The 951,699-nt window shown below is 46.1% G+C and overlaps 2 protein-coding genes across 3 annotated transcripts in view; both read right to left on the bottom strand.

Moving 5' to 3' along the window:
- Positions 1-187,888: 187,888 nt before the first annotated feature.
- NOSTRIN (nitric oxide synthase trafficking) lies at positions 187,889-742,683 on the bottom strand. Its single transcript, XM_069221364.1, has 18 exons — positions 742,639-742,683; positions 713,112-713,197; positions 679,147-679,230; positions 665,239-665,301; positions 664,017-664,098; positions 630,191-630,253; positions 548,576-548,674; positions 535,035-535,160; positions 419,724-419,822; positions 417,906-418,031; positions 383,451-383,559; positions 326,323-326,411; positions 311,892-312,017; positions 270,062-270,308; positions 262,107-262,154; positions 253,903-253,950; positions 199,056-199,139; positions 187,889-188,331 (listed from the first exon to the last, which is right to left on the bottom strand). The coding sequence occupies exons 1-18, from the start codon at positions 742,663-742,665 to the stop codon at positions 188,207-188,209; spliced, it is 1,731 nt and encodes a 576-aa protein (XP_069077465.1). The 5' UTR covers positions 742,666-742,683; the 3' UTR covers positions 187,889-188,206.
- A 184,474-nt stretch (positions 742,684-927,157) lies between these two features.
- The window catches only part of CERS6 (ceramide synthase 6), a 958,460-nt gene continuing 933,918 nt past the window's right edge, over positions 927,158-951,699 (bottom strand). Inside the window, exon 11 of one of the 2 annotated variants that reach the window (XM_069225278.1) lies at positions 927,158-931,972. In XM_069225278.1, the coding sequence (XP_069081379.1) occupies positions 931,814-931,972 (159 nt within the window). In that variant the 3' untranslated portion in view covers positions 927,158-931,813. The remainder of the gene's footprint in view (positions 931,973-951,699) is intronic. The other variant, XM_069225279.1, reaches the window with a different exon arrangement.

Raw genomic sequence — 951,699 nt, 5'->3', positions numbered from 1 at the left:
CACATGGAATTTAAGTCATTGATTATACTTGTATTAAAAGGTCCATACCACATCACTAGTCTACAGTGAATGAAGTTTATTATGGACTTTCAGTGCACCACTTCACAGTTAACTTGTTAGGGTTCCACACATTACAGTGCAATGTTTGTCACATATAGATCATCATTGTGACAGTAGGGGTAGCAGTCAAATCTCTGCTACATCAGAGGCTAACAGGAAAGAAGGAAGGGTCTAGGTGTCACAAGAGGGCTTGGAGTTTGTGAAAGAGGGAATAAGCAATGATCACATGTCGACTAGGAAACTCAGAGGGTTTTACTTTTATTCCATAAATGCCACTGCCATGCGTACCGGCTTTCTGCTAAATAAAGGGCCACAATAATAGTAGGGTGCACTAAAGGTCCAGTCCTAAAGGACTTGCACCTGGCATGCCAGTTTTGACATGGGGAATGGTCTCTAACCTCCAGGGTGCCCATGGATATTATAGAACAATGGCTGCTATCAGGCAAAATGGGTTTTGATGTGGGACAGTCTAAGTGGATAGGCTGACCCAGTACTGTGGTACCTGAGACCTGGCCAGGACGTCTTGATTCCCGGTATTTATTTAAGTAAGGTGGAGTAAGCAATCGTCAATAATAATAAACATGTGGTTTGATATTCATTGAGTAGAATAATGGTCAGCGATTACATACTAATTGTCATAACGTTTATTTTCAGGCAGTGAAAACAAATGAAAGACTCCATTTAATTGTGAGGTTGCAGAGAACTTAGACCAGCCAACACGTTTCACACCTCAATGGTGCGCAGCCCTCTGGCTAGACAGCAGGGACTGAATGGACTGTAAATAAGGAACGATGAAGACCACTCTCGCAAAAGTATTATGAAGGTCATTCATTATTAAACAATCATGAATATCTACTACCTGAAGATACGGTTACGATCACAAGGACAGACTAATATGGCTTACATACAATTCCTGTGAGAGCAGCAACGTTATTTGTGATCTACAAACTATTCTTAGCGTTGAAAAAGCCCAAGGCCTGCTTACCATTGAGGAACAAAACATATGTTGGCTGGTCTAAGTTCTCAGCTGCCTCGCAATTAAATACAGACTTTCATTTGTTTTCAACTGCATTAAAATGAATGTATGTGATGATTAGAACTTAATCTCTTACCACTATTTTACTAAAGGAATATCAAACCACATTATTATAATGATAATAATAATAAGTATTATTATTATTATTATTATTATTTGCCTACTCTACATTACCTAAATATATTTCATGATTGTGGGCATAGGGGTTTTGTCCTCATAGGTTAAGCAATCAATATTGCCAACAAGCCAATAGCAGTCAGTGTAACATTCAGCACTAATACTCCCCTCTTCCTTGATAACCCTAGCATATTGGAAATGTAATTGGATATAATGTACTTGTAATATGGCTGACAGGAAATCTGTCATGTTTGTGATGGAGTAACCTGTTCTACTTAGAGTGTGATTGCTGAACAGCTTTTACCAATGGAATTGCACCGCAGTCAAATCACGGATGAAGTCTTCTGCAGTAATGGTTCAAAAAGAATGGCATGAAGGAATATATTAGAGTAAGAAGTAAGAATTTGCAGTCAGGATTGAGGCAACAGTAGCAAACATTGTAGCAGTAAAGGAGGAAATTAAAAAAGAATGGTTAGTTGCTTGTGAGAACGGATGGATAGGTGAGTAGAGGGAAATGGCAAGTAAACACAGAACAAGGATAAAATGGAGGTTCTGAAGATTGATCATGTGAGAACCATGTAACCTCATGATTAGTCCTTTATGTGACCTTGGTCTGTAAGAGCTTTGGTAATGTTAAGAATAGGAACAAGTCACATGTAGCACATCAGATATCTCTGTTGAATGAAGTCAAAGGCTGTATAATCCACTCAATTTATTAACAAAATACACAAGTGGTTAATGTAACCGTGCTTTTTGGCTGCCTATAGCCAGTGTAGGCACCCTTGCATCACGTAGCAAGGGTGCCTCCATTGTAGGCAGGATTGTTTTCTGCAGAAAGGGGCACCTTCCTGCACACAAATAATCCTTAAAGGAGTTTCCTTCCTCTATGTGTGCTGCAGAATGCAGCACTCTTAGAATGAGGTAACAATGAGGAGAAATAGAGATGTTTCTCTTTGTTGCATCTCTGGTGGGGAGGCTTACAATTCTCATGCATTCCCTGGACTATCAGTGTTTGTAAATATGGGAATGTGTCAGAATCCATGGGTGGATGCGTCGGAAGACCCACGTTCCACCCATGGAATGCCTCTCTGCCACAGAGTAATGCAAGGCAGCGATTGGTGGCCTTGAGTGGCATGATAAATTTTACTTAGGTTTGTGTGGCTCCTGCGCCTCCTTAAATGATGCAAGGGTAACAAAAAAAACCTTGTTAAATTTGACCCTTAGTGTACCTTTCTTTTATCATAGCCTGGACACTTGCTGGCAGTTCAGTGCAAATCAGTCATAATGTACATGGCAGTCATGCAAGAATGGCATATATGCTGCATCATTAGTGGTGGCCTTGCAGCCTTAAATTGGGCCGCATCACCATTTTCAGTAGTGTCTGCAGTGCAAGCATGGTGTTCTCTAAGGGGAAATGGTAGAGCCTCTACTATCAGGAAGGCCTTCTTATCCCATCCTTCATAATATGATGGGACAATACAGACCCGCAAGAAGACATAGGAGGCCCATAAAATAGATCTTGCCTAGGGCTCTAGACATCTATAAGATTACCCAAATGGAATCTCTTCCTATATCCTGAGAGAACATGACTTGGCTGTGCCATTATGCATTCTAGAAGTGATATCAAAATGTGTTCGGCAACATTTATAATATGTGTTCAAATGCATTTCTGTTAACATGGTGCATTGAAAAGTTGTACTAATGAGGTGCTCTTGTAAGTAAAATTGTAGAAAACTATATGTATGTTCTACCATGACATTTATCGATTGGAAACCAATACATGTATACATTTACATTCAATGTATTGGGTTTATGACATCATAGTTGAATGTTATAATCTTATAGTTATTCATCATTTATTGTACTTATGAGAAGAAAAGCACATACAGTCAAATATTCGAATGTGCATTGAGCTTTATGTTCAGATGGCTGAAGTTAAGGCTTGAAATGTTTTTTCATGTTTAATCTTCAACGTGGAGTTTTCTTTGCATTGCATATTTCTCTATTGGCAGGTGCATCTGCACAAGTCTGCAGTTAATGAAGAGCTTATCGTTAGTCTAAGCTCACAGGGGTATTGGAGGGTATGTTGCCAAGGACGAGGAGCACTAACAAGAAGCTGTGAAGAAGAACTTCACTCCAGGTTCCTGGACACAGAAGGGGTCCAAGGTCATCCTGATGTTCGGTTCATGAGATGAAAGCCTAATGGAAACTGCAGATTCCAAAATCTGTACGGAAGATGGAAAGCTGCTGATAGTGATGTCAACTCTCAAACGTTCTGCAAGGTTTGAAAAGGTGTTTATTTAGTTAGATAAGCAGATTCCCTTTACCCTTTGACTAGAGCGGACCCTTATAGACTTAGCGAAGTACAGACCTTGTTGCTGCACTTTTGGCTGAAGTGGCTTTATGCTGTGCACATCTCTCTTCTGCAGAACCTTTACTGCGATTACTGTTATGCTGACACTTTTGACAAGGTTCTCAGCCCTGTACCTTTTGGAGAAATCTTACATTTCATCGTAGCTAGATTAGAATATTTATATTAAATTAGCTTTGAAATGGTTAGGCAAGAAGATTGTGATCTGGGCTCTGATCATCAAGTACTTTTCTTTTTCTTTTGTATTGCCACAGCTGAAATATTGGTATACCTTATGCTTTTACGATTTAACCTGATTAGACACTTCAAATCACCTTTTGTGATTTTGTACTTATACAGTATGTTTCTGAGACTCGTTTACATAAATCTAGTTCTGAATTTGTAATAAAACTTTGAACTTTAATTTCCACCGACAAGATGTGTAGCCAAATGGGATACACTGTAAATAGATTGCAATGTATTGCTGTGTTGCTCCTTACCCATCAGAACTCTTAAAAAGATTCATCTGAACTAGAAAACTACCAAATGAGCCAGATGATTTTTAATCATTTAAGATGTTGCAAACCTCACTGGCAATGTAGGCCACCAAATGGAAGAAACAGTGTCACCAAGACCATGTACCCTTCCTTCTTTGGCATGTATTTACCTTCTCACACTGATACCTCATGATTATTGTATGAAATGTCACAGTAAACTATTGAGACTCCCATTTCAACCCCTTGTCCTTTCCTCTCTATGTCCCACTAAATCAATCTTCCTTCTCCCCCTTAACCCCACACTCGTTCCTCACCCTTGTCAGGCATGATTAAGGTTCTCCCACTAAATCAGTCTTCTTTCTCCCCCATAACTCCACACACTTTCCCCACCTTTGTCAGGCATGATTAAGGTTCTCCCAGGTGCTCTTACTTTCGTGTAACAATGATCCACCTTAAAAAAGCTCAATGAGTACTAGGCTTCGAAAGGCTATATTAGGCTTCTGTTCCTGGAGATTACCTGTTTGATCATCAGGCGAGTAGTCACAAAAGCAGTGCTAGTGCAGCAAAGGCCATGCTATGAGTAGTAGACGATCCCCTTGGTGACCCTAAATGACATCAATGCATTCAGTTGCCCAGAAGAATTCAGGAAGAGTTTATTTTTGCTTATTGTAAACCAAAGAGCTCATTGGTTGGAATTCTGCAATTTCATTTGATGATAGCTGATCAATATCTATTTGGGACATTCATAGTGACAGAAAGGAGTTTCATTACAGAAAACATTTATATATTCTTACCCAATTCTGTCACAGAAGAATCCTGACCTCAGCAGTCAAAACATTAATCTACCAAGATAGCAGGAATGTTCCGTTCTGAAAACAACTGCTAAATTCTTTGATTGATCCTGATTATATCCCAGAGATTCTAGGCAGTGTGATTTGTTTTAGCATTTTGAGTCTCATCAGTAAATGAATGAGTAAATAATCAAATTTCAACTGACTCAGACACTGACAAGAAGGTTAGTAAATCAATTTAACAATTAAAAATGGCAATCACTATGTTTCCCGAAATGAAAAGCCAACATTCAGCATTTACTTCTTAGTAAATATTTATTGGGTTTTTACAAAGGTAACCTCTAGCCAGACCAACTGGTACAAAAAAGCAAGCAGTCAAGCAGGATTTCTAGGGTGTGGCTAATCACTTGTGAGGGCATCCAGGCGCTGTGAGCATAGCCGCTTCGGGGGCTCAGTTGAATAGCCAGGTCTTGTGTTCTTTCATGAATTCCAGAACAGAAGATTAAATCTGTACGTGAAGGGGGAGGCATTCCAGTATTTTACCGAGAGGCAGGAGAAGGTGCGTCCTCCACTATTGCTTGAACGGATGAGGTGGTTGTGAGTCAGGGAGAGGGAAGCAGAGTGCAGGGTTGGTGGAAGCTCATGAGGTGGTTAATGTGTGCAGGTTCTTGATTGTGAAGGGCTTTGTAGGTGTGGATGAGCATCTTAAATTAACATTTCTTCTGAATGGGGAGCCAGTAGAGCTTTTTCAGGTGGGGTTTGGGGTATATGTGTTTGAGGAGGTTGAGGATGAGTCTGGCTGCTAAAATTTGAAAGGTCTGTAGTCTCTTCAGGAGGTGTATGGAAATTCCTACATAGAGTGCATTGTCGTAGTACAGCAGGCTGGTGACTAGGGCTTGCGTGACGGTTCATCTGTGTTGACAGGGAGCCATTTGAAGGTCTTATGGAGCATGCGGAGAGTGAGGAAGCAGGCGGAAGAGACTGCATTGATCTGATGGTGAGCTTGCTGTCCAGGATGATCTCAAGATCACGAGCATAGTCTGTCGTAGTGTATGCGTATCCTAGTTCAGAAGGCCACCAGAAATTGTTCCATGGAGAGGTGTTGTTCCAAAGATCAGTGCTACCATTTTTTGCGTTGAGTTGTAGGAAGTTGTTTTTCATCCAATTTGTGGTGCCTATCATGCACCTGTGAAACTTAGCCCTCGTGGTGGAGGGGTCTTCAGATGGTGAGAGGTTGAGCTGGGTATCGTCTGCATACAAGATGTTGTTCATTCTGTAGGTTCTGACAATGTTGGCCAAGAGGGTCATGCAGTTGTTGAAGAGTGCAGGGCTGAGGGATGAACCTTGAGGGATGCCGCAGATGATGTTCTTGGCTTCTGTGGTAAAAGGTTGTAAGTGGATTCTCTGGGTTCTTCCGGTGAGGAAGGAGGCGATCCATTTGAGAACGTCTCCTTGGATTCCAATGTGTGATGAAGGCTCTTGATAAGGGTGTAGTGGGATATGGTGTTGAATACTGCTGACATGTTGAGGAGGATTACGGCCACCGTTTCTCCCTGGTCAAGGCGGGTTCTGATATTGTCAGTGGCAACGAGGAGGGTGGTTTCAGTGCGTCATATCAACAAACCTCTGTACAAACATGTCTCATGTTCTTCAGTGTGACACACCATCAACCATATCCTCATCCCTTGGGTTGATTTGTAAGATGAGTGTTATTCTCTAGTGCCTGGTCTGTTTATGTACAAATTAATGCTTACTATAATACATTAAACCATGTATACTGTTGTACTAGCGATAAACATGCACTACGCTTAGTCATGCTGCTGTAGTAATATGACTCAAGCTTATGAGTCAAGGAAAATACTTGATGTTTGGTAACGTGCACTTATGCTTAGTCATGCTGCTGTAATAATATGACTCATGCTTATTCCATGTTATTCTGTGGCAGCTATTCCCAATGACCCATATTGTGGTAAACAACACATTGAATACAGCTATAAATACCGCCAGGAAAACGTCAGTCAGCACTTGGCTTTGACTACCGGAGAGATCTGTTCTCTCTCTGGCCTCCCCTAGAGCCTTGGGGCCGCACCCAGCTACAGCAAGGATATCTGGCCCAACCTCCCCTGGAGCCTCTGCTCCTGGCCCAGCTACAGCAGGACCTCCCGCAGTCCATCAGTGTTGGATTCGGACTTCACACTACCATCCCTTCACTACCACATTCTCCACAGCATCCTGATTACCTGGTTTCTGCAGCTGCAGTTTTCCTTTGGTGGCAACTTCCACTCTTCAGCCCCTGCATCTTTCCTAATGGGCATCTCGAGTGGCTAATGTCAGTTCCTGCAAAAAACAACAAGAAAAAGGGCTAAGTACCGCAAGAAACGTTAATGTACTAGCTTTAGTCCAGAACAGTTTCAGTTACCAAATATTGCAGCAATTACAAGAAGCACACTTCTAACAACGTTAGAAAAGTAAGGCTTTAAAACTGTGGCAATCTATACAAGAAAACAAGGAGTTCCTCTTTCATGAACTTGGTTAAATGCAGCTGCGCTACACATGAAAATAATGTGTAGTGGCTGGTTATTTTGCGTTCACTGGTTCTTGGAGTGATGTAAACCGTGCTTGTACACAACAGTGAATTGAACTGATTTATTGAGAGAAGTGATTGCAGTAAGTGTGTTGCATATGAAAGATAATCTTTATTGGATATGTAAAATGTAAAACACAAAGCACAGGGTTGATATTAATCTATGTCTGTTTGTTCATACCCATAAAGTATCATAGAAGGCTCAGACCTACAAATGGACATCCCTAAACCCTGGCAGGAAGTCTATTGAATCCTTCTCTTTATTATTTTGTCCCATCCCCCATTCCCTCCTGGGGCAGTATGTGATGCAAGTTCTCATACTTGATTAGAGGCTGCGTCAGAAGTGAGTGGGGGTCCAGCATCACCTCTGCTGATAAGTGCTGCAGGTGAGTGCCCAACACAGTGCTGTGGTTGGTGCTGAATCCCGATTGGGAGAGTTGGTGGCTGATGGCCTTTTTGAGGACTTTTGTTGGGAAGGAGAAGGGGAAGAGAGACATGGGACTGTGGTTTTTGAGTTCGCTAGGGCCAACGGATGGTTTCTTAAGAAGGGGTTTGACTTCTGCATGTTTCCATTCTTCAGGGAAGGTGGCCATGGCTATGGATGACTTGAAGGTGATGGTGAGCTTGTTGCTGACCATCTAACCCTGAGGTTGAAAAAGTGGTGGGGAGAGGGGTACATAGCTGGACGGATTTCATAATGGCTGCCCTGCTTTGTCTGGTGAGCTGGTCCCAGGCAGTGAGCAGGTAGTCGTAGGTTGCATCATGGTTTGCATCCGTGGGGGTGAGGAAGGTGAACAAATCAGCAGGGGTGGGCTGAGGTTTGAAATTTTGTACATAGTCGAGATTTTTTCATAGAAGTCCTCCAGGGTGTCACAAAGGGGTGATAATGTTTTCAGTGGCTGAGGGGTTGGAGAACTCTCTGACTATGTTGAAGTTATTTGATATGGCTAGAGCATTTGACGCATCAGTTCAGATCCACCCCATAGGAGATGCATTATAGTTGATCCGTGCAGCTGTCAATGTGATGTCCTTGAACATAGATGCATCGGCGATCCGCATAGCAATGAAGGTCATGCATCATTGTTGAACTGAGTAGAGGGGAGTTGTGTCTGTTCTGACCAGCTCAACAACAATGATGCATGGATTTTACAGCTGCAACACTTTACGACTCATTCAAAGGATCCAGGGCTGGATTGGCACCACTTGGCAGGGTCGGACTTACTGCCTGCAAAGTCGGCGTGCTGTTGCGGGATGGAACAAAGTCTTTGATGTCCCTGAGACTTTAGGAGAACAGGAGGCAGGCCAGCAACCCCTTGGTGTCACTCTGGGTTTAGGTGAGATAGGTGTAGTCCTTCCTCAGAAGGCATACGGCAGCGGGGCAGCAGGGCAGCACAGCAGAATAGCTGTCTTCCAGATCAGCAGTCCAGAGTGGCAATTCATGTAGCAACACAGGAGTCCTTTATCCTAACAGAGATCTTCACAGGTCCACAAGTGTACTGATTTGGTAGGGTCAGAGGTCTAGTACTTATACCCAGTTGCACCTTTGATGTGGGGATGACTTCAGAGAAGGGTCTTTGAAGTGCACAGAGGTCCTTTCATCCTGCCATGGCTCCAGACTCACTGCAGGGGGTTAGGCAGTCCTTTGTGTGTGAGCCAGACACTGCCTATTAAGGTGTAAGTGTCAGCTTCTTCCTCCGATCCTGCCCAGGAGGACCCATCAACATGCAGATGGCCACTCAGTCACACCTACTCTTCCTTTAGGTTAGGCTGTCTAGAAAGAATGTAGGAAATTACCTGTCACCCCAGCCCAGATGTGCACTGGAGACAGGCTGCAGGCACATAGGGCAAGAAAATGGCAACTTTCTAAAAGGGGCATTTTCAAAATTGTAATAGTAAATCCAGCTATACCATTAAGGAGGCTTTATCATTACAATTCCATATGTCCCAAACTTGACAGGTCTACCGCTTCTCAATCAGGAATTACACTTATTAAATGTAATAAGGAATTCCCAATGTTAACCTATGAGCGAGGATGGCCTCACAGTAGTGAAAACAAATTTGCAAGTTTAATAGTATATGTCCTACCTTTTAATTACATAGCACCCTGCCCTATGTGATACCTAGAGCCTACCTTAGGGGTGACTTATATGTAATAAGAGGGTAGTTTAGGCTTGGCAAGAGGTTTAAAATGTCAAGTCGACATGGCAGTACTTGACCGTCACTGGCAGTGAAGATGGGTCTAAGCACGTGTCCTGGGAGTGTGTGGGGTTGGTGACTAATTGGGTAAGGCTAATGCTGTACAAGCTTATGAGGAGGTTGGCGGTGTTGGTGTTGTTAGGGTTGTTGAGGTGAAAATCAAGGTCTCCCAGGAAGATGTAATGCTTGAAGTCAATAGTGAGCAGGGCAATGAATTTGTGGATAGCTTCACAGGAAACTGGGGTGTGGTCCTGGAGGTCTGTAGGCAAGGTTGCCTCTGAAGGTAGTTTTTTTGTGGGTTTGGATTTTGAAACTGAGGTGTTCCATGATCAGGGTGGTGATGTTTGCGACAGTAGTGCAATGGATGATTTCTTTGTGGATGATGGCAATTCCACCTCTGTATTTTGTTGATGTGGTCCTGGTTTTCTATCTTGGAGCCAGCAGAAGTTGCTGTGATGTCAGGTGCGGATGCAGTTTTGATACAGGTCTCCGTGAGGAAGAAGAAGCTGGCGATGAGGGAGGTGATGGTTTCCCAGATCTCGGTGGCATGACTGCAAAGGGATCATGTGTTCAGCAGGATGCAGTGTAGCTGTTTTGAGGCAGTCATGGTAGACAGGATGCAGTGTAGCGGTTTTGAGGCAGTCATGGTAGACATGGTTGGTGTGGTGCTGGCTGTTCTGCATGCAAGTTTTCTGGTGTTGCAGAAAAAGAGACAGTGCCGGCATGAAAAAGATACTACTGTTGACTGAAGATAAGTTTGGGAGCAGTTTTTGTTGCATAGTCTGGAGTCCAGGGCTAGGAGTTCAGTGGCAGAGTAACTGTGTGCAGTGAGAGAGCCAGGGTTTATGACACTGGGCATAGTCCAGGCATGGGCAGACAGGCCTGTCTTTGGTGCACCAGTGTTGTGCCCGCTGCGGGCAATAGTTATGCGGCCATGCTGCGGCCTCCATTGAGTAGGTCCTGGGAGGTGGGTGGGGTGGGTGATGTGGCCAGAGGTGGGAAGCGAGAGGGAGAGAGGTGGAAAGGCAGGAAAAGCAAGCGACGAGCGGCTGGTGCAGGTAGCGAAAAACACCAAAAATGCAGAAATACAATAAGAATTCACACGAGATGCAATAAAAACATGAGGAAGTACAATGCGATACATGCCCTTTATAATATGGTGGGACAATTAAGAGAGGACTTAGAATTTTTATGATTAAGTGAACAGTATGGATTCACAAGACACCTGAGTAAATAGCAACAAGACAATGGAAAAATGCTGACAAAATGATTAATAGCGATTGTTACGATTAAACAAGCAGTATAATAGCAACAAGACAATAGCAAAACGCTAACAAAACAAATAACAGAGGAGATATTAGACAAGGCAAAGGCAAAAATGCTAACAGAACAAATAGGAGAAAGCAATTAATGAGACGGTATGGTGACACAAAATGGAGGCAGTAACGGCTAGGCAAAGTGGGCAAAAAAAACTCACAAGAGTCAAGGCATCAGAGGAAATGAGCGGGGGAGTTGGGAGACCTGCTGAGTGGGCAGCAAGGGGGAAGCTGGCATAGGGACCAAACAAAGTACTTGGCAAGGACAGTTACATGTTACCTGTGCAACACAGTGGGTCATTATTAACCATAATAGTGGGACACATGCTATTAAATATTAGCTGAAGCAAAATCAACAATAACGGGGAAACAAGATAAGGTATGTTTTTGTGGACACTTGAAAGGGCAGGTTAATTTACTAAGGTGGTGACTGTTCATATCTTGCTTAGAGTATGGCATCTCTTACTAAATGCTATGGTTTACTATACAGGTCACAAAATGAGTGGCCTACCCCATCAACTCTCATATCTTCTATGCTGGATCTAGCAACAATTGAGCACTCCCCATACACCCTAGAAAGTAACAAGGCGCCTCACTTTCTCTTTCAACTGTACACAGCAAATTCAAGGTGTTCTATTGTCTGATTTTGCTTCTAATGCCACAGGTTATGTGTCCCATATTGCACCTGAGGGGATCTCTCTGTTTCCTTAGTTTGTTGAGTGTACCTCTTCAGCACTGAACTTGTCTTCAAGTCTTCGAACCAGCTGACCATGACCTGGCACTGGGCAATTTCTAGCCCATGGTAATGTAATGCGTAAAATAGATGCTAAATGAACAAATTTGGTTACATATCTGTTCCTCTTTGACCTGCATTAAGCCTAGCAAACACAACTGGGACTCTGGGGCCATCAGTTTTCCCGTGAGTTCTGAGACTTCACCACCACCCTAGCCCAGTGTTGCTCTATCACATGGGATGACCACATCATGTGGTGAAAGTCCAATTCTGATTGAGTACATCTAGGACACTCCAACGGAGTGCCTGGAAATATTCAACTTACGTGTTTTGTAGTGAGGTAATTTTGGTCAAGATAATTAAACCAGGTATGTTTTAGTCTAGGATTCCTAGAGACACTTTTAACATATTCCTGTGGGACTGCATAAGCCAACATTATTATAACAACTACACTAGTTTTTATGTTTCGTGAACCCATATGAACTTCTCATGTTACAGCTCAATGCATAATGTTTGAAGATGGCTAAATGAAAACTTAATAACTAGCGAGATTTAGACATTTCTGTCATGAACAGTAGGGATTAAACCAACTTGGAAGCCACAGAAATGAGTACAATACAATTAAAGATGAAACCAAATGGGTAATTACATTTTTACAATTAGGGCTGTAATAAATTTCAAAAAGCAAATCTAGTTTTGGATATGGTACTTTGAAGTCTTCTTTGAAGCAATGTTACACAACTGTCAGACAGCACTTGGGAAGCCCAACTGCATTCAGAACCACATTTCTGTAATATATATCTTATAAATAGACTCCTGAATAGTCTACCGTTCTCGGCAAACAAATCACCTTAATCACTTGGTCCTCAACCTTGTGACTCTCACAGACCCCATTAAATCACAACTGGATTCCAAAGACTCCCCCAGCCATTTCTATGATTTCAACCTCATATAAACAAAAAGAATGCACTTCTGCGACATCATGTTTAAATATGAGAATGACTGCACACCAGTATAAGACCCTAGTGATAATCTCAAATAAATATGGTAATATGGTAATTATGTGAAACAAGGGCTCGCAGCAGAAGTGATGGGGAAGAAGTAATAACTGGATTAATTTTGTCCTTGGGCAGACACAGGTCAGCAATCAAGATTAGTATGGACAAAGGTGAAGAGCATGCAAGATCTTTGTGTCTAAAGGTGGCAAAGTCAGCAATTGCACAAGAGCTAGTAGACCGGCTGCTCATTATCCCAGAGTACCTGCTGCTTGCTGGTAAGTGGTATTCTGCCTGTGAAAGATTTTTGAGCTCTGCTGAAAAACACAAGCATGTCTTCTTGCCAATAAAATAAGTCTAGGTGCTTGGAGTTAACATTTAAAGCACTGGAGGGGAGAATGCGCATCCTGGAAGGGTCTTTTGGGTAGTCCACTAGAGTATACATTCATAGATGAATGGATGGTTAGAAAACTGGCTCTGTAAGCATACCAATGGGTAGGATTATTAAAAAAATCATAAGCAATTTAAAAGTGTTTTAGCTAGAACGACTCCTGCACGATGACTGCACATTTACACATGCGCCATCCTTAACCAACAATCAGGCTTTTGACTAAACTAAAAAGAGTATAAAAATGTGTATGATTTCCTTTTTAAACATATGCTCTTGGTTGTTTAGTACCTATATCAAATACAATGTTGAGATAATACAGCATGCTTCGAAGTAGGCATTATATTTACTTGATAATACTATTAGCTTATTGGGAGCAACCTTGATATACTTCTGTAGATCGAATTCGTGTGATTATTGACAGAAGATATTAGTTAGAGGTCATGTGGGGACCCGAAGCCACTGAATAGGCACAGTAGACCCCAGGGGCTAACAGACCACAGGTTGCGATCTGCTGGAACAGAATATGTCAGTGAGCAATTGTTTTTCTGGTAAGTCCTAAAACATGTTAAAGCATCATAAATATGTTGAGAAAGCTAGAAAACACCTAATTAAAACATTTCTGTGCTGTTAATTATGTATATATGTTTATTCTATATTTCAATCATTATACATTTGAAACTCTCATAGAAACAATACCTGAAATAATTTGATGCACTCAGGAAATCTACTACCTTTATTGATACAAGATAAACGTTAAATAAAGGGAGTTGTTGGATAAGTAGTGGACAAATACTTGCATTCATCATCATTCAACAATTGCCCTGCATGATATATTTACAATGTACCTAATGTATGAGATCTCTGCTTCAAGCTCATAATTCGATGGTGGCTTTAACTGGCTCTAGGCCCCCTGATCATACTCTGTAAAGTTCATAAAGACTACATTTCAATGATAACCGTGCTTGCTATGCCACCAGATTCAAGCTAGCCTGGCTGATGAAGGGTGATACCTTGATACTGGTCCCAGGATGCTTGTTTCTGGTCCAGGGAGGACCTGGCCTAGAAGTTCAAGCTGGACTGTTCCTATGGGGAACAGAGTCACAATTGATTTGCATACAGCTGGGTCCAAAGTGGAATAGCATGGCAAGCAACAAAACTGAGGATTAAACCCAGATCTGTGACTGGAGATGAATGTCTGATTTGTTCTGTGTTCTGTCCATCATCTGTTGTTTTGGCATTTGTCACCCTAAGTGGGAGGAGTATGCCCACACGTGGGTCCTGTGCTTGCTATGTCACCACATTCAAGCTAGCCTGGCTGATGAAGGGTGATACCTTAATACTGGTCCCAGGATGCTTGTTTATGGTCCAGGGAGGACAAGGCCTAGCAGTTCAGGCTGGACTGTTTCCATGGGGAACAGGGGCAAGACTGATTTGCATACAGCTGAGTCCAAACTGGAATGGCATGGCAAGCAAAACAACCCAGATCTGTGACTGGGGGTGAATGTTTGATTTGTTCTGCATTCCATCCAACATCTGTTGTTTTTGCACTCACTGATAACGGTCACATAGAAAGTTTGATGAGCTGGAGGATTTCAAACAGTATCTTGAACCACTGGACTTGAGGAACATGGACACACCAACCCGCCTGATACCTTGGACACTCTTGTTGGGCTTGACTCTTCACAGTCTCCAGCCACCAGGAATGGTCTTGAAGACCCCATGCTGGAACGTGAGAGACTGAATATGGTGCTGAAGAAATCGGGAGGGGAGACAAGAAGGATTCTCTGTGTCATGACCTTTGGGTCAGAAACAAGTCCTGGTCTTCCTGAAAGGTTTTATCTTCAACTTTTACTGGGGACAGAGACAAAGGTTCTGGTGATCTTTGAACAGACTGCAGACTGGGTAAGGCCTTTCCATGTACATTGGTTATGGGAGTCAAGCAGACAGATCATTTTTTGCAAGGGTGATAACTACATTGAGCCACACAATTCTGGCTACACATTTATTTAGACCAAGCCCTAGAGACATTATTTTCATATAACGTTGCTGCAAGTGCCGGGGGAGCAGGGAGAAAGCTCCCCCATTTAAAGAAGTTGAGACATAGTTGTTTTGTAGTTTCAGGTGTTCATTGAGTGTATTAAGTAGGGGGTTTATTGTTTCTGGTTTTGTATTTGTGTTGTCTTTCTCATTTTTAATTCTGCTGCACATCAGTAGCATTCTCTTAAGTCACATGCCCAGATCCCTGCTGGGTTGTACTATTGGTCCACGCCAATGCTCCTTGAACCCAGTGTTTAGTGCACAGTGGGTGGAGGGTCTTTTCATGTCTTTCACATATCACCCTTGACTTCACGGGCCAAATATACCTTTCCTTAGTTCTTTTTTTATACTGTAACACATGGATGATAACTAGACCCCATAACAATAGACATCTCTGCATACTTTCCTTTAGCATAAATGGCCTAGGTCACTATATAAAATGGAAGAAAGTCCTGCATTATTTGTTCACAAAATGCCTGACATTGCTCTCCTTCAGGAGACACACTTATCACCGCTAGAATCTGAAAATTGAAGACTGGGTAGGCATCAGTTTTAACTATGATCCGCAGCCAGACACCCCACCCTGCCACTCATGATCCTCGTGTTCTACTACAAAATAGGGGGTGGCCATTCTCATCCATAAAAATGCTGCAATGCGCTGTAAAGTGTACTTGGGTTACTTCAGTGGGATGCTATGTGTTTGCTATAAAAAAGACTAAGGAATTGATTATAGTGGTGAGCTTGATTTATGTGCTCAACACTGAAAGAGTCAGTTTCTATCCACACTTTTGACAGAATTTGCATAGCTAAGGGTAACAGTCGGGGTAGATTGGAATCTGGCATTGGACCGTTTTGTGGACAGAATAGGACTGATGCCATGTCAAGGACAACGGCCGGACAGACCCTTTTCATTTGACTCAGCCACGGGACAATGAATGCACCTTTGTGTCAAGCATACATGGGACATGTTAGTGAAATTATTATTTTCTTCTCAATCACAGTCTGTTGCCAGCACTACAGGACTACCAGATTCTAGAAGGAGGTATCTCAGATCATGCCTTGGCTTTAGTTAGACCATGTTGCTCATCCTGAAAATTATGGCATCTGAACATTTTTTATAATGCAAAATACCCCAAGATAAGAAGTATTTTACCGCTCTCCTTCACCAACACATAGATGATGATGAAGCTTCAGTGGCATCCCCCAGGTCTTATGAGTGGCAGGTAAGGGAGTCATAAGGGGGACGCTCGTGATAGATTCTGCCCTCCAAACCAACTAACACAAGACAAAAACATGGTTGGAGGTGGAGATACAAACCCTGATGAAAGAGTGTACTACACTTCCAACTCTACTTTTGCTATGTCAGGTTGAGAGGGCAAAGTCTGATCTCAGTACTCATTTCACTGCACAAGCAGAATATGCTTTACAGTAACTAAATTGGAGACCTAATGAATAGAGACAGAAGACAGGGAAATTACTGTCAGTGCAGCATTGTCAGAAGAAAGCCCAATTCACCATATCTGCAATCCGGACCAGGACTAGCTACCTTGCTACCCAACCGGTAGATATAGGCAATGTTTTTTTGTTTTTTTTGAGTTTATATAGCACTGATTCACAGAAAGACACCCCCAAAAAGAACTGGTATTCTTAGAGTGCACCTATTTGCCCGGTTTAACAAAGGAGGGCCATTAGTTGCCGGAGGAAGAGATAACGGAGGAGGAGGCAGCGGATGCCATTTCAAGTATGTCCGATAGTAAAGCTCCAGGAGAAAGTGACTTTTCAGCCAAGTTCTATAAGATTAAGAAACATATATTGATACAGCTAATGCATAAGATCTTTAAGGAAGCGGATGTAGAGGGTGGGCGTAGGCCAGAATACTATAAAGGCATTATCAGCCTTATCCTTAAACCTGATAAGGACTCACTGTATGTGCCAGTTATCACCCAATTTCATTACTTAATGCAACATAAAAATACTGACTAAAATACTGGGGACTTTCTGGCTAAAGTACAGTGGATGTATTCAAACCCCATTGATCATATAGTTCATGGGTAACTAATGTCACAAGTCTTTAATATCCATAGAGGGACACAACAACAATGCCCTTTATCCCCTCCACTATTTCTCATCACTCTGGAACCATTGGCTGAGATCATAAGACAAAATGTTCGTATTAAGAATGTTAATACCTGGGGGAGTAAGTTCAGATCCTGCTATGCGCTGATGATGTTTTGATAAACATTAGCGAACCAGATGCATCTATCCTGTCGCTCAATTTCATTATTGATTCCTTTTTGGTATCCTCTGCTACCATATCAACTGGGGAAAGAGTGAAGCCATGCCCGTTACTGACTGTTTTCAGCAAAGTACACTGAGTCTTTATGGTTTTGCATCCAAGTCCTCTTACTTGAAGTATCTAGGCTTCATGGTGAATAAGGGGTAGACCATGATGGGCAACTTACAACCCCTGCTTACTAAGCCTGGCTCTGATTTTTGGCAGTGATCCTCCCTTCAAATTATATTTTGGAGCTGAGTACAAATGGTCCGAAGAGCTTTGCTTTGAACACTCAATAAATGCATTAAAACGTTTATACAGTAGGCAGGAAGCATCAGCTGAAACCAATAGGACTGCATGGTGACACTTAAGTGGGAGCCTGCATCTTCCAGTATATACATATATTTAATATCTGGCATATCATTCTTAGCAATGAGGTTATATGGTTTCAGTCAATGACATTAACTGCCCGTCCTGGTTCTCCATAGAGAAGGCCTTGTTAACAGCCAAATCTCCGTTGGGTGTGGAATATTGTCAACCCCTATGACACTGACACCTGTCCCGCTTTGATGAAGGTGAAGGACAGACCTGGAGCGAGGCACCTACGGTGTTGGGACCGAATGACCAAATAAATGAGGATGCACCGCTGTGTTCTAAATCTAGTATTCGGGTTGGGTGCAGATGGTCTACTGGCAACATGGGACAGAGCGAGAGTTCAGACAGTAGGAGACCTTTATAGTGCTAATGGATCTCTCTTACTCTTTGAATCAGTATGCATACATCATGACCTCCCACGCTCCCAACATTGGCGATAGAACCAATTAAGATACTGCCTACGAGATGTACTCAGACGTGGCCATGTATTTGTCATGCACTCACCTGGTTCCAACTGCGGGGATGACACTGGAGTCTATGTTAGGCCCTCACTCCCAAGTGAAGAAAAGCTGGACCCAAGGATAATGCGCTTAATACCGGATGACTTCTAGAAAGGGGAAAGGGAGAAGTGACAAAATAATAAACAAGAACTAGTAGTACTGGCTTTGCTCTATGATGGTGCTACTCTGCTTAAGAGGATCATCACTTCTTGACTTTCTGAGTTAATCAAAGATGGGATTTGCGGATCAGTACTTTTGGGTATCATGAAAACACAATGCACTGGAAACAACGAAGAGGCAGTTACCACTGTTGTATACATTCTCTAAACAGTTTAAATACAATGCTTTCCATAGCCTTAAACATACAGGTTTCTTAAGTAATCATAACATGGGAACAGATGAGTCAGATACTCGAGTGGAATCTACTGAAACTCTCGAAGAACTTGAGGTACCACTCAGAGTTATGTGACTCCACGGAAAATTCAGAACATAGATTGTACATATTTTGGACTAAGTACATATTTTGAAACCAGACACATTCACAAGGAAATACAAGGAAATAGAAAACTAGGTTACTCTGAGCACATCATTTAGAAGTTAAACACTTTCAAAGTATGTTTGAGACCAGGTTACTCTTGGAAGTAGATTACATTCAGAATTACTTGAACTCGAAACAAGACCAGCTAGGACACAAGGTTGGGATACTGACTATCCCAACACTGTGCTATATGCATAAGTGAGACTGTGACTGTGTAAAGTCACATGAAACCGAATTGGTCTTGATACCAGGTTAGAGTTATCCTGACTCCCAGGATTACACTTCAAAACACAACCATACATGAGACAAGTTTTCTTCATGATGCAAGGTTAGAATTACTTGTACTTGCACAGTTGTGCAGGGAACATGGATTTGCGTTTAGAGGCTCTCCCAAGGCATTCTGGAAACAAGGTTACTTTTGATAGACAGGTTGGAGTCAAGGATACTCAAGATATACTAGAAAACAAGATAACACTTGGTTCAAGGCTGGAGCAGTAAACATTCCCAAGGTATGCTAGAAAACACAGAAAAACTTGGTTCAAGTCTTGAGTCTTAAACACCCTCAAGATATGCTAGAAAACAAGGTAACACTTGGTTCACGGCTGAAGTCATATGCACTCCTAATGTATGCTAGAAAACACAGTAACATTCAGTACATATATTGAAGGTATAGGTTGGTTCAAGAGACTGTCTCCGGTCCATGAACAACACCGTTTGGAAACCAAGACTTGGAGAAAGGGTCCAAAGGCAGAAGCAAGGAGATAACAGACATGCCTGGAGTGAATACTAAAAATGAGTATGCACTAGCCTGGGGGCAAGTGCTTAACCTGGGAACCCCTTTTTCGGGTGTTCAGAGGTAGCAGGGTGGTCTTTGCTAGAACTTAGAGAAGAGGTGGAATTGTAGCTCGTTGAGGGAGACACCGAAGGGGTCTCAGGAGTCAGGATCTCTGAGTCATCGAAAAGGACCTGGTTTCTGGAAGACTTGGCAGATGGTGCAGAAAGAAGGTTGTGCAGGAACAAAGCCAACAAGGTCCTGATGACTCAGGAGTCGAGGGCAGGCACAAAGCTTGCACTGAAGAGGAACAAGCAGATCCAAGTCACTCAACAGGTGAGTGCAGGGAAGCTGCTTGCCCAGGGCTTGACAGAAGCTTGTGTGAGTCCAGATAAAGGTATGAGGCCGTGATGCAAGTTTATACATGAAGGCAAGAGTGTTCCAGAAGGGCATGTGCCTCACATGGAGACTTCCACAGCTTTCTTATTAATCCCTCCTCTTTACAGATTGTTGATCCTTGGACCAGAATAGATATTGATCATTCTCAACTTTACAGGTCTATTCCTTGTAGATTTAACACTACTTGTACAATTAAGAGGACAAGCCTTTGGGAGACAATTCATTGTTCTTCAACATTCTGGGGGCTGAGCTGTAATTCTGAAGTTGTTTATAGCGTTAACACACACTTTGACAATTAAGATATCATTGAAGTTCCAACAGTGACTGCAGTATAAATTTACAATGACTAACTGCACTGTAAATTTGTAATTTGTTGCAAACATATCGGGGTGTTTTATCTCAATTTGTTATTACATTTAATGCATATTAAGATGAATTTCGAATCTGGAAAATATATGTATATAATTAAAAAACTTAACTGAGACGTGTATGACGTCATTTTAAAATGTAGAATGATTATCATAAGGAAAACTTTCACACTGCACAAGGTATAATCTATGCAAGGGGGTGTCCGGGCACTAGGGGGTTGTATAAGTGGCACAAAGAAATCTATGAGATTCTTTGCGCCATTTTAATCAGCATTTTTTGATGATAAGTGCAAGCATTAAACAAAGGCTCCCATTGATTACAATGGGCCTCTGGGTGCTTTGCAGGATTAGCGTCATATTTTTTACGTTAATCCTGCAAAGCACCAGACTAGCATAAACAATTATGATGCTAGTCACCCTAACTACTTCCATGGTGCGCTGTATTTTAAATACAGCGCTACAATGATGGTGTTAGGGGTGTGAAAGGGGTGCAAGAAAAGTGCTGCTGCACTATGTGCAGCACCACTTTTCATAAATCAGCCCCCATGTTTAATGTGTCTGTTCAACAATTTGTTTTGATTTTCAAAAATTTGCTACAGAAAAAACTGAAGGTCCATGATACACCGTGAGATATCTTTCAACAAGTGGCGGTCAATTCTTTGGTCTCATATTCAGGACTGGCAGGCTTTTACTGGTGATCCTAAAAGGGAAATATATCAGAGCATCTACCCTCAATTATACCCTCAATTAGGCAGATGGTCTGAGGAACTTTAACTTTGACCAACTGTCTAATATCTAACAGGCTGTCTGGTGCAGCAAGCATTAGCTCCACTTTCAGAAACATAGTAAGTCCCCTGACATTAAGTAGAGTGTGGAAACTACGAGTTTAGAGAACACAACAAAGGAGAGCAGAGGGAAATTTTAAGATCTCAACTATATCAATGAAACACACAAGTGAATACCTGGGTCTAAGTCAGAACCAAAGTAAAGGTAACCTAACTGAAAAGGGGTATTCCGTTTTTAAGGACTTATTCCCTCACCCACCATAGGTGGCATGCTTCGTCCTTCGGCAATCTCTGTGCAACGCCTGTCACAGTGCGGGCTACAACTCTTCTGCTCAGGAGGAGGAGGAGTGGATGTTTCCAGAGCTGTAATCGGTACCCTGTGATGAGCTACAGTGTGGTGAGGTGAGCAGAGGGTGTGACAAGTGATAACATGATGTGAGTGGTTAAAACTGGCTACAAGGTTCACCCATGGGTCCCAGATGGTGACAAATTTGAGCAAGTTTAATCCACTGCTGCAGGGTCCCTCATTTTTAATCCTGACCCAGGGGTGCGGGAATAAAGATATTTGCACACCCTGGGTAAAGAATATGGCAACATAAAAGAATATTGTAATATGCCGTGATGAAAACCAATAAATCATGCTGATCTGTTTGAAATGACCAAAAATCAACACAGAGAAATTTTGTATGTCACAACTTAGAAACTCTAAACATGTTTTAAAAAGTACTTGTCAAAAATCTAAACAAAATGCAAAAACCCTCTGTGATCACCAAAACATAGCAGCAAAGGAATGCCAAGAACAGCAATTTGGTATAGAATCATTATATTAGAACAGCAAATCTATCATAAATATATGCAGATAAATCAATAAGAATTACCGCTGTTCAACTTCTCTACAACATCACCAAGCACCAACTATACACAAAGGGAAAAAGTAGTACAAACCAGTTACCCAATTGTCTGCATATGTCTGAAAAATAATATCAAAGTGAAAAGTTGCCATTATGACAAGTAGTGAAACAGAACAAAATCATGCTAGTGCATTTTAAGTTATTAAAACATAGTGTAGTGTTTTTATACAATGTATATGTGTATTAACAGGATGTAAATAATGCATAAAGAATGTAACATATCTGCTTACAAACTGTTTACTTTAACAGTGGCTGAAGTAGGTTTTAATTGAAATGGTTGTTGATGCCTGCAGCCATCGTATTTTTGCACGTAGTCATCTCTTTACCTTTCCTCACTCTGCACACAGTGTAGGACTCTGAGCACTTTACTACTGCTAACCAGTGCTAAAGTGCATATATGCTCTCTGTGTAAATTGTATGGTTGATCGGTTTATCCATGACTGGCATATTTGATTTACTATTAAGTCCTTAATAAGGTGCACTAGAGGTGCCAGGGCCTGTAAATCAAATGCTACTAGTGGGCCTGCAGTACTGGTTGTGCCACCCACATAAGTAGCTCTGTAATCATGTCTGTAATCATGTCTCAGACCTGCCACTGTAGCGTCTGTGTGTGCAGTTTTAACTGTTAATTCGACTTGGCAAGTGTACCCACTTGCCAGGCCTAAACCTTCCCTTTTCTTACATGTCAGACACCCCTACGGTAGGCCCTAGGTAGCCCCAAGGACAGGGTTCAGTGTATGGTTAAGGTAGGACATATAGTGATGTGTTTTATACGTCCTAACAGTGAAATATTGTTAAATTTGTTTTTCACTGTTGCAAGGCCTGACCCTCTCATAGGTTAATATGGGGGCTGCATTTAAATCTGATTAAAGTGTAGCTTCCCTTTGGGAGCAGATGGATATGTGGAGTTTGGGGTCTCTGAGCTCACAATTTAAAAAATACATCTTTTTGTAAAGTTGATTTTAAGATTGTGTGTTTGAAAATGCCACTTTTAGAAAGTGAGCATTTTCTTGCTTATACCATTTCTGTGACTCTGCCTGTTTGTGGACTCCTTGTCTGGGTCAGTTTGACAGTTGGGCTGGTTGCACCTCACACTAGACAGTGACACATAGGGAGCTGGGGTTTAGTCTGCATTTCCTGATGAGCCATCTGTGCTATGAGGGAGGGGAGCAGTGGTCACTTACACCTGAAAGGGCTGTGCCTGTCCTCACACAATGCAGTCACCTACCCCCTGGTGAGTGTCTGGGACCTGGCCTGGGCAAGGCAGGATTTCACATTCCAAAGAGACTAGACTTTGAAGTAGGCCTACTTTAAGGGAGACATTGGGTATTAGAAGGGCACCCAAAACCACAGACTTTAGAAACCCTTCTGGAAACAAGAGGAACCTCTGCCTGGAGAAGAGCTGAGGAAGAAGAGCTGCCCTGCCTGTGACTGTGCTTTGTGGAGCTATCCTGCAGTTGCTGCTTCTGAGGGCAAAGACTGGACTTTGTGTGCCTTCCATCTTGAGAAGAAATGTCCAAGGGCTTGATCTAGAGCTTGCCTCCTGTTGTTTGAAGTCTCAGGGACAGCAAAGCCTTCTCTCTGCCAGCACCTGGAGTCTCCGGAGAGACTCCTACTCTGCCTTGTGGTGCCCATCCAGTTCCTGGGGCCCTGAAAGGAGAAGCTGACAGGCTAAAGACAAGGAAATCCACGCACAGAGCGCTGTGCAGGGAAAAGATCGACGTGACTCCTATCTGCGGCTGAAGAAACGATGTGCCGCCGGCTCCGCAGCTGAGAAATGACGCTCGCAGGGAACGCGACAGAAGAATCGACGCACGGTGCAGGAGAAACAATGCGCAGCATTGCTGATGGAGGCTGGAAGATCACAACCCATGCTGCGGGGTTTTTGGATCATCGTATGGCTGGATTCCCGACTCAAGTATCGCTGTGCGTGGAAAAACAACGCAAGGCCTGTCTGGACCCGAGAGTGCTGACTGGATCGACGCATTGCTCTCCTGTGGAGAGAAGAAACGACGCGCCCCGACCCAGCGAAAGGAGAAACGATGCACGGTCCCGCTCGTGAGTGGACTCAACGCAACGCAAGCCCTTTTTGACGTGCGCTCACCCGTGCAGGGTTATTTTTGACACGCCCAAGGTACTTTTTCATGCTGACAGCGTTAGTGTGTGTTTGAAACTACTTAAAGACTCTTTTTGAATTTTTATTGATAACTTGACTTCTGTATTGTGGATTTTTGTTGTTTAGGTCTTGATTTGTTTAGATAAATATTTCCTATTTTTCTAAACTGGTGTTGTGTCATTTTGTAGTGTTTTTACTGAGTTACTGTGTGTGTTGGTACAAATACTTTACACCTAGCACTCTGAAGTTAAGCCTACTGCTCTGCCAAGCTACCAAGGGGGTAAGCAGGGGTTAGTGGAGGTTGATTCTCTTTTACCCTGACTAGTGTGAGGGTCCATGCTTGAACAGGGATAACCTGACTGTCAACCAAAGACCGAATTTCTAACAATACTGTTTTGAAAACACAATGTCATTCTATCAATTTCAGTTTGAGGCTTTGTTTTAAAGCTTTGTCCCCATGCTGTATACACAGAGTGAATGCTTTCCCGAGATCTCGACTACTGTGGCCACAATGTGATTCTCAGAAGAACTTAACCTTGCTTTGGAGCAATATTTGAATTAAATATTTAGGTATTTCAGGAGCACCAGGGAACGGAGTTGCAGTATGTGAATTTGTGGGACAGTGCTTGATAAGGTGAATTTAGAAATTGATTGCTCTTGTTCTATTCTGATTTGGTTAAACGTGAGATCTTAATGTAATTGTATTCATGTGTAGGTTCCTTTCCATTTTTCTATATAAAAGACACTCTTTTCTGAGTATGTGGGGATCACTCTCACCTGATCTTTAGAAGTTGTCAGTTTGACCTCCGATTTATGACTTATTTACTTGAGCTCAATTATACTTCGTTCTGCTGTTTCATTCTTTGCATTTTTATACTGAGCTTCATGCTTTCATACGAGAACTATCTGACTCCTTGCTACTCATGTTGCTTTCTCTAATACCATAAATTTTCCAATAAACGTTCATGTTTTTTACATAATAATACTCATTCTTTATTGTCAAGCATAATGTGCTTCACATTTAATTCAGAAATGTTGGTGGCTATTGAAGTTATATTTTGACGAGATCCAGTTAAGGAGTGACCACATCATTAGCGATAAACACCACTTCACGTCTATCAGGAGTAACTTAATTTAACTTTAGAGAAAAGATCTATATCAGTAACTTAGAATAATCATGCATGTCACTATTGGGAAATCGTCCTATGAAAACTGCTAAAACAATACGTGTCGAAAATTCTATAAAATGCAAGAGCATTGTATTTGCATCCAAAATATATCTCAATTGAACGGTCTGACAGAAACAGCAAATAAAACATGCCATTATGTTAAAAGTACCTAGGTAATGTAATGTAAGATTTTAATACAGCACTAAATGTGTAACAATATATTAAAAATGAAATCAACTGCTGTTCAACTTCTGAATAGACAGGCCAAAATTAGAGCAGTCAAGGGACATAAATGGAAAGCACTCTAAAAATGCCCATCCTAGACCTGAAAAAGTGGTGCACAGTGGCTTAGCAAGTATACTATAGCCCCTAATTTAAACAAGGAAATTGGGTTCTTTTTGCCAAATTTAATTGATTAAAAACTGTATTAGTTTGGGGACCAGTAAGCTTCTCACACTTTTGGGATTCAGTACCTTGCACCTGTTGCATTATTGATAGCTATGCCTCTAATGGTGCAAACATGTCACAGTTCTCTAAATTTGAAGGAAACTGCACTGAGAGTAACATGCCTTACTGTCACAAGACCATCTTCGCTATGATCTGCACAATGCCTTTTAGGGCCCACCTCATGGTAGCTCCAATTCGGAATACCATAATGGTACTGAATATTAGAGTGACCAAGTGAGGGGAAGGGTGTGGGAAGGAAACTGCTGGGAGGGAGCTCTGAAAAGGAAATTATTAATACACAATCACAATAGTTGCAGTTAAAGATTTTGTATCCTTAGAAATTCAAGATATTCATCTCTCTTATATTAAACTCACTTCTTGTAAACACAGTATGATGAGTCTCACACCGTGTATTATCACTCAAAGGCAAGTGGTTGCAATCATCAGTTTTATCTGATAAGTTCGCAGACAAGAATCTCAATGATTTACTCAAGGCCTGAGTAGATATGTCTGTAGAATTTCTCCAAAGTTTGTATCCGTCTGTTTACTTTCCACTTATTGTACGTCGTACGCACTCAAACGCTAGGATTCTTTCTTAACATGTACTCAAATAGGAAGGCTTTTCAGCAGAAGAATTATTGGCCAGTCGCCAAGAATAACATGGAATATAGCAAATAAATGCGTACACAGCACAGTGGAGCACCAGAAACGAAAGGTCATACCGCACGGACCGCGACCTGCTGCGAATCTTGAAGAAATCGACTCTCTCTCTCTGCGGAGCTCGGAAGAACATCAGGAGCCACAAAAAAAGCTGCCACAAATCAGGCAGGAAATACTTGTGGTCAGAAATCGAGCAACAAATCTGAGAGAAGAGCCCTCCCAGAGTTAAACTCGGAAGCAAAAGGCCGCTGCAGGAACAGAAACACGAGTTCTGGCCACAAAGTATTCCTCTAAATAGAGCGACAAGCTCAGGGCAGGCCCCCTTGAGTAGGTTCAGACCCACCCACCGTGGCTGCTCTGAGGGGCAGCTGGGAAATGAACTCTCAGGCCAAAAGCTGTGAAGGAACAAATGTAATGTGCCCTGAACAGTGCTATACATCAGCTTCACATGTAACTTGTCACTTTCAGCAAATATTTAATGGCACCACATCATTACACATTGATGTACCACACACCAGACTCGCTAACTTCATATAACTATGTAGATAAAGCTGCATCGCAGCCACCAGTGTACAGAATGTGTATAATGGATTTTGTTACATAGGTGCAAGATAGGTAGGTGGGACTTTCAACTACAAGGGGCCACCCAAAGGAAGATGGTGCAGGGACAATCATGGGCAAACCGTGGGCCGGGCCATGGAATGCAAACTGCTAGGGCACTGACACTTACATGATATCACAAACACCCACTACTGCAACATTAGCCATGTGCATCTTCCAAAAACATTCACCTGCCTTGCACCTCTCTTTTTAAACTGTTCACACACCTCAGGACCAAAAAGTGCATAAAATACTATGATTGACGCATACATTTTTTGCTGATCACACACAGTTAAAAATTTACATTTATTTGAAACAGAACAGAATTTGCTCTCAAATTTAAAATCAAAACTATTGTCTTTTAACTCTTCCTTAAAAACTGTTAATTCTATTTCAAAATTACATATCATTTATAAAATGAGACCTATTTCACAAAGGTATCCTTGGACCAAAAGTCTACGTTTTGTCCAAAAGTCTAAGTTTAGACTCAAATTCTAACATTACTAATAGGAAAGTTAGACTTTTGGTCTAACTTTAGACTTTTGGTGGAAGCGTAGACCAAATATATAAACTTAGACCAAAACTCCAACTTTACTTGAGTAAAGTTAGTCTTTTAGTCTAAGTTTAGACCTTTGGTCTAAACTTTGACTTTTGGTCTAAGTTTACCTTTGTGAATCGTGCCTATGGTTTGCAGTTCTCGCATTTGGTACATATATTTGTTAAATCATTTTTGTTGGATAGTTCTTTACTCTTTTTGGTTACACTTAGCATGTTCAGGTTGAAGCTTACAGTTCATGCTACTTGGCTATTTAACCCCTTGCACACCATGGACGTAATGGTTATGTCCATGGCTGCGCCTGTGAGGCGCCGTGGACGTAACCATTACTTCCATTTCACAGTCCAAGGGGGAAGCGCTAGCGCTCCCCCCGAGGGCCGCTCCCCCCCAACCCTCCAGGTCAGGGCTGGAAGGGAAATCCCTTCCCCTTCCACCCCCATCCCCCATGACGTCAGAGCGCGATCGCGCGCAGACACAATGAAAGGGACCAAAGGTGCGTTGGAAGCTTCCAGCGCGTCTTCAGGAAAGGAGATAAGTTTTACCTCAGGGCGGGGGGGATCCCTCTGAAAGATGCATTGAGGGAAAGGAAAGGGTTTTCCTTTCCCCCAATGTCTCTTTGAGCATTCCTGCTGCCCGATGCGATCAGGCAGCAGGAATGCCTACTAGACACCAGGGAATTAGTGTGTGTGTGTGTGTTTTTATGGCATGGGAGACCGACCCTTGGGCAAGGGTCACTCTCCTTTGGGGGGCAATGTATTGTTCGCCATTGGGGCAGATTGGCCTTATTTTTAGGCCGATATGCCCCCAAGGGGGGCAGAAAGCCACTAGACACCAGGGTTGTTTTTTGTTGTTAGTTTTTTTGTGTTGGGGGGCGACCCCTTGGGCAAGGGTCGCCCCCAAGGGCCCAAAAGCACTATTGAGCAGTTCTGCCCCCCTTGGGGGCAGACTCCACTTACCACCAGGGATCATGTGTGTGTGCTTTGTGTGTGGAGGGGTGGCCCCTTGGACAAGGGTCACCCCCCCCAAAGGGGGCAATGTAATCTAGGCCATTTCTGCCTCCTTTGGGGGCAGATTGGCCTAGTTTTCGTAGGCCCTTCTGCCCAGGGGGAGCAGAAACCATGAAGATGCCCGGGATTTTTTTTGTTTTGGGGGGTGCCACCTTGTACAAAAGTCAAAAGGTCACCCTCAAGGGGCAAAAAGTACTATTGGGAAGTTTTTTAGGCCCTTCTGCCCCCAGGGTGGGGGGGCAGAAACCATGAAGATGCCAGGGATTTTTTTTTTTTTTTTTTTTTTTGCGTGTTGAGGGTGCCCCCTTGGGCAAGGGTCACCCCCAAGGGGCAAAAAGTACTACTGGGCAGTTCTATAGCGCCAGGGATCATGTGTGCGTGTGTGCTTTGTTTGGGTGGTGGCCCCTTGGGCAAGGGTCATCCCCCAAAAAGGGCAATGTAATCTAGGCCATTTCTGCTCCCCTTTGGGGCAGATTGGCCTAGTTTTTGTAGGCCCTTCTGACCCCAGAGGGGCGGAAACCATGAAGACGCCAGGGATTTTCTTTTTCCTTTTGTCTTTTTTTGGTTTTTTTTTGTGTGGGGTTGCCACCTTGGACAAGAGTCGTCCTCCAGAGGGGGCAATATACTCTATGGCATTTCCGTCCCCCCTTGGGGCAGATTGGCCTATTTATTTTAGGCCCATCTGCCCCCAAGCAGAGAACACTACACACAAGGGAAAATTTGAAAATGGTTAGTGGCCGGGTGTTTGTCAACTGGCGAAGTATTTGCATTTACGATAATATCAGTTTATTTCTTCTTTTTGTTCTAGTTTAAAGCTTTTGCTTCCTTTGCTGTAGCTTGTTACAGTTTTGGCAGTGGTTGTCCTGCGGTATGCTTAGTTGCATGTTTTAGGTAAGTAAATAAATTTACTCCAAAGGAGTATTGTTGCCATGCATGAATGGCATGTTTGTAGGTGGTGTACTGAATGCAGGATTGTGTGTGAAATTGTCCTTAGATTTATATACAATGATTATTTTGTTGTCTTATGTCTAATTTGCTTTTTTTTCTCTTTTTAGTGGGATATCATTGGTGATTGCTGTGACTGTGCAGAGTAGTTGAAGGTGAGTCAAGCTTTTTCAGGCAAGTAAGCGTTATCGTTTTTGAGTTTATAACTCTTAGAGATAAAGCTACACTTTGTTTGTTACATATCTTACACAGTGCGGGTTCTTGGTGGTGCATTTGTCCAGTTCATTTTTGTGGGAAGGATCATGGCTAGCCATAGGATGACCACTCAGCAGGTTGTTGGTGTGCTTTTTGAGTCGTCTTCTGACCATGATTATGAGATTGACTCTGCATCTTAGGCAAAGGAGGAAGTGCAAGATTCTGGAAGCGAATTTTCTGTCAGAGAGGAATCATCTGATGATGAAGCCACTCTCAGTGCTGATGAAGGGCCTATTTTAGAGGAGGACACTGAAGTGCCAATGGTGCAGGAGCCAGCGGCTGAACGGCTTCCCGTTGGAATACCTGACACGTGGGTTGCACCAAACATGGACCAGCCACAGTTGCCTGCATTTACTGGTTTCCCAGGGTGTTGAGTTAATACAGAAAACTTTTTGCCCGTCAACTTTTTTGAGTTGTTTATGGACAATATTTTTTGGGAGAGATTGTTGAGCAGATTAATTTGTATGCAGAGCAGTATTTGAGGGACAACGCTGCCAGACTTAGGCCATACTCTAGAGCTAGCCGGTAGATTCCCACAAATCTGGAAGAGTTGAAAAAGTTCTTGGGTTTAAGTTTTTTGATGGGGCTTATAGGGAAGCCATCACTTTCTTCATATTGGTCTACTAGTCCCTTGATGGCAACTTCTATATTTCCTGCCATCATGAGTCGTAACCAGTATGAGCTTCTTCTTCAGGTGTTGCATTTTGTAGATAATGCTTTAGCCTTGCCACAAGACCACCCTGATTCTGACTGGCTTTTTAAGATTAGACCTGTCCTTGATCACTTGGTAGATCTGTTTTCAGAAATCTATGTTCCAGGCAAATAAATATCTGTAGATGAGTCTTTGGTTCTGCTTAAGGGTCGTTTGGTTTTTAGGCATTCCTAGCAAGAGGGCATGGTATGGATTAAGATGTATTTGCTGTCTGAAAATAGTACAGGATATGTTTATAATTTCCAGGTCTACACTGGTAGGGATTCCAATATTGACCCCTCTTGTTGTCCACCTAAGTTTGGAGTTAGTGAGAAAATTGTGAGGGAACTTGGTAGACGACTGTTTAACAAAGGTCACCATTTATATGTAGAGTTCAGTTGTTCAAGGAGTTGTTCAGAGTGGCCACTGTTGCTTGTGGCACAATCCGCTCTACTGGGAAAGGCTATCCAAGAGAGTTTGTCTGTAAAAAACTTGAGAAGGGACAGTGCAGTGCTTTGTGGAATGATGAGCTGCTAGCTCTGAAATTTGTAGACAGGAGGGATGTGTACATGCTAACTACGATCCATGATGAGAGTACTTCACCTGTGGCTGTTTGGGGTCAAGTTGCTGAAGTGCGCAAACCTGTGTGCATTTTAGACTATAATAAGCACATGTGTGGTGTTGATAGAGTAGATCAGAGGTTGGAACCTTACACTGCTGCTCGTAAGTCTTATGTTTAGTATGAGAAATTAGCAGTTCAACTGTTCTACTTGGCAACTTTTAATGCTTTTGTTGTGTTCAAGGATAGTTCACTAGAGACAAGGATGACATTTGTGAAATTACAGGAGTCTATCATAGTGAGCCTTGTTGTTCTCGAACAGGCAAGAGTTCCTAGAGAAGCAGTGGTGGAGGATGTGGCTAGATTGAAAGATGCTGAGCACGTTCCTCCCACGGCCAAAAAAACTTTCCTGCTAAGAGATTTAGGGGGTCATTCTGACCCTGGCGGTCATTGACCGCCAGGGCCAACGACCGCGGGAGCACCGCCAACAGGCTGGCGGTGCTCCCAAGGGCATTCTGACCGCGGCGGTACAGCCGCGGTCAGAAACGGAAAACCGGCGGTGTACCGCCGGTTTTCCGCTGCCCTGGGGAATCCTCCATTGCGGCGCAGCTTGCTGCGCCGCCATGGGGAATCCGACCCCCATACCGCCATCCTGTTCCTGGCGGTTTTGGCCGCCAGGAACAGGATGGCGGTATGGGGTGTCGTGGGGCCCCTGGGGGCCCCTGCAGTGCCCATGCCAATGGCATGGGCACTGCAGGGGCCCCCGTAACAGGGCCCCACCGTGATTTTCAGTGTATGCCATGCAGACACTGAATATCGCGACGGGTGCAACTGCACCTGTCGCACCCCTTCCACTCCGCCGGCTCCATTCGGAGCCGGCATCCTCATGAAAGGGTGTTTCCCGCTGGGCTGGCGGGCAGCCTTCTGGCGGTCGCCCGCCAGCCCAGCGGGAAACCCAGAATACCCGCGGCGGTCTTTTGACCGCGCAGCGGTATTCTGGCGGCTCCCGCCGGCCCTGCGGTTACCGCGGCCGGCGGGAGTCAGAATGACCCCCTTAGAGTCTGTGCTCGAAGAGGTATCAGGAAAGAGACTAGGATGTACTGCCCTGATTGTCCTTCAAAGCCCGGGCTGTATGTGGGTGGCTGTTTCAGGAGCTACCACACACAGAAGAATTATTGGGAAATTACGTGAGCTTAAACTGCTGTTTTATATATGTTCAGTTTCCCGGTTGGCATTACTGTCATGTATTCAGGTCGAGCTTTTGTGTTTGTAGTTTTCTACTTATTTATAATTAGGGGTTTCTTTGTTGTTTAAAAAACAAAAAAAAGGGATGGCGGTGTGCGTGGGGTGGTGCTTGGCTCGCGGTGTGAGTGGGGTGGCGCTTGGCTGGGAGTGCGCGTGGGGTGGCACTTGGCTGGTGTGTGTGTGGGGTGGCACTTGGCTGGCGGTGTGCGTGAGGTGGTGCTTGGATGGCGGTGTGAGTGGGGTGGTGCTTGGCTAGTGGTGTGAGTGGGGTGGTGCTTGGCTGGCAGTGTGCGTGGGGTGGCGCTTGGCTGGCGGTGTGAGTGGGGTGGCGCTTGGCTGGTGGTGTGAGTGGGGTGGCGCTTGACTGGTGGTATGCGTGGGTTGGCGCTTGGCTGGCAGTTCCAGCCAAACACCAGTCCACACACTCATCAGCTGGTCTGATTGCTGTATCAGGCATGTGGGCGTATGAAAGTGATGGGCCCTTGAGTGGCGCTGTCTGTTGTTGCAAGTGTTGTAATGTGCTGGGCCCATGGCTGGCGACGTGAATGGTCTTGTGCATGTCATGTATGGAAGGTGTGTGAATGGACTGTAAAGCGTATGATCCCTTGTCGTGGCTTTACAGCTCAAGAGCTGTGAGTCATTGGTTCAGTTTTTTGGCCTTTCAGTTATTAACAGTGCATTTCATTTTTGTGAAATCTCTTGTTAATAAAATTTGATCTACTGAACCATCACTCACCCTTGTGCCAAATCCAACCAGTATGTGTGGTAAAAATGACAAATCCTGCTCCACTGTAATCAGGTGTCGCAGCACACCTGTGACACTCTAGGTGTCTCAGGTGGGACTCCAATGATGAAGCATGCCACCAACTTAGTTGGTGGGTGAGGGGTCTTACTAAAATAACCAAAGTGCATTTCTTTTCACAGTGTTAGTGTTTGGAACAACACATAAGTAGGTGGACATATCAAATTGATCTATTGCAAAACTACCTGTGTTTAGAGGGGGCACCTATGTTTTTGGTCCCGGGTGTGGCTTTCATCTAGGGAAACCTCCAAACCCAGAAATGTTATAAAAATAGACACCCCAAGGAGTCCAAGGAGGTGTGGCTTGCCTGGATCCCCCAACACTTTCTTATCCAGCCTCCTCTGCAAACCTCAAAATTTGCTTAAAAAAGCATATTTTCTTCACTTTTCTTTGTAGGATCACCGCTGCGGCACAAATTTCCTACCACCCAGAATTCCCCTCAGTCTACCAAGTAAAATGATACCTCACTTGTGTGGGTCCCCAAAGCAGAGTCAGCCTAAAAGATGTATAAAAGAAAAATATGTGCTTATCAAGACGCTGTGCTATCCCCTCAATCTCTATAGGTTTTTGCCATTTTTCTGTTGCAGGCACCTGGGCCAGCCACACAAGTGAGGTATCATTTTTAACAGGAGACTTGGGGAAACGCTGGGTGGAATGAAATTTGTGGCTCCTCTCAGATTCCAGGAGTTTCTGTCACCAAAATGAGAGGAAAAGTGTTTTTTTGCCCCAATTTTGAGGTTTGCAAAGGATTCTGGGTAACATAACCTGGTCAGAGCCCCAGAAGTCACTTCATCTTGGATTTCCCTAGGTGCCTAGTTTTAAAAAATGCACAGGTTTGCTAGGTTTTCCAAGGTGCTGGCTGAGCTAGAGGCCAAAATCCACAGCTAGGTACTTTGTAAAAAAACAGCTCTGTTTTCTTTGTGAAAATGTGATGTGTCCACGTTGTGTTTTGGGGCATTTCCTTTCGTGGGCGCTAGGCCTACCCACACAAGTGAGGTACCATTTTTATCGGGAGACTTGGGGGAACACTGGGTGGAAGGAAATTTGTGGCTCCTCTCAGATTCCAGAACTTTCTCTCACCGAAATGAGAGGAAAAGGTGTTTTTTTGGCCCAATTTTGAGGTTTGTAAAGGATTCTGGGTAACAGAACCTGGTTAGAGCCCCACAAGTCACCCCATTTGGATTCCCCTAGGTGTCTAGTTTTAAATAATGTGCAGGTTTGCTAGGTTTCCCCAGGTGCTGGCTGAGCTAGAGGCCAAAATCCAAGGCTAGGCACTTTGTACAAAAAACAGCTCTGTTTTCTTTGTGAAAATGTGATATGTCTGCGTTGTGTTTTGGGGCATTTCCTGTCGGGGGCGCTAGGCCTACCCACACAAGTGAGGTATCATTTTTATCGGGAGGCTTGGGGGAATGCTGGGTGGAAGGAAATTTGTGGCTCCTCTCAGATTCCAGAACTTTCTGTCACCGAAATGAGAGGAAAAGGTGTTTTTTTGGCCCAATTTTGAGATTTGCAAAGGATTCTGGGTAACAGAACCTGGTCAGAGCCCCACAAGTCACCCCATCTTGGATTCCCCTAGGTGTCAAGTTATAAAAAATGTGCAGGTTTGCCAGGTTTCCCCAGGTGCCGGCTGAACTAAAGGCCAAAATCCACAGCTAGGCACTTTGTAAAAAACAGCTCTGTTTTCTTTGTGAAAATGTGATGTGTCCACGTTGTGTTTTGGGGCATTTCCTTTCGTGGGTGCTAGGCCAACTCACACAAGTGAGGTGCCATGTTTATCGGGAGGATTGGGAGAACACACGGTGGAAGGAAAGTTGTGGCTCCTCTCAGATGCCAGAACTTTCTGTCACCAAAATGAGAGGAAAAGGTGTTTTTTTGGCCAAATCTTGACATTTTCAAACAATTCTGGGTAACAGCCCCTGGTCAGAGCCCCACAAGTCACCCCATCCTGGATTCCCCTAGGTGTCTTGTTTTAAAAAATGCACAGGTTTGCCAGGTTTCCCCAGGTGCCGACTGAGCTAGAGGCCAAAATCCCCAGCTAGGCACTTAGCAAAAAACAGCTATGTTTTCTTTGTGAAAATGTGATGTGTCCACGTTGTGTTATGGGGCATTCCCTTTCGCGGGCGCTAGGCCTACCCACACAACTGAGGTACCATTTTTATCGGGAGCCTTAGGGAAATGTTGGGTCAAAGGAGATTTGTGGCTCCTCTCAGATTCCAGAACTTTCTGTCACCAAAATGGGAGGAAAAAGTGTTTTTGTAGCGAAATTTTGAGGTTTGCAAAGGATTCTGGGTAACAGAACCTGGTCAGAGCCTCGCAAGTCACCCCATCTGGGATTCCCCTAGGTATCTAGTTTTAAAAAATACACAGGTTTGCTAGGTTTTCCTAGGTGGCGGTTGAGCTAGAGGCCACAATCTACAGCTAGGCACTTTCCAAAAAACATGTCAGATTTCAATGTAAAATTGTGATGTGCCATACTATGTTTCCTGTCACGAGCAGTAGGCCTAACCACGCAAGTGAGGTACCATTTTTATCGGGAGACTTGGGGGAAGATAGAATAGCAAAACAAGTGTTATTGCCTCTTGTCTTTCTCTACATTTTTTCCTTCCAAATGTAAGACAGTGTGTAAAAAAGATGTCTATTTGAGAAATGTCCTGTAATTCACATGGTAGTATGGGCATCCCGGAATTCAGAGATGTGCAAATAACGACTGCTTCTCAACACCTTATCTTGTGCCCATTTTGGAAATACAAAGGTTTTCTTGATACCTATATTTCACTTTTTATAATTCAGTAAATGAATTGCTGTACACCCGTTATAGAATGAAAACCCATTGCAAGGTGAAGCTCATTTATTGGCTGTGGGTACCTAGGGTTCTTGATGAACCTACAAGCCCAATATGTCCCCGCAACCAAAAGATTCCAGCAGACGTAACGGTATATTGCTTTAAAAAATCTGACATCACAGGAAAAAGTTACAGAGTAAAATTGAGAAAATGTTTTGTTTTTTCACCCCAATTTCAATATATGTTTATTTCAGCTGTTTTTTTATGTAGGAAACCCTTGTAGGATCTACACAAATGACCCCTTGCTCAATTCACAATTGTGTCTACTTTTCAGAAATGTTGAGCTCTCTGGGATCCAGCACTGGTTTCACACCCATTTCTGTCACTAAGTGGAAGGAGGCTGAAAGCACAAAAATAGTAAAAAATTGCATATGTCCCAGTAAAATGACAAAATCTTGTTGAAAAATTGGGTTTTCTGATTCAAGTCTGCCTGTTCCGGAAAGCTGGGAAGATGGTGATTTTAACACTCCAAACCCTTTGTTGATGCCATTTTCAGGGAAAACCCATGAGCCTTCTTCTGCAGCCCTTTATTTCCCATTTTGTTGAAAAAAAAAATGTTTTGTTGTATTTTGGCTAATTTCTTGGTCTCCTTTAGAGGACTGGGTACCTCTAGGATGCCTAGGATATTGGGAAAAAAGGACGGAAGGACGGAAATTGGATATGGGTAGGATATGCAGACAAAAAGCTATGAGGGCCTAAGCGCGATCTGCCCCTAATAGCCTAAAAAAGGCTTGGCACCTGAGGGGGAAAAGGCCTGGCAGCGAAGGGGTTAATGTGAGGTCACGTAGGGATAAATTCTGTCGTCGACCTTAATATCTGTATGGAAGTCATAGCAACATAAATATATCCTCTAGGAGTTTAAAATTCACTTCCTACTTTTGAACATACATTATCAACACATTGTTACTAGAGGAGAAGACCATATCAGTTTCTAAATTCACGAGAAGTTAACACTACAAAACTATGGACATGTCAGAAAAAATATATTTTTTATTAATTTGCTTACAAATTGTGACAGCACATAATCAATTTGTCAACAAAAATCATAGTCAGTGGCTCCCCAACTAATGATCTCAAACGTTTATCCCTCACACTCCTTAAAATATTTCAAAATATGATTATATATTGTGATGTAAATCTGAAACTAAAAACTGACATACTTTGTTGATGCTATGGTTGGAAAAAGTGAAACCCTATATCACCTATTTTTTGTGCAGTCAGAGAACTTTGGACAACACAACTTTGGGCCTTATTTAGTGGTTGGAGTGCAAGGTACTTTGTCACAGAAGTGACAGATGTCCTGTCACCATATTGCAAGTGACCTTTGGTCAATGGCACTTGTAAAAGACCGGACGGGATACCCTCCAAGTATGGTGGACCCAAATGGTGTGGACTCAAGTTATTCTGCAGCTAGTCATTTTAAGCAATTACATGATGGAAACAAAGGTATTCTTGATACAATATGATTAATAGTATCCCAAAGTCACCAATAGGTGTGAATAGAGCCCCAGGTCTGAGTTGCAGTGGATCTAAGAACATACTTGATTTGAACTCTTTAAAATCACACAGGCTTAGTGTGAAGAATTAAATGTCAGTACAACTATGAATCACTTGAGCAACTCCAAAACATGCAGCTCTCTGTCTGTGAAAGCAATCCTTTCCTCTGTTTTCCTGTCTGCATCTTTGCGAGCAGGGTAACAGAGGAAAATTCTGCTCACAGCAAGCAAGAGCTATTTGACAGCTCTCATTTGCTGGGGGCGGAGCAATTGCTCTGAAGTCAGAGGAACAGCAGTGTTCCATGGGTGGGCCCTCCAGGATGTAGCAGGAGCCAACCCTGCGGCCCCTGGTGAGGGTGGTGGTCCCCAGGGCCATTTTTGGCTCCGTGAGGGGGGCCACGCGGCCCTCCTCTAATGTTAAACAGCCCTAGCAGAGGTGGTGGTGCACAGGGCCAGGGCCCACAACAGACGTCCTTCATTCTTACAATTTAGCCCGGGGGAGGTGGCAGTCCCTGGGGCTGCACGGGGCCACGTGGCCCCCCTAATTTTAATATACTTGCCCCAGTAAGGTAGCAGTCCCCGGGGGCTGTGGGCGGCTGTGCCTCCCTCCACATATAATTCAAACAGTCCCATGGAGGTGGCAGTTCCCGGGGCACAGGGCAGTCACAGGACCCCCTTTATATAAACAAGGCATTTTGCCCCGTGAAGGTGGTGGGCCATGGGATGGGGGGAGCTGCGCGCCCCACCACAATCTATTGCATTTAAGTCCCAGGGAGGTTGCGGCTCCCTGGGTGTGACCTATGTAAATTAAGTCCCAGGGAGACCTAAGACGGGGGTGCCATGCACTCCCCTCCTTTTTTAACATACCCCCGGCCCCTGGACCACCCGGGGGCTTAATTTAAACAAGCACGGAAGACTGCATTTTTTTGTATTTTTTATTTTTGCAACTGATTCACAACCTGTACTTTTTTGACCTGGGGGGGTCCCTGTGAGGCCCCAACATCGGAGCTAAAGGGTCAAGGTGTCCCTAACCCGGCCCCTTTTCCTATTTTTTATCTTTTTTTCTGTGACTTGGCTGAAGCCGTGTCCCAACATGGCTGTCAACACTTACTTGTTGAAGTGTTGACAGCCAATCAAATCCCAGCACAAGATCAGTATGGTTTGCAGAGCCTTTGTGTCCCTATATATACAAATTTGTTTTTTCTTCAGTATTCCAAAAACTACTGAGCAGATTTACACCAAATAACAAAAAGGGCTCTTTCCAGAGAGCAACTGAAGTAAATGTCATATTTGTTTGGAAAATTTCATGAAGATTTATCAATTGATCAAAGAAACAAGCAACTAAAATGCTTTTTCTATAGAAACAATGCCCTAACTATAACTACCTAATGGCGACCACCACTAGATAATATATACTTGTTTGTGCACGTGTTTGTGTGTATGTGTGTGTGTATTTGCATATGTGTTTGTGTGTGTGCATTTGTGTGCACATATGTTTTCATTGAAAAAAAAACAGAGGGGACAAGGATGTTATGGTAAGGTCCAGAATCTACACACACAATGCTATAGAAATTCAAGAGTTATAGTTACGTAAGCTAACTATAATGTGGGCCCCCGGAAGACACTGCTTATAACCTCACATATTACATCACTCCTTTAATGGTCAGTGACATCACCTGTTTTTACTGTGAACTTTTATGTTTTTTTAATGGAATTTCAAAACTATAATATACCTGTAACATTTGTTTTTTGACTGAATGTTAGGGTGGCATGGTGAGCAAAAACAAAGATGGAGTTAACCCAGATCTGTGACTCGGGGTGAAGGTTTGGCAATGTTCAGCATTCCATCCACCATCTTTTTGTTTTCCTATAGTCGTTCTAAGTGGGAAGGGTATGCCCAGACATGGGTCCTGTGCTCACTGTACCACAGGATTCAAGCTAGCCTGGCTAATGAGGGGGTGATACATCAAAACCAGTCCTAGGATGATTGTTTCTGGACCAGGGAGGAGCGGGCCTGGCAGTTTGAACTGGACTGCTCCTGTTAGACCTGAGAGCTTTAGGGTGGTGCCCCCTAACTTTTTGCCTGCCTCCCTCCACTTTTTAAATACTGTTTTTGCTGGTTTTAAGACTCTGCACACTTTACCACTGCCAATCAGTGCTAAAGTGCATATGCTCTCTCCCTTTAAACATGGTATCATTGGATCATACCCAATTGGACTATTTAGTTTACTTATAAGTCCCTAGTAGAGTGCACTATGTGTGCCCAGGGCCTGTAGATGAAATGCTACTAGTGGGCCTGCAGCACTGATTGTGCCACCCACTTAAGAAGCCCCTTAACCTTGCACGGCCTGTGTGTGAAGTTTCACTGCCAATTCGATTTGGCATTTAAAAGTACTTGCCAAGCCTAAAACTCCCCCTTTTCTACATATAAGACACCCCTAAGGTATGCCCTATGTAACCCATAGAGCAGGGTGCAGTGTAGGCAAAAGGCAGGACATGTACCTATGTAGTTTACATGTCCTGGTAGTTTAAAACTCCTAAATTGGCTGACTGGTGAAGTTGGATTTAATATTACTATTTTAGAAATGCCACTTTTAGAAAGTGAGCATTTCTCTGCACTTAAATCTTTCTGTGTCTTACAATCCACGTCTGCCTGGGTTTAGTTGAGAGCTCCTTGTGCATCCACTCAGACACACCAAACACACAGGATACTCAGCCTCACATGCATACATCTGCATTTTGAATGGGTCTTCCTGGACTGGGAGGGCGGAGGGCCTGCTTTCATACAAAGGACTGCCACCCCCCTACTGGGACCCTGGCAGACAGGATTGAACTGAAAGGGGACCTGGAACACTTCTAAGCCACTCTTTGAAGTCTCCTTCACTTCAAAGGCACATTTGGGTATATAAACAGGGGCTCTGCGCCTACCAACTCAGACACTTCCTGGAGAAGAAACTTTCAACCAGAACCTGCATCCTGCCAAGAAGAACTGCCTGGCTGCCGAAAGGACTCACCAGACCGCTTCCTGTGAAGGACTGCTGCCTTGCTGTTGCCCTGATGCCTTGCTGCTCTCTGGCTGAGGTGAAGAAGTGCTCTCCAAGGGCTTGGATAGAGCTTGCCTCTTGTTCCCTGTAGTCTCAGGACCAAAAAGACTTCATCTCTTCAAGAAGGAATCCTTGTGCTGCAAAATTTGACGCACCGCCTGCCAGAAACGATGCAAAGCCTGCACCGCAGTGAAAATTTCACTGCATGCCGAACTGGAACGGTGCAGCCCGACTTCGCACCAAGAAGTTCGATGCAGCGGCATTTTAGCGACTGTAAATTCGACACACAGCCCACTGGATCGACGCAACGCCCACTGGATCGACGCAGCTCCTCTGACTTTGTCCTGCCAGTGCAGGCAATCCACACACTGTCCCCGGGGCGTCTGAAAACCCTGCAACCCGAAGAGTATCCAGGACCGGGCGCTGGAAAGCAACGCACAGCTGTCCCTGCTTGAAAACTAAACAATGCATCACCGTGTGCGGCCTGAGAAATCGACGCACACCCCTTTGTTTCCACGCTTCTCCTCCTCTGCGGTTCTTTACAGAGAATTTTCATGCAAACCAGGTACTTTGAGCCTGAAAGAGACTTTGGCCCTCATAACAACCCTGGCGGCCGGTGTTAAAGTGGCGGTAATACCGCCAACAGGCCAGCGGTAAAAAAAATGGAATCACGACCATGGCAGAAACCGCCAACACAGATAGCCACTTTAACACTCTGACCGCCACGGCGGTAGCAACAAACACCATGGCGGTAACCGCCAACAGACAGGTGGAAGACAATGTACCACCCACACTATTACAAGGCACTAATCCGCCAGCTTTTCTGGGGTGGTACCAACGCCATAAAAAGCACGGCGGAAACAGGAATTGGAAAGGAAACCACTGACCTCTCGACACACAAGGAAGAACTAGGATGCCATGTAGCCTGAATTGCAGATCCTACCCATGTTGCTGTATTTATTAATACACCACGAAGTGGAAAGAAGGCGGCGGCAGCAGCGAAGGTGAGTATTGTACCTAGCACACAGGGGAGGGGAGGAGGGAAAAGATAGTGACACTCACACGCAAAACACAACACCCCCACCATCCCCTCACAACAACACACACACACACATCTCCAATAACATCACAGATACAGCCTGTCACCCCCTGGAAGAACACAAGAACGAAACAAAATGAGTTTAACTAGTGTAATATTCGAACAATCAGATAGACCAAGAGAACAGCAAATAATCAGTATAGACAAATATTTACAGCAAGTACACAAGTCGGTACACTGTCCCATGAAATGTCCGTGGACCAGTGGTCCCAAAAAGCATGGGCGAAGCCAACACATGACGACGGCCTCAAAAATAAGAGAACACTGCAGGGGCATCAGGTCGAGAAAAAAACAGGCACCTCAGCAGGAAGGGCAGGGGTGCACCTCAGCTGGATGATGGTACGATGCCACTGCTCCACGAAGGGACTTCATTCCCACTGCCTGGTCCTGGGGAGTGCAAAGCCACAGTCGCTCAAGTCTCTCAAGTGGGTGGGTTGCCTGCTGCTTGGTCCTGGGGAGTGCAAAGCCACAGTCTCTCAAGTCTCTCAAGTGGGTGGCTTGCCCACTGCTTGATCCTAGGGAGTGCAAAACCACAGTCTCTCTAGTGGGTGGTTTGCCCACTGCTTGGTCTTGGGGAGTGCAAAGCCACTGTCTCTCCAGTCTCTCAAGTGGGTGGGTTGCCCACTGCTTGGTCCTGGGGAGTGCAAGGCCACAGTCTCCAAGTGAATGGCTTCTCCACTGGTTTTGGAGGGGGCTTTGTGCCCAGAGTGCTTCATCCTGCCAAGGACTGAGTTAGTGGATGCCTTTCTCCACTGATTCTGGAGGGGGCTTTGTGCCCAGAGTACTTCATCCTGCCAAGAGCTGGGTTAGTGGATGCCTTTTTCCACTGCTTCTGGAGGGGGCTTTGTGCCCAGAGTGCTTCATCCTGCCAAGGGCTGGGTTAGTGGAACGATCTCTCCACTTGTTCTGGAGGGGGCTTTGTTCCCAGAGTGCTTCATCCTGCCAAGGGCTGGGTTAGTGGATGCATCTCTCCACTTGTTCTGGAGGGGGCTTTGTGTCCAGAGTGCTTCATCCTGCCAAGGACTGGGTTAGTGGATGCATCTCTCCACTGGTTCTGGAGGGGGCTTTGTGTCCAGAGTGCTTCATCCTGCCAAGGACTGGGTTAGTGGATGCCTTTCTCCACCGGTTCTGGAGGGGTCTTTGTGTCCAGAGTGCTTCATCCTGCCAAGGACTGGGTTAGTGGATGCCTTTCTCCACCGGTTCTGGAGGGGTCTTTGTTTCCAGAGTGCTTAATCCTGCCAAGGACTGGGTTAGTGGATGCCTTTCTCCACTGGTTCTGGAGGATGCTTTGTGCCCAGAGTGATTCATCCTTCCAAGGACTGGATTAGTGGATGCATCTCTCCACTGGTTCTGGAGGGGGCTTTGTGCCTAGAGTGCTTCATCCTGCCAAGGACTGGTTTAGTGGATGCATCTCTTCACTGGTTCTGAAGGGGCTTTGTGCCCAGTGATGCTGCACCTGGGGTGTGACAGTTGACTTCGTCTCACCTGGGTGTCTCAGCCACGCAATGTACCTGGAAAAGGTAGCATGATACTCCATGGAGGCAGACCCACACTCCATCCTGCGGTGACTTAGGCTGCCAATTGCTGGTTCGTGTCAGTGCTGGAGGTGGTGTCTCAAGTGGCGTGTCCAGGGTCCAGGACGTCACCTGCAGACTCTGACGGCTGCACAGTGCAGATGGAGCTGACGTCAGACAGAGTGGCATTGGCTGTGCACGTGGCGATGCTGATGGTGGGGCAGGTGGCAGTGGCAACAGCGGAGATGCTGCCTGTGCTGGCCGTGTTGCAAGTGACTGTTGCAGTGGATGGAGACACCATACCGTCTCCGGCAGCCTCGGATGGCTGATCCTTGGGGAGGATGCTGCAGACTGTCATTGTGGCAGCGGCGCTGCAGGTGGCGGTGAGGGGGCAGTGCAGGTGGCGGTGCATGTGGTGGTGCAGGTGGTGGTGCAGGTAGCGGTCGGAGCGGCTGGGTGACTGTGTTGCATGTGGCTGCCATCCCTGATGATATAGTAGTCACCAGCCACTCACCAGGAGACATCGTGCCCAGAGGTGATGTTCCCTTTGGCTTGTGGCCCTTCCCCATCTTGACAGTTGCTGCAGGGACCTTGGCACTGTCCACTCAGTGTTTGGGTGAGGCCTTGCTGGTGGGGTGGTGTGACTGTCCCCTGCTGGAAGCCGGACCCTTTCTTGGCCTTTGCAGGAGGTGGAATAGGGTGGTCCTTCTTTTCTGTTGGTGGCACACCAGCAGCTCTGACGGGTGCCCCCTTAGACCGTACTGGAGTAGCAGGGACCACAGCGGCTGCAGATTTTGTGGCTGAGTTGCTGGGCTGGGATCTAGACATCCTGGCCGTAGTGGAAGAATGGGGGGGGAGGTGTAGGGAAGAGGTCAAAGTTAGCTCGGAAAAGTTTTTTTGACGCATTGGGATGGGAATATTAAGGGGGTGTGGGAGTGGAGGAAGAGGTAGTGGTTGTAGGAGGTGTACGTCTGCTGAGTTTGGGTGAAGGTGCACGGGTTCGGCGGCTGTTGTGAGGTAGATGGCTGTTGAGTGGGTGTGTACTTTAGGAGGAGGGCTGGGAGAGGACGCAGGGGACGTGTGAATGGTAGTGGGGGTGGTGATTGCAAGTGAGCGGTGTGTAGCGATGGGTGTGCTGGTGATCGAGGCAGTGGCTGGTGATGTAGTGCATGCAGGTGTGAGTGGAGACGAGACTGGGAGGGAGGTGGAGGAGGGGGACACAGTGGATGTTGGTGTGTCTGCATGGGGGTGGTGCTTGTTTGAGTGCCTGTGGGATGTGTGGTGCTTATGTTTGCCTGAGCCACTTTTGTGTGTTGGAGTGTGTGCATGCTGGTCTGATGGTGTGCTTGGGATAGGCTGAGGTAGAGGGGATTGGGTCTGGGTAGTGGAAGTTGGAGGGGGAGGTTGGACACAGTGACAATGGCTACCATCAGTGCTGAGGCCTGAAATGATCTCTGTTCGGCCGCCACACCAGAATGAATGCCTTCCAGGTATGCATTTGTTTGCTGCAAATGCCTCTCAACACCCTGGATGGCATTCAGAATGTTTGACTGCCCAACAGTGAGGGATCTCAGGGGGTCAATAGCCTCCTCACTGAGGGCAGCAGGGCTGACTGGGGCAGGGCCTGAGGTGCCTGGGGCGAAGGAGATGCCCACCCTCCTGGATGAGTGGGCCCGGGAAACACACTGAGGGGCTGCTGGGAGGGCGGTGCTGGTAGGGGGGGGTGGCGGCTGTACCTGTTGTTGGGGTGGGCACAAAGGTGTCCGCCACCGCAAGGGAGCCTCCATCAGAGGAGGAGTCGCTGTCGCTAGTGTTCCCTCCTGTCCCTGTCGTGGAGCTCCCCTCGCTCTCCGTCCCACTGGTGCCTTCAGACTCCGTGGGTTCACACTACTGGGCCATGTGGGAAGCAGCTCCCTCCGTCGCCGGTGCCTCTGCTCCTCCGCCAGATGATGCTAATGCACACAAGGACAGGGTGACAAAACAAGAAGAGGGGGGAAGACAGAGGACACACATGGTCAATGCCAGCAACACCACTACCGTTGGTGGACACAACACACAGGGCACAGCTCTATGCACTAGCAGTTAGTAGGAAATTCACCAGGCCATGGGGTAGTATGCCTAAATCCATTTCCTGCACACCTGGAACCCACAGGAGCCAACCTAGTTGTAGATGCCCACTAACACTATTGGGGTTAGAGTGCTTCAGAGCCTGCCCAACAAGGGACCTACCCTACCAAGTTCGCCTTGGCCTAGGGGAACCCACAGCCCACATCCCCCACCCAGACACTTTTGTGAAGCGCGCAGAGTCAGCTTAATGACACTGTACTCACCCCCTTGTGACTGCTCAGGATATGCCACTGCCAGGATCCGGACCATCAGTGGGGTCAATGTGCAACGGGCACCCCTTCCACATTGGGCACCCCGCCGTCTTTTTGCTCCAGCAGCGCAGGTCCTCCCATCTCATGCGGCAGTGGGTGCTCCGTCTATGATAGACACCCAGGGTCCGCACTTCCTTGGCGATGGCACGCCAAATACCCTTCTTCTGGTGGGCGCTGACCTAGAGGAAAGGTACAGGAGGAAAGGAAATTACTCACCCGTCCGGACCGTCATACTCATTGCTCACCAGTTCTCACCCATGCCCTCACGCATATACACTCACCATCCTCACATGCAGGCCTCAGCCACCTCCCCCCATGTATTGTCCATCCACACCACTCAAAACAGGCATTTCCCACGCATCATGCTCACAGTGTACTCACCTGTTTGTCTGTAGGACCATAGAGTAGTGTGTACTGGGGGAGAACCCCATCCACCAGTTTGTCCAACTCATCCGTGGTGAAGGCAGGGGCCCTTTCCCCAGACACTGTAGCCATTGATGCTTCCAGACTCAGGTCACAGCAGCACTTGCAGTGTAGGTCCTCTCCTGTTGAAGGTCAGGTATCAAGTGAGTGAACAGAGAGGAAATGGCAGTCACGTCTGCGGCAGTGCGTACCGCCTGTGTACATCGTCATTGGCTTCTGAAACCCATAGGGCCCAATGATAACCAATGCTAAATTACGCTGCGGTTTTCGACCGCCTACCGCGACGCTGCACAATGCCAGCACAGTTACCTCATTTCCACTTGTCCCTCCTTACAGGTCAGGCAGCTGCCATCTCAGGGGGGCACATGGCATGGCACCTAACTGCGTCACAGCACAATTTGGCAGATATAAGGACAAACTGGGCCACACATGGATTTACTCACATTACTGAAAACACACTTGTGCTACCTATGTGGTACATGACCCTCTGCTCACCATTCTCCTCCATAGGGCACATCCGCTGGGGCAGACCCCTTGTGGACCTGTCGACAATGCAAGACAGACACATCATTATCAATCCATGAACTGTGTGCCCAATTGGAGCCAGACCTGATGTTAGCTATCCGCCATCCCACAGGAATCCCCCTCTAGTGCAGGTCCTGTCAGTGCTCCATTTCCTGGCAAGTGGCTCCTTTCAAACTACAGTGGCCATGGCATCTGGGATGTCTCAGCCAATGTTTCCTAACGTGTTGACCAGAGTGTTGTCTGCCCTGCTGAAACACATGCGCAGCTACATCGTGTTCCCCCAGTTGGAGGATTTGCCCACAGTAAAAGCTGACTTTAATGCCCTGGGACATATCCCCAACATCATTGGTGCCATTGATGGTACACATGTGGCATTTGTCCCCCCCGCAGAAATGAACAAGTGTACAGAAATCGAAAAAGCTACCATTCTATGAATGTGCAGATGGTGTGTTTAGCGGACCAATACATCTCTCATGTGAATGCCAAGTATCCTGGCTCTGTGCATGACACTTACATTTTGAGGAATAGCAGTATCCCTTATGTGATGGGCCAACTCCGGAGGCACCGGGTGTGGCTAATAGGTGAGCCCAAGGTCCCCACACAGTATGAGTAGGTGTCTGGGTATGTGGTCGTCCCTTAAAGGTTAGTGTGTGTCTAACAGATATCCCTCAACATTTGCAGGTGACTCTGGTTACCCCAATCTCTCATGGCTACTGACCCCAGTGAGGAATGCCAGGACAAGGGCAGAGGAATGCTACAATGAGGCACCTGGGTGAACTAGGCGGATTATTGACAGGACGTTCGGCCTCCTGAATGCCAGATTCTGGTGCCTCCATCTAACAGGTGGCTTCCTATACTACTCACCGAAGAAGGCGTGCCAGATAATTGTGGCATGCTGCATGTTGCAAAACCTGGCATTGCGACTCCAGGTGCCTTTTCTGCAGGAGGATGGGCCTGATGATAGTCTTGTGGCAGCAGTGGAGCCTATTGACAGTGAGGAAGAGGAGGCAGAGGAAGAAGATATTGACAACCAAACGAACATCATCATGCAGTACTTCCAGTGACACACAGGTAAGAGACTGGCACTGCTCCTCTCATATCTGACTACTGTAGGATATTGTATAAGTCAACCTCTTAACCTGTGTCTATGGACACTGACAGTTCACTTTGGCTTTCCATTTCACAGATCTAGGTACCTCATTCTGCCTTCTGCTATATGTAATGCTGCCCAACAACTGTCATACATTGGTATGAGCAAATGAACATTTACATTGATATTTGTTGGTGATGTTGTAATTATACATTTGTGAAAGAACAGACTGACTCCAGATTGGTTTGTGATTCAAGGATGTTTATTTAAGGGCTAATGTGTATAGGGGTATGTGGAAGGGGCTGGGGTGATGGTGGAGGAAGGACCATAGTAGAGTCCAGTCTCTTGGTATCACAGGTGCATTTTCCAAGGGGGCATAGGAAGGGGAGTAATGGTAGTTCAAGGTGGACAGGGTGACATAGTGGGACAGAAGGGTGACAATCAGGAGAGTCATATTTCCTGGCGGGGGTCTTGGCAATGTTCTCTGTTTTCTGCCTGGATCGCATGTACCGTCTTCAGTCCTTCTGCAGGGGGTGGGGTGCTGGTGGGCTGTTGTTCCTGTGGTGGGGCTTCCTGTCCACTAGCACCAGCGGAGGTGGAAGGCTGTTCATCAGTTTGGCTAGTGTCAGGAGCCCTTTGTTGTGCCACTGCCTCCCTCAAAGACTTGCATATGTCAGCCAGCACCCCTGCAATGGTGACCAGGATGGTGTATATGTTGGAGAGGTCCTCCCTGATCCCCATGTATTGTCCCTCCTGCAGCCGCTGGGTCTCCTGAAACTTGGCCAGTACCGTGCCCATGGTCTCCTGGGAATGGTGGTATGATCCCATGATGTTTGAGAGTGCCTCGTGGAGAGTGGGTTCCCTTGGCCTGTCCTATCCCGTCACACAGCAGTCCTCCCAGCTTCCTGTACCTCTGTCCCATGAACCGTGTGCCCACTGCCACTGAAAACAGGTCCCTGATTTTCTTGGCTTAGTGGGTTGGCCTGGGGTCCCTGTGGTAGTGGACACACTGCTGATTGACTTGTCCTGGGGACAGTGCATGCGCCCGCTGGGTGGGTGCTGTGCTGGTGTTTCCTGAGGGGGGGGGGTGGGTGGTGGCTTGGGACTGTGGCAGGGGAACTGACTGTCTAGAGGTCCCTGATGGGCCAGGCTGGTCATCTTGATCCAGGTGTGCAGAGCTGCTGTCATCACTGTGGGCCTCTTCTGTGGGGGGACTGGATATTAATGGCACCTCCTGTCTGGTGACGTTGGGTAGGGGTCCTGTTGGGGGGTAAATGCATTGTTATTTTATCTGTGTGTGCCATCTTGTGAAATGGGTGTGTTTCTCTCTATCACTGTGCTTGCAATATCGCATTGGCCCTTGTGTGAGTGGTGATTGTGTGCCCTGGTGAGTCTCTCTCTTGGACATGCTTTGGTGATGGGTGTCCATGCATGTCTGTGATGGGTGTCCATGCATTGTATTTGCATGCAGGGCTTGCTTGTGGGAGTGGTGGGGCGTGATGGTGGGGTGTGTGGGAGATGCTGGAGTGATGGGAGCAAGGGTGAGGGTGGGAGTAAGTGATGGCATGCAGGTAGGGTGGGGGGATATAGTCGTAAAGATTTGACTTACCAGAGTCCAGTCCTCCTGCTACTCCTGGGAGGCCCTCAGGATGCATTATTGCCAAGACTTGCTCCTCCCATGTTGTTAGATGTGGGGGGGGGGTCTGCCGCCAGTCCTCTGTACGGCTACCTGGTTTCTGAATACCACGGAATGCACCTTCCCCATAGGTCGTTCCACCTCTTCCTGATGTCATCCTTTGTTCTTTGATGCTGTCCCACTGCGTTGACCCTGTTGACAATTCTCCGCCATAGCTCCATCTTCCTAGCAATGGAGGTCCTCTGCACCTGTGATCTGAATAACTGTGGCTCTGCCCCAGATGATTTCCTCCACCAGGACCCTAAGATCCACCTCTGAAAACCTGGGGTGTCTTTCAGGTGCCATGATATGGTGTGAGTGATGTGTGAGGTTATGGTAGATGTGATGTGTGGGGTGATGTGTTGGGGTGTGTGGTGTGTTGTTTGTGATTGGTGTATGAGTGATGGTGTTGTGTGCCTCTGGATGCTGGTGTGGTCTTTGCTTTTCTCTCTCTCTGCTTCTTCATAATTTTTCATTGTAAGGGGTTGTGGGTAATGTGGGTGTGTGTTTTATAGTGGTCTGAGTGTGTGGGTGTGGTGCGTGTATTTGTGTCAGGTGTGTGTATTTTGAATTGTCCAATTGGTTGTGTTTTGTAAGTGTGTGTGTATTTTGAGCGCGACGGGGTGTACCGCCAATGGGTTACCTTTTCTGAATGACCGCTACGTTGATTCATGGGTTGTGATACTGTGGATGTATTCCTGTTGGTGTGATGGTGTGGGATTTTGCCATCGCCAGTTTATTACTGACCTTTGGTGTGGCGGACTTGTGTGGGTGTCTGAATAGTGGCGGAATTTTCAGTGTGAGTCATAATACCTGTTGCGGATTTCCGCCGTGGACACAGTATGTTGGCAGCCATCGGCACGGCGGTCAGCGGGATTTACCACAAGGGTTGTAATGACGCCTTTGTTTGCTTTGAAAAGACTTAAGACACTTTATATCACTTTTCAGTGATATCTCTACATTTATTTATTGCATCTTTGATCATTTTGACCTGCATTTATCCAGATAAATATTATATATTTTTCTAAACACTACGTGGTGTATTGTTGTGGTGCTATATGGTGTTATTGTATGATTTATTGCACAAATACTTTACACTCCTAAGTTCAGCCTGACTGCTCAGTGCCAAGCTACCAGAGGGTGGGCACAGGATAATCTGGATTGTGTGTGACTTACCCTGACTAGAGTGAGGGTTCTTGCTCGAACAGGAAGTAACCTGACTGCCAACCAAAGACCCCATTTCTAACTTTGGTGATCAGCCGTGAGGATAGGACTTGTATTTGTGCAGTGACACACAGTAGCTAAGTATTTCACTACCTACCCACAGTTGAAGGTCAACTTGATTTTTATCTATTTTTTGCAATTTCGATGTTCCTGTCAATTTCTTGACCACAATCCTCACTCAACATGTCGCAGGCTGGGTCTTAAGCAGGAGATTTGGACCTGGCCCTGTTGGAGACATATACTGTCAAACAGCTGAAAGGGTTTTGCAGGTATGTGGGAGTACCCACCCAAGGTGCCTCCAGAAAGGAGGAATTCCAAATGGCGCCGAGGGCCTGGGCAGACGCTCATTCAGAGGAGGATGCTGAGGAGGAGGAGCCAGAAGACGGCTCCCCAGAGGATATTTTGCCATCAGTGGATGAAGTTACCACTGCAACTGTGCCCACTGCCAAACCAGGAAGCAGTGTCTCTGATCAAAGCCTGACCGCAGAGGAGAGAAGAGAGGAGAGAGAGTTTCAGATGGCAAGTCTAAAAATTGAGGCTCAACAGTAGGAAAGGAGAGCAGATAGAGAAGCCAAGCAAGCTGAGGCTGAAAGAGCAGCCAAACAGATTGAAGCTGAGAGAACTGATGCTGCAGCTGAGAAAGCCTTGGCTGAAAAAAACAACTTTTGTTGGTTCATGAACTGAGTCTCAAGGAGCTGGAGATCAAGGCGAGACAGTCTGAGTCCAGCAGTGATGATGGCAGCACACATGCAGGACCTGTTGGAGAGAAAAAGGTTTGTATACCCAAGAACGTGGTGCCAAGTTTTGTGGTGGGAGATGACATTTACAAGTGGCTGACTGCCTATGAAGTTGCACTAAGGGCCCATGGGAACTCTGAGGAATACTGGGGGGCAGCCTTGTGGTTTTATGTACCAGCAGTAGGGAGGGACACACTTCTTACACTAGCTCCACAGAATAGAAACAACTACTCACACATGAAAGCAGCTTTTCTGACCAAGTTTGGGCTAACCCCTGAGAGATACCGTCAGAGGTTCAGGGACAGCACCAAACTTTCAACACAAACTTGGGTAGATTGTTATGATTTATCCAATAAGGCACTGGATGGATGGGTGCGGGGCAGCAAAGTAGATTATTGCAAAGGGTTATATGACTTGATTCTGAGAGAGCATATGCTCAGTACTTCTTTTACAGAGTTGGGCCAGCACTTAGTAGATAACAAGCTGACTGATACCAGGAAGCTTGCTGAGGAGGAGTACCTCTGGGTTAGCACTAGAGTGTCCAAGAAGGCATCTGTGGGGACACAAACAAAGATGATCAGGATTCCCAACACAAGAAAGAGGGGGGAGAAAAACTTAAAAATTAGGAGTTCTCAAAAGGCCCCCAAAAGAATTCCCAAGGGGGGGTGGTAACTATTCCTCTTCTAGATTTAGGAAGAAGGCAGGATATTTTGATAGAACATTAGGGAAATTCATCCCCAAATGATTAGAGTGCTATCAGCATGGACACTCTAAGGGTGACTCCCAGTGATCCAAGAGAGCCCATTCCACCACTGGACAGACACCTGTGTTGGCTAGTGTAGCCCTTGGGGGGAGACAGTCCCAGTTAGATTTGGGAAGCAGGCAGAGGTTTCCCTAGTGTCCCTGGGAGAAAGAGAGAGGGTGCCTAAAGCCTACTTGCCAGAAAATACTTCAAAGTATAGTCCGTGGGTCACCATTGATGGGCAAAGGGTGAAGGCTCTGCGTGACACAGGAGCCAGTATGACTACTGTCAAGAGTCAGCTGGTGTCAGCAGAGCAGATAGTACCTAACACATTCCACCAGGGCATAGTCGCTGACAATTGTGAGAGTCACCTACCGGTGGCTCTGGTTCCCTTTGAGTGGGGGGGTGTCTCTGGTACTCTGAAAGTAGCTGTGAGTCCTGCCATGCCTGTAGATTGTCTGTTAGGCAATGATCTTGAGCATACTGCCTGGAAGGAGGTAGAGCTCTGATCCCACCTGGAGATGTTAGGTTTGCCTGAGTGGGTCTGCATGACCACAAGGTCCATGGCTGCCTGAGAAGGGAGTCAAGAGCGTGTGGAGCCTGGAACAATGGCCCAGACAGCTGTAAAGAGGAAGGGCAAGAGGCACGGGAAACCCACCTCAGATGTTCCCACGGTGATGGATGGGGCCCCTGAGCCAACTGGGGAGGACAAAACTGACCTGGTCAACCTACCTGAACTTGCTGGCTGGCAAGTAAAGAGTGGGCCAACCAGGGCAGTATTCTGCAAGGCACAGAAGGAGTGCCCCACCCTTGAGAGTCTGAGGCAACAGGCCACAGCCCAAGCAGCAGGTGACGCCTCTGGCACTCACCATATGTACTGGGAGAATGATCTCCTTTACAGTGAGCCTAAGGTTCCGGGCCCTGGGGCAGCACGTGTGCTGGTAGTCCCCCGGTGTTACCGACCCTCCCTACTGGGTCTGGCTCACGACATTCCCCTGGCAGGACATCTGGCCTAGACAAGACCTTTAACAGGCTTGTCACCCACTTCCATTGGCCCACAATGAGGTTAGCCTCAGATAATTTCTGCAGATCTTGTCCCACCTGCCAGGCTAGTGGGAAGACAGGGAAAAAGCTTAAAGCTCCCCTGCTCCCACTTCCCGTCATTGGCACCCCCTTTGAAAGGGTGGGCATCAACATTGTTGGTCCCTTGGACCCCAAAACTGCCTTGGGCAACAGGTTTATCCTGGTTTTGGTGGACCATGCCACCCGCTATCCAGAGGCAATCCCTCTGAGAATGGTGACGGCACTGGTGGTGACTACGGTCCTGCTGGGAATATTTACCCGTGTGGGATTCCCTAAGGAAGTTGTGTCTGACAGGGGCACAAACTTCATGTCTGCATACATGAAGTCCATGTGGGATGAGTGTGGGATGACCTACCGGTTTCCCACCCCTTATCATCCTCAATCCAATGGGTTTGTTGAGAGAAGACCCTGAAAGGCATGACTAGTGGCCTGACTAAAGCCATGAGACGTAAGTTGTTTGCTTACAGGGAGGTGCCCCAGAAAGGGGTGGGGTTCCGCCCCTTTGAGTTTCTGTATGGTCACCCCTTCAGGGGACCACTGAGCATAGTTAAAGAGGGCTGGGAGAAAGCTCCCAATACACCTCCCCAGGATGTGGTCAGCTTCATGCTGGCCCTCCGCAACTAAACCCAACACTTCTGGGAGCAAGTCAAGAGTAACCTCGAGGCCAGTCAACAGGTGATGAAGGAGTGGTATGACCGGAAGACCGCTCTGGTTGAGTTCTCTCCTGGAGACAAGGTTTGGGTGATAGAGCCAGTAAAGCCTAGGGCTCTCCAGGAGCGCTAGACTGGCCCATTTGAGATTAAGGAGCAAAATGGAGAGGCCACTTACCTAGTGCACCTCTAGATCCCTAGGCACCCCCTAAGGGTCCTCTCTTAAAACAGATTCAAACCTCACTTTGAGAGGTCTGTGGTCAGTATGCTCCTGGTCACAGATGAGGGCATGGAAGAGGAGAGTGAACCTCTCCCCGACCACCTAACTGCCAAAGAAGGTGACGGGTCAGTGGAGGGTGTCATTCTCTCTGACTCCCTGACTCTAGACCAGAGAGGAGACTGCTATGAGTTGTTAGAGCAGTTCTCTTCCCTGTTATCCCTTACTCCTGGACTTACCCATCCATGTGTCCATGATATTGACAAGGGAGACAGTCCCCCTGTGAAGAATAAAATGTACAGGTTGTCTGATAAGGTAAAAACCAGCATCAAGGATGAGGTCTCTAAGATGTCGACCTTAGGGATTATTGAGAAATCCAGTAGTTCCTGTGCCAGCCCTGTGGTGCTGGTTCCTAAGGCTGCTGCCCCGGGGCAAAGCCAGAATTCCGGTTCTGTGTGGACTACCGGGGTCTCAACTCAGTCACATGGACTGACGCTCACCCCATCCCCCGAGTTGATGAGCTCGTTGACAGGCTAGGCACTGCCACGTTCCTGAGTACTTTTCATAATACATCAGGGTACTGGAAGATCACCCTGGCTGAGGGGGCTAAAGAGAGAGCTGCATTTTCCACACCTGATGGCCATTACCAGTTCCAGGTGATGCCCTTTGGGTTGAAAAATGCCCCGCTACCTTCCAACCGTTGGTTAAAGGGGTCCTAGCTGGCAAGGATGCCTACTGCGCAGCCTACCTGGATGACATAGCTGTCTATAGTTCCAGCTGTGAGGAACACCTGCTCCACCTCAAGGAGGTGCTTCAGGTCCTGCAACAGGCAGGCTTGACCATCAAGGCTAGTAAGTGCCAGATTGTGCAGGGTTCCGTGGTGTACAGTTGGTGGTGGCAAGGTGCAGCCACTCCAGGCCAAGATTAAAACTATCAAGGCCTGGCAACCACCTAGAGCACAGACTGAAGTGAGAGCCTTTTTAGGCCTCACTGGATACTACCACAGATTTGTCAAGGGCTATGGTACCATTGGTACCATTGTGTCCCCCTTGACAGAACTTACTTCCAAAAAGCAACCTAGATTGGTGAATTGGACAGAGGCTTGTCAGAAAGCCTTTGATTCTCTGAAGGAAGACAGGTGCACGGCCCATGTTCAAGGCCCCTGACTCCCAGGAATTTATTGTGTATACAGATGCTTCAGAGCATGACATAGGGGCTGTTCTAGCACAGCTAAATGAGGAGGGCTCAGACCAACCAGTAGTCTTTATTAGCAGAAAACTATTACCACTGGAACAGAGGTGGAGTGATATTGAGAGAGAAACATTTGCTGTGGTCTGGGCACTGAGGAAGCTGAGACCATACCTGTTTGGGTCTCACTTCCGGGTTCAGACAGACCACAGGCCCCTCAAATGGCTCATGCAGATGAGGGGTGAGAATCCTAAACACTTGAGGTGGTCCATTCCCCTACAGGGAATGGACTTTACGATGGAGCATCGGCCGGGGATTGACCTCGCCAACGCTGATGGTCTCTCCAGATATTTCCTCCTTAGCAATGAGAGCTCCCAGGAGGTTGGGTAGCTCTCCCCACTTTCAGCTGGGGGGGACACATGTTAGACCTGACAGCCTTACGGTGGTCACCCCTAACTTTTTGCCTACCTCCCTCCACTTTTTAGATACTGTTTTTGCTGGTTTTAAGACTCTGCGCACTTTACCACTGCTAACCAGTTCTAAAGTGCATATGCTCTCTCCCTTTAAACATGGTATTATTGGACCATAGCCAATTGGACTATTTCATTTACTTATAAGTCCCTAGTAGAGTGCACTATGTGTGCCCAGGGCCTGTAGATGAAATGCTACTAGTGGGCCTGCAGCACTGATTGTGCCACCCACTAAGTAGCCCATTAACCATGTCTCAGGCCTGCCATTGCAAGGCATGTGTTTGCAGTTTCACTGCCAATTCGACTTGGCATTTAAAAGTACTTGCCAAGCCTAAAACTCACCTTTTTCTACATATAAGACACCCCTAAGGTATGCCCTAGGTAACCCATAGAGCAGGGTGCTGTGTAGGCAAAAGGCAGGACATGTACCTATGTGGTTTACATGTCCTGGTATAGTGTAAAACTCCTAAATTCATTTTAACACTGCTGTGAGGCCTACTCCCTTCATAGGTTAACATTGGGACTGCCCTCATACATTGTTTGAGTGGTAGCTGCTGAGTAGGAAGTAGGAAGGTCATATTAAAAATGGCCAGAATAGTGACATTAAATCCTGCTGACTGGTGAAGTTGGATTTAATATTACTATTTTAGAAATGCCACTTTTAGAAAGTGAGAATTTCTCTGCACTTAAAGCTTTCTTTGCCTTACAATCCATGCCTCGCTGGGTTTAGTTGACATCTCCTTGTGCATTCACTCAGACACACCCCAAACACAGGATACTCAGCCTCACTTGCAGACATCTGCATTTTGAATGGGTCTTCCTGGGCTGGGAGGGTGGAGGGCCTGCTCTCACATGAAGGACTGCCACACCCCCTACTGGGACCCTGGCATACAGGATTGAACTGAAAGGGGACCTGGAGCACTTGTAAGCCAATCTTTGAAGTCTCCCCCACTTCAAAGGCACATTTCGGTACATAAACAGGGCCTCTGCCCCTTCCAACTCAGACACTTCCTGGAGAAGGAACTTGTAACCTGCATCCTGCCAAGAAGAACTGCCTGGCTGCCCAAAGGACTCACCTGACTGCTTTCTGTGAAGGACTGCTACCTTGTTGTTGCCCTGCTGCCTTGCTGCTCTTTGGCTGAGGTGAAGCACTGCTCTCCAATGGTTTGGATAGATCTTGCCTCCTGTTCCTGCCTTTTTGGACCTGAAGCCTCAGGACCAAAATGAGGTCATCTCTTCAAGAAGGACTCCTTGTGCGGCTAAATTCGACACACAGCCTGCCAGAAACGACGCACAGCCTGCACGTCGAATCGGAACGACGCTGCCCGACTTCGTACCAAGAAGATCCAGGTAGCGACTGAAAATTTGACGAACGGCCCACTGGATTGACGCACAGCCAAGACAGAACGACGCAGCCTGACTTGCAGAGAGGAATTGACACAGTGCCTGGCCGCCTGCCGTACAGTAGAAAATTCAACGCAGCGTCTACCGGATCGATGCAGCTCCTGTGACTTCGTCCTGCCAGCACAGAAAATCCATGCACCGTCCCCGGGGTGTCTGAAAACCCCACAACTCGAAGAGGATACATGAACGGGCGCCGGAAATTGCCACACAGACGTCCCTGTGTGAACACTAAACTATGCATCGCCATGTGTGGCCCAAGAAATCAACGCACAGCCCTTTGTTTCCACGTTTCTCCTCCTCTGCAGTTCTTTGTGGAGATTTTTCATGCGAACCAGGTACTTTGTGCTTGAAAGAGACTTTGTTTGCTTTTAAAAGACTTAAGACACTTTATATCACTTTTCAGAGATATCTCCACATTTACTAATTGCATCTTTGATCGTTTTGACCTGCATTTATCCAGATAAATATTATGGATTTTTCTAAACATTGTGTGGTGTATTTTTGTGGTGCTATATGGTGTTATTGTATGATTCATTGCACAAATACGTTACACATTGCCTCCTAAGTTAAGCCTGACTGCTCAGTGCCAAGCTACCAGAGGGTGGGCACAGGATAATTTGGATTGTGTCTGACTTACCCTGACTAGAAGGAGGGTCCTTGCTTGGACAGGTGGTAACCTGACTGCCAACCAAATTCCCCATTTCTAACAGCTCGCATGGGGAGTAGGGTCAGGACTGATTTGGATATGGCAGGGTCCCAACTGGGGTGGCATGGTGAGCAAAAAAAGAACGGATTACACCCAGATGTTTGAGGTGGGTTGAATATTTGTAAGTGTTCAGCATTCCGTCCATCATCTTTTTGTGTTTCTTTTTTTGTCTGGAACACCCTGACAGTGTAATCTAATGGAACAACACTGGAAGAGCTAATTTGTAAGCCACCTCAAATACATGGTGCCATTCATCTGATTAAAAAAAAAAAAAATATGAATTAGTATTTTCATTTATAAAATTATAAATTAATTTAGACATTTTACAATGCATAACTTTACCAAGCAATACATCAGTGCATATTCCTTATTCTGTAATGCTATGTCATGATAAAAATTAACATTTCATTTTCCCTTTTCTACTGTTCTCAGCTTTATACTTGTACGTGATGAATAATGTACTGTATAAAAGTTATCCTCGAACAGTGGGAAACAAACAATTGTATAGACTCTATAAAAAACTCCAAAAGTGTACAGTATGTCACTGCCAATAATCAATATTGTGCATTGCACTCACTACACTTTTTTGAACAATCATTTTACCTATATTTGCTCTACTTATATAAAGAAACATTTGTTAAAAAAAAATCTTCATCATTAGAAGTACTACTAGATATATAAGTCTCATCAGCAAAGGCAAAATCTGATAAACACATCACCATTGGAAGGCCGCATGATATCATAAATCCTGATAATGCATCTACAATAACTAGAGTAGTCTAATTTTACAACTGGATTCTCCTTAGAATTTTGGTTCCAAAAAAAGGATATGAATTTGGTAACTTTCAAGGCAATCTTTGTCTGAATTTGAGGTTACTATCAATACAGCCTATCCACCCATTTCTACTTTTTAACCCCTACGGTGCCCTGGACGAGGTAATCTTGTCACCTCGTCCTACACCCGGGAACTGGGGGGAGCGCCAGCACTCCCTCCATGTGCTGAAAAGGCAGGGATGGAAGGGGAAGCCCTTCCCCTTCCAACTCCGATCCCCCCACCCCCCCCTGTGACGTCAGCGCGCATTGCGCGCTGACAATCACAGAGGGCCTCCTCCCATCTCCAGCGTGATCGAAAGAGAAATGCAAAGCATTTTTCTTTCGATCACGTGGGGGAGGCACAGAGAGGCTTCAAAGGGGAGGAAAGGAATTTCCTACCCCTTTGAAGTCTCTCTGAGCGTTTCAAAAGCCAGATTGCAAACATTTATTTTAGGCCATTACTGCCGCCCCTGGGGGCAGAAACCTCTAGGCGCCAGGGCAATTTTTTTTGTTTGTTTGTTTTTTTAGAGATGGGGAGCGACCCATTAGGCAAGGGACGCTCCCCTGGGGGACAAATTGTATTTAGACCATTTCTGACCCCCTTGGGGGCAGATCGGCCGATTTGAGATCAATCTGCCCCCAAGGGGGCAAAATCCATTAGGCACCGGGGATTTTTTTTTTTGCACCAATGTCACGCAAGGGTCGCGACCCCGTAGGCAAGGGTCGCTCCCAGGAAGGGGTTGGGGGGTGGGCGGGGCCAAATTTATTTTAGACCATTTCTGCCCCCCCTTCGGCCGGCTGAGCTAGAGGCCAACATCCAGAGGTAGGCACTTTGCAAAAAACACCTCTGTTTTGTGTGAAAAAATGTGATGTGTCCAAGTTGTGTTTTGGGCCATTTCCTTTCGTGGGCGCTAGGCCTACCCACACAAGTGAGGTACCATTTTTATCAGGAGACTTGGGGGAACACTGGGTGGAAGGAAATTTGTGGCTCCTCTCATATTCCAGAACTTTCTGTCACCGAAATGAGAGGAAAAAGTGTTTTTTTGGCCAAATTTTGATGTTTGCAAAGGATTCTGGGTAACAGAACCTGGTCAGAGCCCCACAAGTCACCCCATCTTGGTTTTCCCTAGGTTTCTGGTTTTCAAAAATGCACTGGTTTGCTAGGTTTCCCCAAGTGCCGGCTGAGCTAGAGGCCAAAATCCACAGGTAGGCACTGTTTTCTATGAAAAAATGTGATGTGTCCACGTTGTGTTTTGGGCAATTTCCTTTTGTGGGTGCTAGGCCTACCTACACAAGTGAGGTACCATTTTTATCGGGAGACTTGGGGGAACGCTGGGTGGAAGGAAATTTGTTGCTCCTCTCAGATTCCAGAACTTTCTGTCACCGAAATGAGAGGAAAAAGTGTTTTTTTGGCCAAATTCTGAGGTTTGCAAAGGATTCTGGGTAACAGAACCTGGTCAGAGCCCCACAAGTCACCCCATCTTGGATTCCCCTAGGTCTCTAGTTTTCAAAAATGCACAGGTTTGGGAGGTTTCCCTAGGAGCCAGCTGAGCTAGAGGCCACAATCTATAGGTAGGCACTTTGCAAAAAACACCTCTGTTTTCTGTCAAAAATTGTGATGTGTCTACGTTGTGTTTTGGGGTATTTCCTGTTGCGGGCGCTAGGCCTACCCACACAAGTGAGGTATCATTTTTATTGGGAGACTTGGGGGAACGCTGGGTGGAAGCAAATTTGTGGCTCCTCTCAGATTCCTGAACTTTCTGTTACCAAAATGTGAGGATAATGTTTTTTTAGCCAGATTTTGAGGTTTGCAAAGGATTGTGGGTAACAGAACCTGGTCAGAGCCCCACAAGTCACCCCATCTTGGATTCCCCTAGGTCTCTAGTTTTCAGAAATGCACAGGTTTGGTAGGTTACCCTAGGTGCCGGCTGAGCTAGAGGCCAAAATCTACAGGTAGGCACTTTGCAAAAAACACCTCTGTTTTCCTTAAAAAAAAATGTGATGTGTCCACATTGTGTTTTGGGGCATTTCCTGTCGCGGGCGCTAGGCCTACCCACACAAGTGAGGTATCGTGTTTATCGGGAGACTTGGGGGAACATAGAATAGCAAAACAAGTGTTATTGCCCCTTGTCTTTCTCTACATTTTTTCCTTCCAAATATAAGAGAGTGTGTAAAAAAGACGTCTATTTGAGAAATGCCCTGTAATTCACATGCTAGTATGGTCACCCCGGAATTCAGAGATGTGCAAATAACCACTGTCCCAAACACCTTATCTTGTGCCCATTTTGGAAATACAAAGGTGTTCTTGATAGCTATTTTTCACTCTTTATATTTCAGCAAATGAATTGCTGTATACCCGGTAAAGAATGAAAACAAACTGCAGGGTGCAGGTCATTTATTGGCTCTGGGTACCTAGGGTTCTTGATGAACCTACAAGCCCTATATATCCCCGCAACCAGAAGAGTCCAGCAGACGTAACCGTATATTGCGTTAAAAAATCTGACATTGCAGGAAAAAGTTACAGAGTAAAGGGTAGAGAAAAATTGCTGTTTTTTTCACCTCAATTTCAATATTTTTCTTTTTCAGTTGTTATTTTCTGTAGGAAACCCTTGTAGGATCTATGCAAATAACCCCTTGCTGAATTCAGAAGTTTGTCTACTTTTCAGAAATGGTTAGGTTTCTGGGATCCAGCATTGGTTTCATGCCCATTTCTGTCACTGACTGGAAGGAGGCTGAAAGCACAAAAAATAGTAAAAATGGGGTGTGTCCCAGTAAAATGCCAAATTTGTGTTGAGAAATTGGGTTTTCTGATTCAAGTCTGCCTGTTCCTAAAAGCTGGGAAGCTGGTGATTTTAGCACTGCAAACCCTTTGTGGATGCCATTTTCAGGTAAAAAACCACAAGCCTTCTTCTACAGCCACTTTTTCCCATTTCTTTGAAAAAATGAACTTTTCTCTGTATTTTGGCTACTTTCTTGGCCTCCTTCAGGGGACCACACAAAGTCTGTGTACCTCTAGAATCCCTAGGATGTTGGAAAAAAGGACGCACCCTACTCTGTGATGATGTTTCACTGATTGACACTCAGCCGTGGGCACTTCAAGGCTTAAAGCTGAAGTGCCCAGGTTCGAGGCAATGAGTGACACTTCCCCTCCTCACTGAGGGGAAAGGCATCAAGGTGCTTTGCTGAGCTGAGGAGGTCATGCCCACAGGAGATGTGACTTCCTCAGCCCAGCAACGTTCAGCTCAGACAGTCAGGAGCCTGTGTAAATACAGCACAGGTAGCTCCTAGCTGCCTGACCTGACAATGAAGAGTGTCTGGCAGGCTGACCTTTGCTCAGCCTAACAGACACTCTTCTTGAGGGGCAAAAGGGGAGGAGTTGTGGCCCCTCAGCCCTGAAGGATGGGCTACGGCTGAGTAGTTCTTCAAAAATGATTTCACCCAGGTAGGACATCATAATTTGTTCTTAGAACTGCTTGGATTCTCAAAAGGTACAAAAGCAAGCATTAAGTTTGAGACCATGCTCACCTCATCGATGATTTTGGTATTCCAGTTTGTTTTTCATGGTTCACAGGCAGCATCAAAAGGCAATGTGAAGTAATACTTTGACAATGTATCAAGCTAATCAAGTAGGTGCTGTAACCACACATGATAAATTTCAGTCTCTAATCTTCTGTAGAACAGTGGTAAGAAGTTGTATTAAGAAACCTTTACCAGGACCAGCTTGACCGCTGACATGCAACAGTATAGACCTAAATGTTTGGCATGTACACTGTTTGTTTTCATGAAGCAATCCATGTTCAACTGTAGCTTTCACTTTCATATATATTTCCATTTGCTCATCATTTATTTGTCCAGCTTAATCTGCCAAATCAATTGTTTTGTGCCTTATTTTCTGCATTGCAGTCTCCTCCTCTTTCACTGAAATAGCAACCTCATTTTGAATTATTGGCTGGCTAACTGGATCCTGGCTTTGAAGAACTGAACTTTGGCTGCTTTGTGAACTCTTTTTAGCTACCTCAGCAGCAATCGTATCTTCCTGTTCAATTTTGTCACTTAATATTTTCAAGTAGTTTGGGAATACTAAGGCCTCAATGATATTCATTGCAGCATTGAAAGAGTCTTCATAGCAGTCAAACTCTGCTAGTAATTCTAATTGAGGGTGTCAGGGTTTAAACAGCTACAAAAGTGACAAATACACTTTTCTTCTTTTTTCAGCAGTCTAGCAACTTAGTTTCTATGGTTGATTAAATTGCCTTCACTATGTCACACCAAACTCCCATTGCAACCAACAACAGCACATTTACTATCATCTACATTTTTTGCCATATTGTTTCTATAGGTGTAGTACTGGAGTATTTCATGAAGAAAAACATTTTCAAGATGTCCACTCCTTTTTGGATAGTAAGTGTCCAACATGCTTGTTTTTACAATGTCTCTACTATCTGGCTCAAATTCAGTAAGGTATTGAATTTCTGGAAAAATGTCAAAACTCTGTTTTAAGTTGATGCTAGGTCTAGAGTCACCCAATCAATTCCTCTCAACTTAGAAGATAAACTAGCTTAACACAAAGATCATAGCATTCAGAGGATCAAATGTCTCTATGCAAAAGGATCTTTAAACTGAAGCTATACAATTTCTTTGTTAGAGACTTTTCAGTAGAAATTACTTCCCGCACATCTTTCATTTCTGTCTTCTCAGATTTTGTTATGCATGAAGGTACATAACGAGCAACACCTATAGAGTTGCCTGCTACTAACTGAATAGCCATATTGGAATTCCACATTTTCAAAATGACAGGATTGTAGTCGATGATATAATTTGAATTCGGCTCACCTGAGGTTGTAGGTATTTTTGGATGATTTACAAGTAAGTGTACGTCTCATTGAAGACATAAAACTGTTCACTTTTCTATTTGAAACAAAAGGTCTTGGAAATCCAAATAACATTTTGTGTAAAATATTCCTTTTGCTCTATATTTGTACCAACTTTCCACATCTGTGAGACTGGAAAATCAGTACTTGCTGCTTTAGGATTTTTACCCCAGTGTCTTTTGCGAACGTACTGTTCTACAAAAGAATACACCGACTCAGCTGTATCCGTTCCTAATTTAGATTCATCTTTTATCCACAACAACATATGAATATGAGGAGAAAATCCTGCTTGATATTCCTTTTGCCAAAAGAAATCAGAAACTTCTCAAAAGGTGTTTGTTTATGCTGTTGTATTAATGAAGGACAACATAGCTTGAAGTATGTGGTTAAGGTACCTGCAAACATTTGCAGGATCTAAAGAACAAAGTTCTCCTGGTGTCTTCATTTCAGTGCCTTTAATGTTGGAGTTTGCTTCTCTCAGAAACTCATGTAAATCATCCCTTGCCTACTCTGCGCAACTCAGTGTTATAAACCAAGTAGGTGCACCTAAACTTTGCAACATACACTTGAGTTCACCATGAAGACAATACTAGTATTCATTGGTCCCACATTGGCAGGCCATCAAATTCATAAAACTGTACTCAAGCTTCTTATACTTGGCATGAATTTATTTCACAAATTCTTTTGCAGACATATTTTGTACTTAAATTCCTGTCTCGAGACTATGGTTAACAGCGTATGACAGTCCAGGCAACTCAATTTCAAATAACAGATGGAATATATATGGAATGCTTTGTCGAAAGGTAGGGTCCTCTAAATATAATATTTTTGACCTATACTCATCTGCAGGTAGTTGCAAAGGGTGGTTATCATACCATCTGCCTACTCCAGTTGGAAACAGTTGAGGAAAATATCAAGCTTCTAAATGTTTCTCCCACACTCTCATTGGAGCTCCTTTAGCTTGTTTCATGTGATACAGTTCAATGGTACTCTAATAAACTCTTTGGAATGCAGTGGATGGATACTGTAGTGTTCATTCATTTCTTCAGATCTACTTCCATCCACTTTTTCAAACTGTCCACTTGAAGGCAACATTTTTCCTTTCATGCAACTACTATGTTCGACAACATCTACATTTCCTTCTCTTTAAGATACAATGTAGCTTTCTTCAACTTATTCACATCCATTAGTTGTTGTCTTAGTTTTTTGTTTTTCGTGGCCACACCATTTCCTAGAATAGTAAGGGTTTCATCAAAATGTTTCTTTTGACACCCACAGTTTCAATATTGTGTTTAAAATCTAATGGTAAATAAACAACTCTACCTTTAAGCTGTTTCTGAAGCTCAGGGGGGGGGCAGCTTTCCAGGCATTGGTTTTATACAAACTATTGCTTGAAAAGTGGCTTTTTAAGTTTTTGGGTATCAGTATTCCTTCGTAAACATTCAGATGTCGACATTCCTCTCGAATTTCAACCATCTCCAACTTACTGTTATTGCTCTGACAGGTATTGTGTTGTCCTCTAGTTTGTCATAGCAATACTTACACATGATCTGGTATGTTGACAAATCAAAACTTTTCGCCAAAAATAAACACACTGCTAATTCTAGCTACTTTTCTCTGTTTTCCTGTTTAGTTTTCAAGAACACAACACCATTTCAAATTTGGCCTCTGTAGTGAGTGTGCCAACACCAAATATAAACATAGTTTGTTATTTCTCATCAAAGTTATCAGTACCAATATCTGTGTTTTGTTCCTCTACACCTGAACATACCGGCTTCTCATTTTGCCTGTACTCCACTGCAGGACCAAAGAAACTTAACTGAGGATCTTCACAAACATTTTCAACACCTGATACTGTACCATAGAAAAGTACTTTGTTCATTTCTCCTAAACACAATGCAGACTTTTTACCAAGTAAAGTCTTCTAACTAAATTTAAAAATTTTGAATGATGAACAATCATCATTGTAAAATGATGATAGACATTCCAGTGAGTGTTCTTGCAAATTAGAATATTTCCTGACCTTGCGTGGATCTAATGTCTGTACCATTTCAGTTTTCCTCTTCACAATTCTATCTGGAATTCAACGTAAAATCTCTTAATATACCATATAATATACTGTAGTCCTATTTATACACAGGGGGATATCTACACCTTCAACTATCTCTTCCTCTCATTTCTGGAAAATATTTTCTCTTTTGCAATGGGAGGCCAGTCTTTCACCCCAAAGCATTGCCCATTTGTTTCAAATGCATGCACTAATGTGGTATCTGGCAAGTAGCTTTCTTCATTAAAGTAAGCCTCAGTACTAGACATATGCTTCAATTCCCAAAATTACTTATTTAAGAAATCTTTTTTTTACTTTTATTGGCATACACAACCCTGTTTTTTCCAGTGTTCTCATTCTGTTTCGTATCAAAATAAATAGTTTGTGCTTGAGGACAAATTCTTTATCAACCACATCCTCAATATGTTGTTTTTGCTTCAGTGCTGCCCTGCTCCTCTTAGACTGCTGCATGTTTCATGCTAAATTCTAGATAACCCTACTTCTAAACATTTTCATTCATTTTTCTTAAAAAAAATTCTGTCTCCTTGTCAAACTACCTGTATATTACTGTCTTTGTTTGTGGTGTGTACATAACTGTTGTGTGGGTGTGTGAGTGGATGTGCAGTTGCCTCTGCCGCATTGTGACTGGGTGCCTATGTATCTGTTTAGATTTCTAAATAGATTTGTGAGTGGTTATATATGTAGGTGACTGGGTGTATAACTGGGTGTATGCTTGTCCAAGTGCCTGTTTACCTACCTGTCTGAGTGCTGGGTACATGAATGGCTGTGTAGGTGTGTGAGTGAGTGTAACAGTGCCTGTATAGGTCTATGAATGACTATATAAGTCGATCCATAGGTAAGTAAATGGATATGTGAATGCTTTTATTTTTTGTGTTTCTGAGTGTGTTAGTCACTGGCAATATGAATTGTGGGTACATAAGTGCTTTCCTGGGAGTGGTACTGGGTGTATGAGTGGCTGTATGACTGCTTTAGTGAGTACAAATTGCATAATATTATATTGCATACTATAACCAAGCACCCATTTCTAATTTCAAACACATTATTCAAAGAGGCTTTATAAATTAACTATATTTTCACTATACCATTTTCTCTTTTTCCTGGTCTCCAGCTTTTAAATAATGGCCTCATCTCCCTTCCCTTTCAGTTTCCTTTTTAAATTTTCTCTCAGCTTACATTCAGGTGTAATTTTTATATATAGTTTTTTTATATTAAACCCTAACTCACATATCAGTAAAATATCTTTGCAGTTCTACAACTGCTGTTCTCAAACTCCAAATCTCAAGTCCAAAATTTAGCAATGTTGTTCCACTCTCATACAAAAGTACCAATAATGGCTACCCTTCTAACTCTCCTCTCACTGATACTGCAGTACTTAGCAAATCACAGGCTTCTTTTCACATATTAACTTTTTTATACTACTTCTAAATGGTCAGTATTTTTTACAACTTTCTAAGTTTCCTGTAAAGAAGACCAATGTGGTAGTGTTTTTGGTGGATCCACAGATCTGCTGTGTCATTCATCACGCCCGTGTAAATATGCGTTAGATCTGCAGATCCACACCAAAGCCCTTAAAACAATTTAACAATCTGCTGTTAATGCTTTGTGTTTAGATTTTACCTAATAAAACACTCAATTAGAAGTCAAACATTCCTTAAGGAGCAATGTTGTACACCACTCTGCTGTCGAGTTTCACAATGTAGTCTCTTTTGTTACCTTCCCCCCCACACTGTTTTAGCTCTGTTTCCATAATAACCATGTTTGGAATGCTCGCTACTATCACGAGGCCGAAAGTTTAGAAGACTTTACATGAGCATCATACGAGCTTCAAAACAAACTGTAGCAGGTGTGGTTCACTGTTTGCAATTCCAAGCATATCCCAAAAAAAATAGTTTTTTTTTACAAATGTCAAAGCCAATCACAGAATTAGTTACTTTTTTTCTTAAAGTCGCTACCTCATTTTACTTCCCTGACCATCTCCACCATCCAAGCAAATGTATTATTTTATATTTTAGGTGCCGTGCTCTTTTTTAAGTGCCTTTCATTTCAAAACTGACCCATTCTGCTGCAGCTGTTTCCTGTGTGCTACTTCTACTTGTCTCCAAAATGGTAAGAGTGTGCATTGCTGGCTTTAGGTGTGTATTTGGGGCCAGAGGGAGTACTGGAAAGAGAGGCATTGGCAGGGACCTATATTTACCTAATGTACACATCACTTGGGTTGGCCAGAGAGGGTTAAAGTGGCATCAAATGCTGCCTTTGGTTGAAAGCACTGCAGAATGCCGACATCCAGACATCTTGATTTGCACTGTGATAGCAATGACCTAGGCACAGTTACTTGGGTAGGACTGGAAATCCTAATGAAGGATACCTTTAGTAGACTAATTACACTTTTTCCGCATGCTGCCTTGGTATTCTCCAACATTTGCTAAAGACAGAAGTGGCAGTGGCCAATTGAATTTTGGCTACAGATAGAGAAATCCAGGAAACACGTCAATACAACTGCTTCTACATTCCTCAAAGACTACAACATGGGTTCTATATACCACAATAACTTACACTTTGATATGGATGGAATACATCAAAAAGACAGAGTCCATTTCACGGACAGAGGCAACAGGGTGTTCGTTAACAACTTGAAAGACTGCATCCTCTTCCATGTGTAATAATCAGCTACACATCATAAACACAAAGGGTCTTTTCAAATCCAATCCTTTTCCAAAACACTAGTTCATTTTCTTTTTAAATCTATTTTTAAAATGTCTTCCTCAGATATGTGGATGTGTCGTGGATACCCAAACAAAAAGCACACCTTCAACATAAGAAAGCAACATGTTTTGCCTCTGTGAAAGACCCACTGATCCGTTCCCAGCCAAAACCATTCATTTAAAACAACAACTTATTCAATACAGTAGGGGTCCCCAGAGGTTGTATGGGTATGTGAGGGAGTGTGGAAGTGTCTGTGTGGGTGTGTGAGTGGCTATGTGAGTAGGGTGCATTGATCTGAGTGGGTGTGTGAGTGACTGTAGGGCTCTGTAAGTGGGTGTCTGAGTGGCTGTATGAGTTTTTGAGTGGGAGTGATTGAGATTGTGTGGGACAGTGAGTGGTTGTGTGGGTGCTTGTGTGGGTATGTGAGAGGGTATGTGAGTAGCGTTATGGGTCTGTCAGTGGGTATATGAGTGTGTGATTGGGGTTATGAGTGGGTGTCTGAGTAATTGTGTGTGTCAGTGGCTGTATGAGCTTGTTCGTGGGTGTGTGAGTAACTGTTTCAGTTTGTGAGTGGATGTATGGGTGTGTGAGGGAATGTGGAACTGTTTGTGTGGATTTGTGAGTGGCTTTTGTGAATGGGTGTATTGTCTGAGTGGGTGTGTGAGTGGCTGTGGGTGTCTGTGATGGGTATCTGAGTGCTTGTATGGGCTAGTGAATAGATGTGTGAGTGAATGTATGGGTCTCTGAGCGGGTGTGTGAGTGACTGCATGGGTCTGTGAGTGGGTGTGTGAATGGCTTTGTGGGTCTGTGAGTGAGTATGTGAGTGTGTGATTGGGTAGGTGAGTTGCTATCAGAGTAATTGCATGGGTGAGTGAGTGGGTGTGTGAGTGGTTGCATGGATATGTGAGTGTGTCAGTCACTGTGTGAGTTTGTTAGTGGGTATGTGAGTGGCTGTATGGGTGTGCGAATGGGTGTGTGAGTGGCTGTATAATGTGTGAGTGGGTTTGTGAATGGTGGTATGGGTCTATGAGTGGGTGTGTGAGTGTTTGCGTGACTAGGTGTGTAAGTGCTTGTATGGGTTTATGAGTGGGCGTGTGAGTGGCTGTATGGGTATGTGGATGGGTGTGTGAGTGGCTGTATGGGTGTGGGGGTGGCTTCATGGGTTTATGAGTGGGAGTGAGAGTGATTGTGTGGGACTGTGAGTGGATGTGTGAGTGCTTGTGTGGGTCTGCGAGTGGGTATGTTAGTAACTGTATGGGTGCCTGAGTGGGTGTGTGTGAGGCTGTAAGGGTATGTGAGTGGGTTTGTGAATGACTGTGTGGTCTTTGAGTGGGTATGTGAGTGGGTTTGTGTTAGAAATGGGGTCTTTGGTTGACAGTCAGGTTACCCCCTGTTCAAGCAAGGACCCTCACTCTAGTCAGGGTAAAAGAGAATCACCCTCAGCTAACCCCTGCTTACCCCCTTGGTAGCTTGACAGAGCAGTAGGCTTAACTTCAGAGTGCTAGGTGTAAAGTATTTGAACCAACACACACAGTAACTTTATGAAAAAACTACAAAATGATGCAACACCAGTTTAGAAAAATAGGAAATATTTATCTAAACAAAACAAGACCAAAATGACAAAAATCCGACACACAGTTTAAACTCAAAAATAGCACAAAATGCTTCAATGAGGTGTTACCACGGCATCGTGACGGAGTGGTTCTCAACAATCCGACACCAGCGGCACCGGACACGGAGTAGCGTAGACCCCCAGGTACAGTACCTTTGGTGAAGAGTGAACTTCAGCGGGGCTGCAGCGGTGTCAGGCCTGCGAAGGTCGTCGCGTTCCAGCGAAGATGACAGAGTCGGTTGCAGGCGTCCGCACCGGATTCAGCAGCGGCGTCGGTCCGGAGTCGTCCGGAGTTGATTTCCTTGAATTTCCACCAGCTTTCCTTTCAAGGGCCCAGGGACTGGATAGAGCACCACTTGTCAGAGCAGGAGTCTCTCCAGAGACTCCAGGTGCTGGCAGAGAGAAGTCTTTGCTGTCTCTGAGACTTCAAACAACAGGAGGCAAGTTCTAAATCAAGCCCTTGGAGATTTCTTCTCAAGATGGAAGGCACACAAATTCAGTCTTTGCCCTTTTACTCTGGCAGAAGCAGCAACTGCAGGATAGCTCCACAAACCACAGTCACAGGCAGGGCAGCTCTTCTTCCACAGCTCTTCAGCTCTTCTCAAGGCAGAGGTTCCTCTTGTTTCCAGAAGTGTTCTAAAGTCTGTCGTTTTGGGTGCCCTTCTTATACCCAATTTCTCCTTTGAAGTAGGCCCGCTTCAAAGCAAAGTCTCTTGTGAATGTGAAATCCTGCCTTGCCAAGCCAGGCCCCAGACACTTACCAGGGGATTGGAGACTGCATTGTGTGAGGGCAGGCACAGCCCTTTCAGGTATAAGTGACCCCTCCTTCCCTCCCTCCTTGCACAGATGGCTCATCAGGATATGCAGGCTACACCCCAGCTTCCTTTGTGTCACTGTCTAGTGTGAGGTGCAACCAGCCCAACTGTCAAACTGACCCAAACAGGGAATCCACAAACAGGCAGAGTCACAGAAATGGTATTAGCAAGAAACTGCTCACTTTCTAAAAGTGGCATTTTCAAACACACAATCTTAAAATCAACTTTGCTAAAAGATGTATTTTTAAATTGTGAGCTCAGAGACTCCAAACTCCACATGTCCATCCCCTCCCAAAGGGAATCTACACTTTAATCACATTTACAGGTAGCCCCATGTTAACCTATGAGGGCGACAGGCCTTGCAACAGTGAGAAACAAATTTAGCAATATTTCACTGTCAGCACATATAAAACACATTGCTATATGTCCTACCTTAACCATACACTGCACCCTGCCCTTGGGCTACCTAGGGCCTACCTTAGGGGTGTCTGACATGTAAGAAAATGGAAGGTTTAGGCCAGGCAAGTGGGTACACTTGGCAAGTCGATTTCACAGTTAAAACTGCACACACAGACACTGCAATGGCAGGTCTGAGACATGATTACAGAGCTACTTATGCGGGTGGCACAACCAGTGCTGCAGGCCCACTAGTAGCATTTGATTTACAGGACCTGGCACCTCTAGTGCACTTTACTAGGGACCTACTAGTAAATCAAATATGGCAATCATGGATAAACCAATTACAAACAATTTTACACAGAGAGCATATGCACTTTAGCAGTGGTTAGTAGTGGCAAAGTGCTCAGAGTTCAAAAGCCAAAAGCAACAGCTCAGAAAAAATAGGAGGCAGGAGGCAAAAAGACTGGGGATGTCCCTGCAAAAAGGGCCATTTCCAACAGTTTGTGAGTGGGTGAGTGGGTGACAGTTATTGTCTGGGTGTGTGAGCGGCAGTGTGGGTTTGTGAGTGGGTATGTGTGTCTGTCGGTATGTGAGTAGCTGTGTCTGTAGCTGCATGGGTGTGTGAGTGGGTGTGTAAGTGGTTGTATGTGTGTGAGTGTGTGAGTGGGTGTCTGTGTAACTGTGTGGGTCTGTCAGTGGTTGTGTGGGTCTGTGAGTGGGTGTGTGAATGGCTGTATGGGTGTGTGAGTGGGTATGTGAGTGAGTGTATGGGTCTGTGAGTGGGTGTGTTAGTGGCTGTGTTGGCCTGTGAGTGGTTATGTGAGTGTGTTTCTGATTGAGTGTTTGTGTAACTGTGTGGGTCTGTGTGTAAGTGGTTGTGTGGGTTTGTGAGTGGGTGTGTGAAGAGCTGTATGGGTGTATGAGTGATAATGTGAATGGCTGTTTGGGTCTGTAAGTGAATGTGTTAATGGTTGCGTGAGTCTGTGAGTGGGTATGTGGGCATGTCAGGGTGTTTGTGTGTGTCAGAGTGATTGTGTGGGTTTGTAAATGAGTGTGTCAGTGATGTTGTGGTCCTGTGAGTAGGTGTGTGAGTGGTTGTATGGTCTGTAAGTGGGTGTGTCAGTGGTTGTGTTGGTCAGTGAGTGAGTATGTGAGTGTATGCATGTGTGTGTGTCTGGGTATGTGAGTGGTTGTGTGGTCTGTGAGTGTGTGTCTGTATGGCTGTATGTGTCTCTGAGTAGGTATGTGAGTTTGTGTCTGAATACCTGTGTGGGTCTGTGACTGGTATGTGAGTGGTTGTGTGGGTCTGTGAGTTGTTGCATTAGTGGCTGTGCAGGTCTGTGGGACTGGGTATATAGCAGGCGTGTGAGTGGCTGTATTAGTGTGTGAGAAGTTGTGTAAGTGGCTGTATGGGTCTATGAGTGGGTGTGTGAGTGATTGTGTGGGTCTCTGAGTAGGTGTGTGAGTGGCTGTATGGGTGTGAGCTGGTGTGTGAGTGGCTGTATGGGTGTGTGAGTGGATGTATGGGTATGTTAGTGGGTATGTGAGTGATTGTGTAGATGTGTAAGTTGGTGTGTCAGTCATTTTGTGGGCCTGTCAGTGGGTGTGTGAGTGGCTGTTTTAGTCTGTGAGTGGGTGTGTTAGTGGTTACATGAGTCTGTGAGTGGATATGTGAGTGTTTGAGCGGGTTTGTGAGTGGGTGTCTGACTAATTCTGTAGGTGTGTGACTGGGAGTGTGAATGGTTGTGTGGTCTGTGAGTGAGTGTATTAGTGGCTGTGTGGGTCTGTGATTGGGCATGTGAAGGTGTGAGTTGATATGTGAGTGGATGAGTGAATAGGTATGTGAGTGGCTGTACGGGTCTGTGAGTGGGTGTGTGAATGGCTGTGTAGGTCTGTGAGTGGGTGAGTGTGTGAGTGGGCTTGTGAGTGTGTGTCCGAGTAATTTTGTGAGTCTGTGAGTGGGTGTGTGAATGGATGTGTGGGTCTGTGAGTGGCTACATGGATCTCTGAGTGGGTGTTGGAGTGGCTGTGTGTGTCTGAGTTTATGTACGAGTGGTTTTGTGGGTCTGTGATAGTGTGTGTAAGGGTGTGAATGGGTATGTGAGTGTGTAAATAGGTGTGGGTGTGTGAGTCGGTCTATGAGTATGTGTATGGGTGTGTGAGTGATTGTGTGGGTCTATGGTTGGGTGTGTTAGTGCCTGTATGTGAGTGGATGTTTGAGCGTGTAGGTCTGTGAGTGGTTGTGTCAGTGGCTATGTGGGTCCAGTAGTGGGTGTGTGAGTGTTTGTATAGTTGTGTGAGTGAGTATGTGAATGGCTGTATGGGTGTGTGAGCTGGTCTATGAGTGGCTGTATGGGTGTGTGAGTGGCTGCATGAGTGGCTGTATGGGTGTGTGAGTGGCTATATGGGTCTGTGAGTGTGTGTGAGTGATTGTGTGGGTGTGTCAGTGGTTTTGTGGGTTTGTGAGTGGGCTGTGTATGTGAGTGTGTTGGTCTGTGAGTGGGTGTATGTGTGGTTTTGTCAGTGGGTAAGTAGATGTGTGTGAGTGGCTGTATGGGTGTGTGAGTGGGCGACTGAGTGGCTGTGTGGGTATGTAAATTGGTATGTGAGTGGCTGCAGGGATGTGTGAGTTGGTCTGAGAGTGGTTGTGTGGGGATTTTAGTGAGTGTGTGAGTGGATATATGAGTGAGTGTATGTATTTTTGTAATTGTGCTTGGAATCCATGGGTCCTTTCTGGAGTTACACAGTGGTCCACACTGAGCGCTATGGTGGATCTGCGGATCCTTGCATGTGCAACAACATTGTTTTCACAAATTTGTCACTATGCAGGGTCCCTTACAGACTCCTCTATCACATCCATGGAGTCAGGGTACCTCTACCCTGACCCTTTCATTCAACTTCATATGTTACATGTGCTCCCCGGAACCAAGTTTAAATGAAGAAAATGGTGGCTGCAACTTTACTTTCAGGCTGTGGCCAGGTAATCTGGGCCTTGCTGTTGGTACCTGGGGTCAGATGTAGGTAAGTTTGGGATTGCGACTCGCAAAGCGACTCGCAATTTGCAAGTCACAATCCCATATGCAGAATGGTGTCCCCGTCACCATTTGCGAATCGCAAGGGGGTCGCAAAGACCCACCTCATTAATATTAATGAGATGGGTTGCAATTTGCGACCCCCTTGCGATTCCCTGCAGTCACAGGGATAGTGGCCTGCTGGAGACAGTAGACCACCATGTCTGTGACTGCTTTTTTAATAAAGCAGTTTTTTTTTGCATTGCAGCCCGTTTTCCTTAAAGGAAAACGAGTTGCAATACTCTCGGGAAAATGAAACCATAGACCATGCCTGCTCTGAAAAAATATTTTTGGCGACATTCACCAAGGGGAATCGCGTTCGCAGTCACAAAGCAATTCTGCATTGCGGTGCGACTCACAAATAGGAAGGGGAACACCCCTTCCTATTTGCGGGTCACATTCCCATTTTGTGCATCTTGATACCCGTTTTGCATGGCGCAAACTGCAAAATTTGCAGTTTGCGCCATGCAAAACGGTTCCTACATATGGCCCCTGGTCCACTGAGCCACTGTGGTGGATCTCCAGTGGAACAGCATCCCTAGATACATCTTTTTTTTTTTTATAACTCCAAAACTACTGAAAACTACTGAAAGTATTTAGACCGAATTACAAAAAGCACAAGATCTAGCTTTATGCCAAATTTGGTGGTTCAGGCTGTATTTTTTCTTTTTTTTGCTGTTGGTAAAGGAATAATGTTTAGGATAGAGGCAATAAACAGATTTTCATATTAACCATTGATTGTGTAGCCATGAAATAAAAATTAAGAGTGGATGAGGGATGGGGGAAGAGAAAACAGGGGTAAGATTCAACAACTGTCAACCACTCCAATCCCATAGCATTGATATATGATGTTTCAAAAGTTTCCATAAGAAGAAGTCCCCTTACCAATCAAGGTGATCAAAGTTCCTAGGTATTTAAGCGTTGTGCGGGGTTCCTTCTCTTGTCATGTAGTAACGTTGTCGCATGTGGCATCAGTGTATTGTATGGAGGTGTGTAGATCAATCAAGATTGTGTCCAGTGGGCTGAAATGAGGTATTTGAGAAGCCCCAAACTGCCCTCCCTGTGTAACGCTACAAGCTCGGCCTGGGCCCATGTACAGATGGAGTGAGACCAAACTTCAATTATCGGGAGTTCAGGGGACTTTCACCGATGAGTAATAAGGCGTCTTGCTAACAGGAATCCCAGGTCTAAAAAACATGTAGGGGTTCTATGTTTTTGTCCCTGTCATGAAGACCCGGGAGGCAGCATTCCCAGGTCTCCCTGTGCATACAGACGGATGCTGCATCACTCTGTGCAAATAGTGTTGTATGGAGGGGCAAGCCCATTTCATGTGCGGAGGTCGGCATCTACCTGACAACTTTGAAAGTATTGGTTAAATTTAGCTGGGGTCAAATACACTCTCTGCACAATGTAGTATTATATAAGATGAAATCTTGCATTTCAAGGCATTTGTTGGACTTGCTAACAGTGTAGCCCATTCTTTTTGCAGTTGTGTGAAAGCGCCTTTTTTGACATGGAAGCCCTCCACATTTTGCCTGGAAAATTATGTAGTTTCAAACTGTAAGTGCCCTGCGCCCCTACTTAACAGGTTCCTAGGGCCATATCTCTTTCCGCAAAACTGAACTATGTTTGGCACTTCAGCAACCCTTCTAAGTCCCTAGTAAATGGTACCGCTGGTACCTAGGTCATGGGTACTGAAGAGGGCCCCCTAGAGCTGCAGCACCAATAGTGCCACTCTGAGACCCCACACACCAGCCTTATGCAGACTGCCATTACAAGTGCATGACAAGGTGTATTCAAAAGTTGCAAACTCGACATGGCACTCACCACTAACACTGCATGCAATATTGGTAAGTCACCCCTCTGGCAGGCCTTATAGCCCTAAGGCAGGGTGCACTATAATGGATGTGAGTGCATATGTGTGCATGTGCAAATATGCCCCTCATGTGTCTTTGCTAAAACCTCACACATAGTAAGTGTACAGGAAAGCCATAGAAATTACATGTGCTGGACACTGGTCATTACAAATTCCCCAGTTACATGATGGCCTCTCTGAACACTGGTTGTTTGGTATCTAACAACTCAGAATAATAAAGCCACACTGATGCCATTGTTGGATTTATTATAAAATGTATCCATAGGCCACCTAAGAGGTGCCCCCTGCAAAACCTAACAGCCCTGGCACGTTTGCTGACTTGTCTTAGCCAGCCTGCCACCACAATACTGAAGTCTGGACTCCTGAGGTGATAGCCTCTGCTCTCAGCAGCCAGAACACAAAGGGGGTTATTCCAACGTTGGAGGAAGTGGTAATCTGTCCCAAAAGTGACGGTAAAGTGACGGATATACCACCAGCCGTATTACGAGTCCATTATATCCTATGGAACTCGTACTACGGCTGGTGGTAAATCCGTCACATTTTGGATGGATTACCACCTCCTCCAAAGTTGGAATAACCCCCAAAGCCTTTCCAGGATGGAGGTATTACACCTCCTCCCCCAGGCAGCCACCCTGCACCAGCCGTCAGCTTCCAAGGACTAGTGCCTTTGAAATATGACTCCCACCTCTGCTGCTAGCAGCAGATGGTTGCCCAATGGTTTTCCCCCCACTTTGAGTGGAAAAACCTGTTGGAAAACTTAGCCAGAGTAGGAGTAGTGGCCCCCCCATCAGCCTGCACCACCCCTCAGTGTGGCAGGCAAGGTCACCACTCCATTTAAATTTCCTCCATCTTGGATGGTAGGAAAATAGCCAATCAGGATTCGGAATGTGTTCCCTTCCCACAGGAAGTGGTCACTTAGTGGGTGTAGCCACCCTAAGATAGGTGGCCCATTGGCCACTACCAGGCACTCCCTCTAACACCCACTAAATGCAATATTTAGAGGGAATTCCTGGAACTACAGATCAGATTCGATGAACACAAGAATACCAAGAACAAAGAAGACCTGAGGCATGAGAACAGAAGTCCTGCTGCACAAAGAAAAAGGCGCCAAACCCTGTCTGCTGGTCATAGGACTTGACAATCGCCGCTGAGGTGTCACCTGGAAACCTGAAGGTCTCTACAAAACCCCAGAGCACCTCCAGCTTCTGAAAATCACCAATAACCTCCCACAGAGTGAATGTATTATTTTCGGGGAGCACGGAGCTGGGATAGATGTACCAGAGGGTGTTGTTCCTGAAACAAATTAATATATTTGTGGAACACCAGACCAATGTTATCCTCATTGGGCCCATCCTTCTGATTTGAGGAGGGCTCCTGCTTAGATTACCATATCATCAATTAATCATATGATATGTGTCTACATGATAGTGAGGATTGGGTTCTTCATTCATAGGTCCTGATGAATCGCGAATAGATCCTTACGACTACTAGAGCAAGAAACATATTGACCAGTCTTTGATAGGCAGTGTAGGGATTGCCAACACTTGACCTCTTGAGACAGTCCCTAGAGTAGGGGTACATGACAAACAACGAGTCATACTTGGAGGGGATTGGATCATTGTACTTAGCCTCCGGCCCCTTTTTTTAACCTTGACAGGGGCTCTATCTCCATAATAAAGGTCTGTCCTCTGATCACCCTAGTCAATTTTAACAGCTTTTTCACAAATCCCACATTCTTGCACTCAGCGTTGGCAATAATTTCTAAAAAATCTACAGCAAAGAGCCCCCTTGAGGTCTGTCAGGCATTGCAGTGCCGGCTGACGAGGAGCATAGCCCGATGATGAAGCATGTCACCAAAAGGTGAGTGAGGGCTCTTGTTCCGAGTACATATTGCTTGTAGGGATCAGCTGACTTATCCCTTAATTGATAGTGAGGATCCGCACTTCCAGTGGAACTGTGCATTCTTTTTTGTTTTGTCTATTACTTTCCTGAAACCTGCAAGCAAGGAACCAGTGAAGTCCAGTTCACTGACCGGCCACTGACTAACAAACTGGACCCACAGCACAACCAAAATCCACCCGACAGACCCAAAGGACAAAATCTATCAGTGTGCCAACTTTGGTGGCATTGTAACTTTTAGGGCCTGAGATGTACCATTGCCAAGGGTACTGGTCCCCCAATGTCAGACACCAAGAAGGAACGTCCACTCTGGATTTTCAAAAGCCCAGAAGCAACCACCAATGGAGGGACTTCAGGACACCCAAGAACCACCCCCCAGAGTGGCCCTGATGACATGCAATCTACCCGCCAAGTGAGCTGCTCCTGGCTCCAAGGACTCCCTGACGCATGACTCTTGGCTGATATATCTGGACTGCACCCCGCCTCCCTGGCCCTCTGAAATGCTAAACCAGCTGTGCTCTGGGGGTCTCTAATCCTTTGCAATTTCTACCTTCCAAGGGGACCCACAGGACTTACCTTATAAGTCCATCTGTGCAGTGTGTTTCCAAGTGGTCCCATTCTCCTTTGTGCACCAGCTCCAAGACTTTCAGCCACTGCTCTCGCTTTAACCGGGAACCACCCGAACTTCTCCAGCTGGCCCACAGGACATCTCAACGACCTTGATCTAGAAGTAGAAGGTGACACTTTTGAGAGCATTGCCTGATTTTATATGCATTTTTAAAGATTTTCCCTTTCATTCTCATGGTGCGTAATTACGCACAAAAACCATGTATTTTCTAAACTTTGAAACATTATACCAAAATAAGTAATTACCATTTATTGATGCTCTTGGTATTACCTATGTTAGAAAAATCTGAAGTACTTTTGTAAATTGGTCTCAAGTTATTCTTCCAAGTGTGTGTCCACATTTATTGATACCACGAGTACTATAAATGCGTAGCACATCTCCAAGGTAAGCCCGATTGCTCGCCCACACTACCAGAAAAACAGAGCATTAGGTGGTCTACTTTTTACCTCTGGATACATACCAAGGGTGTTGCTTGGACTTTCTGCACAGTGCATGTCTTTTTTGTACACTATATAGAGAGCCAGCCTCCTACCGCAGTTTCATGTTAAATCTGTCTCCAAATGTTGGCGAAGGGTTGTGAGTGACGTCACAGTGTGATTTTGCAACAAGGCTGACAGCCAGTGCATGATTTGCGCTGTACTCTTGTTAAAAGTCCCTATTGAAAATTGAATAGGGAGAATATGTTTTGGGATCCCTCCCCCCACTTTTCTCTGCCCTAGCTTGAAGAATTACTTTAAAACCATCACATGAATTGAGTGGCAAACTCGTTTTTAAAGTTTTGTGAAGATTCGTCACTCTGCGTCAAAGTCATCAGCAAAACAAAAAACACTTTTCCTATGGAAACTAGGCCCTAGCTATAATTATCTGCTAGTGGCCACTAGTAGGTAATATATATTTATATCTCAACCAATCTCAAATATGAGTATAATTCCAACCAACTAGGAATGACAGAGGCATTCCAAGAAAGATCTTGCACCAAGTTTTATTAATGAGTTTCAAAAACCTAATACAAAAAACATGACAGAAGCGGTTTCACTATTACCTTCCTCTGGCCCATGTTCTCGACATTCCTCACCATGCATCTGTTAGTCTGTCATTATGTGCCATACTTAAAAAACTAGACTTCACAGCACACAATGGTAGAGGGTGTACGGGAATTTTGAATGCCATTTTGTCATTCATATTGTTTTCTGCACCCGGAAAGTGTCAATATTGAGCTGTTGGAATTAAAATGCATACTGAAAGGTGCAAAAAATGTTTCAAAAAGTACCTGTGCTTCATTTCTCACTTGTACAGCATCTTCAATCTAAATGTTGAATTATGTCATGAGGAAAATCAACCTCACATGCATATCGGTCCATTCTGCTTGTTGCAACATTCTATTATAATGATATTTAGGGGCATATTTATACTCTGTCTGCGCCGAATGTGCCTCAAAAATTTTGAGGCACATTCAGCACAAACCGTGCCCCATATTTATACAATGATGCCCTACCCCGCGGATGTCAAAATCCCTCCTTGTGCATCATTTTCTGGATGCAGGAAACCACCTTGCATTAATGACATGCGAGGTAGGCGTTCCCATCCAAAAAATGACTTTAGGTAAGGCCTATTTATACTCCTGCGTCATTTTGATGCACAGGAGGGGGTGGGCCTTAAAAAACAGCGCACAGCCTGTTGGACACCCCCTGCCACCCCTGGCCACCCCTAGAGGACACCCAGGGATCGGGGACCCATCCCAGGTAGGTACAGGTATGTTGGGGTAAGTGTAATTATTTTATTTTTTTAAAGTGGCATATGGGGGCCTAATTTGGGCCCCCCTATATGCCACTGTGCCCAATGGTCATGCCCAGGAGACAGAAATTCCCTGGGCATGGCCAGTGGGCAAGGGGGCATGATACCTGTCTTTGCTAAAACAGGAGTCATTTCAATGGGGGTTGTGTGTCAAAAAATGGCGCAAGTCCGGTTTGAGCCATGATTTTTTACTCAAACCTGACTTGCACCATTTTGTGACACACAACCCACATTTTTCCCTACACCTGCGCTGCCTGGATTGAGTCTTTTTTTTTTACTCTGTCCAGCCCGCTGCCCTAGCTAACGTCAATCCTTAAATAAGGCGCCACCCCCGGCACGTAGGAATGGCGTTAGCCGCCAGTACATTTTTTTGACACAAACCAGCGCCAGCACTGGTTTGTGTCAAAAGCTATAAATATGGGCCTTAGTCTCTCATATATATGAATACCATTGTGTGCATCACACGTAATGTTTTAGTATGGCAATATCAGGTTGCTGAAGTTGAAAATAACATACAAAAAGGTGCAAATCAATACATTTAAAGTTTATGTGCTTCAGTTCTCACTTTCACAACATCTTAAGTTTAGATATTAATTTCTACCATGATGACAGTCAACCTCACATGTATGTTAATATATTGTGCATGTTGCAACATACTATCATAATGACACATAACCTCTCACGTGTCAATGCATTGTATGTATCACACCCAATATTGGTTAGTGACAACTGCACAATTTGATTCAATAGTACATAATAATATATGGAATTACTGAAAAACAAAGATTAAATGGATTAGGAGAAAAATCTACAAAACCAGTCAAAGTCAACAATTATAGTTATTTCAAGTAACTATAAAGTGTACCCTAAATTGGCTATATCTAGTGTGCTTCCTACGCACAGTGGTGTCATCAATGATTTTATTTCAGATGTTGTAGTAATGTTATCAATAATGTCATAGAACATGTCATGAGTAATATAATTTGGGAAGTATTTAGCATGGCAAGGGAGTGAGTTATGATTACTTTAGGGCACGAGGTATAGTAACTTGAGTAAACTATAACTGGTGAATTTCAGTGTTTTTGTTCAGTTGAAATGGTATGTTTTAACTGACATTTTCACTTAACTATAATGTTCCTCTAACCTTGGTTATTTTCATTGAATTTCTTAGGTTTTTTAAGTAGCATATCATGATAATTCCCAACTATAATGTCACTCTAAACCATTATTTATTCTGTGAATTTCAATGTTTTCAAAAGTAAAGTAAGATGTCAATTGCAGTGTGCGGCATGGAGATGACAGTAGGACCAGGCTCTGAGCCTTTGTCTGCGTGTGATGTTATGCACATGGCTTGGCCAAAGTTGGGTGTAGGGCCTGGCAGTAAGCCAAACCCCTATGGCCACCCACGGCTCACTATGTGATGTTACAATATACAGAGTGTCATTTTAAGTAAGGCAGACCTACTGACTTTGTCAAAGGGTCAGAACACCAAAATATAAAAGGTGACCCCATTGGCTTTATCAAGGATTTGACATTTTAGCATATGTAAAGCAGACCTAATCTCTTTATCAAAAAATAACCAATAATTATAATCAAATGTATATACTATAAACTCACTCATTGCAATATTTAATAAAGTGATGGTCATAAAAAATGGATATTTTTTTTTTTTTTAAATCAACATACCTTTGAGTCTTTCTTTTGACATTTTTAAGGCCATGAAATGCAGCAATAAAAACAATGACAAGAGGGCCCAGCACTCTAACTGAAGATTGATTTAAAAAAATGGTAAGCTCTCCTGGGGGAATGGATTTAGTGATCCAGGAGATGTTTATGTTGATGGGGGGATGCTGCACTGCATGCGGACCTGGACAGCATAAAAAAATGCATGGTGGTCCCCTCGTCCCTTCTAGCATCACCATTAAGATGCAAAAATATAATCAAAAAGCCCTTGCAGGGCATTAACTTGCACTCCTTGTCTGGAGCAGTGAATAATAAATGAGCAGCTCCTGCTATGAATTTATTATTCTGTTTTTTAATGTTTGTGGGTGCACACCCAGGGCACCTACAGCTTTTCAAATCTTGAGGGCCACAGGAGAAGTCTCCAAGGCCCCAGTGGCCGTGGTCAGCTACCTAGCCATCACCGCGTTGGGAACTGGTCATATGTTGTTTTTCTTTTCAAGTGGGTGCCTTGGAGCCTACCTGGGCCACACACATCTTTCTAAAGCTTGGTGCTGTGGGGGAGCCCCAGGTCTCCCTTGGCCCCTGCTAGTTCCCCAGCAACCACCGTGGTGGGAGCCAACCACTGGTTTCTTTTTTTTTTTTAAAGTGGGTGCCCTGGAGCCCACCTGTGGCACCCACTTCTTGCCAATGGCTGACGGCCATGAGGGGAGCCCTAGGCCTCCCACAGCTCAACCCACTGCATTAGTGGCAGGAGCTGGCAACATTCTTCTTTGCTCCTGCCTGTGCAGGAGCAGCTGATTTCACCACCTCTGACGGTGCGGGAGCAAAGTTGCGTTTTCTGCCCAGGGTAGTGTGGACAGGGTATGCCCAGACTCTTCCAGGCAGTAACCAGTAGTGTCCCGGGGATCCGGTCCTCAGGACACTGCTTAGATCAGGCCCCAGTTGATGAGGTTCATGGAGCCAATCTTGTTCTGGGCGAGGTGAGGTCTGACACTCCCTTCCCTAATAATGTTAACAGCCCCAGGGGATAGGGTCTCTGGGGTCTTCTGAGGCTCAGAGCGGGGGCTGTGAAATCAAATGTTAATTGAAATACCAGCCCGGGAGACCTTTTTGAGGCTTGGGGGGATGCATGCACCCTCCCTTTCATTTTTATCTCGACTCTAGCGGCCGTTTTCATCTCCCTACCTGTTAATTCCCACTGAACCTCCACTTTTAGAGCTGTACGAACCTGAAGTGCCTCCGCAGGATGAAACTTTCTTCCACGTCATGTAGCTGTTTTATGAATTAGCACTAAATTCTCAAAACATATGAATGGATTTACACCAAAATAAGCAAAGGTACACCTATGAGTAAAGTTCTAAGGCCCACATTTATACTTTTTTAGCGCCGTATTTGCGTCATTCTTTGACGCAAAAGCGGCGCAAACTTACAAAATACCATTGTATTTTGTAAGTTTGCGCCGATTTTGCGTCAAAAAGGGGCGCAAATGCGGCGCTAAAAAAGTATAAAAATGGGCCTAAAGGTGCAATTTCGCTCAGCGTTTCACGCTGTCCGCGACAGCAATGATTTCTTATGGAATATTTCTGCTCTCCCCATTTATATTTTTGCACCTGGATGGATGTTCACGAAACATGAAAAGCTGAAGCCACTTCTCCGTTCGAATGGAAAGTGTCATGCAGATCGATCCTTAAAAAACAGCTAAAATCACGTTTTATATGTTCACTTCATATACTGCAAATTAAAACAATAAAATATGATAATTATGTATTGTGATTTTGTTAATTTATACGAGTTAGGAACGGTAGGAAATATGCTGAAATTTAACAATCCACAAAAAGAAAGTAATACAAAATGATTACAACTTTTCTTGTAAAACACCTTCCTGAAAAGAGAAGTTTCTCCAAGCTATCAGATTAAAAAGCAATGCTCACTCAAGTTCAAAAGAGCACTGCACGCATTGGAGGAAATCAATCATTGTTTTAATGTATTGAATGCTAAATATATGGCATTATTTTTTCTAATGTTGCATTGAGGAATAATACTTTGAAACCCATGTTACACTCAGGAGTGCGCACAGATAGAGGCTGATGTGTGAAGGGAGAACAATAGGCATGGCTCACAAAAATAGACATAGTGCACTTGGAAAGGTGGCATCAATTTTCGTAGAGCACTATCATGCTAAGGTAATGGTGCCATTCAGTCTCTTGCTTGCAGTTAATAATTGGCCACCCGAGTTAGAATACTGTAACATTATAGGTTTTAAGTGGACAACAAATCATAAGTGCATCGCATGAACCTCGAAAGCACTTGTTGATCATACTTGAAACTGTAACAAAAAATTGCATAGTTTGGCTGAGAATCATCTACCAATGTCACAGTATAATGTGGCTCTGAGTATCAATTCTGAATCATCTTCAGAAGATGGATGAAATGGCTTACACAGCTGTATCTCAATGTCACAACCTAATCTAATAGCAGGGGAAGAACTGCTGACGGTGTTGATGGTATAATTAGTTTTTTTGACAGTGAAATAGTACAGATAAGAATAGACACTGCAGCATCTTACACAGTAGTAAGTTAAACAAGATCATGACATTGCTACATCTTTATAGGTGCTTCTTCCGAAATTGCAAAAGTATCGCCGTGCAAAACGCTCACAAACAAAATGGAATCTACTTCAAGTATAACGTAATACCGTAATCCAGTATTATTTTTGTTTGACTGATACCCTAAGAGCAACATGTAATAAGAACCTGCAGGTAAAATGCACCTTCTCATGTGTGGTCCTCCTTACATAAAGGATGCCCTGGTTGGGATTGCCTATTTAGGCAAGCAGCCATGGGCAGACTGGGGAACCAAAAGCAGCCCTGGTCAACATGTTCAAATCAACCCTTTCCCTTCATCTTCTTGTACAATCTCCCAGTTTCCATCCATCTATTCTCTCACTCTTCTTCTCACCTATCTCTCTTGTTGCTTTCTGTCTGCCTTCCGCCTCCCTCTTTCTTGAAGCCTTCCCCTCCCTGGTGCAATTAACCTTCTGGAACTGTGGAAAGTGACAGAGGCACCAGAAGCGGTCCTGGACATCGGAACCGACCTTCAGGGGTTCCAGCCCACTGACAGAAATGCCTGGTGGAATAAAGCCATGTCCAGTCCTGTGAGCAGCTGTCCCACCCACCGGGATCGCTTGTCACACCTGCCACAAAAAGGGTGGGCTTCCTGGTCTTTTTGGAGCTAGTATGGATGCTACACATTCATGTAGGTTTACCCACTACACAGATGGCTTTATTCATGCTGATGCTTCTTCGCGAGGGTCTACAAAGTCTCGGCCCTCTTTACCACTTTCAAGTGGCTGACCTGTATAGGGTATAAGTGGCAGTTTTGCACCACCTACTGCAAGCACACAGTTTACCATATGTGAATATTCCAACAAGAACAGCATGTATTTGAAAACGTATGAGCAGTGCTCAGTGTTTTACAAGTCTGATATCATTTGTTAACATCTGTTTTCTTTATACCTCAATACTACTTCTCTTCCACCACAGTATGTCATACTTAAGTATAGATAAATGTCCTTTCTTTTTAATCTTCCATGTTACACTGCCTTCATAGGGATGCATGGTCAGATTCCCTAACGTTTTGAGCCAGAATTGGAGCAAAAGCTTATTTACGATTCAATTTCAGACTTGTTTTGCACCGGAACCTGCCTAAAAGTAGCACAACAAAGTGCTCAGTGCTGCTTTGAATTACTTTGCATGAAGGTGGCGTTCCATGAGTGCTACATGGGCATTCCCTAGCAACCACTAATGGTTTTTGATGCTAAACCCAATATACTATTAATAGAGACAGAGCTTGGCAACAAAAAATAACAGCTATTTGATAGAGTCGTTTATAAGGAAAATGTATTTATTTCTCCAAATGTGTCCTACTTTGCATGTGTGCTGCACTGTACAGCGCACATCTAAAATGGGAAGAGTTAGTAAGTGTACTTTGTGCTGGAAGGGTACTCTTCCAGTAGGATAACTATGCCACGCATCACAAAAATACCTTTGCAATATGGTGCAGAGGTATATAGTTACCACTTGGCAGCCAGATTGAGTTGTGTGCCGGGGCCAGGGACAGAGCAGGACAGTGACATATCTTAGTAAATGTGATGCTGCCCTTCTTTCTCCCTCTCAGATGAAGCAGCACAACAACTTTGTTTGCTGAGCTGTGTTGTGTGACAACTTAGTAACACCAGTTGACAGATATTGCCTGTTAATTATATTGTCGGTCGACTGACTCAAGGACCTGCGAGAGACTGGACGAAGCATTATGAGCATTTTCATGAATATTTAACCTATCCTGGCTGGACATACAGGGTATTTACCATGTCTGCCTGTAACCAGTGCATTCCTGTAGTTTGCTTATCTTTCACTCCTTCGTGGATTATATAGATTATGTGGCATGTTTGCTTTTATCCAGTGAATGCAATTCACTTCTGCTATGTCACCCTGGTTGGCGTCTATAAAGTATGTACCCTGAGCTACTTTTAATGCATATGCGTGCCTTATCCTTCACTCCTCTTTTCCTTACATTCCTAGGGTCAAGGACTTACTTCAGGATTATAGCATCACTCTAGTGAATCACACACAATTTCAAAAAGCTTCTCACTCAGGCTTTTTTGCAACTTGACACTCTTACAACCAAGTACTCCTCCACCCAGTAAGCTGCATTCCATATGCTAATGAGGTACTCTAGATATGCAAGCACAGTACAATAAGATGTGAGTCATTTCCCTACAGATAAAATAAGTTTAACCAATGCAGAAGATGAGGCAAGATAACACAATTAAAGACCATAAAGCAGGGGTAGAAGAAAGGACGTCACGGCAGATAGGTGTAGCTGTGTAGAATCTTAATTGTATTGTCTATGTTCCAATAAAATAGAAAATAATTATCCACTTTAAAGCTGAACCCTTGATAGAGCTACCTAAAAGGTGTAGAAGAAGCAGTTGTTTGATACCATCTTGGATCAGTAATACCCAAAGGCACCACAAACTCTGTGCCATGCCTGACAAAGCCAGCTTTATGTATTGAATAAGGTTGATCACTTCCACACAGCTCTGCAGCTGAAACACAGATGCTATTTCCTACAACTTTGTTTAGAAGGAGGATCAGTGAGATTGTCAAAAATTGCTTGTCATTTGTATTCAGAGACATTTTCTTCTGTAAATTCTTGACAATGGCTGTTTTGAGTTCTAAAGGAACCATGCCTAAAGAAATGGAGATACTACTGTTTCTAAATTAAGAGAACATACCATATCATTTAATGTCATGAGAAGTTTTTATGGGTATCAGAAAGTGGATTGTTAATTGGTGTGGATGATAGTTCATCACTAGCCTTATTAGGTGCAGTAAAGGTTTCAGAAATGTAAACATTACCTCAATTTCTGGTAGCTGTGGCAGAGAGCAGGCAGGCTAAACTTAAGAAAACGTGGAAAGGATTTTGAAATACCAAAACAATTAAAATTACAAAACAATAAAAATAAACTCCAATTTATAAAAATAGAGAATAATGTATATTGAACAAAATGACACCAAAGCAACAAAAATCCAATACGGGGAACTGGAGAGAAAAGCTTTTAAATTTGTAAATACAATTGTGCCAAAAAGCTGTAAGCACCTACCCTGGGCATCTGAGGTGCGATTTAAGGCCAATCGCAATGGAGCATGCGTCAGATTCAGAAACCAGATTTGACCCAGTCATACATTTTACCTTCAGACTAATAGCCTGATTTAGATATTGGCACTAAGGATACTCCATTGCAACAGCAACAGAGTATCCTTACCACCAATATAATTGTCTGCATACATAATTTAGATGTGGGAGAACCAAAGTTTGGCAATGGAGGAAACTACTCTATGGTAAAACTTCTCTGACAGCCGAATGAAGTAAAGGCCATCAAAGAAATGGTTGTATGTCCGCCCATCCCATTTAGATGGGCGGACAAATATTCTGTTTTTTACTGCCTGTCACCACCAGGAAAACCCTGGCAGTAAGGGTCAGCAAAAACAAGTGTCCCACTCTCCATGGTAGATGACTCCCAGGATGAGGGGGTAGGTTTTTTTTTAGGTTCAAAATGAAAATCCGGCTTTAGGATTTTCTTTTTGAAAATAAAAAAATATGTGACTTAAAAAAGCATTGACAGTAGCTACTGTGATGGCGGTTCTTGCCAGTCCTTTAGAAATTATTATTGGCTTGGCAGTCATTTCTAAACTTAAAGAGTAACTTACTACATTGCCCTGATGTTATTTCCCCAATCCACCAACATATAAATTATGGACTTCAATATTTGTGCCCAAGGATGGTCCCTCACTGACAGAATTCTTTTGGTGCCTTTGCCTGGTGAAGATTTCTACATTTGGATATAGACACTTTTGTGGAGTTTGGATTCCTACAGTGGGGCAAGGGTGCAAGCTGTAGCTAAATAGGCCCCTACAAGGGCAGATACCTTTGCCACTAAATCTTCGTCACAGCAACAATTCATCTTTGTTGAATTCACTTATCAAGTTTGCTTCAGTCCTCCGGAGGTCTTTGGAGCCAAAATGTTTCAGATTCCCTGGTTTTTCAAGAGGTTAAGTGGAGTATGTTTTGACACAGTACTTATGAGTCAACATTCACTCCAGCAAAAGCCACCAACAGGGTTCAGTGCACATCCACTTGGAACTGCTCAGCCCGGCCCTTCAGGAAAAAGGGCTTCTTGCAGCATAGTGTGTCTCTGTAGCCTAAAAAGAGGTCAGCTAACTAAACCTTGGCATCTACTTCTTTAACCTGGGAACAATGGGGAGCATGCCCAGCCTTAAAGGTCTTCTCAAGGTCTCAACAGCAAGTGCAGTCTTTCTGCTGTCTCTCACAGGTCCAGTGGTATTCTGAACAGGTTTCCCAGGGGTGCTACATTTATGCCTGACCCTGCCCTGTGGGGATGGAGATGACTCCTGGCCCTTCCAAATAGGAAATAAGTTCTCAGGTGTTGGAAAGTGGATTATTAGTGAGGGCAGGTAAGTGCCTACACTTAGCAATAGGCCACGAATCTCCTCTTCGATCCAGTTAGGGATCTATAAATTAAACCCAGCTCAACCCTTGGTAGCTTGGCAACAAGCGACAAGGCTTAACTTATGCGACTAGTGTATAAAGCATTTAAAAATCACAAAACAGTAAATGAGTAAAACACAAAACACGATAAAAATCCACCACCAATTTATAAAAATAGATTATGGCCCTCATTACAACCCTGGCGGTCGGTGTTAAAGCGGCGATAATACTGCCAACAGGCCGGCGGAAAAAAATGGGATTACGACCACAGTGGAAACCGCCAACATAGACAGCCACTTTAACACTCCAACCGCCACGGCGGTACAAACAAACAGCGCAGCGGTAACCTCTAAACAGAAAGGCGGAAGACAATGTACTGCCCACCCTATCACAAGATGCCAGATACCTTTTCCAGGGCGGAACCAACGCGATCAAAAACACGGCGGAAACAGTCCACAGAAGGGGAAATCACTCACCTCTCCACACCCCACGAGGATCCAGGACGCCATGGAGCCAGAACTTTACATCCTGCCGGCGATCGTCTTCCTGCTCCTCCATCAGGAGCTCCAGAGATGGCGGCGACGACCACGGTGAGTACTGCACCTACAACACAGGGGAGGGGAGAGGGAAAAGAGAGTGACACACACACGCAACATGCAACACCCCCACCCACACCCTCACCCACAACACCATACACACAAATACATGCTCACCCCTCCCCCCTTCAATAACGCAAGGACAAAAGGAATTGATTTGAATGATTGTAATCAATAAAAATCGAGAACTCAAAACTCTAAATACAGTGTATACAATTATGTACATCAACTACACAAGTCCGGATAGTGCACCAATAATTGTCCATGGGCTACTGTGCCAAAAATGCATGGGCGAGGCCCACACTCGATACCTGACTCCAAACGAGAGAACACTGGAGGGGCATCAGATGGAAAATAAACAGGCACCTCGGGGGGGGAGGGGTGGCACCTCAGCCTGATGAATGCACAACGCCACTGCCCCACGAGGGGGCTCCATGCCCACTGCTTTATCCTGGGGAGTGCAAAGCCACAGTCTCTCAAGTCTTTCCAGTGGGTAGTTTGTCCACTGCTCTATCCTGGGCAGTCTCTCAAGTGGATGTGAATCTCCACTGGTTCTGGAGGGGGCCTGGTGCCCAGAGTGCTTCATCCTGCCAAGGACTGAGGTAGTGGATGTCTTTCTCCACTGGTTTTGGAGGGGGCTTGGTGCCCAGAGTGCTTCATCCTGCCAAGGACAGAGGTAGTGGATGTATCTCTCCACTGGTTCTGGAGGAGGCTTTGTGCCCAGAGTGCTTCATCCTGCCAAGGACAGAGGTAGTGGATGTATCTCTCCACTGGTTCTGGAGGGGGCTTTGTGCCCAGAGTGCTTCATCCTGCCAAGGACAGAGGTAGTGGATGTATCTCTCCACTGGTTCTGGAGGGGGCCTGGTGTCCAGAGTGCTTCATCCTACCAAGGACATAGATAGTGGATGTATCTTTCCACTGAAAGTGATGCATCATTGAAGCTGCCCAGGCTCCTGGAACTCACTACCAGCCTCGGACGACTGACCCCTGGGGATGGCAGCCATGTCTGCGGTGGTGCCACTGGCTCAGGATGTCGCGGGGCCACTGGCGGTGCTTGGGGCGGTGTCAGTCGCGGCGAAGCTTGCGGCGGGCTCTGTGGCAGCGGTGCTTGTGGTGGGCTCTGTGGGAGCGGTGCTGGCGGCGGGCTCTGTGGCAGCGGTGCTTGCGGCGGGCTCTGTGAGAGTGGTGCTGGCGGCGGGCTCTGTTGTGGGGGTGCTGGCGGCGGGCTCTGTGGCGGTGGTGCTGACGGCGGGCTTTGGGGCGGCGGTGCTGGCAGCGGGCTCAGTGACTGCGGTGCTGGTGGTGGGCTCAGTGACTGCGGTGCTGGTGGCGGGCTCAGTGACTGCAGTGCTGGTTGCGGGCTCAATGACAGCAGTGCTGGTGGCGGGCTCTGTGGCGGTGTAGATGGCGGTGCAGGTGGCGGTCTTCTCTGCTGTATAGGTTGGTGGCGACGTGGACAGAAGGTGTGACACTGGTCCCCCAGTCGGTGCCACCATGCCCTCTCCTGACCTGCCCTTCAGTTTCTGGCCTTTCCCCACCTTGGATGGTGGCACTGCTGTCTTGCCACTATCCCCTTTCGGTTTCCCTGAGCCCTTGGTGGCAGGTGTTTTCTGCTTCTCCCTCCGGGATGTGGGCAACTTTTTAAGTTTTGCAGGTGGCGGAATGTCCTTGCCCTCGCTCCGAGGCACACTGGCAGCCCTGATGGTTGGCGCACTCCAATAGCCCGCAGTTGTTGGCACCACTGTGCCTGGTGATGTGGTGGCTGAGGTGCCGGTTTGGGACCTGGAAAGCCTGGCCCTAGGGGACGGGAGGGGGGGGAGAGGTATAGGGAAGAGGTCAATATTAGCCAGGAAAAGTTATTTAGACACACTGGGACGGGTAGATGGAGGGGGTTTGGGAGTGGAGGAAGAGGTAGTGGTTGTAGGAGGTGTACGTCTGCTGAATTTGGGTGAAGGTGCATGGGCTAGAGGCTGTTGTGAGGTGGATGGCTGTTTGGTGGGTGTGTGCCTGCGTTTGTGTACTTTGGGAGGAGGGCTCACAGACACACTGGTAGAGGACACAGGGGATGTGTGAATGGTAGTGGGGGTGGTGAGTGCACGTGAGTGGTGCGTGGTGATGTGCGTGCTGGTGATGGAGGTGGTGCCTGAAGATGTAGTGCATGCAGGTGTGAGTGGAGACAAGACTGGGAGGGAGGAGGGAGACGTGGAGGAGGGGGACACAGTGGAGGCAGTGGATGTTGGTATGCATGGGTATGATGCTTGTGTGAGTGCCTGTGGGATGTGTGGTGCTTATGTTTGCCTGAGCCACTTTTGTGTGTTGAGGTGTGTGTATGCTGGTCTGATGGTGTACTTGGGATAGGCTAAGGTACAGGGGATTGGGTCTGGGTGGAGGAAGTTGGAGGGGGAGGCTGGGCACAGGGACAATGGCTGCCATCAGTGCTGAGGCCAGAGCCTGAAATGCTCTCTGTTGGGCTGCCTGACCAGAATGAATGTCCTCCTGGTATCCATTTGTTTGTTGCAAATGCCTCTCAACACCCTGGATGGCATTCACAATGGTAGACTGCCCAACAGTGAGGGGTCTCATGAGGTCAATAGCCTCCTCACTGAGGGCAGCAGGGCTGACTGGGGCAGGGTACTGAGGTGCCTGGGGCAAAGGAGATGCCCACCCTCCTGGGTGAGCGGGCACGGGTCACACGCTGAGGGGCTGCTGGGAGGGCGGTGCTGGTAGGGGGGGTGGCGGCTGTACTTGTAGATGCGGGGGCACAGAGGGGCCGCCACCGCAAGAGAGCTCCCATCAGAGGAGGAGTCGCTGTCGCTGCTGTCACCTCCTGTCCCCGCTGTGGAGCTCCCCTCGCCCTCCGTCCCACTGGTGGCTTCAGACTCCGTTGTTTCGCCCTCCAAGGCCAAGTGGAATGCAGCTCCCTCCTGCTCCGGTGCCACTGCTCCTCCACCAGATGATGCTATTGCACACAAGAACAGGGAGACCACAAAAAGCAGGAGGAAGACAGAAGAAAGACATGTTCAGTGCATGCAATACCACTACTGTTGGTGGTCACTACAGACACAGCAGACCTCAACACTACACCATGCACTAACAGTTCCTAGATTATTCACAAGGCCCTGGGGTACAAGGCCTATGCCTGGTTGCTGCACACATGGAAGTCACAGGAGCCTGACTAGGTGTAGATGGCTCTTACCACTGGTGGGGTTGGGGTGCCACATAGCCTGCCTCACAAGGGACCTTGCCTACCAACTTCGCCCTGGCCTAGGGGAAACCACTGTCCACCTTCCCCACCCAGACACCTCGTAATGCGCGCAGAGTCAGATGAATGTGTCTGTACCCACCCCCTTGTGGCTGCTGTGATGCCCTCAAGCGCCCATCCAACTCTGGATACGCCACAGCCAGGATATGGAACATCAGGGGGGTCATGATGCAACGGGCACCCCTCCCATCCCCAGCTGGGCCTCTGCCGTCTTCTTGCTCCAGCGGCGAATGTCCTCCCATCTTTTCCGGCAGTGGGTGCTTCGTCTGTGGTGGACCCCCAGAGTCCAGTCTTCCTTGGCGATGGCACGCTAAATATCCTTCTTCTGGTGGGCACTGACCTACATGAAATGTACAGGGGAAAAAGAGAAGTTATTAACAACTGCACCGTCGAAGTGATTGGCCCCCATCCCTACCCTTGCCATGTGGCACATGCATTCACCGTCTTTCATGCACGCAGCACTCTCCCCCATTCCTTCTTACATCCAGCCCTCTCCACACAGGCACAGCCCATACAGCATGCTCCCAGTGTACTTACCTGTTTGTCTGGGGGACCGTAGAGTAGCGTATACTGGAAGAGGACCCCATCCACGAGTTTCTCCAACTCCTCCGATGTAAAGGCAGGGGCCCTTTCCCCAGACACTCGAGCCATTGTCTCTTCCAGACCAAGGTCACAGCAGCACTTGCAGTGTAGGTCCTCTCCTGTCAAAGATCAGGTATCGAGTGATTGAAGTGATAGAAAATGGCAGTCACATCCACAGCGGTACGTACCGTCACTGCCAGCGTACATCGCCATTGGCTCCTGGGACCCATAGGGTCCAATGTTAACCAATACAGCATTGCGCCGCGGTCTTCGACCGCCTACCACGACGGTGTACAACACCAGCGCAGTTACCTCACATCCTATTGTCCCACTTTACGGGTCAGGCAGCCGCTACTCAACACACATACAGGCCACCTTTTGTGTATGATAGGTGTTCTGTGTAAACTGTGGGTACGTACCTCTGAGTTGTTTGACTATGTGATCGCTGTTGTCCTTCATAGGCACCGTCCGCTGGGACATGTGAGGAGATGGCGGCATCCTCTGGTGTACCGACCGTTGGTGGACCTGTCGACAATGGAGGAGCGACATTTGATTATCACCTACAGGCTTGCCCGTGCCACAATCCAGGAACTGTGTACCCAGTTGGAGCCAGACCTGATGTCAGCAATCCGCCATCCCACAGGAATCCCCCCTCAAGTGCAGGTGCTGTCAGTGCTCCATTTCCTTGCAAGTGGTTCCTTTCAGACAACAGCCAGCACAAGCCCCGTTGGGCCATGAAGGACTGCCAGCGCCAGCCCCGCTGGGCCATGAAGGACCGCCAGCAGCTGAGACCCTGCAATGGAGACCGCCATCTGAGGCACCGCTGAACAGGGCACCGCCATCTGAAGCACCGTTGAACAGGGCACCGCCATCTGAAGCACCGCTGAACAGGGCACCGCCATCTGACGCACCGCTGAACAGGGCACCGCCATCTGAAGCACTGCTAGCCCATGAGAGGCAGGGGCACTGACGGAACTGAGTCCGTCACGGGGTGAATGATGCAATCTGGGCACCATGCCCCCTCCAGAACCAGTGGAGACTGCCATCCACTACCTCTGTCCTTAACAGGATGAAGCACTCTGGGCACAAAGCCCCCTCCAGAACCAGTGGAGAAAGGCATCCACTACCTCTGTTCTTAACAGGATGAAGCACTCTGGGCACCATGCCCCCTCCAGAACCAGTGGAGACTGACATCCACTACCTCTGTCCTTAACAGGATGAAGCACTCTGGGCACCATGCCCCCTCCAGAACCAGTGGAGAGATCCATCCACTACCTCTGTCCTTAACAGGATGAAGCACTCTGGGCACCATGCCCCCTCCAGTACCAGTGGAGACTGTCATCCACTTGTGAGACTGTGGCTTTGCACTCCCCAGGATTGAACAGTGGGCAACCCACCCACTGTAGAGACTTGAGAGACTGTGGCTTTGCACTCCCCAGGATTGAACAGTGGGCAATCCACCCACTGGAGAGACTTGAGAGACTGTGGCTTTGCACTCCCCAGGATTGAACAGTGGGCAACCCACCCACTGTAGAGACTTGAGAGACTGTGGCTTTGCACTCCCCAGGATTGCACAGTGGGCATGTGGCCCCCTCGTGGATTTGGCGTCGTGCACTCAACCGGCTGAGGTGCCCCCCCTTTCCCTCCCCCTGAGGTGCCTGTTTTTTTGCTCTCTGATGCCCCTGCAGTGTTCTCTCCGTCATGGTCAGGGATCTTGTGTGGGCCTCGCCCATACCGTGTGGTCCCAGTGTTCCACGGACTATCTTAGTGCACTACCTGGACTACTATGCTTGGTATATATTTTGTACATGGAGTATATATAAATATTTCTGTCTACTTGTGTTTAATATATTACAATGGTTACACAAATTTTCTATTGTCTTTGCATTCTTCCGGGGGGTTTGGGGGGTGTTACTGTGATGTATAGATTTGCATTTGTGTGTGTTGTAGTGGGTGAGGGTGGGGGTGTTGCGTGTGTGTGTCCCTCTTTTTTGCCTCCCCCCTCCCCTGTGTCGTAGGTGCAGTACTCACCGTGGTCTTCGCCGCCGGCGTTCTTGCTCCTGGTAGAGGAGCAGGAAGACTATCGCAGGGAGAATTTGGAGTTCCGGGTCCATGGTGTCCTCGTTCCTCGTGGGGTGTGTAGAAGTGAGCGTTTTCCTTTCGAAATTCCTGTTTCTGCCGTGTTTTTATCCGCGGTGAATCCCCCCCCGGAAAAGGTGGCGGATTGGTAGGTTGTGATACTGTGGGTGGTACATTGTCTCCCGCCTGTCTGTTGGCGGTGACCGCTGCGCTGTTTGTTTGTACCGCCATGGTGGTCTGAGTTTTAAAGTGGCGGTTTCCGCCACGGTTGTAATTGCAATTTTTTTACCGCCGGCCTGTTGGCGGTTTTACCGCTGCTTTAACACCGTCCACCAGGGTTGTAATGACCACCACAGTCTGCATTGCGGTGAGAAAAGCACTGCACGCTAAACCAGAACAATGCAGCCCAACTTCGCAAGGAGAAGATTGAGGCAGCACCAGCGTAGCGACTGGAAATTCGATGCACGGCCCACTGGATCGACGCAAAGCCGAGCCAGAACGACAAGCCTGACTTCCTGAGAGGAATCAACGCAGCGCCTTCCGTGCAGTAGAAATTTCCACGCAAGCTCTGGATTTCAGTGCATCGTCCCTGGGGTGTCCGAAAACCCTGCAACCCGCAGGGGATCCCAGCCTATGCGTCGAAATCAACGCAAAGCCTGCCCTATGTGAAAACTCAGTGACGCATCACCTGTGTGCGCTGTAAAAATCGACGCACACCTCCCTGTTTTCCATGGATCTCCTCCTCTGCGGTCCCTTGTGGAGAATTTGAACGCAAACCAGGTACTTTTTTACAGTAATACTTCAACATATATCAATCAATCAATAGTTTATTCGGTCCAGGTTTGGACCATTTGAGAAATTAAAAAATAATCATACATACAGAAGGATAAAAACCATAGACCATCAGGTAAAAAGAGACATTAGCAATTAGTACACTGCTTATATAAAAAAAGGGTTCATAAAACTACATAAAAAGTTTCATAAATAATTAAGACAAGACTCTTAAAATAGTGTCTGGATCTTGCCCTATACAAGAAGCTAAATGCTAAAATAATACGAATCAATTGTTAAAAACATATAAACTATTCTAAGACGGATTCGTACATAAGATAAGACATAGAAACTACATACAATAGGTCCTGTTTACAAAAGTTAGAAGTCAATCAGTGGAAAATGGAGCCCTAAGTTAGTCAGTTCTCTTAAATAAGTTGATCAGATAAATTGCATCTTGCCATTTATAAAATTATATGCGCCAAGGGGCTTATGAGTCACTTCAATTGGGGTAACCCACTAGACAATTCTTCAACATATACTTATTGCATCTTGATTGTTTTGACCTGCATCTTATCAGATAAATATTATATATTTTTCTAAACACTGTGTGGTGTATTTTTGTGGTGTTCTACTGTGTTATTGCATGATTGATTGCACAAATACTTTACACATTGCCTTCTAAATTAAGCCTGACTGCTCAGTGCCAAGCTACCAGAGAGTGGGCACAGGATAATTTGGATTGTGTTTGACTTACCCTGACTAGAGTGAGGGTCCTTGCTTGGACAGGGGGTAACCTGACTGCCCATCAACGACCCCACTTCTAGCAGCAGCCCTCCCCATTCCTGCTTGCCCATCTGCTGATGTAGTTCTCCTCCCCCAGGCATATCCTTTGTGTTCAGCCAAGGCCACTTCACAGGCTGACAGAGGCTGGCCAATCAGAGAAGGGTACTACAGAGCTGAAGTTGGCAACTTTTCAGGTAGAATTTAAAACTATTTACCTGAACTAGTTATATTAAATCCAACAACTGTAAGTTGTGGAATTTATTATAACAATTAATTAATCTGATACCAAACTCAAGGTATCTGACACTTAAGGGGACTTTTTTAATTAAAATAAAGTCCCCCCACTTTAGCCTATGGAGGCCATTCACTACAGTGAGGAAAAAACACATTTGGATGTTTTACCTCACCAGGTCTAATCAAACTATTTTATAAGGTCCCTGCTTATAGTTACATGGCACCCAACCCTAGGGGCACATAGGGAACACCTTAGGGGTGATGTATATATAAAAATAAGGTAGTTTAAGACTTTCGAAGTGCTTTTAATTCCAAAGTCGAATTTGAATATAACTTTAAAAGCAGCCAGCAAGGCAGGCAGGCCTGCCTTTAAAATTACACTGGGCACCCCAGCAGGGCACCACCTATGCTGGAGTCCCTAAACCTACATGACCTACCATATAGTAGTGACTAATAGGTAGGTTGACATAGCCAATTATAATTAGTCTAATTTGCATACTCATTTTACACCGAGCACAGACCCTGGGACTGGTTAGCAGTACCCAGGGCACCATCAGAGTCAGAAAAACACCAGCAAAAAGTGAAATATGGGGGCAAAACGTTAGGGGGCCTCTGAAACAAGCCCTGTTTTCTCACATCAGCGTTAACCCTACTCACTTTTGCAGAGGTCCCTGTATGCCCTACTGCACACAATCCCACAGTGCCCCTTCCGGCCTAAATCCAAAGTGGTAAAAGCCTGCTCCCTTGTGCAGAGCCTGTATGCCAAACCCAAGGGTGTGGTCAGCGAAATGCGCAACCCCTCCTTTGTGATGACTTCAAGGCAGTTCTAGGGGCAGCTTCTCTCCCACTTGGATTGGTGCCTGCCTGCTTAGGGGAACAAAGAAGGTCTGTGTCCAGGAGTCAGATAACATTTGCCTGCCACAGGGTAGACCTCCTTGAAGTTAATAAAGTTCCTAGGCACAGCCCTGATGGACATCCTCCAGAGGAACAGAAGCACCTTCCCACAACCAAACCACTGTCCTGCTCTGAGATAAGTTTTCACACCTCATCAATGGGACTATTCAGCTGCCAGGTGACTATTGGAACATATGCAAATGAGCCTCCAGAGACGTTAGGCATAGAAAAAGTAATTTTCTAAAAGTACCTTCCCCAAAACACTTTTTCAAATCCAACATCACCAATTGGGCTTGTAATAAATATATCAAAAAGTCTAAGAAATACATTTGAAGGGGTTTCTAGCGAGAGTTAAATTTATTAAATATAATACTACATCCCAATACTTTCCTAAAGGACATCCAACACTGTCACAGTGAAAATAGCTTTTGGTGGCTTTTCGCAATGAGGACATACTTAACATTAAAAGTTTACATGTCCTACTTTTAAATACCATGGACCCTGTCTTATAGGCAGCATGGCCCACTAAGGGGTGACTTATTGTTATTATTACTATTATTTAAATTTAATTTTTTTAACTGGACAGCCAGGCTACAATGGTAGGCAAACTGGTATGTTTTACTTTCATTGTAGTGGGTGTGACAAGTGGTAGTGCAGTCCACTAGTGACATTTACCTTACAGTCCCTGGGTACATGTTGTACCATGGACAAGGGTGTTGCATTTACCACTTAGGAGTATAGTTCATTTCAGAATGTTTTAGGGTTCAGGGTCCAAGTGCACAGAGTGAAAAAGCCAGCAGCATCAGTCCAAAAACGTATGGAAGATCATTTACTAAAGGGTATTTTTCGATAATGGGCAAGACTAGTTGGTTGAATCTCTTACATTTTGTACAGCACCTGTAATGACTTGGAAAGAATTAAAAGGCTGCTGACAACCTTAATCATTAGATCATCTCTATTCTTATTGGCATTTCCGAAGAAGTACTCAAAGATGTTAGTCACCACTGTTTCAGCAAGTAGAGGGTGGGTACTGGGGAACAGACCAAGACCAGGGCTAGCAGTATTTAAAAGTGCCTTAGGGACTATACCTTGGAAATGGCTAAATTCAATCAATAATGTTTTTATTATTGTGGCCTTTGGCAGGTGGAGGGTCACCTTCCAGACAGGGTGATACTATAGAGGGCAGAAATCCTGTAGCTGTGAGTATTCAGAACCATAACTTATAGAAGAGGATTCCAGTGGCCTGTGTTCAGTGCAACTAAGCACATCAGTGAGAGGCGCACCCTTTACCTCAGGTGCAGAGAGAATACTGTAGGAAAGTCACTCTTTTTGGCATGGTTTTCCCCACCTTTTATCAATGTGCTTAGACTGTTTTCACTTGGATCCTGCTAACTAGGACCCCAGTGATTGTGCTCTCTCCTCTAAATTTGGTTTGCTTTGGTACCCTTTACACCCCATAAATATACTGGTGTACCCCTGTGAGTCCCTAAGATATGGTACTTAGGTACGCAGGGCATTGGTTCACCAGGTGTCACCCATAGACTGCAGCATTTTTTATGCCACCCATGGGAGCCCAGACAGACTGTGCTTGCAGGCCTGCTATTGCAGCCTGCATGAAATGGTGCATGCACCCTCTCACTGCTAGTCACTGCAAGAGGTCACTGTAAGTCACCCCTAAGGTATGCCCTCCTAGCCCAGAGGGCAGGGTGCAGGTTCCTGTGTGTGAGGGCACCCCTGCCTGAGCAGAGGTGCCCTACGAACTCCAGTTCCAATGGGCTGAACTTGTAAGTGTGGGGAACCCATTTTACCCATGTGCTGGCCACCTGCGGTCCAGCTACATAATGGTAATTCCGAAACCTAGGCATGTTTGGTATCAACCATGTCAGAAACATACCTCAATACTAATGCCAGTATTGGTGGCATGGTTCCATGCACTCTGGGGGCTCCTTTGTGGCCACCTCAGTACTGCTCTTGCCAGTCATTCAGGGTCTGTGTGCAGCCCACGCTACTGCAGCCCCTCAGACAGTTTTTTGCCCTCCTGCTACTTGACCAGCAGGGGAAGGTAGAACAAAGGATTTCCTGTGGACGAGGGAGGCAACACCCTCTCCCTTCAAAATAGGTGTAACAAGGCTAGGGAGGGGTAGCCTCCCCATGCCACCAGCTTGCTTTGAAGGGCACATTTGGTGCCCTCCTTGCATAATCCAGTTTGCACCCCCGGTCCCTGCTTTGGTGTGAAAGCACACAAAGGAAAGGGGCGCGACCACTCCCCTGTCCGTTACCACTCCAGGGGTGGTGCCCAGAGCTCCTCCAGGTGGCCACTTGATTCTGCCATCTTAAAAACAAGATGTGCTGAGGCCCCTGGAAGCATCTGGTTGGTCAGGACAGGTGACTGATGTTAGTGAATCACTCTGATAGGTGGCCACCCTGTGACCAAGCCCTCTGTTAGGGCTATTTAGGGACACCCTTGTGGGTGAGTCCCAAGATTCGGCATGCAAGACTCCAGCAAGACTTCTCTGCAATGACCTCTTCTGCTCCTGGCCACTGGAACCACTGCTGGACTTCACAGGAAGCAAACATTCCTTCCATCCCCCAGGAGACTTTGCCTTGCAACACTGTTTTACCTGCTCCTTCTAGCATTTGTAACATTTCCATGGCTATGCATCCTATGGGGTCAAAGGGACTTCAGGTGCACCAAAGAAGTAAGAAGGAATCTCCCTTGAAGTGAAGGAGTCACTCCCCTGCAACCGCAGGCACCTAAGACAACAAAGACCGACTACTGGGATCTTCTGCCATTCGGCTCCAGGAAAAATCTCCAAAACTTATGGTGGGTCTGATGGTCCCCTTGGTCTGAAAGGACCACCCTTGGTCCTCTCTACCTGCTGTCAAAATTTGGAGACGGTAAGCCCGTGCCTCTCCTTGCGGGACAGTACCTATGAGCACCATTACTCTTGCAACAACCAACACTTTTTGACTCTTGCTCCAAGGAATCTTCAGGCCCCAAGTAGCCCAGGCCTCCAGCACTTCATCCTTGCAAGGACAGTCTCCCCTCTGATGCTTCAGTGATGTGGGACTCCTCCCCAGGTGTGCTGACTGAGCCTCATTGTAAAGTACTGTGCCTACTGCCAGTGGGTTGCCTGTGGGGGCTGCAACTGCTCAGCTGGCTCTTCCAACTGCTGAGGATCAGCCCAGACTCCCTCCCAAGGGTCGAGTCCCCTGGAACTTGCAAGTCCTCTTCTTCACTACAAATCCTCTTTTGTCCGGATTTGCATTTACCAAGGCTTGTTGGTGGTCCTTCTGACCACTGACTCTTTGTGATTCAGCAACCGACCTAGGACATCATCTGCATGACTCCAAGGACCTCTCTGCACCTCCTGGCCTCCACAGCTGATCTTCATCGTCCCTCGTCGAGCTGGATCTTCATCCACAGAAGGGTGGGTAGTGGCTCCTGCCCTGTCTGGACACTCTTGTGTGGACTGGACTCTTTCCACTTCTTCTGCAGGTCCTCCTCTTTGGGAATCCACCAATGGGCTCCACCGGACTGGTCCTGGTCTTGTAATCTTCCTTTTCCAAGTCCCCATGGTAGTCTTTGAGATGACCAGGTAACTTACCTCTGCGCTCCTGGTTGCCACCTAGGCACTTACCTCTTGGGACGCTGAGTTCTCCCAGTTTCCTTCTAACTACTCCACATCCTTAAGTGTGGGACCTCACTTCGCATTCCACTATTTTAGTATATGGTTCGGCCCTCCCCTAGGGCCCTAGCTATTTCTTTAGCTATTTCTTACAAGTGCTTGTTGTTTCTTATGCTAATTCCTAACCATTACTGTGTGTGTGTGTGTGTGTGTCTGTGTGCATATATATATATATATATATATATATATATATATATATATATATATATATATATATATATATATGGCATGCACTTACCTCCAGTAGGGGGACTGAATATAAGTAATCTAGATCAGTGCTACTGTAATAAAGTACCTTTATTTTTGTAAAAGTGTGTGGATCATTTCAGGTGTGATAAGTTGCTATGTGACTGCTGTGGTATTGCAAGTGCCTTACACTCCTCCTAGATAAGTCTTGGCTGCTCACTACAGCTACCACTAGAGAGCCCTGGCTTCCTAGACACTGTCTCACCCACTGATAGGGGTTGTCTGGACCTGGTATAAGGTGCACACACATAGGTGTCCACCACACACCAGGCTATCCTCCTACAGATACTGTTGGTCAATGAAAGGAAATGTGGGCACCCCTCTAAGTCAAAACTGTATGTACCAGCCACTTCTAAGTCACATTCTCTGTTCATACCTAGGTCATTTTCCCAGTGGCTCAGTTTCAAACAGCAGGCCAGCACCCCCCATGGGACAGTCCTTCTGCCTTTCTGCTGCAGGTTGAGACCAGCTCAGCTGTGCTGCAGATCCTCCTGGCCCATAGCCAGGATCTCACTTTGAGACATCCTCTATATAGTTCTGTCATCTCAGACTTAGCTTTGCCTATGTCGATTACAGCAGCTCCTTTGCACATCAAGGCAGTCTATTTATTTATCTTCCAAACAGGATCAGCAGCCTTAGCATTCTACTTTGGTTCTAGGTTCAAGGGAAACAGAAAGAGTATGCCCTTTCATTGTATTCCCTTATCTGATGCTACAGAGTTTTCTTCGAAGTCCTAGCTTTCACATTCCCAGTTCACCATAACAGGAAGCATTTTAAAAGGCATGGCCCTGGGCTTCTAACACTGGAAAGCTGGTGAGGTTTCCATGAGTCACAGTGATGTGCACAGGAAAGTAAATAAAACAGATATCCCAGGGATTTCAGTGATAAACACATAGGGTAAGGAGGAACAACTATGGCGAACTGGACATATTAAAAAAGCACATCAGAAAACTCCTTCCCAGAAGTGCAGGTAAACTACCTGTACCACTGCATACAAATCAAACATTCCCATCCATCTAGTGAGGGAACAGAACAGTAACCATCTTCCACTGTTTAAATTTTGGGTGTACGCTCAATCAAGCAGCACTGTGTGCTGCGCTAGCAGAACAAAAAACAACAACATATATTGCATCTCCAATCTGCTTAAAGATGTTTCTAAAAGTCAGTATGACACAGCTGTGAACACCTGCAACTGACATCTGTGCAACCTGAATCACTGAAAGAAAAAAATGGGCAATTTGACGTGATTTACCAATTGAAATCCGTTGGAGGCTGGTTATTAGTAGAGGTGAGTACACACTTACCACTGGCAATAATGCCCCCAGACAATGTTAGGTCCAGCCAAGGCCTCAAAACATTAGGACCTGGCTAAACCCCTGGTATCTTTTTTTTTTTAAATTTATTTATTTATTTATTGTTTTATTCATTTAAACACAAACCCCAAAAAAACATACATTAATACAGCAGATCTCTCGACGAGAGGGTAAGGATATATGAGAGCCATTCCAAATCATATAACTACTGTGGTATCCCATATCGCAGACGTGTCTCTGCCAATATCTCTCTCTATATACTGATATCAAGGGATCCGTTCCAAAAAAAAAAACCTCCACATCGGAGGAGCGCAAAAGTCCGACACCCCAGAGTAGGGCAAGGACAGGCACACCCGATGGTATTAATCCAACATCGTCGAGCAGGGAGAACTGCAAAAAATAACAGTTGCTAAAAACCTCTAAAAACAGGCAGGTGGAGCAAACAGTCACATCGCTCAGGATTATCATACAACAAGGTAATTCGCATGATCCGGGGGGGTATGAAACGCGCAGATGGGAGACATCAGTCACACAGCAACCTCAGTCTGCGTCACCAGATATTCATTTAGAGGGGCCCAGATATCTTTGGGGCGGGATCCCTCTGGCATAAGTTCCCAGAATACTAACAGCTGATCATGACAAAAAGCAGTATCTCGCAACCAATCAGACCTACTGGGGGCTCTCCCCCGGCCCCAGCACATTGCGACTCTACGCTTAGCCAGCAGCATGAGGAGGCCCACCAAGCATCTATGCGGGCCCTGAACCTCGTCCATATATCCCAACAGCGCTATCTTAGGGGAGAGGGGGACCTCCACCTCTGTCATTTCAACAATCGACCGTCTTATCTCCTCCCAAAACTTATACACTTCCGCGCACTCCCATGCCAGGTGAAAGAAGCCTGTGTCCCGAGCCCCGCAGCGAGCGCAGCATGTATCCGCTAGCAGCCCCATGGAATATAGTTTCTTGGGCGTATAATATAGTCGGTGCAGAAACTTGAAATGCAGCAAGCGCAGTCTATAATTCGGGGACAGTGTCCTCATATGAGCACAACAGCTGCGCCACATTGCCTCCGGGATAGGCTCTCCCATGCAGTCCTAGAGGGCACCACAATACCACTCCCCTGCTCCTGCACAGCATTATACAGCTTAGTTATCAACTTAGAGGGGGATCTCGCGCTACAAAGTGCCTCCAGAGCACGAAACTCCGAGGAAGCATCCGGCTCTTCAAAAAAACGACCCGGAGAGCACAAAAACGCTGCAGCGGGGTGCCATCGCAGTCCGAGAGTGCATCATGAATATCCAACAGCCGGCCGTCCACTACCCAGTCTCCCAGCACCGTCAAGCCAGCGTCTCGTAGAAACCCGCGCACCCCTCCATCACGAAACATCTGGGCATCAGCCACTGCCATAACAGGCAGCGATGGAGCAAAGGGTGCAGGCATCCCAGCCCGCTGCATCAACGCTCTCCATGCTCCCGCCGTGCAGGAGACCGTGTCAACTCCTCTAGAACGGGGGGGAACCCGCCCGCCGAGCGCACATACCAAGCCGTCAGGCCAGACAGAATCACTCTCCGGTGCAAGGTGTGGCATATAACGGGTCGGATTCAGCCAATAGTACGCAAAATGCGCCTGTGCACAGTGATAATATAGCTCCAGGTCTGGGGCTGCCAATCCACCCCGCTCAAAAGGCAGCGTCAATTTCTCCCAAGCGATGCGGGACTGTCGCCCCGCCCACGCCAGCCGAACAAGCGCAGATCTCAGGCGCCGGAAATAGGCCTCAGTGAGTGGAAGAGGAAGATTCACGAATAAATACAAAAATTTAGGGAGTACCACCATCTTGGCAATAGCAATGCGACCAGTCAACGAAAGGGGCAAGGCTTCCCATACCTCCACCTTTTCCTCTAGCCATGTCAGCACCGTCCCATAATTAGCAAGCCGAAGTGATTCCGCGTCGCAGCACAGGTGTATGCCCAGATAACGCACCGGCCCATCTGCCCAAACCAAAGGGTATCGCGTGTCAAATCTCTCCACGCTAGGGGTTAGCGGCAGGATCATTGATTTCGACCAATTAATAGTGACCCCAGAAAAGTTCCCGAAGCGAACAATTTCATCTAATAAGATGTCTAATTTCTGCCCGGGGTTTCGCACGTATATCGCAATATCATCTGCATATAAAGAAATCAAGACAGGGCGTTGCCGGAACTGTAAGCCGCTATTACTATATTTCTGTTGCAGTCCCGCCGCCAGAGGCTCCATTGCAGCCACGAAGAGAAGCGGAGACAGCGGGCAGCCCTGTCGCGTACCCCGCGATACCAGGAATGGGGCCGATACACCTCCGTTAAGGCGCAACCTGGCAGTGGGCAGGGTATACAGCAACCTGATCCAGTTCACAAAACGCGCACTGAGACCCACTCGGTTCAGAAGTGCAAACATATATTCCCAAGCCAGGGAATCAAAGGCCTTAGCTGCATCGAGAAACACTGCAGCTACATCATTGTCTGTCTCTAATGATCCCAGCACCGCAAAGAAAGTGCGCAGATTATGGCTCGTGGATCTCCCAGGAATAAAGCCTGATTGATCCGGAAGCACCATTCTAGAGAGTAGTGGTTGTAGTCGAGTCGCTATCATTTTTGCAAGTATCTTGTTATCAATGTTTATCATGGAAAGTGGGCGATACGAATCGCATCGTGTTGGGTCCTTCCCAGGCTTCAACACAGTTATTATTAAAGCCTCCCAGAGGGAGGTCGGAAGTGACCCAGTCGCCAGAGACTCCTCATACACCTCCAGAAAATAGGGAGCAAGGATGTCCACATATTCTTTATAAAAAGCAGGGGTTAAACCGTCCGTGCCCGGAGACTTATCTCCGGGTAGGCTTTGAATCGCCGCCGCCACCTCCTCTACTGTGAACGGCATATCCAGATACATCCTGTGTGCCTCCTCAAACCATACTAGCAATATATTCTCAAAATACTTCTTCATATCTGCCTCCCTAAGACCCACCGGAGGCGCGTATAGCTGCGAGAAATATTTTGCAAATACCTGCATCACGCCTCCCGATCCGGTCACCCTGCCACCCTCAGTATCTATCACCTCCGTAACGTAATTACTGGCCCTGGGGCTGCGCAATAATCCCGCTAGTGTCCTCCCGGCTCTCTCTCCCTCGCCATACCTGCGAGCCTGTGCATGTCTCCCAAGGAAGCAAACCTCTCGTAGAGAGGCCTCCTCATATAGGGACACCAAACGCCTGATTTCGGCAAGTACCTCGCTTGACCATGTCGCCTCTAAGCGCCGTTCCAGATCACCAAGTCTCCTTTCTATATCAGCCATCTCCCGCCTTAAAGCTTTCACTATCCCATGCTGTTTTGCAAGACACACCCCACGGATAACCACTTTAAATGCCTCCCATACAGTGCCGGGGGAGTCCACCGAACCTCGATTCTCCTCAAAAAATAACCGAACAGCCTCCCGTACCTCCTCTCGGAAGATGTCGTCCCAGAGAGCACCGCTGGGCAGCCGCCACATCACCATCGGTTGTAGCTCACTAGGTATCGCCAGATCTAATAACACCGGTGAGTGGTCTGACAGCGTACGGGGAAGATGGTCTATTGTTCTAGTCCAAGCCTCCACATCTCTAGTGCCCAGCCATCGATCAATACGGGACCAACTGCTATGGAAGTAATTCAAGCAGGTGCCCTCACGCACTCCTATATGTCTCTGCCTCCATAGATCTACCAGCGCACCGCTATCCATTACTGCTGTCAGGGATCTTGCTGAAGAAGCATGTTGCATCCTAGCCGCACTCTCTCGGTCCAGCCAAGCATCCAGGATTACATTAAAATCACCGCCCCAGATCACGGCTCCAGCTCCCAGCGACTCCACTAGGCGCCATACCTCCAGGAAAAACCCCGGGTCATCCACATTCGGCCCATACACAGCCACTAACCGGCAAGCCCTGTCCAACAACACTCCACTCAGTATTACGTATCTGCCATTGGGGTCAGAAATAATTTCGCGCGTGCGCCACTGCAGCCCCTTACGGATAATGATTGCAACCCCACGAGCAAAACTAGAGTATGTAGAATAGTGAGCCTCCCCGACCCAGCCAGCTTTCAGCCTGCTAACTGTCGATGCCATCAAATGCGTTTCTTGTATCATACAGATGTCAATACCATGACGCTTAACATAAGCCATCACCAGCCGGGCCTTTCGGTTATCATTAAGTCCCCGCACATTCCATGTCAAGCATCTCACAGCAGAGGTAGCATCATCCCCCATCCAGAACCGCAGACATACAACACTGCACATGGACACAGCTCTCCACCTGCCGAGAACTTAACAAAAATGGAACCTGAAACATTCCCAAATTAGCCCCATCCTCCCACCACCCACCCAGGCCCCCCAATCGGACCCTCGTAGTGACCCACCCAACCAACCCTAAAGCCCACACTGCAAACATAAAACAGGTAGTGACCAGACTCATCCGTGGGGGCAGAAGCCTGCCAATCGACTCTCCACCCAGAAATTCTAGGGGAGAGGGGCCACGGGCAAGCAACATCTACACATCAGGGGCCAGATCACGGAGCGGACCCACACGCCCCCACAGCTTCAGACTTAATGGTGTCCCGCACATGACACTTAATCATTGTCACTGAGAGAGGCGTCCTCAGCGCCCACCCCCACCAGCCCCCCCGCCCCCGACTGCTTGGGTAGTCGTCTAGCGAACTTAGTTGCCTGCTTTGGATCCGAGAAGTACAGCACTTTGCCTTCATGCCGCACCCTCAGCTTAGCTGGGTATAACAGGGCAAACCCAACTCCAGCCTGGCTGAGCAGGCGCTTTGTCGGTAGGAAAGCCCGCCTCTGGGCCTGTACACCTGGGGTATAATCGGGAAAAAAGTTAATTTCGGAGTTCTTATATACTAGAGGTCTTTTCTCCCTAGCTAACCGGAGCACAGTATCTCGGTCCCTGTAATTCAATAGTCGTGCAATAATTGGATGTGGAGGAGTGCCAGGAGGAGGACGAGGGCCCAAGGAGCGATGTGCCCTCTCAATCACCAACAGCCGAGAGAGCTCGCCAGCAAACAACTCTTGTAACATATTCTGGACGAAGTCCTCCATGCGGCCCATGTCGGTTGCCTCCGGCAGCCCCACAATACGGATGCTGTTACGTCGGGACCGGGCCTCCAGGTCCTCATTTTTGTTTCGTATCACCTCCAGGAGACGCTCCATCTGCGCAATCTGTTCTCTATTACCACTGCGCGCATCCTCTATCTCAGATGTGCGAGTCTCCAGAGTTTCAAACCTGGCATCGTGGTCATCCACCCGGGCTCTGATGCGGTCAAGCCGCTCCGATACATGGTCCAGCTTAGCCTCTATACCTGCCAAGCTGGTCTTAAGTTCCATGAACATGGATCTCACAGACATCTCTGGGGACTCTCCTTCGGCGTCTGCCTCTCCAGGCTGGGAGGTGGGAGGGGCCCCGCGTTTTTCTCCTCCGGAGAAGGAGAGTTTAGCCTGTCGCTTATCTGCCTTGCCCATCTTGCAATATTTCATGGATAGTGCAACTAGCGCCAGTACAAATGCACCTAGCCAAGGCTGCGGGTCTCTGTCGCCGAAAATTCACCTGGCCGGCTACTTCGTTCTCCTCACCAGGCCACCAGTCGGCCCCCAGGCGTACCTAACAGTCTCTTCATCTCCCAGGTCAAATCCGTTTCCAATATATGGGTTCAACAAGTCCCACCAGCAGCAGGGAGTTTCACACAGCACAGGGGGAAAGGGGGAGGGGGGGCCAGCCGGGCACCAGATTTCAAAACCAGGATGTTTAAGCCCCACGAGCCAGGGGAGAACTGCCAAACCGAGGTCCCCCCAGGCCGTCCCTCCACCAGGCCCTGAATTCAGGCCCTCACCTTCACCCGTCTCAGCACGCTCAGAAAGCGCCTGTTATCGACCAGGCCCCACTCGCACCTGTCGGGGGCCCGGGAATCGGAAAGCCCGAGAGGACTCTCCGGTCGAGGGGCGGGAAAGGCCCAGGGGGGCGGCGTCCCCAGCCGCCGCACACACCAGATGCCAACAGCGAAAGAAAAGGGGGGGGGGAGCTGTGGTCCGAAGCGGCCGCCGATCAGGCTCCCCGGGCTTCCCGGAACTCCCGTCCCCTCTCCACCCGACCGGGAGCAGCCACAGCGTCTCTCCTCTCCGTGACACCGCAGGAGTCGGCGCGCGCGGGAGACCGCCGGCGCCAGGCCTCTCAGCAAGAATCTAGCTCCCGGGCGCCCACAGCAGCCAAACCCGGCTCACGCAGCGTCGTTGGGGTCCCCAGGAGGGAGTCTCAGGGGTCCGCTCCCTTCACCGCCGCCTGCAGGATAAGTTATATCGCATAAATTGCCCGGCCCCGGCAGAGCCTCACAATGTGACGGCCATCTTGCCCGGTGGCCAAGCCACGCCCCCAAACCCCTGGTATCTTAGCAACAAGCAGGTAGGCTTCACTTAGGAGATAGGTATGTAAAGCATTTAAAAACACCAATACAGTGAGCAAGGCACAACACACAATAAAATTCACAAAGCCATTCATAAACATAGTAAATATTTTTATCTTTAAAATGACACCAAGATGACAAAAATCCAATATAGGGAACTGGAGTTATGGATTTTTAAATATGAAATTAAAAAAAAAAAAAAAAAAAAAGTGCTTTCTAGTGCTTAGAAATCAAGAGCATCAGCCGGGATCATCTGGTCGTGCTTCACCAGGACAACGTCAAAGTTTGAGGCCAACCGCGATAGAGCCCTGCTCGGATTACCTGAGCAGGTGGCCTCAATCAAAATGTTATCTTCTGGAGCTGATCTCTTTCAATGTCGTGCAGTCCTCCTCAGCAAGCTGATTTTGATGCAACTTTGTCAGACTGCATTTCTGTGAGGCTACGGTCAAATCCTAGAAGTCTGGAGCTTTGGAACTTTCAGCAGGGTGAAACTGAAATCCTGGTCGGGTCATGGTTGAAGGTAGTCGGTATGACTCACAACAGCGAGTCAATTCACTTCTGGGGCTTTTTCTGAAACTTGCTCCAAACGTCTCCAAACTTCTGGAACTTCTTCCTGAAGTTCCTCTTGGGGGTTCAAAGTGTCCAAAACACAAATCCAATGGTCCAGAAGCACTGAGATGGTCCTTGGAAGTTTAGGAACACAATTTCCACAATGCACCTGGCCAAATCCTGAAAGGTCCACTAGACGCCACCCAGGCTGAGGAATTTTGTAATAGTTAGTGCAGGCAAGCTCTGTTCACCTGTTGGTTCCAGGGTGTCCACCTCTGGGTCCTTTCTGAAGCAAGGCAAAGTCCTTAGTGCTGTTGTTCCAGTGTGCAACAGGAGCAGTACTTCAGTGTCCAGTCTCTGGAGTTGCGAACCAGGATTCCAGCAGGCCAGTCCTTCTTCTCTTGTGGTTTCAGGCAGCTGATCTGAGTTGCAATGCACATCAGCCACTTTTATTCAATCATCTTGGGGGACAAGCAGGGGGACACCCTTGTCCAATGAGCTGCAGTGTGCCACCCAAAAGCATGACAGCTTCCTCCAGAGTATGGCTTTTTCTTGTCCCATAAAACACTGCACGTTCAAGAAACAATTTTCCTCAAGAGGAGCAAGGCCTGGATAAAACAACCTACTGGTGTGGCTAATTTCCATTAACACTCACCGTTTGGACATCTGCAAATTCCTTTCCGTGCCATGCTATCTATCTGTGGGACACAGGGTTAGAGGGCAGGCCTGGTTGGCATTCTTTTCTGCCCTGCTTCCTTTGATGCCCAGTTTGATTTATCCAGCCCCCTTCCTGGCCTGGCCTCTGCATCTCCAGTCCTCCCTCCCATCAGATAACCTCTGCTCAGTGCAGGCCACTTACCATCTCATAAAAGCAGCCTTGCTAATCCTTTTAAAGGCTGATAAGAGAGGCAACTAGCAGGCTGGGATTCGGCTTACAGAAAATAAAGTCTTAGAACGTATTTTCAGTATTAGTTATGATAAATTAGAACATTGGAATGCTGGAGGCTCCATTGAAAACAATGGAGTGCTGTGGGCTTTTACTGGCCGGTAAAAGCCTGCAGCGCCAACATTCCAATGTTCGCTTTGTTCACAGCAACAGCTGTGAACAAAGCCTCATGGAGCCCGAGGGGATTTAAATCCCCTCGGGCTCCGTGACATTTTTTTTTTTTAATAGAACATTCTGCCCTGTGTGACAGAATGTTCTAATAGCCTTAGAAACCGCCGTAGCGTGCTCTACCGGCTTTTAAAGTCCCTCTCCCTTGTTAAATGCCCTCGCCTTCAGCTCGGACATTTAACGCGGGGAGCGGGCCTTTAATAGCCGGTAGAGCACGCTACGGCGGGTTCTAAGGCTATATTAAAAACAGTGGCAAGTTGTTGGATTTATCATTACCAGTTTTGTGAGTCCTTTCTTGACACATTTAGCTCCCTCCCAGCAATACTTATGCGTATGGAAAATATTCCCATGTTAGCTTATGGATCTAAGTATCTGCAATGAGGAAAAATTAAAGTTGCTGTTTTTCCCTCATCTGGACAAATATAATGTTCCTGCGTATAGCTACATGGTACCCCACCCCTGGGGCATCTAGAGGAGACCTTAAGAGTGACCTATATGTAACAATAAAGTAGATTATCACTTTGGAAGTACCTTTAATGCCAAAGTCGAATTTGTACACATTTTACTTTTTAAAGACATTGTGCAAGGCAGGGCTGCTTTTAAAAATGACAGCAGGCAACACAACAGTACACACTCCAGTGCATGAAATCTACTGAGACTCTAAACTTCCCTGCCCTATATATATATACTAAGGATTTATAGGCAGTTTGAATTTCTCTTGCCCTATCATTTACTGGGGACTTGCAAGGGTCAGTCATTGCCAATTGTAAGTGTACCATATTACAATATACCTTTTATTCAGAGCAGTGGCCCTGGACCTGTTTAGCAGAGCCCAGGACACAGTCAGGGTCAGTTATCACTAGTATTAGTCAGCAACATTAGGGTGAACATGCTAAAAGAATGACTTTCTCACAAAATCCTTTTTATTGAAGGGGGGTTTGGTACAGCTACAGTATCTTTTGTGACTAGTTTTTGAGAAATATAAGAACATCTTAGTAGTAACCTTTGAAGTGTATATTAAGCGCACCTATTTGATGGCGGTGCAGGGAAACTCGGGCTAGATTCTCAAAATGCTTTCCACATACAAGGATAAGGTGTACACAAAGGCGGAAGAACAGGCGGTGGCATTTTGTTGGTGTGTAAGGGGTCATTTGTCATTTGCAAAAAATACACTCAAGTTAATTCTTTACTATGCTGGTGCACAAGCAGGTGCATATTTGATTTGCAAAGGGATGTGGTCAAAGTAAAAGGTATTTTGTTGGTGTGTAAGGGGTCAATTGTCATTTGCAAAAAATGAACTCAAGTTAATTCCTTACTATGCTGGTGCACAAGAAGGTGCATATTTGGGGCCGTATTTATACTTTTTAGCGCACAACTGCGCCAACGCAGTCGTGCGTCAAAAAATGTAACGCCGGCTAACGCCATTCCAAAGCACCATGCGGGCGCCGTATTTATAGAATGACGTTAGCCGGCGGAGCTGCCTGGTGTGCGTAAAAAAAAATGACTTACATCAGGCAGCGCCGGCGTAGGGGAAAATGGAGCTTGGGCGCCAAAAAATGGGGCAAGTCAGGCTGAGGCAAAATTTTCGCCACAACCCGATTAGCGCCATTTTTTTTTTACTCCCAACCCCCATTGAAATGACTCCTGTCTTAGCAAAGACAGGAGTCATGCCCCCTTGCCCAATAGCCATGCCCAGGGGACTTATGTCCCCTGGGCATGGTCATTGGGCATAGTGGCATGTAGGGGGGCACAAATCAGGCCCCCCTATGCCACAAAAAAAAAATACTTACCTGAACTTACCTTAAGTTCCCTGGGATGGGTCCCTCCATCCTTGGGCGTCCTCCTGGGGTGGGCAAGGGTGGCAGGGGGTGTCCCTGGGGGCATGGGAGGGCACCTCTGGGCTCCTTCCGAGCCCACAGGTCCCTTAACGCCTGCCCTGACCAGGCGTTAAAAAATGACGCTAAAACAGCTGGATGTCATTTTTTTTGACCCGCCCACTCTCGGGCGTCATTTTTGCCCGGGAGTGTAAATACGTTGCACATGCCTCGGAGTCATTTTTTAGACGGGAACGCCTACCTTGCATATCATTAACGCAAGGTAGGTGTCCACGCTAAAAAATGACGCAAACTCCAAGATCTTTGGCACTAGACGGGTCTAACGCCAAAGTATAAATATGGAGTTAGTTTTGCGTCGGAATTGCGTCAAAAAAAATGATGCAATTCCGGCGCAAACAGAGTATAAATATGCCCCTTGATTTGCAAAGGGATGTGGCTCCTTTTTGCCTAAACTGGTCTTGAGTTGCATCAGGTTTTACCTTCTGTAAGGTAAGACACAGTACAGAGGGGATAAATCTGTACTATGTACTAGGGTCCATATTTATAAAGCCTTTGTAGTGGCTTTGTATCCCGCAAGCCAACGCAAGCACAAGGTAAAGGCTTCAGAAATATTAAGAAAGTCATGAAAGGCATAATTTGGAGGAGGCTTGTGTAGCTTTATAAAGAAATGTATTGCAAAACAGCCACTTGCGCTGCGTTCCATTACATTACTACTTGGAAGGCATTCCAAGGGCGGAGTCTGGGTGTTCCCATGCATCCATCCATGGAGTTTGGACATTACCAGACTTACAAAGACTTGTAAATGTGGGCATGTATCAAAATGGTACACTTTCCCAAGTGAGGCACAACAAGGACAAATCTTGTTCTTTCCTCTTTCAGGTGTTCCTATAAGGATTTTTTTTATGCAGGAAAGTGTCCCTTCTGTAAGGTAAGACACAGTACAGAGGGGATAAATCTGTACTATGTACTAGGGTCCATATTTATAAAGCCTTTGTAGTGGCTTTGTATCCCGCAAGTCAACGCAAGCACAAGGTAAAGGCTTCAGAAATATTAAGAAAGTCATGAAAGGCATAATTTGGAGGAGGCTTGTGTAGCTTTATAAAGAAATGTATTGCAAAACAGCCACTTGCGCTGAGTTCCATTACATTACTACTTGGGTGGCATTCCATGGGAGGAGTCTGGGTGTTCCCATGCATTCATCCATGGAGTTTGGACATTCCCAGACTTACAAAGACTTGTAAATGTGGGCATGTATCAAAATGGTACACTTTCCCAAGTGAGGCACAACAAGGAGAAATCTTGTTCTTTCCTCTTTCAGGTGTTCTGCATTCTGCAGCACACATAAAAAAGTGAAAAATGCCTATAAGGATTGTTTTTATGCAGGAAAGTGTCCCTTACTGCGCAATAACAATTCTGCCTGTAACCTAGGCGCCCTTGCACTATGGTTCACTATGATGCAAGGGTGCCTGTGTTGGCGGTAGTATGTGAAAAGTGTGCCAGCATGAGGAGGAAGCGGAAATGCTCCCTATCCTTGTAAATATGGAGCATTTCTGCTCTCTCCCTTTCATGAAATGCAGCGCAGCTCTTTGCTTGCTGCCCTGCGTTGCTCGAAAGTTGAATAAATGTGCACTAGCCATGTAGTTCCTAAAGAATCACTGGTGGCATAGCCGATTTTATTTTTGCTTGTCTGCTAACTGGCTTCGGTAGTGAATGCAAGACTGATGGGTTTGTCCTATTTTCATTTTCCTTGTGACCGGAGCTTTGTAAATTAGATTTGATACTTTGCCTGCGATCCTGACCCTTGTGGTGACTTTGAACTTCACTCTGCGAACCTCTCACCAACATAACGTTATTCGCAGTAGTGTGGGTTGGAAGAAGGCTTGCTGTTCTTGGGTCTCCAATGTCGGATATTCATGGCTTTTCTGTGCTACCTGTGCTCCTTCCCCCGATTTCAGCTTGGAGTGAGGTTTTGACTTTATGTAGGAGCTTGGGGCATATGCACCAGAGGCCGTCCTGGGCCAAAGCCAGCCACAAAGAGTCTAGAGAGGACGGAGTTGGGAGACCCCTCTTACAACTATGTCCTGGACTAGTCAGACTGAAATATGTTTCATTTATTATCAACGTACTTGTATTGTTAGGTAATCATGCCACTTTCATTGATTTTAGCGGTTATCTTTGTAACGAATGAAAACATTGAAGTTGTGTGCAATTGAAAAAAAATTAACTCTGCCAAACAGAAAGCTGAAAAAGTTCACACCTCTCTTCTAACCATATGCAGCATTTGCCTTTCGTGACTATTACTAAACTAAGACCCAATCGCACTTTAGGAAGAGTAGGTATTTTTATTGAAGTGGGTGAAGGCCAGTGGATATTCTTCCAAACCCCTCCCTCTAAGTTGCAAAATGTATTGTTGAATTTACCAAAGCGTAGAGTAAACAATAGCTCTCCCGTTCACGTAGCTTAAAACTCGTTCCAGCGACACTAGTACAATAGCTTATTGGGGAATGGGGCAAAGGCACCGTCTAATAAGCAAGGGACCTGATCCCACAAGAGATAACTCGATTGATGTCACTATAAATATTGTTGAGAAAGGTACTTGTGTCAAACCATTAATTAGATAGTCAGATGGGTTTGGCATCCTAAAAATGTAGGTAACAGAATCCATCTCGGATATAGCATCCTTGAGTTTACAAGTCCCATGGATCCACAGCCCACCACGCTGGTAGCCAGGCATACCCTTAACAAGAGCAGTGATTCTGCCTCAGCACACTGCTTGCTCCAGGTAGTCTATATCTTAGGACAGGAGGTAAAAGTCTTGAGATTAAAGTTAGCAACATTGATTAATTTGATAACCGAAAGTAAATTATTACATAAAAATATGCATTAGAGGAAATATGCTAAAAAGTAGCTACATGATTGTTAGGCCTGGCTCATGGCAATAAGACTCATTCCTTGTGGTCAATATGGATAAACAATCAAATGGGAATTCACCACTATTCAATACAGTGCGCCTCTTTATAATGTTACAGCTCATCAACCTCAGAATTCCAAGACTTTTGTAAACCACCAGATCATTCATTCATCGTCCACTGATTCATTTATCTCTCGATATTATAGTGTGTGACAAATACATGTATTGGCCATGAGTGGAGATGGCAGTGACCAAATAGGACAATTCTGGAACACTGCCAATCGTTGTACCACTGTTCCAAACAATTGTGTTTGCACTATCCCGCATCCTGTACTACACATTACATTAACCAGTGTCCGTGGATGTTGCTATACTCTTTGAAGGTGCATCCCCCCCCCCCCCCCGAAGAGCAGGTCAAGCAGAGGCCCAAGACTCCTCCAGTAACAGGGTGACTTACTGACTCGGTTAGAAAAGGTGGTGCTATTCAAGAGGAAAGGCGGTGCGGAAGGTGAGAGGCCAAGGAACCGAAAAAGTGACTTACAGCAAGTAAAATATGTGAAGATTTTTTTTAGCAAAAGCTTATCAATTTTGGGCTCAGTTCCGAATCAACTACAGCGTGTGCTATTTAAATCGGAGCACTCCATATCACTGATCTAAACAAGGATAGGAAGCTCACACATTTGGACTTACGTTCCTGTCCTTGCAAAGAGCAGCAGTTTTCTAGTCGTTAGTACTGCAAAGGCAATTTCTGTGAGTCCCCAACTTCATTTAAAAACAAGGGAGAATAACTGTTCCTTGAGTGCTGTGGGTTGACTCACTTGCCCGAAAACTATCTTAGGTTTTCCTACTCAGCATTATGGCATGCCCTTTACAAATAAACCATTTCAATTGATACTTTGAGTAAGTTAAATGAGTTTCATGGGAAAGAATACCTCAGATGCCATCATATCTTTGATCTCCAGAAGACATGTCTGTGACGGAATCCTGACCTCTACTGACTGAGCACAATATTTGCTTCCACACTAAAAAGTCCTGCTAGGAGACAATTGCCTTACCTTTGTTAAGTCTGTAGCAGAAAACTCCCCAGCAGAGAATGTGGGCATTTAAATAATAGAATAAAAAAATTCAGGGACATAAGTACAGAGTACATTACAGCCAAACTACCATCAGAAGAGCATTAGGAACTTTGAAGGAGCTTGCACATATGAAGGAGCTTGCGCATACGATCATTCAATAACATGTGCCTAACAGGAGAGGCTTCAAGTAAATTAGTTGAGGATCATTTTGAAACATTCTTAGAATATATGCTCTGTATCACTGTTGAGATCTTTGAGGATGAGGGGATAGTGGAAAAATCGTGCCAAGTTCATTGTGCTGCTTCAGCTCCTACTATGATCAGTTCCCAGCTGCTTGATCTGCTACTGACTAATGTCTAGCCAGCTGCTAATGGCTGATTATTTTCGGATATTCCTGCCATAGCTACCATTACATAAGTCCTCAATTTGAAAAATACTAAGTGCCAGTGCTCAAAGGTTTGCTCAGAAGCCCACAGCCGGCGCAATTGAACGTCCTGCCAAATGCCAAGATGATAATCTTGATTACACTGAACCACCAACACACACTCTCTACCCCTTTATCTCATTATTGCAGATTTGTGCTGTCATGCCTTGTGCTTTTCCGTCTTTCTCTTTCTCCTTCTTTCCTCTGAGTGTGTTTTTCTCTCTCTTGCCCTGGGTCAAAGTCTCATGAGGAAAAATAAGCGCAGGGCCCACTAGGATGAGTGCAGGTGGGCCCAACCTACAAGTAAGCACTGCTTTATGTGAAATAACATCAAATGAAAGCTCAGGATACAGAGTGATCACAACTCTCTGATTTTATCTTCTTCCAGCCAATCAACGTCTCTAACCAGGTCTTGCAAGCCATCCAATTACTAAAGTCATACTGCTTAGTGGAGATGAATGATTGCAGTGAGTTGTTACATGCAATACAAGATGAAACAATAGAAGCCAAAATATCAGAGCTTTTTACTACCACTTTCTCAGATATATTAGCAGTGCTGACTTCTGACATGACCAAACCATTCTCTGAAAAGTCAACTTCCCTGTTCAGGGATATAATCAAAACAATGTTCTCATCAACTAAAGATAGGACAAAGGGCAGAGTGTCCCTAGTGCCCGACCTTAAAGATAATTATAAGACTCACTGTATCAAGAAAGAGAGTTTTCTGGGTTCAAAAAAGAGGAATGACTCAAACTGCATTATAAAACTGAGAAGAATGCGTGTGCCTATTGTCTTTAACATCAAAACGCCATGTAGGTAGTAAAGGGTTATTGAACTATTTTGTCCAATAGTGGTTGATATAGCTTGAGTAGAAGACACCATCCCGGCCCTAGGGGTGTGCAGAACTGGTGTGCTCTTTTCAATTGCGAATTATTTTACCTGTTTGGAGGTTAGCCCTCTCTATTGGTAGTGGATACAGAACGTAACTATTCTGTGACTTGCCCATCACTTCATAGTGCTTCTGCCTCACTGCTGCCCTGAGCCCCTAGCACACCCAATAATTCAGTTTTTTTCGCACATGCAATTGGATGCATTTTCTTTTTCCTTCCTGAGTGGGAGGCATTCTACAGATGTATCCTTCCAAGCAATAGACATCATTTGATATTGCTGCAGTATGCCTACGATGACCTACATTTGTCATCTTGTTTTAAGCTTCTGTACTGGCACGTACATATTTTAGGTTTAACATTATTATGCAGTACAGTTTATAATCTACTGCAAGGAGGTTTACTATGCAGGGCCTCCAGGCAATTCCGTCTGCACATGTGCACCTTTACGAGTTTGCAGCGGTGGTAGGGCGTATAGTTAGAGAGAGCAGGACCTTGCATCAGGCAAGTTTGCACAGCAACCCTGCTGTACACAACGCTTTGGATTGTTCATTGGAGGTTAGGTATTTGGGCTCTTTGGTGCATAGTGGGTTGGCCACATGCAATAAACCTCTGCTTCCCCAAAGGCTAAGTTTAGTGAAGGTTGGGCGAATGGTAGTTTGGCACAAGCTGGTTTTGGCCGAGTACCTATGTTCAGAGCAGACCCTGCAACCAACCTCTTTTTCACATGGACTAAGACTATACACAGAAGGCTTTGAGTACACGGAGAGTGGGGTTCATGGCCTGACCAAAGAGCAGTTCCTGCAGCCAGTTCCTACTGCTCTCATCCAAAGAGAAGTTGCAGCAGAGATTGGGTACAGAGTGTGTTGTCCCCACAAGAAAGTTAGCACAGGGACTGACTGAAGGGGGTAATTAGCAGTCGAGCAAATTAAAATATGGGAACTGGATACAGTATGTCATCAAGACTGCAAAAAAATACAATAGGGGCCAAATGTACGTAGCTTTTTTCTTGTCGCAAATGGCTGTTTGCGACAAGAAAAAAGCACTTCGGTGTGAACAAACCCTATTTTGTAATTCTGTAATCTATTTACCGAATCGCAAAATAGGTTTGTGAGTTGCAATTAGGAAGGGGCGTTCCCTTCCTAATTGTGAGTCGCAGTGCGATATATGATTGTACAATTGCAGTTACCACCAATTTCAAATTGGTGCTAACCCATTAGCAAACAGGAAGGGGCCCCCATGGGACCCCTTCCCCTTTGTGAATGGTAGCGGAAAAAGAAAATCAGAGCAGGCAGTGGTCCCACGGACCATTGCCTGTTCTGAAAAAATTAAAAGAAAACTTTTCATTTTTGTTTTTGAAATGCAGCCTGTTTTTCTTTAAGGAAAATGAGCTGCATTAAAAAAAAACTGCTTTATTTAAAAGCAGTCACAGACATGGTGGTCTGCTGTCCCCAGAAGGCCACCATCCCTGTGAGAGCAGCCATTCTCAATGGGGTAGTGTTAGAAATGGAGTCTTTGGTTGGTGGTCAGGTTACCCCCTGTCCAAGCAAGGACCCTCACTCGAGTCAGGGTAAGTCCAATCCAAATTATCCTGTGCCCACCCTCTGGTAGCTTGGCACTGAGCAGTCAGGCTTAACTTAGAAGACAATGTGTAAAGTATTTGTGCAATAAATCATACAATACTTCCAAATAGCACCACAAAAATACACCACAGTGTTTAGAAAAATATATAATATTTATCTGGTTAAATGCAGGTCAAAACGATCAAAGATGCAATAAGTAAATGTTGAGATATCACTAAAAACTGATATAAAGTGCCTTAAGTCTTTTCAAAGCAAACAAAGTCTCTTTCAAGCACAAAGCACCTGGTTTGCGTGAAAAATCTCCGCAAACCACCGCAGAGGAGGAGATGCGTGAAAACAAAGGGGTGTGCGTCGATTTCTCGGGCCACACACGGTGATGTGTCATTTAGTTTTCACGCTCAGTCGTCGGCACGGCAAGTGCTGTGTCTCTGGAAGTCGGGCTGGGTCATTCCAGCTGGGCTGTGCGTCGATCCAGTGGGCCGTGCATCAAATTTCCAGTTGAATTTCCAGTCATTACGCTAGCGCTGCGTCGATCTTCTCATTGCGAAGTTGGGCTGTGTCGTTCCGGTTCAGCGTGCATTAAATTTTCACCGCGGTGCAAGCTGTGCGTCGTTTCTTGCAGGATGTGCGTCAAATTTCGCCGCACAAGGAGTCCTTCTTGAAGAGATGAAGTCTTTTTGGTCCTGAGACTTCAGGGAACAGGAGGCAAGCTCTAACCAAGCCCTTGGAGAGCACTTCTTCACCTCAGCCAGAGAGCAGCAAGACAGCAGGGCAACAGCAAGGCAGCAGTCCTTCACAGGAAGCAGGTAGGTGAGTCCTTTGGGCAGCCAGGCAGTTCTTCTTGGCAGGATGCAGGTTCTGGTTACAAGTTTCTTCTCCAGGAAGTGGCTGTGAGGTAGGGTGTCTACCCCAAGAAGTGTCTACCTTGGTAGGGTCAGAGACCCTGCTTAAATACCCAGATGTGACTTTGAAGTGGGGGAGACTTTAAAAAGTGGCTTAGAAGTGCACAAGATCCCCTTTCAGTTCCATCCTGTTTGCCAGGGTCCCAGTAGGGGGTGTGCCACTCCTTTGTGTGAGGGCTGGCTACTGTCCTTTGACATGTAAATGTCAAGCCCTCCACCCTCCCAGCCCAGGAAGACCCATTCAAAATGCAGATGTATGCAAGTGAGGCTGAGTATCCTGTGTTTGGGATGTGTCTGAGTGAATGCACAAGGGAGCTGTCAACTAAACCTGGCCAGTGGATTGGTAGCCACAGACGGATTTAAGTGTAGAGAAATGCTCACTTTCTAAAACTAGCATTTCTACAAATAATACTTCACCAGTTAGCAGGATTTAGGATCACCATTCTGGCCATACTAAATATGACCTTCCTACTCCTTTCAGATCAGCAGCTACCACTCAAACAAAATATGACAGTAGCCCCAATGTTAGCCTGTGAAGGGAGCAGGCCTCATAGCAGTCTTAAAACAAATTTAGGAGTTTTACACTACTAGGACATATAGAACACACATGTTCATGTCCTGCCTTTTACCTACATAGCACCCTGCCCTATGGACTACCTAGGGCCTACCTTAGGGGTGACTTATATGTAGAAAAAGGGGAGTTTAAGGCTTGCCAAGTGCTTTTAAATGCCAAGTCGAAGTGGCAGTGAAACTGCCCACACAGGCACTGCAGAGGCAGGCCTGAGACATGGTTAAGGGGCTACTTATGTGGGTGGCACAACCAGTGCTGCAGGTCTATTAGTAACATTTAATCTACAGGCCCTGGGCAAATATAGTGCACTTTACCAGGGACTTATTAGTAAATTAAACAGTCCAATTGGGTATGATCCAATGTTACCATGTTTCAAGGAGAGAGCATATGCACTTTAGCACTGATTAGCAGTCCTAAAGCCAGCAAAAATAAGGTCAGAAGAAGAGAAGGAGGAAGGCAAAAAGTCTGGGGATGACGCTGCAGAAAGGCCACTTCCAACTGGTGGCAAATTGCAACTTACTGTAGTGCTTTCCTCTTATTTAGTTTCTAAGCACTAACATAACACAACAGAAATGCACTTCTGAGGTCAAAGAAGACTTTTATTGTTGTTATATGAATGACGAATTAGTAGCTTTCCAGTCCGCGTTAATCAAACAAAATATATCAGTTTGCAATATACACAGCAGGTTATATTTATAAGATATTGAATGCAAAGCAAAACAAATACTTCACCGTGTAGGAACTATTCACAGCTTCATCTTTCTAAGGTCTGCAAGCTGAGGACCCCTGTCAGCCGCGAGAAAGAGAGATTCATCTACCCACACGGGATTGCTGGCAGCCTGCGCCAAGCTCCAGCACGAGGTCCGGCAGATTCGAATCTGACTCTCTGCAGCCTGTTACATTCGTTACAAAGGTGTGCCCCCTCCCCTCAGACCTGGGAAACTGAGCAAGCCTTTTGGAGACTGGCCAGGTCTCCAAGACTACTCCTGTTCCCAAGCTCAAGGGAAGAGAAACAACGCCCATGTACTCTCTCTTATCAGGTCTAGTCTACTGTGAGAGCAAAACATCTTGGTTCATCTGGTGCAAAAACACAGCTTGGAAAAATACAGCTTGGATTCTCAACTGCAATGTCTAACTCCACGTTAAAGGCAATGGGCAGCTAACCTAAATATCAAATGCAATGTCATGTTAAAGGCAATAGGCAGCTAACCTAAATATCAAATGCAATGTCTAGTGTCATGTCAAAGCCAATAGGCATCTAAGCTGAATACAAAATGCAATGTCTTATATCATGTCAAAGCCCATAGGCAGCTGAGCTGAATATAAAATGCAATGTATAATATCATGTCAAAGCCAATAGGCAGCGGAGCTGAATACAAAATGCAATGTCTAATATCATGTCAAAGCCAATAGGCAGTTAAGCTGAATACAAAATGCAATATATAATATCATGTCAAAGCCAATAGGCAGAATATCTAATAGCATGTCAAAGTCAATAGGCAGCTAAACTGAATACATCATGTCAAAGTCAATAGGAATGCAATGTCAAAGCCAATAGGCGGCTAGACTGGATACAGCATGTCAAAGCCAATAGACAGAATACAGAATGTAATGGCTAATGCAATGTCAAAGCCCATAGGCGGCTAAACTGAATACAGAAAGCAATGGCTAATGCCATGTCAAAGCCAATAGGCAGAATACAGAATGTAATGACTAATGCAATGTCAAAGCCCATAGGCGGCTCAACTGAACAAAACATACCATGTGCTACTGGTGAACATTGAGCAACTAATATGCGCAGTGGTGAAACACAAAGTCATTGGTCAAAACAAACTTTATCAAATGGCAGGACATTCCGCCCTTTGACCAATGAATTTTTGTTTCACATATCTCATATTTCAAACAAACAAAAAAAAAAAATATCAGATCAAAGCAATCCCTGTAAAGCAATAGAAGTGAATTAACACATTGATCTCATAACCTTTCACATCAGATACATCTACATAGAAAAGACTGGGCAATTTTTTTTTTCTCTGAATGAGTCTCTAATTCAACAGTGTTAGCAATTTGATGTGGCATGAGTTCTGCTCATGTAAAGGTGCACGGTCCACCTGAAAGGTTTGCTGGAAGATAAGCAAAAGTCAGAGCTCCATACGAGAGGGAAAAAAAAAAAAAAAAAAAAAAATCACAGAACTGAAGGCGCAGTTTGCGCAAAATGGATCCATGGTGCTGGCACTTTACTCAGCCAGGTTCAGGTTGGGGATTCGGTCCCTTCCCCGACCCCACACGCACACACCGGAAGGGGGACCACACAGCGCACTCAGGGACAGTGGCGAAACGTGGTAGGATCTGCAAAAGAAACAAGTATGACTTTTCTTGCAAATAACATTTTTCATTTAAACTGCACCCTTCCTCTTTCTTTCCCTGTTTTATAATCAGCAGGACGTTTTTGGGGCCCTTTGTTATATTTTCTGCAGGTTCTGGAGGGTCACTTGGGTCTTCAACCCACACACCAGCACTGAGGTTTTTATCTGCTGCGCCACAGCTTCCCTTTTCTTGCACTGTCAGAAGGGCTGGGGCAGACTCCTTCTTTACCAAACCTCCATTCACTGCATTTTTGCCAATTTGGGCCATTCTGTCTCCAATTTGTTTGAATGAATCAGATTCTTTTCTAGGTATCAGCATAATTTCGATTTTTCCTTGGTAATTTGCAGCAATCACTCTCCCTAAAACCTGATCAACTTGCCATTTCTGTCCTGGTAACTTTCCTCTCCCCAACTGCTCTGTGACTGCTTGCTTGACAGATTGCTTTTGTGCGTGCTGCACAGTTTTTATCAAAACTAGGGGAATGTGCATCTCTCTCATCTCTGCCCACCTGTAAGTGGCTTTTTCTCTCAGTTGTTCACATTTCTGGGGCACCCACTTAGCCATCCCCACTAAGGCAGAATTCTGGGTGTACACTTCTCTCTCTGAATTTTTCTCATTAACATCTGCAAGGTAATTGAACCAGTTAGGTACAAGCCATGTGGCTAAAACATTATCAAAGAACCAAAAATCAATATAAAAATGACACATCTCACGTAGCTCTTGCTTTAAAATCTGACACACATTATACAACGCTGTTCCTTCTCCTGTGCCAGAAAGCAACATTTCGGTCAATGAATCATTAGTAAAACAAACATGCTTTTTATCTTCAGTAGACACGAATTCAAATGGTGCACACAACTTCATTGGTAACTCTTTTACCTGTGGTACTCTAGCCCTGTCTTGTAAGTACCAGATCCATTGTATGATTCTAGCTAGGGGCACTATTTTCTTCCCTTGTTCTTGAATTACATGTACATCAGTATTTCCTTCTTGCACTGCGCAGAAACCTAAAGTCTGCATTATTTCATTTGCCAAATCACAAGCGCGCAGCTGCATATAATTTTTCACAGTGACCATATACAAAAGTGTTAGGATTTCACTCAAATGAGAGCTATTCTTTTTCCAAAAATCAAACAAGCTAATGAAAGTCGGCTCTTGCTCTAAAATCTTTCGTTTTACTTGTGCATTTTGCAACGGTAACTCGTAAATCACATTCTGGTCTCTCTCGTCCCTGTTATCAGTTAAGGAATGCATTTTGGCTGCCAAAAACCCTGGCTCACACGAAAACTCAGTGCAGCTCGGAGCTGTCTTAACCCCCTCATTACTGGAATGGGACAAGAAAGATTCTTCAAAAACAGCCCTTTTATAACTTTCAGTCGGGCTAATTTGCTCACGTAAATTCCTATTTTCATGTTCCAACTTCCTACATTTCTCCTGCATTTCTCTGTAAGCAGATAAAGGTATCCAGACCTTTCTGTCATCATTACTTCCAAAAGACACGTTTTCTACATCAGGCATTTTAGCTACACATGCATTTTCTTCCGTAATTCCCCAAACAGAAAACAATTCACAGTTTTTCTTAGCACCATCAGGCAGTTTATCAACACATGCATCAGACATGGTCTGCCGTGCTACTGTGATTCTCCAAACAGAAAACAATTTCTGTAATTCTCCAAACAACAAAAACAATTACACTTTTAAAGTGTGCACTTAGAAATCTACTAACTCGTCAAACCCCTTCTTAATCACCTCTTAATGACCGACCCCACTTCTGGTACCAATTGTAGTGCTTTCCTCTTATTTAGTTTCTAAGCACTAACATAACACAACAGAAATGCACTTCTGAGGTCAAAGAAGACTTTTATTGTTGTTATATGAATGACGAATTAGTAGCTTTCCAGTCCGCGTTAATCAAACAAAATATATCAGTTTGCAATATACACAGCAGGTTATATTTATAAGATATTGAATGCAAAGCAAAACAAATACTTCACCGTGTAGGAACTATTCACAGCTTCATCTTTCTAAGGTCTGCAAGCTGAGGACCCCTGTCAGCCGCGAGAAAGAGAGATTCATCTACCCACACGGGATTGCTGGCAGCCTGCGCCAAGCTCCAGCACGAGGTCCGGCAGATTCGAATCTGACTCTCTGCAGCCTGTTACATTCGTTACAAAGGTGTGCCCCCTCCCCTCAGACCTGGGAAACTGAGCAAGCCTTTTGGAGACTGGCCAGGTCTCCAAGACTACTCCTGTTCCCAAGCTCAAGGGAAGAGAAACAACGCCCATGTACTCTCTCTTATCAGGTCTAGTCTACTGTGAGAGCAAAACATCTTGGTTCATCTGGTGCAAAAACACAGCTTGGAAAAATACAGCTTGGATTCTCAACTGCAATGTCTAACTCCACGTTAAAGGCAATGGGCAGCTAACCTAAATATCAAATGCAATGTCATGTTAAAGGCAATAGGCAGCTAACCTAAATATCAAATGCAATGTCTAGTGTCATGTCAAAGCCAATAGGCATCTAAGCTGAATACAAAATGCAATGTCTTATATCATGTCAAAGCCCATAGGCAGCTGAGCTGAATATAAAATGCAATGTATAATATCATGTCAAAGCCAATAGGCAGCGGAGCTGAATACAAAATGCAATGTCTAATATCATGTCAAAGCCAATAGGCAGTTAAGCTGAATACAAAATGCAATATCTAATATCATGTCAAAGCCAATAGGCAGAATATCTAATAGCATGTCAAAGTCAATAGGCAGCTAAACTGAATACATCATGTCAAAGTCAATAGGAATGCAATGTCAAAGCCAATAGGCGGCTAGACTGGATACAGCATGTCAAAGCCAATAGACAGAATACAGAATGTAATGGCTAATGCAATGTCAAAGCCCATAGGCGGCTAAACTGAATACAGAAAGCAATGGCTAATGCCATGTCAAAGCCAATAGGCAGAATACAGAATGTAATGACTAATGCAATGTCAAAGCCCATAGGCGGCTCAACTGAACAAAACATACCATGTGCTACTGGTGAACATTGAGCAACTAATATGCGCAGTGGTGAAACACAAAGTCATTGGTCAAAACAAACTTTATCAAATGGCAGGACACTTACATCATGAATATTTATGAGGTAGGTCATTTGCAACCCCATTAGGAATCGCAAACAGTGTGAAGTACACTGCTCTACATACGGTTTTGCGGCTCACAATTTGTGACTCGCAAATGAGTTGCAAATTGCCAGTAGCAAAACTGGGTCATACATCTGGCCCTAAATCACTAACAGATATTTGTTAAGGGTAAGTTACAGTTTAGTGAAACCTCGTAGGATACCCGAAGAAACACAGAGTTCAAGTGATTTTATTTTTTAAAACAAAATCTAGAAAATACTGAAATAAGAAAGTTATGATTAGCTCTGCAAACCATATCTTGCACCCAGTGAACTGTTCGTGACCTTACAGATGGCATCACAAATGATATCAGATATCCCCTCACCTTTCACATCATGGATGATGTTGAAACGGTATGCGATTTCTGGATCTTTCAGCAGTGTAGAAGAAGGTTCCATGTATAAATGTAAGGACATGGGATATATCATGGAACCTTGGAGAATGCTTTATTAGATAAGGTGTTTGATAGAGAGTTCAATGTTTATTCATTGACCAAGCAGGAGGTGACCCAATTAGAAGAGCACCCTTCTAAACCACGAGGCAGAGTTATTAACACTTTTCACCAGTTTGTGCAAAAAATGTGACACAAACTGGTACATAGTTTTGTACATGGAGTTAAATGCTGGAAAGCAGCTATAAAGTAATGCAGAGCCGTGCTTTTTTCAACTTTATGCTACTTTGTGTCAAAGGAGAGTACATGCATGGTACATGCAGATTTCTATGCACCCACCCTTAGACTTTGGCGCAAATCCCTGTCTACTAACATCGGTAAACAGTGATTTTCATTAAAAAATGACAGCTCCTCGAGACAGGTGTAATGTTGGGGAAAGGTTTTCTTTTCTCCAAGTCTTTCCAATTTTGAATGTGTGCTGTATTGTACAGCACACATACAAGGTGGAAACATGCTAAATTTTGTCAAAGCATAGCATTTTGTACTAAAAGGGTACTTTTCCTATACAAAATCTATGGTTGACATCAAACACACACCAGTGCAGTATGGTGCAAGAGTGTGTGTGTTGGTGCAAGGCAGCGTAAAGTGCCCCTGGGAGAGAGCAATAGTGCCATATCTCAGTAGAAATGGGCCTGTGCTGAATTTCCTTTAAAGAAATGCTTTACAGCACTGAGTTCCATGAAAACTTAGTAAATCTGTCCTTAGTTCTTTCTTAAGGAATTAAGGAGTGTAGAGTTATGTAACTTGCCACTTATGTAATCTGTGGATTAGAAGACTGGGGTTACTTGCATCTACTAAGGGAAATAAATCATGAACTATTTATGTAATGGCTGACTGTGCTGCCTGGAATCCTAAGTGACATTCATCATGTAAGTTGCTGTCCTTGATAAATTGTGCACAACTGTTGCAACACTGATTTCTAATACTTTTACTACTAAGACCCCTAAAATAATTGTTCATGTCCTCAGTGAAAATCACACATGATTAGGCCTGTTTGAAGGTGATCAGGATGCTTTCTTGATTTTATGGTGTTGATGCAGATATGCTAATTAGAAACTAGTAATGAATATTTATGTGTTTTGATTAACGAAAAAGTTATAGGGAAATTAATTGTAGAGAAAATAATGTGCACGTTTGAAAATGTGCCCACGGGATATGTCAGCCACTTATATGTAAGTTGTACGAAAATAACTAAAAATGTGTGAAATAATGAAAATATATATTAATAATGTAGTAATATGTCATAATGAGATGTATAACCTATGTTTTGCATTAATTTGTAGAATTAACTTAGCCGAAGCTGTGGCCTAGTTTTCCAGGCCTCATACAGTAGCTGATCTATTAGAACATGCTGGAAGAAAGCGACAATGCTAACCTGACCCTGAACCACCCCATGTTAAAGTTGCGCAGCTAGAATTTTCTGCAATGTACCGACGGACAGGAGATGATAAAGTCAATTTGATACAATTATGTGTAGAGTAGGCTAAATGTACTCTCCCAGGACGTGAACAATGAGAGCACTGACTGAAGAGGAACATACAACATTTTCGATACCTGAAGAGCCGGATGATGAAGACATTGTACGGTGGAACAATTCATGAACTGAGAAAGACGAAATCCTAGAACTCATAGATATGTAGAATAAAAAGTATTGGGTAACGTCATATATGGAAGACTAATGAACAAATTAGGAATTAGGGGGATGGACTGAAAAACTCTAATAAAAAGTCATGACAAGGGGCTAAAACAGCAGATGTGAGGGCAAATTTTAGATGCTTGGGCAAATTCGAGATGTGAGGGGAGAATTGATGACATCAGGAGACACGGTTCGAGATTCTGTCATTGGGCTCATGCTCTTGAGGGCCTGATGCGTTGCTGATCTATTGATGACCTGAAGATGAAGACTGACTTTGTTGCTGATCCATTCTGTGGAGAGGTAGCTATGATAATGTGTCTGATTAACTTTTTTGCCTTTTCTTCTAGGTACCAGGTATAGTTTTCTTCTAGCTAGATGTTTTCCAAATTCATGTTTTGTTTTCTAAATTGTTTTTGCATGAAGTCCCACATCCTGATGCTAATCTGGGTTAGGTAAGGTTTTCTATGGGTAATGTTGACAGTGACAAATGATTGATGGACAGATTGCTGAACTCTGCTATTAATGTTGATATATTATTCTTTGATGACTTATGTTGAAGCTTTTGAACACATGTTCTACCACGTTCTGATAGATTATGATATTGGTTGTCGCTATTAAACTAATCCGGAGCTGATTAAATAAAGTTTGAGTTAACCACATGCATTAGAATTGTAATCAATAGGGAAATAAAAATTGTTAAACGCTTCATCGAGTTGTGGTTATTCATGAATTATTGCTATATTTGTTTTTTGACTATTGATGCCAGTGGTCACTACTTGATTAGGTACTCCATGCGATACAAAAGGTTCATCAGCCTATACGTGTCCCCTTGTAGGTTTACTTATTAAGGACCAGGCGCGTTTGCAATGACAGGAAAGAAGGCTAGCCCTATGCATTAACCATTATTCACATCCTCCTGAGCAGCAATCAATAAATGCTCCGAAAAACAGAACACAAACCACATCACAATGCTACAGAACTCTGAAGTCCATGTAAATCTGCCTGTCTTTCATATTCTTCATCTTTTGTTAGCTGCATTTGAGCAGATAAGTATTACTATATATGGCTTATTTGATATGTAATGGATATTTTACAATTTGTGAATGTAAAATTTGAGTGTTCAGTTTAAACTGTACAACTCTTTCATTTGGAGGCTCGTGTTTGGGCTCTCCGTCATGATCTGTACACAGCTCCAATGCAGATGCAGGGGCATATTTATACTCCGTTTGCGCCGGAATTGCGTTGTTTTTTTTGACGCAATTTCGACGCAAAACTAACTCCATATTTATACTTTGGTGTTAGACGCGTCTAGCGCCAAAGTCCATGGAGTTTGCGTCATTTTTTAGCGTGGACACCTACTTTGCGTTAATTATATGCAAGGTAGGCGTTCCCGTCTAAAAAATTGACTCCGAGGCATGTGCGTCGGATTTATACTCCCGGGCAAAATTCACGCCCGGGAGTGGGCGGGTCAAAAATAATGACGTACGGACGCTTTTGCGCCGTTTTTTAGCGCCTGCAAAAGGCAGGCGTTAAGGGACCTGTGGGCTCGGAAGGAGCCCAGAGGTGCCATCCCATGCCCCCAGGGACACCCCCTGTCCCCCTTGCCCACCCCAGGAGGACACCCAAGAATGGAGGGACCCATCCCTGGAAACCTCAGGTAAGTTCAGGTAAGTATAATTTTTTTTCTTTTTTGGGTGGCATAGGGGGGCCTGATTTGTGCCCACCTACATGCCACTATGCCCAATGACCATGCCCAGGGGACATAAGTCCCCTGGGCATGGCCATTGGGCAAGGGGGCATGACTCCTGTCTTTGCTAAGACAGGAGTCATTTCTATGGGGGTTGGGAGTAAAACAAAACTGGCGCAAATCGGGTTGCGGCGCAAAATTTGCCTCAGCCTGACTTGCCCCATTTTTTGGCACCCAAGCTCCATTTTCCCCTACGCCGGCGCTGCCTGGTGTACGTCATTTTTTTTAACGCACACCAGCCGGCACCGGAGGCTAACGCCGGCTAACGTCATTCAATAAATACGGCGCCCGCATGGCGCTTCAGAATGGCGTTAGCCGGCGCTAATTTTTTTGACGCAAAACTGCGCTAGCGCAGTTTTGCGTCAAAAAGTATAAATATGGGCTGCAGTCTCTCATTGAAAACAAAGAAACTAGAGCGGGTTCTCACGTGCTCCATCATGATGGATGTGCCTGACGCATCACGTGAAACATAACTAGAGCTGGAGAACTTCGGTCGTCATAGAGGAAGATGTGCTGTGGTAGCATGCTTGTTTCGAAAGATTTTAGAGCTAGTTGCACGGAATACTAAGATACACATGAGCACTTCTTGAGCATTATGATCAGCTGCTCGATCTCCTAGCAAAGCGGAGTGCTGGCAGTTAGTTTGTTGGAGAGATCATTTTACGGAGTACGGTGGGAAGTTATTAATTTAAATAAAACAAATGAAAAAGAAATAAATGAATATATATATATATATATTTATATATATATATATATATATATATATATATATATATATATATATATAAAGAACATAATGCCTGAACAAGGGTCAGTGCAAGCCTTCAGGAGGATTGTCTCTCAAGAACTGCAACTACCAGTTAAAGAGACGTAAAGGAAGTCTTAAAGACAAAAAGAGCTGGAGGAACAAAGATGAGAAGGAGTATTTCTTAATCTTAGAAGGAGAAGGAGAGAAATCTGTATGGGTCCAGGTGGTAAATATGTGAAAAAAAGAAAGCATCTAACAGATGGCTTAGAGAAAGAAGTCCCTTGTGGCTCAAAGAAATTGCATGTCCTAAGCAACAACCAAGAAGTGTGGTATGGCACCACATTTAAGATAGACAAACTCTATGAGTTTGAGTAGACTGAGGAACGTCAGGACATAGACAAATATATATTGGATTTAAACTATTAGGATGGTCTGGATGAAGAGCTAGACGAGCATATGAAAAAAAGAATAAAAGAAAGAATATAGGGGGTCATTCTGACCCTGGCGGTCGGTGTTAAAGCGGCGGCCAATCCGCCAACAGGCAGGCGGTAAAAAAAATGGAATTCTGACCCTGGCGGGAACCGCCAACACAGCCCGCCACTTTAACACTCCGACCGCCACGGCGGTGCAAACAAACAGCGCAGCGGTCACCGCCAACAGACAGGCGGCAGACAATATACCTCCCCCCCTATCACGACCCACCAATCCGCCACCTTTTCCGGGGTGGGAGCCCCGCCGATAAAAACACGGCGGAAACAGACCACGAACGGGAAAACGCTCACCTTTATACACTCCACGAGCAATCTGGACAGCATGGAACCCGAATTAAACATCCTACCAGCGATTGTCTACCTGTTCCTCTACCAGGAGCACGAACGCAGCCGCAGGAGACAACGGTGAGTACTGCACCAACGACACAGGGGAGGGGGGAGGAGAAAAGGTAACGGGCACACACATACACGACACACTCACCCCCCCCCAAATCCCCACACACCAAAGCAGAGCAACAACTCAGATTTACACCCCCCAAACCCCCCGGAATAATTCAAAGACACAATAAAATGATCATTAAAATCAAAGTATATTAAAGCATATTTGAACTGAAGTGAAATATGAGATATTTAAAATAAGTAAATCACAACATGAACAATGTATACATAGTCCAAAAGTCCGGCACATATTGGGTACATGCCATTGTTCGTGGGCCAATGTGCATTAACACATGGGCAAAGCCCACACGAGACCCGATTCCATTGGAGAGAACACTGCTGGGGCATCAGATAATAAAACCACAGGCACCTCAGGGGGAAGGGAAGGGGGGGCACCTCAGCCACATGAGTCCACGACGCCAGATCCACGAGGGGCCTCCATGTCCACTGTACCATCCTGGGGAGTGCAAAGCCACAGTCTCTCAAGTCTCTACAGTGGGTGGCTTGCCCACTGTACCATCCTTGGGAGTGCAAAGCCAGAGTCCATCTGGTGGATTACAGACTCCACTGGTTATGGAGGAGGCATGGTGCCAGCGGTGCTTGAGATGAAGGGCCCAGCGGAGCGGTGCAGAGACGGCTGGCCCAGCGGAGCGGTGCTTGAGAGGAAGGGCCCAGCAGAGCGGTGCTTGAGATGAAGGGCCCAGCGGAGCGATGCTTGACTTGAAGGGCCCAGTGGAGCGGTGCAGAGACGGCGGGGCCCAGCGGAGCGGTGCTTGAGAGGAAGGGCCCAGCGGAGCGGTGCTTGACAGGAAGGGCCCAGCGGAGCGGTGCAGAGACGGCGGGGCCCTGTTCAGTGGTGCTTCTCACGGCGGGGCCCTGTTCAGCGGTGCTTCTCACGGCGGGGCCCTGTTCAGCGGTGCTTCTCACGGCGGGGCCCTGTTCAGCGGTGCTTCTCACGGCGGGGCCCTGTTCAGCGGTGCTTGTCTTGTGTTCCTAGGGAACCAGATCTGGGCAATCATTCCCGCTCAGTCGCGATCCGACCTATCGCTTGCGGGGCCCTCCTGTGCAGGACTCCTGGGCCCCTGGGTGTCCTCCGTGACACCCCAAATGGGGCTAGTGGGGCCCTCCTGGGCAGCTCACCTGCTGCCGGACTTGTCCGCCCTGCTGCCCTTGCCCCCCTTGGCGGAATCTCTGGGGCCCTTGCCTCCCTTTGTGGATGGGCCAGGTGACGGTGGAAGGGTGGTGTCCTTGGGGGCAGCCGTCTCAGGCCTGTCGCGCCGGCCCTTCCCTTTTTTGGTTCTTTTCCCAGGGGGTGGGCTGGCTGTCCCCTTGCTGCTGGCCGATGTTCCTGCCCTAGGAGCTGGTGGACTCCAATAGCCCTGAACGATGGTCCTAGTAGGTGCAGGGCTTGTGGTGGCTGAGGTGCTGTTTGGACTCTTACGAGATGGAGGGGGTGGGTCAGGTGATGCAAAGAGGTTAATTTTGGAGAGGAACAACTTTTTAGGAGCAATGGGAATGGTAGGTGCAGTGGGTATGGGAGTGGAGGGAGAGGATGTGGTTGTAGGAGAGTCAAGTGTGCTGTCTTTGGGTGCAGGTGCTTGTGCTGGAGGCTGTCGTGAGGTGGATGGCTGTTGGGTGGGTGACTGCCTGCGTTTGTGTGGTTTGGAAGAGGGGGTGACAGACACACTGGGAGAGGACACAGGGGACGTGTAAATGGCAGTGAGGGTGGTGTCTGCACGTGTGCGGAGTGTTCTGGTGGGTGTACTGGTGATGGACGTACTGGCTGATGGTGGTGTGCATGCAGGTGTGAGTGGAGACGTCACAGGGAGGGAGGAGGGAGACGAAGAGGAGGGGGACACAGAGAAGGCAGTGGCTGTTTGCATGTCTGCATGTGGATGTTGCTTGGGTGAATGCTTGTGTGATCTGTGGTGCTTATGTCTGGATGAGCTGCCCTTGGGTGTTGAGGTGTGTGCAGGCTGGTCTGTAGGTGTGTCTGGGATAGGCAGAGGAACAGGGGAGTGGGACTGGGTTGAGGAAGTTGGAGGGGGGAGGCTAAACACAGGGACAATTGCTGCCGTCAGTGCTGAGGCCAGAGCGTTGAACGATCGCTGATGGGCAGCCTGACCCGAACGAATGCCCTCCAGGTATGCATTGCTCCGATGCACCTCCCTTTCTACACCCTGGATGGCATTCAAAAGGGTAGACTGCCCAACAATGAGCATCTGGAGGAGGTCAATGATCTCCGCACTGAGGGCAGCAGGGGCAACTGGGGCAGGACCTGAGGTGCCAGGGGCGAAGGAGATGCCCGGCTTCCTGGCCGAGCGGGCACGGGGCGAACGCTGAGGGGCTGCTGGGAGGGCGGGGCTGGTGCGCTGGGTGGCGGCTGTACCTGTTGTTGCAGTGGACACGGGTGGTGCCGCCACCACAAGGGAGCCCCCTTCCGAGGACGTGTCGGCGTCGCTGACGTCTCCACGGGTCCCCGTTGTGGAGCCCCCCTCGCCCTCCGTCTCACTGGTGTACTCTGAGTCGGTTGCATGGCCCTCCGGGGCCATGTGAGATGCAGCTCCCTCGTGCGCGGATGCCACTTCTCCTCCGCCTGATGATGCTAATGCACACATGAACAGGAAAACCAAAAAAAGGGGGGGGAGATGAAAGAAAGACATGTTGAGTGCATGCATTGGCAGCACCGTTGGCGGAGAGGACAGACACAAAAGCCCCCTGCACTACGCCGCGCACTCGGGGTACACTACTCAATTATTGTGACTTGGCCTACAAGTCAATGGACGACAAATGCACACATAGGTGAGGCCCAACCATGGATATCTGTACTTAGCACCCTACAGAGGTGGGGGGCGGGGCACAGGGCCATGCCTAACGGAGAGGCCTAGCCTACAGAAACCGCCCTGGCCTAGAGATAGCCACAGCCCTCCTCCCCCACCCAGACACCTCCACTGTGCGCTAATATAGCAGATTGTGCTGATACTCACCCCCTTGTGTCTGCTGTGATGTCCTCATGCGCCCATCCAAATCGGGGTAGGCCACCGCCAGGATCCGGGACATCAGGGGGGTCAATTGCCGTGTGGCACCCCTCCTAGGTTGGGAGGCCATCCCCAGCAGAGCCTCGGCGGTCTTTATGCTCCCGCGGCAGATGTCCTCCCACCTCTTGCGGCAGTGGGTGCCCCGTCTGTTGTGGACCCCCAGGGCCCGGACGTCCTTGGCGATGGCACGCCAAATGTCGATCTTCTGATGGGCGCTGACCTATGTGACATGGACAGGATGGAACAAGAAATATCATCACTTTCCTGCATGGTCGATGTGAGAGGCCCCCCCTCCCCAACCTTGCCATGTGGCACATGCTCTCATCTGTCATGCGTTGCACTCCCCATTCGCACCCCTCCCCACCATCTTACACCCACCCCACTCAACATAGGCATAGCCCATACTATGTGCTCCCTGTGTACTTACCTGTTGGTCTGGAGGACCGTAGAGTAGCGCATACTGGGGGAGGACCCCATCCACAAGTTTCTCCAATTCCTCAGATGGAAAGGCAGGGGCCCTTTCCCCAGTCGCAGCAGCCATTGTATCTCCCAGACCGAGGTCACAGCAGCACTTGCAGTATAGGTCCTCTGCTGTGGATGATCAGGTCTCGAGTGATTAAGCAGTTCGAAAATGGCGGTCACGCCCGCAGCGGTGCGTAACGGGGCGGTGCGTACCGCGCCCGCCGGCGCCCATCGTCATTGGCTCCAGAGACCCATTGGGTTCAATGTTAACCAATGCTGCTTTGCGCCGCGGTCTTCGACCGCCTACCGCCACGGTGTGCCACGCCAGGGCATTGACCTCACATCCCATTGTCACACTTCACAGGTCAGGCAGCCGCCATTTCAAGGGCCCACATGGGTTAATTTCTACTGCGTTACACAGGCCTAGGCCTTGCATTGCCACTCATACAAGCCATTCAATGCATAGCGAATCGTGTTTTGTGCAAGCTGTGGTTACGTACCTGTGGGTTTCTTGACTCTGTGCTCCATGTTGTCCTTCCTAGGCACCGTCTGCTGGGACTTGCGAGGAGATGGAGGAATCCTCCCGTGTACAGACCGCTGGTGGACCTGTCGACAATGGAAGAACGACATGTCATACTGACATACAGACTTGACCGAGCCAGGCGATTTAGCTACAGTGAAGGGTGATTTCTATGCCCTTGGACATATCCCCAACATCATTGGTGCCATTGATGGGACCCATGTGGCTTTGGTTCCCCCCAGTGGAAGTGAGCAGGTGTACAGGAACAGAAAAAGTTATCATTCGATGAATGTCCAGGTGGTCTGTTTGGCTGACCAGTACATCTCCCATGTAAATGCCAAGTTCCCTGGGTCAGTGCATGACGCGTACATCATGCGAAATAGCAGCATCCCTTATGTAATGGAACAGCTACAGAGACACCGTGTGTGGGTAATAGGTGACTCTGGTGGCCCCAGCCTGTCGTGGCTACTTACCCCAGTGAGGAATCCCAGGACAAGGGCAGAGGAACGCTACAATGAGGCACATGGGCGGACTAGGAGGGTTATAGAAAGAACCTTCGGCCTCCTGAAGGCCAGGTTTAGGTGTCTGCATATGACAGGTGGATCCCTAATGTACTCACCAAAGAAGGTGTGCCATATCATCGTGGCCTGCTGTATGCTTCACAACCTGGCTTTGCGACGCCAGGTGCCTTTCCTGCAGGAGGATGGTCCAGATGGTGGTGTTGTAGCAGCTGTGGAGCCTGTGGAGAGTGAAGAGGAGGAAGACGACGGGGACGACACAGACAACAGGGACACAGTAATACAACAGTATTTTCAGTAGCACACAGGTACGAATCAACCATGCCATTTTACATTTACTTAAAGTCTCCTGCCTCTCTACTGTCTGAGTTCCCCCCCAGTTCCTGTTAACTGAGTTGTGACTTTCCCTTCCGTTTTCAGAGCTGTGGGCCCCACTGCGTGACCTCTGCTTTGTTTGCCATGGACTACAGCTGTGTGACAGTGGTATGTTGTCATCACAATGTAACTGAACATTTTGGCACTGTTATGTCTAATACATTTGTTCAAAATACAAGCAGACTCCAGATTTTTTTAGTGCAAGAAGTGATTTAATTCAAGTACTAAATTTAAGGAACATGATTGTCAAACGGGGATGGGTGATGGTGGAGTAATGTCCATGGCAGAGTCCAGTTCTCAGTCGCACAGGTGCATTGTCCATATGCCTGTGGAAGGATGGAGCAGGGGCAGTTCAAGGCTGGACAGGGAGACAATGTGGGACAGTGGGATGACATCAGGGGGTATCGTTTGCTGGCGGGGGTCTTGCAATCCTACTCTGTCTTCTTGTGAGATCTGAGGTTCCGCTTGCGGTATGGTTCTTCTTCTGCAGTAGGTGGGGTTCTGGTGGCCCGTTGCTGTGTGGGGGCCTCCTGTCCACTAGCGCCGGCGGAGGTGGTAGGCTGTTCCTGGTCCAGGCTAGTGACAGGGGCCCTTTGTGGTGCCACATGGTCCCGCAATGTGGTGACTATCTGGGTTAGGGCCACGACGATGGTCCCCATTGCGGAACTAATGTTCCTCAGTTCCTCTCTGAACCCCATGTACTGTTGCTCCTGCATGACCTGGATCTCCTGGAACCTGGCCAGTACCGTAGCCATCGTCTCCTGGGAGTGGTGGTATGCTCCCATGATGGAGGAGAGGGCCTCTTGGAGAGTCGGTTCCCTGGGCCTGTCCCCCCCTGTCGCACAGCAGCCCTCCCAGTTCCCCTGTTTCCCTGGGCCTCTGTCCCCTGGACGGTGTGCCCACTACCACTGCCCCCAGGTCCCTGTTGTTGTTGGGGTGGTGGGTCAACCTGGGTGCCCTGTAGTGGTGGACACACCGCTGATTGACGTGTCCTGGAGACAGAGGCATGGGCCCGCTGGGTGGGAGCTGTGCTGGTGTTCCCAGAGGGGGTTAGGTCTGGTGTAGCCTGTGGCTGTCTGTGGGGAACTGACTGTCCCGAGGTCCCCGATGGGCCGGGCTGGTCATCAGGGTCCAGGGAGAAAGAGCTGCTGTCATCACTGGGGGCCTCTTCTGGGGGTGGGATGGACATCTCTGGACCCTCCTGGGCGGTGTGCTGGCGTTCGGGTCCTGCAGGGGTATAAGAGTATGGTTGTTGCTTCTGTGTGTGGCATTTCGTGTAATGGGTGGGTGGCCGTGTCCCCCAGTGCTGGCATTCCCTTGTGGGGGCTTTTGTGACAGTGGCTTGTGGGGGTGATGGGTGTGTGCAGTGGGCATGCTTTGGGGATGGGTGTCCATGCTTTGGGGACGCACACAGGGCTAGGTTTTGGGATGGGTGGGATGTGATGGTGAGCCATTTGCAAGGAGTTGGTGTGATGGGGGTGAGGGTGGGGGTATGATTTGGCATGCAGGTGGGGTGGGGGGAATGAAGTAGTGGAGATTTGACTTACCAGAGTCCATTCCTCCGCCTACTCCTGCGAGGCCCTCAGGATGCAGGATATGCAAGACTTCCTCCTCCCATGATGTGAATTCTGGGGGAGTAGGTGGGGGTCCGCCGCCAGTCCGCTGTACCACGATGTTGTGCCTTGATACCATGGAACGCACCTTCCCCCGTAGGTGGTTCCACCGCTTCCTGATGTCGTCCCGATTGCGTGGATGCTGTCCCACAGCGTTGACCCTGTCCACTATTCTGCTCCATAGCTCCATCTTCCTGGCAATGGTGGTGTGCTGCACCTGTGCACGAAGAGTTGGGGCTCTACACAAACTATTTCCTTCACCATGACCCTGAGTTCTGCGTCAGAGAACCTGGGGTGTCTTTGGGGTGCCGTGGGGTGGTGTGGATGAGGTGAGGGGTGGTGTATGTGTTGTAGAGTGTGGTGAGTGTAGTGGTGTATGGTGTTTTGTGCGTGGAAATTGTGTGGGTGATGTTGTGATTTGCCTCTGTGTGATGGTGTACTCTATGCTGTGCTCTATCTCTCTCTGTCCTTCACTCGCAATTGTGGTCGTAGGGGTTTGTGGGTGATGTGGGTGTGTGTTTTATTGTTAATTGGGTGTGTGGGAGTGGTGTGTGTATGTGTCTCAGGTGTGTGTATTTTGAATTATTCAATGTGGTAGTGTTTTGTAAAGGTGTGTGTATTTTGACCGCGGCGGTGTGTACCGCCAATGGAATACCGCGGTTGAAAGACCGATGCGGGGATTTGTGGGTCGGAATGCCATGGGCGTATTTCTGTTGGCGTGACGGTGGAGGTTTGGTCATCGCCAGTTTCCCGCTGACCTTTGGTGTGGCGGACTTTTGTGGATGTCAGGTTTTTGGCGGGTTGCCAGTTGTGGGTCAGAATGACTGTGGCGGTTTCCCACGGGCGCGGCGGTGTTATGGCGGCCTTACGGCCGGCGGTAAGCGACTTTTACCGCCGAGGTCGGAATGACCCCCATAGTGTTGGACCCCATGGGCGAAATGGTGTTTGATCCTAGTGATATAAAACACTTTAGAAGTAAAGAATGTTGGCCCCCTGGACCATGTGACAGATTAAATTAATTTGTGGCTCAGAAGACCATTAGAGATCGAGGAAAAGAACATATTAAGGGCAGAATGTTCACGTTCCACTATTGATGAAAAGGTTACGATGACCCCTAATATAATCCTGCATTGATCATGTATTTATTTAACATGGGCAAAGACCTAAAGAAGAAGTTAGAGCGATCCCTTAAGTCATGCTAATATAAAGTCCTGGACATAGTTGGTCCTGTGGCTAGGATTTGTGTTCTAGTAGAGAAGGCGTACATTAAAGGGATGGATGTTAATATTCATCTGTTGTGGGTATGGTGCCAAAAGGTAATGCCAATGCTGGTTTGGTAGCTGAAAGGCGAAAACATATTCTGATGCAAATCAACCCTAAACTAGTGGACTTTTGTGTAAAGGACTCTGGTGATGTGGCAAAAGTGATGTTATTTGGTGAACGCATGGTAAAGAATATTGGTAAATATTGTCAGACCTTTATCAGTCTAGAAAAGGCTCAATATTCTATGAAGAGAGTGTTCTCAGGAAACAGTTTTTATGGATATGCGGGGAGGAGAGGACAACCTCCCAGCGAAATTTTCATAAGACCCACTTCTCGGGGATTCAAGGAAATAGTTACCAAGGAGGAAGCTATTATAAACAGCCATCAGGTTTTTATCCCCAAAGAGGAAGGGGAAATAGATCTAGATCTTGAGAGCCAGAGGTCAAGGCCAGAGCTCATCTACAGGCCAAGGTGAGTATGAGGACAGTTTTTGGTTCTACCCAAGAAGGGGCTGGTGGAAGACTAACATTTTTCACAGAACAATGGGAAGGAATCGCAGATGATCCATGGGTCACATCTACTGTAAGAGGTTATCTGATAGGATTGGATAGGGAACCATATCAAGAAAAGGAACCAAGAGGTTTACATTTTCAGAGATGTGTGGAGGAAATTGTAACAGAGGAAGTGGTTAAGATGTTGGCAAAAAAACACAATGGTAAAAATAGAGGGGAACAGGATAGGTTATGTCAGTACACTTTTTCTAGTGGGAAAGCAGGAGAAAAGGTGGAGACCTGTGATATATTTGAAAGGGTTAAACCAGTTTGCTACATATAGGCATTTCAACACGGAGGGAATCCATCTGCTAAGAGACATGTTGTTAGACAAAAACTGGATGGTCAAGTTGAATCTCAAGTATGCTTACTTCGCTATTCCAATTCATCTGGAGAAACAAAAGTTGTTGCAATTCAGATGGAAGGGTCAGTTTTACCAATTTCAAAGTCTTCTCTTCAGCCTATCCTTGGCCCCTTGGTGTTTTACAAAGATATTAAGACCAGTAGTAGGTTTTTTGAGAGAGAGGAGTATAAGAATAATTGTTTATCTGGATGATATCTTGATAATGAATCAATGTGGAGAAGAGTTGAAAAAACATCTGACAACGCTACGGGATTTACTAGTTGCTGGGTTCATAGTCAACATAGAGAAGCCTGTTTTCATTCCGATCCAGACTTTGGAATTTTTAGGTTTTATTGTGGATACATAAGTCTGTTGCAACTTCTGGAGAGGAAGATAGATAAAATAAAAGGGGAGACAAGGAAAGTAAGGAAGAAAGAGGATAAAAACCTAAGCATTTTAGCACAGATGATTGGACTTCTGTCATCATCATCAATTCGAGCAGTGTTCCACGGTCCCTTACATTACAGGGCTTTGCAGAGATTAAAGAGAGCTGATTTCACAAGAGCTTATGATGACAGAGTAGCAACGAATATGGAATCAAAGGATGAATTGAAATAATAGATGGAGAATTAGGAAGCATGGAATGGGCATGCAATATTTGGGAAAAGACCAGAATTTGTTCTGAAAACAGATGCAAGTATGTCATGATAAAGAGCATCCTGTTCGGATCAGGAGACAGGTGAGGGTGCTATGGCAAGTAAGAATGTTATGTCAGGAGGTAAGTTGGATGAGCTTATGAAAGCAGCGGACTGATGTAATAAGTGCACATTTAGGAAATTCTATTTTAGACCTATAGATAGTGTTTCCTGCTGCGCGTTAAGAAACTTTGAACATGTATAATGCTAGCTTACTGTCTTGCAATAAAATGTTGACTTTTAAAAATTTGCTGTAGAAAGAATCATAATTGATTAAATACAAGGATGTTACCATTATCCCACCACACCCTCCCAGACTACTTGGAGGAGGTTGGTTTGTTCAATATTGATCACATGAAGTAAAGAATATGAGTATTTGAATGTTAAAGTGATGTGCAGATTAAAAGGGAAGGAAAGCTTCACTTATGTCTACATTTTTTCTGATCAGTAAAGAAATAATGATACAAGAACATGAAAGAAGAGGATAGCTTAGAGAAAAGAAACAAAGGAGGATGAGCATGGAAGACTGGGAGATTTATGTGGACTTGAGAGTTCTGCTTCATTGTGATGTGGTTATGTTCTGTTGTTAGGAAATTTTCATGTAGTAAGTGTTGGGTGAGGTGAGAATTGGACACACACTGCAGTTAGGACATGCTGAAATGATAGTTCCACTTAAGAATTAAGTGATTCTAGATTCAGAGGTCAATGAGATGTTTGTTCCTACCATCTTGATCAAGAAAGAGGCAGGAGCTAGTTTGATGAAGTTCAGGTTTGCTGACGAAGGTGTTAACATCTTCCAGTTTGCAGAGTTTGGAATGCTATTGAAAGTACTGGTAGGCATCATTAAATGAAGGACACTGTGGTGGTGACATGTAAGTCGGAATTCATTTTTTAGGTAGAGAGTTTTTGTAAACTATGGCTAGTCCTCTCTTAGCCTTCTTACTAATGCAGTTTCTGATCAGAAGGAATCTGTGATAAAAAAACATCAAGAGTTAAGTCTGATACTCGACTGATAGAGGATTTGCTTGGTTGGAAATCTGACAGATGGATGAAAATGTTGTGAGAAGAGGTGGATTCAGCTTAGAATAAGGATGCACATGTTGGAGTTCGTTAATGAGAGAAGTAGTAGGGTGCATGTTAAAAGAGCAAAGGTAAGATTTAAGTGGGTGATTAAATATGGGGCTAGGATCTGAGGCACTGAAGATGATGCATAAAGAACAGTTGATGATAGAAAGAGAGGAGGGTTTGTGAGAAAGCATAAACGAGAAAGTTGGTGATTTGAGGATTCAGTGGAGTAAGAGGAACTGAAAGTCAGTGAAAATGCAATAAAAAAGGTAGAGGGAAGGAAAGGTACAACTCAAGAGCAGATATATTAGTGTTTAGAAGATATAGCACAGAGGCAGGCGTAGTTGGAAGAAGAATAGTGAAGGTTAGGTAGAAGAAGAACTGGGAGGTGCAGAAGGTGAGAGATGAGCAGAGTAAGGAATGAGATATACAATAGGCAGAAATCTATTAAACTTTGGATCCCCATAAAAGGCATGTGCATTAAGATTTCTGTTTGAATGCCTCGGTTTCAGCGCTTATTTATCTGCTACATATGGTATACCCAATGATTGGAGGTTGTAGTGTTGTAAGATGAGGAGGAGCAGGCCAGGGCTAGAAGGCTTAAGTGCTAGAAAGCCGGATTAATTTTCAGGTTTAGAATATTACAGCAACCTGGAAGCAGGGAATTTGAGCTTCCATGTGGTAATTTTATTCAATAAACTTGGATTTATAGAGCGGGACTAATAACTCAAGAGAGGCTAGGTTCTGTATCAGTCAAAAAGTCCTTTCTGAATTCTGGGAGAAAGGAGGCTGCTCGGAGGTGGAGAGGAAGGTCGTTCCAGGACTCGGTGGTGAAGTAGGAGAAGGGTTGTCCTCCACTGTAGCTTCGGTGCATGCAGGGAGTGTGTGCGAGGGTAAGGGGATGTAGAGTGCAGGTGTCTTTAAGGTTGGTGGAAGTTCAGGGGGTGGATAAATTATGCTGATCCTTGGTCATGGAAGACCTTGTCGGCATGTATCAGCATCTTGAATTGGCATCTAATCTGGATGGGGAGCCAGTGGAGGTTCCTGAGGGAGGGGGTGATGTGGGTCCTTTTCAGGCAGTCGGGGGTAGAGTGGAGTCGAGGATGACCACCAGGTGGCGTGCGTGGTCCGTGGGTTCCGGGGCTGTGCCTAGTGACCTGGCCCACCAAGAGTCGTCCCAGGCTGATGGGGTGGGTCCGAGCATGAGGACCTCTGTCTTGTCTGAGTTCAGCTTCAGTCTGCTGTCCTTCATCTAGTCAGCTACGGCCTTCATTCCTCGGTGGAGGTTAGCTTTGGCGGTGTGGGGATCTTCGGTGAGGGATATGATCAGCTGGGTGTCGTCGGCGTAGGAGATGATGTTGAGGTTGTGTTGTCTTGCGACGTGGGCGAGGGGGCCATGTAGATATTGAACAGTGTCGGGCTAAGGGAGGTTCCCTGTGGGACGCCGCAGATGATCTCTGTGGTTTTGGAGCAGAAGGGTGGGAGGCGGACGCTCTGGGTTCTGCCGGAGAGGAAGGATGTGGTCCAGGTCAGGGCCTTCTCTTGGATACCGGCGTCATGGAGGCGTGCTGATAGGGTGCGGTGGCAGACCGTGTCAAAGGCTGCTGATAGGTCCAGGAGGATGAGGGCGGCTGTTTCTCCTTTGTCCATCAGGGTCCGGCAGTCAGTCAGTGGCGGCGATGAGGGCGGTCTCGGTGCTGTGGTTACTGCTAAACCGGATTGGGAAGGGTCCAGGATGTTGTTGACTTCGAGGTAGCGGGTCAGCTGTTTGCTGACAATCTTCTCGGTCACTTTTGCCGGGAAAGGGAGCAGGGAGATGGGCCGGAAGTTCTTGAGGTCCTTGGGGTCCGCCTTAGGCTTCTTCAGAAGGGCGTTGATCTCGGCGTGCTTTCAGCTTTCTGGGAAGGTTACTGTCTCGAAGGAACAGTTGATTGTTTTCTGGAGGTGGGGCGCAATGGCGGCGCAGGCTTTGTTGAAGACGTGGTGAGGGCAGGGGTCCGATGAGGATCTGGAGTCGATGGAGTTCATGGTTTTGATGGTGTCTTAGTCGCTGACGCTGGACCAGGCGGTCAGGCGACTGGTGCGAGTGGTAGTCGCAGGGGTGGTGGACTCGGTGGTGGGTGCGGGGGGGTCAGGGTTGAAGCTGTCGTGGATGTCGGTGATCTTGAAAGTGGAAGAAGGTGGCCAGGGAGTCACACAGGTCTTGAGATGGCGGGATGTCGTTGGTGATGGAGCTGGGGTTGGAGTTCTTTCACGATGCTGAAGAGAGCTAGAGGAGGAGCTGGGTGTCTTCTGCCTTAGATATTACTTTAAGGCCATGAGTTCTGACAATGCCAGCCAGAGGCATCATGTGTGTGTTGAACTGGGTGAGGTTGAGGGATGAGCTTTGAGAGAGGGTTCAGATGGTGCTCTTGGGTTCCGACGTGAAGGGTGGTAGGTGGATTCTCTGGGTTTTTCCTGTGATGAAGGATGTGATCCATTTGAGGGTGTCTCCCTGGATCCTGATGTGGTGGATTCTCTTGATGAGTGTGTGTGGTGGGATATGGTATCAAACACACAGAGGTCGAGGAAGATCAGAGCTGCTGTTTCCTCCCATCCGGGAGGTGTCTGATGTTACCAGTGGCAGCGTTCAAGGCGGCTTCAGTGCTGTGGGAGGTGTCCAGCAGGTTGTTTCTCTCCAGGTGTTCGGTGAGAAGGCAGTTGATGGCCTTCTTGAGGAGCTTGCTGGCAAAGGGAGAAGAGAGATGGGGCAGTGGTTCTCGAGTTTGCTGGGGTCGGTGGAGAGTGTTTTGAGGAGAGGTCTGACCTCTGTGTGTTTTCAACTGTTGGGAAAACCAGCTGCGGTGATGGATGTGTTGAGAATGAAGGTGAGTTTGCTACTGATTACCTTGCTCCCGAGGTTGAAGAAGTGCTGGGGGCAGCGGTCTGTGGGTGTTCCAGAGTGGATGGATTTTGTGATGGCTGTGGTGCGCTGAGTGGTGCCCTGTTCCCAGGTGGTGAGCTGGTGGTTGTGGGTGGCGTCAGTTGATGTGAGGAGGTTATGGAGTCCGGTGGGTTGAGTTTGGAAGTTACTGTAGATGGTGGATATCTTGTTTTGGATTGTAGTCTGCCAAGGTGTTGCAGAGTTCCTAGGAAGGGGAGATCCTGTTCTCAGTGGCTGATGGGTAGGGGAACTCTTAGACTATGCTAAAGAGTTCCATGAAGTGGTTGGTGCTTTTTCCGATGTGGTCTGCCAGGGCATCTTTTTTCAGGTGTTTTAGGCTTTGGTTGTAAGTGTTCAGGGTTGACTTTAGGGTGGCTCAGCCTGTGGGGTCTCTGCTGGTGCGCCATCTTCTTTCTAGCGATTTGCAGTTGCATACCACCTGGCCTGCTTGGTGGATCTGCTAGTATTAGCTGGCTTGATGGGGGTGACTCTCTTGGTGCAGTTGGTGATCCAGGCAGAGAAGTTCTGGACGGCCTGTTTAAGGTATTGAGGGTTGTAGGTCAATCTGTTTGGAACTTTCAATTACTAGTGTAGCCAACTAATTTCTGCCTTATGTCCGCAGGAACTCAGCAGGAACTCAGCATACAGGAACCACTTGCAGTTGCATTTATAGATCAAGGTCATGATAGTTGTTTTGTAGTATGGCATGAACAGTAGCTGTTGGAAAATGGGCTATTGGTAAGGGCAGGTAGGTACCTACACTTAGCAATAGGCCACTAACCTCCACTAAGGTCCAGTTAGGTCTCAGTAAATTAACCACAGCTCAACCCTTGGTAGCTTGGCAACGAGCGTCAAGGCTTAACTTAGGAGACAGAGGGGGTCATTCTGACCCTGGCGGTCCATGACCGCCATGGCGGAGGGCGGCGGAAGCACCGCCAACAGGCTGGCGGTGCTTCCTGGGCTAAAGGGGAACCAGCAGTTTCCCGCCGGTTTTCCCCTGGCCCAGGGAATCCGCCATGGCGGCGCTGCTTGCAGCACCGCCATGGGGATTCCGACCCCCTTCCTGCCAGCCTGTTTCTGGCGGTGTCCACCGCCAGAACCAGGATGGCGGGAACGGGTGCCGTGGGGCCCCTGGGGGCCCCTGCACTGCCCATGCCACTGGCATGGGCAGTGCAGGGGCCCCCTAACAGGGCCCCACAAAGATTTTCACTGTCTGATTTGCAGACAGTGAAAATTGCGACGGGTGCCACTGCACCCGTCGCACCCCTGCAACTCCGCCGGCTCCATTCCGAGCCGGCTTCCACGTTGCAGGGGCTTTCCCGCTGGGCCGGCGGACGGCCTTTTGGCGGTCGCCCGCCGGCCCAGCGGGAAATTTGGAATGACCGCCGCGGTCTTTTGACCGCGGTGCGGTCATTCGGTGGTAACCGCATGGCGGGCGGCGACCGCCGCCCGCCGCGGTCAGAATGACTGCCTGAGTGTAAAGCATTCAAATATCACAAAACAGTAATTAAATAAAACACAGGAAACAGTTTAAAAATCCCAAACCAATTTATAACAATAGATTATATTTTTATCTTTAAAATGACACCAAAACGAATAAAATCAGATAAGGGGAACCGGAGATATGAATTTTTAAAGAATTATATTTTTTTAGCGCCTAGAAACAAAAAGCGCCAATCGGGTCATCTGGTTGCACCTCGACCGGGGCAAAGTCAAAGTTTTCAGGCCGACCGCGATGGAGCCCTGCTCGGCTACAGGCCGCGGGAGGCCTCGGTAAAAATGTTACCTTCACATTTAGGGGGTTATCACAACTTTGGAGGAGGTGTTAATCCGTCCCAAAAGTGACGGTAAAGTGACGGATATACCACCAGCCGTATTACGAGTTCCATAGGATAGAATGGACTCGTAATACGGCTGGTGGTATATCCGTCACTTTACCGTCACTTTTGGGACGGATTAACACCTCCTCCAAAGATGTAATAACCCCCTTAGTCTTTTTTTCGAAGATTTTCTTCAGCGGGACGAACCTGCCAGTCCAATCTGGCCTCCTGGAGCCCTTCTCCGGATACGCGATGCTGGAATCCTCGGTGGAGATTTTTACCTTCGGACTTAGTTGTTTTTTCGAGATGAAAATCCTTCGACCGGGGTAAACCTGGATCTTGATCCGACGTCCATGGAGCCCTTCTCGGACACGATGGCTGGGAGGTCCCGGTCAACTTTTTACCTTCGGACTTAGGCGGTCATTCTGACCGCGGCGGGCGGCGGTCGCCGCCCGCCATGCGGTTAACGGCGAATGACGGCGGTCATTCCAACTTTCCCGCTGGGCCGGCGGGCGACCGCCAAAAGGCCACCCGCCGGCCCAGCGGGAAAGCCCCTGCAACGAGGAAGCCGGCTCCGAATGGAGCCGGCGGAGTTGCAGGGGTGCGACGGGTGCAGTGGCACCCGTCGCAATTTTCACTGTCTGCAAAGCAGACAGTGAAAATCTTTGTGGGACCCTGTTAGGGGGCCCCTGCACTGCCCATGCCAGTGGCATGGGCAGTGCAGGAGCCCCCAGGGGCCCCACAGCACGCGTTCCCGCCATCCTGGTTCTGGCGGTGGACACTGCCAGAAACAGGCTGGCGGGAAGGGGGTCGGAATCCCCATGGAGGTGCTGCAAGCAGCGCCGCCATGGAGGATTCCCTGGGTCAGGGGAAAACCGGCGGGAAACCGCCGGTTCCCCTTTTCTAACCGCGGCTTTACCGCCGCGGTCAGAATAGCCCAGGAAGCCCGCCAGCCTGTTGGCGGTGCATCCGCCGCCCTCCGCCATGGCGGTCATGGACCGCCAGGGTCAGAATGACCCCCTTAGTCTCTTTTTCTGAGATTTTTCTTTACAGGGACGAACCAGCAAATCAGGCCGGGTCGCGGTTGAGGCAAGCCGGCTAGAGTTGCCGCAGCGGGTCGGTCCCTCTATGGAGCTTTTTTACAAAAATTCTCCAAACTTCTGGGGCTTCTCCCAGATGTCCTTTTAAGGTTCTTTTGGGGTCCACAGCTCACCCCAAGGGTCCAGAAGTTCTGTGATGGTCCTTGGGGGGGTGCGGACTACAACTCCCAGAATGCACCTGGCACAAACTCCTTTTTGGCCAGTGGACAGTGGTCAGCTGGTCGCTTTCTTCAGGAGTTGGTGCAGGGGACCCTGGATAGCAATTTTTCACCTGTAGCAAACAGGGAGTCCCTCCTTGAACCAGTTGAAGCCAGGCAAAGTCCTTCTTGTGGTGAAGCCCAAGTGTGCAGCTGGTGCAGTCCTTCTGAGTGCAGGTTCCAGGTGCAGGCCAGGGGTCCAGCAGGGCAGTCCTTCTTCTTCTGTTGTTCTTCCTTGTTGGATGTGGTTGGGAACTGAGGTGTGGGTGCAGGTCTGCCAGTTTTATCCTTGCTCCTGGTTGAAAAGCAGGGGGGTCCTGGTTCTCCAATCAGGTGCAGGGTCATTCCCCCTGTGATGAGCACTTCCTGGGAAGTGTGGCAAAAATCAATCCTAGGAGGCAACATTCTCTAAAAATCCATCATGGCTGAATCTGATTTTTGGAGGTTACATCTGGCTGCGCCCACCCACTGGTGTGGCTAAAAATCATAAACACACCCCTCTCCTGCCCTCTCCTAATCTAATCAAGGGGGCACCTAGTTGTCTGGGGTTGCAGGATGTGGGGGTGTTGCTGGTTGCTCCAAATGTCCTTCTCTGCCTTTGAAGACCAGTTTGGCAGCCCTCACCCTTCCTGCCTCACCATCTGCTGAGGGGAGATTCCCTCCCACAGGCACATTCCTTTGTGTGAAGCCAGGCCACTTCACACCTCATCAAGGCAGCTTGGCCAAGCTACTAGAGCTGGCCAATCAGAGCACAGCAGCAAAAACAATGCAGGGCTGAAATGGGCAACTTTTCAGGTAAAGTTTAAAACTCTTTACCTGAACAAGTTATTTTAAATCCAACAACTGGAAGTTGTGGGACTTAATACAACAATGAATTTGATACCAAACTCTTGGTATGCATCATTTAAGGAGACTTAAAAAATTAAAATAAAGTCTCCCCATTTTAGCCTATGAAGGCCATTTACTACAATGGAGGAAAAACGAATTTGGTTGTTTTTACCTCCCTAGGGCTTATGAAACTATTTTTATAAAGTCCCTGCTTATAGTTACATGGCACCCAGCCCTAGGGTCACATAGGGCACACCTTAGGGGTGACTTATATGTAAAAATAAGGTAGTTTAAGACTTTGGAACTACTTTTAATTCCAAAGTCGAATTTGCATATAACTTTAATTTAAAAGCAGCCAGCAAGGCAGGCCTGCCTTTAAAATGACACTGGGCACCTCCGCAGTGCACCTATGGGTGCACCACCTATGCTGGGGTCCCTAAACCTACATGCCCTACCATATACTAGGGACTTATAGGTAGGTTAACTTAGCCAATTATAATTAGCCTAATTTGCATATCCATTTTACACAGAGCACAGGCCCTGGGACTGGTTAGCAGTACCCAGGGCACCATCGGAGTCAGGAAAACACCAGCAAGAAGTGGAAAATGGGGGCAAAAAGTTAGGGGGCCTCTGCAATCAGCCCTGTTTTCTCACGCAAGCCCCCCCCCAGCCCACACGCCCAGGAGACTCAGCCCAACCCTGGGAGAGTCTTCCTGGCTTGTTAGGCGAGGAAGACAGTGAAGAAAACTGGCTGTCCCTTTGCAGGGCCTACTCTGCCTTACATCCTCCTGTCATGGTCACTCCCTCTGGGTAGTGAACCCACCCCAACAGTGAAAGGACCCATCTCCAACTGAAACTTCCCTCTAGGGGGGTCTTCCTCCTCTCTCTCTGCCAACTTGGGTAGTGAGGTGCCCACCTCCCCTACTCCTAACGTTGCTAGGGCAACACCTAGCTTACCCAAAGAGGTCACCCAACACTTGAGCAACCCCACCATGACCAATAGGTGGGGTTTTTTAGCGCCTAGAAACAAAAAGCGCCAATCGTGTCATCTGGTTGCACCTCGACTGGGGCAAAGTCAAAGGTTCAGGCCGACCGCGATGGAGCCCTGCTCGGCTACAGGCCGCGGGAGGTCTCTGTAAAAATGTTACCTTCACACTTAGGGAGTCATTCTGACCTCGGCGGTAAAAGGCGCTTACCGCCGGTCAGAAGACCGCCATAACACCGCCGCGGCCGCGGTAAACCGCCACGGTCATTCTGACCCGCAACTGGCAAACCGCCAAAAACCCGACATCAACAAAAGTCTGCGACACCAACGGCCAGCGGGAAAGTGGCGATGACCAAACCTCCACCGTCACGGCAACAGAAATACGCCCATTCCATTCCGACCCACGAATCCAAACGGCGGTCTTTCGACCGCGGTATTTCATTGGCGGTACACACCGCCGCGGTCAAAATACCCACACAGCTCCAAAACACTGCCACATTGGACAATTTCGAAATACACACACCTGATACACATACACACACCACCCCCACACACCCAATTCAATATAAAACACATACCCACATCACCCACAAACCCTTACGACCAAAAAAACGACAGAAAGCCAGAGACAGACAGCACTGCTTAGATAACACCATCACACAGAGGCAAACCACACCATCACCCACACAATATCCACGCACAAAACACCACACATCACCACACTCCCCACACTCTACAACACATACACCACCCCACACCTCATCCACACCACCCTATGGCACCCCAAAGACACCCCCGGTTTTCAGACGCCGAACTCCGGGTCATGGTGGAGGAAATAGTTCGGGTAGAGCCCCAGCTCTTCGGGACACAGGTGCAGCACACCACCATTGCCAGGAAGATGGAGCTATGGCAAAGGATAGTCGACAGGGTCAATGCAGTGGGACAGCATCCACGAAATCGGGATGACATCAGGAAGCGGTGGAACGACCTACGGGGGAAGGTGCGTTCCATGGTATCAAGGCACAACATCGCGGTGCAGAAGACTGGCGGCGGATCCCCACCTACTCCCCCAGAATTTACAGCATGGGAGGAGGAAGTCTTGCACATCCTGCATCCTGAAGGCCTCGCAGGAGTATCTGGAGGAATGGACTCTGGTAAGTCAAATCCTAACTACTTCATCCCCCCCGCCCCACCTGCATCCCAATTCATACTCCCACCCTCACCCCCACCCCCATCACACCTACTCCCTGCAAATGTCTCACCATCACAACCCACCCATCCCAACACCTAGCCCTGCATGCGTCCACAAAGCATGGACACCCATCACCAAAGCATGCCCACTGCACATACACATCTCCCCCACAAGCCACCCTCACAAAAGCCCCCACACAGGAATGCCAGCCCTGGGGTACACGGGCACCCACCCATTGCACGATATGGCACACACTGAAGCAATAACCATACCTCTATGCCCCTGCAGGACCCGAACGCCACCACACCGCCCAGGAGGGTCCAGAAATGTCCATCCCACCCCCAGAAGAGGCCACCAGTGATGACAGCAGCTCTGTCTCCCTGGACCCAGATGAACAGCCCGGCCCATCGGGGACCTCAGGACAGTCGGTTCCCCTCACACAGCCACTGGCCACAGCAGACCCAACCCCCTCTGGGAACACCAGCACAGCTCCCACCCAGCGGGCCCATGCTTCTGTCTCCAGGACACGTCAATCAGCGGTGTGTCCACCACTACAGGGCACCCAGGTTAACCCACCACCCCAACAACAACAGGGACCTGGGGGCAGTGGTAGTGGGCACACGGTCCAGGGGACAGAGGCCCAGGGAAACAGGGGAACTGGGAGGGCTGCTGTGCGACAGGGGGGGGACAGGCCCAGGGACCCCACTCTCCACGAAGCCCTCTCCTCCATCATGGGAGCATACCACCACTCCCAGGAGACGATGGCGGATGTACTGGCCAGGTTCCAGGAGATCCAGGTCATGCAGGAGCAACAGTACATGGGGTTCAGGGAAGAACTTCGAAGCATCAGTTCCGCAATGGTCACCATCGTAGGGGCACTCAACCAGATTGTCACCACATTGCGGGACCATGTGGCAACACAAAGGGCCCCTGTCACTAGCATGGACCAAGAACAGGCAACCACCTCCGCCGGCGCTAGTGGACAGGAGGCCCCCACACAACAACAGGCCACCAGAACCCAACCTCCTGCAGAAGAAGAACCAACCCGCAAGCGGGGACTGAGATCTCGTAAGAAGACAGAGTAGGATGCCAAGACCCCCGCCAGCAAAGGATACCCCCTGATGTCATCCCACTGTCCCACATTGTCACCCTGTCCAACCTTTAACTGCCCCTGCTCCACCTTCCACAGGCATATGGACAATGCACCTGTGAGACTGAAAAGCTGGACTCTGCCATGGACATTCCTCCACCATCACCCATCACCGATTTGCAACCATGTCTCCATTTCCTGCACTTTAATAAAAACACTTATTGCACAAAAATCATCTGGAGTCTGCCTGTATTGTGAACAAATGTATCAGACATAACGCTGCCAAAATGTCCAGTTACACAGTGATGAGAACATACCACTGTCACACAGCTGTAGTCCATGGGTTAACCAAGCAGAGGTCACGCAGTGGGGGCCACATCGCTGAAATTTAAAGGGAAAGTCACAAATCAGTTAACATACACTGGGGGAATAGGCCAGACAGTGGAGAGGCAGGAGACTGTAAGTAATCGTAAAATGCCGGTGTTGAATCTTACCTGTGTGTTATTGAAAATACTTTAGTATCACTCTGTCCCTGTTGTCTGTGTCGTCCCCGTCGTCTTCCTCCTCTTCACTCTCCACAGGTTCCACCGCTGCCACAACACCACCATCTGGACCATCCTCCTGCAGGAAAGGCACCTGTCGTTGCAAAGCCAGGTTGTGAAGCATACAGCAGGCCACGATGATATGACACACCTTCTTTGGTGTGTACATTAGGGATCCACCTGTCATATGCAGGCACCTAAACCTGGCCTTCAGGAGGCCGAAGGTCCGCTCGATCACCCTCCTACTACACCCATGGGCCTTATTGTACCGTTCCTCTGCCCTGGTCCTGGGATTCCTTACTGGGGTCAGTAGCCAGGACAGGTTGGGGTAACCAGAGTCACCTATTAGCCACACACTGTGTCTCTGTAGCTGTTCCATCACATAAGGGATGCTGCTATTTCGCATGATGTACGCATCATGCACTGACCCAGGGAACTTGGCATTTACATGGGAGATGTACTGGTCTGCCAAACAGACCACCTGGACATTCATCGAATGATAACTTTTTCTGTTCCTGTACACCTGTTCACTTCCTCTGGGGGGAACCAAGGCCACATGGGTCCAATCAATGGCACCAATGATGTTGGGAATATGTCCAAGGGCATAGAAATCACCCTTCACTGTAGCCAAATCGCCCACCTCAGGGAAAACAATGTAGCTCCGAATGTATTTCATCAGGGCAGACAACACTCTGGACAATACCTTAGAAAACATAGGCTGGGACATCCCTGATGAAATGGCCACTGTAGATTGAAATGACCCACTTGCCAAAAAATGGAGTACTGACAGAACCTGCACTAGAGGGGGGATCCCTGTGGGTTGGCGGATGGGTGACATCAGGTCTGGCTCCAGCTGGTCACACAGTTCCTGTATAGTGGCACGGTCAAGTCTGTATGTCTGTATGACATGTCTTTCTTCCATTGTCGACAGGTCCACTAGCGGTCTGTACACCGGAGGATTCCTCCATCTCCTCGCAAGTCCCAGCGGACGGTGCCTAGGAAGGACAACATGGAGCACAGAGTCAAGCAACCCACAGGTACGTTCACACAGCTTGCACCGTACACGATTCTCTATGCATTGAAAGGCTTGTATGAGTGGCAATGCAAGGCCTAGGCCTGTGTGACGCAGTAGAAATTAAGCCATGTGGGCCCTTGAAATGGCGGCTGCCTGACCTGTGAAGTGTGACAATGGGATGTGAGGTCAATGCGCTGGCGTGGCACACCGTGGCGGTAGGCGGTCGAAGACCGCGGTGCAAAGCCGCATTGGTTAACATTGAACCCTATGGGTTTCAGGAGCCAATGACGATGTGCGCCGTCGGTACGCACCGCCGCGGCCGTGACTGCCATTTTCTATCTGCTTAGTCACTCGAGACCTGATCATCCACAGGAGAGGACCTATACTGCAAGTGCTGCTGTGACCTCGGTCTGGAAGAGACAATGGCTGCTGCGACTGGGGAAAGGGCCCCTGCCTTCACTTCTGAAGAATTGGAAAAACTCGTGGATGGGGTCCTACCCCAGTATGCGCTACTCTACGGTCCTCCAGACCAACAGGTAAGTACCCCGGGACCATGTTTTGTGGCCTATGCCTGGGTTGAGTGGTGTGAATGAACGACGGTGCGGAGGGGAGCGAATGAGGCATGCATCAAACAACAGATGAGAGCATGTGCTACATGGCAAGGGTGGAGAGGGGGGCCACTCACATCGAGCATGCAGAAAATGTTGATATATTTCTTGTCTCTCCCTGTACGTGTCACATAGGTCAGCGCCCATCAGAAAATAGACATATGGCGTGCCATCGCCAAGGACGTCCGGACCCTGGGGGTCCACAACAGACGGGGCACCCACTGCCGCAAGAGGTGGGAGGACATCCGCCGCGGGAGCAGAAAGACCGCAGAGGTTCTGCTGAGGATGGCCTCCCAACGTAGGAGGGGTGCCAGTCGTCTATTGACCCCCCTAATGTCCCGGATCCTGGCGGTGGCCTACCCCGAATTGGATGGGTGCCTGAGGACATCACAGCAGACACAAGGGGGTGAGTACAAGCACCTTCTGCTATCTTAGCGCGCAGTGGAGGTGTCTGGGTGGGGGAGGAGGGATGTGGGTATCCCTAGGCCAGGGCAATTTCTGTAGGCTAGTCCCCTCCGTAAGGCATGGCCCTGTGCCCCCGACCCCCACCTCTGTAGGGTGCTAAGTACAGCTATCCATGGCCCTGGGTCACCTATGTGTGCATTTGTCGGCCATAGGCTTGTAGGCCAAGTCACAATAATTGAGTAGTGTACACTGAGTGCGCGGCGTAGTGCAGGGGGCTTCTGTGTCTGTCCTCTCCGCCAACGGTGTCGCCAATGCATGCACTCAACATGTCATCATTTCTCCCCCCCCCTTTTTTTTGGTCTTCCTGTTCATGTGTGCATTAGCATCATCAGGTGGAGGAGAAGTGGCATCGGAGCACGAGGGAGCTGCATCTCACATGGCCCCGGAGGACCATGCAACCGACTCCGAGTTCACCAGTGAGACGGAGGGCGAGGGGAGCTCCACAACGGGGACCCGTGGAGACGTCAGCGACACAGACACATCCTAGGAAGGGAGCTCCCTTGTGGTGGCGGCAACATCCGTGCCCACCGCTACAACAGGTACAGCCGCCACCCAGCGCACCAGCTCCGCCCTCCAAGCAGCCCCTCAGCGTTCGCCCCGTGCCCGCTCGGCCAGGAAGGCGGGCATCTCCTTCGCCCCAGGCACCTCAGGCCCTGCCCCAGTTACCCCTTCTGCCCTCAGTGAGGAGATCATTGACCTCCTCCAGACGCTCATTGTTGGGCAGTCTACCCTTTTGAATGCCATCCAGGGTGTAGAAAGGGAGGTGCACCGGAGCAATGCATACCTGGAGGGCATTGATTCGGGTCAGGCTGCCCATCAGCGATCGTTCAACTCTCTGGCCTCAGCACTGACGGCAGCCATTGTCCCTGTCTCCTGCCTCCCCCATCCAATTTCCTCATCCCAGTCCCACTCACCTGTTCCTCTGCCTATCCCAGCCACACCTACAGACCAGCCTGCACACACATCAACACCCAAGGGCAGCTCATCCAGACATAAGCACCACAGATCACATAAGCATTCACACATGCAACATCCACATGCAAACATGCAAACAGCCACTGCCTCCTCTGTGTCCCCCTCCTCTTCGTCTCCCTCCTCCCTCCCTGTGACGTCTCCACTCACACCTGCATGCACACCACCATCAGCCAGTACGTCCATCACCAGTACACCCACCAGAACACTCCGCACACGTGCAGACACCACCCTCACTGCCATTTACACGTCCCCTGTGTCCTCTCCCAGTGTGTCTGTCACCCCCTCTTCCAAACCACACAAACGCAGGCAGCCACCCACCCAACAGCCATCCACCTCACGACAGCCTCTGTCACAAGCACCTGCACCCAAAGACAGCACACTTGACTCTCCTACAACCACATCCTCTTCCTCCGCTCCCATACCCACTGCACCTACCCTTCCCACTGCTCCTAAAAAGTTTTTCCTCTCCAAAATTAACCTCTTTGCATCACCTGACCCACCCCCTCCATCTCGTAAGAGTCCAAACAGCACCTCAGCCACCACAAGCCCTGCACCTACAAGGACCATAGTCCAGGGCTATTGGAGTCCACCAGCTTCTAGGGCAGCAACATCGGCCAGCAGCAAGGGGACAGCCAGCCCACCCCCTGGGAAAAAAACTAAAAAAGGGAAGGGCTGGCACGAGAGGCCAGAGACGGCAGCCCCCAAAGGCACTACCCTAGCACCGTCACCTGGCACATCCACAAAGGGAGGCAAGGGCCCCAGAGAATCGGCGAAGGAAGGCAAGGGCAGCAGGGTGGACAAGTCCGGCAGCAGGCGAGCTGCCAAGGAGGGCCCCACCAGCCCCATTTCGGGTGTGAAGGAGGACACCCACAGGCCCAGGACTCCAGCACAGGAGGGCCCCGCAAGCGAAAGGTCGGATGGCGACTGAGCGGAAAATATTGGCCCGATCTGGTTCCCTGGAAACACATGTCAAGCACCGCTGAACAGGGCTCCGCCGTGACAAGCACCGCCGAACTGGGCCCCGCCGTGACAAGCACCGCTGAACAGGGCCCTTCAAGACAGGCACCGCTGAACAGGGCCACGCCGTGACAAGCACCGCTGAACAGGACCCTTCAAGACAAGCACCGCTGAACAGGGCCCCGCCGTGACAAGCACCGCTGAACAGGGCCCCGCCGTGACAAGCACCGCTGAACAGGGCCCTTCAAGACAAGCACCGCTGAACAGGGCCCCGCCGTGACAAGCACCGCCGAACAGGGCCCGCCGTGACAAGCACCACTGAACAGGGCCCTTCAAGACAAGCACCGCTGAACAGGGCCACGCCGTGACAAGCACCGCTGAACAGGACCCTTCAAGACAAGCACCGCTGAACAGGGCCCCGCCGTGACAAGCACCGCTGAACAGGGCCCCGCCGTGACAAGCACCGCTGAACAGGGCCCTTCAAGACAAGCACCGCTGAACAGGGCCCCGCCGTGACAAGCACCACCGAACAGGGCCCGCCGTGACAAGCACCACTGAACAGGGCCCTTCAAGACAAGCACCGCTGAACAGGGCCCCACCGTGACAAGCACCGCCGAACTGGGCCCCGCCGTGACAAGCACCGCTGAACAGGGCCCTTCAAGACAAGCACCGCTGAACAGGGCCCTTCCTGTCAAGCACCGCTCCGCTGGGCCCTTCCTGTCAAGCACCGCTCCGTTGGGCCCTTCATCTCAAGCACCGCTCCTCTGGGCCATTCCTGTCAAGCACCGCTCCGCTGGGCCCTTCCTGTCAAGCACCGCTCCGCTGGGCACCGCCGTCTCTGAACCGCTCCGCTGAGCCCTTCATCTCAAGCACCGCTCTGCTGGGCCCTTCCTGTCAAGCACCGCTCCGCTGGGCACCGCCGTCTCTGAACCGCTCCGCTGGGCCCTTCATCTCAAGCACCGCTCCGCTGGGCCCTTCCTGTCAAGCACCGCTCCGCTGGGCACCGCCGTCTCTGAACCGCTCCGCTGGGCCCTTCATCTCAAGCACCGCTCTGCTGGGCCCTTCCTGTCAAGCACCGCTCCGCTGGGCACCGCCGTCTCTGAACCGCTCCGCTGGGCCCTTCCTGTCAAGCACCGCTCCGCTGGGCACTGCCGTCTCTGAACCGCTCCGCTGGGCCCTTCATCTCAAGCACCGCTCCGCTGGGCCCTTCCTGTCAAGCACCGCTCAGCTGGGCTCTTCCTGTCAAGCACCGCTCCGCTGGGCCCTTCATCTCAAGCACCGCTCCGCTGGGCCCTTCCTGTCAAGCACCGCTCCGCTGGGCACCGCCGTCTCTGAACCGCTCCGCTGGGCCCTTCATCTCAAGCACCGCTCCGCTGGGCCCTTCCTGTCAAGCACCGCTCCGCTGGGCACCGCCGTCTCTGAACCGCTCCGTTGGGCCCTTCATCTCAAGCACCGCTCTGCTGGGCCCTTCCTGTCAAGCACCGCTCCGCTGGGCACCGCCGTCTCTGAACCGCTCCGCTGGGCCCTTCATCTCAAGCTCCGCTCCGCTGGGCCCTTCCTGTCAAGCACCGCTCAGCTGGGCCCTTCCTGTCAAGCACCGCTCCGCTGGGCCCTTCATCTCAAGCACCGCTCCGCTGGGCCCTTCCTGTCAAGCACCGCTCCGCTGGGCCCTTCCTGTCAAGCACCGCTCCGCTGGGCACCGCCATCTCTGAACCGCTCCGCTGGGCCCTTGATCTCAAGCACCGCTCCGCTGGGCCCTTCCTGTCAAGCACCGCTCCGCTGGGCACCGCCGTCTCTGAACCGCTCCGCTGGGCCCTTCATCTCAAGCACCACTCCGCTGGGCCCTTCCTGTCGAGCACCGCTCCGCTGGGCCCTTCCTGTCAAGCACCGTTCCGCTGGGCCCTTTATCTCAAGCACTGCTCCGCTGGGCCCTTCATCTCAAGCACTGCTCCGCTGGGCCCTTCCTGTCAAGCACCGCTCCGCTGGGCCCTTCCTGTCAAGCACCGCTCCGCTGGGCACCGCCTTCTCTGAACCGCTCCGCTGGCCCCTTCATCTCAAGCACCCCTCCGCTGGTCCCTTCCTGTCAAGCTCCGCTCCGCTGGGCACCGCCGTCTCAGAACCGCTCCGCTGGGCCCTTCCTGTCAAGCACCGCTCCTCTGGGCCCTTCCTGTCAAGCACCGCTCCGCTGGGCACCGCCGTCTCTGAACCGCTCCGCTGGGCCCTTCCTGTCAAGCACCGCTCCACTGGGCCCTTCCTGTCAAGCACCGCTCTGCTGGGCACCGCCGTCTCTGAACCGCTCCGCTGGGCCCTTCATCTGAAGCACCGCTCCGCTGGGCCCTTCCTGTCAACCACCTCTCCGCTGGGCACCGCCGTCTCTGAACCGCTCCGCTGGGCCCTTCATCTCAAGCACCGCTCCACTGGGCCCTTCCTGTCAAGCACCGCTCCGCTGGGCACCGCCGTCTCTGAACCGCTCCGCTGGGCCCTTCCTGTCAAGCACCGCTCCGCTGGGCCCTTCATCTCAAGCACCGCTGGCCCATTGGCAGGGCCGGATCTGTGTCGACCAGGACTTCACGAAGCACTCTGGGCACCATGCCTCCTCCAGAACCAGTGGAGTCTGTAATCCACTTGATGGACTGTGGCTTTGCACTCCCCAGGATGGATCAGTGGGCAACCCACCCACTGTAGAGACTTGAGAGACTGTGGCTTTGCACTCCCCAGGATGGTCCAGTGGGCAACCCACCCACTGTAGAGACTTGTGAGACTGTGGCTTTGCACTCCCCAGGATGGTACAGTGGGCAACCCACCCACTGTAGAGACTTGTGAGACTGTGGCTTTGCACTCCCCAGGATGGTACAGTGGGCAATCCACCCACTGTGGAGACTTGTGAGACTGTGGCTTTGCACTCCCCAGGATGGTACAGTGGGCATGGAGACCCCTCGTGGATCTGGCGTCGTGGACTCAACTGGCTGAGGTGCCCCCCCTTCCCTTCCCCCTGAGGTGCCTGTACTTTTACTATCTGATGCCCCTGCAGTGTTCTCTCCAATGGAATCGGGTCTCGTGTGTGGGCTTTGCCACACAAAGCCACAGTCCATCAGATGGATTACCGACTCCACTGTGATTGGAGGAGGCATGGTGCCCCGAGGGGTCCCTGAAGCCCTGCTCGACACTGAACCGGCTCTGTCAATGGGCCAGCGGTGCTTGACAGGAAGGGCCCAGCGGAGCGGTGCTTGAGATGAAGGGCCCAGCGGAGCGGTGCTTGAGACGGCGGGGCCCAGCGGAGCGGTGCTTGACAGGAAGGGCCCAGCGGAGCGATGCTTGAGATGAAGGGCCCAGCGGAGCGGTGCTTGAGATGAAGGGCCCAGTGGAGCGGTGCTTGAGACGGCGGGGCCCAGCGGAGCGGTGCTTGACAGGAAGGGCCCAGCGGAGCGGTGCTTGAGATGAAGGGCCCAGCGGAGCGTGCTTGAGATGAAGGGCCCAGCAGAGCGGTGCTTGAGATGGCGGGGCCAGTTCAGCGGTGCTTGCCCCGGTGGGGCCCTGTTCAGCGGTTCTTGGCCCGGCGGGGCCCGTTCAGCGGTTCTTGCCCCAGCGGGGCCCTGTTCAGCAGTGCTCCTCCCGGCGGGGCCCGTTCAGCGGTGCTTGGCCCGGCGGGCCCGTTCAGCGGTTCTTGCCATGGCGGGGCCCTGTTCAGCGGTGCTCCTCCCGGCGGGGCCCGTTCTGCGGTTCTTGCCCCAGCGGGGCCCGTTCAGCGGTTCTTGCCCCAGCGGGGCCCTGTTCAGCGGTGCTCCTCCCGGCGGGGCCCATTCAGCGGTTCTTGGCCAGGCGGGGCCCGTTCAGCGGTGCTCCTCCCGGCGGGGCTCGTTCAGCGGTTCTTGCCCCGGCAGGGCCCATTCAGCGGTTCTTGGCCCTGCGGGGCCTGTTCAGCGGTGCTCCTCCCGGCGGGGCCCGTTCAGCGGTTCTTGCCCCGGCAGGGCCCTGTTCAACGGTTCTTGGCCCGGCTGGGCCCGTTCAGCGGTTCTTGCCCCGGCGGGGCCCTGTTCAGCGGTTCTTCGTCCGGCGGGGCACGTTCAGCGGTTCTTGCCCCGGCGGGGCCCTGTTCAGCGGTTCTTGCCCCGGCGGGGCCCTGTTCAGCGGTTCTTGGCCCGGCGGGGCCCTGTTCAGCGGTTCTTGCCCCGGCGGGGCCCTGTTCAGCGTTTCTTGGCCCGGCGGGGCCGTTCAGCGGTTCTTGGCCCAGTGGGGCCCATTCAGCGGTGCTCCTCCCGGCGGGGCCCGTTCAATGGTTCTTGGCCCGGCGGGGCCCATTCAGCGGTGCTCCTCCCGGCGGGGCCCGTTCAGCGGTTCTTGCCCCGGCGGGGCCCTGTTCGGCGGTTCTTGGCCCGGCAGGGCCCGTTAAGCGATTCTTGGCCCGGCGGGGCCCGTTCAGCGGTTCTTGGCCCGGCGGGGCCCATTCAGCGGTGCTTGTCCTGTGTGTATAGGGAGCCAGACCTGGGAAAGACTTCCCGCTCATTCCCCATCCGAACTTCCGGTCGCGGCGCCCTCCTGTGATGGAGTCCTGGGCCCGTGGGTGTCGTCCGTCACACCCGGGATGGGGCTGGTGGGGACCTCCTGGGCAGCTCGCCTGATGCCTTACTTCTCCGCCCTGCTTCCCTTGCCCTCCTTCGCTGGAGCTCTGTGGCCCTTGCCTCCCTTGGATGATGTGGCAGGTGACAGGGCAAGGCTACTGTCCTTGGTGGCAGCCGTCTCAGGCTTGTCGCGCCGGGCCTTTTTCTTCTTTGTCCTCTTCCCGGGGGGGGGCTGGCTGTCCCCTTGCTGCTGGCCGATGTTCCTGCCCTAGGATCTGGTGGACTCCAATAGCCCTGCACTATGGTCACAGTAGATGCAGGGCTGGTGGTGGCTGAGGTGCTTTTTTTGCTCTTACCAGATGGAGGGGGTGGGTCAGTGATTGGAACGAGTTCAAGGTTGGAAAGGAAAAGGACTTGGGGAGGACAGGGAAAGGTAGGTGTAGTGGGTTTGGGAGTGGAGGAAGAGGATGTGGTTGTAGGAGAGTCAAGTGTGCTGTCTTTGGGTGCAGGTGCTTGTGACGGAGGCTGTCGTGAGGTGGATGGCTGTTGGGTGGGTGGCTGCCTGCGTTTGTGTGCTTTGGAAGAGGGGGTGACAGACACACTGGGAGAGGACACAGGGGACGTGTAAATGGCAGTGGGGGTGGTGACTGCACGTGTGCGGACTGTAATGGAGGGTGTGCTGGTGATGGAAGTACTGGCTGATGGTGGTGTGCATGCAGGTGTGAGTGGAGACGTCACAGGGAGGGAGGGGGGAGATGAGGAGGTGGGGGACACAGAGGTGGTAGTGACTGTTGGCATGTCTGCATCTGGATGTTGCTTGGGTGAATGCTTGTGGGATCTGTGGTGCTTATGTCTGGATGAGCTGCCCTTGGGTGTAGAGGTGTGTGCAGGCTGGTCTGATGGTGTGGATGGGATAGGCAGAGGAACAGGAGACTGGGACTGGGTGGAGGGAGTCAGAAGAGGGAGGCTGGAGACAGGGACAATGGCTGCCGTCAGTGCTGAGGCCAGAGCGTTGAACGATCGCTGATGGGCAGCCTGACCCGAATGAATGCCCTCCAGGTATGCATTGCTCCGATGCACCTCCCTTTCTACACCCTGGATGGCATTCAAGAGGGTAGACTGCCCAACAATGAGTGTCCTGAGGAGGTCAATGACCTCCTCACTGAGGGCAGCAGGGGTAACTGGGGCAGGGCCTGAGGTGCCTGGGGCGAAGGAGATGCCCGCCTTCCTGGGCGAGCAGGCACGGAGCGAAGGCTGAGGGGCTGCTGGGAGGGCGGGGCTGGTGCGCTGGGTGGCGGCTGTACCTGTTGTGGCGGTGGGCACGGATGTTGCCACCACCGCTAGGGAGATCCCTTCCGAGCACGTGTCGCTGTCGCTGACGTCTCCACGGGTCCCCGTTGTGGAGCTCCACTCGCCCTCCGTCTCACTGGTGTACTCGGAGTCTGTTGTATGGCCCTCCGGGGCCATGAGATGCAGCTCCCTCGTGCGCCGATGCCACTTCTCCTCCGCCTGATGATGCTAATGCACACATGAACAGGAAGACAGAAAAAAGGGGGGGGGGGAGAAATGAAGACAGGTTGAGTGCATGCATTGGCAACACCGTTGGCGGAGAGGACAGACACAGAAGCCCCCTGAACTAGGCCGCGCAATGGGGGTACACTACTCAGTTATTGTGACTAGGCCTACAGGTCTATGGACGACAAATGCACACATGGGTGAGGCCGGACCATGGATAGTTGTACTTGGCACCCTACAGAGGTGGGGGGCGGGGGCACAGAGCCGTGTCTAACGGAGGGGCCTAGCCTACAGAATGCGCCCTGGCCTGGAGATAGCCACAGCCCTCCTCCCCCACCCAGACACCTTCACTGCGCGCAAAGATAGCAGAATGTGCTGATACTCACCCCCTTGTGTCTGATGTGATGTCCTCACGCGCCCATCCAAATCGGGGTAGGCCACCGCCAGGATCCGGGACATCAGGGGGGTCAATTGGCGGCTGGCACCCCTCCTACGTTGGGAGGACCATCCCCAGCAGAGACTCGGCGGTCTTTCTGGTCCCGTGGCGGATGTCTTCCCACCTCTTTCGGCAGTGGGTGCCCCGTCTGTTGTGGACCCCCAGGGCCCGGACGTCCTTGGCGATGGCACGCCAAATATCGATCTTCTGATGGGCGCTGACCTATGTGACATGTACAGGGTGGTAAAGGAAATCGCATCAGTTTTCTGCCTGGTCAATGTGAGTGCCACCCCCCCCATCCCCAACCTTGCCATGTGGCACATGCTCTCATCTTTCGTGCGTTGCACTCCTCATTCGCTCCCCTCCCCACCATCTTACATACACCCCACTCAACACAGGCATAGCCCATTCAACGTGCACCCTGTGTACTAACCTGTTGGTCTGGAGGACCGTAGTGTAGCGCATACTGGGGGAGGGCCCCATCAACAAGTTTCTCCAATTCTTCGGAAGTGAAGGCAGGGGCCCTTTCCCCAGCAGCCATTGTATCTCCCAGACCGAGGTCACAGCAGCACTTGCAGTATAGGTCCTCTCCTGTGGATGATCAGGTCTCGAGTGATTAATCAGATAGAAAATGGCGGTCACGCCCGCGGCGTTGCGTACCGCGGTGGTGCGTACCGCGACCGCCGGCGCACATCGTCATTGGCTCCTGAGAGCCAGAGGGTTCAATGTTAACCAATGCTGCTTTGCGCCGCGGTCTTCGACCGCCTACCGCCACGGTGTGCCACGCCAGCGCAGTGACCTCACATCCCACTGTCACACTTCACAGGTCAGGCAGCCGCCATTTCAAGGGCCCACATGGCATGATTTCTACTGCGTCACACAGGCCTAGGCCTTGCATTGCCACTCATACAAGCCATTCAATGCATAGCGATTCGTGTATTGTGCAAGCTGTGTGAACGAACCTGTGGGTTGCTTGACTCTGTGCTCCATGTTGTCCTTCCTAGGCACCGTCCGCTGGGACTTGCAAGGAGAAGGATGAATCCTCCCGTGTACCGGCCGCTGGTGGACCTGTCGACAATGGAAGAACGACATATCATACTTACATACCGGCTTGACAGAGCAACCATACATGAACTATGTGCCCAGCTGGAGCCAGACCTGATGTCCCCCATCCGCCAACCCACAGGGATTCCCCCTCTGGTGCAGTACTCCATTTTTTGGCAAGTGGGTCTTTTCAGACAACAGTGGCCATGTCATCTGGGATGTCTCAGCCTATGTTTTCTAAGGTATTGTCCAGAGTGTTGTCTGCCCTGATGAAATACATGCGGAGCTACATTATTTTCCCTGAGGTGGGCGAATTGGCTACAGTGAAGGGTGATTTCTATGCCCTTGGACATATCCCCAACATCATTGGTGCCATTGATGGGACACATGTGGCTTTGGGTCCCCCCAGTGGAAGTGAGCAGGTGTACAGAAACAGAAAAAGTTATCATTCGATGAATGTCCAGGTGGTCTGTTAGGCTGACCAGTACATCTCCCATGTAAATGCCAAGTTCCCTGGGTCAGAGCATGATGCGTATGTCATGCGAAATAGCAGCATCCCTTATGTGATGGAACAGCTACAGAGACACCGTGTGTGGCTAATAGGTGACTCTGGTTACCCCAACCTGTCGCGGCTACTGACCCCAGTGAGGAATTCCCGGACCAGGGCAGAGGAACGGTACAATGAGGCCCATGGGCGAACTAGGAGGATCATAGAAAGGACCTTCGGGGTCCTGAAGGCCAGGTTTAGGTGCCTGCATATGACAGGGGGATCCCTCATGTACTCACCAAAGAAGGTGTGCCAGATCATCGTGGCCTGCTGTATGCTTCACAATCTTGCATTGCGACGCCAGGTGCCTTTTCTGCAGGAGGATGGTCCAGATGGTGGTGTTGTAGCAGCTGTGGAGCCTGTGGAGAGTGAAGAGGAGGAAGACGACGGGGACGACACAGACAACAGGGAGACAGTCATACAACAATATTTTCAGTAGCACCCAGGTAAGAATCAGCCACCCCATTTTACATTTACTGAAGGCCTCATGCGTCTCCACTGTCTGAGTTTCTCCCCAGTTCCTGTTAACTGATTTGTGACTTTCCCTTCCCTTTTCAGAGCTGTATGACCCACTGCCTGACATCAGCTTTGTTTGCCCATGGACTAAAGCTTATTGAGATTGGTATGTTGTCATCACAAAGTAACTGGACATTATTGCACCGTTATGTGTAATACATTTGTTGTAAATACAAGCAGACTCCTGTTTTTTTAAGTGCAATAAGTGATTTATTTTAAGTGCTACATATAGGTACATGATTGGGAAACGGTGATGGGTGGGGGTGGAGTAATGTCCATGGCAGAGTCCAGTTCTCAGTCGCACAGGTGCATTGTCCATATGCCTGGGGAAGGATGGAGCAGGGGCAGTTCAAAGTTGGACAGGGTGACAATGTGGGACAGTGGGATGACATCAGGGGGTATCTTAGGCTGGCGGGGGTCTTGCAATCCTACTCTGTCTTCTTGTGAGATCTCAGGTTCCGCTTGCGGGGTGGTTCTTCTTCTGCAGGAGGTGGGGTTCTGGTGGCCTGTCGTGTGGGGGCCTCCTGTCCACTAGCGCCGGCGGAGGTGGTAGGCTGTTCCTGGCCTGGGCTAGTGACAGGGGCCCTTTGGGGTGCCACATGGTCCTGCAATGTGATGACGATCTGGGTAAGGGTCACGACGATGGTCCCCATTGCGGAACCGATGTTCCTCAGTTCCTCCCTGAACCCCATGTACTGTTCCTCCTGAAGCTCCTGGATCTCCTGGAACCGGGCCAGTACCGTCGCCATCGTCTCCTGGGAGCGGTGGTATGCTCCCATGATGGAGGAGAGGGCCTCTTGGAGAGTGGGTTCCCGGGCCTGCCCCCCCCCCCTGTCGCACAGCAGCCCTCCCAGTTCCCCTGTGTTCCTGGGCCTCTGTCCCCTGGACGGTGTGCCCACTACCACTGCCCCCAGGTCCCTGTTGTTGTTGGGGTGGTGGGTCAACCTGGGTGCCCTGTAGTGGTGGACACACCGCTGATTGACGTGTCCTGGAGACAGAGGCATGGGCCTGCTGGGTGGGAGCTGTGCTGGTGTTCCCAGAGGGGGTTGGGTCTGGTGTAGCCTGTAGCTGTCTGTGGGGAACCGACTGTCCAGAGGTCCCCGATGGGCCGGGCTGGTCATCTGGCTCCAGGGAGACAGAGCTGCTGTCATCACTGGGGGCCTCTTCTGGGGGTGGGATGGACATCTCTGGACCCTCCGTGGCGGTGTGGTGGCGTTCGGGTCCTGCAGGGGTATAAAGGTATGGTTATTGCTTCTGTGTGTGGCATTTCGTGTGATGGGTGTGTGTCCGTGTACCCAAGTGCAGGCATTTCCTTGTGGATGCTTTTGTGAGGGTGGCCTGTGGGGGTGATGTGTGTGTGCAGTGGGCATGCTTTGGTGATGGGTGTCCATGCTTTGTGGTCGCATGCAGGGCTTGGTGTTGGGATGGGTGGGTTGTGATGGTGAGCCTTTTGCTAGGGGTTGGTGTGATGGGGAGGGGGTGAGGGTGGGGGTATGATTTGGCATGCAGGTGGGGTGGGGGATGGAAGCAGTAGTGAAGATTTGCCATACCAGAGTCCATTCCTCCACCTACTCCTGCGAGGCCCTCAGGATGCAGGATGTGCAAGACTTCCTCCTCCCACGCGGTAAATTCTGGGGGAGTAGGTGGGGGTCCACCGCCAGTCTTCTGCACCGCAATGTTGTGCCTTGATACCATGGAACGCACCTTCCCCCGTAGGTCGTTCCATCTCTTCCTGATGTCGTCCCGATTGCGTGGATGCTGTCCCACCGCGTTGACCCTGTCCACTATCCTTTGCCATAGCTCCATCTTCCTGGCAATTGTGGTGTGCTGCACCTGTGCCCCGAAGAGCTGGGCTCTACACGGACTATTTCCTCCACCATGACCCTGAGTTCTGCGTCACTGAACCTGGGGTGTCTTTGGGGTGCCATGGGGTGGTGTGGTTGAGGTGTAGGGTGGCGCTTGTGGTGATGAGTGTGGTGCGTGTGGTGGTGTGTGGTGTTTGGTGCGTGGATTCTGTGTGGGTGATGGTGTTGTGTGCCTCTGTGTTGTGGGATTGTCTATTCTGTGCTCTCTCTCTAGCCTTCGTCAATGATTCCGGGTCGTAGGGGCATGTGGGTGATGTGGGTGTGTGTTTTATATTGTGTTGGGTGTGTGGGAGTGGTGTTAGTATGTGTATCAGGTGTGTGTATTTCAAACTGACCAATGTGGCTGAGTTTTCTATGTGTGTGTGTATTTTGACCGCGGCGGTGTGTACCGCCAATGGAATACCGCGTTTGAAAGACCGCCGCGTGGATTTGTGGGTCGGAATGGTATGGGCGTATTTCTGTTGGCGTGACGGTGGAGGTTTGTTCATCGCCATTTTTTCGCTGACCTTTGGTGTGGCGGACTTTTGTGGATGTCGGGTTTTTGGCGGTTTGCCAGTTGCGGGTCAGAATGACCGTGGCGGTTTACCGCTGCCGCAGCGGTGTTATGGCGGTCTTTTGACCGGCGGTAAGCGCCTTTTACCGCCGAGGTCAGAATGACCGCCTTAGTCTCTTTTTCGGAGATTTTTCTTTACTGGGACGAACCAGCAAATCAGACCGGTTCGCGGTTGAGGCAAGCCGGCTAGAGTTGCCGCGGCGGGTCGGTCCCTCTATGGAGCTTTTTTACAAAAATTCTCCAAACTTCTGGGGCTTCTCCCAGATGTCCTTTTAAGGTTCTTTTGGGGTCCACAGCTCACCCCAAGGGTCCAGAAGTTCTGAAAGGGTCCTTGGGGGGGTGCGGACTACAACTCCCAGAATGCACCTGGCGCAAACTCCTTTTTGGCCACTGGACAGTGGTCAGCTGGTCGCTTTCTTCAGGAGTTGGTGCAGGGGACCCTGGATAGCAATTTTTCACCTGTAGCAAACAGGGAGTCCCTCCTTGAACCAGTTGAAGCCAGGCAAAGTCCTTCTTGTGGTGAAGCCCAAGTGTGCAGCTGGTTCAGTCCTTCTGAGTGCAGGTTCCAGGTGCAGGCCAGGGGTCCAGCAGGGCAGTCCTTCTTCTTCTGTTGTTCTTCCTTGTTGGATGTGGTAGGGAACTGAGGTGTGGGTGCAGGTCTGCCAGTTTTATCCTTGCTCCTGGGTGAAAAGCAGGAGGGTCCTGGTTCTCCAATCAGGTGCAGGGTCATTCCCCCTGTGATGAGCACTTCCTGGGAAGTATGGCAAAAATCAATCCCAGGAGGCAACATTCTCTAAAAATCCATCATGGCTGAATCTGATTTTTGGAGGTTACATCTGGCTGCGCCCACCCACTGGTGTGGCTAAAAATCATAAACACACCCCTCTCCTGCCCTCTCCTAATCTAATCAAGGGGGCACCTAGTTGTCTGGGGTTGCAGGATGTGGGGGTGTTGCTGGTTGCTCCAAATGTCCTTCTCTGCCTTTGAAGACCAGTTTGGCAGCCCTCCCCCTTCCTGCCTCACCATCTGCTGAGGGGAGATTCCCTCCCACAGGCACATTCCTTTGTGTGAAGCCAGGCCACTTCACACCTCATCAAGGCAGCTTGGCCAAGCTACTAGAGCTGGCCAATTAGAGCACAGCAGCAAAAACAATGCATGGCTGAAATGGGCAACTTTTCAGGTAAAGTTTAAAACTCTTTACCTGAACAAGTTATATTAAATCCAACAACTGGAAGTTGTGGGACTTAATACAACAATTAATTTGATACCAAACTCTTGGTATGCATCATTTAATGAGACTTAAAAAATTAAAATAAATTCTCCCCATTTTAGCCTATGAAGGCCATTTACTACAATGAGGGAAAAACGAATTTGGTTGTTTTTACCTCACCAGGGCTTATGAAACTATTTTTATAAAGTCCCTGCTTATAGTTACATGGCACCCAGCCCTAGGGGCACATAGGGCACACCTTAGGGGTGACTTATATGTAAAAATAAGGTAGTTTAAGACTTTGGAACTACTTTTAATTCCAAAGTCGAATTTGCATATAACTTTAATTTAAAAGCAGCCAGCAAGGCATGCCTGCCTTTAAAATTACACTGGGCACCTCAGCAGTGCACCTATGGGTGCACCACCTATGCTGTGGTCCCTAAACCTACATGCCCTACCCTATACTAGGGACTTATAGGTAGGTTAACTTAGCCAATTATAATTAGCCTAATTTGCATATCCATTTTACACAGAGCACAGGCCCTGGGACTGGTTAGCAGTACCCAGGGCACCATCATAGTCAGGAAAACACCAGCAAGAAGTGGAAAATGGGGGCAAAAAGTTAGGGGGCCTCTGCAATCAGCCCTGTTTTCTCACAGTAGCGAATTGAAAGATTGGCTCTTAGGAGATATCAGTATTGCTTAAATTATAAGGGTAACTTGTGTGAGGTAAAGAACACATCAAGTGCACTTGCAAGTTTGGTGACCAATCAGGAGTGATAGGACACTAGCTTTAAGGTAGGGTATTATTAACATTAAAATAGTGGGAGCTCTGTTTCCAAGAAAAGTGCAGCTTTCAATAAAAAATAGGTACGATTGAGAGGCCTACTCAGGGAATCAACTGCTAGAAACTATGATTCAATAAACAGCTTAACAAAAAACGGGATCCTCCCAGGAGTGACAGTCAACCACTCAAATGACAGATGCATCTTCCAGCAACAAGAATATGACCCTTGGATTCAAATCAAGAGCTATGGGAGCAGTGCACATGATGCAGCTTCCAACAGCCAGAATCTGAGGTCTGAAGTCCATTCAGGAGTGATGGTGTTGAAACCCACATATACAGGAACCTGGAACACAGTGGCATTTGTGTTGTTCATATAGTGCTGAGGAGGGAGTTGATTAGGTTGTATCAGAGGAAATCAACAACATCTGTTAGAACTGACAGCCTTAGGGTGGTCATCTCCCAACTTTTTGCCTGCCTCCCTCCACTTTTCTGACACTGTTTTTGCTGGTTTTACGACTCTGCTCACCTTATCACTGCTAACCAGCGCTCAAGTGCATATGTTCTCTACCTTAAACATAGTAACATTGGTTCATATTTGATTGGCATATTTGATTGGCATATTTGATCTACTTGTGTGTCCCTAGTAAAGAGCACTACATGTGCCGAGGGCCTATAGGTTGAATGCTACTAGTGGGCTTGCAGCACCAGTTGTGTCACCCACATAAGTAGCCCCTTAACCATGTCTCAGGCCTGTCATTGCAAGGCCTGTGTGTGCAGATTCACTGCCACTTCGACTTTGCATTTAAAAGTACTTGCCAAGCCTTAAACTCCCATTTTTTACATATAAGTCACCCCTAAGGAAGGCCCTAGGTTACCCATAGGGCAGGGAGCTATGTAGGTAAAAGGCAGGTCATGTACATTTGTGTCTTATATGTCCTGGTAGTGGAAAACTTCTGAATTTGTTTTCCACTACTGTGGGGCCTGCTCCTTTCATAGGATAACATTAGGGCTACCCTCATATACTGTTTGAGTGGTAGATTCTGATCAGAAAGGAGTAACCAGGTCATATTTAGTATCCCAGAATGGTAATACAAAATCCTACTTATTGGTGAGGTTGGATGTTATATTACTATTTTAGAAATGCCACAGCCTGTCTCCAATCCACGTCTGGGCTGGGCTGGTTGATCGCTCCCTTGTACATTTCACCCAGACAAACACAAACACAGGGTACTCAGTCACACCTGCACTCATCTGAATACTGAATGAGTCTTCCTGGGCTGGGAGGGTGGAGGGCCTGACACTCACAGTTCAAAGGCTAGTGGCCTGCCCTCACACAATGGACTGCCTAACTCCCTACTGGGACCCTGGCAGACAGACCTGTACTGAAAGGGGATCTTGTGCACTTCAAAACCACTCTTTAAAGTCTCCCCCACTTCAAAGGCATTTTTGGGTATATAAACTGGGTCCCTGACCCCACCAAATCAGACACTTCTGGACCTGAACCTGAAACCTATCAAGAGTAACTGCCTGACTGTCCAAAGGACTCATCTGGACTGCTTTGCTGTGAAGGACTGTTGTCCTGCTGTTGCCCTGCTGCCCTGCTGCCCTGCTGCCATCTGACGTTGATGAGAAGTGCTTTCCAAGGGCTTGAATTGAGCTTGCCTCCTGGTCTCTAAAGTTGCAAGGCCAAAAATACTTCATCTCTTTAAAGAAATTCCTTGTGCGCCTAAAATCGTCACATAACCTGCAAGAAACGACACACAACCTGCCCTACAATGAGAAAATCGCCACACAGCAGAACCCGAATGACGCAGCCCGACTTCCAGAGCGAAGAATGATGCAGCGCCTGCGTTGCGACTGGAAATTTGACACACGGCCCTATCGAGTCGACACACAGCCAAGCTGGAATGATGCAGCCCAACTTCCTGAGTGAAGAATTGATGTAGTGCCTGCTGTGGGAGAAACAATTTTATGCATCGCCTACCAGATCGACGCAATGCCTGTGACTTCTTCCCACACATACAGGATTTTCCCGGCATCGTCCCTGGGTGCCAAAAGACCCCCTCATCGCAGTGAGGACCCAAGACTGCGAGCCGGAAATCAATGCAAAGCCCCTTGCAGCGTGGAAAGAAACAACGCATCGTCTGTGCTGCAGCGGAAAATCTGATGCACACCATATTTTTTCATGCATCTCCTCCTCTGCAGTTTCCGTTTGTGGTAATTTTGACGCAAAGCAGGTTCTTTGTGCAAACAAGAGACAACTGTTGATTTCCAAGATTTAAGCCCCTTTTTAAACTTGCAAAAGTGATATCTCAACTTGTGCTTATTGAATATTTATTCTTTTGGCCTTAATTTACCCAGATAAATATCTTACACTTTTCTAAACCTCTGTGGTGTATTTTTGTGGTGTTTTCACTGTGTTACTGTACTGTATGATGTATTGCACAAATACTTTACACATTGCCTTCTAAGTTAAGCCTGACTACTCAGTGCCAAGCTATCACCGGGTGGGCACAGGATAATTTGGATTGTGTGTGATTTACCCTGACTAGGATTGTGGTCCTTACTTGGACAAGGGTGTATACCTCTGCCAACTAGAGACCCGATTTCTAACACCATCCAACCAGGCCTTTAACTCCTAGATGAAAACAAAAACAACTGGCTTATTTTTTAGGATGTGAAACACTAAGGATGTGCCCCAATGCACATGAAGGACTTACAGGTTGTTCATATTATTGAGTATACATAGAACTTTTGAAGTAGCTTGCTATCAAACCATTAGGTGGTGTTGTACCTACAGGACAATAATGGCAGAAATACTATGAATGAGAAGTGAAAGGGAGCTTTATCCCACTGTCATAATTTTGCAAAAGGAATGTCTCCTGTGTGGTAAACAGACATACACCACTACCCTGAGTGACGGGTATTCTGAATTTTTATTTGGCCTAGGTATGGCAATTATATAGCATGCATGCTTTTTTTTTTTCTTTTTTTTTTTTTTTTTTTTTCGTCCTCATAATTATCACCCATGCTTTGGTAGAGGAAAAATGGTACCGGACGGGGGAAACGTAACCCTTGGGTCGTCCCGTTTGGTCTACGTTTTATTATTCTCCCAATCGTATGCCATCAACCAGGATATACTATTTTCTATGAAACCTAGTCATAACCAAAGCATCGCCCAGTATTGGGTAAGGGGAGTACTAATCATTGGACTTAAGTTGCACGAGGAGGAGACCAGACAGCAAAACAGTAATATACTATTGGTAGACATTTTCCCAGTTCATCCAGAAGTTATCCCTTCTAGAAAGGGGACCTCGTTGTTCCATTATGCACATTCGATTTACAGATATTTGCCAATCCTTAGAACGGGGGGGAAAGGGGTCAACCCATTTACGACAAATTTCTCGTCTAGCCAAAAGTATTAATACAAACAACAGGTGCTCCTGATGTGCTGACAATTTTTGATAATTCATACCCTGTTCACTGACCCCAAACACCACCATAGAAAGATCCAATTTTACGTTCACATTAAATATTATCTTTAAAGTGTTTCCTATCTCCTCCCAATATTCCCACAACTTTGAACATTGCCAAAACATGTGTATATCGTTTGCCTTATCGTCACCACACCTCGGACAGTTTTTCTGAGTTTTCCCGATAGCTGTTAATCTGGCCGGCGTCCAGTAAACCCTATGAAGTGTGAACAAATGGTTTTTCTTCAACTCTGCCGGGCTGGTCGTGAACCACAACTCTGAGCAGGACCTATTCCATAAAGATTTCACATCTAGAGTTGGAAAGATCCCCCCCCACTTCGACAAGGGAAGGGATGTCCCATCCCTTGTTGCTTCCAACAGAGCATGGTACCACAGAGCAACTTCCTTATTAATGATTTTCTAGTTTAATTTCCCTTCCCATATATTCCTTCCTATTTCTCCTATTTGTTGCGATTTAACCCAACTAGCTATCTGAAGATACTTGAATTTGGAGACTGTGCCTCCAGTCCCTTCATAAAGTGTCGACCAGCTTAACAGTTCTGGTCCTTCCATTATCTGGCCCCATCTTACAATCCCACTCACTCTCAAAGGAATTGATAATTTATCAGTGAAGCATTCAGGAGTGCCAGGTGAATCCCAAATGGGGGAAGAGCTGCAAAAATAGGGTATCTCTAGCACCTTCCGAAAGTGCATCCAAATGTTGCATGCATGTCTGAGTGTCTTCAAGCGTACCTTCTTGAAGTACTTAGGATGGCCGAATTTATATAGAAAATGATCTGCTTTTTCCTCGAGGTGTGCCGTTAAGGCTTTCCACGCCGGATCATATTCTGACTTCTTATTCAATAGGTTTCTAATGTTTTTTAATTGAAATGCCAGATAATACTTGAAGAAATCTGGAGACGCAATGCCCCCCCACTCTTTTTTTTTACTCATCTTTTTCCACGAGATCCTTACTCCTTTAGAGGCCCATACAAACGAGGATAAATCCCCCTGTAGTTTTTTAAACCAGCAGTTCTTAAACTCTAGTGGAATAGTGTTGAATAAAAAGGTGAATTTTGGGAGAATACACATCTTCAAAATGTTGGATCTTCCAATTATGGAAAGAGGGAGAGCGGCCCACGTCTTTAGCAATTTTTTGGTTTCTCTGTATGTTATGTTAAAATTTAGTTTAGGTACCTCATTTAGATCATTTGTTAATCGTATACCCAAATATCTGATCTCTTGTTTGACTAAAGGAGAAGCATAAGTCAAATTCCAACACATTATTTCTGTCTTTTCTGTGTTTACGCTGTAACCAGAAAGTTTACCAAATTGCTCCATCAAAGTATTGAACGCTAGTAGGGTAGAACTAACATCCTTGGTGTATAGCATAAGATCATCCGCATATAATGCTACTTTTTTTTCCCAGTCCCCACTTTGAAATGGAGTAATTTCCTTACTTAACCTAAGAGAAATTGCCAGAGGCTCAATATATAAGTTAAAAAGCAAGGGAGACAATGGACATCCCTGTCGCGTACCCCGCCAAATCCTAAATTCTTGTGATAACTGGCCGTTGACCAGAATTCTCGCTGAGGGGCATCTATACAATTCCCTGACTGTCCTAACAAAAGGAAATCCCAAGCCTCCTTTTTCCAGCACTAACCTCAAAAAAGACCAATTGACCCGATCGAAGGCCTTTGCTGCGTCAAAAGTCAGGATCGCCAGAGGGGTCTTTTCTTGTTCCGCCAGATCTATTGCAGCAAATAACTCATGTGTTACATCCTGGAGATACCTCCCTTTCATAAAACCCTTTTGATCCGTATGAATCAGATTGCCTATGGCACTCCCTAATCTCCTGGCTAAAATCCCTGTATAAAGTTTGTAGTCGGCATTCAACAGGGAGATGGGTCTGTAAGATGCACAAGACATTGGGTCCTTACCTGGCTTTAAAACTAGACAAATTATAGCCTCTCTCCAGGATTTAGGCGTCTGAGCCCCCTCAACCAGCATAGAATTAAATAATTCTAATAAAAAAGGACTAATAACTTCCCCCAAGACCTTGTACAATTCATTAGGTAGATTGTCTGGACCAGCGGCCTTTCCTTTTTTTAACGCTTTTATGCCTTCAATAAGCTCAGCCTCATTTATTTTACAATTTAATAGGGTCTTTTCAGAATCTTCTAGAGCTGGAAGGTGTAGTTTTTCTAGAAAATCACTAATCGACTCGTCTGAATTAACCAGGCTTTCTGAGTATACGTCTTGGAAAAAAGATACAAATGCCCCCTCAATCTCTTCTTGCTCCACACAAATCGTATTGTCCGATTTGACTGCTGAAATATATCTTTTAGAGAGGTCTGACTTAACCTTCCATGCTAGTAGCTTACTGCAACCTTCTCCATATTCATGGTGAGCATATCGGCTAGCTTCCCATTTTAACTTACTGCGATTTTCCAAAAAAGCCTCTAGCTTAGTCCGAACATTAACCTCTTGGCATATCAAGTCCTCTAATAAATTGACCTTCTCTTCTGCTCGTGCTTTATGGATTGCAGCTTGCAAGGTTTTTAGAGATAATTCCATATCTCCCAATTTCTCTTTTTCTTCACGATGTTTGTATATTGCCAGGCTCATAAGTCTCCCTCTAATATAAGCCTTAAAGGCGTCCCAAACACACCATAAACTTGCCGTACCTTGGTTCAAAAGAAAGAAATCTCTTGTGTCTTTTTTTAATGCTTCTACTATAGAGTCGTCTAATAGTATAGCGCGATTAATTATACATCTAATACCTTTATTTACGACCCTGATATCCAAGTGTAATTTTACAGCTGAATGATCTGAGAGGTGAGCTGGATTGTGGGCTACCTTTCTGACCTCTGGGCATAAACTTTTATGTATTAAAAAAAAATCTATTCTAGATCTATGCCCATATTTTTTATTGTAAAATGTATATCTGTCTCCTTCGCCTCCTCTGCAGTGCCATATGTCTACCAATCCTAAATCTTGCATGGCTTGTTTCACCTGTGCCCTCATTTTAGGAGAGTTATCCGTACCTCGAGGGGTTGACTTATCGTGTACAGGGTCTAACAAAATGTTGAAGTCTCCGCCTAGTACCACTGGATATCTAGCTAGAAGTAAAATATTGAATAACTCTTGAAATGGTGTGGGATCATCTAGGTTAGGTCCATAATAGCCTGCCACCGTGACCCAATAACCACATACGCACAGTTCTACCACTACCCATCTCCCTCTAGGGTCAACTTGCACCGATCCTATCCTAAGCTTTATGGATTTTTTGATGAGAACTGCCACGCCTTTTATCACACTAGTTTGGGAGGAGCATACGCTAAGAGAAACCCAATTCAACCGTTTAACCCAGGTCTCCCACTCTGTTTGTTGGAGATGAGTTTCTTGCAATATGATAATCTCCTCTTCCGCCAATCTTAAATATTCAAAAATCTTCCTCCTCCTGCTTACCACTCTTAAACCATTCACATTCCAAGAAAGAAATTTCAATCTTAAATTCCCATACTTAGACATATCTGTCAGGAGAAAAGGAAAACGTCATAAGCACAGCGCACCCCCCTCCTAGGTAAACAACATATGAGGACTTTCTTATTTTTATCCTTTCAACCCACCTAACCCACCTAACCCAACCCAAACCCCCACACCCAGTGCCTTCCACCCCCTCCACCAACACCAACCCCAACTCCCACCCAAACCCAACCCCCCTACCCTGGGGAACCCTCCCTGATTCTACTAGGATAACCATCCTGTTATCCTAAATTCGAACTCCCCATCGGACGAGATACTTCCACTAGATCTTATTGTGACGCCTTAATCTGGTCTATAAATGCGCTAACCTCCCCCGGATCTCTCATGTTATACATTTTGTTCTTCCACATGATCCGGAGTGCTGCCGGAAACCTTAGCTGTACGGTAGCCCCAAGAGAACGAAGCTCACGCATACAATTTCCCAATTCCCACTGTCTATCTAACGTTGCTTTAGACAAGTCCGATCTTATCCTGAAGGCCCAATCCCCCTTGGAAAAAACACCAACTTTAAGGGCTTCAGACAGAATTTTTTCCTTGATAGAGTACGTATTGAAATTTATCAGAATCCTCCTGGGATTCTTCCTCCCGGGATTTTTCTTGAACGGGTCACGATGGACTCTTTGAATATCCTCTTCCAGGTTAAACCCTGCTGTATTTGGGATAACCTCTTTTATCAAAGCAATCACATAGCCCTTAATATCTTCCCCTTCCAATCCCTCAGGAACACCCAAAAGCCTGATATTATTTCTCCGCATGTTATTTTCCAAAATCTCTAGTTTGTCCTGTAACAACTTTTCTCCACGTTTTAATTGTGAAATATCCTCAGATTGAGCTGCCACCCGCTCCTCATGGGCCGCCACCACAGTCTCGAGTTTACCCATCCGATCTGTTAACAAAGTGATTTTATTTTCCAAAGCCTCACATACTTCCCGAATCCTTGTTTGGTTATTTTCTGATGTCTCAAATTTTTCCCTAATCTCTTTAGTAAGAGAGATTAGCAGGGCCTGTACGTCCATACCATAAGACATTGTACCTCTGAGAGGGTTGCTCTCCACTTCTAACAAAGCCGATAATTTAGAGGAATCCTCTCCCTGTCCATCTAGATCCTTGTCTAATGGATTTAGGGGCGACCGCCTAGCCAAACGCATAGCTAAATTTGACATTTCTAAATCATCTGAGGTTAGTTGACTATTTGCCATATCCTGCGATGGAAAGGTAGTAGTCCGAAAATATCTTGTGATCAGTGATTCACTCCTCCCCAGAAGTTCAGGTTGGCCTTCCCCCAAGAGAGGGATAGGAGGGCCCACAGATGACAAAATTTGATCAGTCCCCTTTAAAGAGACTTCGCCGTGAGTCTTATATCCAGGATTTGTAACTGCTACAGTCTCTGATGAATAAACCTGGGGCTTATCACTCACACCCAGGGGGCCGGGCTTACAAGTCCTTGCACCAACCAGGTTTTTAACCTCTGCCCGTGCAACCCTGGGGCGGCGTTTGATTGGAGACATGCACCGAGAGGCTCTGCTGGTATCACGTTCTCCTCCCACCTTATTCCTGTTCAAATTACTCCTAGTGGAAAGCCCCGGAGTCTCCGGTAAACTCCCACGAAGAGAACAGCGAGAGGTATAAGATCTCCCTCGTCGCACACCCCTCACTGCTTCAGCCCAAATACTGGAATTTAAAGCTTGATTCCAGGGGACCCCCTGACCACCTCTCGCCGAAGCAATTTCGCCCCCCTCCTTGTTCGCCGTGATTTTTAATTAAATCTCCCGACCTGGGGCGGGGAGATCAATATAAACAAGTACACTCCAATAGTAACGTATTCCGAGACTGGATTTTCTAGGATCCTTCCGAGTCCTTCAAATAGCTACTCCAAGCCCGATAGGCAAATGATGCCCAGTGATGCCCAACTCGGTCTAATTCAAGGAGTAGAAACAACGTTGGAATAACTCTTAAAGCAAAGAAACAATGCTCAAAGTTAATGATAAGAGAGTTTAACATCAAACCTCTGTGGGTGACAGAAGAAGTCTCAAAAAAAAAAAGAAAGGCTCACAAAAAAAAAAAAAAAAAATCCTATGCAGATTCAACCTGCGATTGTTTTTTAAAGATCCGATGTTCAGGTTAATTAACGATTTATGGTATTCCTACCAATCTGGATTTATCAGTGTGTATCTCTCACGCAGGGAGCTCTGTCAACCTCAACACCGAGAGAGAAAAAAAAAAAAAACGCCATCAACAGCTCTTCCCGGCAAGAGGGACGACTCACCCGGGGCGCCGGTCTAGGAGCCCTGCACAATCCCAGTCTCTCCCCTAGTCTCTTCCCCGGCGTCTCTCCTCCAAACCTCTTCCTCGTCACAACAAGGGGGCCCCTCTACGGCCGCGGTGATCCTCTCGCACGTCGATCCAACTGCGGGACTGCTCCGGCTCTCAGCGCGTCGTTTCCAGGTCAGGGGTCGCAGGTCGCGTCTCTCGTCCGATGGGAGTTCGCGGTCAGCGCTTCAACCGGCCGCCATGTTCCCCCATGACAACACCATAGCATGCATGCTTGCACTTAAACTATGAATAATATGATGTACCAGGTGTGCCTTCTACTCTGACATTGGACTACTACCCATGTACTACATTGCTGGTCTAAAGTGGTGGTGACAGCATATTGGTTTTTGTAGATTATTATACTTTTTCCTGGTTCAGTTGTATTGTAACGCCTACCAATCCCTGCAGTGTAAAGTTCCACTTACACATGACACCAAAACTCTTACGTTAAAATCCAGTGTGCATGTGGAGTGCGTGTGTGTGTAGGTATGTTTAATAGTAGGACAGTTATGGTGAGAGTATGGATGCTTGGACTGGTGGGATTCATTTTGGATTGCATTGGTTTGTAAGGGCACATAATGCAGATAGAAGTACAGCTTCCGGAAACAGTGGACTTGTATTGGATGCATTTCTAAGCTCAAGTAGGAAGCCCAGGTGCTGAAGGGTTAGAGGATGAAGTCAGGCAGCACTTAAAAATTCTATGAGGACTATTTAGCAGGGATTGCAGATTAGTCCTTCCACAATACTGCCATTTGATTGCTAGAACAAACAGTGATGAGTTAGCATATTTTGTTATCAGATGTAGTGACAAATTTTTAGACAGGGCCTACCATTTTGTCTTTCCATGAGTGTTACCTCAAGAAGGCTGATAAATGCTAGGTGCAGAGTCTTCACATTCCAAGGTGCTCATGTTTTGGTACTTACACTTGACGTCAATATCATCACTACCTGGTGGGAAAGCCATCACAATATGTTAAGGGTGTGTCTGTATTGTAGCCCGAAAAATTAAATTTAAAAGGGACCACCACAAACTGATTCCTGCATATTTGAAAGTGGAGCAGCATCTCTTGTCTGGAAAATCAACATAAACGCTGGACCCAAAGCATCCCAATTCATCCACAGAGTACTTGAAGAGACACCATGATCCAAGGCTAGTGTCCATCTGACAGGCAGTCTTCCTGAGCTGGTGGGGACATCGCCTCAAGTCTAGTCAACTTGTTTGAGTGCTGTCTGCCTAGTGCCTAAAAGCCTACCAGCCTGCTCAAAAAGGGAAGGAGTGTGCCTGACCCTACAGGAGAAGAAACTATCTAGAAAGAGAGGCCCATCTGTATTCCCAGAGAGTGGAACATTCAGAAGAGCACATTGTGAACAGAGTGATCCTATTCTGCTGCTGCCCCCAAAATGCTGTAAATCATTCAAACAATGCCACTGCAGTGGAGGACTCCAAGTGACCTGGATTCTGTGACTGTCAAGAACATGTGACTTTTGCCGAGGTCTGTTGTGCTGTTCTTTCTCAGCCGCAAGATCTAAAAGGTGGTACTGCTACCTGCATCATGATGGCTCAGGTTCTGACTCAGGAACACAAAGGACGCACCACCGATCTCTATGCTAAAGTACACCTCAATGAATAGTTAACACAACCCCTGAAGTGCAAGTCCAAGGGCCTGATTTAGAGTTCAGAAAATGGTATTTACTCCATCAAAGCGCTGGAGTAAAATAATCCGTTGCACTGACTGAGTACCTGCACCTCTCCAAATTAAGAGCAGACAACTCTTGTCACTGAAGGGCATAGCTGTTATATCACTTTCTGTCAATGAGTTAAAAGCTTGATGCTTGAAAAGCTGTAACAGTCATAACTGCTGTCCGTCAAACTTTTAACTTGTTTTTGGTTCGTCAAAAACGAAATCCCAAAGTGAGATTTTGTTTTTTGAAAAAACCAAAACGAATGACCCCAACATCAGAAGAGTTTTCTTCCATGACGTGGGGTCATTTGGTATGTCAGTGCTTGTTTCTTTCTCTTAAACTTGGCATTTTTTTCACTTTTTTACTTGCACTTTATATTACGTTTTCTTACTCATATCATATCTGAGTACTGCTATCAGGATATTTGAGATAATACTTGGCTGGACTAAGTGAATTACTAGGCACACAAAGTGAGGAGAATTTAGGGAACTTCATAATTTAATGTGAAGTTGGTAAAATTGGGCTGAGTCTGCCATAGTTTCAATTCTTTCACCAAATGCTTTTCAGTCTCGTGTTCCGCCCAGCACATATGGAAAATCAGGCTTCAGGGAATTGTGTTTCCCCACTTTGCGCTCAGCGAGAGCAGGAAATGACAATAGCCTCCATATTGCAGTACCTTCAGGCTCTTACCCGAAGTCGGAAATCTTGCCCTGGGACTTTCGAAAGAGCGAAAATAAGGCATAGAGCAGCACACATTAAACAAGTGACAGCTAAGTGGCAAGTCGGAGTAAAAGAGGGAAAAATGTCACTAAGGAAAGTGGCATTTTTATTCCAAAAATGTATTTTCATGATCTTCGGGAGGTTTAATGTTTGCAAAGCTGACCTAGTTTAAAAAATGTGCACAGTTGCATGGTCAAGTAATTCGCAATTTCATGCAGCACCAATAAGCATTGTTTTTAAATCTTAGAACAGTATTTGAAGTTTTTAGGTTTGACGTTAATCAAGACCTTCTGGCCCTCTTCCCCACCTGATTTTGGCCCCAGGGACTCCATCACAGGGGGCCCAGCCATATCATATATATTTTTTTTGTGGGGGGGGGGGTTGCCCTTCTCTTCTGGCCGGCCTTAACATATTTTTTTTGTTTGGGGAGGGATTTGTTTTACATATGAAATCTAGTAGACACTATGGCGGTCATTCTGACCGCGGCGGTCGGCGGTCGCCGCCCGTCAAGCGGTTCCCGCCGAAAGACCGCGGCGGCCATTCCGGCTTTCCCGCTGGGCCGGCGAGCGACCGCCAGAAGACCGCCGGCCGGCCCAGCGGGACAGCCCCTTCAACAATGAAGCCGGCTCGGAATGGAGCCGGCGGAGTTGAAGGGGTGCGACGGGTGCAGTGGCACCCGTCGCGACTTTCACTGTCTGCAAAGCAGACAGTGAAAATCTTTGTGGGGCCCTGTTAGGGGGCCCCTGCACTGCCCATGCCAGTGGCAAGGGCAGTGCAGGGGCCCCCAGGGGCCCCACGGCACCCGTTCCCGCCATCCTGGTTCTGGCGGTGGACACCGCCAGAAACAGGCTGGCGGGAAGGGGGTCGGAATCCCCATGGCGGTGCTGCAAACAGCGCCGCCATGGCGGGTTCCCTGGGACAGCGGGAAACCGGTGGGAAACCGCCGGCTCCCCTTTTCCGACCGCGGCTTTACCGCCGCGGTCAGAATCGCCCAGGAAGCACCGCCAGCCTGTTGCCGGTGCTTCCGCCGCACTCCGCCATGGCGGTCATGGACCTCCAAGGTCAGAATGACCCCCTATATATTGCTTTTTTACAGATCCTTGTATTTAAATATGCACAAACGGTTATGTTGAAATTGATAAAACTCCAGAATTGGAAAACTCTAGAATTTTCAAAGTTTGAAAAGGTGTTGGTTTTATCAGTCACAACTTTACACCATATACAATTGTTACATCGAACCTATCCTTTCAGTTGTTCAGGTAAACAACTGTTAGGTTCTATGATAATGTATTGCTGGGTGTCATTGGAGATGAGTACAGCCTTCAAGGTTTCTGTTTTTCGGAAAGTTAGTTAAGGTCTTTATCTACTCTAACAATATTGCAATATTTCTAATGAGTGTTACAAAGTTTAGTACAAGTATGGAAAAATAGTGTTTTATTGTATTCAAAGAGGTAGGTTTGATTAAACACTTGCTCTTTGTTCTTTGGTGCAGCATTAGATAGGCTAACAGAAGATAGATAGATATTTCTGTATTTCATATTGTTTGTGTTTCTCATTTATAAGAGCCGAATGAATAGTATTCTGAAACTATGTCAACATAGTGGTAGTACAGTCCTGAAGAAGAAGAAGTGAGTTTGTCCTGCTAGCTGACTTACTAAACAATTGCTAACGATTACTTAAATGACTGCCGATAAATTGAAAGAATGAATACATGGATTACGGATCTGATTTAAAGTGTTCAAAATAAACAAAGAAACTGAATTTGATGTACTTACAGCCACCAAAGATGTGATGAAATCCATATAACACCTCTGAATAAGCAGATGTTATATATAAACAGAAACATATATTCCTTTTTTATAAGTACTAAGACTAGAAACACATCATGATTACAGTATTTGACTGATTAATATGTGATAAAGCGATCTAGCTCCCTGTATGGAAATGCCTCTTTCTGCATGCTAGGCCCCAAAGTTTTGGACTAATGCTGCTGCTTTTTTCAACTCTAAGAGTGCCCTAAGGCCTGCTAACTAGACTTTAGTGCCAGTGTTCTAATCCATTACAAAAATGTATGTTGAATTGGCTAGCCCCAGTTGGTATCAGCTGGCTTACTTAGAAGTCCCTACTATATGGTACCAAGGTTACACAGGGAATGTAGGTTAGAGTGTCCACTCAGGGCTGCAGCACTGATTGTCCCATCCTGCATGTGACAAAGTACTAGGCATCTCATTTATGAGGAAATAGTGCAGTGCGGTGCCTCGAGCAATTTTGCTGTGCTGAGCTGCGTCATTTCCAAAACGCAGGAATGCACGTATTTACCAGAATACAGCACGTCCCTGTGTTTTCCCCTGCGCTGGCACTAAATCAGCTGCCTCCGCCAATGCAGCCACACTTGAGCCATGGTGCAAGGATGCCTGCGTTGTGGGGGTGATTGTTTACGTGTGGGAAGGGACACAGTCCTGCACAAAAACAATCATTAATGATGGTTCGCTCCTTCTATGTGTGCTGAAGAATGCAGCATACATAGAAAGAGCAAAAAATGAGGAGAAATAAAAGTATTTCTCCTCGTTGCACCACTCTACCGCTGCCCCTGGAGAGGCATTTGTTTTAGGTGGTGCCTCCGGTTTACGTTTCCTTGTAAATCCGGGGCAGTGTCAAAAAGCAATAAGTGTTGCATGGGTACACCCACAGTAATACTCATTGCATGCCCTTTTGCCACAGAAAACCTCTTCACAGAATCCCATATTTACAAGGCTGCATTAAGCCAAGAAAAGTGGGTTACCGTGGCCTTGCCAATATGGATGGGGACACAGCGCCACCAGAGTGTCACAATAGTGACGCTCCTGTGGCACAAGGGTCTTGTAAATGGGCCACAAATTGATTCCGCCTGCCACTGCAGCCTTGAAGAGCAGTTTTAAAACTCCTAGTTTGACTTTGCAGTTTAAACCAATGGCAAAGTCACCCATTCCCTGTACAATATACGGCTCCCCTGAGGAAGGCCCAGCGAGCCCTAAAACAAGAAGCTGTATATTATTAAGTGGGATATATACATTAATATGTCCTAACAGGAAAACTTCCAAATTGTTGTTTTTAGTGTGGAAAGGTTAATAGCCCCATTGGCTAGTACGGAATTACAGGCTAATAACTCAGCCCTGCTAACTTCTGAATGGGACCAATGAAATGGGTACTTCAAAATGTCAAATGAATTGTGGCATTAATCCCGACTTGATGCCCAATTTGAAATTAAAGGTTTTTTAAGGGCAACATTTAGAAAGTTGCCATTCTGTTGTCAAGTTTATCCTGTGGCCTTTCATAGTTGCTGGTCACCAGACAGCCTTCTGCCTTTCTTGGCAGGAGGATGAACATCTCCTAGGCTTGAGAACAATAGAGGCCTGCCACAGAGTGAGGTATTACCTCCTCCCTGCAGGAGGTCAAAGAGGGCGATGGCCCAAAGGGCAAGCTTCAAAGGAGAAGCTGCCTTTGATGGGCAAATGGCAATCATACTCGTGTAGGCCTGCCCCTTTGTTCAGGTAGACAGGCTGGTGGTGGTAGCAGAGAGGGGAACCCATTACCAAACTGTTTTTTCATGGGGATGTAGCCCACAGTTAGCCACACCTCTACCATGCTCCCAACAATTATGAAAGCATTCAGACATTTTGACAGTGGCCACATCAATGCACTCTGGGATTTCTAGATGTCACACAGACCCAGAAGTTGTCACAGGGCTGGAGAGATCCTGGTAGCCCATTGGCTAGTGACCACATCATCTCCCATGGCACTTTGTGGGCATAAATATGACACCCTTGGAACCTTGAATGTCGGATCACATCTGGACTAGAGAGAGGACTGAAGGACTGCTTTGCTGACAAATGGACCTGGCAAGAGAAGCTGCACCAACTGCTGGACTGCACCCACTTCCCCTTAGGCGAGCAAAAAAAAGCACTGCACCTATGGTGCCTGGCTTGAGGAAAAGTTCCTCCTGAGTCACAGACTGAAATAGTGATTCCAAGGGTCAGTCTACTGTCCCCCTATTCCAGCACTTTGGCCACAAAAGCTGAAGTTGCCCGTCCTGGCTAGAAAGTAGTCACTGGCAGGGAATCACCACTGACCACTGTCATGCAGCCAAGAAGACCTCCACTGTGTACTCAACAGTTGCATCTCTGTCTGCTAGACTCGGGAGATTGATACTAGCTTTCACCAAAGGATACTGCAAGACCCTCTGTGACCAGAGATTGGTAGATCAGCCACTGCTGGCCTTCTACTGGCTCAAAGATGACTTTGAGGGACTCAGTGCCCAGTGGCCAAAGTTACCCCACCTTAAACGCAGACTGAGAAATACCTCACAAAGACCCTGGTTGACTGCACAATGCTTTCAGCATCTTCCATCCTTCTGCATCCTCCAGGTAACTCTCCAAATACTCCTTATTGCCCCCTCCTGACCTTCTTCCTGTCAGAATTGGTCTACCAGTCTGGGCCGGAATAGCCAAACACAACTCTTTCAAACTTTTCAATAGTTTACCAACTTTACTGTTACCAATGCATGTTTGCCCTTTGGACTTAAAAACTGAGATTTACTTTTTACTTAGAAAATCTGTATCTCTAGAATGCTCTGGTTGACTTTGCTCATCTTGGTATCTCAAAAATCATAAAAAATAGAATGTGTTTTCATAAACTGGTATTGGTTTTCTTCTGTGTTGTGTGACTTTCGTATTTCATTGTTTGGTGCTTCTAAATGCTTTACACCAGTTTGTTTAACCTTGCCAAACTGACCCAAGATGGTTTTGTGAGTGTATTACAAAGTAAGGTCGCACAAAAATATCATGTAATACACCACCATCCATACACACACACCCATAGGACTATTATTGGAGAATTAAGGAGAAGTGAACTTAAAAGTATCACAAAGCCAAAAGGCTGTCAGCCAGCACCAGGCCTATTGAATTTTCCGCTGTTTGCCTTTTCGCCTAATAGCTTTTAGTTAATCTTATCCCGATGAACAATGGTGTTTCACATTGTTTCTCTTCATAAACTGTAAGAACATCTCAGAAGGTGTTGAATTGCTTCAATGTTTTTCTCATCAGGTGTATCATTCTGTATAATGTTGACACTTCTCTGAAAATGTACATTTTATATAAACATTTGCAAAAGCTTTTGTTGAAATTAAAAATACTTTTGAAAACATACATATCGCTTTGAATCGATTTTTTAGTGTTCTGATACAAAAGCAAAAAATGCTCCCACAATTCAATTCGCTACTACCACCAACATTTTAAAATGAATGTAAATTTGAATTTTTTATTGTCTGTTTTGTGTTCATGGATGGGTTGACGGCAAAGTAATGCAAAACTGCACAGTAATAAACATGTTTTAGGACTTTCAGATTTAGTTTCTATGACAAGAGCAGACAATGCGCTGCTAAAAACGGTCAACAGCACATTAGGAATCTATGATATAAACATCTGAAGTTTCAAGTGGACATTTAATAGAATAACCCAATTAATCAACCAGGCCGCAGTAATCGCACGATCCGGTGTTTTCTCTTTCAAGCATCATAAGAGCTTAATAAATGCTGTATGAATGTTTCTCTATATTTGCGATGAGTCGTCTTGGCACTTCTCTACGTAGGTAGAGGGGAAGTAACCCTCCTTCTCATTAGAAGTCCCATACCACCAGCCATTATCATTTTGTTGCTCCACAATCACAGAATCACCTGTTGAAAAAAACAAAAGGTGGGTTTACCAGAGAATTTGTGCTTTATGAAGAAATTAAAAGCAGTCTCAAAAGTTGTATCATAATAGGCCTTTCAGTGCTAGGCAGAGCCATGTGCCCGTATATGCATTTGCAGGTTGTAAAGAGAACTCAATTGACCCAATATTTTTCTAATTTAGGGATACATTTACATAGGTTTAGCGCCATGTTTGCATCACAAAAGAAACACAAATAGATGCAAAATCATTTTTTCCCCAGTTTACTTTCCAGCACAAAGCAAGTTTTGTGCTGGAAATTCACTTGAAAGTAGCACAAATACAACGGCGAGCACTGCCTTACGATACTGAGTGCCAAGGAGGCGTTCTATGGGTGGTGCATGGGCATTCCCATACAACAATTCATGGTTATTGATGCAAAACTCTATTAAAAAAGGTAGACAATGTTTTGCATCAACAAATAATGCTCTTTTGAAAATGGCGCTATTAGGGAGAAATGCTTTTATTACTCCTTCCTTTTCCAGGTTTGAATGTGTGATGCACTGTAAAGCACACATACAATGGAGGAAAAGTTGCCAAAGCATAATATTTTGCACTGGAAGGTTACCCTTTCAGTACGAAACATATACTAGACTCACACAATACTCTACTTCACTGTGGTACAAAGGTGTATGTTGTGTGTGTGTGTGGTGCCCAACAGCCTGATTGCGCGCAGGGGCTCGCGAAAGAGGAGGGGAGTGACATTACTTTAAAGATAAGATGCAGTCCTGCACTCTTCTCCTTAGGCGATGCAGCACTTTTGGCCATGCATTGGATGTAACTGTGCCCATTAGTGCTTTATTTTCAGATAGCAAAGCTCAGAAATAGAAAGATGCAAACATTGTACTTTGTTCCCAAACCCTACTATTGGAAAACAAATCACTATCTAATAGAAATATTAGATTACACAAATTCACTTTACACCCTCCTGGCGCATAGGACAGGTGCTCTACACTCTGCTATGCCAGAAAAGCCAATTGTGATAAGGCCCTCATGTTCTCGCACAGTTTTCATATGCCATAGCACAGTGGTAACTAAGAAACCCTGATTTGCAATTAACCTTGATACACCAATTATAACAACTGCTGGCATACTAACTTTCTATTTTCTTCATGAAATGGATGTTTTTTTCAAACTTAGCTGTATCTGTCAAATAGGATTTGCACCCTTTGTTGTAGAAAGAAGCTCCAAATAGTGCTGCATCAGTTTTGCAATTTTTCTATGAGCCAAATATTTTATTTGGGGGAAAATGCTATAGCTTTATCTATTGCAGAAGTAGTAAAACTGTTGCATATTGTATTTGCTGTCTTTTTAGTACATGTGCAAAATTGTATGTAATATGTAGTCTGGCGAGGAAATGGTCCCCATTAAAAAAAGTAAATGGTCCCCATTAAAAAAAGTTTATTATATCTACGTGTCGTCATAGGTTATTCCATTTTTGGTGTACAATCATCTCTTTGAGAACTTGGGTTTCTGGTTGTCAGAGTATACACCCTGTACAAGCAGAAACCACCAGTCAGGGCAAGCTAGATACACACTTAGAGAAAACATGTGCTTACCCTGTGTTAGCTTGACACACAGCAGTCAGGCTTATCTAAAGAGGCAATGTGCAACCTTTTTTTGTGCAACACACACACAAAACACACACACGCACCCACAGACACACACACACTGTAACAAAATGAAAATACCACCAAACAGGGCGAATAGAAGAATAGATTATACTTTTATGAGTAAAACAAGACCAAAATGACAAAAATCCAACCATTAGAGGCAGGGTTATGAATTTCTAAAGCATAAACTAACAAGCATTTACAATGCATCGGGTCTCGCGTCTGCTCATGTTAGAGCTGTTCGCATTGTATACTCCTAACCCGACTTTTCACCTATCGGGCAAAAGTGCATTTATGCACATAACCCGAAAAAGTTAAATCAAGTACGTAAAGCGCTCGCCTTCTGCCAAGCGAGATCGGGCTCGTAAATTAGAGGAAAAAAAGTCCATGAGCCCGATGGAAAACAGCGAGCCTCGCATGTTTTCTGTACTTGGTCGCTGCGCTGGAGGAGGGCTAGCCACCGGAAAAGGAATGCCATATGCGTGCCTTCGACTAATGAAAGCAAGCAGATTTTATCAGGGAAGCCCACCAACCAATAAAAAACACTGATGTGAAGTTGACAGGGCTCCAAGCCCTTTTATAAATACAAAAGAGTCTCCCTGCGAAACGCATGCGCGAGCGCATGCAACGCAGGCTCGACCCTACAAAGTAGTGCCTAGAAGTCAGTAGCGCTTAGAGATTACTTGAGGTTATGCTACACTGGGGTAAATACAAAGTTCAGGCCAACGACAATAGAGGGCAGGCCGACTACAGGACTCACACAGGGCCTACTGAAAAAGTACCTTGGATGGAAGACTAGATGCATGGAGCAGAAGAGGAGATACATCGCTGTAGATTTCAGAGATGTAGGTGATGCATCAGTTGTGAGCTGAGCAGCGTCCATGATGTGCAGAAGATCAGGCACTGATGGGCATCAAGCTGATGCTTCACTGTCGAACCGCTGTACTGGTGAAAACGCTTTCAGCACAAAGCAAAGCATCGCGCAAAGTTGGTAATGCGTCGGACTCAGGGGATGATGAGTCTTGCACTCAGCAATGCATGGTCCAAGGCTCAGGTAGCAGCAGCGATGTGTCGGTGTTGAATGGAAATGAGCCCGTTCCGATTGGCGCAACTTTGTAGATGCCTTGGTTTTCTCCAGTTGCAGCACAGATATTCACTTCCAATGGTCCAGGACTGGATTGGCACCATTGGCAGAGCATGACTCAAAGTAGACAGAGTCCATGAGCTGGCTGCATGGTGCAGGCAGTCTTTGATGTCCCTGAGACTGCAGAAGAACAGGGGGAAAGCCAACAAGCCCTTAGAGTCACTCTGGGTTCAGATGAGAAGGGTCCAGTCCTTGTCCTCAGCAGGGCAGAGATTATCAGGCAGCAGGGCAACTCATCAAAGCAGAAAGCGGTCCACCCAGGGCAGCAGTCCAGCTGAGTGCCAATCCTTGTAGCATAGCAGTCCTTACTCCTGGCAGAGGTTTTCACAGGTCCAGTAGTGTACTGAATTGGTAGGCAGCCTTGAGTTCATAGACAGAACCATCTCAGCATGACAGTTTCTACTTAACACAATACCCTGTTCTTACATCCAAATGTGCCTTTGCAGTAGGGGTGACGTCAAAGAAGGGCCTTTGAAGTAGACAGCAGTCCTTTCTAACAAGACCTGGCTCCAGACTATCAGCGGGGGTAAGCAGCGCTTTGTGTGGGGACAGGCACTACCTTCTCAGGTATGTTAGTTTCCCCTCCTCTCCCTACCCAGGGAGGGCTATCAGAATGCCAATGAATGCAGATGAGTTCTCTGTCACACCCACCCTTCCTGTGTTTGTGGCTGTCTAGAGGGAATGTACAAAGTGTAGTTGTCACCCAACCCAGACATGTATTGGAGACAGGCCGCAAGGCATGCACAGCAGTACAGGCAGAGAAATGCCCACTTTCTAAAAGTGGCATTTCTAAAATAGTAATGTTAAATCTAACTTTACCTTTGTTAAACCTTTTCAAAACTGAGTATAAGTACAGGGTATTTTTCCAGACAATTTGGAGACACCTTGGAACTGAAACTTACCTGTAACTGGACACAGAATGCTGCAGAAGGGACTCCCCAGGAACCGCCTTGGACTGCTGCTGCGCTGACCTGCAACCTGCCTGGTCACTTGGAGGTTGTTCCACCTGCCTGCATCCACCTTGTGCTGGCCTGCTCCTTGGTGCTCCATTTTGGTGTGTCCCCTAAGGGTGAGGTGCTGTGGCCCCTGAACCCTGCAACTGCTTGAAGCGCATGAGGAGAGCTTCTCTTTTTCTGATAAAGCACCTTGATAGCGCTTTCCATTTACACAGCTTAGTGCCCTGTGAGCGCCCTATTTTGTTGCTTAAAGTGCCTTGTGAAGCACTTCCGTCTACGTCTGGCACTTTGTAAAGCACTCTGTCACTGTCCGAATCACCGCTGCGACCCGTGCATTGTCAATTTGAAGGGCGCCGGAGATGCGTTGTCTCTGGGACCCCCGGGGCACCACTGAAGCTAAGAGAAGAGTGAGTGCACTCTTAGCGTGCCCCCGGGATGAAGCACACTCCGAGGAGCACCCCCAGGGCACAGGCAGGCTTCCACTTTGGTGCCTGATCACCGGTGTGGCCCTGGTGGGCTGCAGCTGACTCGCACACGAGACTGGGTGTGGGCGAATTAGCCCAGTGTTAGATTGTTATTCTGGAGACCACGGGCGGGGTGAAAGCCTCACTGGAGGCCCTCGCACTGCAAGGTCCCCTCTGTGACCCCTTATTGTTTGTTGAGGCTTTGCCCCCCCCCCCCCTTCGGATGGGCTGTGGTTGCTGGGGGTGGGATTCCCCAGTGAGAACAGCCCTCAGGAGGGGCCTGAAGTAAAAATCAGAGAGGGGTGCGTGTCTACCCCTCACCTCCCCAAAATCACCACAAGGCCCCCGTTTTAATGAGAGGAGCGCCGTGGGGGGGGGGGCTTGTTGTACTTTACTGCACTAGAGGTGCCATTTCTACCAAAAACAGGTACTTTTTAGGGACAATACCCTTTCCTGATGTTTCTCTTATGGACTTGCTGGAATTATTATGCTAACCTGTTTCTGGTATAATGTGACATATGTGTGCTGATGTTCCTTGTTATGGGTATTCTACGCTAATATGTTTTTATGACTTGCCATATGCTTTCTAATGTTCCTGGTATGGGCATTTATGATATTTTTATGACAAGTACATTTCTTTAGCAATGTGATTCCTGACTACTGCTTACGTTGCAGAATAATAAGTAACCAGTGTGTTATGTGTGACTACGGCTGTTTTCTGCAGTTCTGTAACATTCTGACAGCTGCTTGAGTAGCAGAGTATTACTGTGTTATTGTGTTTGGTCTAATTATGTTGAGTACAATACAGTTCATTTCTATATAACTTGGTGTTGTGTTTCCCTTGTGGTGGGGACAGTGTGTCATGTGTGTTGAGTATGTTGTGCAAACGCTTACATATTGCCTTACATGTTATCTTGCCCTGATTAGAGTGGGTGGGTTCTGCCTGGCATAGGTGCATGCCCTAGCTAACTAGAAACTCAATTTCTAACAACTACCGTTTCCGTTCATTTTCTCTTTAGCTTTTTAGTTCAGAAACTGCAAGTTTAGTTTATTGATTTTAGTGTCTTAGCAAAAATACTTTATTGTTTGAACATGACAGCCTCTACACTATGACCGTATTTAGGTTCTGTAAGCATGGTCTGGCCTGACAGTGCAGCTCCCACCAGAGAACAATGTGAGTATCACCAGGAGAGCTGCTTTGGCTCTGCCTATATATTGGGACCCATGAGTACATGTTTTGATCGGGAAGAAGTTGTGTGCTTCCCCACATGACACTAGTACTTGCCGCTGTGATAATTTTGTTTAGTTATGCAGCTGGCTGACTTTGGCACCTGACATTGTAATGCTCTAAAGGTGTCTTAGATAGCTAGTTTTTTTATAGTGTTTGTCTTTCTCTGGCAGCAGTATATATGGGAGTAGGGCAGTGAATAACCTACATGAATTTTTATGTCTGGCACGAAAGTGCAACTGTCTCCCAACCTTTTAATCTTCAGAAATATTACTCTACAGTTCTTTGCTTGCACAAAAATTACATATTCATTACTGTGCTATTTACTTGTAATTGTAATTGTATTTCTATTATGCTTACTACCCCTGATAGAGCGTTGCAGCACTGTACAGGAAGTAGCATACTACTCCAGACTCTAAGGTTAATGAGTAATGCAGAAGATATCTAATGGCTCACATTACCACACACCATTCCTTTAAAGTCAGACCTATTGGCATTGCCAATGTTTGTTTTTGGATGGGGAAGAAGTTCTATTTTGTTGGTTGGTTTGAGTTTTTACCGTCTGCCATGTTTTTGTAACAAGAGAAGAGACTTTATTGGAGTCTGCCGTCCACCTTTCTATTCATCATCTGTTCCGTATCTTCTTTGGGTACCCAGATTTGGAACAAAATGTACATGTCCACCGTTTTATTGCCCTTTCCCCCCATCGTCTCAAACAGCTATCTGAATTGAGGCAAGCAAAATGTATTTCCTTCTCTACAATCTGCAGTCCTCGCTACACTATTATTTTGTACATTCTTCTTATTATTATCAGTAATAGTATGATTAGTAGTAATAGTAGTGGTATAAATAGTGATGTTAGTTGTACTAGTGGGACTATTTTTTTATTGTTGTTATGAATATTGTTGTTTTTGTTGTGATTATTATTAATATTATCATTATTTTTGTTAGTAGTAGTGGTGTTGTTAGTATTAGTTACTTTGGAAATATTTTATTACTGATATTATTAACATTATTTTATTTAATTCTTCTTCTTCTTCTTCTTCTTCTTCTTCTTCTTATTATTATTATTATTGTTGTGATTCTTCTTATTATTATTAGTAGTACTAGCAGTAGTGATATTAGTAGTGTTCTTGGTAGTATTCATAGGATGGTACTAATGTTTTTATTATTGTTATTATTACTACTATTATTATTGTTCTCATAATTTATTATGATTGTTCATAGTGGTAGTAGTAGTAGTAGTAGTAGTAGTAGTAGTGGTTGTTGCAGTTGTGGTATTATTCCTAGAAGTGGCTCTATTGTTTTTATTACTGTTTCTCCTTCTTCCTCCTATTATCATTCTTATTGTTAATATCATCACCATGTTTTAGAGCTTTGTGTGATATATACACAGACACATCAAGAGCTTCAAGATGGCTAAGATAAGAATGGCTTAGATGTACAAGGCCTGAAGAAAGAGGTCACGGTTGGTGAAATTAAGTTTTGTGATTGAAGTTTCAGAGTGACAGGCCCAATAGTGTAAAACATACTCATTTGTTCTTAGTATCTTTTTTAATTGTAGAACGCAAAAGGTTTGGAAGTAGGAGAATCATGAGTACATAGCTGGTGATAAGTTCTTATGGAAGATGATCTGATTTCTGGTTTGCCTAGTAGATTAAAGTGAGAATTTTAAATGTAATCCTGATGGGGGAATCAGTCAATAACAACTTGGTTGGGATGAAGACATTTTTGTTTATGACAGAAGATCAATCAGCCATTCATCTTTTTATTATTTGCAGTTTGCTAAGCAGGTTGTGGGAAATGCCCTGCTAGATAGGGATGCAGTAATCAAGGCTACAATTCACCAAAGCCCTGTTGAGGAGCTGTGTGGCATTTGCTGTCACATCCATGGCTTTGTCATTCTAATTTTTACCTGTTGATATGTTAACAGACTCAAGGCAAAAACACTTTAGAAAGGATCATGAATTCCAAAGCATTTATGATGCGTCCAGAAAGGTACTAAACAGAAGTGTGCATGTGGGTAGTATGTAAGAATAGTGAAGACCAAAGTATTGTATTATCTTGTACCGTAAACTTTGAGAACCAAAATAATATTGTGAAGACAAGCCCATACAGATGAATAGATATTTTCATATCTACCTACCTTGAAAATATCTATCTCTATCTCTATATCTCTATATCTCTATATCTCTATATCTCTATCTCTATATCTCTATATCTCTATCTCTATCTCTATATCTCTATCTCTATATCTCTATATCTCTATATATATATCTATATATATATATCTATATCTATATCTATCTATATATATATATATATATATATATATATATATATATATATATATATATATATCCTAAAGATCTGCATTTGTTTTAAAACAAAATAGAAATTCGCTGAAAAGGCCAAAGGTTAAAGTAATGTTACAGTTAGATGAGATAAAAAGAATCTGTTTTTGTTTAATCAAAACCATAGGAATTCACTGAAAAAGAAAACTTTTAAGTGATGTTGTAGTCAGGTAAATATGTCAGTGACAACTGTAATGTTTTGAAATAAGAAAAAAACACAGAAATTCACCAGTTATAGTTAGTAGAGCTCACTGTAACTTGTGCCCACTCCATACACTGCTAATGAGCTCATGCCTTCCATTACTCATGACTTGCTCTTTTGACATCATTTGTGGAATCACTGATGATATCGTAAATGATGTCATTGATGACCATCATTGATAACATCACTGATGGCGACACTGTGGAAATCACCCAAGCTTCTTTTGTACATATTGCTCTATAAATAGGTATACAATTAGAGCTATGAAAGTGCAAAATATCTCAGATTAATATGAAGCACCATTACTGCTATCATACATACATCCCCTATAAATAAAGCAAGCTTGTGTTATGTGCAACTTTATACTTTATGGGTAGCTGAGTTAATTTTGACTGTGAACCACAGATGAAAGGGTAACTTATTTTACACACAGTGTGTTTAATCTGTATACAACTGTTTAGGGAAAACCAAGTTTCTCCAGATACTGAAGTCCTTTTACATAACTAATAACCTACTATGGGCAGTCTTTATCTGTATAAAGTCCCTGAGAGTCACTGAACCTACAGTGAGAAAAGAAGTGGATATAAATAGATAAGAGTGCACTGTTGACATTCTTTACTCTATGGAGAGAGTTTACTCTCTACCAATTTGTTTGCAGACAGTGGAACTCTCATGATAAATACATCACAAATTATTTTTTAAAGATTAACTACAAAGAACAGGGTACACTTTATGCAAAACATGTCCAAACAGTAACTATTCACTTAAAATACCCAAGATCATACTACCTTCATCCCTCATACTGGGTTGAAAACTTCACATATAGCCCATCTTCTGAAGCAAAACAAGCACCTGTACACAGGGTAGCACACAGTGTACTATGCTAAGTAGAAACTGTCATGCTGAGATGGATCTGTTTATTATCTCTAGGCTGCTTACAATACTTAGGGCCAAATTTACAAGACATTTGTGAATCAGCTGTGATGCGCCACTTTTCCTTTGCCCCCCGGTGCCCCACTAATGATACCATGTATGCGCAGTATTTACATTAGGGCATACCAAGACGCACGTTAGAACAATAGCTTCATAATTATGATACTTTGCAGGATTAGTGCCATAAATTTGAGCGCTAATCCTGCAAAGTATAAGGAGGCTCATTGAAGGTAATGGGCACGTCATTTTAACACCTGCTCTGAGCAGGCATTAAAAAGTATGCTACAAATGGCTCAGTGAAATGTTGTAAATTTCTCTGTGCCATTTTTACGGGCAACCCAGTGCTGGAGGACCCTCTTCATACATTATGCCTCGTGCAGAATGGCCTCCTTAACACCACAATAGAGTAAAAAAATGAGGCTAGTGTGGCGCTAAGAGGCACTATGGCCTTGTAAATCTGGTTATAGTTAACTTTTCTAAATATAACTGGTGAATATCTATGGTTATTGTTTAGTTCAAAACGTTAATGTCACTGACAAACTCATCTACTTATGATGTTACTTTAATCCTTTTAATCTTTGCTTTTTGACAAATCTTCATAAAACATTGAAAAAAGTGCTCTTTTCCTGCCCATTTTGTACATGGAAAGTGTCAGGGCAATCCTTTTTCCATGGACTTCTTTAGTCAGCAATACAGCAAAAACTGCTGAATGGAATTACACCAAATTTTGCAAGAAGCCTAATCTTAGTCTGGGAAGACATGCTTTTTTAAATTTGGCGTAAATCTGTTCAATAGTACATGAGATATTAGGAAGCACACATATCTGTATGTCTCAATTGTTGGGTTCAAGGGACTCTTGCAAGAGTCCCTTGAGCCCAATTCGAATAAATCAAGTGTTCTAATTGGCTAGGAGGCTTTCTTTTCTTGGGCCAATATGCTTCCACAGTTATCAGGCTCAGGAGTGAGCACTCTGATTGGCTGCCTGCAACATGAAGTAAAATGTTGCAGCAGCTATTACAGGACTTGGAGTCCTTTGGCTTGATTTAGAACTCAACGGACGAGTTACTCCATCACAACAGTGACATATATCTCTTCCGCTGAAATCTAAATCCCATTAAATCTGATAAGATTTAAATTTCAACAAATGGGATATAGGTCACCATTGTGATGGAGCTGTAAATCAGGCCCTTAGTCCCCTCTCCTGAGTTTAAAAAATAAAAAAACTATATAATGGGTTAGGGGAGGAAAACCCTGCCCTTCTAGCTCTTATAACTCTCTAGTAAGTATAACTCATGAAGTAACGTAACTATAACTCATGCTGTCACCATGAACAACCAATTACCCCGCTTATTATATCACTCATGACATGTTCTATAACATCATTGAAAGCATTAGCAACGTTTAAAATAATATCATTGATGACAAGGCTGTGCATGGCAGGGCACAAGTTATAGTTACCTAAGGCAGCTAGTTGTAATTACTAGCAATAACCATTACTGGTGACTTTGAGTGATTTTGTGGGTACATATATGTCAAGTTAAAACAATAAACTGTTACCTTCACAATATTTTGATGATTTATATTTTGTTCACAATATTCCAGTAGGACAATCTTTTGTTGATGATATTTCCATAGTATAAGTGGTGTCATAAATGGCCAAGTAAAAGCTTTAAAACACACACCAGATGAGTTGTATGCCACCTGACACAAAAATATTTAGTAATTCACCATAGTGAAAATCTTATTTGAAAGCAACATTAGCGACATTTTAACACATTTTGAAGAACATACTTTACCTTGTTTGAAACTAAGCTCATCTTCCCTTTGAGCTTGATATGTATACGCGGCTCTGCAGGAAAAATTCAAGAGAACCCTTTCTCCTAATGAAAAAAAACAGATTGAAACATTTACCACATTTTGTGAAGTACTCATTAAAACAAATATTTTGAGTATTGGTGAGGCAAAGAACAATGTTCAAGCAATAATTAAAGTCTGTGTAGTAAACATTTACATAGATATGGAAATGTATAGAAGCAGCCCAACAATCAATATCAATGACCACCTTTAAATAAATCAAGATAAATTTTGCTACATAGTTCCAAAATAAGAACAAATAAGTCACCTAGCGGATTGTTACAGTTTGGTGGAAGATGAGCACCACTGTGAATTAACTGATGACATTAGAAGCCCTGAAACATACTCTCATTTATATGTAGCTTCTCTGTAGCTTCTATGGTTGAGCGTCTCCCTGTCAACTCCTTTCTTCCTTATCCACACATTTGGAGGAATCTGGATGGAAGTTACTCCAAGTATATGTTATGATGGCTTGCATTTTACAAACTAGTCTGTGAAGCTCATAAGCATACAGGGGGGAGAGATGCAGACATATTAGCCATTTGCCTTTTAGGAGCAATAGTGTTGTGATGGTACTACACATGAATGAAAGACAAAACTATTTGAAGATTAATGAAGAACATATTACACGGTTGGTCAATGCCATGACCAGTTCCCTTGTACTGTTCAAGGTGACTGAAAAGAAGCCCTGTGGAACTTTAGGGTCTTTGATGTTTGGTTGAGTAAAACCTTTTGAAGGGAGGGTGAGAGAGAATACTTTTGATGCACAATTTATTCATTTTCTTTATGTTCACATATTTGAGGCTTGCTGTCCTAAATTGCATGAGTAGCTTGATAATTCCAAGTACCAACCCAACACTGAGTGGTTCTCTACACTGTTCCTAAAAAGATCAGCTACGTCAACTACTCCATTGACATTGGAGTTACTAAAGAGCCACATAAGGTTCAGCATGTGAACTATCTTTAACACTACCACACAAGTGAGGAGCTTGCAGACTTTGTATCTCTAAGCTATTAATAGAATGTTTGCAAACCTAATGTTGCCAAATCACTAACACCACAACAGGAAGCAAATAAAAAAGTAGCAATAGTTTTAAGGTTGCCTGCAATACATGGGATTAAATGCCTTAGAGATCATTTATTGACATGACTCTTTGATGGAGGTATATCAAACTTTGAGGTGCCAAACATACAAAGGGGCAATCACTCAGAAACGTGTGTACAAAGGGGAAATCTTTCAGAAACACGTAGAGCTCTCAGAGCAGACCACAAATGTCCCTGGAAAGGGGTAGCTGACAGGCAAACTGGGTGCTGGGCTACCACTTATGGCAGGCAACAAACCAAAAGAACTGGGGACACCTTCCCTTTTGCGAATGAGTTAGCACCCACTTCACATGGGTGCTAACTGCGAATTGCTTTGCGACCGCGTTCACAGTCACAAAGCAATTCTGCATCGTGGTGTGACTCGCAAATAGGAAGGGGAACACCCCTTCCTATCTGCGAGTCGCATTCCCATTTTGCGAGTCGGTAACGACTCACAAAATGGAAATGTGCATCGCAGTGCGCGTTTTGCATGGCGCAAAACAGTTCCTACATCTGGCCCCAAATCTCTAATTCGGCCTACCTGCAACCTTCTAAAAACCAGTAATAGCAGGCTACATCTTATTTTGACAAAGGAGACACAAAAGACAATAATGTGCACAAGTGACAGTCCTTTCAGCTTACAAAAGGGGCAAATGGGACATACTGCAGCAGGAAAGTGTGGTTGGAAACCTCCATGTGAGCACCACAGTTAATAGTTGCTAATAGTTGCTTGTTATTTAGGTGGGGTAATACAGACCAGGAGACATCATAGAATGTGGGTTAGCGGTTGGAATGGGGGCCTTGGGAGGTCCTTCAGTCCCTGAGCAGGGGCCTTTAGAGAGAGAGGGCTTCATGCGGGGGCAAAGTAGTCCACCTGCTGCACTGACTAGGAGTTTTTTTTTTACAAAGGTGTGCAATTTTCCTGCTGTGCGAGCTTTCAAAGTTTTAGAGAACTTTGCAAAGCTGTAAGTCAACTGACTTCACAACTTCACCTACCCGAAATTTTAACAAGGAACTAAATAGAGAAGCACCTCCTGGCTGCCAGTCAGTATAATCACAGTATGTTAAAATTGCATGATCATCTGTGAATGTGATGAAGTTGCCAACAGCTACGTGGTAGAACAGTAAGTTCACAGAGGCTTCACCGTATTTGGTGAAGGGACATAACTTATTTGGAATTTTAAATTGTGAAACACTCAGCCAACCTGGTCTGTAATCACCTGATTTCACACTAAAAACATGCTCACGACTACAACTCAGTACAAAATAGTCCCATCCTCATTGCATTTGCCCTTCTCCCTCATCTTTCTATCTCCCTGTGTTGCTGATCTGACCCAGTGGCTACTGCAACCAAAGAGTCTGTTCCTACAGTCCCTTTCCACTGACTGCAGTCCTTTCTGTATCGACCTGTACAACCTCTTCTTTTGTTTCACATTTAATATTTTTGCTACATTCAACTCAGCTGAGCCTTTCCTGGAATGTTATATAAAGGACTTGAAACATATACAGGGCCATATTACGACCTTTAAAGGCCCTATGCACTTAAAAGACTTCAAAATATAAATATTAATAAACCATGAAACAAAACTTACAGTAAGATGGAAAATAATGTTTATTTTTTATACTTCCACTTTATTTTTCTACTTTTTCTGATTGAAAAGTCTTTGATCAGATCCTCAAAACGAATCTTACATAACACATCTGCTTCTATACTTAATAGAGATAAAGCGTCCAGCCTGCCTTCTTGCACAGTTGTTCTGTTGAGATTTTCAACATTCTGCAACTGAGAAAATGAACGCTCAGTTGAGCAATTTGTGACCATTAATGTTAAAAATATACCAAAGCAAATACCTACATTTGGAAAAGCACACTCAATATTGTCTTCTACAATTATTTTTTAAAGTTCAGCATGACTACGTTTTGTTGCACTGAACTTATGATGCACATATGAGTGAAACTGCTGAAGCACAGCTGAGAAATTAATGTTCAAATCCTATGGGTAAGCATCAAATAGCTTTTGACAGCACTGAGAATACCTTTCAATTTCAGTAGATGATGAAGTGTCATTATGTGGGACATCATTCAGAAACTAAAATCTCTCATCTCAGTTTCAAGTTTCTCAACAATTGTTTCAAATGTGATGATACAAACTGTATCTCTGGCATTCAGATATACTTCTGGTGCAGCGTTTCCCTCATTAGGTATCTTCATTCAGATGCATTTGCTAGTTTGAGCTGCCTTGTAATCACAATCTGGTAGCTTTTCCTTTGTAGCTTCTTCATATCTTTCAAATTTTTCTCTTGAAGTGCACAGTTAGCCTGCTAATGATCCATTGAAATGTGTACATGTTTTTAACCGTGTTACAGTTACCAGATTCAGATTTTGCTGTATTCCCAAGATTAATGTATATCATTAACCTCTATTGTTACTATTTTATTATTTTCTATTATATATATATATATATATATATATATATATATATATATATATATATATATATATATATATATATATGTATATATATATATATAAATATATATATATATATATATAATTAAAGATCAAAGCCCATTCAAGAAGGGTCATCACAAGCATAATAAATATGAAACTATGAAACTGCAGGGGCACAGAAGATCGTAAAATCAAAAAGGGTAAACATGCTTTGGTAACAGTGTGCTGGTATCAGGTTTAAGATGGCTGCTGAAAAGTTCACTATTGCTTCGAACTTTGTGTAACAGTTTTGCAAAGTTGGCATACAAATGTGGGACTCCTATCTCATCCCATTAGCTGGTGCGGTGTCCAGCATCCTCACCAGAGATAGGGAAAGGAGTATTACGCTTTCTGAACATGCGATTGGATACATGTTTGGGATAAAGGTAAAAATGTTCATGATTGTTGTCATGAAGCTTCACTGGGGAGGAATGGCTGAGCGAGCAATTTGAAGTAGTAACCCATTTGCAAAAAAGGCAGAACACTGCCAGGCCGTATTATTGGTCATAATACGGTGGTCTACTGGTGTGGCGCTGCTGCCACACCTTACCGACATCCGCCAGCATGGCCACAGCCGGATTTTCACCATTCTTGTGGCGGAAATCTGGCTCTGGTCATGATATGGCAGATGGCTGGTAGCTGCGGCGATGGTCTTTTGGCAGCCGTCACCACGGCAGTAAGCGGTTTTTACCACAGATATCAAAATGAGGGCCAAAGTCTGCTCCCAGCAGGCAGGAGCTTTGAAAATGCTCCTGTCAGCTGGAAGCAGATTTTTTATCTATTTCCTTGTCCTCAGTTGCATGCAGGGAGCTGGCTGGTGCAACTGGGGCCTTGGGTCTCCTGTCTTGGTCCCACAGTGAGTGTACAGTGGGTGCCCTGAGTGGGCACCAGGGTACCCACCTTTAAGTAATGCAGGCGCAAGAGATGGGATTTCTGGGTGAAAACCGCTTGGAGGGGGAGGTCAGCAGACCTTCCCCATCATTTTAAGTAATGGCCCTGGGGTTTGGGGTTCCCAGGTCCTAATAAGGCTTGTGGAGGGGAGCCACATGGCCCCCTCCCCAACTCTGGGCCTGATGAGATTAGAGGATGGGGGCACATGTCCCCCTCCCCTTTAATAAAAAAAAAACAGCCATGGGAGATGGGGTCCTCAGGGCCTAATAAGACTCTAGGAGAAGGGCCACACCCCTCCCCTTTGGTCAAAAAAGGCCCTGGGGAAGACGGGACCCCAGGGCTTAATAAGGCTTGGGGAGGGGGTAAACACAGCCCCCCCTTGAACTAAAAAAAGCCCAGTGGGTGGGCTCCTCAGCGCCTAAAGAGACTCGGGGAGGGGGGGGTTGCACCATCCCTCCTTTTGTTTTGCAAGTTTCAACCCTGGGGTGGGCTCCCTGGGGCCTAATAAGGCTCAGGAAAGAGTGCCACTTGCCCTCCTTCCCCTTGAAAACACATAGGACACTAGGGGGTGGGGTCCCGGGAGCCTAATGTGGCTCGGGAGGGGGCCGCATGGTCTCCCTCCCCTTTAAATAGATATGGTGCTGGGGTCTACAGGGCATTTTAAAAGGTTGGAGAGTTGGGTCACTTGGGTCCTTTTGAAACTACATAGACCCCTGGGGCTAGGGGTTCCCAGGTCCTTTTCAAAGTTCAGGGAGGAGGTCTACTTGGCTCTCCTTCTTAAAAAACACAGACCTGAGGGGGGAAAGGTCCTTTAATCCTCCTCTCCTTTAACAAAAGACCCTGGTGGATGGGGTCCTCAGAGCATGAAAAGGCTCAGGGAGGTGGGCCACTTAGGCCCCCCTACCCTTTAAAAAACATAAGGCCCAGTGGGGGGTTGCTGTAGGAATTACAGGTCCCTGGGCACCTCTAGTGCACTTTACTAGGGACTTACTAGTAAATCAAATATGCCAATCCTGGAAAAGCCAATTACACATACAATTTACACAGGGAGCACTTGCACTTTAGTACTGGTCAGTAGTGGTAAAATGCCCAGAGTAACAAAACCAGCGAAAAAAGAGTCCAGCACACTGTAAAAACATGGGAAGCACAGGCAAAAAAGATAGGGGAGACCACGCCAAGGTTGCCAGGACTAACACACACACTATATATATATATATATATATATATATATATATATATATATAAATATATAAATCTTTTGGAGCCCCCGGAGACCACGGACCACAACTTCCCCGGGGCTTCATTAACATATTGGAGGGGGGGCTACGTGGACCCCCCTCCATAGGCTCTGCAGAGGCCCAGGAACCACCACCTCCCCGGGGCTCAATGTAAAATATTGGAGGGGAGGCAGCCCATACCCCCCTCCTTAACTCAGGAGGGCCCTGGGGACTACGATTTACCGGGGGCCAAAAATCAAATAAAAGGGGGAGGGGTACATGTAGCCCCCTCTCCTCCTGGGCTATTTATTGCACCAGGGACCACCTGCCTGTCAAAGTGAAAGGGGGGCATGTGGCACAAGTTATAGTCACTTTAGGGCAAGAGTTATAGTTATTTGAAATAACTCTAACTATAACAGCTGAATTTCTATGGTTTTGTGCGTGTAAATTCAGAACGTTATCATCCCTGTAACCTTTGTTTTTTTTCAGTGCATATATATATATATATATATATGTTACCTACTGGCGTTCACCAGATGTAGTTATAGTTATGTCTGCTTTTCCATAGATGGAGCGTTTTTTTGATTTGCTAATAACTTTGGCCCTGTTCCATTAATCGTCTCAAAAGTAAAAAAAAAATATATCCATCTCAACTCCTTCCTGGAAAGTTTCTCGCCGACCCATCAAGCGGAGGCTTAAAAGAATGATGGGGGACCCAAAAACATAAAATCCAGTGTATTTTCCCACAGACTTAATTAAACAAGGCTACAGTAAAAACTGCTGTACAGAATTACATCAAGTTCGGCAGGAAGCTAGATCTTGGTCTGCAGATTGATGTTTTGTAATTTCATGTAAATCTGTTCAGTAGTTACTGAGAAATTAAGGGTCAGTAATTATTCTATATTTGGAAGGTTTGGCTTGCAAGAGCCCTGGAAGAGTGTGATTTTAAAAATGGAGGCTTTTGATTGGTCAAGAGGACAGTTTTTCCTATGAGCCTTAATGCTCTTATGGGAGGAAGAGGCTTCCATCAGTCTTGTGAGAGCAACCACTCTGAAAGACTGGCTATTGGAATGTTAGAAATTCAATGGCAGCCATCACTGTTTACTGTGGTGAAAAATTGAAGGTGTTGTGGAAATGCAGTAACAAAACTTTAAAAGTGAACAGCAGGAAGGTATGCTGTATGCCTAAATTTAGAGAGGAGGAGTCTAAGGGAAAACTACTGTAAGGAGAATAAATATATATTGTTTTTATAAAATGTTTACAATCTTGGGGGACTTTTGTGGCATCACAAATAGTAAAAAAGCATAGGGGAGCTCTCAATAAACTACATTAGTAGGTATGCATATTGTAGTCCTTGTTTTTGAAAGATAGTGCATAAGAGATAAGTACTGCGATGAGATGATTGTTAATTCTTATTTTGTTTAAAATGTTATGATCCGGCAAGACATTTGCATGATAGTGAACAGTAGAAAGGAGTAGGTGATCTTTGAATACACTGTAGTATGCACACTTGCTACTGTGGGAAGTGTTACTAGAGATGCTGTTTATCAGAGTCTACAATTTACACTCATTAGCATGGTAAGAGTTGTGAGTACAGTATAGACTCTTCTCACACCCTACTATATACATTTGTCACCCAAGAGAGAGATCTCAGAGGAGAGGTCAATCTTCCTCCACATAACCTATTACACACGATCATCTGAGAGAGAGGTTCAAGGAGAGGCAAGTCCATGCACCGACCTTACTATGCCAACCCGTCATCTGAGACACAGGCCTGGCAGGGGAGGGTGGTCTATGTGCACACCCAAATAAGTAACACCCTTCATCTGAGAGAGACCACTGACAGGATAGAACAGTCTCTCTCTCTACACCATGCAGGTTTTTTCATAAATCTAAGTGATGTATTTTTCCCCACAATTATATCATGGATTGCATTTCAGCAAACTAAACACACTGTTACTCTCTGGTGTATATAAATTATAAATACTACATCAGGATATATTCAGTGTACATGCAAATTCCATTTTAAAGACTATGATCTCGAAACGGGCTCGAGAGAACAAACCAGGAAGCACTGCCCCCCATGGACTCCAACAAGTGACTTTGAGAAACATGTAGTTTTGTCGGTAACATATAATTATCATTTGGAAAAGCGATGAGTTCCAGGCCAAGAGGTTTATTTCCAACCTTAATGGAAATAATTATAATGTACAACTCATGAGGCATGTCAGCAAAATGACTACTCTGTTTTTGGATTTAGATGTGGTAGCCATTGATGGTCAGCTCAACACTAGTTTACACCGGAAGCCTACTGCTGGCAACAGTCTTCTATATGCCTTGCCAAATGCAACTGCAGTACCAAGAAATCTTATCAATCTGAAATGAAAAGGATAATTGGGAGATTCAGAGAGAGAGGTTACAGCAAAAAGATAATAGACTAGGCATGCAACAAGGTAGAGAAGATTTTCCATTCTAGTCTGCTTCATAAGGAATAGGGACACTGCACAGAGGGCTTTGAGAAAGTGAGATTCGTTACTACTTTCTTCAATTGCGCCTATCACATAAGAACATTTTAAAATATAATTGGCACATACTGAAAGCCGATGGAGTCCTTCAAAAATATTTTCATGACTCTGCTCAGATCCCTTTTCACAAAAGCAGATCACTAAGGGACTTTTTGAGCCACAGCATGATTACTTATTCTCCTAATAAACCTTGAACCACCGAGGGTTTCTTCTGCTGTATGAGGTGCAAAGCGTGTAGTTACAGCTCTAACTGCACCACAGTGAGGATACCCAGTAGCTCACATACTCATACCATTTAAGGGAACTATAATTGTTGTACTGAGTTCTGTGTTTACTGCCTCATTTGCCCATGTTACATACTCTACATTTTGGGACACATGGGAGCGATTAAGCATAATGATTCACAGTATCCGGTGGCCAGGCATTTCTCTGAAATCCATTTTCAAAATGAAAGACTGTTGAAATTTGTGGGTATTGATGCTGTAGCACTGGACATTGAAGAGGGCACAAGGGAACATAAACTGCGAGCCCTGGGATCCAGGTAAATACTTGATGTTGATATACTGAACCCAGTAAGCTTAAACTCAAGTGAAGAATTATCGATGCACTCAGGGTAAAAGTATTGTTTTGTTTTTCCATCCTTTTCAGCAAGATGTTAATTTGCTTATCTGTTGGAACTGTTTTTAAATCATGTTTTATTCTTTTCCATCACAGGTTGGTGTGTTGAATTGGTTTGAAGGGCACCGAAAGAGCACTGCATGAGGTAATCACCCCCCTTTTTTTAAACACTTACCGGTTTGTGGAGGACAATGGTGATGGTAACAACGGTATAGCATGCCCACTGGGGCATTATTAAAGTGAACACTCCTCTATATTTTAATATTTGGCATGTGCATGGTAACTCTGTCACTCAATACATCATTGGGGTCCTATATTAATATCACTGCATGCATACATTTTTGGAAACACATTTTTCCCCCATGAATAATTGCTGGGTAATTTAAACCATTCATAGCTGATATTGCATAAGGCTGTTGTTAGGTTTAACAATCATTTTGCTTTTGCTATTACATGTGAGGTCCATCTGTACTGTTTATACACTATTAGCGCAGCTCTTTGTGAAGCGCTACACACGCAAAAAGATAGCAGAGTATTATTATGTGATACATTGGGGTACAATACTGTGCCGAATATCTACATCTTGGGGTGCTCCATATGTATATACTCTACTTGTATTTGAACTGTGAACCAACAAACATGTGAGGGTGACATTTGGGGTTGCCTGTTTTTAGTAACAGGCAGTAATATGACTATCTATACTGCTGAGATATACATGATGCATATGATGACTTAAAGACTGTGGAGGCCGCCCTTAGTTTTCTAGCTAATTCATTAATTATGGTGTTAACCAATATGCAGTGCCTTACAAATTAGATGTTAATGATATAAATACACATATGTATATATATATATATATATATATATATATATAATAATTTTATGCTTTTCAAATATGACGGTTTGACCACTATTTCAAAGGGTGTTCACTTTTTGTCCTTCATTTGTGTTTGCACTATAGTACCATTGTCAGTTTCCGAACTCTACAGTGAACAAGGCTATGTCCAAAATGCATTGGACAAGGAGGTTCATGTTGGAGTAAATCAAACTGGCAGATTCTAACTCTGGAATGTCTGTTTCCTTTCTTCCTTTTATGTGGGGAATTTTGTTATTTTGTTTGTCTGTCTGTCTCCCTCTCTATACATATATCTTTGGTACCGTTAGACGAATCTTCGCGACAATTTCCAAGAAAGTGTGGCAGTGATTCTTGTTGTGCACAAATAGTTTTGGGGTGATCCCTCAAGCAGGGGCTGAGAAAAGCGGGGGCTCAAAAAAGTTGCATTTCCATTTGTAATTCCCATAGGATCTTTGAACACAACTAGAGCCCGAGCCACAGGACGGAATGACACCAAATTTAGAATAAAGCTAGCTTTCGGTGTGCCTTTGCTTATTTGGTACAAATGTGTTCAGTAGTTTTTGAGCTATTAAGGGGAAAATAAATGTGTATATTTCTGGCCGTAACAACTTAGCAAAAAAGACGAGCTCGTGCACGGAAATACACAGCTCTGATTGGCTCCCACCTCCTCCAGGGGCTACAAAAAAAGTGAAGGGGGTCTGTTTCGGACCCCTGCAGCCCTGGGGACCACCACCCCCCTTGGGCTATACTCATTGGAGGGGGGCTGTTTCCCCCCTTGAGGAACAAATAATGGCCCACTTCTGGGTTATAGCTGTTTGCTTTTGCTTGGTGGGAGCCAACAGCGCCCATCAAGCAAAAGCAAACAAAGTCCACTTTTCTAACAGCAGGAGCTGTGCTGAGTTTTCATCTGTCTTCCCGACATGCAAATATGCGTGCAGGGAAGACAGAAGAAAACATTGCTCCAACACGCAGGGACCGGCTATTTAAAGCAGCTCCCTGCTTCTGGGAGCAATGCCGGCTCCTGCAGGAGGTGAGGAGCGGCTAGGACTGCGGGGGCCTTTAGGCTTCCCCTGTGGTCCTGTCAACCTCTCTGTCTTCCTTCCCATAATGGAATGGAAGAGAGAGAGAGAGAGAGCGAGAGAGAAGAGAGAGAGAGAGAGAGAGAGAGAGAGAGAGAGAGAGAGAGAGAGAGTGAGATAGAGAGAGAGAGAGAGAGAGAGAGAGAGAGAGAGAGCGAGAGAGAGAGATTGTCATTGCAATGGTCTCTTCATGCAATGACTTCAAATAATAAGACCAGCAGGTTTGGTTCAAATGTTATGGTTACATTTGGATGCAGAGCAGAACAGAGTTACTGCTGGCCTAGTGGTCAAGTTCTTGTACTGTCTCTCACTAGGCTGAAGGTTAAAATCTGAGTAGCGCATGGCAGTGTGTTTATTTACTAATGTTTAGACCGTTAAACCTTCCTAGTAATGGAACATTCACATTTCTTTCCTTCCATAAGTGTGGGTTGCATGTCATAGGTATGTCTGGAAACAGTCAATTGAAGGAGTCACCTGTGGCCTAACGGTTAAGGTCACAGACCCTCACACTGATAGTTCTACTCCATGTGTGTCTGTGATTATTTTCCTCCTTTAATTTCTTTTAAACTTCAAAACTTTAAGGTTTATCCTGAAAGGTGAGCTCACTCATTTTAATTGATAAATACATTTGTCTTTTCAGTTTGTCCAGAAATATTTCATTCTAAGTACATCATCCATCAAAGCCTAAAATTCTCTCTATCTCGCTCCCTCTCGCTCTCCTTCTCTTTCTGTCTTGCAATCTCTTTCTCCCACTCACACACCCACTCAGACCATTATGCAGCCACTTACAGGCCCACTCACACACTCAGGTACCCACTCACAGACCCACTCAGGCCTCGTGCACCCACTGAGAGCCCTACTCAGACCCTCATGCACCCACTCACTGACCCATTCTGACACTCACACACCCACTCACAGACCCATTCAGACTCTCAGACACCCACTCACATATCCACTGACACCCTCATGAACCCACTCAAGGACCTGCACACACACTGATAAACTCACTAAGACACTGATGTATGCACTCACACACCCAGACAGATACTCTTACAGCCACTCTTATCCCCAGATACACATTGTCACATCTATTCTCAATCCCAGAGAGACAGGCTGTGGCCAAATCCCGCTGCACATGGCCAAAGGGCCTTGCAAGCAACCCCTGTCATACCCAGGTGAAGGTTGGGTGCTTATAGGGGTTGAGGCCAGGCACTGTGGCCAACCACCACTGCACACGCCCTTAACTATACATTAAACAAAATATAGAAACTAACTGAAAAAAACAAAGGTTACAGGGACGTTATAGTTAGGAAATAGAATTAAAAAACATTGAAATTCACTGAAAAAAACAAAGGTTACAAGGACATTATAGTTAGGCTCACATTTTAAATGTACAAAACCATAGAAATTCACCTGTTATAGTTAGAGGTACCTCAAGTAACTATAACTTGTGCCCTAAGGTAACTATAACTCGCACCCTCGCCATGCCGTGCACAGCTTTCTATTCAGTTACTTGGTTGCAAATATTACAGTGATAAGATGAAAGATGCCATAGAAGATGTTGTCAGTGTTATAATATGAGGAGTAATTAGCTGTGCATGACAAAGCTGCGAGTTATAGTTACCTTAGGGTACAAGTTATAGTTACTTGAAATAACTCTATAACTGTATCTGCTGAATTTCTGTGGCTTTGTACGATTAAATTCAGAACCTAACTATAACGTCCCTGTAACCTTTCTTTTTTTTCACTGAATTTATATTTTTTTAAGTGAGTGGAAACAGGCTGGCGGTAAATACCACCACATTTTGAGAATGCCGGGTTGGCTGCAGCCAACCCACCACTTCTCCACTCGTACCGCCATGGCGGTATCACCCACAAGGCCGGAGATGTCAATCTCCAGCCCGGTGGCCGGCATAGTACCGCCGGTGGCACTATGAGCCTGCCTACCACCATGGCAACGCCACGAAAACCATGGCAGTAGGCGCCTCCCCCACTCTCCAACACACACCTGACACCCCCCACCCCCTGCATCCAAAACCCCGCCCCCTCTGATCCTCACACCCCCACCCCCTCCGCTCCTCACACACACACCCCCACCCCTCCAATCCTCACACACACCCCCACCCCCTTCCGATCCTCACACACATCCCCCAACCCCTCAGATCCTCACACCTTCTTCCGCCCCCTCCGATCCTCACACTCCCCCGCTGTGGTTCTACATATTATGGTGCATAAAGCTAGGTAGTGATTTCTCAGAAAAGTAAGAAGATGTTGGATTGAGTTTTGAGAAAGGAGAAAAAGTGTTGCTGTTTGGGATATGTGTATTATTTGAAAAATTCAACCACACCTGCCACATTTGATTTAAAAGTAAGCATTGTGCTTTAAGAAACTGTTATGAACTTTTGATCTATTGGTCCACGAGGATGTTGAAAAGTACGTTACCATGGTAGCAGAGCTACAGGAGCATGGGGGGAAGAGCTAAAAAAAAAGACTAGATTTGACTTTGTAGCTGCAGTTCTGTTGGGAAAAAAAAATGTTTAAAAGTGTGTTTAGGTGTGAATACATTTTTTATTGAAATAGGAAAATATTTATGGGATTGTTTAGCAATAAATACAAAAAGATAATTTCACACTCCCTCGTGGATCAGCATAGCCACCTGTGGACTTAGACAGAGGGCCACGCTGACCTCTCCAGTGGATCAAAAACCAGTATTAACTTTTGAGGAGTGTTAGAAAGGGTTAACTATGAGATCCAGTCACAAGATGTGTTGCAAACATGAAATATGAAAGAGAGGTTCTGATTTGTGTTGTAATTGAGTAACCTTGAAAGCAAAGTTGAAAAGGTTGTCATTAATAGTTGCCTTGCATGAAAGTGGTGTACCATTCTTCTGCTTGGCTTTTGCACGTTTTCAGTGAGAATAAATTCTAACTGATACTCAGAGACAAATATTTAGACCAACAATCACTTTTAACAGGTATGTGTAGTAAAATGCATTTTAATTTAAAACGTGTTACTACAGGAATAATTTTATATGCGATAAATTAAAGAAGTAGCATGTTTTTAACAAGTAAAAAGGAATATAAATAATAGCTCTGTGGTAAGAATAAGGAAAGGTAGAACAATCAGCAAAGAAACATTACAGTTCCCTTTTAGCACACAAGAGTCCACCCTTAGGTAGGCCATGCAGTAGGCTACTTTGTTATCAAGAGATGAAACATGTACTTATCATTTTAACTGAACTATATGCGGCCTTGCAGAGCCTCATGCCCACATATCTATAAAATCTGACATATATACTGCAAGTCAGATTCCTATTAACAGAACAATAGAGGCACTGACACAGCCACTTAGAGGGCTGCTTATACATTGATGCATACACCCAGACAGCAATTATGTTTACTACATTAGAGCCAGTTGCACATGCAGTCACATACCCCTATACTCACCATATTTACTTTAACATCTAGTAGGACACCCATAGAGTTACTGATACAGTCAGTTATATATGTAACCAAATACTGACCACCTACTCACGCATCCACAGAAGTAGTCCTTTAAATGTGGTTCAGGCCTACTACTGGAGAACCTGGGTGTGCACTTTTACTGTCAGCTTGAGATGCCATTTGAAAAGGTTCTTGAGAAACTTTCATGTGTTCTTTTACTACACAAAACCAAGCACTCAGCTAGGATGTAGGTAGGCCATTCAGCAGTTTTTTTCTGATTAAAATATGAACCATGTTCTTATACGTTTCACTAAGTTAGATGTGCACTTGCAGCCTCTTATGCTCTCATATATATGAAGTGTCCAAACCATAGTGCAATGTTTAAATCTATTAACCAAAGGGTAGAGCAAGTGACACAGCCAGTCAGACACAGAGAGAGCCGCTTATACATTCATGCACACACCCAGGTAGCAGTTGTGTTTCCAAGAGTATTGAAGTCAGTTGCACTCACAGTTACATACCCCTGAACTCACCATGTTTATTTAAACATTTGGTGGGACACTGAAAGTGGTACTGGTACTCTCTGTCAGATATGTACCCACTTGATGCCACAATCAATCCACCCATCCAGACAAGTAGTCCCCTAAGCACAGCTCAGGTTGACTACTGATACACTCAGTGAGACATGTAGACAAATACTGACACAAGCTGCTCACACATGCACACAAGTACTCCATTAAATATGGCTCATGTAAATTACTGCAGAACCTGGGTCTGTGGTTTTACTGTCATTTCAACTTGCCATTAGAAAGGCTGCTTGTCAATTCTTAAACTGTTGTTTTACTACTGAAAGATGAGCACTCAGCTAGGCTGTAGGTAGGCCATAAATCAGGGTGCATTGTAGTTAAAAGATGAAACATGTCCTTCTAAGTTTCACTTAATTAGGTGTGCACTTGCAGACTCCTACGCTCACTTATATATGCAATGTCCCACCTACACTGTATTTCATATACCTATTAAGAAAAGGAGAGAGCAAGTGACACAGCCAGTCAGAAGCTGAGAGAGACACTTATACATTCATGCACACACCCAGACAGCACTTAGGTTTCCAGCAATATTGCAGTGGTTTCACACTCAGTTACATACCCCTGTAGTCACCATATTTATGTAAACATCCTTTAGGTCACTGAAAGAGGTACTGGTTCACTCTGTCAGATATGTACCCACGTGATGTCACAATCTATCCGCCCATCCAGACAAGTAGTCCCTTAAACACAGCTCAGGTCGACTATTACCTTACAGTCTACTTTTAGTACAAATGATTCACCTGTCTCCTAGACAATCAATGACGCACATGTACTGACAGGGCACACTGGCACACCTTATTAATTCTATTATGCAATTTAATACCAGTTTCTGTAGAGGTGAATGTATTTTTTATTTGATTTGCAGATATCCATTTGTACTGAAAAAAAAACTGAATGCCTGATAAGAGACGGAGAAAAAAAAGCAGAGGAAATTATAGCAGAAAATTCAAACTGACAGTAAAAAGAGAGATAGGGTGGAGAATATGGGCAAGAAAAAAAAAACAGCTGGTAAAAGCACTGAGGACTTTCTGAAAAAGGTATGCACAAAATTGCAGACTGAAAAACATTTGTCCAGTAAAAACAGGATTTGTAAATCAAATGATAAACAAGAATGGACTGCATACTTCTAAAAGTAGAAAAAGTAATAAGGAAACCCTTAATGTTTTGTGATTTTTAAATGCATTACATACACACTTGTCTCCTGAGTTAAGCCTCGTTGCTCTTTGCCAAGCTACCAAGGGTTGAGCTGGGTTTAATTTATTGAGACCTAACTGGACCTAAGTGGGGGTTAGTCGCCTATTGCTAAGTGTAAGTACTTACCTGTCCTTACCGATAATCCACTTTACAACAATGCTCTTATGGATAAAGGATGCACCAAAATGTGGAACTGATACTGATGAGTGTGCACCGTCTTTCCTAGAACAGCATGTTACCTGCGCCATCCCAGATGAGAATAATAACAAAACTCTATGACAGCAAGTTCTACACTTCCAAACACATAGATGTGGCAAGTATTGCAGCCGAAGATACGGACGTAAAGGAAAGTTTTACACAAGGTGTCATTTAAGATTTCCAAGGCCTACTAATGAACATCTTGAGTAAAATAATGTATTTCATTCTGTATCCAAACAGAAATGAGGTTGAATACCTAGCAATTTAATTTGATGAACTGGAAGGTGTAAAACAGATAGCAAGGTCTGTTGCGCGTTTCTTCCATACACGTTCGCAGAAAGCAGTTTCCAATATCTCTAGCAAATGCTGTGGCACTACATAAGTCTCACAGCTTAAGTGTAAATGCAGCATTTATTAACATTAGTAGCACCATATTCAAGGAAGATATGTCATATGTAGCATTATCATGGATCAGAACTTTGTCCAGTTTGTATCTGATAGAGTTTGATGACAGTAACATAAATGCTGATTCATGTTGTGTGATAGAGCATAACCACTTGAGAATCCTGTATGCTCCTCATTTAAGACAGTACCCAGTTTACAAAAAGTCAAGAATCCTACAGCAATAAGTATTTCAAAGGATCACAGTGACATACCTGAGAAAAAGTGGTAAAGAGAGAAGAAAGAAGTATTGGAGAAAAAAACTACTGCAAATACTGAAGAAATAGTTTGTTAGAAGTTCTCAAACCTCTCTGGAGTCAACAGCTGTACCAATGTAGGTCTCAATACACTATTCTCTTTACCACATCTGGTTAATGCAATGAAACAGAAAAGGGATAAAAGATTGTGCTCTGCGCCCTTTAGATTGGTAGAACGCTGGTGCAATGATAGAACAAAAACATATTCAGCATCTTTTATTAGAGATCTTACAGATCTGTGCACTAGATCTGTACACTTCACTCAAAACAAGCAAGAAGATGCACAACAATTCTTGATAGTCCTACTTGGTATTTTAGAACAAGAGGTGGTATCTGTTGATGACCTATTTGGACTAAGTAACTCATGGCAGAATGATTGTGAAAATAGTTCCTTTTCTTCAAACCAGAAATAGATTCAGAACGATGTATCTGCTTAACCCTACCAGACTGTAAAACTGACAGTTTTGAGAAATTGTTTGAAGGTGCATCACAGAATAATACCTGCAAAAAATGCAACTTAGATCATCTATCAACTTTGAATATTAGAAGAACTGGCAGGTATGTCATCCTAATGCTACAGCGATTCACTGAACATCGCTGAACTTGGAACTAAATTCAAAACAAAAATTACAAATATTAAAGCTGGGCAAATGTATATTCCTGGTAAAACATCTATCTGTATAGTTATTATTATTAAGCAGAGACTACCCTATAAACTACCAAATTCTTACCTTCTTATTTTTAACCTAAAATCTATGGAGGATTACTACTGAAAAATGAAATAGTACACTTCTGGGACATAAGGCATCATAAGGCCAACCAAGAGTGACGACTTCATTATGGATTCTAAATCTTGAAATTTTCTTTCTCATGCAAAGTGACAAAAGAGATAGCATTACGTTGGATAAGCAGATCACACACTACAAACCAGGACAAAGATCTTCTGAGGAGAAAAAGAAATGCTTGATAAACAGCTGGAACAATATGAAAAGAATTGCACCACGGTTATACTCTACTCCTGTTTTATGATAAGCATATTTAATGACATCATGCGACCTACCTCACACACCTCATAAGTCACCAAGAGATACTGAGACACCTAAGCAGACACTACTACATTCACTGATTCATTCTGACACTCTATTATACATGTACTCAGATACCCTAAGATACACTCAAGCAAGTATACTTATGTATTCACTGACTCACACACTCACTCATACATTCACTCACATACCCTAGGCCACACTCATACATATACATACACACCCGCAGACACTCTTATATGTTACCTGACACATTCAGACACTCTCGGATACACACACTGACATATCTGATCATACACCAATGCTTTCACTGACTCACTCAGAAACTCATTCATACATAGAATGAGAGACCCCAGGACACCGTCACACATATACTGACACGCCAAGCAAATACTCTGTCGCATTCACTGACACACTCACATATTCACTCGTATATACACTGACACACCATATTAGTCACATACATATACAGATGTATTCACTGATTCATTCAGTCACATACATATACTGATGTATTCACTGACTCACTCAGACACTCGCTCATACATACACTCACACACACTGGGATACACTCACACATCAGACACACACACCAACAGCCACACTGATATGTTATCTCACACACTCAGACACTCACTGATACATACACTGACACACCCAATCGCACACTGATGTATTCACTCACTCAGATAATCACTCATACATAGAATGAAACACCCCAGGACACACTCATAAATATAGTGTCACAGCCAAACAAATACTCTCTTGCATTTACTGACACACTCACAGATTCAGTCATACATACACTCACATACACTATGAGTCACATACATATACCGAGACACTCAAGCACACACTGCTGCATTCATTGACTCATTCACACACTCTCTTATACATGTACTCAGATACCCCAAGACACACTCATAGCTATACTGACACGCCAAGCAAGGAAACTGATGTATTCAATGAATCACTCATATATGCACTCACACACTCTGGGACACACTCATACATATACAGATACACCCACAGACACACATATAAAGACACAGCCAACCAAGTACAATAATGTCTCTGAGACACTCATGCAGACATACATTCACGCACCCTGGGACACACTAATACATATATTGACACATCAAACCACACTCTGATGCGCATAGTGACTCACTGAGACACTCAGTCATACATACACTCAGCCATCTTGGGAGTCACTCCTACACACATTGACACACTCAAGTATGCACTGATGTAATCACTGACTCATTCAGACACTAACTCATACATAGACTCAGGTAACCCAGAACTCAGTGATACTTATACTGACCCAGTCACCTAAATATTCTGATGCATTCACTGACACACTCACACATTCACTCATACATACACTGACACACCCCATGAGTCACTCATACATGTACTAAAACCTCCAACCACACATTGATGCATTCACTGACTCACTCACACAGTCACTCATATACAAACTAAGACACCCTGATACAGATTGATACATACACTAACACATCTACAGGCAGAGTTATTTATAGACCAAACACCATATAGACAAAAATACAGAGGAATAACAAAGACTTTGCCACAGCTCTTTGTTTGATTCAATGGTGGTTGTAAACCTTTTTTTATTTTATAAATAGTTTTTCATTTTTTTAGCTTCAAAAAATTATATTAAATATACATTAGAGAAAAAACTGCATTTTCAAAGCACAACAATGCTGTAGAAAAGTTAGTTCAAAAAATAAAATGTGAAAAAAACTAACAATGGTGCTTCTTTGCCTTCGCAAAAAATATCAGTGACATCCTTCTTCTTTGCAATGACAAGCTTGTGGCAAGTGGTGCAGTACGTAACCATTCCTCATTATTCAGTGAATGTGGCTGGCATACAGATGATGATGATCCAAGTTCAGCATCCAAATCTCTTCCTTCTCTCTCTCTAACCTTCTGCAGATATGCTTGTTCGTGGATTGTGTGCACAGGCTTCCACATGCTTGACGTCCTGTGGCTGTATGTTTTTAAAGTACCACAGGACAATTTGTTCCACATAGGTTACATTTTACAAATCTTGCTGTCACATTTTTCTCACCTCTAGGCATGGTAAATGACTGCCATACTTCACGCTCCTTATGTGAGCCTGAGGGAGGTCTTCCCGTTCTTCTCCATGTGTAGTGTACAAAGCTTCTGCAGGTGGTGGTGCAGCACTGCCTTCAGCCATGATAAACACAACTCTTTAAAGAGGATGTTCAAAATTAGCTTTTTCTCACAGAGAAAATAATAATTGTTTTAGGGAGTGGCCTTACTCAAAACTAGGTGTGGTCCAAAAGTAATCAGTGAAATAGCAGAGTCTTCTTGTGACATTGAGCGAAACCATGCTTCTGAAAAGCAGATCCACACAAATCATAAAGCCACTTATAAATTAAAAACTAAATATACAGCACATATTTGGAGCTTCCAAATATGTCCAGCCTCGTCAGATTCACAGAGTCCTATATACTGAAAAAATATTTTGAAATTTCTTGAAACTGTTGATTGGAAATGTGGATTCAGTCTGATCACGTGATCGGAACAAAATAATGCAGAGTTTCGCCTGCATATGTTTGTGGTATCGTGGAAGATCCATTGATCACAAAAAACATTTTTTTTAAATGTACTACTCTCTCTCACTGCACAACTATTTCAGTAATGAACACACTATGTAGCATAATTACCACTCCCATCTTGAAAAGCAAATGACCTGAAGAACTTTATGCAAAAAGGGGTCCACAGATTGCAAGACCAATACCATTAGCCTAAAGCATTTTTTTGTAAAACTCTTTTTATTGAAACAAAGCTTAACTTACAATGTATGCATCAGACTCTGCAGGATTTACTTAGTACAGCCATAATACTTATTCCCTGGCACATAGCACCATATGAACTACAGAACTGAATAAGACAGTTCGGACGACTTCCCAAAAGCTTGCTGCCCCCACCTCCCCTCCCCCCCTTGGGACCCTTCCACCCCTCTTCTTCTTACACTTCAGATTCTCTAAATGATAACCATCCCGACCATACTTTCTCATACATCCTGGGACAGCCCTGACTCTGATATACCACCTTCTCAGCCCTTTGGCACCAGTCCAGATCTCTCTTCCATTCAAGAACCCTAAGTGCCTTGACCACCCCCCACAATGGCGCTATGTTCTGTTTTGCCACTCTCATCACCAAACCTAAAGCATTTTGTATTTTTACAAACAATACACTTAAGTAAGTAGATGACTAAGAAAAATCTAAAGAAAGTATCAATATTCATTTTCCCACTTTACTGTAGCAGTAGTGACAATAATATATGACAGAGAGTTAATGCACATGTGGCAAAGAACGTATACCTTACATAAAATGTGTATAGCTCTGTATCTGTTGTAAAAAGATCACAATTTTATGTACTGATACTTTTAATTCTCCATAAACTCAGACAAACATCTTTTTAAGGCTACACAAAAGAAGGTTTACCTACTTATCACAAAACGCTATTTAAGCTGGAAAGCTCAGTAGGTACTGCTTCTTCCCCTTGATAGTAGTTTAATATAATTGCATTTGAGCAGGTTTGCAAAACTTCTAACATTAACTATGAACTAATAGTTTGTTGATAGTGAAATATGTGTTTTGTTCAATATGTGTTTTGTTCAATATGTACATGTTTAAATATGACTTTATACACTCACACCAACTGACATATACACAAAAACATTTTCACACCAACACACATACCCATACAGACAGTCTGTGAACCAAACATACACCCATGCACACTCTCACACTCAGACTTACACCCATATAATCTCATACCCACTTCTTCATCCACACAGCCAGTGAATCACTGATTTAAACATTCACACACCCATTTACCTACTCATACACACGCTCACACAGCCAACCAGTCACTCATACATCCACTCACACTGATACTTACCCATACAGCCAATCACATACCCATTTATTAACCTATATTCACACACCCACTTATACACACAAACACTTATGCAGACTGGATGATGTCATCAGTCATGTCATCAATGATGTCATTTGATCTGTCATCAGTGATGTCACTGACCATGCCTTGAGAGATGTAATATGTGAGGTCATAAGCAGTTTATTGCAGTGGGTGTAAGTTATAGTTAGCTGAATTTAAATGGTCTTGTACAAGTGAAATGGGAGCCTAACTATAACATCCCTGTAAGCTTTGTTTTTTTTGTTTTTTTCATCTAATTTAATATATATATAAATATATATATATATATATATATATATATATATATATATATATATATATATATATATATATATATATATATGTATATCCAAACACAAAACTCCATCTAAAGGGCCCCCCAACCCTAAAGGGTGGCCTTGGCTTGGAGGGGAAGCAGATTCCCATAGTATAAATCCAACACAAAGGGTGTCAAAGCCCAGTTCCGGATAAACCACAACAATTTATTCATAACTAACAGTGGCGGCACGCAAGCAGTATTCTACCCTGATGCCTTTCGGCATAATTGCCTTGATCACAGGTGAATCAACTTCTCAAGGCACAACTGCTTTTTATTCCGAAATGTGCCAGCCATGCCAAGGCCACCCTGCAGGGTTGAGGGCCCCTTTAGATGGAGTTTTGTGTTTGTATGAATAAAAAGAGGGGCATGACCCACTTGCCTCTGAATAGATCAATGGATTTTCCTAATATTTTCCTCATCTGAGGTGAGAAAGGGAGACAAACGGGATATGTATCTAGTTTGGCAAGGTGTGGATTCCTTGCATTCATTATATAAGTATTATGGCAACAGCAATATATCTCCTAGTGGTGCTCGCCACTAGGGAGTTATAGTTAGGGCCTAGTATCTATATAAAAAATGTTTTTTTACTTGCCTATATCTCTGGCGCCGCTTAACAAATATTCACAAAACTTTCCAAATAAATGTGCCTGTCCCATCAACTACTGTCTGGAGAGTTTTGGAGCGGAATCGCAGTGGACCTACCTACTGGCTATTGCCAGTCCTTCGCCAGGCAGTTTTTTGGTGAACATTTTTACTTCAATTATTACACTGATATTATTAATGATGTTATCAAAAATGTCATGAGTGCAGTAATTTATGGGGCCATTAGCAGTGCATGGCAAGGGAGTGAGTTATAGTTACCTTATGACACGAATTATAGTTACTTGAGATTACTCTGACTATAACATGTGAAGTTTTATGATTTTGCACGTTTAAAATGTGAGCCTAACTATTTTGTCCCTGTAACCTTTGTTTCTTTGAGTGAATTTCAATATTTTTAAAATTCTATTTCCTAACTATATGGTCCCTGTGACCTTTGTTTTTTTCAGTCAATTTCTATGTTTTTTTTTTTTACCTTAAAGTAATTTTAATTACTATACATTAATCCAATCACTGCAGCGCAATGCCTTTGGCCAGGCACAGTGGAGGATGAATGCAGGGCCTGAAGGCCAACCCGCTATAACCTGACCCCTCATGGCCTGTGTGGCGGGGGTTGGCTGTGAGTGTTCAGGTGGGTGTGTGAGTGTCTTTGTGGATCTATGAGTGGGTGCATGAGTTTCTGAGTGGGTCTGTAATTCTGTGCGTGAGTCTGTGACTGCGTCTATGACAGCATGTGTGAGTGTCAGCGTGGGTCTGTGAGGGCATGTGTGAGTGTCTGAGTGGGTCTGTGAGGAGGTGCATGAGTTTCTGAGTGGGTATTGGAGTGTGTGTGAGAGTATCTAAGTGGATCTGAGTGGATGCATAAGTTTCTGAGTGGGGTCTGTGAGTACATGTCTGAGTAACTGAGTGGGTCTGTGAGTGGGTGCATGAATTTCAGAGTGGGTCTGTGAGTGCATGTCTGAGTGTCTGAGTGGGTCTGGGAGTGGGTGCACGAGTTTGTGAGTCTGTCTGTGAGTGTCTCAGTAGATCTCTGAGTAGGTGCATGATTGTCTGGGTCTGTGAGTGGGCATGTGAGTGGGTATGTTATCATCTGAGTAGGTCTGTGAGTGGGAGTTTATGTGTCTGTAAGTAACTCTATAACTTTCTCTGTAGGTCTGTGAGTCAGTGTCTGTGTATTTTTTTTTAAATAGCGGGATTCGCAAACCAATTGTGACACTCAATGTAGCCCCCCCCCCCCAGTGTAACGTTGCAACAGATTCTCAAATTACAAAGATGGCAAAAATATTGATTAAACTAATTTCTTCATCCTTTACTCTTCATCAAATAACCTAATTAAAAAATAATGGGGTCAGGGAACATCTAGCCTGATCCCTTCAACTATATTTCAGCCCTTATTTCAGCCCCAGAAACCGTTTGCTGCAACTTTCCACTGAGGTTGCGACCATCCAATCAGTGCCCTTTTGTGGCATGAGGGTTCACGAACCCAGCGCAAATGGAGTTGTGAAGGGTTCGCACCTCTGGATATATAAATTTGGTTTTCCCTTAATATCAACCAAACTATGGAATGGATTTACAGAAAAGCATAATCTGCATACCGAAAGCTACCTTTCTGCTATATTTGGTGTAAATCAGTCCAGCAGTTCAGGCTGTAGTCATGATCAAAGCTCCCATGAGAATTAAAGTGGAAAATGCACTTTTTTTACCCCCTTTTTTCTCTGCGTGCTCGATGAATCACCCCGAAACTTCCCATGCACAACAAGATTTTCTGGCACACTTTTTTGGGAAAATTTTATGAAGATTCTTCAAACGGCACCAAAGATAAAGGCAAGTCAAAAAATATATATTTATGTATAAATATGCATATATTACCTACTGCCGGTCCATATATACATATTTATTTAAAAAACAAACGTTACAAAGACATTATAGCTAAGCTGACATTTTAAATTAAGAAAATCAGCTGTTAATGTTACTTATTTCAAGTAACAACTCCAGAGTTAACTATAACTTGCATCCTCGCCATACAAAGTCTTCTCCTCAATAATGTTACTGCAAATTTTACATGATGTTATAAATTATGTTATAAAAGATGTCTTGAGTGCAGTAATATCTGGGGCATTTAGCAGTGCATGTTGAGGGTGCAAGTTATAGTTATCTGAGAGCACAAGTTAAAGTTACTTGAAATAACTATAACTATAACTGGTGAAGGTGGTGTACATGTACATTCAGAACCTAACTATAATGTCCCTGTAACCTTTGTTTTGTAGGTGAATTTCTATGTTTTTTAAATTCCTAACTATAATGTCGCTGTAACCTTTGGTTTATTCATTGAATTTTGAAGGTAAAGTAATTTTCATTTCTATACATTAATCCAACAGCTATGCATGGGTACCACCACCCCACAAGGCCAGACCTCACCATCTTCTTTTTTATTAGGTGGAGGGGGGTCTCGTGGACCCCCTCCCCAGCTGTTTTCAGCCCTGGGGACCGCATCTCCAGGGCTTGGCCTTTTAATATTTTTTTTGTGGGAGGGGGATCACGCAACCCCCCTCCGCCAGCCGATTCGAATTCGGCCCTGGGAAACCCATCCCAGGTGCCTGGCCTTTTATTATTTATTTTTTGTGGGGGCCACGTAGCCCCCTCCCCGGGTGATTTTTGCTCCAGGGACCCCATCTCCTGGGGCATGGCCATCAGTCCTGCAGGGCACCCACTGCGTTGGGGACCACAAGGGAGCTTGATGACCCCCAGGACCCAGCCTGCTCCCCGCCTCCTGCAGGAGCCAGCATTGCTTTTGCACAAAGATGCAGCTCCCCGTCTGCAAAAGCAATTGTTTCCCCTGTTTCCGTGCCTGCCAACCGGAAAACAGAGGAAACCTCTGCTTGTAGCAAGTGAGAGCTGTTTAACAGATCTCACTTGCTGCTAGCTGAGTGTTTGCTGTGACTTTGTGGGAACTGTCAAAGTTCCCGCCAAGTCACTGTAAACAGCTATATCCCGGGGTGGGGATCCCAGGACATAGTAGGAGCCGGCTGTGGGGGGTGGCAGACCCCAGGGCCATGAAAGGCTCCCCCTCCAACATGTAAATAGCTCCGAGGAGGTGGTGGTTCCCACGGTCGGGGTCCATGACAGACTCCCTTCATTCTTTAAATTCAGCCGTTGAGAGGTGGCATCCCTGCCATAATATAGAATGTAAGCCCTGGGGAAGTGGCGGTCTCTGAGGCTGCGGGGAGGCCAAATGCCTCCCCAAAAGGTGGCAATTCCTGGGGCTGTGGGAAACTGCTTGCCCCCCCCTGCATGGATATCTAATTTAGCCCTGGGGAAAAGTATTATTTTCCCCCTGGGAGGTCGTGGCCCCTGGGGCTAATAGAAGCCAGAGGAGGGGGGTCCTGTGTACCCCCCTCCTTTGTTAAAGTCCCCAAAGCCCCCGGTACCTGTCCCACCCGGTGGCTAGTTACATGAAAAGGGCGTGAAGCTGCCTTATTTTTTTAAATGTCAGATTTTTCTGGTGTTTTTTAAAAAAATGCCTTTTAGCCCTGGAGGGGTCCGTCTGGGACCCCAGCACCAGAGCTCAGGGGTCATGGTGTCCCTATCCTAGTCCCAAGATAGCTGCCAACACTTTCTGCTTAAAGTGTTGGCAGCCAATCGGATATCATCACGGGGACAGTAGGATCCACATCCCTATATATCTATATTTTTAAACTCTAATTTTTCCAAAACTACTGAAGGGACTTACACCAAATCACAAAAAGCAAGCTTTCTGGACCAAGAACTAGCTTTCTGCCAAATTTGGTGTAATTCCGTTCAGTGGTTTGGGCTGCAGTTGTGTTAAAAAAATTGAAAAATCCCATTGATGTAAAATGGGAAAAAAGCACTTTGGGACTCCCCTTTTTTCTCAGTCCCCGCTTGATGGATGACCCCGAAATTTTCAATATTGCAGCTGAACCAACCAAAGTATATGTTTTCAAAAATTTATGATGATTCAACAGGCTGCACCAAAGTTATTGGTAGAACAAACAGCACTCGGTCTATGGAAAAATGGTCCTAACCATAACTACCTACTGGCGACCGCCTACGCTTTTGGTTTGTTATGCAATATTTTGACACAATTGTGCTCAACATTTCAGAATGTGATCCAGCTTTTCACACTGTATTATAGCGTGAAATGTGCCCTGAGTCAGTTTTCAACACAAGAAGGGATTCAAATGAAACACTACAAACAAAGCTTTGCGATTCGTTGTTCCTGTGTTTTAATGGTAAATCTATACTACAATTGACATGTTTTTTGGCAATTTTTTTTACCATGGATGACACATAATTACGCAAAGTGGTATAATGGCATAATTTGGAGAATGTCCCATAAAGAGAGTAACACGAAGTTCCTGAAATTATGCGAATTACACCAGTCTGATTTACACCTCACCCAAACCTAATCTGGAGCAGTGTGTTCAGATGGGAAGACTAATCTCCAGAAACATAAAGTCGGTTTTTCTCATCCAATAAATGGACCATTGTTCCTTGAGCATTATCTTCCTCACTTTAAAGATTTCGGGCCCGTGTGTGTATTTGGCCAGGCTGGATATTGGTACCGCAAAAGTAAATGGTGGTGCTTAACAGCAAGCAAATACCCCTTGCAGTAAACGTTTATCTTGGACACAGGGACTCAATAATAGTTCTAACTAGCACTGCTGAGCATAACATTTCTCTTAACCAGAAATTATACTTGCTCTTTTGATTTCACTAGAGGGCTTGATGTCCTTTATTTATTTGAATACCATCACTGAGATCCTCAAACTCAGTGATGTGTTATTTACGAGGACCAAACTTGGAGTACCAATTTACCATTGTACTATAGCTATCTCCATGTAAAGGAACGGCACATTGATATTTCTGATAAACCTGCGAGCTCCACCTGAACATCATGCTACACTGTTGTCCCTCAAGAGAAGAAGTACCCAAAATCCCCAAATCATATACTGCTCGTCTGTCACAGTTACACACAGGAGCACAATCAGATGTTACGTTAGTCCCCAGGATGTTTGAGTGGTAGCAAGTCAGTTCAGCATTGTGCCACTTTGTGAACGCTTGTGCCACATTATACTTGAGGCAGTTATAATGTATGCAAAGAGGCATTCCCCTGCAGAGAGGCTCAAAAAACATGGTGCAGTGAAATGTAAAAGATTCCACTGCACCATTCTATTGACATTTTTTAACACGTTCCTGGGGCAGGCGTTTAAGTGATACTAGGCTATTTCCTATGGTCCTTCCTGAGCTTTGCTGGACTAGCAACAAAATATTTGACACTAGGTGTTCATTGCCACGTAAGGAAACTGGTGCATCATAGCTGATACGCCAGTTCCTTGTAAATATACCCCTAAAGCTTGCATTAGGAGTGGGCTATTAAACCTAATTTGCCCAGTAAGAGCAGTTAATATCTGAGTTTGTACACTCCTGACATTTCATCAGGAAGAGCTTGGAGAAAGGTTAGGGTGAAAAGGATTATAATTCAGAAAAAAACTGTACTACTGTCTGAATGTCCAAAAATGTTTAAGGGTTTCAAAAACGGTCTGATTACTTACATTTAAATAATGTTTTCTTCCTAATTCTAGTTTTTCCTTCACACAGAATGGCAGCATTGCTTTGTTTTTCTCAGTTGGGCTACTTGTGTTATTCTGCAGGGCTTCGCCCTTTCACCTACTCCCTTCAGCATTTATATGGATGGCCTGACTGCAAAACTACAAGAAAAAATTAAACACAGGCACATTCAGAAATATTCTGATGATACTGGGCTTTACCTAAGAGTATTAAATCTGATTAGAATCGCAAGTCTAACATCTCCATTTAAGGTTAATTAACTGGATTTCTTTTTTTTCTAAAAATGAGCCCTCCAAAATAACATATTTACTCCTCTTCCCCATCGCATCTGCTCTTCTAGTCAATAAATGGCTTGCCTACCTTCAACTTTCAGATATATATCTGCCCATGTTGTTTCACCTTGGTTGCTGCTTCACACTCAACACACTGCACTTTTGCTCGTGAACTCGGGAGAGACTGTGACAACAAATTAACAGGACAAATGGGTTTTAGGGGTGAAGTAATTTGGTTGGGGCGACATACCACTGAGCTGGTTTGATGCAATTGAGATCATTAGTGGTCATTAAATGAGATGGTTCTTGGCCAGGCCTCACATCCAGCAGTCCTTTTAGCAGCACAATCTGATGAAGAGCCTGTGAACAGATTTATCAAGGGCTTGTGTTGCCTTTGAGTCACACAAAATGACACGAGGCAACACAAGCCCTTAAATGACTAAGGGGGTCATTCTGACCTCGGCGGGAAAAGTCGCTTACCGCCGGCCAGAAGGCTGCCATAACACCGCCACGGCCGCGGTAAACCGCCACGGTCATTCTGACCCGCAACCCAAACCGCCAAAAACCAGACATCCACAAAAATCCGCCACACCAAAGGACAGCGAAAAAATGGCGCTGACCAAACCTCCACTCTCACGCCAACAGAAAAACGCCCATACCATTCCAACCCACAAATCCACGCGGCGGTCTTTCAAACGCGGTATTCCATTGGCGGTACACACCGCCACGGTCAAAATACACACACACATAGAAAACTCAGCAACATTGGTCAGTTCGAAATACGCACACCTGATACACATACTAATACCACTCCCACACACCCAACACAATATAAAGCACACACCCACATCACCCACAAGCCCCTACGACCCGAAATCATTGATGAAGGCGAGAGACAGAGCACAGAATATAGAATCTCACAACACAGAGGCACACAACACCATCACCCACACAGAATCCACGCACCAAACACCACACACCACCACACGCACCACACCCAGCACCACAAACGCCACCCCACACCTCAACCACACCACCCCATGGCACCCCAAAGACACCCCAGGTTCAGTGACGCAGAACTCAGGGTCATGGTGGAGGAAATAGTCCGTGTAGAGCCCCAGCACTTCGGGGCACAGGTGCAGCACACCACAATTGCCAGGAAGATGGAGCTATGGCAAAGGATAGTGGACAGGGTTAACGCGGTGGGACAGCATCCACGCAATCGGGAGGACATCAGGAAGAGATGGAACGACCTACGGGGGAAGGTGCGTTCCATGGTATCAAGGCACAACATTGCGGTGCAGAAGACTGGCGGCGGACCCCCACCTACTCCCCCAGAATTTACCGCCTGGGAGGAGGAAGTCTTGCACATCCTGCATCCTGAGGGCCTTGCAGGAGTAGGCGGAGGAATGGACTCTGGTAAGGCAAATCTTCACTACTGCTTCCCACCCCCACCCCACCTGCATGTCACATCATACCCCCACTCTCACCCCCTCCCCATCACACCAACCCCTAGCAAAAGGCTCACCATCACAACCCACCCATCCCAACATCAAGCCCTGCATGCGACCACAAAGCATGGACACCCATCACCAAAGCATGCCCACTGCACACACACATCACCCCCACAAGCCACACTCACAAAAGTCCCCACAAGGAAATGCCTGCACATGGGTACACGGACACCCACCCATCACACGAAATGCCACACACAGAAGCAATAACCATACCTTTATAGCCCTGCAGGACCCGAATGCCACCACACCACCACGGAGGGTCCAGAGATGTCCATCCCACCCCCAGAAGAGGCCCCCAGCGATGACAGCAGCTCTGTCTCCCTGGAGCCAGACGACCAGCCCGGCCCATCGGGGACCTCTGGACAGTCAGTTCCCCACAGACAGCCACAGGCTACACCAGACCCAACCCCCTCTGGGAACACCAGCACAGCTCCCACCCAGCGGGCCCATGCCTCTGTCTCCAGGGCACGTAAATCAGCGGTGTGTCCACACCTACGGGGCACCCAGGTTGACCCACCACCCCAACAACAACAGGGACCTGGGGGCAGTGGTAGTGGGCACACCGTCCAGGGGACAGAGGCCCAGGAACACAGGGTAAATGGGAGGGCTGCTCTGCGACAGGGGGGGGACAGGCCCGGGGAACCGACTCTCCAAGAGGCCCTCTCCACCATCATGGGAGCATACCACCGCTCCCAGGAGACGATGGCGACGGTACTGGCCAGGTTCCAGGAGATCCAGGAACTGCAGGAGGAACGGTACATGGGGTTCAGGGAGGAACTGAGGAACATCGGTTCCGCAATGGGGACCATCGTCCTGGCCCTTACCCAGATCGTCACCACATTGCGGGACCATGTGGCACCCCAAAGGGCCCCTGTCACTAGCCCAGGCCAGGAACAGCCTACCACCTCCGCTAGTGGACAGGAGGCCCTCACACAACGACAGGCCACCAGAACCCCACCTCCTGCAGAAGATGAACCACCCCGCAAGCGGAACCTGAGATCTCACAAGAAGACAGAGTAGGATTGCAAGACCCCCGCCAGCCTAAGATACCCCCTGATGTCATCCCACTGTCCCACATTGTCACCCTGTCCAACCTTGAACTGCCCTTGCTCCATCCTTCCACAAGCATATGGACAATGCACCTGTGCGACTGAGAACTGGACTGGACTTATTCCACTTAAAAAAACAGGAGTCTGCTTGTATTCTTAACAAATGTATTACACATAACGGTGCAATAATGGCCAGTTACCTTGTGATGACAACATACCATTTTCAATAAGCTTTAGTCCATGGGCAAACAAAGCAGAAGTCAGGCAGTGGGTCGTACAGCTTTGAAAAGGGAAGGGAAAGTCACAAATCAGTGAACAGGAACTGGGGGGAAACACAGACAGTGGAGACGCATGAGGCCTCAAGTAAATGTAAATTGGGGTGGCTGTTCCTTACCTGTGTGCTACTGAAAGTATTGTTGTATGACTGTATCCCTGTTGTCCGTGTCGTCCCCGTCGTCTTCCTCCTCTTCACTCTCCACAGGCTCCACAGCTGCAACAACACCACCATCTGGACCATCCTCCTGCAGAAAAGGCACCTGGCGTCGCAATGCAAGATTGTGAAGCATACAGCAGGCCACGATGATCTGGCACACCTTCTTTGGTGAGTACATGAGGGATCCCCCTGTCATATGCAGGCACCTAAACCTGGCCTTCAGGACCCCGAAGGTCCTTTCTATGATCCTCCTAGATCGCCCATGGGCCTCATTGTACCGTTCCTCTGGCCTGGTCCGGGGATTCCTCACTGGGGTCAGTAGCCACGACAGGTTGGGGTAACCAGAGTCACCAATTAGCCACACACGGTGTCTCTGTAGCTGTTCCATCACATAAGGGATGCTGCTATTTCGCATGACATACGCATCATGCACTGACCCAGGGAACTTGGCATTTACATGGGAGATGTACTGGTCAGCCAAACAGACCACCTGGACATTCATTGAATGATAACTTTTTCTGTTTCGGTACACCTGCTCACTGTCTTTGGGGGGAACCAAAGCCACATGGGTCCCATCAATGGCACCAATGATGTTGGGGATATGTCCAAGGGCATAGAAATCACCCTTCACTGTAGCCAATTCGCCCACCTCAGGGAAAATAATGTAGCTCTGCATGTATTTCATCAGGGCAGACAACACTCTGGACAAAACCTTAGAAAACATAGGCTGAGACATCCCAGATGACATGGCCACTGTTGTCTGAAAAGACCCACTTGCCAAAAAATGGAGTACTGACAGAACCTGCACCAGAGGGGGAATCCCCTTGGGTTGGCGGATGGGGGACATCAGGTCTGGCTCCAGCTGGGCACATAGTTCATGTATAGTTGCTCTGTCAAGCCGGTATGTAAGTATGATATGTCGTTCTTCCATTGTCGACAGGTCCACCAGCGGGCGGTACACAGGAGGATTCATCCTTCTCCTCGCAAGTCCCAGCGGACGGTGCCTAGGAAGGGCAACATGGAGCACAGAGTCAAGCAACCCACAGGTACGTTCACACAGCTTGCACAGTACACGAATCGCTATGCATGGAACGGCTTGTATGAGTGGCTATGCAAGGCCTAGGCCTGTGTGACGCAGTAGAAATCATGCCATGTGGGCCCTTGAAATGGCGGCTGCCTGACCTGTGAAGTGTGACAGTGGGATGTGAGGTAACTGCGCTGGCGTGGCACACCGTGGCGGTAGGCGGTCGCAGACCGCGGCGCAAAGCAGCATTGGTTAACATTGAACCCTATGGGTCTCAGGAGCCAATGACGATGTGCGCCGGCGGTCGCGGTACGCACCGCCGCGGGCGTGACCGCCATTTTCTATCTGATTAATCACTCGAGACCTGATCATCCACAGGAGAGGACCTATACTGCAAGTGCTGCTGTGACCTCGGTCTGGGAGATACAATGGCTGCTGCGACTGGGGAAAGGGCCCCTGCCTTCACTGCCGAAGAATTGGAGGAACTTGTTGATGGGGTCCTCCCCCAGTATGCGCTACTCTACGGTCCTCCAGACCAACAGGTTAGTACACAGGGTGCACGTTGAATGGGCTATGCCTGTGTTGAGTGGGGTGTATGTAAGATGGTGGGGAGGGGAGTGGATGAGGACTGCAACGCACGAAAGATGAGAGCATGTGCCACATGGCAAGGTTGGGGAGGGGGAGGCCACTCACATTGACCAGGCAGAAAACTGATGCGATTTCTTTTACCACCCTGTACATGTCACATAGGTCAGCGCCCATCAGAAGATCGACATTTGGCGTGCCATCGCCAAGGACGTCTGGGCCCTGGGGGTCCACTACAGACGGGGCACGCACTGCCGAAAGAGGTGGGAGGACATCCGCTGCGGGACCAGAAAGACCGCCGAGTCTCTGCTGGGTATGGCCTCCCAACGTAGGAGGGGTGCCAGCCGCCAATTGACCCCCCTGATGTCCCGGATCCTGGCGATGGCCTACCCCAATTTGGATGGGCGCGTGAGGACATCACAGCAGACACAAGGGGGTGAGTATCAGCACATTCTGCTATCTTTGAGCGGAGGGAAGGTGTCTGGGTGGGGGAGGAGGGCTGTGGCTATCTCCAGGCCAGGGTGCATTCTGTAGGCTAGGCCCCTCCGTTAGACACGGCCCTGTGCCCCCACCCCCCACCTCTGTAGGGTGCAAAGTACAGCTATCCATGGTCCGACCTCACCCATGTGTGCATTTGTCGTCCATAGACCCGTAGGACTAGTCACAATAACTGAGTAGTGTACCCCCATTGCGTGGCCTAGTTCAAGGGGCTTCTGTGTCTGTCCTCTCCGACAACGGTGTTGCAAATGCATGCACTCAACCTGTCTTCATTTCTCCACCCCCCCCATTTTCTTTGTCTTCCTGTTCATGTGTGCATTAGCATCATCTGGCGGAGGAGAAGTGGCATTGGAGCACGAGGGAGCTGCATCTCACATGGCCCTGGAGGGCCATACGACAGACTCCGAGTACACCAGTGAGATGGAGGGCGAGTGGAGCTCCACAACGGGGACCCGTGGAGATGTCAGCGACACCGACACGTCCTCGGAAGGGAGCTCCCTAGCGGTGGCGGCAACATCCGTGCCCACCGCCACAACAGGTACAGCCGCCACCCAGCACACCAGCCCCGCCCTCCCAGCAGCCCCTCAGCCTTCGCTCCGTGCCCGATCGCCCAGGAAGGCGGGCATCTCCTTCGCCCCAGGCACCTCAGGCCCTGCCCCAGTTACCCCTGCTGCCCTTAGTGAGGAGGTCATTGACCTCCTCAGGACACTCATTGTTGGGCAATCTACCCTCTTGAATGCCATTCAGGGTGTAGAAAGGGAGGTGCATCGGAGCAATGCATACCTGGAGGGCATTCATTCGGGTCAGGCTGCCCATCAGCGATCGTTCAACGCTCTGGCCTCAGCACTGACGGCAGCCTTTGTCCCTGTCTCCAGCCTCCCTCTTCTGACTCCCTCCACCCAGTCCCAGTCTCCTGTTCCTCTGCCTATCCCATCCACACCATCAGACCAGCCTGCACACACCTCTACACCCAAGGGCAGCTCATCCAGACATAAGCACCACAGATCCCACAAGCATTCACCCAAGCAACATCCAGATGCAGACATGCCAACAGTCACTACCACCTCTGTGTCCCCCACCTCCTCATCTCCCCCCTCCCTCCCTGTGACGTCTCCACTCACACCTGCATGCACACCACCATCAGCCAGTACTTCCATCACCAGCACACCCTCCATTACAGTCCACACACGTGCAGTCACCACCCCCACTGCCATTTACACGTCCCCTGTGTCCTCTCCCAGTGTGTCTGTCACCCCCTCTTCCAAAGCACACAAACGCAGGCAGCCACCCACCCAACAGCCATCCACCTCACGACAGCCTCCGTCACAAGCACCTGCACCCAAAGACAGCACACTTGACTCTCCTACAACCACATCCTCTTCCTCCACTCCCAAACCCACCTCACCTACCCGTCCCTGCCCTCCCCAAGTCCTTTTCCTTTCCAACCTTGAACTCGTTCCAATCACTGACCCACCCCCTCCATCTGGTAAGACCAAAAAAAGCACCTCAGCCACCACCAGCCCTGCATCTACTGTGACCATAGAGCAGGGCTATTGGAGTCCACCAGATCCTAGGGCAGGAACATCGGCCAGCAGCAAGGGGACAGCCAGCCCCCCCCTGGGAAGAGGACAAAGAAGAAAAAGGCCCGGCGCGACAAGCCTGAGACGGCTGCCACCAAGGACAGTAGCCTTGCCCTGTCACCTGCCACATCATCCAAGGGAGGCAAGGGCCACAGAGCTCCAGCAAAGGAGGGCAAGGGCAGCAGGGCGGAGAAGTCAGGCAGCAGGCGAGCTGCCCAGGAGGGCCCCACCAGCCCCATCCCGGGTGTGACGGACGACACCCACGGGCCCAGGACTACATAACAGGAGGGCGCCGCGACCGCAAGTTCGGATGGTGAATGAGCGGGAAGTCTTGCCCAGGTCTGGCTCCCTAGACACACAGGACAAGCACCGCTGAACGGGCCCCGCCGGGGCAAGAACCGCTGAAAGGGCCCTGCCGGGAGGAGCACCGCTGAACAGGGCCCCGCCGGGGCAAGAACCGCTGAACAGGGCCCCGCCGGGAGGAGAACCGCTGAACAGGGCCCCGCCGGGACAAGAACCGCTGAACGGGCCCCACTGGGAGGAGCACCGCTGAACATGGCCCCGCCGGGGCAAGAACCGCTGAACGGGCCCCGCCGGGGCAAGAACCGCTGAACGGGCCCCGCCGGGAGGAGCACCGCTGAACAGGGCCCCGCCGGGACAAGAACCGCTGAACGGGCCCCGCCGGGAGGAGCACCGCTGAACAGAACCGCTGAACAGGGCCCCGCCGGGAGGAGAACCGCTGAACAGGGCCCCGCCGGGGCAAGAACCGCTGAACAGGGCCCCGCCGGGGCAAGAACCGCTGAACGGGCCCCGCCGGGAGGAGCACCGCTGAACAGGGCCCTGCCGGGACAAGAACCGCTGAACGGGCCCCGCCGGGAGGAGCACCGCTGAACAGGGCCCTGCCGGGGCAAGAACCGCTGAACGGGCCCCGCCGGGAGGAGCACCGCTGAACAGGGCCCCGCCGGGAGGAGCACCGCTGAACAGGGCCCCGCCGGGGCAAGAACCGCTGAACAGGGCCCCGCCATCTCAAGCACCGCTCCGCTGGGCCCTTCATCTCAAGCACCGCTCCACTGGGCCCTTCATCTCAAGCACCGCTCCGCTGGGCCCCGCCGTCTCTGCACCGCTCTGCTGGGCCCTTCATCTCAAGCACGCTCCGCTGGGCCCTTCCTGTCAAGCACCGCTCCGCTGGGCCCTTCCTGTCAAGCACCGCTCCGCTGGGCCCCGCCGTCTCAAGCACCGCTCCGCAGGGCCCTTCATCTCAAGCACCGCTCCGCTGCGCCCTTCCTGTCAAGCACCGCTCCGCTGGGCCCCGCCGTCTCAAGCACCGCTCCGCTGGGCCCTTCCTGTCAAGCACCGCTCCGCTGGGCCCTTCATCTCAAGCACTGCTCCGCTGGGCCCTTCCCATCAAGCACCGCTCCGCTGGGTCCTTCATCTCAAGCACCGCTCCGCTGGGCCCTTCCTGTCAAGCACCGCTCCGCTGGGCCCTGCCGTCTCAAGCACCGCTCCGCTGGGCCCTTCCTGTCAAGCACCGCTCCGCTGGGCCCTTCATCTCAAGCACCGCTCCGCTGGGCCCTTCATCTCAAGCACCGCTCCGCTGGGCCCTTCCTGTCAAGCACCGCTCCGCTGGGCCCCGCCGTCTCAAGCACCGCTCTGCTGGGCCCTTCATCTCAAGCACCGCTCCGCTGGGCCCTTCCTGTCAAGCACCGCTCCGCTGGGCCCTTCATCTCAAGCACCGCTGGCCCATTGACAGTGCCGGTTCTGTGTCGAGCAGGGCTTTAGGGAGCACTCGGGGCACCATGCCTCCTCCAATCACAGTGGAGTTGGTAATCCATCTGATGGACTGTGGCTTTGCACCCCCCAGGATGGGACAGTGGGCATTGAAGGCCCCTCGTGGATCTGGCGTCGTGGACTCATGTGGCTGAGGTGCCCCCCCTTCCCTTCCCCCTGAGGTGCCTGTAGTTTTATCATCTGATGCCCCTGCAGTGTTCTCTCCAATGGTATCTGGTCTCCTGTGTGGGCTTTGCCCATGTGTTTGTGCACATTGGCCCACGGACTATGGAACTTTGACGGAATGTGCCGGACTTTTTGCCTATGGATATCTTGTTGACTATGTTCATTCCTTATTTTTGTATCTTTTATATGGCATATTTGCCATTCCTTCAATGGAACTATTTATACATATATTTTATCGAACATTTAAATTGTGTCTTTACATTATTCCGGGGGGTTTGTGTGGTGTCACTCTGACTTGTTGCTCGGCATTGGGGTGTAGGTATTTGTGGTGGCGGGGTGGGTGTATGGCGCATGTGTGTGCCCGTAAGCTTTTCTCCTCCCCTCTCCCCTGTGTCGTAGGTGCAGTACTCACCGTCGTCGTCTGCGCCGACGTTCGTACTCCTTGTAGATGAGCAGGTAGACAATAGCTGGTAGGATGTGTAATTCGGGCTCCATGCTGTCCTCCTTCCTCGTGGAGTGTATATAGGTGAGCGTTTTCCCGTTCGTAGTCTGTTTCCGCCGTGTTTTTATCGGCGGGTCTCCCGCCCCGGAAAAGGTGGCGGATTGGTGAGTTGTGATAGGGTGGGCGGTACATTGTCTGCAGCCTGCCTGTTGGCGGTGACCGCCGCGCTGTTTGTCGGTCCCGCCGTGGCGGTCGGAGTGTTAATGTGGCGGCCTGTGTTGGCGGTTCCCGCCAGAGTTAGAATACCATTTTTTTGACCGCCGGCCTGTTTGCGGGTTGGCCGCCGCTTTATCACCGACCGCCAGGGTCAGAATGACCGGCTAAATCTGGGAATGCATCAAAATGATATGGCTTCCCCAGTGAGGCGTAATGAGGAGAAATATGTTTATTTATCCTTGGAGTTTCCGATTCCTATGCAGCACACATGTGGGAAAAACCTCAAAGGATTGTTTTTGCGCAGGAAGGTTCTGCTTTGTGCAAAATAACAATACTGCTTGTAAAGCAGACAGTTTTCCACAATGGTGCAAGGGGTCTGCATCGGCACTAGGCTGCACTTAGTTCTCCAGAGCAGGGAGCGAGTAGGAATGCACCATATGTTAGAAGACACAGCACAATCCTGTCCTATCCTGTCACACAATATAGTGCTGAAGGTGTCTTGCTGTGTTGCGTTGCATTGCGTGCCATGATTGTAAATTTGGGCCTTGGTTGTTTACCTTGAATGCTGCTTTACGCTAAACACACAGTGCACTTTATAGAAGTACTTAGGAGCGGCTGTGCCATTGAATTAACAGGACAGGTGCCTTTTAGGATTGAGGTACTGTGATTATGATAACATTCCCTGGTCTGCCTTACCAGAGTAGCCAGCACTATTGTCATTGCCTGATTTGGAACCTGCCGAGCCCAAACCTCACTGCTTTCCTTTTAGCTGCACATGCTGACATGGCATATCTTGTTTCACCTTGATTACTGCTTTGTACCCATTGGGCTGGTTTGATCCAGTAGCAGTACTATTGTCATTGGTTGATTGGGATTTAGGCCACTCCTCCAAACCTTTCCTTTCAACATTTAAGCAGCATAACCTGACACTGAGGGGGAGATTCACAAAAATTTTGAGCTGCAAAGCAGCGCAAAATGTTTTTTTTTTCTTAATTTACTTTCCAGCACAAAACTTGCTTTCAATTGAAAAGCATCATAAAAGTGAAGCAAAGCAGCGTGAAGCACTGCTTTGCGTTACTTAGAGCCAAGGGGGCATTACATTTGTGGTACATGGGCATTCCCATGCAACCACCTATGCCTTTTGACGCAAAACCATATTTACAAACAATAGTAGACAGGGTTTTGCTCCAAAAGTTAAAGCAATTCGAAAGGAGAAATTAAAAGGAGAAATGTTTCTGACTTTGCATGCATGATGCGCTGTGCAGCACGTATACAAAGTAGGAAACGTTTTAACCTCCGGCCGACACCCACACTACCTCGCTGGTGTGCGTCATGACCAGTGGCCGACACCAGGGAGGGGGATAATAAATCCTATGGTGCCTTGTACCGGAGGATTTTTTTTAAATTTAATTACCCATCTGGAGACACAGAAGAGCTTCTGTGTCTCCCCCGAGGCGAGGCGAGGCGAGCAGACGTCACAATCTGTTTTCCCCACCAGAGCAGAAAGCAGAGGTACGGCCACTTCCTACTCTGGTAGGGAAAACGGGCCCAAACTGGCCTCCCTACCATTCGGGAAAACCTAGTTTAAAAGGGGAGATTCTCCCCTTTCAAACAAGGCCTTCTGAGGCCAGGGCAACTCACTAGAGACCAGTGATTTCACTTGGAGGGGTCAGCACCCTCTGGAAACGGGCCAGCCCCCCGGGGCCAAATAATTTTTTTAAAAGTACGTTTACTGACTGGGGCGGAGGGATCATGCCCCCCCCCCCCCTCCTCCATGTTTAACATTTTTTTTTAAATGAAATTGACAGGGGGTCGCCCGTGAGCAGGGCGACCCCCTGTGGGGGCAATCATTTTTTTAAAAGTTGTATGGTTTCTCTGGGGTTCACTAAATCATACAGCTATTAAAACTACATATAGGTCTATATATATGTATAGATCTATATGTAGTTATATATATATTTATATATAGATATACATATCTATATAGATAGATATATCTATATATAGATATGTATATCTATAGATATAGATATGTAGATCTATATATATATGTATATATATATATATATATATATATATATATATATATATATATATATATATTTATAAAGAGAGAGAGATCGCTTTTGTCAATGCGTGTGGTTTCCCTGTGGGAAATCCACACCCACCTGTAAAAGTGATCTCTTTACAGATATATAGGTTATATATATATATATATATATATATATATATATTCACCACCAGTTTGCTTGCAGTTGCAGCTTGTGTCTTCAAAGCAATGCTTCAACTGACACGTTTCAACTGTAGCTTTTAGGCAGCAATAAAGAAGTCAAGTAACTCTTGTGATTATGTTTCTGCTACAAAAGGATCTGACTTTTGTCCAGTGGCATTTTTTGACGCTATAAAGTAGCGCAGAAGGTTCATGTAAATAGCTGAGTCGATTAGTAAAGTCAGCCATTACCTGCACTATAATACAAATTAAATGTATGTGCGAGGGGGGCTATGGAGAGATGAAGGGCGCTTTGCTGGGAAGTAAGGAGGGAATCTGAGGAGGAGGTCATGGGAGTGGGAGCACCCATAATGATTGTTGGACTGGGTGCCACAAGTGCGAAAGACTGTGACGATTGGTATGGTGAAGAAATAGTGTGTCTTTTTTTTTTTTGGGAGTGTCTTGAGAGAACGTGCTGATTGATGGAAGAAGTGAAGGTATGGTGACTGATCTTTACTGTTGCATGCACCACACACACACCCACCAGCAATTTTGTGACTGTCTACACAGGCTAGTGTTTTAGAGCGAGCGTTTAGTCAGTAGCAGAGATGGTGTCTCGTGGACAGAAATGGCTCTTTTTCACCTCAATTTCAATATTTTTTTTATTTTAGCTGTTACTTTCTGTAGGAAAACCTTGAAGGATCTACACAAATGACCCCTTGCTAAATTCAGACTTTTGTCTACTTTTTAGAAATGTTTAGCCGTCCGGGATCCAGCATTGGTTTCATACCCATTTCTATTACTAACTGGAAGGAGGCTGAAAACACAAAAAACATTAAAAATGGGGTATGTCCCAGTAAAATGCCAACATTATGTTGAAAAATCTGTTTTTCTGATTCAAGTATGCCCAATCCTGAAAACTGGGAAGATGTTGATTTTATCACTGCAAATCCTTTGTTTATGCCATTTTCAGGGAGAAAAACTCATGCTTTCTACTGCAGCCTTTTTTTCCAATTTGTTGAAAAAAAAAACTAAATTTTCACTGTATTTTGGCTAATTACTTGGTCTCCTCGAGGGGGACCCACAAACTCTGGGTACCTTTAGAATCCCTAGGATGTTAGAAAAAAGGTTCCAAATTTGGCGTAGATAGCTTATATAGACAAAAAGTTATGAAGGCCTAAGCGTGAACTACCCCAGATAGCTAAAAAAAAGGGCGCAGCACTGGGGAGTCGGGGTGAGGCTCAGCAGCTAAGGGGTTAAAGTGTGTCTAAGCATAGTATTTTGTACTGAAAGGGTAACCTTCCAGTACAAAACCTATGCTAGACTTACGTACACACTCTTGCACTATGGCGCAAAGGTGGGTGCATGGGGCACAGCAGCTCAAATCAGTGCCGGCGCTAGGGAAAGGGAAGGTGTCCACAAAATCTTTGTAGCTATGACACTCTCCTGCTCCCTCCCTGTCACGCAACGTAACACAGCTTTTTTGCTGCTACACTGCTTTGCCTGGTGTTTTTGTAAATCTAGGCCTGAGTGTTAGTGATGAGTCACTGCTTGAAGCAGGATAAGCACTTCACTGACACGCAGACAGGACCGGGAGCAGTGGACAGGCATGCTGGTCATTTAGTTTTTAAAGATTTTATATAGGTGGTGAGGATGCTGTGATATTTTGTTCAAATAAACCTGTAAAATGCTTCTGTTTCTATCTAAGGTACTTGTATCAAGTAATAGTATAAAGGAAAACTCTGAAGTGACATGTAAAAACATACCTGGTTTCACATAACTGATAAAAGTGAGACTTTAAATGTGAAATCTCCTATGAAAAGGATAATCACTGACTATTTTTCACAGACAAAACATTAGTGGCTTCTTAGGTGTCACCATTAAAAGATGTAAATATGACTCAAGTTAGAACTACTTATGGTTAATTTTCTGCCTGTACAATGTGTCCTCACATAATCAATATTGGAATCAGTAAATCATAACAAATGAGAGAAAAAAATAATACTTGTTGGAGGTTGCATGTTGCATGTTCTGGTGGGCTGAGGTGAGGCCCTAGCCAGACAGAATCTACCACTCCCTTCAGGGGTGGATGATCACACTCACTGTATAACCTGCACTCACCCTTGGGTAGCTTGGCACAGAGCAGTCAGACTTGTCACAGGGGCAATGTTTGAAGCATTCGCACAGCACTTTCACACACCAAACACACTAAGTGTCACAAATGAGACTTCACACGAGGTGTATGTAAATAAAGTTTGTATTCAACACACACATTAATAATACAACATGAACATCATGTAAATCTGGGCATAAATCACATTTAGAAATATCAATAGCAGTATTAGGCCTAATTGTGTTAAAACAACATTAGAAGTATGTACATGTGGGAAAAATAATACTTTCTTACCCAGCACTCTCATGCGGACCCACCCTAGCTGTTACCCCCAATTCAATATCACACAGTTATAGGGTGCACACCCAGTTCACAGCAATAGCAGCAATGTGTACATACAGAGAATTGCAGCACTTTTAAATAGCTTTGAGGCCTAGACCACACAGGTAAAACCCAACGTCAACCTCTGATAAAGCAACAACATGTACGGCAACACCGCCATGAGGTGTAGTCAATCACCAGCAACCACGCCCACTCACTCACTCCACACTGCTACACAGTGCAATGGATATCAGGCGGGCTAGTACACACTTGCTCCCAGCATCCTAATGATGTGCACTGATATCCAGCAGATTAGTGGTCACTGCGCTCACAGATCCTCCTGGGTCCAAACATTTCTCCACCCTCCAGCTAGTTCCGACTATCTGACCCGCATGAGCTGGAGATATGAGCAACCTTTCCCCAAATCAAAGCCACACTGGCCAGATGTACACTTTTCAGGATCCTGGGATAAAAGGTGGGGGGGGGTATAGCTGATCAGGCAACAGTCAACAAATGGAGGCTTGCCCACCACTCTGGAAGTTCATTCAGGGGTCTCCGCACACTGCTGTCCGGCGCAGGACCCTGTCTGCCAAGCACAATGGGAGGATCGCTTTGGGACATATGCTGTTCATAGTGGTGCACAGACAAGTCAGGCATTCCAACACCCAAATAGTTCCGCACCTCCCTGGAAGAGGGCACAATTTCTGAGGTGCAAGGACTAGAGTTGCCTCCAACTTTACCAGTTGCGCACAAAGAGTTACCAAATCCACACCTCCCTGGAAGGAGGCACAACATCTAGTTAGCGATTACTTGAGTCGCATCAGACAATTCTGATTGCACACAAAGAATTACCAATGCTGTACCTTCCTGGAATGAGGCAGAACTTCTGGTGCACAATGACTTGAACCCGCCAGACAAACCTGTTCACACACTCGGGGATAAAGTTCAGTGGTGCCGTACGAGTTTAAATGCGACACTGCTGTGGGTATGCCCCCACCTTCGAGGGTCGCAAAAAGTGAATTGGACACCGCACACAATGAGCATGCAGTCAGGTGTTGCACAACAGAAATACAATATGCTCAACAAAAGCAGGCCACATGGGGTCCCATGACCAGTGAATCGGCTCAATTCCAACAAGACAACTATGCATGTCCAGCAGATGATGTAGGCACTTAAGAGGACACAACTTTCCAGATGACACAGGTATAATGTGTAGGTCCCTCGCTGGAAGTCTTTGATGTCCCTGAGACCTGCACTACAGAACAGGGGCAAGACAACAAGCCCTTGGAGAGCACACTTCAGGGTGCTACCCAGCAGCAACCAGGGTGTGTGGTCCATTCATAGGGCAGTAATTACTACTTGTGCACAACAGATTCTTCTGGTAGTGTGCACCACGAGGTTCAGGGTCTCTGTACCATGTTCCTGCAGTGTATTTCTACTTTGCTGCACTGTGGCACCAGTAGGTATACTGTAGTGTGCCTTTGAAGTTGGAGGAGGTTCAGAGGGTTTCTCTTTGAACCACAGATGTCTCCCCTAAATTTCAGTCCTGTCTGGCCTGGGGCTGTGGAATGCAGATCTCAATCTTTAGTGGAGCCACGATCTGGCTCCAAGAGGCCAAGTGACAGAACCTCTCCCTCCAATCTATCATGGCAGACCGACAAATGACAGAGCTCTTCATTCTAGTTGTGTGCCATTGTTTTATAGCTTTCAATGTGGAATGCACAGATGTGTTCCTTGAACCCCAGTGTAGATTAGAGTTGAATTAAAAGGCACAGAAAGCGTTTTATGGCAGCAAAATGTCTACTTTCTAGAACTGGCATTTCTCCATGATTATTGACAAAACCAACTTTACCATGGAAATGGGCTTGTCAGGGCAAATCAAATGATAGTAAACAATATGAGACTGCTCTGCTACAATCCACTGTTGCAACTAGGAGTAATTGTAACACTTCCCCCATGTTAACCCTATGGGTAGAGCAGCTCTCCTGTGCAGTGAAAACACACATAGGTATTCTTCACTCTTTGGACAAACTTGCCCTTGCACGCATACAAGCTTGCACATTAGGTGCAAGTGCACACACAGGCCTGCTAAAAAAGGCAGGATACATGTTTAAAGAACCATAGTTGCTATTGCGCACACCGAGGCCTGCTACGACACACTGGATGAATATTATTTAAAACCTCCCTAGGTACTAGTGCGCATTTACAGGCCTGCTATGGCAGGCTGGACACAGGTTTAAAGCACCATAGATGTTAGTGCGCACAACCAGGACTACTTGGACAGTCTGGATACATATTCAAGCATTCCATTGGGGCAAGTGCGCACACAGGTCTGCTATGACAGGTTCGGCACATGTTTGGCGCGCCAGTAGGCAAGCGCACTCACTGGCCAGCGTCAATTTCTCATATATGTAGGAAGGTGAACCCACATCCACACTGTATTGACAGTGAGAAAGGGCCCTAAGCGCACTGGGTAGGGATTCAGCAAAAACCTATGGGAAGAGCTGACCCCCCTAGGTAGGAAACCCACATGGGGGGTTTTCCCTACCAGGCATGGGACACCCATGTGTACCTGCCCAGCCATCTGTCTACCACCTGCCCCACCCTTTAAGGGATGCTCTAGGGGTAGCAGAGGGTCCCCTCAGGAATGGCTACGAAGTTAGTAGTGCCAACCTAAGCCCAAGTGCAACTGTGCCTCCACAGGCTTGCATTGGCAGGCCCAATAGATGCTTCACAGGCTATCCTAGTGGGTAGCACAGTCAGTGCAATGTCCCACTTGTAGCCAGGGCTCTACCCGCCCAGCGTATGTGGTGTACCTTTTCACAGGGCACTCTGAGGTATAGCACCTGAGCCAAGTACATAAGCACCCCCTCCTAGCATGTGTAGGCAGGGCATGCACACTTTCATATCACAGTAAAGTGGGAAAGTGCCCAGAGTCCTAAGGCCACGCAAATCTAGCCAGCAAAAGGCCAGGAGGAAAAATCTAAAAATGTCAGGCAAATCCCCTAAGAAGGGCCATCTCCAACAATACTGTAATTCATAAGTTTCATTTTGATTTCACTCTGTCTGATTTAAAAAAACAGTTTAGCTCACAGAGCAGTGAGTTTTATTATGTTATTTTATTGATCACAATTTGTTTTTAGAAGTGGAGAATGATTCTCTGTTGATGCCATCTAACCTTATTCTTTTTTAAAACTGCTCCTTTCAATGAGGCTATTGTGTCACAGCATAATATTCCTGAGCATCATTAAATGCTATGATGTAGCCAAAAAAAAATACATTGGCATTCCAATTTGGATGCGATACACGGTTGATTAAAAAACAGAAGAAGACCAAGAAGAAAAAGTTAACAAAAAGAAACATCAGAAGTTCTGATTGATAGCAGGAAGGCAGACAATAACAAAAAGATTAGTCAAAAGAAATATAAGAAAGGCCAAATTAAATAAATAATAAAGAAATCACCTAATAGTATAAGATGTAAGCTTCAGATGGATACTATGGTAATAGGTGAGGTAAATTATACAACTTTTGTGCTGAGTCCTCTGGTAAAAGACTATGGGCCTAATTTAGAGTTTGGTGAGGGAGCTTACTCCATCACAAACGTGACGGATATCCCATCCACTGTATTACAATTCCATTATAGCCTATGGAACTTGTAACAGGGCGGGTGGGATATCCTCCAAGATGGTGAAGGAGTGACCCCTCCGCCAAGCTCGAAATCAGGCCCTATTTTCCTGCTGCTCGGAAAGTATTTCTTAATTCAACAATAAGGAAAATTCCTATGGCAACAGAATCTATTAACTCACGGAGGTTAACAGAAGATAAGGTGTCACCAGACTACATTAAGCATTTTATATGAATTGCTTTTTGTTGATGTATTTTTCCCACATAAAAAATAGCGCAATGTTTTCTGATTTAACTTTTAGGCCACTGGTAACCATGAACTTTTAGGTTTATGGTTACCAGTTATAATAAAATGCACAGGGAAATATAATTCCAATCGGAAATGTACCTAACTCTGGTCATTCAGCCATTATGTAAAATGTTTCAGTTTTTTCACAACTATCAGTTGGGAACTTTTTAAGATCCTGTATTGAAGATGATATATTTTACCAGGAGACAAGGCAATGAAAAGATTTGTATTAGAAAAGTATATGGTGTTCTGTATTTTTGCAATTAGATCTAAAAAAAGCCTTGCAAAGAGAAGTTTTGTCATGGTGTTACAGGCTGGGTATAACTAAAGAGGCATTTGTCTAACATTAAATTGTGAAAAACTTTTAGTGGTTAAATTTACATTGAAAGAAGATTGACAAATTACTACAGTTTTATTTTGTAACAAATATCTGACACCCATTGCACCTCAGTTGTTGATTTTGAAGCAAGTGTTTTAGTTAATCCGAGATTTTAAATTAACTAGTACCCTTCTGATATGATTTTCACAGTGGGGGTTCTAAATGCAAATGTTTAGAACAAACGGTATTTTGTTTGAAGTACACATGAAAATGACGTGGGGGTTGAGATTTCCCCCAGATATACAATGCAAGGGCAAAAGGTGAAGGTCGTAAATTTCTCATTTTGAACTAAAATATTCAATGGAAGAATTGATGGAGATACCCCGGGATAAATAGAGGTTTGAGATCTACTTTGATTCTGTTTTGATCTCTGATCGGGGGTTGGAGATATTCCGTACATGAATTTGTGATCTATTGATCATTGTTAAGGCTCTCATTTTTAAACAGTACAGCAGCAAATCTAAACCTTTCACAAGGGTAATATATATTTTATGGACAGCTAAGAACTTAGAGAAATTTCAGTCATTAGATTGACATTGTGCAATGATTAGTATCTGTCAAAACATTATTAAATGTTGGATTACAGAAAGAGGAAAGGTCCAAACAATTATTGTTACTGTGACTAGAAGGAATCATCAAACATTATTTATTTCCTAATAGAAAAGGATTAAAATCCATTGTAATCTTTACATTAAAATTAAAAAAGACTAATAAACCTAGTAGAAAAATGAATAGACATATTCAAATAGTGTAATGCTAGTATTCAGGACGTCCTAAATAGAATGAAAATGTGAGGATTGTGGATGTGTGTAGAAATTTCGCTGGGAAAGGTGGGTTCAAATAAATGTGTATAGAATAGCATTTTTTCTGAATTGTATAAAATATGTTCAGTAGCAAGTACCTTTGCTATGTTATGTGTATTTGTAAAGCTCACTATCATCCAGGAGGGTATCCTGGTGCTGCGCAGCTGTCTGTGTGCAGTCCTGCCTGTGTCCGCTTGTGAGAAATTGGGTTGTTGGTTGAACAGCCACAATTCTTGTCAGAGTGAACCACAAAAAAGTCACTAAATTAACCTGTGCTGAACTATCTGGTAGCTTGGCGTACAAGCAGTCTGGCTTAACCTAGAGACCATGCCTAGTGTATTTATGCAGCATACAAGCAGGAATAAAGTCAAAACACAACACAAGAAAAATCACACACCAATTTAGAAAGAAACAGTAAATTTCAATAAATTATTTAATGCCACCAAAACAGCAAAATTCCAATCACTAGAATTAAAATTATGTTTTTTTTAAATTTGAAAGTGAAAAATAGAGCCTAAAGGAATAAAGCACCAACTGCAGACATCTTGTTGCGCGAGACCAGGACAAAATCTAAAGTTATGGCCAACCGTGATGGAGCATTTGTGGGTTACACAAATTGGATTTGCCCTGGTGTCTGCTTACCTTTGTAAATTTAAACGTAGAATTCCTGAGTAGGTAAAGTTCAGTGAGGCAAGGCAGACGGCAGTGTCCAAGGAGGAGATGCTGTGGGGAGCTGCTGGATGAAGTCACGGTGGAGATTCCAATGTTTGGACAATGAGCCTGATTATGACCTTGGCGAGTTGGCTACTCCGTCACGAATGTGACGGATATCCCAACCGCTATATTATAAGTTCCATGATATCCTATGAAACTTGTAAAATGGCGGGTGGGATATCCGTTACCTTTGTGACAGAGTATCCCATCCGCCAAGGTCGTGATCATGCCCTTAGTCAATTTTTTGGGAAATCAAATATGTCCAGTGGAACAAAACTGCAGGCTGTAGCCAAAGAGGCCTTCACGTGGTCAGAACTCCTTCTGTGAGGAGCCGCAGAACAGGATTTGCTGCAGCCAAAAAGAATGTAATGGAAGCTTTTGCGAAGTCAGGCCGACCGGTGGTGCACCTTGGGTAGATAGACAAGCAGGTAGGTCCTGGTCTCCTCTTGGAACTTAGAGCAGTTTTGGGGCAAAAAGTTTCTAAGTCCCAAGTTTTGGATATGAGGTATCTGTCTACATTTAGCACCAGTTCCAAGGGGATTAAAGGGTCAGGTAGAGTCCAAGTGTGGGTTTTATGATGGCTGGAGCATTTTCAGCAGTTTCTATCCCTGAGGTTCTGATCAGGGGCCAGCCAACTAGCCCTTGGAGTCACTCTGTCTATCCTAGGTTCAGGTAAATGTGCAAGCCTCAAGCAGCAGTCCTTCAGGCAGCAGGGCAGAACTCTGGAGGCTCAGTCTTCTGAAGTGCACAGCAGGATACAGAAGCAAGCAGTCCTCTGAGAGTCCTTTCACAGGGTCAGAAAGTGAACTGAAGAGTGGGTCTGAGAGTCCCCTTTTCATACCTTGTGTCCACTTTGAAGTAGGAGAACGTTCTAGAGGCTTCCTCCCACAGAAGTGTCTGGCATTTCCTGCCTCTCTGCCTTGCACAAAAGGCTAGAGTGAAGTACTTTGTGTGAGAGAAGGGCACAGCCTATTGAAGTACAAGTGGGGCTTCTCACAGCTCCATATCCCCATCCTTTCTGAGATGGCCCATTCAGGCACATCTAGGCCCTCTATTGTGCAGCTCTCTGGGAGGAGTATACCAAAGAAATACACAGAAGAGAGAGATTCACAATGCAATGGTTTCTCAAATCAAGGATTTCCAACTGTCTATGTATCAAAATCTTTGGTACGAATGCTATAGTTATGTTTTGAGGCACAACAGATAAGAGTCATGTGTGGCCTAGTGGTTCAGCTTCTAGACCCATACTCTGAAGGCTAAGGTTTTGTGTCTTGGTGTCATGATGGTCATATGCTACTCACCCCTAATGTGAACCAGGAAGTGGCTGCAGACACCAAATGGGTAAGGCAGAAACATGCCAACTTCCAAAAAGTGGCATTTTCACAATTGTGACTTAAACTCGGACTTTATCATTAGCAAGGATTTTAAATTACAGTTCCTTTCTGGGTCAATCAAAAGTTAGCACTTATTAAATGTGATAATGTAACTCAATGCTATCATATGGGAGATAAAACCGCACAGGAATGAAAAACAAATTTGTGAGTTTTTCACAATTGGGACATTTAAAACGTAAAAGAACATGTCCAACTTCTTAAATACCCTGCCTATTATCTGTGTAGGGCAGGCCTTAGGGGTCACAGATATGTATTAAAACTAGAATGTTTAGGCTTGGTATTTTGCCTAGTTGAATTGGCAGTTTAAAACTTTTGGTAGGCTGCAATGGAAAGGGTTACTTAAGTGGGTGAAAATAAGTGCTGCAGGCAACTAGTAGCATTTAATTTACATCCCCTGGGCATATGGCCTACAACTTTACTTGGACTTAGAAGTAAGTTAAATATGCCAGTCAAGTGTAAGTCAATTTTACCATGTTTTATGCAGTGAGCACCAGCACTTTACCACTGGTTAGCAGTGGTAAAATGTAGAGTCCTATGGCTAACAAACAAATTCAGAAAAATATGAGGAGTGAAGGCAAAAAGTTTGGGGGAAGATCACCATAAGTCTAACAGGTCTGTGGTTAATTAAAAAGCCAGGTCTTCAGCTTTTTACTGAATTCAAGAAGAGAGGAAGAGGCTCTGATGTGGAGTGGGAGGCCGTTCCACAATGTTGGAGAAATGTAAGAGAATACCTGCCCCCTAATCTGGTTCTGTTTATGCATGGAATGCGTGCAAGTAGGAGTCCTGCAGAGAGGAGGTGTCTGGATGGTTAGTGGAAGGAGACAAGACTGTTTAGGTAGGTATGCAGTAAGGTTGTCTAGTGCGTTGATTGTGTGTGTTAGGAATTCAAAATGAACACATTTGTGTATCGGGAGCCAGTGGAGCTCCTTGAGGTGTGGTGTGATTTGAATTCTGTGTGGGAGGTGGAGAATTAGTCTGGCTGCTGAGTTCTGGGTGGTTTGCTTGGTGATCTGCTTGGTGATCTTCTTGGTGATCCGAGCATAGAAGGTGTTGCTGTAGACCAACTTGCTGGTGACTAGTGTGTGATTGGTAGTTTTCTAGTGTTGCTAGGGAGCTATTTGAAAATCTTCCTCTGCATCTTTAGGGTGTGGAAATGTGACAGCTTTTACTTCTATGGTCATGTCCAGTCTGGTGTTGATGATTATTTGAAGGTGCCTGGTTCTGAGTGTGGGTGTGCATCCGAGTTCATCCAGTCACCAGTTGGTGTCCCAGAGTGAGGTGTTCTTGCCAAAGATCACTACTTCTGTCTTATTTTGTTGTGCTTGAGACAGTTGGCTTTCATCCAATTAGCAACTTTTGTCATGCAGGTGGTGAACTTGTTTCTTGTGTTTGGGGTCTTGTCTGAGAGGGAGAGTATGAGTTGCATGTCATCAGCATAGGAAAGGATGTTGATGTCATATTCATGGATGATGCTGGCCAGAGGCATCATCTATGCATTGAATGTTGGAGAGGGTGAGGCTGACAAAGGAACCTTGAAGTACTCCACAGATTACTTTGCAGGCTTCTATGGAGTAAGGTGCCACGCTAATAGCTTGTGTTCTATCCATTAAGAAAAAGCTGATCCAGTGGAGAGAGAGGCCTTGGATGCCAATCTTATGCATTGAGGATGGGTGTTAGTACTTCGCTGATCAGTAGAAGTCCTTTCCCTGGAAGTGAAAGCCTGATTGTAGCAAGATATTTAAGAGAGGGCACAAACTGAAGCATCTAGCTATTACCCAATAGCATGTTTCAATGCCAGTGTTAAAAATACGCTGACAGTAGTGAAATATTTGGAAAGATGGCAAAATAAGAATTCCTTGTTTTTGCTTGCAGCAAGAGGGTTTTTGCCCTGAATACTGTACAACATCCTAATTGTGTCCCTGTACACATCAGACTGATAGAGCTATCTGGACGAGTTCGAGCATGTAATCCAAATCTGTGTGACCTACCAATAACTGTTATTAAGCAGGCAGACAATTTGGTGATTCTGGATAAAACACTGGTTGGCCTTCACAGACAATTTGTACCTTTTGCATATTTTCGCTGACAAACACAATCTACAGATCATGTAGAGATGTGTTTTGAAGCCAAAGGAAGGTGCAGAAATAGAATCAGGAGTTGAATAAGAAACCAGCCTCCTCAAGTCCTGGCCCCAAGCGGTGGAACTGTTTAGCAGACTACATCAGACTGAATCAAGATCTCAGCACGTTCCCGAAGGAACTGAAAATCCACCTCTTCAGAGTTTACCCGTATTTAACAGGTTTTTTTTTGCACTTTGCTCAACCCTTGACCTTCACTTTATTGTTCTTTGTTACCTGTGCTTTCAATAAATGCTCGGCTAACCTAGTGGCTAGATTCGTAATACAGAAACACCTTGAATAAAAAAATTAAAAAATAGAAACAAAAAAAAATTATGCTCATCCTGGAAAAGACGTGATATATTTATGTGTATAGTATATGTGTGTGTATATATATATATATATATATATATATACATATATACACACTTTATTGTATGATTAATTACAATCTTTACAGTATTAAGAACGTTACTAGTGTTAAAACATTTGTGCATAAAACCAGTAAGACCACAGTTCTCTTAATAGGAGTACATTTGCCAGGGCTCATTAAAGTAAACAAAATGCTTGAGCGCCAGGTTAAAATCTGAGACCTAAAGCGATAAAACTGGTAGAACAGCATTGGAAAAGGGGAAACTGCAATATAGTGCTTAATCACAGTCGTGGTGGTATCTGAGGTAGTAATCTAGTACTCACAAAACTGTACTGATGTAGTAAGCACTTTTGAAACTTGCACAGAGGAGTAGGGTTACCAACAAGAAGCCTTCTGCATGGAGTATTCTGCTGATCGGCTATAAAATGCTTGAAGTGCCCATTCTCAAACTGAGGACTAGGTATGCTGCTAGGCATCTAAGTCTAGTTGCAACAGAATGAAAATAGTTTGAGAATAGTTTGGTTGAGTGCTAGAGTAAATGCCGAAGGGGAAAGGAGGTCAATTTGTCCAAGTCTTACCAGCCTGTTCATGCACAGCTTCAGTCAACCAAATCCGGGACTATGTATTCGATGTTGTTTATATTGAAAAATATAGCTTAGGCTAGGTCCCATATTTACAAACCTAAATGCCCCACCAAAGTCTTTCTGTGCAACATGTTCCACGAGATATTTTCTCTTATAGCTTCCCTCATAGAAGAAGCGTGCAGTGGATTATAATTTGAAGTAATGCTTGCCATATTCAACAGGCGCAAAGCAAAGTGTACATTTTGCCTTTCACACCTGTTTCACAGTTTGAAGCAAATATTTAAAATATAAGTCTCGGGATATTTTCTCATATATTCGGAATTATTTTCTGATCCAAACATTGGCAAAAACGTGGGCAGGTTAGAGGACTAATTGTGATAAATTCTCAGGTTTTAAACCCGTCTCAGGGAAGGACTAAATCAATCGTACATGCAATAAAAGAGTGAGATTCGCAGAGGCCTGCGCCTGCTCGCTCATACCAATTAGCTCATAGTAGTTATATTGTCAGGTGGTCATATTGTCAAGTGTATAACACTTCCAGATTAATGCATCGTGGATCAATCCTTGCAAACAGTGATGGTACTAGGAAAATCTCGCTGCTGTCCTCCCTAGCAGACACCATTTCTTCTATCAGAATTTTCTCCTATTGGCAAACTTGCACCAAGGTAGTTTGGTAGAGGGTTTCTAGTTTTTCTGCTCATGCTGAAGCCACGCCTTCTAAATGTGCGTATTGGGTTCAGATAATAGTTATACAACAGGAAGTTCCTGACAGTGGTGGAAGTGAGGCCATTACACTAGTAGTATCACCATTTTCATCTCAGGCTGATTTTGTTCTAGTGTGAATCTGGCTATGCTAAACCTCTGAACGTAGGCTCGTTACCCCTGAATCAACAGCAGTAGCATTGAGAGTGTTGGTGCCCAGGTTTCCAAAAGGAACCCGAAAAGTTATGCCTCGCGTAATGTCATTCATGTGGTCCATGAAAAAGAGATGTGGTGAGTACTGGAATAGGAGACCATAGGTCTACTGGTTCAAATATCACATAATTAAAAAGACGAGTTTGCTGAATTTCAAGTATAAATACTGTTTTTAAAGAATGGTGATTCAATATCATGTCATGGATGTCAAAAGTGACATATGATATCCTCTGATCCTCTACGCCATTACAGGTGTTAAAACGTCGGTCACCCTTAGACCCTGAACAGCCTCCCATTTGCTGCTGAGGGGCTACAGGATGGCAATGAATGTCAGTGATAGTAAGTACGTAGGACATTTGGAGCTATCTTCAATCCCTGTTCCTGCCACTGCCTTATTGGTCCCCGAGACCAATGACAGCAAGGACAGTGTCTGGAGGAGCATGCAATAGCTATAAGCAAACCAAGGGAAGCAGCTGTGTTCCTGGTTGCATCTAATACACATTTAATTCTGCAAGTTTGTACTATTCAACAAAACGAATCAGCAGAATAATAATTTATGAGATCTTAAGAGAAAAACATATTCCATTTATCACTGGATTCTCCTGTTAGAACATATCTGACACCTGCTGCTGTTGTCTCTTAAGTTGCGGCTGGTCATTATGTACTGAGACTTTTGAGAAGGGCATTGATTATACCAATACTCCGTCATAGTCAGGGTAAGCCCATGGGTGAAGACGATAAAAATCCGTGGACCAGCATAACCCACCAGTCCGTGGTATGTACAAAATGTTTGGGGAGATAGAACATATTCATTCTTCAGACACCTGATATTTAAAATGAAATCTCTATGTAACCTTTTTTACATTAGAGTTTAGTGTTACAGTTTGTAAACAATGTTTATAAATAAATGGTACAACGAATAATCTAAGACACACTTTGTTCCACTTACTAGAAGCATCTGGTATGTCTTCATATAAACTCGTGGTTTCAGGAATGTCTGCAGAAGAAAATGAAAGTCAGTGAGGGATATTACATGCACAGCATGTGTACAGTATGTATGATGTTATTTTGTCCCAGTGCCAGAGTTAAACACACACACACACACACACACACACATACACACACACACACACTCACTCTTTCTGTAGGAAATCCTTGTCTTGTCTGTGTGGTCTCCACAGATTTTTCACCCATTGCTGACTTTAGAATTTTGTGTACTTTACCAATCCTAACCAGTGGTAAAGTGCCTGTGTTCCCCTTTAACACCTTTGCTGCCACGCCTTTTCCCCTCAGGTGCCAGGTCTTTTTTTGGCTATTTTGGGGAGTTTGCGCTTAGGCCCTCATAACTTTTTGTCCACATAAGCTACCCATGCCAGATTTGTGTCCTTTTTTCCCAACATCCTCTAGATTCTAGAGGTACCCAGACTTTGTGGGTTTCCCTGAAAGAGACTAAGAAAGTAGCCAAAATACAGCGAAAATTTCGTTTTTTTCAATCAAATGGGAAAGAAGGGCTACAGAAGAAGGCGTGTAGATGTTTCCCTGAAAATGGTATCAAAAAGGGTTTGCGGTGCTAAAATTATCATCTTCCCAGCTTTCAGGAACAGGCAGTCTTGAATCAGAAAACCCAATTTTTCAACACAATTTTGGAATTTTACTGGGACATATCCCATTTTTACTATTGTTTGTGCTTTCAGCCTCCCTCCAGTTAGTGACAGTAATGGGTATGAAACCAATGCTGGATCCCAGAAAGCAAAACATTTCTGAAAAGTAGACACAATTCTGATATCAGCAAGGGGTAATTTATGCAGATCCTACAAGGTTTTCATACAGAAAATAAAAGCTGAAATAAAAAAAGTATTGAAAATTGAGGTGAAAAAAACAGCCATTTTTCTCAATGTTTTACTATGTAACTTTTTCCTGCAATGTCAGATTTGGTAAAGACATATACTGTTACGTCTGCTGGACTCTTCTGGTTGCAGAGATATATAGAGCTTGTAGGTTCATCAAGAACCCTAGGCACCCAGAGCCAATAAATGAGCTGCACATTGCAATGGGTTTTCATTCTATACTGGGTATGCAGCAATTCATTTGCTGAAATATAATGAGTGAAAAAATAGGTATAAAGAAAACCTTTGTATTTCCAAAAAGGGCACAAGATAACGTATTGAGAAGCAGTGGTTAATTGCACATCTCTGAATTCCGGGGGACCCATACTAGTATGTGAATTGAAGGACATTTCTCAAATAGACTTCTTTTTTACACAATGTCTAACATTTGGAAGGAAAAATGTGGAGAGAGATAAGGGGCAATAACACCTGTTTTACTATTCTGTGTTCCCCAAAGTCTCCCGATAAAAATGGTACCTTACTTGCATGAGAAAGCCTAATGCTCGCTACAGGAAACACAACAGGGACACATCACATTTTTACATTGAAATCTGACGTGTTTTTCGCAAAGTGCCTAGCTTTAGATTTTGGCCTCTAGCGCAGCCGGCACCCTTAGAAACCTACCAAACCTGTGCAATTTTGAAAACTAGACACCAAGGGGAATTCAGGATGGGGTGACTTGTGGGGGCTCTCACCATGTTCTGTTACCCAGAATCCTTTGCAAACCTCAATAATTGGCTAAAAAACACTTTTTCCTCACAATTCAGTGACACAAAGTTCTGGAATCTGAGAGGAGTCACAAATTTCCTTCCACCCAGTGTTCCCCCAAGTCTCCCAATAAAAATGGTACCGCACTTGTGTGGGTAGGCCTAGCGCCTGCAAAAAGAAATGCCTCAACACACTATTTGGACACAACCAAATACAGGGAAGAGCCAAAAACATGTTGAAATTGAGGAGGGAACCAAAGCGGGTCCAAAAGGGCAGTTTGAGAAAAAATGTTTTTAGGCTGACAAGTGCAGCAGAATCGGTACTGATGAGACTAATTTTGTGGATTCCTGCAGATTCTGGAAGGTTCCATCACAAAAATGTGGAAATAATTTGTGATTTTCAGCAAAGTTAGAGGTTTGCAGGGTATATTGGGTAAGAAAATGGTGCTGGTGCATGTGAAGCACACCACACTGGAATCACCCAGATGTTTAGTTTTCAGATGTGTCTAGGTGTTGTGGATTTTTCTGCATGGCAGCGTCCCAAAGTCCAAAACGTGCAGCCCTCACCATTCCAAGTGGGGCGATTTGAAGAGTTAGCCAAGCCCTCATGGCCCAAATGCAAAGCCAAAACCCCAAATAATCAAATGTCCTCTTGCTTGCCATGGGATAAGATGTTTTAGTGTGTGGGAGGAGAACTCAAAAACTGTTACCCTCTTCAGTTGGGGTGGGGGCATAACCAGGCCCATGCTGGTTGGTAGCCAGCACCCCACTTGTTTATCTATTTTTTTAATTCCCTGGCATCTAGTATGTTTTCTTCCCCCGGGGAGTGGATCCTGGGTAATTGCCCCATCCGCCCACTTGTGGGCAGAACAACTTTGGCCCCACTTATTTGGGGTGGGGGTATAGCCATACCCCCACCCTCTTATTTTGGAAAAAAAATCTTCCCTCGTCTCTGGTGGGCTTTCTGTCCCCCTTGGGGGCAGATGGGTCTTCCAAAAATAGGCCGATCTGCTCCCAGGGGGGGCAGATATGGCCAACAGTAATGTGCCCCCCATGGGGAGTGACCCTTGCCCAAAGGGCTGCCACCCCAAACAAAACACACACATACACACACACCAAACCCTGGTGCCTAAGTGTTTTCTCCCCCTGTGGCAGATCAGCCTAATAGAAATAGGCTGATCTGCCCCCAAGGGTAGCAGAAATGGGCTACAATAAATTTGCCCCCAGGGGAGCGACCCTTGCCTAAGGGGTTGCTCCCCTTGCATGAAATTGGTGCAAAAAAAATCCCTGGTGCCTAGTAGTTTCTGCCCCCAAGGTGAGCAGAAATGTCCAAAAATAAATTTGCCCCCCAGGGGAACGGCCCTTGCTTAAGGGGTCACCCCCCCCAACCCCCTTGAGTGAAATTGCATTAAAAAAAAATCCCTGGGGTCTAGTGGTTTCCGCCCCCCTTGGGAGCAGATTAGCTTAACAAAAATAAGCCAATCTGCCCCCAAGGGGGGCAGAAATGGCCTAAAGACAATTTGCCCTCCAGAGGAGCAACCCTTGCCTAAGGGATCGCTTCCCACATATGAAAAAATAGAAATAAACACAAAAAAAAATCCCTGGTGTCTGGGGTTTTCTGCCCCCCTGGGTGAAGATCAGCCTAATTACAATAATTACAATAGGCCGATCTGCCCCAAGAGGGGCAGAAATGGCCTACAACAAATTTGCCCCCCAGGGGAGCGACCCTTTCCTAAGGGGTCGCTCCCCTCACTTGAGACTGACAAAAACAAATCCCTGGTGTCTAGTGGTTGGGGGCAGATTGGCCTAATAAAAATAGGCCGATCTGCCCCCAAGGGGGGCAGAAATGGCCTAAATACAATTTATCTCCGATGGGAGCGACCCTTGCCTAAGGGGTTGCTCTCCATATATATATAAAAAAATAAATATAAAAAAATATATCCCTGGTGTCTCGGGGTTTCTGCACCCCCTGCAGGCAGATCGGCCTAATTATAATGGCCTAAAAATAAATTGCCCCCCGGGGGAGTGGCCCTTGCCCAAGGGGCCGCTCCCCTTATGATATACACAAAAAAAAGCCCTGGTGTCTAGTGGTTTCTGCACCCCTTGGGGGCAGATTGTCCTAATAAAAATAGGGCAATCTGCCCCCAAGGGGAGCAAAAATGGCCTAAAAGTAAATTTGCCCCCAAGGGAGCAACCCTTGCCTAAGGGGTTTCGCCCTGCATACATAAAACAAAAAAAAATAATCCCTGGTGTCTAGCGGGTTTTGCCCCCCCCCGGTGGCAGATTGGCCTAATTATAATAAGCTGATCTGCCCCTGGAGGGGGCAGAAATGGCCTAAAAATAAATTGCCCCCCTGGGGCACGGCCCTTGCCCGAGGGGGCGCTCCCCTTGTGATAGAAACGAAAAAGAAAAAAAAACCTGGGATGTAGTGGCATTTCTGCTGCCTGATCTCAAGTAGAAATGCAGAGAGAGACATGAAAGGAGAGGAAAGGCCTTTTCTCTCCTTTCATGCCTCTCTCACCTCCTCCACATGATCGGGGGAGAAATGCTATTGCATTTCTCCTCCGATCCGCACTGGAAGCTGAGTTTCCAGTGCAGTGTGGGCAGCCTCTGATGAGGTCAGCGCGCCATCGTGCGCTGACGTCATCAGACGCCACGAGGCGGTCAGGAGGGGCGGGGGTTGGAAGGGGAAGCGATTCCCCTTCCATCCCTGCCAATGGGAGGGGTGCCAGGCCCCCAGGGGAGAGCGCTAGTGCTTCCACTGTGGAACCCTAGCTGGATGTAAAGGTTAGGTCCTGGGCACCCGAGCGGTGCTGCCTCGGACATAACCGTTATGTCCAGGGCACCCGAGGGGTTAAACATGGTTGAATTGGCATACTTCTCCTTGGCAAATTTAAATGTCCCGTAAGTCCCCATTATATGGTGTAAAGTGTGCGGAGGGCCTGACAATTAAGTTCCACTAGTGGAATGCAGCACCTGTTGTGCTATACTATATAGTGGCAGTCAAATATGGCTTCAGGCCTACCATTATAGCGTGACTGTGACAGTATAAAAATCTGTAATTGGACCTGTCAAAATTAACCCTTTTTAGGGGTAAAAACATCATTTTTAATATTAATAAGGCATCCCTATGTAGACTGTGTAGCCCAGAAGGAAAGATGCATGGTATATAAATGTAAGACATGTAAAAAATGTAATGTTAAAACATCCTTGTAGTGACTAAGGGCCAGATGTAGGAAAAAATCAAATTGCGACTTGCAATTTGCGAGTCTGTGCGACTCGCAAATTGCAAGTCGCAATTTGACATGCAGAAAGGTGTCTCAGACACCTTCTGCAACTCGCAATGGGGTCGCAAAGACCCACCTCATAAATATTTATGAGGTGGGTCGCAGTTTGCGACCCCATTGCGAGTATAGGCACTCGCTAACATGGAGGCCTGCTGACGTCAGCAGGCCTCCATGTTAGCGACCTGCCTTTTAAATAAAGTTTTTTTTTTTTTTTTTAAGTGCAGCCCGTTTTCCTCACAGGAAAACGAGCTGCATTTCAAAAACATCCGAAACCTTTTGTTTCGGTTTTTTCAGGGCAGGGAGTGGTCCCTTGGACCACTCCCTGCCCTGAAAAAATAATTTGGGGTCGATTCACAAAGGGGAAGGGGTCCCATGGGGACCCCTTCCCGTTTGCGAGTGGGTTACCATCCACTTCAAGTGGATGGTAACTGCGACTCCATTTGCGACCGCGTACGCGGTCGCAAATGGAGTTGCATACCACTCCTACTCGCAAATAGGAAGGGAACACCCCTTCCTATTTGCGAGTCGCAAATGCATATTGCGAGTCGGTAACGACACGCAATATGCATTTGTGCATTGCAAACCCACGTTTGCGAGTCGCAAACGGCGATTTTCGTCGTTTGCGACTCGCAAAAGGGTTGCTACATCTGGCCCTAAATCCCCAAAGCTATTTTCACTGTAGGAAGGCTGACTTGCCATAGAGAAACACTGGAAAGTAATATTAAATACTAATACTGTATCTCAGGAACGGAACGAGCTAAAAAATAATTAAACAACTATTTTAATAGTGATTAAAAATTCAATTCAAGGGGGAAGTTGGATTTTTAATACATATTAAGGAAAAGTAACTTTTAGAAAGTTCCCTTTTTCCTGCTTCAGGATACTGGACTCTAACTTGCGTGTCTGTCTACCTTCTCTCAGCCAGTGATCAGGAAATGCCTCCAAGAAGCAAACAATAGACTGACCTGTATGTGCAGAGATGACTCTTCTGAACTTTGTACATTTTGTGGAGGTGGGCTGTGAGGATCGTTAGTGACACAACAGTGTCAAATCCTACTTAAGTGTCAAATCATGCTTGATATGCCTGCTGGGTTTATATATAACACTTGGGAGACACTTGAAAGAGGAGAGAACAGAATGTCAAAACAATTCTTGTGGTTCTACTGTCTGAATGCTGAAGGAATATACTCTTGTCCTACCGGACGTCTTTCTCTGGTTTTATTGTGGGTACAAGTAGCTTCATTAAACTGTAGTTTAATGTTAGATGTGGGAAGAAAATAGGATTGCTATAATATACTTCCTACACATACCCCCAGCCCTCCAGGGCCAGGTATATTGCAGTCAAAGACTTTTGCCATCCCTGAAAATGGCCAAGGAGTAGGGCTGGCCTTGACAATGTTAGCTTAGAAGTCATTCTCACCCAGGAGCTGGTTCTAGGCACAAATGTGGCACCTCCAGGCTCCAACGGAAGAGCACTGCTGGACCTGGGGAAGAACAGAGAACTGAACCTACTGTCAGTGACCTGAGAGGAACACTGAAGGGCTGGACCAGCTCCCTCTTTTAACTAGGACAAAAACAAGGACTCCAAGGTCATAGGTCTGACCTGTTCAAGCTACAGGGGTGCAACAAGCTACAGTAGACCTTTCCTACAACTACGCAGCTGACCCATGGCAACTAGACCTACACTGTACCCAGCTGTTGGCCTCTACCTGACTCCCAGTGAGTCTCTGAGTGCCTCCCTTTGGTCCGGAGATGTCTTAGAAGTGTACTCCTGTGATGCTCTGTGACTTAAAAGACTGAGGGCCTGATTTAGAGTTTGGCAAATGAGTTTACTCTATCACAAGCACAACGGATATGCCGCCCGCTGTATTATGATCCCTTGATAACCTATGGAAATCATAATATGGCAGATGGGATACCCATCAAGTTTGTGATGGAGTAACACGTCCATCAAACTCAACCTTACCCACACACACACACACACACACAACGTGTGTGCAACTTGCTCCCAGCATGTCCGTTCAGCTGATGTTGACAGTCAGTATTGTGCTTTTCTCAAAATTAGGTATAGTGAATACAGCAACACTCCATAATGGTAACATATTAATTATTAGTTATGATTGAGGCCACTGGGAGTATGTGATAACGGAGGAACAAACAATAAGGCAGAGTTGAGCATATTATGTGGCAAGAAAAGCCACATTATGCAACATTTTGTGGCAGTTTTATTTCACTGTTTTTTCATTGACCTCTAAGGAAATGTTTCACCTCATTAGTACCAATATAACACTTGAACACAGCAATCAGCAAATAAAAGGTGAGCAGTTAACCTTTGCAAATGATCTGCCACTGCACATCACCATCTAGGGTGCTTTGGCTCTGTGTGCTCTAGAAACAACATTTTTGTTGAGAGCCATTAAATGAAGTGGAGTCAACCAATATGCAAAATTAGAGGAAACATACTACAGGTAGGCATTTTCAGAGATTTAGGACCAGATGTACAAAGCATTTTTCCAGTCACAAATGGTCTGATTCTGTAAATCGGGCCATTTGCAACCGGAAAAATGCTTTTTCAACATACAGAATGCAAAATATGATTCGGTAACTTGTTACTGAATCACATTCTCCATTTGTGATTTGATATTTGGAAGGGGTATGCTTAGGGTGTCCCTTCCAAAAACTAAATTGGTATGGCATGTATTACTGTTTTATGACTAAATTCTGGTCACAAAACAGTAATACTTTACCACCAATTAAAAACTGGTTGTAACCCATTTGCAAAAAGGATGGGCTCTATAAGGTATCATTTCCCATTTGAGAATGTAAATAATAATATTTTTTAAAAGCAGGCAGTGGTCCCATGGACCACTTTCTACTCTTAAAAAATGTAACTTTAAGGTTTAATTTTTTTAATTTTTAAACATTCCATTTTCCTTCAAGAAAAACTGGTTGCTTTAAAAAGAAATTGCTTTATTAAAGAGCATTGACTTCCCGGTGATGACTGTGATTCCTAATGAGTCGCGAGCTGCGAACTACCTCATTAATATTCATCATGTAGGTTAATTTGAGACAGACAAGGAACGCCCAAATGAAACTCATTGAGTTTCATACGTTAGGAATAACAATTTTCTAATTACGATCTAGAGAGAATTACAATTTGTACATCTGACCCTCAGAACTGTAACTTTAAAGATGCCTTAATGATGCAAATTTCAAATTAGGACAATAATAAACAAGTTGAACTGCTAGCAAAGGGCATGTTGCTCTAAATACCTGTAGAATCATTTAATCCGTCAGATATGCTGATGGTGTCTGAATCACCTGCAAAACAAAATAGATACCATTTAACTATATGATACACATGGTGTGCACTGAACAAGATCCTTCCTCACAAATCAGAGTTCAGTCTGTCAAAGGTCAAAATTGGATATCTTAAGGATGTGCATTTATAAATGTTAACAGCATATCTACTCCAAATGTTTTACACAGTCACAAAAGTTGCAGAGAAGGACACAGTAAACTTGGCTTTTGGAGGTGGAGGTGATCAAGTAATGAACAAGTGAAAGACTGTCACATTGCAAATATAGATTATATAGGCGTTATACTTTCCAGGGACCTATTTCGTTGGGAAAGGGAACATGGGCCCCCAGCTTTGATACATCATCTGGTTTGATGCTTATGAAAAGTATATTTAGGACCGGCGGAATCTAAAGCAAGCATAGATTTGGTTGGGACACTGTCCTTTTTGACATCTTTAAGCATCTGGTCGACCTGATGGTTGAACAGATGGTTATCATCAAAAGAACATTTGAGAGGTGCTGTTGCACCTCAGGCCTAAACCCTGACCCACTATACAAGGCATGCCCATGAAGAAGAACATTAATGTTGCTACCCCAAGCTGCTGTTTCCGCTGTGGCAAGGACACATCTGAAATTAGCATCACCAAAGGTGTTTCCCTCAGCAACCCCCTCCTGCCCTCTCTTTCAGCGGGCTGCTGTAAGCTGCTTTACAGCTTCCGATTATCACATTGAAAAGGAGAGAGAAGTAATTAAGGATATATTCACTCCTCTTCCAGAAAGGACCCCAAAAATCATAGGAGAGTGGAACTCAGATAGTCTCAAAAAGATTTTTAAGAAGAGACCCTCAACCATAGAGTTTGCTAAGGGGCATGCTTCATCACTAGGTTGACAGTTCAAACACCTAACGCGTTTGAGTGGGCACAACCTCTCCCTCGAGGGAGCACTTTCATGTTTTGAGGCTTGGTGAGTTCTGTGAATAACGTGAGGAAATTTCCTACATCTCCCAGTTTTCCTTATTGCTATCCACAGTAGTTAGGGTAAGATTACAAAAAAGAAAGATGTAAAAGAGGGAATGGGTCAATATTCCCTTACATCTCCACTGAATCACAGTCTACATGTTTCAGCCAAATCCGTCCTATCGGGTCATGTGGCTTTCCTCAGAACCCAAATGTTCAGATCTCTAACACAAACATGGACACTGCCTTGTTGCTGTAAAATTAATAACATACTGTTATGTGTAAGCACTGTCACTCACAGTTCCTCTGGGGTCCAATAGCCCACAATCTCAAAAGGGGCCTCTCAATAGCCTCATAGGTTGCATTGGAGATAGGCAAGCCCTGTAGTCACACAGTCATCAAGGGGACCAGACCAGTAATGCCACCTACTGTTTCCTCCACGTCCTGCATTTTTACCAGCTTCTCCATCTCTTCCCAGTAGTAGCATTTGCAACTGGAGATGAGTTAGGGTTATCCCAAGTGCAACCTCCTTTCTAACAGCATGGATTTTTCTGGACTCCTTCTCAAATAGCAGAGCATGACCTGTGCAAAAGCCATTTTTACGGGCAGTATGCACTGCAAAGGAGTCTGGAACCAGTTAGCCCTGACTATAGGCTGGACCATCTGGGGCAGGCCTATATTTATTTTCAACTCGTGGAGTGACCACTCTGGTCTTCTCTAACTCTCTTGAATTGTTATAGACTGACTTTACATCCCCTTACGCAGCAGTAGATGATGTACAGTTGTTAGACCTGACAGCCCTAGGTCTGTTGACCCCAGGGTGGTCCCCTTTCCCCAACCTTTTGCCCATCTCCTCCACTTTTCTGAACTCATTTTTGCTGATATTAGGACTCTGTGTTCTTTACCACTGATAATCAGTGTAAAGTGCTTGTGTTCTCTCCCTTAAACATGATAAAATTGGCGTACCCCCAATTAACATATTTACTATACTTGTAAGTCCCTTGTAAGTTCCTTGTAAGTCCCTAGTATAGTGGTACCATGCATACCCTGGACCTGTAAATTAAATGTTACTAGTGGGCTTGCAGCAGTTATTGTGCCAGCCACTTATGTAGCCCCTTATTTATGTCTGAGGCCTGTCATTGCGGAGCCTCTGTGTGCAGTTTTATACTTCCATGTTCACTTTTCAAAACAACCTATTTGCCAGGCCTTCCCTTTTTGTACATATGAGTCACCCCTAAGGTAGGCTCTGGACAACCCAGAGGGCAAGGTGCAATGTATTTAAAATGATGGACATGTACTCATAAATATTACATTTCACTGTGGTGAAAAAATCTTAAACTCGTTTTTCACTACTACAAGGTCTATCTCGCCTACAGGATAACATTGGGATTACCCTAATACATTTTATACATGTAATTCCCAATTTTGAAGATAATGGGGGTGATTCCAACCTTGGCGGGCGGCTACCGCCATATGGCCGGCATGCGGCCACAATAACGCGGACCCCATTCCAACATTCCCGCTGGGCCGGCGGGTGCTAACCAAGTTAGCGCCCGCCGGCCCAGCGGGAATGAGGGCGCAACACAGGAGCCGGCTCCGAATGGAGCCGGCGGTGTTGTGGCCGTGCGACGGGTGCAGTTGCACCCGTCGCGCTTTTCACTGTCTGCTATGCAGACAGTGAAAAGCTGGCCGGGGCCCTGTTAGGGGACCCCTGCACTGCCCATGCCAGTGGCATGGGCATTGCAGGGGCCACCAGGGGCCCCAGGACACCCCTTACCGCCAGCCTCTTCCTGGCGGTGAAAACCGCCAGAAACAGGCTGGCGGTAAGGGGGTCATAATCCCCAGGGCAGCGCTGTCCTGGCGGATTATCCCAGCCGGGGCAAAAACGGCGGAAAACCGCCAGCCCCGTCGGGGCGACCGCGGCTTTACCGCCGCAGTCAGAATGGGGATTGAAGAACCGCCAGCCTGTTGGCGGTGCTTCCGTCATTCTGGCCCTGGCGGTCCAAGACCGCCAGGGTCAGAATGACCCCCATAGACTTTTTTAATTAGGTGTCTTTGGAATCAGAATGTAAAATCCAAACTTATGGTGAATTCGGATTTTGAATTGCAATTCTGAAAATGCCACTTTTAGAAAACTGACATTTTCTTACTTTATCCATTTGGTGCCTGTTCTCGAACACGTCTGCGATTAGAAATAGCTGGCCTTTGTGTGATCCTTCAAACAGACACACACAGTGGAAGCTTAGATGTGACTTTGTTGGCCATCCTGGCAGGATAGGAGGGAGGAGCTGGATCCTGCCTCACTTACACCAGGATAGGCTGTGTCCTATCCCCACAAAAGGGGCTACATATCTCCCAGTAGTAAGTCTGGAGCCAGGGCATGAAGGTCAGGTCCTCTGTGTAATTCAAAGACCTGTCTTTGAAGTCTCCCTCTCTTCAGAGTCCCAACTTGGTAAAGTACTGGACCTCAGACACCACCACTTCAGTATACTTCTGGACCAGTGAATACTCTGCCACGAAGAACGACTGCTGTGCTTCTGAGGGACTGCCACTCTGCTAGACTGCTACTTTGCTGGAATTCTGTCTTGCTGTGCTGCCCTTGTGCCTGCTGTTACCATTCCAGGGTGAGAAGGACTTGAATCCAGAGTAACTCCAAGGGCTAGCTGGCTGGCCTCCTGTTGTGATGTCTCAGTGACATAAAAGACTTCCAGCCACCTTGCTTCTGCACCTGAACTCTTCCACCTGTTCGTCTGCCCTGCCAATTAGTGCCATCCCATTCCTAGGCCCTTGGAAATGCCCCCAAGATGTTTTCTTAGTGAAACCAACACATCCTCTGCTGAGAGATGCATCCTGGAGCAGAAATGACACATCTCCTCAGCTGAGCAGCGCATCCTTGAGCAGATCTGATGCTTTGCTGCTGTTGTGTGGATTGCACCCATAGCCACAGACTTGCATCACTGCCGCATACCGCATCTTGGGTTTGATGTATCGCCTTCATAACCCCCACTGTGCAATGGTTTTCCAGGAGTAAGCTCCTCACATCTCCTGTTAATGGCAGCCTTGATGCCGAAACTCCACATTTCAGCTTCACGGCTCATCGGAACTGATGCATCGTCTAGACTGCGCAGCGCATCTTTGACACTGGCCTTTGCATCTTAAGCCCCGTTGACAGGATCCTTTACATCAATGCAGCAGGACTTTGCAATACAGCCTCTCTGCATCCCGGAACTGACACATCACCTCAGCGTGGCATATTTTTTATGTGGATCCATGCAATGCTCTGCAACCGGGAGTCAATCTTCTTTGGTTCAGTGTGCCTAACTTGGTCCCTGTAGCCATCCTGTGATCTATCGAATCTGCCTGGAGTTTTGACTGTCCCCGTCCAACCCAAACAGATAGCCCCAAAAGTGCTTCTTAATTCTTGGGGCTATTTTTACCTAAAACTTTGAAGTTCAATGTCTCCAGTTCTACTTATTTGGTTTTTGTGGTCTTTGGCCTTGTTTTATTTTTTAAATTCAGGTCTATTTTTCTATCATGGTCTGCGATCTTTTTATGTGGTATTTTCACTGTTTTACTGGGAAGAGTTGCACCAATATTTTACACATTGTCTCTAAGTTAAGCCTGACTGCTCTGTGCCAAGCACCCAGAGGGTGAGGAAAGGTTAATTTACCTTACCCTGACTAGGATTATGTTTACTGCTTGCCCATGGCTTGCATCCCAGTCAACCAACAACCTGATTTTTAACAACAGTGTATTCTGTTTTGGACAGGGTTTTGCCATGAAAGTCATCCTTATACTCCACAGTATGCAGTTTTATGTAGTGGCATTGTGTGGCCCTTTGAATTATTACATGATATGCAGTAGTGGCATCTGGTGGGGATGTCTTAGCAGGATACGGTCTAGGTCTGTGTAGTCCTGTGGGGCTACCTCATAATCCCAAAACATACCATCTCCATCTTGTGGGCTAAAGGGTTCAATATAAGGATCCTGTGGATAATTGGGACTGCTTTTGTCGGAGTCAAAAGAAAGACAATGTGATGGTGGCAGTAGTGTAGAAGGAGGAGGAAGTATTGATGGTAATGGTGGTAATGGTGTGGCACTCATGGCTGAGTGTCTAGCCCCATCGGGCTTGATGGTGTGGAAGAGACACGTTCTGGTTCTGCCTCAAAGGAAAGCTGGCACTCCTTAGAGATGAGAATGAGTCCTGGAGCCAGGAATTTGGCAAGTATCTTACCTGTATCTGCATGAATGATGATCTTCTTTTTTTGCCCACATTGTCAGAGAATTTCTCTAAGATACACTCCTCTGTGGTATCAGATCTCAGCAATTGAGAGGGGCTTCAGCACCATCATCTATGCCAGTTGTGGTGGAGGTTTCACTATCCACTTTGGCTCACAGTGCAATTTCACTACAGCTTGGGGCATGATTTCTATGCTGGGTGCTGCTTTCTGGGACCTCTGTGCCGAACAGGCATCACACAATGGCGTGGTTTGGTGCCCTTGGGTGGGACCTTAATCAGTGTTGACCCAACCTTTTGAGTCTGGTGCACTCGAGCTGGAGGTGTGTGACCTGTAGGTTTGTACCATTTCTGGGTCTACTCCGGGTTTAATGGCCAGCTCCTGTGGTAGCAGTACTTTGCCTTGGCCAGTGCACACTTATGGGCTCAAGACGTTTCAGCTCAGTAGATTCATGTGGCGCCTACTTCATCAGGTGGGTTGTGTTAAACCATCAGACTGAGGCATCACCAACAAGAATTTTCTCTGCATTTTGTGGTAGGCCCACCTCGTTTTCCTCCAGTACTTTAGTGTTTTCTTGCAGTGGAAGAGGAAGCAGGCCTTGCAGGATGTCTAGAATGGCTTGATGAGAGGCAGAGGTTGCACACCTCATGATTTTGACTCCAGGGGTATTTTGCTTCCACCTGTTACAAAAGTGGGCTGGAGTATGTTCCATAACACTGCCCTATAGATATTCTTTAGGAATCCTCAGCGAACTCCTGGGAGGATGGCGGGCTCGAAGCCACAATGCATCATAGTGTCCTGGTCCTTAGCTGTTGTGTCCATAGTTTTTACCAAATGAACGGAAGCTTTTGTCAACACAATAGTGTTGCTCCCGTTGTAGGGTGGGAAGAGCAAGCCAATGGACCCATGAAGGAATGGAGAACTAAGACCTGGTGCATATTAATGTTTCGTCCTCTGAGCAGCGTTATCAGCAACAGCGCAATAACTGAAGAAAACAATGAGGTTGAGTCAGTGTTCTGGTGTATTGTAGGTCATGTTTTGAGTCTCAACAGGTCTTGTGACTCAAACCTCTTCAAAGAAAAGCAAGCTGCAAATGTCCGGGCCCACTACTAGACTGCAGGAGTATGCAGAACATGTGAATCTACAGCCTCACATGCCATGTATCTGCCTTAACCTGCAATGGGGAAATCACCTCTAAAACCTCAAAGGGTGTCTTTTGGACAATTACCTCACAAAGTATTGTCTCTGATGGGCACTTTTAGAGATGCAATGTGAATCCTGCTTTTAGTTTTCCTCCTTTGGTACTGAAGAAAAACGTTCATCTTCACCACAGAAGTTGACTCAGCAAAAGCAAATTGCTTCTAAAAAGTTGCAAAACTCAGTGAGGTCAGAGTCCTGTGTAATGGGTGTCCTAGGAGCTTTTTTCTTGGATTCTTAATAAAAAGCAACAGCCCACCTGGGTTACTTAGGCAACAGAGGACCATGCCTTTCTTTAAGACCAGCAGCAACAACGTGTTTTATCATTTTCTGCAATTGCAAAAATGTCTGTGGTTTAGACTATTTGCAAGCTTTCTTCTCTTCGCTTTTTGTGTTTTTGATGTAAAACTGTCTGTGGCCAAGGGTATTCCCAGTCTTGGACCACTTGCTCGTTCCTCCACAGAATCCAGGTTATACTTCAATAGCAAGGCCCAGTAAGGCCCCAAAATGGTCAGGCTAGAGTTTCTATCAGATGCACCGTTCCCATGAGAAGCAGTGTGAGTACTGACTTAAAGTGGGTATTTGTCTAGAGTGCCACATGGGTGGAAAACAATGGTTTAGAAGAGTACCCAGAAGGATTTCCAGTGATTTACATTATTTGCAAACACTCCTAATATGTTCGAAAAAAACAACACATGTTACTTGCTCAGCAAGACTGCTAAATAAGAATGGGCAGATACTTTATGTATCGGTCACTTGCCATGGTCACAAAACATCACAGGCCCCCTTCAGGTCTCAAAGACCACCACCACCAGAGAAACAGGGACTGGCTGTGGCCGTTAACATTCAAAATGGACCATCAAGAAAAGTCGTAGCCCCAACTGCTCTGCAGGCATGCGCCTATGTAAGTGATATGAAAAATAGAATGCACAGCTGAAAGCTATAGCTTCGGAGGCTGACCAAAAACTGTTGCAACCAGAGTTAAAAAAGCCCTTTCGCTGTCTAGAGCACAGTCGCGAGGGTTCGACCACAACCGGTATGTAAGATTAACCCTAAGGAGAACGCTATAGACAGAACCTCCGTAGTCAAGATGTCCATCCTAAGCAAACAACGCGACAGAAAAAGAAACAAACAGAAAGTGATATAATGGGGAAGCATTCCTTTCTGGATCGAGGGACGTGAAGCAGTGGTGTAAGGCAAAATAATGGGCCCCGTGCAGAATGTGATGAGGGGTCCATAAGCCTCTCATATCTCACATATATTCTTTGACCTTGGGATGAATGGACGCCCCCTTAAAAGAGGGTAGGAGCCCCCCCAGCGCCATAAGGGCTCCAGCGGCCTGCATTACCCCCTGACATATAGACAAGGTGATAGGCCACTGTCGTCAAAAGCAGTGTATTTCTGAAGTGCTAAAAGTTGAATCGGTTGAGTGAAAAAATGCACGAATGATTTGCCTTCTTGGGCAATCAGAAGTGATGCATGCGTGCTGTAGTTCTCTATGACGAGTAATGTTTATCTGCTTTTGTAATGCCACTTACTATCTGTCTGCGGCATATCTTCAACATTGTTGAATTCTGAAGAATAAGCTGCCGCAGCACCTGTTGCTGTCACGCTTCTTGTAGAACTTGTTGTACCAGTCGCCGAACTTCGCTTGGAGCTATGCTTTGTAAAGCGCAGGCTGCCTGAGGTTTTCGCTGAGTCTGAAGAAGATGCTACACTCACGGACCGCTGTAATCTCTTCATCCGAATGGGACGGGATATCTGCACTGCAGAATGGCGGTATCCCTGTTGAAATAAGAGAAAAACTGTAAACGTCCCTCACTGAAAATGCACTGTAATGAATGTGTGCTGGAATACCAATAATTTTTGTACACTACATTATTATTCGATTTGTATTATTATGCTGTGTCTTATGAAAACTCCTGATGGGGATTTTGGTATAAACATCGGGCCATAGCACAGCTTTTTTGAAAAATGAGATTGCTCCAATTTCATAGTCTGTAAACAGTGCTGGATTTGGACTTCAGGAATCCGTATATTGGGGGTCAAGGTGTGGCAGAGGAAAGGGGTTGGTTTCGTGAGGGGAGGAGCTTGAAAAGCAGAGTATAGCACAGTGACAGCCGCTGCAAATTTCAAGGTGGGGGGAGGGGAGTGGGATGAGAGGGGAATTAAAGATAACATTTTTAAAAACTTACCTCTTCCTGTCACTGCCGTCTCCTGCTGCCTCGCTCGTTACTCCTCTTCTTCTGGTGTTCCAGCATTCACTGGCACACCAGCACTGGCTCCCAAGCAATCCTGGCACTGCTTTCATTCTAAACCTAGCATGAAAGCAGTGTCAGGGTTGGTCTGAATGGCTTGGATTGCTGCTCACACACAACCCTGGGGTATGTGCAGTTTCTCCAACCGGGCTGTTCAACACAGCAGGGCTGGGGAAACCTAAGTGTGCATGTGTGTTTGGCTGGCCTGAGAAGGACAGCCAAACACGTGCACACTTAGGTACACTCTCTCCTCACCCCCCCCCCCCATGGCCAAACCCACTCCTCGCTGAGCCAGCAGCTGAAAGACAAAATGATAATTAAATATTTTTTTATCTTTCAGCACTTGGCTTAGCCAGGGGTGCGATGTTCCTTTGCCATTGCGAAGGAGCCACCTCTAGTCTAGCAGTCAACTTATGCATTTATTCTAAGAAAAGCAACAAAGAAATTGGCACAAGGACATATGTGACAGTAAATCAGTTCTTATTTATCTAATTGATCACAAAGAGGATACATTTTAAAATATCTGCAAGAGTTAAGACACCTGCTGCATAGATTGTTGTCTGACCAGCAACTTGGAGAGGATTATAATAGTGGTAAAATAACTCTAGTTGCTAATACATTTCAGAGATAATTGTGTCCTCTGTCCACTCACGGTTTTGACTCCTAAAGTAGCATAGAGAGATAATGTATCTGCTGCGAAGCACATCATGTAACATACAGATCGATTTGCACTATTTTTAAATAGCTAAGTGGGCTTCATAGGTTGGAGGCAAAATGTAAGACATGAGATCAGATCCTTATAGATTTTTCTCAATTTGATGTTATTCTTAGATTGCAAAGAAGGGTTCCTTTGGTAAATAACAAAGTATTGTTTGTGCAGACAGCCACAATCACTGTGTTATGTTTTACATTCTGATTTTGTGTTTCTCCCGACCATTCACTCTTAACATAATGTCTACATGTATGGATGATATGTGGTTCCTACACCTTGTAAATCTCATTGCCTTATGTAACATTTCCTGTACATTGATTTACAAAGTTCTATGATTTATTGTACCTCTATGTGTGATGTAAAGCGCCCAGGTACCCTACACTGGAATAAGCAGTGCTAGAAAACAATTAATTAAAACAATGATAGGTGCCATTTAAATCAATATTTGTGTAATTACTCATACAGGCAGAACAATCTTGCATTCTCATGGTGCAAGCACATCTCTTACACAGAGGGTCGAACAAAGTGAAAAATTTGCTTCTAATAGTTTCTCTAAAGTAGTCATAAGAAACTATGCACTGTAATTTCCTTCCATTGCATTGGTGTCTAGGAATTAGGCTTCAGCTGGCTTCCAGCCAGGGTGATACTTGAATAAAACTAGGGCTGATGGTCTTCTTAACCTGGGCTTTGTTTTGAGCCCAGGTGGATTTTAAAATAGGAAAGCTCCCTCGCTGCCTGCCAGTTCCTTCTCTAAAGGGGATACAGAAAATATCCAGGGGGTGCTGAATTATGCCCAGTGGGACAAATTACACCAGGACAAATTCACCATGTTTCTTTGGTTTGGCCTGATCCAAGATCTGGCCCCAAAAAAGCTACTGGAATCGAGATCTGGTGGGATCCTTCTATTTTCCAGCACTGCCTGTCCATGAACTGAAACGATCTCACATAGCTTTTCCATGGACAATTGTGCAGTCAGTTGTGATGCAATCATTTGTGTTTCAAACACTTGTATACAAGGTGGTCACAGCTCCTCTGCCTATATGCAGCCTAACTCACATATGCAAAAGATGTTTGTCAGCAATTTGTATTCCTTTTTTGTATTTTCTGAGAGGAGAATTAGCTTCCTGGTTTTGTATTATTAGTTTTTGTCTTTGTCTACTCTGTTGTTCCTAAATCTTGTATGACATGATTTTCATTTTTTTCCTTTTCTGTCTTTTTAGGAGCTGCCTGTAAAGTGCTTGAGAAATCTCTTGTATGAAAAAAAAGTAAAATGGCCTTAGAGCACACTCATTACGTACCATTACTTACCACAGTCTGGCTTCCACGTAATTCATGTTTCCTTGACCCTTGTTGGACAGCACCTCCTCCTCTCCTCAGCTTCCTCCTTAGGCTTCATGTGTGTCCCTGCCATGGAGCATGTACCAAGTACAGCTTCCTGTTTGAGCCTGTGCACATGCAGAGGTACTTTTTTACTTTGTAGATTATAATGGCAAAAGATGCCTGAAACTTGAGCCTGGATGGTGGAAACACAATTTCATCAAGCTCTCCTGGAGGGAGAAACATTTTATTATTTTTAGCTACCCTACCATTAATAATGCACCCATTTAACAATGAAAGTGAGAGCTCTTGACAGGGCAGGAGCAAGAAGAACACTGTGCAGATTTACAGAAAATTGACACAATAGTCACTTAGTTTAAAAGCACAAGAGCTTTGCTTTCTATTAATAACACCAGCTACATTAACAATTAAGCATGGTATCAAATTTGACCAAGTTTAGGCCGATGCTTTATCTAAGTTTTTCTCCTCCCTGCAAAAGAGCACTGGAAATGTAATATAATCTTTTAATAAGTAACGCCCAAGGGGTTGTTGGTACAGTATCAAGATCAAGGGTGCAACTAACACATGAAGGCTGAGATTTTCAAAACTGTCACGCAATGCAGTGCAGCAGCCAAAAATGCTGTGCTGTGTTGTGTGACAGCGAGAGAGCACTAGAGCACCAAATACATAGAGACATGACTCTCTCCTCCCCCTCCATAGCTCTGGTGCATATTTTAGTTGCCATGCACTACTTACAAACCTTTGCACCATAGTGCAAGGGAGTGCACATAAGTCTAAAATAAGTTTGTGTTACACCTGACAGCCTTAGGGTGGTAATCTCTAACTTTTTGCATGCCTCCCTCCACTTTTTAGACACAGTTTTTGCTGGTTTTAGGACTCTGTACACTTTACCACTGCTAACCAGTGCTAAAGTGCAAATGCTCTCTCCCTTTAAACATGGTAACATTGGATCATACCCAATGGGACTGTTTAATTTACTTATAAGTCCCTAGCAGAGTGCACTATATGTGCCCAGGGCCTGTAGATTAAATGCTACTAGTGGACCTGCAGCACTAATTGTGCCACACACTTAAGTAGCCCCTTAACCTTGTCTCAGGCCTTCCATTGCAAGGCCTGTGTGTGCAGTTTCACTGCCAATTCGACTTGGCATTTAAAAGTACTTGCCAAGCCTAAAACTCCCATTTTCCTACATATAAGATATCCCTAAGGTATGCCCTAGTAACCCATAGGGCAGGGTGCTGTGTAGGCAAAAGGCAGGACATGTACTTATGTAGTTTACATGTCCTGGTATTGTAAAACTCCTAAATTCGTTTTTACACAGCTGTGAGGCCTGCTCCCTTCATAGGCTAGCATTGGGGCTACCCTCATACATTGTTTGAGTGGTAGCTGCTGACCTGAAAGGAGTAGGAAGGTCCTATTTAGTAAGGCCAGAATGGTGATATAAAATCCTGCTGACTGGTGAAGTTGGATTTAATATTATTATTTTAGAAATGCTGCTTTTAGAAAGTGAGCATTTCTCTGCACTTAAATCTTTCTGTGCCTTACAATTCACGTCTGGCTGGGTTTAGTTAACAGCTCCTCGTGCATTCACTCAGACACACCCAAAACACAGGATACTCAGCCTCACTTGCATACATCTGCATTTTGAATGGGTCTTCCTGGGCTGGGAGGGTGGAGGGCCTGCCTTCACACAAAGGACTGCCACACCCCCTACTGGGACCCTGGCAGACAGCATTAAACTGAAAGGGGACCTGGTGCACTTCTAAGCAACTCTTTCAAGTCTCCCACACTTCAAAGGCACATTTGGGTATGTAAACAGGGCCTCTGTCCCTACCAACTCAGACACTTCCTGGAGAAGAAGCTTGTACCAGAACCTGCATCCTGCCACGAAGAACTGCCTGGCTGCCCAAAGGACTCACCTGACTGCTTTCTGTGAAGGACTGCTGCCTTGCTGCCCTGCTGCCTTGCTGCTCTCTGGCTGTGGTGAAGAAGTGCTCTCCAAGGGCTTGGATAGAGCTTGCCTCCTATTCCCTGAAGTCTCAGGACCAAAAAGACTTCATCTCTTCAAGAAGGACTCCTTGTGCAGTGAAATTCGACACACAGCCTGACAGAAATGACACACAGCCTGCACGGCGGTGAAAATTTCACCGCACGCTGAACGGGAACGACGCAGCCCAACATCGCAATGAGAAGATCGATGCAGCGCCAGCATAACGACCGGAAATTCAAGGCATGGACCACTGGATTGACGCACATCCGAGCCAGAACGACGCAGCCCGACTTCCAGAGAGGTATCGACGCAGTGCCTGCCGCGCAGGAGAAAATTCAACGCAATGCACTGGCTTGACGCAGCTCCTGTGACTTTGTCCTGCCAGTGCAGGAAATCCATGCACCGTCCCCGGGGCGTCTGAAAACCCTGCAACCCAAAGAGGATCCACGGCGAGAGCCGGAAATCGACGCACAGCCATCCCTGCATGAAAACTAAATGACGCATCACTGTATGCGGCCTGAGAAATCGGCACCCACCCCTTTGCTTCCACGCTTCTCCTCCTCCGCTGTGCTTTGCAAAGATTTTTCAATCTGGTACTTTGTGGTTGAAAGAGACTTTGTTTGCTTTGAAAAGACTTAAGACACTTTGGGGGTCATTCCAACCCTGGCGGTCGGTGTTAAAGCGGCGGCCAACCCGCCAACAGGCAGGCGGTAAACAAAAAGGAATTCTGACCCTGGCGGGAACCGCCAACACAGACCGCCACTTTAACACTCCGACCGCCACAGCGGGACAAACAAACAGCGCGGCGGTCACCGCCAACAGGCAGGCGGCAGACAATGTACCGCCCACCCTATCACAACTCACCAATCCGCCACCTTTTCCGGGGCAGGAGCCCCGCCGATAAAAACACGGCGGAAACAGACTACGAACGGGAAAACGCTCACCTCTATACACTCCACGAGGAATCTGGACAGCATGGAACCCGAATTAAACATCCTACCAGCTATTGTCTACCTGCTCTTCTACCAGGAGCACGAACGCCGGCGCAGACGACAACGGTGAGTACTGCACCTACGACACAGGGGAGGGGGGAGGAGACGACCCCCCCAACCCCCCCCCCAAATCCCTACACACCAATGCAGAGCAACAAGTCAGAGTGACACCCCCCAAACCCCCCGGAATAATGCAAAGACAAAATAAAATGATCATTAAAATTGAAGTATATAATAGCATTTTTGAAGTTAAGTGAAATATGAAATATATAAATAAAATATAATACAACATGAACAATATATACATAGCTCAAAAGTCCGGCACATATTGGCTACCTTCCATTGTTCGTGGGCCAATGTGCATAAACACATGGGCAAAGCCCACACACGAGACCCGATTCCATTGGAGAGAACACTGCTGGGGCATCAGATAATACAACTACAGGCACCTCAGGGGGAAGGGAAGGGGGTGCACCTCAGCCACATGAGTCCACGACGCCAGATCCACGAGGGGCCTCCATGCCCACTGTGCCATCCTGGGGAGTGCAAAGCCACAGTCTCTCAAGTCCCTACAGTGGGTGGGCTGCCCACTGGACCATCCTGGGGAGTGCAAAGCCACAGTCTCTCAAGTCTCTACAGTGGGTGGATTGCCCACTGTTACATCCTGGGAAGTGCAAAGCCACAGTCCATCAGGTGGATTACAGACCCCACTGGTTATGGAGGAGGCATGTTGCCCAGAGTGCTTCGTGAAGCCCTGCCCGACACAGATCCGGCCCTGCCAATGGGCCAGCGGTGCTTGAGATGAAGGGCCCAGCGGAGCAGTTCAGAGACGGCGGTGCCCAGCGGAGCGGTGCTTGACAGGAAGGGCCCAGCGGAGCAGTTCAGAGACGGCGGTGCCCAGCGGAGCGGTGCTTGACAGGAAGGGCCCAGCGGAGCGGTGCTTGACAGGAAGGGCCCAGCGGAGCAGTTCAGAGACGGCGGTGCCCAGCGGAGCGGTGCTTGACCGGAAGGGCCCAGCGGAGCGGTGCTTGACAGGAAGGGCCCAGCGGAGCGGTGCTTGACAGGAAGGGCCCAGCGGAGCAGTTCAGAGATGGCGGTGCCCAGCGGAGCGGTGCTTGACAGTAAGGGCCCAGCGGAGCGGTGCATGATAGGAAGGGCCCAGCGGAGCGGTGCTTGACAGGAAGGGCCCAGCGGAGCGGTGCTTGAAAGGAAGGGCCCAGCGGAGCAGTTCAGAGACGGCGGTGCCCAGCGGAGCGGTGCTTGAGATGAAGGGCCCAGCGGAGCGGGGGTTGACAGGAAGGGCCCAGCGGAGCGGTGCTTGAGATGAAGGGCCCAGCGGAGCGGTGCTTGACAGGAAGGGCGCAGCGGAGCGGTGCTTGACAGGAAGGGCCCAGCGGAGCGGTGCTTGAGATGAAGGGCCCAGCGGAGCGGTGCTTGACAGGAAGGGCCCAGCGGAGCGTTGCTTGTCTTGAAGGGCCCTGTTCAGCGGTGCTTGTCTTGAAGGGCCCTGTTCAGCGGTGCTTGTCACGGCGGGGCCCTGTTCAGCGGTGCTTGTCTTGAAGGGCCCTGTTCAGCGGTGCTTGTCACGGCAGGGCCCTGTACAGCGGTGCTTGTCTTGAAGGGCCCTGTTCAGCGGTGCTTGTCACGGCGGGGCCCTGTTCAGCGGTGCTTGTCACGGCGGGGCCCTGTTCAGCGGTGCTTGTCATGGCGGGGCCCTGTTCAGCGGTGCTTGTCATGAAGGGCCCTGTTCAGCGGTGCTTGTCACGGCGGGGCCCTGTTCAGCGGTGCTTGTCTTGAAGGGCCCTGTTCAGCGGTGCTTGTCACGGCGGGGCCCTGTTCAGCGGTGCTTTTCACGGTGGGGCCCTGTTCAGCGGTGCTTGTCTTGGTCTTGAAGGGCCCTGTTCAGCGGTGCTTGTCACAGCGGGGCCCTGTTCAGCGGTGCTTGTCTTGAAGGGCCCTGTTCAGCGGTGCTTGTCACGGCGGGGCCCTGTTCAGCGGTGCTTGTCACGGCGGGGCCCTGTTCAGCGGTGCTTGTCACGGCGGGGCCCTGTTCAGCGGTGCTTGTCACGGTTGGGCCCTGTTCAGCGGTGCTTGTCTTGAAGGGCCCTGTTCAGCGGTGCTTGTCTTGAAGGGCCCTGTTCAGCGGTGCTTGTCACGGCGGGCCCCTGTTCAGCGGTGCCTGTCTTGGCAGGGCCCTGTTCAGCGGTGCCTGTCTTGGCGGGGCCTGTGCAGCGGTGCTTGTCTTGTGTTCCTAGGGAACCAGATCTGGCCAATACTACCCGCTCAGTCGCCATCCGACCTTTCGCTTGCGGGGCCCTCCTGTGCTGGAGTCCTGGGCCCGTGGGTGTCCTCCGTCACACCCGAAATGGGGCTGGTGGGGCCCTCCTGGGCAGCTCGCCTGCTGCCGGACTTGTCCGCCCTGCTGCCCTTGCCCTCCTTCGCCGAATCTCTGGGGCCCTTGCCTCCCTTTGTGGATGTGCCAGGTGACGGTGCAAGGGTAGTGTCCTTCGGGGCAGCCGTCTCAGGCCTGTCGCGCCGGCCCTTCCCTTTTTTGGTTCTTTTCCCAGGGGGTGGGCTGGCTGTCCCCTTGCTGCTGGCCGATGTTCCTGCCCTAGGAGCTGGTGGACTCCAATAGCCCTGAACAATGGTCCTAGTAGGTGCAGGGCTTGTGGTGGCTGAGGTGCTGTTTGGACTCTTACAAGATGGAGGGGGTGGGTCAGGTGATGCAAAGAGGTTAATTTTGGAGAGGAAAAACATTTTAGGAGCAATGGGAAGGGTAGGTGCAGTGGGTATGGGAGTGGAGGAAGAGGATGTGGTTGTAGGAGAGTTAAGTGTGCTGTCTTTGGGGGCAGGTGCTTGTGACGGAGGCTGTCGTGAGGTGGATGGCTGTTGGGTGGGTGGCTGCCTGCGTTTGTGTGGTTTGGAAGAGGGGGTGACAGACACAGTGGGAGAGGACACTGGGGACATATAAATGGCAGTGGGGGTGGTGACTGCACGTGTGCGGAGTGTTCTGGTGGGTGTGCTGGTGATGGACGTACTGGCTGATGGTGGTGTGCATGCAGGTGTGAGTGGAGACGTCACAGGGAGGGAGGAGGGAGACGATGAGGAGGGGGACACAGAGGAGGCAGTGGCTGTTGGCATGTCTGCATGTGGATGTTGCTTGGGTGAATGCTTGTGTCATCTGTGGTGCTTATGTCTGGATGAGCTGCCCTTGGGTGTTGATGTGTGTGCAGGCTGGTCTGTAGGTGTGTCTGGGATAGGCAGAGGAACAGGGGAGTGGGACTGGGTGGAGGGAGTTGGAGGAGGGAGGCTGGAGACAGGGACAATGGCTGCCGTCAGTGCTGAGGCCAGAGCGTTGAACGATCGCTGATGGGCAGCCTGACCCAAATGAATGCCCTCCAGGTATGCATTGCTCCGATGCACTTCCCTTTCTACACCTTGGATGGCATTCAAAAGGGTAGACTGCCCAACAATGAACGTCTGGAGGAGGTCAATGATCTCCGCACTGAGGGCAGCAGGGGTAACTGGGGCAGGGCCTGAGGTGCCTGGGGCGAAGGAGATGGCTGGCTTCCTGGCCGAGCGGGCACGGGGCGAACCCTGAGGGGCTGCTGGGAGGGCAGAGCTGGTGCGCTGGGTGGCGGCTGTACCTGTTGTTGCGGTGGGCACGGATGTTGCCGCCACCACAAGGGAGCTCCCTTCCGAGGACGTGTCTGTGTCACTGACGTCTCCACGGGTCCCCGTTGTGGAGCTCCCCTCGCCCTCCGTCTCACTGGTGAACTCGGAGTCGGTTGCATGGCCCTCCGGGGCCATGTGAGATGCAACTCCCTCGTGCCCCGATGCCACTTCTCCTCCACCTGATGATGCTAATGCACACATGAACAGGAAGACCAAAAAAAAGGGGGGGGGGAGAAAGAAAGACATGTTGAGTGCATGCATTGGCAACACCGTTGGCGGAGAGGACAGACACAGAAGCCCCCTGCACTACGCCGCGCACTCGGGGTACACTACTCAATTATTGTGACTTGGCCTACAAGTCTATGGACGACAAATGCACACATAGGTGAGCCTGGGCCATGGATAGCTGTACTTAGCACCCTACAGAGGTGGGGGGCGGGGGCACAGGGCCATGCCTTACGGAGGGGCCTAGCCTACAGAAACCGCCCTGGCCTAGAGATAGCCACAGCCCTCCTCCCCCACCCAGACACCTCCACTGTGCGCTAATATAGCAGAATGTGCTGATACTCACCCCTTGTGTCTGCTGTGATGTCCTCACGCGCCCATCCAAATCGGGGTAGGCCACTGCCAGGATCCGGGACATCAGGGGGGTCAATTGCCGTGTGGCACTTCTCCTAGGTTGGGAGGCCATCCCCAGCAGAGCCTCCGCGGTCTTTCTGCTCCCGCGGCGGATGTCCTCCCACCTCTTGCCGCAGTGGGTTCCCCGTCTGTTGTGGACCCCCAGGGCCCGGACGTCCTTGGCGATGGCACGCCAAATGTCGATCTTCTGATGGGCGCTGACCTATGTGACATGTACAGGGTGGGAAAAGGAATATCATCACTTTTCTGCATGGTCGATGTGAGTGGCCCCCCAACCTTGCCATGTGGCACATGCTCTCATCTGTCGTGCGATGCATTCCTCATTCAATCCCCTCACCACCATCGTTCATTCACTCCACTCAACCCAGGCATTGCCCACTAAGCATGGTCCCAGTGTACTTACCTGTTGGTCTGGAGGACCGTAGAGTAGCGCATACTGGGGAAGGACCCCATCCACGAGTGTCTCCAACTCTTCTGAAGTGAAGGCAGGGGCCCTTTCCCCAGTCGCAGCAGCCATTGTCACTTCCAGACCGAGGTCACAGCAGCACTTGCAGTATAGGTCCTCTCCTGTGGATGATCAGGTCTCGAGTGATTAAGCAGACAGAAAATGGCGGTCACGCCTGCGGCGGTGCGTACCGCGGCGGTGCGTACCGCGACCACCGGCGCAATTCCTCATTGGCTCCTGAAACCCATAGGGGCATATTTATACTCCGTTTGCGCCGAATTTGCGTCGTTTTTTTCGACGCAAATTTGGCGCAAAACTAACGCCATATTTATACTTTGGCGTTAGACGCGTCTAGCGCCAAAGTATGAGGAATGAGCGTCATTTTTTTGCGTGAACGCCTTCCTTGCGTTAATGAGATGCAAGGTAGGCGTTCCCGTCTAAAAAAATGACTGCGACGCAAATGCGTCGTATTTATACTCCCGGGCAAAAATCACGCCCGGGAGTGGGCGGGGCAAAAAACCCCGCATTTGCGCCTCTTTTTAACGCCTGGGTCAGGGCAGATGTTAAGGGACCTGTGGGCTCAAAATGAGCCCACAGCTGCCCTCCCATGCCCCCAGGGACCCCCCCTGCCACCCTTGCCCACCCCAGGAGGACACCCAAGGATGGAGGGACCCATCCCAGGGACATTCAGGTAAGTTCAGGTAAGTATAATTTTTTTTTTTTTAATTTTTTTTTTTGTCATAGGGGGGCCTGATTTGTGCCCCCCTACATGCCAAAATGCCCAATGACCATGCCCAGGGGACATACGTCCCCTGGGCATGGCCATTGGGCAAGGGGGCATGACTCCTGTCTTTACTAAGACAGGAGTCATGTAAATGGCGTCTGGGCGTAGTTAAAAATGGCGCAAATCGGGTTGAGGCGATTTTTTTGCCTCAACAAGACTTGCCCCATTTTAAGACGCCCTAACGCCATTTTCCCCAACGCCGGCGCTGCCTGGTGTACGTGTTTTTTTTCCACGCACACCAGGCAGCGCCGGTCTGCTAGCGCCGGCTAACGCCATTCAATAAATACGGGCGCTTCAGAATGGCATTAGCCGGCGCTAAACTTTTTGACGCTAAACTGCGTTAGCGCAGTTTAGCGTCAAAAAGTATAAATACGGGCCATAGGGTTCAATGTTAACCAATGCGGCTTTGCACCGCGGTCTTCGACGGCCTACCGCCACGGTGTGCCACGCCATCGCAATGAGCTCACATCCCATTGTCACACTTCACAGGTCAGGCAGCTGCCATTTCAAAGACCAACATGGCTTAATTTCTACTGCGTCACACAGGCCTAGGCCTTGCATTGCCACTCATACAAGCCATTCAATGCAAAGAGAATCGTGTACTGTGCAAGCTGTGTGAACGTACCTGTGGGTTGATTGACTATGTGCTCCATGTTGTCCTTCCTAGGCACCGTCCGATGGGACTTGTGAGGAGATGGAGGACTGTTCCCGTGTACAGACCGCTGGTGGACCTGTCGACAATGGAAGAACGACATGTCATACTCACATACAGACTTGACCGTGCCACTATACAGGAACTGTGTGCCCAGCTGGAGCCAGACCTGATGTCACCCATCCGCCAACCCACAGGGATTCCCCCTCTAGTGCAGGTTCTGTCAGTACTCCATTTTTTGGCAAGTGGATCATTTCAAACAACAGTGGCCATTTAATCAGGGATGTCTCAGCCTATGTTTTCTAAGGTTTTTTCTAGAGTGTTGTCTGCCCTGATGAAATACATGCGGAGCTACATTGTTTTCCCTGAGGTGGGCGATTTGGCTACAGTGAAGGGTGATTTCTATGCCCTTGGACATATCCCCAACATCATTGGTGCCATTGATGGGACCCATGTGGCTTTGGTTCCCCCCAGAGGAAGTGAACAGGTGTACAGGAACCGAAAAAGTTATCATTCGATGAATGTCCAGGTGGTCTGTTTGGCAGACCAGTACATCTCCCATGTAAATGCCAAATTCCCTGGGTCAGTGCATTACGCGTACATCATGCGAAATAGCAGCATCCCTTATGTGATGGAACAGCTACATAGACACCGTGTGTGGCTAATAGGTGACTCTGGTTACCCCAAACTGTCATGGATACTGACCCCAGTGAGGAATCCCAGGGCCAGGGCAGAGCAACGGTACAATGAGGCCCATGGGCGTACTAGGAGGGTGATCGAGCAGACCTTTGCCCTATTGAAGGCCAGGTTTAGGTGCCTGCATATGACAGGTGGATCCCTAATGTACTCACCAAAGAAGGTGTGTCATATCATCGTGGCCTGCTGTATGCTTCACAACCTGGCTTTGCGACGCCAGGTGCCTTTCCTGCAGGAGGATGGTCCAGATGGAGGTGCTGTGGCAGCGGTGGAACCTGTGGAGAGTGAAGAGGAGGAAGACGACGGGGACGACACAGACAACAGGGATAGAGTGATACTACAGCATTTTCAATAACACACAGGTAAGAATCAACACCGGCATTTTACAATTACTTACAATCTCCTGCCTCTCTACTGTCTGTCCTATTCCCCCAGTGTATGTTAACTGAGTTGTGACTTTCCCTTCAAATTTCAGAGATGTGGCCCCCACTGCGTGACCTCTGCTTTGTTTCCCCATGGACTACAGCTGTGTGACAGCGGTATGTTTACATCACTCTGTAACTGGACATTTTGGCAGCATTATGTTTAATACGTTTGTTCACAATACAGGGAGACTCCAGATTGTTTTTGTGCAATACGTGTTTTTATTAAAATTACGAATTTAGGGACATGGTGGGAAATCGGTGATGGGTGATGGTGGAGGAATGTCCATGGCAGAGTCCAGCTTTTCAGTCTCACAGGTGCATTGTCCATATGCCTGTGGAAGGTGGAGCAGGGGCAGTTCAAGGTTGGACAGGGTGACAATGTGGGACAGTGGGATAACATCAGGGGGTATCCTTTGCTGGCGGGGGTCTTGACATCCTACTCTGTCTTCTTCCGAGATCTCAGGCCCCGCTTGCGGGGTGGTTCTTCTTCTGCAGGAGGTGGGGCTCTGGTGGCCTGTTGTTGTGTGGGGGCCTCCTGTCCACTAGCGCCGGCGGAGGTGGTTGCCTGTTCTTGGTCCATGCTAGTGACAGGGGCCCTTTGTGGTGCCACATGGTCCTGCAATGTGGGGACAATCTGGTTGAGTGCCCCTACGATGGTGCCCATTGCGGAACTGATGGTTCTAAGTTCTTCCCTGAACCCCATGTACTGTTGCTCCTGCATGACCTGGATCTCCTGGAACCTGGCCAGTACCGTCGCCATCGTCTCCTGGGAGTGGTGGTATGCTCCCATGATGGAGGTGAGGGCCTTGTGGAGAGTGGGTCACCTGGGCCTGTCCCCCCCCTGTTGCACAGCAGCCCTCCCAGTTCCCCTGTTTCCCTGGGCCTCTGTCCCCTGGACCGTGTGCCCACTACCACTGCCCCCAGGTCCCTGTTGTTGTTGGGGTGGTGGGTTAACCTGGGTGCCCTGTAGTGGTGGACACACCGCTGATTGACGTGTCCTGGAGACAGAGGCATGGGCCCGCTGGGTGGGAGCTGTGCTGGTGTTCCCAGAGGGGGTTGGGTCTGCTGTGGCCAGTGGCTGTGTGAGGGGAACCGACTGTCCCGAGGTCCCCGATGGTCCGGGCTGGTCATCTGGGTCCAGGGAGACAGAGCTGCTGTCATCACTGGTGGCCTCTTCTGGGTGTGGGATGGACATTTCTGGACCCTCCTGGGCAGTGTGGTGGCGTTCGGGTCCTGCAGGGGTATAGAGGTATGGTTATTGCTTCAGTGTGTGCCATATCGGTCAATGGGTGGGTGCCCGTGTACCCCAGGGCTGGCATTCCTGTGTGTGGGCTTTTGTGAGGGTGGCTTGTGGGGGAGATGTGTATGTGCAGTGGGCATGCTTTGGTGATGGGTGTCCATGCTTTGTGGACGCATGCAGGTCTAGGTGTTGGGATGGGTGGGTTGTGATGGTGAGACATTTGCAGGGAGTGTGTGTGATGGGGGTGGGGGTATGATTTGGGATGCTGGTGGGGTGGGGGTGGGAAAAAGTAGTTAAGATTTGACTTACCAGAGTCCATTCCTCCAGATACTCCTGCGAGGCCTTCAGGATGCAGGATGTGCAAGACTTCCTCCTCCCATGCTGTAAATTCTGGGGGAGTAGGTGGGGGTCCGCCGCCAGTCTTCTGCACCGCTATGTTGTGCCTTGATACCATGGAACGCACCTTCCCCCGTAGGTCGTTCCAGCGCTTCCTGATGTCATCCCGATTTCGTGGATGCTGTCCCACAGCGTTGACCCTGTCGACTATCCTTTGCCATAGTTCCATCTTCCTGGCAATGGTGGTGTGCTGCACCTGTGTCTACACGTACTATTTCCTCCACCATGACCCGGAGTTCGGCGTCTGAGAACCGGGGGTGTCTTTGGGGTGCCATAGGGTGGTGTGGATGAGGTGTGGGGTGGTGTATGTGTTGTAGAGTTTGGTGAGTGTGGTGATGTGTGGTGTTTTGTGCGTGGATATTGTGTGGGTGATGGTGTGGTTTGCCTCTGTGTGATGGTGTTGTCTAAGCAGTGCTGTCTATCTCTGGCTTTCTGTCGGTTTCTTTTGTCGTAGGGGTTTGTGGGTGATGTGGGTGTGTGTTTTATATTGTATTGGGTGTGTTGTTTGGATGTGTATCAGGTGTGTGTATTTCAAATTGCCCAATGTGGTTGTGTTTTGTAAGGGTGTGTGTATTTTGAGCGCGGCGGTGTGTACCGCCAATGGAATACCGCGGTTGAAAGACCGCCGCGTCGATTCGTGGGTCGAAATGGCATGGGCGTATTTCTGTTGGCGTGACGGTGGAGGTTTGGTCATCGCCAGTTTTTCGCTGGCCGTTGGTGTGGCGGACTTTTGTTGATGTTGGGTTTTTGGCGGTTTGCCAGTTGCGGGTCAGAATGACCGTGGCGGTTTACCGCAGCCGCGGCGGTGTTATGGCGGTCTTCTGACCGGCGGTAAGTGCCTTTTACCGCCGAGGTCAGAATGACCACCTTTATCTCACTTTTCAGTGATATCTCTACATTCACTTATTGCATCTTTGATAGTTTTGACCTGCATTTTGTGGTGCTATAGTGTGGTATTGTATGATTTATTGCACAAATACTTTACACATTGCCTTCTACGTTAAGCCTGACTGCTTAGTGCCAAGCTACCAGAGGGTGGGCACAGGATCATTTGGAATGTGTGTGACTTACCCTGACTAGAGTAAGGGTTCTTGCTTGGACAGGGGGTAACCTGACTGCCAACCAAAGACCCAATTTCTAACGGTTTGGTATTGGAAAGCTACCCTTCCAGTACAAAACACTATGCTTAGACACAGTGTAAAACTTTTCCTACTTTGTATGTGTGCTGCATGCAAAGTCAGAAAAGAAAGGAGAAATAAAAACATTTCTCATTTTAACACCTCCTTTCAAATGGCGTTAACTTTTGGCATAAAAACCTGTCTACTATTGTTTGTAGATAGGGTTTTGCGGCAAAAGGCATAGGTGGTTGCATAGGAACGCCCATGTACTACTCTTGTAATGCCCCCTTGGCACTAGGTAATGCAAAGCAGTGCTTCACACTGCTTTGTGTTACTTTAAGGTACTTTCCAGTACAAAACTAATTTTGCACTGGAAAGTAAATCAGGAAAAAAACATTATGTTCTAGTAAGCGCAAAATGTTTGTAAATCTACTCCCACATGTCCCTGGTGTGCATAGTTACCAACACATAGGGGGTCATTCCGACCCCGGCGGGGCGGCGGGCACCGCCCGCCGGGCGGAAACCGCCAGAAGACCACACCGCGGTCAAATGACCGCGGCGGTCATTCTGAATTTCCCGCTGGGCGGGCGGGCGACCGCCAAAAGGCCGCCCTCCCGCCCAGCGGGAAAGCCCCAGCAACGATGAAGCCGGCTCGTAATGGAGCCGGCGGAGTTGCTGGTGTGCGACGGGTGTAGTGGCACCCGTCGCGATTTTCAGTGTCTGCTAGGCAGACACTGAAAATCATTATGGGGCCCTGTTAGGGGGCCCCTGCACTGCCCATGCCTGTGGCATGGGCAGTGCAGGGGCCCCCAGGGGCCCCACGACACCCGTTCCCGCCATCCTGTTCCTGGCGGTTTTTACCGCCAGGACCAGGATGACGGGAAGGGGGTCGGAATCCCCATGGCGGTGCTGCGAGCAGCGCCGCCATGGAGGATTCTTTGGGGCAGGGGTAAACCGGCGGGAAACCGCCGGTTCCCCTTTTCTGACCGCAGCTTTACCGCCGCGGTCAGAATTGCCCATGAAGCACCGCCAGCCTGTTGGCGGTGCTTCCGCGGCACTCTGCCCTGGCGGTTTTCAACCGCCAGGGTCAGAATGACCGCCATAGTACTTGAAAAAGTCAAGCTGAAAATTAGCCAGATATCAGCGGGAGCATTTTCTTCATGAACACCTCCTGACGGTATTTATCAAACACTGCTCTTTCATATGTTATTAAAAAGGGAATAGTTTCTTCCAAACATTGGAAATCACAGTTTTCGTACTGGAGCACACATGCGCTCTTCAGAAAGGAATAACTAACCAAACACCTGGGATCACTAATGTGCACTATTGGGTGATGGCTAATGGAATGGAACATTTTTGCACCAAGTGATGCATTTGAAAAGCAAGGGTGTCACTTTTTCACAAAAAATATCCTGGACGTAAAATGGACTTCTGAGGCATTTGTCACAAACTGGTAGGTAGTCCTGCCTAAAGCAGGATTGAAACCAAAGGACCACTTGTGCTGAATGCAAAAGGTTATCTACGTAATTAGCAGATGACACAGGTACCAGAAATCACAGGTGTAAAATGCAGGTAATTGTGGTTTGTGTATTCCCATTTGTAAATTAAACACAATTATTCTTTCTGGGTGGTGCAACTCGAAATCAGGTGCAAATTGCACACTTGCTGAATAACCACGTGCAAGAGGTGATCAGCAGGTCGACAATTTGCAATGTTGACCCTCTTTGAATCGGGACTAACATGGAAAATGTACTCTGAAAATGTATTTCTCCCAAGAAAATGTTCCAGTAAGCATCAATGAGACATTTCATAGTATTCTTCTTTGTGCTGTTCATTTTGAGCATCAAAACATTCAGTACGACTTTTTGTGCACACACGGATAAATATGCACACATAGATAAACATGTGGCCCATTTACAGCAATTTAAATCCAAAAGGTTTCACTTAAGCAACATCTATTGGCTTTGATGTTGTTTTTAGATATGTTATACAGCAGCGCAGGTTGCTGCGGAACATAGCTCTGAATGAAGAAAAAAGTACTAGACAGCCATCGCTTACCGCGTCATAGCGCCATTATTTACTTTAAATTCTGCCATGTTGCACAGCTACCTGCCCTGCTGTGCAGCATGTCTAAAAGCTTTGACAAAACCAATAGATCTTGCACAGGCGAAACCTATTGGCTTTAGCAATGCTTGTAATAAATCTCCCTCATAAAAAGGCATGGTTTTGACTAAGACATGTGCATGCACTGTTGAAATGTCAGATGTGTTTGTCTGTCCCAATATTTACACAAATGACAATTTAAATAACAATATTTTGTTTTATTTATTTCATAATGCTACTCATTTCTATGCAGAGTGTAAGATCACTTTACATCACAGGTATATGTTATACATTGACAATAAATCATATAAGTGTGTATATCAATGTAAAGGATGTGTTACATAAGACAGTGAGGGTTACAAGGGGTGTATGAGTCACATGCCCTTCATAGCTCACGGTGACCTATTAGGCTTACAATTTATGAACAGCAAGTAACAAAATAATCTCTGTTTAAAAAGCAGTAACCCACTAACCTAGTTACATAAAATAAAAATCTGCCAGCTGCATGTTAGATGATGGGCTTGTTAGGAGACACATAAAAACTGTATACAACTTTGATTCAAAATTACCACTAGACAAAACACAGATCTCTCCAGCAAATGTGTTAACCTCCATAGTTATCTTACTGTTAATATTGCTCCCTGAGATGTACTGGGCACACAAAGATCTCTGTAGCATTTGACATAACCCCATAATATATTTCAAAATGCAGACTTTACAACCAATCACACAGAACAGATTTATTGCCATGGTTCCCCTTATTGCCAATTTCTTTGTGGTGGAGTTTAAAAAAAAATAATGTAGTTGAGGCCCATATTTTGCTTTGGGTTTGTGTCACTTTCTTGCACAACCCATAGGCAAATTCTAATTTGTTAAATCTTGCACTGTCCTCAAATGTACTCATGATAGACCCACTAAATTTTTGTATGAGTTGTAACAATCTAAATTCACACCTTGTAAAGTAACTTCCTTTGAGGTCGTAGGTTGTGATGTCAGTGCCTTTGATGTTACTTCTTCTTGTGATGCTACACAGTGATATCACAATGTGATTTCACTGCCTACTTGGATAGTCCCTCCACTTCTATTTTTTAGGACGTGTGCCATGGCGAACTGTATAGGCTTTGCCAATGCTTGTTTATACTTGTGTTTTTTCCTAATTTTGATTGTTTTTTTAAATTTTTTATTAGCACCAGCATAGAACATGAGTAAGTCATGTTAATGGTCTTCGCTATTTACCCAGGCATCTTTTGTCTATAGGAGAGATTGACAGTTTATATTTTTAGTGCAACAAATCCTTCCTCTATGTTCGCAACAACATGCATCAAAACAGTGCCATTGGCCAATCCCATTGCCAAGTGCAATATCGCTCGGAGGACATCATCATGTGGAAAGAGGGCCTCGCGCTGTCCCTCAGCTGTCAGAGGAGATATAGCTTGGAAGGGCATTTTTAATATTTGTTGATGGCTCTAATTAATACATGTAAATATTTTCTTTGCAGTGTTTGTGCGTATGTGTCAGACTTATCAAACTTTTTCCCCACTGCGTTCCTTGCCATAATTTGCGGTGTCTGAATACGCAAAGACAAGAGTTTTGGCTTTACATATTTTTCAAACTTTCATCAGATTTACAAGTTGGTTTGCTGACACATTTTAAAAAAGTTTTGAAAGAGAGGATATAAAAATTGTGCATACTCATTAGTGTGAGGTTACTGCCACCACTCAGGACAGTGGAGATGTTGCTTGGCAGCCAGAGCTTACTTTCTCCCTGTGGGGATTCTCCAGAAATGCTGCACACTTCCCCTGCTCCTCCTGGAAAAGGAAAATTCAACCACCAGGTAGAGGTTTTGCATACCTGCTGCTCACTTCGAATTCATGTTGGTGACAGATGCATTTCCCCATTGCCACTTAGAAGGCTAAAGGAGGCCCTCTTGTATCAACTCATACCTTCAGACTGCATGAATGTACTTATGTTTATGTCTATTTTAAGTTGGTTGTACTACAGAATTTAGGGCCAGATGTAGGAAAATCCTGCATTGCCACTCACAAATTGTGAGTGGCAATGCAGGATGCAAGATGGTGTCTCTGACACCATCTGCGAGTCGCAAGGGGGTAGCAAAGACCCACCTCATTAATATTAATGAGGTTGGCCGCAATTTGCGACCCCTTTGCGACTCGCAGCACTCACAGGGATGGTGGCCTGGTGGAGACAGCAGACCACCATGTCTCTGACTGCTTTTAAATAAAACAGGTTTTTTTTTTTGTAGTGCAGCCCAAAATGTGTTACTTTCATTTTTTCAGAGCATTCACAAAGGGGAAGGGGTCCCATGGAGACCCCTTCCCTTTTGTGAATGGGTTACCACCAGTGTGACACTGGTGGTAACTGCGATTGCTTTGCGACCGCGTTCGCGGTCACAAAGCAACCCTGCATCGCGCTGCGACTCACAAATAGGAAGGGGAACACCCCTTCCTATTTGTGACTCGCAGTCCCGTTTTGTGAGTCGGTAACCAGGTTACCGACTCGCAAAATGGGAATGGGCATCGTGATGTGGGATTTGCGTGTCGCAAACAGCAAAAATCGCTGTTTGCGACGCGTAAAACCCTTGCTACATCTGGCCCTTAATTCCTTCTAATTTTATTGTAGGCAGTAAAACAGTAGAGCAAGCTGGTTACATTGGCTTACTTTGGTAGACTGTGGAGCATGAAAAGGCAGCTAAGAGGGTCAAGTTGCTTGTTCTGCTTCCAAACCATACTTTGTACACTGATGAGCGATTTTATGAATAAATCAGAATATAAAGGATTTCCAAAGATGTGTACAAATTGTGTCTAACATCAATGCACATGGAAAATAGAATTCTGTAGAGGTAAAAATGTTTTTTTACCACTACAGTCTGAACTCTACATACACATAGCTTTACATCTACACTAAATAGTGTTATTTGTTCCTTGACCATTACCCTGGTCCCTAAATATTAATTTGCTTCAATTCTCTGGCGATTTATGAGTAGGGATGGGGAATACCCCGGTAACACTTCCTATTCCACCATTCTTGAACACCTTCTTCTTACACAATCAGTTTTATCATCCACTTTGCTACCCTTACTTCAAGACTAACCATTTAACACCTTCTCTTCCCTCATCCTTTACTATAACCCTAACACAATTCCTAAGATGAACTTAACCTGAAGGCATTATGTTTTTTAGGACTACTGATAGGACAAGAAATGAGGTGGCAGAGGTGTTAGGTGAATAGAATATGGGTACTGAACCAGCAGTCTTGTGTGACTTTACCAATCAGTGGGCTCACTGCAGTGGGTACTATTAACCAGTACCTTTATTCTTCCCTCCTAGAGAAAGACACAGCCTTCTGCCAAGGGGATCCAGGATGGAAGATCATCTGAGAAGTGTGCATGGTAAGCCTGAGTGGAAGTTGAGAACTGGCTTCAGATGCCAAAGATCGGAGTAATTCTGATGGCTGGCTACATGCCGTTTAACAGGCGTGGGAGAAAATAACATCTGCACCATCAAGCACCATCACACACAGCCAGCAAATGCCCACGTCTGCAGCACCAGTTTCAGAGGTAGTAGCCCCTGCATTCCCAAGAAATGGTGGCTTTATACAAAGACCAAAATGAGAAAACATTTCATATTGTAGCCTTCAATCAGGGTAAAATCCTCAACAACCTAAGGGGCATTGAACAGCAACTCACAGCTTTGGAAGAGAATAAACCAGGTTGGGTTCTTTAATTGAACTTCTTAATTATGTGTTACGAGACTCTGTTGTGGAAATGGTGGACTGGAATTAGGAGGGGTATGCATTTTATTGCTGTTGGGGCTTTCTTTTGTATGGTTTAGCCAGTGGGCACATTTTAGTGATTTGATGAAAGAGGTAGGTGTGCTTAGGTCTCGCCTATGCAGCGCTTGCGCTATGTCTTTGAGAAATGCTGTATTCAGTCTGTGGGCTTACATCCCACACATTGCTTTTAATTAATTTGCTTATGTGTCCTTCCAAAAAGCTTGCTTCCAAGTGGGTAATCTGTGATTTTTTTGGCCCTCCTTCTTGTGTCTTCTTTCCTTACAATTGTATCCTTTCACTTTGGCCTTTTCTGTTCTTGTATACTCACTATTTGTTTAATTTCTTTCAGCCTGTGTTTTGGGAAAGTTCTCTTTTTAGGCTGCTGCTCCCTCTGTAGTGCTTGTGAGGAACACTTTTGCTCCTCAAGCCCTGTCCACAAATCACCACTCTGCCCTCGCTGCTTTTTTCATTGTTGCTGCTCAGTGTTTTCACTGCGGCTGTTGCTCCCTCAGTTGCACTTATGAAGAGCAATGCAGCTCCTCATTCCCTGTTCACAAATCACCCCCTCTGCTGTTGCTGCTTTTTTGTGGGTGAAATTAATTATGTTTGGAAAGGGTGGGTATGCTTTCTTGTGACTGTGACTTTTTTAAGTTGACAGAGAGGGTTTTGTGGGTGTATGCTACTGTAAGCTGCTGCTCTGCAGCAGCCAGTTCTGAGTGTAACTCAGAAACAGTTGCAATCTGGTGGAAGACCCTGCCTCCCAAAACCAAGTAGAGAGTTGGGGGTTGAAAGCAATGCTTCCATGTGGCAGAGAGGGTGAAGCCAGAGTGCATATTCCTAGTGAAAATAAATTGTGCCATTTTGTGAATAGAAATACATTTAGAATAAAAAAAAAATGAAAAAGGAAGTAGAGGATACTAAATGAAACAATGATGTGAGTGGCTTGCTTGGGCATGGGTTATTTGGCCCTAGGGGCTAACTGAAATCAGTAAGAAGCCCAAACAGAGAAGACACCAAAGGAATATGTCCATACCCTTTCTTTATGTTCCTGGATGTCCTGCTAACACATAAGAGATGACTGAAGTGAGTCAGAGGGTGAAACAGGTGAGAAGGCCTTAATCTCACACATGACGGGAAAAGGCATATTCAACACAGGCTGTGGAAAAGCATAGTGCTTAATGGTAAACTCTTGTAATGGCAGGGGACTGATCTGTGAAGTAGGACACTGGCACAGACTTAAAATAAATGGAATAATGAAGGACTGTGCATAATCTGTACAGCCTGCAATATAAATGGTTTAAAAAAAATACAGTTGATTTATAGCATCAATGAAAAGCATTTACTTTCAGTGCAAACAAAAGGATGACTTCAGTCCCTTCGTGAAAATGCTGTTATTTAATCTTGCATTCTGAATTGAGGTTCCGTTTAACAGCATGAATCAGCAAAATGATTCAGCAATATCATAAAAGAAGAATGAGTCGGTGGTCTGTGCATGAAGGGATGTGAGTGTGCATGTATGTTATGATGTGTGAATGCGTGTGTGCATGTATGTATGTCAGTGTGTGTGCATGGATGTATGCATGCGTGGGTGAATGTAGGTATGCATGTGTGTATGCGTGTGTATGTCTGTGCATGTAGGTGTTTGTATGTCAGGATGTCGGAAGGGGGAGGGTGAGGGAGGACTCTGGGGAGCGGAAGGGGGCGGGGAAGGAGTTCCCTGGCACTGATAGTGCCTACCTTCATGGTTTTCATGGTGGTGAAAAAGACACGGAAACCATGGCGTGGGCTGGGCCATATTACCGTAGGCGGCCTAGTGACGGCCACTGGGCTGGAGACTGTAGTTCCCCAGCCTGGCGGTCGTTACCGCTGTGGCGGTCAGTGTGGTATATTGGCAGTTTGGCTTTTACCAAACTGCCAATGTTATAATATGGCGTATGTACCCCCAGTCTGTTGGCGGTACTAACGCCACTATTACACCGACCACCGGGGTCATAATGACCCCCTGAGTCTCTAACAGTCATATAACACAAAGGTGGGAAATGGGAAGTTTCAACTTTAAAAAAGTTTGCAGATTTTCTATATGTATCAGGTAAGAGGATCTGGGTGGATTGTGGATGGAGACATTAAGTGCCTTTTCTTTTCATCCTGCTTCAGGACAAGTTAGACTTTCCAACACATTTTCTCCAGGGGCAATGAGTTTCAATAGCTTGTTGCATCTTCTCTCAACTGCCTTGCCAGATGTAAGGGAGACTGCTTGTTATAGCCACAATATTGCCTTAAGTTTCAGAATTCATGCAGCAGCAACTGCCAAGAGAGAATGGCCACAACAGGAGAAAAAAAACAGTGGCGTAAATACCTCCTTGGCAAGGATGAGGGTTTGGTATGAGTTGCAGGAGAACTACTATCAAACACTGTTGGACTTTTTGCCTTACGCAGGGTCATCCCCAGTCTTTTTGCCTCCTTCCTCCTGGTTTTTCTGACCTCTCGCTGTTGGCTCTAGGACTCTGAGCACTTTATCACTGCTGACCAGTGCTAAAGTGCAGGTGCTCTCCCATCTAAAGTTGGTATGATTGGCTTATACCTAATTGGCATATTTAATTTACCTATAAGTCCCTTGTACAGTGGTATCTCTATACCCAGGGCCTGTAAATTAAATACTACTAGTCAGCCTGCAGCGCTGCTTGCGCCACCCACTGAAATAGACTTTCAAACCTGTCTCAGGCCTGCTAGTGCAGGGCCTGTGTGCGCAGTTTTTCTGCCACAGGGACCTGGCATCTAAATTTACTTGCCAGGCCCAGAACTCCTCTTTTACTACATGTAAGTCACCCCTAAGGTACGCCGTAGCTAGCCCTATGGGCAAGGTGCCATGTATGTAGAAAGGCAGGACATGTGCCATATTGCATGGCCTGTCCTAGTAGTGACAAACAGCCTAACTTGGTGTCTCACTGCTGTGAGTGCTGCCTCCTCATAGGATTGCATTAGAAATGCTCTGCCTTATGTGTAATGGATATTGTCTGATTTATGAGAGGTAGCGCAGGCGTGTTTGGTATGGTTGTGATGGTGATAATAAATGCTGCTTACTGGTGTGGGTGTATTTTTTATTACTATCACAGAAATGCCACTTCTAGAAAGTGCACATTTATCTGTGCTTATGACTCTGGTGTTTTGCAGCTTGACTCCAATCCACGTCTGGGCAGAGTGACAGTTGGGGCTTTGTGCATACTTTTCAGACAGCCTGTACACAGGGAGGGTGGAGGTGTCACAGAGGTGAATCTGCATACTGAATAGTCTTCCTGGGCTGAGAGAAGGGAGAGGCGGGGCACACCTGCATTTGTAAAGACTGTGCCCCGGCCTCACACAATAGGGTCGTCAACCCCCCACTGATATTTGGAGCCTGTGCTGAAAGGAGAGAGGGGGCACTCCCAGAACCAGTTGTAACTGGCTGGAACCTCCTCTCCCTACCATTGTAAAACACTGTAAAAACTGACTATAAGTACAGGGGAATTTTCCCCACAATTTGGAGACTCTTGGAATCATCTTGGAACTGGACACCAAAGGCTGAAAGGACTCACCAGGAACCGCCATGGACTGCTGCCGCTGTGCTGACCTGCCTGGTCACTGTGAAGGACTTGCCACTTGCTGCCTTTCCCTTGTGCTGGCCTGTAGCTGGGCCCTCCACCTGAGGACCTTGTCTTAAGATTCTGCTCCCCAGGGGCAGGGTGCTGTGGCCCCTGCATCCATTTCTTCACGAGGGGTGCTTCTCCGTGGTTGCGGATGCCATAGCTCTGATTGCAGCACGCTTATGGAGCCTTGGGAGCTCGAAGGCTCCTTGCTGCATTGTGCCCCTTTAAATAAGATCACCGCAGCGACCCAGGAAGCTGGAAGAACACTTGCGCACCACATCGGGCGAGTGTCTGCTTGGGCCCCAGGAGGGGTCTGCTGGGGCCCCCAAAGATCACGGGTCCCAGGAGGGGCCTGTCATTAAACCGGAGGGGGTGCGTGGTGCCCCCCTCCTGCCCTAAGTTGTTTTTGCTGGCTTTGGCCCCCCTCGTGAGGACTGGTTGAGGCCCTGGGGGGCCCCCAGTAATCACGGTCCCCGGAGAGGCCTGTCTATAAAAGAGAGGAGGTGCATGTCACCCTCCTCTGACCCCAGAGTATAAGGGAGGCCCCTGTTTTGCAATAGGAGCACCGGGGGCCCCATTGTTCGCCTTCTAGGCACTGGAGGTGCCTTCATCCAACCAAGTACTGTTTAAAGGACCAATATAGCTGCAATCCAAAGTTCTTTCTACAGACTTTTGTTTGATTCATATATTACCTACCTGCGTTTGATGTTTTTACATATGTGTATGCAAATGTTCCTTTTATGGACATGCTTGCTAATATTTTTTTCTAACTTGCCATATGTTTTCTAATGTTCCTACTATGGGCATTTTATGATATTCTTATGACAAGTGCTGTGATGTAATAACGTGTTTTCCTGACTACTGCTTATGTTGCAGAATACTGAGTAACCTGTGTGTTATGTGTGACTACTGCTAGGTTGCAGAGTAACTAATGTGTAACGTTCTGACAACTGCTAAGGTAACAGGATAGTACTGATATGTGATGTTTGGTCTGATAATTGCCTTGTGTACAATACAGTATATTTTCATATAATCTGGTGTTGTGTTTCCTTTGTGGTGGTGATGTTGCATCACGTGTGTTGTGTGTGTTGTGCAAACGCTTTACACATTACCTCCAGGTTAAGCCTGACTGCTCGTGCCAAGCTACCAAGGGGGTGAGCAGGAGTTATCTTGGACGTGTAACTCCCTTGCCCTGACTAGAGTGGGTAAGTTCTGCCTGGCTGAGGTGCATACCCTAGCCAACCAGAAACCCCATTTCTAACAAACACTCTTCCCCATAAAGAAAGTTAGGGAAAGGAACACAATGAAGGGTAAGATTCCAGGCAGAAAATCAAACAAAGAAAGGCAACTATGGTATAAATGTTGCATTCTGCCCACTCAAAGCCTAGTCATATCAGAAACTGGTGCTCATACGTTATCATCATATCCATTGCCACAATCAGTGGCAGCTGGTGACATTTGAAAGTGGTGGGGCGTAAAAGTTGTCTATGACTTTTATGAAGCAAGTGAAGCGAACAAGCTTAATGGACAAACGTGGGATCCAAGGTGAGTCCTCCTCTCAAGAAAAAATTAAAAAAAGATTGACATGGTGCATTTGAAAGCAAATAAAGTTAGTGAGAAAGCACGGCTTACAAAGCAGTGGGAAGCTATAGTCTTGAAATACTAAACACATTAAAAACTGCCCCATATCTTGCTACATTAATACATTCAACAGTTATTTTAATGTGCAAATTATACAGCGCAACAACTTCAGGCCCTCTAAAGTGTGTGCTTGTCCAGTGCCTTGCACTGCATGCAGCATCAACTTTGGAAGAAACAGCTCTCACCAGGCATCAGGAAGCACCCACAGCTGTTGGCTGCAATACAATCAATAATACAGCAATAAGGGCAGACAGATCTTTAAGTGGGTTGCATCCAGCAACATAACACAACTGACACACAACTAAAATGTATGTGAGTACTACTGGCTTTTTCAAAGCTTGTTAGCTGTTTAAGATAAATGAGTAAAAATGATTAGTTATACAAAATTAACATTGGAAATGTTTCAATTTTGAAATTTTGAGACAGTGAATTAAATATTATTGAGGCCTATGGAAGGTATATGCCTGGCCTTCACTTATGTGTTCTTTACTTTAGATATGTATGTCTTTTTTCTCTTCACATTTCATCCATCTGCACATTTTCATCTTCGCCTCTTTCCTCTTCAGCACCCTCTTTCCCCTCTCCCCTTCCTCATTTTACCACCCCAAACATACACTGCACTCATTCACATTTAAGCACTTAGGCCCATATTTATAGTGTTTGACGCAAACCAGCGCCGGCGCTGGTTTGTGTCAAAAATTTTACCACCGGCTAATGCCATTCCTACGCACCATGCAGGCACCTTATTTAAAGAATTACATTAGCCGGCGATGCGGACTGGTCAGAGTAAAAAAAAGACTCAAACCAGGCAGCACTGGCGTAGGGGAAAATGGTGGTTGTGCGTCCAAAAATGGTGCAAGTCAGGTTTGAGGCAAAAATAACTCCTGTCTTAAAAAGGCCGTGTGCCATTTTTTAAGGTCCGCCCCCTCCTGTGAGTCAAAATGACACAGGAGTATAAATAAGGCGCACAGGCCTTAAAGTCACTTTTTGGACGGGAACGCCTGCCTTGCATGTCATTAACGCAAGGCAGTTTCCGACATCCCAAAAATTACGCACACAGAGGAATTTTGACATCTGCGGGCTCGGGCGTCAAAGTTTAAATATGGTACACGGTTTGCGCCAAAAATTTTGATGCACATTCGGCGCAAACAGAATATAAATATTCCCCTTAATTTCATTTTGCTCTAGCCTCCTAAATAATTTGACCTCTACGCACCCCTCCGCACACTTTTGCACTGAATTTCGCTTGCACCTGGATTACATAACGATTGTTCTGTGTGCTCTGCAGAGAGACCAACCACTGTCAGGCACTTTGCTTTGCCTTTAGCCTCAGACCAGCGTTCTCAATCAAAGTCCTTCATAAAGGCGTTTGCGGTCACAAAACAATACAGCATCGCACTGCGACTCGCAATTAAGAAGGGGAACACCCCTTCCTAATTGCGACTCACAATCCCGTTTTGCGAGTCGGTAACCAGGTTACTGACTCGCAAAACGGGGATTGGGCATCACGATGTGCTTTTTGCACATCACAAACAGCGAAATTCGCTGTTTGTGACGTGCAAAAAGTATCTTACATCTGGCCCTAGATCACATGTGCTTGCATCCACTACTACTGCATGATGAATGGGGAAAGGGTAGGATCTATGCCTGTTAATGACAGATGGTTGCCCTCACTCAGGAATGAAGAATCATGACGATAAAAGTGTCACAGGCCTATAGTGGATACTGCCAATAAACCACAATGTAAATAAAGGGCTTTAGAGCAGTCAGCCCTGCGTCATGCGTCACAGTGTAGAAAGTTGATTTATTACCTGGCTTCCATCTTGTGCTTCAAAAAGAGGCTGGGCAAGCAGCCTGGGACAGCCAGCTGAGACTAAAATGCATTGATTTCTTTGAAGATATGATCACAAATCAATCTATTTAATATTTTTATATGAATGTGTAGGAATTTCAGAGGAGCATCGCCCCTCAGCCGTAAAAGAGAAATCACTCCTGGCCACGATGTGTCTCAGCAGCACCCCGGAACCACTGACAATGTAGCTCAATCTATATCATAAAATTATTAACAGAGCACTCTTTGTATGTCTTTCAATCAATTCTATCAATTAAAGTGATCTGTAAGATGGCACTGTGGTTGATAGTCTCACACTATTAACACAGTGCACCGTACTTGCATGCTTTTTCAAAAGATAAAAGTCCAGAATTCATATAAAATGGCAAGTTGTTCTTTAACTTTGTCTTGGTAGTCAAACATTCAACACAGTTAGTCCAGTAAGCACAATTTATATATGATTCCGCCAGTGACAAATTACGGATGAATCAGGCGACACATGTTTTGTCCCAACTTGGAATATATCTATACATTTTGGAGCTCTGAAATGTTTTCAGACAAATCACTTCACACTTTCTTGGTTGTGACATATTTTGTGGGTGCCATGATGTCATATTATTCCTCAGTTCAGCTAACGTGTGGAGTATGCAATATCTCAGTGAAGAAAGGACTAAAACTCTGTTTCATTTATCTGCAGCTATGTAGGCATAAAAAGGTAGTCCACTGATGCAATATTGACTTAAAACACACAATAAATATAATCTAGAAAATCTAGCGCAATAGCCAGGAACATTTCACGAAAATTTGAGTTTTCATAAAAGTTTTTCTCAATAATAGACTCTTTCTAGTGTTTCTCATGAGCTTTATAGTCATTGTTTACCACCACCCCAGAACCACTTCGATAAAGAAAGCCATATGAAGATATATGCTCTAGTAACACAAGTGAAAGCAGTACAAAGGTACTCAAATTCATAAACTCTCCAACAGTGGATCTTACAGCTTAGCATCACAAACAGGCGGGCATGAACATGGGGCATGCATGGTTAAGAAAGCAAAAACAAACTTAATTTGGAATATATTGAAATAATATGCCATGGTCACATAGAGCCCCCCAAAGGCCCCTGACAGCAGCCAAGTAACAGGCAAACATTTTGGGAAAATAAAATCTATGGCATGTGCTAAATGCAAGGCTTCCGTTCATATCAGCACAATATGCAGGAAGTTTGGGGAAGCCTTCCAAGGACAAAAGCAGGGAGAGTGGAAAAATTAGAGAATTTCTGCAAAAGTAATGTAGTCAATATTAATCTTTGGGTCTGGGACCCCTTGCATCCCCAGGTCGGTAGTAGGACAGCTGACAAAAAAACAACATACTGGAGGAATACATTGTGGCCACAACTCTACACAATGTCCCATGTTCACCCAGAAATTATGCAGGAAATGTGTAACAGCAACACGGAGACAGACACAATTGATTGCAACTGACAAGTGTATGGAGCCTACTGTCTAGTGCACATGCATTAACATCACACACACACGCCCACACACAACAAATGCAAGATAACTAACTGCACATTTGCTCCACCACCATCACAAAACACGTGCATACAAATAGCACACAAAGTAAAGTACAATTCGATATAAAATTGAACGGAGGCCCATCCGCAGATGCGCACAGCGCTGTATCTCTATGAAGAATTGATCAAAATTGATAGTACACAATACTCCAGGAGCAACAGAAACTTTAAAAATAGACGCAAATAAATGATATCAGTGAGCAATATCAGCCTCCCCCATGCCCCAGTACAGGAAAATGGCGACTGGAAAAATAAATTACTTGTATAATATAATAACTATGGCTTAGAGACTATAATTGCAGTCTCCCCAACCTTGTAAACCCAAGCCAATAGCAATAATCATTTAGAGAAAATGGTAAAATAAGGAATAATACCAATAGGCCTTCACTACTTCAGTCCAGTACCAAAATGGCCATTGTCACTTAACTGACTCCTCTTTTTGATTACTTCTTGGATGGGTCTACATCAACCATTAGCCACATAACCAAAAATGTCTTACTGTCTTTCAAAGAACAAGCATATTGATGGATTTCCTACAAAGTGCAAGGGGTGATGCAATGGATGTGCAATGCTTTCATTCTGGGCTCCAATAGAAATCACCAGTCAGTCAAAAAAAACACAAGAAAGGAATCTGAAGGACAGGAAGAGGATTTTATTTCTGGGAAATGGCAAGTACTGTGCCCACTCCTCCCTTTAATGCTTTAGTGTGAAAAAAAATAAAAAACGAACATTTTAAAAAAATCTGAACTTCGTGACCTAAATTCACCCACATTGTGCTTTCAGACTGGAAATCCAATGAAAAGCTGTATTTCACAAAAAAGTAAACTTGCAGTGGGAGAAAATATGTGTACTTCCACCCAATAGTGTATAGTACTGTAAAGCACTTTCTGCCAGGCCCTGTACACAAATGTGTCTAGAGTGGCAAACCCCTTGCATGCGTCCAACCTCTCTCTGAGCACAGACTCTGGCTGTGCATTGTTGGGGGTTGACTGTAGGCCCTGGCCTCTGGCTAGACCTAATGCTCAATGTGCCAAAGATGAATACCCATCCCACTGCGGACAGCCTTTGGCGATGCATGAATATATATGTATATATTCACTTAAAAAAGCAAAGATTGCAAGGACATTATAGTTAGGCTCACATTTTAAGCGTACAAAATCATGGAAATTCAGCAGTTATACTTAGAGTTCCCCTGTAATCTTTGTCTTTTTTTAAGTGAATTTGTAGTTTTTGTTAATTCTATTTCCTAACTATAACGTCCCTGTAACCTTTGTTTTTTTCAGTGAATTTTGATGTTTTTTTAACCTCAACTATCTTTCATTACTTTACCTTAATACAACCAGTGTCACGCACGGTCTTTGCCAATGTGATTGCTCCGGGAAATGCCGTAATCTTATGGGGACTGCGGGGGAGCCTGAAGGTCCCCGTAATCCCACCGTCTCCTGTCTCCTTCGGGAGCCAGTGTTGCTCTTGCATGCAGAGAGCTGCTTTAAATAGAAGCGCCCTACTTCCGGAAGCAATGTTTTCATCTCTTTCCATGCACGCATGTTAGCATGCAGGGAAAGAGATGAAAACTCCACTTTCAGCAAGCGGAGCTATTTGACAGCTCCCGTTTTCTGAAAGCAGAGATACGTTTTCTTTTCCTTGATGGGTACCTCGGGAGGTAGCCGGAGCTGGACCTGAGGGTAGTGTCTCCAGTGCCATGTTTGGCAAAACAAAAGGAGGGCTGCGGGGCCCCACTCCATCTTTTGAAATTTGCCCTAGGAAGGTGCAGTCTCTGGGACCTGCAGGTCTCCACAGGACATCTCCTACTATTTGTATATTATCTTGCCCCAGGTAGGTGGTGGTCCCCTGGGGGTGTGTGTGTGTCCCTCATTACCCTAAGAGATAGCCCCAGGGAGGAGGTGGGACCCAGGGAATTATGTTTCCATGGGGAGGTGGCGGTCTTCAGAGTGCAGGAGTGCAGAGCGTTCCCCACATACTATTAATAGCCCTGGGGAGATGGTAGTCCCTGGGGCAGGGAGGAGGTCCATAGGTTCCCCCTATTATTTGCATATTATCTTGCTCTGGGGAGGTGGTGGTCCCTGGAGCCTAGGAGTGCACAGCCCCATCCATACTTAATTAGCATAGCTCCAGGGAGGGGGTGGTCCCCGGGGGCTTTTAAAATCCCTAGGAAGGGAGCCCCGTGCACACCCCTCCTTTTTTATCCCAAAAGGCCCCTGGACCTGGCCCACCTGGGGTAACATTATAGAAAAATGACCATGTTAAAAAAAAAAAAAAAAAAAATACTTTTAAGCCATGGTCGTCCCGGGAGACCCCTGCTCCAATGCTAGGGGGTTTGGCTAAATATCCTCTGCCCCCTTTTCTTTTTTTTATTACACTTGTTTTTGAGCCTCAGCCGAGTCTCACAATGGCTGCCAACACTTCCTGGTTGAAGTGTTGGTAGCCAATCAGTTCCCACGTGCCCACCCTTACGTGGCCAATTTCAGCCACAAGGACCACATCCCCCAGAGTCCAGCATTAATATATTTTTTGGGAGGGAAGGAGACTGGGCAGAGCCCCTCCTCAGAACAATCTCTGCCCTGGGGACCTTATCCCCCAGATCCTGGATATTTCACCCAGGCACCCCCGGGGTACTAGGTCAAAATGGTTGTGGACCGCGGGGGAGCCTTAAGGCCCCTGTGGGCCCAGTCTGCGATTTCTGTGGGAGCTGGAATTGCAATCACAGCGAGGGAGATCCCTCTCAGTGAGAGCAATAGTTTCTTCTGTTTCCATGACTGCATGTCTGCAGGCAGGTAAACAAAGGAAACTTCCTCTTCCAGCAAGTGAGAGCTGTCTGACAGCTGTCACTTGCTAGAACCGGAGAGTTTGCTCTGACTTGGTGGGAGCTGCCAGGCCCTGCAGCCAACACGTAGGCATCCAACCCCACGCCATGCACAGCTTTTGGCCATGCTTGGGAGTTGGTTGCAGGCATTTTGCAACATTAAATTACAGGGAAAACACCCTTGCTTTGCCTTGGATAAGTTCATTAAGTTGGGAGGATTTGTCCTTTACCGAAGTGGACCTTCAATTGGGGCACTTGCTATGCTTATATTTGTAAGTGCTTCGTATTGAGTTTTAATTTTAGTGAAATGAGCATTGGTGGCAGAATGGATCCTCACATGCTTAGTTATCCAAGAAGAATCCACAGTTTTGCATAAAATGTCTCCACAGCTTGAGTACTTTCCACTGGCTAATTGGTAAGTGCTACTTCGTTGGCTAAATTTATAATGAACATTGCATAAAGGACCACGAGGTAATGCCTCCAGTGACCACACCTGGTGTTATTTAGGCAATGTGATTGTTCCTTGAGTGTGAATCCTAGTTAAATAATGGCAAACATGCACTTTTGTGGACCACAGGGGGAGCCTCAATTCCCCTGTGGTCTCATTGCTCCTGCACGTAGCGAGCAACAAGAATCACTGCTCCCTACAGGCAAGAGCTATTGTTTTATATTTTTTCCAAAGACAAAAAGTCTGCTCCAGTGAGCTGGAGTAGTTTTCCTGCTCCCGCCCTCAGGGAGCAGAGTTACAGCTGTTAAAAGCTGTGATAGCTCCCATCAAGTGACAGCAAATTACTGAGTCCTGAGGCTGGGCACCTCGGGACATAGGGAGCTGGCCTTCAGGGGTGGTGGTCCCCAGGGCCATTAGTGGATCCAAGAGGGGGCCACACATACCTCCTCCTTTGTTTAAAAGGGACAGTCCCAGGAAGATGGTGGTCCCCTGGGGCAAAACCGACCCAGGAGGGGGGCCGTGCAGTCCCCCCTTACTGATTCTCTTTGCAGTTGCACCCAGGATGTGGTGATCCCCAGGAAATAATTAATGCCCAAGAGGGCGGTCCACAGGGCCATCTCTTTAAGGAAAGGCACAGCCCCAGAGAGATGGTGGTTCCAGGGGCCTTAATCTGCCTCTGTGGGGTGTTTATCCCTCCTCCACCATATTGTTGGCCCGCCCCATGGAGGTGACGGTCACCGGGGCCAATATTGGCCATAGGGAGAGGGGCCACGTGCACCCGTCCCCAAATTATTAATAAAAAAATTCCTCAGGGACTTATCCTACCTGGGGGCCAAGTGTGTGAAATAGAACTTGTTTTTCTGCTGTTCCCCCACATTTTTTGCAGCAAACGTTTAAAAAAAAAATGTTTTTCAGCCTAGGTGTGGAGAACCCAGCAACAGGCCTAGTGGGCCAGGTTATTTCTACCCTGCCCCCTCTTATTTATTTTCTCCACTTTTTGGGGGGGCTCGGCTGAGTCAGAGTCCTAAAATGGCTGCCAACACTTCTTGGTTGAAGTGCTGGCAGCAAATCAGATCTCAGATTGAAATCGGTCAGATCTGTGGAGGATCCACGTCCCTAGATATATATAATTTTGAACGATCAATATCTCAAAACCTTTTGGACGGATTTACAACAAATACCAAAAAGAGATCTTTCTGTACTACGATCTACCTTTCTGCCAAATTTGGGGAAATACTGTTCAGAGGTTCAGGCTGTAGTTGTGTTCGGAATCCCTATGGGAATTTGCATGGGGAAAAAGGGCTTTGGGACCCCACTTTTTCTCTGCCTCCGCTTGATGGCAGCTGAACTATCATACTAATTTTGAAAAATTCATGAAGATTCTTCAAATGGTGCTAAAGTTATTTGCAAAACAAAAAATGCTTTTACTAGGGTAAGTAGGCCCTAATTGTAGCTAACTACATATAGCTGCTATAAATAAATAAATAAATAAATAAATATATATATATATATATATATATATATATATATATATATATATATATTTTTTTTTTTTTTATACCAACTTAACCTTCAAGTTAAAGATGCCGCACTCACAGAATTCTGATAAGTCCTCTTTTATTCAATAAGAAAAATCCCACCAACTAACACCAACGTGTTTCGACCTTCCCGGTCTTGATCACGGTAAATCATTAATCCAATCCATGTACTACTTATACTCTTCCACTAAGCAATGCCTTTATGTGGCATTCAGGGATATGTAGTTTTATGTAACATGTGTAATATTAAAACAAACCACCAATAACATAAATAACATAACAATTACCCCAAAAGTGTTACTAGTATAACAGATAAGCCAGTGAATTAATGTGTACCCAAAATATGAATACAATCGTGATATCTCAATACAACCAAAAACAAGATCATAACTACTATAATACCTACTGCATTCATACATATTCTTTATAATAATGTTCTACTGTCTTTCCTTCTTTCCCATTTGCAATTATTATAAATCAAAATCACAACCTATGAGTGCCTTCATTTATCATATGGATAATAATCCCTATTTTAACCGACATACATTTTTTTGTGTATTATTTTAAATCTGTACAAAGACAGTAAGATCTTCTTATTATTTTACATTCAAAATCATAAATGACAATACAATTCCTCATCGTAATTAATCCCATATGGCATCTTTGTTTTTAATCTGATGATGTATTTGGACTCCAAACGTCTTAATTTCTGAACCCTATCACCACCTCGTTCATGTTTTTGTATTGTTGCAACACCATAATATTTCATGGACATCCAATTTAAATCTGAGTGAGTTTTCAAATGTTTCGTTATAGCATATGCGGTATCCTCATTTTGTACTACCCTTATATGTTCTAAGATGCGCTTTTTTAAGGGGCTTCTGGTACTGCCCACATATTTCAAACCACATCGGCATTGCAAAACATATACAACAAAGGAAGTTTCACATGTAATTTTCTCTTTGATCACTATTTCTCTACCTCTGAAATCTGTTACAGACTTTTTATCACGGCCAATTTTGCATGCTTTGCATTTCCTACAGCAGAAAAAACCCTTATTGCCCCCTGATAACCAATTAAAGGTTTTGGACATCTCAAAATGACTTTTTATTAATATTTTACTTTGGATTCGCCTACATAGGTTTTGCACTTGGGTTCATTATTTCGTTTGGCTCCAGCAACCCACTTGGGGCAAAATAAAAAAATTGCAGGACCACCATAACCAGCATGCACTGTACTCACTTGAGAGGCCCACTGGGGCTGACTGGTATTTAAAGAGATTAATCAGGTGCCTGCAATTAGACAAGCTGAAGCCATGCCGGTCTTTTCAACAAGAAAGAAATGCCTGGAACACTTCCAGCACTGGCTGCACCTACGAGGGTGAAACACTTCTATATTTTTCTCTGCTGAAGAAAGGATTGACCTAGAAACACGTGTCCAGAGATCATTTTATAACCAAAGACCTGGAATAATGAAACTGTTTAAAGAAATCCACTGTGAGTTGCTGGCTTTGCTTTTTCTTCCCGTTTAATTAACCTGTTGGGAGTGCGCTTTCACATGAGGACAACTTTGTTTTTGATAACTAACCGGCCCGTCCAGTCGGGAAAGCAGCACCACTGCACATCGAAGCAGGTCTGTGTGACTAAAAATGGACTGTCACATAAGAGCAATCAGGTTGGGCTATTCACAGCAAATCTGACAATTTTACTTTGGATTCGCCTACATAGGTTTTGCACTTGGGTTCATTATTTCGTTTGGCTTCAGCAACCCACTTGGGGCAAAATTAAAAAATTGCAGGACCACCATAACCAGCATGCACTGTACTCACTTGAGAGGCCCACTGGGGCTGACTGGTATTTAAAGAGATTAATCAGGTGCCTGCAATTAGACAAGCTGAAGCCATGCCGGTCTTTTCAACAAGAAAGAAATGCCTGGAACACTTCCAGCAGTGGCTGCACCTACGAGGGTGAAACACTTCTATATTTTTCTCTGCTGAAGAAAGGATTGACCTAGAAACACGTGTCCAGAGATGATTTTATAACCAAAGACCTGGAATAATGAACTGTTTAAAGAAATCCACTGTGAGTTGCTGGCTTTGCTTTTTCTTCCCGTTTAATTAACCTGTTGGGAGTGCGCTTTCACATGAGGACAACTTTGTTTTTGATAACTAACCAGCCCGTCCAGTCGGGAAAGCAGCACCACTGCACATCGAAGCAGGTCTGTGTGACTAAAAATGGACTGTCACATAAGAGCAATCAGGTTGGGCTATTCACAGCAAATCTGACAATTTTACTTTGGATTCGCCTACATAGGTTTTGCACTTGGGTTCATTATTTTGTTTGGCTCCAGCAACCCACTTGGGGCAAAATTAAAAAATTGCAGGACCACCATAACCAGCATGCACTGTACTCACTTGAGAGGCCCACTGGGGCTGACTGGTATTTAAAGAGATTAATCAGGTGCCTGCAATTAGACAAGCTGAAGCCATGCCGGTCTTTTCAACAAGAAAGAAATGCCTGGAACACTTCCAGCACTGGCTGCACCTACGAGGGTGAAACACTTCTATATTTTTCTCTGCTGAATCAAATCAAATCAAATAATTAACATTTATAAAGCGCGCTACTCACCCATGCGGGTCTCAAGGCGCTAGGGGTAAAAGGGGGGGTTATCGCTGCTCGAACAGCCAGGTCTTTAGGAGTCTCCGGAAAGCGGAGTGGTCCTGGGTAGTCCTGAGGCTGGTGGGGAGGGAGTTCCAGGTCTTGGCCGCCAGGAAGGAGAAAGATCTCCCACCCGCCGTGGAGCGGCGGATGCGAGGGACAGCAGCGAGTGCGAGGCCAGAGGAGCGGAGGAGGCGGGTGGGGACGTAGAAGCTGAGGCGTCTGTTGAGGTATTCCGGTACATTGTCGTGGAGGGCTTTGTGTGCGTGGGTGAGAAGTCGGAAGGTGATTGCTGAAGAAAGGATTGACTTAGAAACACGTGTCCAGAGATGATTTTATAACCAAAGACCTGGAATAATGAAACTGTTTAAAGAAATCCACTGTGAGTTGCTGGCTTTGCTTTTTCTTCCCGTGTAATTAACCTGTTGGGAGTGCGCTTTCACATGAGGACAACTTCGTTTTTGAGATATATATATATATATATATATATAAATACTTTTTCACAATAACAAGTGTATAGTTTCAAAGTAAGTGAAAGTATATTTTTTTAACATTTAAAATAATTCATAATTTTACACTCTGATGCCTGATGGCTAATATATTTTTCAGACTGCATTGTCCCATTTGTCTCATTTATGATTCACAACAGTGCCTGCATTTTTTTATTTATTCATTCTTCTTGAATCACGCTACCAATGAGCACTTGATCAATTTGAGTTCTCGATATAATCACAAAATGTAAATCATCTGCACATGATTTACTTATCTTAATACCTTGATTTTTTACCAATTCACTCCCTTACAAATTCTGTCCCTGTGGGCACTAATTTCAAATTGTCATGAGCACAATAATAAAGAACATCCTCATTTGAAGGAGACAATAGATATAACAAAAATATGTGTGTGTGTGTGAAGATCCTCTTCCATATTAAGGCCTCCTGGAATTTTGCTATTTACTTCCATAATATATCTTAATTCTAGCCTTCTTAGAACTTTCTGACAGTTACCTCCCCTATACCTTAGAGTTATAGGGTTTCTCATGTAGTACTTAAGGTCTTTATCTTAGCTATTGTGGTATTGCTCAAAGTGCCGACCTACCAGGTAGTTCTCTTTCTTTGTCTTGTGATCAAAATCTGAAACAGAATTCTTAAAATGTAACACGAAAATATAAATATTAAATTAAAGATTTTTTAAAAAAATTCTCCCCACCTTTCTGCCTATAAAACAAACTTCTCACAACTAAAAAGTATTATACTACCTTAACATATTAAATAATTAAGTTTAAAATATTACACTTAAATACATAAAATAAAATAGTTACTGTTACAAATAAACACAAATATCAATAGAAATTATATTACTAACAATTGCATTTTTCATAATGATATATCTAACAATGATATTAAAAACATAGCTAAAAAACAATATTTGCACCTGTTGTATTCTTCTTAACAATATTTTCTGCTTCACAATATTTCTGCAACAATATTCTGGTATCATGCTATTAAGAACTCAGCATTGTGACCAAACTCTCCCTTAATTTCTTACACTCCTTTTCTCCTTGTATTTATATCAACATGCATTTTACTGAGCTTGGACATTTCTCTAGCTTCCTCCAGTATGTCTTAAAATATAAACACCCAATAACCACAAGTGACTCCTGACCATTAATGGCTTGAACCAACAGTTAAAGAAATAGGCTTATTGTGGGTTTTGAAGAATCTTAGTGCTTGTTTTTTGTGACTAGCATCTAGGAGTCTTTCTTCTGGACCATGTTCATGAGCTTTGGGTTAGGGTTGATACCTCCTGGCAAGTTTCATGTCAGCCAAACACTTTCTTCTGCCTCTTTACACTCTAATTCATTAAGCTACCATCCAGGGAGTGGAAAAGTGAGATAAGATGAGTAAATATTGATATTTGTTTATTGAGAAGCATATACTGCATTATTTTATTGAAAATCTTCAGAAATGAATCTAATAAACCTACACCTGCAGACAATCTGTATGTGCAGAGAATGGGAAAACAGAAAGAAGATCAGAAATCTATGATATTCATAAATTTCCAAGCTGCCTCATACAGATTTTCTTTGAAACGGTTATAACTACAACCATTGTCGAGTCAGATGAGTATAAGAAAATCTAGCAAACAACATAAAATACTGTTAAGATTATGTGGGGGTCTGAGCAAGAGTAATTTAATCTGCGCATAAAATATAATGTTACTTTTAGATAGCAGTATAGTCTTTTATAGGCATTTTAGACACTGGCCAAGAAAACACTGAGTAAAATGAATAGTATGTTTGATTATTTGGGTGCATATAGATTTTTGTGTAACTGAGGGGTATAACAGAAGCATCTTAACTTCGATAAATGGGGCAAACACTTGGTAGGTTTGATTGAGGGTTCCTAGGCTCTGGGTGTAAGATACTATGCCTGAGTTTGATGTGGTATATGAGCACATTTGGAATAAGCACAAAATAAAACACAATAGATAACACTAAATTCTTTCCCTTTTAATTAAATTGGGAGGAAGATGAAGTGAAATCTTCAAGGATTGCATTTATAGATTAATGGTATTGGGTCATCCACCAAAAATTGGTGAATGCTCTGTCCATCAGTTACTCCTATCTGCCTCCTCATTTAAAGAGATGGATGTAGCATTTCTGTTAATACAGGAGACAGAGGTAGCTCTGCCATCAAGAGAATCATCATGACGGGACAATCTCCCACATGCAATGTCAGATATAGTGCCTCATAACGAGTCTGGCAGTCACGAGACCGACAGACTCATGAGGGCGGTCAGGACCGTGGCTGCTGTGACAGTTTGACCGCCACAGGTCTTGACGGGCTGACAGTGGCGGAGGTCAGAATCAGCCAGGGCGGTGCTGCACTCAGCTCCGCCCTGATGATTATGAACAAGTTCTCCACCAGCCTTTTCATGGCAGTTTCACTGCCATGAAAAGGCTGGTGGAGAACAGGTGCAGGGGCTACATCAGGGCCCCTGAACGCCCCATGCACTTGGCATGGGCTGTGCAGGAGTCCCCCTGTCTGCACCCTTTCAATGCTCTGTGTCTGCTGTTGCTCCTTGTGGGTGGCAAAATTGCCGCTGGCTCGATTATGAAACAGTGACAATGCTGCCACCACTTTCCTGCTAGGAAACCAAGGATTCTGCCCATCTGACCACTGGGAAAGTCATAACCTCTGGGAGGTCACCAGTAAAGCAGCAACCTCTCTGTAGGAAGTTCGGCAGACAGGTCTTCCCATCCACCAAACTCATAATCAGGCCCATAGTATTAAACTCTCCACCCTAAATAAGGTAGGACTTTACCCCACATACACTTTTTTCCTGCCCGATATCATCACCATAATTGCAAATGTTCAATGCACCTCATGTGCTACGAAAAACCTCCCAATGACTGAGTCAAGGACATTGATTTATCAATTTCCTAGAAGAAAGCAATGCTTTTGTGGTTTTGTTTAAAAAATCTTTAAACTTTCATATGGCTTGGGGTACGGACAATATTGTCAGTTTTTACCAACAGCCTTTCCTCTATATTGGTGAAAAAACATATGGTGAAAAGTCAATGCATTAGAGGGAGAGAGCTTTTAATATGATGGATGGCCCCAACCATGTGTCAGCTTGCCCACCAACTTTTAAAAAGCCTCAAAATATAGTAACCAGCAAACAGCGTACCTCAGTTTTAATTCCTGTTTTCCCTGTTCATGAGAAATTGTGTGATCTTAGGCAGCACATTACTTCCCAACATAGAGGGACTGTAGATAAAGACAAAAAGCCTTGACTGGACACTGGTGGTAGTGCAATAACAGGTATAAACTATTTTTTATCAAAGTCACATAAATCTGTTTGTAGATTTGTCTAATGATTCCATCACATACAGGTTGCAGCATATGGCTATAAATATCACCTTGAGTTTTATCAGAGATATATATTTTAAAAAAATAGGTAAACAGAATTACCTTTTCTTCCCATGTGAAAATGCACTGACTGCTAGGATGTGAAGGTCTGGGTTTTTTCTCAAGTTCTGCCACTGCTGATGATATTTTGAAGAAGTTCGATTCCAAAAGACATAGTTTCAATTTCGTCTAGGTTTGTAAAATTAAATGTGTTAATAACAATGAATGCATTTTTTGCAGAGGCAGTGTTATTGGTTTCATGTGTATAGCAAACCAAGCACAACAGGGTTATCCCATCCGTCTAGTGCTCACCCTCAGGTTATTTTGCTTGATTCTATCTGTATTTCGGACCAGTCTTAAATACTTAGGGTCTCATCACGAGTGTGGCGGTACAAGGACCACCACACTTGTGTTGACAGTCAGATCGCCACACTCTAGGCGGTCCCACCACCCAATTATGACTTAGGCAGGCAAACCCACGACGCTGAGCTCACTTTTCACCAGCCTTTTCATGGCAGAGACCCTGCCATGAAAAGTTGATGGCACTGCCCATGCCCAGGGCGTGGTCAGTGCAGTGGCCCCACTGCCCAGCACCCTCAGAATGCACACTGTCTGCATTGCAGACAGTGCACATTCTGAGGATGCTCGAGTGCTAGAATATTGGCCTTGGCCTTTATAGGAGCTGAGGCCAATATCCTAGCACTGTTCCCGCCACTCAGCCCAGCGGGAATGCATATTGCACTGTTACGGCTGATCAGCCTGGCAGGAACACTGTAATACGTACAGAGGAGATGCCGCTGCCATACCACCTCCCCGCAGCTTTGGTGGGACCACCAAAGTCGTAATTAAACCCTGTTCTTTGTACTCTTCCCCAGACTTTATTTCTCTGTGCAACGGATTCCTTTTTCATAAGTTACACCCACAGGGTGAATTACCAAATTATTGTGGAAACAATGTCATGATGCAAGAATATCATGTCATAAAGATATTGTAGGACAGAATATAAAAAGTCACAATATATATTTTAGGTGTATAATTTCATGTTTTCAATAGTATTGTATATATAATCAATAACCTTCCTATTAATATGGTTGTATTAAATATTGTTTTTTATTTCATTTAATATATATTCATTATGATATTCATTTAGGTTTCAGTAATATGAGAGTAATTGCTTGCATTTTTTAATATAGTTTGTAATTTGTAATGTGTGATTTAAATGTTTTTATATCAACTTAGACTAGACACTATTGTCTTTTATTTTTAATTATTTTTTATGTCAATTAAATATTCATCTGTTAATGAATTATGTGAATACATCAATTGATATTTTTTAAATTAATTTAGAACAGTGTGCTATTTTTACTGTACAGTTTACATTGTGTTAAAATATAATAAGCAATTTTTTGTAGCAGCAGGTTGTTGGAACTGTTCGGGATTAGATTGGAAAAATGTTTACAATATGAAAGATTTTTCATTTTTAAATAATTTTATATATGAGCTAAATATTATGTGACAAATTAATAATTAATTCTGTAAAGTTTGATAATTTGTTCATTATTTAGTGTAGTTTTCAATTTGTAATATGTTTTTAAAATGTTTAAAGTTGAATTAGTAATTTTTAGTTCAGTAGTGGGTTGATGGGTTTGTTGGGGTTAGAATGGGAAAATACTGAATATATTAATTATTATTTTTTATTTTTTATTAATTTTGTATGTTATTTAAAATAGTATTCTGTGATTAAATATGTTGATTAGTCAATTGATTGTTATGTTAATTATCTGATGTTTTATTTAATTATTAATTTGTTGAGTAATGTATTTAATGTTACCGTTTGAAAAACAATGCCATTTATTGTTTTAATTGTGTGTATTTTATTTAATATTTTGTTTATATAATAGTAATCTTTTGTTTATAACTTTTTTTTTTTTTGTTGGTTCGATCATTTTAGGTAGTAGGGAGAGAAGTGCATTTATTTAAAGTAGGTTTAATTTGTTTTATATTTTTCAAATACATTTTGTAATATAAAATTTATTTATTACATTGCAATTTTTTATTGATCTATAATTAATATATTGTTTAATTTAAATCTGTTTAAATATTTTTATTTTCTTATGTTTTTATATCTTTTTTAAAGGTCTAGCTATTGTAATGGTATATCCATCCCCTCCAAAAGACAACATTTTCTATATTGTTGCTAAAATTAGAGTGAGAATAGTACATCTAACCTTCCCAAAGGCCAACACGTACCCTACTATTGAGTTGATTTGATTCACAGTTTTATGAAGCACTCGAATGCCCTGGGGTGTCTTGATGCTGCTACTAATTACAAGAAGAGGAGAGTAGGAAAAACTTTACTGGCTAAAAAGCCAGGTCTTGAGAAGCATACTGAAAGACAGTACATTTGAACACCCCATTAGGTACAGAGGGAGCTGATTCCACAGTTCAGTCATCCTCAGAAAGAATCTCCTGCCCCCCAAAACTACTCGATTAGCCTTAGGTATGACTAAGTACTTGGCTGACGATGATCTAAGTGTTCGGGATAGAGTATACCACACATAGCCTGACCAGTGTTGTGAAGAGACTTAAAAGTATACAAAAAGCCTTAAACTGTAGCCTCTTGGCCACTGGGAGCCAATACAGCTTAATCAATGCCTACGACACAGATTAATGTTTTAGTTTGCATAGTATGAGCCAAGCAGCTGCATTCTGCAATGTCTGGAGTCTATTTAAGAGTCTTTTTTTAGAAATAGGGTCATAGTATGAGCCAAGCAGCTGCATTCTGCAATGTCTGGAGTCTATTTAAGAGTCTTTTTTTAGAAATAGGGTATTACCATAATCCAATTTGGATAAGATAAGGGTGGCAATCACAGTGTTTTGAAGATCCAGTGAATGTGAAAAATAATGAGAAGACTAGAGAATTGACCTGATGTTCAAACATAAGCCTGGCATCAAAGATAATCCCCAAATGTTCCACTTTCTTGACTGGTGAGGGGAGAGACCCCAATTTCTGAGACAACCAATTTGGTGACCCGAAATATCTGTTCCTACACAGAAAGAGAACCTCAGTGTTACCAGAGTGGAGCTTTAAACAATTGTGCCTCATCCAGTTATCAATTTGAGACATGGAAAAGCTGAATCTCAGGGAGGTGTCTGCTAAATTGGAGGATACTGTTACCACAAACTACGTACCATCGGCATATGACACTACCGAGAAACCAATTGGTCTCACCAAGAGAATAATATAAAGATTGAAAAGCATAGGGCTCAACAATGAGCCCTGTGGCACTCCATGTGACAGGCAAAATGGATCCGAGGAGAACTGTCCCAGAGCCACTTGTTGGACTCTTTCAGTAAGGAAGCATTTGATCAGATTAAGAGCAAGACCGCTGATTCCAATCTCAGAGAGCCGATAGATCAGGATGGTATGGTTGACGTATCAAAGGCCGCTAAGAGGTCAAGTAATATTAGTACGGCCCTGCCGCCTTAATCTAGTATAGACCTTATTTCCTCAGATGCAACAATCAGCGCTGTCTTTGTGCTATGTAGCCTTCTAAACCCATGTTGGGTACAATCCAACAAATTGTTAGTTTCAATGAAGACCATGAGTTCCATGTTTAGAGCCTTCCCCAGAATCTTGCCTAGAAAAGGAAGACACGCTATTGGTCTATATTTACTTGCCAATTGTGGATCCAAATGGTGTTTCTGTCATATTTTATATTGGAGTGGGAGTTGATAATTTGGCTACTTCAAGGTCCAACACATTTCCTGATTTTGCTTACATTGAAGTGGGAATAGGAAATCTAGCACCTTCAAAGTCTTAACCTTTTCCTATTGTTGCTTAGATTGAAGTATCAATATTAAATCATACTCCTACAAAGTTCAACCTTTTTCTTGCTTTTGCTTATGTCAAAGTTAGAATAGTAAATCTAACTCCTTCAAAGTCTATGACTTTCTCTAGTGTTGCTTAGATTTGACTGAGAATAGTAAATCTAACTCCCTCAAAAGTCTAACACCCTCCCTATTTTTGCTTATGTTGGAGTGGGAAGAGTAAATCTAAGCTCTCCAAAGCCCAAGACTCTCCCTATTGTTTTTAGGTTTGAGACGGAATAGTAAATGTAGTTTCTCAATGTTGAGCAATTTCCATGCTTTTGCTTAACATGGAATAGTAATAGTGTTGGAAAATGGGTTATTGGTAAGGGCAGGTAAGTACCTACACTTAGCAATAGGCCACTAACCTCCACTTAGGTCCAGTTAGGTCTCAGTATATTAAACCTAGTTCAACCCTTGGTAGCTTGGCAACGAGCGACAAGGCTTAACTTAGGAGACAAAGCGTAAAGCATTCTAATATCACAAAACACGGGAAACAGCTTAAAAATTCAAACTCACTTTAGGAAAATAGGAAATATTTTTAGCTTTAAAATGACACCAAAACAAATAAAATCAGATAAGGGGAACCAGAGATATGAATTTTTAAAGAATTAATGCTTTCTAGCGCATAGAAACAAAAAACGCCATTCTGGTGATCTGGTCGCACCTCGACCGGAGCAAAGTTTAAGGCTGACCGTGATGGAGCCCGGCTCGGCTACAGCCCGGGGGAGGCCTCAGTCAAAAGTTTACCTTAGGACTTAGTCGTTTTTCTGGAGATTTTCTACAGCAGGACAAACTTGCCAGTCCAATCCGATCTCCTGGAACTCTTCCTCGGATACGCGTCGCGAGAGCCCTCGTGGAGATTTTTACCTTCGGACTTAGTTGTTTTTTCGAGGTGAAAATCCTTTGACCGGGGCAAACCTGAATCTTTATCCAACGTCCTTGGAGCCCTCATCGGATACACTGACTGGAAGTTCCCGGTCAACTACCTATGTTCGGACGTAGTCACTTTTTTTGTGATTTTCTTCACCAGGACGAACCTGCAAGTCAGGCCGGGTCACAGTTGAGGCAAGCCGGCTAGAGTTGCTGCGGTGGGTCGGTCCCTCCATGGAGCTTTTCTCCAAAAGTTCTCCAAACTTCTCCAAACTTCTGGATCTTCTTCCAGATGTTCTTTTAAGGTTCTTTTGAGGTCCATAGTTCATCCCGAGGTTCCAGAAGCTCTGAGATGCTCCTTGAGGGTGTGGACTACAACTCCCAGAATGCACCTGGCACAAACTCCTTTTTGCCCACTGGACAGTGGTCAGCTGGTTGGTTTCTTCAGGAGTTGGTGCAGGGGACTCTGGTTAGCAAGTTTTCACCTGTAGCAAACAGGGAGTCCCTCCTTGAACCAGCTGAAGCCAGGCAAAGTCCTTCTTGTGGTGAAGCCCAAGTGTGCAGCTGGTGCAGTCCTCCAGAGTGCAGTGTCCAGGTGCAGGCCTGGGGTACAGAAGGGCAGTCCTTCTTCTTCTGTAGTTCTTCCTTGTTGGAATCTGATAGGGATCTGGTAGGGAACTGAGGTGTGGGTGCAGGTCTGCCAGTTGTACCCTTGCTCCTGGGTGAAAAACAGGAGGTCCTGGTTCTCCAATCAGGGGCAGGGTCCTTCCCTCTGTGATGACCACTTCCTGGTAAGTGTGGCAAAAATCAATCCCAGGGAGAAACATTCCTCAAAAATCCATCATGTCTAAAAGTGATTTTTGGAGGTTACATCTGGCTGAGCCCACCCACTGGTGTGGCTAAAAATCCTAAACACACCCCTCTCCTGCCCTCTCCTAATCTAATCAAGGGGGCACCTAATTGTCTGGGTTTGTAGGAAGTGAGTGTTACTGGGTTGCTCTAAATGTCCTTCCCTGCCTTTGAAGACCAGTTTGGCAGCCCTCCCCCCTTCCTGCTTCCCCATCTGCTGAGGGAAGATCTCCTCCACGAGGCACATCTCTTTGTGTTGGGCCAGGTCACTTCACACTTCATCAAGGCAGCATGGCCAGGCTGCCAGAGGCTGGCCAATCAGAGTAAAGCAGCAAAAACACTGCAGGGCTGAAGTTGGCAACTTTTCAGGTAAAGTTTAAAATTCCTTACCTGAGCAAGTTTTATTAAATCCCACAACTGGAAGTTGTTGGATTTATTATAACAATTAATTTGATACAAAACTTGTGGTATCGGTTACTTAAGGGGACTTTTAAAATTAAAATAAAGTTCCCCATTCTAGCCTTTGGAGGCCATTCACTACAATGAGGGAAAAACGACTTTGGCTGTTTTACCTCACCAGGGCTTATAAAACTATTTTATAAGGTCCCTGCTTATAGTTGCATGGCAACCATCCCTGGGGGCACATAGGGCACACCTAAGGCGTGACTTACATGTAAAAATAAGGCAGTTTAAGGCTTTGGAACTACTTTTAATTCCAAAGTCGAATTTGCATGTAACTTTAATTTAAAAGCAGCCAGCAAGGTAGGCTTGCCTTTAAAATGACACTGGGCACCTCAGCAGTACACCTATGGAGGCACTACCTATGCTGGGGTCCCTAAACCTACATCCCCTACCATACACTAGGGGCTGATAGGTAGGTTGACTTAGCCAATTATAATTAGCCTAATTTGCATACTGCTTTTACACAGAGCACAGGCCCTGGGATGGTTAGCAGTACCCAGGGCACCATCAGAGTCAGGAAAACACCAGCAAAAAGTGAAAAAGGGGGACAAAACGTTAGGGGGCCTCTGCAATCAGCCCTTTTTTCTCACAAATAGTAAATCGAATCACTGCAAAGTCCAACACTTTTCCTGCTTTTGATAACACTGGAGCAGGAATAATAAATATAATCTCTCCAAAGTTCACTCCTTTCCCTACTGTTGCTTAGGTTGGGATGGGAATAGTATTTGTAACCCCTCCAAAGTCCAACACCTTCATTCTTTTTATTAACTTAGAAAGGGAATATTTAATTAAACCCCTCTAAAGTCCAACATTTTCCCTTCTGCTGCTAAGCTTTAAAATGGAATATGGAATCTAAGCCGTCCACAGCCCAAAACGTTTGCTTAATTCGGAGTGGTAATAGTAAATGAAATCTATCCAAAGTCCAATACTTTCACTGCTGTTGCACACATTGGAGTGGGAATAGTAAATCCAACATCCTAGGGTTTCTGAAGGTACCAAGAGTTTGTGTGTTCCCCTGGAGGAGAACAAGAAATTAGCCAAAATACAGGGAACATTTAGTTTTTTTTAAAAAAATAGGAAAAAAGGGCTGCAGAAGAAAGCATGTGTTTTTTTCCTGAAAATGACATCAACAAATGGTTTGCAGTGCTAAAATCACCATCTTCCCAGCTTTCAGAAACAGGCAGACTTGAATCAGAAAAACACATTTTTCAACACAATTTGGGCATTTTACTGGGACACAACCCATTTTTACTAAATTTTGTGCTTTCAGCCATCTTCCAGTTGGTGACAGAAATGGGTATAAAACCAATGCTGGATCCCAGAAATATAAACATTTCTGAAAAGTAGACAAAACTTTGAATTCAGCAAGGGGTCATTTGTGTAGATCCTCCAGGGTGTCCTACAGAAAGTAACAGTTAAAATAAAATAAATATTAAAATTGAGGTGAAAAAATAGCCATTTCTGTCCATGTGTTCTTCTATAACTTTTTCCAGCTATGGCAGATTTTTGTAAGCATATACCATTATGTCTGCTGGACTCTTCTGGTTTTGTGGATATATAGGGCTTGCAGGTTCATCAAAAACTCGAGGCAACCAGAGCCAATAAATGAGCTACACCTTGCAATGGGTTTTCATTGCATACCGGGTATACAGCAATTCATTTGGTGAAATATAAAAAGTGAAACATAGGTATCAAGGAAACCTTTGTATTTCCAAAATGGGCACAAGATAGGGTGCTGAGAAGCAGTGGTTATTTGCACATCTTTGAATTCTGGGGTCTCCATACTAGCATGTTAATTACAGGGCATTTCTCAAATAGTCGTCTTTTTTACACACTGTCTTACATTTTGAGGAAAAAAGTTAGAGAAAGACTAGGGGCAATAACACTTGTTCTTCTATTCTGTGTTCCACCAAGTCTCCCAATACAAATGTTACCTCACTTGCATGGGTAGGCCTAATGCCGACAACAGGAAATGCAACATGGACACATCACATTTTTACATTGAAATTTGACTTGCTTTTTGGAAAGTGCCTAGCTGTGGCTTTTGGCCTCTAGCTCAGCCGGCACCTAGGGAAACCTACTAAACCTGTGCATTTTTCAAAACTAGAAACCTAAGGGAATCCAGGATGGGCTGACTTATGGGGCCTATCATCAGGTTCTATTACCCAGAATCCTTTGCAAACCTCACAATTTAGAAAAAAAAACAACACTTTTTCTTCACATTTTGCTGACAGAAAGTTCTGGAATCTCAGAGGAGCCACACATTTCCTTCCACCCAGCATTCCCCCAATTCTCCAAATAAAAATGGTACTTCACTTGTGTGGATAGAGCTAGTGCCTGCAATAGGAAATGCTCTAAAACACAATATGGGCACATCACAATTTCCCAAAGAAATCGGACCTGTTTTTTGCTAAGTGCCTAGCTGTGGATTTTGGCCTCTAGCTCATCTGGCACCTAGGAAAACCTGGCAAACCTGGACATTTCTGAAAACTAGATACCTTGGGGAACTCAGGATGGGGTAACTTGTGACGCTCTCACCAGGTTCTGTTACCCATAATCCTCAGCAAACCTAAAACTTTGGCAAAAAAACACATTTTACTCACATTTTGGAGACAGAAAGTTCTCGAATCTCAGATCTCACAAATTCCCTTCAACCCAGCACTCCCCCAGGTCTCCTGAGAAAAATAGTACCTCCCTTGTGTGGGTAGGCCTAGTGCCCGTGGCAGGAAATGCCCCAAAACACTACGTGGAAACATCAAAATTATCAAATACAAAACAACCTGTTTTTGCAGTCCTGGGCTCAGCAGCCATCTAAGGAAACCTACCAAACCCAGACATTTCTGAAAACTAGACACCTGAGGGAGTCCAGGGAGGTGTGACTTGCGTGGATCCCCCAGTGTTTTCATACCCAGAATCCTCAACAAACCTCAAATTTAGCTAAACAAATCACATTTTCCCCACATTTCTGTGTGGGGTCACGGCCCCAGCACAAATTTCCTACCACCCAACGTTCCCCTCAGTCTCGCGATAAAAATGATACCTCACTTGTGTAGGAGGGCCAAGTGCCTGTGACAGGGAAGAGCCAAAAACACTGAGGGGGAACCAAAGTGGGTCCAAAAGGGCAGTTTGGAAAAAAAAGTTTTTAGGCTGACAAGTGGGGCAGAATTTTTATAGGTATAGATGCCATAATGCTGGGTGGTAGGAATTTTGTGGATTCCTGCAGATTCCGGAAGTGTGGGGAAAATGTGTGATTTCAAGCAAAGTTAGAGGTTTACATGGCATTGTGGGTAGGAAAATGGTGCGGGTGCATGTGAAGCACACTACACTGGACTCACCCAAATGTTTAGGACTCAGATGTGTCCAGGTCCGTAGATTTTTCTACATGGCAGCGTCCCAAAGTCCAAAAAGTGTAGCCCTCACCATTCCAAGTGGGCCGATTTTGAGAGTTAGACAAGCTCTCATGGCCCAAATGTAAAACCAAAACCCAAAATAATCAAATGTCCTCTTGCTTGCCATTGGGATAAGATCTCTTAGTGTGGGGGGGAGAACTGAAAGACTGTTACCCCCTTCAGTTGGGGTGGGGCATACCCATACCCATACTGGTTGGTGGCCACCACACCACTATTTTTTATATATTTTTAATTCCTTGGCATCTAGTAGGCTTTTATCCCCCCCGGGGAATGGATCAGGGGTATTTGCCCCATCTGCCCACAGGTGGGCAGAACAACTTTGTCCCCATTTATTTGGGGGTGGGAGTATGGCTATACCCCTACTTTCTTTTATTGAAAAAAAAATTTCCATGGTCTCTTGTATGATTTCTGCCCCCTTTGGGGGCAGATGGACCTTACAAAGATAGGCCTAATCTGTCCACAAGGGGGGCAGAAATGGCCAGCAGTAATGTGCCCCCATGGGGAGTGACCCTTGCCCAAGGGGCTGTCCCCCAAACAAAACACATACACACACACCAACCCCTGGTGCCTAAGTTGTTTCTGCCTCCCGGGAGCAGATCGGCCTCATAGAAATAGGTCGATCTGACCCCCTTGGTGGCAGAAGTGGCCTAAAATACATTTGCCCCCCAGGGGAGGGACCCTTGCCTAACGGGTCACCCACCTTGAGGTAAACAGGTGTCTAGTGGCTTCTGCCCCCCTCGGGGGCAGATTGGCCTAATAAAAATAGGCCAATCGGCTCCCAAGGTAGAAATGGCCTAAAAATAATTTGTGCCCCAGGGGAGTGACCCTTGCCTAAGGGATCACTCCCCACCTCTAAAAAAACAAAAAATCATCCCTGGTGCCTAGTGGCCTCTGCTCCCCCCCCCCCCACCGGGGGCAGATCGTCCTAATTAAAATAGGCTGATCTGCAGAAATGGCCTAATAAACAATTGCCCCCCAGGGGAACGACCCTTGATGAAGCAGTCGCTCCTCCTCATTGTTTACATACACCAAAACAAACTCCCTGGTGTTTAGTGGGCATTTCTGCAGCTCGATCGTGAAATGCTCAGACAGACATGAAAGGAAATAAAAGCCCTTTCCTTTACTTTCATGTCCTCTGCCTGCCCCCACCCCCTGATTGGAAGAGAAATACAAAGCATTTCTCTTCTGATCATGTTGGAAGCTGAGCTTTGAGCGCAATGGGGACGGCCTCTGATGAGGTTAGCGTCATCAGACATCACTGGGGGGGGCAGGGGTGTTGGGGTGGAAGGGGAAGTGATTCCCCTTCCATCTCTGCCGATGGGAGGGAGGTGGGATGCCCATGGGGAGCGCTAGCACTCCCCTTGTGTGCCAGGTGCAGGATGAGGTGGTTACGTCCCTGACGCATGAGCACCACGGGCGAGGATGTAACCACCTCGTCCCAGGCACCCAAGGGGTTAAATAAATTACATACAATGCTATATGTGATTACATTTCAATAAACTTACCATTTTTTATACTATTCCTGCTGTGAAATATTTTTGTTAATGACATTTTGCACAATATTCTTGTATAATAATATTTTTGTAGACAATAATTTTTAAATCAATGATAATCAATGATAAGATCTGTGTGGTTCAGCACATCTGAGCTAAGGGTTGCTGATATGTAACTGGTGATACACCACCAAAAAAATCACCTGTGTCTGTGGACACATACCCCTACCCATCAAGGTGGTGTTTGAGAAGTACTCAAGGAGAAGCAGTCATACTTTCCTCTTGCCTCAACGTGAATACTTTTGGAGCAAGTAAAGTGGTGCTCATGAGGTATGCCTTTAGGAATTGGGCCTCAACACATCTAGAATGGGAATAATATCAGGAAAATCAGGGAATATCCATATACAGTTAGTACATATAGAAAAAACTGCTACTTTACTACACTCTAGAATAGTAAGAAGATGTGAAATTCACTCTGTAGGCTAATGGATATGCTTGGAATTTCCTGAGCGGAGCTGAAGAGGAGAGCTACATCCAAGTTGTAACATCCTCATATAGCATGGGCTATAGTGTACTGGGAAGCCAGCAACATGCTACCAACACTAAACTAGGCATGCATCTAGCAAAGAAGGATATAGATAAACTTTCCACAAATTGAAACAGGGAGCAATGATGTATTATTGTTTAAGTGTGACATGTGGGATCAGCAAACCAAAGAAGAAATATTACACACATACTGGGTTCTATGATGGCCAGACTTCTTGAGTGTAATGAACCTATAATTTGCTGAGTCTTATGGTCTTACATACTGTATTGTCCGTCATAGATGCATCAAGTCCTCTCAGAGTTTTTTGACCTGTTCATTATGAATTTATTTTCAAGGGAATCTTTCTGAGAGAATAATGGCACTATATGCTCTCCCTAATGAATGAGAGAATCTGGTGGTGTTAGTCATTACCTTCAGCTCCTGCCCTCGCTCACACATGATTTTACTAGGCACAGAAAAGAATGTGATAAAACCATGACTGGTGTGTCCAATCCAAGGGATAGTGGATGCTGGAACTATGGGCACCTTACAATTGACCATTCTCACTCTGAAATACTGGGCTGGGTGACTTGTAACAGGGCCTATCTGTTTTTTTTTTTAATTATCAAAATTTAAGAAGTTTACCAATAATGTAAAGTTATAATAAAAATAATCAAAGAATAAAGGAACAACCTATAAAAAGTGTTTGTAACATGGCTGTGTTGTATAATAATTTAGCAAAATTTAAAAACGGAAAAAATACATAATCTTGTTTCCCATATTAGGAGCATAACCTTGTTTCCTATCTTGAAAGCATCCTTATAGTACTTGCAGGACCCTTACCCTTTGCTGAGGATTCATAACTTTCTGTTTCCAGAACATCCAAGTAACTCCTACCTTCCCTATTACCTACCACACATTCGACTACATTGTATACCATTAAAGCCAGTAAAGAATGTGCAGCTTTAGTTGTTTTGCTTTCTATGATCAATTTTAGTTCACAGCACTACAGTTTTGGAATTGTGATTCACATTCAGATGTGTAGATTTTCCACTGATGAGTGATCAAAAGGGAAGCATATCTAATGTTTTTTCTGATCTGAAAATGTTGTATGGCTGTGGATATCACCTCAAAGGTTCATACTATGTGTGATCTGATGACAATGCCCTTCCCAGCTTAGCTCGACTTCATGGAGTAGGGATTCATCCTCCACATCCTCAGTTGCAATGTTTAATTTATCATTGTGTCAGACACTCAAGTTGATATTCCTTATGTGTATTTCGAACAATACCTATTGTCCCAGCACTAACATTATTTTGAAAAATTGACAAGCCCCCTTTGATTCCACTCTAATTTCTCAGCTATTGTCATTCACCTGATGAAGGACTGGATTGTTGCCCAGAGTAATTATGATTAGTGATTGAGATTTAAGAAAATCCTGTTTCTAAACCTAGATCCATTCACAAAATTACTACATATTTGTGTTATTTTGTGCTGTTTTGTTTTTAGGAGCAGAACCATGGTCTATAAAATGTTAACATTTTTTCTAAAGTGTGACTAGAACTGTATCCACTCCATGCTCATTGCCATACTATGAAATACATTCAGCATATCATTGCTTTTATACGACTATTTAAAATGGCAGATGCAGTTACTTTCAGTTACCAAGGCACTATTATGGCCCTATGCTCTGCATATAATTCTCTGCTGATTGAGAAGAAGCTTCCATCTTGTGCCCAATGCTATATGTATGTGCTATATTGTGAGGGTGAGCAGGCATTTTGCAGCCACCTATCTATAAGTAAAAAAGAAAGTTCAGAGTGAAGAGACCTTTGGACAAAGTAACTACTACTGTTATAGCATTTAAATACATCTTGAAACTACCTTCTTGGCTGAGGGTCTGAATGGAAGTCGGAGAAAGTCAGCGGAAGTGATAGTTTGTCTAATATCAGGTATTGCTAGCTGAATTGGCATTGTGAGTGAAACATTGCACTCTCAAAGATTTTTCCCTTGCACAGTGCAGTGGATGAAATGTGAAAAAGGTGGATTCATGTGGAGAGACCTAGTCTCAACTTTCCTATTTCTCAGTTAAGTTCTGAGAAACACATCTACCAAAACAGTACTGGGGCCTCAGCAGGATTAACTCAACATTGCTATGTCATTACAATAAACTAACTGGCAGGATCTACTGTTATAGTGAAATTATACTCTGGTATTTACAACTAAATTAATGTTCTGCCTTGTAGGATCTTCAATGATAGTCATAAAGATTTGCAATATCCCTAGCTTTGTGCATTCATGGACTTCAATAAGGATTGCTACACCGCTGTACCAGGACTACAGCTAAGTGTGAATTTCCTATAGGACTGAGCTGTCAAATGTGGTATCCTTACTTGTGTCAGTTTCTTGGAGAAATATATACCAAAACAATGAAACTCTGAAACAATATAACATTTAGGGCAACCTAATTGGACCTGTAGCTGGTCACTCAGAATGAATTTAAATTTCTCAGAAGTTTATCATAACACATGGGACTTGATTTAGAAGCTGGCTGAGGGGAATGCTCTGTCACAAATGTGATGGATAACCCGTCTGCCGTATTACGATCCCATTTTATCATATGGGGATCATAATACAGCGGACAGGATTTCCGTCACGTTTGTGACACTGTATCCCTCCGCCAACATGTAAATCAGGCCCATAGTCTGCTTTTAATACCAAGAAATAAATCCCAGCAGAGAAAATTAAATAATCCACTACAAAAAGGGTTTTTGGAGATGGCTGTGGCTGAGCAGGATCCTTTCAGGTTGTTAGCTTTGCTTTCCTTTTTAATGTTAACTCACAAGCTTGAACACTCAAATTTCTCAGAGTTCAATAAAATGATGTTTAAATAGTATTGCTGAACTACTTCAGATATTCTCAATAATGAAGTTTGTTGGTAATGCAATAATAGATTAAAAACCTAGCTGAAACCCCACTGTAAGTAAAAGTGTACAATATATACAATATACCTCATCCAGGAGCAATGCGGTGTCTTCTTGTGTTTTTGCATCTGAAAAAGCTGGATTTTCTCTGCCAGCTTGAAGCATCCTTGCCAAACCTGAAAAACAAGAGTGATGTGTGTTCATTATTAGGATTGGGTGAAACTGAGGAATCTTATCCACATTTATTAAGGGTAAGCTTCACAAAAGTCATATTTGTGTGACAATTGTACTTGAGGTATGGCTTAGCGTACAAATATCTGGTGATATACCTGCTAAATGTATTTCTCATATCGTTTCTAACGTGAATGTTGCTTGTATAGCACCCACCACATCCAATTTCTTAGGTGACTGCTGGTCACTTTTTGCCTAAGTAAATCTCTTAGTTTCTGTTCTCATTTATGGATGCGCATTCTCCCACTTGCCAAGAAGGTTTATCTAAAATAAAGATACCGCTGCTTTTTACTGTTTGACCTTCACCCTCCTGTAATGTATGCCACTACAAGAGTGTCATTATGTCACACTAATTGTTAACCTTCTCAGGTTAGTAAGCAGTTAAGTAACTAGGAAAAAGGATTGTTACCACTACACCAGCAGTTTGGTCATTTTTTTTTTTACCTCCAGCAACCAGGCATCTGTAATTTCTTTCACTTATGGCAAAATTACGAGGGGGTCTCTGCTTCTTGTCTTGCCTTTACACAGTTTTAGTTTGTTTTAGCATCAATCAAAGGGTGTTCCAGTTGCAATTTTCCATTGTAAGACAATGTTGACTCTGGCGCTGTGACTCCCCCTTCTTCCTGACGCTTTGGCTTCTGCTTTTATTTTCACTCTCCTCCCCAAGCAGTAGACTGGATCCGAGGCACTTTATCTTTTCTTCCACCAGAGCATTAGAACATGCTGCAGTATCCAATCCTCGCCCTTCTACCACTTACCTGTCCACCTGGCACGCCTGCCCTATTCAATGCAGTGGCTTCCCGAGACCTTTAGGAGACAGAATTCTACAGGCCTCTTGTTACTTCTTACAGTGGAGATGAAGACTTCAACAAAGCTTCAGTATAACAGTCCCATTCAGAGTTGCCCACGGTAACTGCTATTACTTGTAAACTGTATTTTGCAGAGAACTAAGGGATTTTTGAGGAAAAATCTGGAAGCTCTGGCAAGGATTTGCTGTCAACAATGACCAGGGCAGCCATCATTTGCCAACTATTTTCTCATTTCTAAAGATTTGCAGAAGGGGCATGGTGGTGTTAAGTTAATGGCATTTTCTGACCAAAGTATCATCACATTAGAGATTCCTGAAACATCTCCAGCTGAGATTCTTGGTCACTGGAGGAATAGGTTGGAACCCTCTTCATTGTCAACTCTAGGGACTTCAATAGTTTGGGAGACACTTAAAGATATCCTAAGAGGGCTCACAATGTTTAACAAATTAGGAGTAAATAGGCAGAAAGGGTAAAATCACTCCTTCAGAAGATACAAGAAGAACTCATAACGTAGTTAACAATTAATAGTAAACTACAAGCATAAGATTGCAACTTGAGATAAACAAAATTGTGAATTGTAGAATGTAGAAGCAGAGGAACTACGAGAACTATAATAAGAAATGGAAGCTTTGTGCTTGAAAGAGCCTGGAGAAAAAGCATGTGAGATTGATGGAATTAGAGACATGTTAATCTAGGTTGTATGGGAAGATAAAAATGATATTAGCTGGATATTTGGGGATTTTCAGTACATTTATGAAGAAGATTTGGTCAGACAGAAAAAGAGCATTTTAAGGTGCTTGAACCTCCCTGACCACTCAACCAGCACACAGGAGTCCCTATTGGAAAAAGTAGCCCTATAAGAGGTAACTACATCCATACAAGAAATGCCTTCCGGTAAAAAGCTGTAAGACAATGGAATAGTGTTTGAAGAGTATAAGGCCTTAGCATCAGAAATTACTCTAATTCTTCCTATACTATTTAGTTCTATTTTTGAGGATGGACCAATACCGTCTTCATTCAAGAGCAGAATCTTCACAATTTTTCAGGAAAAAAAACCCTTCACATGCATTTTACATCATCCTATCCTTCTTCTCAAAAGTATATGTATACTTTTGTTGAAGGTGTTTACCGGCCGACTGAGAAGGGTGATAGGCTATTTAAGTCAGCATCTCAGGTAGGGTTTATCCCTAGGGTAAATACAAATGGAGAATACTATTTGATAAGAGCATTGTAGGTGGTATCAACTACAAACAGTTCTGGAGCTATTGTTTTTTGGCTACTGAGAACACATTTGAGCTGGTGAACTGGGAGTTTTTGTGGATGATGATGTAAAGTTTTGGTATACTAGCAAAATTTTGAAATGACAATTTTCTAACATGAATTTAGAATCATTCATGTCTCTCCCCTACCCTGTCAACAATGATCTACTAGGCATGTCACTTGTCATGTGCACCGTCTGGCCAGCCGAGGTTGCTAGCCAGTTCACCAGATCAATACTCAAATACATAAGGGGGTGACAAGAACCCCAGAATTAGTATTTTGAAGCTAGGATGCTCTTTGGAAAAGATCACGGGGAAGTGGGGATGGCTGACTTTGAAGGCTATTCGTTTGCACATAGAGAGATTGTTAGAGTCTTGTATGGCTAGAACGTTTCATACCAACAGGCGGAGATTAATGGCAGAAAAGTATGAGCTACAGGAGCTCTTATACAAATTTTATAATCTGAGCTTTTTAGAAAAAATACATTTAGATGATAATGGGTCTATGCAAAATATGACATGCATTGTGCATTGTGACAAGTTATGTGAAATTTCTGTATGGCATATGTGTACACCATTATGGTGTAAGTCTGAATTTACTAAGCAAATAACATGAGGCATTTCTACACTAGATCAAAAGTGGTATAATCAATTTTAGACAAATGACTTGTGGATCAGAGTTTAAATATTTGAATGACTTACAAAATGAGTTTTGAATCTTTTAAATATCAGACCTTAGGCACTGGTGGCAGAGAATACAAAGGACTGGAGAAACAAAGAATCCTAAGTTGCTGTGTTATCAGGAATGCACAATGGGATACATTTCATTCTGATTTATACTTGTCCTTTTAAGCTATGGAGAAAATTGGAGGCAAGAGCAGTCCTACACATAAGTTTAGTAGAATGGGAATGCCTCGACCAATTAATGCACAAAACTGGAATCAGGCCCAATTTGAAAACAAATATAATGTTTTGTGTATATTGACTACACTGAACCCATGATAGTATTCAGAAGGCCTACCCCAGTCTAGAAATAGATATCTCCTATGTCAAATTTAGGAGGAAAATTGGAAGGATGTATTTTATGAGTGTCCACAACCACAAAGACTTTGAGTAATGATATGTGCATTTTCTAGAATTGGCAATGGGAATTCATCTCTGAAAGGAGGTTAGCCATAGTCAACACTCCGATGCAGGTGACTTTCTTCTTCTTCTTCTTTATCCATAGCTGAATGACTAAAAAGATGAGCTCAGCTGGTTCTAGTTTCAATTCATTACTCCAACAGCTTCCCTTATATTCCACTTCTTCATTCCACTCACAGCTCCCTACATTCCACAGTCCAATTAAAGCATCCTTGCATTTTGAACAAAAACACCTTTCCCCATCCACTTATACAGTTTTCCCAACAAAAGAAAACATAACAATTAAAAACTTTCAAAAAAGAGATAAAGCACAAAAAATAAATAATAACATATATACCACTTCTTTACAAAATCTTTAAATATTTCTGGTGAACATTTTCCTTTCACTTCCCTTATCATCGACTCCTGCTTTGGCTCCTAAGAGATGTAATACAACAGACAGCTCGTCTTATTCCACCACTTATCACCCAGCATACCCACACACTTCCTCACCGCAATCACTTGTTTAGGAGCAGGAAACTGTGAGTTATCTTTTGGCAGTATCTTTGACATTTTTACCCTTATATAATCCCCCAAAAGTACTTTCCTCTTATCTAGCTCATAAATCTTTTGCTCCCAACTGCCTGAAGTTTACTTTCATACAAAACAAACTCAGCCATCCAAGATCTCAAAAATGGTACTCTACATCTGAGTAAGACAATTGTGAAATGAAATCAGCATTAGGTGCAGACCTTACTGTCCAGAGGAGTTTCTATTTCCCTTAAATAAATTCAAGCAACTGGCCTTTCTAAATGTCAATTGCCTCTAATGTCTCTATCAAATCTCTCCACAAGACCATTTCTTCTGGAACAATAGAAGACATTTTCGAGTGCTTCACAGCCTGATGTTGCAAAAATCCCTCAAACTTAAGATATTTCAGAGCAATACTTTTTTTGGCAAGAACAAACCCCAAGAAATCTATAATTTGCACACTACTTGACACATTTACAAATATATTTCAGGGCACTGAGAAGAGAAGTCCACCCACAATATTAATCACCCTATGTCAATTGTTAATTTTCTCCAAGCTTTTTCTGGTACAGGCACTGCCTCACCAGGACCTGGCATGGTCACTTGAGACTTATCACTAATGGAGCATAACATACAATCTCATACAAAGTGCTTCACATTCTTCTCCAAACCTGGCCACCAAAGCTTTTCCCTTATCCTTCTCTTCATTGCCTGCATTCTAATATGTCCCTCATGAACTAGAGGTGAAAGTTTATTTCTTAGGCCAGTTGGAACAACTAACACATCAGAGTAGCAAACAAGCCCATGGTTTAAATACACTTTCCTGTCACATGCCAATACTTTCCCCAGTTTAACTACATCCCTGCACAATTTAATCTTTGACCTTCACAAGTCCACATCTGACCCAGACCTTCTCATCCATTTCTCATCTGATGTCTCTCCCTTAGTAAGACAATGAACTTTACAAAAAGACACATGTTGTAAGAAAATGCATCTTAAATAAGGGGGACGTGGAGGTGAACCACAAGTAATAATGACACAGTTCTTGTTGGACCCAGTAAAAGTTTCAGTAATTTAAACCTGAGCTAAACCCCTGCTAGCTATGGCAAAGAGCGGACATGCATATGTTAAGAAAATGTCTAAAGCATTTAGAAGTGCCAAACAGTTAAAAAGTCAAAAACAAAATAAAATAAAAATCCTACTGTAATTTATAAAAATGGATAACATTTTAATGAACAAAATGGCACCAACATGACAAAAGAAATCCAATAATTGGAACGAGAGATATGGGTTTTTATGGTTTTAAATATAAATAGAGACAAAAGTGCAAAGCATCAACTGTGGGCAACTGGTTGCTCAAGTCAAAGGATAAGGCCAACCTCAATGAATTGTCGGTTGGAAACAAGGACCAGGTTCAAGCTTACCTTGTGCCTTAGAAAATTTTATGGAGAAAAAGTGGTGGTTGATGAGTTATCGGTGAGACAAGCTGCAAAGAGGGCTAGATCAAATCAAATCAAATCAAAAACATGTATAAAGCGCGCTACTCACCCGTGAGGGTCTCAAGGCACTAGGGGAAGGGGGTTACTGCTGCTCGAAGAGCCAGGTTTTGAGCTGCCTCCGGAATGCAGGGTGGTCCTGGGTGGTCCTGAGGTTGGCGGGGAGGGAGTTCCATATCTTGGCCACCAGGTAGGATAAGGATTTCCCACCTGCCATGGTGCGGCAGATGCGAGGGATGGCAGCAAGTGCGAGGTTGGCGGAGCGAAGTTGACGGGTGGGCGTGTAGAAACTGAGGCGACGGTTGAGGTATTCAGGTCCCTTGTTGTGGAGGGCTTTGTGTGCGTGGGTGATGAGCCGGAAGGTGATTCTTTTGCTGATGGGAAGCCAGTGCAGGTGTCTCAGGTGGGCGGAGATGTGGCTGTTGGGGAGTATGTCAAGGACAAGGCGGGCGGAGGCGTTTTGTATTTGCTGCAGACGTTTCTGGAGTTTAGCATTGGTTCCTGCGTATAGGGTGTTTCCGTAGTCCTGGCGGCTTGTGACGAAGGCGTGGGTCACAGTTTGTCTGGTGTCGGCGAGGATCCAGCGGAAGATCTTTCGGAGCATGTGGAGAGTGAGGAAGCAGGAGGATGATACGGCGTTGACTTGTTTGGTCATGGTGAGAAGCGGGTCCAGGATGAATCCGAGGTTGCGTGTGTGGTCTGAGGGGGGTTGGTGCGGTGCCTAGGGCCGTGGGCCACCAAGAGTCGTCCCAGGCGGACGGGGTGTTTCCGAGGATGAGGACTTCAGTTTTTTCAGACAGCTGAGTTTCATCCATTCTGCGACGTCTTTCATTCCATCTTGCAGGTCGGTCTTGGCGTCAGTGGGGTCCTTGGTTTCTAACTAGAGGTTTCTGAATAGCGGGGTCATGATGCAGTCATTGACAAAGGGGGGAAATCTCTGAGTGGGCAAATTCTGAAGTCTGTGCCCAGGAAGGCCTCAATGAAACTTTTCTGGAACTCAGGTTTCCTTTAGATGTCAGACCACAAAGTTAAAATGGACCAGCAATTCTAAATTGACTGCTTCAACGGCGCCCTCTTACTCTATTTGTTTGTCTGGCAGGAAATTGAAAAAAGACCTACCTTTTTCAGTTTGTACAGGAGTACACTCTAACAAATGGGTCCTCGCTAACATTTTCCCAGGGGCCAAAAAGTTCAGTTTTGTGGTGCAACTGAGGGCCAGATTGATGCCAGCCGGCGGTCAATCGGAGGCAGGGAAGAAGGAAGGTGGGTGTAGGGGATGTGGCCCAAGTACATCTAGTGGTTGAATTGCACCTGAGATCAATCCCGGCATCTCCACTTGACCAAATTGTGTAACCCAAGGCAACTGTTTTCTTTAACCGTGCCTCCTTTTTCTTCATTATCACATATAAGTGGTCCTCGAAATACATGACTTCAGGATGTGCCCTGTACAATACCTTGTGTTTTGCTTGATTTAATAAACTATAATGTTGTCCATGTATCATAACAACCTAGGCTAGCCAGACGGTGCACATGACAAGTGACATGCCTAGTAGTTCATTGTTGACAGGATAGGGGAGAGGCATGAATGATTCTAAATTCATGTTAGAAAATTGTCATTTTAAAATTTTGCAATACACTTTTATAATCTGATGTACTTAGATAAAACTACTTGTTAATTAACTACTTATTAATGAAATAGGGCCTGAATTAGAGTTTGGCAGAGGGGGTTACTCTGTCACAAACAAAACTGATATTCTGTCCGCCATATTATGTACCCATAATAGCCTATGGCGATTGTAATACGGCAGATGGAATATCCATCACGTTTGTGATAGAGTAACGTGTCAACCAACCTCTAAAGCAGGCCCACAGACATTTCTGAATTTTGAAGGGACTTTTAGTCTCATTACGACTTTGGCATTGTTTTTGCATGACCGCCACGGTGACGGCCGCCAAAAAACCACCATGTTGGTGGTATTCTGACCATCATATTAAGAGTCACACAGTGAAGACTGCCAAAAATCAGCCACGAATCAGACACCACCAGGACACTGGAGGGCGGGAAAGAGGCAGTTCCACCACCAGCACTCCCTGCCTAATAACTTTCCACCCACCACATTATGACCCACAAATCAGCACAGCAGTTCTTCCATGGCAGAAAACCATTATTGGTCCGAACAGCCTCGTTTAGCAACAGACCTCAGACACAACACACCACCACATTGGACTGTTTGAATACGCCACACCTGACACGTACACACACCAGACACACCTATTCACTGCACTGCATAACACCCCAACACAACTCACAATCTTCTGCACACATACAGAGACAGCGAGGACCCCCAAACCTATATATCACTTATACACCATAAGCACAAATACACTTCACACTCAGCACCCACCACATAACTGCATGATCAACACTATACACACATCACTACTGTACACAACCACACCCAACAAGCACACACAACCAAACACCCCCACCCCACCAAGCATCCTACACTGCACCATTACACACACAACATCCAACCCTACCCACAACACTACCACCATGTCCTGTCAAAAGCACCCACACTTCACAGACGATGAGTTGAGGATCATGGTCGATAAAATCATCTGGGTAGCGCCACAAAAGTTTGGAGCCCAGGTACGGAAAAACTTCCATTGCCAGGAAAATGGAGTTATGGCAGAGAACTGTCTACAGCGTCAACTCAGTGGGCAACCATCAGGAAGAGGTAGAACTACCTACAGGGGAAGGTGCGTTCCATGGCATCCAGGCACCAGATAGCCATGCAGAAGATAAACGGTGGGCTCCTATCTCCTGCCCTATAGTTCACATTGTGGGAGGAGAAGGTCTTGGACATACTACATTCAGAGGGCCTGACAGGAATACCTGGAGGACTGGACTCTGGTAAGTAACTAACACTCCCCTGGCAAAAATGTGTCTAGTCCAGCATGCGTCCTCACCACCCAATCACTCCCCAATTCACCCTATCTTACACTACACCTCCCACCTAGTCACCTTATGTCCCACTCCTGCATGCCACACCACCACCCAGCCCCAATGCCCTCTCACTCCCTGCCAAGTGCACGGATAGCACTGCCAATCACAATCACTACAACTCCCACAATGCACCTGCCCTTCTCTTTCAAAACCTTCAATGTGCACATCACACCACATCTCTTGCATGTATGACTATTACACCAGCTACACCAACTGGATGCTTCAACAGAGGACCACTACATGGCAATGACAGCAATGCTATGGCACAACACAATGCCAAACAATGCCTATCACAGACATATCACTGTCACCAAACCTAAGGGCCACCTATCCAGATCAAAAACCCTGAAATGGACTGATCATGGGCATGAAAGTTAGAAGGTATACTCCATGTGCAACATGAACAGACAAGACAAGCAATTTTGGATACACATATACCCTCCTCCCACTTGGACACCATGCTGCAATGTACAGTCATACCCACTCACATCTAGCAAGCCTGAATTGCCACCTGTCATGTGAACCATCACACAGGAACAGAACTTACCCCCTGGGCTAAAGTTATCAAGCCTGATCAACAACAATCCCTATGGAGGATAGTACATATGTAACAATCCACAAACTGTGTTAGCAGTGCTGCACGTGTCATTGTCATTTCTGGGAATCAAGTCAAGCCACTGTATGCATCAGACAAAGAGACAACCAGTTACACCTCCAGCATTTAAGCCTCTCTCACGCCATCCACAGGTACCCCTGCCAGTGCCACCATGGAGAGGATATCAGAGACTGACAGCCCTCCTCAGGATGAAGGCCCCAGTGAGGACAACACACCTGGATGTCTGGAGAGTGTCAACCAAGCTGGCCATTCTGGGACCCCTGGTCAGTCTACCACTCCCTGCCTCACCCTGCCCACATCAACTCCCCCCACCCTATGGCACCAAAGTCAAAGCCAACCCTTCTCCCCAAACCTGTGCCCCAAAGACTGTTCAAACTATTGTCTGCCCCACAGTACAGGAACCTGAGAACACCCCTCACACCCAAGACAATGAAGGTCCTGCTGACACTGCAAGTGGGCACAGAGTGCCAGGGGCATAAGTATATGGGTGCAGGGGGGTGGGAGGGAACCTCCAAGGGAGTCAACTGACCAGCAAACCATCTCCCCAGTCCTGGGAGCATAGCAATAATCCCAGGACAGGATGGGCCAGATCATCAACATGTTGGGGGAAAATGAAAGGCTGCAGAAGGAATACCACCAGGAGGTCATGCAGCAGTGGCAGGTGCACAATGCCACCATGGCTTCCATTGCAAGGATGCTCCAGGAAATTAACACCACCCTGCATGCTTCCTCCACCCACCAGCAGCCGCTTACACTATCCACATCACATCTGAGCCTTCAACAGCTACGGCAGCTAGTGGAATGGAGGCCCTGGCAGGGGAACTACAGGCCTCTGGCACCCCTCCCTCTGTAACTGAAGAACTCCCCATGAAAACAAAAACATCCAGCCAGACATCCAGCTGGACCCGATGCCAAGACCAAACCCACTGCCAGGAAATGACCCTCCCCTGATTTTCCTCCCTTGAGTGCCACTGAGACATGCTGTTGACTGTTCAATTACATCTCACCATTTTCCTATGGACCTTGGACACTGGACCTGTGCTACCTACAGCTGAGCCACCTACTTTGATGATTTCATCCACCATGACCCCACTCACCACCTGTTGGACAACTAATGCACAATAAACACGGTAGATCTCAGCAATTGCATATGTGTCTTCATTTGTACCTATACAAATGTTTGGTCAGCAAAATGTCATGTGGGTATGGCCCCTAAACCAACAGGCAGTGTAATGGACAGCAGAGGGAGGTATCCTCTGCAGGAGAAACAGTACAACAGACATGTCCCAGGGCAGATATAAGGGAGGCACTAGTCCAGCCACACATCAGAGTATATCCACTTATCCAATCTGATAACAACCATGACAGAGACTTCCATCAGGACAGTAGGCATGGTGACACACAAAGCACATATGCAGATGATAGTTGTTGTGCCCACTGTAGATTGCCAACTAAACAAGGCACAACAGATGTCACTTCTACATCACCAGTCTCAGGAAATACATCACAAAACACCCGTAGCTGGCATCTGTCATGGGCAAAACTCTACTCTGTAAACAGTTACCAAAGGCTAATGAACATGAATGCATCAAGCATGCATCAAGCAATAGGTAGGAGAGGCAAATATTAACAATACACTGTTACTCGCTGGAGTGACATGAGAACAGGAGGATTCAGGACACATAGCACAAAACAGGCCTGTCCATAGGAGTTGTAATTCTTGCAACCTGCATAGAGTACACATGTTAGAGTTGTGACATTTTAACTCTGCAGCTTACATGCAATCAGTCACCTCCCACAATATACACATAGGACAAGGCACACATTACACCACCACTGAAGATCCAGATCAGGATGCCCATTGACACCAATCAATATGGAAATACAACACTTGCAATTACACACACAACATACCTGTATGTTACTGGAAGTACTGATTGATGCGCTCAGTCCTAAAGTCAGCCTCACATTCCTCATCTGCCTCCTCATCACTTTCCATGTCTGCATTACCAGCCACTGGTCCAGCTGCCTCATCATCATCAGGTAGTAATTGTATCTGACGTCTCAGGGCTAGATTGTGACGCATGGAGCAGGCAACTATGATCTGGCATACCTTTTTAGGAGTGTAGAGGAGGGCACCTCCAGAGACGTCCAGACGCCTGAACCTGGCCTTCAGTAGGCCAAATGTCCTTTCAATTACACGCCAAATCCTGACAAAGGCCTCATTGAAATGGAGCTCCCCTTTCGTGGTAGGGTACCTCACTGGTGTCAACAACAACCAGGGAAGGTTAGGATAGCCAGAGTAACATGTGTGAACAGAAGTGGGACCTGTTACAATATAGGCACTGCAATCCCTGACAGGCCCCATGAGGGGGCTCTTTGCTGGAGATCTTTTAGAAATATTTGCTGGTGGTGAGCGCAATAAAGTGGGTTTGCTGAAAAAAGCTGTTAAAATTAACTTGGGTGAGCCAGAGGACCGACCTTTATTAGGAAAATGGAGCCCCTGTTAACACACCACCTGAACATTGATGGAGTGGTAGTTTTTCCTATTTCTATACACCTGTTAATTGGCACTGGTAGGGACCAAAGCTATATGGGTGCCATCTATGGGCCCTATCACATGGGGGATGTGTCCCGTATCGTAGAAGACTTCCGTCACATAGGCCAAATCTGCATGTTGGGGTAACCTGATGTAGCTGTCCAGGTGTCTCAAGAAAGCACACAGTACATCTTTCAAGACTGAACATGGGCTGTGACATCCCGGCTGCCAAGCTCACTGTATTCTGAAAGGAGCCTGTGGCAAGAAAGTGTAGCAATAACAGAACCCATGCTGTGGGAGGGATGGCATAGAGATTACGTCTGGCAGGCAATAGATCTAACTCCAACTGGGTACATAGATCCATGATTGTCTGACGATTCAGACAATAGGTCAGGATGATATGCCTGTTCTCCAGGGTTGCAAGGTGCATGTCTCAATCTCCTCCTGACAGGGTATCTTGGATAGAGAGGAGAGAATGTACAAAGTGATAAGCACTCCACACATGTTAGCAGAACTTGCCTTATCTCACACACCTAACACTGTAGACATGCCTCGCAATGCTGACACATTCTAGATTGGGCATGCTGAAGTGGCATGGACACCATCCTTCCTGCACATTGCTGCCCCTGATCAGTAGTTTGTGACACACATCACATGTGTCATATTCCATATGTGGTACACTGAACTGTCCTGCACTGAGCATGTATGTAGTCATGTTATGTACCCACATGGTTACACCGCCTATGAGGCTCTGAGTAACTGGACATGCATGTCATCTGACATGCGCCTATATAACGTCACTGTGTCATGCATGTCACATGTATAAGACTAACCATAATGGCACAACATCAGCCTGCTCCACATTCTGGTCAAAAAACGTGTATGGCACACTTATATTGCTGTAGCAAGCCATAAATGTGCATAAAATGGCAGCCGCCTGTCCTGCAGCACTGGACAGATGGAAGTAAACTAAGTCCGCCGGCGTATGTCATCATGGCGGTAGGCGGTCACAACTGCCGTGCAACTTCTCTTTGGTTTACATTGCTGCCTATGGGGGACTTGGGCCAATGGCGATCACCATCGGTGGTGACAGTCCTGTACGTAGGGGCCGTGACGACCATTTTCTGCAGCCTTGCTTACTTGACTCCTGACACTCTTGCAAGCAAGACCTCGATGACATGAGCTGTGGGGTACTGTCTCTGGGAGCCAATATGCCATGTCCTGCACGTGATAAGGCCCCAGCCTTCACCCAAGAAGAACTGGAGAAGCTGGTGGAAGGGGTCCTTGTTACACTGTTGATACACCATAGACAGCTGTATCAACAGTTGTACTGGGCACCAGAGGAGCAGGTGAACCCAATGCTATAGTCATGTGTGATAGGAGTGTATGTGAGGGTGAATAGCGTAAGTGTAATGGTCAGGGAGTACATGCATGCAGAGGACATGGAGTTAAGGCGTGTGAACCGTGATGATGGGTATGTGTGGGCATTTGTTGAGTCTGATATGTATAGTCTACTGCTGTTGGTATGGTGCCAGTCTACATGAATTTTTCCTTCTGTCTGTGTCACCCATGCAGGTAAACGCCCATCAGAAGAAGGAGATATGGCATGCCATCGCCAAGCAAGTGCGGACTCTGAGGATTTGTAGCCAGCGGAGCACCCATTGTCGCCAGGGGTGGGAAGACCTCTGACGCTGGGCCAGAAGACAGCGGAGGTCCAGCTGGGGATGTCCTCTCAACGAGGGAGGGGTGCCCGTCAGACCCTAAGCCCCTAATGGCCCACATTTTGGCTGTGGCCTACCGTGACGTGGATGGACATTTGAGGCATTTGAGGGCAGCACAGCAGCCACAAGGGGGTGAGTACTGACTGTATCCCGAGACTTGGCTAGCCTTAAATGGGATTGGGTACCTCACTGTAGGTAAAGTGACATTGTCATTTATGCAACATGTTTATCGACCATTGGAAAAGAGTATTAGGCACCCTAGCAGAGTTTCATTTGTAGATGTGTTTCCATGCTTTACTGTCAGTGGATGTACATCTCACATTTCCATACCGCTCCATGTCTATAATGTAGAGATGTACTAATGAAATAGGCACCTGTGTGACTTCATTCTGGGCATACAATGGATGTGAGTGTTTGGATCACCCTAAGCATTGTGTATGACCAGCTCCATCCATATGCATTAGTGTCTCTGAGATGTCAATCCTCTCCACCTGTGCAGCCTACCTGTCTATGCTACTGTGTGACTCTACTTTTATCACTGGGACTAAATACATAATGTACTATACCTGGTATTGACAGATTGTAGGGCTGGCATTACAGTTCCACCACAGAAATAGCCTTCATGGGACAGGAGTATTGCCCTGATAGCTGACTGGCATATATAGGTAGCGAAACTGGGATACTGAAACATGGAGAATTGATGAGGCCTGATTGCAAAGATTATGCAATAGGAGCTATACTTGGGGGGATGTGGCCATGAGACCTATGGGATGGTACTAGAGGTGGGAAGTGCCCTTGGAGATCCCCTATTTGTCACCATGGTGTGTGTATATATGGCATGTATGACAGAGCCTTAGCAATTCCTATGCTGCAATGCTGAGTAACTGCCTACATCATGTCATCGTGGATATTTGGGACACATCTGATGGCCTGTGACTATTACAACTTGACTTAGGTAATGGGTAGTGGCAGATTAGGAGTGGTTTGGGTATTGCATGACACATGGCATGTTGATTCCAATTGTGGATTCAGTCTCCTCAGGCTGCCTTATGGGGTAGTGGGATGTGTAATTGGTGTACAACCAGTGGTGTTTATACATGTGTGCCTAATGAATGCAAATATTTGCCCTCTGAGATTTGTGTTGTCTGGACTCTGTGACAGGTTTTGCCATTTGTGGAATGGTGTGTGTGAGGCTTGGCTTGTCATTGTGCGTAGTCCAACGGGTGTACCTGCATGTGTGGTGGCACTGGAAGTGGTCCATGATGTGATATGTGTGTTCCAGTGGTGCATCTGTTATGACACTGTACTCAGTGGATGTGTTTTGATGTGTTATATATGGTACATGGTCCATTGTAGATGCACTTAGTAGTATGCTGAGTAGTGATATATGTGTTGGGTGTCGGCTGCTCTGGCTATGTGATAGGGTCTAACTGATGACATGGCTATTCCACATATTCATATAGTACACATCAGATGTGAACTGTTTGGGTGTCTGACTTGTATTGGCTAAATCAGAGTTGTTCTCTATAATGGTATCACTGTACGGAGTGGCCAGCCATGTAAAATGACAGGTATGTGCTGTATGTTCTGTGAGTGGAGTTGACTTCACTGTAATTGCCTTATTACAGAGGACATTGGCAAATCAGGTGTTGTTACTGTAGAGGGCTGAAGTGTTGTGTTCAGTCAGCAGCCCACGGGACCCAGGAAGCTGGCACCAGAAAGAGCGAGGGACCCAGTGGGACAGAGGGCGAGGGGAGTGCCACGGGGGAGACCGGATCTACCACCTCTTCTTCGGATTTCTCCTCCGGTGGACACTCCCTGGTGGTGGGGGACCCATCTGGGACCACCCCAGCAGCATCTTTGTCTACCACCCCCTTACTAGCACTGCCCTCCCTGTAGCTCCCCACCCAGTTGCCCGTGCCTGCTCACCCAGGAGGGTGGGCATCTCCTTTGCCGCAGGCACCTTTGCCCCTGTCCCAGTCAGCCCTGCTGCCCTCAGTGAGGAGACTATTGACCTCCTTCGGTTCATCTCTGTGGGTCAGTCCACCATGGTGAATGCCATCCAGGGACTGGCAGCTCAAGTTCAACAGAACAATGCGTTCCTGGAGGGCATTCATGGTGCCATCGCTGGTGTACAGAGATCCTTTCATGCTCTAGCCTCCACTCTGCTGTCAGCCAGTCTCCCTTTGTCTCCCGTCCTCCCTCCACCTACCTCTCCCCAATCCCAAAGCCCTCTTCCCATACCCATCCAAAGCACACCTACACACAGGCATGCGTCCACCTCAACAAAAAACGTAGCCCAGACAAACACAAGCACCACAAGACCCACCACCGGCATGCAGAAAAGCAAGACCCACCTGCAGACACACCAACATCCACTCCCAGCACTGACTCTTCCGCTACCCCTTCCTTCACAGACACTACACCAGACACACCTGTAGCCACCACACCATAATTTACAGATCCAGCCACCAGTCCTATCTTACCCACAGTCAGCACAATAGCAGACCTGCAGACATCCACCCCAGTCACCACACCCACAGCCAAAACAACCACTAACACCCCAACATGCAACACATGTACCATACCTGCAGACACCACCCCAACAGATAGTCACCCATCCACTACGGCATCTCCCAGCACCTCCTCCCCCTCCTCCCAAGACACCTAAACACCTGCACTCTCCCACCCAACAGACACCCAGCACCCACAAGCATTCCACACACGCACTTGCACACAAGACATCCACCAAGACACATCTCACAACCACTCCCTCTCTCTCCACTCCCCATACCCTTTTGCCATGACTGTCTTGTGTGTCTAAGAAGCATTTCCTCACAGAGTTTTCCATGTTCCCTATCCCTCTCCCACCCCATGGTACCCCCAACCACTCTGTGTCCCTCCCCAAGTCCAGCCCTTCTACCTCCAAGTCCTCCCTCCTCCCCGGGTAGTGCCCATGGCCCTCCCCCTGCCAAGAAGTTTACCCTTCCCAAGCCCAAGCTCCTGCCTCACAAACCAACCTCCCCCCTCACCCTCTCTTATCCCTAAGGTGCCTGCCTGGCCCCTTGATGCCCCTAACTTGTGGAGGTCATTTTGTAGTCAGGAGTCAAATAGGGGCACACTGAAGTGCCACTTGTGCCTTTGGCAGTTTGGACTTTGGACTGGCAGATGGCCTAATCATTGTACATAGTTGTTTTCTTTTACCTTTTTAATACATCTGGGCCAACCTTGTGTTGGGTTCGATGGTAACATACTTATCCTGCCTTTCTTTCTACATGGTTGTTTGGTGTTTGTGGGCTTTGGTTTGTGTGTGTGTGTGTGACATGTATGTGTGTGAGGGTTGTGCTAGCTGTTGAGCCTGGCCTGCTTGTGTGTGTGGCTCTGCCATGTGTCCCCTTGTAATTGCTGTGTATTGTGTGTGGGATATGTTTGTGTTTGTTACATACATATATGTATATGAATTGTGTATTGTTTGTGTTGCCATGTGTAATGGTGGTGTTGTGTGCCCTTGTGTGGTTGTTGTGAGTGCATCCATGTGTGTAGTGGTAGCTATGTCATATGCGTTGTGTGTGGTGTGGGCGTACTGTGACATTTGCTTTGTTGTATGGTAGTGTGATTGGTTGTGCGGTGTTGTTACGTGTTGTTGTTAGTATGTGTTGTCATGTGGAGGTGTGCAGTAAGAACGCTTGGACTAGCGTTTGTGTAGTTATGGTTGTGATGTCATTGTGTGACTCGGTGGTGTTGTGTATGAGTGTGTTAGACACTGCTGGTGCTGTGTGTGTGCATGTTGCTGTGTGTATGGCACATGTGTGTGCATTTGTGTAGTATGTGTGTACATGTGTGTATGTAGGTGTGTGTTTGAATGGATGTGTGGTTACGTGTGTGTGGCCATTTCAAGCCATCCCAGCTATGTATGTTTTGTGTGCCTGGGTACTAATGCCTTTCCCTCCAGTGCTCGGTAGGTGTGTGTTCTTAAGGTTGTTGTCTTCCTTACTGGGTCTGGAATCATTGTGCAACAGGAGCAATTGGAGGACTTTCAGTTCAGGTTCCATGACGGCTCTGGGAAGGTTTGTGTACCTGAAGGTTGGTTTCCGCCAGGGTTTTGGTGGTGGTGCGACCGCTCCAGAAACTTTAGCGGTCTGCAGCCTTATAATGTGTCCGGCAGAAACATGGTCCCCATCAGTCTGAAGGTGTCTACCACCGTCCACGCCAGCCTGACTGCACTGGCGGTACTGGCGGTAGTTTGGTTGTATTCTGTTTGGAACAGCGCCATCATCATAATTTGGCAGTCTTCACTGCCGGCCCACTGGCAGTACAACCGCCACTACCAACATGGTGTTACTGAGACCGCCAAACTCATAGGGGCACCCTTTATCATCTTATTACACATTATTACAGGTTTGTTACAAGTTGTCTTTACCTATGAAGGTGTCCTTAAAATTAAGTATAACAGGATACGCCTGTGGTTGTTTCTTTTTTTCTTCAGTTCAACAGTAAATAAATGTAAGGCATTTTATGTAATAGCTTTATGAATATTAGTGCTTTGTAAAGTAAACAGCAGCCTGGTGCTGCTGTTCAACCAGAGGCCCCATGTAGAATTCAGGAGGTCTGTATACGGCCCCCGGGTTGTACCTCGAGTATCTCTGCTCTAACAGCAGAATGGGTTTTAGGGCCTCATGAACAGCCCTTGAACGTTAGGGTGTCCAGTAGAAGTCACAGTAGGTTCCAGGGCAGGTCTAGTTGAAACTGGTCATCTGGGCTATTTTACGAAAGTGGTCCTCTAGTAGCTTTTGCATCCTTGTAGCTAAAAGGAGGTCAGTCAACTGACCCTTGGAGTCCACTGTGTTGTTCTGGATACAAGTGAGAGTGGTTACAGCCCTTAATATTCTCTTCACAGATCACAACAGCAGGTGCAGTCCTTCTGTTTTCCCTGTGGTAGGGGGTGTCTCCTGCCCTCTAATTGACCAATATGGAACATATTCAAAGGGGTAACCCTACAATTTGCAGCAGTTCCTGTGAGAACTGATACAAACAATGCCAGTGTGTTGGACTTTTTTGCTTATGCAGGGTCATCCCCAATCTTTTTGCCTCCTGCCTCCTATTTGTTCTGACCTGGTGCTGTTGGCTTTTGAACTCTGAGCACTTTACCACTGCTAACCAGTCGTAAAGTGTATATGCTCTCTGTGTAAATTGTGTGGTTGATTGGTTTATTCATGATTGGCATATATGATTTACTAGTAAGTCCCTAGTAAGGTGCACTAGAGGTGCCAGGGCCTGTAAATCAAATGATACCAGTGGGCCTGCAGCACTGGTTGTGCCACCCACATAAGTAGCTCTGTAATCATGTCTCAGACCTGCCACTGCAGTGTCTATGTGTGCAGTTTTAACTGTAAATTCGACTTGGCAAGTGTACCCACTTGCCAGGTCTAAACCTTACCTTTTCTTACATGTAAGACACCCCTAAGGTAGGCCATAGGTAGCCCCAAGGGCAGGGTGCAGTGTATAGTTAAGGTAGGACATATAGTAATGTGTTTTATATGCCCTGACAGTGAAATATTGCTAAATTCGTTTTTCACTATTGCAAGGCCTGTCCCTCTCGTAGGTTAACATGGGGGCTACCTTAAAACCTGATTAAAGTGTAGATTCCCTTTGGGAGCGGATGGACATGTGGAGTTTGGGGTCTCTGAGCTCACAATTTAAAAATACATCTTTTAGTAAAGTTGATTTTAAGATTGTGTGCTTGAAAATGCCACTTTTAGAAAGTGAGTATTTTCTTGCTTATACCATTTCTGTGACTCTGCCTGTTTGTGGATTCCCTGTATGCATCAGTTTGACAGTTGGGCTGGTTGCACCTCACACTAGACAGTGACACAAAGGGAGATGAGGTGTAGCCTGCATATCCTGATGAGCCATCTGTGCTAGGACAGAGGGGAGGAGTGGTCACTCACACCTGAAAGGGCTGTGCCTGCCCTCACACAATGCAGTCTCCAACCCCCTGTTGAGTTGAGTGTCTGGGGCCTGGCCTGGGCAAGGCAGAAATTCACATTCAAAAGAGACTTTACTTTGAAGTAGGCCTACTTCAAAGGAGAAATTAGGTATAAGAAGGGCACCCAAAACCAGAGACTTTAGATCACTTCTGGACATCAAGAGGAACCTCTGCCTGGAGAAGAGCTGAAGAGCTGAGGAGAAGTGCTGCCCTGCCTGTGACTGTGCTTTGTGGAGCTATCCTGAAGTTGCTGCTTCTGCCAGAGTAAGAGGGCAAAGACTGGACTTTGTGTGCCTTCCATCTTGTGAAGAAATCTCCAGGGGCTTGATTTAGAGTTTGCCTCATGTTGTTTGAAGTCTCAGGGACAGCAAAGACTTCTCTCTGCCAGCACCTGGAGTCTCTGGAGGGACTCCTACTCTGCCCTGTGGTGCCCATCCAGTTAATGGGACTCTGAGAGGAGACGCTAGCAGCATAAAGACAAGGAAATCCATGCACAGAGTGCCGTGCGGGGAAAAGATTGACGCAACTCTGATCTGCGGCTAAAGAAACGAGGCGCCACTGGCTCCGCAGCTGAGAAACAACGCTCGCAGGAAACGCGACCGAAGAATTGACGCACAGAGCAGGAGAAACGACGCGCAGCATCGCTGAAGGAGGCTGGGAGATCACAACACGTGCTACGGGGTTTTCGGATCATCATGCGGCTGGATTTCCGACTCAAGTACCGCTGTGCATGGAAAAACAACGCAAGGCCTGCCCAGACCCGAGAGTGCTGACCGGATCGACGCATCGCTCTCCTGCGGAGAGAAGAAAAGACGCGCCCGACCCGGCGAACGGAGAAACAACGCACGGTACAGCTCGTGAGTGGATTCAATGCCTTGCAAGCTCTTTTTGACACACACTCGCCGGTGTGGGGTTATTTTTGACGCGCACCAGGTACATTTTTACGCTAGTAGCGCTAGCGTGTGTTTGAAACTACTTAAAGACTCTTTTTTCATTTTATATTGATAACTTCACTTGTATAATGTGGATTTTTGTCGTTTTGGTCTTGTTTTGTTTAGATAAATATTTCCTATGTTTCTAAACTGGTGTTGTGCCATTTTGTAGTGTTTTCATTAAGTTACTGTGTGTGTTGGTACAAATACTTTACACCTAACACTCTGAAGTTAAGCCTACTGCTCTGCCAAGCTACCAAGGGGGTAAGCAGGGGTTAGCTGAGGGTGATTCTCTTTTACCCTGACTAGAGTGAGGGTCCTTCGTTGAACAGGGGGTAACCTGACTGTCAACCAAAGACCCCATTTCTTACACAGGGTATCTCTTTCCACCTAAATCCAACATGACAGAATCAAACCTCTCTTCTGCCGAACTGATATACCCAGCATAGAGGTACCGCCAGGGTAACGGGCAAACCTTTATCTGTGTTCACTCAAAACTATGTTCTGGGGCAGTCCATCTGCCATGGGATTGTGGCCTAGTTGGCTACATAGACAAAAGTGAGGGGCAGGCCAACGTATAACCTAAACCTGCCTGTGAGAGGGCAGGCCCCTTTGAAGATATGCAAAGGGCTAATCACAGTCCCCAGACCATCTTGTTAGGGGAAGGGCAACAACTCCCCACACATATGGCCTTCCTCTTATCTCAGAGAACCAATTCACACCTGATGAAAGAGCTATTCAGCTCATGAATGACAGTTTGAAGCTCGGGCAACTGGGCTTCTGGAGGCTTTACGTAGATTAAAGGAAACTTGTTAGAGTACTTTTTGTAAAATATTTGTTACAGATTCAACAAAGAATTGGATTTGAAACAAATATTTTAAAAAGCCCTAGAATGAAATTTGTATCTGGTATCTAGGTGGAGCTTAATAAAATATTCCAATCCTTTCATATGAAACAGCTAACCCTGCAACAGTGAATATACCTTTTAGGACATTGTCACTGTAAAGACATGTTTAACACTAATCTTTCTTTTAATTATCATGTGCCCTGCCTTATGGGCCTTAAGCAATACTTTGGGGTCACAATAATATTTTAAGGGAGGGTTCTGGCCTGTCAAAATTGGTTACATTGACAGAGCAACTGTGCAGTTTAAAGCTGTACAGCTAGGTTAATGGTGGCAGGACTACAGTTATGTTTTGCCTTGTCACTTTAATGTTGGCACAATACATGCTGCAGTCCACTAGTGACATTTAACTTCCAGGCCCTTGGTACACTTTGTACCAAATACTAGCAACTTATAGATAAGTTAAATATGCCAATTAGGTGTTAACGTAGGACTCTCGTTGTAGGAACAAGACTGCTGGATTTAGTGCAGAAGCACCACCAAGTGTCGGGGTCTGAGTTTGATCCCACACCATGTGACAGCTGTCAGCCTAACCCTTTTGGCTAGCTAGCAGCACATCACCAGGACCTAAGAGGACAGGTGATTTGTGGCAGCCTATTTAATGACACTCGAAGACTACTCAGAGAAGTCTTGGTGGAACAGATCTTGGGTCAATAATTTTATTGAAGCAGCTACATTCTATATAAAAAGGCACGAATTGCGATTATTAGGATAATGAAACACAACACCATAAGAGCGATGACTAGGAAAGGGAAACAAAGGAAAAGTCCCACCATACTGTCACAATAGTGATTCTAAAATACCTACCTGCACTACTAAGATTCTACATGAGACTAATAGCAGTGTTAGCCCCAATCTCCCCAACTGGTCCTGGGAAGGAAACCCAATCCCCATACCTGTGCTACAGGAAGAGAAGAGGTCTGTTGGTCTGCTGGGTGTCCTCCCACATTGATGAAGAGAAAAGGCAGAGTTTCAGCAGAAACTGCAGTGACAACACATAGCATAAGATGGCTAGCTGTCTGGAATGTCCCCTCTGATGTGTTGGGTATAGTGTGGTGTTGTATAATAAAACTTCTGGATTCTAAGAACTGGCCAGCTGTGACAATACATATTTTTCAGCATTGGGTAGACATCATACTCTGTGTACTGGCAATATCCGGTAAACTATTGTGTTCAGCTTTGGGTTGAGCACAGGATTAAAATGTTGTGCATAGCAATTATTATCAACTTCTGCGTGATAAAAATAATAAAACATCTCCACTGAAATGAAGCTTTGCTAAAATAATAAGCAAAATAAAAATGACATGTAACTAGGTGAAAGAGCACAGGCCGCAGGCCCAGAGCAAAAACAATGTGCCATTATAAATGCTAAAATAACGTGTATACCAATTTGAAATTTTTTTAGGGGTCAGAGCACATGTATTGGGCTCTGGACAGTAGTGTCCCAATATGCAGAGTGCAAAAACCAGCAATTAAATCTATCAAAAATTAAGGGCAACAACACAAAAGAGGGTCATTTTACTACATTGGTGTAGCCATGTCATAATCGTTTTTGTCAGACTGGTTTACAGGCAGATGAGAAAGACAATCAGCTAATACATTTTCAGCATATGCAAAACACTCTTCCCTATAGTTTTACTGTTATAACCCGTACTGCCACTTAGAAATTCTTAATACACCCCCATCATTGATAAATGCTGCCAGGTATTATGATTTTCTGTGTAAATTGACAAGGTGGAATGCTGAGGTCGTACTAAACAAAGTGAGAAATGTTCCCCTTTTCAAAGTCATTACCACCCCCGTTATATTAGGCAGAGGATTTGTGATCAATCCACATTTTTGCATTTAAATCCCATAAGTCAACACACATTCATAAGCATCTATTGGCTTTGCAAGCTAACACAGTTAGTGTCAGCCACTTAGAACTCTATAGTAGCTAAATCAAGCCACACACAGTTTGTCAAGTTCTTTTTTTAATTTAGCTCTTAAAGGTAAGGGTACTCAATGGAGTTTACGAGCCACGGGTTGAATATTATCCTTGCATGAATCTTTTGTACGAAACATTTCAAAACCCAAAATGTTCAGACAGTATGGCAGGGACCATACTTATCAGAACAGAATCATTCACTGGACATACCTTATATTAATCTTTTCTCAACTGAACCTGTGGTAGGCTTTCAAGGTCAAACTATATCCAGGTTCCTTTGGTCTAGCTATACTAATACACATGAATCATCTTGGGCTATATATACTATTATATTAGTCATACTAGCTTTAAATCTGAGAGATACATCAAATGTTCCTACTACATTAATAGATCTACCCTCATACGTAACAAGAAATCTTTAAACTGATCTTTTAAATTTTCCCCCAATCAGGTTGAAGGGTGACCCCGAACTAGCCATCATTTTAATTCCAGTTTGAATGAGACAAAAGGTATAGTTAGTTGATTAGATACAAAGAAAGGTCCTCTACTACAGTTGCATTTACAGGCTTAAAAATGCAAGATCTTACAAGTTCTTAACTGTTAAAACTACATTATCATCACTTGTTGTTGAGTATTCATCATAATTGTCTAGAGTATTACTTTTTTTTTAATGAAACTTTTGATAAAGATTTGCACACCTTGGGAATCACCTTCTTCGTCTCACATTTGGAAAAACTTCAACCCAAACCTGGACAATTATTGATTGGTAGTAGAATTTGAGAATTTAGTTTCATGTTGGCTATGGACATCTGTTGCATGAAAGATGAAGTGCTTTCAATATTGGGTGTAATTTTAATGACTAAAGTAAAATTATGTGTTTACAATAAAAAACGCCTGAATTTTCTTTTGTGATTTTTATAACCAATGAATCTCTAATTATTTCTTCTTTTAATACTTTATATTCACAAGATACAGTCACAATTCCTAAGCTCACACAAAACTAGCTACCAATTCACCACGATACTGAAACCTTTTGTAAAAATGATGTCTCTCTATAGTCATATTTTTATGTGCCTTAAGTCTAACATCAAGTGATTTAATGGAAGAAGCATAGTCTTCGACATTATCACAATCCTTCATAACCTAAACAATGACAAAATATGGCATTTGTTTTCTTTTGTGTTAATGTGTCCCCATCAGCAGCATTTAAATATGCGTTTAACAACAAAATACACTGTTCCAAAAGAGGCAGTAGGAAGGAAGAGTCCCAATTATAGGAGCAAGAGACCTCACACACCCGACTGGGTGTCATGCTTCATCATTGGAATTGCTCCTCGTCAGGCCGGCGCTGCAATGTCTGACGGGCACACCCCAAAGGGAGGCTCTTTGCCGGAGTTCTTTTACTCGATGATGCCAAGACCCCACAGGTGAGCTTGGAAGAGAGGAGAAAAAGAAAGAGAGTAACAATAAGGAATAAAATTGGCTCTGGGCCCTATGCCTAGGGATAACACTTTTATTCAACCATAGAGGGTCAAGGCCAAGGTTAAAAATAATGAGAGTGGAACGAACTATGATCAAAGCACTCTCAACCACATATATTGGAGAAGGGAAAATATGGAATTACCAAACTATCCCTGAAACAAGGGTCAACATGTTTTGCGTCATTAATGGTCCAAATGGATCCAGCGACGCTTCTTCAGGACCAGGTGTGAATATACTTCTCGTTCTACACAACTGAAAAAAACTCCTATAAAATGAAACTATCGGATGTCAATATTCCAGTCACTTACACTACTTCTGTGTAGCTAGAATGTCCTATTCCTAACTGTCACCCTGCAATCAAAAAAGGGGAAAACACAGGGGACAAACAAAAGAATGTAATTACTCATTGAAAATAAATGAGTGTGAATAATAGTGAAAAACACACTGTGATGGTGCAGGCTGTGGCACACTTGTGCATGCAAATCTGTAGCTTACCCTCCCACTAAAGGAACGAGCTTCATGGGACAGCGACGGCCAAATGGCCGAGCGTGAACTTATCTAGTCAAAACATAAATAACACGTATAGATGTCAATCATGGTAAGCGTTATCTCATAATATATATGAGTAAGTACGTCCGGTTTCAACACAAATCACTATGTTAAAATGACCTCTCAGACACACATAGCCCTTACACTGTAGCAGGCCGGAACCAAAACAAGCCCCACTAGACCAATTAATGCAAAGCAGAGAGAGTGTTATAAACTCAGCATATAAGGTAGTGCGAAATAAGCCCTTTCAGGTAAAGCGATCATCCTCTTACATATTCATGAGTCATACAATGAGTGAGATGTTTGTTATATACTAACTAATATCCTCCCAGTAAAAAGAGTACATAACGGGAGCCGCCCGTCAGTGTCAGACACCCCACACCTCAGCTAATTGGACAGAACGGGCTGGTGCTATCCCGGGCCCGTGTGTTGTCATGCAAGAAAAACGCAGTAGTTACAATGAAAAATCCAGGTCCAATGGGCACACACTTACTCGTGTTGCTTCAACGCCGTAGCAGGGAACCTACCCCTGGCTGCACTCCCATAGGAATGAGGGAGACGCGTAACATGGGAGAGAAAAAAGCCCGCCTACCGGAAGTAGGTGCATCCGGAGGGCGTGTATGCTGCTGTGAGGCACCCGGACGGAAAAAAGCGTCAACATGACGCGAATGTTGCTAAGCAACGCAAGCGAGTGTATGCTTCGGCTGAGTTGCACAATAATAGCAACAAAGAGAGGACTGAACCAAGAAACCCCATGCAAATAAGAACCCAAATACGGGAGGCAGGATATTAAAAAACAGGAACAGAAACAATCATGTGGGGAAAAGTATTCTTGGGTGTCACATCCCCCTCAAATAAAGGGGGGAAAAACAAAAATAAGTACATGAGAACACTAGAGGAAGTGTAAAAAATGATGAGGCAAAGTGCACCGGCCAGCTATACAGTAAAGAGTCACCAATATAGAACATGAACCAACATAGTGAAGGACATGCTAATCATAGGAGGGATAATGAGATTAAGTGATGGGGAGACAACGGACACACACTAGAGAACCAACACTGGTAACAGAATAAAGTGCTGATTGGACCCCCACTAGATCTAGCTATCTCTGTGACAGGCTAATCCAAGGGATGTCATCATTAAGTCCCCTGATATGAGTATTGAGTTTAAACACCCACCATTGTTCAAGTTCAAATAGAGATCTGGTATCTTTTTGTGGGCTAGTCAGAAAAAGATTACTCACCACATGTCATCTGGACTGCGGTTCACATCAATGTAATGTATATTGAGTTTAGTTGTGGAGCGGCCACATCTGATGTTGCTCCGGTGCTCATTAATTCTCAGTTTAACTGCTCTTGTGGTCATGCCTACATAACGCAAGTTACATGGGCACGTGATAAGGTAAATGCAATTGTGGGTGTTGCAATTGGTATGCTTCAGTAACCGCCAAGTACCGATAGGGTCCAGTTCAAGGGTATCCGTGCGTTTCGTGAGTGTGCATACGTTACAATTGCTACAGGGAAAATGACCTGCAACCGGTGGAATATCCACAATGTCCTCTGCTTGCATGTAGCTAAGGGGGGATGTGGTTGAGTGTGGACCAACAAATCCCTTAAGTTGGTAGTTCTTTTAAAAGCAAAAAGGGGTTTAGATATGGCTAATCTCCGCTACCCAGAATGTTCCATCTTTTATTGACCACCTTTTTTATGGTGTTTGACAGGGGAGTGAACGTAGATACGCAGGTAAATTTGTCATCTGTAGGACGAGGAGTAGTAACCAATAATGCGTCCCGGTTACAATGTTTGGCTCGTTTGTATGCAGATCTCACAACATGCCCCGGATAGTGGCGTTCACGCAGTTTGTTAGAGAGATCCTTTGCTTGAGTATTGAATGTGTGTAAACTACTGCAATTCCGCCGTACACGAAGGAACTGGCCAAAGGGAAGATTGTCTCGTAAAGCTCTGGGGTGATGGCTTTCATAGAGTAATAGGCTGTTCCGATCGGTGGTCTTATGGTAAGTCCTTGTCACTAGTTTGCCATTATCAATATTAATCAATAAATCCAAAAATGAAATCTCTGTGGTAGAAACTGAGGATGTAAACCTCAAGAAAGGATCTAGACTGTTAACCCATGTTGTGAGTGCATCGACCTCTGAAATAGGCCCCTGCCAAATGATCAAAATGTCATCTATATACCGACGCCATAGTTTGATGTTATCATAAAAAGGGTTGGAGCGGGGCAGTACAAAACGCTTTTCAAAATCGTACATATATAGGCAAGCCAAACTCGGGGCAAAGGTACTCCCCATTGATGTGCCACGCACCTGGTGAAAAAGGAGGTCTTCAGATTGAAAAAAGTTCTCTGGCATGGCCAGGGACGTGCAATGCATAATGAAGTGAACAGGCGTAGCTGATTCCCAGGACGTGGACAAAAGAGCAGATTCAACTACCTTTAATGTAGCTTCTTGTGGTATGTTCGTGTACAGAGCCTCCACATCAAGAGTAATAGGGCATTTACCTGTACACTTGAGTTGATGATATCTATCAAATTAAGGACATCCTTGGTGTCCTTCAGGTAGGTGGCTGACTCTCGTACAAGAGGTTGTAAAAAGTGGTCGCAGAAAGTGGATAGTGGTTCAAGGACCAAGCCTATCCCTGAAACAATCGGGCGACCTGGGGGAGGAATCCTCCCTTTGTGGATCTTAGGGAGACAGTAGAAATATGGGACACGTGGATCCTTGGTTTCTAAATACTCTGCTTCTTTTTGAGAGATCCATGCATTGCTACAAGCTTCCTCTATAATTCCTTGTATCTCGATTTGTAGTCTCTTGGCCAGATCTTGTGTAATAAGTAATAGGAGGAGTCCCCAAGAAGCCGTAAACATTCCTGTCTGTAATCTACAGTATTCATGATCACTATTAAGTATGCAAATGGTTTCGAACAGTGGAAGCGTTACATTTGTGAACTTATAAAAATAACAATATTATTATAGATTACGAGTACTCTTGTAGCAAGATTGCACAACACTGGAGAGTTGAATGCTCACCTATGTTATTAGAACTGAAATCATGAACAATATATTTGTAAAAAAAAAAAAATTGTATGCACCATGATCTTGTGACTAAATGGGGAAGAACCTAGGGCATTTAAGGGGAAATATATCCAATCCAATCATATTCATCACTTTGACTATACTTTATGCCTATTAAATTACTGTTGCAGTTCATTATGTGTTCTTCTAAATAGTAAGATTTGGGGGAATAGATTATGTGAAAGATAATGTGATGCATTTTTGATTTTCACACAATTAATATTCTTACATTATTGTAGACAACTTGAATATAGGATATTTCCTCAATGAATAAAAAGCAAAGGAATCATGTAATGAACTGTACATAGAACTCTATTTCTGGGACTTTTTACATTTTGTCCCATGCCAATAAATTTTAAAAAAGGAGGAAACTTAGGACCCGATTATGAGTTTGGCAGATGGGAAAACCCGACAGTCAAGCTCCTGACAGGGTGGTTACCACTGTGCTGGCTACCTCTCCATCAGCCCACTTAAGACTTTCCCGCTAGGCTGACCGGAGGAAAACTAGTTCCACCTTCAGCTCAGTGAGAAGGTCGTGGCAGCATTGTCGCCGGCTTCTAATAGAGACAGCGACAATATCTACTTTCTCCTGTACATTTCTAATATTATATAAGCCATATGAAGTAAAAGTGATCTATCATTTCATCCTCATCTGCACCCATGCTTGCTTCTTCAGACATTCCAGCTGTTGTACTTAATTGTCCCTTTCCTCCCAGGTTCTGGCTCTCTGTTCTAGAGTTCCCTACTATAGTAGTAGCTGCTCTATTGTCTAATGTTAACTGTATGAGAGTGTCTAAAGTCACTTGAATGTCACTTCTATGAGCTTTTTTTAAAATCTCTTTATTATGTGAGATACAACAACATGTACCATCGAAAGCCAACCGGTCTACTGCGTTCATAACATATTAACAGGATCAACGCACAATAGGAAAAATGGAGATCGCAAGCATTGGGGAGGGGGGAACCCACTTCTCATTATACTTAGTAACATGTAATGTGGAGCCTCCGCAAGCACATTCAAGTTACAATAGAAGAAAAAACTCCTCCCATCGCATGTTACAATAGCAGAGCACTCTTAGCACATGGATGTTCCAGATGCCCATCACATCAGTAAAATGTTTAGTAATCACCCATTCAACCTTGAGTAGCATTAGTTGTGTGTAGTGTGGTGATTACAGTTTGTATATGCAGACACTCAGCAGCGGGCCTCCTTCTGAAATACCATGTGGGGACTGTGTTCTCCTACGTTTGTACGGAGATGTATGTCTGTGAGGGTCTATGGTACATAGCGTACTGCTTCCCGGCCTGAGAAACACTTATTCACCCCTTATCTTATTACAATCTTGTTGTCATTTCCTGGGTGGAAGCCCGATGTGCATGGGATCTCCTCTATGAATTCAGGGGGTGAGGATGTCATTGTATGCCTCAGTTGTGGTTATAAAGTTGTCCCATAGCCCAAGTCCTATTATTATCACCCCCCTATCCTATAATGATCATACATTGGAGCTGGTGTGGGGATAAATAGGTTTGGTGCAAGGAATTAAATTGAGTAAAGCAAAATATTGGGTTATGTGATACTTCTTTTATCATGCGGAGCGCTGCAGTCCATGCAGACTGCGATAGCAGTTCAGGGAGAACCTTGTCCCATCTCGCCCGCGCTCTAGTTTGAGCATCATTAGAGTTCCGAAGTAGGATGCTGTACAACTGGGATTTAGGTGGTCATTATGAACATGGCCGGCAGTCATTACCGCCAACGGCATGGCGGTCCAGACCGCCATATTCTGAACACAGTAGTGATCCACTGCCAAGCCAGATTCGACCGCCGGGCCGACTGTGGGCACATTCGACCCGACGGTGGAGGCCGGACAGGCGGTGGGATTATGATCCCATTTCTCATTTCCACCAGGGATTCCCTGGCGAGTTACCCCACCAGGAAAACCCTTGTGGAAAGCATACGGGTGACAGAAATAATCATTCCTGTCACCTGTATGTGACACGCCAGGCCCCTCCCCCTTTCCACTATCCCTTTCCACCCCGCAAGCCCCTAGAACAGCCCCCACGCCTTAACCCCAAAAACCGACCCCCTAACCCTCCACCCCCAAAACCCCATGTAGGTCCCCCCACACCGACCCTGACCCTCACCATCCCCCACCCCTACATACCAGTCTCCCCAACCCCCAAATCCACCCGCACCCATTCATTTACATGCACAGACGCATACATGCCCTTAGACACACATCCCCCCACATACACTCACGCACATCCCCATGCGCTTACACACTCACACACACACCCACCTCCCCCCTTCCATTTCAGACAGCACTTACTCTCTTCCGTTGTGCTGCTCTGGGAGGGAACGGGCTCTCGGGATGCTGCTCTGCTGCCATCGCCGCCTCTCCATACAGCGGCACGCCTATAACTGCTTCATTATAGGCGTGGTGGTATATGGAGTGACGTGGTGGTGAGGGTGGAGCAGCATCCACTCCCTCCATCGACCGCTAGCATGGCGGCCCTCATTGCCACCAATGGCAGTGAGGCTCCATGTGTCATTATTTGGAGGTCTTTCATTGATCGTTGGCAGCGGGGCATCCTGCCAAGAACATAATGATCCCCCATAGTGTGGTGTGTTTCCAAGCCAGATAAAAGATTATGTAATGGGGTGAGGTTATGGGCTCAGTGTTCCCACTTTGCCAGACTTTTTGTATAAGTTGTTTCAATGCACAGTAGGTTATGAACCGCCCTGGGCCTACACCATTTGCATCATCTAGTTCGGTATACGTCATAGTGCGACCCTTCCTGAATAGGTCCTCTATTGTTTGTATTCCCAATTCTAACCATGGTTCAAGGGTATGATAAGCATTTAATTTCCTTACCTCCTGGATGACCAGCAGAGGAATCCCGGGTGAATAGGGTGGGATCAAACCCCCACCGCATATGTAACGATGCCAGCATTTACGGGCTGCGACCATCAGAGTATTGCCTTGCAATAGAGGGCTAGTGTAGTCCTGCAGCCACATCAGTATGTTTGTATGTCCCAGGCTGTTGTGTACTAGTGTTGTCTCCAGATTAAATAGGTTCTGCAGCCATTGCAATGGCCATTGAAGTTGCGCTACAGCATACCACAGCACATAATTCGGCATACCTAGACCCCCCTGCATAAGCGGGCAATATGTTTCAGTGAGTGCTATACGTCGGCAGCCGCTCCCCCATATTAACCATACCATCAAGCTATTCAATGTTTTGAAAAATGAGCAAGAGGCAACTCCCTGGAGTGCTGTAAAGTAGTATAATAGTCTTGGGAGTATTATCATTTTCACAATTGCTACCGTCCCAAGGGTGAAAGCGGCAATGAGACCCATAACGGTAGGGAGCCCCGAATCGATTGGTCCATGTGCCCCAAGTTGCCCTCTATTAGATTGACTGTGTTGTGGTGTATTTGAATACCTAGATACTTAAATGTGAAATAGCACCATGGCAATCTATGTGTTGGAGAGTCGATTTTAAATTCTACGGAACCGCAGTCAATGGGAACAAACAAGATTTCGACCAATTCACATGCAAGCCGGATAGATCCCCAAAGGGATCTAGTAGCTGCAAAAGCTCCGAGAGCGATGACGGTCAAGTGTATAGCTATATCAGCGCATCGTCAGCATACAGGAATATGATCTGGTGTCTGCCAACATCAGGTATGCCCCACTGTTGTGCACATTGTCTGAGCTGAGCCGATAAGGGCTCAATCACTAGTGCAAAGAGCAGCGGTGATAACAGGCATCCTTGTCTAGTATCCCAACCTATGGGGAATTTTTCAGTAATTGTCTTACCTGTTTTGACAAGAGCCATGGGGTTAGAAGACAGAATACCAATCCAAGTTAGGAATCCCTGACCAAATCCCATGTTCCGCAGAGCTTCTCTTAAGAAAGGCCATCCAAGGGTATGGAAAGCCTTCTCAATGTCTAGGGATACTGCGACCCTGTTGTGTTCCAACTTTGAACTGTCTGACATTAACCGCAGAAGACGTATAATGGTTAGGAAGGTGTGTTGTCCAGTAATGAACCCTGATTGGTCCTTGTACGCCAAGCACGTCATCAGTGGGAGCAGTCGGTTCCTTGCTCAACAACTTACAGTCCAGGTTTAACAGTGATAAGGGCCTATCTGACAGCACATCTAGGGGGTCTCAGCCTGGTTTGGGCAAAACTACAATCAGCGCTTTGCACTGAGAGTCTGGGAGTTGTCCTCTTGTTTTTGCTCTGTGTAACATCCCCAGATATGGTTTAAATAATTGTGCAGTGAAAGTACTGTAATATTCCACTGGTAACCCATCGTTACTTGGAGCCTTGTTGCAAGCTAATTGTCGTAATGCCGTTTGGATCTCCTCAATCTCTATGGGTTTATCTAACTCTGTCTGTTGTAGTGGGGAGAGTTGAGTAAGGGGAAATGAGTGAAAAAAGTCTGTTACTTGTGCAGCTGGAGGGTCGGATCTGGCCGCATATACTCTGCTGTAGTAGTGCCTAAAGGCGTCATTTATGTCTGCTTGTGTTAACCACTATCCCAGAGTCAAGCCTTATGACACCTATAGGAGTGCGTGGCTGCTCACCACAGATCAGCCATGCTAATACACTGCCTGAACAATCGACTTCTGAGTGTGTCCTAGTAATATAATGGTTCACGAAGAGTATCAGGGTCAAGTGTGGCCTGTGCTACTGCGCATTCCACATTGCACAGGTCTGTTTCCAACAGTGTTAATTCTCGGACCAGTGTATGCCTTATTCCTCCAGCAGCTGTCAGACAGTGACAGCTCACCACCACCTTGTGGGTGTTCCGCTCCACTGCGCACGATGTGGCCGTCCCTTCGTTTAATTCAAAATATTTGGAGATGCAATCGGCCACCTCTTGGCGAAATGGAGGGTCCGTCAGCGTGTCTGGCTGTAGATAGCACATAGGTATGCGAACGCACATTCTTCCCCATTGCATGGTGACCTTCAGTGGGCAGTGGTCCGACAATGGCTTGGCCAAGTAGGACATTTCAGAGGCATTGCAGGCCAGTCCAGCACAGCTATGCAGATGTGTGATCTTTGAACTGGGGAATAGAAGGAGTATTCTCTGTCTTGGGGTGTGGGAAGCACCATATATCACAGAATCCTCTTTTGGACATCCACGTTCCCAATTCACGTGGCATTTTCCTGCTGGGAGTGCCTTCTAATGGTGGATGGAATCGGTCCATATCTACATTTGGCACGCAGCTTAGGTCACCTCCCCATATAATATTGGCTGTTGGATCTTGGAAGAGTGTAGGTGTAATCGACATTAGAAAGTGTCCCTGCTTCGACTTGGGAGCATATAGCGCTGCTATGGATAGTGGTTTACCATCTAGTGAACCCTCCAATAACACATATTGACTGTCGTCATCCACCATGCAGTGCCCCACCTCATATGGAACATCTGGAGCCAACCATATTAACACCCCTTTGGCGAATGCTGATGTCGTTCTACCATATGCTAGTCCCCGCCACTTAGATTTGAGGGTTTGCAGTTCTGTGTCTGTGAAGTGCATTTCCTGTAGTATCGCTATATGAGTGCTGTACTGTGTGAAGTATGCATATATCTTACTGCATTTAGTGGAATTGGCCATACCCCTCACGTTCCATGTTAATACGTTATAGCTGTGAAGCTTCATGTAGTCGTGAGTTTGTGGATCAGTGTATGATCTATCAGTGTATTATACTTGACCTTAGTCATTGTGGGAGTCGATGTTGCGAGTGGATTCCCACCCCTGCATACACCGCCCATCCCCATAGTCTAACATAGTCAGCATCGAAGAACATGTAATAACATGAAAACAGTAAACAGAGTTCAAACTTACAGGAATACACCCACCTTGTAACATGTGGGCACAATGGGTGCCACTAATAACAATGTGTTCAACAGTGTCCACTCAGGAACGCATGGGACGTGGGAGGGGGCATGGGAATAAGGGGCTGAGATAATGCGGGTTCCGGGACACTTCAATTGACTTCTCACCCAGTCTCCCCAGTTCACACAGCCATCCATTGTGCCTGCGACCAGGGTATCAGGCCCCGGAAGAGGTCCCGACCAGGACAACAAGTGGAGTCAGAGGGATGAGATGGAGGACCTCACCAAGCATCTTCTAGAGTGCGAGATCTGAACTCCATAACTCTTGCACCACCAGAAACATTCAATTTAGCTCATAGTTCAGAGGTGATGTACCAATAGCAACAGTTATTGTGCAAGATTAGAGGTCATCTGCTGCACGCAGAGTCAATTCAGGGCCTAGAGTAGAAAGAATCGTGGACTCGCTTGAGCGTCCTAATGATGAGCGATCTCACCTCTGTCCCAAGTTCTCATCCCACATGGGTCCTTCTCCAGCACGCGCTCCAGCTCTGTGCAATGTGTGGCCTCACTTACCGGTGCAGCGATTGTCTCCTCTGTCAGCGCCTTCAGTGTCGACACAGTCCGCAACTGTGTCTGGCTACTCCCCCAATGGTGCAAGCAGACCTACAGGACCACTTAATCTGCTCCTCGGCTGTTCATCCAGATTTCGCGTTGAATGCATCAAGGCCCCGCCTCCTCCACCTCGCCGGCGCTCTGAATCACAAGGCCTTCCTACGTCCATGTTGTCACATGCAGGCGGTGAAACTGGTCCGAGCGATGCCTCTCAGGCAGCTCAGGTTCATCAGGATCTCATCTCAAGCACCAGGAGAGTCCGGGCGGGATTTATTGTAGGAGATCTTCGGGCCTGGAGCAGAGCTCACTAGTTAGAGTCCGCACTGGTTGCCATCTTGGTCACGCCCACCACTTCTATGAGCTTGAAGCTTATGTTCATAATGGGAAATGTTTTATGAACACGTGATGGTGGGTAGTCGAAATGTGTTATTTGCACTGTGTGTTTCTAGGGAATCTTGCAGGGCCATATTCAGGCTATTGCTTGCAGTTGCTCTGTAGATTACACTATTGTAGTATTCTGGGCTTTTACATTAAGCTTTTACTATTGTAGCTCTGAGATGTACAGGGTCTTTAGTACACCTTGCACTAGGAGTTTAGAAGTTAATTTCACTAACAGCAGTGGTGTTGTTAAATGCTGCCTGTTGCTTGGGTCAATTCTATCTAGTGGGTCTCAGAATTCACACTTTTTTGTAACTCTTGCCAACCTAGTTACTCTGAGTTTAAGCCCTTGATAGAACACTGGAATTCTGAAGACATTGTTCAGACACTTTCAATGTGCATAAATATTTTTCAGGAAACTTAGGGGATGGGAAGTATATTACCTTTTTTGTCTGCTTGGTATGTGGTTTATATGGTACATGTTTTATGATGGGAGCCAGGCACACCTCTCCCCCACCGGCTTATCACTAGCCTAACATTGCTGTCATTGTTGGGATTGCATACTTGGCTTCCCTGATGGTTCCCTCTGGTCTGCTCTGGTCGAGCAGGTCTTGGCCAAGTCAGAGCCTGGGCATGTTTCCATATTCTCCCTGCTGATAATCTGGTAATGAGGACATAAACTTCAGGCCCTGGTCAAAGCTTTACATATCATGTTATCACCACTAACTCAACTACCATCTGTGTCTCACATGAGTGCTAACTTCACACTTGCTTCCACTGATATGAACAGGATGCATAGCTACTGATTTTTTTAAGAGGTTGCAAAATAAATTATCAGAATGAATTAAGAACGCTGAAAGAGTTCCTTCTTAGACTGAATGAGAATATAGATGACAGTAATCATGGTACAGTGGGGTCATGTAGGCATTAAACTGCCCAATGTGCAAATCCATGGCATATTACTTTGGGAGGGAGGTCCTCCAGAGGTAATGGTGGCAAAAGCCCAAGGAGGACAACAGAGAAGGGACAAGGGTGATGGAGAAAGGAGAAAGGGAGAGTGTTGGGAAGGGTGGTTCAAAGGAAGATGAACAATGCTGGTAAAATTGCTCTTTGATTTTTAGAATGGCAGTTGCAACATCACACACCACAAGAGTAGTAACTACAAGCCCACAATGAGAAGAAAACGTAATGACTGAAATAAATATTAACTCATTGAATGCCAACAATTTAAATAATGTTTAGAAATGGATGGCAAGTCTCAATAGCTTTGTTTTAAGAGTCAAATATACAAAGGCCAATGGTAGATAAACAGATCGGGGCAGGGCCTGGACATGCATATTGTTCTTCCACCTCTGTTGCGAATAGAGGTAAGGTAATTCTTTTCAAAAGGAACATCCCATGTAGGGTAAAAAAAGTAGCAGATGATGACCAAGTAATTTAAAGTAGATCCTTAAGTTTATCCAGAGCTACTAAGAATGATTGAAGAAAGAGTTATAACAAGAAGCCAAAGTGTTATTATGGATCATGTTTCTAAAACTTAAAATGGCCTCTAAGAGTTATACTATGGTTCACTTTCTTAAAAAAAGGTAAGGCACTTTTAAAACGATGGAAAAGTCTACCCTATCATTAATAGGTCCATGTTCTTTCAGCAGGGTCACCCCGATTTGTTTTGCCTTTTTTCAGAACCCTATGTTTGCTGGCTCTAGAACTCTGTGCATTCTATCTTGCTAATCAGTGATAAAGTGCCTGTTCTCCTCCTTTCAACATTGTGAAATTGATATACTTCTTATTGGCGTATTTAACATACCTAAAAGTTCCTAGTATAAGCTGCTCAACGTGCACCAAGGGCTGGTAAGTTAAATGTCACTAGTAGGCTGTTGGACTCATTGTGGCACCCACTGCAGTATCAATGCAAATATGACTGCAGGTCTGTCATCAATAGCCTGGCTGCGCAAGTTTAAACTACAAATTCAATTTGCAAAAAACATCCCCTTTGACAGACCTAATAACCTCCTTTTAAATATCTATAAATCACTACTAAGGAAGCCTTACTGGCCATTAAGGAATGGTGCATGTTGTTTAAAAGGAGGTTATATAAAGACTAATGTTAAAGATGTGCTTACTGTGGAAAGCACCGCAAAGCCATTTTCACTGATCAGCATTGCCTGTTTTTAGAGGAAACCATTGGGAAACAACATTAAGATCAATGCATGTTATCTCTGCATAAGAAACAGCTGCTAATTTAATTTGTGGACTTTTGAAAATATTTATGACAGGTCCAAATCATTACCAATTTGTAATACATATCTTGGAAAGATTACTTTTAGTAAGTCATCTTTACCCTGCCTAATGTCCCTGAAATTAAATCTACACTTTGCTCGCTTCCTTCTTTCAGCTAGTAATTGGCCTTTCCAATGTGTGAACGAGGTGTGAACTTGCTCCCAGGACATGGACAAAAGGCCTTGGGTGTGAAGAGGTTTTGAAGTGCCCATGAGGAGGGCCTGTGTACTGGGCATAAGGCCTCGAGAAACTACAAATATGCCTAGCTTCTCACAAGCTAATACCAGGCATGCACACATTGTTTGCGCCCTAGCCAGATCATCCTCCATCACACTGGACCACTCATTGACATCAGAGAGGCAAATCCTGCTGGAGTGTCAAGACCCGCTTGACATGTCTACTGGGTTTTTCATATGACATTGGGGAGCTAACTTCAAAAGAGGGAAACACAATGCAAAACAATTTGTGTGTATTCACTGTCTGCTTACAGAAAATGTAGTTGTGTTCTACCAGACTGTCTGTCTCAATCACTGTCTCTGAGAATGTTGGGGGTACAGGGAATGCCTCAAACCGAACTTTAGTGTTAGATGTGGGAATAATAGGATTACCAAAGTACACTCCCCACACACACACACACAGCATCAAAGCCCACTTTTAGTGTTCACGGGTAGCCCCTGGAACCTTTACTCCATTAGCTAGAGAATACTCAGAGGTCAGTCCCACCCAGTAGCTCCTTCTAGACATAATTGTGATGTCTCCAGGCATTCCCTACAGAATAATTCTGACTTGAGGAAGATCACAAGATGACTGAACATACTGTTTAAGACCTGAGAATAGCCTAGAAGGTGAAATGTTCTCTCTCTTTTGTAGTCAGGACAAAGAAGTAGACTCTAAGGGTCATAAGAGTGACCTCCTGTTAAATCTACAGGGACACAAAAAGCTACAAGAGGCCTTTTCCTGCAACTGCTCAGATTACCAGTGACTGATTAAAAGGAGGGCATTTGTTTTTTACATGGTCTAACTTCTTCTATGATGTAGTCAATAAAGACTTAGGCAGATGATTACTCTGAGCCTCAGCCTACTTGCAAAAAAACAACTAACTCAAGATGGAATGGAATAACAACACTTGACACTGTAATAATAACTGGAGGTATACAGATGTCCCTGGATATCATATGAACACCTAAGTAATCAATTCTTATCTTATGTGTATTGTAAGCTTACACCTTTGACACAGTCGTAACATGATCCAAATCAATACCTGCACAATCAAGGTACCTTGCTATCCTAGTTGCCAGCCCTACGCTGCATGGAAACCTCCCACCACCACCATATATTTTCAACATCTACAGATCATAAGGGTTCTGTTAATGGTGTCAGAACTCCCTCATCGTGATTGAATGGCTAGGACATTATACTGAACAATATGTTTGTCAGATTTGTTCCTTCAGCGTTCTTCACACTGGAACACATCCCTGCCAAGGCTTAATCCAAATCTCTGTTCCCCTAGGTCATCTGAATGTGAGGTTTTTGGATGTGTAGGCTTTTTAGGTTTTGAGCAGGGATTCACACAGTAGTCACCACAGAATGTTTTTGATAGGGAGAGATCTTATGAGGAACAGGAGAACAAATGAACCCCAAACTTGTCTGAAAGCTAGAGACCCTATGGAACCTATGATGATGTGGTTTGCTTGAGTGCCAATACAATATAAAACCCAGAATACCATGCAAGTATTAAAGTGTGGGCAAAGAATTCACAATTTCTTGACTTTGCTGTGACAGACATATGGAACTTCAGGCAAAATATCAGAAATCTGTCATACGCCATTCATGCAACTCTCCCGATAAAATTAATACCCCAAATGCTTGGATGGACCATTTGCAATTGACAGTTAATAGACCCAAACTCTGAGACCACATAGTCATTACGTTTGACTTTAGAGACCTGTAATTGTTCCTCTCAGTTATGATAGGCCCACCCACAACTGTGAAGCAATGTTTTGATTGATAGATGTGTGGGAGATTGGTTACTCCACACAAATTCCAGAACTTTCATCACAGAAAGGAGAAGAAATATGTTTAAAGCAATGTTTGATGTGAACAAGGAATTCTCGGTAAGAAAACATCCAGGTGCCTAGTGTTCAGACTGAAATTGGTAGGTTTTTCTAAGTGGCAGAAGATCCCAGGCTCAAGAAGCAGCCAGATGCTGTTTGGATTTTGTTTATTTTAACAAAAATCAAAACAATATCATAGATTCACTGAAACACTTTTTGAAAACTCAAACCTGAGATGGAGGAATGGATGCTTTTCCGCAGAAAATGGTCTCTTAAAATTGACATACAGCCAAACATAAATCTGATGCTTTTGCTCCCATACTTGACGTAAGTCAAATCATTAGACTTTAGGAATAACTTTTATATGAAGTCTCACATTGGCCATTCCACTAAACCAGCTCAATCAGCAGTTTCCCCTTAAATGACTAAAACCAATTCTTTCACAATCATCCAAGCCATTTTCACCTTTGATTACTCAGTGAGCAGAAGCTATAGCTTGCTCCACCAAGCTATGATTATTTTTTTATGTTTATTCAGCTGCTGGAGTCAACAGCGGTTTTGGATCCTTTACTTTTTAAGGGGTGGTGGGGGCATACACATGGTACCATAATGCTGTTAAAGTGTCTGAGAAAAGCATACAATTTTACAGAGTATGTTTTTCTCTGGCAGCAAAGCAAATGGGGAAAGGCAATCATTAGGAATGTATTGCTATTTTCCAGTCCAAGCACACTTCCATCACTACTTTAGACTTAAGAGTGCAGTTGTATGTTTGAGAAAAGTAAGGGATGCCCAGGGCTAAACTAATCTACATTACATGGATTTTTTAGGGCTGGCTTTGCAGCCTAGCTGTTGCCTGAGCTTATACAATCAACAAGAAAGAGTTTTCAGAGTACTACTGAAAGACGGGATTAGGCTCCACCAGCATGTTGGTTCTCCTGAGCGCAGGATCTGATTGTTCCAAATTTGTGTGCACTTTTTGGGTTATGGCAAAGCTCATACTCAGTACAGAAGTGCTGAGATAGTTAAGGCGGCAAGCTAATGATCATGGCCATAAGCCTGATGTTTTCATTATGAAATGTTACAATAAAGGCAGTAGGCTTGACATATTTATTGTGAAAAGCATATGTTAAAGTCAATAGGCATATAAGAGTGGATTGTTATTACTCTGCGTCAAAGACTAACAATCTGTATTTTGCTACATGGAATGTCACAGATTATGGTAGTTGGCGTTTGTTATCTCAAGGACAAAGACAATTTAGTTGGTGAGAATTCTTGTTAAGCGCTCTTAGGACAGATAGTACTATATAACCCATCAACCATAGCAAAGTAATATACCATCACCATCAATGAAGCCACCAATAGAAGTAGAACACTGTTCAAGACAATCAAGCACTGTACCAACCCCCTGCTGGACCCACTTATACCTATACAGAAAAGTGCAAAGCCATGAACTTGTTCTTCAGTGAAAAAAAGCAGAAACTCCAAAGGCACGTTGAAAATACCAAACCTTCTTCATCTTTTAGACCCACACCTTTCCATAGAATGCCCCAATGGTCAGCCTTCAAACCCTAGCTCTCCCCTATTTGGCTGACATACTCAGCTCCCTCCAACCAACTGCTTATCAAGATGATGTCTTTCCATCATCCTATATCAAAGATCTCTCTGGGGATATTTTGTTATCCTTTCTTACCATAGCCAATGCAGCTCTCATTCAAGGAATCTCCCCAGAAGCTCACCCCAGAAGCTCTTACGCGTCTCAAAAGCTCTCAGGGATATTCTCATGGATTCTCAGGACAGGCCAGGTCATCCCACCCCTAAAGAAACCTTCACTAGACCATGATGACATCACCAACTACTGGCCCTTCACTCACCAGCCATTCATCTGTAAGATCATTGAAAAAGCAGTCTATGTTCAACTTCAAGGAAATGTCAGGTGGTGGAGACCCCTATCAGTGTCAGAGAAGGAATTCCCTGCCACTGATAGTGCCTACCGCCATGGTTTTCGTGGCGGTAAGATTGCCACGAATACCATGGTGGTAGGCGGGGTCATTATCTTGAGCCAAACCACCAATGTCATATTTTGGGGAAAGGTACAGCCAGCCTGTTGGCAGTACCTTTCTCCAAAATACCGCCATCCGAGAGGGTCACAATGACCCCCAGAATCATGCCCACCCCCCCAGTGGCCAGCACAGGGGACAAGTGATCCCTGGGCATGGCCATTGCACCCTGTGCCATGCAGGGGGCCCCAAGTTAGGGCCCCCAGTGGCAAAAATAAATAAATACTTACCTGGGATGAGGTCCACCATCCTCCGGTGTCCCACTGGTGGGGGTAGGGGGTTCCTGGGGCTCGGGTGGGTACCTGTGGGCCACGGGTCCCCTAACACCTGGTCTGACCCAAGCGTTAAATAATGGTGCAAAGCAAGCTTTGCACCATTATTTAGACCCTCCAGCCACCCATGCATTATTTTAGCACGGGGATACATTTGGGGCTATGGGGATGGCACAATTTTTTAGATAGGAACGCCTACCTTGCATCTTATTGATGCAAGGTAGGTTCACGCATCCAAAAAATGGTGCAAACTCCAATATGTTGACGCTACATGTGTCTATCGTCAAAATATAAATATGGAGTTAAGTTTGAGCCAAATTTGCATTAAAAAAGTGACGCACATTCGGCATAAACAGAGTATAAATATGCCCTAAAGTGAGTAGTGGACAAATAGCAACTATCTATTTATCAAGAGAATAAGGAACTTTAAAGAACATACAGGCAGGGCTGGTATTCTTCATCAAAATTTCAGAACACTGCTGCAAAGGCAAACATATTATTTACACGATGGCCTTTAACATAGGTACGAACCTGAATGGATTACAAGATTGCTTTACTTGGTCTTGAGCTTCTCCCACTAGTTACTAGTTCACAATAAATTCAAAATAATGAATTTTAAAGCATTTTGTTAAAACAAGTGTAGGTACTTACCCTTTCTGTTTCCCTATTATTTCATTGTGATTCTCTTTTGCACACTGGTCTCTCTGCATGTTCTCCCTTTTTTCTACTCTACTTTACTTTTCTGTTTTCTCAGTTTTATCCAAGCACGTCAATACTGAAAATCAGTTGCGGCTCGCTCCTATTTAAAGGGGCAAGGAAGGTGCGGTGCACAGGGAAGGGGGTGGGGGCACTTAATTAAAAAAAGAAATAAAAAAATTGTATCTCCTCCGTTGCTGCCACTCCACTGTACCTCGTCGCTCCAGATGCAGGCACAGGCTCCTGCGGCCAATCGTGACGCTAATCAGAGCAGCGTCAGGATTGGCTGGGAGCTCCCAGTCATGGCGATCCCAGACAGACTTGAGAGCCTGTGCAGGCTCTATCCAGCCTGGCAAGTGTGTGGCTGGGCTGGAGAGAGCCTACTGCACATGTGTGTTTGGCCGGCCCGAGACGCCCAGCCAGACACACATGCGCTCTGAGGGGAGTGCTCTCCCCTCTGTGGCTGTCATCCACAATGCCCTGCCCCTTTCACCATGAAGGGATAATAAACATAGTTTATTATCCCTTCGTGTTGAAAGGGTTGCAGCTTCTGCTGCTGGCAGGGGGGCGACGCTCCTCCACCCTAATGAAGGAGCCACCCCTGCTGAAAATCTTACTTGTGTCTCTCAAACTCAACTTCACTGATGGGCTAGCGTGACAGTTATCGCTAGTGTACCACCTACATGCTTAAAACTTTCCTTTGTCAACATAATCATGGCTTTTAGGACTAATCTCAAGTTTGATTTTTTGTTGCTGATTCAATATAATTCTCAAATGAAATGTTTGCTTTTCAGTGCAGCGCATGCTACCTGTGGAGAGAACCTCATCTTTATCTAGAGGCATCTCAGTGCAATTCCGAGTTTTAAAATAGCATGCCCCACCAAACTTACAACTGTGCTTTTATTCTCCTGGGTTACATATGTGTTCAACATAATGGTACTTTTCCTGCCTGTGCATGCATAAATCCTACCCAAGTGATTATTTAAATTATAAACATTACATTTTATTTCATATTATCTGTACTCACAGAAGAGGAGTGAAAGGCTTCCTCTGCTGCAGGAAATCAAGATGGTGCTTGTTGTAATGTGGTTGGATTTCCAAAATCTCTCTTGTGGTTATGTAAAAAGAGCCTTGGTTAATTTATTACGTGTATCCTAACTGGCCTTCCCTGCAGCATTTGGGCCATTATTAGGGGAGGCGAGTGATCTGACGCTGTCCAATAAGGGATTTGGGGTCCTTGATGAAAACCATGTGTTTTCTTTTACACTGTGAAGTCCCACATTGTTCTGAAAACTGTGGAAGCTACTTATAATACAAAAAGCATGTTTTTTGTTAAGAAAAATCACATCTTACAAGTAAAAAGATAATCAACAGCTGAGTGACCTTTGACCCTGTCACCAGGCAGGTTGCTCCCCCCATCTGCCACGCAGCCCCCTGTGGGTTGAACCTCTGTTGCCGCTTTTGCAGCCTGACTACTCGCTCCCTTTTTCTGTACCCCTGCGCTTGGCTTCTATGCCACTTCGTTTTTTCATTCTTTGCCCCTGTGTTTTCCCCCTGCCATCCCAAATATTTCTGGCTGCAGGAAACCAGGAAATCAAGGGGCATATTTATACTCTGGTTGCGCCGAATTTGCGTCGTTTTTTTCGACGCAAATTCGACGCAAAACTAACGCCATATTTATACTTTGGCGCTAGACGCGTCTAGCGCCAAAGTTCCCGGAATGTGCGTCATTTTTTAGCGTGAACCCCTTCCTTGCGTTAATGATATGCAAGGGAGGCGTTCCCGTCTTAAAAAATGACTCCCAGGCCTTTACGTGGTATTTATACTCCCGGGCAAAAATGACGCCCGGGAGTGGGCGTGGCCAAAAACGGCGCATTTGCGCCGCTTTTTAACGCCTGGGTCAGGGATGGCGTTAAGGGACAAGTGGGCTCAAAATGAGCCCAGAGTGCCCTCCCCTGCCTCCAGGGACCCCCCCTGCCACCCTTGCCCACCCCAGGAGGACACCCAAGGACGGAGGGACCCATCCCATGGACATTAAGGTAAGTTCAGGTAAGTATTTTTTTTTTTTTTTTTTGTGGCATAGGGGGGCCTGATTTGTGCCCCCCTACATGCCACTATGCCCAATGACCATGCCCAGGGGACAGAAGTCCCCTGGGCATGGCCATTGGGCAAGGGGGCATGACTCCTATCTTTACAATGATAGGAGTCATGTTGATGGGGGATGGGCGTCGAAAATAAATGGCGCAAGTCGGGTTACGATGATTTTTTCGACGTAACCTGACTTGCCCCATTTTAAGACGCCCATGCGCCATTTTCCCCCTACGCCGGCGCTGCCTGGTGTACGTGGTTTTTCTCGCGCACACCAGGCAGCGCCGGTCTGCTTGCGCCGGCTAACGCCATTCAATAAATACGGCGCCCGCATGGCGCTTCAGAATGGCGTTAGCCGGCGCTAATTTTTTTGACGCAAAACTGCGTTAGCGCAGTTTTGCGTCAAAAAGTATAAATACGGCCCCAAATACCTCAAAGGCTGTCTAAGGAGTGACAATCCTGAGCAGAACAAACAGAGGACTACCAATAGCAACAGAGTCAGGTAGGTGGGCTGGCCATCCTTGTTGAAGTGTTGTCAGCCAATTAGATCTCAGCACAAGATTGGGAGGGCCCACGGAGCCTTTGTGTCCTTATATATGCAAATTTAGAATTTTTTTATTTCTCAAAAACTACTGAATGGAATAAACACAAAAAGAGTGCTTTCTATCCAAGAGCTACCTTTCTGCCAAATTTGGTGTAATTCCATCCAGTGGTTTGGGTTGTAGACCTGTTCGAAATCCCTATGGGAATTAACATTGGAAATTAGCCTTTTTTGCCCCTTCCTCCCGTTTTGCTTGACAAATCACCCCACTAACAGCCTTACTTCTAACAAAAGTAACAGCCATCTTGATCCCACTCCATATCCATCCTAGCCCATAGCCCCGCCCCTTTTACTACAAAACAATAATAAACATAGTTTATTATTACTTTGTAGTAAAATGTTTGCAGCTGTCTCAAACATTGCAGTGGAGTTGCACCTGTTCATTTTGTCATAGAAATTATGGCTAGTGCTGTAGGAAGACAAATCAGGACACGTTTTAAGTGAGATTTCAAATAGCTTCCTCTTCTATTTCATTAAAACATTCTGACATGTAGACTGAAACATGCACTTTCAACACCAGCAGCTGCCAGTTACTAGTGTTCTAATGAGTAACTAGAGTGCTAACACTCTGAATTCAAGCCAAAAGTGTGGCACATCTGACCGCCATCTTGATGGAATTGAAGTAGAAAAGTGAAAGCATTTTCTACTGAGAATACTGCAGTAAATGAGGAGATTACGGAACTTCATAACAAAAATGTGCCTGATTTAGATCCTGGTAGAAGAAGTCACACCGTCACAAACATGACGGATATCATCATCCACCGTATTAGGCACTGGAAGCAGAACACACCATGGAAGGCAACAATGAGACATTAAGGGCATGCACACAGATAACGGAGGGAATGTGGGAATGGGAAGGGGCAGCAAGCTGACCACACAGGGCAGGTGAGAGGGGGTGAGGCAGCACAGAAGGCCATGCATGACAGGTGGTAGGGTAGTGGCAGCACAACAGCCATGGTGGGCAAGAGTGAGGGGGCAGAGGCATGCACATTGGATCATGGAGGATAGAAGGGATGGGTGGGGTTGGACAGCAACAAATGAGGGCAGGGGAAAGGGCTTCATACCAGACCACACGGGGTAGGCAGGAGCAGCAGTTGCAGCACAACAGAGCATGGAGGGCAGAACGTAGTGGCATAAAAATGGACCATGGAGGACAGAACGGAAGGGATAGTGGCATGGAACTCAGACAGACAGGGTGGTGGTGGCCGGGACATAAGGCAGTCATCTGACCATGCTAGGCAGGTGGAAGTGTCAGTGGCAGCTCAACAGACCACTTACAGTATGTAAGAGGGGCAGTGGCAGGTCTATGCAATAGAGTGGGCAAAAAGGAGGGAGTAGGGGCAAGCACACAGACCACGGAGGGCAGTGGAAGAAGAGTGGGGCAGAAAGCTTAGCACAGAGGCTAAGCAGAAGAGCAATGATGGGGCATAGAATTGGGCAACTGAGGGCACGAGGAGTGGGAAGGGACATCAAGCTAAATGGAGGGAAGTGACAGCACATTGATCCATGCAGGGCAGGAGGGGAGGGCTGTTGCACTGATTCTGACAACAGAGTGCAGGGAGGAGGTAGATAAGGCAGCAAGCTAACTGTTCAGGGCAGGCAGGAAGGGCAGGAAGGGCAGTGGCAGAACAACGGGCAAAACAGGGCTGTATTGAGGGAGCAGGGGCATGGACTTTGACAATGGATGGCAAGGAGGAGGGGGGGCAGGAGCAGCAAGCTTGAGGTGGGGCAAGAACGATGCCATGCCAGGCCCTGCATCCAACTCCTCCCCTCTACCATGCATTGCGAGGTGCATTTTACTTAGCATTAAAGATACAGGGACTTTATAGGTATGAAATAGAATTTTAAAAAAGTGGAACGTCCCTGCAACCGAAGGTTTTTTATATATATATATATATATATATATATATATATATATATATATATATATATATGTACAGTGTGATCTGTAGCAACTTGACAACTTGTTTTTTAAACAAGTAGTGCTCTTTTTTATAACTGTTGCATAGAGTGTGCCCTGTTCTTAGCAGATTCTTGTGAATATTCTGTAGTGTGTTTCACTGTTTGCAAACAGTGTGGTATAGAATCAACTCTGTTCAAAGAATAAACACTGTTTACATTACTCGGTTCTCTACTGATATTAACTTTATTTCTTAATGTAGGTTCAGTGTGTGTCTGAGGTTTGAAATAGATAAAAGTTGTTTTAGTAAGGGATTTGTTTTGGAATCTGCAATCACCATTTTAGTATTCTTTGAACAGTTGTATAGATATTGAACACCTTGTGCAATAAGAGTTTCCCATATAGCTGTGGTTGATTGATAATGTGAACTATGCTTTGTGTGAAATGTATGGTATAGGATAAATTTTATGTTGCACAGAATGCTTGTTTTCAACACCTAAAAGAGTTGTTTCTGTCTGCAGAAATGATGCATGATCTTCACCTGGGCTATTTTTTACTTAATGTCAGACCACTAAATGCTAAATTAATGTATACACCTGTATGCAGGAAAACATGGATTGGATGATGCCATCAGTGATGTCATCAGTGATGTCCTCAACAATGCCATTTGAGATGTCACCAGTGATGTCATTTGAAATGTCAACAGTGATGTCATAAATAATGTCATAGAACATGTCATGAGTGATATCATATGTGAGGTCATAAGCAGTCCATAGCGGGGCACAATTTGTTGTTAGTGCTACTAAAGATAACAGGTGAATTTATGTTTTTTTAATAAATTTTTCAGTGATGTTCTAAGGATTTTTTAATGGAAAACAGATATTCTTATTACCTCCAACTATAAAGGAATTTACCTAACTACAACATTACTTTAACCTTTGTTTTTTTCAGTGAATTTATAGTTTTATTTTAAAGTAAATTAAATATATAGGTTTGTGTATTGTATGGTAGAATGATTTTGTAATATATGTTGTGCTTAGATAATATTCTGTAAAAAGAAAGCTTTTTTCTAGTAACATAACAGGGTATTAAACAGATATTTAATATTTCAGTAGGGAATGTATACTTGCTCCATTCTTGTAACTCTCATGTGGATACTTGATACCCGCAATCTATTTTTAAGGCATCATTATGCTCACAAGAGCCTCTAAACAGTTAACTAAAGCAGCTCTTTACAGAGATACCCTCTAGATTTATCATGTATGTTGATTTGTCCTGTTTCCCTTTTTTTGTTCCTATATTCACTTGGGTGACTCTTGCGAGAGCCAGAGAACAACATTATAACCAGTGGCTCTCACAAGAGCTTGAGAGAGCGCCAGGGAGAAAATCCTTCAGATGCTGTCCTAGGGGGACAGTGCTTCGCGGTTTGATCTCATGAGCCTCTCAGAAAATCATACTTTTTATAATGAAATTTGCATTTACACTGCATATATAAATGTATAATTGATATACACCTGGATAGTAATGGTGTTTTTAGTTTAATGAGATGCAATTCATGATATAATTGTGGGGAAAAATAAATCACTTAGATTTATGAAAAAAATCACGTGGTTTATGGAGAGAGGATGGCCTCTCCTGTTAGACCTCTGTCTCAGATGACAGGTCTATGTATTAGAGTGTGTACATGGACTGGCCTCTCCTGTTAGACCTGTCTCTCAGATTATGGGTTAGTGTAGTAAGTTGTGTGCATGGACTAGCCTCTCCTTTCAGACCTCTCTCTCAGGAAATGGGTGAGCCTAGTAGGCTGTGTGGAGAGAGACTGGCCTCTCCACTGAGACCTCTCTCCCAGATGATGGGTGTGCATAGTACGCTGTGTCCAGAGACTGTCCTCCTTGCTAACGCCCCTCTCTATGATAATGGGAGTGCATAGTAGGGAGTGGGAAGAGACTGTTCTCAACTCACAACTCTTACCAAGCCAATGGGTGTAAGCAGTAGACTCTGATAAACCCTATCTCTAGTAGCACTCCTTCCCACAGTACCAATAATACAGTGCAATCAAATTTCACCTGCTCCTGTCTACTCTTCATGATCCTGCAAGTCTCACGAGATTGTAACTTTTGTTTAAAATAAGAATGAACCATCAACTCATCACAGTACTTATCTCTCACAGATTTCCTCTAAAAAACAAGGACCACAATATATATTCCTACTAATGGAGTGTGTTGAGAACTTATTTACCCCATTTTTACTATTTGCAATCCCATAAAAGACGTGCAAAAGATTATAAAAATGAGTTAAAATAATATACATGTAATTTCTACACAGTAGTATAGAAAACATTAGTCGGGCCGTCTGGTGCCAGCGCTTCAAGGGGCTGCAGATTTTTTAAATCACTTTCTCCACCCGTTTACATGTAATTTCTTTATCCAGTTCCAGCATTGTATTCCTTGGTAAGATAGTTAACTGTATGAGCTGTAGGAAATCAGCAACCATCAGTGGGGATGGAGCTTGACTTTGATACAGTAGCTGGTAGAAATGTTAAAATGTGTTCCTTTTCTCTTTTTCTGTCCCCGGTAGGGAGCTGTGCTGATGTCTGACTTTGGGCATAAAGGACACATCACTAGCCTGTTGTTATTTTGTGTCTTATAGCTTATTGTCCTTTTCATTGATTTGTAGTTAAAGTACAGGAGGGCTTTTTCAGACCTCTCTGTCAGTAGTAAGTCTAACTGACTTCTCAAAGTTGTAATTTCCTTCAAAACAGAGAGTGCCTTATTTTCTTTGTATTGGAGCTCTGTAGTCCTTAGCTCTCAAATCTGTCTCTTGTAAGGGGCTATATGAGTTTTTGGAGGGGTTATTCATAATGGCCTTTTCTAGGATCACTACATTAGAGGTTTCTCAAATAGTAGATAAGTGTGTGTCAGAGTGTTTGTGAATGGAGAAGTACTCCCTAATTTCGTATTTGGAACAAAGGACGTGGAATGATCCTTACTGGATTTACAGGACAAAAACACACAATATGAAATGCCCAAAGACACTCAGGACTCTGAGACCGAATAGAACACACTACGGGGTGCTTTAGAGCAAATGTTAGACCTACCAAAAGGGGAAGTCCCTTCCCACTAAATGTGGTTTGTATAGCTACTTTGTAGGCTCTAAATCAGAATTTATAAATCTGGTGGCATGAGGCAGGGGGGTTGGGAACAGCATCACCCACAGCTTTTTTACTTTTTCTATTTATTTTCTGTCAATAAATACCTGGAAAAGAATAGACAACTATATAAAAGAATAGCACCACTTCAACAAACTTAACATCGCAGCCATTACACTCCTTTACCCTCACCACAAATCACTCAAGGTTGGCACACTCAATATATCTGTTATTAATGCAGAACTGAGAAGGCAGCAAATATTAGCCATAATAACAAGGGCTAGAGTTTTTCATTATGTAAGGGAGGTAACCTGTCGGTGAATCAGTTCAAAATTGTAGAAAATCAATGTTGTATGTACTGAAAAGCAAATTGCTTGCGATTCAGAATGTAGGTTGTAATGTAGATCACCTTGACTCCTTCATACAGGAAGGCTTTCACGCCGTGCCCAACAGTATGGACTCCCTCGGTTGGATATGGGACCATTCATGGAGTGTGCCTATAGAAAAATATGTTATTGCCATTTGCTAATTAGAATGCAAGGATACAGTAAGTTAGAAGAAAATCTGCTACTGGCGTTCTTAGTTCCAAATCAGTAAATGTGCAAAATAAAATCTCATACTACATTCTTGATGTAGCTACAAGCCAATTTCACGTCACTTCTGTCCTACAAGTACTGCATTCTCTGCCAGTTTGTGCCACTGATCAGGGTATTCCAATACAGGAAAGTGAAGTGGCGCACACACTTACCTTAGTAGTTTGTAGTTATCAGTGCTTAATTTGTAAATACAGAGGTGCCGGTGGCCAAAGCCCTCCTCTTAAACTTGTGGCTGCTGTAATTAAATGTGTGATCATGGAATACTGAGGCGGCGTAATCCTGAAGCAATCTCGGGCCTCTTCAATCCATATAAAGCCACTCATCGCCCCTTCAGCTCACTCTTGCAGCTTTTTACTTTCTCTCTTTGTGACGCTTTTTCGTTTTTCCCTTCATCCGTTTTTCCAATATGTGTCTTTTGCTCGCATCAAATGTTTGAGGCATATGAATAAGCCCCGGACCTCAAAAATAAGTGCCTGTGCTCAGCACCGGAAACAACAACCACAAATTAAGCACTGGTAGTTATGTCTGACAAACAAGACCTTGCTTCAGCAGGCAGCCGTTATAGCATTGTGACATGAGTTATAGGGTAAGGGATCTTCCTTATTTTCAAAAATGTCATCTGGCACTGTGGAAAGTCCTTTTTGTGTCACAATATTGTATAGCTATGAACAACTGACAACAATTTCACATGCCATGTCTAGGAAATATTACAGGGCACAACTACCCTTAGGTAGATATCGGAATCTGTATTTTAAAGTCCAAATATGCATTTAATAATTGTAGTGGTATGTCTGTGTGCCACTTTATTTCTTATTTCGTTGGGCGTGCATGCTGGGTATGGTGTCAGAATTCAAGGACATACACTTTATGTACTGTTGCCTAATACAGAGAGAAGAAACATCAGGCTTGCATGAAATAAGGAAGCGTGATATGTTATTATGATGAAATGCACCTTATGTAGTAGGAAGCCATTTCCTACATCGCCGTTTGGAAATGCGTGTAGAGGCTGCAATGCATTATAATGTTGGAGTTATGGGTACTCCAATGGTATTGAGGCACGTGGTTTGTAACGTGACACCCTGAACTGAATGCCACTTGTAAGTTGAGTGAGTGCCGACTTGTAATAGCAGTACAACATTCGGTGGCACTTGGGGAACAAAGGAAATCCTGGGTCCCGTCCACATAATCTATTACCTATGGAGAATGAACATATCTGTAAAACTCGAACATGGTGTTTTGCAATTGTTGAGGGGTCTATGATGTGTTAAGTTTAAACAACTCTTCATCCAAGAAATTGTGAAAAAGCCTAGAAAGTGTACATTTTAGAAACCCTTCTTGCTGTGGCTAAAATGACATAATAAACCCTGGAAGTCAAAATTTTTAGGGAACACAGAACCTGAATATGTGTTAGAAGGGCCTCACTTCTGCGTGTTTCTCTCCATTGAACTGGGTTGAGCTCACTATGAGGTCTAAAATCACTTTAGTGTTGCACCAATAATTCTCATAAAGTTCCTCCCCAGTCTGGTGAAAAATGGTTAACATAACTCTGAAATTTTTGTGACCTGTATATTATTGGCCTTTCGTGAGAAACATGATTTTGCAATCGTAAGCCAATTTGCAAATTATTTGTGATTCACAAACCGTTTGTACTTATGACCCATGATGGTTAGCAGCAGACTCTGGTAAATGGAAGTGGATAAAAGAGAAAACAAAGACACTTTATATCACTACCTTTTTCGTCACTCTGCTGGGTGCTGATGTCTACTGAATCATAATGGATGACTATAAACATCATCTGTTGCTCACGAAAGGCCGATAATGTACAGGTCACACAAATTGCATAGTGAAGCACAATAGAGAGTCCCAAAATGTGGTTGCCAAAATGTGAATTGCTCATGCAAAGCACATGGGTGCATATTTATACTTTTTGTTGCAAAACTGCGCTAATGCAGTTTTGCTTCAAATTTCTTAGTGCCTGCTAGCACCATTTCATAGCGGCAACCGTGCACCATATCTATGGATTGACGCTTGCTGGCGCTAAGGAATGGCTACTGTAAAAAAAAGACACTAGCCGGGGGGATGGCGGTAGGGACAAAGGCGCTAATAGGTTAGAAATTACGCTAGGCTGGTTTGGGGCATTAAATATGCCTCTAACCAGCCTAACATCATTTTCTGATGCACTAGCACCCAAATATGACTCCTGTCTCAGTAAAGATAGGAGTCATGGCCACCAACCCAATGGCCAGCACAGGGCACCAGTGTCGTCTGGGAGAGGCCATGAGACCCAGTGCCAGGCAGGGGGCCCCACGTCAGGGTCCCCCAATGGCACATTGAAAAATAAATAAAACATACTTACCCAGGATGGGGTCCCCCATCCTGTGGTGTCCCTCTGGTGTGGGAGGGGGTGTTTCTGGGGCTTGGGGTGGGCATCTGCAGGCCAATTTCATGGTGTTTGGCAATGGAAATGGGTCCACAGGTACCCTAACATCTGGTCTGATCCAGGCGTGAAATAATGGCGTTAAACAGACTTAGCACCATTATTTGGGTCTGCCTATCCGTGCACGTCATTTCTGCGCTGGAGGATAGATATAGCGCTAGGGAGTTAGCATCATGTTGTGGAAGGGAACGCCTACCTTGCATCTAATTAGTGCAAGGTAGTTTGCTGCATCCACAACATGACCCTAAATCCAATATTTTGACGCTAGAAGGGTCTAGTGTCAAAATATAAATATGGAGTTAGGTCAGCACCGTTATAGCATCAAAATAAATGACGCTAAAACAGTGGAACCCAAGTATAAATATGCATCAAAGTATCACAATTAGCACTTAGTCTCAAAGGAGCATTTTGCATTTGCAAATTACTATCAAGTGGAAGCAGGTGGTAATTACATGTAAGTGCCGATTATAAAGGAAAGCCCAGAATTATTTTGTAAATGGCTGCACTCCATGCAGACAGGAAAAGAAGACAGGAGAAAACAGAGGAGCAGATGAAAAGAAGAAGAAAGGAGAGACATTTTTGTGGTTTGTGTTATGGTTTTACTTGCACTTCAAAGTTCAAGGAGGTTTCATAATAGGACAATTTTTATTGGGATATTAATCCTGATTTCAAGGTGGACTCCTAATGAGGCATTTCACTGTGATTGTTTCTTTTGCATTGTGAATCAAAGTGAACTTCTGTTGTTGTCCTATATTACCTTGATTTAGTTTGTGTCACCCTATCGGTGGTCCTCTATTATGGTTTTTGACTGTGCTTGAGTTTTTGATGATGGCATTCTATCAACTTACTTCTCTAAATAAGTTCCTGATTAAATCTGGTTATAACTCCTGTATACAACTAATCTGCTTTTAGTTGTTTTGAACATAGTCCTTGAAGATAACATCCTGGAATGCATATTGCTCACCAGCACCTCTGTGGCCATAAGGATAAATTCAAAATTGATTATATCTTTTTTGCCAACATTTTCTTTATTAGAAAATTATGGTATTACAACTTAATTTCGCCTGTGTTCCGGGAATTTCTTAAGGCTATAAACTCTCTGTTTCAAACTCACTACTATTTAATGAAATATTCTCAATTTGTAGCTTTATTAACCAGAAAGTTAGGGTTCAGCCAATGGATGATAACCGAACTCATTTTGATCTTCACAGTACAACAATCATCTATACTCGGAAAATGTTGTCCTCTCCCGCTCTTAAATCAGTAGTACTGATGAGCGCCAGATGGTCAGTTCCTTCTGTGTTCTATGCTTTCTGTGCATCCCATCCTATGTTTGCCTCTCCTTTTCCATTCTTCAGTACATCAATCTGTCAGCTCATCTAAAATTTGTTATCCAACCTGCTCTTCCACCTTCACTATCTTTAACCCTCGTCCACTCTCTGTATATAAATGCCTTTCTGTTCCTCTTTCCTCTCATTTCCTGTCACTCATTTCCTCAACTTGCTACTGCCATGTCATTCACCTGCTGCCTCACTCTACAGTGCTTATTGCTTAACAGTCCCACTACACTTCTTAACCTCTTCCCCTCCACTTCCCATTTCTTTAATATCTTCTTTCTCCATACAGTGCCTGTAAGGCACATGGGGACTTCTTTTCCATCCTTTATTCACCTGGCCACATTTCTATCATTCCCACTATTGTCAACCAGAAGTCACCACTCTGCCCTCATTCACATGAAAACTCCTCTCTTCTGATGAGGTCATATCATGGTAGTTTTCCTTAGTTTCTGTACGTGGCTCTAGTCCCTGCAGAGAAAAGAAAAACGGGCAGGTATTTCACACACCCTCCTCCAGGAGTGTGACATATATGCCAGAGAACAGGCTATTGATAAAGGAACCCACCCTGCATCCATGAATCAGTACACAAACATCTCAGACATGTTTACATTTTTATCAATAGGTGTGTATTGTGTCAGAATCTAATGTAAATCACATGAATGGGGAATATCACAATAATACAAGATAACTCTGCAAGTACTAATAATGCTATGATGAACAAATATAGACCCTCAAACATTATCCACCTCCAATCAAGTTCTTTAAACTGCCTAAGTGAATTGTGGCATCAAATTATGTTAAGTGTTGCCAAGTGATGTTAACACGTCCACAAAACCCTGCTGTGAGCTGGAGGGTTTTCATCTAATTTCCCTAAAGGGCAGCAGGTGTCCCAGCTTCACGTTCCTTTCCCCCACTCTTCCTAAATATGGAGAGCTCATCTCTCTTCCTCCTCATACCGTTTATATGGAGATTCAGAGGACCCCCTCACTCAGCAGCTGAGGATAATGATTTCATTTGAAGCATTTCTCAGTTTTAAGAAAGCCTTAGCAGGACCACTCTGCAAAACTACCGAAAAAAACATTACCTCACATCCAGAGGAGATGGAAAATTCCACTTCTGGTTTAGAACAAAATGCATGTGATAATTTTGCATGCACCAAATAAAACATTACTCTGCTTGTTGTGCACTATTGAGAATTAAAATAACCTAATTCACAGTAATCTCATTTAGAAATGTGCACTGTGCTTCTCATACATAAATATAGACCAGCTGAGAAACTGATTTGTGTTTGCTGTCACTGTTTTAATTTAAATATTGACTTTTATGGTACTCACTAATACTTAGCTCAGTGACACCTCACAAAATATTAAGGACTTCCTTCTTCCTCCTAACTACTCTAAACTATTGTGTGATCAGTAAAGCAGGTGAGGTGGAGAGATTGCATTTATTTTCAGCATCCATAAATGCAGGAAATTAAAAAAAGTGATTATTTCTATTGCACATCTGTTCCTTCCAATTTTTGCTGCTGAAAATCAAATTTGCTTTTCCTTATTGAGTACACATTACCACCACCCACAAAGGTGGCAACATGACTTTTATTGATCGATTCCTTGAGAATATCAACAAACAAGCAATTTATTTCTGATTTCTATGGGTCTTAGTTCTGGTGATTCCAATTACTCTGTGATCATTCTTTTTCTCATCAATCATCTCTGCAAATGATTTAACTCAACACCACTTTAAGCCGACCCATATCAAAGGCTGTATCCTGGACCTAATCATCAAAAAGGATGGCTTACCTATTACTAAAGACTGAGTCCTTGTGGATTAGCAAGGTCATTCCCAGACCCCTACCTCATTAGAAGTAACCTGATTTTGGTACACAAGAAAAGCTACATTAATATTGTTGTAGAAATAGCTTTGAATAAACTCTCTCCTATTTATCCCAAAAATGTTATACACCATCACCAAATGTGATTAGTATTTGACTAGACTCACTAGTGAATTAGCTCTTCTCAAAAGTATAAGAAAAAACTAAACCCATGGCTCCATAGTCCCGAGGATCTCATCGAAGTAATATGTTATTTAATCAAGTCTGACAATAACTGAAAACAATTGTGATTCTTTCACAGTCTATATGTTTCAATGGCTGCCAGTGAACTGATAAAAGAAATAACCACGATGGTCATTCCGCCCACATTAAATCATTTATTAACACCACAAAGAATTGTACCAAACAATTTTTTATTTAGTCAAATCATCTAATAACCCTTCTCTTTCTTTCAGTGGTGAAGGACATTCTGCTAACTCTGAGGGATTTGCAAAGTTTTTGATCAGTAAATCAAATCAGTAGGATCACAATTTGGTGGTCGGGCCACCAGGAGTGCAGCGGTCCCACCATCACCACGAGTTTGACGGTCCTCGGACTGCCAAACCTGTATTTGGGCCCTACATCTGGCAAATCACCAGAAGGCTTTTTGTCAGAAACTAATGCTGCAGTGATGTTTAACTGGCCTGGTTTAGCTGAATAATGACAAGGACCTTACTTACTAAGTCCTGCTAATCTTGATCAAATTAATGAATCTATCTCTTGTGCAAAGAGTGTTCTGAGACTAACTTAACTTTGGTCAAGCCACTCCTCTGCTACAAAAACCTTTACATTATTCACAGTCACAAACATAAGCAGATAATTGAAAGGAAATTACCATCTTTGTCTCTTGATGTTTTTTCGATATCATTTTGTAGTCTCTGCAACTTCATATGCAATGATTGTGCTCTTCTTTCGTGTTCAATTGCATTTGTTAAATCCTCCTCCTACCAAAACAAACAGACAAATCAGATACAGAATAAACAATGTCTTGCTTATAATATGTGCTTTTTTACCTCTTTGATATCAGTCATCAAACCCTCCTTAGCAGTAATTGATAAAATGGCAATTTTCCCAAATTAAATTGCAGGCACAAATAAATACATCATCACCTTTCTGATGTACATACTTGAGTTAACAGTTTGTAAGGCTTCCATTCACAAGATATTCAGCACAACAAAGCGTAACATAAGTGCGCAAATTGAAACTCTTAACTCTAACTCAGAGAACCTGGATGAGAACCAGATTGGCAACTTTACAAATTCACCATTTCACTAGAGGGGCATTCAGAGCCATTGAGTGCTGGCTTCTGAAGGCCTGGGGCTACGACCTTCAAAATCTTCCTCAGCTACTTGGGTATAAAAGCAGCAGCTACAGCGGCTGCATAACAGGAGGTGGGGTGGAACATGTTTTCAAGAGCTGTTTTTGGTTCCGAGTCTGGCCCAGACTTTGATTAGATGGGATTTTACAATCCTAAGGGCTGCTTGTGAATAATTAAATCTACCTGTATGGTGTAACTGCTGCGTACACTAGTTTAAAGTTGTGCAGGATTGTGGGGGTTCCTGGGTGGAGCACCCTGCAGAAGCATGTGAATGCTGATAAACTGGTACATTTGAGGGTGATGACATACCTTTTTTTACGGAGGTCCCTCCCCAAGAATTACAGGCTCGTTAATCACCTAAGGGCCAGATGTAGCAAAATCCGAATTTGCGAGTCGCAAACCTGAATGCAGGATGGTGTCCCTGACACCATCTGCGAATCACAAGGGAGGTCGCAAAGACCCACCTCATTAATATTCATTTGTGACCCCATTGTGATTCGCAGTACTCATTGGGATGGTGGCCTGCTGGAGACAGCAGACCACCATGTCTGTGACTGCTTTAAAATAAAGCAGTTTTTTTTTGTATTTCAGCCCATTTTCTTTAAAGGAAAACGAGTTGCAATACAAACGAAAAAATGAAACGTTTATGTTTCTTTTTTTCAGAGCAGGCAGTGGTCCATAGGACCACTGCCTGCTCTGAAAAAATATTTTCAGGGCCATTCACAAAAGGGGAAAGGGTTCCATGGGGACCCCTTCCATGTTGCGAATAGGTTACCACCAGCGTTCGCGGTCACATAGCAATTCAGCATCGCGATGCGAATCGCAAACGGGAAGGGGAACACCCCTTCCTATTTGCGACTCGCATTCCCATTTTGCGAGTCAGTAACCAGGTTACTGACTCGCAAAATGGGTATGAGCATCGCAATGTGCTTTTTGCATGTCGCAAACAGCAAAATTCGCTGTTTGCGCCTTGCAAAATGTTACGTACATTTGGCCCTTAGTTTCCTTCCAAAGTGCCAGGAACATCCCCACATCTAAAGGAGATATAGCGCAGCAGCTTTTCCCATGAGGCAGCAAGATAAAAAAGTTACATCCTAAAGCAATATATGTCACATTTATATTTTTAAGAACTTTCAGCTAGGTGAAAATCTACATTTCTTGTGGTCAACCAGGAATTATTTGATTGCTATACTCCTAGGATTCTTAGTGGATCTCTAAAAAGATGTTAAGGCTAAAAAGGTATCTTCTTAATTTATTCTGACATATTCAGTCCCTACAACTAGACTGCTTTGCTACTACCTATTTGCGCAATGCAGAAATATTTATTGTGCAATGTAAACAGATCATGGACTGTAATGCTATATTAAAGGTGTCCTCTTCAAAGACAAATCATATACAGCACAAAATAGTTTTCTATTTCACTAGAAAACGTGGGATCATGAATGTCCATATAGCTACTCCCCGAAGCTGTCAACATTTCCTTCAATTGATACCCTTCTTCAGTCAAAGCGAGTAGCCTTAGCACCTTTTTGTCCATTGCTTCTTCTAACTATTTCACATGTCATTTTTAGAACTCCCTCATAGAAAATCTGCTTGCTTCATTACTTCATGAAGAGGCTGGGAAATTAAAATTAAACAGCCATTGATTTATAACTTACCACAATAAAATAACCAACCAGAGCACTGGTGCAGCCATCTTCCCACCTCATGAGACACCTAGACTATGATAAGAATAGCAGTCCCATATGTGAAGAAGGACCCTGTGATTTTTTGTAGACCACAAGAAATTAAACAACACTTTGTCATGTTAACCCATAGTTCAAAAAGAGGTGTTTGGGATAATGTCATGCTTTTATCTAGTTCTATTGGGTAATACTCTTCCTGAGCACCACTTCGCACTTAAGTAACCCCATAACCATTTCTGGTTGTTTTCACAGGCAGGTCAAGCACCTCAGACACCCAATATCCCAAAGTCAAGAAAGATAGAGTGCACCAATATAGCAAATGTAAAATCAAAGCTTGTTCAAGTGGGACTACTAAGAGGACAGTGACATTTTCATATCTCCGCCTCAGATAGTCCTTGTTAACAGTAAGCCCTAATTATGAGATTCTCTGAACTCCTGAGGTAGCTTTTCACGGATAGTTCAGAGAAATTTGTAGCCAACTGTGCACGAAGCCAGTGTAAGAGCCATACTTGAGAGCAACCAAAAAGTGTAAATTCTCTAATAACTAAGGGCCTGATTTAGAGTTTGGTGAAGATACACTCAATCACAAATATCCTGTCTGCCTCACAACAAATGCTTTCACTTTTGTGGTGAAGTGTCCCTCACCAAACTCTAAATAAGGGCCTAAATATGTTTGTAAGCTGATAAATATGCTGAAAATTGATATAAGTTTAAATAAAATTGACAAAGATCTCTTGGTGCATAAAATGTACCATATTCTGGGATTATTTGTATGTTTTACACTGCCATAGAATACATGATCCAGTGCCTAGTATTTTAATCTTAGATCACTGCCACTTAAGTTTCAGACATTATGGGGGTCATTCTGACCTCGGCGGTAAAAGGCCCTTACCGCCGGTCAGAAGACCGCCATAACACCGCCGCGGTTAACCGCCACGGTCATTCTGACCCACAACGGCCAAACCTCCAAAAATCCGTCCTCCACTGCAGCCCGCCACATCAGCGGGCAGCGAGAAACTGGAGATGACCAAACCTCCACCGTCACGCCAACAGAAATACGCCCATGCCATTACGACCCACGAATCCACACGGCGGTCATTCAAACGCGGTATTCCATTGGCGCTACACACCGCCGCGGTCAGAATACACACACAGCACCAAAACACAGCCACATTGGACAATTTGAAATACACACACCTGATACACATACACACACCACTCCCACACAATCAACCAACTATAAAACACACACCCACATCACCCACAAACCCCTGCGACCATAATTACTGAGAGAAGGAGAGAGAGACACAGCAGACAATCCATAGCAAGACACACTGAGGCACACTACACCATCACACACACCACATAGTAGCACAAAGCACCACTCACCAACATACTTATCATCACATACACCACCCCACACCTCACCCACACCACCCCATGGCACCCCAAAGGCACCCACGCTTTTCGGACCAAGAACTCCGGGTCATGGTGGAGGAAATCCTAAGAGTGGAACCTCAGCTCTTCGGCTCGCTGGTGCAGCACACCAGTATAGCTAGGAAGGCGGAGCTATGGCAGCGGATCGTGGACAGGGTCAACGCGGTGGGACAGCATCCCAGGAATAGGGAGGACATCCGCAAAAGATGGAACGACCTACGGGGGAAGGTCCGATCGATGGTCTCCAGGCACAACATCGCGGTCCAGAAGACTGGCGGCGGACCCCCACCCACCCCTCCCGAATTCACATCGTGGGAGCAAGACGTCTTGAACATCCTGCATCCTCCGGGCCTCGCAGGAGTAGCCGGAGGAATGGACTCTGGTAAATCCAATCTCAACTACTATATCCCCCCCACCCCACCAGCATGCCAACCCACACCCCCACCCTCACCCCCAACCCCCCAGCACACATCCTCCCTGACAATGTCTCACCAGCACAACCCACCCATCCCAACACCAACTCCTGCATGCCAACACAAATCATGGGCACCCATCACCTAAGCATGACCACTGCACTAACCCCCCCCCCCCACTAACTACCCTCACAACACCTCCCTCAAGGGAATGCCTGCACTGGGGGACAAGGGCACCCATAACACGCACGCTATTGCACACACAGAAACAATAACCAAACTCTCTTACCCCATGCAGGACCCGAACGACAACACACCAGCCAGGAGGGTCCAGAAGTGTCCATCCCACCACCGGAACAGGCCCACACTGAGGATAGCAGCTCTGTCGACAGTGAACCTGATGACCAGCCCGGACCATCGGGGACCTCTGGGCAGTCGGTTCCCCTCAGGCAGCCACAGGCCACACCAGACCCGACCCCCTCTGCCAACACCAGCACAGCTCCCACCCAGCGGGCCCATGCCTCTGTCTCTAGGACAGCTCAATCAGCGGTGTGTCTGCCACTACAGGGCACCCAGGCTAACCCAACACCCCAACAACAACAGGGACCTGGGGCAGTGGTAGCGGGCACACCGTCCAGGGGACAGAGGCCGGGGGAAACCGGGCAGCTCGGAGGGCTGCTGTGCGACAGGGGGGGGAGGAGAGGCCCAGGGAACCCACTCTCCAAGAGGCCCTCACCACCCTCATGGGGGCATACCACCACTCCCAAGAAACAATGGCGACGGTACTGGCCAGGTTCACTGAGATCCAGGCACAGCAGGAGGAACGCTACATGGGGTTCAGGGAGGAGCTGAGAATCATCGGGATCGCAATGGGGACCATCGTCCTGGCCCTCCACAGGATAGAGGACGCGTTGCGGGACCATGGTGCACCACACAGGGCCCCTGTCACTAGCCCGGACCAGGAACAGCCTACCACCTCCGCCGGCGCTAGTGGACAGGAGGTCCCAACACCTCGACAGCCCCCCAGAACCCAACTCCTGCTGAAGAACAACCACCCCGTAAGAGGAGCCTGAGACCAAAAAAAAAGACAGAGTAGGATGTCAAGACCCCCGCCAGCAGGACATACCCCCTCAAGTCTTCCCACTGTCCCACATTGCCACCCTGTCCAACCATGAACTGCCTATGCTCCATCCTTCCACAGGCAAAAGGACAATGCACCTGTGAGACTGAGAACTGGACTCTGCCATGGATATTCCTCCACCCCCACCCATCACCCTTAGAATCACATGTACCGATATCTAGCACTGTAAATAAATCACATTTTGCACACAAATCTGTTTTGAGTCATGCTGTATTATTAACAAATGTATTACATATTACTGTTCAATTTCTGTTCTGTCAATTAGTCATGACAACATACCAATGTCAATACGCTGTATTTAATGGGCGAACCAAGCAGAAGTCAGGTACTGAGTCAGACAGCACTGAGAAGGGAAGGGAAAGGCAAAAATTAATGAAAAACATCTGTGGGGAACTACAGAAAGTACAGATGCAGGAGGCTATAAGCAATTGTGAAATGGCGTGGGTGATTCTTACCTGTGTGTTACTGGAAATACTGTTGTATCACTCTGTCCCTATTGTCTGTGTCGTCCTCAGAGTCTTCCTCCTCTTCACTCTCCACAGGCTCCACGGCTTCTACAACACCACCATCTGGACCATCCTCCTGCAGGAAAGGCACCTGGCGTCGCAAAGCCAGGTTGTGGAGCATACAGCACGCCACGATGATATGGCACACCTTCTTTGGTGAGTACATTAGGGATCCACCTGTCATATGCAGGCACCTAAACCTGGCCTTCAGGAGCCCAAAGGTTCGCTCAATCACCCTCCTAGTACGCCCATGGGCCTCATTGTACCGTTCCTCTGCCCTGGTCCTGGGATTCCTCACTGGGGTCAATAGCCACGGCAGGTTGGGGTAACCAGAGTCACCTATTAGCCACACACGCTGTCTCTGTAGCTGTTCCATCACATAGGGAATGCTGCTATTTCGCATAACATACGCGTCATGCACTGACCCTGGGAACTTGGCATTTAAATGGGAGATGTACTGGTCAGCCAAACAGACCACCTGGATATTCATTGAATGGTAATTCTTCCTGTTCCTGTACACCTGTTCATCGTCATTTGGGGGGACTAAAGCCACATGGGTCCCATCAATTGCACCAATGATGTTGGGGATGTGTCCAAGGGCATAGAAATCAGCTTTCACTGTAGGCAAATCACCCTCCTCTGGGAAAATGATGTAGCTCCGCATGAGTTTCATCAGGGCAGACAACACTCTAGATAAGATCTTGGAAAACATAGGCTGAGACATCCCAGATGACATGGCCACTGTTGTCTGGAATGAGCCAGTTGCAAAGAAATGGAGGACAGACAGAGCCTGCACTAGAGGGGGAATTCCTGTGGGTTGGCGGATGGGGGACATCAGGGCTGGCTCCAGCTGGGCACACAGTTCATGGATGGAGGCTCGGTCAAGTCGGTATCGTAGTATTATGTTGCGTTCTTCCATTGTGGACAGGTCCACCAGCGGCCGGTACACGCGAGGATTCCTCCTTCTCATCGCTAGTCCCAGCGGACGGGGCCTAGGAAGGAGAATATGGAGTACAGAGTCAATCCACTCACAGGTACGTACAACACAGCTTGCACAGTACAGGTAAATGTATGGTTTGATATGTTTGTATGTGTGCCATTGCAAGGCCTAGGCCTGTGTGACGCATTAGAAATTAAGCCATGTGGGCCCTTGAAATGGCCGATGCCTGACCTGTGAAGTGGGACAATGGGATGTGAGATCACTGCGCTGGCGGGGCACACCGTGGCGGTAGGCGGTCGAAGACCGCTGTGCGAAGACGCATTGGTTAACATTGAAGCCTATGGGTTTCAGGAGCCAATGACGATGTGCGCCGGCGGTCGCGGGACGCACCGCCGCGGTACGCACCGCCGCGGGCGTGACCGCCATTTTCTATCTGCTCAATCATTCGAGACCTGATCATCCACAGGAGAGGACCTATACTGCAAGTGCTGCTGTGAACTCGGTCTGGAAGTGACAATGGCTGCTGCTACTGGTGAAAGGGCCCCCGCCTTCAGTTCAGAAGAGTTGGAGAAGCTCGTGGACGGGGTCCTCCCCCAGTATGCGCTACTCTACGGTCCTCCAGACCAACAGGTGAGTACACTCAGTGCACATTGAATGGGTTATGCCTGTGTGGAGGGGGGGGGGATGTAAGTTGGTGGGGTGTGGAGGGAATGAGGAGTGCAACGCACGACAGATGAGAGAATGGGAACCATGACAAGGTTGGGGAGGGGGGGCATGTACTCCAAACATGCAGATATGTGACGGTTTCTCTTTCCCACCCTGTACATGTCAAACAGGTGAGCGCCCACCAGAAAATCGATATTTGGCGTGCCATCGCCAAGGAAGTCCGGAACTTGGTGGTCTACAACAGACGGGGCACCCACTGCCGCAAGAGGTGGGAGGACATCCGCCGCGGAACGAGGAAGACCGCAGAAACACTGCTGGGGATGGCCTCCCGACCTAGGAGGGGTGCCAGTCGCACCATGACCCCCCTGATGTCCCGGATCCTGGCGGTGGCCTACCCTAATTTGGATGGGCGCTTGAGGACAGCACAGCAGACACAAGGGGGTGAGTATCCGCACATTCTCCTATCTGTATGCGCATTGGAGGCGTCTGGGTGGGGGAGGAGGGCTGTGGGTGACATTAGGCCAGGGCGCTCTCTGTAGTGTAGTCCGCTCCCTTAGGCATGGCCTGTGCCCCCGCCCCCCACCTCTGTAGGGTGCAAAGTGCAGCTACCCATGCTCCAGCATCACACATGTGCGCGTGTGTTGTCCCTAGACCTGTTTGCTTAGTCAGAAGTACTGAGTAGTGTACCCCAAGTTCGCGACTTAGTGCACGAGGCACCTGTGTCTGTCCTCTCCGCAAAGGGTATTGCTAAGGCATGCACTCAACTTTGTTTCATTTCTCCCCCCACCCTAAATCTTTGTCTTCTTGTGTTTTAGCATCATCAGGCGGAGGAGATTTGGCGTCGGAGCAGGAGGGAGCTGCAGGTCACCAGGCCCCGGTGGGCACTGACACAGACACAGACACCGAGGGCACCAGTGATCCGGAGGGCGAGGGGAGCACCACAACGGGGGCCGGTGGAGACACCAGCGACACGGACACGTCCTCGTTTGGGAGCTCCCTAGCGGTGTCGGCACCATCTGTGCCCCCCGCAACAACAGGTACAGCCGCCACCCAGCGCACCAGCACCGCCCTCCCAGCAGCCCCTCAGTCTTCGCTCCGTGGCCGCTCGGCCAGGAAGGCGCGCGTCTCCTTCGCCCCAGGCACCTCAGCCCCTGCCTCTGTTACCCCTGCTGCCCTCAGTGCGGAGCTCATTGACCTGGTGAGGACGGTCATTGTTGGGCAGACTACCCTTCTGAATGCCATCCAGGGGGTGGAAAGGGAGGTGCATCGGAGCAATGCCTACCTGGAGGGCATTCATTCAGGTCAAGCTGCCCATCAACGAGCGTTCACTGCTCTGGACTCAGCACTGACGGCAGCCATTGTCCCTGTCTCCAGTCTCCCTCTTCTATCTGCCTCCACCCTTTCTCTGTCTCCTGTACCTCAACCTATCCCATCCACACCATCAGACCAGCCTGCACACACCTCAACACCCAAGGCCAGCTCATCCAAACATAAGCACCACAGAAAACACAAGCATTCACCTAAGCAACACACAGATGCAGACATATCAACAGTCACTACCACCTCTGTGTCCCCGTCCTCCTCGTCTCCCTCCTCCCTCCCTGTGACGTCTACACTCACACCTGCATGCACCCCAACATCAGCCAGTTCTTCCACCACCAGCAAACCCTCCACTACAGTCCGCACACCTGCAGTCACCCCCCCCACTGGCATTTACACGTCCCCTGTGTCCTCTCCCACTGTGTCTGTCACCCCCTCTTCCAAGACACATAAACGCAGGCAGACACCCAAACAACAGCCAACCACCTCACCACAGCCTACGTCCCAGTCACCTGCACCCAAGGACAGCACACCTGGCTCTCATACAACCACATCCTCTTCCTCCACTTCTCTCACCACTACTCCTACCCCTTACCTTGGTCCCAAGAAAAATTACCTCTCCAGTTTTGACCTCTTTCCCTCCCCCGACCCACCCCCTCCAACTGGGAAAAGTCCCAAGGGACCCTCAGCCACCACCAGCCCAACTTCTACAGTGCAAGTGGTGCATGGCATGTGGAGTCCACCCTTTGGCGGCAATAACACTTCGGTGAGCAGCAAGGGGACAGCCAGCCCCCCCCCCAGGCAAGAGGACCCGGAAATTGAAGGGCCGCCGTGAGCGGACAGAGACGGCTGCCCCCAAGGAGGTGACTCCGGCCACTTCACCGGCCACAGCAGCCAGGGGAGGCAAGGGCCCGAGAGCCCCATCTAAGTAGCGGAAGGACAGCAGGGCGGAGAGGACAACCACCAGGAGCGCGGAGCAGGAGGGCCCCACAAGCCCCATCCCGGCTGCAAGGGATGACACCAAAGGGCCCAGGACTCACTCCCCGAAGGGGCCTGACACAGCACGGTCGGAGGGCGAGTGAGCAGGGTGTCCAGGCCAGGTATGACTCCCTTGACATACTGCAAGAGCACCGCTGAACAGGGCCCCGTCGTGAAGACAGGTACCGCTGAACAAGGCCCCGCCGTGAAGACAGGTACCGCTGAACAGGGCCCCGCCGTGAAGACAGGTACTGCTGAACAGGGCCCCGCCGTGAAGACAGGTACCGCTGAACAGGGCCCCGCCGGGAAGACAGGTACCGCTGAACAGGGCCCCGCCGTGCAGAAGAGCACCGCTGAACAGGGCCCCGCCGTGAAGACAGGTACCGCTGAACAGGGCCCCGCCGTCTCAAGCACCGCTCCGCTGGGCCCTTCCTGTCAAGCACCGCTCCTCTGGGCCCTTCCTGTCAAGCACCGCTCCGCTGGGCCCTTCCTCTCAAGCACCGCTCCGCTGGACATCGCCATGTCATGCACCGCTGCGCTGGGTCCCGCCGTCTCAGGCACTGTTTATGGTTCACTGTGCCCACCATGCCTCCTCCTTGACCAGTGGACTCTGTAATCCACCTGAGAGACTGTGGCTTTGCACTCCCCAGGATTGCACAGTGGGCAATCCACCCACTGTAGAGACTTGAGAGACTGTGGCTTTGCACTCCCCAGGATGGTCCAGTGGGCAATCCACCCACTGTAGAGACATTGAGAGACTGTGGCTTTGCACTCCCCAGGATGGTACAGTGGGCAACCCACCCACTGTAGAGACATTGAGAGACTGTGGCTCTGCACTCCCCAGGATGGTACAGTGGGCAACCCACCCACTGTAGAGACATTGAGAGACTGTGGCTTTGCACTCCCCAGGATGGTCCAGTGGGCAACCCACCCACTGCAGAGACTTGAGAGACTGTGGCTTTGCACTCCCCAGGATGGTACAGTGGGCAACCCACCCACTGTAGAGACATTGAGAGACTGTGGCTTTGCACTCCCCAGGATGGTCCAGTGGGCAACCCACCCACTGCAGAGACTTGAGAGACTGTGGCTTTGCACTCCCCAGGATGGTACAGTGGGCATGGTGGCTCCTCGTGGATCTGGCGTCGTGGACTCATGTGGCTGTGGTGGCCCCCACTTCCCTTCCCCCTGAAGTGCCTGTAGTTTTGACATCAGATGCCCCTGCAGTGTTCTCTCCAAAGGACTCAGGTCTCGTGTGTGGGCTTTGCCCTTGTTTCGCAGAACCTTGGCCCACGGACATGTTAGATTCGTAGGATGTGCAGGACTTGTTACTTCAGTGATACACTGATGTGTATATCTTTTTGGTTTTTGTAAATATTTTTCACGGTTGCTCAATTATTTCCAGGTGCTTTTTTTGTACATGAAAATTTATTCCAAATTTGGTTGTGTCATTGTATTTTTAAAGGGTCTTTGTGTGGTGTCACTGTGACTTCCTGCTCTGCATTGGTGTGTACATATTGGGGGGGTGGGGGGGCGCATATGTGTATGCCCGTAACCTTTCTTCCTCCCCCCTCCCGTGTGTCGTAGGTGCAGTACTCACCGTTGACGTCTGCGCCGGAGTTCGTACTCGTGGTAGATGAGCAGGTAGACGAGAGCAGGTATGATGTTCAATTCGGGTTCCATGCTGTCCGGATTCCGCGTGGAGTGTCTCGAGGTGAGCTTTTTCCATTGGAAATGTCTGTTTCCGCCGTGTTTTTATCGGCGGGGCTCCCGCCCCGGAAAAGGTGGCGGATTGGTGGGTCGTGATAGGGTGGGTGGTACATTGTCTGCCGCCTGGCTGTTGGCGGTGACCGCCGCGCTGTTTGTTTGTTCCGCCGTGGCGGTCGGAGTGTTAATGCGGCGGGCTGTGTTGGCGGTTCCCGCCAGGGTCAGAATTGCATTTTTTTGTGCGCCGGCCTGTTGGCGGGTTGGCCGCTGCTTTATCACCGACCGCCAGGGTCAGAATGACCCCTTATATGTTATCTCTACATTTGGGTGGACCCATATAATTGATCTGAGGGAAAGTGTGGGATTCATGATCCTCCTGTGAATAATCCTGGTATGTCAAATAGCAAGCCACATTTTTACTACTTTAACTAAACAAGTAGAAATACATAATTGAGATGGTACAAAATAGAGTATGAAAACTAAGAGTCTCATTACGAGTTTGGCAGTCTTTTGGCAAGACTGCAGTAGTGGCAGCTGCCAAAAGACCGCCATGTTGGCGGCAATTCGACCAATTTACCTAACTATCCACCCTTTCACTTTGAACACAACCGCACCGTCTACACAGCCACTACTATGTCCCCACAAAAACACCTCGTTTCCACATTTCATTGATGAGGAGTTGAGGGTCATGGTGGATGAAATTGTTAGGGTAGAGCCACACCTGTTTGGAGCCCAGGTTCAACAAACATCTATTGCCAGGAAAATGGAGTTGTGGTAAAGGATAGTCAACAGGGTCAATTCTATAGGCAGTTATCCATGCACAAGGGAGGATCTCAGGAAGAGGTGGAATGACCTCAAGGGGAAGGTATGTTCGTGGCATCCAGGCACCAGCTAGCAGTTCTGAAGACTGACAGTGGGCCCTCACCTCCTCCTGCTACTTTCACATCTTGAGAAAGTCTTGGACATCCTGCATCCTGAGGGCCTGACAGGAATACCTGGGGAAGTGAGTCTGGTAAGCACCAAGAACATTCATGTCACACAATTGTCTTTCCTGCATGCTCCCTCATCACCAATACCCACCCCAAATTACATTCCACCCACTACAACTCGCTCCTAATCACCTAATACCCCTCTCTAGCAGGCCATGTGCCACTAAACACATCTTACCCCACAGCCCTTGGATATGGCATGTGAAACACTGGCTAGCTCAGCACTACAACTCCCAGAATGCTAAATCCCAACATACTCATAAATTTGGTACAGTGTACCAAATATTACTTGTCATGCGTGTCAAAGCAATATCCAATCTAGCCCATCTTGATTGTTCTAGTGCGTAACAGTACATGGCAATGACAGCAAGGAAATGGCTCACTCACACTAACATCACAAGCAAAACACAACTACAGCAGAGTGCCCAAGTATAATGGCCACAGATCAAAGATCCCAAGCTAGAAACATACTAACCTGGTTTGGAAAGACAGGTGGCTGAGTGGATGCACATGCAGTATGTCAGAAATGGGGTCTTTGGTTGGCAGTCAGGTTACCCCCGGTCCAAGCAAGGACCCTCAAGCTAGTCAAGGTAAGTCACACACAATCCAAAGTATCCTGTGCCCACCCTCTGGTAGCTTGGCACTGAGCTGTCAGGCTTAACTTAGAAGGCAATATATAAAGTATGTGTGCAATAAATCATGCAATAACAAGGTATAAACACCACCAAAATAAACCAGGAAGGTTTAGAAAAATATAGAATATTTATCTGAGTAGAATAAGGTCAAAACGATCAAGATTTGATAAGTACAAGTTGAGATATCACTTTTGTAATGAAAAATAGAGTCTTTAATTCTTAAAAAGCAATAAGTGTCTCTTGTAGGCACAAAGTACCTGGTGCGCGTCTAAATTATCCATCGAGGGACTGCAGAGGAGGAGATGTGTAAAAAACTGGGAGGTGTGCGTCAGCTTCTCCAGGCGCACACAGACGATGCATCGATATTTTCCACGCAACAAGGGCCTTGCGTTGATTTCCAGTGCGTGGACTTGGATCCTCTTCGCGTTGCAGGATATTTGGACGCCCTGGGGATGATGTGGGGAAATCCTGGGCGATGCAGCACGAAGTCACAGGAGCTGCGTCGATCCCGTGGGTGATGCAGGAAACTTTCTGTTGCACTGCAGGTGCAGCGTTGATTCTTCTCGCAGGAAGTAGGGCTGTGTTGTTCCTGCTTAGCTATGCATCGATCCGGTGGGCAGTGAGTCGAAGTTCTCATCACAACGCTGGCGCTGCGTCGACCTCCACATGGGGTGCCGGGCTGCGTCGTTCCAGTTCGGCGTGCAGTGATTTTCTCACCGCGATGCAAGCTGAGTGTCAATTCTGGCAGGCTGTTCGTCACTGTTTCACTGCACAAGGAGTTCTTTGCAGAGATGAAGCCTTTTTGGCCCTGAGACTTCAGAAAACAGGAGGCAAGCTCAATCCAAGCCCTTGGAGAGCACTTCTCAGCAGAGCCAGAGGGCAATAAGGCAGGCAACAGCAAGGCAGCAGCCCTTTTCAGAAAAGCAGTCAGATGAGTCCTTTGGGCAGCCAGGCAGCTTCTCTTGGCACATTGCAGGTTCTGGTTCAGAGTTTCTTCCTCAGTGGTATCTTGTCCAGAAGTGTCTAAATTGGTAGGGTCAGATGCCCTGTTTAAATATCCAAATGTGCCTTTGAAGTGGGGGAGACTTCAAAGAGTGGCTTAGAAGTGCACAAGGTCCCCTTTCAGTTCCATCCCGTCTGCCAGGGTCCCAGTAGGGGGCTTAGCCGTCCATTGTGTGAGGGCAGGCCACTGTCCTTTGACATGTAAGTGTCAGGCCCTCCACCCTCCCAGCCCAGGAAGACCCATTCAGTATGGAGATGTGTGCCGGTATGACTGAGCAGCCTGTGTTTGGGGTTGTCAGAGTGAAATGCACAAGGGAGCTATCATCTAACCCAGCAAGACATGGATTGTTAGGCACAGACGGATTTAAGTGCAGAGAAATGCTCAATTTCTAAAAGTGGCATTTCTAAAATAGTAATATTAAATCCAACTTCACCAGTCAACAGGATTTTGCAGTACCATTCTGACCATACTAACTATGACCTTGTTACTCCTTTCAGATCAGTATCTACCACTCAAACAGCATATGAGGGCAGCTCTACTGTTATCCTATGAAAGGAGCAGACCTCACAGCAGTGAAAAACGAATTTAGGAGTTTTACACTACCAAGACATATAAACTACACAGGTGTATGTCCTGCCTTTTATCTACAAAGCACCCTGCCCTATGGGTTATCTAGGGCCTAACCTAGGGGTGACCTATATGTAAAAAAAGGGAGTTTAAGGCTTGGCAAGTACTTTTAAATGCTAAGTCGAATTAGCATTGAAACTGCTCACACAGGCCTTGCAATTGCATACCTGAGACATGGTTAAGGGGCTACCTATGTGGGTGGCACAATCAGTGCTGCAGGCCCACTAGTAGCATTTAATCTACAGCCCTGGGCACATGTAGTGCACTTTACTAAGGACTTATAAGTAAAGTAAATAAGCCAATTGGGTATGATCCAATATCACCATGTTTTAAGGGGGAGAGCATATGCACTTTAGCACTGGTTAGCAGTGGTAAAGTGCGCATGGTCCTAAAACCAGCAAAAACAGTGTCAACAAGTGGAGGGAGGCAGGCAAAAAGTTGAGGGTTACCACCCTAAGGTTGTCAAGTCTAACATGGTACATCCAGATACAGGTTAATGTCCATTGTAAACTCATATGCTGTGTTCCAACAAGGACACCAATGTGCATTCAACAGCTCCTATTTATGCCAGTTATCATACCAGAGAGTTCACTAGGTAGCAGAGGTGAACAGCCATGTAAATTATCTGACAATTTCAGATGCCATCAGCTGTACAATCACTACCAACATGGTTTACCACCATAAAACATGGTGTATGGAATTGAAAATACAGAGTTTCATGTTGTATCTAAGTTACGTGGTGCATCAGCTGTCAATGTCATTGCTGGAGATCAAGTCAAGACACTGTCTGCAACTCACACAACTGTTACAATATCCCCATTGTAACCCGAAATCTGTGTACCACTCCCTCCAAAGGTAACCTTGCCATTGTCACCATTGAGAGGATACCAGATATTGCCACTATCCCTGTAGATGAAGGCCCCAGTGAGGACAACACCCCTGGATGTCTAGGCACTGATGAAGAACTGGCCCATCTGGGACACCTGGTCAGTCAACATCTGACAGCGTCACCCTGCCCACATCAACTCCTCCCCGCACTGTTGTATCTACATCACAGGCAACCATTTGCTATCTACCCTATGTCCCAAGAACTGTGTGATCCATTTTGTTCCCCACAGTCCAGGTACCTGAGTCTCACCTTGCTACCTCTAACTATGATAGACCTGCCACCACTGGGAGTGGGCTCACTGTGCCAGGGAAACAGGCATGTGGGGCAACGTGTGTGGGAGGGATGCTGTGGGCCAGAGGATGGAGTCTCAAAGGGACACCACTGACCAGGATACCATATCCCAAGTCCTGGAAGTCCTTGGGAACGATGGGCCAAGTTATCACCATGTTGGGGGAAATCCAAAAGCTGCAGAGTGGCAGCCACCAGGAAGTTATGCAGCAGTGGCAGGCACAAAATGCCCACTTGGCTTCCATTGCAGGGGTGCTGAGAGACTTGAATACCACACTGAGTAGGTCTTGTACCCAACATCTGGCCCCTTCCACTAGCAATGATATGATACATCAGGCCCTTCTACATCTGTGGCTGCTAGTGGAATGGAGGCCCTGCCAGGGAAAGGACATGCCTCAGACACCACACCCTCTGTAGCTGAAGATCCCCCCAGTAAATGTGTTCTCCTTGTGTGCCACAGATACACCCTGCTGACTGTTCTGTAAACGATCTCCATTTTCCTATGGTGCAAGGACACTGGACCTATGTTCCCAAATAGTGTAGCAGCTACCCTGATGATGTAATCCACCATGCCTAAACCTATTACCTTTTTTCTATGGGAGTTTAACGTTCATAGCCACATATGTGTTTTGTTTCTCCACAATAAATCACACTTAAACACCGATCCTGTGTATGACTCAGTATTGTATACCCATTGTTATGGACCCTATATGTGGAGTCGATCAGCAGAAGACTTGTTACAATAGGATTGTAATTGGAAATATACCAAATAGGTTTTAAAATACTACACACAATCAGTGAAAGATATGCTAACAGCACAAAGAGCATGACTGAGAGTAGCATCAAGATGTCTCCTAAGGTGTAACACAATGCTAAACTACACGGTACAGAAGTTAGAGTCATGCCACCCTACCAACAAGGCAGGAGGCACACCAATTGGTACTTTGTATCCGTTGGTAAAGCCTTGTCACATACCCATACCATAGCTTCCAAATATAATATCCTATGGTACAGAGATCAGTACTGACCTACAAACTTTCACCTGCATTGGCCACATAAATGTAGGCTTGTCACTCACCTATGTCATCCACAGTGACATGCACATTAGTCTGCAAAGTAGGAACACACTGACAGCTAAATTCAAGTTAGAATATATAAAACTGTTACCATTGTGCAGGGAGAGGTTATGGCCCCACATTCACACCTGAGCCAGACACATATTCCGCCACAAATGGCAGCATTAGATGACCTCATGTACCCTACAGGTTACCTTAACGGGAAACACTTTTCCACCCGTATCCTGACAGTTTAACAATGTCGATCACACTCCACATAATCAAGACTCATAGGCCCTCATTATAACATTGGTGGTGAGTGATGAAGTGGTGGTTATACCGCCAACAGGCTGGCGGTAATTACCGCCAAATTATTACTATGGCGGAGATAACTCCCATTGACAGCCAATGTACCACACCAAGTGCCAGGGCGTCAACAACACTCACCACTGCAGTAGCAGTCAACAGCCAGGCAGAAGACAAAGTACTGCAGACCATATCGTGACACAGGAAACCACCACAATTTCCAGGGCGGTAGCAACGCCATCAAAAGCCTGGCGGAAACACATCACAGAAGACGAAAAACTCACCATCGGAGACACAGAGAAGGACAAAACCACCATGGAACCGAAACTGAATGTCTTCCCCAAAGGAGAGTGACACACACACGCACAACACACACCATACACACAACCAGCTGCAGGCAAAAAATAATGGCACACAACACACATGGCATAATAATGCAAGGACAATAAGAATGCAGTAATGAGAATGTATTGATTGTGAACAGCTACCAAGTGAACCAATTGTACGAAAAACAGATATGTACAAATGTACACAAAGGGCCAATACCCAGTCCAAAGTACTAAGGGCTCACATGGCCACAGGGCACAGTCCAAGGCCCAACTAGAATCCTGACATCATCCGGATAGAACTCTGCAGAGGCATCAGTTTGCAAGTGGGCAGGCACCTCATGGGGATGGTGATTGGGGGGCACTTCAGCCGAATACGGGAACATGCCCACAGGTTCTGGAGGGGGCTCTATGCCCATTTCTCTCTGCTGTGGAGTGCAAGGGCGCAGTCTCTCAGGTGGCTGACTTGCCCACTGCTTCTGGAGGGGGCTCCATGCACATTTCTCTCTGCTGGGGAGTGCAAGATCAGTCTCTCAGGTGGCTGACTTGCTCACTGCTTCTGGAGGGGGCTACATGCCCATTTCTCTCTGCTGGGGAGTGCAAGGACACAGTCTCTCAGGTGGGAAACATGTCCACTGCTTTTGGAGGGGGGCCCTTGTACAGCAGTCCCTGGTGGGTTGCCTACATGCCCTCCGATGGTGGTGAGGGCTGCACTGTCTCATCTGAAGGTGAGGGCTGCACTGTTTCAGCAGGTGAAGGTGCCTCCTGGGCAGCCTCTGATGGAGGTGAAGGCTGCACTGTATCAGCAGGTGACAATGCCTCCTGGGCAGCCTCTGCAGGAGGAGTGGGCTGCACTTCCTCAGCAGGCGGTGAGGGGTCTGTGACAACTGGTGGTGGTGGTGATGTCACCCTGACAGCCTCTTCTGGAGTTGAGGGCTTCTTCCCCTTCATGGCAGGAGGTGTGGGATCCTTACCCTTCCTGGCAGGGGTTGAGGGTTTCTTCCCCTTCATGGTAGGATGTGCGGGCTCCTTACACTTCCTGGCAGGAGTCAAGGGTTTCTTCCCCTTTATGGCAGGAGGTGCGGGCTCCTTCCCCTTCATGGCAGAAGTTGAGGGCTTCTTTCCCTTCATGGCAGGAGGTGATAGATCCTTAGCCTTCCTGACAGAAGTTGAGGGCTTCTTTCCCTTCATGGCAGGAGGTGATGAATCCTTAGCCTTCCTGGCTGGTGGAGTGGGACCCATCACTGTCTTGCCACCACAACTAGGAGGTGCTTCTACTGTCCACGTGGACTGTTTGGCTGAGGTGCTGGGCTGGGTCTTTGTGACCCTGCTCTTACGGACAGGATGGGGTGAGGGGAATGGAAGAGGTCAAGTTGGGCAAGGAAAAACTTCTTAGGGACGGTGGGGCAGGATGAGGGAGGAGGGATGGGAGTGGAGGTTGAGGGAGTGGTTCTTGGAGGTGTATGTCTGCTGGACTTGGGTGCAGGTGCATGGGCAATGTGCTGATGTGAGGTGGATGGCTGTTGGGTGTCTGAGTGCTTGCGTTTGTATCCTTTAGGAGGGGGGACAGACAGGGTGGGAGAGGACACAGGGGGCGTGTGGGTGGTTGTAGTGGAGGTGTCTGCTAGTGAGGTGTGTGTGCTGCTTGGTGTGGTGATGCTGGTGGTGGATGTTGATGCAGTGCATGCAGGTGTGAGTGTCGACGTGACTGTGAAGGATGAGGAGGAGGAGGAGGAGGAGACAGTGGAAGTAGTGGATGTAGTTGTCTGTGTGACTGACTGGTGTTTGCGTGAGTGCTTGTGGGATGAAGTGTGGTGCCTGTGTTTGACTGTGCCACTCATGTGTGTTGTCTAGTGTGCATGCTCGTCAGTATGTGTGCATGGGATGGGTTGGGGTTGAGGAGACTGGGACTGGGAAGTGGTAGTTGGAGGGGGGACGGTAGGAACAGGGACAACGGCTGCCATCAGAGAGGAAGCCAGAGCCTGAATCTGTTGGGTCGCCAATCCACCAAAGATGCCCTCCAGGAATGCATTGCATTGCTGCATCTGGGATGCCAGCCCCTGGATGACATTCACAATGGTTGACTGCTCTACAGAGGTAGATCTCAGGAGGTCAATAGCCTCCTCAATCAGGGCAGCAGGGCTCACTGGGGCAGGGCCTGAGGTGCCTGGGGAGAAGGATATGCCCACCCTCCTGGGTGAGCGGGCACGGGCAACTCACTGATTGGCAACTTGGACAGCGGTGCTGGGATAGGGGTGGTGGCTGTCCCTGAGCTGGGATGGCCACAGAGGTGTCCGCCACCACCAGGGAGCTTCCATCGGAGGAGCTATCTGAGTCTGTGTTTCCACCTCCTCTCTGCCGTGGTGCTACCCTCACCCTCTGTTCCACTGGTTCCCTCGGCATCGGTGGACTCTGCCCCCAGGGTCCTGTGGGATGCAGCTCCCTCTGTCACCGGTGCCCCTGCTCCTCCATCAGATGATGCTAATGCACACATGGACAGGATGACAGAAGAAAAAACGGGGGCAGAGAGACAAAGGAAACACTGTGTCAGTTACTACACCAAAACCACAGTTGGCATACACAGCACCATCACACATAGGGATCAGGATTGAGCACTATGCATTGTACTGCCAGTGATTTGGCTAGATGCCACAGCAAGATGAGGGGCACACACCGCCAACTGCACCCCTCCTGGTACTCACTAAGACCTGACTGACATGGAATGCTAGCAAGCTTACCTCCATTTGCCATACACCCATTACCTTTAAGCTGGATCATGCTGCAATGTCTGACCTGGCAATAAGGGGCACCCACTAACTCACACCCACCACCCAGATACCATGCCACCTACCAATTATAGCTTTAACACTCTCTGTCCTCACCCCCTTGTGGCTGCTGTGATGCCCTCAAGCACCCATCCAGCTCAGGGTAGGCTACCGCCAGTATGCAGGCCATCAGGGGGGTCAGGCTCCGATTGGCACCCCATCCTCGTTGGGAGGCCATCCCCAGATTCACCTCCGCGGTCTTCCGTGTCCAACATCTCAGGTCCGCCCACAGTGGGTGCTCCGCCTGCCATAGACCCCCAGGGTCCACTCATCCTTGGTGATGGCACGCCATAATCTCTTCTTTTGATGGGCGCTGACCTGCAGAGGTAATACAGAGAGGAGGACACCATTACACATACAATCCAGCCTGTCACACATATGGCCCACCAATCCTGTTTCCATCACCATTGGCACACACATCGCCCGGCGCACACCATGTACACCACCACAAGACATCCCCTCCCCCGATGACACAATGCTTGCACACACATCTACATGTATGCTTCACACATGCATCGTGTCCCAGGTGTACTCACCTGTTGGTCTGAAGGCCCATACAGAAGTCCGTACTGGGGTAACACCCCATCCACCAATCGCTCCAACTAAACCGCAGTGAAGGCAGGGGCCCTTTCCCCGGTCTCACGGGCCATGGTAGGTTCCAGACACAGGTCACAGCAGCACACGTAGTGTAGGTGTTCTCCTGTTGAAGGTCAGAAAACAAGTGAGGAATCTGATGGAAAATGGCGGTCACGTTTGCGGCGGTGTACACCATCACCGCTGGGGCTGATCCACATTGGCCACTGAACTCTATAGAGCCCCACATTATCCAATGAGGAATTACATGGCTGTGCAAGGCTGCCTTCCGCCACAACGCTCAGCGTCGGCAGAGTTACCTCACTTCCACCTGTCCCTACATACAGGATAGGCGGTCACCATTTCATGGTGGCGGACAATGATCATATCAACCTTAACTGCGTCACAGCCTAGATTAGCACATACCTCGCCATTCCCACTGTCACATCACATAAATGCACTATGTATACTGAGGTGGTGGTTCCATTGTTCAAATTGTGACAGCCTACTCACTCTTGTGTCCCTTAGATACCTACTCTTGCGGATGAATAGGAGGAGACAACCCCCGGTTTACAGAACGCTTTTTGACTTGGCTGCACTGGAGGACAGGCACATTATACTCACCTATAGACTGGACAGGGCCACAATCACAGAGCTGTGTGCCCAATTGGAGCATGATCTGATTTTAGCCATCTGTCATCCAACTGGGATCCCCCCTCTTGTGCAAGTGTTATAAGTGTTCCATTTCCTGGCAACTGGTTCTTTCCAAGTGGCAGTGGGCTTAGCAGCAGGAATGTCATAGCCAATGTTTTCAATTGTGCTGCAAGAGTTTTGTCTGCCCTGGTGAAACACATGTGCAGCTACATAGCTTTCCCCTAGGTGGAAGATTTGCCACTGTGAAGGCCAGATTCTATGCAATGGGACATGTCCCCAATACTGTTGGGGCGATTGACGGGACACATATAGCTTTTGTCCTCCACTAGCCAGAATGAACAGGTGTTCAGGAACTGTAAGAGTTTCCACTCAATGAATGTGCAAATGGTGTGCCTAGCGGACCAGTACATCTCCCACGTCACTGCCAAGTATCCTAGGTCAGTGCATGACACCTTTGTCCTGAGGAATAGCAGCATCCCAAATCTGATGGCCCAACTACAGAGGCACAGGGTGTGGCTAATAGGTGAGCCAGGGTCCCCACCCACTGTATGTTAGTGTATACTTTCAGGTGTCATCCACATAGCATTATGTGAGGCTAAATGTTGTCCCTCAATACTTGCAGGTGACTCTGGCTACCCAAACCTATCATGGCTCCTGACCCCTTTGAGGAATGCCAGGACAGGGGCTGAGAATCGTTACAGTGAGGCACATGGGTGAACCAGAAAGATCATAGAGAGGACCTTCGGGCTCCTAAAGGCCAGGTTCAGGTGTCTCCATCTGACAGGTGGATTCCTGTGCTACTTACCCGGGAAGGTCTGCCAGATAGTAGTGGTATGCTTCATGTTGCACAACCTGGCCCTCAGATGGCATGTATCTTTTCTGAGGGAGGAGGAGATTGGAGATCCCCCTGTGGCAGCAGTGGGTCCTGAGGACAGTGAGGATGAGGAGGCAGAGAATGAGGATGAGGACAACCGAACAGCAGTTATACGTCAATACTTCCAATGACACACAGGTGAGACAGTGCAACTGACAATTCCTCTCACTATTAATATTTTCTGTGTGGCTGTAGCATGATGGCACTAACTTCCTTTGCATCTCAACTTACTGTCACCTGTGATGACTACAGACAGCTAAAGGTCATTATTGTCATGCTCTCACAGTGCTCAGATCATTTGCACTAGATGTGACTGTTTCCATAAATGCACATTTTCAACACATAAAATACTAGTAGTCACGTTGTGTTCAAGGGTGTTTATTGTAGTGCTAAGTAATTGAGGGAAAAGTACAATGGAATGGAGTGGTGGTGGAGGAAAGTTAAGGGTATTGTTCCAGTCTGTCTGTAGCACAGGTTCAGTGTCCAAGGGGCCATAGGAAGGGGAGCCATGGCAGTTCAAAGTGGACAAGGTGACAGTGTGGGACACAATGGGGACAATTAGGAGAGTCTCATTTCCTGGTGGTAGTATTGACAAGTGTCTGTGGCTTTAGTTTGGTAGCAGGGAATGTTTGCAGGGTGGTTCACCTTTCACAGGGGGAAGGGTGTTGATGGCCTGTGGGTCGTGGGGCGGGCCTCTTGCCCACTAGCTGTAGCGGAAGTGGGGGGCGGGTCAATGGACGGGCTAGTGGTAGGGGCCGCTGCTCGGCTGTTGCTTCCCTCATGATGTTGGCCATGTTTGCCAGCACCCCTGCTATGGAGATCAAGTGGTGTTGATGGTCTACAAGTCCTCCCTAATCCCCTGATACTGTTTCTACTGAAGTCACCTGTTCTCCTGCATGATATCAAGGATCTGGCCCATCCTGTCTTGGGAATGTTGGTAGCTCCCAGGATCTCAGTGAGTGCCTCCTGGAGAGTCGGTTCCCTGGGCCAATCCTCCCCCTGGTGCACAATGGTCCTCCCAGTGTCTCTGTTTCCCAGTGCCTCTGTCCCCTGAACGGTGTGCTCACTGCCACTGACCCCAGGTCCCTCATTGCCTTGGGGGCGAGGTGTGGACTGGGGTCCCTGTACAGGTGGGCACACTGCTGATTTATGTGTCCAAGGGACAGAGGTGTTGGTACGCTGGGTGGGTGCTGAGGTGTTGGATTCTGAGGGGGAGGCTCTGTGGTGGACTGTGAGTGGGCCGGGGTGACCGACTGTCAGTGGTCCCTGATGGGCCAGGTTATTGATCCAGATCCTGAAGCCCAGAGTTCCTGTCATCACTGGAAGCATCTTCTGTTGGGTGACTGGTTAGTCGTGACACCTCCTCTCCGCTGAGATTGGCTGGGGCACCTGTGGGGATGTAAGTGATGTATTATGCTTCATGTCTGTGACAGTTTGTACATCCCTTGCTTCCCCTCTAACGTTGATGTTGCCCTGCCACCTTTGTTTGTGTATGGTGATGTACTGTGGGATTGTTAGTTTCCCTATGCTGTGCATGCTTTAGTGATTGGTGTCCATGCAGGGCTGGGAGGGTTGGCCATGTATTGGTATTGCATGCAGGATTTGGCATGTGTTGGTGCAGTGTGTGGGATGGAGTGGAGAGACGGGAGTGAGGGCGAGGGGGTATGATGGCATGCAGGTATGGGGGGTGATAAGTAGTAAATATTGACTCACCAGTGTCCAGTCCTCTGGGTACTCCAGCGAGTCCCTCAGGATGCTGTAATGCCAAGACTTGCTCCTCCCATGCTGTGAGCTGTGGGGGAGGAGTTGGAGATCCACCGCCAGTCCTCTGTATGGTGAGCTGGTACCTTGCTGCCACAGAATGCACCTTCCCCTGTTGGTCGTGCCACCTCTTGTTCTTGGGTGCTGTCCCACAGCGTTCACTCTGTCCACGATTCTCCGTCATAGCTCCATCTTCCTGGCAATGGATATCTGCGTTACCTGTGCTCCAAACAGCTGTGGCTCTACCCTGACTATTTACTCCACTGTGACCCTTAACTCCTCATCAGTGAAACAGAGGTGCCTTAATGGGGGCACGGGTGTTGTGTGGTGTGTGTTGAGTAATGTGGTGGGGTGTGTGATGTGGGGTGTGTGAGGGATGTATGGGTGTATGTGGTGTGGGTGTCTAGTTGTCTCTGTGCTGTTTGTGTCAATCTCCTGGCAGTAATTGTTGTTCGTAAAGGATTGTGGGTAATGTGGGTGGGTGTTTTATGGCGCTGTGGGTGGGTGGGTATGGTGTTTGTATGAGTGTCAGGTGTGTGTTTTTGGGATTGGCCAATGTAGTGTTGTTTTGTATTTGAGTGTCCATTCTGAGCGCAGCAGTATGTACTGCCAATGGTTTACCGCCGCTAAATGTCCGCCATGGTGAATCGTGGGTCATAATGTGGTTGCCGTTGATTTGTTGGCGTTACGGTATGGGTGTTGGTACTGACAGTTTACCACTGACCTTTGGGCTTGCGGATTTGTGAATGTGGCAGTATTCTGTCAGATTTGTGTGTGTATGTCATAATATGAGGAACGGAAATTTGCCAGCGTGGCGGTATATTGGCAGCCGTCATCGTGGCGGTAAGCGGAGTTTACCACCAATGTTAAAATGAGGGCCATAGTACCTGGAATCAGCCATGTCCACGTCTCCTGTTTGTCTGCATTCCCATCTGCTTCTGACACTGTCTGTCGTTTGCCAAGGTTGTTCAGCCAAAAAGGAGTTAGGAAAATCTGTGCCTGTAAGAGAAGAGGGATGGGACATAGCAGTATACACTCCTGATATGGTAATGAATAATGATAATGAAGACCACACTGTTCTGTACACAATAAAATTTACAGTTTGCAAGGACAACTCACCCATAGGCTTTGGAGCTATCTACAACCCTACAGATGATCTACCCATCTACTTCAGGCTGCAAATTTTATGTCTACTTCACATACCTTTTAGTCAGTTGAAGTACTGATTGATGAGATCTGCCCCTGAGTCTCCTACATCATCTTCCTCTGGCTCTTCCTCACTCTGCGAATCTGCATTACCACCCACAGGTTCTGCCCCTCATCTGATATAAATGGTATTCTTTCATCTCGGGGCAAGATTGTGGAGCATGCAGCTAGCAACTATTATTTGACATACCTTGTTGGGTGAGTAGAAGAGGGCTCCTCCTGATCTGTCCAAGCGCCTAAATCTTGCCTTCAGGAGCCCAAAAGTCCACTCAACAACAGGCCTTGTCCTCTCGTGGGCTAACTGTAGCAGACTTCCCCTGGCGTGGTTGGGTACCTCACTGGTGTCAGCAACCATGGATGGTTTGGATAACCGGAGTCGCCTGTGAACAAACTGGCAGAGATCCACACACATATGTGTGGGACATACTACATTATGATGGCAGGAGACATACATTGCAAAAACACACTTCAGTTGTAACTTACCAACCAGCCAGGGTGGAGTTGTGTCATCAGCAGTGGGACATTGCTGTTCCGCATGATGAAGGAATCATGGACTGTTCAGGATAATTGGCACTGACTTGTGAAATGTACTGTTCTGCCAGACACACCACCTGAACGTTGATTGAGTGGTAGTTTTTCCTGTTCCTATAAACCTGTTCATTGGCACTCGAGGGAACCAAGACTACGTGGGCGCCATTCTATGGCTCCAACCACATGTTGCATGTATTCCATAGAATAAAACTCTGCCTTCACATAGGCCAAATCTGCACGTTGGGGAAACCTGATGTAGCTGTCAAGGTGTTTCCACAATGCACACAGTACATCCCTCAAAACCAGTCTGAACATGGGCTGAGACATTCCTGCAGTTAGGGCCATTGTATTCTGAAAGGACCCAGTGGCCAGGAAGTGTAGCACTGATGAGATTTGAATGATGGGAGGTATGCTATAGGGATTGCGAATGACAGGCATCAGATCTGGCTCCAATTGATCAAAAGGATCCATGATAGTATGACAATTCAGCCGATAGGTCTGGATACAATGTCTCTTTTCCATGGTGTGCAGGCCTTCTAGTTGACGGTACACTGGTGGTTGTCGTCCTCTCTTCACGGCAGGAAAACTTTGTGAAGAAATTTTAAAATAGTATCTGACATGCAGCATGCAGACATCTTGTAAAGTCCGATACACAATTAACACATATCTGCAGTCGAGGTTGGTTACAAACTCAGATATCTACACTACAGGACATAGGTATGAACCTGATGACACACTCATTGGGGCACATTGTCATAATGAACTATTGAACTGCACATACAGATTAATCAGTTACTGGACATTGTCACTCCAACCGATTTGACAAGTCTTACAAATGTTGTTGCACATTATCTACGTTTTCTAGAAAGAATGGAACATCCCTAATATCATGTGTCATCCTGTAACACAGCATTTACTGCACAGATGCACATATTGACAACTAAAAATGAAGGCAGTACTTACATTTGTACTGCACCATATGGGGTATAGTGAATGTTGCAGATAAAACTCTTCCATACATGTAATGTGTTTAAAATGGTAGCTGCCTGACCTACTTTTCTGGACACATAGAAGTGACCTAAGTCTGCCGGTGGAAATCATGATGGCGGTAGAAGGTCACAACCCCAGTGGAAATTGCCATTGGAAGACATTGCTGCCTTTGGTGTACTTGGGCAAATGGCGATGTCCCCTGGTGGTACGGTCCTGAATGTGGTGGACTTGTCCGCCATCTTTTGCAGTATTGCTCACTTGACTCATGGCACTGCTGCCAGCAAGACCTCCAGTACCTGAGCTGCTGTGTACTGCCTCTGTGAGCTATGATGCTACATCCTGCAGGTAATAGGCCCGAGCCCTCACCTGGAGGAGCTGGAGAAGCTCATGGAGGAGGTCTTACCCCCCGTATAAACAGCTATATAGTACAGCAGAGGAGCAGGTGAGCCCAATGCAATACCAAAGTGTGGTAGGCGTCGTGAATGATGGTGTGTCTCAAGTTTTACAAAGTGAAGGTGTTGATGTATGCAGATGATAATCTGTAAATGAGTGTGAGTTGAGATGTTGGGAATGATTACTTACTCGCTGTCACTGCTGTGTACTGTCCACTACTATTGGTATGACATGGCTTTTTCCTTATGTTTGTGTCATCCATGCAGGATGTCCTCTCAATGAGGGAGGGGTGCCCTTCAGACCTTGACCCCCCTAAAGGCCCGCATTTTGGCAGTGGCATTTGAGGGCAGCAGAGGAGCCACAAGGGGGTAAGTACTGACAGAACCCATGTACTTGTCTCTGATAGTTTAGGGTATGATGTCTAAGTATTGCAGCTGTGACAATGCGGTACATGCTACAGGTATGCTGACTACTAGGAAGACATGTTAGTACAGTTGCCAACATACAAACACAGAAGAAGCCATTGTATTGTACATGGGAACATGTTAATCAGCATTGTCTGCCAAATAGTATGACTGCATGTGGAGATGCACATGTGACTGAGTCATATGTGTGACTCTACTCAGCCAAACATATTTGTAAGCTGCTCATACTTCCCACCTAGTGTTCCCAGGTCCATTTACCCAAATGTTGAGTTGTATAGCTCTCCTATTCCACAGTATCTGCTCTATGTGCAACCTTGGGTCTGACAGATGAGAGGGTGTCATCCAAATCAGGCTTTTGGTATGGGCAACTTATTACACTCCCTATGAGGTCTGAGGAGGTGTCATGTCATATTCATACATTGGGAAATGTGAAGTTTGGTAAGGGTGGACATCCTACAATGGGGAACTAATTGTGACAATAAGACATTCACATTTCATGGTATTATACTGATATGTGTACAAATATTTTTTATCCTAATGTATTTGGAGTAGAGAGGGTAAGTGGCTAGGCTGCTGAACCCTTAGCCCATGTGTATTGTCCATACTACATAGGCCAGTGCCATACCTATGTGAGTGCAACATATGCTATTTTTTGCCTACATCAGGTCTCCATTGATACTTCATGCCTGATTTGATATTGCAGCCTATTTGTTCCTGGAATTACCTTTGCAAATCCAAGGCTTTTTGGACAGTTTTGGTTATGGCTCTGCTCATTTCTGCCTTACTTAATGGTGTAGCAGGTGTTCTATTTCACATACACCTGTGTTGTGGGACATGCTGTCATTCAATTAGCTTGACTCTAGGTGTATGTGTCATTAATGGGTACATTAGTAATCAGTTGTATACGTTTTATTTCTTGAATTAGGTAATGGGAATCACATGTCCGGACAGTTGTTATTGATGTAGGTATTCTTATGTTGTCAAGTAGAGGTTTCTATTCAGCATGTATTGTGGAATGGTAAGAGCTCTTCATGTGTATTATGTTCCCTGTGGTTGTCTTTGGGTGTATTCTGTATGCTAGGTAGGCCCCTATTGCAGCAAATGCGATTGTTGTCTATGTGACAATGTATCAGATTAGTGGCTGCGGAAACTCCTAATGAATATTTTACTAGTATTTATATATATGTTTCAATGACATGCTATGTCATTTTGTGAGGCACACTGTACGGGAATGCCACATGTAGTGTATTCATCTGAGGTTTTTGACATTGCGTAATTTGTGTACAGAATGATCAGTTAGACATGTGATTGGAAAGCAACATGCTGTGTCGTATGTGAAGTGAGATGAGTTTAGTTTCATGGACCATGTGTTTTGGTGATGGAGTGGGCAGGTTTGGAGTAGGAGTAGGCATGTGATTGTGTTATCAGTCTACTGCATTTCCTTAGACTGATTTGATGATGGGCACTGATGATCGGTATGGTGATAGAATTTTGATGTAGCCAATCCATCCTGTGCATGATGTTTTTGAGCTACAGCTGATTTGATGGGATTTGAAGTAGTGTTCAGATGTTTGGCTTATGCTGTGGGTGAGCCTGTTGTCATATGGGAAAGTTGGAAGTATCTTGCTGTGACATGATGTAGACTCAGAATGGTTTCTAACTGGGGCTTTATTTGCAAGAGCTGTTTTGTAACTGTTGTGCATGTTGTAATGTATGCATGTGTGAAGAATATGATGACCCTCTTTCAATCTCTCGCTCTCTTTCTGTGCATCAGCATCAGCAGATGAAGGAGACGGGGCACAGCCAAGTTGGGAAGCTGCCGGCCACACGACCCAAAGTGCTGAGACCACCAACACTGAGGGACCCCGTGGCACAGATTGTGAGGTGATTGCCACAGGGGAGACAAGATCAACGTCTTCTTCATCTGAATCCTCCTCCAGTGGACACTCCCTGGTGGTGGCGGACCCATCTGGGACCACCCCAGCACCATCTCTCTCTGACACCCACCTTACTACTGCCGGCCTCCATTTAGCTCCCCACCCAGTTGCCTGTGCCCGCTCCCCAAGAGGGTGAGTGTCTTCTTTGTCGCAAGCACCTCTGTCCCTGTCAGCCCTAGTGCCCTCAGTGAGGAGGCTATGGACCTCCTGAAGTCAATTTCTGTGAGTCAGTCAACCATCATGAATGCTATCTAGTGCCTGGGAACTCAAGTCCAACAGAGTAATGCATTCCTGGAAGGCATTCACTGTGCACTCGCTGGCCTACAGAGATCATTTCAGGCTCTGGCCTTCACACTGACGGCAGTCAGTCACCTGTGACTTCCGCTCCCCCTCCACCTTCCTTTTTCCAATTCCAAACCCCTGTTCCCTGACCTAGCAAAAGCACACAGACAGAAAGGCATGCATCCACGTCAACATCCAAGGGTAGCTCAGACAAACACAAGCACCACAATACACACCAACGGCATGCACCTGCACACACATCAACAGTCACTACCTGCCCTGACATCCCCACCACCCCCAGCATCACTGAGACAACACCTGACACACCTGCAGACACTACACCAACATTCACAGATCAAGCCACTACACCTATCTTACCCACAGACAGCACCACAACAGACCCTCAGACATCCACCCCAGTCACCAGAACCATAGACATCACAACCAATGATACTCCTACTTGCAACACATTCACCATACCTGCAGTCACCACCCCAACAGACAGTCACCCACCCACCACGGCATCCCCCAGCACCTCCACCCCCTCAGTCCAATACACATAAATGCCCTCACTCACCCACCCAACAGACAGCCACCACCCACAAGCATACCTCCCACACACATGCACCCACAACAACCACACTGGCATGTCAGACAACCACTCCCACACCCCCATCTGATGGCTGTCTCTGTGTGTCTAAAAAAGTGTTCCTTTAATTTTTTTACTTTTCCCTACTCCTCTTACCCTGTGAGACCCCTAAATGCTCGGTTTCCCTCCCCAGGCCTGCCCCTTCCATATCCAAGGCCTCCCATACCCCGCCTGCAAGTATCCATGCCCCTTCCCCCACCAAGAAGTCTGCCCATCACAAGAGAACCCAACCCTCCCCTAAGCCTAGACCTAAAGCCCCTCCGCATCCAGAAGGACCCCCTCCCACGCTTGGCCCCGCTCCTATAATCCCTGAGGTTCCTGCCTGCCCCCTTGATTCCCCAACCTATGGAGTTTGCATGGCAGTGAGGAGTCAAGTACGGGACACCAACATGTGCATCAAGTGCATGTTGCACTATTTATATTTAGACTGACCTATGGCCTTGAACATTTTAACATTTATTCTTATTTCTAATACATTATTGGACCAACCAGTCGTTGGTTTTGACATTACATATTTATCCTTTAATTGGGGCATTTTGGAAAATGGCTGACATTGTTTGTGTGTGAATATTTATGTGTAAGGGGTGCTTGTGTTACCTGTTTTGTCTGGGCAGCATGTGAGGTTCTGTGCAGTGCATTTGGCCCACAGTGATGGGTGTGTGTTGTGTGATGGCCATTTGTCTGTGGGGGACATGTTGTTGTCATGGAATTGAGTGGTGTTTGTGTTGACATGTATTTTTTGCAGTGTTGTGTTCCTTTGTGTGGTTTGACTGTGTGCGTGTGTGGTGAATGGTATGTCAGATATGTTGTAATGTGTGCTTGCCGGGTATGTCGAATGCTGCGGTGTATGGTGGTGTGATAGTGTGTGTTTGTTTCCTGTTGGTGGTACTTTGTGTTGTATGTGTGATTTGTCAATGGGTAGTGAGTATTGTTGTTGCTTGCCAATGCTTAGATGGTTTTGTGGTTGTGGTGTTGTAGTGTTGTTTGGTGGTGTTGTGTGTTGTTGTGTGTGACTGTGATGGTGCTGCATTTCTGGGAGTAGGTGTGTTTTTGACATCTGTGTGTGTGTACTGTGCATGTGCGGGTGTGTATGTGGCTGTCTGTGAGGGTGTGTGTCAGTGTCAGGTTGCATGTGTGTGCCACCCTCGCCACCCATTCCTGATTGGTATGTTGTGTGTGTGCACGTACTTTGACAATTTACAACAGCATCAGGTAAGTCTATGTGTACTCACGGTTACTGTCATCGTCTTCAGTGTTGATTCCGGTGTCTCTGGACCAGCAGAAGCAGCAGGAAGACATGTCATTTTGGTTCCATGGAGGCTCTGGATGAGTCTGGCTTCCTGAAGGTGAGTGTCTCCTTTCATAAAGTTGGTTTCCACCTAGGTTTCTTTGGTGGTGCGACTGAGGCGGAAACCTTGGCGGTGTGCAACCGTGTAATCTGTCTGACTGAAACATGGTCTCCGCGGGCCTGTAGGTGGCTAGCCTCATCCATGGCGGCTGGACCATACTGGCGGTGCCGGCGGTGCATTGGCTGTGTTCTGTTTGGAAAACCACCATGGTCATAATATGGCGGTCTTCTACGCCAGCCTGTTGGCGGTGCGACTCCCAACATGGCATTACTGGGACTGCCAAACTCGTAATGAGGCCCTAAGTATTCTCTGAAAATTCTTTGCAATTCAAGCACTGGAGATTCTGGTGTAATTTGTTTTCATGCAGCCATAAATTCAGAAAAGATGACACATGATACTCAACTGTGTTCTGTGAGCACAATAAAGTTTGAAATCAATAATTCGGCCTAAGACAGAGACTTTTAGCTTAAAAATATTTTGATTAAATTTAAATGATTTGCATGAGAGGAGAGCACTGTTATCTAAAGTGGTAATAGTCAGTCATTGAGGACAATAAGGGCTGAACTAGGGTCTGATATTGACTTGCATTCACAGTACAACTTTAGTGTCAAAATGGATAGCAGGCTCATCTCAAACATCTACCCAACAACATACTCCTATTCGGCCCATGTAACCGCTGCTCCTTGGTGGAATATCATTGATAAAGTACAAATATTTAGTTCATTTTTTATGCACGTACAATGGGTGCCAAGTGAGACTGGTTGCCTTAACAAAACCATAAATGTAGTAGGGCTTTTCCCAGGAATGGGTAGGATATAGACATAAATACTCCATTTTCAGTAGCTATGTGAAATAGGGCTGGAGGTATTACTTACAGCTTGTAACTTGGTGAACATGGGGAAGTAATTCCTCAAAACTGCTTGCACTGGGTCTTACCAAGAAAAATAATAGCTGGTGTTGTTGTGAACTGAGGCTTTTCATGCGTGGAGAAGGCACTACAGGAAAACATTCTGACAAAAATCTACCATTGTGGATATCTGGGTGTAACTTCCCTAATGGCATCTCTGATAGACAATCATGATACAATGTTGATGCAGCGAGGACCTTGCTACATGATCTAGGATTTTTCTTGCTACAGACCAATTGCTTCCTTTGAATTATATTGAAAGACATTGTGAATGCAGAGAAATATTTATGAATGTCATGTTGTGGGTAGAAACAGACGTTTAGCTATTGAATATTAATAAGAACTCTTGAGGCTTATCCTGTAACTGAACAGGACAGACTAAAAACCCAAGACAATTTTGTTCGTTATGTAAATTTCAAGCATAAGGCATTAGAGTTGTAATAGTTGTAATATGTTTACACTAAGTGCTGAAATAGGGAATAGAAGAATATTTAATGTTAAACATACTGCAGTACCACGCTAGTCAAGTAGAAGTTGTATCTCATCTTCTGCAGAGTGCATGATGACGAAGCTTGACATAGTTATTCCATTCACAGACGGAAGTGTCAGTAAACAAATGTCTAAGGAACTCATTATGTGTATGTTAAGATTCATGAACGACTAGTTCCACATAACAAGAGTGTTGGTCACACAAAGATATTGCTAGGATATGTCAATTCCCTTTTACTGTTGAGTACAGAACTTTCATGACTAAGGATAACTCCTAGTCTAAATATCTACTATTGCATGCAGGCATCACTGACAAGGAGAACTGAAGAGCAGAGTGGTGGAGTCCAGTGTCTCGTTTTTATCTAATCCAATTCCCTGTTTCCCATTACGATAACATGACCTCATTTTCCAGTGTATGTAGTCATTGATGGGCAAAGAGAGAGATGGAAGAATACTCCACTCGTGTTGGATTTTGAGGGCGTTACTCCCGCCTGACAGCATCAGAGGGTTTAAGAAGACCCAGATAACAGATAAATGTCTCTGTATGATGAAGGGCATGTTGCAACACATTGTGATTTGTGAAGCAACCACTGCATTTACAAACTAGACACAGCACAGATGTAATGCCTCTGCCGTCTACGGTCATGTCAATAAATTGTAGGAACAGGGTATTTAATTGACGGAATAGGTTTCATTAACGGAATGCCTAGACAGATGACTATGAGTCCTACTTACAGTTTGGCGAATGGGACACTTTTTTCACAAAAGTGAAGGATATACTATCCACTTTATTACAAGTGCATTATAACTTATGGCACTCGTAATACAGCAGACGGTTTATTTGCCACATTTTTATGGAGTATCCCATCTGCCAAACGCTAAAAAGGCCCTACTGTGGACGACTGCTTAGATGATTGCTAAACAAACTTAAGAATATAAACACTAAAAAAAAGTCTACCCCTCATGAAAAAGAAAAGTAATTGTGTCACAACATAATACATCGTCCATTTTATATGAGCACCATTTTTACGATTAAAATACTAGAGTCCATAAATCCATGTAATGAAATATTAGGCAATCCTCCCTTTATATAGTTGTGCAGACGTGAAAAATGCATCACAATATTATGCCCAGTAGATAAAGAAAAAAATGTATAAATACCCTTTAACAAAAATGGCCTCATTAGAAGAACACAAAATTCCATGCTCAATATACTCACATAATAGTCAGTTAATAGGTATTCAGATTTGTTCTCTTCAGAAGATATAGATGTTTCTTCCATAAAATTCTTAATGTCTCTTTCAACGTCAATCTTGCTTATGGCGTTATCAATTTGTTTTTGGCACTTAAAAGACAGAAATAAAAAAATACATTTTTGCCATATATTTTAATTCACTCTATTAAAAAACAAATATCAAACGCACTCAAGGGAACAACGAACAACTAACAGCAAATTAATCATAGAGCGAACGCACTTACTCCACATGCAGTAGAAGGATAGCCGCAAAACGTATTGTCCGCTGAGCAAGCGTAAATGCGCACCTGCCCAACGTTTGGAGCACTTTCCAATGCCCTGACTGGCCTTTCACAATTTATAAGCTCAAGGGAGGGCATTGTCACTCAGCATATGTCATGGAGCAGGAAAATTAAAGGTCATTCATTTAAGGGAGTGAATGGGTTGGTACCATCAATTCCAATACTCTTCAGAGGTGTGTACGCCAGATGGCCTGACTTGGATTGGAAGTGTAAGACTATCTTGCCATTACAGCTGACATAGTGTACATCAGTAGAGGTTTTCATAAATGATTTGTGCACTTTTGCAATGTGTATGTGGGCCCTGCAAACCCAGGTACATCAATACAAAAATGTGACTTAATGACCGTAGGTCCTGCGTGAATGAGGTTGCACGTGGTATGCAAAGATCGTCTTTACGTTAGGACTGACCCACACATTTTCAAGTAACAGTTAGTTAAACTGTACTTCTAGATTTTATAATGTATAAAAAACGTCCAGATTATATCAATAGTTGGAAACTGCTGGCAACCATCAACACTACAATTATCACAAGTTTAGAAACTAGCTCACAAAAGCATTTTGAAGTCCTAAAGCATATGATTTTCGAAATCATCAGGTTTGTGACAGCAAAATACATTTTACTATTTATAAAAGCCCTTTTGTGAGGCAGAAATTCTTTCTGACTCATAAACGCTTTTTGTAATTCTCTCCAAATTGCAAGTAGGAGGGAGCATGAAAGTGAAGCCTCTTTCCTATCTGGGATTCACAGGAATGGCTTGTAACTGTGATTGTGGTTGCGAATAATTGATCAGATATGGACATGGTAAATGAGTAGTATCTGGTTTGCAAAAGGGAAGCTATCCTCGTAGGCATCCTCCTTTTGAGAATCATGACAGCAGTCTTGGGGGATAAGGCAGAGGTTCAAAGGACCACTGCCTCTTGTCCCGATGTCAAAACTTTATCTAAAAAAAAGCAGCACTGGTTACTTTAATAGATACGGGCTGCATTTAAAAACAGTCTGTTTCTCTTTAGGGGTTACAAAGGCATGGGTGAAAGTTTCCCGTCTCTTACAGGCGTTGATCCTTGCATTTGCACACCAGTCCAGTCACAGGGGGTTGCAAATTGCGACCTGCCTAGTTAATATTCTTTAGGGAGAGTATTTGTGACCCCCTGCAAATGTACGTTTTGTGAAGTGACCTATTAGTACATTTACAAACTAGTTTGTGTGCCTATAGCTTTTCCTTTATATGCGAACGTGAATGCTATCCTTAGTAATGGGATTCATTCAATTTTAACCTACCAACAGGGGGACATGCTATGGAGGAGGAATTGCACTAGGACAACTAGTGCATTAAAAAAGAAAATATATGCGTGTTATTTATCTAGGAATAGCACTACATTATGTGCTTCGTGGTGTAGCACATTCACATAGCATCAATCTTTGTGAAACCATAGATTGTTTTCAATTATGACATTATATGAACACAATGGTATTTTTTATATGATATTATTGAATATATACCATTGCCAGGGTTTCTCCAAATTTGGATACATGTTCATTATATCGATTCAGGATATTGCAGAGGAGTTGTATTCTCTCCTTTTCCAGGTCTTGGATACTCTGTAATATGAAGGCATTGCTCATTTAGAAAACATTATGCAGCTATCTTTCAATTGAAATCAAGTCATCTTTATTCAGTTTGCAAATAAATAAACCATAAAAGAACACCAGTACAACAGCTAATTAAAAGCAATTATCAAAATGCATAAAATTACCAGTTTAAGCCATCAGGGGCCAGATGTAGGAAACTCTTTGCGACTCGCAAATGGCAAAAAATGCCGTTTGCGAGTCGCAAATGTGAGTTTCCAATGCAGAAATGCATTTTGCGAGTCGGGACCGACTCGCAAAATGCATTTCCGAATCGCAAATAGGAAGGGGTGTTCCCTTCCTATTTGCGATTCGCAGTGGTATGCAATACCATTTGCGACCGCATATGCGGTCGCAAATGGTGTCGCAGTTACCATCCACTTGAAGTGGATGGTAACCCACTCGCAAATTGGAAGGGGTCCCTATGGGACCCCTTCCCCTTTGTGAATGGACCACAAATTATTTTTTCAGGGCAGGTAGTGGTCCAAGGGACCACTACCTGCCATGAAAAAATACCGAAACTAAAGGTTTCAGATTTTTTTTTAAGTGCAGCTCGTTTTCCTTTAAGGAAAACGGGCTACACTTAAAAAAAAAAAAACTGCTTTATTTATAAGCAGTCACGAACATGGAGGTCTGCTGACTACAGCAGGCCTCCATGTTTGCGAGTGCCCATAGTCGCTATGGGTCCGCAATTTGCGACCCACCTCATTAATATTAATGAGGTGGGTCTTTGCGACCCCATACCGACTCGCAGACGGTGTCTGAGACACCGTTCTGCATACCAAATAGCGAGTTGCAATTTGCGAGTCGGAAGGACTCGCAAATTGCAACTCGCTATTTGTTTTTTTGCTACATCTGGCCCCAGATTAATTAAAATTCATGATCAACCAGTGATTTACACAAATTTACCAGATAGGACAGTCAACATCAGATAATTAAAAGTTCATGTTCTCCAAATAAGTTAAACATTTTCTGATTTGAATTGAGTGCTATCTATAACTTACTTCAGCTTCACATACCAATAATTCATCCAGTTTACTAAGATGTAAAAATGCTGATTTATAATGTTCCTAGAATCAAAGTTTTAGAAAACACTTTCTCGGATTCAAATCGAATTTACAAAATAGAACAAAGTGCAACATAGTTTGTAGCGTTTTCCCATCACCGGGTGCATGTGAGCCTTTTCTTTTTTTTGGTTTTGTTTTATAAACATTTTAAGGAAGGACACCATATGATGTACAAGGCCTAGTCAAAAGCACATTGTTAGATCTGGCATCCTTGGTGTGCTCTCCCCTGTCTTTTTTGCCTCTGCTTCCTATGTTTTAACTGTGTGATGGACTTTATTTTTGCTGGTTTTGGCACTCTGGGCACTTTACCACTGCTGACCAATGCAAAAGTGCAAGCGCTCCCTATGTAAAGGTATGTGTAATGGCTTTTCCAAGATAGGCATATTTGACTTACTAGTAAGTCCCTACGAAAGTGCACTAGAGGTGCCCAGGGACTGTAACTTAACTGCTACCACTGGGCCTGCAGCACTCAAGCTGCCCACATGAATAGCCCTGTAAACATGGATCCGACCTGCCACTGCAGTGTCTATGTGTGCAGTCTTAAACTGCCAATTCGACCTGGGAAGTGTACCCACTTGCCAGGCCCAAACCTTCCCTTTTTAGACATGCATGGCACCCCTAAGGTGGGCCCTAGGTAACCCAATGGACAGGTTGCAGTGTATGTTAAAGGTAGGACATGTGCTGTTGCGTTTTTACATGTCCTAACAGTGAAATACTGCCAAACTATTGCAAGGACTATCTCACTCATAGTTTAACATGGGGGCTGCCTTTAAACAACGTTTAAGTGCAGTTTCCCTTTGGGAGCAGATAGAGATGAGGAGTTTGGCTCTGAACTCACAATTTAAAAATACATCTTTTGGTAAAAGTGTCTTTTAGATTGTCAGTTTGAAAATGCCACTTTTAGAAAGTGGGCATTTTCTTGCTTAAGCCATTATGTGATTCTGCCTGCTTGTGTACTCCCTGTCTGGGTCAGTCTGACAGTTGGGCTGTTTGTGAATCTCCATTAGACAGTGACACAAAGGGAGCTGGGGTGTAGCCTGCATATCCTGATGGGCCATCTGGGCTAAAGTGGAGGGAGGAGTGGTCACTCACACCTGAAAGTGCTGTGCCTGCCATCACAGGAGCCAGGCCCAGGCAAGACCGGATCTTGTGAACAACAGAGACTTTCCTTTGAAGTGTGGCTACTTCAAAGAAGTAATTGTCCCGAAAACCCCAGATTTTTAGATTACTTCTGGATTCAAGAGGAACCTCTTCCAAGGAGAAAAGCTGAAGAACTGGAGGAGGAGTACTTCCCCCGCCTGTGACTGTGCTTTGCTGGGTTGGCCTGCAGTTGCTGCTTCTGCCTGAAAGTGGACAAATACTGGACTTTGTGGTATATTCCTCCTTGTGAAGTTTCTCAAAGGGCTTAGACTGAGCTTGCCCCCTGTTCAGAAGTCTCAGGGCCATCAAAGACCTCCTCTGCCAGCACCTGGACTCTCTGCTGAGATACCTACCCTGCTAAGTATTGCCTAATCCAGTCCCTGGACCCTTGAAAGGAGAAGCTGGTGAAAACCCCAAAAGTACCAAGTGCACTGACTTTGAACGACTCTGGATTGACTTACTGCCGGCAACTGAAGCTGTGGTCCTCACTGGAGTGCGACGACCTCACAGGCCAAATGCCACCACAGCCTCACTGAAGTCCACGACTCCATGAGTCCCGAAGTGCTGTGTCACCGACATCTGTGACACCTGACTTTACCACACCACGCCATGACCACCAGATATCGACCCTGCTGGAAGTGCGTTGATCCAACGCTTCACACCAACGCTGCCTCACCTCCACAGCTCTGCAGCAAGGACCCGATGCCTTGCATCGATGCCCACTCCTTCGCTCCCCAGCACCAGAACCATCGCCGGACCAGATCCAGCGACGCCTCGATCCCCAACTCCATGCAATGGCTTGTTTCCTCATTTTCACAAGGTACTGTACGTGGAGGTCCGTGTGACTCTGTGACCAGTGCCATTAGTGTGGGGTTGCTGAGAATTAATCCATCATGGCGCCGTGATATCACCAATTCCAAGGATTTGTGTTTCTAAGTGCTATATTGAAGTTTAATCTTTCAAAGTTCATAACTTTGCTTGTGTATGTTGGATTTTTGTTGTTTTGGTCTTGTCTGATTAAGACAAATATTGGCTATTTTTCTAAACTAGTGTGGTGTCTATTTTATAGTGTTTTCACTGTATTACTGTGTGTGTTGGTGCAAATACTTTACACATTGCCTATGAGATAAGCCTGACTGCTTGTGCCAAGCTACCAAGGGGGTGAGCGGGTGTTCCCCTTGGTGTGTACCTGCATTACCTTGACTAGAGTGAGGGTCCCTTCTTGGACAGAGTGCAAAGTGACTGCCAACCAGAGACCCCATTTCTAAAACATGTTAAGATAAATCTATGATACAAATTCGAGACCATAAATAAATGTGGTTCAATTCCATCTAAACATTCATTTGGAGGTATGTATTTAAATAATGGTACATTCAGCTCTAAACCCACTCTCTCCTGATCTCTTCTTTCCTTTAGCAATATCAGATTTTTTTGGAGTAGGGAGTTACTGCCATCAAGGTCTGTAAAAAATCACAATCAAGAGCTCAAATGTTGTAAACCAAAGGGACCTCAAAAGCATTGTCTAAGGTGAGCTAACCTGTTATTATGTGTCTACAAAATGATGTCTTAGGTTTAGAGCACACTGCCCTCCATAACAAGACTGTTTTTACATACATAGGCCCTTTATGACATTGGCGGTAAGTACCGTTTAACGCCATGCTGACTGTCGCCAACATACCACCGCAGCAGCAGATTACCTCCACCAATATTATGACCCACACATAGCAATGCGTCACTATACAGCCACACACACAAACCCACCAGCCCTAAGGTCAGTGATAAACTGGCGGTAGCAAAACCCACACCATTATGCCAACAGAACTACGCCCACAGCATTATGACCCACGAATCACCGCAGCGGACATTCAATGGTGCTAAACCATTTGCAGTACATACCACCACGCTCAAAATACACACAACCTAACAAAACTACACCACAATGGACAATCAAACTACACACATCTGACACACATTCACACACCACACCCACACACCCACACCACCATAAAACACACACCCACATTACCCACAACCCTTTACCAATACAAACAAGTGCCACAAGAGAGATAGCAAGACCACAGACAAGACGACTCACACCACCATAACCTATACACCATCCACGCACCCTACATCACATACCCCAACACAGCACCCCACACACCCTCACCCACACCACTCACAATACACCATGGCACCGCAACAACACCCCTGGTTCTCTGAGGAGGAGCTAAGGGCCATGGTGGAGGAAATCATCTGGGTAGAGCCACAGCTATTCAGACCACAGGTGCAGCAGACGTCCCTTGCTAGGAAGATGGTGCTCTGGCAGAGAATCGTGGACATGGTCAACGTCGTGGGACAGCACCCCAGAACAAGGGATGACATCAGGAAGAGGTGGAACAACCTACGAGAAAAGGTGTGTTCCACAGCAGCAAGACACCAAATAGCTGTACAGAGGACTCACGGTGGACCCCCAACCCCCCCCCAACTAACAACATGGGAGGAGTAAGTCTTGGCAATCATGCATCTTTAGGGCCTGGCAGGAGTAGGAGGAGGACTGGACTCTGGTAAGTCAAATTTTTGCTACTATCACCCCCCCACCTGCATGCCATCACATACCCCCACCCTTACCCTCACTCTCATGACTTCACCACCTCCCATATACCCCACCATCACAACCCACTCATCCCAATACTAAGCCCTGCATGTAACACCAATGCGCGGACCCCCATCACAGACCTGCGTGGACACCCATCACTAAAGCATGCACATTAGAGAGAATCACCTAGCCCACAAAATCACTAATCACGCAAGGCAAAGATGCCAGGGCAATAACAACCATAGAGGGCAACACACCCATGCACAAGATGACACACACAGAAACAATAACACTGCATTTACATTCCCACAGGACCCCCACCCAATGTCACTAGAGAGGAGGTGCCAGCAACTTCCAGTCAACCCCCGGAAGAGACCCACAGTGATGACAGCAGCTCTGGATGCCTGGATCTGGATGAACAACCTGGCCCATCAGGGATCTCTGGATAGTCGGTAACCCAGGCACTTTCCCATACCACCACAGAGCCTCCCCCCCAGGAAACACCAGCACGGTACCCACCCAGAGGGCCCATACCTCTGTCCCCAGGACACGTCAATTAGCAGTGTGTTCACCACTACAGGGACCCCAGGCCACCCCACAAACACAGGACAATCAGGGACCTGGGGCCAGTGGGCACAGGGTTCAGGGGACAGAGGCACAGGACAACAGGGAAGCTGGGAGGACTGCTATGCAACAGGGGGAGGACAGGCCCAGGGAACCGACTCTCCAGGAGGCACTCACCAACATCCTGGGAGAATACCACCATTCCCAGGAGATGATGGGCCAGATCCTGGACAGGTTGCAGGAGACTCAGTGGCTGCAGGAGGGACTGTACCTGGGGATCAGGGAGGACATGAAGGATATCAACACCACCCTGGTCTCCGTTGCAGGGATGCTGGCAGACATGGCCAACACCATGAGGGAGGCAGTGGCACACCACGGGGCCCCTGACACTAGCCAAACCAATGAACAGCCTTCCACCTCAGGTGCCGCTAGTGGACAGGAGGCCCCACCACAGGAACAACAGGCCACCAGCACCCCACCCCCTGCAGAAGGAGAACTACCACCTAAACGGTCCCTGCGACCCAGGCAGAAGCCATAGACTATTGCCAAGACCCCCGCCAGGAAATAAGACTCTCCTGATTGTCACCCTTGTGTCCCACTCTGTCACCCTGTCTACCTTCAACTGCCATTGCTCCACTCCCTATGCCCCCTTGGACAATGCATCTGTAATACAAATAGACTGGACTCTATCCTGGACATTCTTCCATCATCACCCCAGCCCATTGCACATTCCCCTCTAATCATCAGCACTTAAATAAACACCATTTGAATAAATACAAGTATAGAGTCTGTCAAATCATTTAACCATGTATTCGTTTAACAAGCTTTAACCCCTTCACTGCGGGCGTCCGCCACTGGCCGATGCCCGCACTACCTCCCTGGTGCGGGTCACGACCAGTGGCTGACACCAGGGGGGGGGGTCAGAGGATTTATTTTATTTTTTTTAAATCCCAGGGAGACACGGAAGCTTCCGTGTCTCCCCCCATCCCCCACCCGCCCCTTTGTGACGTTACAAAGTTGATTTCCCCATAGGAGCTGGAAGCAGCCGTGCGGCCGCTTCCTTCTCCGATGGGGAAAACGGCCTTCCCCACGTTCGGGAAGGCCTCGTAAGAAAGGGGAGATTCTCCCCTTTCTTATGAGGCCTTCCTGAAAGTGTTTCCTGGCCCCCGGTCGCAGCTGTGCTGCGATCGGGGGGCCAGGAAACACTTTCAGAAGGCCTCGTAAGAAAGGGGAGAGTCTCCCCTTTCTTACGAGGCCTTCTGAAAGTGTTTCCTGGCCCCATATCACAGCTGTGCTGCGGTCGGGGCCAGGAAACAGTTTCAGGAAGGCCTCGTAAGAAAGGGGAGTCTCCCCTTTCTTACGAGGCCTTCTAAAAGTGTTTATAATAAAAGTGTACATAATTCAACTGACACTTTTCAACTGTAGCTTTTAGGCAGCAATAAAAAAGTCAAGTAAGTATTGTGACTATGTCTCTGCTACAAAAGGGTCAGACTTGTCTAGTGGCAGTTTTAGTGCCATAAAGAAGCGCAGAAGGTTTATATGCCTACTGCAAAGAGCAAATCTGTATTTTATGTAAATAGCTGAGTACATTAGTAAAGTCAGCCATTACCTGCACTATAATACCAATGAAATGTATGTGCCGGCTGGAGGGCGGCTATGGAGAGATGAAGGGCACTTTTGCTGGGTGGTAATGAGGGAATCCAAGGAGGAGGGAGTGGGAGCACCAATAATGATTGTTGGACTGGGCGCAGGAGGTGCTAAAGACTGTGACAAATGATATGTGACAAGGTGTTTTTTGAGTGTCTTGAAAGAACGTGCTGATTGAGGGAAGAAGCGCAGGTAAGGTGGCCACTACTGTTGCACGTATCTCACACACACCACCGATTTTGTGACTGTCTACGTAGGCTAGTGTTTTAGAGCAACAGTTTAGCCAATAGCAGAGATGGCATCTTGATGGATGACTGCTGCCGGCAATCGGGTTATAGAGGACAGCTCTGACATAGGATCAGAGACTGAGACATCAGATACTGAGACAGCATCTGAGGGATAGGACAATGGCGCAGACTCTGGGAGTGATTTTTCAGTCGGAGGAGTCCCATTCGATAACTCCTCTTCCAGTACATTATGAGGGAGGTGATGAGGACAGTCCTGCTGTCCCTTCGCAAGCAGTCTGTGTAACTGGGTAATAGTGGGTTAGCCCAACCCAGAGAGCAGGTGAATGCGGCGGCAAGCAGAGAGAGAGAGAGAGTGCTCTCTTGGGAGCTCCCCAATTTAGTTCAGCCCAAATTCCACCACCCAAATCGTATTGTGGAGACATCAAAATTATATATGGCAAAACAAACTGGTTTTGTAAGGCAGGCACCTGTGTTTTTGGTCCTGGGTTCGGCGGCCATATATAGAAACACACTAAATCCAAACATTTCTGGAAACTAGACATTCGGGGGAGTCCACAGAGGTGTGACTTGTGTGTATTCCCCAAAGTTTTCTTACCCAGAATACCCTGCAAAGCTGAAATGTTGAATAAAAACTCTATTTTTCTCGCATTTCTGTCACACAAACTACAGGAATATGCTGGGATCCACAAAATTCCTACCACCCAGTGACTCCTGACCTGTCCTGATAAAAACACTACCCCACTTGAGTGCCTACACCTAGTGCCTGCATCAGGAATGGATCACCTCAGGGTCAACAGCTGCCTCATGTAAGGACCAACATTGGCCGTTGTGTGATCTCTTCCTGTCACGGGCACCAGGCCTACCCACACAAGTGAGGTACCGTTTTTATCGGGAGACTTGGAGGAATGCTGGGTGGAAGGAAATGTGTGGCTCCTCTCAGATTCCAGAACTTTCTGTCACCGAAATGAGAGGAAAAAGTGTTTTTTTGGCCAGATTTTGATGTTTGCAAAGGATTCTGGGTAACAGAACCTGGTCAGAGCCCCACAAGTCACCCCATCTTGGATTCCCCTGAGTTTCTAGTTTTCAAAAATGCGCTGGTTTGCTAGGTTTCCCCAGGTGCCGGCTGAGCTAGAGGCCAAAATCCACAGGTAGGCACTGTTTTCTATTAAAAAATGTGATGTGTCCACGTTGTGTTTTGGGGCACTTCCTGTTGCGGGCACTAGGCCTACCCACACAAATGAGGTATCATTTTTATCGGGAGACTTGGGGGAACGCTGGGTGGAAGGAAATTTGTGGCTCCTCTCAGATTTCAGAACTTTCTGTCACTGAAATGTGAGGAAAACGTGTTTTTTTAGCCACGTTTTGAGGTTTGCAAAGGATTCTGGGTAACAGAACCTGGTCAGAGCCCCACAAGTCACCCCATCTTGGATTCCCGTAGGTGTCTAGTTTTAAAAAATGCACAGGTTTGGTAAGTTTCCCTATGTGCCGGCTGAGCTAGAGGCAAAAATCTACAGGTAGGCACTTTGCAAAAAACACCTCTGTTTTCTGTCAAAAAATGGGATGTGTCCACGTTGTGTTTTGGGGCATTTCCTGTCGCGGGCGCTAGGCCTACCCACACAAGTGAGGTATCCTTTTTATCGGGAGACTTGGGGGAACGCTGGGTGGCAGGAAATTTGTGGCTCCTCTCAGATTCCAGAACTTTCTGTCACTGAAATGTGAGGAAAACGTGTTTTTTTAGCCACGTTTTGAGGTTTGCAAAGGATTCTGGGTAACAGAACCTGGTCAGAGCCCCACAAGTCACCCCATCTTGGATTCCCCTAGGTCTCTAGTTTTCAAAAATGCACAGGTTTGGTAGGTTTCCCTATGTGCCGGCTGAGCTAGAGGCCAAAATCTACAGGTAGGCACTTTGAAAAAAACAGCTCTGTTTTCTGTCAAAAAATGGGATGTGTCCCCGTTGTGTTTTAGGGCATTTCCTGTCGCGGGCGTTAAGCCTACCCACACAAGTGAGGTATCATTTTTATCGGGAGACTTGGGGGAACGCTGGGTGGGAGGAAATTTGTGGCTCCTCTCAGATTTCAGAACTTTCTGTCACTGAAATGTGAGGAAAACGTGTTTTTTTAGCCACGTTTTGAGGTTTGCAAAGGATTCTGGGTAACAGAACCTGGTCAAAGCACCACAAGTCACCCCATCTTGGATTCCCATAGGTCTCTAGTTTTCTAAAATGCACAGGTTTGGTAGGTTTCCCTATGTGCCGGCTGAGCTAGAGGCCAAAATATACAGGTAGGCACTTAGCAAAAAACAGCTCTGTTTTCTGTCAAAAAATGGGATGTGTCCACGTTGTGTTTTGGGGCATTTCCTGTCTCGGGCGCTAGGCCTACCCACACAAGTGAGGTATCCTTTTTATCGGGAGACTTGGGGGAACGCTGGGTGGCAGGAAATTTGTGGCTCCTCTCAGATTCCAGAACTTTCTGTCACTGAAATGTGAGGAAAACGTGTTTTTTTAGCCACGTTTTGAGGTTTGCAAAGGATTCTGGGTAACAGAACCTGGTCAGAGCCCCACAAGTCACCCCATCTTGGATTCCCCTAGGTCTCTAGTGTTATAAAATGCACAGGTTTGGTAGGTTTCCCTATGTGCCGGCTGAGCTAGAGGCCAAAATCCACAGCTAGGCACTTTGCAAAAAACAGCTCTGTTTTCTGTCAAAAAAATGTGATGTGTCCACGTTGTGTTTTGGGGCATTTCCTGTCGCGGGCGCTAGGCCTACCCACACAAGTGAGGTATCATTTTTATCGGGAGACTTGGGGTAACATAGAATAGCAAAACAAGTTTTATTGCCCCTTATCTTTCTCTACATTTTTTCCTTCCAAATATAAGAGAGTGTGTAAAAAAGACGTCTATTTGAGAAATGCCCTGCAATTCACATGCTAGTATGGGCACCCCGGAATTCAGAGATGTGCAAATAACCACTGCTCCTCAAAACCTTATCTTGAGCCCATTTTGGAAATCCAAAGGTTTTCTTGATACCTATTTTTCACTCTTCATATTTCAGCAAATGAATTGCTGTATGCCAAGTATAGAATGAAAACCAGCTGCAGGGTGCAGCTCATTTATTGGCTCTGGGTACCTAGGGTTCTTGATGAACCTACAAGCCCTTTATATCCTCGCAACCAGAAGAGTCCAGCAGACAAAACGGTATATTGCTTTCAGAAATCTGACATCGCAGGAAAAAGTTACAGAGTAAAACATAAAGAAAAATGGCTGTTGTTTTCAGCTCAATTTCAATATTTTTTTATTTCAGGTGTTATTTTCTGTAGGAAAACCTTGTAGGATCTACACAAATGACCCCTTGCTGAATTCAGAATTTTGACTAGTTTACAGAAATGTTTAGCTTTCCGGGATCCAGCATTGGTTTCACACCCATTCCTGTCACTAACTGGAAGGAGGCTGAAAGCACCAAAAATAATAAAATTGGGGTGTGTCCCAGTAAAATGCCAAATTTGTGTTGAAAAATGTGGTTTTCTGATTCAAATCTGCCCGTTCCTGAAAGGTGGGAAGATGGTGATTTCAGCACCAGAAACCCTTGGTTGATGGCATTTTCAGGGAAAAAACCACAAGCCTTCTTCGGCAGCCCTTTATTCCCATTTTTTGGGAAAAAACGAAATTTTCACTGTATTTTGGCTAATTTCTTGGTCTCCTCCAGGGGAAACCACAAACTAGGATTTTGGACAAAAAGGACGCAAATTTGGCGTGGATAGCTTATGTGGACAAAAAGTTATGAAGGCCTAAGCGCAAACTACCCCAAATAGCCAAAAAAGGGCTGAGCACTGGTGGGGGGAAAGGCCCAGCAGCTAAGAGGTTAAACACTGCAATGTAACTGTACAATAATATATACATAGGAATGACCTGTAGTTGGCTGCAGTCAACACACCAGGAGCCGGTACAGTAAGTGGCCATAGAAGTGGGAAAATCAGCCTGCCAGTGACAATATCAAACACAAAACTGTCAATGTAAAGTGTAATTACAGTGTCTTACCTGTGTGCCATTGGAAGTACTGTCGTATTATTGCACTTCTGTTGTCCTCATCCTCATTCTCTGCCAACTCATCTTCACTGTCCACAGGGTCCACTGCTGCCACACGCCCATCTCCAGCCTCATCCTCCTGTAGAAAAGGCACCTGGCGACAAAGGCAAGGTGGTGCAAGATACAGCATGCCACGATGATCTGGCACACCTCCTTGGGTGAGCAGTACAGGGATCCACCTGTTAGATGGAGGCAACGAAACCTGGCCTTCAGGAGGCCAAATGTCCTTTCTATTGTTCTTCGTGATCGCCCATGTGCCTCATTGTAACGTTCCTCTGCCCTTGTCCTGGGACTCCTCACAGGGGTCAGTAGCCATGAGAGGTTGGGGTAACCAGAGTCACCTGCAAATATTGAGGGACAACTGTTAGACACACACTAACCCTTAGGGCCCACACCATACCCATACACCAACATCCCCTGGGTGGGAACCAGGGCTCACCTATTAGCCACACCCGGTGCCTCTGGAGTTGGGCCATCACATATGGGATGCTGCTATTCCTCAGGATAAAGGCATCATGCACAGACCTGGGATTCTTTGCATTGACATGGGAGATGTACTTGTCCGCCAGGTACACTATCTGCACATTCATGGAGTGAAAGCCCTTTCGATTTCTGTTCATTTCTCCGGTGGGGGACAAATGCAATATGTGTACCATCAATAGCCCCAATTATGTTGGGGATATGTCCCATAGCATAGAAATCAGCTTTCACTGTGGCCAAGTCCTCTACCTGGGGGAAAACGACGTGGCTGCGCATGTGTTTAATCAGGGCAGACAGTACTCTGGTCAGTACTATTGAGAACATTGGCTGAGACATTCCTGCTGCCAAGCCCACTGTCACTTGGATGGAGCCACTTGCCAGGAAATAGAGCACAGATAGGACTTGTACAAGAGGGGGGTATCCCGGTGGGGTGACGGATAGCAGATATCAGGCCATGTTCCAATTGGGCACACAGCTCTGTGATTGTGGCCCTGTCCAGTATATAGGTGAGGATAATGTGCCTGTCCTCCATTGTTGTCAAGTCCACCAGGGGCCTGTACATGGGGGGATGTCTCCATCTCCTATTCATCCGCAGCGGTTGCAATCTTGGGGGCAAACCATGAGTAGCTGGCCAGTATTCCATATTTCCAAACACTACACTGCATTGCATGTTGTGACTGTAACACAATATTGCTGTATAGGCCCAAATGGTGCCTATGTGTACTGTGATGCAGTTAGGTGCCATGGCCTGCCCCCCCCTCCCTGAAATGGCATCCACCTCTCCTGTATGGAGGGACAGGTGGAAATGAGGTAATTTCGCTGACGTTGTGCGCCGTTGCGGGAGGCGGTCGAGAACCGCCGTGCAACTCCTCATTGGATACCATTGGGCCCTATGGGTTACAGTGGCCAATGGTGATGTACGCCGGTGGTGACGGTACGCACTGCCCTGGACGTGACTGCCATTTTCTATCTGTTCACCCACTTGCTACCTGACCTTCAACAGGAGAGGACCTGCACTGCAAGTGCTGCTGTGACCTGTGTCTGGAACCAACCATGAATCATGTCACTGGGGAAAGGGCCCCTGACTTCACTGCTGCGGAGTTGGAGACACTGGTGGATGGGGTCCTACCCCAGTACCGAATGCTGTATGGGCCTCCAGACCAACAGGTGAGTACACTGCGAGCACAATGCATGAGGCATGAATGCATGGAGTGCTGTGTGTGAGGGCCTCTTGTGGGGGGGTTGGGGTAAGGGCCTTGGGCAGCGTGCTGCATGTATGGTGGGCAATGTCTGTGCGTAAGGGGATGTGAGGGCTATGGTGGGCCATGAGTGTAGGACATGAGTGCATCATGAGTGTAGGGCCATGAGTGTGTCAGTCAGGACGGCCTGACTGATACCCTTTCCTATGAGTATTTCTCTGCAGATCAGCACCCATCAAAAAAAGGGTATATGGCATGCCATCTCCAAGGACATGCTGACCCTGGGGGTCTAAGGCAGGTGGTGCACCCACTGTTGCAAACAGTGGGAGGACCTGAGATGCTGGGCACGGAAGACAGCGGAGGCCCAGCTGGGGATGGCCTCCCAATGAGGAAGGTGTGGCCGTCGAACCCTGACCCCCCTGATGGTTCTCATACTGGTGGTGGCCTATCCAGAGCTGGATGGGTGCTTGGGGGCATCACAGCAGCCACAAGGGGGTGAGTACAGTGCCCCAATACCCAATATACTACTTGCACGTGTTGGGGTGGCATCCGGGGGGGGGTATGTGGGCCTGTGGGTGCCCCTAGGTCAGGCAGGCCAGTGCAGGGTAGGGCCCATGTTGGGCAGGGTCTGATGTCAACCTCCTCCAAACAAGCTATTAGGCCTCCACTACTGGGCAGGGGTCTGTGGGTCTCAGGTATGCTGCAATTGGTGTTAGGTATCCCTGCCCATGGCCTGGTGACTAGCATTGTGACTGGTAGTGCATTGCCTGGTGCATAGGGCTGTTCCCTGTGTGTGTTTCATGTAGACCAACGGTGGTGTTGTTGCCGCCATTGACCAAGGGTATCCTTTGTCTCGTCTCCCCCTTTTTGTTTTGTCACCCTGTCCTTATGTGCATTAGGATCATCTGGCGGAGGAGCAGAGGCACCGGCAACAGGGAAAGCTGCATCCCACAGGGCCCAGGAGGCCGAATCCACCGACAGTGAGGGCACCAGTGGGACGGAGGGCGAGGGGAGCACCACGGCGGAGACTGGATGGGACAGTTCTGACAGTGATACATCCTCCGATGGAAGCTACCTAGTGGTGGTGGACACTTCTGTGCCCACCCCAACTACAGGTACAGCTGCCACCCCTATACCAGCACTGCCCTCCCAGCAGCCCATCAATGTGTTTCCCATGCCCGCTCACCCAGGAGGGTGGGCATCTCCTTCGTCCCAGGAACCTCAGGCCCAGCCCCAGTGAGCCCTGCTGCACTGAGTGAGGAGGCTCCTGCGATCCATCTCTGTTGGGTAGTGAACCATTGTGAATGCCATCCAGGGGCTGGCAGCCCATTTGCAACAAACAAATGCATTCCTGGAGGGCATTCACTCTGGCATGGCGGCCCAACATAGATCAATCAAGGCTCTGGCCTCCTCCCTGATGGCAGCCATTGTCCCTGTTTCAAGCCTCCCCCCTCCAACCTCCTCTGCCCAATCCCATTCCACTCTACCCCAACCTATCCCAAGCACACAGGCAGACCAGCATGCTCCCAGGACAACACACAGGAGTGTTTCAGACAAACACAAGCACCACACAGCATCCCACAGGCACTCACACAAACACCATCCAGTTGCAGACATACCAACATCCACTGCCTCCACTGTGTCCCCCTCCTCCTCCTTGTCCACCTCCCTCCCAGTAGCATCCACACTCACACCTGCATGCACTACATCCTCATCCATTACCACCATCACGCCTATCACTACACTCCCCTCACTGGCAGTCACCACCCAAACATCCATGCACATGTCCCCTGTGTCGTCCTTGCTCTTCCTAGTCGCAGCTGGTGGTGCCTCCTTGCCCTCCCTTGATGCACCTGGTGCAGGCACCCTGTCAGTGTTGCTGCCTGGTGCCCGGGATGTCCCTTGTGTCCTCTCCCACTGTGTCTCTGCCCCCTCTTCACAAAGTACACAAACGCAAGTACTCAGACACCCAACAGACATCCACTTCGCAACAGCATCCAGCCCATGCACCTGCACCCAAACACACCAGACACCTCCTACTACTACTTCCTCTTCCTCCACTCCCAAACCTTCACCCTCTTCCCTGTCTCTAAGAAGCTTTTCCTCTCCACTCCTGACCTCTTCCCTACCACTCACCCACCCTGTCCTTCACGTCGGGCCAGGGTGGTCAGAACCCAGGCTAGCACCTCAGCCACCCAGTCCATGGCCACAGTAGTGTCGACAGCTACTGCAGGTGGGAGAGGATCCCGGGCACCAGGCAGCAACACTGATAGGGTGCCTGCACCAGGTGCACCAAGGAAGGGTAAGGAGGCACCACCAGCTGCGACTAGGAAGAGCAAGGAGGCACCACCAGCTGCAGGAGTGAAAGGCAAGGGGCAATCCCCGTCTGCTGACAGGAAGGGCAAGGAGCCTGCACCAGCAGGCAGGAAGGACAGGAGGCCTGGTGTTGGGACTCATTCTGAGCCCCCACCACCAACCATGGTGTTTGAGCCGTCCGAGACTGCAGGGGATGGGCAGGGGCCTCCCCACACCACTGCCAGCACCGCCACCAGCTCCACTGCCAGCAGCAGCAGCCCCAGTGGGCAGCCATCCGAGGCTGCAGGGGATGGGCTGGAGCCTCCCCCCACCACTGCTAGCACCACCACCAGCACTGCCACCAGCACCGCCACCAGCACCACTGTTAACAGCAGCAGCTCCAGTGGGCAGCCGTCCGAGGCTGCGGGGGATGGGCTGGTGCCTCCCCCCACCACTGCTAGTACCACCACCAGCACCACCGCCAGCAGCAGCAGCCCCAGTGGGCAGCCGTCCGAGGCTGCAGGGGTTGGGCTGGAGCCTCCCCCCACCACTGCCCGCACCAACACCAGCGCCACCACTGAACAGCTGTCACCGCCGGACAGTGTGCAGTCCTGCCTCCATAGGCTGTTGTGCGTCCTGGCCCCTGCAAATCCAGTGGGTCTGACACCCAGTTGAGAGACTGTGACCTTGCACTCTCCAAGATCTGCATCACAGGGTACAATGTCCCCTCCAGAACCAGTGGAAGAAACCATCCACTCACCCCATCTTTCCCAGGATGAAGCACACAGGGCACAAGGCCCCCTCCAGAACCAGTGGAGAAGCCATCCACTCACCCCATCCTTCCCAGGATGAAGCACACAGGGCACAAGGCCCCCCTCCAGAACCAGTGGAGAAGCCATTCACTCACTCCATCCTTCCCAGGATGAAGCACGCTGGGCACAAGGCCCCCTCCAGAACCAGTGGAAGAAGCCATCCACTCACCCATTCCTTCCCAGGATGAAGCACTCAGGGCACAAGGACCCCTCCAGGACCAGTGGAGAAGCCATCCTCTCACCCCATCCTTACCAGGATGAAGCACACTGGTTACAAGGCCCCCTCCAGAACCAGTGGAAGAAGCCATCCACTAGAGAGACTGTGGCCTTGCACTCCCCAGGACCAAGCAGTGGACAAACCACCCACTTGAGAGACTGCAGATTTGCACTCCCCGGGATCAAGCAGTGGGCAAACCACCACTTGAGAGACTGTGGCCTTGCACTCCCCAGATCCAAGCAGTGGGCAGACCACTCACTTGAGAGACTGTGCCCTTGCACTCCCCAGGACATCGCACAGGGCATGTAGCTCCCTCCAGGACCAGTGGGGTTGTACCATCTTCCGTCTGAGGTGCCCCACCATTCCCCATCCCCCTGAGGTGCCTGTGTATTTTTTACCTCATCCCCCTGCAGTGTTCTTTCCGTGTTTGTTGCAGGAGTGAGGTGGGCCTTAGCCTATGTGTTGTGGCCCTGTGGCCCACAGACATTGAGGACTGGGCAGTGTCCCTCCATTTGTAAATAAGTATATATGTTTGTAACTTGATGCACTTATTCATGTTCTTTAATCATATTACACTCACTTTCTTCAAATCATTTTGTCCTTGCATTATTCCTGAGGGGTACGGTGTGGATATGTAATGTTACTGCATCTGGTTGTGTATATGGTGTTGGGGGTGGGGGTGTTGCATGTTGCATGTGTGTGTCACTCTCTTTTTCCTCCCCCCTCCCTTGTGTGCTAGGCGGCAGTACTCACTGTGGTCGTCTTCCCCGGCGTTGGTGTTCGTAATGCAGGAAAAGGTAGACGAGCATGGGAAATATGTGCAACTGGGGCTCCATGGCGTCGTGGTTGTTCCCTGAGTCTCCAGAGGTGAGTCTTTTGACTTCTGTGTCCTGTTTCCGCCGTGCTTTTGATGACGTTGGTACCGTCCCTGAAAAGGTTGCGGATAGGCTGGTCATAATACAGTGGGCGGTACATTGTCTTCAGCCGGGCTGTTAGCGGTTACAGCCGTGGTGCTTGTTGCTACCACGATGGCGGTCAGTGTGTTAAAGTGGCTGTCTGTCTGAGCGGTTTCCATCGTGGTCATAATTCAATTTTTGTTACCGACAGCCTGTTGGCGGTATTACTGCTGTTTTATCACCGACCGCCAGGGTTGTAATGAGGGCCATAATGTCTTCAGTGTAAGACATATCTAGTTCCTTGTGGATACTGGACACTGAGGTGAAATGTGGCAAGACTAAGCAATGTCTATGGAACTTAAGGCCTGATTTAGATCTTGGAGGTTGCACCACCAAGCCACATCAGCAGCGGACTTGATAAGACCGTCAAGTCAGCGTGCTGCCGCCCGCCGTATTTAGATTTTACAGCTCTGCAGATGGTGTACGGAGGGAGGGCACTGAGGGACACCATGGGCATTGTACAATGGTAGTGGCTCTGGAATAGAGGTAAGTCTCATGCACACACATACTCTACCTTGCCATTTGTGTCCCCCTGCATCATACATGACACAACACACCACATACACACATCCATTGCCATACCAACACAACACGTACCTGCTGCAAGCACACCTTGATGGACATCCATGACACAACATACACACGCCATTGACACTGCACCCACACACAAAACAACAACAACACCAAACACAACAATGCACTCATCTACACAAACACACTCACAGAACTTCACAACTACACACAATGCAACAATGACTGCCACACACAGCCCTCACCTGAATGTTGCATGCAGTAGCACAACACACAACATAACATACACAACACCAATGTGATATGCAAGAGGAACACATACTGACACAACCACTGCACCCACTCCAGCTCCCTCCACCTCAACCAGCCACTTGCATCGCACACACATACAGGTATTGACTCACACACATAACTCACAGCACAACATGACAGGTACAGGTCCCCTGGCAATGTGCACACCTGGACACAGTTGACCGATTCATTTGCCAATGATTACTGACACCATAATGGCAGTTGTGTATATGTGCGATATGTGTTGTGTACCAGTGTGCCCCCACTCATCTCTGACCTACTCACGTCCCCGACATATGCATGTCACAGTAACATAAAGAGTTACTGTGACATGTATATGTGTGCAGTGTTCCATTGCTCATGTGCAGTGACTCCCCCAATGTATGTAGCAATGTGGGTTTCCTACCATTGTGTCCAGTGATGGGGCCTCATGTTTTCTCCATGGTCCAGTGGCAGCAGCGATGGAGGGTGTTGTCCTGTTGTGTCCAGTAAAAGACGGAGGTGGAATGGGGTGAAAGGTGGGTTTTCATCCCTTCCCCCCCCCAATCTGCCAACTCAGACTTGGAGGTTGGGCCACCACTTTTTTGTTGGCAGAAAGGTAGATCCAAATCTGTCCTGCCATCAGCCACTGTTGCCTATGGTGCCCTAGATGGCAGATGGGATTCCTTGGTGGAGGCAGTGGTTCAAATGTGGGCTTTCGCCTATGGTTACCACCAACATCTAAATATGGCGGGCGAACCGTCACGTCAGTAGATGGGTTTTCAGTTAAGCAGTTGATGGCAGGACCATTACTGCCAACATCTAAATCAGGCCCTTATTTTCATATTTTCACCAAAACCCTAAAACCCCAAAGTCCTGCCTCATATAGGGCCCCTGAAAGGGACTTGCTTTTGTATATGGCCAACATTTCTCTGAGGGCTTTATACCCCAGTTTAGAGGCAAATCCAAAGACCCCATCTGTTGAGCTTGTTAGGTTTGAACTAGCATGTTTTGTGTGGTTGGTCCACGTATCTGAATCTGAGAACTCAATGTCCAAATATGAGAACATCAAATTTCTCGTTATGTGCTCATCATGTATATGATGTGGATGTGACTTATGTCCTCCTTTCCCACAAACCATTGTAAAACTTTCTTCATATTAACCCTTAGGTCTCTGTCCTCCATATATGCAGTGAAAATGTCAATAATCTTTTGTAATCATCTGCAATTAGTAAGGCAGGGACGTTCTGAGACCCCACCTTAAGGTAATCGGAAGTAAGTAACTGAAGTGCTGCATCCAACCCATTAATAACAAGGAAAAGGAGGAAAGGTGCCAGTGCACTACCCTGCCTAATGCCCCACTTTATCCCGAAAGATAGACTGCCTTCCCTTTGTAGCCATAGCGTACCGTCAAAGGTAGATTTTCATACATCCTAGCGAGTGACAATAACTGAATCATCTGGCATTCCGAGACAATGCTTATTATGATTGACCAAGTCAAATGTGCTACTAAAATCCATGAAGCAAAGATGCAGAGTACTATCTTTCGCCCTCATGTATTTTCCTACTATCAAATTAGGATTCAGTGCTTGTTCTGTGATTCCCAATCCCTTCTTGAAATTGAACTGGGGTGATGTGAATATTGATTAATCTTTCACCCATAGCTCAAGCCTTTCAAGAATAACCCTCCCTAGTAACTTGGCTGAGGAATCGAGGAGGAATATAAGGCAATAGCAGGTTGGGTCTCTGTTACCTTCCTTAAAAATAGAGATTATTACTGTTTCTGTTCTTGACGTTGGGAGAAAACCTTCTCCTGCCACATTTCAAACCGTGGTTAAAAGTGGAATCCATAGTTTAATTAGATTTTTATAAATGTCCACAGGGAAACCGTCTGAGGTGGCAGCTTTCGATTAATGCCTTATTTAGAGCTAGGATAACTTCCTTAACTGTGAAAACAAACTTACTTTCCAAGAGAAAATAGTAATTATCAGATAAAGTAGTACCCTCATTTAAGGGGTTGAAAATAATAGTGAAATGATCTATCCAGTTGTGAGAGGATATCACAGAATCTATTGAAGGGTGTGTGTTGTCCTTTAAAAAAAAGGGTGTTTATTGTTTTCCAGGTCAACTAGAATCATTGGTATCATCAGCCTGCAACAATTTTAACAATGCTCTTCCTGTACATGAGAACTTGCTTATATTTTGGTCCTAATAATAACATTTTACCTTATTCATTGGATTTGTGTCATCTTTAAATTTCTGTTAACAGTTGTGCATGTTGTGTCAAACCATCCTTTGGGACCTCCGGTGTTAGTCTGTTCTGGTATTGTTAGCAAGGAATGAATTGCTTTTGATATATGTACAGCAACTTTCTTTAGAGGGGGATAATCAGACCATTATATTCTGGTTACAAATAGTAACTATAGTACCAGTAAAATGATCTGCATTAACTCCTGACCATTTTATCCTCATCCCATGTATTTCAGTATTCTGACCCATCACTGCTATTGTTCCTGGTGTAATACAACCTGCAGTGTTAGTATCAAAGGATTATGGTGGATAATACAGTTCTCCTTAATTTGAAGATTAACACAAGATCTTAACGGGGTCAATGAGGAGATTATGGGCCTCATTACTACCAAGGTGGCCGGCGGTAAGCTGGCGGTAACATAGCCAACAGGCTGGCGGTGTTACACCAGCTATTATGACCGTGGTGCAATAGCCACGGCCATACTTCCGGCCACTCCAAAATACCGCCAATAATCCCCAGGGCAGCGGTGCTTGATTATGAGTCACCAACCGCCAGCCTGTCCACGGCGGTAAACACCGCCATGGAAAGGCTGGCGATAAGGGGGACTCGGGGTGCCCCTGGGGGCCCCTGCACTGCCCATGCACTAGGCATGGGCAGTGCAGGGTCCCCCAGTCACAGCCCCATCGCGCATTTCACTGCCCGAATACCCGCTGCACATCAACATTGCCGCCGGCTCTATTACGAGCCGGCTGCAATGTTGATGTGACTTTTCCGCTGGGCCAGCGGACGGAAACACTGTTACCGTCTGCTGGCCCAGTGGAAAAGTCATAATAGGGAGCCAGTTATACCGCCAGCACTGGTGGTATACTGGCACCCGCAGCTTCGGCGGTCTTTGTGAAAGATCGCCGAAGTTGTAATGAGGGCCTATATGATCTATTGTTGTTGAGGCACCGGATGGGGAGATGATATGATATCTATTGTTTTTGAGGCACACCTACCAATAAATGTTGGAAGAGGACTTAGTGAGGGAAAGGGGCTCAGCTCTACAATGTTCACATTGGATTTAACTAACATATAGGTTAAAGATTCTCCAAAGTCACTATGCACAAAGTGAAGAAGCCCATTACTTTTATCATCAATACATAGTGATTCATTCACTTCACTAGGTGAGTTCATAACCTCCAATTTAATCTCCCCGGCCACTGTTGGAAGTTATTAATCACAGTTTGTACCTTCACATGATCAGCAATGAACAGCATCAGACCCCAGTTCACACAGAACCTTCACCAGCATTCAGACTACAAAAGATGTTTTATCACTGCCTTGAATGATTATGGTACACCTGGCTCCCCTGAAATATGTAATCATTCGATATTTTAAATTGGCCATGGATGTGTAAGATAGTGGGACACTTCTCTTAAAAAGTATTGTTTAAAAACATATTGCTTCCTTTATGGACAGATTGTCTTCATTCCCATGCAAAATGAGAATAAAATTGTCAAAAAAGTTTTTATGACAAAACAATGACAACATTATGGGGGTTATTCTAACTTTGGAGGAGTGTTAATCCGTCCCAAAAGTGACGGTAAAGTGACGGATATACCACCAGCCGTATTACGAGTTCCATAGGATATAATGGACTCGTAATACGGCTGGTGGTAAATCCGTCACTTTACCGTCACTTTTGGGACGGATTAACACCTCCTCCAAAGTTAGAATAACCCCCTATATATTCTTGTGAAGTATGGCACTTTTTCGTTACACGCTTTATAGCTATGTGTGAGCTATCACTAAGGGAAAAGATGTTTATCGCTAGAGCTTGGGTTAAGAAGGTGCGGGTGAACTCAGTCCGTCAAGATAACAGCCATTTAATTTTCTGAACTGATTATGTTAAAGGAGGGTTTGTTTAGTTTCACTCACTTCTTTTGTCAGATACTTTGAAAAATAATTTCATCAGAGAATACTTATTTTCTTTATACCATTTGTCCTAGACCAGGCGAGTTATTGGGTATTTCCCCTTATAACTACACTGTTTCATTATAAGCATAAAAACTAAAGAAAGACAATAAAGAAAGATGCCTTGCCATTCAACGTCTATTTCACATGCAAACAAAAACAATATGGAAGTCTAATGTGTTTTCAATATAAACCGACTTTCATTTCTTACATTTGTCTTGCTTTAATATGCTAACACTGTGTCTGCATGCAATAAGGAACATAACTTAGGCTTCAATTATGCACATCCTTATGGTTTGTCCAAGGTTTTTAATGACAATCATTGTTTCTGTGTATGTGGAATTTTCCATGCTTCATCATATTACACTCAGGCCTACTAGTTTTGCCAAGGCTTGTTCGTGTTTCTTTTATAGCATTCTTGAACTTTATCAAACAAAAATAAGTTCTCATTCCTACATGAAGTTTGAACATTTTTATTAAGCAAAATAATAATCTATTAAATATCAAGGCTAAGCTTCTGGATGCTGAATTGAGTACTTGTTAATCCTCCGGTAGAACTGCCAAGCTTTAAGTGAGGATTCACACAATGGTGTGGGCATCACATAAAGCAAAAGGAAATGCCTGCAATTTCAGTCCTTTTTGCACCTCATGGAGCTACTCATATAGCAATACTATAGCTATTCATCTGCTAACTTGATTGCTCATTTCATTTTCATTAATATAGTTTTGTATTCTTTATTACTCAAATTGCTACCAGGACCATAATCACCATCAAGAAAAGTAAGAAGGAAGGAAGGGGGTGATCCTTTATTGTTAGTGAGCTGACAAGTGCCACCCAAACAACTCATAAAGGAATATGTAGAAGAAAAAGGATGAAAAAGACAGCCAGTATTATTTCAACTATCTTTAAGACTACTTCACCAAAAGTATCTTTTAACCAGGGCCTAGTAATGCATCATACTAGAATGGATCCAGCATTTATTTTATGTAGCTCTTTGTCATGTTTTGGGTTGTGGTCTGTTCAGAATACCCAAGAGAAAGTTTGGTAAAATAAGAGCAACGTTCTAAACCCATGATGGCACCTACTCCACCATTGGCAGCCCAGGCAAATCTGGAGATTTTGCAAAATGATCATTCTTTGGGCATCCAATTTATATTAAATTATTTCTAAAGCATAAGTCATCACATTTGTGACATCTTCCCAAGTCTTAGCAAGAGCTTGAACTTCATGTGTGGTGAGTCCCATCCAATACATAGGAAACAGAATGGCAAAGAAATGAGCAGTCTTAGAAATTACCTGGGGAGTCTCTTTTGACGAAGGATTATGTTAGAAGAGTGACATAGAGCTGAGACTTTGCAAATTGGGTAACATGGACCTGGCCAATCAACAGGCAATCAAGGGAGGGCTCTGTTCACACCAGCAAGGTATTTGAAAAGAGCACAGACTTGGGTTGAACAAAGTTTTAAAGTTGAAACAGTAATATTACACTCACTGTGCCCTTGAAACAGTAATATTACACTCACTGTGCCCTACAAACATTCTACTGTTCCATGCTTCTCAAACCCTGCAATTAGAGTTATTGAGAATGTCTTGCTTTGGAAACGAAAAACCAATAGAGGTCACAGATACGAAGATAGTTAAGTTATTGCACTCCTCTGTGTGGTGCTCATGAAAGTAACGATCAGGGCAGCTTTCATCTTCCTCCGAAGGAATGGGGATCATGGAAAGACCTGCTTTGGCATCCACTGGCAATTGAGTTCGAAACCAACAAGAAGATTAAGATCATCCATTCCTTGGAACATGACAAGCCCATGATACCATGTCCATGCTTGTTGTGCAAGACAGAGAAAGGTCAGAAATGGGACCCAAGGAAATAGAAAGGGGATTGATGATGTGGTGAGGAACCCTAGACCTCATCAATAGATAAGTCTAAGAGAGGTAAGGAGGGAAAGTCAGAGATTTTCAGGGTGGATTGTCTATCCGAGGGAACAGACAGTTGGTCTACCATTAGCCACACATTTTACAAAATTATTCTTCTTTTCTTTTTCTTTTTTAAACTTTATTTTGAAGTTTTACAGCCACACAGAAAAATGATGACAAATACACAGTTGGCCTGGCTGCAATCGACTATGACCGCAATTTACATCACTAGTGTTGCATAACATAGAAAAGCAGAGTTTCATGTGTAAACAACAGGTGGCTCAGAAACAGAGCAGTGCATTTAGAGTAGTTCATTCAAGGGCTTCAACAGGCTAGATCCCACAGTCCATCAGAACTAGCCCTCCCCCGTCCATATCACAGCAGCTTGCGGTAAGCATCCTATTGCATGTTGCAGTAGGTCATGTCTGCAAGCCATTCTTGTTATATCAGAAGCAGATAATGGTAACAGTAACCCCACGGCAAAAAAGTGCTGCATGCCAGACAATATCTTCCTGTCATAACTCAGCAAGGCAAGCTCAGGCGTAATCTCCATCTCTTGCTTATCATCTCTTCAAGTTCTGCCCACACTGCCTGCCAGAAACGCTGAATATCCAGGCAAAACCACTCTACAGGTGCAAACTCTGTGTCATCTGCTCCACAGCGGGTGCAGTTTAAGCTATTCCGTAATCCGTAATGATACAAGTGAGCCGGAGTGTAATACACTCTGTAAATGTATTACAAATAGGTCAATCGATGCAGACTGTTCAATGAGACAGATCGTACCACTGAACAACAGTATGCCCACTGTTTGTCATTGTTTGCCACTGAGAGCACTTGCCAGCTCCTTTTGCCATTCCAGTCTAACATTGGTAACTCCAGGGTTGAATGTTTCTTGAGCAGATGCATACAATTGAGATGTAAAGCACTGTGGTGTGTTTGTGCGTAGAAAATGTGTCAATGCTGGTAGTGCAGGTGGTGCAAGCAAATCATCTCCCACTATGGCATACCTCATATGTTGGGCTCTAAAATAGTGTAATTGAGCTAGAATAAGTGGCTCAGTATTTTACACTGCCAACTGATCCATGTGTGCATCGTACACTCCAAGAAGAAATCTCCGATATTGGGTAGTGCCAGTCCCCATTGTGCATTTAATGCACTTCCTTCCTGTCCAAAGGGGAATCACATACATTTTCTAACGTGATACTGGATGAGTAAGGGAGAGAACCATCCTGTCTCTCCAGCTTTCTGTGCCAGGAGTACTCTGTCATGTTCAAGGGGTCTAGAACATTATATTGCTTAATGGGCTTCATGAACAGTGCCAGAGGGAGTGACAACGGGGAAGCGGCATCTCTTTCAAGCCAGAGTTGTGGTAGATCCTTTGGTCCGTTGTGGAACACTAGCCAAGACAACAGGATTGGAATATTGGCAAACAGAAACAAGAAGCATGGTGACACCACCATTTCATTATGGCTCTACGGCCAGTGAGTGAAAGTAGAGCAGTATAAGTAGGCCACTGGTTCTGACAATTTTTGAACTGCCGTACCATAGTTATCCTATACGAGTACTGACAGGTCGGTGTGCGCCTGAATCCATAGGTAGTGCACTCCATCAGTGGTCCACTGCGGCGGGTACTCTACGGGCACTGATGTTGTCACTGCGGTGAGGGGGAATATTAACAACTTGTACCAATTTATATGTAAACCTGAGTGCCCACCAAAAAGCACTACCACATGGAGAATCAGTGGCAGGTTATGCTCTGGGTTGCGTATGTATAAGAGAATATCACAGCGAAGGTTGAAATAACCAGGTTGTAATGTGTAAATCGCAGATCACAATGGACATGGTATTCTCTAAGGGCACAGGCTAATGGTTCCGCCACCAGAGAATATAGCAACAATGATAGGGGGCATCCGGGTCTAGTACCTCTGGTAATTTCTATGGGGTCTGTAACTTCTCCATTTATACATATATGCACAATTGGTTCATGATAAAGTACCCCAACTAATCGCTGAAACACTTCTCCTATGCCTATGCTCTGCAACACTATGAATATGAAGCCTCATTCTACTGAATCAAGCACCTTTTTTGCGTCGAGGAATACAGCTGCTACTTTAATATCTGGGTTCAAACACACTATTGCCCCTAATAGGGTATGAAGGTTATATGATAGTATTATACTTGGTATAAACCTAGACTGTTTTGGGCCCACTATTCCCGGGAGGAGGAGTGTCAGCCTGTTGGCCAATATCTTGACACGTCTTTTGGGAAAGACATTTAAAAGTGACAACGCCCTGTAAGATGGACAAGTATCTGCTGGTTTACCAGGCTTTAAAATAGTGATCAGCAGCTCCTCTTGCATCGAGGATGGCATATAACCATCCTTTACTATTTCCTCAAAAAGAGTTATCAGGTAGGGGGTTAATTTGTCTTGATAGGCCTTCTAAAGGGCTATGGTTAACCCATCAGTTCCCAGTGCCTTAGCAGCAGGCATATCTTTTAAAGCAGCTATAACATCAGCAGGACTCATTGGGTCCACAAGTCGTTCTCTATATCAGTTTGAAAGCCATTTCATGGCGATATAAGCAAAGTAGTGCACTGTGGCATCTTTCTCTCATGCTGGTCTCAAGGTGTATAAATTTGCATAATACTGGTGAAATTGGCCAGATATTTGGTCAGCCACAACCAGGGACATCCCCTGCTCATCACAAATCATCAGGATTGTATCATCCTCCCATCTTTGGTCGAATGGAGTAGTGCTGCCAAAGTGACACCTGGTCTCTCTCCCTCTCCTGTGAAAGTGGTGTTTAAAGTGTGGTAAAAGTCAGGGTCATCGTAATTAGGGCCTTACACCCCCACCAGTTGTATCACAGGATGTTACAACATGCCTGCCTCCCTGGTCCACACTCAACTCCAGCAGCTGTACTCCAGAATCCCACCAAGTCCACAGCAGCACACCCGAGCATGCAGGGCGAAACCAGTCGTGCAATAAATGCCCTGTCGCCTGCGCTGTGTGAGCATGCTACTTCCTAGTGGGAAGTGTGTCCCTTGTAATATAGCTACATCTATTTTAAGTCACTGCAAGTATGCCACTACCCTGCACACCTTACAGCAATCATTTAGGCCCCAGACATTCCATGTAAGTAGATTTATCAGTGGGGCAGCCGATGTGTGATGTGTTGCCTGCTCTTGTCAGTCCCCATTTCCATGCATCTCAACTAGTCTCTATGTTGCAACAAGTGGAACTTTCACAATCTTCAGCCTTTGCCATTGCATTAATTTCAACTGTGTCAAACATGACCCTCCCCCACCCTCACTGTGAGATCCTAAAATATACACAGTGGTAACATTGCCTGCTTCAACCGTCCCAACAATATATCCCTGACAACAAAAAACAGTGATGTGGTACACACATGGAGACAGATGCTGCCTCGCCAGCACCCTCCCACAACTTTAGTGTAAAGAAGGCCATGTATGATGTAGAATATGCACCATATTTACTGCTCAGGTAGAGGACCGTGGACCAACCCTGTCACCTACAGCACCTCCAGTGGCCAGGCAGCTTCTGTCTCCCCACCCTAGGACCAATCAATGTGATAATAGTAAAAGACACAGCATAACATATAAGACCACTTTACTCACATTTGGGTGAGTAGTGCCCAACATCCACTGTCCTTAACCTGAACACCCCCTTTCCTAACCAAGCACATAGTCAACTGCAACAGGGGGCAGCAGCAGCCCAGGCGCTTCCAGACATTACCGGTATTACATTTCATGTCCACCTGGAAAAGAATATTCAACCGGACAGCGCAGCCCACTTCCGTCCATTGTGCCACAAAGTTCTTTAGTCCTCCAGCTCCTGTGAGGTTGCATTGTCTGAAATCTCCAATCTGGGGGGGCATCACCTCGTCATCACAGCCATGTGTCATTTAATGGACTGATTTAACTGCTTTGAGTTTCTGAAAATTGTTGCCTTCCCATCAACTATTACCAGCAGATGTGCGGGATGAAGCATGCTATATTCCAGTTGAAGTTCTGCGTTTGGCTGAGCTTAATTGCTTAGGGGCCTGCTGGACCAGCTGTGTGAAGTGTAGATAGAGTGCCAATTCTGTACCCTCATAGCATAGCACTTTGAGTTCTCTTGCCATACGAAGTGCTGCGTCGTGGTCCCTGTAGTTGAGGGGATGCACTGTGATGAGGCAAAGCTTTGCTCCCCGGACCAGCTGTGGTACAAGCAATCAATGAGCTCATTCTACAGGAAATATATCTGAAAAGGTTTCTCCGCCCAAAAAGTCAGTGAGGAGTTTCTCTATAAATCTTTCCATGTTGTCTATATTGATGGACTCCACAAAGCCCACTATGCAGATATTGTTGTGATGTGACCTAGTTTCAAGGTCTTCCATTTTCGGTTGCAGTGTAAGTATCATCTTGTCCAAACCAATATGTGCTGCTGACAAGGTGATCTGCCTGTCCTCTGCTCCTGAGACTTGTCCCTCAACCACGTCCAGGCGCTCAGTATGCTTGTTAAGACATTCTGATATTAGGTCCATTCGAAAGACGGGGTGCTATCTTACCATCTATTTTCATGAGACTGTGCTACATTGCCATCAGGATTTGATGCAATTCACCACTCATCCCAAATCCACTGCACTGCCACCCCCATGGGCCTTGGGCATCTTAAGGGTGTTGAACTGCAGCTTTGATTGAGATTTGTCAATTTTCCCCATATTGTACAAGGTGTCCAGCAAGCCCCACGTCCCATCTCTGGAAGTGTGATGAAATTGATTGGGGGGTCAGCCAGTATGACGGACAGCTGGGGGCGCCAACACAAGCTGGAGCAAGCACTTGCTGCATCAACGGTTTAATCACTCCCAATGTGTCTGTGCCCCCAGGCTGAGGTTTCTACTTCTTCCTCATGGTCCACAATGATGCAAGTGAGCAAGGGGGCATGACCCGGGCCTCCAAAATTGTGTGGCCAGCTCACTTAAGGGCATATTTATACTATGTTTGCACCAAATTTGTGTCATTTTTTTTTTACGCAAATTTGACACAAACTTATCTCCATATCTAGCGTCAAAATATTGGAGTTTGCTCCTTTTTTTGGATGCATGCACCAACCTTGCGTCAATGAGATACAAGGTAGGTGTTTCCATCTAAAAAATGGTGCTATCCTCATAGCCCCATATTTATCTCCCTGTGCTAAAATGATGCACGGGTGGGAGGAGGGGCTAAATAATGGTGCAAAGCTTGGTAAAACCAGGCATTAGGGGACCTGTGGACCCATTTCCATGGTTAAACACCATGAAACGGGCCCACAGGTGCCCGCCCCAAGAGCACCCCTACCCACACCAGAGGGACACCAGAGGCTGGGGGACCCATCCCAAGTAGGTAGGATTGCTAAGTATTTTTTAATTTATTTTTAAAGTGCCATCGGGGGCCCTAACTTGGGGGCCCCTGCATGGCACTGGGTGCAATGGCCATGCTCAGAGGACCCTGGTCCCCTGTGCTGGCCATTGGGGTGGTGGGCATGACTCCTGTCTTTTCTAAGAAAGGAATCATGTGTTATGGATGTTGTGCATCAGGGAATGTCGTTAGGCTGGCTTGAGACATTTTTTTTGCCTCTAACTAGCCTAGCGTCATTTTTTGATGCTCAACCTCCATGTCCTCTCCCGCCACCCCCACCTGGCTAGCGTCATTTTAGTTGACTCTAACTCAAGCTTAGCGCCAGCTTGCGCAGTTGCATTAATACGGGGCCCGGCTGGTGCTCAGGAATGGCTCAAGCCAGCGCTAAACTTTCTGGTGAAAAACAGAAAATTAGCGCAGTTTTGCACCAAAAAGTTTAAATATGTGCCTTAGTCTCCCTCAAGTAAAGGTGATCATGGCAGTTGTGGCCCCCTGCAAGGGAGGGTGCCACTATGGTGCACCATGTATGTGGGTCTTTCAGGCGTGCCAAGCACCACTCTGTTGATGCTGAGCTGTGCCTATAAAAGCGGTGCTCCCGCCATCTCAGCAGGCACGGTGTTGTGTAAAGGCCTAAGGGCTATGCAATACTGTTCTCATACAAACGTGCTGGCTCACAATTATGCGGGTGACAACTGAGGGGAATGCACCTCCAACTTAGCCTCTCTCAGCCCCCTTGTGCATCTCAGTCACTTGCCAGGACAGACAGTGTTTGAGTGTACATGTGGGCTTAAGCCTGCTGAATTGATCAATGGCCACATGAAGGCCAACTTCTTTGTTCATCAGCATCTCTCCCCTCCCCATAGGCATCCCCTGCCGGCGACCCCAGGAGGAGAAGAGGCAGAGCATTCCCAACATAGTCCAGTGACCCACTGTCACTAGCCAAGAGTCCATACCTTAATGTGTGGCCCTTCAAAGAACAGACAGCCCCCGGCCACATATCTGTAGGCAGGCGGGGGGCTCAGTGTTCTTCCTAGGCCCCGCCATCCCTCCAATTCGAGGAAGATGACCATATGGCATCCCCACTGTCTCTGGAATCAGGTGGGGCCTCATTTCCTCACATAGACCTCCCTCACCAGCTAGGCCGCATTTGGCCAGCTTACAGAATTCTGGCTTGGTGTCAGCCCTGGCTGTAACTGCTCCACAGGCCCCAGGCAGGACTACGGTAGTCTCAAGGTTGATGATTCTTCAGTGCCCAGGCATTCCCCAACTACCATTGAGTGCTGGCCGCACCTGATGTCAACTATGCGGCTGCGCATCCCACTTGCAAGGCTCTGCTCCAGTCCTCTGGAATGGCCAAACAACTCTCCCTCCCGGCTAGATAGGTGCTCCATACACAGCGAGCAGCGAGCCAGTGACTTTGGTCGTCTTTGTGGTATATTTGACACCAGGATGATTAAGGATAGAGTTACGACTGAAGCTGCTCTCCCAGAAGGTGGTCATATTCGAGCCCAACAAGCTCTCCCACAAAATGATCATTCTTATTAATAGCATAGGCATGTCTTGTTGCTTCTAAAGCTGTCCTAAAAGTAAGGATACTAATTTTGGGAAAGGTGGGTAAATGTGTTAGTCAACATGTGTGGGTCCATATGCAGTAAGGATAAACATATACTCAGTGCCCCAACTGCCAGAAAAGGAACACAATCCTCCTTGAAGGGTGAGATCACCCTGTCCCTTTCCTAGATTGTGTCCTCCCCTTTACCTGGAGCAATACATCCTGCCTCTACCCCTCCTTTTAAAATGTATTGTAAATATTGCCTTTTTGTGATGACTTCAATTTGGATTCACTGTACTCTTTTTTCTGTTCTTGCAACGCAAAATAGTGGCTGGCAACAAAATCCTATTCAGCTAGCCCCACAGGTTACCACATGATGCAGATGGTGAGAAGCTATTCATGAACTATATTTACAAGCCCCTGAATAAAAGGAGCTCAAACCTTCTCTTGTGTTTGCGTCTCAGGCTATCCAATACCATACCAAAGAACTTCTTAAAAGCATCTTTCAGTCAATCACATTAATCTGTGCAGGATTCTTCCTTATTTTCCTTACAATTGGTACTTTGAGTCTATTTCATCTTGACTGGTAAGACCTCCATTAAAGATTTAACAACCCATACTTTGCTGTGGCTACAGCAACATTATCAGGAGGTGCATGCTACATCCAATTACTCTTTTCTATCAATCAATCTCTAACCTAAGTGGGTAAGACGGTTGACCTTCCTCTATCTAGCCCTAAGTCCCAGCAGTTTTATCAAAGGAAAGAGGCCATCCAGGGGATTTCTCACTCTCATTATCACTAAAAAAAGGAGTATGTTGTTCATCATAGGGATTTTTCTTGATTTTTCTAACTCACTAGCATACAGTATATTTGTCTATCCTAAGTAACAGTGAGACTTCGAGCCCTGCCGGATTGAATTCTAACATCAGTGCAGTAGGGGATCCAAGGGAAAGTGAGTTTTGGGGACAGTATATTTTGTCAGAGAGTTTACAGATCATTGAATGCTCTGCACATAATCTTGTATTGTTTCACCATAATTCAACACTGTCAGGCATTTGTCTCACTGAGCCTACTGCACCTGCTGCATTCGCTAAATTAGCTTGCAAAATGTTTACCAGCTCCCTCTAGCTGATCTGCCTGCATTTTCCTGTTTCCAGGTGCTCATACAGGAGCACCACCAGCATCTCCTGCTGGCATGGGGATACTTAAAACATCCAGCACATCCTCCTCCTTTGCTTGTTAGAGTTGTGTCTTGGTAAATAATTAAGGAGGAGGCTTGGCAGTAGGGGTGCAAGGCCTAACCCTATCCCTCAACTGAGCTACTGGATATTTGAGTCTTTCACAAGTCTCTTTATACCTTGCACTTGTAAATCTTGCTTCCAGTTGTTTGCTTCTTCATACCAATTCAAAAGAAGGGGCCACTGCTATGCATCTATTTGATATTGTTTAAGCACTCTAAGTCAAAGATACCTTCTTCTGGAAAGTACTTCATGGTTAGTGAGACCCACCCAATGTTACATGTACCTGCATGTACGCTGATAGTACATCTCTTTTGCTGTGGGCTAATCCTGTATAGAATTTGTGATCCCCATCCTTTGGCTCTATTTCTGTTTCACTCTTAGGAAAACATTGAGGGGGTGAGCAAGATGGTAGCAGCGTATGTGACGACTGTTGGCCCCGCCCCCCGGACGCCGGTCTGGAGTTCAGTGCAACAACGGGTGATGCGAGGACGCTGACACAGTAGACAAGCCGCACACTGAGCACTGTTTCCACCCTGCCCCCCCTCTCGCTTGCTGTGACTGCTGAATACCAGGGCAGGCTTTTGGGTTTTTCAGGTGCCGAGTTTTCATCGAGTTTGGTATGGTTTGATGTCAGTGAGTAGGACCTGTATAGATTTAACAGTGAAGCCTCCCGGCGCTTAACTAAAGTAATGTACATGGTCACTGACTGGGTCACTGAGAAGTACCCTTAACTCTGTGGTAAAGGAAACTGAGCACTGGTATTGGATAATAAGACGGATCCCAGAGTTAGTTGGAGCCTGGCCCTGGTTGTCAAAAGTGAAAATGGCACCTAAAAATACACTGAATATCGGAGATGCGTAGGGAAAGATGGCAGTAACGGAGGTCTGGCTGGCAGACGGTCTGCTTTAGGACCGATTAAATTAAGTAGTAAAGCCAGAGGTGGGATTGCCAGAGATGTCAAGGATGCGTTTAGGGGGGGCTCTGCCTGATCTTAAGGGGAAGGGCAGATCACAGCCCACCATTACGAACTTTTTGACCAGCGGTGTGCAAGAAAATGGCATCGCAAACCCTATACCTCTTTCTAAGGATATGCCATTTTGTTTAAGAGAGGATCCTGAGGTAATAATTAATAGAGAGGAGCCCCTACAAGCTAAAGGTGGGTGCTCCGGAAGTAACTTTCTCCCTGATACGCTACAAGATGGTGAGGGGTGGCGATCACATGAATCTAGGAGCCGTAAGGAGCAGATGGCGCCGACGGAGGTTTGCACTAGGGTACCCACTGATGGCACGCAAATGCAAACGGAGGAGTATAAACAAGGTACTCAAGACATTCAAGGCATAGTTGATAAGCCCCTTGAATCCCATCTTGTGAAGGGGGAAGGATTAAAACTAGTAGGCGATGATGCTGTCAAAGATTTGGGATTGGAAGCTATTAAATCTAGAAGGGGCGGAAAGATTACTGACTGGTCTAGGGACAGAGGAGATAAATTCTACTCACTAACTGTGGATTCTGAAGCTATCAGTAGTGGCTGTAATCAGAGTGAAGCTGAGGGGAGTACATCATCAGAGTCCCAGAGTGTATCATCGGCGGTGGGCCCACAGTGAAATTACAATGACGACACCGCAGGTGCATAAAATCATGGTCGGGCTCAACCAGCGGAGCAGATCTCTCAGGACAGAGCGCTACAGCGCTTAAATGGGATTATTCAGGAATCAGACTTACGAGTCTGGAGAAAGATCTTAAGGTTGATGCGCCTCCCAATGTCGATGCAGGTGAGAATTGCCAGAGTGCCCCAATTAATAACACGGCAAGTACAGACGCAAAAATGCCACAGATGATATATACGATACGATAAGGGAACTGCAAATTGAGACACGGGCAGAGAGTCAGAGGGCTCGGTTGGCCACCAAGCAACTGCAGGGAATGGTTCGAAAAGTTGTGAAATCTTGCATGGCAATTGAAGAAGAACTAAATACAATGGAGAACAGAACTTCCTTAGTATAGGCAGAGGTTGAGACTCTGAAAGAGCAGGCCGAAACCACGGAGGACAATTAACTGATATCATGTGGAAACTGGAAGGTTATGAAAATCAACAGAGGAGAAATAATTTGCGATTTTTGGGTTTAGAAGAAGGGGTAGAGGGCAATGATATCAGAGCATACATGATTAAGCTCCTGCGGAATGCTTTTCCAGAGCTCACAAAAAGGGATTGAGAGGCGGAAATTCAAAGAGTCCACAGATTTCCACTAGGTAGATGAGGGGGAGAGCATAATGCGGAATCTAAACACCCTAGAGCTATATTGATCTTTTTTGGTAGCTATTTGTTAAGGCAAGATATCATCGAAAAGCCCGTCCGGATGCCCCATGGTGTGTGGATAATGTCACCTTCTTCACCCGACCGGATTATTGTCATGTTACCGTGGAGTGAAGATCGAGGTTGCGACATCTGATTAAGCCCTTTCAGGGCAGGGGAGGGGAAGCTTTTTTGCTGGCCCCAGCACCAATGAAGACAGTGATTAATGGGAAAATTAAAATATTCAGGTCTGACATTCAAGCAAAAGAATATTTGATGGAACTGAAAGTACTGAACCCGTAGAAAATTGAGTAGGGACAAAAGAAACTCCAATTTGTAATGATGGTGGGGGTAATCACGTGTACAGGAAGTTCGGCAGTCCAGGGGGGTCTTCAGCCAACACTAAGGGATACCATCATTCAGACCAGTGGAGGTCTGATTGCTCATTGGGCTGGGGGGGGGGGCGCGGGAAGGGTGGGCGTGGGAAGGTGATGGGGGTATAAGGGCAGAGGAGCGAGATTAAGAGTAGGGGAGGGGGGGAGGGACGATGCGGGGGTTGGGAGGAACCGGGGGTGTGGGTAAGGGGACCTAGGGGGGTGGTAGTGGAGGGGTTTTCAGGTGGGTTAAAAAATAAAAATTGGTTACCTGAGAGAATGCAGGGGTTGAGTAGCAAAAGGATGAGGGCTGGTCTAAAGTCTGAGGTTTTAGGCGGGAAGGTTGATGTAATGGGTCTTAAATATAGTGAAAGGAACAGAGAGACTTTAAGTGAATATGGCGATCCCGGGAAAACTTGCTTGAGGGTACATAAATGGCGATATTTCGGATAGCATCTGTAAACATATATGGATTGAATAACCCTTGTAAAAGAAGAAAAGTAGGAGAAGATTTGAAAACCTTAAAAGCGGATATTTATTGTCTACAAGAAACCCACATAGAATATTCCTACAAAGTTGTGTTGGAGACTCTTGGGTTGCAGCTGCTGGTATGTACTGCGAAAAATGCTAAAACAAAAGGGGTAGCCATTTTAACAAATAATACAAGATGTAAGGCTACTCGTGTAGGGTGGAACAGCTAGGGAGATGGGCTGTAATAGCGTGCCAGTTGGGTAAAGAGAGTTTTACGCTATGCTCTTTATACGGTTCTGTGCTTGTTGATCTGACTCTATTAGATTTTCTTTCAGTTGAATTACCAATGTGGTCAGCCACATATATTATTTGTGGGGATCTGAATTTCAATGGCTCATGGGATGGATTAAAAAATGTAATGGATGTTAGTAAAAAAAGCTATTTGGGGTGCAAACACTGGAGTATTTCAGGCTATTCGGAATTTTCAAAAGGAAGTCGGAGTGGTAGATGTATGGCCAACATTGAAGGGGCCGGATCCGGGGTATACATATTTTTCTGCTCCACATATGAAACTGGCCTGGCTAGATTATTTTGTTATCTCGCCTGAATTACTAGAGAGAGCAGAAATGAAACTATACCCACGGTTTATGTCAGATCATAATCCTCTACTTTTGGAGATTAAGAGAGTGGGTAGTAAGAGCTACAGGAAGTGATGGACATTTCAGAGAGGGTTGATGAACAATCCGGTATATTTGCGGCATATGAAAATATGCTGAGGGAGTTCCTAGAATTTAATAGAGGATTTGCCCTGGTTGACATTGTGTGGGACAAAATGAAAGCGGGGATAAGGGGGGAAACAATAGGTTTTAGTATAAGAAGACAGAAACAAGTAGCAGCTCAGATCCAAGAATTATTTATAAGTCTTTGGGAGGCAGAAAAACAACTCATCACAGCAGTCGAAGGTGGCATGGATGTTAAGGATGCTCTACAGAAGATAGCGATAGCTAAAATGTTAATAGACAATAGGTCGGCGGAAAGCGCAGCAGAAAAATATTTGGCCAGATGGAAGGAGTGTTATGAATACAGTGAGAAAGTGGGTCATTTATTGGCAGTACGTGCTCGCCAGAAGGCTGTTTTTGGTTTAATCTCGGAGCTCAAAGACGGTCAGGGGAAGCTGGTTACAGACCCTGACCAAATTAGGGAAGCTTTTTGAGAGTATTGTGCAGAGTTATACACCCCTGCAGGTGAGGAACAGACTGGTTGTGGCTTGTTAAGAAAGGTAGAGTGCGGCAGGATTACGCCCGAAGAACAGGAGGAATTAGGAAAGGAGGTTATAATGGAGGAATTAGAAGAGGTGGTGCGAGGGCTACCTAGTGGGAAGGCTGTAGGGACGGATGGAATCCCGCTAGAATGATATAAATATCTTAAGACATTGCTGATTCCGGTGATGATAGAACTGTTCATTCAAGTGCAGCAAGGGGGTAATCTCCCTCCTTCTTGGGCTACCGCCAATATAATGGTGTTCCTGAAGAAGGGTAAAGATCTGCTTAGCTTGGGTGCGTATAGACCTATCACACTTATTAACACGATGCGAAGATCTATTCCAAAAATGTTGCAACACGTTTATCTGCTTGTATCCGTAAATTAGTTACGCAGAACCAACATGGGTTTGTTCCAGGGAGGGATACAAATGACCACATCAGAAGAGTCATCACTTTGTTTGACGCAACTCATGTTGCGGAGGAACCCATGGCAATGGTTCTGTTAGATGCTGAAAAAGCACTCAATAGAGTTAATTGGGAATATATGTGGGGAACATTAGGGGCCTATGGGTTGGGAAACAGCTTTATTACTGCAGTTAAAGCTTTATATAAGCACCCAAGCGCTCAAATTCAAATTCTAGGTGGCCAGTCAGAAGAAATACAAATTGAACGCGGTACAAGACAAGGATGTCCGTGTTCACCTCTGTTATTTGCACTATGTATAGATCCATTTTTATAACAATTAGAAAAGAATACAGCAATTCAGCCAGTTACCCGCAATGATTGGGATACCAAAATGTTAGCGTATGCCGATGATGTCGCAGTTGTTACTGCTAATCCAGATTTGGCTCCTAAAGAAATTGAAAAAGCTGCATATAGTTTTGGGATGGTATCTGGTTACTCACTAAACAAAGATAAAACTCAGATAGTGGTAAATGAGTATGGTAAGACAACCTATATCTGAGGGGTAGATCATGCAGTTTATTTAGGGATTGATATTAGATCTAATGTGGAGCAGATAGTGCAGATTAATCTAATGCCGATTGTACAAAAAGCTAAATACAATTTTAGCAGATGGAATAATCTACATATGTCAATCATGGGGCGATGTAATATGGTTAAGATAATGTTTCTCCCCAAGGTCCTATACTTATTCCGGTCAATCCCGTTGGTGTTTGAGAAATCCTGGTTTAATATGCTGGATCAACTTGTGATGAGGTTTATTTGGTCGTACGGCAAGATCAGGAGAGCTAGCAGATATACGACATTACCAAGGGAGAAGGGGGGATGGTCTTTCCCGAACTTTAAACTATATCAATTGGCAGCAGCATTTCAGTTTATGCGCCCTCCGCTTAACAGCAGAGGATCCCCGAGGGAGGAAAGGTATGTCCCAGATATTTATGAACTGCTATTCGGACACTCGGCTAGTGGTGCACTGATGACATTAATGGAACCCAGCTATTATAAGAAAGTGCAATTTAAGGTTTTAAATGCTGCGTTTAAATGTTGGGATTGCAACTAACCCTTCCCTCCCTGAGATATTTAGAGATAACTATATGGCAAAATGGAATTGACCGGGTGTTCAAAAGTTAGGAGCTTTCTTTGCAGGATCTACAATAGGCACATTTGAGAACTTGCAGGAGAAATTTGGTCTGGAGCAGAGGGAATTCTTTAAATATTTACAAGTGAGGGATTTTATGCATAGGAAAACTGGGGGGACAGTGGGGTTTACAAAGTGCCCTTTGATGGAGATGATGGCAACTGGCTCAAGGATAACTATAAGGTTAGTATATGCTAGATTGAATGAAGAGCAGCCAGAGGATCTGGAGAAGTACTGTAGGAAGTGGGAAGCCTGACTAAATATTAGAGATGCAGAATTCTACAAATCTCTCGGACTGGGGTGCAGCATTTTGATCTCAGCAGCATTCCAGACACAATACTATAAAACAATTTTCGATTTATTTTTTACCCCAGAGAAAATAGCTAAGTGGGGTAGGACAGAGGGGATACATTGTCCAAGATGTCAGCTACTTGGTGCAGATCTAATCCATATGTTTGCTACATGCACAAAATTAGGTGCTTTGAGAAGTGATATTGGGCAATTTTTAAGAACGTAGTCAAACAAGATGTGAAATTAACTCCAGAGATTGTAATATTAGGTGTATCTGATGTAGTTGGGCCTCAGTTTTCTAAGTTTTTTTTTCTCAATGGCTGTCTATCGGCTTTGTATCGCTTCTGCAAAGTTGGATCAGAAACCTCCAGCATTTCAATATTGGTTAGAAAGGCTCCTTACTGTATATCAGTTTGAACACTCATTGTACAAACGGAAAGGGAAGGAAGCAAGACGGAAGGGGCAAACCATCTGGGGCGCACTGGGTGAATGGATCAGATCTAAACAGCCGGTAACATGGAAGAAAATGGCGACAGAGACTAAAAGTGTATGATTTTGGATTAACATGCAGATTGTATATTGTTATTTACTTTATGTATTTATTCTCTTGGGTTACAATTAAAAAAAAGAAATAAAAAAAAGGAAAACACTGAGGGGTCTTCCAGTTTGAGTTGCAGTTCTTTCCGTGGAGGGGTAGGATAGAAAGCAAAAAGAGTAAAGAGGGACCTTACAGTTATTTTTCTAACTGTTCTGAGGGAGGTAGGAAAGTAAATTGCACTTACGCACACTTATCCCTTTACATTTAGAATTCTCTGGCCATAGCTGTGAAGGTTGGTGAGGTCCCTGGTTGTCTAGATCACTGTTCCTCATTTGCCAACTCCTTCACCCTTGTACGGTCCTATTTTACCTTTCTCTGAATTTCTGCCTTAACCTATTACCTTCTACCGAAAAAAACCCTTTTTTAAGTGTCTTAAAAACGCAACGAAGAGTAAACCTGGTCAGACTTCATACTTCAAAGAATTGAAGTGCACTAATGATATCGAGGGGGGTGGGGCAAGCGAGGGGCATTCTCCACCTTAGTTCCCCTGGAGACATTTCTCCCTTACCTTGCTGCCTGGCGGTGTTGTGTGGAGTATAGTCTAGCCTTCTCTCCCCATCTTGGCTGAGACTAAGCGGTTTCCAGCCGAGACCTAAAATAGTACTGAAGAGAAATCATATCGCCTACTTTAAGTCTAAACACACTTATTAAACAAAAATGTGCAATCTGTGAAATCACACAATTGAGTGACAAATGTTCCTCCTGTTGTAGTGTGCTTCTAATGCTTAATATCCCTCAACACATGGAGTTTTTAGAGACTTTTGCATATAAAAATATCAATCATGGGCACATAACATATTTCATTACAGTTAGATTATTGCAGGTGGACAGCGTTCACTTGAGAAAGTTACCTTCAGAAAAGCTCCACAAATGTAAACCTTCAAACACTCCATTCCGTACTTGAATAATCGAGTAGATTCAAGCATGTGAGAGAGGCTAAGCACCATGGCGCAGCCTGTACAATAATGGTTAGCATGGCCAGACACAATAGCGTTGGCTATCGTAGAAAAGCTAAGGCAAATGGGTGAAATTTCGCCAATTTGTAAATGATCAATAGTCCTGTTATTTAATGGACACAATTTGATGCTCAGTGTCAAGTTATTAACATTTATTGTGATGATCAGGTGGCATGGTGATAGCCACATATTCAAAAATGCATAGAACCTCTTGCTGGTCAGAGAAACACTGGGACCTAAGGTAAGAGAGTGAAAAGACTTAAACAAGAATTGGAAGGCCATCAGATCTGGCTTTAATGTGCTAGTGCATACAAACTGCATTTGTTGTCCATAGCATTAATTAGGTCATAAAGCCAGAAGATGGATAAGAAATGTTAGTAGAAATTTTTTGAGAACCAGTGATGTCTACCGAAAAGATTGAGCTACTCCTTCTTAAATGGTCCCTATGGTTCAGACTTTTTTTTTTCAACTTCAAATACCTTGGTTTTCATTTATCCACACTCACTTACACTGTTAGACTTTTTCGGATTGACACATGAGCAGACCATGGAGATGCGTCCTAAGACAGTCATGGTGTTCTAGAACCATACAGTGAAATGGCAGAATGGAACTATACCCATTAGTCTCCATAGCAACTAAGAAATAAGAAGTGCACCTCAATGATCAAGATTTCACTGCACTACACCTCCTACTATAAAGCATCTTTGGGACCTCACCAGCACCAGAGCACTCCCTTTGCATTTATGCATTTCCATGTAGAGGCTGTGGGGAAGCTTACATCAGACTGGTGAGAGAGCGTAGTTTAAATATTACATATTTAGATGTGAAATGCTTACATTTAACAAAGCTGCATTAATAGTTATAAAATATTATCCATTTGAAATGTATTCTAACATACCTATAAACGTGAAGAATTATTGTATGCATAAACTAATGTCGACTGTAAGAAATAATTGCTTGCACTATGATTAATTGAATACGTTAACATCTACGAAGATTGCATTTATTAGCATCCATAAGCCTTAAGTTAGCGTGAGTCGAAAACTAACTGTGTAACTCTCATATTAAAGCATATTTTTCTGTTTCTCCAGTGTGCTGACTCGTAAAACGCCATGACCCAGTATGTGTTCTTTTTCTTTGTTTATTGTTGCAAGTGAGAAATTTTCTCACTCGCATGCTAGCGGCTTTAGTATAAGTTTTATACTTTTTGCAACATTTATTGAAACGTTCAAGGACACTCGACCATGCAGAGGAGAACTTTTGACCCGAAGAACGTGCCAGAGAATGAAGTAACCCCGGATGTGCCACCTACGAAAAACGTCAATTATGAAGACCAATCAAATTGTTATGAACTATCATGAAATGACAAGTGCATTACTTAATGTATAATTTGATAGGTTGAAGATAGTGGGGTGTAGTGACTGTCCAATAAAATTTTGGGGGAAGATATTATCAAAAGGGGATAAAAACCCATGACACAGGAGACTTGAGAGAACTAGGTAGGGAAAGATATTGACTGCATCCAGAAACTCTGTCAGTCTGTTTGGTGGCTTGAGACTTAATAAAACCATCCTCACCCTTAGTCGCCCTATTACACTTTCTTCCTTATGAGGGAAGTGTCCCTGCCCTTAGACTAGATAGACTGACGGCAATTCAACTGATGTCCTGAAGACGAAGACTGATCCTGTATGCTGACTCATTCCGAGGAGGGTAATTATGACAGTTGCTCTTGTAATTTGTCTATTCGCTTTTCCTTTCTAGGTACCAACTGCTGTATCTTTGGATAGAGACCTTAGTTAGATGTTTTCTAAATTAGTGTCCTAAATTGTTTTGCATGAAGCCCAACATGCTGATGCTAATTAGTGGCTAGATGAGGCATTCACCTTGACTGATGTAACTGACGTGACTGACGTTGTGCTATGCTGAACTAAGACATATATGAGGTTCTATGCATTCTGATTTGTTTACCTTTACATTGGTATCTTATGTTTGTGATCTTTGCATTGTTGAAATCTTATCATAGTTGCCGCATTGTGACTATGCTCTTTTGCTTCTTGGTTGTGAGATTAATACTTTTACTATTAGACTGTAATCAATAGGGAATAAAATTAACAAAACTCCAATAGAGGTGTGGTTATTCATGACTGAAAGGTCATGGTCGCGCCGATAGTTTAATCAATGTCTAAAGTGAAATATATTGTGATGATATGTGTTGATAATATCATTGATATATTGCTTGACATTTTGATTAGTTATCTCGTTCTACGGTGTCTCACCACTGGGTCAAAAGATTCATCGGCCTAAAACGAGTCCTAATGTGTATAAATTGACATAGAAGGACGCGTTATCAGTTCTGGTAGCAGAGCGATGGTTTGCCCCTTGGGGGCCCTAGGACGGAGTTTCATTGTTTAATTTGTTTTTCTGTGATAATGCAATTTGGAGATATGATGGGTTTCTAAGTTCGCCACGGCTTTCCCGGGATCTCGGAGCCTGCCTAAATGAGTTGGGAATGTTCTTGGCGCCATAGTATGCGTGGTTAGGGTCTTTGCGCTTGCTTAAGCTTATGCATCTTGCAGGTGGTTGTGAAACAATTTGTGTGTATTTAGGCCAAATTAAGTGTTGTTTAGCAGGAGTGGGCGTACTCCACAGTATGAGAGTAGGGAAGTCGGCGTACTTCATGTGAATGTAGTGCTTGTTGCTCAAAATTATCCACGTGGTTGGTTGTTGTGTACGGACCTGTCGAGGTCTAAGACTCCGGAGTATTGAAGACAAATGTGGTTTATGTTGTAATCTGTACGGTTTAATAGGTCAATCGGGCGTGGTTGACAAGTCGAGTTTGAGTTGTAACGTGTGAATGAAACCTTCGATGGAGATTTGACAAATTCTAAAGTGCACTAGAAGGAGTCATTGACAAGTCGAGAGTAGAATTTGCGGGTCGAATTCTGCTTGCATATGCGGGAACTGATAAGGAGAGAGTAGCGGCTGAGGCTTCAAGTGAAATCTCTGTAAAGTTCTGAAGCGAATGTGTTACCCTTCCTGTAGTAAACCGACAGATTTGTGTTGTAATTTTAAGGTGCTCGCAATAATTTGCATTAGTTTGTGTGAGTTGTAGGGGTCAGTGAAGAGCGGACAAGCCGCAAGACTTTGTCAGCTGCTGTGTGTGTGAGTGTGACGTCAGTGGTGCCGCGCTGAGATAGGTCAGATGTTGAGAAGGGTCGCGCACGGATTGGCTGTCGTCTGTGAGAGGCAATAGGTTGAGAAAGGGTGGGTGAAGAGTGTCCTGGGAACTAAGCCATTTCTGGTTAAATACGAAATAAGAAAATCGCAAAAATGAATTTTGTCAAAGCATTCAAGAGCGCTCTAAAGGGAGATGTGTATATTGTTGCAACCAATGGAGAACCCACACCACCTGAGGGTACTCCGGCTTACACGGTTATGGAAGAGAAAGGTGTCGCACCTTGTTTATGGATGAAACAGTGGCGCAAATTAACAGAAAAAGATGGGTGTTTAGCGTTTCCAGAGCATGGGACGTTTAATCCAAAGGTACTAGAAAATCTGAGGTGGATGTTAAGTACACAGAAGCCACCTCCGAGACTGTCACAATACGAGGCTTTGGCGATTTGGGACTTGATGGCCCTTAAACATAGACAAGAAAGGTTTCAGAGAAGGCTGAGAAGGGCAGAAAAATCATATGCAGAGGTTAGGTGGGACAACGAGAGCAAAATGTGGAGAAGGGGAATCGTAAACGGGTTGAAGTTATTCCCAGCAATAACCCAGGGAGAAGAGACACAGGGAAAGAAAGCCTCCTGTAAAACCGACAAAGATTCAGGCAAAACTAAAGAAAATAAAAGGTCCTGGGAAGAGGAAGATGATTCAGATGATGAGGAATTTATGGATAGATTGTTACATGATCGTCCGCCACCCTATGCGGTGAGTGACAATACTCCAAGTACTAGCTTGGATCCTGGGAACCAGACGCAGGAAAAGGGAGCTACTGATACAGTACAGACTAGCGATACAGCTTTGATACAGAATGGTGTCAGTGTACCCACTGCACCAGACTTGCCGATACAGTTGCAGCCTCCAGATAAAGAGAATCTACCCTGATGTTCCAGTGCTTGAGACTACTACAAACTTGATAGTGCCGCCAGACCCGATATACACGAAGCCAAAGCTAATACAAATTGAATCGACCATTGGTACCAAGACTTTGTGGGTTCCCCAGAAGGAGGCCAAGAAATTAGCCAAAATACACTGAAAAGTTAGTTTTTTTCAAAAAAATGGGAAAAGGGGGCTGCAGAAGAAGGCTTGTGGTTTTTTCCCTGAAAAGGGCATCAACAAAGGGTTTGCGGTGCTAAAATCACCAGCTTCCCAGCTTTCAGGAACAGGCAGACTTGAATCATAAAACCCAATTTTTCAACACAATTTTGGCATTTTACTGGGACATACCCCATTTTTACGATTTTTTGTGCTTTCAGCCTCCTTCCAGTCAGTGACAGAAATGGGCATGAAACCAATGCTGGATCCCAGAAACCGCAACATTTCTGAAAAGTAGACAAAATTCTAAATTCAGCAAGGGGTAATTTGTGTAGATCCTACAAGGGTTTCCTACAGAAAATAACAACTGAAAAAGAAAAATATTGAAATTGAGGTGAAAAAAACATAGATTTTTCTCTGCGTTTTACTCTGTAACTTTTTCCTGCAATGTCAGATTTTCGAAAGCAATATACCGTTACGTCTGCTGGACTCTTCTGGTTGCGGGGATATATAAGGCTTGTAGGTTCATCAAGAACTCTAGGTACCCAGAGCCAATAAATGACCTGCACCCTGCAGTGGGTTTTCATTCTATGCCGGGTATACAGCTATTCATTTGCTGAAATATAAAGAGTAAACAATAGCTATCAAGAAAACCTTTGTATTTCCAAAATGGGCACAAGATAAGGTGTTGAGAAGCAGTGGTTATTTGCACATGTCTGAATTCCGGGGTGCCCATACTAGCATGCGAATTACAGGGCATTTCTCAAATAGACGTCTTTTTTACACACTGTCTTACATTTGGAAGGGAAAAATGTAGAGAAAGACAAGGGGCAATAACACTTGTTTTGCTATTCTATGCTCCCCCAAGTCTCCCGATAAAAATGATACCTCCCTTGTGTGGGTAGGCCTAGCGCCCGCGACAGGATATGCCCCAAAACACAACGTGGACACATCACAGAAAACAGAGCTGTTTTTAGCAAAGTGCCTACCTGTAGATTTTGGCCTCTAGCTCAGCCGGCACCTAGGGAAACCTACCAAACCTGTGCATTTTTTAAAACTAGAGACCTAGGGGAATCCAAGATGGGGTGACTTGTGGGGCTCTGACCAGGTTCTGTTACCCAGAATCCTTTGCAAACCTCAAATTTTGGCTAAAAAAACACATTTTCCTCACATTTCGGTGACAGAAAGTTCTGGAATCTGAGAGGAGCCACAAATTTCCTTCCACCCAGCGCTCCCCAAGTCTCCTGATAAAAATGGTACCTCACTTGTCTGGGTAGGCCTACCGCCCGCGACAGGATATGCCCCAAAACACAACGTGGACACATCACAGAAAACAGAGCTGTTTTTAGCAAAGTGCCTACCTGTAGATTTTGGCCTCTAGCGCAACGTGGACACATCCAAATTTTTGAAAGAAAACAGAGGTGTTTTTTGCAAAGTGCCTACCTGTAGATTTTGGCCTCTAGCTCAGCCGGCACCTAGGGAAACCTACCAAACCTGTGCATTTCTGAAAACTAGAGACCTAGGGGAATCCAAGATGGGGTGACTTGTGTGGTTCGGACCAGGTTCTGTTACCCAGAATCCTTTGCAAACCTCAAAATTTGGCTAAAAAAACACATGTTCCTCACATTTCTGTGGCAGAAAGTTCTGGAATCTGAGAGGAGCCACACATTTCCTTCCACCCAGCGTTCCCCCAAGTCTCCCAATAAAAATGATACCTCACTTGTGTGGGTAGGCCTAGCGGCCGCGACAGGGAGCACCCCAAAACGCAACGTGGACACATCCCATTTTTTGAAAGAAAACAGAGCTGTTTTTTGCAAAGTGCCTACCTGTAGATTTTCGCCTCTAGCTCAGCAGGCACCTAGGGAAACCTACCAAACCTGTGCATTTCTGAAAACTAGAGACCTAGGGGAATCCAAGATGGGGTGACTTGTGTGGTTCGGACCAGGTTCTGTTACCCAGAATCCTTTGCAAACCTCAAAATTTGGCTAAAAAAACACATATTCCTCACATTTCTGTGGCAGAAAGTTCTGGAATCTGAGAGGAGCCACACAATTCCTTCCACCCAGCGTTCCCCCAAGTCTCCCGATAAAAATGATACCTCACTAGTGTGGGTAGGCCTAGCGCCCGTGACAGGAAACGCCCCAAAGTGCAACGTGGACACATCCAATTTTTTGAAAGAAAATAGGGCGGTCATTCTGACCTCGGCGGTAAAAGGCTCTTACCGCCGGTCAGAATACCGCCATTCTACCGCCGCGGCCGCGGTAAACCGCCACGGTCATTCTGACCCACAACAGCCAAACCGCCAAAAACCCGACATCCACGGAAGGCCGCATCATCAGCGGTCAGCGATAAACTGGAGATGACCAAACCTCCACCGTCACGCCAACACAAACACGCCCATGCCATTACGACCCACGAATCCACGCGGCGGTCTTTCAACCGCGGTATTCCATTGGCGGTACACACCGCCGCGGTCAAAATACACACCCAGCTCCAAAACACAGCCACATTGGGCAATTTGAAATACACACACCTGATACACATACACACACCACTCCCACACATCCAATCAACTATAAAACACACACCCACATCACCCACAAACCCCCACTACTAGAAATTCGGAGAGAAGGCGAGAGAGAGAGAGAGAGAGAGCACAGCTATCGAAAAGCCCAACACACACATGAACACAACATCATCACCCACACTACATCCACGCACAAAACACCACACACCACCACACACCACACTCATCACCACAAACACCACCCCACACCACCCCATGGCACCCCAAAGACACCCCAGGTTCACGGACCAAGAACTCAGGGTCATGGTGGAGGAAATAATTAGGGTAGAGCCCCAGCTATTCGGCACACAGGTGCAGCACACCACCATTGCCAGGAAGGCGGAGCTATGGCAAAGGATCGTCGACAGGGTCAACGCTGTGGGACAGCATCCCAGGAACCGGGAAGACATCCGAAAGCGCTGGAACGACCTACGGGGGAAGCTGCGGTCGATGGTGTCAAGACACAACATCGCTGTGCAGAAGACTGGCGGCGGACCCCCACCCACTCCACCCGAATTCACAGCATGGGAGCAAGAGGTCTTGAACATCCTGCATCCTGAGGGCCTCGCTGGAGTAGGCGGAGGAATGGACTCTGGTAAGTCTAATCTCAACTACCTTACCCCCCCCAACCAACAGCATGCCAACCCACACCCCCACCCTCCCCCCAACCCCCCAGCACACATCCTCCCTGCCAATGTCTCACCAGCACAACCCACCCAACACAACACCAATCCCTGAATGCCAACACAAACCATGGCCACCCATCACCTAAGCATGACCACTGCACATACCCATCCCCCCCCACAAACCACCCTCACAACTCCTCCCACAAGGGAATGCCAGCACTGGGGGACAAGGGCACCCACAAATCGCACGCCATGGCACACACAGAAGCAATAACCATACTCTTGTACCCCTGCAAGGCCCGAACGCCAACACACCGGCCAGGAGGGTCCAGATTTGTCCATCCCGCCCCCAGAACAGGCCCCCAGTGATGACAGCAGCTCTGTCGACCTAGAACCTGATGACCAGCCCGGACCATCGGGGACCTCTGGACAGTCGGTTCCCCACACACAGACACAGGCCACAGCAGACCCAACCCCCTCTGGGAATACCAGCACAGCTCCCACCCAGCGGGCCCATGCCTCTGTCTCCAGGACGCGTCAATCAGCGGTGTGTCCGCCACTACAGGGCACCCAGGCTGACCCACCACCCCAACAACAACAGGGACCTGGGGGCAGTGGTAGTGGGCACACCGTCCAGGGGACAGAGGCCCGGGGAAACAGGGGAACTGGGAGTGCTGCTGTGCGAGAGGGGGTTGACCGGCCCAGGGAACCCACTCTCCAAGAGGCCCTCACCACCATCATGGGAGCATACCACCACTCCCAGGAGACGATGGCGACGGTACTGGCCAGGTTCCAGGAGATCCAGGCACAGCAGGAGGAACGGTACATGGGGTTCCGAGACGAACCGAGGAACATCGGTTCCACAATGGGGACCATCGTCCTGGCCCTCACCCAGATAGTCACCACATTGCGGGACCATGTGGCACCCCAAAGGGCCCCTGTCACTAGCCCGGACCACGAACAGCCTACCACCTCCGCCGGCGCTAGTGGACAGGATGCCCTCACACAACGACAGGCCACCAGAACCCCACCTCCTGCTGAAGATCAACCACCCCGCAAGCGGAACCTGAGATCACACAAGAAGACAGAGTAGGATGCCAAGACCCCCGCCAGCATAAGATACCCCCTGATGTCATCCCACTGTCCCACATTGTCACCCTGTCCAACCTTGAACTGCCCCTGCTCCATCCTTCCACAGGCATATGGACAATGCACCTGTGCGACTGAGAACCGGACTCTGCCATGGACATTACTCCACCCCCACCCATCACCGTTTTACTATCATGAACCCATATGCAGCACTTAAAATAAATCACCATTGCACTTTAAAAATCAGGAGTCTGCTTGTATTCTTTACAAATGTATTACACATAACGGTGCAATAATGTTCAGTCACATTGTGATGACAACATACCAATGTCTATAAGCATTAGTTCATGGTCAAACAAAGCAGCAGTCACGCTGTGGGTCATACAGCTCTGAAAAGGGAAGGGAAAGTCAAAAATCAGTTAAAAGGAACTGGGGGGAAACACAGAAAGTAGATATGCAGGAGGGCAGAAGTAAATGTAAAGAGGCGAGGGTGATTCTTACCTGTGTGCTACTGAAAATACTGTTGTATAACTGTGTCCCTGTTGTCCGTGTCGTCCCCGTCGTCTTCCTCCCCTTCACTCTCCACAGGCTCCACAGCTGCTACAACACCACCATCTGGACCATCCTCCTGCAGGAAAGGCACCTGGCGTCGCAATGCAAGATTGTGAAGCATACAGCAGGCCACAATGATATGACACACCTTCTTTGGTGAGTACATTAGGGATCCACCTGTCATATGCAGGCACCTAAACCTGGCCTTCAGGACCCCGAAGGTCCGTTCTATAATCCTCCTAGTTCGCCCATGTGCCTCATTGTAGCGTTCCTCTGCCCTGGTCTGGGGATTCCTCACTGGGGTAAATAGCCAAGGCAGGTTGGGGTAACCAGAGTCACCTATTAGCCACACACGGTGTCTCTGTAGCTGTTCCATCACATAAGGGATGCTGCTATTTCGCATGACATACGCGTCATGCACTGATCCAGGGAACTTGGCATTTAGATGGGAGATGTACTGGTCAGCCAAACAGACCACCTGGACATTCATCGAATGGTAATTTTTTCTATTTCTGTACACCTGCTCATCGTCTTTTGGGGGTACTAAAGCCACATGGGTCCCATCAATGGCACCAATGATTTTGGGGATATGTCCAAGGGCATAGAAATCACCCTTCACAGTGGCCAAATCACCCTCCTCAGGGAAAACAATGTATCTCCGCATGTATTTCATCAGGGCAGACAACACTCTGGACAAAACCTTAGAAAACATAGGCTGAGACATCCCTGATGACATGGCCACTGTTGTCTGAAAAGACCCACTTGCCAAAAAATGGAGTACTGACAGAACCTGCACCAGAGGGGGAATCCCTGTGGGTCGGCGGATGGGGGACATCAGGTCAGGCTCCAGCTGGGCACACAGTTCATGTATAGTGGCTCGGTCAAGTCGGTATCGAAGTATAATATGTCGTTCTTCCATTGTCGACAGGTCCACCAGCGGTCGGTACACGGGAGGATTCATCCTTCTCCTCGCAAGTCCCAGCGGATGGTGCCTAGGAAGGACAACATGGAGCACAGAGTCAAGCAACCCACAGGTACGTTCACCCAGCTTGCACAGTACACGAATCGCTATGCATTGAAAGGCTTGTATGAGTGGCAATGCAAGGCCTAGGCCTGTGTGACGCAGTAGCAATTAAGCCATGTGGGCCCTTGTAATGGTGGCTGCCTGACCTGAGAAGTGTGACAGTGAGGTCAACGCGCTGGCGTGGCAGACCGTGGCGGTAGGCGGTCGAAGACCGCAGTGCGAAGGCGCATTGGTTAACATTGAACCCAATGGGTCTCAGGAGCCAATGACGAGGTGCGCCGGCGGTTTTGGTACGCACCGCGGCGGTACGCACCGCCGCGGGCCTGACCGCCATTTTCTATCTGCTTAACCACTCGAGACCTGACCATCCACAGGAGAGGACCTATACTGCAAGTGCTGCTGTGACCTCGGTCTGGAAGAGACAATGGCTGCTGCGACTGGGGAAAGGGCCCCTGCCTTCACTTCAGAAGAGTTGGAGAAACTTGTGGATGGGGTCCTGCCCCAGTATGCGCTACTCTACGGTCCTCCAGACCAACAGGTAAGTACACTGGATGCACGTTGAATGGGCTATGCCTGGGTTGTGTATGGTGGATGTAAGATGGTGGGGTGGGGAGCGAATGAGGAGTGCAAGGCACGACAGATGAGAGCATGTGCCACTTGGCAGGGTTGGGGAGGGGGGGCAATCACATCTAACATGCAGAAAAATGATGAAAATTCCTTTCCCACCCTGTACATGTCAAATAGGTCAGCGCCCATCAGAAAGTCGACATTTGGCGTGCCATCGCCAAGGAAGTCCGGGCCCTGGGGGTCCACCACAGACGGGGCACCCACTGCCGAAAGAGGTGGGAGGACATCCGCCGCGGGACCAGGAAGACCGCCGAGTCACTGCTGGGGATGGCCTCCCAACGTAGGAGGGGTGCCAGTCGTACCTTGACCCCCCTGATGTCCCGGATCATGGCGGTGGCCTACCCCGATTTGGATGGGCGCGTGAGGACATCACAGCAGACACAAGGGGGTGAGTACCAGCACATTCTGCTATCTTTACACGCAGTGGAGGAGTCTGGGTGGGGGAGGAGGGCTGTGGGTGACATTAGGCCAGGGCGCTTTCTGTAGTGTAGTCCCCTCCTTTAGGCATGGCCCTGTGCCCCCGCCCACCACCTCTGTAGGGTGCCAAGTACAGCAATCCATGGTCCAGCATCACCCATGTGCGCATTTGTTGTCCATAGACCTGTTGGCCTAGTCACAAGTACTGAGTAGTGTACCCCGAATGCGCGGCGTAGTGCATGAGGCTCCTGTGTCTGTCCTCTCCGCCAACGGTGTTGACAATGCATGCACTCAACCTGTTTTTATTTCTCCCCCCACCCTTTTTCTTTATCTTCTTGTGCATGTGTGCATTAGCATCATCAGGCGGAGGAGAATTGGCATCGGAGCACGAGGGAGCTGCAACTCACAAGGCCCCGGTGGGCCATGCTACAGACACCGAGGTCACCAGTGATACGGAGGGCGAGGGGAGCACCACAACGGGGACCCGTGGTGACACCAGCGACACCGACACGTCCTCGGAAGGGAGCTCCCTAGCGGTGGCGGCAACATCCGGGCCCCCCGCCTCTAAAGGTACAGCCGCCACCCAGCGTACCAGCTCCGCCCTCCCAGCAGCCCCTCAGCCTTCGCTCCGTGCCCGCTCGCCCAAGAAGGCGGGCATCTCCTTCGCCCCAGGCACCTCAGGCCCTGCCCCTTTTACCCCTGCTGCCCTCAGTGAGGAGGTCATTGACCTCCTACAGACCATCATTGTTGGGCAGTCTACCCTTCTGAATGCCATCCAGGGGGTAGAGAGGGAGGTGCATCGGAGCAATGCATACCTGGAGGGCATTCATTCGGGTCAGGCTGCCCATCAACGATCGTTCAATGCTCTGGCCTCAGCACTGACGGCAGCCATTGTCCCTGTTTCCAGCCTCCCTCTTCTAACTGCCTCCACCCTGTCTCTGTCTCCTGTTCCTCAGCCTATCCCATCCACACCATCAGACCAGCCTGCACACACCTCAACACACAAGGGCAGCTCATCCAGACATAAGCACCACAGATCACACAAGCATTCACCCAAGCAACACCCAGATGCAGACATGGCAACAGTCACTACCACCTCTGTGTCCCCCTCCTCCTCGTCTCCCTCCTCCCTCCCTGTGACGTCTCTACTCACACCTGCATGCACACCACCATCAGCCAGTACTTCCATCACCAGCACACCCTCCAGTACAGTCCGCACACGTGCAGTCACCACCCCCACTGCCATTTACACGTCCCCTGTGTCCTCTCCCACTGTGTCTGTCACCCCCTCTTCCAAGACACACAAACGCAGGCAGCCACCCACCCAACAGCCAACCACCTCACGACAGCCTACGTCACAAGCACCTGCACCCAAAGACAGCACACCTGACTCTCCTACAACCACATCCTCTTCCTCCACTCCCATACCCACTACACCTACCCTTTACATTGGTCCTAAAAAACTTTACCTCTCCAAACTTAACCTCTTTGCCCCACCTGACCCACCCCCTCCATCTGCTAAGAGTCCCAAGAGCACCTCAGCCACCACCAGCCCTGCTTCAAGTGTCACCATTGTGCACGGGTTTTGGAGTCCACCCTTTCCCAGCACTGATACATCGGCCAGCAGCAAGGGGACAGCCAGCCCCCCCCCTGGAAAGAGGACCCGTAAAATCAAGGGCCACCGCGAGAAGACTGACACGGCTGCCCCCAAGGAGCAAAGTCCTGGGCCGTCACCTGCCACAACATCCAGGGGAGGCAAGGGCCAGAGAGCCTCATCGAAGGAGGGCAAGGGCAGCAGGGCGGAGAAGTCAGCCAGCAGGGGCGCGGACAAGGAGGGCCCCACAAGCCCCATCCCGGGTGTGATGGAGGACACCCACGGGCCCAGGACTCCGTCAGCGAAGGGTCCAGCAAATGCACGGTCGGAGGGCGACTAAGCAGGGAGTCCTGGCCAGGTCTGGCTCCCTTGAATGACTGGACAAGCACCGCTGAAGAGGGCCCCGCCGTGCAGAAAGGCACCGCTGAAGAGGGCCCCGCCGTGAAGAAAGGCACCGCTGAAGAGGGCCCCGCCGAGAAGAAAGGCACCGTTGAACAGGGCCCCGCCGTGAAGAAAGGCACCGCTGAAGAGGGCCCCGCCGTGAAGAAAGGCACCGCTGAAGAGGGCCCCGCCGAGAAGAAAGGCACCGCTGAACAGGGCCCTGCCGTGCAGAAAGGCACCGCTGAAGAGGGCCCCGCCGTGAAGAAAGGCACCGCTGAAGAGGGCCCCGCCGAGAAGAAAGGCACCGCTGAACAGGGCCCCGCCGTGAAGAAAGGCACCGCTGAAGAGGGCCCCGCCGTGAAGAAAGGCACCACTGAACAGGGCCCCGCCGTGAAGAAAGGCACCGCTGAAGAGGGCCCCGCCGTGAAGACAGGCACCGCTGAACAGGGCCCCGCCGTCTCAAGCAACGCTCCGCTGGGCCCCGCCGTCTCAAGCACCGCTCCGCTGGGCCCTTCCTGTCAAGCACCGCTCCGCTGGGCCCCGCCGTCTCAAGTACCGCTCCGCTGGGTCCTTCCTGTCAAGCACCGCTCCGCTGGGCCCTTCCTGTCAAGCACCGCTCTGCTGGGCCCTTCCTGTCAAGCACCGCTCTGCTGGGTCCCGCCGTCTCAAGCACCGCTCCGCTGGGCCCTTCCTGTCAAGCACCGCTCTGCTGGGCCCCGCCGTCTCAAGTACCGCTCCGCTGGGCCCTTCCTGTCAAGCACCGCTCCGCTGGGCCCTTCCTGTCAAGCACCGCTCCGCTGGGCCCTTCCTGTCAAGCACCGCTCCGCTGGGCCCTTCCTGTCAAGCACCGCTCCGCTGGGCCCCGCCGTCTCAAGCACCGCTCCGCTGGGCCCTTCCTGTCAAGCACCGCTCCGCTGGGCCCCGCCGTCTCAAGCACCGCTCCGCTGGGCCCTTCCTGTCAAGCACCGCTCCGCTGGGCCCCGCCGTCTCAAGCACAGCTCCGCTGGGCCCTTCCTGTCATGCACCGCTGGCCCATTGACAGTGCCGGTTCTGTGTCGAGCTAGTGTTCACGCTGCACTCGGGGCACCCTGCCTCTTCCATGACCAGTGGATGTCTGTAATCCACCTGATGGACTGTGGCTTTGCACTCCCCAGGATGGGACAGTGGGCATGGTGGCCCCTTTGTGGTTCTGGCGTCGTGGACCCCTGTGGCTGAGGTGCCCCCCCTTCCCTTCCCCCTGAGGTGCCTGTAGTTTTGTCATCTGATGCCCCAGCAGTGTTCTCTCCAACGGACTCAGGTCTCCTGTGTGGGCTTTGCCCATGTGTTTGGTACACATTGGCCCACGGACTGTGGAAATTTGACACACTGAGCAGGACTTATTGACTTTGTACATAGCTTTCACACTGTTCATGATTTTTGCTTTGATATTTCATTACAATAATTTTCCATGACTTCAATTAACCTAATTTTACATAAATTTAATTTACAATTTTATTATGTCTTTGCATTTTTTAGGGGGGGTTGGGGGGAGTCACTCAGTTGTTGCTCTGCATTGGTATGTTGATAGTTGGGGGGCGTATGTATGTGCCCGTAACCTTTCGTCCTCCCCCCTCCCCTGTGTCGTAGGTGCAGTACTCACCGTCGTCTTCTGCGCCGGAGTTCGTACTCGAGACAAGAGCTGGTAGGATGTTTAATTCGGGTTCCATGCTGTCCTCCGTCCTCGTGGAGTGTATAGAGGTGAGCGTTTTCCCGTTCGTAGTCTGTTTCCGCCGTGTTTTTATCGGCGGGGCTCCCGCCCCGGAAAAGGTGGTGGATTGGTGAGTTGTGATACTGTGGGCGGTACATTGTCTGCCGCCTGCCTGTTGGCGGTGACCGCCGCGCTGTTTGTCTGTCCCGCCGTGGCGGTCGGAGTGTTAAAGTGGCGGCCTGTGTTGGCGGTTCCCGCCAGGGTCAGAATTCAATTTTTTGGACCGCCAGCCTGTTGGCGGGTTGGCCACCGCTTTATCACCGACCGCCAGGGTCAGAATGACCCCCTAGGTGTTTTTTGCAAAGTGCCTACCTGTAGATTTTGGCCTCTAGCTCAGCTGGCACCTAGGGAAACCTACCAAACCTGTGTATTTCTGAAAACTTGAGACCTAGGGGAATCCAAGATGGGGTGACTTGTGTGGCTCAGACGAGGTTCTGTTACCCAGAATCCTTTGCAAACCTCAAAATTTGGCTAAAAAAACACATGTTCCTCACATTTCTGTGGCAGAAAGTTCTGGAATCTGAGAGGAGCCACAAATTTCCTTCCACCCTGCGTTCCCCCAAGTCTCCCGATAAAAATGATACCTCACTTGAGTGGGTAGGCCTAGCGCCCGCGACAGGAAACGCCCTAAAGTGCAACGTGGACATATCCCATTTTTTTAAAGAAAACAGAGCTGTTTTTTGCAAAGTGCCTACCTGTAGATTTTGGCCTCTAGCTCAGCCGGCACCTAGGGAAACCTACCAAACCTGTGCATTTCTGAAAACTAGAGACCTAGGGGAATCCAAGTGGGGTGACTTGTGTGGCTCGGACCAGGTTCTGTTACCCAGAATCCTTTGCAAACCTCAAAATTTGGCTAAAAAAACACATGTTCCTCACATTTCTGTGGCAGAAAGTTCTGGAATCTGATAGGAGCCACACAATTCCTTCCACCCAGCGTTCCCCCAAGTCTGCCGATAAAAATGATACCTCACTTGTGTGGGTAGGCCTAGCGGCCACGACAAAAAACACCCCAAAACACAACGTGGACACATCCCATTTTTTTGAAAGAAAACAGAGCTGTTTTTTGCAAAGTGCCTACCTGTAGATTTTGGCCTCTAGCTCAGCAGGCACCTAGGGAAACCTACCAAACCTGTGCATTTCTGAAAACTGGAGACCTAGGGGAATCCAAGATGGGGTGACTTGTGTGGCTCGGACCAGGTTCTGTTACCCAGAATCCTTTGCAAACCTCAAAATGTGGCTAAAAAAAAACATGTTCCTCCCATTTCTGTGGCAGAAAGTTCTGGAATCTGAGAGGAGCCACACATTTTCTTCCACCCAGCGTTCCCCCAAGTCTCCCGATTAAAATGATACCTCACTTGTGTGGGTAGGCCTAGCGGCCGCGACAGGAAACACCCCAAAATGCAACGTGGACCCATCCCATTTTTTGAAAGAAAACAGAGCTGTTTTTTGCAAAGTGCCTACCTGTAGATTTGGGCCTCTAGCTCAGCAGGCACCTAGGGAAACCTACCAAACCTGTGCATTTCTGAAAACTAGAGACCTAGGGGAATCCAAGATGGGGTGACTTGTGTGGCTCGGACAAGGTTCTGTTACCCAGAATCCTTTGCAAACCTCAAAATTTGGCTAAAAAAACACATGTTCCTCACATTTCTGTGGCAGAAAGTTTTGGAATCTGAGAGGAGCCACACAATTCCTTCCACCCAGCGTTCCCCCAAGTCTCCCGATAAAAATGATACCTCACTTCTGTGGGGAGGCCTAGCGCCCGCGACAGAAAACGCCCCAAAGTGCAACGTGGACACATCCAATTTTTTGAAAGAAAACAGAGGTGTTTTTTGCAAAGTGCCTACCTGTAGATTTTGGCCTCTAGCTCAGATGGCACCTAGGGAAACCTACCAAACCTGTGTATTTCTGAAAACTAGAGACCTAGGGGAATCCAAGATGGGGTGACTTGTGTGGCTCAGACCAGGTTCTGTTACCCAGAATCCTTTGCAAACCTCAAAATTTGGCTAAAAAAACACATGTTCCTCACATTTCTGTGGCACAAAGTTCTGGAATCTGAGAGGAGCCACAAATTCCCTTCCACCCAGCGTTCCCCCAAGTCTCCCGATAAAAATGATACCTCACTTGTGTGGGTAGGCCTAGCGCCCGCGACAGGAAACGCCCTAAAGTGCAACATGGACATATCCAAATTTTTGAAAGAAAACAGAGGTGTTTTTTGAAAAGTGCCTACCTGTAGATTTTGGCCTCTAGCTCAGCCAGCACCTAGGGAAACCTACCAAACCTGTGCATGTCTGAAAACTAGAGACCTAGGGGAATCCAAGATGGGGTGACTTGTGTGGCTCGGACCAGGTTCTGTTACCCAGAATCCTTTGCAAACCTCAAAATGTGGCAAAAAAAACACATGTTCCTCACATTTCTGTGGCAGAAAGTTCTGGAATCTGAGAGGAGCCACAAATTTCCTTCCACCCAGCGTTCCCCCAAGTCTCCTGATAAAAATGATACCTCACTTGTGTGGATAGGCCTAGCGGCTGCGACAGGAGACACCCCAAAACGCAACGTGGACACATCCCATTTTTTTAAAGAAAACAGAGCTGTTTTTTGCAAAGTGCCTACCTGTAGATTTTAGCCTCTAGCTCAGCCGGCACCTAGGAAAACCTACCAAACCTGTGCATTTCTGAAAACTAGAGACCTAGGGGAATCCAAGATGGGGTGACTTGTGTGGCTCGGACCAGGTTCTGTTACCCAGAATCCTTTGCAAACCTCAAAATCTGGCTAAAAAAACACATGTTCCTCACATTTCTGTGGCAGAAAGTTCTGGAATCTGAGAGGAGCCACACAATTCCTTCCACCCAGCGTTCCCCCAAGTCTCCCGATAAAAATGATACCTCACTTGTGTGGGTAGGCCTAGCGGCCACGACAACAAGTGCCCCAAAACACAACGTGGACACATCCCATTTTTTTAAAGAAAACAGAGCTGTTTTTTGCAAAGTGCCTACCTGTAGATTTTGGCCTCTAGCTCAGCAGGCACCTAGGGAAACCTACCAAACCTGTGCATTTCTGAAAACTAGAGACCTAGGGGAATCCAAGATTGGGTGACTTGTGTGGTTCGGACCAGGTTCTGTTACCCAGAATCCTTAGCAAACCTCAAAATTTGGCTAAAAAAACACATGTTCCTCACATTTCTGTGGCAGAAACTTCTGGAATCTGAGAGGAGCCACACATTTCCTTCGACCCAGCGTTCCCCCAAGTCTCCCGATAAAAATGATACCTCACTGGTGTGGGTAGGCATAGCGGCCGCTACAGGAAGCACCCCAAAACGCAACGTGGACACATCCCATTTTTTGAAAGAAAACAGAGGTGTTTTTTGCAAAGTGCCTACCTGTAGGTTTTGGCCTCTAGCTCAGCTGGCACCTAGGGAAACCTACCAAACCTGTGTATTTCTGAAAACTAGAGACCTAGGGGAATCCAAGATGGGGTGACTTGTGCGGCTCGGACCAGGTTCTGTTAACCAGAATCCTTTGCAAACCTCAAAATTTGGCTAAAAAAACACATGTTCCTCACATTTCTGTGGCAGAAAGTTTTGGAATCTGAGAGGAGCCACACAATTCCTTCCACCCAGCGTTCCCCCAAGTCTCCCGATAAAAATGATACCTCACTTCTGTGGGGAGGCCTAGCGTCCGCGACAGGAAACGCCCCAAAGTGCAACGTGGACACATCCAATTTTTTGAAAGAAAACAGAGGTGTTTTTTGCAAAGTGCCTACCTGTAGGTTTTGGCCTCTAGCTCAGCTGGCACCTAGGGAAACCTACCAAACCTGTGTATTTCTGAAAACTAGAGACCTAGGGGAATCCAAGATGGGGTGAATTGTGTGGCTCAGACCAGGTTCTGTTACCCAGAATCCTTTGCAAACCTCAAAATTTGGCTAAAAAAACATATGTTCCTCACATTTCTGTGGCAGAAAGTTCTGGAATCTGAGAGGAGCCACACAATTCCTTCCACCCAGCGTTCCCCGAAGTCTCCCGATAAAAATGATACCTCACTTGTGTGGGTAGGCCTAGCGCCCGCGACAGGAAACGCCCTAAAGCGCAACGTGGACACATCCAAATTTTTGAAAGAAAACAGAGGTTTTTATTGGAAAATTACAACCTGTAGATTTTGGCCTCTAGCTCAGCCAGCACCTAGGGAAACCTACCAAACCTGTGCATTTCTGAAAACTAGAGACCTAGGGGAATCCAAGATGGGGTGACTTGTGTGGCTCGGACCAGGTTCTGTTACCCAGAATCCTTTGCAAACCTCAAAATTTGGCTAAAAAAACACATGTTCCTCACATTTCTGTGGCAGAAAGTTCTGGAATCTGAGAGGAGCCACAAATTTCCTTCCACCCAGCGTTCCCCCAAGTCTCTCGATAAAAATGATACCTCACTGGTGTGGGTAGGCCTAGCGGCCTGACAAGAAGCGCCCCAAAGCACAACATGGACACATCCCATTTTTTGAAAGAAAACAGAGCTGTTTTTTTGCAAAGGGCCTACCTGTAGATTTTGGCCTCTAGCTCAGCAGGCACCTAATGAAACCTACCAAACCTGTGCATTTCTGAAAACTAGAGACCTAGGGGAATCCAAGAGGGGGTTACTTTTGTGGCTCGGACCAGGTTCTGTCACCCAGAATCCTTTGCAAACCTCAAAATGTGGCTAAAAAAACACATGTTCCTCACATTTCTGTGGCAAAAAGTTCTGGAATCTGAGAGGAGCCACAAATTTCCTTCCACCCAGCGTTCCCCCAAGTCTCCCGATAAAAATGATACCTCATTTGTGTGGGTAGGCCTAGCGCCCGCGACAGGGAACGCCCTAAAGCGCAACGTGGACACATCCAAATTTTTGAAAGAAAACAGAGGTGTTTTTTGCAAAGTGCCTAGCTGTAGATTTTGGCCTCTAGCTCAGCCAGCACCTAGGGAAACCTACCAAACATGTGCATTTCTGAAAACTAAAGACCTAGGGGAATCCAAGATGGGGTGACTTGTGTGGCTCGGACCAGGTTCTGTTACCCAGAATCCTTTGCAAACCTCAAAATTTGGCTAAAAAAACACATGTTCCTCACATTTCTGTGGCAGAAAGTTCTGGAATCTGAGAGGAGCCACACATTTCCTTCCACCCAGCGTTCCCCCAAGTCTCCCGATAAAAATGATACCTTACTGGTGTGGGTAGGCATAGCGGCCGCTACAGGAAGCACCCCAAAACGCAACGTGGACACATCCCATTTTTTGAAAGAAAACAGACCTGTTTTTTGCAAAGTGCCTACCTGTAGATTTTGGCCTCTAGCTCAGCAGGCACCTAGGGAAACCTACCAAACCTGTGCATTTCTAAAAACTAGAGACCTAGGGGAATCCAAGATGGGGTGACTTGTGTGGCTCGGACCAGGTTCTGTTAACCAGAATCCTTTGCAAACCTCAAAATTTGGCTAAAAAAACACATGTTCCTCACATTTCTGTGGCAGAAAGTTTTGGAATCTGAGAGGAGCCACGCAATTCCTTCCACCCAGCGTTCCCCCAAGTCTCCCGATAAAAATGATACCTCACTTGTGTGGGTAGGCCTAGCGCCCGCGACAGGAAACGCCCTAAAGCGCAACGTGGACACATCCAAATTTTTGAAAGAAAACAGAGGTGTTTTTTGCAAATTGCCTACCTGTAGATTTTGGCCTCTAGCTCAACCAGCACCTAGGGAAACCTACCAAACCTGTGCATTTCTGAAAACTAGAGACCTAGGGGAATCCAAGATGGGGTGACTTGTGTGGCTCGGACCAGGTTCTGTTACCCAGAATCCTTTGCAAACCTCAAAATTTGGCTAAAAAAACACATGTTCCTCACATTTCTGTGGCAGAAAGTTCTGGAATCTGAGAGGAGCCACAAATTTCCTTCCACCCAGCGTTCCCCCATGTCTCTGGATAAAAATGATACCTCACTGGTGTGGGTAGGCCTAGCGGCCCGACAAGAAGCGCCCCAAAGCACAACGTGGAGACATCCCATTTTTTGAAAGAAAACAGAGCTGTTTTTTTGCAAAGGGCCTACCTGTAGATTTTGGCCTCTAGCTCAGCAGGCACCTAATGAAACCTACCAAACCTGTGCATTTCTGAAAACTAGAGACCTAGGGGAATCCAAGATGGGGTTACTTGTGTGGCTCGGACCAGGTTCTGTCACCCAGAATCCTTTGCAAACCTCAAAATTTTGCTAAAAAAACACATGTTCCTCACATTTCTGTGGCAAAAAGTTCTGGAATCTGAGAGAAGCCACAAATTTCCTTCCACCCAGCGTTCCCCCAAGTCTCCCGATAAAAATGATACCTCACTTGTGTGGGTAGGCCTAGCGCCCACGACAGGAAACGCCCTAAAGCGCAACGTGGACACATCCACATTTTTGAAAGAAAACAGAGGTGTTTTTTGCAAAGTGCCTACCTGTAGATTTTGGCCTCTAGCTCAGCCAGCACCTAGGGAAACCTACCAAACATGTGCATTTCTGAAAACTAAAGACCTAGGGGAATCCAAGATGGGGTGACTTGTGTGGCTCGGACCAGGTTCTGTTACCCAGAATCCTTTGCAAACCTCAAAATTTGGCTAAAAAAACACATGTTCCTCACATTTCTGTGGCAGAAAGTTCTGGAATCTGAGAGGAGCCACACATTTCCTTCCACCCAGCGTTCCCCCAAGTCTCCCGATAAAAATGATACCTCACTGGTGTGGGTAGGCATAGCGGCCGCTACAGGAAGCACCCCAAAACGCAACGTGGACACATCCCATTTTTTGAAAGAAAACAGACCTGTTTTTTGCACAGTGCCTACCTGTAGATTTTGGCCTCTAGCTCAGCAGGCACCTAGGGAAACCTACCAAACCTGTGCATTTCTAAAAACTAGAGACCTAGGGGAATCCAAGATGGGGTGACTTGTGTGGCTCGGACCAGGTTCTGTTAACCAGAATCCTTTGCAAACCTCAAAATTTGGCTAAAAAAACACATGTTCCTCACATTTCTGTGGCAGAAAGTTTTGGAATCTGAGAGGAGCCACACAATTCCTTCCACCCAGCGTTCCCCCAAGTCTCCCGATAAAAATGATACCTCACTTGTGTGGGTAGGCCTAGCGCCCGTGACAGGAAACGCCCTAAAGCGCAACGTGGACACATCCAAATTTTTGAAAGAAAACAGAGGTGTTTTTTGCAAATTGCCTACCTGTAGATTTTGGCCTCTAGCTCAACCAGCGCCTAGGGAAACCTACCAAACCTGTGCATTTCTGAAAACTAAAGACCTAGGGGAATCCAAGATGGGGTGACTTGTGTGGCTCGGACCAGGTTCTGTTACCCAGAATCCTTTGCAAACCTCAAAATTTTGCTAAAAAAACACATGTTCCTCACATTTCTGTGGCAGAAAGTTCTGGAATCTGAGAGGAGCCACACATTTCCTTCCACCCAGCGTTCCCCCAAGTCTCCCGATAAAAATGATACCTCACTGGTGTGGGTAGGCATAGCGGCCGCTACAGGAAGCACCCCAAAACGCAACGTGGCCACATCCCATTTTTTGAAAGAAAACAGACCTGTTTTTTGCAAAGTGCCTACCTGTAGATTTTGGCCTCTAGCTCAGCAGGCACCTAGGGAAACCTACCAAACCTGTGCATTTCTAAAAACTAGAGACCTAGGGGAATCCAAGATGGGGTGACTTGTGCGGTTCAGACCAGGTTCTGTTAACCAGAATCCTTTGCAAACCTCAAAATTTGGCTAAAAAAACACATGTTCCTCACATTTCTGTGGCAGAAAGTTTTGGAATCTGAGAGGAGCCACACAATTCCTTCCACCCAGCGTTCCCCCAAGTCACCCGATAAAAATGATACCTCACTTCTGTGGGGAGGCCTAGCGCACGCGACAGGAAACGCCCCAAAGTGCAACGTGGACACATCCAATTTTTTGAAAGAAAACAGAGGTGTTTTTTGCAAAGTGCCTACCTGTAGGTTTTGGCCTCTAGCTCAGCTGGCACCTAGGGAAACCTACCAAACCTGTGTATTTCTGAAAACTAGAGACCTAGGGGAATCCAAGATGGGGTGAATTGTGTGGCTCAGACCAGGTTCTGTTACCCAGAATCCTTTGCAAACCTCAAAATTTGGCTAAAAAAACACATGTTCCTCACATTTCTGTGGCAGAAAGTTCTGGAATCTGAGAGGAGCCACACAATTCCTTCCACCCATCGTTCCCCTAAGTCTCCCGATAAAAATGATACCTCACTTGTGTGGGTAGGCCTAGCGCCCGCGACAGGAAACGCCCTAAAGCGCAACGTGGACACATCCAAATTTTTGAAAGAAAACAGAGGTTTTTATTGGAAAATGACAACCTGTAGATTTTGGCCTCTAGTTCAGCCAACACCTAGGGAAACCTACCAAACCTGTGCATTTCTGAAAACTAGAGACCTAGGGGAATCCAAGATGGGGTGACTTGTGTGGCTCGGACCAGGTTCTGTTACCCAGAATACTTTGCAAACCTCAAAATTTGGCTAAAAAAACACATGTTCCTCACATTTCTGTGGCAGAAAGTTCTGGAATCTGAGAGGAGCCACAAATTTCCTTCCACCCAGCGTTCCCCCAAGTCTCTCGATAAAAATGATACCTCACTGGTGTAGGTAGGCCTAGCGGACCGACAAGAAGCGCCCCAAAGCACAACGTGGACACATCCCATTTTTTTAAAGAAAACAGAGCTGTTTTTTTGCAAACTGCCTACCTGTAGATTTTGGCCTCTAGCTCAGCAGGCACCTAATGAAACCTACCAAACCTGTGCATTTCTGAAAACTAGAGACCTAGGGAAATCCAAGATGGGGTGACTTGTGTGGCTCGGACCAGGTTCTGTCACCCAGAATCCTTTGCAAACCTCAAAATTTGGCTAAAAAAACACATGTTCCTCACATTTCTGTGGCAAAAAGTTCTGGAATCTGAGAGGAGCCACAAATTTCCTTCCACCCAGCGTTCCCCCAAGTCTCCCGATAAAAATGATACCTCACTTGTGTGGGTAGGCCTAGCGCCCGCGACAGGAAACGCCCTAAAGCGCAACGTGGACACATCCAAATTTTTGAAAGAAAACAGAGGTGTTTTTTGCAAAGTGCCTACCTGTAGATTTTGGCCTCTAGCTCAGCCAGCACCTAGGGAAACCTACCAAACCTGTGCATTTCTGAAAACTAAAGACCTAGGGGAATCCAAGATGGGGTGACTTGTGTGGCTCGGACCAGGTTCTGTTACCCAGAATCCTTTGCAAACCTCAAAATTTGGCTAAAAAAACACATGTTCCTCACATTTCTGTGGCAGAAAGTTCTGGAATCTGAGAGGAGCCACACATTTCCTTCCACCCAGCGTTCCCCCAAGTCTCCCGATAAAAATTATACCTCACTTCTGTGGGGAGGCTTAGCGCCCGCGACAGGAAACGCCCCAAAGTGCAACGTGGACACATCCAATTTTTTTAAAGAAAACAGAGGTGTTTTTTGCAAAGTGCCTACCTGTAGGTTTTGGCCTCTAGCTCAGCTGGCACCTAGGGAAACCTACCAAACCTGTGTATTTCTGAAAACTAGAGACCTAGGGGAATCCAAGATGGGGTGAATTGTGTGGCTCAGACCAGGTTCTGTTACCCAGAATCCTTTGCAAACCTCAAAATTTTGCTAAAAAAACACATGTTCCTCACATTTCTGTGGCAGAAAGTTCTGGAATCTGAGAGGAGCCACACAATTCCTTCCACCTAGCGTTCCCCCAAGTCTCCCGATAAAAATGATACCTCACTTGTGTGGGTAGGCCTAGCGCCCGCGACAGGAAACGCCCTAAAGCGCAATGTGGACACATCCAAATTTTTGAAAGAAAACAGAGGTTTTTATTGGAAAATGACAAACTGTAGATTTTGGCCTCTAGCTCAGCCGGCACCTAGGGAAACCTACCAAACCTGTGCATTTCTGAAAACTAGAGACCTAGGGGAATCCAAGATGGGGTGACTTGTGTGGCTCGGACCAGGTTCTGTTACCCAGAATCCTTTGCAAACTTCAAAATTTGGCTAAAAAAACACATGTTCCTCACATTTCTGTGGCAGAAAGTTCTGGAATCTGAGAGGAGCCACAAATTTCCTTCCACCCAGCGTTCCCCCAAGTCTCCTGATAAAAATGATACCTCACTTGTGTGGATAGGCCTAGCGGCCGCTACAGGTAACACCCCAGAATGCAACGTGGACACATCCCATTTTTTTAAAGAAAACAGAGCTGTTTTTTGCAAAGTGCCTACCTGTAGATTTTGGACTCTAGCTCAGCCGGCATCTAGGGAAACCTACCAAACCTGTGCATTTCTGAAAACTAGAGACCTAGGGGAATCCAAGATGGGGTGACTTGTGTGGCTCGGACCAGGTTCTGTTACCCAGAATCCTTAGCAAACCTCAAAATTTGGCTAAAAAAACACATGTTCCTCACATTTCTGTGGCAGAAAGTTCTGGAATCTGAGAGGAGCCACACATTTCCTTCCACCCAGCGTTCCCCCAAGTCTCCCGATAAAAATGATACCTCACTTGTGTGGGTAGGCCTAGCGCCCGCGACAGGAAACGCCCTAAAGCGCAACGTGGACACATCCAAATTTTTGAAAGAAAACAGAGGTTTTTATTGGAAAATGACAAACTGTAGATTTTGGCCTCTAGCTCAGCCAGCACCTAGGGAAACCTACCAAACCTGTGCATTTCTGAAAACTAGAGACCTAGGGGAATCCAAGATGGGGTGACTTGTGTGGCTCGGACCAGGTTCTGTTACCCAGAATCCTTTGCAAACCTCAAAATTTGGCTAAAAAAACACATGTTCCTCACATTTCTGTGGCAGAAAGTTCTGGAATCTGAGAGGAGCCACAAATTTCCTTCCACCCAGCGTTCCCCCAAGTCTCCCGATAAAAATGATACCTCACTTGTGTGGATAGGCCTAGCGGCCGCTACAGGAAACACCCCAGAATGCAACGTGGACACATCCCATTTTTTTAAAGAAAACAGAGCTGTTTTTTGCAAAGTGCCTACCTGTAGATTTTGGCCTCTAGCTCAGCCGGCACCTAGGGAAACCTACCAAACCTGTGCATTTCTGAAAACTAGAGACCTAGGAGAATCCAAGATGGGGTGACTTGTGTGGCTCGGACCAGGTTCTGTTACCCAGAATCCTTAGCAAACCTCAAAATTTGGCTAAAAAAACACATGTTCCTCACATTTCTGTGGCAGAAAGTTTTGGAATCTGAGAGGAGCCACACAATTCCTTCCACCCAGAGTTCCCCCAAGTCTCCCGATAAAAATTATACCTCACTTCTGTGGGGAGGCTTAGCGCCCGCGACAGGAAACGCCCCAAAGTGCAACGTGGACACATCCAATTTTTTGAAAGAAAACAGAGGTGTTTTTTGCAAAGTGCCTACCTGTAGGTTTTGGCCTCTAGCTCAGCTGGCACCTAGGGAAACCTACCAAACCTGTGTATTTCTGAAAACTAGAGACCTAGGGGAATCCAAGATGGGGTGAATTGTGTGGCTCGGACCAGGTTCTGTTACCCAGAATCCTTTGCAAACCTCAAAATTTTGCTAAAAAAACACATGTTCCTCACATTTCTGTGGCAGAAAGTTCTGGAATCTGAGAGGAGCCACACAATTCCTTCCACCTAGCGTTCCCCCAAGTCTCCCGATAAAAATGATACCTCACTTGTGTGGGTAGGCCTAGCGCCCGCGACAGGAAACGCCCTAAAGCGCAACGTGGACACATCCAAATTTCTGAAAGAAAACAGAGGTTTTTATTGGAAAATGACAAACTGTAGATTTTGGCCTCTAGCTCAGCCAGCACCTAGGGAAACCTACCAAACCTGTGCATTTCTGAAAACTAGAGACCTAGGGGAATCCAAGATGGGGTGACTTGTGTGGCTCGGACCAGGTTCTGTTACCCAGAATCCTTTGCAAACTTCAAAATTTGGTTAAAAAAACACATGTTCCTCACATTTCTGTGGCAGAAAGTTCTGGAATCTGAGAGGAGCCACAAATTTCCTTCCACCCAGCGTTCCCCCAAGTCTCCTGATAAAAATGATACCTCACTTGTGTGGATAGGCCTAGCGGCCGCTACAGGTAACACCCCAGAATGCAACGTGGACACATCCCATTTTTTTAAAGAAAACAGAGCTGTTTTTTGCAAAGTGCCTACCTGTAGATTTTGGACTCTAGCTCAGCCGGCATCTAGGGAAACCTACCAAACCTGTGCATTTCTGAAAACTAGAGACCTAGGGGAATCCAAGATGGGGTGACTTGTGTGGCTCGGACCAGGTTCTGTTACCCAGAATCCTTAGCAAACCTCAAAATTTGGCTAAAAAAACACATGTTCCTCACATTTCTGTGGCAGAAAGTTCTGGAATCTGAGAGGAGCCACACATTTCCTTCCACCCAGCGTTCCCCCAAGTCTCCCGATAAAAATGATACCTCACTTGTGTGGGTAGGCCTAGCGCCCGCGACAGGAAACGCCCTAAAGCGCAACGTGGACACATCCAAATTTTTGAAAGAAAACAGAGGTTTTTATTGGAAAATGACAAACTGTAGATTTTGGCCTCTAGCTCAGCCAGCACCTAGGGAAACCTACCACACCTGTGCATTTCTGAAAACTAGAGACCTAGGGGAATCCAAGATGGGGTGACTTGTGTGGCTCGGACCAGGTTCTGTTACCCAGAATCCTTTGCAAACCTCAAAATTTGGCTAAAAAAACACATGTTCCTCACATTTCTGTGGCAGAAAGTTCTGGAATCTGAGAGGAGCCACAAATTTCCTTCCACCCAGCGTTCCCCCAAGTCTCCCGATAGAAATGATACCTCACTTGTGTGGATAGGCCTAGCGGCCGCTACAGGAAACACCCCAGAATGCAACGTGGACACATCCCATTTTTTTTAAAGAAAACAGAGCTGTTTTTTGCAAAGTGCCTACCTGTAGATTTTGGCCTCTAGCTCAGCCGGCACCTAGGGAAACCTACCAAACCTGTGCATTTCTGAAAACTAGAGACCTAGGAGAATCCAAGATGGGGTGACTTGTGTGGCTCGGACCAGGTTCTGTTACCCAGAATCCTTAGCAAACCTCAAAATTTGGCTAAAAAAACACATGTTCCTCACATTTCTGTGGCAGAAAGTTTTGGAATCTGAGAGGAGCCACACAATTCCTTCCACCCAGCGTTCCCCCAAGTCTCCCGATAAAAATGATACCTCACTTCTGTGGGGAGGCCTAGCGCCCGCGACAGGAAACGCCCCAAAGTGCAACGTGGACACATCCAATTTTTTGAAAGAAAACAGAGGTGTTTTTTGCAAAGTGCCTACCTGTAGATTTTGGCCTCCAGCTTAGCTGGCACCTAGGGAAACCTACCAAACCTGTGCATTTCTGAAAACTAGAGACCTAGGGGAATCCAAGATGGGGTGACTTGTGTGGCTCGGACCAGGTTCTGTTACCCAGAATCCTTTGCAAACCTCAAAATCTGGCTAAAAAAACACATGTTCCTCACATTTCTGTGGCAGAAAGTTCTGGAATCTGAGAGGAGCCACAAATTTCCTTCCACCCAGCGTTCCCCCAAGTCTCCTGATAAAAATGATACCTCACTTGTGTGGATAGGCCTAGCGGCTGCGACAGGAGACGCCTCAAAACGCAACGTGGACACATCCCATTTTTTTAAAGAAAACAGAGCTGTTTTTTGCAAAGTGCCTACCTGTAGATTTTGGCCTCTAGCTCAGCCGGCACCTAGGGAAACCTACCAAACCTGTGCATTTCTGAAAACTAGAGACCTAGGGGAATACAAGATGGGGTGACTTGTGTGGCTCGGACCAGGTTCTGTTACCCAGAATCCTTAGCAAACCTCAAAATTTGGCTAAAAAAACACATGTTCCTCACATTTCTGTGGCAGAAAGTTCTGGAATCTGAGAGGAGTCACACAATTCCTTCCACCAAGCGTTCCCCCAAGTCTCCCGATAAAAATGATACCTCACTTGTGTGGGTAGGCCTTGCGGCCGCTACAGGACGCACCCCAAAACGCAACGTGGACACATCCCATTTTTTGAAAGAAAACAGACCTGTTTTTTGCAAAGTGCCTATCTGTAGATTTTGGCATCTAGCTCAGCAGGCACCTAGAGAAACCTATCAAACCTGTGCATTTCTGAAAACTAGAGACCTAGGGGAATCCAAGATGGGGTGACTTGTGTGGCTCGGACCAGGTTCTGTTACCCAGAATCCTTTGCAAACCTCAAAATTTGGCTAAAAAAACACATGTTCCTCACATTTCTGTGGCAGAAAGTTTTGGAATCTGAGAGGAGCCACACAATTCCTTCCACCCAGCATTCCCCCAAGTCTCCCGATAAAAATGATACCTCACTTCTGTGGGGAGGCCTAGCGCCCGCGACAGGAAACGCCCCAAAGTGCAACGTGGACACATCCAATTTTTTGAAAGAAAACAGAGGTGTTTTTTGCAAAGTGCCTACCTGTAGATTTTGGCCTCCAGCTTAGCTGGCACCTAGGGAAACCTACCAAACCTGTGCATTTCTGAAAACTAGAGACCTAGGGGAATCCAAGATGGGGTGACTTGTGTGGCTCGGACCAGGTTCTGTTACCCAGAATCCTTTGCAAACCTCAAAATCTGGCTAAAAAAACACATGTTCCTCACATTTCTGTGGCAGAAAGTTCTGGAATCTGAGAGGAGCCACAAATTTCCTTCCACCCAGCGTTCCCCCAAGTCTCCTGATAAAAATGATACCTCACTTGTGTGGATAGGCCTAGCGGCTGCGACAGGAAACGCCCTAAAGCGCAACGTGGACACATCCAAATTTTTGAAAGAAAACAGAGGTTTTTATTGGAAAATGACAAACTGTAGATTTTGGCCTCTAGCTCAGCCAGCACCTAGGGAAACCTACCAAACCTGTGCATTTCTGAAAACTAGAGACCTAGGGGAATCCAAGATGGGGTGACTTGTGTGGCTCGGACCAGGTTCTGTTACCCAGAATCCTTTGCAAACCTCAAAATTTGGCTAAAAAAACACATGTTCCTCACATTTCTGTGGCAGAAAGTTCTGGAATATGAGAGGAGCCACAAATTTCCTTCCACCCAGCGTTCCCCCAAGTCTCCCGATAAAAATGATACCTCACTTGTGTGGATAGGCCTAGCGGCCGCTACAGGAAGCACCCCAGAATGCAACGTGGACACATCCCATTTTTTTTAAAGTAAACAGAGCTGTTTTTTGCAAAGTGCCTACCTGTAGATTTTGGACTCTAGCTCAGCCGGCATCTAGGGAAACCTACCAAACCTTTGCATTTCTGAAAACTAGAGACCTAGGGGAATCCAAGATGGGGTGACTTGTGTGGCTCGGACCAGGTTCTGTTACCCAGAATCCTTTGCAAACCTCAAAATCTGGGTAAAAAACACATGTTCCTCACATTTCTGTGGCAGAAAGTTCTGGAATCTGAGAGGAGCCACAAATTTCCTTCCACCCAGCGTTCCCCCAAGTCTCCTGATAAAAATGATACCTCACTTGTGTGGATAGGCCTAGCGGCTGCGACAGGAGACGCCCCAAAACGCAACGTGGACACATCCCATTTTTTTAAAGAAAACAGAGCTGTTTTTTGCAAAGTGCCTACCTGTAGATTTTGGCCTCTAGCTCAGCCGGCACCTAGGGAAACCTACCAAACCTGTGCATTTCTGAAAACTAGAGACCTAGGAGAATCCAAGATGTGGTGACTTGTGTGGCTCGGACCAGGTTCTGTTACCCAGAATCCTTAGCAAACCTCAAAATTTGGCTAAAAAAACACATGTTCCTCACATTTCTGTGGCAGAAAGTTCTGGAATCTGAGAGGAGTCACACAATTCCTTCCACCAAGCGTTCCCCCAAGTCTCCCGATAAAAATGATACCTCACTTGTGTGGGTAGGCCTTGCTGCCGCTACAGGACGCACCCCAAAACGCAACGTGGACACATCCCATTTTTTGAAAGAAAACAGACCTGTTTTTTGCAAAGTGCCTACCTGTAGATTTTGGCATCTAGCTCAGCAGGCACCTTGGGAAACCTACCAAACCTGTGCATTTCTGAAAACTAGAGACCTAGGGGAATCCAAGATGGGGTGACTTGTGCGGCTCGGACCAGGTTCTGTTACCCAGAATCCTTTGCAAACCTCAAAATTTGGCTAAAAAAACACATGTTCCGCACATTTCTGTGGCAGAAAGTTTTGGAATCTGAGAGGAGCCACACAATTCCTTCCACCCAGCGTTCCCCCAAGTCTCCCGATAAAAATGATACCTCACTTCTGTGGGGAGGCCTAGCGCCCGCGACAGGAAACGCCCCAAAGTGCAACGTGGACACATCCAATTTTTTGAAAGAAAACAGAGGTGTTTTTTGCAAAGTGCCTACCTGTAGATTTTGGCCTCCAGCTTAGCTGGCACCTAGGGAAACCTACCAAACCTGTGTATTTCTGAAAACTAAAGACCTAGGGGAATCCTAGATGGGGTGACTTGTGTGGCTCAGACCAGGTTCTGTTACCCAGAATCCTTTGCAAACCTAAAAATTTGGCTAAAAAAACACATGTTCCTCACATTTCTGTGGCAGAAAGTTCTGGAATCTGAGAGGAGCCACAAATTCCCTTCCACCCAGCGTTCCCCCAAGTCTCCCGATAAAAATGATACCTCACTTGTGTGGGTAGGCCTAGCGCCCGCGACAGGAAACGCCCTAAAGCACAACGTGGACACATCCAAATTTTTGAAAGAAATCAGAGGCGTTTTTTGCAAAGTGCCTACCTGTAGATTTTGGCCTCTAGCTCAGCCAGCACCTAGGGAAACCTACCAAACCTGTGCATTTCTGAAAACTAGAGACCTAGGGGAATCCAAGATGGGGTGACTTGTGTGGCTCGGACCAGGTTCTGTTACCCAGAATCCTTTGCAAACCTCAAAATTTGGCAAAAAAAACACATGTTCCTCACATTTCTGTGGCAGAAAGTTCTGGAATCTGAGAGGAGCCACAAATTTCCTTCCACCCAGCGTTCCCCCAAGTCGCCTGATAAAAATGATACCTCACTTGTGTGGATAGGCCTAGCGGCTGCGACAGGAGACGCCCCAAAACGCAACGTGGACACATCCTATTTTTTTAAAGAAAACAGAGCTGTTTTTTGCAAAGTGCCTACCTGTAGATTTTGGCCTCTAGCTCAGCCGGCACCTAGGGAAACCTACCAAACCTGTGCATTTCTGAAAACTAAAGACCTAGGGGAATCCAAGATGGGGTGACTTGTGTGGCTCGGACCAGGTTCTGTTACCCAGAATCCTTGCAAACCTCAAAATCTGGCTAAAAAAACACATGTTCCTCACATTTCTGTGGCAGAAAGTTCTGGAATCTGAGAGGAGCCACACAATTCCTTCCACCCAGCGTTCCCCCAAGTCTCCCGATAAAAATGATACCTCACTTGTGTGGGTAGGCCTAGCGGCCACGACAAGAGGCGCCCCAAAGCACAACGTGGACACATCCATTTTTTTAAAGAAAACAGAGGTGTTTTTTGCAAAGTGCCTACCTGTAGATTTTGGCCTCTAGCTCAGCAGGCACCTAGGGAAACCTACCAAACCTGTGCATTTCTGAAAACTAGAGACCTAGGGGAATCCAAGATGGGGTGACTTGTGTGGTTCGGACCAGGTTCTGTTACCCAGAATCCTTAGCAAACCTCAAAATTTGGCTAAAAAAACACATGTTCCTCACATTTCTGTGGCAGAAAGTTCTGGAATCTGAGAGGAGCCACATATTTCCTTCCACCCAGCGTTCCCCCAAGTCTCTCGATAAAAATGATACCTCACTGGTGTGGGTAGGCATAGCGGCCGCTACAGGAAGCACCCCAAAACGCAACGTGGACACATCCCATTTTTTGAAAGAAAACAGACCTGTTTTTTGCAAAGTGCCTACCTGTAGATTTTGGCCTCTAGCTCAGCAGGCACCTAGGGAAACCTACCAAACCTGTGCATTTCTGAAAACTAGAGACCTAGGGGAATCCAAGATGGGGTGACTTGTGTGGCTCGGACCAGGTTCTGTTACCCAGAATCCTTTGCAAACCTCAAAATTTGGCTAAAAAAACACATGTTCCTCACATTTCTGTGGCAGAAAGTTTTAGAATCTGAGAGGAGCCACACAATTCCTTCCACCCAGCGTTCCCCCAAGTCTCCCGATAAAAATGATACCTCACTTCTGTGGGGAGGCCTAGGGCCCGCGACAGGAAACGCCCCAAAGTGCAACGTGGACACATCCAATTTTTTGAAAGAAAACAGAGGTGTTTTTTGCACAGTGCCTACCTGTAGATTTTGGCCTCTAGCTCAGCTGGCACCTAGGGAAACCTACCAAACCTGTGTATTTCTGAAAACTAGAGACCTAGGGGAATCCAAGATGGGGTGACTTGTGTGGCTCAGACCAGGTTCTGTTACCCAGAATCCTTTGCAAACCTCAAAATTTGGATAAAAAAACACATGTTCCTCACATTTCTGTGGCAGAAAGTTCTGGAATCTGAGAGGAGCCACAAATTTCCTTCCACCCAGCGTTCCCCCAAGTCTCCCGATAAAAATGATACCTCACTTGTGTGGGTAGGCCTAGCGCCCGCGACAGGAAACGCCCTAAAGCGCAACGTGGACACATCCAAATTTTTGAAAGAAAACAGAGGTTTTTATTGGAAAGTGCCTACCTGTAGATTTTGGCCTCTAGCTAAGCCAGCACCTAGGGAAACCTACCAAACCTGTGCATTTCTGAAAACTAGAGACCTAGGGGAATCCAAGATGGGGTGACTTGCGTGGCTCGGACCAGGTTCTGTTACCCAGAATCCTTTGCAAACCTCAAAATGTGGCTAAAAAAACACATGTTCCTCACATTTCTGTGGCAGAAAGTTCTGGAATCTGAGAGGAGCCTCAAATTTCCTTCCACCCAGCGTTCCCCCAAGTCTCCTGATAAAAATGATACCTCACTTGTGTGAATAGGCCTAGCGGCTGCGACAGGAGACACCCCAAAACGCAACGTGGACACATCCCATTTTTTTAAAGAAAACAGAGCTGTTTTTTGCAAAGTGCCTACCTGTAGATTTTGGCCTCTAGCTCAGCCGGCACCTAGGGAAACCTACCAAACCTGTGCATTTCTGAAAACTAGAGACCTAGGGGAATGCAAGATGGGGTGACTTGTGTGGCTCGGACCAGGTTCTGTTACCCAGAATCCTTTGCAAACCTCAAAATCTGGCTAAAAAAACACATGTTCCTCACATTTCTGTGGCAGAAAGTTCTGGAATCTGAGAGGAGCCACACAATTCCTTCCACCCAGCATTCCCCCAAGTCTCCCGATAAAAATGATACCTCACTTGTGTGGGTAGGCCTAGCGGCCACGACAAAAAGCGCCCCAAAGCACAACGTGGACACATTCCATTTATTTAAAGAAAACAGAGCTGTTTTTTGCAAAGTGCCTACCTGTAGATTTTGGCCTCTAGCTCAGCAGGCACCTAGGGAAACCTACCAAACCTGTGCATTTCTGAAAACTAGAGACCTAGGGGAATCCAAGATGGGGTGACTTGTGTGGCTCGGACCAGGTTCTGTTACCCAGAATCCTTAGCAAACCTCACAATTTGGCTAAAAAAACACATGTTCCTCACATTTCTGTGGCAGAAAGTTCTGGAATCTGAGAGGAGCCACACAATTCCTTCCACCCAGCGTTCCCCCAAGTCTCCCGATAAAAATGATACCTCACTTGTGTGGGTAGGCCTAGCGGCCCCGACAAGAAGCGCCCCAAAGTGCAACGTGGACACATCCCATTTTTTTAAAGAAAACAGAGCTGTTTTTTGCAAAGTGCCTACCTGTAGATTTTGGCCTCTAGCTCAGCAGGCACCTAGGGAAACCTACCAAATCTGTGCATTTCTGAAAACTAGAGACCTAGGGGAATCCAAGATGGGGTGACTTGTGTGGCTCGGACCAGGTTCTGTTACCCAGAATCCTTTGCAAACCTCAAAATTTGACTAAGAAAACACATGTTCCTCACATTTCTTTGGCAAAAAGTTCTGGAATCTGAGAGGAGCCACAAATTTCCTTCCACCCAGCGTTCCCCCAAGTCTCCCGATAAAAATGATACCTCACTTGTGTGGGTAGGCCTAGCGCCCGCGACAGGAAACGCCCTAAAGCGCAACGTGGACACATCCAAATTTTTGAAAGAAAACAGAGGTGTTTTTTGCAAAGTGCCTACCTGTAGATTTTGGCCTCTAGCTCAGCCGGCACCTAGGGAAACCTACCAAACCTGTGCATTTCTGAAAACTAGAGACCTAGGGGAATACAAGATGGGGTGACTTGTGTGGCTCGGACCAGGTTCTGTTACCCAGAATCCTTAGCAAACCTCAAAATTTGGCTAAAAAAACACATGTTCCTCACATTTCTGTGGCAGAAAGTTCTGGAATCTGAGAGGAGTCACACAATTCCTTCCACCAAGCGTTCCCCCAAGTCTCCCGATAAAAATGATACCTCACTTGTGTGGGTAGGCCTTGCGGCCGCTACAGGACGCACCCCAAAACGCAACGTGGACACATCCCATTTTTTGAAAGAAAACAGACCTGTTTTTTGCAAAGTGCTTACCTGTAGATTTTGGCATCTAGCTCAGCAGGCACCTAGGGAAACCTACCAAACCTGTGCATTTCTAAAAACTAGAGACCTAGGGGAATCCAAGATGGGGTGACTTGTGTGGCTCGGACCAGGTTCTGTTACCCAGAATCCTTTGCAAACCTCAAAATTTGGCTAAAAAAACACATGTTCCTCACATTTCTGTGGCAGAAAGTTTTGGAATCTGAGAGGAGCCACACAATTCCTTCCACCCAGCGTTCCCCCAAGTCTCCCGATAAAAATGATACCTCACTTGTGTGGGTAGGCCTAGCGCCCGCGACAGGAAACGCCCTAAAGCGCAAAGTGGACACATCAAAATTTTTGAAAGAAAACAGAGGCGTTTTTTGCAAAGTGCCTACCTGTAGATTTTGGCCTCTAGCTCAGCCAGCACCTAGGAAAACCTACCAAACCTGTGCATTTCTGAAAACTAGAGACCTAGGGGAATCCAAGATGGGGTGACTTGTGTGGCTCGGACCAGGTTCTGTTACCCAGAATCCTTTGCAAACCTCAAAATTTGGCTAAAAAAACACATTGTTCCTCACATTTCTGTGGCAGAAAGTTCTGGAATCTGAGAGGAGCCACAAATTTCCTTCCACCCAGCGTTCCCCCAAGTCTCCTGATAAAAATGATACCTCACTTGTGTGGTTAGGCCTAGCGGCTGCGACAGGAGACGCCCCAAAGCGCAACGTGGACACATCCCATTTTTTTAAAGAAAACAGAGGTGTTTTTGCAAAGTGCTTACCTGTAGATTTTGGCATCTAGCTCAGCAGGCACCTAGGGAAACCTACCAAACCTGTGCATTTCTAAAAACTAGAGACCTAGGGGAATCCAAGATGGGGTGACTTGTGTGGCTCGGACCAGGTTCTGTTACCCAGAATCCTTTGCAAACCTCAAAATTTGGCTAAAAAAACACATGTTCCTCACATTTCTGTGGCAGAAAGTTTTGGAATCTGAGAGGAGCCACACAATTCCTTCCACCCAGCGTTCCCCCAAGTCTCCTAATAAAAATGATACCTCACTTGTGTGGGTAGGCCTAGCGCCCGCGACAGGAAACGCCCTAAAGCGCAACGTGGACACATCAAAATTTTTGAAAGAAAACAGAGGCGTTTTTTGCAAAGTGCCTACCTGTAGATTTTGGCCTCTAGCTCAGCCAGCACCTAGGAAAACCTACCAAACCTGTGCATTTCTGAAAACTAGAGACCTAGGGGAATCCAAGATGGGGTGACTTGTGTGGCTCGGACCAGGTTCTGTTACCCAGAATCCTTTGCAAACCTCAAAATTTGGCTAAAAAAACACATGTTCCTCACATTTCTGTGGCAGAAAGTTCTGGAATCTGAGAGGAGCCACAAATTTCCTTCCACCCAGCGTTCCCCCAAGTCTCCTGATAAAAATGATACCTCACTTGTGTGGTTAGGCCTAGCGGCTGCGACAGGAGACGCCCCAAAGCGCAACGTGGACACATCCCATTTTTTTAAAGAAAACAGAGGTGTTTTTTGCAAAGTGCCTACCTGTAGATTTTGGCCTCTAGCTCAGCCGGGCACCTAGGGAAACCTACCAAACCTGTGCATTTCTGAAAACTAGAGACCTAGGGGAATCCAAGATGGGGTGACTTGTGTGGCTCGGACCAGGTTCTGTTACCCAGAATGCTTTGCAAACCTCAAAATCTGGCTAAAAAAACACATGTTTCCTCACATTTCTGTGGCAGAAAGTTTTGGAATCTGACAGGAGCCACACAATTCCTTCCACCCAGCGTTCCCCCAAGTCTCCTAATAAAAATGATACCTCACTTGTGTGGGTAGGCCTAGCGCCCCGCGTCAGGAAACGCCCTAAAGCGCAACGTGGACACATCCAAATTTTTGAAAGAAAACAGAGGTTTTTATTGGAAAATGACAAACTGTAGATTTTGGCCTCTAGCTCAGCCAGCACCTAGGGAAACCTACCAAACCTGTGCATTTCTGAAAACTAGAGACCTAGGGGAATCCAAGATGGGGTGACTTGTGTGGCTCGGACCAGGTTCTGTTACCCAGAATCCTTGCAAACCTCAAAATTTGGCTAAAAAAACACATGTTCCTCACATTTCTGTGGCAGAAAGTTCTGGAATCTGAGAGGAGCCACAAATTTCCTTCCACCCAGCGTTCCCCCAAGTCTCCCGATAAAAATGATACCTCACTTGTGTGGATAGGCCTAGCGGCCGCTACAGGAAACACCCCAGAATGCAACGTGGACACATCCCATTTTTTTAAAGAAAACAGAGCTGTTTTTTGCAAAGTGCCTACCTGTAGAATTTGGACTCTAGCTCAGCCGGCATCTAGGGAAACTACCAAACCTTTGCATTTCTGAAAACTAGAGACCTAGGGGAATCCAAGATGGGGTGACTTGTGTGGCTCGGACCAGGTTCTGTTACCCAGAATCCTTTGCAAACCTCAAAATTTGGCTAAAAAAACACATGTTCCTCACATTTCTGTGGAAGAAAGTTCTGGAATCTGAGAGGAGCCACAAATTTCCTTCCACCCAGCGTTCCCCCAAGTCTCCCGATAAAAATGATACCTCACTTGTGTGGATAGGCCTAGCGGCCGCTACAGGAAACACCCCAGAATGCAACGTGGACACATCCCATTTTTTTAAAGAAAACAGAGCTGTTTTTTGCAAAGTGCCTACCTGTAGATTTTGGACTCTAGCTCAGCCGGCATCTAGGGAAACCTACCAAACCTTTGCATTTCTGAAAACTAGAGACCTAGGGGAATCCAAGATGGGGTGACTTGTGTGGCTCGGACCAGGTTCTGTTACCCAGAATCCTTTGCAAACCTCAAAATTTGGCTAAAAAAACACATGTTCCTCACATTTCTGTGGCAGAAAGTTCTGGAATCTGAGAGGAGCCACAAATTTCCTTCCACCCAGCGTTCCCCCAAGTCTCCTGATAAAAATGATACCTCACTTGTGTGGATAGGCCTAGCGGCTGCGACAGGAGACGCCCCAAAACGCAACGTGGACACATCCATTTTTTTAAAGAAAACAGAGCTGTTTTTTGCAAAGTGCCTACCTGTAGATTTTGGCCTCTAGCTCAGCCGGCACCTAGGGAAACCTACCAAACCTGTGCATTTCTGAAAACTAGAGACCTAGGAGAATCCAAGATGGGGTGACTTGTGTGGCTCGGACCAGGTTCTGTTACCCAGAATCCTTAGCAAACCTCAAAATTTGGCTAAAAAAACACATGTTCCTCACATTTCTGTGGCAGAAAGTTCTGGAATCTGAGAGGAGTCACACAATTCCTTCCACCAAGCGTTCCCCCAAGTCTCCCGATAAAAATGATACCTCACTTGTGTGGGTAGGCCTTGCGGCCGCTACAGGACGCACCCCAAAACGCAACGTGGACACATCCCATTTTTTGAAAGAAAACAGACCTGTTTTTTGCAAAGTGCCTACCTGTAAATTTTGGCATCTAGCTCAGCAGGCACCTGGGGAAACCTACCAAACCTGTGCATTTCTGAAAACTAGAGACCTAGGGGAATCCAAGATGGGGTGACTTGTGTGTCTCGGACCAGGTTCTGTTACCCAGAATCCTTTGCAAACCTCAAAATTTGGCTAAAAAAACACATGTTCCGCACATTTCTGTGGCAGAAAGTTTTGGAATCTGAGAGGAGCCACACAATTCCTTCCACCCAGCGTTCCCCCAAGTCTCCCGATAAAAATGATACCTCACTTCTGTGGGAGGCCTAGCGCCCGCGACAGGAAACGCCCCAAAGTGCAACGTGGACACATCCAATTTTTTGAAAGAAAACAGAGGTGTTTTTTGCAAAGTGCCTACCTGTAGATTTTTGCCTCCAGCTTAGCTGGCACCTAGGGAAACCTACCAAACCTGTGTATTTCTGAAAACTAAAGACCTAGGGGAATCCAAGATGGGGTGACTTGTGTGGCTCAGACCAGGTTCTGTTACCCAGAATCCTTTGCAAACCTCAAAATTTGGCTAAAAAAACACATGTTCCTCACATTTCTGTGGCAGAAAGTTCTGGAATCTGAGAGGAGCCACAAAATCCCTTCCACCCAGCGTTCCCCCAAGTCTCCCGATTAAAATGATACCTCACTTGTGTGGGTAGGCCTAGCGCCCGCGACAGGAAACGCCCTAAAGCACAACGTGGACACATCCAAATTTTTGAAAGAAATCAGAGGCGTTTTTTGCAAAGTGCCTACCTGTAGATTTTGGCCTCTAGCTCAGCCAGCACCTAGGGAAACCTACCAAACCTGGGCATTTCTGAAAACTAGAGACCTAGGGGAATCCAAGATGGGGTGACTTGTGTGGCTCGGACCAGGTTCTGTTACCCAGAATCCTTTGCAAACCTCAAAATTTGGCTAAAAAAACACATGTTCCTCACATTTCTGTGGCAGAAAGTTCTGGAATCTGAGAGGAGCCACAAATTTCCTTCCACCCAGCGTTCCCCCAAGTCTCCTGATAAAAATGATACCTCACTTGTGTGGATAGGCCTAGCGGCTGCGACAGGAGACGCCCCAAAACGCAACGTGGACACATCCCATTTTTTTAAAGAAAACAGAGCTGTTTTTTGCAAAGTGCCTACCTGTAGATTTTGGCCTCTAGCTCAGCCGGCACCTAGGGAAACCTACCAAACCTGTGCATTTCTGAAAACTAAAGACCTAGGGGAATCCAAGATGGGGTGACTTGTGTGGCTCGGACCAGGTTCTGTTACCCAGAATCCTTTGCAAACCTCAAAATTTGGCTAAAAAAACACATGTTCCTCACATTTCTGTGGCAGAAAGTTCTGGAATCTGAGAGGAGCCACAAATTTCCTTCCACCCAGCGTTCCCCCAAGTCTCCTGATAAAAATGATACCTCACTTGTGTGGATAGGCCTAGCGGCTGCGACAGGAGACGCCCCAAAACACAACTAGCTCAGCAGGCACCTAGGGAAACCTACCAAACCTGTGCATTTCTGAAAACTAGAGACCTAGGGGAATCCAAGATGGAGTGAATTGTGTGGCTCGGACCAGGTTCTGTTACCCAGAATCCTTGCAAACCTCAAAATCTGGCTAAAAAAACACATGTTCCTCACATTTCTGTGGCAGAAAGTTCTGGAATCTGAGAGGAGCCACACAATTCCTTCCACCCAGCGTTCCCCCAAGTCTCCCGATAAAAATGATACCTCACTTGTGTGGGTAGGCCTAGCGGCCACGACAAGATGCGCCCCAAAGCACAACGTGGACACATCCCATTTTTTAAAGAAAACAGAGGTGTTTTTTGCAAAGTGCCTACCTGTAGATTTTGGCCTCTAGCTCAGCAGGCACCTAGGGGAAACCTACCAAACCTGTGCATTTCTGAAAACTAGAGACCTAGGGGAATCCTAGATGGGGTGACTTGTGTGGCTCGGACCAGGTTCTGTTACCCAGAATCCTTAGCAAACCTCAAAATTTGGCTAAAAAAATACATGTTCCTCACATTTCTGTGGCAGGAAGTTCTGGAATCTGAGAGGAGCCACACAATTCCTTCCACCCAGCGTTCCCCCAAGTCTCCCGATAAAAATGATACCTCACTTGTGTGGGTAGGCCTAGCGGCCCCGACAAGAAACGCCCCAAAGCACAACGTGGACACATCCCATTTTTTTAAAGAAACAGAGCTGTTTTTTGCAAAGTGCCTACCTGTAGATTTTGGCCTCTAGCTCAGCCGGCACCTAGGGAAACCTACCAAACCTGTGCATTTCTGAAAACTAGAGACCTAGGGGAATCCAAGATGGGGTGACTTGTGTGGCTCGGACCAGGTTCTGTTACCCAGAATCCTTTGCAAACCTCAAAATTTGGATAAAAAAACACATGTTTCTCACATTTCTGTGGCAGAAAGTTCTGGAATCTGAGAGGAGCCACAAATTTCCTTCCACCCAGCGTTCCCCCAAGTCTCTCGATAAAAATGATACCTCACTGGTGTGGGTAGGCATAGCGGCCGCTACAGGAAGCACCCCAAAACGCAACGTGGACACATCCCATTTTTTGAAAGAAAACAGACCTGTTTTTTGCAAAGTGCCTACCTGTAGATTTTGGCCTCTAGCTCAGCAGGCACCTAGGGAAACCTACCAAACCTGTGCATTTCTGAAAACTAGAGACCTAGGGGAATCCAAGATGGGGTGACTTGTGTGGCTCGGACCAGGTTCTGTTACCCAGAATCCTTTGCAAACCTCAAAATTTGGCTAAAAAAACACATGTTCCTCACATTTCTGTGGCAGAAAGTTTTAGAATCTGAGAGGAGCCACACAATTCCTTCCACCCAGCGTTCCCCCAAGTCTCCCGATAAAAATGATACCTCACTTGTGTGGGTAGGCCTAGCGCCCGCGACAGGAAACGCCCTAAAGCGCAACGTGGACACATCCAAATTTTTGAAAGAAAACAGAGGCGTTTTTTGCAAAGTGCCTACCTGTAGATTTTGGCCTCTAGCTCAGCCAGCACCTAGGAAAACCTACCAAACCTGTGCATTTCTGAAAACTAGAGACCTAGGGGAATCCAAGATGGGGTGACTTGTGTGGCTCGGACCAGGTTCTGTTACCCAGAATCCTTTGCAAACCTCAAAATTTGGCTAAAAAAACACATGTTCCTCACATTTCTGTGGCAGAAAGTTCTGGAATCTGAGAGGAGCCACAAATTTCCTTCCACCCAGCGTTCCCCCAAGTCTCCCGATAAAAATGATACCTCACTTGTGTGGGTAGGCCTAGCGCCCGCGACAGGAAACGCCCTAAAGCGCAACGTGGACACATCCAAATTTTTGAAAGAAAACAGAGGTGTTTTTTGCAAAGTGCCTACCTGTAGATTTTGGCCTCTAGCTCAGCCGGCACCTAGGGAAACCTACCAAACCTGTGCATTTCTGAAAACTAGAGACCTAGGGGAATACAAGATGGGGTGACTTGTGTGGCTCGGACCAGGTTCTGTTACCCAGAATCCTTAGCAAACCTCAAAATTTGGCTAAAAAAACACATGTTCCTCACATTTCTGTGGCAGAAAGTTCTGGAATCTGAGAGGAGTCACACAATTCCTTCCACCAAGCGTTCCCCCAAGTCTCCCGATAAAAATGATACCTCACTTGTGTGGGTAGGCCTTGCGGCCGCTACAGGACGCACCCCAAAACGCAACGTGGACACATCCCATTCTTTGAAAGAAAACAGACCTGTTTTTTGCAAAGTGCTTACCTGTAGATTTTGGCATCTAGCTCAGCAGGCACCTAGGGAAACCTACCAAACCTGTGCATTTCTAAAAACTAGAGACCTAGGGGAATCCAAGGTGGGGTGACTTGTGTGGCTCGGACCAGGTTCTGTTACCCAGAATCCTTTGCAAACCTCAAAATTTGGCTAAAAAAACACATGTTCCTCACATTTCTGTGGCAGAAAGTTTTGGAATCTGAGAGGAGCCACACAATTCCTTCCACCCAGCGTTCCCCCAAGTCTCCCGATAAAAATGATACCTCACTTGTGTGGGTAGGCCTAGCGCCCGCGACAGGAAACGCCCTAAAGCGCAACGTGGACACATCAAAATTTTTGAAAGAAAACAGGCGTTTTTTGCAAAGTGCCTACCTGTAGATTTTGGCCTCTAGCTCAGCCAGCACCTAGGAAAACCTACCAAACCTGTGCATTTCTGAAAACTAGAGACCTAGGGGAATCCAAGATGGGGTGACTTGTGTGGCTTGGACCAGGTTCTGTTACCCAGAATCCTTTGCAAACCTCAAAATTTGGCTAAAAAAACACATGTTCCTCACATTTCTGTGGCAGAAAGTTCTGGAATCTGAGAGGAGCCACAAATTTCCTTCCACCCAGCGTTCCCCCAAGTCTCCTGATAAAAATGATACCTCACTTGTGTGGGTAGGCCTTGCGGCCGCTACAGGACGCACCCCAAAACGCAACGTGGACACATCCCATTTTTTGAAAGAAAACAGACCTGTTTTTTGCAAAGTGCCTACCTGTAAATTTTGGCATCTAGCTCAGCAGGCACCTGGGGAAACCTACCAAACCTGTGCATTTCTGAAAACTAGAGACCTAGGGGAATCCAAGATGGGGTGACTTGTGTGTCTCGGACCAGGTTCTGTTACCCAGAATCCTTTGCAAACCTCAAAATTTGGCTAAAAAAACACATGTTCCGCACATTTCTGTGGCAGAAAGTTTTGGAATCTGAGAGGAGCCACACAATTCCTTCCACCCAGCGTTCCACCAAGTCTCCCGATAAAAATGATACCTCACTTCTGTGGGAGGCCTAGCGCCCGCGACAGGAAACGCCCCAAAGTGCAACGTGGACACATCCAATTTTTTGAAAGAAAACAGAGGTGTTTTTTGCAAAGTGCCTACCTGTAGATTTTTGCCTCCAGCTTAGCTGGCACCTAGGGAAACCTACCAAACCTGTGTATTTCTGAAAACTAAAGACCTAGGGGAATCCAAGATGGGGTGACTTGTGTGGCTCAGACCAGGTTCTGTTACCCAGAATCCTTTGCAAACCTCAAAATTTGGCTAAAAAAACACATGTTCCTCACATTTCTGTGGCAGAAAGTTCTGGAATCTGAGAGGAGCCACAAAATCCCTTCCACCCAGCGTTCCCCCAAGTCTCCCGATTAAAATGATACCTCACTTGTGTGGGTAGGCCTAGCGCCCGCGACAGGAAACGCCCTAAAGCACAACGTGGACACATCCAAATTTTTGAAAGAAATCAGAGGCGTTTTTTGCAAAGTGCCTACCTGTAGATTTTGGCCTCTAGCTCAGCCAGCACCTAGGGAAACCTACCAAACCTGGGCATTTCTGAAAACTAGAGACCTAGGGGAATCCAAGATGGGGTGACTTGTGTGGCTCGGACCAGGTTCTGTTACCCAGAATCCTTTGCAAACCTCAAAATTTGGCTAAAAAAACACATGTTCCTCACATTTCTGTGGCAGAAAGTTCTGGAATCTGAGAGGAGCCACAAATTTCCTTCCACCCAGCGTTCCCCCAAGTCTCCTGATAAAAATGATACCTCACTTGTGTGGATAGGCCTAGCGGCTGCGACAGGAGACGCCCCAAAACGCAACGTGGACACATCCCATTTTTTTAAAGAAAACAGAGCTGTTTTTTGCAAAGTGCCTACCTGTAGATTTTGGCCTCTAGCTCAGCCGGCACCTAGGGAAACCTACCAAACCTGTGCATTTCTGAAAACTAAAGACCTAGGGGAATCCAAGATGGGGTGACTTGTGTGGCTCGGACCAGGTTCTGTTACCCAGAATCCTTTGCAAACCTCAAAATTTGGCTAAAAAAACACATGTTCCTCACATTTCTGTGGCAGAAAGTTCTGGAATCTGAGAGGAGCCACAAATTTCCTTCCACCCAGCGTTCCCCTAAGTCTCCTGATAAAAATGATACCTCACTTGTGTGGATAGGCCTAGCGGCTGCGACAGGAGACGCCCCAAAACACAACTAGCTCAGCAGGCACCTAGGGAAACCTACCAAACCTGTGCATTTCTGAAAACTAGAGACCTAGGGGAATCCAAGATGGAGTGAATTGTGTGGCTCGGACCAGGTTCTGTTACCCAGAATCCTTGCAAACCTCAAAATCTGGCTAAAAAAACACATGTTCCTCACATTTCTGTGGCAGAAAGTTCTGGAATCTGAGAGGAGCCACACAATTCCTTCCACCCAGCGTTCCCCCAAGTCTCCCGATAAAAATGATACCTCACTTGTGTGGGTAGGCCTAGCGGCCACGACAAGATGCGCCCCAAAGCACAACGTGGACACATCCCATTTTTTTAAAGAAAACAGAGGTGTTTTTTGCAAAGTGCCTACCAGTAGATTTTGGCCTCTAGCTCAGCAGGCACCTAGGGAAACCTACCAAACCTGTGCATTTCTGAAAACTAGAGACCTAGGGGAATCCAAGATGGGGTGACTTGTGTGGCTCGGACCAGGTTCTGTTACCCAGAATCCTTAGCAAACCTCAAAATTTGGCTAAAAAAATACATGTTCCTCACATTTCTGTGGCAGGAAGTTCTGGAATCTGAGAGGAGCCACACAATTCCTTCCACCCAGCGTTCCCCCAAGTCTCCCGATAAAAATGATACCTCACTTGTGTGGGTAGGCCTAGCGGCCCCGACAAGAAACGCCCCAAAGCACAACGTGGACACATCCCATTTTTTTAAAGAAAACAGAGCTGTTTTTTGCAAAGTGCCTACCTGTAGATTTTGGCCTCTAGCTCAGCCGGCACCTAGGGAAACCTACCAAACCTGTGCATTTCTGAAAACTAGAGACCTAGGGGAATCCAAGATGGGGTGACTTGTGTGGCTCGGACCAGGTTCTGTTACCCAGAATCCTTTGCAAACCTCAAAATTTGGATAAAAAAACACATGTTTCTCACATTTCTGTGGCAGAAAGTTCTGGAATCTGAGAGGAGCCACAAATTTCCTTCCACCCAGCGTTCCCCCAAGTCTCTCGATAAAAATGATACCTCACTGGTGTGGGTAGGCATAGCGGCCGCTACAGGAAGCACCCCAAAACGCAACGTGGACACATCCCATTTTTTGAAAGAAAACAGACCTGTTTTTTGCAAAGTGCCTACCTGTAGATTTTGGCCTCTAGCTCAGCAGGCACCTAGGGAAACCTACCAAACCTGTGCATTTCTGAAAACTAGAGACCTAGGGGAATCCAAGATGGGGTGACTTGTGTGGCTCGGACCAGGTTCTGTTACCCAGAATCCTTTGCAAACCTCAAAATTTGGCTAAAAAAACACATGTTCCTCACATTTCTGTGGCAGAAAGTTTTAGAATCTGAGAGGAGCCACACAATTCCTTCCACCCAGCGTTCCCCCAAGTCTCCCGATAAAAATGATACCTCACTTGTGTGGGTAGGCCTAGCGCCCGCGACAGGAAACGCCCTAAAGCGCAACGTGGACACATCCAAATTTTTGAAAGAAAACAGAGGCGTTTTTTGCAAAGTGCCTACCTGTAGATTTTGGCCTCTAGCTCAGCCAGCACCTAGGAAAACCTACCAAACCTGTGCATTTCTGAAAACTAGAGACCTAGGGGAATCCAAGATGGGGTGACTTGTGTGGCTCGGACCAGGTTCTGTTACCCAGAATCCTTTGCAAACCTCAAAATTTGGCTAAAAAAACACATGTTCCTCACATTTCTGTGGCAGAAAGTTCTGGAATCTGAGAGGAGCCACAAATTTCCTTCCACCCAGCGTTCCCCCAAGTCTCCCGATAAAAATGATACCTCACTTGTGTGGGTAGGCCTAGCGCCCGCGACAGGAAACGCCCTAAAGCGCAACGTGGACACATCCAAATTTTTGAAAGAAAACAGAGGTGTTTTTTGCAAAGTGCCTACCTGTAGATTTTGGCCTCTAGCTCAGCCGGCACCTAGGGAAACCTACCAAACCTGTGCATTTCTGAAAACTAGAGACCTAGGGGAATACAAGATGGGGTGACTTGTGTGGCTCGGACCAGGTTCTGTTACCCAGAATCCTTAGCAAACCTCAAAATTTGGCTAAAAAAACACATGTTCCTCACATTTCTGTGGCAGAAAGTTCTGGAATCTGAGAGGAGTCACACAATTCCTTCCACCAAGCGTTCCCCCAAGTCTCCCGATAAAAATGATACCTCACTTGTGTGGGTAGGCCTTGCGGCCGCTACAGGACGCACCCCAAAACGCAACGTGGACACATCCCATTCTTTGAAAGAAAACAGACCTGTTTTTTGCAAAGTGCTTACCTGTAGATTTTGGCATCTAGCTCAGCAGGCACCTAGGGAAACCTAACAAACCTGTGCATTTCTAAAAACTAGAGACCTAGGGGAATCCAAGGTGGGGTGACTTGTGTGGCTCGGACCAGGTTCTGTTACCCAGAATCCTTTGCAAACCTCAAAATTTGGCTAAAAAAACACATGTTCCTCACATTTCTGTGGCAGAAAGTTTTGGAATCTGAGAGGAGCCACACAATTCCTTCCACCCAGCGTTCCCCCAAGTCTCCCGATAAAAATGATACCTCACTTGTGTGGGTAGGCCTAGCGCCCGCGACAGGAAACGCCCTAAAGCGCAACGTGGACACATCAAAATTTTTGAAAGAAAACAGGCGTTTTTTGCAAAGTGCCTACCTGTAGATTTTGGCCTCTAGCTCAGCCAGCACCTAGGAAAACCTACCAAACCTGTGCATTTCTGAAAACTAGAGACCTAGGGGAATCCAAGATGGGGTGACTTGTGTGGCTCGGACCAGGTTCTGTTACCCAGAATCCTTTGCAAACCTCAAAATTTGGCTAAAAAAACACATGTTCCTCACATTTCTGTGGCAGAAAGTTCTGGAATCTGAGAGGAGCCACAAATTTCCTTCCACCCAGCGTTCCCCCAAGTCTCCTGATAAAAATGATACCTCACTTGTGTGGTTAGGCCTAGCGGCTGCGACAGGAGACGCCCCAAAACGCAACGTGGACACATCCCATTTTTTTAAAGAAAACAGAGGTGTTTTTTGCAAAGTGCCTACCTGTAGATTTTGGCCTCTAGCTCAGCCGGCACCTAGGGAAACCTACCAAACCTGTGCATTTCTGAAAACTAGAGACCTAGGGGAATCCAAGATGGGGTGACTTGTGTGGCTCGGACCAGGTTCTGTTACCCAGAATCCTTTGCAAACCTCAAAATCTGGCTAAAAAAACACATGTTCCTCACATTTCTGTGGCAGAAAGTTTTGGAATCTGACAGGAGCCACACAATTCCTTCCACCCAGCGTTCCCCCAAGTCTCCTAATAAAAATGATACCTCACTTGTGTGGGTAGGCCTAGCGCCCGCGTCAGGAAACGCCCTAAAGCGCAACGTGGACACATCCAAATTTTTGAAAGAAAACAGAGGTTTTTATTGGAAAATGACAAACTGTAGATTTTGGCCTCTAGCTCAGCCAGCACCTAGGGAAACCTACCAAACCTGTGCATTTCTGAAAACTAGAGACCTAGGGGAATCCAAGATGGGGTGACTTGTGTGGCTCGGACCAGGTTCTGTTACCCAGAATCCTTTGCAAACCTCAAAATTTGGCTAAAAAAACACATGTTCCTCACATTTCTGTGGCAGAAAGTTCTGGAATCTGAGAGGAGCCACAAATTTCCTTCCACCCAGCGTTCCCCCAAGTCTCCCGATAAAAATGATACCTCACTTGTGTGGATAGGCCTAGCGGCCGCTACAGGAAACACCCCAGAATGCAACGTGGACACATCCCATTTTTTTAAAGAAAACAGAGCTGTTTTTTGCAAAGTGCCTACCTGTAGAATTTGGACTCTAGCTCAGCCGGCATCTAGGGAAACCTACCAAACCTTTGCATTTCTGAAAACTAGAGACCTAGGGGAATCCAAGATGGGGTGACTTGTGTGGCTCGGACCAGGTTCTGTTACCCAGAATCCTTTGCAAACCTCAAAATTTGGCTAAAAAAACACATGTTCCTCACATTTCTGTGGCAGAAAGTTCTGGAATCTGAGAGGAGCCACAAATTTCCTTCCACCCAGCGTTCCCCCAAGTCTCCCGATAAAAATGATACCTCACTTGTGTGGATAGGCCTAGCGGCCGCTACAGGAAACACCCCAGAATGCAACGTGGACACATCCCATTTTTTTAAAGAAAACAGAGCTGTTTTTTGCAAAGTGCCTACCTGTAGATTTTGGACTCTAGCTCAGCCGGCATCTAGGGAAACCTACCAAACCTTTGCATTTCTGAAAACTAGAGACCTAGGGGAATCCAAGATGGGGTGACTTGTGTGGCTCGGACCAGGTTCTGTTACCCAGAATCCTTTGCAAACCTCAAAATTTGGCTAAAAAAACACATGTTCCTCACATTTCTGTGGCAGAAAGTTCTGGAATCTGAGAGGAGCCACAAATTTCCTTCCACCCAGCGTTCCCCCAAGTCTCCTGATAAAAATGATACCTCACTTGTGTAGATAGGCCTAGCGGCTGCGACAGGAGACGCCCCAAAACGCAACGTGGACACATCCCATTTTTTTAAAGAAAACAGAGCTGTTTTTTGCAAAGTGCCTACCTGTAGATTTTGGCCTCTAGCTCAGCCGGCACCTAGGGAAACCTACCAAACCTGTGCATTTCTGAAAACTAGAGACCTAGGAGAATCCAAGATGGGGTGACTTGTGTGGCTCGGACCAGGTTCTGTTACCCAGAATCCTTAGCAAACCTCAAAATTTGGCTAAAAAAACACATGTTCCTCACATTTCTGTGGCAGAAAGTTCTGGAATCTGAGAGGAGTCACACAATTCCTTCCACCAAGCGTTCCCCCAAGTCTCCCGATAAAAATGATACCTCACTTGTGTGGGTAGGCCTTGCGGCCGCTACAGGACGCACCCCAAAACGCAACGTGGACACATCCCATTTTTTGAAAGAAAACAGACCTGTTTTTTGCAAAGTGCCTACCTGTAAATTTTGGCATCTAGCTCAGCAGGCACCTGGGGAAACCTACCAAACCTGTGCATTTCTGAAAACTAGAGACCTAGGGGAATCCAAGATGGGGTGACTTGTGTGGCTCGGACCAGGTTCTGTTACCCAGAATCCTTTGCAAACCTCAAAATTTGGCTAAAAAAACACATGTTCCGCACATTTCTGTGGCAGAAAGTTTTGGAATCTGAGAGGAGCCACACAATTCCTTCCACCCAGCGTTCCCCCAAGTCTCCCGATAAAAATGATACCTCACTTCTGAGGGAGGCCTAGCGCCCGCGACAGGAAACGCCCCAAAGTGCAACGTGGACACATCCAATTTTTTGAAAGAAAACAGAGGTGTTTTTTGCAAAGTGCCTACCTGTAGATTTTGGCCTCCAGCTTAGCTGGCACCTAGGGAAACCTACCAAACCTGTGTATTTCTGAAAACTAAAGACCTAGGGGAATCCAAGATGGGGTGACTTGTGTGGCTCAGACCAGGTTCTGTTACCCAGAATCCTTTGCAAACCTCAAAATTTGGCTAAAAAAACACATGTTCCTCACATTTCTGTGGCAGAAAGTTCTGGAATCTGAGAGGAGCCACAAAATCCCTTCCACCCAGCGTTCCCCCAAGTCTCCCGATAAAAATGATACCTCACTTGTGTGGGTAGGCCTAGTGCCCGCGACAGGAAACGCCCTAAAGCACAACGTGGACACATCCAAATTTTTGAAAGAAATCAGAGGCGTTTTTTGCAAAGTGCCTACCTGTAGATTTTGGCCTCTAGCTCAGCCAGCACCTAGGGAAACCTACCAAACCTGTGCATTTCTGAAAACTAGAGACCTAGGGGAATCCAAGATGGGGTGACTTGTGTGGCTCGGACCAGGTTCTGTTACCCAGAATCCTTTGCAAACCTCAAAATTTGGCTAAAAAAACACATGTTCCTCACATTTCTGTGGCAGAAAGTTCTGGAATCTGAGAGGAGCCACAACTTTCCTTCCACCCAGCGTTCCCCCAAGTCTCCTGATAAAAATGATACCTCACTTGTGTGGATAGGCCTAGCGGCTGCGACAGGAGACGCCCCAAAACGCAACGTGGACACATCCCATTTTTTTAAAGAAAACAGAGCTGTTTTTTGCAAAGTGCCTACCTGTAGATTTTGGCCTCTAGCTCAGCCGGCACCTAGGGAAACCTACCAAACCTGTGCATTTCTGAAAACTAAAGACCTAGGGGAATCCAAGATGGGGTGACTTGTGTGGCTCGGACCAGGTTCTGTTACCCAGAATCCTTTGCAAACCTCAAAATTTGGCTAAAAAAACACATGTTCCTCACATTTCTGTGGCAGAAAGTTCTGGAATCTGAGAGGAGCCACAAATTTCCTTCCACCCAGCGTTCCCCCAAGTCTCCTGATAAAAATGATACCTCACTTGTGTGGATAGGCCTAGCGGCTGCGACAGGAGACGCCCCAAAACACAACTAGCTCAGCAGGCACCTAGGGAAACCTACCAAACCTGTGCATTTCTGAAAACTAGAGACCTAGGGGAATCCAAGATGGGGTGACTTGTGTGGCTCGGACCAGGTTCTGTTACCCAGAATCCTTAGCAAACCTCAAAATCTGGCTAAAAAAACACATGTTCCTCACATTTCTGTGGCAGAAAGTTCTGGAATCTGAGAGGAGCCACACAATTCCTTCCACCCAGCGTTCCCCCAAGTCTCCCGATAAAAATGATACCTCACTTGTGTGGGTAGGCCTAGCGGCCCCGACAAGAAACGCCCCAAAGCACAACGTGGACACATCCCATTTTTTTAAAGAAAACAGAGCTGTTTTTTGCAAAGTGCCTACCTGTAGATTTTGGCCTCTAGCTCAGCCGGCACCTAGGGAAACCTACCAAACCTGTGCATTTCTGAAAACTAGAGACCTAGGGGAATCCAAGATGGGGTGACTTGTGTGGCTCGGACCAGGTTCTGTTACCCAGAATCCTTTGCAAACCTCAAAATTTGGATAAAAAAACACATGTTTCTCACATTTCTGTGGCAGAAAGTTCTGGAATCTGAGAGGAGCCACAAATTTCCTTCCACCCAGCGTTCCCCCAAGTCTCTCGATAAAAATGATACCTCACTGGTGTGGGTAGGCATAGCGGTCGCTACAGGAAGCACCCCAAAACGCAACGTGGACACATCCCATTTTTTGAAAGAAAACAGACCTGTTTTTTGCAAAGTGCCTACCTGTAGATTTTGGCCTCTAGCTCAGCAGGCACCTAGGGAAACCTACCAAACCTGTGCATTTCTGAAAACTAGAGACCTAGGGGAATCCAAGATGGGGTGACTTGTGTGGCTCGGACCAGGTTCTGTTACCCAGAATCCTTTGCAAACCTCAAAATTTGGCTAAAAAAACACATGTTCCTCACATTTCTGTGGCAGAAAGTTTTAGAATCTGAGAGGAGCCACACAATTCCTTCCACCCAGCGTTCCCCCAAGTCTCCCGATAAAAATGATACCTCACTTCTGTGGGGAGGCCTAGCGCCCGCGACAGGAAACGCCCCAAAGTGCAACGTGGACACATCCAATTTTTTGAAAGAAAACAGAGGTGTTTTTTGCAAAGTGCCTACCTGTAGATTTTGGCCTCTAGCTCAGCTGGCACCTAGGGAAACCTACCAAACCTGTTTATTTCTGAAAACTAGAGACCTAGGGGAATCCAAGATGGGGTGACTTGTGTGGCTCAGACCAGGTTCTGTTACCCAGAATCCTTTGCAAACCTCAAAATTTGGATAAAAAAACACATGTTCCTCACATTTCTGTGGCAGAAAGTTCTGGAATCTGAGAGGAGCCACAAATTTCCTTCCACCCAGCGTTCCCCCAAGTCTCCCGATAAAAATGATACCTCACTTGTGTGGGTAGGCCTAGCGCCCGCGACAGGAAACGCCCTAAAGCACAACGTGGACACATCCAAATTTTTTAAAGAAAACAGAGGTTTTTATTGGAAAGTGCCTACCTGTAGATTTTGGCCTCTAGCTCAGCCAGCACCTAGGGAAACCTACCAAACCTGTGCATTTCTGAAAACTAGAGACCTAGGGGAATCCAAGATGGGGTGACTTGCGTGGCTCGGACCAGGTTCTGTTACCCAGAATCCTTTGCAAACCTCAAAATGTGGCTAAAAAAACACATGTTCCTCACATTTCTGTGGCAGAAAGTTCTGGAATCTGAGAGGAGCCTCAAATTTCCTTCCACCCAGCGTTCCCCCAAGTCTCCTTATAAAAATGATACCTCACTTGTGTGGATAGGCCTAGCGGCTGCGACAGGAGACACCCCAAAACGCAACGTGGACACATCCCATTTTTTTAAAGAAAACAGAGCGTTTTTTTGCAAAGTGCCTACCTGTAGATTTTGGCCTCTAGCTCAGCCGGCACCTAGGGAAACCTACCAAACCTGTGCATTTCTGAAAACTAGAGACCTAGGGGAATCCAAGATGGGGTGACTTGTGTGGCACGGACCAGGTTCTGTTACCCAGAATCCTTTGCAAACCTCAAAATCTGGCTAAAAAAACACATGTTCCTCACATTTCTGTGGCAGAAAGTTCTGGAATCTGAGAGGAGCCACACAATTCCTTCCACCCAGCATTCCCCCAAGTCTCCCGATAAAAATGATACCTCACTTGTGTGGGTAGGCCTAGCGGCCACGACAAAAAGCGCCCCAAAGCACAACGTGGACACATCCCATTTATTTAAAGAAAACAGAGCTGTTTTTTGCAAAGTGCCTACCTGTAGATTTTGGCCTCTAGCTCAGCAGGCACCTAGGGAAACCTACCAAACCTGTGCATTTCTGAAAACTAGAGACCTAGGGGAATCCAAGATGGGGTGACTTGTGTGGCTCGGACCAGGTTCTGTTACCCAGAATCCTTAGCAAACCTCAAAATTTGGCTAAAAAAAACACATGTTCCTCACATTTCTGTGGCAGAAAGTTCTGGAATCTGAGAGGAGCCACACAATTCCTTCCACCCAGCGTTCCCCCAAGTCTCCCGATAAAAATGATACCTCACTTGTGTGGGTAGGCCTAGCGGCCCCGACAAGAAGCGCCCCAAAGTGCAACGTGGACACATCCCATTTTTTTAAAGAAAACAGAGCTGTTTTTTGCAAAGTGCCTACCTGTAGATTTTGGCCTCTAGCTCAGCAGGCACCTAGGGAAACCTACCAAACCTGTGCATTTCTGAAAACTAGAGACCTAGGGGAATCCAAGATGGGGTGACTTGTGTGGCTCGGACCAGGTTCTGTTACCCAGAATCCTTTGCAAACCTCAAAATTTGGCTAAGAAAACACATGTTCCTCACATTTCTTTGGCAAAAAGTTCTGGAATCTGAGAGGAGCCACAAATTTCCTTCCACCCAGCGTTCCCCCAAGCCTCCCGATAAAAATGATACCTCACTTGTGTGGGTAGGCCTAGCGCCCGCGACAGGGAACGCCCTAAAGCGCAACGTGGACACATCCAAATTTTTGAAAGAAAACAGAGGTGTTTTTTGCAAAGTGCCTACCTGTAGATTTTGGCCTCTAGCTCAGCAGGCACCTAGGGAAACCTACCAAACCTGTGCATTTCTGAAAACTAGAGACCTAGGGGAATCCAAGATGGGGTGAATTGTGTGGCTCGGACCAGGTTCTGTTACCCAGAATCCTTTGCAAACCTCAAAATTTGGCTAAAAAAACACTTGTTCCTCACATTTCTGTGGCAGAAAGTTTTGGAATCTGAGAGGAGCCACACAATTCCTTCCACCCAGCGTTCCCCCAAGTCTCCCGATAAAAATGATACCTCACTTGTGTGGATAAGCCTAGCGGCCGCGACAGGAGACGCCCCAAAGCACAACGTGGACACATCCCATTTATTTAAAGAAAACAGAGCTGTTTTTTGCAAAGTGCCTACCTGTAGATTTTGGCCTCTAGCTCAGCCGGCACCTATGGAAACCTACCAAACCTGTGCATTTGTGAAAACTAGAGACCAAGGGGAATCCAAGATGGGGTGACTTGTGTGGCTCGGACCAGGTTCTGTTACCCAGAATCCTTTGCAAACCTCAAAATTTGGCTAATAAAACACATGTTCCTCACATTTCTGTGGCAGAAAGTTCTGGAATCTGAGAGGAGCCACACAATTCCTTCCACCCAGCGTTCCCCCAAGTCTCCCGATAAAAATGATACCTCACTTGTGTGGGTAGGCCTAGCGGCCGCGACAAAAATCACCCCAAAACACAACGTAGACACATGCCATTTTTTGAAAGAAAACAGAGCTGTTTTTTGCAAAGTGCCTACCTGTAGGTTTTGGCCTCTAGCTCAGCAGGCATCTAGGGAAACCTACCAAACCTGTGCATTTCTGAAAACTAGAGACCTAGGGGAATCCAAGATGGGGTGACTTGAGTGGCTCAAACCAGGTTCTGTTACCCAGAATGCTTTGCAAACCTCAAAATTTGGCTAAAAAAACACATGTTCCTCACATTTCTTTGGCAGAAAGTTCTGGAATCTGAGAGGAGCCACACAATTCCTTCCACCAAGCGTTCCCCCAAGTCTCCCGATAAAAATGATACCTCACTTGTGTGGGTAGGCCTAGCGGCCGCGACAAGAGACGCCCCAAAGCGCAACATGGACACATCCAATTTTTTGAAAGAAAACAGAGGTTTTTATTGGAAAGTGCCTACCTGTAGATTTTGGCCTCTAGCTCAGCCAGCACCTAGGGAAACCTACCAAACCTGTGCATTTCTGAAAACTAGAGACCTAGGGGAATCCAAGATGGGGTGACTTGCGTGGCTCGGACCAGGTTCTGTTACCCAGAATCCTTTGCAAACCTCAAAATGTGGCTAAAAAAACACATGTTCCTCACATTTCTGTGGCAGAAAGTTCTGGAATCTGAGAGGAGCCTCAAATTTCCTTCCACCCAGCGTTCCCCCAAGTCTCCTTATAAAAATGATACCTCACTTGTGTGGATAGGCCTAGCGCCCGCGACAGGAAACGCCCTAAAGCACAACGTGGACACATCCAAATTTTTGAAAGAATACAGAGGTTTTTATTGGAAAGTGCCTACCTGTAGATTTTGGCCTCTAGCTCAGCCAGCACCTAGGGAAACCTACCAAACCTGTGCATTTCTGAAAACTAGAGACCTAGGGGAATCCAAGATGGGGTGACTTGCGTGGCTCGGACCAGGTTCTGTTACCCAGAATCCTTTGCAAACCTCAAAATGTGGCTAAAAAAACACATGTTCCTCACATTTCTGTGGCAGAAAGTTCTGGAATCTGAGAGGAGCCTCAAATTTCCTTCCACCCAGCGTTCCCCCAAGTCTCCTTATAAAAATGATACCTCACTTGTGTGGATAGGCCTAGCGGCTGCGACAGGAGACACCCCAAAACGCAACGTGGACACATTCCATTTTTTTAAAGAAAACAGAGCGGTTTTTTGCAAAGTGCCTACCTGTAGATTTTGGCCTCTAGCTCAGCCGGCACCTAGGGAAACCTACCAAACCTGTGCATTTCTGAAAACTAGAGACCTAGGGGAATCCAAGATGGGGTGACTTGTGTGGCACGGACCAGGTTCTGTTACCCAGAATCCTTTGCAAACCTCAAAATCTGGCTAAAAAAACACATGTTCCTCACATTTCTGTGGCAGAAAGTTCTGGAATCTGAGAGGAGCCACACAATTCCTTCCACCCAGCATTCCCCCAAGTCTCCCGATAAAAATGATACCTCACTTGTGTGGGTAGGCCTAGCGGCCACGACAAAAAGCGCCCCAAAGCACAACGTGGACACATCCCATTTATTAAAGAAAACAGAGCTGTTTTTTGCAAAGTGCCTACCTGTAGATTTTGGCCTCTAGCTCAGCAGGCACCTAGGGAAACCTACCAAACCTGTGCATTTCTGAAAACTAGAGACCTAGGGGAATCCAAGATGGGGTGACTTGTGTGGCTCGGACCAGGTTCTGTTACCCAGAATCCTTAGCAAACCTCAAAATTTGGCTAAAAAAACACATGTTCCTCACATTTCTGTGGCAGAAAGTTCTGGAATCTGAGAGGAGCCACACAATTCCTTCCACCAGCGTTCCCCCAAGTCTCCCGATAAAAATGATACCTCACTTGTGTGGGTAGGCCTAGCGGCCCCCGACAAGAAGCGCCCCAAAGTGCAACGTGGAAACATCCCATTTTTTTAAAGAAAACAGAGCTGTTTTTTGCAAAGTGCCTACCTGTAGATTTTGGCCTCTAGCTCAGCAGGCACCTAGGGAAACCTACCAAACCTGTTTATTTCTGAAAACTAGAGACCTAGGGGAATCCAAGATGGGGTGACTTGTGTGGCTCGGACCAGGTTCTGTTACCCAGAATCCTTTGCAAACCTCAAAATTTGGCTAAGAAAACACATGTTCCTCACATTTCTTTGGCAAAAAGTTCTGGAATCTGAGAGGAGCCACAAATTTCCTTCCACCCAGCGTTCCCCCAAGCCTCCCGATAAAAATGATACCTCACTTGTGTGGGTAGGCCTAGCGCCCCGCGACAGGAAATGCCCTAAAGCGCAACGTGGACACATCCAAATTTTTGAAAGAAAACAGAGGTGTTTTTTGCAAAGTGCCTACCTGTAGATTTTGGCCTCTAGCTCAGCAGGCACCTAGGGAAACCTACCAAACCTGTGCATTTCTGAAAACTAGAGACCTAGGGGAATCCAAGATGGGGTGAATTGTGTGGCTCGGACCAGGTTCTGTTTACCCAGAATCCTTTGCAAACCTCAAAATTTGGCTAAAAAAACACATGTTCCTCACATTTCTGTGGCAGAAAGTTTTGGAATCTGAGAGGAGCCACACAATTCCTTCCACCCAGCGTTCCCCCAAGTCTCCCGATAAAAATGATACCTCACTTGTGTGGATAAGCCTAGCGGCCGCGACAGGAGATGCCCCAAAGCACAACGTGGACACATCCCATTTATTTAAAGAAAACAGAGCTGTTTTTTGCAAAGTGCCTACCTGTAGATTTTGGCCTCTAGCTCAGCCGGCACCTATGGAAACCTACCAAACCTGTGCATTTGTGAAAACTAGAGACCAAGGGGAATCCAAGATGGGGTGACTTGTGTGGCTCGGACCAGGTTCTGTTACCCAGAATCCTTTGCAAACCTCAAAATTTGGCTAATAAAAACACATGTTCCTCACATTTCTGTGGCAGAAAGTTCTGGAATCTGAGAGGAGCCACACAATTCCTTCCACCCAGCGTTCCCCAAGTCTCCCGATAAAAATGAAACCTCACTTGTGTGGGTAGGCCTAGCGGCCGCGACAAAAATCACCCCAAAACACAACGTAGACACATGCCATTTTTTGAAAGAAAACAGAGCTGTTTTTTGCAAAGTGCCTACCTGTAGGTTTTGGCCTCTAGCTCAGCAGGCATCTAGGGAAACCTACCAAACCTGTGCATTTCTGAAAACTAGAGACCTAGGGGAATCCAAGATGGGGTGACTTGTGTGGCTCAAACCATGTTCTGTTACCCAGAATGCTTTGCAAACCTCAAAATTTGGCTAAAAAAACACATTTTCCTCACATTTCTTTGGCAGAAAGTTCTGGAATCTGAGAGGAGCCACACAATTCCTTCCACCAAGCGTTCCCCCAAGTCTCCCGATAAAAATGATACCTCACTTGTGTGGGTAGGCCTAGCGGCCGCGACAAGAGACGCCCCAAAGCGCAACATGGACACATCCAATTTTTTGAAAGAAAACAGAGGTGTTTTTTGCAAAGTGCCTACCTGTAGATTTTGGCCTCTAGCTTAGCTGGCACCTAGGGATACCTACCAAACCTGTGCATTTCTGAAAGCTAGAGACCTAGGGGAATCCAAGATGGGGTGACTTGTGTGGCTCAGACCAGGTTCTGTTACCCAGAATCCTTTGCAAACCTCAAAATTTGGCTAAAAAAACACATGTTCCTCACATTTCTGTGGCAGAAAGTTTTGGAATCTGAGAGGAGCCACAAATTTCCTTCCACCCAGCGTTCCCCCAAGTCTCTCGATAAAAATGATACCTCACTTGTGTGGGTAGGCCTAGCGCCCGCGACAGGAAACGCCCCAAAGCGCAACGTGGACACATCCAATTTTTTGAAAGAAAACAGAGGAGTTTTTTGCAAAGTGCCTACCTGTAGATTTTGGCCTCTAGCTCAGCCCGCATCTAGGGAAACCTACCAAACCTGTGCATTTCTGAAAACTAGAGACGTAGGGGAATCCAAGATGGGGTGACTTGTGTTGCTCGGACCAGGTTCTGTTACCCAGAATCCTTTGCAAACCTCAAAATTTGGCTAATAAAACACATGTTCCTCACATTTCTGTGGCAAAAAGTTCTGGAATCTGAGAGGAGCCACACAGTTCCTTCCACCCAGCGTTCCCCCAAGTCTCCCGATAAAAATGATACCTCACTTGTGTGGATAGGCGTAGCGGCCGCGACAGGAAGCGCCCCAAAATGCAACGTGGACACATCCCATTTTTTGAAAGAAAACAGAGCTGTTTTTTGCAAAGTGCCTACCTGTAGATTTTGGCCTCTAGCTCAGCCGGCACCTAGGGAAACCTACCAAACCTGTGCATTTCTGAAAACTAGAGACCTAGGGGAATCCAGGATGGGGTGACTTGTGTGGCTCGGACCAGGTTCTGTTACCCAGAATCCTTTGCAAACCTCAAAATTTGGCTAAAGAAACACATGTTCCTCACATTTCTGTGGCAGAAAGTTCTGGAATCTGAGAGGAGCCACAAATTTCCTTCCACCTAGAGTTGCCCCAAGTCTCCCGATAAAAATCATACCTCACTTGTGTGGGTAGGCCTAGCGGCCCGCGACAGGAAGTGACCCAAAACACAACGTGGACACATCAAATTTTTTCATAGAAAACAGTGCCTACCTGTGGATTTTGGCCTCTAGCTCAGCCGGCACCTAGGGAAACCTAGCAAACCAGCGCATTTTTGAAAACTAGAGACCCAGGGGAATCCAAGATGGGGTGAATTGTGGGGCTCTGACCAGGTTCTGTTACTCAGAATCCTTTGCAAACCTCACAATTTGGCTAACAAAACACGTTTTCCTCACATTTCGGTGACAGAAAGTTCTGGAATCTGAGAGGAGCCACAAATTTCCTTCCACCTAGCGTTCCCCCAAGTCTCCCGATAAAAATCATACCTCACTTGTGTGGGTAGGCCTAGCGCCCCGACAGGAAATGGCCCAAAACACAACGTGGACACATCAAATTTTTTCATAGAAAACAGTGCCTACCTGTGGATTTTGGCCTCTAGCTCAGCCGGCCCCAGGGGGGACAGAAATGGCCTAAAATAAATTTGTCCCCCACCCCCAACCCCCCCGGGAGCGACCCTTGCCTACAAGGTCGCGACCCTTGCGTGACAGCGCAAAAAAAAGATCCCTGGTGCCTAGTGGTTTCTGCCCCCCTTGGGGGCAGATTGACCTACAATCGGCCAATCTGCCCCCCAAGGGGAGCAGAAATGGTCTAAATACAATTTGCCCCCCAGGGGAGCGACCCTTGCCTGATGGGTCGCTCCCCATCTCTAAAAAAAAAAAAAAACTATTTGCCCTGGCCCCCAGAGGTTTCTGCCCCCCCTGGGGGCAGATCGGCCTAATACCAATGGGCCGATCTGCCCCCAGGGGGGACAGAAGTGGCCTAAAATAAATTTGCCCCCCCCCCCGGGGAGCGAGCCTTGCTTACAAGGTCGCTCCCCATGCGTGACGGCGCAAAAAAAAGATCCCTGGTGCTTAGTGGTTTCTGCCCCCCTTGGGGGCATATTGACCTACAATCGGCCAATCTGCCCCCAAGGGGGGTAGAAATGGTCTAAATACAATTTGCCCCCCAGGGGAGCGACCCTTGCCTACTGGTTCGCTCCCCATCTCTAAAAAACAAACAAACAAAAAAAAAACACAAAAAAACTATTTGCCCTAGCGCCTGGAGGTTTCTGCCCCCCCTGGGGGCAGATCGGCCCAATACCAATAGGCCTTGCCTACAAGGTCGCTCCCCTTGCATGACGGCGCAAAAAAAAGATCCCTGGTGCCTAGTGGTTTCTGCCCCCTTGGGGGCAGATTGACCTACAATCGGCCAATCTGCCCCCAAGGTGGGCAGTAATGGTCTGAATACAATTTGCCCCCCAGGGGAGCGACCCTTGCCTGATGGGTCGCTCCCCATCTCTAAAAAAACAAACAAACAAAAAAAACCACAAAAAACAATATTTGCCCTGGCGCCTAGAGGTTTTTGCCCCCCCTGGGGGCAGATCGGCCTAATACCAATCGGCCGATCTGCCCCCATGGGGGGCAGAAATGGCCTAAAATAAATTTACCCCCCCAGGGGAGCGACCCTTGCCTACAAGGTCGCTCCCCTTGCGTGACGGCGCAAAAAAAAGATCCCTGGTGCCTAGTGTTTTCTGCCCCCCTTGGGGGCAGGTTGACCTAAAATCGGCCGATCTGCCCCCAAAGCGGGCAGAAATGGCCTAAATACAATTTGCCCCTCCAGGGGAGCGACCCTTGTCGAAGGGGTCGCTCCCCATCTGTAAAACAAAAAAAAACAAAAAATCCCTGGTGCCTAGTGGTTTCTGCCTCCCTTGGGGGCAGATCAGCCTAATCAAAACAGGCTGATCTACCCCCCAGGGGGGCAGAAATGGCCTAAAATAATTCCCCCCCCCCCCAGGGAGCGACCCTTGCCTAAGGGGTCGCTCCCCTTGCGTGAAATTCACGCAAAAAAAAAAACCTCCCTGGTGTCTAATGGTTTCTGCCCCCCTTGGGGGCAGATTGGCCTAAATATAATTTGCCCCCTAGGGGAGCGACCCTTGCCTAAGGGGTCGCTCCCCAGCTAAAAAAAAAAAGAAAACATAACAAAAAGAAAAAAAAAAAAAGATCCCTGGTGCCAGAGGTTTCTGCCCCCAGGGGGGCAGAAAAGGCCTTCCCAAAAAAATGCCCTCCCTGGGAGTGACCCTTGCCCAAGGGGTCGCTCCCTTTTGACAGTTTCAGTAAAAAAAAAAAAAAATCCCTGGTGTCTAGTGGGGTTTCAAAAGCCGGATTGCAAGCAATCCGGCTTTTGAAACCCTGTGAGAGACTTCAAAGGGAAGGAAATACATTTCCTTCCCTTTGAAGCCCCTCCGGGCCTCCCCCATGGGATTGAAAGAGAAATGCTTTGCATTTCTCTTTCAATCGCGCTGGAAGCAGAGCTTCCAGGGCGATGGGGGAGACCCTGTGACTAATCAACGCGCCCTCGCGCGCTGACGTCACAGGCGGGGTTGGGGTGGTCAGGGGTGGAAGGGGAAGGTCTTCCCCTTCCATCCCTGACTTGGGGGGGTGGGAGGGAACCCCACAGAGGGAGCGCTAGCGCTCCCTCTGGGCTCTGTGCACAGGACGTAATGGTTACGTCCTGGGCACAGCAGCACTGTGCCTCAGGACGTAACCATTACGTCCTGGGCACAGAACGGGTTAATGGACCTTAGTCCAGTGGGGGCACCTCTCGAAGCGATGCGTCAAGCAGGGTTGGGAGTTTTAACTCCCCAAACCAAGAGTACAAATACCTCACACACCCCAATGATACATGCAGGGAATATTTCACTGCAGGGTTTTACGGTACAGCAGTTAAATGAGTGGTTAGAGAAAACTTATACCTCACAAAAGACTGCAATGACTACCATTGAACCTGAGAAAGAAAAACAAGATGAATACTTGAATTTTGTACGACTAGGGGCAGAAGCTGCTGAGTTAGTGGAAGGAACAATGGGAGTAAATAGGTTGGAATCATACACTGAGGCAGAATTGAGGTACTTATGCCCCAAGATTACCAAAGAGGTAGGCAAAGTACATCAGAGATTAGCGAACTTGGCAGACAAATACAATATTGATATCGGAAACACTAAGCATTTGAAAAGGAGTTACAGACTAGATTTTGACTCAAAAGATTTTGAACACATGAGATCTGCAGGCATGAAGGCACATCTGAGAGAACTGTTGCAAAGTGCACAAATTTGGGGTGCATTGGAGAAATGGGAAGGCCGATGGGCAAAGAAAAGAGATCAGGGAAAGGGAGACAGTCCAGGGTCCAATGAAGTTAGGACGTCACCTGACCTGGGATCGGTAAAAATATTACCTATGAGAGAGACAGCTGGTGGTGTTTTAGTACATGTGCCGTGGTCTAGAGGAGATATTTGATCTTTTACGAACGATTATCTTAGATTAAGAGAGAAGCCGATCGAGTGGTATCAACAAACGGACAGGTTCGTGAAACTTGCAAAGTGTCTCTGGGAAGACTTGAATACTTTATTTGAGATCATTGTTCCGCCTGATTTGTGTGACTGGAGCACCTTCAGAAGAGGTGATGAAATATTATCATAAAGTAATTGAGTTCTTGAAACAAAAGGTGTCGCCGAAGGTGACCGATTGGCAGAAAATCGACCGGACCTCTCAAGAGGTTAAGGAGTCAATACATGCTTATTACGAGAGATTATTGAAAGCATTCAAACATTACAGTGGTACTGAGACTATCGAACCGAAGGACATGAATCACCTTGTGTTTAGATTCGTTGAAGGGTTGAGACCAGAGGTTAGCCAAATGATTAAGAATCATTTGATTTGTTGGCAAGCTAAACCGATTGATGAGGTGTTGCAGTATGCAAAATACTGTAGTGATGAGATTAAGTTGAAGCAGAAAAAGTTGAAGGAAAAGGTGATGGTGATGCAGATAAGGGCTGCACAGGCTGGAATACAGGGAAATGGAGTTCAGCAGATGATACAACAACAACAACCGCAAATGAATGGTGTGTTTCAGGCACAGCCGAGAGGCCGAGGTCGAGGGTTTGTGAACCGTGGTTTGGACATAAATAATGTTGTTGTTCAAAATGATGTTCAAGGAGTAAAAAGGATGTCACCATGTCATGCGTGCGGGGGCGTGGGGCACTAGAAACAGGAGTGCCCGAATATGGTGCAGGATGGTGCAGTTCAGCAGAGCACTAATGTTGGTACATTACAAAATTCACGAGGTCCAAAAGTGAGACATCAAAACCCAAATTTTCAGAATAATTTGGTACAAATGCAAGGGGTACAGCCCATGCAGCAGATGCAAATCAAATGCAGCGTTTTCAGTCAGTACAAATGCAACCAGTGCAGCAGCAGATTCCTATGGTGCCTAGACAGCAAATGCAATTACCAATGGCTCCGATGGGACAGCAACAGGTGATGCTTCCTCAGCAGCTCACAGGCCAGGTAACAAATCAAAATAATACTGTGCAACAATTCCCATTACGAGGTGAAAATGGCATGAATGAGGATTGGTCAGATGACAGCTCAGACAGTGAAGAGTGCAGGCTTGCAGCATCCCTAGAGGTGGATCAGAGAGGCCCATACGTAGAGGGAAAAGTAATGGGCTATAAGGTTTCATTTTTGGTCGACACAGGAGCTACACGCTCTACAGTTCGAAGTGCAGAAGTCCCAAGATTACCTCTCTCAGGGCGTACTATACGAGTGGCTGGTGTGGCAAATCAGTATCTTACTAATCCGATTACTGATCCGGTGCAAGCTGAAATTGGCAACTTTCAAGGGCTGCATGGATTTGTTGTATGCGCTTCAAGTCAAGTCCAGTATCCTTACTAGGAAGGGACTTACTGTGTAAGACAAAATGTTCGATTACCTGTTCCAATGATGGAATTGAGGTACAGACAAACAGCGACGATGAGGGAGATGAGAGTCATTTCATAGAGGAATAAGCGGGAACAAATGAAGACAATCCTTTGATTACTTTGTTTCCAACGCATACTTTGATTGACTTACCTGTTGAATTACAAGGGACAGTGACAGAGAAAGTGTGGGATTTGACTGGGAAAGAAGTAGGATTGATTAAAGGAGTAGAACCAGTCAAAGTTCAGATATAACCGAATGCAGTGTCCCCACAAGTGTCACAATACCACATGACCCAAGACGTCCTCATTGAGGTGTCACAAATAATTGCAGATTTTCTCAGACAGGGAGTCCTGAAAGAAGTCTTGAGCAGTCCGTGTAACTCTCCCATAATGGGTTTAATGAAGCCCTGTGGAAAAGTTCGAATTGTGCAGGATTTGAGGAAAATAAATGAAATTGTGATAAAATGCTGCCCTGTGGTACCTAACCCGGCGGTAATAATGTTCCAGGTTCCTTGTGATGCTGAATGCTGAATGGTTTACTGTGGTAGACCTATCACAAACATTCTTCTCGATACCTCTTCATGAGGACAGCCAATTTTTGTTCAGTTTCAAATTTTTGGACAAGGTGTACAGTTGGTGCAGAATTCCTCAAGGGTTCTCAGAGTCACCATCCATCTTCAATCAGATATTGAAGAAGGATTTGGAACCTCTTGTGCTGCCTTTTAATTCAACTCTTGTGCAGTACATTGATGATTTGCTAATTGCATCCAAAACCAGAGACAGTTGTAAATACGATACCATCGCATTATTGAATAATCTGGGAAAGAATGGACACAAGGTGTCACCCAGAAAGTTACAATACTGTCAGAAAGAAGTGAAATACTTGGGACATTTGATTGAGAAAGGGTCCCGAAGAATATCAAAGGAAAGAATAACAGCTGTTTTGCAAATGAATCCCCCAACAACAAAAAGAGATGTCAGGATGTTTTTGGGAATGGTGGGCTATTGTCGTCAGTGGATACCCAACTTCTCAATCATCTCAAAGCCTTTAATAAAATTGACAGGAAAAGAAGTCAAGGATGAGCCATATACTATAACTTTGACAAAAGAGGAGCTTGAATCATTCGTAGAATTAAAAGATTGCATGTGCAGGGCACCAGCATTGGGAATGCCTGACTATGAGAAACCTTTTCTGTTGTTTTGTCATGAGCGTGATGCTTGTTCTTTGTCTGTTTTAACACAGGTCCACGGAGATGCAAATCGCCCTGTAGCATATTTTTCAGCTACTTTGGACCCTGTCGCAGCAGCCTTACCGGGTTGTTTGCGGGCAGTTGCAGCAGTTGGTCAAAGCCTTTCACAATGTGAAGGCATAGTCATGGGATACCCTCTGACAGTAATGGTTCCACATTCAGTTGAAATTCTGTTGACACGAACTAAGACACAACACATGACAAATGCAGGTCTCACTAGATATGAGACGATCATACTGGGGTCACCAAATGTCACACTGAAGAGATGCACTGTGCTGAACCCGGCAACCTTACTTCCCAATGAAAATACTGAAATCAAAGATGGGGAAGAATTTGAACATGATTGTCTTGAAGTGACTGAACTCTGTACCAAACCTCGCCCAGACATACAGGATACCCAGTTAAAAGAAAATGATTGCATTATGTTTGTTAATGGGTCCTGTCTAAGAGATTCAGCAGGAACATTGAGAGCCGGTTACACAGTATGTACCATAACTGGCATTGTCGAAACCTCCTGGCTCGAGAAAGTGTCTTCTGCACAAGTGGCAGAATTAATCGCTCTTACTAAGGCATGCCACGCAGCTGTAAATTTGAAAGTCACTATCTATACTGACAGCAGATATGGATTTGGAATTGTGCATGATTTTGGCCAACTCTGGTCACAGAGGGGTTTCATTACCTCCTCTGGTCCTCCTGTGAAAAACAGTGAACAAATAAGAGATTTGTTACATGCGATTCAGTTACCTCTCGAAGTTGCCGTGGTGAAGTGCAGTGCTCACATCAGATCACAAGATTTTGTGTCTATGGGAAACGGCTATGCAGATCAAGTCGCAAGATTTTGTGCATTGAACTGTATATCGTTTAAAGAGCAGTGGGAATTGTTACCACAAACTGAAAACAACACAAGTTTAAGTCTAGCATTACGAGTGGTTGATACCTTAGACGAACTGAAAACATTACAAAGTCGTGCTAGCAAAGAAGAAAAACGCTCCTGGCAGAGAATGCAATGTGTACAAAGAGCAGATGATCTATGGGTTTCAGAAGAGGGAAAATTGGTTCTGCCAAATAGTCTTTTATCACAGTTTGCCCGGCTCTATCATGGCCAGGCACATTTGGGAAGAGATGCCATGATCAGGTCCTTTAAGATTGATTGGTTCAATCCAAAATTCAGACATGCCGCAGAAATCACTTGCCACAGGTGCGTCATCTTTCAACAGATGAATGCTGGAAAAGGAACTGTGGTAACTTTGAGCCACATTGGGAGAGCTGGAGGTCCATTCAACAAAATGCAAATGGATTTTATCGAAATGCCTGTTTGTGGAGGATTGAAGTACGTGTTGGTGATTGTGTGTGTTTTCAGTCATTGGATTGAGGCATATCCCACACGTAGGAATGACAGTCTCACAGTTGCAAAACTACTACTCAGGGAGCTGATACCAAGATTCGGGTTTCCGGTTTCTATAGAATCAGATAGGGGGAGACACTTCGACAATGAGGTGATTAAACTTCTGTGTGCCGCACTCAACATTGAACAAAAGCTGCATTGTAGCTATAGCCCTGAAGCATCAGGACTAGTTGAACAGATGAATGGTACTTTAAAATCAAGAATGGCAAAAATGTGTGCAGCTACAAACATGAAGTGGCCAGACGCCTTACTTCTAGTGCTGATGACTATGAGAAATACCCCAGACAAGAAGACTGGATTATCTCCCCACGAAATCCTCATGGACAGAGCTATGAGATTACCAGCAGTACCTACAAATGCACTAGTGAATATTACAGATGATATGGTGTTGGATTACTGCAAAGGTTTGGCTGATGTAATTCGCTCTTTTTCTCACCAGGTGGAAGCTAACACGTTGCCACCGATTGGCGATCCAGGTGACTCTCTGCAAGCTGGTGATTGGGTGGTTGTCAAGAAACACGTGAGAAAATCGTGTCTTGAGCCGCGTTGGAAGGGGCCGTATCAAGTAATATTGACGACTACCACTGCTGTGAAATGTGCAGAAGTTCCCAACTGGATACATGCCAGTCATACAAAAAAGGTAACGTGTCCGGTTAAAGAGGAACTTGACGTTTCTGGCACAGCGACTTCAGGAAGAGAGGTCTCAGGGTCAGAGAACAGTCAAGAAGAAACGGAGACTATCGGAGAGCCCACTGAGAACAGCCTCATCCCTCAAACTGTCAATGAGTTCGAGAGAGGTGACAGAGTGCCTATCTCAGTCGAGGCAGCAGGAGAACTAAGCCAAGGAGAGGTTCTCCCAGAAGTAGACGAGTACGGGTCAGAATCTGAACCCAACAAAGAACCAGAAAAGGAGAAAGAAGGGGAAACTGTAAACACAAATCGAACTGTGTCAGAGTCTTCCAAACCAGTCGCTGGCCAGGAGGGTGCTGTCCAACGTCCTGAAGGAAAACATCGAACCAAGACACATAGAGGCGATAATTGGCCAGACAAGTCACATCCTAAAATAAGAGAGGTATCGAATGACACAATAATAGAAGAAAGTGATACCTCACAAGCAGATGATCTGAGGGAAGGAGAACAACAAGGTGAACGAAGGTTAAAAAGAAAAAGAATAGCGAACAAGAGATATACAGGTCCTGAATGGTCATATGCTACAACCTCTGAATGGCAACAAGAATTCTTAGCATTTTGTTTTGATCGAGAAGTACCAGGCCAATACTACGGTACCTGAAGATATTCAAAGGGAAACTCGGCTAAAAATGAATTCGTGAAAGCTGAAAAGAAAGCTGAAAAGAAAGAAACTGTAGAAACTACTGGAAGTGACACTAAAACCGAACTTGACTTTTAAAGAAACCTGATTACGACAAGCTGCTAACCGGAATCGACAAAAGGGGGGTCCTGGAGTGAGTGGAGACGCTGTAATATACGCAAAGAGTTTATCATCAAGTTGATTGTTGATCTGCTATACTGATTCTATACAAACGTGGCTTACAATAGAAATAGTAACAAAGGGAGTAAGGTGTGTGGTTGGTTAGGCCTTATAATAGGTGTTGTATGTGCAGTAATGATTGTGGGAGTGATTGTGGGAATGCCGTGGAGAGAGAAAGAAACTATTAACGCAACTTCAAAACCTGAGACTACTACTACTAAACTAACACCGTGGGAGAGATTTGAGCAAGATGCAAGACATATGCATGAAGGGACTAATGCAAAGGGAGAACTATCTACTAATGTCTTCTATCGCTTATCAAATGAGTATGTGGAAACCATGGATGCGAAAGATTGTTATGTATGTACTAAAATTCCTTCATCTGTGCAGGAGGGAGTTACCTATCATAGCCTCCCTCTTACTTATGGAATTAGTTGCAGCTTGCTATTAACAAGATTCTATAATCAAGAGCATGTGCAATACTTTTATTCAAACTTGGATGTTGTGTTTTCTTTTGTGCCTGTGATTGAATTTCTAAATAGATTAGCAAAAGAGCATGATATAAAAATAGTTAGAGGATTCTTTGAGCCAACACTTACATTTGGAACTGCTTATGCACATCGCAACAATTTGACTTGCTTACTGTCGCCTGTAGAAAAGAGTTTTTTAGATCACACAGATGATAGACGCAAAGTGTTAAAAGAAAGGTTAGAAAAAGGATTAGAAAAAGGTACTTATGCAAATGATTATGCTTACACTGCAATCAAAACGCAAGGCAAATTAGCTATAGATGCATTACACGTAGTAAGGCTCTGTGTATATAGGCCAAAATCTGATCAAGATAATATGTTTGTGGGTACGAGTGAATGCAGACATGTGTTTTTGTTTCAGAGTAAATGGACCTTTATGTTAAATGGACAAGATCCAGCGATCCCTGGAATCTATTATATCTGTGGACTAAATGCATATTACCATCTCCCTAAGGGATGGTATGGGACATGTTATTTTGGAATAGTATTCCCAAAGATATACCAGATTGATGACTTAAAACAAATACCTAAAACGTCCGAATTGCAACATTCTAGACAAAAACGAGAATCAGTGGCGGCTGTCATTGGTGATGTATTTGGAGCTATAATCCCATCAGTAGGGGTTATCTTGAATTCTATGAAAATTCAAAAGTTGTCTACTATAGTGGATAACATGTTGACAAATTTTACAGGAGCTATACTCCTGATGGATACTGAAGTTGCTGCAGAAAGAGCTATGACTCTTCAAAATCGGCTTGCTTTAGACATTCTTTTAGCAAAGAGTGGAGGTGTCTGCAAAATGCTTAATGAGCGTCATTGTTGCTCATTTATACCAGATAACAGTAAGAAAATTAGAAGCATGCTTACTAACCTTACTAGAGATAGTACAGACTTAAAGGATCTGAAAGGACCTGGTGTTTGGGAGAAATTTGGGAAAGGAATTGCTCGAGTGGGAAGCTGGTTTACCAACATTTGGAATGGAGTACTTGCAAAAATATTAATGGGTCTATTAATTGTTTTGATTTGCCTATTAGGATTATGGGGAGCATGTAAAATTAATGACAAAATAAAGAGAAATTGGACTAAAAGAACCAGAAGAAATGAAATAACTGAAAGAGAGAAAATGTTCTAAGAAATATGTGAAAGCTCACATAAAGGGCAAGATGTTGAAATGCGTATTATGCGCAAAGTGAAAAATTTAAAATAAAAAGATCAAAGAAAATTGTGTGATGACGAGAGGGACTGAGAGAGCGTAGTTTAATTATTACATATTTAGATGTGAAATGCTTACATTTAACAAAGCTGCATTAATAGTTATAAAATATTATTCATTTGAAATGTATTCTAACATACCTATAAACATGAAGAATTATTGTATGCATAAACTAATGTCGACTGTAAGAAATAATTGCTTGCACTATGATTAATTGAATACGTTAACATCTACGAAGATTGCATTTATTAGCATCCATAAGCCTTAAGTTAGCATGAGTCGAAAACTAGCTGTGTAACTCTCATATTAAAGCATATTTTTCTGTTTCTCCAGTGTGCTGACTCGTAAAAGGCCATGACCCAGTATGTGTTCTTTTTCTTTGTTTATTGTTGCAAGTGAGAAATTTTCTCACTCGCATGCTAGCTGCTTTAGTATACGTTTTATACTTTTTGCAACATTTATTGAAACGTTCAAGGACACTCGACCATGCAGAGGAGAACTTTTGACTCGAAGAACGTGCCAGAGAATGAAGTAACCCCCGATGTGCCACCTACGAAAAACATCAATTATGAAGACCAATCAAAGTGTTATGAACTATCATGAAATGACAAGTGCATTACTTAATGTATAATTTGATAGGTTGAAGATAGTGGGGTGTAGTGACTGTCCAATAAAATTTTGGGGGAAGGTATTATCAAAAGGGGATAAAAACCCATGACACAGGAGACTTGAGAGAACTAGGTAGGGAATGATATTGATTGCATCCAGAAACTCTGTCACTCTGTTTGGTGACTTGAGACTTAATAAAACCATCCTCACCCTTAGTCGCCCTATTACACTTTCTTCCTTATGAGGGAAGTGTCCCTGCCGTTAGACTAGATAGACTGACGGCGATTCAACTGATGTCCTGAAGACGAAGACTGATCCTGTATGCTGACTCATTCTGAGGAGGGTAATTATGACAGTTGCTCTTGTAATTTGTCTATTCGCTTTTCCTTTCTAGGTACCAACTGCTGTATTTTTGGATAGAGACCTTAGTTAGATGTTTTCTAAATTAGTGTCCTAAATTGTTTTGCATGAAGCCCAACATGCTGATGTTAATTAGTGGCTAGATGAGGCATTCACCTTGACTGATGTAACTGACGTGACTGACGTTGTGCTATGCTGAACTAAGACATATATGAGGTTCTATGCATTCTGATTTGTTTACCTTTACATTGGTATCTTATGTTTGTGATCTTTGCATTGTTGAAATCTTATCATAGTTGCCGCATTGTGACTATGCTCTTTTGCTTCTTGGTTGTGAGATTAATACTTTTACTATTAGACTGTAATCAATAGGGAATAAAATTCACAAAACTCCAATAGAGGTGTGGTTATTCATGACTGAAAGGTCATGGTCGCGCCAATAGTTTAATCAATGTCTAAAGTGAAATATATTGTGATGATATGTGTTGATAATATCATTGATATATTGCTTGACATTTTGATTAGTTATCTCATTCTACGGTGTCTCACCACTGGGTTAAAAGATTCATCGGCCTAAAACGAGTCCTAATGTGTATAAATTGACATAGAAGGACGGGTTATCACTGGAATCTTCTGCGCTGCTGGTACATGTTTAGATGTACGTGAGTATGTGTTTATGGAGTTGCAAAGGAGAATTATACAGGCGTGCAAATTATAATCAACTTGATTTGCTGGCAGGGAAGGTGGTCTTTATTAATCACCACATATTTGGGGGTGATGTTTTCACAGTACGTCACACACTTCACTTCCTCCACTATAATCACATTGCCATGTTCATGTTCCATCAACAATGTCCTCATAGCTCATGTAGCACTTTTACTGTACCACTCCTACCAATCTATTAACATTCTAATGCTCACACTGCAATCATTACACAACTCACATTGATTAGTGACCCTGCCTGAACGCAAAGTACTCCCACAATGTTAACTGCTCTGCTCACACCACACACACGCATGCACACACACACACACACACACACATTTTGCTGAAGCAATATTTGGAATGCACATTGTATGTAATTATATTCCAGAGGTCACACTGGATCCTCTGAGTGCATTCACACAGTATTCTCACAATGGGTTCGAACAAAATGAACGATTGTCACTCCACTGCCCTGGATCCAAAACATGTTCACGATATTGTGGCGCTTTGCTACACTGGTGCAGCAAAACACAGAGAGGCCCTTGGTGGAGTGTTTCAGCAGAGTTTGAATATGATTCTTGCTTCTAGATGAAGCCAGTGAAGATAATTCAAAATTGGGTAAATGTGGTCATATTTCCCTAATCAATCATCAATCTCACTGTGGAATGCATGACTGCTTTGATAGGTAAAAAGGTGTTGATTGGCTGTCCAATTATTAAGCCATTGCCTGCATCCACCCTGGAGATAACCAAAGCTTAAGCAGCAGTTCTTAGTTGATCATTTGAGACTACGGGCCACATGTATGAAGCACATCGGCATTTTTGGACTTCAAAAATACTGTTAGGTATGTACACAACACAAACTGTGATTTGGTAACATGTTACCGAATCGCAATTTGTGTTTGTGATTCAGTATTTGGAAGAGGTGCATTTAGGGCATCCTTTCCAAATACAGAATCTGAATGGGATTTATGAATGTTTTGCAACCAAATTTCGGTTGCAAAATGTTCATATTTTACCGACTCCTTGAAGGAGGTGGTAATCCAATCACAAAGGGGAAGGGGTCCTTTTAGGACTGGCGTAGGCAGAAAGACAGGTGAGATTTGTCCAGTCTTGAGGCTGTGTGGATTGTAGCCATGTTGTAATGAAAGTTTATCAGAGACAGCCAATATGGTGCTAGAAGGTGGAATTTGTTTGTAGCACAATTGTCATTCTATCCCTTCTATAGTGGCAAGCAACAATATGATTGTTAAGGTTTCAACTAGCAAGCTAATTAATCAAAGAAGGGTGTAGTAAAAACCATTTTACTTAATAGTTCCTTTAAAAGAGTGCAGTAAGTGGCAATAAACCAATAGTTCCTTTAAATACAAATACAACCGATGGTATTTCACTTCTCAAGTTTCTATGTGTTGTATGTGTTGTGTGCTCTGGTCTGTGTGTGTAAAGTAGCAATACATCTGTGTCCTGTGTGTGCACTGTGTTGGGAACTGATATACCTGAGTATGCTCCGGTGGCAGCTGCGGCCAGGAATGGTCAGAGGGGCAGCACGTGGAGCGGTGGGGAATAATAATGATAAAGAAAAAATATACTTACCTGCTACTGATGGTCACCGCCTCAGTGTTCCTCGCTGCCTCGGTTCTGCTTTTGTTGCTCCCCTTCCCGCCCAATCCTGACGCTGTTACCCAGCATGAGAGAAGCACCAGGATTGGCCTGAGTGGTCTGAAATGCTGCTCAGTTAGGGAGTAAAAGCCTGCTCTTGGTCTCCACCTGAGCTGTGAAATACAGCTCGGGTGGAGAAGTCTAAGTTCGTATGACTGCTAGACCAGCATGAGTGAGCTGGCCAAACTGATATGCACACTTAGGCGGTCATTCTGACCGCGGCGGGCGGCAGTCACCGCCATTTGGTCGCCCGCTGGCCCAGCGGGAAAGGCCCTGCAACCCAGAAGCCGGCTCTGAATGGAGCCGGCGGTGTTGCAGGGGTGCGACGGGTGCAGTTGCACCCGTCGCGATTTTCACTGTCTGCTAAGCAGACAGTGAAAATCATGCTGGGGCCCTGTTAGGGGGCCCCTGCACTGCCCATGCCAGTGGCATGGGCAGTGCAGGGGCCCCCAGGGGCCCCAAGACACCCGTTCCCGCCATCCTGTTCCTGGCGGTAAAAACCGCCAGAAACAGGGTGGCGGGAAGGGGGTCGGAATCTCCATGGCGGCGCTGCTTGCAGCGCCGCCATGGAGATTCAGCCCAGACAGGGGAAATCCGGCGGGAAACCGCCGGATTCCCTTTTCTGACCGCGGCTTTACCGCCGCGGTCAGAATGGGCAGGGAAGCACCGCCAGCCTGTTGGCGGTGCTTCCGTGGGCATCCACCCTGGCGGTCGATGACCGCCAGGGTTGGAATGACCCCCTTAGAGTGCACCTAGCACTTCTCCTCCCTGCTAACGGAGAGGGTGCTGGCCCTGGCCTACAGTTTGCAGAAAAATACAATGATAATAAAATACTTTTAACATTTTATTTTTCTGCTTTTCTCTGCCTTTCAGCAGCGGGGCGATGCTCCTCCACCATAGCAGAGGGGCCGCCCATAGTGTGCTCTTTGTGTGTTGGATATCCCATGCAGAAGTGAGTCACATATGGATTTTCACTGTTGATTTAGCACTATATTGAACAGAGCAACCTAAGAGTTACTCACGATAAAGCACCAAGGGGCTTACTTACAAGCACCTTGCTCTGCCGGTGCATCACTTTCTATATGGGAAAAAGTGAAGCACCACAAGGGGCTTGTAAATAAGCCCCCATGAATCTAATGCTTGCTAGAAGGCATTGTCTGTGCTCAGAGCAGATACTTCCTTATTCTAAGGTACTTGCCTGGTACCAGTTCTCCAGCGATGTTTCCCATTTTAACCTGGCTGCAAGACCTTCGATATTCTCCCTGTAATAGTTCTCGTCCTTTTCTGTCAAGCTCTCTGCAGATTTTTTTAGTTTCTCGAGGAGCTGCAAAAAATATTTATTTGAAAAGTTAATTTACACCTGCTAAAATGCAATAAACTTCAAGAGAGACATCAAAATATCATCCGTGAATATCTTATGTTCTAGATCTAATCAACTTAGAGATGTGCCAGATTCTGCTCTTCTAATGACGCCTATCTGATTGTAGGACTTTCTAGACATCCCAAAAAAAAACAGATAGAATTTCTGATCTGCAAACCCTAGGACTCGCGAACTATCAACATATCGGAAGTCTGTTTTTTTCAGATCCATTTTTAAATAGGAGGTTTCAAAGACGCAGCTTCCATTGGTGAAGCAGGTGCAATGGTGCCTGGGCCCAGAGGTCTGAAAGTCACACTGAACCCTGATTATTGCTGGCTTTTATAATTCAAACAGCAGCCAGAGGGACCATTTTTTTCCTTGCACTAGGACCTATGACACACTGTCAATGCGACTGGAAGATTGACGTCCGAAAAGGGAGCTTTTACCACAGAGCACTGAAATATTTAAATGCACAATACTGTGTTTTGCTTTTTTTAGGTTTACAGACTGATATGCCATTGGTAAAACTAGGATTTTAAAATCTCACCAGTGTGTCTCTGTGCTATTATAGCGGTGGAGTACATCTCCATCATCAGCATTCATCGGTAAAATGCAAGTCAGTTGAACACGGTTGAAAAGATTTACGCCTGTTCTTTCTGTGTATTTTACTGCTAATTTCTCTTTTAAGGTCTGTCTTGTCTCCAGGACCTATTGCTACTAGTTCTTCTTTAAAATATACATAAAGTGGCCTTCGGCTCTACCCATAGAAATACTTTTGTTCACTTCATAGTATTGGCTGTTTGGGTATCATTCCACCTCCTAGAAAGCACTTCCATTGGAATGCTTGAGGGGCTATTTTGCATCTGAACAGTACACTCAACCATCACATTGTTTATCACATTTAATTTTTTATCTCTCACATGCATTTTACACAGAAGACAATCAATTTTTTATGTTTTATTTTCTATCACTGGCAAAGCCAAAGGGTGTGGCTTTCATTTGCTGAAATGCATTTATGTATCAGCACATTCAAACAGCATTTGTGCTTGCCTGTGTTAGCTCTTAAAGCCAGGACTACTGGCTTTGCAAATGCTCATTTTTCTTAGACTGACTTAGTCACCTGTTTTGTCGTAATATCCTACTTCAACCCATAACTGTGGCTGAGGATTTTATATTATCAAGACAACTTGTAAAATTTACAATATTTTGTATTTTCGGTTTGCTTTAATATGAGGCCACTAAATACATCAACCACAGCAGGTCTGTATTAGTTCACGCCTGGAATTCATGTTCAGTTTACAGAAAATCGTGTGTTAGGATGTAGTGTGGAGTATCCATTTATATAGGAAATATGCTATTTTTTATGTTAAAGTAAGAATATCACTCCTCAAACCCTATTCCCTTTTAAAAGTGTAGTCAGGGCAATGCTATATCTGTAGGTGAGTATGCATTAGAGTCGGGTTGTTTGGCTTAGTATTCTGAAAACCTATTAATAACCAAACTAAACCAGCCTTTTGGTTTATTGGTGGTTGCACCTGAACGGTTATTTAGGAATGGACTTGAAGTTGTAATCTGCTGTAGCAGGGTATTATAGTTTACCAGACTAATTTACCGCAGCTTGACAGCAGAATGGAAGGAAGAGACACTGAAATACTTGAGTGCACTGTGCCAAGACTGTGTGACTTTTAATGGGCCCTCTCCTTGGTTAGACTGAAGTCTGATCTTGTATTTGGAGGTTCCCCCCGAGGTGATAAAGGTACGTCATGGGATTGTTTTTCCTTCCAGCTCATCTCACCTGGAGCTAAATGGTTTAGCTGGCAATGTAAGTTGCACAGATGTCTACCAGAATGGCATAATGGTTTGGATAGTGTGCACAAATTTGGTTGCAAAGTTGGCATTTAAATTTCTGTGAAATCTCTGTTTCTTCACCTTCTTTCTGAGAAGTTACATACATGTGCAATCATTATTTACAGATTAATTGAAGTTACAGAAAGGAAGTCCACCTCTTGCAACAAATGTGTGAAAATATGATAATGTCTCTTCAAAGTTCCAAAAGTGTATTTCATTAATTTGCAGAACTGTTTCACCTTAGTACATCAGATTACATCAGTGCATTGAGAAGTATTTTTTGTTTACGCGTACTCATTGGCTAGCTGAACCTCTTCCATAGTTCCATTCTTTATGTCACTATGCAGTAAGTCAGTAAGATGCTCACTGCATTCCTCCACTTCCTCTGCCATATATGTCATTCACTGTGGAATCTCTCCATAGGTAAGGCTCAGCAAGTTCACATCGAACACCCTCTTGGTTTCCCTTGTGGCACCTGTGTCCACTGAACTGGTAACCTTGGAAACCTTCTGAACTACCTTGTATAGCCCATGCTATTTGTCCCCCAAAGCACTGGGACACATAGGCTTTAGCTGTTGACCTTCCTGATACCCAGTCAGGGTAGCTTTCTGGTGGTACCATTCCTTTATCAGAGCTTGGCTGGCCTTAATGCTTTCCTTTGCCCGGTTCATCTATTGCGCCAACTGTCTTTTGAGGCCAATCACATAATCCACTGCATCCTTCTGTGGAGATTATGAGGTTGCTTCCCACTCTTCACTGACGAGGGTGAGTGGACTGTACAGCAGGTGTCAATATAGAAGCTCAGAGGGATTACACCTACCCCCTTCTGTGGAATTCCTCAGTAGACAAATAAGAGACATGGCAGAGGAATAGCCCACCTCCTCCTGAGGTTCTCCGGCAGAGTTCACATCATGTTTTTCAGTTTCTTGCTAAACCACTTCATCAAACCATTGGTTTGGGGGTGGTGTGCTGTGGAGAAGTGGAATGCCACACCAGCTTTCTCCCACATTCCTCTCATGTATGAGATAAAGTTGGCTCTGAGGACTGAAATTACCAATCTTGATAATTGGACCCTAGAAAAGATCCCCATGAGATCTCTTGCTACCACAAGTGCAGTCATGCTGCTCTGAGGCACAGCTTCAGGGTTCCCGGTGGCATGATCCACCACAAGCAAGATATACTTGTTGCCTGAATGTGATTAATTATGCCTGTCTCTACCCACTCAAATGAAACACCTACAACTAGTGGAGGCACTAGTGGTGCCTTAGTCCTCCCTCCTGTTTTATGGAGATCTTCTGCAGAACCTCTCTGTATCTTTGCACGTACCTGTCCAGTAGAACACAGGGTCCATCCTATCCTGGATTTTTCTAATCTCTATGTGTCCTGCTAAGGGCACTTGATGGGTCAGTGACAACAAGAAGTGCATGTGCACTATTGGAACCACTAGCTCTTGCCAGTTCCTGTTTCAAGATTTACTGGCTCATCATAAAATCGGCCATCCTACCAGCCAACATAGTGGTTCCCAGTTAGATCCTGAGCAAGTGGGCCAAGCGCTCCTTCTGCACTCACTCTCAGTAGTATCCTGGTTGATCAGTCTAAGACGTCAATGAGGGAGGTGGATACGGGGGAGTGAACACAGGCTCACAACTCAAAATGCCGACAGCAGCAGCAACAAATAATTGTTCAGATAAATACTCACTTTTATGAAAAAAGAGAAGCATTTTATTTTTACTGGTATCAATGCAAATGAAAAATATGACATTCACGAACAACTACGCAATCCCACTGAAGTCAGGGCTCCAATGTTTTTGGGTGGTTCCCTGTCACACTTCCTCCTCACTCTAGTGATAGTGGTTATTCCCCATTCACTTTTGGCAACATCCAGGGTATGCCCCACTAGTAGTCCAAGTCTCAAGAGTCCACACTGTTCTAAAGTCAAAATAGTTCAAACATGGACACACTATTTTAGACAGCAAGTTCTGCCTGGCCCGACTGGCATGAATGCCATCTTGCCTGCACCTGCAGACTCGAAGAGTCTAGTGTTCTTGAGGTCACCCCTTTGTAGGTGTCGGAACAGCAGCTGCTGGTCTAGGTGAGTTCACTGCAAGTGGACCAGGCAGGCTGCACTCACAGATCCCTGATCTCCTTCCCACTAGGTCTGGTGAAATGATTGATTCCGCTGGCGGAATCTGAGTAATTTGGTAATTCTGCATTACTCTTGTTACAGGAAATTATTTATAAATTCCACCACTCCGCCAGTGGAATTGATCTGCAGTTTCATAACTATTGCTAATCTGGTCTAGTTCAACAGCATTTGTTGCTGTTATATCCTGTATGCCATCAGGCCTGCTCTCCAATCAGACATGCTGCTTTCCATCACCTTTGCTCTTTTCTACAACAATGTGCCCAGAGGAGGCTCCTCCACTATGGCGGAAGAGCGTCGCCCCACTGCTAATAAGACAGCAGAAAAATAAAATGATAATAGAATATTATCATGTTATTTTTCTGCTGTCTAGGGTGGGTCAGGGCCAGCTTCCTCCGCGTCAGGAGGGAGGCTGATTAGTGCTGCACTCTAAGTGTGCATGTCAGTTTGGCTGGCCGTCTGAGGCTGGCCAAACTGACATGCGCACTTAGAACTCTCCACTCAGCTGTGTTTCACAGTCGGGTGGAGAACAAGTGCACGGCCATACTCACTCCCTGAGCATCATTTCAGCCCACTCAGGCCAATCCTGGTGCTTCTCTCATGCTGGGTAACAGCATGAGAGAAGCATCTGGATTGTGTGGGGAGAGGTGCAAAGGAAGCAAAGAGGTGGAGGGATCGGCAGAGGAGAGACAGCGGAAGCAGCAGCGGCGAGGCAGCAGGTAAGGACATTATTTTTTTCAATTATTCCCCACCCCCTCCCCGGAGTGCTCACTGCCCTGCTCCACCAGCCCTGCCTGGTAGCAGTTTCTACTAACTGTGCCCATACAATGCATTTGGAAATCAATAGCATGTTTGCACAGCTCTCTGAAACTCAAGTTGGGTGGAGTATGAGCTATGCAATCAATTGGAAAAATGAAATAAAAACTACAGATCTATGAGCAGAACAATTTAGACCAGTGGATTTCCCAATTCTAAAAACCATATATAAAACCACACCAACGCATGCAAATACATTGGCTGCGCTGTTTAAAATGTTTCTCCCCTCTCTAATCTCAAGAACATATATGCTGTGGAACAATCTATTGTGCTGCTAAAATTGCAACACACTTAACACACAAAGCCAGAGACAGAAATCAATAGACGTTCTCACAGCTTTATTGATTGAACTGGCTGATTAGCTTGCCAAGTGACAGCCCGCAGATGGCTCGACTTCTGGAAACTCTGGTGGCTGGTGAAGCGTGGACACACACAAGGGCACTGTAAAATGCTAAAGAGAAAATTACCCCTTTTGGCTCATCTTTGTGCCAACTCCCTATGGTAAGCTAAATGTGGCATTAAGGGCCAGATGTAGGTATGTCCTGAATTGCGACTCGCAAATTACGAGTCAGAGCGACTCGCAATTTGCGAGTCGCAATTCAGGATGCAGGATGGTGTCCCTGACACCATCTGCGACTCACAAGGGTGTCACAAAGGCCCACCTCATTTATATTAATGAGGTGGGTCGCAATTTGCAACCCGGTGCGACTCGCAGCACTCACAGGGATGGTGGCCTGCTGGAGACAGCAGACCCACCATGTCTGTGACTGCTTTTAAATAAAGCAGTTTTTTTTTTTGTAATGCAGCCCGTTTTCCTTAAAGGAAAACGAGATGCATTACAAAATGAAAAAATGAAACGTTTCAATTTCATTTTTTCGAGCAGGCAGTGGTCCATAGGACCACTGCCTGCTCTGAAAAAAAAAATTCCAAGCCATTCACAAAGGGGAAGGGGTCCCCTGGGGACCCCTTCCCTTTTGCCAATGGATTACCACCAGTGTGACACTGGTGGTAACTGCGATTGCTTTGCGACCGCGGTCACAAAGCAAAACAGCATTGCGCTGCGACCTGCAAATAGGAAGGAGAACACCCCTTGATATTTGCGACTCGCAGTCCCGTTTTGCGAGTCAGTAACCAGGTTACTGATTCGCAAAACAGGAATTGGGCATCGCGATGTGGGTTTTGTACATCGCAAAGAGCGAAATTCGCTGTTTGCGACGTTCAAAACGTTTGCTACATCTGGCCCTTAATGTTTCAACCATGATGTGATCCAAGAAGAGGTTAATTTTATTAGTCTGCTAAAATGTGCTAGAGAGCTGTCCTTTTCACCTCTTGTGCAAACTGGGCACACAGTCCCCCAAGACACGGGTTTCCTGCAGGAAAGCTATAGATGCTCTATCTTTTTAGGTAGGTGTGTACCCTACACCTTTTTCCAAATTTCCCAGGCCTCTAAAATTCCATGTCATGATGTTTCCGTAATTTGCCCGCCATTCCCCATCATGTTTAGAACAGTCCTTCTCGCTTCCCTTCTGTTGGGCCATCTACGTAGTGATAACAGGAGCAAAAACAAACGCAGTGTTATGCAAGAGGAGTTCAACATTCCCTAAAACAAGTTAAAATATAAGTCCCTCAGAACTCCCGCCCCCCTTGGGCAGCAACTCCAAACAACCCTGCCCTGCAATAGGAAGGCAAAGAATCAGTATCCACCGCCCAATTCCCTATGCAAAAAAGATTAAACAGATAGGGCTCTCCTGTTAACAGTAATTCAATGCGTCCAAACACTTCACACATCACATGAAAGTAATTTATTGGTCAGTACAGGTACATACATGTACTCCCTGTCAATGGCCCTACAAATCAACGCCGTCACCTCCTCATGTTTTAACACACTCCACACACTGTAAAAAACATTCAAATGGATCCCCACAGAAACCAGAAAGACCGTCACCCACGCACTCATCAGCAGCAGACTAGACTACGGCAATGCCATCTACGCCGGCACCACACTCAAACTCAAGCGCAAACTACAGCGAATCCAGAACTCTGCAGCACGCCTCATCCTCGACCTCCCCCACCATGAACACATCTCACCACACCTCAAATCCCTCCACTGGCTCCCCAAAGACAAAAGGATCAGCTTTAAGATCCTCATCCACGCACACAAATCGTTCCACAACACCGGCCCAACCTACCTCAACGAAAGAGTGACCTTCCACACTCCTACACGCCAACTCCGCTCCGCCGACCTCTCTCTCGCCACAGTTCCCCGCATCAAACACACCACCACTGGAGGCAGATCTTTCTCCTATCTGGCCCCCAAAGCCTGGAACTCCCTCCCCACCCACCTCCGCAAGACCCAGGACCTCCTACTCTTCAGGAATGGCCTTAAAACCTGGCTTTTCGAACAGTGATCTCCCGTCCCCTCCCCCCCCCCCCAGCACCTTGAGACCCTCACGGGTGAGTAGCGCACTCTATAAGTTTCTTTGATTGATTGATACATTCAGTAAAGTTTGCCGAGCAGTCAGTATTATTTATCCCTCAAGTTTTTCGTCTTCAGGTAAGCAATGATTCCTATACCTGCCCAGTGCAGGGTTAAGGCGACCCCAAATCCTTACTGTTGCTGCCAGTACCAGGGTCACTTCTCCACCTCAGAACTATGGGCCACATGTAGCAAGTTCTGAATTTCCGAATCGCAAATTCGGATGCAGACCGGTGTCTCAGACACAGTCTGCGAGTCGCTATGGGGTCGCAAAGACCCACCTCATTAATATTAATGAGGTGGGTCGCATTTTGCGACCCCATAGCGATTCCCTGCACTCACAGGGATGGTGGCCTGCTGAAGTCAGCAGACCTCCATGTCTGTGACTGCTTTTTCAAAAAAGCAGTTTTTATTTTTATTTTGCAGCCCGTTTTCCTTAAAGGAAAACGAGTTGCAAAATAAAAAAAATAACGAAACCATTTGGTTTAGGTTTTTCAGAGTAGGCAGTGGTCCATTGGACAACTGCCTGCTCTGAAAAACCCTTTTTGGCAACATTCACAAAGGGGAAGGGGTCCCCTGGGGACCCCTTCCCTTTTGCGAATGGGTTACCACCAGTGTGACACTGGTGGTAACTGCGAATTGCTTTGCGACCGCATTCGCGGTCACAAAGCAATTTAGCATAACGATGGGAATCGCAAATAGGAAGGGGACACACCTTCCTATTTGCGAGTCGCTTCACAATTTGCGAGTCGGTACTGACTCGCAAATTGTGAATGTGCATCGCATTCGGCATTTTGCATGGCGTAAACTGCGATTTTCGCAGTTTGCACCATGCAAAATGCATACTACATCTGGCCCTTAGTCTCTCAAGTCCCACACCATGTCCATGAGTGTGCCATCAGGGCAGGCCACAATCTGCCCCATTTGCTGTGAACTATCAAGGCTATTTGTGCACAAGGTCTGTCTGAGCAATTTCACAGATTTTCTCCGCTTGTGCGGCTCCGCAACACCTATCCCCTGGCACCCCGACTGAGGGCCCCCGCAAGAGTGTCAACCCAGTCGCTCGCCTCCTCTGGAGTGAAGGAAAACAGCACTCTCTCTCCATGTAGAACTTGCAGTTTCACAGGGTACATCAAGCTGTAATTCAGGTTAACGTCCCTTAAGCGTTTCTCGACAGAGCAAAAGTTATTGCATTGTCCTGCACCTTTTTCGTGTATTCCAAAAAAATTGACATAGTTTCCCTTCAAACTGAGGTGGATCTTGCCCCCAGGCTTGTTGTAGGATAGGACAGCTATCTTGAAAATTGAACAAGCATGCTACAAGGGCCCTGGATTCATCCCGGGTCTTGGCGGGGCCAACACTCGGTGAGTTTGAACTGGACTGGATCGCCTCCTTCCTCTCCAACCGCTTTCAAAGAGTCTACCTCCCTCCTTTTCGCTCAGACCCCACCGAGATCATTTGCGGCGTCCCACAAGGCTCCTCGCTCAGCCCGACACTCTTCAATGTCTACATGAGCCCCCTCGCCGACGCAAACACAGCATCATCATCACCTCCTACGCCGACGACACTCATCTGATACTCTCCCTCACCAAGGACCCCACCAGCGCAAAGACCAACCTGCAAGATGGAATGAAGGACGTCGCAGATTGGATGAAACTCAGTCGTCTGAAACTGAACTCAGACAAAACGGAAGTCCTCATCCTCGGTAACACCCCGACCGCCTGGGACGACTCCTGGTGGCCCACGGCCCTTGGCACTGCCCCGACCCCCTCAAACCATGCACGCAACCTCGGCTTCATCTTGGACCCACTTCTCACCATGACCAAACAAGTCAACGCCGTATCCTCCTCCTGCTTCCTCACCCTCCGCATGCTCTGGAAGATCTTCCGCTGGATCCCCACCGACACCAGAAAGATCGTGACCCACGCCCTCGTCACGAGCCGCCTGGACTACGGCAACACCCTTTACGCTGGGACCACCGCAAAACTCCAGAAATGTCTGCAACGAATTCAAAACGCCTCCGCCCGCCTCATCCTCGACATACCCCGCAACAGCCACATCTCCGCCCACCTGAGACACCTGCACTGGCTTCCCGTCAGCAAAAGGATCACCTTCCGTCTCCTCACCCACGCACACAAAGCCCTCCACAACAAGGGACCAGAATACCTCAACCATCGCCTCAGCTTCTACGCTCCCACCCGTCTTCTCCGCTCCACCAGCCTCGCTCTCGCCGCCGTCCCTCACATCCGCCGCTCCACGGCGGGTGGGAGGTCCTTCTCCTACCTGGCGGCCAAGACATGGAACACCCTCCCCACCATCCTTAGGACCACCCAGGACCACTCCGCATTCCGGAGACTCCTCAAGACCTGGCTCTTCGAGCAGCGGTAACCCCTTCCCCCTAGTTCCTTGAGACCCGCACGAGTGAGTAGCGCGCTTTATAAATGTTAATGATTTGATTTGATTTGATTTGAGTTTGTTCAATTGTAGAGAATTTTGACAGTCATTTAGGGCGTGGTGTATTACCAATACAGTCTTCCAAAAAAAATTCCACTGATTGTCACTCTGCCTTCTCCGGAAACCCAAGGAACCTCAAGTTTTTTCATCAGGTCCTTCCCACCACGTCCTCAATCCCTTCCTCCAAGCTCGTTGTCAACTTCTGCAATGTTGACACTTATTCTGTCAGGGATCTCACTTCTCGTTGCAAGTCTGTGGCATTCTCCTCAGCTGCATTAACTCTCTCTATCACTTTCCATAGATCCATTCTCAGGAGGTTGTCTTCAATTGCCACAGAATCTATTTAGATCACATTTCCTCCCCAGATCCCTGTGTGGCAGCCATCAGGTTTACTAGGGTTGGGGCGAGTCCACAGGTGCCCCTTGCTACCCTGACAGGTCCCTTACTATCTCCTCAGAGTGTAGGGAGTTGGTGTAGTTCACGATCTTGTTGACCTGTGCAGGTTTGGTGGACTTCTCTTTTCCCATAATAATATGTGAGTTCGGGCTGTGTACTCCAGGCTGAACCACCCTGTTAGCTAAGGCCCCCATGCCACTCTGGCAGAGACCAACCATGATGCAGACCTCAATCACCCAGGGGTTGCACTTGAGGCCCTCACTAGATCCAGCTGACTAGGCGTCTAACTTCAGTGACCCCCACTTTGGGTCCACCAGTGTTCAGTCAGGGCTGCTACCACCCACCAAAATCTTCACAGGAAAACTGGGTCCACCCAGGTCCGGCAGCTTCACACTCCATGCACTGCAGCCACATACTGAGGGTTTCTGGTGCTGTTGTTCGCTGTTCCAAGGATCGTATGCAGGCACCCCGTGGGGCCTCTTAACTCGCCGCAGCTCAGGCCGTCCACGTCCAAGCCGTCTGCCCAAGGCACAGTGGTTACCTCACACCGGGGTCTCTTCTCTCCAGGCCAGTGTTCAGTTCTGGGTGCAGATCCAATCACTCTCGCTCCTTTAGGAATACCCACAGCTATCGCACCTCAGTCTGCTTGCAGCAACCGATCTCGGCCCATATTTGCATGCTTCCCAGTGGCATAATGAAACTCGAGGAGGCTCCTCTGCAAAGAACAGGGAGGGACACCCGCTCTGGACTCATTCAGGCCAGATGCTGTGCTGAGGGGGACCCTCAAGCTAAGGGCCCCCTGCACTATCGGGGCTGCAGGGACCTTTGTTACACCACTGATGCTCCCATTCTCTGAGATTACTGGGGTCCCACTGCAGGTAATCCTCCCAGTGTGGCAGCATCCTCCAGGGTTTACTGACATCTCAACACTTTTTCCCTGTGTGACACCCTTCTGCGGCTTCTCTTCGCAGAGATGGGCCTGCCACATCAGTGGTTCAGTAGCCCCATAGGCCAGGGGCTTTAGTCCATGCTGGTGCAGGATGTGGGGGCAAGCACCAGTCTCAGTACTCCTTGATGGCTCAGAATACAGTCAGATTCACATTAATACTGGTGTGAGCTGTGCAAGGAGCAACTACTCTGCCATCTTGCTTGGCCATGCCCCCTTCTGTGCATACCTGCTTTCAGTGAATAAATGGAGTGAAAGCTGTAGACCAGATGGATTTAGGAGAAAAGGGTGGTTCAAATATTGGAGTTAGTGGTCTTTCTTGAAACAAAATATATCTCTGCAAGACCACTGTATACCCCTGCTGTGAGTAAAACGTATAAACCCTACCCTTTCTGAGGCTACAACCAGGCAAATTTGGGTTGTCACTGAGTGACAGTCATTGGAAGTGGATAACTTGTGTGAATGGTCTTTCCTGTGCAGCTCTCCCAATGGGGACTTACCCAGTCCTCCATACGTATTATAATCATCATGAGATGAGAAGTGCATGGGGAGGAGCAGCAAGTGCATACTGCTGCATGGGCTGGGCAGAGCTGCAACTGATGGTCAGTGAAAGATGGTGAATGTTGGTCCTACTGATTCCAGGAGTAGCACATGTGACATACAGACTGGTCTACAGACTGACAGTGGCAACACATGTGGATGAGCAGAGCACAGCATAAGAACCAGGTAAGAAAAAGTGTCTGCACTATCCTCATCTTGTTTAAGCTTTAGCCAAGCAGGAGATAGCTCAGGTGGTGTGAATCAAGCAGGGCTATGGCTCAGGTCTTTGGGGAACCTATGGAGTGTTATCACTTTAGTACTTAACTTGTCCGGAGAAAAATTATTAATTGCTAGAAAAATGAAGGGCGGGGACTCGGCACTCTAATTGCCAGCACACATTTAGCACTGTGAGCACCTAATCTTCAGTTACCTGCAGCATAGATGGCTTTTGTAAACTTATCATGAAGGCATATCCCCCACAATCCATCCACATTACCACTATGAAAGCATGTGAGGGTACTCCCCCTGGAATAGGAACCGCCATGGAAATTATTACTAATATCCACAAATTTACACGTTTGTTGTGGTCAGCCTCTTTCACAGGGCAATCCGGACTGGAACACCCACAAACTCATACTCATAAATTTGAAAACGTGGAAATTCCACTACACTGACAGAATTTCTGTATTCACAAATGCACTTCAAAGAACGAAAATGCACCCAGTCCAGGAATCAGGAATGCGTTTTTGTGTGTGCAAAATCAACATGTTTGGACACGTAGGTCTTGATTCCAGATGCCTGGTGTCCGATAACTAAAGCATCAAATAAAGTCCGACACCAGGGTATTCGAACTTTATTAGGTGCAATTATTACTACCTACTCTGGGTCTTAGTATTTTCCAGACATTTTTCCATCTGTAAATATCTAAATTTACCTATTGGAAAATTGCTGGGTATGTGGTGTTTGCTGCAGGACTTATAAATCTGACATGAGCCATTGCAGGAGTTACGGTACATAACAGGATTTTCCGAGGTCCAAGGTTGTAGTTAGGCACACAGCAATATTTGAGAATCCGGCCCTTGATAATAATGGAGGTTGATGCATTTCATTTGAAATACATGCGTCAAATCAATTATAATGTATATATTCTCCAGGGTGTAAAACTTTGGGCCACATTTAGGCGGGTCTAGCTCCATATATTGAAACATTAGCGTCGTTTTTTGACGACTATCTGGAGGATTTTGACAAAAATGCCACACCATATTTACAAAGTGGCGCAATGCATGCATTGCGCCACTTTGTAACCCCTTGCGCCACATTGTGCCTACACCCGGCATAATGTATGCAAGGGGGGATGTTCTCCCATTAGGGGGCCTGCAAAAATTGCTCAATGAAATCTAAAAGATTTCTTTGCACCATTTCTACCAGCATTTTTAATGCCTGCACAGAGCAGGCGTTAAAAAGAGGCATGCCATTATTTCTAATGGGCCTCAATGTGCTTTGCACAATTAGTGTCCACATTTTGGCACTAATCCTGTAAAGCACCAAACTAGCATAATTTTTTTTTTTACGCTAGTTCCCTAATTATCACCATGCTGCTCTGTCTGTTAATTATGGTGAACACATGTCATTAGGGAGGTGCTAAGGGTTGCAAGAAAAGTGGCACTGCATTGGATGCAGCGTCACTTTTCTTAAACATGCCCCTTATTTTATTTAAATAATCAACTTCGTAGAACAAGAGTTCATCTCTGCTAGATTACCTTTTGCGTCTCTTTTTCCTCTGATGGTTTCTTGTTGTTCTGTACGGTATGGAAAAGTGATTCGTGTTTCTTGGTGTGGTCCATTAACTTCTTCTTAATCTGCTTCCAAAAACAATGAAAAGTTTTCACTAAGACAATAACCAGAAAAGTTAAGTGTAATTTAAAGCACTAATTGCATAAGAAGTTTTCAAATATTAACCAATTAGAAGATATATGGTTCTCTATCTGTCAGAGGTTAGGACTGTACATGTCTTTCAAAAATGCTTTGCAGCTTATGTACAATCATTATTTTAAAATTAATTTCGTACTGGAGGGAGCTGTATTATTTTTTATGCCAACTTTAAAATAAAACGGAACAATGCATAGAATAGTAAGAATCATTTACGTTTTAAGTTGAATATTAAGTAAACATTGTTTTGGTTAGTACTGTAAATAAGCTTGTGGTGAGCAAGGTTACACACATATGAGCGTACTGTTGCTGTTGGTAACATATTTTTACATATAGTACTTTATACTAACTTTTCACCAACTTGAAATGCTGTATATAATAAGTTGACTGAATTGTATTGCGGTATTCGAACTCAAGTTGTGTATGTAGGTCAGAAAAGATGTTAACAGTGAACGTTTACCTCAGAGAATCATCTTTCGGCTTTTTGTGAACGTGGATCCTTTGAGATTCAGTATGCAAGGGAGTTGTAACTGAGTGAAATATATGTGGTGGCCAGTTCCTGATCCTCATTATCAAATATCGTTCAGTATTTCAAATTACAGCCAATCTGCTTTAACAATATAGGCATTATTCGAGTTGCACTGTAGCAGGTCCACCTTTCCTGCATGGTCACCCCAGATATAGGTATATATGTGTGTATATGCTATTTCAATAGCGCAAGCCTAGCCAAAACGCAGTGGAGCACTGTACATGATCAAATACAAGCATAATGAAAACAGACGAGAGGAGACTGAGGTGGGTTGAGGATGGGTAATGCATTGTGATGTAGTTTTCTTTGAAGAAGCGAGTCTTCCTAAATTAGAGCAGCATTAGGGCATTCATGACGGATACAGGGAGTGTTTCAGATTCTGGGTGCATAGGTGGAAAAGGCCTGCTGTCTTGTTTTTAAACTTTTAAAATCCTTAGCCTGGAGTCTGGCTGTGGGTGTGCAGACTTCTAACAATGGTGAACTAGACTGCAATATAAGAGGGGTTGCAGGCCATGATAGTCCAGATTGTTTTCCCTTTTTATAGAACCTATTTTTGAAGGCATTAGAACTCTGTGTGCTTTACCACAACTAAAGAAGGGTAAAGTGCCTGTACTACCCTTTAAATATGGTTAAATTATCGTATCCCTAACTGAAACATTTAACTTGTAAATAAGTCCCCAGTATATGGCCCATGATGGAGTTGTCCACCTGTCAAAAGGCAGGACTCCACACGCTGGGTGACCTCTACTATGGTGGCACCCTTGTACCCTTGTTCCCTATGAGTCATTAATGGCTGATGCAGGCTTGCCCTTGGGACGTTTCCTTGTGTACAACTCCTTAGTCGGGACACTAGGGCATAAATGGGGGGACATGTCAAATGAACCCAAAATGCATCTGACCATGCAATACCTGCATGTGCAGGGCATGGGTCACCATCTCACAAAATGGCTATCTGACTCATTACGCCTCCATACTGCGACATCACTCACATCACTTTGCCAGCATTGGGAAACAGATCTATCATGTCCCTGTAAGGACAAGGAATGGGCTGCACTGTTAGCAGGTCCAACATATGTACCTCGAAACACTTGGTTTCGACTTAAACAATATTATGTTGTACATAGAGAATATTTGACCCCAGCTAAAATTAACTGATATTTCCACGGAAGAGATGCAGCTTGCCCTCATTGTGATCAAGTTGGTGCCGACTTCCTTCATATGTTATGAGCCTGTCTCTCTTTACGGCGCTATTGGCATTGGGTCATTCAGCATTTATCCATATGCACAGGGAGACCTGCCTTATACACCTGGGAAGTATGCCTTATGGGTCTTTATCGCAGGCACAAAAAATATAGAGCCACTACATGTTTCTTAGTCCTGGGACTCCTAATGGCCAAACACCTCATTACCCACTGGTGGAAGTCCTATGCTCCCCCACCAGTAGAGGCTTGGCCACAATCCATCTCTATATGGGCCCAGACTGAGAGCTTGGCACTACACAAGTATACTGTGGGACTCCATAAATACCCATCTCAGCTCACTGGGACATTATCCTGGTTGATCTTCACACTTCCATTCAACACAGAGATACTGCTCAAGGCAACACCACTGTAACTGACATGCATATGGAAGGTACTCCGCACACCACTTAAAAATCATGGTAATTTCAACTGCCCTGCTGGGTCAGGTATCTTCTTATTGTGAACATTTTGTAGCATAATGTGTCACTGCGGCAAGACCTGTGAGTTTGACATTTGTTGACTCTCTCCCCTGTTTTTTTCTTCCCCTCCCTTCCTCCGCTTCCTCCTGTTTTAAGATTATTTCAACCTAAGGAAACCAGAAAAGACTGTGGCCCTCATTATGATCCTGGCGGTCCAAGGACAAGAACTGGCACCGCCACAAAAACCCTGGCAGAAAGGCTACCAGTGACAGGAAATTTCTTTCCTGTCACCGGTAGATGACTCCCCCACACTCCCTGCAATCCCAACACCCCACCTTCCATACAAGAACCCCCTCCCCACCCTCTTCCATACCAGACCCCTCTCCCCCACATACATGTACACGCACACACACACCCACTCACACCCTACATACACTCATTCACAACCACTGATATACCCACATTCACTCACACGCATCCATACACGCATTCACACACATGCATCCATACATGCATTCACACACAAGCATCCATACACATATTCACACAGACATTCCAACACGCACTCACTTCAACACCCATACATACATTCAGACACACTTACCTTCACACACGCAGTCAACATCCACTTACGCACGCACACACAACACCCCACACCCTCCCACCCCCCTCCAATGTCGGACGATCGTCTTACCTTATCCGGCAAGGAGGTAGTCTGGCAGGAAATGGCAACAAGTGCTTCCACCGACGGCAGCGCCCTGCCATCAGGACATCGCCAGGCTGTATTACGGCTAGTCCTTTTGGTGGGGTTGGAACATTGATGGAATCGCCCATGCGCCTCGGACCACCAGCAGGAATACTGGAGGATTTCTGCCTAATTTGTGGCGGAGATCCTTCAGTACTCATGATATGGTGGTTGGAAGACTGCCAGCTCTGGCGGTCTTCTGACGCCCGTGGCTTCGGTGGTATGCTGAACAGACCGCCAAAGTCATAATGAGGGCCTGTGTATTGCCTGTATCATATGTTGACACATTCTGGACAGCAACATAGCAGATATATTACTTGAATTTCTTGGTCTAATTCATCAGAAACACTGACCTGTGGGATCGCCTGTGTGTGCTGTGATCAGAAGCCTCACACAAGACATAAGTGTGCCCTGAACACTATTTCTTACAGTTGATATACAAATGTAAAAGCATCCATCACATGTATGACTGCATACATTGATGGGCATGGCTTGCCTGACATGGCATAAACAGCAGGAAGTGCAAGCTCTGTTTACCTCAGCTCCTCCAGCCCCATCCTGATGGTAATTTTCCCAGCAAACAAGAAAAGCCATAGTTTTATAGCACCCTGATGGGTCTGGGAAGCCCCGTAACACCGTCATCAGCCCGCGGAAGTGAGACAGGATGAAGCAGGGAATACCCTGGATACGGCACAGTGCGACTCAAGATGGCCAGATCGAGGCTTGCCGCTCGGCCAGCACTGACTGACACAATGCTGCCAGAGACCCTTGTCTGAAGGTGAGCCCGCCCAACTCCCTGGAATCTTGTGCAGGGGGCAGAGCTGCAGAGCTGCAGAATATCGGCTTGGCGGCAGCCTCAAGTGGAAGCCTGCAGGTGTGAGGCCAAGTGAGGCAACCGACCCAGTGAGGCCCTGGAGAAAGCGCAGCCTGAGTGCCGCTAGCCATGGATCCACTGGTAAGGAGGTGGTGTGCTGCAGCAAGGTGGGAGGAAGCGGAGCCCTGGGGGCTGCGCACAGGCAGGGGAACCTGGGCCTGATCTAAACCCAGTGGTGCGCGGTGAACTCAAGCAGTGACAGGCTAAAGGGGGAAAAAAATGGCCTGCCACACCTGGCGTACGACCACGAGGTGCCAGGCCAATATACAAGACTCCTGGAAAAACAGCAAGAATGCATGGGGCCCCTTGTGGCCTGAGAGACATCAGAACACCCCGGGAATCCAGTGGACACTGAGCGGGAGACCCTGTTGCCTCCTGTTTGCCCCTAGTGGCCCTCCTTGAAGGCACAGCATTTAACTGATACAGGGAGCCTTACACACACAGCAGGCTATATTGTTAGAAGCCCCCATTAATCACTCTGGCACAGAGTGAGGGGACAGGGAAGGTCACTGCAGGACATTGATCTCCCAAATACCCAAAGAGGACTCATCTGCCCCCACCCCTTTTTGCTTGAAATGCAAGGCATCGGAAGGCCCATTGGGGCCCAAGGGACATGAAATCCCATACGGGGCCCCCAAATGCACCCACAAAAATGATGATAGAATCGCTAAACTCAGCATAAGCCTGCAGCGCTGATGCAATTCCAAAGTGGGGTGCAGATGGCATGAATTCTACATCTCACGGCCAACAATTGCCCATCAACAGTAGCTTGGGACTGAAAAAGTAGATGCTGCCCACGTCTGGGCTGTCCCACACATCCCACTGAGGAAGAAATCAGATTGTGGAGTATGATCCCTCTGACACTTGAGCGGGGAAAGCACAGTGGCACCTGAGCTGCTGACTCCTTGGCAGATGCTATAGGGGACTGCTATCAGCATGGGCAAAGTAGGAAAGAAGCAAGAAAGGGAGGCCACGAGCAGTATGGCTTAAGGAGCAGAGGACTGCACTTCGGAGGATTAGCGTGGCTGTGCCTTCCTGGAGGTCCACCTGGGAACCCAATGTTGCAAGACATCTTCCAACCCATAACAGCAACCCGAGAAATACTGGAAACTAAAATTGACTCCTTGGGAGCAGACTTGGGGTTGCTTAAGGATGAGCATTCCCGACTGGCAGAAACAGTCGCCACCACAGAGAGAGAGAGTTGACAGACATTCCTCCGGTGCTGGCTGCAGTGCAAGAGAAAATCACCATGTTGGAATCCAAGATCTGAACACCGAAAATAGATCCCGCTGGATCAATATCAGACTGGTGAGACTTCTAGAACAATTTAAAGGTGGCAGCATGCTTGATTACCTGGAGACCTGGATCAAGAAATTACGGTGCAGAGAGGGACTCTACACATTTTTTTGTGCTGGAGCGGTCCCACAAAATGCCAGCACGGGCACCGGCCCCGGGAGCTCATCCCCACCCAGTGGTGGAAATAGTACTTAGATAGAGATTTAGGCCTCCATTATGACTTTGGCGGTCTTCACAGAAGACACCAAAGCCATGGGCGCCAGGAGACCAGCAAGGCTGGCAGTCTTCCACCCACCATATCACGGGTATTGCCGGATTTCTGTCACACTTTGGGCAGAAATCCAGCTGTATTATGGGCAATAATACGTCCTGACGGTGTCCTACTGGCGGGATGCTGCCGGCAGTGGAAGCGCCCCTTCCCGTTCCCTGCCGCACAATCTTCTCCCAAGACCAGGGAAGGTGATCGTTCTACAGCGGAGGGGGGTGGGAGGGTGATGGGTATTGTATGTGCGTGTGTGAGTGTGTGGTGTCTGCATGGGTGTATGAATGTGTGCATGCATGGTTTTATGCATGTCTGAATGTTTTTTTTTTTTTTTTTGTCCTCATTCAAAGCCGCATTTGAGCCACCTCTTGAACCGTACACCATTTTCACCATCTAGATAAGAGAGGGACCCAAGCCAGGGGGCACCATTATATATCCCTGTCCGCTTTAAAAGACAAGCAAGAGTAGCGAGCGGTGAATAATCATTGGACGATAAACAACAAGCCAATTTCAAATATTTAAAACCAACAAATTTCAAATTATTCATAAAACACCCCCCAAATTTAACAAAGGCAACCACAGTTCCGCATTTGTCGTAGTACGCCGCGTATTCAAGTCCATGTTCGAAATGCGAAAAACTGCGTTGAGCCAGTCCATATAACTCAGAGGGGAGTCCTTAATCCAGTTTTTGCAAATTTCATTTCTACCCAACAAAATTACATAAAACTAAAATTTAAGTTTAGCATTACTCACCCTACTCTCTATGCCCTCTTCCTGTAGCTGCCCAAATATAATCAGCGGGAGCGATACAGTAATCTCCCAGCCCAACATAGATGATACCACACCAAAAACTTCCTCCCAAAACAAACGGATAGCGGGGCAATCCCAAAACATATGAACATCTGTTGCTCCTACACTACCGCATTTCAAACATTTAACCACTTCTCCTTTCTTAAACTTAACTAAGAAAGTTTCGCCGGCTAGATATAAGCTCTGTGTAGAATATAAAGATGATTCTTCCTCAACGGGGCTGGCTTCACTACTGCGTAGAGAATCGACAAAGACTGCATGTCTGAATGTTGAAGTGAGTGTTTGTATGCATGTAAGCGTGTATGCGAGTGTGAGTGTTGTGGTGAATGCAGGTTTTTCTGCATGTCAGTATGTGTGTTTGAATGCTTGCATGAATGTTGAAGCGAATGCATGTGAGTGAATGTGGGTATGAATGTTGAAGTGAATGCGTGTATGGATGAGTGTGAGTGAATACGTGTATGAATAAAGTGTAGGTGAATGGGGTATGCGTGGTGCTTGTGGGTGTCTGTGAGCATGTATGTGGGGAGAGGGGTGGGGAGGAAGGTGCTGTGGCTGGAGGGGGGTCTAGTGCTTGCTGGGGGGAGTCGTCTGCCGGTGACAGAGAAGATATTCCCTCTCACCGTTAGCCTTTCCCTACCGCCATGGAAACCATGGTGTAAAGCCGGCTCCTAATGCTGTCGGCGGTCTTCTGTGGTCCGCCGGGTCAGAAATGCTCATCTCCAGCCCCGCGGCTCCAATCGCCCTGATGTTATGAGTGGAGATATAGTGGGTTGTCAGACACCTACCCACCACACTCATAATGTGTCGGTCTGCATTCCAGCCTGTTGTCGGTGGGAACGCCAGGGTCAAAATGAGGGCCTATTTCTTGGCTCAGGACCACAAGAAAGGAGACATCTAGGTATACAACAACAAAGTGCACATTTATCCAGGCTTTTCCCGCAAAGTGCAGCATAGAAGAGCAATATTATAAGGGGCCAAACAGAAACTGTGCCAGCTGGGGCTCTGATATGGAATGCTCGTTCCAGCACGATTCTGGGTTGTCACCACCAAGGGTGTCTGTTTCTTCAAGACTGCACAAAAGATCTGGGAGTGGCTGGACCACCGGCCAGGGCTGAGCGGGGCATGCAGCCTACCCAAACAACACTGGCTGAGAAGGGGCCGCAGACAGAAGTCTATCAGTTCTGCAGCCCGACCCAAGAAGAAGCCAAAGTGGAGCAGAAACCAGCGAGGGAGACAGAGGCCTCTCTCAGTGGCACGGCCTGTCCCATCATCCCCATTAGCAGATGGACATGTGGATGGCTTCTATCTGGAAAGCCTTCCTAGTGACTCTGACACATTCAGCTTGTACCTACCCCACGTTACACTAGGGACATCTGATTATATTATTTAATTGGTGTGGAGATTCCTGTGAGAGACGTTACATGAATATAATTCTCATGACCTATCAGGGGGGCTAACAGTCACAGGTGATGGACCCTTGGGGGGAATTGGGACTCTTCATTCTCATGCATGAGTTGGACGGGGGCCTGAGGGTGGATGTCTTACAATCTTTGAACTTGCCACACTCAAGCACTACTCTGTAAGTCCTCTGCAGAGATTGACCGGGTATATTACTGTTTGGATAAGGGGGTTGGGATATAGTTGGGTTTAGTTACAGATTGGGCCTAGAGAGTCACAGCTATTCCTACACTGCACAAACACGCCTTAGTGGGTACCCTGCCCCACACTCACTCTTGAGAAAGCAGGGTGATCGTCAATCACACAACATCATCAATGACAACACATATACCCTTGAGATTCCTTTCCTGGAATATCACGGGTATGCATTCTATACCTAAACGATATAAAGTTCTATATCTAAAAGATATAAAGTGTTGGCCTACCTCAATGGGCGACGCATACCATTTGCACTCCTCCAAGAAACTCATCTAACGGAGCAAGAGGGGCGCACCCTCTAATGGAGCTGGAGAGCGCAGCTTTACTATACGTCTCACTCAGCTTTTGCCAGGGGAGTCCTCATTTGTGTAAGTTAACTCAGCAATTTATCGACCCTTCAGACTGTTATGTCAGCATAGAGGGCAGACCGGAGGGAAGGAACATCATCTTAATTAACATTTATCCCCCCAACTCAGACCAGAGATATTTTCTGGCAGGGCTCTCGCATATACTTGGGCCGTACTTTAGACATGCAGCCATAATTGGAGGTGACTTCAATTGCATATCAAATCCTCACTTAGATAGATCGCACCCACCCTTACTGGACTTACCTGCCATTAGCTTAGCTAAGGCATTTTCAGACTGGCAAACAAAGTGGGGGCTGATGGAAACATGGAGAGAACAACATCCGGGAGTTTGTGAATACCCCTGCTTCTCAGGCTCACACAAATTGCATGTCAGATTGGATGCTTTCTTATGCACCCCAAATGCACACAGTCATGTTCAGTACTCAATACCTGGCAAGGACAATTTCTGATCACTATCCACTTCTCCAGACCCTGACCTGGCATCGACCCGTGCCAGAATCCCTACGTAGAGGCTAAAGCCAGAATCCCTGGAGGACCAGGCATTTAGAGAGAGCATTAAGGCACAAATGATGCAATATTTTCTAGAGTACACTGGAACTTCCTCTTTATTACAATGGGAATGGGACACCTTTAAGACAGTTTCACAAGGCTATTCCATCTGCTCATCTATGAGAATTCAACAGACCTTGCTGGCTGAGATCTTCACAGCAGAATCGACTTTGTGGGATTTCAAGAAGCACCGCCCTAAAAATCCTAACCTATATCATCCTCTCTTGAAGCAGAGGGACTACTGGAGTTATATGGACCGAACGCATGCCGAACGTGACTTCTCGAGCTCGCTCCTGGCTTGGTTGGCTGGCTTCTGTTTGAGACAGAAGGCAGTAGCCACATATATACTCAGGAGGGTATTAATGGCTGCTTTTACCATTATTATTCTGAGCTGTATAAAAAAATGGTCCAACAGGACCCACAACTGGTCCAGACTTACTTGTCCCAGCTGCCTCTGTCAGGTTTGATCCTAGAGGAAGTAAACAAACTGGGGAGTGTGATCATGACACAGGAGATTATGGTGGATGGCCTACTGACCAAATTCTATGCCACTTATTTGGAAGTTCTAGCCCCGAAGTTTGAGACCCTATACCATGCAACCAGAACGTCGGAAACCTTGTCATCCTCCACAACGGAGGCAGTAATAGTCCCTTTGTTGACGCTTGGGAAGCCAGCGAATGACCGGATGGCCTATATGCCTCTGTCCATGTTAAATGTGGACTACAAAATAATGAGTAAGAGTCTAGCGACCAGGCTCTTCCCACACATGAAGAGGCTTGTCCATGTCGACCGGGCTGGATTTATCCCTACTCGCAATAAGGCTCTTAACATCAGGTGGCTGTTGATGCTTATGAAAGTGGGTGACTACAACCTGACAATGGTGTTCACATTCGACATAGAGAAAGCCTTTGACAGCCTGGAGTGGGAATTTCTCTATGCTTTACTGTACCATATGAAATTTGGGCAAGGCTTCCTTAAATGGGTCCAGCTACTTTACACCAAACCCAAGACACAGGTCCGGACAGCCCACATGATTTCTGACAGCTACATAGTGAAGAGGGGCACCAATCAGGGATGTCCTTTATCTCCCTTGCTTTTTGCCTTGGCTATGGAGCCTCTAGAGGCCGAGGTGCACACCAGGATGAATTATAGAGGCATAAGAGTTAGGGAACACTGGTACAGAATCTCCTCATATACAGATGACCTTCTGATATTTCTCCAAGATGCACAGGGAGGGCTGGACGGTGCTAGGGCAATGCTAGAGCACTTCAGCGCCCCATCTGGCCTCCGAGTGAACTGGCGGAAGTCACAGCTATTCCCCCTGGCTGCGGGAGGATGCCCCCCCTGAGGACACTCACCAGCTCCAATGGGAGCCTCAATGCCTGCCTTATCTGGGAGTCAACATATATCATGACCACTCTGATCTCCTGGAAGAAAACATCAGAGTGGCAATCAGATCCTTTCACTCCTGCATAGAATTCGGAAGGATGCCTCCGCTATCAGTGATGGGCAGATTTGCCTTGCTAAAGATGGTGGCACTCCCATGGCTCCTGTACTTTTTTGGGACGCTCCCAGTTTGGATCCCCTGGTCAGTGTTTAGGGACCTTGACACCTTATCTTTTACCTTCACTTGGGGGTTGGGCCATCACAGAGTGGCACTCGCTACATTGAAAAGCCCAACATTAGAAGGTGACCTAGCAGCGCCTGACTTTGAATCATATTATCTGGCAGTGCAACTCCAGTGGTTAGTTCTCTGGCTGGCATGTAGGCTCATTCCTGAGCGACAGGTGGAACCCTTTGTACCAACGAACAAGGAACTCATGCAGATCTTTCTCCAGGGGAAAAACTCATTACCATCTCACTAAAACTGATTTTAGGGCGGTATCTATGAAAGACACATACCAAGGTTTATCTCTTACTGTGCTAATGGAGCTTCCTCATGGTGTGGATTGGAGGGCCTTTGAAGACTGGGTGGTCGCAGGGGCGACTTCAGTTGGTGATCTCTACCGTACAGGAGAGATTCTCCCCTTCAAGGAATTCCAGGAGGAATTCAACCTACCCCAGGGGCATTTCTTACTAAACAGAGTGCTTTCCTCAACAATTAGACAACATTAGCACAATGACACAGTAGAGCCCTCTCCCCATACTTGCTGTTCCTACATAGCTCTATCCGTGGGGATCTTCAAGACAGTGACATTCCTGTACAGAGCTATAGGAGCAAAGGAACATCGCCCACTGAAGAAACTCAGAAACACATGGGGAGATGACCTGGGGCCTCCGATAGATGAGAAGCACTGGGATAAAATAGTATATAGAATCCCCAAAGTTTCAAGAAACATACACTTCAACCTCATAAATTTCTATATATAGCCTCATGCGTACTGAACACCAGAGTGTATCCATAAATATTTTCAAATAGCTGTTGTGGCATGCCCATGATGTGGAGAACTCCACAGGGAACTGTTGCATATGCTGTTACCATGTCCGCAGCTGGACGCATTTTTGAGGGAGGTGACCAGGGTGCTCTTGATTATAACAGAAAAAGAAATTCCTGGCACTCGGGCCACTGCATATTGAGTTGGTTTCCCAGCAAGGCTAAGACCAAAATCACCAGCAAGTTCCAAGACCTAGCCTTCATTTTATCTAAAAAAAAGATCACTAGAAGATTGAAATCCCCTAAGGGCCCTAGAAAACATTAACTGCACAGAGAATTAGAAAAATGGGCGAGCTGCGAGGGAAGGCTCCTTTGACGCAAAGCTGATGGAGACATTGGGGCAAGGGAGTTGGTGCAGGCTTGGGAAGCTGTAGTAGACATGTTGAGGGTCACAGACATTCCATCTGTGTTTTCGTCCCAGGGGCTACTAATTTTCTCCACAGCAAAATGGCAATTTGGAAGTGTGTCCTACTTAACAAAATACAGCTACCTGCTACAGGCTCTACAGACCTCGCTTAATGGAAACATATATATATATATATATATATATATATATATATATATATATATATGTATATATATACAGTATATATATATATATATATATTACACATATACATATTACCTAGTTGCAGTCACTACTAGGTAGTTATAGTTAGGACATAGTTTCTATCTAAATAGCCTTTTTTACTTGCCTATATCTTGGGCGCCGCTTGATGAATGTTCACAAAACTTTCCCAAAAAATTGCCAGTCATGTCAGCTGCTGTCTGGAAAGTTTTGGGCTGATCTGTTCAGAGGGGGGCCAAGAAAATGAGGCGAGTTATAGTTACCTTAGGGCACGAGTTATAGTTACTTGAGATAACTCTCACTTGTGAATTTCTATGGTTTTGTACTTTTAAAATGTGAGTCTAAGTATAACGTCCCTGTAACCATTGGTTTTTTTAACTGACTATAAATTACTATTAGCAGTGCCTGGCTAGGGCACAAGTTATAGTTACCTTAGGGTTAGTTACTCTAACCATAACAGGTGAATTTCTATGGTTTTGTACATTTAAAATGTTAACCTAACTATAATATCCCTGTAACCTTTGGCTTTTTAAGTGAATATATATAGAAGGCACAAGTTATAGTTATGGTAGGGCATGAGTTACAGTTGAGATAACTATAACTATAACAAGTGAATTTCTATGGTTTTGTACATGTGAACCTAATTATAATGTACCTGTAACCGTTGGTTTTTAAAGTCAATTTCTGTTTTTATAATTCTATTTCCTAACTATAACCCCCTAAACCACCCAACCCTAAGACAGAAAGGGAGAGAGAAAGTGAAAGATTGAAAGAGTGAGTGATGTATGTTTTGATTAATGATTTACTTAGAATGAGATATTTCCAGACAAATTGAAAATAAAAATGTTTTTGTCAGCTAAAAAGAGTGAGCTTACCTTTCAGAATGAAGCCTAAATATCTTTAGTTGAAAAGAAAGTAAAGCAGGAAATGACCACAAACAAACCTCAACTAGTACCCTTATCCTTCAATGTGCATATCTGAGTCCTAGTGTTCAGACTTAGCTATGACATTCAACCAACAGATTCTGAGGGGAAAAATACTTCAATGTTACATCACTAGGAATGTTTAACAGTCAAAACACTGAAAAATAAACAGTTACACACCCATGAAATACAATGATTTGAACCTTTGGTCTACCGAGTGACAGTCTAAGAGCTTTAACATTAGGCCAGAAGTGACCATGGTGTGCTGCACATCTAAACATTCCCTTTAACATTTGAACCAAATATTTTATTTTGACGCTTTGAAGTCACTTGTATAGAGTGACCATGGAAATAGCAATTCTCTCCCTCTCTCTCTGTTCCATCCCATTACGGAAGGGAAGAGAGAGGGAGAGAGTTACAGGATTGTGGGGGGGCCTTGAGGCCCCTACAATTCGTCAGTTCCCTGTTTCCTGCGGGAGCAAACATTGCTCCCACAAGCAGGGATCTGTTTTAAATGGCAGCTCTCTGCTTACGGGAGCACTGTTTTCATCTGTTTCCCTGCACATATATTTGTGTGCAGAGAAAAATATAAAAACTTCACTTTTCACTGTTTAACAGCTCCCACTTGCAGAAAGTGAACTGTTTGCTCTGACTTGGCAGGAGCTGTAAAAGCTCCTAACAAGTCAAAACAAACATCTATGTCCCGGGGTGTGCACCCCGGGGCATAGCAGGAGCCGGCCCTGGGTGGGCTGGTGGTCCCCACGGCTATCTACGGCTTCCCTAGGAGGGCCGCAGGGACCCCCTCCAACATCTATTGCCCTAAGGAGATGGTGGTACCCAGACCCCCCTCATTGATTTATTTTAGTCCCTGGGAGGTGGTGGTCCCCAGGGCTTAGGGGGGCTGAGCTGCCCTCCACACACAACTGATTGTTTGCCCCAGGGAGGTGGTGGTCCCTAGGGCTGTTGGGGTCCACGTGGCCTCCCTGTGTATATTTTCACATTGGCCCCAGAGAGGTGGTGGTTCCTGGGACTGTGGGGGAAACGTGCAGCCCCCTGCATACATAAATAGTTTATCCCCAGGGAGGTGGCAGTCCTCATGGCATAAAACTACCCTAGAAGGGCGTCCCCATGCATCTTCCTTCCTTAAATTTTACATGCCCCCAGGACCTGGCCCACCTGGGGGCTTCTTAAAATCAAGCACAAGAGCCTGCACTTGTTTTATAAAAAATATTCCCATGACAAGTTTGCTGCAATTTTTTTTAAGTGTTTTTTTAGCCCTGGAATGGTCCCTCTGGGACTCCAGCACCAAAGCTAAGGGGTCAGGTGACTCTACCCTAGCCCTTTGTCTTATTTTTTTACTTTTTTGTGGGACTCGACCGAAGCCAAGTGTAGTGGTGCTTCAGTAACGAATAAATGATGTGCTGGACACCATTCTTGTTTACTGGTTTAATCCATAGCTTCTCCCATACAGGGAACAGGTCTGCTCAGGTCTGCTCAGGTCTGGTGTCACAGCAACCCTCATAGAATGATAGACACTGGAATGCTGGCATGTCATAATCTCCTGCCCCACTCGTAATTATACAACATACCACATAGCGCATCCCCCCCTCTTTAAACAAAAACAAAAAAAATACAAAAATCATATACAACAATTAATATTTTGAATGAAGAACATAGTCTTCCAACCATCCAAGTATGACTCTCCTCCATTCCTCACTCAATAAAGTACTTAGGGGTTTAATACAACTTTGGAGGAGGTGTTAATCTGTCCCAAATGTGACGGATATACCACCAGCCGTATTACGAGTTCCATAGGATATAATGGACTCGTAATACAGCTGGTGGTATATCCGTCACTTTACCGTCACTTTTGGGACGGATTAACACCACCTCCAAAGTTGTAATAACCCCCATAGTCTTTCAACCATCCTGGTATGACTCTCCTCTTTTTCTCAACATTCAATTCACCAGATTGCTCTACACTCCATTCTATTCTTTGTGTATCATTGTCCACTGAACTTTGATTACCCTCTTGTCTTTCATCTACATCTACCTTATATCCCACCTGGTTACTGTCCGCTTCACTGGTCACATGTGAATTTTGTAAGTACTGTAAGTTCATACCCTCTAACTCTTCCTCCAACCAAAGCGGATTTTATTTACGTTCCTTTCCTCCGTTCCACACTCCTTCCCCGTTTCATTCGGACACAATGCTATACTTTTAAGGTTCCACACCTTTCTGTGATACTTCAACCACTTCTTCAGGGTCAAAATATTGGCTCTCCCCGTTCTGAACCCTCATGGGTTTCTTAACTCAAACCCAATCACCCACCTCTAAGAGAACAAGTTTGGTTCTGTTAGAAATGGGGTCTTTGGTTGGCAGTCAGGTTACCCCCTGTCCAAGCAAGGAACCTCACTCTAGTCAGGGTAAAAGAGAATCACCCTCAGCTAACACCTGCTTACCCCCTTGGTAGCTTGGCACGAGCAGTAGGCTTAACTTCAGAGTGCTAGGTATAAAGTGTTTGAACCAACACACACAGCAACTTAATGAAAACACTACAAAATGACACAACACAGGTTTAGAAAAATAGATCATATTTATCTAAACATAACAAGACCAAAACAACAAAAATCCACAATACACAAGTCAAGTTATTAATTAAAAAGCAAAAAGAGTCTTCATGTAGTTTTAAATACACACTAACACTGTTAGCGTGAAAATGTACCTTGGGTGCGTCAAAAATAACCCCTCACGGGCGAGTGTGCATCAAAAAGGGCTTGTGATGCGTTGATTTCACTTATGAACGAGACCTTGCGTCGTTTCTACTTTCAGCGGGTCGGGTGTGTCGTTTCTTCTCTCCGCAGGAGAGCGATGCGTCGATCCGGTCAGCACTCTTGGGTCTGGGAACGCCTTGCGTTGTTTTTACACACCCAGCGGTGTTTGCGTCCGAAATCCACCCACACAATGATCACGGGTTGTGATCTCCCAGCCTCCGTCTGTGATGCTGCGCGTAGTTTCTCCAGCTCTGTGCGTCGATTCTTTGGTCGCGTTACAGGTGAGCATTGATTTTCAGAGAAAGCCAATGGTGCGTCGATATCCCAGCCGCAGATCGGAGTCGCGTTGATCTTTTCCCCACAGGGCGCTCTGTGCGTGGATTTCCTCCTCTTAGGCTGCCAGCTTCTCCACCACAGGGCAGAGTTGGAGTCTCTCCAGAGACTCCAGGTACTGTCAGAGAGACGTTTTTGCTGTCCCTGAGACTTCAAACAACAGGAGGCAAGCTCTAAATCAAGCCCTTGGAGATTTTCAAAAGATGGAAGGCACAAAATGTCCAGTCTTTTCCCTCTTACTCTGACAGAAGCAGCAACTGCAGGATAGCTCCACAAAGCACAGTCACAGGCAGGGCAGCTCTTCTTCCTCAGCTCTTCAGCTCTTCTCCATGCCGAGGTTCCTCTTGTTTCCAGAAGTGTTCTAAAGTCTGTGGTTTTGGGTGCCCTTCTTATACCCAATTTCTCCTTTGAAGTAGGCCTACTTCAAAGCAAAGTCTCTCTTGAATGTGAAATCCTGCCTTGCCCACGCCAGGCCCCAGACACTCACCAGGGGGTTGGAGACTGCATTGTGTGAGGGCAGGCACAGCCCTTTCAGGTGTGAGTGACCACTCCTCCCCTCCTTCCTAGCACAGATGGCTCAACAGGAAATGAAGACTACACCCCAGCTCCCTTTGTGTCACTGTCTAGTGTGAGGTGCAACCAGCCCAACTGTCAAACTGACCCAGACAGGGAATCCACAAACAGGCAGAGTCACAGAAATGGTATAAGCAAGAAAATGCTCACTTTCTAAAAGTGGCATTTTCAAACACACAATCTTAAAATCAACTTTACTAAAAGATGTATTTTTAAATTGTGAGCTCAGAGACCCTAAACTCCACATGTCCATCCACTCCCAGAGGGAATCTACACTTTAATCAGATTTAAATGTAGTCCCCATGTTGACCGAAAAGAGGGACAGGCCTTGCAACAGTGAAAACCACATTTAGCAATATTTCACTGTCAGGACACATAAAACACATTACTATATGTCCTACCTTAATCATATACTGCACCCTGCCCTTGGGGCTACCTAGGGCCTACCTTAAGGGTGCCTTACATGTTAGAAATGGGAAGGTTTAGGCCTCACAAGTGGGTACACTTGCCAAATCGAATTTACAGTTTAAAACTGCACACACAGACACTGCAGTGGAAGGTCTGAGACATGATTGCAGAGCTACTTATGTGGGTGGCCCAACCAGTGTGGCAGGCCCACTAGTAGCATTTGATTTACAGGCCCTAGGCACCTCTAGTGCACTGTGCTAGGGACCTACTAATAAATCAAATATGCCAATCATGTATAAGCCAATTACATACACATTTTGTAAATGCGCACTTGCACTTTAGCACTGGTTAGCAGTGGTAAAGTGCCCAGAGTATCAAAAACAGCAAAATCAGAGTCCAGCACACAGTGGGAAACGGAGGCAAAAAGTTAAGGGAGACCACGCCAAGGATGAAAAGTCGAACATGTTCCATTAAGGTTATCAGAGTAACGTTTACATTTTGAGTGTGTCTCCTCCAATCTAATCTTCCTCTCACCAATTCAGGCAACCGTTTTTGTACTTCACTGTCTAACAACCACGCAGGGGTGAATTTACACCTCGGTTTCCTTCCCCATATTATATTAAATTGAGACATGCCTGAAGTATCATTAACAGTCACTCAATATTCCCATATCTTTTTTTTCTGCCATCTTCCAATCACTCCGTATGCTAACCGCACTTTGCATATTTCCCTTGATTACACGGGTAAACCTTTCCCTAGTACCGTTTTCACTGAGATTATAAAGTGAGATGGTTTTATGCTTTATCCCTAGTCTCACAAAATATTTTTCTGCTGGTAGAGAAGTGAACTGTACCCCATTATCACTCAAAAGAGTTGAAGGAATACCTTCAGAAGAGAAGGTTTTGTCTAAAACATTAAACACTGAAAACGTATCCACTTTCTTAATCATCGGCGATTTTGAAAAAAGGCCCAGCATCACAATTATATATTCCTGCAATTCCCCTACTGGGCCTAACAGAACTATGGCCACATGTTCCCATGGTTGCTTAGGAATAGTACCCTCACTCATGGGTGGTTTCAGTGTATGTAAAGACTTGTTTGCAGACAAACACCTTGCAATTCCTGACAAACTGTTCAACAGCTCTGTCAACTCCAGGCCACCAAAATACATCCCTGAGTACATTCTTCGTTCTCACAATACCAATATGTCCTTCATGACATCATTCAAAATCCTCTGCTGTATAACAATTGGTGAAATTATCTTAATCCCCATAAGTAAGAGGGCCTAGCACTTCCTTTGCCACATTAGCATCATTTTTTTTCACATTAATGTGTCAGCTTTACAAAGTGTGCAATGCATGCATTGCGCCACTTTGCAAACCATTGCTCCACATTATGCCTGTGCCAGGCATAATGTACGCAAGATGGCATTCCCCCATTAGGGGAGCTGCAAAAATGTTGCAAAGGAATCTAAAACATTTCTTTGTGTTATTTTTATTGGTGCTTTTAACACCTGCTTAGAGCAGGCGTTAAAAGGAGGCACACCATTATTCATAATGGGCCTCAATGGGCTTTGCAGTATTAGCGTCAACATTTTTTACGCTAATCCTGCAAAGCTCCAAACTAATGTAAAAAATGTTGATGCTAGCTCCCTAACTACGCCCATGGTGTGCCCTATCTTAGATATGGGGCACACATGGTGGTGTTAGGGGGCGCTAAGAGGCAGAAGTAAAGTGGCGCTATTCTGATAATAAATTATCTCTTCCAGGAACATACACAATATTGTATTCAATATTGATATTCATTCTCATGGATAACCTAACAATTCTGGGAGAGGTAGATACACCCTTCTGTTGTTAGTAGTTTCACTGAGGGTTTCTGATCACACCTTATGGTAATTGGTTTACCCCAAATAAAGACACAAAAATGTTCTAAGACCCAGGAACATGCAAGTGATTCCTTTTCTATGATGGGATATCAGTCTTCACTGGGTGACAGTGACCTGGATGCAAACCAAAAAAGTCTCTCTTTACCTTTGGAATCTATTTGTGACAGGATTGCCCCTGGTCACTAGCATCAGTTGTCACAATACAATCCATTTGAGGATCAAAATTACTTAAAGCTGGTACGTGTCGCAAGCCATGTTTGATCAATTTAAATTCCTCTTCGCACATTGAATTCCACTTAAATTTTACATTTTTTTTAGCAATTGATGTAGATTGTACACTCAGCCTGCAAAATTTGTGATGAATTTGGTGCAATGTTCAGACATTCCTAAAAATGACCTTACTTCCTCCTGTAATCGCAGTTATCAATGAAGATTTTGATTTAACTCCTTCCTCACTAATCACCTGCTCCTCTCAGCAAATATGCCCAACTGACAATCCTCTGCTCTTCAGTACACTTTAAACTTTACACAATCTTTCATCATGTTTCTTCCTATTCTCCCCAAAAACCAAAATGTCATCTTGGAAATATAACACTTCACAATCTTTTCCAAACAGTTTCTACATTAATCGTTGAAAGACTGATGCTACTGATGCTGGACCCAATGGCATAGGCTTGAACTGGAAATTTCCAAATGGTGTGATGAACCCTGTAAGGTACTTGGAATCCGATGTATGGGCAATCTGAAAGGTCTATGGTGGAAAACCACATGGCCTCCTTAAGAGAGGACACCATCTCTGTAATCATAGGAAGAGGAAAACGACCAATGTTGTTGTTCACATGGCATAAGGTTTGGCAAGTGTAGCTCCTCGGGAGGAGTTGGTTTCAGGAGCAGGGTGTGAGCCAGCTGAGATGACCCTTGTCTCACTAGGGGACAGTGAAGTGGTCCAGAAGACCCTTGTGCCTGAGAACATTAAGAAGTCCAGGCAGTGGGTGACCAACAATGGACAGAGGTGGAGGCTCTGAGACAGTGTGACTACTGTGAGAAGTCACCTGGTGTCTGAAGAGTAGGTAGTTCCACATGCACTTCACCAAGTAGGTTCAGTAGACAACACTGAGCACCTGTGCCAAGTGGTGCAGGTTCCCTTTGAGTGGAAGGGTCTCAGGTTCCTTGAAAGTGGCTGTAAGTCCAACCATGCCTGTTGATTGTCTGCTAGGCAATGACCTGGAGGATTCCCGTGGAGTGAGGTGGAATACAGGTTACAACTGGAGATGTTTCTTCTGCCTGGGTGGGCATGTATGACCACCCGGACAATGGCAGCCCATCAGAGCGATCAGAATGCCCTGGACCCTAAAAGACTGGCCAGGTGTCTGCCACAAAGAAGAAGGGCAAGAGGCACGGGAAACCCACCCAGAAGTTACGAGGCTCAGGGAGGAGGCTGAACCTGAGGGGACACCCCAGAGCCTGCAGGAGAAAAAGTGGCTGAACTAAGTGAGGTGCCCGAGCTGACCCATTGGCAGCAGGAAGGGGGTCCCACCAGGTAGGAATTCTGTAAAGCACAGAAGACATGCCCAACTCTTGAGGGTCTGTGGCAGCAAGCTGCAGACCAGACATCTGCAAGGAGTCTGGATCATACATCTATTGGGAGGATGGCCTCTTGTATAGTGAGTGTAAGGTTGCTGAGCCTGGGGCAGCCTGTGTGCTGGTGGTACCCCAGTGATTCGGACTTTTCTTTCTGGGATTGGCTCATGATGTGCCATTGTCAGGACATTTGGGGTAGGACAAGACTTTTGAAAGGATTGTCACCCACTTTTACTGGCCCAAAATGTGCAGGCACTCAGATGTGTATTGCAGGGCTTGCCAAACTTTTCAAGCAAGTGGCAAGAGTGGGGGTAAATCTAAGGCTCTCCTCCTTCCTTTCCCTGTGGTCAGCACACCCTTTGAGAGGATGGGCACTGATATTGTGGGGCCTCTGGATCCCAAGACAGTGATGGGCAACAGGTTTATCCTGGTCTAGGTGGACCATGCTACCTGGTACCCGGAAGCTATCCCTCTAAGATCAATCATAGTCCCTGTGGTGAGCCTAACATTAATGGGGGGTTTCACCTGCATGGGGTTCCCCGAGGTGGTATCTGACAGGGGTACCTACTTCATATCTACTTATATGAAATCTCTGTGGAAGGAGTGTGAGGTCACATACAAGTTCACCACTTCTTACCACCCCTAAGGAAATGGGTTGGTTGAGGGATCCAACCTTCCAAAGTGCTGAGAAAATTGGCAGCTCCCAACCTAATGATGAGCTCATCAGCTCTGGGGATGGGATGCGCATCAGTCTTCATGACAGCATTGACTCCATGGTAGTCAACACAGAACCTGAGTTCTGGGGTGGCACCTGCGGCAGCAGTCTTTGGAACCAAGACTACTGGGCTGGCCCAAGGACTACTGGAAAACTCAATAACCCCTAACGCTAACATCTTGGAAACCTTATCCTTGATGCTAGCCCTGACCTTGTCAGTCTTTCTGTAAATCTTGTGCTTTACAGATGAACTGTCCCCAGTGTTTTTTTGGTAAAGTTGGTTTTTAGATTCTCAGTTTGAAAAATGCCACTTTTAAAAAGTGGGCATTTTCTTGCTTAACCCATTCTGTGCATCTGCCTGCTTGTGTATTCCGTGCCTGGGTCAGGCTGACAGTTGGGCTATTTTTGAATCTTCACTAGACATTGACACAAAGGGAGCTGGGATGTAGCCTGATTATCCTGATGGGTCACCTGGGCTAGAGTGCAGGGAGGAGCTGATACTTACACCTGAATGGGCTGTGCCTGCCTTCACACAAAGCAGTCTCCAACCCCTTGGTGTGTGTCTGGGGACAGGTCTGGGCAAGGCAGGATCTTTTGAACAACAGAGAATTTCCTTTGAAGTTTGCCTACTTCAAAGGCAGAAAGGGGCATACGTAGTGGACCCAAAACCCCAAATTTTTAGATCACTTCTGGAATCAAGAGGAACCTCTGCCAAGGAGAAGAGCTGAAGAGCGGGAGGAGGAGTACTGCCCCTTTGCTTGTGACTGTACTTTGCTCGGTTGGCCTGCAGTTGCTGCCTTTGACTGAAAGAGGACAAAGACTGGATATACATTCCTGCTTGTGAAGTGTCTCCAAGGGTTTGGAATGAGCTTGCCTCCTGTTTTGAAGACTCAGGGCCATCAAAGGCTTCCTCTGCCAGCACCTGAACTCTCTGCTGAGTGGTGCCCACTCCAGTCCCAGGGCCCTTGAAAGGTAAAGCTGGTAAAAGCAAGGCCAAAATATGCACACAGGAACCATGCAGGGCAAATTTGACGCATCACTGCAACGCGGGTGTAGAAACAATGCACCATCTGCATTGCGGCTGAGAAAGTGACGCACCACCTGCATCGTGCCTGGGAAATTGACTCCTCACCTGCATCGCGGCTGGAGAAATGACGCAACACCCACTTGTGACTGCTGAAACCGACGCAAGCCCCACGCAGAGCGGTTCCTCATCACCATGTAGCCGGATTTCACACGCATTGTTGCTGAGCGTCAAAATCAACATGAATTCTGCACAGACCCAAGGTGTCCTTCCTAAAATCGATGCATCACTCTCTTACGGCAGAGAAAAATGATGCAAACCAGGTACTTCGTGTAACATCAACACATCCATTGTTTTCCATGGAGTAACACCCTTTTTAATTTAGAAATTCATAACTTTACTTGTGTATGTTGGATGTTTTGTCATTTTGATCGTGTTTGATTTAGATAAATATTAGCTATTTTTCTAAACTGCTGTGGTGTCTATTTTGTGGTGTTTTCTCTGTGTTACTGTGTGTTTTGGTACAAATCCTTTACAGATTGCCTTTGAGATAAGCCTGACTGCTTTTGGGAAGCTACCAAGGAGGTGAGCAGGAGTTATCTTAAATGTGTATCTCCATTGCCCTGACTAGAGTGAGGGTCCCTTCTTGGACAGAAAGCAAACTGACTGTCAACCAGAGACTCCATTTCTAAAACTTTGATACTTCCTCCCTCATCATAAGGGGAATCATTCTCATCTTGTGTACCTTGGGGTTAGCATTGCTTTTAAGAATGATCTTATGTTCAACCCCTTTTGATTTTCCCAATTGTTTGCTGAATACTTGGGGAAATGTGTTTGTCAGAATGTTTTCCACCAAGCTTCTTTTGTCTACCACTAAAACTTTTTCCTCACTAATGGGGTCAAAGACAATGTGCAAACTTGCTTGATCAACCTAGCCTAAGACAGAAGGTCCCTTCTTAGACACATACAGTTTACATCTTGCCTTTCTGTCTTTGAAAGTGAACGTTATGTGTCTGAATCCTATTACTTCTATTTTTTCTCGTGTATAGCTATCAGGATTAATGTCAGATGGTAATAACTGTGAACTAATTTTCCCAACAAATTTGTTTTTCCATACTTCTTTGTCAATAATAGTAAAAGGTGATCCGGAATCCACATATATTTTAATATGAACGCCCCCTATAGTCATATTGCAGATGGGTTTGTTCACTGTCGATCCATTCTTTATGTTCAGAATACTTTTTTCTTGAAGCACTTTGACATTGTCCATTTTGTCACTGCCATCTTCAGTTCTCTCATTAGGACTATTCTGATAAACACATATAACACCGTTCTTTTTCTTGCACGTCTTCCCAAAATGGTCAACTATCCCACTGTTGCTGAACTTATGCCTGATTGCAGAGCAAGATGGACTTTCCTGTCACAATGGTAACATCTTCTGTCTTTGCTAAACCGTTTCTTTTTTAAACCCCTCTTCTGCTCCATATCAGCCCCTTTGCGGTTTGCTGCTTTGCATATGGCGTCCAATTCTGTATTTGGTTGTTTCAGTTCCGGAGCACACCTTCCAGTTATTTGCCCTTTACACACGATTGCCAATATTTATTGTAACGATGAATCACCATTGAGGCGCAATCTTTTCTTAACAACTGAGTTACTTGTGTGAATAACCAGCTGATCCCTTATGAGTTAATCATGTAGGTTTCCAAATTTACAATTGATGGGCAACTTTTTTTAATTCTGCAATATAGTCATAACGGGCTCCCCTTTGTTTTGTGTGCATTGAAAAAAATAGAATCTGGTAATGCCAATGCACACTTTAGGTGCAAAATAATTATTCGGATCCAGCAAAGGTGCTCCAAACACATTCATATCACCACTTACAGTGCTTTTTGGCATGCAACATCTGTTTTCAATCCCACTGGACCAAGTGAGTTTAAAATAATTATTTTCTTTTGATCTGCAGACATTTTATTTGCGTCACCAATAGCACTAATATAGTTCACAAAGTAATCCATCCACTATATCCACTTCATGGATGATTCGGTCCTCTCTACTGATAGAGCGGTCCGTAGTAATAATTTACCTACGTTTGGACGCTCTTTAGGCCGATGAATCTTTTGATTTAGTGGGAACTCTCTGTACTCTTAATCCGGTCAATCTCATCAAAATCAATAATCAATAACGAACATAAGCAACCCCTTGAACGACATAACACTTTACAATTAATCCAGAATACATTTTGGCGAACCCTGACCTTTCAGTCAGGAATAACCACACCAGTTTATTTCAAAGTTAGTGAATTTATTTCCCTATATTAACAAAGCTAGCACAATATAAATGTGTCTCAACACCAAATGATAAACATATATGAACATTAATAGCTGTCCATAACTTCGAAACAAGTGTAATCTATGAAGCATTTGAATCACAAGGCATTCGATAATGGCAATGCAAATCACTAATACGATAATCTGTAATGAGCTAATTGCGTACATTTAGTCAGCATAACAAGATCTCAAATTGCATCGTGCGACATATGGAATCCTCGTCTAACCTCAAATTAGCATCGGCATGTGGGACTTCATGCAAAAACAATTTAGCAACATTAATTTAGAAAATCTCCTAACTAGGGCTCTTACCAAAATCAGCAGTTGGTTACCTTAAAGAAACACAATGCAATTTTACAATTTCCTTTCATATTTACCAATTACGATCAGCAATCAAGGAAGTCTTCGTCTCACAGGTACCGTTCTTCGGTCGGCATGGGTACCGCTTCTCGATCAGCATGGGACGGGACAAAGGGGCAGGGGTGAACGGGGCAATTGCCTCACGGCGGCAAGGTAAAACTATTACTTCATGCAAAGGGATCAAATCAAAGTTACAGTCTCTAGGGCAAGAATCATTTAAAGTCTCTTTCTCTCGATTAGAGAAAGAATCAAAGTCTCTCAAAATGGCGTCGCAGCAAAGTGGGCCATAATAGCTACGAAGTCAAAATGGCGTAGTGTCCGGGTAATGGCCGATAATAGCTAGCTTCTTCTCGTGCACCTGGTTTTTATAGACAACAGTTCAAGTCCTGTAGGGTCTCCATTGGAGGGTTCATAGGTTAGCTTCAAATTGACCAATCAAAAGCGACAGTTCTCAAGCTTTTACTTAAGCATACATTATCCTTGGAGATGGGTACGCAAGTTGCAACATTGTCTCCCAATTAGCTTACTCTCAGAGCCTCCATTGTCCGCACCTGCAAGTCGACCTTGAATTAAAGAGAAAATATGCCAGGCTGGCACTAACTTTAAGATAAGCATGTGAACAGTTTCTGTGGAAAAGTACAGCTTCAAGCAAAAATACACGTTTATTAGCACAGTGGAAAAATACCAGCATCTAAACCGTGAGACCAGGCAACTAGGCCAAAGCCTCTGCTAAAGTCAGGCTAAGCTAAAGCATTTCAAATAGGCAAATCGTAGCACACGTTTATGATTATGTCGGATTAGTGCAATTCTAATACACCCCGTTATATAAAGCACGCATATAAATGATGGCAAACTACTCTGAGGGCACATTTTGTCCCCGTACAATCTTAATTAGTTCGGTTAATGTCACACATGATTATTTCAGCACTACATTTAAGCGTTAATAAATCAAAACCTTCATTTTCTGCTTCATCAATCCCTCCTCTGATGACTACTTGTCATCACACAAATTTAGCCCACAAATTTTATTCCATTAAAATTCTGTCAGTTCCCTTTTCCTTTTAGTACCCCTAGTTTGCGCTTTGTATTCTTCTGCCATTCTTTTCATAATTTTCTCTTCTTTTCTTCTTTTAATTCTTTCCATGATCATTATTATTCCCCTTTTTATTCCCCAAATTCCAAATACACAAATTATTACTATTAATATTCCTTCTATTATTTTCAATAATATTCCATTCCAAATTCCCCCAATCCAATGTCCCACTGAAGCAAGTCCCTTTCCAACCTTCTCCCACACTCCTGGTTCTTTCAATTCCTTCAAATCTGCACTTTCCTTTGTTAGATTAGCAAGCATAGTTTTAATCTTCACACTATTATCAGGTATATAGGTACAACAGTGACGTGCACCAATCATTTTGCAAACGCCTCCATCCTTTGCTAAAAGAATGTCTAAAGCAAGCCTATTTTGAAGAGTCATAGCTCTTTCCGCTGCAAGCTCAGCATCTATCAGGATTATAGCACCTGAAAACTTTGTCAACATGTTATCCACTATAGTAGACAACTTTCGTATCTTGATGGAATTCAACACAACTCCTAATGAAGGAATCATGGCTCCAAATATATCACCTACCACAGCAGCTGCGGTCTCTCTTTTCTGGATACGATGAGATCCAGATGTCTTTTGAATCATCGATACGTCATCCAGTTGATAAACCTTTGGGAACACTATACCCAAATAACATCTCCCCCACCATCCCTTTGGAAGACGATAATAGGCATTATGCCCACAAATGTAATATACACCTGGAATGACAGGGTCAAGTCCATTCATCATGAATGTCCATTTGGCCTTAAAAATAAACGTATGTTTACACTCACTCGCTCCTACAAAAATATTGTCATAATAAGATTCTCCTCGATATATACAAAATTTCCCTACATGCCAAGCATCTAAAGCTATTTTCCCTTGTGTCTTTATAGTAGCAAAATCATAGTTATCTACTGAAGTCCTCTTACTTAGCTCCTTTTCTAATTTCGCATTCATTTGTGCCCTTCTATCATCTGTGCGATCTAAAAAGCTTATTTCTACAGCAGAGACTGAGCAAGTAAGGTTCTCCCTATGAGCATGAGCCGTTTCAAAAGGTTGCATTGGCTCGAAAAATTCCCTCATTATTTTAGCATCCCAATCTTTAGCAATCTGGCTTAGCTGCGCTATTATAGGAACATAAGCAAAGGTAACATCATAATTCGAGTAAAAATACTGTATGTTAGTTTGACCATAAAACCTAGACATTACTATACTACATGTAATCCCATATGTAAGAGGCATGTGGTGATAAGTTACCCCTTCCTTTACCGATGTCGGTATCTGTGTACACACATAACAATCCTTCGCATCCATAGTCTCAACATACTCTGTTAGTAAGCGATAGAAAACGTTATACGAAAGCTCTTTCTTATCGTGCAAGAGCCTCTCATCCAATGCTAGTCTTTTCAATGGTGTTAGTTCAGTGACAGTAACAGGAGCAATAGTAGAAGCCTCAATATTCTCACTTTCACCCTTTCCATGCATTCCAATCACAATTGCCATTATTATTATTATACATGTAATTACCAAGCCTATACACACATATTTACAATATTTCTTTCTATTATTTTGCGTAGCGTACCTAGTCATGATCTGTATAGAATCAGAGAGCTAGAAGCACTTATAAATGAAACTATTTAGCAATTCAGTTACAAAGCTGAACAAGCGCAATGTTCACACCGTCTTCTTCAAAAGGCCAGTCACTTATCGGTTAGCAGCATTTGTCTCAATTCGGCAATAACTCAGTCTTTATCAGCCTAGCAAGTCTCGTCCGGTTTAACAATGTCTCAGCTGGTTGTTTCTTTCACGTTAGATTGTAGCGAGCAATATCATTTACTACTCTTTCAATCGACAGAGTCTATGAAACTTTTCTTTTCTATTGGTATCTCTTCTTCTTCTTCGTTCTCGATGCTTAGAGATACAAACTCGTCAGTCCAATCATCATTGACTGCATATGCCCATTCAGGACCGGAATATCTCCTGTTTGGTATTCTTTTCCTTTTCAATTTTGCTTCTCTTTTCGACTCTGCTTCGCTGGTACTTTCCTCTTTTGTCAAGTCTTTTTCCTCGCTTGACGATTGTTCCACGACAGTCACTTCCTTTCTTTTCTCTTTCACTTTCGGCCTTCCTCCTTCGTTCAAACTTTCTTTACCCTTTTCTTTTATTGGTGAGATACTTAGTCTTCTCTTTGCACCATGTCCATTTGATGGACCTGCGATCTTTTCTGTGGAAGCTTGAACCTTTTCGTTCTTTTCTCCCTTATCCCCTTCTTCCGGGGAATCGATCACGTTCTCCTTTTCTTTTTCTGTATCGTCTGCTTCTGGGAAAGCCCTCCTATGATCAGGCTCTCCTGCTTTTTCACCTTTTTCGAGCCCTTCGTCACCGTTACTTTCTTCAGGCTCTTTATCACTTTCAGCTGCTTCAGGCTCCTTGTCACCTTCAGCTGCTTCAGGCTTTTTGCTACCCTCAGCTGCTTCAGGTTCTTTGTCACCTTCAGCTGCTTCTGCGTCGCTGTCCGAACTTTCTCCTTGGTCTCCCCCAAGCGAGTTGGTGTCTTCGTCGTCAGAGAATATCTCTTTCTCTCCTGCTTCTGCCTGTTCGCTTTCAGTTCGCTTTTGTTCTGTCTCAGTACTCAGCACTGTTTTGTCAGGCACTGGTAGTTTCAGCGCTTCAACTTCCTCATCTGTGGGACACAGCACCTTCTTTGTGTGACTGGCGTGAATCCAGTTGGGAACCCCCGCACACTTCACAGCGGTAGTTGTCGTCAGGATCACTTGGAAAGGGCCTTTCCAACGGGGTTCCAGACACGATTTTCTCACGTGCTTCTTTACCACGACCCAGTCACCTGCTTTCAGTGTGTGTCCTGGACCTTGGATCGGTGGCAAGGTGGTCGCTTCCACCTAGTGAGAGAAAGAGCGAACCACGTCAGCCAGTCCTTTGCAGTAGTCTAACACCATATCATCTGTAATATTCAAAAGCATGTTTGCGGGAACTGCAGGAAGTCTCATAGCCCTGCCCATGAGAATTTCATGCGGAGACAATCCAGTCTTTCTATCAGGAGTGTTTCTCATTGACATTAGCACTAAGGGCAATGCGTCAGGCCATTTCAGATTTGTCGATGCACATATTTTTGCCATTCTCGATTTCAGCGTACCATTCATCTGCTCCACCAGTCCTGAGGCTTCAGGGCGATAGCTACAGTGCAGCTTTTGCTCAATGTTCAGCGCTTCGCAAAGTAACTTTATCACCTCGTTATTGAAGTGACTTCCCCTATCTGATTCTAAAGAGATTGGGAATCCGAAACGTGGTATCAACTCCCTCAACAATAGCTTGGCAACTGTAAGGCTGTCGTTTCTACGTGTGGGGTATGCCTCAATCCAGTGACTAAAAATGCACACAATTACCAACACATATTTCAGACCCCCATGCACAGGCATCTCAATGAAGTCCATCTGCATTCGACTAAAAGGACCGCTTGCCCTACCAATGTGACTCGCGTTCACAACTGTTCCCTTCCCTGGGTTCATCTGCTGGCAAGTGACACATCGATGGCAAACTGCTTCTGCAGCTTGACGAAATCTGGGGTTAAACCAATCAGTTTTGAACAATCTTATCATGGCATCTCTCCCTAGGTGAGCTTGCCCATGATAGAACCGCGCAAGCTGCGATAAGAGACTATTTGGCAAAACATATTTTCCCTCATGTGAAACCCATAACTCGTCTTGTCTCTTTATACATTGTGATTTAATCCAGGAATCTCTTTCATCCTCCCTGACATTATTTTGTAATGCTTTTAGTTCCTCTATTGTATCTACGACCTTCAAGGCAAATGCTTCAGCTGGTTCGAGTTCTGGCTCACTTATCGTATTCCAATCATCCCTTAGTAATATACAGTTCAAGGCACAAAATCTTGCGACTTGATCCGCATATGCATTTCCTAGAGAAACATAGTCCTGTCCTTTCGTGTGAGCACTACACTTTACCACTGCAACTTCGGCTGGCACTTGAATGGCGTGTAACAATTCCCTTATTCTCTCCCCGTTCTTCACTGGGGATCCTGAAGAAGTCAGGAAACCTCTCTGCGACCATAGTTGTCCAAAGTCATGCACAATCCCAAACCCGTATTGACTATCTGTATAAATGGTGACTTTCATCAATGCAGATAGTTGACATGCTCTTGTAAGGGCTACAAGTTCTGCTACTTGTGCAGAATAGACTCCTTGAAGCCATCCCGCTTCCAAGACACCTGTTACAGTACATACAGCATATCCTGCTTTCAAAATCCCCATCCCATCTCTTAGACATGAACCATCAACAAAAAGAATTTGGTCATTTTCATCAAGCTTAGTATCCTTGATGTCCGGTCGAGGTTTTGTGCAAAATTCAGTCACCTGAAGGCAGTCATGCTCGACGTCTTCAGCGTTCTCAATTTCGGCCTTTTCTCCAGGGAGCAAGGTTGCTGGATTCAACGTAGTGCACCTTTTCAGCTGCACATTCGGTGAGCCCAGAATTATCGTTTCATACCTTGTGAGTCTCGCTCCAGTCATGTGTTGCGTTCGGGAGCGGGTCAAAAGTATCTCAACTGAGTGAGGGACCATGACTGTTACTGGGTGTCCCATCACTATTCCTTCACTCTGAGTGAGGCTGATACCAACTGCTGCTACGGCGCGCAAACACCCTGGGAGTGCTGCTGCGACCGGATCCAACGTAGCTGAAAAATATGCTACTGGTCTGTTCACGCCACCATGGGCTTGAGTCAAAACAGACAAAGAACATGCATCACGTTCATGGCAAAACAATGTGAAAGGCTTCATGTAATCAGGCATACCTAAAGCTGGAGCCCTGCACAAACATTCCTTCAGTTCAACAAAAGCATCCATCTCATCTCCTTTCAGCTCAATTTCATCCAAAGCGTCGTTCTGGGTCAATTTCAGTAGGGGCTTTGCTAGAGACGAGAAGTTGGGTATCCACTGGCGACAATATCCCACCATTCCCAAAAACTTCCTCACCTCCTTCCTTGTCTTTGGTGGACTCATTTGGAGTATACTTGTAATTCTTTCCTTCATTATTCTCCGTGACCCTTTCTCTAGTTGGTGACCCAAGTATTTCACTTTCTTCTGACAGAACTGTAATTTGGAAGGAGACACCTTATGTCCATTCCTTCCCAAATGGTTCAATAGGGCAATGGTATCGGCTGTGCAGCCACTTTCTGTCTTTGATGCAACCAGTAAGTCATCGATGTACTGTACTAGAATTGACTCGAATGGCAATTCTAATTCTTCCAAATCTTTCTTTAAGATCTGATTGAATATTGACGGTGATTCAGAAAACCCTTGAGGAATTCGACACCAACTGTACACTCTGTCTAGGAATTTGAAACAAAAGAGGAATTGGCTGTCCTCATGAAGAGGCACAGAAAAGAATGCCTGTGACAAATCGATGACTGAAAACCATTCAGCATCGCAAGGAATTTGAAACATTATCACAGCTGGATTCGGTACGACAGGGCAGCACTTGACTATGATGTCATTTATTTTCCTCAAATCCTGCACGAGTCGGACCTTTCCACTCGGCTTTATTAGTCCCATTATTGGTGAATTACATGGACTGCTTAACACTTCTTTCAGTACCCCTTGTTTTACAAACTCGTCAATGAGTTGAGCAACTTTCATGAGGGTATCTTGTGGCATGTGGTACTGTGGGGTCTGGGGAAAGATTGCATTGGGCTTTACAGCCACTTTCACTGGTTCTACTCCTTTCATCAATCCCACCTCTTTCCCTGTCATGTCCCACACTTCCTTTCCGACTGTCTCCCGTAATTCAGCTGGGATATCTTCTTCAGTTATCATCGGGAAAAGACAAATCAGAGGATACTCTTCATCGACAGTTTCCATCTCATCCCCCTCTACACTGTCCTCTTCTTCCCCATCACTGCTCGTCTGTATTGTTATCCCTTCGTTTGAACACATGATCGAACAACCCAATTTGCACAATAGGTCTCTTCCTAATAGTGCTATCGGGCTTGAGTCACATACCACAAACTGATGCACCCCTTGATAGTTACCGATGCTGACTGGAACCGGATCTGTAATTGGGTTCGTCAGGTGTCTGTTTGCTACTCCCACCACTTGAACTGTCCTCTCTGAAAGTGGCAAATTTGGTACTTCACTGCTCTTAACTGTTGAACGTGTGGCTCCCGTGTCAACCAAGAATGAGACACGATGACCCATTACTTTTCCCTCTACGTACGGACCCCTTTGATCAACTTCCAAGGATGCCGCAAGCACACAATCTCCTTCTTCTCCTGAACTTTCACTCTCCCATACGTTGTTTATTCCACTCTCACTGTGTAATGGGAACTGTTGTACGGTGCCATTTGTACTCATTACCTGACCCGTTACCTGTGGAGGAACCATCACTTGCTGCTGACTCATTGGTGCCAAGGGTATTTGCATTTGCTGATTAGGTACCATAGGTAACTGCTGTTGCATCGGCTGCATTCGCGTCATCTGCATACGAGGCATCTGCATCTGCTGCGGCTGCATAGGTTGTAATCCCTGCAATTGATTTACGGTCTGAAAATTTGGGCTTGGACCTCTCAATTTCGGTCCCCTCATTGTCTGAAATGCATTGACATCATTGTTTTGCTGACCAACACCTACACCTGTACCTGCACCTACACCTGCACCTACACCTGCACCTTCCTGCACCACCATCGGGCACTCGCGTTTCCAATGACCGACGATTCCGCACACGTGACACGGCATCACCTTCTTCATTGCCTGCACACCCGTTACAACAGTGTTCAAATCCGGACCATTATTCACAAAACCTCCTCTGCCTCTGCCTCTGGCCTGTGGCTGAAACGCCATTTTTCTCTGCAACTGCAACTGCTGTTGCGGTACCTGTTGTTGGAACCCTTGTATCCCTTGCAAGCCTTGCAGACCTTGCAGACCTTGCAAACCTGTTTGAGCTGCCTTAAGCTGCATCATCATCACCTTCTCTTTCAGCTTTTTCTGTTTTACCTCAATTTCGTCGCTACAGTATTTCGCATAAGTCAAGACCTCATCAATCGGTTTCGACTGCCAACAAATCAAATGCGACTTTATCATCTGACTTATCTCTGGCCTCAGCCCTTCCACAAATCTGAAGACAAAATGGAGCATGTCCTTCGCCTCTATTGTTTCCGTGCCACTGTAATTCTTGAACGCCTTCAACAACCTCTCATAGTAACTATGAATCGATTCCTTAGTCTCTTGGGCAGTTCGATCAATCTTCTGCCAATCCACATTCTTCGCGGGTACCTTCGTTTTCAAATGCTCAATCACCTTATAGTACAAGCTCATCACCAAAGGTGATGGTGCACCTGTCTCCCTGTCCCTCTCTGGTTCACTTGTTGGCCAACCTACAGCTCTTTTGCAATCCTACCACAAATCTGCCGGAACCACAATCTCAAACAGAGTGTTCAGGTCTTCCCAGAGACATTTTGCAAGCTTCACAAATCTATCAGTCTGCTGATACCATTCAATCGGCTTCTCTCTTAGTTTGGGAAAATCGTCCGTAAAGGACTGAATGTCGCTTCTGTGCCATGGTACATGTACTAATTTTCCCCCTGCTGTCTCCCTCATTGGTAACATTGTTACTGTATCACTACTCTGCGGTCTTTTCTCATTGTGTTCTGTAGCACTGTCCCTCCTCTTTTCCTTCCTCTTTACCCACCTGCTTTCCCATTTGTCTAAGCACCTCCACACTTGTGCACTCTGCAGCAATTCCCTAAGGTGTGTCTTCATGCCTGCTGACCTCATGTGTTCAAAATCTGTGGTCCCAAAATCTAACCTGTAGCTCCTGCTCAAGTGTTTCGTCTTGTCTATGTCAACCCTGTTTCTGTCAGCTGCTTCCTGCAAGCTCTTGTGTATCTTGTTCACTTCCTTCGTAATCCTGGGACATAGATACCTCAGCTCTTCTTCCGTGTAGGACTCTAACCTGTTCACACCCATAGTCCCTTCCACCAATTCTTGTGCTTCCATGTTCAACCTGACCCTATTCATATAGTCTTCTCCTTTCCCACTAGCTGAATTTTGTGTGGAATTCAGACTGTTGAACCACTGTGTCAGCTGTTGCGCATTCACCCCCATCAGGGTAGCGTTCACATCGACTGCCATTGATGGCTGCGGCAGCTTTTCAGTATTCGATGTTAAAGGTATTATCAGTGGGGGGCTCGACCTCACCAGTGTTGACTGAGCACATATGGGACTAAACTCCATCAAGGACCCAGACCCAGTTGGCTGAGCCGCTATCGGAGTTATCCCTGGGGTGTTTTCTATGCACCTCCTTTCTGTCCCATTCTGCAGCATTGATCCCTGACTGTTCAGACCCGAATTAGGCTGACTATACAGAGGTACCGCTGGACCTACAGTAATGGGTAAGGATATCGCGTCTGGGTTCTGTCCATTCCCCATGTTCTGTGGCATGTTCATTCCCACACCATGGGTCATCATTGCCGGCATGCCCATCTGGCTCCCCGTCATTTGAGCATGTGCGTTTCCTCCCTGCATCTGCTTTTGAGGCATCAAAAACTGAGTCGATTCAGCTTGTGCCATTGTTGGGTTGTAACCATTCTGTACTCCCCTTACGGTTGGATCTAGAATCATTCCTGCACTGTTATCACTGTTGTAGTACCCTGGCATCTGCGGCTGATAATTTTCTGCTGGTTTCAACACGGGCACATCTGGATATATTCTCCTAACCTGCGGTATCTGCGGGGTGAACAGCAGACTCGGGTCCTTTGATCCCGATGACGCTCCTGAACTCTGTGTTTCATTGTTCTGTACCGGTGCCGGAGGGGCAGAACTGGTACTTGGACCTTGTCCATTCTCTGCATAAGGCGGTGGACGGTCGTTCAGCAATTGCATTATCAACTCCTCATCCTCTAACTCCTCTTCTCTTCTCAACTTCTCCTCGTCCTCTCTATCCTTGGAACACTTTCTGTCTGTCTTACAGGTGGCTTTCTTACCTGTCTCTTCTCCTTCCTTAGTAATTGCGGGGAACAATTTTATCCCCTGCAATACATCTGACCTCCACACCTTCTGTGCATTATCCCACCTAGCATCCGCTAGTGTCTTTTCTACCTTCCTCATTCTGGACTCGAACTTCTTTTGCTGTTGCTGTCTGGCCATTAGTTCCCAAATTGCTAGAGCCTCAAACTGTGCTGGCCTTGGAGGCACCTTCATGTCATACATCGTGAATCTCAAATTCTCTAAAATCCTTATATTGAATGTCCCATGTATCGGGAACGCTACGCTCCCATGTTTCTCTGTCAACTTGTGCCATTGCTTTAGCCAAAGACACGGAGCTACCCCCTTCTCCTCCATTACAATGTAAGCTGGTGTACCCTCAGGCGGCGTCTCTTCTCCTACGCTCGCTTTAATGTAAGACTCCCCCTTCATCGCGCTCCTGAATGCTTTAAAGAATTTCATTTTCTCGTATTTTATTTAACCAAGTTTATAATCAATAGGTTACTTTAATTCCACAAAAATTTTAATCAATAGGTGACTTTAATTCCCGGAATACTCTTCACCTGCCTTTCCCCTTCCAATCGAGTCCCACGGACTGCGTCCAATCCGTGCGCGACCCTTCTCTGCAACCAACCTATCCCAGCGCGGCTCTTAGTGACGTCACACTCACACACACTGCGGCTGACAAAGCCTCGCGGCTAATCTTCCTTCACTCACCTCTCGTAACAACTTCTTGCATATATTGCGAGCTACCAAAAATAAAACAGATCTGTCGGTTTACTACAGGAAGGGTAACACAATCGCTTCAGGACCTTAGGGACCTTTCACTAGCCTCGGGACTTTTCACTAGCCTCTGGCCGTTATTCCGTCTTTCTCAGTCCCCACATTCGCAAGCAAATCTGACCCGCAGACCTACTCTCAACTTGTCAATGATCTGTTCTAGTGCACTTAGAATCTTGTCAAAGCCCGAAGTCGAAGTTTCTTTCACTCCCTAACACACGTACCAACTCGTTGACCACGCCTGATCAACCTACTAAACCGCCCAGACCACAACATGGATCAACATACTCCGGAGTCTCTTGACCTCGCAGGGCCCGTCTCAACAACAACAACCACGTGGACCTTTTTATGCACAAAGCGCCACACGCACATGAAGTTCGACGACTTCCCTACTCTCACACTCGGAGCCGCACCTCCGCTAACTCTCTGAAGTTCGACGACTTCTCTACTTCTACACTCGGAGTCGCACCTCCGCTATCCTTAAAAGAAAATCCTCGCAACCTTTTCACACACCCTGCGGCAATAAGCTGTGCAAGCGCAAAACCCTAACTTCACTCATACCATCACTAGTACCGCCAACGCTGTTTCCACACCTCCGTTCTCTCCATTCGCAAGCTCCGAGATCCCGGGAAAGTCGCGGTGGACCTAGCCCATCATCATCTTGTCAATCCGTTCTACCCAAGAAAATCTAATTCAACTTCTCGAATGGGGTCTCAAAATGCGTAACCGTTAATTCGACACCATGTACTTTAATAGTACAGGGTCCCAAAAGACGAAACCATCCTCTGCTACCATCTACTGATAGAGCGGTCCGTAGTAATAATTTACCTATGTTTGGACGCTCTTTAGGCCGATTAATCTTTTGACTTAGTGGGAACTCTCTGTACTCTTAATCCGGTCAATCTCATCAAAATCAATAATCAATAACGAACATAAGCAACCCCTTGAACGACATAACACTTTACAATTAATCCAGAATACATTTTGGCGAACCCTGACCTTTCAGTCAGGAATAACCACACCAGTTTATTGCAAAGTTAGTGAATTTATTTCCCTATATTAACAAAGCTAGCACAATATAAATGTGTCTCAACACCAAATGATAAACATATATGAACATTAATAGCTGTCCATAACGTCGAAACAAGTGTAATCTATGAAGCATTTGAATCACGAGGCATTCGATAATGGCAATGCAAATCACTAATACGATAATCTGTAATGAGCTAATTGCGTACATTTAGTCAGCATAACAAGATCTCAAATTGCATCGTGCGACATATGGAATCCTCGTCTAACCTCAAATTAGCATCGGCATGTGGGACTTCATGCAAAAACAATTTAGCAACATTAATTTAGAAAAACTCCTAACTAGGGCTCTTACCAAAATCAGCAGTTGGTTACCTAAAAGAAACACAATGCAATTTTACAATTTCCTTTCATATTTACCAATTACGATCAGCAATCAAGGAAGTCTTCGTCTCACAGGTACCGTTCTTCGGTCGGCATGGGTACCGCTTCTCGATCAGCATGGGACGGGACAAAGGGGCAGGGGTGAACGGGGCAATTGCCTCACGGCGGCAAGGTAAAACTATTACTTCATGCAAAGGGATCAAATCAAAGTTACAGTCTCTAGGGCAAGAATCATTTAAAGTCTCTTTCTCTCGATTAGAGAAAGAATCAAAGTCTCTCAAAATGGCGTCGCAGCAAAGTGGGCCATAATAGCTACGAAGTCAAAATGGCGTAGTGTCCGGGTAATGGCCGATAATAGCTAGCTTCTTCTCGTGCACCTGGTTTTTATAGACAACAGTTCCAGTCCTGTAGGGTCTCCATTGGAGGGTTCATAGGTTAGCTTCAAATTGACCAATCAAAAGCGACAGTTCTCAAGCTTTTACTTAAGCATACATTATCCTTGGAGATGGGTACGCAAGTTGCAACATTGTCTCCCAATTAGCTTACTCTCAGAGCCTCCATTGTCCGCACCTGCAAGTCGACCTTGAATTAAAGAGAAAATATGCCAGGCTGGCACTAACTTTAAGATAAGCATGTGAACAGTTTCTGTGGAAAAGTACAGCTTCAAGCAAAAATACACGTTTATTAGCACAGTGGAAAAATACCAGCATCTAAACCGTGAGACCAGGCAACTAGGCCAAAGCCTCCGCTAAAGTCAGGCTAAGCTAAAGCATTTCAAATAGGCAAATCGTAGCACACGTTTATGATTATGTCGGATTAGTTCAATTCTAATACACCCCGTTATATAAAGCACGCATATAAATGATGGCAAACTACTCTGAGGGCACATTTTGTCCCCGTACAATCTTAATTAGTTCGGTTAATGTCACACATGATTATTTCAGCACTACATTTAAGCGTTAATAAATCAAAACCTTCATTTTCTGCTTCATCACTACCCTGAATGTATGTGGAGGACTGATTGTAAAATTTTGTTGAGCCATTTTATGGTTAAAAATAATTTACAGTGTAGTTTGTTCAGCATTAATGTTCAAATGAAGGAGTTTTCAACCACAACTAAAGAAGGTTCAACATACATAATATATATATTACATTTTTCTTCACCTGTTCCCTGTATGCCCGTTTGCCACTTATATTTTAATGTTGAGGAAGTTACATTTCCCCTGCGAGCATGAACAAGAGAAGCAGGGAAGTATAACCTGACGCAGCTTGACCTGACGTGCTGGAGCGGGCACACACTTGTGTGAACGTCACGATGCTCACAGGCATCATTATGGTGAAATGCGATATTTGCAGACACGCACCTCAGCTCTGAGTTCCAAGTAGGAGCGCACAACTAATGAAATGAGGCATGCCACTGAGTTCAAATGAAACGCTGTAAAGCGTTTGACAGCAGTAAGTGATAATGATATAATAAAAGGAAACCTTTTCGGAAGATGTTGCTCTTTCCGTTGCTCGCCTCATTCTCACTTAGTCCTGCACCAGTTGAATATTTTCAGCTACGTGCAGAAATCCAACTGGTACCATATGTTTTGTATTTATTTAATATTCTTATGCCGGAGATAATTTCGCTCTCGTCGCCAAATTGTAGTGGTGCTTCAGTAACGAATAAAGGATGAGATGGACACCATTCTTGTTTACTGGTTTAATCCGTAACTTCTCTTATACACGGAACAGATGGGCTCAGGTCTGCTCAGCTCCGGTGTCGGAGCAACCCTCACAGAATGCTGGACACTGGAATGCTGACATGTCATAATCTCCTGACCCACTCTTAAGTAGACAACATACCACATAACACAGAGTCCCAAGATGGCTTCCTGTTAAAGTGTTGGCTGCCAATCAGAGCTCTGCAGATCTCTGCAGGAGCTTGTTATTATTTGCGAAGTCGTCGGGCCACAACTTTACAAATTTGGATTTCCTTTAATTTCTCAAGAACTACTGCTACTGAACTGATTCACGCTACATAACAAAAAGCACAATCTGCATATCAAAACATACCTTGCTGCTACATTTGGTGTAATTCAGTCCAGTGGTTTGGGCTGTAGCTGTGTTCCAAACTCCTATGGAAACATGTTTTTTAACCCCCCCCCCCTTTTTTCTCAGCCCTCACATGACGAATCACCCCGAAAATTTCCCTGCACAACAATAATCACTGGCACACTTTTTTGGGATAATTTTGCGAAGATTTGTCAAACTGTGCCAAAGATATAGGCAGGTCAAAAAATGCTTTTCCATGGAAACTTGATCCTAACTGTAACTATCCTACTGGCGACCACCACAAGGTAATATATATATTATCCATTTTGTACTTGTCACACACAGGGTACCACAAACAGTGCTGCAACCTTGAGTGGACACTTTGCCTTTTATGTCCTGGGTACTATGTACTAGGGACTTATAAGTAAGCTGGTACTTGCCAACTGGGGACACCCAATTCAACATACCTTTTTTAAAGGGGCGGAATACTGTCACAGAGGTCTGGACAACAGGACTCAGTGCAATCTCAGAGTAAAAAAACAGCAGCTAGTAGTCCAAATGGGGACAAAAAGTTGGGGTAAACCAGCAAAAAGTATGTTTTCTTACAGGTGCAATGTAGGATAGTTTGCAGAATGGAAAATAGGATGTGCTTCAAAAGTGGGGTGTTTGTTGGGGAATGTCCCGGAGTCACACCACACACAGGCTAGTGCAAACCATAAATGTGGCACTGCAAGAAAACCTCCTCAGAAGACTTTCTGGACCTGAAGAAAACCAGAAGGGGATGAGACCGACTGTTTGTCACCTGAGAGGAGCAGTAAAGGGTAGAACCTGCTCCTTCTTTTACCTAGGACAAAGAAGTGGACATCAAGAGATGACATCCTGATTGACAACAGGGCTACAACAAGCTGAAAGAGGTCTTTTTCCTGAGTGAGCAGTTGACAAGCCCCAACATGACCTGAACTGGATATTATTGGGGGCCTCTGATAAAGTGAGTCCTGGCCCCTAAGTGCTGTCCTTGAAGTCCCGGAAGCTTTAGAAGTGACCAAGAGGAACTGCTCCAGAACCACTGAAAAAATGAGGTTTGGGACATTTTTAAAGTTCCAAGACACACAGAGGAGTCAGTGGAAACTCCTGACAAATATGTCTGATTTTTGACTATGGGTGGGCAATAAATTCCACGCCAGTGGAGTTTGTGGAGTTTTGCCCATGCGCGGAGTTACAAAAAACTCTGCAGAGTGGGGTGGAGTGGAGTTTTCCCCTCCCGCGGCTTGCCAACATTAGGTTGGTGAGCGAGAAAAATCACACACTAGACCACCTCCAGACAAGATTTATCAACGTGGGCGGTTGTGACAAGTCACTACCGCTCGTGTTGAGAAACCTGATGCTTGCATCGAGGAACCTGATGCTCGAGTAGAAAATCTAATCAAGCGTCAGAAAGAAGCAGGTCCCTTTTGCACTGTACATTGTGCTGACTTACCAGAGTCTGCTGCTCATGGAGTTTTTTCGTCACTTTGTGGAGTTCCGCATAGCAGAACTCCGCAAACTCCACCCAGGCCTAATTTTGACACAACTTTGGTCTGCCATGCTGCAATATTTTGAGTTCTGTGAAAAAGACTTAGGTGCTGATTTATAGTTTGGTGAATAGGGTGATGGATATCCCATCCGCCATTTTACAATACCAATATATCAAATGGGAATTGTAATATAACCGACGGAATATCCGTCACGTTTGTGATGGAGTAACCCATCTGCTAAGCTCTAAATCAGGCCTAAATCAGACAGTACATTTTTTTACTTGGATGAATGAGCGTGATGTATCCAACCTGTGCTCCATCGTGGTTGGCCTAAAATCATGCCTGGTTCCTGGTCCACTGCTTTCATAGGCCATCATTGTCACTTGGTGCTTTTTGTTGCTGTTTTCGCTACATATTTAAATAAATCATATCTGTTTCTTCTTCTTTAATGGTTGTTTTTATGTGGCATTGTTTTTAACAAAATGTACTTTATTGTTCTAATTTGTTTTTTAATTTTTCTTGTTTGGTGTTTTGACTTTATTAGTGTTTGGGTACTGCATAATTACTTTACATATTACCCAACGTCAAGCATATATGCCTTATCCCATGGTTACCAAGGGTTTGCCCTCTGGAGCACTTCATGACTTTGATGTTCACTCTAACAAGTTAGTGTTTTTTTCCCGTGATTTGGTAACCTCCCACCCTAAATAATAATCTAGTTTTTTACACTTGTCTTCAGTGGTGGGATCCAGACTTGTACTTTGCAGTACCTGCGTTAATTTTAGTTGAAATAAAAAGTCCCTTTCTAAATTGAGAGCAAAAATCTACTTTTTTTTATCTTTGATTGTTTTTTGGTTTTAATTGGGTTATTTTTATGCTTTCTAAATTCACTCTTGTACGCATTTTTAGAAATTGATCTGGATGCCCTGTCTATGCTTAAAGTGGCTGAGTTCAAGTCCCTCTGCAAGCAGACGAAGCGTATGATGAGTTCACATGCAAAGAAAGGGAAACATAAGGAAGCCCTCATGGCTTTGTGACAGGCAGGTCAAGCACGGATTGCCTCAGAGGAGTGTAATTATATCACACCCTTGCAGGAGGAAGATGACCTCCCAGGACCACTATGGTGTGTTGTCCAGGGTAGTGAGCAGTTTGTTCTTTGTCAGCCTAACCCCATCAAGTGCTGGAAGGTCACAAGCTGGGGTGGTGGGCAGGTGGAATTAGAGGGTTGTTAAGTTGAAGTTGGCAACCCTTGCCCTCAGAAGCAGGCATCCCTGCCAGCTGAGAAGAAGAAGCCAACTATGATGCGAACAGATGAGAAGAAAAAGGCAGCTGCAGCATTAGCCCTGAAGGAGAAGAAGGGAGCCGCAGCCCCGCTGCTGAGGAGAAACAAGCTGCAGCCGCTTTAATTCTTGTGGATCAAAAGGTGGCCTAGGAGGAGCAGAATGTCATACTAGCTAATGAGAGGAGCCAGAGATTGATGGCCTTGCAGTCCCAGGAAGGATCAGAGTCCAGTGATGATGCTGGGAAAGGCTTCATAGTTAATGTAAGACAGTGATATATCAGTATGCATGTGCATATTACAGTTGCTGGAAAACAAATTATGAGTAAGGTCAAAGCTGCCACACTTGTAGCAGTCCAGGTGCCCTCCGCATGTAAAAAACAGTTTAAACCCACATTTACACACACAGAGTTTGGAGCAGGCAGACGCTCAAATGTTAATATCAAAGGGTGGATTAGGCTGCTGCAAACGTGTCATTTGCACCTTCTTTGCAATGTAATCTTGTGCAGGAAAAAACAGAGATAAGCACTTCCTTGCTGGCATCTTGTTCATTCAAAAGCTCTGACTCTTGTCATGCTGGTTGAAAGGCCAGTGTGAACACTTCTTAGGCCACAGAAATGCCCTGCTAAGTCTTTGCAGTTGCTGCAACCAGGTTCCAGGAGCCTCTCATGAATTTCTTAGATGCAGGTTGAACACAGCATCATGGAAAATCCTAGGAGAATCATAAAAGGAGTCTTCATCCAGAACAGGAGCCATAAATTGATTGAAGCGCTTTAAAGAAGGAACCAGAGAATGCTCTTCTCTGGAAGATTAAAGTGGATTCATGGATCTGACTACACTAATCCTATGTTGGACAAAACGTTGAGAGCTAGTCTGAAGATTGCCAGCAATGTAAAAATGAGGATACCCAAACCTGTGTTCACATAAAACCAGTGACGGTTCAGAACATTGATACATAGTAACTCATGCACAATAGAAAAAGACAGGAGAGGAATGTGGCATTGCACAAAATTGATCTATACCAGGCTTGCCAACCTTTTTCCCAACCACAGATGGGCCCGAAAATCAAAGAATGGTGTTGTGCCTGCCTGATGTGCCACACCAGTGAGAATTCAAGAGAATGGATGCCTGTGTTATGTACGTGGCTGAATAGACTCCTCTGATTCCACTGCCAGTGATAGAGATGCATCTTAAAAGGTGAGAGTTAGACATTATTAGACCGCTGGGGATTAAATTGTCAGGAAGTACATTTATTTTGGGAGTGTTGGATAAGTACCAAAGTCTCTTGAGGCTGTGCCTTTTAAGACTGTGGCTGAAGGGGACCTGCTTGGTAATTCACTAGAATAGTATTCCCTAGGTAGAGTTCTTCTATCTAAGATCAACCTTCTGTCAGCTAATATGAAGATTAGATGAGACAAGTATGTCTGCTGTGGAAGATCTTCTCTCCATTTCATCTTCAAACACATAGGCTTACTTAGACTTTGTACAAGATAGTGAAAGCAATGTTGGTGCTGTGGAAGTGGTCATTGGGAGGGAGAAGGAGATTCAATAGCCATGTTTTTTTGTTCACCTATAAGGAAGTTTCCATTCAAGCTTCCGTTTTGTGCCCCTGATAAGAAGCCACTGGAGGTTTGATAATTCTGTTAAGCCCGCACAGGTTGTTGTGATCTATGTATGCAACCTCACATTGAAGATGGGCCAGGAAACCAAGATAGATCAAATTTAAAGACTAGTCAAGAATAGTCATCAATGCTATAACTAAAAAGCGACCCTTACAAATTACACACCAACGCAGCGAGATAGGGAAGTGGCTAGTGCAAAGCCTGAGGACTCCATGACAAAGGCTGAGCCCTTCATTGTGTCAGGCAAAGTGAATAAGATGAACTACACCATTAAACTTGAGAATCCCAAGCATTCACACAAGATCATGTCCACAATGAGAGAGCTAACATGGTGCTAATGCAAGTGGCAACTAATGAAGAGGATGAGAAGAGATTACTCCAGCCTGACCTGCAGCATTATATAGAATAGGATACATTTGCAGAACAAGCACATCTCTCATAAAATATGACAGAAGAGGGACTGCTAGCAAATGTTTCATCAGTATTCTGATTTATTGTATTTACAGCCTTCGTTTTCACTGACTGATGAGACCAAAACAAAGGCACACCTGAATGAAAATCTGCATTAGTAGAGTATATACATTTGCTGAAAATATTTTACAGTATATGCAAATGTTTCAATAAGTGTTTTGAAATCAATATTTTTAATAAAGCCTGACCACATTTGGTTCAATCACAGTTCGACAAGTGGGTAATTTATTTTCTTAAATGTTGGTTTGCTTTTCATCCATGCCTAGGCTTAGTGCCTGTGTGCGAAATTCAGCTTGCCTAAGATGCCTTCTAATTTTTTTCTCCCTCTTGGGCTTCTATATTATTTACCTCTGCTGTGATATCAGGCCTACTAATCAGATCTTGTTCACATCTCTAATTATGGTGATGCAATTACATCCAGGGTAACACTTGTTACCATGGCTCTTGTTCAATATCCAAAATATATATATCTAGTGTGAATTAGATTTTCAGGCCTATCAGTGGTGATTAAGACAGTCTTGTGATTTTTTTTTTTTTTGTCAAAACTCCAAATACAAAAAACTGATTTCAAATAGCTCAATTCATTAAACGTCCATGAGAATTTTCACATATTATAGTTCTTTTAGTCAAAGTAAAACAAAAGATTTAAGACAACACTTAGTTACAATGACAATAAATCAAGTTATGTGAACTACCTTGTAGTGTCAGTTTGTTGCTTCCAAGCTTTCTATTGTTTCCTGCACAATGGAAGGAGCTAAGTCTATTGACTGCACGCCTACCGACCACCAGGTCCCAGAACGGACTTCAGCAATCTCATCACCGACCTCATAACACTCACCGCCCTTTGCTCCGATCACTTCCTCCACATAGGTGACTCCAACTTCCACCTAGACAATGCCACTAACCCCAACACCATGGACTTTCTGGGCTGCCTCTGCAACATCAGCCTCTTGCAGCACGTAACAGGACCCATGTGCACAGCAGGACACACTGTGGAGTCCACCTTTCTAATGTTATAAACACACCCCCACTCACAGGGACTGACCACTTTACAATTCACTTCAACATTCTCAACCCTTTGCTATTGGCACCAGGAGCCCCACCCACTCAGGGATATAACTGGAAGAACATCACCCAACAATAATCTACCAACCCCCTCTAGCAACACTCTCTCACCATCTCCGACGACACCAACAGCAATGCCAAGATGCACCAACAAACTAGCACCCATCAAGACAAGCAAGTGCAAAAGAACCCACAAACACATCAGCTGGAACACAGACACACTCAGAAAGACCAAGTGGTGCTGCAAACAACTGGTTTCGAAGTGTTGTTCCTCCCAGGAGCCCACTGACAGGGACTCGCTCCGAGCCAACCATCTGAAAAATGAAAAAAACTAAGAAAAGGGCTCTAGCACAGAGTATCAAAGCAACTAACACCAACCCCAAGGAACTCTTCTCTATTGTGAAAGAATTCACACACCTTCAGCCAACTCCTTCAGTCACAGGACCTCTGCAATCAACTTGCAGACTTCTTTCAGGCCAAGATACCCAACATCTACAGTAACTTTGACCCACAACATCCTCCCTCGAGCCATCAGCTATGACTTGCACTCAAAAAGAAAGAAACTCACACACTAGCCAAATGGACCCCCATCACTAATAAAATCACATGGCATCTCCCCACTTGGGGCCCCCACAGACCATTGCCTCCACCGCCTCAACCTTGGCAGACCCATGATAAGCACATACTCCATATAACCATAAAAACGTCCATCAACTCAGCCACCTGGATGGCTGGAAGCACACAGAAGTCACCCTACTCCTCAAGAAACCATCCTCAGACCCAGCATCCTCAGCAACTACTATTCAATCTCACTGCTACCCTTCCCCATGAAAAGTTTGGAAAAGGCAATCAAAATCCAGCTCTTCCAGCACAACAAATAACATGACATCTTGAACCACTGTCAATCAGGCTTCTGCAGCAACCACAGCACAGAGATTGCCCTCATCGTAGCAACAGATGACATCTGCATCATCAAGGACTAAGATCACACCACAGTCCTGATCACTGTCAATCTCTCCACCATTTTTGACACCACACTCTCATCAACAGACTGTACAACAAGAATCCAGGATCCAGCCCTACAATAGCTGTGCTTCTTTCTGACTGAAAGAGCACAATGGATCTGGATGACTCCCCAAAGACATCATCTGTGGAGTCCCCCAGGAGGTCATCATTCAGCCCCCACACTCTTCAGCATCTACATGGCACCTCCTGCAGAGATCACCCACTCCCTGGACTCAGAATCATCTCTTATGCCAACGACAAACAACTCATCATCTCCCTCTCCAATGACCCTGCCACCACCAATGACGACTTCAAACAAGGCATGGAGAAGTGGTCAGATGGATACAAACCAACTGCCTGAAACTCAGCATTGAGAAAACAGATGTCCTTATCTCTGGACCCACCATTTCACCTTGGAATAGCACCAGGTGGCCCTCAGAGCTAGGACCTACCCCCACTCCCACTCCCACTCCTACTGATTGAGCGAGGAAACTTGGCATAATCCCCAACCGAACCTCTCCATGAGACCCCAAATCAATATTGTTGCATCCACCTCCTGGACACTGGTAAGACCATCACACAGGCCCTCATCATGAACAGATTAGACTATGGCCACAATCTCTACTTCGGTATCGCCATGCACCTTACTCACAGGCTTCAAACCACTGAAAATGCTGCAAGCCTACTGATGCTGGATGTCCCTTGCAGTACCGGCATCAAAGTGCGCCTGCACAAGCTCTACTGACTCCCCATACAGAAACACTGCCAGCACAAGTTCCTTTCCCATTCCTACAAATCATTACACTGCACAGGGCCCACCTACCACAACCACCATCTATATAGTTCCAACAACCTACCCAAAACCTCCACACTATTTATCTAGCCCGTGCCTGAACCCCCAAAGATCTGAGTCTGAGTTATTGTGGGATTGTTTTGCTGGAACAAATCCATCTTTTAAGAGATCAGAACCTTTAGGGGACCCTGGAACATCATTATGAAAATTTGTAAACATGTTGAAATCAATAACAGCTTTGTCGGATTCCTGCAAAGTGTTCATCAGGCCATTCACAGTGTTCATCAAGCCATAAAAAAAAGAGTATATTGATTTGAGCTTTTCTAACTAGATGCAGCCTATGACAACAACATGCTGAGTCAAATTAATTTCTGTAATACTGTCTAAATTTGATGGTATGAACATTATGTTGGACTTGGCCCTTTCTGCAGGGTCATCCCCATATGTTTAGCCTTCACCCTCTTGTTTTCTGAACAACAATTGGCTTACACCCAATTGGCATATCTAATTTACCTGTAAGTACCTAATAAAGTAGCACTACCTGTGCCCAAGGCCTGCAAATTAAATGCAACTAGTGGGTCTGCAGCACTGATTTTGCCACCCACTTCAGTAGCACTTTAAACACATCTCTGGCCTGCCATTTCAGCCTGTGTGTTTTTTTAAACTGCAATGTCAAACTGACAAACTGAACCTTTTGCCAAGCCCAAATCTTCCTTTTTAATAGATGTAAATCACCACTAGGATAGGTCCTAGACAGCCCAGCGGGCAGGGTGCAATATACATAAAAAGGCAGACATGTACTTTTTAAGCTTTACATGTCCTGGTAGAGAGAACTTTTAAATGTATTTTTCACTACTGCAAGACCTACCTCTCTCATGGGATGAAATTGGAGTTGCCTTATTAGATTTAGTAAGCTATAATTTCCAAATGAGACCAGATAACCAGTTCATGTTTGATGTCTTTGGAATTGTAGTGAAAAATTCTAATTTATGGTGAAGTTGGATTTTAAATTCCAATTTTTAACCTGCCACTTTTAGAAAGTTGTCATTTTCCTGCCTTAACCATGACTGGGCGTAGTTGACAGTTGAGCTTTGTGGATTCCTTCTAGACAGCCACACACAATAGAGAGCCTAGGTTTGCTAGGTTGGGCTTTACACTTAAATAGGCTGAATCCTTCCTCCACACAAAGGATTACTTGCACCCTGTAGTTAGTCTAGAGGTAGGACAGGGAAGGCAGGATGCCTAGGGACTTCAAAAGGAAACCTCTAGAGGCCTGCCCCACCTTCCATAAGAAGGGCACCAGGTATAAATATTGAATCGCAGACACCAACTATTCAGTACACTTCTGGACCTGTGGGTACTATGCCTGGAAGAAGGAGTACTGTGCTGCTGAAAAGACAACCACTCTGCTGGACTGCAGCTCTGAAGGACTACTGACCTGCTGTGCTGATCTGCTGCCTGCTGCTTTCCTGCAGTGAGAAGTACTGTACCTGAATCTATTAAACCGAAGACCAACAGAGTGCTAGTTGCCTGGCCTCCTGGCTTGAGTCCCATGGACAGAAGGCTCCTGCATCCTCAACCCTAACACCTGGACTCTGCCAACTCTGAGTCTAGCCTACCAAGTGGTATCACTCCAGTCCTGGACTCTTGGAAGTGGGCCTATTAGGCTCTGCCAGCCTCTGTGGATTCAATGGAACCGCATCATCTTGTCAGCTGCACGGCGTGACCTAGAGCAGAACTGCTACATCACTGCTGCTGCGAGAATCACCCCATTGCAATGACCCACACCACACCTGGCAGTCCCCTCTGGACTGCCTCTGCATGATGGCTCCTCGCCGCTGGCCCTCGCACACTTTATCAATGACAGTCTCAACAATGGCACCAGATTCTGCATCACAGCCTCACAGCTTCTCAGAATCTATGCATTCTCTCAACTGTGATGCATCCTCAACGCCAGACTTCACAGCACAAACACCGTTGATGGGATCCTTGATGACACCACATCCCTTTGCATTGCAGCCGTACCAGAACCAATGCATCACTTTAGCTGTGTGATTCGTCTTTAACATGGACCTTCGTAACTCTCCACAGAACAGGATTTAAGGTACTTTGAGGCATACTTAAAAGCCCCTAGTGACACATTAGTGCCACCATAGCATCATTTTTATGATACTACGGCAGTGCTAAAGTGGCATTTTCCCTGCACCATATTTTTAAAATTGCACAATTCATGCATTGCGCCACTTTGTAAATCCTGGCCATGTATGAAGGGGGGGAGTTCCCCCATTAGGGGGGCTGAAAAACTGGAGCAAGGAAATCTAAGAGATTTCCTTGCCCCATTTGTTCCAGCACTTTTAACGCCTGCTCAGAGCAGACGTTATAAAGGGGCATACCATTATCTGTAATTGACCCCTATATACACTGCAGGAGTAGCCCCAAAATTACGAGGTAAGTGTTGTCCTCAAGGAGAGAAGGGTGGGAATGGGTGTGTGTGAGTAAGTGTGTGCGTGCAGGTGTGTGTATGTTTGTATGTGTATGTGGTGTGTGTGTGTGGTGAAGTACATTTGGGGTGGGGTGAGGTTGTGTGACGATGAGTGAGGGGGTGGGGGTTCTGTATGTATGTTGTTGAAGGGAGGGGGTGGAGGGATGGAAAGTATATGTGTGCGTGTTTGATGTGTATGGGTGTCTATGGGGATGAATATTGTGAGTGCGTTTGTGAGTGTGGGTGTGTCTGTGTGTGATTGTGTGTGTGTGGGTGCATGTGTGCCTGTGTGGGGAGGTGTTTGGGGAGTAGACCAGCAATAGGAACGCAAGTTCCTGTATTCGGGATACCTTTCCACCAGCATTTTTGTGGAGGTGAGACCACCAGGAAAATGCTGGCAGTGTCCTGAGTCGAAATAACCTCAGTGGTTATTCAACTCCCTCCGGGCTGGAGGACGAAACCTCCAGCCTGGTGGGCCATGGTAAAGCTGCAGGGGCTATATCCTAATTGAGTTGTATGTTCCATTTCCTCAAAACCTGTAAATAGCCCCCAAATTCTTCAAAACCATAATTGTCTAATACCTTTCCATATAAATGTAAGGAGCCATCCTGGTTGAGCAGTGAGAGATATCAGTCTCAAGAATGGGTGATCTACAAATATTATAACTAAGATGCTAAATCTTCATGTAATATTGACAAATGTAGAACTGTTATAGAGATGATTTTTCATTACCTTTTGGGAACCCTTATAATGCATTTTCATATTTGCACCACTGCAAATTTAAATCCTCCTGTCTTAGTAAAATCTCATAGTAGATGAAAATCTCTTGCAACCTAAAACTAGTAACTTGCAACATTCTTGGTTTTAAACATATACAAAGGTTGGGCTTCTTAGACGAATTTTTAAAACACTATGACATATTTGCGGGAGGCACCTGAGATGCAGGGTGTTAATTCATTCTGTAAACAAGAATTTCAAACAAAAACAAATTGTTTTTTTGTGTGGTCTTCTTACTCTGATTTAAACTAGGGTTTTAAAAATATTAGTCAGGTTAATTGGTCTCTGGTCTGACAAGTGTTGTTTCCTAGGAAATGACTGTCACAAATCTATCAGTAATAATATTAATCAATGTACATACACATAAAAATATCTTATCAGATTTTGAAGCTCATATCTTAGAAATAGCGCTTTAAATAAACTTAAGCTAGTCTATCAAATGGACTTACAATATTAGCTGGTCACTTTAACCTGAGGTTGGCCCCTGGTAGAACTGGTGAAATATTAAGTGTTTGTTTGCACTTTGCTGCATACCTGTGGCATCTTTTTCTTCATTTAGTACCTGAATGGAAGATAACCTCATGTGTAATTAGTGTCTAAGGATGGTTTGATTTGTCCTAATGGATGCCGTATGATGGATCTGATGCACATCAAACTTTCATTAACAGATGACAGCCCCGCCCAATTGTTTATATAATCATATCCGTATCCCTTCTTTATTTTTTAAATTATTTACAAAGACAGCAGTGGCCTTTCTAGGTTATTTTACCTACAGAACTGCTAATATTGTTTCCGTAAAAGTTTAAATGGATTATCCACTTATGCTACCAGTAAGGATTACTGCAACTCAACAGCAAGAGCTCTCCGTTTCCCTGGGTACCCAAGAGGACTCTGGTTTATTTTTAATAAGTAATGATAAAATAAATTGGTATAAAGATAAGTACTACTGTTACCCAGTTACAAATTAAACTCTCTATGACTAATAATGAGTGAAAAAGTAATATAAAAGTATGCAATCAAATGGTTTGATAGTTGCTCTCAATGTCCTAACAGGAACGTAAGTAAATTTATGAAGTAAGTTAGACTTGAATGGAGCACAGAGATTTCATGTATAATAATTACCTATAGGACAGATTGAAAGTTATTCATTAGATTAGAGGGAAAAATATGTTACTATAGCAGGAATTGGGCAATCAAGAATGAAGCCATTAATCTACAACAGCAGAAGAAATTCTGGAAGTTAGTGAGTGGCTTCTTTGATGCTAATCTCACTTTTTGGACTGTAGTATTAGGGAAGAAGAGTAGTCAAGGCAATTAGATACTTATAGAAACCCCAAAACAGACACTAATCCAGTCCATCATGCAACAGATAAATTACATTTATTTCTTCAATTTCAGTAAAGAAATTAATTCAGTCAATAAAATCAATGAAGTTAACCCGTGCTGTCAAGTCTGGCAATCTCCTGGCACCTATAATTAAATTAAATGTAATATTGATTGGTTCGCTACTATACAATTTTTCTAATGGAAAGCTGAAACCGAAGGCATACTAAATTGATTGAAGAGTGCTATTGTTTAGCCCATTCATGACAAGGGCAATATCAGTATGTTATCCCATTACAAACCTATTACTGTGACAGATGTCATATCAAATGTATTTGTGAAAGGATTAATATGTCAATTACAAGAATGGGAATCAGAGAATAAACATATCTGTATAGAACAAATAGGATAAAGGGAAACCCTTGGTGGACCAGGGCTTTGGTATGAATGTCAGTTGAAGTGAATTGAATATTATTCATCTGTTTCATGGACTTACATAAAGCATTTGACTCAAGTTTTAAGTTTTTATTTAAAATGACACGGAACTCCACAGAAGGTCCACATAAAACGATACATATTAATGAAGACCCTTTAGAAAAAAGTAAAAGGATCAAACTTTCCTAGATGGTTAACTAAATTAATACAATGATAAAAAACACTTAAAATAGTTAAAAATTCTGATACAAAACATTTCATTTGGCGGAATAAAAAGGGCATTTAATAACTCTGAGGCAGTACATAGGGAAAGAGTGAGACAAATAGGGTGCAGCCAGCTAGGGTGAAGTAGCGATAAGGCCGGACAAATTAGTACAACATGTTTCAAATCTTGGGCGCCACTGTGGCAAAGATTACAAAGAGCACAGGAACAGAACAATCTAGCCTGTAATGTATTGAGGGGATGCAGCCCCTGATGCAGCAGGAGCCAGAATCTTCTCACCCTGTGGGGAAAGTTCCAGATGAGGTAGGGCTGAGTAACCCTCGGCCTTAAGGTATCAGATATGATGTGAAAATTTTGCTTGTGTACACAGCCTGGCTGTCCTGGAGGAAACTCGACGCCCAGGTTGCATTCCTAAGTGTGGATTTCAGCAATGCTGGAGAGAAAGTGAAAATTGCAGAAGAATCTAATTGCAGAAGATCTATGGCATATAGAAAATTCCTGCAGATGGTATATATTGCTCTGTGGCCGGCTAATATTACTTTTTTTAACAGTGACCGCAGGGAGTCATCGCTGCATGTCATGAGGCTAACCATCCAGCGAATTACCGCAGCCAATCCTTTAATGAAGGAACTGCTCAAGCCCAGCTCAAGTCTTAATTTTGGTGCCGAAAAGGCAGAGTTTACGGCTGAGAGATTCCTCAAGACACGTCCCTTGAGTTTATAGAGAAAGACCCATTTGGAAACCGTAATGTGCTCTATGCCGTAGAGTAGGCCCGATAAACCTCTAGGAGATGTTTGAAGTGCCTTCTGCCCATTGCCCTATTTAGGGCGTTCAGACCATTAGCTTGGGATTGAGCCTTCCTTTGGTTGTGCTCAATATGCTCTCTATCTTGAAGGTTCCCAGAGACGATTTTACCAAAAAAGGTGTATGAATTTACTCTTTTGAGTTGTTGAGCTACCAAGGTCCAGTGGAAACTGCTGTACTTAGATCTTTTTCTCCCATGAAAACACAAGATTTTGCTTTTAGAGCAATTTGTCTTTAAAAAATGGGCTTCAGTGTATTGCTTGAGGGCTTAAAAATGGTTATTAAGCCCCTTTGGGGAGCAATCTAATATAATTATGTCATCTGCATAAAGCAGACAACATAACAGTCTACCTCCTAATTTAGGGGCGAAACCCTCACACTGACTTAAATGAGTAGGTAAGTCTGAGCAAATGGGGCCAACAAACACCCTTGTTTTAGGCCGTTTTTAGTCAGAATGACATGGGATAGGCCTCGTTCACCCCCTAGCAATACTCTGTACCAGGTGGAGGAGTGAAGGGCTACCACAAGGTCAAGGAGAATACCAGGCATGCCTATTCTTAAGAGCTTCTTCCACAGCGAGACACAATCTACGTTATCAAATGCTGTGGAGAAGTCTACGAAGGCTGGGTAGATCACTTGCCCTCTCAGAAAGACGTATTTCTCTTTAATTACTTGCAGGACTGAGATATTATCAATTGTGCCGTGATTTCTCGTGAAGCCTGACTATTCCAAGGGGATAATCTTATTCCTTTCTGCCCAATCGCTAATCTGGGAAAGCAAGAATTTGGCAACATTTTCTCGACCACATCCAAAAGTTTAATCTGGCGGTAATTCCCATGGCAGCTTCAATCCCCTTTTTTGTACAGGGTAACGATGATGCTACCCTTCCAGGATAGAGGGACATTTATGGCTTCGTAGCAGTATTGATACACCAGGAGTAAAATCTTACACCAGGAGGGTATGTCGTATTTTATTAGCTGTATGGCGATTTCTTCTGGGTCCATTGCGGCATTACTACACATTCCTCGTATGACAGCCTCAATTTCTTTTGGAGTGGGATATGAATATAAGGAGTTTATTCTGGTTTGGAGGAGTTCCACGGTGGTCCCATTAGAGGCATAGAGGCCATATAGAAAGACCGACCAGCTAGATTCATTGATGGGCATTGGGAGGGGCCTGGTTCTCGTGCCACACCCCCCTGCAATCAATGACCAGAACCGCCTAGTATGGCCAGTGGAGACGGCTTCTCTTACTGCAACCCAGAATCTGTCTGTAGCAACCTTTTTTTAGGTGCACTCTTAGCCTCCCCCTCCTCGTTTGTTTTTAAAATGCCTAGCCGATGTATGTTCCCTATACTGTTTACAAATAAGAGCATTGATTTCTGTATTCAATAGAAGTAAGCGGCAAGGTTTTACTATGTGGTTGCTCTGGGACTTCTGGTGTGGGATCAAAATAATCTGTTGCATAAAAACAGTAAAACTCTCCATTAGTTTTCCTGCCCAGCTGCTGAGATCATTCAGGGTGCTTTCTAGGATATCTTTGAGCCCCTCAAAACTTCTAGTGGACCAATGTGTTCTTCCCGTTTTGATGTTAAACTGGGGGTGCTGCCCTTCTAAGCACCAGGGATTGGCAGATTGCACCTTCAAGTTGTGAGAAACAACCAAAATGTTATGATCTCGGAGGGCAGTCTGTAATACTGCTATATACTTTATCAAGAAAAATGTCTGACAGCTCGTTACCACGTAATCCAAAATTGCAGCACCCCCCGGCGACTTATGCGCAAGATGGGTGAGGGAGTCGGATGGAATTCTACCGTTAGCAACAACGCAATCATTCACCTTCAGGTGCTCGAGAAAGAGCTTTACACACTTATCGGACCTCATTTAATGGGGGAAAATAAAGGAAAGTATCTATTTTTCCTCGTCCCAAAATGATGAGAGCCCTAATTTAGATTTTTTATAGTTTAAATCGCCAACCATAATGATTTGAGTTCCTGCCTCCCTATCACAGAGCTCCTTAATGAAGTGAAATACTTTAACTAACAGATTATTGAAAGGGGCACCAGGGGGGACATAAGAGTTTATCAATGCGAGGGAGGTAACCTTGTCCCCATCACCAATGCTGTGTAAGGTTACGGCTAAAAACAAGTTACTGGGGTCTCTAAAGCATTCATACTGCCAGTGCAGCCTATTGGACAACAAACATGCAACCCTACCCTTAGTGTGACCCCTCTTTGATGGGGTGGCATTGCAGTAGAACGAATAGTAGTTATCCTACTGCAGCTCCCCAGTGGACCAAGTTTCTTGGAGGCAAATTATGGGGGTCATTACGACCCTGGCGGGCGGCGGTAACCGCCGTGCGGCCGCCAATGCGGCCGCACTCATGCGGCCCCCATTATGACATTCCCACTGGACCGGCGGGCGCAAACCAAGTTTGCGCCCGCCGGGCCAGCAGGAATGAGGCCGCAACATAGGAGCCAGTGGCATGGGCAGTGCAGGGGTCCCCAGGGGCCCCAGGACACCCCTTACCGCCAGCCTCTTCCTGGTGGTGCAAACCGCCAGAAACAGGCTGGCGGTAGGGGGGGTCGTAGTCCCCAGGGCAGTGCTGCAAGCAGCGCTGCCCTGGCGGATTACATCCGCCGGGGCCATTGTGGCGGTAAACCGCCAGCCCTGGCGGTGCGACCGCGGTGCTACCGCCGCAGTCAAAATACGCCGGGAGGCACCGCCAGCCTGTTGGCGGTGCTCCCATCGTTTTGGCCCTGAGGTTATAATACCGCCAGGGTCATAATGACCACCTATATCAGCATTTAAGGAGGCCCAAAAATTATTTTTTTTCCCTTTACACTTTACACCTGCCGCATTCTAGGATATAAGGGTAAGCTCATTGCTACATTGATGAAGCAGTTAGCCAGGAAGTTGTGGCTGAACTACTTAACAATGCCAATAACCAGTTGCAAGAGTGGGGATTAAGACATGGATCAGGAGGTGGACGTACTGGGGGAATCCCTGAATAATACTTCCCGGCCATGATCCCCCAGGCAGATTTTGAAGTCCTTATAAATATGGGATTTGGTGTCAGGATTAACTAGTGGGATAGATGGGGGGCTAAATTTCCATACTCCATTGTGGAGATGCTGGGGAGCCCACTTGGTTAACCCACATCAAATACCATTACATTGTAGGGACTGTAAGTTGCTTAGGATTTTGTTGATGATCAGTTTGGAGAAAAAGGACACTGTGGAATTAGGACCAAAAACAGAGTCCTCCAGAGAGACCAGGTGTTTGTCACTACTTTCAATTAGTCGACGTGGTTCAATGTCTGAAAATCATTTTAACAGTTGGGATCTGTTTAAAAAAAGATCATTATTGAATAAGAGCATAAAGTCTGAAGTCAAAGTGTCCTCAGGGTGATGTCCCTGTACCCTTTTTGAAGGTTGCGGCCGAACTTGTGCGGGCATGAACCCTGGAGGAACTCCAAAAGATTGTGCAAAGGGATTTAAGGATGGCCTAATTGGTTGAGATATAGTCAGATCGGGGGCCAAAGTTACGTCAACCATTTCAGGCTTGCTGATGGATCGATGAAGTACGGATGTTACTCGAGAGACAGTAAATGTGGAATGGGGTTGTGTAACTGGAACCTCCTGGGTCAAAAGTTATTGCGTGCCAGCTTGTGCTTCAGAGAATCATATCTTTCTCCGACCTTTCTTGGGAAACTTCCGGATTGTTTTTTTAATCCTTTGGGCTTTTTTCCTATTTCATGTTGGTGTTTGCGCTGAAGTACACGGAGCCCTGGTCGTGATATTTGCCTTTGTCGAGCTTTGAAGATTGAAAACATGTCCAGCCCAGAGCTTTGGAGGTCAGGATCTGGGCCTTTCCCTGATGAAAAGTCACTCAATACAAATTTAATGGGGTTGACTGGGCTCTCGATGGGAGCAGGTTTCATAGGTGGTAGCTCAACCTGGGGTGCGCCAGCCTGAGAGCAAAATCAGTACCAAGGGGTATTTCGTTGTTCACAGGAGTATGAAGCCGTGCTAAATTATTATCACAATGTAGTGTGAATAGTCCAGGATTAACTCCATTGCCTGTAGTCATTTCTTTTATTATGGCCGTTACGGAATCAAGGATGCAGTCGGATCCCCCAACCAATTTTTCTAGAAGGTTCAAAATAGAAGATAATAGACGCTCTAAGCATAAAAGTGAAGAAGAGACCAAAACATTTTGGTCAGTGTTGTTACTTAGGGGATTAACATTAAGGCTCAAGTTGGCTGTCACTGAAAGATAAGAACATAATAAAGAGTGGTTAGAGGGTGTACTGCTGAAGAGCTGCAAACCTGTGGATGGAGGCAGGGGGAGAAGCTGGGGAGATTTTGCTTCCTGGCATGACTCATACCTTTTAAGGAGTTCTTAGTCTACGTAAGGGAGGGTGAAATCCACAAGGGGATTTACCAGGCCAACATGTGGAAAAGGAGCGTAAATAACAGATTCAAAAGGCAAGTTCTCCCTTGCGAGGGCCGGGCTGGTGGAATCGTGGATTGATGGAGGGGTTACACTTGGAGAAGGCGAAGCTGCTGTACGAAAAGCCTGAGTCTTGAGGATGAAGGAAGATGTGTGGGTCATGGCAAGGCCCCTGTATGGATTTGCCAAGACGTGAAGGAGGGCTGGGTCCTTGAGACAAGGAAAAGAAGGGAGGGGTTCTCCTGATAGGAGAGTGACCTTACAGCCTGGAGATCCAGACTTTGGATGATGAGGGGGAGCCTTCTCTTTGCCCCATTGAGACAAGATTTGATTTCTGCATTTTAGGACTGAAGTGGCTGCTCCCTTGTTACGCAAAGAACTGGATTTTGTTTTGGAACAAGATCTCCCTGGGAGTAATCGGCCGGATCTCAGCTTTTTAACAGTCATTGTGACCCACGATGTTATGTGGGATGTTTCACTTGTATTGCAATGGGAAATGTTCTAATAGATGGTGGAGTCTTCTGAAGCTGATTAGGGCATAGGAGATGGCCAGTTGAAAGGGATAGTGATTAGAATGTCATTTAAGAGAACCCAACAGTACCTTGTAGCGGTGATGAACAGGGGCTGAAACAGCTGCCGGTAGAAGAGTTTCTACACTTGCTTCAGGTGAAGACCTTGTCTGCGATAGTCTATGACCTTCTCCCAGTACCTCCGGCGTTACCATAGGTCTCCACATGGATCCTGTGCCTCCCTGAGATCCCTCACAGCACCATAGGGTGTCACACTGCACCACCCAGGCAGCAGTATCCAGGCTTTGCGCAGCTCCTTGCCACTCCTCACTGCAGCTAAATAGAGATGAATGGGACCCACATAGGACTTAGATGGGTTACCGAGCTAAGGTATCCCACACACTGTCTTCACTGCACAGTTCCTGCTGCCGGCTGGGGAGCCCACGGCCCACACAGGAATCGGGTGATGAGCTGGGTGGATAAAGTGGCTGCTGCATGACTTGTGGCATGACTTGCCGTCCCGCTACCAGCACACCAATGGCATTCGCTCCATTCTTCGCGGCTCCTGCAGCATCTTCACGACCTCCCTGGGCGTTTGCCGGCTCCACTCTGGAATTTCTCGTCACACAGGCTGGGGCAGTCAGACACGGGTGGAAAGGTGTCTGGAACTCTCGGAAGTACAGCGCACGATTTGGCAGCCTGGTCGGGGAGAGGGGCATCTGCCCCAGCCCTATGGAGATGGAGGAACCACACTGCCTGCCTGCAGCGTGTAGGGCGCATGCAGACGAGGATCAAAGGAGCCATCAGGGAGCCGGTGAATCCTGCGGCAGGACAACAATGAACCAGCCCCCGGCAAGGCACATGGAGGCTGGGAGCCGTGACTGGCTCCACTTGCAGCTCGCCACTCACAGCTTGCCGCGGCACGTTGCGGCTCATCTGATGGCGCATTTCGCCTCAGCTTCGCCTCAGCGTCGTAGTGTCAAAGCGTGCAAGCAACAGTAGATAGAGGGATCATTTAGCAATTGTTAAAGAACTGCAATATGCCTTCAGGTTTGCTAGCTTTATTTACGCCATAAAGAGAACTTAGCGTGAGCATAGATTGATTAGAATGGACGTCTATCATAAAAAATAAACTTACAAATGGTTTAAGAAAGGATGTGTGCTAGTCTTGACACTATTTGGTTTGTATTGCAGTTCTCCCTTTAGTTTTAGGAAATACTAATTCAAATTCACTTAAAAATTGAGGACTCCATAATCCCTGTCTCCAATATGCTGACGATCTACTGAAACTGCATCAACTATCTATCTATTGTAAACTATGCTATAATTACACAATCAAACAGTTGTTGCTGAGAAAATGGAAATTATGATCATTGGTGAAAACACAACACAATTTGGATTGTATTGACAATGTTTTGCGGAATGTTTATAAACATTGTGGTGGATCTTCTCAGTGCCCTTTTATAAAGGCTTAAAGGGGGGAAATTCCCCCCATGCATATGTAAGGTTCAGAATTCTGACATACAGATCAAAGCGGGTGACAAGTTACGTTATCATGCTCCTTATCCAATCAGACAATATCTTAGTGTATAGTCCATACAGGGTGCTCAACTGAGGAGGGGAGTAGTTAAAGCATTGTTCTCCAACTTCAGAATGTGAATCAAAGGGCCTAGAACAACGTCCTTGCGAGCACACCAAAGGAGACTAGAGTGTGTCCTCCTTTGTCAAATACAGAGTTACTTTATAATGTTCTTCACAGGTTATCTTGATTTAGTCAAAACGTGTTTCATCAGGTGGGCATAACCACATGACTTCCTTAGGGGTAGAAGAAATACATATACTCATACTATAAGTAAATAGTCTTAATTAATAGCTTTTATTGTTCCTATCACCAAAAACACAGGAATACCTGGAGCTTGTCTAAAATAACAGAGTAAAGTGCTCAAAGACTGGCAAGCACAAGTTTCTTGTTGATCAACTTATTCCTACAGAGTGATTAAAGCAAATGAAAGGAGATAATTGCTACAGGAAAAGGAAGACAGGATAAAATAAGAAAGAGTGATGAAAAACAGATCTTTGACAAGGAACAAATAGTACCACAAGATCTAGAGGTCAACACAAGCAAGACAAATCTTATCATGTAACAATAATCAACTTGTCAGATAAGGCATTGAGTTATGGAAATATTTCTTTTTTCAAGAAAGGCTTGGGTTCTGCCCTAATGTAAGATGTGACATGAACAATAAAAATGGATCTCTACAAGTTTGTATGACAGCTTGGACTCAAAAGATGCTTTGCATGTAGACAACTAGATCCACCCAAAACAGATACAACAGTAACCAATAAGTGAATTTACCACACAAAACATGCAGAAAACTATGACCCGTTACCAAATAGTGATTAAGATAGACACCCCAGCATTGTGATTGACCTACTCCAAGAATTAGAAATTAGAGGCGTCTGTAGCACAGACACTCAGGGCCTAATTACGAGTGTGGTGGTCCTTGGACTGCCACATTTGCGGTGGCTGTAGGACCACCACGGTTGTGGTGGTATGATCGTCACATCACGAGGTTGACGGGCAGCCCCACCAACCTTCCGCCATCTCTGCCGGTATCAGAGATCCCGATGGGCTAAGGGCAGTGCAGGTTGGAATCAGCCAGGGTGGCAATGAACTCAGCGCCGCCCTGCTGATTACACCCTGGTTCTCCGCCTTCCTTTTCATGGCGGTCTCACCACCATGAAAAGGCTGGCAGAGAACAGGTGCAGGGGGCCACAGCTGGGGCATGGGCAGTGCAGGGGTCCCTCTGCCCAGCACCCTCATAATGCGCACTGTCTGCTGTGCAGACAGTGCGCATTAAGAGGGTGCAGGTGCACCCTGCGGATGGCAACATTGCCGCCAGCTGTATTAAGAGCCAGCAACAATGCTGCTGCCACTTTCCCGCTGGGCTAATACAATGGGAAAGTCTTAATGGGGCCGGTGGGGAGATAGCCAGCATGGTGGCAACCACCTCATCTGTAAACTCTTAATCAGGCTCGTAGTGGTTATTGTTTATTTCTGCTTACAACAAAATTATGGTATACATACTTATTAATGCACTGCATAAATGTTTTAAGCATCCGCAAAATATTTTTAAAGGCCTTGTTTTTAAAATATAAAACACTAACTCAAATTTTAGCTCTGAAAGTTGTAATTGGGGGGAATGTTTTAGACGTAATTATAGGTTAAGATTTCTTTGTAATTTCTTTCAAAATGGTATGTGTATAATTTAGTGTATATCATATTATGTTTTAATGGAAAATTGTGCCGTAATGTACTTTTGGTTGAACCTGAGTAAGAGTAGAATGAGTTCAGATTTTTAGTAAATAAGTCAATAAAAGGTTGTGAAGCAGTTTAGGAGAATGTAACTAATTATTAGATCTGTTTTTGCATGTTTTTATGTTGATTTTAGCTTGTGAATGTGAGTATGTACATTGCAATATAAAGCATAGAACAAATTAATGTATTTATAAAGTAAAAAATGCACTATGAAAATGTTGATAATTGTATTGTGACTGATTTATAAGGATTAATATGTGCCTAAATGAAGATGGTAATATTATATACATAAAAGCCTTTTGAACTAACTTGACATGAACCCTATCTATTTCCTCAACTGCATTTTTTTGTTGTCTTAAACATCATACTTCAGACACATTTCTCTGGAAATGTGCCTTCTTTCTCAGCTAAACTAACAAAGACAATATAAGAATACCTTCATGGAAAATTATTTTACTTTATTGGCAGTGTGAGAGTCAGGTTACATATCACATCAAGAATTTGATCTCACTTTCTAAGGATCTGCACATTGGTTTTCGACTAACCAATAACAAAAGTTGTCTTCTATCCAACAATTCCAAGTTCTGGTCAAAAATCTCTAGCAAAGGTTTTATGTCAGAGTATCATAAACAAAAACGTCGGTTAGCACACATATCTTAGCCTAAATATTTTACGAAATATTGCTCCATTGGGTTTAGATACTCTATTGTTAACTCATTTGAGCTATATTTTTAGAAAGTATACTTAGGACATAATATTTTTGACAGAAATTATTTAAACATAACTGCTACCATCCCATAGCAAAAAAAACCTTATATCTCAGAGGCTATATGACTATTCAATTAAACAGTTTATGTTTATCTACACTACCTGTCAATATCTTTGATAAACTTGTAGCTACTATCACATGATGTAGATTTGACTTCAAGAATTTCACCATTACATTTGTTGGGACTTTGTGCTCCTTTGCTGCAAAGAGGCATGTAGATCTGGGATACATATACATAAACATCGACACCTTCAGTTTCATTTGTACACCCCTTGAAGCCGCTGTATTCAGGAAAACGTGCAAGAGGCTGAGCCAGTGCTACGGGTGAGCTTCTTGTTCTGTGAGTAGGTGTACTGGTTCACTTTTACCCCATAAGAGTTGGTGCACTCCAGGATTGCATCCACTAATGTAAAGGCCCATTAACCAAAGGCCAGGTAAAATATGAATGAGTCCATCTTGTTGCAATGACTTTGGACGCACTGACACACAAGAGAACCGTTAGAAAGGCTCCCCTGTTGTAGATGGCTGGGAGTTTCCCTCTTCATCTCCAAACACCCTGCCAAAGAGGAGGGCATGGGTGCTGCATGTTCACCACCTCCTCTGTGGCAGACATTCAGCTCCTCCCCTTAGAAAAAATGATTTTCATGCAAATGAAAATGAAGGAGAGCCAACTTCCTTTTGTGTACTTAGTGCGTCAGAAGCCATGCACCTGGTACTGCACTGGTACTGCATAGTATGACAATGCAAACTCTTTTGGGACTACATTTATTGTTCCTGTATGTATGTATGCTCAGATGTATGTATGAATGAGACTTATATGATGTGAACGTATCTATAAAGCAGCTGAACAGGGAACAGGGATTAGGTGAAATCGAGTAAGCGTACAAAAGGTAAACAGAAGAAAATGAGGCCTAATACCAAACAGAGTGCGGGAGAGTGATACTTGCATTAAGGATTAGGAGAGCATGATCAGCATCTATAATGTGACCACAAGTGGCACTCTTTTAGGAGCTGTTGATTATAAAGGTGATGGGGTGATGTTGACCAGATAGGCCACTTTTCACAAAGTTAGGAGCACATGGGTCTAGTGGATATAACAAACAAAAAGTAAGTTCAGAAGTTTGAATGTGCAGATATGTTTCTCCCTAAAAAAAGATAGTAGATAGAAACAAAGCCTTATGAGAGCATGAAGAAATGCTTAACAAGAATTCCAGAGAATCCAGTTTTCCAGTTTTGTGCTAGTGTTGGTCCTGGGATTTTTAGATTTGTTGTTTTTTTGCAAAAAATAGGAATGCAGATGGTTTGACATTTACTTAATGATTATGGGACAGGCTGATATGCAGCTAGAGCTAACTGTCTTAACATCATGAATAGCTCTGAGGTATTGCTCTGAGCTTTCTTAATTATTGAGTCATGCATATTGGGCTTTGCTTTGTGAGTCCACAGTTCATTTTCAGCTTGACAAAATGTCCACAGAGGTAGTGGATGCCCTTCTCCACTGGTTCTGGAGGGGGCATGGTACCCAGAGTGCTTCATCCTGCTAAGGACAGAGGTAGTGGATGCCTTTCTCCACTGGTTCTGAAGGGGGCTTTGTGCCCAGAGTGCAACATTCACTCCGTGACAGACTCAGTTGCGTCAGTGCCCTTGCCGCTCATGGGCCAGCAGTGCCTGAGATGGCGGTGCCCTGGTCAGCGGTGCTTGAGACGGCAGTGCCCTGTTCAGTGGTGCTTGAGACGGCGGTGCCATGTTCAGTGGTGCTTGAGGCAGCGGTCTCCATTGCAGGGACTCAGCTGTTGGCGGTTCTTCATGGCCCAGCGGGGCTTTTGCTGGTGGTCCTTCATGGCCCAGTGTGGCTTATGCTGGCGGTCCTTCATGGCCCAGCGGGGCTTTTGCTGGTGGTCCTTCATGGCCCAGCGGGGCTTGTTCTGGCAGTCCTTCATGGCCCAGCGGGGCTTTTGCTAGCGGTCCTTCATGGCCCAGCGGGGCTTTTGCTGGCGGTCCTTCATAGCCCAGCGGAGCTTGTGCTGGCGGTCCTTCATGGCCCAGCGGGGCTTTTGCTGGTGGTCCTTCATGGCCCAGCAGGGCTTGTGCTGGCGGTGGCCTCCTGGGCAGCTGGGCCTGTGCTGGCGGTGGCCACCTGGGCAGCTGGGCTGGCAGGCCTGTCCTGGGCAGCTGGGCTTGTGCTGGCGGGCCTGTCCTGGGCAGCTGGGCTGGTGCTGGCGGTCCTGTCCTGACAGCTGGGCTGGTGCTGGCGGTGGCCTCCTGGGCAGGTGGGGTGGTGCTGGCGGGCCTGTCCTTGGCATGTGGGCTTGTGTTGGCCTCCTGGGCAGGTGGGCTGGTGCTGGTGGTACTGTCCTGGGCAGCTGGGCATGTGCTGGCGGGCCTGTCCTGGGCAGGTGGGCTGGTGCTGGCGGTCCTGTCCTGGGCAGCTGGGCTGGTGCTGGAGGCCTGTCCTGAGCAGGTGGGCTGGTGCTGGCGGTCCTGTCCTGGGCAGCTGGGCTGGTGCTGGTGGTCCTGTCCTGGGCAGCTGGGCGGGTGCTGGAAGTGGCCTCCTGGGCAGCGGGGATGATGGCGGTCTTCTCCGCCGGGGCTGCTCTTCCCAGACTTTCTGGGTTTCTTGTGGCTCTTCCCCACCTTGGAAGGTGTCACAGCTGACTCCACACTCCCACCAGGACCACTGGGAGCGGCTTTGGTGGCTAGAGTCTTCCCCCTCTCCCGCCGGGCACTGGCCAGCTTCTGATGCTTCACAGGTGGGGGACTGTCTGTGCTGTGGCTCCGTGCCACACTGGCTGCCCTGGTGGCCGGTGCACTCCAGATTCCGGTGACTACAGGCACCACTGGTCCCGGAGATGTTGTGGCTGAGGTGCTAGTTTTGAGACCTATGAGACGGACGGGATGGGGGAGGTGTGGGAAAGAGGTCAAGGTTGGACAGGAAAAGTTTTTTTGACACACTGGGACGGGTAGCTGGAGGGGGTTTGGGAGTGGAGGAAGAGGTGGTGGTTGTAAGAGGTGTTCGTTTGCTGACTTTGGGTGAAGGTGCATGCGCTGGAGGCTGTCGTGAGGTGGATGGCTGTTGGGTGGGTGTGTGCCTGCGTTTGTGTATCTTGGGAGGTGGCATCACAGACACACTGGGAGAGGACACAGGGGTTGTGTGATTGGTAGTGGGGGTGGTGACTGTACGTGAGCGGGGTGTGGTGGTGGGTGTGCTGGAGAGGGACGTAGTGGCTGTAGAGGTAGTGCATGCAGGTGTGAGTGTAGATGAGACAGGGAGGGAGGAAGGAGACGAGGAGGAGGGGGACACAGTGGAAGCAGTGGATGTTGGTGTGTCTGCATGTGTGTAATGCTTGCGTGAGTGCCTGTGGGAAGTGTGGTGCTTATGTTTGCCTGAGCTTCCCTTGTGTGTTGACGTGTGTGCATCCTGGTCTGTAGGTGTGCTTGGGATAGGCTGAGGTACAGGGGATTGGGTCGGGGTGGAGGAAGTTGGAGGCGGGAGGCTAGACACAGGGACAATGGCTGCCATCAGTGCTGAGGCCAGAGTCTGAAAAGCTCGCTGAAGGGCCACCTGACCAGAATGAATGCCCTCCAGGAATGCATTTGTTTGCTGCAACTGCCTTTCTACACCCTGGATGGCATTGAAAATGGTAGACTGCCCAACAGTGAGGGACCTGAGGAGGTCAATGGCCTCCTCACTGATGGCAGCAGGGGTGACTAGGGCAGGGCCAGAGGTGCCTGGGGCGAAGGTGATGCCCACCCTCCCGGGTGAGCGGGCACGGGGCAAAGGCTGAGGGGCTGCTGGGAGGGCGGTGCTGGAAGGGGTGGTGGCGGCTGTACCTGTAGATGGGGGTGGCACAGATGTTGCCACCACCCCAAGGGAGCTCCCATCAGAGGACGAGTCCATGTCACTGGTCTCATCTCCTGTCTCCTCTGTGGAGCTCCCCTCGCACTCCGTCCCACTGGTGAAGTCCGAGTCCGTAGTGTGGCCCTCCATGGCCATGTGGGATGCAGCCCCCTGGTGCTCCGGTGCCACTGCTCCTCCGCCTGATGATGCTAATTCACACAAGAACAGGGAGACCACAAAAAGGGGGGGGGAGACAGAAGAAAGACATGTTGAGTGCATGCATTACCGCTACCGTTGGCAGACACGACAGACACATAAGCCCCCTGCACTACGCCGCGCTCTTGGGCATCACTGTTCAATTCCTGGGAAATGGCCTACAAGGCTATGGACGACATCTGCACACATAGATGACATGGCTAGGTGTACTTGCCACTCTACAGAGGTGGGGTGGGGTGCCACATGGCCTGCCTGACGGAGGGACCTTGCCTACGGAACTTGCCCTGGCCTAGGGAAACCCACAGCCCACCTCCCCCACCCAGATCCCTCCACTGCGCGCAAAGTCAGCAGAATGAGAGTGTACTCACCCCCTTGTTGCTGCTGTGATGCCCTCAAGTGCCCATCCAACTCCGGGTAGGCCGCCGCCAGGATCCTGAACATTAGGGGGATCATGGTGTGACGGGCACCCCTTGGGAGGCCATCCCCAGCTGAGCCTCTGCCGTCTTCTTGCTCCAGCGGCGAATGTCCTCCCATCTTTTCTGGCAGTGGGTGCTCCGTCTGTGGTAGACCCCCAGGGTCCGGACGTCCTTGGTGATGGCACGCCAAATATGTTTTTTCTGGTGGGTGCTGACCTACATGAAATGTACAGGGGGAAGAGTAAGTTATTACCAACTGCACCGTCAAAGTGATTGGCCCCCATCCCTACCCTTGTCATGTGGCACATGCATTTACCATAGTTTCATGCACGTCGCACTCTCTCCCCTTCCTTCTCACATCCAGGCCTCTCCACACAGGCATAGCCCATACATCATGCTCCCTGTGTACTTACCTGTTTGTCTGGAGGACCGTAGAGTAGCGTGTACCGGGGAAGGACCCCATCCATGAGCTTCTCCAACTCCTCCGATGTGAAGGCAGGGGCCCTTTCCCCAGACACTCGAGCCATTGTCTCTTCCAGACCGAGGTCACAGCAGCACTTGCAGTGTAGGTCCTCTCCTGTCGAAGATCAGGTATCGAGTGATTAAACAGATAGAAAATGGCGGTCACGTCCGCAGCGGTGCGTACCGTCACCGCCGACGTACATCGTCATTGGCTCCTGGGACCCATAGGGTCCAATGTTAACCAATGCAGCATTGCGCCGCGGTCTTCGGCCGCCTACCGCGACGGTGTACAACGCCAGAGCAGTTACCTCACATCCCATTGTCCCACTTTACAGGTCAGGCAGCTGCCATTTCAGGGGCCCACAAGGCTTCATTTTCAACTGTGCCACACATACCTAGGCCTAGACTCAACACACATACAGGCCACTTTTTGTGTATGAATGGTGTTCTGTGTAAACTGTGGATATGTACCTCTGAGTTGTTTGACTCTGTGCTCGCTGTTGTCCTTCATAGGCACCGTCCGCTGGGACATGTGAGGAGATGGCGGCATCCTCCGGTTTACCGACCGTTAGTGGACCTGTCGACAATGGAGGAAAGACATGTGATTATCACATACAGGCTTGACCGTGCCACAATCCAGGAACTGTGTACCCAGTTGGAGCCAGACCTGATGTCAGCAATCCACCATCCCACAGGAATCCCCCCTCAAGTAAGTGCAGGTGCTGTCAGTGCTCCATTTCCTTGCAAGTGGGTCATTTCAAACAACAGTGGCCATAGCATCAGGGATGTCCCAGCCTATGTTTTCCAACGTGTTGTCCAGAGTGTTGTCTGCCCTTCTGAAACACATGCGGAGCTACATCGTTTTCCCTCAGGTGGAGGATTTACCTACAGTGATAGGTGATTTCTATGCCCTGGGACATATCCCCAACATCATAGGTGCCATTGATGGGACCCATGTGTCTTTGGTAACCCCCCCCACAGGAGTGAACAGGTATACAGAAACCGGAAGAGTTATCATTCAATGAATGTACAGATGGTATGTTTGGCAGACCAGTACATCTCCCATGTGAATTCCATGTTCCCTTACTCAGTGCATGACGTCTACATCCTGCGGAATAGCAGCATCCCTTATCTGATGGGTCAATTCCAGATGCACCATATGTGGATTTTAGGTGAGCACCTGGAAGCAAGACAGTTGGAATGGTTGTCTGGGGATATCCCTACAGGCTAGTGCGTGTCTAACAGTTGTCCCTCGCCATTTGCAGGTGACTCTGGTTACTACAACCCGTCATGGCTACTGACCCCAGTGAGGAATCCCAGGACAAGGGCAGAGGAATGCTACAATGAGGCCCTGGGCGAAGTAGGAGGGTGATCAAGCGGACCTTGGGCCTCCTGAAGGCCAGATTCCGGTGCCTCGATATGACAGGTGGATCCCTATTCTACTCACCAAAGAAGGTGTGCCAGATCATCGTGGCCTGCTGTATGCTTCACAACTTGGCTTTGCGACGACAGGTGCCTTTTCTGCAGGGGGATGGTCCAGATGGCGATGTTGTGGTAGCTGTGGAGCCTGTGGACAGTGAAGACGAGGAAGTAGAGGAAGAAGACATGAACAACAGGGACTCAGTGATCCAGCAATATTTCCAGTGAGACACAGGTAAGAGTAAAGACCTGCCTACTACATGTACTTAAACACTACTGCCTCTCTACTGTCTGTCGTTTACACCCAGTGTATGGTCACTGAGTTGTCACTTTCCCTTACGATTTCACCGATGTGGGTCCCACTGTGTGACATCTGCTTAGATTCCTCATGGACTAGAGCTGTGTGACATAGGTATGTTGATATTACAATTGAAAGAGCATTTTGTCACTGTAATTGCTAATACACTATTTTGAAATCACAGACAGACTCCAGATTGTTTTGTGCTTTAAGTATGTTTATTTAAGTGCTCAATATTGGAGGGGCTAGTAAAATGGTGAGGGGTGATGGCGGAGGAATGTCCATGGCAGAGTCCAGTCTATTAGTCTCACAGGTGCATTGCCCGTATGGGCATAGGAAGTGGAGCTGGGGCAGTTTAATTATGGAGAGGGTGACAAAGTGGGACAGTAGGATGACAATCAGGGTGGTCTCATTTCTTGGCGGGGGTCTTGGCATTGTTCTCCGTCTTTGTCCTGGATCTCAGGGACCGCTTGCGGGGTGGTTCTCCATCTGCAGGGGGTGGGTTGCTGGTGTGGTGGTCCTGTGGCGGGCGTCCTGTCCACTAGCGCCGGCAGAGGTGGTGGGCAGTTCATCGTCCATGCTAGTGTCAGGGGCCCCTTGTAGTGCCACAGTGTCCCTCCTGGTGTTGAGTACTTCATTCAGCACCCATTCGATGGTGCCCAGGGTGGAGCTGATGGTTCTGAGTTCCTCCCTGAAGCCCAAATACTGTTCCTCCTGCAGGCGCTGGGTCTCCTGAAACTTGGCCAGTACCATTGCCATCGTCTCCTGGGAGTGGTGGTAGGCTCCCATGATGGAGGAGAGGGCCTCGTGGAGAGTGGGTTCCCTTGGCATGTCTGCCCCCTGTCGCACAGCAGACCTCCCAGTTCCCCTGTGTTCCCAGGCCTCCGTGCCCTGGACCGTGTGCCAACTGCCACTGCCCCCAGGTCCCTGTTGTTGTGGTGGGTTAGCCTGGGTTCCCTGTAGTGGTGGACACACCAGTGATTGACGTGTCCTGAGGACGGAGGTATGGGCCCGCTGGGTGAGTGCTGTGCTGGTGTTTCCAGAGAGGGGAAGCTCTGTAGTGGCCTGTGACTGTGTGATGGGAACCGACTGTCCCGAGGTCCCTGATGGGCCGGGCTGGTCATCTAGATCCAGTTGGACAGAGGTGCTGTCATCACTGTGGGCCTCTTCTGTTGGTGGTGTGGACATGTGTGGACCCTCCTGTCCGGTGACGTTGGGTAGGGGTCCTGCAGGGGTATAAAAGGATGTTTATAACATCTGTGTGTGGCATGGTGTGCAATGGGTGGGTGACTGTGTACCCCAGTGCTTGCATTCCTGTGTGGGACCTTGTGTGATGATGGTTTAGGGGGGTGTATGGGTATGTGCAGTGGGCATGCTTTAGTGATGGGTGTCCATGCTTTGTTGTTGCATGCAAGGTCTTGGTGTTGGGATGGGTGGTTTGTGATGTTGGGACATATGTGAGGAGTTGGGGTGCTCAGGGTGAGGGTGGGTGTATGTGATAGCATGCAGGTAGGGTGGGGGATGTAATAGTAAAGCTTTGACTTATCAGAATCCATTCCTCCACCTACTCCTGCGAGGCCCTCAGGTTGCAGAATCGCCAAGACCTGCTCCTCCCATGTTGTTAGTTGTGGGGGAGGAGGTGGGGGTCCGCCACCAGTCCGCTGAACCGCCAGGTGGTGTCTTGAGACCACGGAACGCACCTTCCCCCGTAGTTCGTTCCACCTCTTCCTGATGTCCTCCCGATTTCTTGGGTGCTGTCCCATTGCGTTGACCCTGTCCACTATTCTTCGCCATAGCTCCATCTTCCTTGCAATGGAGGTGTGCTGCACCTGTGCTTCGAATAGCTGTGGCTCTACCCGGACGATTTCCTCCACCATGGCCCTGAGCTCCTCCTCCGAGAACCTGGGATGTCTTTGCCGTGACATGGGGTGGTGTAGGTGATGTGTGGGGTAGAGTGTGGGGTGATAAGTGTGCTGATATGTAGTGGGGTGTTGTGTGAGGTGCGTGGAAGTTCAGTGGGTGATGGTGTTGTGTGCCTGTGGATGCTGTTGTTCTTGCTGGTGCTGTCTCTCTCTGGCTTTCGTTCGTGATTTGTTGTCGTAAGGGTTTGTGGGTGATGTAGGTGTGTGTTTTATATTGTATTGGGTGTTTGGGAGTGGTGTGTGTATGTGTATCAGGTGTGTATATTTCGATTTGTCCAATGTGGTTGTGTTTTGTAAATGTGTGTGTATTTTGAGCGCAGCGGTGTGTACCGCCAATGGAATACCGCGGTTGAAAGACCGCCGTGTGGACTTCCGTGTCGTGATAGTGTGGGCGTATTTCTGTTGGCGTGACGGTGGAGGTTTTGTTATCACCAGTTTATCACTGACCTTTGGTGTTAATATCTTAGCATCACTATTACCAGACATTATGGCAACCTGAGCGGGTGCCAAAAATGTAAAAAGGCTTTAGTATTCCAATAATTGCTGAACTCCCGAAATTGCTATTGAAAGAGTAGGCAGGTTCATTTGAGTCAGTTAACACCAAATGGCCAGTACATTCTGATTGGCCCAGTAACAGAAGTGATTTAGTTTTTCATATGGATATTTCAGCTGTTGAAAGCACCAAATCTCCGTATGAAACTCTAGGGGAAAACGTGCGAATCAGTGTGTTACTCCCCAAAACATATTTAATCTCTAATATTTTCCTTCCCCCAAATAACCAAGACCCTCACTATGGGTAATTCCGGAGAGTAGAAATAGTGCCGATTTTAATGGGCCACTCATAATGGCATGTAGAAAAGTCACATTGCCTGCGTAAGTACATTTTCGTGAACCTTACCTTTGCTGATATTTGGGCTTTCTGTATGGTGTCACTGTTATCCAGTGCTACATTGTTAGGGGCTGAGTATTGCTAGGGGTAACGACACAACTACAACTATCAACACACCCAACACAGGGTTGTGCCCAGGCAAGGTCCCACAAAGTAGCCCTTGGTTCAACCCCTGGTAACTTGGGAATGAGTAGTTAGGCTTAACTCAGGAGACAGGTCTGAAAAGCATTTAATTACACAAATACATTAAATAAGTACAACACAACACACAATAGAAATCGCACACCAATTTATAGAAATAGTAAATACTTTTATCTTTAAAATTACACCTAAATAAGGATGATCCAATATAGGGCACCAGAGATATGAATTTGTAAATGTTAAAAGTAAAACTAGTGCTTATAAGCAAATAGCACTTATGGGGAAGGCTGAACTGGATCGGGACACAGTCAAGAGTTCCAGCCATTCACAATGTAACACATTTACACTTACTTCCAGAGGTGTTTCTTGATGCAGCAAAGTGATCCACAACCCTAATCCAAGGTTCTAGAAACTCTGAGTTGTTCCTTGGAAAGTTGAGACTGCAATTCCCTCAATGCACCTGTCCAAATTCTTGCAAGTCCACTCAGACTTTTGTGGAAGTTAATGCAGATAACCTCTTTCAACCTGTTGCTTCAGGGAGTCCACTCCTGGGACCTTTTTGAAGCAATGCAAAGTTCTTTGGGCTGTGGTAGCAGTGCGCAACAGATGCAGTCCTAAAGTACGCAGGCCTCTGGGTTGCAAACCACGGGTTCAGCAGGGCAGTCCTTCTTCTTGTGGTTTCAGGCAGCAAGTCTCAATTCCAATGCAGATCAGCCACTTTTATTCAATCATCTTGGGGGACAGTCAGTGGGCATCCTTGTCCACTGAGCTGCAGCGTGCCACCCAGAAGTATGACAAAGTCTTCCAAAGTGTGGCATCTTCTTGTCTCATAAAGCACTGCACTTTAACATTCCAGAGGAGTAAGATCTAGCTAAACCAGCCCACTGGTGCAGCTCATTTCCATTAACTACCCCTCTGGACATCTGCAAATTTCTTTGCTAAGCCCACCATCTATCTGTAGGGTACGGGGTGAGAGGGCAGGCCTGGCTGCATTTCTTTCTGACTGGTATCCTTTTAACTCCTCAGCCTAATTAACCCAACCCCCTTCCTGGCCTGGCTTCACCATCTGCTTACCTCCCCATCAGATATTCTCTGCCCAGTGAAGGACTTTTATCACCTCATCAAAGCAGCCTGGCTAATCCTGTTAGGGCTGACCAATCAGGAGAGACCACTAGCAGGATGGAATCTGACAGTAAATAAAGTCTCATAGTATCTTTTCTATATAGGTATTGATAAATTTAACAATTGTAAATTGTTCCTTTATCATTGCCATTCATTTGAGTCATTTCATGGCATTTTTATCATTTCCTAGCAATATTCAGGCTTATGAAAAATATTTCCACTATAGCCTATGGAGCCAAATTTCTACAATCAAGGAAAATGTAATGTACAGTTTTCCCTCACCAGGGCAACTAAAACATATTTTATTATGTCCTTGCTTATAGGTACATGGCACTCTACCACTGGGATATCTTGGGGACACCTTGGGGATGAGTTATATGGAAAAATAAGGTAGATCGTTAATTTTGAAATATCTTTTAATTTCAAATTCAAAGTCGAATTTGCATACATTTTACATTTTAAAGACAGTCTGCAAGGCAGGGTTGCCTTTAAAAATGACAGCAGGCACACAGCAGTGCATACTCCAGTGCAGGAAATACTGGGCCTCTAAACTTCCCTGCCCTATTATATACTAGGGATAGTTAGTTTCAATCGCTCTTGCCCTATTATCCACTAAGGACTTACAGGGGCTGTCAATGCCAATTGGAATTATAACATTGTGCCATTTGACCATATACCTTTTATTCGTATCACTGACCCTGGGCCTGTTAAGCAGAGCCTAGGACACAGTCAGGGTCAATTACCATCAGTATCAGCCAGAAAAAAATGTATTTTATGTTGCCTGAGAAAAAACAGTTTTTAAACTAGTATGCCTCTCAACCTAGGGATAATTCATTTTCCTGGCTTGATAATAAAGGCCCTGCTGCCAGGGGACAATGGTGAGGCATCTGTGCCCAAGAACTTGGGGCTTTTGTAAAAAAATGGTAATTTAGCATGGATTAGCCATCAGAAAAAGGAGGTGTTGGCAGAAAAAAGGGCCAACCTCACTTGGTGATACAAAATTGGGCTGGCAGGAACTGTTTTCATTCATTATCATTGCCATCCAATATTTTGTTTGCTCCAATAACAGCAGGAGAGAAAACCACTTAGGACGTTTACAGAGAAGAGGGCACCTCCTCCGAATATGAAAGTGGATAGAGACATACCAGAGCCTATTGAGATAAAGGGGATAGGCATTTTGGATTTTGGATTTCTGGGAATTTCAGTAATGAAACAAATAGAAGATTATGAAAAAGGAGGTGGTGATGGTGATAGGGAGACTTGGTAATATTGGGTGTAAGGAAATATTCCAATCTCAGGCTGCTGTACAGTTTAAAATGTTCAGCTTATCTTCACCTTCCTCAGAACTTCACTGGACATATGAAGAAAACATTGGAAAGAAAAACTCTACATGTATGCTGCAAGAAAGAAGATACAAGGCCTTCTGACTCCGGTTGATACCTAGGGACTGGAACTGCTCTCTAAATGTCCAGCGTGTTGTATCCTGTTTCCTGCTTTAGGGACACAAAAGCAGAAGGACTCCAACTTCAGGAAGGCACGGCTAGCCACTCTGGATTGGACACTGCACAAGTCCTGGCTGGTGAGAGACCTAGGCCAAGGTTTACTAACATTTAACCCTGGGTTTGCATTACTTTTGTAATATAAACTCACCCAAAAGTATTGTGGTGATAGTTACATCTCAACACAAATCAGGATCAGTGCTGGAAAGTTAGCCAAAGTAATGCTTGCATTAAGGCAGAGTTCCATGTTTGATACATAAAAGTTCCCATGCAACCACCCATGGGTTTTGATGCATATGTCTAGCTACTAACATTGAGGAAATTGCACCAAAAATGTATTCCTCCTCCTGAAGCACATTCTGCCAACTGTGCATGTGTTTTGCACTGTAGAGTACACATACAAAGTGGGAAAAGTGTTAAAGCATTGTCATGTGCGTTAGTGCAAGGCTGCCAAAAGTGTGCAAGTGCAGAGGGAGAGAAAAAACAGCACCATATGGTACTAGATATGACACTGTTTTCTCTCTCCATTTGATGCAATGCAGTGCAGTAACTTTGGCTGTTGAACTGCATTGCACCAAAAGTTTGTAAATGTTCCCCCATGTGGGCAAGAAAACAAATTTATACTGCTTAGAGCTTTTTACAATGCTTGCCAAAATCAGGTTTGGAAAGACTTCATAATAAAGGCATCATGCCTCCTAGAGCCCTGCTCAGTTTTAACTTCCAGCATTGCCCTACTGGTGGAGTTTGAGAACCAAAAAAGTGACTCAGCCTGTAGGTAAAGCTTTGGACTTGGGTGAGACATTAAATTATCCCTGAGGCAAATCTACCATGGAGGCAACAAAATCCAGCTTTGTCTCACGTAGAGCTTTTGGTAACAAAATCAAAGGCTTCAGCTTGAGCTCATCTACAACATATCCAACTTTGAGGGGCCGTAACTGTCTTCAGGATTGGACATGCCCTGCAGTAAGACTTTGAGAAGCAAAAAGTAGACTAAGGCCCTCATTATGAACATGGGGGTCCTGACCGCCATGCCGGGGGTGGCGAAAATTACCGCCACCGGCATGGCGGTCCGGACCACCATATAATGAACACAGGGAGACCGCCACATGCGGAACTCTGCCACCGCCAGGCTACCGCCGCCCGGCAGCCTGACGATGGCGGAGTTCCTTATCTGACAGGGCAGCGCTGCAAGCAGCGCTGCCTGCCGTATAAAGAACCTGTGTTTCCCCCAGCCTTTCCCTGGAGGTTTCCCCACCAGAGAAAGGCTGGCGGAATGGGTGCCCCGAGGCCCTCCTAGGGGCACCCGCCGCACTGCTACAGTGACGACAGCTCCATGTGGAGCCGTCGGCAATGTACAGGCCCAGAGGAATGTTGTTTATATGGCCGGCGGGTCTTCAGCGTGCTGGCAGTCGATGTTCCGACCGCCAGCACCGAACTCGGTGGGATTTCCAGGTAAAAGATCCAACCAGAGCAACCCCTTTGGCATAATCAATCTCCCATCCATTATGGTCCGCCTTAAGTCACAGCAAACAGATAGTTGGCACATTACTTTAAAAATTAATGTCCCCGGATACCCTTATCCAATTTTGAACATTTAGGTGTCTGTTTCCCTGTTACATTTTTCTCTATTTTCCTAAGCTTCTTTTGGAATTCTCTTGTGTAACATATGACTTCAAAATTGTTCGTCCAGTTTGAACCTAAACCCGAATTTCTCTGGAAAATCACTTGTTTCTTGTGCCACATTTACGAGGATTTGAGTCGACTGCCAATGAGAATTATTTTGGGACCTCATTTTGTTTCTGTGTCTCATATTTTTTTTTCTTCTTTTAGTGTTATTTTTACCTTCTTGTAGAGGATAAGCCTATAATTTGGAAAAATAAATATGGAGCATAGTTTTAATTGTTATCTTGAAAATCTTTCAGTTATTTATTCATTTTGTTAGATTTCATTGATTGCTAAATAGGGGTGTGCACAATTAACATAATTTGCTTTTGCACATTATGTGGAATTTCCCAAAAATTACATGCAGTTACGAAAAATGCAAATCTGTCATTTGAAGCTATATTTTACTGCAAAATGCACGCTTGTATTGAATTACAGTACAATGACATACTTATAAAAGCCCTGGGAAAACCAGCTGTGCGCATTTTGTTGTTCCTGTGTGTTTGTGGTAAAGGTTTCCTGTGATTGGTGCATTTAGTGGTACATTTCAACCATGAAGGCTGCAAAACTACATGAAATGTGCAATGGTGTAATTTCAAGAATTTCATGTGACAAGTGAAACACGAAATTCCTGTAATTTGGGAATTACTCTGCAGTAATTTAAATTTCACCCACGCATATTGTTAATCGTACTTTATTTGTAGTCTTTAATGATTCATTGTAGTGTTGCATTCTTCTTTTGTGGTTTTGCAGGCCGGCACTACTGGAATACATTTCTAGGAAGCATTTCATTGTGTGTTTTCATGGCCTTTTTATGCTCTTTGTTAAATGAAAAAGTGTTTTTATTTGTTAACTGTATTTAGGTGTAATTTGATTAGCTGGTTGGAGACTAGTGTGGTTTGTTTTTGTGCACAATTAATGGTAAATGCCTTGTTTGTATAAATTAAATGGTAATGTTTGGTATTTTATTTAGAATTATGACAATTTTCTAGTGTTTTTTTTTTTTTTGTGATGTGTCATTAGTTTGAATATGTAGACAGTATTTGTCATGTCTTTCTTTTTGTTTACAATATTCTTGTATTTTAGATACTTTTCTGTGATATTTTTGTCACTGATATTTGCATGTTTACTATTTAAGAATAGCATCATGATATTTATATTTTCAATATTTTTGGGCATTTGTTCATACATCACTTAATGGTGTTCAAAGCCCTTTAGTGTCATAGATGATTTGGATCTACCACTTTCCAAACCTTGGGAGCACTGCAGCGTGAGCTGATGGGGAGAACTACTCTTTTAAAGGACATACCTGCCCCTTTCACCCCTTCTCTATTTTGTCTAGTGGATCCTAGCCATGCACCTTAATTCTCTCATTCAACGGTTCATGTTGTGCTGTGATTCGGTCAGGATTTGGGCTTGCTGTCCTTGCTAAAAGACCCAGTGGAGAATTTGCTGCAAATACTTTCTCACCGGATCGGCTCCACATCTGTTTAAGGGTAAGCACAATTTGCAATCTCTCTAGGGCCATCTGCAACACACAGGTGAAACTCCATCGCTCTATTGCTGCTTGTGTCTTACCTTATGGGCCTTGCACTGGTTCCAATTGGGAATCATCTTGTACATCTCATCTGTGAATACTCCTGCTTCTTTGATCACTGTTGTGGTCTTTCGTGTCTGGTGAGCTTCTAGTCATGCACACAGGCAGAGGCATGTTTGGGAACCAACTTCTGGCAGACAGCTGGGAGTACAGGGTTGATGGCAGTGGGGAGCTAATGGGCCAGAGTTGAATGAGCCTCTGATATAGTTATGATATAGTTATGCCTAGACCTTTTCCTTCTCAGGTCACACAATTTGTATGGAGCGACTCAGATGTGTTAACAACATTTTCTTAATTTTCTTGTCACGTTTTGCCTATTCTAATGTGTCTGAATCACTTCCTGGTTCATTCAGGAAGAACCTTACTAACCATCACTATACAATGCAGGATCCACTTGAAGGTAGTGCATTGCAATGCTTCATGGGTTTGCCATCTTGATCCTCTTATCTATCCCTGTATTTTCTGATTTCTTATGGTGTGCCTTGTTTGTCTAAGTTGTTTATTTTTGTACACTCGTATCTGTATTCATTATATTTCCTGTTTTTTTTTTATGAGAGCTTTTTTGTGATATAGTTTTCGCTTTCTTCTGAAGTTTTTTCAACCTACATATTGCCACCTAACTTTCATCTCACTGTTTTCGTTCTTGAACAGTGAATAAATGTCTAAAATTGAAAAGTTGATATATATTCAAACACTTCTGTCAGGGGTTGTAGGCAGCTAATTTGAACACAATAATGTTCTTTAGACTATTTCATTTTATACACCCAGAACTAAAATATGTGGCATTTCTTAGTTATATTTTTTCACATCATTATAAATATTGCTGAAAATAACTTTATGTTGACAGATGGTCACTATTCTACAACTGGCTTACCGCAGGATTACCAAATTTAATTTGAAATAGCACACACAACAAATTTTAATTAAAACAATATTATCAATGCAAAGTTTTCACAAATATGAGTTAGTTATAAAACAAGCTTACCCAAAGGAGTTTGCAGATAATTATAGGACGCAGTCAATATTAGGGAATATCTATTGGCCTGTAGTTTATTGACAAAGATATGATATAAAATCAGACTAACTGCTTTCAGCATAACAGTAGGCTAAACTACAAATTGCACCTATACAAACTTGGCTGCAAGATGTTAGGGTAGGGTAAAGTTATATTAAAAATAGTTTATACAAAGATTTCTGAGCTAAAAATCAGTTGAGGTGACATTCGTTATGCTCCACATCCTTAAAAAACTGAAATTCAGCATTTAAGGCATATCTGCAAGTTGTTGAGAGAAAGTGATCATACCCTTTCTGCTTGCTCCAACTGCAAAAGGCCACTTTATTTACAACAGGCAAGCAAAGTATTTAGCCCTTTGGCTCAGCCGCACAACCTACCCAGTGATTCCTATCCTTCAAATATTTCTGAACTGCAAGCAACCTTTGAAATTGGTGTTTAAGGTTACAGTTTGACTTGCAGAACTGCAGTGCAAGGAGTGAAAATACAATAGTGTGTTGTTGGACTTTTTTGCTTATGCAGGGTCATCCCCAATCCTTTTGCCTCCTGCCTCCTATTTTTTCTGACCTGTTTCTGTTGGCTTTGAACTCTGAGCCCTTTACCAGTAGTAAAGTGCATATGTTCTCTATGTAAATTGTATTGTTGATTGGTTTATCCATGATTGCCAAATTTGATTTATTAGTAAATCCCTAGTACAGTGCACTAGAGGTGCACAGGGCCCATAAATCAAATGCTACTAGTGGGCCTGCAGCACTGGTTGTGCCACCTACATAAGTAGCTCTGTAATGTCTTAGACCTACCACTGCAGTGTCCGTGTGTGCAGTTTTAACTTTAATTTCACCGTGGCAAGTGTACTGACTTGCCAGGCCTAAACCTTCTATTTTCTTACATATAAGACACCCCTAAGGTAGGCCCTAGGTTGCCCCAAGGGCAGGGTGCAGTGTATGGTTAAGGTAGGACATATAGTAATGTGTTTTATATGTCCTGACAGTGAAATATTGCTAAATTATTTTTTCACTGTAGCAAGGCCTGTTCCTCTCATAGGTTAACATGGGGGCTACCTTTACCTTTAATTCTGATTAAAGTGTAGATTCCCTTTGGGAGCGGATGGACATGTGGAGTTTGGGGTTTGAGATTGTGTGTTTGAAAATTCCACTTTTAGAAAGTGAGCGTTTTCTTGCTTTTACCATTTCTGTGACTCTGCCTGTTTGTGAATTCCCTGTCCGGGGCAGTTTGACAGTTGGGCTGGTTGCACCTCACACTAGACAGTGAAACAAAGGGAGCCGGGGTGTAGCCTGCATATCCTGATAAGTCATCTGTGCTAGGAGGGAGGGGAGGAGTGGTCACTCACACAGGAAAGGGCTGTGCCTGCCCTCACACAATGCAGTCTCCAAACCCCTGGTGAGTGCCTGGGGACTGGCCTGTGCAAGGCAGGATTTCACATTCACAAGAGACTTTACTTTGAAGTAGGCCTACTTCAAAGGAAACATTGGGTACAAGAAGGGCACCCAAAACCACAGACTTTAGAACACTTCTGGAAACAAGAGGAACCTCTGCCTGGAGCTGAAGAGCTGAGGATGAAGAGCTGCCCTGCTTGTGACTATGCTTTGTAAACCTATCCTGCAGATGCTGCTTCTGTCAGAGTAAGAGGGCAAAGACTGGACTTTGTGTGCCTTCCCTCTTGAGAAGCTCTCCAAGGGCTTGATTTAGAGCTTGCCTCCTGTTGTTTGAAGTCTCAGGGACAGCAAAGACTTCTCTCTGCCAGAACCTGGAGTCTCTGGAGAGACTCCTACTCTGCCCTGTGGTTCCTGGGATCCTGAAAAGAGAAGCTGGCAGCCTATAAGGAGGAAATCCACACACAGAGTGCCTTGCGGGTAAAAGATTGATGCAACTCCGACCTGCGGATGAAGAAACAACGCACCGCCGGCCCCGCGGCTGAAAATCAATGCTCGCCAGAAATGTGACCGAAGAATCGATGCACGGAGCTGTGTAAATGACGCGCAGCATCGTTGACAGAAACTCAGAGATCAAAACCCGCACTGCGTGTTTTTGTAATCATCGTGCGGCTGGATTTCCGACGCAAGTACCACTGGGCAAAAAAACAACGCAAGGCCTGCCCGGACACAAGAGTGCTGAACGGATCGACACAGCACTCTCCTGCAGAGAGAAGCAACGACGCACCCGACCTGACGAAAGGAGGAATGACGCAAGGTTCCAGTCATGAGTGGAATCGACGCTTCGCAAGCCCTTTTTGACGCACACTCGCCCGTGCGGGGTTATTTGTGATGCACCCAAGGTACATTTACATCCTAACAGTGTTATTGTGTGTTTTAAACTACAGAAATACTCTTTTTGCTTTTTAATTGATAACTTGACTTGCATTGTGGATGTTTGTCATTTTGGTCTTGTTTTGTTTAGATAAATATTTTCTATTTTTCTAAACTGGTGTTGTGTCATTTTGTAGTGTTTTCATTAAGTTACTGTGTGTGTTGGTACAAATACTTTACACCTAGCGCTCCAACGTTAAGCCTACTGCTCTGCCAAGATACCAAGGGGATAAATAGGGGTTAGCTGAGGGTAATTCTCTTTTACCCCGACTAAAGATAAGGTCCTTGCTTGAACAGGGGGTAACCTGACTGTCAACCAAAGACCCCATTTCTAAAATGTGTGTATGAAATTCAAAGTTATTTTTGACAGAACATGAGCTGACTAAGTGAAATATAATTGACAACACTCTCATACCAGAAAGGCAAGAAATATTGGATTTTTAGGACAGAGACAGAGACATTGAGGTATACTGTCAAAACCCACTACAGAACCACACAGGCAAGGACCTAAGATCACACTTATAGATTGCCATGTTTGCTATATTTCATCTTTTTTATGTTAAACATTCCCATTACGAAAGACTTGGTTGTTCACTGATTCACAAAGAAAGACTTTCATTTAGCTGCAGCGAGAGTCGAAACCCCAATTATTACCAGCAAATCATAAACAGCTACCTATTAGCATATTCATTTTTCAGGACAGAGCTGCAAAATGCCAAAACACAGTACTTAACAACGTGATGTTTTATTTAAACGTGAATGATTTATGCAGATACAAAATGGCATAACGTACCTTTATTTGCTTTTTCCAGTTGTTAATGACTGGTCCTGTCGTCTTCTCAACTTCGCTGTCGAGCTTAAACATTGAAAACAAAGCATTACAAACAAACACTGCATTTTCAAATTAAAGCAATATATTTAGCGGGAACTGTATTTTGAGAAGGCACACTAAGGATTTGCACCCACTACCAAATACTAATGACCATTTGTTTAAAGACATTATTTCAGTAAAAAATTAGAGGAAACAGAAAACAAAACATAATATGAAATGTGAGACATAACAACGGCTAGATGGACGTTTGGATTCATAAAATACCCTATCTCATTTCAAAATTATGATTACATCTCATTGGAATGCCATTTAAAACATGTAAGAACAATATGAAGTAGGGGTGTGTTTGTCTAAGTAGTTGCTTGTATGTTTAGTCCTATTTCTTGTTTCTAGCTTTATATTCCAGGACTATATTTGACTCTCCATTGATAAACTTGTCCAAAATAAGTTACTGTATTCTATGTCATTAACTTTGCTCTTTTGTGGGTTTTGTGTTCTAAGGTGTGGATAATTCCAATCGTTTTGACTCGCTGCCTAGCAGCCAACTAGCACAACCTATAAACAATGTTTGATTCTGGGTGCTCAAAAGATTATCTTTATCTTTTACTAGGGCAACTTAACTTTTTGCATTTGTCGCCCCAATGTGGGAAGGGTATGCCCAGATGTGGGTCCCATGCTCACTGTGCCACTGAATTCAAGCTAGCCTAGCTGATGAAGGGTGATACCCTAAACCGGTCCTAGGACGCTTGTTTCCGGTCCGGGAAGGACCTGGCTTTGCAGGTCGGGCTGGATTGTTCCCATGAGGAACAGTGGTAAGACTGATTTGCATATGGCTGGGACCAAACTGGGGTGGCATAGTGAGCAAAAAAATGATAGATTAAACCCAGATCTTTGTGACTCGGGTGAATGTTTGCATCGTTCAGCATTCCATCCATCTTCTGATCTTTTTGCGTTTATCGCCCCAAGTGGGAAGGGCATGCCCAGACGTGGGTCCTGTGCTCACTGCGCCACTGGATTCAAGCTAGCCTAGCTGATGAAGGGTGATACCCTGAAAATGGTCCTAGGATGCTTGCTTCCGGTCCATGGGGGACCTGGCTCGGCAGTTCAAGCTGGACTGTTCTCACTAGGGCAACTTAACTTTTTGCATTTGTCGCCCCAAGTAGGAAGGGTAGGCCCAGACATGGGTCCTGTGCTCATTGTGCCACTGGATTCAAGCTAGCCTAGCTGATGAAGGGTGATACCCTGAACCGTTCCTAGGATGCTTGTTTCCGGTCTGGGGAGGACCTGGCTTGGCAGTTTGGGCTGGATTGTTCCCATGAGGAACAGGGTCAAGACTGATTTGCATATGGCTGGGTTCAAACTGGGGTGGCGTGGTGAGCAAAAAAACGATGGATTAAGCCCAGATCTTTGTGACTGGGGGCGAATGTTTGCATCGTTCACCATCCCATCCGTCATCTGTTCTTTTTGCATTAGTCACCCCAAGTTGGAAGGGTGTGCCCAGACGTGGGTCACGTGCATTGTTCAGCGTTCCGTCCATCATCTGTTCTTTTTGCATATTAGTCATTGATCTAACACCCAAATACAAGTTTCCAATAAATTTATTATTTTAGACTTAGGCATTTTAAGTATTAGGACTTAAACTTAGTTTTGCTACTTCACAAGCCAATTACAAATACAGCACTTATATCTCTCTCTCTTATATTTTCCTTTCCCATGAGACATCTTAAAATGTTTTTGCAAGTAATATCATTCTCGTCTAAATTCATAAACACAAATTGGTTTCATGTCCATAAAGCAACCATAATAAAGCGATTTAACCTAAAACATTGCTCACAATCAGGCCATTTTCAGAGGCAAAATTTTAAAAGTCATTTCATATGAATTTAAGTGTACATTTTAACACTACGTTGTGCACGTTTAGTGGCACACTCATGACTGCACCAATTTTACCAAACATGATAGGCAGGTTTTCATTCCAGCCTTTGCAGTTGATTGATGTATACATGATAAACATCACACACTCTCACACATACATTATTGTATGAACAACAACTACTTCTCATCGGAGACATTGCCCTTTTAGACAATATGCTCTCCAGCTTCCCAAACCAATTAGTGACCGGAAGGATGTCACTAAATACACCACAATGAAGGAGAGTGTTACCACCTATGTCAGAGACAACCACCCCACTCTAAAGAAAGAATGTAATTTGCTTGATTCTGCTAGTCATGTGATAGACTGCCTGACTCTAAAAAGAGGTACACATTTGAATTATTAACACCGACATGTCTTAAGAAAGATGATTATTAACAGGCAAATGGGCATGAGTAACTGCAAGTCAATGGGTTATTAGTTGAGGAGGATGTGAGTCTTTCCCAAGTAATAAATTCCAAATCCTGTTAGGTCAAACTCACAAGTTCATTAAAATAATCCTGGGATCAAACCATGGTAGCTATGGCACAGAGCAGACAGATTTAACATAGGGAAACCTGTGTGAAGTATTTAGCAATAACAAAACAGCTAAGAAGTCAAAACACAACACAATAAAAATTCCACAACCATTTACAAAGAAAAGAGTAAATGTTAATTACAATAATTACACAAAACTGATTACAATCCAATAGGGTGAGGCATAGTTATGCATTTCTAGAGTTTTAGGGCAAAAAAAAACACCAAGAAAAAGTAAAGCAGCAACCAAAAGTAACTTCATTGCTGAGCAGGACGTAGGCATGATTTTGGGCTGACAGCAATGAACGGAGGGCAGATACACCATTTGGGTTGTCCCGGTCAAGGATTTTACTTTCTGATTTAGTCTCTGAAATGGAAACTGAACTCCTCCAACATGTCAAGGATGAAAGCGGTCACTGGCAAAGTCCTCTCAAAGTCAGAATGCCATTGGATGAGTTCCAAATATAGCAAGGATGGGTTTGACAGAAAAAGCTTTGATTTGCTAAATTAAAATTTCACAGCCACCAAACTCCTCTCAATGAGCAGATACTTTTTCACCCCTTCACCTGGTCAAGATTTTTACCTTTGCACTTAATAACTTTTTTGAAGCTCACAATCATCAAGCAACTCATTCAACTAAGCTCAAAGCGCTTACCACCTTTGAAACCCAACCCCCAAGCCTGTTGCTAGCAGCAGATGCCCCCCCATTGCAAAGATGCCCCCCACTGCAAACCCCTCCTTTTGGTGGGAGAAATGGTGAGAAAACTACAAAGGACAGGAGGAGTGGTCAGCCCCAGCTTGCACCACCCCTAAGGTGCTGCATTCGAGGAGACCTCTTCATTTCATTTTTCTTCACCTTCCATGAATGGAAAATACCCAATCAGGAGTAGGGAAGTGACCTCTGCCCACAGGAAGTGGTCACTTAGTGGATGTAGCCACCCTAAGGAAGATGACTCATTAGTCACTACTGGGTACTTCCCTAAACTCCCACTAAATACAGTATTTAGTGGACATCCCTAACCAAGAAATCAGATTCCAAGGACAAAAGAAAAACAGCAACAGAGAAGTCCCAGGGTTCGATAACTGAAGTCCTGTTGCACAAAGAAAAGGCACCAAACTCTGCCTGCTGCACCCAGGACTCGCCAATTGGATCTGAGGGATTGTTTGGACTCTGGATAGACTCTACAAACCCCCAGATGACCTCAACTCTTCAACAATTGCCAACGATCTCCCTCCAGAGGGAAGGTATCACTCTCCTGCAACCAAAGACCAAAGACCCAGTGAAGGCCACTTCACTGACCGGCTGCTGACCAAGGAACCAGATGCCCCAGCTGGACCAATCTCCACTTGACAGACCGTGAGGACACACCCTGCAAGTATGCCAAGTTTGGTGCCACTGCAGCCTACAGTGGCAAAACCGTGCAATAGGCCTAGTTACTGGTCACCTAACATCTGACATCCAGAATACAGTCCATTCCGGACTATAAAAGGACCAGGAGGAAGCCTCATTTGAGGGACTTCATAAACCACCAGGAACTCCTACCAGAATGCCCCTGCTGACCTGCAAGCGACCCTCAAAGAGACCTACCTCCTGCTTCCAAGTGCTCACTGATTCACTCTTCACCCGGCTGCCCTGTGCCCTGCACTGAAGATTCAGTTGTGCCTTAAGGGTCCCCCACCCCTTGCACACTCATCACTCCAAGGGGACCCACAGGACTTACCTTAATGTCGATCTGCGCAGTATTTTTCCAAGTGGTCGTCTGCAGTGGCCTACCACCAATTCCAATGCCTTTCTGCAGCTGCAACCGCCAAAACTGGAAGCCGTCCAAACTTCTACAGCTGGTCTGTAGTGCCCACCGATGACCATAACATACCTGCAAAAAGGGACAATGGTAAATGTATTGCCTGATTTTATGTGCATTTTTAAAGTATTTGCTCCTTTGATTCCTATGGTGCGCAATTACACACAAAAGGACTAATTTTATTAAACTTCAAAAATTCATAACTTAAAAAGTACTTACCGAATTTTGATAATCTTGGTTTTAAACATTTTATAAAAATCTGAAGTAGTTTTGTACATTGGTCTCAAGTTATTCTTTTGAATGTGTGTCTTGCTTTATTGATACTGTGAGTACAACAAATGTGCTTTGCACTTCTTCAAGATTAACCTAACTGCTCAACCAAGTTGCCATAAAGATTAGATCATTAGTTGGCATATTTATACTTTGCACCAGATTTGCATCATTATTTATTATGCAAATCCAGAGCAAACTTAACTCTAGATTTATATTTTGGCGCTGGACATGTCTAGAGCCAAAATATTGGAGTTAAAGTATATTTTTGCCTGCAGAAAACTACCTTGCATCAATGAGATGCAAGGTAGGTGTTCCCGGGCAAAAAATAACTCTAAGACCCTAGCAAAAATCAAATGAAAAAATCACGCATGAGGGGGAAGAGGGTCAAAAAATGGTGCAAAGCTTGCTTTGCGCAATGTTTTAACACCTGGGTCAGGGCAGGCTTTAGGGGACCTGTGGGCCTATTTCCATGGTGGAACACCATGGAATAAGCCAACAGGTGCCCTCCCCAGTCCCCAGAGACACCACCACCTACACCAGAGGAACAGCGGAGGATGGGATACCCCATCCAGGTAAGTATAGGTAAGTAAAGGTAAGTATTTCTATTTTTTTTAAGGTGTCATTGGGGGCCCTGAAATGGGCCTCCCTACATGGCACTGGGTGGAATGGCCATGCCCAGGGGACCCTGGTCCCCTGTGCTGACTATTGGGGTGGTGAGCAGGACTCCTGTCTTTTCTAAGACAGGAGTCATGTGGTATGGAATGGTTTTGCGTCAGGCAGGTTTGGGTCATTTTTATTTACTCTAACCTGCCTAACATCATTTTTTGGTACAAAACCCTCTTGTTCCATACCGCCAGCCCCACCTGACTAACGTAATTTATTTACGCTAGCGTACCCTTTGCACTGGCTTGCACCATTCCATGAATATGGTGCCCGGTTGGTGCACAAAAATGGTGCAAGCCGGTGCTAAACTTTTGGGTGCAAAACTGCTTTAGTGCAGTTTTGCACCAAAAAGTATAAATCAGGGTCTAGGTGGTCTAGTTTATATCTCTGTAAACCAATGTGTGGTTGCCTGGACCCCCTACACAGTTTGCTTTATTTTACACACAACATAAAGAGCCAACCTTCTACACTGAGCTTAGAAGAGTCACATACTTCACGCCTATGCTTTCCAGCCAGAAGATATGAAACATTATTTCTGCTCTGGGAGTAGTTTTTACACCTTTTTTAGGGGAATCATTGAAATGGGACATCACCTGGCTGCTAATGCTAATTAGCAGACTTGAGGGTCAGACTGCAAAGGATATCAAATTTAAAGATTCCTTTTCCTAAATATTTATCGAACATCTGATTTTGCTAGTGAAAGGAATTTCTAATACATATTAAAAACAGTGCATTACATTTTTCAGTAGCTGTTAGACCGGGCAGCTCTTGGCGGGTTTTCCCTGTAGTTTTCGCTTCTGACCTCCTGTTTTTGGATCCTATGCCGTAATCCATTTTTGTTTTCTGGTTTCGATACTCTAGGAACTTTACCCTAGCTAATTAGTGTTAAAATGCAAGTGATCACGGTCTAAATTGTATTGGTGATTGGTTTAGCCACAATTAGCATATTTGATTCCTTGGTGCACCCCTAGTAAATTGAACTATGTGTGCCCAGGGCCTGTAAATCAAATGTTATTAGTGGGACTGCAGCACTGATTGCACCACCCACAAGTAGCCCTGCAAACACCTCCCAGACCTGCCACTTCAGAGTTTGTGTGTGCAGTTTTAAACTGCCAGATCAACCTTGCAAGTGCACCCACTTGCCAGGAACCTCTTCAAAGGAGAAGAGGTTGATGCTTGAGGATGACCTGCCACTTTGCCTGTTGCTTTGCTGTGCTAGCCTGCTGCTGTTGATTCTGCCTGGGGAGTGAAAGGACTGGACTTTGCTTTTTGAAATCCTGCTTGTGAAGTTTCTCCAAGGGCTTGGACTGAGCTTGCCCCTGTTCTGAAGTCTCAGGGTCATCAAAGATTTCATCGGCCAGCAGCTGGGCTCTCTTGCTGAGTCCCCTACCCTGCTAAGTGGTGCCACCTCCAGTCCCTGGGCCTTGAAAGGAGAAGCTGGTGAACCCAAGTTGAAAATCCATGCACCGGAGCTGAGCAGCAGAAACATTGATGCAGCACTGAATCGCTGCAAAAAAATTGACGCAGCGCTTGTGAAATTGGTGCATCTCCAGTTCGGCGAGAATTCATTGCTAAAGTGCATCCAGATTTTCCATGCACCATGCCTGGGCGTCAAAATCTTCAACATCACTGCACGGACCCGAGGTTGCTTGTTGGGAAATCGACACACCCCTTTCCTGCGAGGAAAAAAATTTACACATTGCATATCCAGCGGAGAAAGAATCTATGCACAGCCGCATCTGCAAGCAAGGAATCGACGCATCACTGGCTTTTCTGATGCACCCTCGCACCTGCGGCTTTATTTTTGACACTTACCAGGCACTTTGTGCTAAAACAACACATCCATTGATTTCTATGGATTAAGATTCTTTTTACTTTAAAAAAATCATATCTTTGCTTGTGTATGTTGGCTTTTTGTCAATCTTGTCTTGTCTGATTTAGATAAATATTGGTTATTTTTCTAAGCTGGCGTGGAGTCCTTTTGTGGGTTTTCACTCTGTTACTGTGTGTGCTTGTACAAATGCTTTACACATTGCCTCTGAGATAAGCCTGACTGCTTGTGCCAAGCTACCAAGGGGGTGAATATGGGTTAACTGACCTGTGTATCTCCTTTACCCTGATTCGAGTGAGGGTGCCTATTTGGACAGGGTGTAAACTGACTGCCAGCTAGAGGCCCCATTTCTAACGTTAGCCTATCCCAAACCAGAGTTAGCATAGATAGAATTTTATCCAAACATATGTTTTCATTATAGAGACAGCTACAAGCATTTACAATGAAAACAGCTTTCGGATGGCACTCTCTCTAGGTACAAGCCAACACTACCACTTGCATGTTCCACTTTTAAATTCTAGGTGCACTACCAGTGGTCTAGAAAGCCTAATTAGGGATGACCTATTAAAAAAAGGGGCTACCTTGACAGATTCACCTCCAGGTTTACAACCTGCACCAGTCAACCTACAAGATAGACCTGAAGGTATGTTTTCTTTGTCAGTCCAGTGGGTGGCATACCATGCCTGCAGTCTACATGTGACATTTAACTTCCCATGACATTGGTACATTTGCCTAGTTTGCTGTACCATTTGCTGTTGCTTTACTGGAAAGCTAAATATTCAAAGATGAGGCACTTTTAGAATGCTTTATTGATCAGAGAAAATATATTGTCGAATGATCAGCAAGTACACAAGTGTGCAGATTTAAAGCACAGTCAGAAAAATACTGTGGTGATCATGCAAAAAGACGGATCTTTGAACCGTAACATATGACCTGTTTTTGTTTATTAATGTTTATCTTACATGAATAGCATACAGTTACACGAGCCTAAGAAATACAGACATAAAGTTTAATCACAGTAATACAATGATAATTTATAGGGTCAGTTGTCTCATAAGTGGAAGGTAGGTGGAAGTGGAGGCTCTCTCTCTCGACTCTAATTTCTGGGTGACATCAAGAAAAATGCTGATCCCAGATATGGCTGCATGGCTCGTAGTAAGTTGCACCTTTTCAAATTTATGTCAGCAGAATAACTAAGGGTTCACCAAGATATACAACAATTGGCATAATTAACTCTGGACATGGGACACCTTTTCAAGAAGTGATGAATTCATATGTAAGCTAACATCTTAAATAAAACCTGCTGCATATCAACACAATTCGAATGTTGATTGTTAGTACTGTATATAGATTAATCATTGTTTATCTCCCCTGTCATAGCACCTACAACATAAAGCATCTGGTAGGTGAGGTGTTCTACATTCCTGTCACTTGCAGCATAATGTTACAGAGAGAGCTCAGCAGTAGATAACACTGCCTATCAGAATTTGGAGTGCTCTCTGACTAAATAAGTGGAGTGTGGCTTTTGGTGGAGGAGACTGAGAGCATAATAATGTTATTTCAGTCCACAGTACACATTGCGTGTGCTCCTGTTTTTAATTCCCACAGGATAGCGGAATAGGATCACAGCAAATGAATTAACCAATAGGTTATGCAACCTAATATTGCCACATTATGATTAGGACCTAGGGATTATAGTAATTGACAAAGGGTTAGTATGGTCCTAAAGAAAATCACCCAGGTGTACGAGTTACATTATAGAAAATGGAGCATCATTAACCATTAACTTTAGGTGGAGAGGAAGAAATCCTAATAAGTGCCACTTTCAAACATTCCTTCATCTGTTGTTTATCTTTATGTGACAGGTTCACCTCCAACATAAAATAGCATTATAAATACTCACTCCAATACAATTTTAACAGTTCAAAATTTCGAGACATTTCACAGTTGTAGCCAGAAATTGTCTCTCTAGTTGGCAGAAGTATACACCCTGTCCAAGTAGGGATCACAATTCTAGTCGGGGTAAGCCATAACATGACCTAAATTATCCTGTGCTCACCCTCTGGTATCTTGGCAAAAAGCAGGCAGGCTTAACTTCGAAGGCAATGTGTTAACACAGTGAAGACACCACAAAAAGTATTCCACACCAGTTTAGAAATGATATCATTTATCTGAATAAAACGGGATCACAAATGACAGAAAATCATTATGCACAAGTCAAGATATCACTTTGTAGAGGTTTATGTATTCCAATTGGGTAGGAGCCAATGTTACCATGTTTAGGGGAGAGAGCACAAGCACTTTACCACTGAGCAGAAATGATAAAGTGAGCAGAGTCCTAAAACCAGCAAAAATGAGATCAGAAAAACGGAGGGAGGCAGGCAAAAAGTTGAGGGATGACCCCTCTACGTCTGTCTGGTCTAACAGTTGTGAAAAGACTCTCATATACAGAAGACTCACCAAAAGCAAAGGCCTCTGAATGAGCCTGCCTTCAACTATTAATATGCTGGTGAAGGAGCACCCGATTGTGTCCTTCTTTTAAAAAGTTATTTCCATCTACTTATAACGTAGAAGGGTGAAACTAGTAGGATAATCCTACTCGCAATCATGTTAGTAGGGAGATGAGTTCTGCCATCCTCTCAGAATTTCTCCCTCTGATAATGGAAAATTTTGTTGCACTTTTAGAAAAATTAAGGGCCCTATAACGGGTCTGACAGTCAGAACACCACCAGACACGTGGTGGAAGTCGGACCGCCGTGGATGCGACAGTCTGACTGACACATTACGACCATGGCGATTGGACCACCAAAAGATCGCTGTCTCTGCCAGGATCTTTGAAGGTCGTGGTAGTAATCAGCCACGCGCTACAGTACATTACAACCATGTTCTCCCCCAGCCTTTTCATGGCAGTGCAACTGCCATGAAAAGGCTGGCAGAGAACAGGTGCTGGAGGCTACAGGAGGGTCCCTGAACCACCCATTATGTTGTCTCCCCTCCCCAGCACCGTTGTAATGTCCACTGTCTGCTTAGCATTCTCAGGGTGCTAGGGAGCCCCCCCTGTGCAATGGCATTAGACTTGGCTCTATGTGGAGCTGCATCCAATGCCGCCACATGTTTTCCACAGGGCTGACCTTAGTTTCCGCTGGTCAGCTCAGTGGAAAACTCATAATGAGGCCAGTGGGGAGACTGCCACAGTGCTGCTCATTAGGAGTTTGTCGCTCAGGTGTTTCCAACCGCTAAACTCGTAATTTGCCCCCTTAAATCTGGGTTGCAACTTGACCCTGCCCCCCCTAACATTTTACCCATTGGAGCAAAAACCATTTTCCCTATCCTGCTTGAGATGGTTAACCTTTCCCTGGAGAAGGGATTAGTACCACAGCCATGGAAATATGCCATGGTAAAAGCCCTTCTTTAAAAGTAAAATGTTGACCCCCAAATGCCCAGGGAGTTTTCGGCCAATCTCCCTGCTGCCAGGCCTCAATAAGATAGCAGAAACATTTGCCAATAGTAACTTTTCAGACTTTTTTGAGGCCAACTCCCCCTACCCTACCCAAACTGGCTTTTGGCCAAAACAAAGCACCAAAACCACTCTTTAAACAGTTGTGGAAGAGGCAAAAATATTAGATCGAGGAGATATGGTCGCAATTATACTTTGGGATATCAGCGCAGCGTTTGATACCGTCGACCACCATATTCTTCTACACAGGGTCCGCAAGGCCGGGGGTCACAGGTAATTCACTGGGCTGGCTCAGGTAATTCTTGACCAACAGATCTTTTCAGGTATTTGACGGGTCCTGCTCCTTTGATATCCTCCCAGTCACATGTAGGGTGCCACAGGTTTAATCCCTTAGCCCCACGCTGTTTAATCTACACCTGCAACCACTGGCAGACATTATAACCCCCTTTGGGACATCCACAGCCTCTTACTCAGATGACACTCAGCTAGTTTTCTCTCTCACACCGGACTCAAATTCTTGTTCAGCTACCTTCGGACCGTGTCTGGAGAAAGTAGCCAGCTGGACGTAAAACTCTGCCTTAAGCTCAATAGAGCTAAAACCGAGCTAATGATTCTTGGGAACTCCTTTCTTCATAAGAGTCCCTAGGATGGCCAGAATGTTTGTGGCCCCCACCTGCCTTCAAGCTAACTACAAAACGTCTGGCAGTATGGCTTGATAATACTTTCTCCATGGAAACCCAAGCCACCAAATTATCAGCCAGCTGCTTTGGAGTCCTGAGAATGATACGCAAAGTCCTGCCCCTAATTCCCCAAACTGCGAAAAGGCTGGTAATCCAGACATTGATTCTATCATGCTTGGACTACAACAACTTGTTCTACCTCAGTGCTCCCAAGGCAGTTACTAGGAAAGTAGGTTTGAGTCAGCCAGGCAAGGGCTGGCAGATCTCCATTAGCTCCCAGTGATGCAAGAATTGAATTTAAAGCCCTTTGCATCGCACATAGAGCCCTTCACTCACATGGGTCTTGCATTATGCAAGCTTGTTGACCCCAACACCCCCAATAGGCCTTTAAGATCAACCAACACCCACCTGCTTATTGCCCACATCATTAGAAGTGGCGGTCTGTCATTTAGTTTAATGTAGTTAAACTCCCTTCCTCTGACCATTCAAGGTACAGACAATGATTTTGGCTTTCATAAACTCCTAGAAAAACTGGTTGTTTAAAATCACTTGGATCCTTCTTCTCACAGTTACTTGCACTCTTTTCAATTAGTACTGGGATGCCTTCAGGTCACCATGTGCTCTATAAGTCAGAATAAAATAGAATAGAATAGAACTAATCACAGTTGACTTAATCTTCAAAATAAGAGACATTTCCAAAGGAGCATTGGAAGATAATGTCAATTTTTTTATGTTAGTGAAAACCATAACATTTTTAAATTTCAAGTTACTTGAATCTTACAAACTTTTGTAAGATTTCATGGGGCTCAAAGTTTGCATGGTTTTGCCTGCAGAAGACTGTTTCAAGCAGAAAAGGTGTGCCAGGAGAAATGATTTCCTCAAACCAGTTTCCTATTGACTTCTTGTATTTGAACGTGATGTATGGAGCATATGCAAAACATTTATAAAATGAAAAAAAATCTTCTCGAGAACAGGCTCCTTGGGCTGATTTACACTGGGGCCCTCATTACAAGGCTGGAGGTCATGAGACCGCCAGCCTCGCCGTGGCGGGTCTACGGTAAGAACTGCCACATTACGAGTTGTGAGACTTGGCAGACACCAAGCCTCCACAACTCTACCTGGCCCACCGGTGCGGTCGAAATGCCGCACCCGGCAGTGAGCACCTCCAATCCGGTGGCAGGTACAAGCCTGCCGTCCAGAATATGAGGCTGCAAACCGTCAGGATTTCCGCAGCTGTCACCCCACCACGAAAACCCTGGTGGTCATGCACACACATACACACATGTCCGCGTATATCTCCCCCACCCATCCACACACTCATGCACACCCCTTCACGCATGCATTCATACACATACATACCCATTCAGTATACGCATACATGCACTCAGACACACCCACTCACTCACATTCATCAACACAGACACCACCATTCGTGCGCACATACACGCGCGCACTTAGCACCCCCCTTTGCAAGCATGCACACACGCACCCAAACACAAAGACCCCCCTCTCCCTTCGGACATCCACTTACCTCCTGAGTCGAGGGGGATGTCCGGGAGGGAATGGGTCCTGGTGGTCTTCCCTCGCCGCCACCTCCAAGCCAGCAGGGCTCCGCCAAGCCGTATTACAGCTTGTAATAAGGCAGGCAGAGTCCTTCTGGCGTAGCAGTGCCGGCGAGGGAACCGGCTCTCAGCGCCAACCACCAGCACCACTGCTGCCTGCTTTCTGCCCCAGCACTGGTGGTCATCCTGGCGTGTTGGGCTTTGCCGGTCAGGGAAATTGACCGCTAAAGTCCAAATGAGGGTCTGGGTATGCAATGAAAGGAATATGCATAGTTTCTTGAAGCAAACTGCAGGGGACTTGACAAATATTGCCCATGTCTCCATTGCTATTAAGAGTTAAGAGAAATTGAACTACCACACCAAGAGTCTCTTTGCAAAACACCTTGAAGGCCCAAAACCAACTGTAACATTGATTTCTTTGTTGTATGTGAATTCTATGGATTAACAGGACAGCAAATAACATATCCTAATATTACTGTAAGATTCAGATATGGAATGTGAGGCAATCTCACAGTTGACTTTCCAATAAACTGAGGAGCGATTCTATGATGTTTTCTTAGTATCACACGGTTTTAATTAAACATCTGTGCTGTAATTTGTCAAACGCAACTGTATAGGCACTCTAATCATTCACAAACCAATTGTTTTGCAATATGCACACTGATTGGTCTGAAAATAGGAATGCAATTTGCATGCAACCTATGTACTAAAAGGTTTGATAAAAAATTTAACATTACAATAATTTAGGTGGTCATTACAACATTGGCGGTAAAAGGCGCTTACCGCCGTGCAGAAGACCGCTAATACACCCCCGCCGCGGCGGGAGACCGCCACAGCTATTATGACACACATCACGGAATCCGCCGAAATTCAGACACCCACACAATACCGCCACACCAAAGGTCAGCGATAAATATGCGGAAACAAATCCTCCACGCCAACAGAAACACACCCATGCTATTACGACCCATGAATCCACGCTCAAAATACACACACATCTCCAAAACACCGCCACATTGGACAATTACAAATACACACACCTGATACACATACAAACACCACTCCCACACACCCAATACAATATAAAACACACACCCACATCACACACAAACCCCTACAACCAAAAATTAGAGACGAAGGCCAGAGAGAGACAGCACAGAATAGAGAATACCATCACACAGAGGCACACTACACCATCACCCACACAACATCCACGCACAAAACACCACATACCACTACACTCACCACACTCATCAACACATACACCACCCCACACATCACACACACCACCCCATGTCACGCCAAAGACACCCCTGCTTCTCCGAGGAGGAGCTCAGGGTCATGGTGGAGGAAATCATCAGGGTAGAGCCACAGCTATTTGGATCACAGGTACAGTACACATCCATAGCCAGGAAGATGGAGCTATGGCAAAGAATAGTCGACAGGGTCAACGCTGTGGGACAGCACCCAAGAAATAGGGAGGACATCAGAAAGAGGTGGAACGACCTACGGGGGAAGGTGCGTTCCACGGTATCCAGGCACCACATCGCGGTACAGCGGACTGGCGGCGGACCCCCACCTCCTCCCCCACAACTAACATCATGGGAGGAGCAAGTCTTGTCCATCTTGCATCCTGAGGGCCTCGCAGGAGTCGTTGGAGGAACGGACACTGGTAAGTCAAATTTCAACTATCATATCCCCCACCCTACCTGCATGCTATCACACACCCCCACCCTCGCACCCTCCCCTATCACTCCAAATCCTCACCTATCTACCCATGACACCAACCACCTATCCCAACCCCAAAACCTGCATGACCTAACTAAGCATGGATACCCATCACAAAAGCATGCCCACTGCACAGACCCACAACACCCCCCAACCATCAGCACACAAGCTCCCACACAGGAATGCTTGCACTGGGGTACACGCACACCCAAACATTGCACACCATGAAACACACACATGCAATAATCATGTACTTATATCCCCGCAGGAACCCGAAGGAACGTCACCACACCAGAGGGTCCAGACAACACCACTCCACTCCCACTTGCCCAGCCACAGCCCAACACCGAGCTGCCACCCTCTGGTAACACCAGCACAGCACCCACCCAGCGGGCCCATACCTCCCTACCCAGGACAGGTCAATCAGCAGTGTGTCCACCACTACAGGGCATCCAGGCTAACCCAACACCCCAAAAACAACAGGGTCCTGGGGGCAGTGGTAGTGGGCACACGGTCCAGGGGACGGAGGCACAGGAACACAGGGGAACTGGGAGGGCTGCTGTGCGACAGAGGGAGGACAGGCCAAGGGAATCAACTCTCAACGAGGCCCTCTCCTCCATCATGGGAGAATACCACCACTCCCAGGAGACGATGGCGCTGGTCCTGGACAAGTTGCAGGAGACCCTGCTTCTGCAGGAGGAGCAGTATTTGGGGTTCAGGTAGGAGCTCAGGACCATCGGCTCCGCCCTGGGCACCATCGTAGGGGTGCTGACGGACATTCAAAAGACCTTGAGGGACACCGTGGCACTCCAAGGGGCCCCTGACACTAGCCAGGACTATGAAATGCCCACCACCTCTGCCGGCGCTAGTGGACAGGCGGCATGCCACAGGACGAACACACCAGCACCCCACCCCCTGCAGATGGAGAACCACCCCGCAAGCGGTCCCTGAGATCCAGGAACAGCACAGAGCAAGATGGCAAGACCCCCGCCAGGAAATAAGACTACCCTGATTATCCCCCCACTGTCCCACTTTGTTACCCTGTCCACATTGGAACAGCCCCAGCTCCACTTGCAATGGCCAGATGTGCAATGTACCTGTGAGACTAATAGACTGAACTCTGCCATGGGCATTCTTCCATCATGACCTATCCCCATTTCACAACCCCCCTACATTTTTATGCACTTCAATAAACACTCTTGAAACCTCAATAATATTGGAGTCAGTCAATGATTGTGAACTTTGTATTGTCAATTACAGTGTTAAAAACGGTTACCCATTGGAAGGCCAACATACCAATGTCACACATCACAAGCCTTTCAAGGGTGCAAGCTGTTGACACGTAGGTTACCACATTACTGAAACTGAAATGGAAGGGGACAACTCAGTTAACAAATAGGGAGTGAAATGTAGGTACAGGATAGAGGTAGACGTGTGAAATTTAATAATATGTGATACATGAAATTGTACTCACCTGTGTCTCACTGAAAATATTGCTGTATGACTGACTCCCTGTTGTCGTTTTCTTCTTCATCATCTTCATCCTCATCACTGTCCACAGGCTCCACAGGCTCACCTGCTGCAACAACACCATCATCTGGATCATCCTCCTGCAGAAAAGGCACCTGGCGTCGCAATGCCAAGTTATGGAGCATGGAGCAGGCGATGATGATGTCGCACACCTTCTTCAGTGAGTAGAAAAGGGATCCACCTGTCATATGGAGGCACCTGAACCTGGCCTTAAGGACCCGAAGGTCCGCTCGATCACCCTCCTAGTCTGCCCATGGGCCTCATTGTAGCGTTCCTCTGCCCTGGTCCTGGGATTCCTCACTGGGGTCAGTAGCCAGGACAGGTTGGGGTAACCAGAGTCCCCCAATAGCCATACATGGTGTCTCTGGAGTTCACCCATCATATCAGGGATGCTGCTATTCCGCAGGATGTAGGCGTCATGCACTGAGCCAGGGAACATAGCATTAACCTGGGAGATGTACTGGTCTGCCAAACAGACCATCTGGACATTCATCGAATGATAATTCTTCCTGTTCCTGTACACCTGTTCATTCCTGCGGGGGGGCCAGAGCTACATGGGTCCCATCAATGGCACCTATGACGTTGGGGATATGTCCAAGGGCATAGAAGTCACCTTTAACTGTAGGCAAATCTGCAACCTCAGGGAAAATAATGTATCTCCTTACGTGTTTCAGCAGGGCAGACAACAAACTGGACAAGACGTTGGAAAACATAGGCTGGGACATCCCTGATGCCATGGCCACTGTTGTCTGAAATGACCCACTTGCAAGGAAATGGAGTACTGACAGCACCTGCACTAGAGGGGGGATTCCAGTCGGATGGCGGATTGGTGACATCAGGTCTGGCTCCAACTGGGTACATAGTTCCTGGATAGTGGCACGGTCAAACCGGTAGGTCACGATGACATGTCGCTGTTCCATTGTCAACAGGTACACCAGCGGTCGGTACACCGTAGGATTCCGCCATCTTCCAATATGTCCCTACTGAGGGTGCCTAAGAAGGACAACAGCGAAGAAACTGTTAGCATTCCTCCAGGTATGTACCCACAGTTACACACAAGACTACAATAGACAAGTAACCCATCCGGGAAAGGTTTTGAGTGTAGGCCTCAGTATGTGTGACGCAGTAGTAATTGAAGCCATGTGGGCCCCTGAAATGGCAGCTGCCTGACCTCTAAACTGGGACAATGGAATTGTGGGGTAACTGCGCTGGCGTTGGACACAGTTGTGGTAGGCGGTCGTAGAGCGCGGCGCAATGCTGCATTGGTTAACATTGGACCCTATGGGTCCCAGGAGCCAATGAACAGGTGCGCTGGCGGTGATGATGTGCACCGCCGCGGACGTCACTGCCGCGGACGTCACCACCATTTTCTATCTCTTCAATCACTAGATACCTGACCTGCTAGTGCTGCTGTGACCTCAGTCTGGAAGCAACAATGGCTGCTGCGTCTGGGGAAAGGGCCCCTGCCTTCACTGCACAGGAGTTGGAGAAACTTGTGGATGGGGTCCTCCCCCAGTACACGCTACTCTACGGTCCTCCAGACCAACAGGTTAGTACACAGGGAGCACGTTGTATGGGCTAGGCTTGGGTGGAGAGGGCTGGTTGGAAGAGGGAAGGGGGCAGAGTACATAGAACAGTCATGCATGGGGATGAATGGGATAGAGTTGGGAGGGGGCCAATTACAACGATGGTGCAGTAGGTAATGACTGTTCCTCTTCCCTTGTGCATGTCATGTAGGTCAGCGCCCACCAGAAGAGGGACATTTGGCGTGTCATCGCCAAGGAGGTCCGGACCCTGGGGGCCCACCAGAGATGGGGCACCCACTGCCAGAAGAGATGGGAGGACATTCGCCGTTGCAGCAAGAAGACGGCGGAGGCTCAGCTGGGGATGGCCTCCCAACGTGGGAGGGGTGCCCGTCGCACCATGACCCCCCTGATGTTCAGGATCCTGGCGGTGGCCTACCCGGAGTTGGATGGGCGCTTAAGGACATCACAGCAGACACAAGGGGGTGAGTACAACCTCATCCTATGGACTTTGCATGCAGTGGAGCTGTCTGGGTGGGGGTGGTGGGCTGTGGGTGTCCCTAGGCCAGGGCGAGTTAGGTAGGCAAGGCCCCTCCGTTATGTAGGCCATGTGGCACTCAACCCCAGCTTTAAAAAAAGCCTAATTGATGTATAGTTGCCCCTTTGCTATCCATGTGGGCAGATTTCTACCATTGCCATGTAGGCCATATCCCAGAAATTGCAAGTGCAGAGGGCAGGAGCACAGCTTAATGCAGGGGGCTGCTGCGTTTGTCGTGTCCGCAAACGGTAGCGGTATGCCATGCACTAAAACTCTCTTTCTTCTGTCTCCCCCCTTTTCCTGCTCTCCCTGTCCTTCTGTACATCAGCATCAACAGGCGGAGGTACAGTGGCACTGGAGCACGAGGGAGCTGCATCCCACATGGCCATGGAGGGCCACACCACAGACTCGGAATTCACCAGTGGGACGGAGGGCGAGGGGAGCTTCACGTCAGCCACAGGATCACCAAACAGCGATACAGACTCGTCCGCCGATGGGAGCTCCCCTGTGGGGGCGGCACCATCTGTGCACCCCACTTCTACAGGTACAGCTGCCACCTCCCCTATCAGCACCGCCCTCCCAGCAGCCCCTCAGCGTTCGCCCCGTGCCCGCTCACCCAGGAGGGTGGGCATCACCTTCGCCCCAGGCACCTCAGCACCTGCCCTGTCACCTCTGCTGCCCTCAGTGAGGAGGCCATTGACCTCCTCAGGTCACTAACTGTTGGGCAGTCTACCATTGTGAATGCCATCCAGGGTGTAGAACGAGAGTTGCAACACGGTAATGCATTCCTGGAAGGCATTAATTCTGGTCAGGCTGTCCTTCAGCGAACCCTGCAATCTCTGGCCTCAGCACTGATGGCAGCCTTTGTCCCTGTGTCCAGCCTCCCCCCTCCAACTTCCTCCACCCAGACCCAATCCCCTGTACCCCAGCCCATCCCAAGCACACCTACAGAATAGCAGGCACACAAGTCAACACACACAAGTAGCTCAAGCAAACATAGGCACCACACACACCACAGGCACTCACACAAGCATCACACCCATACAGACACAGCAACATCCACTGTCTCCACTGTGTCCCCCTCCTCCTCTTCTCCCTCCTCCCTCCCAGTCTCGTCTACACACACACCTGCATGCACCACATCTACAGGCACTAGGACTCGCACCAGGACACCCAGCACCACAAGCCGCTCACCTGCACTCACCACCTCCACTGCCATTTACATGTCCCCTGTGTCCTCTCCCAGTGTGTCTGTGAAGCCCCCTCCCAAAGTACCCAAACGCCGGCAATCACTCACCCAACATCCATCCACCTCACGACAGCCTCCAGGACCTGCACCTGCACCCAATACAGCTAAAGTGACACCTCCTACAACCACCTCCTCTTCCTCCACTCCCAGACCCCCTCCAGCTACCCATCCGAGTGTCCGTCATGAACTGGCCCTCTGTGAAATTGACCTTTTTGCCCCCCCCCCCTCCAGTTCATCAGTCCCGTCATAGCGCCTCAGCCAAAAAGCCTCCAGTATCAGTGGTGCGTGTACCAGGTTTTTGGAGTGCCCCGTCCACCAGGGCAGGCAGTAGGATCCGGAGCCAAGGCACTGTCAGTCCCCCCCCCCGTAAAGGCTCTGAAATTGGAGAGTGGACGACGGGACCGCGTCAAGACTCCTGGTGGGACAAAAAGTTAAATCGGATCGAAGGCGATTGGTGAGTCATCTGTAACTCCAAAGAAGGTGGGGAAGGTCCCGAGGAAGTCTCCCCAACCTGTTGTGAGTGTCACGGCGGAGAAGTGCGCCATCATTTCCGGCGGTCCAAACACAACCGCCAGCACCGTCGTTACTGGTCCCGAAACCACTGCCAGAGTCATAGCCCAGGAGGGCCCAAGTATCGTTACTGGTCCCGAAACCACCGCCAGAGTCATAGCCCAGGAGGGCCCAAGTATCGTCACTGGTCCAGAAACCACCGCCAGAGTCATAGCCGAGGAGGGCCCAAGTATCGTCACTGGTCAGGAGACCACCGCCAGAGTCAGTGCCCAGGAGGGCCCAAGTATCGTTACTGGTCAGGAGACCACCGCCGGAGTCATAGCCCAGGAGGGCCCAAGTATCATCACTGGTCAGGACACCACCGCCGGAGTCAGTGTCCAGGAGGGTCCAGAATCCCACAGCCCCGCTGGGCAATGATGGAACGTCAAGCCACACACCAACGTCCAGTATGGAGTTTGTCATGCAACACACCAATGTCCAGTGTGGAGTTCGTCATGCCACACACCAACGTCTAGTATGGAGTTCGTCATGCAACACACCAATGTCCAGTGTGGAGTTCGTCATGCCACACCCCAATGTCCAGTATGGAGTTCGTCATGCCACACCCCAATGTCCAGTGTGGAGTTCGTCATGCCACACACCAATGTCCAGTGTGGAGTTTGTCATGCCACACACCAATGTCCAGTGTGGAGTTCGTCATGCCACATACCAACGTCCAGTGTGGAGTTCGTCATGCCACACACCAATATCCGTACCAGAACGCCATGTCAAAGCACCGCTGAACAGGGCAAAGACCGCCATGGTGAAGACCGCTGAACAAGGCCAAGACCGCCATGGCAAAGCACCGCTGAACAGGCCAAAGACTGCCATGGTGAAGACCGCTGAACAAGGCCAAGACCGCCATGGCAAAGCACCGCTGGACAGGCCAAAGACTGCCATGTCAAAGCACCGCTGAACAGGGCAAAGACCGCCATGGTGAAGACCGCTGAACAAGGCCAAGACCGCCATGGCAAAGCACTGCTGAACAGGCCAAAGACTGCCATGGCAAAGCACCGATGAACAGGGCAAAGACCGCCATGGTGAAGACCGCTGAACAAGGCCAAGACAGCCATGGCAAAGCACCGCTGAACAGGCCAAAGACTGCCATGGTGAAGACCGCTGAACAGGGCAAAGACCGCCATGGTGAAGACCGCTGAACAAGGCCAAGACCGCCATGACAAAGCACCGCTGAACAGGCCAAAGACTGCCATGGCAAAGCACCGCTGAACAGGCCAAAGACTGCCATGTCAAAGCACCGCTGAACAGGGCAAAGACCGCCATGGTGAAGATCGCTGAACAAGGCCAAGACCGCCATGGCAAAGCACCGCTGAACAGGCCAAAGACTGCCATGGCAAAGCACCGCTGAACAGGGCAAAGACCGCCATAGTGAAGACCGCTGAACAAGGCCAAGACCGCCATGGCAAAGCACCGCTGAACAGGCCAAAGACTGCCATGGTGAAGACCGCTGAACAGGGCAAAGACCGCCATGGTGAAGACCGCTGAACAAGGCCAAGACCGCCATGGCAAAGCCCCTCTGAACAGGCCAAAGACTGCCATGTCAAAGCACCGCTGAACAGGGCAAAGACCGCCATGGTGAAGACCGCTGAACAAGGCCAAGACCGCCATGGCAAAGCACTGCTGAACAGGCCAAAGACTGCCATGGCAAAGCACTGCTGAATAGGGCAAAGACCGTGATGGTGAAGACCGCTGAACAAGTCCAAGACCGCCATGACAAAGCACCGCTGAACAGGCCAAAGACTGCCATGGCAAAGCACCGCTGAACAGGCCAAAGACTGCCATGTCAAAGCACTGCTGAACAGGGCAAAGACCGCCATAGTGAAGACTGCTGAACAAGGCCAAGACCGCCATGGCAAAGCACCGCTGAACAGGCCAAAGACTGCCATGGCAAAGCACCGCTGAACAGGGCAGAGACCTCCATGGTGAAGACTGCTGAACAAGGCCAAGACCGCCATGGCAAAGCACCGCTGAACAGGCCAAAAACTGCCATGGTGAAGACCGCTGAACAGGGCAAAGACCGCCATGGTGAAGACCGCTGAACAAGGCCAAGACCGCCATGGCAAAGCACCGCTGAACAGGCCAAAGACTGCCATGTCAAAGCACCGCTGAACAGGGCAAAGACCGCCATGGTGAAGACCGCTGAACAAGGCCAAGACCGCCATGGCAAAGCACCGCTGAACAGGCCAAAGGCTGCCATGGCAAAGCACCGCTGAACAGGGCAAAGACCGCCATGGTGAAGACCGCTGAACAAGTCCAAGACCGCCATGACAAAGCACCGCTGAACAGGCCAAAGACCGTGTGGGTATGAATAGTCCGACACATCAGGCATCGTTCTCCCATGTGCAGCTGGGACTGTGACAGGACATGTACTTTCACGGGGAGACTCATCCTGTCTGGGCACCAGTCCCACCCAGTACCAGTAGGGAACTGCATCTACTTGCGAAGATGTGGCTTTGCACTCCCCAGGATGGCACAGTGGGCAACCCACCTACTGTAGAGACTTGAGAGACTGTAGCTTTGCACTCCCCAGGATGGTACAGTGGGCAAACCACTCACTGTAAAGACTTGAGAAACTGTGTCTTTGCACTCCCCAGGATGGCACAGTGGGCAAACCACCCACTTGTGAGACTTGAGAGACTGTGGCTTTGCACTCCCCAGGATGGCACAGTGGGCAAACCACCCACTGTAAAGACTTGAGAGACTGTGGCTTTGCACTCCCCAGGATACATCAATGGGCATGGAGCCCCGTCGTGGATCTGGCTTCGCATTCATGTGGCTGAGGTGCCTCTTCCCTTCCCTTCCCCCTGAGGTGCCTGTATTGTTTCTATCTGATGCCCCGGCAGTGTTCTCTCGGATTTTGGTCAGGTTTCTATTGTGGGTGTCGCCCATGCATTTTTGGACTGTTTGTGCACGGACATTGTTGTGTACATATCTGCACTACTTCTTGTATTGTACATTTATTTTTGACAGATTTCGTGATATATATCAGTATATTTTTTTAGGAGTAGTATATTGGCACAATACAAAGTTTGACCGCAATTCGCTTTGTGTTTTCATTCTTCTGGGGGGATTGTGGGTTCTGTTCTTTTTGTGACTGCATTGGTGTGTATGTTGTGATATGCGAGGGTGGGGGTGTTTGGTGGGTGTCCCCCTAACTTTTGCCTCCCCCTCTCCCCCGTGTCGTAGGTGCAGTACTCACCGGTATGTTCTGCGCCTACGTCGCTGTTGGTCGTAGATGAGCAGAAAGACAAGGGCAGGGAGTATTTGTAGTTCCGGCTCCATGGTGTCCTTGTTCTTCGTGGGATGTGTTGAGGTGAGCGTTTTCCCATAGCAAAAGCTGTTTCCGCTGTGTTTTTATCCACGGTGAATCCGCCCCGGAAAAGGTGGCGGATTGGTGTGTTGTGATAGTGTGGGCGGTACATTGTCTTCCGCCTGTCTGTTGGCGGTGCCCGCCGCACTGTTTCTCTGTACCGCCGTGGCGGGCGGTGTGTTAAAGTGGCTGTCTTAGTTGGCGGTTTCTGCCAGGGTCGTAATTCCCTTTTTTTGTCCGCTGGCCTGTTTGCGGTATTACCGCAGCTTTAACACCGTCCGCCAGGGTTGTAATGACCCCCTTAGTCCTTTCTGAATCAGAAATAGGGGAGAAGTCTCTTTTAAGTCCCCTCCTTTGTGTGACTCAGAATTGATCACAATACTGTTTTATGAACCAGGAAGAATTTGACCACTCACAAAATGTTATCTGTAGATTATGAAAAGCCCTTTTTCAGTCACAACACCTGTGATTTTCAAAATCATAGGACTGTGACGGCAAAAGGGCTTTGCATGCCCGGCCCAAAATTGGTATTTAGGCAGGAAATTATAAAAGACACCAAAACAAGTGCCCTTACAAATATGATTTAAATAGGGGGATTGTGTTATATAGCTATAGCTATAGCAATATATATAAGGTGATGATGTGAGACTGTAAGGCTGCAATAACATGCATGACCAAAGCTATTACGTTATCTCTCAAAGTTCCTTGCTACTTCCATCTAAGAGGTCACTTATACATGTACGATGAACTCAGTCGTTCATCATCCTTGCATTGAGTCACTCATTCTTGTACTCAAATGTCTCTTTACTGAACCTTTGACTCATTCTTGCATCACCCCCTGATTCTTCCAAAATACGACACAATGCTCTGGAGCTTTTCCTCCGACCTCACATGATTGACCCACATCAGTTTCAAGCAGGTATCCACCCTTGCTTTTGTTAGCCACAGAGGATCGAACCCGAAGCCACTCCCACTCACTTGCATGTATGCACACCTACCTTAAAGTGCCCTTCACAGGCAGGGTGTATGTGTGGTACAGTCAGCTTGATGGGAACAAGTAGATCTTCAATAGGCAAGAACACTACACTGCTCATGTAATAAAGACCACACACTTATGCATACACCCAAAAAAGCCGCATGCACCTACTTAATAAACCAGCATATACAGTTATTGCTCACTGGGGTGGAGGAGTAGTGTTTTTTGGGAAAGCCCAGCAGTGGTCAAAATATTACGCAAAACAATCCCCACTCTGGAAAGGGCAGGGGGCACGACACATCGGCTAGGCTGTTGTTTACTGCAACATATATTGCCCACCAATATGTTGGGATGCAGCAGCCATCTTAGAAGGAGGCAATCCTGAGTGCCATTCCTCTTTGTACTGGCCCTGCAGCTGCTGGTAAATGTGGCATGTAACACTGTTGCAGATGCAGACAGTACTGCAGCTATTGGAGCTTGTGCTGCCACATTAGGGAGCACTTGGGAAATGGACAGGAAAAGAGAATATTTCTAATGAGGCAGTGGGAAACAAAATGCACCTCCATTACAGTTTATACATGACTCAAGGAACTGGTTCGGTCCAGGGGGTCTCATGATAGTAGGGGGTTACTTGGTTCAAATTGTTGTCAATTCTCATTGCTTATTGTTGTCCGTGGTTTCCATTTGTGACAACTGAAACCTTTTACTGCTGAGGTCTTACATGACTTTATTAAGGGTCTCAAACTGAACACAAAGCATCCCCATTCAGCACTAAGATATTGGGGTAAGTCCAAAACAGTCCAACTCTTAGCAATGTGGTGTGGATTAGAAACTAAGAACTCTGAGAAGCACACACTAACACTTGGTCAGTTAATGGATGGCCACTACTCTTATTTTTAAAAAGGACAAACCGTTAATTCCAACACAACTACATACTATTACAAAGTTACACAGTGGAAACCACACCGTTCTTGTCCCTGCTTAATCACAGATCTGTGAAAACCGATATGTCAGGATTAAGCTATGTACAGATGCATGTTTGTCACCCTGTTCGCAATGTGAAATTCCCTCCTATTGTGTTTGTCAGACAGCTCACGATTTAAAACCACTTCCTATTTCATTTATCAGAATGTTTACAGTAAAAAACATTTCATATTGTTTATGACAATGACTTTACAATGAAAAATCCCTTCCTACCAATACACTATGCAAACTCTCTTCATACTTTATTTGACAGTGAACCTGCTTTAAAAATGCCTCTATTCTTTATGAGCATAAGAGCTACTTCAAAAGGGGGCCAGCACAAGTTCTGCTCAATCAAATGTCAATATTGAAGAAAATCAAGAAATGTGCAAAGCCAACCACAATTCCAGCAAATGTTAAAGACATCTGCCTGCCTGTGGTGTAAAAATCAGTTTACAACTAGTTACCATGTGAATGAAAAGTGAGAAATCACGGAATCAACTTTTATGTGATTTGTTGAGGAAGGACAGATCACCATTACATCTGATGTATAAGCGAGAAGATGTGTTTGTTTATGATACAAAATGTGTTTGACTTTTTAAAACATAATGAAGAATGAAATGCAGCTGCACTGTCATAATGAACCCCTACTTTCATGGTCGGTGCTATTCATTCCTCCACAACTGCCCATATAATCATTTCATTTAGAAATTACAACACAGAGAGCTGGTGGATATGCTGTGGTCAGCTAATCAAGTAAAACAGGCAGCATTTTTAATTAAATATGCCTTCTTCAGTCAAGTAAAAGTAAAACCATAAAGGTTCATTAAATATTAAAATGCATTAGAGAAGACAAACATAATCAGTCATCAGTAAACCAATATAGGGAATTGGCATAACGTTCAGTCAAATGTAGCAAAACATCATAAGTTAAAATCATGATACAGACTAACATATGTTTGCTCTTTAAGTCTGAGCCAAAAGAAAACTGTCTCACCACAAGATGTATTACTTGTTATAAGTACATTTGCACTGAACATTGCTCAGTCAGCATAGGTTGAAAAAAATGTATAATTGTTTTGATAAATCACAATACACAATTATTACATCAGTCGCTAAAAACCAACCCCTAACACCATCCTACCACCTTCCCCTAAATTAATATTAAAGTGACTCTGGGCTAATGTCATCAGATGTGACAGTACAAATCTAGTTTCACAAAACAATAACAGAACCATAAAATGAATGAGCCCACACTGATCGAGTAGGCAGATACCTTGGATTGTTACAAGTCAGCTTTCTTCGAGTTTACCGAGTGTCATCACAAGGCATTAGTGCACATGTTGCTGTATGCAGTGTCAGAATAAAAGGCGAAAACATGGCTGTGTTAAATTTCCAAGGTGAATTCTATGCCTAGTTTGGCCAATGTAGGGAAAATATGGTTTTGTAATGTGCATTGTTGTTTTTTTTAATACACATTATTCATGTTACAAAGCAAACAATGTTTATTAACAAGCTATTTCCATCCAACAACTGTCAAAAGAAATGCTTTTGCAAATAGACCTCAAAGTCTTCATCTGTCGCTTTAGGTTTTGGAACTAAATTGAATTTCATTCTGAAAGGCCTATTCACAAAATTATTTTTGAGTATGTAAAATAGTACTCTAGTAGTACTACTTTACATACTGACAAATGCTATTCACAAATTTTTGGCCAGAGATCTCGGCCCATGCTTGCCCTATTTCTTATGCACAGAATTCTCACTACAAGTACAGCACAAGTAAATGAGTAGTTATGAAGGGGTTAAAGGAGGCTCATTCAAATACTAAACCACCCCCCCCAAAAGGAGTAAGCCAGTTTCTATTCAGCTCATTTACACCTACATCTAATACATCATGCTACTGACACATCAGGTTCAAAGCTACTTCAATCAATCATAGGAGCAAGTCACACATGACCAATCTCAAGTATTGCAAAGCACTCTCATTGTAATCAAGGGTGGCCAGAAATAACACAAGCACCACACCTTAAAAAAATGGAAAATAAAAGTGTTGGACTTTTTTCCTTATGCAGGGTCATCCCCAATCTTTTTGCCTCCTGCCTCCTATTTTTTCTGACCTGTTTTTGTTGGCTTTAGAACTCTCCGCCAGTGCTAAAGTGCATATGCTCTCTTTGTTGATTGGATTTCCATGATCAGCATATTTGATTAACTGGTAAGTCCCTAGTATAGTGCACTAGAGGTGCCCAGGGCCTGTAAATCAAATGCTACTAGTGAGCCTGCAGCACTGGCTGTGCCACCCACATTAGTAGCCCTGTAAACATGGCTCAGACCTGCAACAGTGTCTATGTGTACAGTTTTAGCCCTAGGTAGCTCCATGGGCAGGGTGCAGTGTATGTTTAAGGTAGGACATATACTAAGGTGTTTTATATGTCCTGACAGTGAAATATTGCCAAATTCGTTTTTCACTATTGCAAGGCCTATCACTCCCATAGGTTAACATTAGGGCTACCTTTAAAAATGAGCATAGCGTGGATTCCCTTTGGGAGCAGATAGACATGTGGAGTTTGGGGTCTCTGAGCTCACAATTGAAAAATACATCTTTTAGTAAAGCTGGTTTTAAGATTGTGTGTTTGAAAATGCCACTTTTAGAAAGTAGGCATTTTCTTGCTTAAACCATTCTGTGACTCTGTCTGTTTGTGGATTCCCTGTTTGGGTCAGTTTGACAGTGGGCCTGTTTGCACCTCTCACTAGACAGTGACACAAAGGGAAGGGAGCTAGGGTGTAGCCTGCATATCCTGATGAGCCATCTGTGCTAGGAGGGAGGGGAGGAGTGGTCACTTCACCTGAAAGGGCTGTGCTTGCCCTCACACAATGCAGTCTCCAACCCCCAGGTGTGTGTCTGGGGCCAGGCCTGGGCAATGCAGGATTTCACAAACAAGAGAGACTTTCCTTTGAAGTAAGCCTACTTCAAAGGCCAAAATGGGTATAAGAAGGGCACCCAAAACCACAGATTTAGATCACTTCTGGACATCAAGAGGAACCTCTGCCTGAAGAAGAGCTGAGGAGAAGTGCTGCCCTGCCTGAGACTGTGCTTTGTGGAGCTACCCGCAGTTGCTGTTTCTGCCTGTGCAAGAGGACAAAGACTGGACTTTTTGTGCCTTCCTGATTGTAAAGAAATCTCCAAGGGCTTGTCCTGAGCTTGCCTCCTGTTGTTGAAGTCTCAGGGCCATCAAAGGCTTCTCTCTGCCAGCACCTGGACTCTCTGATGAGACCCCTGCCCTGCTAAGTGGTGGCCTATCCAGTTCCTGGGGCCTTGGAAGGTGAAGCTGGCAGACCAAGACTGAAAATCCACGCACAGACTTCCGCGCAGAACAAAATTTCAACGCACTTTCCGAGACACAGCTGTAAAACTACGTGCCGCCGGCTTCGTGGCAGAAATTGATGTTCCACCGGCATTGCGGCTGGAAAATCGATGCACGGAGCTGGAAGAATGAAGCACAACACCCGCTGATGGAGGCTGTTAGCGTCGCAACCCACATTGCATGGTTTTGCTGATACCGTGCAGCAGGATTTTCAATGCAAACCTTGCTGGGCACGGAAAAATTACGCAACGCCTGCCCGGACCTGAGTGCTGCCCTGATTGACGCATCGATCCCCTGAAGGGAGGGAAAACGACGCATGCCAACCCGACCGGAGAAGGAGGAATGACGCACGCTTGCAGGTGAGAAATCGACGCACCGCTTATCTTTTTCGGTGCTCATTCGCCCGTGCTTGTTATTTTGATGCTACCCAGGTACTTTTCAATGCTAACAGTGCTTTACTTGTTTTCTCAAGGATTTAAGACTCTTTTTTGCTTTTTAATCAATAACTTTACTTGTGTATGTTGGATTTCTGTTGTTTTGGTCTTGTTTTGTATATATAAATATGTTCTATTTTTCTAAACCTGTGTTGTGTCATTTTGTAGGGTTTCCATTATGTTACTGTGTGTGTTGGTACAAATACTTTACACCTAGCACTCTGAAGTTAAGGCTGTCTGCTCGTGCCAAGCTACCAAGGGGGTGAGTGGGGATTAGCTGAGGGTGATTCTCCTTTGCCCTGACTAGAGTGAGGGTCTTTGCTTAGACAAGGGGTAACCTGACTGCCATCCAAAGACCCCATTTCTAACATTGATGTCAGGGTTGGGACTGGACTTGTATTTTCACTTGACATACAGTGATCAAGTGTACACCCCTGTTTTCAGTGCAGACCACTACGTGACCACATACTGCTTGTCTTGTGAGTTTTGCTTTTTTTCTTGTGGGACTCCTTTTGTTCTACTTCCATGTTTTGTTGATCCCTTGAGTGACTTTTCTTTGAACTTCATTGGGAACTTGTTTTCTGCCTTTGGAACTTGGCACTTGTTTGCCATCATGTCTCAATCTGAAGATGCACCAGCTGGAGCTGTGTTTAAATTCGGGAAACTGAAAGGTACTCAGTTGCTCTATTGAAACAGTTCTGTAAAGATCTTGCCTGTAACCAAAGACCCCATTTCTAACAAAAAGGAAAAACATTTTAATGGAATGTTATGTCACAATGTCATTTATTTATTTTGCAAAAAAGTGCAACACAACACTAAATATTTCTTCCAGAACAGAGAACAGCTATTGCACAAAGCAGTCATTTACATTCAACACATCTAGGACTGCAAGCACCGGGGGTGGCAAACTGTCAGGACTACAGAACTCCCACCACCAGGTGAAACTATATAAATCAATCACAGACAGCCTGTTCACATAAGAAAGCAAGCCAAAGATCAACAAATATTTTTCACCATGTCGGTCAGTATCGTTGTTGCCTTGTCTCTTATTTTGTGGATTAATTATATTAGGAGGAGAGAAAGAATAAACAAGCTAAAGATGAACATTTTTGGATGCTATGGAAATCAGCCATTATAAGATACTGTTGCTCCCCTAATGTGATCCTTGACATGTTTACAGACTTGGAGCAGGAGCTCACTTCACCCATAGCCTACTCCAGGCCATCCCTACACATGTTAAAACATTAGCTGCAATCCCGATCCTGGCCATTGTATCTTTCCAGATGGTGAGTGGGGACATGTAAGCATAACTGAGGCAAGGCAAATGTGTTGCTTCCAAGAGGTGCATCTCCAGCAGAGTGCACCACTTTGTCGCCAAGCTACAGTTGCTGGCAAAAAAGCAACATCTAGAAATTAATTGTATGCCATTCCCCAGTTCCTTCAGGAACTAGGTGTTACTGGTTGCACTCATGATGCAATTTTCCCACTCCGACATAGGGGGCATTTGTTCTGCAACAGACAGCATTGGCACTCCATCAACATGCAACCTGTCTGCAATGGCAGGGGCTCTTTCACTGACGCATGCATTGGCTGCATTTACAAGGTCCACACATAACAGTTATATTTTCTGACAGTCACCTATTGTAAGTCAGTTAGTCAGTAACATAAGGCTACTAAGTATACCTTCTTTCCCTATCTCCTCACACCTTACACGTCCAACCCACAACCTCAACAGCGGTACAAATAGGGCACAGATATGTATGAGAGGAAATGTTAAACACACAGTTGGCATCCTCAAGTTGCATTTCAGATGTCTTGTCTGTGTGAGGGGATGTGTTGCAGCACCCACAGAAGCTGTGTGAAAGATTAATGAAGCATGTTGAGTATTGAAACATCAACCTGCAGCTAGGCTTACATGTAGACCTTATCCCTCAACTATGCTCCCATCCAAGTTTCCTGGATGAGACAAAGAACAGAAGGCTCGGTTTGCAGGTGTGTGACAAACTAATGGTGTGCCACGTCACCATCCACATCTATCAGCATCACTGTTGCACTACCACAATGTGACAACCAAACTTGAAAGTCTCAGTACAATAAATATACATGCCCTAAAACATCACACATTATTGTATACACGTTATTAATATATTTATTAGTCACAAACGGTAACAAGTTCAAGTCATAATCTAGCCCCCCCTTCTGTAGAGTACAGAAGAGAAGAACACATACCACATGAATGATTAGATTTACACTTTTTTAAAATCAAATGCATGCACTTTTAAATATAACGAAATTGTTTACTTTAATTTATATTTCATATAAGACAAGAAAGGCTTTCAAAATCTCAGGCATATGTTCCCCTTTTAATTTTAAGTACACTTATTTAAACCGCCTACGTGGTCGATGTCTTCGCACTGGAGAACTACATAGTGAAGGCAGAGAACTTTGTAGTTCAGACGGAGTTCTCCAACCACCTCATGAAACAGGACAGAGGTTTGCAAACTCACATTAATTCCATTAAAATGTGTAACATTATGCTTTGATGCGCATACCTAGTGTGGTTAACAAGTCTAGCAAAACCCTGGCAGGACACTAGTCTGAGCAGAAAATGTCATTGCAAGGTATTTTCTTTATAAACTAACCTCCCTCTGTTATCTGAGGAGACTTTTTGCTTGAGGAGTGTGCTTTTCCATGTCTGAATGTGACATACAGGAACAAGAAATAGGCAATTTCAGAGCAATACAAAAATCACAGGCGTCGTTCTTCCTGCTGCTCCACTGACTCCAGAAGTCTCCCGAATGGCAAGGAATCTCGGAAGCAAAACAGGGGATGATTGGGGAGTGTGCCTTCCAGAAGTTTTCTCAGCTTTGCATGGTTCTTGAAACCCAGCTTACCAACGGAGAAAGTGATATGGCAGGGCATTTCCACTTGTGGCACAGCAGTAGGTGTTCCCACCCAAAGAGCCAGGGAGTGCCACAAATACTGGGAGGACCGTCATCAATTGGCATAAGATGTGCTGGAAGTATCCAGCCAGTCCTACACACATACTTCAGACTCTTCCATCTGGACAGGAGGATCCTGAGAACAGCATAAGTGACCCTCCACATTCATTTGGAGACTCATGACCAGCAGCAAGGCACTGCGTGAGAAGGAGGGAGCAGGAGAGTGCCATATTTACAGAAATAGGGCACTCTCCTCCCTACTCCTGGCGCAAAAATCTGCTGCCATGTGCCACGCACACACCTTTTCACAATAGTGCAAAGGTGTCTGTCTGAGTTGAGCAAAGGTTTTGCACTGGAAGGATAGCTTTGCAGTACAAAATACTATGCTTAGGCTGACTTTAAAACTTTCCCACTTTGCATGTGTGCTGTACAGTGCAGCACACATGCAAAGTCGGAAATGAAAGGAGAAATACAAGCAATTCTCTGCAACAGTGTCTAGTTGGAATGGGTGCTATTTTTTGATGCAAAACTCTGTTTTCTTTTTTTAGTAAATTGGGTTTTGGGTCAAACATCTGGGTGGTTGCATGAGAAGGCCCATGCACCACCCATGGAAGGCCCCCTTGGTGGTAAGTAATGCAAAGCAGCGCTACGCACTGCTATGTGTTAATTTTACATGATTTTCCAGAACAAAAGCCATTTTACGCTGGAAAGTAAATAGATAAAAAAAGATTTTGCATTGATTTGTGTCACTTTTGTGATGCAAACATGGCTTAAAATCTCAGTAACTATACCCCAAAGAATATAAAAATATAGCCCAAGGGGGTAGAGCCTAGGGTGTGCTTGATGGTGAGTGTGATTTAAGCCAGGAGAATGTTTTTTGTTACTACTTTTCGATTCTGAGTTTTTCTCAATCGATGGACACAATTCAGAAATACAATTGTAAAGTAAAGTGTAGTAATTTTAATAGTTGTAAACGCAGCTGTAAGGATCTCCAGCCCCCTTGTGAAAGAGGGGTGAAGACTCCTCAATCTTACTACCAGATGGATATTTATATCAGGAATTTGGGAATACCATCGGGCATACCTTTCCACCTAGGCAGAAGATTATATTTTCAGGGAACTTCGCACAGGGATTTCCCATGAGAATCGCCCACTGAATGTGCCATTTTCTTTTAAATTTGCACTAAGTCTAGAGGCATTTTCTTCACTGCAATTTTGAATGCTTGGCTGTTGTCTCTCTGTCTCTCTCCTGCCCTTTCTCGACGTTCAGAAAGGCACATTGGGAATCTTTCCCCTTTCGCACTGTCCAGAATAGCAATATGAGAATGTTTCGCACTGAAATAGATAATCCTGGAGGTCCAGCAAATTTGATTATGTGCAATTATTTGCATCTTTCCTTCCTGTAAGTAACATTGCCTTTATGGAAAAATATACATAATGTCCCGCAAAAATAAAAGAAGGAAGGATACCTGAGACTTGAGTCATGAAAGTAAATTAAAAAGTTTGCACTCCTAAACTTACTATTAAAGTGCAGTTTTGTGACTACTGAAAAAGCGTAAACTCACACAAACATGTAAATTTACCTTTGTAAATCAGTCTCATAATGTTCCATCTAATCTAAAGAATAATTTCCGTAACCACAAAATATGGAATTTTTCTAAAATCATTTTCTTTGTGTTCATGTTTCTCATGTTTGTTGGCACGTCTTTATTTTTAGGTGAAGAGTTTAGAGATTTGAATACTACATTTCAGTGCTCTAAATGTTTGTTTTCATCACTTGTTTGATCACTGTGTAGCTACTTTTAGATCTTGTTCCTTCTTATAAAAGACGTTTTTAAACCAACAGCCAGTTAACAATGACTGAGGTTGGTACAAGCACTGTTGTTATCAGATAAACAACATAACACTTGAGCTATGTCTGGTGAGACAAAATGCACGCTTATACTCACAGACTTTTTCTTTTTATCATGGTCCTGCAAAATATGAAGTGTTGGCTTTATTGCTTCTTGTTGAATAGCCAACCCAAGTTTTCTGTAAATAAGGCAAATATTGGTAAATATTACAAATTTACCCATTTATGTGTACACTTAAACTTGATTCTTTCTTCACTGTCTATTAAAATGTTTCACATTAACAGTGATCTTTACACATGTCACTAGAATCAATCTGTAATATAAAAGTCAGTGTCCCACCTTTCCACTCCAAGATTCATCAACTGGGCGTTTCCAAAAGTGATTCCAACTCAGGTTTTTGTTTAGCATACACTAAATAGAATCTGCTTCATCATCATTCCAAACTAAGGGCCTCATTATGAACATTGCAGTCCAGACCGCCATGCCGGCGGCAGCGGAAATTACCGGCATATAATAAACAAGGGAAGACCGCCACAGGCGGCCCTCCACCTCCGCCAGGCTTCCGCGGACAGGCAGCCTGACGATGGCGGATTTCTCTATCTGACAGGGCAGCGTTGCAAGCAGCGCCGCCCTCCAGATAGAAAACCCTTGTTCCTCCAGCCTTTTCCCGGTGGTTCCCCCTCCCACGGAAAGGCTGGCAGAAGGGGTACTCCAAGCCCCCCCTGGGAGCCCCTACACTGCCCATGCACTTGGGCAATGCAGTGCCCCCATGCACAGCCCCGTTGCGCAGGTCACTGCTCGATTTATGGGCAGTGATATGTGCGACGGGTGCTGCTGCACCCGCCACACTGCGGCAATGAGGACGGCTCCATGTGGAGCCGTCGGCAATGTCCTGGCCCAGCATTCCGCTGGGCCAGCTGGGTGAAACACTGCTTCTGCCAGCCGGCCCAGTGGAATGAAGATTATAGGGCCAGTGGGGTCTTCTAGGGGATGGCGATCTATGTTTACACCGCCAGCATGAACACGGCGGGGAATCCTGCTGTGTTTATGATGAGCCCTTAAATCACGGTGTCATACTGCAAACATATATGAATATCAGCAAAAGGAAGTTCTTATCCTAATGATCATAATGATCATTCTTTGGAAGCTTGGAATTAAAAGCAAAATTTAGAATTGTGATTGTTTTTCAATGTTGCATTGGATTATAGATGTGGTGAGCATCCACAACTAAGAAGGCTAAAATTAAAATAAACATATTGCACATTGTAGCTATTTTGTGTTGGTCTTTGGTTTTCTCAATTTATATGGTGATACTTACTGATGCAAGTCCCCCGTAGAGCATATTTCCTCTGACACGCAGGCAAATGCTTCATACATTCCACTGAAAATATATTAAAAAAACATTTGATATGATATCTGACCACACACATGCTCGCTCAAATATAAGAGAATAAAGCCATCTACAGATAACATCCTAAATATTTTCCCGAATACAAACGAATCTGAAGCACTCATATCTTCTTTCAAGTTCTCCTTGGCCATGACTGCTCTAAGATCTTGACTGCATGGTTCCCACTCATGAATATCTGAGACATACTCCCCCCACCTCGTCTTCAACACCCAGAATTACTGAATCTGGTGCAAAGTGACGCCATCAGACCAAAGCGGTGCATGTTATTTAGTATCCAGCACAAAAGGTGTTTTGTATTGAGAAGAGTATCTTTTTAATTAGTACAAAATCCTCTGTACACTTCCTTGCATCGGTTTGTAGCAAGGGGGCATTACTGGTGCAGATCAGTTCAAAAAAACATATGTATTCATGCAAAGTCCAATATACTAAGATCAGGCTTTGCATAAAAAATTAGCACCTGCTTAAAAAAGAAGGTGTAAACAAGGGGAACTTCAATAATTAAATTAAAAAAAAAAACATACAGGTTTGGGAAATGGGGCAGCAAGTGCTTGAGATAGTGCACATATTGGGTGAAGCATCTCAGGCGAGTCAAGCTGTGTTCTCATAAAATCAATATACCTTGTTTACACCTCTGTCGCCCCAGAAATGACAGAGAGATAATAGGACATGGGCGCAGTTATCAAAAGTGCAGCAGGCAGTGAACACTGTTCCTGATTTGTTAATAATGTTTGCTGGAAATTCAATAAAATCTCTTATTCAAAAAGTGCAGAAGGTGCAGCGCCAACCAGGCACCCAATTAAATAATGTACGTCTTTTACTACTTCAGGTGAGAATCTTGCACTGGGGAACATGGATTCCCTGCAACACCCATGTTATTGTAGACACTCCATAGCCATTAGCAAAAGTTCGTAATAGACGTTTTACCAGCCAGTTTTAGAGTTATTTAAGGCCACTTCTATTATATGTTGCGATCAGTGCTGTGCCTGACTCCAGTAACTTTACTGACACTACTGAACACATTTGGAACATACCTCCACACCAAAAATGTGCACAGTGCTAATCAATGCTCATTTACACATGCACCAATTAATTCACCCATTCAGTAGTCAAACATTCACTTATTCATCAACTTCTCCTATTGCTATTTCATCCGTTCATCCACTGATTGCCTTATTCTTGCATTACCTCACCCACCCTTCAATAAAAACACACACACAAATCAGGCAGATATGAAAAGAAAACCTTCATGTATGATTAGTTCAGACCTAAATAATGTTTTTTTTCAGTTCTTGTTCTGTATGCAGAGCAATTCCATTATGAGAGTGATTTCCAATTTTTTGTTTTGTTGGTTTTCATTTATATCAGACATCCACATCTTACCAAGACCAAGTGTGGAATTTCAAAACCATATAACTACAAGGTGCTAATAAAGATCATTTCACTAAAGAATTCAGTCTGCCAAAGACAAGTATTCAGTCATGCATTCTGAATGATGTAACATGCTTCACTTTCTCATTTTCATCAATTTGTTGTGGTATGGAGGGACAAACAAGACCCCGTAGGTGGTCAGTATGATGTACAGTGAGTGAAAGATTAGGATTTGTTCTAGATTTATAAATCAATACATTACAATAACAGGTGCACCCTCTAGTACAGCTATATACAGAGAGTAGTGGGCATCAATGAAATATTAATAATTACTACAAAACCAAATGAAAATTGGTGTCCATGCATTGCGATTAGCCAATTTAAAGAGTCTTAAGATAGTCCTGAATAGCTGGGCAGAACGTAAACATTATGTTGTGGCAGCGATTACGGGACTCTAGGACATTTTTCTTGCTTCTTGAAAAATAAATTAAGAAAATATAAGGGGGCAGGGTGAGCACACCCTGAACCACGGCAAGGGCATGTTGGGAGAGAGGGCATTCCAAAGGGGATTACCCCCTTGATTGTCTGACCTCAACATAGGCAACATGTTGTGACAGTCATTGCAGGACATGTGGCCATGGTCCTATTTGAAATGTATAGTAGTGAATGACAGAAGTTGTAAGTCACAAAAAGGAGCACATGTAAATGGTCATGAATGAATTCAGTCACAATATAAATAATTTGTTGGTGTTATACTCATTTTAGGAATTCTCATGAGTTCTCTTGTGATTTTACCCTTTTAAAAATGCTGCCCCTCTTTTGGCATTTGATGAATCATGTGTCAGAGAAAATTGTTTTCTCTCATGATGTTCTCATACAGATTATGGAAAGTGCTCTGGAAGTTAAAATGGCAGTAGAGTTTCTATAAATTTATACTATTTTCCTCAGCCATGTAATAGTAATTGTAATTGCATTTATGTAGTGCTTACTACCCGGGGTGTTGGAGCTCTTTACAGTGAATGGCATACTACTCCAGAGCCCAAGGTTAGTGATAAATCCAGTTGTATTGTAGATGACTGGGATTAGTTTTGTGCTCAAGAAAAGAAAAACGTTCTATGCATTTACCCCAGTTTTTTTGGGTTGATTAAAATTGATACCAGTTAGATGTGATCATTAGTTGGGGCCATGTAATTCCAGACAAATGGTGGTGAGATAAATAGGATTGTGGAGGTTAAGTATTAGTAGGTTGCAGGGATAGGGTTTTAAAGAATGAGAGGTTGTGGCTTTAAAATGATGTGTGATCCCTTTATAGAAATATGTTAACACAGATTAAGACAGAGCGGCATGTGACTGAAGGACCACTACATTCAGAAATAGAAGACATGTAGAGGATTGAAGGTAAGGAGAGGGTCATTCTGAGAAACAAAAGAAAGGAATCAATCGTAAGCAGGTAAAGGGTCATTTTACCTGCAGGGCTCTAGGGGTATAGTGAAAGAAGGATTTCTGAGATAGGCAGTAATCTTAGGAGGTAAGCTGTAGAAAGAAATATCTATATGGATAGTGCATCATATTCAGGGCAGATATTTAAAAAATCTAAGTCTGAGATTTCATATTGTTTAAACATTAAAGTCCTAGCCTGTTATTTGCCAAGCCCAGGACAGCTCTTTTAAACATAGTTTGGAGTAACTAAATAGGATATCCAGAACTTAACCTTGATTTATCAGCAAGACCAGGAGCGCCATAAAGAACATTTCGTCATCGAAAGAACAAGGGAAAGGGTAGAATACTTTTGCAAACAGCTCAGTGGTAGAATATGTAGGAGGCTGGCTCCGTTTATGGTGTACACTTATGATGTGCCACCCTATACTGAGTCCAGGCAACCCTTAGAGATAGTTAATAGGTGTCCAGATAGCAGAAGCTCTCTACAGGTAGCTGAGGCGAGCAACTGAAGATTATCCAGGAGGTATGTGGAGCACTTGCAATACCACAGTAGTCAGACAGTAACTCACGCACAAGAAAAAAGTGTTGCAAAAATAAAGGACACTTTATTAAAGCGCTACTACTAAACTGACATTGGCATATCTCCCTTTGGAGATAGTACATACAATATACACATAAAATAACCATCAGAAATAGCATAGAAATATACTAGGCCGTAGGGGAGAGCCAAACCATATACTAAAAAAGTGAAATGTGAAAGAGTGACTCCAGCCAAGGTAAGTGTGGTGATTAGCTTGGGGATGAGGGCAGTTAGGAACACCAGAGTTAAGTGCAGTAAGTGAACCCAGCAACCAGGAGTAAGTCAGTTACCCACCCAGTTGTCCCGTATGCTAACACAGAAAGTAGTGGTTGGCGTTTGTGGAATTCAGGACCTCTCCCAGTGGACCCCAAGGAAACCACCAGAGGATGGGTGGAGAGTACCCCTATCACAGGATACCCAGAAGACAGAAGAACCTACACTAGGGACTCAGATGCAGAGGGGAAAAGGAACCATCTTAGAAGACTGTGGATGCCTCGGTTTTTCCAGCACCTGTCACAACCCATGGAACAAGCCAGTGGAAGCCAGGGACGGATTCTGGATGTGGAGGACCTGCAGAGGAATGGGATCACCCTTAGAGGTGCCCAGGTGGTGCAGGGGGCAATGCCCACCCTCCTGAATATGAAGTTCCTGCAAGTCAGTGGGAGAAGAGGTCCAGTTGCGGGGTCCAGGAGCTGCTGAAGATCCAAGGAGTCACCTACAAGCTGTCCCAAGATGGTCACCGGATTGCAGAAGGATCAGTAATCAGCAGCCAGGTCACCAACAAACACTGGCAAGTGCAAATAGGAGTTGCTGAAGGATTTGCAAAGTTTTGACCACCAGGATCCAGGAGACTCTACCCGGGAGAGGAAGTCAGAGTTGCCCTGCAGCACACAAGAAGGCCAGCAGAAGTTGGTGGACCACCATAAGTGACTCACAGGTGCCGGACATAGGGAGTCACAAGGAGTCCTTATCAGACCAGTCAAACAGAAGTCCCATGTCACAGGAGTTCCAGCACAGGAGCTGATCTTCTATTTGCAGAGTGCTGGATGCTTGGGCTTCTTGGAGCCTGAAGAACTCCCGGAAGAAAAGTCAACAAGCCTTGGCAAGTGCAACAGTCATGGTGCAGAGGGGTTCCAATTTGTGGCAGGAGAAAGGGCCTACAGTCTCCCAACTTGGAACGAAGACAATAAGGTACCAGAGGAGGCCACAAACTTGCCACCTGTGTTGCAGGATCTTCAGATGTCCATGGACAGCAGACCCCACCAGCCGGTTGACATTGTCTTGAAGTGCCTGCAGATGCAGGGGAGTGACTCCTTCACTCCAAGGGAGATTTTTGTGTGCTTCTTGGTGCAAACAGAGTGTTTGTGACCGTGGAGGATGCACAGCAATGGATGTTGTAGAATTTGTGCAGGATCCATAAAAACAATGTTGCTATGGGAGCCTTCCCACCAGAACTGGACTTGTTTAGTTCCAGTGAAGACCAGTAGAAGATGTCTTGCAGAGAGTTCTTTGAAAAGTCTTGCTTGATGAATGAAAGGACCTGGGAGTCTTTAAATAACTATAAAAGGGGGTTGGTCATTCTCCATATTGACCCACCTATCAGAGGGGGTCAGGGACATAATCTACCTGGCCTAACCAGTCAGATGCTCCCAGTGGCCTCTGCACATCTTATTTTCAAGATGGCAGAGTCTAGTGGTCACCTGGCAGAGCTCTATGCACCTCCCTAGGGCAGAATCTGGACAGGGAGGCAGTCACTCCTCACACCAGAGCGGGAACTGGGATTTAAGGAACTGGTGCAAACCGAATTATGCAAGGAGGACACCAAATGTGCCCTTCAAAGCAGTCTGGTGGTGCTCAGATGCCAACCCACCCCAGCCCATAGACACCTAATGCACAGGGTTTGCAGGAAATCCTTTGTTCTGGTCATCTGGCCTGGTCTTGGCTCACCAGCAGGAGAGCAGAGCAGTGTCTGGGGTCAGCGGCAGCGTGGGCTGGCAGCTGGACCCTGTAAGGCTGCACAGGCAGAACTGGGAGAATCCCCTAGGAAACCCCCAGAGTACATGGTATCAGGCAACTAACACTGGAATTGGTGTAGTTGCATGATTCCAATGTGTTTGATACCAAACATGCCTAGGTTCGGAGAAGCCATCATGTAGTTGGACCACTTCTGTTGACCAGTGTCCACTACAAACATTAAGATCACTTTCCTGCACTGACAGATTCCAGGAATTGGCCTGAGTTCTGCAGGGGTACCCTGCTCATGCAGGGGTACACTCACACTTAGAGACATGCAACCTGCCCTTGGGCTGAAGGGCCTACCAGAGGCTTGACTTATAATGTCTAAGTGCAGTGGTTGTGTTTGGCAGAGAAAGGGTGCATGCATCCTTTCACGCAGGCTGCAATGGCAGGCCTGCAGCCACAGTTTGCATGGACTCCTACAGGTGACATAATACATGCTGCCTCCCATAGGGGACCCCTGGTGTACAAATGCCCTAGGTACATAAGTACCATATACTAGGGAATTACATGGGTGCACCAGTATGACAATTATGGGTGTGAAAATTAACCAACAACTACATTTAGAGGAGAGAGCACTGTCACTGGGGTCCAGGTTAGTAGAATCCCAGTGAACTATAGTCCAAACATACTGACATCAGGCAAAAAGTGGGGGTAACTATGCCAGAAAGATGGCACTTTTCTACAGAATTTAAGACACTTGCTTCAGTAAAGGCAAATGTTAGACCTTGTGCTTGATGCATAACAGATTGCTAAAGTATTTGGCGATAGCCTCAGATGGCTACAGGCTGCTAAACACTGTGACAGAAGATAAGTGTGGTAGAGCAGCCCACTCTAGCAAGAAAGACAATGCCCACCCACAGGTGTACAAGGAACAGGAAAGACCTTAACAGTTTCAGAAGATCTGAAATGCAGAACACACTGGGCCAACAGGAGCAACTACATTCATACAGCGTTCATGACTGATTAAATAGTCTTCAGTAAGGGAGGAAGAGGAAGGAAGTCATACAGCTGAAAGGCTCCTCCAAATGAGCAAGAAATATCTCCCAGTGAGGCCTATCCATACAAGAGCCACATGGGGACGTTTTGCTTTGTCCTAAGAGGGGAGCAGATTTAGGTTATTCAGCTCTCTTTAGGTCTAAATAAATGATGCATCTTTGTCATGCACTGAACCAAAAAAAGGAGTATTTTTAGAGCTTTGTAAGTGACTTTCTATGCAAGAAAACTGACATCCCAACACAACTGTGTTCTGTAAACAAAGAATTATGAACCCCCTATAGTGGTACCACAGCTGCAATGAGGAATTAATTCCAATGAAAATCTCCCCATCTAGAATAAGTAAAGGTGTGTCAAAGAGGGGGAAGACATCAGCAAATCAAGGTGGCGGACACTCCTTGGAGGAGCGCCAGAGCCTAGGCCATCCTGCGTCATCTTACCATGACAGCGAGAGAAGTCAGTGGCCCACGGCTATTGAGCTGGTAGAAACAGTAAATACTCTGCTGTGATCTTGAATGATCTTGCTGCCTGCTGCTGACCATGACCCTATAGTGGGGACAGGAGCCTCAGCTCCAGACCGGCCAGATGAGCCATGGGGACTCCATGTTGTGAGAGAGGGCACATCATGACAAGGGGGCCCAGTGAGTGAAAGAGGCCTCCAGCTGCGCCTGTGTGTGAGGCAGGTGACCTTTCCTGGAATGATGGGGGGCACATCCCACATGACCTGGAGGCACAACACACTCTGGCTTCAGGTGGTACCAGGGACACAGTAATTTGCATGTTGATATGGGACCAGGGAGAGGTCGCTATGTGGGGTGTCTCTCCATCTCTGAATGCCCCCAATCCTCCTGCTTTGAGACTAGAGATCCTCAGTCACCTCACCCCACCAGTGCACAAGAGGAGGATTAGGGTTCACACTCAGTGAGAATTAAGTCTGATATTGTGAGTGAACATGTATTTTCAACAGTTGATTCCACAGTATTTTATTGCAGCTTCACAACAGTCTGTGAACGAACAATTAGAGTCCAACCATTCTGTATTTATGACAAGTGTGGAACACTTGAACACCATCTTTACTGAATCAAACTGTGAAGATTAAAACATTTAGACATTAACTATAAGAGGGAGATAATTTTGTCATACAAATTGCTCCACAAAGCTGCAATGAGGAGGAGGTACTTTCTAAAATGTTTCAAATATTGCTTTTATCAATGTCAGTAAAACATTCTGCATGCAGGCTGTACTTTCAACAACAGCTGCATGTACTCTATAGTTAACTTCAAAGTGAACAACTACAGCATCACCAAATAATTCTAATGAACAACTAGAACAGTAACATTACACATTTATGACAATAATGGAGCACACCTGAATGCTATCTTGATGGAATTAAAGCTGTAATATTGCCAGCATTGCAGACAGAGGAGACTGCAGTAAAGAATCAACATACGTTTTATGACATTGAAGTTATGGTCGTGTTCTAGGAAGCTAAAATAAGGACATATTTATGAGTTCTAAAATAGCTTCCTAATCTATGTCAGTATAAGAATCTGAAATGCAGACAGAAAAATGCACTTCGACAGCATGCAGTACTCTGTCATTTAACTCTCTAGTGATCAACTGCAGCTTCACCACAGAGTTATGATGAGCAACTCAACTAAGAGTGATAATATTCTGTATTTATGACAAACATATGGCACACTTGAATGCTGTTTTGATGGAATCGATTCTTTAAAACTGAGTGAAATCTCCTACAGACAATACTGCAGTAAATGAACAAAATTAGGGGTTCCTTTTAGCCATATGAATTATAGATAGTACACTAGGAAGATAAAATGACAGCACATTTTATATGAGATATAATAATGAAACAAAGGAACGTTTAAAAACCAAAAAACACTGAATTTCGCCAGTTACATGTAAATTGACATACAGTGCTAACCAGTGCTAAACCACTTGTGTGCCCTCTCCTTAAAAATTTTAAAATTGGCTTATAACCAATTGCCATATTTAATTTACTTTTCAGTCCCTCGTAAAGTGGTACGCCATGTGCCAAAGGCCTATAAATTAAATGCTACTAATAGGCCTGCAGCACTGATTGTGCCGCCCACTTAAAAAGGCCTTCAAACATTCCTCATGCCTGCCATTGCAGAGCGGGAGTATGCAGTTTTAAACTGCCATGTCAACCTAGCAAAATAAACCGTTTTCAGACTCAGACCTTCCTTTTTAATACATATAAGTTACCCCTGTGTGGCCCAGAGGGCAGGGTGCAATTTATGTAAAACTGTGGACATGTTTTCATAAGGTTTGCATGTTCTGGTAGTGAAAAACTGTTGAATTTGCTTTTCACTACTGCAAGGCCTAGGTCTTCCATAGGATAACACTGGAGGTGCCTTGTTACATTTTATAAATAGAATCTACAAATCAGAAGAGATACCCAGTTCATGTTTGGTGTCTCTGGAATCACAATTTAAACTCCTAACATATGGTGAAGTCACATTTTAAATTGCAATTCTGAAAGAGCCACTTTTAGAAAGTTGGCATTTTCATGCCTTAGCTATTTGGTGCCTGTAGCCTGTCCTGGGTCACATGACTGGCTGTAACTGACAGTTAGACACTGTAAATTATTCCCAGACAGTCACTCAATAGTGGGATTAAGTGCACCCGAATAGGCCATCTACTGGCAGGATGGGGGGTAGAGCTTAGCATAGCCCCACTTGCAACTAAATAGCCTTTGCTCTGCCTTCACACAAAGAGCCTAACAACCATGCATTGTCACTTCAGCCAGGTTGAAGTCAAGGCAGGGGAGCCAGAGGATTCCATGCCTTCAAAGCAGCTATCTAGAAGCTTCTTTCGCCTTGTAGAATAGGGTATAAAAGAAGGACCTCAGACACCAACTCTTCAGTACTCTTCTGGAACTGTGAATACTCTTCCAGGAAGAAGGACTGCTGAACTGCTACAAGGACTGCCACTCTGCTAGATTGCTGTTCTGAATGAACTGATGTCCATCTTTGCTGACCTGCTTCCTGCTGCCTTCTTGCCTGGGAAAAAAGAACTGGACCAGCAACCCATCTTGAACTCATGACCCCCGAGTGACTAAAAGGGCTAGTCTGCTGGCCTCCTGATCTGAGCCTCAGGGCCATAAAAGGCTCCCCTAAAGCTCCTGGACCATTCTCAATTGACTTCCTGATCCCCAAGTGATACCCCTCAGGTCCTCGGCCCTCGAGCTCTTGAATTTAAACTTTTGGGCTCTTCTTGACCGCAAGCATGCCCATCAGTACCAGAACTACACCAATCAGACCGAAAATCAATGTGACCCACCACCAACTCATCTCTCCACACAGCAGCATCAACAGCCCGTGGGGGACCCCGAACGCAAAGTACCAGCCCACAGGCCCACAGAGCCCCTCTTGCTCCTTGCACCACACTGACTGCTGCCCACAGCACTCCCCTTGCTCCACTTGACCTACTTCAATGCGAATGGGACTCTTGGCACAAAACATGAGAAGGTAAACCTTCAGCAGGACTAATGTGTGACTGTATCGGACACTCACTCCATCGTAGTCTGCTTGAAATGTTTACTTTGACCCGGTTCAATTCCACCAGGTAGCCACAGTTGACACTTTATGCTTTTAGGCACTATATTGCAGTTTATTCATTAAAAATACACATTTCTGGTTCTACTAATTGAATTATTGTTTTTTTAAATGTCAAAATGTTTATTAGAATTGACTATATTTTTCGAAATTGGTCTGGGATTGTGTTGTGTTTTCACTTTATTATTGTTTGTGCACTGCATACATACTTTATACATTGCCTCTAAGTTAATCCTGACTGCTTCTTGTGCCAAGCTATCCAGGGTTAATCACAGGTTAATATAATGACTTTCAGTGGTTCATTCTGCTAAGGATTGTGGCTGTTGCTTGACCAGGACTCACACACCAGTCAACCAACAACCCAATTTCTCACACATTTAGGGCCTCATTATGAGGCTGGCGGTCTTTAGACCGCCAACCTCGAGGGGGCAGTCAGTACCGCTGGTGCTGTGGTGGTTCAACCAACACATTAGGACCATGGCAGCTAGACCGCTAGGGTTCCACCGTCTCCGCCGGGATCAGTGATCCAAACGAACTGACGGTGGCAGAGATCATAATCCACCAGGGTAGCACTGCATGCAGTGCTGCCCTGTGGATTACGACTTTGTTCTCTGCCAGTCTTTTCATGGCGGTTTCACCACCATGAAAAGGCTGGCGGAGAACAGGTGCAGGGGGAATAAAGGGGCCGCTGCAGTGCTCATGCACTTGGCATGTGCAGTGCAGGGTTCCCCCTATCCAGCACCACTGCAATGTTCACTGTCTGCCTTGCATTAAACATTGCATAGCCTGATTTCTGCTAGCCCGGCGGGTGGAAACCGAGGTTTATACCCACCGGCCTAGCGGGAAACTCCTAACAGGTCCGATGGGGTGGTTGTCACAAAGACGCCAGCCATCCTGTCAGGAGTTTGGCGGATGGGCTTTCCTGACCGCCAAACTCAAAATGAGGGACTTAATATGTGATAACTTAAGTTTGAGCTCAGGTAGCAAAAATTATATTGTTTTTAGTTTTATTTTCAGGATTCATGGACAGAGTCTGTAATGGCAGCCACAATATTTGTCTTCATGTTGCAGCCAGCCAGTGACAATGCTTGGTCCAGCTGGACTCCGATGGCACCAGCCTTTTCAAATTGTTTTTATTGTTGTTTTTCCTCCAGGAATTCTGCAGGAGTTTTAGGGATTCCCAAAGCAACAAATATCACTATTAGTAAACCTCATTTTCTCTAAAACAGCTGATTAGATTGACACCAAATCACAGAAAGCAATCTTTCTGGATAGATATCTAATTTTCTGCCAAATAAGATTCAATTATAGTCAGCCATTTATTTGTATTGTTGTCTAATTACGGTGTCTCCAACCAGTCGATGGTGTGCTACCAGTAGTTTGCAGACCATTCAGAGTAGCTCACAGCCTGGAGTTCATTTTTAAATCAGCAGCAGAGGGTCACATGTTTTTTTATTTAACAGTATTATCATCAGGCTGCAGATTTGTGACCCAGGGCATAGAGGTGAAGAATTGAAGCATTAAGGTATAACTCTTAAATAAAAGTTGACGTCAACTCATTATTGGAGGTGAGAACAAAATTATGTTTTTCATTGTTTTTGAATAAGAGAAAATTAAAATGAAAAGTTACCTTATAATTAACTTCTCATTGTAATGTTCTAATTTTTTTTCAAAGTGTTCAATTCACAAACAGCAGGCCTCTTGCACCAAGTGGCCAGTAGAACACTGTGCCATATTTATAACTGAAAATCTGTTATTTTTTAAATGGGAGGAGTATAACGTGCAGAAAAAAGTTCACATTATGAACATTTTTGCACTTTAGATTTCTCCCATTTAAAAATAATGGTTATCTATTTGTGTTGTACATGTAATGGTGTCACATATGGTGAAACGTATGTCCTGTGTCAGAAGTGCATATGACAAAGACTCTCAATTACCCACACACATATATCCCATTCATATGCACACATGTTTATACATCCCTAAAGACCACGCTCTCACTGACACGTCAGCCCTGTCATAGTGCCCTTAGTCAAAGTATTTTGTTCAAACCATAATATCTGGCTCTATGGGCATTAGGCATAAAGTCGAGGAACCTAGATATGGGGGTGTCTGGTAATAATGCACAAGTTGTTTATCCTTCTGTAACTCCCAATGATTTTCAGTGATCAGAAGTAGCTCTCGCTACAGAACAGGCTGGAGAGTCCTGTCTAATTGTTCCTGCAGGGGAAGTCAAGTGCTTTGGGACCCCAATTTTCTTGCTCACCGCTCAAAGGATGACCCTGAAGCTTTCCAGGATGGAGCTGAGTAGGATGAAAACATTTTTTGGGGAACGTTTTGTGAAGATTCATCAAACAGCACCAAAGTTATTCACAAAACAAAAAAACACTCTTCCAGTGGAAACTCTGACTCATGTATACCTACTCAGTGGCTACCACTCTACAGCCCACATGTCGTATTCATCATCCACACCACTAATACATCTCCTTTATCAATTCCCCATAGCCTTATTAGAAAACGCAATAAGCCAAATTCAATTTCACAGCGCATGTTTAGGGCCAGAGCCCACACTCTCTGGTACTAAATGTCATAGTCATAGTACAAAGAGTTATAATATCAGTAAAAACAAATCCAGGAAAGGTGATGAATCAGGCTACTTGAAAGAATAAATATGATGGACTTGATATTACTGGGGCAAAGAGTAGGTTTCTTTGTGTCTTAGAAAGTCACAGACGTTTTTGTAGTTTGAACTATTGAAATTAATATTCCCCCACTCTGATTATTCCCCCACTCTGATTATTCCCCCACTCTGATTCTGATTTTGGAAAAAAGAAAAAGATCTGTGTCTCACACTGATTTTTCAATGTTAATCTTTCTGCAGGGTCTTGTTGTATTCGCTATCTTCCTCAATATTCATCCTGAAACCATCATCTTTTTATAATTTATCACCTGTTCATTCATGTATTTTTTTCATTCCATGCAGTTCACACAGCTGGGCGCACACAAGATAATACTTCATAGTGGTTTAACTGTTTCTCTAATTGGCTTTCCTTCAGTCTCTCCTGCCTATGCATCACATAATGCTAGTGAAGTAAAGCTACCTCCAATGGGATTCTTCTCTCTCTCTTTTAGTAAGCACTGTATTGTACTGGATGGTAGTTTAACAGTGCCCCCAACGATTGTTCCTGTATCACTCCTGGGCATGCACCCTAGAACATTGCATTGTGGTTTAATAATACTTTAAAAGGAGTGCTGTTTCATCAGTTAGCTCCTGGGTAAATTATGCTCAATTCTTCCTACTGGTTTAACAATACCCCACCCAACATGTTGGGTTTTCAGATGCTATTTGGTGAGCTCAATTGCCCATAATGGACAACAATGATGTCCATCAAATACGGTTTCTACATAGGATTCCGCCTTCTCAAAAGATTTTAAGAGCATTCATGCATAATTATGTCTATTTTTCAACTCTATGCAACATTTATGCTTACGCACAGAGACAGTGACAATCTTTATGCCAGGATCCTTAAATCAAACCTCAAAAACCTCATCCAACATGTCCCTTTATTTCAACCCTAACAGCACACTTTGAAACATACACTCTGGATGGCATACAGAAATCTGATGCAAAGTGGAGTGCTTCATGACCTAGCCAGGGGTATGAAACACCATATAAATAATGAGACAGGACCACTCAGAAAAATAAGCCTCACAAGTCCAATGAAAAGCACTCTACAAATACTAATGCAATACAACACAATACAGTTCAGGACAGTGAAAAAGTTAAAGCATTTCGCATTAGTTGCTAATTTTCCTTACTTTTTCTTCATTTTCTCAAGCGCTCTTTTAAGTTTGTTTGCCATTTTATGGAGTCCTTTGGAATAGCTAATTTCAAGTTCAGCTCTGTAAACAATAACAGAATATCAATTAATAACCCTTTATTTTACTGAAACGATTAGTGCAAATATAAAAAGTACAGATAGCAACAAAATAAGCAGAAATATTTGGCAAACAATTGCATTTTAGTTGAGTACTTAGTGCTCAACTATATAAAAACCTATGAGACATAAACTCTCTGGAATAACCTGTGAAAGCTCTATTCTCCGACCACTATGTATAGTAAAGTGAAAAATATTTGCACATTTAAATGTTATTGGTAATTGCATGCAACCTTGAATTGTCATGCAACCTTCACAATTGGACAGGACAAAATATCTTATCAATGGTCTAGGCTTTCTAGATATAATAATATAAAAATCCGAATCCATTGCAATGTTGATGGACCCAGGGAACACAAATAGATACAGTAAACCTTTTTCGAGTTTCATTTTGAATCTGAAACCTGATGACCCTTTCAGCAAAGCTTGGAAAAAGATCCATGGATGCTTAAAGAATCATGACACTTTTCAAATTCCTATGCATCATCTGCTGAGCTTGTTATAACAGTTATCTATTGTACCTCAAATCCAGGATTATCAGACACACACTGGCCAGTAAAGTTCTTATACAATGTTCGTGTGAATACCAAGATTCTCCCCACAGTGACAGGGTGGTTGGAACTTGCTAAAATGTTTGCCAAGTCTATAAATCCTCTACATGCACCTCTTTGGAAGAGATATGTCCTTCTGAAATTAAAAACAAACAAGACCTATTTTTAAAAATAACTTCCCATTTATTTTGATTTTGTTGCCTTCACCCTCTATCATCTGTCCCTTTTGATCTCCATCCTTCTTCAGTCATCTCTTTGTGCTTTGAAACTGTAGTTTCCCACTACATGGGTATGTTAGAAATCAATAAGGCAAAAATAAATAAAATAAACATCAAATTCAAGACCCCTATGTTTGAACAAAAATCTGCCTTTCAATTAGTTACGTTCATGGACACTATTGAAAGGAAATCTGTCCAGCATAATGCAAGTGGAAAAATAGACAGAAATGGCAATGTGGATTTAGAAGATGTAATCAGCTATTTTGGCATGTCTTTGTACAGTTCTTTTCCCTATTTTGGATTTTTGAATTGTGAATCATTGAAAGAAATTTGCTTTTCAGTATTTTTTTTATGTTTACCATAAGACTTTATTGATTGCTGCTGTCCTGTTGTCACTCCTAAAATATTAAAGTTAGCCCACACCCATACATATATTGTAGGTTAAAGAGATGTAGTGGACATTGATTAAAAATACTCAAACACTCATTAACATACTCATTTCTTTTCTGAGTGTACTAGAAACTATAGCTGAGCTGATGAGAGAAATCTTGATGGTGCTAGTTTCAAGTACATAATAAGGTTTAATATATTGTCCATATTTACAGAGATGAAGTTTGCTATTAGTTTGTGTCCAAAGTGACTATAACTCATGCCCCCACAACAGTATTGTCATTAAGGATGTAATTGCAGACATAGATTATAGTTACTTTATGGCATCAGTTATAGTTACTTGCGATAACTATAAATTGTGAAATTCAGTGTTTTTGTTAGTTTAAAATGGTATGTTTAAACTGACATTTCCTCCTAACTATAATGTCCCTTTAATCTTGTTTCTTTTCAGTAAATCTTTCTAATGCAAAGTGAGATTATCATTTCCATACCTAACTATAACATCACTTTAACCTTGTTTTTTTCAGTGAATTTCTAGTTTTTTTAGCATAAAGTAATATTTTCTTGCGATAGGTGACACCAACTCCACACCATGCATGGTGGCAGGCCGTGCATCCAACCTCCGATAGCCAGCCAACCCCATGCCCCACAGAGCTTTTGGCCATCCTTGACGTGGAGTTTACTGGAGGGTCTGTCCTATAGCCAGGCCCCGTGCCTAACTTCCCGCTGGTGGACGTTAAGGGGCAGGGCTGTGCCCAGCCCCCATGGGAGTGCACAGCTGACTATGTGATGTTACAGAATAAAAGGTGTCATTTTAAGTATGGCAGATCTACTGACTTTGTCAAAGAGTCGGAACACCAAATTAAAAAAGTGGATCTATTGGCTTTATGAAAGGGGCAGAATATCAAAATACATAAAACTCACTAATTGTCTTTGTCAAAATAATCACCAATATTTATAACAAAGGCCCTGATTACGAGGATAGCAGTCCTGGGACCACTGAACCCACTGTAGCGGTCTGACCACCACAACCACAACGACGGCTGTCCGACCGCCAGATTACGAGGAGGACAGTTGGATCATCACAAGACCACCCCAACATCCAATATCTTTGGTCCTGCGGTGGTAGTGAAAGCCACGGTCAATTACGATGGTGCCAATGGCGGCATTATCATGCTGATCATGACCTGCCTTTCCACCAAGCTTTTCATGGTGTGGACCCTGCCATGAAAAGATCAGCAGAAAGGCAGGGAAGAGGCCCCATGGAGATTTTGCCCATAGGGCAGTGTGGCTGGGGACACCTGTTGAGCCCCTCCATGCCTGCACTATCAGTGCACATTGTTGCATGCACAACATTATGCATGGCAACAGTGCGCCTGAGGTATATATGGTGCTGCACTGCGGTGGCATGTGCTTCAGGCTCACTTTCTGAGCCAAAGCATGACACTGCACTGATATTGCCACAGACACTATCACCAGCCCAGCAGTAGTGTCGTAATACGGTGGCAGGGAGGCCGCCAGCTTGGCTGCATGTTTCTGACCACTGTATTGGTGGTCCGGTGGTCAGACTGCTGAAGTCATAATCAGGGCCTAAGTATGTATTTAATTAATTCACACAGTGCAATGTTTAATAAAAGTGATTGCCATAAAGGCATTTTACTAAAGTTTTAGTTAAAAAATTAACCTACATAATACAACAACTCCATCTCCAGCAAGGAGCTCCAACTAGGAAGGCTATTAAAGAAGTGCAGTAAGCTCTCCTGGCAATTATGGATATAATGAACCAGGAGACTTACTGTTTTTTTTAACGTTGTTGTATTACCTGCAGCCCCCCAACCACATTTTTTAAATGTTTGGTTGTGCAGCTCACTTATTAATAGAGTGCCCACCAGGGACATCTATATATTTCTTTAGCACCAGCTCCCTACAAGCGGCCCCATAGGCCATGCAGGAGGCTCATCCCTTCTTTATTTTGTGTTTTTTTAAACTTGGGTGCCTAGGTGCTCACCCAGGGCATCCAAAATGCAATACTATTTTGGGCCTCAGGGGAAAGCCTAATGGGCCCTGCGGCCTTGGCTGCTCCATGCAAACACGGCAGCAGGACAGTTTAAAAAAAAATAATAGTAAGATATCTCAATGCCCACCCAGGACCCCCCCCCCACAGCATTTTTCAAAGTTGCTGGCTGCGGGGGCCCCAAGGCCCCTTAAGCCCCACCAGCTACCTCTTTCTGTGAGCTAGCGGGAGCTGGCATTGCTCCCATGCCACAGGAGCCACTTTTCTTTTGCTTCCTCCTAGCAGAAGAAATTTTGCTGGTTGGGAGCACATATGATTTCTCTGTCTGCACTCCCCTGGGCAGGGAAACCACAGTTCCCAGAGGTTTGGGTTCATAGCATGTCATCCACAATCCAGCCCCAGGGGATGAGGTCCCGGGCCATACAATGGCTCGGGGACAGAGTTTGCATGCTCCCTCTTCTTTAAGATAATGAACAGGATATGGTTCCTGGACCCTAACTAAGGGTTGGGGAACCTATAAAATACAATGCAACCCCTGGGCCTGGCCCACCTCTATTTTCTTTTAAAGCATGAGGTCAACTGCAAAAAAAAGAATTTTGGGGACTGCCACCAGGCCTAGGTGGGGAAGGTATCCCTACCGTGCCCACTTAAATGTTTTTAAACCTTATTTTTAAAATGGGGTAGTAAGTCACACACTGCTGACTGCTGCCACATCTTTGTTGGTGTGGTGGCAGTCAATCAGAATTTATCTTCCGATCTGTTGGCTCCATGGATTTTCTGAGGTGTGAATTATACATATTTTGGATTTCTGGACCACGATCTACCTTTCTGTCAAATTTGGTTTGATTATTTTCAGCCATTTTGACTGTGGCTGTGTCTAATTTTCCTATGGAAAGATGAATGGGGGAATCGCAAATTTCTTTAAGGCTGTTGGTTCTGGTTTCATTCACACCTTCTCCTCCATATTCGGTTTAATACCATCAGCCATCCACTCAATATTCTCCAGTATTTTCGGGGGACTTCCGATAACTTTGGCTATAATAGGTGGCATTTTGCTATTGCTATTTTTTCTGCACAATGGCTGTCCCGACACAACAATGAGGAATGAAAGCACTCCCACCGGTGCAGCTGTGTCGTGAACGCATGAAGCAGTACTTTGGAGCAACACTCCTGGAGGAATTGGATTGTGACTGGTTTCTGTCATTCAGACTGGTTTTGCATTGTGTGCAGCCTGTGTTTTGGTGCCTCTGGTGCTCGTTCGAATTTGCACTGCAAGTTTGCCTTTCTATGTACTGCTTGCTTTCATTGAACGCTGATCTGTTGATGTTCTCGCTGAGGGTTCATTACCGGACATGCACGTTGAGGGTGCGTTTGCTACGGGAAGCTGCTTATGAGTTGACCTTCTTGGAGAATGCGGCTCTGAACTCATTACAGGGCACATCACAGAGCACTGCTGCCTTAGCTGAGGCTCAACCTATGGAAAACGACTGCTCCTTGGTCCTTTTCGGCGATGCCTTTCCAACTTTAACACCTGCAGGAGTGGAAGATTTCCTGTCCTCCATTGTCCCAGATTCAATTGGCAACTTTCAAAATAACTCTGACTCTTGAAATTTGGCCCTTTTTACGCCACTTGTTAACATTTTAAATTGTCCTTTTATATATGCTCATGTGCCCTTTTAACTTGTCACTTTTTACATATATGTCTTCGGTTGAGTTTTAGTAAATTTTATATATATTTAGGCTTTGACCTTTTAACCGACAAGGGGAGGATGTTATGTAGCCATTTTAGTTATAGCTCCATGCACGTTATTTTAGCATACTAGGCCTGCCGATGTGCACTTTAACCTAGATATATTTTATTCAGCTTCATTTATTATTTCAACAATAGCCACTTTTGTGATTGGGTTTTATTTCTCTCTATCCAGCTGTTTTTTGCCTAGGCCATCACTAGGTTCTCAAACAAGACATTCTTGTTCGATCTGTGCTTCTTTCAAGGCTGCAGTAAGATAGGTTGTCGGTGAACGTGTGAAAAGTTTTGTCTCTGGTATTCATAGAAAAACACACATCCTCACATAAGGACATTTTCTCAGAACATCAGCTGTTTTATTGTAAAAACACTTCCTTGTCCCATACACGTTAGAGGGAGATTCCAGCCAGAGGACCACAATTGTATGCTGATTGCTGAAAGCTTCGCTACAGCTGCTTATGCAGACTCCAGGCCTTTGCTCAGGTATGGGGGATTATGTCTTCCCAGGGGAACCTGAAGGGCAGAATTAGAGCTTAACATGCTGTGCTCTATTATAGCCTAGGTAGGAATTAGTCCATTGACTTGAGTGACAATATGGTAGCGTTATTTCTATGCTTCACTCTCCTTGTCACAATTCTAATTCTGTCATGCTGTATTGTCCTTTTTATTGCAGAACATTCTTTGCTATCTAAGATGCAGTTGCTTCATTAAAACCTTATTGAAACATATACTGCCTCTGTTTGGCATTGTGTATGTGAGACTAATGTAATTGAGAGAAACAAATGAGAACTGAGTGACCACGATTTCCCTGAGGAATCAGTTGTGTCATGCGCTCGGCTGCCCAATCATCCCTGCCCTTGGGTAGAGATGAGGCACTGCTAGTTAGCCGGAGCTAAACCCGGATTGGGGCAACAGGTGTCATCTGTAGTGGGTAAGACTCAGTCTCCCACACCGCAGGCGATTCTGCCACTCAAGTGCTGTAGTCTCATTAGAATAATGAGAGCCTATGCGACACTACCACCAGCCCTGCAGTAGTGTCGTAATACAGTGGTGGGGAGGTCGCCAGCTTGGCGGCATGTTCCTGACCACTGTATTGGTGGTCCAGTGGTCAGACCGCTGAAGTCATAATCAGGGCCTCAGTATGTATTTAATTAATTCATACAGTGCAATGTTTAATAAAAGTGATTGACATAAAGGCATTTTACTAAAGTTTTAGTAAAAAAATCAACCTAAAAAATACAGCCGCTCGATTTCCAGCAAGGAGCTCAAACTAGGAAGGCTATTAAAGAACTGCGGTAAGCTCTCCTGGCATCATGGATATAATGAAGTAGGAGACTTACTTTTTTTTTCAATGTTGCTGTATTGCCTGCAGCCCCCCCAACCACATTTTATAAATGTTTGGTTGTGCAACTCACTTATTGATCATGTATTAACTTTTTTATTTATACAGTGCCCACCTGGGACCATCTAAATATTTCTTTTTTGTTGGAAGAAGCGGGGGGAGCTCTAGCACTCCACCAGCTCCCTACAAGTGGCCCCATAGGCCATGCAGGACATTCATCCCTTCTTTATTTTGTGTTTTGTTCAAGCTTGGATGCCTAGGTGCTCACCCAGGGCATCCCAAATGTAATACTATTTTGGCCCGCATGGGAAAGCCTAATGGGCCCTGGGGCATTGTCTGCTCCATGCAAGCCCAGTAGTCAGACAGTTTCTTTTAATAATGGTAGGGTATCTCAATGCCCACCCAGGACACCCCACAGCATTTTCAAAGTTGGTGGCCGCAGGGGGCCCAAGGCCCCTGAAGGCCCACCAGCTTCCCCTTTCTGTGAGCTAGCAGGAGCTGGCATTGCTCCAATGCCACTAGAGCTACTTTTCTTTTGCTTCCTCCTGGCAGAAGCAATTTTGTGTCTCTCTGCCTGCACTATGCTTTTGCTGGGTGGGAGCACATAATATTTCTCTGTCTGCACTCCCATGGGCAGGGAAACCACAGTCCCCCAGATGTTTGGGTCCATGGCATGCCATCCACAATCCAGCCCTGGGGGATGGGGTCCTGGGGACAGACAGTGGCTCAGGGGCGGAGTTTGCATGCCCCTTCTTCTTTAAGATATTGTACAGGGTATGGTTCCTGGACCCTGAATGAGGGTTGGGGTACCTATAAATTACAATGCGCCCCCTGGGCCTGGCTCACCTCTGTTTTCTTTTTAAAGCATGAGATTCACTGCAAATTTGCAGTAAAAGTTTTTTTTGTTTAATGTTTTTGGGACTGCCACCAGGCCTAGGTGGGGAAGGTATCCTTACCCTGCCCACTTAAATGTTTTTTAAACCCTATTTTTAAAACGGGGTAGTCAGTCACAAAGGCTTGGATTGGCTGCTGCCACATCTTTGTTGGTGTGGTGGCAGTCAATCAGAATTTATCTTCAGATCTGTTGTCTCCATGGATTTTCCAAGGTGTGAAATACACATATATTTGATTTCTGTACCACGATTTAGCTTTCTGTCAAATTTGGTTTGATTCTTTTCAGCCATTTTGACTGGGCTGTGTCTAATTTACCTATGGAAAGATGAATGGGAGAAACACATTTTGGGACCCCCCTTTTTCTCTACACCTGCTTAATGGATCACTCTAGATCTTTCTAGAAAGGAGATGAGTTAGAGCAACATTTTTTAGAGAAAGGTTTGTGAAGATTTGCCAAATGGTGCCAAAGTTATAAGCAAACCAAAAGATGATTTCCTATGGAAAATATACCCACCCCGTGGCAGCTGCCACTGGTGTGTGTGAATATACATATATACATACACACAAATACATATATATATATATGTTCAAACAGAGAACTGCTCGTTCGTTGCACTCCAGGAGAGTATATTGTTTTATTTCAACACATAACAACACCTAAACCACCACCGATGCGTTTTGACCAACAGGTCTTGCTCACAGCTCGTGAGTGCGTTTTCTATGTCTCACATTTATACTATTTCAATCATATCCATAATGAGGTATTATGGGATATGGAGTGCTATTTAAAAACAACTTATTAAATCAAAAGTTTGGGTTACGAATTGCGTGCAAGGCCAAAAAACATATTCTTTCGAGCTCATTGTTGAACTTATCTAGTGTACACAATAATATTTGTTATCATATCTCTAAATTGCTGCTACTGCTTGACAATAACACACACGTCTCTGAGAATTGCTCACTGCTTAAGCCATAGTTATGGTGGTGTTGAGCAGATTCTCTAAGAACTGTGTTTTGGCCTAACAAGATTGTGTTTGTTAAGTTGTTAGCAGTGACGTTTCAAAATAATAACCCAAATTTGGGCAATGGAGAGACTTAGAAAAATACAGTCAGAATATGTGCTTAACATAAAGACAAGAAACAGAATGGGAGAGAACAGGAAAAGGAAGACAGCAAACTGGAAAGAGCTTCAGGTTAATGTACTGTGTGTGTTATCTGGATCATACAGGACATTAATTCTAATAGCACTATATATTTCAGTAGTTTATTATATCTGCTGTGGAGCTCTGAATGTCACCTGCACATAACAGTTTCAATGGTACCCCTGGACAGACTCGACATTTTGTGAAGCAGATGTCAATAAAAACAATGCTGAAGTGTTATCTGTGTTTTCATGTCAGTACTTTATTTCTGTATGCCAGAGGCAGAACCAGTTTAATTATGTTTTATTTTATCATCCTTACTTACTAAAAGGAGTACCATCATGATGGTATTATTGCAATAGGGAAACTTAATGATATAGCTTCCACGTTGCCCAGTATAAGGCCTGATGTACTCTGACAGTATTGGGATTTTAGTCAACAGTAAGACAATAATTAAGAAGCCCATGCAAATAATGATATGCCTTTTTGACGTTTTGCCTACCATACCTGTCAAATTTCAGTGTGTTTTTGTCTTTGAATTTGCTGGACCAGAATTGACATTTAACTGTGTTTTTTCAGTGAATTCCTAAGCTTTTTTGATGCATTGTCGTCACCTACCATGGACCTGTTCCGGGCTACACACATTCTTCATCTGTGCATACCCCTGTAGGGCACAGAGTACACAGTCTTTGCTAAAATGGATTGGCTACATATGCTATGTTATGTTAATAGTTTTATGAAGTGTGGTATCATCCAGATAACGGAATCCTGGCTAGCAATAGTCCTGTGTGAAATTTCAGTTATGCAGGCATAATTTGTGTAATTTGGGGATTTTTTGTATTGTTATGCCTTTACATCACTTTTTGTCACTATGCTCCATTTGTGGAAAAATGCGCCATGAACGGCACCATTCACTGTAAACAATTCCTGCAAATGCGCAGAACAACAAAATGCGACCAGCCATTGTACATGTGCTTTATTTACATCTGTCCTCGCACCAGAAAGACCACATGAATATTAAGGCCCATATTTATACTTTTTGATGCAAACCTGAGTTAGCGCCATTGCAAGACTCTGGGTGGGGGCCATATTTATGGAATTACGCTAGCTGGCGCTAATGCCCTGTGAGCATTCCTTTGAAAGGACACTCACAGTCTTGGGAGGAGTAGGGGGAAGCGGGGCTTTTTTGCCAAATGATGGCGCTACACTGTTTAGAGCCAAAAAAATTGCCTCTAAACAGTGTAGCGCCATTTTCTAGTGCACAACGCCCATGGACATGGCTCCTGTCTTCGTAAAGACAGGATCCATGCCCACCCTGGGCATGGCCATTGGTGCCAGCGCAATGCAGGGGGCCCCAAGTCAGAGCCCCGAGTGGTGTTGGGGTAAAAAAAAAAAGAATACTAACTGCCTACAGGTCCCCTTATGCCTACCCATACCCAGGAGTTAAATTATGGCCCTAAGCAAGCTTAGCGCCATTATTTAAAGCACCCTTCCCCCCGTGCTGGATTTCAGCATGGGGGATAAATACGGCGCAAAGGCCATATTGTCCTTTTCTGCACGGGAACGCCTACCTTGCATCTCATTGACGCCAGGTAGGTTTTCCCCTCCAAAAAACAATGTAAACTCCATAACATTGGCGCTAGACATGTCTAGTGCCAAAGTATAAATATGGAGTTAGGTTTGAGCTGAATTAGCGTTAAATATTACGCTATTTCAGTGCAAACCGAGAATCAGTATGGGGCTAAGGAGCCGAGAAATTGAGAGGAAGATCATTCCAGTCCCTGGTCACCAAGACGGGAAAAGAGCAACCACCACAGAAAGTGCATTCTGTTTTGGAAACCAGAAGAAACTGACAGAAAGCTGAACAAAGAGAGTGAGAAGCAACATATTGAATGTTGATGAAATGGGGGACCAGAGTGGTGAAAAACACGATGAACTAGCCAGAGAGGTTTACATTTTATGAGAGATGGAATTGGAAGTCAATGTAGGGATGCCAAGAACAAGGAGAGATGAGTTTGGTGGGGAAGCTGGAAGATGACATACACTGCAGACTCATGAATTTGAGAGTCTAGCAAAAGAAACCATAGGTAAACTAACTTTAGAAGAGTTACAGTAGTCCAGGTGGGAAAGAATACTTACCTGGACTACTGACTGTCAGATTGAGAGGCAAAAATTACCAGGGGCAGCTAGTAACTGGCTGGTAACCTTGAAAAGTGGTGGGGCGAACGAAGTGCCACACCAGTTCCCAAAAAATAAAATAAAACACTCCCTCTCCCAAAAGCCCTTAATAAAACACCCCTCCCTCAAAAGCCCAAGATAGAATACCCCCTACCTCCAAAAGTCCATCATAAAACAACCCCTCTGCCCAAAACCCCGGAATAAAAGCACTATGTTAAATTAAAATAAAAAGTACTTACCAACTGCCAGCATGAGAGAAGAGCATGGATTGGATGGAGCGGGCTGGGTGGTCGCTCCTTCAGACCCTGGAGACCTGTGCTTGGTATCAACCCAGCTGTCTGAAGACAACTGTGTGGTGAGCTCCAAATTGCACATGTCACTTTGGCCAGCAGAAAATAGCCGGCCAAAGTGGCACACGCAATTTGGAGCATCCAGCCAGGCACTGCTCCAGTCCTCTGCTGCCAGTCGGCAGCAAAGGACACGCACCTATCTTTTTTGCCTTGGGGCAGTGCAGCACGCACATCAGAGGGAAAAATAAAACGGCAATGAAATGATTTCATTGCCATTTTATGTTTTCACCTGTGGCTCACAGGTGGTGGGGGCAATGCTCCCCTCTCCTCACGGACTAACCACTGATGAAAATTGCATGATTTTACTAAGTAAACAGATGTGGTTAAACAGGAATACTGATCCTAATGGAGGGAGAGATGGAGTTACCGAAAAATATATTATTGTTGAGAGAGTTAAGACTCATCCAGCTAACCACTGCAGGTAGATAAGATATAGGAACTGCATGAGACATTATCATTGCCATCATTAGCTGCCCTGACGCAGCCAGAGCTGAGCTCCCGATTTCTTTGCTTTTGCCCTTTCCAAAGTGAATACATTTCTCATGTAATTTCTTTAATGATAATGCATGAATTGCAGACAGGGCTGAACCGACCTATAGGGCAATAAGTATATGCCAGAGGGGCTGGTCTAACAAGTCAATATTTGTGGGAAGATTTTTGGCTGTTGGTGGGCCTATTTTATGGTCTGCTGGACTGGTTTTTACTGTTGATTTCCCTGATATTGAAACAAACATTGCCTGCAGCAAGCTCAATAGACCTCATCACACACATAAATCATGTCACACACACACTGACAAAATAGAAGCCCTTATCTTTAGAAAGAACACCTCTATATGGGACCACAGCTGGTGGCGGGCAGAACTTGGACCAATTTCCGCCCTCTCCACCAGACCACGCACGAAACCTCAGCATTATCCTCGACTGTCAACTATCCATGAATCGACAAGTAATCTCAGTCACCTTCTCCTACTTCTACATCCTCCATATGCTCCACCGAATGGATCCCCACCGACACCAGAAAGACAGTCATGCATGGCCTGGTCACCAGCCGCCTCGACTATGGCAATGATCTCTGCACTGGAGTATCCTCCCAGCTACTTAAAAGACTCCAGACTCTACAAAAATCTACAGCTAGTCTCATCCTTAACCTTCCCAAGTGCTCACGGGTCACCCCACACTTCAGGAACCCACACTGGCTCCCCGTCCAGAAGAAATACCAATTCAAAATCCTCAAACTTGGATACAGAGCTCCACACAGCCTCGGGCCTTCCTACATCAACCATCAACTGAGCTTCCACATCCCAGTAAGACAACTATTCTCCACCTCGCTAAACCTCGCCCACCCCCTCTGCATCCATTGCAGCTGCAGCAGAGGCGACTCCTCCCACACAGCAGCCAAGTCCTGGAACACTCTGCTCCTCCTCCTCGGAACAGCTCCCTCCCTGACGGACTTCAGAAGGAGACTTAAGATGTGGCTTTTCAACTGAGACAGGCACCCTTAGCACCCAGATACCCTTAGGTGTGACAGTGCTGAGATTTACAAATGCTATGATTGATTGCTTGATTGATAGAGACAATGAATAACGTGTGTACAGCAGTGTATAGAAATGTATATAAGACAAAGGGGACTACAAGGTGTAGGTTTCACATGTCATCCAAACTGATAGGCATTTTCGAAGAGTGTTTGGTCTGGGGAAGCATAATCTCAGGATTCAGGAATTAATACAGTGATTAGGGTTGACTTTACTAATAACAATTATTTCTATTCATTTCTACCAAAACAAACCCTTTTTAGCAAACTTAGGATAATCAAAGAATGCAAAAAACATACCTTTCTAACCTGTGCCATGCAGTTTGCATACAGCCCTTTGATGGCAGTTCATAGCTCACTGTTCTAGATTATGATTGTATTTTATGAACTGCGCAGTAACAAAGGGATCTCTATGACAAAATCGGTATCCCACTGAGCTATGCACATAAAAAAAATGTTCTGTAATCTGCATATTACAAATTCTTTGCAGCAGGCAGATTAACATTCTGTGCTACCTTAGATAAGTCAAAACTGACACTAGACAATGCTACATCTCTCTCCAGCAGGTATATTAAACACCAAAGTTATCTGGGCACTTTTATTGTTGCCTGAAAACTGCCGGATATACAAGGAACTCTGCAGTGCTTTTAATTCTGCTGCACTGCTACAAAACCAGCCCCCAGTTACAAATGCGAACCCCCACCCTTCCAGCCTCCCGGGGAACCTTGGTACCGCCAGTTCATCTTTGACAGTTAGCTCTTTAAGAAGGCAACAATATGGCATTCAAAGATGTGGGGAAAGGGAAGGAAGACGATGGAATGAGAGGAAAAAGGAAAAGGATGCAGGAAAATGAAAAAGGCAAGCATGGGAAAAATGAGAAGGGAGTGATTCAAATAAAGGTTTGGGGAAGGGGGATGGAACACGGGTATTTTAATTTGGAAAGACTGAGTGGTGGGTCGGGCACATAAATTAAGAACTAGGCAGCTGAGATCATCAAGTCAGCTTTCGGTTCGGTTTTCAATTTGTTTTTTAATTGTTTTTTCCTCTCACCTTCGATCCTTTGGCCCCGGTAGACTTTTCCTTTTTTGTAGCGTGGTCGGACCCTGTGATTTTATCTTCTCCTTGTCCTCAGCTCCAGTCACCAGCCGTCGTCCTCCCCTCAAGTGCTCTTGTGTTAAATGCTGGTTTCCTGGTTACCAGCCTTTTATACAAAGCATGTCACAATGGAGACACCTTAACATTTTATGTCAGCACTCTGTAGGTGAATCCATATGGTGGAAAGGGCAAAGCCGCCAACTATTAAATCAATAAAACTGAGGCACCCATTAACCGGAAAAGACCCCATGGCATATTCCCTCAAAAGAGGTCTCGTTTTTCATCTTTGGTGTGGTGGCGGCGTCCCCTGTCTACGCAAGTCTTCTTGTACACTGGGGCTCGTGGCATCACAATGTGCGTCTGTGATGTAAAAAGCGTTCTCTCCACACCGTTCAGATTCTCGTGCTGCTGTGATGTAATGGCGCCTTCTAAATTTATGTTAGAATTGTTTTTTTTTTCGAAAACATATCTGAACCTCTACTTGCCCTATGAGTATAGTTTCTAAGGGGGAAGCAACATAACATCAAGGAGGACACTAAATTGTAGAATGTGAGAGCAGGTGGTTGGACGCTACTTTTTGTCTCTTTAGGAAGGATGGGAAGGTGAATTTCGGCGAACGCAAGTTGTCAAACTTAGATCGCTGTGCCAAATTACAAAGTGGCGAAATGCATGCATTGTGCCACTTTGGAACCCTTTGTACTACAATATGCCTGTGCCAGGCATAATGTATGCAAAGGGGATGTTCCTCCATTAGGGGGCCGGAGAAATGGTGCAAAGCAATCTAAGAGACTTCTTTGCATCCATTTTGGCAGCACTTTTAAAGCCTGCTCAGAGAAGGCGTTAAAAGAAGGCACACCATTGTTTACAATGGGCCTCAATGGCTTTGTAGGATTAGCGTAAACATTTTTGACGCTAATCCAGCAAAACTCCAAACTAGCATAAAAAATGTTGATGGTAGTTTCCCTAACTACTGCTATGGTGGGCCGTATCTTAGATACGGCGCACTCATAGTGGCGTTGGGGGGGGGGGCTAAGGGGCACAACAAAAGTGGCGCAGCACTGGGTTCAGTGCCACTTTTCTTAAAACAGGACCTTAGTTGTTGCGTGTTAAGCTGCTAAATGCCACTCTATGTGTTTCCATTCGGAGGACACGTCAAATTGAGCTATATGGTTGCCTTTTGCTTAGCTACCAAAGAGGTACATTTTAGAGATTCTTCGACCTGGTATCTAGCTCAGGGCAGTTTTAATTTTTTTTCCTCAATGTGCTCAAGGTGCTGCAGATGGATAGATAGCAGGAATCAATGCACACCTCGTGTGCAATTCGTAGACTTGCAAAGACCCCGGAGGCGGTGCTGTTTACACTGAAAGATACAGTGCACTTTTATTCCGTTGCAGGTTTAGTCAGTATCACTTGTCTTGTTAGACTGGTATTTTGACTTGAGGACTATGAGTTCTACAGGAGCTTCACATTTGTGTCCAACAAATTGTATTCAGTGCTTCCTTTAGGAAGGCCTTTCATCCTTAACATTTTGATAAATAAATACTGTGGCCTGCCCCACCTCTAAAGAGCAGTAACATTTTCCAGTTTCTCAGACCCCTATGAGGACTTGAGGCTAAAATCATAATTTTGAAGAGCAAACTCATAAAATACTAATGTGTGGGTTTCAATAGCCTGGTGGCCCACAGGGCTCTTCTTTCTGCGCCCTGTACCAGAGTTCCAGGTTTAACAGTGCTTGTGTTCCCAAGATGTTTTGTATTTGGGCAACAGTTTTTAATCATGCTACACATTTAAGAAGTATTTGGGACCGAGCTACAGTATCCTACACCAGGCACCCATCATTGTGCATTTTATTACCTTGTGGTGCTTTAGGACGGGTTACATGTGACTTGCTAGTTGTGCTTGATGTTTTCACTCTCTCTTGAATCACACATGATTGGGAGGTGAAGCTGTGTCCATTGTGGTTAATTCATGCCTCAAATAAACTTTATTCTTATTGCCTGTGCGCTTTGGATTGCATAAAGTTTTAGAGAAGGAACCCTTTTCCACAAATTGCAGTCTAAAATGTTTTTTCCATCTGCATCTGTTCTGCATCTCTGGAATTCTCTGAAGTCTATTTGACTCCTACATATTAAATGGGGGTCGGTGAAATCTAAATTTTGAAGTAATTGTAGACATAGTCCTTCAGCAGGATTGTGCATACTGCCACGTAAACACATGCTGCACAGTTAATATTATTTGAAGTAATCGCAGCCCTACTTAATTTTTTTCTAGTGGATCGCAACTAAGCTTGTTCTTATAGTGCTTCTTGCCTGTCATTTCACCTCATAGCACAGTAAATGATTTGCATAACTAATGCGTAAGGGAACAAGATTTTCCGTCAACACTCTCTGAAAACAGGGAACTGCAATTTCTTCAGAAATCAGCAGGCAAAAGAGTTGGTTTGGGGTAACTTCCCTTTTCCATTGCATCTCTATGCTGTTCTGCAAGACACAGCCTTTTCTGTAGGGTGAAGCTCCTCACAGCAGGATAATCTCCAGCCTGGAGCACCCACAAATGAGGCACAAAGCGGTATGAACTATCTGCACCTGGCTATCAACAACAGCAAATAGAATGGTCAGGAAAGAGAAAAAAGGCTGTTTTTTGCTAAAAGACCCTTCTCACTCTGTACAACAGTGACTGCAGCTCCCTGTATCCCCACCATCCACCAAGTGGCAGTGCTACAGGACGACTAGTAAGGAGCCTCTCTCAGCAAAAGGACCTCATTGAATTTCTACAGGAGCCTTGTTGCCTTTGTCCTCACTTCACTGTCTAGATCTCCTTCCTCCTCCATCACTTGTGATAGACACCACCCCCATCTTGTGCACAGGAACAGGCCAGGCTTTTTAAAAATGGAATCCACAGGTCCCCATAACTCTGCTTCGCTTATACTTACAATGCATGTACTACAGTGGCTGCACACGCAAACACTAACAACATACACTCTAAAGGGATTGTATGACAAAACAAGGTATAAATCTGATTGCTCATTGAAAAGACACTCTCAGCCAGTGCTAAATAAATAATTTTAGTGAGTGAGTAAAAAATCTTTCATTACAGAGAAGTAACTCTATCCCGTGCTCTTCGCCCGATCAGTGTAGGATTACCTGCCTTGTCAAATAGGGGGCGTGCTCTAATGGCATGCTCTGACCTGGACCTTCCCTACCCTCCTCACACATAACTGTTTGGGGATGGGCCTAGAGAACTAGGCACTCCCAATGACGGACAACCCGACCAAACCGTACTCTGGGGGTCATTATGACCCTGGCGGTAAATACCGCCAGGGCCGGGGTCGGGGGTAGCACCGCCAACAGGCTGGCGGTGCTCTGCCGGGCATTCTGACTGCGGCGGTACAGCCGCGGCCAGAAGCGGAAAGCCGGCGGTGTACCGCCGACTTTCCACTGCCCATGGGAATCCGCCATGGCGGCGCACCTTGCTGCGCCGCCATGTGGATTCTGACACCCCATACTGCCATCCTGTTCCTGGCGGGTCGCCCGCCAGGAACAGGATGGCGGTATGGGGTGTCGTGGGGCCCCTGGGGGCCCCTGCAGCGCCCATGCCAATGGCATGGGCACTGCAGGGGCCCCCGTAAGAGGGCCCCCCAAAGAATTTCAGTGTCTGCTTAGCAGACACTGAAATTTTAGACGGGTGCAACTGCACCCGTCGCACCTTTCCACTCCGCCGGCTCCATTCGGAGCCGGCTTCCTCGTGGGAAGGGTGTTTCCCACTGGGCTGGCGGGCGGACTTTTGGCGGTTGCCCGCCAGCCCACTGGGAAACCCAGAATGACCGCCGCGGTCTTTTGACCGCAGTACGGTCTTCTGCCGGTTTCCGCTTGGCGGGCGGCTCCCGCCGCCCTCCAAGCTTAGAATCAGGCCCTCTGTCTCCTAGCGAGGGTCAATGCAGCCACTTCATTTGACTTCCTCCTTTCGGTCCTGAAGGACAACAGTGGGTCGGCCCGGCTGAACCACTTATACCCGATAGTATTGAAGGCATGTGACGGACTTTTTATCATGGTGATACCTACTCCCAACATTTCACAATTGATATCCTCACGAGGTTACCCCTTTAGACCATTCGGACCACTCGACTTGCTTTGACCACTCTGACTATTCTGATTACTCGGCCTACCTTGACTGTCCTGATCACCATAAAGTCCGTTAAAACTATCAACAACAGTCCCTCTCATCCCCCTCACTCCAGCCCCTCTCCCCCACCCCCCTTCCTCCCCACTACCCCCCTCTTCTTCTTCTTCTTTCTTTCCCTTTCTTTTTATTCATCCTTATCTGCCCTCTTTTAAGCACCATCCCTTCCATATTGGCCCGAATGGTAATGAGCCAACATGTGTTTCCCTCACAGTTGTAACTGTTATGTTGTGCATAGGCTGCTCAGACTTCTTGTGTAATACTACCTGATTTATAATAAAGAATAATAAAAAATAAAAAAAATAAAAAATTATCTGTACACCCTGAATCTAGCACTTGATTTGAACTTGTTTCCGGTGCAGAGCACTGGCACCTATTTTTGAGGGCAGGCACCTAATTTTCTGCCTCAAGCATTTACTGCCAGCAAAAGGCACATATGGGAAAGACAGAGGAAGAGAAAAACGAAAAAGCATCACAATGGGAGAAAGCAGAAAGCTGCAGGAGTGAGCTGAAGGAGCAGGGAGTGGCAGTAAATAGATAAGGAAGCCCAAGATGGCTTCAGGATTACACTGCCTTAGTATTCCGTGTTTGCACATTTAATTAAAGCAGCCACATGTTTAAGAGGAGGGCTTTGGGCACCGGCATGTTTTTATTTACAACTTAAGCACTACCTCAATCACATGTTTAACCTGCCTGTCCTGGATATAGAACACTATTTATAATGTTTTCTGCAGTTCACATCCTCCAGTTGGTTACTATCTCAGAAAACCTTGTCCTACTAAACTCCTGAAATCCTGCATGAAGAATTGACCTTGACTTACTCCCACTTGATTCCTCTCCTGTCTTTCTTCAAAGTGACCTTCTTTGTCCATTCTTTTCAACCTCTACATGCCTTATTTTCTGTGTAAAGCCTTCTTTCAGTCTCCTGACTATCTGTTTTAATCCTTCTTATTGGAATTCTGCAATAGGCTCACATCTCATGTCGTAGATCACAAACTTTCCCTCTTTAAAATCTTTTTCTGTAACCTGACATTACCTAAATCTCCACCAGCCTTTGTATCTTACCAACCATTCATCTGAAACCGTATAGCCCCCACTAAAGATCACATCTAGGTGGTAGTAATATAATCTATTACAAAGCAACTGAATGCAATTGTTTTTCTTGAGAGCACATGATTAATCACAATAACCAACAATAACCACTGGATTACCCAGTATCCTTGGGTTCCAGAATTGTGTGCTATTCACCATAAAATGCTTCAACACCTCATCAGGGGTAATAAGCAATATATATATGAAATCACAATTATAATGTTTATGATAATCTGTTTTGCGCCTTTTTTGAATAGAAAATAATGGGTATGTGACCATGATCTTCTCAAACAGTATGATTTTAAAGTGGCAATTTTGATATTTTACTGTTTTTCACTCCCAGCTTCCATGCTTCCTAGGGCCTCTTAACACTCCCTTGGGTAAGGTACTTCTCATAAGAGCTCCCCTTGTCTGTGTAACATTTTTAGTCCCCAGGCACCTCTCTTAACTGACAGTATCTCAAAGCAACTGAGCAGATATAAAACAAACCACAAAAAAGCACGCTTTCTGAGTGAAGTTGTACTTCCATGCCAAGTTTAAAATAAATCCACTCAGTAGTTTTTGCTGCTACTGCAAGCAAACTTTCCTATACAGGGTCAAATATAAATATGTTGTAAATATAGCATATATATATATATATATATATATATATATATATATATATATATATATATATATATATATAATTCTCAGGAATGTACAATAGAAGGCGAAAGTGGTGAATGAGGGGTGCAGTGTTTAATATTTGCTAATGCCGTTCACTCCTGTGTGCAACGAAAGGGTTGGTTGCACACCATGGTCTGCTGTCAGACCTTGTCGCTGAGCCCTCACCATCAAGCAACCCTATGCCACAAATGGACTTTGGTCCTACGCGGTGTTGTGTGGCTGCCCTGTGTCCAACCTCTTGCAAACACTCAAACCTCCTCCAGTGGAAGGCATAATGCATCCCCCTCCCCAAGCTACTATTGGCTCAGGGAACTCTGGGGCCCCTTGTTTTTTAAAAAGGGAGGGAGTGTATGCAGCCCCCCCCCAAAGCCACTATTGGGCTCGGGGTCCCCAACCCCCTTAAGTAAAAAAATTCATTTTTAAGAGACAGAGACATGTGGTCCCCAAGCTTTTAGAGGCCCTGGGGAAACCATCCTCCAGGGCCAAATACATTAACATTAGGGGAGGGGGCTTTTGGCCCTCCTCCCCGGCGCATATGTGTCCCGTGGATCCTGTCCCCGGAGGCCATACTTTAATTATAGGGCAGGTGGGGCACATAGCCCCTTCCCCAAGCCTTAAGAGGCTCTAGAGGCCCAATCCCCTGGAGCGAAATGCCTTACTATTTGGGAAGGGGTGGCAAGTGGCCACTACCTAAGCCTTCTTGGGCCCCAAGGACCATATCCCTGTGACCAAATTCTAAAGGGAAGGGAGTGTGCCTCCCCTCTGAGCTTTAGTAGTCAAAGGAGCCCCATCCCATCTTGCTGAATTACATAATTAAGGGGAGAGATTGTGCCGCCCCACTCCCTGAGCCTCCATGGGCCCCATGGACCCCATACCCAGGGCAAAGTTCTAAGGGTAAGGGGCATGCAGCCCATCCCGAGGCTTAATAGGCCCGGGGACCCCATCTTCTGGGGATAAATACAATAAAAAGGGGAGGGTAGCCATATGCCCCCTCCCCAAGCCGTATTAGGCCCAGGGACACCATCCTCGGAGCCAAAGGCAATAAAAAAGGGGAGAGGAAGCACCGCCCCACTCCCTAAACCTTAGTAGTCCCCTGGAACCAAACCCTGGGGCCCAAATTGCTTAATTAAGGGGAGGGATGCATGCAGCCCCATCCACAAGCTTTCTTGGGCCACGCGAACCCCATCCCGCTAGAGCCACAGGTGTATGCCCCGGTACTAACCCAGGGTACTCACAAACCTCATTTTGGCAGTCGCAGTGGGAGCCCCAGGGCCCCTGTGGCCCCAGTCAGCTCCCCGCATATTGTGAGAACCAGCATTGCTCCTGTCCAAAGGGAGCAGCATTCTTTGCATGCTCCCGGAGGGTCGGCACAATATATTTTTCTCTGCCCTCAGCAGTGTGGGCAGGGACACAGAAGTCTGCTCTTAGCTGGCGGGAGCATGTTTCAATCTCTAGCTGTGAGCAGGTGTGCCTTCCCTGCCTGCACCCCTCCAGGCAGGGAAGGCATGTTTGCTCCCGTCTGTCGGGAGTTTTAAAAATGCTCCTTCCAGGTGGAAGCAAAGATATGTTTCCCTGTCTGCATCAGTGCAGGTGGGGAATCTACCGTGTCCCATGGGTGGGCTCCCCGTAACACAGTAACTGAACCTGGGATATGGAGTGTCAAGGGCCTTTAAAGGCTCAGGGGTGGGGGTTGTGTGGCCCCCGCCCTTTTCATTTTTGTTATGCCCCGGGAGATCGGGTTCCCTGGGCCTCTCCCCATTTATTATGCATTTTAGACCCAGGGCATTGGGTCCCCAGGGCCTATAAAAACTCAGGGAGGGGGCCCATGTAAGTTTCTTCCCCTTTGTTTATGAATTTGGCACCAGGGGACAAGGTCCCTGAGTCTTAACAAGCCTCTGGGAGAGGGACCATGTGACCCCCTCTTAATTATTGCACAGGGTTATGTTGATGGGGTTCCCAGGGCCACCATTGGCTCAGGGAGGGGGCCAGCCCAATCACTGCGTCCATGGGAGTCCACCTCCGGGACACAGTGGTTTTCCTGTCTGCAGGAGCGCAGGCAGGGAAACATATGTCATGTGTCATTTTTAAAGCTTCCGCCGGGTGGGAGCAAACATGGCTTCCCTGACTGCATGATTGCATGCAAGATAGGCATGTCGGCTCCCACCTAGAGGGAGCTTTAAAAATGCTCTTGTTGGGTGGGAGCAGACTTCTGTTTCCCTGCCCGTGTTCTTGCAGGCAGGGATGCTCAAATTGCTCCCGCTCATAAGTAGCAAGCAAAAACAGCTGCTTCCTCTGAGAAGGAGCAAAACTGGCTCCCACTTAACCCAGGATGGGTACATGTGGAAAGCCAGTAGGGCTGCCGGGGTCCCTGTGCTCCCCATGTCGCCCCCCCATGGGGTGTGGTGGGATTGACCTGAGTAGGCACTGGGACACGAATATAAGGCCCCAGAAGATGGGGTCCCAGGGACCAGTATTGGCTTGAAGGGGGCAGCTGCATGCCCATGTCCTGTTAAAAAAGGAAAGGCAATAGGGTATGTGGTCCCTGAGTCAACAACATTTTCAGGGTGGGGAGCCATGCAGCCTTCCTTTAAATATATGTTTGGACCTTGGGGGATGTGATCCCCAGGGCCACTATTTACTTGGCGAGGGGGGCATGCACCTCCTTTCCTTAAGATACATGAAAGGCCCCAGAGTAGGGGGTCTCCTGGGCCTATAGAAGTGTGGGGGAGGGGGCTGCATGTCCTCTACCCTTAATTAAATAAAACAAACCTGGGGATTGGGTCCTTGGGGTTCATAGAGGCTCAAGGAAGGAGTCTCCACCCCCCTTAATTAAATTAGAAAACCCCAAGGAATTGGGTTCTCAGGCCCTAAAAGCTCAAGTGGTGGGTTTGTGCCACCCTTACCCAATTTTGAAAAATAAATAATTGCCAGCTCTTGCTTACCCATGTGAATGGTTGACCACCCCCGCTGAGCATGGCATTCGCATTAGCATGGTAGGGAGGTTAGCTGCCCTTAGAGGGTTGGACGCAGAGCCCGATGGCCATATGCATCAGGGAGTTGGCTTCATGTATGGTAATAGCATAACACTAGAATTTCACTAATAAAACAAAAGATTAAACCAATGTTATAGTTAGAAGTTGTAATTGTAACTCACTTTAAATTTAAAAAATCCTTATTAATTCATTGAAATAAACAAAGGTTAAAGTATCACTACAGTTAGGTGAAAAAGCCATTTAAAACAAGCTTTTTTAGGCACAAAACCACTGAAATTGAGCAGTTATACTTATCTCAAGTGACTATAACTCGTGCCCTAAAGTAATTATAACCATGTGATGACCCCAAGACAAAGTCAATAGGCCCGCCCTGTATATCCAATCGATCCCTCTTCAACAAGGCTAATAGGTGCAGCTCCATAGATTATATTAAGACCCCTTGACAAATCTAATAGGATTGCCCTAAGTACTGATCTGGTCTTGTTTTTGACCAATTCAATAGGCTGGTTTTTAGGATATTATGTAGTGACCCATTTACAAAGCCCATGGGCTTGCCTTACATATTGATGTGGTCACCCCCTGACAGAAGCCAATATACTTGCCTTTTATATATTGGTGTGGTGATCTCTTAACAAAACCAAATGGCTTGCCTTGTAAATTGATGTAGTCACCGCTTGACAAAGTCAATAGGCTTTTCTTCATATAATGATGTGGTGACCCCAACAAAGCCAATAGGCCTCTGATGTATGTTGATGTGTGTCGTCTCTTGACAAACTCAATAGGTTTACCTTTATATAATGACAAGGGTAAAAACCTTATATATTGGTGTGGTCACTTCTTAGCAAAGTCATGGTTATGTCTTTTGTATATTGAAGCAGTGACTTCTTCAGAAAACCAGTAGACCTGTGTTATGTAAAAAGACACCCATTTATATGGTGCTGAGTGCTTCCATTGGAAGGCAGAGTGGAGTAGGGGGTTGGCTGCCCCCTTGCTGGGAATATGTGCAATGCTTGTCTTTGACAGGACACTAATGCTATAGTTAGTTATGGTAGTAAGATCATACTTTTCATTAAAAACCCTAGAAGTTCACTGAAAAAGCCAAAGGTTCAAGTGACATTATCGTTTGGTCTAGCAATAATATCTCATTTCACATTAGTAAAAGAACCTTTGAAATTCACTGAAAAAAGCAAAGGTTGAAGTAGAGTTATAGTTTTGTGAAAATATCACTTAGATATTCCATTATAAACCCAAATAAACAATGTAATTCACCAGTTTAGTTCCGTAACGTGCACACCCAGTCATGCACTGCTTATGATCTCACAAAGTACATCGCTTGACATTTTCAATTATATCATTGATAACATCCCTGATGACATTATCCACAATCCTCCTGCTCAATTTATTTTACAAACTAGTACAGACTTTTAAATATGTAAATAAGTACTAAATATCACAGAACCATGTAACGCATGAATTACATAAACATATTTGCTTATATAAAATAATAATTAGTCTGTAGTCCAGTGCTTCTAAATGCACAGGCCTCCACTACCTACATCCTTTTCACAGAAAGTCCACTATTTTCAGGCACCCAATTCCAATTAGGTGTCCAAGATAATGCTAAACCATGTCGCAAAACTCTTCATGATGAGCCCAGTCCCGCCAGATACCCAAGCCCCATAAAGTGATCAAACTTCTGCTATGTACAACCTTAAGCCTAAGCAGTTCTTGTCAGTGACAGCCCACTCTCTACAAACACCCACATCCAATTAGGTGGTCAACCCCCTACTACACTTAACTTTCACAACTCTTCACGGAAACCTCTAGACACCCAACTCCGATTAGGTGAGTAAGCACCCACTGCACACAATTTCTGTCATGTGCACAATCCATCATGGAGAGACCACTCCCTGAAGTCACCCATTTCCTATTAGGTTGGCATGAACTACCACAACAAAGCTGTGGCTCTGTGCACAAAGTTTCACAGGGTGCCCACTACCCATAGACCCTTAAACCTTGTTAGATGGAAAGCCTCTACTATGTACAGCCTTTGTCCTATGCAAAACTCTTCTCAGACAGCACAAACCCCACTGATGCAAACCCCATTAGAAGACTAAGCATGTTGGAAAAGCTTACACTTATTAGCATTAGAGAAGCTGTCGAAAATGTGCTATAGATTTAGCTCATCAGTGTCCAAAGCGTATTCCAAACTGTTACATCCACTACATGATGCAATCAGTGACTTAACATGTGAGATCATAAGCAAAGCATGGTGGAGGCACAAGTTCTAGGTAGCTGAATGAACTGTAACTGTTGAAGTTCAGTGTTTTTTTTGTTCAAAATGGTACATTTTGAGGGACATTTTCACCTAACTATAACATCACCTTTTATCTTTGCCATTGTGGAGTTATTGTTAAGACCAGGCTCAATAGAAGGTTTATTTTTTTGTTTGCTAATAACTTTGGTGGCTTTTGATGAGGCAGCCAACCCCATGCTGTGTATGGCCTTTGATTGTGCCGGGCATGTGGTTAGAAGCACACCTCTGCTTCCAACTCCCCGCAGGCAGCCAACCCCACGCTATGTACTGCCTTTGGCATGCACAGCAGGGGGTTGGGCATGGCTTGGCCTGTCCCCAGGTCATGTGGTTAACCATCTGAGGGGCCTGTGGTCAGTCTGAACCCGGAAGTGAGTCCCAAACAGGTAGGGTTTTAGCTTCTTCAGTGCTCAGACGCAAACGCTTCACATTCTATTGCACTCCACCTACGTTCCCAGGGAAGTAACCTCCTGCTAATGAAGGCTATGGGTTGATCTAGGCCCTCTTCATTAAGCTGTGAAAGTACTGCTCCAATACCATGCTCTGAGGTGTCTGTTTGCACAACAAACTCCTTGGAGTAGTCAGGTGCCTTCAGCACAAGTGCTGTGCACATGGCAGCCTTCAGGGCATCAAAAGCGTTCTAGCAAGCCTCTGTCCAGATCACTTTCCTGGGTTGCTTCTTAGAAGTCAACTTAGTCAAGGGGGTAACAATGGTACCATACCCCTTGATAAACCTCCCGTAGTATCCTGTGAGACCTAAGAAGGCTCTCACTTCAGCCTGGGTCTTCGGAGGCTCCCGAGCCAGAATGGTATCAATCCTTGGCTGTAGGGGTGCCACCTGGCCACTCCCCACCTGGTGTCCCAAGTACACCTCCGAACCCTGCCCTATTTAGCACTTGCTTGCCTCAATAGTGAGAACTGCCTTCTGCAGGGCCTCTAACACTCTCCAGTGGTGTTGCAGGTGTTCCTCCCATGTAGAACTAAACACGGCAATTTCATCCAGGCAGGTGGCACTGAACTCATCCAGCCCAGCCAACACCTGGTTGACCAACCTTTCATCCCTTCTTCATCCCAAATGGCATGACTTTAAATTGAAAGTGTCAATCTGGGGTAGAAAATTCTGACCCCCTCCTTGGCCCCCTCAGTTAAGGCAATCTGCCAGTACCCAGATGTTAAGTCAAACCTACTGAGGTACTTGTTAGCTCCTAACCGGTCAATGAGCTCATCAGCTCGGGGGATGGGGTGTGCGTCAGTCTTACTGACCGCATTGAGTCCCCGGTAGTCCACACAGAACAGGAGTTCTGGAGTAGCACCAAGTGCAGCAGCCTTTGGGACCAATACCACTGGGCTGGGTCAAGGACTGCTGGAGTGCTCAATAAACCCTAGGGTTAGCATTTTGGATACTTCATCCTTTATGAAAGCTCTGACCCTGTCAGTCACCCTGTAAACGTTTTGTTTAATGGGTATACTATCCCTAGTGTCCATATTATGTGTGCACAAATGTGTGACCCCCTGGGATCAGGGAAACAGTGAGGCGAACTGTCCCAGCACCTGGCGACAGTCCCTCTGCTGCTCTTCAGTCAGGGAGGGGGAGAGGATCACTCCCTCCACAGACCCATCTTTTTCTCCTACAGACAGGAGGTCACTCTCCTCCTCCACTCCATCATCTGTTGCAAGGAGCATGGACAGTTCAGTCTGCTCAAAGTGAGGTTTGAGGCGGTTGACATGCAGGACCCTTAAAGGGTTCCTTGGAGACTGAAAGTCCACCAGGTAGGTGACTTCACTCTTGCGCTTCACCACCTCAAATGGCCCAGTCCACTTATCCTGGAGCACCCTAGGCTCCACTGGCGCCATTACCCACACTTTCTGACCAGGTGGAAACTCTACCAGAGTGGCATCCCGGTCATACCACTGTTTCATATCCTCCTGGCTTGCTTCTAGGTTCTCCTGTGTGAGACTCCTGAAGCGGGCAGTCTGGTTTCTCAAAGCCAGCATGTAGCTAAATACATCCTACGGGGGTTTACTAGGAGCTTTCTCCAAAGCCTCCTTCACCAGACTCAGAGGTCCCCCTCACAGGGTGGCCATGGATGAACTCAAAGGGACTAAACCCAAGTTCATTTTGAGGCACCTCCCTGTAAGCGAACAGAAGGCATGGCAAGAGGGCGTCCCACTTCCGCCTCAAGGGCTCTGACAGGCCCTGAATCATGTCTTTCAAGGTGCGGTTGAACCTCTCAACCAGACCATTACTTTGGGGATGGTGAGGTGTGGTGAACATGTAGGTCATCCCACACACCTTCCACAGAGACTTCATATACATGGATATGAAGTTGGTACCCCTATCAGATACCACTTCCTTGGGGAATCCCATACGGGTAAAAACCCTCATCAGTGCACGACCCACCACAGGGGAAATGACTGACCTCAGAGGAATGGCTTCTGGGTACCTGGTGGCATGGTCCACCAAACCAGGGTGAACCTGTTGCCCAAGGCTGTCTTGGGATCCAGAGGCCCCACAATGTCAATACCTACCCCTCTCAAAGGGAGTACTAACCACAGGAAAAGGTTGGAGGGGAGCTTTACATTTACCCCCACTCTTGTCACTTGCCTGGCAAGTTGGGCAAGACCTACAGTGTGCAGCAGAATGCTTGCTCATCTGGGATCAATAGAAGTGGGAGACAAGCCTCTTATAGGTCTTGTCCTGCCTCAGATGTCCTGCTAAAGGCACATCATGAGCCAACCCCAGAGAAAGGCCCTGAAGCACTGGGGTACCACCAGCATACGAGCTGACCCAGGCTCAGGAACCTTAGGCTCACCAAATAGGAGGCCATCCACCAAATAGATCGGGTGAGTACCTGGCTCCTCTCCAGCTGCCTGGGCTGCAGCCTGCCTCCGCAGTCCCTCTAGAGTAGGGCAAGTTTTCTGTGCTTCACAGAATGCCTCCATGGTGGGTCCCCCTTCCTGCTGCCACTGTGACAGCTCAGGGACCTCCACCAGTTCAGCCCCCTGTTCCCCTGTAGGCTCTGGGGTGTCACTCTCAGGCTCTGCCTCCTCCCGGACCGTGGGAACTTCTGGGGCCGGTTTCCCATGCTCCCTGCTCTTCCCTTTTTTTGGCAGTCCCCTGGGCCTCTGTTTCAGGCTCCAGCGGCTCTTGACCACCCTGACAGGCTGCCATTTACCTGGTGGATACGCATACCCACCCAGGCAGACCCAACATCTCCTAGTGAGATCTGTGTTCCACCTCCTTCCAAGGGGAATCCTCCAGGTCATTGCCTAGCAAACAATCTACAGGCATGGTTAGACTCACAGCTACCTTCAAGGAACCTGAGACCCCCCCCCATTCAAAGGGAACCTGCGCCACTCTGCGCAGGCGCTCTGAGTTGTCCATTGCAGCTACTTTGTGAAGTACTCAGGGATCAATCTGCTCTTCAGACACCAGCTGACTCCTCACCGTAGTCACACTGGCTCCTGTGTCTCTCAGAACCTCCACCCTCTGCCCATTGATGGTCACCCACTGCCTGTACGTCTTAGAGTTCTCAGGCACTAAGGTTCTCTGCAGCATCTCACTGCCCCCTAGTGAGACAAGGATCATCTCAGCTGGCTCCCACCCACTGGAACCAACTGCCGCCCAAGCACTACACTGGCCAAACCCTGGGATGACGCACAAGTGGGTGCCGGTGTACTTTTGGCGCATTTGGGGTCACCCCTCACATGACTCACCTGGTCACATGCATAGCATTTACGTGGGGGACCACCTGCCACTGGCTTCCCTTTGGAGAACCATGGCTTCTTCTCACTGGGGGTTGAGAATCCTTACCCTGGGAATCAGTTTGGGGCCCTTTAGGGAACTCCCCCTGTTTACCCTTACCCCACCTTTCTTCTGAGAGGAACCCTGCCCATCCTTGGCGTGGTCTTCCCCATGCATCTTTTGGACCCTTGTGCTCTCCCAGCCATCTGCTTCCTGCGCAAGCTTCCTGGGATCTGTCAGCTTGCTGTCAATCAGGTGCTGGCGCAGCTCTGGAACAAATAAAATGTACAAGTGCTCCCAAGCAATCAGATTGTAAAGCCCCTCATACTGTGGAATCGCATTTCGATTCTTCACCAACTTGGGCCAAATGGGCCCTGTGATACACAATGACAATTATGGCCTATCTCTGTGGGACAATGTACAACTAACACAAACTATGCTTACTGATATGTTTCTGATATTGCCTGAAACACACTATATTGCAAGGCTTGCCATTAGAACAGCCACCATGAAATATATTTTTCATTGCATGCTAGCTGAAGCAGGCTTCCTTCTTGAAGATACCATTTGTGTACGTGCTGTTCTCAGTTCTGTCATACGATGTATCATGCGATATTAGACATGTAGGACATATTATGTAACTTCCTTGTCTGTGCTTCAATTTACTATATATGGTGTGTTATGAAGAATTGACTGTAACACCTTTAGCAATAGTGAAGAATTGATCATACGTCAATGTCAAGGACCAATGAAATGCTCAATTCTGTTTGTGGTTTGATATTATAAAAGATCATGTATTACTTCCTTATTCAGACTGTTCGAGCTACATTTATGCTGCTCAGTCTCCATGTACATGTATTTGTTGTTTCTAAATAAACCTTTTTGTCAACCAGGAAGAGCTGGCTAACGGTTGTTTATATCCTGAGATGGGTATCTACAATTCAGCTTCTACAATACGTAGTTACCTTACTGCCCTTCACCCAACCATCCAGTGACCTGCAATAAGAAAAAACACATTCTAACCATGTTTGGAATTCCTTCTTTTTAGAGGACCTAAACTTGTCCTTATCTTCTCAGGGGTGAGACCATATCTTGTGAGCAGGGCATCCTTCAGGATAGTGTAGGTGAGACTCTGAGCATCCCATAAGGCTGTCAGTGTATCCCTCCCGCCACCTCAAAGTGCTTCCAAAGAGCCGCCCCCCAATGAGCTTTAGGGACCAGATTCATGTGGAGAGCAGACTCATACCCCTTGAACCACAAGTGAATGTCATCCTCCCTCTTGTAATCTTTCTCTAGGTCTTTAGGGATGTGTACCCTTCTTTCAGGCTGCACTGTACTGTTGCTGCCACCATCTCTACTAGACTGGCTCCTATGATCTAACTCCTTTAAGCTAAGCTCATGAGCCAGCAGTATCTTCCTTTCCTCAATGGCTATCCTTCTCTCTTCCATCTCTAGACTGAGCTTCTTCAGCTCCAATTGGTACTCTCTTTCTACCTGTCTGTCCTGCAACTCTTCAGGTGTCAGACCCTTGGAGGACACACTGCTACCTGCCTTAGAGACTGTCTCCCTACACAGACCAGGCCCACCCCCTACATCATTGTGAGTGACTTGCACCTCTTCATCTCCTTCCTGCTCAATATCTGAGTGCCCCTCCGCCTCTTTGGCTGTCAGCCGCCAGGCATTTAGTGCCTTTTGCAGCTCCTCCTTCTTGGATGAGCTCTTAATGGGACAGGCAAAATCCTTGCAGAATTGTTTCAACTGAGCTACTGTGTAGCTCTCCACTTTCTATATGTCAAAGGCAACTCCAGCTGATGCATCTCCAGATTGAGACATGATGAAGATTTTAAAAAAGTGCAAAGTTCCAAATGCAGAAAAACAAGTTCCCAAATGAAGTTTAAAAAAAAGTCAATCAAGGGATCAACAAGAAGTAGAACAAAATGAAGTCCCGAAGAGAAAAGCAAAAATCCCAAGACAAGTAATATGTGATCACGTAGTGGTGTGAACTCACACACTAGTGTTCACTTAATCACTGTATGTCAAGTACAAATTCAAGTCCAATCCCAACCGCTGATCACCAATGTTAGAAATGGGGTCTTTGGTTGGCAGTCAGGTTATCCCCTGTCCAAGCAAGGACACTCACTCTAGTCAGGGTAAAAGAAAATCACCCTCAGCTAACCCCTGCATACCCCCTTGGTAGCTTGGCATGAACAGTAGGCTTAACTTCAGAGTGCTAGGTTTAAAGTATTTGTACCAACACACACAGTAACTCAATGAAAACACTACAATATGACACAACACAGGTTTAGAAAAATAGAAAATATTTATCTAAACAAAACAAGACCACAACAACAAAAATCCACAACACACAAGTCAAGTTATTAGTAAAAATGCAAAAAGAGTCTTCATGTAATTTTAAACACAACACTAACCCTGTTAGCGTGAAAATGGACCTTGGGTGCGTCAAAAATACCCCTGCACGGACGAGTGTGCGTTGAAAAGGGCTTGTGATGCGTCGATTTCACTCACGGATAAGACCTTGCATCGTTTATCCTTTAGTCATGTCGGCGTGTGTCGTTTCTTCTCTCTGCAGGAGAGCGATGCGTTGATCCGGTCAACACTCTCGGGTCCTGGCAGGCCTTGCATTGTTTTTACACACCCAGCAGTGTTTGTGTCGTAAATCCAGCCTCACGATGATCCGAAAACCATGCAGGGTGGGTTGCGATCTCTCCAGCCTCCGCCAGCGATGTTGTGCGTCGCTCCTCTAGCCCCGGGCATCGATCTTCGGGCCGCATTGCAGGCAAGCGTTGATTTTCAGCCGTGAAGTCGGTGGTGCATCGATTTTTCAGCCAAAGATCTGAGTTGTGTCGATCTTTTCCCCGCATGGTGGTCGGTGCATGGATTTCTCTCTCTTAGGCTGCCAGCTTCTCCTTTCAGGGTCCCAGGAACTGGATGGGCACCACTTGGCAGAGTAGGAGTCTCTCCAGAAACTTCAGGTGCTGGCAGAGAGAAGTCTTTGCTGTCCCTGAGACTTCAAATAACAGGAGGCAAGCTCTAAATCAAGCCCTTGGGACCTTCACAAGAAGGAAGGCAACACAAAGTCCAGTCTTTGTCCTCTAGCACAGGCAGAGGCAGCAACTGCAGGATAGCTTCACAAAGCACAGTCACAGGCAGGGCAGCTCTTCTTCCTCAGCTCTTCAGCGCTCCTCCAGGCAGAGGTTCCTCTTGGTTTCCAGAAGTGTTCTAAAGTCTGTGGTTTTGGGTGCCCTTCTGATACCCATTTTGCCCTTTGAAGTAGACCTACTTCAAAGGAAAGTCTCTCTTGATTGTGAAATCCTGCCTTGCCTAGGCCAGGGCCCAGATGGACACCAGGGGGTTGGAGACTGCATTGTGTGAGGGCAGGCACAGCCCTTTCAGGGGTGAGTGATCACTCCTCCCCTCCCTCCTAGCACATATGGCTCATCAGTAAATGCAGACTATACCCCAGCTCCCTTTGGGTCACTGTCTAGTGAGAGGTGCAACCAGCCCAACTGTCAAACTGACCCAGACAGGGAATACACAAACAGGCAGAGTCACAGAAATGGTTTAAGCAAGAAAATGCTCACTTTCTAAAAGTGGCATTTTAAAACACACAATCTTAAAATCAACTTTACTAAAATATGTATTTTTAAATTGTGAGCTCAGAGACACCAAACTCCCCATGTCCATTCGCTCCCAAAGGGAATCTACACTTTAATCAGATTTAAAGGTAGCCCCCATGTTAACCTATTAGAGGGACAGTCCTTGCAACAGTGAAAAACGAATTTATCAATATTTCACTGTCAGGACAGATAAAACACGTTACTGTATGTCCTACCTTACCCAGACACAGCACCCTGCCCTTGAACTACCTACAGCCTACCTTAGGGGTGCCTTACATGTAAGAAAAGGAAAGGTTTAGACCTGGCAGGTGGGTACACTTGCCAAGTCGAATTTACAGTTATACCTGCACACACAGACACTGCAGTGGCAGGTCTAAGACATGATTACAGAGCTACTTATGTGGGTAGCACAACCAGTGCTGCAGGCCCACTAGTAGCATTTGCTTTACAGGCCCTGTGCACCTCTAGTGCACTGTACTAGGGACTTACTAGTAAATCAAATATGCCAATCATGGATGAACCAATTACATATACCTTTTGTATAGGAGCACTTGCACTTTAGCACTGGTTAGCAGTGGTAAAGTGTCCAGGGTAACAAAAACAGCAAAAACTGAGTCCAGCACACATCAACAACCTGGGAAACAGAGGCAAAAAGTTAAGGGAGACCATGCCAAGGATGAAAAGTCTAACAATAGATATATATTATATACTTATAAATCAGGTTGTATCCTGTTTGTTTGCTGTTTGCTAGTATATTTATTTAAGTAACAAACTCGTTTCTTCATTTAAATAACAAACAAAAGTTTGAAAAGTTTAGTGGATGTACTCTAACCAGCCAGGCTCTTGGTTTTGGCAAGGTGTTCATCCTTCTTTTGTGTTGATGTACATACCTTCACATTCACCCTGGTCCTATCATTACTGTGCTTTTTGTTAGGGCATCGTTTATTTATGTTATGCAGTTCCTTGCTATTTTCGATTAAAGGAGAAAACTAATTTTGCATCAGGGTCATTGCTTTTTTGTTAAGTGAAATTTCTGCTTCGTGAGTTTTATTTCCCTAAAACAAAAAAGTATGCCAAGCCAGGAGAGGTAAATATGGCATCTGCGTGGCAAAATGTTCATCTGCCACACCGGAGGATACACAGAAGGCAGTGAGATGGCTGTCCCTGAAACAGTGATCTCAAAATATGGCAGTTGTTCATAAAGGACCCAGGCCCATGTTTATACTTTTTTAGCGCTGCATTTGTGTCGTTTTTTGACGCAAAATCGACGCAAACGTACAACTTTGTCTGTGCAACACAGGGCCGACAGGTTGCAACAAACACACGATTTAACAATTGTTTTCAAGAAAATAGAAACTGCCTATTAGCGTAGGAGTGAGCCGCGGATAGAAGAACTGCGTTGCACAGACTCGTGTTACATAAATTGGCCTCTATAATGAGGTATTTTGTTATGTGGTTATGTGTCATGTAGTCATGCTTCTATTGGGACTGCACAAACAGTAAACTCAACTATATGCATGTTTTTTTTTAGATAAATATGTTTTTGTCATTAAAGTCCACAAAGCAGATCTTTTAAATTATTTGTGTGATTTCCTGCCCATATTTCTGCAAAAAGCGATGTGTCTAACACATATGGCGCCAAAATAGTTTCTCGCACAGAGCGCCATCAACACCCAAGCCGGCCCTGATACCAAGTGTACCCATATGTAAGGTTTTCATGCGGTCACAAAAGCCAAGCAGACGGTACAGAAAGCACTTATCTCTTACCTTTTCTGGAGGACAGACATGAGTTGTTTACAGAATGTCTCCCCATTTTTTGAAAACTCTTTTAGATCTCGATACACTCTATCATACTGAAAGAAAATATGCAGTATATCAAATTAGAATGGTGATGCAGGAGAACACATATTATTTCAAAATAATGTATAGAGACGATTTAGGAATACCTTATGTATTGATTAGAAAAATAAATTATTCTAGCTGTTGTGTTGTCCTATTTGCCATTATGGTAAATGTGACATGAAGGCTACTGAATCAACATTGGACGTCAAAGGGTTCTAAGGGGCATATTTATACTCCGTTTGCGCCGGAATTGCGTCGTTTTTTTGACGCAATTCCGACGCAAAACTAACTCCATATTTATACTTTGGCGTTAGACGCGTCTAGCGCCAAAGTCCATGGAGTTTGCGTCATTTTTTAGCGTGGACACCTACTTTGCGTTAATGATATGCAAGGTAAAAAATTGACTCCGAGGCATGTGCGCCGTATTTACACTCCCGGGCAAAATTCACGCCCGGGAGTGGGCGGGTCAAAAAAAATGACGTACGGCCGCTTTTGCACCGTTTTTTTGCGCCTGGAAAAGGCAGGCGTTAAGGGACCTGTGGGCTCTGAAGGAGCCCAGAGGTGCCCTCCCATGCCCCCAGGGACACCCCCTGTCACCCTTGCCCACCCCAGGAGGACACCCAAGGCTGGAGGGACCCATCCCAGGGACATTAAGGTAAGTTCAGGTAAGTCATTTTTTTTTTTTTTTGTGGCATAGGGGGGCCTGATTTGTGCCCCCCTACATGCCACTATGCCCAATGACCATGCCCAGGGGACAGAAGTCCCCTGGGCATGGCCATTGGGCAAGGGAGCATGACTCCTGTCTTTGCTAAGACAGGAGTCATTTCTATGGGGGTTGGGAGTCGAAAAAAATGGCGCAAATCAGGTTGAGGCGAAAAATTAGCCTCAACCTGACTTGCCCCATTTTTTGACGCCCAAGCCCCATATCCCCCTACGCCGGCGCTGCCTGGTGTATGTCGTTTTTTTCCACGCACACCAGGCAGCGCCGGCGGCTAACGCCGGCTAACGTCTTTGATTAAATACGGCGCCCGCATGGCGCTTCAGAATGGCATTAGCCGGCGCTAATTTTTTTGACGCAAAACTGAGTTAGCGCAGTTTTGCATCAAAAAGTATAAATATGGCCCTAAGACTGAACTTTTCAATTTTTTATATAAGTTGTTCATACATAGGCACAACTGGTTCTGCCCTTACAGACATTCTGCTGAAAAAAACATTGATGTAATAAGAAATTGTTTTCGGTGGACAGTTCCTTTCCGGAACATATTATTCTTGAATCTTTTGAAATTGACCATATCAACATGTAGGTTTGCAAGCTTGAAATGAAAAGTAGTGGGTAATCCCTCAGAATAAGAGTGAAATGATTAAGTGCAGCATAGCACACTTTAAATTTACCAACTCATTTCTGTGGCATTTTCAACTGTACCGAAAGTTTCCTGTATTTATAATGTCTGCAAAACAAGGACCCGATGATATAAAATGTTGTTAGTTCATTGTCAAAGACATTCCACCTAAACACTTTAAGCCCACCAACGCACAATGCTTTAGAGTTTAACTCTGTGACTTGATTCTGTGTCAATGCGTTACTACACGTCTTATACAGGTTACTCAAAATAAAGGACATACAACCATGCAACCCTCATGTAATTCCGTTCATTTCATCTTTATTCGATTATTAATAAAAATCATAAAAGAACAAACATCATAAACAATATACATTAAATAAAAGCAATAGAAAAATTTCACTGAATAATTGTTACAAATTCACAAAGTTATCCCAACTCACAGTATATTTTTAAAAAAGCTCCCACATCAGAACCCACAACAGGATCAGCAACCATACACAGGTAATAAAAAGCGAGCTTGCATTGCCAGAAGCAAAGCTTTTAAAATTAATAATAAAAATAAATGTCTGAAAGGTCCATAGTATTTACAGAAGAGCGTAAAGTGTATAAGAATTTGCAGGGAGGAACCATCACAGGGACACACGAACCTAGTCAGAAGTGTTCTCTCTCAAACATTGTCAACCTGTGGAGATATGGTTCGATGCCCTGGATCGTCTTGTACATAATATAAGTTCTCAGGGACAGTTTTTCGAGTTTCTTCACTTCTCTAGTGGCAGATGCTAGTCTCAGATTTTTTTTCTAACCCAACCAGCCTGCCTTTTATTAAGAGAGTGAGCGGATAAAAACACCACCAGTCTTACCAGACTGTTGGCAATGCACCTGATATAACTAAGCCATTGAAGTTTGTGACCCAGATCACACACCAAACAGTCAGAAATCACCTCCCTGAAATGCAGGTTGCCCCAGACTGAGATCCAGAGAAGCAATGGTGCGAACTGGATGCGATCTTCCATAAATCCTAAACCAAGATCTTCATGTAAAAACAAAACCAGGGGGCTACCAGGCCCCATGCCAAGCAACTACATACAGAGTTGATTCTCCTCCTGCTGCAGGCTGCGGCAATCCTGAAACCCCCATATGGGTATCCCAAAAGTTAAACTAGGCAAACATTTTAGTTTAAAAACCTCTAGCAGTGGCCAAGTTGATTTACTGCCAACTCAAAAACAGCCCCTACCGAGGCAGTGAAATGAGAACACAGGTTAGAAAGACAGGGTAACCAACTGCCCCAAGTATCAAGTTACCCCCAAATAAGAGAAGTCATTGACCCAACTAATTAATTGCGCCAGCATCGCAATGGACCCAGTTTTCTAATAGGGCATAATGAAAACCATATATTGAGTTTTCCATCTATTAACTTCCAGGTCTAGGTCATCCTTGTATTTGACAAAATCATTTATAAAGCTGCAGGCCATTAGGAGTCCATGAAAGCAGAACTGCATCATCATCATACAGTAAAGCTGGCACGTGCTTACCATTCACTAGCGGGAGATCCTGTCCCTGAGAGACTAAAAATGGGAGCAAACCATTGACATATCAAAGAAATAAAATGGGTACCAGGACACACCCCTGCTGCAAACCCCTAAAAAGAATCATTGCACTCACCCTCCATAACGTACCTGAATGACAAGCTAACCCCCTCATGTACAGCCTGTAAAAACTCAACAATAGAATGAGGCAGGCCCAACTTAAGAAGTATTCATTTTCCTAGGCCCAGCTTTCAATTCTATGTAAAATAATAAACCCCGATAACTTGACTACCAAGTACAGTAAAGAAATTGGTTTATAACATTTGGGGTCCTTCTTGTTTCCTTTTTTGAAAACGGGTACTGTGCAAGCTGACTTTCATGAGGTGGGTATTTCCTTAGCAGCTGCATTAAGGACGTTTGTGATAATGGGAGCCCAGAAATGGATATTCTCCTTATAAAGGTCCTTCGGCACCCCACTACCACCTCTTCCAAATGAAATCATATATCCAAGGAAGCGGAGATAACAACCTTCACATCCTTCCCCACGGTGGCATAACAAAACTTGAGGGGGTCCCCCTGCAAAGTACATGGAGGAGGACCCCTGGCCACTCAGCCAGGAGCTCTCAGGCCAGGAACCGCCACCTGTGCATAGTGTACTGTGCTGAGGGACCACTGGAGCTCAGGCCCTCCTACACCATGGGGGCTGCAGGGGCTATTGTTATGCCAGTGCTTTCCCGTAGGTCCCTATAGTAATAGATCAGACTGAAATGGTCATACCAGCATTCGGGGAGAATGTTAGATCCTAAGCCCTATGAGGTTACATTGTTAAAACTTTGTTTGTTCACAGTACTCCAGAATCTTATGGCATCCTTCAAATTACAAGTCTGGACAAGATTCTCCCACATTTCCCTCTTGATTCCCATTTTCCTGTCTTTGATGCTTCGTTTATAATCACATCTGGTGGATGCCACCAGTATCTTATCTCTAGACTCCAAGCTAAGAGCCTGGCAGAATTTCTTGTTCACAGTTCTGCATGAGCTGTCATGGGTAGAACCTCTTTATAGGGTTACGGCTGCAGTTAAACAAATCCCTTACAAGCTTTTCAGTTTATCAAAAGCAAAAAGGGTTTTGGATAGAGAGAGATTGTCTGCCAATAGGGTATCCATAATTAGACCTCGATTAGATTCCACCAAAGTGGTCAATATGGATGGAATGTGTGCTCTTTGTTAACTGACCCTAAGCCCATTGTCCTTAGTGCCCAAACCTGTCTGCCCTACTAGATTACAGAGACGTCTCTGGACAGGTATATCAAGAACTAGTTCTATGCGGTTATGGCCACTGTACTCATGCTCCCTGACACCCCCAGGTGTAACAAGCTGACTCAGGCTCTCAGAAACAAATATATAGTTGATCACTGTTCCCTGGCCCTAACCCACAAAAGTGGGCATTCCGTAGGTTAAATCCCCCCTTTTCTCAATCACAGTAATCAGGCACAGGCTTAAGACTACCTCTAAGAGTTTGGCCCAACTGCTGTCCACAGTCTGGTTATATGAATACGTGTCCCTCATCACAAATAGATCAGGTACGGTGGTATGTGTGCCTATTTTGGCATTCAAACCCCAATCCACTATAGCTTGAAATTCATTGAGCATACAAATCAGATCCCTGCTTAAGAATAGCTAAAACAGATAATAAAACATCAATCTGGCAGCCTAACTCACACACATGGTTATAAAAATGAATCACAAAAAAATTACACTTATTGGAAAGAACAACCCATACAATTAAAATTCCCTGAAGCGTGCGTGCCACTTAGATAGCTTTAGCAACCTTGGCAATTGTAATTAAGGTCACTAAACCCCTCCTGGCCATCCGCCCACGAGTATCAATAGCAGGAACAGAGAAACTGACAAATCCGTCATGTTATATGACCCAGGGATCATGTTTCCTGCATCATCACAATGTAAAAATTAGGAATGTAATCAAACCTGTTCTCATCATGAAGCTTAGAGTCATATCCTACTATGTTCCAGACACAAGATGAAAAGGGGAAACACCCCTGGAATGTATCCGAGAAGAGATAACCTCAGAGTTATCAGCATCAATGTCTGCTGCGGTCAGAGGTGGTTCGCCGACTGGGGATTTGCATAAGGATAAAAGTCAATCAGTGTCCTCTAAACTTGATAGGGTGGCAAACCTCATATTGTTTACAATAAGTAACCTTTTACTGGACACATAGGGTTACTGCCCAGTTTCTGCCCTTATTATGGTTGGAGGTCACTGCAAAACCATTTCCGCCTTGGGTTGTAGATGTTTATAAAAAAAAACAGTGGCACCAAGTTGACACTATTGGTCAGCTGACTATGCAAGTTAGAAAAAAAAATCAAATGGCGAGCTAAACGTGGATACAGGCATTTGATGACTACTCAGTTGCCCTTCAGCTGCCTATCCAAAGGACCAACCTAACCAATTATCCTGTCATAAAATGTCCTTGTATTAATTTAGTGGAAAGTCAGAGTTCTAGTTTAGCCAAAACAGACCTTGTTCTAAAGCCGGACCGTGGACGACTCAGCTATAGGCGGCAAGGATGGAACATTGATTAATACAGCAATATATGGGCAACACTCTGGACAGAGATTAAGACATGAGTGTCACCTTTTATGTGAATCAAGACCTGGACCTTCTTCACCTAATCTAAGATGAACCCCATCCACAGTCTTACTTGGGTTGCCGCTTGCAACTTGAGTTGAGAGTAAGATGGTATGACTACCCACTCGAGGTGCAGAGGACAAAGGGGGTATGGCATTGGTGGGGCCATTAGGCAGGGACTCTCTCAGCCTTGCGACATTAACTATATCATTGAGTGTAACGCTGGGAGATGTGGATGCCACCATGCTAGTTGCCCTCGGCTCTTCTTTGTGCTGAATGATTAAGTTTGAGACCATAACTTCCAAGGAGCACAGTTTATCTCTTATTGGGACCATACAGGCTTTGCTAATCTCTTTAAATTGCCCTGTGAAACGGGCCAAAATATGTTTGATGATGTCATTAGTGATGTGCCCTGAAGCCTGGTTAACCCCCGGGACCTGGGCAGGGGCACCATTCTCGGGGCACAATGACTTCTTCCTGCTCGTGCAACAGGCTTTTTTCGACTGGTGTTTCCTTTTTGAAGGGGAGGTTTTCTCACTTTCTAGCAAAACAGTTGTCCCACCGGAACCCAGTCTCTGCAACAGGCAATGCCTGCCCTCCACCGCAGACTAAGGACCATTCACTTGAATGTCCGGAACCAGGGACCCTCCCAGAAACCTCACTGGCCAGTGCAAGTAAGCCCAACCCTGCTCGGCATTCACAGAGTTGAAGAGATAACCGTCGCTCTGCTAGTTCTGTTTCCTTGGTCACAACTCCTACAGCCCTGGCCAAAGAGGAGTCCAGGGTTGTGCTGCGGGGTTCCAGAAGAGAGTTAGTATGGTCCTTGACCCCCAGGATTTTTCTCTTCCCCATTATAAAGCTAGGGCGGGATTGAGCTAGATTGAAATAAAAGGTCACAATATTCTACGTGTCCAGAGGGAGCAATGGGGGGCCCAGGCAAACTAACAGAGCGGAGAGAAGATGCCAAGCAACATGAATCAATTGAAGGCAGAGGGAATGAGAAAGAGAGGCCACTCACCCAGCTGGATTAAAGCCATTTAGAGCCAAGAGAGTGGGCCTGGCTTGGCCTCTAACGGTATATGACAGGTGAAGAAGAAGAAGTCCCTTATGCGTCCTGCAGTGAATCCTTCTCACAGGCTGTTGTGCATCATCGGACCAGCCGTTCCTACACTGGTGATGCAGTCAGAGAAAGTGGGGTCTTACTCCTGCAGGAAGTTCAATGCACTATAAGAGCTTGCCTAAAGTGAAGCCCTCCTCCCGGGCTGCTGTACACTCCCCTCATGAAAAACTCCGACAAACAGCCCTCCAAAAAGCAAGCTGGTTCTCCCCCGGGCCCTCCAAGACTCCAAGCGCATGTGCAGATGGCTTGAGAGAAGATGGAGGAAGAGCAAGACCCAGGCTGGCCATGTAGCCTTCAAAACCATCGTCACTACACACCACCACCCCATCAGAGTCACAAAGAAAACAGCCATACAGGAACGCATCAACGCACACAACAGCAAAGAACTCTTTAACCGTGATCAAAGAATTCACCAAACCCAGCACGGATACCACAGACATCCCCACTTCCACAATCTCTGCGAGAAGCTCACCACCTTCTTCCATCGCAAGAGTTTAGACATTTACAACAGCTTCGCCACCCAAGACCCACCCACAACCACTGCACACAAAGGCTCCAGTTCTCAGCTGAACCTGCTCAACTGGACCACCCTCACAACTGACAATACCGTAAAGATCATAAAAAACATCCACTCCGGAGTCCCCTTCAGACCCCTGCCCCCACCACATCTTCAACCGAGTCGGCACCACCATCATCCCCAAACTCTGCTGCACCATCTAGTCTGCCACCTTCCCAGAAGACTGGAAACATGTAGAAATCATCCCCTGCTGATCTGACTAACCTCAGAAATTACAGACCCATCTCGCTACTACATTTCCGGCCAAAGTCATTAAGAAGGCCATCAAAGCCCAACTCCCTGAATTCATCAAAACTAATGACATCCTGGACCCCTCCCAATCAGGTTTCAGAAGCAACCACAGCATTTCTTGCCGCAACAGCTACATCCGCACTGTCCTCGATTAAGGCAAAACCGCAGCCCTCAACCTCCCAGACTTCTCTGCCGCCTTCAACACCATCTCCCACCACACCTTCTGCACTAGCTTCCACGATGCTGGCATCCACAGCAAAGCATCAGAGTAGATCCTCTCCTTCGTCACAGGCCGAACCCAGAGAGTCAGACTCCCACTTATCTCCTCAAAACCTATTGAGATCAGCTGGGGAGTTCCTCAGAGCCCCATCCTCTTCAACATCTACATGGCACTATTCGCCAACATCATCAGAAACCAGACTCAACATCAACTCCTACGCCAACGATACCCAGCTGATCCTCACCGACGAACCTACAGCTGCTAAGAGCAACTTTCACCACAGGATGAAGGCAGTCGGTGCCTGGCCTCAAACCTGGACTCCACCCCCTCTGCCTGGGACGACTCCTGGTGCCCCGCAGTGCTTGGAAGCCACCCACACCCACTGACCATGCACGTAACCTCATAATCATCCTTGACTCCTCACTCTCAATGAACTGCCAAATCAACACCATCTCATCCTCCTGCTTCCACACACTCTGCCTGCTTCTAAAGATTTTCAAATGGATCCCCACCTAGTCCAGGAAAACGGTTACCCAGGCGCTCGCCAGCAGCAAGCTCGATTACGGCAAACATAGTGTACGCTGGCACTACCCAAAAACACCAACAGAAATTGCAGAGAATCCAGAACGCCTCAGCCAGACTCACCCTGAACATTCCCTGCCGCAGTCACATCACCAGTCACCTGAGAGACTTCCATTGGCTTCCGATCAACAAAAAAATAATCTTCAAGCTCCTCAAGCATGACTACAATGCCCTCCACAACTTCGGACCCGCATACCTCACAACCGCCTGTCCTTCTACACACCCACCAGACATCGCCTCTCCACCCAACTGGCCCTGGCCACCATCCCAAGGATCTACAAGAACTTGACCGGAGGAAGATCCTTCTCCTACCTCGCTGTGCAGACCTGGAACGCTCTATCGCTACATCTCAGGCAATCACCCTCATTGCCTCAACAATGGGGAAAGTGTTGAACTTTGGAAAATATAGATTTACTATTTCAATTCCAAACATAGCACAGTGTTAGTCTTTGGGAGTGCTAGGGTTCAGATTAACTATTTCCACTCCAAACGAAACCACATTGCAAATAGTGTTGGAATATTGGGGGCGGGCAAAATTACTAGTCCCACTCCAAACTGAAACACATCAGGGAACATGTAGAACTTGAGGGGTGGAGGGATACAACTTACCAATCCCAATCAACCACATTGGGGAACGTTTTAGAATTTGGGGATACAATTTACTAGCCCTGCTGGAAACTTAAAGACATTCAGGAAAACATGATCCGTTTAAATGTAAAAATTAACTAACACCAAAAATAGGTTTCTCAACATTATGCTGTTCAAAATTATTGATTTAATTTAATGTAATTTCCTGCATCTCAGCAAGACTTACAATTTATCAAACTATAATTGTATCATCTGTCACACTTTCCAGATTTCATAGAATGTGTTGATGGTACACCTAATATACATTGCACTGTAAAGAATACATTGTCTTATAGAAATATATTTTAATTATCTACAAAAACACACATAAATAAAAAGTAGATTGAAATAACTCCCAAAATATTAAATAAATAACAATGATGTCCTATAAATGCAAGATTTATAATATTAATAATTTGGAAAAATACATTTAAAATAGAAATATAAAATTAAATAACCTAAATTTAAAATGTCTACTTTTAAACACAGTACACTTTGGATAAAATGCAATCAATCCATAAAAATGAAATAAATTCAATTATTTAAATAATTGAAAAATTAAATTATCAATGAACAAAAAAAGTTGATCAAAATATAAACAATCATAGGATCATTAAAAATCGTAAAAGATATCACAATATTAAGACATTTGTAAACAAAATATATTTTACATTATTACAAATAAAAAATTAAATTAAATATAATTTTAAGAAATAAAAATATACAATTTCATGAAAAATAATTATACAAAATTTAAAAATAAAAAAAGAACACAACAAACGTATTAAACAAAACCAAGTTTAAAATAAAAGTGACACAGCGTGATGCAAAACCTAAGTATGTCTTCTCCCTAGTTCTTAGAACGAAAATCTTTTGTGGCCCACCTTGCTTTAATGGATATGGGGCAGACATTTTTCAATGTAACTAGAGCCTCGTGTGGTAGGGAACTGACATTTACAAAAAGCACATTTCCGACTGAAAAGACTACTACATTTGTACAGATCTACAGTTTTACTGCTAAAAGTGTACTGCATACAAATACTAATGTGTTGAAATAGGGATTCTGTGAATATTTACAATGTGTGCATCACTAAGTAAAGTGACTTGATTTGTTTTGTTTCTTTTACAATCTTTATTTCCATCACACTTCAGGGCTACCAAAAATGTGCTTCATGTTTGCTTTCCTAACTGCTAAATGTGTACAATTCGGATACAATGTAAAAAAATGAGTTGTTGGTTGTCTGAGGTCTGAACCTTGGTCAAGCAGCAACCACAATCCTTGTCAGGAAGAGGCACACACTGACCCTAAATTAACCTGTGCTTAACCATCTGGTTGCTTGGCATGGAGCAGTCAGACTTAACTTATAAGCAATGTGTAAAGTATTTGTGCTACACTCTAAACAATAAACAAGTGAAAACAACACACAAAAAGGATATCATACTCAGTTAGACAAATAGAACTCTCTTAAATGAACCAAAATGACAAAACTCCAATCAGTAGAACCAGATATGTGAACTTGAAAAAAATTAGTGAAAATAGCATAAAAAAGCATAAAGCACCAGCTGTGGATATATGGCTGTGCTGGACCAGCACAAAGTCACAAGTTCAGGGTGACTGTGATGGACTGCATGCCAGCTACAGGGACCCAGTTAGGTCCGCTGAAGAGGGTACCTTAAATCCAGGTTTGGAAAGCATTGTAAGGATCCGCATTGAAGATGTGTCGCACAGCCGAAGCGATGGGTCAGTTCTGAGATGCAGCGAAGCTGCTGTGCAAGAACGGTCGTGCATTGTCATCGAGGATCCCGTCGATGAGGGCTTGTGATGCAAAGTCTGGCATCAAGGATGTGTCCAGATGATGCATCAGTTCCGAGGGACTGCGAGGCAGTGGCGTAACAAAACTTGAGGGGGCCCCCTGCAAAGTACATGGAGGCCCCCCCTTCCTAACTCACTGAGGAGCTCTCTGGACAGGGTAGTGCCTGAGGGTCCCCCCGCACAAGAGTGTTGCTGGGGCCTTTGTTACACCACTGCTGTGAGACTACAAATGCAGAGTCTGGCATCATTGTCAAGGCTGCTTTTAACGAGAGATGCAAGGGCCTACACTGAGAATGTGTCATTCTGCAGCAGTTCTGATGGGCTGCGGAGCGATGCAGATCTTTGCAATGGGTCCAATCCATGCAGCAGTGGCGATGCAGTGGTTCTGCTCAGGTTTGCACTGCACAGTAGAGGAGATGCGTAGGCTCTACTGGACCACCTGAGGATGGCAGAGCAACTTAAGCCCACTTCCAAGGGTCTAGGTCAAGGGTGGCACCTTTTGGCAGGGTAGACCTACAGATGACATAGTCCAGGTGGGGTAGACCTACAGATGACATAGTCCAGGTGGAGACTGTTGGGAGCCTTTTGTGTCCCTGAGGCTTCAGGTCAGGAGGCCATTCAACTAGCCCTTGAAGTCACTCTGTGGTTCAAGAGATGCAGGTCCAGTCCATCTCACCGAGGCAAGAAGGCAGCAGGCCAGCACAGCAGGGTAGCAGTCCTTCAGAGCAGCAGTCCTTTCAGCAGCATAAGGGTCCTTCCTCCTAACAGGGTATCCACAGGTCCAGAAGTGTACTGAAGTGGTGATGTCTGAGGTCCAGTACTTACAACCAGGTATGCCTTTGAAGTGAGGAGAAGCTTATAGAGGCGGGCAATGAAATGCATAGGCTTCATGACTTCCTAGCCCAAATACCTACAGGGGGTATGCAGTACTTTAAGTGGGGGCAGGACATATCCTGTTCAAGTGTAAGTGGGGTTGGGCCTGGAACCTCCCTCCCATCCTGCCAGTGATGGCCTATCCAGGATCACCTAAACTCCCTATTATGTTGGCTGTCTGGAAGGAATATACAAAGCCCATCTGTCAACTATACACAGTTATGTGACTCAAAGACAAGCTGCAGACACCAAATGGCTATTACAGGAAAATGTCAACTTTCTAAAAGTAGCATTTTAAAAATGGTAATTTAAAAACTGACCACCATAAGTTTGGTCTTTTTATTACAATTCCAGAGACATCAAACAAGAACAGGAAATACACTTATTAAATGTACTAAAGTAACTCCTATGCTATCCTATGGGACTGGTAAGCCTTGCAGTAGTGAAAAACAAATGGAAGAGTTTTTCACTAATAGGAACTTAAAGGTGCATGTCCATCTTTTTAAATAAACTGAGCCCTGCCCCCAGACTGTTCAGGGCCTACCCTATGGGTGAGGTATATGTATTACAAAGGAAAGTTTGGGCCTGGCAAAAGGTGTATTTTGCCAGGTCAACATGGCAGTTTAAAACTGCACACACAGGCTGCAATGGCAGGCCTGAGGTATGTTTAAAGTGCTACTTAATTAGGTGGCACAATCAGTGCTTCCTGTGGTAACATTTAATTCACAGGCACTTGGCACAAGTAGTGCCAAAGTTCTAGGGACTTACAGGTAAATCAAATGTCCCAATTGGGTACAAGCCAATGTTTGAAGGAGAGCGCACAATCACTTTAGCACTGGTTAGCAGGAGTAAAGTATGCAAAGTCCTAAAACCAGCAAAAATCAACAAACAGGAGGGTTGAAGGCAAAACTTTAAGGGGAAACCCACACCAAGGATATCTGGTCTAACACACAGGTATTTACATTGTGTTGTGTTACAAAAAAGGCATCCTACAGCCTTTCCTTTCACCTTCAGCCTTTTCTGTACCCTAGCAAGATTTTGTCACATAATTGACTTTATTTTGTTTTCCCTGACTGCAAAGTGAGAGGAGTTTCCAAACACCATTTCCCGTGGTAAAAAATAGCAACTTCTCAGAAGACATAGCCTGACATTTCACCTCAGTCTTTGAAGTGCAGCAAATGTGACCACATAGATGCAGAATTTCAAGAAATGTTAATCTATTGCTTGAGCTTTCACAACCCGACAAAAATCAGGTCACGACCCACCAACAGGCACAACCCAGTCTGGGAAGAACTGTTCTACAACTCAAATCATAATAGACATTATGTAGACATGCTATATTAAGGACAGCAAATTAGTAGCAACCTTAACAATGTAGTTATTTACATATTGTGGAATAGTGAATATTAATATACTGTGACAGTTTGCCCCACTGAAATAGCAATTTATTAAGTCAAGAAAATTTATCTCTTATATGGTCAAGTTTTGTGTTTACAAGTGCACAGATTGCAAACTAAAAAAGGTAAATGTTTTCCAAAACGTTTCTATCAAACGACATTTAGACACTGATTTTTACTATAAAGGTAAATCCAGTAATACATTAATAAAGCCTAACCATCTCATACCAATATATGCTATTGAATACACATCTAAATTTATAGAATGCATATTTTTTTAAAGCAAGTGGGCTGTTGGCATTGAAAACTTCATACCTTCAAAAGTGAAATGATGAAGCTGAAGCTGACAGTAGCATATCGTAAAATCTAACAAACCCCCATCATAGACATTATGATTTATCAAAAAAGCTTCCCCTCCTTCAGGTTTACTTTCTACAGTAGGACAGAGGACTATGACAGTGTTGAGTGAACAGGATTCCTGGCAGAAAACCAAACATAATACTTAATTCGGGTGCATTCTGGACATCCCTCCTTCTAATTCTTTACAGGCTATGGAGTCAGTAGCATCAGACACCTGGATATGAAAGTTATAGATGTTTAACACTTTCCATTATTGGCACTGTGTGCAAAAGACTGTTTTCAACATCTTCCAAACTTGAGGAGGGGGGAATGAACTGAGGGCCCAATTTGTGGGAAACTGGCACTCTGTTGCAGTACCCCATCCCACTTTTTGCCTGGTTTCTGAATGCAACTTGGACTGGAGTACACTGGGATCCTGCTAATCAGGCTCCCAGTGCCAGTGTTCTTACCCTAAAAATTGCAACGGTATTGATACAATTGGCAACACCTTTAGCTGCCACTATAAGTCCCTAGTAAAAGGTACTTAGGTACCCAGTGCATGGGGTACTAAGGGTAGGCCCCTGATTATGCCACCCTCTAGGGCCATGCATCCAGGTGCACCCAGCACTGCCATTGCAGGCTGGGTGTCTTGGTGCAATCCAAAAATGCAAACTCAACAAAGCACACTGCCTGTGTGCCCTGTCCACTACACACTGCATGCAATATAGGTAAAACACCCCTCTGGCATGCCTTCCAGCCCAAAGGCAGGATGCACTGTACTGTCTATTAGGGCATAGCTGCATGAGCAACACGCCCCCACTGTGTCCTTGCCAAACCTGGTAAATAGTGAGTGAACAGAGCAGCCATTTCAAATGATGTGCTGTACACTGGTCAGTATGAGTTTCACAGCTACATGACAGCCACTCTGAACCCTGGATTGTGTGGTATCAAACAGCTTGGTATGATAAATCCAAACTGGTAACAGTGTTCGAATCATAATAAAATGTACCCAGGGGTCAACTAAGAGGTACCCCCTGCAAAAGCTAACTACTCTGGCATGGTTGCTCGCCGTTCATATCTAGCCAGCCACTTCCAGGCACAAGTCCTAACCCCTGGGGTGAGTGCTCCTGCTCTCTGGAATTCAGAACAAATCCCTTCCTGGGTAGCGGTGCTAAAATCCCCTCCCCCAGGAATGTTCACTGCTCTGCTGGTGAGCTGCAAAGGGTTTACTGCCCTTGAAACCTCACCCCCAGGCCTGCTGCTAGCAGCAGATGGCAGCCCCTGTTGCAAACCCCTACTTTTGGCAGCACCGGGAACACCAATCAAAGGATAGGAGGAGTAGCCCCACCTAGCTTTCACCACCCCCAAAGTGTTACATGCAAGGTGACCTATCCATTTAATTTTTCTCCATGTTGGATGGAAGGAAAATAGCCAATCAGGTGTAGGGAAGTGACCTCTGCTCACAGAAAGTGGTCACTTAGTGGGTGTAGCCACCCTAAGGTAGATGGCCCATTGTGCACTACCAGGTTCCCCCTAAAACACCCCTAAATACAGTATTTGGAGGGCATCCATGGACCAAGTGTTAGAAATTGGGTCTTTGGTTGCCAGTCAGGTTACCCCCTGTCCAAGCAAGGACCCTCACTATAGTCAGGGTAAGTCACACACAATCCAAATTAACCTGTGCTCACCCTCTGGTAGTTTGGCACTGAGCAGTCAGGATTAACTTAGATGGCAATGTGTAAAGTATTTGTGCCATAAATCATGCAATAACACAGTAACACAGTAGAACACTACAAAAACTACACCACACAGTGTTTAGAAAAATATATAATATTTATCTGATAAGATGCAGGTCAAAACAATTAAGATGCAATAAGTATATGTTGAAATATCACTGTAAAAATGATACAAAGTGTCCTTTAGTCTCTTAAAAGCAATAAATGTCTCTTGCAAGCACAAAGGACCTGGTTTGCTTTCAAAATCTCCACAAGGAACTGCAGGAGGTGCGTGGAAAACAGGGAGGTGTGCGTTGATCTTTCGAGCCGCACATGGCGATGCGTCATTTATTTTTCATGAAGGGAAGGCTTTGCGTTGATTTCCGGCACGTGGACTTGGATCCTCTTCGGGTTGCTGGCTTTTCGGATGCCCCGGGGACGATGCATTCAAATCCGGCGCTTGCAGGACGAAGTCATGGGGGCTGCATCGATCCGGTGGGCGTTGCGTGGAAATTTCTACCATACGGCAGGTGCTGCGTCGATTCCTCTCAGGAACTCAGGCTACGTCATTCCTGCTCGGCTTTGCGTCAATCCAGTGGGCAGTGCGTTGAATTTCCAGTCGGTACGCTGGCACTGCTGTAATTTTCTCCTTGCGAAGTTGGGCTGCGTAGTACCGGTTTAGCGTGCAGTGATTTTCTCACCGTGATGCAGGCTGTGCGTTGTTTCTTGCAGGCTGTACATCGATCTTCAACACACAGGGAGTTCTTCTTCCAGGAATGAAGTCTTTTTGGTCCTGAGACTACAGGGATCCGGAGGCAAGCTCTATCCAAGCCCTTGCAGATCACTTCTTCAGTACAGCCAGAGAGCAGCAAGGCAGCAGGGCAACAGCAAGGCAGCAGTCCTTCTCAGAAAGCAGTCAGGTGGGGGCGTGGTTTGGCCACCGAATAGAATGGCCACCTGAGGATGAAGCTCCACGCGCCGAGATAGATTTCAGCTATGGCGGGGGCAACACGAGCCTCAGGCAGCCTCACAACGGCTTCCTGGGACTGTGAGATGCGCAGCCTGGGGAAATAACAGATTTCCCCAGCGAGATATGATGCCCGCGAAGCCATCGGACGCAGACCGATGGAGGCCTCTGATGGCATGGCCGACCGCGGCCTAAAGTGAGGGGCCTGCCCGCCAAAGGAAATCCCCTCTGAGGCCTCAGAACCGCAGCTGCGATCTGAACAGCGCGGCTGAGACCACCAGCAAAGAACAAGGCGTCGGGAGGCGTAGGGGTAAGTGGCGACGGAGGAGGGCCCCCTCCACTCTCAACTCGATCTCTGTCTCCAAACTACCATCCACGGGCAGCACTGCAAGCTCCGGCATATCGCCACGGTGGAGAAGGCGCCCGCCGCGGCACGCCAATGGGGGACATCTTGGAGCCTCAGGGGGTATGGGCCGAGAAGGCAACAGGGCCCCCCGAGACACATGTAACGTGGAGAACGAACAGGCCTGAGGCTCACCCGAGGCCCAGGATCGTGTGCCCGGTCAAGGCATCAAATGAAGAGTACGAGAGTGAACGGAGAATCAACGACGGATAAGTGCTATGGCCTCACCCTGAACAAATAAAATAGAGGATAAAACTATCTATCTACGAATAGCATTGAGAGTGAAACAAAAATCTCTTTGAACAACCCATGGGCAGCGCTGCAAGCTCCAGCATATTATCACGATAGAAAAGGTGCACGCCGAGGCATGCCACCGGAGGACATCGTGGAGCCACAAGGCGTACGGGGCGAGAAGGTGACAGTACCCCTCACCCCCGAGGCACACATAGCGCGGAGAACGAACAGGCTTGAGACTCACCCGAGGCCCATGATCGTGTGCCCGGTCACGGCATCAAACGAAGAGCACGAGAAAGAGCGGAGAATCAACGACGAATAGGTACTGCGGCTACACCCTGAACAAATAAAATAGAAGATAAAACTACCTACCTACGAGTAGCACTGAGAGTGAAACAAAAATCTCTTTGAACTATCTACCTTGTAACATAGCAGCGACGCTATGGTCTAGAGAGGCGTAACCTGAGACACATAGCCCCGAAGGCACCACCGCGTACAGTGCAATAATAGGAGGAAATTACGACTGATCCCCAAGTGCAACACATAAACTTTGTTTTGAGAGGCCATCAATATACAGCCCCACAATAGAGCGCTAGGTGGCCATTACTAACGGGACGACCGACTTCCCACCCCCACCCCGCCTCCCTCAAGAGAGACGAAGTGGGGAACATCACAAGGGGGACAAAGTGAATAGACACAGATGGGGAAGAGATGAAGCCCCACCAACAGAGAGGGCATGGAAGGGGTGAAATGTTACAAAGCAGCACTGGAGGACGGAATGGATAGGTGAAGATAGCGAAGAAGTGAAATAACAGCTGCAAGACAGAGTGAAGTATAAGTACGAGACAAGCACCCACAACAGAATGACACAGAAATGGTGGGGTAGGAATAGATGCCCGACGGCAGTGTCAACCATTGTACCACAGTAACAGTAAAAGTTCTGGCTAAACTTCCTGCCCTCACCTTTTTACGCCATAGATCCTATCTCTCAGATAATAACACTACCGCATGGAAGAGGCCCGAAGGCAGACCTCCATCTGTCACACAAATAGTGGCTGTCTTGGGGAATGGTTCATAACATCCTATAGATGACACGAAAGAAGAACAGAAGCGGCCTCCCACTGCCTGCACTGCCTTTTAACTAGCCCGCATCCCACATCAATATTCCACCTCCTCTCCCAATTGCCACAACCTACAGGACAGAGGAAGGACGACCGGCAAACTACGACCTCATCGTACCCACACAACGAAATCTATTGCATACAGCCTGCTACATTCCGGAAGAAATGCCCAACGGAAAGCCTTCAGGCAATCCTTCCAGACAACTCCTGTTCTCAGAGGCTATCACACAATTGAAACCCACGACAACACAAATGGCAACACCAGGGCCAATGCCCACACCAACAGACCCCTCTGCTCCGGAAGCCAGGGAACATATACTACAGGAGATTGCCTCAATGGGACGTCGTCTCGAAGCCATGGATCAGAAGATCAAGGACTTAACCATAGCCTCTTCCTCCATCCGTGCAGATATAGTAGGTTTCAAAGACACAGCGGATGCCCTGGACCAATGCCTCACTACGGTGGAAGATCAAATGGCGACACTACCAGATCAGGAAATCGAATTATGATCTCTCCGAGCAAAAGTAACCGACTTGGAAGACCGGAGCCGCCGAGACAACATACGACTCTTCGGAATCCCAGAACACAAAGAAAGATCTGACACCAAGGCCTTTCTACAATCGCTCCTGCCAGAACTCTTCGGTATTGAATTTTCACCGCCACTAGAATTCCAAAGGGCGCACAGAATCGGACCTCCTCACAAGGCTACCTCCGACAAACCACGGCCCACCATAGCATGCTTTCTAAGACATGATCAGGCTCGACAGGTCCTATCAGCAGCTAAAACACAAGGACCAGCCTCTTTGGATGGCCATGAGATCAGAGTAGCTGCCGACTTCTCCAGGCTGACGAATGAAAAGCGAAAAGCGTTCCTAGCCTTCAGACCGCAGCTTAGGAAACTAGACATCAAATATGGCCTTTTCGAACCCGCAAGGATGTGGATCACCTATTGTGATAAATCCAAAGACTTTACGGAACCGGAGGATCTCAGCTTATTTCTCAATGATCTTACCTCACACCCCATGGACGTTTCATCAGGACAAGATGATCCCGATGCTTCCCAGACCGGGAACAACCCCCCTGCTGCATTGTTACGAGCCCAGTCGCAAAGGTCTGCCTCACACAAGAGAGGCAGTATGTATGACCGCCTTCCCAAGCCACAGGACAACCGGGACCAGGTGCTACAGGCAGTAATAGACCACACCCAGGACATGGGTAGGGACAAATCCCGCTCCCCTCTGAAGCCGTCACTGGACGATCACACAGACCATTGAACTCCGAGAATACTTAGAACACTGAAGGAACGGACCCTCATTTAGCAACCAACCTACTTTTCTTCGGACGGATAAGTGGCATGCCCAACTGTTGCCACATTGATAGGAAGGGAGTGGGGGGGTCAGAGAGTTTAACATCACCCCCGGCCATTCTGGGATATCAGCTTTTAAAGAGTAATGTCTGTCTATCGGCTAGGACTTCCCTAATCAACCTCAGAGGTATAGCTGAGGCACCTACACAGATCTTTAGAGACAACCCTGAAGGATGTCAAAATGGTTTTAAATGCATCATTTCAAACCCTATACTCAGCTCTAAGCACACATGACCAGGTCTTCCTCAACACCTCCCCCCCACATTCATCTGCTTCTGAACCTAGACTCCTTTGTATTCAAACCCCAGTGATATCATTATCATTATTTATCTATACCTGCACCGCGCAACACATAACACACTGAGGCTGACTACTAACCCCCTCCAAAATCATCGAAGAAACACTGAAATATCTATATCTCATAATAATAATACTCCCTCGGCGCGCGGACTCCACAGGTACGAATCCGCAGATTAACAGACTAACTGACAGCAGGTTTTCTTTTTCCCTCCCTTTTGTTCTTTTTTCTAGGTCTTTCTCTCACTTTTTATTCATTAGTGCATAAGTTTTTCTTCTCTCTGATTTAGAAGCCTTTCAACCTCACTTCTAATCTCATAACTCCTACTCATTTCCCCTGGTGACCGAGGACGTAGACACATCTTGTCTTTGCCCCTTATATTATATTATATTATATTACACCATTCCCCCATCACACGTCCCTGAATAGCTAGTATCTGTATAATATTCCCCCCGTACCTCCCCCAGACCACACATTACAGATACATTATACGGAATATACCTTATCCACGTAGCACTCATGGGAACGACAACACCGCTCACAATCGTCTCCTGGAATGTCCATGGTATGACCAACTGTGTCAAACGACAGAAAGTACTATCCTATTTACGCTCTAAACATGCGGATATTGCCCTGTTACAGGAAACACACCTTGACTCAGCAGAATCTGAAAAACTTTGTAGAGACTGGGTTGGTAAAGTACTCTATAGCGGTAAACCGCCCGTATCTGACGGAATGCAGGGTACTGGGAGGAAATGCGGGTGGCAATTCTCATGCATCGCTCACTGCAGTTCCAGCTGCTTAAAACATGGCACAACCCAGAAGGCCGTTATGTCCTAGCCAAAATCAGGATAGGTCTTTCCACGATCAGCATAGGCTCAATATACGCCCCCATAGGCTCCAAGCACACTTTCTTGCTCTCTCATAATCGACTGCTTACACAGATTGGCGCCTCTCAATATGTACTGGGTGGAGACTGGAACATTGTACAAGATGCTATCCTTGATTGCACAAGCGGCCTTGACGCAGGCAATAACTCAGACAGGGCCCTACTCCACGATGTGTTTTCCGACCACGGCTTGTTAGACTGCTGGCACTTATTACACCCCTCAGACAGCCAAAACACCTTTCTCTCTCCAGTCCATGGAACCCAATCGCGACTAGACTACTTTATGATCAACCAGAGACTTATACAATCGATAAAACTGACGGATATCCTTACATCCGGACTATCGGACCACTCCCCGGTCATACTAACGCTGGAACTAGGAGTGATCAATCCCGGCCGTAAACCATGGCGCCTCCCCAATTCCAGATGTAGAACCCCAAAAGGAAAGGAACAACTTAAAACCCACTTAACTACCTACCTAAAAGATAACAAAGGCTCGGTATCCTCACCCCAACTCCTATGGGCGGCAGCAAAGGCAACCATTAGAGGTAAGCTAATGCGAGACGCCGCCATTGGCAATGCCCAAAAGAGAGATCAGCAGGCCAACCTAGAGGACAGGATAGCCCACGCGACCAGAGAATATACACGAACCCCCACTCCATCCAATCGCAGCCATCTTGAACAAGCTAAAATGGAACTCAACTCCCTATATACCTCACGGGCAGAATATGCATTGCAAAGGTTAAAGGGCCGCCATTATGAACACGGCGAGAAAGCAGGCTGTCCACTAGCCGCCCAACTACGCCAAAGAGAAATTACATTAGCCATACCAACACTCACTGGCCGAAACAACGACCTCCTCACGCACCCACAGGCAATTGCGAATGAACTCGGCAGCTATTACCAAGCCCTATACACTCCAGAAACAGTAGAAGCCAATGACCGTCTGAACACCTTCCTACAAAGAGCAGATATACCCTGTCTTTCGACAGAAGGTAAGGCACTCCTAGAAGGTGATATTAGCAAGATAGAAATTCAACAGGCGATAGCCAATCTATCGTACCACAAAGCCCCCGGGGAAGACGGCTTTACGTCCGAATTATGTAAATGGTCCAGGACAGATATAGTGGAGACCCTATACAACGCTTTCCAGGAAGCGGACCGCACGGGATCCCTATATCCTATCTCCAACAAAGCCACTATCACAGTTGTACCCAAACCAGGAAGAGACCCACTTCTTTGTGGGAGCTACCGCCCCATATCACTACTTAATGGAGACACCAAAATCTTAGCAGCGATATTAGCAACCTGACTGAAAAAAGTAATTCCCTCTCTGATACATCATACCCAAGTGGGCTTTGTGCCAGGCCGCTCATCAAGGAATCACCTCCGTACACTATTCCATACCATATGGACAGCGTGAGATTCACAGGAAGAAGCCCTTGCCCTCTCATTGGATGCAGAGAAGGCATTCGACCGCATAGAATGGTGGTATCTTTTTTAAATATTAAAACGCTTCGGACTAGGGACTAATTTCATTAATAAGATACGACTACTTTATGATTCCCCGACAGTTCAGGTGAATTGTGGAGGGTTCCTATCTGACACCTTCCCGATCTCCAGGGGAACACGCTGGCTGCCCACTATCCCCACTATTATTCTTGCTAGCTGTCGAACCCCTTGCGGTGGTAATTAGGAACTCCAATGTAATATCAGGAATCCCAATCGCGGGCGGATGTTCCACCATTTATCTATACGCAGACGATATCCTACTCACACTCACCGACCTATCCAATTCCCTACCAGATCTCAAAAAGATATTGACAGAATTTGGGCAGCTTTCAGGCTATAGGATAAACTGGGATAAAAGGGAAGCCCTCCCCTTATCCCCTATAACAACCAGCTCCTCCCTACAAGATCTGCTGGTTAAATGGAAACACGCACTGCTCCGTTACTTAGGTGTTAATATAAATAGAGGCCTAGAAAACATAGTGACAGACAACTTAAACCCCCTAATCAATAACATGAAACGAGCCTTTGAGAAATGGAAACAATTAGGATTCTCCATGTGGGGTAGAGTACAGGCGGTGAGAATGGTAACCCTCCCAAGATTTTTATACGTGCTGGGTATGCTCCCTTTATACATACCAGTAACCCTCCTCCGAGAGATAGACCGTTGCATTCGCACCTTTGTCTGGGGATCCATGCACCCACAACTGCCCAGAGCCACGTTATTAGCACAACGTGAATTTGGAGGTTTAAATCTCCCTTCCATAGAACACTATTCTTCAGCATTACACCTATCACAGATGACCCTCCTACTCCCAAATGTACGGGACCAACCACTCTGGGTAACAGTGGAAAGGGCAGTTACAGGAGTTCCTCATGAACTACAGATACTATACAACACAGTCATGCTGGACCAACGAACTACGATCCCATGATAGGGGCCATGAGGAAAGCCTGGCGACAGGCGCACCGCTCACTGAAAATAGACCCATATCTCCATGACAGAGCCCCCCTATATGGCAATAAAGGACTCCAGATAGGAGGTAAGACCATCCACTGGTGGGACTGGTATCAAAAAGGCATCATAAGGATAGACCAACTCGTTTCTGGAGACAATTGGAAGACGTTCAGGGAACTACAGGGAGAATTTGACCTCCCTGATCACTATTCATGGCGTTATCTACAGTTGCGACACTGTCTGATACATCGACTCGGACGATCCCTCCGGCGATTAACACATTCACCAATACTTCAATACCTAGAAACATGGGGCCAAGTGAAAGGGGCTGTATCTGGGCTACAGACGGTGCTGAATCGACACCTTTTTTCGCTACCACTGCTCAACTCCCTTAGAGAAAAATGGCAAACCCGACTACAGAAAGATTATGACCTAGAAGACTGGGCTGAATTAATTGAGGCTAGAGACCGAGGAGCCTGTGAGGCTCGCCTGAAATTCTGCCTTTTCAAGACTCTACATGACTGGTACTGGACCCCATAGAAACTATGCAGGGCACGACTTCTGCCCCACGCATCCTGTTGGAGATGCCCCAACAAACATTGCGATCTTGCCCACATTTTACATGATTGTACTGCTAAACAACCCTTCTGGCGGGCGATAGGACACACTCTCAGAGAGGTATTGCCCTTACCGCCAACGCTCACACCATCCCTAATACTCCTACACGATACAGGGGAACTACAACATCTCTCACGACCCCAAAGCCGACTATTGCATACTGCATTAGCCACAGCCAAATTATGTATCCTCAGACATTGGCGGGCAGCGTCTACTCCCTCCCAGGCAGAATGGATTGGCGCAATGTACCAGGCAGCCTCCCACGAACGCCTCATATATGACCTACAGGATAAAACTGATATATTCCTACAAACATGGTCACCCTTCCTAGCTAATCTGATGACCTAGGTATATCCTGTGATAGACCACCACAACCATTTAACTTATGCAAACACAAACCAATGACCACACATTAATATATATAACTATACTGTACCCTCTTTATATATTGTCATACCATCCCTAGTAAATCATCATTATTATCATCCCTGACTACATCTAGATCGCCTTCTCCCCTCCAGCCCCCTCCCTTCGACCCTTCCCTCGGTCACCACTGCTACGAACACCACTGCCACCATAGCGGTCCCCATTATCTTTTTTCTATTAGTGTTATTATCATCATAATGGATATTACTACACCCTAACTTCTTACCTACGTATCAGTACTCATTGTGTCTTTCTTGTCCTCTCTGTAAAATTATCCTCACTATGAGTCCCTGAGTTCCTTGAGGAAGGGATACTACTAGAAACAGACACGAATGCTCTCATAACAACCCATCTCTGTTCAAAAGGTACATCATGTCACAGAGAGGCTATTATACTAAATACCCATCAATAGCACCTATTGATATAATATAATAATATAATAATAATATACTGCAGTTAATCTATGATATGGATATACCCAACACTTATGGCTGTATACCCTTTATAGACGAAGTACAAGCAGTCTCAAGATTGATACATTTGATTTGTTTGGAGATATGAGACCACTATGCTATTAATACTGGCTCTTAAATATGATTATTAATGCTGGGACAAGGCACGTTTTTCTGTGTTTGATATACTTGTATACAACGATTGAAGACTGTGAAGGCGGAGTACCCCCCAAAAAAAAACAAAAAAACAAAAAACAGTCAGGTGAGTCCTTTGGGCAGCCAGGCAGTTCTTCTTGGCAGGTTGCAGGTTCTGATTCAGGGTCTTCTCCAGGAAGTGTCTGAGTTGGTAGGGTCAGAGACTCTGCTTTAATACCCAAATGTGCCTTTGAAGTAGGGGAGACTTCAAAGAGTGGCTTAGAAGTGCACAAGGTCCCCTTTTAGTTTCATCCTGTCTGCCAGGGTCCCAGTAGGGGGTGTGGCAGTCCTTTGTGTGAGGGCAGGCTACTGTCCTTTGACATGTATGTGTCAGGCCCTCCACCCTCCCAGCCCAGGAAGACCCATTCAATATGCAGATGTATGCAAGTGTGATTAAGCATCCTGTGTTTGTGGTTGTCTGGATGAATGCACAAGGGAGCTGTCAACGAAACATAGCCAGACATGGATTGTAAGGCACAGAAGGATTGAAGTGTAAAGAAATGCTCACTTTCTAAAAGTGGCATTTCCAAAATAGTAATATTAAATCCAATTCCACCAGCCAGGAGGATTTTGTATTACCATTCTGGCCATACTAAATATGACCTTGTTACTCCTTTCAGATCAGAATCTACCACTCAAACAGTATATGAGGATAGCCATAGTGTTAACCTATGTTACACCTAGTAGTGTAAAAACAAATTTAGGAGTTTTACACTACCAGGACATATACACTACACAGGTACATGTCCTGGTTTTTATCTACATAGCACCCTGCCCTATGGGTTACCTAGGGCCTTCCTTGGTGGTGACTTATATGTAGGAAAAGGGGAGTTTAAGGCTTGGCAAGTACTTTCAAATGCCAAGTCGAAGTGGAGGTGAAACTGCACACACAGGCCTTGCAATGGCAGGCCTGAGGCATGGTTAAGAGGCTACTTATGTGGGTGGCACAATCAGTGCTGCAGGCCCACTAGTAGCATTTAATCTACAGACCCTGGGCACACATAGTGCACTTTACTGGGGACTTACAAGTAAATTAAATAAGCCAATTGGGTATAAACCAATGTCACCATGTTTTAAGGGAGAGAGCATATGCACTTAAGCACTGGTTAGCAGTGGTAAAGTGTGCAGAGTCCTAAAACCAGCAAAAACAGTGTCCAAAAAGTGGAGGGAGGCAGGCAAAAAGTTAGGGGCGACCACCCTAAGGCTGTCAGGTCTAACACCAATAAACTAGATTTGACTGACAGGAGAAAACCAGCAGCAAGAAGATTCAAGGCCTGAGAACTGAGGACCCACTGCACAGAGGAAAAGAGCCAAACTCTGCCTGCTGCATCCAGGACCCAACATTCGCCACTGAGGAGCTGCTGGACAACTGGAAAATTTCAAAAGAACCCTAGAGGTCCTCCAGGCTTTACAAATCACCAAAGAACTCCCTCCAGCATGTGGAGGTACCACTCTAAATTCACAAGGTGCCAACAAGCTAGTGAGGTCCACTTTACTGACCGGACGCAACCTCTAGAACCGGACACCAGAGCTGGACCAAACTTCACACCAAAGACCACGAGGACAAACCCTGCCAGTGTACCAAGTTTAGTGGCACTGCACGCTCCAGCGGCTCAACCACACCAATACCCAGTGAATAGATCAGCTGACTTCAGATATCAAGAAAAACAGCTCATCTGGGACTGTAAAAGGATCTGGAGGGAGCTCCAGTTGAAGGACTTCAGGACAACCTTGACCTCCCACCAGAATGCCCCCGTTGCCCTGCAATCAACCTGTGAACAGACCTAACTGCTGCTTCTGAGGGCATCTTTGCGCCCAGCTCTTTGATCACCAACTCATTTTGCACCCGGCCACCCTGTGGCTTGCATCGAAGAATCAGCTGTGTGCTAAGGGTCCGACACCCCTTGCAATCTCATCACTCCAAGAATCCATTCACCCTAAGATCCATCTTTAAAATCAACTGTCTAGACCTTTTTCAAGTGGTCCCCCGCAGTGGCCAAAGACCAGCTCTAAACATCTTTTCCCTCTGCTCCTGCTGGAACCAGGAGCCACCCGAACTTCTGCAGCTGACCCAAAGTGGCCATCGATAACTTCAACCAACCTGCAAAATGAGAACTTGTTAACTGCCCTAGTTGATTTTATATGCATTTTTAAAGATGATCCACTATTGATTCCTATGATGTGTAATTACGTACCTCAAAACTATTTTTATTAAACTTCAAAAATTCATATCTTGAAAAGTACTTAACTAGTTTTGATGATCTTGCTCTTCCAATTTTCAAACAAAACCGAAGTATTTTTATAAATTGTTTCTGAGTTATTCCTTTGAGTGCGTGAGTTGAAATATTGATGCTGTGAGTACAACAAATGCTTTGCACTTCTCCAAGATTGGCCTAACTGCTCAACCAAGCTAACATAAAAATTAAAGCATTAGGTGGTCTAATTTGTACCCCTGTAAACTATTGTGTGATTGCCTGAACTCCCTGCACAGGGTGCCTAACTTTCCACACTACGTAGAGGGTCAGCCTTCAACACAATTCAACAATAAAAACATAGAGGTGCTTGCGGAACTTAGATCTCCTTCTGAACATACTTTGATGCTTTTTGAAAGTCACCAAGCTTCTCAGTATAATGCCAATAAACTTGCCCTAGGTGCATGATTCCAGGTGTACCCCTGGGAATGTCATTTGACAATTTCTGCAAGTTCCTATTTCTGCTGTGTGGAATTCTACATAGCATCATATTCAGCAGAGGAGGATTGGAGACCACGGGCAAATGCAGTTTTGGTTTCTTTTTTTCTCCACAAGGAAAGCATTTTTCCAATCCACAAACATCTTCCCTTACATCCCAAGGGATTCTGGGAGTGATCCGACCCACTTCACAAGTTGAAACGTGACTTACTCCACCCCTTGGCTTGAGTAAACCTCTGACGATTCCCAGGATGCAAACTGGTAAGTTCGGAGTGTGGGAATACTCACTACATAAATGCTGTGGGCATTCCCAAACTTCCAAGGCCATTAGCACTTTAGAACTCCCTTTTGCCACCCCTTTATTGGGATTTGCTACTGCAGATTTCTCTGCACTCGTTGCAGAGAAGTCGAAAATTGTTAGCGGCATCTCCTTGTCTTGCGTCTCCTAGCGCCACACTAGCGTCATTTTGTTTATACTAACATGGCGTTAAGGAGGCCATTTCCCTATGCCATATTTACAAAGTGGTGCAATGCATGCATTGCACAGCTTTGTAACAACTTGCACCACATTTTGCCTGCGCCAGGCATAATGTATGCAAGAGGGGTGTTTCACATGCAGGGATGCCCGACAAAATGGCACAGTGAAATTTACATTTCCTTGAGCCATTTTTTCCATTATTTTGAATGCCTGCCCAAGGCAGGCTTTAAAATGACGCACCCTTAGTAACCTATGGGCCCACATGTGATTTGCTGCACTAGAGTTAAAAAAATTTACGGTAGTGCAGCAAAGCACTAAAATAGTGTAAAAAATTAAAAAACATTAACGCTATTGTGCTAATGACAGCCATGGTACGCTGTATTTATAATAACACTTGTGTCTGTAGGTGGCGGTAGGGGTATGCAAGAAAAGTGCTGCATCGGGACCAATGCAACACTTTCTTGTAAATCTGCCCCTTAACGCATTTATACACACCAGGAATCCCTTTATGAATTCCTGACAGACATAAATGAAGTATATTTGGCTATACCCATATGTTTCAATCTATGTTGTGTTTTGTTTGATGAGGACACTCTTTACTCTAATCTTTAAGTGGGTTGAAGAAGTGGCACTTGAAAAGGCCAAATTTCAGGGGGGTTTTCTTCGTCATTTCGGAAATTAAACATAGATGAATATGGGGCAACTAACTGACAATGGGAGTACTATTACGAAGCGGTCCATATAGGTCTTACTGATGGGGGTTTCCATTCCGAGATGACAAAACCAGCTGCCTTTCTCACTTTCAAAGTTCTAGGTTACTTTGTTCTAAAGGTGTGTTTGGTAAAGCGTTACAGTTTACAGGTTCAAAGGGTGCAATCCCACTGCTGTTAGTGTGATTCTGCACATTAGGCGGCCACGTAAGATAACGTGACCATAGGACGCTAATTTCCAACATGGTCTAGGTCACAGTTTGGAAAATAGTTGAAGTGGTGGCCCCCGGTATTTTATGATTTTACTATGCAGTAAATGGTTACTTGTCATAGGAACTTTATAGGCATGTGTTGCAGTGAATGTAAGTGTAGAAACATTTCCTGACTGCTCTAAAGTAAATTACACAATACAGCATAATAGTATAACACAAAACAAAATAGCACAACAAAAACAGAACGTGGCACGACCCACAAAACAGTCAAAACAGACTGCGACATGATAATCACAGTACAACACAATAATAACACAATGCAAACATTTATCACAATCACAGAACAGCACAAAAACAACACAGCGCATCACCTGTACACCAAAATGAAACACAACAAATATGCACACATATTATTGTCTCACATTGCCACCTCTACAAATCGGCTTTCATAATAACTCGGTAAAACGTGTTTACTCCAATCACTGTCTTACTTGCCAAGGAAAACAAGTAAAAGCGCAAGTCAAAAATGTTTTGTCATCCAATGGCTTCACTGTGTTGAACAGTTTCAACCCAGCCATCAGAACTGTTTCAGAAAACTGAAACAAACAAGTGTCTTTTTAAAATGAAATGTTAGTAAGCCGAGGAAATCATGCTCCCACATTCCCAGTGACTTTATTTTCTTGGGCTAGAAAATATGTAAAGATAATTTCTGGGCTAGAAAATATGTAAAGATAATTTCTCCTAGGTCTCATATAAGACGAGAACATGTAAATACAGAGTACTGGGCACCAGATGTTGTCACCTCGTACAAAACTAGAAAAAGGGTATACGGTCTTCCTGCAATATTAAACCAATGTCCTTCCTAATCTGGAAAAGAAGCAAACAAATAAATGTACTTAAATCAACTTCTTACCGTACAACCTGCGAGTGGGTCCTTCATGGTGCAATCTTCCTTCGGTGTGCTCTTTTACCTTTGGTCAGCTAACTGAAACAGGACACTTCACGTGCTCTCCTGTGATACGGTAACCATGGTTATTACAGGACATTTCTCTGCACAACCAGGAAACAGCTGTCATGGACTTTACTCCTTTTCTACTCACTTGGCTGACTCAGAGTTGCTTGAAATAATGGTTTCAACACACTGATGAAAAGCTCATAATGGGATTTATATATTTCAGTTCATAGTTCCTGAAGTGGGATTATTTAGTGTTATGAAATCACAGCTCTCCTGTCACTGGCGATGTTTCATTCTGCATCTGTCTTCTCAAATCTCCTCTGTTTAACAGGGATACATTTCTAACAATAAATTAGCAGTCCACAGATCCATCAAACTATTTGCAAACACATTGAACTGAAACACATAGGGTCTCATTACGAGTTTGGTGGTCTCAGGACCTCCATATTGGCAGTGGTGGTCTGACCACGCTAGAGGAGAAGACCACCAAATTATGACATTGGCGGTATTCAGTACATACTACAGCCACAGCACCACTGGCACTGCCACAGGGGTCTGGCCACCATGGACGACAGTAGCCACCTGCGAGCCATTGGAGACCATGTTCCAGACGGACAGATTACAAGACTGCACAGCGCCAAGGTTTCCGCCGCGGTCACACCACCATGAAAAACCAGGCAGAAAGAAACTGCGCAGAAGGAGACACTCACCTTCAGGAAGTCATACTCGTCCGGAGTCGCCATGGAACCAGAGCTACTCATCATCCCGCTGCTTCTACTCAGACAGAGATACCAGAATCAACGCCAAAGACAACGACAGCAACAGTGAGTACACACACGTACCTGTCACTGTTGTAAATTGCCAAAGTTCGTACACTTACACAATGCACCAATCGGGACGGGTGGGCGAGGGTGACACACAGATGTAAACTGAGACTGAGATGCACACTCACAGACAGCCACATGCACAAACACACATACACAGTACATACACTATGGCCATTACACACACACACACACACACACACATCAAAAACACACACCGACTCCCGGAAATACAGCACCGGCACAGTCACACACAACAACACACAGCACCACAAAACATCACTAAAACACCACAACACCATCAATGCATTGGCAGGCACCCACAATAGATACTACCCAATGGCATTCACACATACAACACAATGTACCACCAACGGGGAACGAACACACACAATCACACAACCATACAACAAAGCATTCGACATACACAGCAAACACACATCGCAACGTATCTGACATACCATGAACCAAACGTGCACACACACATGGTCAAAGCACACAAAGCCACACAATGCTACAATGCTGCAACAAAAACATGTCAACACAAACACCAACCAATACCATGACAACAACATGTCCCCAACATACACATGCCCATCACACAATACACACCCATCACTGGGGGCCAAAGGCACTGCACACAACCTCACATGCTGCCCAGAAAAAACAGGTAGCACAAGCACCACTTACACACAAATACTCATACACAAAAAATGTCAGCCATTCCCAAATATGCCCTAAGAAAAGAAGTGCAGGACAAATATGTAACATTTAAACCAACAACTGGTTGGTTCAATTATCTATTGAAAGTGAGACTACATAAGAAAACATCCAAGGCCGTAGGCCAGTCAAAATGCAAATAGGACAACATGCACTTGATGCACATCTGTGCGCCCCAAACTACACTCCTGACTGCCAAGTAACCACCACAGGTAGTTGTATCAAGGGGGCAGACAGGCACCTCAGGGATAATTGGAGCGTGGGGGGTGGTGAGGGGGTTGGGCTTAGACTTTGGAGGGGGTCCTTTGGGCTTGGGCTTTGAAGGGGGTAGGTCTTGGCTTAGGGGAGGGTTTGGTTCTCTTGGGAGGGGTAGACTTCTTGGTGGGGTGAGGGGCATGGGTACTTGCAAGGGGGGTAGCGGAGGCCTTGGACGTGGAAGGGACGGGCCTGGGGAGCCTGAGAAAGCATTTAGGGTTCTCACAGAGGGGTACAGGAGTAGGGAAAAGGTCAAAACATGAAAGGAACACTTTCTTAAACACACAGGGACAGTCATCAGAAGGGGGTTTGGGATTGGAGGGTGATGGAGTGGTTGTCTGACATGTTGGTGTGGGTGTCATGGGTGCGTGTGTGTGGGAGGTATGTTTGTGGGTGTCTGTTGAGTGGGTGAATGCTGATGCTGTGAAACAGAGAGAGAGGTAGGGTCATCACATTAGTTACCTACACATATATTACTCCACACACAATAGTAACATGACATCTATGTGGTAGTAATCATTGTAAGCCAACATCATGTCACAACAGCATAATCCCACTAGCATATATGACAAATATGTCACACACAATATAAGCCAACTATCTGAACACTAATCACCATCATATCAGTACAACTATAACAACCCCTATACCAGCACAAGATGAATTGCCAACATTAAAAGTGTGTCCCTCTACACAGCATCACTGTGAAACTATAATCCATCAATGGGAATTAGTGTTGGCTGTGATATCACATTCATACAAACTACAAATCTACACTTGCTCAGGCCATTAACAGATGTCATGTCCTATGAAAGTTACCTCGTCACATTCCAAATATAACACAACATGTTGCTTAGCAATCACATTCATAACTTGTAACTGTGTCTATTACTTTCACAAATGCAAAAAAACATATGCACTTAATCCATTTGGCATATCCAAATTTGGAATATAAAGATTTCATATACATTTCAACAACACATGTATCAATAGTGTTTTTAGTAAACCTAAGACGTACTTTGTGGACATATTCATCTTAGCAATTCAATTATCACATAATAAACAAAGTCAAGTACAGCAACAGGGGCCTACCCAGCACACAGCATTTACCAAGGGAGAACACTAGGAACCATACCAACACCTTCCTTACAGATGATACCTGTCATGTGCATGAAGGCCACAAACAGTACTAATATTGCTGATAATCATCAAACTCACATCAAAGTTATCCAAATCACAACATGACTATCAGCACTTCAGACATGACTAACCTAACATCTTTAGAGTAAAGTTACACTGATAGAAACAAGCTTGTAGGTGACCATCATTGAGACATCCATCTAGAGGGCAGCAAATTGACTGATAACATATACCAGTCCGCCAACATGTGAATGTCAACAACAAAACCAGAAACACAATGAAGTCAGTGCAAAATGAGCTTCGCCATACTAACATCCATCTAAACTGATTCAGAATAGCTACAGTAAGTATGCCATACTTAGATCAGAAATCTGGAAAAGGCAGGAATTACCAATGAACACATAATGTTGGCTAAAAACAGTGTATATTGTACCATTAAGGAGGTGTCCTGCCTGTTGTTGCATGCCCACAATATATTGGCTAAGGGACTAGCAGGCTGACCACTTACCTTCGCATTACCATGTACATGGGACAAAAAGTTAGAATTCACATTTCTATGACACGTCTTGCACTGGGAATGTAGAAATACCACCATAGTATTCATTATGTAGGATGTCCACCCTGATTATACATCACAGTTTTCCAATGTACAGTCCTCGTTTATCTATGGACACCTCCTCACACCTCAGAGTAAGTGTAGTAAGTATGGCATTTGAATTTTCTGATTGCGATCGCACTCTCACATGAACTTTACATCTAGGTTATAACTCATGATTAATTGGCCTATTTCTCACCTGTCAGACCCTATGTTGCACAGAGAGATAGATCCAGTGTAACAGGAATAGACAAAGAACAAAGACCTAAACAACTTACCAACAGGATACCTGGAGTATGGATCAGTAGGTAGTAAGGATGACCCCGCGTGTTATATATAGAGCAGTATAGTGGTGTACATATGACACTGCCACATGTGCATCACCACATGCTTCAATACAATATGGTCAACACTGGTGAGTTTAATGTCCCTATACACACTAGAAGCTTCACACCTGTATGTCAATGTTATAAATTTTACCCCTAATTGTACCTAGGGGACCATTTGCCTTTGGCACTTACTACATTGACACTGCTTAAATACTCACACAGCATACACCGAACTGGCAGAGAGATGTACATGTGTATAGCCAGTACTTACTCTTTTGTGGCTGCTGTGCTGCCCTCAAACACCCATCCAACTCAGGGTAGGCCACTTCCAACATGCGGGCCATTAGAGGGGACACAGACATATGTCCACATGCATCATCCATACACGAATGGTATGAACATTTCAGTCACAGTAAGCAGGAAAACATACCCTTCCTCCCAGTCCAAACCCACTAGCAATTTACCATCTGCAGCCTGCCCATGTGTGTAGTGGACTCTCCCATACGCTAAGCATGAAGTGTACCTGGTATTGACTTGACACATATGATCAGGCCACCTTATTATCCATACCATGGTATGTCTCTATGAACATTACTCACACCATTGTTGTACATGCTGCAATCTATGCTGTGTATAAAGGAAGTTAGATTACATACTAAGTACCATGTAACAGTACTTGATGTCTTCACATGTACACATTCACAAACGCCCAGACATTATTGACTAATCCCTTACTAACTCACATTTTATGTACACAATCAGACACTCCACCTCTCACTCATTAATATACTGTTGAACTCACCTGTTGCTCTTTTGCACTATATAGCTGTTCATACAGGGGTAGGACCTCCTCCACAAGCTTCTCCAGCTCTTCTGGAGTGAAGGCTGGGGCTCTATCACCTGCAGGTTGTGGCATGATAGCTCCCAGAGGCAGTACAAAGCACTCAGGTAATGGAGGTCTTTATGGAAGCAGTGTCAGGAGTCAAGTGACCATTGCAGTGGAAAATGGCAGTCATGTCTGCCATGTACATGACTGTCACAGGTGGCGGACATCGCCATTGGCCCAGGTCCACCAAAGGTAGCAATGTGTTCTGATGGCAATGTGCACCCCATGGCGACATCCGCCGGCGGAGATAGGTCACTTCTTTATGTCCAGTACAGTAGGTCAGGCAGCTGCCATTTTGAGGCAATTATATGTATGGAAATGTTATTGTATCTGCGTCATTGATGATTCTGCATATTGTGTGAACTATCAGTAGGTGCTGCCTTCATGTTTAGTAGTCTAATTGTGCATGTGTGTAGTAACAGCTGGATAACAGAGGAACTGGTAGTAATATAGAGGAAAGCCTCTTCTCAACATCCTAGGTGCAACGACAATGGAGTATAGGGGCAACAAATATGTGTCACATGTAAACTAGGTTGCACTATCAAACTCTGACAGTCACGGATAAATATGCTTGTCTAGTACACCAAAGGATACATTGAATCTGAACCAAGTGGACTGTTATAGGATGAATAGCAAGATACTGTACTTTTAATGTCATATGTTATATGTGACATAATGTGAAGATTTGTGTGACTTATATTTGAACATATCCATTATGTGTTCAGGTCACCTACAATCAACTTTTTTTCCACATAGTTATCCTGGCATGAGGAGAGGAAGACAACCTCCAGTGTACCGCCCACACCAGAGGGGAAAGACACATAATACAGATCTAGTGCCTGAATATGCATGCAATCATGGATCTCCGTGATCAGATGGAGCCAGATCTGATGCCTGCCATTCGCAGTCCCAATAGCATACCTCCCATTGTTCAAGTTATGTAATTACTACACTTTGTGGCCACTGGGTCCTTTCTAAATACAATGGCCCTAACTGCAGGGATGTCGCAGCCCATGTTCAGTCTGGGTTTGAAGGATGTACTGTGTGCATTGTTGAACCACCTGGACAGCTACATCAGGTTGCCCCAACATGTGGAACTGGCCTATGTGAAGGCAGAGTTTTATGGTTTGGGACACATTCCTTAGTTGTTGGAGCCATAGATGGCACCCATGTAGACTTGGTTACCGCCAGTGCCAATTAACAAGTGTAGAGGAAGAGGAAAAACTACCACTCAATCAACATCCAAGTGGTGTGTTTGGCAGATCAGAACATTTCACAAGTTTCTGCACAGTTCCCAGGATCAGTCCATGATTCCTTCATCATGCGGAACAGCAATATCCCACTGCTGATGACACGACTCGACACAGAAAGGGCCTGGCTGGTTGATGAATCACATTTGACATGTGTGTTTGCTAAGTTTCTCGTGTGCTATCACAAATGTGCACGTCCAAGATATATGTTTATGTTTTTGTAACTATTCCTTACAGGGGACTCTGGCTACCCAAACCGTCCTTGTTGTTGACACCAGTGAGGTACCTAACCACACCAGGGGAAGTCCGCTACAATGTGGCCCAGGGAAGGACAATGTGTGTTGTGGAGTGGACTTTTGGGCTCCTGAAGTCAAGATTTCACTGCTTGGACATAACTGGAGGAGCCCTCTTCAACTCACCCAACAAGGTACGTCATATAAGTTTGCCTGCTGCATGCTCCACAACCTTGCCCTGAGACATCAGATTCCATACATACCAGATGAGGGAAAGCCAGAAGAACCTGTGGGTGGAAATGCACATTTGCTAATTGACGATGAGCCTGGTGAAAATGAAGCTGGAGACTTCAGGGCAGATCTATTCAATCAGTACTTTACCTGACTAAAGGTATGTGATATCTCCTTAATATTGAGAATTCATGTTTTAAACTACAATTGATGGCTGGCACATCACCTCCTATTTACCATCATCTGTGAGGTCTTAGTGGGCTCCAATGCCAATGAGCCAGGTATGCATGCAGATTGTAAGTGTACAGTACATTGTGGTATACAGTGTCCTGAGATGTTACTGCACATACAAAGTCACACTCGTCCAAATGAGTTGTCAGAATTAATGTATGTTTACCACTATGTCCTGTCCCTTATCTCTGTCAATCATAGATTAGCTGAGTTTCTGTTTGGCTCTTCATCATTGCAAGACAGAGACAGTGTTCAAGGCAGAGGGAAATTTCAGGCAGACATGAGAAGTGAACATGGACGAATACAGGTACATATTGGCAGGAATTTGTGGAGTGTAACTGATATGGCCAGACTATCAGGAGGCCAGGGTGGAAGTGTTTTTTCCACCAAGGAGACCTGTTTAGTACTGGAGGTGGTCAAATAGTGTCATGTGTGTCCATATGTGTCTGACACCATGTTGCACCGTAGCCTCTACCATCATAATGGTTTCTGTTGTATGTGACCTACCTTAAACATAGCTGTGGGTGGGTGTTCCTACTTTACAGACCAATGTGCATGTATCTGTGGACTGACATAGGTGAGTGGCAAGCCTACAGGTACAGGACCATGGTAAGTGTAAGATCCAAGGACTGGGGGCATCAGTACAGGTCTCTGTATGATGGGGAATGACTGGTGATACAAATGACCAATCTGTCTGGCTTCAGGCTTGTAGAAAGAGTGACATGTCTCTACTATATGTATCCTGTGGGTTGGTAGTGTATGACAACAAAGCTGAAAATCTGGTGCCAATAGCAGTAGTATTCTATCTGTGGTTGGCAAATCTAGAAATACTTGTGTGGAGATGTCCAATACAGCTGTTTTTACTTAAATCAATATTACAATCCCAATGTAACGAGTCTCCTGGTGATACAGTACACGTGTGATGTCCATAACAAAGTTTGCACAATACAGAGGGACATATTGATAATGTAGTTGTCATACATGACAATAGTACATGGTTGTTAAATGACACTTACACAGAACCTGTGTTTAAGGTGTATTTATTGGGGAATGCAAAACAATATGTGTGAATTTAAACAAAACTAACAGAAAGCAAACCGTGGATGGTTCAGTCATGGTGGTTGAAATAATCAGTGTAGCTGCTACACCATTTGGAAACAGTCCAGTGTACTTGTAACATAGGAAAATGGATTTAGGTTTTAGAACAGTCAACAGGGTGTATCAGTTGCTCACAAAAAGAAACAATCAGCAGATGTTCATTTCCTGGCAGTGGGATTTGTCTTGGCATCTGTTCCTCCTGGATGTCTGGTTGGACGTCTAGGTTTCTGGGGGGTTCTTCAGCTACAGAGGGTGGGGTGTCTGAGGCATGTCCTACTCTTGGCAGCGCCTCCATTCCACTAGTAGCAGCAAATGTAAAAGGGTCAAATGAGTCAATACTAGTGGAAGAGGCCTGATGTTGTTGGGCAGATTTACTCAGGGTAGTGTTGAGGTCCCTCAGCACCCCAGCAATGGAAGCCAGGATGGCATTTTGTGCCTGCCACTGCTTCATCACTTCCTGGTGGTTATCCCTCTGCAGCTGTTGAATATCGTCCATCACAGTGACTACCTGGCCCATCATGCCTTGGGAATTTTGGTAGGCTCCCAATACTTGGGAGATGATATCCTGGTCTGTATCGTCCCTTGGAGCGCCCATCCTCTGGCCCACACCATACCTCCCATGCATCCTAAACCCACGTACCTGTGCCCCTGGTACAGTGTGCCGACTCCCAGTGGTGGCAGGACCATCTGGGGTCTTGTCTGGGGTGACAAGGTGAGAATTAGGTACCTGTGCTGGGGGCACACACTGGATGAAATAGTCCTTGGGACTTAGGTATGGGGGTAAATGGTTTCCTGTGATGTTGATGCTATAGGGCTGGGATGAGTTGATATGGATAGGGTGAGGCTGACAGTTGTTGACTGATCAGGTGTCCCTGATGGACCAGTTTTGTCCTTAGTGTCTACATCCAGGGGTGTTGTCCTCACTGGAGCCTTCATCCAGAGGAGTAGTGGCAGTCTCTGGCATCCTCTCCATGGTGGCAATGGCAAGGTTTCCTGTGGAAGAAGTGGAACACAGAGTTTCTGTAAGTGATGAGTCAAGTGACATTTCATTTAGAGTAGTAGTGATGTTGTATGGGATGCACACAGTGCCTTAACATGATCCCCAGAAATGTCAATGTCAGCTGCTGCAATATCTTACTAAGTATAATGTGAGACTCTGTAATTTCAATAATATACACCATGCTTAAAGATGTTAAATTATGTTGGTAGTAATTAGACTGCTGATACTATCTTATGTTGTATGACTATTGACATGGGTGTTCACCTTTATTGCCTAGAGAAGTGTCTGGCATGATACATGGCACACAAAAAAACTGGATAATGCACAATAGTGTCAGAGTCGGGACACAGTGGGGGAGTAAGCAATTGAAATTGACCTCTATCTGGATGTACTGCATGTGCATCCACTTTGGCATCCAGACATCCACTCCAGGTGAGTAAAGTTCAGTCTTAGGAATCTTTTCCTGAGGGCAGTTTTATTGGGCACTCAGCTGTAGCTGTGTTTTGCTTGCTATAATAATGGGAGTGGGCCTTTGCATTGCTGTCACTGCCACACACTGGTTCACAGTTGGACATTCATGATGGGTTAGATTGGTAGTTAGCTGCACATGCATGACATCTCACTTTTGGTGCACTGTTCAGGTTTTCATGATGGTGGGATATTGCCTTCTGGGAGTTGTAGTGCTATCACTTCTCAGTACTTCACGTGCCTTTTCGGAGGGCTGTGGTGGCAGATGAGTTTAGTGGACATGTGGCATGTCAAAGAGGGGTATTAGGACATTTGGACTGAGGGGTCGTGGGTGGTTTGTTAACCCCTTTGCTAACAGGCCTTTTCCCCCTCAGGTACCAGGGCTTTTTTTGGCTATTTGGGGCAGTTCGCGCTTGGGCCCTCCTAACCTTTTGTCCATATAAGCTACCCATGCCAAATGTGCATAATTTTTTTACAACATCCTAGGGATTCTAGAGGCACTCAGAGTTTGTGGGTTCCACTGGAGGAGACTAAAAAATAAGCCAAGATACAGCAAAAATGTCATTTTTTAAAAAAAAAAGGGAAATATGACTGCAGAAGAAAGTGTGTGGTTTTTCCCTGAAAATGGCATAAAGAAAGGGTTTGTGGTGCTAAAATCACCATCTTCCTAGACTTCAGGAACAGGCAGACTTGAATAAGAAAACCACATTTTTCAACACAGTTTTGGCATTTTACTGGGACATACCCCATTTTTAAAATCTTTTGTGCTTTTAGCCTCCTTCCAGTTAGTGACAGAAGTGGGTATGAAACTAGTGCTGGACCCTGACAGCTAAACATTTCTAAAAAGTAGATACAATTCTGAATTCAGCAAGGCGTCCTTTGTGTAGATCCTACCAGGTTTTCGTACAGAAAATAACAGCTGAAATAAAAAAATATTGAAATTGAGGTTAAAAAAAAACTGCAATTTTTCTCCACGTTTTACTCTGTTACTTTTTCCTGCGATGTCAGATTTTCCAAGGCACTATACCAATATGTCTGCTGGACTCTTCTGGTTTCAGGGACATATAGGGCTTGTAGGTTCATCAAGAACCCTAGATACATAGAGCCAATAAATGAGCTGCATCTTGAAATGGGTTTTCATTGTAGACCGGGTATACAGCAATTCATTTGGTGAAATATAAAGAGTGAAAAATAGGTACCAAGGAAACCTTTGTATTTCCAAAAAGGGCACCAGATAATGAGTTGAGAAGCAGTGTTTATTTGCACATCTCTGAATTCCGGGGTCCCCATACTAGCATGTGAATAACAGGGCATTTCTAAAATAGACGTCTTCTTTACACATTGTCTTACATTTGGAAGGAAAAAATGTAGAGAAAGACAAGAGGCAATAACGTTTGTTCTGCTAGTCTGTGTTCCCACAAGTCTCTCGATAAAAATGGTACCTCACTTGTGTGGGTAGGCCTAATGCCCGCGACAGGAAATGCAACATGGACACATTACATTTTTCATTGAAATCGGACGTGTTTTTTGGAAAGTGCCTAGCCGTGGATTTTGGCCTCTAGCTCAGCCGGCACCTAGGGAAACCTACCAAACCTGTGCATTTTTCAAAACTAGACACCTAGGGGAATCCAGGATGAGGTGTCTTGTGGGTCTCTCCACCGGGTTCTGTTACCCAGAATCCTTTTCAAGCCTCTAAATTTGGCAAAAAAAACACTTTTTCTCACATTTTGGTTTTAGACAGTTCTGGAATCAGAGAAGAGCCACAAATTTCCTTCGACCCAGTATTCCCCCAGTCTCCCAATAAAAATGTTACCTCGCTTGTGTGGGTAGGCCTAGTGCCCGTGACAGGAAATGCCCCAAAACACAACATGGACACATCACATTTTCTCAAAGAAAACTGACCTGTTTTTTGCAAAGTGCCTAGCTGTGGATTTTGGCCTCAAGCTCATCTGGCACCTGGGAAAACCAAGAAAACCTGGGCATTTCTGAAAACTAGACACCTAGGGCAACCCAGGATGGGGTAACTTGTGGTGCTCTCAGCAGGTTCTGTTACCCAGAATCCTTAGTAAACCTCAACATTTGGCAAAAAAAACACTTTTTCCTCACATTTCAGTGCTGCAAATTTCTGGAATCTGAGGGGAGCCACAAACTTCCTTCTATCAAGCATTCCCCCAGGTCTCCCAATAAAACTGGTACCTCACTTGTGTGGGTAGGCCTAGTGTCCGTGAACGGAAATGCCCCAAAACACTATGTGGCTACATCAAAATGATCAAATACAAAACTACCTGACTTTTGCAGGGGGCACCTGCCTTTTTGGTCCTGGGCTCAGCAGCCATAAAGGGACATCTACCAAACTGAAGCATTTCTGAAAACTAGACACCTGAGGGAGTCCAGGGAGGTGTGACCTGCGTGGATCCCACTGTTTTCTTACCCAGAATCCTCAGCAAACCTCAAATTTAGCTAAACAAATCAAATTTTTCCCACATTTCTGTGTGGGATGACCGCACTATGACAAATTTCCTACCACCCATCGTTCCCCTCAGCCTCCTGGTAACAATTATACCTCACTTGTGTACGTGGGCCAAGTACCTGTGACAGGGAAGAACCAAAAACATGTAAAAATTGAAGGGGAACCAAAGCTGGTCCAAAAGGGCAGTTGAAAAAAAAAAATTTAGGCTGAAAAGTGGGGTAGAAGTTTTATCGCTATAGATGCGACAATGCTGGGTGATAGGAATTTTGTGGATTCCTGCAGATTCTGGAAGGTTCCATCACAAACATGTGGGGAAAATGTGTGATTTCCTGCATAGTTGGAGATTTGCAGGGCGTTGTGGGTAGGAAATGGTGCGGGTGCATATGAAGCACACCACCCTGGACTCACCCAGATGTTTATTTTTGAGATGTGTCTACGTCTTGTGGATTTTTCTACATGGCAGTGTCCCAAAGTTCAAAAAGTGACGCCCTCGCCATTCCAAGTGGGACGATTTTGAGAGTTAGACAAGCTCTCATGGCCCAAACGTAAAACCAAAAACCAAAATAATCAAATGTCCTCTTGCTTGCCATGGGATAAGATGTTTTAGTGTGCAGGGGGAGAAGTGAAAGACTGTTACCCCCTTCAGTTGGCGTGGGGGCATAACCATGCCCATACTGGTTGGTAGCCACCACCCCACTATTTCTTTTTTATTCCATGGCATCTAGTAGGCTTTCTGGCCCCCTGGGGAGTGGATCGGGGGTAATTGCCCCATCTGCCCACCGGTGGGCAGAACAACTTTGACACCATTTATTTGGGGTGGGGGTATGGCTATACCCCCACCCTCTTTATTATTTTAAAACAAACCTTCCCTGGTCTCTGGTGGGCTATTTGACCTCCTTGGGGGCACATGGGCCTTCCAAAAATAGGCTGATCTGCCCCCAAGGGGGGGGGGGGCAGATGTGGCCAGCAGCAATGTGTCCCATGGGGAGCGACCCTTGCCCAAGGGGCTGCCCCCCCAAACAAAACACACACACCAATCCTTGGTGCCTAAGTGGTTTCCTCCCCCCCTGGGAGCAGATGGGACTAATAGAAATAGGCCGATCAGCCCCCAAAGAGAGCAGAAATGGCCTAAAATAGGTATGCCCCAGCAGGGGAGTGACCCTTGCCCAAGGGGTCGCCCCCATCTGTAAAAAAAAAAAATCCCTGGTGCCTCGTGGTTTCTGCCCCCCTTAGGGGCAGATCAGCCCAATTAAAATAGGCTGATCTTCCCCCCACGGGGGCAGAAATGGCCTAAAATAAATTTGCTCCCCCAAGGGAACGACCCTAGCCTAAGGGGTTGCTTCCCTTACGTGAAACTGACCTAAAAGAAAATCCTGCTGTCTTGTGGTTTCTGCCTCCCTTGGGGGCAAATTGGCCTAATAAAAATAGGCCGATCTGCCCCCAAGGGCAGCAGACTTGGCCTAAAGATAATCCCCCCCCCCCCCCCCCCAGGGGAGTGACCCTTGCCTAAGGGATCACTTCCGACGTGTAAAACAATTAAAAAAAATAATAATTATCCCTGATGTCTAGAGGGGCAGATCGGCCTAATTAGAAAAGGCCAATCTGCCCCCGGGGGGGGGAAATGGCCCTCAAATAATTGCCCCCCTGGTGAGCGCCCCTTGCCCAAGGGGTGGCTCCCCTCATGACAATAACAACAAAAACAAACATCCCTGGTGTCTAGTGGGCATTTCTGCTGCCCAATCGCTTCGCAATCGGGCAGCAGAAATGCTCAGAGAGACAACAAAGGAAAGGGAAGGCCTTTCCTTTCCGTTCCTTTGATGCCTCTCCCACCTCCACCACATAATCGGAAGATAAATGTTTTTGCATCTCTCTTCCGATCCGTGACTCTCTCGCTGACATCATCTGATGTCCTTGGGGGGGTGTGGGGGGGTTGGGATGGTCCAGGGGGGTGGGGATGCATGGGGAAGCAATTCCCCTTCCATCCCTGCCCATTGGAAGGGGTTGCTTGGCCATCGAGAGCGCTAGAGCTTTCCCCGAGGGCCCATAGCAAGACGTAACGGTTACGTCCTCGGCACCCAAGCGGTGCAAACGAGGACATAACCGTTACGTCCTCGGCACCCAATGGGTTAAGACGGACTTTAGCAAAAATGTTGGACCTGGGGGCCATTGAGAGATCTTGTAGTCCATAGTCTAGTCCTGTGGTGCTAGCACCAAAGCCAGGGTCTAGTGACTTTCAGTTCTGTGTAGACTACCAGGCCCTCAATAAGGTTACTAAAATTGATGGCCATTCAATCCCAAAATCAGATAAGCTTATGAATAGGTTAGATGCTGCAAAGTACTCAAGCACCCTGGATCAATGCCAGAAGGGCTCTGTCAGTTTAAGGTGATCCCCGTTGGTTGAAGAATGCTCTTCCCACTTTTTATTGCCTGGTGAACCATGTTCTTGAAGGGCTGGAGGATATCTCTGTGGGCTACATATGTGGACGAGAGGTCATGCTATCCCTGCTGGTGCGGGTAAGACAGATGAGCAGGCCTGAAGAGCTGGGGGGATCTGCCAGATAGCACTTTGGCATTAGAACACTTTGGACATTTCTAAAAGAGTTGCGGTGGGACTCCTGAGACTCAGACTGCAAGTGAGTCCTAACCTGAATGTTGCCTATAGCAAAAGGTTAATAACCACTACAACTAGTCAGAGGGAAGTGGGACTCAGGGGTCTTCCTATTAAACACTAGAGCCTTGACCACAGGGGGGCTGTGTGTATTGTTTGTATGTGCCATTTTTCATATTGCATATGTATATAAATAATACTTTTGCCATAAAAAATATTATTTGACTGGACAATAATTTATTGCTGCTCTTGGGCATATTTTGAGTTGTGAGCCTGTCTTCTGCCCCCAGTGTCTACTTAAACCCAGAAAACCTTCGACTGCTCGACACATGCTAGTGCCAAAGTCAAGTGCTGAAGGAGTACTTAGCCCAGTTGCTCAGGGTCCATAGTAGGTTGAGCTCCGAGACATCAGGAGTAAAAGGCCTCAACCCCCACAGTTGGGCTCATTAGTACCTGCTTGCATTATGGCCCTCAGAAAGGGATTCTGACAATGAGTCTGATACTTTGTGCTCTGAAAACTGAAATTACTGGTTTCAGTAACTTCAAAAAACACCAAAGTGCTGGAGCGAGGCCAAATGGAAGACAAGAAAATGGAAAGGGTAGATGATTCCATTTAAACTACAGGTATTTCCTGTAGCCTTCATGAATGGGAATTGTTAAATATGCATCCTGCAAAACCAGGTGAACTACCCGGTGTCCTTGGAGTAAAGAATCTTTTAAGTGCAGAAGTGTTTCCATCTTCAAAATGATGTCAAACTGCAATTTATTGAAATGCTTGAGGTTTGTTATGGGTTTCATTGCCCTGTTTTTTTTGCATCAGAAAAATACTGCTTAAGAAACCTGAAGGATTTAGTGGTGTTAACTGAAGAGTCCAGTTTTGGAGCAGAGTATAGATTGTTACTTTTCTGATTTTTTACAAAACGTATTCACCTACCAGATCCGGAGGAACTTATTTATTGCTGTTGAAGTGAAAAACAAAAGTTGTGTTAAACATGGGAAAACCCTTGGAGTTCAAATTATCAGTTGAACCATTCATAATTTTTTTTTTCAATAGATAGCAACTTGTATTTTTTGCAAGGGGACCACACCAATCAGAATCATTATAAAACAAATCTGTGTTCTGTCATCCATCTGTTTTGCAAACATAATATTCATCATCAGTGTCCAATATTTGCTCCAAGACTATTTCAGGATAAGCATTTTTAGTGACTGATTTTACCGCATGAATGAAAGACCCAAAGGAATAAGAAGACCTTCTAGCCAAAACTGCAGAAACTTTGCTTGACAAAATCCCACATATTTGAGAAATATTTTGAGATGGCTTCAACTCTCTTTAATTCAGTCTGCTCTTAGAAATGAATTTACTGCAAACTGAGTTACCATCATAATTACTAGTGTCTTTTACAGAATTTCCAAAGAAAATTGAACCTGAAGGATTGGATTGACTCTGCAACAGGAATGGTACCTTTTGTTTCCTGTTCTCCCCCACAGGGCTGGCCAAAGCAGACTGTCAATGAAAAATACTATTATTGAAACTTCAATATTCTTTGCAAAATTCCTCATTGTGGAAGTCACTGCCAGTTGTACAGAAGACTGTTTAAAATAATTCAACTCTTGTCTGAACAATTCACTTTCCTCATCCTTGTTAAAAAAAAGTTCATTAAATCTAATGCTTAACTATATTTAAATGGAAATACAAGGAAATAACAATTATAAAATTATATTTGATAAGATTGCTAAAATGGCAAAACTGTAGACTTTCAATAGAAACCAATCATGCACATATAAAACATAAAAAAACTCAGTCAAAAGAGGTTGAAGCTGAGGAAAAAATGGCTCAAATGAATATGAGCGAGCAGCCTCGCTTCCATAAGACAGGCATTTGAATGGAAAGACTGCCTTCCATTCAAGCAACCGAGCAGAGCAACATCTCTTTGAGTTAATGTGCCTCAAGGAAAAGCCTAGGTGAAAAGGAGACTCCTCACGGTAAGCAAATGATAGAGCATAGCAAACTAAAAAGGGTTCTGAGGTGAGCCCTCAAGAGGAAGAGGTGCACTGTTCATCGGAGCACAATGCACTTGGAGAAGACTCTGAGGCAATAAGGCCTTCAGAGGAATGTAGTAATTAATATAGACACCAACAGAATAAGGACATACTAATATTGAGGACAGAATTTTGAGGGACAAATAATTGAGATGTAAGAACATATAGGGAAGTATAGATTTATTACTTCTAACTTGAGGTCTGTGTGCCTTGATGATATATGTGTGTCTTTGGTACATACATATGGAGTTTGGTATAGAAAATCTAAACTTATTTACCTGTTATAATGAAGAGTGAAAGAAAGCTAGGGAGGAAATTTGAATGCGCTGAGGCTTGAGGCCACAATGAAGACTATTGCTAGCTCAAACTCTAACTGCATTCAACACATTCCTACTGACTGGGATGGTTACAAAAACTATGACAAAATCCACCACTGCACTGATACTAATGTCTAATAAAGATCTCACAAGTTGGGGATCATTTAGGCCCAGAGCCTTGTTACATTATCATGCCAGGCCCAAAACTTCCTTTTAATACGTATGTTTCTCCTACGGTAGGCCCTCGACAGCCCAGACAGCTGAGAGCAATGTATTTAAAAAGTAGGACATGTACTTTTAGGTTTTACATGTCTTGGTACTGAAAAAGTAAAAAAAAAAATCACTACTGCATGGCATATCTGTGCTATATGATAACGTTGGAGTTTCCTTATTATGAATTATATGCATAGTTTCCAAATGGGAAGAGATTACCAGTTCAAGTTTGGTGCAATTTAAAATCCTAGCTTAAGGTGAAGTTGGATTTCAAATTGCTATTTTGAAAATGGCACTTTTAGAAAGTTAGCAAACACAAATGATGGATGGAATGTGGAATCAATCAAACATTCACCCCCAGTCACAGATCATGTTTAATCCATCAATTCTATTTCTCTCCATGCCACCCAAGTTTGGACCAAGTGATATGCAAATCAGTTTTGACCCTGTTCCCCATGGGAACAGTCCAGCCTAGGTCCTCCCTGTACCAGAAATAATCATCCTTGGACTGGTTTTAGGGTAGAACAGGGTTGGCTCAATTGGGAGCGCCTTGAAAGTCTGGGTCTCTGGGCCAGAACCCACTTTGCCCATGCCTCACAACGTCTCCCTGCACAGACGCCTTGGCTTGAAGTATATCAGGAACAATGAGTAGCATAACCAAGTACCATGCATGTGTTTATAATGTGTAAGTGCATGGTATTAAATCAAACACATCAGTAACAGCGTTTTTCTCATATAACTAAAGTAGGTGTAAGGTACACACAAAATAATGGACGCATGTTCAAAAAAGAAGACAAAAAGGTATGGAAACTAACCACCCTCCAGGTGTGGATAAATATTAATTAACTTGCACACATTCAACATATAGCCAACGTACATCATAGGGGGAACTACCACAAAGGGACCACCAATGCAAATCTGTTCAGCAGGAACCAGTGGCCCTGAGGTCAGAAGAGTATGAATTGCCAGAATTGCAGTCCACCGCATCACAGGTGGGGCATACTCCATTGACAGGGTTAGAGGCTCAGGCTGCATGCACCGTAATAGGGTCAGCGAAAGATCTCCAACTCCTCAGAGTACTTGGGGCCACCACTGTAGCAGAATTGCGGTAACACTGTCAAACTGTAATCAGGCCCTAGAAAATTTCAAAAAGGTTTTAGGATTTAAAGGCAATTACTTAAAATTGTCAATAATGTGGTTGTCAGGTGCAGAGGAAACAAGCAAAGAAGAAGTACAAGCTGGGGGTTCCAATATAATATGTACTCCATTTAATGCCTAGGGCAGTGGTTCCCAACCTGTGGTCCGGGGACCCTTGGGGGTCCGCAAAGCCTCCTCATGGGGTCCGCGACTGCTGAGAAAATTAAATAATATTAACAGATTAGGTCCCCAGCTTTCATTAATGACTTAGTGGGGGGTCCCCGGATTTCAATAAAGATTTAGTGGGGGTCCCCGGGCACCAATAATGATAAAGTGGGGGTCCAAAGAAGTCAAAAGGTTGGGAACCACTGTCCCAGGGGGTTCTTTGATGACAGAGAGGCACAGGACATTTTTCAATAAAATTACAGCCTCTGGTAGACGTTTTTTCCAAAGATCTGTATGGATATGGGTTGGTAAACTCGCTTTGGTTGGCCAATTGGCTAGGATCAAAATTAAATTTATCCCCTGTCTCCTATATTTGCCACAAGGGCTACCACTCAAGTTCCCTAAAATTACAATTATGCAAATCCAAAATAGGTTTATGTCTTTTATATGCAAAAAACATGGCTTGTAGAGTGGCTTGATCAACATTACACAGACATCCAGGGGATATGGAATGTGGGTGGACTCCCAAACATTGAAGCTCTATGTAGGCAGTATCAAATCCCAACCAAAGTGCCATGGGTTGTAGTTGAGCAATTCTATTCTTCGGCCCAGTGCAATACTTCAGATATTTGTAGTGGCTGCCCTGTAAAGGCAGGCTGCAAGAAGCCGAAACACTTATTTCAATGACAATACTGTTGGACTACTCGGACATTCTGACAAGAAAAAAACACTTCTACAATCCCTTCCCTGATGGCTCTGATCACTTTTAACTCTGTCTTCCTTCAGGGCTTAGCATCATAGAGTTTCACCTACGGAAGGGTGGGAACCTAATGAGGTTGAACGACACGGTCATGGACTGTTTTATTATAAGGAACAGAGGTCCCTAACTAGCAATAAAGTAAAGAATACACTGGGAACAAAATAATGATATTGTCTAGGTTATGTTCAATCAACTGCTAAAAGCACATTTATTCGTGAACATCTTAAAAATAGATATGTAGAGATACCAACCTCTTAGGGGCACAATGTAAAAATGTTAAATACACAGGCAGAGTTGAGTGACACATCAAAAAAATCAAATAATCAAGGTCACAACTTGATTATTAAAATCACTTCTACACCACTAGAAGCACATGTAATCAAGAAAAAATAATATTCAAATTGAAGTATCGAGAACCAGAAAATACGTTCAACGGGGGAGTTAAACCATGCAAGCTGGTCTCCTTCCTGGGACCACTGTAACAAGACCAAACCATGCTGACACTCAAAAATAGTGCCTAAGGAACCAACAATGTGAAATAAAATAAGTAAATTGAAATGTAATAACTGGCCCGCCATTAATTGAATCCTCTGTCACATACACGCAATACAGGAGTCTGGCGGTAAATATGCCTCAATATCAATGCAGAATTATTAAGTTGCCCACACAGGTAAAATAAACTAAAAATACAGTATTGCACAAAATATAAAAAGTAATGGGCTAAGCAATTGAAAAAACTCCCACCACTGCAAATAAATACCTCAATTGAAATAAAAGGTGGTCTGGGCTCATTAAATCGCACCCAAGAACAGCGCAATTAGGCCAATGAAGCAGCCAGAAGGGTGTGCAGGTTATTAATATGTGAGTATTAATTTGCTTGTAAATTAAATTTGATTTAATTTAATAAACATTTAAAAAATACATTAAATAATTTAAAAATGTATGAAGGTATTTTTGAAATATTTATTTTTTATTTATACATTTTCAATTGTTGAACTTCTACTAACATTTTTGTGTTTATGTAAATTATCTGTAACATTTTACAATTGTGTGTATGTAATTCAAAAATTTTGAAGGTTGTTTTAATTCCATTCATTTCTAACAGATTATATAGACTGATAATCTTTCAGTGAAAATATTTTTATCTTTAAAAAATTGCGAGATTGGTGTAATTTTTACCATTTTTAAAATGTATTTCTAATTTTAAATTATTTATTAATGTCAAAATGTATATTTCAACTGTTTATCTGTTTTTGTAATAAAATGCAATCACAATAAATACATTGATAATTTATGTTTAGGAATCAATAATGTTTATTTTTCTATTAATTTGTGTAAAAATAAATATTTCATTAAAAATATTTTTTATTCTATTTCAATATGTTTTTTTACACGGTTACTTTTTAGGTTGTGCATGTCATTAATATGAATTAAATTAAATGTAGGTCTAAACTTTCAAAAATGATGTTCATTTCATAATCATTTTGTATTTTTATTGGAACTTTAAAAAAATATTTTTTAGATAAAAAAGTATTCAAAAATAGGTATTTGCAAAGAAAATGTAAATATTTATGTGTGAAATCAAAAATGATAATATGTTGTATGTGTATTAATATTAATATATGATACTTTAAATATATAATTTTAAATAATGTCTGTAATTTTGTAATTTAATTACTTATTCCTGTTATGAATATGTGAATTTATGTAGTGATTATAATAGTTATTATCATTATTTAGTAATAATAACATTCAATGTGATATATAATTTATTGAAGGTTATCAATTAAAATCATTATTTAAATAATGTGTACTGTTAATTATATTGCAAATAGGTATAAGCTGAGAGTGTGTTATTAGGTATTTTATTTCTTTACTGTTAAAATAATTGTATTTAGATGTTTTGCTGTGGAGGGGGGATAGTAGACATAACCCGTTCAGTTTCCAACACCTTCCTCAAAATGGTTTAGATTGGAGTGGGAGTAGTAAATGTAACCACCTTCAGTGTCCGATACCTTCCACAAAATGTTAGATCATCAAGGGAATAGTAAATGTGAACCCTTTTATTTACCAACACCTTCCCCAAAAAAGTATAGATTGGATTGGGAATAGTAAATGTAACCGCTTTAGTGTCCAGCACTTTCCCCAGAATGGTTTAGATTGGAGTGGGAATACTAAATGTAACCCCTTTAGCTTCAAACACTTTCCTCAAAATGGTTTAGATTGAAGTGGGATAGTGCCTGTTACCCCATTAGTGTCTAACACCATCCCCAAAATGGTTTAGATTCTAGGGGGAGTAGCTAATGTAATCCCTTTAGTATCCAACACCATCACCAAAATGGTTTAGATTAGAGTGGGAGTAGATAATGTAATCCTGTTAGCATATAATGTCTTCCACTAAATGGTTTGAATAGGATTTGGTATTGCATTTCTCACATACATTTGTTATATTTTTATTTTTTACGAAAATAAAGGTACATGACAAAGTTTGTAATTTTTATTTGTATATTTGTAATATGTATTTAATGTATATGTATGCATTTTTAATTACATATATATTCGTACACATAGGAAATATATTTTCGATAGACATAACTTGGTGTCGAACATGGCTATTGCTTTCTACAAGAGCTCTGTCACACTGCACCAGTAATCTGCATCCAGCCGCTTAATCCTCGGCGTGTGACTGCCTGAGTTGATCACATTGGGTGGCTTTCACACAGGGAATGCCTGCCAGCCAAACTTCTATGCCATCAATAGGATCCCCGGGGTGATAGCCGTGAGGTGCTGAGAACCATGAGGAGGATCGGCCTGCCCCTCTAGAATAAGACAGCCTGTGGAGCTCTTCCTGAAGAGCAGCAGCAGGAGGCTCTTCTCCCCCACTTTGAGACCTTGGAGAAGGCCTAAACTTGGAGGGGGGCCTCCACCCCCACACTAATACTTTCAATCAGCCACTGGTGAGGTGGTGACCAGTGGGCTCAGGCTGGGCCAGCCGGCCTAGTAAACGTAGACAGCGCAGGACCGAACAGGTGCCCACGTGCCTCTGGCTAAGGTTGTAGAGAGAGAGGTCACTGGTGGAGGCAGCTCCGGGACGGTGATGTGAGCCTACTAAACAGACAGCCACAAGGAGGAGTGAGCCTGGCCCAACATCTGCTCCCTGGTGCACTACAGGAGCTGCAGTCGGCTGAACGTGAGAAGCTTAGAGTACAGACAAAGAGGGGGCCATATTGGGAATTTGTGCACACAGTCCCCAAAAAATAGACTAAACAACTTTTTCCATCATGCACAAGTCTGCTCTGAACTATTTTTTTTGGGCCGTATTGACTCTGGCCCCTCTTGGCCCTCAGACAATCCCCTTGAATAGGGATCGCCATTTGCCCCAGGTAGGCCTTGCAAACTGTGGGTCCCTGCCCTGTGCCCTCAACAACCCCAGGGATGACGGGGACCTCTGTTCCATTCATATGCTAGTGAAGCCCACCCAGGAGGAGTGACTGACATAAGGGATTCTGCCAAAGGGAGCAGCAACGTACACACTTGAATCTGATTGGGGAGCCCATGGAAAGCGTGCAGCTAACACCGCAGTCCTATTGCCCTGCTCTGTGCTGGTGGGCCGCTGCTACCCTGGGCATGCCGCTGGATATGCTGGGCCCTGGCCATCACCTTACATACTGGCCTTGTAGCGCAATGAGTGGGGTGAGAGAGCAACACTGTGTGGGAACCACCCTCAGCAGTGCACTCAATCCACATAGTGCCATCACCCCTGCTGGCTGCTTGTCCTGACGGAGCTACCCACGTGACCAGGGCCAGTCCTGTTGCTATAGTGTGCCCCATACTGACACTGTACACTTCTAGGCAGCCTGCCTGCCTACACACCAGGAGCTGTCAGGATTGCAAAAACAACAACTGTCTCCTTTGCTATTACATGCCCGGTCCTGAACTCGTGGCTTCAGTGGGGCTGCGAGGCCCGATGGGAGACAGCATCCCCTCCTGATCTCTATTTATCTGCCCTTTCACCCTGGAACTGTCCCCTTTCACCATCAACATGGCACACAACAAACTGACTTTCTCCACTTCCCAGCAAAAGGTAGACAAACTTACCAAGCAAGCGACACCTGTTGAAGAGGCAATTGAGTGTCTACAAACATCCTCCATTCTACAGGCAATTTGTGACCTCAAAGATACAATAGAGGGCAAAAAAGGGAAACTCAAGGTTGTCCTTGCTCTGATACACCGAGACTCGAGGAATACTGTTCACAGTGTTACTGAGGTAAAGGGGAGGGTGAGTGAGAAGGCAGATGCAGCAAATCACATGAATCTGGCCTAACAACTCTACAACACTTGGTGAGGCAACTAGAGGCCCAGGTGGAGGATGGAGAGGGCAGATTGAGGCGTAACAACCTACGCATAGTGGGTATACCTGAAGGTGCGGATAGGTCCACCCCTACATCATTCATCTTTGACTGCTTGAAAAGCTGGATACCTGCTACAGACGTCTCTGACTGTTTTATAATTGAAAGAGCTCATCGTGCCCTGACAGGAAAGCCCTCAGTCAGTAGGTGGCCTGCTCTTTTATTGCCCGAGTCCTCATCTACATGGATCAGAATGCGGTTTTGAGTGCAGCACACAAAGCTGGGTCACTAACCTTTCAATCCTCTACTGTGAAGATCTTCCACAACTATACCATAAAGGTTCAGCAGCAGTGGCACCCCTTTCTAGAAGAAAAACAGAAACTACGGGCCATGGGCATTGCATACCTGATCCTCTTTCCAGCCCAATTGAAGGTCATTTTCCAGGAAAAAAACATTTTGCTTTGACACTCCAGAGGCATTTTGGGACTGGTTGGAGGAGTGCCACACTCTACACAAAGAGAGACAGCCCTCGATGGAGGGTGCATTGAAGGGCACCCAAGGGGGTGGTGCATGGCCACACAGCAGGGGCCAAGCCATAAAGAGAGGAGAACCAACTCTTTTGTGCCAGAGTGATCCCACAGTCATAATGTAGCACTCAAGGGGACTGGTGACTGGCACAGAGGAGCGGCCTCTGCCGCACACTTGCAGACCCCAGGCCCTAACATAGGGGCCAATCAGTTTTCAATTGGCAGGCATCTTAGCACTTTGAAGCCTAGGAGCAATGAGATCTCTACTGTTCACTGTACAACCACCCCTCCTTCACCATCACCATTATTATTGTTAACTTTTCCAGATTGTTTTGTTTGTTCATTGCAAGACTTTTCCTTTTGGGTAGATGGGGTTGGGATTTGCTCACAGGGGAGACACGCATCTCAGGTTAGCCCAGTTGGCTACCATCCCTAGTTGCATCACAACAGGTACTTCTATTTTGAAAAGTATGGGGATGTGTCACGCCGCGAGCTGTGGCACGAGCCGAACATGCGGCTCGGGGCGTGGCCGCGAGCCGTGGCGGCAGGACGTGCCACGCCCCTGCCATTTTCTATTTTTATTGAGGCCCCAAATTGGCCATGGGGCCTCGACATATTAAGAGTGTTGCGTGCCCCTGCTAGTTTTTGCCTCCCTCCAGTCTCCATTCACGCCCACTTACCTTCTGCTTCTTTTTCTTTCTTCTTTTCTGCCTTCCTCGTTTCTTCCTGTATTTATGCCTTTCTTTAATTTTCATGTTCCTTTCTCCTTCCCAGCATGCCTTCTTTCTCCCTGCATGCCTTTGCTTACTTAACATGGTGACTTTTTCATAGGTGTCTATGCTATATTCCTAATCCAATATGGCATCTTTTACTTCCTGCTGGTCACTTCCTGTTCTTTGGGTATAAAAGGTGTTTGATTCCTGTTCTCTTTCTGCTGCAACACTTCCTTTGGGTGGTGATCTTCGCTCCTGTTCTTCTGCGAGCTCCTGTTTGAGGTTTTTTCCCTTTTTGGGTTTTTGCCCTCGGGGACTCCTCCTGGAGGGCATGGACTGCCTTTGGCGTTCCCTCCGTCAGCAGCACCGTGGCTACCAGAAAGAGTGGCCCCTACTTGGGTCAAGGCAGAGCCTATAGGAACCAAGACCTCGCCACATTTCCAGTGGGCCACAGACATAGACAATGAGCAGGTTGTGACAGGATGATGATCTAGGAGGGCATGAAGGGGAGGGGAGTTTGCCATTTGGTTGATTCCTCTGAAGGCATGTTATGCAATTGCATCATTCTTGGCAGATACACATCCCACATTGACATAATAGGGTACGTCACACTATGCCTTTCCTGAAATGTTAACAGCATGCTAGAAATAATTAAATGGGCGGAGGTACTTGAAGCAGCTCACAGAACTAGGCTGGATGTCCTTTTGCTCCAGGAGACCCATCTCTTGGGCAATAATTGCCCATTCCTGGCCCACAGGGGTCTCACACATGTCTTCTGTTGGAAATGGCCCTTTTTGCAGGGTCATCCCCAGTCTTTTTTGCCTCCTGCCTCCTATTTTTTCTGACCTGCTACTGTTGGCTTTTGAACTCTGAGCACTTTACCACTGCTAACCAGTGCTAAAGTGCATATGGTCTCTGTGTAAATTGTATGTAATTGGTTTATCCATGATTGGCATATTTGATTTACTAGTAAGTCCCTAATAAAGTGCAATACTGGTGCCAGGGCCTGTAAATCAAATGCTACTAGTGGGCCTGCAGCACTGGTTGTGCCACCCACATAAGTAGCTTCGATTTTCACTGTTGCAAGGCCTGTCCCTCTCATAGGTTAACATGGGGGCTACCTTTAAATCTGATTAAAGTGTAGATTCCCTTTGGGAGCGGATGGACATGTGGAGTTTGGTGTCTCTGAGCTCACAATTTAAAAATACATCTTTTATTAAAGTTGATTTTGAGATTGTGTGTTTGAAAATGCCACTTTTAGAAAGCATGCATTTTCTTGCTTATACCATTTCTGTGACTCTGCCTGTTTGTGGATTCCCTGTCTGGGTAGTTTGACAGTTGGGCTGGTTGCACCTCCCACTAGACAGTGACATAAAGGGAGCTGGGGTGTAGTCTGCATTTCCCGATGAGCCATTTGTGCTAGGAGGGAGAGGAGGAGTGGTCACTTACACCTGAAAGGGCTGTGCCTGTCCTCACACAATGCAGTCTCCAACCCCCTGGTGAGTGTCTGGGGCCTGGCCTGGGCAAGGCAGGATTTCACATCCAAAAGAGACTTTACTTTGAAGTAGGCCTACTTCAAAGGAGAAATTGGGTATAAGAAGGGCACCCAAAACCACAGACTTTAGAAACACTTCTGGAACCAAGAGGAACCTCTGCCTGGAGAAGAGCTGAATAGCTGAGGAAGAAGAGCTGCCCTGCCTGTGACTGTGCTTTGTGGAGCTATCCTGCAGTTGCTGCTTCTGCCAGAGTAAGATGGCAAAGACTGGACTTTGTGTGCCTTCCATCTTGATAAGAAATCTCCAATGTCTCATGGACAGCAAAGACTTCTCTCTGCCAGCACCTGGAGTCTCTGGAGAGACTCCTACTCTGCCCTGTGGTGCCCATCCAGTTCCTGGTAGCGTCAAAGGAGAAGCTGGCAGCCTAAAGACAAGGAAATCCACGCACAGAGTGCCATGCGGGAAAAAAAGATTGATGCGAATCCGATCTGCGGCTGAAAAAGTGACGCACCGGCTCCGCAGCTGAGAAATGACGCTCGCAGGAAACGCGGCTGAAGAATCGACGCACAGAGCAGGAGAAACGACGCGCAGCATCGCTGACGGAGGCTGGGAGATCACAACATATGCTGCAGGGTTTTCGGAATACCGTGCGGCTGGATTTCTGACTCATGTACCGCTGTGCAGAGTTATTTTTGACGCACACCCGCCCGTGAGGGGTTATTTTTGACGCTCACCAGGCACATTTTCACGCTAGCAGCGCTATTGTGTGTTTAAAACTACTTAAAGATTCTTTTTGCATTTTTATTGATAATTTGACTTGTGTATTGTGGATTTTTTGTCATTTTGGTCTTGTTTTGTTTAGATAAATATTTCCTATTTTTCTAAACCTGTGTGGTGTCATTGCGTAGTGTTTTCATTAAGTTACTGTGTGTGTTGGTACAAATACTTTACACCTAGCAAGCTACCAAGGGGGTAAGCAGGGGTTAGCTGAGGGTTATTCTCTTTTACCCTGACTAGAGTGAGGGTCCTTGCTTGAACAGGGGGTAACCTGACTGTCAACCAAAGACCCCATTTCTAACATCTTCCATTTAGGATTTCATTGAGGGTCATGACCATTTTGCTCCATAGACATGTCCCTCTGATGACGTCCAGGGTGTGGCATGACCTACTAGGCTGCTATGTGTAGGAGGCTGGCCTGTCTTATAATGGGTACCTTGTGGTATGTACACCTTGTGCCAGGTCCAGTTATCCCTTATTAGTAGATTAGTAGTGTTCTAGCAGCTTACGCTGATAGAGGTAGCTATAGCAGAGCAGCTTAGGCTGAACTAGGAGACATGCAAAGCTCCTACTATACCACTTATATCACTTAGCACTATATCATAAGAAACACAATACTCAGAGTTACTAAAAATAAAGGTACTTTATTTCAGTGACAATATGCCAAAAGTATCTCAGAGGATATACTCCCTTAGGAGGTAAGTAATATACACAAAATATACACACAAACCAACATCAGGTAAGTAAACAGTTAGAAAAGTAGTGCAAACACTGTAGAACACAATAGAATGCAATAGGAGACAATAGGCCTAGGGGCAACACAAACCATATACTCCAAAAGTGGAATGGGAACCACGATGGACCCCCGGCCTAGTGTAGTTTGTAGAGGGTCGCTGGGAGTGTAAGAAAACACTAAGGGTGTCCAAGATACCCCACCCCAAGACCCTGAAAAGTAGTAGTAAATTTACCCTACTACCCCAGAAAGACAGTAAAGTCGAGATAGGGGATTCTGCAAAGACAACAACTGACTGCAAAGCACTGAAGATGGATTCCTGGACCTGAGGACCTGCAAAGGAAGTGGACCAAGTCCAAGAGTCACACAAGTGTCCAGGGAGGGCCGGAGATCACTAAACCTCGGATGAAGGTGCAAAAGGGCTGCCTCTGGGTGGAAGAAGCCAAAGATCCTGCAAAAACAGAAGGTACCAGGAACTTCTCCTTTAATCAGAAAATGTCCCACAGCGTGCTGGAGGATGCAGAGTTATTTCCATGCAGAAAGACCGCAAACAAGCCTTGCTAGCTGCAAGAGTTGCAGTTAAAGGTTTTGGGTGCTGCCAGGGCCAAGGAAGGACCAGGAGGTCGCCACTTGGAGGAGGAGAGAGAGGGGGCACTCAGCAATACAGAGAGCCCACGCAGAAGAAAGCAGCACCCGCAGAAGTAACTGAACAAGCGTTCACAAGATCTGACCACGGTGGTCGTCTCAGCACAGCAAAAGAGTGTCCCACGAAGTCGGAGGCCAACTCAGCGAGTTGGGCAATGCAGGACAGAGTGCTAGGGACCTGGGCTGTGCTGTGCACAGAGGAAGTCTTGCAAAAGTGCACAGAAGCCTTAGAAGCTACAGTTCACGCAGTACACAGGATTACTGTCTGGCGTGGGAAGGCAAGGACTTACCTCCACCAAATTTGGACAGAAGGGCCACTGAACTGTCGGGGACACTTGGATCCAGCTCCTGTGTTTCAGGGACCACGGTCGTCAAGATGAGAGCGGATTCAGAGGACCAGTGATGCAGAAGTTTGGTGCCTGCGTTAGCAGGGGGAGGATTCCGTCGACCCACAGGAGATTTCTTCTTGGCTTACAGTGCAGGGTGAAGGCAGACAGCCCCCAGAGCATGCACCACCAGGAAACAGTCGAGAAAGCTGGCAGGATTAATGTTGCTGGTAGACTTTTTGCTACTTTGTTGCGGTTTTGCAGGCGTCCTGGAGCAGTCAGCTGTCGATCCTTGGCAGAAATCGAAGAGGGATGTGCAGAGGAACTCTGGTGAGTTCTTGCATTCGTTATCCGAATAGAAACCCACAGGAGAAACCCTAAATAGCCCTCAGAGGAGGTTTAGCTACCTAACAAGGTAAGAGCCTATCAGGAGGGGTCTCTGACGTCACCTGCTGTCACTGGCCACTCAGAGGTCTTCATTGTGCCCTCACACCTCTGCATTCAAGATGGCAGAGGTCTGGGACACACTGGAGAAGCTCTGGGCACCACCCCTGGGGTGGTGATGGACAGGAGAGTGGTCACTCCCCTTTCCTTTGTCCAGTTCCGCGCCAGAGCAAGGGCTGGGGGCTCCCTGAACCGGTGTAGACTGGCTTATGCAAGGAGGGCACCATCTGTGCCCTTCAAAGGCTGGGGAAGGCTACTCCTCCCCAGCCCTTAACACATATTTCCAAAGGGAGAGGGTGTAACACCCTCTCTCAGAGGAAATCCTTTGTTCTGCCTTCCTGGGGCTGGGCTGCCCAGACCCCAGGAGGGCAGAAACCTGTCTGAGGGTTGGCAGCAGCGGTAGCTGCAGAGAAAACCCCAGAGAGTTTGTTTGGCAGTACCCGGGGTCCATGCTGGAGCCCCGGGGATGCATGGAATGGTCACCCCAATACCATTCTGGTATTGGGGTGACAATTTCATGATCCTAGAAATGTTACATGGCCATGTTCGGAGTTACCATTGTGAAGTTACACATAGGTATTGACCTTTATATAGTTCACGCGTGTAATGGTGTCCCCGCACTCACAAAGTCAGGGGAATTTGCCCTGAACAATGTGGGGGAACCTTGGCTAGTGTCAGGGTGCCCTCACACTAAGTAACTTTTCACCTAACCTTCACTAAGTGAGGGTTAGACATATATGTGACTTATAAATTACTTAAGTGCAGTGTAAAATAGCTGTGAAATAACATGGGCGTTATTTCACTCAGGCTGCAGTGACAGTCCTGTGTAAGAATTGTCTGAGCTCCCTATGGGTGGCAAAAGAAATGTTGCAGCCCATAGGGATCTCCTGGAACCCCAATACCCTGGGTACCTAGGTACCATATACTAGGGAATTCTAAGGGTGTTCCAGTGTGCCAATCAGAATTGGTAAAGTTAGTCACTACCTTCCAGTGACAATTTTAAAAGCAGAGAGAGCATAAACACTGAGGTTCTGGTTAGCAGAGCCTCAGTGATATAGTTAGGCACCACACAGGGAACATATATAGGCCACAAACCTATGAGCACTGGGGTCCTGGCTAGCAGGATCCCAGTGAGACAGTAAAAACACTCTGACATATACTCACAAACAGGCTAAAAGTGGGGGTAACAAGGCTATAAAGAGGCTACCTTCCTACAATATGTAGCAGTGGCAGGTACTCTATGGGGTTTCCCAGTTTTCATACTCTGTGTATGTGCTCCCTCTCCCCTCACTGCTGAATTCCTGGGTAAGCTCTGCGGCCTCCTGGGCGAGCTACCGATGGCCAATGGGTCTTAGAGGTGACCTTAATGGGGTGTGCAGCCCCACTCTTGATACTTGTGGTGGGACTACTGTGGTGGGTCACGGCATGCCTCTTCTATCCACTTTTTTGTGCAATTTGTCCTTGGTAGACACATGGCGGGTGCACAATCCGACTGAGCGGAGTTCTGCTTTCTACTGTGGGGCACACAAGTGTTTCACCTATCTTGACTACTTCCTGTTACTTAGTCACAAGGGTCAATGCATCCTCGATGCCCACCAGCTGGTGATGGGCCTCTCAGCTCACTCGCCGGTGACACTGTATCTATCTTGGGGTCCCTCCAGATCCGTGGTGAACTGACAACTGAGTTGTTTGAGTATTTAAGTAGAAGAGTTTCACAAAGCTTGTTGACAGATGTGCCAGAGACACATAAAGGAGCATGATGGGAAGGTGCTTCCCATAAAGCAGCTTCCCCTTGTGCTTTATTGGAAGGCTAGAAGGCCAATCTCTGTGGCAGCAATCTTAGCCTCTGCTAGGTACAGCGAGATCGCGCCTGACAACAGGTTGAAAACCTTGAGGCACCAGTGCTTGAGCTCAAGGGCTGCTACACAGCCACTATGGAGGATGCTTTCCTCTGCGACTTTCTCCACATTCAAACTGTGCTTAGACATGAGCTCATGCAGGAGACCCGGGAGGCATGGCTAGCGACACGTAATTGCATATATCAGTGGGGTGACAAGGCAAGCAAGATACTACACAGGCTATGCTCCCTGCGCACTGTGGGTGCCTTGGTTACACTTCTGGAATCCGCTGAGGACTCCTGGAAAATGGGCAGGGATGCTATCGCTGATGCCTTTGCATAATACTATGGTGAATTGTACAGCTCAGACCCTTTAACAGTTTGTGGTTGATGTGCCAGTGCAATACCTGTCCACCTGAGGACTGCAAGTTGCTGGATGCGGAGGTCACTTGTGAGGAGCTCAGGCCAGCCCTAGCTCCCCTGGACATAATGGCTTTCCAACCGAGTTCTGGCGCTTACTCTGCCAGAGATAGGCCCTCAACTGCTAAACACCTTTATAGAGGCTCTCACCTTTGGCAAACTAACCTGCAACTTTAGAGCATCTGAGATCAGGGTGCTCCCAAAGCCGGGTCTGGCAGAAACTAAATGTGAGGAGTATTGGCCAATCTCTCTCCTGAATTAGGAGGTGAAAATCTGGGCCAAGATGTAGGCCAACAGATTAGTGGGGGTTATTTCCGGCCTTCATCTGGATCTATCTGGATTCAAGCCTCGCTGGGCCATACAACAAAATATGCTAAGGGTCCACAATGCCATAGAACTGAAAGGTAGACTGCCCGGCAAATCAAGTTTTGCTGATGATAGACTTTAGGAATGTTTTTGATTTGGTTGACTGGGATTATATGGTTGCCCTACGGAATCAATTGTCTTTAGACTGCAGTTTACCTGATCAATATGACTGCTTTACACAAATCTCATTGCGTGCATGCAGGTTAGGGGTGCAGTTTGCAAATGGTTCGACATCAAGACGGGTATGTGGTAGTGATGCCCCCATACCCTCTGTTGTTCACCTTGGCCATCAAGCCCCTGGCAGCCTGGATTCACATTGATGCTTAAATTTGTGGCTTCCAGTTGTCTCTGGGAGATGGGTGATAGAATATCTCTCTAGGCGGATGACGTCCTGCTGTTCTTAGATGACCCAGGACAATTGGTTCCTCGAGCTCTTCAGATCTCACAGAGATCTTCAGATCTCACAGATCTTTGGGGAATACTCTGGCCTCTGCATGAATGAGACCAAGTCTTTTGTCTTTCCCATCCCCCATGCCCTCAGTACATGCCATGGGTGCCTGGGCTACAAGTGCTACCACAGGGCTTCAAATGCCTAGAAGTATTCATAACTCCTGACCAGACCCACACATATGAGTCTAACTTGCAGACTCATTTAGATGGCCTTGCTAGGGATGTCAGATTCTGGTCTGCTCTCCCACTGTCCTTGCAAGGCTGTTCAGCCAACTTCAAGATGGTATCCTTCCTGAGGCTCGTCTATCAAGTCCAAAACTACCCATTCCCTGTACACCAGACTTTTTTCACTAGGGTCAATGCTATAACTTGTTATAGGGCAGAAGATCTCCTCGAATATCCCTTGTGAAGTCCTGCCATCCAACTTTTGAAAGCATTTTGGCCACCCCTGACATACTGTTATCCTATCAAGCTGCACACCTCCTCATTTTAAATGATTGGTGGTTAGAGTGGTTCACTGACCCAGCCTACGCTGCTAAGAGGTGGGCGTTGGACTGTGATTCTCTCCCCCATTTGCTCTGTGGCAGTGACAGCCTGGCAATCTTGCCGACGGCCACAGGTATAGTGCTATATGCATGGTCTGCAGCAATGAAATCTGCTGATTGGGTGGGCCCACTGACCTTGGGAAACCCCCCCCCCCCATGAAGGGGAACTCAGCTTCCACAGGTCATGGCACTGCACAGATTCTCTGAATGGGACATGGTAAGCATCTCCGTACTGGGTGATGTCATGAGAAATGGTTCAATGAAATCCTTCCAAGATCTGCAAATGGCATTCGACCTACAGTGTACCCAGTTCTTCCAATACATTCAACTCTGAAATGCACTCACGCCCTTCATACATTCTGCACCGCCCATTTCTGAATTGCCTCACTGGAAGCCAAACTGCTGCTCACCAATATTTCCAAACACAAACTATCGGAATTATATTGAATGCTGCTTCGCCACTTGACAGACTGTATGGCAGGGGTGAAAGAGGCATGTGAGCGGAACCTGGGCCTGCTTGAAAATGAGGACTGGACTGAGATGATGGATGGCCTCAGAGAGGAGGTAATAGCCTCTCAGTTCCTATAAATTCAGCTGAGGTTTCTCCACCATACTTACCTTACCTGGGCTAGGCTGTTCCAAATGGGTTTGACTGCCTCAGGGGCCTGCCTTAGATGTGATAGTCCTGCTGGGAACGTGGTTCATACATTCGGGCACTGCCCAACCCTCTTTCCCTTCTGGAATAGGGTGTGGGATACTATACCACAAAACCCCAAACTAATATTACTCCACATAAAAGACAACATGGAAGGGAACAGATATCAGAGGGCACTACTCTGGCTAATAGTAGCCAACGGAGACATAGTGTAGGCATGGAAGGATACAGCTGCTTCTTCTGTCGAACATTGGGCCAAAAGTATGGGTCACTGCATGGGACTGGAACATCTGCTATACCTGTCAGGAGGATGCCATGAGAAACACCATAAAATATGTGGGGGATGGGCTGACCTGAGGGGTGTTATGCTAGAACCCTGCCACCCTTGGAATGGTCTTTGGCTAAGGATCCATTCCCCTTTAGCAGTGGCTGCAGCTGAATACGGAGGAGTCAGATCCAGCAGGGCTTGTCTTTCAATGTCATTTACAGTAATGCCTTTGTGTTTGATGTCAATGATGTTTTTTTCCTTTTTTATGGAAAGATGCAATGTTTTGTAATAACTCTCCACTGCATATTATGTGATTGCGCTCAGTGTTGGAACTGTATGGTTGTGCCAAAACATAAAGTAATTATAATAAAATGTTTTTCAAACATAAACAATGAAAACGATTTCAATTGCGATATTTAAACAACATTTTAGTACAATTTATTATTAAATAAAACTGGTAAATAATGTTTGAACAGTAATAAACACTGCTAATGTTGCCTTTTATTTTTTCAAGTATGGTACATTTACTTTGTTATATTTACACTTGTTTGACATACATTTTTCATAAGAATTTTTAACTACTTTTTAAAGTATATTTAAAATAATACTATATTGTTTACTTATGGTATTATTTATTTTATACTGTATATAAGTGTTTCATATTTTCATACAACTTTTATTGGCATGTTTTGCACTAAACATTTTTACAATTTTTAAATGTTTTTAAAAGATGTCAATTTGAATACCCATGTTAACTTCATTAAGCAGCCTTTTTGTTTTTAAAGCTAATTTAACATTTGTAGTCTATTTGTGTCATTTTCCATTAATTTTCCCAGAAATGAGCGGAAGGAAGGTGCTGCAGTTTGTTGGATCATGTAGGACTTCCTTAAAATTTTCTATTTGGGTTTTGGGGGTAAGTGAGCGATAGGGATACTAGTAAATAGTACTTATAGTGTTGATTTCTATTTTTTAAATGTTTATTTGTAGTTGATGTTATTTTGTTTATTAGTGTTCTTTGCTAAGCCTAGTTAGATTTTGGTGGTAATGTATAGATATTTTATATAATGTTAAGTTATGTGTTTTATATAGTTTGATTGTAATGTTTATGTTGCGTTTGAAGATAGTGTTTTTTGTGGGTGAGTACTGTATGTTTTAGTACAGGTTACAGAGCCATAGGTATTATGTGGACGGTGGATCTATAGCTTTTTTAAAGGAAATAATTTTGGTTTCTAGTAAACCAATATGTTTATTTTGATTTCCTTAGTTTTTTTCAGGTTTCCAGTTTTTGGTGAATTATATTTTTCACTGCATGGATTAGGATGAAGATCTACAGCTACAGAAGGGTAAGTTTTACTTAAGTTATGTTTTGGGTGGGAAATGTTATATTTTATTATCTATGTGCATTCGATGTAATTGTTGTATTACATTTTACTTTTTATATAACATTTATGTGTTGTATTTAGTTGATTCCATTTGATATTATTTGTAATTTTGAGCATTTTGTTCTGTGACTTTTTCATTTGTTAACTAATTAATATATATATTCATTTTATGCCTCAGACTTGTTTGCTTTTTTAGTTGTATATTTTTGACTGACGTATAAAAGTAATTGCTTATTAAATAATTAGATATGCATGCTTGGATTTTTTGTTAGGGTTATTTGATACTGTATGCATACCTTGGGTTTCTATAGTAGGATTAGACTATTGATTCTAGGTTATGTACTCCCTTGTTAAAGAGTTTTTCTTTACATTGTAGAATCTGCATTAAATTGGTTTGTTTACTAATGTTAGGTTTAATTTGGGTCACTGATTGTTCCATTCATAGTTGTTGATAGTTTTGTTCTGTTTGAAGGGCTTCTCTGAATTTGTATAGGGTAAGTTGTGTTCTGCCTAGTGTAGATTGGAATGCAATGTCTCATTCTTCTACTGTGTTGTTGGTTTTGGCTTCTTGAGCCATGGTGTTGTCATAGACATTCCACCATGGTATTTGGAATTTGGGTTGACATGTGTGTCCAGAGTGGTGAAGTCTGCCAACCCAAGTGTCTTCAAAGTGGTCTTTTGAGGACCCATGTTGTGTTCATTTTGGTGGTAGAACAGACTTTCTATACAGAAGTTGTACGGATTAGCTTCCTCTGTTACAGGAGCATAGGCTTGTGCAATCCTATTTTTATAATTTCAAAGGCAAATTGTCTGTTTGTTGCATATTATATGCCTAGAGCAGATGGCTGGATTTGTCTCCGAATACTTTGGTTAAAAAGGTAGTAACACCCTTGTATGGCTGTGTGTGGGTATAGGTTAAGGATAGTTTGAATTGTGGCTTGTTCCAAATCAAATATTATTTTATGTGTGGAGTAGTTGTTTGTTTTAATTTTAATGTGGTTTAGTAGTTCCTAATAAGTGCTACTATGCTTATTAGGTAACAGGTCATATACAAATGATATATTATTGTTTTGATATTGGTCGTGCATGGTGTATATCTGAATGAAAGGCTTGGGGCACATTTTGAATGTCCCATCCATCCTCCATGTTGGACATTGGCTTAGGCTTTATAAGTTATCTGCTGTAGGAAATATTATGATGGATTTCTTTGCTAAGAATGTCTTGTAAGGCAAAGGATTCTTCATTATGTGTGGTTATGTGGTGGTAAAGCATTCTGGAGTTTAGATATGTTTGTATCTTCTAGGGGCAGGAGGAGTAAGACTTGTAGCTTCTCAGTTCATGCTATTAAGCATTTTAATGTGTATATACCTGTTAGCTGGTCGGTGATGTGTTCAGGGACTTTAAGGAGTATGGGCATCATTATGAGGTTGATGGTCCCACCACAGGACTGCCAAACTCATGGAGAGGACTGCCATGGGCATGGGCAGTGCAAGGATTCCCCTGTGGCCCTCGGCACTGGCTTCCCTCCAGCCTTTTCATGGCAGAAAGAGGGATTATAATCAGCCAGGCGCTGCTGAGTTCAGCGCTGCCATGGCTGGTTACAAGCCCAACTGCTGTCACCCCATTGGAATCTTTGATCCTGGTAGGGACAGCAGTCTTTAGGTGGGTCTGCCCCCCAATCTTGTCTTAGGACCGGCAGCCTTGTAATGAGGCCATATATCATTTAGAATTTGATTTAAAGGCTCTTGGGAGTTAGTGCTTACCTCTCTTAAATCTTGTAATACATGCCTTACTTCAATTTTGGTGGCATTTGGGGAGTGGTAGTGTTTTCTTACAATTTTAACAACATTTTCTTTTGTAGTGGCCCTCCCATAGCAAGAATTAGAGTAATATCAAAGCAAATGGGCAGTTAGAACACCTTCAGAGAGAGAATTAACAAAGATGCACAAGAGTCTGGATTCTGACTTACATCATAGTTGGCGGGGTGCTAGGATCTGAAAAGGGGTGGTCCTTTTATGTCGTTTGCAGGTTTCTGCAGCATGGGCCTTGGAAAATGAGCAAGGTTCTGAAAGATAAATACTGTGGGCCTGATTTTCAAGGGGCTTTAGTTGCCATTGTGTCACACAAGGTGATGCAAAGCAAGCACTTAAGTGGGATTTACTAAGCATGCAAAGTCACTGTTTGTGCCTTTGCGTGGTTTAGTAAATCCAAAGTAATGTAAGGCAACACATTTTGCTGCCTTGAGTTACCTTGCAGCAGGAAGGCATTACGTGGGTGGATTGTGTACATTCCCTTGTATCCACCCATGGATCCTGGTGCATTCCCATATTTAAATATTTAAAGAGTGTTGTAAACTATGGAATGCATCAAAATGGTAAGCCTCCCAGACCCAGGCATACGGAGGAAAAATGTATTTATTTCTATGCATTGCTTCCTTTTTCTGTGTGTGATGCATTCTGCATCACACATAGGAAAAGGAAAATGCTTTTATGGATTGTTTTTGTGCAGAAAGGTGCCCCTTTCTGCATAAAAGCAATCCTGTTAATAGCACAGGCAGCCTTGCACCATGGTGCAGGAATGCCTACGTTTGTACTAGGCAGAAAATTGTGCCAGGGCAAGGTGGCAGTAGAAATGCATGATATCTTAGTAAATATGGCACATTTCAGATGGCTCCCTTTCACACAACACAGCCCAGCCATTTGCCTTGTGGCCTGCTTTGTGTGAAATGTTAGTAATCTGCCCTCAGTGAGAAGCTGAAATGCAGGGGATGTTGGGCCGCTTATTCCGAATTCATAGTGCTAGCTAGAGACAGATGGTTTCTGTTTCCCAGATCACTCAAATAACATGAACATGTGCTTGCGCATATTCCACTTTATGAGTTGAGGAGACTACACCAGCAATGGACTGCAAATCTTAGTTAAAAGTTTTGTTGATTTTTCGAAAATACTGCTGGGTGTTCTGTGCGCACAACTTGAAAACAAAAATACACAGAGACCGGCCCAGATTTATTAAATGTTTACGCAGTCCAGCACCATATTTACAGAGATATGGCACTCATATCTCTTCTCCCTACAGCCAGTGCAGAAATTTCCTGCTTTGCACCATGCACACACCTTTGCACTATAGTGCAGGAGTGCCTGTGTGAGTCTAGCATAGATTTCGTACTGGAAGGACACCCCTCCAGTAGAAAATACTATACTTAGACTAACTCTAAAAATGTCCCCACTTTATACAGTGCAGAACACATGCAAAGTCAAAAAAGAAAGGAGAAATAAAAGCATTTCTCCATGATAGTGCTTATTTGAAATGGGCACTATTTTTTTATGCAAAACCCTGTTTACATTTTTTAGTAAATAGGTTTGTGTCAAAAACCTTGGGTGGTGCATAAAACCTTGGGTGGTTACTTGGGAACGCCCATGCACCACCCATGGAACATTACCTTGGTGCCCAGTAATGCAAAGCAGCCCTATGCTCTGCTTGTCTTTACTTTCACACTTTACTTTTGATAGAGCGGAACGTGGTAACAATTTACCTGCGTTCGGACGCTCTTTAGGTCGATGAATCTTTTGACTAGGTGGGTACTCTCTGTACTCTTAATCAATCAACTTCATCAAATCGATAATCAATAACGAACATAAGCAACACCTTGAACGACATAACACTTAACAATTAATCCAGAATACATTTCGGCGAACCCTGACCTTTCAGTCAGGAATAACCACACCAGTTTATTGCAAAGTTAGTGAGTTTATTTCCCTATATTAACAAAGCTAGCACGATATAGATGTGTCTCAACACCAAATGATAAACATAAATGAACATTAATAGCTGTCCATATCGTCGGAACAAGTGTAATCTATGTAGCATTTGAATCACAAGGCATTCGATAGTGGCAATGCAAAGCACTAATACGATAATCTGTAATGGGCTAATTGCGTACATTTAGTCAGCATAACAAGATCTCAAATTGCATCGTGCGACATATGGAATCCTCGTCTAACCTCAAATTAGCATCAGCATGTGGGACTTCATGCAAAAACAATTTGGCAACATCAATTTGGAAAACTCCTAGCTAGGGTCTTTATCAAAATCAGCAGTTGGTTACCTAAAGGAAACACAATGCAATTTTACAATTTCCTTTCATAATTACCAATTCCAATCAGCAATCAATGAAGTCTTCGTCTCACAGGTATCGTTTCTCGATCAGCATAGGGCCAGGACAAAAGGGGCAAAGGTGAACGGGGCAATTGCCTCACGGCGGCAAGATAAGATTACTACTTCATGCAAAGGGGCAAATCAAAGTTAAGTCTCTAGGGCAAGAATCATTAAGGTCTCTTTCTCTCGATTAGAGAAAGCATCAAAGTCTCTCAAAATGGCGTCGCAGCAAAATGGGTCATAGTAGCTACGAAGTAAAAAAATGGCGGGATGTCCGAAGATAGAGAGCTTTCCTCTCGTGCACCTGGGTTTTATAGACAACAGTTCAAGTCCAGTAGGGTCTCCATTGGTGGGTTCATAGGTTAGCTTCAAATTGACCAATCAAAAACGACAGTTCTCAAGCTTTTACTTAAGCATACATTATCCTTGGAGATGGGTACGCAAGTTGCAACATTGTCTCTCGATTAGCTTACTCTCAGAGCCTCCATTGTCCGCACCTGCAAGCCGACCTTGAATTAAAGAGAAAATATGCCATGCTGGCACCAACTTTAAGATAAGCATGTGAACAGTCTCTGGGGAAAAGTACAGCTTCAAGCAGAAATACACGTTTAATAGCACAGTGGAAAAATACGAACATCTAAACCGTGAGACCAGACAACTAGGCCAAAGCCTCCGCTAAAGTAATGCTAAGCTAAGGCATTTCAAATAAGCAAATCGTAGCACACGTTTATGATTATGTCGGATTAGTGCAATTCTAATACACCACGTTATATAAAGCACGCATATAAATGATGGCAAACTACTCTGAGGGCACATTTTGTCCCGGTACAATCTTCATTAATTCGGTTAATGTCACACACGATTATGTCAGCACTACGTTTATGCGTTAATAAATCAAAACCTTCATTTTCTGCTTCATCAATCCCTCCTCTGATGACTACTTGTCATCATCCAAATTTAGCCCACAAATTTTATCCCATTAAAATTCTGTCAGCTCCCTTTTCCTTTTAGTTCCCCTAGTTTGCGCTTTATATTCTTCTGCCATTCTTTTCATTATTTTCTCCTCCTTTCTTCTTTTAATTCTTTCCATAATCATTATTATTCCCCTTTTTATTCCCCAAATTCCAAATACACAAATTATTACTATTAATATTCCTTCTATTATTTTCAATAATATTCCATTCCAAATTCCCCCAATCCAATGTCCCACTGAAGCAAGTCCCTTTCCAACCTTCTCCCACACTCCTGGTTCTTTCAGTTCTTTCAAATCTGTACTTTCTTTTGTTAGATTAGCAAGCATAGTTTTAATCTTCACACTATTATCAGGTATATAGGTGCAGCAGTGACGTGCACCAATCATTTTGCAAACGCCTCCATCCTTTGCTAAAAGAATGTCTAAAGCAAGCCTATTTTGAAGAGTCATAGCTCTTTCCGCTGCAAGTTCAGCATCCATCAGGATTATAGCACCTGAAAACTTTGTCAACATGTTATCCACTATAGTAGACAACTTCCTTATTTTGATGGAATTCAGCACAACTCCCAATGAAGGAATCATAGCTCCAAATATATCACCTACCACAGCAGCTGCGGTCTCTCTTTTCTGGATACGATGGGATCCAGGTGTCTTTTCAATCATCGATATGTCATCCAGTTGATAAACCTTTGGAAACACTATACCCAAATAACATCTTCCCCACCATCCCTTTGGAAGACGATAATAGGCATTATGCCCACAAATATAATACACCCCTGGAATGACAGGGTCAAGTCCGTCCATCATGAATGTCCATTTGGCCTTAAAAATAAACGTATGTTTGCATTCACTCGCTCCTACAAAAATATTATCATAGTAAGATTCACCTCGATATATACAAAATTTCCCTACATGCCAAGCATCTAAAGCAATTTTCCCTTGTGTCTTTATAGCAGCAAAGTCATAATTATCTACTGAAGTCCTCTTATGCAGTTCTTTTTCTAATTTCGCCTTCATTTGAGCCCTTCTATCATCTGTGCGATCTAAAAAGCTTATTTCTACAGCAGAGACGGAGCAAGTAAGGTTCTCCCTATGAGCATGAGCCGTTTCAAAAGGTTGCATTGGCTCGAAAAAGTCCCTCATAATTTTGTAATCCCAATATTTTGCAGTCTCGCTTAGCTGTGCTATTATAGGAACATAAGCAAAGGTAACATCATAATTTGAGAAAAAATACTGTATGTTAGATTGACCATAAAACCTAGACATTACTATACTACATGTAATCCCGTATGTAAGAGGCATGTGGTGATAAGTCACCCCTTCCTTTACTGATGTCGGTATCTGTGTACACACATAACAATCTTTCGCATCCATAGTCTCAACATACTCTGTTAGTAAGCGATAGAAAACGTTATACGAAAGCTCTTTCTTATCATGCAAGAGCCTCTCATCCATTGCTAGTCTTTTCAATGGTGTTAGTTCAGTGACAGTGACAGGAACAATAGTAGAAGCAGCAATAGTCTCATTCTCACCCTTTCCATGCATTCCAAACACAATTGCCATTATTATTAGTACACATGTTAGTACCAAGCCTATACACACGTATTTACAATACTTCTTTCTATTGTTTTGCATAGCGTACCCAGGCATGATCTGTATAGAATCAGAGAGCTAGAAGCACCTATAAATGAAACTACTTAGCAATTCAGTTACAAAGCTTGAACGAGCACAATGTTCACACCGTCTTCTTCAAAAGGCCAGTCACTTATCGGTTAGCAGCATTTGTCTCAATTCGGTTTAGCAATGTCTCAGCTGGTTGTTTGTCTCACGTTAGATTGCAGCAAGCAATACCATTTACTACCTTTTCAATCAACAGAGTCTATGAAACTTTTCTTTTCTATTGGTATCTCTTCTTCTTCTTCGTTCTCGATGCTTAGAGATACAAACTCATCAGTCCAATCATCATTTACCGCATATGCCCATTCAGGACCGGAATACCTCTTGTTTGGTATCCTTTTCCTCTTCAATTTTGCTTCTCTCTTTGATTCTGCTTCGCTGGCACTCTCCTCCTTCGCCAAGTCCTTTTCCTCACTTGACGATTGTTCCACGACAGTCACTTCCTTTCTTTTCTCTTTCACTTTCGGCCTTCCTCCTTCGTTCAAACCTTCTTTACCCTTTTCTTTTATCGGTGATATACTTAGTCTTCTTTTTGCACCGTGTCCGTTTGATGGACCTGCGATCTTTTCTGTAGAGGTTTGAGCTCTTTCGTTCTGTTCTTCTTGGTTCCCACTTTCAGGGGAATCAGTCACGTTTCCCTTTTCTTTTTCTGTATCGTCTGTTTCTGGGAAAGCCCCCTTCTGCTCAGGCTCTCCTGCCTTCTCACTCTCTTCGAGCCCTTCGTCACCGTTACTTTCTTCAGGCTCTGTATCACTTTCAGCTGCTTCAGGTTCCTTGTCACCTTCAGCTGCTTCAGGCGTTTTGCTACCCTCAGCTGCTTCAGGCTCTTTGTCACCTGCAGCTTCTTCGTCGCTGTCTGAACTTTCTCCTTGGTCTTCCCCAAGTGAGTCGGACTCTTCGTTCTCCAATAATATCTCCTTTTCTCCTGCTGTTGCTTGTTCGCTTTCAGTTCGCTTTTGTTCTGTCTCAACACTCGGCACTGTTTTATCAGGCACTGGTAATTTCAGCGCTTCAACTTCCTCATCTGTGGGACACAGCACCTTCTTTGTATGACTGGCGTGAATCCAGTTGGGAACCCCCGCACACTTCACAGCGGTAGTTGTCGTCAGGATCACTTGGAAAGGGCCTTTCCAACGGGGTTCCAGACACGACTTCCTCACGTGCTTCTTTATCACGACCCAGTCACCTGCTTTCAGTGCGTGTCCTGGACCTTGTATCGGTGGCAAGGTGGTCGCTTCCACCTGGTGAGAGAAAGAGCGAACCACGTCAGCCAGACCTTTGCAGTAGTCTAACACCATATCATCTGTAATATTCAAAAGCATGTTTGCGGGAACTGCAGGAAGTCTCATAGCCCTGCCCATGAGAATTTCGTGCGGGGACAATCCAGTTTTTCTATCCGGAGTGTTTCTCATTGACATTAGCACTAAGGGCAATGCGTCAGGCCATTTCAAATTTGTTGATGCACATATTTTTGCCATTCTCGACTTCAGCGTACCATTCATCTGCTCCACCAGTCCTGATGCTTCAGGGCGATAGCTACAGTGCAGCTTTTGCTCAATGTTCAGTGCTTCGCAAAGTAACTTCATCACCTCGTTATTGAAGTGACTTCCCCTATCTGATTCTAAAGAGATCGGGAATCCGAAACGTGGTATTAACTCCCTCAATAATAGCTTGGCAACTGTAAGACTGTCATTTCTACGTGTGGGGTATGCCTCAATCCAATGACTAAAAATACACACAACCACCAACACATATCTTAAACCTCCATGCACAGGCATCTCAATGAAGTCCATCTGCATACGACTAAAAGGACCGCTTGCCCTACCAATGTGGCTCGCGTACACAACTGTTCCCTTTCCTGGGTTCATCTGTTGGCAAGTGACACATCGATGGCAAACTGCTTCTGCAGCTTGACGAAATCTGGGGTTAAACCAATCAGTTTTGAACAATCTTATCATGGCATCTCTCCCTAGGTGAGCTTGCCCATGATAGAACAGCGCAAGCTGTGATAAGAGACCATTTGGCAGAACAAATTTTCCCTCATGTGAAACCCATAGCTCGTCTTGTCTCTTTATACATTGTGATTTAATCCAAGAATCTCTTTCATCCTCCCTGACATTACTTTGTAGTGCTTTTAGTTCTTCTATTGTATCTACGACCTTCAAGGCAAATGCTTCAGCTGGTTCGAGTTCTGGTTCACTTATTGTATTCCAATCATCCCTTAGCAATATACAGTTCAAAGCGCAAAATCTTGCGACTTGATCTGCATAGGCATTTCCCAGAGACACATAATCCTGTCCTTTCGTGTGAGCACTGCACGTTACCACTGCAACTTCAGCTGGCACTTGAATGGCATGTAACAACTCCCTTATTCTCTCCCCATTTTTCACTGGGGATCCTGAAGAAGTCAGGAAACCTCTCTGTGACCACAGTTGTCCAAAGTCATGCACAATCCCAAACCCGTATTGGCTATCAGTGTAAATGGTGACTTTCATCAATGCAGACAATTGACATGCTCTAGTAAGGGCTACAAGTTCTGCTACTTGTGCAGAATAGACTCCTTGGAGCCATCCCGCTTCCAAGACCCCTGTCACAGTACATACAGCATATCCTGCTTTCAAAATTCCCACCCCATCTCTTAGACATGAACCATCAACAAAAAGAATTTGGTCATTTTCATCAAGTTTGGTATCCTTGATGTCCGGTCGGGGTTTTGTGCAAAATTCAGTCACCTGAAGGCAGTCATGCTCGACGTCTTCAGCGTTCTCAATTTCAGCATGTTCTCCAGGAAGCAAGGTAGCTGGGTTCAACGTGGTGCACCTTTTCAGCTGCACATTCGGTGAGCCCAGAATAGTCGTTTCATACCTTGTGAGTCTTGCTCCAGTCATGTGCTGCGTTCGGGATCGGGTCAAAAGTATCTCAACTGAGTGAGGGACCATGACTGTTACTGGGTGTCCCATCACTATTCCTTCACTCTGAGTGAGGCTGATACCAACTGCTGCTACGGCGCGCAAACACCCTGGGAGTGCTGCTGCAACCGGATCCAAAGTAGCGGAAAAATACGCTACTGGTCTGTTCACGCCACCATGGGCTTGAGTCAAGACAGACAAAGAGCATGCATCACGTTCATGGCAAAACAATGTGAAAGGCTTCGTGTAATCAGGCATACCTAAAGCTGGAGCCCTGCACATGCATTCCTTTAATTCAACAAAAGCATCCATCTCATCCCCTTTCAGTTCGATCTGATCCAAGGCATCCTTCTGGGTCAATTTCAGTAGAGGCTTTGCTAGAGACGAGAAGTTGGGAATCCACTGGCGACAGTATCCCACCATTCCCAAAAACTTCCTCACCTCCTTCCTTGTCTTTGGTGGACTCATTTGAAGTACACTGGTAATTCTTTCCTTCATTATTTTCCGTGACCCTTTCTCTATCTGGTGACCCAAGTATTTCACTTTCTTCTGACAGAACTGCAGTTTGGAAGGAGACACCTTGTGTCCATTCCCTCCCAAATGGTTCAACAGAGCAATGGTATCGGCTGTGCAGCCACTTTCTGTCTTTGATGCAACCAGTAAGTCGTCAATGTACTGTACTAAGGTTGACTCGAATGGCAACTCTAACTCTTCCAAGTCTTTCTTTAGAACCTGATTGAATATCGACGGTGACTCAGAGAACCCTTGAGGAATTCGACACCAACTGTATACTCTGTCTAGGAATTTGAAACAAAAGAGGAATTGGCTGTCCTCATGAAGAGGCACAGAAAAGAATGCTTGTGACAAATCGATGACTGAGAACCACTCAGCTTCGCAAGGGATCTGAAACATTATCACAGCCGGATTCGGTACGACAGGGCAGCACTTGATTATGATGTCATTTATTTTTCTCAAATCCTGTACAAGTCGGACTTTCCCACTTGGCTTCATTAGTCCCATTATCGGTGAATTACATGGGCTGCTTAATACTTCTTTCAGTACGCCCTGCTTCACGAATTCGTCAATAAGTTGGGCAACTTTCATGAGGGTATCTTGTGGCATGTGGTATTGTGGGGTCTGGGGAAAGATCGCATTGGGCTTTACCATCACTTTTACTGGTTCTACTCCTTTCATCAATCCCACCTCTTTCCCTGTCATGTCCCACACTTCCTTTCCGACTGTTTCCCGTAATTCTGCTGGGATATCTTCTTCAGTTATCATTGGTAAAAGACAAATCAGAGGATACTCTTCGTCAACTGTTTCTATCTCATCCCCCTCTACACTGTCCTCGTCTTCCCCATCATTGCTCGTCTCTATTGTTATTCCTTCGTTTGAACACATGATCGAGCAACCCAATTTACACAATAGGTCTCTTCCTAACAGTGCTATCGGGCTTGAGTCACACACCACAAACTGATGTACCCCTTAATAGTTACCAATGTTGACTGGTATCGGATCTGTTATTGGGTTCGTCAGATGCCTGTTTGCTACTCCCACCACTTGAACTGTCCTCCCTGAGAGTGGCAAATTTGGTACTTCACTGCTCTTAACAGTTGAACGTGTGGCTCCCGTGTCAACCAAGAATGAAACACGATGACCCATTACTCTTCCTTCTACGTACGGACCCCTTTGATCGACTTCCAAGGATGCCGCAAGCACACAGTCTCCTTCTTCTCCTGAACTTTCACTCTCCCATACGTTGTTTATTCCACTCTCACTGTGTAATGGGAACTGTTGTACTGTGCCGTTTGTGCTCATTACCTGACCCGTTACCTGTGGAGGAACCATCATTTGCTGCTGACTCATTGGTGCCAAAGGTATTTGCATTTGCTGATTAGGTACCATAGGTAACTGCTGTTGCATCGGCTGCATTTGCGTCATCTGCACACGGGGCATCTGCATCTGCTGCGGCTGCATAGGTTGTAATCCCTGCAATTGGTTTATGGTCTGAAAATTTGGGTTTAGACCTCTCATTTTCGGTCCTCTCATTGTCTGAAATGCATTGACATCATTGTTTTGCTGACCAACACCTACACCTGCACCTGCGCCTTCCTGCACCACCATCGGGCACTCGCGCTTCCAATGACCGACGTTTCCGCACGCGTGACACGGCATCACCTTCTTCATTGCCTGCACACCCGTCACAACAGTGTTCAAATCCGGACCATTATTCACAAAACCTCCTCTACCTCTGCCTCTGCCCTGTGGCTGAAACGCCATGTTTCCTTGCAACTGCGGCTGCTGTTGCTGAAACACCATGTTTCCCTGCAACTGCGGCTGCTGTTGCGGTACCTGCTGTTGGAACCCTTGCATCCCTGGCAACCCTTGCAAGCCTGTCTGAGCCGCCTTAAGCTGCATCATCATCACCTTCTCTTTCAGCTTTTTCTGTTTCACCTCAATTTCATCGCTACAGTATTTCGCATAAGTCAAGACTTCATCAATCGGTTTCGACTGCCAGCAGATCAAATGCGATTTTATCATCTGACTTATCTCTGGTCTCAGCCCTTCCACAAATCTGAACACAAAATGAAGCATATCCTTCGCCTCGATTGCTTCCGTGCCACTGTAATTCTTGAACGCCTTCAACAACCTCTCATAGTAACTATGAATCGATTCTTTAGCCTCTTGGGCAGTTCGATCAATTTTCTGCCAATCCACATTTTTCGCGGCAACCTTTGTCTTCAAATGCTCAATCACCTTATAGTACAGACACATCACCATAGGTGATGGTGCGCCCGTCTCTCTGTCTCTCTCTGGTTCACTTGTCGGCCAACCTACAGCTCTTTTGCAATCCTCCCACAAATCTGCCGGAACCACAATCTCGAATAGAGTGTTCAGGTCTTCCCAGAGACATTTGGCAAGCTTCACAAACCTATCAGTCTGTTGATACCATTCAATCGGCTTCTCTCTCAGTTTGGGAAAATCATTCGTAAAAGACTGAATATCGCTCCTGTGCCATGGTACATGTACTAATTTTCCCCCTGCTGTCTCCCTCATTGGTAACATAGTTACTGTATCACTACTCTGCGGTCCTTTCTCATTGTGCTCTGTGGCACTGTCCCTCCTCTTATCCTTCCTCTTTACCCATCTGCTTTCCCACTTGTCTAAGCACCTCCACACTTGGGCACTCTGCAACAATTCTCTAAGGTGTGCCTTCATGCCTGCTGATCTCATGTGTTCAAAATCTGTGATCCCAAAATCCAACCTATAGCTCCTGCTCAAGTGTTTCGTCTTGCCTATGTCAATCCCGTTCCTGTCTGCTACTTCCTGCAAACTTTTATGTACCTTGTTTACCTCTTTCGTGATCTTTGGACATAGATACCTCAATTCCTCTTCTGTGTAGGATTCTAACCTGTTCACACCCATATTCCCTTCCACCAATTCTTGTGCTTCCATGTTCAGCCTCATCCTGCTCAAGTAATCGTCTCCTTTCCCACTGTCTGAACTTTGTGTGGAATTTAGACTGTTGAACCACTGTGTCAGCTGTTGCGCATTTACCCCCATCAGTGTAGCATTCACATCGACTGCCATCAATGGTTGCGGCAACTTTTCAGTGTTCGATGTTAATGGTATTATCAGTGGGGGGCTCGACCTCACCAGTGTTGACTGAGCGCATACGGGACTAAACTCCATCAAGGACCCAGACCCAGTTGGCTGAGTCGCTATCGGAGTTATCCCTGGAGTGTTTTCTATGCACCTTCTTTCTGTCCCATTCTGCAGCATTGGTCCCTGACTGCTCATACCTAAGTTAGGCTGACTATACAAAGGTACCACTGGACCTACGGTAATGGGCAGTGATATCGCATCTGGATTTTGTCCATTTCCCATATTTTGAGGCATGTTCATCCCCATATTATGGGCCATCATTGCTGGCATGCCCATCTGACTCCCCGTCATTTGAGCATGAACATTTCCTCCCTGCATTTGCTTTTGAGGCATCATAAACTGAGTTGATTCAGCTTGTGCCATTGTTGGGTTGTAACCATTCTGTACGCCCCTTACGGTTGGATCTAGAATCATTCCTCCACTATTATCACTGCTGTAGTACCCTGGCATCTGCGGCTGATAATTTTCTGCTGGTTACAACACGGGCACATCTGGATACATTCTCCTAACCTGCGGTATCTGTGGGGTGAGCAGTAAACTCGGATCCTTAGATCCCGATGGTGCTCCTGGATTCTGCGTTTCACTGTTCTGTACCGATGCCGGAGGGGCAGAACTGGTACTTGGACCTTGTCCATTCTCCGCATAGGGTGGTGGACGGTCGTTCAGCAATTGCATTATCAACTCCTCATCCTCTAACTCCTCTTCTCTTCTCAGCTTTTCCTCGTCCTCTCTATCCTTGGAACATTTCCTGTCTGTCTTACAGGTAGCTTTCTTACCTGTCTCCTCTTCATCCTTAGTGATTGCTGGGAACAATTTTATTCCCTGCAATACATCTGACCTCCACACCTTCTGCGCATTATCCCACCTAGCATCCGCTAGTGTCTTTTCTACCTTCCTCATCCTTGTTTCAAACTTGTTTTTCTGTTGCTGTCTAGCCATGAGTTCCCAAATTGCTAGAGCCTCAAACTGTGCTGGCCTTGGAGGCACCTTCATGTCATACATCGCGAATCTCAAATTCTCTAGGACCCTTATATTGAATGTCCCATGTATCGGGAATGCTACGCTCCCATGTTTCTCTGTCCACTTGTGCCATTGTTTTAGCCAAAGGCACGGAGCTACCCCTTTTTCCTCCATTACAATGTAAGCTGGTGTACCCTCGGGCGGCGTTTCCTCTCCTACGCTCGCTTTAATGTATGACTCTCCCTTCATCGCGCTCCTGAATGCTTTAAGGAATTTCATTTTCTCGTCTTTTAATTCACAAATTTTACAATCAATAGTTCACTGTTATTCCACAAAATTTGTAATCAATAGGTGACTTTAATTCCCGGAATACTCTTCACCTGCCTTTTCCCTCCCAATCGAGTGCCACGGACTGCGTCCAATCCGTGCGCGACCCTTCTCTCCAACCAACCTATCCCAGCGCGGCTCTTAGTGACGTCACACTCACACACACTGCGGCTGACAAAGCCTTGCGGCTAGTCCTCCTTCACTCAGTTCCTCCCGTAACAACTTTTTGCATGTATCGCGAGCTACCAAAAACTAAAACAGATCTGTCGGTTTACTACAGGAAGGGTAACATAATCGCTTCAGGACCTTAGGGACTTTTCACTAACCTCGGCCACTATTCGATCTCTTTCACCAGCCTCGGCCGCTATTCCGTCTTTCTCAGTCCCCACATTCGCAAGCAAATCTGACCCGCAGACCTACTCTCAACTTGTCAATGATCTGTTCTAGTGCACTTAGAATCTTGTCAAAGCCCGAAGTCGAAGTTTCTTTCACTCCCTAACACACGTACCCACTCTTTGACCACGCCCGATCAACCTACTAAACCGCCCAAACCACAACATGGATCAACATACTCCGGAGTCTCTTGACCTCGCAGGGCCCGTCTCAACAACAACAACCACGTGGACCTTTTTATGCACAAAGCGCCAGACGCACATGAAGTTCGACGACTTCCCTACTCTCACACTCGGAGCCGCACCTCCGATATCTCTATGAAGTTCGACGACTTCTCTACTTCTACGCTCGGAGTCGCACCTCCGCTATCCTTAAAAATATCCTCGCAACCTTTTCACACACCCCGCGGCAATAAGCTGTGCAAGCGCAAAACCCTAACTTCACTCATACCATCACTAGTACCGCCAACGCTGTTTCCACATCTCCTTTCTCTCCATTCGCAAGCTTCGAGATCCCGGGAAAGTCGCGGTGGACCTAGCCCATCATCATCTTGTCAATTATTTTCATCCAAGAAAATCTAATTCAACTTTTCGAATGAGGCCTCAAATGCGTAACCGTTAATTCGACACCATGTACTCTAATGGTACAGGGTCCCAAAAGACGTAACCGTCCTCTGCTACCATTGACTGATAGAGCGGAACGTGGTAACAATTTACCTGCGTTCGGACGCTCTTTAGGTCGATGAATCTTTTGACTAGGTGGGTACTCTCTGTACTCTTAATCAATCAACTTCATCAAATCGATAATCAATAACGAACATAAGCAACACCTTGAACGACATAACACTTAACAATTAATCCAGAATACATTTCGGCGAACCCTGACCTTTCAGTCAGGAATAACCACACCAGTTTATTGCAAAGTTAGTGAGTTTATTTCCCTATATTAACAAAGCTAGCACGATATAGATGTGTCTCAACACCAAATGATAAACATAAATGAACATTAATAGCTGTCCATATCGTCGGAACAAGTGTAATCTATGTAGCATTTGAATCACAAGGCATTCGATAGTGGCAATGCAAAGCACTAATACGATAATCTGTAATGGGCTAATTGCGTACATTTAGTCAGCATAACAAGATCTCAAATTGCATCGTGCGACATATGGAATCCTCGTCTAACCTCAAATTAGCATCAGCATGTGGGACTTCATGCAAAAACTATTTGGCAACATCAATTTGGAAAACTCCTAGCTAGGGTCTTTATCAAAATCAGCAGTTGGTTACCTAAAGGAAACACAATGCAATTTTACAATTTCCTTTCATAATTACCAATTCCAATCAGCAATCAATGAAGTCTTCGTCTCACAGGTATCGTTTCTCGATCAGCATAGGGCCGGGACAAAAGGGGCAAAGGTGAACGGGGCAATTGCCTCACGGCGGCAAGATAAGATTACTACTTCATGCAAAGGGGCAAATCAAAGTTAAGTCTCTAGGGCAAGAATCATTAAGGTCTCTTTCTCTCGATTAGAGAAAGCATCAAAGTCTCTCAAAATGGTGTCGCAGCAAAATGGGTCATAGTAGCTACGAAGTAAAAAAATGGCGGGATGTCCGAAGATAGAGAGCTTTCCTCTCGTGCACCTGGGTTTTATAGACAACAGTTCAAGTCCAGTAGGGTCTCCATTGGTGGGTTCATAGGTTAGCTTCAAATTGACCAATCAAAAACGACAGTTCTCAAGCTTTTACTTAAGCATACATTATCCTTGGAGATGGGTACGCAAGTTGCAACATTGTCTCTCGATTAGCTTACTCTCAGAGCCTCCATTGTCCGCACCTGCAAGCCGACCTTGAATTAAAGAGAAAATATGCCATGCTGACACCAACTTTAAGATAAGCATGTGAACAGTCTCTGTGGAAAAGTACAGCTTCAAGCAGAAATACACGTTTAATAGCACAGTGGAAAAATACGAACATCTAAACCGTGAGACCAGACAACTAGGCCAAAGCCTCCGCTAAAGTAATGCTAAGCTAAGGCATTTCAAATAAGCAAATCGTAGCACACGTTTATGATTATGTCGGATTAGTGCAATTCTAATACACCACGTTATATAAAGCACGCATATAAATGATGGCAAACTACTCTGAGGGCACATTTTGTCCCCGTACAATCTTCATTAATTCGGTTAATGTCACACACGATTATGTCAGCACTACGTTTATGCGTTAATAAATCAAAACCTTCATTTTCTGCTTCATCACTTTCAAGTGATTTTACAGAGCAAAACAAGTTTGCGTTGGAAAGTAAAATGAAAAAAAAAAATGATTTTGAGTCAATTTGCGTAACTTTTATGACGCAAACATGGAGCAATATCTTAGTAAATATACCCTGTAGTTTGTTAAGATAAGAGGCTGTCAGTTTTACCCTTGAGCAGAGATGGTACCACAGAAGATCATTAATATAGTTTATAGATACAGATCGATTTATCTTTGATCACAAACATTGGAATTATTAGAATATCGAGATCGGCTATTTGTGCAAATAGGTAGAATCTAGACTGCCCAACACTTTTTTTAAAGAAGCATTTAATTTCCTTTAAAGTGAATTGTTGCTTGTTCAGTTGTTACGAAAGACACCATTTTAATGGGGCGATTGAATTAGCTCACAAGGAGGCAACATGTACAGAAAGGAGAAGCACTCTGTGAGTCTGTGAAACAATATTGGAAAGGCAGATTTCCCACGTACGAGCGAAACAAACTGCATAAGAGCTAAGCATTTACTTAAAGTATCACCAGCAATAGATTAGAAACAGACCCTAATAATTGTCAGATCTTGTTTTTTTTTTTTAATAATCATTTGTTTCAGTTTTTTTTACCTACATTTTCTTTGGACAAAACAAATAATTGAATATAAAATGACACCTGAAAAATAATATAGTTACATTTTCCATCAATTTTTCAATGTATATGGTTTCCAAAGCAAGGCATGTAGATTTTAAGAGTGGAAGCCATCTTTTCAAGAGGGCTTCTGTATTCATAAAATAGTCCCTGACAATACTCTTCTGGCCTGACTCAAGATGTGTCTCAATGTGGTGGCTTGAAGGGGGCTGGTCCAAAGCAGTTACTAGCTGAATGGTGTTGGGTGAAAGCCTTTTTTATGTTCCTGTTAATGGGAAAGGGCCTTTGGTTACTGCCAGATCTACGACTGGCAAGTAGGGCAGCCAAGGAGGCCCTCCACTTCTGCCTGTCTTGGGCATGTGTCTTTACGGTGCTCCAGTTGTTGTACAGTGTTTCCACATTCACCTCCAGGTGTTCTGTGGCCAGTCTCTTTCATATTTGCTTTCTTTTCCCCAGGGGAGAGGTGTTCTTGTGATAGAGTTTTGTCCTGTTCAGATGGTGTGTTTTGTCCATCTCCATCTTTTTGTCACAGTGAGTGTGGCCATGCTTTCTTACTTGCATCTGGTTAACAGTTCCTGGTTGGAGAAGGTGTCCAGCCAGAAAGTAAACAAGATTCTTCTCATACTACAAGTGTGGAAGGCTGACAGTTTGATGATTTCACTTTTCATCATCAGCCAGCATTATGCTCTATACAAGAGTCTAGATAGAAAGGGGCACTGGAAAAGCCTCAGCTAAGTGTTGGTGCTGTACTTAGATGACCTCCACATATTGTTCAGCATCCTGAGGTCATACAGGGCCTTGTTCAGTCTGATGGTGATGTGATTGCTTGCCCCTCCATCAGGTCTAATAGTACAACCTAGACAGGTGAACTCTTCTGTCATGGCTAGGTTCTCTCAATCTACCTTGACTGACGAAGGGTTTGGAATGCTAAGTGGTGTTGGACCTGACATCCTGGGCATGGCTTTCCCCTAACGTTTTGCTTTCAAACTTCCTGTTTTTGCTGATTTCCTTTTTTGATGGCCTTAGGATTCTACATACTTTACCACTGCTAACCAGTGCTAAAGTGCCTGTGCTCTTACACGCAATAGGCACATTTAATTTACTTGTAAGTCCTCAGTAAAAGTGGTACTGCATGTACTCAGGGCTAGTTAATTAAATGCTACTAGTGGGTCTGCAACACTCATAGTGCCATGTTCTTAAGAAGCCCTTTATACCTGTCTCAGGCTTTCCATTGCAGCTGGTGCATGTAGTTTTAACATGACATTGCAAGCTGGCAAAACAGACTTTTTGCCTGGCCTAAAGCTTTCTTTTTAATCCACATGCCAACCCTAGGGGAGGCACTAAACAGCTCACAAGGCAGGCCGCAGTATATTTAAGAAATTGGACATGTACTTTCAACCTTTACATGTCCTAGTAGTGAAAAACTCTTACATTCGTTTTCACTACTGTTAGGGCTACCTCTCCCTTAGGATAACATTGGGTTACCATATTACATTTAATAAGAGATAACGTTCAATTAAGAGCAATCAAAAATGTTGAGTTTGGTGCCTAAAGAACTGTAATTTAAAATCTTCTTTAATGGCAAAATTGGAGTTTAAGTCACAATTCTAAAAATCCCACTTTTAGAAACTTGCCATTTTCTTGGCCTAACCATTTAATGCCCGTATGCTGGGTTACAAGACTATGGGGGGTCATTCCAACCTCAGCGGTAAAAGGCGCTTACCGCCGGTCAGAAGACCGCCATAACACGGCCGTGGTCGCGGTAATCCGCCACGGTCATTCTGACCCGCAACTGGCAAACCGCCAAAAACCCGACATCCACAAAAGTCCGCCACACCAACGGCCAGCGTAAAACTGGCGATGACCAAACCTCCACCGTCACGCCAACAGAAATACGCCCATGCCATTCCGACCCACGAATCCACGCGGCGGTCTTTCAACCGCGGTATTCCATTGGAGGTACACACCGCCGCGGTCAAAATACACACACCTTTACAAAACACAACCACATTGGACAATTTGAAATACACACACCTGAGACACATACACACAACACTCCCACACACCCAATACACCATAAAACACACACCCACATCACCCACAAACCCCTACGACCAGAAATCAGAGACGAAGCCCAGAGAGAGACAGCACAGAATAGAGAACACCATCACACAGAGGCACACTACACCATCACCCACACAATATCCACGCACAAAACACCACACACCACCACACTCACCACACTCATGAACACATACACCACCCCACACCTCATTCACACCACCCCATGGCACCCCAAAGACACCCCAGGTTTTCAGACGCTGAACTCAGGGTCATGGTGGAGTAAATAGTTTGGGTAAAGCCCCAGCTCTTCGGGACACAGGTGCAGCACACCAGCATTGCCAGGAAGATGGAGCTATGGCAAAGAATAGTGGACAGGGTCAACGCTGTGGGACAGCATCCACGAAATCGGGACGACATCAGGAAGCGGTGGAACGACCTACGGGGCAAGGTGCGTTCCATGGTATCAAGGCACAACATCGCGGTGCAGGCGGACCCCCACCTACTCCCCCAGAATTTACAGCATGGGAGGAGCAAGTCTTGAACATCCTGCATCCTGAGGGCCTCGCAGGAGTAGCTGGAGGAATGGACTCTGGTAAGTTCCATCTTCACTACTTCATCCCCCCCACCCCACCTGCATGCCAACTCATACCCCCACCCTCACCCCCACCCCCATCACACCTACTCCTTGCAAATGTCTCACCATCACAACCCACCCATCCCAACACCTAGCCCTGCATGCGTCCACAAAGCATGGACACCCATCACCAAAGCATGCCCACTGCACATACCCATCTCCCCCACAAGCCACCGTCACAACAGCCCCCACAAGGGAATGCCAGCACTGGGGTACACAGGCACCCACCCATTGCACGATATGGCACACACAGAAGCAATAATCATACTCTTATACCCCTGCAGGACCCGAACGCCACCACACCGCCCAGGAGGGTCCAGATATGTCCATCCCACCCCCAGAAGAGGCCCACAGTGATGACAGCAGCTCTGTCGACCTGGACCCAGATGACTAGCCCGGCCCATCGGGGACCTCAGAACAGTCGGTTCCCCTCACACGGCCACAGGCCACAGCAGACCTACCCCCCTCTGGGAACACCAGCACAGCACCCACCCAGCGGGCCCATGCCTCTGTCTCCAGGACACGTCAATCAGCGGTGTGTCCACCACTACAGGGCACCCAGGTTAACCCACCACCCCAACAACAACAGGGACCTGGGGGCAGTGGTAGTGGGCACACAGTCCAGGGGACGGAGGCCCAGGAACACAGGGGAACTGGGAGGGCTGCTGTGCAACAGGGGGGGACAGGCCCAGGGAACGAACTCTCCACGAGGCCCTCTCCTCCATCATGGGAGCATACCACCACTCCCAGGAGACGATGGCTACGGTACTGGCCAGGTTCCAGGAGATCCAGGTACTGCAGGAGGAACAGTATTTGGGGTTCAGGGAAGAACTCAGAAACATTAGTTCCGCAATGGGGACCATCGTCATGGCTCTCAACCAGATTGTCACCACATTGCGGGACCATGTGGCACCACAAAGGGCCCCTGTCACTAGCATGGACCAAGAACAGGCTACCACCTCCGCCGGCGCTAGTGGACAGGAGGCCCCCACACAAGAACAACAGGCCACCAGAACCCCACCCCCTGCAGAAGGAGAACCACCCCGCAAGCGGGCCTGAGATCTAGGAAGAAGACAGAGTAGGATGCCAAGACCCCCGCCAGCAAAGGATACCCCCGATGTCATCCCACTGTCCCACATTGTCACCCTGTCCAACCTTAAATTGCCCCTGCTCCATCCTTCCACAGGCATATGGACAATGCACCTGTGAGACTGAAAACTGGACTCTGCCATGGACATTCCTCCACCATCACCCATCCCCGATTTTCAACCATGTCCCTAAATTGAGCACTTTAATAAAAACACTTATTGCACAAAAATTATCTGGAGTCTGCCTGTATTTTGAACAAATGTATTAGACATAAACGTGCCAAAATGTCTAGTTACATTGTGATGACAACATACCACTGTCACACAGCTGTAGTCCATGGGCAAACAAAGTAGAGGTCACGGAGTGGGGCCCACATCTCTGAAATTGGAAGGGAAAGTCACAACTCAGTTAACATACACTGGGGGGAAACTCAGACAGTAGAGAGGCAGGAGACTGTAAGTAAATGTAAAATGCCGGTGTTGATTCTTACCTGTGTGTCATTGAAAATACTGCTGTATCACTGTGTCCCTGTTGTGTGTGTCGTCCTCGTCATCTTCCTCCTCTTCACTCTCCACAGGCTCCACAGCTGCCACAACACCACCATCTGGACCATCATCCTGCAGGAAAGGCACCTGGCGTCGCAAAGCCAGGTTGTGAAGCATACAGCAGGCCACGATGATCTGGCACACCTTCTTTGGTGAGTACATTAGGGACCCACCTGTCATATGCAGGCACCTAAACCTGGCCTTCAGGAGACCGAACGTCCGCTCTATCACCCTCCTAGTCCGCCCATGGGCCTCATTGTACCGTTCCTCTGCCCTGGTCCTGGGATTTCTCACTGGGGTCAGCAGCCAGGACAGGTTGGGGTAACCAGAGTCACCAATTAGCCACACACGGTGTCTCTGAAGTAGTCCCATCACGTAAGGGATGCTGCTATTTCGCATGATGTAGGCGTCATGCACTGACCCAGGGAACTTGGCATTTACATGGGAGATGTACTGGTCAGCCAAACAGACCACCTGGACATTCATCAAATGATAACTTTTTCTGTTCCTTTACACCTGTTCACTCCTGCTGGGGGGTACCAAAGCCACATGTGTCCCATCAATGGCACCAATGATGTTGGGAATATGTCCAAGGGCATAGAAATCAGCCTTCACTGTAGCCAAATCGCCCACCTCAGGGAAAACAATGTAGCTCCGCATGTATTTCATCAGGGCAGACAACACTCTGGACAACACCTTAGAAAACATAGGATGAGACATCCCTGATGACATGGCCACTGTTGATTAAAATGACCCACTTGCCAAAAAATGGAGTACTGACAGAACCTGCACTAGAGGGGGAATCCCTGTGGGTTGGCGGATGGGTGAGATCAGGTCTGCCTCCAGCTGGGCACACAGTTCCTGTATAGTGGCTCGGTCAAGCCTGTATGTCAATATGACATGTCTTTCTTCCATTGTCGACAGGTCCACCAGAGGTCTGTACACGGGAAGATTCCTCCATCTCCTCGCAAGTCCCAGCGGACGGTGCCTAGGAAGGACAACAGCGAGCACAGAGTCAATCAACCCACAGGTACGTTCCCACAGCTTGCACAGTACACGATTCTCTATGCAGTGAATGGCTTGTATGAGTGTCGATGCAAGGCCTAGGCATGTGTGACGCAGTAGAAATTAAGCAATGTGGGCTCTTGAAATGGCGGCTGCCTGACCTGTGAAGTGCGACAATGGGATGTGAGGTCAATGCGCTGGCGTGGCACACCGTGGCGGTAGGCGGTCGAAGACCGCAGTGCTAAGCCGCATTGGTTAACATTGAACCCTATGGGTTTCAGGAGCCAATGAGGATGTGCGGCGGCGGTCGCGGTACGCACCGCCGCGGTACGCACCGCCGCGGGCGTGACCGCCATTTTCTATCTGCTTAATCACTCAAGACCTGATCATCCACAGGAGAGGACCTATACTGCAAGTGCTGCTGTGACCTCGGTCTGGAAGAGACAATGGCTGCTGCGACTGGGGAAAGGGCCCCTGCCTTCACTTCTGAAGAATTGGAGAAACTCGTGGATGGGGTCCTCCCCCAGTATGCGCTACCCTACGGTCCTCCAGACCAACAGGTAAGTACACTGGGACCATGCTTTGTGGCCAATGCCTGGGTTGAGTGGGGTGAATGAACGATGGTGGGGAGGGGAGCAAATGAGGCATGCATCAAACGACAGATGAGAGCACGTGCCACATGGCAAGGGTGGGGATGGGGGGCCACTCACATCGAGCATGCAGAAAATGATGTTATTCTATTTTCTCCCCCTGTACATGTCACATAGGTCAGCGCCCATCAGAAGATCGACATTTGGCGTGCCATCGCCAAGGACGTCCGGACCCTGGGGGTCCACAACAGACGGGGCACCCACTGCCGCAAGAGGTGGGAGGACATCCGCCGCGGGAGCAGGAAGACCGCGGAGGCTCTGCTGGGGATGGCCTCCCAACGTAGGAGGGGTGCCACTCATCAATTGACCCCCCTGATGTCCCGGATCCTGGCGGTGGCCTACCCCGATTTGGATGGGCGCGTGAGGACAACACAGCAGACACAAGGGGGTGAGTACAAGCACATTCAGCTATCTTAGCGCACAGTGGAGGTGTCTGGGTGGGGGAGGAGGGCTGTGGGTATCCCTAGGCCAGGGCGATTTCTGTAGGCTAGTCCCCTCCGTAAGGCATGGCCCTGTGCCCCCGCCCCACCTCTGTAGGGTGCCAAGTACAGCTATTCATGGGCCTGTGTCACCTATGTGTGCAGTTGTCATCCATAGGCTTGTAGGCCAAGTCCCACTGATTGAGTAGTGTACCCCAAGTGCGCGGTGTAGTGCAGGGGGCTTCTGTGTCTGTCCTCTCCGCCAACTGTGTCGCCAATGCATGCACTCAACATGTCTTTATTTTCCACCCCCCCCTTTTATGTTGGTCTTCCTGTTCATGTGTGCATTAGCATCATCAGGCGGAGGAGAAGTGGCATCGGCGCACGAGGGAGCTGCATCTCACATGGCCCTGGAGGGCCATGCAACCGAGTCGGAGTTCACCAGTGAGACGGAGGGCGAGGGGAGCTCCACAACGGGGACACGTGGAGACACCAGCGACACAGACACGTCCTCGGAAGGGAGCTCCCTTGTGGTGGCGGCAACATCCATGCCCACCGCAACAACAGGTACAGCCGCCACCCAGCGCACCAGCTCCGCCCTCCCAGCAGCCCCTTAGCCTTCGCCCCGTGCCCGCTCACACAGGCAGGTGGGCGTCTCCTTCGCCCCAGGCACCTCAGGCCCTGCCCCAGTTACCCCTGCTGCCCTCAGTGAGGAGGTCATTGACCTCCTCAGGACACTCATTGTTGGGCAGTCTACCCTTTTGAATGCCATCCAGGGTGTAGAAAGGGAGGTGCACCGGAGCAATGCATACCTGGAGGGCATTCATTCGGGTCAGGCTGCCCATCAATGATCGTTCAACGCTCTGGCCTCAGCACTGATGGCAGCCATTGTCCCTGTCTCCTGCCTCCCTCCTCCAACTTCCTCAACCCTGTCCCACTCCCCTGTTTCTCTGCCTATCCCAGACACACCTACAGACCAGCCTGCACACACCTCAACACCCAAGGGAAGCTTATCCAGACATAAGCACCACACACCACACAAGCATTCACACAAGCAACAGCCACATGCAGACATGCCAACAGCCACTGCCTCCTCTGTGTCCCCCTCCTCCTCGTCTCCCTCCTCCCTCCCTGTGATGTCTCCACTCACACTTGCATGCACAACATCTTCAGCCACTACGTCCATCACCAGCACACCCACCAGAACACTCCGCACACGTGCAGTCACCACCCCCACTGCCATTTACACGTCCCCTGTGTCCTCTCCCAGTGTGTCTGTCACCCCCTCTTCCAAACCACACAAACGCAGGCAGCCACCCACCCAACAGCCATCCACCTCACGACAGCCTCCAGCACAAGCACCTGCACCCAAAGACACCAGACTTGACTCTCCTACAACCACATCCTCTTCCTCCACTCCCATACCCACTACACCTACCCTTCCCACTGCTCCTAAAAAGTTTTTCCTGTCCAAAATTAACCTCTTTCCATCACCTGACCCACCCCCTCCATCTCGTAAGAGTCCAATCAGCACCTCAGCCACCACAACCCCTGGACCTACAAGGACCGTAGTCCAAGGATATTGGAGTCCACCACCTTCAAGGGCAGCTACTTCGGCAAGCAGTAAAGTGACAGCCAGCCCACCCCGTGGGAAAAAATCAAAGAAAGGCAAGGCCCGGCGCGAGAGGCCAGAGACGTCAACCTCCTAAGGCACTACCCTGGCACCGTCAGGAAGTGGGGTGCCACCTGGCACATCGACAAAGGGAGGCAAGGGCCACAGAGGAGCAGGGAAGGATGGCAAGGGCAGCACGCCCGACAAGTCTGGCAGCAGGCGAGCTGCTCTGGAGGGCCCCACCAGCCCCATTCCAGGGGTGAAGGAGGACACCCACGGGCCCGGGACACCAGCACAGGAGGGCCCCAAGACAGATGTGCACGAAGGACCCGGCAGCCACATGTCGGGTGGCAAGTGAACTCCATATAATGGCCGGATCTGGTGCCCTGGAGACACACGTCAAGAACCGCTGAACAGGGCACCGCCGTCTCAAGAACCGCTGAACAGGGCCCTTCAAGTCAAGCCCCGCTGAACAGGGCACCGCCGTCTCAAGAACCGCTGAACAGGGCCCTTCATCTGAAGCACCGCTGAACAGGGCACCGCCGTCTCAAGAACCGCTGAACAGGGCCCTTCAAGTCAAGCCCCGCTGAACAGGGCACCGCCGTCTCAAGAACCGCTGAACAGGGCCCTTCATCTCAAGCCCCGCTGAACAGGGCACCGCCGTCTCAAGAACCGCTGAACAGGGCCCTTCATCTCAAGCACCGCTGAACAGGGCACCGCCGTCTCAAGAACCGCTGAACAGGGCCCTTCAAGTCAAGCCCCGCTGAACAGGGCACCGCCGTCTCAAGAACCGCTGAACAGGGCCCTTCATCTCAAGCACCGCTGAACAGGGCACCGCCGTCTCAAGAACCGCTGAACAGGGCCCTTCAAGTCAAGCCCCGCTGAACAGGGCACCACCGTCTCAAGAACTGCTGAACAGGGCCCTTCATCTCAAGCACCGCTGAACAGGGCACCGCCGTCTCAAGAACCGCTGAACAGGGCCCTTCAAGTCAAGCACCGCTAAACAGGGCACCGCCGTCTCAAGAACCGCTGAACAGGGCCCTTCATCTCAAGCACCGCTCCGCTGGGCCCTTCATCTTAAGCACCGCTCCGCTGGGCACCGCCGTCTCTGCACCGCTCCGCTGGGCCCTTCATCTCAAGCACCGCTCCGCTGGGCACCGCCGTCTCTGCACCGCTCCGCTGGGCCCTTCATCTCAAGCACCGCTCCGCTGGGCCCTTCATCTCAAGCACCGCTCCACTGGGCACCGCCGTCTCTGCACCGCTCCGCTGGGCCCTTCATCTCAAGCACCGCTCCACTGGGCACCGCAGTCTCTGCACCACTCCGCTGGGCCCTTCATCTCAAGCACCGCTCCGCTGGGCCCTTCATCTCAAGCACCGCTGGCCCATTGGCAGAAGGGGCAGGCCTGGATCTGCGTCGGCCAGGGCTGCACAATGCACTCTGGGCACCATGCCTCCTCCAGTACCAGTGGAGTCTGTAATCCACTTGAGAGACTGTGGCTTTGCACTCCCCAGGATGGCACAGTGGGCAACCCACCCACTGTAGAGACTTGAAAGACTGTGGCTTTGCACTCCCCAGGATGGCACAGTGGGCAATCCACCCACTGTAGAGACTTGAGAGACTGTGGCTTTGCACTCCCCAGGATGAAACAGTGGGCAACCCACCCACTGTAGAGACTTGAGAGACTGTGGCTTTGCTCTCCCCAGGATATGGCAGTGGGCAACCCCCCCACTGTAGAGACTTGAGAGACTGTGGCTTTGCACTCCCCAGGATATGGCAGTGGGCAAGCCACCCACTGTAAAGACTTGAGAGACTGTGGCTTTGCACTCCCCAGGATGGCACAGTGGGCAACCCACCCACTGTAGAGACTTGAGAGACTGTGGCTTTGCACTCCCCAGGATGGGACAGTGGCCATGGAGGCCCCTCGTGGATCTGGCATCATGGACTCATGTGGCTGAGGTGCCCCCCCTTTCCTTCCCCCTGAGGTGCCTGTAGTTTTGCTATCTGATGCCCCTGCAGTGTTCTCTCCAATGGATTCGGGTCTCCTGTGTGGGCTTTGCCCATGTGTTTAGGCCCATTGGCCCACGTACAATGGCTGAAACCCAATTTGGACAGGACAATTTACATATGTATATATAGTTATAGATGTTCGAAATAATTTTTTACTTAGCCGTACAATATATTTGAATTTCACAATCATTTTATTTTGTCTTTGCATTCTTCCGGGGGGTTTGGGGGTGTCACTCTGAGTTGTTGCTTTGCATTGATGTGTATGTAGTTGTGGGTGAGGGTGAGGGTGGGTGTGTCGCGTATGTGTGTCCCCGTAATTTTTTGCCTCCCCTGTGTCGTAGGTGCAGTACTCACCGTTGTCTTCTGCGCCGGCGTTCGTGCTCCTGGTAGAGGAGCAGGAGGACAATAGCTGGTAGGATGTGTAGTTCTGGTTCCATGCTGTCCAGATTCCTCATGGAAGGTGTAGAGGTGAGCGTTTTCCGTTCGTAATGTCTATTTCCGCTGTGTTTTTATCGGCGGGGCTCCCGCCCCGGAAAAGGTGGCGGATTGGTGAGTTGTGATAGGGTGGGCGGTACATTGTCTCCCGCCTGTCTGTTGGCGGTGACCGCCGCGCTGTTTGTTTGTCCCGCCGTGGCGGTCGGAGTGTTAAAGAGGCAGTCTCTGTTGGCAGTTCCCGCCAGGGTCAGAATTCCATTTTTTTTACCGCCTGCCTGTTGACGGTTTGGCCGCCGCTTTAACACCGACCGCCAGGGTTGGAATGACCCCCTATGTGTAACTGGCAGCTGGCCTTTGTGTACTGCTCCCAGATAATGAGACAAAGGGGAATAGGTATTGGCAGGATGGGCCATTTCTGTCTTGATGGGGTAGGAGAGCTGTCACCTATCACACTTGCACACTAACAAAGGGCTTCACACTAGCTTTTTGTGCCCCCAGACAAGCTGGGGTCAGGGTAGGATGGCGGGAAACTCCAAATACCTCTAGGAGTGGGACCCTCTATAACCTTCTCCTACATTACAGCTGCCATCAAGTATAAATACTGGACTATCAGACCAAACTCCTCAGTACATCTCTGGATCCATGGAATACTCAGAAGGATTGCTGTGCTGCAAGAAGGACTGCAACTCTGCTACCCTGCTGCCTCAATGTAAAGGACTGGGCCTGCTTCTGGAACCCAGGAACCCCAGAGTGACTCCATGTATAGTTGTCTGGCCTCCTGATCAGAATCTCCAGAACAGAACATTTCATTGGGTTGTTTAATCTAATTTTGAGAAAGTACATGCTCAGTATATGTTTCAGTATATGCCAGCACTTGGCTGATAGGAAGCTCACTGACTACAGAGAGCCTTCAAAGAAGACAGACCTCTAGATCAGTACCAGAATATCCAGGAAGCTACCTGAGAGTGACCCCAAGAAGGGTGGTTCATGTTCTACCCAGGAGAATGAGGGGGAGGTTAAAGATGCCGTACACAAATCCCAGAGTAGGGTGGGGGGAAAGTGTTCCCAAACTCCTTATGAGAAACAGGGGGGAGGTTCTGATGGGCAGTGGCACAGGGTGCCCCATTCCCAATCCCACTGCTTTGAGTGCTAACAGTTACGACACCAGAATTGGGGCCCTATCTGTCCAAAAAAACACCCACAGGTGGGTCCTCTACAGGGGTGGCAAATGTGGCCTTAGGAGAAGTAGCATCCAGGAGCATGTCATGGATGTTCCAAGCTCTACCTTAGCTGGTAGGTAGATTCATAGGGTAAGCTTGAGATCCATGAGGGTGGAAGATGCAATTTCCACTAGGTGAAGGTGAATGAGATCCCTGTCACTGCTTTGACAGACACCAAGGCTTTCCAGACCATGCTAGTGGAAAGGCTGGTTTCTCCAGAGCAGTATCTCAGCCAGGTGTGTAGGGCAACCCAGATCCAGTGGCAGTTACTTATCTGTACCAAAGCCTTGGTATTCCTAGAGTGGGGTGGGGAGCTGACCCAGAGGAGCATGATAGTTAGTCCCCAGATGTCCATGCATTCTGGTGAATGAGTTTCCTCGGTGTCAGGAGAGCTGGGCGGGTCAGCTGTCCAGGGAACTTTAAAAGCTCAGATTTCTGCGGGTACCACTTCCAGGTGGAGTATACAGGAGCGCAGATGGAGGGGTATTAACCCCTGTACAGCCTCAGGGCACAAACCCTGGGCTGAAAAGCCAGTTTCATTGTACCACACCAGGACTGGTGGGAGAGTGGAAATAGGGTACCTAACACCCAGGGCTTCTGCCCCTCACTATGAGAAACCTCAGGGTCCAAAGAAACATCAGGAACCCATAGTGAACTCCTTGCAAGCCCCAAACCTGGAAGAGAGACCTACCCAATGTCACCACTTAGAGCTTCCACCTGCAGTGGATGGTCTGAATCCTGGCTCTTGACACTGACAGCTGTCAGTGGCCTTTGTTGGTTACTGCCATTTTGGGCAGAGTTTACCTTCGGTTGGGGGACAGAAGTCTGATACAAAGGCGGAATGGGCCACATCACTTGGGTGGCCATTGTAGTACTGTCTACCTACTGGGATGCAAGTCAAGGTTAGGTACTTCAAAGATGGGGCCCACAAGTGAGGAGAAGGGTTCCCTATGGGTCAGTCCAGTGGCTCAGGAGAGTAAAATTCTTAAAGGCATAGGGCTGACATGTGCCAATGCTTAATAGGGCCTTTGTTCATGTTCTTTCACATAAGCAGGAAAGCCCATCAAAGTATTGATTAGTCTACCCTGGGTTGTGGCTGAAGGGGGTCATGTTAAACTTGGCCTTTTATGCAGTGTCATTCCTAAACATTTTGCCTTCACCCTCCTGTGGTTTCTAGTACTCTGCACATTTTACCACTGCTAACTAGTGCTAGAGTGCTTTTGCTCCATCTCTTAAACACGGTACAATTGACATATACTCAAGTGGCACATTTAACTTACTTGTAATTTCCTAGTAAAATGGTACTACCTGTACCCAGGGCCTGTTCATTAAGCACTATTAGTGGGCCTTCAGCACTGATTGTGCCACCCACTTAATTAGCCCTTTGAACATTTCTCAGGCCTGCCATTTCACCCTGTGTGTACAGTTTAAACTGCCATTTTGGCCTGGCAAAATAAACCTTTTGCCAGACCTAAACGTTCCTTTTTAATACATATTAGCCACCCCTAGGGTAGGCCCTGCACTGCCCAGAGGGTACAGTACAGTACCTTTAAAAAGTTGGGCATGTGCTTTTAAGTTGTACATGTCCTGGTAGTGAAAATCTCTCAAAGCTGTTTTTTACTACTGCAAGGCCAAGAAGGTTGGCATTTTCTTCTCCTAACCATTTGGTGCTGGGTGCCTGTATACTGGGTAACATGAATAGGTATAACTGGCAAGTGGTCTTTGTGTGTTACTCCCAGACAGTGAGACAAAGGGGGATTAGGTGTTGGTAGGATAGGCCATCTATGACTTGATCGGGGTTGGAGCTATCACCTACCACACTTACACATCACAAAGCCTCTGCCTGAATACACTCACAAAAGGTTTCATACTAGTATTTTGTGCCCTCAGCCAAGATGGGGCCAGGGCAAGGAGGCAAGAAATTCCAAACACCTCTGAGGAGTGGGAACCATTAGAACCTTCTTCTACTTCACAACTGGCTCCAAGTATAAATATGCCACCATAGACCCAAATATTCAGGACACCTTTGGACCTGTGGACGACTCAGAGGAAGGAATGCTGTGGTGGTCTGCTGAAAAAAAGACTGCTACACTGCTGCCCTGCTACATTGGTGACCTTCTGCCCTGCTTCCAAAGTGAAAAAGACTGCACCTGCATCTGGAACCCAGGACTACCAGAGTGACTACAAGGGCTAGCTAGCTGGCCTCCTCCTCAGACCCTCATGGGCAGAAAAGGCTCCCGCTACCCTTAACCCAGCACCAGGACTGTTTCTACTGTAAGTCTTGACCCCCAAGTGGACCCTTGGAAGTGGGCCTGAAGGTGATCTACCAGCCCAGCTGTGGACTCTTGGGAGAGAATCAGTGCAGTGTGACACATCTCCTTACAGCTCTTCATGACCTGTGCTGCACAACACATTCCCGACACGGTACTTCACATTGCAAGCCTTCATCAATGGAATCCTCGATGAAGATGCAGGACCCTACATTGCAAGCCCCATTGATGGCTTCATTGGAAATGCCACTGAGCAATGCATCTCTGATGATGCAAGTCCTTGCATCTCAGCCTGCAGCTTCTTCGGAACTGCTGACCCATGACACACCTTCAACACAGGATCTTGCAATGCACAGCAAGCAGGATTTGAGGTACTTTGTTCAGTGGGCCTATCTTGGTCCCTGTATCCAGCCTGCACTCAGTGTCAGGTGGCACAACCAGATAACCACAGCTGGTGATTTGTGCGTCTAAGCACTGTTTTCACTTACATTTTTTAAGGTGCATATCTCTGATTCTACTGATTTGATTTTTGTTGTTTTGGTTGCAAAGCAGCTGTTCAATTTCACTATATTTTTCTAAATTGGGTTTTATGTTTTCACTCTATTACTGTTTAAAGTGCTGCATTAATTACTTTACACATTGCCTCTAAGTGGAGGCTGATTGCTTTCCAGCCAAACTAATTTGGGGTTGGTTGTGTTTCACCCTGACAAGAATTGTGATTGTTGCTTGAGGCAGGGTTTCACTCCCTCAACCAGTAACCCAGTTACCTACAAAAGGTCATGCTTCAAAGTTGTGATACCAAGGGCAGCCATCAGTTCAGAAAAATCCTCTGAGTTGCTTCCCCGTTCACCTAGCTTACAATTGAAATCACCACTAATTAAAATCAAAGGTTTTTTCACAGGTATCTTTAAGTCAAACATGATGGCCTGGAACATAATTTGGTAACTGGCCTTTTTCACATAACATTCATCCATTCTAATCATGTGTACTGTTTGGTTATTTAATAGGATGACATCTGAAACTGTTTGTCATTATATGAGGTCTTCTAGCTCTTTACGTACCAAGTGCAGACCCCCAGAGAACCACAACTGGTGAATTGCAGTGTTTTTCTTTTGTTTTTTTTTTAACCATAACTGCACTCTAGCTGAGTTGTTCAGTAAATTGGAGAGTTTATTTTAACCTACACTATAGATCTACAAGCAAACATAACCATAATTTCACTTAACCCTTTGTTTTTTTTCAGTAATCTTTTTTTTGTTGTATTTCACATGGACCTGTTTTTAGGACCTTGCAACCTTGCCTATAATAAACGCTATGTCATTGAGCAATAACTCTGCGTTTAAGGGAATGACTGCAGACTTTGTACACAATCTTTAGTAGGCTGCTTACTCTTATGGCACATGGCTTTTAGCCATGTGAGGCCTGGGTTGGCTGCAGGTCATGACCAATGGCAAGTCCTCTACTCTACCTGTTCTGTAGGAAGACACTGTTGCCAAACAGCTGCCAGTGGGACATTCCACTGTGCGTATCCATCGGCCATGCCCCACTGACATCTGAACCTTTCTGCATATGAAGTTTGGTTGTGAGCAGAGGCAAGAGGCATTGGATCACCAACCCACTCAGCCTTTGAGTAGGTGCAATGAGGTGGGCTACAGGCTCAACCAGGCCCTGAGTCCCACCCTGTGTGGACATCCAGCTGCCACCTCACACAGCCTAAGGCAGTGTGCAGTGGGGCAAGGTCCTTCACCCTAGCATCTGTGGCATTCTGACCCCCCTCCATGCAAAGATCTTTGGTCATGAACTAAAGATGGTGGGATGGAGTGCCTGATGCCACACCTTATGCAGGAGTCCAGCACCCGAAATGCATGGCTTGTACCTCAGCCATGACAGGGAGCCAACATCAACTGCGCACAGTCTTTGGCCTTCTGCCACAGAGAGTGGGGCCCAGAGTGAGGCCTCTAGTCAGGCAATGGGTCCAACCATCCATTAACATCCAACCTCAGCTGCGCACAGCCTTTATGAGGTTGAAGAAGGGCGTGTACTCAGTGTTTTGCCTCCAGCTAGGTCCTGCACCCTACTCTCTGCCTCCATCCAACTCCAACTCCAACTGCACACAGTGTTTAGCTGTTCATAGCAGGAATGGCCCATCCCCAACCATCCACAGGCATGTGACACCAACTGTACATGGCCTTGGCAGTGCACGGTTGAAATTTCAGCCATGTGAAGTGCTTTTGGGCTACTGCACACTGCGTGTAGATAGTCCTGCACACAACCCAGTATAGGCAGCCATGTTTTTCCTAAGGTTCTTATATTAAACCTTTTTGTATTTTTTAAAAAACTATTCACAAAAGGTAAATTTACATATGAGTAATTCTACATACATGAAGTTACTCCTACACTTTGGAGTAACTTTACTACTTTTGGTTATTCACTATTTACAAGTGGTAATGTAAACTAATTTTATAAGTTTTTCAAACATGAAATATATAATTTTAAATGCTACATCACTCTTTTTTAAATTGGAAATTTGGTTAACTCAACTACATTAAATTAAATACAAATTATGTTTTAAAAATATATTTAAATAAAACATAAAGTAAAATGTTTATATTTATATGTTATGCACTGAAAGTCACAAAAAGTTATGTATAAAATGTATTTTATTTAACTTAAATTTTGTTTTAATACATTAGCTACTTTTTCTAAATAAAAAGGTCATTAGTTTAAAATAAAATAAAATGTATTTATATTCTAATATTTTAACATTGTGATAATGTTATATATTTATAAACAGTTGCAATAAATGAAGCTTTTTTAAGATGAAGATTAATTAATTTAAGATCATTGTTACTCTGGGAGCATGTTGAAGGATCTGTAAGTGGCCATGGGTGGTGCTGGACATATGCGAACTGTGAGCTTGAGCACATTTACAATAGTGTTTTGGTTTTGTTTGGCTATTGTATCTGTAGTAGAGCAATTTGTGAATAGGAAGGAGCTCACTCTTTTGTGGTTGGAGCCACGTCCCTCCCCATACCTCTTCCTAGCCCTTCCTTAACCCCTTCATTCTCCACCCAAAATCCCATCCCTTTAGTCACAAGTATTACTTGTTATCCAGCAAGTTCTCCCATCCTAGGATCTCTTGTCATAAAAGACAGGAGAGGTGGAGATGGAGACTAATGCAAGTAGCTTTATGAATTGCATTTTGTAGTGTTTTAGTAGTACTATTGCAGTACAACTAACGCTCTGATTTATTCTTTTGGTGCAAAACTTCACTAACACAGTTTTGCACCTAAAGGATTAGCATCGGCTTGCACCATTTCTGTGCACAAGCTGGGCACCATATTTATGGAATGGTGCAAGCCGGTGCAAAGGGTAGGCTAGAGTAAAAAAACTGATGTTAGTCGGGTGGGGCTGGTGGTATGGAAGAAGGGGTTTTTGCACCAAAAAATGACATTAGGCAGGTTAGAGTAAAAAAAAAATGACACTAACCTTCCTAGAGTCATTTTCTGATGCAAAACCATCCATACCACATGACTCCTGTCTTAGAAAAGAGAGGAGTCATGTCCACCACTCCAATGGCCAGCACAGAAGACCAGGGTACCCTCGGCATGGCCATTGCACCCAGTGCCATGTAGGGGAACCCATTTTAGGGCCCCCAATGGCACATTAAAAAATATATATATACTTACCTCTACTTACCTATACTTACCTGGGATATCCTCTCCTGTCCTTCTGGTGTGGGTGTGGGTGTCCCTGGGGCATGAGGAGGGCACTTGTGGGCTTATTCCATGGTGTTCCACCATGGAAATAGGTCCACAGATCCCCTTCTGCCTGCCCTGACCCAGGCTTTAAAAAATGGTGCAAAGCAAGCTTTGCACCATTTTTGACCCCTCGTCCCTCCTGTGCATGATTTTAGCACGGGCGATAAATATGGCGCTAAGGCCATAGAGTCATTTTTTGCACTGGAACGCCTACTTTGCATCTCAGTGACGCAAAGTAGGTTTCCACGTCCCAAAAATAAATTTTACTCCATAAATATGGTGGTAGACGGGTATAGAGCCAAAGTATAAATATGGAGTTAGTGTTGCACTGAATTTGCATTAAAATTTTTTACACAAATTGGGCGCAAAGTAAGTATAAATATGCCCCTAAATGTCCTACAAAATGCAGTCTGTGCTTTTTATAAACCCTTCCTGACATTTTATTCACATGGGCATTTATTGTGCAGGAGACAGTCCTCTTATTCATATCATATAAACAGATGACTTTAAGACAGCAGTTGTAATAAGTGGGGAAAGCTGCAGTCAACAACTATCCTCTTCTTCCCCTTGTTGCTGGACTTTTGGGGGCAAAAGGTTTTCCATTTCTTCCTCCTACCACTACCTCTGCATCTTCGCACAGGAGTACTCATTTGAAATGAGTATATCCCTGGACACATTCTTTATAGCAATAAGCAATCAGGGCATATACTTTTTTTACCCTACAGGTTGGGTAAACATTTCCAACACCTCTGACTTCCATTCAATTTGAGGTACACCAGAAGCCATTGATGTTGAAGCCACCACCACATCATCATCCTGTTGTGACAGTGCAAAAGGCTGCCCTTCTCTTGTCTCACCTGCTTCCTGGCATTCTCCAGATAGCTTAGATGTTGAGTGATTTAGGGCCTGATTTAGGGGCCATATGTATGAAGCAGTGCATTAGTGATTACCAAATAGCGTTTTTTTATGTACTGCTATTTGGAAATCACTAAATGTGATGTAACATAGTATTTGCAAAATGTTTTGCAATTACCTAAAATTCGCAATTGCAAATAGTGATTACCAAATAGAGATTTGGTAAAATCGTAAATCGCTATTCGGCAATCATAATTTGTGATTTTTGCATTCTGGAGCAGCTTTATGACCTCAGAACCAGAAAGTGGGTCAGTCAATGCTGTTTCCAGAAGCCTGAGCCACAGGAATAGGCAGACTCAGTGAGTTGAGTATTAGGGAGCCAGTTTGGATTGTCACCCAGGACCACAACACACCATGGTCACTGAGGAGAATGCACAGGATGCTGGAGGCAGAAGATGGAAACTGACGTTTAGACAGCCATGACAAACACTTTGGGAAAAACTCACTCCATGTCCCAGAGAGAGTGAGAAGTGAAAAATATGGACTGACATCCAGGCAAAGATCAGCACGGTGGATGTGACGCAGCACTCAATTGAGGATATAAGCAAGCGCTGGTACAACTAACTTACATGCGCAACGGAGAGGAGAGCAACCAAGCTTATGGAGGCAAGGAGCACTGGCGGAGGTCCATCCACCCAGACATCATCCACCCCTTGGAGGACATGGTGGAGGCAACTCTACTGCCTGAAACCATTGTTGGAGTCACTGACATAGACACCCCAGTCACACCAGGCACAAGCAGAGGTAAAGTTAACAATTATTTGAATTACCATAGTAATTTGAATTATTCAAAGTTCAAAAAATTTTAAAAAGTGAACTATAGCACCCATGAGACAACGTCTTCATGGTAACCAATGTCCAATCACTGTTATCTCTGACGGTCTGTATACAAATCCTGTGGTGCTGTCATCCGTCCTCGACTTCACTGCGATAGGAAGTTAAGGTGTCTTTAAGTTGTTGTGGTTTCCGTTCCTAGGAAGCAAAGTAGTACAATGAGAGATTTGGACGTGTGTTTGTCAAAGGTCTAAAGAGTTGAAATAGTTAAACAATTCGGAGAATCCTTCCCCCCTCATCATAAGCATCGATAATGCATGCAAATTCCATTATTAGGCTTGAACAATTTCAATATTAGATTGTATCATTTATAATTGAAAAAGTGAATACTACCACCAGTGTTGTTGTGTCGGCCCCCAGGTGGGCGACATTTATCTTATGTCGGGTGGGAAAATCCTCGCCTCCGTGTCCTTAATAGAATTGAAACTTTCCTTCTCGATAGCTAGGAAATTTCTCATTCTATGTCAGGACCGGAGGCGAGGATTATCCATGTTTAAAGCTTACTTACTACCAATGAGGCTGCTTCGTGAATAGGTTTAAAATATAATTTTTTTAACATAGACTCTGACAACCAGTCAGCAGCGTTCATGATGTCTTCCAGTCTTCCACCTACCTGAACAGCTTTGGAAGCCATGGCACCCCGTGTGGAGTGTGCACCAAAAACCTGTACATTAATGCCCGCTTCCATCAAAACCCATTTGAACTACTTATCGATGGAGGGGGAGGAAACTGCCTTAAAGGGTTTCTTTATTGAAATCAACAATTGTCTTTCCCCAGGTGGCTGGTGTTCAGCCGTCACTTCCTCATATGTCTTCAGACACCTTACCAAACACAATTTAGGCGTATGTTCAAAAGCTGGATAAGTTACTGACCTGGTATTACACTTTGTTCGCCTGGATATCGTGCAGGTCACTCCCTCTGGAGAGAAAACCATAGCGGATATATCCAGAGCTCTCATGTCCGATACTCGTTTGCACGAGATGAGGCATAGCAAAATAGCTAGTTTTGCTGACAATTCCTTCCGGGAAAGATATTGGTTGTCCTGCCAAGAGGTTAAAAGACGCAGAACCTGGTTGACGTCCCATAGCTCTGAGTACCTGGGTTCAGGAGGTCTGGTCATCCTGATGCCTTTAAGCAGCTTGCACACCCATGGGTGCTCCCCCACCGGGCAGTTGTTAATAGGGAGGTGTCCCACCGATATCGCAGACTGAAACGAATTATTCGAGCAGTAAGACTGACTGGTCTCCACTAGATCCACTAGAAAATTTATGACATCTGTAACCTGGGCCCCCATGGAATCGATGTGCCTTTCCACACAACAATGGACCCAGCGGTTCCAGTCTGATCTGTACCTTTTACATGTGCTCGGAGCCCAGGCTTGTCTGATTAATTTTTCAGCATTCTGTCTTTCCAGCGACACCGGAAATCTTCCAAGCCACCAGAGAGAGGTGGCTCTGAAGGACCAGCGGGTGCTGATGTCCTGCTGGGTTCAAGAGAATTGTCGGGAAATCCGGGAGTTGAATCGGAAAGCCGCAGGAGAGTTCCAGTAGGGATGGAAACCACACTTGCGACCTCCAAAGAGGGGTTATCAGGACCACCGTAGTTTCTTGGCGACACACTTTGGCTGTCACTCTCGGAATTAGAAGGAAAGGGGGGAACGTGTAATTCTGATCCCACCCCCAATTCTGTAGGAATGCATGCACCGCTGTCGCCCCGGGATCTAGACGCCAGGTGAAGTAGCTTGGTAGGTGGGCATTCCATCTGGACGCAAAGAGATCCACTGAACAAGGACCTCAGCGCTCCATGAGCGCGAGGAACACAGCTCTGTCCAGTTGCCAGTCGCTGGGATCCTCCAGAAATCTGGAGTTCCAGTCCGTGAGGGTGTTCTGGGAGCCCAGGAGGTACTCTGCCGTCACCGATATTTGCCGTTGGAGGCAGAAGTGCCAGAAATCTTTTGCCATTTCCGCTAGGGCTCTCGAGCAAGTGCCCCCTAATCGATTTATGTACTGCACCACAGATACGTTGTCCATTCTCAAAAGAATACAGCAAGAGACTTTGTCCCGCGTCAGGGACCTGATCGCATAGGATACTGCCAGGAGCTCTAGGCCATTGATGTGTAGGTTGAGTTCCCGTGGGGTCCAACGTCCTCCGAACGGGACGTCCCCACATCGGGCTCCCTAGCCGTAACGGCTGGCATCCGATTCTATCACGAGGTCCGGCGAGGATCCAAAGATCGCTCTGCCGTTCCACGCTTCCATGTGGTCCAGCCACCACTGGAGTTCCGTCCGTGCCTCCTGGGGAACAGTTATCAACTCGGAATAGGTTAGTCCGCGCCAAAGGTGGTGAGCCTTCAGGTGTTGAAGAGCCCTATAGTGCAGCGGGCCTGGAAAAACGGCCTGAATCGAGGATGAGAGAAGTCCCACCACTCTGGCCAATTGCCGGAGAGAGATTCTGTCGCGTCTCATGACCTTCGTCAGCTCCTTCTTGATCTTGGATATCTTCGAGATCGGGAGACTGAGGGAGGCTGCATTGGAGTGGATGAGAAACCCCAGGAAGGTCATTGACTGCGAAGGAAGGAGGTCTGATTTCTAAGGATTTATCACGAAACCCAAATCCTGGAGGAGTTGAATAGTTGTGGTCACATTGGTCAGCAGTTGCGCATGGGATTGGTCCATCAGGAGGATGTAGTCAAGATAAATGATCAGGCGGATCCCCCGGGACCGTAGGTACTCCACCACTGGCTTGAGCAGTTTCGTGAAGCACCACGGTGCCGACGATAGGCCGAAGGGAAGGGACATGAATTCAAACACCTGATCCCTCCAAAGGAATTGCAGGAATCTGCGATGAGGGGGAAAAATCGGGACCATCAGATAGGCATCCTTGAGGTCCAGACGAATCAGCCAATCCCCTTGCAGAAGAAGATCCCTGAGCATGTGAATGCATTCCATTTTGAAGTGTCTGTACATAACCCACTCATTGAAGGCTTTGAGGTTGCTTACCGGCCGGAAGCCTTTGTCTTTTTTCTCGACTAGGAAGAGGTTGCTCACGAAACCCCCGTGGTGACGGACTGATATGCAAATGACCTCCTGGCGCAGGAGGTCTTGGACTTCCAAGTCTATCAGAGCGGAGTCCATCTCCGTAAAGACCAAAGGTCGCGGCATACCCTTTTGAACCGGAGTTCCCCAGAACTCTATGTGGAAGCCCTTCACAGTCTGTAAAACCCAGGCATCTGATGTTATCTGTGCCCACTTGTGCGTGAAAAAGCGTAGCCTCCCTCCGAGAATTTGAGGGGAAAAAAGGGTAATTCTTACCATTGGTGCCTCCAGGAGCGTTTGCTCCGCCACAGGTGCCTCTTCTGTTCTTTCCTCTACCCCGATTGGGGAAGAAGGCGCCTTGTCGGCCGTCTCGCCATCCATTGTTTCTGGTGGGATAGGAATTGGGGCCTTGCTGGTACATGTGGTGGGAGGAGCGACCACTGCCTCTTCCGGCCCCCCCAAAAACCTTCCCAGGAAAGATCTTTTTTATGGAGGACTGTGCTTTAACAAGCGCCGAAAAGGTGGCCACGAACTTGCCCAGTTCTTTCAGGAAAGGGTTGCCAAACAAGTTCCCTTGGGCAATAGCCCCTGCTTCTGAGTTGGAGAGTTCTCTCAATTTGGGGTCGATTTTAATTAGTAAAGAGCGTCGCCTCTCCGCGGAGAGAGCGCAATTGGCGTTACCCAAGAGACAGACTTCTCTTTGGGCCCATCCCGCCACGATATCCGTAGGCAGGGAAGTATTAGTGTTCTTAGGACATGCAACAATTTGTCCTGCATCCTCTCCAGGATCGGTCTATGCCCTTTTTGGGGTCTTTGATATATTTTGCAAAGAATGTGCACATCTTCGGGTCAATATCTGGGGTTGCCGCTACTTTGCCTGGCAGAGTAGGGCGAGGACACTCGGACCTCAGCCGGGCCCTAACGTCCTTATCCAGAGGTTGCCGGATTTTTCTGGTGACATAGGCCCTCATTCTGACCTTGGCGGGCGGCGGAGGCCGACCGCCAAAGTCCCGCCGTCAGGTTACCGTTCCGCGGTCGAAAGACCGCGGCGGTAATTCTGACTTTCCCGCTGGGCTGGCGGGCGGTCGCCTTCAGACCGCCAGCCAGCCCAGCGGGAAAGAGGCTTCCACGATGAAGCCGGCTCGGAATCGAGCCGGCGGAGTGGAAGCTGTGCGACGGGTGCAGTTGCACCCGTCGCGTATTTCACTGTCTGCGCAGCAGACAGTGAAATACATGTAGGGGCCCTCTTACGGGGGCCCCTGCAATGCCCATGCCAGTGGCATGGGCACTGCAGGGGCCCCCAGGGGCCCCGCGACCCCCCCTACCGCCATCCGGATCTCGGCGGTCCGACCGCGGGGATCTGGATGGCGGTAGGGGGGGTCGGAATCCCCGCGGCGGTGCAGCAAGCTGCGCCGCCGCGGAGGATTCAATGGGGCCGCGGTACACTGGCGGGACCCCGCCAGTGGTGCCGGTCCGACCGCGGCTTTACCGCCGCGGTCGGAATCCCCATTGGAGCACCGCCGGCCTGTCGGCGGTGCTCCCGCGGTCCTCCGCCCTGGCGGTCAAAGACCGCCAGGGTCAGAATGACCACCATAGTCTGCTACTCTCTTCTCCGGTCACCATTTCCGAGGATCTAGAGTGATATATGCCCTCCGGTTCGAACATTTCTGAATTGGAGTCCTCAGCCTCCTGCGGGTCTGATATGGTAGGGGCCGCACGCCAAGGACGAACGGAGTCCTGCTCCTCATCAGAGGAAGAATCCCCCTATGTTTCCCCCTTGACCCGCTTGGGTGACCCTGAATCAGGGTCCAATATGGGGTGAACCTCTTCACCAGTTTCTCCAGGGTAAGATCCCTCCCGGAAGGGTGGTTGCTTAAGCGTGCAGCACTCTTATGGAAGACCTCGGTGAGGATATCGAAGCCTTCCAGGTGCCCCACATCGCGCTTGCGTAGTTTCTTGGGAGCCATTGCTGTTATTTTAGGGTCAGCACCCGTCCCCCCAAACATGCCTGTCCCCTTAAAAACCTGGTTAGATAGCTTAGCTACACTATCTTTAAGGGGAGCCAAGACCCTGGTTATGGCCTGGGTAAGGAGGACATCCATCTCAGGAGGTAGCGCACGCTGCGAGGTGTCCTCCCCTGGGGACTGGCTGGGGTAGAAATCGTGGTCCTGAGTGGACTACATAGAGGGACATAGTAGGTGAGATATACAGGAGAATCTCCCTTATAATAATAATGAGGGAAGCCCCTCCGCACTCCTGTCAATAAAGTGAGACCAAACGGCCTCTGTTCACGTTTTTCAATAGCTGTGCTGCGCTCCTCGAACGGGAGCCGTCCTTACCGCTGATGCGGTGTTCTGCGGGAGTTGGAGGGTTAATATGAGCTTCACGCTCAAGAAAAAACCCTACCTCGCTATTCTAAAGCAATCGAGCGCTCACCGCGTCTCGGATCACTGAGGAAAGCGCTTCGGGACACCAGCGTGCGCGAAAGAGCACCCTCTGGTGGACCCGACACGAATCAAAAAACAAATCTGCGCTCGGGCAAAGAAAGCCTACCGCGCTTACAGTATTAAACACACAGCAAGTTATAAACAATATGCCGGCACAAAGCTAAGCACAAACAGTATAAAACACTCCTTCCCCCAACAATCTCAGAGACAGTATGGGCCAAGAGACTTAACTGACGATGAGCAGTGAAGAAAGAGGATGGACGACGACACCACAGGATTTATATACAGACCGTCGGAGATAACAGAGATTGGACATTGGTTATCATGGAGACATTGTCTCATGGGTGTTGTAGTTCACTTTTTCTAATCTGTTGAACTTTGAACTCTGCTATTTAATATAAGTGAAGAAAGATATGCATAATCCTTGCCTCCGGTCCTTACATAGAATTGAAACTTTCCTTCTCGATAGCTAGTAAATTTCTCATTACCATAGGTGCAGGCAAAATTGTCCCCTAGAGGAAATCAATGTTAACACTCACTGATAAAAATAGTCCATGCCACACATTCCATGCAACCCAACAAAGCCTTATGGGAGTTGTAGTCCATACTTTAACAGTAAACCAGGAACAAACATTGCAGCATTGGGCAGCCCCACACAGATAGACAAGACAAATGACAAGCAGAGACATTATCTTAGCGCAACTGTGTACTTCAAAATTAAACTTTGAACTGAGACATGCAAAAGTAATTTGCAACTGAAAAGTCCCTGCACCACATGCAGCAGAAATAGAAACTGGGGGTAATGGGAAAAGCCAGCCACTGTCCGAGGTGGAAAATGTTGTGTACATACTACCCACAACACCTTCACAACCCAGACACAGGGCAACACGGGAACCTCTCCCTGAGTTCAGCCTGGAGTCCGATGACATGACAGAAGACATGCATACACCACCTTCAGAGGATAGACACAACCACAGACTTCAGTCCCTTTTCCAGCACCAATACACTCCCCTCAGGAGATGTAGAGCAGATGTCAGGCAGAGCTAAGAGAAAGGTGAGTGCCCATCTATGTTTGGAGGTCTCAAAACATCAATGTTGAAGGTGCAGCACCTACAATTTAAGCACATGAAATCTTTGCACAAGCAGTTGGTGTCTCTGAATCACAACATGCTATAGCTGAATGCAACAGTGTTGGAAGGCCAGAAAGCAACAGCATACAATTTAAGGGAGATAATAAGGCCCATATTTGTACTTTTTGACGCAAACCAGCGGCAGTGCTGGTTTGAGTAAAAAAAATGTACTGCCGGCTAACGCCATTCCTACGCGCCATGCGGGCGCCTTATTTAAGGATTGACGTTAGCCGGTGCTGCGGGCTGGTCTGAGTCAATAAAAATGACTCAAACCAGGCAGCGCCGGCGTAGGTGAAAAAAGGGGTTGTGCGTCAAACCCCCATTGAAGTGACTCCTGCCTTAGCAAAGACGTCTGTCCCCTGGGCATGGCCATTGGGCACAGTGGCATGTAGGGGGGCCCAAATTAGGCCCCCCTATGCCACTTAAAAAAAATATATATATATTTACCTCAACTTACCTGTACTTACCTGGGATGGGTTCCCCCATCGATGGGTGTCCTCCAGGGGTGGGCGAGGGTGGTATGGGGTGTCCCTGGGGGCAGGGAAGGGCACCTCTGGACTGCTTCCATGCTCAGAGACCATGGAAGTGAGCCCACAGGTCCCTTAACGCCTGCCCTGACCCAGGCATTGAAAAACGGCACACATCAGGCTGTGTGATGTTTTTTAAGGCCCGCCCCCGTGCATCAAAATGACGCTGGAGTATAAATAAGGCGCACAGGCCTTAAAGTCATTTTTTGGGCGGAAACGCATACCTTGCACGTCATTAACGCAAGGCAGTTTCTTGCATCCAAAAAATTACGCACACAGAGGAATGTTGACGTCTGCGGGGTCAGACGGCATATTATAAATATGGTGCGCGGTTTGCGCCGAATGTGTGCAAAAAATGTTCGATGCACATTTGTCGCAAATGGAGTATAAATATGCCCCTAAATGCCTTAAGGAACCCTACACAGTAATGCAGCTGGAGCATGTCACCCACCGTAGGCGTCATCACCAATTGAAGGGTAGATTGGATGGGTTTAGGAGATCTGTCCATCGCCTCACAAATGCAACAGCTTCATTGTCACAACATGCTGTGGGCGAGCAAGTGGAGATGGCACATTGCAGTGGAGATGTTGCACGGCGATTGGTGAGGGTTACCATTGCACTGGAGAACATGCAGACAGCCCATATTGCTGGGAACAGCGATCGAGGTGGTGGGGATAGTGAGGAGCTCTCTAGCTTCAGTAGTATGACTGCCTCTGTGATGGAGTATGTCTCAGATGCCTCAACAAGAAATGCCGCTGAGCCCACTGACCGTTACAGTGGAATGTGTAGATGAAAAAAGTAATGGGAACATGTTCCGGTGATTGTTGTTTTGTGACACTGCACTACTTATATCATGCTTATGGTGAAGCATTTGATTTAGGTACAGATAGTGCTTTTAGACTATCTATGTTGTATGCCCACATAATTGACCTGAAGTTAAGGCAATGAATGTGAAACCTGTAGCAATACGGAACAGTACGTGACCACTTCAATACTTACATCAAAAATAATTGTGCGTAATTTCTGCACGTCTTTGTCTGAAACTGCTGCTCTTGATCCATCTCCTGGGTGACAGGGTGGTAGAGGGTTGTCATCCTCATCAGACTCTGTATCTGAGGGTTCCAAGGGTATTCCTCTCAATGTTGCGATGTTGTGCAGCATAGCACATGTAGCCACAATGTTGCAGCAGATCTCTCAGGACTGTATTGTAGTGCCCTGCCACTATTTTGCATGCATCAAAAGTGACTCTGCAGCAGGACAAATGTTCTTTCAATCACACTTCACACTATTCTACGTGCAGCATTATAACTCTGTTCACTTGGTGTAGCTAGATGGAGGTATTGTGTGAGAATGAACGACAGCACTGCATATGCACTGTTTCCTACAATGACAGGAGTGAATATTGAGTCATTGTCATCTCTAATCTCATCTGTACATCATGCTACATTGTTCTGTGATGAATTACCAAGTAGGTATCCTTCTCTAAACTATCCACAAAGTAATCGTGTGTAGATTCCACCATGCCTGAATATGTAGGAGTCATGTGTGCTACTAGGGAACCTGGCCACTAAATCTGTGATAATGTTTGAGGCATTGCAGATGGCCTGTATGTTCATGGAGTGGCTACATTTCCCATTTCTGTATATATATTCATTGGCTGCTGGTGGAAAGATTGCAACATGTGTCCCATCAATGCAGCCAATGATGTGTGGGATTTGGGCTACCTAATAGAAGTGTAATTTTGTGAGCTGCAAATACTGTGGGGTGCTGGGAAATATGATGTTCTCATTTATTTTGGTTAACAATGCATTCAGGAATGCATGGAAGAAGCGTGAGAGCACACTTTGGGACACACCTCCTGCTCCTGTTATTACTCCCCTGATAGCCTCCTGAGGCTAAGAGATGCAGGAAAGAAAACACCCGCACATGAGTGGATATTGCATTGGTTATGTGTGTGTTGCTGCAATTGTGGTTGCAAATCTGCTAATAGGTCTAATATCATGGCAGAATTGAACCTATACTTGTCATAAATACCCTCCTCTGTTTGGTCAAACAATGTTATGCACACTCTGAAAATGCGCTCCTATCTCCTCCTCCTTCTCCTGAAGCCTGCCAGAATCCTCATCCTCCTCGCCATGACAAAGGGTGCAGCCATTGTTGAAAAGAGCTAATTCACTCTAGGCCACTTTATACAGGTCGCACCTGATTACCACCTGATTTGAGTTGGTGGTAAATTGCACATGCAAAATCCCTGTTTTGTGATCAGTCGCAATTTGCAAATGATTCATACATTGAATTTGTGATTACCTATTTGCGAATCTCAATTTATGATTCACAGAATGGAGTCACAATTTTAGGAAATTGCTAATTTTGTGATTCCTAAAATTAGCTTGTGAATGCCTTTCATGCATTGTGAAAGGCGATTTTGCATTCGCAAATGGCCTATTTGTGCGATTTGCACCGTTTGCGAATGAAAAAACCTTTGATACATCTGGCCCTTAGAGTTTGGCAGATGAGGTTACTTTATTACGATTCCATATTAGCCTATGGAGATTGAAATACGGTGGATGAGATATCCGTCACATTTGTCACGGTATAACCCATCCACCAAACTCTAAATCAGGCCCTTTATTTCTATCTCTCCCTGTCAAGAGACAAATGCAAAATAGTGTCCTCCAAAGGAAAGGCTGAGCTCCAAGTCTCCAGATATTGTATGTTTTTTTTTTCAGATGCTGTGGATTCTTTACCAATTAGAGGACTCCTCTCATTTTTTGTAGGTTTTCAGATTTGTAGATCCTCCACAGCTGCAGTAGAAACAATTCATAGCACTCTTGTGGGAATGGTACCCATCTTCAAAATAAACTGGTACAGCTAGTCCTGTAACTTTTAACAAAGTTGAGTTTGATAACTAGACATAATCATTTTATTGTTTGAGAATAGGTTTGATAAAAGCAACTTGAAACTGAGTACTATAAGCCTTTTCAGCACTAAGGTACCGAGTATCAGTGCCATATGTGCTGCACAGGATTCACAAATCCTTGGACATTATTTGAAAGATTCAATTGGTTCTTTTGACTGTATTATTCCACATTCAAGTCGTTTTTGTCCTTTTTGGAGCATATCACGTACTCCTTGCTATAAGAGAGATCTACAAAAAAAAACGTTGATGGACAGAATGCTGAACAATGCAAACATTCACCCTACTGACAGAGATCTGGGTTTAATCCATTGTTTTTTTGCCCACCACTCTAGTTTGGAACCAGCCATATGCATATCAGTCTTGACCCTGCTCCCAAAGAGAACAGTCCAGCCAGAACTGCCAAGCTAGGTCCTGCCTGTGCCAAGAACAAGCATCCTGGGACCAGTTTCAGGGTATCACCCCTCATCAGCAAGGCTAGCTTGAATCCAGTGACATAGTGAGCATGAGACCCACGTCTGGATATACTCTTCCCACTTATGGTGGCAAAAGCAAACGGAATAGATGATGGACGGAAGGCTAAACAATGTTAAAATTCACCCCCAGTCATAGAGATCTGGGTTTAATCTCTTGTGTTTTTGCCCACCACGCCACCCCGGTTTGGACCCAGTTATATGCAAATGAGTCTCAACCCTGCTCCCCATGGGAACAGTCCAGCCCGAACTGCCAAGCCAGTTCCTCCCTGGAACAGAAACAAGCATCTGTGACCAGTTTTGGGGTATCATTCCCCGTCAGCCAGGCTAACTTGAATCCAGCGGCGCATTGAGCACAGGTTCCACGTCTGGGCATACCGTTCTCACTTAGGGTGACAAAAGCAGAAAGAAAAGATGATGGACGGAATGTAACCATTCGCTCCTAGTCACAGAGATTGGGGTTTAATCCAATGTTTATTTGCCCACTACGCCACCCCAGTTTGGACCTAGCCATATGCAAATCAGTTCTGACCCTGCTCTTCATGGGAGCAGACCACCCAGAACTGCCAAGCCAGGTCCTCCCTGTAGGAAAGATCTGGAGCAAAAGATATAGGGGGTCATTCTGACCTCGGCGGTAAAAGGCGCTTACCGCCGGTCAGAAGACCGCCATAACACCGCCGCGGTAAACCGCCACGGTCATTCTGACCCGCAACTTGCAAACCGCCAAAAACCCAACATCCACAAAAGTCCGCCACACCAAAGGTCAGCGAAAAAATGGCGATGACCAAACCTCCACCGTCACGCCAACAGAAATACGCCCATACCATTCCGACCCACAAATCCACACGGCGGTCTTTCAAACGCGGTATTCCATTGGCGGTACACACCGCCGCGATCAAAGTACACACACACATAGAAAACTCAGCCACATTGGTCAGTTTGAAACACGCACACCTGATCCACATACTAACACCACTCCCACACTCCCAACACAATATAAAACACACACCCACATCACCCACAAACCCCTACGACCCGAAATTATTGACGAAGGCTAGAGAGAGAGCACAGAATAGACAATCCCACAACACAGAGGCACACAACACCATCACCCACACAGAATCCATGCACCAAACACCACCACATGCACCACACTCATCACCACAAACGCCACCCCACACCTCATCCACACCACCCCATGGCACCCCAAAGACACCCCAGGTTCACTGACGCCGAACTCAGGGTCATGGTGGAGGAAATAGTCCGTGTAGAGCCCCAGCTCTTCGGGGCACAGGTGCAGCACACCACAATTGCCAGGAAGATGGAGCTATGGCAAAGGATAGTGGACAGGGTCAACGCGGTGGGACAGCATCCACGCAATCGGGATGACATAAGGAAGCGCTGGAACGACCTACGGGGGAAGGTGCGTTCCATGGTATCAAGGCACAACATTGCGGTGCAGAAGACTGGCGGCGGACCCCCACCTACTCCCCCAGAATTTACAGCATGGGAGGAGGAAGTCTTGCACATCCTGCATCCTGAGGGCCTCGCAGGAGTAGGCGGAGGAATGGACTCTGGTAAGTCAAATCTTCACTACTGCTTCCCACCCCCACCCACCTGGATGCCAAATCATACCCCCACCCTCACCCCCACCCCCATCACACCAACTCCTAGCAAAAGGCTCACCATCACAACCCACCCATCCCAACACCAAGCCCTGCATGTGACCACAAAGCATGGACACCCATCACCAAAGCATGCCCACTGCACACACACATCACCCCCACAAGCCACCCTCACAAAAGCCCCCACAAGGGAATGCCTGCACTTGGGTACACGGACACCCACCCATCACACGAAATGCCACACACAGAAGCAATAACCATACCTTTATACCCCTGCAGGACCCGAACGCCACCACACCGCCACGGAGGGTCCAGAGATGTCCATCCCACCCCCAGAAGAGGCCCCCAGCGATGACAGCAGCTCTGTCTCCCTGGACCCAGATGACCAGCCCGGCCCATCGGGGACCTCTGGACAGTCGGTTCCCCACAGACAGCCACAGGCTACACCAGACCCAACCCCCTCTGGGAACACCAGCACAGCTCCCACCCAGCGGGCCCATGCCACTGTCTCCAGGACACGTCAATCAGCGGTGTGTCCACCACTACAGGGCACCCAGGTTGACCCACCACCCCAACAACAACAGGGACCTGGGGGCAGTGGTAGTGGGCACACCGTCCAGGGGACAGAGGCCCAGGAACACAGGGGAACTGGGAGGGCTGCTGTGCGACAGGGGGGGGACAGGCTCAGGGAACCAACTCTCCAAGAGACCCTCTCCTCCATCATGGGAGCTTACCACCACTCCCAGGAGACGATGGCGACGGTACTGGCCCGGTTCCAGGAGATCCAGGCACTGCAGGAGGAACGGTACATGGGGTTCAGAGAGGAACTGAGGAACATCGGTTCCGCAATGGGGACCATCGTCGTGGCCCTTACCCAGATAGTCACCACATTGCGGGACCATGTGGCACCCCAAAGGGGCCCTGTCACTTGCCCAGGCCAGGAACAGCCTACCACCTCCGCCGGCGCTAGTAGACAGGAGGCCCCCACACAACAACAGGCCACCAGAACACCACCTCCTGCAGAAGAAGAACCACCCCGCAAGCGGAACCTGAGATCTCACAAGAAGACAGAGTAGGATTGCAAGACCCCCGCCAGCCTAAGATACCCCCTGATGTCATCCCACTGTCCCACATTGTCACCCTGTCCAACCTTTAACTGCCCCTGCTCCATCCTTCCACAGGCATATGGACAATGCACCTGTGCGACTGAGAACTGGACTCTGCCATGGACATTACTCCACCCCCACCCATCACCGTTTTACAATCATGTACCTATATGTAGCACTTAAAATAAATCACTTATTGCACTTAAAATAACAGGAGTCTGCTTGTATTCTTAACAAATGTATTACACATGACGGTGCAATAATGTCCAGTTACTTTGTGATGACAACATACCAATTTCAATAAGCTTTAGTCCATCGGCAAACAAAGCTGAAGTCAGGCAGTGGGTCATACAGCTCTGAAAAGGGAAGGGAAAGTCACAAATCAGTTAACAGGAACTGGGGGGAAACACAGACAGTGGAGACGCATGAGGCCAGAAGTAAATGTAAAATGGCGTGGGTGATTCTTACCTGTGTGCTACTGAAAATATTGTTGTATGACTGTATCCCTGTTGTCCGTGTCGTCCCCGTTGTCTTCCTCCTCTTCACTCTCCACAGGCTCCACAGCTGCTACAACACCACCATCTGGACCATCCTCCTGCAGAAAATGCACCTGGCGTCGCAAAGCAAGATTGTGAAGCATACAGCAGGCCACGATGATATGGCACACCTTCTTTGGTGAGTACATTAGGAAAACCCCTGTCATATGCAGGCACCTAAACCTGGCCTTCAGGACCCCGAAGGTCCTTTCTATGATCCTCCTAGTTCGCCCATGGGCCTCATTGTACCGTTCCTCTGCCCTGGTCCGGGGATTCCTCACTGGGGTCAGTAGCCACTACAGGTTGGGGTAACCAGAGTCACCAATTAGCCACACACGGTGTCTCTGTAGCTGTTCCATCACATAAGGGATGCTGCTATTTCGCATGACATACGCGTCATGCACTGACCCAGGGAACTTGGCATTTACATGGGAGATGTACTGGTCAGCCAAACAGACCACCTGGACATTCATCGAATGATGACTTTTTCTGTTTCTGTACACCTGCTCACTTTCTTTGGGGGGAACCAAAGCCACATGGGTGCCATCAATGGCACCAATGATGTTGGGGATATGTCCAAGGGCATAGAAATCACCCTTCACTGTAGCCAATTCGCCCACCTCAGGGAAAATAATGTATCTATGCATGTATTTCATCAGGGCAGACAACACTCCGGACAAAACCTTAGAAAACATAGGGTGAGACATCCCAGATGATATGGCCACTGTTGTCTGAAAAGACCCACTTGCCAAAAAATGGAGTACTGACAGAACCTGCACCAGAGGGGGAATCCCTGTGGGTTGGCGGATGGGGGACATCAGGTCTGGCTCCAGCTGGGCACATAGTTCATGTATAGTTGCTCTGTCAAGCCTGTATGTAAGTATGATATGTCGTTCTTCCATTGTCGACAGGTCCACCAGCGGTCGGTACACGGGAGGATTCATCCTTCTCCTCGCAAGTCCCAGCGGACGGTGCCTAGGAAGGACAACATGGAGCACAGAGTCAAGCAACCCACAGGTTCGTTCACACAGCTTGCACAGTACACGAATCGCTATGCATTGAAAGGCTTGTATGAGTGGCAATGCAAGGCCTAGGCCTGTGTGACGCAGTAGAAATCATGCCATGTGGGCCCCCTGAAATGGCGGCTGCCTGACCTGTGAAGTGTGACAGTGGGGTGTGAGGTCACTGCGCTGGCGTGGCACACCGTGGCGGTAGGCGGTAGAAGACCGCGGTGCTAAGCCGCATTGGTTAACATTGCACCCTATGGGTTTCAGTAGCCAATGAGGATGGGCGCCTGCGGTCGCGGTACTATCTGATTAATCATTCGAGACCTGATCATCCACAGGAGAGGACCGATACTGCAAGTGCTGCTGTGACCTCGGTCTGGGAGATACAATGGCTGCTGCGACTGGGGAAAGGGCCCCTGCCTTCACTTCCGAAGAATTGGAGAAACTTGTTGATGGGGTCCTCCCCCCGTATGCGCTACTCTACGGTCCTCCAGACCAACAGGTTAGTACACAAGGTGCACGTTGAATGGGCTATGCCTGTGTTGAGTGGGGTGTATGTAAGATGGTGGGGAAGGGAGCGAATGAGGAGTGCAACGCACGAAAGATGAGAGCATGTGCCACATGGCAAGGTTGGGGAGGGGGGGGCCACTCACATTGACCAGGCAGAAAACTGATGCGATTTCCTTTACCACCCTGTACATGTCACATAGGTCAGCGCCCATCAGAAGATCGACATTTGGCGTGCCATCGCCAAGGACGTCCGGGACCTGGGAGTCCACAACAGACGGGGCACCCACTGCCGAAAGAGGTGGGAGGACATCCGCAGCGGGACCAGAAAGACCGCCGAGTCTCTGCTGGGGATGGCCTCCCAACGTAGGAGGGGTGCCAGCCGCCAATTGACCCCCCTGATGTCCCGGATCCTGGCGGTGGCCTACCCCGATTTGGATGGGCACGTGAGGACATCACAGCAGACAAAAGGGGGTGAGTATCAGCACATTCTGCTATCTTTGCGCGCAGTGAAGGTGTCTGGGTGGGGGAGGAGGGCTGTGGCTATCTCTAGGCCAAGGCGCATTCTGTAGGCTAGGCCCCTCCGTTAGACACGGCCCTGTGCCCCCGCCCCCCACCTCTGTAGGGTGCCAAGTACAGCTATCCATGGTCCGGCCTCACCCATGTGTGCATTTGTCGTCCATAGACCTGTAGGCCTAGTCACAATAACTGAGTAGTGTACCCCGATTGCGCGGCCTAGTGCAGGGGGCTTCTGTGTCTGTCCTCTCCGACAACGGTGTTGCCAATGCATGCACTCAACCTGTCTTCATTTCTCCCCCCCCCCATTTTCTTTGTCTTCCTTTTCATGTGTGCATTAGCATCATCAGGCGGAGGAGAAGTGGCATCGGCGCACGAGGGAGCTGCATCTCATCCCGGAGGGCCATGCAACAGACTCCGAGTACACCAGTGAGACGGAGGGCGAGTGGAGCTCCACAACGGGGACCCGTGGAGACGTCAGCAACACCGACACGTCCTCGGAAGGGAGCTCCCTAGCGGTGGCGGCAACATCCGTGCCCACCGCCACAACAGGTACAGCCGCCACCCAGCGCACCAACCCCGCCCTCCCAGCAGCCCCTCAGCCTTCGCTCCGTGCCCGCTCGCCCAGGAAGGCGGGCATCTCCTTCGCCCCAGGCACCTCAGGCCCTGCCCCAGTTACCCCTGCTGCCCTCAGTGAGGAGGTCATTGACCTCCTCAGGACACTCATTGTTGGGCAGTCTACCCTTTTGAATGCCATCCAGGGTGCAGAAAGGGAGGTGCATCGGAGCAATGCATACCTGGAGGGCATTCATTCGGGTCAGGCTGCCCATCAGCGATCGTTCAACGCTCTGGCCTCAGCACTGACGGCAGCCATTGTCCCTGTCTCCAGCCTCCCTCCTCTGACTCCCTCCACCCAGTCCCAGTCTCCTGTTCCTCTGCCTATCCCATCCACACCATCAGACCAGCCTGCACACACCTCTACACCCAAGGGCAGCTCATCCAGACATAAGCACCACAGATCCCACAAGCATTCACCCAAGCAACATCCAGATGCAGACATGCCAACAGTCACTACCACCTCTGTGTCCCCCACCTCCTCATCTCCCTCCTCCCTCCCTGTGACGTCTCCACTCACACCTGCATGCACACCACCATCAGCCAGTACTTCCATCACCAGCACACCCTCCATTACAGTCCGCACACATGCAGTCACCACCCCCACTGCCATTTACACATCCCCTGTGTCCTCTCCCAGTGTGTCTGTAACCCCCTCTTCCAAACCACACAAACCCAGGCAGCCACCCACCCAACAGCCATCCACCTCACAACAGCCTCCGTCACAAGCACCTGCACCCAAAGACAGCACACTTGACTCTCCTACAACCACATCCTCTTCCTCCACTCCCATACCCACTACACCTACCCGTCCCTGTCCTTCCCAAGTCCTTTTCCTTTCCAACCTTGAGCTCGTTCCAATCACTGACCCACCCCCTCCATCTGGTAAGAGTAAAAAAAGCACCTCAGCCACCACCAGCCCTGCATCTACTGTGACCATAGTGCAGGGCTATTGAAGTCCACCAGCTCCTAGGGCAGGAACATCGGCCAGCAGCAAGGGGACAGCCAGCCCACCCCCTGGGAAGAGGACAAAAAAAAATAAGGGCCGGCGCGACAAGCCTGAGACGGCTGCCACCAAGGACAGTAGCCTTGCCCCGTCACCTGCCACATCATCAAAGGGAGGCAAGGGCCACAGAGCTTCAGCGAAGGAGGGCAAGGGCAGCAGGGCGGAGAAGTCAGGCAGCAGGCGAGCTGCCCAGGAGGGCCCCACCAGCCCCATTCCGGTTGTGACGGACGACACCCACGGGCCCAGGACTCCATCACAGGAGGGCCCCGCGACCGCAAGGTCGGATGGCGACTGAGCGGGAAGTCTTGGCCGGGTCTGGCTCCCTAGAAACACAGGACAAGCACCGCTGAACAGGGCCCCGCCGGGAGAAGCACCGCTGAACAGGGCCCCGCCGGGAGAAGCACCGCTGAACAGGACTCTGCCGGGAGAAGCACCGCTGAACAGGGCCCCGCCGGGAGAAGCACCGCTGAACAGGGCCCCGCCGGGAGACGCACCGCTGAACAGGGCCCCGCCGGGAGAAGCACCGCTGAACAGGGCCCCGCCGTGACAAGAACCGCTGAACAGGGGCCCGCCGTGACAAGAACCGCTGAACAGGGCCCCGCCGGGAGAAGCACAGCTGAACAGGGCCCGCCGTGAGAAGCACCGCTGAACAGGGCCCCGCCGTGACAAGAACCGCTGAACAGGGGCCCGCCGTGACAAGAACCGCTGAACAGGGCCCCGCCGGGAGAAGCACCGCTGAACAGGGCCCCGCCGTGAGAAGCACCGCTGAACAGGGCCCCACCGTGACAAGAACCGCTGAACAGGGGCCCGCCGTGACAAGAACCGCTGAACAGGGCCCCGCCGGGAGAAGCACCGCTGAACAGGGCCCCGCCGTGACAAAAACCGCTGAACAGGGCCCCGCCGGGAGAAGCACCGCTGAACAGGGGCCCGCCGTGACAAGAACCGCTGAACAGGGCCCCGCCGAGAGAAGCACCGCTGAACAGGGGCCCGCCGTGACAAGAACCGCTCCGCTGGGCCCTTCATCTCAAGCACCGCTCCGCTGGGCCCTTCCTGTCAAGCACCGCTCCGCTGGGCCCTTCATCACAAGCACCGCTCCGCTGGGCTCTTCATCTCAAGCACCGCTCCGCTGGGCCCTTCATCTCAAGCACTGCTCCGCTGTGCCCTTCATCTCAAGCACCGCTCCGCTGGGCCCTTCATCTCAAGCACCGCTCCGCTGGGCCCTTCCTTTCAAGCACCGCTCCGCTGGGCCCTTCATCTCAAGCACCGCTCCGCTGGGCCCTTCCTGTCAAGCACCGCTCCGCTGGGCCCTTCATCTCAAGCACCGCTCCGCTGGGCCCCGCAGTCTCTGCACCGCTTCCCTTGGCCCTTCCTGTCAAGCACCGCTCCGCTGGGCCCTTCATCTCAAGCACCGCTCCGCTGGGCCCTTCATCTCAAGCACCGCTCCGCTGGGCCCTTCATCTCAAGCACCGCTCCGCTGGGCCCTTCCTGTCAAGCACCGCTCCGCTGGGCCCTTCATCTCAAGCACCGCTCCGCTGGGCCCTTCATCTCAAGCACCGCTCCGCTGGGCCCTTCCTGTCAAGCACCGCTCCGCTGGGCCCTTCATCACAAGCACCGCTCCACTGGGCCCTTCATCTCAAGCACCGCTCCGCTGGGCCCTTCGTCTCCAGCACCGCTCCGCTGGGCCCTTCATCTCAAGCACCGCTCCGCTGGGCCCTTCATCTCAAGCACCGCTCCGCTGGGCCCTTCCTTTCAAGCACTGCTCAGCTGGGCCCTTCATCTCAAGCACCGCTCCGCTGGGCCCTTCATCTCAAGCACCGCTCCGCTGGGCCCCGCCGTCTCTGCACCGCTCCGCTGGGCCCTTCCTGTCAAGCACCGCGCCGCTGGGCCCTTCATCTCAAGCACCGCTCCGCTGGGCCCTTCATCTCAAGCACCGCTCCGCTGGGCCCTTCCTGTCAAGCACCGCTCCGCTGGGCCCTTCCTGTCAAGCACCGCTCCGCTGGGCCCTTCCTGTCAAGCACCGCTCCGCTGGGCCCTTCATCTCAAGCACCGCTCCTCTGGGGCCTTCATCTCAAGCACCGCTCCGCTGGGCCCTTCCTGTCAAGCACCGCTCCGCTGGGCCCTTCATCTCAAGCACCGCTCCGCTGGGCCCTTCCTGTCAAGCACCGCTCCGCTGGGCCCTTCATCTCAAGCACCGCTCCGCTGGGCCCCGCCGTCTCTGCACCGCTCCGCTGGGCCCTTCCTGTCAAGCACCGCGCCGCTGGGCCCTTCATCTCAAGCACCGCTCCGCTGGGCCCTTCATCTCAAGCACCACTCCGCTGGGCCTTTCATCTCAAGCACCGCTCCGCTGGGCCCTTCCTGTCAAGCACCGCTCCGCTGGGCCCTTCCTGTCAAGCACCGCTCCGCTGGGCCCTTCATCTCAAGCACCGCTCCGCTGGGCCCTTCATCTCAAGCACCGCTCCGCTGGGCCCTTCCTGTCAAGCACCGCTCCGCTGGGCCCTTCATCACAAGCACCGCTCCGCTGGGCCCTTCATCTCAAGCACCGCTCCGCTGGGCCCTTCATCTCAAGCACCGCTCCGCTGGGCCCTTCATCTCAAGCACCGCTCCGCTGGGCCCGCCGTCTCTGCACCGCTCCGCTGGGCCCTTCCTGTCAAGCACCGCTCCGCTGGGCCCTTCATCTCAAGCACCGCTCCGCTGGGCCCTTCATCTCAAGCACCGCTCCGCTGGGCCCCGCCGTCTCTGCACCGCTCCGCTGGGCCCTTCATCTCAAGCACCGCTCCGCTGGGCCCTTCCTGTCAAGCACCGCTCCGCTGGGCCCTTCAGCTCAAGCACCGCTCCTCTGGGCCATTCATCTCAAGCACCGCTCCGCTGGGTCCTTCATCTCAAGCACCGCTCCGCTGGGCCCTTCCTGTCAAGCACCGCTCCGCTGGGCCGTTCATCTCAAGCCCCGCTCCGCTGGGCCATTCATCTCAAGCACCGCTCCGCTGGACCCTTCCTTTCAAGCACCGCTCCGCTGGGCAACGCCGTCTCAAGCACCGCTAGCCCATTGACAGTGCCGGTTCTGTGTCGAGCAGGGCTTCACGAAGCACTCTGGGCACCATGCCTCCTCCATTAACAGTGGAGTCGGTAATCCATCTGATGGACTGTGGCTTGGCACTTCCCAGGATGGAACAGTGGGCAAGCCACACACTGTAGAGACTTGAGAGACTGTGGCTTTGCACTCCCCAGGATGGCACAGTGGGCAAGCCACCCACTGTAGAGACTTGTGAGACTGTGGCTTTGCACTCCCCAGGATGGGACAGTGGGCATGGAGGCCCCTCGTGGATCTGGCGTCGTGGACTCATGTGGCTGAGGTGCCCCCCCTTCCCTTCCCCCTGAGGTGCCTGTAGTTTTATCATCTGATGCCCCAGCAGTGTTCTCTCCAATGGTATCTGGTCTCCTGTGTGGGCTTTGCCCATGTGTTTGTGCACATTGGCCCACGGACTATGGAACTTTGACAGAATGTGCAGTACTTATTGCCTATGTATATATTTTTGACTATGTTCATTCCTTATTTTGTATCTTTCATATAGCATATTTCCCATACCTTCAATGGAGCTATTTATACATATATTTTATAGATCATTTTAATTGTGTCTTTGCATTATTCTGGTGGGTTTGGGGGGTGTCACTCTAACTTGTTGCTCTGCATTGGGGTGTAGGTATTTGGGGTGGGGGGGTGGGTGTATGGCGCATGTGTGTGCCCGTAAGCTTTCCTCCTCCGCCCTCCCCTGTGTCGTAGGTGCAGTACTCACCGTTGTCGTCTGCGCCGGCGTTCGTACTCCTGGTAGATGAGCAGGTAGACAAAAGCTGGTAGGATGTTTAATTCGGGTTCCATGCTGTCCTCCTTCCTCGTGGAGTGTGTAGAGGTGAGCGTTTTCCCGTTCGTAGTCTGTTTCTGCCGTGTTTTTATCGGCGGGGCTCCCGCCCCGGAAAAGGTGGCGGATTGGTGAGTTGTGATAGGGTGGGCGGTACATTGTCTGCCGCCTGCCTGTTGGCGGTGACCGCCGCCCTGTTTGTCTGTCCCGCCGTGGCGGTCGGAGTGTTAAAGTGGCGGCCTGTGTTGGCGGTTCCCGCCAGGGTCAGAATTCCTTTTTTTTGACCACCTGCCTGTTGGCGGGTTGGCCGCCGCTTTATCACCAACCGCCAGGGTTGGAGTGACCCCCATAGTAATGTTTTTTGCTTGCCTCTCCTGTTTTTGGGATAGAGACCTTTTTTCATTTCATCTGTGGCTTTTGGCACCATGACCAACACAGGGGAAAACTTTGAAGTAGCGGCTTAGGTGAGCACTGAAGATCAGGCTGAATATTTCAAGTCTACACTCAAGTTCATCATACTAAACTTCTTTATGGTCACAGCTACCACCCAAATATTTGAAAAAAAATTGATTTGGGGAAGCAATGGAAACTATTCCTCGGGAAAATTCTAGATGAACAAGCATCTTGATGCTTGGCATTAATGCCAATTTAATGCAGAAAAATGCCGGAGGGACTCTGAAAAAACTGTATTTATATCTGTATTATTATTATTATTATTATTATCATTATTGTTGTTATCACTCACATTATTTCACTATTATCACTACTTTAAAAAAATATATATCTTATTAGTAATACTTCTATTAATGAATATAAATGATAGTGTTAGTCAGATTTATAAATTATATCTTAAAGTAACCAATGGAAAAATTTAAAATAATTGTTGAAATTTGTTTAAAAAATAAAAATTACATATATCAATAGATCTATCTATCTATATATGTATCTATCTATACATATGGTATCTATCTATCTATCTATATACCTATCTATCTATATATCTATCTATCTATCTATCTATCTATCTATCTATCTATCTATCTATCTACATATATATATATATATATATATATATATATGTATATATACTCACTTAAAAAACAAAGGTTACAGGGACGTTATAGTTAGGCTCACATTTTAAATTTACAAAACCATAGAAATTCACTTGTCACAGTTAGAGTTACCTCAAGTAACTATAACTGATGCCCTAAAGTAACAATAACTCTGCCATGCACAGTTTTTTCGTAAAAAATGTTACTGCAAATATTACATTGATATTATCAATAATGTTATCAAAGGTGTCATCAGTGGCATAATTTGTGAGGTAATAATCAGTGCATGGCTAGGGCACAAGTTAGGTGGCTGTCCCCAGGGTTGCAAGGAGGAGGGGGGCATGCAGCCTCCTACATTTCGTGCTATCTTCATCCTTGGGAGGTGGCAGCCACTGGGACTACACAGGGACTGTATTGCCCCCCACATTGATTTAGTGTAAAGCCGCAATGGAGTGGCGGTGCAGCCACCTGCACTGATTTAGTATGAAGCCCCGGGGACTGCACGGGCCACGTCGTCTCCCCACATTGATTTAGTGTAAATCCCATTGGAGGTGACAGCACCCGGGACTACTGGGGGCCGGACAGCCTCCCCACATTCAAAATTTAAATGTTCCCGGGAACTGCACCACCCCGGTGCTGCATTTGGTTTTGTTTTTACATTTTCAGTGGATCCACAGATCCATCACGACTCTCACCAAAAATGTTTAAAAAATAATTTTTTGCTGTTGTGTGGGGGGTCCCTTGGGAAACCCAGCACCAGAGCTAAGGAGCCAGGGTGTCTTTACCCTGGCCCCTTTTATTTTTGTAATTGTTTATTTTCTGGAAATTGGCTGAAGCTTCCTTGTTGAAGTGTTGACAGACAATCAGATTGCAGCATGAGATCGGGAGGGTTTGCAGAACCTTTGAAACCCTATGTATACAAATTTTGATTTTCCAAATAAGAAAAAGGTTGTTTTCTGGACCAAGAGCTACCTCTCTGCCTAATTTGGTGTAATTCTGACAAGTGGTTCGGGCAAGATTGCTGTTCAAAAACCCTATTGAAAAGTCATGGGGAAAAAGCATTTTGAGACCCCTCATTTTCTCGGCCCCCGCTTGACGGATCACCCCAAAACTTTCCAGACAGCAGCTGATGCGAGCATTGAATTCTTTTGGGAAATTTCATGAAGGTTCATCAACCAGTGTAAAAGAAATAGGCAATTCAATAAATTATTTTTCTATAGGAGCTAGGTCCTAACTATAACTACTTAGAGGTGACGGGAGTGGAGAGCACCTCCGTAATGTGGAGCACCTTACGACACTCTAATTTGCTCACCTCAAGTGTCTGTTTTTCTAGAAGGGGTTTTAAGCATTGAATTAGCACAATGCCATTTACTCAAAGCTACAAAGTGAGAAAGCTTTTTACCATTTTAAAGTAAAGTCTTTAAACAAAGGCCAATCTAGTGCCATCCAACCAAACTGCTAAATAATTAAAGGCTTTTACCACTCCAGGCACAGTATTACAACTTTGGATTGGTAAATTACTATCCAAGCTAACCTTACTTTCTAGCTCAAAAGGTGATAGTGACGACGTAACCCAGAAGAATGTACAAGAAACTAGAGAGTAAGCAGTGTTGTACATGGTGAAGACAGAATCCCTGGACCATTGTGACACACTGACAAGTACAAAATATCACTTTATATAGTAGCTAGTGCTGACAGTTCCAACCATGATCGGTAAACAAATTACAGCCATCATCTATTGCCATGCCCCAAAGGAATAAACAGAACTTCTTGAAACAAGGTAGTCCTTATCATACAGACCTCCAATCACAACATGTCCTCATAGCTAAGCAAAAGACTTATACCTCATTCTGTTCCAACATTTCCATTTGCCAAAAACCAAAGGGTGGAGCATTTGTTATCATCACTTACCATATGGCCCATTATTATATACAACTCATCTTGTTGTTCCATCAATGCAGCACCCCTAACCTTTTGGGAAAGTATGTTTCACCGGTTGGCACCTGCAAGGCCCATGTCAGAATCCACAGTGCACCACCCACCACTGTGGCACCAGAGGGCAACCCCACCTTCACCACCTGGCATTCTGAAATCTTTTGTTATTTTGTGTCTAAAAAGTACTTTATCGTTTTATAGATAAAGTACTGACTAGCAGCACGTGTTTCAGGACGTCCGCAGCTAAAAACCCCAGTTTTTAGACTTGGGGTCCAGTACATTCTGACTGTACTGGGACCCACCCTTACCAGAACTCAGTGGCATGACTCATACGCAACCTCCCCCAGAAGGACCCATATCACACCCATCCCAAAAAACTACACTGGCTCCTGATTCAAAAGAGATGCCAGTTCAAGATGCTGACCCACGCCTACAAGGCCCCGCACAATGAAGGACTAGCATACATCAACAAATGCCTGACCTTACACCAACTGACCAGATACCTCCAATCAACTTCCCTCTGCCATGCAGACACCCCACTGATCCGTCGAGCCAACAGTAGAGGCTGCTCCTTCTCACCCCTGCACCTCAGGACTACACCATCACTCCAGCAATTTAGAAGAGAACTAAATCCCTGGATGTTCAAAAGATCATTCCTCCACACAGCAGTATACTCCTCCAGCTTCTCAAGACCCCCACAGTTGATTTACTGCACTCCATAAATGTTTGTTTAAAAAATGTTTGATTGATTGAAAAGCAAGTGTGCATTGTGTTAGAAATGGGGTATTTGGTTGACACTCAGGTTACCCCATGTTCAAGCAAGGACCCTCACTCTAAACAGGGTAAAAGAGAATCACCCTCAGCTAATCCCTGCTTACCCCCTTGGTAGCTTGGCAGAGCAGTAGGCTTAACTTCGGAGTGCTAGGTGTAAAGTATTTGAACCAACACACACAGTAACTCAATGAAAACACTACAAAATGACACAACACAGGTTTAGTAAAATCGAGAATATTTATCTAAACAAAACACGACCAAAACAACAAAAATCCACCATACACAAGTCAACTTATCAATTGAAAAGCAAAAAGATTATTTATGTAGTTTAAAACACACACTAACACTGTTAGCGTGAAAAAGTACCTTGGGTGCATCAAAAATAACCCCGCACGGGTGAGTGTGCATCAAAAATGGCTTGCGATGCGTCAATTCCACTCACGAGCGGGACCCTGCGTCATTTCTCCTTTCGTTGGGTTGGGGCGCATTGTTCCTTCTCACCGCAGGAGAGCGATGCGTTGATCCGGTCAGCACTCTTGGGACCGGGCAGGCCTTGCGTAGTTTTTACACACCCAGTGGTACTTGCGTCGGAAATCCAGCCACACGATGATTCAAAAAGCAAGCAGCACAGGTTTCGATCTCCGAGTCTCTGTCAGTGATGCTGGGAGTCATTTCTCCGGCTCTGTGCATCGATCCTTCGATCGTGTTTCCGGCGAGTGTCGATTTTCATTCATGGAGCTGGCGGGGTGTCATTGCTTCAGCCGCAGATCGGAGTTGCGTCGAACTTTTCCCCGCACGGCACTCTGTGCATGGTTTTCCTTTTCTTTAGGCTGCCAGCTTCTCCTTTCAGGGTCCCAGGAACTGGATGGGCACCACGGGGCAGAGTAGGAGTCTCTCCAGAGGCTCCAGGTGCTGGCAGAGAGAAGTCTTTGCTGTCCCTGAGCTTCAAACAACACAAGGCAAGCTCTAATTCAAGCCCTTGGAAAGTTCTTCTCATGAATGAAGGCACACAATTCCAGCCCTCTTACTCTGGCAGAAGCAGCAACTGCAGGATAGTTCCACAAAACACAGTCACAGGCAGGGCAGCCCTTCTTCCTCAGCTCTTCAGCTCTTCTCCAGGCAGAGGTTCCTCTTGTTTCCAGAAGTGTTTCTAAAGTCTGTGGTTTTAGGGGCACTTCTTATACCCAATTTCTCCTTTGAAGTAGGCCTACTTCAAAGCAAAGTCTCTCTTGAATGTGAAATTCTGCCTTGTCCAGGCCAGGCCCCAGACTCTCACCAGGGGGTTGGAGAGTTCATTGTGTGAGGACAGGCACAGCACTTTCAGGTGTAAGTGACCACTCCTCCCCTCCCTCCTAGCACAGATGGCTCATCAGGAAATGCAGACTACACCCCAGCTCGCTTTGTGTCACTGTCTAGTGTGAGGTGCAACCATCCCAACTGTCAAACCGACCAAGACAGGGAATCCACAAACAGGCAAAGTCACAGAAATGGTATAGGCAAGAAAATGCTCACTTTCTAAAAGTGGCATTTTCAAACACACCATCTCAAAATCAACTTTACTAAAAGATGTATTTTTAAATTGTGAGCTCAGAGACCCCAAACTCCACATGTCCATCCACTCCCAAAGGGAATCTACACTTTCATCAGATTTAAAGGTATCCCCCATGTTAACCTATGAGAAGGACAGGCTCTGCAACAGTGAAAAACAAATTTAACAATATTTCACTGTCAGGACATATAAAACACATTACTACATGTCCTACCTTAACCATACACTGCACCCTGCCCTTGGGGCTACCTAGGGCCTACCTTAGGGGCGCCCTACATGTAAGAAAAGGGAAGGTTTAGGCATGGCAAGTGGGTACACTTGCCAAGTCAAATTTACAGTTAAGACTGCACACAAAGACAATGCAATGGCAGGTCTGAGACATGATTACAGAGCTACTTATGTGGGTGGCACAACCAGAGCTGTAGGCCCACTAGTATCATTTGATTTACATGCCCTGGGCACCTCTAGTGCACTATACTAGGGACTTACTAATAAATCAAATATGCCAATCATGGATAAACCAATTATATACACATTTTGTAAAGGAGCACTTGCACTTTAGCACTGGTTAGCAGTGGTAAAGTGTCCAGAGTAGTAAAAACTGGAAAATCAGAGTCCAGCACACATCAACAACCTGGGGAACAGAGGAAAAAAGTTAAGGGAGACCACGCCAAGGATGAAAAGTCTAACACGTGTCCCCCCCTGCTGAAAGTGGGGAGCAACTACCCAACCTCATGGGAGTTCTCATCACTAAGGCGGAAGAATCTGGACAGACCATCAGCATTGGTGTGTTCTGTACCAGTACGGTGTTCCACCGTAAAGTTCATCCCCTGCAGGGAAATGGACCACCTAAACAGTTTTGGATTCTCACCCCTCATCTGCATTAACCATCTGAGAGGCCTGTGGTCGGTCTGAACCCGGAAGTGAGTCCCAAACAAGTAGGGTCTTACCTTCTTCAGTGGCCAGACCACAGCAAATGCTTCACGTTCTATGGCACTCCACCTACGTTCCCTGGGAAGTAACCTCCTGCTAATGAAGGCTACGGGTTTATCTAGGCCCTCTTCATTAAGCTGTGAGAATACTGCTCCAATACCATGCTCTGAGGCATCTGTTTGCACAACAACTGCTTGGAATAGTCAGGTGCCTTCAGCACAGAGGCTGTGCACATGGCAGCCTTCAGGGCATCAAAAGCGGTCTGGCAAGCCTCCGTCCAGATCACCTTTCTTGGTTGTTTCTTAGAGGTAAACTCAGTCAATGGGGTCACAATGGTACCATACCCCTTGACAAACCTCCTGTAATAGCCAGTGAGGGCTAAAAAGACCCTCATCTCAGTCTGGATCCTGGGAGGCTCCCAAGCCAGAATGGTGTAAATCTTTGGCTGCAGGGGTGCCACCTGGCCGCTCCCTACCTGGTGTCCCACGTACACCACAGAACCCTGTCCTATATGGCACTTGCTTGCCTTAGTAGTGACGCCTGCCTTCTGCAGTGCCTCTAACACTCTCCAGAGGTGTTGCAAATGTTCCTCCCATGTGGAACTAAACACAGCAATGTCATCCAGGTTGGCGGCACTGAACTCATCCAGCCCAGCCAACACCTGGTTGACCAACCTCTGAAAAGGTGGCAGGAGCATTCTTCATCCCAAATGGCATCACTTTAAATTGAAAGTGTCCATCTGGGGTAGAAAATGCTAACCTCTCCTAGTCCCCTTCAGTTAAAGCAATCTGCCAGTACCCAAACGTTAAGTCAAATGTGCTGAGGTTTGTGGCATCTCCCAACCGGTCTATGAGCTCATCGGCTCTGGGGATGACCGCATTGAGTCCCCAGTAGTCCACTTAGAACCTGAGCTCTGGAGTGGCTCCAGGTGCAGAGGCATTTGGGACCAATATCACTGGGCTGGCCCAAGGACTGCTGGAATGCTCAATAACCCCTAGGGTTAACATTTTGGATACCTTATCCTTAATGCTAGCCCTCACCCTGTCAGTCACCCTGTAAACTTTCTTTTTAATGAGTGGACTGTCCCCAGTGTCCACATCATGTGTGCACAGGTGTGTGACCCCTGGAATCAGGGAAATTATTGAGGCAAACTGTCCCAAAACCTGGCAACAGTCCTTCTGCTGCTCTTCAGTCAAGGAGGAGAGAGGATCACTCCCTCCACTGACCCATCTTTTTCTCCTGCAGACAGGAGGTCAGGAAGAGGCTCACTCTCCTCCTCCACCCCATCATCTGTTGCAAGGAGCATGGACAGTTCAGTCCACTCAAAGTGTGGCTTGAGACGGTTGACATGCAGGGCCCTTAATGGGTTCCTTGCAGACTGCAAGTCCACCAGGTAGGTGACTTCACTTTTGCGCTCTACATCTCAAATGGCCCAGTCACTTATCCTTGAGCGCTCTAGGCTCCACTGGCACCATCACCCACACTTTTTGACCAGGTTGAAACTCGACCAGAGTGGCTTTCTGGCATAGCACTATTTCATATCCTCCTGGCTTGCTTCTAGGTTCTCCTGTGCGAGACCCCTTAAGCGGGCAGTCTGGTTTCACAAAGCCAGCATGTAGCTAAATACATCCTGCGGGGGTTTACTAGGAGCTTTCTCCAAATCCTCCTTCACCAGACATAAAGGTTCCTTCACAGGGTGGCCGTAGATCAGCTCAAAGGGACTAAACCCAAGTCCCTTTTGAGGCACCACCCTGCAAGGGAACAGAAGGCATGGCAAGAGGACTTCCTACTTTTGCCTCAAGGGCTCTCACTGGCCCTGGATCATGCCTTTCAAGGTGCGGTTGAATCTCCCAACCAGACCATTACTTTGGGGGTGGGAGGGGGTGGTAAACTTGTAGGTTACCCCACACACCTTCCAGAGAGACTTCATATACATTGATATTAAGTTGGTACCACTATCAGATACTACTTCCTTTGGGAACCCCATGCAGGTAAAAAAAAACATCAGCGCACCACCCACCACAGGAGAAGTGACTGACCTCAGAGGAATAGCTTCTGGGTACCGGGTGGCATGGTCCACCAAGACCAAGACCAGGATGAACCTGTTCCCCATGGCTGTCTTGGGATCCAGAGGCCCCACAATGTCAGTACCTACCCTCTCAAAGGGAGTACTAACAACAGGTAAAGGTTGTAGGGGAGCCTTTCATTTCCCCACCTCTTGCCACTTGCCTGACGAGTTGAGCAAGCCCTACAGTGTGCAGCAGAATGCTTTTGCATCTCGGGCCAATAGAAGAGGGAAACAAGCTGCTTATATGTCTTGTCCTGCCCCAGATGTCCTGCCAAGGCACATCATGAGCCAACCCCAGTAGAAAGGCCCTGAAGCACTGGGGTACCACCAGCATATGAGCTGACTCAATAGGCTCACTATACAGGAGGCCATCTTGCCAATAGATCAGGCGAGTACTGGGCTCCTCTCCAGCTGCCTGCGCTGCAGCCTGCTGCCGCAGTCCCTCTAGAGTAGGGCATGTTTTCTGTGCCTCACAGAATGCCTCCCTGGTGGGTCCCCCTTCCTGCTGCCACTGCGACAGCTCAGGGACCTCCCCTAGTTCAGCCACCTGTTCCCCTGTAGGCTCCGGGGCACCTCCTCCCGGACTGTGGGAACTCCTGGGGCCGGTTCCCGCCCCCCCCGCCCTTCCTCTTCCTGGCGGTCCCCTGGGCCACTGTTTCAGGATCCAGGGGCTCTTGACCACCCTGATGGGCCGCCATTGATCGGGTGGATACACATACCCACCCAGGCAGACCCAACATCTCCAAGTGAGACCAGTGTTCCACCTCCTTCCAAGGGAAATCCTCCAGGTCATTACCTAGCAAACAATCTACAGGCATGGTTGGACTCACAGCTACCTTCAAGGAACCTGAGACCCCCCCATTCAAAAGGAAGCTGCGCCACTCTGCATAGGTGCTCTGAATTGTCCACTGCAACTACCTGGTGAAGTACCCAGGGATCAATCTGCTCTTCAGACACCAGTTGACTCCTCACTGTAGTCACACCGGCTCCTGTGTCTCTCAGAGTCTCCACCCTCTGTCCATTGATGGTCACCCACTGCCTGTACTTCTTAGTGTTCTCAGGCACAAGGGTTCTCTAGACCATCTCACTGTCCCCTAGTGAGGCAAGGGTCATCTCAGCTGTCTCCCACCCACCTGGAACCAACTCCTCCACAAGCACTACACTAGGGCTGCGCACCAGTGGGTGCCGGTGTACACTTGGGGTATTTGGGGTCCCCCCTCACATGACCCACTTGGTCACATGCATAGCATGTACGTGGGGGGTCCCTCTGCCACTGGCTTCCCTTTGGAGAACCATGGCTTCTTCTCACTGGGGGGTTGGGAATCATTATCTGGGACTCAGTTTGGGCCCTTTAGAGAACTCCCCCTGGTTACCCTTACCCCCCTTTCTTCTGAGAGGGACCCTGCCCACCCTTGGCGTGGTCTCTCCCATACCTCTTTGGACACTGGTGCTCTGCCAGCGGCCTGCTTCCTGCGCAAGCTTCCTGGGATCGGCCAGCTTGCTGTCAATCAGGTGCTGGCGCAGCTCTGGAAAACACAAACTGTACAAGTGATCCTAATCAATTCATTGAAAGGCCCCTCATACATTGTTACCTTAAGGCCCTTCACCTAACTATCCAGTGACCTGCAAAAGGACTCATCACATTCCAACCATGTTTGGGATTCCTTCTTCTTATAGGACCTAAACATATCCTTATACTGCTCAGGGGTGAGACCATACCTTGTGAGTAGGGCATCCTTCATGATAGTGTGAGTGAGATTCTGAGCATCCCCTAAGGCTGTCAGTGTATCCCTACCCTCCACCTCAAAGTCCTTCCACAGACCCGTCCCCCAATGAGCTTCAGGGACCAGATTTATGTGGAGAGCAGACTCAGACCCCTTGAACCGCAAGTATATGCCATCCTCCCTTTTGTAATTTTTCACAAGGACTTTAGGAATGTGCACCCTCCTTCCAGGCTGCACTGTGCTGTTGCTGCCACCATCTCTACTAGTCTGGCTCCTCTGATCTAACTCTTTTAAGCTAAGCTCATGAGCCAGCAGTATCTTCCTTTCCTCAATGGCCATCCTTCTCTCTTCCATCTCTAGAGGAGCTTCTTCAACTCCAATTGGTAGTCTCTCTCTGCCTGTCAGTCCTGTAACTCTTCAGGAGTCAGACCCTTGGATGACACACTGCTACCTGCCCTGGAGACTCTCTCCCTGCACATAAAAGGCCCACCCACTATACATTATGGATGGAGTGCACCTCCTCCTCCTCCTCCTCTTCCTCTTCTGTGTGCCCCTGAGCTTCTTTGGCTGTCACCCAGGCCCTCAGCACCTTTTGCAGCTCCTCCTTCTTGGATGAGCTCTTAATGGGACAGGCAAAATCCTTACAAAACTGCTTCAACTGAGCCACTGTGTAGCTCTCCAATATCTCTATGTCAAACGCAGCTCTAGCTGATGCATCTCCAGATTGAGACATGATGAAGAGTTAAAAACAAGCACAACGTTCCAAAGGCAGACAAACAAGTTCCCAAATGAAGTTTAAAAAGAAATGTCAATCCAGGGATAAGCAAGAAGTTGAACAAAAAGAAGTCCCAAAGAGAAAAGCAAAAAACCACAAGACAAGTAGTATGTGGTCACGTTGTGGTCTGAACTCAAAAAAGTAGTGTACACTTAATCACTGTATGTCAAGTACAAATACAAGTCCAATCCCAACCGCTGATCACTAATGTTAGAAATGGGGTCTTTGTTGGCAGTCAGGTTACCCCCTGTCAAAGCAAGGACCCTCACTCTAGTCAGGGTAAAAGAGAATCACCCTCAGCTAACCCCTGCTCACCCCCTTGGTAGCTTGGCACGAGCAGAAGGCTTAACTTCAGAGTGCCATGTGTAAAGTATTTGTACCACCACACACAATAACTTATGGAAAACACTACAAAATGACACAACACAGGTTTAGAAAAATAGACAATATTTATGTAAACAAAACAAGACAAAAACGACAAAAATCCCCAATACACAAGTCAAGATATCAATTAAAAACCAAAAAGAGTCTTCATGTAATTTTAAACACAACGTTAAAGCTCTTAGTGTGGAAATGTACCTGGGTGCGTCTAAAATAACCCCATTCGGGTGAGTGTGCATCAAAAAGGGCTTGCGATGCGTCAATATCACTCACGTGCAAGACCGTGCGTCGTTTCTCCTTCAGTCGAGTCAGTGTGCATCGTTTCTTCTCTCCCCAGGAGAGTGAGGTGTTGATTCGAACCGCACTCTCGGGTCCGGACAGGCCTTACGTTGTTTTTACACGCCCAGCGATGTTTGCATCAGAAATCCCACCGCACAATGATCTGAAAACCATGCAGCGCAGGTTGAGATCTCACCAGCCTCTGTCAGTGATGTTGCGCGTCGTTTCTTCAGCCGTGTGCGTCGATCTTCCAGCCACACTGTAGGCGAGTGTCGATTTTCAGCCACAAAGCAGGCAGTGCGTTGATTTTTCAGCAGCGGATCGGAAGTGCGTTGATCTTTTTCCCGCATGGCGGTCGGTGCGTAGATTTCTCCCTCTTGGGCACCCAGCTTCTCCTTTCAGAGTCCCAGGAACTGGATGGCAAAGTAGGAGTCTCAGCAGAGGCTCCAGGTGCTGGCAGAGAGAAGTCTTTGCTGTACCTGAGACTTCAAACAACAGGAGGCAAGCTCTAAATCAAGCCCTTGGAGAATTCTTCACAAGAAGGAAGGCACACAAAATCCAATCTTTGTCCTCTAGCACAGGCAGAAGCAGCAACTGCAGGATAGCTCCACAAAGCAGAGTCACAGGCAGGGCAGCTCTTCTTCCTCAACTCTTCAGCTCTTCTCCAGGCAGAGGTTCTTCTTGATTTCCAGAAGCGTTCTAAAGTCTGTGGTTTTGGGTGCTCTTCTTATACACCATTTGACCTTTGATATGGGCTTAGTTCAAAGAAAAGTCTCTCTTGTTTGTGAAATCCTGCCTTGCCCAGGCCAGGCCCCAGACACACACCAGGGGGTTGGAGACTGCCTTCTGTGAGGGCAGGCACAGCCCTTTCAGGTGTGAGTGACCACTCCTCCCATCCTCCTAGCACAGATGGCTCATCGGGATATGCAGGCTACACCCCAGCTCCCTTTGTGTCACTGTTTAGTGAGAGGTGCAACCAGCCCAACTGTCAAACTGACCCAGACAGGGAATCCACAAACAGGCAGAGTCACAGAAATGGTTTAAGCAAGAAAATGCTCACTTTCTAAAAGTGGCATTTTCAAACACACAATCTTAAAATCCACTTTGCTAAAAGATGTATTTTTAAATTGTGAGCTCAGAGACCCCAAACACAACATGTCTATCCGCTCTCAAAGGGAATCTACACTTTTATCATATTTAAAAGCAGAAATTGGCAGTATTTCACATTACTATATGTCCCACCTTATCCATACACTGCACCCTGCCCTTGGGGCTACCTAGGGCCTACCTTAGAGGTGCCTTACATGTAAGAAAAGGGAAGGTTTAGGCCTGGAAAGTGGGTACACTTGCCAAGTCGAATTTACAGTGTACAAATGCACTTACAGACACTGCAGTGGCAGGTCTGAGACATGATTACAGGGTTACTTGTGTGGGTGGCACAACCAGTGCTGCAGGCCCACTAGTAACATTTGATTTACAGGCCCTGGGCACCTCTAGTGCACTTTACTAGGGACTTAACAGTAAAACAAATATGCCAATCATGGAGAACCAATTACGTACACATTGTACACGGAAAGCATAGGCACTTTAGCACTGGTTAGCAGTGGTAAAGTGCTCAGAGTTGAAAAGCCAACAGCAACAGGTCAGAAAAAAATAGGAGGCAGGAGGCAAAAAGACTGGGGATGACCCTGCATAAGCAAAAGTCCAACACGACCCCCTACCAGCCTAAAGCCAGGGTAGAAGAATCAATACCTTGATGTACTTCCCTGATTGGGGCGATAGAACAAGGACCCAGGCCCACAACAGCAGGGGCATGTTCCAGTTCTACGCCTTCCTGACTCCAGTTGGATCCCTCTGTCCATACTCACAGGGCCCACTAAGCTAACCCATGGGGAACCCTTCTCCACATCTGCAGACACCATCTGTGCAGCACCTAACTTTACTTTGCTCACAGATGTATTGCAATGGGCAGATAGTACCACCAGGGCCAACACAGTGGTGTTGCCCACTCCACCCCTGGGGTGTGACTCTCGTCCCACACCCAGGGGCAACTCTGTCCACCAGGACAGCAAGCCACAGTGACCCCTGATGACTGTCAGGGATGAGAGCCTGACCTCAGGCCTCTCCACCCACTGTGACTGTGGAGAGTGGGGGGCGGGAGCCCCAGGTGCCTGACACCCTTTGACCACTCTCCCTTCCACCAGGTCAGAGAAGATAACCTGACCCTGGTCCTCCCCTCTGGGGCTCTGTACCCTCCCTCCAGGAGCGGCACCCCCAGAGTAAAAAATTGTCAGGGTGCTTGTAGAAGCAGTCCTGCACAATTCTTCCACCAGTGCAGGGATGTTAACCTGCAACTGATCCTCCAACCTGGGGTCTGTACCTTCAGGTTGGACCAGGGCCAGGGGTGAGGCTTCCCTCCCCCTGCCCTCTCTTCTGGGGTCCTGAACCACCCAACTAGGAGTGCCCCCCCCAGAAGACAACATGGTAGGGGCACTGTTAGCAGTAGCCCCTTCCTCCAGGTTAGGGGGGACACCCTGAACCTGGCCTTCCAATCTAGGGTCTGTACCCTTAGATTGCTCTGGGGTCAGGGGTGAGTCTTTCTCTCCCCTTCCCCTACTCTCAGGGTTCTGCACCCACCCCTCAGGGAGAGTACACCTTGAAATCACACCAAGGGGGGTGATTGGGCAAACAGCCCCCCCCTTCAGGTCAGGGTTTATCCCCTGCACCTGATCCTCCAGTCCAGGGTCTGTACCCACAGACTGGACCACTGCCTGGCAACCCAGGAATTCCTGGGGGGCATATCTACCCCCCACCAGCTCAGAGTTTACCCTCTGAACCTGGTCATCCAACCCAGGGTCACCACCCTGCGGTTGAACCACTGCCTGGCGCACCAGGACTTCCTTGGGAGCACATTTACCCCCCACCAGGTCAGAGTTTACCTCCTGAACCTGATCATTTAACCCAGAGTCACCACCCTGCGGTTGAACCACTGCCTGGCACACCAGGACATCCAGGGGGGCACACTTACCCCCCTCAAGGGACACACAGTCCCCAAGGGCCACACAAGAGTCTGGCTGGCGCAGGTCTCCTGACCTCTGCCCATCTGACAGAGTCTGGATTCCCCCAACCCAGAAATGGTCTTACCAAGGTCATTCCTGGGGGGCTCTGCTCTCAGAGCTGACCCCTGACCCTCCAGGTTCTCCACTGGGGTCCGCAACCCCCTCTCAACCCTCTGTCTGGACTTCTGCACCCCCTCACTAGGAGTGGTACTGCCAGACACCAGAACTGGTGGGACGCTGGCTACAGCCGCCCCCCCAAGTTCTCCTGACACTGTGGGATCTCCCTCAACAGATGGCCCTATGGTACAGGCTAGGCTCCCCTCCTGGTGTTCCCTCATGGAACCCTCCAGGACCTGGGACCGGATCTCGGGCACCTTGGACCTCAGCCCATCCCCATTCCCTCTCCTCAGAGACTGGACATGGGGTCCCTCACCCATCCCACTACACTGGGACCTACCTGGGACACTACAATCCTTCCCTACCTCACCTGGTTGGGAAATACCTAGACCCCTCCTCTCAGGAGCACCCCCAAATGCCTCTTCAGACTCTCTGGTACTCACCCAGAAGTCTGCCTCCATTGTAAGCTCCCTGGGGTCAGAGAACTCACACTCCACCTGGTGTTGGCATAGCTCTGGAAAATAAGGACTAGACATATGCTCTCCAGCAATTACATCACTCAGCCCCTCACATGAATTAACCAAAGTACCCTTCACCCAACCATCCAGTGACTCTGCTTTGAAAAAGCACCCCACATCACCCTCCTGAGACTGGTGAGACAGTACCTGACTGTCCCTGACACTCAACCCACACTCTTCTGAGATGTCTTCACACTCCATAACCAGGACTTCTACCTGGGGGAACCCCTCTTCCTGTCACTCTCACCTAGAATCAGTAGAGTGTCCCTCCCACCAGTAGGAATATGACTCCCCATGCCAGTTCCCCAATCCACCTCAGGGACCCTGTGCATCACTGGAGCTACCTCATACCCCTGAACCTCCTGGCGTGTGTTAACTCCCTCCTTCAAGTAGGGCACCACATCTCTGGGCATGTGCACTTCTTCAGCAGTATTGGATACAAGATTTTTTGCTGCCACCATCTGAACTGGACTCAGCCCTCATGGCCTCCAGCTTCAGCTCTTCACAGCTCAGCTCTTGAGCTGTAATCCTTTCTTTTTCCAGGACTAAGGCTCTCTTCTTCTCAGCCCTCTCAAGCTCTGCATCTAGCTCTTCCAGACTCCGGATTCGAGCTAGGAGCCAATAATCTCTTTCTGTTCCCTCCTCAGGGCCTCTGCCCTCCTCCTCAGAGTAGTCCTCCTCCTCAGAGTAGTTATCCTCCTCAGACTCATTTGGTGGTGTTGCCTGACAATGTTTCAATTCATACTGAAACAGGGCTGACTCAAGATCCTCCCTTCTGGATTTCTTGTTCACAGCCAGTCCCCTTTCCATGCAGAATACTTTAAGCTGCCACTTTATATACATAAATAGGTGCCAGAAATTGACTTCCATTCTGCAAAGGCTTCACAACCAAAAACCAAAGTCCAAAAATATTAGCAATACTTCCAGGAGGACATCAGAGAACAAAAAGCAGAATCACAAGACAAGTAGTATGTGGTCACGTAGTGGTCTGAACTCAAAACAGTAGTGTACACTTAATCACTGTATGTCAAGTACAAATACAAGTACAAATCCCACTGCTGCCACCAATGTTAGAAATGGGGTCTTTGGCTGACAGTCAGGTTACCCCCTGTTCAAGCAAGGACCCTCACTCTAGTCAGGGTAAAAGAGAATCACCCTCAGCTAACCCCTGCTTACCCCCTTGGTAGCTTGGCAGAGCAGTAGGCTTAACTTCAGAGCGCTAGGTGTAAAGTATTTGTACCAACACACACAGTAACTTAATGAAAAACACTACAAAATAACACAACACCAGTTTACAATATTAGGAAATATTTATCTAAACAAAACAAGACCAAAACGACAAAAATCCGACATACACAAGCCAAGTTATGAATTTTTAAAGATTAAACTCAAAAATAGCGCTTAGAAACAAAAATGCTTCGATGAGATGTTAACACGGCGTCGTGACGGAGTTCTTCCCAACAAGCCGACACCAGCGGCGCCGGACACGGAGTCGTGTAGACCCCCAAGTACAGTACCTTTGGTGAAGAGTGAAAACAAGCCGATGCGCGAAGTCGGGGATCGTGGCGTCTGTGCGAAACGTTGAATCCGCGCACTTCGAGCGGCGTCGGTCACGACGTGGTGCGGCGACTTCCATGGAGTCGCGGACTTCAGCGGAGCTGCTGCGGCGTCGGGCCAGCGAAGAGCGTCACGTTCCAGCGAAGGTCATGGCGTCAGGTGCAGGCGGCGTTACCGGATTCAGCAGCGGCGTCGGTCCGAAGTCGTCCGAAGTCGATTTCCTTGGATTCCACCAGCTTTCCTTTCAAGGGCCCAGGGGATGGATAGGGCACCACTTGTCGGGGCAGGAGTCTCTCCAGAGACTCCAGGTGCTGGCAGAGAGAAGTCTTTGCTGTCCTTGAGACTTCAAACAACAGGAGGCAAGCTCTAACTCAAGCCCTTGGAGATTTCTTCACAAGATGGAAGGCACACAAAGTCCAGTCTTTGCCCTCTTACTCTGGCAGAAGCAGCACTGCAGGAAAGCTCCACAAAGCACAGTCACAGGCAGGGCAGCACTTCTTCCTCAGCTATCAGCTCTTCTCCAGGCAGAGGTTCCTCTTGGTTCCAGAAGTGTTTCTCAAGTCTGTAGATTTAGGTGCCCTTCTTATACCCATTTTAATCTTTGAAGTCACCTTTCTTCAAAGGGGACTCACACCTACTTGTGAAATCCTGCCTTGCCCAGGCAAGGCATCAGACACACAGCAGGGGGTTGGAGCCGGCATTGTCAGAGGCAGACTCAGTCCTTTCAGATGAGAGTGACCACTCCACCCCTCCCTCCTAGCAGAGATGGCTAATCAGGAAATGCAGGTTACACCCCAGCCCCCTTTGTGTCACTGTCTAGTGCGAGGTGAAAAACAACCCAACTGTCAAACTGACCCAGACAGGGAATCCACAAACAAGGCAGAGTCACAGAATGGTTTAAGCAAGAAAATGCTCACTTTCTAAAAGTGGCATTTTCAAACGCACAATCTTAAAATCAACTTTACTAAAAGATGTATTTTTAAATTGTGAGTTCAGGTACCCCAAACTCCACATGTCCATCTACTCTCTAGGGGAATCTACACTTTAATCATATTTAAAGGTAGCCCCCATGTTATCCTATGAGAGAGACATGCCTTGCAACAGTGAAAAACGAAATTGGCAGTATTTCACTGTCAGGACATATAAACCACATTACTATATGTCCCACCTTATCCATACACTGCACCCTGCCCTTGGGGCTACCTAGGGCCTACCTTAGAGGTGCCTTACATGTAAGAAAAGGGAAGGTTTAGGCCTGGCAAGTGGGTACACTTGCCAAGTCGAATTTACAGTGTAAAAATACACTTACATACACTGCAGTGGCAGGTCTGAGACATGATTACAGGGTTACTTGTGTGGGTGGCACAACCAGTGCTTCAGGCCCACTAGTAACATTTGATTTACAGGCCCTGGGCACCTCTAGTGCACTTTACTAGGGACTTAACAGTAAAACAAATATGCCAATCATGGAGAACCAATTACGTACACATTTTACACGGAGAGCATAGGCACTTTAGCACTGGTTAGCAGTGGTAAAGTGCTCAGAGTTGAAAAGACAACAGCAACAGGTCAGAAAAAAATAGGAGACAGTAGGCAAAAAGACTGGGGATGACCCTGCATAAGCAAAAGTCCAACACGACCCCCTACCAGCCTAAAGCCAGGGGAGAAGAATCAATACCTTGATGTACTTCCCTGATTGGGGCGATAGAACAAGGACCCAGGCCCACAACAGCAGGGGCATGTTCCAGTTCTACGCCTTCCTGACTCCAGTTGGATCCCTCGGTCCATACTCACAGGGCCCACTAAGCTAACCCATGGGGAACCCTTCTCCACATCTGCAGACACCATCTGTGCAGCACCCAACTTTACTTTGCTCACAGATGTATTGCAATGGGCAGATAGTACCACCAGGGCCAACACAGTGGTGTTGCTCACTCCACCCCTGGGGTGTGACTCTCGTCCCACACCCAGGGGTAACTCTGTCCACCAGGACAGCAAGCCACAGTGACCCCTGATGACTGTCAGGGATGAGAGACTGACCTCAGGCCTCTCTACCCACTGTGACTGTGGAGAGTGGGGGGCGGTAGCCCCAGGTGCCTGACACCCTTTGACCACTCTCCCTTCCACCAGGTCAGAGAAGATAACCTGACCCTGGTCCTCCCCTCTGGGGCTCTGTACCCTCCCTCCAGGAGCGGCACCCCCAGAGTAAAAAATTGTCAGGGTGCTTGTAGAAGCAGTCCTGCACAATTCTTCCACCAGTGCAGGGATGTTAACCTGCAACTGATCCTCCAACCTGGGGTCTGTACCTTCAGGTTGGACCAGGGCCAGGGGTGAGGCTTCCCTCCCCCTGCCCTCTCTTCTGGGGTCCTGAACCACCCAACTAGGAGTGCCCCCACCAGAAGACAACATGGTAGGGGCACTGTTAGCAGTAGCCCCTTCCTCCAGGTTAGGGGGGACACCCTGAACCTGGCCTTCCAATCTAGGGTCTGTACCCTTAGATTGCTCTGGGGTCAGGGGTGAGTCTTTCTCTCCCCTTCCCCTACTCTCAGGGTTCTGCACCCACCCCTCAGGGAGAGTACACCTTGAAATCACACCAAGGGGGGTGATTGGGCAAACAGCCCCCCCCTTCAGGTCAGGGTTTATCCCCTGCACCTGATCCTCCAGTCCAGGGTCTGTACCCACAGACTGGACCACTGCCTGGCAACCCAGGAATTCCTGGGGGGCATATCTACCCCCCACCAGCTCAGAGTTTACCCTCTGAACCTGGTCATCCAACCCAGAGTCACCACCCTGCGGTTGAACCACTGCCTGGCGCACCAGGACTTCCTTGGGAGCACATTTACCCCCCACCAGGTCAGAGTTTACCTTCTGAACCTGATCATTCAACCCAGAGTCACCACCCTGCGGTTGAACCACTGCCTGGCACACCAGGACATCCAGGGGGGCACACTTACCCCCCTCAAGGGACACACAGTCCCCAAGGGCCACACAAGAGTCTGGCTGGCGCAGGTCTCCTGACCTCTGCCCATCTGACAGAGTCTGGATTCCCCCAACCCAGAAATGGTCTTACCAAGGTCATTCCTGGGGGGCTCTGCTCTCAGAGCTGACCCCTGACCCTCCAGGTTCTCCACTGGGGTCCGCAACCCCCTCTCAACCCTCTGTCTGGACTTCTGCACCCCCTCACTAGGAGTGGTACTGCCAGACACCAGAACTGGTGGGACGCTGGCTACAGCCGCCCCCCCAAGTTCTCCTGACACTGTGGGATCTCCCTCAACAGATGGCCCTATGGTACAGGCTAGGCTCCCCTCCTGGTGTTCCCTCATGGAACCCTCCAGGACCTGGGACCGGATCTCGGGCACCTTGGACCTCAGCCCATCCCCATTCCCTCTCCTCAGAGACTGGACATGGGGTCCCTCACCCATCCCACTACACTGGGACCTACCTGGGACACTACAATCCTTCCCTACCTCACCTGGTTGGGAAATACCTAGACCCCTCCTCTCAGGAGCACCCCCAAATGCCTCTTCAGACTCTCTGGTACTCACCCAGAAGTCTGCCTCCATTGTAAGCTCCCTGGGGTCAGAGAACTCACACTCCACCTGGTGTTGGCATAGCTCTGGAAAATAAGGACTAGACATATGCTCTCCAGCAATTACATCACTCAGCCCCTCACATGAATTAACCAAAGTACCCTTCACCCAACCATCCAGTGACTCTGCTTTGAAAAAGCACCCCACATCACCCTCCTGAGACTGGTGAGACAGTACCTGACTGTCCCTGACACTCAACCCACACTCTTCTGGGATGTCTTCACACTCCATAACCAGGACTTCTACCTGGGGGAACCCCACTTCCTGTCACTCTCACCTAGAATCAGTAGAGTGTCCCTCCCACCAGTAGGAATATGACTCCCCATGCCAGTTCCCCAATCCACCTCAGGGACCCTGTGCTTCACTGGAGCTACCTCATACCCCTGAACCTCCTGGCGTGTGTTAACTCCCTCCTTCAAGTAGGGCACCACATCTCTGGGCATGTGCACTTCTTCAGCAGTATTGGATACAAGATTTTTGCTGCCACCATCTGAACTGGACTCAGCCCTCATGGCCTCCAGCTTCAGCTCTTCACAGCTCAGCTCTTGAGCTGTAATCCTTTCTTTTTCCAGGACTAAGGCTCTCTTCTTCTCAGCCCTCTCAAGCTCTGCATCTAGCTCTTCCAGACTCCGGATTCGAGCTAGGAGCCAATAATCTCTTTCTGTTTCCTCCTCAGGGCCTCTGCCCTCCTCCTCAGAGTAGTCCTCCTCCTCAGAGTAGTTATCCTCCTCAGACTCATTTGGTGGTGTTGCCTGACAATGTTTCAATTCTTACTGAAACAGGGCTGACTCAAGATCCTCCCTTCTGGATTTCTTGTTCACAGCCAGTCCCCTTTCCATGCAGAATACTTTAAGCTGCCACTTTTTATACATAAATAGGTGCCAGAAATTGACTTCCATTCTGCAAAGGCTTCACAACCAAAAACCAAAGTCCAAAAATATTAGCAATACTTCCAGGAGGACATCAGAGAACAAAAAGCAGAATCACAAGACAAGTAGTATGTGGTCACGTAGTGGTCTGAACTCAAAACAGTAGTGTACACTTAATCACTGTATGTCAAGTTCTAACTCAAGCCCTTGGAGATTTCTTCACAAGATGGAAGGCACACAAAGTCCAGTCTTTGCCCTCTTACTCTGGCAGAAGCAGCACTGCAGGAAAGCTCCACAAAGCACAGTCACAGGCAGGGCAGCACTTCTTCCTCAGCTATCAGCTCTTCTCCAGGCAGAGGTTCCTCTTGGTTCCAGAAGTGTTTCTCAAGTCTGTAGATTTAGGTGCCCTTCTTCTACCCATTTTACTCTTTGAAGTCACCTTTCTTCAAAGAGGACTCACACCTACTTGTGAAATCCTGCCTTGCCCAGGCAAGGCATCAGACACACAGCAGGGGGTTGGAGCCGGCATTGTCAGAGGCAGGCACAGTCCTTTCAGATGAGAGTGACCACTCCACCCCTCCCTCCTAGCAGAGATGGCTAATCAGGAAATGCAGGTTACACCCCAGCCCCCTTTGTGTCACTGTCTAGTGCGAGGTGAAAAACAACCCAACTGTCAAACTGACCCAGACAGGGAATCCACAAACAAGGCAGAGTCACAGAATGGTTTAAGCAAGAAAATGCTCACTTTCTAAAAGTGGCATTTTCAAACGCACAATCTTAAAATCAACTTTACTAAAAGATGTATTTTTAAATTGTGAGTTCAGGTACCCCAAACTCCACATGTCCATCTACTCTCTAGGGGAATCTACACTTTAATCATATTTAAAGGTAGCCCCCATGTTATCCTATGAGAGAGACATGCCTTGCAACAGTGAAAAACGAAATTGGCAGTATTTCACTGTCAGGACATATAAACCACATTACTATATGTCCCACCTTATCCATACACTGCACCCTGCCCTTGGGGCTACCTAGGGCCTACCTTAGAGGTGCCTTACATGTAAGAAAAGGGAAGGTTTAGGCCTGGCAAGTGGGTACACTTGCCAAGTCGAATTTACAGTGTAAAAATACACTTACATACACTGCAGTGGCAGGTCTGAGACATGATTACAGGGTTACTTGTGTGGGTGGCACAACCAGTGCTGCAGGCCCACTAGTAACATTTGATTTACAGGCCCTGGGCACCTCTAGTGCACTTTACTAGGGACTTAACAGTAAAACAAATATGCCAATCATGGAGAACCAATTACGTAGACATTTTACACGGAGAGCATAGGCACTTTAGCACTGGTTAGCAGTGGTAAAGTGCTCAGAGTTGAAAAGACAACAGCAACAGGTCAGAAAAAAATAGGAGGCAGGAGGCAAAAAGACTGGGGATGACCCTGCATAAGCAAAAGTCCAACACGACCCCCTACCAGCCTAAAGCCAGGGGAGAAGAATCAATACCTTGATGTACTTCCCTGATTGGGGCGATAGAACAAGGACCCAGGCCCACAACAGCAGGGGCATGTTCCAGTTCTACGCCTTCCTGACTCCAGTTGGATCCCTCGGTCCATACTCACAGGGCCCACTAAGCTAACCCATGGGGAACCCTTCTCCACATCTGCAGACACCATCTGTGCAGCACCCAACTTTACTTTGCTCACAGATGTATTGCAATGGGCAGATAGTACCACCAGGGCCAACACAGTGGTGTTGCTCACTCCACCCCTGGGGTGTGACTCTCGTCCCACACCCAGGGGTAACTCTGTCCACCAGGACAGCAAGCCACAGTGACCCCTGATGACTGTCAGGGATGAGAGACTGACCTCAGGCCTCTCTACCCACTGTGACTGTGGAGAGTGGGGGGCGGTAGCCCCAGGTGCCTGACACCCTTTGACCACTCTCCCTTCCACCAGGTCAGAGAAGATAACCTGACCCTGGTCCTCCCCTCTGGGGCTCTGTACCCTCCCTCCAGGAGCGGCACCCCCAGAGTAAAAAATTGTCAGGGTGCTTGTAGAAGCAGTCCTGCACAATTCTTCCACCAGTGCAGGGATGTTAACCTGCAACTGATCCTCCAACCTGGGGTCTGTACCTTCAGGTTGGACCAGGGCCAGGGGTGAGGCTTCCCTCCCCCTGCCCTCTCTTCTGGGGTCCTGAACCACCCAACTAGGAGTGCCCCCCCCCAGAAGACAACATGGTAGGGGCACTGTTAGCAGTAGCCCCTTCCTCCAGGTTAGGGGGGACACCCTGAACCTGGCCTTCCAATCTAGGGTCTGTACCCTTAGATTGCTCTGGGGTCAGGGGTGAGTCTTTCTCTCCCCTTCCCCTACTCTCAGGGTTCTGCACCCACCCCTCAGGGAGAGTACACCTTGAAATCACACCAAGGGGGGTGATTGGGCAAACAGCCCCCCCCCCTTCAGGTCAGGGTTTATCCCCTGCACCTGATCCTCCAGTCCAGGGTCTGTACCCACAGACTGGACCACTGCCTGGCAACCCAGGAATTCCTGGGGGGCATACCTACCCCCCACCAGCTCAGAGTTTACCCTCTGAACCTGGTCATCCAACCCAGGGTCACCACCCTGCGGTTGAGCCACTGCCTGGCGCACCAGGACTTCCTTGGGAGCACATTTACCCCCTACCAGGTCAGAGTTTACCTCCTGAACCTGATCATTCAACCCAGAGTCACCACCCTGCGGTTGAACTACTGCCTAGCACACCAGGACTTCCAGGGGGGCACACTTACCCCCCTCAAGGGACACACAGTCCCCAAGGGCCACACAAGAGTCTGGCTGGCGCAGGTCTCCTGACCTCTGCCCATCTGACAGAGTCTGGATTCCCCCCAACCCAGAAATGGTCTTACCAAGGTCATTCCTGGGGGGCTCTGCTCTCAGAGCTGACCCCTGACCCTCCAGGTTCTCCACTGGGGTCCGCAACCCCCTCTCAACCCTCTGTCTGGACTTCTGCACCCCCTCACTAGGAGTGGTACTGCCAGACACCAGAACTGGTGGGACGCTGGCTACAGCCGCCCCCCCAAGTTCTCCTGACACTGTGGGATCTCCCTCAACAGATGGCCCTATGGTACAGGCTAGGCTCCCCTCCTGGTTTTCCCTCATGGAACCCTCCAGGACCTGGGACCGGATCTCGGGCACCTTGGACCTCAGCCCATCCCCATTCCCTCTCCTCAGAGACTGGACATGGGGTCCCTCACCCATCCCACTACACTGGGACCTACCTGGGACACTACAATCCTTCCCTACCTCACCTGGTTGGGAAATACCTAGACCCCTCCTCTCAGGAGCACCCCCAAATGCCTCTTCAGACTCTCTGGTACTCACCCAGAAGTCTGCCTCCATTGTAAGCTCCCTGGGGTCAGAGAACTCACACTCCACCTGGTGTTGGCATAGCTCTGGAAAATAAGGACTAGACATATGCTCTCCAGCAATTACATCACTCAGCCCCTCACATGAATTAACCAAAGTACCCTTCACCCAACCATCCAGTGACTCTGCTTTGAAAAAGCACCCCACATCACCCTCCTGAGACTGGTGAGACAGTACCTGACTGTCCCTGACACTCAACCCACACTCTTCTGGGATGTCTTCACACTCCATAACCAGGACTTCTACCTGGGGGAACCCCTCTTCCTGTCACTCTCACCTAGAATCAGTAGAGTGTCCCTCCCACCAGTAGGAATATGACTCCCCATGCCAGTTCCCCAATCCACCTCAGGGACCCTGTGCATCACTGGAGCTACCTCATACCCCTGAACCTCCTGGCGTGTGTTAACTCCCTCCTTCAAGTAGGGCACCACATCTCTGGGCATGTGCACTTCTTCAGCAGTATTGGATACAAGATTTTTGCTGCCACCATCTGAACTGGACTCAGCCCTCATGGCCTCCAGCTTCAGCTCTTCACAGCTCAGCTCTTGAGCTGTAATCCTTTCTTTTTCCAGGACTAAGGCTCTTTTCTCCTCAGCCCTCTCAAGCTCTGCATCTAGCTCTTCCAGACTCCGGATTCGAGCTAGGAGCCAATAATCTCTTTCTGTTCCCTCCTCAGGGCCACTGCCCTCCTCCTCAGAATGGTCCCCCTCCTCCTCAGACTCATTTGGTGGTGTTGCCTGACAATGTTTCAATTCATACTGAAACAGGGCTGACTCAAGATCCTCCCTTCTGGATTTCTTGTTCACAGCCAGTCCCCTTTCCATGCAGAATACTTTAAGCTGCCACTTTTTATACATAAATAGGTGCCAGAAATTGACTTCCATTCTGCAAAGGTTTCACAACCAAAAACCAAAGTCCAAAAATATTAGCAATACTTCCAGGAGGACATCAGAGAACAAAAAAGCAGAGGGGGATCCTGCCACCTTTGGGGGTTGGCAGGGGTGTGGGGGGCAGGACTCAGGGGTGGGGGAGGGTTGTTGGGGGAGACCCCTATTAGTGCCAGGGAAGGAATTCCCTGGCAGTGATAGTGCCTACCGCCATGGATTTCGTGGCACTTCCAAACCACCCAAAATCCTTGGCTGTAAGTAGGGTCGTGATACTGCCGGCGGTCTGGTGACGGCCCCCGGGCTGGAGACTGAAGTCTCCAGCCCAGGGGTCGTCACCACCCTGGCAGTCGGAGTGGAGAAGTTGCGGATGACCATAGCAGTAACCGCCATGGTCATAATTCATTTTTTTCCGCCGGCCTGTTGGCAGTATTACCGCCACTTCTCCCCCGTCCGCCAGGGTTGTAATGAGGGCCTTAATCCTCAACTTTTTCTTAAATCCATCCCAACCCCATCCATTGCTAGTTTACAAATACTGATATCTTTTAATTCTGTCATCCCTAATCCTAAAAATATAGATTTGTTTTTCTTTTAATGCTCTCAGGCTAGTATTCCTTTTAGGGCTCTCACCTTTACTGCCTCCACCTTCACTTTTCGTCTGTAAATTCTGGGTCATTTTAAACTATTCATGTTCCTTCAATACACAGTATTTTTGGCGCAGCTTTTTAGATTCAGGAAAATCTAAAGACCAACCAGCCCAGTGAAAGTAAAGAAAGATATTTTATTTTTGTGCACGGAGACTACTGGCTTGAGAAGCCAAGTCCAAGCAGTCCAAATTAAGGACATCATACATGATCTTTTATTTCTGCAAACCACAAGGTGTGTTTATGCATCTCATTAATTCTCTATCTTAACACATTTCCCGAACATTGCAGAAGGTGTCACTGTTAATCTTTCCTAACTTCAGTACAGTAAAAGAAATTACAAAACATGGTCTACATGCTTCATATTGTAAGGTTCAATCTTCCACACGGCATGGACAGCACATACACAGGATAGTACATTTCTTAATACATACTGCTCCAGGTAGCATGCAATGATGTTTCATAAGGGCTGTCCTGGTAGCAAACCTTGTATCATGATGCATTTTGAGCAAGATGAGAAGAACAGTAAACAGGGTTAACCTAGGCCATGAGCTGTTCAAGCTGTTCAAAAAATTGCCTTTTATCATTGAGTATCACAGGGCCTAGCAGGCCCAAGATAGATTCCAGATTAAATGCAATTCAGCATTTTTGAAATTAGATGTTCCAGTCATTAGTGGACCTTTTTCTGAAAAATATTCCCGCACGTCACTTTCGATGTCAATCAACTTTATTTCTCCTGTTTCTGGTATCCAAAATCAGATACTGTTTGATGCTCCTTCCCTTCTAGATTACACTTCTTCACCAGTACAACTTCAAAGTATCCATTCAACACTTTGTGAACTTCCTTTTTATGTTTCTCCTCATATCAATTAATTAGAATGAATACAATTTACTTGTTTTATCATTTTGCTTCATTATATTCACAATTTAACTGCTTCTTATATTTATTCTTTAACTTTTTTCCTCCTTCGAGCCTGGTTGTGGCTCCACTAATTACCCTACATTATATTCACTTGTTCTCACTCAATGCTCCAAAGGTCTTTAATCCCTTACCTTCAACTTATACATACTCTCCCACTATTTCGTGGTCTCTTGAAACATTTTTTATTTATAGGTGTATAGTAAAGTGGTACTACATGTACCTAGGGCCTGTAAATTAAATGCTACTAGTGGGACTGCAGCACTTATTATGACATTTACCAAAATAGCCATTTCAAAGGCATCTCAGGCCTGCCAATGTAGTCTGTGTACAGTTTTAATCTGCCAATTCGACAAATAAACTTTTTGCCAGGCCTAAACCTCCCTTTTTAAGGCATATAAGGTATTCCAACAACAGCCCTGAATAGCTCATAAGGCAGAGTGCATTGTATTTAAGAGGTAGGGCATGTGTTATCAAACTTTGTATGTCCTGGTAACGGAAAACTCACAAATTTGTTTTTCACTACTGTGAGGCTTACCTCTTCCATTAGATAACATTGGGTTACCTATGTACATTTAATAAGTGCTAGCCTTTGATTGAGAACAGTTAGAAATGTCATGTTTGGTCTCAAACGAATTAAAGTCAGCTTTTAAATAACAAATCTGAAAATGCCACTTTTAGGAAAGTTGGCATTTTCTTGTACTAACTATTTGGTGTTGGCAGGATGTGCCCTGGGTCACGTCACTATGAATAGTCGGCATTTGTGTATTCCTCCCAGACATTGAGACGAAAGGGGGACTAAGTATTGGCAAGATGGGCCATCCTGCTGGAATAGGTGTGGGTGGACTTGTTCCCTGCCCCACTTGAAATTGAAAGGGTTGCTTCCAGCACACTCAAAAAGGAACTTGACTACATGCTTATGTCACTCTAGGACACTTAGAGGCTGGGCAGGGCAAGGAAGGACATTTTCAGAATCTTATGGAGGGGACAGCCTAGAAGTTTCCCTCACTTCAAAGACGGGCACCAGGTATACATATTGGACCCTCAGACCAACTTTTCAGTACACTCCTGGACATGGTAGGACCCCCAGAAGGTCTGCCTTGTATTTCAGAGGACTGCTCTGCTGCTGGATGCCTGCTTTGTACTTCAGGGGACTACTACTATCAAAGGACTGCCTGGGTGTTTGAAACCTGCCTTGTACCCTCAGAGTATTGCTTGGCTGCTTGAGGCCAACCTTGTTGATTGAACCCAGGACTACCATGGTAACCCCAAGGGCTAGTTGAACGTGCTCCTGTGTGAGCTACAGAGACATAACAAGCTCCAGAGACCTTTAACCCTGCACATGGATGGTGCTTTGAGTGAGTCCTGAGACCCCCAAGTGGTACCTTACCAGTTCTGGACATTTGGAAGTGGTGCTGAAGATACTTCTCCAGCCAAAACCTGAAGCCTAGAGACATATGGCCTGATTACAACTTTGGAGGAGGTGTTAATCCGTCCCAAAAGTGACGGTAAAGTGACGGAAATACCACCAGCCGTATTATGAGTCCATTATATCCTATGGAACTCATAATACGGCTAGTGGTATATCCGTCACATTTGGGACGGATTAACACCTCCTCCAAAGTTGTAATCAGGCCCATAAAATTTAAACACAGGTTAATTTAATGACTTTTATGGTTCACCCTGACAAGTTTTATGGTTGTTGCTTGAGAAGAGTTTTTTACCCACTCAATCAAAAACACAATTTCTTACATTGGTGCCAGTTATGAGATCCAATACTTGCCTTTGTGCAGTGACACTCAGTGATTTTGAGTAACACTAAAATACCAAAAATAATCATACATCAAATTCAATTTTTTTAATTCTCCTTAGTTCTTGTTTTGGTTATGTTTTCCTTTTTGTCTCAGCTCCTCGTCTCCTTTTTTGCTTACAATGGCTTACAATGGAGATTGAGCTCATTGATGTGGATGATCTCAACAAAACAGAGCCACGGAGGCTTTGCAAGGAGAGGGGGATGAACGTGGGAAAAAGGCACCAAAGGTGTACGTCCCTGTAGCTCTCTTAGCCTTTGAGGCAGTCCCTCCCTGAGGAGCAGGAAGGAAATGGTCCTAAGAAGGAGCAGGTGGGCTCAAAGGAGGATGAAGAGGAAGGGCTGGCCAGAGGCCCTGAGCTACAGTACCCAGAGGAGGAGAGCACCTAGGTCCCAGGAATGGAACCCTCTGCCAGAGCAAGGAGTAGTGTGTCCTCTGAAAACCTGTTCCCTGAGAAGTGGGTGGACAAGAAGGCTTAAAGGGAATTCAGGCTACAGCTGGCCAATCTCAGCATGGAGGAAGCAGCTTCAAAAATGGAGGCTGCCAGGGAGTAGGCAGCAGCAAAGAGTGATGTGGCAGATTCTCAGAGAACCTTGGAGGAGAAGAAATGTGGGTGGGCTCATGAAGTGATTCTGAATCAAGCAATGCCCAGGTTCCAGCAATATTGCTAGCAGTGATACCCCAGTGGAGAAAGGAGAGTGCAAGTTCCCAAGGACCTGGTGTCTAACTTTGTTTGGGGATGATATTGGCAAGTGGTGTGAGGCCTATGAGTTGTCTTGGACATGCATAGGGACCCTGAGAAGGTTTGGGAAGCCAGTCGCTGTAAACACATTACTAGTAGGGAGAGATGCAGTGGTAGCCCTAGGGAAGGGAGGCAGGATGACGTATCCACTCATGAGGTACACAAATGTCAGAAAATATGTTATCACATCTGAGAAGTATAGGCGTAATATTAAGGACAGGCAGACGCTGCCACAACAGTCCTGGGTTGATTTTGTAGATCATGTTTGCTAGGAATTGTATGGTTGTGTGAAGAGCAATAATGTGGATGACTACAATGGGCTGATAATTTGATTGCCAGGGGATGTGTGTTCAGCCATTGTTTTACAGAACTGCACCAAGACCTAGGCAATGGTAAGCTCAGTGACCTGGGGTGCTTGCTAAGGAGGCTGACCTAGTATTTAGCACCAGTGTCCAAAAGAAGGTAGCCGGGTGATTCCAGGAGTGGACAGAGTTCCCAACTGAAGAAAGAGGTGAGAGACTGTTAGACATCGGATCTCTGGTTGGCAGTCAGTTTGCACTTTGTCCAAGCAGGGACCCTCACTCTAGGCAGGTTAAGTAAGGTACACACCTGGGATAACCCCTGCTCACCCCCTTTGTAGCTTGGCACAAGGAGTCAGGCTAATCTCAAAGGCAGTGTGTAAAGTATTTGTACCAACACACACAGTAATACAGTGAAAATACTGCAAAACCACACCAGTTTAGAAATATAGCCAATATTTATCTAAATCGAACAAGACCAAAACAACAATAATCCAGCATGCATAAATAAAGTTATGAGTTTTAAAAAATAAAGAGTCTTACTCCATAGAAAACAATGTAAGCATTGTTCTTACACAAAGTACCTGGGTTGCGTCAGCGATGTGTCGATTGCTTACTCGCAAGTGAGGCCGTGTGTTGTTCCTTCTCTGGTCAGGTAGGCAATGCAACATTTCTTTATGCTGTAAGAGAGCGATGCATCGATTTCTGGATGGGCATCTCGGTTCCGGGCAGGTTCACGTTGAATTTGATGCTCAGCGATGTTGCATGCGTAATCCAACCACACGATGACGAGAATCCGCACTGCATGGTTTTTGCGTCTTTTTCAGCAGCTGCAAGCAGGTGTTGCATCGTTTCTTCAGCTTCGCTGCAGGTGATGCATTGATTTCTCAGCTGCGATGCAGGTGGTGTGTTGATTTTTCAGCCGCAATGCAGGTGGTGCATCGTTTTTTCCCAGCACAGCTCCTGTGTGTGGATTTCAGTCTTTGTTCCACCAGCTTCACATTTTAAGGGCCCATGGATTAGATAGGGCACCACTTGGCAGGGTAGGAGTCTCAGCAGAGAGTCCAGGTTCTGGCAGATGACTTCTTTGATGGTCCTGAGACTTCAAAACAGGAGCCAAGCTTAATCCAAGCCCTTGGAGAAACTTCACAAGCAGGAACATACCACAAAGTCCAATCTTTGTCCTCTTTCAGGCAAAAGCAGCAGCTGCAGGCCAACGCAGCAAAGCACAGGCAAAGGGGCAGTGCTCCTCCTCCAGATTTTCAGCTTTTCTCCTTGGCAGAGGTTCCTCTTGAGTCCAGAAGTAAACTAAAAATCTGGGGCTATGAGTCCACTACTTATACTCCTTTCTGCCCTTGAAGTAGGCAAACCTCAAAGGAAAGTCTCTGTTCTTGACAAGATCCTGCTTGCCCACGCCTGGCCCCAGATACACACCAGGGGTTTGGAGACTGCATTGTGTGAGGGCAGGAACGGCCATTTAGTCTTAAGTGTCAGCTCCTCCCTCCACTCTAGCCCAGATGACCCATCAGGATATGCATGCTACACCCCAGCTCCCTTTTGTGTCACTGTCTAGTGGCGATTCAAAAACAGCCCAACTGTTAGTCTGACCCAGACAGGGAATACACAAGCAGGCAGAGTCATAGAATGGTTTTAGAAAGAAAATGCCCACTTTCTAAAAGTGGTATTTTGAAACTGACAATTTAAAAACCAACTTTAACAAAAGGACCCCGAACTCCAGATCTCTATCTGCTCCCAAAGGGAAACTGCACTTAAATATTATGTAAAGGCAGCCCCCATGTTAACCTATGAGAGAGATAGGCCTTGCAATAGGTGAAAATCGAATTTGGCAGTATTTCACTGTTAGGACATGTAAAAAACATCAGTACATGTCCTACCTTTAACATATACTGCACCCTGCCCATGGGGCTATCTAGGACGTACCTTAAGGGGTACCTTACATGTATAAAAAGGGAAGGTTTGAGCCTGGCAGTTGAATTTAAAACTGCACATACAGACACTGCAGTGGCAGCTCTGAGCCATGTTTACAGGGCTACTCATGTGGGTGGAACAATCAGTGCTGCAGGCCCACAAGTAGCATTTTATTTACAGGCTCTGGCCACCTCTAGTGCACTTTACTAGTGGCTTACTAGTAAATCAAATATGCCAATTATGGAATAGCCAATTACACATACAGTTTACACAGTGAGCACTTGCAAGTTAGTACGGGTCTGCAGTGGTAAGGTGCCCAGAGTACCAAAATCAGCAAAAACAAAGTCCAGCACACAGTCAAAACATGGGAAGCAGAGGCAAAAAAGACAGGGGAGACCATGCCAGGCCCAACAGAGGCAAAATTAAAAATAAGGACTTTTCTAAAGGACCCCAAAATAGTTCTCGGTGGAAGGATACCCACCCCACCCTGACCACAAGAAAATTGGCTTTACTGACAAGGAAGTGCTATGAGTGATATAGGTATGGGCACTTGAAGGGAGATGCCAAATATCCCAAGAGGGAGCAGTACTCCACTAGCAAGCAAACACCAGGACTGTAGCTGTTAGGAGGATGTTTTCCAGATTTCATGGGGGTAGAGCAGAGGTTATCCAAGTGTATTGGGTGACAAGTGGATGATGCCCAAAGCCCACATGCCTTCCAAATACAGGCTGTGGGTCACCATCAATGGGCAGAGGGTGGAGACTCTGAGGGACACAGGAGTTCTTGTGTAAGGCATTTGTGTCCTCAGAGCAGGAAATCTCCAATACATTCCAGCAGGTTGTGGTAATAGACAGCCATGAGAGTCACTATCCAGTGGCTCTGTTTCCCTTTGAGTTTTGAGAGGCAGGGGTCTGAGGTAGCTCTGAGTCCTGGAAGGTTTTTAGATTGTCTTTTGGGACATTACCTAAACCAGAGGTCATACATTTGAAGTCTGTAACTGCACCTGCAGTTGCCAGGGCCCTGATGGGAATTGTTACCCAGGTAAGGTTTCCCAAAGAATTAGAGCCTGATGGGCACACAAAATTCATGTGTGCCTACATGTGAGGTGATTGTGGGTAACTTACAAATTCTCCACACCCTATCATCCTTGAGGCAGAAATGAGGCATCATCTTGTCATGTCTTCTCCTAGCCTACAGGAAGATGCCACAGAAAGGATCTGGAAGGCCTCTCAGTCTAGTGAAGGAGGGGTAGGAGCAAACTGTCAAGACACTGCCCCCCAGGATGTGGTTAGGTATATGTTAGCTCTCAGAAATCAGATGTAACACTTCTGGAAGAAGGGCTCTGAAAACCTTGAAACCAGCCATGAGGTAATGAATTTCTGGCATGACCAGTAGGCCACTCTGGTCATGTTTCAGCCTGGGCAAAAAGTGCTTTTTCTGCAGCCAGTGCAGCCCAGCGCCCTCAAGACTGCTGGCCTGGGCTCTATGAGGTAAAGGAGAGAAAGGGGGAGGCCGCCTACCTGGTGGACCTCACGACCTCCAGGAATCCCTTAAGGGTTCTACTTGTTAACAGCCTCAAACCACTCTAATGAGGGGTTTGAAGTCGCTATGCTCCTGGTGGCATATGATGTAGTGAAAGAGCAGAGTGAATCTTTACCTGACCTCCTATATTCCAAGGAACAGGATAGGTCAGTGGAATGTGTCAACCTCTCCCCTACCCTGACCCTAGAGCAGGAGAGGGACTGGTGCCACTTGCTGGGGCACTTTTGCCTCTTATTCTCACTTACCTCTGGGTCACGTATTTGTGTACCATGATAAAGATACTGGGATTAGCATATCTGTGAAGAGCAAGATTTATAGGATGGCTGATAAGGAGGAATTGTCTAAGATTCTTGAATTGAGGGTGATTGAGCACTCCAATACCCTTTGTTGCAGCCTGGTGGTAAGGGTACCCAATGCCAGACCTCTAGGAGCTGCTCCGGAACTCAGGTTCTGTGTGAACTGTAAGGGGCTCAACTCAGGTAGAACATCTTGTACACACCCCATCACTTAAGCTGATGACTTCATAGATAGTCTGAGAGCTGCCAAGTTCCTCAATACTTTTGATTTAACCTCTGGGTACTGGCAGATTGCCCTAAAAGAGGGAGAGGACAGATCTGCATTTTCCATCTCAGAGAGTCACTTCCAATTCAGAATGATGCCCTCTGGTCTAAAGAATACCCCTGCCACTTCTTAGAGGTTGGTAACAAAATCCTGGCTGGAATAGATGCTTAAAGTGTTGCCTACCTAGATAATATTTCTGTCTTCAGTTCCAGTTCGGAGGATCATCTTTTCCACCTCCAAGATGTGCGTCAGGCTCTGCACAAGGTAGGTCCATTTATCAAGGCCAGCAAGTGCCAGACAGGACAGGGATCTGTGGTGTATCTGAGACACCTGGTGGGCGGGGAAAGGTGGAACCCCTTAAAGCCACGTTTTTGTCCAAGGTTTGTCTAGGGATATGGCAGCATTTTTGCCTTGATTGAAGTGACTTTCAACAAGCATCTCAAAAAAGGTAATCTTAACAAAGGCCTGCCAGATAGCCTTTAATAAACTCATGGAGGATATGTGTACAGCACCAGTACTCAGGGCCCCTGATTTCTCCAAGGAATTTATAGTGCAGACAGAAGCATCAGAGCATGGCATAGGGTCAGTACTATCACAACAAATTGTGGAGGGCCTAGGCCAACCTGTAGCCTTCATCATTTGGAGGTTACTGCCCATGGAACAGAGATGGTGACCTATTGAAAGAGAAGCTTTTGTTGTGGTCTGAGCACTTATAAAGCTAATACTATACCTGTTTGTGCCTCTCTTCAGGGTATAGACATACATCAGTGTCTCATACAGATGTGGGGGGAATTCCAAACTGTTGAGGTGGTCCATCTCTCTACAGGAAATGGATTTTACATTAGAATACTGCCCTGGGTCTGACCACTCCAGTCCTGATGGTCTACCCACGTTTTTCGACCTTAGTGATAAAGTCTTCCATGAGGGTGCATAGTTCTTGCCACTTTCAGGTGGCCTTTTATGTGGTCTTCCACCAAAAGTTTTACCTTCTCACCTCCTGCTTTCTGCATTTCTTTTTTGTTGGCATTAGGACTCTGCACTTTACCACTGCTAACCAGTGCTAAAGTGCTTATGCTCTCTCCTTTAGACAGGGTAAAATTGTTTTACACCCAGTTTGCACATTTAAGTTCCTATATGCCCCTAGTAAAGAGGCACTATGGCCCTCATTACAACCCTGGCGGACAGCGGTATTTTGGAGAAAAGTACTGCCAACAGGCTGGCGGTTCCTTTCCCCAAAATATTACATTGGCGGAATGGCTCAAGCCAAACTGCCAATGTACCACTCGGTCTACCAGGGCTGTAACAGCTGCCGGGCTGGAGACTTCAGTCTCCAGCCAGGCTGCCGTCACTGTCCTACCCGTGGGATTATGACCCCACCTACCGCCATGGTTTCAGTGGCTTCCTCACTGTCACGAAAACCATGCAGTAGGCACTATCAGTGACAGGGAATCCCTTCCCTGTCACTGATAGGGGTCTTCCCAGCCCCACTCCAGACCCCCCCGACATACACGCACATTCACGCACCATCATACACACACATACACACATTCGTACCCACATTCACCCACGCATGCATACATCTGTTTACACACACTGACATACATACAAGCACACACGCATTCACACAACACACAGTACACGCACTCACACATCCACACATGCACACACATACCACATGCAACACACACTCGCATACACACATGCACAGACATACATACACCCCCACACACACACACACAACCCCCACCATCCCCTTCCCCTGTCGGAGCACCCAACTTACCTGATTGCAGGGGGTCCTCTGGCAGGAGACAGGGCACTGCTGCCAGCAGCAGCGTCCGCCAGCAGAACACCGCCAGGCCATATCATGGGTCATGATATGGTCTGTGGTGGTCTACTGGTGTGGTGCTGCTGCTGGCAGCAGCGCCACCTTACTGCCGTCCGCCTCCATGACCGTAGCTGGAATTCCGCCATCCTTCTGGTTGTCACGGGGATGGTCTTTTGGCGGCCGTTGCCATGGCGGTAGGTGGTTTTTACCGCCACTGTCATAATGAGGGCCTATAAGTTCTCCAGGGCCTATCAATTCATTTCTACTAGTGGGACCGTAACACCCAGTGCAGCACCACTTTTCTTGCGCTCCTTAGCACTCTCCCTACCGCCACCATGTGTGCACCGTATTTAAAATACGGTGCACCATGGTGCAGGGTAGGGGGCAATAGCATCAACATTTTTTACGCTATTCATGTACTGTTCAGTGTTAGCGCCAAAATTTGGGCACTAAACCTGAACAGTACATAGGGGTGCATTGTAACCAATACTGTGTTCCCTTTTAATGCCTGCTCTGAGCAAGTGTTAAAAATATTGCAAAAAATGCCACAAAGAAATCTTTTAAATTTATTTTACGCCTTTTTTTTTCCTCCCCTAACAGGGGAACACCCCCCTGCATGTATTATGCCTGGCGCAGACATAATGTGGCGCAAGAAGTTACAAAGTGACACAATTATTACATTGCTCCACTTTGTAAATATGGTGCTGCATTTTCACCATAATATCGCCACGTTAGCATAAAAACTACACTAATGTGGCAATACATGGCGCAACGGGCTCTTGAATCTGCCCCTTATTGTGCAGGAGATTGTGCCAGCCATTTAAGCTATTGCAGCCTGTATGCAGTCTTGAACGCCAATGTTGCCTGGCAAAATAAACATTTTTATGTACGTTTTTAATACATATAATTTACTCCCAAACAAGGCTCTAATCAGCCCATAGGTCAGAGTGCATTGTATTTTAAAGGTAGGACCTATATTCAAGCTTTACATGTCCTTGTAGTGAAAAACTCTCAAATGTGTTTTTCAAGACTATGAGGCCTACCTCTCCCATAGGACAACATTGGAATCCCTCATTACATTTAATAAGTGCTAATGCTTGATTGGTAACAGGTAGAAATTTCATGTTTGGTCTCAAAAAAATTGTAATTTAAATTTCACTTTAATGGGACAGATGGATTTTAAGCCACAGTACTGAAAAAGTTACTTATAGAAATGGCAATTTTCTTGTCCTAACCATTTGATGCCAGCATCCTGTGCCCTGGGTCACACTGACTGTTAATAGTTGGCAGTTTGCCTTTGTATATTCCTCCCAGACAGGTGCGAATGGGGTCAGATTCTTTATTTGCGATTCGGTAATAGCATTCGCGAATTTTATGAAATCGCTATTACCGAATCGCAAAATTCATACATACCATTTTGCATTTCTTAAATAGCGATTTCTTAAAATTCGCTATTTAAGAAATGCAATTCGGTTTCTTGATACATCTGGCACATAGTAATGTGTTTTATATGTCCTGACAGTGAAATACTGCTAAATTCGTTTTTCACTGTTGCAAGGCCTGTCCCTCTCACAGGTTAACATGGGGGCTACCTTTAAATATGATTAAAGTGTAGATTCCCCTAGAGAGTAGATGGACATGTGGAGTTTGGGGTACCTGAACTCACAATTAAAAAATACGTCTTTTAGTAAAGTTGATTTTAAGATTGTGGTTTGAAAATGCCACTTTTAGAAAGTGAGCATTTTCTTGCTTAAACCATTCTGTGACTCTGCCTTGTTTGTGGATTCCCTGTCTGGGTCAGTTTGACAGTTGGGTTGTTTTTCACCTCGCACAAGACAGTGACACAAAGGGGGCTGGGGTGTAACCTGCATTTCCTGATTAGCCATCTCTGCTAGGAGGGAGGGGTGGAGTGGTCACTCTCATCTGAAAGGACTGTGCCTGCCTCTGACAATGCTGGCTCCAACCCACTGCTGTGTGTCTGATGCCTTGCCTGGGCAAGGCAGGATTTCACAAGTAGGTGTGAGTCCCCTTTGAAGCAAGGTGACTTCAAAGACTAAAATGGGTATAAGAAGGGCACCTAAATCTACAGACTTGAGAAACACTTCTGGAACCAAGAGGAACCTCTGCCTGGAGAAGAGCTGATAGCTGAGGAAGAAGTGCTGCCCTGCCTGTGACTGTGCTTTGTGGAGCTTTCCTGCAGTGCTGCTTCTGTCAGAGTAAGAGGGCAAAGACTGGACTTTGTGTGCCTTCCATCTTGTGAAGAAATCTCCAAGGGCTTGAGTTAGAGCTTGCCTCCTGTTTTTTGAAGTCTCAGGGACAGCAAAGACTTCTCTCTGCCAGCACCTGGAGTCTCTGGAGAGACTCCTGCCCTGACAAGTGGTGCCCTATCCAGTCCCTGGGCCCTTGAAAGGAAAGCTTGTGGAATTCAAGGAAATCGACTTCGGACGACTTCGGACCGACGCCGCTGCTGAATCCGGTAACGCCGCCTGCACCTGACGCCGTGACCTTCGCTGGAACGTGACGCTCTTCGCAGGCCCGACGCCGCAGCAGCTCCGCTGAAGTCCGCGACTCCGTGGAAGTCGCCGCACCACGTCGTGACCGACGCCGCTCGAAGTGCGCGGATTCAACGTTTCGCACAGACGCCGCGATCCCCGACTTCGCGCATCGGCTTGTTTTCACTCTTCACCAAAGGTACTGTACTTAGGGGTCTACACGATTCCGTGTCCGGCGCCGCTGGTGTCGGCTTGTTGGGAATGACTCCGTCACGAAGCCGTGTTAACATCTCATCGAAGCATTTTTGTTTCTAAGCGCTATTTTTGAGTTTAATTTTTAAAAATTCATAACTTGACTTGTGTATGTTGGATTTTTGTCGTTTTGGTCTTGTTTTGTTTAGATAAATATTTCCTATTTTTCTAAACTGGTGTTGTGTCATTGTGTAGTGTTTTTCATTAAGTTACTGTGTGTGTTGGTACAAATACTTTACACCTAGCGCTCTGAAGTTAAGCCTACTGCTCTGCCAAGCTACCAAGGGGGTAAGCAGGGGTTAGCTGAGGGTGATTCTCTTTTACCCTGACTAGAATGAGGGTCCTTGCTTGAACAGGGGGTAACCTGACTGTCTACCAAAGACCCCATTTCTAACATACAAGAATGGAACAGATTATGCATGGGTATCCTATGGATAGCTTAAAAGAAGAAGACACATAAACCCCCTCCTTCCCAGTTGAGGCATGAGGCAGATGGCGATGATAATGATGGACCCATAAAGAGTTCCTTTTTGGAGGGTTTATTTGCCTCCCTTAGGGAGGACTTGCAGATGGTTAATAAAGACCTTTCCCACGACGTGATAGATGTCTGATGTGACCTGAGGGAGGTAGGAAACAGGGTATCAGCCCTTGAGGATGACAAATCCAGCGGAGATGAGGAGCTTGAGGAGCTCCAACAAGAAGTGCTCTGCCTCCAAGATCAACAGATCAAGCGCAGGCTGCGGATTTCAAGAATTGGTCATGAAGAAATAATATCCACATTAGGGGAGCACCAACCAAAGGTGGAGGTACTGATATTCAGGAGCCTTCTTACTACAGATACTCAGCACATCAGCTGATACAGAGATTCAGCTAGATAAGGTCCAAGGGATCGGCCAACTTCGAAAGGACAATGCTTGCCCCACTGACATCCTGGCCTGTGTTCATGATTACCAACTGAAAGAAATGATTCTTTGCAAGACCACAGATATTCTTCCTCTGCAATTTCGTGAACATAAATTGGCTTTCTTTCAGGACCTCTCGACCCTTACCCTATAGGAATGCAAATCCTTCTGGCCAGTGATGACCTTTCTACATGACATAGGCATCTCCTACTCCTGGGACATCCATTTTGATTGGTTTTCTGGAGGGAAGGGAAATTACACCAGCTACGATCCCTGTCTACGGTGTGCCATCTGTTGAACATGGCAGACATAGAGGGGTCCGATCCACCAAACAGCCCTCGTGATTGGAGGGTCAAAAACATTTACGGCGGCATGGAGGATTGGCCTCTTCTATGGAACTGTGCCCAGACCAAGCAGCAATAGCCACAGAACGGCAGGTGATGTTGGACACCCTGGGAAGTGATCCTGACTGGCTGACACCACTTGTGAATGGGCCACCACCTGCAATCCACAGGGACCTCCTCAACCTTTTACAACTGGCACCAGTAGTGGTGGGTGGTCCACAGGGTGGAGTAGCAGGGGCCATTCTTCCTGGTGGAGTTTGAGTTACTGTAATGAGTCCCTTGACTCCTGAATCCTTTCAGACATTGCTAGCCATGGCCAGTGTCTTACGTTTGAATGGAACTGAGCTAATTTATTGTTTATAGTGGGGGGGTATTGTGGGGTACTCATATTCCACAGGGTTCCACTATGCTTTTGCTCCTCCCATGCAGCTTGCCCTACTAGGCCTGGTTCATTTCTGTGGGTGGGAGGCACATATTGAGATCCAGTCTGCAGGCATGGCTGATTCACCACACCCTTCCCCACAAGTTGAAGGTCATTACCCTTAATATGAAGGGTCTTAATCACTCAAAAAAGCACTGGTTGATTCTGTCTTATCTGGATCAAACCAAGGCGGATCTGGGTTTCCTGCAGGAGACACATTTGGTGCCTAGGGATTGACAAAGGCTCAAGTCTAGGGCCTTCCAGCAACAGTTTATTTCCTCCACCACCACTAAAACAGCAGGGGTGGTCATCCTGGTCTGTCGCTCCTTTCAGGATACAGTGGGCACTCGACAGGCTGACATTAAAGGACAACTGCTGGCATATCGGTTCACTCTGGGAGATTTCACCTTTATTCAAGCTTCTTTGTATGCCCCCAGTGATGGCCAGAAACACTTTCTCAAGTGTGTGGTGATGGAGGTGATGGTCTCCCAGAATTGAGTGGTTGTGATTGGGGGGACCTTAAACTTGTCTTCGATAATGACCTGGACATATCAGCTACGCACTTTGGGCAGGCAGAGGCCTTTTCCCGAGAGGGGGGACACTGGCTGCAGGAGATGGGGTTACTAGATGTCTGGAGAGACCGGCATCCACAGGCACAGGATTACACTTTTTATTCACATTCCCATAAGATTCATGCCAGACTTGACTATTACTTGTGGACTGGTGAGCTGCGTGTGTTTGTGGAGATGACTGAGATTGAGTCAAGATTCCTTTCAGATTATGCGGTGGTATCGCTGTCTCTCCATATTCCCCTGATGCAGCAAGCTCCCTTATCTCTAGCGCCTCTGGGAGAAACCACTGCAAAGATCCAACACAATGCAACACATTGCGCAAGCAATTACAGATTTTCTGGCCTTTAGTGACACTGCACAGACCTCTATAGACACTTTGTGGGAGACAATAAGGGGCATATTTATACTCTGTTTGCGCCGAATGTGCGCCAAAAATTTTGACGCACAATCGGCGCAAACCGTGTACCATATTTAAACTTTGACGCCCAAGCCCGCGAATGCCAAAATCCCGCCTTGTGTGTCATTTTCTGGATGCGGGAAACTGCCTTGTGTTACTGACATACAAGGTAGGCGTTCCCGTGCAAAAAATGACTTAAACACCCGTGCGCCTTCTTTATGCTACCATGCAAAAATGACGCATGGCCGGGAGGCGGAAAATGACGCACAACCCGATTTGCGTAAAAAAATAACGCCTGGGTCAGGGCAGCCGTTAAAATGGGGCAAACACACCTGTATTTAATGAAAACCCACAGAAGCAACAGCAGAGCTCCAAAAGGAAGACATGGAGGTGCTTTTCATCCAGCATGCAGGCAGACGCAGAGCACAGGACCAACAACAGGAGCTTCCACAACACCAGCAGGGACTCCAAAGGCAATGCAGAAGGCAGGAGAGGATATTCCGCACCAGGACAACCATTATGGGACTCCGCCAACAAGAAATCATTCAGAGGTACAAGCTGAACGGGCAAGCTGCGCAACATTGAGCCACAGTTGGCACCCAGCTTGCAGACACCCCGCACCATTCCACCAGAAACCAAGCTGCTAGATGTACTACAAATATTGGCAAGTGGCTCCTTTCAATCAACTGGCGCCCTGGTTGCTGGGATCTCACAGCCATCATTCTCCACCTTCCTACCCAAGGTACTGGATGCCATCATCTCACTCACACCCCACCACATCAGCTTCCCCAACACACAGCAGAAGCAGCAGGAGACTAAACAGGGGTTTTACCAAATTAACGGCTTCCCACGCGTCCTTGGTGCCATTGACTGCACACATGTATGCATTGTGCCACCTGCTGCAACCGAACATATATACCGCAAAAGGAAGCACACACACTCCAGCAATGTGCAGGCCATTGTCGATCACCGGGGATCGATCACCAACATCGTGGCAATGTATCCTGGGAGTGTACATGATTCATTCATCTTCCGTCACTGCACCATCAATCAACACTTCCAGGATGGACGATATGGAAATGTACAACTTGTTGGTAAGTACAGAAACCTACTTATGTACACACTGCACAGCAACCCTCCAGGACACACAACACATACACCACGACATCGACACATGGACAGGAACACACTGAGGTTGTGACACCGCTAGGCATGTTTGATATCTTCACCCAATGGGAGACACACCTAGGGACAAATGTCCGTTCCAAATAACAACAGATGCCATTCCACAGACACAAGGGAAAAATGTAAAACAACACAATGACAAACACATGGCCCCAACTGGCAGTACATTTGGGAAGATTAAACTTTCAATATCACATCAATAATATTCAATCCAACCCCCTTCAAACCAATATCTACTGTATAAGGGGTGTGTAATGTTTTTTGCTGCAGGTCAAACACCATGACACACATAGCATGATGATGACTAAAATGAAGCTCATGTCCAATCATTGAGGCCGTACCAATATCTCACATCACTCTTGCCCTCACATTGCCCACTACCAAGAAGCAAGTGGACTGTGCGTAGAACACATCTTGATGGGACAATATTGAAAGTGCACATTCCTACACATACGCATTGCAACAAATTACACACAACAGATGTACTGCCATACGGACCTTCTGAAACTCTAAATGACAACCTCACAACCAAGTTAGCCATCGGAACCTGAACATGTTCAGTAGTATAGGAACACGTAACAACCTGTGTCGGCTTGGCAAGGGCAGAGAAATAGGTCTGCAGTGAACTTGTCACACATGTGAAATTAGTGCATAGTCAATTGTTAACACGTCAGAGCTCACAACGTACGGAGATGTTTTGCACATTGTCACCTTGCAAAATCCAAGGGTCTCACTGATGCTTAAATTAATCTATTGCATATGTCAAATTGTATGGGATGTCCAGGGTACATAGATGCAACCATGTTACCACCACTGTCAAATTGATTATGTGTATAGAATTATCATCTCACCCCCAGTTAAGACACAGGGACACCTGTTTCACACAAGTCACAATGCAAGGGAGTACACACTGTACTGCAACTCTCCAAAAATACTGCTGACATCCGGTCAACAGCCAAACACCCGTTCAGATAGGGAAACAACCCTATGCTGATGGTACATCCTAGAAGCCTAGGAATCCACACAATAACACAAACACCAATGAGTCACAGACAACACAAGAGAACTACTGCCATGCAAGGTGATATTTATGGGGCAAGCTACATCACCATGTTCTCACTCATTTTCTCTTTCAGCTGATCAGGGGTATGGGATCCAGCCAAGGATTATGACCCCATTTGCCAACCCAAGCACTGCAGCAGAGCCTGCCTATAATGAGGCACATAGGAGGACACGCACCATAGTCGCGAGGACCTTTGGCATCCTGAAGTCAAGATTCAGGTGTCTGGACATCACCGGAGGCAGCCTCCTATACTCACCAGAAATGGTGGGCAAAATAATTTTGACCTGTGCCATACTGCACAACATATGTGTAAGAAGGAACATTCCCCTATATGAACCCAACCCACAAATGCCTGAAGAGGAGGAAGAGGAGGATGCTGGCCATCAACATGAGGGGGACCACCCAAACACAGCTGCAGGATTGCGTCGGAGACAACATATTGCCCAAAATTTCTTTTAACTCTACTCACCCATCACCAATGTCTTACCATATGTAAATAAACACCTATACTAATCACCATACCATGGTCTGGGTAATCATTTTTGCATAACACTATCTCTAACTATCAGCTTCAGAGTGTAGCCTCATGGAGCATTGCTCAAATACCAATTAGGACACAGAACATTGCTAAACTAGTTAGAAGCGTATGAATGTACAGCCACATTCACTCACACTGTAAATGACATACATCCTCTACATGTGACATTTGAAGGGCAATAGCAGAGGACCACACCTATTTCACACATACATGTTGGCAACTTGGTTCATTGCAGCATATGGCACACAACTAAGACACCACCAGTCAATAATGGAAAAATATGCATCATACATGAGGCAGTGGATGTGCTATTGCATTAGTAACAGGAGTATATGACAAGACCCTTGACGGCAGTAACTGTTACATCACCTATCTTTGCAAGAACTATGTGTGACTAGATTTCCATATAAGCAGCAAAGTCATAGCACAAGTGCCCCAGGTATGACTAGCATTGCTCACATGACATCCCCTGCACATGGCAGCCCATGTCCTAAGTCCCGACACACACATGTTCCCGGTCTCACCCCACCCTTTGTCAGAGGTTCCTGGAATGGTAATATGTGTCCCCAGATAATCCCTCCTCTACACACTCCCATACTCACAAAATAAATCCAGTGTGCTACCCTCTTTAGTATGGTATCCCACAGTCATTGTACTTCTGTCTGCATAGACGTCAGGTTAAATAATGCACTGGTTTGTAGTCTCTAAGCCCTGCTATCACCTGTACATTGCTTCCCACGTGAAAGGTAGTGTTGGACATTTGAACTTGATTCTCACCTACAGGACTTGTGAGAGACTGATGCTGCACACACCTGTGAGCACCTCCATGGACACCAGCCATTTGAACATGCACTGCCCTTGCAGCTGCTTGGAACAGCATAGAAGCTGCCATTTCATCCATAACACTGTTATGCCTTCCAGTATAAATCAGCTGTGTAACACAGTCCTTGGGTTAATGTATTACTTTCCAACACACAGGACAAACATACTTTTCCATTTCCACTGTCTTGTTCCTCCTTTGACCACTCTCAGTCTGTCCACTGTGTATTTACCTTGTGAAATGTTTGGAACCTGATTGACCCTGCATCCTGTGAGCCTGACTGGCTCCTGCCTTAGCGTTAGCCTAAAGGTTCCTTAGGCCTACATTTGTATCATAGTTGCTTTCCCAACCCTCATAATCCTCCTGGGGCATTGTGTCAGGTGGGTCTACAATGCATACTCACTGTATGGCAGAATCAGTTTATTTACTGCACCATGGGGGGGAACTTGTCTCCAAATAGCTGAATCATGGCCTATCCCTTGTCTGGGTCTCATGTAAGCATGAGTGACAAATTGTGACAGTGTACCATGGCTGTATGCATGGATTGGGTATGGTGCCTCCAGCACAACAAACAACGTCAGACATTGTACATGAAATGTCTACACATGTTAGGTCCACACCCTGATTCACATTGCTCCCAACATATTGATGGGGCTTGTGTGGTGACTAGCTTTAAGAGTAATCAACACAGAGGCACTGATGTTCCCAGATGCTGATGGAATTTTAAAGGCCAACCTGTGTACAAATGTTGTTAGGAAACCTGCCGGTATAAGATTCCAGAGACATTAACTTTGTCAGCAAACCAAGGTTGCCCTGTTGACAGTCTCATAACACGTCTGCAGTGACAGGGTTGGACCATCCCCATGTGTGTTCTCAAATCCCCACTGGCTTTCCTTCTATTGATCTTGGATGGATACTTTGTAAATACAGGAAATAGCTCCACAGACTCATGACTAGACCGGCACGTAACTGTGACAACATAGACCCCAATAATTATACAGGCTAAACGTTGGCCCACACACATGAACAAGACACCTCTGTGCTTTTTACCACTGGAAATATGTGAACACGTGCTGCTTGGTCTGCTGGTCCTCCACTGCCACAGGAGAGACATGGCTCATTTATATGACTCCAACTGTGGCGTAATGTTACAATTGTGTATTATATAAGTAACTACGTGTCACAAACACGGTACCCACATTGTATGATCCCATGCCTGACTCATGGTGGGTTAACAAATAAGTGCCTAGGAAGTAGTTTCCAACATTCCAGGACATGTGATGGCTAAGTTTTGGAACATTGACATGAACAACTGTCTGCTATCCATCCAGTGCATGCTTTGTCATTGGTGGTGTTTATGTTCCAAAAAAGCTAGGAAGTGCACACAGCAGTTCTTGCTATTTGTATGACAAACACATGTCCTCTCTCATTTCCACACTGACTTTCATCTGGGGGTTGGACACATTGACTCCACATGCATACCAGCAGATTAGCAAAAATGCATCTTGTGATGTTCACACAGTGGACAACAACAATAGTAGTAGCCAATTCACACACACTGACCCATAGGCTTTGAGTTATTGTAGTGAGTTGTGTCGCCTTGCAATCCTCTCTTGACGCAAACATGCCCAAACTGGGTAATACATATTTGTATCCCACATGTTTGGCCATGTATTGCGTCAGTGATGCGTGAAAATCCGGTACACCAAGTAGAGGATCATGGTCCGCAGTAGTATGATCTGTCACATGTGCCCATACACAGTAATGCCCAATGTGAGTGCAATCAGCCTATCTCTGTATTTTCACAACTGTCCTGTCCCATTCAAAATGAGAAATGACCCAAACCCTGTTAATGACAGAAATTTGTACGCATATGCATAAAAAAAAGACGCACATGCGTCTAAAAATGATGCAAATGCGCCGAAATATGACGCACAATGCCCTGAAACATCCATTGGCCCTGAGCAGTAATTCCCACACTGTTCCCCGAAAATTGGTTAAGTATAAAACATATTTAACAATATGGATGCAGGGTTATTTCTTATCATGTGCGTCAAAAAAATGACGCACAAACTGTAGACGGCATTATATTTTGACACATAACAATAAAACCACAACACATTTGAGGCAGGAAGTGATGTAATAGGATATCCTGTTTACAGAATTGGTACAGTGGGTGTACTTTCACTTTCACATTGCAGTCTGTGATCTTTCCTGACTGTGTGGCTGTGTATAGACCTGACTCTTTGTGCATTTCGTGATTTTGTCTCCAGTGTGGCCTTTAAATTGTCTTTTTGTGTATAGTAACTGTCTGTGGTATCCTATCTGAGTGTTTTTGTGGTCAGTTGTGTTGTCAACATTTGTCTTTGTTGTGTTGGGAGTCTGTTGTGGGTAGTGGTAGTTTGGGTATAGTTGGGCTGTGTTTGTAGTTTTTTTCCATTTTCCTGTGCTACTTTCCCTCTATTCTCCTTTGTTCCCCTTTATCCCCTCTTTATTTTTGGTACTATAATGTTGGGTAGGCCTCGTCTTGGCAGGATGGGAGAGGAAGAACTGGGTGGGTTTATTTGGCTGGTGTGCCACTTCCTACCCCTGATGATAGAGGCAGGTGGTCGTGTGATCTAAGGCTATCACACAGAGGCAAGGAGGCTCCGGTGGGCAAAGGTGTTGTACCATCTGCAGAGAATATACAACACACCGCAAAATGACCACCAGCTGAAGCACCGCACCTGGGGATTGTAATTGGTGGCCCTGTTGGTGAGTACAAATCAGAGAAATGTGCACGTTTAAATGCTCTGCAGTGACAGAAGCTGAATTGTTCATATTCTGCCTGCAATGTTTTTGAACATGTGGAATGCTAGTGAAACATACAGGATCATATTTCTACTTTGTTAACACCGCAATTGCGACCTGTTTTGAAGCAAGAGCAGCGCAAACTTACAAAATACAGTTGTATTTTGGAAGTTTGCACCGCCTTTGTGTCAAACAGCAACACAAATGCGGTGCAAATTAGGTATAGATATGAGCCACAGTTGCCTGTGAGGTGTACAACTTTCCTACACATTACCGTCATTTGTTGATGCAACAGATAGACTAACTTTCTAAACACAACAGGAGTCTGAGAATTAGTGCTGGCTTCACGTCAATTGATGATGGCAATGTGGCTCAAACATATGTTTCAGGTGTGGTCCGCGAGGGTATCAGGAAACATATAATGGAAATCCAGATTATTTCTATTGTACCTGTGTGTCTAAAACTGGTCTTAGTCACAATGTCTGGGTGACTGGTATTGCAGTCCTCACGGAAAGTGGCTTTGGATGTCTCTCATGGATACACATGATGAGAGGAATAACTCCATGATTTTGTCTGCTCACCAATGAAGGAGCATGTTTTTCCAACACATGATAGTTAGGGCCACTGCATGTGTGTGGATATGTGTCTATCACTCACTGGAGTCCCCGGGTCTGTACATGTTTGCAGTGGTATGTAGGATGCACTATCATCATGTCTGAGAGGCTTTACTTTCTGAGTTAATATTACACATAGTATTTGTATTTTGAAGTATTGTACAGTGCACAGACATTGAGCACATATCTCCCTTCCATGCCTTACAGGTGGACCACAACCCTACACTATTGGAGAGGTGGCTCGATTTGCGGACCCAGACATCTCAAGCAAGTCTTGATATTTCTGTTCTGTGTTGTGTTTGCTGATGATGTGTGATTGACTCCTGTGTGTTGGACACATAGCAAGGTGTGATGCTCTGGTCAATCATCTGTTTTGTTCTTTGAGTGGCGTATCATTATATCACCATCTTTGAGTTGGGCAATCCTTGTCCTAGTAGCATATTTTGGGATCCTAAGTCCATCCTGTAGGCACGGCAATGTGAAAAGGGATGAGTTATGTGGATAAAACTTGAAATCAGAAAATGTAGCAGTGTACCATATTAGTTAATTAGTCAGCAAGTCAGACCCTGATTTTCACATAATAGAGATGCCAAAGTCTTACCCACAGACTTCAGCTTCCATAATCCCTAATGAACATGTTGGACTGTATGTTTAACTTCCTAGCAGCATGTAGCTCCACATGTTGTGCTACGAGTATGAGGTACTTGAGTACAATGGCCTAGGTGTGCATGCAGCTCATGGCCAGAAGTGTGCTTGAATCTATCTGTTTGTTTTAAGTCTGGTAGGGAATGATGTAGACAATGGTCTGCATTTCCAAAGGTAAGTGTTGATGGGATTGTCCAAGGTTTGGGTGTATCCTATTTTGACTTCCTCCTTACCTGTGGTGTGTTGGCCAAACCCATGTACAGCTTTCCAAAGCTTCCTGGGTGTCCTTGTTGTTAGAAATGATTAGTTGCATGTCCACCCCCCTCAGACACAGGTGTAGGGTTGTGATTAGTGTACCTAGGACTGATGATCCAAGTTTGGTACACAGACATGTAAATCAGTAATTCACTTGTCCAAACCTAGGATACCCACTCATGATTGGCACATGCATTCTAAACTGGCAAGTCCATTTAAAACTTGCAGATCTTGTGGCCCTAGATTGCCATCCAGAATATAGAAATTTGTTGGCCTGTCAGTGGTGGAGGATATGCAGCATGATTTGTAGCTGACAACTGGCAGAACTACGATGCCAAAGTCATTCCAGTTGATACCCATCTTGTAGGGTTTGGATGTGCTACTTGATGATAGGACATTTGTAGGCTGGCTTGCCATGTACTTCCTCAGGGACTATCAGTGATCTGTATGATGATATGGGCTGTTACAGGTACATTAGATGTATTGTCTGATTTACTTTTTGAGACATTTCACACAATGCAGTACCTAATGTTTGGTTTTCTATTTGTCTTAACAGAAGCCAATGTGACTCCCATCCAGCTTCGAGAGTTTCAACGCAGGGCAATGCGTTACCACCACATTCTGGATGTGGAGTCTGGGTACCTCAAAATGGCAAGACGGTATCGCCATGAGAGAGCCTCCGGAGTGTGGCAGGCATTTGCACACGGGGCCCTTCCGTGTCCACCACAGCCACCACCACCAGCAACACCACTACCACCCAGGTGGCCCCAACAGCAGCTGGGACCTTTGCTGGACCATCTACAGCAACAGCTCCAAGACCAGTCACAGCACCACCTGCACCTCAGCCTACGGACATGGCACCGACAAGGGCCTATACCTCATCGACTGGCACCCAGACCACCCCTGCTGCAGCCATAGACCCTGCAGCTTTTGCTCAGATGCAAAGGAACTTGGACCGTGTCCTTCGGAAAATGACCTGACTGCAGCAGGAGGTGGCACAAGTCAACCGGAGGGTGCGTGCCATTAAAAAATCCTGAGGAGGGCCAACTTGTAGGCTTTGACTCTGACATGATTCCCTTCCCTCCCTCCTCTTTCCTGGTTCTTTAACTTAGTGGGTTTAGGGGGCTTAGTGTTAGGTTAGTATAGGCTGTTAGTTTAGTTAGTGGTAGTGGGTGGGGGTTTCATACTTTTTTCAACTGTTTTTTATTATGTGTGTGGGTGGGTGCATGGGTGGGGGGCAATGTTGGTGTTTTGGTGTTTTAAAAAATGGAGAAAAAAAATGGATTTTTTTTTAAAAAAAACAAACAAAAAATATATCTTTGTTTAGTATAAGATAGTATGTGTTTAGGTTAATATTTGTTGTCCTCCATGAGTCCCGTCTCATAAGAGGGTTGGGGGGCTGATGTTTGGATCATTTTGTTAAATGTGATAAGTAAGTTTAGCTTAGGTTAGTTAGGGACATTTGTGGGTAATGTGTAGTTAGAGTAGAATAGGTTTTTCCCTTGGTTTTAGCTTCTGTTTTTTACTGTTTAATAAATGTCTAGGTAACCCTTTACAGTATGTGTCACATGCTTGTAGATCAGGGCCTTGCCATGAGTGAACAGTGTCTCTTTGGTATTTACTTTTGTGTCCCATGCTGCAACCATATCCCAACTAAGCTGTTACATTAGCAGCTACACCAAAGCTACTTAGCTAAGATTCGGCCATCCATTGCACCCACCACTCACGGTTACTATGGATCCCAAAGTGTGGTTATTTAGTGCTGTATGTTTTCAAGGTCGCATACTTTGATACCACATTTGGTATTGGGGACACTGTGTAAAGTCTGCCTGCAGCCTGATGTCCCAGCAAATCCTTATAAGGTGAATGGTAGTATGCTCTCATGTAGTATGGTATACATAACTCACACCTATCATTTGTTACAATGTTCAGCACGGTTACTTATTTGTATGGTAACTCATAAATATCCCTTCATGCTGTTTGGTGTGTGTTAGGTAAAATTTGGCTAATATGTCACATACGGAAGTTTTGACTTTCAGTAACAATCAAAGGGATTTTTTTCTGGCTTAGACATCCCTTGAGGAGGCGTTATTCTGTACAACACAGCATTTTGGTGCATAGTTTCTATTTTGCTATGAAATAACCCTCAGGGAGGGCAGATGATGGTACAATCCAGGCCACTGTGCATAGTTATCAGCCAAGAATCGTTCAGGTCAGGTGTCTAGACAATCAATGCTCATTGACCTCAGGTTAACATCACTGATGGCCATCACGGTTGATGTATCACATTACACAGAGACAAATTTGTTGTGTAAGTGCTATTTATTTAAAAGTACTGTAGTGATATATATACATTGTCCATGATTGTGAGTCCATTAGTGTGACATCTTACATTGTGATGCTACATAAGTGCAAAAGGACATGTCATTGGACATGCTGGGGTGAAGTGTCAGACAGTGCAGAGGGACAGGATTTGCCAATCAGTTAGTGACAGACATTCACAGGGCAGGCTGACAAGATAAACAGTGGGTTGAAGAACAGTGCTTGAGTACAGTTGTTGCAAGACTGGCATGTTACAAAGCACAGGAACTTGATAATAGGTGGCCATGTGGCAGGGACTAGTGCTACCGGGTACTCTTACGGGTGAAGGTGATCTGCTCCACGTCTTCATCTTCTGATGTGTGTGTTGTCTCCTCTGCCCTTGGTGGTGCTGGTTGTGAAGGGGCAACACACACCTCAATGTTTGAAGACGTGGAGTCGGACATCCCGGTAGCTGCTAACTGTGGGGGTCTTAAGGGCAGTACTGCAGCAAGGAGGAGCTGCTGGTTCTTAAGAATAGCAGCCACTTCACGGTGGTAGGCAGCCAGGTCGGCCCTGAGGGGTTCAATATTGCATTCGTGCACACATTGACAGGATTGTTGTTTTAGGTGTTGGGTCAACTCTATTACAGCTGTGCTGATTTCCTTCAACCTTTTTTCAACTTCCTGCATGATTGTTGTTCGCCCTTGCATAGCTGCTGCTTGTTCTTCAGTTGACATCATGCACGAACACACCCCCTCTAGGCTTGCTGCCATATTTTCCATCCCCATCTGCACCTTCTTGGCCAGCACCCGCTGTACTCCAACTACAGTTCGCTCAAAGCTGGTGCCAGGGTCGTCAGAGTCCTCAGCTGGGTTGGAGCTGGCAGGTCATACAATTGGGATGGTGGGTAGGTCCTCTGTCATGGCTGCTGTATCTGTGCTCCTCCTTGTGACTGAAGGTGGGCTCTGGAGGGTTTCAAGGACATCTTGGAGGATCTGTTGGCTGATGTTTGTCAGCTCGTCATCCATGTCATCAGGGAAGTCCATGACAGGCATATCTGCAGGAGAGCCATTGTCCTCTGCAATGAGATACGGTACAATTAGTGTTTCTGTGTTGTGGGCTTTGTAAAGTGACATGCCTGCCTTCCAAATATTTTAACACTGTGTTCTTGATTCCTGTTCATTGTTCCTGTCTTTCATATTAGCATTCTCCCAGGTCTATACCCCACCTGCATGTCACATGTAGTGTGGTCAGTTTGTGGACTTGTCGGCATCACATTCTCTAGCTGTTGGTTCTAGCCAGATTGTGAATTGCCAACTTCTTGTCCTACTCAACCCTCCCTCTACTTCCATTCTTAAGGTGAGGCCTTTCACTGGCTGTGGGTGTTCTGATGGCACTTGCACCACACTTAACACTCTGGAACTGACCCAGTCTCAGATATTTCACATCCACCTATATGTTGCTGAGACCTAGCATATACTATGTATTGCATTGGCATGGCACGATACAGGTGTCAGCATTGGTAGTGTGTACTCCTGATGTTGGGAAATGTGTGCTACATTGGATTGCACTGATGGTCCTCGCAGTGTTCCATTTCCTCCTCTGACTGTGCGGGTGTATTTCACTAGCCAGTTACATATGTCCTCCTCCTCAGTGCTGTTGTCTGAGCAGTATGACATTTGGGATGTTGCATGGTGTCATTGAAGCTATTGTGACCCAGGCATAGGGTGGACCCTGACATATGCAGCATGGGTATTACATTAGTGCCATGTACCTCATACTGTTTATGACAAAGGCTGATGTTTGTAGCAACTCTGGACAATCACATTTGACAGGATTGGAACATTTGTATTGATTTCAGGGGATTGATAACATTGTCATCCTGAACCATCTAATTTGGGTGTGTTAGATCCATGGGGACGTTACTGCCATTAGCTACTTGACCTGCACACACAGCTGAGGTGGTAGCGGCAACTGTTGTCAATGTTAAATTCCACTTGTAGATATGGCCTGAGATTGTTAATTGGGCCCTAGTTCATGTAGGGAGAATACTGGCTGACGTGTGACAGCAGGCCAGTTTTACGTTGTACCCTACCCTCCTGGCCAGGCTTTACCTTTCCATCATCCTTGGCATGGCAGCATACCCCTATGCAAAGGTTGTTGGTGTAGTGTAGTACTGTGCCTCAGGTTTCCTCTGAACGGGCCATGCCCCCGTGCCGTGCCCCTTTACCCATGCCACTCCCTGAATATCATGACTTCCATGCATTGTGTAGTAGGTATGCCCCCCCTGGTTGCAGTTAACAATTGGGCATTTTAGTTCCCCATGCCACTTACCCTGCATGTGTGTTGTCTCATGGTAGTCTGCGCTGTCTGGTCCTTGAATCCCTGTGACGATCTCCTCAGGGATGACGGCTGCCTCCATCTCCTCCATGTGGTCCAGGGCCTCCTGCGGAGCTGGACTCCCACCTCCAGTCTGCAGTGCTGCCTTCCTGTTCCTTGGTACTGCGCTTGCAGTCATGCTAGCGTTTCTTGCACTCGATGACTGTTCTCCTAACTTCTGCCACACTGTTGATCTTGTCAAAAATGTGTTGCCATATTGCCTCTCTCCTACTAATTGGCAACTTTGAGGTGACAAACAGTTGGTGCTGGTGTTCCGTCATCTCTTTCACCAGAATTTCCTGCTTCTCTGCACTGAAGTGACACTTTCTTCTCTTCTTTTCCCTGTCCTCGGTCTTGTGTGGGTCCTCCTGGCTGGCTCCTGGTCTGTTGTCATCTTCCTGGGGTCTGTGCAAGCATCTGGGATCCATTTTGGCTCTCCTATGCACATTTTGCAGTGTTTGCAGCACTTTGTGACGCAATTGCGTGTTTCCGGTTTGCGGCATCGTAAACCGGCTCACAGTCATTTTCGCCGCGTTAACGTCGTTTTCCTTTATGACGTGACGCAGTGGTTTGAGTAAAAAAAATTACTCACACCTGTGGTTTGCGCCGCAGTGCGTCAAAGTATAAATTTGACGCCCGCACGGCGCAAATAAATGGCGTTAGCCGGCTGTAATATTTTGGACGCAAAACTGTGTCTGCGCAGGTTTGCGTCAAAAAGTATAAATAAGGGCCTAAAAGTAGTTATCTGAGGTAAGCTGATTGCCATATTGGTGGAGGACAAAATGGGAGGCTCGGCAGAGAGAAGTTAAAAGGACTTGACTGGGATAAGGCTGAGTCTGCACTACTCAGACTGAGACATACATTCTATTTTGGGGGGACAAGTGTGGTGGGTGCGACTGTATGATGGAACAACTAATGCGTGAACCACACATGCCTGGAGAACACGGTCGGAACAACGACCACATTACAACAAATGCCTTTACCACACATGCCTTTACAACTATTTTTCATTGTAAAACCATGGCTACTAAAGGCTTGTGTGGGAACGGCATGCTTGGTTCTAGCATGCCACACCCCACCCCCCCTAAAAATATAACTACCCAACCCCCCACCTGCCCTAAAAACAGTACTACCTTGACCCACAACCCCGCCCCCAAAAACAAAAGTACCCCAACACCCCACCCACCCTGAGCACTAAAACCTTCCCCGACCCCCACCCAGCCTAAAAACAACTGCCCCCCACCCACCCTAAAATCAAAACTACCCCAAACACCCAGCCCGCCCCTAAATAAAAAAAACCTACCCCGACCCCACCTCTAAAAGCAAAACTAACCCGACCCCCACCCCGCCCCTAAAAAGAAAACTAACCCGATACCCGCACCCACCCATAGCCCTAAAACCTACCCCAACTCCCCTACTCTGCCCCAAAGACAAAACAAATCACCCCGACCCCCACCCCTAAAAACAAAACTACTGCGACTTCCAAATCCTGCCCTAAAAACAACAACCCACCCCCCCAACCCTCCCTAAAAACCAAAAAACCCTGCCCTAAAAAACAAAGTACTCCAACCCCCACTGCTAAATAGCAAACTAGCCGACTCCCCTCCCCAACCTAAAAAAAATAATTACCCTGACCTCCACCGCTAAAACCCAAACTACCCAACCTCCTATTCCACCCCTAAAAACCAAACTAAACCACCCCCACCCCCACCCTAAAAACCAAACTACCCCAACACCCCCACCCTAAAAACCAAACTTATCCATGCATTGTGCCACTCTGTAACCCTTTGTGCCACATTATGCCTGTGCCAGGCATAATGTATGCAAAGGGGGCGTTTCCAGATTAGGGAGGCCGATAAAATGGTGCAAGAAAAACTAAGAGATTTCAGAGCAGGTGTTAAAAGGGGGCTTCCATTATTTATAATGGGTCCCTATGTACTCAGCAGGAGTAGCACCAATATTTTGCCGCTACTCCTGCAGAGTACATCAATAGCGTCATGAAAAATGGTGCTATTGCCCCCTACCTGCGCCATGGTGCGCCGTATTTTAAATATGGCACACACATGGTGGCAGTAGGGGGGCTTTAAAGGGCGCAAGAAAAGTGGTGCTGCACACAGTGCAGCACCACATTTCTTAAATATGCCCCTAAGTTGTTTACTGGTATTCTTGTGGTACACCTGGGCCCCTACATGCCAGGTTTGGTGTACCCAGACCAGTCTGGGTTCGCACCCCATCGTCTATGTGGGGCAAGTGCAGTGAGATCTGGCCAAATGGAACAATCTTTCCTCTTTCTTGGCAAGGTCTTGTGGCAGTGCTAAATATTAATACTCTCCCATGCATCTTGTTCCTCTTTCAGACCCTCCCACTCGCCCCTCCCTTGGGCATGCTTCAGAACCTGCAATGGAAGCAGAATCATTTTATTAGGGCAGAGGGGAGACCCTGCAAGAGTTGGGAACAAAGCTGCTGCTTGATCCAGGAAGGGGGCTGGAGGTCTCAAATGTCTTGCATTATTACCAGGATGCACATCTCTGCATCCTAGTGAAATGGAGTTTGGATGAATCCAAGAAACGTTGACTCTTTATTGACAGAGCAGTGGTGAATGAACATCTATGGAAAGTTCTCTTCTTGCATAGGCCGTGGAAGACGTGAGGCCTATACTTCCCCACTATTACTAGGGCTACTCCTGAGGTGTGTGTTCAGGTGGCTATGAGAAAACTGTTGATGTTGTTCTCTTCCCTATTTAGCTCCAGTTTGGGTAACAGGGACTTCACACCAGGGTTAGATTATGCCAGCTTCCCAATGTAAAAATAGCAGATGATGGATGGAATGCCAAACAAATCAAACATTCACCCCCAGTCACAGATCTGGGTTTAATCCATCAGTTTTTTTGCTTGCCATGCCACTCCAGTTTTGACCCTATTCCCCATCGGAACAGTCCATCCCAAACTGCCAGTCCAGGTCCTCCCTGACCAGAAACAAGCATCCTGGGCTGGGTTACAGGGTATCACCCTTTATCAGCCAGCCTAGCTTGAATCTGGTGGCATATGAAGTACGGGACCCACGTCTGGGCATACCCTTCCCACTTGGGGCGACAAATGCAAAAACAACAGATGATGGACAGAATGCCGAACAAATCAAACATTCACCCCCCGTCGCTGATCTGGGTTTAATCCATCAGTTTTTTTTGCTTGCCACGCCATGCCAGTTTGGACCCAGCCATATGCAAATCAGTCTTGATCCTGCTCCCCATGGGAACAGTCCAGCTGGAACTGCCAGGCCAGGTCCTCCCTGGACCAGAAACAAGCATCCATATATATATATATATATATATATGCACAATAAATTAAAAACCGTAACAAATAAACTTGAAAACATGTAAAAAATATCAATTTAACTAAAATAATATAGAAAAATAAATTTCACTAAACATATATTATATATTACAAATATTACTAATGTTAAAACATATAATTTAAAATACACACAAATATAATAATAATAATATACTTTTAAACAATATAAACACAACTATAAATTTATAGGAGTAATACATATAATATTACCACTCCAGTATGTGCAACAGTAGAAAACATGTTAAGACTCAGGAGGGGTAAAATTTACTATTTCCACTCCAGCCACTGCAACAGCAGGGAAAGCGTTGGACTCAGGATGGGTATAATTTAATATTCCACTCAATATGTGCAACAGCAGGGAAAGCACTGGGGTAAGATTTACTATTCCCACTCCAGTTGTTGCAACAGTAGGGAAAGCGTTGGACTCAAGAAGGGTACAATTTAATATTCCCATTCCAGTCTGTGCAACAGTAGGGAAAGCGTTGAACTCAGGAGGGGGAAAACTTACTATTCCCACTCCAGTGTGTGCATCAGTATGGATAGTGTTGGAGTCTGGAGGGGTAAAATGTACTATTTCCGCTCTAGTTGGTGCAACAGTAAGGAAAATGTTGTACTCGGGAGGGGTAAAATGTACTATTCCCACTACAGTCAGTGCAACAGTAAGGAAAGTGTCGGACTCGGGAGGAGTAAAATGTACTATTCCAACCCCAGTCTGTGCAAAAGTATGTAAAATGTTGGACTCAGGAGGGTTAAAATGTATTATTCCCACTCCAGTCCGTGCAACAGTAAGGAAAGTGTTGGACTGTGGAGGGGTAAAATTTACTATTCCCCCTCCAGTTGGTGTAACAGTAGGAAAAGCACTGGACTCAGGAGGGGTAACATTTACAATTTCCACTCCAGTCAGTGCAACAGTAGGAAAAGCGTTGGAGTCTGGAGGGGTAAAATTTACTATTTCCGCTCTAGTTGGTGCAACAGTAAGGAAAATGTTGTACTCGGGAGGGGTAAAATGTACTATTCCCAATACAGTCAGTGCAACAGTAAGGAAAGTGTCGGACTCGGGAGGAGTAAAATGTACTATTCCAACCCCAGTCTGTGCAACAGTAGGTAAAATGTTGGACTCAGGAGGGGTAAAATGTATTATTCCCAATCCAGTCCGTGCAACAGTAAGGAAAGTGTTGGACTGTGGAGGGGTAAAATTTACTATTCCCCCTCCAGTTGGTGTAACAGTAGGAAAAGCACTGGACTCAGGAGGGGTAACATTTACTATTCCCACTCCAGTGGGTATAACAGTAGGAAAAGCGTTGGATTCAGGAGGGGTAAAATGTACTATTCCTACTACAGTCTGTGTGACAGTAGGGAAAGTACTTCACTTCAAACACATACCTTAATAATGCAAGTATTAATTTCATAAAATTATAAAACCAGTAACATAAAATTAAATATATACATAAAAAAAGAATTAAACAATTACAATAATTATCAATGTTTTAAATAATTAAAATATGAAAAACATGTTATTTATTAATTATTTCAACAAATTACCACACTACAGTAGCACATTAAACAGGTATCTAAATTAAAAAATATATAATAAAGATACAATTTACATGATTAATTAACAAATAATTAATTACTAATAAGTCATTTATAATTAATCAATAATTTGTTTATTAACTTCCCACCCCTACACCACTACAAACCCCAAAACCCGCACCTAAAGTGTGAATTAAAAATTCATAATAATTACACAATTGACATAATTAATTATCAATTATTTAATTATTTATTTATAAATAATTAATTATTTATTATTTAATATTTAGCTGCTTCCTACCATATACCCCTACAAACCCAACAACGAGCGCCTAAAATATAACTTAAAAAAATTATTTGCACAATTTACATACCTAATAATCAAATAAATAATTAATAAAAATTAAACTATATAAATAAATAATTATACTTAATTAACCTCAGACTCTGTACCCCTAGAAACCTCACACCCTCACAAACAGCTAGAAAACTATAAATTACTATTTTACAATTAAATTAAAAATATAAGTAACTTACAATTACAAACTATATTTAAAAACATTAAAAACAATTATACAAACAATATATCACATAGGCAACTAAAATATTATTTAAACACATAACAAAAGTTAAAAAACAATGGGGGTCATTTTGACCTTGGCGGACGGCGGAGGCCGACCGCCAAGGTACCGCCGCTGAATGACCGCACCGCGGTCAAAAGACCGCGGCGGCCATTCAGACATTTCCTCTGGGCCGGCGGGCGCTCTCCAAAAGAGCGCCCGCCGGCCCAGAGGAAATGCCCCTGCAACGAGGACGCCGGCTCAGAATTGAGCCGGCATAGTTGCAGGGGTGCGACGGGTGCAGTTGCACCCGTCGCGTATTTCAGTGTCTGCTTAGCAGACACTGAAATACTTTGCGGGGCCCTCTTACGGGGGCCCCGCGGCACCCCCTACCGCCATCCTGTTCCTGGCGGGAGACCCGCCAGGAACAGGATGGCGGTAGGGGGTGTCAGAATCGCAGCCATGGAGGATTCACAAGGGCAGTGGTAAACCGGCGGGAGACCGCCGGTTTACCCTTTCTGGCCGCGGCTGAACCGCCGCGGTCAGAATGCCCTCGGGAGCACCGCCAGCCTGTTGGCGGTGCTCCCGTGGTCGGTGACCCTGGCGGTCACCGGCCGCCAGGGTCAGAATGACCCCCAATATTTCTTACCTTAAAACATTGATATTTTTGTCATCAATATTTTTGCACAAGATATTTCTGTATCATGATATAAAAAACTCGATATTTCGGCACCTCAATATTTTTAAATCAATATTTTGTCTAAACACCCTGTAACTCTGGATACACAATAGATAGGTAAGTAATTATTTAGCATTTAACTAAATAAAATAAAAAAACACTGATATAGATTTTCATTTTATATGTTTTCAAGGCTCGCAATATGCATTTGAGACAACTTGTTTAGTCTGGTGGCATTTATCTCATTCCTCTGGGTGGACATCTTGGAGCTTACCATAATGAGTTTCAATCACATCTCATCTCTAAGCAGGACCAGGAGAGTTCTTTCTATTGATCAATAGCTTCCTCAGACAAAAGATTCCTGAGTGTCACTGACTTCCATCTTGATAGCTACATGTCAAAGACGTTTTGACCCTGATCAAAGCTCTTTTTACTGTGCTACCGTTCAGTTTTGACTGCTATTAGTCTTAATAGAAAAAAAACTGTGCTCATTTAATAAGCAGATATAGCACACAATTGCTTTACCCCTTTCCTACAGGAAGTAACTGCAGGAGTAGGGGCGTGGCTGGGAATATAACGGCCGTCTAAGGAGCCGGTCGCGGAGGGCGCAGATCCTGAAAGAGTATGCAGAGATAATCAAGCCTTACCGGGGGATTGCGAAGGCTTGACGAGTTGGGGAAGGGGTCTGTCTTGCCCTTTTTTTGATTTGGTGGCAGTATGGCGGACGAGGGAGATGGTGGGAATACGGCACACTTTGGAGCGCGGGGTTGCTCCATTGCTGAGTGCTTCCCCGAAGCTCATTCGGGTCAGGGAGACGGCGGCTCGTGTTTCCCTCCGGGGAAATCAAAGCAGAGTCAGCACAGGAGCGGAATCCTCTGGAAGGAAGAGCAGGAGTTTCAGGATTTCTCAGCGTGCCCAGGACTTGGGGATTTTCGGTAGTGGTAGGAAAAAAACAAGATTTTGGCTCCAAGGTCATGTTATTTTTGGTATAAATTTTGAAGAAACTTATTTTGACCTTATGGTGGACAGGGTAAAGGGGCAGGTGGGGTTCGGGAAAGAAGGGGGGAAGGTGGCATTTAAAAATAGTTTTGGTCAAGTAGCGTATTCCCTCCGTAGTGCTAAGAAAAGTAAGAAAAGAGTGGAAATTGAAAGTCTGATCCCCCACCAGAAACCCTCTACAGTGAGAAGTAGGGCGGAACAAGATAATAGTTCTGTTATAAAGAAACTGGATGCGAAGAGCTTTGGTGGATTGAATTACAGGAAAGCCCGTGTTACCCCTTCAGTTAGGACTTATTTTTGAGTACTGCCAGGCCCTCCCAGAATGTTAGCCGGGGGTACGAATATGCAAGAGCTGGATAAATTGGACAGATTAGAGTCTGCTGCAATTTCAGAGGGTAGCGGCTTAGACCTCCGGGTGGATGGGGGAAGTGTTTTACAGCACTCTCTTTCTGTGAGGTCCATAGAGAGGCAAGCAGAAGAGAATGTAGTGCAAGTTTCCCAACCTGTCAGAGAGGATCATGGGCAATCAATTGCGGATATGTTGAAAGCATTATCTGTGGAACTGAAGAGTGGCTTTGAGACTTCTAATGCCAATCAGGTGGAGATTACGGGTCTCTGTGAAGATTTAGGGAATAAAATTGACGATTTGGCAGGTCATACAGCCGCTTTGGAGGAGGAGGTGGGGAAGTTAAGGGTGGCGGTGGAAGAAAATAAGGAGCAAATAAGATATTTAAAGGAAGGGGAAACAGGGGTGACGGCTAAAATGGAATCCCTGGAAAATAACCTGAGAAGGAATAATTTGAGGTTTCTCAGGGTCCTGGAAGGGCTGGAAGACGGTGACTTAAAAGGTTTTATGGCGCGACTGATAAAGCAAGAGGTGAATGTGGAAATATCAGAGGAAGACATTGTTAAAGATATTCAAAGGGTGCACCGGGTCCCGGCAAAAATGCCTAGTTTATTTTCAGACATACTCCCTGAAGGAACATATTCGCGCCCTGGCACTAAAAAAGAAATTGTTGATGGTAAACGGATCCCCTTTTGAAATTAGGTCGGACCTTGCGTCTGTGACTTTGAATAAACAGTGGGAGCTTGGTAAATGAATAGATATTTTGCAAAAACTTGGGGCAACAGCTCAGTTGAGATTTCCTGCTTCTCTAAAAGTTATGGCAAATAATAAGATGTATAATTTTATGGACTGGAAGGAGGTGGATGAGTTGATTATGAAAATTGAGAAAGAGAGCAGGAACGAGGCAGGTCTAACCTAAGATTGGATTGTTCCCCCGGTGAGGATGTTTTGTGGGCGATCAATGTTTTGTGGTCAGGTTAATGTTTGGGTGGGTTCCCAGGGGAGGAGGGGGATTGGGTGAGGTGCAGGATGATGGTGGATGGGAGCTCTGGGTGGGGAGTATAATAGGGAAAAAAAGATCATCCTTGTTGTAAGTAGATTGGGGGCAGGGGGAGTGAGGGGTGGTGGTGGGGAGCATATTAGGGAAAAAAAGATCCTCATTGTGGTAGGTGGACCTAGGGGGCGGAGGAGTGATGGGTGTGTGGGTGGAAGAAGGTAGGTTATTTTGATGTCGGAAAATGGCAATAAAGAACTTGAGACTCCTGTCTTGGAATGTAAATGGTCTTAGGGTAAAGAGTAGGCAGAAAAGGTTGTTGCAATATTTGAGGGATGCCCCGTTTGATGTTTTGATCTTACAAGAGACTCATCTTTCTAGGGAGGAATGTTTTGAAGTTTTTAAGGCATGTGGGTGGGTTCAGCAGATAGCTAGTTCAAATTGTTTGAGTGGTAGTAAAGGGGTGGCTGTTCTAATTAAGAAACATGGCAGTATTACTTTTCTGGAAGGCCCCATAGATAACTCAGGGTGGTGGGTGGTGGGGAAGCTGTCTGCTTTTGAATATGTCTTTACCTTGGTAGGATACTATGGTCCTAATAGGGATGATGTAGGCCCATTAAGGGAACTCTCAGATTGTCTTTTACAATATTTAGATCCAATAATATGGGCAGGTGACTTTAATGTTGTATTGAACTATGAATTAGATAGATCAGCAGGTAGTAGGTCCAAAATAAACAAGAAAATGCAGGGTCAGATTCGGTTGATGATGTCCCAATGGGGGTTATATGATGTTTGGAGGGATAAGAGGGGGTCAGAGAGAGGTTACTCTTATAATAATAAAAAGTATCGGCATCAGTCCAGAATTGACTATTTCCTTTTGGATACGGTTTTGAGGGACTTTGTTGAGTCAGTAGTATATATTGGGGCCCATTTATCAGATCACTCGGCAGCTGGTTTAGTCCTTAGGTTGCCAACGAAAAGGAGGGAAAAAAGGTGGACTTTAGACAGAACTTTGCTTCTGAAAGATGAGGTGGTTACGGAATTGCGGGCGGATTCAGAGGAATTTTTTAGGATAAATTTGGGTTCAGCTCCCTTAGCAATAGTTTGGGATACATTTAAGGCCTTTTTGAGGGGATGACTGATTAGGATAGCTGCACACAGGAGGAAATTATATAATGAAGAAATAAGCAGGTTGGAGAGTCAAATACGACAATTGGAGCAGGGAATGTTAAGTAAGGAGCAGTGTTGGACCCGGCTTTTTGACAGGGACATCCCCAAACTTTTTGCCTCCTTCCTCCTATTTTTTCTGACCTGTTGTTGTTGGCTTTTGACCTCTGGGCACTTTACCACTGCTAACCAGTGCTAAAGTGCATATGCTCTCTGTGTAAATTGTACTACTGATTGGTTTATCCATGATTGACTATTTAATTTACTTGTAAGTCCCTGGTAGAGTGCACTACATGTGCCTAGGGCAGGTAGATTAAATGCTACTAGTGGGCCTGCAGCACTTGTTGTGCCACCTACCTCAGTAGCCCCTTAACCTTGTCTCAGGCCTGCCATTGCAAGGCCTGTGTGTGCAGTTTCACTGCCATTTCGACTTGGCATTTAAAGGTACTTGCCAAGCCTAGAACTCCCCTTTTTCTATACATAAGTCACCCCTAATGTGTGCCCTAGGTAACCCCCTAGAGCAGGGTGTTGTGTGGGTAAAAGGCAGGACATGTGCTTGTGTGGTTATATGTCCTGGTAGTGTAAAACTCCTAAATTCGTTTTTACACTACTGTGAGGCCTGCTCCCTTCATAGGCTAACATTGGGGCTGCTCTCATACATTGTTGAAGTGGCAGCTGCTGATCTGAAAGGAGCAGGAAGGTAATATTTAGTATGGCCAGAATGGTAATATAAAATCCTGCTGACTGGTGAAGTCGGATTTAATATTACTATTCTAGAAATGCCACTTTTAGAAAGTGAGCATTTCCTTGCACTAAAACCTTGTTGTACCCTTCAATCCACGACTGGCTAGGTTCAGTTGACAGCTCCTTGTGCATTCACTCAGACACACCCCAAACACAGGGTACTCAGCCTCACTTGCATACATCTGCATTTTGAATGGGTCTTCCTGGGCTGGGAGGGTGGAGGGCCTGCCCTCACACAAAGGACTGCCACACCCCCTACTGGGACTCTGGCAGACAGGATTGAACTGAAAGGGGGCTTGGTGCATTTCTTAGACACTCTTTGAAGTCACCCCCACTTCAAAGGCACAACTTAGTATAAAACAGGGCCTCTTCCCTACCTCATCAGACACTTGCTGGAGAAGAAACCTGAACCAGAAACTACATCCTACCAAGAAGAACTGCCTGGCTGCTCAAAGGACTCACCTGTCTGCTTTTCTACAAAGGACTGCTGCCTTGCTGTTGGCCTGCTGCCTTGCTGAACTCTAGTGTGGCTGTAAAAGTGCTCTCCAAGGGCTTGGATAGAGCTTGCCTCCTGTTCCCTGAAGTCTCAGGACCAAAAAGACTTCCCTTTTTCACTTGGACGCTACATGTGCCGAAATTTTCGACGCACAGCTTGTTCCGCGGCAAGAAAAACGCCGCACACCTACGCTGATCAACGCGACGCCTTCGGGACGATCGAAACTTTGACGCACGGCCTCGCAAGGACAACGCCGCCCGACTTCCAAGGAGAAATCGACGCGACGCCTGCCGTGAGATCAAAACTTTGACGCACGGCCTCGCAAGGACAACGCCGCCCGACCTCTAGAGGAGAAATCGACGCGACGCCTGCCGTGAGATCAAAACTTTGACGCACGGCCTCGCAAGGACAACGCCGCCCGACCTCTAGAGGAGAAATCGACGCGACGCCTGCCGTGAGATCAAAACTTTGACGCACGGCCTCGCAAGGACAACGCCGCCCGACCTCTAGAGGAGAAATCGACGCGATGCCTGCCGTGAGATCGAAACTTTGATGCACGGCCTCGCAAGGACAACGCCGCCCGACCTCTAGAGAAGAAATCAACGCGACGCCTGCCGTGAGATCGTAGTTTCGACGCGCAGCCCCGCAGAACGACACGCAGCCGGAAAACAAGCAGGAAAATCCACGCACAGACTCGGGACATCTGGTAATCCCCGCGACCCACAGAAAGAGACTGTCCGCGCGCCGGAAAACGACGCACGACTTCCCCGCGTGGAAACTAACGATGCAAGTCCGTGTGTGCTGGGGGGAAAACGACGCACACACCCTTTTTCCACGCACCTCTTCCTTTGTGGCCCTCTGAGGAGATTTTTCCACTCCAAACCAGGTACTTGTGCTTGAAAGAGACTTTGTTTATATTCTAAAGACTTAAGACACTTTATATCACTTTTCAGTGATATCTTTACAAATTCATATTGCAACTTTGATCGTTTTGACCTGAAGATACCCAGATAAATATTATATATTTTTCTAAACACTGTGTGGTGTATTTTTGTGGTGTTATGCTATGGTGTTGTATGATTTATTGCACAAATGCTTTACACATTGCCTTCTAAGTTAAGCCTGACTGCTCGTGCCAAGCTACCGGAGGGTGAGCACAGGCTGATTTTGGATTGTGTGTGACTTACCCTGACTAGAGTGAGGGTTCTTGCTTGGACAGAGGGCAACCTGACTGCCAACCAAAAACCCCATTTCTAACATTGGTGATCAGCAGTGAGGATAGGACTTGTGTTTGTGCAGTGACATACAGTAGCTAAGTATTTCACTACCTACCCACAGTTGAAGGTCAACTTGATTTTTCATCTTTTTTTTGGCTTTTGATTCTCTGATGTCCTCCTGGATATACTATTGATATTTTGGACTTTGGATTTTGTTTTTTGCTGGTAAGATCTTATCAGAATGGGATTGCTTACCTACTCATTCTTTGTTCGTACTGACCACCTCACTAAGGCTGACCTAAGGAAGCTTTGCAGAAAATGGGGCCTTCCTGTAGCAAGGAGATCTACTAAGGCGGAGATGCTACATAACTACATAGTCTGGGGGGAGGAAAGATGGGCAGAGAGAGAGGCAGCAAGAAACCAAATGACTAAGTACCCCTTCAGATGAGGAGGAGGACTACGCACATGAGGAGGAAGACTGCTCACATGAGGAGGAAGACTACTCAGAGGAGGAAAGAGACCCAGAGATAGATGAATGGCTCCGAAGTCAAAGGCGACAGGAGCAACAATTAGAGGAGTATCTTGCAAGGGTTGAGGCAAAAAGACTCTTAGCCCTGGAAGAAGAAAAGATTGCAGCTCAAGAGCTGAGCTGTAAAGAGTTGAAACTGGAGGCCGGAAGGGCTGAGTCCAGTTCAGATGGTGGCAGCAAAAATCTTGCATCTAGTACTGCTGAAGAAGGGCACAAGCCCAGAGATGTGGTGCCCAACTTGAAGAAGGGAGTTGACACACCCCAGGCGGTTCAAGGGTATGAGGTAGTTCCCGTTATGCACAGGGTCCCTGAGAAGGATTGGGGAACTGGCACAGGGAGTCATATTCCTACTGGGGGGAGGGACACTTTACTGACTCTAGCAGAGAGTGACAGAGAAAAGGGTTCCCCCCTGGTGGACGTCCTGGATATAGAGTGTAGAGACATCCCAGAAGAGTATGGGTTGAGTGTCAGGGACAGACAGATACTGTCTCACCAGTCTCAGGAGGGTGAGGTAGAGTGCTTTTCCAAGGTTGAGTTACTGGGTGGTTGGGTGAAGGGTACTGTGGTTAATACATGTGAAGGGCAGAGTGATGTAATTGCTGGAGAGCATATGTCTGGTCCTTATTTTCCAGAGCTACGCCAACACCAGGTGGAGTGTGAGTTCTCTGACCCCAGGGAACTTACAATGGAGGCAGACTTCTGGGTGAGTACAGAGAGTCTGAAGAGGCATTTGGGGGTGCTCCTGAAGGGAGTGGTCTAGGTGGTTCCGAACCGAGTGAGGTGGGAAAGGATTGTAGTGTCCCAGGTAGGTCCCAGGTCCTAGAGGGTTCCATGAGGGAACACCAGGAGGGAAGCCTAGCCTGTACCGTAGGGCCACCTTTTGAGGGAAGCCCCGCAGTGTCAGAAGAACTTGGGGGGGTGACTGTAGCCAGCATCCCAACAGTTCTGGTGTCTGGCAGTACCCCTCCTAGTGAGGGGGTGCAGAAGTCCAGACATAGGGTTGAGAGGGGGTTGCAGACCCCAGTGGAGGACCTTGAGAGTCCGGGGTCAGCTCTGAGAGCAGAGCCCCCCAGGAATGACCCAGGTGAAACCGTTTCTGGCCGGATGGGCAGAGGTCGGGAGACCTGCGCCAACCAGACTCTTGTGTGGCCCTTGGGGACGGTGTGTCCCTTGTGGGGGGTGAGAGTGCCCCCCAGGAAGTCCTGGCATGCCAGGCAAAGATTCAACCTCAGGGTGGTGACTCTGGGTTGGATACCCAGGTTCAGAGGTTAAACTCTGACCTGGTGGGAGGTAGGTGTGCCTCCCAAGAAGTCCTGCTGTGCCAGGCGATTGTCCAACCTCAGGGTGTTGACTCTGGGTTGGATGACCAGGTTCAGAGGTTAAACTCTGACCTGGTGGGGGGTAGGTGTGCCCGCCAGAAAGTCCTGGCGTGCCAGGCAATTGCCCAACCTCAGGGTGGTGACCCTGGGTTGGGGAACCAGGCTCAGAGGTTAAACTCTGACCTGGTGGGAGGTAGGTGTGCCTCCCTGGAAGTCCTGGCCTGCCAGGCAATGGTTCAACCTCAGGGTGGTGACTCTGGGTTGGCTAACCAGGGTCAGAGGATAAACTCTGACCTGTTGGGGGGTAGGTGTGCCCCCCAGAAAGTCCTGGTATGCCAGGCAATGGTTCAACCTCAGGGTGGTGACTCTGGGTTGGATAACCAGGTTCAGAGGTTAACCTCTGACCTGGCGGGAGGTAGGTGTGCCTCCCAGGAAGTCCTGCTATGCCAGGCAGTTGTCCAACCTCAGGGTGTTGACTCTGGGTTGGATGACCGGGTTCAGAGGTTAAACTCTGACCTGGTGGGGGGTAGGTGTGCCCCCCAGAAAGTCCTGGAATGCCATGCAATTGTTCAACCTCAGGGTGGTGACCCTTGGGTTGGAGAACCAGGTTCAGAGGTTAACCACTGACCTGGTGGGAGGTAGGTGTGCCTCCCAGAAAGTCCTGGTGTGCCAGGCAGTTGCCCAACCTCAGGGTGGTGACCCTAGGTTGGAGAACCAGGTTCAGAGGTTAAACTCTGACCTGGTGGAGGGTCAGTGTGCCCTCCAGGAAGTCCTGGCGTGCCAGGCAATTGTTCAACTTCAGGGTTGTGACTCTGAGTTGGATGGCCAAGTTCAGAGGTTAAACTCTGACCTGGTGGAGGGTCAGTGTGCCCTCCAGGAAGTCCTGCCGTGCCAGGCAATTGTTCAACTTCAGGGTGGTGACTCTGAGTTGAATGGTCAGGTGCAGAGGTTAAACTCTGACCTGGTGGGGGGTAGGTGTGCCTCCCAGGAAGTCCTGGATTGCCAGGCAGTGATCCAGTCTGAGGGTACAGACCCTGGGCTGAAAGACCAGGTTCAGGGTGTCCCCCCAGACCTGGAGGGAGGGGCTACTGATAACAGTGCCCCTACCATGTTGTCTTCTGAGGAGGCCACTCCTAGTTGGAGGGTGCTGGACCCCAGAAGGGAGGGCAGGGGGAGGGAAGCCTCACCCCGGGCCCTAGTCCAACCTGAAGGTACAGACTCCAGGTTGGAGGACCAGTTGCAGGTTAACAGCCCGGCACTGGTGGACGAATGGTACAGGGCGACTTCTATAAGCACCCTGACCATGTTGGACTCTGGGGGTACCGCTCCAGGAGGGAGGGTACAGAGCCCCAGAGGGGAGGACCAGGTTCAGGCTGTCATCCCTGACCTGGTGGAAGGGAGAGTGGTTAAAGGGTGCCCAGCACCTGGGGCTACCGCCCCCCACTCTCCACAGCCACAGTGGTGGGAGAGCGTTGAGAGGCCTGGGGCCTGGCTCTCATCCCTGGCAGCTGTCAGTAACCACTGTGGCTTGCTGTCCGGGTGGACAGAGTTATCCCTGGGGAGGGGACAAGTGTCACACCCCGGGGGTAGAGTGGGCAAAACCACTGTGTTGGTCATGGTGGTAATATCCTGCTCCTGGGATACATCTGTGAGCAAAGTAAGGTTAGGTGCTGCACAGATGGGATCCGCAGGTAAGGAGAAAGGTTCCCCATGGGTTGGCTTAGTGGGCCCTGAGAGTATGGACAGAGGGATCCAATTGGAGTCAGGAAGGCGAAGAACTGGAGCATGCCCCTGCTGTTGTGGGCCTGGGTCCTTGTTCTGTCGCCTCAAACAGGGAAGTACATCAGGATAGTGATTGTTCTCCCCTGGCTTTAGGCTGGTAGGGGGTCATGTTGGACCTGGCTTTTTGACAGGGACATCCCCAAACTTTTTGCCTCCTTCCTCCTATTTTTTCTGACCTGTTGTTGTTGGCTTTTGACCTCTGGGCACTTTACCACTGCTAACCAGTGCTAAAGTGCATATGCTCTCTGTGTAAATTGTACTACTGATTGGTTTATCCATGATTGACTATTTAATTTACTTGTAAGTCCCTGGTAGAGTGCACTACATGTGCCTAGGGCAGGTAGATTAAATGCTACTAGTGGGCCTGCAGCACTTGTTGTGCCACCCACCTCAGTAGCCCCTTAACCTTGTCTCAGGCCTGCCATTGCAAGGCATGTGTGTGCAGTTTCACTGCCATTTCGACTTGCCATTTAAAGGTACTTGCCAAGCCTAGAACTCCCCTTTTTCTATACATAAGTCACCCCTAATGTGTGCCCTAGGTAACCCCTAGAGCAGGGTGCTGTGTGGGTAAAAGGCAGGACATGTGCTTGTGTGGTTATATGTCCTGGTAGTGTAAAACTCCTAAATTTGTTTTTACACTACTGTGAGGCCTGCTCCCTTCATAGGCTAACATTGGGGCTGCTCTCATACATTGTTGAAGTGGCAGCTGCTGATCTGAAAGGAGCAGGAAGGTCATATTTAGTATGGCCAGAATGGTAATATAAAATCCTGCTGACTGGTGAAGTCGGATTTAATATTACTATTCTAGAAATGCCACTTTTAGAAAGTGAGCATTTCTTTGCACTAAAACCTTGTTGTACTCTTCAATCCACGTCTGGCTAGGTTCAGTTGACAGCTCCTTGTGCATTCACTCAGACACACCCCAAACACAGGGTACTCAGCCTCACTTGCATACATCTGCATTTTGAATGGGTCTTCCTGGGCTGGGAGGGTGGAGGGCCTGCCCTCACACAAACGACTGCCACACCCCCTACTGGGACTCTGGCAGACAGGATTGAACTGAAAGGGGGCTTGGTGCATTTCTTAGACACTCTTTGAAGTCACCCCCACTTCAAAGGCACAACTTAGTATAAAACAGGGCCTCTGCCCTACCTCATCAGACACTTGCTGGAGAAGAAACCTGAACCAGAAACTACATCCTACCAAGAAGAACTGCCTGGCTGCTCAAAGGACTCACCTGTCTGCTTTTCTACAAAGGACTGCTGCCTTGCTGTTGGCCTGCTGACTTGCTGAACTCTTGCCTGGCTGTAAAAGTGCTCTCCAAGGGCTTGGATAGAGCTTGCCTCCTGTTCCCTGAAGTCTCAGGACCAAAAAGACTTCCCTTTTTCACTTGGACGCTCCGTGCGCTGAAATTTTCGACGCACAGCTTATTCCGCGGCAAGAAAAACGCCGCACACCTACGCTGATCAACGCGACGCCTTCGGGACGATCGAAACTTTGACGCACGGCCTCGCAAGGACAACGCCGCCCGACTTCCAAGGAGAAATCGACGCGACGCCTGCCGTGAGATCAAAACTTTGACGCACGGCCTCGCAAGGACAACGCCGCCCGACCTCTAGAGGAGAAATCGACGCAACGCCTGCCGTGAGATCAAAACTTTGACGCACGGCCTCGCAAGGACAACGCCGCCCGACCTCTAGAGGAGAAATCAACGCGATGCCTGCCGTGAGATCGAAACTTTGACGCACAGCCTCGCAAGGACAACGCCGCCCGACCTCTAGAGAAGAAATCGACGCGACGCCTGCCGTGAGATCGTAGTTTCGACGCGCAGCCCCGCAGAACGACACGCAGCCGGAAAACAAGCAGGAAAATCCACGCACAGACCCGGGACATCTGGTAATCACCGCGACTCACAGAAAGAGACTGTCTGCGCGCCGGAAAACGACGCACGACTTCCCCTCGTGGAAACTAACGACGCAAGTCCGTGTGTGCTGGGGAGAAATCGACGCACACACCCTTTTTCCACGCACCTCTTCCTTTGTGGCCCTCTGAGGAGATTTTTCCACTCCAAACCAGGTACTTGTGCTTGAAAGAGACTTTGTTTATATTCTAAAGACTTAAGACACTTTATATCACTTTTCAGTGATATCTTTACAAATTCATATTGCAACTTTGATCGTTTTGACCTGAAGATACCCAGATAAATATTATATATTTTTCTAAACACTGTGTGGTGTATTTTTGTGGTGTTATGCTATGGTGTTGTATGATTTATTGCACAAATGCTTTACACATTGCCTTCTAAGTTAAGCCTGACTGCTCGTGCCAAGCTACCGGAGGGTGAGCAGAGGCTGATTTTGGATTGTGTGTGACTTACCCTGACTAGAGTGAGGGTTCTTGCTTGGACAGAGGGCAACCTGACTGCCAACCAAAAACCCCATTTCTAACATTGGTGATCAGCGGTGAGGATAGGACTTGTGTTTGTGCAGTGACATACAGTAGCTAAGTATTTCACTACCTACCCACAGTTGAAGGTCAACTTGATTTTTCATCTTTTTTTTGGCTTTTGATTCTCTGATGTCCTCCTGGGTATACTATTGATATTTTGGACTTTGGATTTTGGTTTTTGCTGGTAAGATCTTATCAGAATGGGATTGCTTACCTACTCATTCTTTGTTCGTACTGACCACCTCACTAAGGCTGACCTAAGGAAGCTTTGCAGAAAATGGGGCCTTCCTGTAGTAAGGAGATCTACTAAGGCGGAGATGCTACATAACTACATAGTCTGGGGGGAGGAAAGATGGGCAGAGAGAGAGGCAGCAAGAAACCAAATGACTAAGTACCCCTTCAGATGAGGAGGAGGACTACGCACATGAGGAGGAAGACTGCTCACATGAGGAGGAAGACTACTCAGAGGAGGAAAGAGACCCAGAGATAGATGAATGGCTCCGAAGTCAAAGGCGACAGGAGCAACAATTAGAGGAGTATCTTGCAAGGGTTGAGGCAAAAAACTCTTAGCCCTGGAAGAAGAAAAGATTGCACCTCAAAAGCTGAGCTGTAAAGAGCTGAAACTGGAGGCCGGAAGGGCTGAGTCCAGTTCAGATGGTGGCAGCAAAAATCTTGCATCTAGTACTGCTGAAGAAGGGCACAAGCCCAGAGATGTGGTGCCCAACTTGAAGAAGGGAGTTGACACACCCCAGGCGGTTCAAGGGTATGAGGTAGTTCCCGTTATGCACAGGGTCCCTGAGAAGGATTGGGGAACTGCCACAGGGAGTCATATTCGTACTTGGGGGAGGGACACTTTACTGACTCTAGCAGAGAGTGACAGAGAAAAGGGTTCCCCCCTGGTGGACGTCCTGGATATAGAGTGTAGAGACATCCCAGAAGAGTATGGGTTGAGTGTCAGGGACAGACAGATACTGTCTCACCAGTCTCAGGAGGGTGAGGTAGAGTGCTTTTCCAAGGTTGACTTACTGGGTGGTTGGGTGAAGGGTACTGTGGTTAATACATGTGAAGGGCAGAGTGATGTAATTGCTGGAGAGCATATGTCTGGTCCTTATTTTCCAGAGCTACGCCAACACCAGGTGGAGTGTGAGTTCTCTGACCCCAGGGAACTTACAATGGAGGCAGACTTCTGGGTGAGTACAGAGAGTCTGAAGAGGCATTTGGGGGTGCTCCTGAAGGGAGTGGTCTAGGTGGTTCCCAACCGAGTGAGGTGGGAAAGGATTGTAGTGTCCCAGGTAGGTCCCAGGTCCTAGAGGGTTCCATGAGGGAACACCAGGAGGGAAGCCTAGCCTGTACCGTAGGGCCACCTTTTGAGGGAAGCCCCGCAGTGTCAGAAGAACTTGGGGGGGTGACTGTAGCCAGCATCCCAACAGTTCTGGTGTCTGGCAGTACCCCTCCTAGTGAGGGGGTGCAGAAGTCCAGACATAGGGTTGAGAGGGGGTTGCAGACCCCAGTGGAGGACCTTGAGAGTCCGGGGTCAGCTCTGAGGGCAGAGCCCCCCAGGAATGACCCAGGTGAAACCGTTTCTGGTTTGGGGGAAACCCAGACTCTGCCGGATGGGCAGAGGTCGGGAGACCTGCGCCAACCAGACTCTTGTGTGGACCTTGGGGACGGTGTGTCCCTTGTGGGGGGTGAGAGTGCCCCCCAGGAAGTCCTGGCATGCCAGGCAAAGATTCAACCTCAGGGTGGTGACTCTGGGTTGGATACCCAGGTTCAGAGGTTAAACTCTAACCTGGTGGGAGGTAGGTGTGCCTCCCAAGAAGTCCTGCTGTGCCAGGCAATTGTCCAACCTCAGGGTGTTGACTCTGGGTTGGATGACCAGGTTCAGAGGTTAAACTCTGACCTGGTGGGGGGTAGGTGTGCCCCCCAGAAAGTCCTGGCGTGCCAGGCAATTGCCCAACCTCAGGGTGGTGACCCTGGGTTGGGGAACCAGGCTCAGAGGTTAAACTCTGACCTGGTGGGAGGTAGGTGTGCCTCCCTGGAAGTCCTGGCCTGCCAGGCAATGGTTCAACCTCAGGGTGGTGACTCTGGGTTGGCTAACCAGGGTCAGAGGATAAACTCTGACCTGTTGGGGGGTAGGTGTGCCCCCCAGAAAGTCCTGGTATGCCAGGCAATGGTTCAACCTTAGGGTGGTGACTCTGGGTTGGATACCCAGGTTCAGAGGTTAACCTCTGACCTGGCGGGAGGTAGGTGTGCCTCCCAGGAAGTCCTGCTATGCCAGGCAGTTGTCCAACCTCAGGGTGTTGACTCTGGGTTGGATGACCGGGTTCAGAGGTTAAACTCTGACCTGGTGGGGGGTAGGTGTGCCCCCCAGAAAGTCCTGGCATGCCAGGCAATTGTTCAACCTCAGGCTGGTGACCCTTGGGTTGGAGAACCAGGTTCAGAGGTTAACCACTGACCTGGTGGGAGGTAGGTGTGCCTCCCAGAAAGTCCGGGTGTGCCAGGCAGTTGCCCAACCTCAGGGTGGTGACCCTAGGTTGGAGAACCAGGTTCAGAGGTTAAACTCTGACCTGGTGGAGGGTCAGTGTGCCCTCCAGGAAGTCCTAGCGTGCCAGGCAATTGTTCAACTTCAGGGTTGTGACTCTGAGTTGGATGGCCAAGTTCAGAGGTTAAACTCTGACCTGGTGGAGGGTCAGTGTGCCCTCCAGGAAGTCCTGCCGTGCCAGGCAATTGTTCAACTTCAGGGTGGTGACTCTGAGTTGAATGGTCAGGTGCAGAGGTTAAACTCTGACCTGGTGGGGGGTAGGTGTTCCTCCCAGGAAGTCCTGGATTGCCAGGCAGTGATCCAGTCTGAGGGTACAGACCCTGGGCTGGAAGACCAGGTTCAGGGTGTCCCCCCAGACCTGGAGGGAGGGGCTACTGATAACAGTGCCCTTACCATGTTGTCTTCTGAGGAGGCCACTCCTAGTTGGAGGGTGCTGGACCCCAGAAGGGAGGGCAGGGGGAGGTTAGCCTCACCCCGGGCCCTAGTCCAACCTGAAGGTACAGACCCCAGGTTGGAGGACCAGTTGCAGGTTAACAGCCCGGCACTGGTGGAGGAATGGTACAGGGCGACTTCTATAAGCACCCTGACCATGTTGGACTCTGGGGGTACCGCTCCAGGAGGGAGGGTACAGAGCCCCAGAGGGGAGGACCAGGTTCAGGCTGTCATCCCTGACCTGGTGGAAGGGAGAGTGGTTAAAGGGTGCCCAGCACCTGGGGCTACCGCCCCCCACTCTCCACAGCCACAGTGGTGGGAGAGCGTTGAGAGGCCTGGGGCCTGGCTCTCATCCCTGGCAGCTGTCAGTAACCACTGTGGCTTGCTGTCCGGGTGGACAGAGTTATCCCTGGGGAGGGGACAAGTGTCACACCCCGGGGGTAGAGTGGGCAACACCACTGTGTTGGTCATGGTGGTAATATCCTGCTCCTGGGATACATCTGTGAGCAAAGTAAGGTTAGGTGCTGCACAGATGGGATCCGCAGGTAAGGAGAAAGGTTCCCCATGGGTTGGCTTAGTGGGCCCTGAGAGTATGGACAGAGGGATCCAATTGGAGTCAGGAAGGCGAAGAACTGGAGCATGCCCCTGCTGTTGTGGGCCTGGGTCCTTGTTCTGTCGCCTCAAACAGGGAAGTACATCAGGATAGTGATTGTTCTCCCCTGGCTTTAGGCTGGTAGGGGGTCATGTTGGACCTGGCTTTTTGACAGGGACATCCCCAAACTTTTTGCCTCCTTCCTCCTATTTTTTCTGACCTGTTGTTGTTGGCTTTTGACCTCTGGGCACTTTACCACTGCTAACCAGTGCTAAAGTGCATATGCTCTCTGTGTAAATTGTACTACTGATTGATTTATCCATGATTGACTATTTAATTTACTTGTAAGTCCCTGGTAGAGTGCACTACATGTGCCTAGGGCAGGTAGATTAAATGCTACTAGTGGGCCTGCAACACTTGTTGTGCCACCCACCTCAGTAGCCCCTTAACCTTGTCTCAGGCCTGCCATTGCAAGGCCTGTGTGTGCAGTTTCACTGCCATTTCGACTTGCCATTTAAAGGTACTTGCCAAGCCTAGAACTCCCCTTTTTCTATACATAAGTCACCCCTAATGTGTGCCCTAGCTAACCCCTAGAGCAGGGTGCTGTGTGGGTAAAAGGCAGGACATGTGCTTGTGTGGTTATATGTCCTGGTAGTGTAAAACTCCTAAATTTGTTTTTACACTACTGTGAGGCCTGCTCCCTTCATAGGCTAACATTGGGGCTGCTCTCATACATTGTTGAAGTGGCAGCTGCTGATCTGAAAGGAGCAGGAAGGTCATATTTAGTATGGCCAGAATGGTAATATAAAATCCTGCTGACTGGTGAAGTCGGATTTAATATTACTATTCTAGAAATGCCACTTTTAGAAAGTGAGCATTTCTTTGCACTAAAACCTTGTTGTACCCTTCAATCCACGTCTGGCTAGGTTCAGTTGACAGCTCCTTGTGCATTCACTCAGACACACCCCAAACACAGGGTACTCAGCCTCACTTGCATACATCTGCATTTTGAATGGGTCTTCCTGGGCTGGGAGGGTGGAGGGCCTGCCCTCACACAAACGATTGCCACACCCCCTACTGGGACTCTGGCAGACAGGATTGAACTGAAAGGGGGCTTGGTGCATTTCTTAGACACTCTTTGAAGTCACCCCCACTTCAAAGGCACAACTTAGTATAAAACAGGGCCTCTGCCCTACCTCATCAGATACTTGCTGGAGAAGAAACCTGAACCAGAAACTACATCCTACCAAGAAGAACTGCCTGGCTGCTCAAAGGACTCACCTGTCTGCTTTTCTACAAAGGACTGCTGCCTTGCTGTTGGCCTGCTGCCTTGCTGAACTCTTGTCTGGCTGTAAAAGTGCTCTCCAAGGGCTTGGATAGAGCTTGCCTCCTGTTCCCTGAAGTCTCAGGACCAAAAAGACTTCCCTTTTTCACTTGGACGCTCCATGCCCTGAATTTTTCGACGCACAGCTTGTTCCGCGGCAAGAAAAACGCCGCACACCTACGCTGATCAACGCGACGCCTTCGGGACGATCGAAACTTTGACGCACGGCCTCGCAAGGACAACGCTGCCCGACTTCCAAGGAGAAATCGACGCGACGCCTGCCGTGAGATCAAAACTTTGATGAACGGCCTCGCAAGGACAACGCCGCCCGACCTCTAGAGGAGAAATCGACGCGACGCCTGCCGTGAGATCAAAACTTTTACGCACGTCCTCGCAAGGACAACGCCGCCCAACCTCTAGAGGAGAAATCGACGCGACGCCTGCTGTGAGATCGAAACTTTGACGCACGGCCTCGCAAGGACAACGCCGCCTGACCTCTAGAGAAGAAATCGACGCGACGCCTGCCGTGAGATCATAGTTTCGACGCGCAGCCCCGCAGAACGACACGCAGCCGGAAAACAAGCAGGAAAATCCACGCACAGACCCGGGACATCTGGTAATCCCCGCGACCCACAGAAAGAGACTGTCCGCGCACAGGAAAACGACGCACGACTTCCCCGCGTGGAAACTAACGATGCAAGTCCGTGTGTGCTGGGGAGAAATCGACGCACACACCCTTTTTCCACGCACCTCTTCCTTTGTGGCCCTCTGAGGAGATTTTTCCACTCCAAACCAGGTACTTGTGCTTGAAAGAGACTTTGTTTATATTCTAAAGACTTAAGACACTTTATATCACTTTTCAGTGATATCTTTACAAATTCATATTGCAACTTTGATCGTTTTGACCTGAAGATACCCAGATAAATATTATATATTTTTCTAAACACTGTGTGGTGTATTTTTGTGGTGTTATGCTATGGTGTTGTATGATTTATTGCACAAATGCTTTACACATTGCCTTCTAAGTTAAGCCTGACTGCTCGTGCCAAGCTACCGGAGGGTGAGCAGAGGCTGATTTTGGATTGTGTGTGACTTACCCTGACTAGAGTGAGGGTTCTTGCTTGGACAGAGGGCAACCTGACTGCCAACCAAAAACCCCATTTCTAACATTGGTGATCAGCGGTGAGGATAGGACTTGTGTTTGTGCAGTGACATACAGTAGCTAAGTATTTCACTACCTACCCACAGTTGAAGGTCAACTTGATTTTTCATCTTTTTCTTGGCTTTTGATTCTCTGATGTCCTCCTGGATATACTATTGATATTTTGGACTTTGGATTTTGTTTTTTTCTGGTAAGATCTTATCAGAATGGGATTGCTTACCTACTCATTCTTTGTTCGTACTGACCACCTCACTAAGGCTGACCTAAGGAAGCTTTGCAGAAAATGGGGCATTCCTGTAGCAAGGAGATCTACTAAGGCGGAGATGCTACATAACTACATAGTCTGGGGGGAGGAAAGATGGGCAGAGAGAGAGGCAGCAAGAAACCAAATGACTAAGTACCCCTTCAGATGAGGAGGAGGACTACGCACATGAGGAGGAAGACTGCTCAAATGAGGAGGAAGACTACTCAGAGGAGGAAAGAGACCCAGAGATAGATGAATGGCTCCGAAGTCAAAGGCGACAGGAGCAACAATTAGAGGAGTATCTTGCAAGGGTTGAGGCAAAAAGACTCTTAGCCCTGGAAGAAGAAAAGATTGCAGCTCAAGAGCTGAGCTGTAAAGAGCTGAAACTGGAGGCCGGAAGGGCTGAGTCCAGTTCAGATGGTGGCAGCAAAAATCTTGCATCTAGTACTGCTGAAGAAGGGCACAAGCCCAGAGATGTGGTGCCCAACTTGAAGAAGGGAGTTGACACTCCCCAGGCGGTTCAAGGGTATGAGGTAGTTCCCGTTATGCACAGGGTCCCTGAGAAGGATTGGGGAACTGGCACAGGGAGTCATATTCCTACTGGGGGGAGGGACACTTTACTGACTCTAGCAGAGAGTGACAGAGAAAAGGGTTCCCCCCTGGTGGACGTCCTGGATATAGAGTGTAGAGACATCCCAGAAGAGTATGGGTTGAGTGTCAGGGACAGACAGATACTGTCTCACCAGTCTCAGGAGGGTGAGGTAGAGTGCTTTTCCAAGGTTGAGTTACTGGGTGGTTGGGTGAAGGGTACTGTGGTTAATACATGTGAAGGGCAGAGTGATGTAATTGCTGGAGAGCATATGTCTGGTCCTTATTTTCCAGAGCTACGCCAACACCAGGTGGAGTGTGAGTTCTCTGACCCCAGGGAACTTACAATGGAGGCAGACTTCTGGGTGAGTACAGAGAGTCTGAAGAGGCATTTGGGGGTGCTCCTGAAGGGAGTGGTCTAGGTGGTTCCGAACCGAGTGAGGTGGGAAAGGATTGTAGTGTCCCAGGTAGGTCCCAGGTCCTAGAGGGTTCCATGAGGGAACACTAGGAGGGAAGCCTAGCCTGTACCGTAGGGCCACCTTTTGAGGGAAGCCCCGCAGTGTCAGAAGAACTTGGGGGGTGACTGTAGCCAGCATCCCAACAGTTCTGGGGTCTGGCAGTACCCCTCTTAGTGAGGGGGTGCAGAAGTCCAGACATAGGGTTGAGAGGGGGTTGCAGACCCCAGTGGAGGACCTTGAGAGTCCGGGGTCAGCTCTGAGAGCAGAGCCCCCCAGGAATGACTCAGGTGAAACCGTTTCTGGTTTGGGGGAAACCCAGACTCTGCCGGATGGGCAGAGGTCGGGAGACCTGCGCCAACCAGACTCTTGTGTGGCCCTTGGGGACGGTGTGTCCCTTGTGGGGGGTGAGAGTGCCCCCCAGGAAGTCCTGGCATGCCAGGCAAAGATTCAACCTCAGGGTGGTGACTCTGGGTTGGATACCCAGGTTCAGAGGTTAAACTCTGACCTGGTGGGAGGTAGGTGTGCCTCCCAAGAAGTCCTGCTGTGCCAGGCAATTGTCCAACCTCAGGGTGTTGACTCTGGGTTGGATGACCAGGTTCAGAGGTTAAACTCTGACCTGGTGGGGGGTAGGTGTGCCCCCCAGAAAGTCCTGGCGTGCCAGGCAATTGCCCAACCTCAGGGTGGTGACCCTGGGTTGGGGAACCAGGCTCAGAGGTTAAACTCTGACCTGGTGGGAGGTAGGTGTGCCTCCCTGGAAGTCCTGGCCTGCCAGGCAATGGTTCAACCTCAGGGTGGTGACTCTGGGTTGGCTAACCAGGGTCAGAGGATAAACTCTGACCTGTTGGGGGGTAGGTGTGCCCCCCAGAAAGTCCTGGTATGCCAGGCAATGGTTCAACCTCAGGGTGGTGACTCTGGGTTGGATACCCAGGTTCAGAGGTTAACCTCTGACCTGGCGGGAGGTAGGTGTGCCTCCCAGGAAGTCCTGCTATGCCAGGCAGTTGTCCAACCTCAGGGTGTTGACTCTGGGTTGGATGACCGGGTTCAGAGGTTAAACTCTGACCTGGTGGGGGGTAGGTGTGCCCCCCATAAAGTCCTGGCATGCCAGGCAATTGTTCAACCTCAGGGTGGTGACCCTTGGGTTGGAGAACTAGTTTCAGAGGTTAACCACTGACCTGGTGGGAGGTAGGTGTGCCTCCCAGAAAGTCCTGGTGTGCCAGGCAGTTGCCCAACCTCAGGGTGGTGACCCTAGGTTGGAGAACCAGGTTCAGAGGTTAAACTCTGACCTTGTGGAGGGTCAGTGTGCCCTCCAGGAAGTCCTGGCGTGCCAGGCAATTGTTCAACTTCAGGGTTGTGACTCTGAGTTGGATGGCCAAGTTCAGAGGTTAAACTCTGACCTGGTGGAGGGTCAGTGTGCCCTCCAGGAAGTCCTGGCGTGGCAGGCAATTGTTCAACTTCAGGGTGGTGACTCTGAGTTGAATGGTCAGGTGCAGAGGTTAAACTCTGACCTGGTGGGGGGTAGGTGTGCCTCCCAGGAAGTCCTGGTTTGCCAGGCAGTGATCCAGTCTGAGGGTACAGACCCTGGGCTGGAAGACCAGGTTCAGGGTGTCCCCCCAGACCTGGAGGGAGGGGCTACTGATAACAGTGCCCCTACCATGTTGTCTTCTGAGGAGGCCACTCCTAGTTGGAGGGTGCTGGACCCCAGAAGGGAGGGCAGGGGGAGGGAAGCCTCACCCCGGGCCCTAGTCCAACCTGAAGGTACAGACCCCAGGTTGGAGGACCAGTTGCAGGTTAACAGCCCGGCACTGGTGGACGAATGGTACAGGGCGACTTCTATAAGCACCCTGACCATGTTGGACTCTGGGGGTACCGCTCCAGGAGGGAGGGTACAGAGCCCCAGAGGGGAGGACCTGGTTCAGGCTGTCATCCCTGACCTGGTGGAAGGGAGAGTGGTTAAAGGGTGCCCAGCACCTGGGGCTACCGCCCCCCACTCTCCACAGCCACAGAGGTGGTAGAGCGTTGAGAGGCCTGGGGCCTGGCTCTCATCCCTGGCAGCTGTCAGTAACCACTGTGGCTTGCTGTCCGGGTGGACAGAGTTATCCCTGGGGAGGGGACAAGTGTCACACCCCGGGGGTAGAGTGGGCAACAACACTGTGTTGGTCATGGTGGTAATATCCTGCTCCTGGGATACATCTGTGAGCAAAGTAAGGTTAGGTGCTGCACAGATGGGATCCGCAGGTAAGGAGAAAGGTTCCCCATGGGTTGGCTTAGTGGGCCCTGAGAGTATGGACAGAGGGATCCAATTGGAGTCAGGAAGGCAAAGAACTGGAGCATGCCCCTGCTGTTGTGGGCCTGGGTCCTTGTTCTGTCGCCTCAAACAGGGAAGTACATCAGGATAGTGATTGTTCTCCCCTGGCTTTAGGCTGGTAGGGGCTCATGTTAGACCTGGCTTTTTGACAGGGACATCCCCAAACTTTTTGCCTCCTTCCTCCTATTTTTTCTGACCTGTTGTTGTTGGCTTTTGACCTCTGGGCACTTTACCACTGCTAACCAGTGCTAAAGTGCATATGCTCTCTGTGTAAATTGTACTACTGATTGGTTTATCCATGATTGACTATTTAATTTACTTGTAAGTCCCTGGTAGAGTGCACTACATGTGCCTAGGGCAGGTAGATTAAATGCTACTAGTGGGCCTGCAGCACTTGTTGTGCCACCCACCTCAGTAGCCCCTTAACCTTGTCTCAGGCCTGCCATTGCAAGGCCTGTGTGTGCAGTTTCACTGACATTTCGACTTGCCATTTAAAGGTACTTGCCAAGCCTAGAACTCCCTTTTTTCTATACATAAGTCACCCCTAATGTGTGCCCTAGGTAACCCCTAGAGCAGGGTGCTGTGTGGGTAAAAGGCAGGACATGTGCTTGTGTGGTTATATGTCCTGGTAGTGTAAAACTCCTAAATTCGTTTTTACACTACTGTGAGGCCTGCTCCCTTCATAGGCTAACATTGGGACTGCTCTCATACATTGTTGAAGTGGCAGCTGCTGATCTGAAAGGAGCAGGAAGGTCATATTTAGTATGGCCAGAATGGTAATATAAAATCCTGCTGACTGGTGAAGTCGGATTTAATATTACTATTCTAGAAATGCCACTTTTAGAAAGTGAGCATTTCTTTGCACTAAAACCTTGTTGTACCCTTCAATCCACGTCTGACTAGGTTCAGTTGACAGCTCCTTGTGCATTCACTCAGACACACCCCAAACACAGGGTACTCAGCCTCACTTGCATACATCTGCATTTTGAATGGGTCTTCCTGGGCTGGGAGGGTGGAGGGCCTGCCCTCACACAAACGACTGCCACACCCCCTACTGGGACTCTGGCAGAAAGGATTGAACTGAAAGGGGGCTTGGTGCATTTCTTAGACACTCTTTGAAGTCACCCCCACTTCAAAGGCACAACTTAGTATAAAACAGGGCCTCTGCCCTACCTCATCAGACACTTGCTGGAGAAGAAACCTGAACCAGAAACTACATCCTACCAAGAAGAACTGCCTGGCTGCTCAAAGGACTCACCTGTCTGCTTTTCTACAAAGGACTGCTGCCTTGCTGTTGGCCTGCTGCCTTGCTGAACTCTTGTCTGGCTGTAAAAGTGCTCTCCAAGGGCTTGGATAGAGCTTGCCTCCTGTTCCCTGAAGTCTCAGGACCAAAAAGACTTCCCTTTTTCACTTGGACGCTCCGTGCGCCGAAATTTTCGACGCACAGCTTGTTCCGCGGCAAGAAAAACGCGCACACCTACGCTGATCAACGCGACGCCTTCGGGACGATCGAAACTTTGACGCACGGCCTCGCAAGGACAACGCCGCCCGACTTCCAAGGAGAAATCGACGCGACACCTGCCGTGAGATCAAAACTTTGACGCACGGCCTCGCAAGGACAACGCCGCCCGACCTCTAGAGGAGAAATCGACGCGACGCCTGACGTGAGATCAAAACTTTGACGCACGGCCTCGCAAGGACAACGACGCCCGACCTCTAGAGGAGAAATCGACGTGACGCCTGCCGTGAGATCAAAACTTTGACGCACGGCCTCGCAAGGACAACGCCGCCCGACCTCTAGAGGAGAAATCAACGCGACGCCTGCCGTGAGATCGAAACTTTGACGCACGGCCTCGCAAGGACAACGCCGCCCGACCTCTAGAGAAGAAATCGACGCGACGCCTGTCGTGAGATCGTAGTTTCGACGCGCAGCCCCGCAGAACGACGCGTAGCCAGAAAACAAGCAGGAAAATCCACGCACAGACCCGGGACATCTGGTAATCCCCGCGACCCACAGAAAGAGACTGTCCGCGCGCTGGAAAACGACGCACGACTTCCCCGCGTGGAAACTAACGACGCAAGTCCGTGTGTGCTGGGGAGAAATCGACGCACACACCCTTTTTCCACGCACCTCTTCCTTTGTGGCCCTCTGAGGAGATTTTTCCACTCCAAACCAGGTACTTGTGCTTGAAAGAGACTTTGTTTATATTCTAAAGACTTAAGACACTTTATATCACTTTTCAGTGATATCTTTACAAATTCATATTGCAACTTTGATCGTTTTGACCTGAAGATACCCAGATAAATATTATATATTTTTCTAAACACTGTGTGGTGTATTTTTGTGGTGTTATGCTTTGGTGTTGTATGATTTATTGCACAAATGCTTTACACATTGCCTTCTAAGTTAAGCCTGACTGCTCGTGCCAAGCTACCGGAGGGTGAGCACAGGCTGATTTTGGATTGTGTGTGACTTACCCTGACTAGAGTGAGGGTTCTTGCTTGGACAGAGGGCAACCTGACTGCCAACTAAAAACCCAATTTCTAACAAGCAGGATGAAGAATTTGACGACTTATATAAGCAATGTCAGCCAGCCAGTTTGGAGTTGGCAGCTCTTTTGGATCTCATGATTAGATTGAGATATGAGGCTAATAGGGTGATGCATTTAGAATACAGTGAAAACTGCAGTAAATTGTTGGTTTGGAAGATAAAATCAGATAGGGTCAGGAATCGGGTGACAGAAATTTGAAAGAGATCAGAAAAGGTGGTGAGCAGGTGGAAGAAGGCTTTTTCAATTTCTTTAAGGACTGATATATAGAAGATTTGAAGCCGCCTTTGGAGGTATTGAAGGGGTGGCTTGGAGAATTAGATTTACCGACTCTGAATGAAGAGGAGAGAAGTGTTAATGATCCGTTGCAGCTAAGTGAGGTAGAACAGGTCATTTTAACAGGTAAATTGGGGAAGGCATCAGGACCAGATCGGCTACCTATGGAGGTGTATTGAGCTCTGGGTAGTAGTATTTTAAAAGTTCTGAAGCAATTATGTGATAATATCATGGGGGGGATGAGAATCTTCCTCCTTCTTGGGAAGAGGCGATTATTATGAGTGAATTCTAAAACCCGGTAAAGACCCCAGGAAGTGTGATTCATACCGCCCAATATCACTATTAAATTGTGATTATAAAATCTTTGCTAAACTCCTGGCTGATAGACTAGGGATGGTAATGGGGAAACTCATGTACACAGACCAGAAAGGCTTTTTGAAAGGGTGGCATATGCATGAATTGACACAAGGATTGGTAGGGTCGATTGATTTAGCCACTTCAATGCATATGCCTCTGGCGGTGGTAATGGTGGATGCAACAAAAGCATTTGACAGGGTTAATTGGAGTTCTTTGGTGACGGTATGTGAATCATATAAAATTGGAGGCCAATTTATTAGAACATTGCAAAAAATCGATCATGACCCAAGTGCAAGAATTTTGGTTAATGGTATGCTCATTCCTCCGCGGATGATTTAATGATTTATACAGCGAACTTAAGTCAGGCTAAACCAGTTCTACAAGAGTTAACGGAGGATTTTGGGGGAATTTCTGGTTATGTGGTTAACAATCAAAAGACCGAAATTATGGCATGGAATATGGAACTAAATGATGTAGTGAATGTAAAGAAAGAAGTTAAATATTTGGGGATCACTGTAACACATGATATATGTAAAATGGCGGAATCAAACCTTGCTTGGGTTATGAGGAAGGTGGACCTTTTACTGAGAAAATGGCTTATTCTTCCACTAACTATAATAGGTCAGATTAACGTTGTAAAAATGGTGATTGTTCCTAAATTAACTTTTATTTTTAATGCATTGCCATTAATGTTTAACAAGGCTGCTTTAAAGAAATTGCAGGGGAAAATTAGCAGTTTTATTTGGGCATCGAAAGGGGTTTGTATATAATGGAAAAAGCTCAGGAGAAAGAAAGAAGAAGGTGGTCTGGCGGCTCCTGATATGCAGTACTACGCATGGGCATATCTGTTAAAAAATGTAAGACAGAGTTTTTATGCATTACATCGTTCTGAGCTGGGGCAGGTGTTGATTGCTATGATGGAAGGCCAGGAGGTCCAGAGAAGTTTTTTGTATAAGTTCGGGGATCCGAATTTCTTTAAAAAAAAATGATTTAAGATATTATATGATTGGGCAGTGCTGTGGTACGAGGTGAGGAAAATCACGAAGTTGTCATATTATAATGAGTATGCACCGACTTGGGACTGTCCTCGCTGTTGAGTGGACTAAAGACTCCCTGGCTATTCCTCTGAAAGAGGCAGGTTTTTTTGCAATGGAGACATCTCTGTTATAATGGTGAACCTAGGGAGTTTGATAACCTTAATATGAAGGTAGGAGGAGGGCTGTCTAAGTTTAAATACCTTCAGATGAAGACTTGGGTTGGGAATGTGACAGAGGAAGTGGGAAGTACTAACTGACTGGTGGACCAGATGCAGCTCGACATTCCAATGAAGAAAGAAGTAACTAGATGGTATTGGCTGATGATGGATATTGTGGATGGAGAATTTAACCTCCCGGAAGAAATCTGGAGGGACTGCTTGCCATAGCCGCAGCTTAAAGACCTTTGGCAAGTATCCACTACACTTCTGTATAATACTGTTAAACCTGCTGCCTTTTGGACTCCCAAAAAATTGTCCAGGCTGAGACAAGATAACGTGGTGAGGTGTAAGAAGTGTGGTTTTGCATCAGCTGATGATCTACATATGTTTATTGACTCTTCTTTACTTTGTAAGTTTTGGCAACAGGTGGGTGATGCAATTAATGAGATTCTTCCCTCAAGCGCAAAGGTAAGACCTTTGATAGTGATGTTTGGCTGTTCATATGAGGCACAGAAGATGGGTAGAGATGTAGCTAAACTGTTGTTTTATATGATGCTTGTGGCAAGAAGGGAGATCTGTAGGAAATGGATCAGCCCTGTTCCCCCTACTTTTGTCGAATGGAAAAATTCTCTAATTTACCATCTTATGTTTGACTGTCATAAAGTTTGTAAGAGGATCAGATTTTGGAATCCGCTGAAACAATGGTTGGCAAGCGGGGAGGTATGAATAGATTGGATGTGATCCTATGATTATATCCTTTCCTCTGCTTTCCGCATTGGAGCTTGGGTGGAAGGTTTGTCCCAGACAGGGGCGACGAGGTCAGGGATGGGTGGTGAGCAGTTGTGTGCGAACCTTCGCTGAACCCCCCCCACCCCTGCGTCATGTGAGAGAAATTTGGAGGGTATGTGAGGATCAATTAAAAAAGAAAAAAAAAACAATTGCTTTACCCCTTTCCTACAGGCATGAGATTTGCCTGGTGAGGATTATTTTGCTAAAGGAGTCTGGCCTTGAGTAGGCCTAGGAGAGGGGAAAAAAGAGAAACGTAGACAAAACTCAGTCCCTCCATTTCACAAAATGGGGGAACTAATCATTGTGGACTTCCATTAGCAATGTCAGTTGTGGCAACCAGAAACTGGATCATAAAGCTGAAAACAAAAAGGATGGCAATGCATAGAATTTAGCTGTGCGTTACTTATGGGGATTTGCCGATCACTGTTGGGTTCACAATATTTAAAAGTCTATAACTATTTTTAAGGCAGAGAGCTGCTTGGACACAAAAGACATAAAAAGACTGCTGGTGGGAGAATTCTGTTCTATGTGGAAAAGGACTGAGGAGTGTGACTTTGTTTCCACCTGAATCTCTAGATCAAAAACGTTATCTTGGGTGACAGGGGATATGACATTCTATGACAGAAGCCTGCTCCTACGAAAGTTCCTATCTTGAAGAGATACTTTTACAATCTATGGAACAGAGAAAACTGCATCTGCCTGGAATAAAACTAGATAGGCCAAGAGTAGCCAGATGTCTTGCTGCGTTCCTAACTCCAGGGCCCAGATTTACAAAACTGTTACGCAATGCAGTGCAGCAGCCACAAATGCTGCACTACTTTGCGTGACAGGGAGAGAGCAGGAAAGAGCCATATTTACAGAGCTAGGGCCTCTCCTCCCCTCTCCCTAGCACCAGCACAACATTTTGCTGACAAGCACCACGCACATAACTTTGTGCTGTAGTGTAAGTGGGTGTGTGAGCTTAGCACATAATTTGCACAAAATACTATGCCTAGACTTCATTTAAAACGCCTCCTACTTTGTATGTGTGCTGTACAGTGCAAAGCTCATGCAAAGTCGGAAAAGAAAAGAGAAATAAAAATATTTCTCATTTTAATGCCTCCTTTCAAATGGCATTAATGTTTAGTTCAAAACCTTGTCTTCTATTGTTAGGAGATTGGATATTGTGTCAAAAAGCAAGGGAGGTTGCATGGGAACGCCAATGTAATGCCCACGTAACGCTCTCTTGGCGCTAAGAAATTCAAAGCACTGCTTCACGTTGCTTTGCATTACGTTTAAGCTACTTTCCAGCATAAAACAAGTTTTGCCCTGGAAAATAAATTAGAAAAAAAAATTGTCCTGGTTTTTGTCACTTTTGTGATGCAAACCCAGAGCAAAATGTTTGTAACTCTACCCCTAAGTGTGGAAAATACTTTTTCCCATTTTACCATATGGCTTGGTATCTATTGAGCACCTGAAGCATCAGAAGGAAAGATACAGAACTTTTGAAAACGTTAGGACTTTTTCATCTCTAGAGGGTTAGATAAGGTGCTACATACACTTAACGGTCCGGTAACCAAGTTTCAGCTCATACAACATTGAGGCATCTTTCCCTTGTACAATAACAATCCAATTTCCCACAGGCATAGGGACACAATTTTGAGGACGCTCTTAATGGAAGGTAAAATGGATTCTGAGACCAGAACATGAGATTGAAATGTATCATTTAAGGAAATGCATGTAAAATCCAAGTGATGACAGTTGCAGAGATACCCAAGTGATGACAGTTGCAGAGACACTCAAGTATAATGTTTCCTGAACTTGAGAGTGTGATCCACAACGCAAAAGAGGAAAACACGCCAGAAAGAATAACCATATATTAACATGAATACATTTTTGGTGAATAGTAGCTATTGACAGTTCTGAATCAGCAGAATGAAGTACTTGTTAAGTCACTTTGCAGAGGGGATAAATAGGGTAACAATAAGGCACTGAAGATATGTAGATAATGGTGTACAAGGAAAGAAGAAAAAACAAAATAGGACACAAATTATTGAGGAAAGAGGTTTTTCACACAAAACCTATATGAATTTTGAGAGTTGGCCTTCTGAAAGAGAGAGAATCGGACGGAACAGCAGTGAGATGTGTTTTAGCAATGAAGGATGCAGACACAGCATCAGAGACAGACGTGAATGGAGAAAATGCAGGATGAATACCATTAACAAGATACAGTGACTAGGAGGTCAACAGGGTTCAGGCCCCCAAATGTTCACCATAAGTACTGAAATGTTTACTGAAGTTAGGTGCTGTGGGGGAACAGACAGTGCACGCGATAGGGAATTATGTGTAAGATAGTGGTTTGTAAAGGCAAGGTAGCATGGGCTGACAAAATAAATATCAGGAGGATATTCTGAGAAGAGCAAATCATAGAGATGATCCACAGTTCCAAAGGTTTTGAAAACGGTTAGGAAGATCTGATGGCATATGAAGTGTCCAAATATTCAACAAGGGTAAAGGTTACAGAAGCTTTCTTACAATAATAATAAAGCTTGGGCACAATAAATTTGTCCAAGCTTACAATAGTTTGGGCAAGAAAATATGGGTCAAAGATCAAAATCACAATAGGAAAAAGCCTGAGGACGTATACTTGTAGCATCCAATAGGAAATGAAGCAAGGAAAACTGATTCCAGATAAACGCAGGAAAGGGAGAAAAACTCGGGGGGGGGCAATAACCCTATGCTCCTAGAGAAGAGGGAATCGAGTGGGCAGTTATAGATTGAAGAAAATGCATTGAGCAGGAAAACAGCACAATGAGGTAAAAATCAATCCTGGTGAAAAAGAGCTGCCCTGCCCCTGACATAATGGATAATAGGGAAAACAAGGGATGAGTATTTAAAACAATGCTTGATAATCTTTGCATTGTTAATAATCATTACGTAAGAAGTGGTGCCACTGGAAACCCAGGATGAATGACAGAGAATGCAGATGCCTCCGTAGGGCAGCATGGGCATTGTGGATTTAAGGTCAGTAATGGCACAAGAAGATGGTTCTTTTACCTTGATCATGTCTCTACCTCACAAAAAAGTGGCAGCTGCCTAACCACAAGAAGAAATAGATGATGAAGGGAGATGAGAGAAATCAAGAAGGTGTACTTAATCACCAGAGATTCTCACACCTGTGCGTACTTAATCACCAGTGATTCTCACACCTGTGAGCATTAATCTCTAAGAGCAATGAAATATCTATCTATGAGATTTGCATGGTTCAGTTACGCCCCATTGGTGATGACCTGAATGGCACATGCTGTTTTGGCCCCTCCCTCTTTATAATTGTCATGAAGTAAAGGCTATATCTGCGGTGACATCAGCATGCATCATGTGGAGGGCTTTTGTGCACTCACCATGCACCTGCTCAATTTCACAAAAATATGAGAATAGCGTACCACCCAACAATCCATTCTCTTACATCTGTGTATAGCCTATTTCCCTCTTCACACCCTCCAAACCCCACCCCACTACGGGAATGTGCTGGTGTTAAATCTGTACCACGTACAAAAAGTTAGCATGTTACTTTTGTCCATCTTCTGTATCAATTGTTATCCACCCCGAAGTTCTGAGACGCATGATATATTCGTATTTTTTCTTACTCCTGAATCGTTTCATTTTCCTTGATTTGCTGCCCACCCTTATGATGTCCCTTTATTCTCATTGTCCATCTGACACCGTTGGCTCGCACTTCGTGCATTGTTTCTTTAATTTCTGCCGTTTGTTAGAGCAAAGTCCCTTGTAGTTGACATTGGGTATTTTATTTTGTACTTGGACGGTTTTTGTTCATCAAACGAATTCTAAAACTAGCATAGCTAACATTTTGTACTACTGCATGAACAATATGCTTCCTAAGGACAGGATTTTGAGGTAGGTTGTCAAGGACTGGGTATGTGCAAATTGTCAACTTGCCTTCACTGCAGACCCGTGTGATAAAAGTTTGTTATGCTAGTGGCCAATCACAACGTCCCTTTGTCAACCTTTATTCATTAGATTTCCTGCTTGTAGTTCATCCAACCATGTCAATTGCCAGATTCCTCTTCAGTGTATCCACACAAAGCAATTTCCTTGAATGTGTTTATATGCAGCTGGAACCTCTTCATGAGGGAACACATTACCATGCCAAGCACAGATACTTTAATGGCGCAATATTACGAGACAGATACATTTCTGTAACCTCAACATAATATTTTAATCATGTTTAGAGAACTACTTGCTTTCTACAAGATTGTTCACATTGAGGAAACTTCCTCGCCATTGTTTACATTGCTAATGAACTGTCAATGGTTTCATACTGATATTTCGGAGAATTATTTATGATTGAAAGACAGAGTGAGAGGGAAGGTTGGGAAAAGTGAAGGAAGCTTTTACAGAAGGAAAGATCATAGAGAAAGAGGGAGAATGGGTGAGTGAGAAAAGTGATCAAGTGAGAGGACTTGTCTTCTGTACAACTTCAATTCACTTTTAACAATTGTCTGTTAATGGATAAACCCAGCATTTAATCGTCCTAGTTCATTGTTCCTGTAAAAATGATGGTTCCAAACTAAGTAATGAAACCAATGAAACTGGCATTTCGAATCTCAAAGGGTAAGGCTTTTTCTACTCTACTCTTTATTAATCAGTACCAAATATCATGGTGTGATAATTGCCACAGTATGCTAAGCTAAACACAATGAGTCATTCTATGATTAGTTCTGAAACGATTTTTTTTAAATGGTATCGATTTAAAAAAATTAAATCAGAAAACATATTTGACTGGGGAGCTCTTGCCTTATTGAGAAACGTATGGAAAGTATGGAAATCTCCACTGTTAAGAGGCAGATGTACAGTGCAGGAATTACACATCAAATGCTCACATTTCCACCGAATTTGGCCACTTTCTGTCCTCTTAACAAAAGCCCTTCTCCCACCATTACCATACCATCCCCAATTATATTCCAATTACGCACTGCTTTGGTTGCCATGTAGACCATTTTTTGTTTTTAAGTGAAGCCCCGTAGAATGACACTAGGAATGTGTCTATCCAGCTTGTTGGAAAATCCAACCCTTCAGGATGCTGTTTTCAAATTAGATGTCACTACTTGCTTACCATTTCCTTGGTCTAAGTTTAAAACGCCATACTCCTTAAAAAGCCATATTATTGTAAACCTGGAAAAATTGAAAGACGAATACCAAAGTGGCTTTATAATTAAACCTATAAAAAGAATGCTATGCACATTTGCCAACAGTCACTTGTAAGATATGCCTAAAAGAATCTAATCTTCTGAATAAGGGTAGATATAATAGTTTGCAGTCAAAAAGTTGTCTTTCTCAAATGTTTGGTGTCACTTTGTAAATCACAATTAACATCTGAAAGAATATGGGCTTTGTTGTTGTATATCGATGATGTTGGCTAGCATTTCAAAGGTTGATCACAATAGACTAAGAGGGATATGCTATGTTGGAAAATCGTGTTAATTTTTTCCAGGATTTAACAAATCATCTGGATTATTATCATTCAACTAAATGGAGTTTGTAATGTACTGATAATGCTGGTGGGTTAGGGGAAAGTGTAGGAGAAAATAGGGTAAAATTTGTGGCATAAAATGTTTCCTTTCATTTGTAGATTGAGATAGAGCTTAATTAAAAATCTATGGGATATCCTTCCTCATAAATTAAATGAATTAAAACATTGGGTGTTAAATGCAACACAATCATTTGGCACAAACTGACAGTTTTGTCTCCATTTATCAGGCAACAGAAAAATACACTCATTTATGTAAGGTCATCTGTAGGAAATAAACTAAAGAAAGTGTGTAGAAATAATTATGTTGCACTTGCTATTAGGTACAATCATCATTTTTCCATTTTGCAAAACAAATATTCACATTCATTTTGAATTGTTGTTGAAGAAGATAGCTACACTAAGCCAATAAACTCAGATACATCTAGATGATTAGAAAAAGGTGCATAACTGTAATACTTTTGTACATTGCCTTCATAAATATGTAATTACGTATCCTGCAGTAAAACCCAAAGTATTATATTTAATGTAATCACCAATTTATACTTCAAAACGGTGCTAAACATATTACCCACAATACAACTAAATAATTCTAACCATTAAATAAAAATCATGTGAAGACTGTTTAAATTTAAATTATAATTCTGAGACAGTACATTGGAAAAGTGGCCACCTGAATACTACTTTTTATTCCAGTGCTATTCTACTTGACACTAACAATGTGCTTTTCCACGGGGTGCATGGGACAATAAGTCAACATGTTTTCCTTAATCCTTTAATATGCAGGGGCAGTATTAGTTGCTCTTATTCAAGAAAAGAGTAATGCTAGATAGGCTTGGTCCTCCCAAAGGCAAATTGCACATATGCAGAATTAACGAGGCGTGGATTAATACCGATGCTACTCAAACTTTATCAAGGGTTCTAAGAGTGTGTGGCCATGGGGCTCAGTTTTATATGAAATTATATGTAAATGTAAGTCTGCTTGCAGCAGAAACGCATTGATAAGGGGATATTTCTTCACAAAATTACAGAAATGCTTGCAGTTCATGTTTCCAATACAGAAATATGCACACAAGTAGCTGGGTCTCCAGGCCTCAGCTGATGTACTAAATGCCAGACACCAACAGAGAGTCAAATATTTGTTGGTCCATTGAGGGCCCCTTAATAGATAAGGCGGTGCATCCCAGGGGCATTTCAGGTCCTTCTACAAGGGGCTCAGCCATAGAGGAGGGATTCTGGCTTGCACAGATACATAAGGGCTTGTTTATGAGAGGATTTATGAGAGATATCCATGAGGCCACAAAAAGCCAATTTGAATTGCCTCATAGATATGGAATAAGGAAAAGCAGCTCAAATTGCTGCGTTGCCTTACTCTGCGTCAGGGAGGTATTCCACAGTGGGTTTTTCCCATGCAAAACTCATAGGTTTTGACGCTGCTCCAGATTTACCTAACCATGTAAATGTGGGGAAATGAAAAAACCTTACTCTTCCCCAGGGGAAGCATAACGATGAAAAATGTTTGTATTTCTCCTTGTTTTTTCCTCTTTCCATATGTGCTGCACACTGCAGCACACACTGAAAGAGGGAAACACGTCTCAGGATTGTTTTTGTGCAGGAAGGCACCTCTTCCAGCAGAAAAACAATCCTGCATGCAACACAGACACTATTGCACCATTGTGCAAGGGTGCCTGCATTGGCACTAGGCAGCCAATTGCAGAGGGAAAGGACAGGAATGCACTGTATTGCATAAATATGGTGCTTTCCTGCCCTTTCAAATTGGCATAGGACAGCGATGCAAGAAGACTTCCGGTGCTGCCCTGCGCCAATTCCCTACAAAAAGAAAGCCCCAAAAAGTTCCATTGCAATGGTAGCTGTGTTAACAGGGTTTGTGTTTTGCACCTGGCACCTCACACCTTCGGAAGGAGGTGCAGAAGGCTAAAGCCTCGCCCAATCTTTAGGGAAGTCCCAAGCATCTAATGACAAAGAAGCTAGTGAACCTGCCATTCTGTGTACTTCAGGCTGTCAAGTGCAGGCTAGATGAGCATTAAAAGACTTTTTTTGTGACACGGAGAACAGTGCAGCTTGAATGGGATGATAATTAGGTGTTTATGCAAGTGCACAAGCATCGATGAATTGGCAGAATTACGTCCCATCTAGTCCTATTCTGTTACATTTCCCCAGTGCTTTAAATGGAAAAATAGAAGTGTAGGTACTCTGTACTAGAGTACCTGCTTGTTTCTGAGAAGTGCCGGTACTCTCCAATTAAAAGTATTGCGTTTTTCTTGAGATGTGCCGGTACTCTCCCTTTCAAAATAAAAAAGTCCCGGTACTCAGTACCGGAGAGTACCGGCCCATTTAAAGCACTGCATTTCCCCTGATACTAAAAAAACTACGAAAAAGTCCGCAGTATGGCTCTTCTAATTCTACCCCTAAACACCCCTGCCCCCTTAAAAAATCAAGTATAGCTACACTCATGAAGAACGATTCGAAATCACCACCCCCTGAAAGCGCTCACATTTGATATAACTTTTTGATATAACACAGTAACGCTCAGGGAGGTCAATGTTCAGGTTGGCACATCATTCATTCAGTATTTGTAATTTTCTGATGTCGTGTCACACATGTTCAGTAACTACGATAAAATGGTCTCATCTTATACTGTAGCTGGTTTTCTCACAGCTGTATGAAAATACCAAAGCTTTCTTCTGCCACTGGCAATAAGTGTTTGAATAGATGTAATGCCTAAAAATGTTTTGACTGTCAATTCAAGCCGCGGATTACTGGAACTATGAGAGGTTATTGATAGGTTGCCTTTCAAACAGAGCAACATCGACTGTTCTAAACTGCGGTGTTTGCGTAGGTCCAATTAAAGCTGATAGTTGAACACATTTCGCTCTCCTGAACTAGGCGCCGATGGACGGGTATTAAAGATTTCCATCAATGCATCTAAGCAGGGCGAACCCAAATTGTTAACTTGCCTTTTGTCGCTTGTATAAAACATATTAAAAATAAATAATATTTAAAGACAGTGCATCTGAAAATACTGCTCCCGTTAGGTCATTTACATAAACATACAGCATGCCCACGGATAGAATGGCAAAATCCTCATTCACAAACAGAAAATATGGCAATGCACGATCAGAAAGCTTTGATAGTCGTTGTGTTCTTTTCCGAGACTGAGATATACTGTATGAAGAAACCGCATTCACAATGTATTCCGAACTTCCAGCAGGAAACAGTCTGTTTTGATCTGTCTCGTGGTGTGACTGGCGGCTTAATGTTCGTCTGAACAGGTCGCGCCTGTGAGGTAACCGTTCGTCCCACTGGCGCCGCCGCTCGTGCCGTTGGTGGTGGTGCTGTGCGGACTTTTGTGACGCACTGTATCTTCCTCATCTGAACTTGACTCAATGTCACTTCGGTCGTCTTTTGACACCTGAGGATAGCAAAAAATAATATGCAATTTGATTTTTTGGTAACATTACCACAAGCGCTATCCGAGAAAAGGGTTCTAACTTGGAGAATATAATTTTGCACGGAATTGATTTATGTTCCCTTCTGACATAGAGCAAATAGATTCTGATTCAGAATTACCACTTTGAAAAGTGTGCATCGCTCTGACATGGATCACTGGTAAACCCTATGCTTGCATGGAACACCACACGGAACACCATTCAGTTTGCTCAATTGTCGGCAATGGCCTCAAGTGACCATCTGCCCGTTTATTTATCTCATTATCGTCATTTATTTGTTTACCTCAAACCGTGCCCGGCCCTCAGAGTGAGAAATGGATACATTGTATGGTAAAGGCCGGGTGGCACTCTACTCACTTCATCTGATATACCTTGAATACCGTCATTATGTACATTTCATGCAATGCCTCTGTTACATAAGGCAGGCATGCATGTACTTTAGTACCGTGCAGAGGACATTTTTATCCTGGCACTGTTAATAGATTCTGGATTGTTAGGGATACATAGGACCAATGGTGTATTATGTAAACAGCGGTTTTAAAAAGTCTCTAATATTTCACCAAGTGCACTGCTGCTTCAGTGGTTCAGTAGCCAAATATGTAGACCTTTGATTTGGACAAAGAAAACATACATGAAAGCTCCTGCAACTTTAGTTTGCATTGTCTAGGACAATACATATTTTAGAGAATATATTGTTAAAGAAATCTTAGATACACAGCGCAGAGATCCTTTGTAAGCGTGTATACTGATTTGAGAAATCCCATAAATGTGCAAACAGAAATCGTTTTCTACTAACCCACAAGCAATGCTTTCTGCTTTTCTAAAACAAGCTTCCGAAGCCGGGCTTTGTTGTTGGAAATTAAAAAAATAAGTGTCCCTGACACATTTGGAGTTTTCTCCCTGTGCGTAGAGGGTTTTTTGTTTTCTGTTTGGGGGCCACCAGCCTCTTTTTAGCAGTAATGAACATGAAAAATGTACTTTGTAATGACTGCCCAAATAGGGCAGATGTTATGTTGTACATTGACCAAGGGCCCAGTGACGGGCAGGACATTGGTCAAAGGTTTCCACCAGTTCATCCGCTCACGATCCACCATAAGAAGCTTGGAGCTTCCTCTGATTGTAAACAGAGCAGGGGAACAGCACATTTAGTCAGAAAGGACATCCTTCACTTTTTGGCAGAAATCCCACTTTTACCAAAATCTAGATGAGGCCCTCACTGTATTCATTGACCACATTTTCTATTTTCCATCATAAGTTCTGCATGCATCGATAGGTTTCCTTTTGTTTGAGTGTGCTAATCTCATTAAATCTTTGTCTAAATGATCCTTTCTTTACCAATCCTGATCTCCTACATCTCCTAGCTGGTTTTGCTGCCACCCAGTCCAGGGCTAACTAGTGAACATAACGCATCATGTAGACTGAGCTCAACAGAAATTACATAAATACGCATTTGATCTGCTATGCTTTTCGTGTCAAATCAAAAGGAAATATTGTCTAACCCACACACAGTGTTTTCTTCGAGTGCTGGGTTTGACAGCCCATTCCATCATATGTGTCCTCCCTTTAGTTCACTGAGTTGTAATACTTCCTGGCTCTGGGACATATTTTTGGCTAACACATTAAGAATTACATTGAGTCCCTCAACCTTCCCTCTGTGGTAAATACTTGCTTAATATATATCTCTAGTATGATGAGGTTTAGTGCTCTTTAGTTACAAACATACAACACATGATATGAGGAAAGATCCCTGCTCTCTAGTCCTAAGCTGTGGACACTCTCTAGCTCTACCTCTACCAACATAATTACATAAAAAGCATCCCTCTAGGCCCATCCTCCCCCTCACAATCCCCCCACCCCCACTATGTTGACTATGGATTCAAAGATATGCTAATAATGAACACCTTCTCTCGGACTGAAGAGTGAAGCTTCACCTTTCCCCTCATCGCACACCACTTAAATGTTAGGGTCTGAACCTCGCAACTTTTTGAGCTAAATGAGACATCCCACAAAATTGTGTCAAGTCTGTTTGACTTAATCAATTCTTCGCACTCATGTGCATGATTGATAAGAGTCTTGTTAAGGAAATCTCAAACTGATTTGGTCTTGTCACTGAGAGAATTCTGCTGAGTATGTCAGGTTTTGGATCTGTGAACTGTATACATGAAAAGGGGACTAGTTACTGGGAACAGTTCCCCAGCTCTCGATTGCACATCTCTACACCATTACTTGATATACTTCTTCATTTCAGATTGTTTTATCCAATGTTATTCTCCATTCATCCTCTAATCCTCAACAGCCATTTAATAAGAAGTAATGCAGGGCCGGTCCTCCTAGGTAACTTAAGCCCTGATGACATGTGGATCACAAACTGCACACACTTCAGGTTGCAAACCGGGCAACCGACAAATACTAATTGAAGGAGGTGCAGTATTTACCTGTTATGCAGGTTGCATCTGTTTTTATGTTTACACACCTTGTAATGGAGCATATTGTGCAAATAATCCTTGCTATTCCTCATTCTAAAGTGCACAAACAGTGAATGTGTACTATTTGCCTGTCCATTTGTGCCAGTCTTGACTTTTTGGAACTGCCTGTGCAAAATCCCCTGGTTGTGCAATTCACTCGTGCTGTAATACAAAGTCCAGTGCAAGCGGGAGGTAGCACCTGACTCAATATTCATCGCAATCAGGACTGGAGCCCTAGATGAGCTGGAACGGTTCCATAAGCCCATTCGTATCTAAATTCCATAAAACGGATGAGGACAACAGGGAAGATCAGAGGATCCTTTTGACTGGACTTTGTGTCGTTATATGCAACAGGAACAAATACAATATGGATAAAAGTACACTACTTGACCATCTGTTCCTGGGTCAGTGCCAAGGCCACCCCTTTAACCTATCTGTTGCCAGTGGGTAACTCCCATGTCTAAATCCATCCATTGATCAGAATATCAAGCCGTTACCTCATCTACCTTCCAGGCTAAGCTTTCAAATCTTACACCTATTCCTGTCTTGCTTCTGGCTTCTGGAGATAATAAACATTTGGAAACAATAAAAACAATCTGAAAACTAACTGGACTTCTCAGTACATCTACAAAAGTTATCAAAGAAGCCCAAACACAGCCCAACAAAACTCCCTGGAAGCAGAAACATAAATAAGTCACAAGAAAATACATTACCAGCCTCTAAGGACCCACCACTCCACTCACTGGCCTCCCGTCACCTCAGCTGAGCTCTATCCTTATTTGGCACAGTTCAACAACTTCCTAAAGAAAGTAAGAGGCTGCTCACATCCATGGATTGGGCTAGACGACACACGCTGCAGTGGCAGCCCTATTGTTTACGTAGCTCTGCAATTCCACAGTGCCCAACCCCCGTGCCTCCCCCCACACACAAACGCCTATTTTTGTTCTTCACATCCTTTGCGCAGTTGCATGCCCTTATGTCCAGTATTAGCCGAGGTCTTGTGTAATATCCTCTTTAAAACACGTTAAGAAGTTGATTTTGAGAGATCTGTGGCTGAAATATCAGAAATTAAAAAAATAATAGGATCTTTTTCTAAAATAGCTAAATAACTCCAAACAAACAATGCTTATCTTGCCACAATAGGTTATATATGAAGGTAAAAGAACGTCCTACTTATAGCCTACACATATACACCATGGCACATTTATCCTCATTTCTCACTGCAGGTGGATTTTATTTTGGGTATTCCGCTATACCACAGGCATTCCTCCAAGTGTTTCGACATATTCATAAACACACTAAGTAAGAGATAACTAATAAAGATGCTGACTCAGTGTCATAATGTAAGCCCCCATAGCCCGTGCGGAGCGGTGGGGGAAAGCCCGATCTCTAGAGGAGGAGGACCTCTGCAAAAGTGGTGTGTGGTGGCCTGGGAGGGGGGGTACCTCCATGTATTTTTGCAGGAGGGCCACTCAAGTTTCGTAACACCACTGTGCTGTACAAAATCAAAAATCATACACCCAATCAATACTTATTTTGTAAATAAGAACGTGCTGGTGACCAGAATACTGAGTCAGCGTAATCCTGAAGCCACCTCAGGCCTCTTTAATCCATTTACAGCTACTCTCTGCCCCCTCAGTTCCCTCTTGCAGCTTTCTGCTTTCTCCTTTTCGGACGCTTTTTCGTTTTTCTCTTCCTGCGTCCTTCCCATATGTGTCTTTTGATTGCAGTAAATGCTTGAGGCAGAGTGTCAGCCCTCAAAATAGGTTTGGTCCCCCGCACATGAAACAACCTGCTCAAATTAAGCGCTGCACCCAAGGCATGAAACGTTAATCTCAAAACAACAGAATGTTTGGCACTAAATAAATTAAATCCTAGATACACAAAGCTGTCACAATATAGATGTAAACTACTATGTAAAAGTTCTAAATAAAGTTATAATGTTAAAAATATGCATGTAAATTTACACTCTATTTTTACAATTTTATGAGGCGTCCTAGAGGCTACATTAGATATTCATTCTTACAGTTTACATGTTAAAAACTAGAAGTGCAATGGGAGGCAGAGATCTAAAACCCAAAGCCTTTCTTCTGCTTGCCGACATTAAGCTAAGCAAGAGAAACCACTAAGTTGGTGAGAGCAAGCAAGATTTATGAATGGGAGCGGTCATGGTAGACCATGACCGCTCACGATGAGAAAGCTGGTGCTCGCATTGAGCCAGCTGCCGCTCGAGTAGTAAATCTACTCGAGTGTCAAAATGAAGTTAGTGCCCTCTGGCGCTCCTCGTGATGCCGTTCGCACTAATACAGCACAGGAGAAACTCAAGCACTGAAAATCAGTGCAAACAGTCAAACTCTGCTGCTCATGGAACTCCACGTAGCACGGCAGAGTTTTTTCAGCACTTCACAGAGTTCTGCGGAGCAGGACTCCATGAACTCCACCCAAGCCTATTAATGATGAGTAATGGTAGTGTTTGCTCCAAGCCAGTTGCGTGGCAAGGATGCCATGGGTCCTGGTGCTAGCAAGGAAAATGTCCCCTTTCACTGCTGTTGGGATAGTAAAATAAAACAATTATCAGGATTCAACGGGCCCCTAAGAGCTTCATTCACCAGTGCCACTGCACTTGGTGTGCCAAAAATAGCCATGCTCCTGCTCCAAGCATCTTCAACTGCTGTATTACGGAAACACAATTCTAGACATGGTAATATTTGACAAGAACGGTTTTGCATATATGTTCTGGGGCATTTTGTTGTGGTGGCGATGTTTGTGCTGCTGTGTATTTGTGCTTCATTAATGCAATATGCTATTGTTGTGTTATACTGCAGTTCTTAAACTGCATTCTTTTTTTCACTGTTTTGTTGTGATGTGTTCTGTTATGGTTTGTGTTTTCATACTGTTTGTGTATTTCATTGTGTTAAGTTCTGTTGTTCACTTCAGATATGTCAACCAATGCTCCTACATTTCCAGCCAGAAGCAGCACATTCCTTCAAAGTTCCTGTGGCAAGCAACCAGTCACCACTGTCTAAAGTGGTAAAGTAGCGCTGCCCCACCTCTTCAACCAATAAAGACATCAGTCTACTCAAATCGGTGACAGAACCTGAAGCTTTATTTGACAGGGTCCACCATTTGTACTGAGGGAGCTGACTCCCCAGTGATGTGCTTGTCACCTGTACGTGCTCCGAATGTTTTGGCCTATTTTTGAATTTTATTGATCTGTTTGAAACGACTTTTGAAGTGGGCAAAAGCATTCCTCTTCTGGAAAATAAAGGGTGTAATAATAGCCTTGTTTATAATGAGAATCCTGGCTTGAAGCTTTTCAAGCTGTACTTGTCTTCACTGAGAAGCATAAAATAGCTATGTTAAAATTCATAACGCACTAGAAACAACTTTGTAAAAATTTAGTGCACAGAATTGAAATAGATCTCTCGGAGAACATGGAAGTGCATTAACGGGAAAAATAAAAATTTCCAGCAATTTAAAGCTCACCAAACACATCAGCCTTTGGCTTACTATGTCATTTTTAGAGTAGGAGGGTGGAGAGGCAGTGGCCTGCCCAGGGGCAGCTCCTCCATAAGGGCGGAGGAGCGTCACCCCTCACCAGCAGCCGCAGCTGCAAACTTTTCCCCCGAAAACGATAATAAACTTAGTTTATTATAATTTTTGGGGAAAAGGGGTGGGGCCACGGGGGTGACAAGGAATGAGGGGGAGTGCTCAGCACTCCACCTCAGAGCGCATGTGTGTTTGGCCGGCCATCTCGGGCCAGCCAATCACACATGCGCACAGGGCTCTCTCCAGCCCAGCAACCCAGTCACTGGGCTGGGGAGAGCCTGCACAGGCTTCCAGTCTGTCTGGGAGCACCCTAGCTGGGTGCTCTCATTGCTTTGAGCAGCGTCAGGATCGGCACAGGGCAGGCTGGGAGCTTCTGCCTGCAGAGGAGCAGGAGGAGCGGATGGAGCAGAACGCGGTGGAGGAGGTAAGTGTTTTTTAAAATTATTTTATCAATTTTAATTTAAGCCCCTCTCTTCCCCCCTTTTTGCCCCCACCCCGTGTGCACCAACCCGCCCCTTCTGCGTCACACAAGCCACGGCAGGACCTACCATGTGTAACTTTCTGGAGTTAAAATACTAAAAATCATTTTCCTGTCTAAAAAACACGGAGTCTACACTGCTGAGCCTTAAAACACCACAAATACAGTGTTAGAAAAACGTTCTTCAATACAACAAGGAGTTCAGATTCATGACCTTTGGAACGCCCAAGATATTTCCTGAGTTTTTGGTGCATTTATGATAACAGTATGCACAGACTGAATCATTCTTCAACACACACCGGGGATTCATTTAGAGGTTGTCAGTAATGGGTCATTAGTTAAAAACTGAAGGATGTGCAACAATCTCTTGTGTCACCTGCCTCAGGTCAGCTGCCGGCTTATGGTGTATCAAACCTTGTCATGTTTAGGTTGTGGCTTCCTGTGCTATGTCATGCCTCAAGGCAAATGGCGTATAAAACCTTGTTATCTTTATATTGGGTATACAATCCTTGTGTTTTTAATGCCAAACACAGGACAACAATCTAGGTCAAGAAAAAATCAGTACCACAACCAGGTGGCAGAAATCCCCAGCTCATCAATGACATTGCTTTAACTTTATCAAAAACAAATTCCTGCTTTGGAATTTGGTCTTTTGACACTGGGCAGGGGCAGCTCTTTCGCAATTGCGAAGGAGCGTCGCACCCCTGGCTAAGCTAGGAGCTGAAAGATAACATGATGTTTAATTATTTGTTTTACTTTTCAGCTGTTGGCTCAGCCATCAGTATGTCAATGGAGGGGCGGGCTGGACCAAGGGAGGTGCAAGGAGGGATGAGAAGAGAGTGCAGAGAGTGCACCTAAATGTGCATGTGTGTTTGGCTGGCCGTCTTGGGGTGGCCAAACACACATTCACACTTAGGTTTCCCCAGCCCAGCTGTGTTGAACAGTCGGGCTGGAGAAACTGCACAGACCCCAGAGTTTTGTCTAAGCGGCAATCCAAGCTGCTCAGACCAATCCTGACACTGCTTTCATGCTAAGTTTAGCATGAAAGCAGCACCAGGATTGCTGGGGAGCCTGTGCTGGTGTCCCAGTGAATGCTAGAACCCCAGAAGAAGAGGAGCTACAAGCGACATGGCAGGAGATGGGGGCGACGAGCAGAAGTAAGTTTTTTTTAATTTTATTATTTCATTACCCCCCCCGTCCCCATACCTTCCCTTGAGATTTGCGGCCACTGCTGGCTGATCAACCATCATGTCATGTCATGACCAGCATATCAGTATTGTACAGATTTCACAGATATCAACAAAGTAAAATCAGCCATGCTTTTGTCGAACAGTGGATATGGTGGGCATACTGTCATTGGGCAAGCCAAGGTAAGTACTCTGCCACTCCAGCGACTTGACAATGCATCCACCAATACCTAAATGTGTGCTTAAGACTTCCTTCTTTTCTGTTATAAATGTGGCTTTTTATGTACAACGTCCTGTTTATACGATGCTTTCTATCACTGTTCCTTCTTTTAGGAATATAATATACATGATTTTGTTATAGATGTGCTGGATAACCGCTATTTCGTTCCAATCCAATCTTCTGGATGATGTGTGTTGCACCTTTTTAGTTATTCTGAGAAGCCTTTGAAGAACTTGGGCATGTCTAGGAAGAATTCTTATGGTCACATTACTTTCTGTACATCAGCGAGCAAGTGCTCTATTTATGTGTCAAATAATATTTCAGGGAGAATCCATGGTGTTTCACTACACCTGAGGGGAGTCAGAACAGATAATCAAGGGAATTTCCAATATCTCCAGAGCATCAACAACTTCTGAGTTGCCCCTCTGCACTGCTGCATATGCCTGGCAGTGAAGGCAGGGATGAATACCAGGTTTTCCTCCAAGCAAGTGGTATGTCTGCCATCACTCGAGTGGCCTACAAGCACACAGTTCCTCCCTAACACAAGGTTATGAGTCGAAGAACATTGCTGCATTTTCAGGAAAAAAGAGAACATTAAAGTTATAAAAGAAATGCAGTCACATGGGTAATAAATAATGAAAAAAAGAATCACATAGCGGAAGGCAAATGGCCACAAAATAATGCAATGTCAAAAACTTTTATACTGGGCGGTAATATGAAAGTGAACTATCTGGCAAGCAATGTGTTGTTATTAAAAGGAGAAATTATCTAAGTAATACCACATACTACATATACATATCTGTTTGGAATTATCCACACCCAGAGACTGCACAGGCGGGGGACTCTGTACAAACAAGTAGAAGGAGTGTGGAGCCATAAAACTCTGCACATACTTTGTGAATTGCATTTTGTCAGTTGCAGCTCGCACTGTTATTGAGGAAGGGGATGGGGGTGGCGCACGGGGAGGCAGGGTGCGGGATCGGGTTTAAAAAATAAATAAAACAAAATAAAAACTCACTGCACCGCTCCTCTGTTTTGCTGGGACTGCAGGCAGAGGCTCCCAGCCTGCCCTGCGCCAATCCTGACGCTGCTCTGAGCAGTGTCAGAATTGGCTGGGAACACTGGGAATTGGCTAGGAATTGGCTGGGAACACCCTGGCCGGCTCTCTCGCTGGGCTGGAGAGAGCCTACAGCGCATGTGTGTTTGGCTGGCCCGAGATGGCCGGCCAAACACACATGCACTCTAGGGGAGTGCTCTGTGCAGTTCCCTCCAAGGCTGTCATCCCCTATGCCCCGCCTCTTTCACCACGAAGGAATAATAAACCTGGTTTATTATTCCTTTGTGGTGAAAGCGTTGCAGCTTCTGCTGCTGGCAGGGGTGGGGGAGTGATGCGCCTCCGCCCAAATGGAGGAGCAGTCCCTGCATTTTGTAGTACTTTTCATAGTACTACAAAATGTGCTACAAAGTGCAGTTTGAGAATCAGGTCCAATCTGTTTAAATTTATACTGTTTACTCCCTTTGATTCAATGGAAAATGGTAGGTCATGCATGAGTCTGAATAATGGAGGAACTGACATAAAACTAAATGCTGGGAAGTACCAGATAAATAATACTAGGGGAACCAACTGAAATCAAGTGAAAATGTAGGGCAAGTCAGTACAAAAATAAATAACAATAGCATGAATTATCACATTTGCCATAGCAACCTGTGTGGATTAAGTAGCGATCTCGACCATTCCAATGTTCTCATCTTTGAATAATAAATTACTTTAAAAAGATCTTGAGTTTGAAAGAACCTTCATTCGGTACCCTTACATTCACGGCAACAAAAGATATCAAACTGATTTCAAGCAGCATCAATTAGTTCCCATTGTGACTTCATAAATGTAGGATTTTGTGAAATAGCATCCTGAAAACTTCCATCTTCGAAAGAAAATATCATCAAAAATAAGGAAAACACTTCAACTAAGGCATGACCATAAGACTGCACAAAAATCATCTGGTGCTTTAAATTCACAAAAACATCACAGGACCACATTAAATATTAAAACCCTCAGTAAGTAAGGCAAAATAATTCTGATGGGGCCAGTAACAGTAATTACCAGCATCAATAAAATTATGCAATCCGCTGAAACACTGAAAATTTGTTTTGTTTTCTGGCAATTTTGGCAGCTGAAAAGATCTAAAATCTCTGCAGCACAATGAGTAATTATGGGACATTCAGAACTGGAATTACCAATTACCCAGTAATTCATCATTTGTACTTTGGCCCTCAGGGCCCTATTTATAACCCTCTACACCCTGGTGCCGTGGACTAACCCGTTGCCTGGGTATTGTTGATTGCAAGGTGGCATTACCAGGAGGATTACCAGGGTACTAATAAAGAATCTCTAACAGGTTACTCTCTGTTAAAACCTGAACTAAATTTGGAGTGATAGTGTTGACAAACTCTCCTTTATCAGCCCAAGGCTCAGTGAAAACTGAGTTACTTCCAACAATACTATCTAATGCTACTTCAAAAGATCTGGGCAGAAAATGTCCTTAACAAATTGAGTTGCAAGATGTTTATTAATGTTAAAGAGGTGTACAATTATGTCCAAAGAGAGGATTCCATATTCTCTATTAATATGTGAACATTTGGAGACTTTTAGGCTATATGAAGAATGAAGAAAATTCATGTGTGTTCACATGTTCAAACAGGAATGTTGACATATATCGGGCAATGAAGTACTGCCAAACTGTGTATCAGTGCGTGTGAACTTGCCTAAGCTATGATAACAACAATTTGGCTACATTAATTGCCATAACTTAAATATGGCAATAGATTGACATCAGAATCCTGCTGGCAGGTGCCTCACACAGTACTCCATTTTGGAGAACTTACTTTCAGGAGCATTGTCAAAACCAGACCATGCAATTACCTTAAAACAATTAGCATAAAGGTAATTACATTGTGCCCTGATCTTCATGCTCAAAACAGACAGCTGTTTTTGACTTTTGTGGATTTTTTTTCCATCTGCAGAGTAACCCTAATTCATTTTCACCAGGGAAGGAAAAAAAGGGGCAAATTTTGCTCTCTTATCTTTTGATCCAAACCTTTGGCCACCATATTCGTCAGCTCTTGCTTTACAAAGAGCTTATGCAGCACAATTGACCTCTGGAAGTACCTATAAACATTGACCTGGCCTATTTATTCCAAAAGCAACTTAGATTTCTTTGACATTTTGTCAATTAGCACTGGGCCTTGTGAAACCCTCAAACACTGAAAAAATAGCCTTGACATTGACACCTAAGGCTCTCATTATCACTGGCATGTACATTTCGATGGGCCCAATCACGTGTTACCAGACTCACTGCAATTATGATTAAGCAGAACCACAACTGATATGTGAAAAACCACAGAAAACATGCAAAATAAGCATGGTAACCCAATTTCAGTATTTTATTCCCCCAAAAACATACATTATGTTATTTCCCTATCCCCAGAATTACCAGCACCCCCAGTAATAGTAAATTAGGGGCAGGTAAATTAAGGACATAGGTCACTTGTAATAAGTACCTATATCGGCCTTGACCATGTGCCCAAAGTCCATAGTAATGCAGTAATTGTTGCTTTACTGGTCAGTCAGGAGGTCCTTGCTCAATATGATACAAGAAGGAATCAATGACTGCAGCTCTAAATAAGGGACAATCTATGGACGATGGAGACTTGCCTTGATAAGATAAGGCTTGTAGTACTTTAAAAGGATGGAGGTATCAAGAAGGAAATGTTCAAAACCTTATTAGGGAAGCAAATATGCATTGTAGCTAAAACATCTGCCCTCAAATGCATACAAGGTAAATCGTTTAGTGAACAGGCCTTGAAGATGTATTAGTACATAGCTTAGATGACAATCCAAAGTTAGGAGGATCATATTACTGTATGCCGATGTTCTGGTTATTTTGGCAACTATTCAGATAGGCCCGCAAAGGCAAAAGTATAGAATGCCATTATACAGTTTGGAAAACAACCTTTTCATTAACATTAATAAAACTAAGGTAATGTCCTTTTGGTCGAAAGAGTTCTAGTATTAAGATAGAAGTGGTCCAGGAAAACATGTATCTAGATTTTACATTAGATAAAAATGTAAACGGGAAAATTCATGATGAGAAACTAAAAAGTAGAATTACTAGTATTATGGGTGCACTCAAAAGCTTTTCTATAGTTTACCGGGGTAGAGTGTTAGGTCCTATGATGAACATCATAAAAGCAAAGATTATTCCTGTTCTTTTGAATGGCTCCTTAGCTTGGCCTTGTACAATTACCCAAAATTTGCACTCAATCTTGTTGAACTGTAGTAGACAACTTTTATGCTTAATGCAATCTAACCCTTTGTGCTGTAGGAGTATAACTAGGCGTTATCCCTTTGCCGCTATGGCGGATATTCACCAAATCATTTGCTTTACAGATTGTAAATAGGCAGGAATTAACATCTTCAGAGCACTTAACAAAGCTTTAGCCGTGCCTAGGGGAAGGTATTTCTCTCAGAAAGCTACTTGTAGCTGTTTTAACATGGAGTGCACTCACTTTTAACCCTTTTAATGCAATTTAGACTAAGGGGCTCATTACTAGTTTGGTTGTCCGACTGTTGGACCGCCAAACCCACGGGGGGAGGCTGCCATCATGCCGGCAGCCTTACCCCCATCGTATTATGATGTTTCCACCAGTCAGACTAGTGGAAACAGTGTGGCGGCATGGGCCTCAGCTCCCTTAAGTGATCTGAGACCAATGCCAGAGCACCCCAGCACCCTCGGAATGCGCACTGTCTGCATAGCGGCCCATGCACTGCCCATGTCATGGGAAGTTCAGGGACCCCCCCTGAGGCCCTCAGCACTGGCTTTCCACCAGCCAAGGCTGATGGAACGTAGAGTTGTGCTCAATATGGTGGGGCTGCAATGGGCACTGCTGTGGCTGACCATGACTGAGTCTGCCGTCAACCCGTTGGGATCTGTGATCCAGGCGGTGGCAGTGGTCTCCTGACAGTCAGACCACTAGGATTGTAATATGGTGGTCAGACTTCCAGGAGTGTGGTTGTCTGACCATCACTGCAGGTTTGGAGGTCCTCGGACTACCAAACTCGTAATGAGCACCCTAAGTGTTCATCAGGTATGGATTTTATTTGCATAAATTAATAATGTACACAGTTTTTACAGAAACCTAAACAATAAACTGCAAATGTAATGAGTAAACATTCTTGTTTGTTTTGTGCCCACAAATCACCATAGTATTCATTTTTGCTTTGGTCAAAGAAGAATAGAAGAGCTTAGGGTCATAACTGATTTGACGACAGAAAAGATTGCCCCATGGACTCCTTCTCCTATATGAATCAGAGTGGCAACTTTAGGCATAGTAGGCAGTGATAAAGGGCAGCATGGCCAACTCTCACTGACAGTCTTCAGAATGAAATTTTTTTTATAATTTTAAGCAGTCCTAATTCTTTTAAGCAAAGTGGGCTGTTTTAAAAAATAAATTCCATTTTGAAATGCAACAAAAGGATAGTGGTCTACTGTTCTTTGCAGTCCACCTTCCCTTTTATTGCATCCAATCACAGAGGGCCCCAAATTGCGACATGCCTCATGAATATTAATGAGGCAGCTTGCTCTATGACTCTCTGCAATTAATTATTTTGTGAACCAACCTATTAGTACATTAGTATTAGTTACAAAACGTTTGTGTACAATTTGAAACCACTTTTTGTGACTAGTATGTTTTTACAACTGGGCCCTTATGTCTTAAATTGGTAATTATATTTAGTCATTGTAAGACTCCATGTAGGAAAGAGAATCTGAGAGAGAAAGAAACCACAATCTTTACAATCGTAACAAACTATGGATGAGCTCTTAACAACTGTGGTGGGAGTCCCACAACACCATTTCCCAGCAAGACCTGACAACAATGGTGTCTGAGAAGTGTACATTCCTTACCAGTGCAACACAAGGGCTTCTACAAGTAAATCTATTGAGAGATTACTCTTCTGCTGGATCAGCTTAGGACTATATACATAGGGCTACATTTACCCAATTTAACCGGTTGTGTGCCTTGGACGAGATGATCTCGTCCAAGGCTACAGTTCCCCTGTGCCTTGGACGAGATCATCTCGTCCTAGGCACAGGGGAACTTGGGGGCGCGCTAGCGCGCCCCCGTGCACCCCTCTTCCCCCCCCAGGCGGGGATGGAAGGGGAAGACCTTCCCCTTCCACCCCCGCCCCCCCCCCCACGGCAATCCGATGACGTCAGCGCGCGCACAGCGCGCTGACGTCATCTAGTGTTGCCGGCGCGCTGGAAGCCATTTGCTTCCAGCGCGTCTTCGGAGCAGGAGCTCAAAGGTGAGTCCTCTCCGTTTTTGGGGGGTGGGGGGTTTGAGAAAACAGACACGGTGGGAAAGGAAAGGGTTTTTCCTTTCCCCCTGTGTCTGTTTTCTCAAGATTCCTGCTCCACGATCGCGGGCAGGGCCCGAGATCGTGGAGCAGGAATCTCCACTAGCCACCAGGGATTTTCTTTTTGCCTAAATTTGGGGGCAATTTTTATTTGTATTTCGCCCCCCCCCGGGGTGAGATCTGCCGATTTTTCGGCGGATCTGCCCCCAGTGGGGGGGCGAAAACCACTAGACACCAGGGATATCTTTTTTTATGTTTGTTTTTGGGGGCGACCCCTTGGGCAAGGGTCGCCCCCCGCGGGGGGTAATTTTTATTTGTATTTCGCCCCCCCCTGGTGGCAGATCCGCCGATTTTTCGGTGGATCTGCCCCCGGGGGGGGCGAAAACCACTAGACACCAGGGATATCTTTTTTTATGTTTGTTTTTGGGGGTGACCCCTTGGGCAAGGGTCGCCCCCCGCGGGGGGTAATTTTTATTTGTATTTCGCCCCCCCCCTGGGGGCAGATCCGCCATTTTTTCAGTGGATCTGCCCCCAGGGGGGGAAAACCACTAGACACCAGGGATATCTTTGTTTATGTGTGTTATTGGGGGCGACCCCTTGGGCAAGGGTCGCCCCCCCGGGGCAATTTTTATTTGTATTTTGCCCCCCCCCGGGGTCAGATCAGCCGATTTTTGGGCTGATCTGCCCCCGGGGGGGGGCGAAAACCACTAGACACCAGGGATTTTGTTTTTATTGTTTATTTTGGGGGCAACTCCTGTGGCAAGGGTCGCTACCCTGGGGAGCTTTCTTTTTTTCTGTTTCGGCCCCCCCGATGGCAGAGCAGCCATTTTTTGGACGATCTGGCCCCGGGGGGGGGGGGGGGGGGTGGAAGCACACTAGGTGATTATAACAATTTATTTCTTCTTTTTCTTCTAGTTCAACGCTTTTGCTTCCTTTGCTGTGGATCTTTGCGGTTTTGGCAGTAGTTGTCCTGTGGTTTGCATAGTTGCATGTTTTAGGTAAGTGAACGCAATTTACTCCAAAGGAGTATTGTTGACATGTTTGTAGGTGGTGTACTAAATGCAGTATTGTGTGTTTGACATTGTCCTTAGATTTGAGCACAGTGGTGTTTGTGTTGTCATATGTCTAAATTGCTTTTTTCTTTTTTTAGTGGGATATCATTGGTGATTGCTGTCTGTGCAGAGTAGTTGCTTGGTGAGTAGCTATTTCAGGCAACTGTGTGGTATAGTTTTTTGTAGTACATAACTCTTTCTGATAAAGCTACACTTTGTTTATTACTTATTTTAGTGCTAGTTGTTGTTGGCAATCCATTTGTTGTTAGGATCATGGCTAGCCGCAAAGTGACCGCTCAGCAGGTTGTTCGCATGCTCTTTGAGTCGTCTTCAGACCATGATTACGACACTGACTCTGCATCTGAGGCAGAGGAGGAAGCAGGAGATTCTGGAAGTGAGTTTTCTGTCCGAGAGTATTCTTCTGATGAGGAAGCTACTCTCAGTGCAGATGAAGGGCCTGTGTTAGAGGAGGACATTGATGTGCCAAGAGTGAAGCAGCCTGGGGTTGCAGGGTTTCCCATTGGAAGACCTGACACCTGGATTGCCCCAAACATGGAGCAGCCACAGTTACCTGCATTTACTGGTCTCCCCGGGTGTAGAGTTAATACGGAAAACTTTCTGCCTGTCCATTTCTTTCACTTGTTTATGGACGATGTATTTTTGGAAGAGATTGTGGAGCAGACAAATGTGTATGCAGAGCAATATTTGCGGGACAACGCTGCCAGACTTAAGCCTCAGTCTAGAGCTCCTCATTGGGTTCCCACATATCTGGAAGAGATGAAAAGGTTTTTAGGTTTGTCTTTTTTGATGGGGTTGATCAGGAAGCCGTCACTGGCTTCTTATTGGTCTACTAGTCCCTTGATGGCAACTGCTATATTTCCTGCAACTATGACACGTAATCGGTATTTGCTTCTTCTTCGTATGCTGCATTTTGTAGTCAATGCTTTAGCCTTGCCATGAGATCACCCTGATTGTGATCGCCTTTTTAAGATTAGGCCTGTCCTTGATCATTTTGTGGATCGGTTTTCAGAGGTCTATGTCCCAGGCAAAGATATAAGTGTGGACGAGTCTTTGGTCCTTTTCAAGGGGCGTTTAGTTTTTAAGCAGTACATTCCTAGTAAGAGGGCACGGTATGGGATGAAATTATATCTGCTGTCAGAAAGCAGTACAGGATATGTGTATAATTTCCGGGTCTACACTGGTAGGGATTCCAGTATTGACCCTCCTGGTTGTCCGGCCCCTTTTGGAGTTAGCGAAAAAATTGTGTGGGAACTTGCTAGACGGCTGTTTAACAAAGGTCACCATTTGTACGTAGATAATTTCTACACTGGAGTGCAGTTGTTCAAGGAGTTGTTTAGGGTGGACACTGTTGCTTGTGGCACAATCCATTCTAACCGGAAAGGCTATCCAAGGGAGCTTGTCTGTAAAAAACTTGAGAGGGGACAGTGCAGTGCCTTGCGGAATAATGAGCTGCTAGCTCTGAAATTTTCAGACAGGAGGGATGTGTACATGCTATCGACCATCCATGATGAGAGTACTTCCCCTGTGGCTGTTTGGGGTCAGGTTGCGGAAGTGCGCAAACCTGCGTGCATTTTGGACTACAATAGGCACATGGGTGGTGTTGATAGAGTAGATCAGAGGTTAGAACCTTACACTGCTCTTCGTAAGTCATATGTGTGGTATAAAAAGTTGGCCCTACATTTATTTCATTTGGCAACTTTTAATGCCTTTATTGTATACAAGGATTGTTCACCCGAGTCAAGGATGACATTTGTTAAATTTCAGGAGTCGGTGATAGAAAGCCTTATTGTGGTGGAACCGGCAAGAGTTCCTAGAGTAGAAGTGGTGGAGGATGTGGCTAGATTGAAAGATCGGCACTTTCCAGATCACATTCCTCCCACTCCCAAAAAAGACATGCCCACAAAGAAATGTAGAGTATGTGCCCGGAGATTAATCCGGAGGGAGAGCCGGATGTCCTGCCCCGAATGCCCTTCAAAGCCTGGGCTGTGTGTTCCCGGCTGTTACAGAAGTTACCATACCCAAAAAAAATTCTGGGAAATACCTTGAGCGTAAGCTGTCTGTTTTATATTTTCATATGTTTCACGGTTGGCATCTGTTGTGTATTTAGTTAGAGCTTTTGTGTTTGTAGTTTTGTGCTTATTTTATAATTAGTAGTTTCTTTGTTGTTTATAAATAAAAAAAAGTGATTGCGGTGTGCGTGGGGTGGCGCTTGGCTGGCAGTGTGCGTGGGGTGGCGCTTGGCTGGCGGTGTGCGTGGGGTGGCGCTTGGCTGGCGGTGTGTGTGGGGGGGCGCTTGGCTGGCGGTGTGCGTGGGGTGGCGCTTGGCTGGCGGTGTGCGTGGGGTGGCGCTTGGCTGGCGGTGTGCGTGGGGTGGCGCTTGGCTGGTGGTGTGCGTGGGGTGGCGCTTGGCTGGCGGTGTGCGTGGGGTGGCGCTTGGCTGGCGGTGTGTGTGGGGTGGCGCTTGGCTGGCGGTGTGCGTGGGGGGGCGCTTGGCTGGCGGTGTGCGTGGGGTGGCGCTTGGCTGGCGGTGTGCGTGGGGGGGCGCTTGGCTGGCGGTGTGCGTGGGGTGGCGCTTGGCTGGCGGTGTGCGTGGGGTGGGGCTTGGCTGGCGGTGTGCGTGGGGTGGCGCTTGGCTGGCGGTGTGTGTGGGGAGCGCTTGGCTGGCGGTGTGCGTGGGGTGGCGCTTGGCTGGCGGTGTGCGTGGGGTGGCGCTTGGCTGGCGGTGTGCGTGGGGGGGCGCTTGGCTGGCGGTGTGCGTGGGGTGGCGCTTGGCTGGCGGTGCCAGCCGAACGGCAGTCCACACTCCCATCAGCTGGTGTGATTCTTGTATCAGGCATGTGGGCGTATGTAAGTGATGGGCCCTTGAGTGGCGCGGTCTGTCGATGTGAGTGTTGTAATGTGCTGGGCCCGTGGCTGGCGGTGTGAATGGTCTTGTGCGTGTCATGTATGAAAGGTGTGTGAATGGCCTGTAAAGCGGTTGGTGCCTTGTCGCGGCTTTACAGCTCACGAGCTGTGAGTCATTGGTTCACTTTTTTGCCTTTCAGTTATTAGCAGTGCATTTCATTTTTGTGAAATCTCTTGTTAATAAAATTTGATCCACTGAACCATCACTCACCCTCGTGCCAAATCCAACCAGTATGTGTTGTAAAAAAAGACAAAACCTGCTCCGCTGTAATCAGGCGTCGCAGCACACCTGTGACATGCTAGGTGCCTCGGGTGGGACCCCGATGATGAAGCATGCAACCAACTTGGTTGGTGGGTGAGGGGTCTTCTTCACATAACCTAAGTGTGTTTCTTTTCACAATTTTAGTGTTTGGCACATCACGGACGTATGTGCACACATCAAAGTGATATATTCCAAAAATGCCTGTGTTTGGGGGGGGGGGGCCCACCTATGTTTTTGGTCCAGGGTGCGGCTGTCATGTAGGGAAACCTACAAAACCCAGAAACTTTTTAAAAATAGGCACCCCAAGGAGTCCAGGGAGGTGTGGCTTGCGTGGCTCCCCCAACTATCCCTTCTATCCCTTCAGGTTTTGGGCCTTATTCTGTTGCAGGCACCTGGCCCACCCACACAAGTGAGGTATCATTTTTATCGGGAGACTTGGGGGAACGCTGGGTGGAAGGACATTTGTGGCTCCTCTCAGATTCCAGAACTTTCTGCACAGAAATGTGAGGAACACGTGTTTTTTTAGCCACATTTTGAGGTTTGCAAAGGATTCTGGGTAACAGAACCTGGTCCGAGCCCTGCAAGTCACCCCATCTTGGATTCCCCTAGGTCTCTAGTTTTCAGAAATGCACAGGTTTGGTAGGTTTCCCTAGGTGCCGGGTGAGCTACAGGCCAAAATCCACAGGTAGGCACTCTTTTCTTTCAAAAAATGGGATGTGTCCATGTTGCGTTTTGGGGCGTTTCCTGTTGCGGGCGCTAGGCCTACCCACGCAAGTGAGGTATCATTTTTATCGGGAGACTTGGGGGAACGCTGGGTGGAAGGAAATTTGTAGCTCCTCTCAGATTCCAGAACTTTCTGCCGCAAAAATGTGAGGAGCATGTGTTTTTTTAGCCAAATTTTGAGGTTTGCAAAGGATTCTGGGTAACAGAACCTGGTCCGAGCCCCGCAAGTCACCCCTCCTTGGATTCCCCTAGGTCTCTAGTTTTCAGAAATGCACAGGTTTGGCAGGTTTCCCTAGGTGCCGGCTGAGCTAGAGGCCAAAATCTACAGGTAGGCACTTCGCAAAAAACACCTCTGTTTTCTCCCAAAATTTAGGATGTGTCCACGTTGCGCTTTGGGGTGTTTCCTGTCGCCGG

This window comes from Pleurodeles waltl, chromosome 3_1 (genome assembly GCF_031143425.1).
Source record: "Pleurodeles waltl isolate 20211129_DDA chromosome 3_1, aPleWal1.hap1.20221129, whole genome shotgun sequence".
Taxonomy (NCBI): domain Eukaryota; kingdom Metazoa; phylum Chordata; class Amphibia; order Caudata; family Salamandridae; genus Pleurodeles; species Pleurodeles waltl.
The sequence above is the reverse complement of the archived record's forward strand: the minus strand, read 5'-3'. Positions and strand labels throughout refer to the sequence as shown.

Coding starts and splice junctions, on each gene's coding strand:
- NOSTRIN (XM_069221364.1), bottom strand. CDS start 742,665: ATGAAGGACCCACTCGCAGGTTGTACG. Junction 535,161..548,575: donor AGGAAAAAGAGACGCAAAAG/GTAATCTAGCAG, acceptor TATTTTTTGCAG/CTCCTCGAGAAACTAAAAAA. Junction 326,412..383,450: donor AACATCAAGAGACAAAGATG/GTAATTTCCTTT, acceptor CTTGTTTTTCAG/GTTTGGCAAGGATGCTTCAA.